Source organism: Drosophila teissieri, chromosome 2L (assembly GCF_016746235.2).
Source record: "Drosophila teissieri strain GT53w chromosome 2L, Prin_Dtei_1.1, whole genome shotgun sequence".
In the NCBI taxonomy this organism is placed as follows: Eukaryota; Metazoa; Arthropoda; class Insecta; order Diptera; family Drosophilidae; genus Drosophila; species Drosophila teissieri.
Genome location: NC_053029.1, coordinates 17300418 through 18382606, shown reverse-complemented (window position 1 = coordinate 18382606; position 1082189 = coordinate 17300418). Strand labels below are relative to the sequence as shown.

The window sequence follows — 1082189 nt, the reverse complement described above, 5'->3', positions numbered from 1 at the left end:
AAAGGCCCCAAAAAATAAAAGTGGCCCCAAAGAAAGCGACTGGCAAGTGCAGACCAACGGACATTAGGTGCAGCAGGATCCAGGATATAATGACCATGTTAATGCCCGGCACAAAAGTGCACTGAAAGGAAATGAGCAAGATAAGTAACGAGCCCGAAAATTCTCCTTAGTACCCGGCTGCAAACTTTTGCGAACAACAAGGAAAACTCCGGGAAAACTAGTGGCTGGATTCCCCTCTTTCCACTCGATTCCTTGGCCGTTCCTCATTAAACGCACTCAAGTCGCTCGCAACAATCTTAATTATGTTGTAAAGTCTTTTGGCCAGGAGGGCCTGAAAAAACAGCCCGCGGTGCGGTGGAAGGGGGAGAGGGGATGGGGGATGGGGGTTGGTAAAGCTTTTCAGCTGGCCAGGAAAAACTTTGGCCGCGCTGATTAGTTTTTCGAGTGCCTGCAGTGCAAGTCGGCCAGTCAAGCGTTTCCACTCAGTCTGTCATCTAGTCAGTCGGGCATCAGTGGCAGTACTCCGTGGAAAGTTTTCCGGGCGGCGTGGCAAAACAACAAAAACTCATTAAAAACTGCACAAATGCAACGTTTGGCCCATAAATACACGGCAGCACCCTTGGAAAACGGGCTGAAGTGGAGTCAAGTCAAGCGGGAAAATGCAAAACTGCCCAACAAATGCACAATAATTAGAAGCAAATTTAAAAGTCGTTTGGCTGCTAATGAAGGCTTCCTTTGTGCCCGGAAAACTCAATGGTTAGAGCCGGCAGCTAACAGCCACAGCAGCGTGGATACCAAAGAGCGGCCTGAGGCTGCAAAGATGTTGACGGCTAATGGCCAAAATTAGTTCAATAAATTCCCTTAAACATCATAATTGCAATTTCCAGTAAATAGGCTAAGAAGTAGCATTCATGTAAAGGAAATGCAACGTTTTTGCCCAGCGTGAAGCAAACTTTGAATATATTGCTATAAAATAAATACACTTCCCGTGGCCCAATGTGACTGAATGGGTATGAAAATATTAAATATATCGTACTGATATACTTGTTATAAAGCCACAACAAATACTTGAACTGAAATCCACAATTATCGTGCTGACAAGGGGAAAGTTGATTGTCTTCTTAGATTGGCCAGAGGGCAGCTTCTGATGCCATTCACAGGTTTTTTAATCAGGACCCGAAGGAGAGTTGATCCAGACAGCTGCAGGCTGTAGCTCAAGTTAAGCTCGTTAAATTTCATAATTAAATTGTTAAACATCAGTTGGGCTTTAATTGACAGTCGTCGAAGGGGCCAAAGAAGGACATCGTCCTTTGGCCAGCTCAGCGAAATTCCTTAAGTGCCAATTTAGTGGCAATTTGCTTTTGTCTTAACACTTTTCTACTTTTCGGGGTGGGGATCAGACCTGGCTAGGTTGAAGCTCTTGTAGTACAACACAATTTAATGTTAATTAAGCAAAACGTTGCCAATGGCAGTTGGTAGTCTGAAATGGTGGAGCTGAAATGGCCCATTGGACCTCTGCCTTTTCCACTATATGCCATTCAGGCAGTCAGTGAATGTGTAAACAAATGTTTGCACAGTTGGCCTAATTGACTTTGCCGAGTTAAAGCAAAAAGTTTTCTACTCACTCTCCGACTCCCATAAACGAGATAAAAAGAACGAAATTAAATCAAATAAAATCGAATTGTTAGCCAATTGAACGGGCGATAAGACCCAAAAAAAATACAGAGCAAAATCGGAAAATGGCAAGGGCATGCATAAAATGCATGCGAAGGGTTGCCAGCAGGAATTTGCATAAAAGCCCCGTGGCACGTAGTCAGCTATGATGATCCGCCCTTTGGCCCTCAGCAACTAACCGAATCACGTCTATATATCTGCATATATATGTGGTGTGTTGGGTCCGATAATGCCGTTTTGAGTGCACTTTATGCGCACTTTGTCTCAGGGTCTCGCTATCATTAAAAACATTCCGGGTGCGCAGCTAATCCCCTGATATATGAACTGTCGTTACGATTTGCATGGATGTGCAGGGATCTATTTAAACATATAACATACATAGGTAGTTGCTTGTGCCGCAAAATCGGAAAAGCCATAGCCGCAGGCCAAAACACCCACTAACCGACCGCCGAGCCTTTTAATTGAGCCAACTAACGCAGACATGTGCCCAAATTAAGCGGCAAGTGCTCTGTGTGAGTGTGAGTGTGTGTCTGTGTGTGAGTGCGAGTGAGTGTTGATGCCACCGAATGCAATAACAGTTCCAACAACTCAAATGGCTTAAAACTGGTCTACACAAAAGGGATTTGGGCTGTCAACAAGGCAGCCAGGGGATTTTGGGCTCGTGGAACATCGTGTACAGTAAGCTTTATTGACTGCGCAGTTTTGAAGACCCCATTAGCAGCCAAAATTAGCAGTTGCGAGTACCTACATCCTAATTCAAGTCACCTAAGACTGAAACTAAAGGATTATTGAACTCATAGCTTGAAGACCTAAGCTTAATAACGAAGGAACTTCAGATCACCAGAGGTGCTTAATGCTTTACATTTAAATTCTTTTGGGAACTGCAGATTCCTTTAGATAATGTAAAAAGGAGACCTCTTAAACGAATGGATTTGATTAGGGCACTGCTAAAACAAATTTCATTTATTTCCTTCAAAAACACAATCCAATCCTCGTCCCAATGATGTGTTGGCTGGTGTAACTCCAGGAATTTCTATCCTTCCATCCAAAGCCCTCTAAATTCCCTCACACCCTTTTGGCTATTGTAATTGCTTTGTTTTGCTTACTAATTGTTTGTGGCCAGAACGCCAAATTAACTTGGTCACGTGGCTGGATGGCGGAGGGCAGATGGCGGAGGGGTGGTGGCCGGGTGGCGGATAGCCGTGGAACGGACTCCTTGAGTCACCAATGAGCGTTATTGATGACATTTTCGCTTTGGTGTTTGGTATTAATTTGATGCACGAGTGGTCCTGCTATCAGCCAATGATTGAGTGCTAATGGAGCAAACGTGGCGTGGAATGAAAGAAATCAGGTGAATCGAGGGACGACTCTGGAACGACCGTGGGACGACTCATCGGGAAGGTCCTGGAGGCTGGGTAATAACATGCAGCCCAAGTGACCTCAATGCTCCTCTGCTGACCAGCCAGAGCAAACGAAATGCGTTTCAATGCGTTTCTGGGGGCGGAGCCCATGTTTGCCGATGGAGGGTGGTTCGGTGGTTGGATGGCTGGCTGCATGGGTGGTTGGGTGGTTGGGTGGTTTGGGTGGTTGGGTGGTAACCCACAGATGCACACACCGAGATATGCACACTAAACACACCGCACACACCTCGTTCACACTAACACAGATTGCGGAGCAAGTGTGTCATGGACATGGCGAGGCTGGATGGTTTGTTTGCGCCCCGAGAAGGGGGGAGATTTGCTTTGGGTGGGGAGACAACACGTGTTCCGGCGACGATGACGATGACGATGACGATGATAATGATGGCAAGGATTCCATAGATGGCTGACTGGGATTGCTTTTACCGTCGAAGCTGTAAAAAAGACGCATACTAAAATGGCGATCCGAAGGACAAACAAACATGGCATGCCGATAGCAGCACACACAACCATAAGCCCAAAAGCCCAACCACAGGACCAACGTAATCACACACACATTTGGCGTACTTCAAAAACTCGGGCGCACGCATTTATGCAAGATTGCAATTATGATATAAAACACCGGTCACAGCTGGAAATGGGCCCAGATTGCTGAATGGATCTGGACGGCATTGTCCGCGCTCCACCATGAATGCCACCCGATGCCCCCAGAGCCTCCAAGCCCGACTAGAAAGCCAAGAGCATAGCTGATGACTTGCCGAAGGTCGCTCGGGATTAGCATTTCATAAAATGTGCAAGGCAGTGAAGAGGAGAAGCTGGTTTGCCCTGCAAGCTAAAAGATTATCTAAAGCACTAGAAGGTCAACTGGACATTGAAAAGACATTAAGGCACCAAAAGCCCGACGGCACTTTAAAGAGATCGCGATGTACGCATTTTTCATAGCTCAAACTTGTGAACCGCTAAGTGTTAATAAGAACTATGTTCTGTAGGCCCAGTCTAACTAATAAATGAGACAAGCCTTGTTTATGCAAAGAAACAAAAAACAGTCACTCTTTGATTAAAATCATTTTGTAAACAATACCTAATATACATATATACAAATATTTGAATTTTTCTGAGTAATGTTTGAATCTAATTTTTCCCGTCTTAGTAGAAGTACAGTGCTTAGTGCTATGCAATGAGCAATCAAGGGCATAAGCGATGGCGAATAGAATATGCAGCGCAAACTCACTTCCGTTGGCCAACAATCGATTAGGGGCCTTCAGCTCATTATCCTCGCTGTCAGCTGCAGGGGAATAGGGGGGGTTTCGCGTACCGGAATCCGGATCAGCCCAGCCAATTGGGGGCTTGAACTTGGGTCGCCCGCTGGACAGCGGAACTGACCCCAATCCGCGGTGCTGTCTCCTGTCGCCTCCAAGTCGCCCATTCAGCTTGTTTTGCTGTCCGTCCGGCTTGAACCCTGCCAAACTGTCAAAGCGTTAATTGAGTTTGACACTAATGAGCGTGCAATCGCTGCATAATTGATTTATAAATGCCAGGCCATCAGCCACGCCCCCGTTCGCTGCAGTTGACGCCCCAGTTTATGAGTTTGTTGCAAATTTGCGCTAATTGGGTCGACAAACACACAATAGAGGGCTTGACTTTCGGTTAACGAAGAATTAGCATTTTAGTGGAATACACTCGGAAATTGAAGGGGACGGACCGAAAAATCTGTTGGAATATGTAGGCCGAGCATCGACCCAGACCGTCTCTGTCGGTTTCCGTCGGCAAGGAAAAGGATGTCGGGATCTGGGGTTCATTTCAGGACTTGCCAAAAGCACTAATTCCACACAATTCGTAATTAATTTGAATTAATTATGTGCCACTTTCCACATGCAGCCATAGCAAACATGCCGACAACGCTTCCCGCAAACATCACGTGTGGGTGGTGGGTGGTGGATGGTGGATGGTGGGCGTGGCTGTCGGTGGGTGTGGGCATATTTTTAGACTCAACTCCGGCCACAAATCTGCCTCAGAAGCGGAAGGATGTGGGCGAGAGTGGGCGGGGCGCTTTGTTTGCCGGCTGCCCTGGTCTTCATTTATCTTCTCTGTTTTCATTGCCTACTTTCGGGCGAAACTCAAAGCCAGTTGGTAGAGCAGCTTTAAGCATTAAGATTAACGGAAGTCTGAAGGATTTAACGCACAAAAACTCCTTGATCTGAGTAGGCCTGATTGCTGAAGGAATATGTTTCAAATGCTTCCAAGTACTCAAAAACTCCATTAACATTATACTAATTACCCATGAAAATCATAGTCATAAGGAGAGATGGAAGGACCGACGAACCGACCGCAGAATCATATTCAATTATTCAACATCATAAAAAGTATGCAACATAATAATATGAAAATTAGGAAAACGTAATTTGTCCAATGCATACTCTTAGGCATTTGTTTTGGTGGATTTCATATTGGATCGAATTATCCGTCAGTCTACCTTTTGTCTTAATTAGTCAAATGTGTTGGCATAATAAATATTCAGCTCACAGGAGCATGTCAGTTTATCTTTGAAAAATTGAATTTATTTTATTTGTGGCCCCATTTTATATATATACTATTTGCAGTGATGCAATGAAATGGTTTCAATTTCCTTTGAATTTCAATGACACGTTGAAAAATTCCATTCGTCTACTACCTAATTCTGGACATTTATGAAGTCTCGACGCATTTCCCCGAGCAGCCGAAGAATAATTGCCGCCATTTATTAGTAGAATCTCTTTAGTGTCACATCAAGCGTCCCAATGGGTTGGGGAATTCATATACGAGTAGAACTCCCAATCGGGGCGATGTCTCACGTAAGCCGTAATCTCGCAAGCATCAAGCCAAGGACTTTAGCACTTAAGACAAATTCAAACAAAAACACACGCATACACAAATCCAGCTAGACATAATCACTGGGGCCCACGTGCTAGGCAAATTAATTTGGATTCCGTCGGTGAATTTGCCCCAAAACGGAAGAGCAGTGAGTGTGGAAAACCTCAAAAATATCTCTGCTGCTCAGCCAATACAATGAGATGGAGAGTTTTCCTCGCTACGAACGTTGACAGAAGAAATTTAACGCTTGAAATGCCAAACACAAAAATATTTTGACATTCAAAGCACAGATCCTAATACACACATGAATATGTACACAGACTTGTTGTGTCCTTGCTCGCATGTACATTCTCTGTTCTCTTGGCGTGGCAAATTTTCCATGAAAATTGCATGAATTGCAGATTTTTGTTGCCCCGTCCTTTTTCCATACGCACGAAATGCGCTCCGGACTGAAACCGGGTATGGGTCTGGGTATTGGACTGGGACTGGGACTGGGACTGGGACTGGGACTTTCGCCCAACATTCGCCCGGAGTCAAGTTGCGTGTGCCGTAGACATTTTTATGGCATGCAGCGAACTGCCAGATGGCAGCTGCCGCTTGGCACTTGCCGCAAAATAGGGAAAATGCTTTACAATATAATAGAATTTGCCAGAAACGTGACTTTAACAAGCTCTTAGACATGTAAATACATAAACTCGCATATACACTGGCTGTCAAACGCCAGCGAGCAGAAATGACTTAATATGCGGCAACGCTGATATGTGGACAATGTGGCGTATGCGTGATATGGAGAGCCAGAGTGTGAGATGGAAAGAACTGCAGCAGTGGAGAAATGGAGAAATGCAGCGACCACAGCTCAATTAGTTTTTCGTTTTTGCAGGGGCAGGCACACAGGACGTATGATTAATGTGGTTTCTATTCAAATGGCTATGCCCGAAAGTATGCTACAACGGAGTGCCGGACACTTGTGGCATTTCATGTGGCAACATCAAGATTACGAGCAATTTTCGTGCTCGGCTGCTGGAATGCTGCCAACTTGCAAAACTCTTTATGCAACAGATTCTCGGCTGTGGTCCTGCCAACAACTTGCGGCATTTCCCGATCACCAGATAGCAACTAAATTGCATTTCGTTCCAATTACTTTGCTGGGCCAGGTAATCCGGCTAATTGCCAGCCCACATCACATACAACTAACTCGGTTCACAGCCACATCTCGATGCAAAACTTGCAACTCAGATTCAATTAGAATGCCAGTTTGGTGCAGTGGCTACAGTAGTTTTAATTAAGTAAACATGGAATAAGGATCAAATCGAGCTGGGCCTGATTCACACCTGCAAGCGACATCAATTTTTCATCTGTCCCGACTGCATAAATCAACCTGCCACGTGCCGCATGGCTTATGCCTCCAAAACAACTGCCATTGTGGCAGCCACGTTAACCTGGCTCATTGTCTCCGCGACATTTGTTGTCCTTTGTTTTTAATGTCCTACAGTCGAAGGCAGTAAAATATAATGCCAACTCCTCGCGACTCCTGCACTTCCACTACCAAAGACAATTGCGTGACGTTGGGCATTATGGCCACGACTTGGATTTGACTTTTGGCCAGGAGAACGTTGTTTGGGATGTCACAGCTACTTGGCTATTTGCTTGGACGAGATTTATGCCCTGCTAACGCTTGATAAATGACTGGGAAAATTTGTAACTCAACTCGAACGCTGGAAATGCTCGAAAAGCTCGAAATGCTCGTCGGCCATAAATTCACAGTTCGCTGGTGCTGTGTCGTTTTCTCTGCGGCTCTGTGGCTCATTAAAATGCCAAATTAGTCCAGCAAATTAGCGAAATTCTATATAATTCTGTAATTGTAATTGTCGTGAATTCACCCCGGCAAACAGACCAAATTATACGTAGTGACCAACAGGAGAGGCTAATTAAATGGGGGATAAGAAACCCGAAACTCAGAAATACTGAAACAGAATTAAATTGTAACTAGTGAGTTTCATAAAAAACTCAAAAAAATCAGAAAAAGAGCAACAATTAAAGTGGCAATCAGGCGCAGACAAACGCAACTTACAGAACTCATTAGCTTTTATTAATCGAATCAACTGCATATCCAGCATTGCGAACATTGATGCTAAGTCCTTTATCCAAGCAATTACCAACTGGCCAATTAAAAAGCCACAAGGACACATGCAAAATGGATAATCGCATCGAAATTCATCCATAAACAGACATAGTAAGCCGTCAACGTCACCGCGTGTGCGTGCATTAAAAATTAATTACATTTTAAATGGCAAAAAGATTTAATTTTCGCCGGGGGACTGTCCGCCTATCCCATCGCTATCCCATTGCTATCCCATGGCTCTTAATTGAAAAGTAAAATAGATGTCATTGCTGTAATTCATTTGGGATGGAATGCGATTTAGGGCACTATAGCCAATGCCCAGCACTTGGCCAGCATCGTTGAGATTTTAATTGAATTGTTGGGATCAATACGCCCACGCACCAAAGTTGCTCGCATGGAAATTGTGTAAATTTGTTGCGGTCAATTTTGCGTGTTAATGCCAGTAAAAACCGAAAATTGTTCGCCACTGCCATCTTGCCGTCTCTTTCTGTGGTGCTCGCCGCCTCTCTTTCTAAATTCGAGCCGCAGTTGGTAAACGAACCGCAGCAACCAAGTGTCGAAAATTTGCATCCAATTAAAATGTTTGCTCTAACACACGAGCTCTTACTTTCATGACCAAAATGCAGTGGGGCGTTCGTTTGGATGCCGCCGACCAAAAACTTCAATTGGGTAGTTACTTCGTGTGAGAACAATAAACGCATTCTGCTTTCTTATCAAAACCAGGTCCGACAGAAATTTTTCGTTGCTTTGAAGTGTAAACATTTCTGGGATATATTGACCACTTCTTTGGGAAATATCGATTCTTGGAAAGGTCGGAATCGGCAATAAAAGTCTTATTATTCGAGTGTTATTAAAGTATAATAACACTCGTACCGTTGACCTTGAGCTAAAAATAGAATTCGGTCTTCCACACAGAACTCAAGCACACATATCCAGATACAGTCATGATAAGAATAGTTATTGCTATGAAAGTTCGACCGCTAGTTACAATTCTATATACCAATACTCGTAGGAGTTTTTAAGAAAGCGTATATAGTGTATATATTTGACCAAGATCATTAGCCGAGTTAAGCTAGCCATATCCGTCCGTATGCCACGTTAAGATCCCTGGTACTATAGCGTCGAGACCAAATCCAACTATCAAATTCAATGTTATCGAGGTACTACATTATTCTTGGTAAGTCACCAAACGGACAACAAATGCATATATTTTTAATTGCATGCAGTCTATCGAATATCTGATATCCGGTTGAGTCTTGTATTCACACACACTTGCACTTACATACTTGCCCTTATAACTCATAAAACAGATAATGATATCCTAAAAATCCAGAAAAGTGAGATAATTAATGCAGAGAGATAAAATAACGTAATTAAACTTGTGGTATACAATATAGACAACTGAAATATCGGTAAAATACAAAAAAAAAATTAAAAAATGGTTCAAACGTGTGGGCGTGACAGTTTTGGGGGATTTGCGGGAGTAAGTTGGGCGTGGTCAAAATGTTTTTACTGATGGAAAAGGCAACCAAATAATATAACGAAAATAAAGTTTTGGTCGGAAACAAACTGGCGTACGACTATGTCTCTGATCACGTATATATGTACATATGCTTTATATGGTAGGAAACGCTTCCTTCTACCTTGTCAATACTTTTAAAAGAAAGAACCCTTTACTCTACGAGAAACGGGCGTAAAAACGAGTGCACAAGTTCGTCGCTAACTATTGGAAGACATGTAATAAAAGATAATAAAAGCAGGTAGCACAATAAACAAGAATTAAACATGCTTAAATAATTACTTTTGCTAACTAAATATTTACAATATAGCTGAAACATTATGGATTATGTCACCGACTCTTCAAAGAAAACACTGCAAAGCACGTTTGCACAGAAAAAACACTGGGTTCAAAAGTGCTACGCGCAGGCGGACCCATAATGGCTTAATTTTCATAATTTCACTTACCTTGGCTTATGTCAAGTATAACGGACAGCTCCCCAAAACACCGCCTAACTTGTTTTTGGTTTTTTTTGTATTTCTCGGCGTTTTCGAGTTATTTCTTTGTTTGTTTTTATTCCGAATACGAACGCCTGAAGCGCCGCTGGGCGAAAAGAGCTGCTCAGTTGGGTTTTGACGTTCGCGGTGAGCGGTTCGCTTGGTTACTTAAGTGGAAGTCAATTATTCAGCAGCGCAGAGTGACTGCAAAATAGATGGAAAATCAAGTTTGAATAAATAAAATTAAGTTTTTGGCCGCGACAGTGATTTTTTAAGGGAAAATAAAGCCGAAAATGCTACAGTTTCTAGATCATCTGAGAACCCAGTTCTGAACAAAAGATAACACCGGCAGAAAGTGTAGCAAAAGTAATAAAACAAGTTGGCAAAACCTACTTTTTTTGTGTTGAGTCAAGGAATCCCAAAGATAAATACCCGAAATGAGTCTGTCGTAAAAGTCGCGTGCTTGAAGTACAAACAACATAATGTGATCTAGGGAAACAAGAAGTATCCATAAATACGGTGACGTATACCTATGCTGAACTTACCCAAAACATTTTCAATGGCTAAAGAAGTGATGTGTAGGTGAAGGTTTCTCCACTCCCCGTGCTTTTCGCTTCGTTGCAAAACCCTTACTTGCGCTGTATCTTTATTGACACCCTAAAGATTCTAATTGCATGTCTGCAAACTATACGACGCCCGTTTGGCAGATAAGTGAGGTGGTGAGAGGAAAAGATACTTTTGCCAGAGAGCATCCGAGCGGCATAACTTCATTACACTTGAAATTCGTATCACCCAGTCACACTTTTTTATGCAACAAATTGCAGCCCGATCGCAGCAGTCAAAGTGTTTAGACAAAGAGCTGTCAGCGCCACAAAAGCGCCTCGGGTGCAATTAAATAATTGACTCTTGCCAATATAAAATAATAAAAACCCATTTAGAACGTGTGGCGCTATTGGGCTTTATCGCCCCACCAAAACACCGAAGCCACGAAGACCTCCCACAAAAAAAAAACGGGGAACGTGCTATCGAGTTTTGTGGCGCGTTCTTCGCGCTTTGTTTTGTTTGGTTTGTTTGGGCCAAGTTGGCGGGTAATTGCAGCCTGCACGTCACTTTTGACTTTTTTGTAATGCCCTGTTGCAAGTTGCTCGTGCACATTTACTTTCCATTGTTGCGACGAGAACAATCGGCGACGCAGCTGCGCATGCGCAACACTCAAAATGGCAAGGCACAATCTAGAGGCATCCAAGAGGTACACAAGTAGGGGACCCAACTCAACTCAGGGGTCGATGAGGCAATACCCTAGCTATTTTGGTTCCTAATTATAATTTCGACTGCCTGGAATTCCCGAGATATTATCTGATTCAGCAGTCTCTCCAAAAGTGCTTAGCTTCTCGCATAATTGTTCCTGTGAGTCATGAATATCCATATCAATCGCACCTAAAAACTGTCTGTAAATGCTTGTTAACTGGTTTCTGCGATAACAAGGCCAATGTCTTTATTGTCAACTGGTTTTTAATCAGGAAGAGGATAGCACAAGTGCCTTGTTAAATATTTCACTTTCAAAAGTGCACATCTAAAAACAGCCTTATTGAGCCGTTCTGACTTCATCTAGCTTTATTTGTATGAAAGTTTGGCAAAACTCAAGACAAACTCAACCTGAGAAATGCCTCCTTATGCGGCAATAAATCAATCTGAAATCCGATATTGCGGGAAAGTGGCTGTCCCGCATCGGAAACAAATGAGCAAGCGAGGTGCCCAAAGGTGATATGGTGTTATGAATGGGGCCCAAATGGCAAAAAGCCAAACGCTTGGAGACCTTTCCCTGAAACTGGAAACTGGTTTTGCCCTGGGGCTTGGCAGCCAAATTGCCAGCGTTTGCCCTGCTGCAGTTACCAGTTCGATGCAGATTTGGCTGCATCAAGGCGTCGACTGCAGCGCCACCTCTCCATTGTTATGTAATGTGTAATCGTCTAAGTCAGTGGGTCAGTGACTTGCCATCTTGTATCCGACTCTGTCTTTGTCTTTTTCCTTTACGTCCTTTACGTTGTCGTTGTCGTTGTCTTTGTCCCACTGAGCCGGTAAGCGATCGTGATTGCTGTCCGTCTATGGCCGTAATTGGTAACCTTAAGTTGGGGCGGCCTAAGTTGAAGGTTAATGAAACCACACTTCTGATTGATTTGCAGCTGCAACATGGAAACCGCAATCAATAACAATAACAACAATGACAACGGGTACATGAACCAGGCGTATGTGGGTTCCCTGAATGCCTCAACCATCTCCATACCAGGGGCATACAAGCCGAATGAGTCCTCCAATGGCAAGAAGCGGGTCTCTGAAGGATCAGGCTCAGCTCCAGCACCAGGACCTGGCGACAGCCCGCCTGAAGTGGAAGCTGGCCAGCAGGGCAAGCAGCGCGAAAGTTGGAACAACGACATCGAGTTCCTCATGTCCTGCATCGCACTGAGCGTGGGTCTGGGCAACGTGTGGAGGTTCCCCTTCACCGCGCTGGAAAACGGAGGAGGGGCCTTCGTGATACCCTACCTGATCGTCCTGATTCTGGTGGGCAAGCCCGTGTACTACTTGGAAATGCTGCTCGGCCAGTTCTCGAGCCGCGGCAGTGTGAAGGTCTACGACTTTTCACCCATCATGAGAGGTGAGTTGGCTTAGTTTGCGGTAACTAAATCACTCTTTAATCTGATACTAATGATCCATAAATGACATCGTAAAACAAGTTTGGGCCTAATTAAAGAGATTTCGTTATTTGGCTTAACTAGTTTTTATACCCGTTACTCGTAGAGTAAAATATACTAATTCGTTGAAAAGTATTAACAGCAGAAGAAGCTTTCGACATATAAATATATATTCTTGATCAGATCAATAGCGAGTCGATCTGCATGTCGTCTGTCGTCCGTCTGTCGTCTGTCCGTCTGTCCGTCGTCGTCTGTCGTCTGTCTTCGTATGAACGTCAGATCTCAGAACTACAAAGTAGACAGTTGAGATTAAGCATACTGACTCCTGAGACATAGACGCAGCGCAAGTTTGTCGATTCATGTTGCCACGCCACTCTAACGCCACAAACGCCCAAACTGCCACGCCCACACTTTTGAAAAATGTTTTGATATTTTTCATTTTTATTAGTCTTATAATTTCTATCGATTTGCCAAAAACTTTTTGCCACGCCCACTCTAGCGCCCACAAACCGCCCAAAGCTGCTACGCCCACACTTTTGAAAATGTTTTGATATTTTTTCATTTTTGTATTAGTCTTCTAACTTTCTATCGCTTTGCCAAAAACTTTTTGCCACGCCCACTCTAGCGCCCACAAATCGCCAAAAACTGTCAGTGCTGAAGACTCCTTCGCACTTTCACTAGCTGAGTAACGGGTATCAGATAGTCGGGGAACTCGACTATAGCGTTCTCTCTTGTTTCAACTAGTTATTTTATTCAAAGTAACCACAGTATAGACAAAGATGAAAATGTAATTAATGTTAGCTTATAGTAATGCGTTGCTTATGTAACATTCGAAAAATGTAGTTATAAGCACCATACTGATTACTAATAAGATTTTACTTTGAAGCGGAACTCTGATGCAAACAAAACAAAACGCATCTGTATTCAGTTATTGCTCTAGTTTTATTAAAGAGTCCGAAATATTTGCGATCAAAAATCAATCAATATCTCCCCCAACCAGGCATTGGATATGGACAGGTCCTGGCCACAGCCATCGTTACCACCTACTACGCCACCTTAATGGCGCTCACCCTGCGCTACTTCGTGGACTCCTTCTTCCCGACCTTGCCGTGGAGCTACTGCCGCGAGGAGTGGGGCGCAGAATGCCTGGACTCGGGACCGCAGGAGGCCAGCAGAGCCACCAGCTTGGCCGGGTCGGGAGTGCGGACCACCTCGGCGGAGTTCTATTTCACGTGAGTGGGCAGCCGGCAGATGGCAGGATGCGGCACTCATTCAATCTCCCACAGGAACGTCATTCTGCGCGAGAAGGCGAGCATCGATGATGGCATCGGATATCCCAGCTGGAGCCTGGCGCTGGCGCTGGCAGTGGCCTGGATCGTCATCGCAGGGATTATGTTCAAAGGCGTGAAGAGCTCGGGCAAGGCCTCCTACTTCCTGGCCCTCTTTCCCTACGCGGTGATGCTGATACTCCTGGTGAGGGCACTCAGCTTGCCGGGCGCCTTCGACGGCGTCCTGTACTTCCTGCGGCCCCAGTGGCACAAGCTCCTGGAACCGCAGGTCTGGTACGCCGCCGTCACCCAGGTCTTCTTCTCACTGGCCATCTGCTTCGGGAACATCATCATGTACGCCTCGTACAACCGCTTCGGCCACAACATTTACAGGTGAGTTGAGATGTGCGGTCCTTCTCCGGAGTTCTTTACCAGAGTTCCTGCTCCGCAGGGACGCCAATATCGTGACCACGCTGGACACCTTCACCTCCCTCCTGTCCGGTGTGATTATCTTTGGGATTCTGGGCAACCTGGCGTACGAGAACAACACCACCGACATCGCTAGTGTGGTCAATGGTGGTCCGGGCCTGGCTTTCATATCCTACCCAGATGCCATTGCCAAGTTTAAGTGGCTGCCGCAACTGTTCTCGGTGCTGTTCTTCCTCATGCTCTTCGTCCTGGGCATCGGCAGCAATGTGGGCATGGCCTCCTGCCTGTCCACCGTGATCAAGGATCAGTTCGGACACCTGAAGAACTGGACTGTGGTGGTTGGTATAGCCATTGTAGGGTACTTTCTGGGCCTTATGTACGTCACACCGGGCGGCCAGTTCTTGCTCAACCTGGTCGACTACTTTGGAGTCACCTTTGTGGCCCTGGTGCTGGCCATCTTCGAGCTGGTGACCATTGCCTGGATCTACGGGGTGAAGCGACTCTGCCGGGACGTGGAGTTCATGATTGGCGTCAAGACCTCGCTGTACTACCGCATCTGCTGGGCGGTCGTCACTCCTCTGCTTATGCTCACCATTCTCATCTACACCTTGGTGCTGTACGAGCCCCTCAAGTACAAGAATTACACCTACCAATCGGGTGTTTACGGTAAGCAGGGAGATTGACCCCGCCACTGGATATCCTGGCTAATAAAATCGTTACTCTTTCAGTCTTCGGGTGGTGCCTCAGTGCCCTCGGAGTGGGTCAGGTGTTCTTCTGGGCCATTCCCGCCGTGCGGAAGCAGCCCGCGCACTTGGGTCTCTGGGCCCGCATCCGCAAAGCCTTTGAGCCACTGCCCAACTGGGGACCCACCGACCCGCAGACCCTCAAGCGGTACCAACTGTTCGTCCAGGAGGGCAACGCCAACGCCCTCTTCCGGCGCAGCAGTATCTGGCACAAAATCTATGACAATATCTTCGGTTAGAATTGAATTAGCAATAAAACTATATACCATTTAATGCCGCCGACTCCGTCGCTTTACGAGGTCACGGGATCTGCGGATGCTGTGGATGCTGCGACTACAGCAGAACCCTTTTATAATAAAAACCAGTCCCTGCCCCGGGCTTAAGTGCCAAATTAAATGGCAGTTGGAGTTGCCCTGGGGCGATCATAAGACCTTCATGCGCCATATCCCCAGATATGACATGGCTCAAACGTGAGGGAACTTAAGCGAAAGGAGTAGACAAAATGTCCCGAAACTTATTGTTAGTGTGTAATTTCTACAAAATATTTTATTATGTCTTATTTGTTGTGGAACAAATCTCAGATATCAGAGATTAATTCCTTAAAAGCTTCAACCTCACTAAATCCATTCGAATTATGGAGAGAAAAGCGTAATTTCCCCACTATCGATTTTATGCCAAATTGTAAACTTTCCACCGAGCTTCCTGTATCTCAAGAGTATCTTTTTGTGTCGTCCTGGCATCTCTAGTGAGTGCTGGCAACTGGCGGAACTATAAAAGACAAGACAATTGCAGCTGGAGGCACTGGCTCCACCCGTTTCAGTCCCCTTTCGCAACCCTCGTGTGTGTGCGAGTATGCCATCGCACTGATTATGCCATAAAGGGTGGAAAGTTCTGATTTTATGATTGAAAGAAAAAGTTCCTCGAAATGTGTGTGCTCGGAGGCACGGAGGCACGGAGGCACGGAGGCACGGAGGCACTTCCGCGTAACATGGGGCGCAAAGTATTAAAGTAATTTGTAGAAGACAAACAAGGGGATACCCTGGCCGCCTGCTGTGCGGATGAGCAGGAATGTTGTCAAATGACAAGCAGAGCGAAGTATTTGAAAGCCGTACGTACTATACAGGAGCAATAAATTAAGCAGTGGATCGTGGTATATATCGTAGATATATATCCGCAGAACACCTACGACTGCATCCTTAATGAAGATGTCTGCTGGCCTGGACAGTGGGCGCTTTGTCCTGTCGGCAGCTGGGTGTGCGTAATTGCACTGATAAAACGCAGTTAAGCGGCATAAAGAGCCTCTCACTTACGCTGTCATGAACACACGGCGTATGCGCAACGCCCGAGCGGAAAGCCAATGCATTTCGAGTTATTTGTCAAGCCATTGTGTCATGTTAATGCGTTTTTAATGGCAAACTGGAACACTCGCACACTCGCACACTGGCACACTCGCACACTCGGCTTTGTGCTTTTCGCTCAAGTGGTTGGTTGGCCGAGGGTCTGTCCATCCAACTTAATTTCATTGTTTTCCAGGACAAGTCAAACATAACGAGACATTATGGCCGCGTCAACGGTTCGTATGCGTAATGGAAATTTATATAACCGGAATGCTGGCGTTCCATCGTCCGAATGCCACAGCAACCATTATTGAGTGTAAGCGGAATTAATTTGTGTATAAGCGAGCCACTGATTTTGCACAAAAAGGACTGTGAATTGCTTTTAAAAATATTGCTGTTGAGACAGCAACCAATAAAAGCATTGATTTATGATGGACGAGCATATAAATAAAATGTACACAAATAAAATTCCTCACGTTCCCAGGAAGGTCTCCTATTGAATACTACTTTGAAATAATTTTAAAATTATTTTACAATCCACTGCAGGATTTTTCGAACGCAATCACTTGGTTTTAATTATATATGAGAGGCTGGCCAATCTCCATTGGCAATTAAAGTCTGAGTTTTCTCCTGGCTAGCAGCGTTTTAAGGAGGATAAATTATGAGTGAGCTAGTTAAAGTTTTTTAAAGCCCACGCAGCTTCAGTAGAACATTTAAGGCTAGGCTGGTGGATAGAACCCCTGCCAAAGCCGGATTGAAAGCAAATATGTGGCTTTATTATAATTTACGTTTGTTATTGCAGGGATGCGATGATTTATGGCCACATTATGGCAACGCAAAATCATAGCCAAGCAGTTCATTGCACGAATATGGGCGAAATCACAACAATGCCGGCGGAAACCCAAAAGGTGGGCGAATAAATCAGCCAGCCGAAGTTGAGCGGCAGACGCAAACAGAAAATGACAGCCCAGGTACACGGCGTTTACCTTTCACGCACATTTCCCCAAAGTAATCAACGCACTGGCCGCAGACAAAGGCTCGGATTGCCGGCCTCCTGGCCCGTTTTGGCCACTGATAGGATCCTCCGGGCCGGAGGACGCCAGTTGCCACTTGTCGGATGCGGAACGCTTCCAGGAGGAAGGGCCGCAATGGCTGCGATTTAATGGGCCAACAGCGGGGAGACTGCTACTTAGGCGCACATTAACTTTTGGCCTTTTGTTGGCCAAGAACGCTTTGTCTGCCGACCCCGCGACCCTCTTTTATCTCGAGGCAATGACTTGACTAGACACAGCTGCTATTATTTCTCTTTGTTTATTTTGCCGGGCCCAAATGCTGAATTGTTTAAATTATTTAAATAAATTAGACTACATTCTTTGGCAGCCCAAACAGATTGCCAGTGATTTGGTTTGAGTGCCATTTAGCTGGATTTGTTTTGCACCTTTGGGTTCCTTCCGCCGAAGTTTTCGCCACGGGGTGCATTCTTGTCTCAATGTTGTAAAAATTTACAGCCGAGCTTTATTCGCCACAAATGTCTTGAAATTGTGCTCAACATAAAAATGCTGGTCCAAATGCTTCTGGAGAGATTCTCTTGGCCCTAATCGCTAAGCAATTGCCGCAAATTTCCATTTAAATTGGTCAAATTCTTTTTATTGTATTAAGCACTTGAACAAAAAAGCTAGCTGGAATATAAGCTACAAAAAATGTTAATAACACATCTGCATCAAACCAATTTTCTAAACAATTTAACTTATGTCTTTCTGAAAAGTGTTACAAATTAATTTCCGCTCAATTAAATTGGTTATGTAGTTTTGTTTCATTAATAACAAGAGAGAACGCTATAGTCGAGTTCCCCGACTATCTGATACCCGTTACTCAGCTAGTGAAAGTGCGAAGGAGTCTTCAGCACTGACAGTTTTTGGCGGTTTGTGGGCGCTAGAGTGGGCGTGGCAAAAAGTTTTTTGGCAAATCGATAGAAATTTAGAAGACTAATACAAAAATCCCAAAATATCAAAACATTTTTTAAAAGTGTGGGCGTAGCAGCTTTGGGCGGTTTGTGGGCGTTAGAGTGGGCGTGGCAAAAAGTTGTTTGGCAAATCGTTAGAAATTTATAAGACTAATACAAAAATGAAAAAATATCAAAACATTTTTCAAAAGTGTGGGCGTGGCAGTTTTGCGCGGTTTGTGGGCGTTAGAGTGGGCGTGGCAACATGAATCGACAAACTTGCGCTGCGTCTATCTCTCTGGAGTCTGTATGCTTTCTCTCAACTTTCTAGCTTCTATAGTTGCTGAGATCTCGACTTTCATACGGACGGACAGACAGACGGACAGACAGACGGACAGACGGACAGACGGACGGACAGACGGACGGACAGACGGACATGGCCAGATCGACTCGGCTACTGATCCTGATCAAGAATATATATACTTTATATGGTCGAAAACGCTTCCTTCTGCCTGTTACATACTTTTCAACGAATCTAGTATACCCTTTTACTCTACGAGTAACGGGTATAAAAACGCAAAAATGTGCGAAAATGGAGGTGAAAATGAAACTTGTTGTTAGCTATACTCTCTCTATAATAATTTGGTTTTTGAAATAGTATTAGTCTAAAGTTTGGTACGAATTGGTAGCAAAGGCTGATTTCTACGTTTAACTAGGATACCCTTCGCCGTAAGAGTAAGGGGTATAAATATTATTAATATGTAAGAAGAACTTTTCTTGCCAAAAAGAGCATTAAATCGATGTCTCTTTACTTTGGCTTCACCAATACCAAGCAGTTTTTAATCAATTACGAAATGACGCAAAAATGAACTGTACCTAATTAAAAATCGTTGAGCAGCAGACGCTCTATATTCAATAAAATCTAATTAATTAATTTTTTGGCGACAACTTGCAGCCACTTTTTGCGCTCAAGTGGAGCGGCAAAGTTACGGACGGATACGAAAAAGTCCGTACAGTCCGTAGACAGGCATTCCATCAAACGTTGCCTAGGCGAAGGACACGGCGGTGGGACTCGGCTACCTGAACGGTTTGTTATGTCGATGGTCGACGATTCGAAGTCTGGATGTCAACTACAACCACCACGGCACACCATCGTATCTGCCTATTTGCAAGTGCATGTGTACGAGTGTGTATTCGAATCTGTAGTTTTTGGCTTGCCATATTGTGTGTATCATATTTATGACAGTCTGTCAATGGCAGGAGCAGGAGCAGGAGCAGGAGCAGGAGCAGAAGCAGGAGCCCGGCGAAGGCAAACAAATCATTGGGCAGACAATGTATATATGTACATATGTCTGTGCACGGATACTTTCATGTCCTGGCTCGAGCATTTTTATTGTTCGCTTGAGTGGCCGCTCTTGAGCCATCGATTGGCCATTTGACGTGGAGTGGCTTCGATTTTAGTTGCTGCTTATAGGGCCAATTAAAGCGTAAGAATTAAATGCTAAAATCGTAATATCGCGTGCTTGAACGTAGCATACCTTGTGGGGCACAAGCACTCTCTGGATGGGATTTGTTTATGGGCTGTCGGTTTTTGCCGCCCGTTGCCGCTTTGCTGCTCTGCTGCTTTGCTGCTTTGCTGCTTTTAAGTTATTTATAATTATTTCAGCAAGCCACAAGCTCAAAAACAGCGCAGAGAATAGAGAGACAGGCGAATGACAAAAACCTTGACAACTTTGCAGTTTTGCCAAAGTTTTATGATAAGTTTTTCATCACAAGACGCCAGGCATGTCGTGCCAAGAAACCAAACAGACATTAGGCCACCAGTCTGGAACGGGAAAGGGAAAGGGAATGGGAACGGGAATGGCGATGGGAATGGGAATGGGATTGTGAATGGGTATGTGTATGAAAGGAGGGGTTCTGCCAGTGCAAAAACCGACATCACAATGGCTGACTGTCATCCCGGCCTGCACCATGGGTCAAAATGTACCACCAACTGGCACGCCACGGGACGCAAACTACGGCTGCTCGGGCATCCCGGTTCAAGTTACATGGACAGCCCATTAAATTGCCAAGTCATTTACGGAGTTTCGGCACTGGAGGTGCTCCGTGGCCATGGCAACCACCTTTGGCGCAATTAAGAAGAAATACCTTTGCTCAGACGAATGTCTTCATCCTCGAGGAAAACAGATACAATAAATTAAGTGCAGCAATCTTGTCCGCGTAAAACGTAGTCTCTGGGTAAAAGCACTCGAAAGATTAAATATAATAGAGCAATAAAGTCTTATATTTGAATCTGTTAAGTAATTCATCATCAGCGTTTTACCCGATTATAAACCAGATCTCCTCAACCCCTCTGATTAAATCCGATTTCCGCCGCAATCATACAAACTGTTTCAGGGAGAACGGCATGTTTTCGCAGAACGTATTTGCTTTTAATGACCTGCACCCACAGTGCCCACGCCCACATTCAGGAATCAGAATCAGATGCGACAGGCAAGGACGAAGGATGAAAAGCCTGGAATGGCGGACTGAAGAGCGGTCTGGAGCAGTGAAAAGAAATGTCGCCGGATGTCGTCATCGCAACGACAACGACAACGACAACGTCAGCGGCTGGTCCGCAGGAAAATGGGAAAGCCACAGATGGCAGCTGGCAGGAAAAAAGGAAAGGCACCAAACTTCGTGACGAACTTCATGGACTTGTTAAACACGTGTAGTTGGCACAGCAGTCGGCAGTCAGGTTCAACCGATTCAACAGCGGGAACTTTAAGCTATGCTCGTTAATTAGGAGTCGGAAATCAAATTACTGCCCGAGATTTCACCGAACTTAAGCTTGGGCTAATTTAATCGCAGGGAAATTCGGAAAATGTCCGCCGGCACTTGAGAAACCCTTTCAAATGGTCCACTATTAAAACTTTGACGCGTGCATCAAATCTTTCCATCTAAATGGGCCAACTTCCCAGTCAAGTGGATTTATCTCTCAGCAAATAAAGTTGCCAGCGAGTCTTGGCACTGCCCGAGGAAGATGTCAGTTACCCGTAACCCGTAACTATGTCTTGGTCTTAAGCGCCTCCCGAGCTCTGGGCCATCATTTCTAGTACATTAAGCCCTGGCTGAAAACTGCCGTCTCGAGTCGAAAAGTTGGGGAGCATCCATACTCTCATCCACATAAACATTAACATTCATGCGTGCAGAGGGCCGGAAATGTTTATTAGATTTAACCGCAGCCCGCTCACCATGTCGTATGCGCAATGTCCTGCTGACCTTGCGTGGTTTACGCTCTCATCAAAATTACAATGGCTCCGCTTGGGGGAGCTGGTCGACAATCGAGATCAGGTGCGAGTCCCCCGCTTTCAGCAGGGCCCTTTTTGCGTCATCACTCAATTTATCATCTGGCGTGGAGGGACTGAAATGAAATGTTTTCGCATTTTATTTTTCGGCTTTTTTGCCAGCTTGCTCCCGGGGAAATGTCAATTTAAGCCGGGGTTTGTCTTAATTATGTGAGATGTTTTTTCGACTCTCGCCCAGGAATTTATTTATTTAAGCAATGACAACAGCAAGGAAATGGCTTTTTGCATCGAATTACAATGATGTTCTGGTGAATTATCTGTGAAATTGATTGATGATGGTGTCGCAGCCAGATGAATAGAGACTCCTTGAATTTATGTGCTGTCACCTGGTGAATCAGGCAAATCATTTACTTAACACAAACCACAACAGACAATGAAACAACACCGAAAAGGAGGCGATAACCACTTCGGTGGTTTCCTATTGAACTCAAAACGGAGTTGAATTCCTAAATCTTTAGCCAAATATGCTTCAGTAACTACTGTGCTTTAAGAACTATCATTTCCATTGACTTTAAATTGGAATATCTGCAGCAAACAAAAAGATCAATCAACACACAAATGTGCAAAATATTTGTAGTTTTTTCTAAGGCTAAACACATTGGATTCTCGTTAAGGGCCCTTTGGCATTCCCATTCATCATTTAAATCCATTCATACAAAAAATAGTCAGAAGCAAATGCCCGACAACATAACGTTACAAATGATTTCCGAAGGGTTTCGCGGCAATGATACGAAAACATTTAAATTAAATGAAAACAATGTTTTCCGTCCGATTGCAAATCCATGGGAAAAGCCCCAAGATAACCAAACAGCAAGAACAAACAGCAAGCTGAGGACTAAACCAAAGCAAACAGGCAAAGTGAAGGCCACACAAAGGGGGAAATGGGTGAAATGGGCGAAGTGGGCAAAGTGGGCGGAGCAACCGCAGAAACAATTTATTATTTGCAAATTCCCACTCCCGAAAAGCGGAGCAGAGTGCCAATATGCAGGTTTTGCTTTACGAACTTCAATAAATAATGAAACCGGTAAGCAGGTGGTCGAAGATGCTAAAAGTTAAGAGCTGTGGCTCCGGCCCAGTCTGTCCAAATGACCACAATATTGACTGGATCCGGGCCAGCAAACAAATCTGAATGGACTGGCTGTCAGGATGCCAAGATATTTGAGCAGCAAAAGCACAGGGCACACAGATGGGTGCTTCATTCGTCATCTCGGAGGTCAAAGGGTAGGCTCGAATTTAAGCTGCGAAAGCTGCCACTTCTTGTGCAATTTCCCAATCACATCCAACCATTCAACTGGCCAGTGGCCAGAATCCGAGCTGCACGCGAAATCCACGGCCAATGTTCCATGGGACCACTGACCTTTTCTGCCCCCTGAACCCGATAAAATATGAAAAACTGAGGGTGGTGGATGGTGGATGGTGGAGTTGGGGGAAGTGGGAAGTGGGAATCACACGGCAACACCAAGAGCTCAAGCCACTTGGCCCTTGGGAGTTTATGGAAGAGCTTAGCAAACAAAATTATATTCAATTTCCTTTAATGGCCACCATAAAATAGCAGTCAGCAAAAGTAAAGCCGGCCGAAAGCCGCCACAAAAACTGTAGGCGTTGCGCCGCGAACTTCCTAAGGCAGAAATCAGGACGCGAGCAGTTATCCTCCATCCTTGGCGCTTTTTGTTAGGTAAGCAACTTGTTTGAAGCACTCCCAGTACTTCACAATGGATTATGTTTAGATGTATGTTTATCACAAGATATGAATATTCCATTTGTCCGGGCCATCACACAGCTGCAGCCGCCGTCGTTTGGGCCGTGTGAAAACGATTAAGCATACGCCCTGGTGTCCGCTCCATTTGCCACGATTCGCCACGACTCGCCTGCTTGCCTGTTGGCCTGTCAGGCCTGTCAACCAAATTGTTCCGGCCACGTAAATGGCACTGCGAGAGTGCTTTTCCATAATAAAAGGACATTTTTATTTATAATCTATTTTTGGGCAAATTTAGACATATACGCATGTTTAAAGTTACTTTGTACATATTTCGGCCATGACTTTAATTCATACGTTGTTTAAATGGGTACATTTTGAGCTCATATTGTGTATTGGCATTTTAGTTAAATATTAAGATGTTCATGCCCACGAACTCCAATTTTCTTATTTTCTTATTGCCATCATCAGCTGAAAACTCACAAGTAAGAACTATTTGTGTCTTAAACTTAGCATACCATTTTAAGCCAATGCTTTACATTTATCACTAATGCGATTACACCCAAATCGGATAAAATAAATTGATGACTTAGTTTTTGCATGGCATACTAAATGCTTTAAGGCGACTTACTATTAAAGATGTGCGTGCCTTTATATGATTTAAAGTTGATTTAAAAGTGTACTCAACACTCGACGGACTTGGAAAAGCATTCTATTTCGCAAAGTACGGACAGAGGTGCAGGTCCTCCGGCAGGATAACAGAGCTCTAACTATGTCGTGGCCCAAACCACAGGCTCTTAAGCTTTGTGTCGGAGACAACATAATCCAATAGATAGAGTCAACAAAGGGGAATGTTTACTATTAGGTTTATCGCCAGCTAAACCAGACGCAGAACGGGCGAATTTAATGCGAGCCGTTCGCATTTTATGGTCCATTTCCAGCTGAAAGCCAAGCCTGAAGTCCGGATCCGTTAATACATCAAACTCAAGCATCGTGACAGCCAACTTGCCGCCTTCTTATCTCCTCTTTGCGGTTGCGAGATAGCGACACTTGTCGCTGGAGGAGGAGAATATGGCCGACATCCTTAGACAATTCGATTGACATGAAATGAATTGTGAAATTAAACAGACTGCATAATGACAGCCGCAGAAAGGAAAGCGGCGCTGAAAAGGATTCTCGAATGGGGCCACAAATTGCTAAGTGATTTCGCAGAAAGGCGGAGAAGGCGCTGAGAAATAGCAGCCGGCCAGTTGCCTGGCAATAAAAATGATGCCTAAAAAGTCAGCAGCTAGGAGCATTAGGCCGTGTGAGAAAGGTTTGAAAGCGTCCTTGACTCTTCGTTATTTTTGCTGAATTTTGGGATCAACGCCTATTTGTTAACACCATAAACAGAACAGGGAATCTGTTCAGCTGCATGCCGTTTATAAAGCTTATATAGCAACAACTTACCCTGCAAATTGAAGAGCCAGAACAAAGCTAACGCCATTGAGCAATTAGCGAACTTGGGCGGCACAAGAGATTTTTCCGATTGCATGGAAAACTATTCACGCGCGAGCTTTAATCAAAAAGCATTTGAATTTGAATCGCACACAAATCGCACACAAGTCGCACTCACACACACTCACTGCACCAGCAAATATCAATCAACAATTGCGCCCGGGAGCATGCAACAATTTCTATTTCTATTTTCCTTTCCTTTGTGCCGGGCCGGGCCACGCGGCGTATGAGCAATCAATTTGTATCGAGTTTGGCACGCACTGCTTCAATTATTCAAAAGACCGTTACGCCAGTTCAGTGTGCGCATCGGAATCTATCGCTATTCACTCCTGCCCCTTTGCCAGCTTCCAGTTTCGGAGCCAAGCGTCTGGTTAGCCAGCCGACGTAGCACTGAGGCTTCACTTGGCCAGCACCTCGCTTTTGAAGGAACACAGGCACACAGTGGTCCCAATGGGTTCCACTCGAATCGGCGCATGCGGCCTGCCCTGCAGTGGATGTCGTTTGGAAAACATTGTAGCCGTTTTTCAATGGCCCCGAAAAGCGGGCAGCTTTGCGTGGAACTGTCGTTGCAATCGGAGATTTCAATTATGCATTACGTCCCTTTCAAGTGATCCAGGCGGGAGGTCTGGCCTGGAGGTCCTTGCTTCTGGTCTGGTCGGTCTGTTATTCCTGGCAAATCGCAGGCGTCTTAAGCCGCTGCACGCCGCCCGTTCTCGCCTGGCACACGGTGTCCACGGCAATCATGGCAACCAGGGCAAAAAACTAAACACGTCGTTGACAAAGGACGGCTAGCAGAGGTACGGAGTGGGACTGACATACGGCACGTGTGCTTATAAACTTCGAAAGCCCAAAAGCGCAGACATTTAATTCATGATTTCCACAAGGTGCTTGCAGCCAGGGGTTTTTATTTTATAAGTGTACTTAGAACAAGCGTTCATAGAAATCATTGGAGTTGGTCTGTAACCTTGTTGTACAACGAGAAGTTTGGCATGCTGCCCATATTATAGCACAAACTATGTGTCTTCGAATGTAATGAAAGATCTTACAATTTGGTTACTATTTTACGATTTATTCAAGCTCGGCTTTCCTGTTCATGCTGATCCAAATTGAAGCATGGCTGGGTATTTATCCTTCTGACTGAAATGGGAAGACCATTCCAAGGCTCTAATCATATTGCCAGTGATGGAAATTTTCATCCCTAGCAGCGAGGTTGGTTTTCCAATTACTTGCAATAGAAAAACGCTTCAAAACGCCGATAGCGCTGCGAACCGCACTCCAACCTCTCAATTATTCCATTTCATTTCGCTGGAAATCTCTGGCGCAGCTCTAACATTAATCTAATACCTATATTTGCAGATGCAAAGCACTGAACACCTTGGATGTCTGAGCTCCAAGCTCCAAGCTCAAATCTCCAAGCTCCATGCTTTCACCTTTGCCTTCGTGTTTCCCTTTGGTCCAATAAAATGCATAAAATGCGTGCACAGTTGGCGGCACAGGTTGCCTAAATGCAATTTCAAGTCGGTCCTTTGATTGGATCCCCTCCCGGAGCAGTTTATATGTATATCATTACTAGTGCCGTTGTAAGTGGGCGACGGAAATAATTGAATTTGGCTGAGACGAGTCAGGAGGCGATTGCCAGCAATTGCAACGCTCGATTAAGTTTGTAACTCTGTGAATTCGCCCACCTGATGGAGGATGTTGTGTATGTGTGCATATTAGAAACGACGCGTTCTGCTTTAGGGTGAGACAACAACTGACTTTTTTATTTTGCTTTGCTGATCAGGAATGATTTTTGGTATACTAGGGTTAGTGTTGTATATCGTAGATATTAAGAGGATAAGTAGAGTAATTTCAACAGAGTGGTGAGATGTATATTTGAATTAACATATATAACACATCTCTCCCCTTAATTTAATGGCATTTTTTTGTTAGTATGGCGCTTCCTGAAGTTCGTGGTCTGATAGCGGTTGACTTCTTGGCGTGTCCGAGAGCTTCTACGAATCGGAATACCTGAACGGCGAGGCTGAGGATTCTTCTGAACGTTGGGCTGTGACTCTTCAGAAACTCGGCTTGGCTGAACATCCTGTGACGGTTCGGATATCGGATCTTCTTGTTGTGTAGCCGCTGACTGAGCTTCCAGCTGAGTTGTGGGCTGATTTGGGAGATCAGGTGCCCACCAATATGTAGTGTTTTCTTCCTTAGAATCCTTGATGGCATCTGGACCAAATCTTGGCTTGATTTGATTGATGTGACGCTTGATGACACCTGTTTTGGTACGAAGGATGAATAGCATATGTCCTACAGGCCGGTCGATGACAGCTTCTATCCACTTTTCCCCTCTTGCGTAGTTTCGAGCAAATACTTTCTGGCTTGGAAAATACTTCGTAGATGCTAGTGGCTTACTATCAGATTTCTTCTCTAATAGTTGGCTTAAAATAGTGCGAACTGGGCGACCGTGTAGAAGTTCTGCTGGAGATTTACCTTCTGCATTTGGTGTAAAACGATACGAACTTAAATATTTCGTAACGGCTGCTCTGACAGATAACCCATCTCTGATATTTTTGCCCACTGCTGTTTTGAATGATTGTACGAATCGCTCAGCAAGACCATTTGATGCTGGATGAAATGGTGCAGTGGTGATGTGGTTTATTCCAAAGTTCTTGCAAAATACCTTGAAACTTTCTGCTGTTAGCTGGGGACCATTATCGCTAACTAAGGTTTTCGGATAACCTTCGATGGCAAATATTGTTGTGAGTGCTGAAATAGTATTTTCTGTTGTGGTGGACGACATTTGCGTTATAAATGGGAACTGAGAGTAAGCGTCAACGCAAATTAACCACATTGAATTAAAAATCGGACCCGCAAAGTCGATATGTATTCTTTCCCAGGCGGATGTAGTGTTTGGCCAGCTAAAAAACTCTTTTGCAGGAGCTGGATTAGCCACTTTGCAGATGTTACAATCTTTTGCTAATTGGTTGATATCCTCGTCGATCCCTGGCCACCACACATGTTGACGTGCTAGTTGTTTCATACGTACAATTCCCCAATGACCATCGTGTAGGAAATTAAGAATCGTTTTACGTAGCTTGCTTGGAATAATAACTCGGTTTACTTCAGAATGAAGGCAAAGAAGGCTGCTGTTGAACGTGAGGGCAAATCTTCGGTTAAAATATGGCATTAATTCTCTTTCTACCTGTTCAGGCCAGCCATTGTAAACGTATTTATAAACTTCCTTTAGAATATAATCGTGTTCAATGTTTCGCTTGACTACATCGACATTTATCGGGCAAGATACTTCGACTATGTTATAGCATGCCTCCTCCTGATCAAATTTATCATCAGAGTTGACTGGAAGACGTGAGAGTGCGTCTGCATTTCCATGTGCGGTTGTCGAACGATATTTTATATCGTACTGATAGGCCATCAGAATTATAGCCCAGCGCTGGAGTCGGTTTGAAGTCATCGTTGGTAGATGCTTGCTTGGTGAAAATATCGTAACTAAAGGCTTATGATCAGTGATTAGGATAAATTTTCTACCGTATAGATACTGATGAAACTTTTGTACTCCAAATATAATAGAAAGTGCTTCCTTTTCTATTTGGCTGTACCTGACTTGGTGCACATCTAGAGTTTTAGATGCAAAAGCGATTGGCTTTTCTCTGTTACCCGGATGCAGGTGTGACAACACGACTCCTATACCGAATGAAGAAGCGTCGGTAGCTAAAACGAGCGGAAGGTCCTCGTTAAAATGTACTAGCTCTGTAGCGTTTAAAATATGTGTTTTAAGTGCTGTGAATGCCCGTTGCTGGTCTGTTCCAAACTTGAATAGTGTGTTTTTTCTGCGCAGCTGATTCAGCGGAGCTGCTACTTGTGAATAATTTGGGATAAAATTGCAATAATAGTTTACTTTACCCATAAACGCATCTAACTGTTGTAGATTAGTGGGCGGCTTCAATTCCTTGACAGCTTCTAGTCCTGAGGTATCCGGAAGGATGCCCTTACTGCTCACTCTTCTCCCCAAATATTCGATTTCTTCTTTGAGGAAGAAACATTTTTCTTTCTTACATTTTATACCATTCTCTTGTAGAATACCTAAAATTCTTTCAAGGCGAGCAAGGTGTTGCTCAGTCGTAGGCGCTGAGATAATTATGTCGTCGAGGTAATTCCCACAACCTTCTATGCCATTTAGAAGTTGCTCGAGATGCCGTTGGAATATAGCTGGAGCGCTGGCTATTCCATACGGTAAACGTTGGTACTGGAAAAGTCCTAACGGCGTGTTGACAACCATAATTTTCTTCGTTGCATCATCTAGTTCCATTTGTAGGTATGCGTCCTTCAGATCGATTTTGGAAAAATGTTTTCCATGGCGAATGGCATGAAATAGAGTTTCTCGCGTTGGCAATGGGTATTGCTCGATGTCCAATTGGGAATTGACACCTTGTTTAAAGTCGCCACAAATACGTAGTGCTCCACCCGGCTTGGGTGCTAGTACTATCGGAGATGCCCAATTGCTGAATTTAATGGGTTTCCAAATACCTGCATTTGTGAGACGCTGCGCTTCCTCTTTAAATTTGTCCATTTGTGCAAACGGAATCTGTCGGCTTTTGTAGAATTTTGGAACCGAATTTGGCTTTAGGTATATGCTTGCCTTAAAGTTTTTTATAGTTCCGATAGCAGGTTCAAATACTTCCTTATATTTGGTGCAAAGGTCAGTCATTTGAGACAGCTGTGCTTCGCTTACATTTGAAATTTGCTGAATTTCGAAATTGAATGTTTTGAACAAATCCAAACCAAAAAGATTGTTTGAATTTTCCACGTTTGCCACGATGATCGTTACGTTTGCTGATTTGTTGCCACACTTTGCCTCAGTGTGCAGTTCACCCAAAACTGGAATTTCGCTTTGGCCAAACGCATGCAAAATACGAATACATTTTGCTAATTTAGGGCTGCCAACTTGGCGGTATGTTTGCAAATTCATCACCGACACAGTTGCACCTGAATCCATTTGAAACGGAACGATTGTATTTAGAATTTGAACATCAATCATGGTTTTATTGATTTCAAACCTAGCTAATTTTTCCACAGTGTATACCGTTTGGATAGTATCGGTGTTTTTGTTTTGGTTCTTTTTGTCACTATTTTCCATCTTCATTTTGCACTGTTTTGACATGCATACAACAGCTATGTGTCCCTTTCTTCCACATGTATGGCAAATGGCATCACGAAATTTACATTTTTCGCGCATGTGTGAGTTTCCACAGCCGGAGCAAGATTTGAGCGCGATCTTGCCTCCTTTTCCATCCCCACTGTTACGGTGTTTGTGATTGTTTTTGTGTACGTAAACTGCGTTCATGTCTACTGATTTCTTGTCACTTTCCTTGATAACAGCTACTGTTTTCATTGTTGCCTCGTATGTTTCGGCAATAGAAATTACATCTTCTAGCGATGGCTGAAGCTTTTGCAAAGCTGCTGTGCGAATTGCGTCGTATGGCGTATGCACTATTATTTGATCGCGGATCATCTCATTTACATAGTTTAATGTACACCCTTCTGATTGGCATACAAATTGGCATTCGCGAGCTATGCCACGTAGATCAGCTACCCACTCCTTGTGTGTTTGTGAGTCCCGCATTTGCCGTTTGAAAAATTCATAACGAGCAGCGACAACATGCCGTTTTTGCTTGAAGTGCTCCGTTAACTTTTCGGTGATTTGTACATATGTGTGTGTGTTCGGATTTTCACTCCCGAATAGATTTTTCACTAGTTCGAAAACATGTGTACCTACCCAAGAAAGAAAATAGGCTTTTTTCTTCTCTTCGGCTAGAACTGAGTACGCTTTAAAATGTTGCGTTAGCTGTTGTAAATACGTCTCCCAATTTTGGCTATCCTTACTAAAACTTGGGAACGGCGGACACACAACGATTTGTTCTCCTGCTACGGGAAAGTTACGTTCCCGTTCAAGAAATGCTTGCATCCATTGTTGTTGCTGCTGAAGTAATTGTTGCTGTTGAGCCAACAACTCTTGTAAATTACTTTGATTCTCCATTGTTTTTTCGTTCGATCTCTTGCAATAGACTACCGACACGAATTTCTGTTTTTTTTACTCGTCGCCAATAATTGTTGTGTATGTGTGCATATTAGAAACGACGCGTTCTGCTTTAGGGTGAGACAACAACTGACTTTTTTATTTTGCTTTGCTGATCAGGAATGATTTTTGGTATACTAGGGTTAGTGTTGTATATCGTAGATATTAAGAGGATAAGTAGAGTAATTTCAACAGAGTGGTGAGATGTATATTTGAATTAACATATATAACAGAGGAGGACGATTTACATGGCGGCGGGGACTCCTTGGCCATTATTTCCGACCATAAATCCCCATCCCCGGTTGGTCGAGTGTCACGCTCCGAAGGTTGGCCGGCTAACTGGCTAACTGGGCACCGATGGACAGATCGCATTTCGCATTTCAAGGGCTGCTAATTATGAACCTCGTTAGGCGGACAGGTGACCCTGCTGGTATCTCGTTGGCCTTTGATTTTTTGCCCCGAAAGCCGTTGGCAGGCCCACGACAAGGTGACTAAATCAACATCGGGCTAACAAGCATAATTAATGAGCTCCGGCATAAATCACCGGCAGGCCAATCAACGTTGTCTCAATGGCCATACGTCAGACATTCGGCAGGAGTATATCACCTCGTTCGCCACCAGGGTCTCATCCTTACAATCAAACAGATTTGTGGCCATCGTCCTCCTGCGCCTGCTCTGTATGTAATTAATAATCCCCTCAAACAAATCAAATGCCCAAATCTGCTGCACCCTTCGAATGCCTTCCGATTCCATAGTTCGACTCCCAGTTCCCTTGACGTTGCACCCTGGATCTCGTGGCACGTCTGTTGCAACTTGCCACTTTTTCCGTTTTCCGGACTCCCTCCTTCGGACTGACGTGCGGCTTTATTGGCGTCTTCTGCGACACGCGCCACTGGCTCAAATTGAGCACCGAGCCAATTGTTCCGGCCAGGATTGCTGCCACTCCCCCCTCGGACCTCCTCGCATGTCCTTTCAGCTGACAATTACAACGCATTCTGCCTGTAACTGTCGCTCGCCGATGCTGCGCTTTTTTAGCCCGTCACTTGGGTATGCTGCGTATTTTGGGGCATACGAGGAAAATGCATTAAAGGCTTTTTACTAATGGTTATTGGACCAATTTGAATAAAAGGTCCCAGACTTCTGCAGCTGCTGAAGAGCAGCTTCGATTTAAGCCAAGCTAACACTCCATTAATCAATTAAAATATCATAATATAAGGCAGAGATACGACTTCAATGGAGTAAACTAAACTTTGTCAGTCTTAACAATTGGTAAGCAAGATGCTGCAGTTACGAGTATTTTATTACTACTTTTTCAGAAGTCCTCTAGAGATGGAAGTACTATTACAGTAGCAGGTACCTGTTGATTTTCTTAGGGATACGTCTTTTACGACTTACTGACTGAATAAGACTGAGTATCCTCTAGTCGAATCCCCTGAACCAGGCTCTTGAGCTGGTTTAGTTGTTGTTCGAGGAGGTTTATTTAGCATGCAGCTGGCAAGACGGCCGTCAACGTCCATTGAGTTCCCCGTGGATCTAATGGCTCCACAGCGATAAATGCGAGGGCGTTCGCGCGGTGTGTGCGCAGTCTGTCACAGTGTGAGTGTGGGTGCGTGTGTGACTGAGTGGATGTGGATGTGTGAGTGGAGTGCGCGAGTAGAAGCAAAAGGGACTTCCCCGGCAGCAACAGTCACAATCAGTGGCTGTCGCTTGAAACTTCTCCTCTCGCGCATTTTAGTGGTACTGCCGATAATACTCCTCGCCTAATTGCCCACACACGCGCACACTTAACGTTCCAGATAAAATTAACGCCGCCGGGCAGCGTTTTGGATGGTGGGGCTGCGTGTAAAATATGCTCATAAGTGGGATTGGTCACGGACTTAAAAAGCGGATAAGCATCTGTTTAGGCAGTCGTGAATTAGTAAAGGGTCAATGAAAAAGGCATCAAGCTGCGGGGCGAAACGTGAGTGTTTGAGCCTACCAAAAATGGGGTCATAATGAATTAAAAACGAAATTAGGCTCTCCAAACATCTTCCTTTTACGCCGCCCACTAAACTTACAAAAATTAAGGCAACCCCACAGGGTAAGGAGGCTTCCTCTGGCCAGGATCCTTGCAGCCAACATGACCGGAACTCCGCTGCACGCCATTTTGCCTTGGTCAACACGAGCTGGGAGCATGTTAAACCATGATTAATACGTGTTGATAAACAGTTATTGTAATTAATCGCGCCGCTCGTATCGCGCGACTTTAAATCAACTCGCTTGGCCAACCTAATTGGCGCGACTTTCCGTGGCCGGCATAAATTTGAATTTGGCGCCTTCACCCACTCGCACTCGCACTTGCACTTGGATTTGGATCGAAAATGGAAATGCATTTATCATTCGCCCCTCCAGTCGGCAGGCGCACTTATCTGAAATTAAAAATCGCTCTTACCTGAATTTATGTCAGCACTTTGCTGCCAATACTTTCTACACATTCCTTTCGTCCTTTCGTCCTTTGGTCCTTGTCCCTTTGAATCGACGTTGCAATGCACCGGGGTCACTTGTTAGCCACAACAAACTTTTCACATAATTAAAAGCTAACACAACTTTCGGCTTCAGTTCGACGAAAAGTTCCCCGACATGCAGTAGTACACAATACGAGCTCCTCTATTAGCAGATTTCTGCACGTTTCAGTCTATTTGTAAGGATCCGTCCAACTCCATGGTCCACATTTCTGCGAAAGTTTCGCTCACCCACTTTGGATCTGTGAAAGGTTCTGTATTGAAAAGGTTCTGGAGGAAGTGGAAGCGGAAAATGATAGTCAAAACCGCTCTTTGTCTTAGAACCTAAGACAAATGTTACCATTTTTGGGTGTAAAGTCAGATGTGAGATTTCCTAGTAAATTATAGCTTTCATTAAAGAAATTGTATATAACTAAAAGATATTGGTTTCTTCAAAATAAGTCCAAAGAGAACTTTATTTTCTGAACCACCAATTTCAAGTTAGGTCAGTAAGTAAATAGTAGACCGAAATATATATATCAAGTACTCTGTTGTTATTATCCAAAACCTTTTTTTATTTTAATAATCAATTTTCTTTTTTAAATCAAACGGAAAAAGGCAGAAAACGCATGGATTCCCTGTTTTCAAACCATTGAAAGTGCTTAGCTCACATGTAGATGGCGCTTTATCCTCTTGTAAACACAGTGTGGCCAGATTGTCGTTTTTCAATACATTACTTTAGCGCTCAATTTAAAATGAATTGTGGAAATGAATGCTGAAGTATAAATTCTATATATTCTATATAAATACTTTTCATCATTACCTTCGAACATTATAATAAGCTGCACTTTGATACAGTGGACCCCCCAATTCAAAGACCACAAATCTCATTCGAGTCCAATATATTAAAAACACATTTGCAATGTATTGTGCAAGAGTTAAAGGTACTTAATCATACATTTCTACATAAACAGAATATACGTATATTAAAAGCATACTCGGCGCAGCTGTATACATAATATCAAATGCCTCAAAGTAACAAAAGTCGACCGAAGAAGAACGGAGAGGATCGAATGGGTTAACTACACATTGTACGGACAGAGATGTGCTGAAATGCTCACATCAAAAGCAGCGGCTGCAAAATAATCCTCCCGCGCGATACTCCAAAAATATGTGTATATATATGTATGTGTATATTCAATTGAGGATTTAGCAATCACATTACTGGCACTCGTTACATTGAAGCAATTCCCTTCTGTTTTTGTATCTAAAGCATTTTCACATCAACACATTTTTAAGGCAGCCCCCCTTACTTCTGGCCCAGATGCAGCTTGCCCAGCAGGGCGTTGGCCTGCTGACCGGCGGACTCCTGGGCCTGTCCGGCCGCATCCTGGACGGTCTTCTCGACGGACTGGCGCTTCTGGTCGACGTACTGGTTGGCCTCCTGCAGCTTCTGGTCCACCGTCTGGCTGGTCTGCTTCAGAGCCCCGTCGATGGCGCCCTCCGCCTGCTTCAGCTTCTGGTCCGCCACGGTCTCGGCGGCCTTCACGCTCTTGTTGATGGCGTCGTTGGCCGCCTTCTTGGTCTGGTCCACCGCATTGGCGGCCGCTCGCTGGGAGGCCTCCGCCACGTTGGCCGCCACCTGCTTGGAGTTCTGGGCCACGGCCGCCGCCTGCGCCACCGTGTTGTCCACCGCCTGCTTGCCCTGGTTGACGGCTCCGGCGGCACGGTTCACGCCCTGATCGATCGCCTGACCCGCCTTCTGGGCCTCGGCGGTGGCCAGAGCAGCAGCTTCCTTGGCTGTATCAAAAGAATGATATTGGTTGGAAAATGCTATGAAATATCTTTGAAAAAGTGGAGCTAAAGATGTGGATATCTATCGAATGGGCAGGTTGTAGTTCAGCTTGAACATGTGATGTTCTCTCTAGTTATAAATCTCCATCGCATTAAATTGTTTTCACAATTATAGAAATATTTCAATATTTATTATGAAATGTTTTCGAAAAGGCGAAACTTTTCCTTGGAAACAAGTATTACGTCAATGCGTTACTAAAGAAACCCATTTATTATGTTCTCTTGAGTTTGAACTGCTAAAAAGTTTTGCGTATCGGATAAATTGGAAATGGAATGCTAATGAGATAACACTTAGCAAGAACTGATAGCTGATTTTGAAATTTATCTCAAACGTGCCTCATTCAATTGTTTTGTAAAAGAATTTGTAGAAGTATTTTACAAAATGGAAGATTTTGTACATCTTTAGAAACACAACTCCAAAGCCAATTGCTGTTGTAAAACATCATGTAAGGGTTCCATCTTTCTCCTCTCCACTTTTTGGAATCTCGTTACTCACCCGTGCTGGCGGCCAGCTGCTCGGCCTCGCCCTTGGTCTGCTGGACGGACTGGCCCACCTTCTTGGCCTGCTCCTCGGCTAGCTTCTGGGCCTCGGCGGCCTTCTCGTTGGCCAGCTTCTCGGCCTCATCCTTCTTCTTGCTGAAGAGGTTGGCGGTCTTGTCGCCGAAGTTCTTCAACGAAGCTGGGGATGAAAAAGGAGTGCATTGTAGATCCTGATTGAGCTCGAGGTGGATGGGTAGGTGGAGGTGTAGGTGGCTGGGTGGCTGGGTGGCTGGGTGGGATTACTTTGGTTTTGGCGACTGGGAAACATGCTGACTGGCCCTCTGGATGCTAACTAAGCTCTGGCCTGGCGCCAATCATAATTTATAGCCTGATTGCAATCAGCGGGATGAGCCGCCGATCGGATCGGAGATTTGAGATTCCAGATTCCAAATTCCAGACAGGTAATTGCCGAAACATAAACAAAACAGCTGGAGCATGAACTATTTACATGACTAAATCGAATCGATTAGACAGGGACACTTTCCTATTAATAGCATCAATAGAAACTGCGCAACTAGGGGCTGCTGAAATCGTGATCGCCAGCCCCATGGCGTCAGCCTTCAAATTTGAGGCACTCTGGCCGCTCAGACTTATATTCGCAATTCGCATTAACAGAATAGAATAATTAACGAGCGCCGGCTTCTGCATTCACTTGGAGTGACGTGTGCGCCCACTCAAATAGAAACAGTGTGCCACTGTAGTTTCCGAACTCGGAACCGGGTGCGAATCGGTTGGGCGGAACGGACGAAACGGAAACGGGCGGAAACAGCCGAGGAATTTCTTTGCAATATACGTGTCGTACTGTATATATATGAGGCAAACAAAGCAGGCAAAGTATTCAAATTATTCGGCGTATGTGATGTCATAATGGGGAACCGCCGAATGAAATCGCCTCAGTTTCTGGCGCGGCTTATTCACGCTTTCTGATTGTGATCGGGAATGTGTTTATTCCGATTCGGTTCTCTCGCCAGAGATACTTTAATACTCTAATGGCCCCTCCACTCGACTCACTTCCAAATAATTTAGTTTCGATCAATTTCGTTTCGCATTTAATGGGCCAAAATGTGCGAACATAATAGTTTCTATTCTACCATTACTGGGCATCGGGATTATGGAATGTGTGGGCTCGGCTGAGGTGTTGAAACTACATTTACTGTTTCAAAAAAACAAGCTGAATCAAAGGAATTCAAACACTTCAAATGCTAATGGCTAAGGAATGTACATACATATGTATGTGGCATTGAACTTGCTCAGCAATCTAGAATTTAGCAATTTAAGCGGAGTAATCGTGCCATCTACACTGTACAATACTAGCTATATGTATGTGTATGAATAGAGGGGAATCATGCATTGCTAAATATATTTGCTGTGTGCTGTTTGCGAAATTAAAATCGTATTAAAAGATACTTAAAACACATTCGTACATTCGTAAAAGATACTTAAAACGCATTCGTACATCTATACGTTGTTAAACCTATGATGAGTTACTAAAAAGGTCGCCACACGAATAAGGCAACTGTAGTGTTTAGTATTCCCGCCAAATCCTTTGGATATAACTTAATGGCTAACACACGCGGAATTCCTAAGGCAGCAGCCCTATTTAAGGCCTTTGCGTAATAAGACGCATTTTGTTCTTCAGCCTTAACTCGAAACTGTGGCAGCTTGTGGTCAATACTGGAAACCGGCTTAGAAGCATGGCCAGAAGGCAACACAATAAGCCCAGACTCTCACAGCCTCTGGCGTCGTTTCTGTTTCTGTTTTTGTTTTGGTTTTGGTTTACTTGGTTTCAGATTGTGATTTTGATTTTGTTTTTGTCGATGTCGCACTCGCAGCTCAGATAATGCGCCGAAGCCTCTGAATAGAGGAAAACCTGTAGCTTGAGCCCAGCTCGGAACTGACACACACACACATGGGCACGGAATGAATATCTATGAGTAACTGCGATTTGAGGTCTACCGACTCACGTTGCAAACCAGTTCTGGATGCCTAAAAGAGCTACAATCCGTGATGAATCGATGGAGCTACTGTGGCCGCTCTTCCCGCTGTTGCCACATTTGTTGTTGCTGATGATGTCATGTGAGATACAACAGCACAATCGAGATATAATATACCAAAGAACTAGAACTGTGTATATATGTAAGAGCCGCGCGTGGCAGAAAGGGGTGGCGTGGCACTCACACGCCCCACGAATTGAAATTGTTTTGGCCCCCGGCGAATCGTCATCCGACCGAAGGTCGTCTGAGTCAGCTGGCAACGGAGGAGGAGGCCAGAGGGGAAGGGACTCGTGTCCTGGCCACGGACAATCCGTTGGCTGATGTCACGACCCTGCCAGGTAAATCAATAATCGGGGAGAACAAGGCCGGGTCAGACATCTAGCCCTTTGGGGCGGGTTATGCTAATGGCTTCGAATGAAGTCACTGGAGTCGATCGAATCTCAGAACATAATGCCAAGCGTTTTGAGGTGGGGAAGATTACCAGCGAGTTCTCAGCTAGCAATTAGCTCACTTGTGCAACCACAAATTGAAAGGAGGACATGTCAGGGTCAAAACTTAATTTAAGGAGAACCAAGTCCACTTTAAGTCCATCTATTCCAATCACTTTTGCTCATGACGCCTGCCTATCCTCCTCCTACTCCTGATGAAGGAAGCCCTAGAAGGTTATACTCCGAAGGTTCTAAGGTGTGTTCCTTATCTCAGAACCATATAAACTTTATATAACTTTATATTTAGAAAGGTCCAACTCATCTATTAAAATTCCTTTGATATATATATATTTAGAATACATTGAATGACTATGCACATTATTACGACGATGTACCGCAATCAAGGAACCTAGAGGGTTAACATTACGGGCAATTACAGCACCCCTGCCACTTTCCCAGCTCGTTTTCTTCAAGTGTATCTAATAGCCAATTAAACTGAATGACCCTAAACCTGACCCACTGGCGGGTGACCAAATGAGCCCACGACATTGGATTGGCGTAGGCATTCCACAGGCATGGACTTGTAATTGAATTGGCCATGCCGCCGAAGATGCCGCTCCACCTCCAACGGGCTCCAGATCGATTGGACGCACTGCTGGCCAGCGGAGGATATAAGTACAGGAGGCGATGGGAGCCGGCTCACTGTGCACCGGCGGAGCGAGCAAAATGAAGCATCTCCTGACTGCACTCGTGGCCCTGCTGAGCATCCTGCCTGAGCTCCTGGGATCAGGACCGCCCTGCCCGCGTCGCTATCTGCGCAGGATCAACGGCAAGTGCTACTACTTTTCGGTGAAGAAGGTGAGCCTTGGCCACAGGTCACAGGTCAACTGTGATCGAACGACTCATATCGGGTAGAGCTATGCATTAATACGATCTATTATTATCCCATTGAGATGAACTGGTTCGGCGCCCTGAACAACTGCCTACGCAAGGGCCTGACCCTGGCGGACTTGAGCAACCAAAGGGACTTCGATGGGGCCATCGGGTTCCTGAGTGGCCTGGGCAACACGGAGGACTTCTGGTTTGGGGGCAACGATCTGTACCACGAGGGTCGCTTCCAGTACATCAGCAGCGGACGGCTGGTGCGCTACTACAGCAACTACAGCAACGTGCTGCCCCTGGAGCACTCCGAGTGCGACGACTGCCTGGAGGTGAGGATCCGCTCCGAGATCAACATGGTGTCGGCGGACAACTGCCACGAGCGGCAGTACTTCATCTGCTCGGAGCGCTACTGCCAGGACTCGGACGGAGGCAAGAAGCCGAAGCACCACAGCCACGAGCACTTGCATCACTTCCACCACGACATTGGCGAAAGTGGCGATGGCGAGGTGGAGGAGGAGGAGGGGGGCGACCACGACCGGCAGGACCCCATCGCCAGTGGCTCAGCGGAGAACCCGGAGCCGGACTCCGAGGATGCAGCCGGGGCGCTCGACGTGCCGGATGAAGATCAAGTGGATCCGAATGGCGTCTCGGTGGCTCCGGGAGCGGAAGAAACAAAGCCCGTTGGCGGTACTGGTGAGCCTGGTGCAACTGCTGCCCCCGGCGCTGCAGCTGAAGCAGCTGAAGGAGCTTCTCCAGCCCCCGCCGGCGCAGCTCCAGCTGCCGAGGGAGCAACCACTCCTGCCGCCGAAGGAGCAGCCACACCCGCACCAGGAGCAGAAACCCCCGCCGCCGCAGCAGCCGAGACTCCGGCGCCGCCAGCAGCCTGATCTGCCGACTTCCCAGCTGAATGCCGCAACTATTATCGATTCAAAATAAAAGACAGCAATAATATTACCAGTGGTTTTCAAATCTTCAAATTCAACTGAAGGTCGGCACTTTGGGTACATCAATGAAATTACAGATACGCCAAATTATGATTATGCCGAATTTAAATAAATGTCAATCGAAAAAAGGTTCTATCTTTCAAATAAACCCAGGGGAAATGTGCGATAATCGTATGTGTTAGGTTCTTTGAAAATGGTATCATTGGTGTGCAGCGATCCATATCAGTTTCTTAAATAGAAAATGTTCGTTTAATGACAACTTATTTTGAAGAATATTTAACTATTCGAATATTTGATGAATGGAGTAGTTTAGGTTAAAGTGAACTTAGACATGGCTTTCATTTCAGGGATGCAGATGTTTGGAATTATACAACAGTCATAAAATCGTTGTAATACTATTATTATTATTATGAGGAAGAACTTCAAGTCGGAGGTCAGCGGTTGACCACTTAATCGGACAGTAATTGAGTCCCAAAGCAACCTGAATACAGTACCATTGAATAAAATTGGTTCATTTACTGAACCCTTTTCAGATGTCAGTGAATCCGTGCACTTCTTCATCCGAGGTGCAAGTCCGACCAGTACCAGCATAGTTTCGATGCTGATGGTGACTGAGAAACCACGGTCAGAAGCAGAAACCCTCGGGCATCACCATGCCCAATCAATATTAGTCAATTTGATGCACTCTACCCGGCGATAAGAAAGCTGTGCGAGCCCTGCTCGCTTCGCTAATGCGAATTGGTCACTCCGCGGTAATGCAGATGCCACGCCCACGAAAGGGTATATATAGAACAGGGGGCGGCACGCATGCTTACAGTTTGGCTGGACAGGTGCCTCAGTTTTGCTGGCAGCCATGAGGATCCTACCAATTGTGATTCTGACCTTGATGGCGGTCCATTACGGCTGCGGCAAGAAGCAGGGCAAGAAGGCCAAGGACAAGGGTCCTTGTGGTAAGCCCTATCTCAAGGAGCTGAACGGAAAGTGCTTCTACGTGGGCGCCAAGAAGGTGGGAGAGCCATCACTATCACTGAGTCCCACAATAACGATATTTCGCTTGAAATGTATTGGCAGATCAACTGGTTCGGGGCCCAGAACAACTGCCTGCGCAAGGGCCTCAACCTGGCCGACGTGTCCACCGTGGAGGACTTCAACGCGGTGGTCCACTACATGAAGTCGCAGGTGGGATTCGACGACTTCTGGTTCGGCGGCAACGACCTGCAGTCGGAGGGCCGCTTCAAGTACATCAGCAACGGGAAGCTGGTGCGCTACATGGGCGTCTCCCCCATAGTGGAGCCGACGGAGCGCTCCAACCTGGACGACTGCCTGGAGATCCGAGTCCGGCCCAACGTCACCGTCGTCCTGGACGTGAACTGCCAGGAGAAGAAGTACTTCATCTGCGAGCAGAACCAGCTCAAGTGCGCGGTGCCCACGGCGGACAGCGGGGATGGCCAGAAGCACAGCCACGAGCACTTGCATCACTTCCACCACGACGCCGGCCAGAAGGAGAAGCAGGAAGGAGAAGCGGGGATCAAAGAGCAAAGTGTGGAGAGCGATTCACGGCCAGCTGACAATTCGAATTCAACGGAAATCGGGGACTCGGAGGAGAAGAAGACGGAGGGCGCGCCGCCTGGAGGTGATGGTGGTGGCACCACGGAGCCGCTGTCCGAGAACGGCCTGGGAAACTCGGGGGCCACCAATGCCGAGGAGGCCCAGACGGTGCCGCCAGGCGGGGGCGCGGGTGCCTCCACGGCGGCAGAGGGCACTGGAGCAGCCACGCCCGCCCCGGATGCGGCCGCTCCGGCGACAGGTGCACCAGCGGAAGGAGCTCCAGCCGCCGAGGCCGCCACTCCTGCACCGGCAGCTCCGGAAGGCGAGGCCACACCAGCACCTGCTCCGCCGGCCTGATCGCACTAACCCACCGACCGGGCGGACCAATGGACATCTAGGGAATCGAGGAATGTTTGAGCTTTCACCAAATAAATTTGAGTTTTAATTTGAGTCCGTTCGAGTTATTACAAATAGTTTCCCAATGGCATTCATGGGAACGATATACAAGATGATAAACTATTGGCTTGTTCTTGTATGAAGTACTATTCCAGTAGTGTCATTATTACAAATTCCACATTTTACAGTTATTTTTTTTAATTTTTAACAAAACATGTTTTCAAACTCTCCGCAGAAACTTCTTCATTTTAGGAAACGGTCTTTTAAACAAAACTTTAAGCGGAAACCAAAAACGTAATGTACATAGTTTCTAAGAGATGGCTTCGGCTAGCTTTTTAGGTGATAGTCCCAAGGCATGCGAAACATAGAATATCAAAGTGCTAATAGGAAAAAGATGCAGCTACTAAATATTAAAATGTTGAAATGTTGAACTACGCAGTCGGTGAGGAATGTCTGAGTAACACTATCAGATTATCAGATGATCAAGGTAATTCTAGTTCGGTGGAAAGTTCACCACTCGGGGTTACTTACATTTCGATGCATCTGTTTGGCATTGATTGGGAACAGATAACAGATAATAGGGAAAAGTATGTTATGAATAGAATTACATATAGACCGCATAATAGAACCAAAGTGCCTTTCTCAAGGGCCAATGCTTGACCACGCGGTTCTCAAGTGGCTTCTAGTGCCGGAGGATTTCGGAGATCGGAAGCGCAGCTGGACGATGGAACTCTGGGGCTTTGCACCCACTTCCAGAGACATAAGTGGGCCAGAGCCCCAAGCAAACACCAGCGGCACAACCCCGAAGATACAAAGTATATGTGCCTCAGATTCGTGTTGGTTCGTGTGTATCTGGGCAGCTATAATTATATACGTATCATCGTTTTGGGTTTGGGTGTGGGATGGCAAGGCATGGGATGGGCCAGCGAGAACGGCTGGGAGAACTCGTAGTCCATTTGGAGCTACATATAACTGCGCCATAATTGGCTTACGTATCATCCACGTCGTCGTCATCACCGCCATCACCACAGTCATCACCACAGCCATCACCATCTCCATCACCATCAGCAGAGCCAAGCCAGCGGAGCCGCGGTAGCGGATAATTAGGCTGTAGCCATTGCGACCCGTATCGGATCGAACACGCCCGGTTGGCCAACCCCACCCGACCGCATATCCAAGTCCCGGGTGGCCAGCTGCTCCAGCTCGCCCACTCCGACTGCGACTCCGACTCCTGGCCGCTCTGGTGATGATGTAACTGGAGCTGGAGTCCCTCCTCCACTGCGGTCGAGTGCTGACCGCGATTGAGCGATTAACCCACTCACTGCACATATATCATCCGCGTAGCTGGATGTATCGGATATACATACGAGTATACGTATGCTAGACCCAAGATTTCTAATTTCGAAACTTTCACAACAACGACGGCTGATTGGCTTTTGGCTTTTGTTTTACCTGAAATCGAGCTGAACATTCTGAAACTGTCGGGTTTTTCTCGGCCGTTGGAGTCGAAGAACTGAACTGATGCTGATGCTGATTTTCGGGTTCTGCGTTCGATCGGATGGAATTCGAATTTGTTCAGATTTATTTGTGTTCAGCGGACTTGGTATTTTTGTTGGAGCGCGTTTATTTTTAAACGTCCGACTGCGTCGAGAGCACAGAAACGTATAAATATAAAGTCGAGGAATACTATTAAAAAGTAACATGGCATTAGCAGTGGTCGAGTAAATTGCTAACAGAATTATAGCGAGCGGGCACTTTCTGTTAGGATAGCGGATAAATACTGGATAACTGTTGATTAACAGCACAATAACAGCGACAGCGCAGTCGACGCAAAAAGAGCGTAAAATTTGAAATGAAAAAAAAGAGAAATTTTAAAGCAGTCTGTTTTTTCTCTTTTTTGCGTGATTTCATTTGAAATTAAATTGGCCACTAGATGGCGCCTTATTTCGAAAACCGATAGTCGGGGTGCACTTGTTCAGTGCTGCCAACCTTGTTCAAGCAAAACAACTGCTTCAGCTTTGCAGTTTTGAAAAAAAATAAATGATCGGAGAACTGAACTAAACATCTAATTTCTAAATTAGCAATTAGTTTCTTCCTGTGGTACATGCCTCAGGCAAAAGCAAAGAAAATAATAACGAAACGTTTATTACTACCAACCTCAATTGATTGCGCCATGGTTTAACGACATTAGTGGGCTATACAGAATAAGCCACTTTCCAAATCCAGCAGTACTACTGCATACCACAAACCGAACACAATGGGTCAAGTACTACGCATTCTTAGCTGTCTTCCCATTTTGCTGCTGCTTCTACGCACTGATGAGGCGAATGCTAGGGGAATATGCCTTTATTTCAGTGAGAAAGCAGTAAGTACACTTCATTAAAGTCTTCAGGTTTAGCAGTTACAAAAATATACAAAATATACAATATAGGCTACTTGGTTTGGAGCCCTGGCCATCTGCAAGAAGCTGAACATGTGTTTGGCCAATCTGGACACCGAAGTTACCCTGGTCCAATTGAATCATAAAATGGAACACGAAGAGCTAGAGTACTGGTTCGGACTGAATGCACATGAAAAGCCCAACTACAGATACGTGTCAAACAACAAGTCCATTGAGTACTCGCCACACAATTCCAAGCTCGTGAACAACGAAGGATGCGCCTATGTTAAACACCAGCAAGAGTTTTTCAAATTCGAATCCGCAAGCTGCCGCGAGCACAAAAGATTCATCTGCAGTAAAACCGATGAATGCGATGGAGTTAGCATGAAACATGGAGATTCGAAATGTGTTATAACCGAAGAGCAACATGAAATTGTGGCCTACTAACTTATAGTTTACTGCAGGCAAATAAATAAACTGTGTTTTGACAGGCGACCAAAATTTACTTAAATGAGTGGCTGTGTTCAGTGCGGTTGTAAGACGAAGGATATTCGGTGAAGTGGGCTTTCCTAGGACTAGTACCACCTGGCATCTAGTCTGTGGAAGCCTTTCGCTTTGCTGCCGATTTCAGTTGAGCTGCATGAGCCCTGCACTTAGTTTTGTAGGCCTGCACCAGACGACCACCAGGTGAAATGGCAATTGACACATGAATCTGGTGGAAAGTCATCAATAAGTACAGTTTCATCAAAATATTTATATTTTGTATCACCTCCAGGTATTGCAACTCCTTTTCGTAATGTAACGACTCCTCCAAGAGCCTTAGGACTGTTTGAAACTTTTCCGGGCCCAACACGTACGTCATTTCGCCAATGTTCTGCTTGTACCACTTCGCATAGTTGTCCAGATTCATCTGAACATTCATGGTTGAGGCAGAAGCAGCTCTTGCAGTCAGCAGCAAATGAAGCAAGGATTCCATGGAGGCCGTGGATGCAGTTTGCAGAAGTCCGTTTTTCAGATACTCTGCAAAGAACGGGAAACGTTGCCTGGGTTTTACACTACAGGAAGCAATATACTTTTAATATATGTGGTGGTTTCAGCATTGGCTGCACTGGCGATGGATTGTACCAGTATCAGATAGAACTTCCACTGGTTGAAGTTGTCCGTGTTTGACTGTTTGAATAGGTATTGAAGGGCTGCCTCGTGATGGCCAACAAACAGCTGCAAGTATTATTCATTTAGATAGACAGATAGACAGATACGTAGCCCGTTTCAGGAAAATATTACCTTGTCGCAAAGCTGCTTTACAAAGGTAAGTTCGTCGACGCCCTCATTTATCCAGGCGCTAAAGCTGGCGAATGCCTCGCCTACATCTTCCGATCGGTGAAGGTCCAACAGGGTACCTAAATGCATGTTCACACAAACATTTAGCGCTTCATCTAAAGGGGGTTCTAGTTTAGTTACATATGCAGCAATGCAGTACAAAAAAACACCTGGCAGGGTTTTGCGCAAGAACTCCACATATTCCAAACTGCATATTTTGGGATTGCCAACAAGGCCGGAATAGAGATTCCCTAAAGCGGTTGTCAGTATTAGGGTGAGCTTCATCGCAGACTCGACATCTGAGGGTAAATCATTTGAAAAGGGAAAACAGGCAGAGTCAAGGAAAACCAACCATAAGCCGCCGAAAAGAAAACATTTGCGAGGAGTTCGAACTCGGACTCCAGGAATATGATCAAGTCCACCTGCAGTTGATCGGAGTGCTCCTTGCTGTAAATTCAGTTACGGATAAATGGTGTGCCCTCATTTAGTAGCTTCTAACCCACCTGAATATGTATTCTGTGGCCGTCAGGATTCGGAGTTCCTGGAGCTGGCGAAGCACTCGAAAGCTGCCGACATTCGCTGGCAGTTGGCAGAAGAACTTGGAGGCCAGAAACTGCACAACACAAGTGTTATTGCTAATAACTTATAACTCTTGTACAATCTACTCACCTTTTCCGTGCCATTCAGAATCTTTAGGAGCTCGGCAAATTCATATTTTTCCAGAGATCCGAGTTGTGGAATTCCGCACTGCTTTTCTATGATCTTCGTATCAGACTTGCGATTAAAATGAACTCATTTAATGTGTAGGTTGAGTTATTACCCTGCAAACAAAGCCAAAGCTATTGCCGATATTAGTAAATCTTCCATTTTCCAGCAGATCTTCCATTTTGCGCTTCTAATTGTAAAAACATTCAAAATGCACCTATTTTATTTTTGTTGGCCCGCGTGCAGTGTTGCCTCTGCTTATGCGGACAAAAATACCACATCGCTTTCAGAGAAATCGATAATTTATAGCACGCCTATCGATATCTAAAGAAGCCCAAAGTAGCCGTTACCATAATTTAAACCCATGCTTAAGTTGTAAAATTTCTTTTTATAAATATCTTATATTTTATAAAATCATATTTAAGCCTGTTGTCACTCATTTATTAAGTCTCCGTTATGTTATTTTGCTTGGAGGTTCCATAAACCTATTCGATTAAACCTAATCGATTAACGGTCTATTTAACACAGTAATCCTTGCGCTGCTGTCGTATGACAGCGTTAAGCTTCAAGCACTGCTGTCTGAGGGCATCGTTGTCGCCTTTCAGGATCTCAATGGTCTCCTCCTGTCGCTGGATGGTCTGGTGAACGCGCTTTTGAAGCTGCTCCATCTCCTGCTTGTGGCGTTCGTTTAGCACTCCCAACTCGCTCTGAATGTCCGCGTTGAGGTTATCCCGCAGTCTGTCCCGCTCCATGATGATGTCGCCGCACATCTTCTTGCTGTGGCTCAGCTCCAGCTGCAGCTGCTTCACCTCCGCCTGGCTGTTCCGCACCTGGGCATCCGCCTCCGCCAGTTTTCCGCGGGTCTCCGCGTACTTCTCCCGCAGCGATTTTTCCACGCTTTCGGCCAGAACCAAATCCTTCTCGTACTTCTCCTTGAGGCGACTGAAAAGGATATGCTTAGCAGCGGACTCAACCATTTGGCTTGCATATACTCACTTCATCTTTAGCTCGTGCTCCTCACTGTGCTGCAGTGCGTCGGCCTCCATCCGCACCACCAGTTCGTCTAGCTGGCGATCTCTCTCCGCCCGGTAGTGTTGCCTTATGGCGTTCTCCTTCTCCGCCTGGGCTAACTTGGTCTTGTTTTCGTGCTCCGTCTTCCACAGCTCAAAGTCCGCCTGGTACTGCTGCTCGATGGTGTTGATGCGGTTCTGGTACTTCTCCTCCTGCTTGGCCATCCGTTCCTGCATTTCGAACTTGGCCTGCTCCAGCTCCTGCTCCTGTTCCCGCAGAGCCTCTTGCCTTCTCACTTGGTGGTCATTCTCCCGCTGCCGTAATTCCGTCTGCAGGCGCTCCCGCTCCGCGGCAAACTCCTCGGTCAACTTCTGGCGCTGCTCTGCCTGCGTCCTCTGCTCCTCCTCCAGCTGGCGCTCGAACCGCTCCCGGATGGCAGTTCGCTCCTTCTCGATAATGGCCTCTCGATCTTGGGCGCAGCTCTCTCGGATGCTAGTCTCGATCTGCTCGTGTTTTGTGCGTGCCTCCTCCAAGGCGTCTAGCAACTGCATCTGGTGCGTGCGCTTTAGCTCGGTCACCTCGCGTTGGTGGTCGCAGTTCATCTTGTTGATCTCCGCCTCCAGGCCTTTAACCGTAAGTTCCTTTGAAACAAAGAAAATTGGGGATTATGGATATAATGCTTTGTAGGCCTCCTAATCTTCGGGACCCTATCTTAAATAATAGTTTTAAAGAAACTTAATACTGATTAGTGATCCAATGGTGGAATATTTCCAAGCCATTCTTTCTCTGCGCTGAATTGAAAGCTAACAACAATCGTGATCTTAGTGCTAGTCCTCTTCTATGGTTTATTTCTATACCGAACCTTAATCTTCTTCGTGTTCTCGCGCACCCATCGCTCTCGCCGGATCTTTTCACCCGCCATAGTAGTCTCCTTGGTCCTGGCCAACTCTGTTTCCAACCGGTGCTCCCAGGCCTGGTTCTGGCTCTCCAGGCGACGTGTGAGGGCCGCCACCTTTTCGCAGAGGGAGCCCTTGTCCTTGAGCAGCTGCTCGATGAATCCCTGGTGCCGTGTAACCACTTCCTCATAGTGCTTCTTCTGATCACGCAGCTTGGCGGCGGCGGTGGACTTTTCGGCCCGCAGGCTCTTCTGCTTTTCGCCACGCAACTGGAAGACGTGCTCCTTGGACATGTGGATGGCATTGGCCAACTCATTGGCCCGCAAGCTCAGGGCAATGACCCTCCTGGCAAGCTGGTGGTTGGGCAGCATCAGCAACTCAGATAGCCTGGATTGAAGGGGGCAGTTAGTAATGAGCTTCTAGGGAACCCAAGAGACTTCACCCACTTGGGCACCTCGTCGGTGACATCAGGCTCCACCACGAACTCCACCTCCGATCGATTGCTATCCGGTATGGAACGACGGGTTTCCATCAGCGTCTTGTCGCAACTACTCTCCACATTGTTCAGGTAGGCCAGTATGTCCCTGTTAAGATGTTATAGTGAGTTGTGAGTATTAGTGGGTGGATAGCAGCATGGTAATTCCTATTCACTTACTTGTACTTATCTCCACTTTCGGGAACTGCTCCTTCACTCACAGTACCTGTGTCGGCAGTGTCACAGCGGGAATCTAGTTTCAGGTTCAGTTCGCTGGGAATTCGCTCGGAAAAGTTGTCTGCCAAAGAAACCAGATATGAAGAACGCTTCATGGAAGGTCCAAGTCGGAAACTTACCCCTTTTCTTGTCCTCTTCAATTTCCTTGATGACAGATACTATTTCATCATATGTCGAATCCCTGGAGTCCTCATTCGACTTTAGGGACAATTGGGAGGCGCTATCATTGTCCTGTGCCTCGTCCAGGTCTTCCAGTCCCTGCTTGTGCTTGTTATCGAATTGCTTCTGATCCTGCATGCTCATCCAGCTGTCCACCTTGTCGAGATTGTACTCCGAGAGTTTCCGCTCCTCCCGCAGGCTGCCCACACTGATGGCCTTCTTCAGCTTACCCAAAGGAGCTGGATTGGTTGTGGACTTGGTCACCTTGGATTTGGTGGTCCTGGCAATGGGATCTGCACTGGCGGGCTTTACGTTCTCCTTTTTCTTACCCACAAAGGGGGGTGTCGAGGCCACCTTTAGGTAGTTATTAATGACAGCGTCGGAGCTGGCGTGCCCAAAAGATCTCCTATCATCCTGCACCGCTGGCAAAAAATTATTCTCAGCCCCGAAGTTTCTTGGGTTGCCCACTGATCTGCAGGAGGTGGCACCGTTGTTGACAGGGGAAGGAGAGGTGGCCATGTTCTTGGTCTCGGACAGATTGTTCTGCTTCTCCTTAGAGGGAGAAGCGTACTTGTCCAGATAGTTGGGAAGTATCTCGATGTTGTTCAGGGTTTCAGTTCCCAAGTGGTTCTTGACCACCTGAACGCCTTCCACAGCCTGTTTGTACTCCCTTATAACATCTAGCTCCGATGAGGGGGCCTTTGGGAGAGTGGGTGTGGAATTGGGTTGTCCCACCAGCTTGGAGGACTCCACAAACCGGCAGCTAGGCGCATCGCAGGCACACTTAACCTCCGATGCCGATGCCTCATTGGTGCTTGTGGTGGAAGAGGATCGCGTGCTGCACGTACAGTTCTCCGAAGGACACTTTGGGTACTCGTAGGTCTCCGCCAGAACTTCTCCCTCGGCGGCAGTGGATCCGAAGTGCACGGACTTCTTCTGCCCAACGGGATCAGCCTGTTCCACCTTACTCAGGAAACTGGGAAGAGTTAGAGGACCCGGGGCTGAGATACTGGGACGCACTTCCTGCTTGTCATTATCGCAGTCACTGGAGTCCAAGTCCGCGTGCATATTCGGCTTGCTGAAGGACACCCTTCCCGGAAGATCTGGCTTGGCGGTGCGCTGAAGAAGAGCCCCGTTACTGAGGCCCTGGGTTCCGGAGTAGGAGGAGTACAATTTACCCTTCTCACCACCTGACATGGTAACCAGGAACTGCTCCCCCTCCTCGCTGCTGTCGGGGGTGCGTTTGTGGAGCGAGTAGTCGGACTCGGAGGAGTTGCAGGTGCTGCGACAGAGCCAGCTGCGCTTGATGGGCTCCTCCAGCAGGGATTTCAGCAGGTCGTTCGACGAGACTTGTCGCTGAAAGCAGCTATTACAACACCGACTACAGCAGGGTGCTTGGTCCACTCACCTTTCCGCCGATGCGCAGCTCCTTCTCACCAAAGTAGGTGCTCAACCGACGACCGAGCTTGGGGTCCGCCGACTGAGGTCGTCCCAGGAAAGGCGAGGAGCGACTGCGCTGCTGCAGGAAGTTGGCCGAGCGAGGCCGGAAATGGGGACACGGACTGTGGAGAGTCGTCAGCGAACGACTTGTGTACTTGGGCTTCGTTTTTTGGCGTGTGGCGAGGTTTATCTGTGGTTGACCCCTCTTAATACATAATCCGCAAGCAGTGGAATATATATATAGATATGGACGTACCTGCGAGCCCCTAAGACATAAATCCATAATAGCTCAGAATTGGGCACTCATCTAGATAGTTTTCGAACTGAATGCCCTGCCATAGCCTACTGGGTTTCAGGTCGGACTAACTCCAGTTTGTTTTGGCCAACGCGGAAAACCGCCACCACTTTCATATCGATTAAACGCATGTGCTAGCCACGAGGGTCAGGAGCAGGCCAGATGTTGGTCAGCACTGCAACCCCCGAAAAGCGGGCGGGTCGGAGTTGACATGGTTACCCTGCTGGTGAACCATACAAGCCATCTCAACCACCTGAACCACCTGAACCACCTGAAACACCTCAACCAGCTGAACCACCTGACCCACCCTCGATCGCCGGAACAGGTGTCGCGTCCTCTCCATGATTCACCACTACGGCCCCACTCCACGCGATTATTATTTTATTATTATTCGTGTCTCCCAATCAATCACCGACTATCGCACACGGCAAACCAGCGGAATCAAAGCAATTAATCACGGAGGGCAACTGATTGCGACTGGAGCATATCGATGCGAAGGTCACCGCACGGGGTTCAATGCTAGACACCGGCAAACACTTTCGGTTTTCATTCACCATGACTAGGAACCACTCCCTGAGCTCGTGGTCTTAACATTTTCGGGGGCGTTCGACACCCGGCGGTATCTGCTCCGACTTATGGAGCATTACCCTGACTAATTGTAAACATATCTTGGGCATTTGCAAGGAACGTGGTAATGCCCCATGCATCAAGTGCTGACTTTACAATAGCGCAACCCAGTGCGCCATTTCAGCATTACCCCAACATCCCCACTGCCAATTGGTGCCTCTGGTGCAAACAAAAATAGTGTTATCTTTGTGGAGCAAGTTAAGGTACTCTACGTGAAAGTAAATACAGTAAGTACACACTTGTGGTGGAGTACCTTTATCGAAGACCATCCCGAGTGCCCGAGAGGAATATTCCAGCCAAAGCCGCGTTTTCAATATTAATTAATAATTTATTTAAATAAAGCAAATGGTGTCTATTGCAATACACGTAGTTTGGTCTAGAAAGTCCCGAAAAGGCGCTTTGGGGACCCGGCCTCCATGGGTGGCTCTATGGGGGATTAGGCACTCCGACTCCAACTCCAACTCCAACTCCATTCTCGATACTGACTGATGCGCGAAGCATAAAATTAAATTTGGCAACATTTCTCGTAATCAACTTAGCAGCTAACACAAAATACAACACAATATAGTTGATGGTTTCTTGTTTAACAAACAAATTGCACTACTCCTCATCCTGATCCTGATGCTGATCCAGATCCTGATCCTGATCATCCGGATCCAGGTCCGCCGATCTCCTAGTCCGCCCTCAGCACGGGCGTCACCTGAACCTCGTTTTGCTCGTCGCTCTGGATGTCGAACTTCAGTTTGGTCAGTTCTTTGAGCTCCCCATTGGATTCGGCGGGCACCTCGCTGACCACCTTCACGGTATCGGGATACTTGTTCTCCCCGCTTCCCAGTTCCTGCGAAAAGCTGACCACGGTCTTGGGTTCGTAGTTCACTCCCAGGGCGCCACTGGGATCCGGAGTGGGTATGCTGGGTCCGTCGCTGCTCTGTCCGTTGGTGTGCGAAATGGTGATGGCCTCCTCCTCCTTCTGGCCGTTGGTGGCAGGAGCAGCCTCCTCTTCCTTGTGGCCATTTGTGGCAGCAACAGCCTCCTCTGCCTTCTGGCCATTTGTGGCAGGAACAGCCTCCTCTTCCTTCTGGCCATTTTGCACGGGGGTAGCAGGCTCTACCACCTCCACCTTGGCTTCCACGGGAGCGGGGGCTTGGGTGGGCTCTTCTACCACGGCCTCTGCCTTTCGTTCGGCTGCCACCGGCTCTGGAGTAGGTTCTGGAGCGGGCTCGGGGGTGGCTTCCACCTCCGGCTCATCCTCTCCTGCCACCGCCTGGTTAACCTCCTCAATGGCCTTGGCCACCTCCTCGGGCGCCACGTCAGAGTTCTTTGGCTCCTCACTGTGTCCATTGCTTACAATGGCCTCTGGTTCGGGTTCAGTGATCAGGGCTGAGGTGGTGACAGCGGCCACCAGAGGCTGGGCCTCCACCTCCACCTTCTCCTCCTCCTCCACTTTCTCGGCCACAGGAGCGGGAATCTCGAGGGCGGGCACTATGGCCGGACTGGCCATGGTCTCCACGAACGAGGTGCGGTTGGGCGAGTCCGGCGAGATCATTACGTGCGTGAAGTAGCCGCTGCGTCGGCTCTCGAAGTCCAGCACGTTCTCCTTGGCCAGACGCTCCTGGATGCGTCGCTGGCGCCTGATGAATTCCGGGACGTTCTCGTCCTCGCCCTCGGCGGGAGGGGGCGAGTCCGCCAGCTTTGGGCGCCGCAGGACGACCTTGGCCACCTCATTCTCCGCCTCCGAGGCGCCATTGCCATTGCCATTGGCATTTCCGTTGAGGGCATTCGAGGGCTTGAAGACTCCGTTGAACTTGGTGCCCACTATGAACTTCTGGTTGTTGGCCACGCTGCTGTTGGCGCTCTTGTAGGCGTTGTAGTTGTTGTTGGCGCTGGGCTGGGCGGACAGTGGGTTTCCGTTTCCGTTCTCGTCGATCTTCGGCGACTTGGCGATGGTGAAGTTGGGCTTGCCGTGGCTGATCAGCAGCTTGGTGGCCGGCGAGGGGGTCTTGTCCGGCAGAGGCGAGGGCAGTCCGCTCCGGATCTGTATGCTCGGCTTGTTGTTGATTGTGTCGGCCATGTCTGTCTGCCTTTGAATCTGGTCGCGATCGGGCTTTTACTTTCCGTTTCCGTTGTTCACTCTAACGGTGAAAGAGAAGAAGACAAAGCCAATTAATAAAACATTTTGGAGCGCAAAAATTAAATCATTCGCATTCAATCATGCAAATTTGCGGCCATAATCATTTGAGGTGAAAGAGAGGTAAAAATAAGAGCTCCGACTAAAACGAAAAGCGAATAAACCTCCGGCTAATTGCAGAAATTTTGTTTGATTAGCTGAAAGTGACTTGAGGTTAGTAGCGGAATACTATCTTATCGCTGTGCCCTTAACGCTTGACTGCAAAAACTTAAACTATATGTGTTAGCTCTGCTAACAATTGACCAGAAATAAGCCCTTTTACGATCGTTTGATTAGTTTCCACCGAAATGAAAGAGATGAGTCAGAAATCTGGACAATAATTGAAAGCCTGTCAATGCATCCGGGCGAACCTGGGAATTCATTTTAGGCTTTCCTCAACAGCTTATCAATCAACTGGAAAAGAACGATTTTACTATTGTATATTTTACTTCTTTCCATTCGAATCGCTTGCCAATCTGGTTGATTAGAGCGCTCCGTTCTGCCAACTCACTTTCGCAAGCAAACAGTTTGCAATCGGCTCACATGGCGTATGCGTAATTACGCAATACCAGCCATTGGCAGTGGCAGTGGCAGTGAGCATTCCAGGGTCAGCCGCTGTCTACGTCTACAGGTCTGTAGTAAGGCCCCCAAACAAATGCCGGTTGATTGCTGATAGAGCTAAACTTGCTTAAATATCAATTAGATCGATGGCACACTCAAATACCCGGGGCTTGTCCAAGCAAATGGACTGGCGCTAGGCTGGAAACCTAATCGACCGCCGGACCAGATCGATCAAGTCCATGTGACACTGGTGTCCATGCCGAAGCCCATCAGTTGACCAACGCACGTACACTTTGCGATCGAAACTGATAGCAATACAGAGCACTTTCATTGCCAGCCCATTTCCATTTGCATTTTCCGTCGCTCTTCGACGGGCTAATTGAATTAAGAGCTGCACTTTATGGACCTGCATGCAACTCGTAAATTCCAGACGCATTCGATTGGCCGCGACAGGTCAGCTCTCCAATTCGCTTTTGATTACTCAGGGGCTGTTGATTCGCGCTGAATATCTAGTTCTATTTGAGAAACGAGTTGGGACTTAACAGTTCAATTAGGAAAGTGTAGTTAGCTTTAAGAATTAACGATAAGTAAGTCTACTCTTCATTTCTCTGGAAATCACTGGAAAGCTCACTAAGCAGGGACGGAATACTGATACTGTTGGTGAAATCTCACTAGCCTGTCGTTTAAATGCCGTGAAATATTTATAGGTTTATATAATAAAGACGCAATCTTTTAAGATTATCTACAGATACTTCAACTGAGTCACAGGGCTCACATAGCTCCGCCCGATCTTAAAAGTGACACAGTAACTTAATTACTCCTCATTCAGCCTGGCGAGCTGCCCCACCAAAGAGTTTATTACAATTTTACCCCAACCTGTTATTGGACCCCATGACAAACAGTAAAACAATGTCTGGCACTGATAAAGGCGGAACGAAAACGAATTTGTATCCCAGTCTCGGATTTTCGAGTGTTTCAACTCTGCCGCCTGGCTTACTGGCAAACGAGTCTGTTTTATTCGTTTCTGCTATTTTTTCCGACTGGGAGGGAGTGCTAATTGCGCACAACTGGGATGAAACTCTGGCCACAGATCGCTGGCACTCAGTTCCGAACAGCCATACTTTGCTTTCGCCCTCCGTTTGCTGTTCGAGTATTATTTTCCCACTTGGCTAACCGGCAATCGACCAATTGGCCTTGAAATAGCTGTTGTGTACGCGGCATGAAGTGCACTGCTGGCTATTTTCGTTACCAATTTGCATAAGGTGAACGAGAGTGAAACACCATTGCAAACGGAAACTAGTGGAGTAGGAGTACCAGGGCTGGGGCGACTGGCTGATCCATATCATGATAATTCGATTTGCCAACAGCTTTGGGTTCTTCAGAAGAAGAGGAGATGCCATGATAATGATATTTAAATTGCATATTTATAATCAGAAATGCTAAGAACCGTCATTACTCAAATGTATATTGATATGTTTTTAGCAAAAATATATTCATCATTCATCTTCAAATTAAAACAAATTATTTATTCTTGGCAAAGAAAGAAAATTCTGCAAAATTATTTCCTACTATTCAAATTAGAAACATTATTTATCGGAAAGTTAAAGTTTTCATATTAAATTTAAGTTGAAATAAAGTATACAATTATAATTATACGAATTATATAAATTATATCATTTCTATCACACAAATTTCAAACATTCTTGAAGCACTTGAATCAAACTCTTGAATAACAATTAATTACTCATGAGTTGTTTCCGCATTTGATAATTTTTGATAATTTTAGCTGTTGATGAACAACGAAGCCATGATTACCATGAAACTCAGCCATATAGAAATGTTTTCTTTTTCGAAAGTGTTTGAATACCGTAAAACATCTTTTGTTCACCCGAGAGCAAAATCATGCGCTGAGCAAGATATTAAGAAATTCCCGACAATGCGAGGGAATGGCCACTTTCCTATGCCATTTCACCCGAATTCTTTGAATCTCCGAATCTCGCATTCAGGGTGTGAATTGAGTCGCTGAGATAAAACCAGGGGCCATAAAAGAGTCTTTGCCTTGGAAATTCGATTTGGACCTGCGTGAGTTGGGTGCGTCTATCACTCGGCGGATCAAATTAGATTCCCAGCCCCCTCCCGAACCTTTTTGGATCCACCTTGGCTTTGGGGCCTTGGGGCTTGGTGCCCTATGGAGCGGGTTTTGGTTGCAGACAAACTCGGTCAGCACTGTGTGAACTGGAAACGAACGAGTACAACAATTGCAATCTGTTTACATCTCTTGGGAACATCTCATCTCTTGGTGCGGCTGACTTGGCCAAGAGCTACGGCTCTGCGGGCCCATAAATATCAGTCGAAAGGGAGCCAGTCGCAGCAGTAATCTTATCAAAGGCATTGCCAAAATAGGGCTGATAAGCGGGTCAGCATAATCCGGAGCGATAAGGCTGCACTGGCGATTTGGCAACTTGGGAGCTGGGCAATTGGGAGCTGGGCACTTGGAGCACTTGGAGTATTACCCAATCATGTGATTAACGGCCCTAGAGAGCGCGAAAAGAAAGTGAAATCGGCTGGCATGAAGAAAACCATAAGTCGGAGCCCGAGTTCAAGGCACCCCAATGGATCTGCGGCGGAGAGTGTTTTGCCGCCTGGCCGCATAATTAGTTGTAAATATTTTCATACACATTTTATTTTATGGGATTTATGTGTATGAGGCGATGGTTATGCCGAGAAAGCAGGGGGCACGTCGGGGAATGAGTTCCCTCGATTAGGGCCCGTATTTATATGGTGTGTATATTGAAGAACGTGTTTTAGATGCGCGACAATTCGTTATAGATGGCCAATTTAGCGGACAGCGGCCAGCGGCCACAAATGTCAAAGTCACGATCGTCGGGCGTAAGCGGCTTTTTCGCAGCGGCCAACGCGGCGTATGAGCGATCGTAAGGCGCTCAGACGATATTTACACGTTCGCAGGTTTTTCTCGAAAATATGACGGCACTGCGCTCTATTATTTTGGCACACACTCACACGCTGGAATGTCGGGAGATATGGACGCACCTATAATTGGAGGCTAACTGTCCGCTGCGTTACCGTAAAACGCCAAAACGTAACTGAATACTGAATACTGAAAACTGAAAACAGAAACCTGAACGCTGAACGCGCAACTTCGAACGCCTGGAGTCGCAACATCGTCGTCGCTCGTCGGCGGTTATCGCTCTGCTCGTGCGCGTGTACGTGTAGCTGGCACACATATACTAGTTGTATGGCTGGCAAAATAAATACGAATTCCGAGTGCCAGATATTCACCTGGAGAGCATAATAGCCGTGGCCCACAGCAAAGTGCCCTGGAGGCGCCCTGCGTGAAAGGTGCGCGCCGTAACATCCCCCCACGGAATAGCACCTTCCGGAAAACGAAGGTGATGTGTGTACATTACTTAATTGCCGGCAGATTATGCACCATCTGGACAGTGGTGCGTTTGGGCGCCCCAAAAGTGGACACTTCCGTCGGGCGAAATGGAAGTAAAGCCACCGAACTGGCATTAATTGCGCCCGTGAATATTTACGCAGTTTACACGTGCTGCGGTCGCATGATCTGCTGATCGTGAGTGCTGTAAGATCGCGATTATCTGTTTATTTGCTCGGCAAACGGGAACAACTCGCCGTTGACTCACCGTATTGTTTATTTGCTCAGCCCAATGGGTCAGCTTGGCGGGCCAATTGCTTTAGCCAGGCACCTATTTACGTTATTTACTCGGTTATTCAATAAGTAGAAGATTACAGTACGACAGCGGCTACTACGGCTTATTTATAGAAAAGTTGTTGTGGCTTTCGAACTGAATATTAACGAAAAGTATTCAAAGTATACAAATAAAGCCAATAAAGCATTTAATCCCATTTATATTTTCACCTTCTGATTAATTCATATCTTACAATAGTGTATCCCATTGGTTATTTAAGTTATCTTTATCTTTCGTTACGCAAAGAAACTTACTATTTTCAAATTGATTTCAAACAAGAGAGAACGCTATAGTCGAGTTCCCCGACTATCTGATACCCGTTACTCAGCTAGTGGAAGTGCGAAGAAGAAATTTCAACAATAACAGTTGTTGGCGGTTTGTGGGCGTTAGAGTGGGAGTGGCAAAAAGTTTTTTAGCAAATCGATAGAAATTTACAAGACTAATACAAAAATGAAAAAATATCAAAACATTTTTTAAAAATGTGGGAGTGGCAGCTTTGGGCGGTTTGTGGGCGTTATAGTGGGCGTGGCAACATGAATCGACAAACTTGCGCAGCTTCTATATCTCTGGAGTCTGTATGCTTAATCTGAACTTTTTAGCTTTTGTAGTTCCTGAGATCTCGTCGTTCATAAGGACGGACAGACGGACGGACAGACGGACATGGTCAGATCGTCTCAGCTATTGATCCTGATCAAGAATATATATATACTTTATATGGTCGGAAACGCTTCCTTCTGCCTGTTACATACTTTTCAACGAATCTATTATACCCTTTTACTCTACGAGTAACGGGTATAAAAAGAATAAAACGTTTTATGAAGTCCACCCAACGTCATCAACAATAACATCGATATTGTACCATATGAATTAAATAATACTTTGCAAATAAATGCAGCCTAGTTATATAGTCTGTCAATACAGATAAGAACCTCTTGTAGAATTCTTAAAAGTTGCTATTTTTACAATTACTGCATAATAAAGATAGTAAATGTTAATGATTTGGAAACATGTCTGTCAAGTTAAAGTAATAACTGACATAATTATAGAAATTTTTAAATATCTAATCTCATGTTGAATGAATATTTTATACTATTACGTGACTTTCAGTGTTTTCCAAAGGCTGTTCTCAAGTACGTCAGTAAAGATAAAAGTCATTAGGTAGGGGATTTTTAATATTGTTTAGCTTCTATGGGTATTTCCTTTTGATACAGAGAGTATTTTTAAATAAAACCGTCTAATAAACAAGTATAGACTTCTATTAAAACCCGATCTTTGATTTTTGACATATTAGGGGCTTCCTGAATTGAAGGACGCATAAACATAATCACTAGAGTTCCCCGAAAAAAATCAACACACGAAGCCGTATCGGTGTGATAACTACATCCAACACCGAAATTGTATGAGCTGGTGTGTTTGATTATTTTGCCGATAGCGGGAGCAAAGTGTGTTTGCCATTTACACGACTACGATTCTGTGGCCCAGACTGTGACTGTGACTGTGGGTATGGGTGTGGGTATGGGTGCGGATGTGGGTGCTATAATGCCAGGGCTCCCGCGCAAAGGCGACCGAGCCATTTCCCCCGGGTGGCCGTGAAAATCTCGGGAGGGAGTGGCGGCGGGATGCGACAGAGTGGATTCGAATCCGAGCCTGAGCCAAACGGAACCGAACCGAACCGCACCGAACGGAACGGAATCGAAGCGAGTGGAGGGGGAAAAGCTGTTTAACCTGTGCCCGCGGGGAGTGGCCTGGCCCCAAAACGGAATGAATGCCCCATTTACAAACATGCTGCCCGGTCATCATAAGCCTGGAAAACTGGTAACTCGGCACAGAGAAAAAATACAGCAGATATAGGTCATCGATTCGGGAGTTATCCACAACAATCTTAGAGGCTGAGGCTAAAATGATGTTGGAGTCTTCAAAATGCACCTCTTTGTGGTTCTAGCAGTTGTCAATCATGTTTATGTATCTTAAATATTAACAAGCTAAATATGTGTCTAACAACGTATGCACTACTTAGGAATAATAAGTGCTAGTTATCAAATTTATAGCCCATGAAACGGCTTTATCACTAAGAGATCATATTATCTTATACATATATGGAATAATTATCGAAGTGTTCAAAGAATGTGGAGTAAAAGTAATGCAATTAGCGTAGAACATTATGATTATTTCGATATTCCCCCAGGGTCGACCTGTTTTTTGGCCTAGAGGAGCAAGCCAGTTTTGGCCAGTCAATCGATATGCTAATTACTGGGAGATCAGAATTGAGAACTGCACACCCCAGACCAGAACTCCATAGTCCATTTCTCCATGTCTCCATACATCCACTGCCAGCTGCCCAGGCGGTGTTTGCACATCGTTACAATTACAATTACCCCGTCGAGTGCTTTACTTTAATGATCTATTTGCGAGCGCGGTTGAATAACACGCTAATTGACGACCAACACAGACGGACGTGCACTTGAGCCGGAGTCGCAGTCCAAGGCGGATTCCGATGGGGATTCGTATTGGGGATTTCCAATTAACGGCGCTTGCCAATTTGCGTACACTGCGCGAAAACAAAGCAAAAAAGCGAAAGAGGAAACAGTGACACGCACGAAAGCGGCGCACGCAGTTCGTTAAAATCTTATTAATTTCTAGCAATTATGCCATAATGGCGATAGTTAACAAATTGGTTAACCAATAGTTAACCAAATTCTGGCCACTGCATGATTGAGGGGCTAATCGCAAATGGCAAAAATGGCAAATGATATGGATGAAAGAAAACACATTGATTGGCTTGATTATGCACAATAAACCGGAGTCGGTGACTTTTGTCAGCTTTCCATTCGCTTATGGTAAATTGCTGCCAATTAAAATAGAAATTGTTGACCAGCCGAAAAGTCTGTCGTTTGCCTTGCATAAAAAATTAAAACTTCAACACACAAACGAAACATACGAATGGTTATTTCTGTTGCTTTTTTTGCTGCGGCTGCTTCTACTGCACGCGGTGTAAAACTTTCGAATCGGCTGGCTTTGTTTCGTATGGGATCGGATCGGATCGGATTGGATCGGATCGGAAACGTTTGGATAGAGCAAAAACGCTCTGCACAGGCGCGTAACGTGTTTTCGACTGAGCTTCGAGATCGCGACTGCGTCAACAGCAGCACCAAAAGCGGCAGCAACGCTCAAAGCAGTTTTAATGAATGAAAGCGCAAGTTTTTACCGCTTTGTTAGGCCAACAATGTGCACTTTTTGTGCGTACGCAACAAAGCCTGTCCTTTGAGTTCACACACAAAAAAAAAAAACAAAGCGAAAACCAAAATTACTTTTTGGCCGAGTGTCGTCTGCCATTTGAATTCGATAACAACATACAGGTGCCTATCGTGAAGTCTATGCCGTAGGTGGAATTTTCCAACACTTACGTATTTAAATTAAATTAGTTATCGAAAGCCGACAACTTATCGTACCTGAAAGCGATAAATAGTTCATAAATGTGTAATTTTTGGGATAAATTGCATGAACATTCTAAGGACATGACACTACAACCCACAAACAAGAAGCATTATGTAGAAAGTGCCCGCGTCTATATGAGAAGTGACTCCTCCATTCTGATTAAATGCTGCCTTTGCAATGCGGACACTTTTGCCGGTGACAAGTGGAAGGAATTCATGAGACACCTGGCTCAAAAGCATGGAGAAAAAGGTAGATTTAATGTAGATGAGGATGAGATCCAGGACGAGGTTGAGGTGGAGATGACCAACCTCCTAGAGGCATCTATTGCCCAGGAATCCAAGTTGGCGAAGATGCAGGAATCGATCATCGATATGGAATTTCGGGAGGATGAGGCTGAGCCAAGCTTTTTACCAGAGGACGAGCAGGGTCATGATGTCTTCGAAAGCAGTAGCCGCCATGTAAGGAGCCTTGGTTATGAAGCTTGACTGGCTTGACTTCCTTTCTTTGCTTTCCACAGGACCACATCTCTAACAAACCCAACAAAGCCTTTTACAGCCTGCAGCGCACCAACCCCGGAGTTATCCAGTATTTCATACAGCTACTACGGAGGCACAAATTTTTCTGGATAACTGAGAACGGGATCAATAGGAAAGATCGCATGGACAACTCCCAAAAAGTGGCCGAGGCACTGTTCCATCGATTTCACTTTCAGTTGAACCCACAGGTGGTCAATGCCAGTGCCCGTTTCCTGCAAGTCTGGTTCGAGCGGCAGTATGTAATGCAGTTAAGCAACTCGGATTTCCACTGCCGCTATCCAAAATACTATCACAGCTTGCTTAAATTCATGCCCACAAACCACATATCAGTGACCATTTGTGAGGAGTGCGACCGACGGTTTCTTAACGAGCGCCAACTACGGCTGCACAAATTCCGCGTCCATGGGGGACCCAATCCTAATGTCTGTCATGTCTGCCACCAGAGCTTTTCACTCGCCTCCAAACTAGAACAACACCAGGCACGGTACCACTTTAAGAGGCCGGAGTGGCAATGCAACAGATGCGATTACAACGCACCTTCCAAGTGGGACTTCCAACAGCACCAGACCATGCACGCCGGACAAAGGAACTTTATCTGCGAGGTGTGCGGGCACAGTTCGAAGACCAGCTCCGCACTGGCCGTTCATCGGCGAACTCACGAACAACCAAAACTAAGTTGTCCGCAATGCAACCGGCAATTTCGAGAAAATAGCACATTGAAAAACCACATCCGAAAATTTCACGACGGTGACAGTGCGCGGAATCTTTCCTGCGACTTCTGCTGGCGTAGATTCCAGACGCTGGAGATGCTGAAGCTTCATAAGCTGGTTCACATCCAGAGGGGAGAAATGGAATCAGAGGAGGAAGATCCAGAGGTACTGGAGACATTCGTTAATTAAGTACGTTTCGAGAAACAAAGATTAATAGTTTTAATTCCCTTTAAAACAAAACAATTCCTAGTAAACATCCAAACCTCACATTGCAATATAATACATAATTATACATACATAATCCACAATTATGTTTAAATCGTAGCTTAACTGGATTATAATATTAATAATTTATTTGCAGAAGTTGCTTAAGTAGTAGCTGTTGTTGTTTAAGTGGAACCCTACAAAAATGTAACTTTTATTAAGCTATACACTATTTTGATAGATTAGATATTACACTAACTAAAACCACATTTTCGCCGCGTATTAAAATCTGTGGGAGCTCTCGCCGAATCTCCACGTTTTTTCGGTTCAGACTTTTGACTTGATTCCTAGGAACAGTGATACCCAACTCCAAGAGGCGGCCTGTGCAATCAATAGGTGTGTCGCATATGTTTTGCTCTCCGTAATTGTACTTTCGTCGCTTCCAGGTTTCGGTAGCATTTCTGAGGAGGAGGTTCCACTGCTTGTCAAATGCCACCAGTTCACCCTCTACACTGCCGCCCACCGATCGGTGCTTGCGAATCACCACCCGAACTCGTCTAATTTCGGTGGATTCTTGGTGGTTGGTAGAAGGTATGCACTTTGTTAGGAGTTCCAGTGGTCCAACAGCCGCCTCCATGTAGGTGAAAATATTTCGATGATGCTTTTTTCTGGTGCTGGTGGTGGGCATCTGGTGCGGTTCAAAACGACGCTGGGGAGGCAGAATATCTGCAGATCTGGAAGAGGAAGCCTTTTTCGATGTCCCCTGATCCCCTCCTTCTCCTGATCCCGGCTTTTGGCGCTTATTTAGCTGCCAGATGCCGAACTTTTTAAGTGCACTGTCGAAGGCAGCCAGATTTTGGTAGAGGACCTTAGGAACTGCATCGGTCACCCTAAAATTGGGTTCGTATAACGCTCGAAGAGGATTAAACCTATCACTGCCCACATCCAATTCGGAGATTTCTAAGGAGTCGACCTCATTTGAAGTTTTCTGGGCCCTCGATTCCGTGTCACTCATTGTTGAAGACAGCTAGAAGAAGTTACTGCAGATGCTAGAACAGAATAACTTGAAATTTTCATGTATTCCTCTTAAAAAACAAACAGGCTTCTCACAAATGTTTTGTAAACAAAGGTAAACATATTCGCCGGCTGCATGCCCGATAACATTTATCGATTAACCTGGAGGGAGCAGGGATGGTAATTTAAAAATAAAACTAGTAAGTCCACCCTTTCAACCGAAAAATAGCGCTAAAAATCTGTTTACAATCATAATCATTTGTTCATTATGCAAGTTTCAGTTATCAACTTAAAGGTGTCAACATGTCCGCAGATAAACATGCATATATTGTCCAGCCTTGGAAAGATCTTCATCAAAGGAGAGCTTTTTTGACCAATAAACCTAATCAGTGGAGCTTTTAACGCAGAGAAAGCAACAAGTGTTACAGCGCAAAGGAGATGGCAAGTGAGTGAAAAGCGAGGATTAGCTGAGAGATCCTTCAGTAACTTGGCTTATCCTGCAGCCGGCGGAAACAACTCGACTTTTGAGCTCAGTCCCAAGACCCTCGTGGCCGTGGGCGTGGGTCTGGTGGCGGTGGGCGGGGCTAGCTACCTACTGTACCGCCACCTGACCCGCGATGTGATGCCCCAAAAGTGGCGACGCGTGGGCACCGTGGAGAGAATCCACTTCTTTCCGGTCAAGTCCTGTGCCCCCATGGACATCTCGAAGACTGAAGTGGAATACGATTGCGATGTGCTTAGCATGTCCTTTGAGGGAATAAGGGATCGCACCTTGATGGTGGTCAATGACAAGAACGAAATGATCACGGCTCGGGTGTATCCGCACATGACCCAGATCAAGTCGAAGAAGGTATCGCCCAGCAAGCTTGTCTTCAGCACCCAAGACATGCCGGACCTGGAGCTGGACTTCGAAAACCTGGACGGTCCTGGCAAGGATGTGAACACATCCGTTTGGGGAGTTTCAGTAGACGTGATGCCCTGCGGAGATCGTATCAACACGTGGTTCTCTCAGGCCATCCTAAAGAAGGAGAGCGGCCTTAAGCTAGTTCACTATCCATATCCGAAACCAGTGAGAAACACCAATCCCCGTCTAAAGTCCATGCCCTTCATTAGACAGGAGGACTCGGTAGGTTCCTGATTGGCGTTTCGAAATTTAAGAATCACTTAGGGTAAAGATTTTCTTGATTTGTATTTTTTCCGCAGGGTACCTTCAACGATGCCACCAGCTTTATGCTTATTAACCTTTCGTCGGTCGCCGATCTTAATACTCGGCTAAAAAATCCCGTGGATGCACTGCAGTTCCGAGGTAACTTAGAGCTGAAAATGGATGTTGATGAACCCTATGCCGAGGACAATTGGCAGTGGCTGCGTATAGGTGACGACGCTGTTTTCCGTACGGTGGCGCCTTGCACTCGCTGTATTTTTACCAACATAAATGCGAAGACGGCAGAGAGGAGTTCCGAAGGGGAACCTCTCAAAACGCTAAAAAGGTGAGACACTGCCCATAAAAATATCTGAAATGTGCGACTAACATATCTCGAAACTCATATCTTGACTTTTCAGCTATCGCTTGTTCAACTACAGTTCGCCGGCTCTGGGCATTCATTTGGGACTTCGGCTGCCGGGAAAGGTCAAGGCCAACGACGTGGTATATGTGGAGGACAAGTGAGCATTCCATTATCTCTTTCAACATTTCAGCCGGTATACATTGAAGTTTATTACATAGAACATAGATAATGAGAGTACTGTAGAGTTTTATATGCAAATATACATGTGTTATGCGCCTATAACAATATAAACAACTTTTAACCGTGTCCTAAACACAGGACTGCCAAGCGAGGCCACCACAGGCCATGCTCACAATCACGTAAACGATGAAGGTTATCACCAGACCCACCACCACATAGATGCGAATGTTCTTCCAAAACATTTGACGCGCCAAATTTCGCGAGGCCTTGCGGAATGCAACGGACTGTAAGAGAGATCAAATGAAAACACATTTTAAAGTCTGTTTGATATCACCTAACATTATTGCTCAAGTTTTCGGTCTTGTTGACCAGGAGTTCCAGCTTCTCGCCGCGATCCCGCAAACTGTCTGCAAATAAAACGGGATGAAAAGGGTCAGGAAACAAAAAGGACTTAGAGATTTCCCTTCCTTCATACCAATATTCTTAACCATTATGTCTTTAAGCTCGTCAATCTGCCCATGTACCCGCGAAATGGTGTCCACCTCCCGAGACTGACTAAAGTAGACCATCTGCTGAGCCAGGACCTTGGAGAACTCCGTGTTCATGGAGTACGCAATGGCGGTGGCCACCTGGAGGCCGTAGGTCTGAATGAACTTCTGCTTGATATCCGCCAAAAAAAGGAAGGCCCGCGACCGCTCGAACTCCTACGAAGAAACGAGACGATATCGATTGAGCAATGAGCGACTAAGGTGGCTAATTGGGGCAGTGGTTCGTTCACCCACGTTGTCGGTGATGCACATGTAGACCAGTTTGTTCTCACAGGTGTAGTGGATCAGGTAGTCGCCGTGAGTGTATGTCATCTTGTGGTTGTGCACCCCGATCCGGCCGATTATGTGCTCCGTCACTTCAGCAAAGTTGCCGACGCACTCCGCAAACTTGGCCAGCACGGTGGTGCCCCGCGATATGACGCTATATAGTATCGGCATGGTGCCACAGATTCTCCTTTGTTAAGGGCGCGGTCGTTCAGATCCTCAGGCCGCTGCTTTGTTTTACTTATCGGGGAATCAACGACGATCCGTCACTGATGACGCGCTCTCGGAATCTGAGGAATAGTGCGTATCGATTGAGAAACTACTACTATTCAAACGCGAGCCTATTAATCGCAACAATAACTCAATCAATGAGTAACATATGAATTTCGCATACATGCAATGTTATATCAAAGTACTTGCTTTGTTTATCCAATTAGGTTCGCCTCAATTTGGTAGGGCAACAGCAGATTTACATTTTGTGGTAAGCGGACTTTGTTAATACTGATTTCCAATTACTTTTACCGAACACTTTAAAAACATTATAATACCACTGAATTAGCTCGATTTTTGCATTTATTCATAAATTGCTAATAACAACAATTGCTGACGCTTCGATGCAGTTATAAAATTAGTGGTGGGGAATCATAGACGGCACTATCGATGCATCGATATTTACTGCACTCGGTACTTCTTGTATTATTGCACGGTCACACTGCATAACCTTTTTGTAAATTACGTTCCACGGTCTTATTATTATTCCTATTAGAATAATACATTTAATGATCTGAGGGCACTTAAATAGGGGGATCCCACCAACAGCATCGCAGTATTGACAAGAGCATCAGATCACTCAGTTGAGACTTATCTCCCCGAACAAAGAAAATTCCGTCGAAGTACTAGGTGTTGGAATTAATTCGTTGGGTTATACGAAAGATGACCCTAGCCAACTAGATGATCCTAGTCACACATTCAAAAGTAAATACTCTCCTGGAAGCTACTGACATAGCGCATCTTTACCAGTATATGATATTTCGTTATTGTGTTCATAGCAATTGTTGTGCTGTATCAAACTTATTGAAGTTTGTGCCTGAAAAATCGTTTGTGGCTAGCGCAAACTTTCGTAAAACGCTAAGAATTAATTCCCACACATATTGGGCCTGGATTCGTACTGGACAGAAACAGAGGCAGGTAACAACTTAAACACTTTAAATACACACGCTAGATACACACAATTTAGTTTTAATTTATCTGAAATTATTGATTTCAAATGTTTTCTGACACCGGATGTGAGGCTTGAAATTCCCTCTAAACTTTGGCCATAAATACTGCATATTTACATATTTGGGGTCTCAAAGGCTTAGTCGTTAATATAATTTGTTATTAAAACAGAATATTTAAGGTTAATGAAACACATTTATACATTTATCTCACAGTGCCATTAGGGTGTAAATCTACCTACATGTATGTATTTATTCCTATTATTTAACTCGTAGAGTAAAAGCGAACAATATAAATTTATTGAGCACCACGATATTAAAAGGATAACCATTTTTTCTTATTTCGAAATTTCCTACTACCGGAAACTTTTAAAGTTCGGTATGATTTTACGTCGTTACACAACTCGGTTCAATTAAAGTCCAATATAAAAACTAATATTCTAATGTTTTTCGTTAAGCGAAGTCCCTCAAACCACAAAGCTCCTATATTTTGAATACAAATGGCATAAATATGAAAAGCCTCTGCCCTCTCTGATGTGAGTAAACAAGGATAGAAGTAATAAAGACATATTTAACAATGCAGTTTATTCATTCCGCTGCTCAAAATTTGTACTCAACCATTTTTCTGTATTTATGTACAACTGCATGTGCGCCCAATGAAAGTTCACTAGTATTTTCAGTTTGTGTATACATATACACTAGGAAAACACGTCGAAAAACGATTTAGAATTTAATCGCATTTTAAATTCCTGGGAAGCTTTCGTGAGCTCTTCAAATCGATGTGGCAACACTTGAAACATATGGGCGGACAAATGGCAATCGCAAGCAACGAGGAAGAAGCGGAAAAGGCAGCCCGCGCGCAGAAGGGCAGGAAATGTTTTTATTTGCGGAAGATGATAGGAGATTATATAGGTGAGTGACGACTGATGCACGCCAAACACTATATGGCCGTGACTCATTACAGACACCTCTGTTCGCGTTCTTGCCACCGTGTTCTTTGCTGACCTACTACTGCGTATATACCGCTGCGTCCTCGAATATTGGTGCTATGGCCGGTACTATCTGCCCGAGGATCGGTTGTGGGTGATTCTACGGCGATCGTGCACGTACAACAGCAGGTCGATCTACCTGCTGGTGGGATTGCTTCTAGTGGCATTTTTTCGGATTTCTGTTACCGGAAATTACAGGGACGTAGTGCCCACGGCGCTGTTTCTGGCCCACATGCCGCTCTACTGGATCTGGAGCTTTAGCGACCTGGCTCAGAGCACGCTGAGCTACTCCCACTGGATACGGGACTCCCATGGACTAGACTATGCGGCCGGAATGGCCTCCAACTACTTTCACGGCTACCTCAAACTGTCTCTGCCCGAGCGCGAGAACGATGGGCTCAAACATCGAATGGCCGTGTACGAGGTGAGTTGCTCTTCTTTTCTGAGTGACGAAGTAACACAAATGTACTCCCAAGGATACGAATAATATTACCTTCGGCATTAACCGACTGGTTATCCTCATTCCCGACGAAATGTTTGTCAACGGCGTACTCGAAAGCAAATTACTTGACAAAGCCGAGGTAAATGCTGACAATTGCACCATAAAGTTCGGATAAAAAGTACAGTGATTTATTTGCTAGTCCCTGGAGACACAGTTCATCAATCGAGCCGGTGTCTATCGTCCTTTCAAGCACGCTGTCTACAGAATGAACAAAAAGGTCAATGGCAAGATCTACTATTTTGCTGTCGAGGGAGCCACACCCATGCTATCCTTCTTCGATTCCATGGAATCCAACTTGTCAGCCACCTGGCAGATGCAGGAACTGAAGCGGGAGATCTGGCTCAAGTTCTATACGCACCTGAAGGAACTCATTACTACATGGCCGGAGACCCGAGACCTGGTGGAGCCCATTATCTATAATTGTGGGTAGTAAACTCTTCAAAGGGTTGTGTAAACTAGATGAAAACGATATGTTTATACCTGTTACTCGTAGAGTAAAAGGGTATACTAGATTCGTTGAAAAGTATGTGACAGGCAGAAGGAAGCGCTTCCGACCATATAGAGTATATATATTCTTGATCAGGATCAAAAGCCGAGTCGATCTGGCCATGTCCGTCTGTCCGTCCGTATGAAAGTCGAGATCTCAGGAACTATAGAAGCTAGAAAGTTGAGAGAAAGCATACAGACTCCAGAGATATAGACGCAGCGCAAGTTTGTCGATTCATGTTGCCACGCCCACTCTAATGCCCACAAACCGCCCAAAACGGTCACGACTACACTTTTGAAAAATGTTTTGATATTTTTTCATTTTTGTATTAATATTGCAATTTTCTATCGATCTGCAGAAAAACTTGTTGCCACGCCCACTCTAACGCCCACAAACCGTCAAAAACTGTCAGTGATGAAGACTCTTCTTCACACTTCCACTAGCTGAGTAACGGGTATCAGATAGTCGGGGAACTCGACTATAGCGTTCTCTCTTGTTATACCCGTTACTCGTAGAGTAAAAGGGTATACTAGGTTCGTTGAAAAGTATGTAACAGGCAGAAGAAAGCGTTTCCGACCATATAAAGTATATACTTTATCAGGATCAATAGCTGAGACGATCTGACCAAAGACATTAGAATAACAAGATGCGTAACGCCATACGATTTTTTTGCACACGATTTTTTCGTGGTGGCTTTTCAAGTGGCTTTTCGCTCTCTCGAAATTTTATTCAAAAGCCAGAGAGCGGAGAGCTCTAGAGCCACCAGCTCTCTTGTACGCATACAGCGACAGCTGACCACTGTATTGGTGCACACGTATGCACATGCATTGTAAAAATGACAAAATATGCCCTTCATCTTAGAAGTTATTAGACTTTAAATCTATATTATTTTTTATAAATTGACACCACTTAAAAACTCTAGTCTTGCATTGCCTTAACATAACAATTATTCAAATTTAACACAGAAATAATAATAGCACAATCTATGTACAAAAAAATGCATAATAATTTTAAAAGATGACTTTATATTAGAATAATTGTCATTAGAGTATTCACCGTGCGACGTGTGAAAAATATAAGAAGACAATGATTCTTCGGTGCTTATGTCCGCACTTCGTGCTTCAAGAAATCAATTTTGCAATAAACAGATTCCATATTTTTATTTATTTTATAAATATTAATTTTTTAATATGAATTATTTGTATGAAATATTTACTTTTGAAATGTAATTTCTTTTTTTGGAAATTCTTTGTTTTAAATTACAGTAGTAATAATAATTTACTTTGTATACGTTTTAATTATTTACTGTAGTTATTTAGTCAAATTACTAGTATGAAAATTAAGCATTTTCAGTATTTAAAATGCAACTAAGATTCATTTAAATTATTTTCTTATATTTCATTTTGTTGTTTTTAAAACAGCCCGCAATTATGGGTAGGCAGAAAAGCGCGCCAATTTTTTTTGTTTTTTTCTTTTAATACGTTTTTTTTTCTCTTAAAACGTTTGCTTAAAGCTGACTATACGTATAGCTCCTCGATTTTTTTAAATTTCGCTATATAATTGTATTTATAATCAATTAAAGTCGTTTTGTTGCATTGGTAAAGTACGGAAATATATTACATATATTACATATTAATAATTATCAATATAAATATAAATATAAATATGTAACCGGTAGCTAATTCGAGCGGCGATTTTATCAAACGAATATTAAAAAAACTTCTTTCAAACCATAATAGTTTTGAATCGAAATTGACCAAAACATTAATCAAATTCGTTTCTTAGATCAAAATTGATTTCGGCCCGAAAATCGTCTTCTAGCAGAAGCACGCACACATACACACTATCTCCTTTAATGTTTTAACTCACACAAGTAAGACAATTCTATTTTTAGATTTTTACGCTCTCAATTTTAGGCGAGCGAAAAGAGAGCAATTTTGGTCGTCACCAAAAAAGTGGCTGCATAGTGCAAAACTAATGTATGGCCGTTACGCATCTTGTTATTATAATGTCTTTGATCTGACCATGTCCGTCTGTCCGTCCGTCTGTCCGTATGAACGTCGAGATCTCAGGAACTACAAAAGGTAGAAAGTTGAGACTAAGCATACAGACACCAGAGACATAGACGCAGCGCAAGTTTGTCGATTCATGTTGCCACGCCCACAAACCGCCCAATACTGCCACGCACACACTTTTAAAAAATGTTTTGATATTTTTTCATTTTTGTATTAGTCTTGTAAATTTCTAACGATTTGCCAAAAAACCTTTTGCCACGCCCACTCTAACGCCCACAAACTGCCCAAAGCTGCCACGCCCACACTTTATAAAAAAATGTTTTGATATTTTTTCATTTTTGTATTAGTCTTGTAAATTTCTATCGATTTGCCAAAAAACTTTTTGCAAGGCCCACTCTAACGCCCACAAACCGCCAAAAACTGTCAGTGTTAAAGACTCTCCTTCGCACTTCCACTAGCTAAATAACGGGTATCAGATAGTCGGGGAACTCGACTATAGCGTTCTCTCTTGTTTTAAACTAGAATATAGCAAGTAAACCTATCTTCTTTTTAGCCCATGATAACAAGGGGAACCGTGTGGATGTTGGCGAATTGCTTTTAGCTCATATGCAAAACAAAACCAAATCTATTGACGAAATTTCCAACTATAAATAAATAGGTGTTACGATTTTTTAACTTTTTTTACGGAAATGTAATGAGGAAAATATATTTTGTACTGATATAAAATGGTAGCTTTAATGGAAAAACAGAAAACAGGATTTCATTTTCTGGACGCTGAATATTCGAATTAGATTCCTTCATATTTCTAGGAAATGTTTATTGCAAAAAACGGGAGGCAGGTAGCGTTATCATTTGAAAAAGCATTAAAGATCACAAAGGTGAGTGGGCCGAACTGTTATACTGATAAACTTGATTTGATGGCGCCCGAGAACCGAATGTAGTTTTAGTGTTTGTGTCCAGCGTGCTTACTCCTACATTCAAACCGTGGGAATAGGGTCCTTGCAATCTGCAAGTCCTAGAGCGATTATACTGTGCTGGGAACCAAAAAAAATCTTCAAATAAATGCAAATTTGTATTTGTAATGCGCTCTCTATATTAATTACAACTAATGAGAATGCTTAGTGAATAAAATAAGTTTTGGGTAAGTATCTATCAAGCTGGAGTTCACTAGGAAATGTTTAATAGATGTAAAATATAAATCCCTAAGCCTCGCGAAGTTGACTTTCCATATGCGGTTGGGATACTTCCAATTCCTTCAGTTTTGCCTGCGCCATGGCCAGCATTCGCGCCTTCCATATCTCGTATTCCTCCGCCTGAGGCTTCTGTGCCTTCTTCGCCTCCTGGCCCTTGATATTCTCATTCTGAATGTCCTTAAGTTTACCATCCACATCTGTGCTTGATGGTACTTTGCTCTCCTTGTAGTGCTTTACTATCATGCGTTCCCACTGCTGCTCAAGCAGCTGAAACTGGGAGGGTCGCAGGTTACTGAAGGGCATAAGCTTTGACTTGGAGACCTTCTTTTTGAGCATGCGGCAGGCCTGGAACACGGCCATACTGGCGTACTGAGGATGGGTGGTGTCGATACCGGTGTCCTCGGTGGCCGCTACGGCCTTGAAGAGAATCATTAGCTCCTCCGCCTTGCGGGCAACTTCGTTGAGACCCAGCTGGACACAGATGTCATTCACGCTAGCCAGTTTGTTTAGGTCCAGGAGCTTCTCAAACATCCGCTTGTTGTTGAGGTAGTGGCTCTTGCGCAATCCGGATAGTTTAAGAGCCTGCTCCTTATCGAACCCAATCCCCATCATGCAGGAAGCGAGATCCGCACACAACACTATCTTCCCGTACTCGTTGATCTGCAGGGGCACATTCGTTGAGCGCAGTTCCAGAAGGCGCACTAATTCGGTGGTTTTTCTAAAAGGATTCCACTTTACTGATTAAACCTTCAAAAGTGTAATATTTTAGACTTACTCTAAAACGTTTGGCTCCTCCCTTAGGCCCATTTTCGTAATTAACTGTTCTATTAAGGTTGTCATTGTACTTATGAATAAAAGGCTGAATTTCACGTCGTGTTAAACAAAATAAAATACAATAAATGGCGCGAAATGCATCAGCTGTTAGCGATATGACTTTATTCATAGTAATCGAGTTTTCTTCGATATCTACATTTTCATTCGAAATGAACCAGTTCCGATAGCCGGACTATTTTTATGCAGACCTGGAAATCGAACGATAACTAAAGGATGGAAATAGATTTATAAAAACCAAAAATTTACCCGATTTTGTTTATTCATTTTGCGCTTTAGGGAAATATAAAATTAACATTATGTATTTAGGCCCAGAATTAGATTCACTGGCACAAACGAACTAGCGCGTCTCATTGTCGCTGTCATCTTCCGTCTTGGCGGCATCGCCGGCATTCCTCGCCTTTTCCGTCAGTTCCGGGGGATTTATGAGATGTAGGCCTTCGGTTACCCTGCCCACCAAACCCATTTCGAAGCGGAAGTCCTTGTCCTTCAACTCGTCATGGACTTTGTAGATGCTAAAATATAGAAAACACATGTTATTTCAGAAAAACCACGATTTTAAGTGCAACCGATGTGCCAAAAATGATTCATATTGTCAGCAAATTAGTTTTTACTGGGAGCATAGTTCCTCCCGATTTTTGGAACACCAGTTAAAGCCTTTTGTTTGGGTCTGTATACATACATTTCACCGGCGCTCTTCACCAAGTCGTCGATCTTCATATCCGTCTTGAGCTTTTCCATCTCAGTCTTGGCCAGCTGTTTGGCCTTACCACTGGCGCAGGCGAAGTAACCGAAGGAGGAGCCGGACGGCTCGATTTTGTAGAGCTGTGGACCCTCAACCTCGTCCCAGGAGGCGAGGATGATGGACAGTCCGAAGGGACGGACGGCACTGTACAGAGTATAGGCGTGGACGTAACCGGCTACTCGATCGCATAGGTGTTTTAGCGGGATAGCGTGCTCGAATTGCTGCCTGTAATTGGCTGCCTCCTGTCGGGCGATGTCCGCCACATAGTTTCCATCGGCCACCAAGCCGGCCACCGCCATTCCGATGTTCTTTTCGATGGTGAAGATGCGTCCGCCGGCGTCCGGTTCGTACAGCTTGCTGCTGATGATCTTTTCCACGGCAAGCACCACGGCGTCCTTGCCTCGAATCCCGATCACGGTGCCGCTCTTCTCCACCGCCTTCGAGGCGTAGTCGATCTGGAAAACTCGGCCATCAGGCGAGAACTGCGAGGCCGACAAGTCGTACTGCAAGCGAGAAGGCGATGTTAAGGATATGCTGATAGGGGAGTTCGCTGACTACTTACTCCAGTGCCGATAGTACTCATAGCGAAGATTCGTTGGAAATTTAAACAATTCAAACGCAAAAATTAGTTTAATACCTTGGGTCAAATGCGAGGATGATTTGACGGCTTTTGCTTGGCTAGTGGTGGACAAAACAAAAGCGCCTATCGGCTGGCGGAGTTTCGATAGTCTCTGAAAGACTATCGTTAATAACATACCAATCGCAACTATATTAGTATATCGCAGATATATTAGTTATTTTAAAAAATCGCCAATTTAAAAAGGAAATTATAAATTTTATAATACTATATTTATTATTGCTGTATTTATATTTGTCTTTCGTTGATAACCGGAGCAAAAAGTGACTCAAAGCACACCAAACATGGGTTAAGTATGAAAACATTAAAGATATTTACGCAATTCCAATTTAAAAGGATTGGTTATTATCCCTGCTAGTTTAAATTTCACCATTTTATGACCCCAAATGTTTTGGAGCCTCTATAACATGCCCTGTAAAGTTTCATTTCGAACTAGTTCCGTTTCTGTTGCGATCCGCGGTGCACGCGGTTTTTGTATTTATAAACAACGGAAACCATGCTGGCGGCTATCAGCGAGAAAAGGTAACTAAAACATCATAATTACCCGATGATTACAAGAATAAATGAATTAAAAAATCCAGCTATGCGGCGGAGGCGCGCTACACAAACTTCTACGCCGGCGGCGACATCGCCTGGAGCACGGATGGACATCAACTTTATTGCCTTAATGGTTGTGCTGTAAACCAGGTGGATGTCCAGACCTCTCAAATCCTAAAGAGTTACGGCTTGACATCCTCGTCCGGGGATAACAAGAAACCGGCGGAGCTGGACAACATCGATGTGGAGGAGGACACGATTACCTGCTTCGGACTGTCCCAGGAACACCTGGTCACTGCCCATCGCAGTGGCCTGCTTAGGCTGTGGCAGCTGGGCACTGGGAAGCTAGTGAAGCTGTGGAAGGCCCAGCACAAGGGACCCGTTATCCGGGTTGAGTTCAGTCCTTGCGGCAGGCTTATCTGCACCAGCGGCGGAGCTGATGCCACACTGAGGCTGTGGGACTACTCGAACAACAGCTGTCTGGGTGCCCTCAAGGATTTCCCTGGTCCAGCTTGGCTCCTCGTCTTCCATCCCAATGTGCTGCGCAAAGAGATCTACGCCGGAGGTTCAGATAATACTGTCTATGCTTGGAACTACGAGACGAAGACACTGGTGCACAAGATGCGAGGTCACCTATCGCAAGTCACAGGTTTAAGCTTCAAGAGCAACGCGTCCGACTGCAATGAGATCGTGACTGTGAGCCGGGACAAGGTTCTGATCGTGTGGCAATTGCAGGAGCAGTTGGAAAGCAAGCAGTTGAAGGTTCTCCCCTTGTACGAAGAGCTTGAGGGAGTCGTATACACAGACGAGGGCGAACAGATAATCGTAGCCAGTGGATCGGGCAAGCTGCAACAGGTCGATAGTAAAACTTGGAAGATCAGGGATATTCTCACGCAATCTGATTTCCAAATAAGTCGACTGCTGCACTGCAGCGAGCTAAAACAGCTGGCCCTGGTTACTACAGAGCAGAATATTTTGGTCTACGACATCAAGACCTTGGCACCCATCAAACACTTGGTGGGTTACAACGACGAAATCCTAGACATGTGCTTCATGGGCGACAACGATCGATACCTGGCCATAGCCACCAACAGCAAGCACTTCAAGCTGTACGACACGGAGCACGATATGAATTGCAAGTTGATCGTGGGTCACTCGGATACGGTAATGTCCCTCGCTGCCTCCCAAAATCTGCTGATTTCGGTGGGCAAGGACTGCAGCGTCCGGCTTTGGAGGCTTCAGCACGACAAGGATTGCTCGCTTGAGGCTCTGACTCAACAGGCCAACTGCCACACGTCCACTATCGGTTGCGTGGCCATGACGCACAACGGAGCCACCGGCTTTGCATCCGTGAGCCAGGATGGCAGCATGAAAGTGTGGCAGCTTGCCAGGGATAAGGAGGATCGCAATTTGTACTCTTTCAACCTGCGCTACGCAGCGCTTTCCCACGACAAGGAGGTAAACTGCGTGGCCTATGCTCCGAACAACAAGCTTATTGCCACCGCCTCGCAGGACAAGACGGCTAAGGTGTGGCTGGCGGAGTCCAACACGCTGCAGGGAGTGCTGCGGGGACACACTCGCGGTGTGTGGAGTGTGCGCTTCTCTCCGGTGGATCAGATCGTGCTCACCTCGTCGTCGGACTGTACTCTGCGGCTTTGGTCCATCAGCAATTTTGCCTGCATAAAACGCTTCGATCAGGAGTGCACCATACTCAGAGCCGAGTTCCTGGATCACGGAAAGTTCATTATCTCTGCTGCTTCGGACGGCCTCCTAAAGCTGTGGAATATCAAGACAAACACATGTTTGCAATCCCTGGACGAGCACAACGATAGGGTTTGGGCTCTGGCCGTATCCGCCAGGAGCAATCGGTTCTTTTACACCGGCGGCGCCGACTCCAAGCTGATTCGCTTCGGTGATGTCACGCAGGTAACGCGAAACGAAGCGCTAGACCAGCGACAAGCCACCTTGGAGCAGGAACAGACTCTACATTCCCTTCTGCACGCCCAGAAGCAGCTTCACAAGGCCTTCGTGTTGGCTTTGAACCTGGACAAGCCGAAAGCTAGCTTTGATATTATAAACCACTTTGTACGCAAGCGGGATGAACCAGGTCTCCGCCAATTGGTTGACCAGTTGAACGTTGACCAGCGAGTAGCGCTGCTGCAGCACGTCAAGGCATGGACCACCAACTCGCGCCACTCGCATGCGGGCAACATGATCCTTAAGTACTTGATCGGAGATGCTCTTCAGGATCCCAAAGCTAGGTTCTACAACAATGGCAACATGGTCGAGGTACTCACTCCCTACGTCCAGAGGCATTTTAAGCGGGTCACCGAGTTGAACAAGGATCTGGCTTTCCTAGAGTTCATTGTCAAGTGCATGTAGCATTTAACTTTGGAACAGTTTTATTCATGATTGTTAACTTAATTCAGTTTAATTATTTTTAGGAAAAAATAAAGTAGAAAATCAAACATATACTTTAGTTTGGAGGTGTTTACTCACCAATTGCACAATAAGAAAAAAAGCGCGTCACTTTTTATTTTGAATAACGTTTATTACACAATAGTTAATATACATTAATAACCACTTACATATTTACTAGAGGGGAATCTCGAAAAAGGTGTTTGCGAATTAAAAATTCCATAATCGTACAAATTTGACTCAAATGACTTGCGGGAAAAGCCCTACGACAAATTTACAAATATACTTGGGCTCGAACTTATACAATTCGATCTATTTTGGCAGGGACAGCTAGAAATTTTACCACTTACTGATGGTCGATTGATCCTGGAAACACTGAAACATGAATGAATATGATTCATATAAAAATAGACACATGCGATTTTATGGTCAATCGAACTGACAGAATCCCTAAGATTATCACTGTTTGACTTAATTTTACATTGGGTGTGTGCGGTGGCAGCTTAGACAAGGGACATTCTGATTCGGAGCACTGTCTATTCGATAATCATAATGAGGTCCTCGCCCTCCAGCTTCGTTCCGTTAGCGATCTCCAGCTTCTTGACAACGCCCGCCAATGGCGACTGCACCACCATCTCCATCTTCATGGCTGAGAGCACGACCAAAGGCTGACCCTTCTCCACTTTGTCGCCAACCTGCACGCGGATATCGATGACAGTTCCGGGCATGGGGGCGCCTACCTCGCTCTTGTTTGACTTGTTGGCCTTGGGATGGACATGGATCTCCTGCGGAAGAAAAGAAAAGGTATGAATTTCATTACCTACAGATGACTGATGACTGAACCTACCTTAACGGCTTCCTTGTCCAGAATGTGAACCGCGCGCAGCTGGCCATTCAACTCAAAGAATACCTCGCGGATACCGTTGGGCTTGAGATCGGCGGACACAGCCAGAGCTTTCACGCTCAGCGTCTTCCCGCGCTCCAGAGGTACGTCGAACTCCTCGCCCACCTTGGGACCAGTGAGGAAGATACGAGTGTCCAGCTTGTCGACGGGTCCATACTTTTCGCGGAAGTTCAGGAAGTCATTTGTCACCTGCGGGTAGAGGGCAGCTGACATGACGTCCCGGTTGGTAATGCACGAGTGAGATTCCTGCAGTTCCTTCTTTAACTTGTCAAAGTCCAAGTCCTTCAGCTCGGCTCCCGGACGTCCCTCGATGCGCGGCATGTCCTTGAGGACTCGTGAACGCAGGGGCTCAGGGAATCCACCATGCGGGATGCCAATAGAGCCCTGCAAGTACTCCACCACCGACTTGGGGAACGACAGCTCCTCTGCCCGCTCCAGCACTTGGTCGGCGGTCAGTTCGTTCTGCACCATAAACTGGGCCAGATCACCTACCACCTTCGACGAGGGCGTCACCTTGATAATGTCGCCCAGCAGCAGGTTGGCCTCACGGTAGGCCTTCTTTACGTCCTCAAAGAAGTCGCCCAGACCCAGCGAGAAGGCCTGGAACTGCAGGTTGGTGTACTGACCGCCGGGTATCTCGTTGAGATAGACATCGGCGTTGCCCGACCGCATTGTGGTGGTGCACTCGAAGGGAGCGTACAGGGTGCGGGTCTGCTCCCAGTAGGCGGAGTACTCCGACACCGTGCGCAGATCCAAGTTCGTGTCCAGCGGAGTGCCTTGCAGGGAGGCCACTACGGCTCCCATGCTCGGCTGGGAGGTCATGCCGCTCATCGAGTCGACGGCAACGTCCACCACATCAGCTCCGGCATTGGCGCATGCCAGCATGGAGGCCACTCCCGCTCCAGAGGTGTCGTGCGTGTGGATATGGATTGGGATGTCGGGGTGCTTGTCGCGAATGGCGGTGATCAGAAGCCTTTCAGGGGATGGAAACGAAATAGTATACAACAGCAATAACAGAAATCCCCTGCAGACATACCTGGCGGCTTCGGGCTTGAGCAGACCAGCCATGTCCTTGATGCAAAGCACGTGGGTGCCCGCCTTGACCAGCTCGTCAGCCAGGTTAGTATAGTACTTCAGGTCGTACTTGGTGCGCTTCGGATCGCTGACGTCTCCGGTATAAGAGATGGCCGCCTCCACCACGCCGCCCGCCTTGCCGGCGGCTTCCATGCCGAGGATCAGGTTGGGCAGGTAGTTAAGCGAGTCGAACACCCTGAAGATGTCCATACCGGTCTGCACAGCCAGCTCACAGAACTTGTAGACCACGTTGTCTGGATAGCTGGTGTAGCCGACGGCGTTCGCTCCGCGCAGCAGCATCTGGAAGGGAATGTTCGGAATGCGCTTGCGCATCTCCTCCAGGCGCTCCCACGGGCACTCGTGCAGGAAGCGCAGCGCCACGTCAAAGGTGGCTCCGCCCCAGTTCTCCAGCGAATACAGATTGTTGAACTTGTGCGCCACGTAGGGGGAGATCTTCAGCAGATCGTGGGAACGGACGCGGGTGGCCAGCAGTGACTGGTGGGCATCGCGGAAAGTGGTGTCCATGAGCAGCAATTCCTTTCGGTTGCGCACCTCTTTGGCAAACGCCTCCGGACCTTCGCACACTAGGACCTCGCGAAGTCCCTTTGGTGGTTCCGTAACTGCATACACCATAAAATCATATCAGTTTGTTGTTTTAGGTAAGACGATATATTCCCGCTTATAAGGTTTATATAGACAAATATTTTTACGGGAATATATCATTAAATATGGGACATCTACGGTTACGGCCAATACAACATTAAAACCAATTTAATACATAAAAGCTGAACATCAAAAGCTGCTAAAACCAAAGCTGCATAATTAATAAATTGAAAAAATACAATTGATTCAATGTTATGAATAGAATTAGCTTAAACCCAAAAATGACGATAAATGCAATTATACTAAAACACCAAATCACATATGTGTATTATATGTATATTAATATGTCTATAGCTCGGTGTTCCCAAAGGGGGTTTTGTATCTGGTTTGAGTTATTGGAGCTTAATTGTGTATAAACTATGCCTCTAATTTATCATAAAGAGTTAGGAGCACCTTTGGATACCCTTTCCACATAAACCGACATGATAGATGCTCGTATGTACAAATGTCCTGGGTAAATCCGGGATAAATAAGTAAACGTACCTTTTGCCTCGCCACGTTCTTCGCGTTCTATAGCTTCCGGGGACAGATCTACGATTCGTTGGATATGAGTTCGATCATGGGAGCGTACCGCATGTGGAAGAGGCGGAGTGGGCGTGGTCGTGGTCGTGGGTTTGGTGTGTTGTGCGATTTTGAATCGTTGTTGATTGGTGTCGGTACAGACATAGGTGTGTGATATTGGTTTGGTGTTTTGCAAATGCCGATTCGATGGCGAACGCGGTTTCGATTCGGAATTGGTTGATTAATAACAGATGCAACAAAAATTGATAGTTGAAAGAGTAAAAACATAAAGGTTCGATTAAAGCATGTCAGAAAAGCAAAGAACACTTCACAGGAGATGCGTGGAACAAACATGCCTTTTCATTGATTACTTTTGAAAACAAGTGCATAGGGGATTTATTAAATTGATAGTATATCTATCTATTGATAGTACATCAATTTAATAGATTGAGTATCCCTAGGGTCCTTACACGAAGCAGTGTACCAAGTTGGACAAAAGATATGGTTTTGAATTTGAATTAAGTCTAAAATCTTCAAATATGTACTCATAAATTACTAAATTGCTAGATTATGCTTACAACTCTTAATAATTAAATCGTTCTAATATAAAATAGATTTTTAACCGGGATGTACAATGCTTCGTGAGAGGACCCCGCTACCGCCTGTTCCGGATACCTGAAACATTCGGAAAGAGGCGATTGCCTTAAGTGGTAGCCACACAAGCAAGCGTGAACCCGAAAAGCACATGCCATTTAAGTGGGGATCCTCTAGAGGGTAAGGCGCGTGAAACTCACCCAGCGGAACCTCGGGAACGTGGGGCGACACGATGGCAGGCTTCAGAGTGGTGGCGAGAGGCGTCTGGGGTCCGTTAACCAGAACCTCACCCATGTAGTTGATCAGCTTCTGGGCGCGATTGAGCGAGGGCTTGAACTTGAACAGCTGCGGGTGCTCATCGATGAAGTAGGTGTCGAGGACGCCGTGCAGGAACTTTTGATTCTCCAGCACGTTCAGGAGGAAGGGGATGTTGGTCTTGACGCCGCGAATGCGGAATTCCCTTAAAGCACGGTTCATCTTGGAGGCAGAGCTCTGAAGATCGCTGGCGTGCGAGATCACCTTCACCAGCAGGGAGTCGTAGTATGGGGAAATTATAGCTCCGGCGTAGGCGGACGCACTGTCCAGCCTAATGCCCATACCCTCGCCGGATCGGAAGACCTCCAAGCGACCTGTGTTGGGCTGGAAGTCGTTGGCCGGGTCCTCGGTGGTCACTCGGCACTGGATGGCATATCCACGAGGCACGATCTTATCCTGCGTGTATCCCAACTCGGGCAGGGTCATGCCTTCGGCCACGCGGATCTGCGACTGCACCAGATCGATGCCCGTTATCTCCTCGGTGACCGTGTGCTCCACCTGCAGGCGGGCGTTCACCTCGATAAAATAGAAGTTTCCGGACTCGTCGCAAAGGAACTCCACGGTTCCGGCGTTTTCGTAGCCCACATGGCGGGCCAAACGCACTGCTGCCTCCGTCATCTTGTCCCGAATTTCAATGGGCAGGCGCGGCGCTGGGGCGATCTCCACCACCTTCTGGTGGCGACGCTGCACGGAGCAGTCGCGTTCGTACAGATGCACCACATTCCCGGCCTTGTCTCCCAGCAGTTGAACCTCAATGTGACGTGGTCGCTCGATGAACTTCTCGATGAACATCGCTCCATTGCCGAAGGCGGCCTTGGCCTCGGAACTGGCTCGCTGAAAGCTCTCCTCTACATCCTCCATTTTGCGAACGACGCGCATTCCGCGACCTCCGCCTCCGTAAGCGGCCTTGAAGATTACGGGCAAGCCGTGCTTCTTGCAGAACTCCAGTGCCTCCTCCTTGGTGGTCACTGGGCCGTCGGTGCCGGGCACAATGGGCACACCCGCCTCAATGGCCGCCACACGAGCCGCCACTTTGTCACCCATCTTCTGGACGACTTCGGGTGAGGGGCCAATGAAACGCAGTCCGGCATCAATCACCGCCTGGGCGAAGTCACTGCGTTCTGAAAGGAACCCGTATCCGGGATGCACGGCATCCACATCGTTCTCCTTGCACACCCTGATCAACTCTGGAATGTTGAGGTAAGCCTCCACGGGGGGCAGACCCTTGCCCACTATGTACGACTCGTCGGCCTTCTGTCGGTGCATGTGCATCTTGTCCTGCTCCGAGTAAACCGCAACCGATTTGATGCCCAGCTCTGTGCAGGCACGGAACACTCGGATGGCGATTTCACCGCGGTTAGCCACCAGCACCGACCGGATGGGCTGGTATTCCACCTGGAAAAAGGGGTGGATTTTTACTACGTTTAAATAGACCCCATCTGAGTAACTCACCTTGCTGGAATAGCCATTTTTGAATAAGGCGTTGAGCCGGACACGCGGCTGCGTCTTGCGCAGCGTCCTGTACGCGGACTGGGCAGCCGGAATGAACATAGTGATCCCGCCGTGGACTCAAATGTATCTACAAGTAAGAGCAGTCATATTTAAATAGCGAGTTTACGATTATTGGAACTTTTATTAGTGCCCCCAATTCTTGGAAATGTATCTTAGCATGTGGTGTTTTAGTTTATGAACGTATTTTAATTCAAGTAACTGTAACACTGAAACCTGGTTTTGGAATAAAACAACTTTTTAACAGTCACAACAATCGGTTTAGCCACCTCAAGTCATCCACGCCAATATTTGGGTTTAATAGGAGGGGATGGAGGGAGAAATAATGAATAATAATAATGAATGCTTTACAATCAAAAGATTGCATTTAACGCGTTAATTATTTGTTCATTTCGAAAGCTCGATTGCCAAATGCCTTAAGGTTATCGACATTACTTTCGTAAAACAAACAAACAAGCGGATCTAGAAGGTCTCGTTTGGAAGTTGTTGCAATTGGAAATCTGAGAACACAGCGAGTTACAACGACTGCTGATTACTTTTAAAAAATGTAGTGTACAGTGTTTCATTCTTGACTTAGTTTGAAAGTAAAGAGTGGTTCCCTGTACGAGATCGGGATCTGTATTTCAAGAATTTCGACCTCATCTGTGGGCCTAAGTACAAATATAATCTTCTGACCAAAGTCCATCGCTTGCTACTTTGGTGTTATTCCACTTAACAGAACAATCGGTCTGCTCATTAATATGAGTTGACTCACGTGATCAAAATTCAAAGCGAGTTTTAAAATGCACGACAAACTTGTACAATTAAATGCCAGCTATTCAGTTTGTGTTTTCTTATGCGTTTTAAGCTCCGAAAAGTTCCACTAATTAAAGTAATGAAACTGCCTATTTTTCAATCATTACGTACATTAGCTGGCTTAGTAATAGATCAACAAATATTAGCTACTGCTGCAGCACGTTTTCGCACTTGAAGTTAGATATTTTCAGTGGCTCTAACTGCTTGGATCAACAGTGGTCAGGGAATAAAAGATACATAGATAAGCACATAGATTATTAACCATATACACAACTTAATTCATTAGTATTATATATACACTTGTAAATATTAGAGAAATGTATACGTTTTCTTAGCTCTCCATATTGTTTAAAGCTTTTGTTTTATCCTTGTGTCTTAGTGTAATTTTATACTGAGTGTCATAAAACCCAGTCTCGAACTAAGCATATACTGTAGAGCACATAATTTAAGGTACATATTGGAGGTGAGAGTATCCACAGTCCGTGGTTGTCAGTGGCTTGTGCCGCACATGCCATAAAATATTTTATTTATTTATATGTCTGTTAGCTTTTAGGTTGTTTTGCTCATTATCAACGATTCAAATGGGGTTTGTAGTCCCAGTCAGCGATGAAACAGACTGATGGACATACGGACATACGGGCTTAGTGGTGCAAGGGTGCGTCAGAGACCGGCTTTGCAATTCAGATTCCGGATCCAAATCGGACTCAAACCGTGAGTACTCTCTAGTCCGTAGACCTCGGTAGGGGCTCGTCTGTACTTGGACAAAAACCTGTTGACAAAGTCCACTTTCTATGCCAGACGAAAACCTACTTAAAGTGAGTAGGAATCTAAGGCAGAATAGTAGAGAACTGGTCGGGTGAACTAAATCCAAAGGAGATCTTTTGGCCACTAATCGATTTGATAACAAATTGGAGTGCTTACCATTCGTAGTTGCAAATAAATGAGTGGGTCGGCGCACCCGCACGTGAAGTGCATGCCCCGATGATAGTGGGGTTCTCGGGGTCCAGGGGTTCCAGGAGTCCATAGATAATCTAGATTCTAGAACCAATGTTGACACATGTATTGGATGTGTGACACAGGTGCAGATAATGAGCAGACGATAAGCCCGCTTTATTAACACTTCGGAGGTCGGTCCGTAGTAAATATTATCATTCCCAGTGGGAGTGCACACTTATATGGAACTCCTGGGGGCCCCCATGTTTGGAATCTATAAATAGTCGCGACGTGATGGAAATCTTCGGTTTGGTCCACTCTAATTAAATTTTCCTCTGTTAACATCAATTTCGTTTGCTAATTCTGTTAATTTGCACCACATTACCTCACGATTGTGTTATAAATTACTAAATCTGACAAACATGCTCAAAACCCATTGGTAATATTATTGGGAAGATAAGCCCAATGTCACCTTATAGAGCGGAAGAAGCACTCGACTGCCAGACCTTAGGAATGCCATTAATGATACAAGATAACCACATCCCAAATTTGTATACTCTGCTCGAGGTTTCGAAACGAAGTCCTGATAACTTCAGAATCGAACATATGGAATAGTTTCGCGATATAAGTAAGTTGCCTTATCTAGCTGGATAGGCTTCATAATATCATCAGTCTAAATGATTCAGGGAAGTGAGAAGTCAATGTGAATCGATTGAAAGCACACATTTGTTAAGAAATAATCTTGAATATGCAATGATTTCTAGGTTAATAAAAGTTTTGAAACTGGTATCTATGGAGCGCGACAAATCTAATCTCAGGCGCAAGCGGAAATTATAATCGGAGAGCAAAGCTCGCTTTCGTTAGAAATTGAAAGGATTTGCAATTAATCATTTAAATATCGATCCGCGATAAAGAATTTATATCTATATACGTTTCAATAATACTTTAAGCTTTTTTAGGACCAGCGCATTGGTTGCCCTAATGTGTTTGAAAATTAAAGCGCATTAGCATCAGAATAAAGACAAGAATGTATGGCTAAAATTGTTTAGCATGATGTGAAAATAACACGTATTTTCGCATGCAAATCAGGGTTTATTTCAGGTATTCCTGGGATTACTTTAGCACCTTTGGCATAAGCTTAATTTCGTGCTGTACTTTGCCAATATTTACAGGATATCAATTATCCTGTGGCTTGTTAACTGGGTGTGTTCCCTCATATTTTCTGGAGGAAAAGTAGGCGCAGTCCAAGCCAATCTCATGCAATTTCACGAAAACGTTGTTGACACGGCATACCAAAACCCAACCAAAACCCAGCCAGAAACCCACCCAAAGCCCGATTGTGTTTGCACATCGGAATGAGCGATTATGTAATAATAACATGATAGCCCACTAACTACCCAGTAATAGTACTGGAATGTCCCAGTCACTTAAACGCTTTGCTTTTGTTCACCAACTTTTGCACAGGGAAATGTGCGTGTTATGATTTTGTGTGTGCTATAAACGTATGATCTTGAACGACAAGCTGCTAAGGTCAAAGTCGCTTTTGAATGTGGGTCGTACATTGATTTGGTCGCCAAAAAGTGAGGATAAAATATTGACTTTGCTACTTCCGATTATTAGTTGTATTCTGCAACTCGATTAAATGGAATTAGTTTTAAGGAGAATTTTGGTTCCAGGTTTAAAGTTATATAATCCGCATTCTGAACTACTACATAGACTATTATTTAAGATTGAAGATTTGATTTACACTAAGTTTAATAGCGACACTGAGAATTTCGGTTCCAGATTTATAGTTATATAATAACGAGCTATATACATAGACGTTAATAGCAATGACTGATAAGGAGGTGGAGTACAGTGGAATCATGAGTACAATTTTCGCAAGTTAAGTCGATGCTATTTAGTTGCCATTAATTTATGAAGCCCAGGCTCTTATGCTTTTGAAAAAACTGTCTCTTTACCAGCAAAAGGTTCAAATCCTACACTCGTTCGAAAACTTTTTATTTGCTTGAGCAGCCAGTCTAGACTCTAGACCTTATCACGCCAAATGAAAAGCTGATAGATACGAAGCTTTGACATTGACTAGTCCGGGTCCAGCTCTCCATATAAGTGTCGACGGAGTGTCGTTCCCGGCGAATCAATAGCAATCAAACAAATCCAACTGTGCCATAAACTGGTTAAATTTCGGGTCACCCGCGATCGCAATCCCTGATCACACTGCGCATAATAGATAATTTCCGAGTAATCGCGCACAATACGTATAGATTATGGATCTGTGAGCTGGTCTGGCCGTGCGACAAACACGTTTCCCCAATGGCGAAACCATAAGAAGGTCATAAATATTGGGCAGAAAGTAGGATGAGTCCGAAAATAAAACAGCCACAATTCCCTCTCTGGGATTGGGAGTGTGTTTGGGCATGGGGGTATGGTACGGTACGGCATGGTATGGTATGGTATGGTATGGAATAGAATAGAATAAAATGTAATTAACACATGTCTGCCAGAGAGTGACGCTGGCAAATTACAATGGATACGACGGAGAGAAAGGGCTGGGGAAAGGAACCCACCGAACCGAGTGGAAGAAGAAATTGAGCACAAATTATGCAATTAAATGGCTATGCACTTGCTCGATAGACGCAGTCTGCTTGGCCTGGGTCCGCCGACCGACCGGCGACTTACTTATTGATAGCGAAAGTTCCGAAGGAACTATCCTCGTGGTCCTGGCGGCTCCGCAAAGTGGGTAATCGCTCCTCCAGCACTACAAAACAATTTCAAACGGGTCGTGAGTCAACGTGGGTTCTTTGGCTTATGTACCGAACTCAGCACATACAAATTCACGGTTCCTATGTATCCTATGTATGCGAGGCTTTGTCAACTTGGCGGCCTCTTTTTTTTTGGGGTTTGGGCTTAAGGTTGCGTTTGGTTTGGTTTGGTTTGATATGGTTTTGGTCAGAGTAGGTAGAACAGCACGAGTTCGCAAACGGTTGCTCTGCTGCACTCTGATTCTCCGATGCCGTCTTTCTGCCCAGGAACTCGCGAACCGTTCACTTCAAAGCTGTCCGTCGGACTGGTCGAGCGCACAAACTCGAAAGTTTTGACTAGTTCCGTTGGAGAGTGGTCGTGGTGGTTTCAGCTGGGAACGTTCTCGGTGGCGCTCCCGCTCCCAATCTCTGCGGCTCCTCTCGCAGTTTCGAGGTCTGCGCGTGCTCCCTGCCGGCAATGATTTGTTCTCGAGTGAAATGTGCGGATGGAATGTTATGTTACCTCTTAGCCATATAGGCCATATTATATATATTATAGTAGTTATATACTAAAAACCGTACATTGCAACTTTGCTTGCCTCACTTCTAATGTAACACATTAAATATAGAATCACTAAGGCTTTCATCTAGTTGTCACTCGTTTAGCTCGGATCGGATATGCCCCACTAGTACCCAGTACAGTGACTGGAACATCATCGCACTTTGGCCTAGCTCTAAGCTGTTTTCGTCGCCGTATGCCGGTCGCACGAGAGAACTTTCTTTTGACATTGGAAGCCGGAGAGGGGAAGGCGGGCGGAGAGAAACAGCTGTGCTCCGAGCCCCAACATGGAACAGCTCCCGAAAGCCCGAAAACTCCACCACATTTTATAGACTTACTTCACTTTTCGAACCATAGAGATAAATTTAAAAGAGCAGTAATTTATAAATAGCGGCCAAAAGATAATTCGAAACGTTTAAAATTTAAAATCTGACTGACGAATAATCGAATGGAAATAGCCTACTGAAAACAAACGAACCTTATGAATAATGTCTATTTTCTTGTCTATGTGCATTTGTACATAAATCCTTGCAAAAGCATCCTTTCTACCTCTCCCTCGATCCCACGATTGCCAGGCATAGGAAATGAATAATAAACACCCCTATATCAGGGTGATACATATCGTATCTATTATGCTCGTGGAAACTTTTAGAACATTATGAGCTTGTGTTGTGTTGTGTTGTGCAGTGAATTCGAATGGTCTGGGCGTTGGAATCGGGATCGGGATCGGACGCGTGAAGCTTGTTATATGAACAGCCGGTGGGTCTACGAGTCAGAGGAATCGTACGACTCCAAATGGCTGTCCAGATCTGGCGATAACAGGGAGCGAGTAATACTACGCTCCCTGTTATCGCCAGTATTGGCTCACTGAGCAGATTCTCGCGCTCCCTCGCTAAAAAATTGATCTTGCCGGTGGGTATATGTATACGATATACATATGTAGGTAGACACATTTATATCAGTGCTTTGAGATTTATATTTTTATATTGCGGCACGCGCGATTGTGGGCATAACAAACCTGGGCAGTCTTATCACCAGACCGAAAGACCCAAAGAGGGCCCAACAAGAATGATGTTGTGTACGAGAGTCGGCAGATACAGATACAAATTAGTGCCAGATTATGCTGTACTGGGGAGTGTAGGGTATCTGCGTGCAAGAAACGGTGTACTTGGGCTTTAAATCGACTATTTTATGCTGATTTAATGATTGTAATTGCGCGTACATACATACATACATATATTTCCACAACTAAGACTCCTAATTTTTATACACTTTGCTTCTAAAGAAGTAAATGAAAATCAATAAAGCTGCAGCTTGGAGATAAGATTGAAGAAATATAGCAACCTATAGGGTTAACTAACACCACCTCTAAAAATGATTCCACACACTTTTAGCGTATTGGTGAGCAGATAAGAGGGCCACGCCTCCGTCTGAATGGAAATCTTTCATAATCTATCAGGCCAATGGTGCAAAACCAGCCAGTCATTCCTAATTACTGGACATACCATATCTTATCAGTTCCAAAGGCGGGGAATTAAACTTTAATACATACCCTGCCTCAATGGGGATTGCAATCTTCTATAGGGCCTACAGTTCGATGCAATTTACTTATTGGTTTACTTAAAGCAGAGTATTCGGTTGTCGCTGCAAAGCCAAAACAGTTCATACACGTGCCGTTTATTTTGGTACTTCAACTTGCTCATGCAGACAATGATACCATTTTTGTTTGATTTAACTGCTCCGATTTATGGTTTAAGCATGCGAATGTATTAATTTGCCAAGGTTTCGGTCCCCAAGATTTCTGCGGTGCAAGACAATAAAAAGTCAGAGCTATGGACTACAAAAAATTTTGTATTTTTTTAAGGACAAAAATACAAGTACTGCGATAAGCAAAAACTAAGTTAATTAAATTTCAAAGAATAAATATATCAAAGTCCAAATTCGATACTGCTTTATATTGGAACGTTTGAAATATGTATGATAAAAGTGAAGTAAGACCCACATTGCAGCGACCTTCAAGTTATCTATTATTAACACCCATATACCACTATAAAAACTATCTTGTCTTGACGAAAACTATTCATCTTCCTTAAATGGAATGTTTTTAGTATTGTTTTATACATTATCAGAACAAATTTAAGGTTACCTTTAAAAATGTATTTATACATATGTTATTTTAATATTTCTAAAAATAATTCTTATACTCAAATTTATTTACAATTTATATATCTAGTAATAAAACCAAAATGTTGTTTAAACTTTTAACAAATGTGTCGTCAACTAAAAAGTTAGCATACTTTTCAGTTGTTTTCATGTCGCTCTTTTAAACCAAACGTGAGCTTTTTGACTAAATTTCGGTTTTAATAGGCAGCCACATAGTTTTTTTTTTAATTAAGTGTTTGTTGTTTTTTATTTTTGTATATGATTGGTAACTTTTCCGCGATGCCAAAGTATGCAAATAAAGAAAAAATACTCCCAAACATATCCATAGTCTTATGAGAAACAAGAAACAGCAAACCCAAAAACTTAAGATTGATAATGGGAAAATTAACCTACATATGTATGAATGTAGTAAACAAAAGTCAGCTGTTTTTGTTGAGAAAGCTGAGAAAGCCAAGAAACTCGGATTTGAAAACAATGTTTATACTACGTTCTAGATCCCTTATAAACCTTAATGTCGTTAGATCTCCAATCACATCTTGTCGGTACGTACAGTATATCCAAGGTCAATCTCCGGAGCCAAAAATACGTGAATACTTTTACTTCATCGATCATGAGGGAATGGTGAGTCTCTCACCTATGAATCTGTGCCTGAATTCGCATAACATTTTTTGCAGCTCTTTCTGGACGATGCAAAGATGAAAAACTTCACCAGCTGCTTTAAAGAGAAAGATTTCCTCAAGTTCTTTTTCAACCGCCTGCGGCTGAACAAAACAAATAGATATGAAAGCGAATTTCCATACATTTCCCTTTGTGGCCGTGAAAGGAATTTTATTAGATGCGATGACACGCCTGTTGTGTTTACTGAACAACTAAGGAAGGACGACAAGGAGGTGCTCAGCTATGCGCACTCGGGGCAGGTCCTAACCCTGCCTTACGAACCCCACAAACTATACATGGATCCGCGTACCGGAAGGGTCTACCATCCAGCGACGCCACAGGTGGGCGGAATAGGCCTAGTCCGCTCCAAACTAGCCATAGAGCTCAGCCAGCACTTTGAGTTCCCGGCTGGCGAGGCTTCCCCCACCCATTTCCGATGGAACGGAGAACGATTGGAGCTGCAGAACGAGTGGGTTTGCAATACTAAGCGGTTTCCCATGAACGAGGAGTGTAAGTAATTGAATAACTTTAATCGATTAAAATTGAGACAACGATAGGTTCTAACTTACAGAGTATATGTATATTGTTTTTACTCAATGCTAAGGGGCTTAAACTCGCCCTCCTTAACCCATGATAGACCAGTTGCATGTCCACCATTTGCCTGTTGCACCGAAGGCTCCGTCTGCTTGCTTCTCCCTGCCTTGATGCGATCCAGAACGGGCCCGTGCACGTCCTGCTGAAACTTCTCGAATACTATATAGTGCGGATCCTCGGTGGGCGGGGTGTCGAATATGTGGTCCTTGCTCTCCTTGATATTTTTCTGTACGCGAGCCACATACTCCTCCTTGTTGGTGATCAGCAGCTCTGCAGCCTCGCTGTTTTTGAGTTTATCTACTTCAATGCCCCGAATACTGTCAAAGGGATCGGAGAAAATGGCTTGCAGGTACTTTAAAAGCTGCCAAAGATGATCCTCTCCACAGCGCCACTCCGGGAAGGCGTGACTCACGTCCAAACTGTGGGTGTACGGGCACACATGGGGATGAATCACATCCTGCTGGAATATTATGGTCTAAGAGGGACTTATAAAGTTATATCCACTTGCTCTATTGCCGATTCTACTCACCGGAAGGCTTTTGTCGTCGGGAAAACGATCTGGGAGCAAAATAGTGAACCGAAAAACACTTTCCGTATACAAGCCCTGTCGCCCAAAGAAGACTCCGAACCACTCTATAAAAAACGTTGAATTAGCTAAAGAGTGCATACAGAATGTATGTAGGTAGACTAACGCAAGGAGTTAGCATAACTGGGTATCACATATATGCCACTCAACTTCTCAGACTCAATCATTTTGCTAAAACATAAAAAATAAAATTTGTTTAGTTTTCACCACCTAGTAAACTACATGTGTACTCTGAGAACTCACTATTCGGCCAGAATTTTATACTCCTGCTGTATGGTGGCGATCAGCAACTTGTCATCTTTCTTAGTCGCATCCAAATCGAGAGTCATTTTGTCCGGACAATGAACAAATTAAACAAAAAATATAAGTAACATAAAGAAAACGATAATTTTGTTGCTTGCTAAACAGCTGATTCGGGGAGGGTTGCCACTCTTTCGTAAAACCCAAATGGCCCGCCGTGCTTAGGAGCCCTGGCTACCTCACTAAAACAAAACAAAGCATGCGGCCTTCAAAATCCTGACGAAAATGACGACTACTTTAGAAGCCCAGCTTTCAGATAAGTTAAAGATGGTGATGGACGAGACCACAGGCAACGTCCAGGAGCCATTGAAGCATGAGGAAGACAGCAGTATAGCCCCAAGTTCCGATGCCAAGACTGCATCCCCTTCTTCCAGCGATAGTGCGACCAAAGTTGCTGCACCGGAGCCCGAATTTTACAATAAAGCTCAGAAGTACTGGTCGGAGATTCCGGCCACTGTCAACGGGATGCTTGGCGGCCTGGGCTACATCAGCGCCATCGATATACAGGGATCGAATGTGTTCTTGCGCGAGATCCGCGTGCCGGGCAACAGGTTGGCCCTCGACTGCGGAGCTGGCATCGGTCGGGTGACTCGGAATCTCCTGATCCCACGCTTCAGCTGCGTGGATCTCGTCGAGCAGGATTCTGCCTTTGCCGAGAAAGCACGGGAGTACTGCATCTCGGAAGACGTGAGCCGTGGAAAGGTGGGACACATATACAACGTCGGATTGCAAAAGTTCACGCCTTCGCAGCAGTATGACCTCGTTTGGAGCCAGTGGGTGCTGGGTCATCTTACAGACCGCGATCTGGTCTCGTTCTTCCGTCGCATCAAGCAGGGACTGGCGCCCGGAGCCTTCTTTTGTATGAAGGAAAACGTGAGCAGCTCGAAGAAGGCGGTGGAGGATAAGGAGGACTCCTCCATTACCAGGCCTCTGGACAGCTATGAACACTTCCTGAAGGAAGCCGGATTTCGCATTGTGCGCAAGGTCAAACAACAAAACTTTCCCAAGGGACTTTTTCCAGTGTATATGATCGCCTGCAAACCTGTCTCTAAGGAGTAGGTTTAGTATTTAGTTCGTTTTACTGACGACCTACAAGCGATTGTACTAAATTTATCAAAAAATTCAATGTCACATTACTAGCTAGTCACTTCAAATTGTAGCGTTTTAAACAACGAATAAACAAGCTTGCAAAAGCTTGAACACGTTCCTTAATTGATGCCTTCAAAGTGCTTTATTCGCCGAATATATATCTTTATATATCTCAAATATCTATTAAAAGCGAAAACACACGTGTTACTAAATGACTTTCAACGGTGGGCCGCTAACACTATAATGTCGGATTTTAGCTGGTAAACCATGATAGTACTTTTATATTTCTTTTCAAAATTAGGCGATAAAATAAATACTTTTAATACTGATTTATAGAATTTGAAAATCTCGTATCAAATTTTTCATCTAAAATCAAAAGATCCAAATATATGAGGCTTGGATTAATTATCTCATAAATGCTAGTCTCCGAAATCTGCCGACATCGGATTGGTTATAAACTCAATCTTTCGCCTGAACTGAAAGCTTAAATCAATTCACAAAGCGACAAATATTTTAAAAAACGCAATAAAATATGCTATGAAACATGATTAATATTCTGAATGATTTTAAGGTATATACATTGTATATATATTGTAAGAAAAGCTGAATTGATGGCTTAATAATAATTTTCAGAAGAATATCAGAAAATCTAACCTAAACATTTGATTAAGTTGAAAGCTTTATAAAATGGCTCTATTTTATTTATAATATTTTTTCATTTAGAAATTAAGAGTCTATACTCAGTCTTTATTCAGAAAGAAACGATTTTTCTTTGTATATTTTTTAGCAGAATATCTTGTTAGGAACAGGAATTAGGAATAACAAATATGTACTCCGTTCTCTCTCAATTTAAAATTAAATCAAGTGGTTGGTGTACAACTATCTAGATTCCCTAAATAATAGTAAAATAACAGACTTGGTCGTCATTATAATTTCGTTATCCTTAGAAAAGGTTAGTTAGATACTGCCAAGGAAAAATTAATTTTTCTTCAAGTACAAACGGTATTTATTCGTTATTGATGATATGAGGTGCTTAGTTATGAGTTTCTCGAAACTCTCTAAGCCGAAGGACTCAACTTGCTATAGTTTTTATTTATATGTAAAATTCCTTCACACATTTGTATATTTAAAAATGTGCCTGAGAAACATTATGCACGAACACAAAGCTTAGATTATCGTACAATATAAAACAGACCATAAACATTTCTATCAAAAATTTAAAGTCGCGCGACGTAACAGTATACTACGTATATAATAGGTAAAAGAACCTATAAAGAATCGGGATTACTAGCCGTCTGTCGTTTGAAAGAACGTCAAGATCTCGTTACCTATGTATAAGGGCTAAAATGTTCATATTCAACGTAGAGATTCCAGTGACATCTGTGCTTATAAAATTTTTGCATTGCACGCCCCCTGTAACATATCTGAAAGTCGAATATATCGATTCTTTATCAACAAGGAGACATTTCAAATAGATTAAAATCGAAAATGAATATGCAACACCTAAACAACTGCGGAAAGATCTCTACACCAATTAATAATATATAGTCATTTTTAATAGATTTTAATGACCTCTAAGACTTCTATAAATGAATCTGAATAATGTTGATAAGAGGGTTCATATAGGTAAGCCAAAATGTTGAATTTTGTACCCTCGCAGAGACCATAATAATAGAATTAATTATTTTATTGGAATTTAAACTTTTTAAAATAAAATCTGCCCCCGTTTTAGTCGTTTAAATCGACAAGGACATCTCTAACTTGCCTAGAAACGTATGCAAATTTTCTATGCCTCATACCTTTAAGAAACATCGGGTCATACTATTATGTAAATAAAGAAATTATGAACATGAAAAATGCTTAAATTTAATTATCTATTAATTTTAATGGTAAGTAAAGTTCGGCTTGACAAAGTAAAATTTCCTATTATCCGGATTTAGGAATGCTTTATTTATGAATTTAACTTATAAGAAATTTATTTGAAATATAGTGCTTTGCATTTCATTAGAGTGTACCTTTTTAAAGGTGAAAGACAAAAAACACTAGACATCAATGTTTTGAAAAAATTCCATTAATACTACAGCGGTAATGTTATATAAAGTCATGGAGTAGTTCGCACAATCACGCAAACTCAATCAAATTAAGAATTGTTGGTGAGAAGTGAAAAGAGCAGCTTCGGAAATAAAACTAAGTAAAATTTTTACATTTGGGAAACTGTACCATGGTCTAGAACTGTGTAAAAATTGCTAAAATTTAGTTTATTCCATGCAGAAGGTACTGTCCACCTTACGTTAATCGAGTTTCAATAAAAATACGAATAAATTTTTTTTAAAAAAAGTTTTTAAAAAAAGTATTCGTTTCCTTCAATTCTTTATCATATCTTCATTAGTTTTTATTATGTAATACAATATAAATTACCGATCATATTGTTCTTTACGCCTCTTAAAGCCCCTCAAAAATATGATAAAAGCCACATCTTTGAAGGAGATATTTGTAGGGCAGGAGAGACTTAGTGACCAGCTGAGTCGATATAGCCATGTGGTATCAGATCTTTGATATATTAAGCTCGTTGGCCCTATTAGCGATTATCCCACCTAATTAATGACGCGGCGAAACTCGGGGAATTTGATTCACGATTGTGAATTGTATAGGGTAGCAATTTTGAATGTACCTCACCGAAACAGCACACTAGCAATATAATGGCACACTGTCAATAGTTGAAAGAAATAATATTACAATGTTATTGTATTTGTTGGAATGAGTAACCCAACGTGTGAATAAACGGGAGTGGTAAAGTACTTTCCAAGCGGACGAACAAATAACGAAACATGTGTATCCTTAGGTACAGTAGAGTTCGAGCACGTTCATGCGTGTTTTCACGGACTAAAGCGATCTTCATGTAAGCCAGGTATGTACTCCCGAGAGACATTAATATTAAATGATAGTTTCTCTTGGATAAGTTACTATAACCAGGGTTTAAATAATGTGCAAAACACAACAAATTGTATGTGGTATTTAAATCAAAATGTTCGATAAAAAAGAAAAGCGGACAAACATTTTTTCAACTTTTCAAGTTCTAATTCAACGAATAAAGGAGTGTACAATATCGTACAGGTTTTTTTCTCCATCTTTTGTATAATTTATGACCTTAATACATACATACATATCTACATACATATGTACGTACATACATATATATAAAAGAATAAACGTTCTTATCTCTGGGTGTCCTTTTATACCTGCGATTCCACAAGGCATGGTAGGCATCACAAAAGGGTACACACTTATGACATTGCTCCTCTATACAACCAAAACATTTTAGCAAATGATAAAGGCTTATCAGTAAACTATTCTTAACAGTTTAAAACGATTAAAGGGACCGGACTGTGAATGATTGGCATAATATGATGCAAAAATTAAACGCCTATTTGTTCACCCTTATCTCAAGTAAATCGTGCTGTATTTTAGCTGTGATTCTTAAACGTACTTCTAAGCAAACGAGCAGGCAACGGAAGTCGCATAAATAGAATGTGATCGCCTTTTTTATTTCAGTCCGCAACGAGACGTCGAGCTGTGCAGTTGTGCGCTGGGCTTTGGAGATTTGTATTCACATACATACATACATACATATATATGTATGTAGATCGAGTCTAACTGTAAAGAAGCGTTGCCGGTCCCGTAGTGAGTTTAACTTGAAAGCGACCGTACACACAGTTTATAATTGCACCAATCAAAGAAAGCCATGACCGCAGAAAGTGATAGCGATGTGGAGATCATAGAGACGGAGCACATGGATCATCATCACAACCATCGCCAACCGGAAGCCTTTGGCCATCCCGCCAGGATGTACCCGCAACCTGCGACCGGCATACCTTCCCCACCTTTTTCACCCACGGATCCCATGGATATGCCGCTGGTCAAGGAGCTTCTGGCTCGCAATGAATATATAAATGTTCCCGAAGGAACCGTGCTCTGTGTTCCGTGTTACCTCTGCAAACAGCCCTTCAATGACATTGAATCCTTCAAGGAGCACCTCACCCAACATGCAGCGGAAATTCACTCCTGGAATACAAGGCGTGCACAGGAGCAGGAACCTCCGCCGTTGATGATACCCTTTGTTGAGCCAATGAATCAGCCGTTCGTGCATCCCATAGATCAGCACTTAATCCATTCCATCAATCAAGGGGCCATAGATTGTCATCACCATGCCCACTATAGCAATCCTATGGAGTTTGGCAGGCAGCCACCCCTGGATCTTTACTCACCGCCTCTCGAACCACAAATGCCGTTTCAGCTGCCAGCGGTTCATCAGAATCTGATTCAGCCACCACCCATGCACTTAACTGTTCAACGCACGAGTTATGAGCCACCATTGCAGTTTTCTGGACACCGGCCTGTCGAACTGCCCCAGAAACTTCCAACGTCACCGCACTCCCCTCTGGAGTTTTCTCTTCAACCAATGCTCAGCGCCATTCCCTGTAAACAACATACTCCGCTTGAAGTGCAAAAGTTTTGTGTGCCGGAAACAATGTCCAGATCGGTGGAGGAACCACCGGTCTTGGTAAATCCCCCATCTCAGGCACAAGATCCGACTCAGGATGCTGGTGCAGGGAAGTCCCAATCGTCAGTGCCGATCAAATCCAAACCCCCCAATGCAAAACCCCCGGCTTTCAAACGCGGTCACTTCGAGTGCGTTTGGTGCGGAAAGCGTTTGAGCACCCGTCAGTCGCTGAGATACCATGAGAGCCACTTCCACGGGGGGGAAGATCTCCTGGCAAATCGGACAGAGAAGAATGTGCCGAAGCAGCACAAGTGCTCCACATGCAAGAAACGCTACAAGCGGCGGACCTTCCTCCTGATGCACATGAAAGTCAAACACGGGATAGTTTTCCCGAGCAGGACTTCTGCCGATCCCGAATCTCAAATATCTGTAGATTCGCCTGCGTCCCCGGAGGCTCCTGTCTCCCCAAGGTCGTCGCCGGACGAGACCCCGAAAAAGGAGATATGGAGCACAAGAATATTCAACGCTGTGGCGGCAGCCAAGTATCAACCGGCCAGCGAGCGGGCGGACAAGTATTTGGTTGCGCCACGTCAGCAAACCGAGCAGTTGGAATCGGGTTTTACGATAACGTCTAAGCGAACGTATCCACTCCGTTCGCCCTTCTTCAATCCGTATGTTCAGATAGTTTTCATCATCATTATACATCCTCATTGAATTCTCGACTGTTTTTTTAGGGATCTATGGCTGGACTGCGATGCATACTTATAGGGAGAACTGGGCTGAATTTTAAGCAACCTGGAGTATCAAATACTCGAGCTTAAAAGTGGCCCCAAGCGGCTGTGTCAGCCTTGCTGAACGACCGACTACATTAGTCTTGTTAGTTGAAATGGAAAATATTACTTCGTTTCATGGAGATTCTGAGTATGTACAATGTACGTATAATATAATGGATACATATCGGTATCGCAAGCGATCTATTCTGTGGTCTCAGCACTTTGGATCTCGACGTCGAAATCCCAAAGGCACAGCCGTAAACTTTTTGTCATAATAAACAAAATAAAAACGCTGAGCATTGCAATGAATTTCAAGCCCTCGGGCGCTCAAATTTTGCCGTTTATGTTGTAGGTTTTGTATACAAAATGGGAATAAAGAAACGCATAAGAAAAACCAAAAAAAGAGTGATTTTTTACCCTAAGGTTCCTTCAGACCATTCCAAATTGAGGCACTTCGTCGGGGGTGTTCTCGAGTTACACAAAATACATAAAGTGGAAAGTACCCCCCGCTGATATTTTACTGATAGTCCCTTTCAGAGCAAAGACATTAAACATATGTACAAATGGTTTTTGTATCAAGTAAAAATATAATTTCTCAGAAGGTCAGAGCTCATAGAACAAAAACTCGATTTTTAATTAGGCTTTAGAAATAAAAACGAATTGGAATGAACTAAACATTACTATTCACTATTCTTTATTTTTTTCATATTTTTTGCGGGATACTGCATTTATTATCTTTTAATTAATAACATCATTAAAATTCAAAACAGATACTTTTAATATTTTTATAATAATTGTACTTGCAGAACAAAAGGCACTTTATTGGCTAAGCATATTTACATATGTTTTGAAAATTAAAAAACATATTATTCAAATTAAATTGTTTAAAAATCTAAAATATTAATATATAATAAAAGTAATAAGAGAACATAATGTTTTAGCAAGCTTTTTATTTGCTGTTTCTACGCTGAGCAATACAATGCATACGTTATCAGAAAACTGAGCTTAGGACCTACAAAAATTTCGTTTGGTACTTGCTTGCTATCTTTTATGTTCGTCTGGTAAGTTTAAATCAGTATCCAAAATTAATCAAAAAATTAGTCAGGCCATACACAAAAAAAACCTCTCCACTCGACCGCTGTGAAATCCTATGTACATACATATACATATGCAGTTTAAAAACGTGTAAATGTATAATTTATATATTTATTGTTTTCTCTATATATGTACATGGACACCTTTATATCTGCGTATATTTGCTAAAAAATTCAGTATTTTATTAAAATAAAAAAATTTAATAGGAATTAACTTTGCAATCGTAGAATAAGCAATTACAAAATTACATATGTATATATATGTATGTTTAAACATGTTTAATAGATTAACACATTTTATGTTCTCTCTTCGTTCTCCTTTTCAGCATTGGAAGGCGGTTTCAAATGACTTTCCTTTGCGACCGATTTCGCATTTTAGTCACGCATTTAAATATGATCACATATTTTTTGGTTGTAAGCCTATGTAAATTTTGTTTCGCTAGAAAATATCCTAATTCGTGCATAAATGTATACAATATTAATGTAAGTTTAGAAAAGAAAAAAAATTACAGATTTAATATCGGAAAAACGTTGTGCTGTTGTATTAAAATGCGCCTTTTTTCGAAAACTTGTCGAGCCAGCGCTGAGCATTATCTGCTGTACTTCTCACGTCTCACAATAGCTAATTTATGTTATAGCTGAAAAAGGCTAAACGCGTAACACTGATCTGCACTCCGCTCTCTGGCGTTTTCGTTACAATTCTCTCATTTTCTCACTCTCTGTCGATTTTCTCTATTGATAATTAAAATAAGTGTGAAAAGAATGAAAAGAACAGTTCATTTCTTGTAGTCGTAGGAAAGGCTTGTTCAAGTGAGCATCGAATAGAGTGGACATTTCGTGAAGACGTGTACATAACGGAATAAGGAAGATTATCAGAATGCGAGTAGTAGTTCACAACTTGACGAATTGAAAATATATCATATTGTTTAATTTTCATTTACGACGATATGTGCATAAGTTAATATAAAATTAAACAAGTCGCACTGTGAAATAAATACATAATGGAAACGGCTTTGCCTGAAGTGCAACTTTCCTGTCTGTTGTGCGAGCAGACTTTTGATGCCATTGAGAAGCTGGACGAACACCTGCCCATCCACTTTCCACAGCCGGAGAACACTGGCCAAATATGCGATCTATGCGGGCGCGCGATGCGATCCTCGCTGGAGTTGCACCAGCACTACAAAAGATTCCATGAAGCCCATGTGGGCAACACAGAGGGACACATACAATGCCAGCTCTGCGACAAGGTGTTCCTTCTCCAGGACCATCTGAAGGTACACGTGAAGATTGAGCACGCGACTGATGGCTACCAACCAGATGAGAAGTCTTTAGATTGGCTGCACCACACTCCCAAAAGTATCGACATAAACGATGATAAGCTGGATCCCATCTTGTGTCCTCCACCGAAAAAGAAGTATCCACCACGCTCCCCCTTCTTTAATCCGTAAGTCCAGATTTTCAAATATTATTTGTCCATTATTAAAGTTGATATGTTGCAGGAATCTCTGGCTAGGTGCTGACAACTCCTTTATGTAGAGGAACTTTGTTAAATGTACAATTAATATTACTTGGAAAGAGCTGTGAATGCTGCTTACCGATTTTTTGAGTTTTATTTGCCATCATCTAGCCATTGTAGATGATCACCAATTAAATTAGAGGTCTTCATCAAAATTATATTGGGTTCGGAGACAAAACAACAGGTGTGCCAGCATATATGAAAATAAAACCAGTCGCCTTATGATTTAATTAAAATTTATTTCGCTTTATATCTTGATGTACTCGTATGTGTATAAAGTATGGTACAGTATTTGTATATGGGTTTTCGATTATTTAGCCCACTCAAAGAACGACAACTGCGCCACCTGAGTTACAGGGCTGGGGTCTCTTTATTGATACAGTATAATATTCCTTCTAAGCTTAAGACATTCACTGCCTAGCAGTCCAATGAATGCAATACACAATACCAAATCTATTTCCGTACATTCGTTTGAAATAAGTTCGCTAACTACAGTGCAACAAAGCGCCTTTCCTTACACTTATAAATAAATATAGGTTTCTCTGGATTCCGGAAAATAAACAAACAAATGGGGTAAGCGATAACAATTTGTGGGACTGAGAGTTTGCAGAATGTTTGAAGCAGTTGGAACGAACAAAAATCGCGCTAAAGCATAATGTACAACAGTTTCGTTTGTTTATTGCATAAAGTTTCTAAAATAAATAACAGAGCCATCCTCATCCTTGGGAGCTCTACTGACTGGTTAGCTGAACTTTTGACTAATGTTTGCCGTAATCAAACTGGCAACGATATCTTATTCTGTTGTGACAAGTTGGTTCTCTCGCATTTACTATGATCTTTAATTGATTTAATTTTATTTTTAGTGCAACAAATCAACAAATAAATAAATACATGCACTTTAAAAATATCTAAGCCGAGAGAGTGGGTTGAGGTGAATCAAGTGTATGTCTGTCCCGTACTGGTCTCCATTGTTTCGCGCCAGATTCACCTGCATTCGCTTCTTGCTTCTAGTCATCAGAGTCTGAGTTTTTAGGTTCTAAGAAACTCGTATTTTTGTTGCATACAATAGTGATAGGATATTCTGCTTATGTACTATTTAACCTGAGCCCGAATGTGTTGCAAAAATTCATAGTATGACAAACTAGATTCACTGCGATCGTCGGTTAATCTCTCGATGAACTGGCCCTTGGCCGTGCTCGTGTCCCTTTAATTTAATTTAAAATGATTAGCGAGGTATTAACACCTTTTTGTTAATAGTCCGACTTACCTAATTATCTGCACCAGCGCCGAGTAGGGCTTATCGTAGTTGAGTCGCAATATAAAGCGCTTCAGCACATCGTTCTCGTTGCTCACAACATTTGGCAATCCGTAAACGTAGTCACCCAGCTCTGCAGTAGAGCTGATTCCTGAAATTAGAAACAGGTAAGTAACACAAATTACTTGGATTTAAAGATCATACCCAGCACAGCTTCCAAAACATCGGGCGGCACATTTAGACCGACGTAGATCATTATCAGCGTGCCGCAATCCATCAGGAATATTGACCGCGAGTCCAAGCTATAGAAGTAAATGCATTTGTTATCGAAAGTCAAAAAGTATATAAACGTTACTCACTGTTCCGCGGACAATTGCAGACGCGGCAGCTCCGGCAACGGTTCGTCCTCGTCCTCGTCGTCTTCCTGGTTCGAACTAATGTTCGAGTTTCGGGCGTGGTAAATCAACGCATCGATCTTGTACAGCTCTGGGTACACGTACTTCATTAGCTGGTCCAGCGGTAGCGTCTTCATGCAATCCATAGCGTAGACCCGATCATCCAGTCGTGTGCTAGTTCCCACACGGAAAGCGGGCTAGTAGACAAACGAGTTTAGCTGGGTTAACTACGGTAATTTTTAAAAAACTTACGTGCTTAAGCAGGGCCAATATGTAGAGCGGGAGCAACGCCAGGCTGCGCGGTGCTATCAGCTGACCTGACTGTCCCGATGGCAGATTTTGTGCTATCTTGAAGGCATTGTACACGTCGATCGTAGCGTTAATGAATGCGTCGCGGGCATCCGACAAGTTGGAAGCAACCGACCGGTCAACGGCCATTTTCGACAACAGTCCGATGATAGCTTCCGTGTCTGCTGAGTGCATTACCTCTGGAAGCGAAGCGGTCACCGGCAAGCACACGGTGTGCACCCGGATTCGACGCTCTCCTTCGCTGTTTGTATAGAGCAGCGCAGCTTGGAAGCAAATCGTTTTCGCGTCTGAGAGGCTCTCGTCGTAGGAGATCTGCATGCCATATCCCGCATCCGGATTCACGTTTGGAAGCGAGAGCAGGTCCGTGGAGCGCACGAAGAAGTTTCCATGGAATGTATGCACCTGCAGGCCGCGAGTGCAGCGGATTCGCATTACAGCCTCAAATCCGATTTTCCTGGTAAGATAGCGCTTGAAGCACGACCGGAACGATTCCACCATATGTGGCTTGGTCTTCTGGTAGAGCGGGAAGTGGTGGACACAGCCGCCGCTGTGTTTGCTAATGCCAGCTATTGGGAAAATTTAAAAATTATAATAAAATAGGTTTACGGTGCTCTATTAAGAGAACTCAAAGAAATTAAGCAAACATGATGTTTTTGATGGATTTTACATTATTAGGAGTAACATACAGATGGTTGCCATGTCGCTGTACTGCTGGTTCATCAGGAAGAGGTCACAGGCTATCTGATAGCCGGAGCATTCCAGGGCGAAGCGCTTGTAAAAGTCGGTTGCCGGATTAAGGTGGGCCACGTCCTTTGCCGAACGGTTGTTGGGATCCTCACGCGGCTCCAAGGCTCCGGGTCCCTTGTTGGGAAGGCACGATTGAAAGACGGTTATCCGTCCGCCTGATGCTTGCTGTAAGCAGAACCATTCACGATGATTAAGACTCCTCTTTAATTTTGAGTAACTCAACTAACCATTAGCTTGAAAGCCACCTGCAGTGCGGCACCCAAGGCGGAACCCGGATCGTGGGTGTGGGCAAATCGCTTCGGCAGCTGCTTTAAAAGATCACGCACCAACTCCTTGCACTCTTTCAGGTTTACCAGCAAACTGTCAGGTCGTGGCAGGAAGGGGTCGTCGATGTCCAGTAGCGTCATTTCATGCGGCTGGTTGAGCCCCTCGGCCATGCTGTAGAAGTGCACGAAGCTGTCGTAGCATATGAATCCCACCTGAGTTCTCGCGTCCCCGGGCATCTCGTCTAGGTGCCGGTTGAGCACGGCGCAAGCGGCCTCCAGATAGCCACTCTGCTGCGCGATTATCGAGACATCAAAAAGAAACAGGTACATGGCCGGCTGTGGCGGTCGCAACATGTACTCCGAAGGAGCAATAAACTCTATGGTGCTAGAGCGTACCTCCGGCCTTCGGGTAACGTCTCCGTATGTCTTAGTGGCCGGATCGAATTGAAAGTCATCGGGCACTGCATGAGAAAAATAACTTTTGATTACTAAATCCATTATATGCCGGGAATTCTTTTGAATTACATTCGTTGACCCGATAGCACAGATTGCACTTCCACATCTTGCTGTCCACGAAGTAAACGAAGGGATTAATGTATGTGCGGCACAGCCGGCAACGCACAATGTTGATGCACTGAATTACAGGGAGGCTCTGTGGGAGGATTGCCAAGTTAATCTTTCAGATCAAATTATGTTCAATAAATTTCTTACATTCACATCGCGGAAGGGATGTATCACAATGCCCAGAGGCAGGCGCGACTTCTGGAGCAGAGAATTGCTCTCGGGGATCTTTGTCAGCGTACAACGCATAATGCTTGGGCTACAGTTTATGGACTCGTGGAACTGGTTGTGCAATACCACTTTTGGCGGAGGCAACGTTGCCGGCGATAAGATATGCCGGTTCTGCATCAGGTCTATTGTATCCTGTCCCCACAGTCTGCTAAATCCCTGCTGGGCCACATTTAGTGGAGCAGTGGTTCCATATGGTCCCCCGGGTGCGGTTTGGGGTGGTTGCTGAGGTTGTTGTCCGTAAGCCTGAGGAGGCGCCTGTGCTTGATACTGCAGCGGAGCTCCAGTGGGTTGGGCTCCAAACATTCCCGGTGGCGGTGCCTGAACTGCAGACTGAGGAGGTTGTGGTTGCTGCTGTGGTGCTGGTGGATAAGCCTGGGAGTATGGATACGACTGTAAAGGCTGCTGGGCTGGAGGCAGCATGGGTTGGGCTCCCGGCGCCGCTGCATTTGCTAAGCTCGGTGGCCATACCGCTCCTACTCTTGGTGGCGGCGGTGCTTGCTGCAGATTGTTGTTTTGCTGGCTCTGCTGCTCGGGGTTAGTCGGAGGGGGTACTCCGTATTGAATTCGTTGGGCCGCTGGTGATGGCGTTGGTCTACCGGGAACCGATGCACTTCCGAATATTTTGGCCGGATTGGGAACCAAATTGGGAGGCCTTTGTCCACTAAACGGCGTCGCCATAGAATTGGGAACTACTGGAGCTGCACCTCCGCTGGCTGCCAACAGACTGTTGGCGTCGTTGAACTGCGGTGGACCCGTCTGGGCCGAGGCCACTCCCCTACCATCCTTCTGTGTTAGAGGTGGGTACTGTTGCTGTGGCACAACGCTGGTACCTCCATTTGCTCGAGTGGTGTTCAAGTTAAGATTTCCCAGATTGCTCGTCAAGTTGGCTAGAGATTGGTTCGTCGGTTGGGGCGAAGGACGCAGTCCCGACGCCAGGGGAGGATTGTTCAGCGCTGCGGCGATTGGTCCTTGAGCGTATTGAGGGGCAGCTCCCACTGGCCTTGGGGAGGCAGTGCGCGAGGAGTTCGCACTGGACGCCCCATTGCTGCCGTTAGTAAGGGGTGGACCGTTGACGGTGGGCGGACGCAGATGAGGCGGTAACGTGCTGGGCGGCAGTTGCTGCAGAGGTGTAGCTGTTCCAGACGTGGGCGGCAAGAACTGGTTCGCAATACCACTGTTGAACTGCTGCGGCGGTGCCAGATTTCCTGGCGCTCCTCCTCCCGGAAAAGCTGCTGCAGGAGGTGGTTGCTGAAACTGTTGTGGCTGCTTCTGTGGTACATAATGCTGACCAGGTGGAGGACCTGGCTGCTGCTGGACGCTTCCTTGCACACCATTCACTGGATTATTTCCGTTCAGAGGCATGGGAGCGTGGGCGGGAGGCACGAAGTTCGGATTGTAGGTCGACATGCTGCTAATTCATAGGTTTGTGGTCTGAAAGATGAAGAATTACATTTTGTTTAGTTGCTATCTTATCACTGGTAAAGATTACGTTTCTGCTGAACATGCCGACATTTAACTAGGAATTATCTTATCGTTCAATGACAAAATACGCGTAACTTGAGCAATGTGCGGCTGATAAAAGTTGTAAAGATCTCAAATGGGATGCTTTTCCAGCTGACAGACAATGTAGGAATTGCAGTGATAGCTGATCAAATGAAATGTGAAATTCTGCTTAAAGGGGCTGTATTATTAACGTTTGAACTAGTCTGGCTGCGTAGGTAAATGTCTTGAGCCAGTGTTTACAGAACTGTGTCTACGTCAACAGCGAGTTGGAAATAGTGTGATAATTGTATCATATTTGGCTGTTTAAACAGCTTCGACAGCAGATCGCTATGGGTTATATGTGATGTACAGCGTATGAGTGTGCGTGTTCCAAGTACTTGACCTCGCCATCCACGATCGCAGACGGTGGGTCGGTGTGGTTGGTGACCCAGATGCACTGGAAGCCAGCAGGAAGAGAAAGGATTTGTATTCGAAACAAAGCGAATTTTTGATGACGTGCCTATTGGCGAACACAACTCGCCACGCCCACCACCCCAACACCCATTTAAACTAATTGGGGCAATCAAGGCATATCGAATGAGGTGTCCATAACATGGTTACCAATCACTTATCACTTTTTCGAGCTTCAGTTTTCAGTGACATGTAGTTTCTCAACCAGCACTTGCACTTTGTAGTTGTCTCTTCTTCTTGCGCCCTTTTATTGGCGATTTTGCTGCGGACTATAAATTGGCTTTTCCCCCTTTTCTTTTCGAGGGAAAAGCCTTTTTAGCTGTAGAGACCACTGGCTGGACACTTTCAAAGGGATCTTGTTGAATCCTGGGATGATTTTTCCTCTGCGAAGGAAAATTAAACGATTTTCGCACTTCCCTACGCTCTCTCCACACACAAAACTTCCTTCCGCACAAGTTTCTTTCTTACACGATTTCTGGCGCTTCTCGCGTGCTCCGGATGGATGCGAACAGGTCCTAGATTGGCAGACGGATTCTTTGGACTTGGCGTCGTATGCTGCTTAGCACAATTACCTTAAATGCAAACTTTTTGCATTTTCCGGAGAACAAAAAATTTTGAGGCCACGTCAATAGTGTGACCGTACGTTTTAAAAAAGAGATGACACTGCTCTAGGTCGCCTATCAACGAGCACAACAAAAGTTTCGATTGCAAATAAAAGGATATCGACTCCAATGGTAACATTATTTTTGTTACAATTCAAAATTTTACGAAATGTTTATTAAGCCAATAATATAACATATGTAGACAAACATTCCAGAATATAATAAAAAAGTCTGTGAAGGATAGTACATTTCAAAATTTTTTAATATTCTAAACCCCGAAATATAAAATCCATCACAACTACTTAAAGAACAAATCGCTTTATTTTCAATACTTGTATCCGTTTTAATCAATCTGTTTGGGATATTTGCTCAATTTCTTGATTAACACGTTGGTTAAAAAGAAAATCGAAAAAAATATATACATGTTATACCTGGGCTTGGATATACATAAGTTCCAATTAAAGCCCTCGGAATTACAATTCGTTTATTCTACAGGGTAACTAGTTCTTTAAATATTACTTTAAATCAATTTCGAAGCGTATTTACTTTATTCGTTTCATTTTGCGTTAACTTTGCGTGAGAGTAGTCGGTAGATTTGCTGTGTGGGTGGTGTTGCTTCCTGGCTCGTAAGTTAAAAATTAAATTTAAAGTGTACTTTTAAATGTTTCTTGAATTTGGGGTTTCAATTGTGTTTTATTACAGTAAGGTATAAAGGTATGTCTGCAGCGGACTGTTAGTAAAGCTTTATTTATTGTGACAAGTGGAATTTGAAACATAATACTAAAGGTAATTGTATTTAATTTATAAACTATGCGATCGGAAAATCATTGTGCACCGTGTTTTTAAAGTCCGTTGGTCTGTTGAGGTCTTGGAAACAAGCGAAGGGGCAGTATCTGTCGGATACTAGCGTGTCGGTATTGTATTTTGTCTATAGCAGAGTCTTTTATTTCAAAAATAGAGTCTCTATCCTTAAATGACTATCATTTCGTAATCTACAACTTTTGATATATCCCTTTATGTATTGGATTTCTTTCTTTGTTGCTAGTTAGTAAATGTTAGTAATGTAAAAGGTATTGAATAGGTGTCATTGTGTTGCAGTTTACTGCGATTGCCTTTGAAACACACTAGTACTTAGTAGTAAATAATAATCGTTAATTGTGTATAGAAACTGTGAGTGTTTGTTTTTCTGTCTCCGCTGAGCTGTCGAGCTTAACTCGCGTTTCAACCTAATGAGCAGAGCTTTTCTTTTTCCTTTTTCTCTGTGTATATTATTTACAATTAATAACCAGACCCTGGAGGCTCCTTCTTCTAGATGTTGCTCTAGCTTTTCCTGCATTCGTTACGTCGTATCATCAGTGTTGAGAGGTTTGCGCACTTGTGGAATTAAACATATAGTTGAGGCTCGTTCTTGATATGATCCATATAAATAGACGTTTTTGGTGTTGTTGCTCTCGATGTCAGTCGGAGGCATTATCTCTTGGCCTCTTTCTCCTGCAAATACATGCGCTGACTCAGCGGTTTGGCGTAGATCCAGTTGTCCCCCACGGGCTTAAAGTGCTGTAGAGGAATGTTATCTGTTAACTGATTAACATTATATCGGAGTGGCGTACCTTGTGCTCCCAGGCCAGATCGTATTCCTTGCGCACCTTGGCTTGATCTCGCTGCTGTTGCTCCACAACGAATTTGGCAGTTGTAGCGCGCTCGATGTCATTGAACCTGCGGAAGAGCAACGAACAAAGAGATTACATTTTCAAGCCTTGCAATTGAGGGTCAGGGATTAATTGGCAGATTGGTATGCTGTTTACTTGAGTCCCGCTGTCACTTCCTTCCAAACGCGCCGCGATTCGTACTCATCCTGCTCAACGATTGGTCGAACTTGTTTCTTAAATATGGGTATGCGATTTACGTCGACGAATACTTCGGTTTTCTAGAAAATTCAAGAGATTCATTCAGATTCACTATGTGGTCAAGCTGATTGGGATTGGGTGTACTACTGAACACACAACAATCATACATATACATAAGTACAGATAGCAACAATTTTATTACAACGTTGGACAATCAGGCATAGGATTATTTTGTGGGTTCGATTTTCTAGACAAACAAAGTAAACACACAGTGGAAATGCTCCCGAGCTATTTAAGAGAAAAGCAGAAGAATCGTGGATAGTAAGTAGAGGTTTAGGTGGGGTGTGAAGGGTGGATGTGGCTGCCAACTCGTGGGGTTGTTTGTTGCAGCATTTGGCGCAGTATGCGGAGGAAAAAGTACAAGTAAAGGATCAACATTTACAGGAACAATATATAATAGTACACTACGAACATAAACCAAACATATTTTGGACGACTTACGTTTTTATCATGCCACTTGGCCTCCATCAAACCGCTCCACTCGCCGGAAATAGAGACGAAAGGCTTCTTTTCGCTGGGCGCATAAACCTACGAATTTTCCGAATTAAAACAAAATCTAGGTGCACACTAAGAGCTAGTCACCTCTGCAGAGATCCTATTCCGTTTGCCGCCATAGAATGGCTTGGTGAGGAACTCCACGTTGGCATAGTATCCAGATTGTGGGCACTTGATCTCCACCGAACCGCCGAGCTCAATCCAAGGCACCGTTAGAATAGACCTAGGTAATGGATATATTCTTCAGTTGTATGAAACCAGAAATACCAGAGACACGCTCTCACCTGCCGTAGCCGTTGGGGAAGGTCACTATGTACTCCTCGCTGCGATCCACCAGGGTCACAACGCCTTCACCAATGTTATGAACTCCAATGGAGAGTCCCAAGAACTTCGACTTGGTCCAGACATGTGCCGCAAATGTTATTTTTTTATTGTAATGCTCCGCATAAAAGGCAGAAACTGAAACAAATAAATGCGTAAGTAATAAACATAAAGTTTATTTTGTTGTATTACTTGGCGGATGGTGAGACACCTGCTCAGCTAGAAATGTGAGTTGATCCCGCCGGCACCAAGGCACTGGACCGTCGCGTACCTCCTGAGCGTCTTGGGATAACTCTAATATTAAGGAAAACAGGTAAGTGCTGGTCCATAGTAGCTTGTTTTGAATTTCCTACCAGGAATGTCCCAATGGCACTGAAATACTTCACCCAAAATGGGGTTGTACGGCTTCTTGGCTACTGCACTTTTGCGCCCAGCATGGTAAGCACTCATATACCAGCGGCAGACCTGGACGATTCTGTCGCGCGGATCATCCAGATCCGATATTCTGTTGGGTATGATGCTTATGAGTTATATCATTAATGTAACGCCTTATAAATATACTTTATAAACAGATCGGGATGAGCAAAGTAATCGGCGTACATCTCCAATAGCGAGCGGCGCTCCAGAATAAACGTGGGCAGTACCACTTTCGTGAGGTCCATGCCGATTTTAACTTGGGACAACAAGTGCGTGATCATCGATCCGTGCGCCTCCATACTGAGGTCCGTCTCTTCCTCCTCCTCGTACAAGGCGTCGTAGTCTATTCCATTATCATAGCTGGCACTTCCGGAACTTACTGCGGTCCTTGCTGTCTTAATGCTGGTGTCCGCATCGGCAACGCTTTCATCGATCTCTGGCAGCGTTTGGGGGGCAACTGAGTCGCCCAGAGCCACTGGCTCGGCAAATCCATCCGGTGCCTTTTCGTGGGTGGGGGATGTGGTTTCCGCAAACCCACGCGTTGCGCTGTTCAAGGAAAAATAAGAGTGAAATCAGGACTTGTTGATTAGGATTCTTGCGATATCTTCGATAAATCTTTAAGCATAATGTGCGTATAAATCCCTAGGCACAACAGCATCTGCAACCCGCATCCGTCACTTTTTCCACCTAAGTTGCTGGCTTCATTTACAATTTATGAGGGAAACACTTACGTCGACCTGGCACACATGTACATTTTATACTGTACATTCTCACCTGAGGCTAACACGTCGGACCCACTTCCTAAACATGGTTCCAAAGGCTGATGCTGGGCGTATTCGTTACTGCACTCCCAGCAGCAGCATAATTTCGGTCCTAAAGCGGAAGCTCCCGAATCGAAGCGTAGACAAAAGGCGCCGAATGGCCTAGGCCATTACTGGAATCAAGAAAAACTACTGAAAAATCCAACTGAAAGCCGAGGGGGGCCACTTGCACCCAAAGGAGCTCTTTGACGCTGCGAGGTGATGACGAACGAAACTAGAACTGACAGACATACACAATGGCGACTTTAACTACGACTAGGCCAAAGGATGTCGATGACGAAGCGAGTAGCCGACGACAAAGCGGTGTCAGCTGTGCCAACAAAGCTTCGATGAGAGCCAGTTGAGACGGAGGAGAAGGTTTTGTATTTATTATTTACACGCGACTTGACAGAAATTACAGGCTGCCGTGAAACTACGACTGCGACGAACTTCGGGCATTGCATTTTGCATGCGCTGCTTAGGCGCATGCGTCTTTTCAAAGGATAAGGAGGAGAAGCAGTGTCGGAGCGGGGTATTCGGACTGCGGGCAATGAATGCGTAATATTAGCACGCAGAACACATCACACATAACATAGCACGTTTTGCCGGCAGCCGCATCGCATCTGATTGATGGCCAGTCGGCGCACTTGGTCAAGGGGCTATCTTAGTTGCTACTTATAAGACCTGCAAGTGGTCCACTTACCAGCCAATCGGAGAGCTGCCAAGGCTGGTGAAGGGATCGTCGTAGGCATCGTAGAAGTCCTCCTCGCCCTCGCTGCTCGAGTATGAGGTCTCTGGCACAACCAAACCCAAAGGCGCGGTGGTGGCTGCCAAGATTAATGCCAGATTATCGGGGGTAATGCAAATTGAGCTTTCGCATTGATTTCGAACAGCTTGACCCTGGCTCGATGACCAGTTGCTTGGCCAAGAGCACTCACCGTTCTCAGTGGCCGAGTCATCCTCGTCGTCGACCAGCTCACCCTTGCCTATCAGTTGACCCTCCAGGGGCACCTTTAGGCCACCTGCCTGTATGTTGTTACAACTGCCCATGGCAACTCCACTGGTCGAGGAACTAGTCGAGGCAGTGGCCGGTGGGCCGTTGTAGATTCCATTTATGGGGTGGGCCATGTTTTTGGCAATCTGCAGGCTGACAATCGAGTGTTTAATGTGATCCAGCATGGCCTGAAATGAGAACTACGGATAAGCGAACGGGAGTGGTGAAAACAGTGGTACGGCTTTGCCAAAGTTTGCAGAGGAAGTGAGCAGCTGCCATGGTTGGCCAGCTGCCGGTCGATTGACATTCTCTCAGGCCTTTGCATCTGGTCGCCTCTTAACCCTGAACTTGCATTGGTAATCGATATGAGTGGGTGGCCCAGTGGGCCTAGTAATACGCTTCGAATGACAAACTTTACTAGGATAACAAACACACAATCCCGTAACCGGACTCTAAATTCCCAGCACTGCCAGCAAATCGAATTACATTTAAGGTTTAAAAGCTACAATAAGTGTTAATCTGCAATGGAGTTCCTGGACCCAAAGCTCCACAGCATCGACAAGTTGTGCGCACAATTCGAAGAGTATAAAAAGAACCGTGATGAAGAGCATTCGGAACTGGAGAACAATCTGAAGACCAAGTTCAATATGGAAGACGAACTTAGGGAGCTCAACGTCAAAATGGAAACTTTGCGCGTGGGAATGCAACACCTGGATGACCAGCAGAAGTTTCAGTCGCATCAAAGAAAGCTAATGTCTCAGACGATGTTCGGCACTATTGAGGCTGCTTCTCCAGATGAAATTCAAGTCCCTTCGGAGGACAAAGTTACTATCCCCAACCAACTTCTAATAAAGTGCGAGGTAAAAAATTGTCTTTTTGAGGGCTGCCAAAGGCGAATAGACAGTCAGTTGCTTTTGCTGCACTACCTCTGTGATCATGATAACAAGGAAGCTTCCTTCCAGCACTGCCTTCCCGTAGTGAAAGATGAACGGGTTGTGCTTTCTTTCAAGCCGAAGAGCTGCAAGCATCATGATAATCAGGTTTTGGGCCTTCTGGCTTACAATGCACAACAGTTAGTGATGACCCGGCAGCACTCACACCTGGAAGGTCACATCCCGTTGGTGGTGCTAATGTGCCGTACATCGCCTTATGTGGGTCTGCGAGATAGGCGTTTACCAGATAGCCAGAGAAACAGCGAGTTCGTGCTCTGGCTGGTCACACCCAGCGACGGAATGGAGCTGAACGTTACGCTCAGTATCTACGGAAGAGATATTGCAGTAAAAACCGGCTGTGTTCTAGGTGTTCGAAAGGTTAATAATAACCAGGACGCGGACTATTACATGGCAGTCGACGAAAGCTACTGGCGTCTGACGTACGCCGAAGTAGAGAAACTCTCAAACAACTTCCGTGACGAGCTGCACCTGGAGGTTTTAGTTACTGAGCCACAGGGACACATGTAACCGCTGCTTACTCACACTTGCGTTGTCCTGGAGTGCCTTGCACTTAGACTGCTCCGCCGGATCGGTCAGCTCCGCGATGCGTTTGTCCAGCAACTGGGCAGAACAGAGAAAGAGCAAGAATGACAATAAATTGCATAATGCCTGCATTACGTGGCACAATACTCACGTTCGTTTGCTCAATCATCAGCTGGAGGTAGGCATCTGCCTCGGAAACACGGCGCGCCACCAACTCCAGGTGGTTGGGTCTTCTGCCGCCTACTCCGCTCCCGCCCCCTTCCTTCGTATAGCCACCGGCGATGTAGAAGGCGCTCTGGCTGTCCCACAGACGCGACCGGTTCGCGTGGCGTCGAATAGTGTCCTCCAGGCGGCGCACCCACTGCTCCCGCTCCTCGTTGTGTCGCGCCTGCAATCGTTTGGAAAGTTGGCAAGTTTAGTGGGTCCTTTTGGTTGTGTGTGGGTATTGGGAAAAGTTTTATCGTTACATCAAGGCAACAAAGTCAAACAAATGAAAGAACGTGAGGGCCAGACAGTGGTTTCTGGGTCGCTGCCCGGATACCCTTTTCCGGTAATAGCGCGAAAATTCTGCTTGCCTAGAGGATAGGCCAACATGCTTGTTTATATCTTTTACTACGAAGCCGCTAATAGTAAAAAGAAACGTGCTGCCCTCTTGATCTAGTTGTTGCTTACGTATAACACTACCCGTCATAAAAAATCAATGCAACTTTGGAATTCAGAATGGCTTGGTTGTTCAGTTCATAAACTTAAACAAAGTTGAATTTTAATGATTACAGTCATTTTTGGACTATTACATAAAGCAGTGAAATAATAATAATACATTATTATGGATAAAGATTTCCATAGATCAACATTGTTGATCCACTTTAACACTACTTTACTAAGGAGGAGCTTACCTGAAAGTGGAAGGTCTTATGGTCCACAGTGATCGTGAATGTGTTGTCCTCCTGATCGTCGATTCCGATTAGCGCATCCTTTAAGCGCACACAGCCGCGCCTCACGCCCTTAATCATCTTCTCCTTAGACTGTAAGAGAAATGCAGTCGTTCAGTTCATTAATTCGCAGCTCTTGCTGTCAAAGGGTTATTACGCGTGCTAAAAATTAATGAATTCTAATCAATGCTGGCAGGGAAATAAAAACAGTGGTCGGCGTGCTGTTCACGCTTAAATGTGCGCCGGCGGTCGAGGCGGTAGAGCTGCAATCCCCCAGTCCCACGCCACTTGAAGGATACAGGCCAGCACAAGCCGATCACAAAGAAGCAAAATGGAGGCGTCGACAAGTAAAGAACTTTTGGATTAGAATAGGAAACTGTATCATGCCTCCAATCGTATTGCAGGTCCAAACTTTCAGCCGGTGGTGGACATTCCTGCGTTGTATAAGGATCCCTGGTACATGATCACAGTGCTGGGCCTCTATCTGTACTTTGTCACTAAAGCGGGTCCGCAGTAAGTCCACATGCTAATGCCTGCGCCGCTTGTTTGCATGCGGGTCTGTGGACTCGGCATTAGCAATTCAGCTGGTCCGCTTGCTTACTTATATAAGAAAAAGACCTTTAATCCCTCGCTTACAGTTTCATGGAGTGGCGCAAGCCTTACGAGCTCAAGCGCCTGATCCTGGTTCATAACTTCATACAGGTGGTGTCCTGCATATATGTTATTAAAGAGGTAAATATTTTCAGTTTACAAGAACAGCATCGGCTAATTGCTCTTCTCTCGCAGGTCCTGTTCATTACGGACAACACCATATACTTCTTTTGGAAATGCCGCGACATCGGGAGCAGCCCGGAGCTCGTAAGACGCTACTACAACTTGGCCTACTTCCTCTTCTGGCTGAAGATATCTGAGCTGATAGAGACAGTGATATTTGTGCTTCGCAAGAAACAAAACCAAGTGTCCAGGCTGCACATCTTTCACCACTTTTCCACGGTAACGTTGGTGTACATACTGATAAACTTAAACGAAAATGGTAAGCTTACTGGCCGTGTGACCGAACGTTTCTTCAAATGCGTACAATTCTACAGGTTCTGCTGCTTACTTCTGCGTGTTCTTGAATTCTATCGTTCACGTTATTATGTACTCGTACTACTTTGTGGCGGCAGTGGCGGATAAAAACTTGGTCCAAGCCCTCACTCCAGTGAAGAAGTGCATCACAGTGACTCAGATGACGCAGTTCGCCCTTATCCTCTCACAGGTTGCTTCCCAGTTGGTATTGTGTGGCATGCCGCCCCTAGTGCTCCTCTACTTCACCGCCGTCATCGGAGGCATGTTCTACGGCTTTTACGACTTCTACAATAGTGCCTATCAAATCTCGAAGAGGCGCAAGAGTCAGACCCCTCAGCCAGACACAACAAAATGATTCCCTGTCCCAAAATCACGCAATAAAATCACACCAACAAGTGTGTATGTGTATCCAAATGTATCTAGAGCAGATAAGATAAGGCTGCGGGCCATGGGGAATTCGTTTTGGGTGCGATATGGGATTCAGTCAGAAGGTCCACTGCAGCCACTCACCGTGTAGTAGGACAGCAGACCAGCATTCTCGTCCAGTACGAAGAAGCGGTACTGCCAGCCCTTCATCACATTAGTCCACTTGCTTAGTGTGCCCTCCAATGTGCCAGATCCACCACTCCCGCTTTGGGGGGGTATCAGGCTGGGGGCACTTCCAGTGGTGCTGGCCATTTCCTCCAGCTCCGGTGACACGGCCACCGCCTCCTCCTCCGCCTTTGATCCCTCTGCGTCCTCGTGGCTAAAGGCTTTCCTTGTCCCCGGGCGCGGACCTGCGTCGTTCCCTGATCTCTTCTCTGGCCAGGAGCTGATGATGACGCAATGTTGCTTCACAACTCGCACCCGCAATCTGTCACAGCCTCAACTCCGCTTGGAATTTGCAAAACAAAGCAAAGCCCTGCCAACTATCGATGTACGCAAACATCGATGATTTTCAAGTCTCCCGAGTCGGAGCTCAAATGTGACCGCGCCGCGACCGCTTAAATATACCAGGACACCTTAGGACACCTTAAAAGTTTGGCATTCATTTAAAAAAATTTAATTTACAAAGTAGGCTCTTTATGACTTTATGTCCCTGTAAAAATAGTCACAGAATATTTGAAAATAGATAAAATATTATCTATGTTATGTTTCAGATCGAGTTGACCTAGTGGAAACAATCTTCCGTGTGCTATCGATAAATACCGACAGTAGTGTGAAAGCCCCATGAGCCTTTCCGAATTTTGCTGAACGGTCACACTGTGATATTCACCCAAGATTATTTCGCGGTATTAAAATGCGTATGCATTGTTAAGTTGATGTTGTTTAGGATCGACAACAAAAAAGGCCACTCATATAAAGTAAGTGATAAGGAAACAGTGAAGCGGTAACCCTTTACACATTCAAAAATGTCTGATTTCAGGACCAACATGTATCCAGTGTCCTTTGCGGCATTTCAAAAGTTAATCGTTAATTTGCCAGATATTGCAAGTGAGTTGAAAATTGCCAATGGAAAGAAAAAAACGGTGGCCGAGTGGAGCCGTTGGTACTACCAAGAGTTCTACCGGAATCCCAGCATACGGACGCGATTCCCTTTCAAGGTGGCGCCGTGTCCCAGGCGGACACGCGACAACTTGCTGAAAGTGCCGGAGCCAGGAGCATGGTCACAAAACGAGGTTTCAGACGTGGAAACTGCAGGACCATCTCAAATAGAGCATCCCGTATCCGACTTCCTAGTTAAAGACAGTCAATCGACGGCGCTCTCTGAAACCGCGAAAGTCAACGATGCAGTTCAAGGCGTCGCAGTTGAATGTGATCCACCAGGATCGGAATCTCTGGAAGTAATTGTTAATGTGGAGAGGTGGGTGGCATTATTTTTAAGCAAAGAAGATTATCCACCTTGGACTCATTTTAGATGTGGCACCTTCCGTTTTCCGGTATCCTTTGAAGCATTTGAAAAGTGCATCAACAAAATGTTACTCTTTAAAAAAATTGTTAGAAGCATAGAACACTGCCTGGTCCTGCTGTCCGATGATGATTGTCGTCTTCGTACACTGCAAAAGTTTTACAACCGCTTTTACATGTATCCAGAAAAGCGATCCTCAACAAACATCTTCAATGAATCGACAGAAATCCCTTTGGAAAAGTTGCTCGAATCTGGCAAACCGCTAGACAAAAAAGCGATCAAGACTATTACAGAGCTCGCTGTAATGAAATCCCTTAAGAACAAGTGAGTATGGGGAATAGTTTCATGCTGATTTTTACTATAAATATTACACAGTTCCATCGTCAGCTTCGAGCTATTTAAGAAAAATATGGCAAACTTATCGGACATTGTGGAGCAAATGCAGCGGCTTGACCATAATTATGAGACAAAGGACGTCCAGGAGTGTGCCCTGGACTATTACCTGGCATTTTACATCACTCCGAGGATACGATATAAATACGTATACAAACTAAAGCCATGTACGTCGGCTGTGAAGGCCTGCATGCTGTCAATTCTCGGCAAAGATATAGCCGAAAAGCTTAGGCAAAGGCTGCCACAGTTGGCTACTCCCTCGCCAGGACTTGATTCGCGCAGGCCAATAACTTGTTGTAGTAGTGAGAGAGGTTCATTAAGTTCTCAGAACACCAATGACTTTTCACAAATCCAAACTAGTCCCAATAAGGGCGAAGGGGTATCCCAGTTAGCTACTCCTATACTAGATTACGAGCTGCGTGTCCCCAAATCTCCCGAGAAGAGTACTGCAGAAGTTATTAGCACGAATGAAGGCCTATTGTGGGCACATAATGCCCAAATTTCCCAAAACCAAGCAAATCTCAGGAACGATGCCAACAAAGTAAGCAGATGTATGCCGGCATTCGCTGCTCCTTCGCCAGAACGCGATCTGCACAGGTCGGAAGCTCCCGAGAATTCTGCTAAAGTCCTAAGTCCCCAAGTCAAAACCCATCAGAGCAAGGCGGTTGTTACTCTACCTTTAGGTTTAGAACTGCCCATGTCCAAGGCACCTGAGAGGCCTGCTTCGATAACCAAAGCTTCTGACGAGACCCAATCCAGACCTGAAGAGACCAAAGAAGTATCAGAGTAAGTAAATATAACCTGCATAAAAACAACAACAATAACCTTATAAACAACAATTTTAGGGTTTCCTTTGTGACGGATGTTGAAGTGGACCTTAAAAAGTAAGAAAAATATAAATCTTAATTTGTTGTAATTTTTAAATAACTGTTTTCATAACATTTTTAGACATGGACGCTTTATTTTTCCCGTTTCACTTGAAACTTTTCGTCATTATATTAATTATGACGAGATTATCCGACCAATTCTAGTGAATAATCATATTAAAGACGAACAGCATCTGTCAAAATTAATTTCTGATCCCTTAAATCCCCAATGCAAAAAATTGTTCCGTCAGTTTTATAATAAATTTTATGCACGCAACGATGTTCGTAAAAGATTCAATTATAAATTTAATTGCCTTAATCCTAAGATGCTGGCCAAGCTTACAGAAAAAGCTAAGCCACTGGATGAGAAGGCCCTTTTTACAATGACTCGAGCAGATAATGGAAAAACCCATAACGAACCCAAATGCCAGGATTTTGCTCATGAAGAAGCACCAGAAAATTGTCCCCCAAATCCCATTTCTTTAGAGATGTTTAAACGTCATGTGAGCAATCTCGATGTTATTGTTAATGAGATGCAGAAAAGCGATCAGTACAAAGAAAAAAGCAAGGAGGAGGTTATTCAGGACTACTATAAGGGCTTCTATTCTGGACCCGAGATGAGGAAGAAGTTCGCTTGCCGATTTAAACCGTGTCCCAGCAAAAAGCTAAAACAATTGCTTAGTTTTCCACCGAAAAACAAGGAGGGATACCCAATGGACCCAAATTACAGTGTGCCTTGTGCCACAGAAAATTCAAGTGAGGAAAGTTGCCTGCAGTCAAACAACCAAGACGAGTTTGCTGTAACGAAGAATGTTAAACAAAAAACTCAAAATATCGCTAAAGAGAAGTAAGTTGAACCTATATTTGTTTTAAGATATAATAGTAATAATTCGTGACTACAGCAGACCAACAGATAACGAAAATATACTGTCCAGAAGGACGCCTAATTTGGCTGACGACAAGCACGAAGAAGAGTGTCCGCCATGTCCTGTATCCTTAGAAATATTCAAACGTCACGTGAGCAATCTAGATGATATTGTTAATCAAATGCAGAAGTGCGTTGAGTATAGAGGAAAATCCAAAGATGCGGTTATTCAGGACTACTACAAAGGCTTTTATTCTGGACCGGAGATGAGGGAAAAGTTTGATTTTCGATTTAAGCCGTGTACTGGCAATATGCTACAACAATTGCTTAGTTATCCAGCGAATAATGAGAACAGTTGTCTAAAGGAAACGGATTGCTTTGCGACGTGTACCACAGAAAAAATCCTCAAGAAAAGTTGCGTTGAGTCCAATAGCAAACCGACGGTAACTGTTCGTAGAAACGCATTGGAAATCTTAATGAAAAGGTATACAAAAATATTTTACTCTTTTTCTAGATGTATAATAAACCGTGTAATTACAGAAGAAAGAGAACTGAAATCGTAAAAGAAACCATCAATAAACCGATGCCCAAACAAAACCAGTCTCAGTTACAACCAGTGCCTATCCATGAAGACGCATTAGATGTCCCGGAAGCTGTCACCGAGCCGAACCTCAAAAATCAAGGGAAAAAGTCAGCGGAAATGGAGCATGGACAAGCCGTTACGGAACCATCAAGAGATTGTAGTCTTCGTAATGCTGAAAGGCTTTCAGAACTATCGAGGTAAAGAAAATTGAGTTTATCAAGTACATTCATACAACATGATTATGTTTAGCAAACAGAAGATCGAGTGGAATTATAAGGCCCATAACTTTCTCGATAAATTGTTTGATGGTATCAACTGCCCAGTAACACAAGCTTTTCTAAAACAACAATATAAAAGGTACTCCGTATCCCAAGGAAGCAAAAGGACAAATATTTGTACCAATGTCGGCCACATTGTTTCCGACACTGCTGAAGACAAAGAGCCACAATCGGATTCAAATTCAGTTGACTTTGAAGGTGTCCGCATAGCTCAAGCAACTGGCCCACAAGCACCCAAAATGCATACCAATCCTTCTAAACGGAAAGCGTTGGAACCAAGTTCAAAGACAACGAAAGAAAGCAGCTCAGTTAATTTAAATGATTCTCTTGAAAATCCGGCTCAGATGAAAATGATCCATGCTGAATCATCTAATAATTTAAGACACTCACCGATCAGTTCAAAGGTCTCATCTATACCTAACACTGGAATTGAAAGCGGATCGACAAAAATTCCTGAAGATGAAGCAATGGTTACAACAGACGTAAATCCTGAAAATGCAACCAGTTTATCACAGAACGAAGAAAATCAATTTCTTCTCGAAAGAGCAAAGGAATTATTTTTTGCGGAAAGTAGCAAGGTAAGAAGTGAAATTTAAGTAGGGAATGCAACATTTTGACCGACCCAAATCCCGTTCTAAATAGGATGACAACCTGAAGTATTTGATCTGCACAAGTGAAGGGTTGATGAGAACCATTTGGCGCATACTCTACCACCTAAACCTTCAAGAATTCTCCTATTACACGAGCATTCACGATGGCGAGGTCTTGTACAAAAGCGAAGACGACTTACAGCTTTGCTTTAAGCACGTCGTGGACCATGGCAACTGGCCTGTAAATCTATGCGTTTTATTGCCACGTTTGAAGGAACTGCTTCACAATAAGGGAGTACACCTGGATAGGCTAAATCTGTCCAATATATCGCCTAAAATAGTGAGCCCTTGGGAATTAAGTTCCTACTCGGATTTCGATCTCATCGTTGAACAGGAGTACATGCAGCGCACTGGCGAGGAAATTGATGATGTGTTGCAGTTGTGCCAAGAGAGAGAGAAACTATATGCGTGCTGTTGGGCTCATAACCAGTGGATACCACGAGCTCCACGGATCGTTGATGAGACACTGAATGCTGAAATCGAGGGAGTGGAGCCAGTTCTAGAAAAGATTTTATTGAGTGAGTGCTTTTTATAAATAGCACCTGACCCAAAATTAAATAAGGTCTTCATTTCATTTTATTTTCAGAGAAAATATGTGGCGTAAAAGATGGAGATGTGAGTACGCCAACTGAAATAGTTTCAATTCCCTCAAGTCCAAGCACTGTTTGTGCTTCATTATCAACCCAACCTGGTGAAGATGGACTTAGTCAGCCGCCATCACAGCTCAACAGTTTGAATTTTGTGGACGTGACGAGTGTTGAATCTGCCTCGCAAGTATTACAAACGGCAGTCGATCCTCTAATATCCTATCAAATTGAGGAAACGTCACAGGTGCCAGAAACTCCAACTGATACGCCAGCGTCATTGCAAATGGCATCTGTCAAGCAGGAACCCATCACGTTTCTTAATAACCAACGGGCAATTTGCGATACTGAAAAATGCCAATGGGAGCTCATTAATCCCGAGGAACAGACGATAGACTTAGACTCCAACGAAAGCGATGGACCAAGTCTGTCCTGCTTTGCCATACAGAATCAGAATTCCGAGGACCAAATGGATTTCATTCTAGCGGATTCTATGCCCGCAGACGAGCATGATAACGTCAAGAAAACGGAAGCGCCAAAAGACACAGATCCTGCAGAATTGGGAACCAATGTAAACACGTTGAGCGGTCGTGATAAGCCAGCCTTTCAGGTTTCTGTGATTTCTAAAAAGCGACAGGCGGCCAGCCCAGTATTAAATTGCAAGCGAATTAAACTGATGAACGATAAGGTTCCGCAACTAAGGCACGAGTTTCAGCCTTTGCCGATGGCTGTGATAGTGGTCCAGAATAAAGCGGCTCGACTTCCTGGCTCTCAAGATATCAGGACGAGTCAGACTGCAACAACCAAAACTACGGAAAGACCTCATCCTCAAATAAACATTACACCATCGCAGGATTTCGCAGTCGGCAATACACTGTTGGAGTGCTCCGAGCTACAAAATCTACTAGATTCTAACGATGTCAGTTCATGCAAGGTAAATAAAGATCATCCGGTTTCTACCATCGCTCCTACAACGAAGCGCCTTGTCGCTTCCTCTCTCCAAAGCAGTGTTATATTCCACGATCTTGAGCAATTCAGATTTTTTAAATCGCTGACTCTAGAGCAAATAATAAAGTACCAAATCGAAGGACATCTGCCGGGGGCAACTTATCAGAAGGCGTTGGTCAGGGTCAACGATAAGTTGTGCAATGTCAGGGGTCCTCTGATCGCAAGTCTTTTTCCCCACCTTTCGTCCACGTTGCGATCTGATCTGGAGCTAGTGCTCCATGATTTGGGAGAATTCTGCTACAAACGCAGCTGGCCGGCGCATACGGATGCCACAGTGGACTTTCGCAACCGGGTTTTATTCATATTCATGATTTTAAGCCCGAAATTCGCTCCACTTTCCATTAAGTTCGATAATGAAACCAGGGAATGGGGTACCTGCAACGAGGTCACCACGGGTGATAAGCCAATAGACCAACGAGATACTACCTTCAATGCAGTGGAGTTGATCAAGCCAAACATTCTAAACAGTATCGAAAAGTTAAAATGTAAATAGGTTACTTAAAATTCACCAAATCATTATATGGTATTATTTATTATACAAATTTGTTACTTGAATAAATATTTATTAACGTTGCCTAAAATCATTTACATTTTCTGTATTTTCCAGACTCTGCCACGTTTGAGGAAGTGAATGTGTATTTATTGTTGATAATTTGCTTGTAGATTTTTCGTTAAATAAGCTTCTTAGTTGTAGCCAGCTAAGTAGTTTATATAAATGTTAATTTATATAAAAAAAAGTTTTAAAAACCCACCTTTTGTTGTTCTTTATTTGTATGTACAAAGTGAAACGCAAACATATTTTAGCAAACAAATTTAAAAATTGTACAGTACTCCTAAATGTTGAAAAACCATGTAGAATACATAATATATATATTTTTTCCGAATTTAGGATTTCTGAAAGCTAGGTAGAGATGGACTCTATATATGCGTCTCGATACCCGCTACTCGTAGGGTAAATGGGTATACTGTATTCGGTCTAAAGTACGTATCCTTTTAAAGTATATGTACATATATGTATGTAGTACATATTTTCTAGATTAACTATAAAAGGTAGAGAGTTACACGCAGTTACTTTGCTGTACTGCGTCGAGTCGTTAGCGTTCTCCTCAGTGAAATATATAATATATGGTAAAACTACCATTGCATATCCTTTATAAGTCGTCGCCATACATAAACCAATTTTTTTATTTGCTGCCTTTTAAAACAAGTAAAATACTCATAATGCAACAGCACCTCCTAAAACTAGAAAACTTAGGTCCTAGAGAAAACATAACTGCTACGGCTTGGGGCAGGGCACATCTTTTGGTTTCCAGCACTTAAATAGGCATCTCATCCGGACGGATTTTAGCCCGCGAAGAAGCACCTATAGAGCATGTAGAGGATGCCGAAGATCCAGATGCCCTTGTAGACCTTGTCCACCACCCACATTCTGAGAAAAAAACGATCATGATCAGTGGCGGATAGGGATTCTGTTTCGCGCCGCCTATACTTACATCTTCATGTGCCTCCTAGCGGCCGGAATTGATTCGTCTGACTCCTTGAGGATCAGGCGTCGGGCGCAGAGAACACAGTTGGTGAAGTAGTCGATAAGGTCCAGCTCGATCTTCTCGATCACGTAGGTGCGCCGCTCCTTGTTGTTCATCAGCTTGCGCAGCTTCACCGCCTCCGAGTTGTCAAAGTTCCAAACGTTGTTGGCATAGTACTCGAATACCTCGAATCCCTTGTAGATGCGGTTTTGGACGCGGCACAATACCGGGGGATAGCGAAGTATCCAGAGCAGAGCGTCCACAAAGAGAGCAGGCATCCACTGGAAGAGCACCATGCAGATGAAGTGCACCCAGTAGTTGGACTTCATCGAGCCACCTGGGTACCAAGCCACGCCGTTAAGTGGAACCTTGTTTTCAATCACCCAGCGACCCAGTTCGATGATCTCCGCCCAAGACACTTTAATGTCATTGGAGGAAGTCATGTGTGCAACCCGATTCGTCTTATCTGTGCCCGCTGTGATGTTCCTCCAGCTGGCCACCAGAATACCATTGACAGCCACGTCCACCGGCAGGAAATCGCCGTAGCCGGAGGAGTTGCAGTACATGGTGCGGATAACACCCTTTCCAGCTCCAATGAGCAGGCCGGTGGGCCCGTTGATGTTGTCCGTCCAGCCGGGAATGGGCTCCTTCCAGATGGGGATGACGATCGAGGGGCGCAGGATCACGGCGGGAAGCTCCTCGAACTTCTCCACCACCAGCGCCTCGGCCAGGGACTTGGTGTAGGCATACGTGTTTGGGATATCCCCGAGCACCTTGCGCTCGATGGTGGCTACCTCGTCGTCCGTCAGCCACTCGCATGCCTGCATCACTTTGTGCGGATCTGCTGGCGGATCGTAGGGCTTCTCGTACAGCGTCTTGACGTGCAGGTGGCAGTAGGCCGTCGAGCAGTAGGCGAAGAAGTCCAGGTGCTTCAAAGTCTGAGCCAGCTCCAGCATGTACTTGGTGCCGCGTGTGTTCATGAACACGGCATTCCGGAGAGGTTCATCAAAGCTAGCGAAGCAAATTGTATAAAAGTGCATGATTAGCGGGATACCACGAAAATGTATGGTTCGATTACCCTATACCCTTTATACCTATAGACTCCTTATAAATATAGGGTTTTCAAATAATGATCCACATAATTGTTGCATAATGGTTATTAAGAGTTAACAAAAGAGCATGGGACAGGGTCGAATTTTCTTTGAGTATGAGTTGTGAACGTAGATGAGTACATGCATAGATACCTACCGCACTGTAGCTGCACAATGGTACACAATGGACACCTCCTGGCGCAGAGTCGCCAGATCCTCCTCGGAGATTCCCAGGCCAGGCGAAAGGACGTCGCCGGCTATGGCCACCACTTGCTGCAGGATGTGCTCCTCGCCTCGCGTCTGCTTCACCTGGTCGAAAAGCTGCACATACCACACGCCACACGCCACAAGTAAGTTGATTAATTTCATAAGCCAGGCAATAATTTCTCATAGTTTCCATAATTCCCACCCCAACTTACCACATTCTGGAATATATCCTTGATGCGCTCCTGAGGATCCTTGCCCTTCTTGGGGCGGATGAGCAGATAAATGCGCTTTAGGCCACCGCACGACCTGCACGAATTAATAAGATTGCATAAGCCATCGCGGAAATGGGGATTAATGGGGTCACGTGCGGACCAGCTGCCCATTCACCTTCCACCCACTCACCGCAGCAGCTTCTCGACCAAAACCTTGCCCAGGAACCCAGTGCCTCCTGTGATGAACAGACTGCGTCCCTTAAAGCACTCCGCAATGCGGTCCACCTCGTTGTCGTCCACCTCGCCAATGGTGCCCAGGTCATCCTTCTCATAAACGAACTTCGGCTTGGCGGTCATCTCAAATAGCTTCTGTCCCACATAGAATCAAAGCGGAATATTGAAGCATCTTGTTATGGTGGAGGGTGCACATTTTACAAGGTGGTACTTTTAGGAACCTTCTCTTGAAGTGGACCAATAGATATTCTATATAGATGCGAAGTTAGATATTCCCCTCCCCCCTTTAAATATCTGGGAAATACCACTTGCTTTAATACCTATTGCTATCAAAATTATGATCTTAAAAATGGAGTTGACATTGTTGTGCCTTTTTGGACACTTATGTGGCTGCGACCACGTAATGGCCGTCGCCGCCAAGTGCACTTTTAATTTCATTTGATCTTGGCTGTAAAGTGGTCGTAGCCCCATGTGAGTACGAGTTTGAGTATGAGGCAACCAACCAGTTAGCCGGCGGAGCGACAATTGCAGATTAGGCCACGTTTGGCTGACTGGCCAGTGGCCACATAACTGGCTGGCTGGGTTTCTGAGTGTCAACGCAGTGACCATCGAGTGGGCAAGCGGAGCGACACCGATTTGGCGTTACGGCACCAATTAAGCTATTGCCACATCTACATCTCCAACCCCATCCCCTTCCAAGCCTATGTACATGTCGCATGCCCCACGATTCGCACCATGAGCTTGCCACGGGCGGTGGAGCATGCCCAGAGCACCTTGTGTCCTTCATCCACTCCGCTGACGTAAACTTGATCGAAAGCCGTTGGTCCGCTGACACATTGACCCGCATTCGACGCACACTTGGTTATTAGACGGCGCGGACTTGGACCCGCTTAACAAGCTGGACTACCTATAATCTTCTGGTTGGTGGAGCAGGCCAGCAATGAGCTGGGGTTGGGGTGACAAGTGAAACTGAATTCATGACGAGAAAGGAATGTATATATGGGCCATATACCCTTTCATAAGAAGTATAATATTAATGTTTAGTTTCCAATGAAAATGGGATGTCATTGTCATAGTTTTTAAGAAGAAAACACGTTTAATTAAACCGTATAAACTGAACTTGATATTAGGACTTTTGCATAGATTAGATCTAGTTTCAAATCAGAATTATATTAGATTCCTATACATAATCTATGACTGATGCTAATCCGAAATGAATATAAATGCTATGGTTCTGTTCAAAGTGCTAGTGAAAATGGAAGTACCCGACGTTAGGCTATAAATGAGCCAACCACAAAGTGCCGCGATTGCTACAGCTTCAGTTTTATGGCGATTCTGAATGTCTCGGTCCCAAATTAAGAGCTTTAAATGACTCTAGCATTGGGCCAAGAATGGCAAGCCTGCGGCCAAGATCGCCGCCATGAAGCGTAGTTCATTGCTGATACCAAAGACTGCGGCAGCGAACGTGGTTTTCGAAAGTGAAAAGGGCAGACATGTGCTAACCCGGCCAAGAGATTGGATTGCCACATACAACCCGCTGACCCGCTGATCTGTGCAACACTTGCTAAGCGGCAATTATTGCAATTTTAGATCTCCTCCTGGGGCAATCGAGTTGGCATCTTAAACGCTCGATAGGCAAAAGCCATTAAACGATTCCCGGATAGGAGCCACTACTTTCCAACAGGCACGGGTACTACAGACGGCAATTTATAGCACTTGATACGGTGATTGCATGTCCGACGACAGCCGCACTTGCTCGAGAAGAATGTCCAGGTGGCTGGCGTTTCCCGGTTTCCCAATTTGGAAATACCCGAAAAGTGCCCGGTGCTCCTTGGCTGCTTGCATGTTAGGCTTCTTTTCTGGGGACAACCAACCAGTTTGGAGCAGTCGGAGATGTCAACAATGCGATAATAAAATCAAGGAGTGGATGTGGACGTGAATGCAGGGGGACGTGAGTACAGTCACGAATTGTCGGGTATACAGTGGTTGAGAAATATATTCAAATATTAAAATATTCATCCAGGCACCTAGGACCCATCACATTTTCGACTTTAGTTTCTTATAACAAAGTAACATCTATAACTCAGAGAGCCTTGGGCTTTGTTAGCGCATTTGATTCGCATGCTAATTGCAATAATGCCACTAAAACCATCTTCGGATTCGACTTCTGTTTAAATGAATAGTATTAATTCGATCGCACCTTCACTTGGCAACAATGGCAGACCCTTTTACGCAGATACTTGGATACTTTGCGGATTCAGTTTCAGATTCAGATACTGTTGACCCGCGCTCACCGAATGCTAAACACAAACTGATCACGAAAAGAGTCTCGCACTCCCAGCCAACCTAATAGAAAATAAAACGAAAACCACTTTGGGCCAAACTATGTATCGCATCGGCTAGTTTGGCGCACACACAGATGCAGATACTCCGACACCAGATACCTGGTAGCTACTAGCTTGCTTCCAAGCTAACACACCGACAGAAAAGCGCCTCCATCTCGGGTCACAAAGATATTTACATCTTTGTGGTGAGCGTGTGCGCTGAAGATTCTTTGGATGAAAAGTTCATTCATTTTCTATGTGGAAAAATATGAAATATTCTATTTTCCTAGTACTTTCCTAGAATTGTAAAAGATTTTTGACATGCTAAAAAGATAACCATATTAGATTAATTTTTTTTCGGTGTACCCAAAGATCTCTGAATCCGAGAGAGACTCGAGCAGAGTTGCACGCGATGCCAGGCGAGGGGTTTCCCACTCGGCCCCTTAACCCCCTTGACCCGGCTTAACCCCTTTTACCCCCTTGCCGGTCAGGGGTCGAACTACTGAGCACCTTTTTCTCACATCGCTGCGCTCTAAGAAAACGAACGTGTTCGCCCGCTTTACCGGCTCACCATTCAATTTAGGAGGCACTGCATCCGACAGCAGTTAGAACGTGATGCAATTGCGTTTGGACTTCCAACCAAATGAAAACAATTCAACAAACAATTTTCGGGCCAGCAGCGCGAGCGTTGCGCATACGCAGTGTGGACCGCCCCTCTTTAGGGAAATCAGCTTGGCCCCAACCATTAATGCCAACGAACCGCATCGGTGGGTGGATCGGCGAAAAGCGGCTACCTGAGTTTGCTTTATGGCCCACATAAATCCCCCTTGCGCTGGCCATTAATTAGACGGATCTGGTTAGTTACAGTTGTTCAAGTTAATCAAAAGAGCGAAACAGAAAAGCCGTAGGAAAATAAACAGAAAAGAGCAGCAGCCGCGAATTGACAATGGCATTGACATCGAAACAGCGCCGCAGCATCTGTTTTATTGGTTTTATTTCGAGCCAGGGCTGCACCTAATCGGGCTAATCAAAGTGGCCAAGATGAGAGTGCGAAGAAGCATCATCAGTTGACCTGACCTCAGCTCACCTCGCGTTTTGGCCAGAAACGTAAAAGCGCCACGTGATATTTTCATGTAGGCTCGAAGTTAGAAGAATGAAGTTTAAATATACTTTAATCAATATGTTTTTATTAAATGTCTAACCTTTTATATCAATTAATAGTGGTACTGGTTATTAACGGCCTACTATAATAAACTAGTCTTGGTTATTAACAAAAGTTGCTTATTGTTCGGACCTTGTACGTGATAAAATATCTGATTATCATATAACAGCAAGCAAGCGGATTCAAAACAAATGCTTGCAATAAGTTGATGTTACACCATAAAAACATATACAACCTGATTGCTACAGTTGTTTCAAGTTCAGGCTTTGCCAATGATTAGATATTGACTAATATTTTTAAGCGAGCATTGGCCGTAACAAGTACTGCTCTTCAAAGAAATTATTTAATTAACAATTAAATATTGGGTTCAAATCGAAGTTACACACGCTTTGAGATATAGACTTATAAGAAAATACAATGGGAGAATCTTAACGTTTTTGTGGCTTTCATAAGTAGAGGTCTTTTACAAATCACACAAGTCAACATTGAAATAAACATCAAATTTATTTAAATTTGAAGATACTTATATCTTTGAGACATAGAAAGGAATTCAAATGCAAATGAATGAACAATAAAGGCTTCTGGAGTGAGTCCATAGATTACAGAGCAGCGTAGTTTTCTTGGGCAGATCATCATCTGTAGCTAAACTATTTTTAACTGGCCGATTGGCACACGACTTGGCCTGGTCATCAAACCCGAAGCAAAATTTGAACTTGAACTAGTCCCGCCTTATCACATTGCCTTCTTCGCCTTAATTCGTTTTCATTTCCGATTTTCGCATCTATTTATGCTAATGAAGCCAACTGCAGACGTGGTTTCTGAGCGAGTTTATATTGATTTTTGGTGATCGCAAAGAGCGCAGTGGACACCCAATAAAGCTGGCCAAAAAAAAAACCCGACACATTTCTGCCCAGTCATGCGTGCTGGCCAAGAGACAAAGCCATTGATGAGACTCGTCTCCAAAACTTTGGCCTTTTGCCGGGCCGTAATTACAGACTTCCGCCTTTTGAGCAGTTTCTCAGCCCCACCCAAGAGGCGAGTCTTGAAAAGCTGGCGGGGATGGGGTGGTTTGGGGTGCTGGATGAGATGCCAGAGGCGCCACAACGTATCCCGTTACAGGTTACAGGGCCATAAAGCGCCATAAACGCCGCGACGGCAATGGCAAATTATAACGCATACGGACACGTAGTCGATCCACTGGCTAGGAGGCTAATTGGACGTGCCCGGCCAGGATGTCCCTGCTCCTCCCACTACCGACTTAAAAGTGGGCGTAACATAACAATTGTGGGCGATTTGCATACAATTTGGTACTCGAGTGGCCAGCAGACTGGCGTCGAAATGTTGCTACGTCATTGTTGCTGCTTTTGCCGCTTTTGCTGCTTTGCTGCTTTGCTGCTTCTGGCTAATAAGTCAGCATGAATGCGGCCTGTGTTTGGGCCTTTTGTCCCGCTGACAGCCGCTGACAAGCAAAACAAACCTATCAGCGGCTGACCAGCGACCATTTGGCGACATTGTCAAGGTTTTTTCAGCACAGAATACAACTGCTAATCCGTGGTGCTGACTAGCGCACTAAAAACAGAAAAACAGAAAAAACTGCAGCGGAAATCAGTTCCATTGAGGGTCCTCTGGCAACATGTTGCCGCAGCACTTGTTGCGCGCGCCCACTCGCAGGCACCTCAACATCAGCCTCCTTCGAAGCCAGCACAAAGGAGCCACAGCATATAAAACAGGATGTTTCGCCATACATCCTCACAGAATCGTTCCACCTTCGACCGGGCAACAAGTGTGTGTGCTGCCCAAAAGGATCCCCAGACCCTAATTCACTCTAGTTCCTACTAAGGGGACAGGTTTCAGAGGTGAGTGCCATGGTTTTGTGCGAAAAGAGTGAAAACCGTGCTGGGCCGTAGGCAATCGAAGTATTCCTCGGAAAAGCCAACCACCTATTTGTGGATTTAACCACAGATTTAAATGACACTACGCAGTGTTAACTAGCTAAAATCACTTGATAACTTTCGCCGAATGGCACAAAGTAGCTAAGGGAGAGTTACTATGATATTTTTCGAATAAATACATACAGTTGGATGCGAGGTTTGACATTTCCCTTTCGTCTAAACTAATAAGTTGGCCTCGTAAATGCGTGAAATAATATACTCTAATACCCAAATCGGGGTAATTTTTAATTGGCCAAAAAGTGTTTGCCAAACTAAAGCCAACTAATTCGGTTTTGTCAACTTTTCGACAGTCCCACCTGAAAATTAGTTGGAGTGAGCAAAACAACCAACAACCAGGAAATAGTTTTCCTCGTATCCAGCAGACACAGGGAACGGTAGCAGCCATTTCGGTTAATGAAGGCAAATTGAAATATTTATGAGTGCACTTTTGGGTCCCAGGGCGGAGCTAGATTTCCATTTGCATTCGCACCTGCGCTAGAAATGCGGAAATGGTGGCGTTAACTGCCGGACCTCAGGAGTCGTACAGCGAAGCGTGTGCAATTTTTGATTTATCGCCGACAGTGGACAAGTGAAATGCTCCGCGAGCCCATCATTTGTCTCCGGAGGTGTCCCACATTTGCAGCTCCAGCCTGACAAATGATATTTAAATGCCCCGCCACGGGTAATGTGCTCCGCGTGCATGAATCCTGCAAATCCAGGATCCGGTGGTGCGGGCAGGTGGTGTTGCCAGGGCAGCTACTTCAAAGATATCAAACGTATCGCATATGCCATGCAAATCAGTTTAGGCCTGTCCCGAATCCCGGGTTTCATCTTCCATCTTCCTTCTACCATCAGCCATCAGCCATCAGCCATCAGCCATCAACCATTTGCCATATTCCATATTCCAGCTTGCCTGCGCGGGCTAAGCAAATTAACGAGTTTGTTATTGATACCTCCCATTCCTTATTTCGCCGACTTTTAGCCTTCTGCCTCTGCCCAGAACAAACAAGGCAGCGCGGCACATTTGTGAATTTTAAATGCATATTTCGGCATCGCAAATCAATCAGACGTTTGGCAATTGTTGTCTACCCACTTCACATTCGCTGACTCCTTGCCTCTGGAGAGGCTGTCTGTCATATGTTGGCCGCGGCAGGGGTATTGCAACATACCCAGTTGGAGCCCTGACTGCTTTCCTCTTTTATGGGACCCTTGAGTTTTCCTCACCTGTTGCAATCGCAGGCTTGCATTTGCAACTGCACTGCAAGTGCAACTGCGACGGCAACTGCAACACTTTTGGCCATTAAAGTCTCAGCTGAGAAGTGCGTATGCAAATCTTCAATCTTCAGACGGTTGGTCTGGGCCATCGTCTTCGCACTCTTGAGCACTCGAATACCTGAATGCGGCTCTGATTGCCCGACATCGAATTAAGCGAGTACCGCCGAAAGTATGTTAATGCTCGCGGTTGCGAAGTCTGCTCATCAGGCGGCGACTTGGAGGTCAAGTTTTTGTGGTGAGTTGTCTGGGCAAGTTTTTAATTTTATCCAAACGGAGCACTCAAACTTCGACGGTGCAGAAGTACTAATTGGCCTCTGGCTGGCGGTTGGGAAAACCCCTGATTGCCACTGATTTTTCCTCTTCCTGCAACTTAGTTGCAGACTTCACAAAACACATTTCAATATTTTCCGAAGCGAAAGAAAGCGAATATAGCCACATAAAGATGGCAGCCAATAACGATGATTATCTATGAGTTGAGAAGCTTTGTTAGCTATATCCGAATATTAACAGGGTTTGCAGAAAGCTGGCCCATTATTATTACGACGGCCAGATTTTTAAGCGCTAAATAAAATTTAACGACTAATGTATTAGTCGTCGTCAGTTGAAAGTTGTCTTCAGTTGAAAGTACCCATACGCAGACATGCATTCAGTGATCTTAGCCAAGATAGATACAGTGCCGGGCAGAAATGGATTGGTGACCCCAATGCTCTTTGTGGTCAGTCGCATCAGAAAGAAGAAGGTGAAGCAGGGCAGCACTTTTGCACCATTCCTAATGGACCTGGCTATTCAATTTTGCAGACTCCTGACTGCCGCTGCAACCTGTTGCAGATGCCACGTCCACAATGCGCTGACACGGCACTCAGTGGATCAGCTTGCCTTGAGCAGGCCTCGCAGGCTGAGCCGTCACCATATCCAAAAGCCATAATCATTTGCATCTCTAATGGAGCTGTGTCGTCCTCGTCCCCGTCCTCGTCCTCGTTCTCGTCCTCGTCCGGACACCATACATCAACTGCTCCCCTGGCACTTCCTCTCATCGCCCACTTCGCCGGGCTTCCCGAACAAGTGTTAATGCCTGTAAACCTGGTTATATGCCGATGTGGGTGGCTGAGTGGGTGGCTGATAGGGTGACCATGTGGGTGGCCATGTGGGTGTGAGGGCCCATTGTCGTGCCGTGCCATTGTGGTGGTTTTAATGCGGCTAGTTAACTTTATACGCGCCGGCCAAACAGATCTGGCCATAAATACCATGATGGTTAATTAGCAGGACACTTTGTCTGCCCGCCTGGCTGCTGGTGGCTACTGTTACCCTAAGTAAAACGAACGGTCTTAATGTGATTAAAAGTTGCAATAGATAACGCGAGCTGTCGCCGCCTCATAATTATCCCGCCGTCACTCCTTTCTTATCCTTGCAGATGGGCATTGCCTTGATGTTTCTGCTGGCCCTGTACCAGATGCAGTCGGCCATCCACAGCGAGATCATCGATGCGCCCAACTATGCGGGCAACTCGTTGCAGGACACTGACTCCGAGGCGAGTTCTCCGCAGGACAACGACCTGGTAGATGCACTGCTCGGCAACGATCAAACCGAGAGGGCGGAGCTGGAGTTCCGGCACCCAATATCCGTGATTGGCATCGACTACTCGAAGAACGCAGTGGTTCTGCACTTCCAGAAACACGGCCGGAAACCGCGCTACAAGTACGATCCCGAACTGGAGGCCAAGCGAAGGTCCGTGCAGGACAACTTCATGCACTTCGGAAAGAGGCAGGCGGAGCAGTTGCCTCCGGAGGGCAGCTATGGCGGATCGGACGAACTGGAGGGCATGTCCAAACGGGCAGGCATGGATCGATATGGCAGAGATCCCAAGCAGGACTTTATGCGGTTCGGTCGGGATCCGAAACAGGACTTCATGAGGTTTGGCAGGGATCCTAAGCAGGACTTCATGAGATTCGGTCGAGATCCCAAGCAGGATTTCATGAGATTCGGTCGAGATCCCAAGCAGGATTTCATGAGGTTTGGCCGCACTCCTTCTGAGGATTTCATGAGGTTTGGACGCTCTCCGGCGGAGGACTTCATGCGGTTCGGACGCTCCGACAATTTCATGCGCTTCGGACGCAGTCCGCACGAGGAGCTTCGCAGTCCCAAACAGGATTTCATGCGATTCGGTCGCCCGGACAACTTCATGCGCTTCGGGCGCTCTGCTCCGCAGGACTTCGTGCGATCCGGGAAGATGGACTCAAACTTCATTCGCTTCGGTAAGAGAGTAAAGCCGGCGTCTCCCGAGTCCAAGCAAACCAAGGCCAACCAAGGCAATCCAGGCGAACGCAGTCCAGTGGACAAGGCCATGACGGAGCTGTTCAAGAAACAGGAGCTGCAGGATCAGCAGGTGAAGAGCGGCGGACAGGCGACCACCACGGAGGATGGGAGTGTGGAACAGGATCAGTTCTTCGGCCAGTGAAGAAGTCCTGCCGGAAGCCTCCTTGTAAATAGATATTGACGAACGTACGCAAGGATCGAAATTGATATACGTATACTCCCCCCCTAACACGAACTACTGACTAATGCCTGAACTATGAATTTTTAATGAATGGGCTGGATTAAAAATTCACCGTGCTTTGAAGTTCTTATCTATAAATATACCTGGTGTAATACTGAAGAAACTGAAATTGGCGTGAATAAAATCGTTTGCCAACATTTTAAATAAAGATTGCTTTATTTTAAACTATGGCGCACTCGGAACATCTGAAAGCATTTCAATTTGAGGGGTATATGTACCTATTATTCCACACATTATTAGTTTCTGTACTGGTCGTGATCTGTTCTTCTACAACTGCGAGGATCTCTTAGTATCACCGAATCCTCTTTTAGTCAGGCATTGCTTACTTGATTTTGTTTCGGGCCTAAGCCATCAATTTGGAAAATTTAAATGAAAAATCGATAGAAATTTACAAGACAAGACTAATAACTACAAAAATAATAAATAAATAAAAATAATAAAAAAATGAAAAAATATCAAGACATTTTTTAAAAGTTTGGGCGTGGCAGTTTTGGTCGGTTTGTGGGCGTGGCAACATGGGTCAACAAACTTGCGACGGACGGACAAATCGACTTGGCTATTAATCCTGATCAAGTATATATGATTTCACTCTATGAGTAATGGGCATAAATATGTATACTTTTTACTATGGCGCTATCATTGCATCAAAACGAATTATTTTGATTTTTAATGGCTTTAAAACTAATTGTATACTGTTTCTTGTGGAATAACGTGAAAATCTCTAAAAACTCGTACCGTAAAAATTTTATATTTATACAATGTTTATGTTATTTATTTATTTATTATTTTTATTATTTATTTTATTTATTTATTTATTTTATTATTTATTATTTTATTTATTTTATATGAATTAGGATTTGATCATTATCAACAAATAGATTTATTGCATTAAGAACTTAAACAAGCAGACAAATTTTTCATCAACAATTTGCAGTCTTGATTCCCTCAACAAATGGTCAGCTGATGATTTCATATGAAATTTATTGAATTCCTTTTTACAAAGGTTAAGTCCCAATGCCAAAATAAATGAAATGGAACCTGTTTTAATGTTCTAATAATAACGCTTCTCAAATGCTTGCCAACTCTGGTCCGGTTTGTGACATCGCTATAATCCCGTGTATACCAGTTTATCAGGATGGGTCGAGGCCTCGGAGAGTGGTCATTTTTAGTACCACTCGTTCTTATCGCCCAGCTGTGAGCATAAGAAGCCGCTGCTTGAGAATATAAACCAAACAGCTTTAATTTTTCAGTTTGATCAGTTTATTTGTATACCAAGTTGGTAATCTCGAGTGCTGAATACACATTAGCGAACAGTAAATACTGCCAACGAACTTTGGACGGAGCTACGTCATCAGGTGGACGGGTCTAAAGTCCAACTTGTTGCACCGATCTTGTTGTTTGTGTTGTGTTTGGGATTAGAATAAACACAGCATCATACATACATACGTAAATAGGAACAGTTTACGGAGCGCTTCTGCAACTCTACAACCCTTCCCACTGGAAAACCGCTATTAGCTGCAAAAGAAGCTGAAAATGTCGGCACTCTTGAAAATGCACAGCGGTAAGTGTTCCCTGAACCCAAATTTCAGGCATTACATAACCGCAAAGATGCCGATAGACCCAAAAACCCATTAAATCGGCTGATTATACAATGATCTAATCCCCACCTAGTCCGGAGACTCTTCAGCCCCTCCCTTGCTCGCAGCATCTCCGATGTGGCCAAATTTCCCAGGATCACCACCCACTATACGCTGAATCCCCGCGAAAAGGATGAGCGCTGGACGGAAGTGGACATGGAGCGCTGCATCGAGGAGGTGGATCTGGTGATCGTGGGTGGCGGACCGGCTGGCATGTCGGCGGCTATTCGGGCGAAGCAACTGGCGGCGGAAAAGGATCAGGTATGTTAGTCTCTATATGAGCACCGGAAGCACTATGAGCCCCCGCTTGTTTGTAGGAAATTCGCGTCTGCGTGGTGGAAAAGGCCGCCGAAGTTGGCGGACACATTCTCTCCGGCGCCGTCATAGATCCAATCTCGTTGAACGAGCTTATCCCGGACTGGCAGGAGCAGGGAGCCCCGCTTAACACACCCGTGACCAAGGACACCTTCTCCTTCCTCACCGGATCCGGCCGCATCTCCATTCCGGTCTTCAAGGGCTGGCCCATGGACAACCATGGCAACTACGTAGTTCGCTTGGGCCACCTGGTCAAGTGGCTTGGGGATCAGGCGGAAGCCCTGGGCGTGGAGATCTATCCCGGCTGTGCTGCTTCCGAGGTGCTATTTCACGAGGATGGCAGTGTCAAGGGCATTGCCACCAACGACGTAGGCATTGCCAAGAGCGGTGCTCCCAAAGACACCTTTGCACGTGGCATGGAACTGCACGCCAAGACTACAATCTTTGCCGAAGGCTGCCGTGGACACCTGACCAAGCAGATTATGCAGAAGTTCGGACTGAACGAGGGCAGCGAACCTCAAGCCTACGGAATCGGTCTAAAAGAGGTCTGGGAGATTTCCCCCGAGAAGCATCAGTGAGTGCCTAAAAAAGATCACCTAAATAACAAGTACTACCTCTATGTTTCTCATTCTCCAGACCTGGTTTGGTGGAGCACACCATTGGCTGGCCTCTGGACCGCTTCACATATGGCGGTTCCTTCTTGTACCATTTGAACGAGCCCACACCCACCATCGCAGTTGGCTTTGTGGTCGGCTTGAACTACAAGAACCCCTGGCTCAGTCCCTTCCAAGAGTTCCAGCGGTTCAAGACGCATCCCAAGGTGCGACACGTCTTCGAGGGAGCCACTCGAATTGCCTATGGGGCACGTGCCATCAATGAGGGTGGCTTCCAAAGCCTGCCCCAGAAGCTATCCTTTCCGGGAGGTTGCCTTGTGGGCTGCAGTGCTGGCTTCTTGAATGTCCCTCGCATCAAGGGCTCCCATTACGCGATGAAGAGCGGCATGCTGGCGGCGGAGAGTGCCTTTGAAGCCATCAATGCGGACGCACAATCGACGGCTGGTGTTGAACCCACGGGCTATGCGGAGAAGTAAGTTTAAAGTCTTGCAGGTAGAATAGACACAATTTGAAGTAACCAAAATGTTCTTTCCCAGAATCAAGAACTCCTTTGTATGGAAGGATCTGTACAGCGTGCGAAATGTCCACCCATCTTTCCACAATCCTTTGGGCCTGTACGGTGGCCTTGTGCTCAGTGGCTTCTCCATTTTCATGGGCGGTCGGGAACCCTGGACCCTAAAACACGGTCCCCAGGATCACGAGTCCCTGCAGCCGGCCAGTTCCTGCCAGCCCATCGTTTACCCCAAGCCCGATGGCAAGATCTCCTTCGATCTGCTGTCTTCGGTGGCACTCACGGGCACAAACCACGAAGGCGACCAGCCCGCCCATCTTACCCTCAAGGACGACCGCATCCCCGTGGAACATAATTTGGCGCTGTACGAGGGACCCGAGCAAAGATTCTGCCCCGCCGGAGTGTACGAGTACGTGCCCAACGAGGAGGGCGGCAACATGAAGCTGCAAATTAACGCTCAGAACTGCATCCACTGCAAGACCTGTGATATCAAGGACCCCAAGCAGAACATCAACTGGGTGGTGCCCGAGGGAGGTGGTGGTCCCGCCTACAACGGCATGTGAAAGGATAATCATCCCAGCCAATCCGTGTACCGCAATTGCATTTCACTAGTTTTAAAAATTGAGAATTTGAACTTATGATTCGGAAATAAGCGTAAAGTTGCAATAAAATTGTAGTAAAACTCAGACAGTCAGTTGCCAAAAAGGTTTTATTTAAAATGTTCTACTATCATTTGTTCGGTTTTGTTCTCTTTTTTTCTGTTTAAAACACCAACTTAATAGGTAAATATTGAATCCACAATCAATTTGTCAATTTCAAAAACCTTTCATATTCAGTGCACGGATAAAACTTGTTTCTCATTATATAGTTTCACATATATATGTATGCATGTATGTATAATGTACTATCTTGTTTTTCACCAAAACGGTTGCATGTAATTAGCCTAGAGTTACGATTTAGTTGTATACGGTTATAAGAACAGACACATCAATGGATACACTGAAGTAGGTGACCCTCTCTCTCGGAAATGCTCCCCAATCCTTGTGCCTATCTGCATATCACTCCCGGACCTATCTAGAGTTTAGCTGAACATATATGCTGATCCGCGGGACTGGATCCCTCAATATTCTCTGTGAGTGAGTTCAAGCACAAGTCTTTGAATAACTATTATATGATGCTTGTGGAGTGCCACATAAAATTCATTACAACAGTGCGTAGGTGTAACACTTTATCTAGCTTCTATCCTAAAGGTACAGCGAATACGAATTTACACTCTGGACGATCTGTCTGCAGATCCCGACCTCTGGATTACTTCTGTGCTGTGAGTGGTCCCTGTGACCGTAGGACGTCCTTTAGACAGTCAACTGTACAGTGCGTCGATCAAATATACTCAAATATTCTCCTAACAATATATACTCTCTCTTTAATTTAACTAGGCTACATATGGGGTTTTGGGTAAGCCGTCCTCATGCAATGCCAATTGAAACGCCCCTTTGTACATTACGTGCTGCTTAGTGGAGGTTATCTCTCTCGGGATTTCACTAGGATTGGATTAGGTTAATATCAGTTACCAGATTTATCTACGCTTACTTAAATAGCACAATTAACACCTGTATTGAAATTTTTCACCATCAAGTTGTTCGTTATCATTATCATTTGCAATCAACATTAGTACAACATTCAGTTATATCTTCATGTATCTGTTTGTTCATCAAAAAGAGGCACTGTTTTTAAGGCAACACTACACAGTGAAGTTATTTAGCAGGATCTATGTACATAAACAGAACGAGGTCCTAATGAAAATGATAGATATGGGAAAATCCGAAAAGTTCTGCAAATCATATGAAAATAAGGGGGGGGTCAACAAAGGGTTCGCTTACAACATTCAGTGGTGCAACATGTACGTCCACAGATATTCACATATAATAGTTATGTACATCATATATATATATACTATACCCAACAACGAGCAGGCCATCTTTAGCTGGTCTTGGCGTTACTGGAAAACATTTGCGATAGAATGGACTGTACTGCTCTGTGGACTAACAATGTGTATTTTACACTGGGTCCAGGGTAACTCTCTCCCTCATCCTAAAAGTGCGCTTCGGTTTGGGGAACCGCGGCAACCTGCTTAGTGTATATAATATTTCGTATATGGCTAGAAAATATCTTTCACGTGCTGGTAGACGTATAATTTCGCACCGATCCGTTCGATCTGCTCAAATCGGTTCAATCTGCCTACACACTAGTATGTAGGCGTTGTAAAGCTTGTTCAATGGGGAAACCTGTAGAGTGCGTGTTTGCTTATTGTTAATGCTTGCCGCCGGCTGCACCAGCATTTTCGCGTTCTGTATTCAAATATGCACAGCTGATGCAGCCCTATATCAAATACAAATATACATAAAATATTTTACTCTTTTTGTTTGCGCCTTTGCGCGCTGCTGTATAAAGTGCAACAGGTCATGTGGCCAGTGCAAATATTGGCGGGCGCGTTTACCCCTTAGCCAAATATTGGCAATTTCGAAATGGGCAATTGACATTGACACAGGCGCAGACACGCCCACTGTTTTATGTACGTATATGGCCTGTTTAAATATGGCCGGGCGAATTGTACAGAGAGCAAATAAAGATATGGAGTAATCAAATAAAACTGGCAACGAGAACGAAAAATTTCTTGAATAATTTTATTTAAATTATATTTTGTTGAGTTGTTGCTGCTGTTGCGATTGTTGTTGTTTTACAAACTGCAATTAAATGTAAAAAATACAAAACTTAGGCACAAGAATTTGAAACACTTCAAATTGAATAGAAATCCACTTTAAATTTAAATTACAAATTATGACTTCGTTTCGCTTAAGAGATGAAGAGAAAAGTGTCTATTAAATAATCGCTTAAATCGGAACTAAATTAAATCATTAAATCATAAAGTGTGTATGCGCACATGCACAAGGCTGTGATTTTGGCTTAAATCAATTAAACCAACCATCTAAAAACGTACTTGGTTCGATGATGAACCAACCCTCAGAAGAGCGTGTGCATAGAACAGAACTAAAAATTGACGGTAAATTGCACAAAATTACAAATTATGATAGAACACTGAGTACATCTGCGTGAGGGTCTGTGTTTTGCTTAGAGTTTCTCAATCCTTTCATCGTATGACTTGCATGGTTTACGTATCTCGTAGTTCCCTACGAACTAAGTTTAAAACTTATGACACTAAAATCAAATATGTACAGCATAAAGAGCTCTTCCATCAATCGCTTCCGTTTTGTTTTTTGCTTTTCTGTTTGTCTGCATCATTTTTTCCTAAGATTAGATTTAACATTAACTTTAACCATACACGTAACTGTATTTGTAATTGTAACTAAACTAAATCAGCTCAACACTCTAACCTGCTCAAATTTCTCGGCAGGATGCGGCGGCAGCCCCGCCAGCTCTGCGTTTATAATTTAAAATTATAACTATTACCGTAGGTGTGTAATCGTAATTCATTTAAGTTACAATAACTATAGATATGACACTGTCACTGTTCGCTTAATCCGAAAACAAAACAAATCTGCCTCCAGTTTCCTCTCTCAACTATTGCACTGGTCCGGAAACGGAGGACGTGGGGGCTACGGGTGCTGCTGCGCTCCGTAGGCCACCGCCAGTTGCTGGCCATAGCAGTCGTAGCCGGACTGCAGGAGGCTGTAGGAGCTGCGACCTAAGTCCTTACGGGGCGGTGGTGGCATCATGACCAGGTCGTCGCACTCTACCGGCTTCTTGTTGTTGCTGCTGCTGTTGCTGCTGCTGCTAGTGCCGCTGCTGCTGATGGTGTTGTTGGTGCTGCAGCTGGAGTTGCTGCCGTTGATGCTGCTGCAGCCGGTGTGGTTATTGTGATGTGGCTTGTAGTGGCTGCTACCAGCAGCTCGTGCCGGCTATGTGCCCCATCCGCCCGATATTCTCGGCCGTTTGTGGTTGGGGGCATCGTAGTCGCCTAGTTGTTGTTGCTGATGTTGCTGCTGTTGTTGCTGCTGCACGGCGACGGCTGCCAGACGCACATCCTGGTCGCTGCTCGGCGCACCTGCGTTAAGGATAATGAAGTCTGTTAAGCTATTAGTTTGATTTGATCCAAGGTCGCATGTGTATGACAAAGGCAGGCGGACGGGCATTCAGGGCAGGCGGGGCGTGGCCAGACACTCGGACATTCAGTGTCTGACCATTGTGAGCTTGTGTCTGTGATTATGAGTCCTGCAGTTTTAGAAGTCCCTTAAGGCTCGTGAATTAAGATGTATATTTTAATTCCCACTTTAAAGAGACTTCTAGAACTTTAGGTTGTGTTTCTGGTTAGCAGGAAATCGCTTGGTTGTGTGGTTAGTGGCGAGAATTAAAACGAAAGGCAGGCAAACAAAATTTCTGTAGGATTTTAGAATTGTAAAGGCTCCCGAAACTTGACGATATCAAACTTAAGTTGTTTAAAGTGCCCCCGTTTCCTAAAACGAGTTTTTTTTTGCATTTACAAGATATGGTCTATAGTTTTGTATGTATGCGTATATATAGGTGTTTGTATATGTGTATGTGTATGTGTGTGTCTGAATGTATTTGATGTATTTCGTTTGTGGCCAATTTACCGGCAAAATTCCATCTAGGATTATGTCCCATTAGCGCGCGGTACGGATATCCTTCATACTTATCATGCCCTAAATATTACCACACATTGTAGTTGTTGTCGTTGTCGTTGTGGGTTAATGCAAAAAAAGACAATCGTATTATATAGTAACAATATTAGAACGGCAGGTTGCAAGTGAGAGAAAACGAAAATCACAGTGCCTCGACGGACAACGCGGCGTATACGTAATCATGAGTTAAGTATACGCCCGTTGGGCACAGGAAATTAAACGTTAACAGAGAGATAAAGAAAGAGCGTTTAGCACTAAGAACATGCCGCTATAAAGATTAACATGTTCTATTTTGTAAATTTGCAACTCTAGAAAAATTAGTAGACAAACGGCAGCAATTTTTGCAAGCGGAAATCCTTCAAACACGAGGGAGAAGTCAAAGAACAAAGGAAAGTAGAGCGTAAAGGTGCAGGAATCAAAACCTTACCTGGAGTGGGTGTGATGTGGCCCGTGGACGAGGGCCGCGAGTTGGGCATGACCAGGTGGTGCTGCTGCGCGTGGCTCAGGACGCTAAGATTGGTGGCCTGCTCGACATTCCCGTTGCTGCCGCCGCCCCCGCCTCCTCCACCCTGCCCCGAAGGACCTCCTGCCAGGACACTGACGTTGTTCAAGTGCGTAATGACATTGGCTGCGCTGACGGCTCCACCGCCACCTGCTCCTCCGCTGGCATTGCTGCTGGTGCTGCTGCTGGATCCGCCGCTGCCCGTGGAACCATTGCTGTTCTGCTGATGGCCGCTGGCGGAAAGATCTCTCGGCGGCGACTGCGGCTCAGCCTTGACCTTTATGGAGACGGGGGAGGTGGCGGGCGGCGGCGTGCTATTCGAGACAGCCAGGTGCGAGAGACTGGGAAACAGAGATGTAACCACATTATTATCACTACTATTACTATCAAAAGTAAAATATTGGGGTAACTGTAAGTGGTGCATCCGCCGCCTTGTACAATAATCCCAGGTTAGGAATGCTCACCTAGAGTGCGGCACCAGGCCCTGATGCCAGGTGTTGAGGCTCATGATATCCGCGCTGTTCATTACGCCCGAGGAGGAGAAGTCCTGCGCCCCGAAGGAATAGCTCGTGAGGGCGGGTATCGGCGTCTGCAGCGTGACCACTGGCGTGTTTAGCGATGTCTGACTCTGTCGTTGCTAAGGGCAGGAGATTAAACACGGATAAGGATAAGCCCAATTGGGGAAACTGCCTGGGGTGGGTACTCACATCTGCATATCCCCCGTCATCCGGCGCCGACATATTGGGCGGTATGGGGGCAATGGTGGGCGGTATGACAACCCTCAGATTGGAAGCTCGTCCGTTCTGACTGCCCGGCGACTGCTGCTTAATGGACAAGTGGTGGGCTGCAAGGAGATCTCGGTTAGTTGGGGCCATTACCACAGATTGCGACGATGATGGTGAGAGTTAGGTGGAGTGGGTTAGATGGGGAAGGATGAGGAGGAGGTGTAATGTTTATGCCCACCTATGCCAGGACTGGGACCCGGACTCGGTGATCCCACAAGCGGCGAGTGTGAATGCGGATAGCCGTTCGACATCTCCAGCATGGAACCCGATGGATAGACTGATGAGCCAAAGAAAAGATAAGAGTATGCAAAGACACGTTTAGACCGGATTGCTATGGCTATATATATATTTATATGGTATACAGAACTTCGCACGCAACTTGGTTAGATGGCGGTGAGTGGGTTAGGAAAACCAGAAATAAATAAAACAAAATTTCAGAAAGAACAAAAACAAAAGAGTTAAAGGGTTAGAGTATTAGAGTATTAGAGTTCCGAGCAAGCATGCAAATCATGTCAGATCAAATCAGATCTGATCAGAGAGTAACGAGGCAACGAATCCAGAACAGAACCAACGATAGATAGATAGATAGAAATGTGTGTGCAGCCGGCGCGAGACACTGTACTAACTTATCAGGGACATCCCACCTGAATCCGTCTCCGAACTCGATGGACGGGGGCTGATGTTGGTGTGGGACATCTGCGGACTGGCCTGCAGCAGGTTGTCGCCGTAGGATCCCGGCACCGGAACAGAAACGGGCAGCGTGTAGCTGCTGTTTGGAAGCTGGCGAGGGGCGCCCGCTCCGCCGATGGCCATCTGGTTGCGCTGCATCATGTTCTGGAACTCCTCGTCGATCTTGTTGTACTTGGCCTCCGTTCGCGGAGTGAGTGTGTAGTCCGTTTCGGCTTCGGGCGAGTCCGGCGACATCACGCCGTTCTTGTTCTCCTTCTGAAAAGCGAAAGCCAAAATGAACGGGGAAACTTGAAATCGAAGCCCAACGAGTGACGTGATAATTGCCCGAGGCTCTACCCTCCTTCCACTTGACACATTGTTGTGCTAAATTATGTAAATGCAATTCTTGTCCTGCTCTCTCCTCCGTTCCTCTGCAGCATTAACATTACAAAACCATTTACGCGCGGACAGCAACAACGGCGGAACGATGAAACCGAGACGACGCCGTCGCATTAGAAATGCAAAATACTCTGGCGACATTTCCCCATCTCGTCCGCCGGATTCGTCCCCACATTTCCCCTACCTCTCCCTCTGCCAAATGTTGCTGTCGAATGTCTCGAGATATTGCCTTTATCCTTGCTAAAGGCGATACGTGTTTGCTTAAAGGTCTGCAGCGCTTCCGCAAGTATGAATTTAACGAGGGATGAGAGGAGTAAGCGTGCACAGATATAGATTCACTTTTTAAGGTGATTTGTGGCATTTTATTTTGTTCATAGTTTTCGGAGCTATACCTATACTTTACTGGTAACCATTTTAAAGTGGTGCTAAGACGCAGAGTAATTGAATTTTTATTGGAAATCTTACATATCCTCTTCATGCTCTACATCTTGGTCTACTAATTATTTACTTATTTTCAACGTTATCACTGCTGTGATGCTAGTTTCAAATTCATTCTAAATGTAATATAGTTTTTTAACAGAACTACAGGGTACCTTTAGGTCTTGTCAAAAGTTCATTTGTGTTCCTCTTGCATTTCACCCCCTGGTTCTGCTGTTCTGCTGTGCTTTTCACGGCTCCCTTGAATTTACATAATGGCGCTCCCTTTCGAGCCGGTTTTCCCCGATTTTCCGCCCAATTTTTCACTCCCTCCAACTTACCTCGATGATGTTCTTGTTGGTGAGCGACTCGTGGGGCTCGTTGTACTCGGTGTACTTGAGCAGGACACGATCCATGTCGGTGCTGGCGTACTGGTACAGCTTGTTGCTCGACGAGAAGATGATCAGGGCGATCTCGCAGTCGCAGAGCACGGACAGCTCGTAGGCCTTCTTCATCACGCCGAACTTGCGCTTGTTGAAGGTCACCTGCGCGGGCGGGAAGAGAACCGGAAACGGAAGTGCGTTCAATTACTGCTCATGCTCAAATATTTATGCGGTTCGAAAATGTAATTAGAGGCATGGCCTTAGCCAAAGTGGCCCGGCCAAGTGGGAAAGTGCCCCAGGCCCTTGTTCGTTTCCTAGCTGCCTAGTTGGTAATGAATCGATTATGGCCGAGTCAAGGCCAAAGGGGCAGCACCATAAACAAGTTGTTACTGTTCCATGTTCTGTTTTTTTTTCGCTGCTCGGCGATGACGCGTTTATGGCTTGGCCAAGACGTAGCCTCAGCCAGAAAGGAACAGAAAGACGGTGGGAAAACCTTGCGATGACACGGCACACGCTCGACAATTTCAAAATGGGTACGGCAAAAGAAAATTAATCCGTGCTAAATAGGCAAAAGTACTTTTAAACGTTTTCCTTTAATTTGTGATGGTTTTGTGGAGCACAATTGTAATGAGCAAAATCTCAGGATGCATAGCACATGCTAGTCAGTTACTCATGGTATATATATTTCTCTTGTATTGGCTATTATTCTTATAAATTTCCACTACCATACTCTTTAATCAGATATCAAATCCCCTTGTCTAATCCAACTAAACCAACAAAATCCACTGAAGACCCATTGTTACAACTTAATGATGAAACGCTATCTCGACCGAGAATTGATTTCAATTTAATAGCCATGAATCGATGATTCACCTGTCTTAATTAAGTAGCATCGCCATGGCCAATTTGAAGCCTCTGTTTCGAGGATGGCAAACAAGAGATGTTCAGTGAATTTGTATTATTATTGCTACGGATTGGCAAACACATTGCGACACTCACCTGCCGATTGCGTTCATCGGTGATGCGTGATATTTGAATTTTTTTGCGGCCCATGGCAACAGATTTCCTATCCTCCTGCGATGGAAACGGGGATGGCGGTGTCCTTGTGCTCGGCTGGCTGATTCCTGCTGGCTTGGTCGCTGGTTGGCTGGATTTGCTACTGGATTTCCGGCAGCTGGCGGGAAAACTCCGTTAGTTGCTGCCCTGCGGATTGCTGTGGCTCTTCCTGACGTGGCAGACGTGGGGCATATTTATATAGGTTGCCTATATATAATCCCTTCTGTTTGCTTTATAAGTGGACGGCTTGTTAAAACGGCAAATTCTACTTGTATATATGTGTGTATATTATTTTATATAATTGTGTTTCCGTATAAATTGTCCTTAGGTAACTGAAAAGAGAGATTAGGAGGAGAGAAACAATAAGTGATTGACTGGCTTAAAGGGTGGAAGTGGGAGTGCGGGAGTAGTTAACCCATGGCTGACCATTTAACCCACTTAGCTGGCGACTTCAAAGGGGTCGTCCAGATGGACGGGGAAGGATTTGCGGTCAACTTGCTCCATTGTCGCTCCACTGGCGCTGAAAGTTCAATGCACCGCTAATGAAGATGAAGAGCAACTTGTGTCGCATATACATCGTACTATATATCGCCCACGTTGACCTATTTCATGAGATGAGCGATGGGCGATGGGCTTCAGTTAATTGATGGCGACTGACCCCACGCATGATTAAATTCGCGCTGTCCCTCCGCCACAGACCCTGGACCCTAGATCTATCCCTTTGATGTCCTGCCAGCGCTCTCCACACACGCACCTAATCAATATGAATGTGCCAACAAGTTAACTCGCAAACTGTTCAAAAGCGGAAACGGAAGCGGCACTCCAGATCCCGTTATTCCTCTTGCCTGGGGCAACGAGAACACTCAAGAGCACCGGCGGAAGCTGGGTCTCTATATCTTTACCCACTTTCCCAGCTTTTACCATTTTTCCTCTGCGGCAGCGGCACGTGGCTGGCAAACGCTAGGCAGCAAAAACACACGCAGAGTCCCGCGCTGCTCCTTTGAGTCGGGCAATTCAATCACTCAGATAAACTGGGATGCACAATTGGAAAGAAATTATTGTATCGCAGGTACACAAGTAAGCACGAGGCTTTAAGATCTAAATGGTTGATTTTCGAGCTGATGAAATTACGCTTATTTTCCTGCGAATACAGGTTTATTAACTGTAATATTTCAGAAGCTTCAGAAGAAACTATCATTGTGGTAACAGAGCATTCTCGTTTTATATATGAAATCTAACATTTATAAATGATGTTTCTAGTGAAGTATAATATTTCGAAAGGGAAACATATTTTATTCTCCGTGCCTGGGAAAAAGAAAATCGAGGCGGATAAATTTCAGTTGCCTCCGTTTTGGTCTTCCCTTCCGTCTACGTCTCCGTCTCCGTCTCCGCCTGTCGTTTGTCCTCTGGCCAGGACCGGGGACAAAAACAACAAGTGCCTTGGCAACGCTTTCCTTTCCTTTGCTCTCCCTTCCGTTTCCCCGCTCACTTTTCGCCGACTCACGCAGCGGCGACCTACGCAATATGCTTCAGCTTTCAGCTGAGCCAGCGGGATGAGGGTGGTGGCATTGTGGGTGGGCGGCCGAAATGGGTTGTGACAGGACGTTGCGGGGAAGGGGGTGGGGTCTTAGCCTTGACGAATATGTGTGACAGCCAGCAAACACACTCACACTCACACTTACACACACCCACACGCTTGCAGAAGCGAGGACACACTCAACAAATTCGATACATTTTCCCAGCTTTTTCCATTTGCCTTTCTTTTATTGGGGCGACCCGCCATGATTATGCGTGAGTTTTGTATTCGGTGACTTGAACATTCATTATTGATATGGAAAAGAAACGAAATGGAAGCAGGCACCGGGCATAAGGAATGAATCGATAATGATATTGATGACGCTACCATTTGATTCGATAGCAACCCAAGTCGAAGACAACGCGGAGTGAATAAAGCCGCTCGATGACTTTCTTTCAGAGATTTAATGGCATGACCAAGGACAAGGGTTGCTCCAAATGGAAGTAAAAGATAGGGTATTAAGTATACGCAGTGTCGTCCCATATATCATTATCCCCATTTCCCCACCAATCAATAATTATCCGTTTAGTAATCAATATTAGATTTTCGAAAATTCTATCCAGCAGGACAAATTGCGGTCCTTGTTAGCTGCTGTTTGTGTTTGGGATAAGCACTTGGGCCTTAATTAAAGGACACCTAATCCGCTTAGGATGTGCCACTCACCATTTTGTGACTGCCGTTCAGGGGATTATCTCGGAATAGGCCTGCGATTGAGCCCCAGGCAGTAACTCATGTTTTAGTCACTTCTTGAGTGGCTTTGTGTGTTCCACTGCATCGGTAGCCACCGCAGACGGATGCTTAGCTTGCCGATAAGTAGCAGAGGTCCTACTCGTGCAGCAAGTGCGTCAATCCAAGAGATGAATAATTAACAAGCGCTGCGAACTTATCACACCGCAAGTGAGTCAATTGGAGCCACATGTCACTGAGTGTTTCTGTGTGTATGTATGTCTGTGACTTCGGGAGTCATTGCAACAATTGCAAAGGGAAAAGGGCGGAAAATAGGGTGGTGGCAAACAGAAGGCCATGTGGCAGTCAGCAGCAGGATATCAAGTGCTCAAATTACGAATTTGTCTTGTTTTGTAGCATACTTATCAGCGTCTGCAATTGAATTAAACTCCCGCTGCTTTGGCTACTGCATATACCAGAGTGTAGATAAGACGAGGAGAATATTTATAGTATTTAAAGCAAATTATATTTATTTTCATTACTTCAATATGAGTAAATAGCAATACACGATTCTAGTGGCATTAGAAGTTTTTCGGTTAGTTCTTATCTTTAATCTAAGTATGTAAGACATTAGGCAGTTTTTCCAGCCAGGAATACAGCTAACAAAGGAATAAGTCGTATATATAAAGTCAGTAATGCAACGTATAGTTTGATTTCTAATGGGTAATAGGCAATTGTAAGCAGAGTTTATGTCCCACCATCATCAATCATGCTAATCATACTGATTGTTTTATCGGAAATCTGCATATTGTGTGGCCAGTAGAAACAACAGCTGAACTAGTATCTAATCTCGCAAGAATTTCAAGTTGCCGAAAACTTAACTTAAACCTAAATCAATTGGTCACGTCATTCGCGGAGAACACATAGTATAGTAATGGGCACTCACTGGTGTTTGTTTAGTCAAGCGGCACTTCAAGTGCTGCAGGTGTGGGCTTCTGCGAAAACAATCAAGAATGGCAGCAGAAATATTTGACTAATTGCAGCTAAAAAGTTGAGAGAAATGGGGGAAAAGGGCTGGACTAATCACCGCAACGGAATGTGGCGAGAAAACAAAGGAAGAAGGATGTGCGGAGTCCGTGGCCCGGGGACAAAAAAACTTAACACGGTTTTCATTGCACCAATCTACCATTTGCGGCTGCTGCATTTCACTGGGTCAACGGCAAAGACGGCACTTGAGCAGGATGCCAGCAGGACGAATGGAAGGAAGGAAGGAAGGAAGGAAGGAAGGAAGGAAGGAAGGATGTGCCGAGTCTGTTCCATTGGAGGATGTGTGTCAAGACATTTGTCTTGTGGCCGGGCAATTAAAACGAAGCAAACTGCCGCCACACGTTTCCAGCTTCTCCATTTAATTGGCCCAAAGACTGCGGCGGCATCATTAGGCAAATGGCCAAGAACAAAGCTCAAGAATGTGGGTGTTCTCTGATTTTCAGTTCCTCTGTTTGCCAGTTGAACTGGACTGGAGGGAAGCCTTCTGCTTAGCAACTTTGCGCTTTCCCTAATTGTTTGGACCAACAAAGGCGGGGACATTATCGATTTGATTTAGTGAATCATGCTCTGCGGCTTTTTCTCCGATGAGCAGGCATTAAAAGGCGAAAACTTGTTGCTCGCCTTGATTGCGCTCAATTAGCATTTGTTGCGGGCAAATTTATGCAAATGTTAAACTTTTCCGTATTTTGGAGGAATGAACCCCAGACCGATTTAAAACCAGTTGCGATCGCATTGAGATGAGCCGATCTGAATGCAATCTCTCACCGTCTGGAGCTTACAGCCTCAATTAGAGCGACAGAGATCGCGAACGAGAGACCTTTCACAAATTTCATTTTATGGCAGCTGAGCGGCCAAATTTCAAGTTTTAAAAACTCCTTATTTATCACCTCCAGTTCAAATAATAACCATTCAGAGGGTTTATGCGGACGTTTGCCTGACCTGTGGGTGTTCTAGATATATTTGTTAATTTTTCCTAATTCACTAGCTCTGGGAATTTTGGCCTGTCTTCCTTGACTTCCCTGTTCGCAGCTCACTTTCACTTTTCATCAGCCGCAGATCCGTCAATGTCCCCGACTTTTCTTATTGTTGTTGATGTGCCGCAGTTAACGCATTCTTGGGACCCTGGTTATAAATCTTGACTTAATTAAAGACACGCGCGCGCTTTAAGACGCGATGAAAACGAGTCATTTCGTACTGCCAATGAGGCGGAACTTTTTGTGGTGTTCGAGGGCGGTCGGAAATTGAGTTTAGAACTGTAAATTACGAACAAAGAAGTTGGGGATAGCCAACACTACCACTTTACGACAAAGAGATATAAGATTGACTTTGAAGAATTAAAACGGACTAAAATTGACATGTTGAGAAGCTAAAATGTCCTTGTCATGCAATCTATATTTCAATTCAAGCTCCCTTATTTCTCATACAAATTTATTTTAAAATGTACATTTGTTGTCTGTAGACCGGTGTACTTTTACATTTTGTCTACGATTATTGCATTATCGAAAAGCAGCCGTATCACCAAAAAATAATACCCACAACTAACACACGTTCTGTGAATATCGAGCTCGTGGTAAATGCTAAAAACAAATGAAAAATACTTTCGAGATAAAATGTTTCTGTTTAAAGTGAGTGAAATATCTGCAAACTTCGATTTCCAATATTTTTGCAAGCAATCGCATTGCCTCCGCGATATCTGACTCCTTCCTGCAGCCGCTTATCAACTATTTCGATTGCAAAAATGAGCGAAAGCAAAGAATCCAAGGTTTTGTTTTTCGCCCCGAAACACGCGTCCCATGTTAAGGTAGTCGAACAAATTTGAGTTCTCGGGCCCCGAGTCACCCAGAAGTACACCTAGAGCACTTCTATCTTATCGCCAGCACCTACACATCCGCAAAGTCGGGCGGAGTGTGGGAGAGGGAGCCAAACCAAAACACAAACACAAGCAGAAACACAAACAGAAACAGAAAGAAATCGTTATAATAATAATAATTATTATTTTGTATTATATGTGGTGGAGCACGGCGGTAATAACCATAATTATCACAGACACTCGAGAGCCGCAAACACGGCAAATGGCAAAGGAACATTTATTTTTTAATAACTACACCAATACAACAGCCGCAATGTGTTTCATGTGGTTTGTCAGTGAGCCTGGGCACCTTCACATGCGCACGTGTGATAAGAAAGACTCTCGCTCTCGATGGCAGATAGTGGCCGCATAAACACGGGCAAATAAAACAAATTTTGATTGCGAATTTTTTATCAAGCACGGAACGACAACAACAAACGTAACTCAACTATTTTTCGTTGAAAATTTGCCAACAAATTATTTTGACCTGATAAGATGTTGGCTGGGTTTTCCTTTATGGATTGAATTCTTTGTTATACTGGCAGTTTTTCAGAATAAAATTTGTTCCTTGAATTTCAAAACTAGTTGAAAGGAAAACAAAAATGCTGTTTAAAAGTTTCTTTTTCCGCTTTAATTGCTTACAGTATTAATTAAATCTAAAAAAATAATAAATATCATTATTATATATTCTGATTTGATTGAGCCTCTCAAAATAGAAACGCGGCCCAAACGTGACTATAACAAACAGTGTTCAAGATCTTTGAGGTTGATGATGGTGATCGTGAACGTGATCGGAGGTGGGGTCCCGTTATCTAGGCTCTGCATAGACGAATAAACGTTATCGTTTATCGGCGATCGCCGTGGCTAAGTCCACGGCAAATCTGCGGTGATTATCGCCTTGGAATGGCTTTGTTTGCTGTTTGAACCCACTGCCCCCTGGATCGAATCGAAAAGGGAGGGGAGGGAGTAGGACCCCCTTGTAACCCCCTCCTTGAGATCCTGCGTAGGTGTCAAAGTGCATTGCACGCATGTCCAGCTGGCTGAAGCGAGATAAGAGAAAATATAATTCTCTGTGCATTTGCTGCTGGCTGAAACAAAGTGCAGACAATTATCAGCAAATTCGCCAATCAGCCAGTCAGCCAGCCAGTAAATCAGTCAGTTAGTCGGTCGGTCGGTTGGTTGGTTGGTCGGTTGGTCGGTTGGTCGGTCGGGCCATAAAAACTACATGCAAAAGAACTTGATAGCAGGGAAATGGATTTGAACTTCGCCGGAGGAGTACGATTCTCGCGGGCCCTCAATATTGATACGAAAATCGCTTATCAGTGGAACGCATATAGTATGTGTGTGTGCCTGCTCGCCCGTCCGTATATATATGGCAGCTACTTTCAGCATTAAATCGCGGGAAAAGAAATTGAAACATCGAACGATATCAATTGAAAGGGAATAACTGGAACCAAGACAGCGAGGCACAATTCGAAAACTCGGCCGATATCTCTCTCTTTCTTCGGAATCCAATCGTTTGGCCCAGCGATGACGTCAGTTTGCATGGGTAACTTGGTTATTTGGGTACCGACATGCCGGCTGCCAGTGTTTTTGTAATTGTAAATTATAGATAATCAAATTGCCCTATCGGCAAATGAAAGGAGGGGTTTACAGCCCATCGATGATCTGTAAATAATTACTAAGCCTATGGGCGGAATGATAAGTCTATGGGCAAACGAAAATCACACCACGTAGTAAGTGAATAAGGTGGAATAACCAAATTTAAATTATAGAAATCACATGTTATATGTTGATATAAAAATATCTCCAAAAGTATGACTAACAAAAAATCCACAATGAAGCAATGAGACATTCAATTGGCTTCTATAACGCCCATACATATCAGTCGAATGGTTATCCCAAAGTGAAACAATTATTCTTAATACAAGAATGGAAAGCTTCTTACTCCTGTTGCAAGGGTAATCAAATTCACGATAGTTCTAAAAACTAGTTTGCAAGTCGAAGGCATTCCTTTTGCAGTAGATAAACTTACATGAATCGCTTTTCAGCTGAGCTTCCGTTTCCTCGAAAAATTTTCTCAAAAATACACTGCCCAATAGAAACCGACGAGTTTTGAACTTTGCGGGGATGTCAGGTCGCTGGAGAGGTGTTTGCACAAATGTTTCCGAGCACACACACGAAAATCTTTGCAATTGAGATGCAAATTGAATTATTGTTTGAATTCTGGCTTTGTTTACGCCGCTTGTTCGATAAACATCGGGGCGAAATGCAGTCAGTGATATGTTTGCTGTTGTGTTTGTCGTGTGCTTTAGCTTTTTGTAAATATAAACAAAGTCCGGGAACGGGGCGGGAGCGGTGATGTCGCGGCGGCGGTTGGCGCAAATAAAAGTTAAAAATAAAAACTTATAATTGTCCGACGGCTGTTGTTATTTTTATTATTGTTGCCATTTATTTTTGGAAATAGACGTTGAATTTGTTTATATGGAGTAAAAATAAATTATTGCGCGTAGTGCGAGAGCAGCGGGCCAGCATAATTTCTCGCGTCGTTCGATTTAGGATCTCTATCTGTTGTGAATCGCTAGCGGAATCGGATCGTTGGATCTTTGGCTCGGAATGAAAATATCGAACTCGCAAACGGATCGCAAACTGATCTGCCGAAATCGAATCGAATCGAAATCTCAAAATCTCGAAATCCCGAAAACCGAAAAACTGAAGAAGCGGCGCTGCGGACGCGTACAAACGTACTGACGGATATGCCGTCGTTGACGTCGTAACGCCAAGTACGCACACACAGATACGCCCGCACACAACTGCACTGGCAGGCTCTCTCGTAGTCGCACACACTCACAGGCACAGCCACCAACGACAACACGTACGTAGGCTGGCGGTGAGGATTTTCGTTTCGTGGTGAACTCACTCACACGCGCACACCTTCTAACGGTGCCTGTTGTTTTTGCCTTTTTGTGTAACAGAATATCGCACACACACATCACACCAGAGAATGAGAGAGCGGGAGAGAAAGGGAGTGCGCAGTCGCTGACTTTGAGTTCTTACTCACAACGAAAGCAAGAGTGAGCGAGAGGTGGCGGGCTGGTGGGGTGAGTGAGTAATTCGGATTGTGAGTGAGTGCGTGCGGGAGTCGAACGAGAAACATATGGTTTTTGTTTGTGCCCCAGCCAGACACACGCACACTCACCCACACCCACACACTTGATCAATCAGCAACAGTTACAGTTAGTTCCCTCGCAGAGCTTGTTGTCCCGCTCTAGCACCCTCCCATAAATGTTAATTATTCCCCACTTCACCACCCCCTTAACTACACCCCTGCTAAACATCGCTTTGGTTTCCGTTTTCCTTTGTATCCGTATCTCTCGCCCTTCCAGGACCTCCCTCTCCCCATTTACTAAGTTTCTGGGTTTTTTTGTGTGTATTTTACTTATTTGTCCTTGCCACTGGATCCTCTTTATAAACACCAACCTACCATTAGTATTTCCCCTCGACGCAGCTTAATAAAAACTTTGTTGACCTGTGTTTGGCAGCGCAAAAAAGGTGAGCGAAAAACGTTGAATTATACTCGATACCCTGTTACAAAAGATGTTGCATACCTAATGGCGTTGGTAGGTTACGCGTTTTAAAATAGGAAGTAGGGAAATATAACTACCATTAGAAATACATTATTTTCTAATAGCTGATGTTAACTGTAAAATTGTAACTGCTGTTTAGTTACTGGCAACAGCGGAGTTAATAACCGCTGTTACCAGTAATGTTGAACTTTATTCGGGAAATATATAGTTTTTAGCTCATAACTCTTTTTTCAGATATTATATGCTAGCGGGCTTACTAAATATCTACAAAACAAACAGAAAAAAGGAAACGCAAGAGCTAAAAAGGTAGGACCCGTAGGATCCTAGGGTGTACGGCAACTAACGATACATTGTTTCTGCTCGATTGATGATTTCCTATTCAGACAGAGGTAAAGTAGTTGTATGGCTGAAGTTGGGGCTTAATTTGTGAATCGGCCTGCCAGCCAAGTGGGATCCAAAGCCCTGTGACCCAGACCCTGGCTATTGTTCCGTTAAGCAAGATATTATTCACGTTAAACACGCTCTATTATGCAGGTTATGCAGGCGAAAAGATAATAAAGTAGGGATACATGTACCCCCCATACTTGATTCCAATAGAGTTTAATGGGAAACTCGACTTTTATAGAGACAGGAAAATTGTGAATGTTGTATGTGATTAGTCCACTTCTGTGAGGCAAGTAAAAGCTTTGACTACTTTTCAGCTAGGATATCTACTATATAAAGTGTAACCTATTTATGTTATATAAGTAAGTTTCCTACACTTTACCATCTGTAGTTCTAAACCATATAAGAAATTATTTTGCGTCTATTTTTACACAATAAAGATAATTCCAATAGCGAGGCTTTTAGTGATTAGCGATTTCAATATGGCATTTGAATCAATAAGAAAATATTTAAATCGACATTTTGCTTACTGTAAACTATAACTTTACAGTTATAACTGAAGTGATAGTTAAAACACACACAAAAGGACTTTAAGGGAGGTGAAATCTTAAAGAATGCCCATTTTGCAGTTGCTGTTAAGTAGGCGCAACTTTAACGTGACTTTCTGAGTAATATGCGAATGCCAGATGCCGCAGATATTTCTCCGACCCCGTCGAGCGAATGGATTCTGTAAAAATCACGCATAACCGATACCAAGTGCAGCGCGACCGAGTTACCCGTTTTATGGCCCTCGCCTCTCGGCGGCGCCACAATGTTGCAGTTTGAGAACCCAGCGGCAAACGATCCATGTGTGTATATCCGAAGATCCCTTTCCCACTCCCACTCCCGTTCCCATTTCCATTACGATTCCCGGTTGCAGTGTCCTTGTGACTTTTAACGCTTCCACTGGGTGCGACAACTGCCAACTGCAAACAGTCGTCGACAGTCTTAATTCAATAAACGCCGCCCGGCGATTTGCGCATGACCATGTACCCCGATGCTGTGTGCTGTACGGTTTATGCTGCATGTTGCATGCACTCAACACATGTGCAACATGCGGCATGTGAGGCAGCAGCAGCGGCGGCAGCGGCGGCAGCAGCGGCAGCAGAAGCCTCAATGTGCGTTGAGTCCGACTTTAACTGCCTGGCAGGGGTTTTTCTTTCTTCAGGGGGATCTTCGAGTACCCCAAGCCAAGCCAAGCCAAACCACGTGAAACTCATCTCCACTCCACTGCCCTCCGCCGATGGTTTTTTGTAAACGCTGCGTAGGTAATTTCATAAATCTCATTCAAATTGCCCTTCGTGCCATGCCCATCTTGCAGATACCCAGCAGTAGAACACCACCAAGTGTATCCGGAGGGTTGTAAGCATACGGAATAACAGGAAAAACATCATTTTAATTGCTCGTCGAGATTTCGAAATTGAAAAATATCTGCGGTGGTATCAATTATGCAAATGCTGGTCCCCGAAAAAGCAATGGAAGTTCAGCTCAAGTGATTTCGACTCGGAAAAGTCTCTGAGGAGATGGTCGACTTCCTGCCGAACGAGAGGGGTAGGTGTCGCCATTAGCATTGCCTAATTACATTTCAATTGCTTGACTTAAACGGGCTTAGGACCCCGACTTGCTCCCTAATTCATAAAAATCTCAATCAATTTCCCCGGGTTCCCCGGGCATTGAGTGCAATTTAAATGTGATTAAATGCGAGCTTAAGTACTCTACTGTTCCTCTTCCCGCTCCTCCTTCGACGATGTCGAATTTTGCCTAATCTAATCAATTTTCCCCGATGCTAAGCGCCCACGCAGAAGAGACTCTTTTAGCTTCAGTTTCAGGCTGTCAGCCCGAATAATTCCGCCTTAACACGTGTGTCATTGCGGGGCGAAGGATCGAGGGATTCGGATTCAACGGTGAAAGCATTTCTCTGTTTGCATGACTGATAAGTTCCCAGGGAAGAAGTACGGATGCCTAACCTTCCATTTTGACTGGCTTAGAATGCGAAAACTGCCTCTAATTGGCTTTGACTGTCATCCCGACTTGCAATTAGCATGGCACAGCGAATAGAAAACTTTTAAACTGCTCTAGCACACATCCTGAACGACCTGCCGTCCGCAAAACTGTCACCGTCGACCATTTTCCCTTGTTACCAAGCATTTTTTACTTCTCACACTTTTCCTTTTCAGCTGGTTTGGGGAAACGGCACATATTTAATGCGAGAACTCTTTTTTGGGGCAAGGACAAGCTGCAAAAAGGTTTATAATTGAAACGGATGACATACATTCAAGGTGAGCTAATTGAGTTCCCCGAAACTGGTCGCATTCATTCATAAGTTGGCCCATTGATCGTTTCATAAAGTGTGTTCCTCTAGTATCTACTAAGTGGCATATCGTTCGGCGAGCGACAGTGAGTTGGGTAATCATTTTGAAACATTTGGAATAGCTGCGAATAAATTTTGAGTGGGTGGCATATCAATCAATGTTATTTATGCATATCCCAGCTGACACTGAAGCAAACTCGGGAAAACACTAAAACATTCATGTACTGCGGAAAACTAAAGTTTGAGTGGGAGTGAGCTGGCCTCGGCTGCTTTAATTCACGGCATTGAAAAGCGGTTTGGGTTACATATCTTGTTATAACGCATTTTGGTAGCAGAGTAGGCTATTAATAACGTGCACCGTGCATCCGTGGTATTACAAAGAGAAGGAAATAACAAAAACACTTATATAAGTCCTAGTTTATCAAAATGAAAACCAAATAATTAAATTTACATTAATTTCGGACTTAAATCCTTGCATAGCTTCTGGTAGCCAAGTAAACAAAATATCCAACCGAAAATTTGTTTCAAATACTACTTTGAAATACTGTTTATTGTGATGCCGAGATTGTAAAGTAGGGAACTTGTTGCCTATGAAAAACTCCAGCGACTGATGTTTAATGTGCAGTCTAATGTAAACACTAGACAACCAAGCTACCTTCTCCATTTTTTCAATCCAGCAAAAACTGAAACCGTGGAAAACAATACCAAGCATCCTGGCTGGAGAAAAGGGAAGGGAAAAACTGGTGGGAAAAGCAGACAGGCAGACACACGGAAATTGACAACTCGCAGAGCAATAAAGAAAAGTGTCCCACACACACACTCACACACAGCGGGAGAGAAAACAAGGAAAAGGGAAACCCGAGGGGGTGGCAGCGGGCTGATAAGTTTATACAATTTCCACCCACAGAACCTGAGTTATGCCCCCACATAACACAATATTTCCCTAATGTCTTTATTATGTTCCATTGAGTGTAAATATTTGCCTTGCACCCACACACACAAACATAAACTTGCGCACGAGTGCGTGTGTGTTTGTTGGCCAGCTTCATAATACGAGGCACGTGCTTCATAAGAAGGTGAAGCAAGCCGAAAAACAAAACAGGTTCTTAGGACTCACCTTCTTCGGGAAGCTCGCCTTCAGCAGTTTGCCGACACAACAGGTACAAAAGATTGAGCTGCAAAGAGGCGGAAAAATACGAAAATGGAAATTAGAAAAGTCGGTGTTACTGGGGAGGCTTACGAAAAACGTCGAACTGCGAAAACGCGCCCGTGACGCCAGCGATTTATGACGCTCAGTTCAATGCACACGCGTACCACGTTGACCTCCTGCATCGCGCTGTTCGCGCCCCCCAGAAACCCCAGCATCTACAGAAGCCCCAGAAATCGGTGGCAAAGTCGGGGTCCGCACATGTGCGGCATACCCCCTGCAAAAATCGACTAAAAGAACTCAGATAACGAGTTGGATAACCGAGAAGCTGCTGCGCTGCTGCTGCTGCTGCTGAGTCCCAGACGACAAGTGAGCAGAGCGGGTTTAAAGTTGAAAGGATACCATAAATCTTGTAAGCTGATGCAAAGCGACATTCGCCGAAGCCGCAAACAAAGCCGATGCCAAAGCAGAGCCACTGAGCTGGTGGGGAATCCAAGGAGAAGGGTGGCGGAACAGTGAGCCATCTGAAGGCTCAACAAGTGACGCGTGACGCAGCGAATTGGGATGATGCTCGGGGAGATTGGGTGGTGATATATTGAACTTCCCAATTTGATTAACAATTGCTTTTAAAATATTACTACTACTTAAGTATTCAGCAACGACCTATTTGTGCTATAAATAATCTTAAATTAGTTTTTAAAATCGATTTTACAAAGAACACGTTTTACTAGTTTAATTTCGTAGCTAAAAACATATTTCGCAACTGGTAAAAAATTCAACAATAATTTTGGAATAACAAAGTCGTACGAATTTATTTGAACACATTTAAACCATGACCCTATATATATTCAAATCAATGCTGGATTTTAAAATGGCCGTAAAGATAATCTCTCTCTTGCGCCATTAACTTGAATCCTTAGTACTACCCAATTGATGAACAGAAATCTTTACACCCCTGCCCTATAGAAAACCAAATTCTGTTTATCAAACCAGCATTTGCACCGTGGGGACAATTTCTCAAACTCAATCTATCAGATGTTTGTTGCATAAAAGACTCAGGAAATCCCAAACCAAATGAGGCACATTTCCCCGGTCTGGATGGACTGGATTACTGATACCAGGCCCGGTCTCAAGTGGGCGCATCCTTTAGCTGCCGATTTGGATGGCGAGGTCGTTTCCTGGTTGCCATTGCAGTTGCCGAAGCAAAAGTCAAATGGCATATCTAGCATAACATTCTCTTCGACTGCGGATTCTCTGGTCGAGAATGTCTGGGCATCGGAATGGAGGCACCCAAGCCACTTGAGGCCCGTATCCGTGTGCAGTTGTTTCTGTATCTGTATCTGTCTAGGAGCCTGCAGCCACATTTTATTGTTGTCTTTCTCACCTAAAGCCAAACGAAGCGGCAGCAGCGACCATAAGGCGCATCGATGTAGAAACATCTTATGGTTTTCCGTACACTCGGGGAAAAATTATAAAATGGAAATGGTTCGCTTGGAACTACTCAAATGTTAAGTAATACATTATAAATGGGATTAAAGATAAAAATGAATCCAATTTATACCCGATTAGTGTTTAATAAGTAAGTAAGTAAGTTTACTAATTATAAGTAACCATTTTTGGTATGAACACTTTTGGTTTTAAAACTCAAAATGTGTATGCCTTCAGTGTAGGTTATGTGCATAATATACAGTACTATACTATACTATATGTCCAACTATACACATATGTACATATGTATGTACATATATATGTTCGTGCCAGTACTCGCAATGTTTTCTTTGAATTTTCAACTTATTGGGCCTCCGAAACTACAACAAAGCCAATGCAGAGGCGGGGCCAAACAGGGCTTAACGTAAAGAACATGCTTTTTGTAAACAGCTAGGTGCAGGAAAATTCCAATTAAAGGAGTCTAGAGCTGGGAAAAATGCAGAACCCCTCCCTACCCACACCCATGTGCCCACACATACATATGCATGGGCAGGTTCACCGACACGCATCTCTGCCGTACGCAAATGTTATTGACGTGGCAGAGAATCAGAATATCAGACCATCAGACCATCAGACCGTCAGACCGTCGCCCAGACTGACAGGCAGCCAAGAGGGATTGGGATGGGGGGTGGGGGCAAACTGCTGCCACTGATGTTACCGTTAAAAGAAATGCAATTAAAATGAGTCTCTAGACCCCTGAAAACTTCGGGCAGCCGTAGTGCTCGTAGCACCCGTAGCACCCGTAGCATCGGCAAACGGAAGCAATTAGTAAACTGAGCGGGGCAGCTATATCCGAGAAGAACTGAAGCCGAGGGGCACAATTCTGCCTGCACACACCACGCGTGCTCTACGTGGCTTTTTTCCAGCGGAGATCGGTAGAAATCCACTCGGCGGCGAGGAATTCCCCTGGGGATCTGGGCACCGAGGAGAACAGACAATCCTTTGGCCACGGCCACACCCCCTCCAGCCCACCTATGCATGCTCATGTGTCCCTCGTTCTTCGTCACGCATTGGGGACATGCCCAAGAAATCATAATTTTTCAATAATTCTGTTTGTCACTTTTGGTTTGGGGTTACACAGCTGAGACCGGGGCAAATGGTATAGAAAAACAATTGGTCTGAAGGCGAGGACATCTAAATATAGATTAGGAGAAGCCTAGGAAATCCATCGAAATATCCAATAGGAATTTATAACTTTGTGTTATGGTTGGCCGTTTGCAATAGGGCAAAAAGAGAAGATCGTTAAACTCTTATCCAAACTAGGGCACAGAACAAGTTTATTTAACATTGTAAATACTTTTCTGCCAACGTGGATCTCAGCAAAGAGATTCAGTTTAGGAATACATTATAAAGAAAACGTCTTTAGACTTCCATTTTAATGGTTTCTATCACAAAACTACAAAGACTATATTATTTCCAAATAATATTATAAAAATTTTCCGAAAAAGGCGCCGCCAGAAGAAATCTACAGACAAGTCGGGCCTCCGTTTTCAGATGGGTGGGCAGATCGTCCGTCTGCATTTTCGGACCACCCAGTCGAGCGGTAATGCAAAACAGCCGAGCATTAGGAAGATGTAGAAACCAATAGGAAAGGCAAGCATAAACTCACAAATCCGTATAAACATGGAAACAACCAAACCAGAGGAACGGACAACCCGGCGTTTATGATGATATGATGCAAACGTAGAGAACTATATCTATAATCGCATCTACAACTGTGGCTATATGTCTATACATCTGCTTTCTGCACGATTTTAGACACGGCACGTGCCCGTGTGCCTTCTGTAAAAATAAAACTCGGGCCAATAACATTTTTAGCTCAAATCGATTGTTTACTTGGCGCTTGCAGAAAATTGATAATATTTCGGGGCCTTAAAGGGGGTGGCGACCTGTTGTTGTCTCTGATCGGCTGGCCAGTTCATTCACAAGTTAAATTTAAACAAAAACCAAAACAAAATCTTAAATTTAGTTATGGCCCAAGAGGAAAAATCTATTAAAATCTATACAGGTTTTCAGCTTCAATTTTTTTCTCTTCTCAGTGTGTTTTCCTGTGTTTTTTTTTTTTGTATCGCGATCGGCGGTATTCAAAATGGCGATCTGTGAGAAAGGAGCGCATGCGCAAAAATCCGGGAACTCACCTCAGTATAACCCACCTCTCTCCTGTCTGTGCGCATAAGTGTGTGCGTGAGCACTGACGCCATTTGCATTTCGGGCTAAATATAGACAAAGTGCTCGCCTCGATCGCCAGTCTTCCCCCTTTTCCACCCATTCAATACACCTCTCTCTACGATCTGCATTGGTGTGTGTGCCCACATTACGGTGCGCTGCTTTGGTCTCTCACTTTGGGTGCCAGTGTGTGAGTCTTCCCCACACCCTTCTTCCGCACACGTACGCTCGGGCCCCTGCCAAAACTTCGTCGGTGTGGGTTCGCTGATTAAATTTCAGTTTCCCTCGGCAATTCTCTTTCGAAATTTTCCGATCTTTCTACACATGATTTTGCAATGGCTGCTTCTGTGGGGAAGAGGCAGAGAGGGAGGGGTGCTGAACACCGAGGGTGGGGAAAGGGGAAGACAGGTGCTGTCAAAATGCGTTACGAAAGCGCCTCGATGTTGTCGATGTGTAACTGCAAAAAGAAGACCCATGCGGCATGTCCCTCTCCCACCCTCCCCATTCCTCCTCTCCCTCTATATATCCTATATTGCCCGCTCTACCAGTTGCTGTCCATGTCAGCTAACAGCGCCTGATGTCTGTCGTCGCCAATTGCGCAGCTGCAGATACACATATGGATGGATACGGATACAAATACAGATACAGATACAGACGCTGACACAGATGCAGATACAGATACAAATACAAAGGAGAAGGCAAGGAGCGAGCGAGAGGATGCCAGTGTTTGCTATACTGACATTCCGTATAAACAAATATCTGTGTATATATCTTCTTTACGTTGGGGCCATATCGCTGTATTGGCCCCTTTGCTCGTATTTCTTGGCAGCAAGCTGGATAATCCCGACGGTGAAAAGCACATGGAAACCGAAATGCCTGAATGTGTGTGCCTCAGATCGATATATGATCCAGAGCTATGCGATATTGGTAAAGAAAACAAATGGAAAGCAAAACATTTTAAATAACTTTACAATTTGCTAGTTTTCTTTACTATAAAGAATAGCAGAAACGATATACAATGAGATGATTACTGACCAAAAATTATGAGTTAAAAACAAACGATTTTTAATATAAGTTTCTTCCGCTTTTTTATGTAATGTATCACAAAAGTATCAACAAATTATATTATCCCCTATTGCTCACCTCTTTTTGAAAACATTTTATATAATATCTTCCAAAACTTCTTTTATTTGAGTGAAAACTAATATTTAACCAAATTTGTTTTTTATATTATCAAAGAAATATAAGGAACTATTTAGCTAAAATTTCGTTGCCCATTTCCATAAATGCAGTTTTCTGCACCGAAACAAGCTCCATTTCCTCGCAATTGAATTGGATCTTTCAAATTGAATTAAACTCATTTCTTTTGGCTCAGTCCTCTTCACATTACATTTTATCTGCGCTGAAACAATTTTAATTTGCATACAGCACTTGCCAAAAACCAAACGCAAAGAAAAAGAACTAAAAAACCAGAGACCAACGGTCGCAGAAAATGTTGCAGAAAACTAGAAAATTTTGCCAGTTTTTTGTTTTTTCTTCTTAACGCTGTTGCGGTTGCTGTACCCCATGGATGGGATAGATCTGATATTTTCACGCTTAATCACTAACTGTCCCTCTCGCCTGCCGCCGGTGAATGTGTGTGAGTGTATGTGTAAGAGTGTGTGGCTGTGGCATAGCGACAACAAGACGTGAAAAACATTTTGGCCCGCAGCCAAAATACTTAAAGCTGCAAATGAAATGACAGAGAACGGGACGTCGACGACGTCAAGCCAAAACTGCACAAATGTCAAAGGGGGTCGGACAATGGGGGGATCGGCGGGCCCGCCAAAGCGAAACTTTAATTTTCCTTTATTGCGGTCGTCGAGTGCAATTATCGAGCGTAAACAAAAAGGAAAAGAAACAAAACTCGCCCAGCGTTTGGAACAAATTTCATCTTCAGGTGAACTTTTCCGGCCCTCTGTACATCATATACGTAGATATGTAACTATAAGTACATATGTACAGATGTACGCACGCCGATGTGTATACATTTGGGCGACGCGTGCTTGAATACTTGATGATCCCCTGAATATATAATGTTATATTAACGAAGGAGAGAGCGGGATAGGGCGCCATTCAATGACGTTCAATATGATGCCAGAGGAAAAATTCTGACACACAGGGGAAGCTCTGCAGATACTTAATTAGCTGCAAATGCTGTTGCTTCTTAGCAATGCTCGGCAATTCAAAACCATCAATATCTGCACGGAACTTTGTAACACAATGCTTTTGTTTCCCCTTCAATTTCCCTGCCCCGCGTTTCCATGGCAAAGGGAAGGAAACAGTCTTGGCAAAAATGTTTCACGTTAATTTAAAGTATTGGATACTTGGCTGTGTGTACGAGTGCCAGTGTGTCTGTGTCTGTGCGCATCTCGCATACGCAGCTGTTGTTGTAGGTCTGGTCCGATCTGGTATTCGTAGTCGCAGACTGCCCAGGAATCCGGTCGAGAGCCAAGAAAGCTGGTCCGAAATGGATAGAACTCTGTATACAGCACCAGCTCTTACAGGTCCACACTGTACGTACGCCAAATGAACCTGTGATTCGTAATACAATCAAATTTCCCTAGAAATACTGTATACATCTACACTTTCTTAATTAAAATAATAAAACCAAAATAAAATAAATGGTAACTGTATACCATTTGCATATAAAGTTTTAGTTTTAATCGTATACTTAAAAATAGTTAATAGTGCACTTAACACAGTAATCGTTGAGAGCATTATAATCTGGTAATGTTATAGGATGAGACTTACTTTATACGGGAGCCAACTGTCCCTGCAGTGATTCCCTCCGAAAGAAGGATCTATGGCCACTGTTCAACGAGCATCCCGTGAATGCTCGAAAATAGTCATAGAAAACTCGCGTGGATCACTTATATTACGCATTTGTACATTGGTTTATTGTATGTAGTTAATGGGAATTGACATTGACGTTGACACTGCTGCTTCCACCTGAGTTTTGTTGTATAACTGTAAGTAAAATGGGGATATATATTAGCCATTGCATAATTCCTTTTCTATCGTTTTCAGAAGAAATGTGCGCAAACGTGAGTCCCCCGCAGTGGCGAGCCTACACAAAATGCAACAGGTCGGGGGCTTGGGGGGTTGAATGGGGTGACATTTGGAATGGCGATTGGGATGGCATTTGGGGTGGCGAATAGTCAGTTGCAGGATTCTCTTGTGTTGAGGGAAATGCGCGCGTGCTGTGCTCAACAATCGCCCACACAGAGACGGAGTATCTCTGGGGCAGTATCTGTATCTGAATCCGTATTTGTATCTGTGGCTCGCTTTGCTGTGGATGTGAGTGTCAGAGTGCGTGGGTGGCTAATGAAATGCTTCAGCGACAACGGCAACAGCCACAGCCACATTCACATCCCCAGCAGCAGACAATCGGAGGCAGCTCCTCCATGTTCACATACCCCATCCACCCAGGTTGCCATAGACTTGATCAGTATTCTGTATATCATTGGTTGCCGAGAGAAGCGTGTGCTTGTGGTGCTCCCTTTGTTGCGTTGCCATGGCATTTCCAGTGAAATGGCTACCTATGAGTGCCCCAGACTGCCACCTCCTGTGGCTACTTCATAAAAATGAAAACTTCAAAAAACACCAACGCACACTGTTAAGTTCTAGGTGCTTTATAGCCGAATTAAGAGAGCATTCGATTGTAAAGTAAACTTTGCGAGGTTTTTAAAAACTAGACAACTTTTAATGAGGTCTGCAATTTAAGATTCAATTCTTTTGGTATAGGGTATAGACAAGTCGTTCTCACGCATACACAAAAAAAGTAAACATCAAACAGATTCAGCTGGCAGTTGTCTCTCATAAATTTTCCCCTTAATATTTTTCCACATTTCCCACCTTGTTTTATTCTTTTTGCTATCCATCTTCCCATTTTTTCTATCGATGGCATATACATATCTTCTATACCTTTAACATTCCCTAACGCCCACAACACCATGATTGCGCTTATATGAATTCTTACTTATGTATATAAGTATACTTTAAAACTCGCTGTTTCTGTGTCAAAAAGTCAAAATGTACTTCATAATTATTTTTGAGTACAAAAAGTATTTATTTCTTTACAAAAACTTATTGTTTTTAAATCGTATTTAGTTTTGAGCTGGTTTCGTTCAGTTGAAATTCCCAATTGTCACGGATTTTTTTTGTATTTATCGTAATTTTTCGTGCCGTTTTCAGTTTTTCAGATTCTGAGCATTTGCAATCGTTGGCTGTCGGCCAAAGTCTACAAAAATTGGCGTAAATAAACAACTTTTAGCAATTTAAAATCAACATAACAGAAAACCAAACAACATAAACGCATAATTATTAAATTAATAAATAATTAATAATTTCTTCAATCAAAATGAGAAAGTATTGAAAATATATTTTTGAAGTACAATTTATTAACACCATTCTTCCTTGCTAAATCCCTTTTCAAACAAATTTTTTGAAGAAGTATATGTTTGGTCTAGATTATTGAGCCTCTTAAAATACTTGGATAAATACTACGTATTAGTCTTACGGAATTTAAAAACGATAGAAACCAAATAATAGCAAAATAATTTTCACAAAGCAAAATGGAGTAGCGGGAAAACTCGAAAACGGGGAACAACAAATATTTTTAGACATAGAAACATATTGCGCAAAAGTGGCAGGACCGGGTAATGCAGAGTATGGAAACTGGAGGAAACCAACCCACTAGATGGCATATTAAATTTCCCGGCGGAAACGGAAATGGCTCAAGAGCTCTCCTCTCGCCTTCTGAAGTGATTGACAGCCTATGCCCGCAATCAACCTCAAATCCGACCTCATCTTAAGTTCTTTTCCTTTGTTTTGCTAGTCACCAGCCTAGCCCGGCGCAGAGGTATTAGTTGATAAGCTTTTCATGCTAAGCTGCTTCCGGGAAAAAGACTCGGGAGGTTTCCATGCTCCACTTTTAACTGTTAGAAATTTTACTTTTTGCTTACATTTTCAGGACACACTGTTGGCGCCATCTGGTGGGGATTTGGTAAAGCTGTAGCCGATCGTGAGACTGTCTCCATCTTTCGGGCTGTGTGTTACAGAACGACCTCTGGCGGCGAACTGGCACATCACTTGCTGGCAACATGTTGCTGGCTTCACTCAACATTTTGAATTCTCCCGATTCTTTATTTATTACTCTTTTTCTTTCTTTGCAAACATATGTTTCCCCTTTATTTTGGGAAATTTCACGACTTATGACAGCAGAATTGCACTTTACTGGATGAAATGAAACTTAATTGGCACCGCTTTACTCACGTCCGATGATCGATTGCGTTTCGATTGTCCACGAAGGAAACGATAATACGATGTCACACGGACACTGGCGAGGCGAGCCGATTGATTCGGATTGAGGATTGGAAATGAAAATATTGTACAAGAATCTATATGTGCGAGGAGGTATAGACGTGTGTATATTTCCTACACTTCACTTTACTGGCGCAGAAAATCGCATATACACCGAGAATGTATAATTATAAATAAATGTTCTATAAAAAACGCTTTTTGTTTCTTCTGCTGCTTTTCCGTTTCGTTTTGCTCGGATCCGTTTTGTTCTGTTCTGTACGGTTCAGTTCGGTTCATATTGTATTTGTTTGTTTGCGTTTGAGCCATTTTAAAATTAGAGGTAACCCGAAATAAGGTAATAATGCCGCCAACAAGGCGCAGACATCATCTTTTGACTGGCCTCAAAGCCCCATCCTCTGGGGAATCCCCGACCTCTTCGAATCCCCAGCAGAATCTCTTTTTGATGAGCTTTCGAGCTAAGCGTCGCCAAAGCGCTCTCCAAGCGTTTTAATGGCGTTTTCATGGAAGTGATTGAGTACTGCGAGTGTGTGCTTTCCTTTGTGGGAGTATGTGTACAAAGGATTTTTCCGCTGGATTGTGGTGGCTCTTCAAGGATGCCAAATTGGGCAGGAGGCTTTGCTGCACGGAGAACTTTGTTTGCCTTTTTCTGTTTTGCCAAGAAGAAGCTAATCAGATTATGGCCAAATCGTATTAGGCGGCCAATTATGTATTCAACAAGCGAGCAAAGCGTTTAAACGGAGACTACAATAGAGTACGAACCATTCCCTGAGTGAGGACTATCACACAGTGAAGGTACGTAGCTCGGTTAATATAACACGTAAAGTACTACCATATATAGTAGATGCGTTGAAAAGTATGTAACAGGTAGAAGAAAGCGATCTCGACCACATCAAATAGTTGTTGATGGTCAAAATCACTAGGCAAGTCGATCTGGTCATGTCCCTCTGTCCGTATGACTCTCCTTGATGCTATTATTTATCTTGACAATTTCCATCAATATGACTTAATCATTTTGCCCACTCAAACGCCCGCAAACCAAAACTAGCTGTCACTCCCAAACTTTTCAAAAATATTTTAGATTTTTTTTTCATGATGTCTATCGATGTATTAAAGACATTTACTGTTTGTATTTGTAAATGCAAAAAGCCAAAGCAAATGCTAACACTTATTTTAAATTATTTTATTGCAATTAGTTAACTTGTTATAGTTATTTTTCGTTTATGGGTTTTAACTAAGTTATCGACAACCCGATATTTACAGAAGGAGGCGAAATGGCGCGCGCGTTTGACTGCTCGAGCGGATTGCTTATAAAGCTCTTAACTCTTCATTCCGACTGATCGGTCGGAAATAAATCGAAAAGCCACACACACGGCGACGCACAGTCGCACACTGAGAAATATATTTTAGAATTGTATTATTTTTGGGCTTGGTTCGCATTCGTTTTTGATTGGCTTTGTTATTGTACACGTATTTTGGTCGCCTCCGACTTCTGTTCAGTGTTCTTTCGTGCTGTGTTGTTGCTTTGACCGGCGATCTCCTTCAACTAAAAGAAAGGAAACTCTGAGCATCTGTTTTCGTGGCTGCTGCATTGGAATTGGAAGTGCGATGATGATGATTTTTAAATAAATGTTCACTTATTTATATAACGACGGCCAGGGGCCAAGGGGCAGCACTACCCACACACTCACGCACACACATACCGTGTACTTCAGGGCCCGCAAAAATATTGACTGGGTATTATATATATAGTATCCTCCGCGGATCCCTAACTGGTTGCGCTTAGTTTCTCTGGGGGTGGCTAGGCTAATTTTCTCACTCGATGGCCGGCCGCAGAGTATCAGTTAAAATTAGCACTGAAAACATCAATATTTTTACATTTCCCGATGTGCATGATTTCCATGGAATTCCACAAAACAGGGAGTTATTTTTAAAACAGCAGAAGGCAGCAAGTGAAATGTGTTGGCTCAGTTGGCAGAATCCGCAAATAACGAATGCCAAACGTCCGATTTTCGTGTTGACTGTCGGGCGGGAAATCCTTTTAGCCAAGTACTATTATTAGTCCGAAAGGCCTCCTCATAATATCTTACAATTGTGAAGTGCACGCAGGATTTCTGCTTCCGGTTGCGAATTCCTATGCTTATGTAACACACTTTTGTCACGTGGCCAATAACCGTGTGAACCAAAGTTATGCAGTCAATGGAAGTGCGCCCCTAAATATGCAATGAGTTTTGGCCCTTTTGAAAGGGCCGAAGTTAAATAATATACTGCAAAAGTTAAAGAATTAAAGGAAAACTCAATGAGTTTCGCGCTGCAGAAACCGCGAGGAAGCGGTGAGAAAAAGCAATTTAATCGCGGGTTACTGTGGCCAATGAAGCGAAACCTTGTCGCACTTACATCCACACCAACACCGAAACAGGGAAAATTCACACAGATACTCACTCACCTGCGTTTACGGCTATGGAAAAACGTATATGAGCGTAAAATTTGATTGAAAGTGATGAATTAATGAGGCGTTAAATGTTTAAATACGGAGAGAATGTTCGCTTTGCGCCCTATTGAACTGGAAGCTTGCGACAGCATTAACAATATCGGGCCCAAAGGGTTAAGCCCAGCCCCTTAACCCTCAACTCCACCCATTTGCCGTAATAAATGCAGTGAAGTAAGCAGAAGTACCAAAGGCACAGCATCCTTTTCCAAGCGAATTGAGGCCGCCGATTCAATGGAAATGGTTAACAATTTCATATCTGAATAACAACAAACATTTTTGATTACAGAAATTTTAAATTAACTGTACACTTTTGTAACCACTGCTGTTTTAAAATTTTGTAAACCAACGTTGAACGAAGGTTTCAACATACCATATAAATTTACCTGAAATGTACCACGCATTACGTTATTAAATTAGAAAAATATTAATTAAATGTACGCGTTTGTAATCAAAAAAAAAAACAGAATTTTAGCATGTAGAGATAATCTTGTCTAAATTACACGTAAATGTAAGCTAACTTCAAACTGTAAATATGTTCAATATGTTTTGGTAATTCACGTATAATTTACATATTTGCATAATATGCCTTCAGATACCTCTTTTCAGTCCAACATCGTTATTGATGGGCCTTTCAGAAACACATACACTTACAATTCCACCTCCGCTTTTCCACATTTTCCGCGCACGAGAGTCGCATTAAAAACCAATAACTCACATTGACTGTCAGAACCGCACAGTAAATGTGGAAATGAAACATATTTACATACAAATACAATGAGGTACATATAGATATATCTGATAGGTAACCCGATTCTATGCTGAAGTAACATCAGGTGCTTGGCACCCTTCGAATTTGCACATTTATGAAGATGGAAGATTGAAAATTGAAGCGCGAAAATCGCACTGCACAGCAGAAGCAACAAAAAAATTTGCAATTTATTTTTATGGCTAAAACAAGTATAACATTTGTGTGTTTTGGTTAGATAAACCAATTTATTTGCCGTTTCCAGGGCATCAAATATTCAAACTGCGTGCGGCGTCAATCAATTGGCGAAAAAAAGGGGAAATAGGGGAAGGGTTGGAGAATTTCCGCTGCGACAGTCAGACAAGAGCGAAAAGAATAACTCTGAATGCAAATGCAGTGTTCAGTTGTTGGTAGTGCTGGAAATATAGTCATAGACCATGGCCAAAACGTCGTGACTCGACGGCAAAACTTCACTTTCGCTGTGGCCAGTTTTTCCCATTCAAATGCAAACAAGTTACAACGGACAGGGGCGCAGAGGGTTGGTACGTTACGCCATTTGACGCATACAAAATGTCCTTGAAACGAGCTGCCCGTAGTGCCCAGGTGAATGTGAATATGAGTGGGTTTGGAGATGGGATTGGGATTGGGATTGGGACTGTGATGGAGGGATATAGCGTGGTAATCCCTGGCCCTGACAGGTGGCAAAATCTGACTTTGAGTTTGCTGTTGTGCTTTGCATTCTCGATTTGCGGCGGCCGTTTCAAATTGATAAATTAAGTTGGAAGGTAGTCAAAAAGGTGCAGGAACTCACCGAAGTGGAAATGTTCTAAAAAGACTTTTCACAAAAATAAACAAAGGCTGCAGTAACATAAAGAAATCACAACTATATGGAGTAGCTTTCCAATGTTAGCTGTGGACTTCAAATTCCTAATTCCCCTCACGAAATGATATCCATTAAAACTACTCGATTGGAGGGCGCTGGGATCGAAGTAAAGACGGTGAGGGAACTTTAAGAAGGCTCTACCCCCTGGTAAATGCCGTCAAATGCAGGCGGAATGCGCTTTGCATTCGTAATGAGCTTTGACTTTTGGCTTCAGTTGCATTTTCGAGCTTCACTTGCAGTTCGCAGGGAAAATGTCGCAGGAAATGGGATTTGCGGTTTTCTTGCGGCTTTCCCTTTGTTGCCATTGCGGTTTGCGGCTATGTTGAATCAAGTGTTATGATAGGTATCCTTGCTATTTGGCTGCCAACAATGCCTGCAGCCATTAAGCTCAAGAATACCCAAAAGTGAGCGCCATCAAATAGGCAACACTTTCACGGCTGCTCTTTTAAAACGCCACCAAAAGTGGAAAATAGAAAAACCGTTTATAGGAGCTGTAGAAAAACTTTCTCTGCTGTTTGTTCTTATTTTAGATGCTAAATTTAGACGGAAAGTTTAAAGTTGAACCGCTTCACCCGCCACCGTCATGAATTCCCACAACTGACGTCAGACGTTCGGCTACAAAAAGTGCAATATTTGAATATTCAATTAATTTATGCATTATCCAGACACACACCCATACACCCAAACGGAGTGGCAGGTTGAGTGGGTGGTTCGAAAATTCCATTGCATAGCAGAGAGGCGTCGAGTGCAAAACACAGAGATTTCAGCTCGAGCGCCTGTATGTATGCACTTTTGAGTGAAAGTGTGGGTGTTCTTGATTTAGTTCAGTGTTGGTGGTCCTGAGTCGACTGTATGCGTGAGTGTATGTAAGTATCTGTGTGAGGTAGCCACGCACCGCGACCAGAAAAAGAGAACACGCCCCCAGTTGGCAACCAGTGAGCGAATCGACCCTCGACCAACCCCTTGGTTCAAGTTCAATGCAATCTGCACCCACTGTCGCCGGCGACCTTGAAGATTTAACCACGCGAAGCGGAGGAAGAGAAAGCGATGGAACATGCTAGCAACAATAATGAACAAGGTAAACCCCGGCAATTAAAGCCAGCACGTCACAAATTGTTTAATTTGCAGATAATATGCAGGGGATAACATTTAAAACAACCTTTGAAACAAACAATTGATTTCTTTCGGGGTTTTCCCCCTCATGGCGGAATAGCCGATTATGCCATGGAAATTGGCGGGAAACCGAGAAAACCAAACTAATTCTGTGATACAACAAACAACGTTTGTCTATGTCTTTTTCTCTCAACCCTCATGGCTCGCTGTTTAATTAGTTTATGAACTTCCACAACAACAAGTTGTGCAATGCCAGGAAAATCTGAGGAAAATTAGATAAGAACAACCACAAGTGGCGGAAAAGCTGATTCACTTGAGGCGCTGTTCGTTTATACTAAACATATCCGAATAGTTTTGCTTACAATCTGTACTTTTTAGAATAATATCTTCTTATTCTGATAGTGCATTTAAATCTACGATATGATCTATAGAAATTCGCTTAAAAACATAGTTAGTAAGGTATAATAAATAATAGAATGATTACTAGATACAAACCGATATTAAAGATTGAATAACGCGTGTTTGCATTACAGCACCTGGCAGATTGTTTTTTTTCATCACACGCGTCGTATGCGTAATATTTAGAGTCAATAACAAAGGGTGTAAGCAATGGATGAACAACCGAACAACAACTCATTTAATAAACATAGCTACACACATTCCCAAATGTCAAAAAGAAATGGAGACTCTCAACTAAAGTCCCGTGTAAATTCTAAATGCTGTAAATTAGCATTTATTGCCAGTGGGACAACTAGAACGAGCTGAAAAAGTGATACGGGGCACAGGAATATTTCGATAGAATCATCTATACGGCTGGAAACTGCTCCAGTGGCGTGCATAGGCAGGCTGCACTGTAAGGCAAGCAGAGCGAGCGACAAAAGTGATAAACAAACATGACAAAAAGTCAACAATTCCCGGTTTCAACCGCACACAATCCAATTAGAATAAGCTCGAAGAGCAATCACCAGAGCGAGGGAGAAACAGCGAGATCCCCAGAGAGAGCGCGAATTTCGCAATAATAATCACAAACACACTGAGAAATATCACAAAGCTATTATATATGTCTCGTAAATAACGAAATGATCTTCATCCAAATAAGTTTCAATTCTCACATTAAAACTGACATAACTAATCTTATGCGAGTGAATTCCAGATTGATGACCACTGCTGACATTATTCTCAGTGCATCGGAGCTGGCTGCATAATGACATCACACCAGCGATAAGAGCGAGGGAAGCGGTGGCGGTACGTATATGACATCAGCGTGTGCACGATTTGTTAACAGTTAAACGCCCGACAGCTGAGGGGGCGGCAAAGAGGGGGCCGTCGTATTACCGCCGATCACTGATCGAGCAAGCAAAACTTTCGGCGGCTTTTTAGTTTCACGTGCCGAGCGAAAAGTTGGACAAACAAAATCTTGAGCCCCCATTTCTGCTGCTCATTTTTCGGACATCGCATTAAGCTTTAATTGACGTTTAACGACTCACGCGTGAAATCTCTTGAGAACCGGTTGTCTTCTATTTGTTGTGCTTAGCTATTATTCCCAGTGTCTCTTTTTTTATATGTGTATGTACATATGTGTACATATGTATTTTTTGTTGTCCAAAAGACCGCAGAAAGAGACAACACCAGTGGCCACAAATCATATGGAATACTTTGTGAACCTGTCGCCTCTAATATTTTCATTATTGATTTATTTGCTTAGCTGCTTTATCATGCCCACCCCTCATATTTTTCGCCTCCCTCCGGCATCGAAAATCTATCCACTCACACATTCGCTCTTTCGAGGGCCTTGTGCGTAACCATTTTTCGGTATTTGATTAAGATTTTTATTATATTTCTTCTTATTTGTATTTTTTCCGCTTGCGGCTGCCGCTGCTGCTTCCGAAGACGTGTTGTTTAAAAACTCATTTCTTATATGATTCCGATGTCAGATTAACTGTGTTTACTATATGTTTTCCGTACCTCTCTCGCTCGGCTTCTTCGATTTTTATTCTTTTATTTCTGCCCAATTGACACCTTAATCACCGGGACACGATGAGCAGAAAATGTCAGAGTCTGAAAGCTGTCAAAGCAAAGAATTCTTCTTATTCCTCTACTCTTTGTGCTACGAGGTATGCGTCATTCGAAATGTTTCAGATAATATGGTACTATAAGTATTGGGGGCATATCAGACATTGTTTACTTTGTACAGTTATTCCAACCATTGGGTTTAATTTGCTTTTAAGTTTTAATATCCTTAGCGTTTCATATTAATACTTCTATTGCACACTTCTTGCACATTTCCTAACGAAGCTTTATCGCTTATCGCTAGGAACTTACTTCATCGTAATGATATTATCAGTTTATTCGAGCTGTTAGATAAATACCGTGGAAATCTCCCAGAATGAACTCAATTTCCGCACTTCAACTATGCAATGTTTGCTTTGTTCAGTGGACTCCACTTGAGAGCTTTTGAGACAAGAGCAGACGATTTTGGAGGGTTGTCAAATAGCTGAAGAACTCCCCAATGACGTCAAGACAACAGGGGACAAAAGAGAGGAGAAGAGAAGAGCTAGAGAGTTAACTACAGATTGGCCCCAATCTCTGAATTCCAAAATAGTCACACTAAAAATAGTTATCTCATGCAAAACCCTGTTATCTCCATTATCTGCCAGACGGATGCCCGTTAGCCAAACAAATATAATAACTGCGAAAAGAGAATTCTTTCTATTCATTAATAATGGTTAGCCCAATTGAAGCAATTAAATCAAGTCGATTCTAGTTCGGGTTGCCAAAGATTTTTCAGCGAAGACAAGACCGTGACGTGGCAAACCGACCTCCAAAACACCCCCTCTTACCAACCCCCTATCTCCATCTGTAGCTGTCTCTACGACCTCATCGAATTGCTAATGATCCCAAGGTGATACTTCAGCTGCTTCATTATTTTTTTATTTATTCTTTTTTCGATTATAAATTCATAACAAAGAAAAAATTTGATGGAGAGGGATGGAGAGAGAACATTTTGGCAAGACCAATATTTATTTATTTAATTTTTGGATAGCCAAACAATCGTGTTCGCAGCGCACTAGAAACTTATTAACTGAAAAGCTTGAGTACGAAGATGAGTTGTAGTTTTTGTGATTTGATCAAGTGCCACCAGTTCCTTTAAAGGTCTCGAGAAATTCCAGACACAAATGTTTTCGCTTTTTACGCATCAGCACAAATTAAGTCACTTTATTGCTCATTTACATTCGCTTAAACTTTGCTTGATTAAAAAGTTTGCCTTTGTTTTTGCAGCAATTGAATTGGCTGTCTGTGGCCAAACTTTGCGTCACATTAACTTTAAGTATGGTTTGATCACTATAAAATGCGGTGAATCTTTTGCTGACCAAATCGTTTTGCTTAAAGAAAGTACTGTGATTAAAACAGATGAATTGCCTACTTGGTAGCTTGCACACTCATATACCGACATAAACACGTGTTAAAACTTGGTCCTGAACCACTTTTTCCAAATGATAATCGAAATACCAATTCAGCCGCAGTTTTTACACAATTTTCGTATTGACTATAAATTCAAATATCAACACAAAAATCTCTATAACCCCTGAAAGTGTGTGTACATTTGTTTAAGACTCAACACGCAACTGTACATTGTCAATAAGCCAGCCGTTTTCGACTTGGCTCCTTTAACGCTTAACTGGAGCTAGATACGTATAAACATATAAACCTATTAAGGACATTATTTTTGTTTTCTATAAAATCGGTTCTGCGTGCACCTCCTACTAATACTAATACGAAGGTTACCAGTTGAAGGACTGTAGTTCATTGCTAGTGTCATCATAGGTGATTTTCCCCAAAAGACCTCCCCCAAAAAAAGAAACCCATCTGGTGGAGTCCCAAGCATTTATGGATGACCTATAATTTGGATAATTCATTAGCTCACACACAGACTACATGGCTTTCTTCTTTTGGCTATGGTCACTTCGAATCGAATTGTGTGTCTGAGCATTGTTTGCTCTCTAATTGTCCCACTATATTTATCCGGTCTAAAATTAGAGTTATAAATGTCTATTTGAAGGTTGACCAGTTGGTGGTCAAGAGTGGCATTTTATCCACACTCAACACTTAAGCGCATTAATTTCCAAGCAATTTTGTGGTTCATCCTGCACCATTAGTTAAAGTAGGCCCTGGCTAATGTCTAAGCTGTGACCATTTCCCGTTGCCCAGATTCTAATGATCGTCCGCTGAGAATGAGACAAAACTGTTCCCTGCACACCATATGGATAGACACACTGAATGTGCGGAGTGTATTTAAGCGGCTTAATGAACCATTTGGAAACTTTCACAGTCATCAAACATTATGATGTTGGCGATTTTTGGCACTCCACGCCACAAGTGGAACAAATCAAGTATTTTTTCGAGTTTGCTTTTTCGCCTTTTGGACCTTTTTTTGGCTTTTTTCAAGTACCATATTTTGAGTCTTTGATTTCTCGAATGCCCTGACTTTAAATATAAAACTTGATCCTCAATTTTGCTATTTTAAAATATATTTTAAATTGAATGGACTTCATTAGAAAGAGTCTTCTAATATTGTCCATTTTAATATTAATATATAGATCTTACTATGACTTAATCTTTTGAAAATCTATAGAATGCCAGTGTCGCCAGAGGAGGACTTATGTTCTGACACCCATTTCCCAGGACTGATGCTCAATTTATAATAGCAACATGTAATACCCTACTCCCACTTGAGCCATAAAAACCCGTTCAACTAGCTGGGCTCAAGTGATCAATGCCATCAAAAGACAATTACCAGCGCTAGCCAAAAACAATTTCCTCCCCCTCAACCCACAATCTGAAACGAAACTGCAATGCCCAGCGATGATGATAATGATCTGGCAAAAAGAACGAGCAGAAGCAAAGAGGCAAAAAGCCAGACAAGCCAAACACGGCCAAAGATCGGCAATCAAGTGGCCACTTCCAACCGTCCATCCATCCATCCAGCAGTGTGTGTGCCAATCCCACCACAATAAACTTCTGCAGTGGAAAACGAAACCAAAATCGAATCGCAAAGCGGCAGGGCGAAAGCTTGAACACGAGCACCTGGCCTAAAAATAGCAACCGCTCATTAGAAATGGCTATAAATAGATGGCGGCATTAAAGCGCGCCAACCTGTGGCACAGTGGAGTGTCGATGGAGCGGAGACCGGAGTAAAAGGCGGCGGTGAAGAGGTTGAAGTGCGACACATGACGTATACGCACTGTGGTGCATTTTCTGCTGCAATCTGGTTATCTCGCGAATCGCAATCCAGCTACTGCACTAGTTACGAGCTAGTATACGTGACGAGTTTGGGGCACAGGAAAACAGGTATTCTTCATTTGGGGGCTTGAGGAATTCCGAGGGGGGATCCCTACTGGCATATCATGTCCGCACGTAATTGAAGTTGAGGTAGTCCAAGATAACTTTTTTTGTGTGTGGAGCCCTTTGAATCATAAAGACAGTAAATATTTACTGCTAGTGAAAAAGAATACTGAGAAAAAAAGAAAACGTACCGTAATACTGATCCATTTTTTAAAAGCTTCAAGCCCAGATACATACTATACATTGCAATTGATCTATCCCTCCAAAGCAACTAAATTATTTAACTCCATCCGTAAGAACTACACTTCGAGCTAATTATCTTCAAATTCCACGGAATATTCCTAGCATTTAAAAGGACCAACTGGCCCAAATAATTTTGATGGGACAAGTTTATATGCGCATTTAATAAGCTCGTGACGAAACAGAAACAAAGATCTGTTTCTGCGGCAGTCCCCTGACAACTTTTGGCGAGCATAATTTTAAACAATTTAGTTAACTTCCACCAGCATTTCATGCTGTTTGCATAAAGCAAATTCGCTTTGGGCAAGGTTGAAGGTGGGTCCTCCAGGAGCTGGGAAAACCCAGGATCAGGGACACGCGCAATGCGAGGACTCGGGCAAGGTAAACGATGTAAATTAAACAGCGGGAGCAACAACAACTGAGAGCCCACGGTGGGCGTTGACCAAGGGTGGGTTGACGGTGCGAGGGGTGAGACACTTAAACAGGCAACATACACATTTAAAACCCCCAATAGAAACCTATTATATCCAACGTTTGGCGCATTATGTATACATGTTATAGCATAACTTTATAAGTATATGTACATACATATAATGTAAATGCATTCGTATATGCAATGGAAAATACATTTTCAATGAATGCTCTTTAAAATAATGTTAAGAGCTAAAAGGACTATTTTTTCGAGTGCATACAAATGGGAAGCAGAGGGCCAACAACAAGCACAATAACGAATAACAAGCCAAAGGCATGCGAAACAGCAAAAAGCAGGAGAAACCCAATAACATAAAAGCAAAAGAATTTTTGCCAAAGGATGATGGCCAACCTGCAAAAGGGGTGGCGAAGGGAAGGGCGGACAAGTAGAAAAACCCGCTTACAGCAGCGAAGAAAAAACAGCGATGCCAAGCCAACCAACGACCTTGATAAGTTTTACACAATGAGAGCAGGAGAAAGAGAGCGAGACCCCAGCAAAAGGAGCCTCCTCTCTCCCGCTGTGGAAAAAAGGGCGACAGGGAGAGAGGCCACCGCAATCGATGCCCCAAAAGTGGTGAGTTTAGCCACGCGCGAGAGCGGTATCTCCCTTGCTCTCTCATCAACAAGTGGCTCAGCTGTGAGTGGGCTGGTCAGAAGTGGTGAGGGGCGATGGGTGGCGGGGGGCGTTAGGTAGCTCCTTACTCAATTCGTTTTTTTGTGTCTGTGTGTCATAGAGCTGGCGCTCTCTTTCTCTCTCTCTCTCTATCTCTTTGATAAACAGCCAGTGGTGAGTTTGTTTTCCTCTTTACAGGCTGATTATCATATTCTGCGTTTTATTATTGAATTTCTCGAAAATTGCTCGATTGTGTGTGTGTGACGCATGTGTAAAGTGCGGCGCACAAATTGATAGAACTGCCGCCCACCACCCCCCTTTTGCAACCTTTTACCACCCTCCCCTGTTATAAAAAACAAATTCCGCCAGTTAGTCTGTGAAGTATTTTTGTTTTCCTCTCTCTCTCTTTCCTCGCAGTCAGCTGCCAAATCAGCTGTCTTATTTGAGGCAAATTCATTTGATATTATTTAACAATCTAAGTCACAAACGGAGAATAGAAAGCTGGAGATTGAAAAACTTGTAAACGGAAAATTTTGACCTGCTCTATGGTAAGTGGCAAACAACTGGAGTCGCCACAAGCAAAAAAAAAAGGAAAATGCAGAACAACATGAGCAAGTTGAACAACAACAACTGGCTTCATTGTAGTAGTTATGTACCTGCAACGTGCCTGAAATTTCAAAAATGCAATATCAAAACCAACGCGGAACCAGAAAAAAGCGCGTTTGGGATGCACGAATTAGGCAATACCCTCTAATTTGTGAATGTCTAATATAATTGCTTGAACTATATTACTACAGATTACTACTTTCATTAAGAAAGGATTATTGTTTTTGCATCGCAATGTTATATTTTAGGTTTCTTTAAGACGGGTTTTTAACTTCTTTTACTTTAACTTTGTAATTTTTTAGACTAAAAAATGGTTGAATTCGGATAATATGATGTGGGATGTTGGTTTAAATAAACTGAATAGTAAAAATATCTAGTAAAAACGCCTGATAGGAAGGTGGTAGATGATGATGATTTCATCCTTTGCAACCGTAAGACCTTTACCTATAGAGTATCCTAAGCGCCGTGCTGCACTTGCAACAGCCAAACGAAACGAAACCGGACTCAACTGGACGCCCGCCCCTCGCACACACACCCATTAAGTGCTCACAAACACTAGTGCCATACATACATACACACACTATATCTATATAGACGACGCCTAGTTGAGCATTTTGAACGACAACTACAGCGGACAAGCCATAATTAATCAGGCCTGGCCGGCAATATTTTACAAAAGCGAAACAAAAATTCCTCAACGATTTGCCAGACTGAGTTTCTGAAGATCCTTAACTCAAAAATTTGCCTACATTGTTGCCAGTTTTCCAATTTACCTTATCAATTGGCCAATAACACGTGCATTTCCCTGGCACTTGCTGCGTTCCATTTGGTTGAGTCAATCGCACACTTCCTAATCACAAACTAATTCTAACAAATCGCTAGAAACTTGTTTCTTTCCATCGCAACATTAATTCGCATATTTTTACAAATTATATTAAAGCTTAAATACAGGGGTACATAAAATACATACACACATGGAGTATTAGAAGTTGACGTCGGCAACAGACATTCTGAAGTTTTCGTGTACTTTGAAAACTTGTTTTATTTATTTGCTTTCGGATTGTTCTGCCGTTGTTTGTAAGCTTATTGAACAATTATATTATGGCATATGAAACGACAATAGCTCAATAATATTTAGCTCGATGTTTGCATGTGCCAACAACGAAGAAATAATGTGACTAACCTGTGAGGGCTTACGTTGCTCTCACGTTTTAGGCTTTAGTATCTCGTCAGATATCTGAGTACTAATCAACATACCGAAATATGTAAACTAATTTGTACAAGTATTTATGCAATAGAACAAATCTTGCTACAATTTTCCATTCATCACTTTTTGTATATCCATATGTATATGGATATATATGTATGTATATATCTATATGTACATATGTACATACATATGCCTTTTTTTCCCAAATTAGCAACTTTTCGTTTGTAAAAGTACAAGGTTTATAACAAAGTCACTTAAGTGAAAAAAATGATCAAATATTACAATTATAATACTAAAATTAGGTTTTCGTCCGTTAATAATTCTTATTAAATTTAAACTTTTCTATCGCGCAATGTAGTTGTTGTACCAAAAGTTTTCCAGACATTGTGGAAACTTTGCATTAAACATTTAGCATGCAAATAAAACAATTACAATAAATTATCGAAAAAAAACCCAGTTACCCGAGCTGAGATTTTGTAACAGCATTTCGTTGGGTTTTTTCTCACCCGCACGACTACAATGCAAATACATATGTGAGGTAATAATTGATGTCTTTTCGCGCAGTGTAAGTGGGGGAGGCAATGTCCGACTCTTGATTTTTTTTCTTAAGCTTCTCTTTAGTCAATTGTCCCTTCATTGCGGGAGAAAAATGGGAGGAAAGAATCAACAACTTAATTCTATGCTGCCTGTGGATAAGACGATCTGATATGCAAACAAAGCTATTAAGTTGGGAATTGGAGTTTGAGCTCTATATCAAATTGATATGAAAGGGTGAAATATATACAGTTGACCATCTATAACTTTAATCAGAGTTTATGAAATATGAAATTGAGAGCACATTCATTAAATAAAATAATACAATCTATATTGCATTGATAAAATCATGTAAACTGTTCCATTCATTAAGCCTAAGCCTACTGACTAAGAGATGCTAAAATTGGTGTTAGGTTGTATGATATATGTACATATAGAGAATCAATATCTGATGCGCTTTCTAGCTGACTTCAGTTGGCCACTCAGCAATCGACTTTTGGACCCAACGTTACAAGAAGTGCAATCGAAGTGGTGGAAGAAGTACCAGAAACAGAAAGGCTAAATTCAACTTACCGTCCGCAAGTTCAAGGCCAAATGGCGCTCTCCTGCATTGGCGCTCTCGCTTCTCTTTCGCTCACGCTCTGCGTGGGGCTCTGCGCTCTCTCTTTCTCCTTTCTGAGAGTCTTGCTGTGTTACATGTAAAAGAACTTTCGTTTTCCGCCTGCGAGGAATGGGATGGGGGGTTGGGTGGGCGAAGTGGCCCACATGCAACTGCCGTTAGCAGGTCCGTTGTTGTTTTTCTTTCGTTTTCGCACTTCTCTCGGCCTCTTCTGTTGCTGTTGTTGTTTTCTGTTGTTTGCCAAACAGGAGCGACTTTTGTAAATTAATTAACAACACTCGCACACTTACTCCCCACAAACACACTCACGCACACAGTTGCGTTCATCATGCGAGCGCGCGCTTCGAGATAAGCAAAGCAATTTATTTGCACTAAAATTTACTTTTGCGCGCTGAGCAAATCGTGGGCGAAGGGGGTGGGGAAGAGAGAAGAGCTCACCACACACACACTCACGCGACCGACGTAAGAGCGCACGTTTTCGCAGGTTTATAGGGTATTTAATTATACTGTCAGCGAGTTTTCGATCTGATCTTATGCATTTGGTTAGTTTCCGATTAGGAGTCTGCGTTTCGAAATCAATGCGATCGATTTAAAGTCTGATCAGATCGGTCCAATCGGAGCCTACGACGAAACAAGTCAACAACGGCGGAGCGCTACAACAAATGTGCTTCGGGAGCTTTGCGCGGATGGGTCACACTCACGGGCAGTACGGTCACACCTGGCGATGACAGTTTAACGATGTATCGATTGTGCTTTCATGGCGATACTTGGCTGGCGCCAGCTTAAAAAATTAAAATGTTAAATTTAATATCCAGGCAAATTCACTTGTTTTTTTCTTATAACTAAGCGGAATTTAGATTAATTTTTCTGTCAATTTATATAACGTATTAATGTTTGCGTAAACTAATGGACAACATAAAACAGGATTTAAATTATAAATGTTTTATTCAAATGTCTCGCACTCACGCCACACACATAAAAATTTTAAGCACCAAGACTTACTTTAATACACATAAATATTCACAGCAATGGGAGATTAGCTTTCAGAGCGTCGAACTCCTTCTTTTCTAAGGGCTTAAGATGTGTTCCCGAGAAGGGCGATTTGAACTCCAAATCGCGATGTTTGTTGACCAGAACTTTCTGATCTGAGTATATCAGATTGATTTGCTGCTCTATTTGCTGTTGATCTGTCGGAAATCATAGATAGAAATAACATCTAGTGTACGAAGCTGTTACCTACCTTTCTTGAGCAGGTCCAATGCCTTTTCTCGCTCCATTTTGACTAGCATACTGCCAATCGTGATCCAAACTTTTTTGTCCTCCGACTTTTCCATCAGCCGCATTGCCTGCCGGGTTTCCTGGCGGCGTTTATCCATTACCGTCAGTTCCTGCTTGTTGACCAGAATTTTATCGGCCAACTCCTCGGTTTTGGTTATTATCTCAATACTTTTGTTCAGATCTATTTGCGACATGTTGCAAGTGATATTTCTTCAAACAGCTCTGAGCAAAACTCGAAAGTAAACAAAAGCATTGAAGTGAGACCCGAAAATGTACTAACGCCTTCTTAACAGCTGTTTGATCAGCGACGTAGAATTGAGGAGGGATTCATTTTACATACCAACAAATATAACCAATGTTCAACTGTTATCCCTTTCTTCTCGTTTCTAAGAAAGAACAGATAACATTTCAATTTAATATGTCACTAACGTATTGATAGTTCATTAAGTAATCAAATTTGTATAGAGGGCTTGTAGCATTGTAATTCCCGACACATACCAAATATGGTCACATTATAGCAATTGATCCCCTAGAAACACATCTTAACTGCGCCGCTGAACACATCACATCTCAATCGCAAGCAAAGATGGCCGCGTTTTAAGTAGATTTGTAGTTCCGAGACGAGGCGAGACGTTTGTTTACGAGCACAATTACACCGGACTGGATCTCTGCCAGCAATCGGGCACCTATATAACTTCAAAGGGACTCCAAAGCAATGCATTCCACCGACAGCGCCAAGTGCCAGGGCAGCAAGTCCTTGGCAATCTGTTGCCTGCTTCTGCACCTCCTACTCTTTATCCGACCAGCAGTGTCGCAGGTAAATACCAAGCCATAAACAAATCATTACGAGGTTGTTGGGTTTACGAGACCCATATCGCAAACATATGTTTGCAATGTGTGCACAGATGTTTAGCATATTGATTTTGCAATGGTGTGCACTTTGCATGTGTGCGTGGGAGCCGTTGCTCCGTGGCAATTATTTTGCTCCACCTGGACGCTAATCTTAATCTCATTGCCCCTCTTTCAGACTCAAAGTTCGCCGCGTTATCTGCAGAATGCGGACAACAACAGTAACAACAACGAACGCCTGCATCAGATTCTCAAGGGATCCGGGGCAGGATCGGGTGCCACGCAGCTTAACTGGCCTCAGCCGTCTAAGCAAACTAATCACGACATCAAGACTGAGCTGGCCAAGCTGAACAGCAGTGAGTTGACATTTTTTCATATTCGTATACCCTGTAGTTCACGGAAATCCGATCCCCAGCTTACGTCTACCAGAACGCCTGGCCGGCAAACAATGTTAAACTGGGTGCAGTGACAGCCGTAAGTTTCGACCTGGCCGGCAACGTGGTCATCTTCCATCGCGTGGACCGCGTTTGGGGACAGAACACTTTCGACTACATGAACCAGTTCCAGGAGAAGTACCGCGGACCCATAAGAGAGAGCACCGTTCTCGCACTGGAGCCCGCAACAGGCAAAGTGCAATATGACTGGGGAAAGAACTTGTAAGAAATCATAACTTCCTTGCACGGTACTTTGGGTAGTTCAGGATAGTGTTTATTCGATTGCAAATATTAGTTTGCAGGGTTGTACCGTAGTACACCCATTCGTTGGAGTCGATCTGGCCATGTCCGATCAATATGCCATAAACATTTTAACCCAGCCCACAATCCCCCCGAAATGCCACTAGCTGAGTAACGGGTAACTGATAGTCGAGGATGTCGCCTATATCGTTCTCTATTGTTCTTGGTACTCATTTTTAGTCGCGTTGTTTTGTGTTTGTACCTCTAGTGCTTTTCGTTGTAATTATCTGGTGCAGTTAAATTAAATTGGCAGTAAAGGCATTTTATATTTGTAAGTTCAAAAGTTCTATTTTGTAAGATTTGGCCTTTTAAAGGCTTGCCTTATAAGTATGCCCTCCCTTATTAAATCCCATCTCACCCACAGTTTTTATATGCCACATGGCCTAACCGTGGACCCCGAAGACAACGTGTGGCTAACAGACGTTGCCATGCACCAGGTTTTCAAGTTCCCGCCCCGTGGAGGCGATGGAAAACCAGTGCTGACTCTGGGCGATGCCTTCCAGCCCGGCTCCGGACGAAAATTCTGCAAGCCCACCTCGGTGGCGGTTTTGGATAATGGCGACTTCTTCGTGGCGGATGGATACTGCAATGCCCGCATTCTTAAGTACTCACGAGAAGGCGAACTCATCCTCTCCTGGGGACGGAACAGCTTTTCTGGCATATCCTACGACGTGGCGCCCAAGAACTTCTTCGCGATTCCCCACGCTCTGACTCTTGTCCCAGAGTTGCAGCTGCTCTGCGCAGCTGATAGGGAGAATGGGCGGGTACAGTGCTTCTCCTGGAACAATGGCACCTTTCACTCGCAGTACCACAACCAGCTGATAGGGGACCGCCTCTTTAGCATGGCTTACACCCCGGCAGCGGGTGAGTGGATAAATCTCCTTTTGGTATCGGTGTTCATGAGGTGTCATAAGAATCTTTCCACGGTTTCTTTAAAATGTTGCCTCTCTAGATTTCATTATTCACACCACTATAACAGATCATCTTTTGTACAAATCTTACCCCTAAATGTATTCATTTTCCGCTGCAGGTGGGCAGCTGGTCATTGTGAACGGACCAGCCGCCGAGTTAGGCATACATCCTGAGCACTATAACGAGGTGCACGGCTTCGTGCTAAGTATGCGCAGCAAGCAACTGGTGTCTAAGTTCGGTCCCAATAACCTGGAGTTCCAGAACCCACACGACGTGGCCGTTACAGCCGACGGCAATGAGATCTACGTGGCCGAGCTGAACCCTATGCGCATCCACAAGTTCGTGCACCGATCGCTCGCCAAACCAATGTCCTTGTCGGCCACCAAGGACTCTAGCAACAGCGCTATTAGCCGAGCTGTGGTAATGAACCAGGCTACTCCAGAGGCTGTGCACCACCCCAGTGGCAAAGCCATTCTAGTTGCTTCGCTTATGCTCCTTTTTGCCGGCTCTACCTTTGCCTTGGCTTTGATCTTCGCGCGGCGAAGGAAACGAGGTAACCAAGCGAACAGCTCCGCTACGTCCAGCGACCTGGTGTACCGAAAGCTGACTGCTTCCAACCAGAGTCTGTGCTGATCGGCAGTGCTTACTCCTCACTCAATGTCCTGTGTTGTGCTGTCACACTTAACTGATGTAGTACCATGTAGTTATAAGTTCGAATTTGATATTTAATTTCACTTTTGAATCTCACTATCCACGCTTTTTTGGTGTCGTATATTAAACAGCATGTAAACTTTTTGTGTTTTTCGCATTCGTTAGCGTGTTACTTTTTGTTCAATATTTTTGTAACTAAAATTTAAACCGCATTTAGTGTTCCAAATTATACAAACAGTTTTATACAAAATACATAAGCATACCTACACAATTTCCGTTTATCCTTAAGTGTATTCTGTTTTCGTTTTCGGTTTGTTTCAGTGCACGCCAGATCGCAGATCTATGCATGAACTAAAAATGGAATGGGATTTCCAGTGTTATTGCTCATATAAATCCTATGGTAATTGTTAGTTAATCAATTATACCAACATATCTCACAGGTTGCCTCCCTTTCGGAGCTCGCAGTCGTCGTCACGCGTGGGAGAAAAGCGATGGCTTCAAGCTGGGCGGACTTCTCGATCGGGATCGCAACGGATTCGAGAAGCTGGACCAGCAGGCCAGCGACGAAGAGCAGGAGACGAAGACACTGGCGAGTGCCCAGTATGCCTAGGCGAAGGACCAAGACTTACGCAGCTAACAAAGCATTCCTAGTTCTAACTACCTGTACCTCATTGAAATACCGACCTAGTTTTACTTGAGCTATATGTGTGTACTTTAGGTGACTTTATTTACCTTCTTTGGGGTGCATATCGCAGAGAATTCCGATTGGGGAGTATTTACTTTATTTATTTAAGGTTGTAAGCCATTTTTAAAACGTATTTTATACATGTTATTTATGGAAACCTTTTTATGCGAGTATTCCAAACACAAGGCGAACGATCTTACTCGTTAGCTTTTAATTTATTTATAAATTATTCAAATTCTTTATTTAAAAGAACTACACTTTAAAATGTATGCTTAAAACTGTTTTAATCAACGATCCATGAGCTCGAAAATATCTGAGATATAGTAGGTGCCACAGAGTCTATTGACTTGACCACATCCTTTAGGTCGAAAAATTTGTTTAAATTCATTTTTTTTCGAATTAAATCGAAGTTCTCCGCGAATGCGCCTAATATCTTGCGATTAATTTGCCAAAAGGAATATAGTCGTATAAATCTGTCATAGTGCGTATTTTGATTATTTAAAGTCTGCGGCTTAACTAGATTTCGTTATAAATAGGTGTACAACTTGTGTCGACTAATAAGGCCCCATAGTGGCGAATATAAACCCCCTACCTCTTTCCAGGTTGTCTCTATCCCAGAAGATCAGGCTTTAGCTTCTGGCTGGCGGTCAGACAACCTGGGCGAGGAAGCCCTCATTCTCCTCCGTTACAATAGCATCGATGTTGTAGAATATAGCATGCATAGCGATTACGAAGCAAGAAGCACCCAGTGTCCAAAACAAAACCGCTCCCGCGCCCACCAGGAAAAGCACAGGTGCCGTCGCCAGATTGAGTGCGATGATCTGCTGGCTGGGCGTCAATTGTTGTCCCACGATGGTGATGTTGCTGTTGCGCACGCGCAACTTATGGCAGCCAAAAGCGGCAGCCAGGATGACCAGCAGTATACAGGGAGCCGTGATGCTGGAGAATGTAATTATTTAATGGGGTGTACGAAAAGGCATTTAGAATCACTCACAGGCAGTAGATCATCAGTACAAAAAAGATGAAAACGTAGTTGGCCTGAAAGTAGGAGAGATTCCGAATAACCCGGCTATTCAGCCGCTGCATGCTGACGGCCGTTTTGAAGTTGTTGATGTTGAAGAAGACTGCCCAGGGTCGTAGGGAGTTCCGGACCATTTGGAAGATCTGAAGAGGTGACGGAAGGTTCGATAGGGAGGGCAGGCTGCGGGTTTTAAGATTAAGATTAATTAGTTCCTATACCCTTGTTATGGGTCATTCACCTTTGAAGGTCCACGGAGAACCTGCCTCCTGAAGGCGGTGGCGGCTGCATATTGCCGGACAAGTTCCCGCTAGTCTGAGCCATTTCGAGTGTGCTTTCTTGGCCTCGTCGTAACCCTTATCTTAGAGACACGTCTTCGCTCCAATCTACGATTCTTCTTTCACAAGTGTGGGCGTTCTACAAGTGTGTAAAACTGTATCTTTGCAGTCGTCCCACTTGGTCCGAGAAGAGTTTTTCGGATGCTGCGGCGTTTGTGAAGCAACGAGGACTCTCCCGGGGTCACTTCTACATGCAGGCGACGACACTTTCGATGTGGATTTTACAATTTACTCTTAATTTGCTATGACATCGTTTTCTTTTGAGAAATAGTACACAAAGTTTGAAAAATCTGATGTGGCAGATAGTTCTAGGATTGTCGTTGCCGTGACGTGCAGTGTGGCCGGAGTTGCGAATGGGCAAATTCTCGAAATCAAGCAACTAAAAACAAATCCGATGCTCTGAATGCTATAAAATATTTCTCACGGTGTTTCAATATTGTAAGTCATATGATTCCAGCATATGTATTTATTTCTAAACATAATATTTATATTTTTCGTTAATGTAAGGGGAAACATAGCATTTTCATTACATAACCCATTATTTCTTTTAATAAAGCCAAGTTAATACCTTAACTTAAGGTAAACCATTTCTATGATTACCTTTCATATGAGTAGTCGTAACGAAATAAGTAGTTAGAATCTGCATTCTTGTAGGAGTGACAGGTTTGAAAAGAGTTAACATTTCCAATAATTTTGAATCACTTTATTTTACGAATAACACCACATAAGATTCCAACAAATTGCCGTATCCCTTATCTATTTTTAAGTCTAAGTCATGGGAAATATTTTCTTAATATTAATCATCATTAGTGGTCAATAGTCAATATTACTTTTGCTTGTCCGTATGTACGTCTATACGTTAACTTCAATGGATGGAGTTTAAAACTCCAAGATTGGACGACTATTGGATTGGACACATTTATAATGGTTAGACCCCATTTCAGCAATCTGTTAGATGTGTTAGATGTAAATCGCAGCCTTGTGAATCTAAGTACCCATATGAGAAATAATATCTTGTACATAGTTAAGGTTGGCTTTTCATAGACTGTATCTGCACAAAGATCTCTACTTACGTCCTCTACTACGTGATGGACATGGAACTATGGCGGCATAACGTATTGGTAGTGTGGCACTATTGATAAGAATTTTTAAGAAGTTCCTGTATGAATCAGATGTTTATTTTTTAATTTCAAGAAATGGAGACTTGACAGTTTAAAAAGAAATTTAATACACTGTACTTTCAGATTGTTTCGAAACTAAAAATAAATCGTCACGCGGTGTTAGCGTGGTGGTGTTTTTAAACGTAAAAATCTGTTAATTTAGGCGAGTGCTTCGACTATTAGATACCTCTTATTCAGGTTATGGAACTGCAACCGATGAAGATGGATGCAGCCAGCTTAAATTAAATGCTTTGGCATTTAGTAGGGAGTTAGTTCTTTTTTATAAACTTGTACTGCACTTTTGATAGGTTTTAACCCTTCTTGGCACCCAGAAGATAATTATTCTCACACATTGACGATTACTTTCAGCATGTGGGCGCTACATTTTAGCGTAGTAGGTGTTTTGGGCGTAATCAGGACGTTACACGGTTTTTTAACAAACTTGCGATGCGTAGGCGTCACTAGCACCTGCTTGCTTTCGACATTCATACGGACGGACAGACAAGCCCAGATCAAGTGGACTCGTGTTCTTCTACCCTTTACATAAATGGTATAAAAACTGAGTCACTGCTATAATTGAGATGTTTTAGAAATATCAGTAAAATTCATCCGAGGTAAAGTTATGTACTTGGTCCAGGTCTTATTCCGTGGGGACTTATAGCTACCATAGAGTGACTCATTTTAGCAATCCAGATAAGCTTACTTTTAAGACCAACTGGTTTTTGAATTCAGTCTTCGGCCAAGCTCCGACATACCAAGATGGTCTTGATTCAATTTTATTTCGCACTTCTACTCCAGGCGATTTCCTTGGTGAAATCTCAAAAAATTGGTAAATAGCGGCAAGGATATTTCAAGTAACAGTGTTTTAAGACTCGTCGAACGGTTCGGTATTATTTGCGGTGTTAATAAAAATAATTAATTTGCATTTACGATACTGTAAATTGCCTTGTAATTACAATGGGTCACACAATTAGACCTTCATAAAGTTTTATTGACTGAATAAAAAAAATTGGTTGACTGGTTGATACACATATGATGTATTCCGTGCCTTGTTACGAAAATATTACATGGAAAAATGCTATATATGTATGACCATTTTGAACCTCATTAACTGGAAAGTTTTTTAACCCCTAGTTGTTTGCCGATCGCATGAAAGCTGCATCCCACTGAGCACATGCCAACCTTTTATGTCCATGATACACGATGGTGTCACGAACATGACATATAGTCAGAGAGCCCAATTAAGGAACAAACAATGCGGCTTGGATAATAATGCTAAAGAGCAAGTGCACAGGGTTTTAGTCTGCTGCCCGATAATTCGGAGTTGGGATCTACCAGATAAAAGTGTCTGCGGACAAGGTCCTTCCACTCCTTATATTGTGGGTGGCAGTGTTGCACAGCAAAACGAGTTCCCCTGGATTTCCCTGCTGCTCTACAAATCTAACTTACCCTCGCTTCGGGACTCCCCTATTTGTGCGGGCTCCTTGATCACGAACCGCTATGTCCTGACGGCAGCCCATTGTTTGGACGTGATTAACTTCACTGTCACAGAAGTGCGCCTCGGCGAGCACAATCTTTCGACAAGTCCTGACTGCATCGTGCTGCCAAGCAATAAAGAACAATGCGCTCCAGCGCACCTGGACATCAAAGTGAGTCTGAGCATCAAGCACGAGCAGTACTACACGATTCATGGAAGGTACTACTACAACGACATTGCTCTGTTGCGACTCGAAAGTTCGGTAGCGTAAGTAGATTTGGTAGTGTGCCGTTTGGAGCTTCCTCTTTTCCTAACCATGTTTTCTCTTTCAGATTTTCCTCTACAGTCAAACCCATATGTATTAGGCCTGACTTTGAATTAGCATACTCCTCCTTTGAAAAGCGGTCTTTGAAAATTGCTGGCTGGGGCAGTTACGGTGGGCCGCACCACAGCACAGTATTGCGGTCCGGCACCATCATTGGAATGAATACTAAAAATTGCTCAAGTCGGTTTCCCAGCCTAGGAACCCCCGATGAGGACATCCATATATGTGCCATGGGACAGGATGGCACCGACACCGGACGCGGCGATTCCGGTGGCCCGCTGATGTTCTCAGAGGGAAGGGACGTTGATCAATTTTATTACCTAGCCGGAATAACCTCCTACGGAGGGGGTCCTCCGTATGGAAGTGGACCAGCGATTTACACAAAGACTTCTTCATTTTTTCGTTGGATAACGGATAAAATGTACGAGACCGAAAATCATTATTTTGATTTTTAGCTAAGTTCAAACCTGTAACAATACTAATTTAAATACGAGATATTAAAGACGTCTGTATGCAATTATGTGTTTGTTTTTCACTCCACTTTTCGCAAAAAAATCCAGATCATAACAACTCTAATTATAAGTACTTTAATTTCATATATTATTTTGCATTTGTGGTAATTGTGAATTGTCAGCGCCGGAAACTTTTTTTTTGTCATTTTGTGTGTGTCTTCTAAAACAAACTTAATTTAGAGTATAAAATGTATTGGGTATACAACGCGTCGCTATACCGCTTGCATACTGTTCAACGAGTCTGTTACTCCCTATTACCCTATAAAAAGGAGTATGAAAACACCACGTAGAGAGCGATCTATAATTAGTTTGTTAAAATAAACCAGTTAGTACCTCAAATTTGTAAAGATTTTAAGAATGCAATGAATAAAATGAATACATTTTTGTTGCTTAGGCAACATTTAATCATTTATTTAATCAATTAGCTATTAAGAGAAACTTATAAATAATAACTAATTTAGGAAGCGGAGTGCTAGCTACAGTGTCCGTCAACTCGGTTTTGACTCATAAACTATAGTCATTTGCTTTAGATGACTTAACACATTTTTGTAATTATTCGAAAAGAAAAATAAAAAAGTTATTTTACAAACAGAACAGAAGAAAGGAAAATTTTGCTTCGTAATGTTGGGGGTAAAATGTAAAATTGATGATAACTCGATAACACCTCGGTCCCACTACGTACATATATTCGATGGCGACTTTGTGTACGCATTATTTCGCCAGTCGCGCCTTGGTCACACTACAGATCTACAGAAATTTGGTTTTGGAAAATTCCCTAAATTGCTGCCGAGGCTGGAACCGAGTCGATCCCAGCACAACCCCATCCAATAGCATAATCCCCGCAAGCATAAGGACTCTAGGAATATGGCCGATGATTGGGGTAAGTTTCAATTGGCGTGGGCGGGAGCGTGGGTGGTGCGTCATTTGCGGCGGACAATAAACGTGGTCGCTGTCGCTGTTGTTGTTGGAGTGCCATGCAACCAGCCTTGATGAGTATTTTTAGCCCCTGTGCCAACTAACCGTTTGAAACCCTTGTTACTCTCTATGTTCCTGGGACTCATCTGGGACCTGTCATCTGGCAGAATCCGCAGCAGACAGTGAGGTGGTCATCCGGCCGACTGCTGCCGCCAGCGTAAACAAGTGGGAAGGCGAGGACGAGGACGAGGACATCAAGGTACGACTAACCAAATCCAAGTAAGACCGAAAGTAGTGCCGTTTTCAAAACAAACTACTCAAGTGCCCGCCTAACAACAAATGCCAGGGCCCAAAACTTGTTTTCGTGCACTCGGTTTCACTTTCGTTTCGCTGTACACGTGTGCACTTTTGTAGCAGAGTGATCAAATCTTTTCTTGGTTAACTGCCCACAGGACAGCTGGGAGGACGAGGAGGAGAAAAAGGACGAGGAGAAGCCCACGAAAACAGAAGCCCCAGCCAAACCGAAGCCAAATAAGGCGCTAAAAGCCAAACTGGAGCAGCAGGCGGTGAGATAAAGCTCAAAGGATGTTTTCAATCCTCGTCTACATATATTATTATCACTTGTTTTTCACAGCGCTTAGAGGAGGAAGCGGAGGTACAACGTGTGGCCAACCTATCGCCTGCAGAAAAGTTGGCTGAGAAGCTGCGATTGCAAAAAATCCAGGAGGCCTCTGATCTTAAGCATGCCCAGGAGGCGTTTGGCGTGACGAGTACGTGCGGAGGCCTAGACGCCTTCAACCCGGAGAGCAAGGAGGAGTTCAAGGAGTTCGGCGCAACGCTCAGCTGGAAGGTGGCCCAGTTCCGCGAGTCGGAGCACTTCCCCCAGTTCGTTGAGGATCTGGTGCGCAGTCTATGCGTGAATCGTGAGTGATTAGCTGGCTAACACCTAAAGGCGCCTTATCTGATTTGATTTTGCACCTTATCTAGTGAGCGCCGCTGACATCAAAAAGGTCAAGATGAACGTGGAAATCTTGCACTCGGAAAAGCTGAAGCTGGAAAAGGCCAATGCCAAGAAGCCCGCTGGAAAAGGCAAGGGCAAGGTCACTCTCCGCACCGAAAACGACGTGAGTGTTTTAATAGCCGTTCGCGATCATGAATGAACTTATAAAATTCACTCTTTCACAGGATATTGACGGTTACCAAAAGTACGGCAATGACTTCACCGAGGACTATGACGACTTCATGTGAAAAGCATCTATAATGTAGCCCGCATATATCTAATTATTGAATACATAGTTGCTTGTTAAAGAGTTCTTCTTGTTAGAGATGCTGCGCAGGAATAAGAGTCCTTTGTTAAATATAAAACGGCAGAACCTATATAAATATGTATATATATATATATTTATATGACCATATAGAACACAAAACGAGTTAAGGAGTCAAGTCAGGCAATCAAGAAACCTCAACGAACAAGAAAAACCAACTCCAAACCGAAAGAATATTTAGGCAACTGACTTATGGCAACAGCATATGTATGTAGGTCGTATTCGGGATGGCTTCTTGTGAAATTCATTTTTGTATAAAGAATAAAACTACAGATCGATATTAAACGAAAAGAAACAATTATTTTTTATTGTGCGATACTGACTTGAAGCGAGGCACTGATAATGATTGACAGTTAAATTGTATTTAATCGTAAATGAATTGCTTGTACCTAACTTTTTAGAGGAACTTTTTGTGGGAATATATATAATATATACAAAGAGTTTTTTTTTTTAAGTTTCGCGCCTTGGTACGAAAGCGTTTTACTGTGAATGGTTCTGTTAATAAAGCCAAGAAGAAGCATGGCAAGAATGGTGTGTGACTTGGCTTAAAACATATTAATATTAAGTTTTTTAAGTTGTCTCAAATCAATAAAGTTGTCAAATTACTGACACCGTCATATAAAAAAGGGTGCTAAACCATTTTTAGTTCATTCGTGCCGTTTCAACTCCTCTAATAACACATCGCGCATTTAGCCAAGGGGTGGCTAGCATTAGTCTAGCTAAACTGTCATCGCTGTCGTCTTTAATGCACGTGCGGCAAATCAACAATAAACAAGAATGAGCGACTTCAACAAGTATTGCGAAGGTTTTATCAGCTTATATGCCCGCCAGGAAAGCCTGATAAATGTTTACATCTTGCAGAAGCTGCGAAAGAGGAGCTGCCCGACTCGGAAGACGAGGAAGACATCGGCGACGAGGACACTTGCAGTGCACAGGATCTTGCCGCCGAATTCCAGCTGAAGTACCAGCCGCAGGACGAAGTCAGCGTGTCCTTGCAGCGTGAATATGTGCTTAGCTTGGCAGCGGACCAGCAGTTCTCGCGGATTGCCGCCGGCCTGTCCAATTCAGCAGTGCACATTTACAATTTGGATTCGGGCGCTCGGAAACTGGAGAACTTTAGCTACCTGCCGCCCACAGAATCTCCGCATCGCGTAAGCATCTGCGGCGTCCGCTTCCTGGACGAGGGACCACACAACATCCTGGTGGGTACCACCGATGGCTACGTGCGCCTCTACGATCTGCGCCTTAGGGGTGAACAGGCGAGGTTCAAATACACGCAGCACCCTGAGGTGCCTCCGGTGCCCAAGTCGATTTCGTGCTTCGACAGGAACGCCAACGGCCGGATCATTTGCTGCGGCACCGAACAGTTTCACAGCAACGCGTTCCTGGTGTTCTTCGATGTTCGGGAGCGGAAACAGATGGGCGTCTACTTTGACAGCCACGAGGACGATATCACCTCGGTGCAGTTCCATGGCCAGAATCCGGACCTGCTGGCCACAGGCAGTGTGGACGGGCTAGTAAATGTGTTCGATGTGAAGGAGCCGGACGAGGACGAAGCACTGCTTAACACCTTCAACACCGAGAGCAGTGTGGCCCGGTTGGCCTGGCACAAGAACGCCTACGACAAGGACATCGTATCCTGCGTCACGACCACCGGCGATTTCAAGAGCTACGAGTGCGAGGAGGGCGACGAGGTGTCATCCTTCGTGCGGCCGGACGTCACGGCGGCTATAAGGAGAAGGAAAGCTGCAAACTTCAACTTGATCAATGCCCACAACCAGGAAGACGGCGGAGTCTTTCTGCTGGCGGGCACGAACTTCAACAAGGGGTTAGTTCTTAACTGGTTTTTGCCTAACACGTAACCAACTGAATAATGTTCTTTCAGCGAGATCCTGCGCTCCGTTAGCGTTACCTCCAAGAACAGCCTCCAGCCATTGGCCAACTTCCAGGGAAACAAGCAGATCGTCAGAGACAGTCTTTTTGATGCGAAGCGCGGTTTACTTTTTACGGGCGGTGAGTCCGGCATTGTTACGGTTTGGGCACAGGACGCAAGTGGGACAGCGGTCGGCAGTGAAAAACTGAAGGTCAGGAAGGAGAAGAAGTCTCGCAAGCAGGCGCCATATTAAATGTGTATTTATGTTCTTAATAAAGGTTTCCTAAATAATTCAAATTTCAAATTTTATGAGTGCCAATGCTGCCAGATCTTTGTAAAGCGGTCATGTTTGCTGGCTGACAGGGACTCGCCGATTTGATCCAAGGTCTAGGAAAGCGGCTTACGTTATTTGAGAAAATGTAGCATACTTTTGATACTTCGATTTGGACTACGTTATTTACATATTTCCTACATGACACTGGCATATGCATATGTAGATAATTGGCCAAGCTGTATCTCACATGCATATAAAATTAGTCACAAGGGACTTAAAAAATAACTGCCACCCCACAAATATTACCAATTATCATAGCTGCTAGCACGAGTGAACATAATCTGGATACATAATCTACGTAGAAATGTTAAGAGCAATTTGGTTTCCTTTAACTTCCTCATATGTTAGGGTATGTTCTTATGTAACTAACTTTAGAGATGACTATTATTTTGAATTGTGAAAGCCCCTAAGCGGTTAGCATGGGAAATCGCTCAAGGAGCACAAGGCATTCAACGAGGATTCAATTCACCCCCAACCTGCGCACTCAGTGCTCACTTTCTGCTCGCAGCCAGGTCTGCTGAGTAAAAAATTAGCACATCCTCAGCGCAGATAAACGCATCCTTAGAACACCCCTGCACCTCCCACCTCTTACATCCATCCCGCATCCGCATCGGCATCGGCATCCCTTCGCACAGAGAGCGGCCCAATTAGTGCTGCAGTAGGCATTTCGAATCCGTGCCCACAAATCGGCTAATCCGCTGCCACTGCCAGATTTCCGAGTCGTAGAGTCTAAATGTTGACAAATACAACACCTACGATACAAATAAAATTGCTACAGAAGTACCACCTAAAAACGGGCACAACCGGAACGACTTAATTTTCTCAAATTTACAGAAACCGACGATGACTTGGGAATGGGAATGGGAATGGAAACACAGGAAGATATCTCGACGCCGCCACTGAAGCTGTGGGTTCGCTCCTGCCGAGCGAATCCAACGCGAGTAGGGTCCCCAGTAGGATTCGGGCTCGGGCTCGGGCTCGGGTTCGGGGCCGGAGTAGCCAGAGTCCTGCAGCTCACTCGAAACCGCCACTCACCGTGGCTAATTGCCCATCAATAAAGGCCCTGGCTGCGAGCAGTTCCTCTGAAAGTCGATTCCTCCTCCGTTCTCCAGCCGGAGATTTCCTCGAGCAACCAAAATATTATGGTGTGCCCCGCTGTTCTCGCACAGTCAGTGCGAATTTGCTGCGGTGAGTCGATGCTGTTCTGCAGGACCTTCTTCCCTCTTCCCTCTTCGCTCTTTCCTTTTTCCTCTTTCCTCTTCCTCTGCATGTCCCTGCCTCTGTCTCTTTGCTCCTTTGGCGGCACTGTGTCCTGTCGTCGTTGTTTTCCCGTGATTTGACATGTCTGTTAGCAGGACGCCTGACCCTGAGCTCGAGTCCTGGACTCAGTGGCCAGTGGCCAGTGTTCCACTTTGATGTGATTCGTCAGTGCGGTGGACTACTGCTACTGCTCTCTCGCAGCACTGCGTCCTGGGTCCTGTTCCGCTGCCCCCTCCTGCGACCTCTGACCCTGCACTCTGCGGCTTTCCAGCGGCGTTTGTTGGCGAATCTGACCCCGAGCTCCTGCTGCTCCATCGCTCTTCGTTCCTTTGCTCCTTTGCGGCCTTCGCCCGAATCGGAATTGGTCAAAGCTCCGAGTGAATTGCCCAGGAGACCGCAATGCGCTGTATTTATAGTAAACGTGTCCGATTGATTTGGCCACCCGTGGCGGCTCAGTCACAGATGCCTCAATTTGCATCTATCAAATGGTTTACATGGCTCTAAGGAAGCCATCTTCCTCGATGGGTCGCCAATGTGGTGCCGTGGAGCTGTGGTGCCTTGGCATTGCAATGCTCTTGCCTGTGAATTATTAAGTCTAACTACTGCGATATAAGGCATGGCCGTAGCTGTTCGGCACCTGGCAAATTGGCATATGGTATGAATATCAAGGAGCCCAAATTGCAAATATGATCAAAGTTATTACACCACTAATGTACCATTGTTGACTTTCATGGCTCCTTGTTATCTCTTTGCAAATATTCAAACTGTGGTGCATTTTTGCAAAGGAAGGAGGGTAATGAAATAAAATTAATTGGAATAATCTACGAAAAGTAAAAAATGGAGAGGCCCTAATCTATGCCATGATGCCATTCTGCTTTGAGATTCCGCCACTGCCCTCATTGATGGTTTCCCGGGCTACTTGGCCCGCAAATCCAGGACGGCCAAAAAGACGATCCTAAAAAAGAAACCGCTAATCATTGGGCAGCACAAAGAGCGGACAATCGCTCGCCTAATTATTTGGCCCGATTGTGAGGAGCGGACTGTCGGCTCGTGGACGCTTTTTGTGGCCTCTTTTTGTTTCGACAAAAAGCGAGCCAATTTTTTCTTTCTGGGCCACTTTGTTGCTCTTTTTATGAGTTTTTTCCATTGTCACTTTTTCGGGGCCTGCCTCGCGGCCCTCGATTCCCGCGATGCCTGCCCTACAAACCTCCTAATTACGGCAGTTAGTCGTTGTCCGGAGAGGAGGACATGCGGACATGCGGACAAGCGGACACGCGGAAGGACCTGCGTGCGTTTATTGCTCGCTCGAATTTCCACTAAAAATTGGGCCGGAAAAAAACTAGGTAGGACTAGGGGAACTGGAAACTAGCGAAGCGGACGCGCCTTTTTATTGGTGCACCTTCGGCGGAACCGCAGGATAAGAGCAGTAAAAGCGACGACGAGGACACAGGATCCTCGAAATCGAGAGCGACCTCGCTGCATTAGAAAACTAGATCAGTTTTTTGTTCTGGCCGCTCGATTTTTGTGCCCGATGCTCTCTTTACGGTTTATGGCCCCGTTTCCATTTCGTCATTTTTCCATTTTTCTATTTTTCCATTTCCCAGCTCCTTTGTGCCGGGCAAAGAAATCGGTATGGAATTATGGTATATGCAGATTTTTATGGGTCGCCGATGTGGTTCGCGGAACGGGAGTGTCCTGCCGCGAGGACCTCAGCAGCGATCCTCGTCGCCCGTATTAAGAAAGTAGATCACGTTTTTTGTTCCCATTGTGCGCTTTTTTCGCTGCGCCAGTTCTTTTCCCCGAACCCAGCGAACTGCTCTAATTTTTTAATTCTTCTCGGGTTTGCATTGCGACGAAAAACAGGAGGAAAAACACGGACAAGGCTAGCGCTCTACTGACACTTACCTGTAATGGTGGCCATAACTCGCCCTGCTCTCGTTTTTAAGATCCGCTTGTGTTTCTGTTTGTTCGCGATGGCATTCACATTTTTATGAGCCCGTTCCTCGGGCCCAACTACATACGTCTAAATATGCCAGTTTGTTTTGTCTCTGGCAATTATTGGAAATTTCATTGGGTCGACTGGGTCGATTGGGCGATGCCTTCCCTGGGGAAAGGGAATAGGGTGTGCCATAAAACTCGCAGCTCATGGAGACCAGTGAAATGGATTTGTGTAACCCCCAGTTTGTGAATGCCCCCAGTTTCATCCGCGGCTTCTTTATATTTGCTCACTGCTAAATGCAGCTAATGCGATTCGCTAAGTCGATTGTCTGAAAAGTGTTCTCCAAGCTGAAGCACTTTTTTATGATGCTTGCGATGTTTGCTGGAAAATTAAATTACTTATGTTGCCATACATCCCCAGACATTTTATGGCCGTTTGAGTGCGGGGTGCACAGCTCTGCCTCAAGTGGAGGATGGAAACCACCACATTTATTCGGGGGATGATGTGCTCTAATACCTAATACCTAATTCCTCCTCATCAAATGGCTGGGGATGGTCTCTTCTTATGGAGAGTGTGGCGAGATCTTAGAAAGCGAGGCGGAGTTACAAAGCCGAGTTATAGCTTTCTGAAATAAGTAACGAAATATATTTGGATATACAATATATTATATATATGTATATATTGACAATAAATACCAAAGACCACTTGTATTTAAGCGAGTGCAGCCGAAATATATGCGTACCTATTTTCATATGTATATTGCTTTATTATTCTCAAAGTGAAACAAATGGTGCACTAATTTAGCAAGTCGGAAGATTATTTCAGCAATAATTCAAAAGAAAATAAAATATACCTATGCTGCTGGGAATGGGCCATGGGGTTTCATAGATAGAAAATAGATGGCCAAGCAAATTATAAGCACATGTGCACAACTAATAGGTTCGCCGATAAAATTCACCTGCTTAGATCTGTGAATTTAAAAAACTGGGCAATCCTGCGTTGGCACTCTTCCCAAAAATGCGTCTGCGAGGACTCCGCGCTGAATCACTTACTCAACCCATTCCGTCCGCGCAATCATCATAAATGTTGGTATTTTTGCTGTAATTGTTTTATGGCAGAAATTACTCAATCATCAAGCATAATTCCCTCGTTTTCGCCGTTTTATTGCCAATTTTTGCACTGCCTCGCCTTTTTCCCGCCCTTCCCTCAACGTTTTGCGAATCTTCGCCATTCGCCATTTCCTCGCCATTTCTACTGCGCGGACAATCCGGCCAGTGTGTTGGCCATTTACTTGCCATGATGACGGGCATAATCAGCGAGATCGGCGCTTTGTGAGTGCAGAATGTGCAATAAAGCGGCAACAATTCGCCCTCCCGTATTCCGAGTATTGCCAACCCGGGCAACTGCGAAAGTGTTTGCGCATCGGGATCGGGATCGGTATCGGAATCGGGATAGGAGATTGAGCTATGGCAGGTATTCGCGCCGACGGACACTTTCGCCTAACCAAGCGAGCCCAACCCAACCCATCCGAATCCAACCCACCCGATCGCCATAAAGGGTATTTACTGTCGCTGCCGCAGAGCCTCGCTTGACGACTTAACCCAAGCGGTCGTTCCGCGTCCATTCTCCGGACGGAGTCAAAGACAAAGGCCGGCGGAGGTGGACAATAGGCAAGGTTGTTGCTTGTGGGTAGGGTTTGAGCTCTGAGCTCTGAGCCCCGAATCTCGCGAACCTCGAATCTCGAACTTAGAATAGTGAAAAGGGAACCTTTCCCGGGCAAGAAGGCTTGCATGTGGGCCTTTTCCAGGCCGGGCCGTAGGTAGATGCCGAGTTAATGCCAATGCAAATTGCGGCGCAATATAACCCAATAATTTTAACTAGCTCGCAGGAGCGAGGCATCCTTCCCTTCCCGGTTACCCGGTACTGCATAACAATGAACCCGAAACTGGGACAGATCGGAGATGGTGACCGAGAAACACATCGCTGTGTGTGCCGTGTTAATCCGTTTGCCATCAGCCAGATTATTAGTCAATTGCAGTTGCAGAGTTTCGCTTTCGTCCTCGTTTCACTTTCGAGTTAGCCTTTATTGCAGCATCTTGAACAATCGGCGCAGTTTGGTAACACGCTGTGCCCTAGCCCTACTTTCCCCGGCCAATTCAGCGGATTTAGACGGAATCGAGGGACCCTGACTGCACTCGTTTCGTTATATGAAACCGAAAACAAAACCGTAACCGGGTTGCAAAGTCAGGGCATTCCGACGATCTGCCATATCCATCGCCATCGCCATCGCCATCTTCTGCGGGCGTTTGTTTGTTTGTTTGCTGGGATTAGCCAAGGGCTTGACTTGGAACCCGATCGCAGTCGCAGTCGCAGTCGCAGTCGCAGTCACAGTCGCAGTCCCTTGCCCTTTTCATTAGAAAGTCATAAAAACACATAATAATGATGTCGAACGGATTAGGGACGCGACGCGCAAGTCCAGGCAGCGCAATTAACGGACTAGCGAACTGGGTTATTTTTTGCGCCGACTTAGCCCTGATCCGCGAGCTTAACCCGTTTGAGCCGGCAGTCGAGCAGGTACACAGTTCTGGCCCACACTTTTTCCGCCCATCCATCCCCGCTTGCGCAAGTGGCAAGTTCGCTGCCCCACCAGAGGGGGAGTAGGAGGAGGAGGAGGCACTCTGGGCGCTGGCCTGGTACAGTCGCCGCTGGGCATGATTATATCATCATAATAAATGTTTTGCCCAACGAAACCGAAAACTTTTCAAATTAAGTCCCGGCAACTGGGTCCCCATTTTCCATTTCCCATTTCCCGCTGGCTTCCCCTTTTGCTTTTGCTTTTCCTTTTCCACGTTCTCCGGGCACGGGCGGCCATTATCTCGCTACAGCATGCTACGGATCCCAAATGGTTATGGCTGGACACCCTCCCGCTCCAACGGGGTTGATGGAGCCCCAAAAACCCAGCCATGGCAGCAATGGCAAGTCGACAGTGTGGGGCTGTTAAACGTGCGGCATAATATTAAGACTTCATAAAAGCGCAAATAATTCGCTGGCAGGCGATCGATAACTACACATGTACATACATATCCATAGCTACTGGGATACACACTGGGCGGCACTGGCGGCAAACAGCACCCGACCCGACCCGACCCGACTGAGCGGCATTATGCCATATCATTCTTGATGAAGCCGATAAAATCCCATTATTAAGGGGGCCGCCCGTCCCGCTCGCTCCTGCGGAGCAGCCGCCTGCGGGCGGGCGAGACAAAAGATTCGCTCATCCGCTATGAATACCAAATCCAAATCTGTGCTCTCTCTCCAGGTCTACACTGCCATGGCCAGCATTGCTAGCATGGCCAGGACCTCCTCACGCTCCTCCCGAGCAGAGAGCGCTGCTCCAGCCCGCAGCTCCTGCTCCTCCGCCTTTGTCCCGCCTCGTTATCGCCGCTCAGCACCCAGCAGCCAAGCAGCACCACAGCGCATCCACTCTGAGCAGCAGAAGCAGCAGCAGCAGCACCGCACGATTAGCACCGCTCCGGTCAGGCTGTCCCGCTCGCACCTGCCTCGGCCGCTGCGATTGGCCGCTCCCTGCGACGGCGGCCATTTGCCTGCGGAGCGCAGCGGTATAAAAGGGCGCGGGGTGGCTGAGAGCAGCACACTCGAGCTGTGACCGCCGCACAGTCAACAACTGCCTTCGTTAGTCCTCCGAGAAAGCCGACTTTGAATCACAAGACGCATTGCAAACATGCACGGATACCGCACCTACAACATGGAGAGCCACCATGCCCACCACGACGCCAGTCCCGTGGACCAGAAGCCCCTGGTCGTGGACCTCTTGGCCACCCAGTACGGCAAGCCCCAGACGCCTCCTCCCTCGCCAAATGGTAAGTTCGATGAGAAAACCGAGCACACGGAACAAGTTACTTACTCCCAATCTTCTCCTCTCTCCCTCCAAACAGAATGCCTATCCAGTCCGGACAACTCCCTGAACGGCAGCCGCGGCTCGGAGATTCCCGCCGACCCGTCGGTCCGCCGCTACCGCACCGCCTTCACCCGTGACCAGCTGGGTCGCTTGGAGAAGGAGTTCTACAAGGAGAACTACGTGTCCCGTCCCCGTCGCTGCGAACTGGCCGCCCAGCTGAACCTCCCGGAGAGCACAATCAAGGTGTGGTTCCAGAACCGCCGCATGAAGGACAAGCGCCAGAGGATCGCCGTCGCCTGGCCCTACGCAGCCGTCTACTCCGACCCCGCCTTCGCCGCCTCCATCCTCCAGGCCCCCGCCAACAGCGTGGGCATGCCCTATCCCCCGTACGCCCCCGCCGCTGCCGCCGCTGCTGCCGCCGCCGCCGCCGTGGCCACCAACCCGATGATGGCCACCGGAATGCCGCCGATGGGCATGCCCCAGATGGCCCAGATGCCCACCATGCAGATGCCCGGACACTCGGGACATGCCGGCCACCCCTCGCCCTACGGACAGTACCGCTACACGCCCTACCACATCCCCGCCCGCCCGGCTCCGCCACATCCCGCTGGCCCTCATATGCACCACCCGCACATGATGGGATCCAGCGCCACGGGATCGTCGTACTCCGCCGGAGCCGCCGGCCTCTTGGGCGCCCTGCCCTCCGCCTCCTGCTACACGGGCCTGGGTGTGGGCGTGCCCAAGACCCAGACGCCGCCGCTGGACCTGCAGTCGTCCTCATCGCCGCACTCCTCCACGCTGTCGCTCTCGCCAGTGGGATCCGATCACGCCAAGGTGTTCGACCGCAGTCCAGTGGCTCACTCAGCCTCTTTAGTTCCTGCTTCCGCTCCCGCTCATGCTCCGCTGACCACCACCAGCCCGCTGCCCGCCCCCGGCCTCCTGATGCCCAGCGCCAAGCGGCCCGCCTCCGACATGTCGCCGCCGCCCACGACAACCGTGATTGCGGAGCCCAAGCCGAAGCTCTTCAAGCCCTACAAGACTGAGGCGTAAGCCCTCCATCCTCATTCTCATCCCGATCCTGCACCCGCTCCTGCTCCTGCTCCCCCAAAGAAATTGTACAAACTAGCCTTAGTCAGCCATTCTATTTATTCCCGAAGATTGTACAGATTGTAGAGTAGCTAATTGTAGTCATAATTAAGGCGCAAAATCAAAAATAAATGCGAAACTATACGAAAAATTGAAAATTATACGACACTCTCTTCATTTGCACTACCTGGCAGGGGGTGAGGCATATATCCATATCTATATACACACATATACCTGAGCCAAGTCGCTTTTATGGACCTGGCTCTCTGGATTAGCTGTGGAGAAACCTGGCGGGACAGCTGCTCCGCGCTGCTGGCTTGTGACCTTCGTCGGGAAACTGTGGCAAATCGAACGGAAGAGTGATAGAGTGATAGAGCGACAGAGCGGCAGAGCGTGCCGAGAGTCCTTCGGAGTGGCCACCCACAACTAGGAGCAGGAGTAAGGGTTCCCGATGCGGATGCATTCGGCACCGGCGGGGGAAATGAAGAGAATAGGGAATGGAAGGGAAGGGAAACGACATCCACGGGGGACTGGCACAAGCCATGGGCCTATTAATGCGATTCGAGCAGATCCAAGCGGGAGGGCCTCTGGAAATGCAGAGCCACCAGCCACCATGCTGGGCGGCGACCTTGGCGAGGAGTTGGGCCCACTCCCTGCCACGCGTCAGGTTGCATTGCCCGTGGAATCAATTTCGGTATTTCGGTGTCCTCGGATTGGATTGGGCTCGGCTAATTAATTGTCACCTCACCCGTTGTGTTCTTTGTTTGTTTGTTTGTTGGCCCTGGCAGTGGTACTGGTGCTGGCCTTATGTTTGCTTTCTCTCCTCCACCGCCAGGCAATTGTCATAATTGAGAAATCATCGGAAGGACGAGAAGGGCGAGAGCCAGTGCGAAGGAGAGCTGCTGGCAGAGTCCCTTTCGAATCAAATCCCTATTTAATTGCCGTGCAAAACATGTGTTTCAATTGCTCAGCCAGGGCGCAAAGGGGTGTCAATTGCTCATAATCCCGCAGCTAAAAAACCAGAGTCAGCCAAAGGCAGGGACTCGAATTTAACCCAACTGAACTGAGCTGAACTGAGCTGAAGTGGAGTGGAGTGGGTAAACGGTGCGAGGCACAAGGATGTAGATAGATGCTGATACACCCAGATACACCCAGTCACCAGACACCCCTGATCCCGGCTGTGTCTAATATCTAATTGAGCGCCTGGCATCAAAACATGTTTTGACACTTGCCAGCCGAGCCAAATGGGCATAAAAAATGGTCCGTGAAGTGCTATCCTTAGATAGCTGGAGTTGGAGTGGCACACACCCCTTTCCTTTCGCCCAGCTTGTCCCGGTGTTCTGCTGGTGTTTTGCGGAGTTTCCTCTCGTGTTGCCACTTGGGGGATGCGAGCACACAAGTGGCAGCATTTTATGATTTGATAATAAAGATACGCGCCACGGTTCCGCCCTGGGGAATTCCCCAGCAGATACGGATTCGGATACAGTAAATTAAAAAATAGCCAAACAGGAAATCTCTGCAGGATTGCCGGCGGGGGAATCCAATTGCTGGGTGGTTGACGTGGCAGACGCAGGTTGATAATTAATCATGTGGGGATTAGGAATTAGGGATTAGGCTTGTTGAAATCCAGAAATCATCAAGTTGTTTATTGCTAAATTATGCGACTAGCTGCCCGAATGGCAGGCGAGAGGATTAGTTTGTCCAAAGGGCAGATGGGAACTGATGAATCCACATACATAGATCGGATCCACAGCTGCTCGTCCGGCGGCATAAAAGAGTTAACTGATTTCGAGGGAGTAAATGCGATATTATTATCAATTAGGCATTCGCCTCTAATTCGGCATTGTCTCCGCCGCTGAGCCGAGATATTCCAGCGTTTATGGGGGCAATCAATGCTGGATCCAGTGGATACATGACCGCGCAGATACCCAGATACCCAGATACTCAGATACTCAGATACTTGGATACACAGCCATGAATGAGTGCCACTTCATGCGAAGTTCTCCCACGAAACAATGCATTATTTAAGAGCCAAGGCTCTATACATTTACCATATGATGTGCAAACAAAATTAAGTTTTATTGGGGCGTGATGAGTGGTGAGCGAGGAACTAGGGATAGTTTCGGACTCGCCTCGCGAGGATGGGTTACTGTTTCTGTTTCAGAGTCTGTTTCTGTTTCTGTTGCTGATTCCGATTTCTTTTAATAGTGAATTAGCACCTCGGAATCGGACGTTTATGGCGCAAACTCTCCTCTGGCCATCTGCGGAGCCGACAAAAGGCAGCTTTTGTGGCCAAGACGACCGCAATTCGGGCTCTCCATCGATTTATGAGCTACGAATTTCACACTAACTGTCAATGAATATAAAGTGATCATCAGAGGGCGAGGCGAAGAGGATCTGCAGCGGGGATCAGGCCTGTGGACACGGCGAGATCTGAGGATGGAGCCGGGAATCTGGGTGTTATCCAATCCCATGCCGAGCTATAGAGAGCCAGAGAGAGCTATAGAGATTCCCAGAGCTGGACTCGCCCTTTCCATTCACGTGGTAATTGCAGTCGAGAGCTGAGAGCGCTAAACGAAGTCGAAAATGCTTTATGACCCTGCCAATAGATGAGGGGTTTTGCAATCAGCCAGCGCATGAATAAACATCTTTGTAAAATGATGATGCCAGCACTGAAATAATTTCACACGTTTCTCGCACACACAGCATCTAGTGTGTGTATGCGTCATGAGGCCAGAGACTCGCATTCAGACTCGGAGACTCGGAGACTCGGAGACTCGGGGAGTCGGAATCGAAATCGAAATCGGATTCAGATACTTTATAGGCATGCTATTTGCCAATTTGCACTCTGTCCATTAACGGACCATGCGCCGTTTATCGGACTCGAATTCGAGCCATTCTGCCATTTTCACGGATATTAACGCACTGATAATCGCGACAATCAAACTCGTGTTTAGCCAACAGTCACAGTCCCAACATCTCCATACTGGGGGTGGTCTCCGCTGGGTGTTGCGAATGCGTCGCCAATTGGTCAGGGTTCACTGTAAATGGCCGGCCAAATGGGAAGCGGCAGTTGAGGGCCCGAATCAATTGCCCTGATGGATGCTGCGGCTGTCCAGAGCTGCAGCTTTTCGGGTCACTCCGCGCTGGGGCGGAGGGCAATAAATCCGCAGGCCAGATAATGAAACTAGAATGATTGAGGCAATCACTGGTGTGGCCAGCAGCCCGCTGTCGGAGGCTCCTCCGCTCTGCGCATGTCCTGGGTACACACCGCTCAGCCACATAGCGATAGATACAGATGTAGATGCAGATACAGATACAGATTCGTATGCGGATACATAGAGAGCACTTTACATTATGTGGCGAAGGACTGGCGATTACCGATTCCGCAGTTCAGGACCTCAAGATTTGCGATCCTGCGCACGACGTGTCAACTTTATTGCGGTTTGACTTTGCCGCGGCCCCTCGCCACTCACAAACGTGTCCTGGAACCCTAGAACCCAGGAACCCAGCAACCCGGGGCTCTGGACTCTGGACTCTGGACTCCGGACTCTCCATTTCCATGATTTACAATTCTCGTTTTTTTCGCGTTATTTTTTTAGGGGCTTTAATGACCGTCGTAAAGCCGCAGGAGGACTAGGACCAGCACTCTGCTCACATTTCGCGCACTGATTCTAAAAAATGAAATCATTTTTTCTTGAATTTCACGGCGCGCCTCGAGCAGGACTCTTTGTTCTCGGCCGGGCAGTTGTCCTTTTTTGCGCTCGGCTCTCAGTTTTTTCGGCCAGCGGGCATTACCTACACGGCATTTTATGGCGGAGATGATATTCGCCAGGATATTCGGGATCGGTTCCGTTTTTTAGGCCATAAAAATTAGGCGGCATAAAAAAACTGCATTGGAATTCTAGTTCTAGTTTCAGGTTTTTAGGTTTCCAGGTTTCCAGGTTTCCGACAGCCCGGATAGATTCGCATTTCGCGGAATTCGGAAGCGGAACAATCCGGGCTGACCTTGCCTTTTGGCCAGCGGCAGTAAAAAAATTGACTCGCTGCGGTGCGCGGAATATTTTTTAAATCTGACTTTCCAACAATCCTGATCTGGGTTCGGTTCGAAGTTCGAATCGTAAAAAAGCAGAACAAAAAGCGGCATTTTCGCCTGCAAATGATCTGTTAATGGCCCACAAACGGGCTAAAAAACTAAGTCACAAAGTCACAAGGTTGCAAGGTTGTCCGGCCAATCGGCCCGATTAAGGATGTGTGTGTTTCGGGACGTACCGAGAAGGACGCAGGACACGCAGCACTTCAAAGCTTCCAGCGCCCGAAGGATTCCCCCGAAAACTCACCCGGCTGGCGGGGATCAAAAACCGTGTGATCAAAAACCGCCGGCTGTTAACGGCCACAAAAAGTGACGGCAAGTGACATGCAAATTAGGCGGATTACTGGTGGCCAGCAAGGTCAGGCCGCCCTTAATGGGCGTGACCGCTGGATCTGCCTCCCCTCCCCTCCTTGCCCTAATCGGCAAAGGAACCGCCAACGGCAGCAGTACCACCACCACAACCACCGATCGAGTGACCTTCGACCTGCCGCATTGTTATCTGCGCGCAGCGATTTTTTCTTCTTTTTTCACAGGCCATTTGCGAGCGCTCCTGCTGTCCTTGGTGTCCTTTTAGCATGCGTGTCCTTTTTAGCATGCTAAAAATCAAGCGATCGAAAATCTGCGCGATCTTAGCCGGAATTGGGATTAGTCGTTTATGGCCCACGCCTTCAATCCTCCATAAAACACTAAGCGCTTTGCCTAATGTATGTATGTATCTCTTGATATCTGGAAATCTCACTATCTGAATATGTGGCTCTGTATCTGTATCTGTATCTGTTACTGTTGCTGTTTCTGTTGCTGTTGCTGTTACTGTGATGAATAAACAACTTCTTAATGCGATGCCGCTCAAAATGGCCCCCACTCATCCCCATTGGCAGCTAGGAGACTCGATCCATCGATGGGCATCCGGAAGCGGGGGAAGCCAAAAATATACCCACATCCCATGGAGGCCATCAATTAGCATACAATTAAAAAATGCTTAAACAGGGAAATCGACTTGGGATGCGAGTGGTTCGGCCACAGATGCAGCCGCAACAGCATTTGTATCTCCAAGTGGCGGGCAGCAGATCAAAGCGACGACGACATAATTGCTGCTTCACTTCACAGTTCTCAGGCACTTAAGATCTGTATGTTGCATATGTATATACTCATAGCTGTTGCGAGTCCGGATCTGCAGCCCCTATTCCTCAGTCGATCTTCCCTTTTTTGTCTGACTGACGGTGGGCCCTTGAGGACCGATGGCGCCTGCTAATTGAGATCGCGGCGATCCTTTGGATGCCCACTTGAGGAGTTGTCCTTTAACGGGAGACGCGCGGAAGTGCAGGACTTCCTGGTGTCCTTGACGGACCGGAGCAGCTCTAGATTTAGATCTGGATCGGGAACGGAATCGGGATCGGGATCGGGACCGGGATCGAGATATGCACAACACGGTAATGATAAGCAGGAGGACGCACTGTACCCGTACCTGAGCCCACTGATCCCCGGCAAGTCCGAGACAAATCCACAAATATTGTCAACTCTTTGGCTCTAATCTGAGGCCTAATCACTTCCCTGAAACGCATAATTGCGCCGCGGCTTTTGATACGCTCCTGGCGGAGAGGAAGAGCGAGAGGGAGAGGGAGAGGGAAAGGGAGAAGGTTGGATGAAGGGAAAGGATGCCAGCGAACCGCAGCCAAGTGGCAGTCGAGATTGGCAAATCCGCCAGCGGACAATGCCCAGAGAATGGGCAACAAGTAGCGGCGAATTAGCAATCCTATCATGCTTTTATGGCCGGGCAACTCTTGCCCGCGCATCTCGCATCTCAGTTCATCCGAAGTTCATCCGAAGCGGGACCTGGTCCAGTACCCCTGTCAACCCCTTTAGGGCGATAATCCTTCTAAATGTTTGCATTAATTTCGAGGCGTGGACGGATTAGGGCGTGCTGGCTGGGCGGAACCCGCAGCAGAAACCGCCGAGGACACTGCACCGACTGACCTGCAGCCTGCTCTGTGAACTCTAATCCTTTCGCATTTGCAACTGACTGCAGACTGACTTCTGCCCCTGACTGGGTCCGCCCCTAATCCTTCCGCCGCGAAGGCGGCAGAGTCGCGAGGTCCTGGCCCGGGTAATGGGATTATCTGCGATTACCCCAGATGATCCGCAGAAAGTCAATCTGGTTCAGGGGCTAATTGTCAGCGAAGTCAACTCAACTAAATCCAATCCTTTCGCGCCCCCTTCTGTTTATTTGTTTGTTTTCGTTTGTTTTGAGAATTTCTGGCAATTAAGTTGCCCGTTTTGATGCGCGGGGGCGGGTGCATCAAATCCTTTCGGCATACCTGTCCTGCAGATATCCTGAATTCCGCATCCCATGGACATCCAAATAGCCAGATATTCAGATAGCCAGATATCCCAAGGCTGCAAAGTCAACAAGTCGGCAGCAAATTTCCCTTTGTCCGGCGATGTGTTTTTTAGCCATAACTCTCAGCATTGTTTGGGCCAAGTTTTTCTTCTGCCAAATTGCGGAGATGATGCGGGGATTATGCGCTGATTGCGTGCAATTATGGACATCCTGCGAGGCCGAGAGGAACTTCCTGCTAAATCCTTTCATGCGCCTGCAGAACCCCTTTGTGTCCCGTTCGCCGGGACGGGTCCTTGACGGGTCCTTCGACTAGCTGCTTACAGCAGCTTGCGCAAAATTTCATAACCCTACGAGCGGCTCTTCCGCGGAATCCCTGGCATTATCCTTTTTACCTCTTGCCAATCCGTTGGCTAAAAAACGGCTTCGACTTCCGCGTAACTGCTGGACAACAAAGACAAAAAACGGCGAAAGGACAGCGATTCCCAGGTAGCATTGCGAATTCCGCCAAACTAAAGGACCGGTTATATAACGGGTTTATATGGCCAGGATCTCTATGATGTCGAGGATCTCCAGGATCTCCAGGATCTCGAGGATCTCCTGGACCTCCACAAGCTGCGGAAAACAGCAGGCTCTGTTTTGATTTCTGCAACTTCAGTTAATTGCCCGGATGGCCAGCAATTGCCGGCAATTATAAAACGGCGCAGATGTGACTCGGCTTCTATATCTATCTCCGCATCTCATGCCGAAAATCGGGGGAGGGGTGGGGTGCGTGGGTGGTTGTCAGGGGGCGGGGGTTCAGCGGGTGATAAATGTGCGTGATTTGGAATGAATGCGCATCGATTAAAACCGCAGGGCAATCAATTTAGCGCCTTTTACGCCAAATTGGCTCGTACACAACCAATTAATGTCAGCGGGTGAACTGACACCCTCGCCCGCACCCGCACCCGCTCCCCCTCCCCCTCCCCCTCCGCCTGTCGACCATCCACCCCCGAAAAACAATTACAACAACGAAGACAAAGGGAGGGATTCCGCTCAATAAACCTCCAATAAAGCGAATCCAGCGTGAGGCGTCGACGTCTAATTGCTGTTAACTCGTCAACTAGGAGAACGCTCCATCCTCGAGGCGCACAGTAGCCTCCTTGGAAGTCTGATTAAACGGATTCCAGAAGCCAGATGTACAGTCGAGCGTCCGTAAGGCGGACTGCTTTGCGGTTGCCAGTCCTTGGTGGGAGTAAAGCACATCGAATCTTTTGAAACCAGCGCAGTTTGCCTCCATAATGCGATGTTTTATATTGGTATATTTATAAGTTATCAGGCTTGGGCTTATGGCACAAAGGTTGAAATTTAATAGAGATGCTTTGGAGAAAATACTCATATGAAATGTATTCCCTGAACATCTTTACTTGGAACTTTTGTTACTTGAATAAATTATGTTAACTTTGCTTATGCGTTCTATCATAGTTAGTACGTGATTACTTGAATACAGGCATTTGAAACAAATCATAGCCGATCTGCCACTCAGAGATGTTCATTTTATGTCCAATACCAAATAGTTTATGACGGAAGAATAATAGTTTGTCGTCTATTGTACTTTTGAAGAAGCAAGCAAGTGAAATAACCAAAAAGCCGTGTGAATAAATCAGAGTTAAAGATGTCGCACTGTACATCAGAGTGTGGGTAAGAGGGGCGGGCGAGGCGAGCGCTGTTTGCATCATACACCGCAATGAATGAGTGCCCCATAATTGTGACTTTGGGTCTGGGGCGGTGCCGCTGCCCTGCCCCCTTCTCTGCTGCATCCTGCGTCGCGGAAGGCGACGGCCATCTTTACCAGCCACCCCAACTCCCCACCCCTGCAGCGCCCTCATTTCGAATAAACTGGTTTCCGCTCGCCACTTTCTTTGCTCTCTGCGCAGGCGCTCTTCGAAAAAGGCAAAGACAAGAGACTGGCAGCCGATTGGTGGAATTCGTTTTGCGCTTTTATGGAGTTTGCTCCCATTCTTTGGGGCAGCGGCCACGCCCAGTGGCGCTACTCTCTGCTCTGCCGACGTCGCTGCCACTCTCTTTAGTGCTAAAAAATAAAACTGAAAGTAAAGCTGAATAAAACGCTGCCATAATTGGCATCGTTAATGCCAAAACCATGAATACTAAAAAGTTTTTACGAGCTTAAGCTGCGATTGGGCAGTTACTACAGGGACAGGTTGATGGCCGACTGTTCTAGGGAATTATGTTCGTAAATGTTTGTCAGAAATAGGTATATATAAAGGTATACATATGTAAAGTCAAGATGTTTTCTCACTTCCAGAACTTCTGGAACCAAATGCAATAGATTGATTAAATTCTACATACCTCATACATTTGTTTTAGATATTGACACAGCCAAAAAGTATGCTGCACTTCGTCAATCAAAACGTAAGCCCCTTACGTTATCCAGAAGGGGTTCATAGCAGAGAGTCTCTGCCAGCGAACATAGCCAAGTTAGGCTCCTGCACACGTTGCCACCCTTTCTTCAGCGCGATTAGGCATCACACAGGGCTGCCACTCCATTTTGATTTAGAAAACATCGACAGCTGCAGCGAGCAATCGATGTTTTCTAAGCCCAATCGATGAATGTCTAGTAACCCACATCACCAATCTGTTTCTGCTGCCTCATCTTTGAATTTGACTAAAAGTGCCGATTTCCAGCTCAACGAATAGTACGACTAGCGCCGAATTGTACCATTAAGCTAAAAAGTTCAACGTCAACTAGTTTACCATGGCAGATTCCAAAGGGTAAGTGAACTGGACGCCCAAATAGACGCCGACTGGGGCGCTCCAAGTCGAAATTAACCAATTTCGCGCAGTCATTGAGCCGAAAAAATATGCAAGGGCCACATCGCAGACATACTATTATTTAATTGTGAAAGGCTTTCGCCGACTTTCGTGAATTGTCGTAGATTTAGCGCGACTTTTTCGATGCTCCGTTGCAAAATGTTGCGAAACTAGGGCAAACCTAAAAACTGAAGAAAAAAACGCCAGCGAGAATCGCCATTTGCAGTACGTTGTTGTTGTCGTTGTTGTTGGTGTTACTGCCCTTGCAGTTGTTGTTGCCGCTTGAAAACTTACGATTTTCCTTTGTTGTCCCAAAAATACAAGTTGTCCTTTGCTGAAGGATACGTTTTCCGGTTGTTGGAGTTCGTATTTAGAGTGTTTTTTTTAACGTTGATTACGAAAAACAATATTGGATATATGGCAGCTGTTTCGATACTAATACGTCTGGAAAACCTTAAACTCTATTTTTTGAAACCACTTTTAAAATTTCTCTGTGATAGTGCTTTAATTCTAGAAAAGTGTGTAATCTCTGTACTCGCCGAACTCGCCAGTAATCATATAAAACGTTTACCTTAAAATAATTCGTTTAAATACATTTAAGTAATTATATTAATAGAAACGATTAGATTTTATTTTACCAAATGGCGCCAAAAAAGTTCGCATCAAGTACGGAAAATACAAACTTCTATGGCTAAAGCCAACACAAATAAAAACAAAAAACACTAGGAATATAAATTAAAAAAATTACCCAGCAGCATTTGTACTATCATTCAGATTAGTATATGTAGATTTTTCTGAACCTCAAGTTGGGTGGAATATAGCGTGACAAATATTTATGTTCGAAAACAATGGATCTATCAATGAAAGACAAAGATCGACACCATCACGTTAGCTACGAAAAATGATTCGGCAAGCCTAATTATCCAGAAGCGTAGTTCCTTTCTGTATTACTGGTGAAAGTAGTTTCCATAAGACAAACAAAAAAGGGAATCCCAGGGGAAATCTAAAAACTAAAAAAACAATGTCCGGTAGCAAGAACGACAAAATGGATCATGATGGAGATACCAGGGACTTTATGCGAGGCTATCACAGCGAGCAGGATGAGAAGATGAAGCCGAAAGCCTCATTCGATAAGCGGTTAGGCCAAATTACAGGACATAGGGTTTTTTTTAGAGATGAGTCTTATGCGATCCTTTTTCCCTTTCTATTTCTACCCTGCAGTGAAGATCTGGCTACGGCGATCCTGAAGCGCAAGGACCGTCCCAACCGACTGATTGTGGAGGAGGCGCAGAATGATGACAACTCTGTGGTGTCGCTGTCGCAGGTAAGACTCACTCTTCGGAAGGCCACGTCATTGGATGGCTAATTCATATGACTTGGCTTTTCTTTTTCTCGCTTCAACCTTCAGGCGAAGATGGATGAGCTGCAGCTCTTCCGTGGCGACACCGTGATTCTGAAGGGCAAGCGCCGAAAGGAGACGGTGTGCATCGTGCTCTCGGACGACACCTGTCCCGACGAGAAGATCCGCATGAACCGCGTGGTGCGCAACAACCTGTGTGTCCATCTTTCAGATGTGGTTTCCGTGCAGTCATGCCCGGACGTCAAGTACGGCAAGCGGGTGCGCATCCTGCCCATCGACGACACCACCGAAGGCGTCACCGGCAACCTTTTCGAGATCTATCTGAAGCCGTACTTCCTAGAGGCCTATCGGCCAATCCACATGGGGGACAACTTCATTGTGCGCGCCGCCATGCGTCCTATTGAGTTCAAGGTGGTGCTGACCGATCCGGAGCCCTACTGCATTGTGGCTCCCGAGACGGTAATCTTCTGCGACGGTGATCCGATCAAGCGTGAGGAGGAGGAGGAGTCCCTAAACGCAGTTGGCTACGACGATATCGGTGGTTGCCGCAAGCAGCTGGCCCAGATCAAGGAGATGGTGGAGTTGCCTTTGCGTCATCCATCGCTCTTCAAGGCCATCGGTGTGAAGCCACCGCGCGGTATCCTTATGTACGGTCCCCCGGGTACCGGTAAGACCCTGATTGCCAGGGCTGTGGCCAACGAGACAGGAGCCTTTTTCTTCCTGATTAACGGGCCGGAGATCATGTCCAAGCTGGCCGGAGAGTCGGAATCGAATCTGCGCAAGGCCTTCGAGGAAGCCGAGAAAAACTCGCCGGCCATCATCTTCATCGATGAGATTGACGCCATCGCCCCGAAGCGTGACAAGACCCACGGCGAGGTGGAGCGTCGCATTGTTTCGCAGCTTTTGACCCTGATGGACGGCATGAAGAAGAGCTCCCATCTGATCGTTATGGCTGCCACTAACAGGCCCAACTCCATCGACCCGGCCCTGCGTCGCTTTGGACGTTTCGATCGTGAGATTGACATCGGCATTCCAGATGCCACTGGTCGACTGGAGGTGCTGCGCATTCACACCAAAAACATGAAGCTGCATGATGATGTTGACTTGGAGCAGATTGCTGCTGAAAGTCATGGACATGTCGGCGCTGATCTGGCCTCACTGTGCTCTGAGGCTGCCCTTCAGCAAATCCGTGAGAAGATGGACCTTATCGATTTGGATGATGATAAGATCGATGCCGAGGTTCTGGCGTCCCTGGCCGTGACAATGGAGAACTTCCGCTACGCTATGACCAAGTCCAGTCCATCGGCACTGCGTGAAACTGTTGTGGAGGTGCCCAACACCACCTGGACAGACATCGGAGGTCTGGAGAGCGTCAAGAAGGAATTGCAGGAGCTGGTGCAGTACCCAGTGGAGCACCCGGACAAGTTCTTGAAGTTTGGCATGCAGCCCAGTCGCGGTGTCCTTTTCTACGGACCCCCTGGTTGCGGTAAGACGCTGTTGGCCAAGGCCATTGCTAACGAATGTCAGGCGAACTTCATCTCAGTCAAGGGTCCCGAGCTGCTGACCATGTGGTTCGGCGAGTCCGAGGCCAATGTGCGCGACATCTTCGATAAGGCCCGCTCGGCGGCTCCTTGTGTGCTCTTCTTCGACGAGCTGGACTCGATCGCCAAAGCCCGTGGCGGTAATGTCGGCGATGCTGGCGGCGCCGCTGATCGTGTGATCAATCAGATCCTTACCGAAATGGATGGCATGGGAGCCAAGAAGAACGTGTTCATTATTGGAGCCACCAATCGCCCCGACATTATCGATCCGGCAATCCTCCGTCCGGGCCGTCTGGATCAGTTGATCTATATTCCGCTGCCCGACGACAAGTCACGTGAGGCAATCCTGAAGGCTAACTTGCGCAAGTCGCCGCTGGCGAAGGAAGTAGACCTTACCTACATCGCCAAGGTGACGCAGGGCTTCTCCGGCGCGGATCTGACCGAGATCTGCCAGCGGGCCTGTAAGCTGGCCATCCGGCAGGCTATCGAGTCTGAAATTCGCCGCGAAAAAGAGCGCGCCGAAAACCCGAACTCGGCGATGGACGTAAGTCATCTTGCTTAGCGCAAAAAAAAAGAATATTTATTTTTGACTATTTACCCATATAATCAGATGGACGAGGACGATCCAGTGCCGGAGATTACCAGCGCCCACTTCGAGGAGGCCATGAAGTTCGCTCGTCGTTCGGTGTCCGATAATGACATCAGGAAATACGAGATGTTTGCCCAGACTTTGCAGCAGTCCCGTGGATTCGGACAGAACTTCAGGTACGAATTCAAAGCCCTTTCTTACTTAAACCGTATTCTAATGAAAATGTATACGTTATTTCAGATTCCCCGGTCAAACCGGCAACACCTCAGGATCTGGTAACAACTTGCCAGTTAACTCGCCAGGCGACAACGGCGACGATGATCTTTACAGTTAGATTCCTAGTTTTACACCACAAAACAAAACCACAAAAAGGAACTTTTTAAATGAATTTTTTTCCGTAAAACCGAGCAAGCAAAACAAATCCCATTCGCATCCTGGAGGCGGTAATTTACTACAGCAACCATTGGCTAAGACATTCAGCCGACGGCGAAATCAGATGACATACCCGATTCAATATTCACTTTTTTTGATACCATCCTTATTCTTGGTCACGGATCCGTGCAGCAGGATAAAGTTCTAACTTGGATTCGGGCTTGCCTAATCCAAACCCATTTTAATTGGCGACCAATTCCACGCCTCACACTAATCATTCGTGCATTGTCGGTAGTGTGGCTCCGATATATGAGTTTCTATAAACATAATTATAAACGATACACATACACACATACATTTAAAGATAAATACATATATTAAACACCGTAAAATTATAAGTGTATTTGGAGCTACGTTTTTAAGTGAATAAAAATTATAAATTCAATAAAATCCTGTTCCTTCAATTACAAAAGGCGCACAACCAGGTAGGCATTATTTTTCCGCCTTGACATTAATTTTGTATACTTGCAAACTGTATTAAATATATAAATAATCCTGATAGCAAATTTTAATAAATATATTATTAGTATGTACCCGTGAATCGTAGAGAAAATATATTCGTTCGAAAACATGTAACAAGAAGCAAGCGTCAGACTCTTAATAGCACAGCATCTCGAATATATAATTCTTTATCCCCGAGTCAGTTTAGACATGTCCGTCCATTGTTTCAGAACGTTGCCTTTTTTAAAGGAAAACAAAGTTACTGATACACCACAGTGCGTATGCGTAATAAATAAACTCTTCTCGCCTCGATTTCTGCCAGAAAAAAAGGTCCATCCAGTGGAGCAATACCCAAATCCTGTTCCAATTAACAATGTCATTTTATTTGTTTTATCGCATTTATTAAACTTGTATTAATTCGTCATGTTTGCTTTTTCTGGTTTTTACTTATTTTTTCACTTTTATTTTTATTAATTCTTTGCGACATAACAAGGACATCTTAATATGAAGTTAGTTGAATTCTTTCATATTTTAATAATCATTATCGCTTCGGTCTTATAAATAAACTTCCTTTGCCATTCTAATAACCGCTGGTTATTTAAATCAATGTTTTGGCATCGGTAAATGAAGATAAGGGAAATAATAATAATAATGTTAATGGCAAAAGCAGGAAACTTTGAATTTGATTGGCTTTTTAATGTGTTATTGCAGCTTCTTCGGCGCTTAATTTAAATAAAATGTGTTTCCTTTTTTCTCAGTGTCTACACCTTCAATTCTGCAAATATGCTTTTGTTTTTTGTTAGTAGTACATACTCTTTAATTGTTTTTTGTTTTTGTTTTCGTTTGTATTTGTTTTTCTCTTTTATTTTTGTTACACATACATAATTAATACGCTTTATGCATAATTACAACACAACAGTTAAAATACGAATAGGCTTTACTATTTTTATTTAATGTACTCTTTCCTCTGTGACTTTAATTTGAAATTTGCGCGTTTAGCGTTTAGAGCTTGTCATCGATGATTTCAACGATTTTTAAATATTCTTTTTCTGAGCTTCGCTTGATGACAGTATTCAGTATTCAATATGGCTTGTGTGCGCTTGTGTGTAGTTTGCGTGGGTGTATTGGGTGGAGTGTGTGTTCGTGTGCGTGTTGTGGTTGTTGATTTGTGGAAGAAAATGGCCAGCACTTTCTGCACCTTAATTAAATTCTATAACTTTACTCGCTTGATATACTCGTAATATTTATTATTTATGTTTTTCTCGAACTCATTTCCTAGCGTTCTTTTTGTTTCGAAAATTTCCAAGAATTTGTTGCTTTAAAGTCTTGAACATAGACTAGACACCAATTAAGATTAAAAACATACTTTTATATACTTTAGTAGTATTATTTCCTGCTGGCAATTTGAACGCCTTGCAGCAGTTTTACACATATGATATTTTCGGTTTCTTTATATGTAGTTTCTTTTAGCTTTGAACACCTGTCGACTGTTGGTATGCCAGTTGAATTGATTTAATTTAATTTAATATTATACCTACGTATGCAAGTTCATTGATTATCCCTCTACGATTTGTTTAGTTACGCTGTTTGTTCAAAACAATACGGTTACACTCATATAAAGTAGTTGGAGTCGTTTAGATTTGGGTTTAGGCGTTACCATAGTTTAAGCTCATTCAGTTGTATAAATAGAGATATATGTAGGTATAAGTATAGGTATAGGTTTAGGTATTGAACAGCAACAAAAACAGGGACATACTAAGTACACATAATCCAGGCCATCGATATTGCTTTGATTCGTTTTCGCCACGGCCCGAAAATAAAGGATTAAATATTTGGATATACTCGTATTGAAAGCGGTCTAAGCAATTATCCCCTGGTTCATCCCATTTTTCCGTTCTCCCCCCGCGTTCTCTGCTAAATTTCGTATTTTTCGCTAGTTTTTCTCAAAGTTTTCTAAGTTGATCCCATGCAACATATTGATTGTGCCTTTAGCATTACTTATTTGTTTTCTTTTCGTTCCGCTCCGAGAACTGAATAACAATAACATCCTCGTGTGCCTACAGTGAGATCGCTTTAGGAAGTGGAAAGCCTTCATCTCGGGGACCTGCAAATTTGATATCTTCCCTACTCTCTGATGGCCGAATCGCCTTCTGTAGCCAGCTTCTTCTTGTATAGACTAGTACATACACACAAACATTAATTGGTTGTTGGTTTGGGGTTCCCCGGGCGAATACTTCTCGATTCATGGGTAAGTATCTCCCGATAGATGTGGGGAAACTCTTAGCTGATGTGTGTGGGTGTTCTATTTGCTCTTATTTGCTCTTATTTGATATATTTTGCTTACTTTTCGCTTATCAGTAACTAGCAGCCAATGAAACAAGTGATTGCGTTATTTTCTAAATTATGAATAAATCAATGGATAACAAAAAGTTATGAATAAACAAAACTTAAATTAGTATTTTTAACATTTCCGTTGAGCCAATCGTTTGTTGTTTCTCTTTGCTGATTGCATTTGAATTCAGTTTTGCCCAATTAAATACATTACAAATTACAATTGCTAAATACATACAATACAATTCTTAACTCGCTTGCTTGCTTCTCTGTTTTGGATTAGAAACATGGCGAAGCTTCTCCCCAACATGATCAACACTATCATCATCATCATCATCATCATAATCATTATTATCGTAGTATTATAGATTAATTTCAATTATCAAATATTCATGATTAGGTTTACATGATTTTGTGTCCTTGTGTTTTGTTTGGTATTTGTGCATTGCTGTGGGTTGTGATCTGCTCTAATATGCTGTCCGTAGAGTTGCTCAATTTTAAAGAAACATGGTTACAAAATAAAATCCTAGGAAGCCTGCCAGTGACCTTTCGGTTTCAGTTGCTGTGTGTTGTAGCTGTTGATGGTGGTTGTTGTGGCTGTTGTGGTTGGTTGCTTGGTTGGTTGGTTGTTCAGACTTTTTATCGTGTATCGGTGATATTGTTTTTGCTGCCGAATATCTTCACCAACTGCGACTCGTAGTCGTCAATGTTGCGCTTCATAATATCCATGCAGGGACCCAGCAAACGCTCAAAGGCCTTGACATCGAGGACTAGATGATGGGAAAGCGGTATAATCATTAGTTCAGATCAACTTTGTAAAACGCTTCCGAAACACTTAGTGCATGCTGGGGAATTGGGATTTCTTGGGAACTGGCTGTTTAGTAGTACTTATTAAAGAACGTATTAGCACACACCACACCAAATTGAATGGGTAACCATTATAACTCAATTCTTGATCACCGCAGGCCCCACTACATCATCTGCATTTCCTTCTGCATCTCTTACCGATCCATCAACCTTTAGTGCCTGTGTCAGCTTCAGACATTCAAATTTCATAGTGCTGTGGGTTTAGTTGAAACTAAGTTGGTGGGGACAGCCCTTTAGCATGTACTCTTGTGCGTGTGTGTCGGAACAAAACTGTACTTTATTTAACTTCTTAAATTTTGAATAGCTTTGTAGATTAGAAATATTTTATGGTACATTTGCGAATTTTGGATATAAATAAACTACAAAAAATAAAACAGTGAAACACTCCAAACTGGTTGCTTCACAAATTCGTATTTCGACGGGCCATGTCGGTGAACATTTGCTCATAGATCACTATATTGCGCTTCAGTACATCGGTCAGGAAGCCCATGATGCGCTCAAAGGCCTCTGTGTCTAGGACTGGACGGAGCTTAGAATTAAAGTCAAGTATATTTTGGAGTTTAAGGACCCATTTTCATGACCTTATTGCTAAGCACTTTAAGGAAAAGTTTCCCTGCTCATCAAAGTACATTTCACAATATTAAAGGCTACACCTTTTAGACCGAATTCAATTTGTATTTAAGCCTAGTGAATTAGGGTCATGAAAATGGGATTGTAGCTACTACTACTACTTCTACAACTATAGAGCTAATTAAGCGGCAAGTTGCCGAAATATTCGCGAAGATCCTGTTCCAGATAGCGATACCCACTAATGCTACGCTGAATACCCCCACTACACTTCCCCATGAGGCGTTCGAAGCAAATAACATCCAGGACTACACACAGTGCACAAAACATACAAGGGATTGGGCGTGGGCATGGGCCGTGGGGCGTGGGGCGTGGACAGGACAAAGAACAAAAACAAATAAACAAAAGCATTAGGGATTAGGTCAAGCGGGGGATCGACTGAAACGCTTTCCGTGTAGCCATTCCGCCGGCCAGGACACTCACATGCTAGCTTGACGACGCCGCCCGTGGCGTAGACGGATGCTGCCCGGGGTCGATGTGTCACCAGCGCCAGCTCGCCGAAGTACTGTCCCTTTCCCAGCTGCGAGATCTCCACCTCGGCGTCGTCCTGGTCCATGCGCACGGACACCGTTCCCTCCTCGATGAAGTACATGCCGTCGGCGGCGTCACCTGGGAATAGGGCGAAAAATCGCTGCTATTAGAAGATATCCAAAAGGAAATCGAAAAAAATCTTTTTTGGTTAAGGTCGACAAACGGCAGTAAAAGAATCTCAGCAGTTCTAAGTGATGATTATATACTTATATTTAAGTAATTGTATTTGAAACAATAAGCTTCAAACAATAAATAAAAAAATTACCATTTATACAGAAGATTAACTTTTAAATTTAAGTGTTTTCCCTTAAGTTCATTGGCTTTTATCACAATTTCTATGGTTTAATTGAAGAAGAGTTATTTTATAGAAAAATAGCAATGCCACACACTAGATCCTTTTATTCCTTGGAAACCCCACAGTGAAATGAAACAAAGATTGCACGTTGATTCACCTCAGGGAGTTCTTCCCCCAACTGCCATTCACTTACCCTGTTTGATGATGCGTTCGCCATTGTCGTAGCTCTTCGAAACCAAGGCATCCGCCAGATTCATGCGTTCGTAGTTCTGGAGCACAAGAGAGGCGTGTGTGGATACATGGTATCGATTAAGGGAGCAATGGGAGTGTAGGGACTCACCTGCAAGGCCTTCAGCATGGGCACGCTGTTCAACAGCTCCTCGTACATTTTCCGCTTCCTGAAGGCCGACTTCAAGAGGATGCGGCGGAAGGTCTGGCGATCCATGGCCCAAAGTAGACCACTGGTTTCCGCCTGCACGGTGGCCGCTCTAGATATTTAAGTTCAAAATTAGAAACACGTCTATATATATATGTATACAGCCATTAGCACATTGTAATTGTGGCTCAGACAGCGCGGAAAATTAGAGTAAATGAATCGATCAAATACGAGGGTCGCACATACCTGGGCATATTGTAGAGCAGCGCTAATTCACCGAAGAGTCCAGTGTGATTGTAGGTGTTAATGTGCTTGTCATTAATATAGACTTTGTAGACGCCACTGCGGAGAGGGGAAAATGCGGGGGTTACGAGATCAGAAAAGCACGAAAAATCCACTTTAATTGAATGCAATTTATAATTGATGCGGTGCGTGTGTGTGCTCATCAATATGCAAGTACTCATTAATTGCCATATCAAATACTAATTCCCATTCAAACACGAATTAATTAAGCCTCACGCAAATGAATGAGCTTCTCTTGCCCGCATGAGTAGTATTGCGGTTATAGTTCTTTGAGTTCATTCTAAAATGGTTAATTCGCTTCCATATATATGGAACATTTTCTCGATTGCGGTTTATGATGTACTGTGCTGTAGTTCATATCTGCGGCAGTAATGACTACTAAATTACACAAACATCTGCCTTATTTAATATGAATACCATATGAATACCATAAAATTCCATATTTCATTAATAACTTTTCACCTACAAATATTTTCATGGAAACGTGGTCTTTCTTTTTACGCTAAGCTCACTACACTACATATTTTTTAATGCTTTTCCTCCTTCTTCAAAGGTTGTAATGATTTTAGAGAAGTACTTCCATATCGATGCCAAGCTTGAGGCAGCCCAAACAAAATCATGAAAAGTTACCACAACTTTAAGTTAACTTTTGGCAAACAGAAAATGTGCATTATTCATGGAGTTTGATTGAAATTTGTTTTGTTTTACTTACGATTCAATAACATAAAAGTTATCGCCGTCGTCACCCTGGCGGATGATGAAGTCACCCGGCTGAACCTTCCGCTCGAACATGGCATCCAGGACTTGGTTCATCTGCGAAAACAAATCAGTTACAAGGGGCATGGTGTGGGTCTATTTGGGGAGCCAAGGGAAGCCTGCCTGATGGGGGATAATCCCCGTAAAAGGAAAACCGCAGGCAGACACTTATTCGGGTTAAACACTGATGCGTGTATGCCTGCTCCTTTCTCCTCCCCTATGCCTTCCCCATCCCCATCCCCATCACTTCTCCCAGCTCCCCCGAGAGACTTATGATTTATGTAGTGGCTGCGAACCTGCTCCTTCTCGAGGGATCGGAAGAGGAGGACGTTCTTCACCGACTCAACCAGCCGTGCGCGCTGCTCATCTGTCTTGGGGAAGACGGCGGTGGCGCCATCATCGTCGTCATCCGCCTCCGGATCGTAGGCCTCGGCGAAAACTGATTTGCGGCGCGAGCTGGCCATCACTGGTGGTTCCGCTGAATCAGAATGAAACGAAGCAAAATCATAAATCAGACATATGGTATAGGTCTATTGAGAGCCTCTTAAAGTGAATCCCATGAACAGCAACGTACTCGTATTCATTTAATGACCGACAAAATAATGCCCAGCTATCTGGGCACTGTCATCAGCCTGGAATCTGCTGGTCTGGCACATCTCCTGCTGCGCCACAATTGCAATTCAAATGAAACTGCAGAGGAGCTCGCATATCAACGACAGGCAGCATAATCCAATGGAATGTGGAGCCATGTACGGCAAAGTCTGGGAGCATCTGCACAAATTTTTCACTCAGCTTCAGGCTTTTACACCGGAAAAGACGCATTTACGCTTAAAGTGTCACAAATAAATAGATCTTTTTTTGTTTAACTATCATTCGAACAAACAAATTCTATTGAATTCGAAATAGCTTTGATGTTTCTTTATAGAATTATAGCACATTTATTAGTTTGTTATTCAAACCAAAAACCATTTAAATCCGATTTTCATTGTGTTTCACTTCAAAACATCATAATTACCATTAAAAATAAAATGGGTTGGTGAGCTCTTTGAACTTTTTTTCGTGTGACCATCCCAGATGGACCACAGTTCGCAGAATGCCTTTCACATACAGCACAAATGTGAGGCATTGTCCAGCTGACAGAATATTTGTCAAACATGCGAGGCAATCAAGGCTGATCGTATCGCTTCCCTGCCTGCTACAGATATTTAAATGTTTGCCCAGGTTCACATGACCGCAAAATCAATTGCTGTAATTATACATTCAAACCGAGCACAACAACACCTTAAGTGCTCATGTTTTGTCTACACACAGTATTTTTGGTCAACGAAATTCGGTTTTTGCTTTGGCCAAGCAAAGCAAAGCAAAGCAAAGTAAAGCAAAGCCACTACTCACCAGCCAATAAATTACCAGACACCTGAGTGGACATTTTCAATTGCACTGCTGCTGCTTTCTGTGCGTGTTTCCGAATTTAGATACAATTTCAAATCGGTTGCAACGAGCGCGAAAATAAAAACCAGTTAGGCATGAACACGTTTAAAAATAAGTAGAAATAAAAATGTGATGGGTGTACGAGTATATGTAACCCAAGGTGACTGATGTATGTAGACGCAAAAAAAGAGGAAAAAAACCATACAAAACCAGCGCAAACACCGAGCGCTTGGCTTTCCCGTCACACGCAGCGTATGCGTAATAAATATTTATGCACTCGAATGTTTGGCAAAGCCTTCAGCAAGTCAGTCGAAATGTTCGTGTATCTGTGTTGTGTGTTCCAGCACAGCAAAATCTGTTGCTGATTCGGTTTCGGTTTCGGATTTGGTTTGGGATTTGGTTTTGGATTGGCAGAAAATATTTGCACTGCAGCCCGCAGTTTTCCGTCGCAGTCGTGTCAAGTTGCCAGTTAAGAGTGTCAACCTAATGATGCAATTACGCAACAGTTTCCCAGGCACGCATTCTGGATTTCCCTCAAGTTTCCCCTCCCGCCCAAGGCCGCAAAAAGTGTGAACCTAGACGGGCCAAGTGCACGTCCATTTCCCCTCCAGATAAGTATTTATCCAAGCCCTGAATGTATACGAGTATATATCCACCTCGTCTGTCTGTCTGTCTGCCGTCTGTTTGCATTGTGTGAGGAGCAGTAGAGACGCCCACGTTCGAAATCTTGGATGGCAATTGCCTCCGTGATCTGGTCTGGGTTTTATTGCAGCCTAATGTGCACGGTCTGTTGAGATTTTTGATTTACAGTCTGGTAATTAGAAGATTTGCAAATGTCTATCAATCACATAATCTTGCGATTCCCTACTTATGCGATATTTGATGTTTCAACTTGAAACTATTTAGTAAAAACTGCGCGCAATATTTTTCAGATTTTTGAATCGCAGTAATTTCGAGACCATCACAAGACGATTTATGTCAATATCCTAAGATCAAATATGATGAACTCAGTATATTTTTTATTCCCTTATATTTATATTCCAACACATACTGGAGCACAGACAACGATATTCTCAGAAGTTCCTTAAAATTTTTAAAAACAAAATTATTTTGCGCTGTACTAGAGTTGATTAACTTATTTGAAATACCACATCTGAAACCCTACATCATGAAATAAAAACTTCTTTTTACGTATTCAAGGTGAAATCAGATTGTATATTAAGCTAAACCTTGCTTTGGTCGAAACGAAAACTAATTGAGGCAAAGAGTTTTGCTTACGGGAAATATTTAGTTTTGAAAGATTTTAGATGTCAACTGAGCCCGCTGGCAAAACTTTGAATATCATTTGGTAATTGATGCACCGAAAGTACTCGTATTTCAATTAAGTACGTTTCTTGCTCCACAAACACAAATGCACTCAGTCAAATAAGCTGGGGAATTCAATTAAGGATGGCAAATAAAAAGTTGTCTGCATTAATTTCATTAGCGGAGTGAAACAACAGCAACGAGGACGACTGCGAGATACATATATACTCGTATTTCTATATAGGACGACAACTTCCGACGCTGACGACGTGAGCAGGAATGAATGAATGAATGAAACTATTGAATGAATGAAAGAATGAATAAATGAATGCTTGGCCAACTGGCAAACGGGCTCAACAACTGAGTGACAAACCGACTGAAGGACGGTTTTGGATGTGCGTGCTATCCTTGTGACGTCCTCCGAGCGACTGAAAGTGCCAATGGTGCCACAAGAGGCACAGCATCGCCACATCGCCACATCGCCGCATCACCAACCACATCGCCATCCACGTCCGCTGGAGTCGCTGATGACAGGCAAACGTCAAACCAAGGCGGAAATAGTGCCTGTAAGTAGGCAGCACAACACGCCACTCAAGCGGTCCACTGTTAGTCGGGCGTCTATTTATACAGCTCCCTGTGTGTGGGTGTGGGCCAGCTGTCTATCGCTTTGTTGGCGAGGCACTGAGAGAAAAGTCCCCAGAGTTGGACAACAGTTGGGTTCGTACAAGAGAATCAACTGTACTGGAAGGAACACTTAATTACAGGGATAAGGCTGCTGAAAAGTAAATGAATATTATTTTATATTAGAGCCAAACAATCGGACATATTAATACCGTTTCATACAAAAATGGCATCTATCTAATTTCTTTCCGTGCTGCGTTATAAATAGCAGCAGCACTTTGCTTTGTCTTGATTAACATGAGCATTCCCTCAGCTCTTTCATATAAGCATTCATATACACATTATTATTAAGCGCAACAGGAGGACGCTCCGGTGCAGAGCAAACAGGATGGATGAGAGGAGAGAGATGGCATTTCCGTTCAGTCTGTGCCCCCGATCCAGGCTACAGTCCTGCCACAAACGCTGCTGGCATGTCAATAATTTTGAAATGTTCCTCACTCCACCCGGCCACGCCCTCCACCCCTCGAGCATTCCCCACCGCCCCCGGGGCGTGTCATGCGCCCTGTGTGCCCGATGAAGCGTGTGCGGCTGCTGAGCTGTTCATCAGTATGCTTCAGTGGACCAGCAAGTCCTGCAGAACATAACCCTCGACCTGCCCATCGCCTGGCCATGCGACCGACCAACCACTCGTTGCTCCCGCTTTTTCCCTTGGTTTGGCGCTGTGGCCAACAGGAGTGTTAATAAAATGTTCCATGCTCAGCGCATACCTTTGACCACCTGCCAAAACACACACACACACTCAGACACCTTATTGAGCCACAAAGGCCTACACGGCGTATGCGCGATATGAATGTCTCAGCAGGTTTAAAGCCCAAAGTTAAACAGAAACTGTGCTGCAAGGTTTCCGGCCACGAATAGACATCAAAGCACAAAAATACAGATTCCGATCGATGGAAAACCCAAGAGGGCGGAAAAGCGTGGTAAGTGGGCGGTGGGCGTGGCCAGTGGCTATTTGCGTGCCATTTTCGCTTCAGTAGAGGCAGAAGCTGGAAGCAATTTCCCCGGCTTCACTGGGCACCCAAAGCGGATGAAGTTGGCCATGGCAGCCAGACGTTAATAGTGAGACAAAGGTCTAGAACTATAATACTTTTGAATCCGGAATGAATTTGCTGGAAGTTTGGCGGTTCTAGCAGGCACTGTCGAACGAATTGACTGGTCTTAGAATATATATTTCCAACAAACCATCTAAACTGTAGATGTGAGCAAAATGTCACTTCACAAGTTTCTTTAATACCTTTGAGGTTTGATATCTGGTGGTGTAACTTTTGAGTTGAGTAAGTAGTAGTTCATGAACAGTATTTTCAACAGAATAGTTACTTCTTGACCAATAAATATTCGCATATTCGTGATAAGCTCTAAAACACAGTCCTTCAACCAAGTTAAAGCGCTTCAGCTGGCACAAACTAGCTGGCGTTTGGAAAGTACGACAGCGAGTGGATCTAATATTGAAGTAGCTAAAGGATTGACAGCTGCACGTTGGCTCAGCTCTTCGGTCTGCTGTGTGCACAATTAATAGATTTTTAATGACAGCAGCAGTGAGCCCCATTTCATCTGGCCCCAGTCCGCATGGCCAGCAATCCACCCCCTCGACATGGCGTCCGCCTCCTCCCTCGAGGGCTGCGTGTTTGATTAACCGGAAGATAAACACGCAAAAGGAAGCTGTGAACAAAAGCCCGCAGACAGAGGAGGCCCATCCAGAGGAGCAGAAGCCGAAGCAGGAGCAGGAGGACGATCAGGGGCAAAGCTTCATCACCATCATTATTTAATTTCTTATTTTGTATGCTCGTGGCGGGAGCCCAACGATTTATGGCCATATGCGTGGCCCAGGCTAATTATCTGAACACGTGCTGCGGGAAAAGCTCCAAAGGATGGGAAATTCATCTGATGCAAGAGAAAACTTTTCAATGTCTGCCAGCCGAATAAATCTTGATTTCCCCGACCTATTCACGGCCAAAAAAATTGGCCTGAAATGTCGGGGGGATTACACCAGCAGATTGTCTATTTGTCGAACCGAACCGACATCGCTGACGTCAGAGATTTGCATCAACTACGCAGCAGTTCACGGAAAGTCGCATGGCGGAAATAGAGCACAGACTGGGAAAAGAGTACTGAAAAAGTAAGTGCAAAGTAAAAAGAAAAGTGCAACTTTCCCCGGCAGGAATTTTGCAACACGCAGCAGCAGAAAATGCAAAACGAACCAGACTTAGGGCTGGCAGTTAAGCCAAGAAAAAGTTGACAGGACACGCAATCGAATTGCTATGGAAATAGATACAAAAAACACACCGGATTCCGGCAGCTTAGAGAAGCTGTTCGTAGAAGCTGTTGTAGTAAAGTAAAACTCCACTTACCATCGGCATCCTGTGAGTTGACGCTCAGCTGGTCATCGGTGCTTTGATCCGTGTGAGAGACGCTTGGGCGTTCCGACTGCAGTTTGGTGAAGTATTCCACGGCGTAATCGATCACGTCCGGAGGCTGTTCCACCAGGAAGGAGATCGAGAACTGCAGCAGCACCTCCTTCAGCTCCTCGGGCACCTGGATCCTTCGACTCGAATCGCTCGACATGTTTGTGCTGCAAGAGAGAGTATGGATTGCGTATAGTTTTAGTTATAGCAAAAATATGAAAATATCAGAATTTGTAAGTACTAGAATAGGCAGATCTTGTTAGTTTTCCAAATATACTGCTTTTGAACTCAATAAATATACTGCTTAACCATTTGTTGTATGTATATATGTATGTACATCTTAGTCTGTCCAGTTTGTCAATTTACCACAATTAAAAACAAAAACATGTTATGATTAACCTGTCGCCTTGCTTTATATACTTATTGCAAACCACGTGCGTGGAAAACTTTTGCTACAACGAGTAAATCCATGTAGTAATCAGCTTGAATCAAACATAGTTTCATGTACAACTGATTTGCGGGGAAATGAATGGAAAAGTACTGAAGGCGATGCTCGCACTCATTTAATTCACTGCAAATGCAATGGGACACCCGAAAAGTGTGAATCCATCAGGGTTTCAAGGGGAGATGCCGAATTGGATGGAATTCCGTGTTGGACCTGCGGCCAACGGTCACCTGCTGGCTGTCGCTCATTTAGATGGCAATTACCGGGTACCGGGCGACCCACCTGATCCGATCCATCATGGCCGTGCTTGTCGTCACCAGCACCCATAACACCCATAATACCCATCCACCCATCAGTCAAGCAAACCCAAGCCGAACTCTGCTCATGATTCAACATTGCACAATTTGAGATTTTGGTTTGGACGGGTCGTTCGGCGAAACGACAGACGTGAGATTCATGTCAAATTTCTGCTCTGCCCAAAACGAGCTGCGACAAATATAATTTACGAGTAATTCACTTTTCACTTGGGTTTCTTTATTTTTATAGAAATTGGTTTCGATGGTGTTGTCTTTGCGATTCGCAGTAAAAAGGCTACATGAGGTCGCAACTGCTGATGCATTTAAAAACGTGCTTATAGAACAAATTCTGTCGCAACAGATAGCGAAGTGCTATATGGCTATATGGCTATATGGCTATCTATTGAATGGTTAGTGTTGTATGTGATTCATTATAGATAACAAATGATTATAACGAATGATTATAACACAATTGTCTTAGCAGTTACAAACACGGCTTTCTGCTGATTAAAGGTTACGAAAGTCTTCCTGCTTGCACATAGCCACTTACATAATTATTCCAGTAACAACTTGTGGAATATTAAAATATCAGTATAGCTTTCCTATACGTGAACTCACTTTCCTGCTTGGGAATAAATTGAAGACCTTATTTTTCCACCCTGCTGGTTCTATCCTAGAAATCGCCCCCTTTTACATTTTGTCGTCTACAAAACCAACAAGCAACGTAAATTTTAAGCATCGGCATAAATATTTATAAGTTTCCGCCAAATGTGCGTAATTATGTAAATTGAGTATTGAGACTTGGCCTAAGGAGTGGAATGATTTGCTGGAGGCTTTCTGCAACTTCTGCCCGCAACATTTATTCGCCCTAATTTGGAAATTAATTTCTGGCTGCGCAAAATACTTTGGGTTATTGTTCTGTTCGCTGTTGTTTCATCCGAACTTTTTCAATTAGGTTCATTAATATTCAACTTGCCCTGCGGCCTGCGTTGAAGCACATAAATATTTAAAACTAATACAGGTTTGCTCCGCCCACCAAACAAGGCTCGATTGCGATGAAAATTTAATTGAAATGTATCTCGACTCAATAGCCAATTGGGCGTTTAAGTGCCCCCACTGATTGGCCTGGCCAAAAGCCGACTACTGACTGTTTTTCTCAGTTTTTTTCACTTGCTTCACTTTTTTTATTTCATTTGCTCTTGGTTCGGCTGAGAGCATTAGACATTAGGCGGTGCAAATGCAATTAGAGTGGGTCAAGGTGGTTCACTCAACGCACTGCAACCACACGAACGGCAATTGCACAGACATCTGAGAAGCTATAAATAGTTGGGCTCGAGTAATAGGAGGCTGAATGAAATGTCCACCGGTCCCTCGCTTTTCTTATTTTCTACACAGCAGTCAAGGATTTGGGTCCGGGGTGATGGGCTGTGGGTGGTGTGTGGTGTGCGGTGGGTTGTGGGCATGGGAAAAAATAGAAAAGTTAACGGAGAGCACACAAGAAAGAAAAGTTAAACCATTTTCATTTCCTCACAATTTCCGCAGCTGCCGGTGAAGGAAGGTAAAAATGCACAACCATTTCGCCGACAGTTATAGACGGAATATATATATACATACATAAATATCTACACATTCGTAAAATGGGTGAAGTCAGCTGAGTCTGACTTTAATACGCGCACTCCACGAATTTAACTGAGTTAAGCTGATTAAATTATATAAAAATAAAGATAATCACTTTATTACGGGCAGAGGTCTTTATGGTTTTTATCGAATGATCACATTTGACCAGATTGCGTTTTTCGCACTGGAAAAAGAAAAAGAAGCCAAAAAGTGCAGTGCAAATAGTAAGGTGTTTTGTAGAATAATTAAATACCAGCATAATGAAATACTTTGAAGCTTGAATGCAAATGCAAAACGATTGCAAACACTCTTCTTCCGGTGTAACCCCTTCTTTTATCGATTACGTTCGATAAAAAGAAACTTTATTATTGGCTATAAGCGATTCAAACGGGAATGGAAGTTCATTTTTTCTCCACTAAAAACAGTTGATGGAATTTTGCGCGGTATCTATATTTCAATCGTACTTTAGCTGCATCTGTTTTATGTTGTCATTTCCATTAAAATGTTCATTTATATTCGCGTTTTGCATTCGCATTCGCATACCCATTCCCCTAATGGAATTTCCCGAGTTTCGGTTCGGTTCGGTTCACGTCTCTATCCGTTGGCCAGCATCATCAGTATCATCATTATCATCATTACGGTCATTATGGCCATCGTCAACGGTGGCAGCGCTTTATGGGATTAAGGCAAACTAATTTTGCCAGCACTCCGCTCCTCCCTCCCTCCCGCTTGGTTATGCGTGGCGAGTTAACCATGTGCATATGACTTCCATTTTAATGTCATTTTTACTGCAGCTGTAGCTGCAGCTGCAGGTGGTGGTGAAAGGTGAAAGCACCTAACCGCGCCCACCCATCGTCACCCATGGCCACCCACAGTGGGTGGTGGGTATCCTCTGGATGCCCGACCTTTAGCCCCTTCTTCTCCGCATGTTTGCGCTTTTACAAAATTGCGAAATTGAGTTTTGTGCTGGCAACGAAATTGAATCCAACTTTAAAATTGCATTTACATTTGGAATCGGGTTTATGCTCTCCATTCATAATGAATGGTCTGAATCAAGGCATACATTTCTGAATACCATGAATATTTGCTAGGTGCTTCGAAACATGGAGCATCTTATTAGGTCGCTAAAACGAGTACGGATTCCTTCAAGTTCCATTTGGTTTATTGACTACCAATATCACAAACATTGTTAGTAACTGGCCAATTTCTATATGAGTTAGCATTAAACAACGTAATATACTTTTAAAGCACTTCAATATCAAATTACAAAACAGCGCTAATAAGCCATAGTAAGATTGCAGCCGAACAACCTTGAGGATTTACTGGTCCCAAAAGGCCAGATGACACAAAATCCATATGGCGTTGTTTTGCTTGCCCAACCGACCTCTTTTCAGGATCCTTCGTCGGAATTCTGTGTCACTTGGCCTATCCAATTACGTCAACATTTCAGAAATGGGACACCTGTGCGTGGGTTTTGGGTTTTGACTTTTTTCGGGTTCACGAGCGGCGGCGGCAATCACAAGGTCTGCTCCAAATGACTTCATTAAGGAACGGCACACTAGCAATGTGAGTGCGTCTAATTAGCCAAACGACATGGACACATCTCGAATTTGATGGTCAGTTCGTGTATTCAACAGTTGGAAGACCTCAAACAAAGAAGCCCTCGAGCAGCCTAATTATTATGCATGTCCCATGACCACATATCGAGGTCTGCCTGTGTCATTGACAGTGTTTCACCCAGATCCAAGCCCAGACACAGCCCCAGACCAAGACCCTGCCAACCCAACCCAACTTGACCTCCCCACTCTATTGAATTCGAATTGGGTTAAGTGTTTTAATGGCAGAACGGCAGAAGAAAATTTGGTCCTCCAAGAAAGGGATTTTCCAACAAGGACACAGCTCAAGTGCAGTGTCATTGCCTATTGTTTCACCCCTTAGATTCATATGCAGGGGGTCTGCCAAGAACGGGCCAGCCATAGTCTCAATTATTATTTCATGATTCTGAACAGTATGCAGTTAGGAAACTAATGAAATTGATAGTCAAAATGGGAAAAACTTGAAATTGCGACGGGATTTGTGGAAAATTCTCAGACAAAGTCCGAAATTGAATTTTAATTGATTTTTGGTAGCAATTTTCATGTACTTCTGGCTGTGCTTTTTCCAGACATGCAAGTTTTATTACTCCTTTTATTGTGTATCCTTACTTGGTATTGTAATTATGTTTCCCCTTAACATAGCTTTTAATGAAATCTAAGCTTAACTATTTCATAATTGGGTTGTATGACAACAGCCAGCTAATATGAAAACAATTTTTAATATTCTCTGAAAATGGCATCCTGATTGAATATTTTAGGGTAAACACGATTTCATTAAACTTGAAATCCATATTTTACAATGTTTAATTTGTGTTTCATTAGGTTTTACGCACGATGTTGCCTGCTGTACTTTGTTGTGCTTTACAAACTTTAATTTCATTCCCGAACAGATTTCCTGTGTAATATTATTCTATTTTAGAGTTGGCCCTGCCAGGATTCCCCACTTCGGAATTTTACGAACATAATTTTAAAAAGTTTGAGCCGAAGTTTGCAACAGCGTTTCATTTTACCCCAGAAGCATCAATTAAATGAGAATCACTTTGCTGCGGAAAGCATTTCCCCAATGCTACCTGTCCTCTGTTGCTTTAATATTTTCCTGTGGCCCTGAAAGCGATGTTTATCTTTCGAACCTCGATTCAAATTTTCTGCCATCTTCAAGCTCGGGAAAAGGTTTCCTCTTCCGGTCAATGCGTCAAAGTGGCAGCTCGAGATGCGGAAAAATAAGGCGGCGAGCACTTAATTCCCGTTGACATTTGGGCCCCAGGCGGGGGTCTCGGCTTCACCCATCCCCCTATGAATATATACGTTATTTATATGTTAGTATTTTGACAACAACGTATCGCATCCACATCAAAGCAATTTCAGGGCATACTCCAGGGCGCCGCCGGCACTTGAGCTCAAAATGCGCCACATGACGAGAGGTTCAGACTTTTGGGTCGTTTGCTCCAAGTGGGAGGACTCCGCGTATACGAACGTATGTATGTAGAGTATATATGTTTATTCAGGACAAGAAGAAGAAGGAGTCCCGCGAGTATTTGACGCAAATTTCACTTCGTCACGCAACTTTAATGGCGAATTTCTTATTTGTTTCTGCAACTGTCGCTGCTCTCCTACCTCTCTCCCTCTCTGCCACACGCCCCAGGGGGTGCAAGGTGCCGTCTCTTTCTCTGACGTTAAAGTAAAAAGGTCATCAGCTTGAAAATGTTTGTCAAAATACGACGTCTGGGTATTGATTTATTAACGCCCAGCAGAACACATGTCGTATGCGTAATGACGGAGGCTCTCTAAACGGATGGAAAATGCGAGGAAAATTGGTTAAAAGCCAGGAAGAAAGGGGGCGGATGCGGTTTGCTGACTCACACCTTTCCAAAGCCCTTTGTTACAGGAATTATGTGTACATGTTAACAGAGAGAAAATACAATTTAAACAAGAGAGAACGCTATAGTCGAGTTTCCCGACTATCAGATACCCGTTTCTCAGCTAGTGGAGTGCAAACGAGAAAAGAAAACTAAATAAAATGGTTTTCAAAAGTAAGGACATGACAGATTTGCTTGCTGTGCGGGCGTTAGTGAGTCAAATAATAAAATGAAAAATAATAAAAATAATTTTTAAAAATGTGGGCGTAACAGTTTTTGGCTTTTTTTTGGGCGTTAGAGTGCGCGTGGCAACATCCGAAAACAAACCTGTCTATCTCTCAGCAATCTGCATGCTTAAACTCATCTTCTAGCTTTTAAAGTTCTTGAGATCTCGACGTTCATACGGACGGACATGACGATATGGACTCGGCTAGAATATTTTTACTTTATAAGGTAGGAAGCGCTTCCTTCTACCTGTTACATACTTTTTAACGAATGTAGCATATCCTTTTACTCTACGAGTAACGGGTATAAAGAGAGAGAACGCTGTAGTCGACTATATCTTCGATTATCAGATATTTGTCACTGCGCTGGTGTGGGTGGAAGACAGAAATTGTTTTGGCTTATCTACAGAAATTGGGAAGAAAGCAATTTAATTTTAAATATAACGGGTTCTTTATGGTATTTGTATCTTGTATATATTTTGATATTTTTCGCAGTGTACGTACATATGGATTTTTACAACGGGACGGAACTCTTAAAGCTGTCAAAAGGAATTTTACAGCCCACGCGAGGCGAAAAAGAAAATTCTCCAGGGCATACACACGATTTTATATCGAGGCATGCCTATATACATGTATGTATATATGTATGCGTGCAAGTCGCTTTTCGCATTCAATTTTCAACCGGAATGAGTGGGGTTATGGTGGCACTGAGACAACGACTTGTCAGTTAACCTTTGCCATCTGTGGGCTTTTTCCTGGCCAGATCCCCGGTCTCAATTGTTCTCTGCTCTTAGCTTCACGCTTCGGTCTGGAGTCAATTCAATTATTTTTTAATCTATTGGATTTGAAGACGCCCTGCAAGATGCACAAATCGCTGAACAATATTCTGCAAAATGTCTGGCAAATTCTAAGGCTTTATGAATACTTGCTTTCCTTTAACATTGAAGATAAGATTACTTATTTTACATGCTATTTTCATCCCGTTTCAATTATTTAATTAAAACAAAATTCTAATAGCTGAGGACCTTTAAAGTGGTCCTGTTTAAGCCAGACTCTAGAATGTATTCCACAATTGATTAACAAGATGCTTACTTCAGACTTCCAAGAATATTATTTGAATTTGTCAAGGACCCGTCAGGTGTCTCACCTTCTTTTAGGACATGCAATCTGTTGGCTATGAATAGTTAAATTCCCAATGCTATCTACGCACAAATTTAAGGCAGCATCCCTCCGATCCTTCCTGCCATCAGGCGATTATGGCCAGAATGATAAACTGCTGGATGGATGCTTAAATTGATGTCCATTAGCGTTAAATTAGTGAGCAATTATGTTGCCTGCTCGCTGGGGCGGCAGCAGATACAGATACTCGTCTGCAGATGGAGATTCAGATACTTTTAAAGGTGGCAGCGGCAAAAGCAACAGCTTTTGCCTGCGGATACATAAAACGCGAATACCTCCTCAGTGAGTACAGTGAGCCCTAGGAAAGCGCTTTAATGAAAGTAATACTGGCCATATGAAAACTACCTCGCTAAATTGTACTCTTTTATTTCCGAAGGTAACTATGCGATGAGAATGTTGTTTCAAAATGAAAGCTAAACCATCATGAAAATGTCGCAGAAGATTAGTAGGCAGTTGTGCCATACAGAGTGTTCACTGTGCCTTCCACCCTTCGGTGTGTGAGTAAACGGATGTGCTTGTATCTGTATCTGAAGCCACCCTAGGAAAAGCGATTATGTGTTGTAACAAAACGTTTATCTACATTTGTTGCTGCCGCCGCTCTTACGCCATTAAAAAACGTTCCTAGATTCTATTCGCCTGTCGTTTTCTCAGTTTAATTTCAAACACGATTCTTCCTTTTCCTCGAACCATCTCCCAAAAATTTGTTGCGCGTGGCAGTTTTTAACGGCGCGTGCTCAAAGCAAACAAGCCCGGCAAAAGGCAAAAAAAACATTGGGTGGAAAAATAGAAATACTGAAAAGCGAATAACAAAACGTGGAGAAAAGCAAAACTTGCGCCCCAAGTTTTTCGGCAATTAACAACATGGCAGTATAGATAAAAACAGAAACACGCGGCAAATAGCAACAAAAGCCGAGTGGCTGAGTGTTTTTTGTTCCAGTTCGCTTGGCGCATTGATTGCCGTTGCCCAATTCAAGACGATAAACTAAAAGGCCCAAAACACGGATTACTACACTACACAGTCGGGCAAACAGCGCAAAACAGGCCAATTTGTGGATATTATCTGCTCGGGTGTTTGCCCCGGAGTGCGAGTTCGCCGATAATTAAAAGTGTTCCAAAACGCAATTAACAACTCTGTAGGAGCAGAAATCGTTGATTATGAGAAGGTTTAATGAGATTGCACGTTTCATGTTCTACATTTTATTTACTTAACATGTTTGGAGTTTGTACGACCTGTCGGTGCATTTCCCATTGAATTAATGACGTCAAGCAAATGAATCCTTTGCCAACTTCCGATTACAGACAACACGACCATTGTTCTACAACTCGAGATACAAAAGCCGCATTTTGGATTTGCGAATTTGCTTGCAATTTGGCAATTACTGCAGCATACATTGTGGCATCCCAGATTGCAAGTATGAGAGGCAAACCGAAATAGCACATAGATACAATGCGCAGATATGTACATAAGAGTATATATAATTTTGGTAGGCCCAGCTACGCAATGCAATTAAGCCAACTCAATTAATTAGTCCTCAAGCAAGGGGACGAGTTAAATAAACTGGAAGCTTTGCAAGCGGGCTGTAATTATTCACCTATTCCTAGGTGAAATATCTAAATATAAGCACTTGAATGTGTGCTTTTTGTAACCAGGTCGCCTTGCTGGGTGTTTTCGCTTCTACCTTCTGGATAATTATGCAAAAAGCTGTTTGAGAAAGGTTTCTGCCTTGAAAATGGCAAAAAAGAACGTGAACAATAGACAAAACAAGGCTTTCCTTGGCCGTCCCCCATTTTTTGCATGTGGGTTAATGTGCGAAATGTGCTAAGCGAACGCAAATTTTGTGTTTCGGTCTGTGCCATTTTGACGATATGCATGCATGAGGCTCCCATGGTCGCAGCTCTAGCCACTCGCCACTTTATTATCCACCGTCCGCCCGACATTTATGCAAATCAGATCCAGATCCATATCCCCTTCCACTCTCTCAGCCCTCCCCACTTGGCCTGCATTGCCGACTGCATTGGAAATCACTTAGCCAACAAGGAGGCGGTGACGTCATGTGTCTGTACTTACAGGTCAACTCGATTAACCTGATTTTCCGCAAATTACGTTTTCAAGTAATAAAGAGGGCCCAAAACTATTTTTGAAAACAATCCATTGAAAGCCAGAACATATTGTGGGTTATTCCACAAATAAACGATAGAGGTTCTATGCCTATTTGATGAATTTAAATTCTGAAATTTCAAACAAGGAGGTGTATTACATCTTGCACATATGTATATAGTTACAAAGAAATAAGTACATTTTTGAAATATTTTTGTTGAATGATTTGGTTCATTCAAATTCCTTTTTAAATAGTTGATCAAAATGAGATAAATTTCCTGCTTTAAAAAAATATAAATTACATTAAAGAAAAATTAGTAGTTGAATACTCTAATAAAACTGTAACAGATTGTGTTTGAAATTCGAAGAACTAAGGCATTTACCCCATTTTTCCACCAAATGGTGTCCAACTTATGGAACTCAACCTGTACTTCCAAGTGGCAGGAAGTGAGGTTGACAAGGCGAACAAGGCTGTTATAGTACTGCAATCGCAACTGGCGGTGACACCGAGTGCCTGTCCTGCTTTGGGCCATACTAAATTGGCACTTAGAATTAGCCCGGTGCGCTGAGAAAGCCATTGCAAGCCAATAAAAGCCAATGCATATGCAGCAAAAAACAACCGGACAATTCAAGCGTTGGAAAAAGTAAAGCCGTGCCGATTCATAAGCCGATGACGAGTAACACCTGTCACGGCAAAAACAACGACCAAATAATGGTTGAAAAAAGTATGCCGGGCATTTGAAACGCTCGAGTGACATTTGTGGAGCGATAAATAAAACTAAGGCCATTTAGTCAACACTCGTCTATCGAGTGACTGAATGCATATTTAAATATTCAAATCACTCAGAAATTCTCGCCATTCCACGCCGAGTACCAGAAATTTACGGATTCGGGTACTCGAGCACTTAACTCGAAATATGTGCGCCCCAAACAAATGACACAGTGATTAGACACAAGCCATTGACAAAGGCCGCAAATTAATTGCATAATTAGCAGCGTATCGGGCCAACAAAAAATGCCGAAACAAATGACGATTCAGCGCGGTGATAGAAGTCCGAAAAAGTGTCAGGAAAATATTTTAATTGATATCTAAATAAATGCTAAACGAAGCGATGATACTTAAATAATTACACCAGCTAAAACATTAAAGTGTTTTTTTTGCCACAAAATTAATGTGTCAGCAAATCAGGGGATTAAAAAAATGTATCGAAAGTTAAATGTTAATTAAATAGGCGCGCTATAAAGCACAATCAATTTGACATTCTTTTCGATTGAATAACTAAAGTATGACATGCATGGTGAACAAAATACGTAGAAAAGCAGTATAAATATCTAACATTTACCAATATTTCCTAAATAAATTTGCTTAAGTAACTTCATATTTAGGTTATTTAAGGTTGGTTTAGTTTATTACAAAAAGGAGCATTACATAGAATGCAGCTTTTAAAACTGTTTAATATCGCCTCAATGAATAATCAATAAAATGCAATGCAGGCAGGAAATAAATAATCGCAGTAATAAGCTGGCAGGCTCATTAAAATGCGATAAAAATTACAAACGGAGCCAAATAGAGCCAACAGAAAATATTTAAATTCAGAAGCTGTCGAGGTCTGTAAAATAAAACACAATTGACGGCCCTCCTTCGATTTCCGACCCACACAAAACTTTATCTTTTCGCACTCCCTTTCGACCGCAGCAACAATGGAAATTATATACATACATATGTAAATATATAGATATACATATTTAAATATATATGCACATATATACAAAATGGGGAAAAGAAAGCACTTACTTGGCGGCCATAAAGAAAAAGAGAGCAGCGAAACGGGAGCACCAGCGACAACTTATGTTTATTTATGGGTTGCATATGTTCTGCGAGTTTGGGTATATTTTTCCGTGGGAGTGGCACCATACAGCTTGCATATGTGCACCACAATCATATATACACATTTATATCGTATAAAGAGTCAGCCCACAAAAGCGCAACATGTATCTGGAATTTTCATGCCCCCAGGACCTATGTATATCCTATCCCATCCTGGCAAATATTTTCACTTTCCAGCCCCGGCCGCTTGGCATGAAAAATTAAATTTACTCAGCTCAGTTGTTTTATTTTCTACCGGCCTTGCCAGTGCTGCTTTATGGCCATTACACGTGGCAGAATTTGGCCAAACTTTTCTGCTACAAAATAATGTTGTTCGAAAGACTTGGGGGAAGGAAAAACATAAGGTAGACAGTGAAAAAGGTTGGCTGGAAAGAAGGAAGTTGCAGAGTCAAATTTTCGATGAACTTGAGCGTGCTTTAAGCATGTTTCAACATTTTAAGCCGCCTGACAATAAATCAAAGGTCCAGGACCTTTTTTAAAAAGGGACAAAGCGCAAATAAAAAACCCAATTCACCGAACAAGAGAGATAGTAGAGAAACATGGACGAGGACAATGGGTCCATAGCATAAGTAAATAATCTTCGAAACGACAAACGAAGAGAAAAACGAACCTATTCCCGAAAATAAAGAAAACAATTCGCTTGCCAAAATATTGCCAGAAAAACAGCAGAGAACTTCATTGTACCAGTTTTCACAGGACAGAAATGCTCAGAGGATTAAATAATAAAACAGATTTCACATCTCACTTGAATAAATATTCCATAATTAAATTGCCTGCAATGTCTTGGGGCCCTGCAGCCGGATTCAAAGAGAAATAAATTAAGCCGACGACTTCTCCCCAATTTGCAAGCTCGAGTCCCCGGGCTTCTGGGGTGTGGGGCTAGACAGATAGCCCTTAAATTATCAATTAGGATGCCCCAAAGTCGGCCATGTGTGGGCAGTTGTTCAAAGGAATACCCCGAGAAGAGGTCACCCGAGTATTTCATAAATACACCGAATGCCAGGCGGGTTTTCTGTTTGCCAAGGTGGGTTGAGCTCTCCTTTGAACATTATCAACATTATCAAGGGGGATACTTTAAAGCTATTTCTCGCAACCTCTAATCAAGCTGGGATCTGGGAAAGTTAATTAGAAGGGACCTCAGAATGCTCATTAGTTTTAAAATTACACCCGTTTCTTTTTATGTAAGAGTAACAGTGGCACTTTAACTCTTTGTGCATGCTGGTGCCAAATAGTTTCTTCGTACAATGTCTTGTACATTTAATACCATTTACTAACTATACGAACGTTTTTCTTCGTTTTAGATATCAGCGTCGCCCACACTTTGTTTAGGTTGTCTTGGTTTGATTTTTAAGTGAGCATATCTCGAACTGGTCAACATGTCATGTAACTCTGCTGAAACTGTTTACCTTGCCTGCCATGCTTGAGCAGAAAATAACTAGCTTTCGCTTGAGCAGTCGCAGTCGAATCTAAAACAATTGTCCAATTTCTCGAACAGCCACATGTAGTCATATGGAATATATGTATCTGGGGAGCAGTAGTCGTCAATCGCTCGAAGATTACACACTGTACGTGGGCAAATAGAAGTAATGCCGGCCCGGTTTGGTGTGTGCGGGATGTGTGGGCCGTTCTTTTGACCACACTCTCCATAAGACGGGGGCAAACAACCGCCCCCACCCACCACTCCGGTGGCCTTCGCTTCGTGGCTCCAATTGACGTCACGCAGCTGCTTGACTTTTGATGTTTGCCTGTGGGCAACACAACAAGCTCGTCAGCTGGCCTTCGGGCAGAGGGGGCCTGGTGGGGGCTGGGTTATTGGGGGCCAACAGGGGTTAAGGGAAAAATTGTTAAATCGATTAAAGTCAAAGTTTCCTGAGATAAAGTGCGTGAGTGGAGCGGTCTGAAAGAGAAAGAGACCAGCAACAGCAGCCAGATAATGCCGCTGCCCATCAGCCAGTCAATCATTTCCGACCACCTGCCCCATCTACCCCCCAAAGTGGTAGAGCTCCTCACCTGGCCACTATGAAAAGCAAAGTTTTGCAATCAACAAAAGTTAAAAGTTACCACTGTACTAGAAAAGTTTTTCTAATTAGTGAGGACTCGCAACCGCAGGTGTCATCAGCCAAAAGGCGTCATCAAATCATACTCATTTTGCCAGCAGACACACAAGTGCTCGATAAAATGATAAGCTCTGACCTTGTAGATAAGCTAAAAAGATATTTTAAATTAAATATTGTATATATAGCTGTACAGCGAGGGTTATTAAACAATCTTTAAAATATTTCACTAAGCACTTTCACAGAAACTCAATGACACAGAAATAGCTGAAGTGAATAAAGTACTTTAACAATTGGATATAAATATAACAAATACAATCAAAATAAATCATAAATTCTTTTCTGAATTTACTTACATTTAAATAAAGTGCACCATTAACATTAATGTGAAAAGCTTTGAAAATATGGCCAGTTAAAGCACTGGGAGTTTAAATAGGTTGACGACAAAAGGCGTCATCGAATCAAACCTACTTAGCATGCACATAAGAGATATCTGCTTGAATATATATGATAAGCCAAGACTTTAGATATAAGTAAGTCCACGCAAATGCGTCAGTGGGCGCTAGATAAGTTATCAGTCGCCGGGGATTTCAGATTGAGACAGACTCGAGACGAAAACTCAGTGGGTCAATGTGGCCCACCAGAAGACTGCTGACTTATGTATGTCTTATATGCATACACTTGAGTATCCTATGCGTGGGTGGTTGGTTTTTCATTCGAGCGTTCAGCATTCGACATTTTTTGCTGAACTGCAGGAAAACGGCGTGCATATTAAAATCCACACAAACAATGAAATTTATGAGTTTCGTACAGAAATTTACGACTAATAAACCGCGTCGGGCACAAATAAAATGAAATGACAACGGGGCCAGCTTTTAGCTTCGCTTTTTCGCCGATGACACATTTCAGGGGAGCTGTCATCGGCTGCCCCAAAAGAAGTGACATCTGTGGCATATTGACAACCTGGGAAAACTAAACTGAAACCGCATCCGAGAAAGCAATCGGTTCGGACTGGATCGAATCGAATCGAGTCGCATGGGATCAATGAGCTCATAGATCGCCAGTTAATTGGCTGACGGCGGCGTATACTTAATCTATTTGGAACTCTATCAACTAATAATAGTTTTGGCCTCACGTGCCGCATCCGCTTATCGCGGCTCGGCAAGTTTATCGTTTATTCAATATAGATATACGTAGTCTGGGGAAAATGCATGTATGTATGGGGGAAAAAATATAAAACTTAATCCAGGGAGCGAGGAGGCCAAATGACTGACATCCAGTCAAGGAAAGCCAGTGGAAACTTTGGCCCTGCCATCAGAGCAAAATGCGGTTGCCCTCTTAATTAGTTCGAAAAGGTCTTAGACGGCAGCAAAAAGAAAACTAAGGAAAACTTTCCAAGTTCGTGTAATCAAATGAGCTAAGAAAGTGAAGCTGTAATGGGGGGAGGCGTCCCGAAAACACGACAAGTAAATCCCATTTGGCACACAAAAGTGCCAGAAGTTGACAAACAAATTCGTTTGGAGTTTTAGCTTACTAACTTGCAATATAAAAGAGCAGAAATAAGAACACAAAGTGTATATCAATTAAATCACATAAAAACCAAGTTAAGAACAGCGCATATATTTAATAATGAACGGCATTTCTAATGAAAGAGATGGCAAATTATACCCGAAATATAACGAATCAGCGTATTCAAAAACTAAGTACCTAACATCTATTTTAGTTCATTAAAAACCATTACTTTTAAATAAAAAACGTAATCACCACTTGATAATGTGTCTAGTTTCTGCGGCTGTCTCGTATCGATTTTCGTACCCTAATTGGTGAAGCGAAATTGCTTCTTGGACATAAAAAAAGGGAATTTTTGAAGAGCTCCCGAATTTGAATAGCAATCTGGATCCCCTTAACAGACTCTATATACGTACATAACGAAAGAGGCAGTGTTGGGCGATTTGATTCAATGTTGGTTCGCCTTTTGTTGGCCGAAGGTCGTGGTTTTTATTGGCCGTTTTCGTTCCGTTCCGTTCGTTTCTTCTTTCCTTTTGGCCAAACAATTAAATTTTCGCTGTGTGAATATTTCTTTTCATTTCGCTTTTTTGCTTGATTGGGGCGTTGTGCAGGAAAGCGGAGGGGGAATTATGATTATTTATTCAGGCAGCCCCAAAAATTTGTTGGCCACTTTTTGAAGAAGACGCAAATTATGCGCAATAATTTTTCGGAGAGAGTGTGACTCACTTTGGGCATGAACATTGCGTATTTACACATAATTTATCAACATCCGTCAAAGTTTCGAGGCATTATCACCGCAAATCAGAACTCACAAACTTGTGCAACTAATTAATAATATCAACTTAAGTTTGACGGCGCACCAAAGCTGATTTCCATGTTTTTCGGCCAGGTGAAAATTGAATATTCAGCAAATATTGCGCATACGCCGCGTTGCTTTTGTTTACGAGATGCGTTCTATTTCTGGATTGCGAAATTAATTGCGAATCAGAATTGAAAAACAATTTTCCCGGCCAATTGTTTGGCATAAAAGAGAATGGAAAGAACGATGTATATAGCCGGGAATAAAAACAAAAGCGAGGACAATAAAGAGCGCTGCTTGCCTTCATTGTCCTTTCGTTTTTGTGATGAGTTTTTCACGTGCCGCTGTGTTCACCCTTGTCAATTCCAGTTACAGGCTACCTAAAAAATATGAAACATAAATGGAAGCCAAAGGACTGCTGTCAATAAAAATGCCTTTAAGCCGACTGGCAACTTATTCATTAGTTCCTTTTCGGGGGTGGGCTTCACTCGTCAGCTTTTTAAGTTATATTTTTAGAGCATTTCCCAGTGTTGAGCAAATATTATTTATGACTTTTTATTCCTGTGCTGGGCTCCATTATGGCAGGCCACGAATGCGGGAAATCAATCAATAAACGAGGAATCCCAGCTGAAACTAAGCCGGGCCATAAGCTCCACGGGTCCAGGAAACGCGAGGACATGACAGGAATCTGCTGCCGTCCTACGACAATGAGCAGAAAGTAAGGGAAAGGAAGTGGGAGTGGGAGTAGGCCGGAGGCCATGAGCGGAATAAGGGCCTTTCAAGGGTGGTGGCCCCGGGCCATTGAATCGAATACGCATTGAAGTCGTCCTGCCTCTGATTTCTCTATGTATCTATGTATGTATGTGTGCACAGATTCGGGCCACAATCTTGCCCTCTTAACTCGGAATTGAATTGGGCTTGGAAATTGTGTGTTTTGCCGCTGATGGATGGTTGTCTCCCGTCTCTTGGTTGGTCTCTTGGCCAACTGTGTTTCCTGGTTCTTATTCTCGTTTCCCTGTTTGGCGAAAATGCCAAGTACACAAAATGGAATTAATTGCAAATACAGCTCATCGGGAAAGAGCCCCAGAATTTGTTATCGGGATTTCGTTGGCAAATGGAGAAATGGAGGATTTTCAGACCGGGAAATGTAGTCGGATTACGGGAATATAACTGGGGAACTTAGTGTTCGAGCAGCGGTTTTTCCGTTTAAAATCGCTATGAGAGTTCCTCGGCTATCAGATACCCGTTACTCAGCTAGTGGAAGTGCGTACGAGAGAGTTTACAGGCAAAGGAAAAACATAAGCCGCAATTTTATAAGAGTGTAAAGAGAGTAAAGGTAGCGAGGCCAAAATGTTTTTGGCATATCGATAGAAATTGGCAACCAAAAATAAAAGAATGAAATACAAATTTTAACACACTTTTTGAAACTGTGGGCATGGCAACATTAGGAAACCTTGCGCAGCGTCTATGTCTGCATGTCTAATCTTAACGTTTTAGATTTAATAGTTCCAGAGATCTCAACGTTCAGAAGGACAGACAGAGGGACTTGGCCAGATCGACTCGGCTATTGAGCATGATCAAAAAAATATATATGTACTTATAGGGTCGGAAACTTAATATGTGGTATTATAATGTTTTTACGATATAGTTTCCAACCCAATTATTACGGTGCCATTTATACGTCTATATTTTATTTTTATAAAGTTGGTCCAACCCTTTTATCAAATTTTATAAATTTATTTATTGCATAATAAAGCGCAAGTAACGCATAAATTTCTTAAATCGTCATTGCAACTAGTCATATTAGTGCACTGGAATGCTTTTCTTAAATTTCCAAATATCTCAGTCTAACAAAATAGAACCTCGTTTTTATAAAAGCTTTTGGAGGGTTTTCACTGATTTATTGCCCGAGTACCCATTGCAGCAACAGACGAGTATAGGTATATTGTGGCGCTCATTATAGAATATCTCGGTGGGTTCCTGAGCACCTCGATTCCCGCCATGGTACGGGTACGAGTACGCCCGGTACGAGTATAACCTCGCCTGGCGGCCCACCTGCTAAAGTAGGCGACTTTTGCTGGCTTTTTAATTTCTGTTTGCTCTTTAGTTGCTTAGTTGTTTGTTTATCAAGCAATGCCAACCCTTGAGCAATTGATAAGCGCGTGAAATATTTAATCGCACGGGGAGCAAACACAAATGGCAGCAGAATGGGAACCGGAATGGAATGGATTCCAATGCGAATGCGAATGCGAATGCGGCGCGAGACTCACCTGACTTTCTGCTGCTTTGCTGTCACCTGCTGGTGGTGATGGTTTCTTTCGGGTGGGTGGGTCTCCTGCGTCCACCTGTTTCACCTGCTCCTCCGGCTCTTCCTTCGTTTGCTCTCTTTTTTATGTTCCTTAGCTCTCTTTCGTTCTTTTGGCTAAAACCAAATTTGATTTGTTACTTTCGTGGAATTTCCTTGCTTTTCTACATTTATTTTTGGATGGTTGAGTTGGTGTTTCTTGTCGCTTTCGCTGTTGTTTGATGTTTTGAAAGTATTTCGGTTATTAGATTTTGATTGCTAGATTCGTATTTACTGAGATTTAAGTGAATTTTTAGTTTTCGTGCTGTACACTTTTATATCGCCAATTAGACGAGCTTCAACCATTAAACTAATTGGACTGGTGCGCAGCGCATGTTTATCAATCTTATTTCTCTTTTTAGGTTGAATAGGGTGAACTTGCGTCCATGTAATTACTTTTTGTTCGGTTTAACTTTATTTTCTTTATGTTTAATAAGGATGCCTTGCTGGAATTTCTTAAAAGCCGAGAAATAACAATAACACGCCAAAGATCACGTAAACCAATATTTAACGGTGCTCGGCTAGAATTTTGTTTAAACTTTAAAGAAAAACATTTGTGTTGTTCGCCAATGTAACTGCTTAATTAATTGGGTGCCCGAATTTATTTTTCGCTTGAATAAACATTTTTGTTTTCGTGTGTGCTAAAATGCAATTGTTGTTTATTTTTGAATTGATACATCGAGCCACCACAATTCATTTGTTGGGTTATAAATAATATAATATATGGGTGAATTGTGGTTGTCACTTTGCAAAACCTAATAGGAAGCACAAATTAGCGAAAAAAGTTTACGTGATTAGTTTGCATAACGTTAAAAATGTACCAAATCCTGCTAAAAGGAGGAAATTTTGTTTTTATGCTTATGTATTTGTTCAATTTATTTGGCCTTAATAAACATTTTGGTTTTTGTGTATAATTGAGGCTTGTATCGTTGTTTATCTTTTCGTTGCTTGCTACTCCTACGCTGACCCCTAAAAATGGACTTTATTTTGCTTGACTTTCTTGGGATTGTAATAATGTAGGGGTAAATTCTGATTGGCATCTTGCAAAGCTGCCGCCCGTGACCCAATTTCCGAATATCGATAGGCGTCGATAACACAGGTAGCAGTTGCACTTGCACTTGTACTTTTTTTTAAGCTTGTCTCCAACTATTGTTAAATCCCAACAGTATATGATATCTGGCAAATCGAATGACTGCTGATTAGGACAATTAATTAGTTAATGATCACTGCACTTGTTTAAGACTTGAAAAAAATGCGCTCAAAACCGGCATTTGAATCATATGCGCAATCCCCTCTCTCGCCCCCTCTCTCTCTTTCTTCGCGCTCCCATTTGAGATCCCCTTTCTCCACCTGCACTCCGCACTCGCTGTCTCTTTTTCACACGCAGCTCTCGTGTTTATTGATTGTCCCCCACCGAAAAAAACCTTCAAGTAACAACAACAGCAGCGCATAGGTAGATTTCTGTATGTATGTATATTGTATTTTCGGGGGAGGGATTGGGAGGCAGGCCGCCTACACCGCCGCCCGCCCACAGCCCACCTCGTTTTTTATTACGCGCACGTAGTGTGGTTTTTTTGTTGCTCTCTGCTCTCACATTTTTACATACACTTGCACAATTGAAGAGAGAGCGAGAGGTGCAGAGCGAACAGGTGAGGGGGCGGGGGCAGAGGGCGGCGCGAAGCTGGAGTTAATTGGCGAGCACGCTTTTTGGGTTTTCGGGCTTTTCTCTTCGGTGCAATTGCCTTTACGACTTTTAAACGCACATTTTCCAGCGATCCACCAACGCACAACGGCACACGTTCTATATTCTTGCCACCGGCGATTCAAACGATGTTACTCGGTAGCTTTTTTAAAAATTTTTAATGGCAAACGTAAACAAGTGCGAACGGTGAAATATATCGCAAGCAGAAGCCTCTGTATTCCGATTCCGTGTCAGGCAAAAATTACAAAAAGTTTTGAATTGCGGGTTGCTTATATAGACTTGGTGCTCCCTCAAAAGCTCGCTCTTAGCGAAAGTTCTCTCTCTCTCTTACGGCTAGGTCTCTCGCGTGTGGGTGTAAAAATACTAAAGAACATACCAAAGCGGGGCAATTGTAACGTCAGTTTTACAACGGTGACTTTACATATTTCGTAAATTTAGAAAAAGAAATAATACATGAAGAAAATTGATAATTTGCAAAATTAAAGAAAGCTTAAACAAAAACTTTTAAAAAAACATTTTATGTGTTTTATTGATACCATTTACTAAAAGGTTTAACTGTCACGATACACAAAAATATTTTCCAATATTAACTAGTTTTTCCAGTTTTTAGAGGAAAATTTGCTGTAAAGCGTTTTATTGATTCTCAAATGTTTGCAATTCACAATTTTGAAGTAGTAATAAGAAAACACAATTGAATAAAAACATTTGCATTATATTAGGCAAAGGCCTAAGAACATATTAAACACAAGCACCAGGAGGAGGTTTTTTAAAATCCACAGGCAAGTTGATTGGGGTGTCCACTGGCGTGTCCCACTGGGGTGTCCCGCAAGGGCGATACTTCTCTTGGCAATACTATCATTGTATCGTCTGACGGCGGACATGTCCCACTGGGGAAGGGGGTGCAATGTTGCATAGTGCATCGCTATAGTTCCATCCATCACTGCCAGTTCGACTGCGCAAGTTACTCGTTTTTTCTTACTCAGGTACTCCCTTATAATGGAGCCGCAGTCTACATCATAGTTGTCGTCTATTTTCCGGCCCATTACTCTGAGTTTTAGATAGGCCACAGCCTCATCAATGGATGGGATCTCGGCTTTGTCAAAACTGCACATGCTTTGCGATTCGGTAGTTTCGAATGGATTCATTGCCATTCGGTAGTTTCGAATGGATTGAATCAGATCGACAACACGGATAAGTTTATAAATATTATATATTTATTATGTATTTAATACAATACAGTTAACTTTTTGAGAGAAATAAAGTTACCAGATATAAATTTTAATTTATTATATACTAGAAATCAAGATCGAATTTATCTTGGCGATTAATACTATTAATCGATAAATACTGGTATTTTGCTCTGAACACACATTGCCCACTAGGGATGTCGTGATATTAAAAAAATATCGTATCGATGATATTTTTTTTATCAAAACAAAATGATGATAATATTTAAAATATCACAAAAAAATATCGACATATTTGATATTTTTGATATATTTTTATTTTAATAAAATTTTTTTCCCACAATAAATAAAATTAAAGTGTCTTATTAACTTTATTTTTATACCCGTTACTCGTAGAGTAAAAGGGTATACTAGATTCGTTGAAAAGTATGTAACAGGGAGAAGAAAGTGCTTCCGACCATATAAAGTATATATATTCTTAATCAGGATCAATAGCCGAGTCGATATGGCCATGTCCGTCTGTCCGTCCGTATGAACGTCGAGATCTCAGGAACTACAAAAGCTAAAAAGTTGAGATTAAGCATACAGGTTCCAGAGACATAGTTACCACCTTAACGCCCACTGTAGCGTTCTCTCTTGTTTTTATTTAAATGCATGGATATTATATTTATAATGCAGATAATAATACGTGGTGTTTATATAAATTTCATATTATAATGCTACCAGTACTTAGAATTAGGTGATTTTAGGAAGACTCGTTGTGTTATATGTGTGTCTGTCATTCGGCTTCTTAAGGTGCAAAGACAACTTTGAAGAGTTTCCAGTTGTATTAATAATTCGGTCGCAGAGTTTGCCATTTGCAGTCCCGTTTTTTTTTATCAGTGTAATTGGATTTTATGTTCATTTTAACACGTCCACTTTTACTCGGTATCGCTTTGGAAATCAGAGTGAACGAAGGGAAAATATCAAAAAAATATCAACAAAAAATATCGCAATATCGATATTTGTTCAAAAAAATATCACGATATGAATATATCATTTTCAGGAAAAATATCGATATTTTGATATATTATCAACAACCCTATTGCCCATCGAGTGTGCACGTGTGTGTTTTGATTGTAGCGATTTCAACCGAATCAGGCAACTGTGTATGAAAACTATGCCCGCCGCCTCCGCACCCAGCAGCAGTGGGAGGCCAACGGAGCCCCACAAGTCCTGGAAAAAGGTGAACGAAGAGCGGAAGGCGCTAAAGCGCCAGCGCAAGCAGGACAAGCTGCTCAAGGAGCTGCAGCTAGCCAAAGAGGCAGAATCACAGGCGGAGCAGGTCGCCAATGAGGTTCAGGCGAAGGAACAAGCAAATCCGTCCACGCTGAGCATAGCTGTGCCCGGTTCCATTCTCGAAAATGCCCAATCCAACGAGCTGCGGGCCTATGTGGCTGGTCAAATAGCCCGGGCCGCCTGCATCTTCAGGGTGAACGAGGTAATCGTCTTCGACGACGTGGGAATAGCCACCGCCCGGGAAACAAAGCGCAGTTACGAGGCAGATGCGAAGGGCAGTAGTACTGGCACTGTGCGCAGCAGCTCTCTCCAACTGGCCCGAATTTTACAGTATCTTGAATGCCCGCAGTATCTGCGAAAGTACTTCTTCCCGCTGCACAAAGACCTTAAGTACTCTGGCCTGCTGAATCCGCTGGACACACCGCACCATCTCCGGCAGCAGAGCAAATTCCGGTATCGTGAGGGCGTCATTTGCGACAAGAAGGCCAAGGAAGGGCACAGCTACGCCAACGTGGGGCTGCTAAACGACGTTATGGTGGACAAGGCTATAGAACCAGGCGTCAGGGTGACTGTGAAAATGGAACATCAAAGTGGTAGATACTCGATTCGCGCATTTGTGCTCCTAGTTCCGAACTAATGGATTATTCTTCCCAACAGATAACTGTAAAAAGCAGCGGGGAACACTAGTTAGTCCGGATGAACCTCGTCGGAAAACAGGTGTTTATTGGGGCTACCAGGTGCGCATCGCACACTCCCTGTCTGAGATTTTTACCAAATCACCCTACGCATCTGGCTACGATGTTACGCTGGGTACCTCGGATCGCGGAACCAACGTGCATGAGGTTCCCAACCGATCATATAGCTTTAAGCATATGCTCATTGTATTTGGCGGACTACAAGGCCTAGAATCTGCCTTGGCCAACGACGAAAAACTGACCGTAGATGAGCCTGAACTGCTGTTCGACCACTACGTAAATGTTTTGCCACGCCAAGGATCTCGAACCATCCGCACCGAGGAAGCCTTGCTGATTGCTTTAGCGGCTCTCCAGGAGAAACTGCAACCCCAAGTGGCTGATGTAGAGGCCGATTTGAGTGATCTGCTACCTAAAAGTGAGGATACAGGCATTTCAGTACGCCGAGATGCTTTAGTTAGCAAAAAGCAGAAGAAAATGAAGCATGTAGAGGACACTCCTGAAGAAACAGTCTTTAATGAACCTGCGTCTCCAAAACCATTGCCGAAAGTGCCTCGACTGAAGGGTAATCCTTTTGCTGATTCCTCCGATGCGTTAGCGAAAAGCACCTCGGCAGAAGACGATTTTGAAGTGGTTTCCTCCACCACCGTTTCTGGAACAAGCCACTCGTGTGCAGATGATGACTTAAGTCGGTTCGATTAATTGGAATAGTTTGAATTTTATTTTTGTAAATATACAGATCTGTATGTGTTGCTTAAAGTTTCGTTTTTGATTTTTTTTGTTATTCCACTAAGCGTTGAAACTATTCTTTTTTTGTTGACGTATAACGAGCTATATTCCTATACAGACATATACTTTTGTTCGAAATGTTCTAATAACTTTATTCTTACACACTAAATTAATACGATTTTAAATTTTAAACGCGAATGTCAAAGCAAAAATTTAGATATCGATCTCCCACCAGTCTGCGCAGTATCACTTACATACATATACATTATAATTCTCCATCGACTCATTGGTAACTTAAACATAATAACCTAGGTGTCCCTATAGGATGGACTGTCAGTACCTCTGTTATTTACACACTGAAAGTATATGTCGTAAGGAGGCTTAACAACTGAATCTCTAAATGTAATATGTAGCTACATTGTCGCTGGTCATTATTAGCTATGGAATCGAGTCTTGGAATCGCGGCTCTGGCAGAAAGTCCTCCTCTAACTCGATGCGCGTATCGCTGTGATATCCTAGCAAAGATTCCGTGTCCTCCTCCATATGACGGATCGGAAACGTTTTGCCATCGCCAAAGCTAAAGAATGTGTGGTGAATTATATGTTAGAGATCATTGATCATAGTACGAAATTGATAAGTAATGAGTGCGTATAATGGATTGATTGAAGATTCGGTGCTGTGCAGCTGACACGAAGCTGTCAAGGTTATTTTATTTGGCATACTAAAAAAAAACCTTTGTTGAAGTGTTAAATATATTTTAAAATCCATTTAATTTCGTCACTTGCAGAAGTTCAATAAAATATGTATTTGGGCATAAAGGTGTACAAAGTAATAAAAAGTATAAAAACTTGCAAACAGTTACTAACTACATAAATTAAAACCATATGGAAATTACTGAATTCCGTGTGTTAATAGTGTGTACTGAAATCTCATTGCTTATCATTACGTTTAAGTCTTGAAGATCGTTTGATATCTACAAGGATAGTTGGTTTCATGAATGCATTAACAAGGTACAAATCTTTGAAGGAGATCACCATATCTCAGCTATCAGGATATTCCATATTCGATTCTTCTAATTTCCATTCAAAAATTCGATAAATGCGTGTGTGAAACCATTGACATATTGCCTAATGTTAACTTAGTCAATTATAACTATATGGTGATTTATATTGTGGTCCCAGCCATTTAAACAGGTAAATAGCCTACACTAAACAGCTGATGATTTGCATAGAGGTAACACATTTGCTTACTACAAACCGCAACGCTGACAAATCTGGCAGTTTACTTGGCTCTATGGTACAAACATATAATACATTCTACAGAAACATGGTTATTATTCAAACTGGCAGATCGCCATTCGGCGGGCATGGGGAACCTTTGGCAGGATCAGCGCCTTTTAACGGATGGTCCCCAATCATGTCGATGTATACGGCTGCCCCATTGACTCCACACTCGCCCGGGCTAGACCTGGCTGCTGCCGTGATGCAGTTTAATGATTGGCCGTTTGCCAGCTGCTCCTGCCGCTCGTTGAGTTCGTCCCGGAATGGAGATGGTGGCTGCACCTGCAACAGCTGGGTTGGCTGTACGCTGGTGCTTCTTACTTGATGAGGCGATTGGTTGTGGTGATGGTTAGTGGTGTCGAGGGGACTAGCGCCAATCAACTTATCTGTTGGGTTGCCATCTAACCTGCTTGCGGCCGTATCTCCCATTGCATCGTACCGCTGGACTGGAGAGGTGGTGGACACTCGACTCTGGTCGCTGGATGTCGGATAGCTGTAACCATCACCGCGACTAGTTCCGTGATTGTGAATAAGCAAAAGGTTGGGGTATTGCGTTAAACAGAGAGTTTTAAACAGAAATATTGATTGTTTGTTAAGATTTCGAGTTATTTTTGATTTTTTTTTACAGTTTAGCTTGTTGTAGTTTTAGCTGTTGTTGCTTGCAGTTAATTTGTTATATAATTTTGCACAGAAGTGTGAAAACGAATATTAAAATTGAATCGACTTTTCGTGTGTAAGAAGTGTTTTGGTTTTTAAGAAGCTTAAGGAGCATTTAAAATTCCAAAAGTTCCGTCAGAAATTCAATCTAACTTGGGCACTTTAAATTAGTCACTTTATGGGGTGGACAATTGGTTACTAAGCTTGTTTTGGTTAGATCTAGGTGTCTATTTCTAAAAATCACTGGCATAATTCGTCTCTTTTTATTTACAAAAATAAACAACGAACGGGATTGAAATAAAGTGGTAATTTTAATTTGGCTTAAAACTAAATTACAAAAGGAGATCGACAACATTGATTCATTGCTTCCCGCTCTCATTTTTAAGCACACACAGTTATTATTGGCTTACATAAATAATACGTGTTAGAAATTGCTTTCAGTTAATCTAAAATTTGTGATTTTCAATGTTCTTTTGGTTTTTTTAATAACTTAGCACACAGAACACACATTAAGACTATTAATGGTTTTAACTACAAATCTTAAACTTTGAAACATGCCTTTAATTTGCCAAAATCAACATAAAAACCAAAATCCAATAACCATTAAATCAAATCTAATTAAACAAAAGTGCGCGAGAACAACATCTAAAGAGTGAGAGCTTCTGGTGCAGCACGAATTAGTCAAAATGGGTATGTGAAAATGTCACAGATCTAGAAATGAACTGATAAATACCTGGAAAACACGGGCAGGAACCAGTATTGCCAGTCGTCGCCAAATACCTCGCAGAAATTGGCATAGCGGCCCAAGTTGTAGCCATTCTTGTCGGGGCCGCCAACGCGGAAGATGGGAGCCCTGAACGACTCTAAATGGAAGATAACGAGGCTATAGTATGCATGTAATTTATAAGTCCGGCTTTAGGTACTTACCCAATGTCGTGCGATTTACCAGCACAAGGTAGATGTGGTAGCCAAACAAACTCACCAAACTAATGGCAAACATAATAGCAATAAAGAACAGGAACAAGATGTGAAAACGCCCCATTCCGCTGGCATTTAGTTGTCCCTGTGCCGAGTAACCATTATTATCGTACTTGGATCAGTAAGTACAAGCAGTTTAGATAACATTACAGCAAAACGAGAGAATACATTCATTAACTAACAGGTCTTCGCATGCAGCGGGCATTTAGGGTGGTAGTAAAAGTAGAAAAGAATTGGAAACTTACTGCACCTACCTTCCAGAACTCGACAAAGTCGTGCAGCGAGGTGAACGCCACATACAGGCAGTAGACGAGCGCGTAGCCCAGGAACAACACGAAGTACTTGTAGTTGTAAAAGTTTACGCAGTTGTTTACCCAGGGGCAGTGGTGATCCATCTTCAGTACGCAGCAACTGCACACACTACAGTGGTGAGCTCGGTCTGGCTTGATGATCTTACACTTCTCGCAGAACCGCACCGAACCATTCATTGTGCTGTTGAGCAAATGTTTAAATATTATCAAAAATGTTTGGAAATACGTTGTTCTATTTGTTTTACTACTGAGAAAAGCATTTGGTAATGTCATTAAGACAATTTCTCATTTCTTAAATTAAATAGTTTTTCTTTAATAAAGTTATATAAATTAAGATGATAATGCAATTGCAAATACAAGTCTACTGATAATTACAAGAAATTTTCGAAAGTGGCTTGATAACATGGTTAATACGTACCGATTCGTTACTGGCAAATCGCGCGCAAAGTTGTTGAGAATGCGTTTCTGGGTGTCCGGGCTGTCGGCACGGAAAAGTCGCGATACTTCCTCATCCGGTATCCGCCACTAAAAGCGAGGGGTAAGCAATAGGATTATGTAGCGTTTTCCGATTTATTTTGATAGCAAGAGCTGATAAGGCGTATGATTCACTTACCTGGTCCGGTATTCGGCCTACGGAGGTCATTATGGTGCGCCAGTACGACCACATGAACAGGGTGAGGAAAAGGTGGTAGAACAGAAGCATGAAGATCATACTAATGCGGTTTTGCGAGTTGCCTATAGAAGAAAGGGAAACAGCCGCTTATATCCTCTCCTACAAGACGGTAAATACAACTCACGGATGCATAGCTCGACCACATAAGCGTAATAGGACCAAGCTATTACCGCGGTGATAAATAGCACTGGTATCCATTTGAAGACTGCCATGCAAAATCCGCAGGGTGTCTTTCGCCGTCGATGATCGTCGTTGCCCATTCTATTTATGTGGGCCACCACTTCAGCAAGGGCGCGTGTGTCTCGGGGCGTTGGTGTCACCTCGACCTGGAGCTGGAGCGAATTGGGGGCGATCGATGGGGCTGCAATTGTGGGTGCTCCTCCAGCGGGCGCTCCACTGGCCAATCCAATGTCTTTATCTTCTAGTGATTCACTGGCTTCGCAGGCTGTTGCCAAACGCTTTTGGGCGATATCCGCTGCTTGCTTTCCCTTTTGGGCGGACAGGTGCTGATTTAGATCTTATCGTTGCGACATTTTAGGTAGTACTTCCCAGTTAATCTGCTTTTTCAGATGAAATCAACTAAATTTTGGCTGTCAAATTGGGGGAACTCGAATTGGTTTAGGGATGGTCGATTTGTGTGTTGTGGGTGACAGAGTCAGCGTGCCGTGACTCGATACTATCGATCAATTTCAATTGGTAACCAATTCTGAACCATCGTATTCTGCATAGTGTTAAATTTTTGACTTGTTGACTTTGAATATGTTTGTTATATAAATTATATAAATGTTCAAAAAATTAGTATCAGATTTTTATTACGGTACGATTTATTTATTTTGAAATCTAACATAATCTAATATTTATGTATAAGTACCGCAAATCCATATGTTTTTTGAGATAAAATAAAAATGAATAAAAATATTTTATCCAAAGTAACTGTTATTAATATTTAAATAAGTAGCAGTCATCACTATTATTATTTCGTGTTTGGTATTTATTTTAGTATTGCTAAATATACCGAAGAGAATATTCATCATTGTCGTCGTTCTTTCAAAGAAGTACATTTAATTTTGGGATATCCCCGTAATTATAAAAGCGTTCTGAATATTTTTGATCACCATGAGTCGCGAAGTGTTATCACCTCCTGTCCAAAAGATGAGCATGAACCGTCGCTATAGAGTCAACGTTGTTCACGACGACTTCGGTGGCGACAAATGGAATAGTCAAAACAAAGGGGCTACACCAGGAAACAAAACCTACGAAGAGCCGGGTAAGTGAGTATTGTTGTATTTTTTGCCCACGTAAAACCTCTTCCTTGCAGATCTTTATGGTGATGATGATGACGAGGACGATTCGGCTGTTAGATGTATTAAGGAGTCGGCAAATGGTGATTTTGCGCTTTCTATTCATGTATCCAAGTGAGTTGAGTGCTAGAAACGTCTGACGACATCTTTGACTAATATCCTTGCAGATCATTTTACGGTGGACTAATTGGCATGAAAGGATCTACGAAGCGCCGCATCGAGGAAGAGACCCGAACAGAGATCTATGTTCCTCGTCAGAACGAGAAGTCAAATGAAGTGACCATCAGGGCCAAGCAACGCAGTCAAGTATGCGCTGCACTGCGGCAAATCCGCCATGTAGTAGCCTCTTTACGAAAAAAAATGAAACCCACGCATTTTTTGGCAGTGCCTTTGAACTATGGAAAAGTCAAGGAGCGTTTTGTGGATTTAAAGGTATGAGCTAAAATATGGTTGTATAAATACTTATTTCTAATTTTCAAATTTCCCAGAAATGCATTTTGGAGGCCGAGTTGCCAGGCATCGATGAGGAGCTTTTTATATCGGAGTGCTGCATCCATCTTACCTTAGGTGTATATGTGCTGCTAGATGACAGTGAACGCCAAGAAGCCCTAGAGATTCTGAAATCCAGTCGTCGCTTCCTGGATGGCCTAAAAACACCCTTCGAAATAAGAGTTAAGGGCCTTGAGATTTTAAACGACGACCCAAGCTCCACTCGCGTTCTATATGCCCGTATCGAGTCCCCGGATTTGCAGAAGTTTGCGGATGACTGTCTGGCCCACTTTCAGACTACAGGTCTGTGCGCTACAGACAATATTGAACGTGACTCCATTAAACTGCACATGACCGTGATGAACAATCGCTACCGCAATGAGGCAAAGAAGTCCGGTAACAGCTTTGACGCCCGCGAGGTTCTTAAGCGCTTTGGAGACTTCGACTTCGGAGTAGCCCAGTCCAAGGCTGTGCACCTGTGCGTATTAAAATCGCGCGGCGAGGATGGGTTCTATAAGATAACCGGTAGTCTCGAGATCTAAAAACAATTGAAACAACGTATTTTTTATTCAGTTTTTAATAAGAACATTTTAAAAAAATGTCTCTTAATAAAAAAAAACCTTGCTTACTAATCTTTCACGGTCCTGAAATGTTCTTTGCTCTGTGGCTTAAAAGTGAATGCAAAGGTTTGTTCATATATACATATATGTAAGGGATTTTCGTGTTAAGAAATGTATGTAACAAAGAGCTACCTTAGGGTTATAAAAATATTTAGTGATTTGACACCTTTTAACGTGAAATCCATTAAATTTTTATAACTTCCATGATTTCGTAAACCATCGGAAAGCCCATAATGCGCATACAAGGTGATCCCGTATGCTCCGCGCAGAGATACAAATGCTAGGAAGACTTAGTTTAGTCTTAGTTTTTTGCTATTGCGAGCATAACATATATAAGTATTTACAAAAAATATTTTAATTAATATTTTAAAAACAAACAAATGAGCTAAGGAAATATTTTGGCGTTTGTCGTGACTCTTGTTAGCATAGCAGGTGTTATGTTGGGAATTTCTTCTTGGATGTTGGTTTTCAAATCTTGTAATCAAAAAACGCCATAAAACAAAATCACAAGGGATCTGTCTGGGCGTGCCGGCCATTCCAAATCGCATCTAATTGAGATAAAAAGCTTGAAAAGTAGTCTTTGACGGCAAAGGCACGCTCCTCACTATTCCAACGCATGATGGCGACTAAACCGTGTCGGGACAAAAATTGGCAGTAGCCCCTCTTGAACGGGACCACTAGCGCTCCGCTATGACATCAACTGAATGGCGCGCATTTTAAAAAAGGCGGTTATGCTGCCGCACCCTGTATAATATAGCTGCCGTAGGAACAGGGGGAAAAAAACTAGCTAGGTAATGGGGAAAAAATCCAACCTTCGTTGGTTTTAATCATAAAGCGTTTTAATTATACCCGTTACTCGTAAAGTTAAAGGGTATACTATAATCGTTGAAAAGTATGTAACATAAAGTTGATATATTCTTGATCAGGATCAATAGCCGAGTCGGTCTGGCCATGTCCGTCTGTCCGTCCGTATGAACGTCGAGATCTCAGAAACTATAAAAGCCAGAAAGTTGAGATTAAGCATGCAGACTCCAGGGACATAGACACAGTGCCAGTTTGTTGACCCATATTGCCACGCCCACAAGCCGCTCCAAACTGCACGCCCACACTTTTGAAAAAGGGGTTGATATTTTAATTTTTTTGTTTGGTCTTGTAAATTTTTCTCGATTTGACAAAAATATTTTGCCACGCCCATAAGCCGCCAAAAACTGTTAGTACTAAAATTTCTCCTTCGCATTTCCAATAGTTGAGCAACGGGATCTTGACTATAGCGTTCTCTCTTGTTTTTTTTTAAATTGAATTTTACTTGACTACTGCCAGGGTATATAAAAAAGCTTACTTTCTTGTTGCCATTAAATTTGTTTAAAAACACATTCAACACGGGTTTAGTTTCTCTTATCAATGCGTTCCAAGTCCAGTTCAAGGCACCTAATGAAGTAGCCAGAAATATCATCTGGTGGTTGGCTCTATAAATAGTTTTCCTCCCCTATCTGCACTTCTAGGTCTAATCGGGTCTTTATTTTTTTTGCCACGACATATAGGACCACCGGACTGACTTTCCCTCTCGGATTCCATTGATATACACATGAAGGTTATATACTTAAAATTTCCCATCAATGAGGCGATGAACGGAGGAGATTACCTCTAGATCTTCAAACGCTTTTGTGTAACCCGAAATAAAAAATGTTATCTCTACATCCATTACATCTAAGTCCATTATTTGAATATTCCATTTAAAAAGGACACCAGTAAATTCAAAGTAAATTACACATATACGATTTATTTGTCGAATATCAATGCTCAAATTGGTATTGTATATCTTAGGCGACTGGACTGCTTAACACCTTAGTGCTTTGTGCCTGTCGAGATCTTCTCCGGCGCTTTTCCAGGAGAAAAATACGACAATCAAAACAAATGTGCGCTAAGATTTCGCTCACGGTAGGACTGATTTTCGAGTCGTTATTACAATAAATATAAAAATATATCGATTAATTGTAAGGATTTCTTGCAAAATCGTTTATTGGATTTAACAAATTAATGGGTAAAACAAAAAGGTTATATAAGGAGAATGCTTATGAGCTACGGAGTAGGAAGCCACAAGTGGAGGACACGAACATTTACAAAAAGAGCCAGCTAAAAAGCCGGTTTGGAAAGGATATATAATTGGGAAGTGAGCTGGAACTCCCTTCCAGACCCCCTTCCGCACTTGTACAAAAATTGGTTTAAATTGAATATCAAAATCAACTCGACGGCTTACTAACTAACTTTATCTACGCACGATTTTCTTTTTGTTTGCTTAGTAAATGTCAATAGCTTCAGTCTAAAGTTAGGATTTGGTTGACTTTTGTTTTAGGCTTTTTTGTTTTGCTTGAAGAGGATATCATTGGTTCTACTTGTCACGTTGTTGTTCCTTCGGGCGGGAATTTAACTACAATAGTAATGATATTGCAAAATTGATTTAGTGGTTCGCACATAGACTATATGGTAAACATTTTAACATATGCAGGCTTGCATACATATATATGGATTAGTTTTCGATAAAATGCGAGACTCAAACAGTGCGTTTTTAGTTTTCTTGTGTTTATAAACTCATCAAAAAGTATTGGCTGTCATTAACTCGTCTGGTACATAACGTGCAATAAGATCTGTCAATTTTCTTATTTTTAAGGTTTTAATTACTCTAGCGGATATGTGTGGGTTTTTCTTAAAAACACACTGTTTGTATCAGGCGGTGGAACATTAACAAACAAACAACTACAAATGTATATAGATTTTTTTCAACAACAATTAGAGTTTTTGTGCACATTTAGTTAATTTAAACAAAGGTATTAGCTGCTGATGAACATGTAAGTGTATTTCAGATATTTCTTAAATAATCAGCTGTTCTAGACACTTACATACGTGCAAACAATTTCTTTACTTCAGGATTGTCAACGAAAACCATTTATTAAATGTGAAACCAAAAATTTCAATTTTTATGTAGTGAGCGTATATCGTGTGCGTATTGGATAAATCTCGCAGTGTATATATTAATCAATCAATCAGATGTGGAGCACCCATTTTGGCCCCTGACTGCCTCCAATCCCTGCCGTGCCACCCTCGTCATCGTTGTTTTGTTCGATCTCCTCGCACTTGCTGGACAATGCTACTATTTTGCATGACCGTTGCTAAGCACTGCCGGCACTGCTTGTTGCACCACCGCGTTGATTACCTCGATCTCCTTCTTTAAAAAGGCGGCGCCGTTCTCCTCGAGGGGAGGATGGAGGTCAGCGGTCGCATGGCCAGGATCTTTGCCATTGTCATGGACAGAGGATATGTTGCGTTTGCGCAGCCCACCGCCATTTGAAGAGTCCAAAGAAATTCCGCCGTTGCTGCCGGGTAGCTTTAGCTTGGGGAACTCGATGTCCCGCATCAGGTCGTTTTTGAACTCCACTATGCCGCTTACGGTTTCGGTAACAGTCTTATCAATAAACTCCTCTATGTTTTTGGTCTCCGCCTCGATCTTCTCCTTAAGCTTGCTGGACAACTGATCCATCTCGCATTGGTCATGAGGAACACTAACGGCGTCCCGGGCGCATGTGGGCAGTGCCTTCTTTTCGTGATGTGGCTGCTGCTGCTGTGGGCGTGGTCGAAGATTTACATTGTTTGGTTGCTCGGTTGGTTGTTCTACGGTTGTTTTGTGTAGGCCAACAGCTGGCTGCTGGTGTGTGGGCTTGTTGACTTTACATTGAGCGTGTTTTTCCTCCTCTCTATCCTCGTTGAGATCATTTCCTGCGGTTAAGGCTGCTGGTGTGGAGTCTACACTAGTGGGCACTGCATCCTTAGCATTGCCGCTGCCCGACAAGCGCACGTTTCCGTTGCCATTCGACGTCCGCAGCCGGCGTTCGCCGCGTATAAACTTGGGTAAAATAAATATGGTCACTAGTGAAATGATGTGAAGGCACAAATAAAATCTCAGGTACAATTTGATGCTGCCCTGTAAAGCGAAAACGTGAAGTCGGTTAATATGTGATCTTTAAATAAATATAATTAAATGTAGAGTGAGTGGATTCATGTTTATGCTAAGAAATAGAAGAAATATCCTGCAAGTAATTAATAAAAAGATGTTTAGCTAATATTTCCTTGATATGACATTTTAAAATAGAATACCTTGAACACAATAACACAAAGTAACCTTTTTAGTTGCTTCGACTGTAACCGAAATTTCTAATTAACCGTATAAAATAAACCTAGTTATAAATTTATGAATGTAGACTTATTTCAAATCTTCCCACATTGTTTTGCCAAATGTCAAATAAAAACCAAAACCCTTTTTACGGTTACTTTAGGGATATTTCCATTAGATTTGGAAAATATATCCTAATACATCCGATTGATATTCATGTTGCATGTTTCCCTTTTTAACTCATCGACATACATATATATTCGAATTTCCAAATCAGACTTACCATAAATTCAAGCAGAACGAATGGGAATGTGGCGTAACCCAGTACGACGCGTGTGATCAGGCAGGTGAGGATGTCGTAAAACATTCGCGTGACCTGCGTGCTCTGGAAGCGGTGGCGGAAGAGTCGCCGGCCGATTCGCGCAGCTGTCACAACGACTGCGCCGGTGGCGAAGGTCAAGTAGTAGCCCGGATAGAAGCCGTGCCAGACGGCGCTGAGGGCGAAGGTAAGGAGCGTGCCGTACTGCTTGGGCACCCGTTCATAGACAAGCGTTCGCAGCCAGCGGTTGGTACCGCAGTTCCAGTTGTTGATGGCATCACGCATGTTCGTTGAAAACTAGCATCCCAATATATAATAGTTGTAATATAATTTTATGTTATGTTATGTTTTTCATTTCCCACCTCGAACGACAGCACATTGATGTTGGATATCAGGTCCCACTTTGAATTTCCATCCTTATCGTAGCCGGTAAAACCTAGACCTGAGTTGTTGCATATGGCATCCGCTAGGAGCCAGGCGTGATAATACTTAAAGCGTATGCACGTGGTAGCCATCATGGCGTACCAGTACTTGTAGACCATGCTGGTATTGTTCATAAAGTCATCCTCCTTCATGTCTTTCACAGGATATATTTTCACGAACTTCATGAAGATGAAAGCGCACACAAGACTACCAATCACTTTACGTATTACCGCTTTAGTAGGCGAAGGTTCCAGTACTACTTCTCTCTTGTTGATGTCGAGATTTCCCTGAAAAGAATACCGCACAGTTAATTGTATTTTAAAATCGTAATTTTTCAATCGATAATTGTCTAGAAACAGAAATTACTAAGTTGTAAATTTACAATTTTTTAAAAGGTTTCATAAAATGTTTATGCAAAGCAATATTATTTCATATCTCCCTTTTATTGTTCTGAATTGAGAATAAAGAGCGTGATGGCTACATGCGGTGGTTATTAGAATGTCAGGTGACATAATGTAAAACTTACATTGCCCGGTGGAGTGCTCAGCAAATTGTAGCCTTCGACAAACTCGATGTAGTCCTTGTAAAAAACAAGAGGACCGGCTAGGATGCTTTGGAAGTGCCACACGTAGGAGAAGTATTCCAAGGCAGAGGGCATTTTGCGAATGGCATGGTACTGTTGCGCCTTGGTGAGTTCCTGCCAGACAAAGAAGAGTTGTAATCATGATTCTTGGCAATGGACCTTCTGCAGACTTACCTCATCGCCCCGCACAAAGCCATCGTGAATACTGAACGCCAGGCTTGTTACCTTCTGAGTGATGATCATTAAGGGCCCGGTTATGTCCAGGGCATAGGATCCGTAGTCGTATAGCTGGCGCATCAGATGCACGCACAGCAGATAACTCATGGCTACCAGCAGGACGGCTCTAAAATGTCAAATATTAATTCACTGGCTTCAAATTTCAAATGTAGTAATTACCTCTGGACAATGCGCGGATCTTGGGTGCGGATGACGATGTAACATATTGCCGGCAATCCGGCAATGTGGATTGCCTGCTGACCAAAGCAAAAGTAGCCGAAAGCCAGGCCAATCGATAGAGCGAACGTGTGGCGCAATTTGCTTGAAACCTTTGAAGGATGCAGCATCGACCGGAAGAGCGAGGCCAGGAAGAGAGCCGATATTTGGCAAATCAAAAAGTTGACCTGCAAATAGATATAATGATTTGAAGCGGGATTAGGAACAGGCTGGATTTTCGTTATAAACTGTACGATTTTCCGCTAGGCAATGGAAATATACCAAACACAAGCTTGCAAAAAATAATTTAAAAAAGTAAAGAGGCATTAAATAAATTATATTTATAAATAAATTAAGTTTTTATATTGCCCATGAGATCTTTGGACCCACCGCCGAAGTTAAGCACATGCAGCCGGCACGTGTTTGGCTAGATTTGCAATTGTAATGCGAGAATGCCATCCCCCACTTATACCCCCCAAAACCCCCAAGAGACAGCCCGAGAGAATTGCGGCCACAAGTGCTTGTCAACCGTCGCACTTGATCATGGCGATTGCCGATCACGATCACGCGTTGTGATCAATGTTCGTTTTCCTCCACTTTTTCTGACCCCCAGCGGCCTTGGTTTCTATTCCGATGCAAATTTACAGGGACCCCGAACGGATCTCTGCAAAACATGACCTTTGCCTGCTTTTGTCATTGAAGAGCGGGCGGTTTTTGGTGGTGTTTTCCGCTAGTTTGCTTTTTCGCACGAGTCCCGTGCCAATGAATATGCAATGAGCCCCCTGTAGGTGCCGTTTAATTGATATCAATTGCCCGACGCTTTCAAATTTATTTCCATTCTGTAAAACGCATTTTCAACTGTCCTCGATAAAGTGCGATAAGAAATGTTCTTGGGAGGGAGTTCAGACCACACCCAGTCGGGGGTTATTCGTGGACAACATAATCATCGAAAGCGGATGCAACAGCTCTGTAATCGTGTCACTCTTATCAATAACGATTTGTTTGCCGCACACACAAAATTGTGCTATTATTAAAATACGAGTAGCCGTAAACATCTACCTTCCCCGCTCGGTGCTCATTAGAATGGCAGACAACAAATCAAATACGTAATCACATTCATTAATTAATTAACAATTTGATTAGCACAAGTGTAAAGTCAATGACTTTCAGTGAAGTTAAACGTTAGCATTGTTTCGTGCGCAGTCTAAAGTTCTTCAGTTAAACGACAACATTATTTTACCAGCAATTTTTTTTTCTATTTGCTATCAAAATAAGCTAATGGAATATCCTGTGATTTAAAATTCAAATTGTTGAATCACATATTTTAAACGGTCAACTTTTCTAGATGTTCCGGTTTAGTTGGAATGGGTGAATAGTTTCAATAAGTTCATTAAATGATTTGGAAAACTCAGTAGTGTAGTTTTTAATGTTTTGCTGAACTGAAATATAATGAAATGTCATCTGTAATGTTTTGAATAAGAATTCCCAGACGAAATGTCATGTCCTGCGATTTATATGCTGTTTATTGATTAGGCGGTTACTGTTGGCTACGGATACAAGTTGCTTTACAAGCTGCGATCCCATTCCAGTTGCGTAGAGTCGGCTTAAGTGTCTCAGTTACGTTGCGCCGGGCAGTTCAATACTTGGCTGCGTGGCAGGCACTCTCCTGCCTCTGAATCGTACCACAAACCTGCGCGGCACTTGCGCAGCAGGCGACGGCCAGCGCGGCATTCATAGTACCTCCTGCAATGATAAGGGTCTTGGACTATACTTCCGTCCGCGCGACCAGCACACATGGCACTGGATCCGATCAAAGGAGTAGCTTTGGTGCTGGAGCTCGATCCAGCGAAGAGATCCCTAATTGGCTTGGGAATCAATTGACCTAGATTACTCTGATCACGCTCAGTTTCGCAGGCAGGTGTCGTTGTCTCTTCGCACGGTGGTGGGGAGGTGGTTTTGCGAGCACAGGGAGGGGGTGTTGACGTGGTTGTTGGTTCGCACGGTGGCTGTTTTGGGGTGGTGGTGTCTGGCTTACAAGGTTGCTGTTTTGGAGTAGTGGTTGTTGTTGTGGTGGTCGTGGTTGTTGTTGTGGTGGTCGTGGTTGTTGTTGTGGTGGTCGTTGTTGTAGTTGTGGTCGTCTCACAAGGTGAAGGTGGTGAAGTAGTTGTCTCGTTGGGCTCACAGGGAGGGGGTGGTGGAGGAGTAGTTGTCTCGTTGGGCTCACAGGGTTCCTCTTGTGGGGTAGTGGTTGTTAATGGGGAACACGTTGTTGTTGTGGTGGTTGTTGTCGTCGTCGTTGTTGTAGTTGTTGTGGTTGTAGTTGTTGTTGTGGTGGTTGTCGTTGTTGTCGTAGTGGTGGTTGTCGTTGTTGTCGTGGTGGTTGTCGTTGTTGTCGTGGTGGTTGTCGTTGTTGTCGTGGTGGTTGTCGTTGTTGTCGTGGTGGTTGTCGTCTCACAAGGTGAAGGTGGTGGAGTTGTGGACACTGGCTCACAGGGAGAAGGTGGGGCTGGAGTGGGAGTTGACGGCTCGTTGGGCTCAGAGGGAGAGGATGGAGTGGGAGTTGACGACTCGTTGGGCTCACAAGGCGCAGGTGCGGGTGGGGTAGGAGGTGACGACTCGTTGGGCTCAGAGGGGGAGGACGGGGTAGGCGTTGACGGTTCGTTGGGCTCAGAGGGAGAGGATGGTGTTGGTGTCGACGGCTCGTTGGGCTTGCAGGGTTCCTCTTGTGGGGTAGTGGTTGTTGGGGAACACGTTGTTGTTGTCGTTGTTGTGGTGGTCGTCGTTGTTGTAGGTGTTGTCGTGGTGGTTGTCGTTGTTGTGGTGGTTGTCGTTGTTGTGGTGGTCGTCGTAGTGGTGGTCGTCTCACATGGTGAAGGTGACGGAGTTGTCGACTCGTTTGGCTCACAAGGAGAAGGTGGGGCTGGAGTGGGAGTTGACGGCTCGTTGGGCTCAGAGGGAGAGGATGGAGTGGGAGTTGACGACTCGTTGGGCTCACAAGGCGTAGGTGCGGGTGGGGTAGGAGTTGACGACACGTTGGGCTCAGAGGGAGAGGACGGGGTAGGCGTTGACGGTTCGTTGGGCTCAGAGGGAGAGGATGGTGTTGGTGTCGACGGCTCGTTGGGCTTGCAGGGTTCCTCTTGTGGGGTAGTGGTTGTTGGGGAACACGTTGTTGTTGTCGTTGTTGTGGTGGTCGTCGTTGTTGTAGTTGTTGTCGTTGTTGTGGTGGTCGTCGTTGTTGTTGTCGTAGTGGTGGTCGTCGTTGTTGTTGTCGTAGTGGTGGTCGTCTCGCAAGGTGAAGGTGGCGGAGTTGTCGACTCGTTGGGCTCACAAGGAGAAGGTGGGGCTGGAGTGGGTGTTGACGGCTCGTTGGGCTCAGAGGGAGAGGATGGAGTGGGAGTTGACGGCTCGTTGGGCTCAGAGGGAGAGGATGGAGTGGGAGTTGACGGCTCGTTGGGCTCACAAGGCGTAGGTGCGGGTGGGGTAGGAGTTGACGACTCGTTGGGCTCAGAGGGAGAGGACGGGGTAGGCGTTGACGGCTCGTTGGGCTCAGAGGGAGAGGATGGAGTGGGAGTTGACGGCTCGTTGGGCTCAGAGGGAGTGGATGGGGTGGGAGTTGACGGCTCGTTGGGTTCACAAGGCGTAGGTGCGGGTGGGGTAGGCGTTGACGGCTCGTTGGGCTCGCAGGGTTCCTCTTGTGGGGTAGTGGTTGTTGTTGGGGAACACGTTGTTGTTGTCGTCGTCGTGGTTGTTGTTGTTGTCGTCGTAGTCGTGGTTGTTGTCGTCGTAGTTGTGGTTGTTGTTGTCGTAGTTGTGGTATTCGTGGTAGTTGGGGAACACGTTGTAGTGGTTTCCTTACCACACGGTGGAAGAGTGGTCGTCCGACACGGCGGCCTTGTTGTGGTGACCTGACACGACTCCTTCGGGGGTTTCTGTTCGGGCCTGTTTATTCTATGGGCAGATCCGGCGCCGATAGCGACTGATGCCACAAGGGCCAGAAGAAAAAGGCTTGCTGCAAAAAAGAGCTTTAGCTGCGGCTCCTTCACGACTATTCACCGGGACACTTACACAGATTCATCGAATATTTCGGGCGGCGCAAAAGGATAACTAACTGCAGTTGGCTACTTTACCGCTTTCGCTTCGGTGCTCTGACAACTGACCCACCTGCAGCTTCTTTTTATAGGCGCACCGTAAAGGGTGGAAATGTTATTGGCTACCGGGTTACAAGTAACACATTTTTCAGATAACTTTTGACCAATTTGCAAAGTGCAGTTTGCAAAGGTAACAATGTAACCGTGGCTAAATAAGCAATCATATTAGAAATTACTATATGGAAACCTGGATTTTTGTTTTCCGAATTGCAATAAACTCTTTTGTTGTATGCGTTATTATTATGTTTTTATTATTTTGGTTAAGAATTAATGTAAGGCCAAACAAACGCACTGATTTTTAATTCTTTTCCGTTCTGCAATAATTTTTACACGTTCGTAGAATATCAGATGTTCCCCTGTCGAATTTCGTAATGGACAGGCACACTTCAATGTTTTACCGATAACACGTACTGTCTAGATACACTCATACATACTTTATCTGCCTTTCTTTGTCAATGGGGAAGTAGCGTCCATAAGGGGGCCACGTCTCCCAAGACACTCTCATGCCACGGGTCAAAAACAAAGGCGACCCTGAACCGATTTTTGATATCGCTTGATAAGCCAAGCAGAACAATAAGGTGCGTCAATTTACAAGGCTCGAGCGACAATAAACAAAATTTAAGACTTTGGATATCGAACCAATTCAAAGCTAATCACTTTGGTAAGAAGAATACTCACCGAACTAGCAGTTTTCCCACTCGGACGCATGTTGTAATCATCATTCGAATACCTCATGCGCAATAAGTTGGTTCGCATTTATATATGCTGGTCAAAACCGGTTCTTTGTTACCTCAATCCAAGCTATATGGCAATACACAAGCGCAAAAGGGGCCTAATAAAAGGAAAATGTATCTAATGGATCAAATAATGGGTCTAAGTAAAAAAGGGCAACAAGTGGGTGGGCCACTTGTTGATTAAAAACGAGTAATTGGATAAAATGCAGTGAAACAAGAATAAGTACGTTCTTGGATCAATTGAAAAGCGAATAAAACCGCTAATCATGGCAGAAAAGATTTTAGTGCAAAACGTCTTGCACAAGTACGCAAAAGAGGTTACGACAACTCCACAGCTTCTGTTTTGGTATGTTTATAACAAAGGGTTTCTGCAGCACAAGTTCATATTGTACTCGTAATTAAATACTCTGAAGATTTCTGTGTAGAATGTATTACACTATTCATGTTTTTGAACTGTGCTCAGGGTGATATAACTGAATCGAACATGAATTCAGGGGTTCAGATTGGCTGTCAATTTCGAGGCACGCAGACTTGAGACTACAATGCGCATCCCAATTACCAAGTAGTTCCCATTACACATCCTGTAATGAATACTATATACTGCAACAAACGAACACGGCAAATATGGTCTATTGGAAGGGCATTGGGGACCCTGCCCGTTCCTCTTCCGTTCGGATGCAATATTTTCGCTACTATGAGAAGATAGTTGCCTGCTTGTTAAGATAAGACGATGCCATAGTTCCGGCCAGCAACAATTCAATATGGTTCGCAGCGCCAGCAATTTCCGTGTACTCGTCTGCCATTGTTCGCTGGGATTCCTAAGCTACAAAGCTGTGCTTAAGTTCCTTGACTTAGCCCTCCTTTTAAACTGTTTAATGTCACAGAAGGCGTTATTTGTAGTTAGGACGACTGTACTTCGCAGTTTAACGCATGTATGTACTAAACATTATTTTGTATGGCATTTAGTTTGATCTTCGCAGCGTTTCTTTTTACTTTTTTCTGTCCATACAACCTTCTTAATAGGTAAATGTAATCAGTGCATTTGAGCTCTAATATACACTTTTATGTACAACTTTTTTTTTAGATGTGAAACAATGGTATCTTAATTCAGTACATTTTGCTAAAAACTATTGAACTGAAACTTTTGTTGTTCTACGTAAAAAAAAACCAATACATATTTATATAAATATAATATATATTTATAAATTAGAATTATGAATGTACTGATAAGTACATATGTACATACATATACACAGGTGATCTCTTCAAATAACTGCGATGTGAACTGGCTCAATCATGAACGCCATCAAACATTTGAATAAACACACGTGTAGAGTGAGTGCAAACAAATCATAAATCATTTAATTAACATGGTGTGTTTCCATTGCCAAATATTGTAAGTCGGATGGCGAAAATAGGAGAGGCAATTGGCCACACTGCGAGGAAAAGGGGGCGCAATGCGCGAAACGAAAAAGTGGCGTGATCGGTATAAATAAAACAATAAAATAACCGCAGAGAGATATACCCAAGCAACAAGCGAACGCACGATAAAAGCAAAAGTCAAAACAAAGACAAATGGCGAAATGAGTTAAGAATGCCAAGATATGGAAATCACCTAAGAAACAGCTAACCAAAACAAACATAACTAAAAGTAATTAATGCAAAACGATTACTTCATCTTTAAACATTTCGGACTTCTTGTGCACCCATAGACCCATCTGCAGAAAAGGTGAAGGGTATGCCAACAACCGTTAGAGGCGCCAAACAGCTGTCAAAAGCAGAAAACATTGCGAAGAGCGCACAAAACAGACGACGAACACAGAAGCAACGAGTTCAAACAACTGCGACACCCCACACTCAAGGTCACAGATATAATAATAATAATAGTATCTTTTATGCATATCACGCCTGTGGGGGATGTGGGGGCCAGCTTTTGTCTCAGCTTTCTCTTAAATACATATACAAACGTATTTATTTATTTACATAAATATATTATACCTTTTTTCAGCTTGGCTTACATAACATGTGTAATATAGAATTCCGATCTCATTGCGCGAACCGGTTAAAAACCTTATGAGAAATAAGTATGTACAATTAATATTAAACATATGTACATACGCCAGTAAAACAAGCACAATAGCAACGAGTTGTTTATTAATAAAAATATCGTACCACATATGTACATATTACAACAGCGGTGAAAATATTATTAACGAGCCTTTAAGTAAAAATACTAAATCCGAAAAAAAGATTTTTGTAAAATAGGGAATGGGAAATATTTTTGTTGTTGTTATAAGCCGATTCTATTATGAGAAGAGCAGGAAGAGCTTCATTAATTTTAAAAATTACTATCAAAAGGGTACTATTAATGCGAAGTCAGGTGTATGAAAAAACGGGAGGTGTGGGAGGAAAACTCAAGATTGCGAGAGGGAAGGCAGAACAAACTGTTGAGAATAAACCGCGACTGACCGGCCGGGAATGCATCTTTGGCCATTAAGGCCTCGCCCGTTGTTATTGAGCACATCTTTTTACTATCCAAGTACTATATGGATATGTAGGTGCCTTAAACATGGGGCGATTCCACGGAACAATTGGCCAATTCACCGGCATTTGCGCAGTTGCGTGCTGCGGCCTTCGCTCCGAATTAGCGCAATATAAAGCAACAAACAAATCAAATATAAGGCGTAGCGATTTCCAAAAAAGTGTCGCCCACCCACCACAAAACCCCATTACGAGGTACAGTAAACTCTGAGACAGGTGAACGATGGTATTTAAATCTTATTTTTAATTCTCATCTTAAGCTATCTTATAATGATAGCTGATATATTAATTTAGTGATTTTGTGTGTTTGTTCCTATACCTTTTTAAAGTACCTTTGTTTTGCTGCGTTCACTGTTTTTTGCTCGAGAGACTGGCTGACTCATGCGGTCTACCTCAGCTGAGTCGAAATGACAAGAAATACGCTAACCAACACACCGACAAGCTGTTGATATTTGTTTGCAAACAAAAGAAGCGCTAAAATTCAATTATCTGGGATGGAGAGGTTCGTAGTTTGAGCTAAGTCAAATTGGATTTAGAGCGGCTATTGATAGCGATAATGGCCCGATGGTGAAGTAACACTGATTTTCTGTCAGTGTGCTTTCCTTTCATCGGAAGTTGGCATTAGGTCATCCGAATTGAAAAATATGACGATTACGTACGTGTATGTCGGTTGATTTGGGCCAGAAAATGCCTTGCTATGAATCACATATCTATATGCCAGCTGCAGTTATGCAAATTACATTGCGCCAAGCGAATGGGGCATAAAAAGGAGGTTTACAAGAGAGGGGAAGTAAGTGTGCCTGTGCGACACTCTGCGAAGAGATTTATCACTGCCTCCCAGTTACCCTCCGCACTATTAAGTGACGCAAAGCATTTTAAATTTAGCGAAATCAACTGTGTGTCGTCAGTCGTAACAATAGTAATTTCAAAATTTCACGCTAGACCGATTGAGGGCTGGAAAATTCCACTGGTAGATAGTTCTTACTAACTGATAAGCTCTTCACATAATTCAAGTTGTCTAAATTTAATTAGAAAAACTACAAAATGGGTAAAATATAAAGCAATTGCCAAATGCGATTAGCTGCCAAGTATATCTAACGTTTTTAAAGCCAAAGTACAGTGTGCAATCATTAACGTAAACAATTAAAGCTAATTCATAATTACACGCGATTTTAGAAATTTCACTGCATAATAAATAATGCATTGTGAATAAATAATTCATTGTTTAAATACTTCCATTCTATATACCCTTATATTGATTCCCTATGTTCCTTATGTTAGGTGGTTCAATACATAGATCGCTTACTGTACACTAAATCTTTGTTTGGGCAACCGGCATGGAATTTATTTACCTCCCGTTTCCAGGTAAGTTTTACATATTTCCCGGAAAATATGCCTTTCCCGCCGAAGGAATTGCAGATCTTTCCTTCAAGAAGTGCATTGTTCTCAGGGAGAGATTTGCACAGCGGCTTTTATCCCGTAAGATTGACACACAAGCACGCGTATACACACGCACACGTGCACACGCCCGTTTTGAAAGATAACGGTAGGGGAGGAGGGGACTGAACAACCAGGGAGTTGAGGCTTGGAGTAAATAGTTTTACTTACCAAGTCCACAGAGAGGCCCACCATGTCTGCGAGCCAAGTGAAGGTCCTGCTGCCGTTGTAGCAATCATTCTCGATGAATTTCGGCGGTTCTAGCATTTTGCTGTCTGTTTTCTTTATCCTCTCTTTTCTGTTGCGTTGTTGTTGTCGTTCGTTCTGATTCAGCGCTTCATTGGGAAAACTTCGCTATTAACAGACACTTTTCCGGCTTATTCGGGCACCACCGAAATAACGAGCTCCCCAAATTGGGCGGAGGGGTGCGCGCGGGGCGATTACTAATAATTTTGTGCAATAATTTTGAACTTTTGCCTGTTCGGATCAAGTCTACCGAGCCCGTGCGTATAAATGAAATATTCGAAACGCAATAGAGATGGGCGCTCGGTGTGTTCTGTGAGGCCAGCGATGGCTCTGGTAACCGATAGTTTTTGACAAGATACTTGTATACCAGAGCGCTAAGTGTCTCTGTTAAGCCCCTGACAAGAGAATTCAAATACCCCTAATCCAGTATATTCGCTTCATATTTTAAATTTACAACAATTTGTGTAAGTCGCTTTCAAACAAGTTAGTGGAAATATATAAGGCGTAGAAAACGGAAAAGTTTACATAGATTATATTCACTTTTTAATCGGTGTTAGAAAAAAGTTTAGGAACTTTACTCATTATTCTCAAAAATTAAGACGCATTTTGTTATTATTTATGTGAAATTGTATAAAATGTTTTAGATAAATTTCAAATTGTATCCATTCAATTTTAAAATAAAGAAAGGTAGTATGTATAAATATATATATTTGATTTTACAGAAAAAATGACAAAATCGTACTATTTGTAGGAAAACAGTTAAGAAATGGCACACCAAACCTAGCAAAGTTTGGAATTTGGTTTTGAGTTTTGTAAATAGGGCTGGACGGCATCCTTAAGTATGAATTTTCTAATTTTATATATAAACATTTAATTGTATTTCGATGAAGCCCGATAGGTAATGTTAACAGAAATCACATTTACTGTTAACGTAAGTTGTCAGCAGAACTGAAAAACAGCTATCGACCATCTGTCATCTCTATTCTGCGCACCCACTGCGAACTTTATTTTCCTGGCATTATTATTAAATAAATCAAATAGCAAAATGTTGGGCCGCAGCAGTGTGATTGCACGCAACTTTTCCCAGTCCATGGTTCGTTTTAGCGGACATGGCGGAGTTCCCGGCGAAGTGAGTACCGAAAAATGGATCCCTTCGGGTTACATAATTTTCACGACCGCATAGTATTGGAAGGAAAATCCATTCTGACACCGGAAAACATTTCATATTCCTGCAGAATCTTCCCTTTGGACTGACCAACAAGTACAGGATCACCGCCCTGTTCACCATCGGCTGTGTCTTGGGTTTCGGATCGCCCTTCCTGATCGTCAGGCACCAGCTGCTCAAGAAGTAAGGTGCTCCCCTGGCGACAGCAACAACAAATGTAAGGTTAGTTTATTGGTTATATTTGGTTTGCATTTTAATAAACTTTTCACTTTTCAGATGTAGCGTTATCTGCTGAGTTGGCCGGGAGGCCATTACAGTGTGTTACAGCTTAAATTTAAGTAAAAAGTGGAAACGAAATAAAGTTACCCGTAAACGTAGAATCGATTGATGGAAGTTTTCTTTAAAAACTGGAACGACAGTGTATGTTGAGCAGCCGTTTGTCATTCCTAAAGGCGCGTGCAATGCATCTACACTTATTTTTAAAGCTATTAGAATGAATATATTGTGACTAAATTAAATATCAGCTTTCCAAATCATGTCACTATATTTATATGGACACTGTGTTCGCAAAAATGATTTTCCGAAATATTAATATCATGACTCTTTCGTTACCAAAAATAAACGTTTTAAAGACAGGTTGTACTTTGTATAACGACGTCAGGAGTATATGTAAACTCAAAAATATTTCAGTGCCCAAGTATAATATTACAGAATAAAAAAAAAAAGTGTTGTCATCTGCAAGTTTGTAGAGGCAAATAGTTTTAAATTGAATACTTTTAAATTGTAGACTTTTTTAAGGGAAATATTAGTTTTAGTAGGCTTACCTCTAGAGATATGACAGGCAATTTTTTTCAAATCCAGTTCATATTCATTCAGACGCTAGAAAACTGGGAGTAACTTCTCACTTGCAAGCAATCAAATAATTTCATATTCCCGTCCCAACAAACGGATTAAAATTTAATCATGTGGCCCACACTTCGTAAACCCATTGGCAAGTTCATCGGGCCGCTGAAGCGTCATGCAAGTGGATATTCAGGCGGCACTCCTGGAGTGGTAGTTAACCCAAGGTCGACACAAAGTTTAGCATTCTAAGGACTTGACATTTCCTTCACAGAATTTACCCTTTGGCTTGGATAGTCCGATGCGCTTCTCACTGTTTTACCTGATTGCGGGAATCGTGGGCTTTGGGGCTCCATTCCTAGTGATTCGCCACCAGATGCTTCGTAATGTAACCGAGGATCCGTAAGTACTCTGTGTAATCCAATAAAATCGTGTCGTTATTAATGTTTGCCTTACAGCAAGGAGGAATAATCCCAAATTACATAAAACACTCGTTAATAAATTAATAAAATACATTGCACATGAAATTTATTGTCGTACATACTTTGTAACAATTGGCATGGTTTTTACATTAGCTAAACATAAATTTCGTTCGAAATATCAGTACAGGGACCACCACGGGCGATCAAGAAAATTCGTTATTTACTAAGCTTTAACTTGGACCAGCTACAGCTCCTCTTTGCCGTCAAAGTCGTATTCCTCCTGGACTGGCGATTCGTCGCAGTACCTGGCTTGTTCCGAGCAGATCTTGATGTCCAAATCGTTGCCGAGCTCTTCGGCCTGGAAGGCTTTAACAAAGATCTCATCGTTGTCCTCCAGGACTTCGTTGCAGAAGTGACCCAGGCTCTTGTTGAGATCACCATCTTGCACAAAGTCAACCAACGAGGAGTCGGGGTTCATCTGACCGTTAATGATCATCTTCAGGAGTGTGAATTTCCCGTTGCTCTTGTAAGTTGCCTTCAAGTAGTCATCCATTTTTTCACCTAATAGAATGGGGAAATATTAGGAATGACAAGCACTATATATACCACAAATAGGTGTATTCAATGATAAAAATGAGCTACGTTCGAAAAAAAGACTTTTGAGCAGCGTCAAATAATTAAGATTAGAGCTTTCTTTATCATTTCATTCCATTCACTATGGTTATAATTACTTACAGATCTTCTCCATCAATTCGGTAAGAAACATCTCAGATTTCACAAGGCGAACTTTCTTGCTGATCGAATTTCCCTGTGCGTCCAGCCGGAATCCACTGACATCGGCCATCTTGTGGGGGTCCTCCTTGGCAATGGCCTCCTCCAGCTCCGTAACTACGGCCTTGCACACTGTAATTCATGGAACTTCAATTATCCGGGCTTCCAGGGCCAACAAGTGCACAGCCGCCTGTTGCTGACTTATGTGTGCGTTCTCCTTACCATGACACTTGACCTCGCGGGAAGTGAAGCTGTAACCTTGGGCCAAGGCCAGCAGGCCGAACAGGACCAGCGCCTTCGTCAGCATATTCTTAATTGATTGTTTAACAGATTAACGCGTGAAAACTAATTGCATTAACCACGTCAGCAGAAGCGCCTTCCGTTTGAAAGTGCGGCGTTGATAAAGACGTGTGCTGTATTTACGACGGCTTAAGAGCGACGTGGTTCTAGATGCTCTCCAGCGATAAGTGAAGAATTCTACTTAATTTATGCCCCAGATGTGCGAACGAGGGACGAAGTCACTGGGCCTGGGTCAGCGTTCACAATAATTGTGGTAAATGTTTTAAAGAAACCTTATTGATAATACCCGGCTATCGATAGAACTTTTTTAGCTAACGCCAGTTTTGGCTATAAAATATTGTTAAGGTTACCATATCTTGAGATTTCCGTTACAGTTACCTATCACAAAAAAATAAATAAATATTTAAGTATGTACTTGGCCCTTAGAAAATTATTACTTACATTTTTAAAATCTCTTTTAATACGTGTAGATCGTACTATATCGATAGCTAAGTGCGCGCGATAATTCAAATATTAATCGCAGCAACATGCACGTTGAATTGTTTATGTTTTGAGGGAGAGCTGCATTACATACAACTCAATTATCGCATTCTCTTAGCTGTAGATCGAAAACGTATATACATTTGCCGTCTTGAGACTATATAGTAAGACGATAACTGAAGAGTCAGTGCAAATGGGGAATCGCTCGCGAGTGGTTGCTCTGTTTTCGGACCGACATATGAGGACGAGGGAGTCGCGTTATTAACCGGCAAAGCGTTTGTAAATTAAAAGAAACCCACAAGTCGGCCGCATTGCTCGATTTCTACATACTCTTATTAACCATTATAATTGGCGTTAATTAAGTGTCGTGTTTCCTTCTCGGCGCGTGTTTCTCTTCCCTTTTCCCTTGTTTGCAGTGTTGATCATTTCTTGGCGACTGTTTGCTCGGTTAATTGATAAGAACGAATTGTAGTCGACTTGCCATTTTTATAGAGCAAAGCCGCAGAAGAACGGAAATGCAATGCAAATTGTTGCTATACCTTTTAGAGAGGGTTCAATTTTTTGACCCTGCCAAACTGAAAGTGGCATTCGGGCTAGGTGATAAGCGATCATTCATTCGGCTATGAATTATGTGAATTTCAATATTTTTTATTTATCTAAATATATATTAAAATACATCTCATAATTAAAATCTCTTTAAATCATAATCAAACGCATCGGCACGAACCTTTTACACAAACACCTTTAAAGCCCTTCTTTAAACAGAAAGGATTGCACCGCTCAATGCAGGACTGTCGCTTTTGGCGAACGTGTTCCTCCGCATCCTGGATAAGATTCCTCTCAAGCTCCTTTTGCAGAAGACCATTCGCGGGGTCCTCCAGAATAGATTAAACCTGCATTACGCAAATCGCAGCTAGAGTTAGAGCCAGAATAATCGTGATATTCATGGTGTGATCTCAAGTAGAGAACTGTTCTAGTTCGTTCAGCTTTCTGTCGTCTTTTATAGTAAATTGAGACGCTGCCGGCTTATGATAATGAGTATTTTTGATGTATAAATTGTTTATTGCTTATTTCAAAGTTATGCGGAATAAATATAAGCGAAAGCTGTTTCCGTTTATTGCACAGTTAGACACTGACAAATTAAGTCGTTATATGTCACTGTAAGTTCTAGATTCAAAGCTCTGAGTTGCAACCTCAATCCAATCCGCACTTCCGAATTTTAATCATTAAATGAAATCATTATTTTGCCTTTGAGTGTGCAAATTCAATCAAGAGAGAACGCAGAACAACTGAATTACAAATAATAATATACAAAAGATTGTCGTATGGAAGAAAAAGTATATTTAAAACTCGTGAACAGTTTTTTTCCAAAGCCCACCGGATCGGGTACAAATATCTTATCCAAATAATTTTAGTTAACTAAAACTACTAAAATATTTTGAAAAATTTTAAATATAATAATCATAAGAACAGAATATTTTATTTGGATTAGTGCACTGCAGCGCGATTTAATAGAGAATTAAATGTTCATCTGTTATCATTAAAAAATATATAATATATATTACATAAAATACTTCTTACTGTCCTTTTTTTTGTACCCATTATGTTCCCAATTCCTTAACAAGAACACATCCATTTTTTAAATATTTATAAATTCGTTCTGTTTCTATTGTGACACTTTTATAAGACAAAAGTCTGTGGTGCATAGAGCGAAACCAATTCAATTGCGGCAAACACAGACGGCCTTGTCGTTGCAGTAACCGCCTTTGAACCCCTTGGCAATACAGTGGCCGGCGCAGGCGGTGTGGTTCCAGTTCCACTTGGAGAGTAGGTCGCAGGTGGCCCTTTTCTGTCGGCTGTGCTGCACCACCTCCTGGTGGGCCTCCTCATGCACCAGAGGATGATCCTCCGGAATCGAATCCACATTGGAAACGGGCTGAGCCTTCACCATGCAAGCCAGCAGAGCAAAAGCGATGGCCACGAAAACGAAGAACTTCATGTTGAATGATAGCTGGAGATACTGTTGTGGCAGATCGTGGTTTCACCTAGCTTATATAGCAATGCGGCGGGCTGTTCGATTCGCTCAGGGACTCCCACTCGGTGAGCAGGAAGACACGTCTCGGGGGTTTTTAAATTTTTAGCTCAGTGACAATGGGAGAAGCCGTTGTCTAGATTATTATATTATGTGCCTTGCCTTGCCCGTTTCTGCAATAAGTCATTTGTATTTCTAAATATTTAAACTGCCCTTAAATCTTAGGCAATGAGTCAAGTTTATTGTAGAAAGCAACATCTACAAAATTAACCACTTCAAATTTGTAAGGGCTTACAGAATCTGTAAGACAGAATCTTTATTTTGTGGATACACGATATAGATGTGCAGGACATAATTAAATATGCTTAGTTGTTAAAAGCCTAAGCAGGTTCCAATTCCCCCAATTCCGATTTTATTATTCCCAAACTGTTAAAATTTGCTGAACTCATCTATAATCATCTTGATTTCTAGCTAACTGGCTGATTGGGTGCCACTTTAAGGGCTTTGCTCACAGATACACAGTTGCCCTAAGATACTGAGATACTCGGATACGGATACGCAGATACATAAACGCATGCGACAATAAATAATTTCTACCGAAAAGTCTCTTCATAAAGCCGGGCAAATAAACAAACAAGAATCACACAATGATTAGTTGGACACACAGCGGCAGGGGCGGGTGTACTTGTATCTGAAACCGTATCTGCGCGTACGTGTATCTATATCTGTATCTGCATCTGGTTCTGAACCCAGTCGCGCTGAGCCGACAATCCCGATCGAATCCCACGACCGAGGCTTTTTCAGTTGCCCTGCTCCTTGGCTGGCCGTTGCCTGTTTACCTTTGTTATCGACCAGGTTGTCTTGTCTTGCATTTTGGCGTCATACTGTCTGCCAGTCCACTCCACTTGAGTTCTTACCCCGCCTCTTACAACCGTCTACAGTCTGGAGTGTGGTTCGCTTGCTTGTGAAGATGGCTTCACACGAGGAGAAAATACCGAAATTCTTTTTGTAAGAATACAAAGTAACGAAATCTGATTCTAGATTTTATTTGGCCTATATAAAGCAATTTAGATGGGTGTACTCAGGGGCTCCAGACTTTAGGCTTATAAATACAAGTATGAACGAGTATAAGTTAAACTTGCCATCAGCGGTACATCCGATCTGCATTAGTCCACATCCCCTAGATCCCCGAGATATTGCAGATTATTTGGATCTGAGTAGTTAGTTACTACTTCTGGACAAAGTTATAAGGTCGTATTATTTGCAGGTTATTTCCCCCAGTGCATGCTCGATCATCGAAGAAGACCGCAAAACGGAGTGTGGCAGAGCCGAAAACAAAGCGGTGGCAGGTTCGGGTGTTCGGGGGGTTGGGGGGTTGTGGTATCAAGTAGGGGGCAAGAGGGGGGGCAGTTATCGCCGCCGTCAGACTGTCTGGCAGGTTTCACACCGAGTCGAAGACGGAGACCGGCAACTCCACTGCGTCTCCGCCCCTCCATCCTCCTACTTAAAATCCTCTCCAGGCGAACTCCTTGGCCAGCGGCTCTATAAATCACAGGAGCGGGGCCCTCGACGGCTCACGTTTTCCCCTGACCGCCTACCCCTACTCCTATGCCCCGACGCCCCTACGCCGCTTGCCTCTCCCCCGCTGGCTGAGCAGCTGGTGCAACTGTTGGCCGCTTTGTTTTAGAGGGTTTTTGTTGCTCTTGTTGGTGAGGCAACCTCTTGAGATGCACAAAGAAAGATAAATTTCACACGCATACACAAGTGCTCTCTCTGTCTGCCGGTGTGTGAATGTGATCGTTTTTATGCTGCTACAGTGGAACATCCCTAAATCATAAATTAATACATAAATCACTCTGTTCTTACGTATAAAATACATTAAAAGATGTTGTATGCATGTTGACGTAGTCGAACTGCAGGGCAGTATTATAAGCGTTAAGTTGACTCCAATGCTGGTTTTACTGTACTGATAAAGTTGTAGTGATAGTCAACATTCATTTCGAATTATCTTGCCAGAAACCAATTTATTCCATTCCTCCGGTATTACTGGTTATTATTACCCGGTATTACGGTATTACACCTGGTTTAACTGAGGGAAGCTCCACTGTGCTGTCTCCCCAGTCTCCACAAGTCCACAAGTCGGAGTGGCAAAGATAAGATATTGGAAGCGACACGCCAGACACTCTGGCGGCGGCGGTGTCCCGCTCTCTCCGCTGATCTCTCAGCTCGATTCCGAATACGAATCCGATTCCGATTCTTCGCCCACTCTCTTGGGTTTTGGGCCACTCCACTCCAAGGCGAATGGCCAGTCGTGTGTGGAACTCGGCTGCGATCGGTTGCCTATTGAAGTGCGCTCTGCAGATCCGTGACCCGAGATCCGTGCTCCTCGCTCCTCGCTTCCTGAACGTTTTCGGGCGGTTTTCCAATCGAAACGAGCCAAAAATCGCACACATTAAGACGCATTATATAAACAGAAGATCCACAACACCTTAATGCATACGCACACACCTCTCCCACTATAAATAGCCCACGGAAATCGGTAAATAAATAATTCGGAGAGAGGCAAAGTAAAAGTTCTAGGAAGAAAATCTAATTGCGACTTTGCGAAAAAGATGGTGAAATAAACGAAAAACTTTGATTATAATGAGAGAATCGTTCTTGATGCAATAAACACGCGTACCGAACCAATCCCTAATCCCAAGCACAGTAACAGTTAATTGACGAATTCGAACTGCTAAGTGAAATGTTGGCGAGGTGTGTTTTGTTCGTCACTTGGCTGGCGGTTTTTATTGCGACTGGAATAAGTGACGATCAGTTGGTAAGTTTACTTTCAAAAACTGTTGAAAAAATATTCACAGAACACGTCAAATTAAATTGGGTTAATCGTTTGGCGTAATATGTTCGCGTAGAGCAGAGCGTAATGTATATCGTTAACCTACTGCCTGTAAAACCTCCTATTTAAAGTTACAATATTACATTACGGATATAAAGCGTAAGATCAATATCCATATCAATAGCCTTTTAATTTCTTTGGGCTTTGGGGCTTTGAGTTCTTACCTCACAGATCCTAGTACGTAACCCTGTGTTATTTCGAAGTCCGCAATTATTTGGAGCAGCGTTTAGTCATTTCCAATTTGTATAAGTGCTTGTAAGAGGGGCCTGCCAAAGTTTCTGCCAAGGCTACAAATGATTACTTCGTAAATCCCGAGAAAACACTCCAATATTCCAGGTATCAAAGGTACCAAACGTACCAAAAGTCAGCCAACAAAGAAGCTGCAACCGTTCTTCTTCTCCCTGTCTTTCTCCAGCTTGTTCGCCGCCGCGCTGTCTGCCAAACTCCGAAAAGAGAGTCTGCCGGCTCCGTTCTTCTTCCCCCTCCCCTCCTCTCACCACACCTCTTCTCTTCTTATCGCTTCTCTTGTCTTCTCTTCTGATCGCCTCCTCTTGGCCTGTCTTCAATCCCACACCTTGATTTTTGTTTTTGTTTCATCTGACCGACGAACGAACGTGTTTCTTGTTCCTGCAGAAAAAAGAAGAGCGAGGGGAGCTGCCAAAAGGAGAACACAAAATGGTCACAAGTCAAAAGCGATTCTTTTCTTTGTTTCTATACCCTTTGGAATGAATGCAACATTTTACAATTGGATGTGTGTAAAAAGTATAAGAATTAGCGTTTGATTCTGCAGGAGGAGGTGCCATTTTCATTCCCTTTACCATCTGCAGAACAGACATAGAACTGAAGAATTCGCGTTTCAGGCATTCGTGTTCACTCTGAAGCGTATTCCACATTCGACCTAAACGGCTAGCAAGCCTTTCTTATTTAAATACCTTTTTTAGTCATTTTGCCAATGTCTCTGAAGCTGGCTGATGATGACAAAGTGTGAAGAAGTATTTAAAGTGTGGAGCTTGTTCTTCTGATTCTTTCCCGCCCATCGCAGCCTCTCCTCTCCTCTTCGCCTCCTCGATCTTCGAGCGTGAGAACTGTCAGTCAATAATTTTGTCGTTATCTTGGTAACAATCCTTGAGCTGTCTCAGTTTATAATTTGTGGCCAAGAAGGTGAGAGAATGTGTGGTTGCAGAGGGGGCGGGATACAACAGGGTGCTCCAGGTGGTAATTTTCAATCCAGGCACGTTTTCGGGATAACGCCCTATTTAAAACTTAGGTAATCACAAGCAAAACTGTCATTTGCATTCCCTATTAGACATTCTCCAGTGCAGGGGCATTGCAAACATGAAATTTAAGGGGGTTTTACTTAGAAACTACGTATTATTTATAAGCATTTAACACATTTTCCTATGTACAAGCAGTGTATGGAACCTAACAAGTATAGGTATATATAGGTATAGGTATCTGCCCCCCAATGTTCGAAATTGATAATTAGCTAATGGGGTATTCATGTTCAACTTTTAACCAGATGCCCCACTACCCACCTCTGAGAACAGCCATGCGATCTGCTTATTGCAGCAATATACATATGTACGCTCTGGCTATATGCATACATATGCACAAATGTATGTACTTCTGTCCGATATCTGTCGATGCCCAGTCGGGAGTCGAAAATCACCTGCGCACTCCGATTTCCAAGCAGCGCGTGCTTCGCTGCCCACAAAAAAGAATTCGAATTGTGTACAGACGTTCTACATTATTTGTATACCCCTATGTTGGGGCAACAAGATAACACTGGGACAGGTAATATTTGTGCTTCTCACAATTGTATAACATTTCTGGTCGAGCTTCTGGTGTTTAGTATCTTCGGGGTGCCTGTTGCTTCTTGTTGGGTGTCTGTGTCTTCATAAGCGCATTAAATTACTAAGCTGAATTTCAAAAGTTTATAGACATAATCCCTAATGCCTAATTTGATGTTTCTTTGGAATTTATGAGCTTCTTCCCCTTTGTCTAATGAAGCACTTCTTATAGATTTTGTGCGATATTAAAAAACTAAACTCCATATGACATTTATGGATATATGGGTATATTGGAAGTAATCGAAGTATTCATACAGAAATGGTACAGAAGTATACAGCTCACATGCTTTAACTACCATTAGCAACTCAAGTGCTATGCTCATATCTTATCCCAAACATGTTTCAGTTATGGGACATTTAGATGGCTTGACGCATTTCACTTTTCAATAACAGCGAAATCTAATTAATGTCCGAGTGACACGACAAATAAATATCCGTGGGCCGGCCGGAGCAAATTGGCGACAAAGGCGCTGCACTGGCAAATCCCAAAGTGCTGGGCCTCCCCATCTTTGTATATGTGTATAAGATATATAGATACCGATATTTGCATATACTCGTATGTGATTTTGTGGGCTAAACAAGAATTTGCTCACTCAGCAGCAAAGTTGCTTGAGAGCAGCAGGCAGCCATAATTTTGGTGCGGATTTCGGGGCATTCGAGTTATGGGCCTGACAACTTTGATTTTCACATTAGCCGGCTCGCAGGTAGCCCACCCCCAAAACCCCCTTCTGCACACTACAGCCAACCCCCCCAAGCGGCCGCCCCTGTCGACCATTGGCCACATTCGTATTCCAGTCAGCGGCAAAGGCCCAGACGCTTGGCGACTCGTAGACTTTTCCATAAGTGCAGTAAATCATTTTACGCGTATTTGCCCAAGGGGGAGCGGTACGAGTACCTACCCCCCTCCTTGGAGCTACCTTACAGACGAGACTTGCACTTTGCACTGATACCACCACCACCTCCACCTTCTCCTCCTGATCTCTACCCGCAGATGAAGCTCCCGGCCTGCGCCGCCAAACAGGGCGAGTGCGATGATAACGAGGGTCCCGTCTGCGGCACCGATGGCCAAACCTATCCCACCAGGTGTCATCTGCTGCGGGCGCAGTGTGGTGGCCACCAGGTGAGCCTCAAGTATAGCGGCTCCTGCAATGGTAAGTGTCAATGTATCATATTCCTTACTTAGACTTTAAAAGTCGGGAGATGTAGCCCTGAAATACTTACGGATTACGGATTTTTAATTGCTCATTTGCTTAAATGACATGTTTCGGGTTAGATCTTTGGTTCGAACTGTTGTGGTGATCATAAAGATCATTACGTTCGAAGTAATCTTAATGTCTTATTGCTACATTTTCTACCAATTATGCACTTCTATGGTGCGTAGTTGTTTGTTTGACTACCGAATATAGAAGTAGAAGAATAGTTTCATGTTACGTTGTGACATTTATGAAGAACTCCAAGAAATGTACTAGTTTCTAAAAATACGTATTATCTATTTAGCCTGCTTGGAAGCGGTGAAATTTGCCCGTCGTCAGCAGGAGCGAGATCCCGAATACTTTGTGCCCAGATGCAGGAAGGATGGCAACTTTGCGGCTATGCAGTGCTACGGGAACAACGGATGCTGGTGCAGCGATAGTCAGGGCAGACCCATCGAGGATGATAACAAGCAATTTCGGCGGAAGGGCAAACTGCGTTGCAGGGCCAATCGACGTGACCGACGCCGCCTGGCATCGCATCAGATTGGCTATAATCCGGATACCTCTGCGTCCAAAGGCAGTTCGGAGACAGGTTCTTCAGCCCACCGGACCTGCAGCAAGTCCGATCGGTCGCTGTTCAACGCCAATCTGATGAGGATGTTCCGGAACGAGGCTCAGAGCTTTTTCCGCCAGCCATCTCTCACAGAGTCTCACATTCTGGAGTGGCAGTTCTCCAAGCTGGACACGAATGGTAACAAGGTGCTCGATCGCCAAGAGATTAAGGAGCTGAAGAAGGTCCTTAGGCGGGTATGTAACTAGAGTTATTACTCCGGAAAACTGTGTTCTACATTAGTGATATTAATTAGAACGTTAAACCTCGCCGATGTGGACGTACCTTTGGCAAATACTGTGATGTCATTAAGGATTCCAACCTCAATTGGTTGGAATGGAGCGTCTGCTTCACCAAGGAGTTTCACAACCGTGAGTAATGCCTGGGTTATATAGAACAGGTTATTGTAGCAGCACGTCATGGACTTAAACTTGCAGTATCAGTCCCTTTACCATTATTAATTCATAAATAATTTCCTAACACACATACGAATTATGTTCTAAGTTGAAGGGAAAATCTTAATTTGTTATTGTTTCCCAAATGACAAATAACAAAAGCTGAATTTCATTGAATATACTTAATTCATTATAGTTCACGTGAGTCTCAAAATCGGTAGAAAACCCATCATGATATCACGATCCATTTTTCCTAAATCCATCTCACATCTGTGTGTCATCTAAATCCAGGTAGTGCTGTCGTAAATCTTCTGGCGAGCAGTGCAGCCACCACCCCACCACACTTCACCCACTATAGTATCCACAAAACCAACGTCAATGGCCACCACCGAGGTCATACCAACACCATTGGCACTGGAAGTAGTCCACACTCGTATTCCGAGGATGCGAGTGGCAGTGAGGAGCACGAGGACAACTACGAGGACACAGCCACAGGCTACGGAGGTGAAGAGGACGATTCGCAAGGAGCAGATCTGCCCAGTTCACGAACGCATGTCCCATCATTATATAGTACGTAGAATTGTGATACTAACCAAATTCAAAGTGCATTGGTATAAACTAAAATCAGGATATCAAACGTAGTTATAATTTATATAAAATTTAATTTTTTCAACAATTATTTAATTGTTGGAATGTTGGCATTCAAAGGGATCCGATTTACCATGATTTCAAATCATTTAATTCCTGTGTTCGTTGTCATTCGGCATCCTTACAAAGAGCATAATAAAATGTTTGATAATGCGTAAATCCTTTCAGTGCTCAACTCGAAGCCAGAGACGGCGAGCCAGGACTTGGAGAATGACTCCAACTGCTGGATGGATCAGTCGGTCACGCTGGAGGAGCAAGGCGTAAGTATCAATTGACTTCCCCAAAAGAAACCTCTGTATAAACGTTGTTACCCCATCCCACAGCACGGCGGAAAAAACGTTCTATTTGTGCCGCAGTGCCTCCCGGATGGTCGCTATCAGCGCATTCAGTGCTACTCCTCCACGTCCACTTCGTACTGCTGGTGCGTTAACGAGGACACGGGAAAGAGTATCCCGGGCACATCGGTGAAGAACAAGCGGCCTCAGTGCGACGAAAGTGTGGCCGTGCGACCCATGAAGGGATGCACCGAGCCGCGCAAGACGCAGTTCCTCAAGGAGCTGAAGGCCTACCTCAACACCTCGCTTTTGCCCAGCAGCACCACCGGGTAGGATTGATCCCCATTCTCAAGCTCAAATTTTTATTTCAGCAAGCTTAGTGTTCATATAGGCCTTCCATAGATCTTCCTAGATATTAATATAATGTACTAGGAATATCAAAAGTTCATGAAAGAAGTTTTTAAATATTTTCTATAAAATATATATTTTATATATTTTGTTTCCAATATATGCTCTACTTTGTAGTACGAACTCTACCATGTGGAAGACAGACGATGAGCGAATCGCCACGCTGAGCTTTGTTTATCTGGACAAGAACAAGAATAAGTCGTGGGATCGCCGAGAGTGGAAGAACTTTCGCGATCTGGTTACCAGTGCCAGGTGAGTCAGCACACCACAGCTCATCCTTATTGCCCTACGACCTCTACCCTATCCAACAGCAACCTGCGCAGATGTGGCAAGAAGATGCCGCGCTACTGCGACGTCAATGGAGACAAAAAGATCTCTCTGGCCGAATGGCTGAACTGTCTGCAAGCAACTCCGCGGGAAACTGCCACCACGGCCAAGCCGGCACAGTCAAGTGGGTTCTCCGTTCTGAAAGTGTCCAGCCTAATGCTAATCCAAGATACATTTCAGATGAGACCGCCAGTCCAAAATTTCAAGGTGTGAATCCGGTGGAGCGATATCTGAAAGACTAATCGGGAAAAACGTTTCTATAGCCGTGCTGCAGCTTCTACAACTAATTATATGTCGTCGTGCCATGACACTCACAAACCCACACGAGAGCACATCCTACACAACACCATCCACAATTGGGTGGGTCGATTTTTTGGAGTAATCCTAGAAATATACACTTGCTTAGATTTTTTTTTTTTAAGAAATATAATTTCTATCTTTGAAGTTTTGATGATCTACTAGGATTCTAAAATATGATCAGTTTACAATATTTGTTAACTATTAAAAATGTTTTGAAATTCTTAATTTATTTATGTTTAAAGTAGTAACAATACTGGTGTTTCTAATACATTTTTAAATGTGGCAGAACGGTACAGAATCAGTGAAGAATTGTCATGTTTGCAAATAATTATTCGTCTTCTTTATAAGCTCAGATTTGGCTGTCCATGAAATCGATCCACCCTGACCCTTACCTACACGCAGACACATTCCTAGCATTAGATTCTATAATTTACATGTGTATGTTACTAATTATTAGTGTTGTAAATATTATCGAACATAAATGTTTAAGCTTAGCTAGGAGTTTTGTCAAATCGGATATACGACTAGTGATGCTTGGCGCTGATCACATCCCAGTGGATTAAACGCAGCGGCAACCTTTTAAAGTCTATTTCCTCCCAAGGAATCACTCGCAGCAGCTGCTTTGCGGTATAGAAGAGCAGGAGGATTACCAGCGTGGTGACCTCCATGATAACGAAGTGTGATATGGACGTACCGATGTCCAACCAGGAGCCCTGGTTGCGTACCAGGAATAGGAAGTTCAGGCCCATTACATCGCAAATTAGGAGCAGACAGATAAAGATCTGCTCCTCGTGCTGGCGCACAAACTCGCTCTGGGCATAGACCACCGACATGATCAGCACCACAGGCACGAGCAGTTTCAGTAGCACCAGACCCATAATCACAAAAGGAGCAAAGTGGCTGAGGTAGCAGCGAGCTATGTTTGGATCAAAGGAGCTGATCGACGCTATGTTTCCGGATCCGAAGAGCGAAAAGAAAGTGTACAATAGCAGGGTGAAGGCCAGTCGGAGCACTGACCTCTCTGCCCGCGCACTTTGAGCCCTCAAAGAGAAATTCAGTTCTATAGTCAGCAACTGGACAAACACAGCCTCATAGGAGGTACACAGTGTTGCGTAGAGAGATCCGAAATTAAAGCCAATCTGGGCAAGACGCAGGTCCAATCTTGGTTCTTTGCTCAGCACTATGGATGCGAAGGCGTAGACTAGGTACAACCAGCTTACCAATTTCAATGGAATTGGAATATTAATGCCGTTTGAGTGCAGATAAGCACACAATATGGTTTGCAGCAGTATCAGGACATTGCTGTACTTTGTGTGATTCCTGTAGCTTAATCTCGACTTTGAATTCCAAAATGAGTTCGTTAGAATTACTACAACTCCAGCTCCAAGCAGGTATCCATTTTGGTAGCCCACTGACAGCGGCAGCAGAGGAAAGCACGACAGGATCAGGACCAATGCCAGCCAGAATAAGAAATCCCTGGATTTCGTTTGAAAGTTGCCCCAGCTATTGTAGCAGGCAAATACGAAGAAGCACAGCGCGATCAGGCGGCGCTCGAAGAAGGTGAAGACCATTAGCTCCGCGCAAGCAATGAGTAATATAAGCTGCCCCATTGAGGTCTGCAGGGCCGGTACACTATACGCCGAAGCTGGCGATGAAGAGAAGTTGATGTTCCAAGGTTGCAAAGCCTTAAGCCAAACGAAATTTGGAAGCAGCAGATAAAAGGATATATCCAGCGGTGTTCGTTGGCTCAGCAAACAAATAACGAGCACGATCACAGAACTTCCGAGGCTCATTCTGACAATTTTGTTACTCCTTTCAAGAACCAATTCTACCTTACTTGCCCTGTTCCTAGATAGAAGGCGGTAGATGTAGAACATCCATCCCAGGAAGGTGGAAGTGGTGCTCAGTAAAAGCACTCTACGGTAATATCCGTGGTAGTAATCGATGCCTTCAAGGGCTTGCGACATGATGACTTGGCTCCTGACTATACAAAGTGAGTACTCCCTGTTCTTCTGCAGCTGTAGGATTGTATCCTTGTATGCTGTGATTGCATCGGTCGTTAGAACATCAAACTCGAGTAAGATATCCGCAAAAAATCCCTTTTTATGCTGCTTCTGCAGGGCCACATACTGCTCCAGGAGCTGCAGAGCGTTTATGTGGGCAGCCATTGCCTCGTATTCCGTGCTGACATTCAAGTAACCCATGGGCAACGTCCCAAAGTTGTTCATGGGAGGTGCGAGACCGACCAAGGCGGACATCAGGGGTGTAAGCTGGGCTTGCTCAAGTTCGAGCAATGGCATTGCAGGACCTTCATTGTTCGGCATAAATGTCCGCCCTCCAGGATTGGGAACCATCCGCGAGACTCCGGCGCCCCAGAGCACGAATGGGGTGTCCGTTTCATGGGGCGAACCAGCACCGTGGGAGCCTATAAAAACACATGTTAGGAAGCAATTTTGCGGGTCTAAAATTTAATCGCGTACCCGAGTCCGTCATTCCATGATCAGCGGTCATTAAATAAGCAGTTCTCTTATCGGGAAACATCCGCTCGAACTCCTGGTATATTTCGTAGACACCTTTTTCCGTCTTGTCCAAGGTCTGACGGAACTTTGGGGCGCCCGGCTTGTGGACATGTCCAGCGGTGTCGAGTCCAAGGAGGTGTAGAAAGAACACGACGTGCTTGGCCCGTTGAAGGGCTTCACTCTTCCGCTGGAGCAACAGCTTCACCCTCTTGAACACCCACTCGTCCTGCTCGTAGGCATCGTAGCCTGGCGAAAAGTCCAGATCGTGGTTGTAGAACCGGAGATGCATCAGGCCGCCGTTGGACACATGGGAAAACACATTGATAACATCATTCGCGCCCCAAGCGTAGGTTTGAGAGCTTCGGTTGAATACCGTGTCAAAATCGATGGGGTTACTTTTCCAGCCGCGCAGCACGGCCGATGGATCCTCGTAGAGTCCGGCGATCAGGGTAATGTGTCCGGGTCTGGTTTCCGTTGGCACACGAGTGCGAGACACGCCTACGACGCCCTCCCGCAAGAAGATTTCCCGAAGGTGGGGCACATAGCGGCAGTTCTCCTCGAAGAAGGAGTCGGCGCGGAATCCATCGGTCACGATCAGCACTAAACGATTCGCCGGTGGCTCCAAGCCGTAGTGTAAAAGTCGCTTTTGCGGAGTAAGGCCCGTGATCACCGGCGAGCGGAAGTAGATCACGAAAATTGAGCCCAGAAGCAGTACGTGGACCACCAGGGCGTAAGCAATCCACATTTCGACGGGAATGTTTGTTTTCAAATGAAAATCAGCTGTGAAGGGAAATGATAAGCGCCTGGTATCGAGTACTAAGGCTGGACTGGAATGTTAGTGATGGCAGTGAAAAGAAAACGATGAATGTAAACGTAAGATTAAATAACCCCCTACAAACAAATGTTTTGCAATTTTTGTAAAACAAAGTAGAGGAGAAACTGTTTCAAGTTTTTTTTACGCAAAAATTTCGAAATGAAATCTTTAGCCATTTTTCCAAGTTGAAATTAAAATAGCTAGTGGGGGAGCACTGTCAATTAATTAAATCGATAACATTCCAGCTGTTCAGTGATCGGCTCATCTCTAATTGTAAAAATGTCAGCGGCACGTTTATACAGAGGATTTCGTTTATTTTCTTCGAGCGCCGTGCAGCGCAATGCCGTCGGTGGCAAGAGTCTGGTGGAGGCCGTGGCAGTGACCAAAAATGGACGCACCATTGTGGCCTGGCATCCAGACACACCAGTTCCCTACGAGAACACCCAGCCGCTGCCAAAGATCAGCGAGATTCAAAGCTCGGCCGTGGTTAAGGAATCGGCACTGAAGACGGCGATGAGGGCTTTTAAGAGCAAACATCCAGAAGTGGCTCGCCAGGAGCTGATGCAGCTGACCCACACAACTAAGCACCGCTGGTTTCCACGCGCCCGCGACAAGAAGGCCAAGCAAACGCCGATGGACCGGCCGTACCTGTAGTTTTCCAACCAGTGCATTGCATAATGTTCAAATAAATTCGTTTTCATTTACTCCAAGCGTTGCCGCTTGATGAATACATTGAGCAAATCCGAAATTGGAATGTCAGCGGGAGGCTGGGCTGGTGGAGGAGGTGCAGCATTGTTCCGGTGTTGTGGGAAAGTAGGCATCATTCGCGGGTCACAAGCTAAAAGTGGAGAACGGCTTAGTCAATTTATAAACCTTCTTTGTAATTATAAAAGTTTTAACTCACCCTGCGGCGGATCCACAAAGTACTTGCTATTCAGACACTCTTCGGCCGTGGCTCTTGTATTTGGGTTGTAGATAAACAAAATGTTCAGGAGGTTCCTGCCCGATTGGCCAATCATGCGAAACTTCGTCTTAAGATTATTGTAGGGCTGCTGACTTAAGGTAAAATTTTGTACAGCGGGCAAATCGGCAAAGCCTGGCCAAATGGACTCCGATGGAGCTCCCAAGAGATCAATGATCATGTCCAGTTGTGCAATCTCCGAATTGCCCGGAAGCAGAGGTTTTCCGAGCAGCAGCTCACCAAGAATGCAGCCAAAAGCCCACATATCCACCGCCGTGGTGTGTGTTCGGCAGCCCAAGAGAAGTTCCGGTGCCCTGTACCACAAAGTAACCATCTGGGGAGTCATTGGTTTCGGGGGATTGCTAAACATGCGGGCCAGTCCAAAGTCAGCTGGGGAATGAAATAATGAAAATTAGACGATGTCGAGATTACAGTTTGCTTCTCATCCTACCAACTTTGATGCAGCCCTTGTCGGTCATCAGAAGATTGGAAACCTTAAGATCCCTATGGATCATAAAGCGCGAATGAAGATACTTCAAGGCTTTTAGCACCTGCAAAGTGATGCACTTAACCTCGGACTCGGTGAAGGGCTGCGACATGTTGTCGAGCACAGAGGCTAGGTCCTGCTCGCAGAAATCCATTACCAGAAAGATGCTGTCTAGGCTTTTGCCCACTACCACCTCACGCAAGCGGACGATATTCTCATGATGGCACTGCTTTAGGATCATGATCTCGCGGAGTCCACTGACTGGCAGGCCATCCTTTTCCTGATCCATGCGGACCTTCTTTAAAGCCACTATCTCATTGCTGCGGGTGTCACGTGCGCGATCTGTACGGGATTTCAGTTTACCCAATATGTTAAATGCATGTGGAGCCAAACTTACAGACGATTCCATAGCTGCCCTCACCCACGCGGTTTAGTTTTTCGAATTCGGAGACAGGACGACACCGGCCGAACTGAAAGATTCGCATAAATCAAATGTTCTGGGGAAGATTAGAAGGCAACTAATTTACCAAATTCTGCTCGGGAATCGGCATTGGTGTTCCGGTGTTAAGCGACATGAGGAAGCCCTTCCGGGTAATGGGCGCCTGGGGATCCGGAGCAGGATTGGTGTCCACATCGTTCGACTTTAAGCTGGACATAATTTAGCCAGCAGGCATTTATTTACGAAATCAACGAAGTCAACAAATGTTTACAACATTTAATTAGAGATGGAAGTTCTTGACTGATTGCTGTTCGATCTGTCGATAGCCCGTTAGAACTTTTTTAACCGGTTCGATTTGGCGGGGTTTTACATAACTTTTGAAAACTGTTCTCGAAATCGCCAATTGTCAATTACTTTATTTAGGCCCATATTTCGTAATAGATACTAATTAAACCAAAAACAAAAGTGACTCGAACCGCGGGCACGACTTATGAAAGTGAAATTGCACTAGTTTAAAGAAATTTCAAATGCATGGCTTGGGCATTAAACTTATCATCGCGAGCCATACGCATGTGTGAAAATCTGCGCGCAAAGCTACAACAACGGCTCTTCAATTATCACTCCGAACTTGGAGTGGATCACCGATAGCTGGTGGTATATAAGCAGTATACCCGGCTTCGAGCTGCATCATTCGGTTCTGCAGTGACCAACCAAAGCCAAAGCCACGGGGATACCAGCTTTTACTCATTACTTTTCACCGCTACATCGCTAAACAACTATGCACAAGAACACCATTTGGTACGGAGCTGTGCTCCTAGTCGTTTACTTCACCTTGGTGTTTTGCGAGGAGACGAAGAACGAGGAGGACCTAGCGCAATTGGATAACCAAGTGGAGGACACATGGGAAAATTTCGGCCGGGATCTAATGGAGTTTGAGGGACGTACTCGCCGCCATCGCCACCACATGTTCTGGTGTAAGTAATATTAGATATTACAAAGTAGAAATCCTAGATCTTACATTCCATTTAAAGCAAATAACTATAATTAATACACCATTTTAGATAGCTATCTTATCTCTATTATTGCAATTCGTAGAACAAACAGAAACCGCGTCATAAAAGTTGCCTAACAATAATCATCCAGACACTTTTGAGTACATATGTAGATACTACCGATATTATCATAAATCCTAATTTATATAACAATTAGCGAGCGAGTATTACAATTATTCTGATCGTTTGGAATCAACATAATCACAACTCATGGGCGTTAACCATCCCACTTTCTTTGGAAAGTTTCCCCACAGTTCAAATCCCAGGCCAGACGCACCTCATCCAAATTGGACGAACACGAATTGCTCTCAATTAACACTTTTCACTTTCAATCTTGGGCATAGATATTGTTTAATAAATTGTCGTGAAACCTTCTTCAAAGGTAGAAGTAGAAGTCGAGCAGTGAAAGTTTTCCAAATCTGATGCAATGGAAAATTATTTAATCGTGTTGATGTTTATTCGTTGTCTTCACAGATCGTCACCTGTGGCCCATTGCCATTGCTTACTGGATCAAGGTGAAAGTGGTTATCGTATCCTTCTTTGTGGGCAGTGCCATTTACTTGGGTCTGCGCTATTTCTGGCCCCACGCCAGGTGCAACCAGGAGATCATCCTGGATCATCCGTAAGTAGATCATAGCACTGCGCCTGCTACCGGTTAGTTATTAATACATTTTTTTATTTAGACCTTCGTCTTTCTCACATCACGATCACATTCCCTACTCTCTGGACCACGATCACTCGGAGCACTATGATGCTCCTTCATCTTTTGACTCCAGCGCCAGCTTCGAGCCCTACTCCGGATACAGCAGCTATGCAGGATCGGACATAGTCTCTGATGTGCATAGCGACTACCATAGCGAATCTCCCTCTCCCTCTGGACCAAGTGGCCCATCTGGTCCCGTGGATACGCGTCGTCGCGGCAAGCGTAGCGCTGCGGATCACGCCCATTTGATCCAGGATGAGCAGGAGGAGGAGCAGGTGGAGATTGTGGATGAGGAAATTTCAGAGAGCGTGGCTCGCCAAATGCCCGCCGAAGAGCAGTAAGTACAGAACGTTTAGTGTTCACTAGATTATGTTACATTTTGCTAATTTTTCTTTAGGATTGCCGATTTTATGTTCGCCTTTTTGGGCTTGGACTCCAAGGCGTGCCGACGCCGTTTCGTCTGTGAAATGGAGTTCAGATCCAAGTTGAATCCCATGACCAGCATGGCCTTCCGCATTGTGGGTCGCGGATTCTTTGAGAAGTACACCAATGCCAGGAACCCTCTGGCCAGAGCCACCAGCTTTGGCGAGTGTGCTGCCGTCAATTCCGAGTGCATTTTCGTAGAGAACGAGAATGCCGAAGAAAATCAGGAGTCGGAGGCACATCAGGAGCCGGACCAACAGGAAGCTGAGCAGCAACCCGAGGAGCAGCCAGCCACCGAGGAATCTGAAACCGAGGATTCCCAGAATGAGATCAACCTACAAGCCGAAAGGCGACATGCCAAACACAAGAATCGCAAACTGAGCTCCATTGCCGAGCATATCCTGATGCACTAGAACAGCCTTGTCTAATTAAACTATTTAATTGTATTTATTTATTTTAGCTATAAGAGTGAATAACGAACACAAATAAACTTGCCTCAATCTATGTATGGAAAGTGAAAACTTACGTTTTTTTTAAATTCAATTCAAATTACAATTTTTAAGTTACAACAGGGTTAAACAAAATCTCACAGAAAACAAAACCATATGAATACCTACCGCGAATACCTCAAAATGTGACTAAGCTGATCATCTAATGCGACTATCAGTCGAAACTAAATCTTCTTGGTCTTTTTCTTCTTGATGGCATTTATCTGGTCGGCCATCTGTTCAATCTCGCGCTGGTTGATTGGCTCGTTCTTGCGCACCTGCGTCTTGCTTTTCTGTCGCTGAGCTAGATTGGCGGCGACATCGTTAAGCTTGCTCCACACGAAGCTGAGGAAACTGGTGGCCAGATCCTGCTTAAAGAATGCAATGGCCACCAAGGCGATAAGCACCAGAGCCGAAATCGAATTCTGGTTAAGATCCGCTTCGGCGGCGCGCACCTCCGGCTTGAATTCCAGCTCAACGAACACGGAACCCCTGTCAGCCACAAACGTAGTCGATGGCAGCTTGTAGGTATATGTTTTATCGGAGAGTGTGGACTGCAGTTCTACCACGTAGCTCTTGCCGTCCAAAGGAATGCGAGGGAAGAAGACGGTGATGCCTGGGTTCAGTCTTGCTTTGGGATTCACTGGAGTGCCCACACGCTGCGAGAATACCGGAGAATCAGAGTTTCCTTTGCGGAACATCACAATGCGCAGTGTCTTGTAGTGTTCGTTGAGTGTGGCCGTCACTCTGGCGGTGATGTCCACAATCTTCAGGGGGCTAATAGCCACCAGGTTTATGTCGCGCACATCCTCGCTGGCCACCTTAACCGTGTGCTGGGCAGGAATAGATCGCTCCACGTTTTCCTTGTCGGGTACGACGCGAACGGAGTAGCTACAGCCGGGTTGCAGGCCCCGAATGCGGTACTGTCCATTCGCCTCGCTAGTGGCCTCCTCCTGCTGCTGGGGACAACCATCCTCGGCTGTGGCCTGAACATTAACGCCGGCGAAGGGATCACCGTTAAGGGAAGTCACAGAGCCAAAGATCGAGTAAGCGAAACGCTTGCCACTTTAATTAAAGGGAATGCTTTATATGTGGAGGAATAAACAGAAATTGTACTTACACAAGGGTAACAGAAACAGTCTCGCCATCCTTTATGTCAATCATTTTTGAGTTGGGCTCGAATTTGTACTCCTTCATCATGGGTCGCAGGTAATACTGCGATGGCGAAAGGGAGTGGAAGTTAATAGCTCCGTTATCGCCGGTGACGAGGTTCTTGCGATAGCTCTCACCACCGCTCAGCGAAAGGAGGACTCCGCCCAATGTTTGACTAGCCTCATCCTTCACAACCACAGAAATTTCGCAAAGTTTGTGAGCACTAAATGAAGCTATCTGGCGGTTATAGTCGCTGAACACATAGGACTCCTTTTCGGCCGTAAGATCAAAAGCGAGAGACTCCTCAATGGGCCCAAACTTAAATTCTCCGGTGACGGAGGTGAGTACTTCCAGGCTCGGCAACTCTGGCTGATCAGGGAATGACAGTGTGATCTTTGCATCCTTAATGGCAGGAACAACCTTTCCGCGTAGAATCAAACCCCTGGTAGCCACAAAGTTGAAGGCAATATCTACACAATCGCTGCTGCCAACAATTTCGTGTTGCTGGGGGGTGAACAGCAGGACATCGCTCACTGGTGTAATACGAAGGACCTCTTCCGGTTTCAAATACGTGTCATAGCGGTAGGCGAACTTGCCATCTACTTTGTGGGACTCAGCAATGGGTGTGATCACCTCCTGACCCAGCGACTCTGACTCGAGCACAAGTTTAATGGAATCGGCAGTGGGTTCTGTGGACAAAACACGAACGCCAGTCTTGTGGGCCACTGCATTAATGATAAGTGTTTGCAACTGATCTGGTTCTGGAGTGATGAACTTGCTGGGTAGCGATGCATCGTAAGTGTGGCAGCCCTCTAGCTTGAAATCGTAGCTACCATACTTGCTCACGCAAAATGTATTCACTCCTGACGCAATCTTCAGTGATTCTGTAGGTGCCTTTGGCTCAGAAGGTCCAGTGACGTGTGTGTATTTCATCTTAAAAGAAAAGTTTATATAATTTAAGATATTAGTTCATTTTTACTGTCACACTTACCAGTGCCCGATGGCTAGAGATAATGGACACCTCGTAGCCCTTGTGTACAAATGGTGGCGCATCTTCTTCGGCAGTCGCAACATTCAGGAACACGCGGGTCGATTCATAGCAGAGATTTCCCTGGGGAATCGTAAGTTCATAGGGACCGGGAAGCATATCCTTAAAAACGTATTTGCCACCTACGGTCCAAAAGCATTAGTTGGATGATAGCAAAAGGTTATCTTAGATGATACATAGTAGGGCGGAAGACCATCTTTATTAAAACAAAGATACATAATCTACGGTTGTAATCTTATTACTTATCAGCTACCAATCGTAACGTAATGCGTGTCAAAAAGTTTTGGGTATGTTACTTTGTTAACTTTATGGTGCTTCTTGATTTAATACAAACATTAACTTTGAAAGTGGGATTGATAAAATTTTTCCATTTCTTTGAAATGATTTTAAACTTATTTCTTCTGGTAAACCGAATGATTAACTTTAATCTTATATTCGCTAAGGCTAAATAATTGAGTATTTCTTACAGTTAAACTAAATAATGATTACTTACGATGTGCCCTGGCCTTCCACTTGTTCTCCGTGGGCTGACCGGTGGCATCTAAAGACTGAAGGGTGACCTCAGCGGAAGTGCAGGTGGCGGTAGCATCAGGCAGACACTGCAGTTCGCCACGAATCTTTGCGCGTAGCTGGGAGAAGATTATGCCGTTGACGGGTGCATCGCGAACCTCCGTCTGCTGCTGAACAGGGAAGAATTGCACTCCAGCAGCCTTATCAGCATCTGTGGTCAAGACTTCAATGGTATATTTGCCAACAGGAAGAAAGGCGCACCAGCTTCCGGACTCCGCGTTTGTGGAGGCTGTCGAGTGGAAGGTGGAGCCGATCTTGGTCAGTCCCACATTGTGCGATTTCGGGGAAACTACTTTTCCGCACACCTCATAAGCAGATGGAACAATGGTGGGCAGGGAAGCGGTGTTGATCTGGGCCTTGACTTGCAGGGGAGAAAACTGCAGCTGGAAGGACTCCACTTCGATGTTGACAGTGCCTGCCTTTAAGTTCTCCAAAGTATACGAGCCCTGGGCATCAGTCTCGGCCACCTTCTTTCCATTTACTTTAACAACAGCTGACACTAAGGGTTCCCCTCCGGCGGAGGTCAGAACCCGACCAGAAACTGTGAAGCCTGTGATCTTGAATTCGTCCTTGACTTGCAGCGTATCCTTGCCTACTTCTAGTTCCAACAGCTCGGGACTCAAGTGCAGCTTCAACTTGGAATCTAGGTTGATAGCTTGCAACAGGTACTTTCCGGATGGCACATTCTTGAAAATATACTCTCCCGATTTGTCCAACTGGGAGAAGCAGGAGGATGCGGATTCGTATGCGCTATTAACACTATTAGCCGGCGCTAAGGAGGATGTCTCACATTTTGGCACTAACGATTGCTGAAAAGAGAAAAAGCCCAACAATTAATAATTGGTTAAGTTAAAAGGCTAGATGGAATTTAAAATTTGAGAAACAGTCATAAAATAAAAATAAAATGAAATTAAAAGTTATTTAAGGTGGTTACAAAATTTTAAAAAATGTGTATCTTTTCAGAATAGGGGTTAGGACTTGACTTACTCCTTTTTTCTTGTAAAGGGCCACACCCAGATTTCCGGGAAGCTGCGAGCTGGATTCAAAGCGACCAACCACATCGAATCCAGAGACTACTAAGGAGTTCGCCGGCAGCTCGGTATTCCCGCTTACCACGACCACCTTGTGCTCCGCCTTGGAGAAGTGCCACCTTGCATGCGAGGCCTTGACCACGTAGTTACCGGGAATAATAGGCGTAAAGGAGAACACTCCGTTCGCATCGGTCTTTGTGCGCCGGACTTCGCCCTGCTCAGATCGCAGTTCCACGTCCACGCTACGGGCTCCGCCGCCGGTGGCGAGGGCCACCTGTCCGGTGATCCCAAAGCCCTTGAACACAAAGTTCACATCGCGACCCTGGCTGCAAACGTCCGTCTTGCCGTCAAAGTTCAACTCCACCTGTTCCGGCTCGAAGCTCCAACCCGGTGGCGGAGAAATGCTGAGCAGGTAGTCGCCCTTATCATAAATGGGCAGGAAGTAATATCCGTTCGAGGGTGAGCAATCCGTCTTGTCCTTCAGGGATCCCTGCTTGGTCAGCCTGCAGAACGAGATGAAATTAGGTTAATCACATACGGACGAGTTAATTTATTATTCAATTAGCGGTCACCATGCGCCATAATTCTTATCAGGTCATCCCCGATTGGAACTGCTACTTACAGTTTGATCTCCACCCGGGAAAAGTCGATCTCGGCGTGGCTCTTGATGAATCCGCCGCACCCGACGACTTCCACATCACCGGCGTTGGCATTTTGGAAAAGTTTAATTAATAAAATTACGAAAACGCCGGAAAAAAACCTCATTTTGACTACGTGCCCAGAGTGACCAGGGCTGCACCTTACGAATACGGGCGACAGTGTGGCCGTTCAAGAACCCTACTCAACTTGCGATAGTTAAAAAAAATACTTTTAAGTATTTAAATTACTGCAACCGGTAAAATAACGGTTTCAACGGCCTTTGTATCGTTTTCATTGCATGTAAATATATAATATATATTTATTAAGAGGAAAAGTGTAAACGTTTGAAAGTGTTTCAAATGTACATTTTTACGGTACCAAATATTCCTGTCTTAAATGTTTTAATTCTTTAATAGTCATTGGAATTTAACTTGGATTTCTGTTAACCTATAAAAATTAGTTCAAAGTGTGCAATTAAATTACAAATGTACATTGTACTCATTATTATTCAATCTAAAATATGTATTTAAATGATTGTATAAAATGTTTGTTACATTTGTGTTTTTCAGTTTACTGTATAATCCTATATATATTGGTCGCTTGACAATAAGCCTTATTTTTACATTTTTGATGATCAAATATAAATCACTTTGAGTTTTAACTACTTCAGATTCATTTAAATTGATATTTCATCTTATTTTATCTGCTTGTTTTATCTTTTACTGAATCTCAACTGCATTATTCGTAAGGTTGGCTCATAAAAGAAGTGCGATTGTGCGATAAAGTGGATAGAATTATTATTAAGCGTTCGCCATTTGGCGTCGACATTGAACACACTTTGCTGAAACAGATAATGGCTTGTCGTATATTAATAATCGGAACCAATTTCCATCACCCCAATCGAAGATAAAGACTCACACCCGAATATACATACGTATGTATCTATGATTGTACATGATTGTACATGATGAGTGTGCGAATCAATCCGAAGTAAACCGATCTGAGGCCTCAGGCCCCGATATATTGTTGCAAAGGAATTCATTTCAAGCGTCGTTGGTGCTATTGCGGCGCATGTCTAATACATATCATCGACGATCGCGCGATAAACGACTCTCACATAAGGAATCCACAGTACTGAATATATGGTCCGAACTCCCCAGTCTCTGATCCGATCCAAACAAAGCCCAATAGCTGTAGCTGTCGAGCCCTCAGTGGGGGAGAACATGTGTAATGGAATGACTGGGTGTCTGTACTGTAGCAAAGTCAATTGCCCGGCATTGACTTTGAAAAATCGCCTCGAGATCGTCTTGCTTCTTGGCCGTGCTTGATTAAGTGAGGCTCTGGTTAAGTTTCTGTGCAAGCACGTGATATATCCAGATCTCACAATATCATGTACATCCTCATACCAGCTCAGTGCTGATGTGCATACATACAATGTACATATGATTGCACTACTTACATTAACAGTGCATAAAACAAAAGGTCTCAGAGCTAAGATTGAAACGGTTTTGCTATACGTTTCATGATAGATAAGCTTTCCAAAATGGAAATGGTTTGAAACAAAATAATAACAAAAAGTTAGAAAGTAAACTAAAATTAATGTGCATGGAATGTAATGACAATCGTTGATTTACTTTAAATTTTAAATTCGAAAAGCAAATTGCGTTGGTCCTGCAGAATGTGAAAAAAGATTGCCACTAATGGGTTAAGAAGTGCACCGGAAGCGGGTGCCATCCGATCCTCGCTGTTTTAGCCAGAGTCTACCTGTGGCTGGCTACCTGTCCGCCGCCGATGATTAGGAACTAATTAGCTGGTCAGCGCCGACATTTGCATCTCCGATTTCCGACACTGTTCGGCGTTAGGCAGTCGGTTAGCAGATTAGGCAGACATCTTGTCGCGACGGTGGCTGATGGGATCGGATCAGCATTAGGTTAATGGCTACCCCGCGCTCCGCAATTGGAACCCGTACTTAGGCACGTCGCTGACAGACCCAGATCGTCGGTCTAAGTAATAATAAATACGATTTTAATGAAATGCTAAAAGTTCATTTGGCTTATCTATGGGTTTGTCAACGATTCGCCGGGTTTCGAAACTCAATTAGCTGCGCCTCGGGATTCGACATCGGAATCGAAGATCGGAAATCTGTTCCATGGCAGAGTCATGAAGGGAGCTCAACAAAGCAGCCACACAAAGAAAAAACGCCGGGGAAGCCGCTTACAGTGGTGCCGATTTCAGACCACAACCAAGCAACCCCTATTAATCGCAGGGGGAGGTTTTAAGTGCACAAAACACATAAAAAGAATGGAAAGCAGTGGAAAACACTGCGCAAAAAGTCAAACACGCTTTGCTACTTATGATCGCCATATGGGCAAGGAGAATCGGAACCAAGTACAGTCTGTCTTGGCTAACGACGAAGAGATGCTCTTCAATATGGCATCAGATCAGCACAGATACTTAATTACACACTTTTCCACTCATGCGATATTAACATAACATATGCATGTAATTAAAGTTTGTATATTTGTTCTCGCTTACCACGAGTAATGTTAAGTGATTCACTTTGATATTGTAATAATAATTATGTGAATTTGAATCGTTTTATCGTAAACAGATTTAGCATTCAGAACTATGTACATAGATGCTTTTTAACGAGATACTAAAGGACCTATTTTATCATTTTACTCCGAGCAGAAGATAAAAAAGTTATTTATATGTATATATGTACATATGTACGTACCTACGTATAGGAAATTATAAGATAATAAAAGTAGTATCTACGGCAGTTCCTCTTAGTGAGGAATATAATACAATATATAATGTAAATATAGTATATAATAATTCTTAGCCAGAGCCCACTGTAGCACCAAAACACCACCACCACCCGGGAGAGCCTTGCCAAAAATTAATTACACAAAGTAAACAGCGCAGTCTGCCCGCTCGCTCGTGAGAAATCAAGTTCGGTTCAGTTCAAATTCATTCTCATTCTCATTCGAATCGCCGACGCGAACGGACGTTGAAAGCGAGAAAGAAACCGGTAAAATCTGAGATCCGAAGCAAGCGCGTGCGTGCATGATAGCGAAGAAAAAAGCCATCCGTTTCAGTTAACTACTTACCAAGATCGAATTTCGCCATCGGGCAAATTACTAAAAATACAGAAGTACAACTCCTACCGTCCACTGTGTGTGTTATTTTTTTGGTTTTGGTACTCGCTGTGCCTTTATCGCAAACAAGAACTGATAAAACGAGAAAATATCTCGAGAAACTTGTTTTTGCGCTTTTCTTCTGCGAATTGACGATCGCGGAAGGGAAAAACAAGCAGTAGACAAAACAAGAGTGAAAATATCTGAAAAGCGCACCGTCAGCAGCCCGAGGGGTTTATCTATATAGATGTCGCAGCTTATCATCTCGTGCTGTCTGTGAGATTGTTCTGTGTGCTCGTGTAGTATCTTAAATGCATATGTACATAGAGTGGGTTCATATAAAGTGCGACTAAGCTCGATTGGAAACAGCTGTCGAGTGCCCTTGAGTGGGTGGGCAAGATCGCCATCATCATCATCGTCGTCGTCATTATCATCAGCATCAGCGTCAGCATCTGGAGGCCCCGGTTGCGCTAAGATCACCAGTGTTCATCAATTATGACTGCCGAGACCCTCAAGCCGTTTATAACGCCAACGAGTGCCAACGATGATGGTTTTCCGGCCAAAGCGACCAGCACGGCGACCGCCCAGCGACGCACCCGCCAGCTGATCCCCCTTGTTTTGGGGTTCATCGGTCTGGGGCTGGTCGTTGCCATTCTCGCACTAACGGTAAGTTTCCCTTAGAAGATACATTTACTTCAGATACATTTACTGCCCAATCATTTATTATTGCCCATATCAATCGGCTTTCGCGTTTCTAAACACACCAAAAAGACTCTAAACTGCATAAAATTATATATATTTTATATATTTTCATTAGGATGCTATTAAATGATATATAGAAGGAAACAATGGTGTTATTTAACTTCTCGCCCTTATCATTCCTCTTAAGATAACAAACCATGCTTGAAGATGTATAATTAAAATGTTCTTCATTTGAGGCACTTGGCATACAAATTTATTAGTAATTATTAACCCTTTTTAAATATGTTATACTAATTGTTAATTAGTAATTATAATTGAATTATTATCTTTAGTAATAAATAGTATAACATATTTTAAAATGTTTGTATTACATACACATGTAATTTAGTCTCTTCAGTCGAAATTTAATAGACTTGCTCCATAGATTTAATTAATGAATACAGTTGGAAAAAGATTAAAGTAATCACCTCCAAATTAAATTGGCAATTCCACACTTGAATGCTTATGTTTTTGTTGCTGTGTCATCAATGATTCGTCGGAATTCCGAAGGTGTGGGGATATCAGTTATTGGTGGGAGTTTTCCCAGAATGTAGATAGGAATGAGTTGTTATGGGCTATGTTGTTCAATGATACTTTGGGCGGCCAAGTGGGGAAATCATAATTACTGCCAATATAATGATTGTTTATTTCACACCGATTCTTAAACTTGACAGTAACCGAAATACTTTTGTAGAATTTTTCTCAGAATGGCTTATTTCGCTAAATTAATTTATAATTTCGATAAGTTATCTCTCCAAAAGCCATCACAAAGATAGTTGTATTCATCTGTAAACCAGATTGTTCCAAAAAAGTACTAAGAGCATGAAAACGGAAAGAGATTCCAATCAGCCATGAACCGCTTTTAGACTCTAAACAGCCTCCTATTTTTCGGAAATGTTTATTTCAGTAGCTTGCCAAAATAAATTGCGAATAAATATAAATGCAAATTGGACTTTAACAACGTATGTATAGAGACACCCCCGAAATCCCAATCTAAAAATGAATACTTAACCTCTGGCACGCTTCTGCCTATAAAGCTGTTTGTCACAAAGTCTCATCAACAAAGATGCCAAAATTAAAGACAAAATTCGGCAGATGCATAAATTGAAATGAAAACAGACTTTATGATCCGTGAACGTCGCAGATAGGTTAACTATAATTTGGCATGAAACTATATTTAGAGCGGGGAACTCGGCGGTTTCTTGGCTGATCAAGCGATGTCATCACCGACACGTCTTTAGGCCAAATCGGTTCCTAATGATCCAGCTAATCCAAATAAAGCGGATGCAGATGCTAGAGAAATGTTTATCGGTACATGTCTGTTTTTCCTTTTGTTTTTTTTAAACCGATTTAAATGCCACAGAGTCCGTTCTGCTATTCACTCGGCGCAGATAAATCTTCTACTGGGTCGGTTGTTGTGTCATGTTTTTCGCTGATAACTTTGGGAATGACTGTGCTCGCTGAAATCCGGATTTGAATTGCAGAAGATTAAGTTTGTGGACTTGAATCTGCCGCTTCCCCCACCCAGGACGCCTCCATGACCCACTCAACTTTGGCTTAAGTGAACGGAAATCCTACAATTGACAATTGACTTGTAAATGATTGGCTTCAGCCACTGGCGTACTGACGTGGGCCCTACGTTCGGTTTTCCTCATAAATCTCTGTTAAGTCTTGAAGCACTTTTCGTTGTTTAACTCAATTTCACTGCCCTGTCCACATGCGCCGACATCTGTACAAAGTGACCCTCGTCATCTGGGCCCTCTGGGAAAGTGACAAACTGCAGGCGCTACGATCGATCTACTGATCACCGATAAGCTCCAATGGAAAGTGGTTTACTGGAAACTTAAACATGCGCCTCAAACACGTTTCTTGGGTCGGCGTAAAGTCCATAATTTATACAAGAATTCAGTACAAGTTGCTGAGTGTACCTACATACCTACATATGTACATACATGTGTATACTTCCCCGTCTGCGTGCACAGTGGCTTAAGTTGAGCCATTCTTTTGATTTCGGGTGCCAGTCGAAACTTGAGAAGTGTCTGTATATACGGCCTCTGCTCGGCCCGAATGTTAATGATCCATTAAGCAGATTATGTGGCTGAGTGGCGATCTGCGTACCTCGTCGCCTTCGTATTTCCCTACGAAATCTCTCTCGTCTCGTCTCGCCTCCATCAGTTTGTTCAGTTAGTTTTTATATTTTTCGGGTGTCAAAAGTTCGCGGCACTGGGTGTTATATGATGTGCTGGGCTTTAGCACCAGCTATAGATGTTTAATTGGGGCTGGGGCTACATTAAATTGATTGCCCAATTGCCAATGACCGGGTGATTAGAAACCAGCCTGAATGAGTCTGTAACAATTGAATTATCTTGCAGATCTGGCAGACAACGCGCGTATCGCATCTGGATAAGGAGCTGAAGAGCCTGAAGCGAGTCGTCGATAATCTCCAGCAGCGATTGGGCATCAACTATCTGGATGAGTTCGACGAGTTCCAAAAGGAGGTGAGCAATCGCGTAAATCACTCTGAAACATCAATATTTTGACTCTTCGATGGGCAGGGACTGTAACAATTGCCTCAGGTAAATACAGTTCTCTCGAGTTGTTTACAAAGTCGGAAATAATTGTTATTCTTGAGGCCGATACTTGAGTTTTTAATGAGGGTATATCGAACTGTTGTTCGATATTTGTTGTGGCATTATATTGCAGTTTATTTTTACCGTTGATAGCAAAAACATATAAGGTATCTGTTAGTCGGTAAGCACTGTGCCTCTCTTTCAAAAATAACGCACCAAAAAGTGCCCAGACATACTATGTGGTTATTGTGTGGGACATACAAATATATTTATAGAATTATGTGCTAAAATATAATTTCGGAGCGGTTTCATCTGTTTTTTGTTTCATTCCTTTTGTTAGCTGCGTGGCCAAAAAGCCATGGGAAATTGTCATAGATTATTTAAAGTATAATGTCTCTTTCCGCAGGGAAACACTCAATTCAAAAATGAGGCGCCAGCCGGTCCACGTAATTTATGAGATACAAATCCCCAAGTGACAAAAGGCAAAAGCCCCAATAATTCAGAAAAAATACTAGGTTCTATCAGTAGACATAGTCGTTCAAGGCGAGCGATCGCTTTTGGCTCAATGTGACGATTGATCGAATCTCATCAGATGGCCTAATGGGCGGAGATCGTTTCAAGATTTTAAGATTTATTTTTATTTTGATGGCTGGGCATCTGCGGAGCCAATTCTCTTGAGAGTTTCCTCCGTTTTAAATATACATACATATGTACATATATGTATATTATGTTTCCGAGCGAGGCGCCATCAATTAGGATGATGACGAAACAGCCTGAGCTGCGGGCGTGTGTCTAAAAATGAACGTCCCAATGGATGTGAGATATGTGCCAGGACTGTGCCAGCTGCAGTCACGTACTTGGCCAAGTGTTCTGACCCAAAATGCTGACCCCATCTCTTCGTTGCAGTACGAGAATGCCCTCATCGACTATCCCAAAAAGGTGGATGGCCTCACGGATGAGGAGGACGACGACGATGGTCTGGATTCCGTTGCAGACGGGGAGGACGACGAAGATATCTACGGCCCCGTGGATGACTACGAGGACTACAGTGATATGATAAACAAACTCAACAATGCACACACCGAAACCACGCCCACATCTGAGACGACTGCAGAGGGCGAGGGCGAGACGGACAGTGCATCCTCCGCCTCGAATGATGACAATGTGTTCGATGACTTTACCAGCTATAATGCCCACAAAAAGAAGCACGAGAGGTGAGCACCGATGGAGTTTTCAGGGACATAACGTATTCAGCCTCTGCTTATCCCCTTCACAGGAAATCTCGCTCGATTGCCGATGTACGTCATGAGGAGCAGAATATTCAAGGAAATCACACAGAGCTGCGCGAAAAGGCATCGAATGAGGCAATTTCCAAAGAGAGGTGAGTACAACGCTCTGGTAAATACAGGCCAGGAAAATCCATTAATGAATTATAACGGTATATCTTATAGACTTAGGTAAGATTGTTAACTGTGTAACTAAAACACATATATATTTTTTTTTTTGCATTTGAAGCCCGGCACCACTTCACCACCGCCGCAGGATGCATTCCCGCAGTCGCCACCTCTTGGTCCGCAAAGGTGTGTAGTGTAGAAAACCGATACAATTGGCAGAAATCGAATACCAAATCTCTGTTTGCACCTCTGTTAATTTGCAGGTGAATCTCTTCTTTCAGCCAGATCCGACGACTCGAGGCCAGCAGCCCACTTCCACCTGAGTAGCAGACGGCGCCACCAAGGGAGTATGGGTAGGGAGATGCTTGCGCCAAATGTGCCTCAGGCAACCTAATGAACTTACTTCTTGATTTTCACAGGCTACCATGGAGATATGTATATAGGAAATGATAACGAGAGAAACTCTTATCAGGGACACTTTCAAACGCGCGATGGCGTCTTGACGGTGACCAATACGGGTCTATATTACGTATACGCCCAGATTTGCTACAATAACTCGCACGACCAGAACGGATTTATCGTCTTTCAAGGGGACACTCCGTTCCTGCAGTGCCTGAACACGGTGCCCACCAACATGCCACATAAGGTGCACACCTGCCACACGAGTGGTCTGATCCACCTGGAACGAAACGAGAGGATCCACCTAAAGGACATTCACAACGATCGCAATGCCGTTCTGCGGGAGGGGAACAACCGAAGCTACTTTGGCATCTTCAAGGTGTAAAATTGAGAGATTATCCCCGGTCAGGAGATGGAATACCAGTTTAAGCTTTAGTCCCCGCGACTGCTCGTGAATGCGGTTCGTCGCCAGCGTGAATCCATTAGTTCGTAGTACCTAGTCTTAGTCACTCATCACCTAATCTCAATCGGAATCACGTATACTGCATGGATAAGCCAGAAAACGGAGGAAAATCATATTTATTTTGTATATACTCGTTCGACTCTAAACAGTGAATAAAAATATATGTAGCTTTACATTAAATGTCTGTTACCCGCTCAATTGAAAATAATCTTAGCATTTGCAATTCGAATCCCACATGAAGAGGCATTCAAAGGAGATTTTCCCCGCTTTATTTGCGCAATTCCTGCTTACTATGGTCTTTATTAAAAATCGTGAATGGAATTTCGTCAAAGGGCAGGGCAATTGCTTTGCCACTGAATAATATCCGGACCGGGAGTTGTGCTGCAGCTCGAGCGTCCGTCCCGGGCAACATCTGCATCATCGTCATGGAAACTACAGGAGAGCTGGGAAGTCCGGACTTCCCAGTCTTGTTTCCCACCTATTTGGAGAATTCGGACAATTGGACACGAAGGGGAGGCTAAGGTACAGTCATCAGTCTTGCAGACTTCATGTACAAGAAAATATTGAGGTGGCATTTTCACGATAAGCTTGATTGCTCAAATAATCAATTAGTTATACCTTGTGTTGCCTAGTGAACATTTCTTGAAAACAATTAGGGAAGATATTTGGAACTAGATGGCGTCATCATTAACCAAGAAGATAAGTTATATGAGTACTTTACACGTCACATGAGTTTCCTATTCAAGAGGAATATGTTTATTATGCCAGTTTAAGAGAAGTTTAACGCAGAATTAAAATGACAAGAAATGGTTCCGCATTGTAGGCCCTACCTCTATGCTGAATACTTATTTTTATTCCCCATTTTCCGCCCTCCTGAAATCAAATTTCGAGTGGTTGAGAGGGCCAACTCCGGAAATGATTGAAGAACGAATGCATGCTGATTGTCGGGCGGGCGGAGTAACAGGTGGCTCGGATTCAGGTCCTGCCGATGGGAGAGCAACAGTTCGTTCCCGGAATTTGTATGTGCTCTTGGCCTGCCCAGAACGTGGGTACATAACCCCCAGCTGCAGCTCCGTCAGATGTTCCGTGTGCCATGCGCACTGGCCAGGAATTGGCAACCAGGCCCGAACTTGCTGGGGAAATGGGGAAATGGCATCCTGACAGCCGGAAAGCTTTCGACTATTTACCTGGACAATACGGCTGTTTACCATCCGATTGCCCGATTGCATCCGAAGTCAAAGCGCATTTATGTGTATTTTGCATGCAGAGCCTGGAAATTGGCATTTGTTTCTGATTTCAGTGCAGTGTGTTTCGCCTTCTCTTTCAAAGTAGTCGAAGTAGTTAAGTTGTAGGATCTGCAGAAAATAAGTGGCCCGAAATGGTGAGTCGGAAATCTATATCGGGAACGAAGTGAAAATGTCAACAGGTGGCATTTAAAATGAATTGGCGAATTTCTACTGCTGAACCGAACCATATAATATACATATTTTAAGTACATCGAATTTTAGCGTTCTTCAATTAAAAATCCATAGACTGGAATCTCTAAAGAATGTGTAGATTGCAAGTACTATTCGGCCTTCTGGCCCAGCTTGGCTTGAATCTCGTTAAGGGTTTTTCCCTTCGTCTCGGGAATCAGGAAAAGTATGAATACAAAGGCGGCAACCGAGAATCCGAAGAAGATCGCGAAGCACGCTGTAGCTCCAATACTGTCGTTAAGAACCGGAAAGAGAAGGGTAACAATAAAAGCAAACAACCAATTTGTAGTCCCGGCTATCGATCCTGCCAGGGCCTTAACGTCCTCGGCGAAGAGCTCGGCCATCATTAACCAGGGGACAGGACCGAATCCCAGGGAGAACCCGATAATAAAAATGCAAACGGCCATCAGGGCCAGCCAACCGACTCCAGATTTCATCAACAAGCCAAAGTAAATTGCCATGATCAGGGTGCTGATACCCATCATGAACGCGGAGACCATCAGGAGTATCTTGCGACCGATTTTCTCAATTACCAGGATCGAGACGATGGTGGCGATCGCCTGCACAATACCCACTATAATCGTGGATATTCGGGGCTCCAGTGTCGAACCTGCCTTCTCAAAGATGAATGTGGTATAGAAAATGATCGCATTGATGCCCGTCATCTGCTGGAACAGCATGAGACCGATGGAGAGAAACAGTCCCTTGAGGGTAACCTTGCGGCAGAGTGTTTTTCCAATGCTGGACTTCTCCTTTTGTCCCTCGGCGCTCATTTCCTTCAGCTCAGCGCCTACATCCGCATCCTTACCTCGCAGAAATTTCAGCGATTTCTCCGCCTTCTCGGGGTTTCCCTTTTGTGCCAAATAAACCGGAGATTCCGGCATCCAAATCAGCAATACGAAGAAGATTATGGGCAAGACGGCGCACGCAATGTTAAAGTAGAAGGTCTTCACAAAGCCTCCAACCACAAAGGCGTACAGAATCCCAAAGACGATGAGCAGCTGAAAGAAGCATCCCATGATGCCGCGGTACTGCACCTGGGCTATCTCAGTGACGTACATAGGACAAGCCACGCAGAAGGCTCCTCCGCAGAATCCCACTATGAAGCGTCCGACCAGCAGCATTGCTATATGCTTCGCCAGGATGATCAGCAGCCATCCGATGAAGAATGGTGGCAGCAGGGCCAGCATTGTGATCTTCCTCCCGATCTTGGTAATGAGCACGCCCACCGGAATGCACGAGAACGCTGCTCCCAGAGTCATCAGAGATCCCACTAGGCCCCATTCCGTTTGTCCAGGGGTAAAGTCGTACGCGCCGGAATTCTTGACTTCTTTTTCCACTGGTCCCGACCAGCCGATCACAGCGCCTAGGCAAAAGGCGCCTAACGCGCCGATGAAACCAACAATAAACTGAGCTACGGCTCCCATTTTGAATTTTAATGGACTAAGAAAACAGTGTTCGATTTATATTGAGGAAATTTCGAAACTGAAGAAATGGACTCAAAGTATGTGTGTCTACAGTGTCTAAGCCTACCTAATAGCAATATTACTACTACTACTAAACTTAAGATATATGTATATACAATCCAGGTTATATTAAATTTTTCGAGAAGTATGTAACAGGTAGAAGGAAGCAGGAAATCTTGTAAATTTCTATAGATTTACCAAACAAATTTTGGACACCCATCTAACACCCAGAAATCGCTCAAAACTTCCACGGCCAACACTTTTGAAAGATTTTAAATTTCATCTATTTTAAAATTTTATCATTTCTCCTCCGCACTTCCAATAGCTGATTAACAGGTACCTGATAGTCGGTACATTCTATATTGTATTTATTTGTTTTGCTTATTATTACCGCTAAGTCAACCAAAATTTTAAATTGCTCGTTTGCACTGCCATGGCCGAGTAACAAGTATCTGATAGTCGAAAAACCCGATTTAAACGTTCGCTCTCTTTTCTTTTGCTTTGGGGTTCTGAATCGTGTTTTTTTTAAATTAATTATTATTAATACCATTATTTGTAAGCATTTTGTGCAGTGTCTTACCGAACGAAGCTCGGCTGCAGCTGAAAGCTTTCTCTCTGCGCCCCCAAGCTCCCCCCGGCCACGCCCCCGCCTTCCACCTGCCACACGCGAGGACGAGGAGCAGGCGCTCGGAGAGCTTCGGGTGCCGTCGGTCCTCGCGGGTCCTGTATAAAGCATGGAAGCTCCAGAGACTGGCGACACTCTTGGTTCCGCCTTGGCTGAGCACAGAGGTGGGTACAGTGGCTACTGGCTGGCAGTGACGAGTGCTTCCTGTGTGGTGCTGGCGTAGGCGTGACGCCATGTTGTGAAAAGTGTCTGGCAGAAAGTGGAAAATTCGCAAGGAAAACTGCACTCGAGAGTCGCGATAAACAGCATAGTTAAAACAATCCAAGTGAGTTGTGGAAAGTGCTAACTTTTTGGCCAGGGTTTTGTGTGTGGCAGGGAAATTACGCAAATGTTGCACAGCATTTTCCGTTTCCATTGATTTCGCTGGTGGGCGTGTATATATATATATATATATATATATATATATATGGATATATTTTATGCGTGGAAGGGCGAAGCGCAGCCAAAATAATTGCGTACAATTCATTTGCAACTCCCGGGATTCACTAATTGGACAATGGAGCTGATGAATTGTTTCTTGGCCTGTTGACAAAGTACCTCGGGCATTTCCCTGAATATCTGATACATACACACGGTCGCAAAATCTTGGCTAACAAGTTGGCAACTGCCCCCAGGACAGGACATTTGCCTCGGTGGCCTTAAATATTTTAAGGCAAAAAGCTTTCCCGGCCCCTAATTAGCCGCTTCCTTTGCCGCCAGAATGCATTCACATTCACTTAGTCGCCGGCCAAAAGCCCGACTCAATTTGTCCCAATTCCCGCAAAAGGATCTGTTTTCTAGCGCAAAATGTCCGGGAGCAGGACTCCTGTTATAAGTGTATATATAGAGCAGTTGTATCCATGGTTGCTGCGACAAATTCAATTAGGACGCTAATTTAAATGCCCTGCTGGGTCGCATTTGTTCGGTCGGGAAATCTGATTGGCGAGAGGCAGAGCCTTTTCAGCAGAAACTCAATAAATTATTAGCACTGACTCCGTTTGATGTTGGAGACGGAAGACGACAGCGGCATCAATCAATATTAATCATACGCCCCGTGCACCACTTGAGCTGTGTGCAGTGATTCCCACTAACCCGTACCTTATAAAGGTTTTAGTTGCTTGAATTGATTATAATCGAATTATAAGAATTAAAACGACGTTTAAGAAGCAATGCATATTAATCATACGCCCTGTTAGCCAAACAAAATGTGGGTTAGCAGAAGTTCTAGAAAGAACGAGTTTTGACTGCTCAGCTTAGCAGAATGGTATCTTTTCTTACATAGGTTGCTCCTATTTCTTTCCTATTTAAATATAATTGTTGTCATAATTATTTAAAAATGGATATAAATGATTAAAAATCCAAAAGAAACATAGACTTCTCATAACATTTTTTTGCAAAACTATAACTGAAATCTTTGTAGGAGAAACTGTATCATAAGCCAGGCCAAATGAAAATACTTCTTCAAAGTTAGTATAGGTATCCTTGGAAACTTTAAAATGTTCGCTTACCCCAATGCGGTTTGTACTTCAGGCTATAATAACATTAGCCTTATATCTGAATTAAAAATAAGGTATACGGAGTAGTCCCATTTTATTTCCCTCCACATCATAAGTGCCTTATAAGATGGCTTGTAGGAACTGCAACATCCCGATCAACAGGCATGTGGCTGGGAAACCCTTTGCAATCGAGGGGAAATGGAATCTGCTTTATGCAGCTGCGTTTAATCTGGATTAGAGCGAAGGCACAGACACAAAAACATCAACAACTGGGGGACTTGCTTTCTTAGACAAAAGCCAGCCAAGCAGCAATAATACAATGAAAGGAGACTGAGACGAGTGAACAGCTGCAGGCGAGACGCAAATAGGGTTCTTCACCAGCGCGGGAGTGGCCATAGAAGCGCAGGAAAAGCCAAGGAAAACGAATGAAAAGCGTCGGCTGCCTTGACATTTAATAGGGGGAAAATGAAAAGCAAACGTGGCCACCACAGGTATGAGCCAAGTGAGAAGAGCATGAGAATAACTATGGAGAAGAGTGGTAGTAAGTAGTGGGTAGTGGGCGTCCTGGAGTGATTACCATATATTCTTCTTCCAAGCCATATATTCCGTCCGAGAAATGCGTAGCATACTTATGTGCGCCACCATGGAACTGAGCACAAGCGGAGGAGCGAATAAATAAGGACGGGATGAGCATTTCAATGGCAGTTGGCATCCGAGCAGCAATTCAAGTTTCCCATAATTGTCAGCTTGGCTTTTGTCAGCGGCCAAGAATGTCGGAAGTCAGGCAGGAGAGTACAATAGCTCCTCGGATAAAGTTTTCCCCTATAATTTGCCAAGCACGCTGGATACTTGCAGGCACATTGGAATTTTATTGATTTATATTCCTTGGTCCTTTCAATATGCATGATGCTGTGGGATTTGCTTCATTAGTCAGTCGGATGAAATGGGCAGATTATTCAAATACTTCGTGCGGCGTAAGCCCTGAATTTTCGGGTACCTGCTGCTCGTTTGCATAATTAAGCGGGGAAATATGGAATTTCACACGCCATCAAGTGGCCGCGAAAAGATGACACCCGATACACACTCACAACACTCACTCAAACACCGACCAAAAACCCCCCCTCTATGACACATACACATACATTCATGCACGGAAAGGACAACGCTTTAAAGTGCAAATGTAATTAAAAGTTTTTTACGCACCTGTCGGAAACGTGTCGGGCGTAAAATCCATTTTAATCGCGTACGTTCAACACCTAACTGGTTTTTCTAAGCCACGTTTTCCGATCGAAGTCTTAAATAATAAGTTTTAAAAGGGTTTACTTGTCTTTAAAAGTCTTTAAATGACTAGACTTTAGAACCTTTCGAAAATGTCGTCTTGTTTTATAACAATGTGTTTAATTGTTCTTATATATACACATAAAAAGATTAAGACAGAAATCTTTTTTAAAAGATAAAATATGAATGATAAAATATGAAGGAAAGTTTAAAGGATAATCTTCGAAATACAATATGGGTTTATCGTCAGAATTATATGTATTTTGTTTGCAATATTTTAAATTCTCTTTTCCAGATTTAGGAGCCCCATTTGGTGTCAGAGTGAAAGAAGGAGAGCAGCTAGCGAGGCAATGGCCAACCGATTTGTAGGCCCCAGTGGTGCCATGGTGGTGCTGCTGGCGGTGGTGCAGTGCATCCTAGCGACACCACAACGCACCGCCGCATTTTCGCTGCAGGCGGCCGTGGATGAACTGCATCGTCGGGAGGCGGCGAAGTATCCACTGAACGCGCCTCCGCAACCCGCTTTGGACGACTGGGAAGAAGGTGAGTGAGGGGGCTGGGCGAATCCGGCCGGGAAATTGGTTTTCCTCAGGGAAAAGCGCAGACCTTCACCTTTGCCGGCGTAAGTTAATCAAGCAATTCCCCATGAAATTTGAACTTTGATTAACGTTAAGGTTATGGTGAAACTAGAGCGAACGCCAGGCAAGACCTTTAGGATGCTCTAACCTACGCGGTAGCTTATCAATTTTTAATGCATACCCTGTACTTGTCGATTAACTAGCTGTGTGTGCTTGAACAACAAAAAGTGTGGAAAAAGTTGTCTGAAAATTGTTCGCAAACAGTATCATTTTTAATGTATTTCTTTAAAGAACCTTTAGATGTCTTAACTTTTTTGCAGAATATAATATCTTAAACCTAGTAAATAGTAATAAAAGTAACAAATAAGTAAATAAAAATATATATTTTGATAGTTTTTAAAATGCTTGCTATTTGATGCGGCTTTAATAAGTAAACTTTGTATTTGAACCCTAGCGCAAGATTTTTTTTAAAACTAAACCGAATTGGTGAAATATTTTTAATATTACTCGAAATTATAATCAAACAATATTTGAATACGTGCATAAAACTCTAAAGATTAGATTTTAAAGTTAAAAAATTAATAATACGTAGTCATTTGGGAGTGAATTCTGTCATCTACTGCTGATATCTGTTCCGTGACGCACATTCCTCCATATGCCAATATATGTACATATGTATACGAGTATAAGCCGAGATATTATTATTAGATTTGCGTGGCTGCTACTGAAGATGGGTCGTCAACTGCATGTGTAGATTATGAAACCACAAGTCGTGGCTGAAGTCTGAAAGTGATATCCATCACAGGCAGATGAAAGCAGAGTGGCAGAGTGGAAAGTAGAAGTTGGGAAGCCGCATGCGGAGTGCACGTGCCTCGGATAGCCGATCCCCAAGCACAGATTTTCCGGATTTCCCCTCACTGTCACATGGACCGCTGTTACTTTTCCTCGTTTCCTTTTCTTTTCTCTTTTGGCCACTCCACCTCTTCACCAACCCCTCTTCACCACCCCCGCTCGCACAGATGGCGATTTATTTGGCAAGAATAGGAATCGGAATCGCCATCGAGTTAATAAGGCACTTGGCAAGTACTTAGAACGCGACGAGGACAACTACGGTCCGGATCACAACCTGGGATTGGGCTTGGGTCTGGGCATGGGGCTGGGACTCGATGACGGAGGCGACTTGGGCCCCAGCAATCCGTCCGATGAGAAGAGAAAGCGTTTCTCCTCGTTTCGGGAACGTGACGAGCAGTTTGGTAAGTCGCAACCACAGCACTGAAAATCACGCACCTCAAAATGGCTACTCACTATGAAGGTCCTTCACGTAGCACTGCACAATGCTAGTTTGCTGTTTTATTTGTAATTGATTGGAAACATGTGAGCATGATAGCCCCCAGCAAAGGTGAATTATAGTTAAACTCTGTTGCCCCAATTTCATTCCTCACCCCATTAAATATATGAGATTGTATAATCATAGATATCACGTTTTCATAAAATAGTTAGGGAGCAATTTCATTTGGTGGCAGTAGTAGTTCATTCAAGTGCTTGTATATTATAATTTACAGCTTAAATTGATGTGTTTCGTCTATAAATTCCAAAGCTCTCAATAGAATGACAGCATATTTTAAGAACCTTTTTCCTTAAACATCCTGATTGAGGAGCGCACTAATGGACAAGTTTTAGCACCTTGCCCCCCAAGTGGCTACTTTTGAATGCGAATCACCGAAAACAATTTATGGGTCTAATCCTTAAGTGCTATTATCCTGACCCAAACTGTGGACATCCATGAGCTTCTGGGAGCATGCGTCCACTTCAGGAGCCAGCGGAGTATGGAGTGGATTGGGCCAACAATGGCCTGGCTGAAACCACTTAGCTCCGATTAACTTGTGAGTGCTGAGTGGGACGATGGATGTCGCTGTACTCCAGAGTCCCGATGATGAATGCAATCAGCTGGAAGCGGCTCAGGACCGACAGATCCTGCCTGTCTCCCTGTCATTTGATTTAATGGCCGGCCGACGCAGCAACTTGAGGCATGTCCTCCACACACACGGCCAGGATTTATCGACTGTCTTTATCCCATATTATGTTTTTGCCAAGGTCAAAGTTAAGTCATTTTTCATTGATCGGAAAACCAAACGAAGAAAATCAAGATATTTATCAAGTTTTTATGCCTTAATTTTATCCCACTGCTTTATTTAAATTATTTTGGATTCTTATGGTTATTTCTCTTTATGTCTTGCACAAATTATAGCTTTTGATTATATTTGGTCAGTGTGGCTAAAAATAAAATAACAATAAAATAACAATGGATGGCATGGTTATTTTAAAAATCATTGCCAACGAATAAATCAAAACGTACAAGTATATGTTAATTCACTCATTCAGTAAACTAGAAGACCAAATTAATTTCCCAAATTGCTTCTCCAATTCTTTTTCAGATGGACCCGCACCTTCGGCCTTCCGAGAGCGTGAAATCCAGCCTCTGAATGCAGAGCCCGCACACAACGAGCTGACGGAGCAGTTTCTGCGCGAGATCGAAGAGGCCAGGGATCGGGATGCAGTGCGTCAATGGTGGCGCCATCTGGACCAGGCGAAAACCCAACAGGACCCGGAACAGGAAGCCGAGCAGTTCGAGCAGAAGAAGCGGATGCGAGTGCCCCCTTACTACTTGCTGATGCAGAAGAAGCGCTCCTATCCGGTTCTCCCTTGGTTGCCGTATAATGGCGACAAGAGGAAGCGCTTCCCGGTGGCCAAGAGGAGCACCAGCAACTCCAATCCGGAATCTCCGTTGGCCAGAACCGATGAGCGAGTGGCCCAGGAGCTGAGCGAGCTGTTCGGCAAGCCCGGAGAACCCCAATCGCATCCCGAGGAGAAACGCAAGCGGTCGGCGGATGAGCAGCCAAAGGTGACGACCAAACTTCCTGAATCCCCGCCAGCCACCGCCACCGCCTTGGGGGATATGCGTCTGGAGATCAACTTTCAACGGGTTAACATCACGCCCAAGGAGACGCCCACATCCGCTCCAGCGGGCGCCGGTGAAATGGTTCAGCATGGCGGCCACGCCGGTCATCACGGTGGCCACGTGCCTGGAATGTCCCCCGAGTATCACCATCGCAAACGAAGTGATCACGCGCATGGCGAGAACGCCGAGGATCCGGAGGCTGACGAGCATGACGAGGAGGGTGAGGAGAGCTCCGACGAGGATGACCACGACGAGTTTGACGAGGAGGATGGGGAAGCTGACCTGGAGGCCGAGGAAGCCGAGGAGCGACGGCGCAAGAAGAAACGAGCTGCAGCCAGTCTATCTGGAAATGGTGGGAGCCCTAAACACCTCCATGCACCCACTGTGGGTCACCTGATGCTCCGGGCAAAGAAGTCCATAGATTGGTCGCAATACTTCGGACTGGATCGCAAGAAGAAGTCTTTGCAGAAAACAGAGTGAGTTTTGGCGGGAGATTACTTTCTAAAACATTTCTTATGGACTACACAAATTGAACCCCAAACAGAACCCTAAAGAAACGCAGTGAAACGGATAGCAGCACCAATAATGATGAAGAAAATGACGATGACAGCTCCGAGGCGGAGAAAAAGAAGCGCGACTTCGATGCCGAGAAACTGGACAGCATGGACAAGAAGCTGCAGTCCATCGAGGACTTCATCATCGACGAGACCATCAAGTATACGGGAGCCCACGAGGGCCTCAACAGCAAGGACGACATCCGCAGAATCAAGGACCATGTCCTCTCCCGCCTGGCAACCGCTTACAGTCTGGAAAAAATGCGCCGGGCTCTGGATAAGCTGAGGAGATCAGTGGACAACGAGAGTCACCTCATGCGCAATACCATCGAACCGGAATCCGAGGAGAACGCGCTGGACTCCAATTACTGGCTGACCAAACAGTCGGTGAAGAAGGAGCAGGCGGATCAACTGGCGGAGTGAGTAGTGTGCTTCTATCTACAATATTTCGGTGTGCATATCTGGCTTTTCCCCCAGAGACTCGAAACCACCCAAGGACATGGAAAAAAAGAAGCGCAGTGGCTATTTGCGCTATCCGGAGCAGCCAAATACCATGGAGGAGGCCCTCAGCCTGGGCAGCGCCCCCTACGAGACCCTAAACGACGCCTACCTGGGCAACAAGAACTACATAGTGGGCTCCAACCAGTGCCCCATCATCGAGTCCATGGCGGAGCGCTGTCGGGGCGTCGATCTCATCTCCGGGGACATTAACCAGGAGCTCCTGCCCCTCTGCGGCGTTCACCAGATATGCTACCTATGTGTAAGTGGTCCGCCTTCAGTTGGTGTGCCTGTTGCTTGCTTAAAGTATTTTGCAAGACAGCCTGCTTTGTTTCTTCAAGTGTAGTTTGCTAAAGCCTAAACCTATGGTATTTGTGTTTCCAGGGTGCCTCGCAGGTGGCCTGCGACTATCAGTACTTGGCGGAGGCGGACGGCGTTTGCGGCGACAGCAATGAGTGCCAGTCGGCGGCCCGCTCCATCCTGATGATCCTGCGGGGATCCCACGGCCGGCAGCTGGGTCCTCGGGAGTGCTTGAAGAACCCCTGCTTGTACAGGGCCATGCGGGAGATCGGGCTTTAAGCGGACTATTCCGGATTGCCGCACAGTGTTTTCCTATTGTCTTTTCGCGTGCGTTTAAAAAAAAGCATAAATCGAAAATGATAATGATAATGAAAAACGCGTAATGCAACCCAGAGAGAGAAGATTACAATATGAGCCCAAAAACCAAACAAAAAAACCAACATAAAAACCTTGCTGAACTGGCAAAAATCAAACGATTGATTCAAAACCAAATAGTCGTCGCATACAAAGACATAATATTTTGATGGATTTTCCTGTCCGCCTCGCGGGGCGGCAGCAGCCAACTAGAGTTTACCAGATACCTAAAGAGATGCATATAGATATATATACAATTTGGATTTAGTTAATCGCAGTAGACGCCCGATGCGGCCCGATTTATTTGGTTTAAGTGTTCAGCGTGAAATGGAATTTTTCGAAACATATTTGCACGTTTTATGGGTGTTTAAGTGTACAAACGTGATCATAGACGAAACATACATATGCGTAACCAATACATACAAGTATCTAATCCACAACCTGCTTCTTAAGTAACTCAACTCGCTTGACATTCTAAGGAAATGGAAAGGCAGAGCTCACATTGGCAGCTAGTCCTCCACAGTCACCGCCAGAATTCTTCGATTCGCTTTTGACTTGGATGTGTGCACATACACCATACACCACACACCAACACCATACACGTTACACCATATATACTACATGGCACATACACATAGCAAATACCATATATAACGATTTTAGCCTACACCGGGAAAAACTATGTATCTTTGCGAACACCACTTGCAGAGCAACTAACTATCTGAGACTTCTCTCTCCGCATTACTTGTCTACTGATGAACATATACATTAATGTGTTTCAACGTGCTTACAATAAATGGACATAACTAAGACAAATATTTGAAGCTCTAACAAATCTATAGATGTGATTATTAATATATACAAGGAGTTTAATAAATGTGTAAATCTTTTAGGGCCAGCATATACCAATCTGAACAACAGCAAGACGTTTGGTTGCGAAATCAAAATATTATTAATGTATTTACATAAACGAACAAATATATATTTAAACTTGATGTATATGCTACAGTTTGAAAAACAAAACAAAACAAGATCCGTATTTGAAAATATTTATTGCTATACAGTTATCATAAATGTCAAATATAAATATATCGGGAATATCCCAAAACCTGAAGGCATTTCTTCCTTTGGGTGTTGTCAAGTTATTGGGCTGCTCGGAGTTGTCTGTCATATTTGTTACTCTTAAGATCATGAGCATCAAGGCTTTCCCTGCCTCTGCCACATAATGGATCCTTCTGGGCAGTTCGTGGTTCCTAAAGAGCGTAAACATCTCCTAAGTCAGACTGAAAAACGCATTTCCTTTCCTATTTACCGACGCCCAGGACTGATAAAGAGATCTATTGCATATGCTTTCACTGCCAAGCCACAAGAAAACTGCTAAAAAGATATGAAAGACTAGGGAAGACCTTGTTCATATTCGCCTTTCATAACGTTTTGATAAAAGTTAAACATGTATAGTATATGTTATTAACGGCTTGGATTTGATTTAAGTGCTGCCTGCCAATGGTTTGAGTCCCTACTAATCGACTTGCTTCAGTTAATGCTACCCATTGTTTCAAACAACGCTTTCTGTGTCGACTGTCGATAGCAATGTCGAATAATCATCGACATTTGTACCAGCTCTAGCAGCCACTCTGAAAACAACCTTACGCGTAATAAATATTTTCGTAAATATATTAAGCGGAAAAAAAAACAAAAATTCAAGAAATTAAGTGCCCGATAAAACCGGTGATAAGGCAGTGGTAAAACGGAAGTCAGCGAACACAAAAGTACAGATTGTGTCAAATTCAAATCAAATTCTGAAAACAAAGTTCCCACCCACTGGTGAGTAAGAAGAAGAGCGAGTTATTTGCATGACTCATCGCGAAACGAGTTTTTATCAGATTGTTTTTATACCGTTTTCCTCTCCTTTATTTAATCCGAATCAGCTTGACGTCATTGCTTGAGCAAACATGAAAACCCCCGTTTCCGCTGCTGCGAATTTAAGTAACCCAAATGCTGGCAGTTCCGGAGCAGCTGCCATTCAGATCGTACCCAAAACCGAGCCCGTTGGAGAAGAAGGCCCAATGTCGCTGGACTTTCAATCGCCGAACCTGAGCACATCAACCCCTAATCCTAACAAGCGTCCCGGATCCCTGGATCTGAACAGCAAGGGTGCCAAGAACAAGCGCATCTTCGCCCCACTGGTCATTAACTCACCGGATCTGCAGGCCAAGACGGTCAATACACCCGATTTGGAGAAGATCCTGCTGTCCAACAATCTCATACAGACACCACAACCGGGCAAGGTTTTCCCCACCAAGGCGGGACCCGTCACCGTGGAGCAGGAGGACTTTGGCAGGGGATTTGAGGAGGCCCTAAAGAATCTGCACACCAACTCCCAGGCATTTCCGGCCGTCAACTCCGCCGCTAATAACACAACTGGGACAGCCATGACGGCGGTGAACAATGGCATCAGCGGAGGAACCTTTACCTACGCCATGTCTGAGGGCTTCTCGGTGATCAAGGACGAGCCCGTCAATCAAGCCGGCTCGCCCACCGTTAGTCCCATCGACATGGAAACGCAGGAGAAGATCAAGCTGGAGCGCAAGAGGCAACGCAACCGCGTGGCCGCCTCTAAGTGCCGCAAGCGTAAGCTGGAGCGCATTTCAAAACTGGAGGATCGCGTGAAAGTACTCAAAAATGAGAACGTTGACCTGGCGAGCATCGTGAAAAACCTGAAGGACCATGTGGCGCAGCTGAAGCAGCAGGTGATCGAGCACATTGGCGCGGGCTGCACAGTGCCGACAAACTCGACAGATCAATAACATTTAGAGTTGTCAGCCGGAGAGGAGGACGTTGCACTGGAGACTGAAACCTCCTCGTCGAATCATGAGGTTCCTGAGCAGTCCATGCATCTGGAATTCTTTTCAAGTGCTAGCACCGGTGCTCTGGAGCTGGAGGGCTCGGCCTCTCAGGATATTTCCCTAACTAACAGCGATCTCCTGGAGGAAGATAGCGAAAATGAACGGCCTCTGGTGCTCTACATTCTCGCGGACGATGCAACCTGATGGTTTGTGCCTTTCTTTGGTTTTAGCTGCAATATTTGAAATGCTTCTTAAGTGTTTTGTTTACTTAGTTATTAGTATAAGCTACTGTTAATAAAGTATTATCTGTGTTGGACGTAAGATAATATGTAATGTAATTTAAAAATATACGTATATTTTCTGCACTTGATATATACATAAAAAAATTAATTCTACGCTTAAAACTAATTTATTCATCATCCTCCTCCTCGTCATCATCGTCGTCGTTGTCATCCATGGCCTCGGCCTCTGCCTCTTCTTCCATTGCGCTATCAGCCTGTTCCTCGTCGTTCACATCATCCTCGACATGCAGCTGGAAGCCCTCGCTTTTGGTCCAAGAGCATTTCATGGTCAGCCGGAATTTGGCCATGGGCTTGCCCACAAGCTTGAGGATTCTCGCCTGTTCGGGTGTTAGTACTTTACCCTCTTCGCAAACCGTGTAGTCACTGTACAGAGTAACGATACCCTTCTCCAGTTTAGTGGGCAGACCCAGGGAACGCAGATGCGGCTCCATTGAGTGGGCGAAGTCCTCCAGGGGACCAGCTGGCAGGGTAACCGTTTCTGTGGCTACAAAGCCACTGCGTGCGTATTCTACAGCCCAGTAGTTTTCGGCCCATTCCAGGACTTCCTCCTTGGATTTGTCAGTGAAGAGAAGACCCACCTGGCCAGTTAATCGCTTGGATAGCTAATAGACATTGGCCATGGTTAGTTTGTGATATATTATATATAAACTTAGTCCCAATTACCTTGGCCAATTCCGGCTCCACTTCCTCGCTTTTCGTGCGACCCAAGCCGATCTGCATAACTCGATTCTTGCCAAAGATAAAACGCGAATTCTTCTTCCACTCCTGTCGCAGATCCTTCAGCAAACTATTCCTCATATTCTGAACTTGGAAAACAAATATATTCGGGTATTTGCCCACGCAGAAGCGAATGTCGTCCACAATGCGCTGCTTCCAAGCCAGGCCCTTGCGGTCGGTTTTGGTCAGGGAAACTATAGAAGAAGATTAGCACACATTATAAGCAAAAATCGTAATTATTACAATCCAAACTCTCACCTTTCTTATCACGTTTGGAGCGCGGCATGTCTGTATCCTTTAAAATGCAACGTTTTCTTAACCGAAACCAAGAATATTTCCCACGGAACGTAAACACGTGCGGTCTTCTAGAGACGGTAAATGTGCCTAACCAACAATCGATAGCTCTAGCGTGTATCGGAATTTCGCACCGCGCGGGTTGGAAAATTCCTGCGGGCCCATCCCTACTTCAGCTTTCCTCGTTTTTCAACACAGCTGCGCGTAGAGAAGAAGAAGAACCTTCACGTCCGAGCCGTAAGAGGTGAATTAACTAATTAATAAGTGCTTGCTCGTTTAAAACTAAGTTTAAAGTCGATAGCTGAAAGCCCAAGGATTACGCATATATTCGAAATTCGCTTGAAATACCAGGCACAGTGAGTAGTTTCACCTAGTGCGTCGTGTGTCGGCTTGCGACCGCCATATTGTCGGCGGATAAAATTTTCCCCGAATAAGTGCGCCCACACACTTTATCGATTCGTTGGCCTCCTAATTGGATGCCACCTGGTCGTGGGGCTCTCTACATTTGATTGCGTGCCGTACTGGCCTTGCGAAAATCCCATTACAATTGGAAATGGACGTAGCAATTTTTCATTACCGCAACCAAATAGGACGCCGATGACGTAATTTTCTCCGTCTTGTTCTTTGTGAGCTGTAGTAAAATGTAGAGATGGGCGCGTGAGCATGTCTTCGCCACGCACGAGTCGAAATGCAATACACTATGCGATTATTTTGAAAATTCGGATATCCTTGTTCTCCTATCAGGGCCTTGCTTTGATGCTTTGCTTAATAATACTTTATGCTACATAAATACTAAAACATCTTAAATTATTAAATATCTTTTAAAATATTTAGAATTATAGTCCACATAGAGCAAGAAAATCCTAGCTGTATCATTAAAAACATCAGTAAAAAGTCAAAATAAAAAATATTCTAAATTTGTAGCAGTTTCTCATATTGACAGTATAATTACAACTTTAGCGAAAAATCCTCGCCGTAACTTCTAGTTCACAATCGTAGGCCCTGGCTCACTTCACGAACAAACATAAGTGCGTGGATATTTCGTTTTTATGTGTGAGTGCACCAATTCAATGAAATCCAAATTAGAATTAAGGCAATTTACCGCCACCCCCTTATCAATGGCATACATCTCCCGATTAGTTTCCTCCTTGCGGAGGCCATAAAGTCAAGATAAAAGCGTAATCTGGCAGCGAGATAAGCGCTAGAAAGTTTCAACAGGTTGGAAACGAACTATAAGTTATTACTCCATAACCCGATGGTAACACGGGGAGACTTGACAATAAAAGCTGGCTCTTTTTAAAGCTCTCTATCTACAAGTTCTGAGACGGCCATTAATTAGTATATTGTATCTGAAAGTTTGGTTTTTAAGTTTTACCTGCACACCTGGCAACATTAATTTATACAGCAGGTTGGCAACCCTGAAGTTCTCTCACTTGTCGCGCTCTCTCGCTCTCACCTGCGCCAGTCCGTATGCTCCCTCTCATTCTGCGGCGGCGCATGTGCCCCTGCGAGAGTGTGCGTGGGGAGAGAGCGCAGAAACACAGATACAGCGGCGCGGCGAATGTGTGCAACCTTTGCCGTCCGTCATTCTCATTCGTTCGTTGGTAGTGTTCGTTGTCGTTTCAGTTTCAGTTAATCGAGAATGTAAGTAACATTTTTGCTGGCCCAGAGTGCCTTGTATCTATGTGTGTGCGGCTGCCAGTATGTGTATGGAATTATAAAACGAAAAATTGCTAAAATATCCGAAGGAAAAACACGTGTAATGCCGCCTATGAGTAATCACTTACATGCATCTATACTACGGCTCGCAGAAAAATCGAAATACCTCCATCGGCATCGATCCGAAGCCAAAAAAAATTCTACGCAAAAGAATAAAGTGTGAATTTGTGCAAAAAAAAAAAAAAAAAAAAAATTGAAAGAAAAGAACATTCCCAATTTGCCCGAGTATTGGTGCATGTATGTGATGCGGTGAGATTCGCTTGTAGCTTCGTATTTCTCATCATCATCAGCAGTTTATCGGTTAAGTTGTAGGCGGCGGACATAGCCGACTTCTATATTTACGCATATATAGCCAGCTATATGTACACACAGTACGCCAAGATAGATATATATATATCAACTTGGATGGGGACACGCGGTTAGGTGGGTTTCCTCGCCAAACTCAACACACTTGGCGGCCGCCTGTGGTAGATACATTTCGGCCTCTCTCTCTGCAGCGTTCTCCGCTCTCTCCCTCCCTCCCACCTCGCTCCCCCTTTCTCCCGATTATTTTTATAATTTTGTAGCGCCGCACTTGGAAACACGATTGGCGGCCCCACCATCATCTCACCCATCCCCACCACCATTACCACCACCACCCAGAACGCACCAACACACGCAAAACCGCACGCACACAGCCCCCATAAAAGTTAGTAACTTTTTCGCCCCATGTAGAGCCGTAGTAGCGGTATCTACAGTGTAGAGGAATTTCTACATCATCGGGGATTGGGTTCTTGTTCGGGCTCGGGTTCTGCGGGCTCTGGGGGCTTGTGGGGTTCTTGAGCTACTGCGCATGCTGTCGGCCGGCGCAGATAGAGTTTAAAGTACCTAAGTATCCATCCGACACGGATTTAGCTGGGTTTTCTAGCCCCGGAATTACCCTGACCATATGGGTGTTTAACCGTCCTCCAAAGTCCATCTAAAACTTCGAGATACCCTCCCACCTGTTTTTCCCTACCCCTTCTTACCATTTATTCATTCAAGCAGATGAGCAATCTGCGTGGTTGAAACAAGTTTTTCTCCTTTGATTTATTTATCCGATAAAAACTACAAACATGTTTGTGACCATTTAGGGGAGTGTTACGTTAATTTACGTTACGCCTGGCTTAATGTTTTGGAATTTGCCGAACACAGCCAGAAAGCATTTCAATTGACCTAAAAACGCGTCGACAGACCGCACCCTCCCCCCTCCATCTTTTCGCCACGCCCCGCCGCCCTTTGTTTTGACAAAGGGTCAATGCTTTTTCAATTTGGCGGTCGATCGCATCACAAATAAAAGCTGTGTTTTTCATATGGTTTAAACCTCAATTGGTTGCTTTTTAGACAACTGCGCAGAACTCAGCATTTATGATTGCTTGTGCAAATGTTACTGGGTCTCTAAAACTAGTTTTTAGCTTCAGCAAAGACCATTTGTATAGGTTTTCAAACCATTTGGTATTTAGTGTAGTATTTAGATTTGGAACTTTTCAATTGCTACATTTTGCGGTCGCTGCTAGCGAAGCTGGACTGTAAATCCAATTGAACGCGGTATTTGTGGGATGGTTGGTGGTGCTTTTATGACGCCGATGTGTTGAGATTTTCCATTTCTATCATCGGCTGGCTGCATTAGCTGGCATTCTTGTGCTTGGTTTTCGAGGTTTCCGTTCGGCGGGCAAACAAAACATTTTCTTTTTGTCCAGAGCCACCAGTTGTCTAAAAATACCAGCAACGCCCATATGCATTTTCACAGACCGATGTTCACCCCTCGTCCCTGGCAGTGCTAGTTCCCAAGCTTTCTCCAGGTTGAGCGGAAATTAATCGATTTTCCTTTCCCAACGTCCCTTTGAAAATACAAGCCGGAAATTGGTCCTACATTGAAAGTTTGGATGATCCTATCGCAAGGAATTATAATTGGATTACGTGTGAGGGGATTAATGGCTGTCTCCTGCATTCCTGTGTTTTCATTTAGTTCTTTCTGTTTGCTTTCCCATAATTACTGCACGTTTAATCGATAGAAGTTCTCCGAGTGGGCAAGTAATTGAGTGCGTCACTGTACGGGGAACACAAACAGACGGTCTTTATGCACGTACATAAATTTCTATCTTTGGCACACACACAAAAATATATAAAAACGCATTAAGGCGGGCCGACTTGTGCTCCATTTCTCCCTCTCTCTTTTTATTCATGGTTTATTTTTATCGCTGTTGTCGAACTTGTATTTTTTCACATCTATCTGCCAGATACTCTCTTTCCACCTTCGGCCTTCCACAACCCATAAACTGGGCTTCCAATAGTTGCATAGTTGACACACGTGCGGCCATGTCCAGTGGTACATTACTTTTGTCGCTGGCCTTTTCCCATTTAAATTAGCCATTACGTCAGCGATTAGTCAATAAAGACCTGATGCGAGTGCATGAGTCATCGCAGCTTTGAATCCAACACTTTCGTCCAGCGGAAGCATGACAACAAACTAAATTCGTACAACTTACCTAGAAATACCCGCGCAAGTGCATTGTGGGTATATTGGACGTGTCTGAATGTTTGAAATAATATATTTCTGACATACAATGCAATGCGATGCAATATTAAATCTATCATAATCATTCTAAGAATTTTTTATTACGATTTCAAACCATTTAAAATATTTTTAATCGTTTAGGGGAATACCTAAACATAAAGTAAAACCAAACATCTTTTACATGCCTTTCAAAGCAAACGAATATGAAATTTGTCGCGGCCATCAATTTAATTTAAAGCAGAAATATTTATCGAACCAAAACATGAAATGTCGTATAACGTCTATTATCCCCTATAAGGGGTTTTCTTATACGGCAGTTCACTCCTCAAAATCTACAGTCCAACGAAAATTCGCAGTGTTGTGCAACTGCTGGTGGATGTGGAATTTTAGCTAAATATAACAGTCAGGTAATCCGAAACAGAACTCTGTTAGTCAGTCAGGTGTTTGTAAAGAGCTCACAGCCGAGAACCGTTAGACCAGATAACGGTTTAAGGTTGCCTCACCTACATTTCTCCTCCACTGAAAACCCCACTAATGCTCCTGTTTACGTTCTAATTTATTGCAGAAAGCCATTGTTAGCAACTTTTGAGGGGCATATCGAACTGTGTGGCGTATTTTATTAGTTTTGTGAAGTAACCCAAAAAAAAAAATCAAACAAAATGTCGACAGTCGATAAGGAAGAGCTGGTCCAGAAGGCTAAACTGGCCGAGCAGTCAGAACGGTAAGTGGTTTCTCCTATAATAAGGTTCCTCAACCTCCCAGAACTTCAAAAGAACGCTATGAACTCATTTGGCAAAAGCTATCATTGTGCCTGCGCAATTGATCATAAATATAAAAAAACAAATGTCATAAGAAAATCTTTATATATATATATATATATAAATATATAGTTGAAATAATATAATATTCCATATTTGGGAGTTATAAGAACTAGAAATGATATTGCTTACTGATTTTAAAATCGATTTAAAAGCATCTCAAAGCAAACAAGATATCTAGTTTACAGTTGTTCTTTAAAATGAATAAAAACATTCTTGTGTTTTTGCTAGACTAAATATTTCAAATTACTAATGGAATCTTCTCTATGCAGCTACGATGACATGGCCCAGGCCATGAAGTCCGTCACAGAGACTGGCGTTGAGCTCTCAAATGAGGAAAGAAATCTGCTCTCCGTTGCCTACAAAAATGTGGTCGGTGCCCGCAGGTGAGTCAATCAATCACTGCTTGATTAATGTCGCATATTATATTGAAGTTCAAGTGCTAAGCTGTATGTTTCTGCCCCTTCTCCGGGTGTGTTTAACATGTCCAAACCAGGTCATCGTGGCGTGTCATCTCCTCCATTGAGCAGAAAACCGAAGCATCCGCTAGAAAACAGCAGCTCGCCCGTGAGTACAGAGAGCGTGTGGAGAAGGAGCTGAGGGAAATCTGCTACGAAGTTTTGGTAAGTAGTGGTCCGCAATTCTGCGCAAGTCTCTTTCTGAAGGATTTATGGGGTTGTAATTGGTCCATCTAATTATTTTCATACCCACAACTCACTTGGGTGTTCATCTGAATTGACGGTGATGAAGATGGCAAACCTGTCAACCGCCTACATTTATATATTATCCCCTCCGCCCTTGGCAATCTCAGCTGTCGAGGGTGTTGGTTGGATGGTTCGGTGGGTTTTCCAGGGGATGGTCCCCGTTTTCTGGTTTTCCTTCTTGTTCTAGTGAAATATAAAAATTTGTTACAATCAATAAATCTATTTTTAAAATGAACATTTTCCATATTTCCCCACACACAGAGGTTTTGCCTTGTGTGTATATGGAATTTATATTGGCGTTCACGGATCAGAAAATAGACCATGGCCAGGGTTGAACTCGGGGTTTCCCCATTCGCTTTCCTTTGATTGGGGCTTTTATATTGGATTAAACTTAACTGGTGCTTGATGGATTTTTAAATGGAAAATATGGCAGAACAGGGTTTACAATAAGCCAGGCGGTTTACTTGGTTAATTGTTGCGTTTGGGATCCGAAATTGATATGAGATTAATTGAAGTGATTGTTTCCTTTGCTTACAGGGACTTCTGGACAAATACCTTATTCCAAAAGCCAGCAATCCCGAGAGCAAGGTGTTCTACCTGAAGATGAAGGGTGATTACTACAGGTATTTAGCCGAGGTTGCCACAGGAGACGCACGCAACAGTAAGTATCTTGTAAAGCACTCCATCAAAGACACCCTACGCTTGAATTGTACAGACGAATTGTACAATATCAAAATCTTTATAAACCCAACTACAAATATTCTTGCAAAACACAGCCGTTGTCGATGACTCGCAAACCGCTTACCAGGATGCATTTGACATTAGCAAGGGTAAAATGCAGCCAACACATCCCATCCGTTTGGGTCTGGCCCTTAACTTCTCAGTCTTCTACTATGAGATTTTGAACTCACCAGACAAAGCTTGCCAATTGGCTAAACAGGTTAATAACACAATGAGACTTGGCTCGATTAATCGAAATGTATGGCAAGCGAGCAAAAGGCACACAAAATCACTATCCATCGATACTTAAGAACTTTTCTGTTTACTTTTAAATGGTTTCCTAACATTTGGTTTTGTTTCTTACTTTTTTACATAACTGATTCATGTGTAAATCGTTAAGCCGTCGTTGAGGACTCGAAAAAAGCCTATCAGGAGGCGTTCGATATTGCAAAAACCAAAATGCAGCCCACACATCCAATCAGATTAGGTCTTGCTCTCAACTTTTCCGTCTTCTATTACGAAATTATCAATTCACCAGCGAGGGCTTGTCACTTAGCTAAACAGGTTCAGTTCAACTTATACATGTATCTTCTGTGTAAACTTAATAATTCGCTTACGAATACTAATCACCCAATGATACAAATTGTTGTTGTTCTGTAACTAAACTGAGTAAGATATCCAGCGACTAATTAACCAACTAAATGAGCTTTAACCCGGCGAAGAGATATACTTTACCACCAAAGCGTTTCAAAAGTTTGAGAAGAAAACATGTACAATTTTATGAAGCAGAAAAAAAATAAACCAATTGGAAATGACTTATATTGACGTTAAAATGTACAACTTTTTACACTTTAAGCTACCTTTGCAACTATTTTTTTACTGAGATTACAAACCTTTTGAAGCGCAATGTATATCACTCCACCCATCTATTTTCCCTCTCGAATTGCATGAGAAATACGAAAAACTTTGCCTGTGAAATAATTTACATGCGGCCTTTGCTGGTGAACACTTTTCGTTTTTATTTTGTAAAGGTCAACAAAACTCTTTTGTTATTTTTATTTTGATTTACACGATTTGCCTTAGAGTTCAGTTTGATGAAGTTGTTTAGTGAAGCCAATTATGAATGAACCTAACGCCACTTTGAAAATGCTTTTGTTCTACCAACTTGCATTCGCCTTGCCAAACATTTCCTTTTATCCGAAACGTCAGAGAATTTATACTAAAATAACCTTTTTTGACCCGCCACCCAGGCGTTCGATGATGCGATAGCCGAGCTGGACACACTGAACGAGGACTCCTACAAGGACTCGACACTCATCATGCAGCTGTTGAGGGACAACCTGACTCTCTGGACGTCCGACACCCAAGGCGACGAAGCTGAGCCACAGGAGGGCGGCGACAACTAACCAAACAACTAAGCAAATGTTTCCTTTTTGACTATGCAAATATTATTCAGTAATACAAACAAACAAAAACCAGAAACAACAAAGAGAAACAAATATTATAAAACGCAACCAGCAAAGCAAAACAATTTGAAATGAAACGATAATCCAGGCGAGAGCAGCAGGCAGGCAAAAAGCGCGAACATTTGAGACATTTACATACGAATTGAGGGCAGAATGCTTTACAGTTCATTTGGGGCCGATGGGCCGGCATGTGAGGCCGTTTTCCCGATTGTCACGGGTAGTTTTTAGCCGGGCTCCGGTTGCAACCGAACCTAGTATACAGATGGTCAAATGCTTGGACAGATGCCGGCCAATCCGACTCAAATGTAGCTTAAGATCTGCAACTGCTTAAGAAATACAGAAAAATACAGCATCGCTGTGAGGGCTAAACGAATGCGGACTATTTGGGAGTTTGGTATGATTTTTCCGGATTTTGAATCAAATTAATCTAGCAGATAATTCGTAATTCGTAATTGTGTGTGTTTTTTTCCGATCGAAACGGCCAAACTCTAGATGCTCCGAATTTGTTCGCCCTGGCGGTGCCTCGTGTGGATTTCCTCCTTACAAAACAAACAAATAAATAATATTCCTAACTGTATACACAAGAAATGAAATGAGATAATCGGTTATTATACGTTTTTGCAAGAGTCCAAATTAATTATTTAATTTTCGTATGGCAACAGAAACAACTGCAAAAGATACAGCAACAACAACAACAACCAAGCGAACCAAATGAGAAAAACAAAAATAAAAACAAACTTATGTATTATTTGTAATTCTTTTTCTAAACAAATAAAACCAAAAAACCTAGTTTCCCATTTTACGTTTACTTCATTTCGAAATTGGTTCACTTTTCGTTTTTCAACCTCCCCCACACACACAAACAGAAGCACTCACAGACACACACAGACAGGGCTGCATTTATAATGCACGTGCGGAAATCGGTTCTAATCCCATGAGTCAGGAACCATATCTGTTAGATGAACGTGGCGAGAACGGAAAAATACAGAAAATATATAATTGTTCATTGCTATTTTTTATACATGTCTTACATAAAACAAAAGGGTTAAATCTACAATTGCAATTTCTTTGTTGTTTTTTCTTGGTATAAACAATTGTGAAAAGCATAACTCATATAATACATACATATAACCAACTGTCTGTCAAATGAATTTTGCGAACGAAATGAAGTCTATGATCCCCTAGCGGAAGTCCACTAACTTTTTTTTTAGTGTGCAACATGGCGAAGGCACGAGTTTTATTGTGCCCAATGTCTGCCCAATTCCCCATATTTTCGTTAGTTGGGTGGTGTAACTTTTTGAAGTACATTTGTACGTTTAAGCCCAGAGAAGCGTTTCCCCAGCAAAGAAACAGCCTCAAATTGTTCCTAAAATCTGGCGATTCTTACTTAGCTGTTTTATTATCGTTCGAAAACGTGGTCGACTTCTTCAATCTATGACAATTGCAGCCTGCAAATCAGCAATGGAAAAATTAAAAACGGAATCTAAATGAAGATCGAATCAAAATACATAAATATTGTGAACTAAACTATTCAAATTTTTAATTTAAATACAAGAAAACTTTGCATGTGTATTGAAAGAAAATATATTATTGTCCAGCATACAGAACATATGTATGTATGATAAAAGTAAATGTATATTTTCGCAATTGAATTTATCGCTATATTATGAATGTGAGGAATATAAAAAAAGCAAACCAAAAAAAATATATATTTAAATAAAAGAAACACTTTTGCCGCAACGCTAATAAATCGAATCCCAGAACATGAAATAATAATATTGTGAAACTGCAATACATTCATGAAACCGAAAAATAATAACAACCAGATGAAAATTAAACCGGGTGTAGGCGTAAATTGTATGCATATAACAGAGGTAAAGATTGATGTATGAGTGGAATATTTAAGTTTATTGAAATTACAGTTTCTTAATTACCAACAAAAAAAAACAAAAAATTAAATAAATAATACAAAAACCAACCACAAGAGTTTTTATTCAAATATTTTTGGATCAAAGTTACGTTAGCTAAAATGTCAAAAATAACTAAAAATTGAGTGCAGAAAATTTTAAAAAATTGGTTAACTATAAAAATGTTCAATATTTCGGAGCAAAATTTGGTTTGGCATGCATTCAATAAAATTTCGAGTATTTACCAAATTAAATCCCTTGTAAGTTACTGTCTAAATTTTATATGTTCACCATACCCACTTATAAGCTGTTCCACTTATTGGAGATTTTTGGAAATTAATGGACGGATACAACAGTGCCGCCGTTTTCATGGACCTACAGTATTTCGCTTAGGAAACTCACCTCCGATTAGGCAAAAGGTAAAATTCCAATTTGAATCTCATGAACTTATTGGACTTTTCGGTTCTCTTAGCTGACTTTTTCAAGCATCGATATCCAATGCACACGAAGTCGTCATTTGTATAGTCCTCAAGATATTTCGTATGTGTTTTTCTAAGTATAACTTTAACTTAATAGGACTTTTAAACACTTCTTCCTTTTACAGGCACAGAGAAAATACTCTTTTAAATGTAAAATTTAATTGGAATCGACATTTTATACAGTCGTACAGTTATTGTAGTGATCAAAAGAATGATAGTCCTAGCGATAAAAACATAAAAGATGACAAACCTTCGCAACGATGTGGAAGACCATTAAGTAATGTACACAACGGATTTCTCAATGCTAATAACTATTCTGAAAAAAGTGTTAGAAAAAAGAAAAAGAGTTTTCCAAAAAAGCAAGGTGGCAAATCGCTAGAAGAGCTGCGAAATTGTTTGAGAACCATGCAGGATGTTTTAGATTTTGTCCATCCGGTCAAGCCTTTTGTAAGTTTTTCTCGCTTTTTACAGTTTTTGAATAATTACTTTGAGTCCGTAATTATTCAAAAACTGTAAAAAGCACTAATATTTAACCAAAAAAGCTCTTACATTTCGGCAGATGGTCTAGTTGTAGATCAGTTAATACATTTATCTATTAAAGGGAGATCCTACATGATGTCATATCATATTAATATACATTATATATAACATACATTTTTCGAGCTGAGGTTATATTTTCCGCTTTTTTAAGAGACAGAATAACGGTTTAAATTAACGATAACGATAACGGCTATCGCACCCACCCACAACCGATGACAGCTCCCGAATTTCCCCATTCCCAGCGGTGAAAGCTCGCGAAAGCTTTTACTCGCCCAGTGATAACCAGCTGATCAACAGCTGAACGATTGTGGGTCGAACGTAAACAAATTGGTTAAACGCTATTTTCCGCTCGTTGCTAGTCGCGAAAAGTCCGTTCATCACAGATAGAATCAACCGATTTACGAACTCAATCGAAGAAAGTTAGGGCAATCGCGTTGGAGCGAACTCTAGGCCGGATTTAACCATCCGAAGTTGGCATTGCATCAGTACGCACTTACAGAAAGCCCGTGGCTGTGTGCGTGTGTCCGTGTGTGTTGTGTATGCGTCTCTGGCCTGAAGGTCACCTTGAAACGTCAAAAGCAAAAGCGAAACTTGTGAATACCGCCTGCGAGCGTATATATTGCTAGTAACTGAAAAGCCACGGCAAGGAGCAGTAGTAGTATTTATAGCCCACTTGGATATAACCCAGCTCCAGCTGCGCGGCTCGCATAGTAGCAAAACAGGGAAACTCCCTCCCGAGTTCAATAGTGGTTCATAGTGTGTGCTTTGTGAGATATCCGTTACGATACCAGTTAGAGATATAGTGAAAAATAAAGAAAAATGAATTCCGAGATTAATCAACGATTCCTGGCCCGCGGCTCGCAGAAGGACAAAGGACTGGCGGTCTTCACCAGCGGCGGGGATTCCCAGGGCATGAATGCCGCCGTGCGAGCCTGTGTGCGTATGGCCATCTATTTGGGCTGCAAGGTGAGTTGGTGACCTCTGTCAAGTACTTTCCGCCCACGCAGCATCGCGTCCGGTGACCCCGACCCCCGAGCACAGACAGCCACCCCATGCGAACCCAGAAATTTACGTAAAACACCTGGTAATTTGCTTATCAGCAGCCGTTGAACCACGGCTGTCGGTCCGCAAAGCCAGTTAGATAATCTCCAATCGGTGCGAAAAGAAATTCAAGAATATATGTGTACATGCACATTGACATTGGGTTTATTTTCGGGCCCCTCACATGCGATTTCGATTTCGGCTAATTTGTTTCGTTTTTTGTTGTCGCTCTTGGTTTCTATTCGGTTTATTTAAATGAGTTCATTAATTTGGTAGGGAACTTCTGGCGTTTGAGCCCTCGAAAATATGCAAAAAATTTGTCAATTGCTATCCAATTTAAATTGATTAAAATCTATTTATTTGATTTCAAATTCTAGGGGGTCAATATAAGTAAATTTATTGGCACGCGTTGCATGACACCGCTTGATATGTTCTATAAATTGAACCAAATTAATAAAATACATATGTATTTCATGTGCATGCAAAACAAATTTCTTTTCAAATAGTTGGTAATCAGTTCTAGTAACCTTATCTACAAATTTAATCTGATAGTGCCTTGGCATCAATTTTTTTTTATTTTTTCATTTTTAAATTTTAAAGCGTTATAAATTTTGAATTTTTGCTTATGCGAGTTGCTTAAAAAGTATCGATTTAATTCCGATTACATACCTGTAACCAAAGATATTAGAATTCTAATGTCTTTGCTGTAACGGTATTTGAATATTTAAATGTTTTGAATGCTTAAAACTTAAACTACTTCCGTGTTTCATTAAAAGTTATAACGTTGTTGGTTTATAGGAAAATATTTTTTGTTTTCAACTTTATTATTTAAATAACATTTGTTAAATTTTTCTATACTTCAAAAAAATTTCACCAATTTGGTAGTGTAAAAATTATTCGATGATTCATGTTAAATGGTGCTAATGATGTCATGCGCCTTGAAGATACCAAACTCTTTTCTGGTTTACACCATATCTACAATTGTTTCGTGTTTATCTCCCGCAAGGTCTACTTCATCCGTGAAGGCTACCAGGGCATGGTAGATGGAGGCGACTGCATCCAGGAAGCCAACTGGGCCTCAGTCTCGTCCATCATCCATCGTGGTGGTACGATCATTGGCTCTGCCCGTTGCCAGGACTTCCGTGAGCGTCAGGGTCGCTTGAAGGCCGCCAACAACCTGATCCAGCGGGGAATCACCAATCTGGTGGTCATTGGAGGCGATGGCTCCCTCACCGGCGCCAATCTGTTCCGTCAGGAGTGGTCCAGCCTGCTGGACGAGCTGGTCGCTAACAAGACCATTACCACCGAGCAGCAGGAGAAGTTCAATGTCCTGCATATCGTTGGATTGGTACGGTAAACAGAGGTCTCCTTCGCTTTAGTTACTTATGGATGGAATTATTTGTAGGTGGGCTCCATCGACAACGATTTCTGTGGCACGGACATGACCATCGGAACGGACACGGCCCTGCATCGCATTATCGAGGCCATCGATGCCATTTCCAGTACCGCCTACTCCCATCAGCGCACCTTCATCATGGAGGTCATGGGTCGTCATTGCGGGTAAGTTGATATCTAAACGGATATTTGCGAGCAAAGTTGGGCTACCTCTGTGTTAGCCTAAGTGTCAGTGATTAATTGGGATTTTAGCTAATGCCTGGAACGACTATCTCTAGCTATCTTTCGGTGGTAGCTGGCATTATCTCCGAGGCAGACTATGTCTTTCTGCCCGAGTCTCCTCCGCAGGCAGATTGGCCCGATCGACTTGTCCTCAAGTTGGAACAGGCAAGCCCAAACGGAAAACTGTTGAATGTCGTCGATTCATTTCGCACATTTCTGTTTCTATGGTCGAAGTGTTATGTCGATCGATCTTAGTGTCCCCATCTTCCCCAAAATCCTACCCCCCTTTTGACTAATATTTTGTAATATATTTTTGCAGCTATTTAGCTCTTGTGGGCGGACTGGCGTGCGAGGCGGATTTCATTTTCATTCCCGAAATGCCGCCCAAGGTCGATTGGCCAGACAGGCTCTGCTCTCAGCTGGCCCAGGCAAGATGCAGCTCCATTTCCATTTCCGTTCTATCAGCACTGAGAAAAGTCGCAACAGCTTCAGAAATATGTTCTCGACAGCTTGTATAGGAATTTGAAAGTGTTTGAATCGCCCATAGGCATGCAAAAGATAGTTTATTGTTCAAATTGTTTAAATATAACTATAATAATGAACTGTCGAGATAATATTCCTGTTCGTAGATAGAGTTTTATATTATATATACTTCAGTGCAGTTGTCGTTGCTTAATGCTTAAGTAGTACACTTGTACTTTTAGGTACACCATTTTTTTAAAGACACTTTTTAAGAGCGACACTTGCCATACAAAGCTTGTTCTTATTTTTTGCTCACTGCACACGAATGTTTCTCTAAACACAAACGGAGATACGGAATGAATTACGCACAGTTTTTGTCTGTACCAGCATACCAAAATCATATTGTAACTAATTTTAAGTTTACCCCAGACACTCCCAATCCCCCGATAATGATCTCCCCGACATTTGTGAACCATCTGTTATTTTTGTATTTAATCTCTTGTTTTTTAGTTACTTAGCCATATCGGCAGCCATAGCCACAGAGGCTGATTTTATGTTCATACCCGAGGAGCCGGTGTCAGTCAATTGGAAGGACGAGATCTGTGTCAAGCTCCACCAGGTCAGGTCCAGAGTCCTTCGCTATCCAATTAATTTCTAGTTACTTTTTGTCGAATTTTAAATTCTAAATTTTATTCTGCATTGTATTGGGCCATTTCGATGTGCCGAAATTTCCATGGCGATAAACAGCTTTAACAGCTATTTGATTTACTTGTTTGGGTCTTTGGGTCTCTGTTTTATGTACTCATGATGTCACTGAGTTCCCTTATTAACTTTCCCAACTCTACTAACGCCCATCCTCTATTAATCGATCTGTAAATCTTCATGTTTTTTCAATGTTTTATTCATCGACTTTGACTTGTGCGTCCATTCTTCATATTTCAAAACATCTATTCAGTTACAGTGCGTTTCAAGACTGAATACAGCCATTTAAATAATTCAAACTAAAATACATAAATAGCACAGAATAACTTAATAACTTAATTTTCTAAAACGCACTGTATTCACACGCTTGCTGATGACACACTCTTTCAACATCGTAAACATCGTAAAGCATCGTACATACGTAAAAAACATTTTTTCGAAATGATGTATCCGTTCATCATGCTTTCTCATAATTCGTTTGTGCTTCAGTAGTTTTTGTATCATCCACGATTAGCATCTTGCATATATACTTAAATGAATTCCTTCACAATTGACCAACAGGAGCGATCTGCTGGCCAGCGCCTGAACATCGTGATCGTCGCCGAAGGCGCCATGGATCGCGAGGGTCATCCCATCACAGCCGAGGATGTGAAGAAGGTGATCGACGAGCGCTTGAAGCACGATGCCCGCATCACTGTCTTGGGTCACGTGCAGCGCGGTGGCAATCCCAGTGCCTTCGACCGTATTTTGGTATGTGTGTTTCCCAAGAATACCTTGAATATTAATTTGTAGCACTTTACCAAGCTAGTATACTTCCTCATCCCCCATAGTTACATTTTGTAGCATACTTTTAAACGTCAATATTAAGTAGCTGGTCATAATCGATAGTAGCTGTAAATCTTTTTTAAAACTGATTTAACAAAATAAGATATACTCTTTAAAATATGATTCACCTTTTTTGACTTGAGAGTGTTAACTAATAGTTTGTATGCTTCTCGCAGGCTTGTCGCATGGGAGCTGAAGCCACTTTGGCCCTGATGGAGGCCACCAAGGACTCGGTGCCAGTGGTCATCTCTCTGGACGGCAACCAGGCGGTTCGCGTGCCGCTGATGGAGTGCGTCGAGCGCACCCAGGCTGTGGCTAAGGCCATGGCGGAGAAACGCTGGGCGGATGCCGTTAAGCTGCGTGGACGCTCCTTCGAGCGGAATCTGGAGACCTACAAGATGCTGACGCGCTTGAAGCCTCCCAAGGAGAACTTCGATGCCGATGGCAAGGGAATCGAAGGATACCGCCTAGCTGTGATGCACATTGGTGCTCCTGCTTGCGGTATGAATGCCGCTGTGCGCAGCTTCGTGCGAAATGCTATCTACCGTGGTGATGTGGTTTATGGAATCAATGACGGTGTCGAGGGTTTGATAGCCGGAAATGTCCGCGAGCTGGGCTGGTCAGTATTTCTGCAAGGTTACTCTCTGAGTCTGTATTTATTACAATGAATTCAATTCCAGGTCCGATGTCTCAGGATGGGTTGGTCAGGGTGGCGCCTACTTGGGCACCAAACGCACCCTGCCTGAGGGTAAGTTCAAGGAGATCGCCGCTCGTCTTAAGGAGTTTAAGATCCAGGGTCTCCTGATCATCGGTGGCTTTGAGAGTTACCATGCCGCCGGACAGATCGCCGATCAGCGGGACAACTACCCACAGTTCTGCATCCCCATTGTGGTTATTCCATCGACGATCTCGAACAATGTGCCCGGCACAGAATTTTCCCTGGGATGCGACACCGGTTTGAATGAAATTACGGAGATTTGCGACCGTATCCGTCAGTCGGCCCAGGGCACCAAGCGCCGAGTGTTCGTAATCGAAACGATGGGGGGCTACTGTGGCTATTTGGCCACCTTGGCTGGCTTGGCCGGCGGAGCTGATGCCGCCTACATCTACGAGGAGAAGTTCTCCATCAAGGACCTGCAGCAGGATGTCTACCACATGGCCTCCAAGATGGCCGAGGGCGTCTCCCGTGGTCTGATCCTGCGAAACGAGAAGGCTAGCGAGAACTACAGCACGGACTTCATTTACCGCCTGTACTCGGAGGAGGGAAAAGGCCTCTTCACCTGCCGGATGAACATCCTGGGTCACATGCAGCAGGGCGGCTCACCCACTCCCTTCGACCGCAACATGGGAACCAAAATGGCCGCCAAGTGTGTCGACTGGCTGGCCACCCAGATCAAGGCGAACATAGACGCCAACGGAGTGGTCAATTGCAAGTCCCCGGACACCGCCACCCTGCTGGGAATCGTGTCGCGACAGTACCGCTTCTCACCACTGGTCGACCTCATTGCCGAGACGAACTTCGAGTAAGTTTAACCCAATAGTGACCACAAAGGAAACTGTGAATTTCGTTTAGGTTCTTGTTTGTGTCTATATCATTGCATTGGGGCGGTTAATTACATATTTCCAAAAATCTAATATAATTTTAAAATAAGTTATCTATCGATTTTTCTGAATAGTTCCCCAAAGTAATACGTTTTTCATGTAACCCACTCTTCTTCCAGTCAACGCATCCCGAAGAAGCAGTGGTGGCTGCGCCTGCGTCCCCTGCTGCGTATCCTGGCCAAGCACGATTCCGCCTACGAGGAGGAGGGTATGTACATCACCGTCGAAGAGGAGTGTGACACCGACGCAGTAGCCTAAGCGGACTCGGATCCGGACTCTGATCCCCACTTCCGCTTACCACCACCATCGCTGCATCGAAGCATCAATGTCCTCCTATCCGCACCCTCGAATCTGTCTCTGTGTTCGCTTTTTCAGTTGTTTTGGCACCGCATCCGATCCGTTTAATGGTTTCGACCATGATCAGACGAAGAGGCCCATGACAGCAGCACATACGAAAGTATTTCATCATCTACAGACGCATACAAAACGCACAAATACATAACTTATTTATATTGCCCGCCAGTCGATTCTTTCTTATGATTTTCCCAAATATCGTGTATTCTTGAATTTCGAATCTCGAATACTGAATAACGTTAATAGTTCATTCTACATTGCAGCCGTTCCAAAGTGTCTGGCGACCTATTAGGGGAAACCGTTTCGTATGTTATCGTAATTGTTGGTTCTTCAACCCAACTAAATTAAATGTTAAAGTATTTGGACACACTACCCAATCAAAGAAACAAATTCTATCTGCAAAATGTTTTTCGAGTATTGTTATCGAACGAAGCAATGATCTATTTGTAACGACGTGCTAAATACATATTCAAAGACCTGTTGGCACAATTTATTCGCGAGTTGGTTTTTCAATGGTATGGTGGAACTGAGCTGGATTTTCAGTTTACATTTTTAGTAAAACAAAATACATATATATCATATCTTATATACATAGTCAATTATGGTTTGTGGGCGTAGTTAAAACATCTACATAACAGCAACGTTTCAGTGGAACCGGCCTATACAGATCGATGTTTTTGCATCAATTTCGATGTTTGCAAACTATCGGCGCAATCGATTGTCGGTGCCATCGGAGGGCTTCCAGCACTAGACACTTCGACGTTTTTTTTTTGCCACGGATTGTGTATGTAGTTTTAATTGTGCTCGAAAAACTGCGTTAAAGTGGTTGTCAGCGTGGATGAATTGCCTCTCAAAGAACTAGACATATTGGACAACGGTGAAGCGCGTCCAAAAACAATGCAAACGCAATAGTTCCATTTACTAAAACGGGTACGAAGGCAGCTCGAATTCGAGTTGCAAAGTGCGTAGCACAAAATTTTAAAGATATTTTCAAAGGGAGGGAGAAAAAGCAGCAAATTAACGCTACATATATATGTATTTTGTCGAATTAATGGGTCTTTTCGTTGTTTTCTGTGTGTGTTCCGCTATTGCAGCAACTTCAAAACGCTGCTGCAAACGAATTCTGTCCATTTAGCACCGAAACGCCACTGGAAGCAGAAGGAAATGGTGTCCACCCGCCAAATGTGCAGTGGAGGCGGTACGTCCGCTTCTGAGGGGGTTTCGCCGTTCGGAGGCGCGGGATCGGGATCAGGATCTGGACCGGGAATGGGTTCTGGATCAGCAGTGGCGTCAGGGACGGGAACTGGAGTACAAGAGCCCCCCGAGTCCACTGCAAACCGAACCTCCGTCCTGCGGCGAACCACCAGCTATCAGGGTCACCAGGGACAGAACCAAGCCCAGGGCTCTTATCGTGTCGTCTCGTCGGGTAGCCTGGCCGAGTCTGCCAGCGCGGTGACTCGCCACCACTCGTACTCCATGCAGATGCAACGGCAGCGGTCACCGACGGCCTCCACCACCAGCAGCGCAACCGGCCTGTACGATCTTCCCAACGAGCTGATTGAGAAGATCCTCAGCTACGTGGACTTCAAGAAAGTTTCAAATCTCAGATTGGTAAGTGCACAGCCCCTCCGTTCCACCCAAAGCGCTGGCTATTAAATCAATAAAAAGCAATTTGCCCAAGTGCAAGCGTGGTACGGCTGGGTTATCCAACCAACAAACTACCTGCACTTGTATGCCTGTTCTTTTATGTATATGGTGAATTCTGCCGCTCTGCTGTTATGAGCAATATTTTTCGCTATGCGTTGCACTTTCCTCGACGGATTTCGGATTTCCCTTGGCAGGAGGCAATTAAAATTTTGTCACGAGGGCACATGCACTTGCGAATGCTTATATATAGCAGAGCACTCGGCATCTTGGCTTCGGTTGGGGATATGACAAAAAGTATTGCCGTTTTAGGATTTAGTGGATTTAAAAACGCTAGGTAATGGACTTTTGGACTTCATTTTTTTTAGGGAACGACTTACTCAACACAGAAGGTATTAATTTGAATGAATAACAAGCTAGATGTATGATTCTATTATACACTTTAAAATACAGAGATAAACTTACATATTAATATTATAAAATATATTACTTACCAAACAAACTATACCAATTTTAAAAATATCTCCCTTAAAAAGCCACGAATAGCGCATGCAGACTATGTAAGAAATAATTCCAAGAATACTTTCACAGAGCAGCTTTAGTTCAAGGTCCAGAGGGTAACTACACTTCGTTGATTGTTTCTCGTTGGCATTTTTGCCTGCACCCGCGTCTCCCATCCACAATTCGTTGTGTATGTATGCACGGTTATTTGTCGTAGGTAGCGGAGACAAATGTAATCTGATATAATTTAATAACAAGCAGAACCACTAGCTCGTGGATGAATGCGGGCGCAGCAGCCGAAAAAGAAATCGGAATCTCAGCTTAGCTTAGCCCAAAGCCCGACACATTTTTAGCTGTTTACCCTCCTGTTAACTCGACTCCCGGATATTCATACTCGCAGGTGTCCCATCGCATGAACGACATTTGCATGGCCATGCTGAACGCTGCATTCTCCAGGCAGATCAAGACCACGTTGAGCCGATTCCAGGCGATCAAGGCTAGCATGCCGCGCCGGGAGTCCCACCGTCGTAATCATCCGCTGGCCTGCGAGTGCGACATCATCGAGACGTGCTACATGCGCCTATCCCTGCTCCAGATGTCCATGGGCAAGCATATCGAGCGGGGCCATTGTTGCTTCTTTCCGGGCGCCGTAAGTGCAGTGAATAACCTACCCGAACCCTACGATCGCTAATGGGAAGTTTTTTCATTTTCAGATACTAGACGAAGTCCAGGCGATTCTCAATTATATCAGTATTACGCCCAGGCTGCAGCGACCTTATCGAGTTACCGACGAGCTCTTCGATCTCTCCACTATGGCCATGGAATACTTTAAGGACCGCATCGAGTCCACGCTCCCTGGGCTGGCGTATTTCAACAAGGACTTTTATACGCTGCCCACTACAACAAAGCGACGTAAGTGCTTTGAATTTCCTAGTCGCCAATCAACTAAGCAGCATTTCCACCTTACAGCCACGCTTGCCATCAGTTCAGATCTCGAAGACAGCGCCAGCAACTCGCCGCCTCAAAACCACATGGTGCTCCGCAAGGGCATCCGCAAGATCAAGCAGGGCATGAAGATGTACAATAACCAGCTATCTGTGCTGCGCACCGAACTTCGCACCTGTAAGCGCAAGGCCGCCGAGCAGAGCAAGCAGCTGGCTGAGCAATCAAATCTCCTAGCGGAGCAGCAGAAGCAGACGCTGGAGTATGCCAATCGTCTGGACGAAAACGACAAGAAGAACGAGGAGATGTCTCGCAAGTTCTCTACCCTATTGCAGGTGAGTTGAGGCTCGACCTTATATTGATTGGCATTGAATTTCTTTCTTGCAGGAGCTCAACAAGTGCAAGACGGAGCTGCAGTTCTGGCGTTCGAAGAGTCCGGCCATCCCTGCCGTATGCAGTTCGTGCAATCAGAAGGTGGCGCCTGTGGTGCCGCCTGAGGATTTTCAAGTGCTGGTCAACCAGGGTGTGGATCCCGAGCACTTTATCGTCATCAACGACGATGCGGATGCCGAGAGCGATGTTAGTGTCGGCGAGCTGAAGGAGTTTGCCTCGCCGGATGAGTCCACCACAGCCAAGCTGCTGGCAGTGAGTACCGCAGCCAAGAATCTGAAACGCAAGATGCCATCAGAGAGCCAGTCCAATGCCATAGCGTCCACCTCGAAGGCAGCAGAGGTTGCCCAGTCCCAATCACAGTCGGTGGCCACCGGCAATGCAGGAGCTGCGAAAACTGCGGGCGGCTACTCCCCAAAACTGTTTTATGGCAATCATCAGCGCAGCGGCGTGATTGTCAGTCCGGTGTCCAAGAATCTGGGGGTGGCTCCAACAGCGGACAAAGTGGCGCCCGGATCGGAGGCTCTTGAGGAGCCGGAGGAGGCGAAGAAAGCACGTAGAGTACAAAAGGCCAACAGATATGTAAATACGCCCGGCAAACGCAGTAAATAAGGATTAGGACTTACGCATATACACTTTACATATTTTTTACCACTTATTTACATATAAAGTGTGCATGCCGTCGTTCACCTGACCCCACGGATGTGGGTTAGGGATCGGGGCATGCGCCGTAGTGTTAACGGAGGAATCAAATTAATATATACACATATATCTATTAATGTCAAATGCAGTAGGCATTTCGAATATTATTCATTATTATTATTATCAAGTACAACAAACGTGTCTGTATGTTCTTCGGTTTTAACGCCCCGCAAAAACCAATTGTAGTTAACCACCACTTTACACGAACATCACACGATTCCCGTAGTTACTGGCAGAGCAAAACAGATAATAATAATTAAAAAGCAAATTAATTTTAACTAAGATATACAACAAAAAAATGCAAAGAAATATTTTAAATAAAACTTTAAAAACATTAAAATCAACTACTACGAATGTGGTTTTTACGCTTGTAATAATTTCCAATACTGAATAAGAATTTATTTTCTATTGACTTAGTCGAAAGAAATTTCTGGAACAAAATGAGAAAGAGCCACCTAGAGATAAGATAATTTTATTTACAAGGTCAAATATGAAAACAAGGTTACAGCTTTTGTGAGCGTTGCTTGCCAGCCAATGGCTTATTGCGTTCATCCCAAAGGGTGACCCCATCGCATGCACAGATTCTTTTAAAGTTTTCCAAGATGCCCGCCGAACGAGCAATTATACCACACGCGATCCTGGTGGGAAAAAGTTATACATGTCAATGATACAAAGAGTGGAGCATATTTATATACCTTTCCCCAGAGTTGCCGTCAATCAGGCTCTGTTCATTGGTCCCGTGTCCCAGGTCATCGGCATTGGCTGTTAGAACGACAGCCCTTCCGATGATGTCCCAGACCTCTAGCACTGGATCCACAAATCTAAAGGTGGCCCTGCCATTTTCATCGGCTCGGATGTTGCCTAGATCTCCAGCGTGCCGCTCCTCTGCCGCAGCTGCAGGGCTTCCATGTGGCGATTGGCGGGGATTGTAGTGATCTCCGACGGACGAGCAACCTGAAGAAGTGTCTCCACTCTCGTGAATGTGTAATCCGTGTAATCCCGGCGTTAGACCGTCCACAACGCCATCCACCACCACTCCAGGCTCCTTGTCTGCGGTGATGGTGGTAAACCGAACCACTCCCTGGATAGCTGTCTTGTCCACTACACTTCCTGTGGTGTTTATGAGGGCCACCGCCGACTGGCCGCCGAATCCAGAGAGGACAGCCCGGACCCCTGTGGCTTCTATCTTGTCCTGAATCTCTGACCAAGGTCGTTGGGTCTGGACTATCACTCGACCCTCCTGGGTGTCAATTTCCACCTGGCCGACCCCATCAAGCGCCGAACGGAGTGCTCCGGCATAGGACTCGTCACCTTTTCGCATCTGCACTGCAAATTCGATCTGCACATGAACATGGAAGCAAGTTTCCTGTCCCGAAAAACATATACTTACCTTGATGGAGCTCATTTTTATGGTCAAAGTGCCGAATAACAATGATAAACAAACTTTCGTATCGATAGACCTCGATAGGTTCAGACAAATCGCGCCTTTTTATATCGAAGATATCGGTTCACACCGAACAATACAACAAAAGTTTGAATCGTCTGTAAAATGCCTACTAAACCTATATATTATAACTATAAACTAATATTTATAATTAAGAATTAGAAAACAATCAAAGTATTTTTGTGGTACAACGTTTTACATTTATGGAAACATAGTTACCAGCTCTGGTTGTGAACTTTTGCAATGTGGCCGGATGCAGAAAGATAAATACCGCTTAAAACGAAAAACAAATAATAGGGGGATTCATCAATCAATGCCTATTATACTGGAAAACTGTTTTTAGCTATGAAACTGTGATAGGATAAGTTACTTTCCTTTCTCCGAACAAACTTAGCTATCTGCGTCAATTAAGTTTATGCTTTTTGATGAAGAAAACGAATACTTACTTTTAATTGTAAAGCATTCCATAGATAAGCATTCCAATATGATAATATGACTTTATGAATAATAATAGTGATCGGAGTGCCATAACAATATTTTAAGTGCATAGATAAAAACTTGATTAAATACGGCTAAATACATAGGATATAATCATCGGTTTTCTGTTTAATTTGACCAAGTATTTTATAAGCCGAAGCTGAAGTTGTCAAACGCTTCTGGGCCCGATTCAAAACGGTAACCTAGAACTAGCTTAGATGCTAACAAATTTTATTTCCGTGCTAATTTCCAGAGCTGTGGCTCCATTCACTTTATATTACGCTTTTAATTTAGGTTTAACTTTTCTTTATGGCCGCCGACAGTTTTAATCAATGGCCATAAAGAGTATTTTTAAGCCAAATGATGCTAATTTGCGTAATTAAGAGCGCTAATTTTTGTCTACAAAAATCCCAAGCGACAGATGCTGGCTTATTTAAGGTTCCAAAAAAACGTGCAACCAATATGAATGAAGTTTTTCCATTCGAGCCACTTTATTGCAGCCAATTGCGCCTTGACTTTCATTGTGCAAAATAAATTAATTTCACTTGGACCCCGTTATTGATGGCAATTTAAAAACAATTGAGAAATATTTAATATTGCCTTCAATTGAAGAACTGTAAAAGGAAGCACTACAACAGAGAATAATAATAAAGCCGTTCAATTTCCAAAAATTTGGCGAGTCGGCACATGGCTTTGTCAATTAAGGTCTTTCTTAGCACGTCGAAGTAGGGATTGAGATGAATGATATCGGTGGATAACAATTAGTCGCTATTAGAGTATCGCTACTAGGTCTAAAAGTGAAAAGAATATAAGAAGTCGATATAAATAATTTATAGCACCACTAGTGCAATCGACTCATCTGATTTAAATGCGATGGACGATACTTACTACGAAATGATGGAGGAATGTAAGACATTTTCTTGGTTACATTTTCTCAATGGTTATGTGACTATTAACATCAATAAAATAAATTAATATCAATATTAGTTCTGCAAGGTTGTAATAATTTTTACAGGTCTGGCGAGGTCCACCCTAACGACAGATCGACGCCATACGCCCACAAAAAAAGCAGGTGCGCTCTTTAGTATGTGCTCTTTGGGGCAACGACTAATGACAACAGCTGTTCTTGTTGATAAATAGCATTTAGAATTTTGTCGCCTTGTTTTGGAGCAACAAATGCAAATTCGCAGAATCGCCCTCGCCTGGAAGGATATACATACATATGTAACGGGAAAGTGAATAGATAAGTTGGCCTGGAGAGTGCGTGCCACGGCAAATTAGCCTAGCCTTTGTTTTACGTGCATTCCACAAAGACGCACGCACACACACACACGTACATAGACTGACCCTTACAGTGGGGCACTGGTATGGGTTGTTGGTTGAAGAGCGCATTTGGAGCTCTTTGGAGCTCTTTTGGAGCAGAGTGAGAGGCAAAGAGAGAAGACATAACGGGCTAGTGTATTTTAATATTAGCTTTGTGGCGTTCGCTCACCAAATCAGTATTTTTCGTACCATCGGCGTTAAAACACATGTTCAGCGATTTATTGCGGGAGTGTAAACTAATCTGAAAGAGCAAAAACAAAAACAACAACAGCATCATAATCATCGGCAAAGCAACAACAACGGCACCAGAAAATTTTAACACGTTGACGCTTTTTCTAGTGTTTATCGCGAGCGGAAAAGCTTACTAAGCGCGTAACAAGAACAAGCGAGACCCCGAAATCTTTTTTCATCTTGGTCTTTGCGTCTTTGAGTGTGCGTGCCAAAATTCAAATACGTCATCGACGCGCGCAGCGTTAAAACGAAACGGAAAGAAATAATTGATAGACACAAATGCCAGCGAAAGATTGAATTCAATTGCAGGAGCAACAAAAAGCTAAACAAATTAAGGAAAAAAGTCCCCCCACCGCACAGCGACAACTTCAATTAATTAACTTGTTATTGTGTAGTATCGTAGCAGTCCGCTTCTTGCCATTCACCGCGAAACGCAGGCACACAAAAGAACGTGCAAAACAGCTGGGACTCGAACTGAGAGTAACGGAACGTCGAGCAACAAGTGCAGCAGCAGCAGTAGCGGCCGCAGCAACAACGACAACAACAACGACAACATCAACAACACAAAGCCCTTTCAATTGTGGGAGAGAGAGGTATATGTGTCTGTGTGCACTCCAATAAATACGAAGACAACGGCCACTTTTGTTGTTGCCACAATCAATTAGAGTGATAGCACGCGGCAGAGGAAAAGCAGCGCCGCAGCAGCATCCGCATCAATTTGCCGTCAGCATCTGAATCTTCGGGTCGGCATTATTCCGAAAAGTGTGATTGTGAATGTGAGCGTAGTTGCTCCCGTTCCGCCTCCGTAATCGCAAGTGCTTGTTGTTATTGCCGCAGTCGTCTGCGATCCGCGAACCGCGATCTTTGGCTGTGTTTGTAACGGCGACGTCGTCTTGATTGGAACGCTCTGTTTCTTGACTTTTTTCGTACTTTTTTAATTCCGAAACTGGTGTATCTGTAGTTTCCCGCTAACGGCGAAAATTCACACAACTCATTGATATTTTAACCTCGTGTCCGCGTTGGCTGCCGCTCGACCAAGGTTCTGCCGCACAAAATGCTTGTCTCTTTGGGCTTTTCGAAGCCTCGCTTCGTCGGATTAAAAGTGCTCCTCTAGCACGCTAGCAAGTCCGGCCACATAAACAAGAAAACCCAAAACTTGAAAATATAACCACACATTGAATTGGCAGAAAAAGTTATCACCACCCACTGAATCGTACCGTTATCGTTATCGCAAAACAGAATCCACAGATAAAAAACGTTCCGTTTCGCTTCGTCGTAAATACAGTGCTAAATCGTGTGAAATAAACTAAAATCGCTGAAAAAACAGCCTAATTTGTCTAATGAAAGCCGAGAGCATTTGTGAATAATTAGCCCCGAAAAAAACCTGTTCGCAGTCACCGCAAAAATTAGGCTCCAATAAAAAGTGACGATCTAAGAAACTGGCATCTCGCCCGCTTGATATATAACACCCCAACACAAGCGTACATTTCGCGATAACACCTATACTAAACAAAAAAAAAAGAGAGAAACCAAATCCAGCGAATCAACTTCACAGTAAAGTCGCAAAGTCAGTGCAAGCCAGAGCTAAATCGTCGAGCAAACCGAGTAGTTGTGCGTACATCCAATCGTTAAATCGCAAAAAGTCTACGGAACCACCCCCACAGTCGCTATCATAATCTAGTGCTATCATAATACGATCCGAATAATGTCAGCTTTCTGACAGTGTATAACAAAACAAAGTTACATAATCGCCGTGTAAATCGAATTTTTTTGGAAACGAAAACCCACAAGTGCCCAATTGGAATGTCGAATATCTGACAGCGACCAAACAAACAGCGAAATCAGTCGAAGCCAAACTCAAAAGAGAACCAACTGCAGAAGGAAAGCAAGCGCAGCCTGTTATCAGTGAAATATACACACATATATATTCGATTTCAGCGTAAACAACTGCTATATAATGTCCGTCGCCATCTGACAGTGGTCCAAACAACCAGCACAAAGAGCTAAAAGTAGCCGCAACCAGTGACAAGTTTCACCAGATCGAGTGAGACCTGTACTGTAGAACCAACCCAAGACACTTAAGCTTGCAGCACAGGCAAACAAATTCAGCGATAAATGGAGAAATCTGAAATACGACTGCAACGCATGTCTAATGAATATCAGTCGCAATCGAGCTATATGTATCTCCGGACCAAAATGCTGTTAAAAATCGAGAATACCCTACTTCGAAGCCATCGTCAGCGCGAGACCACCGGTATCAAGAAACTATACAATTCGTTTTTCGTATTGTTTTAATTTGCCCCCCGGCCAGCCCCAAACCCTCTCAAAGACCCCAAGAACACAAAACGCACAATAGCCACCTTTCCAATTCCACTCAACTGTGAGCCAAGTTAGACAAAGTTACAAGAAGCAAGTTATACATGTTTTAAATATACATTAAATATATATGAATAAACTAGAGATATTATTTGGTTGTTAGTAGAACTCACGTCAAGTGCATATTGTTAGCCCTCGTATATCCAAAGTGCTGTGCGACGAACGAACGATTAAGTAAGTGTGTCATATGAGCATTTTGAACAAGTCAAGCCAAAATGTTAGCCTAAGCAAGTAATCAGTAAGTGTCGGTCGATCAATATACGGTTTCTACTTCGAATATTACTATAACCATCAATAACTTTTGTTGCATTTCGCATTGCACCAAAAACTTGAGCAAAATTGCTGGCGAAAATACTCCGGTCGGAAGTGGTGTTTCGTATTACGGGTGACAGCGATCACGGTCCAATAATTCAGGATTCAGGATATCTAACGACATTAAGCACGGACTAATAGAGACCAAAAAGCGATTCCAACGCCGTTAACTCACGTACCGAATGGCGCTTTCGTTTCTATCCCAAAACTCCGGTCTGTTGGATTTACAAAGCATATTCGACCCACAATATTCTCATCATCAACAACAACAAGAACATTTGAGCCACCACCCTCAACATCTCACTCAACAACATCAAAATCAACAACTACAACAACAAGCGGAGCAGATTCAACAACATCAACAACAACGCACCCTTCCAACAAAGTTCGATTTGAACCTGTTCAACGAACTCGACCAAATGGAATTCAACAACTTAAACCGCAGTCAATATCAGAATAATAATAATAATAACAATATCAGCAATAATCAAAACTCCAACAACAACAGCAACACCACTAACGGTATTAGTGAAAATCTAAATCAGGTAAGCATTCAGGTTAGCATTGCTTAAATTTCCTTGGTAAAATTCTGATGGGTTACAATGCATTACTTGTTTAAACATTTGAAAGGTCTTGATTATATAGGGTAGGCGAGGCGGTAGACTCGGAATCATAAAGGAAAACAGTCATACTCGTAAATTGATTTTTTATAAGTCATAATAATTCCATATGATATCGCCATATACGTATATTGTTTTTTACTCTCAATGTAAAGCATTTCTTTACGTTATAGGTAGACAGACCATCGAGGAAACTGAAATATACCACAGAATCTAAACTAATTATAGCTAACAATATTTAAACAACTGTTTTGAAGCCATAGTTTGTTTCTTGAATCGAAACTGTCGCCTCCCAAGCTCCTTACAATTGGGTGATTACATTTTTCCAAGCAAAATCTGTTTGCCTTGAGGCATATATAAATATATAGTTCAATTGCTAATTATACTATATGGCGGGGTGTATCATATAACGAATTTGTGGTAGACAGATAGAGAGAAAAACAACAGAACAGCGCTTAATAAATAGTTGCAAATGTTACGTCAACAGTCGGACTCACTCTACCAGTCGATATGTGTTTTATCTTCCTTTATTTTTGGATGTATCTTTAAATAACGCCGCTCGTTCTGTGTCCTCTTTGGCCAGCTCTTCAGACTGAGCCGTCTTCCGTTTGTTTACACACATCGAGCACGCTCGAACTTATCTTTGGAAAGCATAATTGTGTGGAATCAAACCGGGTCCGAGCTCTCATAAGCAAATAAACATGAATCGATGGGTTTTTATGCCCATTCCCTCTCTCAGGTCAGGGAGAAAGAGGGTTGGTAGAGCTCAGGCGAGATTGCTGGCGACCTTATCAGCAAGGTTCGGACCTACATATACAGTATTCCAGCTGGACTGTAGAGATAATATTGAGAGGGCATACCCTCGTTGGCGGCTAGACACGCTTTGCTGCTGGTTCTGTGCTTCTGATTCGGTTCTAAATTGATTAAACCGTCGAAATTCCGTTTTCGAACTAAACTCCCATACGTTTCGGTTTTCCAGATCCAAAACCGCCACTTCATTAGCGGCTACCATCACCAGCATATCGGTTCGGACTATGAGCAAGTGATCAACTTTGTTGATTCGCCGCCAAACTCAGAGGAATCGTGGACAGGTAAGGCTGCCGCAATCAGTGCACTCAGATCAGTCAGCTCACCTCATCCCCATCACCATCACCTTCCACATCTATCGATCTCGTAGAGAGCAGCTCGCTAATCGAACAAATTACGATTGTCGTAGACGGACAGTCAAAGGACTCGCCGGGACCGCAAATCATCGACGTGCAGACCATTTTCCTGAACAGCGGCTCACGCAAAAGACGAATGGATTGGGACTCTTTGGACATTGGCCAAACTGAGAACTCACCCACAGCATCGCAGAGCGGCGAGCTGCCCACCAAAGTGGCCCATCAGGAGAAGGACAAGCACAAGCGCGAGAAGCACTCGGGTGAGGATCATTTTCATATATCTTTTACCTTTGACCCAATCATTTTTGTGAAAAATTCTTTGTTAGGGCAGTAGAATAGGATCAAAATTACAAAATCAGCCCTTATGTTCTAAGAATAACCTACATGTAATGCAGATTATAATCCGGTATGGATTGCAATTCCCCAAAGCGAAGAATCATTATGCAATGTAATTATATAACTTTTAAGACCTTTCACCCAATTATTAGGGTAGTGACTTGCCCTTTGACTCCACCTATAGATTGTAAAAATGGCAATACATTTATTCCTGCTTTAAAGTCGTATTTAAACAGTTTCTTTTATTTTTTCTTATAAAGCCCAGAAGCTATGGGAATGCTAATTTCACAGAACAGGTCCGATAATTATGATAAAACTCAAACCCATCGCATCGATTCATCAAATTCAATGTATTTAAAAGTGTAGAACAGAAAGATTATACAAAAATGTGTCCCATATTCTTGTTGTTCATTGAATTAGCTTGGTGATTTGCATAAAATGTAATCAATGAAAGTAAGCAGCAAGAATGAAAAACGCCTGGAACTGACTTGATATTTCTTCCTGGGATTGCATCTGGAATCCGAGAGCGAGTCAGAAACCCGTGTGTGCAAATTAGAATTCGTCGTAATTGAGAAACCCGTTTCCGAGTTGCGCCCCTTGATTATACAGCCCCGTGCAAGTATGAGTATATGGATATTGAGATGCCTAGACAGATGTATTCGATCTAACGACTAATTCGATCGATGGTCCGTAAGACAAACGTGAGACTCTCTGTTGTTGGGTGCTAAGTGGCGTATAAACAATGGAAGATCATCGCTAATTAATCTGTATCTATCAGGCACAGGAGTTATACGACTTGTGCGTGACATCGCAATTAAAGTCTGAGCTCAACAAAGGGCTAAGCTTGTGGTGTTTGGAGATGTTGGGCAAACTTGGTGCAGGAGTAGTTGCACTTCGAAAGATCATGTCTTTAAATAGTTTGATAAACTCATTAACATGCGACGGCTTTCAATATCGGAGTTAGGCAGCCGAGTTACAATTAACAGACTGCGATGGTTAAAACCCGCCGTAAAACAGTAATTAAATTAGCACCTCCGCTTGTGTTAATCAATAGAGCTTTAATAATAGAACGCCACTAAAGAATTAAAATCTTCCCTCAGTAATTTTCCAATGGCCCGAACAAGCCCCCAACCGAAACCCTTTAAACTTTATAGATATGCCCTCGAGATTGCTCCAAAATCACGCAGGGTCCCTGTACTAATTACCCCGAAGCGAGTGACTGGCACACTGGAACACTTCGAAACAAACAGATTTAGGTAGAAGCACTTGTGTGGGGGCACCCGACCATATAATTTGGACGCCAATCTAGAGCTCGGCCCTCTCTTTTAGATGGCTTATCATTCGGCAGGCGGCACTCGGAGTAGATAAGACTAAATGCTAGCGTTTGGCCGTACAACAATCCGCTATTAGGCAAACCTCCACGATTGTGGAAAAACTGAGATCATTCAAACTATTCAGAACTTCACGACTATAGAGGAGAACTGAGATCACTCGACCGGGCTAATGGCTTCAGCTTTTGTCCTGCCTTTTTCCCACATTCGATTTTTACATAAGAGAAGGCTTTAAGCCCATTTCCTCTTGCCATTTGTCAAGGGAACTAGCCGGAGCATCCATTCTATTCTGTTCGGTGTTCCTATATGTCCGCACTTACAGATACGGTGTATCAAACAATTGGCTGTGACACTATCGACAATGTGAAACGAGAGAGCAGCGCAATCGATGTGCGTCATTCGGTCTTGGATAACTCGGAATCAATTGTGATCGAGATATGAATTGTCCGATGAAATTGTCCACACAGCTACAATTCCTATCTGTAGACGGATTAAATCAATTAACGAGGCATTACAAACTTTTATTTGGTAAATTACTTTGTTTTTGGACTCGGCTCTACAGTATAGACAATATATGTAGATGCATATATTCGGTTGGTGGCAGAACACATAAGGTAAAGGGCTATATTTTTTTTTTCTTAGTCGATATCTATGCACATTACCACTCGGAATATTACCTGAAATTTTCCCTAATATTATTTTTGTTTTTATTCAAACATTTTAGTATCGTGTTGTATTTCAAAATTAGACATTAGTGCATTATATTGGGAACCCGTGCTCAAAATAGCATTAGTTTATGCTGTATAAAATTATACTTACGTGTCTATCAATGAATTATAAATTGGCCCTTCAAGTGCCGCATTCTATAAATTCATGACAGCATTTATTTTGGCTAAGGCACAAGTTTGACGTCAACGGTTTAAGGTCGGCGATAGTTTTTCAGGCGTCATTGAAAGCTCTGTGATAACGCCTAAAATCTAAAATCTAAAAGATATCGCAAACGTGACAGATACGGGTTGAAATATAGCTTTTGGTATTTTTCAAATTTACAGGTCGCAGCAGCTGGAGCGATGATATCGGCTTCGATCTGAACGCCGAGTTTAACAGCAACTCGTACTTGAACAAGTAAGCTAAGCCCCCCATCCCCCAACGGAACCAAAAAATTCAATTTGAGCTAATTTACGTTTTCCCACCGCGATCAGTGAGAACTTCCTGTCGTTCTCCCCTACGCTGACCACCCTGAAGCAGGAGCCACAGACGGAGCAGATCAAGCCGAGCCCCAAGGCATCCCTGGACAATGCCGCAGCATCGCCTTCCATCGCCATTGCCAAATTGGATGAGGTCCAGAACTCTCCGCCGCAGGCTATTCCTGGCCAGGATTCGGCTAACGGATCTGGATCGGCCGGCAACGGCAAGCATGACGTAAACTCCGGACTCGCCTGCGGGTGTGGCTCTCCTCAGGGTTCACCATTAGCCAACGCGGAGTATGAGTTGAACGAAAAGGGAAAGCCGCAGCAACTTAGCGTTTTGGATCCAGCTAAAATAGAGATAGGTTCGGCCAACGGAGCTACCCATGCTGATGATCACAAGTAAGTATTAAAAGTATTAATATACTGCGTTGCGTGTAATCTCATTTCTAGAAACCAATAGTTCCAAATGAAATTAGATTATATGAAAATGATGTACAGTTTTGACAATCTCAAAGGAGTTGAACTAACTTTAGATCATTATATATAATAACATCCGTGCCTTTCCAGATTTCAGTACATTTTAGCAGCAGCCACTTCGATTGCCACCAAGAACAATGAGGAGACTTTGACGTACCTCAACCAAGGCCAGAGCTACGAAATAAAGCTGAAGAAGATCGGAGACCTGTCCCTCTACAGGGATAAAATACTGAAGGTGAGTCCAAAGTCTCTGTCCGCAGCCTCCAATTGAGGCGGAGAGTCATGTGATGCGGTGAATTATTTGACTGTCGAGTGAGCGACTTGGTCATCGCGTCTGTGTGACCGCATGTGTGTATATGGGGAGCTCAATTGATTTTAATAAGCCTCAATTAAGCCTGGCGACTTGAGGGATGCGGAGGCATTACCAGTCCATGTACATGTGAAATCTGCGTGTGCGAAAAAACTTTCCAAATGACTTCACTTCTTGCCACTTCTCACAAAACCGTTTCCCTCCCCTTCCCTTTTGCAGAGCGTGATCAAGATCTGCTTCCACGAGCGTCGCCTGCAGTTCATGGAGCGCGAGCAGATGCAGCAATGGCAGCAATCCCGCCCAGGCGAACGCATCATTGAGGTGGACGTACCGCTCTCGTACGGCCTCTGCCACGTGTCGCAGCCACTGAGCTCCGGCTCACTGAACACTGTCGAGATCTTCTGGGACCCACTGAAGGAGGTCGGCGTTTACATCAAGGTCAACTGCATTTCAACCGAATTTACCCCAAAGAAACACGGCGGAGAAAAGGGTGTGCCCTTCCGACTGCAAATTGAAACCTATATAGAAAACACAAACAGTGCCACCGCCAGCGGCTCGAGCGGCAGCAACAACAGCGCCAGCGGCAGCGCCAGCGGAAACAGTGGCTCCACTGCTCCAGCATCACCGGAACGGACTCCCAGTGGCAGCAATGGCAAACAAGCGGTCCACGCAGCTGCCTGCCAGATCAAGGTGAGTTAGGACCACTGCACCCAACGTATTCTTGGTTAGACACGTTTATTGTCCGCTTAACGGAGAGAGTGTCTTATATTGTCCGTTCATATGATGCAGGATTCCATTTAAAAGATAGTACAAGATTGTATTGCTTTTCGCCGTCAGTAAGCTAGATCTTAAATAGTATTCATTTACTTCTTACACAAATACATAGAGATCCAGCGTAATTAGATAGCTGTATGTACATATTTTGTCCGTTGATATCATCTTTAAAGAGAACGACCTATTTTATTTTTAAGTTATGGCCACTTCTGTCCGAAAATACCCAACGGAATTTTACGGGAGAGAACTTAATCAGAAGCTACTCTGCGTTTCCAAACAACAAGTACCATAAAAAGTGTTTAATTTGTTTGTGCCAATAAAATTATCTACACATGTATTCATATCTGGGACTTACTGTTATCCTAAAAGACAAGAAACAAAAATCTCGAAATGTGAATCATTATATAAAGGTTTTCTGTTTAATTGCCTGTAAAAGTAGCACAGTGCAAATATATTCGATAGTTTTCCCTATGGTAATAAATGTGTATAATCAAGATTACAACTTATCATATTCCGAACAATCCGCTTAGAAAACGTATATTAAACGATTGTTATTACAGGTTTTCAAGCTAAAGGGAGCTGACCGCAAACATAAACAGGATCGGGAGAAGATCCAGAAGCGGCCTCAATCGGAGCAGGAGAAGTTCCAGCCCAGCTACGAGTGTACCATCATGAACGACATATCCCTGGATCTGGTGATGTCCGCCACCACTACTGGCTGCTACAGCCCCGAATAGTGAGTATTCCGATTCTTCAGATAAGCAGAGAGATATAGAATCGTAGTGGGCAGGGAAAATTTCCCCAGTTGTCATAGCTTCTGCTCCAGAATTGGGTAACAATTTATTGCGCTGCGCTGTCCCACAATCTTCCAATTGAGCCCGCAAATTTTTCCACAACTCTTGTTTATGTGACAGCTACAGACCGAGCTTTTTGATTTACGAACCAAGCGACTGCCGTACCATCCATTTACATAACGTCCAGTTAAGATCAAGTGCATTTTACGTATTACGTAAATACTTGTTCTTTATCTGACCGTACAGTACGGTTCAGAGCCCTTAGGTAGGGTCTTAGCCGTGTTTAGTTTCGCTGCATTCTTATCGACGCAGTTCTCATGATAAGGTCAGACTACTGATTTAGATTTCGATTGATTTGAGTGCTTTAAGTACGGTTTTGCATTGTATTTAAACTGCTACTTTTTGAATATAAAGATCAAAAGCATTATGTTTATTTGGGAATCCAAAACATAAACAAACAAACCGAGCGATTACACGTTGCTTTTGTGGTTCTATTAAATATGTATTTTATTTAGAACCAAATGTGAAGTGGAAAACGCTAGGTACAGATATTTCGGTGGAAATTTTCCATAACGAGAGCAAATGAAAATCATTCAGTTTGTCATTTGCATGATCACAAAATCATAAAGATCAATCGAATTGGGAGCAGATACGTGTTTCATACAAAGAGAGAACACCTCGATCGGTGAGAGATCCGGAGAAATGGGGAGAAAGAGATTTACAGAGAGAATTCGAAGGATAGTGGGGCTAAGAGATGAGTTAAGAGCACTGTGCTCCGTGGTCTTTGTTGTTATTGCGCCTGCTCCAAGCTATTTTTAGTTTAAAGTTGCTTTTAACCGGTTTTTGGTTTTGGTCTCCGTTCAATGATTTCGTTTGTTTGCATTCCGAGCACTATAGATAATGATGGCGAATGATATGCGGGTTGTATAAGGTCTTGTATTGTTGGGATCGATTTTATCGATCAGTTGCAGAAAAGCCTATGGATAGGTATTATCCACTCAAAAACCGGAAATTATGGGGGGGCGAAAGACGCAAATCTGGATAACTTCCCCGGTGGTTAGGCAGCCATATAAAATAGATTACAAACGGGTTTGCCTGGCCAATCAGCCGCAACTGGGCGTATCGGGTGCCTCCTAAGCAAGGCAACTTGCTCGGCGATGGGAAAATCGAATTGTGATTTCTGCGCTGGCGTTCCCCGCATTAGTGAACATGCGCTTGCATCTGAAGGATCGTCGCTCCTGCCCACCTCAGATACGGAACGAGCTCTACTGGATTTGTAGGATTTGCAGGAACGCTGGAAAGCAGGCTTGTACTAATCTCTTTCTGTGTCCTATTCCTTGCAGTATGAAACTTTGGCCAAACTCGCCCGTGCATATACCCAAGTACGATGGAATACTTCCGTTTGCGCCAAGTGCAGCTTCGCCGGCTACCAGCAGCAGCCCCATAGCCATCAACTCGGTGACATCGACCAACTCGCCCACCCTCAAGCTGATGGACACCACAAACATGGTCTCACCGCAGCATGTGCCCGCTGACATAGACGATTATGTAGGTGTCATTGCCCGCTGCTCTCTAAGCAGACTTACTAACTAAACGACCCTTTATTGTCCATATCAGAGCCAGAACATAATGCCGGAATCGACGCCCTTACAAGTGACGCAGTGGCTGACCAATCATCGCCTCACGGCCTATCTCTCAACGTTCGCACAGTTCTCGGGAGCGGATATCATGCGGTATGTGATCTGGATCGTTTGGAAGTTGTGTAATCGAACCGAATGTTTTACAATTATAGTTTCAAAGATAATATAGATAAGCTTAGAACTAGTATTAAGTGATACTAAGTGACCCAATTTTATACCAAGTAGTTTCCTTTAATCGATGAAATTTTAGGATAGGTATAATTAAAAACGTCGTTCGATTGCAACTCACTCTCTTACTTACTTACATATATAAGGGTTTTAGTTTTCAGACAATTCGTCAGAAAGCTCCTCTTTGTCTGCTTAGATGCGAGTCTTAGTTGCTTTTGATTAACTTTTTATACGATCAAGCTATAAACAATATAATGGTTTTATCAGTTTGCTGAGCAATCTTGTTGACTGACATCTAATAAACTTACATAAAACAACTAAGGGACATTATGATTCCCCATCCAATCGATTACGACCAAGAAAACCGTAAAGTTTTTGCTTGTTAAATGCCTTGATTAGATAGCTTGCGTACTCCGTGAGATGCTTGACTCGTTAAAAGTTATTACTCCCTAAACGAATTTATGGGTTTCTGTATGTAATAGTTCTATCTTTATCTCATGCCACATCGCACATTTCAAATATTTTTGTTCTTGTGACTTATTTATATTTTGGAATTATTTTTAGCATGTCCAAGGAGGATTTGATTCAAATTTGCGGCCTGGCCGATGGTATTCGCATGTTCAACATTTTGCGCGCCAAGTAAGTGTTACAATTTTGGAAAAATCAAATAGCTCTTCTAATTCTGAACCTTCTACCAGGACTATTGCTCCCAGGCTAACCTTGTACGCCAGCTTGGATGGCTGCAGCTACAATGCCATCTACTTGTTGTCGAACACGGCCAAGGAGCTGCAGCAGAAGCTGTTCAAGATGCCAGGCTTCTACGAGTTCATGGCCAAGGCCAGTGCACAGGAGAACGGAGCCGGTGGTGCAGCCAATGCAGCTGCTGCAGCCCTCTTCAACAATTGGGGGATGCATTCCAAGTACTCGGGCAGCGGCTCCAATATCTTCAACGACGCCAACAAGAGCTGCGTATACATATCGGGGCCATCTGGCATTCTTGTGACCGTCACCGATGAGGTGCTGAACAACGAGATCAAGGATGGCAGCCTCTACGCAATGGAGGTGCAGGCCGGCAAGGTGATCCTTAAGCTGATCAACAAGCAGGACAACAACTAAGCTATGTTTTGGCAACGCAGATGCACTGTAGTAGTCACCACCCGAGCAATCAAGTATAGTTTATAGCATTTACACGCAGTAAGATGGCACATTGAAACCGTTTTTTATATAGGTTTTAATTTGTATGAGATTTCGCGCAGCAATTTTGAACAAGTAAAAAGCAAGCAGCCCCTAACCCTGTACCCTAAAATCTTTGTTAAAGAACTAGTGCAAAATATTTAAGTTTCGTTTTCAGTCCTCACTTTAAGTTTTGTTTATTTTATATGTATTTTATACCACCTACGATATTCGACTACATATGCACATTTAATTCTCCGATGCGATTGCATTTCGATTCGTTTTTTTCCTACTTTTAATTTCTTTTATCGCTATGGCGTATGCTTATCACTTAAATAACTATTTTTTGTAGAACCACACCAATATCAAATGTTTGAAGTAGAAAGAAAAAACCCAAAAAAAAAAAAACAAATAAATTTAAAATATTGATTATTACCTTGAAGTACAGTACCACGAATACAAGAATTGATCAATTGTTTCGAAGCAGAGTTCAACTAGCAACCAAACAACAACTTTTGTATGTGATAGAAGCAATAAAGTGTTATCCACAAGTGGACTGTCAAAAAAGTGTGTACTAATTACGTTTACGAATGATGGGGGTTCCCAAATAGGATTTTGAACTAAGAGCCTACTAGGATGAATGGATAAAAACTTATTTTTATTTAGGAATTCCCCGTAAATGTAGTACAGTTTACATTGTAGTACATTATAGTACTTCCCTATTTGGCATTTCTCCAAAATTGTTGCAGTATGGATGGCTTCCGTATTATAATATTAATATACCTATATTTCATATGCTTCCTGGGTGAGTTAAACAATTATTCTGTGATATTGTGAATTGCATTTTGCATTTGAGTGAACACGACAGCTTGGGAAGTGCAGGGCGATTGTCAAATTTCGCAATATATGGTAGAGCAATCCAATCGAATCTTCACCTATCGCGATGCCAGCGGATCTATCCAACTGCAGCGCTTGGAAAATGTTCCATCTGGTGTCGCTCTATTCATGTACTGCAGTCCTACGGATTTCGTTGAAACTTTGTGCCAGGACAATGGACAGTTCTCTGTTCCGCTGCCCATGAGGTGCTTTAGTCCAATGCAGCCGGTGACCAAGCGGATTCGAGATGGAGATGGTTCTGGAAACCTGTACGCCGTGGGATATACCATAGATGGCAAGGATCTCGAGTTGTACCGCACCTGTTTTGATCCCCAGCAAGGAAGGCTCTTGTTCTCGCAGAGCGATGTCTACTACAAACGATTTTGTGAGTAAATCATAAAGTTTGGCCTTTTGCATGCAGCCCTATTATAGTGTACGAATAGTTCCCAAGCGGCCGTTTGTGGAGTTTGTGGCAGATGAGATGTTCAGTCCTCAGGAGGCTGCTGCCTATATGAAGTCCAACATCTATTTCGCGTTTACATGCATCTACGGTAATGGCCAGTCGTACTTGAAAAGTGCCAACTCCTTGGTGATTAATCGAGGACATATGGTGGCTTCCGCGGACTTCCTGTTCACGGACCAGATGGGCAGTACATTCCGCTATCTAAATGTGGTGCCACAATTCAAGTCAATTAACGATGGCAATTGGGAGAAGATTGAGAGATGGGTGCGCAGTCAGATCCCGCAGTCGACCTTTTTCCGGGTCAAGACGGGCGGAATTGGCATCTTGACATTGCCAGATACCAAGGGCTTCCTTCAGTCGGCTTTCCTCGCCGGCTCCAGGATACCAGTTCCCGAGTGGACCTACAAAGTGGTACGGGGTGCCACTGGCGATGGGCTGTACGTCTTCCTCACTTACAATAATACTTTTCGATCGGAAAGGCCCCAGTGCCTGGATATTTGTTACCAAGTTAATTGCCCCTTCGGACTCCCAAATAATCCCGCCGATGGATTCACCTTCTGTTGCGATCCCAAGCAGTTCCCATTTTAAAGAAGGAAGCATTAATGCATATTTTATCTAGGGACTGTGCGAAATTAACCTGCGTAATAATCGTCGGCTAAATAATTCAGTATTTTTATTCAACATACGCTCATAAGCTGAAAATGGCGAAAGTTCCAAGCCAAGGGACATGCACTGCAAAAAAACCAAATAAATTCTAAATTTCTATTTTATATATACTTAAAAAAAGCGAAAATTAGTACGCTTTCGACGGGTTTTTATACACTCTTACTATTTTAAAAACCATTGCATGCAGGAATGTATTTTGGTTATATTATGTTGTGGTTTTAATAATGTAATATTGTAAACCGCACCAGAACGATTAGGCAGCGATTAGGTCGTCTAATGACATTTTAAATGCTATTGAGAGGCCTTATAAACACTTGACTGGATCATTTATCCATAAGTTCAGAGAAAATCTCGACGTGAAATGAGCAAAGGAGTAGAAATCTTTTACAAAGGCCAGAAGGCGTTCTTGAACATCTTCTCCTTGTGGTCTCAGAATGAACCCCGTTGGAGAATCATCCACCAGGTGAACTATGTCCACGTAATTGTGTTTTGGGTGCTGCTCTTTGATCTTCTGTTGGTGCTGCATGTGGTGGCTAACTTGAGCTACATGTCGGAGGTGGTGAAAGCCATCTTTATACTGGCCACCAGTGCAGGACACACCACCAAGCTGCTGTCCATCAAGGCCAAGAATGTGCAGATGGAGGAACTATTCAGCACACTGGATGACGAAGAGTTTCGTCCTAGAGGCGCCAAAGAAGAGTGTATCTTTGCATCAGCCTGTGAACGAAGTAGGAAGCTTCGGAACTTCTATGGGACGCTGTCGTTTGCCGCCTTGGGTATGATGCTCATACCCCAGTTCGCCTTGGACTGGTCCCACCTTCCCCTGAAAACATACAATCCGCTGGGCGAGAATCCTGGCTCACCTGCTTTCTGGTTCCTGTACTGCTATCAGTGCCTGGCCCTGTCCGTCTCGTGTGTCACCAACATAGGCTTCGACTCCCTCTGCTCCTCTCTGTTCATCTTCATCAAGTGCCAGCTGGACATTCTGGCGCTGCGGCTGGATGGGATCGGTCGGCCAAGCAGTTCTGGTGGCACTGTGGAACAGCAACTTAAGGAAAATATCCGCTATCACATGAACATCGTTCAGCTGACAAGGACCGTGGAGCGCTTACTTTGCAAGCCGATTTCGGTCCAGATCTTCTGCTCTGTTTTGGTTCTGACTGCCAATTTCTATGCTATTGCTGTGGTAAGCTGTACATTTTGTAAACGCAAGCTGATCATATTTCACATTTTCGCCAGTTAGAAAGTAACCATATTCCATTATTCAACTTTAATGCATTTTATAACTAATTCGACACCCAGAAACTCGAGTTTATTTTAAATTGAATGGATAAGCTAACATCGGTTATTTGTGTTACCTACATGAACTAGTTGTCTGAAGAGAGGCTGGAGCTGTTTAAATATATGACCTACCAGACGTGCATGCTGATTCAGATTTTTATTTTGTGCTACTATGCCGGGTGGGTAGGCTGTATTCGGCTTGCATACCAGACTAGTAATGAATTTCATCAACAGTGAGGTAACCCAGGGCAGCCTGGACCTTCCGCACGAGCTGTACAAGACCTCTTGGGTGGACTGGGACTACAGAAGCCGAAGGATTGCTCTCCTGTTCATGCAACGCCTTCACTCGACTCTCAGGATTAGGACACTAAATCCCAGTCTGGGATTTGACCTAATGCTCTTCAGCTCGGTGAGTCGTGTTCGAGTTTCAACCATTTTGTGCACTGTAGCCAATTTCCATAATGAGGCTTATTAGCCATTTAAGTTCGTAGCCTATAAAAGGCTTTCCTCGAGGGCTTCCTAATGGAAAAGTGAAAATCGTCAGCATGTCTCAGCATCAGATGGTTACGGAAGACTTCTATAAGTACCAGGTGTGGTATTTCCAGATCCTTGGTGTTTGGCAGCTCCCCACTTGGGCCGCAGACCACCAGCGACGTTTTCAGTCCATGAGGTTTGGCTTCATTCTGGTCATCCTGTTCATCATGCTGCTGCTTTTTTCGTTCGAACTATTGAATAACATTTCGCAAGTAAGGGAGATCCTAAAGGTATTCTTCATGTTTGCCACTGAAATATCGTGCATGGCCAAACTATTGCATTTGAAGTGGAAGAGCCGTGAGCTTGCTGGTCTGGTTGATATGATGTTGTCCCCAGAGTTCGGCGTTAAAAGTGAACAGGAAAGGCAGATGCTAGAATCGGATAGAGTGGCTGTTGTCCGTATGAGGAACTTCTACGGCATTATGTCCTTGGGTGCGGCTGGCCTGATCCTTGTAGTTCCCTGTTTCGATAACTTTGTGGAGCTACCACTGGCCATGTTGGAGGTGTGCAGCATCGAGGGATGGATCTGCTATTGGTTGCAGTACCTATTCCACACAATTTGCCTGCTGCCCACTTGTGTCCTGAATATAACCTACGACTCGGTGGCCTACTCGTTGCTTTGTTTCTTGAAGGTTCAGCTCCAAATGCTAGTCCTGAGATTAGAAAAGCTGGGTCCTGTGATCGAACCCCAAGGTAACGAGAAGATCGCCATGGAACTGCGTCAGAGTGCCGCCTACTACAACAGGATTGTTCGGTTTAAGGACCTGGTGGAGCTGTTCATAAAGGGGCCAGGATCTGTGCAGCTCATGTGTTCCGTTCTGGTGCTGGTGTCCAACCTGTACGACATGTCCACCATGTCCATTGCAAACGGCGATGCCATCTTTATGCTCAAGACCTGTATCTATCAGCTGGTGATGCTCTGGCAGATCTTCATCATTTGCTACGCCTCCAACGAGGTTACTGTCCAGAGTTCTAGGTTGTGTCACAGCATCTACAGCTCCCAATGGACGGGGTGGAACCAGGCAAACCGTCGGATTGTCCTGCTCATGATGCAACGTTTCAATTCACCGATGCTCCTTCGCACCTTTAACCCCACCTTTACTTTCAGCTTGGAGGCCTTTGGTTCTGTAGGGCAGCAGAAAGTCCTTTATTTATCTCAATAACTAGTTATGTTCTTTTTCTTTCAGATTGTTAACTGCTCTTACAGCTACTTCGCTCTGCTGAAGCGCGTCAACAGTTAGATTTCGAAAAATCGAAGCACTTAAAATTTTGCAACTGGCTTCAGTAGATTTTCAAAACCCCTTAAAACTTTATGCACATTGTACATAATTTAAATTATTGTGTAGACTTGAGCAGTTGCTTATTAAATTAAAATGGTTAAATAAAATGTTGAATATGTCACATCTTTCTCCTTTCCTTGGGTTACTTACATATATATTCATTTTCGTTAATTTGTATGTCTTAACATATTCAAACTATTTTCAAATCGTGGTAACGGTTTCTGCGCCGGACGGTCACACTACAGAAAATACCAGACAGCCGACTTGTATGGAAAGGCACAATTCGAATAATGTCCTAGAAATGCCGTAACGCCTACAATTTGCTGACGGACAAAGATTAAGATGTCGGAAAACGCGAAAAACAATAGCTGCCTGCATTGCAGCGTATTCAGTACGAAATACCAGTACCAGGAGATCTTCGATGAGTTTGGAATCGAACTGGGACTGCAGTCCCTGCTGGCCAAGCACTTCCTGTTCGAAGTGTCTCCCGATCCGCGGAAGCAGCAGCTCCTGTGCGAAGTTTGTGTCAACAATCTCATCCGCCTCTTTGACATTGATGAACTGGAAAGAGAAAGAGATGCTGCGAAGGATGTGGCCCAGTGCAAAGATCCCAAGGCGGTGGACCCCATCATCATTACCGAGGTCCATGCAACTCCACCAGCTGCAAAGCCCGTCAAGAAAGCAGCGCCTTCAAGGCCCTTGACTAAGGTCCTGCGACCAGTGCCCATTATTCCCATCCGGGAACCAAGTGCCCGGATAAGAAATAAAGCTGCTGCTGCTTCCCATGTAACACCTGATGCATCTAGATCTCCTGAGCCAGCACCACACTCGTCTTCCCCAGAAGCATCTGTCCTTAAAAACGATAATAATCTGATTGTGAAAGTCGCAGATCAGGAGCAGTTCAGTGTTCTTATACAAAATATTCTGGACGAAGAGGAAGCTATTGTTGAGGATGACAACGCAGTAAAAGAAGAGTCCAGTGAAGCTGCCCCCGAGGAAACAGAAACCCCGGGTCAAATAGTCATCCTAAACAGCGAGGCTGGGGCAGAAACTAATCTAGATGAGAATGTTTACATATACGAGCATGATGGTTTGTTTGCATTTCAGTTTTTCCATTCACTCACTAATACCTAAAATGTTTCAGATGTTATGGATCCAAATTTGGACAATGTTAAGGTAAAACCAATAAGTGGTTCGTCTAGATTGGTAGCTCAAGCTGAAGAAAGTCAAAGCGATGATGACATCGACGAGGGAGAGACTAGCAATATTGTTCTGTTTAACTTTGTGGACATCAAAGAAAGTGGGTATACTGTCAAAATTAAAAGGCAATCACAATTCTTTATATTAATATATTTACAGAGGATGATGTTGATAATATTCCGGAGTACTTGTCCACCGTGGTGAGGACAAGCTTTGAAAAGCTGACATTTGAGTGGTGCACTGTGTGCAAGCACTGCTCCCTGAAGTGTCCCACATTCGAGAGCCTTCTTGGCCATTTGTTAAAGGCCCACAAAACACGAAAAGATGTCCACCAGTGTCCTATTGAAGGATGCAACAAGGAATTGAAAGGTCGCAAATTCCTAGCCATGCATCTTGTTATGTTGCACGCACCAGTGGCTGAGTAACTATATGAACTAAAGGAGATATATATTTGTAATATAATTGATACTTGTATTTCCTAGAATTGCGATCTATGGCTGCTGTCCAGAATGTAAACTGACGTTTTCAAACATTTTGCAGTACAACAAGCATTCTTGTGCTCATGTAATTAAAAAAAAGCGAGGTATTCGCTCATTTTGTGAAATGTGTTCGCTGGAGTTTCCTTCTTGGAAGCGGTATGTTTATTTTCTTTCTAGTTACCAATATTAATAATCATTATATTTCTTTGCAGTTTTAATTTCCACAACCAATTCCATCTAGAGAAGCACAGACCTCGAGCGTGCTTCGTCTGTGACTATGCTAGTACAAACATAGATGAACTTTTCCAGCATTTAAATTATGCGCATGAGCCAGTAGGAACTTTATTCTGCGACCTGTTAGTATTACAAACTCTCCTTGGCTAACCTATTAATATTATTTATTTGTCCTCTAGTTGCGACCGTACTTTCCGGGACCCTTCTGTTTTTATGGAGCACAATAAGTCACATGCCAATGTTAGCAGCACGACCTACTCTTGCGGCGAATGTATGGCGAACTTTGAGTCGCGGGGTCGGCTAAATGGACACATGGTAGGGTATTTCATGTATCTTTGTCTAAAATCTTCCCATTTGAATATACCATGAGGTACAGTAATTGCATTCTTTATTTCAGAGAGCGATGCACGGCAGCGTAATAAGCTGTGAACTCTGTTCCCGCGAATTTGCCACTGAAGCTACTTACAATATTCACATGAAGAAGCATCTGATTATCGAAAAAGATGTGCACGTGTGCAGCACATGCGGTCTTTTAAGTGACAGCCGCGAAACCCTTCTTGCGCATGTGGATTCTGTGAAGACTGCCTGTTTTGGCTCCAAGATATACGTGGAACTCCTACGGGATGCTTATGTGTGCGAGTACTGCTCGTCGTACTTCAAAGAAAAGGACAGTCTCCAAGCCCATCGTGATTCCGGGGTACATAAGGATGGAGTGTTTTGGTGTCAGCCCTGCGGCAAAGAATTCGCGCATATGAAACTATATCGCCATCACCTCCGGAACTATCAACAACTTCGAGCGGACTCAACACATCGTAGGCTAGAAATTTGTGTTTACTACATGTGCGATCAGGAGGTGAGACGTCCTGCGTTTGGTCGCACAAAGTTTGGTCATAAAATTGTTTTCTTTCCTCTCAGAACTGCTCAGAGTCTTACGTAAACTGGAACTCCTTATACACACACAAGCGACGTACACACGAATCCTCGAATAAGCAAGCGGAGAAGAGTTCAAGGTCTGCTCAGGAATGGGTCTGTCAGTTTTGCTTAAAAGAATGCCGGTCCAAAATGTCCTTGTCCGTTCATGTGGCAAGGAGTCATAACAATGGTGAGTAATGTGTGAGTATACGGTACTATATTCTTCTTTATAATGCATAATTTTATATTTCAGATAACGTCACCTGTCCTTTATGCAATGCCTCATACAAGAGCCGTGATGCTCTGGCCAAGCACCATGCCTACTGGCATGAACCAATAGAGTGTCCGGAATGCTTTAAAATAGTCAAAAATCGACGGAACTATGACACTCATGTAAATGTTGTGCATTCAAATAAGAAGCGCTATTCTTGCAGTGTCTGTGAGAAGGGCTTTTATCACAAAAGTGAAATGGAGGCTCATCAAAAGGTGAGTATAATAGACGACCATAATCGGTTAATAATTGGTTATCGTATCTTCTTCAGCTTCATGGACAGTCTTACAACTGCGACCAGTGCAGCTTCACCACCAGGAACAAAAAGTCCCTTTCTGTCCATGTTCTAGGTCAGCACTATAAGCGATTTGCTTTCGAGTGCAACGTGTGTAAGAAGAGGTTTGGACGCAGTCAGGGATTGAAGACGCACATGCAGCGAGCCCATGGGGATAAATACACGTGCCGCGACTACTTCGACGGCGGCTGTGGACGGACCTTTGTAAACAGTTCCCAGTTGAATGTGCATGTCCGAAAGGTCCACGACGGCATTATTTTGCTCCAGGAGGATGTGGTTGAAGAGGACGAATGCATCGCCGATGATGTTCCATCGACATCTAAAAAGCGCTGCCTTCGCTTGAATGAAAACAATATTGAGTTTATAGAGGAAGCAGATGGGGATGATATAGAACTGGAAGAGGATGACGATGAGGACGACGATTTTATCGACGAGATCCAAGATCAGGACCCACAAAATTGAGGCTGGTAAATTTCGGTAATGTAAGATTTGCTGCTAAAACAGATTTATTTATTTAGTTTGATTTTCATTTGTTTGCTACCAGTTAATTGAACACAACTTATGTCCCAAAATGACATTAATATGCATTCCATGGTATATAATATATAATTCTAGTGATAATGTAATAGCAACGTTTAGCTAATTTCAATTGCAATTAACTAGCCAGAGTCTGGCGGAAGCAAATTCGATTTATTAAGCGTTGTAGTTTGGTCATTTAATTGCTGAAGATTGTGTGCGGAGCTTACCTGAAATTGATATTGACTTGTATTAAAAAGATTCTTAATGAAATGAAGAAAATTTCCCAAGACTTACTGGGCTAATTGGTGTTATAACGATGGCGGTGCGCGTGGCACACTGCAGCAGAGCCGTGTCCTCGGTGGACTCATCACAGTCGCCATCGGCATCCGCGTCCACATCCACTTCTACGCCAATATCACTGTCGATCTCCCAGGTGGGAAAATGATCCATTTCGCCCTCGCAGTTGAGATCTTCCTCCTCGAAGTCCTCGTATTCATCGATTAAAATAACTAAATGGATATAAATAGATTGGGGTATATTTTAAATGCTTTTATCAGAGAATTGAAAAAAAAGGTATTTTGTAATCTGTCGATATACATTTATATGACTGACTATGTGAGTCACAAAAAGCAAAGGAAAAATAAATACAAATAAAGAATAGCCAAATTAATGATATTAATATTGCGATTTATTTTGGTTCTCATTTTCCGAAAATAATAAATTAAATATATATAGTTTCTAATTACTTGAACTATCTGGCGGCGTTGGCTTTGCACTGCTGTCCAGAGAATCAGCTCCCTCATCGGGTATAGTGATCCGTTGCTCCTGCTTGCTATACGGCTCCGATGTTGATCTATGAAGGCTGCAGGATTTCGGATATTTATACTGGTTATTTGCAAAAACAGATATTTATTTATTTCATAACAGACCTTAACGTAACACGTTTTTTGGTTCTATTCTCTAATTCAGTCATAAAAACATCATTGTGCTGCTGCTTCTCAGACCCCAATTGATATGAGTTTAGCACGGAAGACTGTACAAAGTGGATACATTTGCATCACATACTTCCAATTTAATTAATTAGATTGGGTATACCTTTGTATTGGTCGCTGTATGCTGCACATGCGGCGGCATGGGGGTTTGTGTGGCGATCGCATCGGTTGTGGTGGTAGGCGTTTGCGTGGCTGTCAGGGAACGCAGCTCGGAGATGTCTGGCGCCGAGGGATTCAGCAAGGGGGTGGTGGTCACCTGCTCCGGATGCACACTGAGTGCCGCTGTCCGTTTCCACACGTCGATCATCGCCAGGTTGTGGGCGTGGTGCAGGGGCTTGTGGCTAGGACTAATGGAATGTATTTTGGGCTTGGCTGGCAGCGGAAGAGCCAGGAATCTATCACGATCCTCCATGTAAGCCTTGATCAGAATGTCTAGCTTCTCTTCGATATCAGCGACCTATTAGTTGTAAGGGGAAACGAATAAAATAATCGTTTATATGCTTTATTTGATTGTAGCTCACCTGGCGCTCGACTTTAACGACGCGGGAGGCTAAGCTTATTTTGGATGCATATACATCCTTGGCCTTGGACCCTTGTTTGCCCAGGATTTGATCCAAGCTGCGTAAAAATGTATTGTTAATTAATATAGGTTAAGCGAAGATCTCATCATGTATATATTTCTTACCGCAAGTGTAGCATTTTAACGCGACCCAGCAAGTCCACGTGACCTTAAATATACAAATTGTCTTTAGATAAGTTGGTAGGAAATATAAATGTACATATATTACAAATATTTTAACTATACCATAAAATTATGGTTTTTTTTACCGTCCCTTATCTAAATTTATATCTGTAAGGTTCTTCCACTAATGTTATTTCCACTTATTGTACCCGTAGTGTATATAGTGTATATATGGCAAAGTCAGTAACAGTCGATCTGGGTATGTCCGTTTGTCCGTCCGTATAAGCGTCGTGTTACAACAACCTAAAAACAACCCGAAACTCCCACTCCACACAATAAAAAGCTGAGTAGCGGGAATGCGTCTTATTATTTTTTGGTCTACGTATCTGGACCCAAGATAACCCAAGAGTGGTACTCAATCCCCACTTACCGGCTGCGTACTGCTCCATGACATCCTTGACGTCGTAGGGTTTCAAGGCCTCCTTGAATTTCCGCCGAGCCACAAAGTACTTGAGCTGTGGAATGTAAGGGTACCATAGTTAAAGATTAAAACGATAGTTCAGTGGAGTTGTAGGGTATCCCCTTAGGCCGGATCCTTACCTTGCGTATGAACCTGATGGCGGTTTTGTGCCGGTTGGTTAGCTGCGTGCAGCGCGGCTCGTCCTCCTCATCTGCGGGCAATTTGTGAATCAGAGAGATTGGCTTGTGCGTTAGGTTTTGGTTGCTAGCTTCGCTTGTTGGTTATTGGTTTTTTGGATATGGTTAATCAAGTCAACGTCAACGCAAATATACAACAACACATACAAAAGTACCGTTACACACACATATGGAACAATTAGTAAGTACACATGGATTATCATCGATATATAAGGATAGAGAGCTTAGTTAGTTAGTAAATGCGAGGCCGAGGAATTCTCCAGCCCAGATACTGAAGCAAGCGTTGTGGTGTGAGGTGTCGCTGTGTGATGGATGGAGGGGAATGGATATTCAAGTGGGCCAGGTGTAACCAAATACCTACATCAACTACAAATCAAACCGGGGTAGGGATACTCTATTGGGGGTGGACAGCATGCAACCCTAGCGCAGGCGAAGGAGATACTCTTGGAGATACTTTCGGAGATGCGATTTTCTGGTTCCACGCACTTGCCACGTCGTTGGTTGGATTTGGGTTGCTGAATCCGGTCTCCAGAAAGTGCGATGCGGCCGCAAAAAAGCGACCCGTACGACCACTTCCCGGGCTACCACTGGGACTGCCTGGCTTGGCGGGCAGCGGCAAGGTGTTGCTCCGCTGGCAAGTATCTTTGTGGACCTCATCCTCCTCCCGGGCAGCTTCCAGATCCCGATCGTTGGCGGGAGCCACACGTGGATTGCGCAGAGAAAGCGTCGAGCCCAAGAAGTTGCCGTGCAGAAAACCGTAGAGCACCACCGGAATGGTCAGGTTTCTCCTGGAGCCACCGGCCTTTGCTCGCTCCTCAGCCTGATCCCCTTCCCCTTCGCCTTGCCCTCGACGATCCTGATCCCGATCAGGAAACTGGGCCAGGGAACCGGCGCTCAAACTGAGCTTGCAGTTGCCCAGCGTCGCGGGCTGGCTGGCTAAGTTAAGTTAAGATTTCTAGATTATAGGACCCATTGGGAAGGGGTAGTCGTGTTAGGCAACCAACCAACAAACAACATCAATTCAAAGTTCAATCAATCTTATCTCTGGGATGCATTGGATTCACAACATTGACACAACCACAACACTCAAATACAATATAGTATGATATAATAATCGATTTTATCTTGTTTTGAATATTCGTATTGTAGGACCTGGGGGAGAGGACCTTGTAGACTTACCGTCTGAATTTTTAATATTTTTTAAGCAAGTGGTTTCAGCAACTGAATCTTCACTGAAACTTGGATTCATGGATTTGCCGTTTTGTACTACCTCTGTAAAATTTCAAATCAAACGTTAAACTCGACAATCGAAACTCCACTCATTGCGAATCGGAGAAGCGTTCTGTAACTGTAACTGGAATCGGTTTGCCAATATATATTTGTATATATATATATACGTATATTCATATCTGCGATTCGAGAGACACGGTACGGTACACTCTGTATATGGGGCGTACAATATTAAAACATTTAATACGGTTGCGAGAAGAAATCAAAAGTTATGCGCCACAATGAGAAATGAAAATATCCAACTTCTAAGAACAACAACGAAAAGGAAATCCTTTTCAGTGGTTAAATGTTTCTATACACAATTTAATTCGTTATTCACATTGTTTGTTGGTAAATTTAACTATGAACTTTAACTAAATGGGAAACGTTTTTTGCTTGGGCTTATCATTGTTTATATTAATGGCTTTTAACGAGTAATGATTGAATTCTTCTTAGATAGGTTTTGTTCGAAGCTCTTGAATTTAATATATATATATATATTAATTTTTATACCCGTTACTCGTAGAGATACTATATTCGATGAAAAGTAAGTAATAGGTTAGCGTAATAGGAAGCGTTTCTCACCTTATAAAGTGTATATATTGTTAATCAGGATCACTAGTCGAGTCGATCTGGCCATGTCTGCCCGTCTTTCCGTTTGTCTGTCTGTCCGTCCACATCTCAGGAACTAAAACTATAGCTAAGATTAAGCAAGCAGATTCGTGATATTGCTACGCCCACAAGTCTAACACAACTCCACAAGTCTTTGTCTTCTAACGTCCACAAACCGCCCTAATCTGTCACGCCCACACTTTTAAAAAATTGTTTAATTTTTTTTTATTTGTCAATTTCTTTCGATGTTCCAGAAAAATATTAAATTTTCTTTATCGCACTTCCACCAACTGAGTAACTGGTATCTGATAGTCGTGAAATGCGACTATATCGTTCTGTCGTCTCTTTATTGTGTTTACGATAGAACTAATAAAAAATATATAAGGCTTCAAGTCTATTTTTTCATCAGTGAATATTATTTTATAGTTTCATTAATAGCATTCATTAAATACAAATTGACACATAATCCATTTTCGTAATCCAAAACTTTACTAATGGGCTTGCAAAGACAATATATACTGCAATATTTCAATTAACATCGAAGCAAAAATGGCTAGTTTGGTTTATTGTTTGATTAATGACATGTTTATTGACATTTGTCGTAAGTGGAATTTATTGCAAAACGCTGCATGCACAACAGTATAAGAAGTTGGAAAGAAAAAGAGTGAAATGTTTTCCAATTTTTCTTATTTTTGCTGTCCCTGTATTAAGTATATGATTTATTTGGTGTTTCAAATATTTTTGTCTGTGTAAATAGCAAAAAAATCTTGGTCTTATCTCTTATTATTTCTTCAAGAATAAAGTTGGAAAAAACATGCTTTGGCCGTACAGTGCGTTTCGTTGTTTTAAGGCAGCGGTTACGTAAAATGTTCAAACATTTTAGGAAATAAGTTATATGTATGAAAAATACATTTTTTTAAATTAAAATTTTTAATGTCGGTTTTTTGGTAGTCATTTTAATAATTTAAAAACATCATTTTTCAATTGGTATAATTATTTGATTAATTTCTGAATTCTGTAAAACACCAAAAGTATAATGAAAACATGATTGCATAAATAGAAAATAACTCCTACACCTTTGTAAAAATAAAAAGTTTACAGACATCTTGAAATAATTAAATTGTGAGATTGTGAAAAATTAACAGGATAAAAACCGTAACCGCATTATTTTAACGTTTGAAAACCATATCGAATTGAAAAGCATTGTCTTATAGTCACAAAACGCACTTTAATATCCTCAAAAGCTGTAAGTGTGTGTGTGTGTGCATTTGGGCTGTGTGCCAACAGAAATTCGCAATGGAATGGAAATGGGAAACATAAACGGAAATCGGAAGGAGTTGCCCAATGGCCCATCTACTTACCCAGGTTCTCCACGGACGCATTTATGTCCCGGATAGTGCGGGTGTACCTCGTAGAGGCCCTCGTCGAGCCCGGCGGCTTGGACACTCCTCCGCCGTCGCCTCCTCCCGGTGTCTGGATCGTCTGGCTCTTGTGCCTCCGGATGGTGGGCAGTCGGGCCACGAAGGACGTGTTGTGCTTGAAGCTGGAGGACGCCCGTCTGCATCGAAGGGGTGGGAACAGAAGGTCTCAGTCAACACTCAAATATTGGCCTTTATCAAATGGATATGTATTCTTATAATAAAGAGATAGGTTATCTGGCAAATAGTTAACAGTACACGACTGTGGTTCACAGTTAAGGTGTGGGTGTGTAGCTGTGTGAGTGTTTGTGTAATTGCGCATACGTACATAAAGTGCGAATAAAAACAATTAAAATTTGCATTTCGATGGTGAGGCAACAACATTGTAAATCAATTCCAACATTTACTGGAGAGAAGTGAGGTGCTTAAAAGTCGACAAGTTTCCGACTACCAGCTACGCGTAACCCAAAATGAAAGCATCGCCTATCATAACTCTGTTCACTGGGTATTTCTGAAATACAACGTATTTATCTGCAAACACTGCTCGGTTTTGTCTGAGTGCTAACATGAAATTTGCAAGAAAACGCCAGTTAGTTTAAGCAAGAAATATTTAAGGCAAATGGAAAATTCTTTAGCTTGAATACATGATAAATAGTACAAATATTTGGTTTGAAAGGGCAATGTACTTGCCGTTTACTTTTATTTAACATTTAATAAATTTGACTCATCACTACTAAAAAAACAGCTCACTATAACATCTTTCGAAAATATTTTTGGATTTGTATACTTAAAAATTGAAATTCTTGAGGCGATGCCTTCATCTTTGAAAATCGGGACTGGGGTCAACGAGGTGCTAGGAGAAAAACCTTACGAACGTAGGGAGGGAGTGAGTGGGTGGTGGTGTCTTCATTTCGCATGGATTAAAGGGGTAAAAGGAGCAAGAGAGAGAATCGAATAAAAAGCTTTTCACTCATTTGGCTTCATTGAACTCACGTGTTAATTATAGATTATACACACAATTATATGCATTTTTATGGAGTTTTTGGGCGCGAGGCAGCAGAACACACAAAATGAGAATCAATTCGTATCATATTGATTAATCGTTTTCGGTCAATGGGGTAAGTTTAAAAAATTTAGCAAAAACGCCTTTGAATGCAGCGAAAGACAGAGATGGAAAGACAAGGCGAAAGAGCGAGTGCGACAGAGAGGGAGATTGAGACTGGTGCTGATGGTAGAAAAGCTGCGAATTAACTAGATTCAATTTAGATTTTAGATGTGGGAGCCATGTCTACTGATGTGGGTGCTTTTGGGGGCTGAGAAACACCGCCCGTACAGGTACAGAATGATTGGCAGATTGCTTGAGTCTTTGCTTGGCTTGATTTTGATTGCTTTTTGTTACGGTTATCAACTTTTACCTATATTCAGTTATGTTTTTTAATAATCGCTCCCAGTTTTCAGAACTGAAAATGTTTACAAAAATTATATTATCTATGGGAGTAAGTAAATTAAGTAGAACATAAGTGGTTAATCGAGTGGACAGAAGAAGGACGGATAGAGAGACAGTCGGGTGGGTAGAGTTGCATATGCTAGGTATCTCTAATTCTACCTATGAGTGTTTCAGTTTGATCAGTGTTATTGTTCTGTACACATTGAGGGAGTTTTAATTGTGCTCTACATGACGAGATACCAAATTTAGCGCCTCTCTACGCGCTTCTCACAATTGTTAGGTCGCCAGCTCATAAACACTTTCTCAAATTTTTCTTTGGTTATGCACACCAATGCGAATAGTGTTTGTGTGTGTTTGTGTCAGTGTGCAAGTGTTTGTGACTGTGTAAGTGGTTTGTCGTTACTGTACAGTAGTCGTTGAACTTCTCTTCTGCAAAATACCCCCAAAAGATACTTCAGTTTCATTCAAATGTCCCGCCCCGAAAAGGATCAGTCGAAACTAAGGCAATACATACGAAGCTGGCGGACTGGGCAGGGCCACCCGGTGGATGTTCCACGTAGCCACCGATACGGAATGCTCGTCGGCCGCATAGCATCTCCACACGGCCTGGATGAGAGTGGCCGCTGGCTGGCGACGCCGAATCATGTGCTTCTGCCGCTGCTGCTGCTGCACCTTCAGAGCGAAACCACTGCCCAGGATGCCCTAAAATGACAATAAAAATAAGGTATGAAGTAGACTTGTATAGATGTATTGGCAAATCAACCTAGGCTGCGCCTCTATCATTGATCGATAAGATTAGTAACACAGCACTTCAATATTTTTAATTGAAAATAAGTGACACTAATAAATTGTAATGTAGAATGGACTTACCGCAGGCAAGGCGAAGAAGGATATTCCCAGGAGGGCACAACAGGAAGCAATTAGCTTGCCCTGCCAGGTGATCGGCACCATATCTCCATAGCCCACCGTGCAGAGTGTGATCTGAAATCGAAAGTATGGGCTAGTACTGGGATTATTGGATGGGGTCTGTAGAACTCACCACACCCCACCAGAGGGCTTGGGCGAAATTGCTAAACTTATCATTGACGTCCTTCTCCCACATATAGACCAGGAATGATGCAAAGATTAGACCTAAGAACCCTATGTACATGGTTGTGATCAGCTCCTGCAAGTCAAAATATATATTTAGGTAAGAAATAGTGGAACACTTTGAGATAAGACATTTAATTAATTGTAAACCAATTGTTCTTTAGGTAATTGAAGTGCACTTGTCATCCCGATAACGATAAAGAAGTGATCTTATTGATATACGTTCAAGGTGCAAACTTGGAAAGTTGGCTTACCTGTCTATGTGCGTATACAACCGAACCGAGCAGCTTCCAGGTGCCGCCCCGCCGATCCATGCGCACCATCCGAAGGATCTGAAAGAACCGGAGGCCACGTAAAGCACTCGTGGCGAACACCTGTCCCGAGGTGCCCATTCCTAATACTACAATTGAGGCTAAAATGGTGACAATATCTGGAACGCAGATTTCGCATTAAGTCACTTATCTATTTTTTTGTGTTATTGTTACTTACCTATAATACAGAATGGTCGCTTCACGAACTTCAGTCGACCCAGGCATCCCTGGTATCGCGATCGGCAGCCCGATGACCAGAGTCGAGCTCCGAACTCCATTGTGAACCAGATAACCACCAGGATCTCCATGCGGAACAGGATGTAGACGGCGTCCTCTTCGTACTCCTTGATGGTGGAAAACACACTGAGCGCCAGGCAGGTGAACACCATCAGGAATCTTTAGAAAATGATAAGTCAGATCATTTCGTGAACAAATTATTTTAGTTATTTTAAAACACTATTACTTTGAAGATATGGGCTTTTAAGGTGAAGCTTAAACTAGATGTTATTGTAAATACTTTAAAAACTTTATTTGCAGTGTACTTACACCATCACATGGTAGAAGATGGCGTGCAGGCCGCGCGGCCGCTCCAGGAAGTTGTACAGGCGACTCTGGAGGCGCCGGTAGCGAACATCGCGGCGGGTGCCGCGGTTGTAGTTCAGCGGCTTTCCTAGGAGTGACATTCGCGGTTGCAGGATTCGTTCCGAGTTCGGCCTGCCCGGTCTACATTTCCTGCAATTCCAGAGGTTTAGAAGCTTAGTATTTGAATTTGTTGCATTGTGGTGATCAATTAAGGTGCTATTATAGTTTCAGGTGTACCCCTTGTACCCCCTTATGTCGTAGAAGGCATATATATCGTTGTCCGGATCCATTCTGATCTCATTCCACCCCGCTGAGTTATCGGAAAATCTCGGCAAATATTTTTGACACTTCGGACACGTCTGGCTCCAACGACGAATGAACCGCAACTCGATCGTCGGGCGAGCGACGGCCGGTTAAAAAACCTTCCTTAACAACTAGACTTTGAAAACCCCATGTGTAAATTTTATTAATTATCTACATAAACAGTTTTTTCGTCCACACACCTTGCATTTTTACGACAGCAAAAGACTGCGTAGACCTCTATTTGATTTGTTTTAATAAATACCCCATATACCCAAGTATATTGCACCTCGTCATCAACAGAGCACCATAAAATTTCGCGCATTTTAGCGACGTTTTCGTCGTTTCGTTTTGGATCCCCTTCGCCGTTGTGGGCGGGTCAGGTTCGCTTTAGTCACGATCTCTCGACTTTGTCTTTGCCCAACGTGCTACCAATCGATCCTACGTCATTAACATTAGGCACTTGCCATACCCCAGCCCAAAAAAACTTAAATATGGGTGAGTTTGGGCCATTCGTTCAGGGAGTGCTGGAAAACTACCAGCCGCTAATGGGAGAGTTCCACTTGATATTGGTAGTGGTATTGGATTCCCATGGGACACAAAATAGAACGGCCACTAACCGGAAGGTTGTAGGATCAGATATGTACATCCCTCTGAACAGTATTATCAATTCAATAGTTTAAAAACATTTTTCAGATGGTAGTAGGTTTGAAATTACATTATATTTGAATGTGTTAAATTATATTAAAACAAAGATCGTTTCACAAGGAAATCTAAATAAAGTGCTTTTGTCATGATTATTGACGTGTAAGAAATGGTATTTTCATAAGGCAAACCACAAGGAAACGCTGAACAGGAAAATAATTAAATCTTCTCATCGTTGACTTACTTGATAAATCAATAAATAAATCGACCATAAATAACTTTAGATGAAAGAAAAGCAACAATCGTGATTTCACTGGCCAGAACGTGGAGCTTCCCTGCTAAATAATAAATATCATGCAGTTGTGATCAATGTAATAGTACTGCTAGCATTGTAAAATGCCTAAAAATTATTCTAGTTTTCCAATATACACAATTGGATTAGAAAAATAAAAATTTGATTTGATCAACAAATATTAAGGGTATATAGTTATAAGTATTTAGAATTTAGGAGGGTTAACTACACAGAAATCTACAAAAATTCCAGAATTTTACTAGTAAAACATTTTATTTAAGTATCACACAAATGTTAGTATTACAGTTACGTCTTACATCTAAGCTATCTATATTTCCGAGAAAATTATTGAAAAACAATTAACATACTAATCCTTTTTTTATTTCTGCAAAATATTACATTAAAAAACGTTTAAAGCTAAAAACGATTGCTATTATCTTGAGCACTAGTGTCCATTACAGAAATGTGTTAAGTGGACGTATAACCATCATAGATAGTTATTGTTCGGCTAATTGTATGTGGGAAGCGGGAGAGCCAGTTCTCAGGTCTCTTGTGCGGCAACTTTTCAAAGCTCCCCGCGAGCGAGATAATTGCAGTGCTGAAGTCAGTTCAGTTATCGACATCGGGATCGCGAAAGCTCCCCACTATCCCCAATCCGTGGACGTGTGCCTGTGTTGGGGTGTTTCGAGTGCGCTCTATGAGTCATATGTTATCTGCCAGCGATCCCCCGCGAAAAGTGCTGCCCATCACCATAAAACGAGGAGAGTGGTTACATTTTAAAATTGTTTAATGCATTCTTGCTTGTTTCTTGTTTTTTTTTGTTTTTATTTTTTGTTGTGGTTTGTATTTCTATTTTGTGTGTGGCTTAGGTTAGGCAGTAATTAAAATATACGATGTGGGTGCGCAGTGATGCTCGCTTGGCCATTTTCAGAACGTATGTACACAGTTGTTCGTCGGGGAGAACAGAACGCCACTAACAGTAGAGTAAAGTACGTTAAGTATATGTAAATGATTCGTGTACAAGATCACAAGTTGTAGCACCAGACGGGGGACGAAGCGCGGTTCGGGTTAATGGTAATCCTCTCCAGATCCGGAAGCATGTAGCCCATCTCCTCGCGCCTCACTTCTTGGCATCGATGATGATCTCGTCGCCCGACTGGATGTTGTAGCTGTACAACTGTTTGTTGGGGAACCGCATCTCCTCCGGCCCGAACTCCTTGTAGTCCTGATCCAGGTAGTAGAGACGCATCTTGTTGGGCGCCAGACCCACCAGCTTCTCCAGCTTCACCTTCAAATCGTTGACGGTCAGATAGATGTCCACGAACCGACTCTCGCTCACGTCGTTGTAGGTGAATAGGACCTTAACCCGTTTGTCCGGTTTCAGGCTCACATTGACCAAGGGATCCAGTTTGCCATGGATCCGCAAGAGCTCTTCGTAGCGCTCTGGTCGCTCCTCCTCCGGTTTGTCCATATAATATCTGACAAAAGCACGCTCCGAGTCCACGCGCTCGTCGTTGCTGATCTTGCCGCCTCCGTTGAGCATCTCCACATTGGGCAGCCGGGCTATCAGGAGCTGCCTCCTCTCGTGCTCCGTGCACTCCAGACTTTCCCAGAGTGGCCAGTGCTTCACACGGAGATTGTGTAGCTCGCCAAACTTGGCCAGTTCATCGATGGCTGCCCAGCTATCCAGTTGGGCGGAACTTAAGTTCAGTAGCCTCAGGCTGGGGAAGTACCTATGGGTCTCGCTACTCTCCTCGGCCTGCAGCGATTTTATGGGACAATCTGCCAGAACGAGCGCCTCGAGGTTGGGAAACAGCCGGCCCAGCCGACAGATTTCCTGCCAGTGCTCGACGGGATTGCCGGTGAAATGCAGGGTCTTTAGAGCAGGATGGGCTTTGGTGATTCGCCGCTCGGTTTCCTCTGGCGTTTCCGTTTCCTGCAGCCGCTGCTCCGCCTCCTCGGCATCGATCAACACCTGCCTGTAGTTGTTCAGGCTGAGATGCAGTTCCTGGAGCACGGGCAGATTCTTCAGCAGGGCATCCACGCAGGCCCAGTCCAAGTAGGTGCCGTTCAGCACCAGGCTCTTCAGATTGATCGTGGGAGCCGTGGGCAACGAGCCGATCGGACTGGCCAGCTGGTTCTTGCTTAGGTTGAGGAACTCGATGCGCGGCATGTGCTCCAGTATGCTGAAGACCTCCGACCAGTCGCTCAGCTTGTTCTGGGCCAGATCCAGTTCCCTCACCCGCTGGCACTTCTCCCGGATGCTGTCGAAGTCCCCGGCCGAATCGATGTCGCAGTCGTTGAGGACCAGCAAGGCGGGCACACTGGTCAGCGGGGATAGGCGGGGTATGAAGATGGAGAACTCCATGCGCCCGCCGCACTTGGTGACCGTAAAGTCATTGGGCAGGTCGCTTCGTTTGTGGAGTTCCGGTTGGTGGGCATTCTCGAACTCGCATTCTGCGAAGTACTTGCGCTCCAGCGCCTCCAAAAGGGAAGGCATAGCGAATGCACTTTCGATGATTACTTACTATATGTGGGATTGGATTTGGATCCCCTATATTTATTTGGGGTTTACTTATTTTGCCCCCTATTGATTTTCCACTTTTCCTCGCTCATAGACTTCTCCCTGGCCCGTTCTGTGTTGGCTATGATGCAATTTTTCAGTTTTGCGCAGTTGCAGTCTTCATTGATTTTAAACAAATTATTGCGCACGTTTCGCGTTCGTTGTTTTTCCGTTTCTTGTTTTTTCCGTTAAATATTGCGCACTAATTTAAGACTTTTTTGACTTTGACGTGCTTCGATGTTAAAAAGATCGTAACAAAGAAACCCAAGTGCGTTGGTCTGGGCTGGTTTTTGTTTTTGTTTTTGTTTTTCCTTTTGATTGTATTTATTTCGGGTCTCTCCGCCAGCTTTGATGCGTTTTCCCTTTGTTGTCGTTTTGTGTTTGTCGCTGCTGCTTAACCTTTGTCGCAGTAGCCAGCTTTTCCGCTTTTCCGCTATTCAGCTTGCCTGCTATTCTGCTTTTCTGCCTTTTCGAATCGCTCTCCGTCCGCTCGCAGTGCCACCAAACGCTCAACTAACCACCGAGAACCGCGCCAACTCCTCGGCGGTCGGTGGTGCAGCAGTCAGTGCCTATGCCTATATGTGTGTTCGCGAGTGTATATGGGTGAGTCGTGTGCTCGTGTTCGCATTCGGACTCGGATTCTGGCCTGTTTAGTGCTTTTCGTGTGTAGGTCGCTCGACATGCGCACAGGAGCGGTTCGGGCCTGAAGAGGGCAATTCCTGGGCATTGAGGACCAGCGACGATAATTTTCAGTACCACAAATGCGATAAGTTCTCGTCTGATGTGCGTCCGAACCCCGATCAGACAAGAACTTATCGTTTAATTTTGATAAAGGCTACCAAATAAAAAAAAAACCCTGGGGCGTTCTACTCACGGCCCCCTATTACAAGGGTTTGTAGACGTAGTCACCATATTTAGATTTTATTAAGACATTAACATTCCAACTCTATAGATCTTGTATAATGTTGGCTAGCGTGTAAACTGGTGCTTTTCTATAAATCGAAAATGGACGATGGGCCCCATTTCGGGCGCTGCGTTCGTTCGCCCCCCATGTAAATGCTTTGACAGCGACCTTGCCGCCAGAAATAAATACGCTGTTTCAATTACGAAATTTTGTTTAAACTAAGACGGCAGAACAAATTATTTGTTTGGCTTGCTCTCGCTTATTTTTTGGGGTTTCTGGCGCAGGCGAGACCAAAGATAGACTGCTGTGGAGGGTGGGGATATATTAAAAATAAATAAATACATTTACAATGACCTTGTTGTGTGCACTTGACAGGGGCCCTAGAAAATAGAGTAAAAAACCCTAAATTCTTTCATCTGTCAATTTGGGCGCCGTAATTTTCCCCGTGGAAAGTGAGTGCGCCTCTGGCGGACCATGATGAAAACCAGTTATAAAGTCAATGGTCATGCCACAGTGGGTACTCATTACGAGTGACAGGTGGCCAATTGCGATCCCGCGCGACAGTTGCAATTGCAAGTATCATGGTACTGCGCAAATAAATAAATTAAATAGATTGATTTAAATTTCGTGTAACCTTGCACCTCATAAAGTGCCGTTACGTTGGGGTGGAACGTTGCATGCCAGGGGGCTCCACTTTAGAGCTAAAAAGGTGCGCAATAGATTCGCAGGAGAATGAAGGGAGGGGGTGGTGCAGATGTAAGTGAACGGGGTTCAGAGAGCGGGAGAGCAGAGCCCCCATTTATCAACAAAGCTCTCTCGCACTCAGCTGGGCTTTGTTGTCCCACGAAAACAAAGCAAAAACAAACCAAACAGCAGGGGGGAGAGGAAGTCAGCACTCACATGTTTGTTTGCATTACGGTGCTTCAGCGAACAACAAAAATTACGCAGCACTTGCTCTGGAGCTTTGGCAGCCACCAGCTGATTGTGTTTGGGCTGGAAAGCTCCGCACGTTTCCCCACCATGCCCCTCCACACAACCACCACCTCCGATTTGGACCCCAAAAAAGCTCTTGCCATGTGCAACACCAATCCACAAACAAAGAGCAAACAGATGGCAGCACTGTGTCCGCTCTTTTGTGCTTTCGTTTGTCATTGGGGGGCGTTATGGTCTGAGTTGTTGTAACGCCGTCACCAAATCGAAGGTTTCGCCACACAGTGTGGCCTCACTAAAAGAAACAATCAGTTAATAAAAATCTTTGACATATTTTAAAAGTTCGTAAAGATGAGGTTGTTTATAAAACAAGCTAAAATATATTATTATGTTTTGGTCAATACTTTTGTAATAAAAGTCCCATAACTATTTTTAGAATGTTTAATGCTGGTATTAAAAATAATATATCCAGGTCTTATAACTAAAAAGGCATATATTTCTCAAAATATATGCCAGTTGCAATCTGAGAAATATTTACTTTAAATAACCACTAGCACACAGTTCACCAAAGTGGAGGCAATGCATTTAGAACTAATTTCACTAGCTGATATTCGTATGTAAATTAGATTCACTGCGCTTCGCTTTACAGAATTTGGAGTCAGATGTTTTTTTTTTCGTTGTGCACACTACCGTTCCGCATGACTGGAGACAATTTGCGAATATTTCACTGTTCAGACTTCCATAAATATGGGTGCTCGATAAAAGTGCTTGTACACACATGCGAGCTAATATTCCGGATTGACAGCCAGTTGCAAATTGGTCAATGTCTGAGGAGGGTTCAATCAGGCTCCAGTAATATTTCACTTTCCATTCTTTGCCTACTGTCCTTGTATGAACCGAGTTTCGGTAATATGAGAAATGGAAAAGTCAAAATTGTTGACAGCTTCAAAAAAATACCTGTGAATTATGAACTATCTTGCATATACATATGTACGTAGCTTTGTCTGCAAGTGTTACAAATTTAAATAAAATGGGTTGCGTGGGGATTATTCATTCAAGTACTCATTAAAGATATTGATATAGATTTATCATTCTCACCTCACCTGTCATTGAAATCAGCTTAAAGTAAATATGGGTCATTTAAAATCTGCTTTAAATATGCAGCTACGTCACTGAAACTATCAATAAGTAGTGACTATATTCGATACGTACCTTTAAACACCAAACCATATAACAATGCAGATTTCATCAAGTATTAACTTTAGTTACGCATATATGTAGGAATCTTTCGGATAACTAAGAGCAATTGATCTCAGCAGTGGAACAAAACCTTACAGATCAACATTACAATAAATAAAAAAAATTATATATACTGAACCAACTTTGCCACCAAAAACCATAAAAAGCTTTAATGCAAAGGGGCATTCACTGACCATTCCTAAACTATTCGCTTTATGAGGCTCTTAACCCCAGAAGTCAATCACTTAAGTAGGCCTGAACCTGTGCTATGTAGCCAAGATGGGGACTTGTGTGTGTTTGCATATATCAAGTCATCAATTATGCCAACGACCCACATCTTGGGATTTCTTATTTTTGTGTACGTCGCCAATTCCTGACCACTTAGCATTGCGTCTATATTTAACAAAATCGTTGCGACTTTTGCGCTTAGACTTGTTGGCGTTTTCGCTATGTGCGATAATGCAATGCATAGTTTGAAAATATTTTCGTTAAGGTTCGCCGGCGAAAGCAGAGCAACAAATAAGTCATTTGTCAATAGAATTTTTATTTCATTTGACTCCTGTTCCCTGTGGCCATAATTCAGTCTAGTCCTCTGGGCCACAGGTCATTTTGCCCATCAACGTCGTGTATATCATATCTATCATATATCACATATCATGCATCATGTATAGCAGCTAAATTTATTATATGCTGATCTATATGCGCATTGATTTGCCTTTATTGGGGTTTGTTCGGGAAGATGGATGCGTTTGGGGTAATTAGGAATTTTCTCTTGCTTCTCAGCGGTATAAATATTGCTTTTATGGCCACAAAAGCGCTGGCTCTTGTTTACATATGGGATCGGCACAAAGGCCTGGTATAATCCAGCCCATTGAATTTTCAAATCGATTGCGTCAATTAATGCAGAAACTAGACGAGTTCTTGTGGGCCGGTCGTAAAGTTTCTAAAATTTGTGCTGGTGTCTGCAGCGTTTAACGACTTTAAAGCGAATGGCACACAACCTCAGCAATGGCAGCGTAAACAATGACATGAAATGGCACAATTTCCCCCGGCAACATCTTTATTTTTCATCTCTTTGTCTCTTTCAGAGTCTAGACGGAATTTGAATTATTGCACGATACCCAGTGTCAACAGCATCCACTCTCTCTGCTTCGCAGTAAATGGGTCTGCACGGCGGCTAACCTTGCGTATGAGTAATTTCATTATGATTAGCCGTCATGTGCTGCATTTCGAATGAGGTCTGCGGGATTCAGGGATTCAGATAGAGGACACACAATAGTACGACAAGCAAGTGGCTAAACGGTTGATTTTGGCTAATATTTTTCTGAGTATAGTTATTAAGAGGCTGCTTTTCAAATCCAGTACATTTACCATTATTTTTCGTGCGAAGGCCTTCTTTACAATATGGTTAACACATAAACATTTAAAGCAAATTATCAATTTCGGATACTATCGTTTTGCTGCTTGCAAGTAACGGGTATATGATATTCGAGGCACTCGACATAGCGTTAATTCTTGTTTAAAGCTAAAAAGCTTATGTTATTTTACCTATTCCTAGTACAAGGCATTAAGTTATTAAGAATGGGCGAAAATAACTTGTGGGCGAGACTTGCCTCGTAAATTCTATCTGAAAATAGCAGTAGGCTAAGAGCATTCCTGATAAGAACACACAATCGTATGATTGATGGGGTACAGTGTATTCAACCACTGCTGACCAGTCAATATATACTGCGATACCTTCGATTAGCATTTTTTAATTCCATTTTATGGTTGAGGTGGCCCTCATGATCTGCTTTTTCACTTTTGGCCAATTTGAGTTGAACCTCGAGAGGTGAGCCACGGGGTGCTTTATGGCTGGGATGGGGGTCTGTCAAGTGGCAGCGTTAATTTAATATGCGACACTTGCACTTTTCGCTCAGACCCCACCCCCAACGAGCTCCTCTGGACTTGGGTTCATCGGTTACGCTATCGCCGGCGGTGTCATGTTCCGGAAACTCGGAGACCAGGGAAAACTCGGGGCTACGGGGGTTTTCCTGGGGAGGTGTCTCTGCGGTCTGACCCTCCAGCTGCAGCAGCAGATTGTGTTGGCAGCGCAAAAGTTCAATTTAAGCAATGCACTTTCTGCTCTTTCGCCGGTTTCGCCGACTGGGGAAATTGTGGGGCTGCTGCGGGAAGGGCCATGGATGGGTCTGTTATATTGCTCATCGTTTGTCATCGTGACAATGATGGTTGCCATAGTTGAGCATCACGCATTTTTATGAAATTCAAGCACTTCGAGAGACTCGCATTTAAGGAGTGCGGAGTAATGAAAATCGCCCACTTTTATGAAAAATGAATTTTGCGACAGTCAGGGACAGCGATAATGAAATTATTATGCAAATGTCTCGTATGTAAAGTAGGTCTGTGTGCGAGGGTACACAGTCTGCCTATCTTTTCGAGAAGAAGCTATCTTTAAAGATATTAAAAACATTCTTTTATAGTAAATCAATATAACAAATCATAATTTGGTCCGAGATGTATTCTTGAGTATTTCTGCTTACAAAAATACCATGTTTTCACAATTGGGATTCTTCTTTTGCTTTGCAGAAGGATTTGGCATGCTCGACTGCCTTCCTTCCGATGAATTCCATTCCCTTTCCCTGCTTTCCCCTGTTATCAGCTTAAAGTAACATTTTTATGGCCATAATATTCGGCTTAGTCACTGGGAGCCAGCAGCACTCCCTCTCGCTCTTAGCCTTGATAAGACTTATGCTGGCTGGTTTCGGCAGAGCTCTCGGGAAAGTTTGCAGATAATGTCGGGGATTGCCTCGTATAAAAGTCAACTTGATTAGGCTGAAAATAGCTGAGCTGAATCATTTCTTGAACGGCTGGATGGAAAGTCAACGCCAGACCAAGAAGTGGTCTTCAAGAAGTTCCCTGCCCACTCCCAGCACAACCCTTTCTCGGACAGCCACAGTCCATAGTTCCTCATTACGGGCAATTAGCAGTCGTCCTTTGGCAGGCTGGGGCGTGCCTGGTCGGACAAGCCAACAGCAAACAGAATTATTCATAGTCCATGGTGGTATGGATGCACTTGGGGAAAATTCACAATTTTCTAGTTCCCTGAAGGGGCAGTCGAAAATCTCGGCCAATTGCTCTTCGCATTTATGGCGTTCTTCTTCACCTTCTCAATTCTAACGAAAGGAGAATCAATTTAATCCCAATTTGGGAAATGTACGCACTGTGAAAATTGAATACAATAATGTTTAGAAATAGCCTAATGAGTAAGTCTCTGTAATTACGCCGAAATGACTTAGGCTTTTCCCCACGTGTATGGGTAGTAAGCAGGTTGTGTTGGGCTGTGTGTTGGGTGTGCAATTAATTTGCTGGCAATAATGAAATCTAGGACAAAATGCTGGCAAAAGGAAAATCGTTGACAGTTGACTGCATGCGGCACTCAGTTTCCCCCCGGGCTTTCTCCTTTCGACTCTCCATTTTTCTTGTGCATATGGAAAAAGTTACTCGTGTTGTATTTTCCTTGGCATTCAATGGAATAATTTCATTCGCCAGGTGTGCGATTCTGATTCTGTGTGTGTTCTGCGAAGACACACATTGCCATGGCCTACTTAGCAACCCTGGCAGATGCAGAGTTGCCAAGGTGTGGCCGCCAAATCCAACTCCACCCACTCGTGTCCTCTTATATCTGCATATCAATCGCCAGCAGGCACAGACTGATACTTACTAGCAGGCATTATAGATTACTCCCCCTTCACAGGCTCATCTTCTCCTCCTGGGCCGTGTTTTTAATCAAACTAAAATGCCTGGCAACGTCGAGTGTATCCCCAACTCCCACTCATCCGGGGAGTTCCGACCTGGTTTGGTATTTTTGATTTGCTTAGGGATGAGCCATTCCAGGCAGGAGTTGTTTACACGGCACTCAGTGTCGGTTCCCCCTTCAGGTGCTCGTTTAAAGTTGTGCATTTAAATGGAAGGAAAGGTGTGGGCTTGCAAATCAAGGATACTATATCCGCCAAGTCACTTTCAGTCTAAACAATTAAGTGCTAGGTTGAGAATGGGTGTAAGTGTAAGAGGAACTCGACTACTATTCCCTCTTGTAATCTATTGTATTATTGACTGGCAATGAATCGATTTACATGAAGAACTAAAAATCTTATTTTAAAGAGAAAAGTTACTGAAAAGGTTAACGAAAAAGATGCGATTTGTTTTTAGTCCAGAGGGACGCCCAATCATATTGCACTTCGAGTCAATGGAGAGTCAGTCAATCAATGCGAGTAGACATCGATTGCATCTGCCAAGGGCGGAAAATCCGGTTTAACCGTGTCAGCCCTATGTTCCCACAAAGCAGGCCCTGATTACCCTGCACTTAATGCCATTAACCCATTATCCATGCACTTTCCCTTTCCGGCTCCCCCTTCCATTTCGCCCGCCTGTTGGTCTTTATTTTGGAATACCGCATCGGTGGCTTTTGGCCCACTTCGATGGCGTGTGACACTGATTAGACCTGCTCTGATGATGATGATGGTGATGGTGATGGTGAAGGTGATGGGTTATGGGCTTGGGGATTATAACCATACCATACCGTACCATACCGGCTTTGTCTGATGGCGTGCCAAAAAGTTATCAATGAATCACTTTAAGTGCGCTAATTTCGCGCTGCTATTCGCTTTTCCACGTTTCCCCCTTTGGGTTGAAATGGTTTTTGGTGTTTGTTGGCTTAAATTGTTAGGATCTTGATGTAGCTGCCGTTGTAGCTGCCACACTTGTTGATGCCTTTTCATCAATCAAATGTCCGCGGCTCTGTAAGAACAATTGCGAATTTATTGTAATTTGTTTGAACAGCTGCCAAAGGCAAACAACAAAAGAAACGGGCAGAGGGCGGACTGGTGTTGCAGTAAAGGGGCGTGGCCCTTTTGTTTGCCCAGAGATTAGGATGGCCCTTCGCCGTGGTCCGAGGACTCCCAAGTCCCCGGATCCTAAGTCCCGAACACCGTGTACGTGCGGACACGCAAAAATTGTTCACCAATGTCTCTACTAATGATAATTACATTCGACGTGGCCTTGCTCCCTTCGAGGGGCGTTTCAGGGGGTTGGGAGGGGCAGTGGGCGGTGAATAAGCCGCTTAAAGCGTTATTCGTGACACATCCCTACACAAGAACACAACAACCCACCCCACCCCCTTTGGATGCCCAACAGCAGGCATAATTTTAATTATCGTCAAATTGCGTTACATTCTCAGCAGGCTTCAGCGAGCAATTATTTTACTTCCCCGTATTTGATTAGCTTCACATACAGTGCGTTTCATGGCAAAGGTCTAAGCAATCGGAAGTTGTCACTAACAGCATAGTTCAGTGTTCAATGGTTTAAGCCCAGTGAACTGTCTTGTGAAAGCTTAGTATTTTAAAGTAATTACGAATTATAAAGTAAGAATCAGAAAACTCTTTAAGTTCCTTTAATTCGCTCAGCAATTTACATGCAATTAAAGAACAAATTCTGTTAGATTTCCCTTATTGTGCTCACTGTGCAAACACACACATTTCAATTCCACTCAAATAGCAAATATTGATACAGAAGAATTTAATAATTCGATTTTCCTGGCTTCAATCAATCGGAAGACTTCTTCGGCCCGATGATTTGTGTAAAATGCCAACCACTTACTCATGGTCCTTAAATTGAAACTTTTTAAAGGTCACCCGCTGCCAAATTGATTAAAAAATATTTCAACTATTTTATGGTTTTCGGTGTTGTGTGCTGCTGTAACTTTTCGCTGCCAAGTTATTGGGCCAAGTGACAATGGCCAAAATGCAATTTATATTGTCAGCAAAATATTCCGCCACACCCGCACCTCCCCTCTCGCGTCACTTTATTACGTTCCACACCAAGTGACAGGAGCCGAGATATATATCGAGGCTGTAGGGAGAATCGAGGATACGTGGCAGAGTTCAGTGTGGAGGAGCCACGGCTTGCCACAGCACGCTTGCCAGCCATTGAAGTGAGTTAATTATTCAAAGTTGCTCATACGCAACGTTGTCGCTGCCAGCCATGCACCATATAGCCCGATATGCAAGCACCGTCGCCATAAAGCGTCACAAAGTGCGACTCGGGTTACGTAAGAGTTCGCCAGGAATTGGCGGCATCTCTTGAGCTGGATTGCTCGATTCTATTCCCATTCCCGTTCGGCCGCATCGTCCATTCCGCTTGATACGCGGATCATGAATGTTAAGCAACCAGAAATTGATTGACAATTGAGATTTCGCCGTCGTTTGATGCGTTTATCGGTGGCCGGTGGGCGGTGGCAGGTGAACGGTGGGCGGTTGGCGGCTGGTCGGACAACAGGTTGCAGTATGCCACCCTCAATTAGCTTGTTCAGATAGCTCCGTTTAATTAATCGATTGGAAAGGTCATGAATGTGGGGGCTACGCTGAGTGGAACTGATCTCTATACGTTTACGACGTCGTATAAATGCCAAATACAAAAAAAACATGCCAAATAGAGGAGATTACTGGGTATTAAGAGGAGAATGTCACCATATGTGTGGCTCATACGCATTTGCCTTCACAATGGGAATACCTCGAATTGATTTCCACCTAGATTTTATGGCTGTTAGATGTAATATACACATTGAATATGAGGAAAATGCATTGGAGAGTAGGGGTCTCTTCCTTGCACTCCAACTTGTTCCATGCAATTGACAAATCCGTCTCGCTTTTCTGCAGGCAATAATTATACAATTGTAACATGATGTGAATAATGTATAGGTATATATATATATATATATATGTTGTGTGCACGTCTTGAGCGCAGGGATCGATAATATTGATTTGATTTTCGCGAGACTTATTGCTATTTTCTCTTCGCTGGTGCATTATGGCGGGCTATTGCAGGGCGACCAAGTGATTTGAGAAAATATTTGCACTGTTTGTCATTACAATTGATTGCCGGCAATCAAAAAAGCTCAAAGCACATGTCAGTTTTTCCGGAACACATCGGATGGAAATTAAAAGGAGGTGCGGCATTTCCGCAAAAGCCAATTTGAACGCATTAAAATTGAGGGGCCATCAAAGAAATTGCGCCTGCTGGAAATCAAAACAAAGGCAAGACATATGAACCGATTTCCCTCTTTGCAGCCTGACAAAAGTTAGTTTGGCGTGAATAATTCCACTAAATACAATAAAAACATTTTTCGCCCGCGGCACTTTGAATTTGCATAGAAATGAGAGTGCCGCTGCCGGAACTGTGGCACAGAAAAATATAAAAATCCGAGGGGCAAATCCGATGCAGAAAAAATAAGGAAACGTTGATGAGTTTGCGGTTGGAGGAAGGGGCGCTTTTCCCGCTTGTTAGGGCCCGCCTTCCCCGCTCCTCGCCCCGCGGATGTAAATAATAAAAAGCACATTAAACAGCATTTTCTTTCATTTCGAAAAGAAAACGAAACACTTCCCCACAGCCACACAATGCGGTGTGCATGTGTATGTGCATGTGTATGCAGCACACAGCCGCACAGACTGACCGCTCGATAAGTATGCTACACTTGCGGCTGGCGACGCGTCGCTTTGACACTCGGGCAGACGAACTACTTAGAGTGGGGCACGGTCTATTTTCCGCATTTCCCATGCACTCTAATGTCCGACGGGGTAGCCCGGAAAACTGGGCGACTTAAGCCCCGCTGGTCCTGAGCGAACCCCCTCGTTAAAACTTCTCCCATAAATATTCTTTGTTTCCCCTCTGAAATCCTCGTCCAGGCGATGGAAATTTAAATGTACCGGGTAATGCGCTTGATGACTCGGTAAAAATGAAAGTCCATCAGCAAATGGAAAAATTCGCTTTGAGAGTTGACATTCATTGATTCGATCGTCATTACTGTGGCCAAGGTAAACTTGTTCTGTTCAAATAAGCTCTATTAAGATGAACTAAGTTTATTGGGCGGAAGGTGATTGATGTATTTCTATTTCGTTGATACAGAAAAAGTGGATAAATCAAAATACATCTGAAATAAAAGCCTGAGAAAGCAGTCCTTACTCATGCCCAAAAGGTTTCTATGCTCTTTCTAATCAGTTTCATACGCGAAAACTCCAAATTTATTAAGAGGAACTGAAAGCATAAGCTATTGCGTTGAAAACAGAAACTTATATTGTTTACTATTTCATGAAACATTTTTATATAAATAAGAAAAACATCTTGAATATGTTTATCTTATTACATGTATGACCTATATCTTCCAGAGCCTTTTACAACTGCCCTGATTTTGGTTGACCTGCCAAGCTGTGGTCATCTAATTTGGGCATCCAATTTTCCTGAGGGCATTGCAAGTTCGTTGGGGAGTCTGGACTGGTTTTGTTCTGCTGCAAAACGTGGCAGCTGCTACTTGTGCCACTTGCTGCTGCATTACTGCCACGTTCCGTGCGCCATTTCAGCTGCTCCCTCCCCCTCACTCCCGAGGAGAAAAGCCTCATCCCTCGGCGCCTTTCATTTTCATGTCCAATTTCCACGAGCTGCGCCTAAAAGAGCTGCCCTGCTGCACTTGAAAATTTAGCAGTCTCTGCGCCACCTGACTGCTGCCAGTTTGCCAGTTGCCAGCTGCGAGTTGCCATTTTGCCGGCTTGGCTTTTCCAAGGGCCACCGTCTGCCACCCCTTTCGTGGTGGCCGGGGGTGGTGGGTGTGCGGGGGACATGTGAAATGAAATGTAATCCAGTGTCATGTGCCATGTTTATTTGCCTGCTGGCTGCTGGCTGCTGCTCCTGCGGATCTCCTTTTCGTTGTGGCGTTGTGGCTGTGCCAATTGGGTTTAATTCGCTGAATGCTTTTTGACAGATTCCAAAATTAACTGATACCACACTCGAGTGCTCCTCCAAAGGCAGCCGAAAGTTTCCCATTCGATGGCCAATAATATCGGATGGATAGCACCGAAATAAATGCAGTTTACAAACCACTCAATATAGGTATTTAAAGAATAACACTTTTTTGTTTGGAATTATAGGTAAACAACCTTTGGTAGCCAGTAGCTTTGTGGCTAAGCTTTAGTACTAAAATGGTAATAAACAACCATCGCTTCTATACAACTCTTTTCTGAGTGTCTGGAAACCTCAGCTGCAAAAGTTTCACATGTGGTATTCAGGAATATCCCAACAATTTTTTAGGGCTGGTTCTAGGTAATCACTTGGTTTACCTTAAGTTTGCCAAACTCTAATCCGATTAGGGGTTTCCTTCGCTTGCACATTCTACGAATCGGGGTGAAAAATAGGCTTAAGCTGATTTAACGGTGGCGAATTGCATTTCCATGTTCAAAGTTTTTGGCCTAACAACTTTTTTCGTAATCTCGGCTCGAGGAAATTTGAAATGCAAGTCAAGTAATCAGGAATTCGGCCAGCGTCTGTGTAAATTTGCATTTCCATTCCGCCTTTCTTTAAGCGGCTTTGCCTCGCTTCGTTATACTCAATTTATAATTAATATGATTTAAACGAACTGGGAATAATTGATTTCGAGGTTAAGAATGAGATGAAAAGCGGATACATCCTAAAGGACGCAGTAGAGGGGAGTAGGAGGAAAAATCGAGGATTCCCTGATAATAATTGTTTTCGTTGTGCATATCAAAGCGATGGGGGAGGTATTCCAAAACCAACCCATCATCGCCTGCAACTCAACCAAGCGTAAGTTCGAAAGTTTTGCCTCAAGAACTTTGACTTGAAATGACTGAAAATCTCTGAGTGGTTCGACGTTTTATTTAAATCTGTCGTAAATTTCTCATGCTTTCCAAACTACTGCCAGAAATAATTGAATTTGAAAACTAGTAGATTATTAAATTAAGTTTTAACAGTCTAGAATAAACTTAGTGCACTTATGTTAATACTTTGGCAAACAATATAAGTATTTGAATCAATCCATTTATTGCCTAGGCTATATATGCCGTAGGCATAGGGTCAGAGAATAACTTAAGCTTAAGGAATCTGAAGTATATATTCTAGACCAAATAAATTTAAAGCGTTTCCTTAAGCCCCAGTATCTTGTTTGTTTATTCTGGCATTCCCTAATTGACTTCTGAATGCCAATGCATTGACTTCTGGCTTGAGCGTATCAGAACTACCAAAACTATTCGAAAATAGATTCCTGAGCCGATGAAGGCTCACTGAATATTGAAACAGATACGTTTGCCTCTGCCGTTCTCGAAGGCAACGAGATATTGGGCATTAGCATAATCTGCTGACCTATGATAGATAGCCCGCTTGGGTCATTTGCATAAGCTGATGCCGCACTGCAGAAGCAATCTGCCTTCGACCACGCTGCTCATACTCGTATAGCATCTGGTGTATGTTTATCTGTTTGCACGAGTATATAGTATTTATGCAGATTCGAATGGCCAAGTAGGTACAACAAACGGAGTCAAGTGCACATTTCCTTTGGCAGCAGCAACCACTTCCGACAGTGAATTCTGATGAGCGCCAAGTGCAGTTAGCTGGCTGACTAAAAATAAAGTGCGGAAAAGCGAGGAAATTGAAAGTGCGCCGCCTGAAACTCGAGTGACTTGCTAAATATGCAAATTAATGAAACCAAGCCAAAATGCTGCCTGCAGGTGGGCTCTTCCCTTTGAACTATTTTCGGCTCTGCGATGGCGCTAACAAATGTGCAGAAACGCTTGAAGGCTCGAACAACTGCGGCTAACAATGTCGCATCGGCGGGCGAAAGAAACTGTGCGCTTTGATGGTTGGATGGTGGTGGGAAAGGGGTAAAGGGGTAAAGGGGGGAATTTGTCGCTAACCCTTGACACGACAAGCCGCAATAACGACTAACTGCAGAAACAAGCCTCAACAAGCAACAAACAACAAACAACAAGCAACAACCATCAGCCATCAACCAAAAACCAGAAGCCAAAGGACGAACAACGAACTGCACTAATAACTAACACCCGGCCATAACAATACAAACTGAAACCACAGGAAAATAGTTCTAATAAACACTCGAAAAACGGGCTGTGCACTCCTGCTTCTCACCCTCATTCTGCTTCTTCTTGGCCCACTCACCCATACAGGGACACGTGCTTTAGCCAACCCAATAATAACTGTGACCGCATTGCGTATACGTCATGTGTTGCAGTCAGCAGAATGCCATTTGATTTGGCAGCAGCAGCTAGTGTAAACTGTGAACTTTCCCATTTCCGGTATAAATTCATTTTAATTGCTACAACTAACACAGACAGCGGGCTGTGGCTTTTTAATTAATGAATAGTTAATACCAGCAATGCCAATGCTGGTTCTCATTAACACTATATACTGGCTAAATATGGTCGAAAATTTTCAATTGCTAATTGAGTAATTTGTTTGCCTGACATTTTATTTCACCATGATTGAATTGCTCTTTTTTTGACCTATTTGTTTTGCTAATTGTGCGACCATATATACGGTCAAGTTGTTGTTACTTAAATATTTTTAAAGTGCACATACTCATGGGCAAATAAGTTTATTTTGGTCAAAGACACTCCACATTGAGGCGTACCAACATAATAGTATTGCTAATGAGACTCCTGAGAAAGGGAGTTTCAATCCTCCAGAGTTTGCGGCAAATTCAATGTTTCCCCTTGCAGGAATAACCAATTAAATAACTTGTATGGCTAGAAAGTCAACGAAACTATTTTTGGATACCCTTTATTTATTGAAATGTAAATAATGTATGAAGTATATCTTAAAGCTTTTGCCTACTAAGTTTTGCATTTAAAAGCTTATTCCAATTCCAATTATATTTTCTCCCAAAATATACATTAATGGCTAAATACTTTATCATACCATATCTGATGATGATTTTATTCTCACTGTTAGTCAGATAATAATAATAAATGGGATCCTAATACTGCTACCTTATAATTTCCAACTTCTTTCAATGTTTTCTTACCACCGCCTCAAGCGAAAAAATGTCTTATATCTTGGCAGAAAAAACTATTGAACTAGCGTTTTATAGGCTCTTAATGTCTTTGGATGGTTATAATTTATTTTCTACGTTCCATCACCTCCGTCATTTGTCATTCCGTAATGGAGGCGATATAAGCGTTATCGAACAGGCCGGCTAGAAATGCCTTGTATGTTTGTTTTGATGCCGTGTTCGATTCTAATCGTCAGTATAAATCACTTAGCACTTTTGCCCGCTATCGAATTCTGCCCACGCCACTTTGCAATCGGTCGAAAATGAAATGCTATGAACTAAATACACACAGCGCTATTTACCTTTGCTAATTAACCACACTGAATGGGTTTTTAATATTTTATTGTACCAGAGCAGGGAATTTTACGCCTAATATTTACCATTGCTTAAACTTCACTAATTAACCGGTTTTTATTACATTTGCAGCTCGAAGCGATTAATACGTGTCCAGGAGCTGGTGCTAATTGCCGCCGAGAACCGCCTACGCGGCGCGTGGGAGTGGCTTTAAATTTATGGTGCCCAGAGCCCGAGTGCAGGTACTGAAATTGTAAATTCATACTAAACTTAGCCGCCTGAGCCATCGATTCCCCCCGCCCACCACCCCTTTCGACAATCCTACACACTTGCACACACACAGAGACACCTGCGGCAGGAATGTGTGGCAGAGCTCGACACTGATTTGGCTTAAACGATAAAGCCAGGAGCAGGTCCTTTGTGCCCAGTCCGGAGCAGAGCGTCGGACCAGGCCGAGCATAACAGTTTAAATGCGAGCAGGGTCTATTAAAAAACCAAATGGAGTACACACCGGCACACATCCACGAGGTGGGCGGCAGGGAAGGGGTGTTCGGGCTGTTCGGGGTCCTTGGGGTCCTCGGGAGCGACATGCCAACACAAAAGCCAACATGCAATTTATGAACAGCTTTTTGCTGGCGGGCCCGAAATGCTCGTTTGAAGCTAACGAAACGCTCTAGTCCTGTTCCTCACCAACATGGTAGTAGAGAATAATGGCAGGGGGAAAGGAAGGGGGGAACATTGGCAAGAAAGCGTAAAAAACATCAAGTACAAGAATGCCATTTGATCGGCGGACGTTCAACGAAGCGGAAATGCCCTTTCCATATGCAATTGGCCATTTCGGACCATTTTTTATCCTGCCCACTGGTGGAATTGGAAGCTAAATTATTCAGTGTGAATTTAGTGCTCGGTGCAGTGTGTGCATATTTTACTAGAAACTCAATAACGAGTTTCAACCGAATTAGTCTTTCAATTTTAACAATCAGAAACGCGTTGGTAGCTCTATGATAGAAATATTTTTTTATTTGGTTAAAATAGAAACCTCTAATTTAATACAATCACAATACTTTGTTGAGAGTATATTCATTCATTAAAATAGATATTCAAAATACGCAATGTTTGCTAATTTCAATCCTAACCGCACACTTTATTGCATTAAATATCCTAAATTGCATTAAATATCCCTTATATCAGTAAATATCATAAGTATCCATCGTTGACGTACAAATGGAAACCACAATGGACTCAATAACTCATTGTGATTTTAGCAATTAAGAGGATAAGTTACAACATAGACCCGAAAAGTTAAATGGCACTGGAAGCAGTTAAATGAATTTATAATTATAAGAGCTTTTTGCGGGGAAGTAAATTGAAACCGATCAAAATGAATTCAGCAAACCAATTGAGTGCTCACTAATTCCATTCTTAATTTGAACGGCTCACACTTCGAATTCTATTTGAATTGACAAGCTCCCCGGTTGAGTGAAACTTTTTCCAAGGGGTAAGGGTATGTGGCAAGGGATGAGGTAAGTGGGGCAGGTTCTTAATCCAGGAGGTCGGAAAATGGAGTGAAGTGGAGTGGAGTGGAGTGCTGCGGTTCTCAAGGGATCCTAGTGAAGTCGTGGCACGTTCTGGGCTGCAGGTTCTTTTTGCTGAGCCCATTGTTTGTTGGGATGAAAGTACAGCAATGGAGAGCCAGAAATCTCTAATTTAAAAGACTCATGAATTTATCAGGCTCGTAGGCCTAATCAATATCAACAGGGACACGGTAATTGGAGCATCCAGGTCTGAAAGTACACCAATGGAGAGCCAGGAGTCTCTGATTTAGAAGACCCGTGAATTTATCAGGCTCGTAGGCCTAATCAATATTAACAGGGACACAGTAATTGGAGCATACAGCTCTTTGTTCGCCCATCTGAAAGCTGACAAGGTATTTTAGCAAATTGGAAGGCAACTAGACATCAGTACATTGTAATCTTCATGTTATCCACGTAAAATCCTTTAAAACTGCATATATTTGCATGGCAGTCTAGTATAAAGTTTCATTGTTGAACACATTTTCAAGCTCCACACCTACAACGATTTATTGAAGAATTTATAAAATCAGCTTATTAAAATATGACGCTTAAAAATGCCTTCGCTGAAATGCTGGCCATGATAAAAGGTCCAACGTGTGCTTGTCTAAAGTTATTTAAGCTTGGGTTACGGACCCAATCCCAAACTTTCACGTGGCATCCGTGATCCGTATCTCACGGAAGCCCGGAAAAGTTGCATGGGCGAAATTATATGTGTGCCAGGTCAGGGAAAGTGGTCTGTGGAAAGTGGCTGGGTCTCGACTCCACTGGAGTGTTGGCATTATTTTTCGATATATCGATGCAAAGGGCCTCAAGTGCACTTTTCAATTCTGCATTTATAACAGCCGCAATGTTGCAAAAGTACTTTCCACCACCCACCGCCCGTTGGAGTGGTTCTCCTGTTTAGTTACCATGTTTCATATTTTATGGATGGCCGCAACAAATGGTGGCTTTGAAATTGCTTTCGTGTCGAAGGCTGCAACTCTCTGGGTTACTATTTCATGTTCGTTTCCTTTTTTGCCTTTTTTGGCAATTTAATTACAGCCCTCATGTGTCCAGAAAACTGCGGCACAGAAAATAGGGGCTTTGTATTTAGATTTGGAAACTTTTGCACTTATTAAAAGAAGGAGAAAGTTTAGGTACACCTCAAGCTGGTTTCTGTTGACTCACAGTTTTGTGTTATACAAAGTTATTCGCTTTTATTCAGACATTAAAGAAATGCTGTTATAGTATTTATCTTGACATTATTTGCTGTTTGGTTATTTATTTAGTTATTTTTTATAGGTAAAATTTGGAAACGTCAAACTGCCATTTCAGAAAGCCTTGTCAATAAAACGACAAATGAACATCAATACAAATCCCCTAAAGTGCTAGGCTTTATTTTAGCCTTTCGCCCTTTGTCCACTTTGCGCCAGAAAGTATGCTACAACATTTTGTGTGCCTTTCTGGAAGGGTTGGTCTGCCAAGTTTCCTGTTCCATTTCCCTTTTTCTCGGCCAGCAAACAATTGTCCGCGACCTAGAGCGAAAAGCAAATAATTTTGGCAGGGAATGTCACATTTTATTGTTAGCTCCATCATACTCGGCCAAGGAAAGTGGAAAAGTGGAGCAGCAGCTTGGGCCAAAGTCAGAGGCATTCCATGCCATCGGCTAATAAAAGTGTGAACCTGTCCGGGCAAAAGGAAAGTTCCGCCACGAACGTTTGGGCAAAACACGACCCCATTCCAGACGTGCCTTATCGCGGGCCTCGCGTCGGGACTTCCCAAACAAAAGACCCACAAACAGCGGCATAATAATACGAAAATGAAAACAAAAATGTGTCACGAATCAAGTCTGGGCCAGGAGCACAGCGCACTAAAGACGCCTACATTAACAAATTATTATGTAGACTTCACCAAGGTGAATTTCCAACCGACTTTCGCTAACCTATTTCCTCAGCTTTCACTTTTGCGCAGGGGAAACCCCAGGAGTTTTCTCCAATTAAGAGCTATATCCGCGACTTCTGGCCACACGCAATGTTAAATCAATTATACAAATTGCACACCCCAATCCCCCTGCCCAAGAGGGGATCAATCTGATTACAATTGAACATAAATTTGGTCCTCTTGCCACTCTCTCCCCAAGTGTTATATGCATATTTTAATAATCAGGCATACACACATGCTTAAACACTCGAAGGAAATAAGATTTCCTAAGTGCTGGGATGTATTATGCACTAACAATAAAAATATTACCACAAATTAAGAGTAGTGCACTTGCCCTGTAGATTGAAGACCGATAAAATTTGTCTTTATTGCAAAAATTCGTATTCAGTATAAGAATTCTTGAGAAGTATTTATTTAGTTAAAGTGGCTTTGAAAATTAAAAGGATAAATTAAAAGTACGTACTTAAAAAGTTCTATGGAGCTTCAAGCCATTAAAGAAATAAATAGAATTCTGTACTTATTCATAAAATTGCCAAGAAGTATACGTAGTCTCTAAGCCAATCTATAAACAATACATTTTCTTCGCGTGTATGTAGCACCCTGTTTATGACAGGGTGTGTCTCAGTTGACGGGCCTGCAAGAAAGGCAAAGCGGCGCACAAATTAAAAGCGAAAATAAAGTTGAGCGTAAATTTTCAATTTCGTGCAAAATTATGGGAAAATTATATTGAAAATTCAGCGCTGCCTGGGAGAGTGGCAAATCATGAGCCCCACCCACTGCCGCCCCAACCCCAAAAGCAAACTACCCTCAACAGTTTGTGAAGGGTTTTCCTGGCCGCAAAAGCCGACAACGTGAAAAGTTTTCATTTATCAAGCGAAATAGCTTTGAAGTTGCCACGAAGAAGTTCTGGCGGCCGAAACTAAGAAAGAAATTAACTTGGAACTTTGATGGTCTGCTCATCTAGCGGCGTGTGACGTCACCGACATGATTACGCATACGCCGCGTTGCCGTTGCCGTTGAATGTCATAAAAGTGCGTTTGAGGTAAGGTTAACATTAGCAAATAAACATATGTGTTCGTGTGTGTGAGTGTTCTGGCCCATATAAACACACATGCGAATATGCAGAGGGAAGGCGAAAAAGTGAGAAACGAATTTGTAAACAAACATAAAGTGTTGGGCCCCTGTAACTGTGTGTGTGTGTGGGCCTCTATTAATTTACAAAATGCTGGCACTGAGACCAAGATGACGGCTACGGCGTGCAAAAGGTGAAGGAAATTCAGGCAGGAGCGCAGGAGCGCAGGAGCGCAGGAGCCCATCCTTGTCAGCGATTCCCGAAGTCTAACATATCCATTCACTCTTATTTACACATCCCGGCGCAGCTGTGTGTGCGTCATTTACATGTGTATGGGTGGGTCCTCCGAAAGCATCAGGTTGAGAATGAGCATAAGCCCAGCCATATGCCAAGCGAATATTTTATATTATTGGACTCGGCTGGCGAAAGGCGAAATGTATTTATGCCATTCGATATCAATATTGAAGTGGGGCGTTTTCATACTCGGAAAAGGGCTTGCCTACATCTACTTCTGCCTTACAAAGCACAGTATTCATGATGATATGCCCCCCTTTTGGGTAAATAAAAACAATATTTAGCTCACTGCAAATATTTAATACTAAAGTCATCATTTAATATCTGCGTGAGTTCTTAGTGCAAGCTAGTATGAGCAACTTTGTCTGTTGAATCATAATCAATTCAAAAGAAATTGTTGTTACTAAAACTAATAAGTGGAGTAGAAAAACAGGAAGTAATTTACCATTTGTTTGCATTCTTCAAGCTTAATTTTCACTCATTCAGTTAGTCTCTAATCTGAGCAAAGCCTCACCGAGTTAATCCCAACTTAATTACCTATACAATGCTCTCAAACCGATTTAAATGATTTCTCATTTCATTTAAACTAGTTTAAGCCTGTGTACACAAGTGCTGAATACATAATGTTTAAAACTCTGGAAAATATTTGCGTTGGGAATCAGCAAATATGCAAACCGCAATCAATTTGATTTGGTAAATATATTCCGGGTTTGTATTTGGCCAAAATGGCGACACCCTCGGGAATATTTGCCCCGGGTAAGCCCGTGGCAAATAGGTAATGTGAGATGTTGAACCACTTGAATGCCAGCGAATGCTTTTAATCTTTGCCAGGCGCTCGCGAAAATAATTTCCAGTCGCTACATCTTAAGATGAATTCCGCTGTCATCTTTTGTGAGACTCATATGAATGCGATATGCGAGACAACAATTAAGTGAGTACGAAACTCTTTGGCCCCGGAAAAGAGAGGAAAATGGGAAAACGGGGCAGAGGAATCGGGAAGGCGACTTGCTGAAGCGTTTTTCCTAGCGAATATTATGTATACATGTGCGAACATATCAGCATAATTCCAAAATGTCTGCACACTTGCGAGCACACACAGGACGACGAAGGAACATGTCTATTTGGCTTCACTTTACTTCTACTTCTACTTCTGGCCTCGTTCCATTTCCTCCATTTGGCCTCCTCAGTCGTGTGGGCGTGTTCATAATTTATTTCTGGGTAATTGACAGCCGGGCTAAATGCTTTGCGAACCAGAGTGCCCCGAATGCTGTAATTTCTGGCCGTATTTCACCTTAAAAGAATCGCCTAGCCCAGGCCTACATCTTCTACTTCGTCGGCCTTCCGGTTAAATGGTGCGTAAAATTTCACACTCAATTTGTGATCCTTCCGGGCATTATGCTGGTGGTTTATTAATGTCGAATTTATGTAAATACTTCAAGGATTGACAGTCGCGGACTATCAAATTAATTAATGCCCCATTGGGCATCAGTGAAAGGACTCGCTGCCATCGTTGTGGTCACCGCGAAAGGGAAATCGGTAGGTTCCTGTCCAAACTTTTTGTTCTCCGACTTTCCCAACTCGTGCCCGAACAAAAGTTTTCGCTTCTTCAACATAAGTTTACCGTTTCGTGCTCGCTTTTCTTTCCGAAGAACTTTCACGAGAATGCAGCGCGAAATGCACAAAAGTGAATTAATTCTGGACGTAGGTAACTGCCCATGATAAATAGTTGCCAAGTCAACGAAAGGCAGGCCATAAGCAGCGGAGTTTTTCCGAATTTTTCTGGTAATTTGTGTTCCACTTGCTCGCCATTCACTTTCAATGTAGCCCCACCACTTCACTTTAACGTACATTTAAAGACGATTAATCATGGGAAACGTGATCCCATTATAATTCAATTTGACTTTAAATTATCAAAAGTCAGCTTTTCTTTTTTACTTCGCATGAAGGGTCTTCATTCATTCGTATAAATAAATTTATATTAGAACAAATTTATTCAATCAAAACTGAAAATGCTTTTTGATTTAAACGCAATATTTGAATTATTCACGTTTTACCCTCCCATAGAAGCTTTTCATTTATAAATTATTCTCTCATAGGAAACCTTAAAGAATGTTAATCAAAATTCAAAGGATTCAATATAAAATGCATTAAAATCAATGAGGAAAGATTTTCTGCTTAAACTTGCTTACAAAGAGTCTAGACTTCTATTATTATAAAAAGTCTTTGATGAAATTTAAATCTCATTATTTGGCTAATGACACAAAAAAGCAAACAACAAAGAAAATATTCATTATAAATGTATTATTGTGAATTACTCTATAAAACCTTGTCATCCGAAGTTCTTCATTATTGAGGCATTTTCTTTTTAAATCTTCCCTTTAATATTTTCAGTAACTAAACTTTAATTAATATGTCTTTAATACATCCCACCCAACGAAAACATAAGTCTCGCAGTTGTAGCAATCAATTTTGGATTTATGCGATTATGCAAAAGTTCTTCACATTTTCTCCACCTCCGCTAATTAAAAATTGCTTAAAGACGCCCTTTCGATGGACTTTGATAACCCGAAATAGGTTTTTGCTGGAGCTGCAGAACTTGGTAAATAGCAATACTTTTGACTTGCTGAAAATGGAAGTGAATTCGGTTTCTGGTTAACGACACATTGATGCCATCTGAAGGCATTCGCATTTATCAAGCAAATGCAGTTTGACAAGTTCATTTTCGATTTGCGCTGAGCAAGAACTTGTTCTCAAAGTGGTGAGTAGCTTTTGGGGTTTCGTTTTTATACACTGCGATTTCTGTGGCTTCGACAAAGAAGATTTTAATCAAGGACCGAAGTGCTTTACCTATCTATTGTGGGTTTGGTAAACGAACGCGGGTATTAATCCCACAGTAAATATTGTTATGTTTTTATATTCACGACGTGAGTGCACCCACTTTTGACCTTCATTTCGAGCGCTTACTCGTACATCTGGAGCAGCTTTGTGTACTTTACTGCACAAAGCCTGGCTGGCAAATTGGAAGTTGGGGTCATATGTTTGCAGCATCCCTGACATTTGTCAACTGCGAAATGGCCAAGGAGGCCGCCCTGGCCAACATGGCTAACCGGGACCGCCGGTTGGGATGGAATTGTCTTTGGGATTAGCCACAACCCAATCGAACAGATTGAGCTGCTCGGGCTGCAGTTGTGGCGCAGAAACGGCTACACGATGTGGATGAACAGATGTCTGATTGATCGGTGCAAACGTGTGAAGTGCAGAGCCTCCGGAGAACGACCTTGGGCCGAAGTGAAATGTTCTGCGCTCGTGGTGGGTGGGTAATTGATTTACCAAATGCAAATGTCATTCCTAGCCCTTCAATCTGCCGAGAAGCCGAAGTTGTGTCCCCAATTTGGATGTCAGGCAGGCGATATAATTTCAGGCACGTACACAACCCTCCTCCGATATATCTGCGACCCACTTCCCCCCGTTCTCATTGCTTTAAATTGGAGTCTCCGTTTCAGTTTCGGTTTCAGTTTCTGTTTCAGTTTCTGTTTCTGTTGCTGCTACTGTTGTAATTGCCATATCGCAGTCCCGTAGTTTGAAAGGGGGCCCAGCAAATTGGTTTGACAACCGCAAAGGACCCGTGGGATGCAGGGCAGTACTCCCTCCAGTAGGCCGGCTTTCAGTTCCACTTCATCCCGGGTGGCAATACCCAGCACGTTCCGCCCATGAAAATACTTTCGGACCAGGAATCCAACACGTTCCAATGCCCTGTGGATGGTCTGCTATAGTTGAGCATCACTTCTGCCCACTAGACTTCACGTTAAGTTACGAGCTAAAGGAAGTCTAATTCAGTTTAGATATAGCAACACAAATTATTGATTATGTGTTAAAAAATAAATATATATGTATACTTTATACAGTCTATTAAATAATCGTGCTAAATAATTCAAAATCCATCCAGTAAAACAAACTATTAGAACCAAGGAAAACGTTTGACTAGAAATCTTAATTGAAGTTAAAACTTTATAATACTTTGCAAGGTGCCAAAACTGTCAATTCACTTTTTCAGCATGGTAAAACATTATCTTCTAAATATTGCGCTTCTTGCTTAAGCTTAAAATCCAGCAAGTTTCCCGAGAACTTTATCTTAAAGTGTCATTTCCCTGTCGAGCAACTAACATTGGAGGGCTATATATTGTTTATGACTCCGATAAGCGGTATGTCTATGACTATTTTGAAGGCCAAATGAGATAAATGACATTCGCGGCGCAAGGAGACATCAAATTTAAAATAACTTCACTTCGTGACAGCACTTTTGGTGGGTATCATACGATTCGTAACGCGAGTGTAAGAGTTTGATTAAAATAGGCACTCTATATATTCGTATTTTATGAGCACATTTCTGTTGTCGTTGGCGCTTACTCGGCGCATTCCTTGGGAATTATACTGCTTTTTTAGTTTTGAATTGCACGATAGAAAGCTCGCCGGTTGCGAATTTGGTTTTTGTTTTCTTTACTTACAAATCAAAATCGAGCATGGGAAAAGCGATGGATTTCTAATGATACTATGGGCTATGTTCTGCGGCTGGCCAAGAATGCTGCACAATTTGTTTTAACGAACCGTTAACAACTGAATATTTGAATATTTAAATAAAATCTTATAAATACGAATTGGTTTTGTGGTGTATACAAAACACCCGTGCCTCGCACGCATATATTTATATAGATCCAATGCAGGGGCAGACATATAGAGCTGTATATCGAATAAAATCGGACGTTGTTTCCGCCGCCAAAAAGGCCGAAAACGTTTTCCAACAAAAATAAATTCTCAATCTCATTCTCGTATCGTAAATACATTTCTATCCGTTCAGCCTGCGAAATTGGGTAATGCATTATTTGCAATGTACTTAGCTGAACTTGGCTTGTTTTATTTATTTAAATAAGTCTTGCACGCACCTTTCCGACTGGATTTTCGCTGTTTCGCTGTTTCGCTGTTGGCTGCTAAACTTGTTTGTTTACTCAATTTGCTCGCCGAGTATTTCTACTCTTATTTTCTATTTGGTTACACTGCTATGTGAGCGTCACAGATACACTGGCACACAAAAATACACTCTATTGCAACGATCTTTGCTATTTGTTTTGGGAGATCTCTTTCCTTAGCTTTATCCCTCGCCGCGCCGCATTGGCTTTCGAACTTGATAACTTTCACGCTCGAACGGAGGCTATTATCGCCGTCCGCCGGCTTCTTATCCACTGGCTGAGATCGCGCAAAACGGTCAGAATTCTGGAGAACGGGCCGAAACGAAGCGGATCGGATCGGAGCGGAGCGGACACGTAGCGGCCAGCAGCAGCGTTGGCGAGCGAGTGAGCGGAATCCGCTCGAATGCCAAAAGTTGCGACGTCGAACGACGGCGGCGAACATCATCGTCGGCGTTCGTGGCTCGAGCGAAAATGTGTTGTTTTCTCGATACGGGGCAAATGGATGCCGCCAAACAATATCAACCACCCGCCCTGTTGGCCGACGCCTACGTCACCGGTGCGGCCAACATGTCGTATACTCGATGTTGCGGTTCGAAACTGTTGCCTGTGCCGTTTGTAGGTTGGTAGGTCAGCGTATTGTTCTCAAAGCCGAGTTGTATCTGTATCTATATCTGTATCTGTGTCCCTGTCTCTGTATCTCTGCCTGTATCTGTGCCCACTCATAAGTTCATTAACGCAACAGTTTCGTTCGCTTGTATCCGTTACCGTTACAAGCCGCCACCACCAGCCAACCGACCACGTTAACCCCTGAAAATTCGGGGTAATTGCTTGAGGCCGAACAGCAAATGCGTATTAATGAATCCCCTCGATTTGCACGTGACGCCGCAGTTTCGCTGCTCTGCTTTCTTTTGTGCGGTTTGTTATCCCCGAAAGGGTTCGCTTCGTTCGTTTATTTACTGTAGTGCGAATAATGGCATTCGCAGAACTACAGTTAGTTTCGAAAGGGTTCGTAGCCCCAATCCATCAGTGAATACAAATAATCCTGATTGAACGAACGGGTTTCACGGGATATCCTTGGCTTTTCTATCCCGCAGTTCTATGGAGCTGTGTATTTAGGGCAAACGCAAATATAGTGATGAAATAAGAATAGGTATTGGACAATCAATGGAGTTTCCTTGTCGAGGAGGCTTATCTTTCCTACTTCTGGACTTAATCAGCTGAGAACCTATCGTATGGAACATGAAAAACAGTTTCATTCAAGGACAGAATTCAATCATCGATAGCTTTTGTATAAAGAGTACTTGTGCTTGCTCTAAAAGAGACACATCGCAAAAAAATTATTCTTAGACAGCACAAGGGTATGTTTATAATAGATGTGTATTCTAAAGTTGCACCAATATGCTGTGGAAAAGGGGTAATAGTTCTGTTTATTTATGAAGCATAAAGTTCCATTTCCCTCGCACCTGCGGGCACTACGACCCACGATATTTCACATTCCCACATTCCCAAAGGCTGAAAAATACCATTTGGCTTTTAATGAGTCGCCAATTTGCTGGCTGTTGTATTGCTGCATGTGTTTCCCCCGTCTGGCTGTGTTTGAAACTTTCATTTTCAGTCCGTAAAATATGCAACAAACTATCGGTTTTTCAGCTGGGCCAGTTGGAAAAACAACTATTTGTAGTTAATTTGTGCATGTGACGAACGCATTTATTGCCCAAGCTGCGGCAGATGCTGCACGTCCTGGCCGACGGCATTTAGCGGCCGTTTTATGGCCATCTAATTATATGGTCGGGGAGTTTTGGCCAAATCCCAAATTAATTGGGAATTAAACGGGCGGTGGAAGGTTCTCATCGCTTAATGGGGGCCATAAAAGCAGTATGCAAATAATAAAACCGAACCCCGACATTGATTCCATCCCATCCCCAGCCCTTGCCAAGGGCAATAAAATCGCATCCTTTCCCAGGACTAAGCTTCAGCTCATTCAGCTCGACGTCCTCGCAGAATCGTAAAAGAAATATGAAAAGTCGGAGCCCATTTCCTCCTCTGAGCCTGCGGCATAAACTATATTTAACAATCTGTTTATATGGACTATGTTTGCCTTGGTTTATGCTCTGAAGTCAGCAAATCTGTACTTTTATGTTTGTATTTCAAATATGACGAAGGAGCAGGGGAACAAAGGTTCCAGTGACCGCCGTCCACTCAAGACAAATGTCCTTTTCGGCCCATGCTGGTGCTTTGCGTTTTGACTGTTTTGACCAACTAGAAAAAGATGGCTGATGGAAGAGGTAGAATGATGTATACCCTGGGGCGTGTTGGCCTAATCCGGGCATAATAAAATTGATTTTTTTATTGCGTTGGGAGAGCCAAAGGGTAAGGATGCGTGACCCCAAGATTGATGGTCTCCAAAGTTATTGCGAACAAACATTTTTGGATTTTTTTGTTTCGTAAATATTGGTAGAATACAGTATATTTCTGGCAGATTACCAGTTTAATAGATAGAATGGGAACAACGTTTGCTATTTGAACTTGAAGTTATGCCATATAGTGAAAGTAAACATCCTAGGTTTTGCGATTTGTTCTCGATGCTAAGACTTGAGATTAATTCCAGAAGTCCGTGTCGATGGCGATGAAGGGAAATTAGCTAGGGGATTTGTAACTTGGCCAACGAACTTCGTGCCGCTGCTAATCCGCAAATCTAGTTCCCATTTGATTAGCCAGCATATTTATCACTAAGTAGCTGAGAAGTAGTTTGTCTGGGCCCATTTCCATTCGCCACCCTCACAAAACTCGAAATGTTCTCTCATTGTTATGCGTGCTATGCACAATTTTCGTGTTATTCTTTGTGTATGACACTGGGAAAAATTACTATACTAGTCATACAATAATATAGCATAATTTCTCTTTTTGTCGGAAGATTTCTGTACTCACTTAAACGTAACGGGTAACGATGACTACATAAATGAAGTTATTTTATGGTGCATTTAAAGTAAGGTGAGTGGGGCGTATCCTCTGTATTTTTGTGAAAGATAACGAGTTTTTTCGAGTGCACTGTGTCTGCAAGTGGATGTCTGCTGGTCGAGCACATGCGTGCGATTTATTTGCTGTCACCACAAACACAAACATCGGCGCAGATAGGCGCACATACATCTCTATGTACACCCCCAGTAACAATGACTTTTGCACCCCGGGACAACACTTGGTGCCACAAATTAACCCAAGCACGTAGCCCGCTTAGGCGGCCTAATCAAATAGAAGCGCCCAAATCAAACAACAACAACTGGCGGAGGAGCAGCCACACGAAGAGCTAAGTAAATATATGGGCTTCACACCCACAAATTGGAGGGAGTGCGACTTTCGTCGCCTAAACACGATGGAGGACCCGGTCTGAACTCGCTAACTGAACGGATTCGCCACGCATTCGTACCCGGGCTGATTAATCCCTTTGCCATACCACGTGTTAAGATAAAAAATGTTGAATTTTGTATATTATTCCATGATACTATGAGCCAATAATGGGGATCTTACGAAAGATAATTTGTTGTTTTATCTTTATTAGTTTATTTATTATAAGCGCATAGTTTCCTACTGATTGTTTTTAAAATATCAACTAATCCGGGCTTGATGATGATTCTACAAATAATAATTTGACTATTTGTTCTTTTTTGTTTATTTGTTATTATGGTTGATAAAATAACAACCAATCCATCTTGCCCTAAGTTTCTTTATATGTAGGTTTTATAGTCCATTTACTTTTTAAAAAGTGTTGCCATGACAGCTTTGGGCGGTTTGTTGACTTAAGAGTGGGCGTGGCAACAATCTAAATCAAACTTGCACAGTGTAGGAGTTATATAAATCTGTTGGCTTAGTCTCAAATTTCTAGGTTTTAAGGTTCCCGAATTTTCCACGTTCATACGGACAAACAGACATATGTATATGGCCAAGTCGAGATCGGCTGGGGATCGTGATCAAGGATACATATTTGATTATGAATTTACCTGTAACGTACTCTTAACCCAATCTAGCATACCCGTTTACTCCATGATTAGCGGGTATAGATCTAAAGCTTACCGATCAATTAAATTTAAATTTTATTTACCACTTAACAGTGGTTAGTTTACAGCGGCTCAAAGTCTGCCCGTTAACATCGTGCATGAGTGCACTGCTTTATCGACCCGCTTTCTTCGCTCGCCGGTGATTAGGTTGCTGTTTCTTTTCTGTTCGCACTCCGCCCACACTTAAGTGTGCCTCACCAGCAGGTGGTTGTGGGTGGTGCTGGGAGGTGGGTGGCTGGAGGTGGGAGGTCGTATTAATTAGACCCCCCGCCAGTCCGATTTCCCCGCTGATCTTGTACACAGCCGGTGAGTGCTCAGTAAATTGAGTGGCTCCGTATGACGAGTGGCATTTGCGTTGGCTGCTTTTGTTGCCTGCTTTTTGTTGCTCTTGCTTTGTTGCTGTTGCTTTGTTGCTGCTTATGCTTTCGCCTCGGCTTTGAGTGGCTGCCACTTGAGTGGCGCTAAAGTCGTGGAAAATGAGCCATCAACAGCTGCCGCCCCGGGCCTGTTTGCTTGGCCGAAAGGAAAACACGCAGCACAGGCAGGAAAATTGGCAACTAAGTCAGTGCTAAAATGGAGATTATTTTACATTTGCACATACTAAAAAAATTAATTTGAATTTCTGAATCCAAATATGTTTTTACTAATTATAACTATATAAATTGTTTTAATGTATGTTTACTTTCACGTAGGTTTCTCAGAAAATGTTAGTGCTAATAATTAATACATGATTACCAATGCATTTAAACGGTTGTCTTAACATTGTCTTGAGAAAAATTGCACAAAATGTAAACGCAACAGGTTTTTTTCTCAGTGAATACAGGCAACAGGCGAGCAGTTGTTGACATTCTTCTTAGCCTGGCTGTTGACTAGACGCCCCAGCACGTGCTGTCGCTCCGCTCCGGTTCGTCGCCTTGCCGGGCTGGTTAGAGCGGGACAGAGGAACGCGAGCGGGACGCAGCTGAGCATGCATATTTTATCGCCCCAGCTCCAGCTTCAGCGTCTCGCTCCACTCCCGCTGCCCACAATCCTCCGGGAAGCCGGAGGATGATGCCACGGAGCCACAACATCATTACAAACAGCCCGGCACCGGGTTTACTTTGCTGTTTCGCATGTCGTTCGCTTCATTTATTTATGCACAAATATCCCACAGAAGGTGCAGCTGGTGAGGCAGCCACAGGGCCACAGGGCCACGGCGACTGAGGCAGCATCAACGGTAGCAGCAGCGGCAGCAGCAGCATCAGTAGCAGCAACAGCAACAGCTGGAAGTCTTCAATTCAATCAGTTTAAATCTCTCTGCTGAGTGCCCAGAAAATGGGAATTTTCCTGATTTGGCTGTCACAACGGTCCTTCTTTCTGCACTATAATATGAAAACATTTTAAACGCGTTGATATACATATTCATATATGTATGTGCGAATGTAAGGGATACTTTAAATGAACTTAATGTTATGTTAATATCAAACTGATGAGCATTGCGGATTTTTTAATTCGTTTGCATACATCGATAAAACGAATATTGTTACAATTTAAATCAAAATTTTATTCCCAGCAAAATTCGTACGTCCTTTAATAAAGTTGGTTGAGAAAGAGAATAATTCTTTAGATAAAATACATTAAATAAGCTTGAATGAATGTTATTCGCTCAAAGAGGTGATTTTATTGTGCAAGCTCTGGCTGACTTTTTGCAATTATTATCCTTTCTTATCTCTAGTCACCAAAAATATTAGAAAACACCATTTACTTTTACAAAGACCCAGAAGTTCGCACTGAATGAATCCTTGTTAAATTTTGTATAGGCATTTGCCTATTTTCGTCTACCAACTCAGATTCCAACTGAAACCCCAAACACATGTTTATCTGCTCAAACGTTGTCGTGACTGAAATACCAATGAAAAGCGGCCAACAGCGGGCAAAAAAAGTTGTCGATGCCGGCTTTAAATTGTGCTTAAGAGTAATTTTGTTGTATTTTATTGCACTGAAATGTTTACTTAGATCTAAGGGCTCTCTCTTTATTTTACGTTCTACTCTTACGCACTAAAAACAGTGACAAATCGGACCCAGGATTGCGTTTTTGTTGCTCAGTTATGTTTTCTTGGCCTCTCCTTGCGCAGCTTTCCCAAGCTACCTCGTATTTTGGTTTATTTTCATCTTAATCTGCGTAAATTGTATTTCATTTGATTTCATTTTCCCCGCTGAGTGGGCGGAGTGGGTGGTTGGGTGGTTCGATGGTTGGATGCTTGGATGGTTGGGTGATTGGGGGTGGTCTGTGGGCGGGCTCAGACAAAGGGATGCCGCGTGCGCCGCTTGGCCTTGATGGGGTACTCGTAGCCCTCGAAATCGTCGTCCTGGTCGTCCTCGTGGTGGTGGTGGTGGTGGTGGCTGCGGCTGCTGTGGTGCTTCTTCGGCTCGTGGTGGTGCTCCTTGACCGGCACCGGAATGGGCAGCGGAACCTTCTTAATGACCGTCTTCGTGTGCACATGTGTGTGGTGCTTCACCGGCACGTGTATTCGGATCCTGTAAATGGTCGAATGGCCCATGAACATGGTTACACAGCTAACAAATGAAGGAGCTCTCAATTAACTGCACGCAGAACAATTGTGCTTGCATAGTATGGTTAATATTTACTGTAAATGCATTTTACACAAATGTTTTGAGTACAACTGAAAACAACTACAAATGAAAATAATACTTTTGTAATCAAAATGTGCGCTGTTTCAAATTATTCTCGAAACTTATATATATTTATATTTCAGTGAGCTCGTCAAAGGGGCGTGGCAGTGGGCAGGGACTTACTTCAGCTTGTCGCTTGATGGATGGCCGCCTGCCAGTACGAACATCATGCAAGTGATGAACAGAAAGCTCAATGCCTGCAAGGGAAACAAGTAAAAAGATTACGATTTGGATGCCAACGTAAAGAGGTTATCGCCCTTCCTTGCCCAAACAGCTCATAAACAGCCGAACAATACAATTAGCATAATAACACGCATCCGAGGACCTCATCGTCCTGGGGTTATTATTATTGGCAGGCCATCCGACGATGATCCGAACGACGAACGACAAACGACGGACGATCGCCTTAATCTGCAGATAGTCTCTGATGTGGGCGTGACAGAAGCTGTCAGACGCACAGGAAGAACAGTTTTGGCCGGGCCAGTTCCAAGTTGGGCAAGACGGAAATAGAAGAGCATTTGGCGACTACTCACTGGGTGGTAAATTATGCCTAGCTGGGGCACTTTTTTCTTAGAAACTCAAATCCCTTAAGTCAAATGTCTTTTCATCCTACTGATTGCTCAATTTGGCACGTTTCCTATAATAACAATTTAATAAAAGCCTTTTACAGAACTAAGTAATGACACTCTTTAAACAGCTAATGAAAACCAAATTTAAAAGCACTTTTTACGCCATTGACGATAGCTTTAGCTGTGCATAAAGTAAAGCTGGGCCCTTTTCATCTGCTTATCACTTTATGGAAACTAATATTTTCGTAATTTCCCGGCTTTTCACAATCACAAAATAAATGCCTTTCACTTTGTTGCTCCCTTTACTACTGTGCAAATGTGACTTTCCCTTTGTTGCACATTTTCGTTCAATTAACCGTTTATGGCCAACTTGAGAGTTCTTTTCATGTTTCGACATTTGAGACTCATAAAAAACAAATTAAGTTTTTGCGGTTATTTGCATTTTATTTTTTTTGCGCTGTTTTATTCATTTCCCGCGCGATTGGAGTCAATGAATTCGTTGCGAAATGAAAGCGTTTTATTTACATATTTTCGTGCATTAACGCGTACTTTCTAAGCTGGATTTACTTTAAATATTTATTTTGGTCCATTTTTTGCAGGCCAACACAAACATGGTGGGGTTTTTGAATGTTTACGCGCGTTTGTTGCCCGCCTGTCCATTGTTTATTCGTTTTTTCGTTTTGAAATTGTAATTAACACTTACTCCTTGGGGCAAATGCATTGTTTTTCTTGTGCGTGTGTTTTTTTTAAATATTTTTAGTCGACGTCGTTTAATTGGATTAGGAGTGCGGATTTCGGTAAACCATCGACGACGGGCGTAGAAATGGAATTGCTCTGGGACCCACCGCCTGCATCCGCTTAAATATGAGGCAAAAAGCGAAGAAAAAAGTTATGAGCTACAGTGAAACGTGCCACAGACGGCAGCGCCACTTGCAGCAACAGTGCGGTGACGGTGACGGTAACGGCGACGGTGACACGAAGTCGCTGAGTTGGAAACGAAGTAAAAACAAAAACAAAAACAAAAAACATAATCAAGTTGGCCCAAGGAGCCGGCGGAGGGGCGGCGGAAGTGGCCAGTCGACTTGCTTCAGCTCGGTCTGGGCTTCGGACTGGGACTCGGACTTGTGGCCATGTTAACTGCCGCTTGGCAGCTCCCGGAACTGGTCGACTGGCCAAATGCGCTGCTTCAAGTCATGGCTTACCAATAAGAATATGTAAAGGTGCTGAAGAGTATGCAGCAAGTAGCTTAACTGCGGTAGTCCGACAGATTCATTTTATTTATTATATTATTTATTTAATATTTATTTTATATTTTAAGTAAAACACTTTAAGTTATATACGCAGATATGCTCAGTTGTTGCATGTGATATCCAATTTAAATCGAATCTGAAGCCAATTACTTGAGTTTATTTAATATTGAAAACTTCTAGGAATAAATATCGCATGTGTAGTTGCGATGCTACCAATTTGCAATACAATATACCCCGAAAATTGGCATGGTGTAGGGTGTCCAGTCATCCTGGCATGATAGTGAAAACACACGCCGCAAATAAACCGAAGCAAGCCAAAGCCAAAAGCTAAGCGAACCCAGAGTAACCAGCAAAGTCAGGCGCCAGCAGCAATCCAGAAACGGAGTCTCAAAGCCACAAGCCCCGACCGTACCGTATGTCCCCCTCTCGCTCGCACCCACTGCGGCGTCGCTGGAAAAGCCGCCGAACATGAAGACACTTTTCCGAGCCGGAGTGCAAGTGAGATGGGCAGCGTGTAATTGAAGCCTGTGCCTGAGTTAAACGCAGCGATTATGTCGGTCTGTCCGCCTCCAGCGGTCGGAAGAGGGGGCGTGGCAGAGGGAGGGGGTGCTGGCGCCGGCAGCAGGTTGCAGTTGCAGTTTCGGTTTCGGTTTTCAGTTGCTGTTTCTGCCGCAGTGGCAGTGGCAAGGATTTGACCAGCTTCCTGGTTGGGCATTTCGACTGGCATTCGTTTGTCGCAAATTGAGTTGTGCGCTGAAATATGTCGTCGTGTTCACTGCACTCCCACTAAGAGAAAAGAATCGCAACGGGTGTGTTTGAATTCAAAATATTATTACGGTGATTAGGGTAATTAATGAGGTTTAAGTAGGCCCAGACATGTAAAGATGGTTGTGGAAAGTATGTGTGGTGTTCATATAGTCATTCAAGTTTCAGATCACCTAATACGATGCATACTTTTTGCTCCCAAATTATTATATTACTTTTCATTCGGCTTGAGGTGTTTAATATCATTTATTTGTTGTTTAATTTATCCTTTAATTTACATTCCAAAAAGTAAATTCAATTGTTAGCGTTATGACAACAAATTGTAAGAGTAATTCAGTAAGCCTAAGTAAGCTGGTGCTACGACTGCATCGATTGTCGATGCTCTTGTTTATTTTGAAAATATTTCGAAAGTAAATTGAAGGCAATTTGTAGCAGTGTTCCTGCGCCCGCGCCGACCTGCATTTGATTGCAATTTGAATGTGCAACGCGGTGGCAATTCATTTGATTGGCCATTCTGGCCGCTGGGTCTGCGTGGAAGGTACTGGAGGTATAGCCATGAATGTAATGCAGGAAGCGCTCCACTTCGGCCATTTCTACCATTTCTACCATTTCAACCATTTCTACGAGCTAATCAACTGGTTTCACTGGCACGCCGCGGCGATTGCATAACAATGACAAATCCAGACCGGCACGACACTTGGTCATTGTCTTCGCCCCGATGGAGACGGTCTCATCCAACTAGTTTGGCTTTTCTGGCCGCTTTTTCTGCGCTGTTCCGCCTGATATGATATAACTTTGATACATCCACGGCCACTTATTGGACTGCAATTGCTGCGGGAAGAAAAGTTTTCTCCTCGCGGGGTTCCATCGCCAGAAGTTGGGCAATTAACAGACACATTTTGATGATATAATCATAAGAGCTGGCGATTTGATCGGGCCATTTGACCGGTTCGGGCCACTTTTCCACCATGATCGCGCAATTGCGAAAAAGTGTCAAAATTAATTGCACACAAAGTGGCTCGATTCGATGCGGTGGCTGACTGGCACCGGGTTATTAGCACCACATTTGCGTGGATAGCGGCAACATCGGCTAAAAATACTTCCCTCTTAATGGAGGTAAAAGATGTCGAACCAATCTGTTATTTATTGTACTACTTTGCACGACAGTTAATAGTTTTAAACTCTTTTAACAATGGCTATTTCAAGTCTAAATGGACTTATAAATATTTGTATACATAAATGGTATTTCCATTTATGTTTCCTATGATTATGATTTTTTCGATAAGAAAAGCCTTTAGAATCCCTTCATTACCTGTGAATATTTGCTTACCTAAGGTAACTTAACTTAAGGTAACACTCATTTGTATATGGACACAGAAATGCCGCGCAAGGTCGGAGAGTGAAACACTGTGCACTTTGGCCAAAGATTAATATTGGAGATGGCCAACGGCGGTGCCGGCAATGCAAACGAAAGTGCCGATGCCAAATTTGCTTAACCTGTTGTGCTGACGGCCTTTCACTGCCGAATGGCCGGCCAAGGATTATCCAACCGAAAGCCAACCGAAAGCCCCGGAAACCGATACATCAGGCCGTTGTCTCCCCGTCCGCCAGCCACTTCCTTTAGCAATAAATTTTCACTTAACTATGTCGATCATCGCCGCATATGCGAATGTAAGCAACATGCAACATTCATGTGCAACATCGCATCCCCTCGATGCGACTTGCCACCACCACCCCATTCCGGTGGGAGGGTTTCGGGTGGCTTGTGTGTGACACAATTTTCCAGTTTGCCAGTTACGCCTCGTAAGTTTAATTGACGGAAGCGCGTTAAAATTGCAGAGCCAAACCAAAGCTGAATAAAAAACATGGTTGGGAAAAATCGAAATGAAAACAACAAAGTGAAAATGTGTGTATGTATTATGCATTTGCATAGCCAGCCGCCGGAGTTTCGCGCTTCATTTACCCATATGTAATTGATGACCACATTAAAGAGCTCGATTGGGATCAAACTTCACATCGAGCAGTAAATAAAAATTGGAATCTTTAAAATCGGGCAGTCAAAACGCTTTCCACACGCGTTTCCTTAATCAGGCAAATACCAGTTTGTATCATGTGGCTTAAGTAGTGTTATTTATTGTTCGTAAGTCCGAGGAATTTTTAATCTCGTAATTGTGTGATGCAATGTTTTTAAGACGATTTGGTGTACAACTGTAACGGTAACTTCACAGTGCAAGTAAAGAGTTTTTTAAATACTTAAAAGCATCAATGCTACACATGAACTGTACTCAGCGGTAATAACATCCTTCATACGGACGGACAAGCAAACGGACAAGAATAGATCGAACCGGCTGTGTATCCTGATAATAATATAGGGATGGAAACGCTTTGTTCTTACTTTGACACTAATAAACAAATTGCTATAATCTTAATTTGTATGAATTCCCAACCATCAGTAAATCAAACCCACTACCAACAAAACATCAGTCACGGTATTAACGACCCTGAATCTGAGATTCTGATGAATCAATTGTTAAGATTTAAGGACAGACTCGGGAGCTACTCGTATGGAAAGCAATTTGCTTACTGGCATCTTTAAAAGTGACCTTGCTACTTTATTTGGAATCGGCTACTTGCGTGTACGAGTATGTGAAAGTGGCCATAAATCTAGTTCTGACCACAAGTGTACGTGTGCGTTGTTTTGAGTGGGGGCTAGTGGGGCAAAAGTTTTACTTTGGGTAAAACATGGATTTGCCTTTAACGGGGAGCGCAGGTGTCGTTGTGGTTGTTGCCACTCTGTGACTGCGTATTGAAAAGCAACACACAAGAATCTACTTGACTTTCGTATGCAGCACGTTTTATGGCCTCCGAGACTGAAACTAGCGATTCGATGGCAGAGGGGTGCTCGAATTTATGGCCATCAGAAGCGAGTTAGACGATTGAGCATTTCCACAGATTGCCGCAGAAGTTTGCTGAACTCAGCAGAAATCGAGCTTACATGTGGACACAGCCACAATGTTTGGCCTTCTGGAGACATTTCGGTCTGCCCAGCGGGTTGGCTATCAAATGAGTCATGATCGCATACACTTGACTGCAATCGACCTAAATAACATGGGAATTTGTGTTCTCACTCATGTGGAGAATTCAGTTTGTTTAACGATTATATTCACTTTGATTTACTCAACTCCGGATTACTTAACATTATGGTTTCTGTGGCCTTTTTGGAATTAACTTAAACTACTTTAAAGGTCTCAAATATTTGCCCAACTAAGGAGAACCTTAATCAGAAATATCGTTATTACTGTTCAAATGGATTCACGTTGCAATCTGTGGATTTGTCTGGACCATATTTATTTATTAAAATTTTTGTTCGTTAGTTCATTTTAAAAACCTGATTTTTCAAAACCTTTGGTGGTTGATTTTCTTTCAAAACACCGTGTAGATACTTACCTTAGCAGTGCGTAAGATTATGCTGACTTAAAAGTACCCACATTGTCCACTTCCGTGCGAATATCTCGCACACTTCCTGCCTTGGTGGCCAATGTCTGCACTTCCCATACGAATGATTGACGTTTTATTAATGCGGATTATAAATGCAAAATTCAGCATCGAACAATGCCGTTGGCCAATTAATACAATTTTTAATTGGAAAATCGGCATAATAAAGGCCATTAAGTGATGTCTCGCCCCTGATCCGCTACCCATCGAATTTCCCAGTAAGTAAAAGCTTTGCAAAATGTTTTCTTTATGATTTTCTTTTGTTTTCTTTTTCGGTTTGCTGTTGTTCTTTTTTTGTTTTGTTTTGTATAATTCAGATTACATTTTATTGTTAAGAATGAATTGAATTATTTCTGCTCTGTTCCGATCTCTGCATCTTCAACTGCGGCTTGAACGGCTTTTCCAGCACTTTATTCTCGGATATTTTGGTTGCTTGATTTCACCATTTGATGCTTGCCTTTTTCTAGTTTCTGTATTGAATCATAATAATCGTAATAATCATAATGAAGTTGACATAATATATATAATCTGTTCCATATATATGCGTGTATATGTATCGAGATTCATATATACATATATATATATATATATATATTCATATATATATATGTCTGTAAATGTCTGTGTATACATAATTCAATTTACCTAAAAACAATTTACAAATATATAAAAACGAATTCACCTAGTAAACTAAAGCTACATGCGTGTGAGAGTGTTGTGTTTGTTTGTGAATGTGTGATAGTTTATAAAAAATGATTTCCTCTCCATTTTATGCACGTGGTAAAATATCGTTTATTCCTGTTCGATAGCTGATGCCTAGTCTGTTTTTGTTTTCGGTTTATGCAACATTCGTGTGCCTCCGCCTTATTTGTTTACAACCGATCCACATACACAAATAATATATCGGTTTATCTGTTAATTTCGGCTTTATTTATGTTCGTGCCCTGGCATAAAAAACTGAATAGTATCGCATAGTATTGTTTGAAATTAAGCATGCTCGGAGTCTAACTTGCTGAAATAAAAATAACAAAGTTTGCGGACTAGTTATTATTACTCATACGCCACGTTTTGTCGGTCAGGAAATTCAAAAGTGAGATGAAAAAAATTTAAAATATACAGACAGTACAGTGGTTATTAGGTAACGAGATGGGCATTATTTTAAATAAATTTAAGTCGTTCCAACAAATGGTTGTTAAATGGTGGAAACCCCAATTAATCAGATTATGCTCAGTCAAACTTTAAATTTACAAATAAAAATAAAATGGAAAAATTAAGATCTATTCTGGCGAGTATCCACTGTACTCATGTCAGTTACTATTTCGTATTGCTTTTTACCCACTGAAAAAATTAATGACTTAATGTTAATGTGTTTATGAAAGCTCCTTTTTTCGCAGCTTTTCCTATTAGCAAGTGTGAGTTTGTCTGAGTGTAGTTGTGGGTGTGAGGTGTGTGTTTATGTGCAACAGTCGGCCTAATGCTACTTAATCATATATATAATATATAATTTGCCTTTCATTCTTTATAAGTTTTTGGTTTTGTATAATTAATTGTTTACCTTTTTCGGTTTCTGTTATTTTTAAGATTCAGAATTCCCTTATCAGTTTATAGCTTCTGTTCATTTTATTTCATTTTAATATGGGACTTCTGTTTTTTTTCGGTTTTCTTTAGTTTTTTGTTTTGTTTTATATAAATGTAAATATCGTAACATAATATTTATGCATTATATATGCTAAATTTTAATTTAAATGTACTCATTTTACACCTTGTCGTATTCGCGATCTTCTGTTATTCTTTAAAAATGTAACCTTTCTAAAAACTTAGCATACAAATTTAACAATACATATATCATTTAAAGATACATTTATGTTCTTCTTGTCGACCGCTCAAACCAACTTAACTTCAATTTATATTATAGATTAACTTTGTTTATTATTTTCTTTATTATGCGTAGTTTTTAACAAAGTTGTTGTTTTTGGGGGATATTTTTGTTTTGAGTTTGAAAGCTGCTCCCTTGCTTTGTATAAATTAAAACTAGTTTTGTATTCTCTATATTGTATATATGGTTTTGTATATATATAAAGTACTTTAGGTTTCTTCTTTTTGTTTTTTGTTTTGTAAGGCCAAAAATGTCGAACTTAAATATGTCCAAATCGATCGATTACATTAACATAGATTTTTTCAATTGAAATATTGATGTCCTCGTCCCAGTTCTATGTAAGCTAGTGTAAATATTTTTCGTTTGGATTCAGGGGAAGGATTTTAAGTGAAGTTGCAAAATCATGTTTTTCTTTTTTGTGGAATTTGCAAAATGTAATTTATTTAATTTTTTTAGTTTTCTTGTATACATTTTATTTATAAGTTTCCTTGCTATAATTAATGTTAATTAATATTTATGCCTGCCTGCTGAAATTTTCTCTTGAATAATTTCAAAAAAGTTTTGATTAAGCTTTAAATTTAGTAAAAATGTGGGGCTTTGGGGCGTTGGGTATTAAGCAAGTGGGCGGGGCGGGAAGGGGGAAAGGTTTATTTAAGACACACCAATTATCACCTACTATCCAATGTGTTTGTTGTCGTTTGTTTACTCTAAGTTTAACTAATTTATGTAATGTAAGCTGTGTGTGCATGCGTGTATGTGTGTGTATGCGTGTGTGTAACGTCTTTGTATAGTCAGTCAGATATTTAATTGTATATTCCTTTAAAATGTATTAACCAAAAAGTCGCCGTTTGTCTTTATATTCTTTTGAAGATTTGTTTTCTCGGTTTGTGTATCAAACTCCTTCGAAATTTCTGCCAGGATCTGCGGAGGGAGGGGCGGGGAGGGCGTGGCATGCTGTCGGGGTCGGTCCGTCAGTCTGTTTTGGTTTCCATTTTGTTTAAGTTTAAGTCTTAGAAACAATAAAAGTTGTTAATTATGCGTAGGATTTCATATCAAAAGTTTTTGTTTTTCGTTTTATTTCTCTTTATTTTTACTAAACCTTGGAACCGGATTGGGATTTGTCTATCATGTATATATATAGATATATATAGCCCTATATATACGTGTGTGTATGTACGTAATTATGTTATATTTAAGAAACTAATAAAAAGTTGTTTTTAAACAAAATATTGCATACTTTTATGTGCTTGCTTGAAATTTTCTGGTATTCTTTCGATTTCTCGCTCACTTTAACTGCTACTCATCGCTCATCTCGTCCGTAAGCCTTTCTTTATTTAGCTTCCTAATCCTTAAACTTCCGTTTCCTTCTCTTCGTCTTATGTATAATGTAAAAACGTAACGGTAAATTGTAAATATATTGTAATTGCATTAATCAATATAATTATAAGAACACATTTTCCGAGATATTCGATTTTGTTGTTTACAAAAAATAATGTTGTTAGGTATATAACCGATACGACATAGTTATACATACATCTGCTGTATATATGATACACATACTTTAGTTACAACATAAGGCAAAGACAACCTAGGCGGGATCGGATTCGGGCTTTCTGGGGTTAACACTAACCGAATTGAATTATTGGGGTCTACGGGTTCTGGGCTGTGCGGTGTAGAGAATTTCGCTTGGTTTTAAGTACTTAGTCGATCTGATCTGCTCGGGCCTGGATATGAAAGTTTAGAAGTTACATATATATGTATATATGGGTGTGTACTATATGTGTAGTATAACCTCGAAAATCAGTTTGATGCCCCTTGCTCGAAATGCAATCGGTTTCGGTTTCTGTTTCGGTTTCTGTTTCGGTTCTCTACGAAGCAAAAGTCTTAACTGAGTTAACAATATTTTTGAAATATTTTCCCTTCCCTTTGCGTCATCCGCTCTGTCATATATAATATATATATGTATATAGATAGAGTTCTTTTTAAGTGAGTCCTTGGCGAGGATCACATCCTTGGTTGTATGCTAGCTTAAATCATGATAAAGTTCTTGTATCTGCTGCATGCGCAGTGCAGTGTTTACTCAAATAATTATTGTTGCCACATCCTGCGGCCCTCAGTCCTCGAGCAGCGCTGGCTGCTGCCCGGCAGGGGGCGCCACCGGCGGCAAGACACATCCGGTGGCAGCCGCATCCTCGGCAACGTCGTCCGCGGTCGTCTCCAGGAACGGCTGCTGCTCTTGTTATGTCAGGTCCTGCTGCGAATCTATCGAGAACAGCTCCTTGTACAGCGCCGGAAAAACGACGTTCGGGTGCTGCAGCTTGAACTTGCTCAGCGATTCCATGTGCAAGATGGAGATGTCGCTGAAAAATTGGAACATTAGGAGTGCCCTGTGAAAATCATAGTCTCCCCAATCAACCTACCGGAAATTGGGTATATTGTTCAGCAGTGTGTCCAGCACGGTGACATCGCCCTTGAGCGGCGCATGATTCGTTTCCAGCTCCTGCCGGATCGCATTCATGCTCAGATTGAAAAGCCTCTGTATTTCCGTATTACCACGCACTCCATTGCGTTCTGAGGGAAAGATTTATCATATTTAAGATATAGCCTATTTAAGATGTAAGTGAATCCCACCTGGCCAGAGCAGCACTAAGCTCTGATACAGCGCCAGTTCGGTTTCAGTCAGTTTGAGTTCGGCTATCGACTTGGCCGTTTGGAAGATGCGCGACACCAGACGCATCTCCTCCGAGTCGGATGTGTAGAACGCCTCCTGGGGCAGCATCACGTCGCCGTAGAGAACCGCGTTCTGTGAGAGATCTAGCAGTCTGGACATGCGAACAATCGCCAGCTCAAAGGAGCCCGTCTTCAGCAGTAATATCTAGGCGAAAACAGGTAAGACAGCGAATCAGACTTTTAGTAGTTGGTTCAAGTTATGTTCGCATAGTAAACTCACCTGATCGTCCTGACTCAGGCGCATGAATCCCGGTATTAGCTTAGCAAATTCGATTATGTTCTGTATCATTTGTGTAAGCTTTTCGGCGCAGTCCAGCCAGAGTTCCTCTTGGCCCAGATTCTTGTAGTAGAGAATGCGCGACACATCCTGCTCAGCATATTCAGAATATTCCATTATCAAAGGTATACTTTCGGGCTTTGCCGATAAACACTCACCGGCTGCTTTCGGAACATGTCGTGCACAGCTTCCAGTTTGGTATTTGTGTTGGCATGCGCCTCCGCCAGCGTCTTGATCAGCACATCGTTGATATCGCCATCCGCTGGAGAGATGCCGAATTCATGCAGGGATTAATGGATTTTCAAATATATAGAGAAGGTTAGAGAAGAGAAGGCTATTACTATCACATTATTCCAGACTGACTAATTATTATATTTAAAGTCTGGTGGTATATTACTACTAGAGAAAAATTAATGTGTAGTTACTATTTACTAATCATTTGCTCTTTGCTTAGAATCCCCTCAAGAAACACCGCCCAACTCACCGTGACTAATAAATTCGGGATCGATTATTGTACTGCGCGGCTCGTAGGTGGTGCTGTCCACGTAGTCCGCCGAGATGTCGTACTGCATGGTCTGCTGGGGCGTCACGGAGGCCGAGTATCCGTAGGGACTGCCGTAGCCCACCTCGTTGTTGGAGTAGCCGCCGCTGTAGCTGAGTGACAAGAAGGGCATTACGGGTCGGGAGCGGTGATGGCAGACGGGGAAGAGAAGAGCAGACGAGAGGAGGGAGATAAAGAGCGAGGTCAAACAGTGGGTCGGGAGTCAGGCGGATCGCAGACGGATCTATATGGGGGGTCATTCTCGGTTCGGTCATACTGCACCTATTGTAGTTGTTGTGATGCAGCTGGTCGCTGCTCGAGGGCGTCTGGGTGTCGTACACGGAGCTGTCCGGTGCCGCGTCGCTTTGGGCCCTCATCTGGGCTCTATGGAAGCGCACCTCGTCCTCGACCTTCTCGCGCTGCTTCTTGGACATCCTGCCGAACTTTACAGCTGCAAGGGGGTGTGGTCAAATGGGCGGGATTAACACATTAATGCAGTGCGCGAATTGACCGCTGGCACCCAAAGAAAAGTGCGAAAACTGAACTGAGGCTACTGCCTCGTAGTCTGGCCTACTTCTTCTCAAAATAATACTCGAATCAATTATTATCAAATTATTGTGAACAGAATGTCGGAAATACCATTTCTAATTTTTGTTACTAAAAAGTGTTATTAAAGAGTATTGAATGTTCTTAGATGTGAATTGAATTCCCTAGCTCTTTACTCTGGGTGCCACATCCATCACTTTCTACAGACCATCACGGCTCATTCCCAGTTTTAGGCACTTTTGCAGTCTACAATATTGACATCGGTTGCGATTAACACGGTCCACCACACATTGCTTGTTGCGCGGACACTGGTAGTTGACCACGGAGCTCTGCGATCTTCGGAAGAATCCCTTGCAGCCCTCGCAGGTGATGACTCCGTAGTGCACGCCGGATGACTTGTCGCCGCAGACTTTGCATGGAATTATCTCAATTTGAGCTGTAAGGATAAGGCGGGAAGAGGAGTTTTAGAATAATATTTAAAATAATATAATAATCTTATATAGTACTACATACTACCAATAGTTCTCGACTACTTATGCTGTACAGTGAGATTGTTATATTGAAAGAACTTGCAAACGTAGTAAAGATGTATTGCCAGAGTGTTCCCTTTAAGTTGGGGCCCGAGCAATTTCCGATAGTGAACGCCCCGCAATTACAATCAATGGATTTCCCGCTGCCAGCCTATCCATTGTCGGAGTTCAGACAAAGCCACTTCGACCCCAGAGAACTATTGCGCAATACGGTTGTGTGCTATCTGAGCGGCACAATGCAGGCGGTAGCGGTACCTTAAGCCACTTGTCTGCGCAGACAATGCAGAATGCGCCGTGTGCGGAAGGGAGGGGGATGCATTCGCAGAGCGAGAGGGAGAGGGAGACAGTGCGACAGCTGTTCGGATTTCCCTTGCAGTCCGCAATCCTTTCAGCGGTGATGCAACTTCCTGATCAACAGCAGTGCACCATCGCGTCGCTGAGAACTGGTTCACGGGGAGAATTAGGATTTGCAGCGGCTTACACTGGCCTGCATTAGAAATAAAATTTTTAGGTCCCAACTTAAGTTGATTTATTGAACAACGATCAATGGGTACCTTTACTTTTTATTTTCTTTTTTGCATGCATTAAGATTAAACTTTATGTTTCATCATCTGCTAAACATCACCATTTAAGTTATTAATCACTAGAGAGGTGAGAGGTAGAACTTCTGCGCTCCACCAGAGACTGATTTAAAGTAACCGCACCTTGCAGTGCAGTGTTGGAGCGAAAAGCCAGTGCGGGAGAGCGAGAGAGTAGATGTGCAAGGGAGAGAGCGCGAGCGGGCAGATTGGTCTCGTCTGGCGGCGGTATTGTGTAATCTAGGCGCTTTGCCTTGCGTACTTGTATTTGTATTTACCCACGAGGATGAAAGATGCGCGCTGAACCGAACGCACACAAACACAAAAGCCGCCGCCGCAGCAGCAGCAGCAGCAGCATCCGCAGAGGCAGCGAATTCGACGCCGACGTCGATGTCGGCAGAGAGCAGGGAGAACAACCAAAACACAACCGAAAGCAATACCAACACAAACACAAGCGCAGCTTGAAAAATGTGCCAAGCGCTGCTGCTTTGCTTGCCTTTTTGTTTTTCTTTTTGTTGTATCGGATCGGAGAAATGTGTGACAGATGATGAGTGAGTGAGTAACCCGACTGGCGTTGTGTGAGTGAGTGACTGAATGTTTTTCAAGTGTCAATGAACCTTTCCCGCACGGCAGTATCTCACACCAACACACACACAGCATTCTTAACGAGCGAAGAAAAAGAAAACAAAAACAAAATCGAAAAGAAAGTTCTCTGCCGCGCACTCTCTTTGCTTTCTCTTAAGCCCAGCCGAAGAGCCGCTCTCTTTCGTTGCATCTGAGCGCGCAGACAGATATTTAAATTTAATTATGCTAGAATGTGTGTCGTCATCGGTGAACAAGATTTTAAAGAGGGTTTTATAGGGGTTTTCAAGCTGACTTAAGCCGCCTTAAACTTTTTATCGTTCTCAAGCATTACGAAATACCCGAAATACTTGCACGGAAAATGCAGTATTTGTAAGGCCTTTCCCCCGAAATCGTACACATAAATTGTTATCTGAAGTACCGGAATGTGCGTGTTTATGGGTCTTCAGACAGATAAGTCGGTGGCAACTGCACTAAAGAGCGAAGCAAAGAGCGGGGCACTTTTACCGTTATGACAAGTAAAAGCTTCAAAACTTACAGGCAATTCCCACTCATTTGTATGCAGTTCAGGAAATCGATAAGTCAAGCGACAGCATATGCATTTGTATTTCTTTAAGGTGGAGCTACATTCAAAAATACTCTGAATTGTATTGAATTATTTTTGAATGCTTATCCTTAATATAAGCTTTAAATAGCAATACAAACCATTTGCAGTATTTGCTTGGTATAGTTTCCTCATTCCTAGTTTTGTCGTTTAATATAAGTGTAATATATGAAGAAATAAATGAGTTAAATAGATTTTTATGGGTTTTACGCACTTAAATTGTTATTTTCCACCTGAACAATTTAAAATCAACCCGTTTTCAGAACCCTTAGTGACAGAAATGTGCTTACACGGTAACAAAAAGGTGACTTTGGGTAATTAAATTTGAACCTACGCATATTTTCCCCCGCATTTGGGTTACCAAATAACAGGCGCAAATATTTACTTAATACGCGGCGCGGAAAAGTGTGTCATGAAATACATTTTATTGTCTTATTTGGCATTTTTGCTTGTGTACTTTGACGGCGAGAAAACAAAATTTATGACATACTTTTCTCGAAAGGAAGGCAAATATTGGGTGAAATTGTTTACTTATCAGAGGTAAAAGTCGGGAATAAAAAGCTGAATTTAGTCTAAGTAAACATCAATAATAAGTGCCCAAGAGTTTCGATACGTTTTTAATTAACTGCGACTGTTTTGGCAGTTGCTCACTAGCGGCACGAACGCCTCTGCTCAATGAAAACGCATCCATTCAATTATTAGGTAATTCCACAACATCACGTACACGCACCGTTGTCCGCTGAAAAACCAGTATTAGCTGATCAACTAAAGAAAACTGCATCTCGCGGTTGATCAACCAACAAGTTTGCTCCGCCTATATTCAACCCAAAGGCAAATTAATTGCCGTCGAAAAGCGGTTTAATAAAATAAATTCTGAATGGGCAGAGACATGCGGAAAACCGCCCAGATATTTTGCATATGCAATTTATTTGCACTGCCCCGCGGACTCGCTTTCTTTTTGCACTGCTTCTGCTGGGTGCAGCAATAACCAGAAGTCAAAATTAATATGTTCTTCTTTATTGCGAATGCATACCCGCAAAAAATGCAGTTCGCCAAGAAGCAGCAGCGAAAAGCGAGTAAAAAGTGTGAAAAGCATTCGCACATGCATGTGTGCACACTGGCACACGAAAATTAATATGCAACGACATGTGCTAACGAAAAAATACCCACACACATACATATATACATATATGTATGAAAAACTGGAAGATCGTGGAGCGGGGGAGCTGGCCGCAGGGGGAAACGGGGGCCGCTGCATATGAATTGCAGTTTTTGGCACTGCGGCGAACGGCAAAGTCAAATAAAATAACAATAACAGCGCCAGAAACTATGGCAATGATATAAAAAATAACTCACACATAATACCTCACGAACAGTGTGACCAAATGCCGCGAAACTCTGGAAATGTACAACGGAAATGTACACACCTGCTTATATTATTCAATCTAAGTAAAGCTTCTTAGAGATAAGAAGCATGGGTATAGGGCCACGCGCCGATTTATATTCTCATTTAGCGGAGTTGGCATATTTATAAAGTAAGAAACAAAAGGCAGTAAGAGTATTTAGTTAGTTGCAACCTTAGTTTCATATTAAAGTAATGGGCATACGAATGGGATAAGTGCTAAGTTGAACGAGGTATGAAACAAACAATCATCTGATTATGGATTTTAAAGATGGAATCGTAGTGTTATATAGGAATGTATTTATTAACTTGCAGTTCTGCAGCTAGTACTTGCTTTCAGTCCACCGAGCATCTATAGTTTATTATTGTATATTTAATGCCCTGCATACTTTCAACCACTGTGCTGAGGCAAAAAGTGAAGCACAGTCAACTTTGAGTTGCCCATGTGGCAGCGCAGTCGCCTTTGCTGCAGCAGCCGTTGTTGTTGCTGCTCTTGCTGCTGCTGCTGCTGCGACTATTGCACAAGTTGCTCGTTCGTCGAAACAGAAACACCGACAACGATGACGATGACGGCAGCGGCAGCGGCAGCGGCAGTGGCGTCGACGGAGGCACGAGCTCGCAGCGTCGGCAGTTCGCAATTCGCAAATCGCATTCGCAGTGGCAAAAAGCAGCTTCGTAAGTGGGTCAGCGAGCTGTGGGGTCAATGCACCAGCCGAGTGCCTTGTGGCCGAAAGAGAGCTTCGAAGAGCGCGGGCGCTCTCTTAGTTGCCTGATTCACTCTGCGGCCGTTGTGCTTCATTCTTTTGCCGCCAAGCAAATGCTAATAGAAAACGGGTTTTCAGCTTTCACAAAAAGTAAAAAAGTTCATAGCAAGAGGGGGCAGTGGGGGGCCTGGAGGGGGGAGCCTTTTAGCCGGCTGTGCGAAATGCCGTTAGAGAAGAAAGAGCATTAGCATCAGCATTAGCATGCTGGCTACGTAATTTGTCGCTTTCTTTTCGGCCAGCTCATTGTTTCCATGTTCCCCTCGCATATTGGCGAAGCGTATTAGAATGCCGTTAGAGTTTCGTAAGGGCCAAAATTCATTCATCCCGAATCATACATAATACGAGGCGGCTATAAGCTTCTTGGCTAACGGTGCCGTATGATTCGGTTCTTTTTTTGGCCACACGCCGATGATGAAGACGTTGGCTTGGCATTTTTGTAATGTTTACATTTCGCACTCGCTCTCTCCCTCTCGCTCCCGCTCGCTTCCCTATTGCCCTCCCGCTCGCACTGCCGACGTACGTGACGCGCTCGTTCTTTTGTTGCCAACAAAAGAATTTCTCATATACAAATTTTTGACTGGGCCCACAAGTTTATTGACCCACGGAGCCAAAAAAGAGGAGGCTGAAACAGCGGCAGCGCAAGAATTTGCCATTTTTGTCGATTTAATGAAGCGCTTAGCATTTTCGCCAAGTGATGTAATTTCTCCTCGTAATCCGATCGCTTTCTATGCGAGATTTACACAATGTATCGACGAGAATGCCCGAAAATATATGCATACACCTCAGTTAGTCAGGTCGTCGCACACATGACGTATGCGCAATTAATTATATTGTTTCCCAAACATCACGTATACGTCGCTTCACGTGATGATAATGCCAGCCGAGAACCTTTTGAAAATATTTCGAGTGAGAGCGGGTGAAATTTACAAGTTTTCTTAGAAATGATTCACAGCTCTGTGGAAAATTTGCTGTAAGTCGTCGATTTAGATTTACAGCCAATTATTTGTTCAGTTCGACAGAACAAACGTACTTGCCTAATATAATACAAATTCTTTTAACTTAAACTTATTTCAAAAGATATACCCTACGTTGAGATATGTGTATTGGATGTATATGTATGTATGCATTTCTTAATGCTCAATTGAAGTATCAGTATCATGCTTAAAATGTATTACTGGTGAAGTGTGACACTCCAAAGTTTATAATCCATATATAGATACTACTTATATGCCGCACAGAATGTAAACAAGACTTTAAATCTTACTGTAAGCGCTAAGATCTCTCGGAAAATTCTTTGAACAATTCCCTTAGCCAGGAGTTTGTATGGGTAAATGCATATTTATTTATGTGTTTGACATCGGCGTCCCCGCACCGAAAAAAACACCCAATCCGCGTCACAGCATAAAAAGTAGGCCCGCGGCAATATTTATGCATGCTTCAAATGCACCAGCTATGGGTTAGCATAAATGGACGGGGAAAATGGAAAAACTCGTGGAAAATACCTTGAAAACCTCAAAAGCCACACTCAAAGCTGGTAAGCTGACTTCTTTGGTCTCCGATTGTTTTTCCCTCAGTTTTGCGCAACAAATGCACTTAAGTAGCCAATTATTTATGGTATTTAAGTGTTTTGACTAAAGCATCAACCAAACAGAACTCGACGTCAACATTTGCCGCTTGCAGCCTGCAATTTGGCCAAAACAAGAATTTTCAAGTTGAGCTAGACCACGACAGACTCAAAAATCCCATACAAATGTGCACAAAAAATGCAATCGGTGTGGGGAAAAAAGCGTTCTTGAAGAAAATCCATTCATAGTGGTCGTTGGGTTGATGGAAACCAGGCAAACTCGTTTTTCCACCATTAATTAAAATTTATTTTTCCGTCCTTTTTTATTTCGGCTGAAATGTCTGCAAAATGCAAAATTAACAACAACTATGAAAACCAACAACGATTGCATTCGCTACTGAAAAAGCAGATGGAAAACCCGCACGAGCGAGCGAGACGGCCGAGTGAGGGAGAGAGAGGGCAAATGTGCTCTATCCGCCCTGTTGGCTGTACTGCCGCTGGCGTCATGCAAATTGTAATCAACAAACAACAAAATTTCTGTAGAGTTGAAAACTATACTGCAGGCACAGTGAGCACTCGCCTTGAGATCGGAAATATATAATTAAAAGTGCTCAGTTGTTGCTACCAGCAGATACTTTATGTTAGAAACGCAGTACCCATTCTACAAAATCACTGGACGTTTATGAAATGGACCTGTAAAATAACGAACGTAAAGTCTATTTATATTTCAAGCACTTTTAGAACTAGGCGTAACACTGTTTTTTGTATATAAAATGTAGCTATTTATATAACTATCTAAAGCTGTAGTTTCAGATTGAGATACAATTTAAAGGACATACAAGACCTTACATGTATGTAAATAACTGTGTGCAGTAGGTTATTAATAGTTGATAGCGTTTCGCGGATATTGTGAGTTCAAAAAGTGTATTAACACATAAAATGTTTCATTAATGTTCACCCACTGTTCACTTCGGTTGGACCAGCCACATTCATTTTGTTTTTCCACTTTTCGCTGCCAACTTCACCGCCCGTCGCCCGCCGCACCCGCACCCCTCCTCTTTGGGCCCCTCTGGCCCCCAGAACCCCCGTCCACCGCCCCACCATGCAACTGTTCGCGCCGCGTCGCACTAATATCCGTCCTTGGCTCGTCTGTTCAACTTTGTCCCAGTTTTTCGCATTTTGTTGGCGCGCTTTGCCTCCACAAACGTTGGCGTTGCATTCTGTCTAAGTGTGCGTGTGCATTCGGCAGTGTGTGTGCCTGTGCCTGTGTATGTGCCTGTGCTTGTGTTTGTGTGTGTGTGCACATGTGCTTGGAGCTGCCCTGCGATTGTGTGCGTTTCGTGAGTATATATTTGTCTATTCATTTGGCGACGCGACTCAAATGCAATGTCTGTGAATCTGTTTGTGTCTGCATTGTGGGGCACATGCAATCTTTTATTTGCTGCCTATATATACACGCACACACACACACACACACGCGCGCGCACAAGTAATCACGAATGTGTACTCCTAGATATATACCTCGCATATATTCGTGACAAACTCACGCACAAAACGTTAAACTATGCGAAGAGTTGCATAGATAAGATACGCAGCTGTGGGGGAATGGTGGAGCATCGGAGAGGGAAGGGGACGGGGAGGGGGGCTCCTGGCGGCTGTTGCATTGGGTTAGATGGGGAAGGGGGACGAGGAGTGGCGGGAGGGACGGGAGGGGCCCACTCATGCATCGCATTTGATGTCTGCTTTATAATTACTAGAATAATATCATTTAATTTATTTTTTCGCCGCTGCCTAGCATAATGGAAGCGTTTGTCATTTCGGTTATTACATTTTTTCGAAAGCGTACTTTATTGAACGGATGTCCATTATACGTACATACATGTATCGCGATGTATAGTGCATATTTACGCACTCGAGAGACAGCAATTAACCCAATAATGCTGGACGCTAAAATAGATGCGGGGCTGTTTCAAAACACACAGACCTGATGCCAAATTTTGAACGAATCCATACTAAGTGCAATGCGTAAATTTGATAATGAAACATATGCCTAATATATAACTAAAGTGCATTTTGTGAAGCACTTAGTGATTTTTCAACTATTAAACGTATACATTGCTATAAGCATTCCTGAAAACCGTAGCAAGTACAGAACTTTCTAGTTTTCATGCGCCGCCGAAGTGTTGTACTCTATTTTGATTTCTTGTCTATAGCTTTGGTATATAGCATTGAAGTTGCGGTGGCCTTATGACACACATTCAGTGGTTAAGCTTATCTCGCGTATATGTAAAAAGTTTATTTTTGCCTTACTTATACGTAAGGCGAGCCACTACAATAGTTTGAGCAGAAAGACAAAGAGTTAGCGGCTGTTCCATCTTTGTCGTTGATCATAGTCCGAAAATAAACACCTAACAATCAGTCGTAAAAGATACAATAACTCGAAGCCGCACTTTAAGCGTGTTGCTGAATCAATATACCATATCTCCTAGAAAATCGATTGATAGTTCCCAGACAGTTCGATGGGTTGGGCTATGGGCTGTATGTTCCTTGTCACAATCTGGACGATTATGCTTGACAGAGGTCGTTGAACCTGTTGCCGAATTGCTCATCTTTTTGCTGGCTTTTGGCCACAGTCTTGTAAGTTTCCATAAATTATCAGAATGAACAAATATGTGGTTTCTGCAGTTTATAGTTTTCTAGGACACAGGCGAATGAACTTTCGGGAACCATAATAACACCAGGGAAAAAGAACACATTACTATATTTGCTTCCAGCAGACAGACCAAAATATTTCAAAATATTTGCATGCTCCACATACGGAATCTATATGGATATATGGGGGTGGGAATTGATGGGGAATTCCATGCCAAATTTAGTTTTTTTCGAGATAGTGCCATGCCTGGAAATGCTTGAAGAATTCTGTGTACTTAAGTACGGCCGTATTCATTACAAACATCTGTCAAATAATGGGAATTTTCACAGGAATTTGTATGCCCAAGAGTTCCTGTTCCCTCCATACCATATGAAAATGTCAAGTAAGTACAAACCCAGTTTGATATTCTACAGCATTCATATCATTGCGTACACCCATTGATATAACCTTTTAGAGGGACAAACTATAGTTCATATTAAACTGCCCACGACGAGTTTTAATGCCCATCTTATATATGTACATGTGTAACATCAATGTTTTTTGTCTATTCCTCATTATTGGGCAAAACAAGTGTTCATTTTTATTTTATTTGTTATTATTAAAAAGGAAGCATTAATGCAATTTTTTCTTTATTTTCAATAAATATTTCCAAACTATTTCAGTTTATATCGTGCTCGAACTCTATTGGATTGGTTTCTTGTATCTATCATTTATATAAATTTTTACACATTTTAAGCACCTATTATGATCGATGTTCATTCGTTACGATCATTATTTATATTATCATAAGCTAATACTGCCCTAGCACTGTAAGTTTCTCATGAACTCCCCTAAATAACCACAAGTTCTTCAAATAACCTCTCATTAAGTGATCATGGTTCTAGTAAATCCTATTTATAGGCTTTATCCCCTATTCCCAATCGAAAAAGGTAACGGTCGTGCAGAAAAGGAAGTCAAAAGTTCGGCGACTTCTCTACGACGAGCAATTAATGCGGCATTTACATGAGCGATAGAAGCCGTAATCGTGGAAATTCACGCAATAATTGTCAAACAAAGAATTTCCCTCCTTCTTTCGCTTTTTCCCTCTTCCTCTCCCACTCATTCGCTTTTATGGCTCCAAAATTTTTGCCTGCACAAATAATAATTTCAGTTGGCTTGAAAAGAGAAATAGAAATGGGGGAGAAGTGGAAAAAGCCGTAGAAAGTATTGCCCATTGAATGTTGGAGTTTCTTTTATTTAGTTTCTTTTCTTTTTATGTTGTAATGTGCGTGGTGGAGGCAGCGCTGCCGGCTTCTCTGTCGTCGTCGACCGCGACGCACGCTCCCGCATACAGTCAACGAACGCTCCGCTCTCACGCACTCTCTCCCGCTCTCCCACTCTCCCACTCTCCTACTCTCCCACTCCCCCACTTGCTCTATCGGAAAGTGCGTGTGTGTGCGTGCGTGCGAGTTGAATGACCGCCGAAAATAATTTTTTCCTCGATTTTAGACTTTTACTATGTTGACGATGGCGATGATGATTGTGGATGTAGCTATGCACGCATGTGTGTGCTTTGGCGCTTCGCGCACAGACACACAGAAGCGAACTACTCATGCCCAGGGGCGTGTGCAGCGGGGCTAGGGGGGTCTGAGATATCTAAACTGGGATTTTTGGGTGCAAGTTGTCTTGTAAGACAGCATTGCACAGACGAGTTTGCACTTTTTAGAACAAAGTACCCATGAAGAAAACAACAGAAAAGTGTGCAAACCTTCACAGTTGCTCTAAGCAGAAATCTAGAAATATAGAAACCCCTTTCTACGCCCCTGGCCGCACGCACACTTTCGCAGCCAGTCAGAAATTTTGTAGCTCCATAGTTTTGGGTCTTTCGTTTGTTTCGAGTGTTAAACGGGCGTTCGCACTATCTCGCAGGGGCGGTGGGGGAAAGGGGCGGGGCGGGCCGGTTCGGGCTTGGGCCTGCATGGGTCGCTTTTTTCCACACATTTCTTTTTGTTTTATTTCGAAGGCATGTGTGTGTGTGAGCGGACTACACAATCAGCTAAAGCAACAGCAGCATTTCACTTTAACAAAACTTTTCGGTCTGGCTTTTTTGAATATTTTTTATTGTTGCCACTGCGCCGTCTCGCTCCCTCTGCAGCCAAGGGCCCATCTTGTCAACTCTTTCGCTTTTTAAATTTCGTTTTTGGCCGCTTTCTGTTTACGCCGCTAAATTTCTTTCTTTCACTTTGCCTACGTTTCTATCTGTTTCACCAGCGGAAAGGCGAAGAAACACCAGCGAAACGCAGTAGCAGTGGCCAAAAAGTGAAAAAGTGAAAATTTCAATAATAAAATAAGAGTTGATTTTGCGGAAGTCGTAAAGGCAAATTGCATGCCAAAAGTAACAGTGACCAGCGCCAGAAAAAGCGACCCCTTTCCACGCCCCTGCAGCTGCCTTAATTACTTACACGCAACTCGGAAATCCCGGGGATAGATTGCTGCCCGCGATTAAGATTTATGTTAGAAATAATATCCTCATGTTCCCGACTCAGCCCCTAATTGCATTCGCAGCTGACCTGCAAAGGGGTCAAAGCACCCCAATTAAATTCGAATTAATTCAGCTCCGCCTGCTGAGCCTTAAGTCCTGCGAAGGATATATATTAGATGAGAAAAGATCTTGGAAAACCCAAACTACATGAGAAAGCAAGACTTACTTCCTTTTAAATTTGTTTGTGAATAGTATATAGTAATTCTAAGTAACAAATCATTCGAAAACTTTAACAGATAAAAATGCATACTGAATAACCTTTATTTGTATGTAACTGAACTCGGAATTATTAAATGTAAGGTGACCTAAGCAGTTGATTAAAGATATTGATTCGTTCTGAAGAAAGCTTTGATCCTAAACATGTTTTAATTCATTCACTATTTAAACACCAAAGTTTCCCCTTCCGCCGAATAAAAATAGCCACAACCGAGTCAATTGCAAAGAGCAAGAAATACAAATCTGTTCAATAAGTGTAAAGTGCAATCAAATAAGCTAATTAACTTATACATACATATATAACGCACACTCGCAAACGTGCAATTCATACCTCTCCGCTCACATAGTATTATATTTATATGGCTTGTCGCAACTTTGTTGGTATTACAATATGTTTTTACGACTGACGCGCGAATTTTAATTCGCAAGTTTCTTTTCCATTTTATTTTATTATGATCCCCTTCTGTACGCTTTTTATGACACATGTGTTACATACACAATTTGTATCTTTGTATCTATGTATCTTTTTATCTGAGGCAGCAGCGAAGAAAGGGCTTGCAGCCGTCTCTTTCCCGTTCTGCGATTGCCTTTCGATTGAATTAGTTGAATTGTCAATGCAAAAAGCAGCGATCCAGTCGCACAAACAAACTCAAACACACGCAAGTGGGTTTCGTAATATTTTGGCTGCTTGGCTGTCTTTCTTCATTTACGAATTTCATGGATTTCCCTTAAATAATTTTTGTTGCTGTTGGCCAAGAAACCCGAGTGACTTTCACTGCCAGGCCAACAAAAACGCAAAATTAACGAAACAAAAAAAACAGCCACTCATTTCGGGACCAACTGACTGACTGACTGACTGACTGACTCCGCTCTGCCACATAAAACCAGCAACTTAACTGGATTTCATTAAGTTTATACTTTATTTTTCTGCTTTGCGCAATTCCCTTGTTGAATTTTGCGGGATGAAAGTTCACACTTGTCGCTTACTTAACTAGATGTCTTGAAACATATGCAAAATGGTCTGCAACTCTCCGAAGGACTCGGATTTATGTGTTTTCGCAGATTTTTTATATTTTTTAGGGATTGAAGGTATTGATAGTGTAGATAGCTATAATCAAAAATTATACGGTTTTGTTTGGAACTTCTTTGACAGTAATTTCTTATGTAGACGTCTTCGTTGGGTAGGCAATTAGAGATTAACTATCGTGTCAGTTCTTAAAACCATGTTCTTTTAATATCAGGTCCTGTATCATTTTCGTAGCTTTTTCAACTAAACTAAGGATTGAAATAATAACGATGCTTTACCTTTAATGGAACCGCTGGAGTTGTTTTGTCCCGCCGGCGATTGGACGTTGCTTTGACCGAGGTTGTTTGCGTGTGCTTCCAGTTTCGAAGTGACGCTGCTCCACATGTCAAACATACGTTGCGTATACATAATTATTAGTGGGAAATGCGAAGCTTTGGTGACGTTTCAAACGTTTGCCGGTGCTGTTGCTGATGTTATTGCTGTTGCTGTTGCCGCTGCAGTTGATTGGTGAAATAGTTGTAGTTGTAGTTGGAGCTGTAGCTGTAGTTATGTACACTTGGTATCAGTTGATGCAACCGCTGATGAACACGGGCACTCACACCGACGGCCATACGCGGCGTATGCGCAATCTGGCTGCTCTTTGCAGTCGAACGAACTCGGTTTTCGCTTAGATCTTAGTTTTGTTTCTTGTTTTGTAAATGTGTAAAACGTTGTATACAGTACTTAATATATAGATATATATATATTATATATATACTTTATGCAGCTGCCCTTCGGTTCCAATTGTATTAGCCAATTGTCTTATTGCACTTGGTCTTTACTTATGTTTTGTGGCTTGTGTTGTAGCTAGTCCGCAGATGCTTTCGTGAATGAATTTTCAGCGCTTTTCGCATTCAGTGTGAATCAAGAACTATCACAGTGTGTGTGGGTGTTTTGTGAGACGGGGGCGGGGGGCGGTGTGAGGGGGCTTGCCAATCGATATATATGTATATATATTTGTTTTGTATATTGCTATATATCTATATGTATGTATATAATGATCTAACGTTGTCAGGCCTGTAGGTACTAAATTGTTGATGTTGTTTGGATCTGATGTTATATGGGGTTGCAGCCGCTTTTTATTGGGTTTCCTTATTAATTCGTTTATCAAACTATTTGTTAATAAGACACTTGTTCGCGTATGTATTAAACTTGTTTAGTTATCTATCGTTATCGTTTATTTAAAGCAATTTTCTATGATTTGATAATATCTATTTAAATCGAACGTCCAACTTTAGCCCTTTTGCAGTAGGTGCAGATTGTTGCTGTTGCTGCTGCTATTGTTATTGCTATTGAAGTTTTTGTTTTTTGTTGCTTTGGGCAGTTGTTGTTGCTGCTGCTGCTTTATCACTTTCACTGCGTTGTTGTTGTTGCTGCTGCTGCTGCTGCTACGGTTGCTGTGATTTTTATTGTGTTGCTTGTTGGTGTTGTTGTTGCCGCTGCTGTTGTTGGTTTCCTTGTTGTTGTTGCTGCTATGCTCATTGTTTTGTCGATTTCTCTGTTTTGCTTGATTCCAAATCAAAATTTCCAAAAATACGAAAATTTCACGACAATTAATTCCGGAAGACATTTAGGCGCAATCTGTTTCTCATCGATTCGAACTGTCGCTGCCGTGGAAACGTTCATCGGTTTGTTTGCAGTGTATGTTTTATTCAAACCCCCAGCCTGAACACTTTGATGTACAAAATGGTTTGGCCAGTTATGTAAATACTTTTGCTACGCACTGTCAGCCATGGCCAAATCATGGCATTCAGCATATTGCTCGGGAATGATGTCTGCAAGATGGGAAATCGATAAACAAATTGCCAAGATCGTCGATATTCCGATAACGAAGATCGTTCGATAATTGCCCAAGTGTGTGTGTGTGTGTGTCGATATAGCTTTTGTTTAAAATACCTTATTTTTTAAATTTAAGTTCGATTATGTTCAGAAAGAAGAAGAGCACAAAATCCATCTTCCATATTTTCCCTTGTCGCAACGTAAAGTGAAATTTCAAAGTTCCGGCATGTCTATACAATAAAGTTGACTGTTTCCAATTCATAGGAGTGGAATCCCAAATTAGTAAAACTGACAGCTTTCAAAGTTGTATTATGTAAGGGACGTAGGGTATTCTCTTGGAACCGAAGTGTTATCTATAAATAGTTAAAATCCCGCAGTAAATCCTTGTTCCCGTACCAAAACAGAAATCATATGAACTGATATAGTGTCTCATGCAACGCGGTGTCCATTGGCAATCGATGTTTTCCCCTGTGCAGGCATCGCAATTCAGGAACTGTGCCGAACCCCGAGCTCTCCCTTTTTTCGGTTGGCAACTCCCTTCGGCGGCTGATGTCTGTATGGACATGAGCATGGAAAATCGATAGAGAAATGGGACTTAAGGGTGCCCAGACAGACGATGGGTGCTGCGGGGGAGGAGGGGTCTCTAATGGGGAAAAACTGTGAAATGCAGCGCATAAATCTCGTCGCCAAGCACAGTGGGTGTGTTGGTGTGTTAGTGTGGGTAAACATAGAAAAAAGTTCTATGACCCAAAGCTCAAACACACGCACAACCACACACACACACAGTGAAACAGAGGAAAAGCGAGCGACAAACGAGCCGGCAAACCCAATGAATATAAAAACATTTTTACTTTTCTCTCGCTCTTTTTTGAAGGGGGTTGCGGAGGGGGGGCCTTTGGGGGAGTGTAATCACTTTGCTGGTGGTTTGGGGGTGGCTTTGGGTGGCCATGCGGAAGCCTCTGGCAGACATATAAAATACGTCACCAAAGCGACAGCAACAACACTGAAATTGTGCCAGCTCAGAAGCAGAGAGAGACGGGGCGAGAATGGAGAGAAGGACAGAGAGAGAGAGAGAGAGAGGGAAATTTACATATAGACAAAACGCAAAGAAAACGCTGAAAAGAAAATGAAAATGAATAGCCGCACAGTGGAAATGAAAAATTCTCTCGCAGCGACAACGAACTTACTAACGGTACTAAAGCTAACGAGCCGGTCAAACCGATGATGAAGCAGCGCGAAAGAGAAAGAAGGAGAGAGCGGAGAGATTTGTCGGTGGGGGGAGGGGGGCAGAAGCCGAAGGCGGTTACAGTTACAACAGCAACAGAGCGACAGCAAAGCAGACGACAAAGTTTACAAGGCAGCGCAGCCGGCGTCGCTGTCGCAGCACTGCTTGTACTGTTGCTGTTGCTGTGTTGTTGTTGCTGCTGCCGTCGCAGTACGTTGACGCCGACGAAAAAGACCAATGACCTATGGGTGGGCCATGCCGCTGCCCCCACTTTTCCGCCTGGGACTTCTGCTTAGGCTGTTTTCCGCCTCTACACGGCAAGAATATCTGTCTTAATCAGCAAATTGGTAATCCCGTTACTTGCCATCACCATATAGAGAATGGATCTTCAAGATACGCGTCTCGTTGAGTTATTGATAATAAAAGAATAATATTGAAAGGCGCATGTAGTCATTTAGTTCTAACAGTTTTACATTTTGAATCTTAACTGCGTTACGACATATTTCCTTTGTACGTTTGATTTGGACCTAATCAACTGATATAAAATCAATAGTATTGAAACAAACAAAACGGGTAATATCCATTTCACGCAAAACAAAAAATTCAAAAAGGCATTCTAACTCAGAACGAAGCTAGCGGAACTACTTTTCTCTGCGTGTAACAGAAGTTGTTGTTGTTGCTGGGGTGGCACACTTATGGGGCGACACATGCAGCAAGCGTGTGTGTGTGTGCTTAGCAATGTTGTTCCACTAACGGTAATGCAAACAGTCGACTAAACAGGCAGGAGGAGCAGCAGAACCGGGGGAACCGGGGGAACAGGAGGCGCAGAGTGGGTGGTGCTGGCGACGACCGACTTTGCTCTGCTGTGAACTCGCCTGAACTGGAAAGTCGGTGCAAGTACTCGTACTGCCGCCTCTAAACTGCTTCTAACGACAACAATAACAATTGTTGATAATCATAAGTTGCCACAATGGACACAGACAGACAACTGCAGCGGCAACAAAGGGCCACAAGCTGTGGACAAGAAAAGGGCATATCATCTCGGCTTTGTGCCCGGAGATTCGGGCTCCAAAGATCTCCGCGGAGGATGCAGCTGAACGGCAAAGACAATGGACCCAAAAGAATTGCCCGGGTAAAAGATACTCGGAGCGGAGCCCTATGAAAAATTGCGAAAGCCTTTCAGCTGACAGTTGGCCAAAGTTGCTCCAGAATGGGGTTGTTAATTGGGGGATACTACCTCGTATATGGGATGGTAAGATAGCTGGGTAATCTATGTTGGGACTAGGAACCATATTTCAAGAATTTTAACGTGTAAGAGCACTAAACATAGATTTTATCAGTTGGAAACTTCTTGTTGTTTTAAAGAAGGTTTAAGTATTAAAAAATAGTTTTACGCAAATCTAAAACTTTAAGTTTTCAACATTTTGTAATGTGGGATAAATATTTATTAATTTTAAAGGAAGGAGGATGTGGTTTTGATAGTATCAAAACCTAAAGAAAAGAACATTGATCTGTAGACGTTGAGCAAGTTAGATTTGGAAACGATGTTGTTAATACTACAAATGAAATGTGAAATCTACCAGTCCAGCTCGTAGCTCCGCAGTTGAAACAAAAATATCGAACCATTCAATTAAATTTCATCGCCTTGCGTTTGCTTATTGCAGTTTTAGACACGTGTACTTAATAAACCCCCAAGTGCTAACAAATACATATCTATAGAAGCGAACGAGCCTAAACGATGCCATAAATTTCTTTTCCCAATCATCAGATCCCCGATCGTGTGATATATCCGAAAACTGGTGGTTAGCCATCCAATTAGAGGCAAATAGATTATTCCAATAAATTATCCAATTTGCGGGCGGCGAAGGCGGCTTTTGCCGTGTTGCGATGAGGGATTTCCTCGATGGATTTTTGAATTTTTCGTTTTGGTTAACAATATTTATATATCCTTGTGGCACACACACACACTTTCTTGTGGCACATTGCTCTTACACATACACGGAGATTGGCTTTGTTTTTGTTGCACAATGTCGGGGGGAGGCTGTGGGGGGATCCTCCCGGGATTTTCGGGAGTATTACGTCACTGGCACTTCCGTTTCCGTTTTTTACTCGCGGAGAGAGGGCGCGCAATTGCAGTTGCAGTTGTAGGCACGATGTGGAATTTGAATGCACACGATATTGATTGATTGACTGGTACTGTATATAGCGATATATGTATGTAGGCGTATTCTATGATTTTGTTGTGATCTGAAACCGAACAAACTTCATCTGCCGCCGCATGTTGCAAGGCCGAAATTTATCATATTTTACTATTATTTTTTCAATACACTGGCACACACTCGCTCTTCGTAGTTTCGCTTTTTGAGTAATTTTATGCTTTTTGGGGGCTTTTTTCCCGGCAGAGTGGGGGTGGTGAGGCGTTTTGGGGGATTTGGGGGGCAAAACGCATAGGCACACGCACACACACACACGCACGGCGCACACACACGAGCGATGGGAAATGAAAACGGTACAGAGTATAAACAACAACAACAAATAATTAATAATAAAGATACAACGCGCCACGCATCGTAACCCGCCGCCGCGAAACGCTCAATACGAGGTGTAGCTGAAGAGTGCCGCAAAATGTTATCGACTGTTCGTTGTCGTCGTGCCGCGGCAGCGACGCCGGCGGCGCAGCAGCAGCGCCGCAATGCGGCAGCAGAGCTCATGCTCCCCAAATGAAAAGAGAGGGAGACAGCGAAAGAGCGCGAGAGAGAGAAGTGGGTATATGTGTCTCTGTGCCGATGACTTCTTCAGTTCGCTGCCCCAAGCCGCCTCCCCGCTGCCGCCATCACACCCACTTTTGCCTCGTCCGCTTTGTGCCGTTCATTCGCTATGGCAACCGCTCGGCGAAGAAAAGAGTCATAATCAGCTGTTATCTCTGCTCTCTCTTTTTACAACTGGGGTGCTTAAGAGAGGGAGCTTTTGGCGCTTCCTTCGATTAGCAGGTCAATTGCTTTTTAGGCCAAAATGTGTGCACTGCAGTTGCGAGCAACTTAATTGCACTTCTTACTTGTAGTTTCCAATCCTTTTTCTGGGCGGAAGTGGCAATGGGCCCTAGTTTATACCGCTTGAGTCCTGCCAACCAGCTTTTAATGATTAAAAGGGCTTTGGGACTCTTAAATTGCTCTGATACAATTATTTTATTAACTATGATTAAGTAGGCTTATACGTATTAAATTCATGATCATTAAAACCTGTGTAGAAATATGTGGTGATATTTCAATAGCTCGGATCATTTCTGGCAATGTTTTCTTTGAATAACTTACGCCATAAGGTAGGCAAAAGCTTTTGCATTAGGGCAGTGGTTCGAGGGTATCTTATAGCCGAGTTCTTTACTCTTATTTTAATATTTCAGGGATAGATTGCTAAAAGGGAAAATTTCCTCATTTTGTTGCCTGTTACGTTGACAGGTAATTTATAATTTAAAATGGTTTAACGGCGTAGCTAAGATATATATAATTATTTATCAAGTACGTGGTGTTGCAGTTCGCAGTAGTGCATACATTTATTTGCATTATAACTGCTTTAAAAATTACCAGTTTTACATATAATAAAAGTTGCATTTAATAAAGCGCTAGATGGTAATATGCTAGCGCGCTTTCAATTAAGTATTGCACGCGGGATCTCAGTTCTTAGACAATGAAGCCACAATAAACTGGGTTAAGTCCCAGAGTGATGAATTTTTTATGGATATATTTTTATTAATTTTATAAATATTCAAACCATTACGTCTGGCACAAACAAATTTAGAAATCAAAAAAATCACCGAACAGTCAAGGTGAACTGCACACGGAGTTTGCTGGCCAATTAAAAATGTTAAAATTAGTTTAAGTCATTTGGCAACTTGCTTTCGAAGTTTGCCAAAATGAAAAGCGAACCAAAATATCAAAATAAAAAAGTAAACTTCCATGTAAATGTTGAAAACGAAAAAGAAACAAACTTCGCTCAAGTTATAAATTAATATTTCGTTTACGATAATTTAAGTATTTTCGTTGACGTCCAATACTAAAACCATTAGCTTTGCATCTCGCAGATACGAAGATACATGTGTGCGCCGCATAATTGGAATTTCGCATAGACGAGAAAGAGATGAGCTGGTTACGAAATCGTCGGGCAATATCGATGAAGTTTGGCAAAATCGAAAATATGATAATGAAACTTCGCCACGCTCGATTGGAGACCAAATCCCATGCGGAGCTGACCTGGCTAATAGCCACGGATCCAGGTCCAGACGACCAGGTCGGCCAATAAGCGGAAGATTCATGCATGAAATGCAAAGCGTTGTCCAACCAAATTATAATGAACCTGGCTCCGATTCATATGGGAAATTACAACAACACACACTGCCAATGTGCCCCATCGCAAAAGTGATAGTGCGAATATATCTATATCTCGTAATCCGCCGATTGCAACATCTCCGTCGACGGCGACAACGCGCCGAACTGCCAAAGTCCATCGACCACGTTCAGGGTCGCCTCATCTGCAGAAAGGTTCGGATGAAGAAAACCTTTATGTTTTAGCTTTGCATTTTTTTTTTGCCAACTACCATTATGTGGGCTAATCATTGTCAAATCCGCTTGTGTTAGGGGGCTCTAAACGGGTTTCAAAAACCATTTGAATCATTTGAAAAACTTCACGTGATGGGTACTTTACCAATCGACACTTTACCAATTTTAAAACTACCTTGAAGTTTACAATAATTTTTATATTTCGTATATCCGTCATATATCATTTATATGTATAACTTATACTTCTTCTTCAGTAGCATTTGTAGTACAAAATGTTAATATTTTAGTTTTCTTTAGACCAACTATTATTTTAGTTATTGTCTCATATTTGACCAGTGTCTACTATTGGTAACAATATATGCCTCATCTATGTTAATTGTATGGTTGTATTATGTAAGATCTGGTATATGAATCATTAAGATTCTAAGAAGTGTTAAAACTACAAGTGAACATATTGAAATCATATATAATTTTAAGCTGAACAAGTTGTATTTCCAAGGCGTTACAAAACCCTGTTTCACCTCTAGCCAAATAAAACTATAAGAGAACGTTCATCAGATTTGGTGATCGATCAGTCGGCTTCTGGAATTGGGAGAGCAGTTAATCTGAGAAACAAATCGATTGATCTGTTCCTTGAACGCCACGCCTGTTCTAGTGGGTACAGCAATTAGGTAACGATTCATCGCCTCGATCATCAATCATGGGACCAGAAAATCCGACGTTTTGGCCACCGCCCCAGCCCGCTAATGAGCCATGCTAGTGGATACGGAGGCCCCCAGCGCCAAGATATCAACAGAAACTATAAAATATAGATCAATCTTGGCCAAAACTGTAGGGCTTCTGCATGAGAAGTCGTGTCAGTGGCTGACACTCATTTGTAGTCATCAAGTGAACCGAGTCGAGGGAGCAGACTCAACTCGCTGGCCCGAGGCGCTGCCAAATCAATTTTTCAGCTTAGCCGCCCCGCGCCCAAAGCCCGTCCGCTGCTTGGTTGCTTACACTGGAAAAAACCTTTCTTTATGAAGTAATCAAATGTCCTTGAAATAAAACATAAAGGTCCTTGTGTTTCAGAAACTGTGAAAATTAAGATATTTACACGAAGTATTCTTCTATCTTCACTTAAAAATATAGTTGAACATTTTTGGAGTTATAATCAGTGATTATTATATTACTGTTTTCTTTTCTTTTCCTTATACCCTTATATAGATAAATCACAAGCTTGAAACTTGGATGCTGTTTCCAGACTGACTCCCACCTCAGCCCTTTTTTGCAGTGTAAAAACGTTCATTCTGTTCTAGCCAGCTTGAGTTTCGCTCTCAGTCCGCTTGAGCCTCCATTCAGGTAACTGTATAGTTTGTAGTTGACGTTTTTACCGCTAAGGTTCGTGCTACGGTAAAAAATGAGGGGCCGAGCAGAAGAACGGTGGTGGTGTTGCTGCTGTGCCGCAACAGCAGTAAAGCGAATATGCCGAGGCAGGGGGAATCGCAAAAACAGCTAACAGAACCTAATGATAAAGAACGCCATCTAGACTTGGCCAAAAGCTAGTCAGCCTAGCAGCGGCTTATTTAGTATGTCAAAACATGTTTTTGTTGCTGCTTGTATCTGCTAGTATCTGCTTGTATCTATGTACGCGTGTGTTGGTGATGGTGTTGGTGCTGGTGTTGGTGTTGGTGTTGGTGTTGCCGCTGTTTGTTGACTATGGAAAGTGGGCCACATGCCCGTAGCTGTTGGTGTTGCTGCGGCTGCTGCTGCTGCTGCTGCTTCTGCTGCTGCTGCAGCCACACAAAGGTGAATAGCCAATAAATCGAGGCTTGTAAATTGAAATTCTTTTTAGCATGGGGTGTGTACACCGTACAGTATACACAGTACACCTGTTGTTGCAGTTGCTGGTATTGCTGGTGTTGCTGGAGTTGCTGTTGTTGCTGGTGTTGCCGGTGCTGCCGCTGCTGCTGCTGTCGCTGATGTGTTGCTGATGTGTCAGCCTGTTAATTGCCGCTGCCTGGGATGCTTGCGCAATGGGCGAGCGTTCATTTGCATAGCTCGGATTCTGGCGGGGGAGGGGGTGGGGGCTTTGGGGATATGGCTACGATTATCCGAACCAGCGCTGATCGTTGGTGGTCGCCCTGGGCGAGTGCTCACTGTGGTTAGCCGGCGGTTGTTCGCCTGCACTCGCAACAAGTGGAATTCTAGCCGAGTTTTCTGGGTTGCGAACTCATCATTCGCGGAATCCTTGACTTAAGGTCTTTCAAATATTTGCCACAATCAAAAACTGGCAAGTAACCGGCAAGAGTTTGGCAAAACATGCCCTCTGCATATGCAGTTAGATATATGTATTATCGGAAAATACATTATAAATCGCTAAATTGACTAAACAATGGTTGAGAGTTGCACTGAAACTTACCTGTCATGGCTCCATTGCTGCTACTGCTGCTGTGTTCTCTGCTGTTGTCTCTGGCCGATGTTGCACTTGCTGATGCTGCTGATGTTGCGGATGTTGCAGATGCCGCAGATGCTGCAGATGCCGCTGATGTTGCCGTTGATGTGGCAGCGGGTTTCTGAGCCGTGAGCGGAAGCATTGGCGGAGGAGTTCGGTCCTTGGTGCGCTTCAGGGTGCCCTCCTGACTGGCGTTGCTGGCCATGTTCTTGCACACAGAACTGATATTGCTGATGCTGCTGAAGCTGCTGAGACTGCTGAAGCTGCTGGAGCGCGCCAATGCCGGTGGATCCGATAGGAATTTCACCTGATGCTGCTGCTGCTGCTGCTGTTGTTGCTGCTGCTGTTGTGGCCGCGTCTGTGCTGGCCTGGTGGTGGCCAATCTCTTGGGCGCCGGAGGCTCCGGTTCAGTCTCATCCTCGGGCTCGCCCTCCGCCTCCAGCTCAGCCTCGAGATCGTTTTCCAAGTCCGGCTGCACGGTGGCTATGATGGTGCCCTCCTCGTTGGCCTGCTCGAAGCAGACGTCCAGCAAGGTGGCTCCGCCACCCGCCTGTAGACCGGCAATATCCTTGAGATCTATCCAGCTGGCTCCCAGCTTATCCGCGTCACTGAGGGGCAAGCTCAGCACCCTCGTGTCGCCCTCGTCCACGATGTGGAAGGATTGCGTGGGCTCGATCTTGACGATGATGGGCTGGTTGGCCAGGATTTGAGCGGGTGGCGCACTGCCCAGCAAACTGGCCATATTCTCCTCCTCCTCGTCGGCGGCCTCCAGCTCACTGAGCTGCTGCTCGATCTGCAGGTAGGTGCTACTGCTGGAGTTGGCTGCCACTCCCGACTGCTGCTTCAACACGTCCAGCTTGAGGACCGTGCACTTGTCGGTCTGCTGATACTGGTGCTGCTGCTGGGGGCGTGGCAGCAGGGTCAGGGCGGGAGCTCCCGATGTGCCAGAACCTTCCGCGATAAAGGCCAGGGGGGGAGAGGTGCCCGTGGACTTGGTGGACACACTCCTGGACGTCTGGATCAGCTGGGGCAGGGCTGCGGGTGCTCCACCACTGCCGCCAGCACCAGAGGCAGCGCCGCCACTTCGTGCCACAATGGTGGTGGAGACGGGCAGCGGGATTATCGAGATGGAGGGCACCTTGCTGCGCAGATTGGCCACCGCCGCTGCCGTGGCGGCATCGGTTCCGATGTACGTTGGACCGCCGCTCGAGGATTTGCTGCCGCCGGCGGGCTTGGCCTGCTGTATCAGCAGGAGATCTCTGGGCCTATCCGTTGTGGCGGCCGTTTACTCACAAAGGCTCTCAAATGTCCGGGTTTCGCGTCCGCTTTAAACACTAGACACTCACACTTTCACTTGGTTCATTGCTTGGGTTTCTTCTGTTATGCTTGTATTTGTTACTTGTTATTTCGTTATTTTGTTATTTTGTTATTTTGTTTTTTGGGTGTAGAAGCACAACATCGAAATAAATTGAAAATCAGCCTTACGAAAGTGCACTTAAAAAATTGTCGACTAAACAAGTTCATTCATACTGCATTGCCTCGATTGCTTGTCAATTGGTGTAGATACCCCAGAAGGGGTGGCTTAATGAGGGGTTGGGGTTGTGAAATGGGGGCTATAAGGGGCGTAGTGGGGTCTGCAGATGCACCTGTGCGTTTCGTTTCGTTCGGTTCGTTTTTGGTTCGTTTTGCAGCTGGAAATACGCGTCGTATACTTAACGTGACTTTGTGCGATGCATAGAGTTTGGCTTTTCGATTAATGCTTTCCACTTGCGTTGGTATTTGAGTACATTTCGGCTAGTCTTTTCGGTTTTCGGTTTTCGGTTTATCGTTTATGGTTATGTTTAACTTTACTTCGCTGGCTAATATGCAGCAATTGTTGCTGTGCATCGGTGACTGAGCCTGCTGCTGTATCTGTGTCCTCCGCGTTTGCCTGTGGTCGTTGTCATCCTCGTTTTCGTATCCTGCTGCTGCTGTTGTTGCTGCTGTTGCTGTTGCTGTTGCTGCTGCTGCTGATGTTGCTGCTGCTGTTGCTGTTGCTGCTGCTGCTGCACATGCAACGCGTCGCCGCTGGATGGCTGCAAGGCTGCGCTGCAGCATTCGGTAGTGCCAGCGCCATTGGAACCCGACCACGTCAAAACAGTTGGAAGTGTGCCTCTGGATCTGGATGTGGATGTGGATGTGGCAATGTTGCTGTTGATTTCCCACATCGCGGCACGCAACCCTATGCAACCACCACCTCGGGCACCACCTCCATCCTCGCAGCAACAACAACCACCAGCTGTGTGGAAAGTGGCTTTAATAATCGATTTTTCAGCGGCACACTTGCGAATCAATATTTGGCAAACAGGAGCAACGCTGCAGCTTTCCCTTTCCCGAATCGGATTTCTATCCCTTAGTTTCTACATAAACGTAGCACTGTTTTCAGTGTATTTCACTTGTGGTTGGGCTGCTGGGTTCACTGATTCAATATTTAGATTTTCACTTTCAGAGATTTGTGGCTAAATGCACCGCGCGCGTTTTTTGTGACTCCTTTTAGTCGATTGAGAAGTTTGAGAAGCAGCTGACCGGAGCTGCGTCCTTTACAGGAATGTGTCCCAAATTCGAGTGCCACAAACACAGTTCGTTCTGCCGCTGCACAAACTTTCCGTTTCGTGGGGGTTGCGCCTCAGTTTCTGGGAAAAGGAAAAACCGAGTGTGTGTGCGTGTGTATCCGCATGCAAGTTGAAAAATGGGACTCGCTGCGAACGCTGCGAAAATAGGGTTAGTAGGCATAATGCCAAGTGCATAGCCAGGAAAAACTGGAAGCCACAACACGAAGGAAAACGAGCACAGTCGACCGTTTGTTGCGCAGCTTTTCCACCCTTAAAATGTCAGCGGGGCACGCGGGCTGAGGGTCGGGAAAATTCCCGTCGTGGTGAGAAAGCGTCACGGGAAATTTCTGCACGCTCGAGGTTGAAATTCCAAGGGCGGGAAAATTTGAACGAGTCTTGTGTGTTTGACACTCGAACACACAACTGAAACTGTCATTTATAAAAGTTGTATAATTTCAAAGAGCAAAACTTAAAAATTAATAGTTTGAAAAGGTAAAACGTATTTTATTTCACTTAGATTACTATGATCTATGATTAGATAACTTTAATATTACTAAAAAATCTATGCGCATATAATTTGTAATCTATTGGTAAAATATTGTTTATAAATCGAATTTGTGGAGCCCAAATAAACTATTTTCACATTCAAGATTTTTTACCAAATACCAAGGAAGTTGTGGTCCATAATGATAAAATCGAATTGAAGAATAACAGCAGTAAAAGCATTTATGCACTATTAAGGAAACCAAACAGGTGGTATATGTATATCTAAATTAGCCATTAAAATGTACATTTGTATTGCACTTAAATTTGCAAGAATGTACAAAACTGTTAGATTCCGTAATTAAAGGCCCCCATGCCAATTTCGGCAAAAACCAATCCCAGAACAGCTATGACCACAATGACCCCCGGGGACTGCCCAAAAAAAGGGCGAACAGAGAACATCTCGGGCATTGGCCAACAGCCGGGCAATTTTGGACTAATCGCCTAACTGGGCAACAGCCTAACCGATCGGATCGAGCCATCATTAGGGGGGAATTGGGGGTACAGGGCCAAACTTCTTATAGAGGAGGGCCGATGATGGCGAACCGAGCGACCACCGTTACCACGGATTCGGATTGGGATTCTGATTCGGAGCCAAAGACTCAGGCATCGGCATTAATATTTCATGTTTTTCCGTTGCTTAAATCATGTTAGATTTATTCTGCGCCGCTTTCAGCTGCCGCTTGCGCAACAACAATCAAGAGCTAACTGCTAACTGCTCACTGCTAACTGGTAACTGGTAACTGGTTAGTGGTTCTGGCAGCCAGCTTACCAGCAACTTGCAGCTAAACTTGGCTAAAACACCGTTGGTTCTAACGTGAACGCGAAAATGTGTGCCTCACCGTTGTAAACTTCTTGCGGCGGCTGTTGCCTCATCTATTGCAAGTCTGTGCCGATTCTAACCTGTTTTCTCTGCAGAAACTCTCCGAAAAAGTCCCGTAAGAAAGTCCCAGTTATTCAAGAGGAAAAACCTGTTACACGCAACTGGCTCAGAGAGCTGATTGCCAAGAAAATGGAGATGGAGATGGAGAAAAGGAAAGAACCAAAAAGAACCCAGCATATAGCCACAATAGCAGCAGAAACAGCAAACACGTTAGTACCGTTGCCTCGGATTCTTTGTTGCGCAACTGTGTTGCAAGATTAGCTGCGACTTCCAACTGGTTTATTGCAGCCCCACTGTCGATGAGGCAACAGTTGGCCTGGCCATTACTGTTGTTCTGCCTTGAAGATGTGGTAAAATCTTTTGGCTAGAATCGGAAATCCAACGGCGAGACTGGCGGAGGTGCTGCATTGCATGTCTTGCAGCTTGACTGCGTATTCCATCCATTTGTTTGCGGCTATTGAAAGCCGTTGCCTTTTATAATCAATTAGGTTTTTTAACTTACGCCAGCCTAATGAGTCCAATAGTCGGCTATAACCAGGCAAGGCTGATTTCTGAGGCGAAATATCACCAGAACTATTTCGAGTAACAGAGAAACTCTGCTTCAAAACTAACAAATTCAAACCTTTAGTAAATCTATCACAAGGCATTCAATCCACATATACTTGAAATTTATTTAAGGAATTATTTGCAGTCGATTTTTAGTTCTGAAGAGAAATAAGTTCCTAGTCAAGTTATATAATGTAAACATACTTCCCTATTTAATTTCTTATTAGGTAAAATTTCATCATTTTAAGAAGTATTCCATTTGTGTCATTTCTATATGTATGGTTCTCCTGCAATCCATTGTACATACATATATTTTGCAATTGATTCTAAAGATTCATTATTCGATTATAAAATCAATTATAAGATATAATCGATTTAAATAAATTGCTAAAGCCTAATAATTAAGGGATATCATAGCTACCCGGGGTCTTATGCTTAGTACTTCCTATTCACACTAACCTCTGATGGTGCTGGGCATGTTATCCGGGTTTTGCGATCTCATCAATGGACGTGGACTTTCATTCAGACACTCAATCGGATCAGATCAGTGTCAAGGCTTTGAACTCATCTCCCGGCCATGCGATCATATTAGCAATCCTAGAATTGGCCAATTAGTTCGAGCCCCAGTGTTGGTATCGGACCAAACAGTTTTCAAACGGTGGACTTAGCCGGCGAAGGTGATGTTGAAGCCGGCGGAGTGGAACGGATCAGAAAGGAGAGCAAGCGTAATCGGGACTGAAAGCGATCCGCTGAGAGAGCCCAGAATCCGAGTGGACTGGACTGGACGTTGGGACAAACGATTGCACACTAAATGGCCAGAGACCGAGTCAAAGACCCGTTGCATCCGATGATCATGATCGTGCTCATCATCGTGGTCATCATCCTCTGTGATTCCTCTGGTGGAATCATCATGCTCAGGCGGGAACCTGTGTGCGGAGGCGAGGGAAAAACCACGCAATCTCCAAAAAGAAACAGAAGCTCAGCCGAGAAAGGAGAAAGGAGCTGCGAGATGTTCCCACCTCACACACGCACGCGCTCAGCTCACCAACACACCTGCAGGGGCGCTCACCACAATTCCTGCTAATTAAATGCGTGATCACTGCCCAAAAATATTCGCGCAGCAACCAAAAAGCTACAGGCCCGCCTTCCTAAGAAGGATTTCGGGTTCATCTTCTTGTCGTATTCTTATTCAAGAAAGCATACATTAAACAGTACTCCAAAGCAAAAACGAACATCTATGTGTAATATTTAATCTTCTTTAAAATTCGTCAATATATTTATGATAAGGGGGGGTTTTAACGGATGTCGTTAGTTCTTCTTCTGTTTTCTTTAGGTTATCCTTTATAAATAAAATGCTCAAATAATTTGGAAACTACATGAAACTTAAAGAAAAACGAAGTAGCTTTTGACTGAATAAAGTTGGTATCCTTTAATCAAAGACATTAGAATAACTCTATAATTCTAATGTCTTTGCTATAACCATGTAACCACGTTTTAAAAAGGCTTCAGCTTAAAAAGAGAAGATATTTAAAACTTTTCTGAAATATCGGTTTGTTTATGGAAGTCGGCCTGTATGGGCTGGTAACAAATACACATGCCATCGGAGTCATGCGTGCATTTCATCAGAGATGGGATGTCCGAAAGTCTGAAAGTCCGAGAGTCCGACTGTTATTCCCAGTGATACACGTTGGGGCCCGTCATCGGATCGCAGCTCGCTCAGTTGCACCTTTAATCGCTGAGCAAACAGGAAGACTTCTACGGCAAACATACACATGCACACTCGCACACTTACTCACACACACGCGCTGTGGGAAGAGCGGGAGAGAACGGGAAAGGCGGAAGAGGGGGAAAACAGGTTGAGAAGTACCGCTAAGCGGAGGCCCCAACTTTCCGAGGTCAACGAACGTTCTTAGCGCTCAAGAATGAAGGAATCAAAACACACCAAAAAACACAGAGCGAAGAAAAGAGAGAAAGAGAGAGAGTGTGAGAGAGGGAAGTGGAAGGGAGAGTAAAGAAAGCACAAAGAGAAAGCCAAGCGATCGACTTAAGAGCGCAACAGGTAAGCGCTGCAATCAAAAGCAAAAGAGGCAATCCCAATACGAAGAGAGAGGCAGTATATTTTATTGTGTTTTTGTCTGCACATGCACTTTTGAAACGAATTTATCTGTTACCCGCAGCTAAATGAAAAAGCTTACAAAATGTGTATTTTTAGCCGCAGATTTAAAAGAACAAAAAGGGAGAGAGCGGAACAAAAGCCGCTTTGTTACTGTCTGTCTCATGACCAAAAGAAACCGAAATTCTTATTCTTATTGCTCAATATTTGGTAATACACACTCACGGATACAGATACAGATACAGATATAGATACAACTACAGATACTTGTGCATTCGACGTGCAAAAGCCATACAATGTAGCGGTATTTTGTCGAAATTTCCTGAGTCTCGAGACGAGTACAAAGCTCATTGACCTCGTGCTCTCCCTCTTTCCCCTTCTTCTCTCTTTTGCCTTCTGCCCCATTCCCTTGTAACAAGTGTGTAATGAGCGGGGAACGGGGGCCTGATTTGCTGCTTCTGATCATTTTTGGCGTTTTAAGGCGGGCTTCCAGCTAATATAAGTTTCGAACATTTTCGGCTTTTATGCTTTCTTCATATTCTTCGTTTCCCTGGGGAATTTCTTTTTAATCTGGCCAGATGGGGTACTTACCACTGAGCTCACAAAACTTAGGAAATGAGGAACGTACATACATATTTGGTTGACAGCCTGTTGATGCCATTTGCGTCTGCTGCAATCCGATTGGTTAGTCCACTTGTTTCCCTACCAAAGGACACCTCTTTCCATTGGCTGTTGTTTTCCCCCTTCCTTTCTCCCTCCGTGGCTTCTTCATCCTGCTTCGTGCTCAATATCCTTTTGTTTCACAACCGCCTGTTGCCGTTTAGTATGCTCTTTCTCTTTGAAGGGAAGTATGCGAAACGAAAAGATAAAATATCTGAAAAAATGTTGATTGCTACACGTCATCCATTGTTAATTTTATAATCAATAAAATAACTTAAACATAAATAGCCAATTATTTGTCATTAAATATTTTACGAATGTTTTAAAAAAGACTTTATATAATATATCTACATATTCCAGTATTTTAAACAAATATATACGTATATGCATACATGTTAATTTAGAAACACATTAATGTCCTTTAGCATAAATGTATATCTTAAAGGAGTATTCAAAGTTCTGCAACCAAACCACCGCTTTTTTCTAAGCTTATTGTTGTCCTCCCCCATTCTAGGAAAGTAGCCATCCTGCTCTCTAATAGCAATTTAATTTGGCTTGTCCTTCGTTTTGACATCGGAAGAGCAACAGTTTCCGGGTATAAATAGGTCCTGTTTGACTCTGATTCCATTCAGTTCGACTTGGATTCGAGTCTTGTGCTTGGTAAATTGAACTCTAACTTTTACAACTTGGTAATGAAATAGTTGTGGTCCCAACATATATAAAAAGTGTTAAAATACTATAATTTTAGTGCACAAGTTTATCGGAAAGTGTTTATCAAAATAAAATAATTTGAAGTATAAAAAGTGATATCCGGTGTAAATGATTAATAACCAGATGAAATGTAACCAGATTGTCTTGTGGTTGTTTGGATTTTCTGTGATAATTTAAAGTGAACGCTAACATACTTTTTAAATTCTTTAGATATCTAAAAATGCATTTACAGCAACAATGTTGCTGTTCTATGACTATCAACATTATTTGTGAAACGGCAACCATTTAATTTGATTTTCATCGATGAATTGAGTTCATGTTTTCTTCGTTCTAAATGCATGACAAAATGCAGTTGGAGGATGGGTGCACGCGCTGCAGATCGCTGCAGATATAGTTAATTTGCGGTATTTAAAATATAATCAAGCTATGCGAGTCAGCAAGCATAAACAATTAGAGGGTGCTTTCCAATTTAAACGGAATTTTGTTGGGAATCAGCTGGCGATCCGAGCGCATCCCCCTTGGTTACACCCCTAATTTCGTGCCATCTATGGGATGGCCAATTAGGGAGCTCCATGTTCCAACAACTTGCCAACACATCCCACAGCCAGATCGGATTTGTGTTTGTTGCCAACAACCTAATTGGTTCCGGCCAGGTCTATAAAAGCACGGCGCTATCCCAAAAGCCCTAGTTATAGGACAAATATTATTACGGCCGCAATTAGGTAACCCATCGGGTTCGAACCCTTCCAGTGCCGGAGGTGCACCCTTGTATTTTCACAGCTGTTAGCGTTTTCATAGCTTTTCCAAGCGCTTTTCTTGTCATTTCCACTTCCAGCGAACGCCAGAAGCCCCACAACATCGGAAGTGCACAAGTTTCAATTCCATTATATTGTTCTCCGTTGTTTTTACTATTTCCCACCAGCGGTCAGACGGTTGACGTTCCCATTCGGCATTTCAATTTGGCACAAGTCCCCGAAAAATGGAGCTAGCCTAGCAAGAGTCCAACAGGATTAGGCCAAACTCATTGCGAAACGAAACGCCTGAGGATACATTTACAAGCCCTGATTGCGTGCGACAATTGCACAGTATTTACGTCAGCATCAGTATCAGTTAAGTGAGGCGATTGCACCATGGACTTCAAGGAATACCGCCAAAGGGGTGAGTACTGTCCAAATCTGGGCCATAAAATGCACAGCGGCAGACGCGTGTAAGTAAATACCGGATGGAAATCCCATCCAAAGGGCCGTATATTTGATTGGCCCAAGGCGGATTTGCCCCGGCCGTTTGTCTTCGTTTCCCGTAATTGAAATCCCACACACGGAGAAAATCCCAGCTATGCAGTATCATATTTTCAAATCAATTTCTATTGACATTTCCGAGCTTACATGGCTGCTTTTGCTCAAAGCGTGTGGCAATTATTTATTCACTATTTTTTGCTGAACATCAAAATAATTTCAATTGTTAGTTTATAACACACTTGTGGTTCACATAATCTAAAAATGGTTAGTATATAATATTTTATTTTCATGTTTGTTTTATTAACACATTAACACTTTTCCAGTTCATCAATTATTTATAATATCTAAAATGGTTTCAAATCTTAAATGCCATAATTGGATTTTCTCTATTAGTCATATATTTTTTTTTAATAGTAATTATAAATAATGCAACATCAATCGAAGCTACAAACTAAAATTGTATTTCCATTTACAGGCAAGGAGATGGTCGACTATATTGCAGACTATCTGGAGAACATCCGGGAACGCCGGGTTTTTCCGGATGTAAGTCCCGGCTATATGCGCCAGTTACTGCCGGAGTCCGCCCCAATCGAGGGAGAACCGTGGCCGAAAATATTCTCGGATGTGGAGCGGATCGTGATGCCGGGCATAACCCACTGGCAGTCGCCCCACATGCACGCCTACTTTCCGGCCCTCAACTCCATGCCCTCCCTACTGGGCGACATGTTGGCGGATGCGATTAACTGCCTGGGATTCACCTGGGCAAGCTCGCCGGCCTGCACCGAACTGGAGATCATAGTGATGAACTGGCTGGGCAAGATGATCGGCCTGCCGGACGCCTTTCTCCACCTGAGCTCCCAAAGTCAGGGCGGCGGAGTGCTGCAGACCACTGCGAGTGAAGCTACCCTTGTTTGTCTGCTGGCGGGACGGACTCGGGCAATCCAGCGATTCCATGAGCGACATCCTGGCTACCAGGATGCGGAGATCAACGCCCGGCTGGTGGCCTACTGCTCCGATCAGGCGCACTCCAGTGTGGAGAAGGCAGCGCTTATTGGTGGGTTTAACCTGACTGCTTAACTTCCTTTATGTTGTTTCGTGGTAATTGATTGTTAGGAGATCATTTGAGCTGATTGCATTCCATTCTGGTAAAAAACATACATACTAACACACCGAAATAAGTATGATCTACATTTTCAAGCTTTCTATCTAGTGGTCGCCTCACTCGACCATAGTTAACTTCATTGTCTAAGCCGCTTACAGTTTAAGCCACCTCCCACTCCTTTGCTCCGCAGGACTCGTGCGGATGCGGTACATCGAGGCGGATGAGGACCTGGCGATGCGCGGCAAACTGTTGCGCGAGGCCATCGAGGATGACATTAAGCAGGGCCTGGTCCCCTTCTGGGTGAGTGGCAGTCTGTCAAAATTAATTGGCCCGCCCTCCGCAGCCAGCTGATTCCTGTTTTCTGATTCCAAACTCGCAACTCCCAACTGGAGACCCCAGATTCACGACTCCCACCGGAGCCAATTAATACATGTCAGCATTTAAGTGTCCTGCGGTGGTTTATTTTTAGGTCTGCGCCACGCTCGGCACCACTGGCAGCTGCAGCTTCGATAACCTGGAGGAGGTGGGTGCTCGGGAAATAATTACAAGAAAATAAGAATTACTTAACTGGCCATTTACCAGTGACATACAAAACTCTAATTTATATATTTTAAAATGACTAGTTTAATACCAAGCAACATTTGCCTTTTTGAGACAAAAAAGGCAAATGTTCAAGCTAGCAATAACAAGTTTACTCTTTTAAAATCCCCATGCTCCATTTGTCATTCAAAGTGCTTAGAAGCAATGCATTTTAGAGATTAAAAAGATATGATTATGTTCCCTTAGATTGGCATCGTGTGCGCGGAGCACCGCCTGTGGCTCCACGTGGACGCCGCCTACGCTGGCAGCGCCTTCATCTGCCCGGAGTTTCGCACCTGGCTGCGAGGCATTGAGCGGGCGGATTCGATAGCCTTCAATCCGTCCAAGTGGCTGATGGTGCACTTCGATGCCACCGCACTGTGGGTTCGGGATAGCACCGCTGTCCACAGGACCTTCAACGTGGAGCCGCTGTATCTGCAGCACGAGAACTCTGGAGTGGCAGTCGATTTCATGCACTGGCAGATACCACTGAGTCGCCGATTCCGCGCTCTGAAGGTGTGGTTCGTGCTGCGATCCTACGGGATCAAAGGACTACAGCGCCACATCCGCGAAGGCGTTCGTTTGGCGCAGAAGTTCGAGGCCCTCGTCCTGGCTGACCACCGTTTCGAGTTGCCCGCCAAAAGGCATCTTGGACTGGTGGTATTCCGGATCCGCGGCGATAACGAGATCACCGAGAAGCTGCTGAAGAGGCTGAATCACCGCGGCAACCTTCACTGCATTCCCTCGTCGCTGAAGGGACAGTATGTCATCCGGTTCGCCATCACCTCGACGCACACGACCTTGGACGATATCGTCAAGGATTGGATGGAGATCCGGCAGGTGGCCTCCACTGTGCTGGAGGAGATGAACATCACAATCTCGAACCGCGTCTATCTCAAGGGTAAACGCAAGGCCTACCGTCTCAAGTAGCCACCGCTTCCACTTCCGTTCCCGTTCCTGTTTCCGTTCCTGTTTCCGTTTCTGTTCATGTTTTCAGCTTGTTTATGCACTCCGATCCACCCGAGATCGCTTATTTGGCTTTTCTAATATACGGTTGAGCTTTGCTTGTATTTTTCAGATTTCTGATTTGCAGTTTTCTTTGTTATTATTTATAAATATATTTGTATCGGAGTTAAGCAGAGAGGAAAACTCTTGTAGGATATTGTGGTCTCGTTTTCAACCAAGGCAGTTCGTTTTTCAAAGTCGTCTTCTAATCGCATCTTGTTACCCCGCAGAAACCAAGGAGAAGAACGAAGCTTTCGGCTCGAGTCTTCTGCTCTCCAATTCTCCGCTCTCGCCCAAGGTGGTTAACGGCTCCTTTGCGGCCATATTCGATGCGGATGAGTTCCTGGCCAAAACCTATGCCGGTGTTCGGATAGCGGTAAGTCGATATGGCTTAGTTAGGCACCCAGTTCTTGGACTTACGGTATTCCAGCACCAGGAATCGCCATCGATGAGACGACGTGTGCGTGGCATCCTCATGTCGGGCAAGCAGTTCTCTCTGGATTCCCACATGGACGTGGTGGTTCAGACGACCCTGGACGCCGGCAATGGAGCCACTCGCACCAGCACCACCAACTCCTATGGCCGCACTACTTCCGCGGCCCAGGCAAACTCAGAGAGGCAGGCCAGCATCCAGGAGGACAACGAGGAGTCGCCGGAAGGTATGAAGCCCAGGTAGTGTAGTCGGCTTTTTAGTTATATCGCCAGAGCTAGTCAGCCATTGAGAAACTCTTGCATTAATCAGACCAGTGGTGTCGATTGACAATTTATAAACAGTGTAATTTCCAATTATAAATAACATAACATTCCAAGTCAACACGCTGATAAAGGACATGGTGTAATACATTTGCACAAGAAACACTTTCAAGCGAATTGATAATGAAGGGGTCGTTTAAAATTAGTCAATGCGGCATTACTGGTCAATGCCTTAGAAACTCCTACTAACCATTCAGTAATTTCATTTCATTTTAGAAACTGAATTGCTGTCACTGTGCAGGTCCAGCAATGCTCCCACTCCCGAGCACGCCCACTCCCTATCCACTCCTAGTCGCAGTTGCAGCTCCAGCTCCCACTCACTGACCCACTCTCTCACCCAATCCTCGCCGCGGTCCTCCCCAGTCAACCGATTCCGACCCATTACTTTGTGCGCAGTGCCCAGTCAAAGCCATCTTTCAATGCCCATTGCCACGCCCCTGCCCAATCGCAATGTCACCGTGTCCGTGGATAGCCTCCTGACCCCGGTCACCACCTGCAACGTTTACCATGGCAAGCGGTTTCTGGAGCCCCTCGAGAATCTCGCCCAGACCAGTGCCTCCTTCAGCAGCAGCATCTTCCGCCTGCCGACGCCCCTGGCCACGCCCACTCAGGAATCGCTGGAGGATCCGGACTGGCCGGCGAAGACCTTCAGCCAGCTGCTGCTGGAGCGCTACTCCTCGCAGTCCCAGTCCCTGGGCAACAACTCCTCGACGGAGAGCAGCAGTCTCAGCGGCGGAGCCACCCCCACGCCCACGCCCCTGAGCAGCCTGGATGAACTGGTGACGCCACTTCTGCTGTCCTTCGCATCCCCCTCGCAGCCGATGCTCTCCGCCCATGGCCTTGGGGAGGGTCAGCGGGAGCGGGAGCGGGAGCGGGGCAGCGACTCGGATGCCACCGTTTGTTCGACCACCTCATCGATGGAGTCGCTTTAGAGACAGTCTTAACATTCCCATATTATGTTTTACTGTACTAAGAATTACTTATTTATATGATCTTTTTTTCTCTAACTAAACATAGTTCAACAAAGAAGTACTTAATGAAACAACTATACATATAATTTGTTTAGCTTTCAGTCTAAAGTTAGATATTTTATTTGGACCCTAAATTTTAGTTTAAAAGCAGTTTGTCCAGCTTTCCGCCTAATATTCAAGTATCAGTTGACACCTCAGTTCAATGTATATATATAATTGTGATTGGGGAGAAGGGTAAATCATCAAACGCTGCTGTGCAATCAATCAATAATGCAATCAATCGTAATTCCAATCAATGTTGTGCCGTACGTTAATCTACAAAATATGCATGCCCATTACAGTGAATTTCCTATTTTAAGCTAACAATCGGTCAAGACTTAAACTCGTAAACTTACCGGCTTACATATGTATCTCCATGTATAATCAATTTCAGTGTGATTAAAGTTTCAAGGTTCTAGTTAAACACAAGCAAAATATCTGTTTTATTGTAGGCAACATATGCTCCCCTAAGCCCACTTTTGGATACTTTGTTGTATAGACACAGTTTATTGACGTCTTCAGGATACCAAATTTGTCCGTAAAGTAATTATCGGCCTTTCATTGACACGGATTACAAGTCATGTCGATAATGCTGCATGAAATTTTGGTGCACTCGATCTCCAAGTGGAGGCAAATAGTCCTTTTGTCACTAGAGGAATACAATGCTCCCCTAGCCTGGTGATAGGCCACCAGGAGAGTTCTCACTGCCCATTGAGTTCGACCCACCCTCGTCATTGTCTTCCACGGCGCCATCGCCATTACCTGGTGTCGTCTGCACCCAGTTGCCTTCCAACGGAGTTCCCGTGGTTGTCGCGCCCTTCGAAGCGAACCGGTAGACAATCTGCGCATAGAATGTGAGCAGGAAGATGATGATGAAGTCGTGGAAGAGGATGAGCGAGGCCAGCAGGTGATCGTTCAGTCGCATCTCGGCAAAGCGTCCACCATTGATCGTCTGGGCATGGTACATCACGAACTAAGGATTATATACAATCACCTTATGGCTCACAAGCAAAACGTTTTTTTTTCGTTTTTACCAAGAGCACTATAATGCTGATGAAGATCTGGAATACCACGAAGGAGTACGGCATGTCAATCAGAATGTGCATCATGACAAAGAATACGGTGACGATCAGGAAAATAAAGGCCATTACAAAAAGTATTACAACGTCCAATGTAAGATCGTGCTGGGAAGATGTAAGGTCAAGCTAAAAAAGCAGATATACTCGTACATCAAGATCCTTACTGGTATTATGGATCCCAGCAGCACAAACACGAAGACCAATAACACACAGATGAAGAACCACATTACCATGTCCTCCCAAAGAGACCTCGCCACCAGAGCAAATATACCCACTATAACAAACTCCACCTAGCCAAGGGATTCCAGGTGGAAGATCAGACAGCGCGTGTTCGAAGGATACTCACTATAAGCACGGTGATCAGCCAGTTGAGGCCAATGATGAAGCGGATCTTCTCGAAGAATATGAACAGCGTGACCATCACCATGGCCAGCGCGAAGAAGATCACGCTAATCCAGTAGAAGTTTATAAAGGCCACGCTTATGTCCGATCTGAAAGAACAGAGCTTGCACATAGCACCCCAACTCACTTCCAACTTTCCAACTTCCCAACTCACATCAGGCTGACCAGCAGCCACTGCAGGAGGGCCAGGACCATCCAGGCTATGGTCACCATGTAGACGACGCAGGCAAACTTCCGGCGGGCCCGCTGATACGCCCGCATTCTCTGGCGGCGGTCCTCCATGGCGGTGTGGGCGTGGCCCGGGTATCGTGTCGGAGAATCGTGGAATACAGTAACAAACGATAACTAATCTCAAACCTAATGGAGAAGTCCAGGCCACTCTGATATGTGAGGCTCGCTAGATAAAATGTGCGCACTCTGAACAAAGATGGATGTATATTGGCAATATGCTCGATTTACAAATTATCAAGCGTGGAAAAGTTCAGTAACATTTTAAAAGCAAGCACAAGCTTTCTTGGGCAATACAAACCCTTTTCTAGAGGATCATATTGGATTGATTTCAAAAACCTTTTCAGGAAATTCAAGTCCGACTTCATAGAACATAGATATCTCAGGTTTTTTAGGAATGCTTTCAGAGAATACAAAAGCATTCCTTGCAAAATGTAAAATGGGAGTTAGTCAGTTACACAACAATCGGGATCCGCCAAATTACCACATGGCCGTACTTTGCTGGTCATTTCACACCACACCACAAAACCCACCGGAAGGTAACGATTACCGTCCAACTCCCACCTACCGCGATGCCGCTGGCGGGCAGAACAGTTGGCATTTATTTTTCTGATAGTTTGATGTTTTCCTCATAAATTTAGATGTGAATCGAAACCAGCCACTCCAGAATCAGTTTCAGACCTAGAGCGTCTGTACATATGTTGCGCGAAGACCCCCCACCGCGCCAAAAGAGTTGGGTGGGACCCACATACAGAGTAACCATAATTATGCTGGTCATCGGACAGATTCAGGTCTCGGTGGCCATGGAGATGTGAGTAGTGGTCCTTGCTCCTGCCCTGCGGCTTTTGACAGTCCTTTAAATGGATCTCCTTGTTCAGCTCACCCCTCAAGGAATTTTTCGGGGAACGCTACTACCTCAGTCTCGTGCAGTTTGTCATCAGCTTCCTCTCCATCCAGCTCTACGGATTCTTCTACCACATCATCGCTAAGAAGCCTATGTGGGTACGGGTATTGGCGGGCCTCTGGACGGTAAGTACGAGTATATGTATGATCTCAACTGATGGTATCCTTTTCGAATGACCCTTTTCTGATCTCCAGTACGAGGTGAACACCTTGTCGATCATGAAGCCCGCCAAAAGAGCCCCCTACGTAAGCCTCATCCTGTCCATTCTCCTAACCTTCCTCATGATGATCATCAGTGTGATATACGGGAATAAGGCGGTGAAACACCATAAAGGCCTTTTCGTAAGTGATGAACCTGTTGGCCCACCGTCACTTACCCCCTTTGCCACAGACTTCCCGGCACAAGGTGATCCTGTGGAGCGAGCGGATATTTGTACTCACCTGCTTTGGCATCATCGTGTGTGCCGAGATGAAGCGTGTTATCATCGAGTTTCCTACCCTGCTGGTATACACTATTCTCTCGAGCGTGGTAAGCCTCAGGGAAACGAATCGAAACGAATACACCTATTTTCCTAGGGTGCTGAGAGCATCTTTTCAATCAGGGTAATAATTTTTAAAATAATCACGCAGTATTCTTCCAATTTTGCCCGCAGTTCGTCATAGTCTTTGCCGCCTCCATGCGAAGGCCGAACTTCTACCGCCAGGAGTCGGAGGCGGATTACATTCTGATCGGCCAGCTGTACTACCTTAACTGCTTTGCCCTGTACATGGGCTACGTGTGGACGACTGCGTCGTTTATAGAACTGATGGAATGGAACGCGGACATTCATGAAATATTCGTGTTCCTGTTCTATCGGAAGGACGTCGAATGAGTGGGACGCATGCGTGGACTATCGAAACAGCTGGGACAGAATGTTTACGCGAGACGAGGCTGTGTCTGTGGCAATTGGTCAGTTGCTCGATGTCGATGGGGCAAGTTGGTCTGAGTGGCGCGACTGCTGTCGTCGTGATTCGATTCGGTTTGCCGGAAAATCGATAGCTGTTTTCTTGGCACGCGCATCTTAAGCAAAAACGCTGAATGTAAATAAATGGCTCTGTCCGCGAAACGTTTCGGTAAAACTCCAATGGACTTCATGGGATCGGTTTAAGTGTAGGTGGCATGATGTATTTTTAATTGGATGACATACACGTATATATAATTGTATATATGCAATACACATTAAGGGGACCTCTGGTCTCGGCTACAACACGTAAAATGTTTGTTTATCATTAAGATTTAATAATTACATTCTGGTTAAATATATGCTAGACGCAATTTTAGTAAGTTATTCTTTTGATTTTCCTCTCCCCTTCTCTTATTGCGCGAAAAGACCAGAAAGCCTTCCGTCCCAGTTGTGTTTGTTTGGTCCTTTTCCAGTTCGTATCCAAGTGTTTACCTCACTCCCTAGAAGGCTCTAGTGCGGTGGCGCTTGGGTGATGGCCTTGTTTCCTCCACCACTGCCGCTGTCACTGCTAGATGGCCACACGGACACTAAAAAGGGAAATAAACAGTGTCAGAACTATGCGTTTATCAGATTCAACGAGTTCAACCTCATATTCTGTCCAGAAACTTTTCGAAATTATGTGAAATCCCTTTTTAGGGCGTCTAAACATTATTCAATGCGTTTAGTTGAAAGATTCTTGGATATATTTATTAATTATCGTCAGCTTATATTTTCCCGAATATTATCTTATCTCTTGTTATCAAAGTTAACGCGCGTTTAATTTGAATAAGTTTGAAATGACTTTAAAATGTTTTTTTTTTTTTCAACGAACAGTGCCCCAACATTGCACTACAAATATAATTATATTTAACTTCTTAATAGCAGTGCTGCTACTACACACAGATGTATGAAGTTTATAGTTAACACACGTACGACATGAAGGTTCTAATCTTCCCATACTACAGACTAAACAAATATAATGATAATTAACACTTAGGACAGGCACAAAAACAACAATTACCTTGGAGCTTTCGAGTTGCTTAGCTTAAGACTTTTATAAAATATAATATACAATTTAAGGTGTATATATTGGGAGCCAGTACACGTTCACAAACGTGTTTAACGATTAATTTGAACCTTAACTTTGCTGATTGGAAAACGGAATTACATGATTTTTGTAGGCTTTACTTTTGTTTTTCTGTAAGTGTGTGTTTAATTGTATCAATTGAAAAGCGACACTGCAAGTAAACAGAAATTCACAAGGGGTTTTCATCAGTACGGGTAGGAGTATCTGTTATTGGATTAGTTAGCTGCGGGCAAAATGGACAACTTGTTAGGACCGAAACCACAGGTTGAGCAAGATTAGGGCGTTTGCAGGGCGTCGACTTGCGTTATAGATATAACAATACCAACCAAACCAGCCACCTAGCTACACTACTGATCTTTAGCCTGATCGAGAAAAACCGCAACCAGAAGCACCAGCAAAAGGCTAAAGCCGAAGCGGTTTAAAGTCGATCAACTTACCCAGAACGATGATGAGCAGCACAACGGCTATCACGCCCAGAATGATCATCATCTTCATGTTGGCCCACCACTGCTTGCGCTTCAGCTTGCCGGCCTGCTGCTCGAACTGGGAAGCTCCCTGCTCCAGCTGATCCGCACGCTCGCCCAGCTCCGATAGCTTCTGGTCCCGCTCCAGTACCTTCTCTACGTTCACACGCATAATCCCGACCACCTCGTCCACCTTGGCCTGGGTCTGCTGCAGCTTCTTTTGGGCCGCATTGTTGTTCCTGATTTGATGGTCCCCAAATTGATTGTAGTTGTCATTCGAGTTCGGCGGTGGCGGAAGTACGGGAAAACTGTACAATATTATGTGTGTTTGTGGGGGATGCTTACACTTATTAAGAGCAGCAGATGGATCATCAAGCTGCACCGCACAAACGCATGAGTCTTGAAGGCTGATATACGCCACACATTATCGCTATAATTATTTTCTACCAATTTACCTTTCAAGTTTTAATAATGGGATTTGGGTCCTATAAATATTTTCTTTCTTCTCAAAATTCGTATAGGTTTGCACGTTTTAGTCGTTAATCAGAATAATAAAACCTTACAATCTTAAGTGTTGTTCTGTTTATAATGTGATGTTTAACAAAAACAATGAAATGAGAAACATTCATTTGTTTTCCACGGAAGTTAAATGAAACATACTTATGTATGTATCGTAAGCAATTATGATTAAGGGATTATTACGCATAGTCCCTTCTGAATAATACTACTGCCAAATGTTTTACAATTTGTATCGAATATAAGTAATACTTCTTTGATATTCGATACAATAGGATTTGCCATTTAACGTTAATATTCCAAACAAGATATCAGCTGACTACGCTATCCCAACTTAACTGAAAGTTTTCAATAGAACTAATTGACTTCCAACTACAACTGCAGCTAGTGCTTTAACGGCATGACGTTTAAGGTATTCCGAGGTCGGAAAGTGAAGCCTGAAGACTACTTCCGGATTAATGTGCCCCATTTGAGTCAGATGACGTCACGCGATGGGATTTTCCTCGCTTTTGTGCGCTGAGCCTGTTGATTCGATGGATTTCCACCACTTACTCGTTGTTGTTGGATCCGGAGGGGGAGGGGGCTTCGTTGTTCTCCATTGCGAAGTTGCTGCGGGAAGAAAGTGAAGCAGAGAAAGGCCTTTATTGGATGTCTGACCGTACACACACCTGGAATTGTTTAGATTACAGGTCCGAAAAGAAAAGAAAACAAAACGCAGCACACACCTTATCTATTTGGCCTATGAATCACTCGATTTAGAGAAATGCCATCACCACCACACGAAAAAAGAACTTGTTGCATGCCGCACTGCCAACAAACGCTGTTTACATGGGTGGACCACCACCCCCAGCCACCCACCACCCCGAGCACTCACCTTGACAATGTGCCTGTAGAATACTGCTGTGTATTTCGGGTTTTCCACGAAAAACTGCGGCTGCTTTTTAAATAGCTCTATTTTTTTATAGAAATATCAGCTTGTGATCAGTGTGACCGTTGAACTATTAGAGCTGGAACCGAACCGATACGTTATCGATACTATCGATGTTCACGGAAAACCCCTTGTAAATAAACATATTTAAATTTATTCAACTTATAAAAAACCTGCATTGGTACATTTAGTGTATAGTGTTTAATTCCAAGTGGGAGGCTAAGGATATAAGCAATTGCACTTGTTCTTTAATGTATTTCGTTGCAGGCGTAGTTTGATGTATACTAAATTTACAACAGTAATTTAAGTAGATATATTTTATTACTTAGATTAGAAATGCGTAAGCTGAGATCGAAGTTTTTTGTTCAAACCTAAATTTAATATTTTTACTAGTGATCAGGGGAAAATATTAATAGCACAATAATGCTAAAGCAAAGACCAGAACCACGAAACTGTTCTACCAAGCCATGTATATGTAACATGTAATATTAATGTAGAATTCGAATGCCATGTAGAATATTAATCACTGGAGCGACTGTATATTCGTCACTAGCTTGTAATGAATAATATATAACGATTTTTATTCTGCCAATAGTTGTGAAAGAAACTTAAAGGTGCTTTATTATTATAATTATACTAAATAAAAAGTATGGGCCAAAAATTGTCGTTATATATCATACTACATATATTTAAAATAGAAAACTAAATTAAAAATATATTACATTATTTTTAAAGGTTGACAATCTGGCAAGGAACTATGGAAAATGCATAACTCCCTGGTGTCCAAGTTGCTGCTGCGGCTCCTGCTGCTCTTCGCCTTGGTGACAGGCGCCTCCATTGTGGTGCTCACAAAATGCGGATTCGATGAACTGACGACGAGGGAATCTCAAGCCAATAATCCGAGCGAATCTAGCGGGTTCAGTTACACCTTAAGCGAGCGGGAGGCGGAAATCGAGCGTCTGAAACAGGAAGTCCTGGCGCTCCGTACACAAATCCTCTTTCTGCAGAATAACCGCAGTACTGCCAAGCCATCCAATGGCAGTCTTCAGTTGCAGGAAACCACCGTGGGGCCACCAACCGCTCCACTGGGTCACCACTACGACTGCAGCAGCTACATTCGCAAGCAGGTGGGCGCCGCAGAAATTCTACATGGACTGCCGCTGAACAACGAGTACGAGCTGATACCCTACAATCACTTCACGTTCACCCGGGTATATCCCATCGACTTGGGCCTGGGAAAGCGCGTGGTGGAGAAGCCCATCGGCTATCGAAGACGTGACCTCATCGAGGCAGTAAACAAAGCGCTGGAGAGCCTGAACAGGAATCACTCAGCGAGGATACGAGCCAAGGGAGCTGGTTCAGCAGCGGCTTACTCCTCGGATGTGATCAAATACACCCTGGACGACTTCATCGAGGGCATATACCGCAATGAACCCACCACGGGCACCCAGTACGAGCTGTACTTCCAGAGTGTCAAGCACCAGGCGAGTCCTGTGCGGAGAGCCCTGGTCATGCGACCATTTGCTCCTCTGCAAACGGTGCAGCTATCGGAGCTGCCTCCCAACGTGGATAGTGGTAGTGTCCCTCCAACTCACAGTCCGCCCGTAATCCACGTGATACTGCCGTTGGCTGGACGCCTGCACAGCTTCCGCAGCTTCCTGCAGATGTTCGCCAAGCTCGAGGATCGGCGGCTGGAGCTCATTGTGGTGTACTTCGGAACCAGCGGATTGGGGCAGGCCAAGAGCCTGGCTGGGCGATCCACGAGGACTCAGTTTCTGGCACTCAATGAGACTTTCAGTAGGGGTACGGCTAATATAATATCTAAATTTTTACTTTGCATCGTTTGGCTCTTTTTATATGAATGTTATTTGGTGTTAGTTGAGCTTGCATGTTTGCATTAATAATATTTGTAGATAGTAATAGTCGTCTTGCTTGCAGCCAAAGCATTAAGACTGGGAGCAGAGCACATTCAGCCTGCTGCGGAGGACGTGCTGCTCTTCATGTGCGACGTGGACATCATGTTCACGACCAAGTTCCTGGAGCGCTGTCGCTGGAACACCGCGCCTGGGAAGAAGGTGAATATATGAGCTATTTCCAAATATATTTGTAATACATTAATACCTCTTTTTAATGCTTAGGTCTACTACCCCGTGGTATTCAGCCTGTACAATCCGCATGTGGTGTACTCCCTGCAGGGCAAGCCCTTGCCCAGCGAAGAGGAGCAGCTGGTGATCTCGAGGGACACCGGATTCTGGCGGGACTTTGGCTACGGGATGACTTGCCAGTATCGCTCGAACTTCCTAAAGGTGCGCGGCTTCGACGAGGAGGAGATCGTAGGCTGGGGCGGCGAGGATGTGATGCTGTACCGAAAGTATGTTCGATCCAAGATCAAGATAATCAGGGCCACCGACCCGGGAATCTTCCACCGCTGGCACACCAAGGTACTGTTGTGCCCATCCAATTTTAACCCACTGGAACTACCAAATTCTCCGCCTTACAGATCTGCTCCAGCTCCCTGACCGCCGATCAGTACCGCGCCTGCATTCGATCGAGGGCTTTGAACGAGGCCTCGCACGCCCAACTAGGATTCCTGGCATTCCGGGATGATATAGCCGCGGCTAATGCGGCAAAGATCTCATCTTGATACTCGACTATCCCCCACGTATCCCCAATCGCTTGGCTTCTCTATCTAAGAGTGTGTGAAAGGAGGAGAGCAGTGATATGGTTTTAATATCTAGGATTTTCTACTCAGTTCAGATTATTTATGTATTCCGTTTTATTATACAATTGTGTGATTTTATTTTTATTGCCAGCTAAGTATTATTAACTTTACGTCTTGTTTTAGATAGAATATACAATATTGTGATATCTATTGTGTGCTTCAGTTAATCAGTTTTTAAATCTATTTCAATTGAACAGAGCACTGCCACTACTGTATCACACATGCAAACACACGTACTTACTGTAGGCCATAAAGTATGTACAACTTGAGACAATAACTCGTATTTAGCAGAATCGTTGAATTAGCTTAATTGTTGATCTTATTGCGCCCTCGAGGGAGCCACACAAACATACAAAACACAAAGATGAGGACAAATCGCACTGTACACATACACATCACAAGTTGTTCTTCCATGAAGCGAACTAGATGCAATCTCCAAAGCCCAAGAAAATATTATATATATTTACGAGTACCATATCGAATATGTATCTCAAACTGAGCCTAGCAACTCCGCCAGATTGTTGCGCGCTTTGTAAAAACTAAATTAAATCGTTTAATTAAACTTGTCGCCTGGTTGTTGTTTTTTCGCCGGTGGGTTGTGCTCTTTATGGACAATGCCAACGACCTTTGCCTGGGGTTCAGTGAGCATGCAGACGAAGAAGGTGATCCGTGGCGCCACTTCCATACCTCGGATGTACTCACCTTCACTGCGTGAATAGTTTTTGGCGGGGTAATTTGTCATGCTCGATAGCTGAGAACCTTCTTCAGCAAATTGATTTGATATAACGGTCCTTTTAATCCAAGATCCCGAAATTACATTAAAATACTTTTACAACTCTTTGGAAAATAAAATAAATGAAAGAAGCATATATATAAAAGAAACTATAATTAATTTTAATAACTTAGTTTTCATAGTAGTTCTATACATTTATAAATAATTTAGGCATGAAAGAATATCTAAGTACAAATTCAATAAATAGATTTTTTCAAGCCCACGTGTTTATTTTCTAGAGTCAGATGTTAAATATACATAGTTTTTTAAAATGTATAATATATCTTTTAGGTAGCTTAAAATACGCAGCCTTGTTCCAATTTTGCAAACAATAATTACAAATTATTTGGTTCAAATGACTTTAAACTAGCATTCTTCTTAAATAATGCATTCCAGAAGTATATTTTTGCATATTCAAATAAATTTTTCTGGTTGACCATTGCGGCTCATCTTAAATTTCTTTAAGGGTATTACAAGTCTCTGGCAGACTGCACAATGTTTCCTAATTTGGGACGTCTTCAGGTGGAAAGTCTTTTCATGATCACGGTCGCGGTTTATGTAAGCGCTGAAAAGTGTTTTGTTCCAGTTGCCGGTGGAAATGCTAATCTCGTGCTGAGACCCAGAGTCATGCTGAGATCTTAGTCACTAAAATGCCGAGAAGCCGGAATAATCCGCGATAATTTCACAGGAGTGTTCTGGGGGCATTACGCAACAGACGCATAATTAGCTCGCTTCTCGATGAGACAATCAAGGCGTTTCTTGGGCACATCCTCCTCGTCATTCTCCGAAAGCCAAACTGACCATGAAACGAGAGCACAGCACGCCCCAAGGTGTTGGAGCAGGCGAAGTGACAAATCGACGTCCCGTCCCAAGCCAAAAAACCTAAAACTGAAAACACTGGCTGCCAACACCCTGGCCACAAATACCAGCGAACCACAGCCGTCAACAGCCCAACCACCGAAAGCCAAGCCACCTCTAATAGCCACGATGATCCGGGGCTGGGATCGCGGTTCAGTGCTCTCGGCTCGGGCAGAAGCACAGCTCGGGTTGGAGTTCAGATAAATACGGATCCATCGGTTCCGACCACATCATTCGCGGTCTGTCGCCAGTTCGAGAAGCTTTGGCTCGTTGTGATACAGTGTGAAAGGATACCTCGGCTCACCCCCAATTGGAAAGGCACAACGCGTGCCTGGTGCTAAATTTGTGATCGATTCGGTGGATTCGCAGCCAAGTGACGAGGGAACGCCATGCGTGCTGTAATGTTGGTGAGTTCGAACCCGATGGAATTCTACAGAGGATTGGATTAGGGCCTAAAACTTAGTGATACATTTTTGGGATATTTTGTGGCTTGCATCAACAGGATGTTTCCATAGCTTATCACCTCAGAGGTATCCTTAATATCTGAACCGTATTTATAACAAACCATCGTAAAAGCGGATTTTCCTTATTGCCAATTTTTCTTTTAAAATTGGAAAATGTTAATTTAGTTAAACTATTTCTAAATTATTATGTCTGCTTTAATGTTCTAAATTTTTTCTGTATGTAGTTAACTTTACAAAGGGTTTTTTTATTCAATTAACTTTCAACGTTAACATATTTGAACTACTCTCAAAATTACTGATCTCTGTTTGTTATTACATGCATAACATCAGAATTTTTTTTCTTTATTCTTAGACAATATATTACTTCGATAAAAAGTGAATTTAATGACTAATTATTGCAAATACAATATAACCACCCTATATGTTGTATCACAATATCCCATGTAAACCTACTTTAAATACATCTCAAGAGCGTACTCCTGTTATTATCAATATACCCTATGATATTTTCAAAAGCCTTTTGTAAATGGAACATAAATCAGACTCGGACAATTATTGTTTTCTTCTTTTGAAAAGAGATTTCTTATAACAAAAGTTTAATATAGGCGGTACGTATTTGATGCATATTCATCCCCCTGCCAACTCAGCTCTGTTTACTCGTGGGACTCAAAACTTATTCTGACCCCGGTGAAGTCTTATGCAACTTTCGTAGAACCCATTATGCAACCCCCGAAATATTACGATTACGTTATGTAAATTTGGGCAGACCAAAAAAACGAATCTACTGGAGCCCCGAAAAAGCCCATTCATACGCTTTCGATGGCAACGACCGGCGTTCAGCGAAACAATTTGCCACATTCATATGCCCACCTTTCGGTACTCGTTCGAAATATAATTATTCTAATGAAGTTGGCCAGAGTCAGTGACAAGTCACGGCGATCCATTCCCCACATGCCAAAGCCAACACCATCGGCCTGGCCGGAAGTTGTTCCTGATGCTTGGCTAACAAAGCGTGGCGGCCAGCGCGGCTAGCAAAATATTTTCCATGATTAACTCTGCCCGGGCTGGCCATTCTCGACTTTTTCGGCTTCAGCGTGTTCCACTGGAGTTATGAATCCGATTCCGATTCCGATTCGGAACCCAAATCTGATTCATGCAGCCATGAGCCGGGCTCTGAAATGATGTCAATGCTATGTGGCCAACCCCGAGTACTTGGTGCCGAGCCACATACTTCTGGCATGGCCCGAAATCCATTGCATAATCGCTGGGGGAGCTGATCATATTTCACGCCGACTGGCCACACGGTGTTGTCGTCCGTTTTAGTGGTGTTCATCTGTGGGCGGAGGGCGCCTGGCTCCGAGCCCTCCTCAATTACGCTCGGAGGCTGCCATGGGGCACTCTGTTTTGGCCCAGTTGGCCGCTGAACCGTGAGATATGCATTGGCTGGCTGATTCCCCAGCTCAGCCGATTGCGATAGGCCGGGCACTCAGCGGCAATTAAAGCCAATCAGCTAATGGCGATCGCGCTCTCTTTTGGTTTTCCATACGCCAAATCACCTATTACCCACAGAACATATCTGCTTAATTGAGTGCTTCGAAAAGATCTTATCTGTGGCTTTAGAACTACTTCAGTAAAATCATTCGAATCGGGGCTGCGCAAATCATCAAAGCACTTATGCTTATATCACATTTGATTATGCTGTTCTTTTCTAAAGCTGTTGACTAACCAACAAGTGCATTAAGTCCTTAAGTTTAATCATTAAATAATAAAAAGTGCAAGTTAAATGCAGTCAAATAAAGAGTTGAGCATAATGATGTTCCTTTAATTGATACCAATCATTTTTATAGAAACTTATATATAATATATATATAAACTATAAATAAAGATCCTGAGGATTATTAGTAAAGAAAAGAATAACAATATAACAAAATATATATTTGAAATAATTATAAAAAAGATGAAACTAAATTTACATTGTGTTACACATATGTCCGTATAGATATCCTGTCTGGCGCTGCTCGTCTGTGTCCAGGCAGCGGTGACAGGACCGGAAGCTCGTTCCGGTGGGGACTCCAAGGACCAGCAGCTGGCTACAGCGAGCGTTGGAATCCTCGACTCCGTGCTCCGAGGCAAGAGCCGCCAGTCGCGATGCGTGAGGTGCTACGAGGATCGGGATCGAGATCGGTACTACAGTGGATACTCCAGTCGAACGGGCGACGACACGCGCAGCAGTGCCTGGTACTACTCCGGCTACGATGATCGCAGCAGGGATCGGGACTACGATCGCTACTACGATCGCTCCCGCTATTACGAAGACCGCTATACTCCGAGGACGTACGATCGCTACGAGGGGCGTGGCTACGATGACTATAGAAGGGGATCTGGCTATGGAGGATCTGCCTATGGAGGATCAGGCTATGGAGGATCCTACGATCGGGAACGCGGATATGGGTACGACAACCGGGATCGCTACTACAGTGGTGATCGCTACAGCGAGGGCTCTTCCAGAGGTATGTTCATGTTCGCTATTCTAAATCGATCGATAGAAAAATCTCCGTAATTATCCTTTTAGATCGCTACTACGACCGCTCGAGGACGGGCGGCTACGATCGCTACGATCCGTACGATCGCTACTACTCCAGGTATGATTTTCGCAACTATCGCCCTTGGGATGAAACCTACAGGTATCGTCGCACTCTTTTGTGTTATACATCCATGTTGTCAGCTATCCGTGTATCTCTACGGCTCCTATCTCTGAGTTCCTTTTGTTTTTACTCTCTACTTTCATACAACAAACGCAACACGCAAACAACAACTACCACACCAACATCATGTACAACTACAACATGAACAATACACCACACAACTACAACTACAACTACAACAACACTGTGGACACTGCGGACGTTCGACGGCTGGCAATTCCAATCGTAAAAACCAATCCGAAATGCACCTCAACAACTGCAAATGCACTCACTAACTTGCGCCCGAAAATCCCGTATCCGCCCCGTTGACTCCCAACCGACTACCGCTTCCGTATCCGCTTGCCCAACAACATCGAACGGATCCAGGGGACAGTCCGGCTTCGACAACTCCGGACGTGGCTACTACTTTGCCACCGACGAGGATGAAAGCGATAGGAGTCGAGGAAATGGCTACTCCTACACTCGACCCTCCTCCTCAATGAGTTCGCCCTGCGGACGCATCTCCGGAAATTGTCCCTACGCCGGTGGCTTCAAGGTCACCTCACCTGCCATTGGAAGCGACAGTTCACGAGTGGGCGGCCACTCCAATGCCCTGGGCTCGGAAGGGGGTCCCGGCAGCTGGACTTACTTGGGGGACCAGGACAAGGCCGGAGGGAGCAGCAGTGGCAGCGGCGGAGGCAGCAGCAGCAGCAGCAACAGCGCCAGTAGCAGCAGTAGCGGCTCAAGCGGCAGCGGCAGCGGCGGCAGTCGGGAGCGGGAGCGGGAACGGGACAGGGAGCGGGATGCACAGAGGTAAGTTGCAGTGGGTGCTGCCCCTGCAACAGCATCATCAATGCACTCAGACAAATAAAGTGGCCTTGCGAATAGGGAATTCAATGTGCAATTATCCTGAGAAATAGCTTTGTCTTATATGAATTCATCTGATTTTTCTAAACTCAACTTCTGTAATAAAGGAGTTTTTTTAAATCTTTCAATTTCAATATACTAAAACTTTTTAAAAGCATTACTCGTATAATTCAAGTAAACCACACACTTAACATATGCATTTAGAAAGCTACCAAAGTAAAACATTCATACATTTAAGAAACTTGCGTCACTTTTCTCAGAATAATTACCTTGAGGTAGAAGTATTCCTGTACACATGAGGTTATTTATTTGATACTGAGTGCACCCACAGTCGTTTCCCGCACGGAGTCGGATTCGGAATCGGTCACAGCATTAAGATAGGCTTGCCCTCTTGTCGCCCCTTGTAGCTCTTCCTATGGTGGCCGACCACGTCCTCTAGGCGTTAGCTATCTGCTCGAACGGGACGCGGATACTCCGTCGGATGGCCCAGGAAACACGGCGAATGCCGCCGGAAATGGTGGAAGTAATGGTGGTGGTGCTGCGAGCCAGAGCATGCCCATCCCAGCTGCCCAGACAGCTGCCGAGGGAAGTTCCGGCGCAGCTGAGCAGTAACTGGACAAGGACGCAGAACCATATCCAAGTCCGAATCCAGGGACGGATGCACTGCAGCGACTGGGAGAGACACCCGGGCCCCCGGTGGGCGTGGCTGGGCATTGAGTAACCTACCGTCCGTATTTATGTGTAATCGTAAGCTAAGTCTCCAAAGAAACTATTTATGTGTGGCACAGCTTTGCTCAAATAAACAATTTTCTAAGATCCTCAAGAAGTGATTTTATTTTTAAGGAAATAAAAATAAGGCGACGTTTTCATATGGAAACAGAGTTTATTTTATTGTTCAAGTGCTTTACTAAGAGGTAATACATTCACTTTTCATTTTATTTAGTAATTTCTATTGAGAAACCCAGAGCTTTATTTAAAAAACAATGAAACGAATAAGATAAAGAAAAGAAAAACAAAATAAAAAGTAATATTGATATATGTATATAAAGAAAAAATTCGAAAAAATAAAATAGATGTCTCAAAATAAATAAAAAATCAATTGAAATATAGATCAATTGATTAAACAAAAGAAAATCGAAAAAAAATAAATATTGATATATATAAAGAAAAAATTTTAAAAAATAAATAAATAGGTGTCTCAAAATAAATTAATAATAAATCAATTGAAATATACATCAATTGAAATATAAACAAAAGAAAAACAAAATAAAAAGTAATATTGATATACATATGTACATATATGTATATAAAAAAAAATTGAAAAAATAAAATAGGTGTCTCAAAATAAATAAATAAAAAATCAATTGCAATCAATTGATATAAAAACAAAGAAAAAAAACAAAATAAGAAGTAATATATATATATATGAATACAAGAAAATTAAAAAAAATTGGTGTCTCAAAATAAATAAATAAAAATCAAAACAAACAAACCATTAAACTTAATTTAAAAGAATCTCTTTAAAAATTATAAATAATAAACTGAAAATTCTATATACAATAAAAAATGGAAAACATTGAAAAAATAATAATATTTATAATTATTGTTGATACAAAAAAAATAATAAAATCAATAATCAATAGAATAGACTGAATATGCGTTTATACAACAAATATAAAAAGGAAAACATGAATTACAATGCACAAAAAAAATATTTTTAATAATATTGATACAAAAAAATAATAATAAAATAAATAATTAAAAGAAAAAAATCAGAACCAAAATATTTGTTACCAAATAGTTATTGCATAAAATAATCTTATCAACTAAATAATATTAAAAAAAATAATGATGATAAAAGATAAAAAAATTAAGCTACACAAAGTTTAATGTCACAAAAATAAACCTTTTTAAACTAAACTGTAAACTATTACTAAATACCGAATATAAGTACTCAATTAATAAAATATACCATATATAAAAATATAAGATAATAAAACGTGAAAATAAATGAAAACAAGATGAATCATTTAAACTGGGACAACACAAGAAATTAAAAACCTTTGTAAAAATATAATACAATATATGGAAATAAATAATAAAGTGAACACAACAAAATAAACAACAGTGATAAATTATAAACCAAAAAAATATACGGAAGATGAAAAAAAAAAAAATTTTTAAAACACAATATTTGATGATTAAAATTTAAAGAATTTAAAAAAAATAAATACAAAATAAAAATTGAACAACATATTAAAAAATGCCAGGCAATCATAATAAACAAACGTATATTTAAAAAATAATCAAATACATATTTAAATATAAATAATTATACTGTAACTTAAATATACAGTCAAAAAAGAGAACTTAAAAGAATGAATAAATCAAATAATAAGCGGTGAAATAAAAATAAACCAATATTAGAGGTCCTAAACCAAAATAATTATTGAAGAAAAAAAATTAAATAATTGAGTGAAAATTGTTTTCAAAAAATAAATGAAAAGAGACGAGAACTAAATTATAAGAATAACATATATAAATAATAAAAGAAAACACTTACCAAATCCAAAATTATGAATCTTAAAAAATTAAAAGCACGTATCTTTGAATAAAATAAATAAAACTGAAATAAAAAGTTTTTAAATCAAATAGAACAAGAAAATCGAAACAAAATCAGAATTTTTAAGCTCAAGGCCCTCGCGTATAAATAATCTCTTTGCAACAAAAACACGCCTTGCTATTGGCAATATACATTGAGTAAGCTTTCCTAAATGTCTTCCCTTTAATTACAAATTGAATGAAATGGAAACCTTAATCAGAGATATTGTTAGACCAACAAATTTATAGCTTTTAAATTTTTTTAACAAAAAACATTAACACAACAAAAAATGAGCAAATTAGGAAACTAAAAAGGCACGAATAAATTTAAAACTAAGCTTCGTTTTTAAACCCGGAAAACATATTTGTATTAAACGCTGGAAGATGCTATTTTGTTGATAGTTGCGTTGATTATCGTGAAAATGTTCAAGAAATGAAAATCTGGTTGTTGGTAGATTTTTTGTAGTATAGAAATATTTGAAGTTTGCTTGGAAGGTCTACCATCGTGACATTTGGTTATGCACTTGGATTTCTTATTGGGATCAAGAGAATTTTCGGATCCTTAGTGGGTATATGTAGTAATTTAGACCGAGTAGCGAAAATTGCAGAAGTCGACGGTTTATCATTTAAATGATTGTTTTTTGTTTATTTTTGGTTGTTTGATTGAATGTTTCCATTTTGTAATAGGTCCATTAGCGCGTGACTTTTCCGTGTTGGTTTTCTCTAGTCTTTTTTTTCTGTGTGCAGTGTCACAAAGTTTCTGTATTTATTTATACGGCGATCATACAGTATTTTGCAGCTGAGTCTCTTGTTCATTGGTTTTCTGTTCGCAGGAATAACTTAAATACCAGTTGCATTTTAGTTCCCGGTGCTACTATCGTAATGTACTTTTCACAGATGGATGTAGAATATTTTAATACATTTTAATCTGTAGATATTTCTGCCGATTGCTTTGTACAATTGCTCAGTGCTTTTAGATGCTTCTTGTACTTAAGTAAGTATTTAGGTAGTATTTCTGCGAAAGGGAAACAAGCTGTTGCACTTCTCCATCGATTACTTCACCAGTCGAGTACTTACAGATTTCCATGGGTTGGACCAGCATTGCGAAGTTTTAATTATCTTTAATTGAACTTTAACTAGCAGCTAAGGCCGCCACAGCAACGGTGGCGGCTCAGCGATCTTCGGACCGAGGTCGTAACTCTTTGGGACTTTCCACTGGACTGTGCCGCAATGCCGATCGGATCGGTCTTTTATACTGTGCCAAATGGAAAATCCACCACCATGGCACCACCATGGAATACTTTCGCATGACGCAGGCGTGCCGGCAGAGGGGGAATCCAACATTTTGGGAGGGGGTACGATTCTGGATACCGGGAAGCAAGAACCGGGTGCGTGCCGCTGGGCCATAACAATAATAAAACGAGGGTTAGGCCCAAGGAATGAATCGAATTGAAAATGCTTATTTCATTTTTATGCTGGTATGTCGGCACTGTGCCCGCGATCGCCTTGTTCTTGGTTTGCTCTGGGATTCCGATTCTCGGTGGAGGGTTGCCGGGTTAAGTCACCCCCGGCTCGAACGACTCCGCCGACTTGTGGGAACCGAACTGATCTACTGCTACCAGTTGAGTGCATAGTAATTAGTCAAGATTTCGCTGGTTCGCTTTCTCACGCTCCTGGGGGTTTCTTTTGGTCTATAGGTCTATGGGTCCTTTGGCGAAAATCTCCCCGAGAAAGGTAAAGGTGTTCACCCAACTGTTTTCTCAAGGAACAGATAACAAAGCACTTGGAATTGGATTCGGATTTGGAATGGGACGGGGGTATTCGCATTGGGGTAGTTTTCGGGCTGCTCCTGTGCCAGTTTGGTGGCTACTGGTAGTTCAGTTATGCTGGTTGCGTTTAATTCCATTGAGGACTCTTGTGGGATCATCAATTGGTGGCATGATATGATTTCACTACTGACAGCATGCGGGCTGGGAATGAGCTGAAGGTGCAGCTGCGCGGAACGAGGGTCCTTTGAAAATCCAGGAGATATTGGAGTACTTAATTGGATTCTATAATTGATATAACAGTTACATCTTTTTCCGACGAAGAAAGCAATCCCTACTCAGTATATTTTCAGTTATTAAATATAACTCCAGAAAGTCAAGACAGAAAAAGATAACCTATCAATCGTATATTCTGTTCATTTTGTCACCATAACCATAATTAATCTATTGACATGAACTAACAGTTGCTCAGTCCCATCTGTTTTATCCACAAATAGGCTCGTTAAAAGAGAAGCTACCGTCGGTTTCTCGGCGAAACTCTCCAACTCTCCAAAACTGTAAAGCACACACTGCATGCACATAGGTGCGTATCAATTGCGATGATAGCGCACCTTATCAATGGGACCGAGCTGATAAAACCGGGAACTCATCGGCAGGCAAGCGCACTGGGGCTCAGTTCAGTTCCACTACGTTTGGAGAATAGTTCGGTGCTTCAGTTTCGCGATTTTCCGGCAATTCGGGAAAATGCGTATACCTGCCTGCTGGCATCGTCCCAGGGTGACGCATTTCGCCTTTCTGATCTTCCTCGTATATGTTTTCCTTCTCTTCAGCTACAAATTCCTACAAGTGAGTGTGACAAATTAGCTGCATTCTATTAGCTACAAATTGACCTTGTCAAAAACACATCCGGTGCTCCTCAAATACTTAATGGTTTGAATAATTAATATTACGCCTTTCGTAGAGCGACTTTGAAGAAATACCTAAAGAAATTCGTTGTTTTCATTCGAATATGTCGTGAAAATAAGTGAACAGTGCGGCAAGTGCTATGGTATGTGGCTAAAGAAAGGTGTGAAACGGTTACCAATAATAATAATGCCGATAATAAATAGCAACAATTCTTGCTTCCATCTAACAACAATACCAGAGGCTTCGCGTTTTAAGGGACTTGAAATTCCAAAGCACCCATGAATTTATTGAATGTTTGGCTATCCAATTGATATTCGAGCTATTTTAATGCAACCAATCTTCGAAGACTCATGAGATTTCACACTAGTTCGATTTGTATTCAAGCCAGTTGGACCCACTGTGCCGGATTTATTTTTAAAGAAGCATCAAGTGGTCAACGCCTGCGTTCACTTTCGATTCCCCTGCCCAAGACGAATGTATGAAAAGCGGCAATTATACATAAACATGTGTCCGAATAAAAGGAAGGCGCTTTGTGTGTGCTGCCACGCTGCCATGCTCCTATGTATAATTGATATATTTTCATTCTCAATAATAAAAGTGGAGGATGTTGGCCGTATTAACTTAAAAATAGCACGGAATAGCGACGCTGACTCACTCGGAGCGGCAGACATGGACATGGACACTCCAATCGTGAGACAAGCGTACAATTTATTAAATCCCCCTCCACCCACCACCCACACCCACCATCCAGCAACACCCACCACCCACTTTTGGGGGTCTGGAGTACTTTTACAAGGCCCTCGAAGCTCTGCCGCCGCGCTGCTGCTGCGCAGCCGCTGCGCTGCCGGCGGGTGCCGCCATTTGATGACAGCGTTTGTGGACTGAGGCGCCAGTTTGATGCGAGGCGTGCGTTGATTAACTTGTTGCATTCGCGTCCTGGAGAAGAGCGGAAGAGCGGAGAAGCGGAATAGGGGAAAGCGCTTTCCCCACCCACATCGTTAGTGCACCGTAGAAAAAAGGCCATAGGAACTTATTTACTCGACAGAAAAAGGTTTAGAACTGTGATACACACATATATGTAGCTATCTAGATTGATATAGACCTGCTATTTGTGATAATATTAGTTCATATCGTATCAAAAAGTTTATAGTATCACCTTTGAACATCCATATTATTGATAATTAAAATCAGCTTTGTAAATCCTTATAGCTTATAACGATAACTAGTTAAATGAAGAACGAAATACTCCTTGTCTCAAGCATCTTTCTTTAATTTAAATAAAGCCTTTGACAGTTTTTCACATCAGTTGTGATACGAGTATGCACCAAGAGATCCGTTGTTCGGTTAGAACAATTTCAAGGTGGACCTGTGGGACTAAGACCATATAATTTATCGCTCTATCAGACCGAGTGCTCTTCTTTCTGCCAGTGTGTGTGAGCCATAATTATTTGCGTATTGCGGGGCGCCAAGTGAACTTGTGGCTGGGTCGGTCAGTGGTGCCAAGGTGGTGTGCTGGTGTGGTGGTGGCCAAAGAACGTCGAGGACGGGCGGCAGTCGATGGTGATGACACTGGAGGGACGGCCACACAGAAAGGCAGCAACAACCACACTCGAGCTATCGCTAATCGATGGCCGGCCATCAAGAGCGCTAAGCAAATAAGCAACAGGAGCCGCTTGGGGTTGCAGACGGAAAGCCGGGCCCCAAGTCCGAGAATCAGAAGACCCGAGACCCAAGACGTCGGCTGCTCAGTCGACGGTAGCGCCATTCCACGCCACGCGCAGCGCAGCTAGGAAATAAATAAACAGTTTTAGTTGCCGTCGGCGATTCCTGAGGAGCGGAGTCCCTGCCGCAGTGTCGTTCCCGCCCGAGCCATGCTGGCCGCCCCGGAGAACCGCTTCCAGCATGTGTACTTCGCGCTATCCGCCCTGGTGGCCAGCGCCATGCTCGTCCTGGTCTACATCTCCATGCGCTCGAGCCTTGTGAGTGCAGCGGACCTCTCAAGGGCCTCCCGTCCCTGCAGCGATCCTGTGACTCATGCCCTTCACGCTCTTTTTCTTGCAGAACGAGCGGCTCCGCGAGGATCTGGCCAAGGCGCAGCGACAGGTGATCTTCGAGAGGCCCAATCCGCACTGGGACTACAGCAACAGTTGGCGCAGGATAGGGAACACCACACTCAGGCATGAGATCTACTCGGCGTACTTCGATGCCAGGACGGATATCGTAGGTGAGATTGCGTCGACGGTTGTCGCGTTTTAATGAGCATACAGTGGGGAACCTAGAATTATTATGGCTCTTTAAAATATTTCCATTTAGAAGTCTTAAATCCTAAAATGTACCCATGTACCCTTTTAGAGGGTTCTATAAGTAAGGTCATACGTATGTTATTCTGTAAATACCCAATACAACTTAAATACACTCATGCGCGTCTGAATATCCGTCCGTTTTTACACATAGTAGTAATACATAAATAGCAACAGAGAAATGATTGCCCTCTATTTTCGATTATATTATATATGTATTTCCTTGGATCATATGTTTGTGAACATTTATTTTATGAAAATCATACTGCCATAGAAACAATCTGACAATTTAAATAAGATGAATATGAAAATCGTTTAGTGTAGATTAGTATTGTTTCAACTATAATTTCAAAAATTTAGAAGCAAATTTGCACTGGTACATGTTTAGTTTTCGTTAAATCTAAAACCAGCCTCAAAAAAAAGAACTTTGTTCATACGTAGTCAGTTCAGACTGAAGAATAACCATAATATTTTATACCAATTTTAAATAAATTTTAATATGTATGGGTTTCCATTTCCACAGGCAATGTCCGCATGGACGACGAGCAGATGACCATTGGTTCGCTGCGCATCTTCGCCATTCTGCCGGAGCGTCTGCGCGACTCCACGATAAACTGCATCGTGCGCTTTTCGGACTTCTCCAGCCAGGAGATCAAGGCCGAGGAGGCGGGGGCCATGCACGATGTGCACAACAACACCTTTGCGGCGTGGAGCATCATGTGTCCGCTGCACGCCTCCCGCAGCTCCCCCATGCGTCTTCCCCAGGCGGTGGCCTTGGCATACGCGTCCAACCGACTCAGTCACCTAAGTCCCACCTTCATTCAGATCAGGTGAGTCTGAGTCCACTACCCATTACACCAAGAGGATCTTTAAAGCGCAGTTAACCTTCAGCACAATGATAACATTTTATAGTAATATTTTATAAATATATTGTCTTATATAAGACTAGGTCAAAGTTTAACCTCGTTTTTAATTTACTGCCACAGCTATCCCCGCAACATGACCAATATGTTTGGGCGATCTCGTCCCACAATCTCCGTGTGCGTGGGTCCCTTGCACGAGAACTACTCCAACGTGCTCCGGCTGATGGAGTTCGTGGAGATGTACCGCCTGCAGGGGGCCACCCACTTCTACTTCTACTACGTGGAGGCCAGCGAGGAGGTGCGTCGCGTTCTGGAGCACTACCAACGGATGGGTCTGGCCGATGTCTTTGAGTGGAATGTGCAGGCTCATATGCAGGATGTCCACTACGCGGGAATCGTGGCGCAGTTCAACGACTGCGTGTACCGGGCCAATGTGGTGGACAACTTCCGGTACGCGGCAGTGGTGGACCTGGACGAGGTGGTGATGCCGCTGAAGCACAACACCCTGGCGGACTACCTGCGCCAGTGCGACGAGGGCCGCACCGCGGGCTTCGTCTTCCGCAACGTGTTCTTCCACCGGCGAGACAGTAACGACACCTTCAACGCCCCCAGCCACGTCCTCAACCGGCTGCTCTACACCCAGTCGAAGGTGCGGCGAACGCTGGAGGTGATGCCCGCCTACATACGGAGCAAGGTGGTGGTGAATGCCAGGGCCATTGTGGAGATGGGCAACCACCAGGTGTACCGCTCCGCACCCGGATACGCCGACCATGTGGTGCACCCCACGGTGGGACTACTGTTCCACTACCGGGACAAGTGCATCAACTGCAAGATGGTGCTGATCGTCGACTATACGGCCCGGAGATTTGGCTCGCTGCTCTTCGATCGAGTGGACAACACGTGCCTGGAGGTTTTTCGCGGCATCTGCGATCTGGTGTAGCCCTGCCTTCGAGAGACGCCCCCTAAAAAGTACCACAGATCTCTCGGGTCAGTTGTGTTCGTGGCCTCAGACCGTCGACATGCTGAAGTTCTGCTCGCTGCGGAGGAGCAAGGAGCCAGCGGTGGTGGCTCCCAAAGTGGCCAAGAGTGTACGACAAATTAGAATAAGTCCTTGCCGTTCCCATATAAGTGTTATACCGTAATAAAATGTGCTTTAAGTGATTTGTGATGTAATCCGAAGTGTTTGGTTTCCATTTCTCCACACCCACATCCACGTCCGCCACTTTACCCATTAGTCATCGCTGCGCCTGAAGGATGTCCCGCTGAACGACGCCCAACTGATCCAAGTGTTCCAAGCCCAGCGGGAGCGAGGACCTCTGATTCTGGCCCTGAGCAGGTGAGCAGCTCGGAAGGTCTCCTCGTTGCGGTGGGAACTCCCCCTTTTTCATTTTCAGTGTGGAAAATGCAGCGCGAACTTGCCGGAAGTGCGGAACCCCCTACGAAAACCGTCAGGTGGTCGAAAACGGAACAACAGGTGAGCTACAGGTGGTGGGTGCTTTCTATTACAACGAGACCAGTAGTTAACCGCATCCTGCTTGCCCTCACTAAAACCGTGTAATATACTTTAGTAATATATTTTAAGTATTAGCCATATTATTAGCGACTTTTTTGGTTTCGATAAAGCATAGCTGGTACTCGTGTATGCCACACAACTTCCTCCCCTAATTGCTGATACCATACAAATCGGGTCAAACATTAAAATTCTGCTTCATGACAAGTACTCTCTGGGGGACTTTTATCGCAGCCGAAAAATCGCTGGCCGAAAAAGAGGTTCTACATTTTTTAGGGCGCCCTGGGGAGTGACGAATCACCCTTTTTAAGATTGAATCACAACGGAGGTTATTTGAGAAACTCATAATCAGTATGATCAGTATGAGCACAAATAGGCATTCTAATGCTTTTTGTATCGAGAAATACGACGTAATTAATAAATCTCATTTTTGGTTTACCAAGTTAAAATGGTGTACTTCTAAAACTAATAATCGAAACATTTAGTACATTGTGAGTTAATGGCTTAACGTCTACAAATAGTTGCTAATTACTTCACCTAAAAGGAAAGCCCATTTCGGATGTTCATAAAACATGCCACTGCATAAACGAAAACAAGACCATAAACAGTTTAGTGGGAGAGCAGAGAAGCAGAGCGGAGAACGGAATAGCTCAGTCCCTCGCAAATGGTATTGGAAAAATAATAACTAACAGTCAACGCCATCCATTTCAGAAAGAACCCCTTTCAAGGAAATCTCCCTACAACGCTCCCCACTCCCCAATCCCCCTCCACGCCCCTCTTCACCCCTCCTTCACCCCTCCTGACAGCGCCTCTGGCCATCTGCTGGAGCTCGACGACGCGAGCGACGCGTCGATGACAATGACGCTGGCATTATGTGTCTACGGCGGAGTATGACAGGCGGAGGAAGGGTGAAAGGGGGGATAGTTCCCGGGAATATGGGAATTTGGGAGAGGGACTACCCCGGCATTACAGGAGGGTGCGCAACGAGTGGTCACTGCCTAAGCCGGCAAACACTTATAAGCCAAATAAAAGTCCTCAAAAACTAGGGGGGCGATACAGCATTTAAAACAAATTAATTTCGATATACTAAACAAAGATATACTTGATAGTTCAATGAATACTCAAATAAGTTTTTGTCAACTAGTATGGGAACATGTTAACTCTCCCATTCTAAATCCTTTGAGTTCTAAAATAATGTTCCTATTAACGAACCCTTTTTCTAATCCCTGCTGGTAAGAAAACGGGATATTCAAAATATACTTTAGTAGGTCTAGTAATCATTATTACCGCCTCCAAGAACTTCCCAGGCCCCCCGTGACCATTTTCACCGCCACCCGCTATGTCGTCATCGTCATTCATCGACTGCCTCCACTCCAGACATATAGACACATAGACATATGTCTGTGCCTGTCGACCAGTGACTACCCTGTGAGTAGTAGTGAGTGGTGTGAGTGGTATAGCCCCATCCACACCAGTCCCAGTTCCGATTCCAGTGGTAGGCCCAGCCTCTGCTGCTGCCCTAAGCCAGATGCGCACATGCTGCGGCACAATGCACTGACAATGATTGGATTCTTTTGTTCTGTTTGCTGGCCAGGCCTTCCAGTCCCCTGTCCCCAGACCCCTTCCCTGTCCCATTCCCTGTCCATGTTCCTGTTCCTGTCCCCACGCAAACTGACCCCCCGACCCTCGCTGTGCATTTGTGTGTGAATTTATGCATACAAATTTGAAAAATATCGGATCTGTGGTTCGTGCCCGCCGAATGCAGAACGCAAATCGGGGGAGCAACGACGACAAAGTCACCGAGAATATTGGAATAGTGGGTGTACAGAACCTTTGATTCCCTAGTGTGTAGTATTTTGAGAGATAACACATATCTGTATGAATTTCAAAGTCAAGAAACCTTAGTGTACAATTATCTGAAATGTATTCCTTTGTTATAAAGGCATGCCAACTGTAGTACATGGTTTATTTCTTTCGTTGACATCCTTTGGGAACCAGATTATAATACATATCTTTTCAGTAATATATCCTTTGTGTTCAGTGTTCTCCTAAGGATTATATAAACAAGATCAATAGAACCTTTTACCAACATTATGAATGAAATTCATTCATTGTTTCGCCTACTTCACTGCTGTCGGATACACCCGCCGGACCTACGATTACTGGGTATCGCCATGGCAAAACATCAACAAGTCACGGCTCTAAGCCGGCTACAACTACAACAACTACCAGTGCAAACGGCGACCAGTCCTCACCCACACCCACCCCCACCACCAGACGCCGACGTCGACGCCGGCAGTGGCAGAGGCAGAGGCACAGGCAGAGCGGCGACTGCGGCAGAGGCAGAGGCAGCAACAAGTCACTAATCAACAGGCGACTTTTGCTCTCTGCTCTGCTGTGCGCGCTGCCGTCGTGCTTTTGCGTTCGGTGTGTTGGTGTTATGCGATACGATACCGTGTTCCCCAAGCGATTTAGTTACTGCAGAAGTTTTGCCAAGTCAAGTTGTCGCGAGCGAAATCTATATATTCTGCTAGCTTTTTCCGGGCGATCAGTCAAGTTCAGTGGCAAAAACAACAGACCGTAAACCTTTCGAACGGGCGCGTAAAGTCATCGAACTACTGTCTACTACGGACTACCGTTGGTGCTAAAAGAACGCCATAAAATCAGGCCAAGCAAAGTGAGTTACCCGTATTCCTAAGCCTCAGCATTCAAACAGCCGTTCAGAGCTTGAGTTTGGCGCCCTTTTTTCGGGCCAGTGGGCCAAGTCGCTATTGACCAAGTTGCGGCTGTGGAAAAGTGTCATACCTCTCGGCTTCATTACGTATTTAAATCAATCGTACAGTATTCGATTATCGGTTGCCCGTTTTAAATTCAGCTGATAGGCAAATGCAGACCGAATTCGGGTTAATCATTGCCTGGGCGTCTGGTGGTGATAATGATAGCCCGGAATCGGCATTGCTGGTATATATTCGAGTATATCGCCGTTTATGGATCTACCTGTGCACATCGTACGAATGTGGTTTAATTTGCTTTAAATTATACAGTGCAACCCTTCTCCACCGTTGGTCATAGTTCAATTAAGTCTCTAATGACCGGATGTTAGTGCTGTGCTTTTTGTGCCCGTGCTTTTCCAGTGCTGTGCTGCATGCAAATGAAGCCGGGAGTGTGTCCCGCAATTCGGGTTTGATTTAATAGTGAAATTATATTTTTCAAAATGAAATTAAAAAGTTCGCCCCACTAGGTCAGCCCGCACTGAATACCTAATTCAATTGGCAACCGGCACTCCCCGAGCTCGTTGCCGATTAATTATAATTCCGCATTCGGCATTCTTCTATCGCTTAACCGAAAGAAAGAAAAGGCAAATAGCGAACTCTGTCTACGTACTATTATTTATTCTGCTTTTGTTTACCGCTCGACGACACACAATATTTTTGATAAGCCTCAGCTGGCGAAAACTCAAAATTTTTGTTATTACCCCATGTGTGCCTTTTTCTTCGTTTTGGCTTGGCAAATAAAGCACACAAACAAAAAGTTATTGTCAATTGCCAGCAGCGATAAAAAGACACTAAAAGAGCAAGAAAGAATGAGTCTAGTTGTGCCTGCAGCGAACTTAAAACAGTTTAAAAAATATTATTCGCCCTGTCGACGAATACCCTTACGCTTCCGCAGGCCATTAAAAAGTTTGAATAGCTTTGCCACCACTTTACACCGAAATTACGGGCACCATAAACTCGGAAATGCCTTCTTGAGCCGTTTCGCAGTGAGTATACTCGTTCAAACTGAAATCAATATGTATTACCCAGAACCTCTTAAAGTGACAAGCTCTTTGTTTACTACAATCGATTATAGGCGAAAGGCGACCTAGTTCGGAGCTTCGCCTAAATTTTTAACCAGCAGCTGTTCTTTGTCCCAAGACAGACACTTGTAATTTGTACACCATTTACCGAAATTATCTTCAAATTCTCATCGCGGTGACTCAATCAAGTGCGGCCATTGGCCCGGGGAACACTCCTCAATCAATTGTCGGCCCTTTGAGCCGGCTCAAGCCACCGAATTTGGGCGGCAGTATTGCGGTTTCTGGTTACTGGTTACCTAGGGGAAGTTGCCAGCTGGGTTCTCACCTCGGCGGCTACTCAATTTACTTGGGGGTATCAATTTTAATGGCATTTGTCACATTAATTAGGCATGAAGCAAAAATGAGTGATTGCGGTCGATTAGAAGGCTCTTTGCTCTTTGGGATCCGGCTTCGAATGGCAAATTGCGCTTTGAGGGTGTCAGAACACCTATGAATTCATTTAATTTATGACTTTCCGGCTTTTCTAAAAACAAAAGATACTTCTATCCGCATACGCACAGTTCTGTTCAGTTCTCCTCATTTCGTTTAAGTTACCTTTTTGTTGCATACTTTTAGGAGAATAAACAAATTCAAATTTTAATTAAATTCAAATTTTTTACGACTATGATTTCAATTTTGAACGTATAATGAGAAGTATTATATATGGAAAGTTACTCAGCAATCAAACAACAATTTTAATAAATCTCTATAACAAAATATATATGTCATAATAAAATAACTTATGCCTTATGACAAATGTTTTGGCTAATGACTATGAAGAAAAAAAGAAAAACAATGATTCTGCGATTGGAATTGAATAAGCTTATGAATATTATTTTTGGATTGACAGAAATTTGTTGCTCATGCTTAGTAAAATATACTCTGCAACAGTTTACGCTTCGGCAGTAAAATGATTTTTTAGGTAGGTTACATATGTAGGTTCATCTGCAAATACGTGCTAAAAACATAAAACAACTTAAAGCCGCCTTGCCACTTCTACTTCCATTTCTGGCTAATTTAGTCTAGTGTTTTCCCAAAAAGCTCGACTTAGAGCGGCGTGCTAATGGAATCAGGCTCACCATTCTGGTAGCGCCCCCGCAGTTCGACCCCCGCCGAACCTTTCCAAAATCGTTGACCACTGCGTCGCTTGGCCATAATTCCATTATGATAATTTCAGCAGCCTGTTTGTGGCTATCTATAAAGTCGTTTTGCCGCCGCTCAGCTGACGCAGCCGACTGGCTTTTTGGCCATAAGTTGTCGTGCAAATGGCAAACAAAACCGAGTGTCAGTATTGAATTGTGATTCAGCATCTGGAAGAGCAGCTCAAACGGAATTTTTAACAATGCAATTAACGTGAATTTGTTATTTCGCTAGGAAATGACTTCAGAATTTTGGTTTGCATGCGTTTCGGTTATATAATTCGATTTGTTGCTCTGCGGTTCAAGTTCTCAAATAAATCATAACGCAAATGCTAAATAAATAAAAAATGATAAAAATGTCGAGAGTGCTGTGTTAAATTCCCTTCTTATCTGACTTTGATTTGTGTCGACTTATGTTTTACGATAAGTTAACATTGTGCCAAAACAATGGCAAATCGTTGATTACACCGATGATTAACTCATAAATTTCGGAGAATTCACCTATTTCGAACAGCGATAAAATACTCTCAAATGGATAAAGTGAAGTGAAATTAAGTGAAGTAATATTTAGATTACGCTACAACATTAAAAAGTATGCAACCATTTTGAAACTTATATCGTATATGTTGATTGCGAAATGTTTTCATTACTCAAATTTAAATTGAGTAATGGATGCTTTAAGAAAATCATATCCCACTCTGGCTGTGGTTCTGTTTACACGACTTTGAAATTCCAAATATTTATTTAAAATAGTTGTGCTAAAAAAAATCCAGCACCGCAAGCCAATAACGATGCGTAAACAAATGTAAAATTAAAAGAACTTGCCGGAAACCCAAAATAAACATAGAACCCCCGGGGTACTAAACGATTAACATTTAACATTTGAGCATTGGTTTTGGATTTGCATTCCCTCTAGAGAGGTTGGCAACCAGAAAACCCAGCCAGCTTAAACCCAACTTTGCCATCTAATCAAGTTTATATTCTGCCTGTGATTTCATGGCAATCGCTCGGAATCGGAATAGCACTCCCAGTGCTCCGCCAGTCAAGAGCCCCGACTCCTCGGCTGTTTATTCCAGAAAGCGAAAGCTGCTTCCAGCTGTCAGCAGATTGGCGCAGTGCCAAAACATTTCTAATGCCCGATACCAAGCTCGCAGCAAATTAGTAGCTGTCGGAAGCCGATTTGCAATCGATTCCAGTGCGAGGGAGAGGGCTGGCTCGAGAGCGAGACGGGCGCCAATCAGCGAAAAGTTGAAGGCTTCGTCAGATACTTATCTGCTACCTAGATGTGTCGTGTTTCCAGGTGTTGCGGGGAGCTTTTGGAGCTTCGGCTTCAGTTGGGCACTAGAACTTCGACTTTGACGTTGTGTCGATCGGGCGAGAGCCATTTAATTGTAGCTATCGGAAATTACACTGCACTACAAACTCGGTTCCGGAACTGTAGTGATTCCTACCACAGTTGTGCTTTTCGACTAGCCCATTGACTTGGCCCTTTAAAAATAGCCCGTGTGTTTGTGTGTGCTTTTGCTTGGTTTCCCTGCTTGGTTTCCCTACTTCGCTGCCTCTGTGTGTGTAACTTCAGCTGGTGAAATTCGGCGGGGAAATGCGGCTGGGAAAGCCTGCGAGAACTGACGCAATAGGTCGAACTTGGTGTAGTGGTGTAGTGGCAGTGCTACCAGTGTTATTGGCGTAAACGTTGGCAATTACGCGCCAACTTTGGCACTTGGATGCGACGCGGCACTGAGATCATTATTCGGTTTTAGAATGTTCTATAATGTGCCGGCGAGATAACAGAACGAGGCCCACAGTGCGGCGGAGACAGTGGGTCGGCGGACTTTTGGCGGCGGTCTCTTTTTATGCACTTGCAGTTCAGTTGGCTCACGTACGCGGCCTTTGATGCAACGCCTTTTCGCCGATGCCGACGATTTGCAATTAATTGGGAAGTAAATTGTAAGGACGTGACGTCAGAGCGGGTTCGATGTTCTTGTGGGGCGATTCATAAACTCATTTACTAAGCACATTGTTTGTGTTAATACGCTACGTGTGCGTGTGTGTGTGCGTGTGTATCTGTGTGCTTGTTGTGTAAAAGGCAAACAAACAATAAGCAGGAGAAGAGCGGGAAACAGACATGTGCTCAGCTCGTTATGGGAGAACAAAACGCTCGGCGCTGCCCAAATAAATAAGCAAAGCGTAAACATGACAGCACCGAGACTCTCAAAAATCTATGCTAATTAGCAGCAATAACAACACAGGCGAAGAGTGTATCTATGTATCCGAGAGAATGTATCTCGAACCCATACCATACCCAAACGCAAATGCCCCCAACAACATACATAAGTGCAAAGCCAACAAATCGGCAGGCAGCCAAACACTTGGAATACACTCAAAAACCGAAAAATCACAAAATGTGAATGTTCAGTGAATGGAGAGTGTGGCTAAAAGCAAACATTCGGAAGATCACAGTGAACGGAAAACTTAGAGAGGGAAATCATTAAAATTCAATATATTTCACTTCATAATTGGATTATACCGATTTAAAATAGATCATTATATTAGTTGATAACTCTAGAAATCACTTGTTTTAAAACTTTAAAGACTCTATCCACCTTACCTTGATGTTATCTTTTAAATTACCAACTCACTCTCTTTTAATTTAACAAAAAATAACATTTATATCATGCTTAATTTATTAGAAAAAGACGTTGAGAACTCTATTAATGCCAAAGAAATTTCTCAGCGAGAAATGAATCATAGATCTTCTGCGAGCAAACTTGGTGAATCAAACCTTCATGAAAGGCTTCTTTTGATGACCATCTATGCTCCATCTTTATGTATCAAAGTTCCGTTTCTAATTATTTCCCAAGAAGGCATCTTCCTCACTGCAATCAGCATTCAGCAATTCCATCAATTCCATTGAAAGCAAAACTTTTCGCAAGGCACAACAAGTTCTTTATCAAAAAATGCAAAATTTATCAGCGATAGCCCAGAAAAGATAACTGAAATGTGTGGTGTTCTACAGCAAATATTGCGAGGCGCAGAAATCAATTTCGAATTTGTTGATATTACGGGGCAAGAAAAACAGAAAATAGAAGCCACTACAGTGGATCCACAGATATAGATAGCGGCTACTTGGATGTTCGTACGTCAGTGATTCAGGCAACTTGTCGGGGCCCAAACGAAATCCAAACGGAAACCGAAACCAATTGAGAATACACATTAAGTGAGTGGGTTTCTGAGGAAGGGAAGTGATCGTTTTAGTGGTCCCTAATTGGTATCCCCGTGTCTGTCACACTGTGCAGAAATTGCATAATGCCCAGGCAGAAACCCCCCATCACGTGTCTGGGTCGTCTGGCACCTGACAGAACCACAAAGATACTTCAGTTTGGATTGAACTGGGCGGAGGGAGTTAATGGAGATGATGGGGCTGTGGGCCAGACAGAACAAGAGAAATTGAAAGCCATTAAGTACCTTTAAAAATAAAAGCGGAATACTACTAACCGCATGGCCCACTGGGATGATGCATGGGAGAGCTATATATACATATATGCGCGTGGATATAGGCTGCTTCAATTATTCAAGAGTACACCGAAAGCAGAGACTTGTGACCACAAAAATCAAAGAAATTACGCACGAAAAATATCTTTAAAATGCCATAAGTTGTATATAGATACACAGCCAGCGCAGACTCATCAGATACACAAACACACACGTCGGCCATAAGATACATATAAGCAAACTCTAACTGTGGCAAACTATTTCCGTATTGAGTTCTCTTCTTAATGCCCTGCACTGGGCCATTTTGGGCATATTGCAAAAAAGTTCTTAGAATCAAGCACTTAAAAAATTAAACAATTTAAATGGTTGGAAAATAGTTTCTCGGATTGTATTTGACCTCTAAATACTTTATTTTCCCTTAATGTCTTACATCCTTCATTCCTGAGCATTTATCAACCGAAATTCAAGACAAAAATGTGGTTGTGACATTTAAAAAAATTTATTTTTGAAAGCATATTTTCGTTGGCTTAAATTCCACAAAAAAATTATGTACGGGTTCCAAAAACATTTTCTAATATTTATGGATGCGCCAAATATATTTTCGAACCGAGCGTTTCTTTTCTGCTCGTCGGACTTTATGAGTTTGTTTGGCTTGTGGAAATTGTGGAAATTGCATTGACCTAGAAGTCATATTGTTGTTTTTTCGGTCTCCTCGGTATTTTGATGTCTTTGGAATACCCTGCATTCTGGTTCTGTTTTGGCTTTGCACATTTCTCACCCGCTCTCCGGCTTTCTGCTTCTCCGTATGTATTGTGAGCATGGGCATCGTTATGAATTCCCCGATTTTCCTTTTTGTGTGTATATTTTCAAATACTTGCCACTGTGCATCCGAATCGGGCAGTCTGTAAAAATGTGTGTGAGTGGGAGACTGGGGATCTGGCTCCCGGCTGAGATCGCGGCAAGCCCACGGCCCATTCCTTGTCCGTCGGTCGCCAGCGCCACGAGGAACGGGAAGCGCGATCTTAAAAAATATTTAAAAAATTCTTCACCCCGTGTCCGCTGCTCAAATCGAACATACCCTCGAAACGGGAGCGAAAGTTCAGTATTCAGTATTCAAAACGCAATTTAATTTGGCCAAAACAATTCGAGGCAACCGGAGACAAAGGCGCGATCTCGGCAGCGAAAAATCAACCTGAAAGCATAACGATTTCGGACGCGTGCCAGGCGGTGGGCGGTGGGCGGGGTGGCGTAGACGCCGGCAGCGGCAGCAGCTGCGACGTCGCTGTTTTATATGATTTTCCGCTGGTAGTGCTCGTTTTTATTTTGTATTTTCTTTTTTTCGATTTTGCCGGCTGTCGTCGTGAGCAGAATGCCGCCGGCTCTCGGTTCTGGTTCTCAGTTCAGTTCTGTTTGAGTTTCTGGCGACGAGTGACACACACAGAGGGAACTAGAAATAAACGACACCGAAAAACGAAACAACACTTAGTTGTACTGTAGATTCTGGCTGATTAAGAAACACGAAACACGAAGCACAAGCACTCACTCACACACACATATCTCACACACAAGGAAAACTGCATTAGTTCAGATCGAGCGAAAGTGCTGTAGACGATGCCCAATAACCGCAATCGTAATCGCAATCGCAATCGCAACAAACGCAATCGAAACCAAAACCAAAACCAAAATCAGAATCAGAATCCGAGCCAAAACCAAAACAATCAGCAGCAGGCAGAAGGGGCGGAGGATCGGGAGGAGCAGCAGGATTTCGAGACTCAGATCGCAGTAGCACAATCTTCCTTCTCCGTAGATGATAATGGAAATTCTGGCAGCGTTTCAAATGGGCCAACGGAAAACAGCGAAGAGGTGACGAACACTCTTGAAAAAACCGAAAAAATAGAGGAAATATCCGAGCAACCAGCAACAGTCATCCAACAAGAAGCAGATTTAGGGGCAGAAATGGGTGCCAAAAACTCAAAACACCGCAAGGAAAAGTCCGATAAGCAGGCGTCTAATGGAAAAGCCGAAGAGCAGGTGCGTCCACCTCCCACCATTATAAGAAGGCCACCCGGCAGCCCCCGACAAGCCAAGGTCATAGTTCATCGAATTGTAAGGGAAGAGGACAAGGCCAATGGTACAGCTCCATCTCCAGAGCCACCCAAAGTGGTGGCACCTGAGGAGCAGCCCTTGGAGGTCGAGGATTTAAAGGAGCAGCTACCCGAGGCACATCAGGAAGTTGAAACTAAGGAAGGACAAGAAAATGAACCAAGTCAAAAGGAACTTCCGGAATCTAGTCATCTTTCGGAGGATGCACAGCAGACCAATGTCGAAGTTGAAAAGAGTCAACAAGTTTACGATGAAGTGGACTTCTTACAAGATGGGACCATTGAAAAGAATCAACAAGAAGCGCAACACGATCCAAAGGAACAGGAGCAATATGTGTTGCAACTCGAAAAGGCTATGGAATTTGTAGAAAATGCACATCAGCAACACGTTGCTGCCGTCCAGAGTTATCAAAACCAAAGAGACACGGAGCCAAACGCACAGCAACAGGAGCAAAATGAAGTACAGCTCCTACAGGAATCAACTGAAGCACCTCGGCAACGTGTTGCAGTTCCACAATTCCTTGAGTATCCCAATAAGAAGGAAGAGCAACAGGAACCCATTTTGAATGATGCCCAACAGCAAAATGCAGAGACTGCACCAAAATCCCAAAAGGAGTTCCAAATAAAAGTTGAGTTTGAAGCCGAGGATGCCCCTTCCCAGCAGCCGCCTCCACAGAAGCCCACCTCCAAGGTGATTATCCATCAGATACACCTGGAAACCGCCGACGAAGAGAAAAATGCTAAGCCCACTTTCGAGGAGGTCAGCAGCACTACCGGTTCTCTGGCCGGAACCCTATCTCCACCACCACGTTACTTAGTGGAGTCGCCGAAGAACGTGTCAAGTGGTCAGTTCGCGCGCTTCTCGCGCGATGTGCAAATCCAGGAGCTGGATCTGAACAGCGACTGCAGCTCCGGGGAATTCAATTCCCTGCAGTCGCCGCTGGTTTGCGAAGTAGACTCTGAGTCGGAGGGATCTGTAGTCGTGGGACCGGAACGATCGCCGTCGGATCAGCAGGTGCCGTCCAGCAGCCGAGTGGAGCAGCAGGAGCAGCTGCGCCAGAAACGTGCCCAAAAACGGAACGCTTTGGAGTCGCACTTCCTGCCGCAGTTGCTCAATCCCCGCTACCTGGACAGCATCCTAGAGGAGAACGAATGGAGAAACTCCACTGCCTCCTCTGGCGGAAGCGATCAGACGGGGATCCGCACACCCAAGCTGAACGAGACCTTTCCCAGGAGTCAGTTGGACTTCAGCCGCAGGCACAAGCGGAGGGAGGAGGCGCCGTCGCCTCTTAAGCTCGAAACCAGACTGCTGGAGGACTCCGCCGATCTGGAGAGCTGCACCCGACTGCAGAGCACCCTGTCTCCCCAGTCCGAAGATGCGGAGCTAGTTTACCTGAGCTCCTCGGCCTCCAGCAGTGTCTCTGACCTCATGGAACTAGAACTAGAACAGGCCGCCGCCTTGGCGGAGAGGGCCCTTGTGGACTTGGACACGGATGCCAGCCGGTTGATTGCTCGGCCGGACGATGAGATGAGCAGCACCAGTACCACCACGGCAGACAGGAGCGAGACGGAAGCGGAAACGGAAACAGAGACGGAGAGAGAGGGCGAGCAGAGTCGGGAGAGCACACCTGTTAACGCCAACCCGACGCTCGCCAGTTCGCAGTCTTCGCTGCTGAGCGCCCCAACGCCGACGCCAACGCCGACGCCGACGCCGACGCCCACTCCCGCCGATCGCGAACAATTAGCAAAAGATACAAATGTATCTGGTGGATCGACTGTTAGTTTCGGGGCAGCATCGCCGCTAGCGGCCACGCGCGAGGAGTTCGTTCGCAACATGGACAAAGTGCGCGAGTTGATCGAGATGACGCGGCGCGAACAGGAGCAAGGTGAACTACCGCGATCGCCGTCGCCGCCGCCCGTGCCCCCGCCTCCCGCCTCCGTGCCACCCTACAGTCCCGAGTCCTCCACGTTCCACCTAGCTTCCTTGCAGCTGAAGCGGCAGGAGTCGAACGACTCCCACTGCTCCGACAGCACCACCCACAGCCAATGCACGGCCATCAACCTGGCCAGTCCCCCACCGCCACCCACCGCTCAGCCACCCACACCGCCACTCAGACAAAAGCCCGCACCACCACCCGTACCGCCACCCGTATCACCACCCGCACCACCCACTCCCCAATCAGAGCCAGAGCTTTCAGTTGCAGATTCGGTTGCGAATGCGGATGCAGATGCAGATGCAGGGGTCGACACGGATACGGAAGCCATAAAGAAGCTGCGCCTGCTGTGCACCGAGCAGTTGGCTTCCATGCCCTATGGCGAACAGGTGCTCGAGGAGCTAGCCAGTGTGGCCCAGAACATAGCCGATCAGTCCCAGAGCAAGATGCCCTATCCCATGCCCCAGTTGCCGCACATCAAGGAGCTGCAGTTAAACGCGAATGAGACCAAGTCCACCTCCGCCTGGCTGGGTCTGCCCACCCAGTCCGATCCCCAGGTATTGGTCTGCCTGTCACCCGGCCAGCGGGATTTGGTAAATAACCAGACCCAGCCGGACGACCTGCTGGATGCCCACCAAAAGTTCGTGGAGCGTCGGGGATACCATGAGTTGTCCAAGGCCCAGGTCATCGAGCAGGACCACCAGCAGCAGCAGAGCGAGATGCTCAAGACGGCGGCCATGATGCGCGAGTTGCGCAAGAGCCTCTCGCCGACGGCGCCCCCTGTCCCTCCGCCGCCGGTACCGCTGAAGAGCGCCGAAACGGCGGCCAAGGCGACCGCTCATGAAAACGCCAAGAGAGATGACGCAAGCGAACAAAAGCAGAAGATCACAGAATGCGAATCGTCATCGCTTGAAAATAAACCAAGGCGAGCAGCTGATCTTGGTGCTCAGCAGTCGGCAGAGCACCGCCAGAGCAGCAGCACCACCACCTCCAGCCACAAAGCGACCACAGAGACCATGTCCAGTGACACCGCCAAGTTTCCCACGCTGGACAGCATGGAGAGTGAGCTGGCCAGGATGTTCCCCCAGCACAAGGGCGACATTTTCGAGGAGCAGCGCAAGCGGTTCTCCAACATCGAGTTCCCCAGCCATCAGCCCGTCAGTCAGACCAAGCGGTACTCCAACATCGAGACGAGTAGCTTCGAGTCCAAGAAGCGCTTGGAGAATGGTCAGGTAGTCTACGACGTGAGCACTTCCAGTCATGAGAAGAAGGAGCAGGGCGATCCACCCAAGGACCAGCCCGCACCGCCTGTTCCCCCGCCGCCAATTATGTCAGCAACGAAATTAAACGGCAACACTTTCATTGATGGAGGCGTGGCGCCCAAAAATAGCCAGTCGTCGCGAGAGAACGGTGGTGGCAGTGGCAGCGGCAACGGCAACGGTACGTATGAGGAATTTCGGCAGCCTGCCAAGGCCGCTGCGGATGCTTTTGGAGAGCAGCGGGAGCAGCAGAACGGGCTGGATCAAGACCGCGTGTTCAAGGACTTCGATAGGCTGTCGCAGCAAATGCACGCCGAGCTGCAGAGCACCCGGGAAAAGCGGGAGAAGTCGGCTTCCATGTACGATCTCAGTGGCTTCACCCGACCTGCGACTGGTCATCCGAGACTAGATGAGTTGCAGCAAAGAAGACATGCCCACATGCAGGAGTTGGAAAGGGAAATAGAGCGGTCGGCAAAGTCGCGGCAGGAGCGAATGTCCTCGGTACCGCGACAAATGGAGGCCACACCACCTCGAACTCATGAGATTCCCATTGAGCTGGAGCCCCGCTCTCGACGCGCAGAGTCCCTGTGCAATCTGAATGAGCCACCACCACGTCCGCACACCACCGTGGGTCACTATAACCATCCGGGGGCTCAAGATGACTGGTCTCGGTATGCCAACGATTTGGGATACTCGGAGAACATAGCACGACCCTTTGCCAGGGAGGTGGAGATTTGCTATCAGCGCCAGAATCAGAGAACACCACATGGCATTAGGGCTCCCCGCCTCTCCGCCAGCACCAACGATCTGAGCAGCTCTAGTCAATATAGCTACGATACCTTCAACGCTTACGGAGGCAGGAGGACCCATGCCCCCATGTTGAACCAGGCGCAACAGCAGCAACGACCTCATTACGGCAGTTGTTACTCCATGATCGAGAGGGATCCCAATCCCAGGTACATTAGCACCACCTCGCGAAGGGGCGTGAGTCCAGCACCGCCACCAGTTGCATCTCCGCAGCTGCAGCAGGTGCCACCACCTGCCTACGATCGCCAGCAGAGGAGATCCTCGCTGCCGAGGGAATTGCATGAGCAGCAGCTGAAGTACATACTATCCAAGGAGGAGGAGCTCAAGTTCGAAGTGGAGCGATTGCAGCAGGAGCGCCGTCGCCTAATGGAGGAAATGCAGAGGGCTCCAGTCCTGCCGGCTCCTCAGAGGAGGGAGAGCTACAGGCCCGCCGCCAAGCTGCCAACTCTGAGCGAGGATGAGGTATTCCGGCAGCAAATGGCCGAGGAGTATATGAACAAGTTTGCTGAGCGGGAAGAGCGGCGCCAGCACAAGATCATACGCATATCGAAGATCGAGGATGAGCACGATCACTCCGCTGTGGACAAGACAACCATAAGCGATGAATTCTTGGATCGGGTGCGGGAGCGCCGTCACAAGTTGGCTATGCCGGCGGACAGCGATTGGGAAAGTGGCGCGGAATCACAGCCCCAGCCAGCCGCCCAATCCCAGCCAGAATCGGATGTGGAAGCGCCACCAGTACGCATACTAGAGGGCCAGGCGGAGGCCAATCTCCGCCAGCTGCCACGGCACCTGCGGGAGTTCGCCAAGTTCTCCACCAGCGAACAGTTGCCGGGTGGCGGCCAAATGGAGCGTCACGAGGAACAGGAGCGCAGGGAGGAGGCCACCGACAATGCGCACAGCAGTGCCACCAAGAAGACGAGCATCGTGAAGACGTACAAGGTTTCCAGGCTACCGCCTTCCGTCCAGGGTGAGTTTCCCGCCCAGTTTTCCGGGGGAAATCGCGGCCGACTCTACCGCGAACGCTCGCAAACGGCGCGGCTCGTGAGTCATAACATCCCCCTGGAACTAACCAGTAACCACAGCTCATCGCCTGACTCCGACTCCCATCCCGGTTGTGGTTCGTCCCCAGCTAAAGGTTCCTCCACCCTCTACCCATCCTCTATCCCATCCCTAGTACAATCTCCTACCCCAGCACCACCGCCACCCACTGAACCATTGAATCCCTCATCCAGCACCGCTGGCGGCATCTTGGGCACGGCCTTGTTGCTGGGCTTATCCCTGCTGACCGCTTGGAACAAGTTCAGTTAGTTCATCTCTCCCACACACTCCTAAGTTGATCCACACATTTCAATCAAACTTGATCTTAAAAGGTATCGACATGAAACCATACCAAAATTCCATCCGTTAAAATCAAGTTGGTAGTAATCCATTATCTGGTTGTTGGCCATCTCGCTCATATACTCATATACCGTAGCTACTTGGTGTTGTCCTATCTCTCTCTTTTGTATATCTCTACCTCTCTCTTCTGATTGTTCATTGTGCGCGAATTGCTCCTCCTTCCTCCACACAGACGAGGCCACAGAAACAGAAACCAGGAACACCACAATCCATCCGATAAATCGCTCCAGCGATCCCCAGCCGGGAAAATTCGGGGCCGGCTTGAACGAGTTTTTCGCAGGCTCCCCCTTCCGGGCGAAAATCCACGAAGAGTTCGACAAGTACTGGCGAAACTTCGAGCACTCCGCCTCGAACACCTTCTAGGGCCATCCTGAACCACAAACCGAATGCTTTGACCCCTAACCCTTGACCCGACCCCTTTCGAGCCCCTTCCCCTGCAGCTGCATGCAGCATCCCCACTCTCAGCCCATGTTATATAATCAAATATAAACAAGTTACGTATTTGTCCAAATTGCGTTTGTGAAACTTTGTTAAATGTTCAAAACATTGAAAATAATCTTAAAGCATTAGCAATAAAGCGAAACCGAAAATTATATTTAGTGTTGTTTAATGTTTAATAAACGAAATTATTTGATTAACCACAAATTGTTTACTTGATTTGAGTATTTTCGTTGCATTCATTCGATATTCGTTGTATATATTCCGCATGCGATTCCTTTTAGTTGTGTGATCTGTCCCGCAAGAGAGAGACGATGTGCTTGAAAAAACAACTAATCCATATTTGTGTGTAGTGTACAGATATTTGCAGACGATGGGGTTGAGAAATATCAGACATGCGTAAACAAAATGCTTGGGAAACAAATGCCAGATCTGTTAACGATCGACTCATCGTTTTGGGAAACATTTCGAATTTGAATAAACCAAACAAGCTGTTAATCAAGAGCTAAAACGATATTTTAATACCCTCACTGCCTTAAGTATTAGAGGTTATCTCAATATGTATGCAGCTTATCCTTTCCATTATCCTTATTCTCTTCATCACTTTATGACTTTTATTTAATTTAAGCTGCCTGATATTTCCACAACTTACCACATATAATTGTCTTATCTTAGGCTTAAGTCTAGATAATAAATCATTTGGCTTTGTAATCCGCAAACATTCGCTTAAGACTCAAAAGCTCAAATGCCCAAGGGCTTAATGCGGCTTAACCCTTTCGCGGCTTTATAAAACCCCCTTCCACCCCCTCGTGTCGACTTATCTGCCCCTCAAGAATTGCAATCAAGCTCAAGAAACGAGAACAAAGTAAGGAAAAGACAAGCGAAATTGCGATTAAGCGGAAATTTTAAATTAATTCCATTCAATTGCATGGACGCAAAGTGCAGTCCGACAGACGATCCGTTTGTTTAAAAGAGAATTACGGAATCGGGGGCAATTGGGCTAGAGCGTCTACACAGAGAAAAATACCTATAGTTGTTATCATCAATTAGAAAATAGTGACCAATTGGTGACAGTCAATTTTGGAAATAATAAAACAATGTGGATAGTTTTCTAATCATTTTATAAAAGAAGATACAAAGACTTAAATTCTAAATCCTGTTATTGGGATAAAAAATCTTAAAATGGGTTCTCTACAAAATATAAGTGCGGTTATTCTTGTCCATGGCTTTCTATGCTTTAATCGAAGATATGGAAATTCGAATAGAATTATTTTATTCATGTGAATTTAAATTTATATTAAAAAGAAAAACAATATTTATAGTTACATTGCATTTAAAAGTGGAATGTTATTTTATCTGGTTTTACACGTAAATAACGAAGTTCAAAGATAGATTGCAACGATTTTTCTCTGTGTGCAAGCGAATGTGCATGCTGAAATTGGAACGGGCAGGGGCGACGATCGGACTCCGCTAGATGGCGAAGATCTAACCGAATGCTATCGTTCAGACAGAGCCAGCGCAACCGAGGAGGCGAACTCAGCGGCAACGGGAATGGGTGTCCGGCTGCGACCACGCCCACCCAAGCAGACGCGCTTCCTCCTTAACGCGCAGCAGCTGCAGCAGCAGAGGCAGCGGCGCAGCTGGTCGGAAAGCGATCTTCTCAAGGAGATCGACAGCGAACTGCAGCTGGCCAAGGGCTTCCTCTACGCGAATGGTGTGTCAGAAAACCCCAGAACGCCTCTCCACCCCCCGCTTTCGATCCACGCTCCCCGCCATCCGCCCCTGTGTCTAATTGTTTAACCCCTTCACGATATCTGTGCAATTATGTTAAGTTTATTGTTAGCGAAACCCACTCTAAACATTGTGAACTTTGCAGTTTGCTAGCCTGCCTGAAAGTAGGCAACTAAGTTCGCCAGTTTTGTTTCAGCACATTGCGTATACGCCGTGAAGGCTTCTCCTTGGTCACTTGCCACACTCGCCTACACATTTACACATGTACACACACCTCTAGATATTTATCTTTTTATCTTTATCTGCACTGTGTCCATAATTTATGACCCACTTGAGTCGAAGATCTCTCGCATTCAATGCCCAGAAGATCGCTCTTCTTGGCTTCCTCTCCTGCCACTGTCTCTGTTTACGAAAGCATAAAAAATAGTTGTTTATACTGGGCGAAACGGAAAGAAATACGAATTTTTCATCTGAGAACGAGAACGTTCAACAAATTTGTTGTCTTGCGCTCGCACACAAATTGAGATTTTTCGGCTGGGTTCTGGCTAACGAAAGTCCAAGCAACCTGCCCGAAAATTCAACCGTTTCGTAGTCGTAGTCGTCGTCGTGTTAAAGTCGTGTGAGCAACGCGAAGGCGCGTCAGAAAACAGAAAATAGAAAATATAGAAAAGTCCGAAGTCGGAAATTTGAATTTGAATTCAAAAAAGAAGTCGCTTCTATATTTCCACAGCACAAATGGGGCAGGGTTAGTTGAGTGTTTTGTGTTCGAATTTGTTTGTGTGCCTCCCAAACGTGTTGCCACTTCCGCAGTGAAAGTATCGTAAAGATACCAAGATGCACGAGCTGCACACGAAGTGAAGTGTATAAAGTGAGAAGTATTCCGATCAAACCCGCCGTTCTGGCCATTTGCAATTCAATTTTTGCAGAGCACACACAAAGCACGGCGGGCACCGCGATGTTTGCACCCAAATTCAAGGCGCGCGCGCCACCAGGTTCAGGTAAATTGTATCTGGCGGATGCGCTTGCATCCTGCAGATGCATTCACGACAAGTGTGACAAATGGCCAACATGACGTTTTCAGTGGGTTGTCTTTGATGATTCGCTGGCGAAGCCGACGAAGACTTGAGTTGGGTAGCTCTTTCGTCGCGATTTCCAAGTTTTCCCGTCAACTTTCCACCTTTCGACTTATTCATTTTCAAATTTATTGCTCGTATTTATAGATCATTTTTTGTGTTCGCTCTTTCATTTTGGTTTTTTTTTCAGTTGGGCTGAACTTGATTTTGCCTTTGGCAGTTGCGATTGTTTATTTTAAATATTTCACATTAGTTCATGTTAATTGTGCACACACCAAAAATTTCCACATGATTTAGGGAAACATTTTGGAAAATCCAAACTGGAACGAGGTGCGCCATTGCTAAATATACGGCATGACGTAAAATCCGAGGGAGAAAATGCTGTATATTTATTACAATATTTGCAATGTTCCCAATTGTTGTTCGCTATTCGTGCTAGACGCCCACGCGGATGCCTTTTTTTTTACAGTCTCCAATAAAAACGCCTGCTAAATAAGATCAACACGGAGAGCAGAGTACTCTGCCATGTCGCCATCAAGATCCATTTGATGTTTTTTTGGCCAGGTCCGTTGGCTCTTCCATTCAGCAGAATCCGCCGTGGGCCATAAAACCCCTTTGAGGATTTAAGGGGGCGTAGGCAAATCCATCAAACTTTCATTCCTTGATTGGCGTCATCTGATGGCATTATCTATGCTTACGAAATTTCGATCTGCTACAAATTTATTTAAAGCATTAATTTGTATGCTGTTATTTTTAACATTTTCCCCATTCTCTTTTTTTTGTCGGTTCAGACTTTTTTTTTTGCCATGCCGAAGATTGAAAAATATAAATTTGAAGACTTTTAGTGAGTGAAAATAATTTATAGTTTGGTATAAATTCAGTTGAACTTGCACAAAACGATTCCTTTGCCTTCGCTGCTGGCCGGGAATTGGCGATTTAATTCTGTTTGATGACGTTGCCATCGTTGGGATTATCAATCTGCTGAAAAGAGATCTTAATAATAGCGATCGGAATGGAATTCATGAGTGAATAGGTGGGCAGATGAATAAATATACAGATCGTGCACAAGGTGCTGGAATCCGGCTATAATTATGTGTACCATTTTATAGCTATATTACTTCATAGAGCTTGGGAAAATAATAAATCAAAGATAAATCTTGTCTTCTATATATTTAGTATTTTCCTAATGCTGATAATAAAACTAGAACCATTTCATAAAATATAATGTGTCTTTAAAAATCAAATAAAGTAGACGATTTCACTTCCCTAATCTCATGGCCCATTATGCGGCTTCCAACTAGGGCTTTTCCAATCATTTCCCAATGAACTGCAGATGTGCACTCCATAAATAATCCCAAGTGGAGGAGTTCCCGCCTTATCCACGAGCCACATACAGACGTACTGCCCAGAATTCCACATAAATCAATTCAGGAAATGCTCTTAATTTGCCAGAGCCAGCCGCACCCAAGTCCATTCCCATACCCATGTCCAATTGACAGGTCGCACTCTGACTCGGAACTCCCGATGCGAACTCCCGTTTCCAATCCGTGACAGGTTGCCCAGATCCCCCGGCCACTCCTCCTGAACTATTTTCTCCATCACCTTTTGTGTGAAATTTACAAGGCCGCAGCGAGCATATGGGTTCCGCTATTGAAAAAGCATTTTACAAACTATCCAGAGTTAAAATTAAATGGTTCCCTCATTCCTGCAATGATTCAAGCACTGAGAAAAGTGGAGGACTGGCTTCGGGATTTAATATCTCTGATTAAGTTAAATTTTTTTCGAAGTTTATAAGGAATGAATGAAATATGGTCACGTCGAAGTGATATGTTGTAATGGAAAACTATTGCACTCGATTCGAGAATTCAAATCTGTCCTTTAGGATATTTTGTGTTCAGTGCAGTCCCATTAGTGTTGTTTTCCAATTGGTTCTTATGCGCAAATCGATAAATTTGAAATGAATTGCCCCGAACAACGAAAGCCAGCGAAATGCGGCTTCTGCTCGACTGCGGGCGCTCCTTAGCGGGTGTGTCGCGCTCTCAAGTGCCACTATTAACATTTTTCCAAGCGAATTTTCGAATTTTCCGACTGATTTGTTCTAAAGCAGCAGCAGTAGTAGCGTCAGTGGCCACCGGAAGTGCCGAGCCAAGTCAAGCCAAACCAATCGAGTTGGCTTTGTGTTTGGCTTTGCTTTTTGTTTTGGGTTTGCTTTTTGTCTGGCTTTGCCGAAGAGTTGTTTTGCTGTTTTGATGATTCGATGTTTTGTTTGTGACTTTTGTAGCTGCTTCACTGTACTCCGGCGCACACACTTCCGTTCCATTTCGCATTGCACGCATAATTGGCGTTTTCCCCTCGAGGTTCCCCTGTCTCCGGTTGATCGAGCACCGAGCAGCCAGAATGGTAATTGATCTGCTATTTGGGGACTGCGGCTATGGGGCGGGGGCTCCTCCCGTAGCCAAAACTGGGTGTGTTGCTTGGCTCTTGCCTTTGTTTCTCCCTGCCCATAGCCATTCCCATTCCCATTCCGAATCTGAATCCGATTCCGAATCCATCCCCATTCCCGGGCTTTTAGCTCTGCTCGACGCTGGCGAGTCACGCAAAATTCAGTTCGCCTCGAGCCGTGCGCGGAGTCAGCAACTCAATCAGCAAATCGCTCTTGAAATCCAAATCGGTGGACCATCCGTATCCATATCCGTATCCGTATCCGTATCCGTATCCGTATCCGTATCGGTGTCCATTTCGGTGTCCGTAGTCGTATCGTGGAGTCTGCTCAGGTAAATCCCTCAGATTTAAGCGACTAATCTGAGTGACTCAGAGGATCTCAGTGTGTGCGAGTTTGATTGACATTTGCAAGCAGAAAGTTCCTTTTGATTCGATTGTATAATTCAATTAAGTGCTGATTGAATAAAGACGTCAGCGCGCCCACATACGAAACACCAGCATCAGCACCACCTCACCACCCCCCCTAACAGTTTCCACCAACACCCACCACCCCTGTGAAACCCAAGAAATCCGCTAACGAATTTAGAGGCAGCACCACTGCTCCTCGGCAAAATGCGTGTCAATGTCTCGAAGGCAATGCGCCTAGGGCATCGCTGTATCTATGTATGTGTATCTGAGTCGGTAAATGTGTCTGTGATCTCGCGGTGTTTGTTTCTGGTTCTTGTTTTTTACAGGTGGCAAATAAATCTGTAGAACGAAAGTTCTTGGCTAGAGCCAATGCAAAGCTGCACAGACATCGCGAGGGTTAGTTGACAATAAACAAGATAATGCTGGCTAAGAAAGCTCACATTTGAATGCAATTTGTTCCAATTATGCAAAAGACTAGACGACATTCTTGTGCGGATTAAATTGGTTAAATACCGGTCAAAATGGATGATATGTGAACACAAATCGCATTTATCATATTTAGGTTTCACAAATCCGAATGGTTTAATGCGGTAATCCAGTTTCTTAAAGCTTTAAATGGATTATCACCATTATGATATAAAATAATAATTGTTTTGAGCGTTTCCTAGTTTTGTTGGTTATAAGAACTAGAGTCGATATTTTCACTAGGGCACAGAAGGAAGGTTTTCAGTGTAATGGGAACCTCAGTATCACACCTCGCCCAGTTCTTTAACGGTCGGGAATATAAATTTATTTTATTTTCCTGCATGTGTGTGTGTTTTGTGAATGCTAAACATGCGCCAAATGCGATGACTCATTCCATCCGTGTGAGAGGAGCGTCAGTGTGCGTATCTGTGTGTGTGTTTGTGTGAGTGTGCCTATGTGTGTTGGCCAAATTTTGAATGGCTGCCAAATGGAGGCTTCCTCGGTCGCCGTCGTATTAATTATGGCTGTTCCCCGTCGCTGTGTTTGTTTGTCAATTTGTCTCCGCTCGGCTTGTTGACTGCCCGAAAAGCTATTTTCGAGTAGATCTGCGGTTTAAGCATAGCCAGCCAGCATAAACTTGTTGACAAGTGTAAATGTCGGGGCTGAAAACTCAATCTCTGAACTCGCCGGCGCCCCTGAAAATGTCACCAGCCACATGAAAGACCAAAGACCACCGCCCACACTAGCTCACCCTTTAAAAAAACTTTCGACAGGCGTGTGGACACCTTACGGTTCCAGCGGCGATCTAAATCAATCGGGCACCACATCCGCCACGCCCCCGCCCCCGCCGCCGCCCTCGCTGCCCGTTTGGACGCCACAACCGTCACCGGTGCTAAGCGGCCGCAAGGAGTTCCGTCCGGTCCGTTTCGAGTCCCCCACTCTGCCGCGTCGCTACACGGCGCAGCAGCACCAACAACAGCAACAGAAGACGACGACTACAATCCCGCCGTGGTCCAGTACGGAGAACGGAGCAGGTGCCCCACCACCCACCGCACCAGCCTCCCTCAACTCCGTGAACTCCAACTCGGACTACGCCGAAACCGACTGCTCCGGACACTTCGGTCCCGTGGCGCCCAGTGCCAGTGTCTCCGACAAGATCAGAAGTACTATATGCATTTCGCTCCCTGTCCTTTCAGTACTTAGTCAGGTCCTTATCCAATACTCAAAGAAACTGAATTACTTAATAATAATTATTTTATACTGGGGAAAGAGTCTTTGAGATACTTTTTCTGATAAAACGTGAAATATCATTCTCAACGTCACTATTTTCTGTTTTCCGAAACGATCACATTTGTTTCACTAAATATTATGGGTTTTCTATTTTGGTACAACTAAATATCGATTACCTTTTGATATTTTGGTGCGCATTGTTTGTATATAGCTGAGATCATTATTGCTATTATATCAAATTTCCTATATATAGGTTTCCCATTCGTATCGCTCAAATGTGATTTGTGTATGAAATTAAGAATTCTTTAATGGTGCAATTCTAAATTGTAGAAACATATATTAGTGGGTCGGAGCACCGTTATCTTTGAGCGTTGGAAAAAGTCGACTTCTACGACTATGTCTTACTGCCACCCTCCCCATTTTCTGCCCCAAAACTCTCTCGATTTCGCTAACGATTTACCGTCGTCTACCGCCCCGAAAAGCATTCGAACGCTCTTCGTCCAACTCGGAGTTGCAGAGGCCGTTTGTGCGGCGCCAGCTGTCCGACGCCAGTCCTCCAGCCTACAGGCCCAATGAAGTCAGTAAGTATAGCCGATGGGGGTAGGGCAAGTGACCAGGTGAAGCGAGCTCATGTCGACGCACAACACTGAATGTAGCTGTGATGTTTGTGTCCCCGTTTAACCCTTAAACCTAAAACAATAAACCGATGATCCGAGCGCCCCTAGACCTCCAAACACTAACCAAACTCCATCTGCGGTTTCCAGTCTACAAAGTGAAGCACGAGTATATGAGCGAACCGGAGACGGGCAGCGATCGTCCCCGGAAAATGGCACAGTTAGGGCGAAGGCAGTACGACGGCATCGGTCCGGTGACCAACGATGGAATGCCCATCATCCTGAGATCGGTAAAGGAAGCCCCATTCACTGGGGCAAGTCGGGGGTTTTGAACTCGAAGTGAGACGAATTGATACGAGTATTGTTCCTTATCCTTATCCACATGCAGGAGGTCAAGGAGCCGCATCAGCATGAGTGGTACAAGCGTCTCTATCAGACGATTCACAAGCAGAAGAATGGCGGTAAATGTCACTCACTATTCCCTTGGTCTGAAGCATTCAAATCCCCTAGTACACCACAGCCCCCATTCCCATTCCCATCCCAGCTCATTCCCACTCCCCAAAAATGTCAATTCCCCAATCCTTTTAATGCTTCAGTCTGATCAGATCTCCGACTCATCGTTTCGGTGTCTTCTCGTTTCTCCTTTCTCATTTCCCCATTCGCTTTCGCCTCAAGATGATTTCGTGATTCGCTACAAGTGTCCCAGAGGTGATTCTTTGTTCTTTGATCTATAAACTATGCTATCCCCCAGTAGCTCCTCCCTTTTAGTAGCCCGCTTTTGCCTGTACATATAGACAGGGTCTAGACACCTTGACACCTCTAACCTTTAACACATAGAGGGCTTCATTCTATTTTGGTTATATTTTGTTTACATGCATGCTGTATTATTTGGTTTACCTACATATGAGTTCTCCCATGTTCCCGTGTCTAGATCATTGACAATTCGGAAGCTTCTACTAAATTTCACGACTAACCTAGTCTAAGGCCTAACTCACCAAACGAAAAACCACCAAACAACGCTAACATCATGTCCGCCAGTACACCACCAAGACGAAGTAATGATTATGTGAAGTAGAGCTTGAGAAACCGCTTTGTGCTTGTACAACTGAATACTTACCCCGACTAATCAGTTCTTCTATCTCCGGTCAGCTCGTCCGTCGTACAAGAGCAACGGATACGTCTCAGAGCCCGAACCCAACTACGATTCGGATTACTCCACGGTGAGGTACCGCACCCAGAATCCGCACCGCGTTCAGTCCGTCTCCTCGGCTGTCAATGTGCGCAACCTTACTCAGGACGAGAAGTGAGTCACTACGAGTATATTTTTAATGGACCTTACTAATCGATTACCTGCCTATTACGTTGCAGGTTGTATGGTACTATGCCACATCCCATAAAATCAGCGCAAAGCTCGTATAAGAATCAGCCAGGTCGCATCGAGAACTATACAACAGGTCATTCATCTGTTTCCGAAAAGGAAAAGAAGGAGGTAAGTCCCAGTTACGAGAACATTCACATTACCTCTTCATCAGTGTGACCGAAATGCCCACCATTTTGGGACAATTCACTTCACCACCATCATTTTTAACCCACGCAAAGCAATCAGTCGTATTTGCTCACTGGAACTACTTTACTGGCCTTGTCCGCTGCACCGATCACTATTAGCTTATTGCCCAGCTCATCTACACTGCCACGATAATACCCATCAAGCCCTTATCGGGGCTATAACCATGAAGCATTCACATTCACCACCCATAATCTGTCATTCAGATCGCCTCAAATATTCTAACTCACAGCAATTATTCTATTCACAATTCTAGTGGTGGGACGAAGTGATGGACATCTTTAACGGGGTATGATCTCTACTATATTATCTAGATTTAGTCTTAGTTAATTTACCTTCCGATTGAGCTACTCGAGACCGTTTTCCGTTGTCTAACGAGAACTAAACCGTTTCCAACTGTTTGCTTACTCTTATATCTTTCCTTGCCTACCATTTACCGCCTACCAAAATGCCTGATCCATATCCTTCGCAAAGTGGCTTAGGGAGCATACTCGCATCCCGCGTATTATTATAGAGTTCGTCGACGAATTCGACGGCATCGGAGTAAGTTTCCCCGGACAGAATATCCATCGATCTGTCAGATAAATGAAAGCGAGGCAGGAATCATTGCAAAAGGCACCAGAACTACTAATAGAAGCCTCTCGACCAGTTTTATCCTTGTGTCTAAAGTAATGCTTATTCATATACTTTCTCTTTTCCTCCAATAGAATCTAGAACAATCGAAACTATCGCCATTGTACACTGAAGGTAACTTGTCCAGGTAAGCAATCTAGCTAGAACTTTATATGATTTCATGATATAACCTCCATTCTTTCCTATCTTTCCAGAGCTTTGGCCAAGGAATCCGGGTATACTAGCGATTCCAATCTGGTCTTCCGCAAGAAGGAGGTACCAGTGAGCAGTCCCCTTAGCCCCGTTGAACAAAAGCAGGCTTACAAGAGTCTCCAGGCAGGCGGAGAACCTCCCCTGCTCGGCTTCCGCAAACCAGCGCCCGAGAAACCCCGTGGTAAGTGGCATACATACTTCGCTGGGCTTTGGGTTAGTTTTTGCCGTAGCTCTAATCTTATACTTAACATAGTCGTAAGTCGCTGGGCTATCTACTCACTAATCCTGCAAACGGTGTTGGTTCCAAGGTCTATCTTTTTACACCAAACTATTTAAGACTTTAACCTCTTTGCCACCTATTGCCCTGGTTGTATCTCCATCACCCACAATCACTGCTCACCTGAAGTTGTATTTGTCTGCCCCTAAAGAGGCGGGCTCCACCTAAAAGAAAAAAACAAGTTAAAATAAAATAGCACCACCGTTTATGGCACTGTCACAGGCACCACCGAAACAACAGAAGCCACCGGCTAATCTCAAATCCGTTTTAATGCCATCCGCAAGAAATTTTGGAGGAGTTCGAATTCATACAGATCACACCCACGCTCACAAAGATTCGTGTCAGTACCAAGGAGCTGGAAGAAGGAGTGGAGCCCCTGAGAAAAGCAGCAGCACCACAGCCTCCGCCACCACCACCACCTCCACCTCCTCAATCCTTGACCACGAGAAGAGACAAGAAGCCCGTGAAGATGTTCTCTCAGCTTTCGAAGAATCTGCCCTCGTTCATTCCGTTGAGCAAGAAGCAGCAAGTGTCCCAACAGGATGACCCACCTCCAAGACCGCCCCACAGAAAGTCGAGCTGCACGAAGAGCACGGTGCGAGTCCTAAGCTCCGCCTCCAAGTCCAGGCATGATCAGTGCTTCCAACCGCCGACTGGAACTGCCCCTGGGGTATCTACCATCACCCTGCGGAAGGTGGCCACTTCGAGTTGTTCCCGTCGTGAGCCCATTTGCCGATCGAAGTCGGCGGGAGCGGTGTCCACTCTTTTGCAAACTCTGACGGCCACCAAGGAGACCCGACTCACCCGTCGGGTCCAGCAGCCGCAGCAGCAATCGCGTTTGAGGTCGTCGAGTCCTAGTAGGCGCCCCGCTCGTCTTCTGGCCCTTCGGCATTCCAGCCGAAGTCCAGTGGCCTTTGGTAGAAGCATATCGAAGGAAAGAAGCTTCGCCGAGGAAAAAAAGCGGCTGGAGAACACGCTGCCAGCTAATCGCACCAACTTTGAGGCCAGTACCAATATACTAAGGGACCCCTCCTTGAAATCCCCCCAAGAGGTGAGGGAGGCAGTGCGTTCGTATGCGACCTCGCGCAGCAAGTCCTTGCCACGACTTCGTCATACTACAGTGAGCACTACCACAAGGCAGACCATGTGCTTCCCGCAGGTGCGACCCCAGACGCTTTTGGATTGCGGAACTCGGTCGCTGAGGAAGTCGAAAACAGGAAAGGGCCAAGAAAAGAACGCATCGAATGACAGCTTGCCGAGGAGTAACTCCACCTTTTCCATTGACTCTATGGTGCGTCAGGAAATTGTGCCCATAGCACCACCCAAGACATATGTTGGGAGGTCCAGAGGATCACTTTCTAAGGCGCTGGTTCCACTCCAGAGCAGTCGAAGCGAAGGTCACGTGCCAAGGAAGCGTCAGTCTGGGAAAGTTACCACTAAGCCACCTCCACCAGTTACTGTCCACTCCTACAGCGAGTCAGTGAGGGAGAAGACCAACTTTTGGAACGACTACAACGCCAAGCAGGCCATGTCCTTGCCGCAGGAGTACAAGTTCTGTCCGGAGGATGTGTGCGATTTCGAGAGTCATACGATCCAGCAACCGTGTATCGAGGACCTTGTGTGGAAATACGAGGGCAAGGAGCAGCGTCCTCCGAAACAAGTGACCGTAACGGACATCGCTCGTCCTCAATCACCACAATTAGGCCAGGAGCGTCGCTTTTCGCCCACTCGAGAGGTAAGGGTGCCCCAAATCAGCCGGGAGGTGCGTTCGCCATCTCGTCGACGCATCGATAGCCTGCGTTCCAAGGACAAAGAGCAGTCCTTGGCCAGGGCTAGCAGCCTTAGCAGCGCAGATGAGCGCAAGAGAGCTACTCCAGCTCCTTCGAATGGACTCTACCAATGCGGAGAGCTTGCCCACAGTGCCACTTCGTTGACTCACCTGGAACGTCACAGTCCCAGCTGTCGGTATCGTAACAATTGTGAGCGTTTCACCGAATTGAATCGCTTCTACAGCACTTTGGAGCGAGTGGGTCAGCTGGAGAGGGCCACGTCCTCCAGCAGCTTCCATCCCTTGAGGAAGGATGCTGAACACCTGGACTTTGATGAGTGGCGCCGGGTGCGACTTCATGAACGCGCTGAAAAGGAGCTGCAATATTTAGTTGGAAAGCTACAAGATGACCAAAAGCAAAGGGATCTTCACTTCCGTTCAAAAGACGTAGACTCCATTAAGTGGCGTCAGGAGGCCGACCAATCACTGGTTGCCAAGAAGAAGTCTGTGGAGGATCTGCGCGAAAACTTTGAGCAGCTGAATCTCCTCAGACAGCAGCAGCAGTTCCAGTCGGAGCCAGTTCATCGCCATTGGAGACGCAACACGGTGGCTGATCTGGCCTGCAGTCTGGAGCACCAGGCCTCGGCTGAACCCGAAATGGAGCGTCACTTGGACAACGACTTAGTGAGCACTTTGTCCAAGGATCAGATTAAGAAGATAACCCAGCAGCTGAACGAGATCTACTCGGGGAATCGCCAGGCTCCTGCCGTCGAAGAGCAGTATGTCGTAACCGTGGAAAAGGGCTCGCGTCCAAATGGTCTGAAGGTACGTTGCAACTCCACCATCTCCAAGGATCAGCTACTGGGACCAGTTCAACGTAAGCGAGATGAACAGCAATCAAACCAGTCATTGCCTCGCTCCACTCGCAGTCAATCTCCGGTGGTGGTGGCACGGGAAACACGTGGCGCCATTGCAGCCAAGAATGCTGAGTTGACCTTGACGAAACCGCCGGATGTGCCACCTAGACCAAAGCCCACGCCAAGTCAGGAGGTTAAGAGCAAGCCACCGCCAAAGGCGGAACTGAAAGTTGAAACTCGCGAGCCGGCCGAAGACATAAGCCACAAGATACAGTACTTCGAGGATCGCCAGTTCGATGAGCCGCCCAAGACCATTTACCACGCTCGCGAAGATTCCTCGCCGGACGAAGCTGAGGTTATGCGACTCATCAATCAAAACATGCAGGAACGTCAGAGAGCCAGGCAACTTCATCACCACCAGGAGCTGAGTAACTCCCTGACCGATTTGAGCGGCGTGTTTGGGGAGCGTCCTGCGGCCCGGGTAAATTTTCACTTGCACAGCCCGCCCGACCGTCCGCCCGACGATACCGAGCTTATCAGCTTTGGGAACGGATCACCGGATCACGGAGACGGCAGTCTTGAGCTCTACTCGGACTCCTACTACCGCTCCCGCAGTCTGTCGCCCCAGTCGCAGGCCTCCGCCTGCTCCAGCTCCTACTTGCAGAGGGTGTACACCGGCGAGGTGCGGAAGATGCGTCAGCACTTCGAGAGCATTCAGCAGTCCGGCGAACCATCCCGGGAGCCATCCAATGAGCGGCGTGATTTTTTTGGGCTTAGCTCGCTGCGGAGGGCGCGCAGCGATCCCGAAATGAGTGCGGGATCCAAAGACGCCCCGGACACCGTTACGGAGGCGGTGTCGAAGGAGGATGTGCCCCGGTTAACCCACAAATTCGAGTTGAGGGCAGCCACGCCATCGCCGGAACGAGGAAGAAGGCGTCTGCGAAGCGCCCAGAATCGTCTAATGCCCCACATCGATATCATCAGCAAGACAGCGGCCTTGAAAAGAGAACTACCCATTCCCGTTCGATCGAGTCCCACGAGGAGCGTTAGCAGCAACAGCCATTGCTTCGAGCGTCTGAGGATGCGCTACGAGTCACCGGAGCCGCAGACCCAGAGCTATTTGTCCACCTCGCATCCGGATATGCGGGATGTCCACGACATATCGCCTCACCTGAGCGCCGACTGGGTGGCTCACAAGCACCCAAAACCGACGAAGCCCAAGGACCTGCCCAAGAAGCCACAAAGAGTGGTGAGGGCGAGCTCCACATCACCACCCCGACCAGCAAGGTCGCATAACCACCAGTTGAGCTCCCGGCTAACCAGCTGCATGAAGGACATCTTCGCCAACCAGAAGTTCGATCCCAACAAGCATCGTCCCAAGGCCAGATATGTGCCCGATGGAGCCGAGAACGGCAATCAGAAATCCAAGGATAGTGGCACCTTAGAGCGCCTCAAGAAGACTGCCGTGGTGACCTTTAAAGGTGATTATTGCGTACGACTTTCAGGGAGCAGTGGTTGGGGACTCCATGGGAATACTCAGGGTATGAGCCAGGGCAACTCTTCCCCTTCCTGATAGACTACTTACGCTTCGTTGGTCGCCTGATCTCGTAGATCTCGTAGAGCTAGCTGCTGCTTGTTGGGTACTCCCCCATTGGTCTTAACTATTCCAAATTATCCCTTTACTCGTCTCTTATCTGTAATCGTTGGCGCAGATCTCGACCCGAACGCGCCCCCCATTCCCCCACAGCCGCCAGTCAAGGGTCTCTCCTCCTACGATTTCCCGTACAACACCGACACCGTCGACGGATCAGGTGAGTGACGATGATGCAGGTGATCCCTGTGTTTTCCAAAGTGGTGCTAGAAGTAACTGAATAGTACATTTTTTGGCCAACCCTACTTGCCAAGCATACATTTTAATCTTGAAAAATATTTTAAAACCATTAAAAGTATAATCTTGGTATCCGCTAAATACATGAAAAGCCATTTACGAAAATTGGCCCAGATTAATTCCCATATAAACTAGTTAGCGGGTCAAATTTGGTCAGCTTATCTTAGCCAGGACATTTATTATATCCATTCTATTCCGCACTAAGCCAGTGTCATTCGTTGACCTTTGCTAAAAGCATTTTTACTACCGCAACGACCGGCAATTTCCGCAATTGCTGCAATTTCGCTTTGAAGGCGCGCCGTGCCTGAGTTGACCAAATTAATCGATATCTCCAATGAGAATGCCGGCCACGCGGACGGGCCTGACCTGCTTAGCTCACCCGGCCGAATCACCAAACCTCCTAACCACCTAACCACCTAACCACCTAACCACCACCCACCTGTCTGCCTGTCCGGGTGGTGGCTCTGCCCTTGTTGTTGCTGCTTCGCTGGGGGTGGCTCACCTTGCCGGTGCGAGCCTGCAGTTCGTTGGCGTTGCCATGGCCAAGTCGATGCCGTCAACAAAACAAACTCGGGACTCGACACATACCTGTCGCGGCTGTTAGTCAGTTTCACTATTCCGTGCCAAAAAAACGTGTCTTTCGGGCTGCGCTCGCAATAATTGCCAGTTAAATGTCTTATGCAACCGCGGCAATATGATCCACCAAACGCTGGCGCCGCCCCGCAGCAAATCCTCCAGTTATTCCAAGAACAAGGCGGTTCACTGGCGACAGAAGTTGCATCGCAGCTGCAACGATTTGGAGCTGGAGGATGAGCCATTCCCGGACCCGCAAGGCCTGTGGCACAGCACGGAGATTAATGAAAATCCCTGGCAAAGGCCACAGAGCAGTGGGGCTGACAGCAACATTCGTAACACCGGCCACATCACCACCGCCACCGGCAACAACAACGTCTGCGACATACCCAACTGTGGCAAAATCCTGTGGATACATCGCCGGGAATACGATTATAAGAGATCCGCACCTCCAAGGCCACCCTCCCCTTCGAACTACCACGGTGTTCCGGGTGCAGGTGGCTTCCACGTGGTGGGACTGCCCCTCACTCCGCAGCCCAACCAACGGCAGGCCTATCTGGCCAACCAACATGCCATCGGGGCTTCCATGCCACTGCTCCTGTGGCAGCAGCAGCAGCAACATCGGCAGCATCTGCAACAGCTGCAGCATCGGAAATATCAGAACCTGCAACATCGGTGGCCAAGCAGTTAGTATCCAGCATAAAATCTTCACAATATTAGAAACTCGGATTAAGATATGCTGCACTGACTAAGATTCTTAATCAAAAGTTTTGTGTCTGCATGAAGATACCACAAGTAGTAATTTTTATTAACTTGCTCTCGTTTTAATTTTTTTTTATTCGTATATTTTAAAAGTTATTATTAAATGCCACTTTTATAATCTCTTTTCTTAAGTGGCTAAAAGTTTTTCAAATTATTTCTCTACGATAGAGCCACAGTGAGATAAAAGAAAGTCAAGCGATCGATTGAACCCCTTTGCAGCTCCCGCCGTTCCATTCGCTTTGCACTTTCTCATTTGACTAAGCGACCTTCCTGTTTTGCACTTTCTCACGGTTTTTCTTTTGCAAAAAGGTAAAAACTCGTTATCACCTGGGCCGCCTAAGATTGGCGCAGAGAGGTGGCCAAAAGAGAGGCCAGCTTTTGGCCGCGCTCCACGCGTTGCAATGCCAAAGTCTTTGATAAAAGCTTTAAAAATAGATGCCAGGAAAAGCTTTTTACTGCTATATGATCAAGATAAAGAAGTAGTAATGGGAAGTACATTGGGCGCCACTTATATTTAAACAGCGACGTAGGTCACTAGCGTATTTGTCGCAGAATCTGTAGACTTGAACACTTTTGGCTTGATTTGTTCCTAAAGTTTTTTTAAAGAAAGTCAGTCATTCCCGTATAATAGTTAACAGAACTTTTTACAATCTTTTTTTCTCGTTGCGTGATAAAGTTACCAATATATAACCGCTCTGAACCACTGTGCCACCAATAAGCAATTCACACACCCCACTGCACCACCACCAACAACAACAATTAAACGTGAGGCGGCGCCGCCAGAAAACGGAACTTGTAGTAATACGAACGCCGCTATCTCTGGGAATTACTCACCCGGCAGAGAGTCCGAATCGAAATCGAAATCTCTTTGACGTCGACGCGAAGCTTCGTCTTCTGGTCTTTCCTCTCTGTCTCGTCTTCTCCAGCCGTCCCTCTCTCCCTCTGTTTCCCTATATTGCTTAGCTGCCTTGGGGTCCCCATTCAATTTCGATTTCGGTTTCAGTTGAGCGCTACGCGTGCTACGGTAAAGTCGAACACCATTCTCCTTCTCCCTCTCTTTTCGCCCCCTCTCTCGCCGTCTCTTTCTGCGGCTCCAGTGAAGCGCAAGCTTGTTTGTTGTTGCGAGCCGATTCTCCTCGGCTTTATAAGAGAATTACCTCAGGCTTCGAAGCCGATTCTAAGTTCTGATTGATACTCTAGTGACTAATGAGACTAATGAGCGCTCAACGAAGAAAACAGTAAAGAAAAGCGTTTAAAAAGTTAATTGAGCGTGAAATGCGAGAAAAGCCTTGAAAGGCCCATGTGTGTTTGTGTGCGTGTTTGCGTCTCCAGAAACGATCGAAATGGGCTACGATTTCCATACAGGGAGTGCAATAACAGCCAAAGCGTTCTTAATTGTGAAATATTATCCAATTTAACGAACTTACAACTTTTGATTGCTGTCTTACTTAGAATATCCCCGTATTTAGAAAATCCTATGATAAGGTATTAATATAACACATGCTGCCAAGAATGTGCTACAAATAGAGTTACCTTGATAGTTAAACCTCTGTATAGCTGAAAAGATAACACTATCACATTGATAGCACTGCGATTTTTCTCTGTGTAAGCACTTTCAAACGCTGGCAAAATATGCCGCAGCGAATCAGTGAAAGTGAAAATCCCAATCCCCCGAGTGTCAATTAAACCTCTCTTTCCATTTCTTCACTTGGCGTAAACAGCACGTACAAAGCTGTTGTTAATTGTTGTTGTGCGAAGACAAAGCTTTGCGGCTCATGGTTTATTTGCCGTGAAAATATTTGTGCAGCTGCCCCACCACTTCCCCTTCCCCCTCCACCCCTCCACCCGTCCCTCATCATTCTCTCGAGGCTTTCCCCTTGAGGTTTTCCGATTCAGGCCAATAGATGCTGCAGCTACATTCTTTCCTAATCAGTTTACCGCCTGCTGCGCAATTCACTTGCAGTATCAATTGAGAAGCAATGGATGTGGGATACTTTAGGCGATGAGCTACTTCGCTGGACTCGCATGCAAATTCGAAGCAGTCTTATCACGATGTCAGGTTTTCTATGAAAGCTCCAAGACACTGAGAGTTCAGTTCCCTCTTCAGACCCCAGACATTAGATTGTTAAGCTGACGAGCATTAACTTCAATTGCAGCTAATTCTCCATTTAAGAGAGCTGCTTCATTCAATTTGAGATTGTGGAATGCCACTTTGACTGGTCGGGGTACCAAGTGGGGGCCTATGTACTGGGGGGCTATGTGCTGGCTGTTTGGCTGTTTATTTGCCTACCAATTGGCAGACTGATTGGCGCACCCGACTCCGAGATAAGCCAGTGTTTCGTAACAGAAGCGGCGGCAGTTACGACGATTTGCGGTTAGATCGTCTTACGACTCAGACAACTATGATGGCGACAAGAGATTGTCGTTTGTAGGGTAAACAGCGAGTACACTCGGCGAAAATGGGTTCGTAGTTCAACCAATTTGCTTGGGAGGGGCGGGGACTAGCTCTCATTGAGAACCTCGTCGGTAATCGAGCTATGAGTGTAAGCAGAAGCATATAGATTATATAGTTGCCTGGGAAACCAACGTAGACGAGGACGCATCGCTTGAGCTTGAGCCTGAAACCCCATCTTGCCACTTTGTGCCTCTCATCTGAACAGAATCTCCCAATCATTACTATGCCACAGACGTGAACATCCACTTCAAGACACCCATCAGGCATGAGCAACGCCAGAACTTGTCCGAAGAGGAAATAGCCATTCGCCAAGCGGAGCACATGCAGAAGCTCTACCACGAGGAGCGCCGTCGCAAGTATCTACAGGAGCTGCAGGACATGAATTCGCGCCGCCACACGGACAACTTCACCCCGTCGCAGAAGTCGCCCATCGCCCTTAATCGCTACGATGACTTCCCCACGGACGTGACCCTGAAGTCGCTGGTGGGCCCCAAGACGGTGGCCCGTGCTCTCTTCAACTTCCAGGGACAGACCTCCAAGTACGTAGCCCTTGAGCGGGACTCCTCCAAGCACCACTATATCCATGACCTTTTCAGGGAGCTATCCTTCCGCAAGGGCGACACCATCTACATCAGGCGGCAGATCGATGCCAACTGGTATGAGGGCGAGCACAATGCCATGATTGGACTGCTCCCAGCCAGCTATGTTGAGGTGAGTGAATCCTATCTTTATCTGAGGGTATTATTTTTAACAAATCCAACCATTCTTTCGATTCTAGATTGTCAGTCGAGATGGCGCCCGCACGCCATCCAAGCGACCATCGGAGGGTCAGGCCCGTGCCAAATACAACTTCCAGGCCCAGTCGGGCATCGAGCTCTCCTTGAACAAGGGCGAACTGGTCACTTTGACACGCCGAGTTGATGGCAACTGGTTCGAGGGCAAGATCGCTAACAGGAAGGGCATCTTCCCGTGCTCCTACGTGGAGGTTGGTTTTAAGCCTAGCAACCTATCTCTGCAGCTATCTAATCTCACTTTACCCTAAAGGTACTTACTGATATTGGTGCTGAGGACATTGCGGCCAGAACAACCACCGTGATCACCAGCCAGAGCACCACGAATCTGCGGCCTAATCTCGACGTGCTGCGCACAAACATCAACAATGAGTTCAATACGCTGACGCAAAATGGAGCACAGCCACCGAACGGAATCCTTAAGGAAACGCGGACGCTGCACAAGACGGACGCCCTCCATGTGGACACCAGTTCCGAACCATTGGCGTGAGTTGTCCTACCGCCTGCCTAATCAATCAAATGGAAGAAACTGTTTAAAAGTGTGCATCACGTTTTGAAACTTGTAAAGAACACTGATGCATACTTCTAGACATCTTGATTAGAGTTTAATTTGGTTAGACGAGTACATTTTTAGGACCCAATCGTTAATTTGAGATCTACTTTAGGTACCGCGCACTGTACAAGTATCGGCCACAGAACTCCGACGAACTGGAACTGCTCGAGGGAGATGTGGTCCATGTGCTGGAGAAGTGCGACGACGGATGGTTCGTGGGCACCTCACAGAGGACCGGCTGTTTCGGCACATTCCCCGGCAACTACGTGGAAAGGGCCTAGAGGAGATCGATCCAATGATCCAGCCCCCGGAGCGGCGTTCGTGCCTAATCTTAATGAATTTGTAGTCTAATACGAGGAGGAATCAGCGTGGCCGGGGCGAAGGCAGTTTGATTAACTATGATTAACTCTGACTTGGTTTTACTGGATTATTTTATGTTGTTGTTGAATAATTCTTATCCCGCTAATTCTGCTGCTTTCGTTTTGCCGTAATTTAAAGCTATTTATTTATTTTTAAACAGAGCATTAATTTTATCAATGTTGGAACTACGTTTATTTATGACATCCAAATATTAACCAAAAGTTGTCTCCTCCACCTCCCCCACTCCCACACTCCGACACCCCGATCACCCAAACACACACCAAATATCGAAGGACCTTAATTAAGACCATACATATATACTTTGTCGTTTACCTACTAATTTTAACTAGTCACAGCTAATTTCCAAAAAGAAAATCAATTGCGAAACTGAAGAGACCGTTGAACTAAAGTGCCTTAAAGTTGAAATTTGAATGACTAATACGAAATAAAATGTTTCCAAGTGCTACGATGCAAGCGCCCTTGCGAAGTCGGCAACGTGGATAATTACTATTCATAATTATTAATATTATTTATGATATTGTCGTGTCCGAACCAACAGAAACCATTTTAAAATCAATACAAAAAGCGTTTATTACACAGACACTGTTGCAAGCGAAATTAGTAAATAAAGAAGAAACCTAAAAACAAATATGATTATCTAATATTTTTATTTAATGAATTGAATATTGGGGGAACAATACAAATAATTTGTAAAACTTTCTTATAGGTCATTCCCTAAATGCACGGTATTGTGCAAATATCACAAGCATATACAGATAAAAGCAAATGTGCTCTATGAATTGCATATATAAAATCCATATATTTTCAGTTGGTATATGGGGTAAGTTTTATGGTTTCAAGAAATAACATTTAAACTTAACAAATACCATTAATTTCTGCCATAATATTAACAGTAGCTCCTTGAATAACTTATCCTGATCATCCGATCAACTTGCCGGCTCTCACGTTTCTGCCAGTTTTCGCTTTCGCTCCTGTTTCAGCTCCCGCTTGACAGCCCGCTGCTCCAGTTCTTCCGTGTACTCTGCGTACATCGCGAAAAGGGCGGGGTAGAGCTTGTGGTAATGCTGCAGATCCTCAATGGTCACTTCCATATTATCAAAGGCTATTGCCACTCGTTGCATATCCTCATCATTCGGTAATCGCGGGCACTTTGCGTAACGCTGTGAAAAGTGGGTGAGAATAGTGTGGCGAGCGTTCATATTCCGGCCCTGCTGAATAGCCTGCGATACGGTGCTGTGCGTCTTCAACCGGGCCTCCTCCTCCAGGTCGTCCTCCATTGTTGCCTCGTGAATAAGAACGGTGGAGTCGCGGCCCAGATCGATTAAGTCCTGACATGGCATAGTGTCGCCGCTGTAGGTGATCTTGACGGGTTCGCTATTGGGCTTTGCTGCCAGAGTGAGGCTGATTCCGAAAGAGTTTGGGCAGTGCCTTACTAGACAGGTGGATATGGACGTAATTCCTAGAGGTTCAACTTGGTCACCGCTCAGGGGACTAGCTAGTAGTTCGCCGTTGGCCACTAGAGTATACGCATCTTCCACGGTTTCTATTTCCCGATTGTAGAACTCCAGCCATGGCTCAATTTGGCGAGGAGCCAGCAGAATCAGTGGGTCTGCCCTAGGTTCTAATTGCCTCCGTTCCCGAAGCAGACCAATCAATCCAATGTGATGGTCGGCATGCAAATGTGATACATAAATCGCCTGCAGCTGGCGAAGAATTAGCTCCCCCTTCTCGCGTCCATAGAGCCGCACAATCTGGCCATAAGTTCCTTCTCCACAATCCAACAGCACGTAGGCATCAATTGCAGTCCTAATCAGAATAGAGCTCACGTTGCGCGTCTTATTGGGAATGCAGGAGCCTGTGCCCAGGAAAATGATTTTCGGGTAGCTATCGGCAGAATTGTCAGGGAAACTATACTCTTCTTTAAATTTGGTCAATAGTTCCATAAATCCAGGTACGTTATGGGTCTCCTTAACATACTCCTCTGGTGTGAGCTTGGACTCAAGGGTGCGATCCAGACCTTCAGAAAAATAAAATACATATAGCATTGAATGGTAACAACAAAATAGTACGCACCCTTTCTCGGTCTCAGGTGAAAGCTTGTCATGGCGACTACACCCTGTTCCTCTGCCTCGTTAGCATTTTCATTAGTTTTGTCCTTCGAATCGGCCTCGTCCAACTTTGTTTTTTTAAGGTTAAGACTGAGAGTCTGACTCTGGCAAGACAGCTGCTCGCCAAGGAGTGGAAACACTTGCGGTGCCAGTTGATGCAGTTGGTGTTGGATGCGATGGGCGGCTGCATAGCCTGAGAATTGGTTTAGTGGAGAACTTAAATATATGTGCTGGGTTTCCGCTGAAAAATTGTCCACTACGAAATCCTTGTACTCCTGGCGAGAAGACATATGATAAGGCGTGAAGTGCACCACAAGGGCCACTTCGGTTAACTTCTCCTCGCCCAACTTTTTGAGCCTTTTGCCGTGTGTAAGAAGTCCTGGTAAATAGTTCTCACTGGGCACATCCAGGAAAACAAAGGACAATGCAGTTTCACTGGCCTCGGTGACGTCTGCTGATCGCACCACTTTCCCATCAGGCAGTGTGATATCCTTGCCATTTTTCAGCTGCCCCAGAAGAGGGCCGGGCGGCACACCCTGCTCCACGCATTTGACCAGGTTCAGAGCGCCAGCTCGCGGTTTCAACTGACAAATGTAGTTTATCACACTTTTCGTCGGATCTTCCAAACTGATCAGGGGCAGAGAGTCCACCTTCAGAATGGAATCCTCGAAACATGCGCCCTCAGAGCAATCGTTTGACCGCACCTGGAGATTCTTTAGCACCACGAAACGTCGCATTGACTGCAGCATAGAACCGAGATGAGGCGGTCCATGGAGTCCAATGTCGCGCACTCCGGCATCTTGGATGGTCAGAGTCAGACCTGGTAACCCACCGCAGGTTGCCCACGTATTTTGTGTGAGGAAAATCTGTTCCAGGCGTGAAAGACGGGTTTTGTGCTCGTGAGCTAGCCTCTGGGTTCCCTCACCACAGTTAAAGAGATAGCGTGCTTGGTCTGTAAACAAATACACAGCGGCAGGGGCCCCATTGGCGCCAGAGCCCAGAACCTGCAGATTTACCGTTCCCGGCACCACGGATGCTAGCTTTTTCCTAAGCACATTGGGTTCCCGCTCATAGCGTGGTCCTGTTAGGGGATCCTTGGCCGAGGCAATCGTGGCCGCCATCAAATTACGAGTTGTGAGCGTTTGCAAGGTTTTTAAGATCGGCGACCCGGCTGATTTCACTAAATACATTCGTATGTCTTCGGAGTCTGCAATCGCGGGTTACTAATATACTGGGAAAGCGGGAATTTCGCTGAAATCATTCGCACAAATTTCGTCAGCGCCGGCAACGTGTGTCAACGAACAGCTGCTGCTATTAGTGATGGCGCGCTGATGGTTGCGATACATCGAAATGGGACGATAGTCAAAAATATTTAAGGGTATTAAATTAGGTATTAGTATGAGAAATTACTATAAATAAACTTTTTTCTATTCTGAATTTCCAGATTTATTTTCAATAGTATAAAAAATTAACTATAATATTAACATTATTAAAAAATAAAATAATTTAAAAGTGCCTGCTTGCATCCCTGAAATCGGTATTAGGCAACACTGCAATTGCGGTATTTATGGCCCGAACAGGCGGTGGTCACACTAATACCCACGTGCGTTTTGTTTGGGCTCAGCCGGCGCTAAATTTAACCGAAATCACCTGCTATTACAAGGATTCCTCGGTAAACAAGAGATCGAATACCGCAACACCATGGTCTTCTTCACGTGCAACATCTGCGGCGAGTCGGTAAAGAAACCGGCGGTGGAGAAGCACTACCAGATGCGCTGTCGCGGCAATGACAAGAACGTGTCCTGTATGGACTGCTTGAAGGACTTTTACGGCGAGGAGTACGTGGCACACACCAAGTGCATCTCCGAGGCCCAGAAGTACGCCAGCCAAAGTCAGGGCTTTGCCGCCAAGGAGCCGCGCAACAAGAACGCTCAGAAGCAGGAGAGTTGGATGGATATTATCCGATCGATCCTCGACAGCAGCGAGTACAATCTAACTCCGGCCGTTCGATCCGCCTTCCAGAAGCTTCAGAGCGTCGACAATGTGCCCCGCAAGAAGGCCAAGTTTGAGAACTTCGTGGGAAACTGCATGCGCATGCCTCGCAACCAGGCCACCCAGGTGTGGGATATTCTCGAGAAGGAACTGAACAAGATGAAGGAGGCAAAGCAAACGGAGCTGGCCAGAGCCAAGGCGGAGAAGGTGGCGGAAATACAGTGGCAGCAGAAGGCAGAGGCCGAGGAGGAGGAGGAGGAGGCGCCACCCAAGAAAAAGGCCAAAGTGGAGGCCACAGAAGATGCTGCTAGCGAGGAGACCGCAAATGGCATTACGGGCGACTTCGATTGGGCAACCCACTTAACTAAAATCGTTACCAAGCAATCAGATGGAATTTTCCTGGAAAAACTTCGTAAAAAGCTGCTTAAGAAGTATTCTAAGCATCTGTCCGTCGAGGAGTTGACCGAAAAACAGGCCAAGAAGTTTCAGAAACGGTTTTTAAAGCAATTAAAGCTCGCCGACTCCTTGCAAGTAGACGGCGATTTAGTCAAGATTGCTAGCTAGCCGAATATCCCACCTTTAGTCATAGTTAAATTATAACAAAGGACAATAAACGTGTAAGCTGCAAATGGTTCCAATGTATTTACCCAACATCTAGGATTTGTACTTTAGATACTGCATACACTGCTTCAAATGATTGCGAGTCTCTTCACACTGGGCTGTTTCACGGAACCGCTTAGTGGGACAGTGCAGGATCATCTCGTTGGCCACGCACTCGAGGACCAGCCCGGGATATGGATGACAGCCATGGTACGCAAGGCGTCTGGCTATCTGCTTCACTCCCTTGTGCGGCAACAGTGAGAGCGCTGCAAAGGGCAGTTCATTTAGAAATGATTTAATAAACAACTTGCGCAACTTGCACACCATGCTTGTCGCACTTGACATAGGTGCCATAGAGGAGCTCTATATCCGCATCGTTGACTAGGTCGCTTTCCAAGTGCTCCTTTACCTCATTGAGGTTCAGTGAACGGCGGTCCTTGCCCAGGAACTGCGTATTGTTGAAACTGCACTCTGCGGTGCACTGATTAAGCAATTAGTTTGGTAGTTGGTTACCCTCCTCAACTGAACTCACAAACATGTACGTCTGCTCCTCTTCATCCGTCTGGTATTGAATCTTTTCGTGCCATTCCATCTGGCAATCGCTAAACTGGGGACTCTCATCGTGCAGGTCGCAGCAGAAATCGTGCTGCAATAAAATGTGGTGCCGATCATCATTTTATATGACGATTTCATTGTGTGGCTCTCAATTTGAAACAGTTCTATTTATTCGCTTAATTTCTTTTGGTTTTTTTGGTTCTCATTTTTTTCTAAATCCATCCATAGATTTGACAACTTACCATTGTATCTACAGAATTCAATTCGCAGTCTTCATCCAACTCCGATGGAGTACTTCTGCCCGTCACCCAAGCGGTCAGGAGGAGGAGCAGAAATGCAAACAGTTGGGAGCACATTTTCCGCAATGCCAGGGGTAAATCCATTTGGAAGTCAGCGGCTTTTATAACTGAGTGCTCGCTTTAGAGGTGTAATTTTGCGTAACATTTGATGGCTTTTAATTTGGGGCTTAATTTACGTTTTTAATTATTCCACACGAAAATGGCCCAACAGTCTGGCCGGGTGCAGCGTCATCGTGATCATCGACGTCGTCATCGTTTCGCTCCAGTTCCTGGAACGTAATGCAGTTCCATTAGCCCGCTGCACTCGAAGATAAATGATGAAAAGGCGCAGGCATCCATCACCGATCAAGCGGCGCAATATCCAAATATAGCAAAAATTACCAGGGCCCTGAGCCACGCACTTTCCTTTGGTCTTCTGGTCGGGCGAAGATGACTGGAATGATGTCTAGCAAATGCATGCGGAAGCATTCCCGATCCCAATTCCATTCCCACACCCATTCCGCTGCATTCAGCTGCAACTAATTAACCGAGAAATACATCATAAATAGTCCAACTGACGGACCCCCATCCCCCGTCACTGGTTCCAGTTGCATCTTGGATTCCAGCTCCTCCTCCCCTTCCACGTCCGCACCCGATCCTCATCAGTCAGGGCGCAGACGTTGCGTCGCTGCCTCAGAAGTTTACCATTTGTTTATTTTCGACTCGCACACACACCCTGCCGAAGAATGGGAGTGCTCTGGGGTAGTGATGTTAAATCAAATGAAAAAGAACTAGCTTGTAAAAATATCAAAATAAGATCAAGTTCTTATTTGAAAGTTAACATTATATTACTGTTTCTGATAATGAATGTTCGTTTAAGATTGGTCATCGGCAAGCAGCATCAAAATTTATTGGAAAGGTTGATTCTAAACTTTTTGAAATTCGCCTCATTTATGCCTCACAGTAAATATGAATTAATTTGAATTGAAATTTGAATTAAAAGCAAGTGTTTGTGCTAAAACTTAACTGACAAATAACGGTGCAAAATTTTAACTCATGCCGTGATATCACAGAGTTCAAAACCAATTTAAACAAAAAAAAACAACTTAGCTGTTTTAGCACCACTGTTTAAAATTCTTGGACTGGGGAATGGGTGTGGATATGCGTGTGGACTCGATGTGCCTGGTATCTGTGGAGAAGGTATCCAGTCGCTTTGCCCTTTCCGCGGCGCTTCACGGTGGCATGCGCTGGGGAATTTTGGGGGGCAAGAGCAATCGAGCGGCACGTGCCCGCCTCAAGTTCAGTTCCGTGGAATTTGAATTCCCGAAACTATGTAGTTGCACCAATGTGTTTCAGAAGCCCGGCCTAGAGGTCTCCCTTCGGAGAACTAATTTCGATATTCAAGGTGACCATATGTTTACAGCGGTCTAATTGTAAATCTTCAGGTTCTCCAGATTCTTCTTTGCTAAATACGCACATATCACAACAACGTGTCATTTATATATATCACTTTAGTATGCTGATTCGAAAACTCTGCAATGTTAAAAAGACGAAGTGTCAGGAGAAGACTAACTTGACAGAATTTAAAGCCATTTAGGGTATGAAGCGTAAATCAAAGAGCGATTTGCTTTTAAGCTTTTTATGAGGTGCCCGTAAAATAATGTCTCCTCCTTTATTGTAGTTGAAAAACATTTCACTTATATATGGGTGTGTAAAAAAATAAATGAATATTCATCGTGAACACTTCACGGATTTGAATTACATACAATAAAGGTATAGCTATAAAATATATGTATGAGTCGCTTTGCATTAATAAAATGCTGATTCTGAGTATCACCAAATTATGCTAATATTCCGTTTTTAACTGATTATTTTATTTGGCTATAATTAAGTACTCCCTCCGAACTGAGTGTCCATGCCAACGACGATTGTTGATGGTAAACATCAATAAAGAATTGTCATAATCGAACAGCATCTGGTTCGGACTGCATGCAGTGCGTGGATCCTATTCGGGGCACAGATGCATGGTATCTGTGGCCTCCAGAGAAACTCTCGCTTTCCGCCACTCACCCACACACACTGAACGCCACTCCGGCCACCAGCTCACACAGATACTCGATGGTAACGGACGGATGAGCACCGAGTCGAAGAGAATCCACCGCGGAGACGACGGCCAATCAGTCGAGAATCTGTTGGCAAGGCGTGCAGTTCGTTCGGGTTTCCTTGCTCGCGTGCGCTCAGGAAGCAGAAAGCAAAAGAAAAGCAGAAAGCAGAAATCAGAAGCAAAAGCAGAGGAGCTTGGCCGCCACTTGGAGTGACAGTTCCAAAATTCTGTCAAACTATACACACGCCATAAACCTCTATATATACTCGTCGAATAGATAGTGCCACCAAATTTTATTTATAAACCGCCTATATTTTTGGATCAAACTTGAGGCGAAAGCAAAAGCGCTTCAGGAATTCGGTTTTGTGTCTAGTGTGAAAATGTCTGTGGCGAAATTGTAAAATCCCCGCGTGTCAAAGTCAAAGAAGTAGAGAGATATACAAGTCAGGAAGGACCCATCCATATCCCGCCACAATGCCGAACTTCGGCAACAAGTTAATCGCCTGCCTGCTGCTCAGCTCGCTGATCCTGGTCAGCGGACAGTTCGAGCATTATCTGGACAGCCTGCGCGCCTCGGAATTGTACGAGTTCGAGGAGGGCTCCTTGGGCAGCATACAGGTCTTGCCCAAGGGCGACAGCGAGACGATCGTGCTGCCATTGGAGCAGCCCATTCACTTCTACGGGGAGCAGTACGAGCAGCTCCATGTGAGTACCCCTGGTATAACCCCCTCAGTAAATGCAGAATCGAGTGAGACTACAAAGTATCTCATAGATTGTGCACTGAATGAATTTTTGCAGCGTGCAGGGTGACGAGGTGATAAGCCCGCGGCGATAAGGGGCAATCTATATGCAAACACAACGCGGTTCAATAGTTTCTAGACTACTATGCATCTATTTTTGGGGGAGCCCGCTTTGTTGTGGTGGCCGCGTATTTATAGGCGACATTAATTTTCGGCAAAACATGACAGGTCGCACATCGATTTCCACACACGCACCCCACTCGAAAGGTGTCCCAATCGCCAAGTGGCGTACATCCGCAGCTACAATCCGCAGCCACTTGAGGGTGGTCCAAGACCAAAGCCGAAAACCGAAAACCGAAAGCCAAACCCATTGATGTCGCTTTGACGCCTTGGCCAATTGCCAGATGCCAGAGCTCCGGGCATCCGAGTGTCTGAGTGGTTTCGGCACTTGGCAGCCAAAGTTATGAGTTCTCCGAACTGAGAGCCTACTGCGAGTGTCGCCTATTTTTGAACGCGCTTTTTTATCTGTTCTGCATTGAGTTAGTTAATTAACTGAATTTATGTGTCTGACGTAGAGAAATAGCACGCGGCACAGAATCGGAATGGCCATAGAAATCCATAAATTTCATTGAAATTCCTTCGCGGAATGTTTGAAGAGTTCGGAGGAGCCAGTAGCCAGCTCTAAAGCGCTTGGGTCGGATTGGTGTCGAAACCATTAAGAAAGGGTATAAATAAACTCCCAAATAGTCCATAATTCTGTCGGCAACAGCGTGAGAATAATGCCAGCCTAGATATCATCAAATGAAATAAAAACAAAATAATGTTGTTATAAAAAAGAATGAAAAGATCATTTGAGGATACGAATTTGCAATTCATAATTACATACTATGCTGAAAGATGTATATTTTGTGTGTTTTTGCTTGTCAAAGTAATAAGTGGGGTAAAAATAATCTATTTTATATTCCGTTGTGTTTCTGTTTAACTAGGACGTTTCTTTTGGCTTCCTAATCTGTAATATCTCACTGGATTTGTCTTCTTCTATGAAAATGCAACACGCACTCTTTATCCAAACAGAAACTGTTTTAATAATACTTTAAATATTTTGAATACTTTGAGGCTAGTCCAAGTCTATTACTCATGTGTGAAAAAGATGCTGAACAGGAACGAAGTATTTGATGTTTGCTTTCCCAACCTCAATTTGGCGTCCATTGTGGCATGTTGCATATCCATGTGGATCCATACCCATACAAATCACCTGCCAAGCTGCCGGAATTTCCAGGCATGCCGTGCTCCCCCGTCGAGATGAACGGAACCCGTGGAGCCAGCACAGTGACATGATTTATGCAATGGCCTGTCGGCAACCACAAGAAAGCATTTCGAACACCTGTGCTCCCATTCCGGGTTGTTTATTCAGATTGCCTGTTGCACCGATGGAGTTGCAGCTAATTTTAGACGGATCGTTAGGCAGATGTCGGCCGAGGACTCAATTAGGAGGCACTGCAGCGGATCAATTAATATGCATCTCGGGTCTCGGGGCACATCCCTTCGTCAGATCATTTGCCGCCTTGTTAATGGTTTGTTGTTGTTTTTGTTTTGTTTCCGCCAGGCGAATGGCCATTAGGAGTTAAGTGGCCCGTTAGCACTTCACGGGGCGCACTGATTGCCGCGCCATATGGAGCCAAGTATTTCCACTTCAAACGATCCCAAGTGGAACTTCCTTATTCCCATACACTTAACAAAATGATCCTGCTAGCATTAAAAGGAATTAAGCAAAACCTTTTGTAAAACTCCTTAGGTTTTGATTAGGATCCATGTTAAAAGAGATTCCTACTTAGCACCGTAAAAACATCAGTAAATTGCATATGTGAGGAAGACAATTGATATTTTAAATGCAACTCCATAATATTCCTTATCTATGATATTTATGGTTCTTTGTGGAATTCCCCAGATCAACACCAATGGCATCCTCACCTTCAACTCCGAGTTCCCCGAGTACCTGAACCAGCCCTTTCCGCTGGAATACGCTTCCATAGCGGCCTTCTACTCGAACGTGGACACCTCGTTCAGCGATGAGGGCAGCTCGATCTCCCTGTTCGAGTCCAAGGAACCCAGTATCCTCGACAGAGCCTCCACTTTGGTGCGTTACGCCTTTAGCAGCCAGCCTGAATTCGCGGCTCGCCAGGTGATCGTGGCCACGTGGCGCAATGTGGGCTACTTCGATTCCAAGACGGACCGTCTGAACACCTTTCAGGTGGCACTGATTGCCGACGATCAGAGCACGTTTGTGCAGTTCATCTATCCGGATGGCGGTCTCAACTGGGTGCAGGGCGAGACAGCAGGATTGGGTCTCCCCGACATTCGTGCCCAGGCAGGATTTGTGGCTGAAGATGGACGCTTCTACACCTTGAACGGTTCCGGGTCAGAAAATGTAAGTGTGATATGCATTTAATATGGTAGAACTGTTTGTTTTCTACATTTTTTGTGGGTGTGTTTCGTATAATTTCCCCATTATCCCTCTATAGGCCCGTTTCCTGAGCGAAAGCACCAACCTGGGGGTGCCCGGAGTCTGGCTGTTCGAAGTGGCTCCCATTGAGAACGAACAGAACGTGAGGACTCCCGACAATGCCGAGTCCCTCACAGAGTCCCCCGCCTTGGCTCAGAGCTGCCAGGCCCACGCCCATCAGTGCCACGAGCAGGCCGAGTGTCATGACAAGGCCGAAGGATACTGCTGCGTCTGCGGATCCGGATACTATGGCAATGGAAAGTCCTGCCTGGTCAACGATCAACCGATCCGAGTGACTGGAACTTTGACCGGAGAGCTGAACAAGCTGCCCGTCAGCGAGGATGCCAAGCTGCAGTCGTATGTGGTGACCAGCGAAGGTCGCACCTATACCACCATCAATCCCCTGACCCCCGAGCTGGGCGCCCAGCTCCGGCTGGTCCTCCCACTGCTGACCACTGTGCCCTGGCTGTTCGCCAAGTCGGTGGGTGGTGTGGCCAATGGATACCAACTGACCGGCGGTGTCTACACCCATGTATCGCGTTTGCAATTCGATTCTGGGGAGAATCTCCACGTGAATCAGACCTTCGAGGGCCTCAACTACTGGGACCAGCTATCCGTGAAGATCGAGCTCTATGGTGAGGTTCCTGCTGTGGCAGCGGAGGCAGTTCTAATCCTACCCGACTACGTGGAGGAGTACACTTTCGAAAGACCTGGAGAACTCAAATCGGTGCAGGTCCTTAATCTGAATATTTCGGAAGAGCAGCGTGTGTTGGGACTTCAGGTAAGGCCAAGTCTTTACTTCTGTATAAAATTCTAATGTGCATATGGTAAAATAACCGTACCATACATTTTAAAATAATAATTTGCTAAAACGATTTTAAAATGTTCTTTTGATGGTTTTTGCAGGTGGAGCAAAGGATTTTGTACCGCAGCTGCCTGCGCGACGACGAGGCGGATCCCAGTGCCACCAAGGTGCTGCAGAAGATCTCCAAGGTAGATCTGGACTATGTGGAGCGCGACCAGGCTCTGCGCATTGGCGCCATTAGCAAGGTGGGCGTGACCCCCGAATCGAACGCCTGCAACGATGGTACCGCCGATTGCGTGGACAACTCGGTCTGCGTTCCCTACGAGGACACCTACCGGTGCGACTGCTACCACGGTTTCGCTGCTCAGCTTGATGAGCGTGGAGTGGAGGTCTGCCTGGACATCGACGAGTGCGCGACAGGCTCACACGTCTGCGACGAGAACGCCATCTGCGACAACACAGAGGGCGGATTCACCTGCTATTGTACAGAAGGATTCGAGGGCAACGGCTACCGCTGCCTGTCCAACAGCACCGCTGACAACATTGAGTACCCGCCAGCAGTCGAGGGTCAAGCTGAACCCACCTCTGAACCCAGCCCCAATCCCAGCCCGTATCCCGGCCAGGGAGAGGACCAGGAGCGGGAACGAGAAGAGGAGCGTGAGCAGGAACGTGATCAGTATCCCTATCCGGATCCCTACCCATATCCCGAGGAACAGATGCCCCAACACCCCGACGAGTGCTACGTGAGTAAACAAAAATATTTCAATATGGCGATGTGGCAAGTGCAAGAATCTAGAGCAGGGAGAAGAAAATGTCTCTCATTCCATAAATTAGTTTTTCTGGGCTAAACATATAATAAACTATAATTTTCATTACTATTATTTATACCAAAAATCCATATTCTGTGCTCTTTAAGAACGAAATGAGCGCTGAAAAGTAGGCAACATTTATGGTAGCACATCTTTTCATTATGTGTATCATCATTTCGTACTCAGCGCTGCTCGAAGGACGCCGACTGTTACAAGGGACGTTGCACCTGCCACGAAGGATTCGACGGCGATGGCTACACCTGCACCAATATTTGCGGACATGGCGAAGTCTGGGAGAACGGACGTTGCGAGCCCCTGTTGCTTGAGAGGCACGATGTGGATCCGCTCTGCGATGCTCTAGGGGAATGCCGATGCCCCTATGGATACGAACTGAGCGAGGACAGCCTGCGCTGCACCTACGTGCAGGAATTCGATGGAGAAAGGAATGCCGATCTGAGTGAGATTCTAACTAGATTGATTGAAGGCGTCGGGATTACTTAACCATCTTGGTACCTTGTAGTTCCCTGCGATGTGGATGACAACTGTCACTCCAACGCCACATGCAATTGGTATAGCCAGGAGCTGCGCCACGTTTGCACCTGCCAGCCGGGATTCAGAGGCGATGGATACAACTGCGACCCAATCAGCGACGACTCGTGTGCAGTTGTAAGTTACTATAGCCCTTAAATATGAATCCCCGTGACAGCATTCTTGAAACCCTTTCAGAGACCCGATATCTGTGACGTCCATGCCACCTGCGTTTATGACGAGCAGCTGGGCAAGTCGGAGTGCCAGTGCCAGGCGGGCTACGCAGGCGATGGCTTCCGCTGCCAGTTGGCCGCCGAGTGCCAGTCCGCAGAGCATTGTGGCGAGAACGCCTTCTGCGACGACGGCGTCTGCCGGTGCCAAGCGGACTTCGAGCGGGACGTCAGTGACCGCTGTGTGCCGGCGGGACGTTGCGGCAGCGTCTTCTGCGGCTCGAATGCGATCTGCAAGTGGGATTCGGTGCAGGGCGTCCAGTACTGCGACTGCCTGGAAGGATACCAGGGCGATGCTCTCATAGGATGCACCAGCAAGCCCCTGTCCTGCCACATCCTCAACAACTGCGGCATCCACGCCACATGCGAGCCTACCGAGTAAGTGTCTCAATCACCGAATATTTTTTAATCAACTGACATTTTCCAATATCCAATACGCAAGCAGATTTTCTTTTAGTTTTTTAAGATCTTCTATCTGAGCTTTTGAGCTATATGATGACCCAGTAAAACGAAGAGATATAAATAATAATTTTCTGCTGCTTTATTTCTAGGGATCCAGCCAATTACGGGTGCCAGTGCATCGCTGGCTTCAAGGGAGATGGATACGTGTGCATTGAGGAGCAGAACTGCCTGAACAACCCGACCTTGTGCGACATGAATGCTCAGTGCCGTTCGACCAACTCCGGCCTAGTCTGCGTCTGTAATCAGGGTGAGTTTGGGATGAGTTCGAGGCAAGCCCCGATCTCACTGCGGGCGGGTGGTGCGCTCCTCAGGACCACCCCTCTTCTGGTCGCACGGGGCGCAGGAGTTAAGGAAGCAGAATCCGAAAATGGACAAAGCCAGAACCACATTGAAGTAGCCGTTGTTGCGGTCCCAGGTCAGCGGATGCATAAAGAATTCGCGCATGGACTGAAAGTGCGTAGGGCGCTTGTTGGGCTCGTCGGATATGCTGGGCTTGAAGTTTTGCTGGTTCAAGGATCGCGATTTCAGTTTAAGCCCGCCGGCGGATGGGCGCCACATCTTGGTCAGCACCTTCTGGGTATGACGCATCCCTTAAAGGAACACAAATCGAAATGGCTGGGTATCTATAAGCCATAGAAGGGAACTTACCGTTTAATTTATCAGAAAGCTGAAAATTTTGAAGTGAGAGAAGAAAAGTGGAAAAGACTGATGCAGCTAGGAGTACTACGATCAATCTTATACTATATAAGCTAATAAAGGTGTTGCTTTTCCATTTCAGGCTTCTACGGTAACGGATCCTTGTGCCAGGAGCGTCAGCATCAGGACTCTGACTTCTTGATTGTCAGCCAGGGTGTGATGATCGCTCGCGTTCCGCTAAATGGACGCAATGTGCGTCCCATCTCGGTGGCCCAGATGGCCATTGGACTGGACAAGGATTGTGTGGAGGGTCGCGTCTACTGGGGCGATATTTCGACCAAGAAGATCGTGAGCGCCAAATACGACGGCACTGATCCGCGACCCTTCATCACCTCTGGTAGGATAACAGTATTTTAGGCACAAGCAAATGTCTAACACTATCATCATTCTCCTCAGATGTTGAATCTCCCGAGGGTATCGCCATTGATGTGATCTCGCGTCGCCTTTACTGGGCGGACTCAGAAAAGGATACCATTGAGGTGGCCAGCCTGGACGATTCCTCCTTGCGGGCAGTTATCATCAATAAGCAGCTCGTCAACCCCCGTGGCATTGCCGTGGATCCCTACAGGGAGTAAGTGTCGTCCTGCTTTAAGCACCCTATCCAAACTTCAATCATTCTAACGGTATGCTTTACCAGGAAACTGTTCTGGTCGGACTGGGACCGCGAATCACCCAAGATCGAGATGTCTAACCTGGACGGCACAGGTCGAGAGCTTCTGCTGGGTAAGGGTGCCGTAACTCTGCCCAACTCCTTGGTGGTGCTCGAGAACTCCGGAGAGGTGTGCTACGCGGATGCCGGAACAAAGAAGGTGGAGTGCATCGATCCGCAAAACCGCCAAATCCGCACCATCTCCAACGAACTGACCTATCCCTTCGGCATCACATTCACGCACGATCAGTTCTACTGGACAGACTGGTCCACGTGAGTTCTTCGGGTATTTTTAGGCAGAATATCATACTTATACGAATATTTTGTTTGTAGGAAAAAAGTGGAGATCGTTGACAGCTTGGGAGCACGCCAGACGGCTATTCAGCCGCCCTTCTTTGGCAGCCACAAGATGTACGGCATGACCGTCGTGGAGCAGCACTGCCCGCAGTACCAGAGTCCCTGCCAGATCGGCAACGGCGGATGCACGGACTCCCGGCTCTGCCTGGTGAACCGACAGGCTCCCTCCGGAAAGAGCTGCAAGTGCACCAGCGCCTCTACAGGATGCACCGTGCCGGCGCCCGGCTACTAAGTCTATGTTAAATGCAAACTGAAATTATTTTTCGATACGTATACAATCACACAAAAAGCAAGTTAACCAAAGCGCGGAAGGGTATCGAAGTAAACTAAACTAAATTTACTTAACTAACTAGGAGTGTCTGGGTGCCATTTCAAAGATTTCAAAACAATTCATAAAAGGAAAAAGCTAGAAATTTAGCCAGAATTTGATTGTTTGGGAGAGGCGTTTTTTAGGACCAATGTTCAACAATTAATTGGATAGTTAATTCAGAAAATCATAATTTAACCGTCTTGAGGCCCCTCAGTTAAAGGCACATTCTTACATAAATTACGAATTGTTTATAAGACCGAATGTAAGTTCAACCCACTTTGGCGACAAATAAATTGAACTGAAAACCAGAAATCATTGTTTGAAGAAGCACACGTAAAACTAATGGTTTAAACTTCATGAAAAGTTGGAAGCTTGTAGTAGAAAAAGGCGATTTAAATATTTCCAACTATAGTTTGAGTTTATTGTGAGTTCTGCTCGGCATGCCTTAAAGAGCATGGCGCCGATAAATATTACAGCAAGTTTATACCCTAGTTCGCACTAATCGTATCTCTAATGCCGCAGCCAATGCCAATTGCGGCTCAGTTAACTACTTTTGTACATTGAGACATCGATTTGATCTATGTGGCCTATGTGGTTGCAGATGTACAGATTCAGTAGTATACAGATCTATATATATCTATATAAATAGGTTTCTGGGGTGCTAGGCATAAGCTAAACTAGGTATTCCCTCCAGACACTGGAATGCATTTCATCGTCATCGTTGACTAAAATTTCCTTATAAAACTGACGTAGTGCTTTAACTAACATTTCTGGTGAGTGTGAGTGTGAGTGTTTGTGTGGTTTGTGGTTTGTGGTATGCGGTATGTGGTTGAGTAGGTACATAGTTTGCTTTAATTAATTTCTAGAGAGCCTATAGCTGGGATCGAATTGAGTTACACTTTGCTACTGGGTTGTGTTAGATGTGAACGCTGGTACACATAGCTCATTGAATTTGGTACAGTTTCCGATACTTGATCCTTTGTTCAAACTAGCCTTAAATAGTTAACTCTAAACTATATACGATATCTAAATTCTGTTGTCTTTCGAATTAAGTTTTGCTCATAAGGTTATAGTAGTTTTCCTTCTTTTTTTTTAATTTGAATGCATGGTTGGTTCTTACTCACATAGTTTATATACAAATTGTTTGATTTATTTTAATATATGTATACATATTTCTGTTGGTTTGTAAAGCATTAGAGTATACCAAAGCCCGTTCCAATTTATGTTATGAAAACCGTTCACTTTCACTTTCACTTTCACTTTCCCTTTCTTGTTTTGTTTTTCTCCTTCTTTCTCTCCTATAATTATGTAGAACACTCCTAGTAGTTTTACAAAATGTGAATCTGAATGTGTGTATAGTACAAGACATTGATAGCACCTTCATATATGTATCTATATGGGGTTAAACGTGGGTCAGAGGAAGATCCTCCCGAAGGAAGGGGAAGCTACACCGAGCTAAAGCCCAACTAAGTGATCATACCTAAGGTATATACATACATGGTTTTTCGTTAAAGCCCGATCTATTTGATAGTTTGCTACATCTGGCTTAGAACTAGGCGTCAGATATATACAGTTATACAGTTTGCTTATTCATCGCCCCACCTATCCGATAGTTTAACTACATTTGTTGTTCCCAAAACACAATTTGCCGCGGCTTCCTTTGTACAAAGCCGACATGTTCATAGCTTACAACTAATTTGCAAAACATGCAATATACAATATACTCGTATGCCTACTCCCTAGCGATAAACTGATAAGCACGCGCCACTCCCTAGTGATCTATTAAGCGTACGCGACTAACCTAATGGGACTCGAAGTGGACTAACCGAGAACACACACCACAGACAGCCTTTGGGGTGGGTGGGTTTATTTGGTTGGGTTCCTAATACTTTCGCTCTGCCTAGAACTTATCTCTACGGGTGTGTCTGTGTGTGCTGGCCGAATTCTATATCCACTTGTTTTTCGACATGGAGGAGCGGAGTCGGCGCCCCCACATCAGGTTGTATCATACGATCGTTCCCTGCAAGTGCTGAGGCGATGACACCTGAGATGACTGCTGTCCCAGCGAGTCCTGTGCCTGCAGTGACCCACTGGCGCCCGAAGAGGTACTTGGTCCGGGTCCCAGGTCAGCGGTGTTAATGGCTAGTGAGGAGCCGCCGCCCAGCATGCCGCCGGTGGAGGAGCCTGCTCCAGATGGGTTAATGCCCCCTCCACCGCCACCGCCCAACACACAAGGCACACCTAGCATGGGTGTGGGCTCCTCGGGCGGTGTCACCTGCAAGGAGATCTGGTTCTGAGGGAGAGAGAGAGAAGTTAGCTCTTTTGTGCACTATACAGATCGCTATGGCACCCACCTCCATGCCGATGCTACCGTTTAGGGATATCTTGATGGGATTGCTATGGTTGGTTGCCTGCATGAGGGTGGTGAAGTGGCTAATGCCGATCTCTTCCAGCGACGACTTTCTCCGGCCGTGGCTGACGCCCACGCTGGGAAGGCCCTGTCGCAGGGACGAGGATCGACGCAGCAGGATATCGTTGTCGATCTGCAATAGGAGCAAGCATGGGGAACATCCACCAAAATTGGCGATCATTAGTGGGGTTAGTAAGCCCAAGACCGAATTACTTTGATACCAACGAAACTCAATTACGTTTACACATACAAATTGGCAATTGTTGCAGTAACAGTTACAGTTACAGTTACTCAAAGAACTAAACGAACACATAAAGAAGAAACACATGAACGTCAACTCGAAATGCGGCTCGATGGTGGGGCTAATTTGTTTTCAGCTTGGACACCGAAATGAAACGTGTCTAATATTTCATGGGTTCCTTGTTTCAGTGATTATTCTCTGGGTGCGGACTACGACTACGGTTTACTGTTGAAGTTGATTGTTGCAGTTGTTTGCGGTTGCTGCTGTTGATTGTTGCAGTTGCAGTTGCAGTAGCTGCCGTGCTTGTTTGGAGGGGTGATCTGCGGCCTATTCTTGTGTTCCCATAATTTTGATGCTCAGTGTGAGAGTGCAAGTGCATGTCCCAGAAATGGGACAAGCAACAGAGTGAACACATTCGTTTGTCATAGCCAATTTGTTAAGAAATCAACAATTAAATCAAGCTTTTAGTAAAGGTTACATAAGGTTAGTGGTATTTTTGGGCACACTTAAGAGATTTTCTGATTTAGTTTATGCTGCGATCGAAAGTTTCAGATTTGAGATAAATTCATACAAGGATTCGTAATGTGGTAGGAGTGGGCATAGAACAATAATAATCGCAGCATAAAGGTAATTTAATTTTGTGGTCCTGGTGTTTCAAAACATAAATGTTAAAATGTAACAGACGAACGTGGAAACGTGAATCGAACCAAACGAACAAACATAGAGAGAGGGAAATCGGTGGTGTGTGTTTGGTGTGTGTGGATAAAGTGTGTGTAATAGGAATAATAGCCAACCCGCAATGAGTTACTCCGTCCTCGCTGATTGCCAACCACCGTCGGACTGTCGGGTAGAGAAAGAGAATTCGATTTAATTTGCTGCATCGGGGGGCTACAGCGCTGCGAGGTTGATCCATACCCGGCCAAGGTCTGAACGCTCTGCATTTGCATGGGGTTCAAGCCGGCAATGCCGGATCCTCGACGCGATCCAGCCCCGACGGCGGTGTTGGCCATGTTCATGTTCATCTGCGGCATCTGAGGGCCACAGGTGGCTCCCAGGTTAATGTTCGAGCAGAACGAGATGTTCGACTTGCGGCGCGAGTTGTGTCGCTCGAAGGTCTTTTGGGCGGAGAACGGCGACGGCCTCACCAAGTATCTATTAATATTAAAATATTAATATTAATATTAAATGCAAAACAATTATTTACTTAGTTATGAGATAGCACGGTACGAAAGAATTCATAAGTGGCGCCCGAACAGGGACCCTTAATTAGGAGTGAAGTGTGTATTACTCACATGAGATCGCCTTCCTCCAGTTTGAGATCACAGCTCGGGTTGATTATCACATAGGACAGGTGGTTGCGCTTCTCGCTCACATCGTCATAGTCGATCGTGGGTAGATTCAGAGACTCCATCCGACTCCGCACAAGATTCGCGATCTCCGCGCGCTCGATCTGCTGAGCGTGGTTGTCCCTCGCCTCGTCGGCCAGATTGATGGAATACTAGAAGATTTAAGTACTTTCTAAGCACACTACTTTGGGGTAAGCAATTCACATGATGTTACAGGCCAGTTTGGGTTCCCAATTGACATAATTGAATTTTATAGAAAGCGTTATACACTTCAGAAACCAAACCATTCGCAATAAGATACTTTGCGAGGAAACCCCAAAGAGGCCCGTTCTAAGAATGTGCTAGCTGATCCTGAGTGTGTGTTGTTGTTGTGCGGAAATGCAGTCGGGTGGAGCTTTGCAGATAGACCGATGAGCTGCATCGTCCCTTGCTGGTTTAGTTGTTTTAGTTGTAGTGAATCATGCTACCATACAAAGAACGTCATGCTGCAGAAGCCGGAATGAAATCAAGACGGACCTACCTGAAACTCAAACCAAACTTAAATGGCACCCTCTAACACCCGCCCTTTAACCGCCGAGACACTCGTACAGTTGGTTGGAGAGATTGGAGAGACATGGAGAATGCAGTTGAGTGGGGCGCTACTTACGGATGATCCCTTGCGCTCCGAGCAACCGCCCAGGCAGTTGACCGAACGCTGGCGTTGCGGCTGAGGCCGGAAGCTGCTGGCGCCACCTGTTGCCGACCCAGGCGGGCGGTAGGTGACCCCGCGCAGCATTTCCGTCGAGTCCTTCGTCGAGTCGGGCGTGCCGGTCTCCTCGTCGTACTGAGGCATGCCCATGATTAGTTTGGTGTATGCAAATTCGAGTTCAATGAGTTCGGTTAAACACAAAATGATTTACATATTTAATTGGTTTTTAATTGAAATGGCAAATTGCTTTCACTGCTCTCAGTGTTCGAGTATGCATGTGTGTGTGAGAGAGTGTCAGTGTATCAGTATGGTATGGTGATTGAGTTGTGGCCTTAGCAAAATGGTTAACATTTAGGTTGTTTAGGCATGCCGTGGGGAGGAAACACGCAAAAGTTTGTTTCCCCCTTCCGCTAACGGTTGAATTCAAAAATTTTAAGAACTCAAAACACGCGATTTATTGATTTAAAAAGCCAGAAAGCAAAATGTTTCTCAACCAAAACCGATAAAAACTCTAGGAAAAAGGTGCTGGGCAAGCTATTGGCGGTTGTTTATCAACTGGGATATAGAGAAAACAAAGTTTCGACCATTGGGACTACATTGCACCTACATACGTTCGGGGTGTTTTCAACTCTAATTAAATAACGTTCTTTTTTCGTGTTTGCCAAATAACCCAAAATTGTTCGCCCATCCCCCATGCGGTTGGCTCTTATTGATTTTCAAATCGAGCGCGCATTTTTAATGAGCAATCAGCGGCGCATCTGGGCAGGGACAAAAACTTTGAGTAATTGGGGAGTTGTTCAATGCCAGAGAATGGAAAGAGATGGGAAGAGTCACAACTGCAAGGCCTGGCACAATGCAAAGCAAAGCAAATGCAATCAGCTAATTAAAAGGCGGCATGCACACAGCAACGGAAACAAATCGGAAAGAAAACAAAACTCAAACTGAAACTGAAACTGAAACTGAAACTAAAACTAAAGCCGAAGTTAAATTAAAGCCGGAAAAGCCAAGCATGCAGCAGCCAACAGGTCACGCAAAAAGGACCAACAGGATGGGATTGGAGGTACCACTACCCACTCCCAGGAACAACTACTACGACTAGACTACACACAGTTACACACAACGAATTGGAGGCCAGGCTAAAGGGGCAGGCATATGAGAATGTATGAAGTGTGGCTGTGTTTTCGGTATTTCATTGGTATTTTCTTTGTTTTCGTTTTCATTTTCATTTTCATTTTCGCTTTCGCTTTTTCTTAGTTGCTTTTCGCTTGGGGAAACTCACTGCGTGCGTGTGCGTCAGGTCCAATACAAACGCAAATCAATTGTTCAATTGGTACAGCGGGGCGTATGTGTAATTTGTAAGAGTAATTTCATTGGCCTGATCTAATATGCTCACAGAATGCTGGCTAATGGTTCGTCTGTCTGATCTGTTATCCTATCGAATGATGAATGCTGTGACGGAAAAACTGAATTCAAAAACGAAACGGGCGATTGGGATATTGGCGCATATCTTGCGGCCTGATCTGCAGCAAGGTCAGAGCTACTGGAAAAGTAAACAAAGAAGGGAGGGCAATCTAAACGGAAACTGCAATGGGAGTGGGAGTCGTAATCGGAATCAGAATCAGCACGCTACACTTTGTATAAATGAGTATATTCTGGAAGGTAGGAGTTTACTTTAAAGGGAGCGAGTCGTTGCTAATAGCGTCAATCAAGCTTATATTATATATATTTAAGGATAAATCTATATCTTTACCATATCGGTATTTTACGGTTACAAAATTGAAAGGAGTATATATATTTCGATATATATATATAGAGAGAGAGAGCGAGAGAGGGAAACAGGTAAATGTATGCACTTAACATTATTCGAGGTAAATATGCAAACTTCGTATGCGCATGATGAACAGACTTGAGACTCAATGCAGTTAGTAGTAAAGCGTAAGCGTGTGATTGAGAACACAAAAGCCAAAAGTAAAACACCAACTGAGGGATAGTGAAACCAAAAACCGAACCGAACCGAACAGAACACAGAACCAAAAGAACTTCGATTAGGCCTCGTCATCATCTGGGGAACTCAATTAGTTAATTTGCAACTGAAGTTAAAAGGATATCGTTTTCTGTTTAATTTGCTTTTCGCTGTGTTTCGGTGTGTGTACCTAATCGCAGCTCGAGATGCGAATAAGTGAGCAAAGACAAGTAAAAGGCTATAGTTAGAGTAGAGCTAGGAAGATAGAGTTAGACATAGAGAAACAGAGAGATAGTCAGGCTAAGTGTGGACTGGTGAGTGAGTGGAGTGAGCGTGTTAGTTGGGTTAGAAAGAATCTATGTATGTATCTCGAGTGTCCTGCAGAGCCGACCCCTTTTCTTTGGCTGGGGTCGGATGCGCGGTCTAGAAGTTGATCTTGGGATCTGATCTGAGATTTGCTATTGTTTGTTTTGCCTTGGACTCACCGATGGACGCAAGCGCACACAATGCCTGCTGAAGGCCGAGAAGGGTCCCCATCTCTCGACCGGCGAGTTACTCACATGAGACGTGTCCGCATTCGAGGTGTCCTGCGTGCGGTAAATGCCAATGGGTATTTCGCAGGTGGTGGAGCACAGCTTCTGGTACAGGCGACCATAGGTGCGTATCCACATGTCGTCCTTAGTGATGCGCATCTGCGGGAGGCAAAGTTAAGACAAATCCCCTATCATCAGCTGACTGGGACTTACCGAAGTGAGGAACCCACTGCCCGGCGCCTGGTCAATGCCCAGCAGTAACCGCACAAAGGTAATCACATAGTCCTTCACGAAGGCCTGGTACAGCAGGGTGTCCAGCATGGAGGCACTGAACACGGCTCCTGCGGCGAAGGGCAGGCGGAACATATAGGAGATGTGCGACCCGCGCTCCTTCTCGCGCTGCAATTAAGTGAGCGGCAAATTAACCAAATGTCAACTGAAAACGGGGCGTGGGGCCAACGCGCTACCGACCTTCTCCATTTTGCTCAGATGGAGGGCGTACTTGTCGTGGGCCCGGAACTGCATGAACCTCATGTTGGAGCTCTGCGACAACTCGGTGATGCTCTTGATGCTGGGGAAGAATCTGCAAAGAGACCGGACCAAGTAGTGACCATGTTGTTCTAGTTAAGCTAAGTACCACCCACTTGAACATATTCTGCACGGCCACAATGGTGTTGCAGTCTGAGAGGGAGTCCTCCTCGGCGGAATTGGAGAGCTCCTTGTTGACCACCACCACGCTTTCTGCCAAAGTGATGCCAGCCCTCAGCAGATCGTCCAGGCAGTCGATCGAGCCCAGCATCCAGTAGACCTGCGAACCAAGAAGAATCAGAATACTCAAGCAATTGTTGAATGTATCAGCCTACCAAAGGAAAGTACGACAACGCATCTAGGAAGGCCACATCTGGCCTTCTCTCCAGGAGCAGGATGATGGGGTTCAACGAGGTCTTCGATCGGAAGTGAGCTCTCAGCGGGATGATGAAGTTGTATATGCCATTGGAGGCGTAGTCCGCTGCCAGGATAATCGTCTTGTTCTGCCACTGATACTCCTTTGCATTTCGATAGCTGCAGTGCTCGCACACCTGCGAAAGAGATTGGTTTTGTCCAAATGAAATGGCCTGGTCCAAGGACTGTCAAAGCTACCCACCTGAGCCAACTGCAGACAGCAGAGGGGCTTCTTCTCTTTGAGCAGGTAGCAGAGCGTGGGACTAACGCCTATGAAGGGTGACACGGGTGGAAACCCCTTGACGATGCTGGAATGGCAGACGATACTGGGTTAGACGTGAGCTCCCCGTGGACAAGGCGATGGGCGGCAGGTTTTTGGGGTGGGTTGGTGGGTGGTGAGATGTGCGGGTGGGAAAACAAGCATATTGTGCTGGGACTCAAACGTTTTAGCTACAAGTTGGGAAATTGTATGGGGTAATAAGGGAAATACAAACTACGAGCAGATCCAAAGCATTCACTACGAATTAACAGAATGGGGAAACTTAAACTTTAACTGTGATTCCCGAGACCCTGCAGTTGTGCTCCTCCTACAACCACTGCGGATGAGGGCGAAACTTTGACGCTGTCAGGAAGCCCTATGGAATGAATACACAATTGCAGCCGAAAAACAAAACAAAGCCAAGGAGCAAGCAGAAGCAAATGCTGATTAGATGCAGATGCAGATGCACCACGGCACCGAGAGCCACGACAAACAGCACAGGATCTCGAGTTGTTCCTCCTTAGTTGTCCCAGGTAAACGGCGGCGTCATTAAAAGATGTCCTGCGGCAGGCAAACAAAAGCAACAACAACGAACGAACAGCAACAACGAGACAAGAACTCTTCAACAAATGGCGTGTGTCCGCAGAATGTCCTCCCCCCATCCCCCGCCTTCAGTCAGACTTACCAGGAGTAGTCGTAGACCCACACCGGACGCACCGGTCGACGTGTCTCTACGGAACTGCTCGACGTGAATGCCGTTGCCCCACTTCCTGCTGCCATTGCTGTTGTCGCTGCCACCGCCGGCGTGGTGGTTGTGGTGGCCGTGGAGCAACTGCAGGAGCAACATCGCTGCAACTGGCGCCTTCTGGCCGCCAGTCTGGCCAGGGCTCCTCCACCCAGGCCCAGGCCCGCACCCATGCCCATGCCCATGCCCATTCCGGGCACCGAGCGGCACTCACTATCGCAGCTGTAGCTCTTCTTCATGACGCGCCTGCGCAACTGCGGCAGACACTCCTCGGATGGCATGGCAGTGTAATCGGCATTAGATCCGGACTCGCCTGGAGAATCTCCTGGATATGCAGGAGCAGCAGAAGCAGCAGGAGCAGCAGCAACGGCAGCAGCGGAAGCGGAAGCATTGGCACTGCAGAAGCTGCAACCGCGCTGATACGAATCCTCCGAGGAGCTCATGATGAGCGAATAGGTGCGCGATTGTGGAAAGTGCCCGCCCAAGCAGCTGAGGCGAAGTTTTCGATTGTCGTTTAGTTCGATGTGTTCAAAGAATGGTGGTTACAATTGAGGAAGAGGGCGGGTGTCTAGTGCTTAAGTACAACATATACAATTTACATTCGGTTGGGTCTCGCAATCCTCAACGATTGTGTTTGCTTTAGGTACAATATCATACTGCGATCGTTTCGGATTGCTGAGATCGGACTAGCATGGTCTATGTACACAGATTTATGTCAGAGGTTAGTTTCCCGAGGATAACAGTTTAGCTAGGAAATATAGTTAGTGATACACATACGTAGTACAATCTGGTTGGGGGTTTAAATCTATGTTGATAGAGTCACTACACTGGGAAAGGTGGATACGGTGCCTCGGAATAGTGACGAAAAGGGAGCGTACAGGCTGGGATTAGAGGGGAGATACTTACGCAATCTTCTCAGATGGAGAACGCCAGGGCATCTCGTCGTCGATCTCATCATCACTCTCGTCCCCCTCTTCGCCATCGTCGTTGCCGGCGATGCTGAACGAGGAGGAGGTGAACATGTCGGGCACGGGCAGGATCGAGGGACGTCTACTACCTGAAAACGGGAGTGATTTCAAAACTCAGCGGGATATAGTTCTTTTAAAGGGTTAAAGAAATATATACATTTCAATACCGTAAGCAAAGTCAATGGTTTGCACTTTCTTAGGCAACTAAAGAAACAACTCTTAAGTCAACAGGTTTTGCTATTATAATAAAGGAACCTTACATTAAGTTGCTGTGGCTGGCCACTCAAGGTATAATTCAAATAGATCATAGACCGAGTTGCTGTAAGACTAAACCTTAAAGGGGAAGAAACATACCCCTCCGCTGGTTGAGCACATCCGGACTGAGCAGGTTGGGATTGTTGGCGAAGGGCACATCCAGGTGGTTGCCCGTAGTGGTCAGTGTGGCTGGGGTGATGCTGAGCGAGGTTCCCATGCTGTGGGCACTACCCAGGCCGAGGCCACCTCCACCACAGCCGCCCGATCCGCCCGCCATGCTGGGGGATCCCATCGTCTGGGGCGGTGGCGGCAGGGTCGTTGTGGTTATCGTTGCCGCCGTCTGGGTCACCGTCGTGTCCTTGAGGTTCTGCCTAGAGTCCGAGATTATCACAGCCGTCGGATTTTCGCTAGCTGAATTGGGGCGAACCGAAAAGTGCAATTAGTTCCGGCCAGCTTGACGATCAATATTCATTCTAATTACAACTACTTTGGCACTTTCTATACAGGATAAAATGTCCACTAATTTCAGCTGAGCGACAAAAATGTGACAGAGAATAGGGCAAAAAGGCAGGTGGAGCGGGGTTTTGGGGGGAAATACTACAAGACAAACCTGGGAAAACAACTCGTTAAAAGTCCTCGACAAGCTTGCACTGGCCGGGAAACTTTCGGCAAAGTGATTAAGGTGCAACTTGGCCAAAATGTTGTCTTTCCCCTTCTGCCAACAGTTTTTGGTTACTTAATTACATGGGCGGCGTGTGGGATGTGGGAAAGGGGTGAGCTACGATGACGGGGCTAATTCGAACGCACAATAAGCTAGAATACTTCTATGCAGCTAATTTCCACGAATTGTTGCGTGAGGTGGAAATATTATTTACAGTCAGCTCTAGACATCCAAAGCTCATGCTCACACACACAAATAACAAGGCAAACAGAACAGTGCAAAGACAAGCGGAAGAAGAAAATGACGGGCGGAAGTTGAAAAAGTGATGTTTGGGCAAAGACAACTACGAAACGTGAAGAAGAAGCCATGTAAAAAATGAAGCAAACAACAGAAATAGTTTTGCATAGTGGCAAAAGGAGAAAACAGGAAAAAGTGCGAGGCCAGCGTGGGTGTGGTCATTAGGGTGGACCCTGGATTAAATTTCTATATTTCGACTTCTGGTTCTCAATAAATAATATTTACAATTACCGCGCGCAAATTGCAGTAATGTTTAAATGTACTATATATGTATATACTATATATAACGTTTAGTATACTTTAAATACGATCTATTTTTTGGTGTAACTTGCAAGTCTCGATGGTCCACCCTAGTGTTCATGTAAGGGTTTTTATTTGACTGGTGTCTGTGGGCGAAAGGAATGCAGAAATGGACTTGGATGGCTGGGCGCCGGATGTGTGCTCTGACATGGGAAGCAGAGAATGTTGTATGGGATGGGTTTTAAAGGCAGCTCAAGCTCCAAAATCGAGACAGCAAGAGAGAAACTGCGAAAGATATATGTATGTAGCTTGGATGTGGGTACGCTAAATCGGTTTTCGGTGAGTGATAGAGTAGGCAAAGAACGTGAACGAAATATCTTGTGATTTGCTTCATTTTTTTGGTAGTATCTTTTCTTTTGGATTCCAAAGATGCGGGTTTTTCTTGACTTGCGGGCTTTTACTTTCGTTTGGGGTTTCGGTAGTTCTGGTGTCACACTCACGCACAAATAGTGATGCAAACTCGCCACTGTCAGGTGTTTGCATTGGCAGATGCGGTTGCGGATACGATTGCGGATACGGATACGGTTGCAAGTGGGTGGTGCCGGTGGTGCCACCACCACTATCGTAACTGGGACTGTGGGGCACACGCACACAAACAGACGGCACTGGTGGTGGTGCGGCTGCGGCGGTTGAGGTTGCATTTATTGTTGCTGTTGTTGTTGATGCTGATAGTAATGTTGATGATGTGAAGGTGGTGCTAATTGTTGTTGTTGCTTGTACTGTTGTTGTAGTTGTTATTGTTGTTGTTTTTGTTGGGTTGGCTGTTGTCATAGTCGATGAAGTAGTTTATTGTTAATGTTGTACTTAGACGACATTCATACATAACATTGAACGATATAACGAGGGTATATGTGGTCTACATAGTGGAAACTTTGCACCAGTTTCCCCAGCCCCCTTTCCGATTTTCCAATTCGATCAAGTTTACATTAATGATAAATATTTAGGTATTTGATCGAAAACGGAAACGGAAATTGGGCCTTAGCTCTTTTCTAACGGTATATCAGTTTGAGTGACGAGTGTTTGTTGAACTACGGTTGTGTTTGAGTGTGTGTGTGTCTGTGTGTGGCACTTAGGACATAGTCTATCCTAAAATAATAAATTCCTATGGATCACTGTATATGAAACTAGATTAATGTAAAGGACATTGCCTCTAGGACCTAAAAGCGTGTTCTGTTTAAGTTCTCAAATGTTGCATTGGTTTTCATACAAATTTCGTAAAGGAAAATTAAGCACTTAAGTAACTCCCTCGTGGGAATAAGTTAATTAACAAAGTGGAACCCATACAAAATGATGAAGGTGGAAAGTTTCAAAAACTTAAAAAAGAGAAAACGAATTCGGGCAAGGCGAATATTATGATTAACGTTAATTTGAGGCAGACTCGCTCACAAACACACACTTAAAGCGTTTTCTTTTCATTCAGACGAACCAAACAAACTGAAAAGTCGAGGAAAACGACAAAGAAAACTTTGAACTCAGCCTCAGAAATAAGGATTATTGGATAAATGTAAGTAGGGGAGAGAAAGAGAGAGGTAGAACAAGAACTGGTTGCTAAATAAGGAAGCTCACAATTCATATATATCATATTTATGTTTATCTGTAAATGGATATACATAGTATTTGGTTCATTCACTCGCTTGAATTTTAAATGGCAGAACCTCAAACACACACACACACTCACACACTTGGGTCCGAGAAAAGGGTCTACCCACCAGTTGCAGCAGTGGCGTGCTGGGAGGCGGATGAGGAGGGGCCGCCCCCAGGTCCGCCCCCCTCCTTGGCAGCTGCCGTGGGGTCCGATGTTTGATTTTGATTGACGACAAATGCGGAATTCTCCTCCTTGGTGATGCTCATGTAATAGCACGTGTCATCCTTTTTCATAATGTGCCTGGGCCCGGGATTCAAGAGAATGGTTTCCTCGTAGAATTCCGGTAGCTCCGCCGGCCGCACGCCCACGAGGGCCACTCCATATCTGCGGAAGTGGGATTGTATGGAACGGTCATGGTCACGGTTTAACAGGAATTCCGGCTGAGAACGGAAATTCGGGGATTCCCGAACCGAGGGCGTCGGAGGAGTACTCACTTGCGATGCGAATGGAAGCTGGCGTAGGTGAAGCTCTTGCCCTCGTACTCGCCAAAGAACCGACTGTCGCCCAGGACAATGTGGTAGATCTCGTTTCCGGAACACTTGCCGTACAGGCGGTGCCATTCCTCCGGACTCTGCTGGCCCTCCCTGCGGATTGACCGAAACACATATGTATGTACTTGTAGGGATGTACGAGTATCTCGGGCAGGCTCATGTGAAATGCATGAGTCATGGCTCAGTTGGTGCCCCAATTAGCATTTGCCGACATCTGATTAACACGGCTTCCCATGCCACGCGACCACAGCTCACGGAAACTAAAACTTAAAGCCGCATTTAATTGGCGGTCCCGCAAAACCCCTCCACCTCAGCTCGCCATCTGCGCTCTGCTAATTTTCACACTTGCCGATGGCGAGTAAGGTTTTTGGTTTTTCTTCGGCATGTCACAAAACGCTTTAATTAAAACTGGAATTTTAAATTGAATTCCTGTCATGTAAGTGCGGAAGATAAAAGCTAGCAAACTCGTCCGCTTGTTTGCGGTGAACTCATTAATTTTAAATGCATTTTCCAGCTATTCAAAGTGGATCTGATAAGCTTAATTAACATGTCTGCTGGCTAACTAATAATAGGGAACTTTCGATACTCTCCATGCTACTATTCACGTTTCATCACTTATTAAAATTTAAAATTTTATTTTAATTACGACTTTAACGGATAATGCATAACTCTCACCTTAGCACTTATAGGTTTATTAATAAAGATCTATTCTAATGCGAAACTTGATCAGTCAACACTTTTTCCTGAGTTTCATTCCCCTTTTTTGTGAAACAGTTTCTTGTTTAGTTTTTCTGTTGAACGCCCGACTACTTCTGGGACTTACAAGGAAAACTTTCAGTTGGCAAAAAGTAAGCTCGGAATCATTGCCTAACCAACCAGCTTATGCACTTAACCCCCGAACCGCGGTTAGACTAAATTAGCTGGCACACAACCAAATATATATACTAAATGTGTACATAAAGGCCCGAGGAAAAACGTCTGAATGAGCAATCAAGCGGCTGTGACCTGGCCACCGACTCCGTCGGTGACGTGACGCATCCAAGCGAGCCGATGACGCACGGCGGATAGAGAATTTTTTGCATGTCCTGCCAGCTGGACTAGCATGCGTATACGTACTGTCCGCGGGATGTGTGGAGCAGCAGGGTGACCAGTGTGCTGGCGCCGGGACAGGTGCAGTTGTTGGCCAGGAGGGCGTACTTGAACTCGTCCTCGCAGACCACGTGCTCCGCGAACTTCACATGCAGCTTGTGCTCAGGTCTGCGTGAAGCGGAAATGCGAAATGGAAATTCCGCAGGATGTGCGATTGGTTGCGTCGCATTTGGCATTTGCAAATGTCAAAAGAAAATTCGAATTAATCGCGAACGGGACGGGCCATCGGCCATCACCTGCATTGCTAACTCACCTGAATATCTGGACATACTGCGGTACATTCGGAGCGAAATCCTTGACGGCCCAGGAGCGTAGGATGGTGTGCTCGTCGGCGGCCGTCTTGTCCGCATAATTTCTGGCCGCCAGGATAAAGCACGCCTCCGCCTCGTTCATTCTGGCGCGCGCCAAGTCGCCATCCTTCAGACAGGATCCCTGCAAAGGCGTGGGTGCTCCCCGGCCAGTTAGTAGTGTAAGCCTAATCCGGATTAGGGAGGACATGTACCTGAATGTAGATGACGCGCTGCGCCCAAATGGGAACCTGCAGGATCATCCGCATCGTCGTGTCCAGCTCCATGGGACTGAGCAGCACCACATAGAAGTCCTGCAGGAGCGGATGGGCATAGAACTCGTTGAGGAAGTCCATTATGGTGTCCGCATGCAGGGTGGTGGAGCACACCACCACGTGCTTTTCGCTTTGGGCGCGATGTGAGCTGTAACTGCCGCCCAGCTTTTGGCGCTCCATCCACGTGAAGGCCAGCTGCTCAAACTGCGAGGATAGGAGTAATTTATTAGCCAACTACATCATTAATCCCATCGGGAAAATATCATCTTTTAAACGTTTGACGTTGACAAAGCTCTTTAAGATTACGATTCTCACTTTAAGGCTTGCACTAAATTAATGGCCCTATAACACGTCTTTATGGCGCTTGAGCACCAACATGTACTAGAAACGCCTTATCACTTACTTCATAGATGGTCTAGGTTAATAGTTGGTACTGAATAACGTTTAATTCCTTCATCTCGTATAAAACTGGTCGGTTTAACAGTCCCATTAAAGGAAAGCAGTAGTTTCAGAGGGAAGCACTAATGAAAATATGTTGATGTGCAGTTTTCCAAAGGTTATTGCGACCTTACAACCCAGAAACCACCAAGAAGACTGCTCTTAAAGGATTTGTTTTGTCGCCTAAAACTCATATCTTGAACTAATTGAATGAATTTCCACTTCATAGATTCGAAATAATATTTACCATCAGAATTGGTAGACAACTGTGCCCAGTTTATCGAAAGCCTCTTTCGGATAATTGGGTTACTGGGATTGAATAAGTTCAATTAAATTTAAGTGCCAGCACCTCCCGGATTTTTGCAACATTTTGACCAAAACCGCTTGGAACTTGCTGTTTTTATTATTGGGCGGGTCCCAGAAAGTCATAAATTCTGCAACATATTGACATGCACTTCGAACTTTTAGTGCTGGCAGAATAAAACCCCATCCCACAAGCAAAACTGTTCCAGAAAAAAGGTAGAAAAACTGTTTTGATGGATGCTCTTGTTGTTTGCCGTTTGGCCAAGTGGCCAATGGTCAGTCGTATTCGTATACACTTTCAATTGACTTATGTCTATGCCATATGGGACTAATAAACTTGGGATCAGCAACTTAGATATTGTAAAATATGTTTTGAAAAATGAAATATTTGTTTATTTCTAAACGTGTTTAAACTTTGATATTATACTTTTTTCTTTAAAATCTTAGATATACAAATACAGATCTACATTCCATTTATATTTTCCCTTTCTAGTAGAATTTAATGAATTACATTTTATTTACTTTGCCATCTATCTTACAAAATCCTAAAGAGTGTTCGGTTACAGTACAGTACACTTTTAGAGACCATCCCATCTCAGATTTCTCGGTGGAATCTGGACTCCTACTGCTCCTTGCCTGTTTGGCGTTTGTTTTTGTTGATAAAACAATTGTTTGCAAATTGTTGAACATGGCAGTCAGTGTGGCCTTCGGAAAGACAGTCACTGATAGAGACGCAGACTGGCGAATGGGCGAGTGGTGAGCAATTTCCATCGACAGCATCCCCCTATTTATTAATATCGATTGATGACCAAAGTCGCCCACCCTCACAAAGATGCAGATGATGAATGGGGATAAGGTTCGTCCAGGCTTATGGAGCATAAATATTTGATGTGGCTTTTTTGCCCGGCAGTAAGATGGCTTTTAAGCGGAACTATTTGGCTTGGGTAATGCCCAAGATTGGACTCACCTGCGTGGGCAACACAATGAGGGCGACACAAATCATGATGACCATATAGAGCTGCGAGGGCCAAATGTCCGGCACAAAGTCACCGTATCCCACTGTGGAGAAGGTCACAACCACATAGTATGTGCTCTGAAAGAGATTCAAATGTCGATGGCCGGCGCGCTGAAAGTGCTGGATACCACAAACGCTGGGGATAAATAAAATATGATTATATCGAAGGATGATTTCAGGGGATGTTGGGATCCCATTACCTCGTGAAGACCAAACACAGCAGTGTGGCCGATAGAATGGTCAGCTGCTGGGAGAGGGCTGACTGGGACTTTTGCATGGCGCGATGGAGGTCATTCTATTGGTTATAGGACATTAGATAAATGTCACATTGGGATGAAGACAGCGGTTCTACTCACAAACATGTTCTCCAGCGATCGCTTGGCCAGCCAGCAGTTGAGGAAAATGGGAATGAACAAATTTCGTAGCGGGGGATGAACAATCTGAAAGGATCAACACCGCTGAACAGCCTGTACTATAAAGTCAAGCTAGTACCTACCGTAAGTGCAAAGGGTATTGTCGTGACTAATTCTAGTATAAAGTGAAATGAGAGTATCTGCTGCCAGATGTTGCCCTGAAATGGTTCGATTCGTTTACAAGACTTTGTTGTACCAGTATTAAGTTTATGGCGGGTGTATACCTTATAGCCTAGATATGTGAGAACCAAGGATTGCGTTAGCGACACCATGGCTAGAAGCAGCTGCAGGACCCAGAGCACTGTTGGCCGATTCACCCAGAGTATGGCGTCCCAGTTGATGATGGGGTTCTCCTGGAACTCCTCCTCCGTCAGCTTGGCCGAGATGATGAACTCCGTCTTATTGCCCACTTCGCAGCCATAGCTGTGGTATACATGTGGTATTCGGATATGTTTTAATCACCGGACAGTTCCCTAACCATGTAAGGTTATAACTTACCATGTTATAAATGTTGGATTTTTATCCAATATCACACGTATTATGTAGAGAACACACGACAGTAACTTAAGGAATAAATCGGCGATTCGTATGCGCAGGCCTTTTTTGCGAAGCGGAATAGGAAATGCGTTAGAATTTGGGTCAGTTGAGTGAATAACACCGTCTGCGAATGTTGGTCGAGTGGGTTGCTCCCTGCGGCCCCGAAAAATAAATCCCCCTCAATCGAGACTTGTTTACCTGTTCAATTATTTTCCCTCCACATCAATATTTACTCAAGATTATCGAATTCGCCTTTCCAATGTCATTCGTTAGTCCGTCCGTCCGTCCGTCTGTCTGCCTGTGTCTGTGTGTGTATGTGTGTTTGGGTTTGTGCGTTTGTCTGTGTGCCGGCGGTTGTATCCTGGCAGGATACGCCGTACATCCTTTTCCAGCCCAGCCCGCCACTAATCAAATTCAATTAAATACTACCTTGTTGATCGTTGTAATTAATTCAAATGTTTTGGTTAATTCATGGGCTATACTTGGCTGCTGATTACTTACTTGAACGCTGATTCTTAATGAAATAGAGTTGCAGTCTTTCTTTGAATGTGTTTTCGTTCACATAGTACTCCACACGAACTCTGCAAGAAAAAGAGCAGAAAGTAGCGCACTGATGATTGAGATTCCAAATTGAATTGTCGAACAAAGCCTTTGCAAAGACCCTTGTTCGCCATCACGCCCTCAGCCCCGCCAATCGAATTCCCCCATCTCTGTGGCGCCACTCGCTGCACTTGACAATTGATGCGCTTACTTGCCACATTAAGCGACGCAGCTGGCTGCGCACTTCACGATACCTTATTACTTTACACTGGGAACAAATTATAGAAATAAAACGGAATAAAGTCCTTCAACATCGTGCGAGTCATGAAAATAAATCCACATATTTTATTTGCTAAATCCGCACAGTGAAGTGTGCCCTCACTTAGACAAGCAAATATGATGCTATTTAATAGTTCTATAAATGGTTATAGGTACTTGCTCTCAAAGATGGTGTATCGATTACCACATACCATATCCATAAGTTAATAAAGTTTATATCACGTATAAACAGCGATATAAGTGTATTAAGTAAAGTAAAAATATGCCACTGTGCAAGCATAGTTAGTGCGTGCAGTTAAGTATCTTAAAAGCATAAAGGGATGGGATGGAACAAGGAAAAGATGGAACTGAGCACATGGCTGCCGTGCACACACGTGACTACCTTCCGGTCGCCCTTTGTCTCCACATCCTCTCATCGCTCAAGGACGAATGGCGTCTGCACGGCGTTTTCGCCCGGGAAAGCGCGCCGCGAGTGGGTTTCCTTCATGGACTAGTTGTGCCTGGGGCAAAGGAAGAGATGTTTTACTGAATTAGATCAAAGGAGCTTTCTTTCTTTGCACACTTATATAAAGCATCCGTCCTTCAGCTACGGAGCACGCCTGGCTCTTGCGACTCCTTTAGTTTGCGTTTGAACTCTTTATAGCTTTATGTTTGATAACCCTTGACTGCAGCTGCCGCACTGCTGGCTTAAGTGAACAACGAGTCTAACCACTCCGGCGCACATGGCGTATGAGCAACAAAACGTGGGACTTAAGCTGCTCCCACAATTTTTGGGTGGCTCAATGTAGTTCTTGTGCGCTGCCCCAGTTTTGCATTTGGCGTCCCATAGTCTGAATACTCAAGCTAGCCGCATCATAAGAGCTAAGCAAACATTTTTGCGGGAGCTTTCTGCACTTGACCGCACGGAGACATTGCCCGTATATTTGAAATCCACTTTGGGTTCAAGTAATTAAAAAAGAGCTGCTTGAGCCGGGGCACAAAGGAAACCTAGGAGAGATTCAATTAACTGGTTGCCACCTTCTTGGCCTTTGTTTTGGCAGCTCTCTGTCGCAGCTCATTTGGGAAGATTTCGGTGAATATTCATGGTTCATGGGGGTTAATGCACCGGAGCCGGGGAGGAAACTGTAAGAATAGTTCAAGTCAAGTGGCCGCTGCCGGGAGCAGAGTTGGCGCCGAAACGGCTCCTTGGGGGCCATTTCAAAGACCTAGGACGATGACTGCGAGTGCGAGTGCGTGGCGAAATTAACGAGCATGGCCCAAACCACCATCCAAGGCCATCCGAGCACATGCAAACATACAAACATACGCACACTAGCAAATGACCAATCAGTTATGACCCGGCCAGAAGCGCCAACGTGCGACGTTCCACTGCATACAATCAACTCTGACCTGCCCCGAAGGATATTTCGCACTTTTGTGCGGTTTGTGGCGGCAGGTTCATTCATCCCTAGCCGCTTTTCCGGCCATTGAACGCGGCACCATCGTACCAAGTTCTGGCCAAGAAGGGGTCACCAATCACTTGTCACTTGTTAGCCATTTTAACACGCTTTAAGTCTTTAGTGGCGCCCATGGAGCTGTGCGTATCAAATGGATTTCGCATTTCTTTTATACACGCTGAAGCGTAATCAAAACTGAAAACTATTTGCATAAAGTTTGATTGCAAATAATTCCAAAAACAAAATAATTGCGAAAATGCAGAATGCTGGTGGAAATTTAACTTTAAACGTAAAACTGCGGCTTGGCCGCAGAAATTGAAAAACGACAAACGTGTCGTGTGGCAAAATCGCGGATTATTAAAATCGAGGTCGTAAACTTAATTACCGGCGTTGTTTAGAGCTTTAGTGAACTCATTGCTTATTTATGCGCCACTCAAATTAAGTGGACGGTTAGAAATACTTTGCCAACTATTCGAAATCCTCTTATAGTGGGCATTTTCATTTTCCTTTCTTTAATGCTTAATTTTTTAACTTTTGCATATACCTAAGGGTTGAAAAGTAATATAAGTTTCAGAACAGATTAATGCCTTTTGTACTTGCTTTGGAAATATTCTGCCAAACTTAGAACTCAAGTTCCATTTTTTTTGGGAATCTCGCTGACTAGGATTTCTACGAATATGCTTTTAACTAACATGTTTGCAAGTTTTAATAATAGCATTTATTTGTTGGCATATCTTTTGGGTGAACTTTTTAGCATAGAATAATTGGATTTATACCCGCAGGATCCCGCATTTTTCCTATGTGAAGTTTGTGCCAGAGCCCGCAAAGTTAACAACTTTTAAAGTATCCCCCAACTGTGGCTTAAAATGATTCCTTTCTTAGCTCATCCAGGTTTTCATGGACCTGAGTGGGGAGCACTACCTGGGCCACGTTGAGCTGGGGACAAATTGCACGTTAATGTGTTTTTGTTGTGCCATCATTTGATTATCCACAGATATTGAGTTTAAAGCTGGCTAAAATGGCGAATGGGCGAATGGGCAGCCCGCGGCTGGATGTGCTTAGATTGTTTTACCTTCATTGATTTTTGATTTGGCGCTTTTTAAAGAAAATTTGATTTAATTTCGTGTGCGTGGTAGGCTCGGGTTTCTGTATTTTGACGAGATTTGATTACAACTCCTTGATGAAATTGCGCCAGTAAGAAGGTAGCGAGGCGATGGCGAAATGGCAAAGCCAAGCAAATCAAAGGCCACAAAGGAGACCTGCGAGAGAGCCTAGGGAAACATCATTTTTGGGCCTGGCCAACACAAAGGATTGGCGGACAAAGGACGCCATTCAAGCCCATGCGTGGTTTCAGGTGGCTACAAATTGCATCCTTTGAAGGATCGACCGCGGCTATCCTGTTTTTGTTTGTTCTCGGCTCCAGCATGTTTATTGCCGCCCTGATGAGGCACTTCTATATCTCCGTTGAAGTCCATTAGGGAAGCGCTGCATTGATTGCTCCTCGTAAAAGCTAAGAGCTCTTAGCCAGAGATACACACTTATTTATGTGTTTGTAGATGACAGCTTACCAGGGGCGGAATTCCGGAAATCTCTCAAGATGAGAATGCATTTTGCTTCCGGCACTAATTTGTTATTTAAAGTGCAATAGTGTCTTTTGTTTGCTTAAATATTTATATAGATATTCCTCTGCGAAAAGCTACACAAATAATTCCTTGTTCCGCTTTACTAATGTCTGCTCACTGGACAAAATGTGAAATGAAATCTTAATAAATAGGATTCCTAACTAGACTGGTAAAACCACACGTAAAGCTGGCTACATTTTTGCTTCAATAAAAGAGAATGAGAAAGAAATGAGATTTGGTTCTTACCTAAGAAATCAATATATAGTGTGAAAATACCCCTGCATATTTCTGACAGTGTTGGCTTTTAGTTGAAAGCTTATTTGATTATAAATCGACGCCTTGTCACTGCTTTGACCTGTTAATGGCCCAAATCGAATTTCGAATTGAGTTACGACGACACACGCGGCGTATACTAGATTTCGAGGACCCCGCGGCGTATACGCGATGTCGGCTTACCTGGGTATTCGATCATAGGAGTCCCACGAGGAGAGACAATTGTAGGACGAATTGCGACTGTTGCCCGCCATGTTGCATAATAGATGATCCATTGGCTCGAATGACCGCGGCTCAAAGCACTTTGGGTAATTTCACGTTTTGATCACTTTGTGAAATTGCATTGCACTCTGGATGGTTATACTGATATGTATGGGTGGTCTATTCTAGTTTGGACCCTTTAGTATGTAATATCACACTTGTTTAATTCCAGCACTTCTGGCCAACTTCAACTTCAACTTTAATCAAAATTGATTGCCCTAGTCGGGCAATTAATTTCACTGTTTGAACACGCAATTGAGGACAGAACGCATGTACACACACGCCGGCATACACTTATTTATAGCTTGTTTAACATGATTTTTTGTTGCCCGCCATCTGGGTGTTGTTGCGTCCTCCCATTGTGTGTTCTTGTGTTCTTGGCCATTTAATAAATTTATAGCCCTAACGGCCGTAGCCTTGAAAAGCAATGGCAGCGGCGGAAATGGATGAGCATGATATGGCAAGCATTGTGCCCTCATTTTGTCATTAAGCCCTGCTTTTACACTTTTTATAATTTGACGCGTTCTTACTACACTCGGCGAACATTATTTTCCACTTCCACTTTCAGTTTACGCATTTAATTAAAATGTATGAATTGACTGGAATTCCCCCGGAGTTCAATTGAAATTTTATACATTATTTAAGGTGCTCTGCGGTATTCAATGCCTTTATTCATTTTGATTGCTTTTTAATTGCGAATTCATGTTCACCGCGGCAGGGGAAATTCGCTTAAGTCTCGTTACGGAAGTAACAGGCAGTTGAACACGTTCAGTGTGAGTGATTTGAGGCCAAGAGTGATCCATTGGCCTGGCCCAAAGGAGTCAATAAAATTGGTCGCCTTTAACCTTCGCTGACAGACACAAAGCCAAATCATCAGACGTGACTTGAAAAGTCTGCTAAGTGACACATTGACAAATGACAGAACCAAGTGCCGTCTGTCTAAAGAACATTGTGCGGTTTTCATTCTGCTTGCTAAATTTCTCTTCCTTAAAGCGTTTTCGCCCTGGACCTTCCCTATTTGTAATTTAAATAGCCCCAGGTCTGGTCTTAAGCCATCTGCCACCTCGCTTTATGGCTTTCGATGTGCCCGGACTCCAATTAAAAAATCTCAGCGAAAACTCTAAAAGCTGTACTCGTTGCTTTCTTAGTCGTTTTGGTGCGAACTTTGAACTTTACTGTCTGCACTTTCGCTCTTGCCACTGATGGCGCAGATTGATTCACTGCTTCTACTCTCGAATGCATTTATTCTTTTATTCATTCTGTCTCCAAATGCAATTTGCATGGCAATGGCTCGTCGTGAATTATTTAGGCGTTCGAAGTGATTAATCGAAGTGCTTTCTTTGGAAATCTTGTGCGTGCCGTCTGTCTGCCGCAGATCAAGCATACGCCCTGTTCGCGTTAAGTATCCGCGGGTAATGCTTCTGATGTGTGATGTGGCACTTTTTCGTGGTCCCCGCAATTACGGTAATTGGCCTGTCCCGCGGCTAACACCTAACGCCTTTATGGGCTTCAGTTCAAGGCCCGAACGGTGTGGGTCCCGGGGGTACAAGTAACCCAGTTCCTGGGCTTAAAGGGCGCAAAACAATGCACAGAAATATCACCTCAACCATATGATTTGGGGCAGCCCGAAAATATTGTTCAGTAACCAAATTTCGGGGTTGTAAGGATAGAGGGTATACGCCCTCTGGCAAGCCCTACCAAATGAAAAGGCTCTTAAATTAAAATTAGGTAAAATTGAATTGAACAGCAGGCAATAATTTATTCATTTATGATCCATTTTCCTGGCTGAGCCTTTTGTTTTCCCCATCAAGGAAGTACTGCGAGTGTTCCACCCGAGTTTATTTCTGGTTCCCGCATGAGGGTTAATTTTAAAACAAGCCCCGTGACGACGCCACTCCGTCTGCCCGTCTACCCGTCTGTCTCACAGCTCATTAGGTTTATCGATTGCCGAGATTGGAGCAGTCTGCCATGCCCCAATATCCTTGACGGCAGACAGAGGGAAACCATAAAGTTCCGTTGGAGCAGTCAAAGGCGTGTGTGTTGCCTAAATGTATGCAAACATTTGCATTAACACTTGGCACTCGAATGGGATGCTAGTCCTTCGAGGACCCGGAGCGAGAGATACAGGATCGTTGAACTGGCAGCTCACAAACAAATCAATTTGGCTGCACAAAATTTAAATAATTTCGCAGAGCAGCGCTTTTGTTTCATTGTCCAGACAGTTTGGCTTTGTTTCGCTGGCGCTGCTGGCATTTGCATACCGAAAATATCTTTATTCATTTTGGTGAGCCAAGCGAATAGAAATTGGTAATCCGGTGACCTTTGCCCGCTGCTCCTACGGAAGTCCAAAGACGTCACAGTTCATGAACTCTTTCGGTGGACTTTTCGGGCATCCCTGCCCATTGCCCCCTGCCCGCTGCCCCCTCTACCCCTTTCCCACTCATTGCTTTTTATGCTCATTCTGCTGGCAGTTTATGTCCCGGCTTTATGTGCAGCATAATAAACTTGATGTCTGAATCGCTTAAATTGAGTGAAGGTCGCCTTTTAATGGTCCTGTATCTTGATTGCGCACAAAACCCCAGAAATATGATGGGATCAAATGAATCCCGCTCGCCTCTAATGCTGCACATTCCATCGGCCTGGAAGTGGAAATGGCTTTGATGTGTTCATAGCAGCTGCTCACTGGAGCAGACCCAACTTGCACTCGCATTTCGCCAAATTAGCCTTTCAAATCATAGGAGCCATCTCAAACATATTGCCATTTCCCACGCGATCGAGCCATTTTCGGTTTGCACATAACCAGGCTCTTGGGAACAAGGGAGATACTCGCTTCTGATTGTTGTCTGTTTCGGAAATTACAAAGAGGGAATAAAGTTTTAAGATAAAACAGAAATTGCAATTTGATGGGCCTAAGCTAACACGAAGTTGATATGATCTATCATATGAACTAACAAAAATAGAGAGTATATTTCCTCTCTGATTTTGAAGTGTAATATGCGTTATTTGTTTAAAAAACTGTCATGGCTTTTGTTTATTTTCCACAACTTGTTGAACACTACTTTAGTTCTACGTTTGCTGTTTTTCCCCATTGCGTGTGCTTCCCCGATTCGAGTGAAAGTTGGCACGCGCCAACAAAACGCGGGGAAAGCGAAAGCGGGGGGAGAGTGAAAGAGAGTGAAGGACACGAAATGGGGCGGGGGAAAGGACTTGCGGCAGTAGACAGCGGCACGCCTTGGCTGTCGGCCGACAAAAATGCGCAACAGTTTTAAAAGTAGGCGTCAACCAGCGGGCACGACATGTCGGAACAGAAGGGACAACAAAGTGGAAGGAATAACAAAGGACGAGGAAGGAAGTGGAGCTACGAAGACGGGCAGACAAACTGTTGCTTCTTCCCCCTTTCGGCTTAGCATATTTAATCGTGCGGAAGCAATCGATTGCCGCAAAATGGGGTAAAATGGTGGGCAATTTGCCCCTAATGACGTCATTACATGCAACAAGCAAACAACAAGACAATCCAAAGGCCGCAGGGTATTCCTTGCCACAAAGAAAGGCTAATGTCTGCACCGGCATCCCGTTCATAAATCAATGCTCTAAACTTGGCCAAAACCGCACGCGACCCTTTCTCGGCCAGCGCTGACCAGCAGTACTACACAGAGAGAAAATATCGTGGAAACTATTATTGCAAAATGTGAACTTTATAAAAAATTTGTTTTGAAGTTAATAATTATTCCTATTCAACATTAACACAAGCATTTAACATCCTGAAGTCAAACTCGTCAGCTAAAATAATAGATGTTTTTATGAGAAAACAAAGAAATAAAGCAGATAAAATAATAAAAACAACAACAAAAACATAACAAAAATCTAACAAGGTTAAGAAATTGAGCCCCAAAGTATAGGATTTGGCTCTCTGTGCATCAGGAGCGGCGCAAAAAACTTGAGTAGGCAGCACGAATTTATCACTTGGCCAGCTTAATGGCTCTTGCGCCGAACAAAAGCGTATTACACAGCGTTTAGCATGTTGTTTTTACACTCCTCGTTTAAACATTTCACTTGGTTCCTCTTTTGTGGTCGGAGCGTGTGGTTGTAAGTGTGAGGGTGTTTATGGCCCAGTCAGCGGAATAAAAGAGAAGCGCATTAAATGAAACATGGGCCGAAGGTGAAGTCCTTCGGCTTAAGTAAGTCCTGATGACTGCGAAATGAAGTCATAGGCAAAGGAAGAAGGAAGTGAAGCAGTACGTGGAACTATATTAGCAATTCATCAAACGCTAAATTATTTCTTCAAAAGAATTTTAATTGGTTAAAGATCTAAACGTTGAAATGAAGCAAAGATAATCTCTGCCAACAGAGACGAATTATGAAATTAATATAATCTTATACTAATATAATTTTAACTAACTATTACTTCTGTTGAATACATGTGGATCTACCCAAAAGAGGACTTTATCTAGTTAATTACATTTTTTATTAAACAGCTTGGAATACGTTTTCAATTAATGTGCCTTTATAATGGAAAACGGCTTTCACCTTTGGCCCAAATTGACTTCTGTTTACCAGTCCCTCCCCTCCCCCCTTCCCTTTGTGTACGCTTTTGCCATTCCTCCCAAACTTTTGAAAATTTCTTGGCCAAATGTATGCAAATAGAAATGTCGCACATATTTCATAATTTTCATATTCTTCGTGCCGAAAAGCAATTTGCATTTGTGTTTTTTGTTCTTGCTGTTCGCGAACAAATTGGTTGCCATTTCTGTTTATCATACATGGAAATTCACAGGGCGAGCGAACGAAATGGGAATTATGGGCCAAATTAGCTTATTTGCCATTTGAATGTGCAAATATTTGGAAAAGTGCGAAACGCAAGTCGCTACGCATTTTTCATGCCCGACTGCAATCGTTTCTGGAATCGATGGAGCTTTAAGATCGTGAGGTTCACGTTGAGTGGGTATTTCGTTTATCTGCAGCTGTCAGTTAATTTCCGTTCAAGTAGCCATTAAAACAATCATGACAATGACGCCGCTTAGGCTCACCAATTCACCCACTCATAGATACACACCACACACACAGACACACAGAGCGATAGAAATGACATTTTATGGACTGCCATTAACAGCCTGTTGTAGCAGCAGCCATTTAATAATAATAAAATGGTAAAATACTACGAGTGGCAGAAATCCAAGCGAATAACTTAATTACACGGCAAACCAGCCAGGCGGCGACTTGTCAACTCTACGGAGGCAGCTAATTAAAGTCATCTTCTCCGGCTTCTCGGCCCATTGACTGATGTGGCAGCCCGCCCCTCGTTTCGATTACTAATATGGAATCCAATTAATCTTCCCCATTTGACTTAGTTTAGCGCACAACATGTGGCGCGTGTCAAGTCATCATAAATGTTTTCGACTTGCGGAAAGTTTGGCCAAAACTTTCTCCTGCCAAGTCAATTTGCTGGCAAGACTTCTGGCTGAATTGCCGCAAATTTTCAGTGACAACCAAATAGCAGTCTGCAGGAGCAGGACTAGTCCATAATCCCCATCAGCCAGGACTGATTAGTTGGAGCATTAAATTGGCTAATTGCAGAAGTGGCCGGCTTAAAACTGCGAAATTTACTTTTAGGGATTTTTAACGAGTATTTTGGTTTGCCTAATGCATTTCATTATTTTCTTCACTTCAAGCTTGTTAATGGCGGGAATGGTGTCTTGATTACTTATTTTGTGGATTACAATAGAATTTTTATTTTTTATTTTATTTTATTTTTTTCTGTTTTAGGGATACGATTTTTATCAGCAACGTTGGATGGCGACTTAAAATTTTTAAAAGAATTGCATCTTTTAATTTAGAATTTGCTCTATATTTATTTATATAATTAAAGATTTCGTATTTTATCACACTACTTCAAAAGTTCGACGAGTATTTTAAATATTTAACAATACAAACATTTTACTTCAATAATTTAAAAATTTCTTCTGTTTCACTGCCTAGTTATCACTTATTGTGCACAATCTTTGGTTTGAACTTCGAAAGGAAAAGCGTTTTTGAGAGCTTAGTTTTGAAAATAATTCGCGGTTGAAGCGTTAGCGCGCCTGTTTTAGATACGCTCGCCTCGGCGCTGTGATAAGGACTGAAGTCCTGCCGAGGACCTTGCTCGGCGAAAGGAAGTGGCGCAGGCTCGGAAAGCGAAACGGAAATACAGGAACTCACCACAGTGGTGGGTTGCGAGGGCGCCAAATGTACGAACCGGAAAAGTATCTGCCGGGTACACACTACTGTTACGCTGAATTTTAATAACAGAAGGCCAGTGGAGTTAACAGTGCGACTAGCAGCGCTGCTAGGTAATTAAACGATGTTAAGTTAACATTCCATAACATAAACGTGCTTTTAAAGGAATCCTACGTTTTTAAAGATTATTTTGTTTTAAAGTATTCTTGTTTTTAATTCTCAATTTTCAAAATTTTAGAGAGATTTTCGTCTATTTTAAAATATGTTTTTTTTAAAGCATTTGTTTCCATTTTCCATTTATTGTATACACCTTGTAATAAACAAACATGTAAACTAAACCTTTTACTTAATTATAATTATGTAACATAAATTAATATTATCTGAAATGTAAAAAAAAAAATCAATACAAATTATTTTATGAAAATATTTAAAATATAAACATATTGCAATTTCAATTGTATTTTTATTTACACCTTGTAAGAAAATCACATAATTACAGCTACGTATGAATGAACAACAAAAGTTCAAAAAGTTGTTTTCGTTTTATTGAACTTGTCGCTGTCTATAATTACCAATTTAAGCCTTTTAGCGGACTTAATAGAGGCCGGTCAGTTCGACAAGTCGGACCAGAAAGCGCGTAGGCAGTAAGCCTTATGATCAAGGCTTAGAATAAGCATTGTGATTCTGAAGTCTGTGCCACAAACACCAACAAACCCGAACGGGAAAAGCGTTTAAGGCGAAAGCTTTCCTTTAACAGTAGCTTTGAACTGCTCCATCGAAATTCCAAGTCGCGCTGTTAGCCAGGAAACTGCATAAATTAGTGCCGACATGTGAAGCAAAAATTCAATTAAAACTTTTTATTGACAAATTAGCATTAGGAATGCTGAGAAAGGACCTTGGGAAGGGGTAACAAATAAAGGAGCCAACCAATCAGCAAAAGTGACGAAGGGCACCCTTCCCCAATTTGAAGGCCATGTGAGATTCCCCTGAGCAGCTTACCTGTTGGGCTGGCTTATAAATACAAGTCCCGAGCCGCACGGTTAAGCAATATAACCTGTGGGTGGTGGGGGCGGTGGGCAGGGCACCCACATCCTGGCAGCGGCATCAATCATTCTGGAAGGCAACCGTTTCATTTGGTAGGCGAGTCAATCTTGTGAGCGCCACCTTAACCAATTACCTAACCGCAGATGAAAAACCGGGGGGAAATCGTGGGGAAAGGGGACTGGGCTGAGTTCCACCTTTGTTTGCTACCCAGATAAGACTTGCCACAAACATTCCGGCCTAAGTTATGCAGAGCGACGCACTCGAGCCTAACCGAACTGGAAATGGATCTGGACCTGGAGTGCTGGTGCCGAGTTCATAAAATATTTATTTATGCGGATGCTGCGGCTCGATCTGGGGGCCCAGAGACTGATTGAAATGGCGAACGAGTTCATTTGTGTGTCAGGAGGTCGTCTGTCTTCTCATTTGTTAAACGTTTTGTGCGGCTGACGACGTAGTACACATATACATATGTATAACCCTGGATTTGCGCAATAATCAATCATAATGAATGGCCAGGTGGAGGTGGACAAAGGGATACCGAGCCTCTCTCCACAAACAAAATGGCAAATTGGTTGCCCTTAAAGTTTGCTCTAACTCCCACCTTTGTGGCCCCAAAAGATTGAGGAAGTGGAAAGTTTTCTCCTTTACTTTAAGTTGGAAACTTTTACCCAACTCAGGTCCTGACGTATGTATTTATTGCCGCTGCCCTTGTTTTTTCAGCCATTAAAAGGAAAGGTGGGAAAAATGTTCACAAAGTCATAAATGCGTTCAACTTGGCTTTAATCCCCAGCGACTTTGAAATGAAAACCGAAAAAAGGGTTTTTTGTCCGCAAATTTTACTAAAAATAGTACAGTTGAAATAGAGATTTCCAAAGGTGTACTTACGAATCAATATACAATATATTGTCAAATGATTAAGTACCTGGAACAGAAAACAGTAGAATTAGGAAACAATACAGTACAGTGGCAGACTTATTTATTCCAAATTCATTTTAAATAGAATGCTCTAGGCATCTTGATTTCTAAGAGTCTATCAAATGGTGTTAATTGATACGCGGAGTCTTCTTAATCAGGGTTCACAACGGCGGCATACGAACATGCCAAAGACCATGCCCATTCCAAAGCAAATTACATAGGCCATGATTGTATTTACTAAAGAAAGGAATTTGAATATCACAACAGAACGAATTGAATTTACAGAGACTTACGCGGGTATTCTTGGCGATGAGGAAACCGACGATTCCACCAACAATGAAAGTTATAAACCGCTGCATATTTTTTAATAGAACTCCAATTCTCGAGATGTAAACGGAAAATTTGGTTTATTTAAGAGCATACGTAACGTACACTTCGTTCTGATTGTCGATAGAAAACTGAATACTTTAATTTGAGGCACAACTTTAGGAAAGAAAACCCCAAGGTTACTTGATTCCATTTTATTTACCTTAATAATTTATGCCACATTATTCTGGAAGAATTTTCTAAGGCGGCAACTATGTATTCTGCGATATCAGATATCCCACAACGCAGCCTATGATAAAGATTAAAATCCACTCCATTTCCGCCGATTAGTTTAATTTTAGATGTTAGAACGCCTAAAAAGTTCACAACGAATAAGTTAAAAGCTGACTTTACGTGAAAAGCCAACTAGTTAGATATAATTATGAATAAATATTCATTCAGACTAGTAAATAAGACCATTGAGAAAATCAATCCCAAACCCATTTCAATAAAGCATTTTTAATGTCTCAGCCCTTAAACTGAGTAAGGGTAACCAATAATCACGGCTTTCCAGCCAATTTAGTACAAATTTAGTGGTTTAGTAATTTATTTATTGTTCATATTAATATATTTAATTTTCCTCATAAATTATATAATTTTTAATTTGCTTTTTAGGGGCTTAGGCTCAGCACTTCCGGCAGCTCATCATTCCAATAATCACGCCCAAGGCAAAGGAGATAACGTGGGTCATTTTGCTTTTCTTACTTTGATTTCCGCAGTAAGGGACGAATTTAAAACGTTTGATACCAAATGCTAGCTTCCTAATCAAAATCCAGTACAGTCGGGATTTTGAATTTCAGAATGGCATTAGATTTCCGGCGATTTTTGTTTGACCCAAAGATTTCTCTCCTTTTCTTAGGTATTTATGGCCACCAAGTATCCCACCAAACAGCCAACTAGAAATGTGATTACCCAATCTACATCCATTTTTTAGAGGAAAGTAGTGGGTTTGAAACTTAAAAAGCCTAAAATAAACCAAAATTGATTGTTTTGAAAAAGCCTACCACAAATGCATGGGAGCTCTTACCTTTTTCTAATTGTGCTTGCCTACCAAATACCCCACTATACAGCCTACGATAAAAGTGAGAAACCACGAGTTATCCATAATTTCCTTCCCAAAGAATGAGTAATTTTGGTTACCAAATTGATAATTTTGAATTTTGTTCATTACAACGACAATGCTGTCAATGAAGTAGAGACCAATGGGTTTGCTTTTAATTTTATAAAAATGCATTTTACAAACCGTTTTGGATTTTAGTTTGGTAAAAAGTTGCATTAATAAAAATATTATGACCGTAGCATAGACATTAAAAAACAGAACAGCTAATGAGATTTTTCATATAACTGAATGGAAAAAGTAAATAATGAATAATAAAGATGATCCCCGTTGTGAGGATCGTGGTCGACGCAATAAGCTGGTCGGTTCTTTTTTCAGTATACTGAAGTAATCTTAAAGGGCAGGCATTAAAGAGCATAAATGTTTTATAAAGTAGTGTACGAAATAAACGTCAAATACTTAACTCACATCCAAAGGCAACACAGACCCCACTGTTCTAAATTTCCCATTCGGCTAACATCATTTTTCTGATTTTTTTTGGCGTCAAATTAATATTTTATTAGAGGGACCCTGTGATTGCGCGGACAGCTAATCCGAAATCCTTTGAAGATGTGCGACAAACCAGCCTGCCCCCCGCCCCCTCGGTGCTGTCCTCCGCCACCGCCTCCCTGTCGTCCGCCTCCCACCTTGTGGCAGAAGTTGAACTGCGTTCCGTGCAACCGATTCGTGTTCTTCATGATCGGGGCGGGCATCGGATTATACTGGGACCAAATGAAGAAGGAGGCCAAGAAGGCGGCCGAGGAGGCCCAGAAGTCGCCCAAGGAGAAGGAGAAGGAGGCCAAGGAGCGCGAGAAGAAGCAGAAGGAAAAGGAGAAGGCTGACAAGGAGAAGGCGGAGAAGGAGAAGAAAGAAAGGGAGAAGAAGGAGAAGGAGAGCAAGGGCAAGGAGAAGGGTAAAGAGAAGGGCAAGGAGGGCAAGTAACGGAAGTTAAGGATGGGCCCCCAAACGGCGATGTCAAGGAGCAGGATGCTTTCCCTCAAATTTCGAATCTAATCACATCGTTTCTACACTTCAAAAATTTCAAGTGCATTATATGGCCTACTTAACGATTACTATTGGTCAGTCCATTGCCGACTTGATGGAAGGCCTCTTTATTTACTATCTAGTGTCCACCCTAGTACTTCCAGATCAAGTAACAAGATCGGATGGAAAGTTTAACTGGAGAAAAGAAATGGCTTTGCGAAATTTGGATAACCATATAGGGCTTAAAAATATACAGCACCCTAAAATTTAAAATTTTTTTGCGAAATGGTGGTGATCTATGTTCTTCCCGATTAAGGTTTTCCGATACGTTAATATATTATTACAAATTGTATGATGAATACACTTAAACCTCCTACAAGGACCCAAAATCAGTAAATTTATTCAGGGCTCTTCAACAAATCATTTGCGTTTGCTGATTTAACTTCGGAATCATCATTACTCAAAGCAATTATAAAATATTTTATATAAATGTTCGATAACTAGAAAGCGATTCTGAGCTTCTTTCTATATCGGGCATAAAAGTGTGCTCCCAAAGATACTAATGATGATCCCAGATTATCTTTTTTTATTACAGGAATAGAATATAGCCGTAAAATATATAAGCAAATAAAATAAATAAGCATAGAAATATTCCTTAATTAGCATTTTCGGTTTTCCAATACGATGTGAGTCCCCTAAATCCCATATAAAAAACCACATTAAAAGTCTTTTACAGGACCAATTTTATAGCTGTTATAACAGAGGAATAGAGAATAGATCAATCGAATAAATCTGTATAGAATGCGGCAGTTAATTGTTCGATTGACAAATTGCTCTTTAGATAAATTTATCGACTGAGAAATTTCCTCTCCATTCCATTCTTCGGCGGACAAACTTATCGAATGGCATTTTGTCTTCCCTGGCTAACGCTGCAAGTGAATGGGCTACTTTATGGGAGACGAATCCAGGTTTAGCTCGATAGTGCCAGGCTTGGATGTTTGCTAATACCGCCGGTCAGATGGCAAATGGCAGATGGAAGATGGCGGATGGCGGATGGCAGATCGATCACTCCTACTCCTACTTCTTCGCCTTGCCTTCGTCCTTCTTTTTGGCGCCCGACTTGTCGTCCTTGTTGCGCACGAAGAGCACGCCCAGTCCCACCCCGATCACGAAGAACAGGACGCGGTTGCACGGCGTACAGTTGAGCCGGGCAAGGAGCGACGGCATCGGCCGGCACACCCTGCGGACCTCGGTACGCTTACAACAGGGCATGGCTGCGAGAGCTCGAAAGGATTTGCCACAATTTAGACCGAAACTGGAGTCGCTAGCTGATGGTTGTTGGATAGAAACCAAACACGGTATAAATTTTGTGTACGTCGAAAGTCTGATATACTGGTTGTAAAGCCAAATAAACACTGAGCTATGTCAGGGCTGCCGCGTTGACAGGACGTTGAACTGGCTTGAAGTTTTCCGACTCGACTACTAGATCAAAGACATTATCTTACGGCTTTTTGTGTAATTTTCGCATTATTGATACGCACCTAAGAAATTCGAGCCTTCTTATTTCTGATTTCTGCAAGACCTGCGAGTGTAGGTCTACTTCTTCTTGCCCTTCTCCTTGGGCTTTTCCTCCTCGGAAAAGGTCTTACCGTACCACAAACCCACTAAGACGCCCGCAAAAACCGCAGACAATCGCTCGCACATCAAATGCATGGTGTAGATAGATGATTACCAAAGGAAGACGGGAATGTCCTCGGAACAACTAATGATTTTTTAAGTTTACACAATTTTGAGTTTTTCCAGGTTCATGGAAGTCTACTGCTGCGGCCAAAACGGATAACTGAAAAGTGCCGGCACGAAGTTTCAAAGCCCATTAACCCAAATCTCACAGCCTGCTTTGGAGCACTTTCTACACAATTTAAATTATTGGGTTTGCGCACACTTAATTAACCGAACGAATCCAAAGGACAATTTAATTAGCTGGGATTACGTGTGTCCCTGGGCTGTGAAAACGCGAAATTAGAGTACCATTATACCACCTCTGTGGGAAACTTTTATTGAAATCGCCGCGTACTTTTGTCGCATGCAGCACAACATCATCAATGTGCGAAATTCAAATCAGTTGGGGGCACAACCCAAAAAGTATATGCGAATATACCCACTTATACCCCCGAAGTTAAAGATAGCTGTTTAAGATGATACAATACGCATATCCGTATATTTATTTAAATGCCTCGGAGCAAATCTTAATAAAACCATATAAACAGGGCTCTTTCGAAAGCATTTTCAGAGAAACTGTCGTACCGTTCAAATGGTCATTTACTTCAAACTTTGCCTTTTCTTGCCAATTGCATCGTCGACGTTGGAGTTTTGCTCGTGTCTACTAGAACGATTAACTAGAAGAGAAATTCGTTTAAGAGGACTTGCACATCGAATCGTATGGTATCGTATCATTTTGTCTAAATGGTGCACTTTTCCACCCGATTAAGCTATTTTCTTATCCCTACTCCTTGCCTTTCTCCTTGCCTTTTTCCTTGCCCTTGTCCTGGCCACCATCCTTCCCCTTTTCCTTCTCCTTTCCCTTGTCTTTGCCCTTGGCCTTGTCCTTGCCCTTATCCTTGTCGCCTCCATCCTTGGGATCTTCGCAGGGGAAGTTTTGGGCGTACCAAACGCCGACCATGGCGCCAGCCGTCAGGGCGGAAAGTCTGTCGCAAAGCATCCGCATTTTGGGGAGTATAAAACTAGCTAATCGGGGTATAAAATTTACAAATTTCGGAGACCTAAAATTTTAAAATTTTGAGTTGTGGTATGTTACCATAGGTTAAAATAGAATGAAAACAATAATAAAGCCTGCCTGATGGCCAAAGGCGTTTTTAGTTTCAACTACGTTGAATTTGGCAACTTAACATCCAAGAAATAACTTGGAGAATAGATAAAACAGTGTGAGGGGTTAAAAGCATTTTCTTCCTTGACAGGACCAAGCTTTCCCAAAGTGAGTTGAAAAATCCCATTTGGCTTATTTACACCCCAGCCGAACCAAACCACACAAGCCATAGAGTCCCCAAGTTTCTGGCGCTGCTTCGCTGTCACTCAGCTGCAGATAAAACCGAATGGCTGAGGTAACAACGGAAATCCTTTATTGCCTCTCTTTGGAAATAAGTATTTTACCTCTACTTGGTGTAGTCAAGTCCAACACTTTACATTCTTTAACTAAATGCTGCTACTGTCTGAAAACAAAATTTAGTGATAAATATGCAATAATTTGTTCTTTACTTTAGAAACATGATTTTAAGAGCATTGAATATCACAACTCGCTGAGTTCACAATGTACTCAGGACACAAAAGGGGGTATTGAGACATTTATAAATATATTTTTCAGTTTCTTAAGATAAGTTTAAAGGTTAGAACTTGAATTTGCACCATATCGACATTTATTTCTCTTAAACTGATTGCTTATAAATTATCTTGAGTAGTGAAAATCCGCTTGAACATAACTAGTTAGAACCCACAGATTGGAGGAACCAACCATCGAAGCAACGCCTGCGACTCCACTCACCTGGGGATCTGGAGGGCGATCTCGTCCAGACTGTCCGAGGGACTCATGGGCGTGCGCTCGAAGAGGCGCGAGGGGGCCAAGGTCAGGTGGCCGGTGGAGTCGCTGACACACTTGAACACCTTGGCCCCCCTGCGCTGGCGCTGCTGCTGGCGCTGCTGCTCCACGCGCTTCTTGCGCTTGTTCTCCTCGGCGCGCTGCAGGTTATGCAATCGAAAGAAGAACATTGACATTCTGCGGGTGGTGGTGGGTTGGTTTGGTTGATTTGGTTGATTTGTTGATTGGTTTTGTTTTGTGGGTGGGTGGCGGATGTTATGGCGAGTTGGTTGCAGAAATAATTTCAATTGCAGTTAGGTTCCAATGGTTGGGTTGATTTTCCGTTGAATTTCGCGCGTCATGGTGCACAATGTTTCGATTATTTTTGTTGAGGGAGTTGAGTTTTAATTGTTTTCATGTTTTTCACAAATGGTTATATTAATTTTGTTAGGCATTTCGCATTGTTTGCAGGCCGATTTCAGTTTTCATTGGCATCAAAAGCATGAGTTATTATGAAGCGTATGGTAAAAGCACAGCAAATTTACAGATCAAATATATGAATCGATTTTACAAGTGTTCTGTGGTGTGTGTTTGTTTTAGGGAGCTTTCTGCACTTCATGCAAAAAAGTATTAACAGAAATGATAAATTATTAACAAGGCGTTATAAATAATAGCTAGAATAAAACAACAATAAAATAGCATTAAATAGCAAGCTCTTGGTGTTTTTTAAGCAGAAAAGAGTGCCAGAGTAAATACGACACACACAGAAAACAAAATCATATTTGGCTAAGGATGGCTCAATAAGAAAAGGAAAGAAATTAATAATAATGATTCACTCAGCACTCAAACAGCTTAAGAAAAAGCAGCACATTTAATCCCAGCAAACCCGAGATTACAAAAGCAAACTAATGGCAAAACTAAATCAAGTAGAGAGCCATACGCTCGAGGGCGCAAACCAACTTCCGCAGTATCAATCAACTTTAAAGTGAAATGGAATTTTTAACAAAAATGTGGAAAACTTCCCAACTGACAGAAGGCAGCAACAAAGTGGCAACTGTCCGCAAACGGAGGACCAATGGCTTGAAAGCAGAAATGCTCCTTCCATTCCGGAAATTGAAATATGAACCGCATTCTGGTCGGAGTGTCCACGTCCCTTCGAAAATGCCGTTGAATGTCCTTGGGAGAGGCAGGAAATGGCGGAAGTTCTGTGGGTAAGTCCCGATTTCCATGGAACATAGGGCTGCAGCTCTCATTACTTTGATATTCCTTATGCACGAATCCAAAGCCAAGTTTTGCTGGCAAATTGATTGATTGATCGGCTGCAATCAGTTGCTTTCGCGAATACATATTTGCCGGCAATGAACCAATTCTCTTGTCATCAGCTCGAGATTTCCGTTCAATTAGCAGGCGAATTCCCTCCCTAACGAGCCTGGAGGAGTGGAGCTCCTGCTTGTGTCAAAAGTAAATTAATCGAAATTTGCATAAATTTGTTTTGGTCTGAATACATTGTCGCGTCGTCTGCCCCAATACTCCAAACACTCTAAGTGATTGCGTACCCGAAACTTAATTATAAAAGCCAGCGGAAAACGACATTGCGCTGGAGGTAGTGATGAGCTGGATAAGGACGAACACTCCGCATCATCATTAGCTGGTCCTCGAGGACCACTCCATTTGGTTAATTGCATCGGCATCAGCAAATATTTTAAAATATCTTCTTATGCAAAATTAACAACGCATTGAATCTATGCAGGGAATAGTTACTACATAACTTTGTTTATTTCACTAATTTCAAATATGTATTCATATAGAGCATTTTTTGATTAAACGTATGACAAAAAAGCTTATGAGATTTTGAGAAATCAATTCAATTATTCGGAAATTATTAGTTCTTAGTAAGGGTCGTTTAACCTTAGTGTCACCATTGTCAACTTCAGCAAGACAAGGCAATGGCATAAACAAACAGGGAAAAGGAAAATTAAGTACAGTTTTGGCTTCTTACTTTTTTGATGATTGTGCAATATCTCTAAAAGTTAGGTGTATACCAACTATAAGATAGCCGGTATCGAATTGTTGCTTTTGAGTGCTCAGATAGATTTCCTAAATGCATGAATACACATCTAACCTATTGGGCTTTTTCTTTAAAAACAGCAAATATTTAAAGGCCAAGCAGCTACACATGTAATCCAAATAATTTATTATACTCCAAAATGACGATGATCCAAGGCAAATTGTAAATAGGAAAGGCACGCAGATGAACAAAGAAGAAGCGAAAGTATGTTCCTCCTCATAAATGACCGTTCATCCATCATTAGAGCGTTTTGTATGAGGATGCCCTTATTATTATTACTAATGGCGTTTTACACTGCCCATTTAGCTATACACAAGGCACTATAATTAATATGAAATCCAGCCATAACTCCTCAACTTTATGTTTCAAATGCTTCAAAGAAAAATGAACTCTGTTTTCGCAGGCCAAATTGTATTTTATATGGAAGCTCATAATATGTAATCATTTGCCACACTTGAAACACCGTGTTATTTAAAAGCAAGACCAATTGCAATTACACAGGCATAATAAAAGCATACACAGTGTTCTTGAGTTAGCTAACGTAGCTATGAGAAATACAGTAGGTGTGTTTTTGTCTCTAGTTTGTTTAACTATTGCGAAAAACCTCATAAAGGGTAAGTTCCACGTTTTTGGTGGCTTTAGGTTATGCATTAAGGTTATGCCCCAATTTCAGGGAAAGACTACTGTACCGTGCCTATTGCAATGATAAGGCCTCGAATGATGTGCCATCCTCTGCAATCACTCTGGGTCATTAGAAAGGGCAAATGTGTAGAGGCATTGCATTGTATTGATGGATACTCAAAAAAAGAGTGCAACGACAAGTGCCTTAGAACGAAAAAAAAGAAGATAAAACGCAAGACGACCCCCCCAACAAAACCCCAAACGAAAGAGATTCCAAAACCCTTAACCACTTGTGCAACCACAGCGGTGGAGTTTAAAACAACTACTGAGCAGTATGAACCACCTACAGGACAATTTTTGACGTCTACCAGAGAAACTAGAAGATCTAGAAGAACTCGAAGAACGAGGACGTCTACTCTTAAAGAGATATGTTAACAAAGATAGGGATATGTTAACAAAGGAAGGGTAAAACAAATTGAAGTCCCCCTGATCCAAATTTGCTTAATGTATATTTAATATCGACTAATAAGCAAAAGCCCTTTTGCGCTAAGCCCATAATTGGTTATTTCCCTTCATTGGAGAAGAGTCTCCTAATTAGGATTATTTATGAAGCGTTTTATTGCGGAGCCCATAAGCTCTCCGAAATTAGCAACTCATTTAAATAACATAAAATCCCTATCAGCTCGAGGACAGCCTTCAGTTCTACTCCCCAAAAACGTATTTTCACGTCCGGGATATCGCCGTAAAAAAAGCGAAGGGCGAAGGCGAACAATATACGATATTTTCGCAAAGGAGAACAATACCGATGCAGGAACCGAAAAAACCAAAAAACCGAAGGGAAAGCAATAATCATTAGGCCAACAAAGGCCTCTCCCCCCCTCACTCCCTCGAGGGATTGAGGTTGGCCAGGCTGTCCTATCGGGTTGAGTGCGTTGTCAAGCGCTGACCAGGCTAAAAAAGAAGGAAAAAGGAAAGGCAGGGGCTTTTGCAGGGGCAAAATGCCAAAATAAACACTTGTCGCTGGTGAAATTTGGAACGGTGGTGGCTTAGGTGGCTTACGTTTTCCCAACCACAAAAGCGAATATTTTCCAGCTCAGCACGCGTTTAGGCGCTGTTGCGTGCCTTTGGTCCTGGGGACCATTAGCCTGGTGAGTGGGAGATACACTTGGATATGAGAAACGGCGAGGGAAGGACCCACAGACTGATGGCAGACAGGATACAATCTTTTCACGGTCCTCGCCACGGACCGACTTGCCCCAACGCAGGGATACGTAATAAAAATGTAGACAATTTTTACGACACTGTCCGAACAACACAAGTGGACATTCCGCTTTTATTTCTTCATTAAAAAGCAGTATTGATTGCCCACCAGGAGGTCGTGGAGGCGGAGCAACCGAGGAGTGCCCCCAAGGACCTTTTTACATCCATACTTTTATTATAGTTTGCCACACAAAAGGTCTTTGTCAGTGGCGTTATTGGGCTTTCACTGGCTCCGCCACTCTGTATTTGATTTATCCATATTGAAAACCATATCTGTCTGTCGTTGCCTTTTCATCTTTTGTATGCCAATGCAAACGGTATTTTCAGTTCAACTGTCGTCTCCCGTTGTCTCCTGACTCAAGTGCACATTTAAAGCAACACAATTTTGATTGAAGTGGACAGCGGTTTCTGCATAAAGCATGTCTTTGATGTCACGTAATTGATTACCCATGTCCTGCCAAATGACCGATAATGTGGTAGCAATTTTTCAACGCCGACAAACAACTCCCCGATGACCCCTTTATCGCTCCCCCAGTGATGAATGGCCAAACTATAAATACTGGCCTAATTGGCCTGAGCCAAAGGCCTATAAAAGAGGCCGTGAAACAAATGCCGCTTGCAGTTTTCAAGATGGGTGTAACAAACGTGCAGTTATGCAGTTTGCTAACAAAGTTTACGGCTCTCAATGGACTAAACACCTACTATTTCGATCCAAAGACGAATGGGTTCAGGAGCTCCTGGAAGCTTCAGATATACTGCGCTATACATCATGCCCTCTGTGTGCTGGCTCTGGCCCACATGTCCTATAGCACCGCTAGTAATATGAGAGTGGCCGTGACTGTTCTCACGATTGGAGGAACCACGGCCTGCTGTGTGAAGTCCTGCTGGGATAGGGCGCAGGGCATTCGGAAGTTGGCCCGAGGACTTGTCAAAATGGAGCAGATGTATTTCAGAGGGAGGGACAGCGGGCCGCTTTTGAAGTACCGATACTACATGAAAATTACTTTTGTTTCGATAACCCTGCTGCGCATACATCTGTTCCATCCGATCTACATGAGGAGACTGCTGCCTTCGCAGTTTTATGTAAATGTGGGAGCGTATTGGCTACTCTACAACATGCTTTTGGCAGCTGTGCTCGGCTTCTACTTTTTGCTGTGGGAAATGTGTCGCATTCAAAAGCTCATAAATGATCAAATGGAGCTCCTTTTGTCCAGGTCCAGGCAGAGAAATCGCCTGGCAAAGACGCTGCACTGCCTTAGACTCTACTCCAAACTTCTGCTGCTGTGTGAGCAGTTCAACGACCAGCTGGGACACGTGTCCGTGTGGGTTTTGGCCTGCAAAAGTTGGTTCCAGATCACCTATGGCTACGAAATATACCAGATGGTGGCTGCTCCAAAGTCAATTGACCTAAGTATGGCCATGCGACTGTTTGTGATTTTCAGCTACATTCTGGATGCCCTTAATCTATTTGTTGGAACAGACATTTCCGAATTGTTCAGCACTTTCAGGACGGACTCTGCGCGCGTTTTAAGGGAGGCCAATCGCTTGGATCGCCTGGTGAGTTGCTAGTCTTCTAACCGAATGACACTAAGAATATGGTAGCATCTACTGAAATCGACCCTAAGTCCTGTATTATTTTTAAGCGATACTGAAATTAAAATCTTTTACTAAGCTCATTCTTGATTAGAGCTCTCTAAACTTCCCCTTTGAACTCCGATTGCAGCTCTCCATCTTCACCTTGAAGTTGGCCCTCCATCCGAAGAGGGTCGTCTTTCTCAACGTGTTTACTTTTGACCGAAAGCTGACTCTGGCGCTTCTGGCCAAGTCGACGTTGTACACAATATGCTGGCTGCAAAACGACTACAACAAACTCAAGGCGTAGACTCCATTCAAGGCATATCCTGTGCTCCCAAGAGTTTATTATCCCACGCACAAGAGTTCGTCTGGACTGCGGGTACAAAGCAAAAACCAAGGCGCATGCACAACTTAAAGCAATACGAGTACAAACATTTACATACACATATGTGCTCAGCAAATATATAATGGAAAAATCAACGACAATGCATCCAAATCCAAATCCAAAGCCACGAGCCTGAGGAACTGTGCACGATGACTATTGGTTTGATGATGATGATAACGATGATGATGAGGTGAATTGGCCAAGTTGCACAATGGCTTAGAAAAGAAGTAAGGATGGAAAAAGCTGTTCGAATTATAAATACCCATCGCTAAGCTGAAATTTAATTGATTTTTCTGAGTTTCCCAGTTATGAATTTTTGGTAAATATTAGAATGCAACTTAATTTAGCATGATCATGTGCCTTTTCAATTTCAAAGGTTTACGTTGCGTAAGAGAGTTTATTAACTTGGTAAGCACACGTACGAATGTAAAATGTGGTTGTGCAAATATTTCCTTTAAATAAAGTATGAATGTTGTATTGGACTGCTTCCTATTATTTCATTTACAAAGTCTCTGTTTCGGGCTTTCGTTGTTGTTGCCTTTTTAGTTGCACCGGAAGTTAGTGACCCATTCCAGGGTATTTTTGCCGACATCCTGCGACAACAAAGGACTCTGTTCCTTACTTTGTGACCGTATACGAGTATTGCTTTCATGTCATTGTGCATGTGTTGCCAAAGAGTGAGCATTTTAATTTGATTTGTCATGAATGAAAACCAAGGGAAGGTGCGGTGTGAAAATTGTCGAGCAAATAAAAGTGAGAATTGAAAACCGAATGGATGCTGAGGAGCGGGAAAATCAAAGGATAAACAAAACTTACATGTGGAAACCAATTAGGTAACTTGCAGTTACGAATGCTAGTTAAACGGCTGCAGTTGTGGTTATTATTGTTATCACTGTTGTCGTTGCTGCTGCCACTGGGCATTTGGTCTAAGTGGCTGTTGCTCATCTTGCAGAAGGATAAGCTCTCTCGCAGGATGGCTATATCGTGCTAGGAACTCTGGACACAGGCAAGGACACAGACAGATCACATAAATGCATTAGGAACACCGATAGACAGATCTACATAAAGCACAGCGAGGAAAGCTCCCAGAAAGGATTGTTGATGTGTTGCGGTTTGGTTACTTCTGGTTGACAGTTACCTGAAAGCGGTTTCTGCAAGTAGCCCGATCTAAATGCTTTTTCTCGACACTAGTGTGTTGTATATGGTTGGTTAATATAAATAGGTTGAATATGTTTATAGCACAGTCTACAGTTTACACGTTCAGTTACACATTACACACGAGAATTGACAGCAAATTCGAGTTGGTTTTGCCTTTTGCCTCTTTCCGCACTTATTTGACTAGTTTAAAGCTTTTACCAAGTTTGTATCCCGTTCTGGTCATATGTACACTTAAAAGTTAGGCTAAATATAAATATTCCTATGTAGAACCGTATAATCGATACTGTTTGGTCTCCGGTTTGTTGACAAGCACAAGTCTCACATTGATTTTCTTACAGCTTAGGGAATATGCGCGTTTTGGTCCGCTCAGTTGGATTAGGTATTTGTTTATTAGCTAGTTATAAGTTTATTTGGTCAGTTGCTGGTCGAAGATGTAAATATTTAAAGCTTCTCTCCTTGGACTCCAGTTGATATTTATTGTGTTATCCATTCGTGCTGAAAGAGAGACATAAACATGGATGCTGCGGGCAGGAAAAACTATTGCTGCTCCGCATCGACTCAAGTGTGCTGGGAACGACGAAACATTTTTGAGCCAAACGAAATTATGGCCATGATATCTTGCAAATAATAAAGGGAAAGGAGTTTGAAGAGGAGAAACGCAAAATGGCAGAATGGCAGAACTGCAGCCAAGAAAGGACACCCGTCGAGAGGAGAGTCGGCCATTTGCTAAGTTCAAATGCGTGCCAGGCAGCAATTTTGCCATCTTTTGTGCCACTTAGCCCGGACCACTTGCCATTTACCATTTGCCGTTTACCATTCAACATTCACCATTTACTATTTTCCATCCTGAATTTTCCATTGGCCACTTGTCCCCGCTTTGGCAGCAGCCACAATAATTTAATTCTGCAACTCTGTGCCGATTTAATTCAACCATTCTATCAGCAATGTTTAATGCTCGAATATGGGGTAAGCGTATATAACCCGTTTAATTAATTCATTTTGACCAGAGACAAGCGCCTAATCTGCTGCAAACGACCGCAGGTTCAGCTGCCCTTTGCCTAAATATAGAAGCATAGCCCAAACCGAAAATCAATATGTGCTACACTGAAAATTGCTCATACGCCAGGTGTGCGCTGGCGACTGGCGACGTTTAAGGTAACGAAATTTCTTCGATTATTAGTTTTGTTGCAGTTGCAAGTGACATAAACGCGACATCAAGTCACCTCGCACACACATGCAACGCGAGACTCTGCTTTGTCCCCATTTTGGAAATTGAATTTATGGCCAACACACACACAACAACAGCTGCTGCCTCGACAGTTTACACATTTGCCATATACGGCATGTAAGGCAAAGTTTTCTACTTCGACCACTATCCCCCGACCAACCCGAAAAACCCCTTGCAAGCCAAGGAACTTTCCCCATCAGCTCAGAGCGAACAAGTTTATCTCGGGGCTTCTGCTCCTGGCTGATGTGGCTACGATTTTTCATGCCGAAAGTTCAAAGCAATTTTTAAAGATCAGAGTGCCAAGTGGAGACGCAGAGGACGCAGAGGACCAAAGGACCTAAGGACCAGTTGAAGCCGACAAGGGACCAAGGACCAATGTCGAAGCAGAAGCCACAGAGAAATCATTTCATTTCAATTTATTTTCCCATTTCCATTGTTTTCACTGGTAGTTACCTCTGTTGTTGTTGTTGCCCCTCAAATCGGAATTTGTTTTGCCGTGTTGGCATTTTCACACCGCAAAGCCACATGGGTGGGTAATTTTCCAACAGAACTCAGAAATTACACAACATTATTCTGGCGAATTACACGTATTTGTCTCTATGGATGTTTGTGCTGCTGCAAGTAATTACAGACTTGGATTTTACTTTGAATATTTTCTTTTTAAGCTCGACAAGATATCAACACAAAGTAATCACCAATTTCATTTAATTCGATTAGGTGAGTTCAAAAGTTTGGAATCAAAGTAATCTACGAGCAAAACAATTTACAATTTGTATGCATAGGAATTAACTGGGATATAAAAGAAGTCATTTAATATTTAAAAAGTTTACTTGATTATGTTAAATCTTCTGGTTTTAGGTATCTGTCTTTGGGAGTTTACTGTTCGCATTTTGTTTACCTAACGACTAGAATGAGTTTTCCGCAAACAAATCCCTGGCTTAACTTAGCTTTTGACCCATAAATTGTGACACTATTTTCAGCGCTGCAAAAAGGTTGAGCTCATTAATCACAAGGGCTTCCGGCTCTTGACACAAAAATATGCCAGTTAAAACACAGTACGAACTTAGTTATGCTCTTTTCGAAGATATGGCTCTATTAATACCATATTAAAATTTATAGTAGTTGACAGCAACCTATAAAAATTGTGAGATTTCTTTATATGACATTTGTTTAAAAAAAGAGATATTAAAAAAGTGCCGGGCAAAACGCCAGTTCACACAAAATAATTAAGCCAGTCCTTTGATCACACAAAATGATGCTAAAGAAGCTGAAGAATAAATAATAAAATCTTGGCCTTTGGGCACGGGGGCAATTATGAAAACCTCACCAACGTGAAAACTATGCTGATGGTGTTTGCCAGCGGAAATTAATGCCTTTTGAGCAGGACGCACCACTTCTCGGCCAAAAGAAATGACCAAGGCAGCGTGAAAGGCGAATGGCGCCACTTACTTTAATTGCTGCCACGTTGCCGAGGTCCTGCTCCCTGTGTCCTGGCGCCCAAATACACAAAGGAGAGACCCAGGACCTGAGCTGGAGCTCCTCGAGTAATTAAAGCACCAGGGCGCACCGCATCCATTGCAACAATGCGAGCGACGCGGTGTTGAGTTGGCCAAAACCAAAATGCCCCTGCATTATGTTGGCTGACTTTTGTGTTGGCACTTAACGCTTTCGGTTGCGAAATTTTCGACACTCAATTGGGCACATTAACTGACACTGAAGGGCGCCCAAATAAGGCTTCATTGATTGCCAGGCATCCTCCACCCCTTTGTCGCCCTTTGACTTGGCTCATAATTGGCCTGGCACTGGCCAAGTGCCGACTGACCGTTTTGCATCTGGGCCATTTAGCTCCAGTTGCGTTAGTCGAGTTACTTTTATACGAGTTGCCACCGCACTGGTGCCCCTCCATGCCATGCTCCCTGTGGGGAAGGGCAAATGGAAAGCTTATGAATGTTTAAGCAACTCTCAATTGCGAGAAAAGTTTTCAATTTTTGTTGTAACTTTTACTCGCTCGCCATGGCAATGCGTTAACAAACTTTAATTAATATGTGCGAGCGAAGAGTGCAGGAATATCGATTCGATTTGCATGTTGCCAGCTTGTCTGAAAGTTTTCACTTAAAATGGTCCCCCAAGCAACAAGTTTTCCCTTTCCCCAAAACAGGGCCAATGTGACTTCGTTGAATACAGACGAAAAGATAATAGGCTTTCAGTGTTGTTCATTAACTGAATAAACCCAATTTACAAACAAAAAATACATTTGGATGTAGTAATTTAAAGAAGTTTAGGGTTCACACTGTTGTCGGCAGTCCAAAAAGCTCGAATAGAGTTTTTACATGTGCAAAACTCTTTAATATCAAACTTATTTCCAAATCTGGTGCTGTACGAATAAATCCTTTGTCAACCACAAGCTTCTAAATATATACAATGCAAAGATATCCAGTTCAGCAAGTCATATTTTTTGTCCGTTTTGTTTTGTATTGTGATTTTTTTTCGATGATTGATGTTTGATTTTCCCATTGATAAGGTCCTGAGGTACAGCATCACAGGACGGTATAGGATTACAGCTGAGTGTCTATCCCTTATACTTTGGCAGCACTTTGCTGCTACAACTCGCTCACTTTGCATACGTTTGTCAAATCCAATCGAAACCCATTTCGCCCGACACTGCGGAGCTGCTGGAATTCGAGACTCCTCGGGAATATCTAACGAAACCAGCTAACACAGGGCAGGAAACCCTGCTGCAGTTGGCCGATTAGCAAACAAGATGGTGTGGAGCAGAGTGCGACTTACTCCTGTAAAAATTGCAACGCGTTGGCTGGCAACGGTAAAAAATGTGTCACCAAGGGATAGGGCAAGGGTCCTTTGCCAGAACGAGGATGCAGTCTAGCTGTGTGGCAGTGCAGGACAGGGAGCACTTACCCCGTTGCTCGTATGCGACCAACGTTCGCTGGGAAAACGCAAAATGACTTTAAATTGAGAAATCGCTTTGTGTACGCTCTGTTCGGTTCGGTTCGGTTCGATTCCGCTGTGTTGTCGCTACGTGCCACTTGAATGCCACTCCAAAGGGCAGGGGCACAAACGAAGTTATGCAGTATTTTCATTGATTTCCCCTGCACAGGCCAATGAAGACGGTCCTCGCTCTTATTGGCGCCCAACGCGGGGCATGCTGCTGGTATACCTACTGGCGCCCAACGTGGGGTATTTCAGAGTGTACTCACTGAAATTAAACGCGCCAAAATGGGAGGCAGCAACACCTTTAACTGCAGCACACTTAAGCGGCAAAAATCAAGCCAAAGCCCTGCCTGTCTACGATGAGCAATGCCTTCTGCACTCCGCTTGAGTGACTTGCTGTTCTCGACATGCAGTGCAAATGAGTTGGCTAATGTGACAGGGGGCGAGGAAGGCCAAAATTCGGACAAAAGCCGGGCAAAAATGTGGCCGTGACAGGTATGAGCTGGTTTTATGGCTGATTTGGCCGCTGGCAAGTGCATTCGCCACACACACATCAGCTGGCAAATGCGTTGTGCACATTACTCGCACGGGCCATAAACAATTTAAAAGCATGCATTAAAGACCGCGCTCTGTGCCACTGCCACCACTGCCACCACTTCCTGTGAGCGCAAAAACATTCAGCTCATTAAATATTGAACACGAATTTATGACCAACTGGAAAATACGCAGAAACAGAGATAGAGAGATACCGAAAAGGCATGTAGAGGGAAAAGGCGGAGAGGATGGCAAATTGCAATTTGAATTTCGTCCTGTGAATCCGCAGAGTTTCCTACTCCCGCCGGGGAAGTAGGGCTCAATATTATTACGCAATTTGAATTTTCTGGAATGCATAAAAAATCATCCAGAGAGCACGGCGCCTGGTTATTAATAAAGTATGCCCCATTCCAATCCCTATGTGAATTTCAAGAAAGTGCTAAATTCAATCAGCGCAAATTAAATTTCCCCTAGGTTAGAGCCCGAAAATCGCCGTCCATTGTAATAAATTCAATTTATTTTAGCCTGCCTTTGTTTTGTCTGGCAGTGCGAACTGAAACACTTACAATTAATATTAATTTTCGCTTCGTCCGCAATATTTAATGCAAAAGTTTTGTGCACGTCAGTTCGCATCAGGTCAGAAGCGCACACATAATTGTCACTTAAAAGCTTTCACATGCTCTTTCTTTTTTACTTATTTATCTTGCTTTTCTGTCTCAATTATCTACCTGTCAGTTAGCATTACCAGGTAAGAGCCGCAATCAATGTGGGAGCAGTAATCGGGAAAATTGCCTAAAAGTTCCCTCGCCTCTCGGCAAAGAAAGGATGTGGATCGAAAACATGTCAGTCAAATGCAACACCTATGGTGTTTAAACTATATGTACGTCCAGCTTAAACTTAAACAATCGAGTGCTAAGTAATATAATCTCGGAGACTTTTTGGAGAAAGGTCAGTAGCGACATAACTCGAGTGCGTGAAAAAAACTAAAAAGTAAATCCAATGTCTAAATGTCCTTGTTGGTTTGCAACCCACATCAAGCTGTATCCTTAATTTTCATTAAACGTGGGGCACTCAGAGCTGTAAGTGAATCATCTAAAACGGATTGAAATGCCGTTTAATCAGGATTTTCAGTCATGCTTCCTACTTAATACTCCCCGAATTTCGAAAGCCTTCGAAATAATAACCGGCTAACTTGATGAACCCTCAGCTGGGCCCTCACCGTACCTGAGGCCAATTAGCAAACCTTTCCAATTACAACTCACAACTTCCTACTCTGCCTACTCTATTACCAACGCAGCGTATGATTTACCGGGCCGGACTCATAGTTCCGAGCTAAAATTAATAATTAACCAGGAGGGACTTGGGGAAAATTTACACTTTGCACGTCACAGGAGCAGCTGTGACCGCATGAGCTGGCCGCAAAATGCCTTTTGCTTGTAAATTATAATTGTTATTAATTTTTGCCAATTTGCATGATGATGATGAACAATGAATTACCGCACCGGCTCTCCGGCTCTCCAGCTTGTGTTGATTAAAAACTTTCCGAGCGACAAAATCGATGATGAAATTAAGTAAACAATCAATTTGCGTCGGCCAGAAATGAATGAATGAATTCCGCCTTAGTCGCTAAGCAAACACTAGCCCTCGCCCCCCTTCCCGTGAATCCCCTCTGTGGGCCACCCCTGGTTTCGGTATTTACGGCTATAATGAAAGTTGTTTCTGTCCCTCCATACAAGCAAAATACATTTGCCTTTGTTCGGGCGACTGGAGAAAGGTAATTCATTTGGTCGCTGGTGCTGTCCTGCTGTTTCTGCTAATAAAACACGTCTTGCACTGCGAGAATTATGATTATCAGCTTGGCCCTGAGGCCACCCGTTTCTGCACTACCCCTTCTTAGTTCGCCGGCTGTTTCTTCGAGTGTACTCTTCCCGTCCCTGTGTTTGAACAGCCTGTTGCTGTTAATACAATAAAATGGCAAACTCATCGCACTCAGCGAGGCCTAAAATATTGCTGGGGTCCTTTATGGGTGGGCCTCGGCCCCCCATCTGCATTTATTGGCAATTGTCAACAGTCATTATGTGGGCCAAAAGTTTGCCATCCCGTCTAAATATAAAATTTCATCGCTGCACGTGTCAAACAAATAAAGTGGCAAGTTTACAGGAAAAATAGTTGCGCAAAGTTGGAATAAATTTGTGAAAACTTTGCTTAAATAAATAATGAGCGAAGGCTTGTTTGCGCGTAAGTCAGGTGCTTACACCCACAATTTATCCCAGTGTTTGTATTATTGCTTTATTTTCAAGGAAATTATTTAGCAGGAACTCCGGATGATTTGAATATTTTCCAAGGAATGTGCCAAGATTATGTAGTTCTCTCAGAGGAGTTTGCAACCACTCAGGTGCTTAAAAGTATGCAACACTATCTATTGAATGCTAAAATCCGTTAAATTTGTTATTAATTAGGAGTACATGCCTGTAAAAAATAAAAGAAAGATCTTATACGGAAAATTTGTAAAGATTATATTTTCTTTTCTCAAGATTCTAAACAGAGTTAGCTCCAGCGTTTTGATGCATAATGTGAGCAATTTGGATTTGAACAATTAAATCCTCCTTTCCGGCTAAAGTCCGTGTGAATCGCAACAGCCTGGGATGGAGGCGATTAATAATTCATGCATAAATTACAAAAATAAATTGTTTACACGAGCCACATGCCCGGGGCTGCAACCCTCGGCCTACATCTTGGCTGTCAACATGTGGCTCGGAGCGTTTAAGCCAAATTTAGGTGGCACAAGCTGCTAAGGCGACTCAAGCTTGTTTTAGAGCTCGTGTAAATAAATTAAGCGGCTTAGGATTGCATGTGTCGGCTGCCGTGGCTTCTTGTTTGCCGTTTGTCGCGCTTTTGTAATTAAAACACTTGAGAAGCCTCTGAAAGGAGTTTCTCCGCGAACGAGTGCGATTCCCTCTAATGGAGCCATTGTTGTGCCACAGGGCACTTTAGGAACAAGTGGACTTAAATTAGTAGGACAAACTATGCTGGTAATTACTTTTACAGAGTGTCGCACTTTCCCTCGCTTACAACGAGCTTAAAGTTGCTGATAAAGCCGTATTAAAAACCATTTTACAGGCCACATCCATCTCGTCCACGTCCTTTACCCAAACTCAGCAATGTACGTACATGCTGTAAGAGCTTTGCTCTGAAAGATGAAGAGTGCCGGCGACTCTTTTGCATAAATTATGCAGCTGCGCATATCGATGGCATTTTCAATGGAACACCACGCAACCAACACAACCGCATCCCCATGAAAGCGGGGCAAAAAATAGACTACTGAGTAGCGTCAGTTCGTAAAACGGCGGAAATTTAATTAAATCAATGTGTTGATTTAATTGAAATGCGGTGTCGGTGACAGTGGCCATCTTAATGCACGGTTCGCCGGGCAATGCAATTAATTTGCATGATAATGCACCTTGCGAACTGTCACAGCTTGATTGGCGATCCATAATGCACTCTATCCTAAGATACCTTGTACCTGAGCACATTTGTGAGTTCGCGGCAGGACTCGCCCGCTCGTCCTGTCAAATAGACACAGGACTTGCAAGTTGGCGGCGCCTCTTTGGCATTTGAAGTAAATGTTTAATGCCTGACACAGCATTATTTTTGAATGGGCAACTCTTGGAAGTAACGTTTAAATAAGCTCAGTTTTGGTATGCTTGCAGTTTTGAAAATCTCTTCCAATAATTAAACATTTTTTATCTACGAACTCAGATCTGCATAACTGACGCAATAAATTCGATTGATATTTGAGCACCACAAAGCACGGGTTTGAAACTATAACTCTTTGACTATGGTCCACTGCCATCAATCAATGAGAGGAAAATGGAAAAAGCAATTTCAGTTTTCCGCTCTGCATTGTCTACCGGTTTTTGCGTAAATTCCAATTGTTGTAAACCATTAATCCGAAAGACAGACTTCTATATGCAATAGTAAAATATGAACCGACTGCGCGTTGACAGGCTGTCCATCAAACTGCCCCTTGTTCTTTGGGCTGCAATGTGTCGAAGGGTTTGTTTGCTGTTGGCTGTTTGTCTGAATGTTTGTTCGGTCCTTTGTTGCAACAACAAGAACCAAAATATCAGCCAGGAAAGCGGGTCGAAGCAGGACATTCCCTGCCCCTCCAGCCGCCAACTATCTGTGATTGTCATGCACTTAGCCAGGCCTGACATAAGCCGACTCGTTTCCGTTCCTTTCCGTTCCCTTCCTTCGGCTGGAAAAGCTGTCAGTTGTGAATTTACGATTTTAAAGCCGTGTGCGGGAAAACGGTCTTCGAGAGCAAAGCGAAATAAAAATCTTGATCCGTAGCTGTAGGAAATTTCAATGCATTTTGCGCTTGGATAATTGATGAATGCCATGCCTCCATGACTCTTAAAGCTTGCCCTTAAATGACTGCTAGTCATTCAGCTTCCTTCTCCGCTTTCCCTCTCCACCGACCATATTTTTTTATTGCATCTGCATTGTCCTGTTGCCGTTGCTCGCTTAATATCCCTGGCCCAGGACGAAGTGGAAAAGGCGGAGCAGGCTGCTCAGCTTGGCCAATATTTGACTTAAACAGAACTTTTTCCTAGCCAGAAGAGCAGTTGGCAGAAACAGCGGCAGCCCTGGGGTTCTTTGCTTTTCACACTCCGCCCAGCAGGACCTTCCCCCATATCCTTGCCAGCCCGTTGTGCTGGCTTTTCCACACTAATAGAAAACAGCAAAAATGGAACAAACGTATTATATATTATATCGTTTTGTTGAATAATTCAATCAATAAAAAGCAGATGTATTGTAATTTACAACACGTATTTATCTGATATAATGATATATAATTGATACATTTATATCTTGAAAAACCTAAAACTGCTTTGCTTTCTATGTAGTTTTAACTGTTTAGACATTATTTGGCGAAGTGCTTGCCAAGCGCATTCCTACATCAAATAAACTTTTGACCGAATGTTTTGCTGACGGCTCTAATGCGGTTAAGTGACCTGACCCAGCCACTTGTGCTGGTTTGCCATATTTTGACAGCGAATTGACCGACAAATACTAATGGCATGCATATGCAATGTAGCGTTGGTTTAATTATTCTCGCATTGCCAGGGAAGTAAGCCATGGATGAAATTGAATGCGATGCCCAGCGGAATTTGCTGGCAAAAAAGTTAATGTAAACATATGAGTTTTTATTCTAATGAATCCATAACCTTTAACTAGGGCCTTTCAGCACTTTCTCGAATGGAGATTGACATGCGAGGCGTCCATTTCGCTGGCTTCCCTTGAGAGAACGCAGTCCAATCAGGAACACACACCTTTAGCGGCACACATTGTCAATCAGCAAATAACAATCTGACAAATGCAAATACCAGAAATTCAAATTGTATGTGATATAAATAATTCACACTGAACGGTGGGACGGTGGTACGGCGCAGCCAAAGGGTACTCGTACACATATGTGAAAAGTTCGGTTTCTGACTTCAGTTTTCCCGGATTTTCCGGTAGATGTTACAATTTAAATTGTAATTAAATGATAAAATGGAAAGGAGCTCAATCGTAACTTTAGCTGCGGGATTGCGTTTTTGATTTAAACCTTAAACCCATTTCAGTTCCAGGGCTTTCGACGGCTCACGTGACGCATACGCCCTGTGGTTCCCGGTGTGTATCCTTTGCGGGATTGTGTCACCTTACACGGTTTTCTTCAGACCAATTTTCGTTCACTGACGTCAATCGATTGATTTTCGAGTGTGTTTTCCGGGGCGCTCCATTTTATCCCTAATTGCAGTTGACCAGCAGTCAGATACGTCCAGCTCATCAATCGTATCATAGGCATTTATTATGCAGTAATTAATTGTCGCACTCCCGGAGTTGGGACAGCCCTCATTCTAGGTCAAGGTTGGCCATGGGGTCGACCCCAGTTCCCATATGTCGACCCTATGCTTTATTCTCACACTCAATCTGAGCAGCGGACATGTCGGCACTGGGTGACAGAGCCTCTTGCTTGGTGGCCCTTGCCATCATAAATGCCCGGCATATCGTCACATATGTCATTTGTGGCCCCTTTATGACTGAGTTTTTATTGTCATTGATGAGGGCCCAGATAGTCAAAGAAGGCGGCATGATGTAAGCTCCCTTGAACTCGCGTTTAAACAATTTATTTATAATATAAATTATAATATCATTTATAGTGTAGAAGCAGGTATATTGTCAAGTTTGCAGCCTACGGTAATACAATTTGACAAACAAGTGTTTAATAATATTCCTATTACGTGTATATATGTGGAATTGCACCTTATGAATTAATACATTATTTGTTTAATTTTTTCTGATTTCTATATTGGGGAAAGCCCATTAGTACTTCCACTAAGAAAACACAAATAGCTATCGAAACCCCTACTAAAAGTGTTGGCCAACTGCCTCTGCAATTTTCAAGATGTAGTACCCTAGTGTCGAATACGGCAGCTTGACAAATCGGCAATACCTGACTGACGATATTATTTTCCGAACTGCTTCGTCGATGCAGTAATTAATAGTACTGGTAATTCCAGACCTGAAGTGCGTGATCCTGCAGAGCCAATGCATAATCGGATTTTTTGGCAAGACTAGGATTATAAGAGAACGATTATCAAACGTTCTGGGGCTCTGCAAAATGCCTTATAAGCTTAATGCCAATGACGTGCCGTAAGAAGGCCCTCGTTATTAAACAAGGCATTAGCTCCTGGCATTCAAAAACCAATTTTTAAGAAGGAACTTCGATAGAATGTGGGAGATACACCTGGAGTTAGATAGTCATAAAGTTGTGGTGATTGAAAACTACGGTTACGTTACTGTCTCGCAGTTCCTGAAAGTAACTTTTGTGCCGATATCGCGGATTCATCTTCAGTTTGCTGGGTTGAGCACACACAATGCCAAAAAGTGCATAAAGTGCGTGGAAGTGTTCATAAGCCAAGAATTCCTGCCCCCAGGACACTACGTTGCATATTAAAGCCTTTCCAAGGAAGCAACCTGCTTTGGCTGAGGAAATGGACAAAAATGCATCTTTAGTTAACCTCTTTCTATTAGCAAAAATTTACGAACTTGTGCACATCTTCCTGATTTGCAATAACTCCGAGAAACTAGTCTTTCTTGTGGGATTTAAGTTGACAGCTAATATGGATAGGGGGAATTTATCTCTCAGATTCCTTTACTCAACTCAATTCCTAGACTTTCATCGAAATGGATTATGGGCCACGATAACGAATATAGTCCTTGCAGAAGATTCTTTCTGTGAACGTGACTTGGAGCATCATAATAGTAGTAATTGATTGTTCCTGCTCAACTGCTTTCAGGAAAATATTAAGAAATTCATTTTGTTTTACGGTCACTGTTACTGCACTAGCCAACAAGAAAATAACTTTTTAAGCAGCCCCATGACTTTTAAATTTTTATAGTGAACTAAAGTCTCTTGAGAATATGCGTTTTCATTTGAAGGTCATATTCCCGCATCGTTGCAATAATGGATTTTAAATCTTACGCCCATCTAAAAAGCTCTGCAGGCCCGTAATCAATTCAAACACTACATATTCTGACCTAAGTCCTAAACATTTCACAATGAAAATAGCTAAGAATGGTATAAACTTTTGGTAAATGACGCTATTATATTTCAGAATTGAATATGGAGAGCTTTTTTGATAACACACACAATTTGAATTTTATTAACACTAAGATAGCGGTGTAAGAGAATAGGGTATTCAAAAATTGATAAGTATTTATAAAATTTAACATTTATGAGATATTTTCCTGTCCAATTTTATTTGCTCAACTTCACTTCATTTATCCCGCCAACAACAATTTCCCCGATGAATACACAAAAAGCTAGAGCACCACCGATCAGGATTACCACCCAACAGACTTTATAATCCTGTAGCTTCAGCGCTTGATAGCCGATCACAATGGGTAGCTTTTCCAGTTGAGTGTACTTCAGTGTGGAGATAAGCTCCCGAATCGCTTCGTCACCCCAGTGATAGACCAGACCGGCACTTAGGACCTGAAGCGTGTAGTCCTGCAGAGGCAGTGCGTAGATCGAATTCTTTTCCAGAACCGCAGTGTAGGCAATTCCGCTGACCACATTTAGATCCTGGGACCTGCATAAAGCCCTACGGGTAGTGTGCATTTGAAGCACCGTGAAGGGGTCCCTATTGTAGGAGAATGTCTGGTAGGCATAGCTCGTGTTCAAGTCAACGATCATCTTCATCTGCTCTCTGCTGCTCACAATCCAGATGTTCGGAATGAACTTGGATAAGAACTTGGGATTCATTTGCTGCTTCATGGTCAAGTAATTAAGGTGGTTACAAATCACGGTGATGTTGCTATCGCGCAGTTCCTGAAAGTTATTGATGTGCCGGTACTGGGGTTTCATGGTGAGAACAGTGCTAGTTTGGGCAGCCACATAGCAGGACAGAATGAGGCCTGTAACACTCATCACCATGGTCAGCTGTCCCTGGACGGACCTGAGTCGATTCCCCTGGGGAGTAGACAGGGACAAAATGCAACTAAACACGCGAAGGTTGAGTACCAGGTTCAGGAACTTCTGACGTCGTGGATGGCGTTTGACTCGATCGCTCAGGGTCCCAAGTATGAGCTCCATGATGCTTAAGAGGACGTAGTATCCAGCTATGGTGATGGGTGTGGCCAGCCCGAAGACCAAAAAGAACCGATCAAACATTGGCAACTCTGGGCCGCATGGCACGGTAATGGATAGGGCTGTGACTCCCAAAATGGGCTGTGTCCTACTTCCGTTTGGGTGTCTGAAGCTAATCAACTGCCCGGTTAGTGCTAAGTCTATCTCTCCCCGAACAGTCCTTGCGATGATTTCTTCTTGAGAAGTATAAGTGTCGACTGGCCATTCCAGTAGCATGGTGATATTGTATCTCTGGGTAAACTCCTTAAAGGAGTTGTAGAGAGATCCAGCTGGCCTTCTGAAGCCCGTTCTTGGATCAAAGCAATCAAAGTTCCTTGGTGGCACCATGTCGGACACAGTAAAAGCTTTTTTTCCCATGAAGTTTCGCCAAAGAGCGGGATATATTTTCTTTTCCTCAAAAGGTTTGTCGATCACTTGCACCGTTGGCTGGGGAAATGGATAAAGTCGTCTAGTTTTTAATGTACTTTCTATCAGCACAAGATTAAGGAACTTGTACTTAGATGCCTTAAACACAATATTTTCCAGAAAAACCTCCGAAGGGCTCATCTGTAACCAGACTAAAATTCTGGTCTCTCTGATATGATTAAGATCGGCAGCCAACGCCGAGAGTAACAATGCATCCTCGTCAGATTCCATATAAACCAGAACCAGAAAGTCCCTGTTAAAATGGTTTACCAGTTCAATTCTTTTAGTTTCGTCCAAGCGAATTAAAGGCCACGATATGGGATATAGTCCGTGCAGAAAATCGTGTTTATGGTCTTTCCTTTGCATAAGAAGAATGGTTGGAATAGATCTCTCTTTGTGCACCGCTTCCAGGAAATTACTTAGGAATTGAAGTTGTTCCATTGCAGAAACCACTCCACCGACCAAGAGCCATAGTAAGAGTTTTATTTGCCTCATTTTTTATGGCCTTTTGAAACTGAACTGATGTCACAGACAAAGGTGCCTTTCGTTTTGAAGCGTATATCTGCATATTACTAATGTAATTTAAATCAAACCTCCATCTAAAGTGCTCTGCAAACCAGCAATCAAGCTAAGCATTACGTATGCGCACTGTAAGCCGCGAACTGCGTTTTCAAATTTAAATTAGCATGAATATTAAACTCAAATTACTTTCACACCGCGCCACCTCCAGGTTTGTACATATTTAATTAAAGGCGGAGCAGTCATTGTGCCCCAAGCCCGGAAACTTTCGAACACACATGTTTATGTCCTGCCATACGGTAGTGCTTTTATTCCGGTTTTGGTTACTTTCCCCATAAAACCCACTCGAGCTGAAGCCCCTCAACGACATAATTTACAAAGCGCTTTGGCAGCTGTCTACCTCTGTCTGCAGTCTCCCGTCTCCCGACTCCCGGTTCCTCCTGGTTCTCGCTCCTGGTTATGGCTCCTGGTTCTTGGCTCCCGGCTCCTCTGCCTCCTTACCGACACTTCCGACTCTCCTGCGCGTCCTCTTATCGTTGTCAGTCGCAGTTTGTGTTTGTGGAAGGAAGGAGGTATCCAGAGGAAGTCGGAGGAAGCAGAGCATTCCAAGCGCATTTAATGCGCATAATGTCAAATGCAACAAAGCAACGGAAACAACAAACCTCAGTACAAAACCGCAAATGGAGGAGAAAGAGCAGAAATGCAGAGAGACAAGGGGCTTTCTTCTGCCGAAGCTGCACACACACCAAATTTTTAAGCGAGCTCAGTGGACTTGAAATGGTTTTTTTATCTTGTAAATTTTAAGCCAACATGTTAACAGGCTAATCGGCTGAGTGTTGTCTTTATTGGAGAATTTAAGGACAAAGGATTCAAACATTAACAATGTGGAAAGTATGAATCTTAATCGTCCTATGTACTTCTGCTAGACTTTTTTCAATTGGCCATTGGCTGTGGCATTCAAAGAGAATGGAAATATCGTTGTACTTGTATATATCAAACTAATTTTTTCCACATTCCATACTGTCTAACGATTTCACTTCCTTCTAACCCTTCCCAAAAACTACTTTATATATTTATACAACCATTTAAACATTCCCCATCATTTTGAGGGCTTGCGAGTGCGGAACCAAGCCCAGATAAATACTGGCGCCCAACTACTTTGAGTGTGCATGGGGGCATGTACCTTCAGATAAACTTTTATTGATATAAAAAATTACCCACGTAAGGCAAACAACCGGGAAGGCAAAGCGAGAATTGGTAAGGACAACAGTTCCGTTATAACGGAAGCGGAACACGGATGCGGATGAGGATTCACTTTCGATTGCACACTTGAGTCGAGAGCGGAAATACTTGAATGCTACGGTGTTCCAACGTACCTTTGGCATTATCTTGGCCCAGCGGAGTGCCAGGTATGTGTGGTGTTCAAGATTTCGTGCGTTGTCTGAGGGTTTTTATTGAAGCTGAGCTGCTTTTCGCTGGCCGACAATGAGGCCCAAAGGATACCGTATTGCGCGAGCGCGGCATTGGCAATAAATTCACGACGAAACTTTTGGCTACTTGGGGTTCTCCTCAGGTGGATGCCCCAATAAATATGGGCTCACGGGTCAACTGGCTGGTCACAGCTTCATTTATTTATGCACGTGGAGTTGTAGACAGCGCACAAATTCGCACGGAACTTTTATTGCCACTTGTATCATGCGGTGTGAAATTAAATATTTAACGTGATCTTGGTGATTTATTATTTTCGTCTTATTGATTTATGTGGGCCATGTGGAAAATAACACAGCCGCCTAGTTTGGCTACGATTTATGGCAGCGTTTTTATTTAAGCGACTTTATTAAAACTAGTTACTATTCTCTACGACTAAACATTTAACTGCCAACTGCGGGCAGATGCAATTTTAATTAGCAATCCGATTTCCGTTACTAAAAAATCTCGCTTTAGGAAAATGTCATCGACACACGACACGACACGAACAATTCAACGAAACTCACGAACGCACTCACGAACACTCGCTCTCTCGCTCACTCTTTCGGCTGGGCAGCGAGGGAAAACTCTAAAGAAAACTCTGGCTTCGGCGGCGAGCGTTCGAGGGAAATCACATGTTTCATGTGCAGAGTATAAAAACAAACTGAATGCCGATTCCACAGTGCCGACAAAGCCGACCGACTAACATATATTTTCCCAATCCCGATGTTACGGAGTAACATCTCTGTTGGAGGATTTTCCGAGCGGGGAAAGCTCAAAGCTCCTCTGTAAACCGGCTAACAGTGCGACCCACAATTGGGCCATGTTATTTTGGCCCGTTGTACTTTTTTGGGCCAAGTTCCCACATAACTCGCACTTGTCGGGGGAAATGGAAATAAAAGTAAAGACAGACAGTCGTGCAACCTCACAGTGCAATTAACGCTTGTTTATGGCTGCCCAGCCTCCATTCACTGCGATTCGTCACCCAACTCAGCTGTAAATTTGATCTTCAGTTTTGCGGCTCGCCACAAATCACTTATGGGGCTGTAATTAAATTCATGCTGAGCAGCAACAGGTGTGCGGAAACCACAGGAAACTTGCGGCTCTTCAAACTTAGCAATAAGCCACAGACTTGCAAGCTACAAATCATAAATGTGTAAAGGAAGCTGGCAAAAAAATTGAAATATTAATCTGATTAAACAAAACGAAAAATAAAAAAATACAAGACTATTAGATACCCGTTAGTAAGCTAGTAACTAGTTACTAAGCCAGTGCTAACGTTTTTTGGCACATCGAGATATGAATAGTAAGTTGACAACTGCATATATCCTAATCAAGAATTTATGTTTATACGTTAAAGGATCTGAACTTGTTCAACTACCATACGTGTACATACTTTTTACCACCTCTAGTAAACCGTTTTACGTAACGGGTATGTTTTTTTGTTTAAAATTTTAAAATCAACCTTTATTAATATGTACGTCTGGTTTAAATAGTATCATGTATTCATTGTAGTAAAATTTATCTTTGCCTACAAAATTATTAAATATTCCAGCGAGAAAAAATTATAAAATATTTTAAATAGTTTTTTAATAACCTTTTCTTGAGAAACTGATTAGCACACTTAAATCAGTTTCTGTGGTTTTATTTCTGTGGTTTCATATTTGATAGAAAATTTAATAACGAAGCAATTTAATGATATTTCATGATACATATATGGCTTAATAATTAGTTAGCACTTAAGATCGTTCACCTCATTCGCCACTAAATCATTTTAAGATAAGTGATATATAGGAATCCGTAAAGAAAAACAAATAGATATTTGGCCTGAGCTCAAGCTGAGCCAATAAATCAATTCCAACCAAAGTCGGCCGGCACCCAAGACGCTTAAGGTTAGCACAGGCATTCCTCCTCTGAATTTCATTACGAATGCCAGACACAGGGACACGCAGCTGGATGGCCACTCAAGCCAAACAGTTTGCCAGGACGAACGGGCGAAAGCATCCGAGGACCAAAGGACGCCGGACAGGCATTCAAGTTGCGAGGATAGGACAACAAAACAAGGCAGCTGCCTCCAGTCAAGTCAAGTGGAAAGCGGGCCTGGTGACAAGGGGCAAAAGTGTGTTAACATACTAATATTCACTTTGCATCTTAATCGCAGTTGTCCCGGCCAAAGGATGTTATTGCTTGGGAATGGGATAGCCGAGTGTCCGCACGGCTATTTCAAGTGCTGTCTGTAGTTGATATAATCAACATTATGCGGACGTATTTATGCGGCTCATGTGGAGGTAATTTGTCGAGCAATTTGACATCAATGAATAATAATAAAGCAAAGGAAGTTGATGCTTAAATTTGTAAGCCTACCTTTGGATAGTATACGACACTTATTACCTAAACGTTTTGATGCATGTTATAAATTAATTAAGGTGCCATTTAGAAAACAACATCCTTTTTAAACGTTTAGTTTTTTATATTTTCAAAATAATATTAATGCGCCATCTGTTGCTCTGTTGAAGAGCTAACGAAAAAGAAGTCTCCAAAAAAAGCTCAGCACAACCAAATACAATAAAAGCTGACAATGTCCTTTGAAGCTCACTTGTCCCCGCTCAATTCACCTCCTCGTCCTGTCGCACTATTCATTTTCCGTCCCTTTCCTTTGAGCTTGAACTGCGAATAACAAGGTGAAGGCATAAGCAGCACGAACACGTGGTTGAGCCACACGTAAGAGAGGAGAAAAGAGAAAGGTAGGTCATGAAAACTGAAAAGAGAACGAGGAAACTGACGGAAAAGGCGAAGAACCCAGATGAAAACATGTGCGACTCATTGCCAACTTCCAAGAGCGGTCATTGCTTAGGCACTATTCACATTCAATGTAACTGACATTTTCTGTGGCCTTTTCCGTGGCATTTTCGCAGCTTTTCCGGAGCATCGTGTCCCTAGTTGACCTCCGTTGGCCTTCAGTGCTGCTGCTGCTGCTGCTGCATTTGCAACTGCCCTCTTGCCTAATTGGCAATTTCAGTGAAAGCAAATTGCCGTGGCCGTTAATGGCGGCCGTTTCTGTTGGCTTCCTGTTGATTTCAGACTAATGAATTTAACACACGCACATTCTAAATGCGGAAAATTAAATTAAAAATCCAGGCGATGCTCAGGTCTGCCATCCCATGAACTTGTTGCATTAATGTTTTAATGAGACCTTATGACGCAACGAGGCGTATACGTAATGTGCGCAATGACGCGCGCCAGAAAGTATGCTGCACAACACATTAACCATCCAAGGAGCAATGCCTTTAAATGGATTTACCCTTGTGGTTATGAATAGCGAATCGCTTAACGGTTGCTGAGTAGGGACTTGCGACGGAGTGTGCTTGGAAAATGTTATTAAGTTGTTGAGCAAGGCAACGCGCACTCGATTTATCGAGTTTGCTTGCGGAGCAGCCGCATTGCGAACTAGCTTTGCAAATTGCCAAGTCCATAAATTCAGGGTGAGGAAATTTGTCGACTTTATAATCATATAAACTGCGAAACTGAATGTATTATTCATATCCGACGCAACATTCATCCGCACTAAAGTGGGCCAGCTTGGTATGTTTGCGCCCCTCCAAGTATTTTCTATTCTATCCACTTTGCTTTTGGAGCAAATAAAACAGCCCAATAGCATTATTCAAATTTGACCAAATGTTGTAGGCATAAGCAGAAATTATGGTTGGTCATTCTCTTTCGCCTGGCAAAATACCTCTTCGTATTTGGAATGTAAAACAATGATATGCCTTTCTAGGAACTCAATAAGTGTGTACAGTACATAGGTAAGAATCTTGAAATCTCACCAAAATATTCATTTATTGTATTATTATTTGCATTGTAGCTGCTCGTAAAAAATGACTACCCAGATATACTCTTTTATATAAGACAATTGAAACGTATCAGTAACAATATTTGTTTCGAATTATCAGACAGTGACGAAAATTCCCCCAAAAGCTGTCGAAACTGAAATGCCAAAGAGACCAAGAACACAGGCTAAAGAGATTAAGCTCGCTGCTAATTGCAACGAACAGTTCCACGTCGGACTCACACATTGTATCTCGTACTTTGACATTGACAGCACATATCCCAGAGTTTCGCCAGTACGGGGTATCAAACTCGCACGTAAAACACAATTAGGAGGCACGCACACGACGCAGAGCATAAACGTAACATAAACAATGCGAAAACATTAACCATAACACAGGACGCATCGCAGGCACTGCGAAATTTGCGGCAGGATGCGGGAAAACCAGAAGTTATACACCTGCAGGACCCAGGAGAAGGGTCGTCCTTCGGCCGTGATGATTTGCGGCATTTTTATGATTGTTTTATGGGCGTGTAAGGGGAAAGATGAAATGCGGCCCATGAAAGCAAAGACCACTAAGGAATGCGAAAAGTCATTTGCGAATTTCACAAATTCCTTCGAGGAATTCGCCGTGGAACAACAAACGCAGACAAAAGGTGTTCTCTTCCAGATAAAACATTATTAATAGCGCACCAGTCAAGAGGCAACTTCGTGGTCTCCTCACAGACAAATAACCAAGTTTACACATGATAAAGTCTATTCTGCGCAAATTTATATTGTTACTTATACTTACCACAGTGAAGGGCGAAAATCTTACGTTAATTTAGACACTTTTACTCACCTGAAAAGAAAGACGAACAATTTATGAAACAATGAAATAAGTACTCGGAGAAAAGTTCAGAAGTTTTATTTCTTAAGATGGACATGCAGAGATAGAAAGATGGTTTATGGATATTTTATTTACAATATATATAATAAATTGTAATGATTATATTCTTAAGACATACCAGATTGGTCTCGATATTATATACAATGATTTTCAATATTTTGGGTAATAATTTGGCTTTGTTGCATGGAGTGAGTATGTACTCAGACAATAAATATTTTATTTTATCTTATCCTTTTTCAACGTCCAACGTGTCCAACGTGAGGTGGGTGTGACTAGAAACTAAAGCTCTTAATGTTCTGCAATAGCTCTTGATATATGAGCTGGTGCTGGGTGGCGGTTTTGTACCGACTTTTATGGGCTATTGTTGAGGGATTTTTTGCCGTGAAGAGGTAGAGCTTTGTGTGCTTATGGCAATAAAATGGCTTAAACGCTACATAAGAGACTTGGCCAAACGCTGCGCATAGTTGAGATCTCAGCCACGAAACGCCGTTAAAGCGACGTTAAACCCAGTCTAGTATTAAACAACCCCACTTTACTTTAGCCCGGTGATAATCATTCATTTCAATTACGCGCTCGCACATTAACAGGGGGTGGAATCCATTGCGAGACCGGGCTTAATTAATGGTGTTCCCACGGACTGGGGATGCACCAAGCCAGGAGCTGACAAGCCAATCGCCAGGGTGGCTGCTACCCATTGGTGTAATCAGCAATCAAAGAGGTGCCGATATCTACACACCGAAATTAAGGGAGAGCCGAGCATAATTGAGTTATTTGCACTAATTGGCATTCACAGGCTGACGACGTAAATTGACTGAGCTGCAGGCGAAAGCCTCGAAAGTTTGCACAGCAAACTCACGAGCCTGCTGACTTGTTGGCCTGAGTGACTCGAACTGCCACCCACCGCATTGGGCCACTCATATTTCATTCAAAAATTTCTGAGCCAAGTTTCCGGATGGCAGCTACGTGCCACATCCTGCCGACCGAACCCAAGCCACTTGCATTACAAACACGCTGGCCACAAAACTCAAACAATTGTTGAATCGGCCTGGATGGTTTATGTCTATAAAGATAGGAAAGTGCTATGAGTAGGCGTATTGTTCACATAATTATCTCTACTCATCTATTTCAAATTAGCACTTGGGCATGGCATTAGCACTTGGGTCCTTCAGTGGTTTCTCTGAACTACACTCCTATATCCAAATCCCATTAAATCCGCTCGGGGGGCGATACCATAATCACAGACCGCACTGGATAACAGGATAATAAAAGTCAAAGTGCTGAAGCAAAATTAAATTGACCTCGAGGCGGTTCTTCCAAGCAAAAGCGATTCTGCGCGGCAGTCAAATTTGATTCAAGCTTTTGCCAAACATTCAAGAGCTAATTTAATAGCTGCAGCACATGGCGCTCAGATTTATACTTGTGCAAATTTGCTGGATTTATGAAAAACAATTACGCATAAATTGCGTGCTTAGTTGAAATGTGCAAGCTTGGGAATAGAACGATTTAATAAGTGTAAATCCGTGGTAATAAAAAACTCATTGGTGCATAAATAGCACGAAGTGGAAGTAGAACCTTATAAATCGACACAAATGAAATTTGCAATTTCACAAGCAGTGGAAAAATTATGATATATTTAAAATGAAATTGATTCCCGTTAAAAAAGCTAGATTTTTCATTAATTAAGAGAAATATGCATATAAAATGTAAACTCCTTTGTTTGCTTTAATACCAACTTTTTCCGGATAAAAGGTATGGTGAGCCATTTAGGAGAATGTCTCGTAAAATCAATGCCAACTTTCAATGGATTTTTCGTCCTTGATAGATTAGCTGTAATCAGATGGGGCTTATAACACATTCTTGTGTGTCACGTAGCCGCAAAAACAAAATCGCTTAGGGAATATTCCCCTTTGTCACGCCTCTCTTCGGATAAAAGCAAATATTTATGTATATTTCAACGCACGCAATCAGCCAAAGCATACAAAAAACACATAAATTCGCCTAAAGGAAGGCCAACCAACTGAATGCCAAACCACATGGCGCAATTTGCCTTGGAACCACCGGCTCTCCCAGAGAAAACATTCGCATATAGAATGAAGTAAAGCCAAGATGCAAAAATAACAATAGTCAGTCAAAATGCCCTAACTGTTTAGGAAAAAACATTATGACGTGGTGTCTAGAAGTTATTCCTGCGGCAGCTGTATGGATTCATACATGTTGACATATAAAATCTCGAGTGAGTTAGCTTTAAATAAGCATCTATACAATTCGATGTCCTGGCCCTAATTAGACTACGTCCTATACTACACAAAAATCCTGGCAAATTGCTATAAATTTAAAGTTTAAGAATAAATCCTTTAACTAAGTCGGAAATGATAATTACGTATTTTAAATGGCGGTAGATATGTATATATATTTTTCGCTTATAATGCTTCTGCTGAGGGGAGAAGGAAATGCATACCTCATTTGAGGGATAGTTTTCCCCAGTGTACGGAATGCGAAAGCCACGGGGCCTTGATCCGCGATCCGCGATCCGCAAACCCCTAAACCAAACCCAATTCGAGCCGTCACTCACCTTTCATCCAGACGCATACTGCTGCGACTGATGTCACTCCAAACGGACATGGAACGCGGTCGCTGGAAAATGGACTTGGAGAAGCGGCGGACCGCCGGGGCGGGGGGCAGCTGCTGCGGAGGGTAGCCGGCCAAGTCGTTGAGGTCCTCGTTGAAGTTGACATTGCGCTGCAGACGGTGATTGAGGCTGGGCGAGGCCACCGAGGGCATCGAGTAGCTGCAGGTTTGATTATCGTCCGACATGGCCAAAGCGGTGTAGCTCACTTGGAGGTTCTGGCTCATGTCCTTCGGCACGGGGGGCGATTCGAGATATGTGTACGATTCTGACCAGGTCACCGGTTCTGACCAGGTCTACATAATTTAGCTCGGTTCTCACACTCGCGGCTCGCTGTCACTGCTTACTTTTCACTTTTCCCGGTCATGCTTTGTATCTCAGAGATGCATCTGCACCGAGTACGGGATGCGGACTGCGAAGGCTTGTTTATTGTCTGGGCTCATGACATGTCCGACACTTCATTAAGCACAATCAGCCCAAACAATTGGCTGTCTCTCTCCGTCGTTTGATCCCGCTCTCGTCTTTAGCCACATCGCTATTTTCTGCAACTAAGTGACATTGATAAATGGATGACCCGTGACCCCTCCACTGTCTCACACTCGTCGCTTGGTTAATTGACTGCAGCCGACTTGCAGCACGCAAAAATGTGCAAAAGTTTAGGGTTCAAATACCACGACGATCAATCAGACAGCCATTCAATCAATCAAAACCCATGAAAATCTCGAAGTAGCTTTGGGAAATCCCTACAACAGGCTTAAACATAATTGAGGTTACCCAAAATTTGAAGTTTTAATGATTGATTTATTGCTATACCTCACAATAAAAACATAATTGAAAATCATCAAGATATATATTGTTATATTAAACAATAAAATACATAAACTATTACTTTTACTCACAAACAACCAAGGACTTTCCTATTATACATAAATTAAACTAAACCTTTTCTACATGTTTACGTTATATAATTAATCTCGTGGTACTGAAAAGATAAAATGGCCCTTGTTTATACAAAACTTTCCATGTTTAATTTTATTAATTAATCAAGTTATGTTCTCCTAAAATAAGTTAGTTAACAGACCCTTTTCAAGCTGAAATGCGCCCGAGGCGTGGCGAACAGCGCTTCTCATCAGCATAATGAAAAATAAATTTCAAAAGGACGCACCCACGCACACCCCAAAACAAAAAGCTGCAGTTTTGCCAAATGGCGTAGACGAGAAATGAACAAAATTACAATTTCTAGCGCCTTTTTTGGGGACACTCCCATTTGTCGGTAGCTTTTCTTTAACTGCTAAATTATCTCTTACCCCCCTTTATGCTGTATTAAGAAACATTTTATTGTACTCTTTTCGGCTAGTTGAGTTTAATGTTTTGCGCCCAACAATTATTTAAAGAAGTTCTTGCCCGAAGTGAGTTAGAAAGCTCCCCAAGGTCATTTGCATGCTAAACCATAACTTGGCCAACTAAGTGCCGCAATTAACAAATGTAAAGAGTGCTAAACTGGAGCCACGCCCACTTTCTCCTAACAGTAACTTTAGTGTTGCACGCGATTTGCCAGCGAAAGTTTCCCAAAACCAAGACATTAAGTGGTTCAGAGTCAAACGATATTAAGTGGACCGGATTTTGGGGCCAATGTATTTTGGGGACTCTTGCAAGGTCACTATTACAAACGTATATTAAATAGCATACTTTATGGGTGCCATCCAAAACAGAAACAAATAAAAATGTGAAAAATAAACCCAATCTCGGAAAATAAATATATCTGTTTACCATGACCTTCTTAAAGGTATTCGATTATATACCAACTTAATGCTCGTACTTTAAAGCAACTTTTCTATCATTTGACTACAGGACAATTGAAAACCCTTATAACTTTAACCTTTCTGATTACTAAACTAAATATTACTGCCAGTAATTTTTATAACTGAGAACCTTTATAGCCCTACATATGTATCATAAATATTCAGACACATAATATAATTCTGAAAATAGGCTGCCCTTTATTAGCTAGCTGTGGCCGCAGAACAATTCCCATGTCTGAAATTCGACGCACATAAGCAAAGTTGCCTCCTTATCAATTAATGAACTTTCTCACCCCGAGTCCGGAAAGCAGGAAAAAGGCTGGATTTTTCCGGGAAAGTGAAACATATGACAATAGTTTCCTCCTCGTTATATCACCACAGAGAACATTTATTGTTGGGGCCGAAAAGGAAATGTCTTTCAAAATGGCTGACAAACAGAAGTTCTGTAAACATGCGGGAATTGTTAGAAGGAGGCTGATTGGCAAGGGGGCACAATAAAAAATGTGTTGGCCTAGCATGTGTTGGCCATAAATTAAATGGGGTAAAAACAAAGCCAGGCCCCTGAATGAGCACATAATATAATATATGGCGACATGTGCGCAACCAGTCTTGACACTCCTTGGAGGGAAGTTCCCCTAAAGCTAAAGGTGAATCCGCTTTCTATGAGTCTTTTATTCTAGGTTGACATCCTAAGTAAGCCCATTAAAACGATTCTGTGTGATCTGCTCGTTGTCTGAGTCCCACCCACACCATTTGCATGTGAAATGAATATCCTCCTTCTAAAGAACTGGTCAAAAGTTGTCAGCATTCTCTTACCCTTATCAGCAGCGCTTTGAACCCAATTTTTGCACAAAGCGTGACCTTTTCCCCCATTCAAAAGGTTCAGGAAGAAAGGCCACAAGATGTACCAAAACAGCTTCCATGGTTAGTTTATAAAGTTCTTATGCAAACATTTATTATTATTATTATTTAAAGACTTTGATTGGAATCGCTTCTTGCTTCGGCTTCATATATTAAAATCAAATACAAACATAATCACTCTTTAAAACTAAAGGAAGATTACTGCTTGCTGTAAAATGTTTGCTATTGCAAAGCTTCTTTAATCTCTTTCATCAGCCAGCTTTTCACCCACTTTCTTTTCATTGCATTTCATTTTGCTCTCTATCTCTAGAATGGTATAACACTTTTCCCTAATTCTTGGCCAACATCCATGAAAGAGTTTTGTTTTTCCCTTTCCCTTTTCCATTTTCGGCGGTTACACTGGCCAAGTTGAAATTGATTTGTGGCTGCTGAGAAAAGTTAAACTTTTTGCGGTCGGGAAATTGAATTTTTATTTTTTACTTTGCCATGCCATCTTTTCTGTTTGCATCTCGATATGAGGAGAAAAGTTATCCAAGAACCACATATTCGCGTCGTTTTCACACCTGCCTAAAAAAGGGTATAAATAAGCAAGTCAAACGAGTTTGTTCGCCGATTCAAGTAGACATTCTATATCTCAAACTTAACGTTTGGTTTAGCATCCATGTGTACATTGTTATTCCACATTCAGGGCAAAACTTTTGACCAGCAGAAGGAAAAGTTCAGGAACAACTTTCACAAGTGGATGCACATTTGTATACTAAAGTTGCTAACCGAACTGACATTTCCGTTCATAGATAATTTAAGTTCTTTAATATTCAAGCTGAATCTAATTTTCCTTAAAGAACTAAAAGGATTATTCCAAATAAGGCTGAATATAGAGTAGAAAATGGCAGCAAAAAATCACTTTGCTGCCAAAAAAATCTGAGAAATGTAGGGTGGAGTCGACGATGAATTTCTCTCGATGAATCTCCGGAACTTAACAGACAAATAATATATAAACAAACGATGCCCCTGCTGAGTGGGCGTGGGTTCAGATTCCGAGGAAAAAATCAGAAAATAACAGAGGACATACAGCATGGGTTAATACAGCGTGATAAGTTGTCTGTGTTATACATTTAGCCAAACAAACAACCAGGAATTGAGTCAGTCTGGGCACTCAAGTAATTTTTTTCTGCCGCAACCGTCATCACTTATCAGATAAAAATAAGCATTAAGATGTTTTTGGGGGACCCACAACAAATGTCAACCACAAATGCTTTAGGGCAGAAGTTGAGGCAAAAGTTGAAATGTTTTACCAGGGAGAGATTGGATTATACGATTTTTATTTGTTTAAGACCAGTTTTGCCCCAGATCCCAAAAGTAAATCGAATAAAATCATCAAAAAGTGTGTACAAAAGAAAACAAAAAGCAAATAATTTCCAATGCAAAAGCTTTTGTTTAATAAAATCATTTGTCATATATGCAAATCAGTATTAGTTTAAAATGTATTTTTAAAATCTGTCAGGCAAATGGAATTAGCCAATGGAATTACCGCAAACAAGCCCAGTTTTCATTTCAAATCCTAAATACCGACAATGCCAAAATGTCACCAAATAGCTTGCAAACATTTACTGAACCCTGAACTTTGGCTCATTAGTCAATTATACGAGAGAAGCCTGGCGATGCTATCCACAGAGGGATTTACAGAGTGCCAAGTGAATATAAAAGTAATCAATCTAAATGGGACATGGCAAAATCACTCTTAGGACAACAAGTGGAAATTGGCCAACTTTAATTAATCTCAAAAGGCGCAAACGCTATAAATTTGCCTAACTGCAGCCAGTTCCTGGTGGGAATACAGATACTTTGTCTGTTTGAGTTTCAAAGTTCTTCATTTGTAATGCATGAGAATGGCTGCATTGAGAAGGTCGTATGATTTGCACATACATATTTCATAGAAGAAGTATGTAAAAGTTCTATGCCAGATATTTCAACCTATCCGACCTTCTGCTTTTTTTGTGTGCGGCCTACCCGTAGATTAACTCGACCTTTTGCCAGCCTCTGGCCAAAATCGCCCTTTCCACTGGTGATGCGACGTTAGCCAGGGATTAGCCTAGCCTGTTACATCCTGTTTCAACCCCGCCCCCTGGGAGCCCATCCAAAGGTCCCAGCCACGTAGCCACAAAAGTTTTTGCCGCATTCCCCTCGTTGCTGGCCGTTTTGGTGGTTTTTCTCAATTTTGTTAAGCTTTCACTTTTAGCTTTTTAAGGTATTTTCCCAGCTTACCCAGTCACTGAACTGGCTGCCCATCTGCTTCCCTTATCTTTCTAATTTTCCGATTACTCTTGCAGCCTCTGGAGTAGGAAAATGAGCAGGGAATTAAATGCAAAATATTACTCATACGCCATGTGTGCCGCTCGCCTTAAAGGACTTTTACGACCCTCCCATTTATGTGCTTCTTGCCTTTGGTTAAGCTAATATAGGTTTGCTTTTTATATTATTTTTATGTTTACTGTTATTTTAGGTTTTGTGGGTTTTCGATATCGTTACTCTTTTGCCATATCCGTTTGCAATTTATTTTATTCACCAAGAGAAAATGCTGGAGTTGACTTTATTGTCGGGAACATAAATAAGTTTGAAAGTACATTAAAATATAATTTGATTTTAAACTTTAGGCAAAATGAATTCAAAGGAAAAATAAATGAAAATCGTTGTTTGATGTTTCAATATATTATTTTAAAGCTTGATTTGATTTACGTAAAAATTAAACTAAACAATATGTAACTTATAAAATACGTCGTATCAAAATAAGTTTAACTTTTATAAATAAATTTCAACATAATTCACACCTTGAATTGTCACATTGCATAAACTCCTTTTTTTTATGCAATCTCTTTACTTAACTTAAATTATTTTTAGGTTTTAATTTTATTTTTCATAACATTCAGTTTGAAAATAGAAGAGCTTAACGAAAATTTCCCTAGTTAAATTTTAGTTATGTTAAAAAAACTTCAAGAATAAGTTAATCGATTTTGTTGAAAAAACTATCTACGATAAATTATAAGTTTTAAATTAGTTCTGTAACTGCCGAGACCTTTGGCAACCTAATTAACTTTGCCTTCGTTGCTCCCATTTACCAAAACAAGCCACAAAAATGGGGGCTGCACATCGCCGAGTGGCTTAATGAAAGTGAAAGTAAATATATAATAAACTTAATTGGTATGCAAATAAGCGCTGCTTGTCCAATTTCATTTAAATGGGCGCAGCGCAAAATACAAATCAGGCTGCTGAGGGTCGACTGCATCGATGGCAGCGGACGGAATGTGTCATAAAACCTAATTGAAAATTTCAGCCACGAACGAGCCACTGACAACAATCTGTGTGCGGGTGGGTGTGGCAAGAAATATTGTCGGGTGAGCGCCAGATAAGCAAAATAAACTGCAGCATCCCATGAGCCGTGGTGGCATGAAGCTCGTTGCAATGGCCAAAACGAAATGTGTCAAGGCGATTCGGAGGCAACAAACTACAGCGAACTACCTGAGGGGCCTTTCACATAAGCAAACACGACAGCATATGTAAAAATAAAAATGTTCACTTGAAAATAATTCGCTGTGCTCGGTAAACAAAGCCAAGGGACAACGGGCGGATCGATTTTGGACGAAAAAAAGGAGTTCCTTCAAACGCTGCGCACGAAAGTGTTCTACAAAGTCCTTGTTTGCAGCCACGCACTTGATGGAATTCTCGATTTCCAGCACACTTTTAAACTCTCATATTTTTTACGGTTTCTCGACGTATTTTTCGTTGTTTTATTTGAGCATGTTCTCATATATTATCATTACTTTCCCACGAGTCCAAGGACACACAATAACTTTCACTCTCTGCAGCCCAGCCTTCGTTGTTTTATATTATATTTTTCCTTTTTGGGCCTGACATTTTCCACTAATTAACACAACAAATCCGGCCGACACGTGGGCGATGGCCTCGTTTGGCACACCACAAGCGCTAGCAGGATAATGCCGTTCAAATACACCCTGATTAATTCGCGAAGGTGACAGTCGCGCACACCATACCGCATATATTCAGCTCGATTTTAAGGATATATCGCTCGATTCGACGTCGAGGCGTTCTGCATCCAACTGGCAGCACAAACGAACTGAGGCTCTGCTACCAATCTTTTCGTAACTGGCTCCAGCAGGCGTCCAAAGTCACGCACCACCAGGAGCAGGACGACCCACCAGGCGTGCCTGTGTGCGTGAATCTGTGTCTTGGTCCTTCAAGCCCGCTCTTCGTCGGTGCTCTTCTGCATGTCGGCTCTCTTAAGCGACACTGAATGCTGCACGCAGGTTGCTAGAGCTAGAGTTGTCAGCTGGACAAGTCTGCATAATGAATTAAGGTATCGCCAAACAAAGAGGCTCAAATCACTCTATAAGTCGTACCGATCTCACATTAAAACCGTTTAGTTTACTTTGGCTGTAATAAAACATCTTCCATGGAAAAACATAATATTTCCCATCCAAAAAAAAAAATAAATGTATTTATAGTTGTGTTAAAAATATGTGATTGCACAGATATTTAAGATCATAACATTTCAAAATCGAATGTACTCTCTTTCATATTGGCCTTATCTGACTATCTGCATATAAAAGTAACTTATTAAAAAAACTTATTTTAAAAAAAAAAGTACAATGAAGTGTGATATAAATTTACGAAATATGTACGCTATTTTACAACACAAAATCTAAAATCAAAATTGAGCAGTTCTCGGTCCCCCTTTACTCATGAGTTTTGACCTCCAGGGTAACAACCATCTTACTTTTCTTTGAATACTCATTGTATACCCTATTTTGGCCAGTGTACGGCCATTACTTTGTGAGCCTCAACTGTTGGCCAAAGCACGTGTTATATAAGAAACAAAGAAGCGTAAGAGCAGGCCGTGCTCTCCGGCTCAGAGAACTACGGGCGGTTGCTCCCGTAACCCAGAAGAAGGACAGCAACAAAACAGAGGGGCCAACAACGAATTTGGCGCGAAAGACACGTGCGGAATAGGAACATGAGGATATCCATTCCATTCCATTCCGTTGCGTTGCGTGTAAACATTGAAGCTTTTCTGTGACGTCAGTTGCGGCCTCATGACGTCAGATGGAAGAGCAAGAGAAAAGTCTACAAAACAAGAGGGGGCATGAAAGAACGACAAAGCTCCATCTGTGGGAAAAGCTGGGAAACCTACGGCGTTGTTCATGTTCTGTTGAAGTAGAAACTGTTAAGGATCCTAAGTTAAAAGGAAAGACGAGACCCCGAGGCGTTTTCCACTATTTTCATATTGCAGACACGTTTCAACCACTTATTGTGGCTAAATAAGCTTAAAAACGACTGCATTTAAAAACTTCCAATCATACTTAAGGAACCAAAAGGTGAAATGAGGTGCAGAAAAAACCAAACCGCCATCAATTCGTTTGGGAATTCAAAAACATCAAAATACAATAGGCTCCCCCACTTACTTTTGCGTATAATGGAAAGCGTATTGATTTCCATAAGTGATTGATGAACCCGAATTCTATGCGACCCGCCACTAATATAAATATGCATATGTACACGTAAACCAAGGTCTATGGTCTATGGACTAAAACAAAAGTGCAACTGACAGCGGTTGAGTGAATGTGGGTGGATGGATGTGGGTGTAGCCAAAGTACCCTTCGGTATCCTTCATTCTATATGCAAATCCCCAAACTTCTACGTCAGCCAGCTTTCTATCGAACTGCATTAGAATCCGCATTAATATTCAGTATAATCCAGCTTTAAAATTGGTGAAACCATACGCTTAGGATGAACAATTGAAAATCTATTAAGGCTTAAACTAGAATCATTGAAAAGTCTTGAAAGATTTATATGCGTTGAATAAAATGTTGTTGTTAGCTGCTCTACAGCTATAAATTGCTAAACTAAATTTCCATTTAAGCAAGAAGTGTAAACTATATTAGGCCCTATTGCTTAAGGTCGTTAAGGTCCTTGCAGCAAATTTCATTAGGGCCAATTCATATTTGAAATAGTTTGCATTACGGGCTTTTAGGGTCAAACGAAAAAATTTCAAAGGGTTTGACAGAGCTCAAAGATGTACCCGACTGGATTACACATTCCGGTCAATATGTGGAGCCCAAATGGATCCATTGATATGCCAAGGAGCAGGCCAGAGAAACCTCAGCAAACACTGCACCCAAGTGTTAGTAAATGGGCCTCTTATGTGCCCATATAAGTGCGTGTGTGGGCTGGAAATTTGTTGTCAATTTCCGGCAATTTGTCGTTGGCGGCCAAATCATTGTGATAAGGGCCAAAACGAAGACGGCACCAGCAATGGCAGGAGACTAACACATCCTGTAATGGATCCGCACGGCCTGGCAACGCAATCAACACAACATAATATAAAAGTAAATTAGAATGCTTAGATAGGGCGAGGAAAGCAGGAACTTTGGCGGGCAACTTGTTTTGCCGCTAAATGAGAGTCAAGTGCGAAAAAGTGGGAGTGAAGCGAAAGTGAAAGTGGTGGGAGAAAGCGAACCAGGCCATCGCGCACTAGCTGATGGCCCAAATTGAGTGCTTTAGCCACCGCCTCCGATGGCAGCTCGCTTGTCAGGTTGTTCCAATTATGCCAGAGTTCAAGAGCCCTCTGATTGCTTAATCTTGCCGGAATGCATTAGTGTGTCAGCCCAGTTAGCACGTACGCACTTACACGGCCCGCTCTTGCCGGCGTAATTAAAATGTCAAAACGAATTTCCATGCCACATTCCTTGGAAATACAGTAAATACAGCTCTAAGCCCAAAAAAAGAAAAAATTAAAATGCCAGGGCCTATCACTTCGTTTGCGGCTTGCCGTCTGTCAGCTCCAAACAATTGGGAAGAAAAGAAAAACTGGCCAACAAAAAAGAGCCGGTCGAACAGCCAGAAAGATAGTGCCCGGCAATGATGCAAAAGTATTTCAACTGCTTTCTGAACAAATAGAAAGCGACCAGAGATGACCAGCAGAGACAAGACATCGCTCACAAACAGGACAAGAGAGCGAAAAGAAGAGCCCACAATACTATTGTCAGAAGATAACAACTAAATGATACCCTTTGCAGAGGTGCAACGCAATTTTGAACTGTTTAGCAAGCATTTTGAAGAAGTATTCAAACTTTATATAAAAGGCATACATATGTAGTTAAAACTGATTAGCCGAGTAACGGGTATCTGATAGTCGAATCACTTAACTTATGCCAGTTTTTTCTTGGCATAGTTTGATAGGACTGTGCATAGAACTGTGCAATTATAGTTTGCAGGCTAAATATTTTTAAAGTTATTTTAGTAACATTTTTAGAGGCTAAGGTTTAAGTATGTTAAAATTTTTTCTGATATCCTCTCCTCCATACGCAAATATTAGGTATCATAGGCAGTTTAGAAGTTTCTCCAACCACCCACATTCAATTTGGGTATCATGAAAACCGCATTATTGAAATGGAAAGGCCAAACAACACAAACAGATCAAATCTAAGACCATGTGCGTACATGAGCTGTGACCCTGTAGATATGGGCATCCGAAATCACTTGGGACATTAATATAAACAAATTGGCACAGCGTGGCAAAAAATATAAAAAATATATAAATGTCAACAAATAAATAACTGTGATATTTATAGCCCCAAAAGAGTCAAATGAAATGAGAAACTTTAGACAGCACAGTTGAAATATTCGTACAGGAATTGCAACAGAAGGACTTTTTACCTCTTGGGATTTTGAATTGAGATTGCATTTCAGGAGAAGACAGGTTATGTTACCCTTCTACTGTCTATTTAAGTTTCGCAAAAATGCAGATGTGTATATATATTTGCACATACATATTTGAATTTATGTCTGACTTCATTTTAAAGGAGACGCAAACACGAATATATGGGCTAATGTAATAAAGGTTCGAAGTAAATAAAAAATTAACAAACCGGTTACCAATACCAAACGCATGACTTATACACAAATGGATTCACAACATAGCTGGGATACTGGTATTAATTATTTCTACAATTCACATCGGCTTCAAGTGGGCATTTGCATAATCTCTTTAAACTTTAATGGATACAAATTTTAAGGATTCATGGTAGGAATTCATTGTACTGACTAATGGAAAGGTAATTTTTTGCATGTAACAAGGTGTGGGATTTGATGTATTTTAAAAAGAGCCATTTGATATTCATCTTTCTCATTTGATATTATTTAAACAAAAATATCTTTAAAAAGCTGAACAACTGAAACTTTACTTAATATGTCCTTTTGACAATCATAGTATCAACTTCAACTTCATACCTCATATCCCTCAAACTTTTCTAAACAATTTAAGCAAAGCAAGATATTTTTTTTCTGGCAATACAGTATTTTATCGAGCAAGACGAACTACCGATGGTGAGAAAGCCTAAATTATTTTCCCAATCGCTTCGAGCTCACAGCATTCGACACGATTTGGCTTTTTTCATTAGTGTCAGGCTGCCAATGAATCGCAGGACGTGAAAATCGTGGAAATGCGGAAAACGCAGCTGCTGCCGACTCGTCTGGCTCATCAAAAGATTGAAAGGCAGGGCGCGGCGAAGGGAATATTCAAATGCCTAAACTAAATTGCATATTTATGCGAGTCCTGCGAGAGGAACTGCCTGCCACCGAAATACTGATACTGAGATACTACAACGAAATAAAGGAATGGAGGTGCGCTCGCACTGCTGGCATAAATTATGTAACATTTCACGTATTTTCCTTTTTTATTATACTCGTACTTTTTCATTTTTGCTTCGTTTTTTGACGGGTCGTGGCAGTTTTCCGCGAATCGCGACAATTGCCAAAAACGTCAACCCAAATTTCTGTTGTTTGCCCCAGTGACTGTCAATATTTGTTTTTGTTCATGTGTGTGCCCCGACTTTTGGGACTTTCGGCGAAAGCGTATTTTTGGTTACAAATTTTGATTGACACATCGAATTTAGTTTGAATTCTGTCCAGGCCCAAAAGTGGCGCATTTCCTGTCTGATCAATTAACTGAATCTTCCCGCAAATCCCAAGCCCCCCACGCCATACCCATTTATCCAAGCTTCGTGCTCTGCGAATCCAAGCCAGTTGCAGAAACCGAAGCCAAAATAAAAAGGAATCGCAAAGTAAAGAAATGGAAAGGAGACCCTGGCCAGCTTGCTCAATTATGCAAGGACGAAACGTGCCTGGAACTTGGTTAAAACATACACCGAGTTACAGCACAAGCCCCCTTTGGTGGACAACATTATAGGTGATGGATTTGAAATCATGCAGCGTTCATTTCATGGGCAGCGGCTCAGTAGAAAACAAAGTATTATTTTGTAGCACACTTTCAGCACTTTCAAACTGTACAGCTTATACTCTAAGTAAATAAAAGCGCATACCGTGTGTTCACTGTACTAACACGGAGACCTGCCTTGTTGAATTTTGAATAAGACTCCAAGCAGGGCCCCTAGAACCTTGGGGTTTTCTGGGGGAAAGTCGCAGGCCCGCTTGAGGGCTAATTGAACGCCATTTGGTTGGACAGTAATTGATGTATGAGTCAGCTATGGATATGCCCGGTCAGGCATTGGGGGATACTTTCCCGGGGACGAGGTGTTTCAAATGTCAAACAGGAGGGCGGAATGCTCCTTGGACTGTTTCCATTTCGAAATGTTTTGCGTTTCGCTCAATTCGACTGACAATGCATTTCGGTGTCTTGTTGTTGAAACCTAAAGCGGTGGTCCATTAGGAAATTGCGCCAAGGATGGGGAACGTAAAGAAATCAGATGACGGGGCAGTCAAGAGGTCACCGAAGGAGCAATGGACCAAAGGATGTCCTACCTGCCTGCAGTGAGCCAGAAGTGGAGGACAAACGTTGGAGGGTTCTCAGGTTGAAATGCCATGTTATTTCTCCCTGTGTACACTAGGCACGCCCACCGTCAACGCCTCCCTCAAGTGGGACCAAAGTGTAAACAAACCCGTTGTTCCACAGTGCACTTTGACACAAGTGGACAACAACAGCGAACACATCAAGGAAAATGAAGGAAAACTTTACTTTATTTACTTTTCTGCTTTTTTCTCCATTCTGCTTTCACCTCCTGTTCGATACTGTAGAACACCTTTGCTGCTGACCAACTGTTTGCTTTCACTTTCCACGGCTATTTTGGTAGCACTTTTATAGCCCCCGATGGAGGAGCACGTATTCATGTGTGTGAATGCAAATAAGCACAGACAAATGAACTTATAGTCTGTACCAGAAATTATATAATTTATAATTCTTAAAAAAAAAAATATAATGCCCCAAAATACTTATCTACAGAAAAGTATAATAGTTTTTTTTTAATAAAAAAACTATGTAACTTATAACTGGAAACTCTTAGTTAGTTTTGTAGTTCTGCTTTGGAATTAGTACCCCCACTCAATACCTAGAAAATAGTGATTGTGTGGCAAACAGAAAACGATACGCAAGTGCGAAAAGAGATGATTTCGATTCAGAAATAGAATTACATAGATAGAAATTTAAGGCAATTTTTTTTAACAAAGTTATATATATTAATAAGATGGGTATAAACACTTTTTTAAAGGAAATTATATTAGTATCTAGCTTGTTCTCTAAGACGAATCTCTGTCTAAGACGAAAGCAGTTTTCTGGCCTTAAGCTGCTACTTAAAAACGGCTTACGACATTTCAAATTGGTCAGCATTTTGTTATCAAATATTTACAAACCAAATGCTGTGATTTCTACTTAATTATGGTTTCCACGGACATGCAGATAAGTCAAACCAGTAAGGTATGTTATTTCACTTATTTATCTACAAAATTTAAAGTCAATTTAGAAAATAATAGCACGGTGGAAATTTAAACACCAATTAATCGCACATCGCAGGAAATTGTCACAATAAACATTGTTATTTAAAGCCAACCAAGTGCATCAGTGTTGCTGAACTAAAAAGGCCACAAGCCTATTTCACTCACTTTAGAAACAAAACATTTAACTCTTTGAGTATTTTATGGTTCGTCAATATCGCAGTCGGCAAATCCACCAAATCGAAAAAATTAATAACGCATCAGGTGCGTTGAATGTATATTTTTCCATTTCGCTGGCGCCCCATTGTTTTCCTGAGCCTGTCAGGCCAATTGCCGCAAAATGACAGAGCTAGCCAGAAATCCCTTTAAAATTTGCATAAATTGAAAGCCGCCCAAAGCGGTTTTAATGCCGTCAGGATTGTTTTGCCTGCTGGCCCGAATCCTGATTCAATCCGACAATCGGTCGTAGCATTCCGTCAGTCAGCCGGTCCGCAGTATCCTTCACTTCCACTTGGCTTGGCCTGATTCGATCCTGTTTCGTTTCCATTCCATCCAGAAAGGATATCCGCTTGTGTGGGCTGCGGCTCCTGGTCTATCTGCTCTGCCCACCTCTGCATACCTGATTCCCTTTTCTTTCAGTCCACGTAATTGCCAAATTTAAAATCGTCTCAGTCGCAGTCATGCATGGCCCAATCGCTAATTAAATTTACGCATTAGCAGAGTCCTGTATTCCTCTCTCACACAAACGCACACAGCAGAAGAATGTATTATTATGGCAGGAAATTGAAAAAGTCTGTATTGTTCCTTGTATATAGAAATTCGAGAAAGCGGGAGTTCGAGTTCGCTCAAGGGAACGCTATTAAATGCATCATTGACCAACAGGCGAGCTAACAAAAAGTGTACTTCGTCAGGTAGAAGAAAGGAAAAACTGGACGAAAACGTGGACAACTTCCAAAAAGTCAAGCGTTGCTCATGTTTTGCGCCACATTTGTTGGTACAAATAAAAAAAAGCTGTCAACACAAAAAACACGCATACCGCCCACACACACAGACACAAAGTCAAGGACCAGACAAAACACCTTTTACCCACACCCACACATCACACAGGAAGCAGCGAGGAAACTTTATTTATAATAGAATTTTCAGGCATGACTATACTCGATGGGGTCGATACCCCTCGATGGGGTCAGGGCCATGTAGATTTTGGCAGTACTTTAAATTTAGGAGCTAAAGTTAAGTTTTAAATTTACTTAGCTATGCTATATTAGAAACATAAAACGAGCTTAGTTACCCACTATTTACTATTAATACATTTTATTTACGGCATCAATATTCTAAAATATATTTTAGATTTGATTATTGACGAGTTCAAAATAAGTATTATAATGATACAAATACATATGAATGAGCACACTAAATATTACACTTTTTCTGCTTCCACAACAAAGCTTATATAAGTGATTTCAATATTTTTTGAAATACTTTTTAGGGTATATAAGTAGTCGTCCCGATCAAACGAACTCTTTAAGCCTGAGCCCCGTTCACTGGCTTCTGATGCTTTGCTTCTCACTGGTAGCAGCAAATTGCCTTTTTCGCACGTTGATTGATTTTGGAACTTTTACTTTGAGCAGAACTCCCTGAACCGCCCCTTAAAGTCCTTACTTTCAGCACAAAAGTGGTAATAAAATGGGTGCAATTCGGATGCCACCGCAATTGTTCGACTCGGTTTCGCCTCGGCTGACCTCCATCGATCCTGGCCCATCGCCATAGTATAGTTGCTGAACACATAATTATTTATTTACGAGTGTTCATTCATTGATGAACACAAACGCTGTTTATATTGCTCTTTTGCCCTTCGGACCGATTTCAAATGTGAGGGTTCAGGCCCATTCACCTCGCCCGAAGTGCGGCCTTCTTTCACTTCTTGTTGCCAGGTGTGTAAAAATAGCCAATGACGTTGCTAAAGTTGGGAACGGAAACATTCAGGATAACCACTCTGCATGCCTCTTCGCGCCAAATTTGTATATATAAAACTAATCCTATGACCGTGAATTGCAGTGGGAATAAAACATTAAATGGGTAAGAAAAGAAGTCGCTTAAAACATAACCGATTTCTATAATGCGACTATATAAGTCTACATTCGTTGGGAATAAGTACATATTATCAATTAAGTTAAGTACACTTTAATACTTTTAATATTCTTCGCTAGCTAGAGGATAATTGGAATAAGTTTCAGACTGTGGCGCTCTGCAGAAATCAACCGGCGTAACTTTATATTTACTCGGAGGATTAAATCACTGAAGCCGTCAGCCGTCGGCACAAACCGCCAGTCTTAATAGCGGAACACTAGGGGTCCTAAATTTAGAACTGTATGCATAATGCACACCATTTTACAAGCATTAATGCGACAGGAGAGCCTCCAAGGACCCTGCGGCGTGTACTTCATGTATTCGCAGACATATCCATTATTGAGAGCGCAATGGCAACAGCCTGTGGGTGCGTTGTACACAATGCTATTATAATTATAGTCGTGTGGATTAAGCCAGCCAGCCAGCTCCACCACCCTCGTCACTCAGCTGAGCTCCTCGAGGATTAACCTGGGACCGTTTGGGGCATGTGAGGAACCAGCACCTGTCCAACCTGTCATAAAGGGGAGCCGACCAAATGTGCGCAAATAACGTTCATAGGAATTGAGTCTACTTATTACCCTCCATTGGAATAAAATTTAGGTAAATCATAGATTAGTTGTGAGCAATTAATATCTCGAGAGCTAGGTGGCGCTTTGCTTCTAGCAACCCTGCTTTAGTTTTCACTTCCGGACTCACACGAGTTCGAATTTCCCTGTGAAAAGGCGCATGGAGAGAGGTATCTGATATTCGCGACAATCGACAAAATAAATAAAATACTTTTTTAAAAATTAATAGATTTTGTATTTACTTAAGTCCGCATAATGGGAGGACTTATTTAGGAAAACACATTAAAAGGATATTTTCATAGCAAAGCATTCAATCCTATGCAAAACGAGTTTCTTTAATAAGCGCTAGTCTGTATGCCCTTTGATAAGTACGGGGTATACAACTAATAACTGGCAGGCAGCACTGCAGTTGAATGCTAGTGGAAACTAGAAAAACGAGCAGCGGAGGAAACGATTTACATAAGTTATTATGGTAAACCACACAAGTGTGTCGGCTCACGTGAGGGATGTGTCCAAAAGATGTACGAATGTAAATGGAAAATGTCAGAAGTTGTATTTCACAAACAGGCCCAAACAAAATTTCCATATTCTCTGCTAAACAGCATAATCAGCACTAATGGATACGCTGAGGTATTTGGCGAAGGCCATAGCTGCACTTTCGATGCGGACTAACCAAGTCAAGAGAGAAAGTGCCACCTATCAGGTGCTCGCGGGAAAATTGTGTTAAACGTGCGAAAGCGTGTAATGTGCCGTTACTCAGCCTGGAAAAGCATTTTCCCAGATTTTCTCGCATTTTCCTGTGCAAACTTGTTGAGGGCATTACCCGCTGTTACTTTCATATTTTTCTTTGGGCACTTATGTATAATGAGGAAGTCTTTGGGCAAAAATCCTTTTTCAGAAAAGGTAAACAAAGGCCCAGCTGGCTTAATTGAACATTTTACTCATGTTACGCAGTGAAAAATTGTGTGCACATTTTCCAAATCATTTCAAGGGCGCACAACCAAGAACGTTGGTCGTTGGTCGGGAATTTGTTTGCTAATGAAGCCAAAGTGGATTGTATACGGTACCTTTAAGTGACGCGACCTCTGACCTTTATGAGCAGGTCGGAAATGTTATATTTGTGCAGGAATGCGGACAATTTCATCTGTTAACGAGGACCAACAAATTGCCAACTGGCTCGGCTCGAACGTGCGGCTATTAAAATCAGAAATTCCACAGCCATTTGGAGGGGCAATTAAATATTCTGGGCTTGGACCCCTCCTTGAAGGACGGATTAGGCCGTAAAAGTGTTGTAGTTAAGGAGCCATAAATCATGATCTTGCAATGCTGTCGTCAACGCTCACAAAACAAAAGCGCAATTTCCGCGTACATATTAAATATTTCACATAAAAGTAAAAGGGTTTTGCCGATAAGGTTTTACACTGTGTCACAAAGCCTTTAAGTCAATCCCGAAAGTCCTTTAGGAATAGTGGACATCTAATGCTCTAACCCCAGGACTCAGATATATTTGGTTTTTTGAAAAACAATATACACATTATTTAACACGCAAGATTAGAATTCCGTCATAATTAATGTTATTGAATTATATGTTAGTATGTTTAGCTTGCTAACCAATTTTCTTAGATTGATGCTTTTGTCTAATTTAGTAAGCATTGAAATATGTCCTGAGTTATATATCCATTTTACAAGTAGTAAATCCCCAACCTCAAGTGACGAAGTCCTGGGTAAGTTATCAAAAGTTAATAAAATGCGAAATTGAATCCGTCGTCGAGTGGTGTGTGGAGCGAGTAAATAAATTTGCACATATGCCAGCCTTTCTGTGGGTTTTGCGGCACAGAACCAAAGGCACTAGGGGCACAGGATCGCGTCGTTTGGGTGGCATAGGTAATAGCCTTGAAGCATTGGGGAGCCATTCAACAAGCGCCGGAGCTTACTAAGCCGTTTATAACCGATTTCTGGTAGGGAATCCCGGCCAGGCAGGACGTGCAGGCATCCGTGACACAGTGAACAACCCCGTCCCCAGTTCTGGGCCCTGGGCCATGGGCCATGTGCTATGGGCCGGGCTGGGCCAGGCCAAGTGGTTGGGACTACGTGGCATTATAAAGGCAACAGCCACGGCCACTTGCGCACGTCGCAGTCAGCTGAGCAGGGAAGAGCCGTGCGAAATTGGCAATGGCTGGGGCGGCCGGGCTTATAAAAAATTAAAATGTTTACGCTACATTAAATGCAAAGAAGGCATTGCCGGCGAATTATGATTTTGCGAGTGCCAAAACGCACACGGGCGTCCCACACGTTATGGCACCTCTGGGAGTGAGTGGGAACCACGTTGCGTATGAGCAACGAGTGCGCACTACGCTGCGTATGAGCAACTTGCGAGGCGTATGGTCCTTGTGTGCGGAACTTATGAAGTAATGACTGCTAACTACACGGCCTACACTCAACTCAACTCAAGCAATTTGCACAGCGCACCACCCGAATTGCAAATGTTTTTATTTGATACGCACAATTTTATACTTCCACAACATTTCCATGACGAACGGCGCTCGACTTTCCGCCATTCTCACACGCATCGACAGCTGAAAGCGTCCAGGTGGATGGATGCTGGGAATTATTGAGACCGTACCCTCATTTTTCAGGTAGTAAACCTTCGGCTTGATGGGGCACTTAAAGTAACTGCCATTGACCACGAGGTGGTTGTAGACCTCGCCAAACATCTTGAACAGCAGCGGATTGTTTAGGAAGTCACAGCCCTTTAGGTTCTCCATCTTATAGAAAATTCTCTGGGTTTTAATCACTTTCACTGTAATATCGATGGTGAAAGCAGGTGCCAGTTTGACCACTCGAAAGGTATAAAGCAGTTTCGTGTTCGGAACCTTGCGGAAATACTCAACGTAATCGTGGTCACAGTTCGTCTCCAGAGATTCCAGGATAAACTCTATGTTGCCCTTTTTAAAGACCATTGGCTAAGATAATTTTGGACACTCTATTTCAGTACACAAGATGCTTTTAAATTGCGCCTACCTCATTTATTGCTAGTACTGATAGTATGCAGGTCAGCCGAAAGAAAAGAATAAAACATCCAATGAAAGCCATCATGTACCTACTGACCAAAGGTTTTTTTTCTGACCACTATTCGACTGATGAGCAGTTAATTGCCCACCAATCCAATTAATGATTAAAGATAAACATGATTGGCGTAATTAATATAAAACTACCAGACACATTTGTTCAGTACTTGCCTAGGTACATGATACATGCTGTGCATAAATTATAAAATTCTCATAACAGCTTATGTGTAATAGTGGAATACAATTATTAGAACTTTTGGACACTTTTACCAGTTTGGATTACCAGTTTCTCGTTCTTAAGATTCAGTATTCAGGCGCTATTAGGCGCTTAAAAAAATGATGTGGACCACCAGATGATTACAATGTTTACCGAAAGATTTGAACAGCACGGATTGTTCAGAAATTAACAACTGTGTAACTTTCTATTATTTTAAAAAGCGTTTTAAAAGCGGTTACCAATTTTAACACCCGACCTTACGAAAATACTCCACAAAATCTTGATCATATTAAATTTTTACCGACTCCGAAATGAAATCCGAGTTGAAATTTAAATTATTTGATTGTTCGGTCTTTTTTGCAGACTGAACGACAAGAGAGAAACGCCACTGAACGCCAGGGAGCTGCACCTGAATAAATGTTTATATTTTTTCCACCACGATTCGAGTAATGGTATATTAATTGGCCACAATCCAATCGTTCAGGTGGAAAATAACTTAATAACTTTTACTTAATACCTTAAAGAGAGCGTTTTATTTATTAATGTTTAATTTTCGCGCATACAAAGTTTAAAGCGAGGAAATGGCAAACTACATTTATATTTCAATACCCTTAAACTGATTTTCAATCAGAACTTCCCTAAAGTAGTGAATGGCAGTTCAGGCAACTACCAGACACTTCCTGCAACTTCCTTCACACATTAGTAACTTTCTCCTTAATGACCACAAACTGCACAAACTTATAAAGTGCTCACACAGCTGAAATGGCAAACGTCTTTACTCAGTGCGTACAATTTTATACTTTCACCGCAGCAAATGGGCCTTTTTGGCTTCTTTATCCGCATCGTTAGTCGGAAGCGTCCAGGTGGACGGACCCGTGCCTTCATTTTTCAGATAGTAAACCTTCGGCTTAATGAGGCACTCGAAGTAACTGCCATTGACCACCAGCTGCTTGTAAATTTGGCCAAATGCTTTGAAAAGTAGAGGGCTGTTCAGGAAGCGCCGAGCGCCAAATGTTTTTCACCATAAAAATATTTGTTATGTTTTTATTACTTTAAATGGAATATCACTGCTGAATCCGAATAGTGTATAGAGCACCAAAGTTGGCCAGGAAGGAAAAATATTTCACATAATAGAGGTTTTATACTTGTCTTAAAGAACTATAGGATGCAAAACATGTTTCCTTTTTTGAAAAATGTAAAGTAAGTGGGTATAGAATGAAAAATGTGAAGAGCGTTATGGCATTCCAATTTTAAAACTTCACTGATAATCTACAATCCCGTTCACAGTTTTTACGAAGAAATTAAACACTCATAATATTTTAGATAGACCAAACTGGAAATTATTTTATTTGATGCGCACAATTGTATAGTTTAGTAGCGTTTCCATTACAAATGGTTTACGACTTTCTGTCATTTTTACACGCATTGATAGTTGAAAGCGGCCAAATGGATGGACGCTTGGTATCATGGACATAATGCCGTCGGTTTTCAGAAAGTAAATCTTCGGCTTGATAGGACACTTGAAGTAACTGCCATTGACCACCAAGGTTTTGTATGATTCGCCAAACATTTTAAATGCAACAGGATTGTTAAGAAACTCGCAACCCTTGAAGTTCTCTATCTTGTACATAATTCGATGTGTCTTAAGCACTTTAATTGTTATATCGATGGTAAAAGCGGAGGCCAACTTTACGACACGAAAAGTATATAGAACCTGAGAGTCGGGCACTCTATGGAAATATTCCACGAAATCGTGATCACATCTTGTCTCCAGCGACTCTAGGCGGTACTCTGTATTACCCTTTTGAACGGCAGTTAACTGCGGAAATTAAAATATTTCACTAGACTTGATAAAAAACTTGAAGGCTGAGATTACCTCATGTTCTTCTACGAAACACAGTAAGCCAATTAGGCAAAGATAAAAAATATGACCACTATTGACAGCCATGGAACGTCAACTGGCTAAACGATTTCAGGTTGATTTCAGGTGCTATTGATGAGCTATTAATCGACTTCAAGTCCAATTATTCGAGATAAAGATAACTCAATAACAAATGCGGAAAAAACCAGTTGCGGTCATGCACAATTAATACTAATCAAAAGAGCTAGATGTACCTCTTCTAAAGAGGGTAAAACTTTAATAATCTTTATATGCACGTATTATCCTAAGGTAGTATTAAATTAAAATATGACTCTTTGTTTCAGTGAAAGCCCGATTTTATTTAATTCGAACTACGCTGTATACCCACAGCATTTCCATCACAAAGGGGTCCCCACTCTCGTGCATCCTGACGCGCATTGTGATTTGGTATCTTCCAGGCGGCTGGAAAGCAGGCAACATGGCCACGGAACCCTCGTTCCTGATGTAATACACCCCCGGCCTGATCGGACAACTAAAGAAACTGCCATTCACGACCAGTCGTTTGTATACAGTTCCGAAAACGCGATTCATCAGGGGATTCATCAGGAACTGGCAGCCGTCAAAGTTATCAATTTTGTACATCACTCTCTTCGTCTTCACCACCCTCACAGCGAAATCGATGGTGAAGGCTTTAGCCAGTTTTACTACGCGAAAGGTGTAAATATCCACCTTGTCGGGAACTTTTTGGAAATACTCCACAAACTTGTGATCGCAACTGGTCACCAATGATTCCATGATAAACTTGGAGCCTCCTCTTTTGAAAACTGGCGGTTGCTGTGGTATGTGAAGAAAATCAGTGTTCATTTGGTTACTTTATATTGATACTACCTCCTGATCCACACCTAAAACGACTGCAGCGATCCATAGAAAGCTACACAAACATCCACCGAAACTGAACTTCATTTTCAAACTAAACGAACAAACCATAATGTCCCATTAGTCTGGTCTTCCGAATATAAATGAGCTAATAATTGTGACATCTACAGGTTTTATTAAGGGGAAACATGAACAGTCAATGTTTATGCCGACCGGGGGATTAGTTTTCCAAAATGCTTGTGAAATAAATTATACAATAAGGCAAGGGAAATTCATATGCGCCTAACACGATATCGCCAGATGAGCTCTACGAGCAGATTGCCATCCTTTTCAGCCTTTAGTCTGACAGTCAATCGAAACACTCCAGGTGGATGAAACATGGGCACCTCGACTTCTCTGACACTATTGCTTAGGTAGTATACACCTGGCTGGACTGGGCATCTAAAGGCCGTGGAATTACCCACAAATCCTTCATAGATCGCCGAGAAAACCTTGGACATCAAGCGATTATTTAAAAAGCTACAAATGGATAAGTTTTTGATATTATAAATAGTTCTGTTTGAGTCTGCGTTCTCAATTCGACTGTCCAAAAACACGTTTTTAAACAGCTTGGTTGAGTTAATCATCATCATCTGGGATTGTCCTGGAACCAAACCAAAGTATTCTACCATTGTTCTATTGTATTTTAGTTCCAAGCCTAAGCACACGGCTCTCATTTTCTGCTCCTAAAAATAATAATATACAATGTACAATGTTTTCAATATCCAATGGTAAACAACACCTTACTTTCGCCTTTGATCCCATTGTAATCAAGCAAAGAGTAACAAATAATGTGGTAGATATGCTGTGGTCAATCATTGGATTATAACTAAATTTACTGAGCATTCACTGAAAGCTGCTCGACCCAAATAAAAAATATTTAAAAACTCATAACGATTATCACAGTCATTTCGTTATGGCGCTGAATGTGTAGAATAGCGATATGGTTTTCAGTTTTTATGGTTGAAGCTCACAATAGCTAAATCAAATTATTCGCGACCCCTTCTCTGCCGTGAATCCACTTCAGGTTTTTGTAATTTCGTGGCACTGAATCGGCACTCAAACAGAATGGCAAGAGCTGCAGATATTGATTGGTTTCGGGGTTCTCCTTTTTAGACAGGTTTTTATGCGAAATGTTCTACTTTTTAAAACAATTGCATCGGGGGAATGGGAACCGGTTACAAAAATGGCTACGCTGCGTGTGTTTGCTTTATATATTGAATCAAACGAATTTTTCTTGCAGGTTTTGCAGTTTTTAGAAGCGGATTAATGTTTTTCATACTGAATACCCTTTTTTGCCACTTCGTATTTAAAAATAATAAATATAAAAATTAAATTACAATTGTTAAGATAAAATAAAATAATAAAATAAAATAAATATACATGAAAGTGCCAACTTATTTTTACCCCTTTCGATTTTGTCTTCGTTTTATCTTGGACTTGGACTTCGAATGACGTAACGAGCTTTAAACATTCGCTTGAATAATTCAGAAGACAGGACATTGGCGTTATCCCCGCCTTAAGTAAAAATCGATAAATCGATCCCCAGTAGCGGGGAGAAAATCATTTTGCCAATTGCAGTTGGCGAGTGTAATTAAGAATCTATTTTCGGAAGCAATAAGCAAATTGTGATACGCTAACTGCTGCATCGCCAATGAGGCGTATGCGCAATGTAAATGTAATAGACATTTTCACTCACCTTTCGCCGTCATCGTTGAATGAGAAATCGCCCAGCAATAGATCTCGAAAACGATATCGCGGTTGTATGAGGCGCGACATGTTGCTATTGTTGCTGTTGCTGTTGCTGTTGATGTTGCTACTGTTGCTGTTGCTGTGGATGGAGCTGCTGTTCGTGGTCGTTATGGTGGGCACTCTCAGCTCGGTGATGGTCTTGGCCACTGCCTCGCCGCCAGTCCCCTCACTTATTTGAATATCACTAAAGTCAGTCACATTAATTAAACACTCATCGGCAGGTGCGTATCCCCGCCGCCCCAGCCGCTGCTGCTGCTGCTGCTGATCCTTATCCTTATCCTTGCCCTGATCCAGGAGATGCCTCCGTCCTGCGACGAACTCATCGTCACGCGGCGCACTTGTGCCCGTCAGCAGATAGCCGCCAGTGGCCCGATTGGGCCGCGGCGAGCGTAGGCGCGTCCACAGATTGGCGAGTGTCCTTCTGGTCGAACAATGCCCCTACCCTCGGCCCGTCCACCTCTTCAGGCTGGTCGAGTGCCCTCCGCGGAGTCCGGCTCTGACGGTTCTTTAATTAAACCAATGGCACCCGAGAATTTATTAGCATTACAACGGCCTCGCGACAGGTGCGTGCAGGTGTATCGATCCCAATTCGGACATGGCTCTGGAAGTATGCACAAAAAACGGAAGGGAAGGAAATCAATAAGGAAAGTGCCCAGCATTTATTTTACTGTGCTTGAATATTGCATGTGTATTGGGCACAGTCGATGAAGGTGCTTAAAAATATGCTATAACTTATTGCTGCTGAATACTTCTTAGCCTGGAAATCGGTCAGAAACACGTCCAAGTTATTATTACTTTAAAAAATCTACAATTTCTATTAGACATTTTTGATTTGACCGCATCTATCTGCTATTTTCGAAATCTTTTCAGCCTGGCCCATTAATCCAGTCTGTCAGCAATCCAATTCACGTCAAAGGCAACAAATTCAATTCAAACAACACGCGCAAACAAGCGCCAAGGACCAACAAACAAACAAACAAACAAACAAATAGATAACCAAACAGACAGTTAGACATATGAGTGAGAAAGGTACGAAGCTGGCCCATAGCCGCAGTATACAGCATAGTATAAAATATATATATAGATGCTGATGCTTCAGAAATCCGGGCAGCCGAATCAAATCGTCGCTCAGACAGTCAAAACACACACAGGACACAGATTGCCGGCACTTGAAGGCACTTGGAGTGCTCCACTTGTTGTTGTCTGTTTCTGAAAAATGTACGCAATTATTGCCGCTAGGAGTAAAATGAAGTGGGGGGAGGCAGTGGGTGAACGGTGTGCGGTGGGCGGTGGGCAGGTGTCCTTTGCCTTCTCCGAATGCGCTAAATAAATTTCCCGCCCGTTTGTCCTGCACATTAATTAGATTTACTCCGGAGAGAATCTACGTCGGTGTGCTCCTCGCAATTTGGCATATTTATGCGACTGGGAAATATTTCACTTAAAGTGTTTTTTAATTAGTTACAGCAAATTAGCGCTGGCGAAATTAACATATTTGTAAGCAGCATCTGGCAAATTAGTTTCCCAATTAGATTTATAGTGCTCTGATGGAATTAAAGTTTCAGTGAAAACTAATTAAAGAATCTTCAAGGATTATTTGCTAAGCCGGTTTTATGTAGGGGGCTTAACAAGATAATTTGGTTCTGCAGTTTATTTACCGAGAAGTAAAGTTGCAACGTTATTGGTTTTAAATTAACATTCTCCTCTTCAATGGATACCAAATACATGCAATTGCTTTCAGTTTTTGAACGTCGAACGCCTTAAATACAACATTTATTGAATTTGTGCTTTATTTTAAGCAAACACGTGTTTTATGTTTCTTTCTGCAGGAATAAATCTGTTGTAATCGGTTAATATTGATTTCAACATATCTGGTTGGTTAGTTTGGCCATTTGTTTGGCTGTAAATGGAGCTGCTTCCTGCGCCGTGCAAAACCCATTAAATTTCTAATCATAATTTATGAAATGCCACCGCATTGAGCGGGCCTTTATGTATTGTTATATGTATGTGGCTGCCAAGATATGCCATAATGTCTTAATTATCTTTTTGCCCGCACACAAAACGATTTGCTAGCCGACGCATAGATATATAGGATATTTTTCGGTTTTTGTGATTTATAGACTGCTCTTAGGCCCGAAAGTGAGAGGATCCTCCGAGCGGACAGATAACAAATTATTGTTTTCCATGCACAGGATGAAGGGACGCTTTCCATTATTTCCCAAAAAGAAGACCTACACTTTGCGTGCTGAAAAGGGCCTGGGGGGGAGGGGGTCAGCCCTACTTCCTATTGGTCTCTGTGGGTGTATTCATCAACAATAATTGCCCAGACCTGTGCTCCTAAGCCTTTCGCTCTCGCGTGTTTCGTTTAGTTGGCCCCAACCTTTTCTTCCTACACTGCGAGAATAATTACTTTAAAAAGGACCCAGAAAGGGCTTCTATAAAAAACCGTAAGATTTCAATTTAAGGATTAGCATTTGACCCAGACAGAAATATTATTTTAAGTAAGTTAGTAACTTGTCCAAAATGAGGTGTACACAAAGATAAAACAAATATTAAAATACTTGGTTATTAAAATACCAAAATAATAATATATTCCCCCGCGGCATTACACTTATTTTGCAGGTGCATTTTCCGCTCTTTCATTATCAACACTGTGAGCGAGGGGATTTTCTTGGCGTCTTTGTTTTTCCAAGTCTTTATTATTCTTTGGCCTATACAATGTCCCGCAAGAAGTCGTCGCCAGTTGTCTTTGTTGTTGTTTTTTTTTTACTTGTTGTTGTAGCTTTTCTTTTGGCTTTATTGTAGTTGTTGTTGTTGTTCTTGCTGTTGCACAAGTATTAACCAAAGGACCCCGAAGCTGCTAAACAAGCCGCATCCGCGGTCCCCCGACCCCCTTTTGCACATCCACTCGTTATTATTATTTTCGTTGGTTTATTTTTTTGTGACACTTGGAATATTTTATAACAAAAACTTGACCCGCTTTTCCAGAAGCGAAGGAAATCCGCATTTCCTGTCCCTTAGAACGCCACACACCTGCTCATCATCAACTGCAGACTTATTGTTTTATTTTCTGGTTGTGTTTTATCATTGTAGCTCCCCTCCCTCAGCTACATACATACGAGTATATACATACTCCAACTTTTCCTGTCGCTTTTCCACATTCCTTTAATCCCGGTTTTATTTTTTAACTTCTTTTCTCAGCTGCGCAGCGTCGCTTAATTAAAATTAACATTTCATGAAGTGCACAAAAAAACAAAGAAAAACCGTTGAGGGGGTGCAAATGCTGCTTTCAGAAAAAAAATCAAAACGAAATGAAAAGTTTGCTTAATCGTTTCATTAATATTTAAGGCTTATGGCGGTCTGATCTGTCTAACGGTTTTGGGTACCGCTGACTTTCAATTAAAATGCGATTTTACTCTTGTTTGTGCCACCTTTTGAACCTTTAAATAATCCCGAATAAGCAGTTAATTGTATTTAAATGTTTATTCAACCCAATTTCTTGTGAAGGTATTTTCCAAAAAAAATATTCCTAATTGGGTCTTTGTATAGGTATAAATATAGGTAATGTTATTTTATTTTTGGCCATTTGTTATAATGGTGTCACCTTCTACTTATAATAACTCCCATATTTTAATATCTTTAAAAACCATTTCAACATATCTATTTTAATGTATTATTGTGTACCATACATTATTGTGGTACATACAGCAAGCTACTTTTTAGTCATATAGTACGGAATAGGTAGACTTATTTAAATGGGCCACTGCAATGTTTAATTGCCTGCCTAACAATAAGCATTACTTGCTAAACAATCCTTTAATTACTTTCCACATACATTTTAAGAGGACCCTTTAAATATGAACAGTATGTCCGAGAGCGAGCATTAGGCAAAATAAACAATAGCGTGTATGAATAATAACATTTGTACCCACACTTCACATGCGCATAAATTGTTGCTTGTTTTTGTATTTTGTATTTTGGCGACATTCGTAATTGAATGCATTATTCAATGGCCGCCGAGGGAGTATGTTTTCGTACCTTTTTTTATAGCACTTTAACACTTTGATGGCCAACGGGTGCCAGCGGGCTTAAAGCAGTTGTGCCGGGCGATGTAAATGTCTTGGCATATTTTATGAGGACAGTTGGCTGGCAACTTTTCGCCGAATTTCGGAAAACAACTTTATCGTTGCATTTACCATTAGAACTGGTCAAGGGAAAACTTTTTCTGGGGCCGATCAGATCACTTGGGGCACGCTCCTTTGGAATGGGAATATAACATAGTGTTGAAGATGATTTGTTTGCAGCCTCACATGTTTGGATTAGTTGGCAAACACACACCAGCGCACCGCATGGGCAAACAAGTGGAAAAGTTTTCGCGGCCAAAAGTTTTCGCCGCCTCCCAAAAGGTGTGCACTTTGTCAGAATGCGAAAATGCGAGAATTCGGGGAGCCGCGGTCCCTAGGCCCAAAGTCGGCGATTCGATAAGACAAATATATGGCAAAAACAGTTTCGAGGACCGTTTACCGTTCACCGTTATGTTTGGACTGCTCGGCAACCGCACGCGCGCATCGCTAAATTTGAACTGAGCCGGAGCGCCAAACCGAAAGCAACGCAAAGCGAAAGCGAAAGCAAAGAAGGAAAACATGCGGCGTGGGCGAAGGCGCTGCTTATCAAAATCAGCTGTTCGATAGCTGACTTCAAGCGGCAGCTTTCAGGCGCAAAAGCTCTTTCTACAGTCAGCGATGCGGAAATAGGGTAGCTTTTGGAAATGCGAATATAGGTCTCAATTAAAGTGTTGGTTGATATACGAGTACATATGTAAGACATATTATCATTGCATCACAGTTGTTTCCAAAATTATTTGGTGGCGCATACTTTCAGGCGAAATCCAATATTTATGTTCGTTGTTTTGTAGGTTGGCTTTTTTCTGATTGCTCTTTCAAAAATTATCAACGATATGTGTAGGCAAATTCAAATTCTGTATTTTAAAATTTCCTTAGTTCAAAATAATAAAACGGAGGGGAGAATAAAAAAAAAAGAGAACGCTATAGTCGAGTTCCGCGTCTATCTGATACCCGTTACTCAGCTAGTGGATGTGCGAAGGAGGCTCTTCAAAACTGACAGTTTTTGGCGGTTTGTGGGCGTTAGAGTGGGCATGGTAAAAAGCTGGGGTTCGTGGTGCAGGGTGCGGGGTGCGGGGTGTCGTTTTGAGCGGTGGCCACGCCCACGGTGGGCTGTTACATACTGTTACATACTGTGGGTGCCTGTTTTCAACGAGTCTAGTATACCGTTATACTGCACGAGTAACGGGTATAACCACTTTAAAATTTGCCATATACACGTATGTATATAACAGTTTAATAAAGCTTTGTACATAGTGTACATAATCACTAAACAAAGCAAATGCACTGTAAATATTGAAATTGTTTTCAAATATAAAATATAAAGCAATTTCTGTAACTATAATCTTTATTGTACACTAAAGTCTGGTACTTTATAATATGGTATAAAACGTAGAAAACGAAGTTGATAACTTATTTAAATTCTAATAATTCTCTGTGGTACGGACGTAGTTTACTCCAGACGGCATGGAAACCTTGTCGAATCCCTTGGGGAAGAGTTTATGGGCCTCCTCATCGGTGACGGTGGGCAGGATCATGACCTTAGTGCCAGGCTAATTACGAATCATAGTTAGCACGAAACAGTTTGCATTAAGTAGGCAGAAATACTCACGGTCCAGTTGGCAGGAGTGGCCACGACCTTGAGGCGGTCAGTTAACTGCAGAGAGTCGATGGTTCTCAGGATCTCGCTATAAGAACACAGGATCGTCAGTTGAGATTATCAATAGTTGTAGCCCGTAACAGTTACTCACTCGACGTTGCGGCCAGTGGACATGGGGTAGAACATGGACAGGCGCACCTTATGGTCCGGACTGATGATGAACAAGGCCCGGATGGTCTTGCCCACCTCAGGATCCTTCTTCTGCTCCTCGTCGAGCATGCCCAGGCTGACGGCCAGGTCGCGAGTGGGGTCGGCGATGATCGGGTAGGGGAAGTCCCCGGGAATATCTAGGCAGTAGCTCTTGATGTCGTTCACCCAGTCCACGTGCGAGTTTAGTGCGTCAACGGAATGCGCCAGGCACTTGGTGTTCCGCTTGGCGAACTCCGGCTGGTGCACCGCAATCCTGCCCAGCTCAGTGGTGCAGACGGGGGTGAAGTCGGCGGGGTGAGAGAAAAGCACCACCCAGCTGGCGATCGGAGAGATGATTAGTGAGATTCGATTAGAGAAAAGGGTTCTGTGGCACTTACGAGTTGCCCTGCCACTCGTGGAATTTGATGGGGCCCTTGGTTGTGTCGGCCCGGAAGTTAGGTACGGTCTGTCCCAAACGCATCTTGCTGTTTGATTATTAGTTTGACTTGGAAAAAACCTGTTTAGTTGTTCGTTGCTCAGCTGGTAGCTGTTATTGGCTCGCACACTTGTTGCTTACTGAATACTGACTGGGAGAGCTGGCCGTCTTTTATACCCCGCTGGATCGACTCGATTCGCGGGTGCGATAGAGATAGGAAACGGGCGCTGCCTTATCGTATCATATATGTACAGTACGTGGTGTTGTGTGTAGACTAACAAACAATTCATAGAAGATTGAGGGACATTGGAAGGGGAATGAAGAGGCCTCGTGCGAGGTCTCTATATTTGTGTGAAACTCGACAGGGGCCTCTAAAAAACCTGATTGGGCCTCACCCAAGTATGGACTCTGTTACGAATAAATTCTAGAAGAATCGCATAATAAAGTACAGTTTTGCTTATTTATTTTTCTTTAAACTTGTCTAAATAACGCAGTAAGTCCAGAACCAACTCCTTCAGGACCTGGAATCAAAACAGCTGATCTGCTCCACCTGACAGTTTAGCCGGTTCCAAACATAAACAGAGAGCATTTAAATGTTAAGTGGTATTGGTGATTAGAGGCGAAGCACCAACACCAGCAAACATACGAGCACACCGATAGCCGCACAGTGAGAGCGAGAGCGCCGGGCAGTGCGATGGTATTAGTGAGTGCCCGTAAAAATCGCACACTTTCATAGATCGCACGGCTCTCCCGTTCACTTACGCAAAACGAGCCTCCAATTCATAGAGAGAGCGAGTAAAATCTTGTGATTGTGTGCGTGGGTCTATCGAAAATAAGCACACCAACGTAGGTTTTCTCTCAGTAAGTCACACGAATAGATCAAGTGGGTTTTGGGAAGCCAGAGACAGTGCAGATGAAAGCAACCCAGCTTGGTATCTGATTAATAGAGGATGGTTAGATCTAGGTAGTGAATACAAGTGTCGTAGAAGCAGTGTGTATACTTCAGGGTGTAGTAGTGTAAAATTAAATAAATTAAATGCTTTTTCATGTGCTAAAAGTACAGTCCGTGAATTCAGTTGTGGTTAGTTTCAGAGTTAAATTCAAGACGCAAAACCATTTGGTTCCACTACATACTTATATTTTGTGGTAATTTTCCATTTCTCGTAATTTACTGTATTCCAGGTTGTTTGTAAACAACCTCAAATTTGTAGTCAAGGGGCTTAAGATTGCGTTAGTGTGAGTGAGAGCAGCGGTCTTTCAGGAGGAAATCACAAAGGGGAAAGAAAATAAAGAGCGAACCGGGTGATCAACCTGAATTGAAATCGATATCGATAACTTAGGCGCCAATGTGATTTTTTTTGCTTTAGATATTCTAGAAAATAATGTGGTTCTAAAATTATTATAGTTATAATTATTATAGTTTCAGAGCGGAATAGCTAAAATATTTTAAAATTATTTGTTCCTCTGATTAGGCATTTTTTTGATAACTATTGCGTTTACATTTGCAATAACAAGAAAATGCACAAACATTAAAACAAATTTAAATGTAGATGTAATGTAAATGTATTTAAAATTATTTTATTTGTACACATTAATACACGATTACCAACTGAAGGCTCATATAAATTTCTTATCAATATCAGCGTGCCAAAAATATGATAACGGCTATCTGTAAATTTCATTCACCAAAATCGGATTTAATGGTAAAACCTTCTACTTGGCCTTCAGCTGTCTTCCGGTCAAGATCTGACACATTCCCAGTACCGTGGAAACAGTCCCAAGAGCTATCATGTAAAGGAATGAATGCTTTATGCTCCACAGGTTACCCCTTGTCACAAAGCAGATGGTGTGAACCAGATCGACCAAGAGGCGAGCAAGGGACAAAACATTCAGGTAACTTAGTTTATAGCCTTTTAGTGAGAAAGTCCTTGATGATCTCACGACATTTAGGTAAACAGAGAGCATGCAAAGTAAGGAGTTAACATAGCGCCAGGATTCCTGTTTTCTGACATTCTTAGACAGCCACAAAAGTTTGTCGACGGGATAGAAAAGCAGATCCACCGCATTGGACATCACCGCCAATAGAGCCGTAATGCGATCCGGTTCATAGTCGTTCAGTTCGCAGTCCAGAGTGTACTGGAGCACGGGTGGCTCACCAGAGTTTTCTAAGCAGACATTGGAACATTGCTTGATGTGGTATCCTGCCACCAATTTGGCACCTTGGCATAACGCCTCCATCAAAACCATTCGACCTCTGCAGGAATCAATGAGTTTACTGATATCATTTATAAACTTAGCCATAAGTGTATGCTACTGGCTTATGTGAAGTGGAAATCTACACTGAACTGAATCAATGCAAACGGAATTTGTAGCCCAACTCTTGTCCGATAACGATAACAAGATTTTGAATTCGATTTATTGGAATCTGGGTGAGCCATCGCTGATTTGACCCGGTTCGCTCTCGCCTTCCCACTCTCATTACTGGCCCCTCCTACTCCCACCCATTCCATAGTCCATCAACCAACCAACTATACCGATCGCGTGGCTGTGCATCTCTCTTCCCGGCATCACCGCATTCGACATTTCCCCTCTTCCAAAGAATCCACTTTGTTATTGACAAACAAACCAGAAACCGATGGAAAATTACCACAAAATGTGTATAAGGCTTTGCTCAGAAATGATATGCAGTACAGTATGCACTTTGAATCATAGTCATTGTTTGTATGATCTTTCCACACATATTTCATAACACAGCACAGTTTAATATCGTATTTTAAATTTATATTACATATTTCTTCCAATTGGGGTTCCTTCCTGTGAACAGTCTTTTTGCGACTAATTTAGCGTTCGGCACATTTGACTTCCCTAACCCACTCGATCCATCTGTGTGACTTACTGAGAGGAAACATACGCTGGTGTGCTAATTTTCGATAGGCCCACGCACACAGTCTCAATACTTTACTCGCTCTTCTCTCCGAATTGGGGGCTCGTTTTGTGTACGTGAACGTGAGATTCGTGCAATCCATGGTAGTATGCGTTTTTTACCAGCACTCACAAATACCAGTACGCGGCGTGTCGCTCTCTTCCTCTCTCACTACTTACTTGCACTCTTTGGAGGGCTGATCAGCTGTTGGATCAGCTGTTTGGCGTAAAGCTCTTTAAAATAGCCACTAATTCTGGCTTATTGGAAAAGGGGATATATAATGGATATAATATAATAAACATATGCCATTTTTGAGGTAACTTCTAGAATTTTATCATAACGTCAAGAGTTTCACGAAGGCAGGTACATGGCAACATTCAAAATAGAGACGTTCAAAACAGGGAGGCCTTGCTCGCTCAGCTGTACACTATATCTGCGTATATACATATGTACATATGTATTCATTGGTAAACTCACTTACTGTGTATATCTATCTCGCTCACTGATCGCCTCAAAGCAAGTGGGTATAAAGGCAGCGATCTCTCTCACTCGGAATTCAGTTGGCAATTATTAGGCAAACTACAAAAAACAGGGAAGCAGATTCCTATACAAGTTTTTATACCTGCTCAAAATGAGTTCCAATTCTCTCTTTGAAACCGACGAAGATGTCGCCCAGGCAAACAAATTATCCCGGAAAGTGAAGGAATCGCCCTTCATGCTGGTGGGTATTGCCGGATTCGTGGCCGCAGGTTTGGTTGGAGCCTACAAATATCGGAACCGAGGCACCATGAGCACCAGCGTCTTTCTGATGCAGCTGCGTGTGGCTGCCCAGGGAACAGTCGTCGGATGTTTGACCGCCGGATTGGCCTACACCATGGCCAAGGAGTACCTGATCCACGAGGAGCCGAAAAGCAATACCAGGCCAGACGAATAAATAAATAATAGTAGTATTATGTGATGTAAACCAAGTAAACTGTAAGTATATCTGTGCCATTTCTGAGTGAACAACAATTAATTGCGTTGTCCCAACAGCATCAAATTGCGAACCTGCCCACCACCATCGACTAATAAATAGTGGAACAAATTATCCCAGAGTTTAAGAAAAACTGCAAGGTATTAGCCACCGTATTTAATCTTATTGTAATTAGTGACCAATAAAGAATGTTTCTACCAAAGAACATAACTTACATTTTATACCGTTATGTATTATAAAAAACTGATTCATACCGAAAGAAAAAAAACTTTATGATCGAAACCAACGATTTTGATCAAATTAAAACAGACATTTTGTACTTTTCGATAAATATTAATTTACCTATATGATATGTAATTTATTTACTGCCCGCAACGGGAAAAAAGAATATACCTTGTGTACATACATATGTATGTATGTATATAAATAAACATTATACGGTTGCAAATGGCTGCTTTACTGGATTGAAACATCTTATTGAATTCTACAAGGATATAGATTTCAGCGGCAAGTTTTTAATATTTTGAATTTATACGGGGCATTACTTCTTCTTTTCTCCTAAGTGTATATTGAAAACGTAGAAATTTTGCCAAAATACAAAAATACAACTAATAAAAACAATACGAAATTTTGAATATTTTGTTAAAATAATTTTTTTATTGCATATGCATATAATATATGTTAGGAGTTATGGCACATAATTGATTTGGGAATTCAAGATCACAAATGGTTATTTTAATAGTTCTCTGTTGTGCGGACGTAGTTTACTCCAGACGGCATGGAAACCTTGTCAAATCCCTTGGGGAAGAGTTTATGGGCCTCCTCATCGGTGACGGTGGGCAGGATCATGACCTTAGTGCCAGGCTATTTACGAATCATAGTTAGTACGAAACAGTTTGCATTAAGTAGGCAGAAATACTCACGGTCCAGTTGGCAGGAGTGGCCACGACCTTGAGGCGGTCAGTTAACTGCAGAGAGTCGATGGTCCTCAGGATCTCGCTATAAGAACACAGGATCGTCAGTTGAGATTATAGATTATGAATAGTTGTAGCCCGTAATAGGTACTCACTCGACGTTGCGGCCAGTGGACATGGGGTAGAACATGGAGAGGCGCACCTTATGGTCCGGACTGATGATGAACAAGGCCCGGATGGTCTTGCCCACCTCAGGATCCTTCTTCTGCTCCTCGTCGAGCATGCCCAGGCTGACGGCCAGGTCGCGAGTGGGGTCGGCGATGATCGGGTAGGGGAAGTCCCCGGGAATATCTAGGCAGTAGCTCTTGATGTCGTTCACCCAGTCCACGTGCGAGTTTAGTGCGTCAACGGAATGCGCCAGGCACTTGGTGTTCCGCTTGGCGAACTCCGGCTGGTGCACCGCAATCCTGCCCAGCTCAGTGGTGCAGACGGGGGTGAAGTCGGCGGGGTGAGAGAAAAGCACCACCCAGCTGGCGATCAGAGAGACGATTAGTGAGAATCGATTACAGAAAAGGGGTTGTATGGCACTTACGAGTTGCCCTGCCACTCGTGGAATTTGATGGGGCCCTTGGTTGTGTCGGCCTGGAAGTTAGGTACGGTCTGTCCCAAACGCATCTTGCTGTTTGATTATTAGTTTGACTTGGAAAAAACCTGTTTAGTTGCTCGTTGCTCAGCTGGTAGCTGTTATTGGCTCGCACACTTGTTGCTTACTGAATACTGACTGGGAGAGCTGGCCGTCTTTTATACCCCGCTGGATCGACTCGATTCGCGGGTGCGATAGAGATAGGAAACGGGCGCTGCCTTATCGTATCATATATGTACAGTACGTGGTGTTGTGTGTAGACTAACAAACAATTCATAGAAGATTGAGGGACATTGGAAGGGGAATGAAGAGGCCTCGTGCGAGGTCTCTATATTTGTATGAAACTCGACAGGGGCCTCTAAAAAACCTGATTGGGCCTCACCCAAGTATGGACTTTGTTACGAATGAATTCTAAAGAATCGCATAATAAAGTACAGTTTTGCTTATTTATTTTCCTTTAAACTTATTTAAATAACCCAGTAAGTCCAGAACCAATTCCTTCAGGAGCTGGAATCGAAACAGCTGATCTGGTCCACCTGACAGTTTAGCCGGTTCCAAACATAAGCAGAGAGCAGAGAACATTTAAATGTTAAGTGGTATTGGTAATTAACACCAGCAAACATACGAGCACACCGATAGCCGCACAGTGAGAGCGAGAGCTCCAGGCAGTGTGATGGTATTAGTGAGTGCCTGTAAAAATCGCACACTTCCATAGATCGCACGGCTCTCCCGTTCACTTACGCAAAACGAGCCTCCAATTCATAGAGAGAGCGAGTAAAATCTTGTGATTGTGTGCGTGGGTCTATCGAAAATAAGCACACCAACGTAGGTTTTCTCTCAGTAAGTCACACGAATAGATCAAGTGGGTTTTGGGAAGCCGGATGGGCAGATCCCTAACTCAGAAAGCCAGAGACAGTGCAGATGAAAGCAACCCAGCTTGGTATCTGATTAATAGAGGATGGTTAGATCTAGGTAGTGAATACAAGTGTCGTAGAAGCAGTGTGTATACTTCAGGGTGTAGTAGTGTAAAATTAAATAAATTAAATGCTTTTTCATGTGCTAAAAGTACAGTCCGTAAATTCAGTTGTGGTTAGTTTCAGAGTTAAATTCAAGACGCAAAACCATTTGGTTCCACTACATACTTATATTTTGTGGTAATTTTCCATTTCTCGTAATTTACTGTATTCCAGGTTGTTTGTAAACAACCTCCAATTTGTAGTCAAGGGGCTTAAGATTGCGTTAGTGTGAGTGAGAGCAGCGGTCTTTCAGGAGGGAATCACAAAGGGGAAACAAAATAAAGAGCGAACCGGGTGATCAACCTGAATTTAAATCGATATCGATAACTTAGGCGCCAATGTGATTTTTATACCCGTTACTCGTAGAGTAAAAGGGTATACTAGATTCGTTGAAAAGTATGTAACAGGCAGAAGGAAGCGTTTCCGACCATATAAAGTATATATATTCTTGATCAGGATCAGTAGCCGAGTCGATCTGGCCATGTCCGTCCGTCTGTCCGTATGAACGTCGAGATCTCAGAACCACAAAGCTAAAAGTTGAGATTAAACATACAGACTCCAGAGACATAGACCAGCGCAAGTTTGTGATTCATGTTGCACGCCACTCTAACGCCACACTTTTCATTTTGTATTAGACTTGTAAATTCTATCGATTGCAAAAAACTTTTTGCCACGCCCACTCTAACGCCCACAAACCGCCAAAAACTGTCAGTGTTGAAGACTCTCCTTCGCACTTACACTAGCTGAGTAACGGGTATCAGATAGTCGGGGACCTCGACTATAGCGTTCTCTCTTGTTTGCTTTAGATATTCTAGAAAATAATGTGGTTCTAAAATTGAAATAAATAATTAAAATAATAAAGAATAAATAAACCCGCACTCTTAGCGTTAAGATAGCTAGAGGTGGTCGATTTTAATGGACTATAGTTTCAGAGCGGAATAGCTAAAATATTTTAAAATTATTTGTTCCTCTGATTAGGCATTTTTTTGATAACTATTGCGTTTACATTTGCAATAACAAGAAAATGCACAAACATTAAAACAAATTTAAATGTAGATGTAATGTAAATGTATTTAAAATTATTTTATTTGTACACATTAATACACGATTACCAACTGAAGGCTCATATAAATTTCTTATCAATATCAGCGTGCCAAAAATATGATAACGGCTATCTGTAAATTTCATTCACCAAAATCGGATTCAATGGTAAAACCTTCTACTTGTCAGCTGTCTTCCGTCAAGATCTGACACATTCCCAGTCCCGTGGAAACAGTCCCAAAAGCTATCATGTAAAGGAATGAATGCTTTATGCTCCACAGGTTACCCCTTGTCACAAAGCAGATGGTGTGAACCAGATCGACCAAGAGGCGAGCAAGGGACAAAACATTCAGGTAACTTAGTTTATAGCCTTTTAGTGAGAAAGTCCTTGATGATCTCACGACATTTAGGTAAACAGAGAGCATGCAAAGTAAGGAGTTAACATAGCGCCAGGATTCCTGTTTTCTGACATGCTTAGCCAGCCACAAAAGTTTGTCGACGGGATAGAAAAGCAGATCCACCGCATTGGACATCACCACCAATACAGCCGTAATGCGATCCGGTTCATAGTCGTTCAGTTCGCAGTCCAGAGTGTACTGGAGCACGGGTGGCTCACCAGAGTTTTCTAAGCAGACATTGGAACATTGCTTGATTTGGTATCCTGCCACCAATTTGGCAGCTTGGCATAACGCCTCCATCAAAACCATTCGACCTCTGCAGGAATCAATGAGTTTACTGATATCATTTATTAACTTAGCCATAAGTGTATGCTACTGGCTTATGTGAAGTGGAAATCTACACTGAACTGAATCAATGAAAACGGAATTTGTAGCCCAACTCTTGTCCGATAACGATAACAAGATTTTGAATTCGATTTATTGGAATCTGGGTGAGCTATCGCTGATTTGACCCGGTTCGCTCTCGCCTTCCCACTATCATTACTGGCCCCTCCTACTCCCACCCATTCCATAGTCCATCAACCAACCAACTATACCGATCGCGTGGCTTGTGCATCTCTCTTCCCGGCATCACCGCATTCGACATTTCCCCTCTTCCAAAGAATCCACTTTGTTATTGACAAACAAACCAGAAACCGATGGAAAATTACCACAAAATGTGTATAAGGCTTTGCTCAGCCTTGACACGCAGTGCATACACTGTACTTTGATTCATTGTCATTGTTTATATGGTCGTTCCACACATATTTCATAACACAGCACAGTTTAATATCTAGTATTTTAAAATAATATTACATATTTCTTCCAATTTGATATTCCTTCCTGTGAACAGTCTTTTTGCGACTAATCTAGCGTTCGGCCCATTTGACTTCCCAAACCCACTCGATCCATCTGTGTGACTTACTGAGAGGAAACATACGCTGGTGTGCTAATTTTCGATAGACTCACGCACACAGTCTCAATACTTTACTCGCTCTTCTCTCCGAATTGGGGGCTCGTTTTGTGTACGTGAACGTGAGATTCGTACAATCCATGGTAGTATGCGATTTTTACAAGCACTCACAAATACCAGTACGCGGCGCGTCGCTCTCTTCTTCTCTCACTACTTACTTGCACTCTTTGGAAAGTGATCAGCTGTTTGGTGTGAAGCTCTTTAAAATAGCCACTAATTCTGGCTTATTGGAAAAGGGTATATATAATGGATATAATATAATAAACATTTGCCATTTTTGAGGTAACTTCTAGAATTTCATCATAACGTCAAGAGTTTCACGAAGGCAGGTACATGGCAACATTCAAAATAGAGACGTTCAAAACAGGGAGGCCTTGCTCGCTCAGCTGTACACTATATCTGCGTATATACATATGTACATATGTATTCATTGGTAAACTCACTTACTGTGTATATCTATCTCGCTCACTGATCGCCTCAAAGCAAGTGGGTATAAAGGCAGCGATCTCTCTCACTCGGAATTCAGTTGGCAATTATTAGGCAAACTACAAAAAACAGGGAAGCAGATTCCTATACAAGTTTTCATACCTGCTCAAAATGAGTTCCAATTCTCTCTTTGAAACCGACGAAGATGTCGCCCAGGCAAACAAATTATCCCGGAAAGTGAAGGAATCGCCCTTCATGCTGGTGGGTATTGCCGGATTCGTGGCCGCAGGTTTGGTTGGAGCCTACAAATATCGGAACCGAGGCACCATGAGCACCAGCGTCTTTCTGATGCAGCTGCGTGTGGCTGCCCAGGGAACAGTCGTCGGATGTTTGACCGCCGGATTGGCCTACACCATGGCCAAGGAGTACCTGATCCACGAGGAGCCGAAAAGCAATACCAGGCCAGACGAATAAATAAATAATAGTAGTATTATGTGATGTAAACCAAGTAAACTGTAAGTATATCTGTGCCATTTCTGAGTGAACCACAATTAATTGCGTTGTCCCAACAGCATCAAATTGCGAACCTGCCCACCACCATCGACTAATAAATAGTGGAACAAATTATCCCAGAGTTTAAGAAAAACTGCAAGGTATTAGCCACCGTATTTAATCTTATTGTAATTAGTTACCAATAAAGAATGTTTCTACCAAAGAACATAACTTACATTTTATACCGTTATGTATTATAAAAAACTAATTTATACCGAAACAAAAAAAACTTTATGATCGAAACCAACGATTTTGATCAAATTAAAACAGACATTTTGTACTTTTCGATAAATATTAATTTACCTATATGATATGTAATTTATTTACTGCCCGCAACGGGAAAAAAGAATATACCTTGTGTACATACATATGTATGTATGTATATAATAAACATTATACGGTTGCAAATGGCTGCTTTACTGGATTGAAACATCTTATTGAATTCTACAAGGATATAGATTTCAGCGGCAAGTTTTTAATATTTTGAATTTATACGGGGCATTACTTCTTCTTTTCTCCTAAGTGTATATTGAAAACGTAGAAATTTTGCCAAAATACAAAAATACAACTAATAAAAACAATAAGAAATTTGGAATATTTTGTTAAAATCATTTTTTTATTGCATATGCATATATGTTAGGAGTTATGGCACATAATTGATTTGGGATTTCAAGATCACAAATGGTTATTTTAATAGTTCTCTGTTGTGCGGACGTAGTTTACTCCAGACGGCATGGAAACCTTGTCAAATCCCTTGGGAAAGAGTTTATGGGCCTCCTCATCGGTGACGGTGGGCAGGATCATGACCTTAGTGCCAGGCTAATTACGAATCATAGTTAGCACGAAACAGTTTGCATTAAGTAGGCAGAAATACTCACGGTCCAGTTGGCAGGAGTGGCCACGACCTTGAGGCGATCAGTCAACTGCAGAGAGTCGATGGTCCTCAGGATCTCGCTATAAGAACACAGGATCGTCAGTTGAGATTATAGATTATGAATAGTTGTAGCCCGTAATAGGTACTCACTCGACGTTGCGGCCAGTGGACATGGGGTAGAACATGGAGAGGCGCACCTTATGGTCCGGACTGATGATGAACAAGGCCCGGATGGTCTTGCCCACCTCAGGATCCTTCTTCTGCTCCTCGTCGAGCATGCCCAGGCTGACGGCCAGGTCGCGAGTGGGGTCGGCGATGATCGGGTAGGGGAAGTCCCCGGGAATATCTAGGCAGTAGCTCTTGATGTCGTTCACCCAGTCCACGTGCGAGTTTAGTGCGTCAACGGAATGCGCCAGGCACTTGGTGTTCCGCTTGGCGAACTCCGGCTGGTGCACCGCAATCCTGCCCAGCTCAGTGGTGCAGACGGGAGTGAAGTCGGCGGGGTGAGAGAAAAGCACCACCCAGCTGGCGATCGGAGAGATGATTAGTGAGATTCGATTAGAGAAAAGGGTTCTATGGCACTTACGAGTTGCCCTGCCACTCGTGGAATTTGATGGGGCCCTTGGTTGTGTCGGCCTGGAAGTTAGGTACGGTCTGTCCCAAACGCATCTTGCTGTTTGATTATTAGTTTGACTTGGAAAAAACCTGTTTAGTTGCTCGTTGCTCAGCTGGTAGCTGTTATTGGCTCGCACACTTGTTGCTTACTGAATACTGACTGGGAGAGCTGGCCGTCTTTTATACCCCGCTGGATCGACTCGATTCGCGGGTGCGATAGAGATAGGAAACGGGCGCTGCCTTATCGTATCATATATGTACAGTACGTGGTGTTGTGTGTAGACTAACAAACAATTCATAGAAGATTGAGGGGCATTGGGAGGGAAATGAAGAGGCCTCGTGCGAGGTCTCTATATTTGTGTGAAACTCGACAGGGGCCTCTAAAAAACCTGATTGGGCCTCACCCAAGTATGGACTCTGTTACGAATGAATTCTAGAAGAATCGCATAATAAAGTACAGTCTTGCTTATTTATTTTCCTTTAAACTTCTTTAAATAACCCAGTAAGTCCAGAACCAATTCCTTCAGGAGCTGGAATCGAAACAGCTGATCTGGTCCACCTGACAGTTTAGCCGGTTCCAAACATAAACAGAGAGCCAGAGAACATTTAAATGTTAAGTGGTATTGGTGATTATAGGCGAAGCACCAACACCAGCAAACATACGAGCACACCGATAGCCGCACAGTGAGAGCGAGAGCTCCGGGCAGTGTGATGGTATTAGTGAGTGCCTGTAAAAATCGCACACTTCCATAGATCGCACGGCTCTCCCGTCCACTTACGCAAAACGAGCCTCCAATTCAGTGAGAGCGAGTAAAATCTTGTGATTGTGTGCGTGGGTCTATTGAAAATTAGCACACCAACGTAGGTTTTCTCTCAGTTAGTCACACAGTTAGATTGAGTGGGTTTTTGACAAATGGAAACAAATTGCAAACTCAGAAGGCAATCGACAATAAACATGACAGCAAAAAATGAATAAAAAAAAAAAAAAAATATTAAAATGCAAAATGATAAAATACTACGCAAAACGAGCTCCAATTCAGTGAGAGCGAGTAAAATCTTGTGATTGTGTGCGTGGGTCTATTGAAAATTAGCACACCAACGTAGGTTTTCTCTCAGTTAGTCACACAGTTAGATAGAGTGGGTTTTTGACAAATGGAAACAAATTGCAAACTCAGAAGGCAATCGACAATAAACATGACAGCAAACAGGAATGAGATCGTTAAAATAAAAGATATACATAGCTATAATGGATTCTTAAAATGCAACAATTGATAAAGTTATTATTGTCCCAGAAGCTCGATAGTATTTCATATATTAAAAGTACAGTTTTTGGTTAAGTGGTGCTAGTTACGAAGTCTTATCTAAAAATCCACAAGCATTTGGCCCTATAATAAACGTTTTGTGGTAATTTTCCACTTGCGTTTATTTATCAGTTTTGTAATGGGATTTTTAGTAAAAAATGAAGCGCAACTGAATTAGTGCGGGGAAGTAAAGATGGTGACGAAACGAACAAGAACGATAGAGGAGTGAGATAGAAAAAAAAGTATTGGAGAGAAACCATAGAGCGAACCGGTAAATTCTGCGTCAGCGATAGCCTGATATTCTGACAATCGAATGGAATCTTTTGAATTTGAGGCGGTTTTTTATTAGGAGGTGTAATTTACCGGAAAGATACAGCCGCGACCTTTACATTACATACCAATTACTTGACATACTATTAAAGATTTAATACAATGTATATTAAAATTGTTTCCGACCCTATACATTGCAACCAAAAACTTCTCTTAATGAGGTGACAAAGACGCCTTCAACATACAAAAGTTCTGAAATTATCTTTTGTGACAAAAATATCATTACAGGACCAAAACCGACAGAAAATGTTGTTTTGAAAAGATTCCAAAATCTTTGTTTTATTTCTTTTTTAAATTTGGATACATGTAGAATTAAATTATTGTACTGGTACCTTCAGGCAGCATGAACAATTATATATTTAAGGTAGAGGAATCAGAAATTCGACATAACGTTAACCATTTTTAATTATATACAAGGATACATATTTTATATAAATTTAATTAAATTATATAAGAATTAGGATATTTATTAGGTATATATGTACATATATTAGGTATATATATTCTTGATCAGGATCAATAGCCGAGTCGATCTGGCCATGTCCGTCTGTCTGTCCGTCCGTATGAACGTCGAGATCTCCCCGCACCAACGCGACTATAGCGTTCTCTCTTGTTTTATTCGAATGACATTGTCATTAAGGTCGTTAATTGGGTCTCTAGTAATAATTCAGAAATAACCGCCAAAAGTGTTGGATAGATTTCAACGCACTAAGTAATATTTAGAGACTGCATACTTCATATTAATAAAAATAATAATTATTTTTCTTTTAATGGCTTCTTGGGAATTGTGGTTTTGCTTATCAGATTTTGTATTTCGGCGCCAAGAGACCCTTAATCGATAAGAATTATCGATAGCTGCCGAGCACACTCTGATGTTGTCCAGTGTCTAAACAAAAATCGATAGCATCGAATAAACATCGGATTTTGTTCCAGCTCTATAGCATAAAGTCAAAACTTCGTTGATTTAACCACTCATAGCAATCGTTCGAAGGTAAATATAAGCAAATATCAACCGTAGAACCGTTCAACAGCATCGAATGAAAGCCAAATTGAATTCATCAGCTAATTAATACCACAACAAAGATCATTTGCCCCTGCAAAAAAAAATGATAATTTTCTTCTCTGTGCGTGTGGGAGCTGCGAGTGTGTGTGTGTGCTGCATGCATATATGAGTGTGTGCAAGAGGGAGAGCGTGCTGTTGTTTGTGTGTGTGTGTGGACCGTGACTCGTTGGTTAGAAGGGAAAACAAAGAAAACTTCAGAAAAGTACGACGTAAAAAGAAATTTACAAATGTAGAATAAGCAAAACTAACTAACTAACTAACTAGCAATGTTTAAAAGTGCAAAAAGCATTGGCTAATTTCGTTTGGCTATTGATTTTTTGCATTTTCGTGCATGCAATTTCGTAGCTGTAGTTGTTGCTGTTGTATTTTTTGTGCTGCAGCTGCGCGTCGCAACTGTAATCTGCTGTTGCTGTTGTTGTTTATATTTTGGGTCAGTTAACGAAAGAGAGTGCACGAGTGAGTGAGAGAGTGCGAATGAGGTGAACGGTGTAACGGACAAAGGACATTGCATTTTAGATGTTGTTTGTGTTTGCTAGTGTCCTCGCCTTCCTACCCCTCCCTTCGCCACTTCTCACGTATACACACACGGCATCTGCATATGCACTTCATCGGCTCTCTCTCTCGCTCGCTCGTTGCTGGCTCACTCTCTAATTCCTCGCTGAACGTCTCTCTCTCAGCCTCCTTTTGCAACCACAACAAGATAAACAACAACGACAACCCAACCATAACATGGAGAACGTCGAAGAGGCCCCGCCACTCTCTTCGGAGAGCAACAGCAATAGCAACAACAGCAGCGCCAGCAGCAGCTCTCACCAGCTCTCTCAATCGGGAGCCATGGGTGCCGAAATAGCCCCCTCTTCGTCTCGGTCACACTCTCATTCGCCCACACCCTCGCCCCCCGCCCCCGCGCCATCTCACGACCAACCCCATCCCGATCACCCGAGTCCCCCATTGAATGCATCTGAAACGGAGGCTCGCGAGAATTCACCACATGATCACTCACCCACTCCTACTTTCCACCAGATTGCACCGCCACCCACGACTTCATCGACGGCACTGCAGCGGGAAGAGCGGGAGCAGCAGCAAGAGACGCCACCATTGGAGCAGGATCAGCAGGAGAGTCCGCTCTTGCAGGACCAAGAGCTGCGCCCATTGCAGCATCAACAAGATCAAGAATATCCGGCAGTGCAGCAGGAACAACAAGCGGAGCTAAACCAGGAGCTGCATCACATAGAAGGGTTTATCCGGCACCGAGAATTGCAAAATCAGGAAGAGCATTCGCTTCAGGCATCGCTGGAAAACCGGGAGCCATCAGGACAAGAAGATACTAACCAGGAACAACCGCATGAACCACAAGTTCGAGATCCCGAACTCGAACCAGAATCCGAGCCACCGCCACCGCTGCTTCTCGAAGATCTGGACGAGCAGGACTCCGAATCGCAGGATCTTAACGAGCAGCAGCCGCCACTGATTATAGACGCCAACGCCATAGCCGAAACCATAGACGCCAACGCCGTGGAGCGCATCGACGACTACGAAGACGACGACGAGGAGGTGGATGAAGAGGAGGAGGTGGTAGAGGACCGGGTCGACAGAGCCGGCGAAGGCGCTTCCGTTTCCGGTGCCCAGCGGTTGCACTCGGTGGCCGTGTTGCCGCGCTACTCCTCAGCCCCACGCGCCCCACGGAGCAGCAACAATAACAACAACAATATTAGTAACCACAATAACAATAATAACAATAACAGCAGCAGCCTCTCGCGACGCACTCGCCACTTCTACAGCAACAACGGCAGTCACTTCAGCAACGACATGTTCCCCAACCACGCCCCCCGCAGCAGCACCCAGACATCATCGCCCCGGGTCGGAGGTCGTCGCCATCACTCCACCCCCGCCGCCAGCTCCAATTCGCCACAGCACCAGGGCGTGGATCCCCTAAGGCTGCTCTATCCCAATGTCAACGAGAGCGAGACTCCGCTGCCCAGGTGCTGGAGTCCCCATGACAAGTGCTTGTCCATCGGATTGTCGCAGAACAACCTGAGGGTCACCTACAAGGGTGAGTAGAATGCAATGTCTGAACTTCTCTGTAGTTATTCAGTTTAGAGCGATTTGCTAGGTCCAAATTCATACCAGCTACAATAGGTAATCGGAAAGGGTCAGGCAACCAATTCAGATGTCTTACTTCAATCTTAACTCGATTTCATAATATATACTCACTTTCTAATTTAGTAACGAATATATGAAAAAGGTATCTGAACGGATTATTAGAAATGCATTGGTATTGGACGAATTCGTTACGCTGTAGCCACGTTCGAGAAATCTTGTTGTTTTAATTAAATAGATTTAACCGTGTCCATATGAACATTTCCTAAATGTTTTTAATTTGGAGCTTTAAAGGCCTTAACCCTTAACTCAGTTCCTTTGATAAAAGGGACAGCTTTAAATAAATGTATTCTTACATATTTACTTACATATTTAATAATTGCATAGACGCTTCAAATAGTTAGTGATATTTGACATGTAACTATTGAAAACTGCAGATTTATTGGGGCCCCATCCCCAAACATTTTATATTTATCTTGAAGGATGTAACTCAAATCACTAGAAAGAAGAAGAGTTGTAGTGCATCTGCAGTTTTCACGCTCTTTCGCACTATCTCGTTCTGGCACACTCACACATGCACAGACAGGTGCTCTCAGCTGTGCGCTGGTGGTTTTTGTTTTTCATTACTCACTTCTCCCACGCTCATTCGCGTGGCTGTTAAGCCGCTAACAGCAACAGCTGGCTTACCAGTGCAACATAACATGCAAAATGCGTGTAAAATGTATGGATTTATTGAGTAGATGGTGCGCTGCAAATATGTAAAATGTAAATTTAGGTTATTAGGATTTCAATAGGTAAAAAGTGTAACTTAATGATTCGAAATCATTCGAAATTATTATTTCGACTTAAAGTATAAAAACCCTTATTTATTGTGTATTGTTAATAATTTAGTTAATGTAGGCAAAATTTACTCTTTTGCTGACTAATATTTGTAAATGTTGTTATATTAAAACTACATAAATAAAATATTCAACGTAGAATATCCATGCCAATTAGATTTAAAAATAATATCTTACTGCAATGCTGTAGCATATAGAAATAATGGTCTGCCAAATACTAAAACCTCATGACTTTTTAATGAAACTTTAGGTGTGGGCAAGCAGCACAGTGATGCCGCCTCAGTGCGCACTGCCTATCCGATCCCGTCCTCCTGCGGACTGTACTACTTCGAGGTGCGGATAATCTCTAAGGGACGCAACGGGTACATGGGCATCGGCCTAACTGCCCAGCAGTTCCGTATGAACCGCCTGCCAGGTTTGTGTTGCGTTGTGCTGCTAGGCGAGATGTCCCCATGATTCCTAATAACCACACTCCCCTCAAGTAGGTTGGGACAAACAGTCGTACGGGTACCACGGCGACGATGGCAACTCGTTTAGCTCCTCGGGAAATGGCCAAACCTACGGCCCCACTTTTACCACCGGTGATGTGATTGGATGCTGCGTCAACTTTGTGAACAACACGTGCTTTTACACAAAGAATGGAGTGGATCTGGGCATCGCATTTAGGGATTTGCCGGTGCTTATTTAATAGAATTTACATAATGTATAATTTTCTAACTTTATTTATGTTCATGTTTTTACAGACCAAGCTTTATCCAACTGTGGGCCTACAGACTCCTGGCGAGGAAGTGGATGCCAACTTTGGTCAGGAACCATTTAAGTTCGACAAGATCGTCGACATGATGAAGGAGATGCGCTCCAATGTGCTGCGCAAAATCGACAGATATCCACATCTACTGGAGACCCCGGAAAACCTGATGAATCGGTGCGTTTTCGTAAAATATGTTTATTGTGCCAACTAAGTGCCAACTAACACAATGTTTTCCAAATTGCTTAGCCTGGTTTCCACCTATCTGGTGCATAATGCGTTCAGCAAGACCGCCGAGGCCTTCAATGGTTACACAAATCAGACTTTCAACGAGGACTTGGCATCGATCAAGACACGTCAAAGTTCGTATATTCGCCATTAGAAAAGAAAACGCAATTACTAACTTTAAATCCGCTCTTTCAGAGATCATTAAGCTTATACTGACAGGCAAAATGAGCCAGGCCATTGAGCACACAATTCGCTCTTTCCCCGGACTTCTGGAAAATAATAAAAACCTCTGGTTTGCATTGAAGTGCCGCCAGTTTATTGAAATGATCAATGGAGCAGACATTGAGGTGGGTTTTTAAACAATACATAAGGAAAATAAATAGAACCGATGGATTGTCTTACAGAACGTGAACAACAAAGTCACCGCCACCACACAGACCATGCCCACAAACCAGACGTCTGTGATACAGTCCACCAAGACGTTCAAGCACAGCAAAAGCGGCAATGGAAATGGCAACGCCAACATCAATCAGACTCAACAACAGAACAACACTGCGATTCCAGCTGTGATAAAGCCACAAGGCGGCGATAGGCCAGATATAAAAAAGTAAGTGAAATTAAGGAGTATGTGATAATTATTAGGATCGTTAACTATCACATATTATTCAAGCATGTTGGTTGACGATAACTCCAACAAGTGTGTGGAGCACGACAGCAACAGCATGGACGTAGAAATGGAGCCCTGCCAGAGTCACTCCAACGGCGGGGACTCGAGCTCCAATGGCAATGCCAGAGCTGTGCGCAACTCTCTAGATGCCATCGACGAGGAAATGGGTAGGTATCTATTGGCAGCGTTTCCGGGAAGATCCGTAATCCCCAGCACTTGCAGATGTAGATGTTTCCCCCTCATCGCGTAACTGTGGTCGTGTGATCGAGAAGATCCTTGAGTTCGGCAAGGAACTGTCCAGCATGGGCCAGCAGCTGGAGAAGGAGAACCTAATGACTGAAGAAGAGCGTCAAATGTTGGAGGTAAACTATAAATATTGATATCTTACAAAATCAGGTATTTTACAGGTTTAGGTGTGCCCCAAATAACACGATTTGTTTTTGGAAAATTACTTTCATAAGAATGTTATTGTTAGGATCTTTGAATGCTCCTTTATCAGACCTATCCCTAATTGAGCGATAACCAATCTATAATTTGTACAGGATGCATTTAGTCTGATTGCCTACTCAAATCCCTGGTCCAGTCCGCTGGGCTGGCTGTTGTGTCCTTTGCGACGGGAGAGTGTTTCCACCACGCTCAACTCGGCCATATTGGGTAAGTCCTTTCTAAACCTGTCTTTCCTTTGCGAAACGAAGTTACTAATTCCCGATTATGCAGAATCCCTGAACTTCGAGCGTCGTCCACCGCTGGAATATCTGGTGGCTCACGCATCGGAGCTGATCAAGGTGATCGGACAGCACTCGCTGGGCGAGGACGCTTTCGTAACTATCGACGATGTGTTCCCGCAAAATTGACCCAGTTCGCCGACGCTGCTAAAGATGTTCGAGACCACGCTGACCCTGCCGCGAACCAGTGTGCTTACGGAACCGTTGGGCAGCGCCGGAACCGGATCTGGGCCCTCTACATCAACGGCTGCCGTGGCAGTTCAGACCAGCAAACGACGCCGAAGGCGACGAAACAAACGTCGCCGCAAATCCTCCCTGTCCAGCAATACCGATGCCCCGTCGGCCCGGACCTACGATCCCGTGATGACGGGCAGTACGCTCCGGTCGGCAGCTGTGGCATCGGTGGGCGGGAGCGCGGGCACGGGACCCGTGCGTCGGGGTCGTCGCAGGAGCGGGGTCAGCTCATCTTCATCGGCGGCAGCGACTGCAGCAGCAGCAGCGGAGGAGGAGGCGGAAGAAGCGGAGGCGGAGGCGGCTCGCCAGGAGGAGGCAGCGGAAATCTTGAGCGGAAACAGCAGCCCATCGATGTTCGTTGATCCGCAGGACTTCTTTGAGACCCTGGACTAAATTTAGATTATTTACAATTTGCAGTAGGTTAAATTTTGTTGTTACTTCCGTTCTCTATCTTTTACATGCATCCCTGGCTTCAGTGCGCCTATTTATATCTAAACGCCGTTTATTTAATTGTTCGATTATGCTAAAGGTGCGATGCGTTTTGCGGCCTTTGATTTAGCGTGATTTTTTTAAAAACTTTTAACATATATTTTATATAGCCTCTGTAAGCATACCGTGTGTAATATTATGATGTATAATTAAATTTGCGAACTGTGCTGCGACACGACCCTTGAAACTGTTTTAACTCTTTGGTTTTCGCTTCCACCGCCCGAAACACAACACTCACACACCAAAATATATTCTAGAATTGATAGTGAAGGGACTAGCCTGAAACAAAAACTGTTCAATCATCTCCTTAGCAAGTTAATAGAAAACCGAACCCATAGTTAACTGGTAGACATCCGCGTTCTTATTCTCCGTGTTTTCAGCGATTCATCCCGTGTATTGTGGCAAGACTAAGCAAAAACAAATGAACATTTTTAGTGTAATGTTTCGCAATAGTGATTAAGCATATTAAAATGTAATCTATATATACAAAATTGGTCATACACGCATTCGAAAAGCATGAATAGAGTTTAACTGGATAATCGTTTAAATATATTGTATGGATGTGTATTTCAGTACTCAAGAACTGTGTTTTAAAGGGAAGAAATGTCTTGGCCTAATTCATTTTAAATACTATAGAATATATGCAATTCTGGCAATGTGTTCAGTAAATGTATTCATTTCAATTTCTTCTTACCAATTATGCCATAATTTTTCGATTGCTCTGAAGTTTTCAACAAAAGTTAATAAAAATTAAACCATATTTAAATTACAAAATCACTTGCAACAGTAATATTTATTATTCCATATAAATGATCGTTTTGAAATACCAGTATGTTCTGCTTAGGTAAAATGCATGTTCAAACAATAGGAAGATTTAAGGTTCCGGTGTACAAAATAACACATTTTTTAATACATTGTTTTTTATGCTTATATGTAATTAAGTTTATAATGTTTACAAGTCAGGCTGTCTGATCCTTTGCACTTTTTCATGGTTTTTGACGTGCTCCTTTAGCAGACGCATTATTTCTGTATCGAATTGAGGGGGCGTGGGCTTGGTGTCGGTGGCCCAGTAGAATATATCCCAATCATTGCTGACTCCATTTATTAACTGATCGTATTCGGCGGTCTGTTCCGCATTGAAGTCCTTCAAATGCTTGGCCACAAAAGTGCTCAGCAAGAGATCGTTTTCCAGCATTCCGCGTTTTCGGCTCTGATACAAAAGGCTGCACAAGATAATGAACGATCATAACTGAGATTGTGGAATATTTTCACTATAAAGTCATACCGCTGCTTGCGAGTCTCCAGCGGCTCATCCGGGCGGACAGGATATTCCGGAACTGGCAAATGCGGAGGATCATCGTAGTCCACAATTTCCCCGGGTGTCGTGTACTCAGTTTTATCCAAATTGCTAGCGAGTCGACTTTGCGAGATCATAAGTAGTGGCTGGCGACGGCCTACAGTAGATATCTATGTACAAATAAACAATCAGTTATATTCAACTAGATTTGGGGCCATAAACTCACTATAAATTGCCGCAACATTTTAGGAAACAAACAAAACAATGATATAACGACAGTGTTGGTCAAGAAGCTGCATAAAACATGTAGAAACGATAGATTCGTGCTATAATAATCGATAACAAGAGCTATAAGGCGTACTGGAAATTATACAATTCGTTAAATTAACAATGTATGGTTTTATGTATAAAAGAAATTGAAACAGGAAACTATATCTTCTGAGATCGCCTGATGTCTAAATTCTTTAAATTTTCTAAATAGATTTAATGTATAGATACATAAGAGTTTTGGTATTAATTGAATTTAAAGTGGAATTTAAATTGAATTTAACCATAAAAAGACAAAAAGGGAAAAAACGATGGCCGAAGAATTTTAACAAATTTAAATATTTTTTAAGCATGTTTTGCAGCAGCTGTTGCGGACAGTGTTGGTCAGCGGCCACCCCCGCCGCGACCAGTGCTGCGCACCGACGCCGCCAACAGCTGTTCGAACGCCTCGCTCTGCAGTTGGAAAGAGCGAACCAAGCGAGGGAGAGCAGATAAATTTTCGCACACCAGAAAAGTGCAATTTACCAATATCACTGCGGCCAAAAATACAAGTGCAAGTGCTCGGCAAGTGCAACGGTAAACTATCACGATCGGTGCAACAACAACAGCGAGTCGCGAAAAAGAAGCGCAAAGCGAATGGAACCAATAAGAATAGCCAAACGCAAAAGAGAGCCTCCTGCACACTCACACACACACATCAGGCTGAAGCAGAGACACACACACAAACGCATACAGTGCGGTGTGTATACGACTGGAAAACTAGGCGGTGGTAAATGTGAAGCTGAAAAAAGCAGAAAAAAGGAAAAGGAAAACTCGGGGGGTGGTGGGTGGCGTCCCAGTGGGCGGGGGGTGTGGCGTGTGCAGCGCGTGAGAGTGCGTAGTGCGTGCGTGTGAGTGAGGGAGTGTGTGCGCGTGTGTGAGTGAAACAGTGACAAAGTAAATGAAAATTTATACATCCGAAATGGTTAACAGTTTGCATAAAAACGGCATTACTTTTTGCATATTTTAATGTGCTAAAGCAAACGCTCGAAAGAAAACTCCACAGCCCACCGCCTTTTTTCAACAACCCGGCGCTTTTTTAGCGCCTACGCCCACGCTTAATACATACACACTGCATAAAAAACATACACATTAAAACCAAAAAAACTAAACTTAAAAGTGTAATAAAAAATATGACGACAAAAAAATAAGCTGGATTTTTTGGCTTTTTGACCTCGGGACTAATTCACTTACATGATAAATTACCATCGTTCTTATCGCGAATCAGCATTATCTGATGGATTTATCTTATCAGCGCGTTTGATGAATTTTGTATCGATATCGAAAACATGCTCCATATGCAAATTAGCTGGCTATCATTGCTTTTATTTTTACTTTGCGTCTGCTGATAAAAAACAAAAGCAACATAATTGATACAGTGTGCGGCCCAGTGCACAGACAGTAGCGGTCATAAAATTAGTGCTTGCCTCCGTACAGTGGAGCCTATGTAGAGCGAACACTGTGTTCCACAAACTTTGCAGTTAGGAAAGATGCGTCATACGCAAATCATCAGAATAAAAATAATCTTTTAAAAATATAACATAGAGCTGTGTTTATAATAATAAATGAGTAAAGTAAACAACAAATTGCAAAAATGTGTTTATACACAGAAAATAAAATAACATTTACAAAATAGAATTCATTTAAGAAAACTCATTACTATTATTTTGAACTCAGCTGTATAAATAAAACAAACTTTATATTCGTTGGTTCGCCTTATCGATCGCGCACTGTTTATTGTGAATCATCCGCTGACCCGTGCATTTGTTATTGTTCATGGGTTCAATATTCCATTTCAGTTGAAACCGTAAAACTGTGCATAAGCAAATAAGACATTTAGAAAAAGTCCAGGAAAATTGGAAAACAAAAGCCCGAAAAGCCCTGTGTATATCCGAATCCGAATCCAAATCAATATCCAAACCCAACCACAATGGGCTGCACCACATCCGCCGAAGAACGCGCCGCCATCCAGCGATCCAAACAGATCGAGAAGAATCTGAAGGAGGATGGAATCCAGGCGGCCAAGGACATCAAGCTCCTGCTGCTCGGTAAGTGCACTTTTCACCGCTTTTTCCCGGTTTTCCACTTGGTTTCCAACCACCGGAAATGGAAATCCTGCTCATCGTTTACCTTTCGACTCGACTCTATTGTTCTATTTCGAGGGAAATTGCTGGTTTATCGGCAGCCAGATTCCGGGGCACTTGGAAAATTTTATTTTCGGGTTTATGTGCCGATAGATAGGGGAATATTTATTGCGCACACTTTTACTTTGCGGCGGAAATGCTGGATGTGTGCGCGCAATTTCGGCTCAGCTGCTCTTAAATTTCTATCAAGGCTTTTATCAGAGCTCACATTTTTTTAAAGCTAAAATTAAAGTGGAACACAATAGAATTAATGCCTCATATGTACATACTTACTGCATGTATATTTATCGGTATTTAAGTTATCCTTCTAATTCAGCTTCAAACTTCAATTGGGAAAACTGATTTCAAAAACTATGTTTTTTCTATGAAGGCAAACCTTTTCACATTATTTCCCTTAGAAAGGTATAGGCAACTGACTAGTTGGGATCTTGAGAGTTTTTTAAATTAAATGTAATGATCTGTTGCCCCACAAATGGAAACAAACTAAAGGTTATTCGACTCTATTTGAGTGCTGATGATTTGATGAATCGATTCCATGACAAAACTATTCTTAGCGTGTCTTTGGCCAAGGCGAAACCCAAGTAATTTGGGTCATCTTTTGGGTGTTGCATGTATATCCCAAAATAAAGTGGACTCATGCACCACTGTGCATGCCACATCTTAGACAATGGCAAGAGCAACAGTTGCATCTGCCCTCGTGGCACTCGAGTGTGAGAACTAAATAGTTTCGCAGAGCCATGTGGCCTATGGATGTCTCGCCTCGATTAAAGTGGGTTCGGTACCATTCAGTTCGATAGTGATGAAATTTACAGTAATTACAATATTGTACAAAAATATAGAAACATTACTAGAGTTAGTCAAGTCTAAGAAAGCAGTTCAACTCATTTGAGTTAGGAAGTATTTATCTTAACATTAAAAATGGTAAAAGTCACACATTTCTGGTTAACACAGCCTCTGTTGTCATCTCTATCCTGCTCAGTCTGAATCTCATCCTCAAGTGCATCTGTGCAGTGCAGCTGCAGCCTTAGCCTTAGCCTTAGCCTTAGATTTTGGCCAAGTGCGTCTGCATCCGCCAAAAGATGAGGGCAATCGACGCCACTTGACATTGAAACAATTGCACGTGTGTGCCAGTGGGCGGGTGCGCCATGCACCATGGTTTCGGGGTGCAGTGTTTGTTAACCTGGTTGCGCCACTGACACCGAAATGTCAGTTAATCCCATTGACTTTGACTCGCCCCGAAAGCGATAGGGGGATGCAGGCAGGCAGAAAAAGGACAAAGCTGCAATGTGCACAGGAATTTCTCTTTCTCTTTACTATTGTACACAAACATGTTGCGAAAAACATGCAAAATCTCCATATCGTGGATACACTTTAAGTGGTATTTAAACATACAGAAACTTGCAGTTATTTAGGAAAATTATAAATCTAAACCTCAAACCAGATTTAATATATTGCACTCCTTATATGACTTACTTACCAGTGATGATTTATGGTATGCATTTTCACCATTCTAATAATTTTTCCCCCGGTTCTCTAACCCGGTTTTGTTCTCTGTGTAGACCCATTACTCCCTCACAGTTGCTCGCTGTTGTTCTGTGCAATCAGGCAAAACTTTTAAACGCCCTAACAAGCAACAAGGAGCAGAGTCGAGTGGCAAGTGGCGAGGAGTGCCGAGGAGTGGATTGCAGCCATGTTGCAACAAGGCCCATTGAAAGTGCGGCGGGATGGGGCGTTCTCTGCAGGGGGTGGTGCCCAAATGCGGGTGGTGGGGGTAGGTCGAGGGGCAGAGGAATGGCAGGCGGAAGCATCGAATGGCGGCCAGGAAACACTAACGAAACAATGGACACAGTGGCACAGGACGGAAGGGAGCGAGAGGAAACGTGTACATGTCCTGGGTGTGGCTGCATACTTTGCCACAGCACTGTGCCTCTCGAGTGGCGCCTCCTGGCGGAAGTTTGAAGAAACCGCCACTTGAGGCATAATTTTCAAGCCGAAAGGAAAAGCTATTGAGGAAACGTTCGATGCTCGTTTGTTTGCCACTTTGCCGGCCCTTGTGCCGAGTGATATGGCTACGTGAAACAATGGAGAAACAATTGCTAGCTCAGCCGGACTAGACTACAAACGAAACTAAACGTAAAATTTTGCTTGTTGTTAAACGCCAACATTCCTAGATAGATAAGACTAAAAAATCATTAGTTCTCAAGTGTACATATATGTAAATATGTAAATGTTATGAGTGAAAGAAAGATAAGGTTCCATTTTTATAAACATGAACTTGTTTCATCTTACCCCATGATACAATAATCAAATTCCAATCAGAAAGAAGGAACGTTAAAAGTCTAGATGTTGATTGAAGATTAGTTCAGGTACTAGTTTATTATAATATGGAACTGCATTAATTGAAACGCCAATATAAATATGTTATTTTTGACTGTTAAAGTCATTACTAAATGAGTCATTTATTCGTCTAAATAAAACTTAAAAAAGTTATTACTGAATGAGTCATTAATTCTTGTAAATAAAACTTGAATATATTTATTGGGACCTGGAGAATATAATTTAAATACCTTCAGGGACCTATTAAGACCTATTCTTGGAAAACATCTATATTCGTTACTTAGGGAAGAATTTGGGTAACTTTGTGATTTTCCAAAGCCGTTAAAGCGCACCAGATTTTTTTCAAAGTAAATCAGAAATTTCTTGTATTTCCTGAACCAAGGGAATGTATTTATAAGTATGGAGCTGTCGACAACCCATCCAATCTGGAACATCAAACAAATGTGGCAAAGCAATTAGGTTTGAACCTCTTCTCCGAACTTTCGGAGCCAAGCAGTCCACAAAGTGACAATAAACAGGCTCGTTAAATGAACTATAAAAGATGCCAAATACAGCACAAATCGAACGTAATTGAGCAAAGTCAAATGTCGCCTGAGTGCCAAAAGGCCTCGCGACCTGCAACCCATGAAACGCCACAGAAAATGGAAAATGGCAGTGGATGGATGGGTGGTTTGGCTGGGGCTGGGACTTGGGCTTGGGGTAGGTGCAGATTGCTTCGGACAAGTGCACAAGTGCTCCACTTTGCCGCTGTCTGTCATTTATTCGAAAGAGCGAAGAGTTCGCGTGATAAAACAAAAACAGAAAAAAGTTGTCAATTTGCTTGCTGTTTGTCGTTGGCTGTGGTTCCGTTGGTTTGTGGTTCCGGCCCCTCACCCAATTTCATTTATCCACATGTATGGTTCACCCTCTGCTTCTGGATCCCAATTCATTCAATAATTTCATTGGCCCATTCATTGTTTTCAATTCTATTTTGCTTGCCTTCCAACGTTTTGGTTCATATTCGCACAGTGATAATTTAATTAAACTGGTCAGGGGCATCGAGGTGACAACAGGGGATCCCTTTTGAGTTTCAAATAGTGTGCAAACCTTTTTGTGATTTGAAAACTTATAATTTTGAAAGAACATTTTTTTGCTAGTCGCTTTGATTTTGGGATCTAGCTCCATTTGCAGAATTTGAACATGTTGAAAATGTTTTTCACTATTTGTCACTGTATTTTCCCGCGCAAGTCCTGCATTTTCAATATGTCCCTCTTCAACATTTCCTTCTTGTCACGCTATTTGCTTCTGGTGAGTTAAATTGCCTGCTTTCCCTTAACTCGTAACTCTTTGACACAACAGGTAATTACCGCCGACTTTACCTATTTTGGGGCGGTAGTGCCAGAATTCTTGGGAAAATTAAGCTTTACCGGAAAACTTTCTTCGTCATTACCTCTTGTTGTAGGTTCAGAATCATGATGTCAACCCTAATTGAAAGGCCGATGAGTTCAAGGCAAAATAAAAGTAGAAAGGCAAAATTGCAAATTCTATCACTTCCTGAAAATTTGAGAAATACTTGTACTTCATTTTCGGAATACTACATAACTAAATACATTTATATTAGATAAAAGAGCTCATTACAAGTGGGATTGAAAAGAAAAAAATTGTATTTTAGTTACAGCAAAACAAGCATTTGTTACATTTTTACATAAGTAGTTGTATTAGTTTTTAAGTTTATTTAGTTTTCCAAATTAATTTAATTATATATTTGAACAAATTTGCCATCACAAAACTTAGATCCAAATAAGCGTACTCTGAAATATAATAGTCATTCATCATTTCCATTCGAATTATAGCAAGAACCATAACTTCATGACAGAGAGGCTCTACTGTACAATTAAGCATAAATAATTGCCGGTATTTCGCCCGCTGATGGCCATGTCAATTCCTTAATTGAGGCAAAATGGCATTTTTTATGATAGCCTTAATTGACTTGCCTTTTATCTCCATTTGCAGTTGCAGGTATTTGAGCCATTGAGCCATTCAATCACAGTTCCCGTCGACAGAATCCCATCAATCGAACGAATGCGATTGTTTTATCTAATGGTGATTTTTCTCGATTTTCCGCTCTACCGTTACGTAGAGATACGTAGGCGTGGGAAGAGCGACAGAGGACACAAAAGATCCTGCTGCTGGCCAACTGTTTTGTGCTAATGCGCTTTGGCTTGGCCCATAAACGTGGCAAAGTTCTAAAGCCATCGACTTAATTGTGTGTGGGGAGGGGGACCAATGGCATTCTCCATTTAAACTGCAAAGCCACTTTAAGTTGCTCAAAAAAAGAAAAGCAGCGGGGAAAAAGGAAAGAAAAACGAATATCGCGTGGGCGCACTCGTTGATTTTGGGGTTGTCCTTGTCTTGCTGCCACTCGCTGATTTCGTCCTGCGCAGACTCGTTATTTTGGGGCAGGTGCTCTCTCATCCTCTCTCTGCGTCTCTCGGAGCTTTCGTGTATACTAAGAAAGCTCTCCTCTTGGGCGGCACCAGAATACGAGAGCGAGAGCACTTCCAGCGCAAAAACAGTTGGATTCAGTTGAATTCTGCCAGCTCTCTAGAAAACTCGCACAAAAGAGAGCTAAAACCGTTAATTTAAAGTTTTAAAATTCCGAAAACGGTGAAAAAAGTGCTAAATATATATGCAAAAATATGTAATAATAAAAAGTATAAACTAAAAGCCACCACAACAATTCAGTTTGGCGCTTAATAAGTGTCTTCGCTGAAGTTATACCCCCGTTTTATCCCCTCCTTTTTTTTTGGACGCATGAATCATTTTGGCCTGCTGGAATACAAAAACAAATAGCAGCCAAGTGTACAAAAGAAAAGTTTTGTTTGTGCTTTTCTTATTTGGCTGAAACACAAAAAAATAAAACGCCTCCTTGCGTCAGCATGTGCCCATTTTCCAGTCCTCTCACTCCCTCTCTTTTGTTTATGGCCACTTGTAAGACAGCGCGTGAATAAAAAAATTAAAACCAAACTTGTCAAAATTGAGCAATTAATTGTATGTTCCTATTACAATAAAAAGCAAATAATAAAAAAAAAACATTACAACAAGCAAAAATAAAATAAAAGAACATGCAGTAATCGTAAATTATTGATTTTTGCCATATTTGTACGCATTTTGAGTTTTGGTTAATGAAAACCACGCTCCTTAATTACACATTTTTCCTTGGCTCAAAAAGCCCTCGCCTAGAGCTTTCTACTCGCTACTTTCACTCTCTCTCTCTCAGTCTCTTAGTTTCTATTTTTTCCTAGCCAAAGACAACAAAATTTCCCGAATTTCGTTGCGAGTAACGGGTTTCCTCGCTCTTGGACAAGCGGATTTTTCAGTTTACAATTAGACTCTACCGTTAGCGGTCAAATCGGGTATCCTTAAGAATAATTTTTGTGCGGATCAAAACAAAATGCGCAGATAAAAATAAAACTGAATTGTTTGGTGACATAATAATATATTGCAGTGTTGAATTGAAAAAAAAAATCAAAGATCAAAAACCTGATAAACCAAAAGAGGTGATTGAAAAATCGAATATCGAGTTGAAGTGCCGTGCTGAAAATTGAAGTCTAGTGACAAGATCAAGTCAATCGGATAGCGGAGTTAGTTTAGCCACCGATTTCGAGCCCCGCACGTTGTACACCTGGTTTTTCTCGCTGGCAACGTAGTCGGCCATTGAGTTGGCCGATACCAAACGACCTTCAAAACGTTTTGCGTCGAGGCAATACGCACCATGGGCTGCGCACAGTCTGCCGAGGAGCGAGCCGCAGCCGCCAGGAGTCGCCTCATCGAGCGCAATCTCAAGGAGGACGGCATACAGGCGGCAAAGGACATCAAACTCTTGCTGCTCGGTGAGTTTTCCCCGGGAACGCAATCGAAACAAATTGAATCGAACGAAACGAAACCCAACTCGCTGAGTGTGCATACACATGAATATTTAATTCGCTGCTCGGCTAAAATTAGTGTAGCATACTTAGCGGCTGTCCTGGCGTCTCATTAAATCCGCGAAAATGTCCTTAGGGCATGTGCTTCGGCACTATGGCAGCCTTGGCCTTTGACCGATGCTATTTGTGGTTCAAAACAGGACTCTCTAAGGTCCTTCGCTTTGACACGTTTCTAGCTAAACGTGTGTCTGTTTTTTTTTGTAGTTAACTTACGTTATTTCCAACTTTACATTCGGCTTCGTTTGTCTACAAAATAATAATGGCAACATAACGTTAATTCCTCGAGCTTTTCAAAATGATCGAACTGCTTGGGAATAAAGCATCTTATAGGCAGTCCATCTTGAAAATGAAAGTCATCCTGATTGGAACTTGTGCCAGCCGATAAATAAATCCCACTAAACTTCGCTATTTAAAAATTTAATTACCATTTATCAATTGTGCCGACAGAGGAACTGCAAGTGGTGATGCCATTTTCTTGGCACAGTTCCCTTGGAGCGAATGTGAAATGCCATCAATTTAATAATCACAATAATATTTTCATGTATCAGACGGAAAGTTCAAGGTCACTCGCTTGCGGGTGAATCGAATGTAGGGTTTGTGTGCAAAAGTCGGGCTATATAGTGTGCGCATATGTGCAATAATATATGGCAGTTGATTGTAATTGCAATTGGATTCCAATTTGTGATAAGCGGGCGTAATAAACATGTCCGCTGGGAGGCATTAACAAATGAAAAATAGACATTGCATCGGCATAAATAAGGCTTGCGAATTGTTTCCGCTGCAAAAAGTATGCAAATTGACCAAATTTGGGCGCGTGAGTAATTTCCATATTTTCATATACTTTGCAGTAGCTCTCATCTCATCTCCGGCTGCATATTTCCAACCAGCCAACAGCCCCATTTCGCTGTTTACATTTCGGGTATTTCATTTAATTTCCTCTTTTGCTCGGACTGAAAGCCGAAAATGTTTGGCAGGGGGAGAAGATTTCAGTTTCTGACAGTTTTGCGTGTGTTTCAGAATAAAAATGTTCATTTTCAGGCAACACCCACTGCGTGTGTGTGCTGCCGAGTGTACTGGAAATGTTTATTTAAAAAATTGTACTTTTTGTACTGCCATGCCGTGCGCATCCAAGAATTCATAATAATAATCAGAGCAACACGTATGAAAATAGCTCTATCCTGCTTCGATGCCGAATCTTTTGTTTTCCTGCAATTCATGAAGGCATTAAAATTAAGCACTTTGCCTTCGATTTCCACACAAACAAAACATTAATCTCAGGTGCCTACTCAGTCCCCCGACTGCCTCTATAAACAACCCAGGAAAACTTTCCTGTTCGCTGCTCTTGAGTTTTCCAAATCTAAACATTTCTGAGAGGAGCTCTTTTTCGTGGACTGCTCTAAGATCTTTTAAAGATTGGTGGACTTGTTCAAGTGGTGGACAATGAACTCTTTATTCTGTTACATGGCTTATATAAAAAAATATCGTGCAGACTTGAAGAATAATTTTGAACTGCAAGCAGTAACTCAATGAAGAAAGGACTCCTTTTCAATGATTGAAATATGAAGTTAAACACATTTTTTCTACTAAAATAAAGTATCTTCTAACTTGGTAACTTAGACGAAATACATGTTTATGTATGAATTATGAAATATGAACATAAACAGAAGAATGGAACTAGTATTATTATTATGCAACCCATTGTGTTTTAATTAAAGCTTCTTAGAGAGGACTAAGCTTAGTGGGCAGCAGAAATAGGCAAATGAAATTACCATTTATCAAATTGTGCCGTTTTCCCAAGGACAGCTAGACTAAGCAATTTTCCAGCCGAGCTGCCTGCTATCTTGATTATCTCGTTTATCACAAAACCCCCTTCAGCAGACACTCAATTAACAAATTGCATTCAATTGCATGGAAATTCTGCTGGAATTGCAGTTCACAAATCCTTCAAAGCCTTCAACGTTAAAAAAAACCCCATGAAATAGAGATAGTTCGAGGAACAGTACGAGGAAAGGAGTCCATACAGTCGCCGGATGACCAGGGCCAAACAATTAATCCTTTGTTTGCCATTTATACTTGGCCCCGCCCCCTGCGTTTTTCTCATTTCTTGTGCCCAACGGCCTCTCAAGATGATACATTGACAACGGCGATGATGATAGTAATCATGATGCTGCTGCTGATGTGGGTGGGTGGCTGGCTGGCTCTGTGTGCTCAAAGGCCATTAGGCCCAACTTGAGGAATACAAAGCACAGACATTTAGTGCTCGAGAACTAAACGCAGCATAAATATTTGCAATCCCCCGAGTTCTTGTGTCGACGCCGATAACCGCATAACCAGACGCATAAAGACCCTATATACACATTACATCTGTAATCTTAAATCCCACAAACGCATTGCTAACTTTTTGTGCATTTCTTCTAGGTGCCGGTGAGTCGGGCAAGAGCACAATAGTCAAACAGATGAAAATCATTCACGAGAGCGGCTTCACTGCGGAGGACTTTAAACAATATCGACCGGTTGTCTACAGCAACACAATACAATCATTAGTTGCAATATTGCGCGCGATGCCAACCCTAAGTATTCAGTACAGCAATAACGAGCGGGAGGTAAGTCCCCAATGAGTGCCCATTCACACTCGCAGTCACAGTCACAGTAGCAGTCGCAGTCACTAACCCGACCATTTCCACGCCACTTTCCCCACCCCAGAGCGATGCCAAGATGGTGTTCGACGTGTGCCAACGCATGCACGACACCGAGCCCTTCTCGGAGGAGCTGCTGGCCGCCATGAAACGCCTCTGGCAGGACGCCGGTGTCCAGGAGTGCTTCTCGCGCAGCAACGAATACCAACTAAACGATTCCGCAAAATAGTGAGTACCAAACCATACCATATCGCACCAATGCTTATCCACCTTGGATGGGGTGCCAACTGATGCGGGCAGATGGTGGGGCGATTTCTTTTAAGTTGTGTATTTTCAATGAGTTGGCAAACACGCAGGCTGATGAGCCGTTGAATATTATATTTAATGGTCTATTTGGGAGTGATTTAAAAGCCTATTTGATAAAGCATGACAAAGCTAACTTAAATTGTAATTGTTTAGTAGACTTAAGGGCAAAAAAGCTCAAACATATTTACATTTTCGAAACTTCCTGTCATGTAGCCGCAAAAGCCCTTCCTCTTTAAATGAAATAAATATTAAAAAGGTAAATTCCCTGACATCAAATGAAGGCTTAGCCCCTTACGTATATGTTATTTCTGGCACTTGAAATTCAATACTCTAAAGCTTTTCAGGCTAAAATAAATGTTGGTATATAATTATTGGCGCTTTCACAATGACTCTTAAATACGTGATATTCGCCCATTCAATTATTCGTAAAACTGAATACGTTTGGGTTTTTCCATACAGTTTGCTAAAAATAAAATGAATTGTGCAGCTTTGTGGCTTTAACACCAATGGAGTTGGTTTTGAAAAAAAACCTTTAAGTCAGCTAAATATATTCAGCCAACAGAACTAATGATACACTTACTCAAAAGTAATTAATCATGAGCCCAGATTGGCGTTTGCTTGACCTTAGCCATCACACTTTGTCCCAAGTTAAGCTCACTAGGCTTTTGATTAATGATAATGTCAGGCAAGAAAAACAAACAGAAACAGACAGTTTATTGCATACTTTTCGACGCTTTATTAGGTACAATTATTCTTCGAGAGAAACTACTACTAAGCATGGGGAAATATAATGGGTCCTATATACACATGTATCAGCATAAATACACAACGATTATTTAGTTTAGTTACACTGCGCTCGAGGCGATGGGATGTACTGAATTTGTCGGAGCTGTGCTCCATGTACATTTGCTTAATTAAAATGTAGCATAGCAACGGCAGCAGCAGAAGCAGCATCAGCAGCAGCAGCTGGGCTTTGACTATAAATATTACACATCCGCCGTGTGTGACTGCAGCTTTGAGCTCCATGGGCCTCCAGTTACCTTTGGTGCAGACTGCTCACTCGTCCCTCAGCGTTAGCTTGAAATTCAGAGGCGACTGTGGAATGTACGTGGAGTTCACACGGTACACAAACTCCCCGGAACTGTACGAGACCTGGTATTTGCGGAAGATCTGTGCCGGGAATCAAAAATGGCGAATTAAAAGGCGTACTTTTGGCAAAGCCAGGTGCAAAACATGATTAAACCCACCTTGGCCAGCAGCGTGTGTAACTCGATTTCGGCGAACCGACGACCCACGCACATGCGACGCCCAAAGCCAAAGGGCAAACTCACGAATGGGTGAATTTTTTGGTTGGCATGGGGGCAGCCAGCTGAAAATAAACGGCACTCTGGTTAGAACACTGCGAAAAAATGGCATTCACCTTGGACTAGAAAATACCATACACCTGTCGTGAATGAATATAAATCATATCTGTACACGAAAGCATTTCAACTTTCGGAACCACAATAAACAATTAGGCATTGTACGTACAACCATAAACAAGTCTTCACATACACATTAAATATGTATCCATGCAGTATCAAACAAAGATACTTAATAATTTTATGTTAGCTGCGTTCCAAAGTGTGATTATATATCTTGAAAGGAACCCGCTTTTTTATGCAAACTGTACTTTTTAAGCAGTTTTTCAGCTCTCGTCTATAAATATTAGTCTGTCACCAAAACAATCGCCGTTTTTTAGGAGCGAAGTGCTCGGCATTTTATGGTGCTAGACGAAAGCACTCTTACGTGCCTGGAAGACACTTTTTTGGTGTCCAACTCACCTGCATCTGTGGAGTGCTTCAGCCAGCGCTCCGGCAGAAAACGCTTGGGTTCTGGGAAATATGCGGGATCGTTTGAAACAACCAAATGGGGGAAGATAACGTGTGTCTGAAAGGAAAAAGCGATGGCAGTGAGCTGGCATTCCCAATGGTCACCATTTCCCTGAAACTTACGCCTTTGGGCACGTGGTAACCATTGATGACAGCATCCGACTGCAGACTGCGTCCATTGGCAATCACCACGGGTCGCATGCTAGAAAGGTTAAGAGGGGTTTTACTTTTTAAAGAAGCCACTTTAACTCAATTAAAGAGAAAACTGTCGTACCGTAGAGTTTCCTTCACACAGGCTCGCAGGTAGGGCATTTGCTCCAGGACATTCTGGTTGATTTCTGCGTCCCGGTGGGGAAACACCTTCTGCAGTTCATCGAAGAGTTTTTTCTGCTTGTCTGGGTTCTTGGCCAGCTGATAGATTGTGGATGAGGCTGCCACAGAGGTCTACGAAACAAATTTATCCAATAAATATTATTATTATTATATATATCAAATAGATACTGGATTATCTTACCGTATCGACTCCAACTAAGAACAGATCTAGTGCCAAAATGGCAGCCAGCTTGCGATTGCCCGTCTTTCGCACAATCCTCTCCACAATGGATATGTCTGCCTCAGATTTTGGCAATCCTCTCGCCTCATCGGCATCGGCCTTGTCCATGGTCTTGCCAATGTTCTTCATGCAAATTCTAGGGTGCAAAATGATTTCATCCAGTGATTATTCGCCCAATTATTCGTATTTTTTATGCTACTCACGCTGTGAACTGATCCAAGGCCTTGACGAAGCTCCTATATGCCTTGGTGGGATATACCCGCCACAGGGGCATTCGCAGCTCCAATTCCGGAACTGCCCAGAAGAATGTGTTGATAGCCTCGATTATCTGTTGGGCCTCTTCGCTGCCTTCAGGGGACAAGCAGCCCAATCTCGTGTCCAGGGAAACCCGACCGACAGCTAGGGTTGGTTTTAATAAATTAATTAATAAAGTTTAGCTAAGCCAGCTCATACAATCGTTTCTCTACTGAGAAGCGAAATGTTTGTGTACTTTACACATTTCCAAGAAAATGTTATACCATGTTTGTAGTTAAAACTGCCAATTAAAAGTTTTCTAATAAGCTAGTATGGAAGGTTGATGAAATTGTCTTGTTTTTCGAGCCAACAAATTGTACTTAAAACTTCTAATAAATAGTTTAACTAGAAGGATGCACAGCGCCAGTTAAATTTGTATTTGCTCTAAATGGGGTTTCTCTACAGTCTAAATAAAATAAACACTTGAAAGAAAAACACTTGAAAAGTTCCTAAAATTAGTTTATAACTGTCAAGAGTGTACTGCAATTGTCCTTGAACGCGAAATCATTTTAGTCTAATTGCGTTTTCAATATTTCAATACGATTTGCCAGCAAAGTGTCATAATCGCATAAGTAAAACGAAATTGGCAACAACTCACATTCCAAGGCCCATTTGTAGAGCTCGTGCAGGAAATTGGCTGGCAGCTCGTCCTTTTCGTCGCGCATCAGCTCAATACTGCAGATGGATACAGAGTTTATATAGGTATATATACATATATAGCTATACCGAAGTATATGTTGATTGCATCACAGCTTGGCTGCCTGCTGGATGCTTAGGCTCCGACTTACCGGCCCATAAACTCGCTGGCAATGTCATTGAGCGGCGGAATGTACTTCTTTGCGGTCTGCGGCTGCAGCAGGATGTGCTGCACCTCCTGTCTGAAGGCCTCCCACTTGGGACCATGCCTGAATGAAGTAGAAAAAGTGCAAAAAATGGTAAATACGGTGGATGTGCCCGCCACAATATCCGTTATATAAGCACATTACTTACACGCCAATTAGGCCGGCCACATCGCCAAAGAAATCGCGTCGCAGGTCGCCCTTGTAGTGGCGCAGTGAGGGCATCGACGGTCTGTGTTCCACAGCAAATAAAAAGTGAGTGTACATAGAGGGCCATGCCGGAAAGTACACAGAACAAAAAATATTTGCATGTTGTCAATCATAGTATTATATGGAACTTAAAGCGTGGGAGTCAAGTTAGGGCAAGCTTTTCTCTTCAATTTATCTTACTAATGATTGGCCATTTAATAATAATAATACCCCAATAAGAGAAAGAGAATGATCAAACAATTATATTGTTAAGTACACAATACGAGCCTTTTTATATCATTTTTCAGCCAAAAGTATAAAAAAGTATAATCCCCAAAAAAAGACAACCTTATATAATTCAAAGTTGCATTACTAAACAGCAGTCGGAGGAGTCGAAGAAGCGCCATGTCATGTCCACTTTGACCAATTTTTCTGCCTGTATAAGTGTGAGCATGGCTGGGTATGGTGTGGCTAAAACCCCACCCCCTGCTGGCCACCCAACCGCCCTCTTTGAGGTCGCTTGCCCTTGCGTGCAGACAGACCGGCGACGACGACATCAAACACAAATTCGTACTAAAGCCCACAGAAAATGAAGCGATTCAACTCTATATACATGCTTTTAGGTCCTCTGATATATACATACATATACTCGTACATATGTTTGTACACACCCACCTCGAACTTGCATTATATTTGCCTACTCGCATGTCACTGGGCAAATAGAAGAAGCGTATTTATTGGCTTTTGTTTTATGCACCACCCTGGCCCGCAATTTAGCCAACAATTTGCCGCCTTTGAGTTGACGGTTGTTTCTCCATTCGCACTGACAATGGGTTGCCCCAGGCAACAAACTGCTCAATTAAATGCGAGATTTAAGTGTAAATATGTGTTTTCGAACGTCGAGAGAACTCAACCCTGAAATGTCTATAGAACAAGTAATATAGCCCGCGAATTATGCAAATTTCGATTTTAGCAGTCAGTTGAGAAGAACGCAATAGTTTAAAAATAGTCAGAACTTGTAGATTCATAGAAACCAATATTGCTGTACGGGTTTTGCTTGATTTTACTATTCAAATTATTAAAATGGAATATAAAATTTGGACTATGGTAGACGGCAAGTATAAAAAGAGGCATAGTTCTCAAATGAAAACTAAAAACATTCACATAAACAATGTTGTTTGAGTGAAGATTTCACGCTAAATGCGTAGTGACTTCATAGGCATGCTAAACAGCAAACCGGGAATCCCCAGAAGACGCAGTTTACAAGCTTGTAACCACAACTTGACCCCACAGATTGTCACGATCGGAACATTGGCCCAAAAGCCGCCGATTACTTTTTCCGACTAAGATATTCCCACACACGAATTGGCGTTTCTTTTCGGATTTTATGGGCATCGTAAAAAAGTCAACAAAGCCGACGCCTCTGGTACACACTTGTGTACATTTCCCTTAGCCGAATATCTTCATCAATCAGCTGGGCATTCGCTCCGTCTGTCAGTCAGTCAATCCGTCAGTTAGCCAGTTGCCCAGTTGTCTAGTTCACCAGTTGGCCAGTTGGCCAGTGAGCAGTAGCTAGCTTCACACATCTGCGCCGGCAAGTGGTTCATTCATCAATCTGTCTGGCGGTCAAAAAAGAGCCAACATTACGTTAATGTTGTCTCATGTCCAAACTATTAGTGATTCTTTTCAGTCGTTTTAATGATGACTTGCTAAACGCGTTCGCCAAATGCAAACAATAGCGGCTTGTCTGCGATTCACTATCGATCCACTGTGTTGTTGTCTGCTAACCACATATGATATGATATTTGATCGAGGTATGCGAAATATAAGCGTAACTTGTTAAATTTGGTTCATGGCCATGCCTGTGCTCGCAAATAAATCCGAGTGATAGGAGGAATGAAAGGCGGAGAAAAGAAAGCTTATAAAAGTTATGGACACGTTAGCGATCTGTGTGACTTTCGTTTTGTTTGTTTTTCGTGTTGTCTACTTCATTCCTTCATTATTTCGGTCAGTTTTATTTATTTCTATGATGCAAAAACGCTTGTCGGACTTTGTGAATAGTTCGGTTTGTTTGGTTTTATTTCGGTCGGATCTCGGTTGCTAGGCCTACGGATCGGACAGCCAAACGAGAAGTGAAAGTGGCAACTAATTTCAATTTGATGGCTTTGTTTTATCAAGGGCTCGCACTTCAATCTAGATGACATCTTTTCGGGTGGATAATTTACATCCCAACTAATTGTATTTAAAACGTTAAATCATCTCTAACTAAACACTATACGTCTGTTGATTATAACTTATTATGTTTATAAGCAAATCCTATGGTTGCCAACAGTAGTTATATGTTGTCAAATAAAATAAAGGCAATACTTCACTGTGGTTCGCATTTTACCTCTGCTTCCAATTTATCGCCATATTTTCACACATCCCGCTTAATCCGCATTCCCAGGCGCAATCGCCATTTTGTGCCTTCGTTAGTTAATAATTTAATGACAGGCTGCATTCATTCGGTATGCGCATAAGTAAACAGGAATTGCATTTGCATTGGGGCGGGAAACGAGGAGGAGGCAAAGGGGGTCGGGACCACCCATGCATGACTGACTGCTGTGGATAAATATGCTATGCCATGTGCGTGGGCTCTGGCACTTATGCGGGGGATTTCTCGATACACAGACCAGGTGCAGCCATGCAGGACATAGGCATAATCTTGGGTAAACAGCATATTTAACGAATTGGTAACGAATCATGTTAGGGTTGTTCAATAACAGTTGAATATGCAATCAATAAGCTCATAGCCTAGTACTTTCATCAGATTTAACTACTCACTTAATGGGGACTCGAATTATATAACCCAAAGTCAGCACAGATCACAACTTATGAACGAGCAGAAGATAATCAATCATACCGAACTGACGTGCCACACAAGTCGTATACGCAATTTGGCCCTGCACCACCAAAGGATGATGGCAAAAGTTGATTAATCACTCACCGATGCGGCATCGCCTCCTCCTTCTTGAATATGTTACGAATCTCATCGCCGTCGAAGACGAACAGCAGATCGGGATGACCAATCAGGCCGCCCACTTTGGCCATCTTTCCATAGTTGACATGCAGCTCATTCATGACCTTGTCCAAGTCGCTGATTTTGTATGTTCCTGTCAGTCAGTGGCAGTTGTTCATTAGTTATCCTGGTCGGAGTTTCAACGAAACCAATGGCCACTCACCTATTAGTGGGGCGAAGCGCCAGGAGTTGCCAATCAGTGGCAAGGGGTATGGACCCGGCACTTCCGAGTAAGGACGCACTGCAGCCGCCAGAGAAGAGGTGGTTTCTGCTGGTAGTGCCCTTGTAGTAGCACTAGTTGTTGCCACTGATGTAACTGCCTGCTGCTGGCTGTCAATTAGTGCAAAGTGAATACAGTGAAGAAAACATTATTAAAAGAGTTATTTTTTTATATATTTGTTACATATTAAAACATTTGGTTAGTTGCGTGCTATTACTTAAATTCGAAATGCACAGTCTTCTGTTTGTAAAGTAAATTTGATCATTGAGGTAGAGCAAATATAAAATATAATATTACAAGATAGAAAGTTAAATTACGCAAAGTAACAATTTTTTTTCTCTGTAAGCCTTGGTGAGTATTTGGTGTGGGAAAATCACGAACCTGACATTTAGTTTCTTCAGATTCGCCGACTCCCCCGTCCGCAGCCGTTGCAATGCAATTGATTTTTCAATTTCCGTGGCCACGCCCACTCCAGTGCTGGGCGGCGACACCGCAGCACCGCCCCCGGACTGCGGCAGTATGGTGGTGCTGGATGTGGAGCGCCTCATCAGCGCAATGGATGTTTTGCGTAAGCCCGACATCTTCGGTTTCGTCCTCGGATCCACTCGGTCCTGTTGGGAATGGTATTATGTAAAAAGTTGAGCAAGTTGAGCAATCTGCTGCCGGCGGCAAACTAAATTGTGTATTTATGCTGATTCTCGTGGCGTTCCTTTCACTCCTCCTGGCGGCAAAACTTTTGATGCATTTCCAAGTGGCTTGCCGGGAAAATCAATCAATAATAAATAAAGGCCACTCGCGTTTATTATTCAAAACGACTTCCCCCCCTTGAATTCTATACTCTAAAACGCTGAGCTGCGTTTGGTTAGAGTGCAAATATTGTGGCACACTGGCAAAATCCATATTCATTTTAACTTTCAGCACTGACAGCACTTAGTTCGAGTTAGTTGCAAAACAAAACCGAGCAAACAATCGACAATTGTCCCTTGTCCCTGGATTTCGGATCTCGGGGGAGCAGTTAAGAGCAATGGAATACATGGTAGGAGGGGGGTTCGGTCGGCTGGCATGGGATTCCCATTTGTCGGGGTACTCGGTGCGTTCCATTTTATGGTCGCTGCCAATAACCAAGTCGGAGTTAGCTAGCGTTAAATTGAGCACAGCTACAAGCCCTCGTGCAATGCGAGTTCGAACAAAGAAAACACAAATTGAAGAGTTATTGAAGTAGCGCCAATGAGGGCCAAATCAACCCTGGCCAAGTCTTGTTTATTGTGCATAAAACGAAGTCTAATACAGGCGAAGGCTTTGAAGGGGAGCAATAGAAGTCCAACTTTATAATGCTTTTAAGCGTCTGAATACGGCAGAAACGAAGTGCACAATTCTTGAAAATAAATCGGCAAATACGAAAAACAAAGGCAGAAAATACATTTTTAAATTATCAAGCTACTTAAAACGGGTGCTGCAATTTGTGGGATTGACAACGAACTTTCAAAGCCTAAGTTTTAACTTAAGTTGCACTTATGTACATAATTCGGTTACTTTTCTGGCTGTGTATAAGCTTTGATTTCTGCCCCAAAATTCCACAAAACTTGCCGGCACACACGCATTTAGTATATGAAGAGCAGTTGCTCTCCCGCAGGCGGAAAAGTGGCAACGAGGCAAGATTGCTCATACGCCGCGTATGCCATCGAACAATGGTGGCAGTGGGACTTTTGTGGGTATGCGGCTGCTTTCAGACTTGTTGTGCGCCTGCTCCCCAAAGGCAATATAATTTAAATGCCGAAAATTTGATGGAACAGAAATCTGCTCACCCGAATTCAAAAAGTTAGCTGAGCTGCCCGCCATTATTCTTTTCACTTTTCCCTCTGTTTGCCTTTATTTCTTGTGTACACTTGTGCGCCACAATGGCAGCGGAGCAGAGCGGCTTATCCTTGCCCTTGTCGCACAAGCGACGACCTCGAGTTTCTCGAGCGGTAACAACAACAACTATCTGAGATATATATATATACATACATATATATAGCGCGGTTTTATCGCCCAGGCGGTTATAATGAACTTGAGTGATAATCCTAGCGCCTGCGAGTAATGTAGAAGAAATGTCAAGCAGCCACTTGTCGTTGACTTTTACGGCTATTGTTCCAAAACAGTAGTGGGTCCCCAAGTGCGCTGGGGAACTTGGGCGGAGGACAGCTGGGCCGCGTTTAATTAACGCTCGAACGAATCCGAAATCGAAAGGAATCTTATTAGCATTCAGCTGCTAAATGAGCAGAGGTGGTCGAAAGATTCCAAGCGATTATGTCACTCTCGCTGGCATTCGACGTCTTGGCAAATCACTTGGATATTGGTTTTCGACTCGCCCTTCGAGGTGTGTCCAAAAAGCATATTCAAGTTGACTTTCACGCCGCCCAAGTAGCTCAAGTAGACCAAGTTTCCAGATACAACTAGCTTAGCCAACAGCTTGCTTAATTTGCTGGAAAAATGCAGCTAGGAAAACTCACTTGCATCACTTTAATTTTTCCCCCATGCGGATAATGGGTTTTTCTTATGAAAACTAAGCATGTGCCTTTGTCGAATTGTCTATCAGCCATTTCTAATTGTATTTTAGTATTTAACTAATTGTTTACCTACCCGTAAATCAATGCAAATGTTAGCAGAAATTGTAGGACTTTTCCTATTTTTTCACGATTTTTTTTGACACCTTATACATTTAAAAGCCTCCTATCAAATACTTGATTTTTTCTTCCCCCATCAGTTTTTCGATATAATTTAATTGGCCTTTCACGCTAAACGTTGATTTCTTCGACAGCCGAGTTGACTGAATGCTTTTCAGAGTGCAACTAGTTTACTTGACACGCCCAAATTGCATTGGGAAAACACCTCTCGAGGAAAACTCACTTGTACGTTTGATTTGTGTTTTTTTTATTAGTTTGCCAAAGCGTTTTTCTCGGCCTGCACTGCCAGTTGGTTCGGTTTTCAATCAACTTGTTGCCGATTCAGTTTTAGTTGCAATTTATTTGGCGGTCTTGGTTTTCCGAACACTTTCAATCCGTTTGTGCACAATTAAAAACAGCTTTGGATGCCTTTTGTTGTGTGGATTTCTATTGTTGCTTTGGCCAATATCCCACTCACTCGCTCACAGGCACTTGAAAAGGCGGGGAGATTCGCCAGGTCTTTTGTCACGCAACGCGAAGTTTATCTGCGGTATCTCAGACTTTTTACAACCGAAACCAAAACCAAAACCGAAAACGAATCCGAGTCCGAGAGCTGCAGATGGAGCTCTATAGTTATGAGCTGTTGCCTCGTAGACCAACCGCGACGCACTAAACGCGATCGCCGGGCTTCTTAGTCTACTTATACGCCATACGCTATAGGCTACACCAACTGCCGATCGGCAAACTTTCAGAGATTTGCTTTTTTTTGTTTTTTTGGCGCGCTTCTGTTGGTTTTGTCACTTAAGGTATTTGTGCTAATGGGTGCCACTGCTGCAGCAAACTTTATTGGTCTTTCTAGCCCAGAAATTAGTGGGTTTGGTTTTTTGTTATAAATAACACCATTTGTCCCTATGAAATTGAAAGTGCCTAATAATCGCAATCAAAAAGCAAAAGTTCGTGATAATATACATATAACGGCTTGTACTCCCTTGATTGACATTAATGAGGGCTCTAACGACTTTCGGAGGGGGTTCGTGGCTTGAGGGTTATATAAAATAAATTATTTATTATAAAACTCTGCTGGGACTAACGACCCATTCGCTGGGCTAAATTGCGCGCAAATCGCTTAATTGAAAAGGCCATAAAAGCTGGCAAAACAATAGTCAGCGGAAACCGGCAAATAAATTTCGCATGACGGCTCTACTTATCTGAAATAAGTCAGCTGTATTGGTTAACAAGGCTGAGGTGCGGAGAACATTAAGGTGCTTTTCAGTTAGCTGAGCTAGAAAGGTTTGGCCAATTTTTAAACAAAGTTTTCTCGGGTATTTAGGGAACTAAAAGTTGCATACACCATATATTTTAAGTAGAATGAACGAATACTTGTTGATTTCTTGAAATTTCTCGACAAGCCCCTCAAGGCTTAGTTTTCCGACCTAACAAAATGAATTGAAAGTATAAATTCTATTTATTAAACAAAATTTAATTAATGTAACGATTGCTCCTTTATGCTTCATACACACTGATTATTAAAACATATTATATTATTCATTAAAATATATTGCAAAAGTATTCAAACTAGACTGTCAGTTCTCAGATTCTGTCATTTGGTTAAAGCAAGCATCATTGTTCAATCTCTAGCTTACTTTCCCTGCGATTTGTTTGTCAGGTCTATGATCTACTTTCGAGAAACCACAACTCAGGCACATGCCACACATTGCAACACATTTTCCGGGCTTACGAATTACAGCTGCATGTGTGTCTGCGGTTTCGGATCAGTAAACAGAAAAGAAAACTTTTATGATGGACATGTTAAATAAGATCTCGGACCACCAAGTGCTAACCAAGCGATTGCCCAATCGGCAAACCCATCGGATCCGTTGGCAGCCGTTCAATTAACGTTTGTCTAAGAAATTGTAACGAACATCGGGCATTAGCTTTGATTATGCAGTTTACTACACCTCCAACTTTTCCGCAAGAAAGGTGGCACTTTGTGGTTATGCCGGGTGAGCATGACTGGACTAATTTCCCTGTGGCCAAACTGCAGGAGGGGAAGACGCATGGCCAATGGACATCTCATGAGGTACTGCTGCTGCTGCTGCTAACTTTGGCCAACTTGTTGGGCAATTGTGCGTGTAATTTTGGGCGAAAACCAGTTGACCAATGCATCCGATTTCAGCACAAGAGCAAGTCAAGCGGAGATTGATGCGATAACAAGCGCAGATTCCTCGACCAGCCTCAAAAACTATTTACGACCGAAAAAAAAGCTGACCAACAAATAAAATTAGCTGCCGCACAGCCCTTTATTTTTAAAGGCCTTGCGTGCCCCAAGTTAATTACGGCCCCAAAGCAAAAATATATATTAACTGGCGACTGGACTCACTGGTGGCCCCTCTTTCATGACCTACATACTTGTTGACGGTCTTGCTCCCGAGCACGCAGACTCTACATATGTATCTGAACACCTCCGTCTGTATCTGACAGATGCCTTTGGTTGGGTGATGGTTACATAACCGGCAAATAAAACTATTGTGGGAAATATACAAATATGGCTTGTATGCACGGAAATTAGAACCAGAACAAGTCACGGAAATAGGAATCATTTTATATGGCTACTTTCTGCAGGGAAAGCTGTTTGCATAGTGAGCTGTGTGTGTTCGTTTAAGTGTGAGTGTGAGTGCGGGGGCTTTTCCCCATTTCCCATTTCCCTTTGGTCTCGACACGCGCTCAGGTTGTTTGTTTTTAATTGTTTGCTCAGCGCTTTGGTCTGCGCCTTAATTGTTTGCTCAAGTCTTGGCAGATACGGGCGGAAAATTGAGAATGGACGGGTGGACGGGTTGGGCAAACATTTGTCTGGTCAAACGATGTGTGATGGGAAATGGAATGCTTCAGCTCCTGGACTGTAACACTCTCCCCTTGCTCCATTTCCTTGCAGTTTCCTGGACGATTTGGATCGGTTAGGCGCCAAGGACTACCAGCCAACTGAACAGGACATCTTGCGTACTCGCGTCAAGACCACTGGCATCGTTGAGGTACACTTCTCCTTCAAAAACCTCAACTTTAAGTGAGTAAAAACCCCTGATTTAAGAGGAAACGTCTTTTTGATAATGCCATTTTTAAACTCATAGATTGTTTGACGTGGGCGGACAGCGCTCGGAGCGTAAGAAATGGATACACTGCTTCGAAGATGTCACGGCGATCATTTTCTGCGTGGCCATGTCCGAGTACGATCAGGTCTTGCATGAGGATGAAACCACGGTAGGATTGAGTCACATACCTTTATGGTACTTCCTGTAACTACTTTGCTGTCTTAACCATTTTAGAACCGCATGCAAGAGTCGCTGAAACTGTTTGACTCGATCTGTAACAACAAATGGTTCACGGACACCTCGATTATTCTGTTCCTGAACAAGAAGGATTTGTTCGAGGAGAAGATTCGCAAGAGTCCCCTGACGATTTGCTTCCCCGAATACACAGGTGAGTGCTGCATCCAAACTCGAATGAATGCCGGTTATTAATCTAATATGTGGACATTTCAGGTGGACAGGAGTACGGCGAGGCGGCTGCTTACATTCAGGCTCAATTTGAAGCGAAAAACAAATCAACCTCAAAAGAAATCTACTGCCACATGACGTGTGCCACAGATACCAATAACATTCAGTTTGTATTCGATGCTGTCACTGATGTCATCATAGCAAACAACCTGCGCGGCTGTGGACTGTACTAAAATGGATTCCAGGCCGGATCCTGACGATGTCGACGTTGAGTCGATGTTGATGATGATGACGATTATGTGGAGCAGAATGGGGGCGTTAGCAGGGAACACCGTAACGGTATTAAAGAGCAGCGCGGGAGCACAACAACCCACCAGCATTGATCAAAAACCAAACAATTTAGGAGCAGATGATAGAACCAACCAACCGCAACCACACAGAAAACATAGGACACTAAACAAGCAAAGCCCAAAGAACTTTTATTTGTTTAACAAAAAACGGCGAACGGACGCAAATCCCGAATGGATGTTATAGGGGAAATGAGCGACAAGTACATTACATAATATCGATAATATTGATGCAGATGCAGATGCAAAAACACATAATGCTAATGATGATCAGGGCGACAATGATAATGAGGCAACAGACAACTGACACTGGGACACGCGATTAAAGTCACATCTGAAAAAAGGCAGTTGATTGAAAGGCATTTCCTATATACAAACATATACAAACACATACATATGCATTATGCAAAGCCACATGTACGACATGACACTAACACACTCACACGACATACACAAGCGCCAGCATTGCATACAGTTGTTGTTTGGTCTGAATAATTTTTATAGAATTTCATAATTTATGTGTAGTTTAGTTTCCTCATGTATTTATTAAAACAAAAACCAAACGAGCGTATATCTACATATACCGCATATATATATACATACACTTCTATACATATATATATATACATATATATAAATATTATATATTAAATGTTTCCTGTTGCAATCTCTCTTTAAAATTATTCATGCCATCAACGCTCTGCATTTGTCATGCTTGTTTAGACTTAAGTTCGAAAGTTTCAACAAAATCCAGCGGCAAAGGAAATATCAATATTCATTTGATTGAGTGTCAGCGTGTGGGCTAAAGTAAATATAAAATAACAAACCAAAAGAAAAGAAAAGAAACGAGGAAAAGAAAACATAAAATATGGAAAGCAAAATCTTTAACGTTAAGTAAAATTTAAAGATAAATGAAACGGATATAAAATCTATCTATTGTATTTACAAGAACAAAAACGAAGCAAAACTAAACTAAAATCCAGATAAGAGTCAAGCAAAGCGTATGTGGCCACTTAACTAACTTATGTAAAGAGCAGCAGTAGCAGCAGCCATCGATAATTGATTGATATATTTCAATGTAAATTGTACTTTGTTGAGTTTACGTGTATAGGAGAAGTTTAGCTGGCAAACACACAAACATCAAGCAAACACGAACACGAACGCATACAGAACACAAACTATATATAATTTCCTTCACTTATTGAGCTGATTTGTTGTAACTTACAGTAATTTATGGCATTTATTCGAGGAGCAATGCAAATCAGCGAAGATCAAACACGCAATTCAACTTTGGCGGCGCACAAAAGCATGCTATATATTTTTGCCATATCTACGCACACCCACACACAAAATATGAATCAAAACGAATGAAACGCAGAACTCAAATCTCCCACAATGAAACTAAGGATTGTATGTAATAATAAAATAATTTATAAATTCTACATTTAATGATAAAGCATCTTCATACATGTACCTATGTATGTGACTGTATCTAGCGAATGGCATTTAACCCCGAGTATGTTGAATTGTTTGATTAGACTTATTATTATAATTATTATGTATATGCTTTGTATGTATGTATTTTGTGCATTTTGAGTTTACATAACTATTTAGCTGCAATGAATTTATATTGTTATTTTAATAGTATTTCTTTTGTATCTGCCCAGTTGTCTACTTCTCTTCTCCTCCTCCTTTACGGAAATATCCCCACTTGTGCTCTTGCTCTAGTTGGATCCATTTATGTTTTATAGTTTTTAAGTCTAATTTATGTAAACGCACACAAACACACACAACTTAAACATCAACTAAGTAAGTTTATTAGCGAAATAAATATTATTTAACATTCAAAAAAAAGAAGGAACAAAAGAGTAAGGACAATTTAAAAAAAAAGCTTAACGACATCGTTTCGACTTTTTATTGGAAACCCCAGCAGATCCAGTGAAACTTTTCAAAACTTGTGTTGGCCACAAAGTCCGTACAATTCCAAGATTTTATATACCCATCAGCGAACATTCACTTTTACGCATTTACTTAGGCCAACCAACACTTTCCCATTTCCATGACCCCACCCGACCTCTCTACTATATCCTGGCCCAATCAAATACTGTAATATTTAATACGTATGTATTTCCATTCAACTTGTAAAATTCTACCAAAAAGAAAAAACAAAAGCGCAAAAACCATTTTCAAATAAAACTATTTATTCAAAAACAAAAACCAAAGCCATTTTGTTATTTTCGTTATCGTTTCATGATTTCCTTACAGCCAGCGAAAGGTTTTGCATGAATTAGATTACATAGTTACTGCTGGCTTCGAATTTGGGGTAAACAACAACAAAAAAAACCGCAGACGATCAGTGTATAGTCACTTGACCAGTATTGCAACCAGAATGATCAAGAACACGAGAGTTTAATAATTGTATGTAACTATAAATAAATACCAAATCGATATATTTATTGACAATTAAATTAAGCCACAAACAAGAAAGTTATTCATTTACCTTCGAGACAAAAGTAAACAAGGTCAGTCTATATATACAGATATATAAATTTAAATAAATATATTTAGTAAAGGGAGAACAACAAATTGCTACAAACATACATATACATAACATATGTACTATATTTTTCTCGTAAATAATTATTAATCAAATACTCATACGGTAGCGACTATAATTTACCTCCTCGACGTCGCTCAACTTTCGAATCAGCCGAGATCGCAAAACTAAATAACATTCAAGTAATAGCAACATTTGATCATATAGTACAGCATAGTGTTAACCGCATTATATCGACTTAACTTTTTGCATATTTTCAATACTAAACGGAATAGAATGGAACGGAAAGGGAATCAACCATAATTCATATTTTTCTAAAGCTCATACACCTATTTGCTCCACACACACACATAACTCATAAAATCGCAAGTCGCAGCACTACTAAAATTACTTTAATAGCAGTTAAAACATTTATAAGTGAAATCCATAAAGAGCTAACAACGGTAATGTTAATTACTTCGAATCAAATGTCCGAGGACATTCAGACACACGATTTTTGTGAGTGGCAAATACAAAACTTTGGGATTTTAAGAGGAGCTGGAGGAAAGACATGGCCAATGGAACCAAGCGTATAGGTTAGACAAAGTTTAGAAATTGTATCTAATCAAATTTGTAGCCTAATTATAAAATGCTTTGGTTGTCCCATGCAGCAGATGAGATTTGTTTAACTATTTATATACTTACCTATATTAACGTATGTGGAAATATAATTTTCCTCAATTCTTGAGCTCCTTTTCTCTCTCTAATGACCACGTGGATTAGGTGTAGCTAATGGCCCATGGAAAAATTTTTAAATGATTTTGAAGCGAGCCACGGAAGCTTACTAAGCTCGAACATGATGAATGAATTTGAATCGTTGAATTAAAAATTTAAAATAATATATAAAACATAAAAATAATGATATAAAACTGAAGTAAACCAAAATGTTTGTATGTAAAAGAAACTCGAAACGTTAGAGATCATCTACAATTTAAATAAATATAAATAAAACCAAAAAAGTTTGTTGATTTTTAATAAAAAGTTTGATTAATCTACTGGGTCCGAATTAACAACACAGTGCATAGTGTCGGAGCGCAAAAAAAAAGTCTAGCATATCATGACTTTGGAATAATTATATGTCCCTGGAGGAAAAGCTGGGGAAGTGTGAAGGAAAATATCTTACAATATGAGTTGATGGACGATTTAATTTGCCTTCATGAAGCGTGCCGAATATATTAATGTCTTAGTGGAATAAAATAATTTTTCGTCACAAAAGTTGATATCAGAACTTTTGTGTGTTGAGGTGCGATCGACAAAAGATTTTACCACGTTAAAAGATGTTTTGGTTTGAAATTAATTGTTCCCAAATTCCAGAAAATTTGGTACAAAAAATAGTTACCTGTCTGAATACAAATTCTATTCACAGACTCCTAAAAAGACGTTCCTGTGCAAATTCAAGGAACATAAACTTAGGATCAGGTAGAACAACCCTCCTAAAGCAGTTCGAATTCGTTGTTTTCGGGGTACAGTTGACCAGTACAGTCACATAACTTATTAGATGATTATTGTCACAGGTAGGAAACCGTGTCTATAGATATAGAAACTACGGTAACTGTACAATTTCATGGCTAACGGTCTTGATGTTTAAATTTTTTTATAAAGACCCTGGAAAACCGCCAGTTAAGTTAACTTTCATTTAAGAAAGAAGTAAGAATCCAAAGCAACACAGTTACCTCTTAACCTTGTGTTGCCTTTTATTTTGGAATATTTTAGGAAGAATCCTGGTAATTTTCTACAAATTTGTATGGGGTATCCCCAAAGTGCCTTAAAATCTTAACCAGTTTCAGGAATTCCTCTAACATACATCTGTTACGTCTAATCTATTGCATTGTCTACTCTAAAAGTTTCTTTTTTGATTTGGGCGTGGATATGGTTCGCAAGGACACCCGTCGTGGCGTCTTGTTATTCGGCGTGGATGGCCCTGCTTCAGTCGGCTTCTGCGGCGTTTCCTCCTGCGTATCCTCGTAGACCAGACGAATGTCCTCAGTTCGCTCGCAGGTGGTCTCGTTGGCTTCTATTAACGTAGGCATCGTTTCCGTATTTGTGCACTCCGGCAAGGGTTTTTGAGAATCCTTTTTTGTCGTTGGCAGGGGTGTGATGCCCTCTTCGAGGGGCCAGGCATCCATGGCCTCCTCCATTGGCACCACCGGCGAATTCACCGGCATTTCGATGAGTACGCGTGGAGTTCTCCTCACTGCAATGGGAGTAGCTTGCTTGGCGGGTTGGCTTTTCGGCGTTAGGTTAAAATGGCTGGAGCTGCCAGGAGTTCGTGGCTGGCGACGCACTTGAATTGGTGTTGCGGGTCGGGACTTTTTCTCAGGCGACTCGAACTTCTCATCAGAACTGATGATCTCCTTGACGATAGCCGGAATGACTCCAAGTGCCGGCTGTGATGTCTCTGCTGGAGGCACTACCTCTGAGCTTATCTTGCGCTTGACAGGTGATGCCTCTGTTTTCCTTACTTGAGGTGATTTTGTTACTTCAGCTTCTTCTTTGGGTTTGGTTGTTCCGATTTCCCCCTTATCCTCCGGCTTACGCGGAGCTCTGCGTATAGCAATCGGCATGGGTGTAGTCGAATTTTTCCTGGGCGAACGCCTGATGGCGATGGGAACAGGATTCACCTCTTCGTTGGCTTTAGTTTTAGGACTGTTCGTGTTGGACGAACTGACACTGTGCGTTGATGAGTCATTTTCAGCATCCAACTCGGGTTCCCCTTCCTCTTTGATACCTGACCCTGAAGTCTTTCTGATTGTATTAGGTTTTGATTTTTCCTTTAATGGTTTCCGCGTGGCCGTCACTTCATCTGACGATACCTTGCGAAGCTTTTGCTTCTTCCTTTTCTGCACCGGCATATTCTCCGAAGATTTTAGAACAGCGCTCAGCACTGCTTCCATATCTTCATAGCGGTCGCCCAGCTCAGTCGGTTCGAAGGTAATCAGTGAGCAGTAGCCATCGGTGCTAGACACGATTAGGACGGTGCCGTCGCTCGACCAGGTCAAATCCGTGAGCCTGCTGTAGTGGATGTTGGAGACAATGGCAATCGGCACCGGCTGCTGGGTATCGTAGAAGAACACAGCGTTCTTTGTGGCCACAGCATAGATCATGCGGTACGGAAGCGAAATGATCGGGGGATTCTTTTCCGCATTGTACGGTCTCAGACGGTACAGAACCGGAGAGCAGCGAACAGCCACTGCGTATTCGTTGGGAAAGGGCAGCACAAAGGCGGGTTTGGACAAATCATAGCGACTGAACCCATAGCTTGTGTTTATAGGTTTCACAACACCATCGTAGTCGGTAATTCCTGACGGCGTTAGAAGCAGCTTGCCATCGGGAGTGAAACATAAGCGGCGGAAGAAGGTCTGCAAGGTTCCATCTTGGTACAATCGTATGCTCTTGCCGTGCATCTCATGGCCCTCTTTTACTGGAAATCCACACTTGCTGACTCGGTGGAGCACTCGCTTGGTATTGGCATCAAATATCCGCATTTGTCTAAAAAAAATTAAACTCCACTTGGTCAAAGATCGAACACATTATTCAGGACTGTATTGCTTACCTGTCGGTGCTCATGGTGGCAATGTACTGATTGCAGGGATCCCATGCCACGCCCTGTACATAGCCCTTGTGGTCATCTAGAATGGCCAGTGATTTGCCACTGTGAACATCCCACAGCATCGCTGTATTATCCACGGATCCGCTGACCAGAAACTGTGAGTTTGGCGCCCAGCTGAGATCGTAAATATCCTCGCGATGGCCGCGCAGGACCTTGAGAGTCATCCAGACCTCCTTGTCCTGTCCACTGCAGTCATCGGCGTCCACAATGTTGACAACTTCGTGGTCGGCCTTCTGTTTCCAGATAAAGACCACACTCTCGTCATCTCCGGAGGCCAGCAGTTCGCCGTTCGGCGACCAGCGGACCGCGTTAACAGCTCGCTGATGCCGGGACAGGTCGGCGGCCAGGTCCACATCCACGCCCTCGGCGTCATCGCTTCGGTTCACATACCAAATGAGGACATGGGCATCCGATCCACCAGAGGCTAGTCGGCAGACCGTCGGAGAACGCAGTCCCAGGCCATTTTGCTGTATATCCACGCTTAGGACAGGATCGCGGTTGTGCCACGAGATCTCGGGTATCTTGCACTTCATCCTATTTACTTAATTGGCCGCCGTTGATTGCTTGAAGTGCGAAGAGAAAAACTACTTTATGCGGCAGAATTCGCGCCTAAAAGTGTGACCGTCGGTCATGCGAATATTAAATGATGGGGTTATCGATTCCTGTTATCGTTGACGGAGCGATTGCATGGGGAAACGAGGGATGCACAAGCTCTTTCAAAATGGTAAACAAAAGTTGAAAATTCGGATTTCTTCAAGTATATATATATTATTTTGTGTAATTAACAGTCTGTAACGCTGCACACCGACGTGGGTGACCTCAAAATAGAGCTCTTCTGCGATGCCTGCCCCAAGGCCTGCGAAAATTTCCTCGCCCTGTGCGCCAGCGATTATTACAGCGGTTGCGTCTTCATTCGGAACATAAAGGGATTCATTGTCCAAACTGGAGATCCTACCAACACCGGAAAGAACGGGCAGTCCATTTGGGGCCAGAAGTTCGACGACGAGTTCAAGGAGACCATCAAGGTGAGCGTGTTGCCAAGGTTATACCAGAAAAACTACTATTCAGTAGAGCCACGCCGGTTGGCTTTTATACCCTGTATTCCGCCTTTAAGAGCATATTGTATCTAATCTTTGAATGTAACAAGACTATGAAATACCATGTTGATAGTTACCTACATTAAGCCATACATTTTATTTGAAGTAATAGTAATTTTGTCAGTTTCAAGACATCAATTCGTCAATTTCCATCCTAAGAAAAATTTTCTAAATTTTCAAGTTTTGTTTGTTTTTCTTTAGTCAAAACATCTGTGATGCAAATGCATAGCTTTTGATTGTAAGAGATTTACAGGACTGTACAAGAATAATTCCTTTAATCTTTTAATTATCAACCCCTTTATTCTTCAGCACACTGATCGAGGAATGGTTTCCATGGCCAACAACGGACCCAACGCCAATGCCAGCCAGTTTTTTATTACCTATGCCGCCCAGCCAAATCTTGACCTAAAATACACGCTCTTCGGCCGTGTGATCGATGGCTTCGATGCCCTGGACGAACTGGAAAAGCTGCCCGTCAATCCCAAGAACTATCGTCCCCATGTAGACAAGAAGATTAATGGAGTAACCATACATGCCAATCCTTTGGCGACGTGATAGAGTACACTCAATGACAAGCATACGCTTAAAATTAAGTATATTTAAAGCACTTAAGGTTACGCGACTTCTTCGATTACAGACTATTTGATTGAGACACATCAATTATTGTGCAAAAGTAGCTAAAGACTAAATCTGAAAACCAGCCACAAATTTTTGTCGTCTCCACTTTATTTGAAACTTAAACTAGACGAATGTATCACATGTGTATAAAACGATCAACTAGCAGGGATAAAAGAAATGCTAACAAGAATTGTTTGGGTTTTGCCGTTTCTTAGTGATTTGGCGGGATTCGGATGGTCCTTCATGTGCTGCTCGAACGTCCCGCGAAGAGCCTGCGGTAGTTCTTCGCGAAGCGATGCCTCCATCACTGATGCAGTTCGGATGCTTATACAGCTCCAACTACGGCGTCTGGCCGTGCGGATTCTTTAAGTTGATAGTCGCCAAGGTACGCTGGGCACCTCGTTGTGAAAAGGTGAATCCACCTTGAGGTACTTGAAGACCACATACCGGCATACCAGATGCCTGTTGATGCCACGACCACACATGGTAGGAATGGTGACGATCGCAGGCTGCCTATTTACGTTCTCCGGGAGAGTTTTTGCCCTTCAGGACTTACCCAATTTGACTACAGAATACTAACAATTAATACCTCTCTCCCAAAGTGTTTGCCATGTTTAAGATGAACATCTTGTTCTAGATCTTATTTTAGCAGCCCTTGTGGAGAACCATAATGTGGTTAAAACAACAGTCTGGTTAAAACCACAATGTGCTGTGTTGAAGAAACGTTAGTACTGCCAAGAACACGTACCATGATCTAAAAAGAATTAAAGAGTTTTATTGTAATAAATACGTTGTAATGCCCGTTACTCGTAGAGTAAGAGAGTATACTAGATACGTTAAAAAGAATATAAAAGGTAACAGCATATGGGTCGTACTAACAATTATTTGATAAGATGCAATGGAAATCCCTTCACTGGGTTTGGATCTCATATAAATTTTCTTTATTCCAAAAGTTTTTATTTCCCAGTCATGCCAAGTCATTCCAAATCCTAATTCCTTTAAACTTGCATACCTATATTATATACTCTAGAGCCTTTACCTTGGTACCTATTACATTTTCTTCAAAATAAAATGTATTCATTTTATCTTACGATTAGCCGCTTCAATGTTCAATATATTTGCTATAAGAGTCTCCCCCATTTTTTTCCGCTAAATCATTAAATTTTTTTAAAGTTTTATTTTTAAATAACATAATGCCGCAAAAACTCAAAATTGTCATTCTGCGGATATATAAAGTAGTCGCCATCGACTCACCGGTGCGTTTCGTCACTACGTGATAAATGGATTCAAATACATTTCAAACATTTTCGTGTCACGATGTAACCTCCACATCGATATTACCATTAACAATTAATCGATATAAGGCGTTGAGGTGCCAATGCTTAATCTAACCTATCGATAGACTTCACGGCCTGCAAAATAAAATGTTGAACAATATATTAAAAACATCCAGGCAGGTGCTTTATCCCGTGGCAAGGACTTTCAGCCGCAGCAGCAATCAAGGCAATGTGGCGACCGAAGCCCCTGCGGCAGTGACCGCACCTCCGGCGTCGAGATCACCCCTGATTCTGCCGCAAGACTACACGAATTGCTTGCCGGTGAGCAGGAGCACGGCGCGCCAGGCGTGGATAGAGAATACGGATGCAGTGGCGGAGCGAAAGGTGGGCCTAATTGAACTGCATCCTGATGTCTTTGCCGCACAGCCGCGGGTGGACATCATACAGGAGAATGTGGAGTGGCAGCGCAAATATCGTTATGTAAGCATGGCGCACACCAAAAACCGAGCGGAGGTGCGCGGTGGCGGCCGAAAGCCGTGGCCCCAAAAGGGAGGAGGTCGGGCCCGCCACGGTTCTCTCCGATCGCCCATGCTCAAGGGCGGCGGCGTGGTGCACGGCCCCAGGTCGCCCACAACCCATTTCTATATGCTGCCCTTCTATAAGAGGGTTTTGGGATTGACCTCCACGCTGAGTGTTAAGCTGGCCCAGGATGATCTGCACATCATAGAGAATGTGGACATACCCACCGGGGATGCAGATTTCCTAAAGGATTTAATCGCCGAACGGAATTGGGGACCTTCTGTTTTGATTGTAGACGAGTGAGTACTGCTTGTAGCTGGGCATTGTATAACCATAGATAAATTTATATTAATTATGATTTTCCCAGAGATCACATGTTCCCCGCCAATATATGTCAGGCCAGTGATGATCTTGGCTATGTCAACCTGATGCCAACTTTTGGCTTGAACGTGTATTCTATGCTGAAGCACGACACATTGGTGCTGACAGTGGCAGCAGTGAAGCACCTGGAGCAGCGTCTACTCTACCAACTTAATCGAAACGACGCCGCCAGCAAGGGCGGAAAGTTTAAGCTGGATCAAGTCTAGAAATTAAGAAAGTTAAATCCTTTAGTTAATTTGTAATCCTTATGGATGCCGGAAATGCATTGTTAAACAAACAAAATTTCTTTTAATATCAAAAGTTTCAAGTTGAACTTAACAATTTGACGTTGCGGTTGTGCTGATATGCTCTGTTTACTGTTTGTAGACGTCAACAAAAGCACTAAGATCTTTGTTTATATCGCTACCCACGGTGACCAGGGGATCCTTATCCACTGCAGATACATATACGAGGCATTGTTCATTAAGAGATTTAGCCAATATTGGGCAAAACTCATGGAGAAATCCCCTTTCCGAATTACTGTGATTGCAGAGAAGAACGGTTGTATTGTTGTGCGTAAACTCCAGAACTTCGTGATGGGACATTTCTCCGGTAATAATAAGATCCGCTTGGATACCCTTGAGCAGAGATGCTCCAGAGCCGGCACAAATGCCGACGGATTGGATGACTGTCTTGGGATTGTGACCCACAGCTAGAGCAACATGCACGCTGTTTTCAATGTGCTTTTGCAAAGATTCCACCACCTGGAAAACTTCCATTTTGGTTTCAATATATCTACCGGATCCGGTACCCGGAGGTGCACCCAACTCCGGTTCCAGAGGGCGGATGCTGAGGACATTCACTGCCTTAGATAGCCAGTCGTTGACCCCACCGCTCTTCTTATCCCAAGCCGTATGGGGCGAGTACAAGGCTATATCGTTGGCCAAGCATGCGGCCACCACGCGCTCCTTCCAATGTGACTGCGTAATCCTTGTCAGGGGCTTAAAAATGGGTGGATGATAGCTGATTATGAGCTGCGCCTCCTTCTCCAGCGCTTCTTTCACTACGGGCTCGGTTAAGTCGTTGGTTAATAGTATTTGCTTGATTTGTTTTTCGCGGTGCGGTTCAATCAGGAGTCCCACGTTGTCCCACTTCTCCGCCCATGAAGTCGGGGCATAGTTCTCCAGCTCCTTGACCACTGCGGCCAGATTTTGGCCACTAATAGTGTGCATCCTCCTTATCATCCCTTGATGTCGTATTCAAAATATTTCTTAAGTCCTGTGTTTAAGATTATGTGAAATTAAATTATTGGCTGTAGTGCTGCCAACTTATTTTTAGCAGCTGTACCGCTGGTGGTTTTATTAAAAATCTTTATGACCCGCAATGTTTGAAATGGGGGACGATTAAATAAATGGTTTATTTTATTAAAAAAGATCTTTAAGCATTTCACAGGGTGAATAAATATATTAATATATAAAATACAATAAAAAAGAGCGTTTAAGCTTATTTTATATATTTTTGTTTACATTATATATTTTAATTGGGATACCACATTTTTGTTGTATCATTTTGTTATTTTAATTAATTAATATTTGAATTATCAATAGGAATAACACCAATACCTTTTTATATAACTATGAAAGTTTAGTTAAATTATTTAATTTAAAATTCCCAAAACATTTAAAAGGTTTTTATATTTTTAAGACTTTATTGAATTGCACTACATATACTTGCTTTATAGCATTTATTGAAAAAAATTAATAACGACAATTCTTATTGTGAAAGCATGATAAATAAAAGATGAAATTCAACCGGAAGACCAAGTATTAAAATTTAACATTTTATATAATAATTCAATTAGCTTATAAAAAGACAGCACAAACCCACAAGATAATATATGCAAAAAACCCTTAAACTGATAGTAGAGTAATTTACCATTTTCCAGAATTTTTAATGGGAATATTTATTAGAAATTTAAGGAACCAAGTACCAATCAATATGTTATAATAAATAATTTAAAAAACGGAATTAAAATATTTGAATTAAAGTAACAAAGACCCTAAAAAAATTTGCAGCTTATAAATATATAACTGATCTTAAACATAATATGATAAGCTTGTGAAGCCCCTAGAGTTCAGAGAATTAATTAATCATATACAACTTTGTAAAAACCAAAACAATAGTTTTTAAAATATTTTATGTCTTAGCGATAACCTGTGACTGAATAAAAAAAAATCCCAGAAGGAGCGCTGAATATCCCCTGATTCAGGCGACGAGATAATCCTGCATCCGATTTTGGTAAGCGGGTGTTTTCCCGTTCTACGCTTTTCAGTGAGTAAGAGGAATAATCAAGCACATCGCTGTTGTGGTTGCTTTTGTTGCATCCTACGATTTTGCTGCTGGTTTTGTTGTTGGGCGATATAAAATTAGTGCTCTCCATACGATCTGGCAGCCCTATGGTCGCTCTCTAACATACAGATATAAAACTGATTAAAGTTTCGATATTATTTCGTTGACTTATGTATTTACGAAAAGTTGTAGGTTGCTCTTCAATCGTCGAGTTTTATTTTATTATTTTTTTATTAGGGAAAATATGACACAGACGAATTTTTTTCCATTAATAGTTTTCTATGTAAAGAGTACTAAAATCGAGCTAGCTTCAAATCGTGATAACTCATAGTGTAAACGGGGCTCTATAGTATAGATTGCTTTATAAGTATATACATATCAGCGCGCTCCCTCAATTCCATTCGCTAACGAGACGTGAAAGAAAGCAGACGTGTGCCCGGGTACTATGCGAATTGCAGATTACAAATATATAAACCATAAATACGCGTTCTAAAACCAGCATCGCAAGACAATTAACCAGCAAGGTAGTGAGAAATCCATATAAAATAGTGCCGAAGTTTATAACACAGAAACTGTGCACAAAAAATGGCAAAAAGGAAGATGAATGTGTGCAAAGGGAGATGAAAAATCGACCTCCGTGTGATTGTGGGTGTGTGTAAAACAAACGTGAAAAGGCAAATAACAAATTGGGCAAATTGAGAAATCGAAAATTCTGAACAAGTATGAAACAGTAATTTTTATGTTTCTGTAGCTACACTTGTACATAAGTTCATAAAATGCCTTTAATCTAAAAAAAATTATTGCGTTTTCACTTGTTCGCTTGAGCCTATATGTTTGTTTCACTCGCACCCGCGAGGTGAGCGCTTACTGTGCGTGTGTATGTGTATGTGTGTTGAGAGACTGAGCTCAAAAGCAAAGTTCAAAACGACAGGAGTATATATATAACATATATACATATATTTTAGCCCCACTGAGAGAGGAAAAGCACGAAAATGCCGAGCCCAACAAAAGCAGCGGAGGCAGCAACAAAGGCAACAGCAACAAGTGACTGCAGCTGCAGCGCTGCCAGTGTTGAGCAACGCGGCCCCGCAAACGCGGCTAACCCCTCGTCACCACTAGCAACTAGCGGTAAAATTGGCGGCAAAACACAAGATCAAACGGCCGCCATTAACAAGCCAAAGGAATTTGCCGTGCCAAACGAAACCAGTGATTCGGGCTTCATCTCCGGCCCGCAATCCTCGCAGATCTTCAGCGAGGAGATAGTTTCCGATATCGAGGAGCAGGATAAGGATCAGCAGCAGTCGGCACCCCAAAAGGAACAGCCCGTTGTCCTCGATTCCGGTATTATCGACGAAGAAGAGGATCAGGAGCAGGACACCACCACTGCCACCGCCGATTCAATGCGACTCAAACACAGCGCGGACACAGGCATCCCACAATGGACCGTCGAAAGTCATTTGGTCAATCGTGGCGAACAGCTCAACAATCTCGGCCAGAGCAGCAGCACCCAAATCACCGGCCGCAGCAAGGTCCAATCCTCCACAGCCAGCACGGCGAATGCGAATCCTTCGGGATCGGGAGCAACATCATCCGCTCCGCCCAGCAGCATCAATATCTTGAACGCCTGGGAGCAGTTCTATCAACAAAACGACGACGGCGACACGTAAGTAAATATTATGGAATTATGGCGAGATTGCTGGATTTTCAAATAATTTATATATATGCTTTACTTCAAATGTGGATTTTTGATTTGCGTAATTTTTCAAGAATGACTTAAGCATATAAGAGGCTTATCTCTGGGTCATTTCAAAAACTTTCCCATGTTGATGCTAAGAATAACAATTATAACAACTTTATAGCAAAATTAAAAAAATTCTATAAAAGTGTAGGGTATATTTTAAACTTGGAAACAATTGATTATATTTACAAAGCTAAAATCAGCACAAAAAAAACACTTTAAATAAACCCACATTAACTAGTAGTCTTATACATATATATAGGTGTATATAACCAGAATAAGATCAAAAATTAATTGGTATGTGACAGCTTTAAATAAAAAGATACGCACGAGATATTTACATTGTAAAACAACATAAAGTCATCATGTTCTCTAAAATCAATCATTCGCAAGTGACGATTATAGATTTATATCACAGTCTTGAATCATTTCCGAATTTCTATGAACTTATACGTGCCGTATTTCCGATGAGAATCCTAAAATTTCCCAAAATAACAAAGACGCCGCGGCATTGCACTGATGACCACCAAGCAAGCTAAGGGGAGAGTTTCGTGAATCACTCAAGTCCATTGTCTCAGGCGAGAAACGCGACTGACACATGTGTTTTAGTCAGGCTTTGGGGTTTTCCTGGTATGTGGACAGGTACGGGAACAGGTTTTTCGGGGCACCTCTTCTTTCTTCACATTACTTTACCGCAACTTAACTTACTTGGGTTTTTACGCCGCCACATGACCGAAGACAAGTGTACAGGAAGGGAAGAAAGTGCGGGTGCCGAGCGGCAGGTAAAGAAACCCACAAATTCATGTTGTTTCGTTTGCTCTGTCTCTTGTTTCAGACCTCTGCACCTGGCCTGTATTTCGGGATCAGTGGAAGTGGTGGCCGCCCTGATTCGCATGGCACCTCATCCGTGCCTGCTCAACATCCAGAACGATGTGGCCCAAACTCCCCTTCACCTGGCCGCTCTGACTGCCCAGCCGAATATCATGAGGATACTTTTACTCGCCGGAGCTGAGGTAATATTCTACGAAAATCAAATAAAAAGCTATATACATTTGAAGATTCTTAATATTAGCATAATCTCTTAATAACGAGTAGTATCATTTTAACCTTTGTGCCTTAAACTATAAAAACTTCTATAAAAAAAATGCAGGCAATTTTCTTAACAAAAAAATCCCATTACCCATTTAAATAGCCCGCGGTGCGCGATCGCCATGGGAACACAGCGCTCCATCTCTCCTGCATCGCCGGAGAAAAGCAGTGCGTCCGTGCCTTGACAGAAGAGTTCGGAGCCACGGAAATCCATGAGGCCCACCGACAATATGGACACCGATCCAACGACAAGGCGGTCAGTTCCCTGAGCTACGCACGCCTTCCCGCCGATCTGGAGATTCGCAACTACAATGGTAAGTCAAGTGCAAATTACTTTCACCCCAGTATTGCCTTTTAAACCAACTTTAATGCTTAACTCATACTCAATTATTAAATAAGTTGGTACAACTGATAAAAAAATATAAAATATATATACAAATAGTATTGCTAAGGAATGGAAATCACGAGTTGTTCGTCTCTCAAACTTGGAATTTTTGCGTTCTAGTAAAGTGATTATTTTTGGCCCAGCATTTTCGGGCATTTATCATTAAGAATATGAATCTGTGCCAGAAATGTACCCATTATATATAGCTCTATATATGCACATATATATGGTGTCCCGCCAACGGCTAGCCGCACTGCGAGACATTGTCGTCTGCCATAGAGTACACATTGTATATACGTTATAGACGTACATATGGCTATAGGCTATATAGACGCCTTTGACCAGATGCCAAAAATACATTTGCCTCCCTGAAACATTTCGCTTGAAATTTTCGCTCGTCAAATGGTTCAAAAAAAAGCAACCCCTCCTCCCTGTTCCTTGTTCATTTGCGTTATTGATTATCCAAAATAAACGAAAAACGCAGAGAAACTGAACATTTGCAAAGTTTCAGACGTCAGCAAAGTATAATAAAAACAATTTTACACAAGGATAGGTAAATATTTATTGTTTGGTGGATGTGGAATCTGAAGTACATTTACATAATACAGATTCAAAATGGAAATTCATGTATTTGCTCTGTTTTACTCTTGCGTTTAAATTTCGAATGCAATGCATGGAGGAAATAATTGAAATCAAATTTATTTTCCACACGTAAGGACAGGCGTGTCTCATAATTAACATTTGTTTCCTTATTTGACTGTGGTCTGTATTCGCGGACCAGAAATCGAATTATCGATCTGAGCGCCGTTGGGATGTGGGGGTGCCACCCACACTCATTGCATAACATGTGTGGGAGTGCACAGGAAGGGTTCTAAATCAGAACGTTTATTTATAATCCATAATTTTGGCACACTGTATCTGCTGGCCAAGATTTTGATTGCACAATCGACTACTTTCTTAGATTATTTTAATTAGAAAATTACAAAGAGTTTACTGAAATTTCTATTAATACCATTATTACTACTTAAGCTCTTGAATATGTTTCATTAAAGTCAATCTCTTTTGTAATTTTGATTGAATGAAGAGTAAAAGTGTTAAAAAAAAGGTTAATAAACTTGTCAGAAACTGTTGCAAAACCAAAGTTATATGTTTTTGACCTTTCGTTTGTTTAATCGATTTCTATTGGCCTTTTTGCCGCTGTGTTTTTTCCTATGTATAACCTTGCCAAAAATAAAATCCGAATTCGTGATTGGCAAACATTTGGTGAACAAACATTTTTTTTTACCCGTTTGCCAACTTTAAGCAGTGCCAACCGGTTTGAAGCTCCACAAAACAGCTGCTCCCCATATTGTGGATATACATATACGTATACGTATGCATATGCTATATATAACCCGCTCATACAAGACACATAATGTATTTCGGCTAGCCAAAAGCAACAGCGCACATTTCCGACAAAAACTATTAAAACCAACAAAGCAACAAGAAACGAGACGGTCAGACGCTTTTGAGCATTTCGCCTATTCGAAACCTCTGGGTTTTCCCACTGCCACAGCAATAAATTCGAAAGCAATTTAAAATATTCGAGGCGGGACACCGGGCCAGTTCTGTGTGTAAATCTCTGATGATGCCGATCACTAAGTAAACTCAAGGCCCTTAGAATATGTGTTCCAATTGCCTTTAATCCCGCAATTGACGTCAGCATCCCTGGGGCAATAACATACTTTCAGATTTAATAATAAATTGCTTTGGGACAAACGGCATTGTTTCTTCCCAAAAACTAGCGAAATGTAGTAGTTTATTCCCAACATTTGAAAGACATTCCAACTCTATTTAAAACATTAAGACATTCCCTTCTAAATTCAATGCTACTAAAATTGTATTAAGGCATGAGCGACGAAAATAGGACACGTTTTTACTATTTGGCCGAGAGCCAAGAAAGAGCTCACTTTAAAAGAATAAACTGAAGTACAAAACAAATAATATCAATAGAATAGAAAATGATAGCATTAGGCAGATTAAAGGCGCAGACAATAACGGAAATTGGGAAAGGTTCGTTATCGAAGGCACAGAGGCCCCCTTCTGCACCTCTATAAACAAATATTTCTGTACTCTTTGGAAATCCCCAAATAGTAATTACGGCCAAATGCTTAGAGGTCGACCAACCGCCCGTAACTTGGCCGTAATCCATTTTTGGGCATCATTAACGCGTCCGACACGCAACTGGGAAATGAACTGCTATTATATAAATAAACGCACGCAAGGCTCCCGAGGACTGGCTCTATAAATAGTATAGGACCTCTTTCGCTGGCTCGGATCACTTGACAGCTTTGTGGGCTTTGGCCTTTGGTAAACCAATAGGCCCAGAAATTCCCACTGTTGATAAAAACCGGGCAAATGGCTGATTTGTGATGGGGTTATCTGTAAAAATAAACTACTGCCGGAGTAAGAGCTGTGACGTTTTGGGCCGTATCAAGCTGGGTTTTATGGATTTCCAGAAAATCCTATTTAATCCAATAAATATTGTAGAAATTCCCCAGGGGTATGCCGAAGATAGTCTCTGCTCTTATCGGTCTTTTTTGTGAGCAATAAACAAATGTCGGTTAAACCAAACGAGGGAATTTCAGAACAACACATTTGTCCTGCATGTGTAAGCCATTTGTTGCAAATACATATCTTTATTTAAGCGAAGAACCCCATGAAATCTGTTGCCTGGCAACTGAAATCACAATTAGAAGCAGTCACTCCCGTACTTCCCCGCCTGATAAGCCGGCATACTATAAAAAGCAAACGAGATATGTCCATCGGTGTTTGATCGTCAGCAGACATTGGTAACTGGAAATCGTGCGTTATCAGTATGAGGAAAACCCCATAGGTGGTCGTTTACCGTGCGATTATACGACACTCTACGTTTACCGAATTGCGCTTTTTGACGTCCTTCGCCCCTTTTCGCATTCAAGAAGATAACTGGCTATTATCAGTGTGCAGGTTTTACCCCTCAAATGTTACGGTCTCGTGTTTGAAAAACTTTAACTCAGAACCACCGTAGAAACCCGCTGTTAAATCGTGAGTTGACGGAAATTTCAAAAGGCCGCATAAAACCAAAAGCAATATGGAAATAAATACGTTCATCGTCACTGGGATTTTCATAAGCAATTGGAACTTTAGACTGCAGCTGGAAGTAGAAGTAGTAATAGTAGAAAGGCTCAGACTTACAGCATCGCAAAACCCGTTCCGGGCATTAGTTTAATCGAGATCTACGACATTCTGGAATCCGTCGACAATCAATGTGTTTTACATCGATGCTTGCCTGTTGCACCCACAAACAACAAGTTAGTCATAAGCGCAAGGTTTAATCTGGACTCTCGTACCAGTCAAGTTCTAGCATATGATATACCATCTAAAAAGATTGCATTTGTCACTCCCCTCAAATCGCAGAATTATTTCCTTATTAAAAATCTGAAATAAACTTAATCCGCTTAGGCGAATGTCGCTCCGTAAGTTTGCAAAATATAAGAGTTTATTCACACCAAGAGATGACGACAAGGCTTCGACATTTGCTTCATTTTGGTTTTTATGAATTACTAACTGATAACTTAAAGAAATCATATTTGGCAGAGTTCAAATTCATATGCATTGGAGTTTATTCACATTATTTATTGTACAGCGGACAAGGTTAGATTCGGATAAAAAACGGAAATGTGTACTTCTCATTATGAGTTTTTGATCGTTCCATGATAATCGACTGTCAGATTTAAGCAAAGTGATCTCAGAAGTAGGATTCTCATTATTAAAATTGCTTACACATAAGAGTTTATTGACTTCGGAGTTGACTAATAGATCTTTATTCATTTAACATGATTGCTCCTATATTTTGCAAGGTAAGCTATCCGCAGAGAGTAGCGCTAGAATAACAATACCAGATACTTTTAATGAGCTCATGCATATAGCAAAAATTGAAAACAAGTGACGGAAGTAAGACAACGCAATAAATAATAACTGACGCTTGCTGGAAATCCTAAGTGCAACTGAGTTGACAAACAAAAAAAACCAAACGCTGATCTTCCTCAAACAATGGTGACCTCTTGGGGCCTTGGGCTTTTCCCCAAATTTCATTTGCGCCTTAATTGCCGTGCTGTTTTCTTTTTCACTTACTTCTCTTATTACATTTTTGTGCAGTCCGTCCCACACGTGGCTGACGATCCCCATCCGATTTTGGCTGGTTGAGTCGGGTGTTATTTGCATTTCGCATTCATGGCTCGAAAGAAAGTCAACAAGGCGAGTCCGCTGACATAACGATCGAGCGATATATAGTAGTAGATCGGGCGGGGGAACCAGCCGAGTTGAGTTTGAGCTGGGCTCGAGTTGCTTTCAAAACACTTTCATTGCCAAGTCAGTCGTCGTCGTCATGGCATGGAAAATCCACGGCTTTAATTGTGCTAAATTGTGCTGTTTGTTTTCGCTTCATTTGACGGCCGGCTGCAGAGCGCTACCTGGGTTTTTCACTCAACTTAAGCTAATTTCCACATTGGGAAAGTTCGAACATCTACACACGGCATTTGTGTGCGATATAAATTGCCCAACGGCGCCCAGCAGTTTTTGGGGTAAACAACTTTTAATTTGATATTGTCTTTTCTCCGCACTCTTGGCTGTTGTTCTTACATTTATCTTTGGGGTATTTGAAAAGCCAGTCGTGTTTGGACAGTTGGCTTTAATTTCATCGGCCATGTCTTGTGGGTCTTTTTTTGTGGGTTTTGGGCCAGGTAATTCCCCGATGGCCTGGTAACATCTTTTGGCACGCGCTGTCTTGGAAAACTCGAAACAGCTTTCAGATATTTCCCACTCCAATAAATATTACAAATACTCGTGCCCGGCCGTACTTGGGCATATATGTATATCCATAATTATGAAACAATGACCCAAGCTGAAGGACAAATAAGCTGGCAAACCGGGGAATACAAGAGATAAATATTTGAAACAAAAAGCCACAAGTTATAAGCGAAAAACCCGTTGTAGAAATTCCAAACTCTGCCTCAACAATAAGCACAATTAATTAAAATTAAGAGAAGACAGCGTTGCGTTTAATATTTGCGCTGTCAATAAATTTATGAACTTTGCGACTTCGGGTGACTTGTGGAGTACTCTTAACTGCGCCGTTGGGTTTTTCTCATAAGGTCGTTGTCGATATCGTTGCTTTTTTATATATTCCAGCCGCCTGTGTAAATAGTAACAACATCGTATCGTACAGGCTAATGGATGTGGAATGGTTCATGATGGGTGAAAGAAGGCGGTGGGTTGGAGGTGCGATCGGATCAAGTGGGCGGTGGTGCCATTTGTGAAACGGTTTGGGTTTTCAAGTGCCAGCAAAATAGAATTTCCCATAGTGCGCAGTTCTAAGCGATTTCATAACGGTCATTAATTGCTACTTCTCAAATACCTTTGCAGTAATTACTTTTGTAATAGGGTTGTATTTCAGGGCTCAGTAGACATACCCTATATAATGATATTCTATTCCAACAGTATTTAAATTCTTCCTTTCATTAGCTCCATATAGAGGCGTCTATTTATGTTTGAGATTGTCTATTTTTGGTCGTGACAACATCAAGTTTTAAATATATTCCTACGCAGATAACAATGCTTTGAAATTTAAGTTTTCACTTGCTTGTTATGTTACCCATTAAGTGCCTTTAAAAATTGCTAAAATAATATATCTATAATAAATAACTTAAATTGCTGGTACTCTAATACGACCGCGTACAAATTGTATACCTTTATTGACCGGATAAAGCAATGTCGATTTCAGATGTATCCAATTATTGGGCAATCAGCGTATTTCTTGCTGTTCTAACCGCTTTCTGGACGTGTTTTCGGATGCGAATCAGACTCGCTGGCTAAGACAAGGGATTATAAGCCGTGTGATCTTGTGACGCAGCCTTTGGGCCGCCGATGGGGGAATTCCCAAAGCAAAGCAAAGTTTGAAACAAACTTTTGTGTTTCATATTTCATGTTTTATACTGTTGCCCGCCCGTTTGTCTATTAATATACCTAATGTCGTTGTATATACATACATGGCTCTTTAATCGTATGCTAACGATTGGCACGTTGCTGTGCTGAAGGGGCAACAACAATAAGGATTGTGTTTTACTAGCTCGGCTAGCATCGGCTACTCTTTTAGTTAGTCGAGCTTAAAAATCTCCATGTGGTCATCGTTATTTTTATATTGTGACACAATTGTTGCTTTTGTAAGCTGTCAAGCTGAGATTAACCAAAAAAAAAACACACACAAAAACTGGACTGTGCAGAGCTGCTGACTTTCTTGGGCCGCTTTCTTTTGCAATAACAGATTTCGGTTTTAAATTCCCGTGCGTAATTGGCTTTTTAATTATTGATAACCTCCGGATTTTGTTTTTGTGGTTTTTCTATCGGCGTTATCTCGTTTGTCTCGAATGAGTAATGGGTGGAATTTTTAGTATATTACCACAGTTAGTTCTCGGATTTTCTAGCAGAAATCTCCGTCTTGGCCTGTAAATGTGTGCGGTTTATGCAAATGTGCCAACTGTTCGTGTGTGAAAGTCAATCAACAGCACGTGTAGCCCAGCAGCGGGAAAAAAAATAAAACGAGGGAGAACGCTATAGTTGAGTTTCTCGACTATCAGATACCTGTTACTCAGCTATTAGGAGAACGAACGAAAAAGTTTAGCATTTGTTGTTGGCATATCAAAACATTTCTTAACAGTGTGGGCGAAAAAACATACGACTCGTCTATGTTTCTGGAATCTGTCTGTCTAATCTTAACTTTCTAACTTTTATAGTTCCTGAGATCTTAACGTTTATACGGACGGACAGACGGACATGTCCAGATCAACTTGGCTATTGATCCTGATCAAGAATATATATCCTTTATAGGGTCGGAAACGCTTCTTACTACCTGTTACATACTTTTTAGCGAATCTAGTATACCCTTTTACTGTACGAGTAACGGGTATGAAAACTTTGAACAACCGGGTAGAAAAATGGCAAAAGTAGTAACAACAACTACTACGTCAACTAATCATAAAACCATAAAAACGAAGGCGTGGAATACAAAAACAAACAGAGACTAAACAATTCACCTTTGTTTTCAGTTTTTTAGCAGTAGTTTTTTATACGCCGATTTTATCTGAAAATACAGGAATGGATTGGTGTAGAAACGTTAGAAGGCAAAGAAGAATCATGATGAGAAAGGCAAAACTAAAACTGGCTTTTAAATATTAGTTTATTTATTACATTATGTTATGTTAGGTTTTACTGAATTCATTTATATCAAAGGGGTGTGTGTTTTCAATTGCGAATATCTTTTTTTAATTCTACTTAAGTTTAAAACTGAAACATGATCAGAATTTGGGCCACTTTTTGCCCAAATGTCAGTTAAATTATTGCACATTTTTTATTATTATTTCAGACACTAGTGTTTGTGTGTCCATATATCAGATTTCTATATGCATAAACCAATTTGAACTTGAGCAAACTTGTTGTCGAAGCAGAAACCAAAAAGCCAACTTTGTATTTGGTTTGTTAACTTAACGCCAACTGTTTGATTTTTATTTTATTTCATTGTATTTTTTCCTGCCTTCGCTCGTCACTCGACTTTGTTGTTGTCGCTTGCTGTTGTGTTATTGCTGCTTTTTATTGTGGGAATTTCTTGGGTTTTTCAACGCACACCTATGCCTTTCGATCGCGCACACAGATACTCGCATGCGAAGTCAACGGGTTGTCATATTGTCTTATAAGGCAAAAGCCTCCACTTGGCACCCAGTTCCCTCCCCTCGAAACCCCCCGTTTGCCGCCCCACTGGTCATTGTCGTAATCAAAGCTTTTCGTTCGCATTATAAAACACTACTTGTTTTACAACGGAATGCAGCTTTTTTCACTGCGGAAAAGCTTTCAGGTTTCATTCATAAATCAAGCTTTTTCGATCCACAATGCAGGGAAGGTATAGGGTATGATTTTATGATTTTAAAACCTATGAGGCACCCAATCTATGATTTTAGTTATCCCCACTTTATGCACTTTCTAACCAACACCTCCTATTTTCTTTCATTACAGGAGAACGCTGTGTGCATTTGGCCGCCGAGGCGGGGCACATTGATATCTTGCGCATTTTGGTATCCCATGGAGCCGATATCAACGCCAGGGTAAGCCAGAAAATTTCATCTAATTTTCCGAGTCTCCGTACTAATGACAATTTTGATTATTAGGAGGGCAAATCGGGCCGTACGCCGCTGCACATTGCGATCGAGGGCTGCAACGAGGATCTGGCCAACTTCCTGCTCGATGAGTGCGAGAAGCTGAACCTGGAAACGGCCACCTACGCCGGATTGACGGCCTACCAGTTTGCGTGCATCATGAACAAATCGCGCATGCAGAACATCCTAGAGAAGCGCGGAGCGGAGACCGTAACGCCTCCGGACAGTGATTACGACAGTAGCGATATCGAAGATCTAGACGACACGAAGGTGAGCGTCACTGCATAAGAATATGTACCAAGAAAAGATCAAATGAGATCACGTAGAGCGTAAGACACAATTTGAAATGGGCCACCACCAGCTTCCAAAATGTTCAAAAACTAAGTAAGAGAGAAGTCTCGAGCTGAACTGGTATTCAGCGAGAAAATATTGTTACACTTGAGAAACTACCTATTGTAACACAATGTATTGTTCACCAAAAAAAGGAAAAGATTAATGAAAAACAAAAGAAAAAGCAAACAGCAGAATAGCAGCAAGTAAAGAATTTATCCACCCATAAATGATTAGGGGATCTATGTTTTAGTAGAACCCGCTCAAAAGCAAATTGAACCAATATAGTATCTCTCGATTGAAATTGTGCAACTGCAGTCTCACAAGCAAGTTGATGCATCGTTTACAATCAGTTTTACAAACAATCCGTAGAAAAAATATAATATTATCCGAAGTACTTTCGTGCTCTGTACCAATTTAAATAATATTAAGGTGTCCAATTTAAAACTTGATGTTTCTTGCTTATTCTTTCAACCACGTATATGTATTTGTGTGTCTGTATCTGTATGTTTGTATTTTTTGTATGTACGTGCGCGTGTGCCTGAAACAAACAACTAATCTATTAAACAAAACTGAATCATAAATCGTAGTACTAAGCTAGGTAAATCTAATTGATGTTTTCATGTTCTGACTGAATAAAATGTTGCAAAATAAATATTTTATTCTACAAAAAATTTGCTAAAAAATAATTTAATGTTGAACTCGATGTTGTATGGATTAAAAAGGTTTGTAACTCTATTTAGATTTCAAAGTATACCCCTTTATTGTACTTGTTCTTGCTATGTTGTTTGCTTATTTTATTGCTTTATGAGGCTTTTGTTCTTGTACCTAACAATTTTGTAATATTTTAATTTTAACCAGCTGTTTTTTGCGAACCTCTTGTTCTTACAGATGTACGATCGCTTTGGTGATCCGCGCTATTTTGTCAGTTACAACGGTGGCAATCCAATGACAGTTGCCTGAATGCCCATCCAATCTGTACATACGATTTAGACTAAACATACACATACCTATGATTAACTCCACTTGAATTCCCGACCTGGTAATATCGATGTTCCCAGAAGCACGCCTTTTCTGCCCAAAATAGTATGCAATATTATTCCTAGACACACGTTCCCAAAAATGTACTTCTCGTCCCGGCACGTAGGATTCCAAACGAATTGAATTCCTTGTGTTAACGCAAAATGTTTAGAGTTAAATAAAGCATACAAGGATGCAGAATGTCAAGCATTTTATTTATACGCACACAACCTTAACTCTAAGAAATAAATGTAACTGACAAAATTTAATTATTCATATATCGTCGGCGGGGCACATAATCAAAGATTTATCCATAACTACAAACATTACGAAACATTAAACGAGAACTTATAAATTGGATATGCATTCAAGAAATAATTGTCTAGTGTGGAAACAAATACAGTGCTGAAGCCTAATCTAAGCAATCAAGGGGGTAAAAAGTTCTAAAGGCGTTAAGTATGTCAACGAATGCTTTGTCGGAACACGCTCTGTTTGGCCTTGCTAGTCGAAACTGCTTTTTTGGATGCCAAAGGATCGGGAGCAAAACAGTTCCACAGACGCAGCGTTTCATCAGCTCCAGCGCTGATCACAGTGCTGCCGTCCGGAGACATGGCCATCTGCAGAACTCGTGATGTGTGTCCAGTCAAGTCGGCTTGCTTGACCATTGTTGGGTATTTCCAAATGGTCAGTTGGTTGTTGGCAAAACCGTGGGCAGAGATCAGCTCCTTGTAGTGTCGGGAAAATAGCAGAGCACAGACCTGCGACTTGGAGTCTACGGATTTAATCAAAGTGCCGTTGTTCACATTCCAGAACTTGATGCAGCGATCGGCGGTGCCGCCGCCAGATGCTAAAGTACTTGGTTGCCAAGGACACCAGGCCAAAGCACGCACTGCCGCTTGATGGTCGTTAAATTTGTGCATGGGATCGGAAGCAGTTCCCACGCCACCGCTGGCCGCAGACCAAACATTCACCAGATTGTCATTGCCTCCGCTAGCCAGATACTTGAAATCTGTGGACCACTTCAGACCGCAAACCTCCTGCGTGTGTCCAGCCAATGTGGAAAGCTTGTGCTCACGTGCACGTACATCGTGGTGGACAATAGTACCATCCCGACTGCCAGAGGAAACCAGGAACGAGTTCCAGGCCAAGGATCCCACTCGGGCACTGTGTCCATCCATCACTCGCAGTCGCTTCACTTTGGAGCAGTCCCACAGCTCCACTGCGCCAGTGCTGTTGCCGATGGCAAGTATCTGACCCTCCTGGATCCAAGATAGCGACCCTGCATAGTCGCCTTCCTCAAACTCTGTAAGCTGCTCGATATTTCCAGTCTGCGCATTCCACAAATAGACGCAACTGCCCAAGGCAACAGCCACGATATTATCGGCACTCCAATCCATAAGATTTAAATCTGGAAGAAATCAATATTTGAACTGTATTTTTTCGGACTACGTAGAAAGTTTTTCGTCAACCTACAGTAATCGTTAATAAAATCAGGGGCATCCAGAATCCTCTCGGATGTGGTGGGTATATAGCGTGAGCCACTCTTCGTGGATATGGGCGTCTTTATGGAGTACACCACCTTTAGGGGATTGTTGTGTGTTTCTGGAGCAGCGGGAGCCTTGTTTTGGTAGCACAATATGCGGCCGCCCTTGGAGTCGCCTACCTGGGCCACTTCAGAGATGAGTTTCTGACGCTCGCCCTTATGGGCCGAAGCCTGAACATTGCTCTCGTTGCTGTTGCTGGAGGTGGCCTTTTCGTTCTCCTCATCGGACTTATCGCCGGAGTCTTTGTTTACCTAATAGAGTTACAAAGTCAGATAGTCAATAAAAAATCATAAATGTAAAGGTCGTATTTCTTAAAGGATCTGGCTCAAGCTTAATAGTAAAAACGTAGAATAATTTTACGTCATTGAGAGAAGACGCTTTACCGACTTAAGGATGCCCCAATGTAAAAGAAACACGTGCATATACGGTGCGTGATGTCAGTAGAATCCTTACCAGAAAATGTGCTAACTCAAAGTTTGTAGCCGCACGATTTGGAATGAAGCGATCTCCGCCTCCTGGCGTCTTAGTGGGCGTGGTAGTGGACTTCTTGGTCTTGCCCTCGCTGCTCTTGCCCGGAGTTTTCGTGGGCGCCTGGACCCCCGAGAAACTGGTGTTGTACGAGACGGACAGCACCGATCTGGTGGTATTCACACTTCCATTTAGGGACGCCTCCAGCTTCTTCTTCCACCTGGGCGCAGGACCGCGCGTCTCACCGTCCATGATCAGGGCATTCTGTAAATCGCTCACGAAATTGAACTGCGACATGGTTTTCCGAAGTTTTCGGGTGTCAGGTAGTTTCCTTATGTATTACACAATTGCTTGGTAATAGCACGAGAGTTGTTTGAAGTTCATAGATCACTCAGATCAGATTTTTCCCGGTTTTCGGGATGCAACACAAATGGCGGTTCGATTTGGAAATGCAATGTGACCGCAACGACTAACTGTAAGTGGTATTTTTTTTATTGATAAAGAAAAATACCAGAAACAAAATTGTTAAGCAAATTAGAATTCTTTAAAAAATAGAATTACTTCTTTAAATTAAATTGTAATGAATTGGTAATTGATAGCTGATTATATTTTAGCCCCTTTTGCAATGTGACCATACATCTGTGCTGCCTGATCGTCAAGATTAGTGCATCCCTGGCGCACAGCTGTCATCATCGCCGCCCTTGTAAAAAAAAAAACAAGTGAGTCCAGCGCAATTGGAAGCCGAATTTTACGAGAATAATTAGCAAGTCACTTTGATTAGCACCTGGAAGACGTGCTCCAGCGATATTACAAGATGGCCTTCAACTTCACCGCCTTCACGTACATAGTGGCCCTGATTGGAGATGCATTTTTGATATTTTTCGCCATATTTCATGTCATTGCATTCGACGAGCTGAAAACGGATTATAAGAATCCAATTGATCAGTGCAATAGCCTGAATCCGGTCAGTAAACTTGGTGTTTACACCTTCAGTGCGCCCTGTAATTAATGTGTATTTCAGCTGGTTTTGCCGGAGTACCTTCTGCACATCTTCCTGAACTTGCTCTTCTTGTTCTGCGGCGAATGGTTCTCACTATGCATCAACATACCCCTTATAGCCTATCATTTTTGGCGGTAAGTGACTCATTTGCCCGTGTGATATGTGAATAATCATGATTTGACATCCGGGGAGATCAAGATTCACCTAGGTCCAACACTAGTATTACTCATGTTTTGTACCCCCACCCCTTGCAGTTACAAAAACCGCCCTGTGATGTCGGGACCCGGACTTTACGATCCCACCACGGTTCTAAAAACCGACACTTTATCCCGGAACATGCGTGAGGGTTGGATCAAACTGGCAGTCTACTTGATCAGCTTCTTCTACTACATATACGGGTAATTCTAATTGATATTCTAGGTGGCCAGGGTCCTCATTTGTCTAACGTTTCTTGCTAATTTTAGCATGGTTTATTCGCTCATCTCGACATAGGCAGCTGTTGCCTGGGGATCTCAGTGTTGGCGCCAGCGCATCCGCGTCGTGTATTAATTGTCTAAACTCGGGTAGAATACTCCCTTTTTGGGGGAGAATCCCCATCAACAGCGAACAATACTTCACTTGTAAATTCTAGTGTAAATCCATAAAGACATCTTGAAGCTTTGTTTTTTTTTATATAATTTGTAAACCTTTTTTGCAGTATGAGATTGTAACGTGTTTTTATTATAATTATTTTTGCATTTCGCATCTTTGGTGTAGTTGGATTTTAAGCATTAAATAAAAGTTAAATCGAAGTAACCAATTTTCATTTTCCTGTTTAGCTTGAGGGACAGCGGAGTCTTTGACTGATCACGATGAACATGGAGCAACCAGCACTTAAGATAATAAAGATTACGAAAGGTACCCTTATCAGCAGGGCAAACATAGATATAGTCAGAATTTTGATACTCGCATTACACATTTTCTAAGGTAATACACTAGTTTAGTACATTAGCAAACAACACCCAAAAATATAAACATTTGTATCATTCTGTTTGAAATTTCAGAAAGTCTTTAATTACAAAGCCTCCATTAGAAAGAAATCATTTGTTATACAAACTTATTTACCAAAGAACCACAAGCTATTCAAAGTGTTTTCAAAATAAATGCATTTTGCTTTAGAACGTATTTATAACTTTATTTTACAATCGTTTCCGGAGGCCACAGCTTGGAATAAACAATATTGTGATTAAATCTTGGTTAAATTAAAATGCTGTATAAATGGATAGGTACATGGGGCTTTTAATGGGCAACTGGCGTTTGATTACGACATAAAAACAACGAAGAACAAGAAGAAAAATATGAGAACGCCGAAGATCTTGATCATCAGCCAGCGGTTTTTGGAGACCGACTGAAAGTATTTCAGGATCTCTCCATGGGCAGCCTCGATATTCAATTCCGCATCCGCCACATTCGTGTCAATACGCTCCACGATCTCTTCCTGCTCCTTAACCATATGCGCCAGCTGCTGGAAAATTCCACCGAGCTCAACGATGGTAGATTCTATATTTTGCATAGTCTCCGCCCGTTGCTGGACGTAATTATCTGAATCGTCGTATATGGCCATCTGTGTCTGGGTTGATAGGAGCGGTGTTGTATCGCTGCTTCCCATGTCTATGCTAACAGCTTGGTTTTCCTCGCTGAGAAGCAAAGATCCTTGCTTGGCTGTCGATGGGGAGACGGTGTGTGCGGCCAACGGACCTGGTCCTTGGCTAAACTGATCCCGTCGCGTCTTCTGCTGTTTTAGGTTCTCCGTGCGCACCTCCAGGATTTGCTTGAAATCCGTGCTCATGCTGGCCAGTTTCGATTGCAGGGCCAGTACCATGTTAGAGGAATGTGACACCAAATGCTTCCCGTTTGTGTGACGGCGCTGATCCTTGGAAATGTCCTGCAGTCGGGCAATTTGTTGATTTAACGCATTTAGGTCCCCTTTGATGATATAAGTCAGCTCCTGTATCTCCTGCGGTCTGTCATCAAATAAACTCTTCTTTTTGGCCACTAAAACGAAGACGAGAATTTTATAGTTTGGTTTTATCACTGGCCGTTATTGATACATATTGGAATCAATATGAAAAAGAATTTAACTTGTAGGGTTTTCGCTAGCCCTGCACTTACACATTGTGAGCTTTTCCAGTTTGGCATAGGTGCTGGCGATGTTCTTTCCGATAAACCTGGCGACCATCATGAACTCCGAGTAGCTCTGAACCTGCTTGGCTTTACGGGGATCACGAATATTGACTGCCCGGGTGATGTTTCGAGCCTGCAAAGACCGAATCGCATTAGCGAACTCGCCCGTTCGATCGCGTGCGGCCATGACGAATATTTCTGGTTCGGGTTCGGGCTCGAGTTGCTGTGGCTCCTCCTTCGATTGGTAAAACTGTGAACTAGTCGGAATGGAAGCGGGGTAGCTATAGTGACTTTGACTATCGCTATTGATGCTCGGTTGATTGCCGGTGACCACGGCTGCAGCGGCACTTAAAGTGCGCAGTGCGTGACCGGAGAAGGCGCGTAGGTTCCACTGGCGGGCCGCCTTGCCGTATTTGTCGTCGGAGTAGTCGGGACTGGAAATGGAATCGCCCGATTGGTTGTTGTCTCCAATGTGGATAGCCGCCTCGTGGCCAGTTGGTGGTGAAACCAAGGGCTGTGCTAATAGTCCTACCGATCCGCCAGCTGTTCCCGTGCCCACAGATCCTGTTCCTGCTCCTACTCCTCCCTGATGATCCTCTTGAATGGTATAGGTACTGCTGCTGCTGTAATCCTGCTGGTCAGTTTGATGAAGGCGTCTTCGGGTTTGCATCTCATTTCAGATTGCAGCTTGTCCCAGGGAGTTGACGTTGCTGATTTTTCATATGCACACTAATGAAATGATCTGTTGGTCTTTCCTTTGCGAAAATTTCCCCTTTGTTTTTCTCTTTCGATACACTGGTTTTCCGTTCGTTTTTAGCTCCGCACTTAGCTGGTAGGTTCGTGTGTCCTAAACAAAATAAAATTTGGTTTCCGTTCAAGCATTTCCCTTTGGTTTTGTCAAAAATTCATAATAATTGCTAAATATTGCAGAAAACTCACTCGAACGCACGCACACACACACACACACACACACACAAACAAACACACCTCCAGATGATAGATTACGATGACGTGTTGATATTTAAGTAACTATCGATAGGCACGAGTGTGGCCTAGCAGCCTTAAACCGTTGCCTACTTCATATCTGCAAGTATTTAATTTTAAATTATTAAATGAATAAATTAAATTAATTTTTTTATTATTTATATTTGTTTTAATTTTACATACAAAACTAGCTTCCTTTTTCTTGTCAGCCTACCAAGCCGCCAGCCCTGTTATGCACATATCGATAACCAACGGCGAGCAACGCTAGTTTTTTTCTTTTCAACTTTTAATTCTTCTCTTAATTAAGTAAAAATAAAATAGTCATAGTTTATCAAAGAAAATGACACTGTATCACTTTGGAAATTGCGTGGCTCTGCTGACACCGTACTACTTCACCTACAAATACTCCGGCCTGTGAGTTTCCGCCTGGTTTCTGGTGGATTTGCCGACTGCCAAGTCCGCAGTTCTACCAAGTGAATAAAACTATTTGTGAATGGTCCCGGATTACTTTTTTTTAACAGATCGGAATATGGAGCCTTCTGGAAGTGCGTGCAGGCGGGAGGCATTTATATATTCACACAGCTCGTCAAGATGCTAGTGCTGGCCACGTTCTTCTACTCTGACGCTCCATCCTCCAGCGGCGAGTTTAACTTCTTTGCGGTGCGTGTGCTTATCTGTATTTACCTTTACCCAATTATTAAGGTCATGTGGTTACTCTGGTTTGCAGGAGATCCTCCGCTGCAGCGCGGACATCGCCGATCTGCTTGGATTCGCACTAATCCTAAGTCGCATTCCCGGCAAGGGCCACTCAAAGCTTATTACGGCTGGACTTGGATGTAGGTTGCATGAACCAACTTAATTAACATCATGGTGGGGGTAGTTTTAAAAGACCGAAGTACTCAGTTCAGATATGTGAACATTACAACTGCGATGGCTGGTCCACCTTTTATACCCTAATCCATACTTGACAACTCCCAAAGATTCACTTAAAACTAAGGATTTTCGTATACTTGTACAGGGGCCACCGCCGAAGTAATTCTTTCCCGAGGTATCATGCTGTGGGTGGGAGCCCGAGGCACCGAGTTTAGCTGGATCTACATACTCAAGTGTCTGGAGTCGAACGTGCTTCTGGTGCAGCACATTACCACGGCCACCCTGATCTGGCTCTTTACCCGTCACGATTTAAACAAGGCGTTAAAGCCGCTGGTTAGTCTGCTTCTGGCGGTTACTGTTTTCAAAGGCGTCTGGCTGGAGGGCATGCTCCATATTTTGACCATTGGACCTTGGCTGACTGTGGCTGTGAAAGCGCTGGTGGCGGCCGTAATTGGATTCTTTACTCTGCACATATATTCGGGTCTAGCCCAGCAGATCGGAATTTAAGCAATTGTGCCAAACTCTCTGTATTCCTTTGTTTTTGTAACTTGTTTATTTTTTGGTGTTGTCAGAGATATTAGGATTTTGTAACAAAGACAACAATTACGGTTAGAGAATTACTCCAAATGTTAATGAATTATAGCTACGATACCGTAATAGTAACAAAGATACCTAACGTGTTTTATTGGGTACAATGAATCTTTAAGTTAACTTTAAGTTAAGATGACAATGGAAAATACATATTGTAAAAGACAGGAAGGGGCTACATACTATAAAATCTTTTCATTTTGAAATGAAACAATTTATTGAGGCTATCCTTACTTAACTTAACAAAAAGGACGTACGGAAATTAAGTAGATTAAAGCTATTGTGTTAGAAATATGCTCAACTTATAACTACTTTAACGCAATAGTAACAGAAAATACGCGACTGTAGGTGAGAGCAATAAACAATACATAAACATAGTGTTGAACATCGTTGACCAACTTATCAACTACAAAATCTAATTGCTAATCCTGAAAACCATTATCTACAATTAATCAGATAATCTCACTCAGCGTAAGATTGTCTATTAACTTAGCGGACTCTTTGCCAAGAGTAATTTGGTCCATTTCAAGCGAGTTAGCTCGCTTTGATATCTCTATAAAATGGTCTCGAACGAGATCTGAAATTCAAGTTCTACATTATTTCGAACACATATTGGAGCCATATGGATATATTTTGAACTCACACAACAAATGGAGAAATGCTAACGAAGCCTGGGTGCGACCCGCAAACGTTTTTATAAAATCAAAGGCATCTATTCCCGTTATATTCGGATTATTACGCCAAATGTTTAAGAGACTCATCATTACGCTGTAGGTGTCTGCAATGAGATTATAACTTACTTACATTAACATGATTACTTAACGACAAAATGATCTAAAAATACGTCAAACTCACGAGCATGATTATTCTCACAGTATATGGAGTGCTCATTCATTTTGTTATTATGAATTAAAGGATTGACATCAGGCTGTTGCAGTTCAGGTTGGCAGTTCGAAAAGGCTTCCACTTCATCCGGTTCAGGCTGATATATATATGCTTCTTTATCCCTGCATTTTTTAACGCGAAAAGGTCGTACAAATATCTCCTTGAAAAGGTTCTCGGTGAATTCGCCGCCAAATATGGTTCTCAGTGTGTTTTCAGCCTCGTATTCCATTTCTTTTATACTGAGCTTATGGCCGGAGTTGTTACGACGAGCTGAACAAGTTACACTACATCGAGAAATGAGTACATTTAATATTACAAAATAGAATAAAGTTTCTTACTTATTATTCAGTTTACGGAAAAGTTCACTGGGGGGTTTCGGAAAAACCCACGGTTTTGGCACATTCACTTCCCTTGAAATGCAATCATGAATGTATTTCTGTCTATGCTTCACCAGCTGCTCCCGAGTATATTCAATGCGTTTGTCTACTATAAGCTTTCTTTTCCGATTCATTGGCTTGCTAAATTTGATTTCCACAAAAGAATTCAAAACTTCAGGCAATAACGGTTCACAAACTATTTGAGTTACTTTAGCTGGTTCAATGTTATGCTGGAAGATTTGGGTCATGATAGCATTGTCAGCTTGGAAAATTTGCCAATCATCCAATCTAGGCATTTTATCTGGTAAAATGTCAGTTGGATCCTCAGTGGTTGAGTGACGCTTTACTATAATAAAAAAATAGTTGGAATACGTTTTTAATCGAAATGAGAATTTCTTACAGGAGTTCCTTGTGGCGTCTTTGGGGTAAAGCTCCTGAAAAATGGTTAGATCCGCCCCTTCGGCTTCCCCAAAACCATTTGATGGCATAATAACGCTATGATCCTCGACAAATTCAATCTCTTCGGTGATTGTAATGGAATGATACGATTTCGACTTCGTGCAGCTTCGGTTTAGTTCAATAGACTGTTTATATATAATAAATCATATAAGAAAAAAGTTCCGCAGTATTTTGGCAACCAACCTCGTCGCATTCCTCCTTCCCGTGTTGTTTACAATCCAAGAGCCACATCTGGCATTCAGATAGCATCTTTTCGAAGTAGTCCTGTGCGAACTCGTCCAACAGCTCCGATTCCTGCAGTCTGGCACGTTTTGACGCTGTTACTTTCGATTTTTTGGTGATTACCCGCTTTCTATTGCGTTGGATTTGAATCTCAGATTTGTTGACCACTAAAGATTTGGTGGTGGTGCGGACGTAATCCAAGTTGGTACGTGTACATTGATCAAGTAATAGTTTCGTATCCCCTATAAAGATGATTATGTATCAACGCATTCGTAGTATTCAGAATAATAATTACACAAGAGTAGATCCACCTTGCATCTAAAAATATCCGTAACGCCGAGAAACAAGCGGGAAATGTCCTTAAAAAGAACATTTGGTTTGTTTTTCTTAGCCAAAACATTTGATCGTGTTCCTAATGTATTTTTCTCAATTAATTCAGTAATTTGCTTGCTAAATTGTAAAAAAATTACTTGCTGAAACAAATAGTTAAATTCCTATTTAATTACCAGCAGGCGACCAAATCCACATCTGCGATCTCATTCCGATCGAGTTGGGCAAACGATTTCCGCGATTTCCGACATCCCGCTTTCCAGCAGGAATTAAGGATGTTGTCCTCATATAAATTTAAGTTCATCATATCTACTGCATTAGGCACAAAATTGATAGTTTTAAGTATTTTATAAGCTAATGCTAAACATTGTAACTTTAAATAAACTGTAACATGGCGTCGAAAGTAACGGTGCTTTTTTGACAGTCCTTCAGTATCTAGAGAGGACAAACATGATTCAGATATCGCATAAAACATGATTTTTGTTAGTATTACAAAAATTAAAGTTTTAAATGTATGTATAATCTAGATTTACAATATAGCTTTTTAAATTCAAGCTTAGCAAAAACAGTGCATTTGGATTACTCTTAATCATGATAACAAAGAATCTTTTAATAATAAGAAAAGTAACTGATACTTGTAGATAAATTATTTTGGATTTTTTTAGTAACGTCGTTTAACAACACTTCACGATATATTTCATTCAGTTCGTGATTTTTTGGCGTTCAGTGAACGGTCTCACTGCAGGAACAAAACAAAACTCAGAAAAAACCATAGTATTTAAACGATTCTTTAAGAACAAGTGATATTACATTCCCACAATTAACTGCCAAAAATTCTGTATAGCAGCACAATTTACAGATCCTAAACTTCAAAGCTGAAAATATGGTAAGATGAGCACAAGAGATTGGAAATCACTTACCAAAATGAAAACATGACTAATAGAGTGTGGGCGTGTTTTTGTTTTTTGTTTTTCAATCGAAGATTGTTGTTTCCAGATAAGTATGGGGACTTCATTCTTTAATCAATTATATCGATTTAAACAGGGTGATAACCAGATATGCGACATAAGCAACGAAGTTCTGGAGGAATTGAAGAAGTTCCGATTCAGCAAGAGCAAAAATAATGCTGCTTTGATATGTAAGACTTTATTGCCATGGTAACATACATACATAGGTAGCTTGTAAGACCACGCCATTGTCCCTTGCAGTGAAAGTCGACCGGGAGAAGCAATCGGTGGTACTGGATGATTTTATCGACGATATCTCAGTAGACGAACTGCAGGACACATTGCCAGGACATCAGCCCCGATACATCATCTATACGTATAAGATGGTGCATGACGATCAGCGTATTTCGTACCCAATGTGCTTTATATTCTATACACCAAGGGATAGTCAGGTGGGAGCCTAGTAATACTAAAATATAGTTCAAATTTCATAATTTTTTTCATCTATTTCAGATTGAATTGCAGATGATGTACGCCTGCACAAAGAGCGCCCTTCAGCGCGAAGTGGATCTCACACGCGTCTACGAAATACGCGAACTGGACGAACTCACCGAGGAGTGGCTTAAAGCCAAGCTCAAGTAGAGATGTTTTAATCTCTGGGATCAATCAATCCGGGCCGTTGTCAAAAGCAATATTTTATAATAGTTCTCTGATTGATTTTTGAGATTTTTATATACATATTCAAACTGGATCAAGCCGATACCAACGATGCATACCAATACCAAACAAACAAATATTGAAATACTACAACTTTTACCTACAGAAAAAACAAATCAAGCTTAGTTTATACAACAATGACATTTTTATATCGACGATCGCAGGCGACAAGTATGCGCAAGGAGTTTTAGTGATTTTAGTTCTTGCATTTAAGTAATAATCTTTATAGAAGCTGTGCTTGCCAAATTTCTACATGTATTTATTGTAAAGATATTAAAGCAAACATGACAAAAAGTATTCCATTTTATATAGACAAACTAAAAACAAGTTTTCAATATCAAAATATAATTAGAGATGAAGTAATAAATTAAAAGAAAATGCATTTTTTCTAGTAATGTAGTCTTTGTGCTGCCGTATGGTGTAGCATAGTGTAACGTCCTTCACTAGGCGTTGGCGGTGGAGGCGGCGGCGGAGCCAACATGTGAGCCATTGCAGCCATTCCCATTTGTGTGGCGGGATTCGGTGGCCCGAGATGATGCAATGCATCGTGATGGTAGTGATGCGACATGGGCGGTGCCGGAGGCAACGGCAAATTCAGTAGATTATTATTCGCCGCATGTGTGCGGAAGTGGAGACTTAGGCTGTCCGCCGTGTCAAAAGCCTTGTCACAATCCGGGCACTTGAAATGGGCGTGATCAAGGGTATCCAGACCCACGGGATCGGTGTCTATAGCCTCATCATCATCATCGTCCACTATATCATGGTTTGTACTGGATTCCAAAGGATGAAGCTTCAATTTATGCGTCCGCATGTCTCTTCGCCTGCTAAAAGCCTTGCCGCAGACATCGCAGTGGTGGTTTTTGATGCCCGTATGGGTTATCATGTGCTTGGCAAGATCACCGGCTGTATAGAAACCTTTTTGACAGAGCGAGCATACCTGATCTCGCACTCCTAAATGAATCTTCTGGTGCGCCTGAAAGTTCCCCAGCGCCGAAAACTGCTTGGAACAGATCTCACACTGAAAAGGCTTGTCGCCCGTGTGCGTTCGTTCGTGGACCTTGAGATTGTACTTCTGGGCGAATCTCTGGATGCAAAAGCTGCATTGGTAGGGTTTCTCGCCCGTATGTGTTCTTATATGCTGTGTTAGTTGGGCAATGCACTTAAAGCTTTTGTGACACTCGTAGCAGGTGTGAGGCATCTTTGGCACAGGTTTGGGCCCCCGTTTTTTGTGTTCTTCTGGAGGCTTCCTTTGATACCGTGACCGCCTCTTGCTCACTTTGGCATCCACCGGCTCATCTTCATCGCTGTCGCGTTGCGGAAGCATCGTCTTCTCTACAAAGTCCGTGTTGGTGGCCGCATCCTGACGCCAGGACTCCAGAATGCCTAGATATTGCCTTAGCCGAAGATCGCTGTTTTCGCATTCCTGCTTGAAGTGGAAGGCTACTCCCAGCCGGTAAATACAGTTGTTGCAGATCACCGAAGGTAGGCCATCGGTTTTAAAAACCTAAGACAATATGTACAAATATGCCAATTAGAAGTCGAATATTTTCTTTTTAATACCCACTCTTATTTTTGCGCATTGCATCAACATTACGGAGGGCATCATAGCAAAATCTGTGCTATAAATCGAAGTTACAGGATGCAGTTCCTCCAGGCAAACTCGACAAATTTTGTGGATATTATAGTCCATCTTTTAATTCAAGCTTATGGAAATCAACAAATAAATGCTAAATGTTTTGCTTTAGACGCCGATCAGCTGGTTGGGACCAGGGCGGCAACGCTACTGTAAAAATTCTAGCTGGTGAAACTGAAACTGCTATATATGGTTAAATGTGTTTAACTTTTTAAGGTGAGTATGAGCAATTTAGATTTTTGCAGGAAAAGTAATATTTGGTTAGTAACTTTTTTCCATGTTGCTAATATATCCTATTCAAGGAGGGTTGTGATAACGATAATTACCTACATTCCTTTATAAAATTACAGTAAAAACTGTAAGTACAACCAGGGCTGTACTAGTAATTCGGCGTTGCCACCTTCAACGAAAAAGTGTGACCTTCTTTCGTTTTTGCGCTGAAGTGACGTGACAGTTGATTTGTTTGATTAAAATAACTAAAAGTAAAAGCGCAGCTAAATCGATTTGCACCGGAATCCATTAACCTGGAATCGGCAGCCTGAAGCAAAGACGCAGCCGGAAAAGGAGAGGCACCCAGAAAGAACGATCGTCGCACCGGTAGAGGAAAATATAGAGAGGAAGAGAGAGCGTGAGAAACTGGGAGCTGCACGGGTGAAATTTCGTGGTTTCGGGACCCCGACCACCTGAACCCTCCACCTCCCGCTGATAATATATCCATTCCCCACTGGCAAGATGCTGTGTATACAATATTAGCGATTATCGAGAGCAGGCAGCGCATGTGCCGGCATCACAAAACCAACTATTGAATATTTAAGCTTTTGTAAACAAATTCTGGAGAGGAGGTGACCAAGGTCAAACAATCCGACGAATACGAATACCTGGCGGCTAGTTCGTTTCGCTCCACCGCAAAGTGCCAGTAATCCCGTGCCGCTTGCAATGGCTACAAGCAGCCAGCTGTTGCCCAACGGCAACTTGTCCAGGAATGGCAAGACCAAAATAGACGGTGAGGAGGTGGAAGCCGTCCTTGGAGCTCGTGCAGCAGGTGCAGATGCCGGAGTAGCACTAACGGGACTAACAGGACACTCATCCACTTCCGGAACGTTTATGAAACTGAAAACCTATCTCCTAGCTCTGCGTCCCTGGTCGCTGTCCGCCAGTCTGGTTCCAACGTTGCTCGGCTCAGCCCTGGCCTACCGCTCCCAGTGGGCGGAGGAGTTTTCGCTGGCCACCTTCTTCCTCACCGCCTTCACCGTGGTCACCGTCCACTGCGCCGGCAACGTCGTGAACACCTACTTCGACTTCATCAAGGGCATTGACAAGCAGAAAGCCGACGACCGCACGCTGGTGGACCATATACTCACAAAGGATGAGGTGAGCACTCGCACGGATGGATCAATTAAGCCAATAGTGTGCAGTTTTGTCCATAGGATGTATTTAACAGCAGGACGACCTACTCATTTTTTTCGGAAAGTAAAACTAACTAAGTTCAAGATCAGAGTAAAATATATACTTCAGTCGATTACTTAATAATTTCAAAACAGTTTTCGATCTGACGTGTACATGAAAATTCCTAATTTCCAAACATTTTATTCCGAAAAATCACATTATATGCACAGAGACTTCTTCTGTAAATTTAATGGCAAAACGTGATTTTTAAATTCATATTTGTTAATAGGTAAGCAAAAAGTTTTTAAATTTTCTTTTTTCATGAACATTAGGTATTGTTCTACAGAAACAATTATAACCATCTAAAAAGTCTAACAATGCAGTCTAAGTATGTGTGTACCATTCAGATGAACAGAAATTAAATTATTTTTATATACGTTCAGAAAAAAAACGTGCCGAATCGTACACCGTTTCGGAGGAGAAAACAATATCAAGATATCTTACCAATTAGCAAGGTTCTAATTTAAATCAAGGGCAAATATATTAGAGAGCAGTCAATCAATCATACTTTTAAAATTGAGAATTTTCTTTAGAACATTCTCCCAATTTTGTTTACTATATAATAGGAATTAATTAAATGACAATGAAATAAGTCACTTACCACAATTACAAATAATAAATGTTTTGCATATTTGCAGGTGGTATCGCTGGGCGCCATTCTGTACATGGCTGGTTGCGGAGGTTTTGTTTTGCTGGCTGTGCTCAGTCCGGCGAAAATGGAGCACCTGGCACTGATCTACTTCGGGGGATTGTCCTCGAGCTTCCTGTACACTGGAGGCATCGGTTTCAAGTACATTGCCCTTGGAGATCTGGTAATACTAATACTCTTTGGACCCATCTCGGTACTTTTCGCCTTCATGTCACAAACGGGTCATGTGGACTGGACAACAATGGGTTATGCGATTCCTCTGGCCCTCAACACAGAGGCAATTCTGCATAGTAACAACACTAGAGATGCGGACAACGATCGCCGGGCTGGAATTGTAACGCTCGCCATTTTAATAGGACGTACAGCATCTCACGTTCTGTATGCCATGCTACTCTTCGCACCCTACTCATTATTCTTCATCTTCGGCTTGAAGTACTCTCTGTGGTTCCTACTGCCGCTGGTAACCCTGCCACAAGCCTTCCAGATTGAGAAGCGTTTCCGTAACGAACAGACAATGCACCTGGTTCCTCGGCAAACAGCTAAGCTGAACTTCTTTTTTGGCATCTTGTATATCGTGTCCTGCTGTTGCGCCCACCAGTTGCCTACCTTCGGGTTGCGAAGAAATTGATGGGCGGGATAAACTTACAGAACTGGCAGAAAATCTGAATCAGAGAGAACCTGGTGCAATGATTTAGGGAATTTCATTAGGCTTTAGTCAATGTGAGTAACAAGAAGGGAAAATGAAGCTTTGTCAGCTTCCCAAAGTTTGATGTTGCGCAAAATTCGAATGCTGCTAGTCGCCCGTTAGATTCTAAACTTTTGAACTGAACATATCCTAGCCCTAAACGGTCGATTACTTTGAGAGAAATTCTATGGTTGATATAAGACATTTTGAAATACAAATTAAAGGCCTAGTATCAGCTTAACAGTTTACTATATTAATTCCAAATGATAATCCATAACCATTGTGCAAACACAAGTAAAACTTAATCCAATTCGTTAAGCTAAAAAGTCCATAAACCAAATACATACTTAAAATAAATATTAAAATCTTTTACAATATTAAATTTTTTGTAATATTGAAATTTTAAGAAATACATTTCATTGGCTTTCAAGTTTATTAAACCAAAGGCATGATATTAGACAATTAATTTCTAAGTCAAAAATTGCTTAAATTGTCCTAGGGTTTGCTTACTACCTATAATATCGACCTTAACCTATCCCACTCGCTTTTATTTATTTCATATCGTCACAATCTTAAGTCCTTACCAATCAATGTTATCAATAATCATACTCTTCCTCCCGCGCGTTGGGAATTACGGACCAAGAAAGTTTTGTGCAGCAGCAACCAGTAATTGTAATTCAGACCGACTTTTATATTATTCTAAAATATATATCACCACATTCACACGGGTGCAGATACTTAAGTTTCGCGAATCAAAATGCAGATTTACTTTACGAATAGAAGTGCTTGGAAATGCAGCTAAGTTGAATGTTTTTGGCAATTGGCTGGCTTGCTTTGAGAGTTTTACAAATATTATATACACGGTCACGAGCATATATTTATACACAAATCTAGATCATGTAAGCCCAGTGTCTAGCGGCTGGCTCAGAGTGAGAATTAAAAAAGAAAAATCAAGAAAACCTAAGTAAAACGAAAACGGAACACAAATTACAATTTTTAAATAACTATATACGTAGATGTCGAGGACGAGGAGCAACAATTGTTTTCCATTAACAATAGCGTATGCATATAAACAAATAGCTTTAAATGACAAAAAGAAAAGGAGAAAGCCAAATCCCATTCGCATTATAATTCATTGTGTAACTGAACATTTGTGTGGCAATATTTATTTGTACGCTAGATTTTTGTATATTCATTCATTCTTTTGTATATTGCATATATTGCATAAAGAAATGCTTTTGTTGGAATCGCTCAGTAACCGAGTGGAATTGAACTAAGTGAAAACTTCGTAGACTACAAATCAACAACCAGATGAACAATAATAATTATAATGATATTGATAATTAAATGTTTAATTAGAGAATGTAAACAAGAATTGTGTAATATATACTGATTTATATTTTATTGAACGCCAAGAAAGTGCAAGGGGCTTTAATTAATCTTTTTTCCATTCCATTCCATAAAGTCTTAAAAATAGGCTTAAAATGTTGTAACAAATACGCAACCTATATTTCAATGCAAACAGAAAATGGAGGATGATTCAGTAATATTGTAAGCCGTAATCCGTGTCGAGGTAAGTTGAACTTAAACGCCATTCTCCTTATTTCTGCTCTCTAGCCACCAACATAATGTCATATGGCTTCACCGCAGCGGTGGCTCCCTCGAGCGGCACCTCCTCCGGCACCTGACCCGGAATGGCCACCATTTTAAAGTTTTGGAGGACTGTGGTCGTGAACATAAACAGATTCTGTCGCCCCAACAAGTCTCCCATGCAGCGATGGCGTCCGAATCCAAAGGGGTTGAAGGCTTTTGGTAGTTGCAGATGGCCATTGATAAGGTATCTGTCAGGATTGAATGCCTCAGGATCCGGAAAGTCGACTGGGTTGATCAGCATTCCCCTAAAACAGGCTATGACCATAGTGTCCTTCGGAATTTCATATCCCGACAATCGAGTATTGCACACGGCTCGATGCGGTATGCCAAAAGTGTGGAGCATGAACATCCTGACCGCCTCCAATGTAATAGCTTCGCAGTAGGGCAAGTTGGAGCGATCGCGGGACCACTCGGGAATGCGCTCCAGACCCACTACCTCCTTGATTTCCTGAAAAGCTCTCTCCTGGATTTTAGGCTGCAGCACCAAGTGCATAAAACAAAAGCCCAGACTCTTGTTCGTGGTCTCGGACCCAGCCAAGAACATATCCAAGCAAATGGCTAAGAGACTCTCATCACTGAACATTCCCTTATCATCGTTTCCCTCGTCCTGGGCACGGAGATACGAATCCATAAGATCTCTTGGTTCGTCGTAGTTCTTATATGTCAAGCGATGCAGCTCGATCTCCTTGCTCATAAAGGAATACAAGGATCTATGACTCTCCACGAAACCATTGTAGCCAGAGAAGTCCGGAGCTATGAATCGAAGCAGCGGAAAGTGGCTGAATAGAGCACCCACCATATCGATGTTTTTGAAGAGCTCAAAAAAGGTCTCCAGCAATTCCGTAATCTCCAGAGAACCAGGTTCATATCTTCTACCACTCAGCATGCACCAGAGAGTGTTCAAAACGTAAACACTCGTTAGGTCGTGCATTTCAATCCTCGCCTGCTTTCCTCCTGCCTTCAGCACCCTATCCTTTAAGTCCTGCAGCAAGCACGTTGCCTCATTATGCACTATATCCATCATGCCACTTCTGGCAAAGCCAAAGTTCTTCAGATGTCTCAGAATGAATCTACGCTGCTCCACCCACATTTCACCGTCGGTTAAAAGTACTCCCAACCGAGAATTGAAGGTTCTTAGACGATAAAATATACCATCGGGACGGCCGTCGATATCTTCGTTGGTCATCATTTCACAGATGGCATCGTTCGTATAGGCTATCACCACCTTATCCTTGCCAATCTTGAGGCCGAAGAACCCATAAGGATTCACATACTGCTTGGCTAACACGTCGATCGCCTTGCAAAACATTCCAAGGCGACACCGTAGTTGGAAAACCTGCAGGGCACTTCCTACAACCGGATACCAACAAGGTCCTGGCGGAAACCGCTTGGGCTTTCGAACTCCTCCAAACCAGACGGCCAACAGAGTGGCACAGAAAATCCAGATGACCGCATAAAACATGTTTTTGCCTTTGCTTTCACTTTTCCCAGTTACGCAATCTTGAGTTTCGAGTTGGTAAGTTGGTATCCACTGTTTCCTGGTGACTTAGTCCAGAGTTCGATCCCGCTCCTGACGTTCACTCAAATCGACTGAATCCGCTCAGTTGGTTGGGCGTCGCTTTTATAGAGGTCTTGTGAAAAGCTTTTCCTCATCTTTGATTTGTCTTTTAAAGTTATCTCAAGCGTGATAGTTGGGCAAAATGGAAGTCACAAAATTGTATATGTGAATGTTCTGGGCTAATTATTTATATATACATATATGCTTAATCATAAGTAATTACATGTCCTTAAAATTCTTCTTAAAGAACGTTGAATAGAAACCCAAAATAGGTCGACTTGGACATTTCTCAAATTAAAACAAGCGAGAATGCCTAACTCTAGCTGATCGAATATCAAATACCCGTTACTCAGCACGTGTGAGTGCCCGGAAGAATACTCAAAATTCTATTGCTATATCGATTACGGCTAGAGATCTTGACCAAGAATATATATACTTATTTCATCAAGTACCACCTAGTATACCCTTTTGAGCGAAGGAAGGAATAGTTTTTAGAACATTAATTTATTCGAAATATTTATATCAGATGGTCCGGAAATTCCACTATAGCGTTCACTCTCGTTATAAATGTAAAAAGGATTTTTTGGAATTCGCTGAGGGACTATAGCATAACATTATTAGCCCTAAAGACACAAATCTTCACCCTTCTGACCCACTGCCTTGTGGATAGTTCAACTGCATTTTCCTCGGGGATAAATTGCCGCTAACCACCGATATTTATGGTCATGGACAACGCTACCAAAACCACCGCCAAAGTCAAGGAAAACTTGTTGCGTTCAGAAAACCGCGAAAACGCAAACAGAAAAAACCCGTTTGCCCGAAATGAAAGGGAAAACAAATGGAGATGTTGGGAAAGAGAAAAGTAAGGAGACGGAGGAGGTGCTGCCTGGACAACTCGACGAGATGAGGCTATTATGTCATCGCCACCGCCATTGCCATTGCGGAAAGCGGCGGGATGGACTTCGTTTTGATGATAAGTCAGCTGGTTCCGGTTTCTGGAGATCGGGGATTGGGGCTTTGGGGGTAAGGATTTTGTTGTTTTGGACGATCAAAGTGGAGCTGCCATCGATTTTTGGCATCCAATTGGTGCTTTAACACGGCTGCACACTCGCGGAGTTCGCCCATTTGAAGACTGGCGTCCGAGCTGCAAAGACGTGACAGGACTGCAATTTACTCTAAATGGGTTTCAGGTGAGCGCAGTGACAAAGTGACCAGGATCTTCACACAGTACATACATATTTAAGTTCGTTATACCTGAAAAGTCGTTGAGTATTTGTATTGTGCGTGTCTAATTTCAGTTTACCAAACAGACTTTTATATAACTAATCCGTTTAAAAATTCGGTGAAATGTGAAATATAAACCGTCCTAATTAATATGTTTTAAAATCACACAGATTTAATATAATGTTTTTAAAACCAAATGATTTTAATACAATTTAACACAGTTCTCGTTGTAAATCAACCCTTAGAGTTGTGCTCTTAGCCGCCACCGGCCTGGGAGCCATGTACATGATGCATCTACTGGCCCAGGATTGGGTGAAGATCCGACCCATTCGAGGAATTACCCAACTAGCCGGAATGGCCGCTCAACCGCTCCAACAGGTTATTGCACCCATCCAACAAGCCAGCGGGGCTCTAAATTTATTCCGGAGCAGAAGAGAGGCCAGCCTGAATCATGAACTTGGTTGGGTGCGAAGGACCCAAGATTCGGGAGGGGGGAATGGTGGCAGGGGTGGCAGTGGTGGCGCCGCAGGAGTCCTGGATCACAGGACACCACCTGCCGTCGATTGGAAGAGGATCCTATCAAGGGATCCCTTCGAGTGCCTGCAATCCTTGATATGTCAACTGATGTCCGGAGCCGAAGCGAAAGTTCCGGAGGCTGAGTTGCTCATGGATTATCTGGAGTCATCTCTGGAGCTGGCTCCGGCCAAGATTGGTCGCGCCTTCAGCCGAGGATTGGCCTTACGGGGCTCAACGGAGCTGTGCTTCAACGAATATCCATTTTGCCTCTACTCCGCCAAAACGATGTTGCGCATCCTGCGTTGGTTCAGTGAATCGGGTGAAGTGCCCGTGGATAATGTGGCCTAGTTGAAATCCATTCTAGTTTCAGTTTATCTTAGAAGACTTAAAGGGGAAAGTGAAAATGTGAAATAATTTCATGATGTTGATAGAATGAAAATAAAAAATTAAATGATACGATGTATCATATTTTTTAATGTGTTTTAGGTCTTTACTTTACACATATAAATATAATATTTAAAGCGCATGGCCAGTAGTAATACCTACTAATTTAAACGATTATCTTTTTTAGTTTTAATCATCTATCTTTAATTTTTTAAGAAATATAGTTTTTTCCCAGTTAAGGTGTTTTATGTTTATTAGAATTTTGAATGAACATCATCCATGAAAGAACGTACAAATAAAAACTTCAATGAAAACACAAAAATTGTGGTATTCAAATTAATGGGACAAAAAACTACGACTGGAGATCCTGCGCACATGGAAGTGACGGGCCCGGCGTCTGCAGATTGGGCAGCGATGGTACCGTCGAATGGCCAGGTGGATGCAGCTGCTCCCAAACAAATGGACACAAAAAGCGCGACCAGGCAATGTATTCCTTTGTCCGTCCAGGGACTGCTATGAAGGCGTTCCTGAAGGGTCGCATTCCCCTGCAACTGGTCTCATCCTAGGAGTTTGTAAGCTTAATCTCAACTTTCTAGCTTTTGTAGTTCCTGAGATCTCGACGTTCATACGGACAGACGGACATGGTCATATCGATTCGGCTATTGATTCTGATCAAGAATATATATACTTGATATGGTTGAAAACGCTTCCATCTGCCTGTTACATACTTTTCAACGAATCTAGTATACCCTTTTACTCTACGAGTAACGGGTATAATAATCGCAAATAGGAAGTGTGGTTACTGAAAAAGTTTATTAATAACAATAAATTTTCCTTGGTTTTGTATCATCAGTATGCAAAAATATTCATATTCAAATACATTATTTAATACAATTGTTTAATCATATTAAAACGGAATGAAGTAACTTAGCTTCTGTTTCTGTTTTAGTTTTGTGGTTTGTTGCTGTAAATAACAAATGAGCGAGCAATAGTTTAGTTAATAATGCGCTTTCAAAGCTCATAGAAATAATTAAAATAAGTTAAAGAAAAAATGTTTGATTTGTTCAACACAATTTGTACATAAGAGAGCGTACTAGAGAGCTTCTGTTGCGACTTAATTTTGTGCACATGTTGGGGAGATTCTCGCTTTGATTCGGGCGTAAAAAGTAATTTTAAAAATGAGAATAAGTAAGAAATAAATTCCGTAATGGTTAAGCACATCAGGCCAGCGGGGGAGTCTTGCCACTAAGAGTGACACTCGTAACATCCCTAACAATCATTTCGGCCACCTGCCAAGCAATCTCCTCTTGCACATTATCCTCCGGCAGGTTCACCAGCTTTCTCATAGCATTTTTAAGCTTGTTTCCGCTGACAGTCAGTGACCACGGTTGCGATTTCAGGGCCACAGCATCCACGGCCTCGAAGTCCCGCTCATAGCGTCCCAATGAGTTAACAAACCCGAATTTCAGTGCGCCCGTAGGACGCTGCCACAACAGTTGGGGATTCGTCAGTTGCCTAGCATCGATGTTGAGATTTCCAGACTGATGATTAATCCCTGTTTTTGAAGGCGCTTGATCCATGGAAGCCAGCAGTGTGTTGTGCTGAGAAATGTGCGTGCAGTCGGACATGGATAGAGTTTTTCGATGTCGCTGTTGGGCGTTGGAGGATTTCGCAGCTCTTCTCAGGCTCAGCTTTTTTTGGAGATTCGGATGAGGGGTGGAAATATCTAAATAATGAAAAGTAAGCTTGGGTTAGTGCAACTTTGACACACAAGTCGATGTATCCGAACAAACCTCTCTTAACCTTCAGTTCATTCACGTAGTTATCAAAGATGTGCGACTTAAGAAAGTCAACGAAATACTTTTGCTCCAAATACTTGGCCGTTACTAAAAGGGCCAAATCGAAGGCTTGCCACTGTTCACCTGGAGCACAGATTGCTTGTTCCACACGTAAGCGAAGCTTCTGGGACATCCATAGGCGGCATTCGGATTGGAGGGAGAAGTATTTGTCGTATATGATCATGGCATCGCTTTGCGCTGCCTTGCGATCCTCCTCCTTCTCTTCGCCAGAAGCAAAGCTCTTGCGAAAGTTAATGCCGGTGATCCAGAACTCCAGGCATTCCCGTTCTTGTCGCTGTTCCAGGTACTCGGTAAAGTAGAACAAAGCCAGTTCGCTGTTCAAGACGTCGTAGATATTTATAGATCCGCCCTCGATCAACTCCAAACAGTATGTAGAGTAGTAGCCGCTTTGCAAAAATCCCTGCACATGATCCCGCTCCAGTTGCTCCAGCACAAACTCTCTAGCTTCGTCAAAGCAGTTGGCCGGGATTGGTTTGCTACACTCGGATTTATCCCTTCCACAAAGGAGCAGCGATATATGCGCGAGGATGACGATGGGCAGCTCCACTTGCAGGCTGGCGTTCACTATCAGATACTTTTGGTATATGGCAATGGCATCGCTGATGCTGGCCCGCGATAGTTCGGAGTTCATCACACATTCCGTCCCAGACTTTTGCCTATTGATTTGTTTGTTCGTCTCCGCATAAATGCGGCTCTTCTCGTCGTCTGTGAGGGGTTTGCGCATGGACAGATCGCACAGCGTCTTCAATTCAGGTACATCTTTGTCATCTTTGTGCGGAGAAGATTGTTCCATCGCCTTCCGTGGAGGGTCCTCGGGCTCCTCCTTTTCTTGCGTAAGCGCCGCCCGCTTAAAGTTCTCAATGTCCAAGTAGAATTTGATCAGCGGCAGCGCCTGTCGGGTTTCCAGATACTGAACAAAGAAGCTCAGGCAGTTCGGATCGTTGACGATGGAAGCGAGATTCATGGAGAGGCGTGAGTTGTAGGTGAAAATGTCTGGGAAAAAGCAAAAGGTATGAGTTTTTCTATTGATTGCTTATAGGGAAACTAAGTCAGCGTCTGTTATAACAAGCGCCTCATAAAGATCATCTAGTTTCATTTCACTCACATAGTTAAACATGTTGAATCATAAATCGCGTTTTTAAATAAGAAACATAGGTTCAAGATAAATGATTCGAATTGTCTTTAAACATTTTATAATCATGAATGACCATTTGTGGAAGTATGTTTAGCAAAAATGTTATCTATATTTTCTCCTGAGAAGTCGGGAATAAACCTGGGATTTGCTAATCGTACCAAGCCCATCAGAAGCGATATAAAGGTGGCAACGTGATGAGCAATTGAACAATGGGAAATGAGGTAATTACCATCGTTGCTGGCGAGACTGATGCCATCGGAGGGGGCTCCTCCTCCTGCTCCTCCTCCGGCAGATCCCACGCCCCCCTCCTCCTCCGCTTCTAGGAACACTTCGTCGCAGAAACTGGTTGTGGAGCGCAGCGAGTGGCGTTTGTGAGCCATGGCTCCATCTGCAGCTCCGTCGGGGGAGTCCACATCATACGCTGGCATTTGGCCACAACTGGCATCCGTGGCATCTTGGCTGCTGCGACGTCGGCCTAAATAAAATCAACGAAAACAAATGTAATTGGTGTCAACAGAAGAAGAAGAGGAGAAAGACGAAGCAGGGAAGGGGAGTTGGGTGAAAACAGCAGCGAAATTTCTTCAAATTGTTTGACTCACTGGTGTGCCTCTTGATGTAATTTAACATTTTTACATTCTCCGGCTTTCGTTCGATTTGAAAAATGCTTCTTGTGATTGAAAATGCCGATCAACTGGGTACTCGATGAAATAAATTAATGCAGTGCGACGGTAAATATTATGAAAATGTTTTCAGACAATGGGGTATTTTTTAGTGTATTGTCGTTGGCTGGTCATACTTTTAAAATTCTTTAAGGTTGTTTTATTTGCTAAAAAGATTGGAAACCAATTTTAACGAAAGGCGAATTCAAACGGCGCGAAGCAAATTTAAAAAACGTGAGCGAATTTTGCGGCGAAAAGTAAATTCATAATACTGGGCAAACTTTCACGGCGAAATGGAACAGATGGCGTGTTGATAAATATTAGCATTCCACAGATAGGTGGCGCTTAAAGAATGGCAAATTCAGTGCTGTAAAGCACAAAAACCCCAAGTATCGCAGTGACATCTATGTAATCGATGAATTTTCCTATCTGCGGTTTTTATCCTTTGCAGCCTACGGTCACTCTGCAGTTTATCGCCGAATCGAACGCACGCAACGGACCGGACGGAAATCGCATCTCCCGATCGGAAAAATCGTACAGTGCAGCCAATTCGCCTGTTTACAGAAATCTGCCAGCGCGCGTGTGTTGGTGCCAGTGCGGTGGAAATTTTAAACAAAAAAAGAACAGCTGCGAATTTGAATATTTAAATCTCATGCTCATTAAGAGCCTAAAATATTAAAGAGTGCAGAATAGTGAATTGAAGAACTTTTGGACGCGCTAAGAGTCGCTGTCCATCCCTATCTGTCGTTGTGTTTCTCTCTCTCTCTGTCTCTCTCTTGTGTGTGTGTAGTGCTGGTGTGTGCGAGTGTGAGTGAGACTGGCAAACAATTTGCCGCTAAATACAAAAAGCAGCTGAGACCAGCTGACACATGTGTGTGTTCGAAATACAATAACGTTAAAAGGCTATAAATAAATTGCAAATGTTTATGTAGCCGTCAAGCAGCAGCAGTAGCAGCGCAACAACAAAAACCACGTGGCACAGACATTTTGGCCACGATAGTAAGCAAATACACAAACACGATTAAACATGTCCGCCGTACCGGTTGCCATCAAAACGGAGGAAGTTATTCTAGAACACGCAGAATACAACAGCGCCGAGGAATTGGATGAGGAATTGCAGTAAGTTTGCGTCTAAATCTAAATCTTGTTTGTTTCAAAGAAAAGCAACGCAAGTTAACAGCTTAGCTTGCATTTTTATCACGCAAATTATTGATTATTTTTACTACTTTGCTAGTGCGCTCCCTTTTTTCCCTCACCGTCGCACTCTCTCTCTCTCTCTCTCTCTCTCTCTCTCTAATTCTCTCGTTTGCTTTTTGCCGCCGTTTTGCCGACAAAACAAATACGGCACAAAAACACCACCACCATTAAGGCACATCTCTTACACACACACAAGCAAGCTAGCGTGTGGCGCATTCCATTCCATTTCCACTTCCATGCCGTTTTCTTGTTGCTGGAATAAATGTGACGCTTCTTTTTTCTCTCGTCGTTCGTGTCTGTGCCCCTTCTCGCCTTCCTCTGTTTTTTTCCTTCGCTCTCGTCCCGCGTTTGTGTTGTTGTTGCTGTTTTCACGCTCTGCCTTTCGTCGTCCATATTGTAAAACGGCTGTTTTGTCAATTTGTCAGCAGTGTCGGCAGACGGGCAACAGTGATGGCAAAAATATGAGGCAAGGGTACAGCTGTTAGAAACGATGATTTTTCATTCGCTTTAACTGCAGAATTAGAGTTCGGTAAAATCGAAAATAAAACTTAAATTTATTTTCTGAAATTGTTGTATATTTATGATACGAAAATACATATGTAACTTTTATGAGCCATAGAAATACTATGTTAAATATAAATTTAAACGCTTTTTAAAGGGATATTGAAATATTGTTGTGTTTTAATTTCCTCCTTTTGCTTTTTCCTAAAATATTTGGTCTAATTTGTTACAGCTGCTTTTGCTATTTTTGGTGTTGTCGATCGCGTTTTATTCTCTTCGCTCCTCTTCTCTTCTCTGGCTCTTTCCTATTCTGCTGCTCTCCCTCTCAGCTGCCAATTTGCGCTAGCTCACATGTTCAAATTAACGGAGGTAGAAAACAGCTGCGCACCCGCACTCCCTCTCGCCTTCTCGCTTATCGTGCGTTGCCTAATCAACATTTCTATTTCTTCTTTCGCGTTCATAGTTGAAATGAAATCAGCTGTACCGGTAAATTCGTATCATCATATGATTTTGCTTTGGCTTTATTTACATGCTTCTCCCTTTCTCTATCTCTCTTTACACAACAAGCAAAATTAATACGATTTCAAGATCAATTTAATGAATTTTACTATCTATTTGAAACATATGTCACAATACAAGTTCATTAAATACGTATAGCCAATATTTCTATTTTATTTATTTCTGTGTAGAAAGAAATGAGTGTACCGAGAAATGTTGAAAATAAGTTGGCTCAGAAATGTAAAATTTTTTATTTCTAATTTTCCTTGCCTTACTTGCGATCGTTTTCCTTTCGCGGATATTTCCCATGTTTTCGAAGCGAAAGTTTATTTTTCCTTTGCCGGCTTATCAAAATCATATGGTAGCGCTTTTCGCTTTTTACACGTCATAAGCGGCGCCTTTCCTTATCGCGCGAGCATATGTTTTTGCACAACGCCGAAATGAATCGGAAATATATATGAATGTATGAGTTTGCACACATATACTAATCCCTTTCAGCTGGCTTTTCAAGGCTTTTGTTTCAGTTTGCGTATATACCTGGTAAATAAATATATTAAACTCGGCAAAATGCCACATGTTTTTGCTGCTGCATTAAAACTCGTACTACTGTCTGCGTTTTATGGACTTATTTTTTATTGCTAAATAATTGGCAGCAAAATGAGTAGTAGTCAGTATTGGCATTTCGTAAACGCATGAATAGGAAATATTTTAATACAAATAATACCAATTGTGACCAAATACAAATATACAATAATATTTTATTAGAATCTAAAAAGAGGTACACAAAACTCCAAGAATACATTTCGTTAAGACCAAGCAATTGCAGCCACAGATAACTGTTAAAAATTCGTAGGTGGCACTGTTATTTATGCCACCAGTGTGGGCGGTATAACAACTGCGTTTTAGCAGCTGCTGTCCGTTTGTTGTTGGTGCTAAAATAAAAGAGCGTGCCTTGGCTAAAAGTCTCCACTCCTTCTGTCTTTCTCTCTCTCAATTCCATCCGTTGCACATTTGCGAATACTACGAAAGCCATGTGTTGCGACTGTAATTGTTGTTGGTTTCTGCTCTGTTTGTGTGGCGTCATTTCCGTTTTTACCCCACTTGACTGGAAAAGAGGAGCAGAGAGTGAGAGAGTGAAACAGAGCGTCTTCAACTCTTTCTTTTTCCGTCTCGCTCTCCCTGCAGTTTTATAAGAGCCGCTCCCCAGTTGATCCAAGTACATAAGCATCGGGAGAAAAAGAGAGCCCCATTTGAGTTGCACTCAAAACTGAAAGCTTGTTGAGCGCAAGAGTGGGAGAGATAAAGAGCGTGCAAAAATACAGATGCCGCCACACACACATTTTTTACTACCACACACGTTTCATTGAAAAAACATGTACACAAAAGCTAAAGCCGTAAACCCACTGCAAATTTGCGAAAAAAAACGAAATGAAATGAAAACTAATACCAACACATGGCTTTAAATCTGCTGCGCAAATTTTTGGGCGATGGCTCTGTGTGTTTCGTTTCGTATGCCAAAACGTTTCGCTTGTTTTCGTTTCGTTTCCACAGCGCCTTTTTTCGCTTTTTCCCATGCGGCATTTATTGGCAACCTGCGAGTGAAAGAGAGGGCGAAATAGGGTGTGTGCGAGGGAGACAGAGCGCTACGGCTTGTTTATGAAAAACACATGATTTTTGTGTACAACAGTTTTTGGGGCATGGCAAAGAGAGGATGGAAAAGGAGTGGAAAAAAACTACTATTTCACCATTACAAATTGCACCGATTCTTATTGTTTAAAAATTGTAGTAAACAGTAACAATAAAGTGATCATATATTTGTAAAGTTCATAAATAGCTTTGAGATTGACTCAGCACTTCAGAATAAGAGGGATTTTAAAAATGTTACAAGTTTCTTTTCATCTCCAGTTCTCCTTGTTTATATCATTTTCCTCAAACCTCTTAAATTACCGACCAAGTGTAAACACAGTTGCCTATGGTATCAGCAATTCTCTGGATTTCACTAGAAAACAAACAGCTGGTGTAGAATTTCTTTTCAGCGTTAAGCTTTCTGATTTTCCGTATTTGGCCACTTTATACTTCTATTTGTATTTTTGCGTTCGTTTGTTTATATTTTTATGGGAAATGCGGCGCCAATTGGCCGACGCATGTGTAAAAAGAGTAACGGGCGGGGGAAGGGGGAAATGCGAATTCTATTTGTTCATTAGTTTAGGCGCATAGCCTGTACATTGTTGCACAAATTACGCAAGCGGCGCGAACCTTATTGCGTTTCATTTCATTTTTGCCTTGCATTCACAGTCAATTTCGTAAGGCTGCCCCGGTTTTCCCCAACGATAAGTTTAAAAGCGGGATTTCCCTTGTTTCTTTTTTTTATTGCGACGGCCTATGCTAAGGATGCAATGTTTTTTAAAAGATATAATTCTGAATTACATTCACCCTGAATCGGTGAAATAAATATTTTGTATTTATTTCAGCCTAAGTCGGTTAAAAACTAAAATTATTCATTTCAGTTTTATTGTAAATGCTAGCTAATACGTTTAATTTTATTCCAATATTTTCAGCTGTTAGTCCAGATCCTTCTCGTTATCTCTACTCGATTTTGGTTAGCGCTTCCGTATCTTTGGCTTAAGTATATGTCTTACAGATACCGTATATTTGTCATTATCAATAAAATATCCCTGGTGATAATAGGAGATTTCCTTTTCTCCTTTTTCCACTTTCCTCGGGCTCTATGCTTTTCCTTCTGCATCCGATTCTCTTTCCTACATCCGATATCTTCACCTGCTGCAACTGCAGCAATACGACGAAATTCCAGTGAAATGATGACGTAAGCAGTGACCCAATAAACGTATGTACAATTTATGTGCAAAGTGCAACAACAGCAGCTGAATAGGAGGTGGGGCAGAGTAGCGGGTAGGGGGTAGGAGTGGGTGGCGATGAGTGGCTAGGTGGCAGCCAGCACTCGTGACTTCGGCTTTTGTCTCTCTGTCTGTTTATCGTTCGTATCTCTGTGCTCTTCTCTCTATGTACTTGCTGGCGAAAAGTGGCCAATGAACTACATTGAACCCTGGCTAAAAGCAGCGCTGCTGCAGAGCCGTCAGCTGTCCACTATCATATGTTGTTATTATTTGTATATTTACCCATTTGTTTGCACCTCGAAAGTGCGTGATTGCAGTCGAAACGGACTCATTATCCACAGTTGCATATTTTATAAAAGCAGAATTTCGGACGCAAACAGCTGTTGCAACGCCTCAAGTGAGGAAAGTTGCAAGAAAGAGTTCAAAATTAGATCCCATTCACGGGCACAAAGGAAACCATAGGTTCTAGATTTATCTAGTCAGATTTTCCTAAAAGGAAAGGAAAGTTGACTTTGATTGTATTACAATCACTGAATTATATATACAACATTTTTACAGAATTTTTCTTCTAGTTTAATCATTTATGCCATATAATTACTTATTTAAAAGCAGAGCTCTACATAAAAAAGAAAAGTTAAAACTGTATAGAAATTTCCTTTAATTATCGCATTTTTCTCCCCCTATATGTGCATTGTTGCAATAATCAGTCCCGCCCTCATAAAGTGCCCAAAATATATGTGTATCATAAAAAACAACAACAGATGTTGCCACCACATGCAGCATGCAACAGCATTCCCCGCGAGGTTTTCATTCAGCGTTTTTTCGGCGTTTGTTGTGCAAAACAATTACAAACGAGATAGCAAACAGCAGCCAAGTGCCCAGATCCGAGATCCGAACCACATTCCTTTGGCCTTTTGCAGTAGCAGCGGTAGCTTCGCAGTCTTTGGAGCCTTTCTGCATCTCTGCTTTTCTGGCTGCCACAATATCCACATCCGCCTGATGCTGCTGCTGCCGTTGACCAACTTTGGAGGCATCCACCGCTCCCCCTTTCGATTGCTCCCCCATGTCGTCTCTTTGGCGCACTTGCCGCAAAAATGCTGCCGGAGAAGAACGACCTTTGGATGATGTTGCTAAAAATAAACCCAGCCAGCGAGGCCATGTCTCTAATACAGTCTGGCTTCTATAACTAACTTCTTGCCATCCGGTTTAGATAGTGTTTCGAATGCCGCTAGAACTAGGGATTCGATTTGCTTAAAACTTAAACAAATCGGTTTCCAATATCATATCTTATACTGATGGCCTTCTATAAGTTTGTAAGCAACTGATAGCATATCTTTTAATGTAGACGTATATTCTCCATTTCAAGTACTTAAACCTAAAAATCCAAAATATAAATGTAACTGCTTCAATAGATTTGAGAAGAACCACAGGGAATGTTCGAGTTAGAGAGGTGAGACTGTATTCTCCAGCATCGTCTTGGAAGAGCGTTGTTCTTCTGTTGTTTCCCCGTGGAATGTGGTGTTGCAACTTTTACACACCACCCCCCGCTCCGTGTACCTGTATTTTTGTTGTTCTTCCTCGGTGAGCATTCCATTGTGAAAATTGTTTTCATTAGCCTGCAGCACGAGCAGCCAAACTCCGTGGCCTGTGGAAAACGTGTTTGCTCTTTTTCTTAGTGTAAAACCGGTTCGGAATTCTTGGGATCTCGCGTCTTTGGGACTATGCTATGCTGCAGCATAGCGCAAAGCCCCGGCAAGAAGAAAAGAGCAAGCAGAAGGCGGAGAAGAGCTGCGAAATAACACGAAACGGAGGTCCAAAGCAAACCGAAGCGAACCAAATCGAGCCGACAAAACAGAAAGCAGAAAACAACAATCACGACGACCGGCGGCGATGGTGGCAACAATAACAAAAAGTGGAATGCCCATACTATTGACAGCTGTGCCACCGCTCTCTTTCTTTAGCTGAGTCCCTCCTGCTCTATTACATGTGTAGTGCAGTAGGCAATACCCTGCCATGAAGTCTATGTGGTGTATCGTTTCAATAAATCTAAATTCGAAATGTGTATTATCAAAAACAGCTTAAAATATTAATTTTTTAGAATAGCATGTTTATTTGGGCTATTAAATTATGTTTTATATACATCAATGCAAATTGATAAAGAACCATAGTATTGTTATTGAACCATAGTATTCCCAACGTTTTCTCTCCTATGATGCTGATGCTAACATGACAACAGACTAGTGTCTGTGAGTGTATTTGTTGGCTCTCTGTTGTTGTGAATGTTGTGCAGCGTCGGCGGCTTAAACTAAAATTGAATTGAATGGAATTGTAAATTTATGAATGAATGAATTTTTCAGCGCTTTGGAGAGCGGCAACGTGACTTTGCGTGAGTGTTGTGTGTGGATTGTATAATGTAAAAATTAATTGGTTTTATGCACGGACAGTTTTAATTTTGAGCCATAAAGAACGCCTTAAAGAACGTATACAAAATGTGATTAAAAATGGTCCCTAGGTCTGACTGTCTTTTAAAAGCAACATTAAAACAACTCTAGATATTTCTGTAATTTTCCCAACTAGCTTACCATACGATCTAGCTAACTGCTGAGAGTAAGAAAAAGAAGTAATTTCGAAGAGCAGAGCATTTTAAAATACCCCAGAGAATAAATAGATTTGACTGTATAATTTCCTTGAGGAGGGGAGGATATGAGTCTTCCACAATATTTATAGCAATCTTTATTCAGTAACCAGCCACATGACTCACTGTTAACCCATTTTATCATTTTCCAGATTGCAACTAGAGGATTCAGGGGGTGAGAACTATCACATCGAGTACGCCAGCGAGTCAGCCCATCAGGGTTCTCAGCGCCGCCAGTCGAGCATGAGCGGTACGAATACCTCCAAGGGCGGAGGCGGTGGCGGGGCCTTGAGCGATGGAGACGGTTCGGGAAAGCCCCTTGTGGACAGCGAGAAGCGGATGCGCCGGGAAATCGCCAACAGCAACGAGCGCAGACGCATGCAGAGCATTAATGCCGGATTCCAGAGTCTGCGATCCCTGCTGCCGAGACACGAAGGCGAGAAGTTGAGCAAGGTAAGTTACGATCCATTCCAGTTTGACAAGCATTGGGCTCCGGTTTCGCTATATACGATTTTTTATTTAATGAGTAAATTCGCATAGATTGAAATTCCTTGAAAAAATAGTAAAGAAGTTTATACAATTCAGTGTATACTCCCAGCTGCCAGAGTAGAGTGTTTATTAACATGTTGTTACTAAACACCAAAAAACCAGAACTTTAATTGAACAGAGAAAAAATAAGAAAGAATAGAAAATAGTTATTGGAAATTGATTATTAGTCATGATTAGCCCCCACCCATATCACTTAACTGATTTCAAGTGTCCGCAGGGTTAAATTGTGAAAATTATTATCCACGGTCAGTTCTCCATTGGCTGACGTGGTTTCTCGATTGCTCGGAAAGCAAACCAATCAGCATCATCTCGACATCAACACCATTTTTGGGCAGAGATGCTTCGGTCTCCTCAACCTCACCTGTACCTTCAAGTTTTTTCTGGTTTCTTCGTTTAAGCCGTGACACGCAACTCCAATTACATTTAACCAGAGCCCCAACAGGAATAGTTTTGCACTGGACCTCAATTACAGGGCCGTCCACAAACACATGTTGACAAATTGCCGACGTCTCCTGGCGAAAAAAGAGGCATACAGAAAACAAGCACACACTCTACTTGCTAAAAGCTTCCAGCTATAGAATAAAACATGAATGGAAATGGTTTTATACGCCCCCCATAAAGTGGGGACTAAAGCTTTGAAGGTCCCTTTTCGACATTTAGTCGTCAGGGCAACCGTGTTGGCGTCGTCGTCTCGATTGTTTGTCGTTGGAGGCGTTTCGCTTTTTCTTTTTACGCCGCCGCATATATATTTTGCTCAGCTTTTCTTTTTCTTATGTTGGCATACACATGTTCTCATATTTATGGGATTTTCACCTTGAGACGACATCGATTTGTTGTGACGCGTGTTTCGTAAAAGGCCGGTAAAACGAAAGGCCTTGTTACATAGGGATGATATTAGCTAGTCTTATAAGCATTTTGGGTAGGACACATTATAAGCACTTGCAGATTTTTTCCAAGGACTTCCATCACAAATTGTGGTGCGATTAAATGGCAGACGGTTGTAAATCAAACAAATGGTCAGAGTTAAAAAGAGCATGACAGTTATTTCTTTTTTAAATTATGTGTCTGTGGCTAGATAACAAAAAAGTCTGGTGAAAGTACAAATCACAGTGGCTTAACTAAAATATATTTGAAATATATTTCAGAAGTGGAACAATAAGAACACTGATTCCTAAAGAACACTAAACAGAATAATTAAAATGAGTTTATAATCTGTTTCCTACTCTAATTCCAAATTACAAGCAAATCACCTATGTAACCCTGATACTTTTGACCACTATCCAGCACTGTTTCTATATACATATGTCGTTTGAGAAGTTCCCTGTTTTGAGGATTTCTGATTTATTGCAAATTGAAAAGTGCCAACTGAAACTGCCAAGCCCCATAAATCAGTATTTGGCCCAAAAAGAAAGGCGATGCAATAAGACGCAGCATAAACAAGCGTGGAACGAAACAGCAAAAAGAGAGAAATGCAAACAGGATGAAAAGCGCGTAAATATTAAAAATACTACCACATGCAAAAACGATAGGGCATAAACAACAACAACAACGACCTAGCCTGATGAATGACATAATGGGCGTAGACACGGAAGAAACGAGAAAGAAAGAGACAGGGAGAACGCGGGAAAGGGGTAGTACTAGTGCAAGTAGTTTATGGATTTTTTCTATGCACTTCGTCAACGTCGACGATTACAAACGTTACCACCACGCCTGTCACACATAGTAAACATTGTAGTAAATACGTGTGAAAGAGAAGATCCTATGCCCAGTAAAAGAGATGGGGCTATGCAATAGCTCTTTTGAGAGAGTAGGGGATAGTACGCAGCGAAAGAGGAACCTCCGACAGCTTGACCAAGTTTACACCCGCTATATAAACGGTTAAGGCGTTATATTGTCGGCTAATTGCCGGCCATTTAACAGGTTCAATTATACTAAAATAAAGACAACCAAAAGTGTTCTTAAAATGCTTTCATTGTTTTTAATTTAAAATTTTAAAAATATTGGAAATACTTTAAAACTGGAGAAATTACTTAGAATTCAAATAGGGTTTTAGAAGTCGATTCTAATGGTAATATTAAAATGTATTATCTATTGCTGGGAAAATTCACGATCGATTGTTTGACAATATCTTTAATTGCTAATATTTTGTATTAACATGGCTGTTTGAGTGATGCTAATAACAGTGGTGATTTTAAGAGATGACACAGATAAAACAAACTTAGAAAGTAGATAAGTTACTCGTTTGACTAAAAAAGAAATACTAGGGTACCTGAAACATAATGAAAGCAGACCTTACGCACACAACATGCACACCTACTTATGTATGTATATACATCATTGCTCCGACACACGGGCATAATTTAACACACATGCAGAGTGCTCATGCGACTGACAAAAGTGCGAAATGAAATTGCAATGCAGGCCGAGGTTGGCTGACAGAAAGCTGCGACGACTGAAACCATTCACAGTTAGGCAAACGCACATAACTGTGCATGGCAGAGACACATACAAACACCAATGCACATACATATACATATATATATATTTATATATACAGCCACGCCCTAAGGTGGGTGGCATAAATCAGGCTGAGGAATGGAAATGTGTGTGCAAGTCTGTGATTTACTTGCGCTCTCCTCTCTTTTGCACTCGCCACTTCGCACTCTTCTCGCCCACTATTTGGCAGGTCAATGAACTTGCTCGCTAGGTGGCGCTGAAGTGCAAATGTGCAATTGCGTACAGTTGCCCCCATTGTTGTTTTTGTGACTATTCGAAATACACTGAGAAATAGTTTCTTGCACAAGTTATAGGAAATTTATCTTAAACTTACTCCTACGAACACTATGCCGAATAATAAGTAATAATTTGATTGTAAGATGTCATTTGCGTTTGCTTAAATATAGTCTTTGGTTTCAATTTTTTACTGAGAAATAAATGGGGAAATTCTGTATTTTGTAAGGATGAACGTCCAAATTTAAAAATGTCCTAAATTTAATTAGAACTACACTTTCAATATTTCGCAGCGTGTGAAGATTTAGGCGCGCCCCAGCTGAACTAACCTACATTACGGTGGGTGGGGGTGTTCACTGTATGCAGTACACACCTTGCCCAGACAGCGAGCAGAGAGAAGACTGTACAATTTTCTATATACAATACAATATCGATTCCTTTTCCAGTGGCCGACGAAGAAAAGCGCGCGCCAAACGCAAAAGTTACCCCCGAAAAAAGTTGGGAAACTCTCAGGTCGCTGATAGTATAGAAGCAGTGGGGATAAAGGATAGGAAGATGGGATAGGACGATGGCGCCAACATTTTGTTCGCCTTCTGCTGATGGGAGCCCACACCACTCGCTCAGCTGTGGAAAGTTTTGCATGTGTGTGTGTGTTAGGGATGGTGGGGGTGGGTAATATTTTCCGGGAGGTTTATGATTCCCATGAGTGTTTCATTGCCATTTCATTTCCAGAGTTGTTGGCGTCTGTCTGGCGCCTGGTAGGCAGCTGTTTCACAGCCGATGACGATTCCGAATGGAACGGTCGGTGGTAGAACAACCCAAAAATTACCCTTACCATATGAAATTGGACTTCAGGTTGGCAGTTGCGCACTGGCACTGTTGGCCCGGCAAAATCCGTTTTCTTTTGGGCCCTGATGGCCCTTGTATTTTCCGGACTCAGGGGCGTGGCACCGGGGCGGTGGGTGGAGTTCGTTGGGTGGTGTTGTAGCAGTGCACTAGGCCATTGGCATCTCGCAACCTTTTGCAGATGGAAGCGAAAAACGGGATTGCAGCTGTAGATTTTGATGCGACAACTTCTGGGCCACGCCAACACCCAGTTTGCTGAAAGCAAAATACATACATAGATGGAGCACATATGTGCTATATAACGAGTTATATAACCCCATTTATATAGTTTACTGTGTGTAGCCTGTACTTTCAATTGCATTTCGTAGTAAAAATGCTTGCACTACTACGCTACGCACAAATGCATGAGGAAAATCAGGTGTAAAGTATTCGCTTGTAGCAGCCACAAAATGCAATTAATTAACCCACGCTGTTTGTAATTTGAATTATTTTTATGCTTCAGTGGGTAAATTTAATTCAAAACCGCGCTTTCCTCGTTTCCGGACCTTGTTTACAAAATTATTTAGTATGTTGTAAATAAAATATAACTAAATAAAGTTATTCAATGGGGGAGCGTATGTCAATATCAAGTGTGCATTGAAAGCACGTTAGAGATGGACCGATAAGAAATATAATTAATCTAATCGATAGTCAGGACGATAACTTATCGATAGCAGACACTCCAGACTTTCTCAGAAGAATGCATCAGCGAAGAGAAAGCAGTGACACAAGCAACAGCCTAGCCAAAAGCTTAAGCAAGAAAGCATACATAAGTGCAATGGATCAATTACTTTGTGGGCAGACAGAGCGAGATGGAGATAGGCGATAGTAGATGGTGTGTGTGAGTTGCAAAAATGTCGGTCGGTCGTTGGTCTGTCTCCTTCTCGCTCTTTCCCTCTTCGTCTGGCGATTTTTTTTCTGTTGATTATATGGAATGCCGTCTCGCCGGATTTAATGACTTCGTTGCATCGTAACGGTGTTTTTTCATCAATGACCGAGCCAAGATCTCTGACTGTCGTCATTACAATGTCGACCGCTTTTCTGTCAGTTTACATATGTATGCATGCCTATGTAAGTTCCGTTTGCATTGAATTGCTCGTAATTTACAGTTATTCCTTATGGATGCTTAAACAATGTTGCGAATGCAAAAGATCGATCAAAAAAAGTTGTGAACTAAGCTAACTTCAATTTCCATACTATCATGAGTCAGCAAACAGGTGTGTCTTGGCAAAATCTTAATAAATTTCTGTAGAAATCGCAAAATAATAAATATTACAAAAATCAGTGTACGAGATATAACAACAAATCCAAACAAAAACAAAAGCCAACCGGCATTTGTGCTGCGCAATTTTACGCACACAAATGCAATACGTGTAAGCGCGACTCAGCTGGTCAAGCAAAAGCAACAAACACAGTGAGAAAACAAGGTTAAAGCCGCGCTGACCGGCAGAAAAGCTCGGATCCCAAGAGCTCAGCTTTCCCAATTGCGTCGCAAGCTCTGGTCACAAAGAAATATAGCTTAGCAAAAAAACTCGATATTTTATATTAAATAATATATTAACGCAACCTAGTAAAAAAGGCATTGATCTATGTATATATTTAATATGATCCGTGTTTCGCGCTGACAAAAACTAAGATAAAACGAAGAATGCAATCCGTCGAAATATTACACTTTTCTTATGTATTTGATCAAGTATTACATGCACTCGAAGCAAAACTTACGCTCTTACGCATTAACAAAGGGACCAATTTGAATTCCACTAAAGGTCAATAAAACGCTTAACCCAAAGAATGCCAATGGGGTAAAGCCACGACATGCCACAAGGTTCATAGTTTTTCTTTTTTTTTTGCTGCTACCGGCTAAACTAAGCTCATGGTCAATGAAAGCATTTAATTAACATAAAAAAGGCTAGACACACAAGCACGCGAAAATGACTGAAAGTGTGTTGAAAGAGTTTTGAATTAAGGCAGCAAAAGAGACGGTTTGAGGCCCGGAGAAAGAGAAAGGGCGAGAAGAATGCGGTTGAATTCCAAGAAATATACATAAATAATACAACAAGATGCACGAAAATGAGAGGCAGCTGACCCTCACACACAAATCAGCTGATCGAATTTCACGTCTATAAAATAAAGTAAACGCGGCAAGCGAACGACGACGCCTGCGGCATTGTATTTATTTTTATCAACGGGCGCTCGTGCTGTGTTGTTTACCCAAGACAGCTGTTTTAATTAACCCAAATAGCAACAACAGCAAGCTGGCGCTGCCAGTGAAAATATATAATTAAATTTACATTGCTGAATGATGACGAAGTCTCTGAAGTTGCATAGCTATCGGTTCAGTGGGTGTGGTACTAAAGCTCAAATAAGAGATTCTTTTGTTGTGAAAAAGTGATGTGAAAATGAAAAGTAGTGTTGCAAATTTTAGTTTTTATAATGTAATACTAATAATCATTAAAAAATAACGTGAAATAGATATGACTTGTTAGTTAGCATGGGATTTGATAGATTAAATAAAATAAGTTCAAAGAAACCTTTATGTCCTTATCAATCTCAATATTTTATAACCGCTATAACGATTTCGGTAGTTTTAGCAAAGTTGTTATTACTGCATCCCTGGGCTCGTTACTGACGTTACTTTTTCAATTGCCACGCTACTTTGGCTTTCTTTAATGGCCGTTTTTTATGGCTTTTGCCTTGGATTAACTTAGGGAACATATAAATACGTTAAATACATATATGTATGACTGGGTACAAAGCACATACATACATAGTTGTGTGAGCTCATCCGACGCACGTGTTTGAATTTAATTGGGTTAACGTAAGGAAATAATGCTTTTATTTTCTGCTCATACATATTCAACCGGAGCAGCCTCCTATAACTTGTTGAAAATTTGCTTAAAATGCTTAATAAATTAGCAAACATCAAAAACCAGAAAAATAACTGTGTGTGTACATATCAATTGATACCCAGCTGTTTTGAGCTTGTGGGTGTGTGAAGGTCTTCCCGAATGACCTCGCCCCAGTCTCTTCGGAAATCATTCTTCTTATTATCCCACAGATCCTTATACGTAGTATATATACATATATATATAAATAAGTGTACTGAATACAACATCAGTTAGTATCGTATTTTAAGAAGCTAGAAAAAATAATTTAAGTTTTAATATTTTCACTTATTAATATTCTTCTTAAATTCAGTCGTACATCTTTGAACTGGTAATTCATAGATCGGTATAAGCTATCATTTTCCCATTTTTGATGACGGATATCCTCTTATTCCCACTCTCAAAGCGGCATATCAGCACAGTTTTCACTGAAATTTGAGGAATGAAGGGGAATGTTCATATGAGTGTTTAAAAATAGCCTCGATTTTGTTGCATTTGATTTTACCGCAAAAAACGAGATGTTGTCACCCCGAAAATTCTCTTCTGGGACCCCACACACACCAACACACATGCGTTCTTTGACGTAGCGTGTACATGTGGGAACACATGTTTGGCGCCCAGCAAAAGCAGCTGAGTGTGAGCAGGAGAGAACGAGAGCGCGAGAGTGGGCGTAAGAGCAGCGAGTGCGAGTGAACCGAAGAAAGGTCCCCAAATCTCTGTGGGTGTGGGTGTGGGTGTGCGTGTGCATGTCAGCTATATAGCTCTCATTCTATAAACCATATCTCTCTAGTGCATGTGTGTGTGTGTAATTTCAAATAAAGCCGGTAGAAGTCGCAGCTGTTCTTGGCTATTTCACGCTCACACATTTTTTGCAACAAAGAAAAACAAAAGTTCTCTAGCGGATTTTATGGCTCGTGCAACTCGGGTCGGGTTCCGTTATGCCCAAAAATGTTTGGATGCTAATTTTAGCAGGCTTCCGGCACTAATAAATACGAAATCGTGTTTAATAGTTCGTCAAGAAAAAGGATTAGTTTACATACTGACTATGGTAAAATTAGTACGATCCTTAACATAAATGTAGTCAATAAACAGATACGAACTAGTGTTCATATGGATAAAGAGTTTTTCATTTCATAACTTAGCATTCTTTAGATTTATTCAAATATTTCATTTTTTCAGGCATTTTATTTTTTGCCGTGCATTCGAACACACGATTTCAGCTATCTTCAATTTTGGCGTGTCTGTAGAAAACACCCAAAAATTTGCAAAAAAAAAAAATGTATGTTAGCTGACTTGCTTTGTTTCGCTTCTCATTTTCGTGGCGCTCCACACACACCTGTCATCATCTGCAGGTAAGGAGTCGAACGATAAGCGAGAACGCTACGTTAATTGTTTCTTTTCGCTGACGTGCGACGCAGTTGAACAGAAAGCAAACAAAAAATCAACCGGCAGATGGCAGATAATGGGAATAAACAATAATATCAGGAGCAAATTGGGGTAGAGTTAGATATTAAAATAAAAGGTACAAATGTTAGTTTTAGACCTGACTCAAAGTTTTAGCATTTTTTCTTATCATCGATATATGTGTACATACATATATATGTATGTATGTTACATCGGTGGGTACATCTAAAAAACAGAAAAAATCCCTTTCGTTTGGTTTACTGTTTGCGGAAGATAAAACTTTGTTTTGTGGAAGAAGTATGAATTTCCGATTCCGTGAAATAAACGGTTATCAATAGCATCTAGTTTTATTGCTTACAAATATTTATACTCAAAAAGATGAAATCCCAACGTTGTTTTACCATTTTGTTTGTTTTTAGACGATCCAAACACAACACCAAAGTAGTAAAATTAAATTATTTTCCCTGCTTGTTATTCGTTTTATCAAGGAAAAGAGCCGCGCATAGAAAACATGCGTGCACGCACGTAGGCCAAAAAAACAAAAATATATAACAAAAAAAAAATGAGGGAGAGGTTTGAAAAGTGGGGTGCTGGTGCATTTTCGGTATCAAAAATCAAATACGCATGGGACAGCGAGGCATTGTTTTCCGGCTGTTTTCCTTTGCCTATTTCGAAATCAAGAATATAGTTTTGACATCCAAATTGTAGAACTGGGTGCATTCATTTGTATGTATTCATATATGATGATTTTAAAAACTTTTTATATACGTTTTTTTGATTTAAAAAAATAACCGTAATGTGAACACCACTTTGGATTCTGGAATTCTAGAATTTGTAAAATATGTATATTGTTATTCATTCTTAGTTTATTTACCGCTACGCCCCACACACAGATATGCACCAATACGAAAGCGTAGGCCGCTTTCGAGTGCCAGCTCAGCTGATGACGAATTCCCTCTCGTGCCGGCGGCGTATTTGCTATTTTTATGCATTTCCTTTTATTCAATCAACGAAATTGTAGTGCAAGTTGTAGGGTGTGCTAACAACAACAACAACAAGTCGTCGAAAGCAAGAAACAGACGCGCCATTTATAGAAGTCAGCTGTCAAAAAGAGAGCTAGCACACCTTCCAACCGGGAATAACTGGAAAGCTTGAGAGAGAGCACGTGGGAGAGGCCACAGAAGCAAAAGCTTGGGCCCACATGTTTTTCGCTACGTCTGGTTTCCGTTTCGCGGAACGAACGAATATGAAACGAATACAGAAACCCAACGAAGACCAGGCCGTCTCGCTCTAACGTTATACAATTACCCCTAACTGAAGAAGAAGGAGAGTGAGAGAGCCAGAGCAAGAGAGCGACTCTCTCTAGCAACATTTGTGACGACGACGACGCCGGCGAATATTGAAAAACTTTTCGTATTGGAACTGTTGCTGGCTTCTTGTTGGAAAAAAGTACAGTCACCGCAAAAGCGGCCGTCTGTTGTATATTGTCGCTTTGTTGGTTGGCTTGTGTTCGCTCTGAATTGGATTCTTGTTGGACCCGCCAGTTTGATCGTATTTTTTTCGTCCGCTGTTTTCTTTGCTTTGTTTATGTGGTTTTGCTTTTGACTTTGCCTTTTGTTTACACACACTGATATAAACGGTGGTGGATTTTTCATGCCGGCATTATTTTCCCCCAGCAAAAACAACTATAATTGAGAAGGCAACGACATTTTCTTATTAGCCAAGGCCTCAACTTGCCGGCTAGTAAAAGCGATTGTGTGCGAGTGGGATGGGGATAGAGAACCATATGACGCGGAACGGGTAAAAAGTCCATATAGACAGCATATGATTGTTCCAATTGGATCCAAGACAAGTGCATATGCAAAATAATTTATTTTTTGTAACAAATGATTGCAAATCAAAAGACAAACAATGAATGAAATATATACATATGAAACATATATTCTGCATTAATACTTTGACACATACGACCGTTTTGTCTTCATTTTAAGGTACAACGGCTTATCAGACAAAGCGGCAAAATTAACTGTCGCTTCTTCTTATCTTTCCAATAGTTCCCATGCCTGCAACGATTTCCAATAGACAAGTCAATGAACGACCTTTGTGTCCAACAACAAAAAAGAGCTAGAAAACTTAAATATGCCTTGTGATTTATTCTCGCTTTTGCCGCTGGCTGCTGTTTATTTCTTATAAGATATGCGCGCGACATTGCAGTGCCGCCGTCTGGCGATAGAAATAGATATCGAAAGATATGGCGGGATGGGGAATGCAAGATTGAAAATCGCTTGGGTACGATTACTACTGGAAACAACAATAATAAACCCGAGAAAACTGTACACAACATGCTCTGTCTGAAGCGGGGTAACAACAACAACAACTGCCATCTGTGCAATTGTGTTGGAGAGGGGAAATTACCTACAGATGCGGAGAGAGAACGACAAGAGAGGGAGAGAGAGAGAGCGAGAGCAGCTGTGCGATGCCGGCAGACCAAAGTTGTTGTTGTTTGGCTTGGCCATCTTTTAGTTGTTATTATTGCTTTTTAGTAGTGACCTCCGACAACAAACCGAAATCGAAACAAGTTTTTAAAAACAACAACAAGAAAAAAAGAACTGCATTAAAGCGGAGATTTATGGTCTTTTAATCAAAGTCTGAAGAATGCAAAGGCATTCCTTTGTCATGAGTGTTGCATTTGTAAAAAACTAAAATGAAGGATGTATGCATACATTTTCTCTCTTCCGAATGAAACTTGTGGTTATTCTAATGGTAATGTCAATCACAATTGTTGTTTTGGGTTAAAATTAATTTTATTAATTAATTTCGCATGGGTTTCTATTTGCGTAGAATGTTAATCAAATAAATATGTTTTGTCAATATTTTAAATTTTTTTTGGTAATTTTGAGCCATTAGTGTTTTAAGAAAACGGGCTTGGTCTAACACAGTTTTCATTGCTGCCAGTTTTCATTCTTAGCCAGATTTGCATCATCGATTCCCATTTTCGTTTTTCTTACAACTATTACTTCCCACGCTTTTTTTTGCTTGTCAGTGTTGCAAAAAGTGTAATTTGAAGAGTGCGCACATTTTGAAGGACACCAGTTCCTTAACCCTTTCGTAAGGCAAGCCTGATGTTCTCAGCTTTACTACACTGTTTACTATAAACTTCGCAGAGGTAAACAAAAAGGGCCAGGGGAAAATGCAAAAGCAAAAAGGCAGTCCATTTATGTATGTGTTGTGTGTGGTTGCAATTAAGTCTCCTCTCAGCAATTATGCTTCGCCTCTGTCCTCCTTCTCTTTTCTTGTTTCTTCATTTTCTCCTCTTTCCCCACACTCAAATGCAGATACTCTATGCGTGTGCCTTTCTCAATGACTTTTATTGTGGAGCAAATAGAATGGAAGGTCAAAATAAGGCTTAATAATTTTCCCAACTTAATGATCATACTTGTACGAGATTTATAAACAATAATGTAGATACATTTGATAGAAAGCAGAAATGCAAATGAAAAAGTTAGTTTAAAAAAGCAAGTTAGTTAAATTATTGTAAAACAAACCGAAATGGCAGCCATTGCTTGTACCAAAATTTTACATATGTACATGTACATACATCCTATCATGAAGATTAATCCTTTCGTACTTATTATTTTCAGGCTGCCATCCTGCAACAGACCTTCCAATACATTGTGGAACTGGAGAATCAGAAAACACAGCTGCTGACTCAGAACAGTGAACTGAAGCGACAGGTGGGCGAGCACGAGGCCGGAGGTGGAGGTTCCGGCGAAGGTGGTGGTACCAACTCCGGCGGAAACTACAATGACTCCAATGCCAGCGGGGGCAACTCCACGGCGGTGGCAATCAAGAAGCGCAAGCTGACTGACAACGTGATCAATATCCAGGCGATTAGCGACAGTTCCGACGAAGGCCTAGGCTCGATGTCCCCAGAACCGATGACTCTGCTGACAGCCGGCGGAGCGGCGGCCACCAAACTGAGCAATGCTACCCTTCTGGCGGCCAAGGAGCTCCATGAGTCGAAGAAGCAGTTGGAGAAGGAACGCAGTCTGCGGAGACTCCTCGAGGATGAGCTGCAGATGATCAAGCGGCAGCTGTACAGTGTGGCAACCGCACCGCCCGGAACTGCTGTGGCCGCCGCTTCTGGCGGTAGTAGTGGCGCCTACATTCCACGCGAGGTCATTGAGCACACCGATAACTTTGTGCGCAGCGAGGATTTGGAAGAACTTGGGGGCACTGTCTCTTATGTGGAAATCGATGAAATGACTGGGCAGCAGCAGGTGGTGGTGTGCTCCAGCATCGAGGAACTCGAGGCCGATGCCGCTGCCGAGATCATAACCGAGGATCAGGTGCACGAGGAGGTCATCCTGTCGTCGAACAGCTCGACGGAGTCCGAGAACGAGGTAAACGTGAACGCAATAGCCAAAGCCTATGCCGAAGGATGCACGTCGAGTGCTGCGATGCTGCAGCCAATTTTGCAGGCGGCGATCAAGGCCACGCCCAAGGTGGAGGTGGAACGCATCCACGAGAAGATTGTCAAGGTGAAGGCGGAGAAGCACGATCTGCCATCGATGCAGACCGCAACACACTATCAGCATCCACATCGCCAGAATCTGGAGACCATTGTCCAGGCCATCAGGCATCTGGAGGGCGACCATCTCTTTGCGGACGGCAGTGGGGGCCAAGAGAAGTTTGGCCAGCAGCAGAATCTCCAACAGCATCACCACCAAATGTCTGGAGTGCACCACCAGCAGCTGCAACACCATCGTCTGGCGCAAGATGCCCCGCTGGCCCTTACCACCACGGGCAAGCAGCATGCTGCGCTGGCGGAGCTGCGACCCTTCCTTCAACTAAAGAGCGGCGGCAACAAGCAGGTCATCATTACGGCCAAGACGGCCAAGGATGCCGGCGGATTGGTCTCCACAAGCAGCAACAGTACCGCGGTCACGCCGACGGCGATCTTCAAGGTGCAAACAACGGGCGGTCATGGAAGCGGCAGCCATTTGCCAGCGGGCTCCTCGACGGGCGCCATAATAACTGGGAGCAATGGCAGCGGTGGCGCCCAGCAGCTGACCATCAGCGGTGGCAGCGGTGGCGCCCAGCAGCTGACCATCACCACATCCTTGAAGCAGTGCCGACCGGGCGTGATAGTGGCTAAGCAGTTGCCGTCGTCCTGATTCAATGGCCCCAAAACGGGAGCGGGATCGGGCAATAATGGAGCTGGAGTAAAAGCAGGAGGAAGATGTGGCGCCCAGCGTGGGGCAGGAGCTGTAACTGGAGCACGAGCTAGTATTAAAATCGCTCGCCAGGACACAACAACCACACCGACAAAAGCAACCGCAACCACTCAACAACAATTTACTAAGCAAAATCATTTTGCTGCCTCCAGGCAACGTAACAGTAACAGTAAGAATAGTAACCTTATTGTAAGCAGTAAAAATAGTAGCATCGTCAGCAGCAGCCACAGAAATATTAAAGAGACTGTTACCAAACAGAGGCAGAGGCAAAAGAATGTAAATTAGTAAGAGTTTAACGAAGCAAACAACAAACCAAGCATGATATACCAAGCAGACCTAAACAAATTTTGTATTTTTGGGATAATTATGATTTAATTTCTAAACTAAACCAGACCTCCTTTTCCAAGCTTCAATCGCCAACAAACCACAATACATACATACAGCCACTGTAATTAAATGCAAAGAGTAAAATACAAATACCATTTGTTCATTTATTGGTTAAGAATCTAGAATTAACTAAGGAAACGTAACATACAACTGAGCAATTGATTTTGAACAACATAATAGAGCAGCAGGCAACAGCATAACGACAAAAAACGAAACCGAAACAAAACAGAGTACAAAAGAAAAAAGAACGCAAATAGACATACAATTTATGAATTTTTGTTTGGTTATTTTTTATGAATTGCATGCATTGGAAAAGTGCGAAAAAAATAGAACGTTGAGAGATGCCGAAATTGTTTAAGCAAGTTTAATTGATGATTCCTTGAACTCTATAAACACCATCGCATTAATTTTTACCTTTTTTTAAATTATTTTTTCTTATCTTTAATTTTAACGTTTATAGGCGTACATTATATACTTTGAATGGAACTTATTGAGTTATTGTTGATATATTTGTGTAAAAATTTTTAAGTCTAATTATATAAGCGATTGATGAGCGTAGGTGGTAAACATAAAAAAAGCAAAAAGAAAACAACAAAAACGAAAACAAAAAAATTATAACATTCTAAAGGAAAAGATAAAAAATGCAAAACGAAAAACAAAAAACAAAATTTAAAGCAAGTGAAAATCGTTTATTATATAAACTATTATATAAATATATATATAAATATAAATTATATACAAATTACGCATACCTACCACAACATATATAAATAATACATGCAGCGTACATACGAACATAAGTAACGGAACATTACATAATATTACTACTAAACTACCATAAACAAATACTTTGCATACATATTTAATATGCTTTAGTAACATAAGTACGACAGGTTCAGAGAGTTTGACCAGGAATCCCTCGATCCCATTTACCCCCACCCCCAACACCCCTTTTCAACAAAAGAATGCGCACGTGTGAGCTAGAGGCCAATGCTGCAGCTGTCCCCCTTCGCCAAGCTGCGTCGGCGCTGTGCAATTTCAGTTTCTTCTTAACTTTATTCAACACGTCTCATAGCTGCCAGCTAGGACACTAAGTGTCCCTGCTCGGGCACCACTGTAGAGACCCGATTCGAATTAAAGAAGCTTTTCTTCGCGCAGCGTTGTCGCGGCTGGGCGTCCCGCATTTCCCCACAAGGAGAGAGACTATGAGAATGATGAAGGATACAGCCAATGCATGTAGGCAGCTACATTTTGTCAACCAGGCCTGCTCGCCCACTCGTCCGCATTCGAAATATTTTATTAAGGAAAACTTATGCAGGCCGTTCATAGTTAAAGGAAAATAAACCGTGAAGAATATATAAGCCAGATCATTCGAAAACAAACACATATTACTACATACATTCATGCTCTATGAAAACAAAAAATTATGTCAAATAAATGGTTTTTCCTTTTTCCCTCAACAAAACAATACATTTTTATTTTGGCGGTTTTTTGTATGGGTTGTATGGGGTTATGTTTCAAAGGCTTCTTGCAAAAGTTTAAGGTGGTCTTTCGAAGGCGTCTTTTCGCTTTAAATAATAATCATATCATCTTACATCACTAGCTTTTGTTAAAACTATACACCATTATAAGCTATAATTGCTCCTCCTCGATTTGCAAATCTGTTGAGAAGACATACATGTCCATACGTCTGGCAAAGAGCACTTCCTGTCGCTTGGGATGAGTGGCTAAAGAGTGGACGACGCCGCTATTATCACCTGTCGGATATGAGAAAAAAATAAAAAGTTCATATAAAGTTAATAACAAAGTTAAACAAGGACTTTACTTATGCGAATGCGCTGCAGTATTTTTCCTTCGAGCAGGTCGTACACAAAGGCGTCTCCATCGCTAGAGCCCGTGACTATATGTGCATCGTTCGACAGTATTCCACACTCGATGTGGTAGTCATCGCCGCGATGGCCCCTGTACTCGAAAAGTAATCCCCCAGTCTCACAGTCCAGCAGTCGCACCACACTGTCCTGACAACCGGCCACCAGACATTGCTCATCGCGCGTCTGCGCCAGATAAGTGATTGGTTCACCAACCTTATCGCAGGTTAGTTCGCCCACTCGAATATCGTAGGTCCTAACACATCCGTCCAAAGAGGCGGCGTAGATCCGATTCTCATTAGTTGCCACAGTGGTGATGCAGTCGCGGGCCTCCTTCATCACCTGAACGGGATCCAGGCGACGCGTTCGAATATCCCAGCACATCACGGCATTATCCCGACCCCCGGAAATAGCAATGGAGGAGTCTTCGTTGAAGCAGACGCACTTTACACCGCCGGCGTGGCTGCGTAGGCGTCTAACTGGAGCTCCTAAATTGGACAGCACACTAGCAATGATTAGTGCTCTTTGAAATTGAGTTAAAAAATGCTTAAAGCTCACCTGTGGACACATCCCAGTAGATTATGCTCTTGTCCAAGCTAGCGGAAACAATATAGCTACTATCACAGCTTCCCTGCAAAATGCCGAGGTAGATTTCTGAGCATTTTAGGTAAATAATTTATAAAACTATACCGCCGCATCCGTGACTTCATCCGCATGACCACCATAAGTCTTAAGAAGTAATCCTGATACCGGATTCCACAGCTTTATCTTCTTGTCAGATCCACAGCTCAAGCAATAGGTGCCGTCAACTGAAAATTAATATAAGTTCAAATAGTATAATCAGGCGCCGGACTCCACTCACCATTATAGCGCACAGCTCGTACTGCTCCTTGCTTGCAGTCAACTGTGGTTTTTACATTAAAGTTCTCGAATTCCGGCATATTTTTATAAACAAGAAAAATATAAACAAACGAGAAGTGTGACCAGATGTAATAAATAGGAAATCATTCTTGTTAAATTTTTTAAATGGAAAAAATGTTATGGTAATAATAATTGTAAAATCGTTTTAATATTCTAACTAGCATACTAATTAATTTGTTGTTGTTTCGTTGTACCACTATGTTAGACTAATCCCCCAATGATGGTCCATTTTAAATATATTGATTTACAAAACTTTTTTATTAAGATGGCCGAGCATTTTAAATTACACAAATGCACAACATTTTATAGCTTTCTGACATTATCATTTAAACAGCCATGCAAATACCTCAAACAATTAAACAAACAATTTAAATTCAAACGAAAGCGCGCTGTTTATATATGGCGCAGTGGTGAGTTCGAAGGTGGTGAGTTTGTAGGGGTAGAATGGGGAATTGATAAAGGCGCCAATAAAGTTGACCGGCAAAAGCGAAACGAACAAGTGGCCAGAAGCAGAAAAACGCCAAGGATTTGGCAATCAAAATCAGTACGCACACTGGAACCCAAAGTCTGGGCATCCCAATAGTAACGTATAGCGCAAATTTATCCGGGTAAGAACAATTCAGAAAATCCAGCTGATTCTGGCGGTTTACAGCTGATGGGAAAACTTTGTTTTTTAACTCGTAGATGGCCAGCAAGCGGCTGATGCTCGATGTGGAGGAAGAAGATGAGGAGAGTGGAGCGTGTGGTCAGGAGAATTTAGATCCCCATGATGCTGATGTGGAATACCAGGCCAAGAGACGCAAGTCAGCCTTGCAGGAGACTCCTCTGCAAAGGATGCTCAAGCGACATGTTCTCGCCAGCGCCATTCTATCGCCCATCACCGAATTATCGCAGAATATGCAGGGAGCCCGCCTGGAAGGCACTCCCAAGTCCACCCAGAGAATTCCAACCACCAGGAGCCTAAATACCTTTAATAGCCTGTCCTCGCGAACCCTCAGCAGCTTCAGTAGCTCTTGCTCGAGTTACGAGTCGGGCAACTCCCTGGATGATGAGTATATGGCCATGTTCGAAATGGAATCAGCCGAGAATAACAATCTTGAGTTGCCCGATGACCTGGAAGTCCTCCTCAGCGGACAGCTGAAGACTGAAAGCAATTTAGAGGAGTCGTCCAACAAAAAAGGTTCTCTGCGTCGCTGCTTAAGCATGTATCCCAATGAACAAACAGAGGACCCAATTCAAACACAGGATCAGGAGAGCAACATGCCCGTCAAGAAGCTGCAACGGAAAACCCTGTCAATGAACGACGCCGAGATCATGAGCGCACTGGGTGATGAACCAGAGTTAATCGGAGATCTCAGCAAGCCATGTACACTGCCCTGTTTGGTGACAGGCATAAGGCATCGTGATCTAAAGACCATCTCCAGCGACACGTTGGCCAGACTGATTCAGGGCGAGTTTAATGATCAATTGGGAAGCCAGGGCGGCTACGAGATCATAGACTGCCGATATCCTTACGAATTCCTTGGCGGGCACATACAAGGGGCTAAGAATTTGTACACACGTGGACAGATACAGGAGTCGTTTCCCACGCTGACCTCCAATCAGGAAGATCGTCGCATCTATGTGTTCCACTGTGAGTTCTCTTCGGAACGGGGTCCCAAGCTATTGCGCTTCCTGCGAAGCAACGACAGAAGTCAACATGCCCATAACTACCCGGCACTGGACTATCCTGAACTTTATATCCTGCACAATGGCTACAAGGAGTTCTTCGGCCTCTACTCGCAGCTGTGCCAGCCCAGCCAATACGTGCCAATGCTGGCCCCGGCGCACAATGATGAGTTCCGGTATTTTCGGGCCAAGACCAAATCCTGGCAATGTGGCGAGGGCGGAGACAGTGGGATCGGCGGTGGAGGCTCTCGGGGCCTCCGTAAGTCACGTTCTCGACTACTCTACGCCGAGTGAAGTTTTCTGGCTATAGATATAATTCTCGAACCGATACGCCTGCCTTAAGCTCACAGAGATCTCAATGAGAACGATGGCTGCTCACTCTTACTCATAGAATATTTTGTATTATTTAAGGACGCAAATTTTTAAGTTCATTTCTTGTTGCGTTGTTCAAATGTTGTGAAAGCACTTTAGATTTATTTAGTTCCTGATTTTGGATTATGTTCCGCGTTGTGTGAACACGAAGACCAAAACAGTTCCACCAAATATGGGAACAAGAACAGAAATTGGATAAATGTTCTCTAGTCAGTGAATGTGAAAGTTTCAAAATTAATTATAGTTTATTTTTGTGTTCGGCATTTAAAAGTTAACTTAAGAAAGCATTTCGTGTTTAATTTTAGTGTTAATAAACCAAATCGATTTAATTATGTAAAAAAAATGTATTAAATCTTTAAGCATAATAATCTAACTAACTTCTTGCTTTAATAACTCCAAAGAATAATGTTTATGTATAAATACAAACTATGGTGAAACTATTTATTGGATTCCACCTATATCGGTCAACTTTTATTATAAGTATCAAAAAACATGCATTTAATTTACAATTTCAAAGTTGGATGATAAACAATTTTTTAATAAAACTGAAGATTATTTTAAATTAGATGACAAGTGGTAGTGAAGAAAAATAGTCCCTAATAATTAAATTTATATTTTATATATATTACAGATGTTCAAATGCTTTAAACTATTTAAGAAATATGAAGAGAATAAATAATTTGTTACCCATCAATAATAAAAAGGACTAATATTTTACGGAACAGTTATAAAAGAGGCTTATTTTATTCATTTTCGATTAACAATTTCTGACATTTTTTGCTTTCAGAGATTCAGACCAGAATAGGTGCTTTAGTACATGAGGAGAGTATGTTTTTTTGTGAAGTAATGTTTCGTCAAAAAGGCATCGAACTTCTGTTTGGTTATGTATAAAGACCTAGAGTCATCAACCACTAATTCTCTGATGCGGTACTAATCATCATTTGAAGTGGCTTCAAAGGGAGCTTTGCAACCGGCCTTTTCGTAAAACTCCAATGGCAGGGGATCCTCGTAGTCGTAATAGTCGGAATCACGGGCGCAACTGGGACCCAGTTCCATTTTTACCATCTTCTCGCGCCAAAAGTCGAGAAGCTCTTTGGTTAGAACCTCATCCCTCAGCTTGAAAATCCAATCGTTGTAGTCATCCGGACCATAGAATCCAGCATCACCCTTGTACTCCTGCAACAACTCGGCTGCCTTGTTCTGATCCTCCGCCGAGGGTGTGCCATCGAAGAGAAGCTTCCAGATGATCTCCCTGGCGGCTGCCGCTATCTTATTCACGCTGGCCTGGTGAATGCTGTCCGGAACGATGACTTTGGCCAGGACAAAGCGCTTCATTAGCGAGCGGTATTCTTCGAGAGGATTTTCCTTTGTCAGGGCGGCCTCAAATTCACCGGACCGGGCGGCGGCATCATCGGCACTCAGTTCACCCGGTGTGGTGGACACCGCTGCCTCATCCTGATTCAGTGAAGCCTGCTCTTCTTGTGCAGCGCGCACTTTTAAGCTGGCTGCGAATGGAGCCGTACATCCGGCGTGGGCGTAGAACTCTAATGGCGGGGTGTCGTCGCTGTCAAAGAGATCACAGTCGCGTGACCAACAAGGACCCAATTGCTTTTTCACCAGGACATCACGCCAAAAGTCAAGGAGCTCCCTCTTCAGAACCTCATCCCTCAGCTTGACAATCCACTCGTTGTAGGGCATCGGGTCGTAGAAGCAGGCGTCACCACGGTATTCCTCCAGCAATTGGCTGGCCTTCTCTGTGTTTAATTGCGAGGTACCGGCATCGTCGAATATCAGTCGCCAAATGACGTCACGCGCCGATGCAGCCGTTCGATCGAAATTCTCCTTGGTGACATCATCATCCACGATTTCGTCTACCTGCACGCGTGTTTCGATGAGTTTTTGGTAATCCTTCACGGGATCCACCAAGCCAATGGTATAATCATTCTGTCGAGGTAATGATTGTTATCATTAGTAAACTATTTTGTTTATTTTTTATATGTTTGTAGTTCCCCTTAAATACCTGTGCTACTTTCTCGGCGGTTGCCATTTTGTCGGATTGTGTGTCCTCGGCCTTTCGCTTGGACATTCCCCTCTGGATAATTCCCTGATTTAAGGTTCTTCGAAGTAATGCGTTTAAAATCGTTGGGATATGATCGTCACTTTTGTTGGCAAGAGATAATATGACTAATTCAGATCGCCGCTTGCTTTTGCGATACTGTATTAATAGTAGGGTAGCTCTTTTCTGTAGAGACCATTTTATTTGGGATATTCTGGGAAGGAGCAGGATTGGAATCAAGACAGGGGAACCTATCATACGAATAATTAAATAAAACATGTGATCAATTAGCATTTTTTTTATAAGTTAGTCGGTGTTTAATTGAAAAATATAAGCTTTTGCAAAATAATTTTCGCTTTTATATATAATATAATATATAATATGTGATATATGTAACTTTCATTAAGACCTCTACCATTTTTGATGAAAATACATCATTTGTTTTTGAAAAACAATTTCAAAATAAATTATTAAAAAATATCGATTGTGACCACAATCGATTGTTAAAGCGAGTAAGGTAAGGGTATTAAAATACTAAATAGCATACAAAACTATCGGCCCTGTCGAATATTTGAGAGTATATAATCACCATCGGTGACTACTAACACAAACGTCTGAATCGTTCGCTACGCCTACTTCGATTGCAAGTACTTTGCACTTGGAAATCAGAAGAAAAATTGTGCAATCCGTGCTGGAAACTACAGATATTATTTTCGGCAGATTAATTCAAGTTAAATTGTTTCATTTTATACCGTTGGTTCCGCCCAGCGCTGACCGTGTGTGTGTGCGTGTGACAGAGACAAAGAAATTTGAGGTTAAGCTGCAGACGAATTTCGCGTTAATGTCGCCGAACAACCAACGTTTGCTAATTTTATTCCATATAAAACACTTAAACTAAATATACAGTCAATTTACAGTTGCAGTAAGAGCAATAGTTGTGTCGTGAAAGAAACACACACAAGGCAATTGCATTCGTGGAAATCGTGTCGGTGAGAGTCTCGCGTTGTGTCAGTGTGTGCGTGTGGACGTGAATTCAATTTTCTCGTGCACGAAAAGCAACGAAAAAGCTTCAAAAGTTATACTCAAATGTGTATGGCAATTGTGGTAAGTGTTGGAGGGGATCGGCTAAAACCGCAAGTATTTAAATAATACATTTTTATTGCATAAATTGTTCCGAATGACAACGAAAACTCACACAAAGGCTTACCCACCAAGTATGTGAGCTTGTGTGCGTTGGCATTTACATTCAATTTTTTCGGTTTAACTTTTTCTAACTGGGTTTTGCGTTTTTTATTTGTATTCTATTGTTTGTAGAATTTGTATAGCTATATATTTTTAAATTTTACAAACAATATACATTTGTATTTGTCTGTGCAAATACTATAAACAATTAAAGAAAGTATCAGTTTGGGAGATTGGAAAAAGACAAAAAAACAATATATAATATATCTCACCATCTTGTAAAAGAAACATAAATTTATAAACGAAATTTAAAAAAAAAAAAATTAAGGAATTTTAATAAGTACTGATTATATGATCTTTTCAAATGCATTATTCGAAATACCAATAATACCTTGTAATTGATATAAAAAATATTCTTTTTTTCGCAATCAAAGTTGTAAATGAAGAAATTCTGCTGCGTTTACATACATAACAAGTTAAGTACAGCAATGTCCTAATTGTTATCATACAGAGCAATCATATACTTCAATAAATAGGTAACTTTACGCATTTTACTTTCATTTGACCCAGTCACCTGGTTAACTGCCCCCGCTAGTTGAAAGTAGATGTCAGCTGACCCAGTTTTATCATCCGAATGGAACTAGGACGGGACAAAAACTATTTTGTACTGCGCCGGTAAAGTTTACTTCTCCTTTTTGGCAGTTTTTATCGTCTTTATACGTCATTTGCAGGGTCCATCCACGTATATTTATCTAATATCTAATCTGTTGAAGACATTTCAGGCAGATTTATATCATATCAAAGCGGGAGAGCAAACAGTAAACAAAAGACTTGGCCGAGAGAAATGGTTTTTGAACGGAATAGCCAAATCAGTTGGCATTTTATACTGAGCATATGTGGACGTAGCAAAATAGAAGTGAAAAAGATTGCCTTCCTTCATAGCTTTTAATTTTACAATCAGTTACTCAACAAGGTTTGGCTGTGATTTGCTGTTATCTCGAGTTTTCGCATTTTTCTACCTGTGTTTATCTTGATCGCACTGTTTGCTAATCGATATCAGCGATTTGCGTCAATTGGAATTGAACGAATAAAACAGAACTGAAACTGGCCCACACGCACACAGGAATTCAACTTATTTTTTCCAACCGGTGGTTGAAAATCCTAACGATATCCATTTTTCAACCAGTTCTCTTGTTAGATTTATTGTGCTCTCCGTTTTATTTCCGTTTGGGGTCTCTTGTCCTTGAACAAGTTCAATGATATTGCTCCGTCCCGACAATACAAACAAAAAAAAGAAGCTCATTCATTTCATTCTCTCTTTTTTATTTATCCGTGATAAACAAGAGCGAGCAGATAAGAGTATTAAACAGGGGAACATTTTAAAAATCCGGTTTGGGTTTATCAAAAGTATACCAAACGAAGTTACATTGCATATACGAAAAGAAGTCATCACTTGACACACTGTTTACAAATCCCCAATTAGTTAGTAGAGTAGGGTTTTTTTAATCATATATACATACCATTTTCGAGACTGAATACCTATCTAACAGTGCATAAAATATAATTTTCTTATCAAGAGTACGAGTACCTCAACTGAGGCTAGAGATTACGTATACGCTTCTTGGTTATTTTGTATTCCAGCTGTTTTTATTTTGTGGTCTGGGTTTATCTGCTTTCCACCAGTTCTCAAATATTCCATATTCCCACGCACACAATCGAACGCCGATTGAATTCCTTGAAATGTGTAGCAATACGTTCGAACATTGAAGTGCCTCCAGCAATTTGTTTGAGGTCATTTTGATTTAGTTCAATTTATTGGGTCTCGGAACATCTTGAATGAAGCGCAGCTTGAATTCTTCTGCTGGCCAATTAAATACACTTGCACTTAAGAACTCGTTAATTAGAAATTGAGAAATAGTATGAGAGTTGGGAACTTTCAGACTTCTTTTCGCGGTTATATATCATTGTGCTGTATTTTTACTGCTGTCACGTTTTGGCAGCTTGTGTGCAGAATTTCACCAATACATGTCATATCCAAAAATAGACCAAAAAGCAAACAACAAAGCATGCAATACGATTTACAAACGTCAGTGGGCGGTGGAGGGTGGTAGATTGGTGGAAAAAGGGGAAATGTCACCGCTCACACACCACCGACCACCCCGGGTTCTAAATATAGTGCGATAAATGCGGCGCTGTTTGTCCCCAATAGTTTTGGCCTGCCCTTGGTTATGGCACAGTATCCAAAACTAACTAGTAAAATGGCAATTTGCTGCTGTATTCCTCGTTTATAAATCAGCCTTGAAGGACCTGCAATTTGTGACAGAAGACATGCAATTGATAATTGCAATAACAAGACAAGATTGTTTATTTCACTTTTGGTTGCATTTTATCAAAGCCAAACAACAACAGCTGTTTTCCGATTAAAAGACGTTGATGACGCATGAGAAGCCGCCGTCTGGTGCGTCACGAAAAACAGCTCGACCACTTGGCAACTAAAAGGCGGTTTGAGATCCTAGTTTCCCCCGTGGCTGCCACTTCCTGCTCATCTCCTCTTGGGCGCTGCACTCAGGAAGCCTCGGGGCGAACTCAAAATTTCCATTATGGCGAAATAAGGAAATCGGGGACTGGGAGAATGGACATTGCCACTCCTCTATTAGTAATCGTAAAATCAATAACTCGAGCTTGTTCTCAGTCTCATTTCGACTCGCTCGCGGTGCACGAAGCAAAGCAATTGGGCTCTGTTTTTTTGCTATTTGTTTGACTTGGGCTCCTAATAGCAGTACTTGCTAGATCTAAAAGCGTGCCGCGAATATCTAAGGTGAACAAATCTTAGCCAAGGCTAATAATGGGTTCGTTCTGGTTATGGAAGTGCTAAAAAAGGTTCCCTTCCATAAGGCAATCTTCATTGATAATAAATTTATTTTAAGATACATGGGATGCATTACATATAATGATCATTAAATCATTTATAATTATTCCTAAGATTCCTTTAAGACTGCAGTGGTCGATGCGCACACTTTGGTTTTTGTTTAGTCTAGTAGTTTTCTGTAGTGTCTAATATTTGGAAAAATAAGAGTATTTGTATATAGGCGGCCAAATCAATTTAATGTGTTTGTAGTGTCTGCGTTGTGTCTGGTTTTTTCGGCACGTCTCCGGTTTTATTGACACCTGCAGACAGCATTAGCTTAGTAAGTTGAAGCTTGAATGGCAGTTACCCTCATCACATTTCCCGACTGTTAGTCATTTTCAATTTGTTTACAACCTTTTATGCTGCTTTTGCAAGAAAGCGTTTACTCGCGAAATTCGGCTAGGCTGGTTTGCCAGGATTGCAGTCGTAGTCTAAATAAAAACCTGAAAGCCACCAGAAAAGAAGGGAACTGAAGGGAATCGAAGTACTTTGAACCCCGAATCCAAACTCAGACACAACGGCATTCAATGTGCTTTCTTTCTTACCTTCAGATTTCATCGGTTCCTTGTTCTTTGTTTCCTCTTGTCTGGCCCTCTGTCTAAGTTGTCTGCTCCTGTTTGGGGAAAGTCCAATCAACTTTCCGCTCAGACAAAACCATCTGCTAACTCGCAGGGGATAAGAGAAAAAAAATATTTGGCAAATATACAATAGTGGGTAAAGAAGGGATATCTTTATGTTGATCTACATTTATGAATAGATGAGAATTAAATGTTTGATTTCCCTAAAGAGGATAAAATGTATTACCACAATGGAAAAATGTATTTAAAAATCTGTGTATGTAGCGCAGAGCATTCAAGTGGAACAGATACGTAGTTACATATGTATATAACAAGTAACAATAAAGCAGCAATTTGGTATTAGTGTCGTCATGCCATTTGCCTACATCTTGATTATATTCAACTGGTTTAAACGTAAGACTAATTTCATATTAAGTTACACGTTTGTGTGCGCTGTAGCCTTCATTAACTGTACATATTATAAACCGCATTTAGCTTTGTTTATTGCCCTTAAATAACGACTGACCTTGGCATCCCGTAAAAGTGATATTCTGCCTGCGAAACTGTTCTTAGCTGTTTTTTTTTTTTACCTTTAAAAGTCAGGTAGCCAGGCTGAAAGAAATTATATTATATTTTTAATCTTATTAAAAATTATTTATTACCCCATTTATAAGGCGATACCGGAGAAATAAGTGTCTATTATTTGAGTATCCTACGGATTTTAAGTCTATATCAAGTGTTTGTTAGGTAATGTTAATATTATTTGGGTTTCTTCAAAAATATGTTCTGAGATACAGATACATATATTCAAACATATAAGTTAACCGTTTATTTTTGAAACCTAAAGAGCTCTTTATTACACAGACGAAGGGCAAGAAATAAAAAGGTAAGATCTATATTTAAATAGGACAGAACACAAAAATAAATTGGTTGCCTTTATTTTATTTTGTAAATCGGAATGTTTTCCAAAAGTAAACCATCCAAATTTTAAAATTATGGAACCTTATGGTTTTTTAATCATAACTACCTCACTACTACGCCAGAACTAAATCATTAATGGGCCGAATAAAATTTCTTAATTTAAACGTTTTTAGTAAGCGAAAGATTAGACTTTTTACGGGCCACTGAGCTTTTTGTATATTATGTACAGTAGAATAAAGAAATTAACAGAGCAGTTTGTTTCTATTTTTCCTGCCTCTATTGTTTTTGCACAACAGACCTTTTAAAGTGCTTTAAATATTCAGCAGACTGTAAGTTATTTGTTTGTTGGAGTAGGGGGTGGAGGGGCAGAAAGCAAACCTCTCTGCGTGAGCAATTGGAGAGATATGCGTCACGACTCTCTCCGCTCTCTCCGGCAATGGAGACTTACTGCCGGACGGAGCGGTCTTTTCCGTGGCGTAAAATGGGCGGCGAAGAGTTGACAATCGTCAGTCGATAGCAAAACATGAGAGAGTGCTCATCGCGCAACAATACACGTCTACTTAGTGTGGTAATCGTAATCGATCAACGTCTCAGAATCGACACTTGTCGATATTTAATCGAGATCCTATCTCGCCGCATAACAGGCGATTAACGATAGGTAATTACAATTTATCAGCTGGCAAGACTGGAAGTGGAAGAGAAAACTCTCCGACCCGCGGACAAAATCGATTATTGTCTTCCGGCAAACACCTGTCGATATCTAATCGGGAATCCATATCACCGCTTTACAAACCCTGTGGTAATCAGCAACTAATCGCTGTATTTGCTTAGATGCATAGGGAATTTCCTATGTACATATAGATATTTACATATAGATTTGCTTGTGTGACTTTTTAATTTCGCCAAGACGCAAAACAAAAAATACATTGCATAAGTCACAAGTAAAAACAGACTGGGAAATATAGCATCAACAAAAAGTGTTGTTGCTCAACGTGTCATGAGGTAAACACACAGACTGAGAAATCTAGAATGTACTGGTCTATACTAGGTGCATGTTGAGAAGAAGTGAAAGTTTTCAGTTCTATTAACCAAATTTTTCCTTTATATATATTTTGTTTTTTGCACCCGCTTTTTAATTAGTTTCACGCGTTTCAATATCACTAGCTATTTCACAATGGATTCCCCAATACATACCATAATCTAAATGCCTTTCCCAGAAGGAGCTGGCCAATATTCAAGAGAAATATTCGCCTACTTTAGGCAAAAGTGCAAAAATAAACACAGGTCGCACTGGGGCCATAGAAAATGGAATATTTGCTTAAAGAGTTATCGCGTTGTGTAGATATACGCGTATATATGCGAAATACATATTATACAATCATTGTTCTGCTTCGGTCTTTATTTGTGAACTCATTTTATACATATGCTTTTCACGATCCTCAGCGGAATATAAATAATGTAAACGGTCGTGGAAATGAGCAGACTTTATCTTGGATCACTTTTTGGGAATATTTTTAATAATTTTTGAGACAGCAGACGACCAATACACTTAAAATCCACTTGATTTTCCTTGCGTTTGTTGTCTTGTTTTCGCAGAATAAATTTCAGTTGATTAAAGCGGGGGGTTATTTTTTTTTTAATATTTTTAAAATGGGTATTTTGGTTGCCAATAAATTATTACCTTTTATGTTTTTACGGGACCACATTATAAGATGTGCGTTACGTACAACGTGAGCTCTAACTCTACAATTATTTCAATTGTATTACAGCAGTTTTGTTATACCCGTTACTCGTAGAGTAATAGGGTATACTAGATTCGTTGAAAAGTATGTAACAGGCTGAAGGAAGCGTTTCCGACCATATAAAGTATATATATTCTTGATCAGGATCAATAGCCGAGTCGATCTGGCCATGTCCGTCTGTCCGTCTGTCTGTCCGTATGAACGTCGAGATCTCAGGAACTACAAAAGGTAGAAAGTTGAGATTAAGCATACAGACTCCAGAGACATAGACGCAGCGCAAGTTTGTCGATTCATGTTGCCACGCCCACTATAACGCCCACAAAACTGTCACGCACACACTTTAAAAAAAAGTGTTGATATTTTTTCATTTTTTTTTTATTAGTTTGTTAAAAATCAATTGATTTGCAACAAAATTTTTTTGCCACGCCCAAAGCTCCCACGGCCACACTTTTGAAAAATGTTTTGATATTTTTTCACATTTTTGTTAGTCTTGTATATATCGTTCGATTTGCCTAAAATCTGTTTGCCACTCCCACTCTTACGCCCACAAACCACCAAAAACTGTATGTGCTGAAGATTTCTCCTTCGCACTTCGAATAGCTGAGTAACAGGTATCAGATAGTCGGGGAACTCGACTATAGCGTTCTCTCTTGTTTTAAATTATCTTTTCACGGTTTGCATTTCCATGCCCTTTTTTGGAAGAGACTTGCAAACAATTTGTTGTAAACAATGAGAAATTATTTCTCACAAAAAGCTTTCAGCTGGAATTGTTTTCAAGCGGTCTGTTGAATAGTTGGTTGCAAATAATCTAATATTATAAAAATCTAATAAATTTATACAAATATATTTCTAGCTTTGTTGTCAATTTTCATTTCATTTAAATGGTATACCGAATGTTGTCTTAACATTTTATTTCTTATTGCAGTTGGTTAGACCTGTTCCCACATCTATGGAGTTTCATCTAGACAGTGCAGAATACTGCCAGGCACAGCACAAATAAAAAGTGAGTATGGATTATTTTCGCAGTATATGGACTTTTTGCTTAATTAATTAGCTCAAGTGGGCACGAGCGGTACAGTGGGTGGCAATGAAAAGGTCACTTGACTTACTGCGAACAAAGCACTGTGACCTTTCTGGACAATTGGCTTGACCCGCCCCGAAGAACATCGCGGACAAGAGTGTCGTGCGCGCCGAAACTGGCGAATGTCTCAATTATTTCATTGCGTGTAATTGAGCTAAATTGTTTTTTAGTTTCCCACGAATTGTTTTCAATTAAATGAACAATGGGAGTCGCAAGAAAGAAGCTAAAACCGACTTGCACCAGATTTGTCTGGAATTCAACTCATTCTAGTCTCACTCTTTGCAGGTAAGCAATCCTACAAAAAGGCGGAGAAAGCCTGTGTGAACACGGAAGTCGACATCAATACGTGGTGTGGATACGATCAGCATTATACCGTATACGGATCAGCTGACATCGCGACAGCAGCGGCCCAATTAGCCAAAGACTGTCAATCTATGAGAGAGAACGAAGAAAACTAAATTTAAAGCATCGCGGTGATCACAACTAATATCACAGCAAGGAAATATTTAAATTTTTATCAACGAAACCTAGAAAAAGTTGTAATATTTTCGAAAACAAAACGGAAACTGAGCCCAAATCATTTTTGTTAGCTTAAAATACGTGTGACACTTACGGGGAACCCTTTTTCAGTCAAAGAAAATTGATTGATTTTCTTTGTGATAGCAGAAAAATCCATAATTGTACTTAATTGAAACAAGAACTAATTTTACTTAAACGATACTTAATCTAGGTTTGTGTTTTGGTGTAAAACATTTAAGATACGATACGAAAAGAGTTAATTATATTTATATTTATTTTTTATACAAAACTTTAACTTGAACAAGATTCAATTGTAAGCCTCTAACACGCTGAATTTTTAATCTAGAAATCAAACTACTTCCGTTAAAAACCAATCAAATCTTTGCAAAACAAAACAAAAACCACACCTCAAGATTTTAAGAAAATAACAGACTTCACTTAAGTGCACACGAGCCAGATTAAGTCCTTCAGAACAGCTTTTGTAATTGTTTATGAGCATCACCATGCGTCAAAAAGATCTACGCCCAGCCCCCGCTCTAATTGAGTACAAGGGCATGAAGTTCCTAATCACCGATCGACCATCAGACATAACCATTAATCATTACATTATGGTAAGTCCCTTAACCATCTTAGCCCAAACCCCATTAATTTCTATATCGTTCTTGTAGGAGCTAAAGAAGAACAATGTCAACACTGTGGTGCGCGTGTGCGAACCCAGCTATAATACCGACGAGCTCGAGACACAAGGCATTACTGTCAAGGACCTGGCCTTTGAGGACGGCACCTTCCCGCCTCAGCAAGTCGTTGACGAGTGGTTTGAGGTCTTAAAGGATAAGTGAGTACAATAACAGCGCTCTTGAATTCGCGTAGATAATTGTTCTTTTATTAATTATGCCATTTGTTACATTGAGCGTATTTTTTTTAGTTTCATTTGAATAAAGAGCAATTATTTTAGTTAGTTTTAACATTTAATATTAAATAATAATAATATTAAAATAATTACACTGTAAATATATTATTATTTATTCTTAAGCGAATTAGATTGATAAATTTAAAGCTAACCAACAGTTCAAAAGTTCTTATTTAAGACATATGTATTTGTAATACTAAATTATATCATTAAAAAATAATTTCTGAGATATCATAAACCACAATCGAACTAAAAGAAATACAAAAAAAAACCTCAAGTGAATTTTATCAATTTATTCAGTATTATTTGTTGCTTTGTGCCACTCAATCTAATATAACCAAATACTACTTAATTCAAACTATAAAAAAGCCAACAAAAATCTAAAAGCTGCGCTAGCCACATATCCAATGAGCTGTTAAAAATTCCTCACAAATTAACGAAGAACATTTTGAAGATGTACAGAACCCCGCTTGTAGTCCTCGCTATCGCCTTAGCTGCTAGCTTAGTATGATTTTCAATGCTCATCAGTTATAAGTTGCTGTATACAATTTGGTTAACTAAAAACATCTGCACATTCCTTCCTTCATACTTCTCTCAACGTTTTCGTTTTGTAAATTTCGAATTCCACACTCCATAATCAACTTGTAATACCTGTAAGCTATCAAACTTGATCAACGAGAACTTACCTTACCTTCCTATATGATTCGTTTCGTGTGCTATTTTATGATACCGCTGCTGCTGTGCCCTAGTTTTAGAAAGTCCACAAGCGCCACACTATCCTACTACAAACATAAGCGATTCTCGCTTAGACACATACCAAAAACAGTTCCACCAACAACAGCAACTGCAACTGCAATAAGAACTTCAGCAACCAGAGCCAGTTTATCCGCAGCATCAGGTCGGGACACAGATACAATTCCCCTAACAGCTACAGATAATCTCAATGATACTGGCGAGGCAGCATCAGCAATTTATAATAATACTGCATTTCTTGATAATGAAACTTGTCGGTAAGCGTAGACCTAGAGTTATAGAGTTATTAGACCAAAAACACTTAAAGCTATTTTCTAATTAAATTAAGCTTTATATTTGTTTTACCATAAACTATAATTTTGATTTGTACATTACAGATATCAACAAAATCCGGAGGCTTGCGTTGCCGTTCATTGTGTGGCGGGTCTAGGACGGGCTCCTGTCCTGGTTGCCTTGGCACTGATTGAATTGGGCTTGAAATATGAGGCAGCGGTGGAAATGATTAGAGAGTAAGTAGTTGATAAAAAGACGAGATGGATAACTATTAAATGAATCTTACATTTATTTTAGTAAACGACGTGGAGCCATTAATGCCAAGCAGCTGTCCTTTTTGGAAAAATACAAGCCAAAGGCGAGACTAAAGCACAAAAATGGTCATAAGAATTCATGTTCTGTGCAATAGATTTCCAACACCATATGTATATTCCCACCAGACAAAAAGTGTTCATTTTTTCAAAAACAAAAAAAATGCAAGCGGGTAGAAAAGCGCGTACACAAATATGAATTGATAGGCAGCAATCCGAAAAATTGAACTAACCAAGTACCAGAGAACCCAAAAATATGGACAGAGAAATTGAGTTACAGCCCCAGTTATTACTAAACCTCAAATCTCAAATTGAAATGTATTGGCAACAGTTGTGTAATTTGTATGTATTAATTAATGTAATTTATTGTTATTTTACGATTCGATTCAGCCAACCCACACCAAGCTAAAATGTTGTACCTACAGCATATATAAACAGACTTATACGCATATATTTCATTATGAACGGCCCGAATACCCCATTAAATGGTTGTAGAGGGCTTGTCAAAGTAGTTGAAAAATAAACAACATGCTTAAATTTAAAATCTAACAACAGCAATCAAAGCATATTATTAAACAAAATCTTCGGGATCTAAGTAAAAGAAAGGTGCACGGAATGGATAAACTTAACATTTATTTTCTAAAACGGAAAAATGTACTTAATCGCATATTAGTTTGGAGCTCCGCACTCAAAACTCTGCATTATTTATATTTCTTTATTATATTTGTTTACCTTCTTTTCACTGCGGCCATTTCTCGCTATCAACAATTGAAGGCGTTTTTCTAAATACATATTTGCGTTTTAACTTTCAAGAGTGAAAATACATTTATTTATATTAGAGCCTTCATTTTATGTGCAAACACCTTGCTTATTAGACACTACAATACCAATCAGCCTCTCACATATATGCATTAGTTCTATGTGTGTATGTGTGATTCAAAGATATATATCTATGCATATAAATAAATATATTGATATATATATGTATTATAGAACTACAAAGTTTTACATTAATGACTACATACATTCGAACTCACGAATTGCAAGCAGTAAACGAGCAAATTAAAGAAATATTTCAAACCAGCAGCAGAAAAAATAAAATAAAAATTGAGAAAATGAACATGCAAAAAAAAATTAAACCCTATTGTAAACAACAAATTAACAATTTATATTGTGTAAAATGGAGACGATGAAAAGCACGAAGAAAAAACACAAGCCGAAAATAAAAACAAATTTAATGCTTATAAATAATTTATCCAAAATACTGAATTGTAATTTTTTAAAATGTTAGTCATTACAAGAAAATAAAAATGATCTATATTAAAATTAAACAACACTTTTGTCTCTTCTTGTGAAATTGGCAATCTATTTTGTACAGTTAAGGTTATTTGTTTTGAGGCAAGGAAATCACTCAAATTTTTCGATTGGTTGAAGTTTTAAGGGGGTAATTGGTTTGCTTGGTAAATATTTTTGGTTAATAGATAATAAGAGTAAAATAAATTATTTCTATCAGAGGCATATCGTTCTGAGCCCACACATTATTTTATAAGGGCCAATACATCTAGGTACAATTTTATGTTAAAATATGCTCGAGTGTATGTTACTTTTAAAAGGCAGCGTTTTCTGCATTTAAAAGTATATATGTATATTCCTGATCAGGAAGATAAACCGACTCTATTTAGATATCGTACCTCGGGAACTATACGATTCAAAAAGTTTAGATTAATATCAAAGTACTCCAACATTTTCACATTTATGTTTATTGTATTTTCTTTCAAATATTTCTCATTCCAAATATGTCATTGAATTACAGAAAAAAGTCGAGAATTGGTAATTTATAAGATTCATTTTCACATTTATGTTTATTATTTTTTCTTTCAAAGATTTCTCATTCCAAATTTCTCATTCAATTACAGAAAAAAGTCGAGAATTGGCAATTTATAAGATTCGATAGTGTTCGTTTCTGGTTCAAAAGATGTTCTTTTCGAATATGTTTCTCTGTAAAATTAAATCGTGTATATAAATTATTTAACATAAAAATGTTGAAAAAATACTTACTTGTGTGGCAATGTTGATAAAGGTGTAATCTGATGCATTCCGCGACTTTTTTTATTAGTTCTACGTTTGGTAAGGAAATGTATTGATCCTCCATTTACATTAATTGCAGATAGTTTAAGTGGGAACTTTTTTATTTTTGGACTTGCGGAATTTTTAGGGATACCTTTCGTATGACCTAGATTTTCTTTTTCCCGATTGTTAAATTTTACTGCGTTGTGGTGCCTATTATAGAATACGGAAAATAATTATAATATTAATATGCTCAATTCGACAATGAGAAAGGACTGGACATACTATTCGCTTATCGTTAAATTCAAAGAATGCTTACATTTTCTCTTCATTTATTGCGCCATATCCTAGTTGTATTTTCCGGTTTCCTTTGTTTCGTATGGTTCTAGGCTTAGCAATAGTTTTGGTTCGCCGATCTAATGGTTTGCCACTTAGAAGTTTAAGAATTTTTTCCATTCTACACCAAACAAAAATTAAACTTTTTTCTTATAGAATGTGCAATATAACAATACCTTTCCTCTTGAGATTTTTTAAAGGCATAGAAATCATGATATAAAGCCATCTTTAATTGCTGAATTGCGTCTACAATTGGCTGGAGACTATTTGATACATCACTCCCCAAATTATTTACTGAGGAAGGGGTAGCAGAACGTGCTGTTACTGAAGTATTTGGGGTGTATGTCGTTAGGGCAGTAGTGGTATTCTGTGTTGGTGACGTGGTTGTTGGACTTTGTGTTGTAGAAAAAATTGTAGTGCGTTTCGTTGAAAAAATTGTGTTCTGTGTTGTAGATTGTGTAGTACTCTGAATACTACCATCCACCAATAAGTTGTACATCCTTTCAAAATTATCTAATAGCTCCAACAATTTTTCCATCGTTAGCTCAGTAATATCTTCATTGGGCTTGACTGTTGTGGAAAGAAGTATTTCCAACTCAGCTGAATCGCCGTTTACTGAATCAATATTGCCCGCGACGATTTGCTTTAATACCTCTTTTACTGTCGATATAAGCTTTGGCGAAAGTTTTCCCTCCGACTTGTCGGCTACATTTTTCAGAATCTTGCGTAATTTTTTTAAAAGTTCGACAATGTTTTTAATTTTGCCTTTATGTATTGTTGGACTATTGGTAGTTGAGTGAGATATGGTCAACCCAGATGTCGTAGAACCTTCTGTTGTTGATAGTGTTGTTGAAGGGTGAAGATGGGAGGCTGTGTCCTCTGTTATTGAAAGGTTAAAAGTAGTAGAATGGATATTAGTGGTCATTGTTGTTGGATTGTTGAATATAATTGGATAAGTCGTAATCCTCTCTGCAGTGAACTTTGTACTCCAGTTTGTATTTTCACCATCGTTAAATTTGGAAGACGAAATTTCTGTTGTTGAACGGTAAGGAGTAGTAGATTCGGAATCAGCGATCATAATTGATGAATTGGTGGTTGCTGTGAAATGAGAAGTGTTTTCTGTAGTTGACATTGTTGTATCTGTTATTTCTGTAGTATTTGAATGGACAGCAGTACTCTCTGTTGTTGAATAAGTTAATGGGGCATTAGTGGTTGTTGTTGTTGAATTGGTGGTTTTATTTGAATCATAAAATGTGCTCCCTGTAGTTAAATGGGGTGTATTTTTTATATCATTCTTGTCATTTAATAAATCGACCAGGTCTGAGAGTCTCCTTATTAAATTTTTCAGAATTTTAGTTCCATTAACATTAATCTGGTTTTGAAAGTCATTTGTGCTTGTAGTTATATCGGTAATGATTCCTGCCGTAGAAAGAGTAGTATTATGCTGGGAACTGGAGCTTTCCGTTGACGAATGGTTTGAAATAGTTGATTGGGAGATAGTCGTCGATGTGGTCGACTTGTTTGGTGTAACTGAATGAGAAGGTCTTTCTGTTGGGGAATAAGTCGTATCGTTTGGCTGGGACCTCATACTGTCTCCTGTCAAATGAGTGGTACTCGAAATATTGGTTTTGCCACTTAATTGATTGATCAGCCCATTAAGTTCTTTGATCAAATTTTCCATAATCCTAAATTTATGTCCAATATTATGATTTTTGACTTGATAGTTGTTTGTTGTTGGTTGGGAAGGCGTACTCTTTCTTGGAAAAGGATTGAATGTAGTTGGTTGGGAATAAGTAGTCATTGTTTTCGGCTTAGTGGTTGTAATTGGATGGGGTGTACTCTCTGTTGAGGAATAAGTGGTAGTAGTTGTCTGGGAGCTTGTGCTCTCTCCAGTTAAATGTTTTGTGATGGTTTTTGTAATGTTTGGTTTCTTATTCAGTTGACTGATCAGCACTTCTAACACTTTAATCAAATTAAATATATCTTTAATTTTACTGTCAGTTTCGTCGATTATTCGATTTGCGACTTTATAGGTGTTGGTAATTGGATGGGAGGTAGTGCCCTCCGTTGTCGAATAAGAGGTTATAGTCGGATGAGTATAAGTGCTTTCTGTTGTGCTATAAGTAGTATTTGAATTTTTGTCTTTATCATTTATTTGAAAAATCATTTGCCTTAGTCCCTCAATCAAATTCTCTATAATGTTAATTCGATTGGTACTATCGTCAACAGGGGGATGTGTTGTTCCAGAAGTGGTTGATGTTAGATAAGTTTTAGTAGTTGGCTGGGAACTACTTATCTCTGTTGCTGTGAAATTTTCTCTATCGCGTAATAGAATCGTCAGTTCCCTAAGGTTTTTAATCAAATTATCCGTGACCTCATTTACACTGGCACTGTTGTCCACATTTTGATTTGTATTTTGAAAAGCTTGGGAAAAGGAATCAATTAGTGATTTTTGGGTCTCTATCCACTGACTCAATACTGTTCTGATACGTGTGCTGGTGCTACCTTCTCTCAGAAGTGTTATTGATTCAAATAACTGCATAAGCATATCCTTTACAAGCATAATGTCGCGAGGAGGGATACTTCTTTCTGTATTCAGACTAGAATCATGGTCTTTCAATACTTCGGTGATCGCCTTCACGAAGGAATCTAAAAAATTGCGCTGATTTTCCGCCCACTGGAGAATCAGTTTTGATGCTTTTTCGGGAATATTTTTTGGTCCTGCCTTATCCTGCTCAGATCCAGATCGATATTTTGGCTGCAGGTCCGTATATAAATCTTTCATGATCTGCACTTCTTCTTTATTAAAATGAGATTTGGGCTTGTCCGGGTTTTGGAACGAGTGCACATTCTGCGGTTGCGGTGCTCGATAATTTTGGAATTTTGTTTTAGAGTCTTGTAAATTCTTTTCTGAAATTATATTTTCATATCCTTGTGGCTCTCCATCATGCCTATACACGGCATTATTATTTGCATATTTTCCTGGATGAAAGATGCTATTATATTTGGGTGAATCGTGACTAGCTTCTAATTGTGATGGATATTTTAAATCGTCAAGACCCTCATTGGATGATGGAACAGGAACAGGAACAGAAAATGTAAGTCCCTGCGAAAGATTTCGCTGAAGATTCCGTGGATACCTATTTGTAGGGTACCTCTTTTTAATGAAGGGTGCTAAATTTCGATCCTTAAAAACTCGCTCATCATATCCAATTGGAAGCTGTTTTCTATGATGTATATACATATTTTTATGTCGATTTGGATAAATATATTTTGTTTTGTTGTCTTGATTCGAAATATAATATCTTTCATTGGAACTTGGATTCGAAAATGAATCCTTCCGGTGTTGTTCATCCGTATATAAATTTCGCGTATCATTCTCACTTAACTGAAAGAGAACGTATTAAATTCTAATTTCCAATTGCACATTTTTCCTTACGCTTGCTTTAACTATTTTTGAAAACACACATATCAACAATGTCTGTAGAAAAAAAGAGTACATTGTTTATATTTCTCTGGCAATTAAGTAAACAAAACGTAATATTTATGGTGCTATATAATGCAAACATTACATGGACCGTTTATAATTAAATTGGTAATCATTTTCCGCCGATTTTCTGCTCCAAATTTTCATCAAATATAACTGTAAAGTCAATTGCCTAAAATAGTTGGGTTGTAAGGATTTCAAGAGGGTTGTTTAAATAATAAATATTGCTTTTTAACTTACAATTAAAAGCCATTGAAATTAAAAAACTTGTTAATATTTGTCGACGATTAGTTCATTTATTTTGCTAAGGAAATTTAAAATGTTTATCGTTTCTTATTTTTAGTGGACATTTCATATACATTGTGTATACGTGTCGAAATTTAATAAAATGTGATTAAAAGAGTCTATAACTCATAGAAAAGAACATTAACTTGATGATGAACTTGCAGCAAATCCACGTATACCATTATTACTAGATTTTGTTATGTCATATTTTTATACATTTTACAACGTTTAAACACTCCAAAAAATAAAGGTAGTATTAGTAATTCAGTTTGTTTAAAAAATTACATTTAATAGTTAACTGTTTTCATTACATTTTTCCATTCAGCCTATCATCTTAGCTCACCTTTAAAAACTCCGTCTTCTTTTGATTTCATTTCCTTGAAAATAATCTTAATTTAAATTGTCTTCATCATAATATTACATTTTTTGTTTTAGGTTTCTAGGCATAAATTCATAAAGTTTATAAATTGTTTCCACATTCGAAATACGATACAAAGGCAATAAGGTTTTGGTATTCATATAAGGTTTGGTTTCCCCTTCCATCTTCTGTGTAAATCTTGCTAAGGATTTTTGACTTAGTGTAAGGCCTGAAGAGTGCTGTAAATTATAGATGGGGTTTTCGAACTCAGTATTAAATAAGTATTGCATACTTTACAGGTGGTCCTATACTGGGTTTTATAAATCTGTGCGTTAACTTGCCGTTTTAAAAACATTATATTCAATAAAGTACACTTTACAAAACAGTACGAAAACATACGAAAAATGTTTGCCGCATTAACTTTAAATATTATCTGTATAAACCGGTTTAGTCTGCGTTCAAAAACGAAAACCATAGTTATTCTATTCGGCGATGAGAAATGGCAAATATTTCTTTACAAAAGGAAGTGTTTTGTGTACTTTTTAGCTTTTTCATCTTTTACGTGTATTATAATATTTATTCGTTTTCATTGTTGTAAAAAATCAACTAAGTTTTATAAAATTACAAAAATAATTGTCATTCGAATTATTTTTGTTCGCATTTACTAACATTTGCTAATTTATTCATTTAATATTTGGCATTGGTTGCACCATATTAATCTATCAAAATAGTCATTGAAACGTGGGTTTTTTTCTATAGGCGTTAGGTATGTATTGTATATAAAAAAACATTGCATTCATTAAGATTCTAAGAAACGGTTGAAGAGCAGCTGGGAACAAGGAAACTCATCGTGTGAAATCGTTGGTCTGTAAGTTGTCCCCTCTGTTTACAGCGGCCTTCATCATTCACTACATTTTTAAAATAAAGTAACACCCAGTTCCATAATTTTGGCGCAGTTTGTAAGTCTAAAAGTTGAAATTGTTCTTGCTTATAGTGGTTTTAGTTCCAAAGATTGTGCCAGTTTTTGTTTGTTTTGCGTTGTTCTTAAACATTCGACAAAGTATTGGACTATATGGCATGGTTTACAATCTATAGAAAACAAAAAATATATTTATATATATGTATAAATAACAAACCGATCGTAGTCGCGTATAGTACATAATAGTTGTATAGTGTATAGTTTTGTGTGCATTATACCTAACGCATAAAGCTGTACGTCAGGTGAAACACTAAAATTATGGTCAGCGGCATTAGCTGAAGCGTCAAACCCAGCCGCGAGGCATTGCCGCAATAGGTGTACAGTTCCTCCTAAACAAAAATAAAAACAATATAATTAAAAATCTTTCTAATTACATGATCTCATTTTAATCATTTAAAGGCGTTAGAGCGAGCGTGGCAATCTTGTGAAACAAACTTGAGCCGCGTCTGAGTTTCCAGAGTCCGCACGTTTAATCTTTACAGTTCTTATAGTTCCCGAGATCTAGATATCTCTTTTATACGGACAAACAGACTGACGGACATACCGACAGATGGACATGGCCTTTACAAACTTATTAAGGAATCTACTATACCATACAAAAATACTTACATCTTCGTGTACCGTATAACACTCCTCGATGCGTCGCCGTTCGTAGAAGCTCATGTTGAGCTTATAGCAGGGGAATTCTTTATCGTATTCCAACCGCTGGGGTTCGGTGGTCAGGCGAACGCTACGCGACGGCATCAGGACATTGACCACCACCAGCACCAGATTGGAGTTCGGGATCTTCTTAACCAAGAAGGGTCGAGTAGAAGGCGCTTCCACAAAGTCATTGATGCCCACAAGAGCAGATGGCTGCAGTGCATACAGAGTGGAGCGCTTGTCACACGCCTTATAGATGGGATCTGGTTCGGGTTCATCGAACATGGCGTTTTCGTCGTCACTATCATCTTTTGGCTTGGAAGCCGAAGCCTTTCCTCCATCACCCACGGCTACGTACTCGTCTTCAATCTCATCTGTATATTCCATAACTGAAAGAAGGATCAATTGAGATTATAGGATATACGGAACTTCGTTCTGCATGTTTTCGAGACAATCTGCTACTTACACGGCGCACCGTCAGCCCACCATTGAATTCTCTGGTATTGGAAAAAGAGTCGACCCACTAGCCACTTCCAGCCGAAACTTAACAATCGAAGGGGCTGGAGTAGGAACAAATATATGACATTTAATGTTTTTTATACGATTAAACTCAAATTTCTATGACTTACATGTAGCAAGCCGTGCCCATCGCTACCCGCCTTTGGCTCCTCTTTGCATTGCTCCTGGTAATCGTATACCTCTATGCTGAGGAAGATGCCCCTTTCCACCATCGCAGTCATAACATCGCCGTGGAACTCGCCAAAGAACTTGCCAGTGGTGTTGATATTCTGTCCAATCACGATGTACGCATTATTGTCAATTACCACGCAATCCACGTCGTCATCAGTGCAGATGGGCAAGCAATGGTTGCACTATAAGTTCAGCAGATATATAAGTAATTTAATGTGAAGATTTTATGTTTATCGACTTACATGATCCTCTCCTGTGATTTTAAAGAAGCGCTCCCACATCCGGGCGTGGGAGAACTGAAAGCCCACTACGCAGGCGGGAGCCTCCTTGCCACCATCCCTCGGAAAGATCGCATGCGAGGCGGTGACCTTGACCTCGCTGTCCTCCATTGGATCATCGTAGTACTTCACCGAGTAGACGAAGCTCTCCGATCGGTCCTCGTGGTGCTGCAGGATGGCACTCTTGTACCAGGTCTCGTCGATGGCCGTGGTGTGGTAGTCCCCGAATTCCCGATCCGTGTCCACCTCAACCTCTCCGAAAATAAACTGCCAGCGGGTCAGGCCACTCATGGTGGCCACAAATCGCAGATCAGCACCGAAACGCTCTATCAACTGGCGTTCCTCTTCACTCTCAAACCGCCAAACCCCGTAGCTGGAATTCGTTACCTTGGCGTCGAAGATGAGCAGGTTCACTAGCTCCTTGTTGCAATAGTAGGCATTATCACCCAGCGTTTTGCGGCCACAGTTCACTGAAATCAAAAGTCATTTGTTTAATCATTAATATGTTTCCCAATAATGGAGAAATGTGTTCATCCTTGGACTGAATAATAATAAGCATTGACTGCAGGTCTCATGTGCGGCATAATTCTACAATTTCACATTTTCACTTACGATCATCTTTGTCGTCCCAGTCGGATTCATCCTCCGCATATTGCTCTGGCCACTTCCAATCGAATTGCATCATCTTGCCCAGAAACTCGCGTAACTCCGCCTCAGGTGTTTTAAACTCATGACCCTCCAGATAGTGATATTTGCAATAAACCCTGTATATTTAATCAAATGTTTAATGCATTAATATTTCTCGGAAATTCAGGTTCACACCCACCAATCCGGATGAACTTTCCAGTTATCGCCGATGAAGAAATCCGGTATATTTATCTTCATGTGCTTATTTTTGTCAACCTCCTCGCCAACTTTGATCCAAGTTTTGCCATATTCGGTGGGCATTACGATGCCCAAGGTGAATGGGGTGTTGGGCAGGGGGGCAAAAAAGTAGTCCTGCTTCTCCTCGGAAACACGGCGCATCTTGTCGTAGTGAAACTTGACGGATATGCTCTTGAACTCATTGGCTTCGTGGCGCACCATGGCGCTGCGAATATGCAGAATGGATTCGCCCGGTTCCCGCGGACTTTGGTCCTCGAACAGGTGCTCCACTTCGGTGAAGTCGATGCTGTTGTAGTTCGGATTCATCTTCCCATTGGTCTGGGTGGTTGATATAAGAATAAATACACATGTACACCGGTTGATGTGATTCAGCTTACCCCAATGGGTCGTAGATCGGGATGCAGCAGAACATATCCATTGTTGGACACCACAAACGAGTAGCCATTAACACCCAGCTGTAAAATACTGCCCAATTAGTATCAAATATTTTGGCTAAACTCATTTTCCCACCTTGTAGGGCAGTGTCAACTTGTCTATATCTTCCACGGGCACGTCTGTCCCTGCGACTCCTAACAGACGTGCCCTCGGATTGGTGAGGTTGGCGTGGCGATAGAAGCGATCGAAGGCGGGCACTCCCACGGATATCATTAGGCGAGGTCGTTTCTCATTGGACGTTTTTGGATCGTACTGTATAATAATATATAATATAATATATTAATAGATAATAATATCATGTTTTTTTTTCATATTGTAAATGGTTGTTTTGAAATGGAATATTCATATTTGTACTCTCATATCAAGTTTGATATCAAGCCTACAAGTATAAATATTGTTTCAAACTAGAACTATTCCAAGGAGTTCGACTTTATATTATTTAATCATATTAAATTATTTTTTGAGTTCAGGCTCTAACCGTTTTGTCGGTGAAGGCGTGCGTCCAGGTGGGCGGATGCTGGTCGTTCTGAAGCACCAAGGGCGTGGCAATGACGTCTACGTACTTCAGCACCTCTTCGTGGACCTCATCCAAAGTTTGGACATGCGAGTAGTATCCCCGATTAAGGCAGGCCATCCACTGGATTTCGCGCACCTTGGTGACCTCCTTGCCCAGCAGATAGGTGAACACACGGGTGTCCATCTGCGAGGTTCCATTTTCGCCGTTGCCCCAGTTGTACTTCTGAAAGACTTCGGTGGTATTTCCAGCCACTCCGTCGGTGACCAACATAATGGCCTGGTTGCAGGTAGAATTGGTGGCACAATGGCGACTATCGTAGTATTTTCGCAGCAGTTGGAAGGCCGTATCGTAGGCCAAGGTGAGATTAGCATAACCTTCTGGATCGTCCAACAGTTCGATCTGCTGGTTGAAGACCTCTATGTTCTCGGGGGTCGCCTGGACGAGGGCTCCATTGAAGCAGGGTATTATGTCATTTACCTCACTCGAGTACCGCAGAATGGTGAAAAAGTCGTTATTGGAGAAAGTGTCTAAGATGCTGCGAATGGTAAACTTTGCCACATGATGCCGGAAACCCGTCATTGAACCCGAATGATCCAGCAGGATGACAATGTCCTTTGAGCAGGTGGCTGTCTCAATGTACCAAGACCTCTTGCGGCAATCATAGGTGTCGGCATCATCCCGATTTGGTCTGGTATCAGTCCACTGGGCAGCCGGATAGTGACGCAGGATTCCCGTATCGGAGCCAAAGTACTGCCAAGATAAGGCCGGATCGGATTGGTAGTTCTGCCGAAACACCTCGTCCAGATGCTCGGACCACATTATGGTCTTTAGAACACGCTCCGATCGATCCCATATATTCGATGGCACGTGCACTGAACTGTGTTCCGTGTCCACTGGCGTATTGTAGAAGTGTGTATCCGGATTCAACTCCATATTCCTATACATCCAGTCGTACTCAGCCTCTTTCGGTTCCAGCTCCTCGGAACTATTTCCATTAAAGGTTGAATACTTGCTAGAGATGTAGGTGAAGTTAGTCAGCGCATAAGTGAGATTAAATTCAAAGTTCTCGTTGACGTATTCCGCCCGCTCCTGGATGCACCGCACCGCATCCATTTTCCTCGCCAGCATCCTGCCCACATTTTTGGTAATAGACTTAATCAGCTCGGTTCCGTTCTTCAGCTCCACACGGGCATTGTACTCCTTGTACTTCTCCTTGATCTCCTGCGACTTGGTGATCTTCTGCGCCAGCGCGAACAGCTCATCGCCGAACTGGGTGGCCCACTTGCCGACGCTGCAATGAACAGATGGTACATAGATTAGGTACATATAAATATAGGACATATTACATTCTAGAATAATTTGTTCCCTCTTATGTGAGTTCTTCTGTGTTATAAGAATTATTTTAACTTTATAAAAAATAATAACAAGTCATTGAAAGTGCAAAGCCCATTTTTGTACTTAATTGGTGGGGTTATCCCCTGACAAAACTTGTTTTGTATATGCCTCCAAACTTGCAATCCAATTAAATTCCTTTGTAAGTTATATCCACACGAAGTGCAAAACAGTAAACAACACTGCCCCGACGTCAGAATTGCGCCAGCTAGGTGCCAACCACCTGTCCGAGTTCCACTAATTCAATTAGCGCACATGTTAGCCTGTGGTGTATAGGAGCTGGGGGTGGTTTGTGGGCGGTGCTCGCACCTTCCTTGCACCGCACACCTGCTCGCAATATGTATGTGACAACGCCGTCTTCCTGGCAGCGCAGTCGGCGTTTCACCACGAGCAGCTGTTTCATGTTGAGAAATCAACAAGTGCCTGCGCGCGCACCTTCGCTCTTTTTCGCTCTCTTTCCCTCTCTTTTCCCTTTCCCTTAAAAGACGGACTTTCTCTTCAGAATGTAATATGTTTTCGGGCCGATTCCATTAGTTAATGCATTCGAATAGCAAATATTAATGAAACTACTGGTTGCGAACGTTGTGGGCGTTAAGTGGTTCTGTGAGAAATGCATTCAGGTTGGTAAGTTGGCAAGTTGAAATAATAAAACAAAAATATCTCCACAATTATTAGTTAGATGGATTATGCTTGCACAAGACAACTCCAACTACCACTAATAAGAAAATATAAACATTTAAGTAACTAATTATTATCGAATTTAAAAGGTTTTCTTAGAATAATGAAACTATTACAAATTTTAATGTAGGGGGGATAATAATCATTACTTTAATTAGATTTTCTTTTTGGCAATCAGTAGTGAGAAATCCGAAATTTACATTTCATCCGAAAAAAGTAAAGGCCATTTAGGAATATGGCATTAATTTGAAATACCTCAATGAAGGCTATTTGGCATTAGATATATTTGCGAAGATAAAAGTACAATTTAACCGTGTTTATATGAAGTTTTTGAGGAGTTTGTATAGTGGAGTTTGCTAGTGTATATTTGAAAACGTGTTAATAATTTATTTAGCCAACGCATTTGCTTGACAACCATTCGCGTGAGAGTTTGGCATTAACTATAAACATTTAAAGGCATTCTGTGCTAGTGCCTGCGCATGACCGCACTATTTTCTTGCCGCTCTTCAGCTCTTTTCGGTGCGGGAAATCTCTTGACGTAGCTTTTGATGTCGCCGACGCAGCCGGCGGCGCTGTTTCGGCCATTTTCATTTTACTTCTGTCGCTAACGTTGCCTTTGACACAGTTATTCCGCCAGCCCCGAAGCACCCCGATATATGCCCCTACGTGCCCCCATGTCCCCTATACTCGTATATTCCCCGCACACTCTCAAGTGTTTTGGCCCGGTCGGCGCTCGGTAAAATTGTTTTTGCCGCTGGTTGGTAGTTGAAAATGAACGATGCCTCTCTGGCTTTTATTGCGTTCTGGAGTTGTTCAATTAATTTGCCCATATTGCTTTGTCGTATCTCGTTTGTCATTGTTTTAGGTGGCCCTTGTTAGCTCCGACCACGGAAAATGGGAAAACCATTAGCACTCGAGAAAAATGTATCACTTACAGAGCTCATGGGATCGCTACCAAAAATGAAATCTCGTCACCACATGAAAATTTCTCTGAAAACTTTTAATACGCGCATATTTTATAGGACTTGGCCATCTCAATTTGAACAATATTTTCTATTTAAGATTGAATTTTTATTACGGCTCCCTCGGGCATAAATTGCTATATTCTATTAACGCTCGCCTGGCTGCAGTGCGCCAAAAATCCCAAATTCCCATTAAATATTCCTTGTAATGCGAACGGATATAAAGCGATTTTCGGTCTCTGCTCGTTTCCATGCCGCAGTTTTGTGGCTATTTGGTAGAGCTAATTTGGTTGGGGAAATTTTATTATGGGGTTTTTGGTCTTTAATATTTGATTATTTATCTATCCATGATGTAGTTCGCTAATTGGACATTTACTTTATTATAATTTATGTGGCCCGCTAAACTTTTTATGAATCATTTAGATTTGCTTGCGTATTTCTGCAATGGAGTATATATAAAGCTGATATATAAACCATTATATATTACTTTTTACTGCAAAATCACTGAAACTATATGTGGTCCATTCATTTGAACCGTATTAATCATGAGGGCCCCAAGCTTTCAGCAAATCGTTAGCAAGCACAACAGATTTTGGTTTCCCTAGGTCCCCTGTTTACTTTAATTAATTGTATGTCTTTTAGCCGTGTGTTTGGTGGCCTCAAACAAAATGTCCGATAAATTATTCATTTAGCGTAAATAAGCATCAGTGATTCTACCTTTTCACGTCATTGCTAAAGTCAGCATGTCAGAAATACAATTTTCATGTGACTTAGTAAAAACTTGGGGAACACAACAAAAATTGCGACCGTCTAGCGAGGGAAATAATATCCGGGGGAGAAACGTCTAGAGACCATAATGAGTAAAAATGCTGACGCACAAAGTAAAATAGAAGTGTTCAAAACAAGAGACAAGACGCTTAAACACGCAACGAAAAATGACGGAATAAATAAAATAAGGCATTTAGACCTTAAGAATACCTTACTTTCAGGTAATACATTAATTTGTACATCTAACCACTTACTTCCAATCATCTTTCGTTTGATGTATAATTGGGAAAAGTGTGCAATAATATTAGTTTCAATTAACCAAAGTCCCAAGTGGAGCTTATCACAAAACTTCGAATCTAGTCCTCTGATTTTGGTAGATAAAATCAATGAATGCAAATGCCTAAGTGATTGTGTTTGTGAAACCCAAACTAAGGACTAATCATTGTTAGTGGTTGTCTTAGCAGCTTAGCGGCACAGCTTAATATTCACAAGTAGCAAAACACTTGCATATCCTTCACTTATAAACGTCTTAAGCTGATACTGAGAAATTTTGTTGAATGAAAACCAGTAATTAAAACAACTTAAGTTGAATTATCAATAACCGTTTTCCTTTCAGCTACGTTTCGTTTAGCTATTAAGACTCATAATAGTTGTCATATAACTTTAGATCTTATGAAAACGAAAACCACTTATATGTAGAACATTAAAATAAATAATTACATTCAAGTCCCAGATGGCCATTTCTTTATTCAACCAAATCAAATGGGAAACTTTTAAGCACTTAATAACGTACTTATGAGGAAATTATGATAAAAACTACAAAATAAATTAATGTTTTATGAATGTAACGGATTAAAAAAACATGAAAATCAGCGATAACTAAGGGCTTTATTATTACTTTGAAGTTTTAAAAAATACAGAACCACTTTGACCCGCAATCGCCTGAATATAAGCCTATTCACAGCCGGCAGTCGAAAAAGCCCATTTTGTGCCCACAGGGAATATTGTGTAGACTAATAAAAAGCCGCGCGACAGCCAACGAAATTAGCATAAATGTACGAAAAATTAACGAGCGACGTTGACAACGAGATGAGGGTGGCGGGCACGCCCCGTAATTGACTGCTTTTCAAAGCCCCATTCCCATTTTCCCTTTGTCGACATTAAAATCCTTGCGTGTCTCTTAAATGTAAATATCCTGCTGACCAATTACCACCTGAGGGGGGTGGCAGATGACAGACTTACGCTTCGTCCGCCGCCGAGGCCTCCGCCCAGTGGGTGGAGGTCGAGGGGAAGGTGCCGCCATGCGGCCCGCAAATCAGCAACAACAACAGCGGCTGGGAGAGAGAAAATGCGGTCAAAATGACAGCGAAATGTGTCATCAACTTTTCGCATAAACCAAACATTTTTCTCGCATTTTCCTTGTTTTTTTTCGATTCGATTCTCGCTGGTATTGTTCCTAGGGACTATATCGTGGCATTTGGCCCCGTTTCTGGTCAAGCAGGCAGGCGGTACACTTTGAAAAACACGAAATACCACTTCAAAATTGATATACAATTTTGGGTGGAGTCGCAACGTCGACTGCGACGCAAGCAGAGCTTTTCTTTTCGCTCTCCACCGCACACAGGCACACAAACACGCCGAACGGCACACGGGGCGTATGCGTAATGCGAATAATAATAACGATAATAACTGCGATTAACGCGAGCCCGTGGAAAGCGCGATTCTATTCATTTCATTTTTTCGGTGCGCCTTTGAAAAGTGGCCACGATTTTCGTAATTTATTTTCGTATTTTAGTTTTTCTCAGAGCTGCGTGCGTTGAAATTTTCTATATATAAACGGCGGGGCTCCGAACGGTTTGATTACACATATGGAACACACTGTCGTTTGTGACTGTACGTGTGTGTGTGGACGGGCGATGTTAAAATTTCCGCGGTTTTCCCGTTTTTCCGTGCCACGAGCCGCCGACGTCGAAGAGCTGCGAACAACTGAATCGGATTTCTGGCAAACGTAAAATGCCAGCTCTTCTCTTCAGGACAATCCTTGCTCTTGAAAGAGAGTCCTATATTTAGTCTCTCTCCTTGTTTACATTTTGAATGTCTAAAACAGCTGTTTTCGTGGATTTTCCTTTATCTATTGATTTTGTCACAAGGGAACTCGTTGATTTTCCCACGCGTATCTTCTTTGTGCTGCTTGTTCACAACAGAGAGGAGAGTTTTCCGAACATTTCAAAGAGCTCTCGAAAAGAGAAATATCGAGATTTTCACACATCAAGAGTTTTTAAAATTATTTTCAATGCCCATTGATAGTATTTGTAGCTTTGTTGATTCAAGGGACTCGTATATTTGTGTAAATATACGTCGAATTGATTTTGATTAAATATATTAGCATTAATTATATTTACCAAAAATGTTGAAATTAGGTTAACAGTTTTTAAGTTTAAATATTTGTACTACGCAAAGGAATTTAAGAGACTATTTAAATCTTTAAAGCTTCAAAAAGGAATTTCTGTTGATTCAGCTTAACAATACTAAGTAATTAGTACCGTATTTAAATCTTTAAATTTTTTAAAAATGGAAATGAGTATGAGATCTATTAAAACTGTCCCTTTAGAGCTATCTACTTGCATATTGCATGAACCTCGAAAACTGACTTTTGGGGCCCTTCATCTTGCCATAATTCCGGTTGAAGTATTCAGTCTGCGTTTAGCAACAAAATCCAATTTTGGTTAGCGTAAAAACAGAAAAAAACAGAGACACACATGCGAGGCGGCAAAGTTCAAGCGCGCCTACCGCACATCAGTAGCATATCCTCACCGAAAACCATCCGCATATATGCACACATATAAGCACACACACACGTAGAACTTCTGGCAAGGACGTGCAGGATGCCAAGCACCAGTTCACATTTATGTGGAGACAGGGTCAGAGGTTTCCATGATGACGATGACAACGCACTTAGTCAAATTTTTAATGAACTCAACAGCGTTTTACTTTTACACGGAGCGCCACTGCTAGCGGAAAGTTAGAGTTTTTCGACTAAAAGATACCCGTTATACTTAAGTTTTTTGTAATACTGGATTTATTGTAAACCTCTTTTCCTAATGAAATGGTGAAAGTGGTGGTTGTGAAACTTCTGATTTGGCCATGAAGCTAATAATACTTTTTTCAATGTATTAAAAATGCATTAATTACACGGCAAGTAAAAAAGCTTGTTTGTCCTTGCGGTGCTGAAGCACAAATTTAAGTTCTGCCATTCACTATTTACATATTCATAAATATGATATACCCGCCCTTTTAATAAAATGAGAGGTGCAAAACCAACAACTAGAGAAGCGTATGATGGAGGGCCCTTTCGGAGTGTAGTTGCCTGCAGTTTGTACTGACAAAAGGTGGAATGCAAAAAGAGGAAAACTTTCAGTAGTGGCATTTCAGGTATTTTTCCCAGGCTCTAGCCACTGCAAGCTGGCTAAATTGCGAGCATGCTTTTGCGGGCACCCATCCTCCAAAACCTCATGTTAATGCTCTCGTAATTGTGGCAGCTGTAGAACACGTATCTGCCGGATGAGAAGCAGTGTTACTTGTGTGTGGTTGGTTCAACACTGAAAAAAGTGGTCCGAAACTATTTTATCAGTCTATTTTTAGATTGTTCCTTACAACTTGTTCACGTTAAATACACCGATCAGGTTAACCAGCACTAAACATTTTTGCTTGCGAAAAATGATATTTATTTAGCTTTCCCAAGTGTATCAACAACGTCACGTCTGCCGGCTCAAGTGGGCGGAAAGTGAGCCCCAGAAAAACCGCAAAATGTTGGCTATGCGCATTTCATTTGCATTTGAAATTATGAGCAGCCCAAAATTGCGGCCTGTTTTCCGCTGTTGACTCTTTCTTCACCGATAGCCGTTGGTGGAGACTGCCAAAAACTTTCGAGAACTTATATGAACGCACTTCAATTAGAGACAGATAGACCAGAAAAGAATTTCCAATCGAGTCGAGCGCCTTGAAGCACATAATCAACTTTTGGCAGTTCGCAACTTTTTTGTCAGCCAAAAAACCCCGAGGGCTATGCCATCGGTAGTATTTCGCAACATCAAAATTCGTTTCCTTTTCCCTTTAAAACAGGGTGCTTAGATAATTTGTATTCCATTATGGGTTTCAAGTTATATTGTTTCAGATAAAAGCTATTCTAAAGGGGCTCAAAACTGATTTATGTCTTTAAAAATACCATTATAGAATAAATGCAATGAGTTCTAAATTCAGTTTATAAAAGCACTTCCGCTTGCGGAACCCTGTGGCCATAAATTTTCTAAGAGAAAAACCTATTTGAGTTCGCCCCTTCACCTCCACCTGCTGTTTACTACGGTCACCAGTGCAACAACAAAGACAAGAATGACAATAAGAAAAAATCCAAAATAAGTACCAAAAAAGTAGGTTGACATCGAGTGTCAGTTGCCATTTCCATTTTACTGTTTGGATTGGTGCCAGTTTTTATCCTTTCTGTCAATTTCCCGTACACAATTTTGGCAATGTCCGCGTGAATCTTTTATATGTTTATGGTAACGAAATAGATACGTGTATAAACTATTAACACTAAACGTAAACCCAAAGTACTCAAAAATAGAACGTATATTCTTGAATTAAGTCTTTATTTTTTATACTATTAGTTTTCTTGTTTTTATTAAATACATCCTTAAAATTAAGGAAACACATGCAAAACATTAATACCTAGCAAAAAATTTCACTCTTATATGTAAAAAGGGCATTGTCTTTTCTGGGCTCAAATCAAAGTGTTCATCTTCTGATAGGTTCATCTTTCCGTTATTGGTTTCTTGTTTTCTCACAGTTGGCTAGCTTCGTTTTATAGTCGCTTGGCACATCAGCTTCATTTCGTTGTGACCACAAGTCCTTTACCCGAATTTTTCATGTATGGCTGCCCAGTGAGCGTAAATAACGTGAGCAACCCAAAGCGTGTAAAAAGTTTTAACAAGCTAACATGTTTCGAATATTCTATAATGTCCTTTCTACCACGTTCTGGTTCACGTTCATAGCCGACAAATCGTTTCCAGGGCTGCAGGGCTTATTGGACTTTCGGATGTGATTTAATTAAATTGGGATCGGTTAGAGTTTCAGCTTCGCACTCGGCTTTAATTGCATATCAATTTTGCAGACACAAACACAAAAATGGGAAAAACAATACGATGAAGTCTGGTCATTAATTATGTCAGATCTGGCTAAAGTCTAAAGGCCAGCAGTTAACTGAGAATCGAGTGTCAGAGCCATTTCGGCAGGGGAAGTGGCATAATTTATGGACTGGCGGCCATTTCATGGGCGTTTGCTTCCCGGTAAATTATGGCACCCGTACGTGTCCTTTTGTGTCCTTGTATAATTTCTCTCCAACTGACAATGACACTGACGCATTTGCTTGTTGTTTTTGCTCTCACATTTGTCCCTTTAATGCCAGCATCCATTATGTTTCGAATGCGAAAATGTTCTCATTAGCCCGTTGTCAGAATTGAATTAATTTATATAGGAGCCAATTCTGCTAATTAGTAATTGCTGGTATTATTTCTTGTCAAACAAAATAGCCCTGTCAATTTCTGGCTTTTGGTATTGTCGATTTGTGTCGGCTTTGTGGTTGCTTTTGGAATATAAAACCGCTAATTTGCTGCATGATTTGGCAATGAGGGACAATTTTATTACACCTGTGTAGCTTGAATATACAGTTACAATTTATAAAGCAAAGAACATCATTTGTAAAATGTTAAAGTTATATGGTACTGCTTATTAAATTTTAAATTTTACTATTAGAGTGGAATTGATAAAAAGAATGTACGAAAATCTTATCAAAAAACACTTGTGCACGCAGCTTTCATCGGATTTTATACGATAAGCACGAAAAGTTGTGACAATGTTTTTGTGACCAGCATAAGCTTACTTCGGCGGGATTCGTTTTGCTGAAAACGCTCCGCAATCTATTGGATACATTTTGCACTTTCGTTTTAATTAGGCGAAAGAGCTTTTGGCCAGATTTCCTTTTGAGCCCATCGGTCGGGCACTTTACCTAATTTATCTTTTCAATGGCACCCCTTGGCCCAGCCATGTTCAATTAGTTTGACCCACTTTTTTGAAACAAATGAAAATGAGAAAGCCCATCCCCTAACCCCTGCCAAAAACGTTGCGATTAATGTTAAATTGTTTTCGGGTTCAAATTTATGGCAACTGCTTCAACGCCTCGGGGCTATGAATAGATTCGATTTTCAAAGCAAATCGATAATTGCTTTGGCTAAGCCGCAGATTCACAAGCTTAATTACGAAATTAGATTCAATGAACCGCACATTAGCCTTGGGAGTAATGAAAACCGGGTGAAAGCTCCTTCATTGTCAGCCGATTTTGGCATATCCCTAATCAATTATCTGCTACAAAAGCGCGATGTCCATGGAACTGGAAGTTGACAACTCCTGAAGAAATGCCGGGCGATTTACCTTGTTGTTGGTAACCTTGATGGACAGGCTCAGAGGAACAAACTCCTTTCACCCACATCCCACAAATATTGGGGGCGTGGCACACCACTTGTCCTGGGTTCCGGGAGGACTCCTGTCCATTGTCCTGCTGACTGATGATGGGGAGGTATGATTTATGGGTCTAGGGCTCTTCGTTCCAACATGCGAAGAACCTATTGGTTTTCTTTTTACTGGGCTCCAATTTTTCGATGACATCGAAAAAACGTCACTGCAGATGGCTTATAATCGATGAACAAAAGTTGTGAACTTTTTTTGGCCGAGTTGGGTCAGCGATGGCTTTAAAACTGGAACCTCTAGCGGAAATTGATGGAATCATTGATCTGGTTTGACGGGTTTCACTGGACTTCCGAAAATTTGGCCTAGACTAGAGTAAAAAGTACGGAAAGATAACGTGACATAAAGTTTAATGTACACTTTAAAATAACGCCAACAAAGTCTTGCATAACTTTTTTAACGCCTCAAATCTTTATGAACTACATTTGCATTGCGGATTATAAGGCCATATTCTTCTTTGCTAATCATGTAACAGCTTACATATTATTTCACGGTATTTCCTTCAATCGTCACCAAGTTAAGCAAGTACATTTGCACAAATAAGTATCTAAGGTTAAGCTCACTAAATAAATTCTCATCGAGCATGGTCCCATGTTTCCTACTGCACACATATGAGAACGATTGATAAGGCTTTGGCCATTAGGTCAGTACACTAATGACGGACAAGGAAAGCCAACAGAACATCGTGTCGATAAGGACGAAGAGAGCACGGGAAAGCAGAGAGTTGACAAGTGTCAAGATTGCCTTGTCATTGTGCAGTTAAAGAGCAAACAACGGCAGGAAGCCGTCGAGGGGGGGAAAGGACATGCATCCTTTAGTTGCAAGTGACATTGCACGGCAGGTTCTCTGCTCATCAGCGTTGAGTCACATTACACTTACAATTGCAATTACAGAAAAGCGTGATTATATGGATTATATCGAACGGCATTACAATACGTTTGGTTTTGAACTATCATTTGAAAACGAACACATTTAATGTTTGAATGAATTGTGGCATTCTCGTGTACACCTTTAAGTAATTTTAATAACTTTAATAATTTGTTCTTAGGCCTAAAAGAATGAGATAATCTGGAAAATCCGTGCTCCACGCGAAATGAGGTGTTCTTTTTGTTTTGTGTACTTGCCCTATGCGTTTTGTCATCCATGTCGATTGAGGCTCTAAGTGCCTATAAAGACATCCGCTTTTGTGGCGAAGATTGGCGCCATTGTCAACACTTGACCAACAGTTTGCCCTGTCGGTATGCGAATTCCGGACTGAATATTCATAGGCCAATGTGCTAGTGGGAATCTCGTCATCCATGCATTATGCAATTGCAGGCATCGTCGTCATCATCATCATCGTCATCTCAATGGTAGCAGTGACAACAATGCCAATGGTGCTGGCTTTGACGGATTCAACCGGCACAGAAATAAATGGGAAAAAGGTAGGATTGCCATTTCGAAATGGCACTGAAATTGTTTCTGGGTTTAAAAAGAGTCGCTGCTTGTGCTGAATCGATTTGAGGCATAAATGAATATCAAATGGGCAATCAAGGAAAACGCTGTAAAAAGTTTTATGTGTGAATTTTATAAACTTCGGTGCAACTTTTACAACAGACATATCTGTTTATGAACTAAAGGTTACTAAAAACTACAATTACTTTGGGAGATATTAAAAGCAATACCTAATTCTTTCCTTCGTAATGTAGTTATACCCGTTACTGGTAGAGTAAAAGGGTATACTAGATTCGTTGAAAAGTATGTAACAGGCAGAAGGAAGCGATTCTGACCATATAAAGAATATATAATTTTGATCAAGATCAATAGCCGAGTCGATCTGGCCAAGTCCGTCCGTCTGTCTGTCCATCCGTATAAACGTCGAGATCTCAGGAACTATAAAAGTTTAGAAAGTTAAGATTCTACATTCAGACTACACAGACATAGATGCAGCGCAAGTTTGTCACGGCCACTATAACGCCCACAAAAGACCCAAAACTGCCACGCCCACACTTTTAAAAAATGTTTTGATATTTATACCCTTTACTCGTAGAGTAAAAGGGCGCAAGTTTATCGATTCATCTTGCCACGCCCACAAACCGCCCATCACTGCCACGCCCACACTTTTAAAAAATGTTTTGATATTTTTTCATTTTTGTGTTAGATTTTTTTTTTACCGATTTGCCAAAAAATTGTTTGCCACGCCCACTCTAACGCCCACAAACCGCCAAAAACTGTCAGTGTTGAAGACTCTCCTTCGCACTTCCACTAGCTGAGTAACGGGTATCAGGTAGTTTTTAAATTTTTTTTATTAGTATTGTATATTTCTATCGATCTGCAAAAACACTTTTTGTCACGCCCACCCTAACGCCCACAAACTGCCACTTTTGAAAAATGTTTTGATATTTTTCACATTTTTGTTATTCTTGTAAATTTTCTGTCAATTTGCCAAAAACTCAGAGTACAAAAATCCGCTGGTATCCATAAAGTAACTTTTTTTTTAGTTTGTATTTAATTGGTCAAACACGCTTCTCGCAGTTTGAATTTGTATATTGTATGTTAAATCCCTTAAAATACGATTTGCTTTAACAAAGTGCGGTTCGTTTAAAAAGATTGTTCACAAAAACATTAAAAGTTCAAAAATTAGTAATAATAACACATTGTAATTTTCTTTAACTGGTTTAGCCTACCAATATTAACATAAATAATTAATTGCCTACATCGCACTTTGAAATTAATTCGCTTTTGGCGCATATGTATGTATTATCGATTCACATCCTTAGAAATCAGGATGGCAACGCCCGGCATCCTTAGAAATTGCGATGGCACCGAGGTGCGATTGCCGCAAAAGATCGTTAATTTAAAAAATAACACAACTTAGGTTTTTTAATAAATGCGGTATTTCTGTGAGTATCCACTAACTAAGATTTAGTTCGATATTTTTAATTAATCTAAGTATTTTTAAAAAAGGGCTGCTATTATTTCTTTCAAAGACTTTTGTAGTTTGTCGAACATTTTTTAAAATAATTTAAATGCTTTATAAAAAGTTATAATATGTAACATTATATTTAAAGTTCGTAATAACCATCAAACAGTGCTTTAAACTAAAAACAAAAGGAAAATCTGAGTAGGGTGACCATTCGATAAATAAATCGATATAAATCGATAGTGGTGGGTGTCTTGCGTAAATATAAGTTTTGTTAAAAGCTTTACCAAAGGAGTCTAGGATAAAAGCTGTTAATCTTGAAAAGTGAACAACTAACAAATATTTCAAACATTTATTTTAACCGCCGGTAGAGGGATCCAATTATAATAAATAGTAATTAAAACGACTTCCATCATTGGTTAAATTTATTATAGGGACACCAATACCAATTATAGAATGACTTCAAGTCTAAGAATCAAACGATTTTGCTAACAATGTTAAATTTGTCTTCCCTTCCAATTAAAGCAAACGACGTTAACTAATTCGATTGATTACAATTAATGAGCACAAAGGCGAAATGGGGGGTTATTATCTTCATTGGAAGCTTAATGAAAACCAATCGAGTATATTTCAATAGGTTTAAGCGAAAACAGCAACACAAAAGCGGTAGCTGCTCCAAAAACAACAATCAATTGCAGGAACAACAATTTACAAAAATGACCTCAATTTGATTGTTTTCAGGAAGTTCAGCGGTGCGTATGTGTAAGTGCACGATTGTATGTGTTGAAGGCCATGTGTTTGCAGGTGAAATGCATGACAAATATTCAATTATTTTCCATTAGGGCAGCATCATTGATATAAATGCAATTCTGGCATGCGTAATTAAATTGCATTTGATAATTTCAGGCCCAGTGCAAAACGATTTTCATTAACCCAACATGATCAATTTATTATCCATCGTAGTGACGAATGCGTTTTGCAGGGATGTAGGCAGGATTTAAAAATAAAACTCACAAAAATTCGTTTTTCTGGATTTAAAAAGGAAGGATTTAACGCGATTCTTTAGCTTGTCTTTATTAAGCCAAATTTTTAAATTTAACTTATTTTTTAACTTTTATTGTAACCACATAATTTAATAATTTGATTTACAGTGTTCCGTATAATTCCGACTTAACATTCATAGCAGTACTCAGAAGAATTTTCATTCATCATGCATTCGTGGGTATGCCTTACAAAATATTTTACAATAATAAATAGCATAGAAGTATGCGCAACACGCAATAAAAGTAAAAATGGGCGCAACAATGAGGACGCCACATCAGAGAAAAGGAGTTCAAAGGACATTGCAGCAGTGGTCAGGCCATTGTCGCGTTGCATCCTCCAACGGAGTTGGATAGTTTGAAATCCGACAGAAAGTCTGTCCCCTGCTGAATGGATGCGATTCATGGGAGCGGACAAATACCAGGATTATCATTTATTCACAACAAACACTCACTCACATGCCGCTGCTCATTCGCCCCATGGCTTCCCCTGTGGTAATGGACCCGCCAAGGAGTCCGGAAAATGGCAGCTGGACAAACTCGAGTTGAGGGCTTGAGCGGGGAACCACTATGGATAATTTCATTAAACAGGAGCTTAATGAGTGTTCGAGGTACAAATTTAAGATCCTGCTGGCTAGCTAACTAAAATTTCTATGAAGATGTGAGCGATGCGAACTAAAAGAAGAAAAGATTTTAATTTTAAGATAAAAGAAATATGAAAAACTAATATTTATTTTATAGTTTCTGTATTATTTATATTTCTGTATTTTTAAAATTTTTATGAAGATGTGAGCGATGCGAACTAAAAGAAGAAAAGATTTTAATTTAAAGGTAAAATAAATATGAAAAACTAATATTTATTTTATAGTTTCTGTATTATTTATATTTCTGTATGATGAGTATTTGATATAATATCTTTGCCAAGCTCCTATTTCTATCGTTTGTTCCATCTGACTTCTGAATAGTATTGATAGGCTTTTAAATGTAGACAAGTTAACTCAGGGCGTAATCCCAAATATGTAAATATTCAATGCTTATGTCAAACATGCCAGACAAGAATTTAAACTCAAATTCCTCAGCGGTCAGTTTTTCAAATATTTTCCTTTTTTTTTGGGGGGCACCCACGTTGGAGCATCACGTAGGCCGGGATGGGATCTCCCCAATTACTCCGCATAGTTTATGGTCATCAACCAGTAGTCTACGAGCGTTGAAAACTTTCTGCTGCGAACCCAAACGTACGAACATACATATTTTATAAAATTTAATGCTGCTGATAATAAAATGTGCACCAAGCGGGACACAAAAACACACACACCACGACGAGTGATGTTTGTGCCAAAGTGCAATGCGCATAATTCATGTACTTAAAAGCGTTAAATAGAATGCCAGAGCAGAGGGACTGGGTTCGGAGGAGGGGGGGCTGAAATCGGACGGCGGCTGAAATGGGCGTACAGTAATAAGCCTAATATGTATGTAAATTGTGGACGCAGAGGGCCAAAAACTGTGGCAAATTGCCTGGTCAAAACCAAAGCCATCCCGAACAGCCTCCATGTCTTCTGGTGTGTCAAAATTTATGAGGATTGCGTGACCTTCGTGCAGTTGTGCGTGATAAATCAATTTCATTGCAATTTGTAATTGTGTAAAATGTATTTTCAATTGGCCCGGCCCAACGCAGACAGAGATGGTTTTCGTGGGTGGGTGATGGGTTGGTTGGTTGGTTGGGCTGGGTTGCATTGGCCTGGTCTGGAATGGTATGGTATGGTCTGCTCTGTTCTGGTCGGAGATGGCGACGGAAATGCATGATTTTGGTCACATTTCCAATTGTCAATGAGATTTCAAATCTCCGAGATTTATGCGTTGCAGTTTCACCAGGCGCACACACAATGACCGTTTTGTGCGCTGTGTCAAGCAATTTCTAAGCCATTATATATGCACCACTGCCACGTCTCCGCTGTCCGTTTGTAAATTTCTGTTTTTGGTTTCATGATTTATGCACGGCCACACCGAAAGCCAAACCCAATCAGCCTACAGCCACCCACTCACCTAGCACAAAGACTAATTGCATTTGGTTAAGTTGAACCCAAGAAATTTAGTGGATAAATTAAATCAGCTGGCAGGCCTAATTTGATCCAAAGTTAAGCATTGTACGATACTGCTCAGGTTAGAAGTGAGCCACACTGGTCCCAGCTTTCATTTATGCTGAATTTAAATAGCAGCTGTGACACAGATTTTCCTTGATAGGAGGTGTCCTTGCTTTTTTTTGTGTGCTGACAGCTAGACACTTGGCACTTGAAATACAGATAAAAAAGTGTCAAAACATTTCGAAATAGGGTTTTTGTGCAGGAGCTATGCTCGAAATAAGAGTCAAAACTTGCTTAATTAGGTCAAAATGACACACGGATTAAAGTCAGTATTCCGGGCACTACCATTGTACTATTTCTTATTATTTATTTGCTTTTCTCATATTGTCTTTGGATTATTAGTTCGTATATAGTATGTAGCTGTTTTTATCTACGTAAAATTTATTCAAATGTGTGCGTTCCACAATAAAGTGGTATTTAATGAATTCTCCATTATTTAAGCCAGAGTTTCGGTCAATTCATTATTAATTCATGCAAATTATGTTTAGTCAATGCAAAGCCCAATGGCAATTAAGCTAATATAAAAGGCTATAAACGAAATTCCAAATAAGCAAACCATATGAAATAAAAACAAACAACTAGTGCTATGCGAGTCATTTAATCTGCATCATTAATCAAGGAGCATAGGCTCTGATTACTCCATTGAATTAGACGCATTACATTTCAAACCGTTCAAACAAAACGAAAAAAAATGGAACAACCACACTAGTGTACTTAAACACCCTTGCATTGTTAATTTGGTCAATGGGCTTTGGTAAAATCGATAAAGAAATAAACAGAAATGAAAATAAATACCTGTAGTGCCAGTAAATAAACAAGCCGAAAATTGCGCCACTTTAATTAACAAATTTTCTGCACGCCATTCGAATTTCAATAATGGCATTAAATGCAGCATTACATTTGCAGCAATTTAATAACCAGCAAAATAGGCCAAAAATGTATAATTGCTTAATAACTATTAACATTGGTGGTCAAATCAACATATTCATTTTTATTTATTTGCATTATTTATTACCAAACCTGAATAAAGATTTTACACATTTTTTATTGGCAATTTGGACAAGAGAATTGTAGAAAGAGAGCAGAACAGAACTGCGAGTCAACTTGACTTTCAAAAAATAACTTTTACGCCCTTCAAGCATAAACCTGATGTTTAAGTAATAAAAAATTTACATTTCTCCGTATTTCAAGCATTGCATATTTATATTCATGTGCTTTGATGCATTTGAAACTCCAGAACATTTTCTTCTTGACTTGCTACAGCTTATGTTAGCATTTTTAATATTCATCTCTCAATAGCTTGGATTGGCAAACAGCAGATCAAAAGTTTGAAAACATTAGAATAAGTGCTAATTTCCTAATAAAAATTCAAAAGTAAATGCAAATTGTGAGTGGCAGTCAGAGAGAACAAAGTCAAGCTGTCAGGGCACGAGTGTCTCGGTCTATTTATGCATGAATGGAATTCAATTTGCATAATTAAAGTTAAATGCATGGCATTTGCTCGGTAAATTCATAAATAATCCAGCGCTGCACAGATTACATCAGAGGAGAAACGAGCAAAATCAAATAAAATTTGAACAAATAATCGCCTGATGTTTGTTAGGACACAAATATGAAAACTAAATATGAAAAGCTCATAATTCTGAAAATCAAAATGACAAAAAAACTTTTAAAACTTGTCGAAAAAACGTAATTTTTTGTTTATTAAAAATAATTCATATACATATATAATATATATGTACGTACGAGTAAATGATCGTTCGGGCAAAAGACTGACTGCCGCATAATGGCATAAAGTCAACCCATTAAGTTTGTCTAGCCAGAGTCATTAGGTTTAATGGCCGTCAGACATGTGCAGCTGGGTAATCCTGGCTCTTATCTACCCACTACTCACTCTTCAGTCCTGCTAAACTTGGCTAAACTTGGCCATATGTCGGCCGTTGGCCAACGAAACTTCACACATTCCGTGTGCAGTCGAACGCTTGTAAAACAGTTATTAGTTTTAATGGTTAGTCGAAAAAACGGAGTTCTTGTGCAAAATTTTGGCCTGACCTTGGTATATTCACGTGGATAACGGTACTCAATTATCTATTTGTATGTGTGACTTGCTTTCCATTGTGCTGAAAACATCAATTGACCCAATTTGAATGGCATTGAAATTGGGTTTTTACCTCACACGGAACCGTATTTAAATTATTTTATTTGACATTTAAAGTACTGATAATGGCTTTTGTAATATTTATCAGAGGTCAATTCGTTTCGAAGGGCTTTAAAGGAATTAAACCGTAATTAAGTTCTACTTTCAAAAGTTTTTAAAGCTTTTACAAGCCGGCTGCTTGTATATTAAAAATAAATTCCATATCAATAATATATTTCCATTTGACAAATACATTTCAAATTAAGAGCTATAGGCATTAAAAGTAATTATAAAATGTAAAATGTGCAGTGCCGGTGTATTTCAATTAAACAAAGTCAGCAACTGGAGCGCGTAAAGCTTGAAGTAAGCTCAATTATTGCATTAAGTACTTTGGTGACCAATTACCAGTGAATCTGAATCTAAGCGGACTTAATCCACTCAATGCTACATAGAGAATTTACAAATATTTATTATGGAATTTATGCAAGTTCAAAAAGCATCTCATTTAATTTTGATAATCAGGAATGTGGGCACTTTTGCAATGTAATTGACGATTTTCTAATTAAGCTCAGCTCAGTTGGAAACCTTTAATTAACCAAAGCAAAATAGTAAATAACTAAATATGTATTCCTACTTTAATTGTGTCCGTCCACCGACAAAGATAAACGGATGGGGGACCGATCAATAAAGGAATTGAAAATTTAGCAAGCTTTTTAAGCGACTTAACATGCCATAAAATGATGGTCAATAAATACGGTAATAAAATGTGTCTCAATACTAAAAACACAACTATAACACAAAAGACTCCCCCGGGAAAGGAAAAGGATATTTATATATGCGTGCAGATATGTGGATATATATGTGCACAATGGACCCGCATCAAGAAAAGGAAGCCATTGAAGCAATCAGGCGGTAGTAGTCCATGACCACAGTTACTGCATTCCGTACCACCACCACCACCAACACCACCACCCCCATCAGGACCCACCCGCCCGAAATTCTCTATTCGATTATGATAAAATGCCTTTAGGTGACCACAGCATGCAAAAGTGGGTAGATTCCGGGAGACACGAAGGATTTTCGAGGAACCCAAAATAATAATCGTGCGCATAAATAAAACATTTTGAAATCAAGTGGTTACCCCCTCCGAAAAATTCCTTCGCATTCGCAACGATACGAAACAAATAAACAAACCAGTGAGAAACGAGAAAGGACACAACCGTAGATGAGGAAAAAACCGAAATTGAAAGTCAAGACATGAAATATTTATGTATTGTGGGTTCCCTCGAAAGTTTTGTGGGTGCGTTGCCATCTTGCCATGTTTGCTATTTGTGGTTTATATGCCAATAAATAAAAACCTTTGCCCTAGCCCTAGGCCAAAACAACACAACATAGCACAACACAACACAACACATTTTAAAGTATGTCCGTTTCGGTGCTCACCAAACTGTAACCAAAAGGACCCACCAATCAGCCCGGTCTTCATGGTCACTTTCCACTTTCCACTGCCCAAATGACCCACACTCGGGCAAACAAATTGTTAGTTGTTCAACTCTGCTCTGGCCAAGTCCTCTCTTGATTGAGCCGTTGGTTTTTGGGGGTACTCATCCAAACACCCCTCTTACCGACTGTCAGCAAACTATTTGCACTTGGTTTGGGCTATTAAATTGCATAATAAATGTATCTCAAATTCCCGCTCTTGGCTGCAGATTATTTTTAAAATTTGTGGTTACCGAGAAGGAGATTTGAATGCGAGAAACTTTTATTTTATATTTTTCAGACAAGTGGACTAGATTGCTTGTTCAGTTTGGAATTAGGAAATGGAAAACTATTTGATATCTGGGAATTTAAGGGCGAGTGAAGTACTGAAGTATACATTTTCCGCAAATTGTAATTTTGATAAGGCAAAAGTTGAAAGATCATATTAAGAAATTGTTTCCGGGTTTGCACTTAAGATTAAGTTTATTATATTGGTTTCAAAGGAGTTAAGTTGCGAGCGCCAAAAAAATATAAAAGAATTTAAAAGAGATTTCCTGCATCACATGTCCATCTCATTAATTTCATGCCAAAGTGCAAACATTCCTTGTGAGCCTCCTAACCAAGGTATTGCAAGGCAACAAAAAAGAGCTGAATAATATTCATAGAAATCTCCTTAGCACGAGGAGCCTCCAAGAACTTAATCAGGAGCTGTTGACATAGCCAGGTCTATTCAACCAGCCCAGACTCTTGGCTCCCATGACACTGGCTTTCTTTAAAAAGGAATCCCTGGCCTCGGGCAAATATGCTAAGACCAGAATTGCTGCTCAGGCTTTCCGAGATCGAGAGGCAAGTTATTTAATTTGGTATAAAACAGTGCAATATATATTATGTTTATACATGGCCCATATACCGTAGGCAGCCAAACTCATCCTCAACCTCTCGTCCCCATCACTCTAAGCTGGCCATTCTGTTGGCCTGGCCCGAAGGAAATGAAAAAGTTTTAGGCCCATCTGCTGCTTTCTTGGCCTCCTCATTCAATTGCCACCGGCGTCTCTGGCTTTTGTGCTCCTCCGCAGCTCCTTCGATGGTGCCCCCGAAACCCTGGGGTCTTTGAGTTTTCACTTAGGCTTTTTGCATAATCAAGATAAACGATAAGTAAATTTATCTTTATTAACAAATCTTTAACGTGGCCGAGTAATTTATTTGCGGTTGGCCTCCGTCGGACGAAATTTTCACCAGCGGCCCTTTTCTTGTTTGACTGACATTTGAAATTGAGTTTCGGTCTGCGGTTTGTATAGGGCCAAGAAGTCGGATTTCTTTGTCAGTAATTATAGATTATTTCGCAAACTATTTTCCCAGTTTAAATAAAATGATTTGTTATAAAATACTTAATTGTAACCTATACACACTTTTATTTTATTTTAAATCGCTTAAAATAAAACTATAATGAGCCTCAAGTGTAGAATATGGCCTTTTTCTACAGATTACTATTTTATAGTACTATAACCTTTCCATTTGAAGTGCATCTTTACTGTTTTGTTAAGGTGTTTGCAACCTAGAGGTGCAAATATTTTTATGAAACTTTGAATGCATTATTTTTTTATTGATGTGCTCATAGAATACAGCCAATGTCGACTTTCTTGAATAAAAGTTGTTTTCCTTATTTCTTCGCATTTGGTGGAAACTGCTCCGGCGCAAACACGTTCCGCGGAAACAATCATGCTTGCAATAGTTTCCTGCCTGATTGTAAAGCGATTATCTGCCCTATAGGTATGGCTTAAATATGTGTATGTGTGTGTGTGTGTGTCCGGCTGAAGTCCTTACTGCAGGCAGACGGACTTCTTCATCGTGGAGCTGGAAGCGAGCTGCAGTTGCCTGCCATGGCATAAAGGATGTGCAGCCGGCACACATGACTTCCGTCTGATGGAAAATAAAGAAAACGAATTGAGTGCAGGACAACGGCAGCGTGGTGGGCAAAAAAGGAGCCGGAATGCGGAGAGGGGCATCCTAGAATGCCACTGATTAAACTGAGTCGGGGAAAGAAGCTCAAAGAAGCACAAAAAAATGAGGAAACACGGTAAGCGACTAAAATAGCTTTGGTATTGGTTTACTTTGCCTGCACCTATAAAGTAAATAAGGAATTCGAGATGCAGTTTGCTCTGAAAGGAGCTAAAGCTCATGCTAAAGTACCCGTCGCCGAGTCCGGAGCACTAGCAGCTAGAAAGGCATTAAAGGATTACGTTGTTTGGAATTTACTATAATGGGGACATTGGAAAACTGCTATCTAAATTCCACCCTGGCTGCCAGGCAGAATTTATAAGGTATTGATCCAAAACGGGAAGTTCAGTTATTAAGAGTTCTTATCAATATATATTAAATTATTCTATGCAACTTAATTGGAGTGCAATTTGATTGTAAGCGTCAATTAAAACATTATTTCGGACTTCCTTGGATTTAATCCAGATTACTAATAAAAAACATCTTCAGAGTTGCTTGTTAATCTTTTCGAACATTTAACAATCAAACAATTTCCACACTGTAATTGTTTATACTCATCCACTTATCTGTGGCACCACCACCACCAACACCATCGCCACTTTCTCGCATGGCAATCAGACAAATAAAACTTCGATTAATTGAATATCAGAAAGTAAAATGCACACGATTCCGGCCAAACAATTTCTCCTGCCTGCGACTTTCGGACGAGTGAGTCGAGAACATAATAGCCCGATGGAATTCGTCATTCAGGACATGACTTTGCCAGCAATCCGCTCCAGACAGCGTGTACAGTGATAAGACCCCCGGGCGCGGGGGGGGCGTGTCTCCGACAAGGCAGGAAACAAGCGAATCAAGCCATATAAAAGTTTTTACCACCACAACAAAGATGGATACCGCACAGCGACACTCAGAACTACATTTATGCCAAAATTTGCTCGATTGCCACACCACGAAATAGCGCTATTTCCGTGAAATTTGTTTCTATACCTAAAAACACATGAAATATCCATTGTAATATTTTTGTAGCTTTGTACTTATATGGACATTTTTTTTGAGGTAGGCTTGGAATGGGGTTAAACGTTATGGCTTTGTCAAATTTTTGCCGAGTGCACAGACAATGTGTGTGTGAGTGGTTGGTTGTGCAGCATGTGGGCCACTTTTATTTGGCCGCAGCTAATTGTTTTTCGTTACGCTACGCATACCAATGCATTTAGCCATCGACCAGGACCATAACTTTCGAGTGTTTTATGGCCTCACGCACGGCAGGAGCAGGACAATATCTTGGCCCCACACATCCTTGCCTTACCCCATCGCACACACTTGCGTCGTAAAACAAACCATACACCGGAAGCCCAGTACTTGGGAATTTATTAATGCCACGGTCGCCAAACGATAACTGCAATTTCAATTCCACGTTCAGCTCCCATTCCCAATCAAAACTCAATCTGTCAAAAGCTTAAAATCTCATTTAAGGCTTCTCGAGGTTCATTGGCGATTTAATTGGCTTCCAGCAGATCCAATAAGAGAGCGAAAGCAAAACACGATTTAATTAATCGAAAAGTGGAGAAGTAAGTGGCAGTGGAAAAGGGCCGCAAATGTAGCCATCTGCTTTTTGGCTCCTCGAAGTAATCTAGAAACAATAGATGACATAATTCACATGTCTTTGTTGAGCCATTGTCCATTACTGGTTGCCGCATGCCTCGTTTACTCCGGCTTCACTGCCATTCTTTTTGGCTTCCTTTGTTCGGATTTTTTTCCGCTTTTCCCCGCTTTTCTCCGCTTTTCCGCCTCTTTCCCATGTGGGCGGGACAAAAATGTTTGTGAAATGAGCCGTAATAAGCTGAAAATGCCTTATGGTTTCGGTTGATGCCTCCTGGTGAGGATGAGAAATTTGCTTTGTGTGGCTTATTTTGAGGTTAACGGAAATTAACTTTATCAACTTGAGTAGTAAATTACGGCACTTGGATATATATATTGTCATTTTTGTAAAGGATTTAAAAGTAGACTACATCATTAAGCAAAAGTCTTTAAAAAAAAAATTTTAAGGTTTACTCATACATGCTAAAGCTTATTATAAATAGTATTATTAAATATTTATTATTCTTATATTATATATTTATTAAAAATAAATTTTTTCTCGCTGAATTTGTACGAAGAAAAATATACATATATATATTTGTAAAATATTTGTAAAACAATTATGGTTCCTATCACTCTGAGGCACTATTGGCTGTTGTTGAAATAAATCTGAATATCTGTAATCGGTGGACATTCCTGAATTACGCGTTCTATTCTGAGGTACGACAGCTTGAAGCACCAGTAGTTCGAGTACTGTAGAAGAAAATAAATAATTACCTAACGAATATAATTGTAAAAGTATACCGAATGGAAGAAACACTTTAAAATCTTGCGAAAGCATTTCAAATTAAGTAAAACAATCTACACACCATAGACTGATAGGCCTGCCTGAGTTCCGAGCACTGATTGAGGATCACGGTAATGGGATAGTTGAGATTTTCACTCTTCCGGATGCGGCAAATTCCTTGAAGGACCTTCCAGCTCAACTGTGGACAGTCAATCAAGTAGATATCGTTGAGACCGGGACAATTTCTCACTATATCAAGCAACTGGTAGTCCTTAATATCATGACAGTTGGTTAAAGCAATGTATTTCTGAACTTTTGGAAATGAGAGCCAACGGATCTCGCGGTCACGAAAATAGCAGTTTGCAAGGACCAATCCTCGCAATCGAGAGCACCGATCCAGACCCACCTCCCTCATCCAGTTGGGGTCCTGAAAGCCCTTGCAATCTATTTGAATTAGTTCCACAGAGTCATTCCGTCGGTTCAGTATAAATTGCAGGCACTCCAATGTCAGCCGATATCTCGTTTGACATTGTGTCAACTCCAGCAGGCGAAGAGCAGTCAGTTTCAAGACAAGGTCCTTTTGGTGGGCGAACAGTCCTGTGGTCAAAGATAAGTCTCTCAGATTAGAACACTTATCAATGAACTTTAGGCTCAAGGTATCGCAATCGAATCGAAGGAATAATCTGGCCAATTTGTGGCACCGTTCTAAGATCCCCGTGAGAGCAGTCTGCGAAATGAAGCCATACAGTACTAGTAACTCCAGATCCTGAAAATGTTCGATGAAGTGCACCTGGATTTCGCAGCTGGCCTTTAGTCGGCGCAAATTTCTCATTAGTTTGGGCAGCGCATGCAGTGGCCACTGGGCCATTCTACTTCCAGCTGAATCTCCTCCAGCGGGGTGACTAAAAGCCTTAACTTTCGTTACGGAATTCTCTTCCCTCAGCAATTCGCAGTGTTGCACGGAGACTAGCGACTTCACTCCTGCTCTTTCTAAAACATTAAGGTTTTCCTAAGAATTATGAAATTTTAGAATGAAATAATTTCTTTCATATAATTATCATGCTTAAGCCTACATTTTTAAGAGTGAACCACTTTTGGAATATTGTGTGTCTCGTTTACTCGAGAAACAATCACACCCACCTGTAGTTTATCTGCGACGAAGTAAGCGTACTTGAAATTATCCATCATGTGGACAAGAAGATGTTTCTGCGACTCCTCGCTGAGATCCTTGTGAAGAGTGCGGAAGTCGAGACGTTTCCTGGTGATCCGCCAAAGGGTGCAGCAAGCGGAGGGGAGGAGGCGAAAGGAGCGGTAGAGGAGGATCTGGTCGGACAAGTCCATTTTTTGAAAAACTTGCTTAAGCTCCCAGAAGTCCTCCTCTTTCTTGTCTTCTTTCTCAAGTTTCGTTAGGGGAATAGATCTATCAGATGAATAGTTTTTCGATGGACTTGCCAAAGTGGCAGTCAAGTCGTCTCCAATTTGGGCTACCTCATGAATTCGACGGGTTTTCTGAGGAGTGTCCATCTCGACCACCAAACCGTCTTCAACTTGGAACTTTGCCAAACGCTGTTTCCTCTCTGGATTCTTAAATAACCTAGGACTAAGACTCCACATAGCTGGCTAAACCTATACGCTATTTGTATAAAAAAGGGATAATAGAAAATAAAAGTCCTTTTTAATTTGCCTACAGCGTGTGTACTGGTTTCTATCAATCGAAATTTAATTGAGTTCTAGGTCATAGTCTCCCATTTTTAAACTTTATACTCGTATATTAAGTATTTCCTTTTGGCCTTTTGTACATTGAAGCTCTGCTTTTGCACTAAACCTATACTTTCCTTTAATTGGTTATTATAATTATTTAAACGAAAACTTACCAATTAAACTTTCTTTTGGCAGCGCTTAATTGTTGGCGTAAAAACTTTATTGCAGTGTTAATTGTGCAAATTATGCTGCAAAAGGGGCACCAAACTCGCACACACACACACCGAAACAGAAACAGAAACAGAAGCAGGAGCAGACGCAGACCCAGACCCACCATGTTTGCCGCAACAAGCCCTAAACAAAGGGAAAAATAATAACAAAATGCAGAACAACCCAACAACAAGGACATCGCAATCCTGGCAACAGTAAAAACCACATGCCAACACTTAGTGCCCAGCACGTGGAACGGAGGCTGCCGTCCAGGATCTGGCTCATATTATGCTTAATTATAAGCGTATATATGCAGCAACAACACTGCGGCTAGCAGCTGACCTCGCTTAGCTCATATTACACGCCAGTCTAGTCCAAGCTGGCCCGTATACAAAAACAAAAAAAACAAGCAAAACATACAAACACGTTGGGGTTTTCGGCCCTGTATTATGTAACTGCATTGACCAAAAGTTTGGCGCACCGAAAACTTTCCGCTTGCCTTGCAGCTTTGTGTCAAAGCGAAAGGCGCCAGCAGCAGGACCAACTCAGGACCAACTCAGGAGCAGGACTTCTGCCATGTCTTTCGACGCAGTTCCACAAAGTTTTGTGGCTCGGTTACGGAACGGCTTCCTTTGGCTTCTTATCTGCGTGAAAACACGGCCACCAAGCAAACACCAAAATGCTATTAATGTTTGCTTGTCGATTACTTGCAGGACATACACTACATTTCACAGATATCTAACCGCGAACTGCGATCCTTACAATGGGATTTTCAATCTTTTGTTTAGATTTTGTGTTTATAATTTATAATTATATAAAATATAAGGATTAGTAACATTTAATAAACAAATTTAGTGTCTTAAATTGTTTCGAGCTCGATCTTACCCAACCTAAGTTTACATGAAAAAACCTATTCAAACGCAAATTCCTGTCATTTGCTTTTCAGAATAATTCATTATTTTATGCATTTAGCTAGGACCATTTCCTCTATGAAAAACTTTAGCTCGACACCATTAAAGTTCATTACCAAAAGGTTTCCCGCATTGTCTGCGTTGCAATTTTGTTGCAGCATGTAAATATATCAAAACTTAAGGCTGTCTATGCTGTAGTTGAATCGTCGCCAGGACGCCAGACTGCGGAGCCGACTCCTCGAGATGGCATGCCGATGCCGAAGATTTATTATTTATCAGTGCAGATTGTGCAACTACTTTGTTGCTCCTTCCCCGCCTCGATTTTTCGCATCCTCGAGCTCAGTCATGTGTACAGCATAAGATTCCACAGACACACACGCAAGTCCTGCAGGCAATGCTTATATCCTTTGGCTGGCAAGCTATATGCATTGTCTTGTAACTGAAAATGCAGATTGTTTACTGATGTTAGATGCTATTTTCAATGGCTTCTTGCAGTGCCTCGAATTTCCAATGAGAATTGCCTCGATGTTTGTCGGTTAGAGGAACAGTTGATGGATGAATCAAGGTAACTAAGTAAATAGATAAAAAGTTTGCAGTTCATCGACTAGCAAATCGAACGAACAGCACTCACACATATTCCACTGTATTATTTTAGTATCCTTCAGAAAGCCTTACTCCATTAAAAACAAAGGATCTTTGTTCGGCCTTTCTAAACAATTCAATTACGGGAATAAACAACAAATAAACAAGCATCATGGTAGTGAGAAAAAGTTTTACGGAAGCGTCGGGGGAAAAACTAAATGAAATGAAAATGAAAACTAGACACGCAGGCGGAAAACTGAGAATTATCTGGGCATTCCGTGCAAACGAAAGCACAAAATTCATTTTTTGCCGCAGTCAGCTGACGCTATCTGCTGCCTCTTTGCCCTACAAGAACCCCGATTCCAGTACCAGTACTTCCTTCGCTGCATTTAACTAATTGCGATAATTAATTAGGACTAACAACCAGAGTTCGGGTAAAAGTCTGTGCAGCCATCCAACTGCTGCAAGGATAACACAACAGCGGAAACCACAAGACCTCTGGGCACGCAAAGAACGCCTATATGGAGGTCCTGAGCCCTGGGCATGGATATGTGCTAAGCGCAGGGGATTACCAAATTGATATATAAAGTTCTTGTCCTGGGTTCTTATGCATTATGCTGTTAATGGCTTTTCATGGCTTCCGACACGAGTTTTGCCTTCATGTCTGCCAGAGGTTGGCAAAATAATAATTATGGCTATGCTAAATAGTAAAGAATACACTTTGCTGGTATATAATTCCAAATAGCATGAAATAATGTCAGGTGAAAGTAGGTTTCCTGTACTGTATTTCTCCTTTTCGAATGCTGATTACAGTTGTTGCGTCTCTAGATTTCATGTTAATATCCAAAAAAAAAAGTATGTCATTGAATTAAATATAATTTACAGAAATAAGTTTCAATAGCATAGGTTTGCGGCAGTCTAAGTGGAGCAAAAGACGAAATCAAACATCGAAATACGAGTATGTCAGCGATATTTAAGCGAACCGAAATGACTGGCTGGCTTGGCTTCATTAATTAATGAACTTTTCATGGGTATCGTATCGTTCCCTTTCCCGCTTGACACCCTTTTCACCAGTAAAAAAGCAGTTTCTTTCACTTTGGCCATGCATGAAAAACCCGCAACTTGTTTACTCAATGCCGGCTTTTTCACTTCAGCACTTGGGTGAGTTGGTGGCCCCCGGGAGGAATAGACTCAACCCTTTTGACTCGAAATTTTTGCATAACAAAGCGGCAAACAGATGGAGGGAAAGTGCCGGCGTGGCAGAGACGTGGCACTGCAATTTATTTAATAAAAAACGCAATGTCGACGACCCAAGCAATTGAAACTTTTTCAACCGCAAAATACTAAACCATACTTCTAGGCAATAACGTAATTCAAATGCCCCGTAGACGACGACACCAACAAACTTTGCACATTTTTGTCCCACCCATTCCTACAAAAAAAGGTGCTGCCATGAGGCAAACTGAACTCGCAAGCAGAGGAAAAGTTTTCCAAAAATGGCGTAAATTGTCGGATCCCCCAAAAACAGAACCCTTTGCCACCCCCACCTCACCACCCATGCTAACTCTTTTTTTTTGTTTTTTGTAAATAGTGAGGAACCACGGGTGACCAAGTGGGAAAGTCAAAGCCTTGCGCGGCATTTACTAAAATATTCATGGCCTGGTGAGTCGACACCCCATCGGTGGGACGGTGGGTGGTAGGAGGTGGGTGGTGAGTGGAGTTCAGTGGGTGGCTTAGTGGGCGGTGGGGAAGGTCGAACTGCCAACTGGCCTTTGTACTTGAATTGGTTCCGTTGCCCTTCTACAGTTTTTGCTCTTTTTGTTTATGACACGAATGAGCGAAGTTTTTGATATTTGTTGATTGCTTTTTTGGCTCTGATTGTGGGCGTTGCAGTGGCATGCTGATGAAGTGGGCGTGGCCAGCTGGGGAGCAACAGATCTATTTGCATTTTGATTCCGTTTCGTTGAGAGTCTCAGTTTGAATAATTGTTTAATTGTCTTGTTGATGAGTTCAAAACAAAGCGTTTAAAATGAAGAAATAAAAACTTTTATTTAGATGTATTTATTCACTATTACATATCGGCAAATTAAACCTTTTAATTGTTTAGTTATTCAATAATGCCTACAGAGTTAATTTATGCCAGTATTCAAGGATAAATTTTAGTACAAATGAAATGACCACCTTAAATTGTCATTTCAAAACCTTTCCTTGTAAAACTTTAATGTATTCCCTCGTTCGCTTATCTAGAAAAATCCTTTACATTTTCCTCACCATTAGCGAAAATTTCCATTCAATCAAAACACTTTTGTTTTGTATTTGTTTCTCTTAAATAAATAAACGGAGACATTTGCAAATGTTTTCATTGCAAGCTGCGATGGTGCCGAACCACTGATTTCTCTTAGTGGGAAACTCTTTTGTGTATCTTGGATATGCATAATAGAAAAGCGTGTGTGCTTGAAATCATGGTGGGTACAAAGTGCCTAATGGTTGAGTTTTACATGTATACAAGTGTGCAGTTGGGACTTCGGTTTTACTTCATCTGATAACTGAAGGATATTAATATTTTAAAAATAATAAAGAAGGTGTCTGAAACAGAGCAATTATAAGAAAAGGTCAGTTTTAACCATCAATGTATTTTTACTTTAAGCAATAGTAGTTCGTAGTAGTGGTGACACACCCATAGCAAAATATAAAACACATATTTCTATTTATTATACGACATGCGTCTGTTGGATCTCAAATCCACTGTCCAGTGATGAGCTTAAGTAATTTTTTATTCCTTCACTTAAACTCGTATAGATGAGTGGTGGCCTCGAAAGCAATTTGTCCAACGCATTGCCGTAAACTTGCTTTCCAGAATTTTGTAATAGCCCCGATAACAATGGCTTGGCACATCAACAGGACTGGTTCCGAGGAGCACTCCTTGAGTGACGGCATGCCAAGGAGACTGAGGGGGAGGGGGGTTGGGCGGAAAGGGGAAGGCGTGACACCGAGATGGCCAAGGATAGCTGGCAGGTTGGATTAACCCCGTTCCCTGGTTGAAGTCACTGGCAGGACACTTGACTGGCGGTTGGTGGAAGTTGAGGTTGCCTGGCTGGCTGCTGTGCAATTGGTTTTGTGGGCCATAAGGACTCCCCCTTCAAGGCCATAACAACAAATGGCCAAGCAAAATGGATGTCGACAGCAGATCCTTCAGTTCCTCCTGCTGGACGTCATTTGCATTTATCCATCCGTTCATCCAACGTAGCGATTGCAAATGATGCTATTTGTGGTGAAAATTTGATCGATGATTATTATTTATATAAAACGATTAGTGGCTTGCGTGTATTTTTATGGATATGTGCATAAGTTTATAAATATCTGCCTATATACCACCAATATAAATTGATTGACACGAACACAGAAAATAAATGCGAGCCTTCCACCCGGAAATGAGAAAAAAAGATGGCAAAAGGAAGTGATGGGTTATTTGTATATGTGTGTGTGTGGCGTAATGGTGCTGGTTTTGGTTCACCTATTGCTATTGTTGTTGTCATTAATGCTTGATTCCTGACTGTTTTTGCCAGACTTTATTGACGTATTTCGGTTCGTTTTGGCCCCTTGATTACAATTCGCATCCGGCAGTCATTAATTTTTATTTAGCACATTTTCAGAGCGCTCGTAAAGAGAGCGGGAAACGAGAAAAATCGCCGCTTCCCAGGTAAGAAAAATGGAACAAGGACAGTGAGATGCTGGAGAATATGAATAAATTATGGCTTCATGTGGGCGTTTGAATCGCTTTTTCCCCACTCTCTGCCGCGCCTCTGGGCGGAAACGGAAAGTGTGTTAATTTCCGACAGCAAAATGTTTACGCTTCTGATGGACGCGAACTGCAATTGATTTCAATGGGATGGTGGAATAACGAAAAAAGTGACTGTTGTTGAATAAGTGGAGGTCGTCCAGAGGTGTAAAAACCGTTATGTGTATATTCCTTCGTTGAAAAGAGCATTTATATGAATACAATATTTTTTGTTTATTAAAGCAAGTACATATTCGAATGAAAAACATGGCATAAATAGTGGATCGTTTACAAATGAATTAAAAATATTACACTCTGAGCGTGGATTTAAATTTAAGTGCGTATAACAAGAAATTGGATAACAGCAATTACTTGGAACTACTCTTAAATTATTAATTACTTAATTACTTTGCAGTTCTTTTAATCGAGTAAAACCCAATAAGAATGCCTCTTCTGTGCCTCTCAAGCTGTCTCATTTATTATTCATTCAATATTAATTCAAGCATTAAAATTCCAGCGCTACCGTCTACCCCCCAACGCCATAAAATATTTTATTAAAATGCTTTCACATTATCCAGACGCCCATATCATGTCGGGCTATCATTGTCCGATTTATTGGCAACAAGGGCATCGTCGACCACTCGCCTTTCATTCACTCACTCAGGACTGTGACCAAGGACATATCCAAAAAGTTCTGACGCAATTTTAAGTCGTTAAAAATAAGTTAAATTAAAATGGAGTTTCGAAAATTATTGTGTTTATTAGTGATAGTGATCTGATTTTAATTGCTTTCAAATTAGTTGCTAAATAATATTTTGTATGTTCATATACAAGAAGTACAAGTAATTGGGGCACCTTTGTTATTAACATTAATTGAAAAATATATCTTTAAAGTGATCTTAGTTTTGAGCTGTGCAACCATGACTACGTCTCGAACACCTTAAATGTCCGCAGGCCTACTGCATTTGCATATGACGGGCCGTGTTCAGCAGTTTTTCCAGCCTACATTTACCCTTTGCCGTATTTCGCAAACACTTTCCATCCATGTCGGACCTGAGTACCGCAGGTCTTTTGTATTCGCACGTCCATTCTGTTTATCATTTTTCCCACCTCCGTTGGCTTCCTCACATGAAACACGTAAAACGCATTCAAACTGAATTTGCAGGCATTGGTCTTAAAAAAGGCCACGTACATAGGTGCAACGGATTTATTTTACTCAGCTTTTACTAGTAAATTAACATTTTATTCCATTGTCTTGTCAGACAATAATGTTGATATACTGTTTTTTTAAAGCACTTTTTTTTGGATAACAACTTCATATAGCTCAATTATAACGAAAACGCGTTTGGCAAACTTCTGATTATTGATTATTTGTTTTATTTGATATCTGAAGTCTCAAAGGAAATTAACTCCATATCCATGGTGTTTTTGCTTAGGATCAACAGGTGACTGTTCTGGTAACGAAGGGCTAAAAAGTCATGAAATTCCGCAGACTAAGTCTGCCAACGGGCAGCGGATGTCGGCTTTTTGGGTAACACTTTACGACCGAAACACACATCCACACGCGCACTTAGGCCGCCGTTTCCGTTTCCGCTCACTTAATGTTTCATTTTGTTGCTGCTACTGGCCAAAAACCAAGAACCGCCGCCTGTCACTCAACTCGAGTGTGTGTGGTTGTGTGAGTGTGGGTGTGCGTGTGGGTATAGGCCAAGTTAATGTCCAACGTGCTTGTCCATGTGTCAGTTAGCGGCTGCCTTTGTGTGCGTTGCGGGCCATGTGTTGGCTTCCGAGACAAAATGGCTTAAGTAGTCACTTTTTGTGCTTAGGCCCGGACTTTGGTTTAATTAATTACGAGATTAATGTGACTGCACAGTGTGTGTGTGTGCGTGGGTGTGTGTGTGAGTGGATGTGCGTCTGGTCGTGGCAATTGCTAACCGTACATATTTCGCTGGAGGTGGGACATTAGGACGTTTGGCCAACTGCGTGTGACGCCGTCGTAGATGAGTTCATACTACACAACATCGAGCCAGTAATTACATTCACACCCCACACATTTGTCATTAACGTTGTGGCTGCGGTGTGAGTTGGATGCTCATGGAAGGCTGGCCAACATAACCACATAAATGTTTATGAAGAAAAGAAAGAAATATTACCAATATTGGAAGGCTGAGGTAACCAAGGAATGATTAATCAATTCACTTATAAGTCCAATGGTCGCGTGTATATACAATTATCGCGTTGCACTTAGTTCGATTCTACAATGTCCATGTTTCACTTTTAAAAATTTATTTGACTTAAAAAGGAGGTAAAAACTAGTTAAAATTCGGACTCGATGAAAACTGGATGAACTTGATAGTCAACCAAAGTAAAACATTTTTAAAATGGATTTAATGAGTTCAAGATTGATTCCCAACTCGGGATATTATTAACTGCTCTCGTGTCCTTTATTTACAGCATCTCAATTGCTTTTTTCGGTGAACGTCAACGTTTTAATTAATCCCCTGGAATGCTCAATTTCATTGCGGTTTTGTCAGTCGGCTTGTTAACAATCATCCAGATAGGGACCTGCCATGGCGCATTCCTCTGTCACTTTTTCGGTTTTCCCTCACTTCCTATTAGTGGGCTCCATTTTAACTGACATATGTCAACACTCATTAGCTCAGCGTTTCAGTGGCGTGGTGTTTTTGTTGTTAGTACTATTGCCACTGTATTTTTTCGATGATTGATAGGTCTGTTATTCAAATGTGTGACACACGAAAAACATGACAAGAGAGCTTTAAACTCGTGTAGATGAAAACATAAATTTTTCGATATTTTGTGACGTGGGGTGGGGATGGGGCTAAGATAGATCGAAAGGCCGCTAGAAGTCTACTTTACATTCAAATGGCGTGCCAGCATAGGAGTTCCTCTTCCGGCAGAGTCACTTTTTTATGTGCGTTAAAGAGCCTTTCAACTTGCGATATGTAATCCTTTGATTGATGCTCGGCAACGTCAAAGCACCGTGCACATACACGCCAAAACAGAAAACCTCTGCGCCCATCGTCCTTGGTATTTGGTCCTTGGTACTTGGCACTGCAGTAGTAGTAGCTACCGAAATCAACGCCTATGCAAATTTGCCGAAGGACCAAGGTGAGAGAAGAGTGATTGCGGGATGGATGGATAAACCCAGGGGCGGGCCGACGAGTGAGACGAGTGTTAGACATATGATGACAAAGACGATTTTCGCATTTTTGCTTTTTGATTAGCCTCCACAACTGCAGTGGCTTGGGAAGCCGAAGCCGAAGCCTTGCAAGGATACGAAAGGTGCTGGAGCAGGCCTGCTTTTTGGCCGAGGTAAAATTGGAGCTAAGTTCAGGTAGCTGTAACTGTATGCCCAACCGTAAACAGTAGCCACAAAGCAAGGCGTTTGATGTGATTTTCTCGATTGAAGGCTCACAGTATACACCTCGAATCCTGCATCCCGCTGCATTGGCTGCTCCTGCAGCTCCCATTGCCATCTATGTATGTAGAAACAAAGGTGCTGATGGACCGGCATACAAAATCGTAAAGTGGAAGCCAGGATACAGACACACAGAGAGTTCGCCTCCATCGAAATAGTTGGCTGTAACTCTAGCATACACATCGTTTTTAAAAATTCGTCAGCGACTATCCAAATTTGTATATATCGCAGCTTGAAGCGAACATAGGAATTATGAAGTAGAAATTCTCTTTTTTTTAAAGGTGTAATATTACAGTTCTTGGATGTGAAAAAATATAAACATAATTAAAAAGAGTTCACTTTAGTTTTGTAAAAATGTATAATTGATCGTAATTAGTAAAGACTCAGACTTTTTGAATATATGCAAGCCGACATGAATATGTAACAAAATAAGCCGCTGGAGCTGAAGTTTGTTTGTATGAAAAAATGGAAATATAATTGAATTAAACTTTTGCAAATACATGTTAGTATGTTGAAACAATTTTTTATAATTGCATTGACGCACCTGCCAACCCACAAAAAGTCATTCTTAATGCTTACCCGCTTCGCTGACCGCATTTTGATATCTGCAAAAAGCCACTCGACGTTGTCCCAGAAAGCCACGAAATGCAAATTGAAATCAATTAGCTAATTATGGTGCATTGCAACCGCAATCCGAAATGGTGGGCGACGGGGAGGCGCTGATTTTAAAGCTTATGTTAAATTTTCCTATCGATTAACCGGGCTTAGCTTAAACTTGGCCGCCGCCGAAAGCAATGCACTTGAAGTTCATAGGTTAAACCGAAATAGCAAGTATTTCCACTATGCAAATTCGCAACTCCTTATCCGCAGTATTGGCCAATGAGCTGCATTGCGAGTTCGCATTTTCCCCACCTGTTGGGTAATTGAAATCCCGCAGAGGCGGGAAATCCGATGGATAGGGGTGGTGTGACCAGGTGGGTCTTGCTTTGCACTCTAGCGAAAATATTATTGAAGGATTAAAGTTTAAACTTTTAAGTGCAAAAACACTTCAATTCAATTGTGTGTGGGCTTGGCTTGCGTCCCTGTTTGTTAGTTAGTTAGTCAGGAGGGCCCGTTGGAGGCGTGTGGCCAGGCGCACTTTGAGCCAGGAGTGGTCTGAAAACTTTTCGTTGCGGTTGTGTTGGCACCTTGGCCACAAAGTTGCATTTGCCCCTGTTGGAGTTTTAATTCACAATGTGTTGCCTTTGTGCTATTACCGTTGAGCGAATGGTTGCCACACAACCCATATGAACGGAGATAACAACATAGAACAATTTTTGCAGATTGGTATTACAAATACAAAGTATTTTTGTATTGTTGAAATAGGTACAAAATATGTTCTAATTTGATATTTTAATAATTGGTTTTTTATAAGCAAAGCAATTTTAAAGTTCTTGCGTAGTTATTATTATATGCTTTTATTAGAATACTGCACCTGGAAGGCTGGCTTTATTGTGAAACCCCACATCTAAATCAAAAATAATTATAATTATTGAATTATTCGACTAACAATAAATTATCATATATTTACTGTCAATTTGAAAAAATAATCTAGTAATCAAATATACATATTATCAGGTAATTATCAAATTAAAATGACTTGGAAATTACTTTTATAGTAGTTATGCTGTTTTTGTTCGTGTCATTCAGCTGTTACTTGATATATTTATCAAAAACATTTATCTCTTATTTACCGTTTTAGATATAAATTAAATAAGCCCTACCTCAAGGAGCATAATCCGGGACAAATAGGGCAGGAAAAGATAATCGCCTGGCGAAGAAAAACGGCTGAAGGGAGACAGTTGGGGAATATAAGCAGCATAGCAGCATAATCGGAGGGTTTCTGGCCGTATTTCGCCATGGGAAGCCGGCTACGTCTCCGGCTCCAGCGCCACTGCTAACCTCTTTTTCCATTCCATCATTGACAAGTGGCCTTTAAATGAAGTGAGGAAGCCAAAGCTGTTGCCGTCTTTTGCAGCTGACGACATCGTCGATGGTGGAAGAAAGGGGGTTTTGGTAACGGCCTGGCTCAGAACGGCGTCCTTGAACACTCGTTGTCGGGCTGTAAGGGCTCCATTTTCTTCTATTCGCCGGTCCTTGTTCCTGTGCCATTGCCCATCGTTGTCTTTCGACACATTGAAGCAATGCCGAGCGTGGCCATTTCTCCTGCAACTTCGCGTTCAACAATTTAGTGTGCATTTTCCTATTCTCCTTTTATTATTTTTTTTTTACCATTTTCCACTTCTTGGAAGTTTTTCGCGCGACTTTCACCCGAGTGCCAGGGGGCGGACCGCGTTTAAGTGATAATCCTGACTTATGCTGCGAATAATGTTGCTAAACTGTTGACTGCACTTTCACTTTAACTTTCCTCTTCACTCCTGCTAACTTCGAGTCCGCAAAAAGTCTCCCCACTTTTATTTCCCTGTACATAAAATACATGGAGATATGAACATTTTCGTTTGGAAAATAATGCCTACGCGGAAATTAATTTTGATAGTGTAAATTTATGTTTGGCTCTGTATAAAACAAACTTTTTATATACAAATTATTATTAAGTTTGTTTCCTTCAAGAATGACTACTTTCTCATAGTTGAGAAATTCTTGGTGGGCATCCCACTGTTTACCCACTATTTATTTCCATCTAACATGGTATAGACACGCATTGGCCTCCGACTGCTGACATTTCGGGGCCACGAATGCCAGTTGCTTAAATTCCAGAAATACTTTGACTCCTCCTTGCTTCCGGCATTTTCCAGCTCCTGCCGCTCCTTTTGCGGTTTTCCCCCTTGGGCTTATGCAACTGAACTGCTCACGTTTTCGTGAATTGATTTGCGAGCGTTTTTGCGGTGAAGTTGTGAGTTCGGTAGTCGGTGGTGGTATTGGGGGTCACAGGTCACCCCTTTGGCCTTTTCGTAGTCTTTTGGCTCCTCATTCATAATGAATAATTTCCGCACGAATTGAATTCAATGGCCAAATGGTTTTGCCGGCTTGTGCCGTTCCTGCCTAATGGCCATTATTATTATTAGGATTATTATGATTACGATTACAACCGAGCATATTATCGCACACTTCTATGGTCCTTTTTTTGCATTCAATAGTTCTTCATCAAGGTTTTTCGTAGTTTGGCTTCCATTTCATTAGATTGACGTTCGATGGCAAAAACTCCATTTATTGTTAGTTAATTCATGATTTATGGCGTCTTTAATTATGGCGTAAAGTACTGAAGAAAGAAAAATATCAGGCTTGGTCTATATAATTTGATTAATGGAAAAGTGGTATTCTAGTTTTATTGAGTTCAAGACAACTACGATTCCGTGGAATACAAGTCCTTCAAATACTCGAAGTTCTATTTTTACAACGTTCATTGAAAAGACACTTAAGAACTGGATTTAAATACGCAAAAATTGTTATAACAATTATTACAATACCCCATCATTGCAAATGCATTTTATTTAAAGCAATTTCGCAAACAATATTTTTATTAATTGGCTAATAAAAGCGATGCCAAAAATCAACAAGAAAGAAAATGCGAAATCATTGACTACCATATTAAATTAAAATGCGTAAAGCGGCGAACAAAGCAAAAAAACTTATTGAAATGCCAAATGGGAATTATCAAAAAGGCAAAGTCCGAACCAAAAGCTTTTATGTACTATATGAAAATCTTGTTGCAAAAACAACCCACAAAAGTAAACAAACGATATAGCACACATACATGGAAGCATTAAGCCAACTGCAATCAAATTTGGCCAACAAAAACTTGGGCAATAATAACTGCATTTCGCCATTGAATGTTATTGCATTAGTTTGTCGGCAAAAAAGGAAGAAAAACCAACAACAGGATACGCCGAGAATGTGGAAAATCACATTCAGGCGAAAACTTTTTTCTAAATGACACTGTGGCATAACAATTGCATTATCCGCTTTGATCTTTGATTGGGTTTTCTTCTATTTTGTGGCTGCCACTATATAGTATGTTTCATTTTGTTCTCGAAATCAAATTTAATTCCTATTAGGGAATAATGCCAAATGCCAAAAGATTTTTTTAGATTTTTAATAATTAATAAATTAGTAGTTTAACCAGTTTAACCATGAGTATAATTATAAAATTAAAACTATAAAAATACCCTAAAATTAAAACATTTTTTATATTTAATAGTGCAGCAGCACATGGAGCCCTGTATTGACATGGAAAAGTTCTTCAAATTTTCAACTAGAATCGAGCAAAATCCTGAGTAAATCTTTGCATAATTTTGGTTCGTCTGATTCGTTTGTTTGGTTTTGGCTTTGAGTTTACTTCTATCCGTTCTAATTCATGTTTCATTTTTTTATGGAGAACTGCAATGCTAACCATGATGACGATGGTAACCGAATTCCGGCCACGAAGTGACAAACGCATTGAGCAAATACATTTGTTGGCCAACAAAAATGTTTGACACGAATTGGATTGCTCCTTCTCTCGAAATATCCTTCTCCCAAGCATGCGCCTTATAGAGTTTTTCGAAAGTAGAACACGAGAGAAGCACTGCAATTCACCATAGAAAATCAACAAGTGGTTGCCGGTTTGCAAGCAAATATTTGGCAACCATGGGGAAATGCTGGGGTAAAATTATAGCACTGTTTGTTCGCTTAAGGGGAAATGCCTTAGTTGGGAGAGTGTTGAGTACTGCCTTACCGACCCGGAATTTCCCCAACAAACTCTGACTAGGATTGGCCATATAGAAATGTGGTTATAGCAAGCAGTTTATTTATGGAATAATATTATATTGGTTTATTGTGGTTGGTCTTTTATCTTTATTTTCTTGGTTGGCTCATAGACGCTCTGAAAAATTTAAAGCAGGTATAAGGAATCCTTTACGATCCTCCTTTCCGGTAAATTTGGCAAATTATCTGGATCGAGCTAGACATATTCGTCGGCTCTTATGTCGGTCCATTCAAATTTCCGTCTGTCCGTCCGTGTAAATGGTGAGATTTAAGGAACAATAACACCTAGGGAGTTTCGACTTTTGTGCTCTACCCAAAGCAGTCGCGTTCCTGTTAGTATATCTAGATGTTTATGGAACTTCCTAAGACTAAGTATTTCCGAATAGGACTGTTATAATGCCTCTTAATCCTAATGAATTTAACTAAAGGCGAAAGGATTGTAATGCCCACTTCATGTTTTAACCCACTTATTTTAACAGAGCTTATGTTCATCTTGAGTTGTCACTTCTAAGATATATTATTCTACAAGTAGTTATCAGACTGATTTAGCAATTTCCTTCCTAGAGTCGAAAAACAATTTGAGCCCCAGACACGTGAAGGTGTCGTAACCGCTTGGTCGCAAGTCACGTGAAACATAAATAATAAAAAGAGCAATGCGAAGCCCTTTGAGAGTGCCGTGTAGTCAGGAGTTAAAGCTGCTGAGTGCTAAAGTTTTGCGAAATGTACCGCATATAATTGCGAAAGATGAGCATGAAAGCGGAAAACTTGTTGCATACTGCAAGGCGTTTGTGGCTAAAGGATTGCGTGTCAAGTTTGTGCGGCTATATGTGGTGGTCGGGGATATTCTGGGACTTTCTCGGTATAAAAACGTTTTACATGGCAACGCGAAATCCGAGGAACCCTTTTAAGGCGAAGCCATTTTGTGATATGTTTAGTTCCTTACATAATAAAATATAAGCTTAAATAGATGGTTTACGGGGTGCGGGCATCGTTATTTAACTCAACGTGTGCATAACTAGACCAATTCGTTCATTTACTTATTTGGGCCATCAAATACAATTTCGTGTTCATTATAAGTAAAACAACTGTACTTAAATTACATACAAATTCTATGCATGTATATCTTAATAAGTGAACGCCAGTGAGTGTAAACATATTGTTTATATTCCATATATTGCAGACATATGGCCAGAGAAAAGCGGAAGAGATATGCAAATCTACTTGTTTATAGAGCAACAATTTCTGAACTAATTTAATATGGCCTGTCCAAAACTAGCACTCCCATCCTCTCCGGCCCAACGTACTTGCAACATAAAATATATGCAAAATAGATGGACAACAAAACAGAACTGGAAACTAACCAAACGGAAACATAAACCCAGGCCAGAAACTCTTGTCATCATATTGTTGTGACCATAAATGAGTGAAATGTTCAAACAGGCATTTTCTCAATTTCTAGTCATACCAAAATCTGACCAAGTATGATCAATAAACCCAAAAGCCAGTGGCCAAAATGGCAAATAATAAGGAAACTCGGTCCCAGAGGAAAGAGTGGGTATCTCATGTAAGTGTGCGTGGTTTTCATTGCCGCACAAATATTGCCAAGATGCAAGGGAAACATGTCAAATTGAGCACATTATCATTGCCTCCGCATTGAGTAAATATTTATGCTCTGGTACCTGAGTTAATTGACGACAATATTACAGGTAAAGTCTGGTAATTCGCACACTAAATAAATATTTATAAATAATTAGGCAACGAGAAAAGTAATTGGACAGTAAGTGAAGTGTGCTTTTTTGGTAGTCATCAATAGTTCTGTAAGTTAATGTACATAAAATTATTAGAATTTGTATTATTAGATTCTGTTATCTAGTGTTTCACTAGTGTTTGACTAAACGTAAGCACAAATGAAACTAAAATAAAGTGGCCATGCTTATACATGTGGGTAAAAATCCGCGTTGCCAAGAATCTTGCCGAAATGGAGCTACCTCCATAATTTTAGCATTTGAAATGGCATTTGCATTAAGTGCTTTTTCATCCAGGAAGTGGATGAACTTTGAACCCAAATTGTATGATATGTGAGACTTCAAGTTAAAACATTTGTAAGTGCATCCTAAGTGGCAACAATTGTACTTACTTGAACATCTGTCAGGTCAGTATTCCGGACTCAGGAAGCTCTTCATAAATTCCAAACAATTGTTGGCGTCTTGGTCGAATGCGAACAAAAGGCAGCCATTATCATTGTTTGTGTCTGAGTGCTTAGATAAAGCAGGGTCAATGGCCATAAGGCCAAGTTGGTCGAACTTCACATGTTCTCTGCAGCCGTACATCATAATTATCCAAATGCTACTGCAGTCATGGAACTCTCGGCTGGTTGAGTGCAAATCAAATCACAAATCAAAGTGCCCAAAAACCCCAACATACAAATTTAGTTTCGGGGAAAATGAGATGATGATGACCCGAGCATGGAAATGGACAACGAGGATGGTGACCAAAACCCAAATCCGAACTGAATGAACCGGCGACATGTTTGTAATTAGTACATCGCCATTGGCGCTTTGATGGAATGTCCTGTGTCCTTCGGACATGACAAATTTGAAGTGAGTTCCACTCCACACGTCTTTTACTGCTGGGAGGCGAAATATATGGGATGCAATGCTGCAGTTGCGTGGCAAAACATCAAAATTAGTTGAAAATTTCGCACATTCCGGTCAACGGCCAGAAAATTGCTTTACTCCAATTAGAATCGCACGAATGTTAATCACAGAGTATGGCTACATTATTGAAGCTGGTAAGAGAATTTACATTTTGGCTTCTGTGAAAGATTGATTAAATGACCCGAAATCTGGATTAAGCAAAATGAATTAGGAAATAAGATAATGGGTTAAGCGTCCTAAATAACTTAAATTTATTACAACATTTGATGAAATATCGATACTGTGGGTCATAGAGTACCAGTTCAAATATACTGAGATTTGGTTAAAAATAATTTTCGAGTTACATTGAAAGCAAATATGATGGCACAAAAAATATTGCTTCAACTTTATTACCTCCATTCAGAGAAATTACATCACTTGGCTATCAAAAATTCAGCTCGGGAAAAATTGAATTTGCCTTTACCTTTGATTTCGTATGAATCAAGCAGTCAAATAAATTTAAGTTGACTGCCAAAAATCTCTTTCCTTGCAGCTTTTAAATCAACTCACGTTCCGCGGAAAATGAATTTGCAAGCGAATGAAAGAAGTAACTTGGAGGATCCACTTTGAAAGTCGTAAAAGGAATTTATTTAAATCCAGTCAACAAGTGCGTAGAATCTCATTTAAAAAATAAAAGAGAATTAATGCAATGCATGGAAATAAAATTAACATAAATCACACTAAATGTGAATTAAGGCCGATTGAGTCTCGCCATCAACTATCGAAGGGCACAAACTTGATTATCTCCACTTTACAAGAAATCAAATTCATCCAAAGATAAGGAATTGATTTATCAGCGAAGGAAGTCAATCAGCAGAAAATGCCGGGAATGCAATAAGCAGTCTATAGATTCAGTGCAGACTCAGTTCTTCTCAGATTTGCTTCCTTAAAATTATAGTAAAGGCTCGTTTATGCCATGCACTGTAAAGCTTTCTTATTTTCCATTTTAATACAGGAATACTCACATAGTCTGAATACTTGTGTATGGACGCAGTCAATAAAGAATTTAGTTCATTGTGCATTCTAAATTATTCTTTTAAATAGCATACAAAACATTTATATTCCCGTTTCTAGATTTTTGGAACATACCATTTATATGCATAGTTCACGTACATCCACATTAAAAGGCAATCATTTTCCAATGAAAATAGCTCATCAAGAAGTGGTATGAGTACCGGGTACCTAATGGCCGTAAAACTAACTTTCCTGCGAGTGTTGGCTTTTTAGTTACAATCCCAGCCACCGCCGGCTTACAACTTTGCATCATTCTTTTTCATTTCGCATGAGTACATAGATGAATGAAATGAATGGATTGTTGTGCCGGCTTCTGTCGTTTGGCTGAGTGCCTGCTTTTGCCTTAGCTTTAGTTCCTGGTTGAGCAGGTCCTGGTTTTTTCCTGCATGGACTGGATGTTGCCAAGTAGTCAAGCAGTCAGTTGGCGGCCTGTTAAAGCGGATTTGTGCTACTCTTGGCTCCGATGTCATGCACTCTGCACCCGGGCTCCCCCCCTCTTATAGCCACGAGCCTCCAGTTTTCAGTTTTCAGGATACTGCAGCCGGAATGGTCGCCCCGGTGGCGTCAACAGCTTACATTATTTATTTTGTTTTATTTTTCATCTGTTTCCAGTCTGGCATGGCTCATGGATTTGCGGGCGGAGACTGGGACCCCGAATGATGATAGATCAAGTATTTATAGAATGTCGTTTTGCATTTCTCTTCCTATTGATTTTTGTTTAAGGCTTCGTTTTTATTCAGTTGCTGAAAATGATTTGCTTGGGCCTTACCCATTTTGTAAATTAGTTGAATATGAATTTTGCCAACGTAAACTGAACATTATACTGAACATTTCGGTTCTGTTTAATCGCAGAGCAAAGGGGTTTCGCGTGGGTCCTTGAGCGGAAATGAAACCTCTGTTCGAACTTCGAATGTTGCGGGCAATGATTAGCTGAAATCCCATGCAGTGGATGTTCCCTCGGTGCCATTGGGACAGTCGCAATTATTGGCGATTCTGCAGCTTCCACTTCCTGTACTCCCGGCAGCAGCTACTTATTAGATATTCAATCCGCTCAAATGTGTTCGAGTTGGATAAAATAGCCACGCAAAGCTTAAAAATATTATCACTTGTTATTATTTTTGTATTACTTTTTTAGCAAGCTAACTAGTGTTGAATAAACAGGGAATAGTCGTACTCCAGACAGGGGTTAGCAGAAAATTAACGGAGGGGCACGAGGGGATCCCATTTAATAAAGGACGCAATGAAATAAGCTTAAGCCGCCTTTGCTAAAGTATCCTGCGTGGCTTGCCACCCGTCGCTGTGTCGACATTTTGAAAGCATTTTCCGAGTTCCCATTCTGATGGAACGTGAACTTCTATTCGATGTTCTTCACTTGCTTGTATAGTAGCTCTTTTGTTATTTTTTTGGCTGTCAGGCAGGATATTACACCTCGGATTTTGGCGCTGTCTTTCACTTTCGCCTGCTGTGACATATTTCTATGGCCATTTCCCCTTGCTTTTCTTCCTTGCCGTGCTGCGAGAGCAGACAGACACATTTTTGGCTCATTCCTTTGTTTTTTCTGTATTTTTTGTTTTAATCTTATAAGCAATGTCAGCGTGTGCTCATGCCACAAATTGTTGCATATATCATCCCAGGGCGCTTTATTGTTTTAATATGTTAAATCGTAAGTTTTGCAGAATTTATATTCCTTAATATGTGTACGTTATGAGCGCTTTTTCTATGAAATGCAAAGTATGTATTAAGAATTTTGTGAAAATGTATTCACACTCAAGAATAAATACCAGTATTTCGAGGACTAGTATGTATATGTAGTTCAGAACTAAAAAATAAATATATATTTTTAGCACGGATGTAAAAATTATCAGTGTGTACATATTCCTGCGTCTGTTATCGAGAAGTTCTTCCTATTGGCATTCCTTTGGTGGCGTTAACTCAATTTTCCTACATTTATCAACACTTTTTGTGGTCCTCTGGCAAATGTAATTTATATTTCTGTGCGAGACTGTCTGCCTTTTTTTGTTTGCTCATCCTTACGAAAATTCGCTTGATTTTTTCACCGCACATCCGGCGGAAAAACAAGTATTTGCACCGCAGCCCTGAACCAAATTAGCCGTTTTCTAATGAAACACAAGGATTCGTTTGGGTTGTGTGTGAGTTTCTGGGTCTATCTGCACGGATAAAAGTACAAAAGATAATGCCAGGGGCAAATTTCTTCTGCCCACACTCCCACAGATATCATACATACATAACTCACCGTTGATTTTGGAGTACACTTTGCCCCCCTTGGGGGCTTTCTTTTTTGCTCTGTTTTTGTTTGGATTTAACCCACGCTTCGTTTGTAGTTATGTTCTACGTGTGGTTAATCGCAAATGAGCAGCGCCATTCCTTGTTACCATAATGAGGCCAATTAGGCTTGAGGCAAAAACTAAATGCTGTGTGCAGTTTGTGTAATGGGCCGCCTAACAATGCGTAGACCCTACGTATGTATGTATAACTCCCACTTTGACTCCCCTTTTGGCTCAATTACGGATGTGCCAAACTGCTTTACATCTCTTTCAAGCGATATCCTTGCGATATTCCGACGTCCTGCAACTTTAAGTCGCTCCTTGTCAGTCATTTGGAGCTTGGATTATGCTGATGTTTTGCAGACTTTCTGGCGGCTGCAACTACAATTGCCCCAGCACCATTTTATGGCTCTTTTCCATTGGCAGTTTGCTCCAAGTAAATGCCATTCGAATGTTCCAAGTTCTTTTAACACTTTATGTTCCACCAAACTTTTTTTGACAGTGGTCCTTGCTATCGTGGTAATTTTCGATTATTTCCCATAACTATATTACAGTAATAAATATTTAATTAGGGGAATTGTTGGTCATCTGAAAAACTAAAACTGAAAAGAAATATCCTTCTGAAATAAAAACAAAATATAAAACGCTTCCTCAATAATCAGACACCGCTATTAGACTCAGCTAATTATATCTCAATATAAATAAAGCTTAAGCTTGCTTTAAACATTGTTCAAACCTATTCGCATGAAATTAAACCGGGGCGGCCGACAAATTTAAAGTCGCATTGGTATGCATCTAGTTCTAGTTTAAGAAATTAATTAATCACTATTGTTCAACTGATACTGATTATAGATGAGCAACACGAGGGTCATTTGCTTATGAATGCAGTCCAGCTGCAGTAGAAAATCCTGCTAAGCTGGACTTAAAGTTAGTTCCTGTTCACAACATGCGACCACTTACGTGATAAAAGATTTCCGCACATATACAGTGACAATGCAATTGCAGGAAAGATATTTGCACGGAAATCGCCAGAGAGCAAGTGAAATATTTATGGAGGGGCATTGTGAATGTCATGATGATTAGTTGCATATTCTCTTAACCCACCAATGCCAAAGGAGCTGGCTGTGTGCCCGATTTGGACCAGGCAAATATTTAATTTAAGAACATTTTCTTGCGTTATCCTCGAACGTGGGACGTGGGCCACAGCGTGGCGTGTCCTTTTACTATCCTGTCCAGTGCTGTCCTGTCCTGTCCAGTCCTTGCAAATCTCAGTTGGATTCCACCCACTCTTGGGCAACACCACCCCTCTTCCTTTGCTGAGCTTTTCCTCCTTCGATTGCAGCTGAGGCTCAGTCATACTCGTATTAGCCCAAGTCAAACAATGGCATTGGCAAACCGAGGAACAGCGCCAAATTGCAACGTGCAGAAGCCAGTGGAAAGCATAGAAAGAAGCGGGAAAATTGGGAAAAACAGGGCCTGGGCAAGTGGCGTTAAGAAAATGCACCAGACAGAAAATCGATGGCAATATTCTAGCTACTTTCAACTGGTGCTGCTGCTTCTGCTGCTGCTGCTGCTGTTGTTCCCGGGCTTATTTGTTTATTTTTTATTGTTCCTTGTGGGGGAGGCACTCTAAATCCTTTGTGTGGCAGATTAACACGTGCGCGCTCTCGGGAGTATCGGAAAAAAAGAGAAGAGTCAGAAGGTCACTTTGAAGTTGCTTTCACATCCAGAGATATATTTAAATCAGTTGGTTTTTTAATATTCTCTATCTTTTCGATATTCACTGCTCAGTCTAAATCTAATTCTAAATTAATTTGAATCTTTAAATATGCAGCCGATTTCCTCTTTTTGGAGTTTTCCGCTTGCATGTCATAACATTTTTACAAAATCTTTAGGCATTTTAGTGCCAGACAGGTTAGAAGCCTTATAGGCAGGAAAAATAAATTCAATTTTTAAAATCAAAACAATTATCAACTGTTGGGTCTTATATAAGTAGGCATGCTAAATCCCAACTTGATTCTCCCTCAGTTCACCGGTTCCCCAGATCCCGAAGTTCATACTGACATCGTCTTGGATAATGGTTATCGGATTTCACATTTACTCTCCGAGAAAGCATAAAGATTAAATTATAAAATAAATTCGAAAATGATCAAATGAAATGATTTTGTTTTACGTAAAGAAATTGTTTCCCCCTAATAAATGAAATTAATGCTTTTAAAACTCAGTTTTTATTTTCTCACATTTTTCTCGATTTTATTGTAAAAATTCAATCATAACAATTAAAATTCAGTTTACTCTTTAAGGGGCTTCGGGCTCTCGTCCAGTTTGAAATTATGCTATTACATTAATGAATTTTATACATATATGTATGTCTGCTACATATATCGTAAACAATTCCTTTTATCGTAAAGTGTTCATACTTTAAATACTTAAAAAATAAAATGCGTCTAAATCGAAATAGGTAATTACACTGTCGCTCAATAATGTAATGTTCATTGTTAATGTTAATGTATAATTATTTTTATTTATTTTACGTTTCTGTGATTATTACCTAATCAATTATATTGGTGTGGTTTTTATTTATTTATTTTTGGTTTTGATCTTTATTTCTAATTAGAAGTTAAACGTTATCAGTTTAGGTTGGTTTCCTCTTTTTTATCCAAAAATATACATTTTCCCCTAATTTGTTCAGTTTAGTTTTGTTGGTTTTTGTTTTTCTGGCTCGTTAGAGGACGAAGGCCTACGATAGATTTCTCAAAAAGGCAAAAACATGAATATATTTATACATATACAATTAGCAGATTTTCTTTATACAAGTTATACAAGATTTGTTGGTTTGGTTCCCGCTTGGTGTGAACAATTCAAATATAACAATTCCCGATGCTAAGACTAATGTGTTTTTCTTCGCTAAACATAACAAATAAAGTAGCCAATAAACTTCAGCCTTCGCTGAATTCACACTTAAAGTTCCATCAAGAAGACATTCTGTATGTATAGTTTACAATGTGGGTGCTATGAGGAGTAGGTCTGATTACCCTGTCCCCTTTGCGGCGATTGTTGCTGCACTGGTTGTGCAGTTGGTGACATGTTCATTTGGCTATTGACATTAGCTCTAACATTTAGGCTACTCGAATTGTTTTGGCTAACTTGGGACTTATTGTTATTGTTTGTGGTCGTGACTGTGGCAACACGTCTCAGACGATTATCCGGAATCGGTGGTGAGTTCAGAGTGCCCGAGTAAGGCTGATGTTGCGGCGACAGCGAGGACGGGCCACTTCCGCTTCCGCCGAAGGCGTTGCGAATGCTGCTGCTACCGCCCAACCCACCCACACCTCCAGATCCAGCCCCTCCCAGGCCACCGGCGGATCCTCCGAAGATGCTCCCATTGCTACTGCCGATCAGGCTCAGCGAGTGCTCGTTCGAGAGGATCTGGTGGGCGGCCAGGTTCATCTCCTCGGGCGTCATGTCCAGCGCCTCCCGCATCTCCCGTGCAGCAGTCCCCACGAACTCGGAGTCGCAGTATTTACCCAATCCCTCAGCGGCGAGTACCTGAAATTTTGAGATTCATTATGCTGCAACTTATGGCACTTCATGTAAGTACTCACCCCTCCAATCAATGATTCGGCTAGGCCGTTCATATCAGATGAAGTTGGTAAACGACGCTGATCGTAGGGACTAGCTGGTGTCGATTGGATCATGCGTTCGTGGCCAGGAAGAGCACCATTGGGTGCGTAGACTGCATGTTTGCATAAAATAAGAGAGTTTGCAGGTCAATTGTGAGTAAATGTAATCCTTTTGGTGTGGATATATGCATGATTTTTATACACGCGTTATTTGAGCTTGATGATCCAGGTATTTATTTACTTTAAGCTCTAGGTCAATCTAATTAATTTAAATATTAAATATTTTAACTATACACTGACCATCGAATTAAGTAATCGAATTGAGTAATTTAATTTATGTACAAGAAAAAACAGAAGCCTTTATTAAATAAAAAAATTTAAATATTTAACATAAATCGAGAACAATATTTATGATTTTTATTTTTAATTGCAATTAAATCGTATCACTAATTGCTTAATAGAATTGTACACGTTCCTTTTTGGCTTACAAGGATCATCAAGCTTTTTTATTTTGTTGATAAATATGATTACTGTACTTGGTTAGTTAAGCATTCGACATGGCAAGCTCTTTATACACGATCTGCATACATTGTTAATATCATAAGCACAACTAAAATTATAAGTTTGTTTCTAAATTAAGCAAGCAGTTATTGGTTAGATTAGGGCAAAGCTCAATGTTCTCAAAAAACACTAGGCAACACTTATACGCAATTTAGCTAGACTTTCTATAAACAATGCAGGCGGAGCAACTAAGCATCTGTTACGAGTATAGTAATTTTTCGGAGGTGTGTGTTTTGTATTCACAGTGTGTTAATGCTTGTATAGAAGATGTCAAATCCCGAAGGACAATGGTTCCCACACAAAAAAGAAATGGAAGCGACAACAATACAATACTCAGAGAGATAATAGTGAATTTTCGAAATACACTTTCTGGCACATTTTTTTCGCATAGCATAGGAAAACATAAACGTACGAGTATATTTCTGTAACAATAACAACGATGACAACGTTCAGACTCGCAGCTTGGGTTAACAAATGGAGTATTCGGTTTTTGGTTAGTATTATATGGATAAGATGTGGTTTATATGGTCGCAAGGCACACACTTTTGTAAGGGATATGGCTCAAAAAAGCCAAGGCCAAGGCTTATGAGTAGATGGGCACAACATCACGGCTTTTTAAAATAAATATATATAAAAAATTTTATATATATGTTGAATATATAGACATCGATATCGGGTTTGCTTTGGGTTTGCGTTTAATTACGTTCGTTCTCTCTCTTGTAGTTGTTGTTGTTGTTGCGTGTTAAACGATTGTTGTTGCTAAAGTTGTTTCTGGTACTTGTTGTAGTTTGTTGTTCTTGTTGTAGGTGTTATGTCATTAAATCCATATTATTGTTATCAGGGAACTTTCATATAGGAACTCACAAAATATCATAATTTTTACCGACAACGGAATGTTTCAATTGCTTCTCTCTTTCGCATGTTTAACTCAACAGAAAATAATGAAACAAAAAGAAAAACGTTTTGGGAAGGATTCCCATTTGGAAAGGGAAACCAGTCTTGATTCGAACTCTTTGCAGACTCTTTGGACACTGAAGAATTTTGTCAGGGTTCGAGACTCAGCACTCGGTGGTTTTTAAACTCGAATCACTTATGCTATAATAAAAATGATTGTGAGAAAGAGTTATAAAAACAAATTACTTTAGCAGACACATTAGACTGGTTTTAAAAAATATCCTGTCTTGGCGAATTTGTTCTTCTTGAAAATTCATGAGTTTTGATGGGTTAGTTCAGTTTATTAGTTTGTAATTAACAAAAGGAGCCACATTCGCTAGGGTTAATAGTGGTTGTTATATTGGGAAGATCTAATTTTTAAAAAGGGGTTTTTATGTTCAGTTAAGTTGTGAGTAACACAATTGCTATCGGGAAGAAGTTTGGAAGGAAAGTTTGGTATCGATAGTATTTAAGATAGATTAGCCAATTTAAGATTCAAATTCATTCATTTTCTGCATCATAAAAAAAATAACTCTTTCGTTAAATCAAAACAATTACTTCAAAATAAAGTTAAAAATCTGTTCAAAAACAAAGCATTCCGATCTAATACGATTTTAAATGTCAAGAATAAATAATCTTTGATCCCCCTTAAAACACATTATATCAGTTTTTACCTGTGTTTTTGCTTTTCTGAAATTCTGAAAATTCTTAAGATAATGGCTTTATGTATGTTTTTGTGTGTTCGGCTCGATTTTAACTATAATGCAGCGGAAGCGTTTCTATAGAACTATAATTATTAGCTGTGTATAAAGCTGCACTCAAAATTTCTAAGCTACGAGTTTGATCTACGATATCTAGTCTATTTATGTTCTATTTAAAATCTAGTCGATGTGTACTACAATGATGCGAAACATAATGGCAATTTCATTTTCGATTCAGTTAATATAATTTGGTCCCAATTAGAAAACAGCCAGGTAAACACAATAAGAACATATAACACTTGGCCGCCTCATCTGATTAGTTTATGATTTTGCAATTGACCTGAAAAGTCGTATTGAACAATTTTACATGCCGCAGGCAATAACAAATCTTAGAACGCAGTGGTCGAGAATCTGTACATCATTTATTTTGCAATATGTTGAATAGGAATGCAGCAGCTACATAATCGGATGTAAAACAAAACAAATCATTTCGTAAACAATTAGATTGGTGTTATAATAAAATTGTGTTGCTTTTTTGTTAGGGTCAAATTTGAGGTGTATAAAAACAACAAACGAACCAATTTGATAGGAATTATTTTTAGAATTTTGCCCGGTTAAAAAGGAATAAAGTATAAAACACATTAAATGATGTTAATTAAAAAGAGTGCATTTGGTTGTTGCTGTTGCAATTACTGCTGTTGTTGTTTTTGTTATGTTTTTATTTTTGTAATGTTTTAATTTTATTATTGCAATTTGCAGCATTTTAGGCTTACCATTGTTATATGGATGCAATAAAATACCACGATTGCGGTTGCTGAAATTAATGTTCGGGGATTGAGTAAAAGTTTGGTTTATGTTTTGCTTTTTTGCTCAATGGGTTGGTCGTTTCTGTATCATTTGTCTTGAATTCCACTAGTTTATGTGGCAATAAAGTATGCATTTAAAGGGTTTTTTGTGATTGCAACTAGGTTTGCTAAGTCAACTAATTGAAAACTCGTATTTATTTTGGTGGTGCCAAGTCAGTTGTTGAGCTTGGCTCGGCTCCTTTTGTCCATTACAAACTTTAGGGCGCTCTTCACTAGGTGACCAAACAAAATGCCACAAAACAGAAAACGCTAATTGTTGGCAATAAGAATATGGATAAACTCACTAAACAGCAAGCCATAGTAACGAGTATTATGGTAATGGAGCTTCGTGTTTTAAAATTTTTTTTTTTTTTTTTGGTATGTATGGCTGGGTGAGAACTCCAAAATGGGCCCACTGACCGCTTCACCTGTGAAATTATCCACCCCCGCATACTCACTCATAGTTAATGGCATTCGCCTCAGGCGGCAGTGTTCCGGCCACAGTGGCCGCTCCACCTCCATTTTTGGCCAGCGGTCGCATGGATATGCTCTCGCCGAATGTCCTTAGCTCTCCGCCACTGCCGGCCCCCTGCAGTTCGTCCTGCAGCTTTCCGGCTGCCGCCAATCGGGCCTGCATTATGTTCCGCGTTATATTGTTCACTCCGTCGGCCACGCTGCGGTTCAAGGTGTCGTACAGATAATCCCCGCCAGCGGGATCGGCGCTCCCCAGCATCAGCGAGCTACCGCCCACACCCAGGGCTGCGGACGCGGATCCACCGATCGCCAGGGCTCCGTTGCTCTGCGAAGCTGTGGCCTTGGCACTTCTTCTGAAGGTTCCATTCCCATGTCGGCGGATCGATGACCACACGCTGCCAAAGAGCGTATGGTGGCGCTGCAAGAAATAGTTTGGTAAAATATTTATTTTAAAATATATAACTTTATTGCTAGCTTACTCGATGCATGGGCTCCGGCTCCTGGTCCAGCTCGTCGAGATTACCGGAGATGGCTCTCTTGAGAGCTGGGGACACTTCGTGTAGGGTCCGCAAGCCGGCTTGCAGAGTGACCGTATTGCTGTCCGGATGACCCTCCTTGCCCTCCTGTTCTTTGCGCTTCTTGAAGCGCCGGAAGTAGTCCTGAATTAGATATGTGGCGTAGAACTTGCCGACGGTCACCTCGTCATCGTTGCCCGGCGGGGGAACAACCTGATCCAGGAGCTTCGGATTGGTCCGCTTCCAGATCTGCTTGATCGTGGCGCGCAGCTCGGAGTTGGCATCATCGATGTTACCGTCCGTTTTGATGCTCAGCGAAGTGCGTACCACCGCAAAAAGTGTGGCATTGAAGAGAACCGTTCCATCTGAGTTGAGGGGCATGTTCATGGAGACCAGCCGTTTGCAGGCCATTCTATGCGGACACAGTTTGCCGAAGCCAAGTGGTGGGGAGATCTTCCTCAGCAATGTGACCACGTCCAAGTGTTTGATGCGCCCCTTGGCATCCGGATCGTACTCGCTCCAAAGTCGAATGAACTCGTCCAGGTGATGAGGACCCAGAATGGACCAATCCCGCGTCAGATAGTCAAAATTGTCCATGATGACGGCCACGAAGAGATTGATGATCTGAAAAGAAGATATTCATTTATTTTCTTCTTTAATATATAAACTAAAGAACGGAGCAGTTATTTGTATCTTTACCAAAAACGAGCAGAGAACATAGAAGGAAATAAAGTAGGGATAGGCTATAGAGGAACCGCAAGGTTCTCCCGGCGTATCTGAACCCATATCGCACTTCACATCCGGTTGCGCCGAGCAGGACATCATGATTTCCTGCCAAGCTTCTCCGGTGGCCGATCGGAATAGTACTAAGACAGCCTGCTGAAAGGTTTGGAAATTGTTATTGGCCGTAATGGCGTTGCCACCATCTAGAGCAATTTTGCCAAAAACCTGAAAAAATTAAGTTTATTAGAAGAATCTTTCCAGAAATGTCAAAACATAGGACTTACTTGCATCCCCACAACTGCATAAATGAAGAATAGAAGCACAATTAGCAGGGCTACATAAGGCAGTGCCTGGAAAGATTTGATAAATGTCCACAGTAATGTTCGAATGCCTTCGCCTTTGCTGAGAAGTTTAACAAGTCGCATCACTCGAAACAGTCGGAAAAAGTTGATGGATATTAAATTTGAACCAGCCTGAAATAGGGCGTTTTTTGACTACATATAATAGGAAAATTTTCAATAAACTCACTGATTTCTTCGTAGATTTGCAGCCCTCTACAATGTCACATTCTGCTATCTGAGAAGTATCTTTGCTCTGCAAATATTTTTAAAATTATTATTACCAATCATTTTCTAGGTTACAAGTTTAAGAACCTTAATCTCAGAGTAGACAATGTCAATGAAACTGCCTAAGACGATGATAAAGTCGAAGACGTTCCAGGCATCTCCAAAGTAGTTCTGTGTTGTAAATAATATATTAGTCTTAATTGGTTTTGTCTCTTTTTTGTAGCACTTACCTTAAATCGAAATGCGGCTAGTTTAAAAACAAATTCCAAAGCAAACACCGCCGTAAATATCATATTCAAGGCATCCAAAAGTTCGGTGTACCACAACGGCTGATTATAAAACTTCATAGCCAGCGTTACCGTGTTTATCATGATCAGTATGAATATTGTGTACTCGAAGGATGACGACGTTACAAACCACCAGACCTTATATTGTATACCATGCTTTGGTATATAGCGTCTTACGGGTTTCGCTTTCAAGGCAAATTCTATGCAATTGCGTTGGTTTTTATCCAGATCACAATTCTTATATTCCTGTTCACCCTCATTTTGGAAAGTGACGATGACGAAACCGACGAATATGTTCACCATGAAGAAGGCAATAATAATAATGTAGATTATATAGTAGGCAGCAACGATCGGACGGAAGTTGTGTATTGGACCGCCGTTTTCCTTATTCGAATCAATTGAAACGTACAGCAAACTGCAATATTTAATGATATATAAAAATGCTACTAAAAAATAGCATCTAGGCAGTAACTCACCCTGGCCAACCCTCGAAGGTGGACACCGTGAACAAAGTCAACATGCCCTTGGCCACATCATCGAAATGGAACCGATTGTTACTCCATTCCCGTTCCCTAAGTCGCGGCTTATGAACATCGCCTTCATCATAGACTAGATAAGTTCCGCTAAAAATAATATTTTTGCATTAAAACGAAACCAATAACTAGCAAAAAAAAGCATACTTACTAGCATTCAGCTTCCGTCATTTTGGAACCATCAGTGCAACTGAAAAATTTGCCCTGTTTTTGGTTTGGGGTTTAGGAAATGAGATGGGACGTCGGGGGACGAGAAGATAGTCAAGTATTAGCGAATGAAATGGTAAAGTTGATATGTCAAGGAACGCAATCTCAATGTAAGGTAATATTCGATCGAGTTTGCTTTCCTAGGGATCACAAACATTAAAACTGCTTTATTGTACGAACTATCATCTAATACCTAGTTCAAAAAAGGTTTACTTTAATAGACTATCTAGTTCTAAATATTTTTGCTTATATGTATGCACACAGGTACAGGGTGTTTCATATGCAAACACATTTACATACACTGCTCGAAATTTTTGGATAAACGACAAAGGTTTTAGTTTTTTTATATTGGACAGAGCATTATTTACAGACGGGACACCAACAAGGGTTATTGGGTTGAAAACAGTGTTACATACGTTTGAAAATATATAAATATATTACATTGGGTTGGCAAGGAGCGAGCTAACTTTGCCTTGGAGGTTAGTTTGGAAAGCTAGGAACTAAACTGAGCTGGATGGTAAAGCTTCGAAATGTTGTTTTGTTTACCAAGCTATTGCGAAGCAAATTTTTTCTGATAAGAAAATGTGAAAAAAAACTTGACTTAGACTTTTCTTTAGAGAAAGGTTTTGCTTTAGTCAAATTCAAAGATATCACACCGACGATAGTTACCTTTCAGTACAAAATTACCCTACACACAAATACCGAAAAGAATCTACAAAGTTCATAGCACACAGAAGCCGCAATTTTTCTTTATTTATAGTTGGTCCTTTAAAAAATAAAAGCGCACACTTAAAGCCGTCTTCAGTTACCCTTTACCAATGACTTTTAATATATAATTCAAAAGAAATTACCTTAAAGAGTTGTACTCCAATAACAGCGAACATAAATTGTAATAAATATGTCACCAACATGATATTACCAATGGTTTTGATTGCGACTACAACGCACTTGACCACATACTGCAGAAGTTTAATAATTTATTAGTGTAGGCCAATTGGTTTATTGTTTGGATTCATGACGCATGAACGACAATAAGAATTTTAATTTCATTTTTAAATCAAGATTTTGTGTGGTTTTTCAGAACCAATTTGGTGGATGATATCAAATGAATTTTCCGTTATATCATTATCAAAACACGACATTTTTTGGGTTCGCAAAATTCAATTCAAAACAACCGAAACACGTTCAAGGAGAGAAAAAGGGAAGAAAATACGTTTAAAATATTGGGAAATCGTTTGAAATTGGATTATATTTTGTACAATTACAGGAAAAATAATAAAACAGAAAATACACTCAAAAATAAAAATTAAAAGTTTTATCTTGACAAGGTAAAGTTAACAAAAAATCAAAAATAAAATCAGTACACTCTAAATTATTATTTTATGAATCCATAGTTATCCAACGTTATCTATTAAATGCAAGAAACATCTTAGAACAAATGTTTATACAGATATATTCAAGACCTATGGTTAATTTTACAGTGGATCCAATAGGTTGATTACAATCTTAATGCAGTTGTGAGTTGTTGTTACTGATGGTCCGCAAACTTAGGGTTCTTTACACCGGGGTAGATTTTCACTATAGGACGGATTGGCCTTGATGCTAGGGTGCAAGGTAGGTTGCTGATTTGTAGCTAATGGCTAAAACCCAGAACTCAGGTGCCGATGTGTGTGCTATTAGGTTTATAGCGTATATATTGTATGTGTAAGTGTGCTTATGATCGCTTTTCGATATCTATTGTGAATTTGTTGCATTGGACGTGTACAAACGCAGAAAATGGGTGTGGAATATATAAGAGTTGATAGTACAATAAATGGCATAATGTGTATTAAGTCGTGTGAGTTGTGTTACGGTCGCGAAAACTGGATGCTAGGAGTCCTTAAAATTATCTTTATTCTTCTTTCTCCTGATACAAGACTAATACGTTATGTTTTTTTTTTGTGAGTAATACTTTTCCAGTTGATGACTATTTCCTGCTGTATATTTGATGCCGAATTGACCTTAATTACATTATGCTGAGCATTAATAAGCAATACTAGCCAGCAAAAGTTGTTGATATGTACAATTTAACTTTCTCGGTTAAAAGTAAACCAATATGCTACACAACAATTAGTCAAGATGTTTAAAACCCATAACAAATTAAAAAGCTTTTAGACAACGTTAGTAGCAAAAAAGTGAAACATAATTGTCTTTTAAACAACAACAAGGTTAGCAAGGTTTTTAGAAAAAACTCGTTCTTACACCCAAAAATTAAAACAAATCTTTAATATTGTAAGGTGAAACTGAATTTGTTTTAAATAAACACTATGTATAGTAACTAAATTAACTTATGCCATTTCGTCAAAGTCTTACATTTTAAGTCAATGAAGGTTCCATGCGATAATTTGATTCTAGAAATAATTTTTACAGATTCTTTTTTGCTAATTATTTGACCCCTTTTTTATGAGGAGTTTTATTCATTGTAAATAATTATGTTGATGAGGGATATTTAATTGACTGCTCTAAATATTAATTAATGAGAAGAGTTTTCCTAGTCTTGCGTTCTTAGTAAAATACTATCCTATTGGGAACTTAAAAATAAAATCATACCTTAAACAACTGGACTCCTATTACGGCAAACATGAACTGCAGTAGGCATGTGACGAGCACAATATTTCCGATAGTCTTAACAGCGACTATGACACATTGAACAACATGCTGTATGTGATACGACGATATATAGTTATAGTAAAAACACTATTTAATATACGAGTATAAATCTAATTATAGTAAGGCATGTTTGGTTTCTGACTTCCATATGTTGCGCGAACATTTTGCTGGTCATGTGTGTTTAGTATCAGGGGTTATAACATAGAGTTAACTATGCCCAAGCCACGCCCATACATTCCTATTCCACGCCCATTTTCGTTAGGGTGTTACGAGTAAAACTCGAAATTGAGAAATAGATTTGTCAGCTGTGTGTAGTTCATGAATATACTTTATGTTGCTTTATTTATATTTTCATAACTTTATTGAGGTGCACCCTACACCCAGCATTTCAAGGTTTTTTGTTTGGCATACTCTAAAGTTAATTGAAGGCCCAAAAAGACTTCTTTGGGATTATAATTATTTAAAATGTTTAACTTGCATATTAGTTTGAGATAAATATTGTCATATTATTGTCGTAATGAAATTAAAAATTGAAATAATAAAACTGAAACTCAAAGAAGAAGTACAACAATTTTCTGTAGAAGCTTTTTATTATGTGTCAGAAAGTAAATAGCGAAATTGAAGTGGTTTTGAATGATTTCTTACCTTGAGTCCCTTGGCACGATTAATGGCTCTGAGTGGCCTTAAAACACGGAGCACACGTAGAATTTTCACGACTGAAATCGCATTCGAACTGCAGTTGAAATCGACGTTATAGTTTATGTTCCAGAAGTAATTAGTATCACAACTACTGGGTTAGAGTAGTTATATGGATTATCGTTTACCTGGACACTAGAGAAATCAATGACACGCAGACCACAAGTAAATCTAATAGATTAAATGCGGATCTGCAAAAGGCTCCGTCGTGTAATACGAAACCGTATGAAATCAATTTCAGAATCAGTTCTATTGTGAAAACTGCCGTGAAAAAATAATCAAATTTATTGAGCACCTGCAAAAACAAATGAACAGTTGTGAAGAACATCGAATGGAAAGCGTTTCTAGTAGAAGTGAAAACTAATATCAGCTCTTTGCGATTTTCAATCGTAACTTACAAGCCTTTAAGTTCATTGACGCTGTTTTTTATTTGTTTGGTCGGAGCTGGAGCTACTTACTTTATTCAGGTCATCATTGGCTCTCAGAGGATTCTCTGCGGCCAACATAGCCGATGAAAACATAATGCAACACAGGATTACGTTGCCGAAATTGCTGTGATTGCAAAGCCAATGGCAGAAGACGCGAAATCTGTTCAAATATAGGAGAATACAGTGTTAAGGGGCGTGCTCCAAAGTTTTTTTAAATCACAGAAGTAAAATCACAAAAAACCAAATATATTTTTAGCATGCAGTTAGAAGTTGTACAATTCAAGTTATAAACAAAATCAAGGAATAAAAAGCAGCTAGGACTGGAAATAAATTTTGTCTACCAAAATGGGCTCTATAATCTAATCAAACTCAAAATAAAACCGAAAAATTATTTCTTATGACAATATACAAAACGTGGTTAAACAATAGGACAAATACATGATTATTGAAATTATGTTTTTAACAACATAATCTACGCACACACACACGCACACAGATATATATAGTATTTTCGGAGACTTTCGATACTTGGGGGGAAAAATAAAACTCAAACATAAAAACCTGTTCGTTTGTGAGAAAAGAAAAAATGATGTGCCCGGCGGTATGGGTTGAATTTTCGTTGCCGTATTAACCTCAGACATACGTCGGGGTCGTGCTGTAATCATGCCTTCTTCATCCACTATATGCAATACAAATTTTATCATATATTACGAATATATATGTAAGTTGCCAATTTGGAAAAAATAATAGACACGTTTATAAGAATTTGTCCAAAAACCATTTGTACATTTAAACTACAAGTACCTTAGAAGTAAACTTAGGTTCTAAATAAACAAAGGTATTTTATTCGAAGTTCGACTTGTACCTATACTTAATATTATACTTCCATTTAACAGAAAGAGTGACACTTAAATAGTGATACTTAAAGTAGGGCAACCTCAACAGCAAAATGCAAAATGCAAAACCAATGAAAATGAAATAAATGAAACATATAATCATCGTCGTATTGGGTTTTGTCGAAACTAAAAATTATACAAATTATATACATTCGCAATACGCTTTAAGTACAGCTCGATTTAGAATTATTATCGATTGTTTTGTTTGTCACATGCGAACAACAAACGGTTGAAAACCAGTGTAAGATAAAGTAACTCCAATCACAAGACACATGGACCATATTAAAGGGTGTGCGAGTGTGTTTTCTGTAGTAGTAGTAGTTTTCAGTCGATCGCTGATGGATCGTTGATTGATTGCTTGATTGAATTACCTGTTCGTGTAACTGAAAATGAAAAAGGCACTGCCACGCGGGATGGGCTTTTTAGTCTTCTTCATGCTGACTTCGGATAATCGCCGGGGTCGTGCAGTGACACGTGCTGATACTTCGGAATTGGAGTCTTTTGATTAATAATTGCAAGTGTTGTGTGTGTTTTTTTTATGGTTTTGGTTGGTGTTTTGTTTTATTTTTGGGTGCGAGTTTTCCGAAAAATAGCAGCAATGATGTAGGCGTCGGCGGCATTGTTTTAGGAAATATTGTTGGTTTGGTTTTGATAAGAGTTAGTTTCTTTAGAAAGTTTAGGCATAAGCTAAAGTACTTAAAATGTAGTTCTTAGGTAATATTTACTTCTTACACTGAGCTTAGTCGGGGGTTGGTTAATAAAATTCAACAGGACATACCTTCCTCTTCCTCCTCGCACATTTCACGGTGTTCCTCGTCAGATAAAGTTTCATGGTCCCTGAAAAAGCATTTTGTTTAAATTTAAATATTCATTTGTTTGTTTGGGTGTCGAAAAGAGGTTCGGCTTCCTACATTTTGTCTTCGTCATCCAGTTCCTGTTGCTCCATATCGATATCTATGCTGAGATGATCATCCATGCCATCAATTGTTGGAGTCGGACTGTGTGACTTCTTCTGCGCAGATTCATCGTGCTAAAATAATAAAAAAAAGTTCTTAGGTAGAGTTATTGTGAAACAAAATGAAAACCTACGGGTTCCTCTTCTTTTTCGACCTCAGAGAGTGAGTCGGCATCGGCCAAATTATCCACAGCAATGGCCAAGAACACGTTTAGCAGGATGTAGTTACCGCAAATGAACAAAATAATAAAGTAAATACAGGCCAAGGCACCATAAGAGGACACACCGCCATAGGCATTGATTCCCACATACATCACAGCATTCCAATCCTCACCAGTCATGATCTGGAATAATTTCATTATATCATTCTGTTTACGAGTCAAGGGTAATCAAGGAGCCTAATTAACTTGCCTGAAAGACTGTGAGTAAAGCCTGCCAAAAGCAGTCGAAATTCATTCGATACTTCTCCTCTTTGCCTTTAAAATTAAATTTGCCGCCAAAAACTTGCATGCCCAGCAGAGCAAATATCACAATAAATAGGAAGAGCAGTAACAAAAGTGAAGCAATCGATTGTATAGAGTTCAATAGGGAAGCAACGAGATTTGAGAGCGACCGCCAGTACCTAAAAGTAAAGCATGGTTAGGAATTTCGTTGAATTATGTCACAATCGATAAATCCTTCGACTTACTTAGTTACTTTAAAGACTCTCAGGAGACGTACACATCGCAGCACGGAGACACCCAATGGAGGCATCATTCCCGTGTTTGTTAACAGGGTTTCCGTAATGCTGCCAATCACCACAAAACAATCGAAGCGATTGAACAGCGAAACGAAGTAGCCCTGAAAGCCCAAGCTGTACATCTTCAACAACATTTCACAGGTGAACAGCCCGATGAAGAACACGTTGGTGTACTCTAAAAATGACAGCAAAAATATATTTTGGAGTACAATATTTTTACGTTTACACATACCCTGGAAGTTATCCAGCCAATCGAGTTGCCCATAATGCTCCGTGGCCAGGACACCAGTATTGAGAAAGACCAAGACAATGATGAGCCAGTAGAATGCCTGAGACTTGACTGCCTTGCGACAGGCCCTTCGCATTCGCCGATTGACTCGATCGAAGTCCTTCTTCATTTTGCGCCAGCGTGACTCAGTCATTTGGACTTCGGGCATTTCTTCGCCCAGGTTCTCGGTGGAATCCATTTCGTTGGGCTGTTTGCCTTTGCCATCGGAGATCAGGCCTCCCACAGCGTCTGGTTCAATGTCCTCGGCTTGGGTAATCCAATCGAGATAGCCCCGCAGATCCTCTTCGATCTGCTGCTTCTCGCGCAGCTTCTGGAAGTCACCCCGGTTCTTGGCCTTGTTACGCTCCTTGGAGAACTCACCGGACAACACACCGAGAATCAGATTCATCACGAAGAAGGCACCGAGGATAACCATGGAAATGAAATACATCCATTGCCAATCGCTGCCCATTGCATCTTGGATCTGAGGAACATAATTTCATTAGGCTATGGCTACAGATACAAATTCTTGAGAATTTTCGAAAATAACTTGAAAGATTTGTTTTCTTGGGATTTCTATTTCACTTACGCTGTACAGGACATCAGTCCAGCCCTCGAGGGTGACGCACTGGAACACCGTCAACATGGCCAGGCCAAAGTTGTCGAAGTTGGTGATGCCGTCGTTTGGTCCATCCCATCCGCCGTAGCACTTAAAGCCCGGCGGACACTGGTAACCCACTCCGCAGGGCCGGATGTTTTCCTCGTGCTCACCTATATTCCGGTTTGTTGGATTTTGTGTGGTTTAGGGTTTATGCATTAGTAATGTGGTGAAATGGAATTGAATGAGGTATATGAGGTGATATCTCTGAGAAATCTATTGTGTTCAGTGGGGTGCCATTTAGGGTTTCTTGTTGTGCAGAGTCGTTTGCGGAATATGCCACATCTTTGGCATTTTTGACTTGTCCCAAGCAATTAATAGATTTACAGGTTTATTGACTAGAAGATTAGCCGGAGATCGAGGCATTTTCTTACTCCTGCGCATTTCGGTGTAGTAAGAGCCAGCGATTTCCACGCTCTAATCTACTAGTGATAGAACCTCTTTGGACGATGATTTTGAAATGCGACATATCTGGTGGCATTCAAGACATTTGAATGATATTCGTACAACGTATAAAAATTGTACGACTCGGTTATGATGGTGGGATCTCCGCTTACCTGTGATCTCATCGCGACACGCCTTGTGCAATTTGCCAGAGAAGAGCTCTAAGCCAATGATCGCATAGATTATGATTACGAATAGGACCAGGAGTGCAATGTGAAACAGTGGCACCATGGCCTTTAAAATCGAATTCAGCACAACCTGTAGACCTGTTGAATAGCGTTATGTATTGCCAATATTCGATTGGGTTATTAGCATGGTGGGCGGGTAAGTATCCAGAGCATACAATCAAAGTTAAGCAGAAAATACGACACAGAAATAGTAGTACAAATGATGTCAATTCAAATTAAATATGTTAACAATATGTTTCTCTTTTCTATCGGACAAACGGCATATTTAGGTCAAGAAGTTTTCAGCTTTAACGTAATGTTTAGATTGTTTCGTCAATTTTATCTGTGCAGTATTTTAACTACGACTCCATCCGTAGTTCCTAGAATTCCGCTCCACCAAGCCAGAGGATTTAGGATTTTTTCTTTTATTCTTTTAGAATATGTTCGATGGTGCAATGAAGCCCTTACTTGGTACACCCGATACAAGTCGCAGTGGACGTAGCACTCGAAAGGCACGTAGGGCCTTCACATCAAAGGCGTCCTTCATCAATTGGGAGAGTGCAGTACTTATTGCCCTGGAAAAATGCATGGCATACAAAGTTCATACGTGTCTCAGTCTAGACATTATTCATTTAAATAATTTGGTTTCTGTTCTTTCGTTTCACGATTTTCTTTTCTGTTCTGATTTGGTCAATTTCGATAGAATTGCATATAAGGTAACATAGAAAATAGTTAAAACGAGGCCGCAGAGGGCCTGGGCGCTAAGCGCTTTTAACTGGTATATTTAATATGCTTACCCTATAACTACAATTGTAAAATCTAATAAATTCCATCCATTTCTTAGATATGCACCATTATGTAACACAAAACCATATGCTACAATTTTCATAACACATTCCGATGTGAATATAACTAGGAATATATATTCAACTTTTTCCTGTTATTCGGTGTTGGTTTTCGTATTGTTTGATTTGTGTTGGAGTGCAAGTGTTATATGTTTGTATTAGGGATTCAGAGTTTCATTTCAAGGATCGTTTCGTTGGTGGATTTATGAGTTTATGGCATGAGTGAATCGGATGCGCATGAGATGAACGTAGGAGATATACATGAAAGAAATTCATAATCATTAGTAAGCCATAATAAAATGCACATAATATCAGAATACCCAGCGCCATGGGTAGGACTTACCAAGGTTTGATTCGTCACGTTTGAATCGCTTCCTGGATAAGGGGTGTAAACAGCCAAGGCAATACAGTTGGCAAAAATGGTTAACAAAATAAGGAATTCAAATGGTCTAGAAAGGTCAGAGCGTTAAGGATAACCAGATTTTTTAAAAATGAAAATATATGTAGTGAAAAACTAGTTCAATGTTTTTTCGTTCAATTCTAGTTATGAAAAGGATACTTCCACTCCACGATGCGAATGCACAAGGCTCGCAGGGGATTCTTGACGCTCAGGCAAAATAATGCTCGTTGTGGTCTGTCTGGTTGCGGCTTTCCCCGGCGCTGTTGTCTCTTCTGGCCGGCGGCTCCTGCAGCAGCACCAGCTTTTTGGCCACCAGCTCCACTTGGTCCAATGGTGGTGCCGTTCATGGTTTCCGGAATGTTTGCAATGCCCATAGAATCGATGCCTTTAAAGGTAATATGGCATTGCATTAGTGGGCTTACTATAAGTTGCTAAAAACACACTGAAAGTGGCAAATTACTTACCCATGATATTGTTGCCGCCGCCCAGATCCCCCTCCCCGGAATCGTATCTCGCCGTCCGGGAAACATCTCCGCTGCCGGGACCGCCGTTGCCGTTCGGCGAAAAGCCTCCACCGCCGGAGGCTCCGCGCTCAAAGTCCATAATGTTGAAGAACTTGCCCGCACCGCCAGCAAAATTATCAATTAGCTCCGCGGAACTGGAGTAGAATGGTGAAAAGGCCTGTGTGTCGTCCTCCTCCTCCTCAAAGTACTCGTCGACGTCCTCGTCGTCGTCGTCGTCTTCCTCTTCTGCGGAATCCCCTTGGTCCTGCTGCTGTTCCTGCTCATCAATGTCAATGGTGGTGCCCTCGGGCTCCTCGTCGTCTAGCTCTTGATCCTCCCGATCGAAATCACCGTAGTCCGCGTTCTCGTCGTCGTCCTCCTCCTCGGTTATCCTGCATGTCCTTCTGATCGAGGGCCGATTCCTCGAGTTCTTTCTCACGACAACGTCGGCGTTGTCGTCCACCTCACCGACGTCTTCGAGAGAGTCGTTGTTGCCGCCGCAGCTGTCCTGGATGATGCGGACGTCCTCATCGGCATCCTGGCGCCGATCGCTGAAGCTCTCGCAGTCGGCGAGCGATTGCTCCTGGGCCTGTTCCTTGGCTGCAGCCGCAACTGCCGCTACGATGGCCGCTGTGCGCAGGGTTTGCGAGCTGAGATCCTGGTTGTTCGGATCGCCGTCGTCGTCCTCGCTATTTTCGTCACAATCGGCGATAAAACTACAAACGTCGCCGACCCCAAAACCATGCAATGTACTGTTATCACCGGTGATATCGCAGTTGCAACTATTGCTGCTGCTGCTGTCGCCACCCACGGCACTATAACTACTATTATCGTCGCGTCCGGCGCCGCTGCTGAAACTACTGTTTGTGCTGCCGGCACTGGTAACACTGTTCTGCGGTTGCAGCTGCCACGCCTCCTCGGGCGTTAGTCTTGGGGGCGGGGCACTGATGCCACCTCCGCCGCAGGATGTGCAACTGGACTTGCGGCGCTTGCCGCTGGAGCTGGAGGGTCCTGCTGCTCCGGGACTTGTCGCCGGTGCTGTGGCTATTCCAGTTAGAGAGCCGGACTCACTGGCTCCGTTGTTGCTTTTGTGACGACGTTGCTTGAAGTCTAGCTTGTAGGCGGCGTTGTTCACAATCTGACTGGTGACGTTGCTGAGGGCGAGCTCGGTGCTGGTGGGTCGCCTCCTGGTCCCGCTCGGCTGATTCGGATCCTCGGATGGATCAAGTGCACTGCAGCTGTCGTGGTACGGGGGAAAATGCATTCAATTAATATGTTATCTTAATCAAATATTCGATTTGCACTTGCCATCAACCATTTATTCTACAGGGTGGGGTGTGGCAAAATAGTGTACATTTCTGGAGTTGTCAGTTAATTTTTTAGCATTATTTAATTTACCCTTTCAAAGCACCTTTGCAGTTAGCTTAAAGTGTTCCATTTTACATTAGCCTTTTCTATAATCTATTTCATATATTTCACAATGTAATTCTGCAGTTAAGACTGGAAAGTTTTTTTGAATTTGTTCCCCCTTAAATTTATTTTAAAATTGAATGAGAAAAGATGAACAAAAGTTCCTTACACACATGTTTTGTGTTAAATAGAGTAGCCATGATAAACTGCAATAGTTTATGGAATTTTCTCAATGAGCAAACAGAATTTTCCTGGGTTTTATGACCCACATGTTTATCTAATTATGACTAAACTTGGGAGAATAAATTAAGGCGTCATAAATGAACACCTTGATGCATTAACACCAAGATTTAGACAAGCAAATGATGTAAATTTTTAAAAAATATAGCAGCAATATCAATAATTGTGAAGTGGGATGAGCAAAAGCCTATTAAACCCGAACTTTGAATTCCCCAAGTCCCTAAAGTGGGTTTCAAATGGCACATTAAGTACTTGGCATGCGATTTCAGACATATGAGACACACAATAAGACGACGAACACAAGGGACAACATTGAGTCACGATAGGAGTACGATAGTTAATTGTGGGGTCTGGTTCCGACTTACTATGCCCCAGAACGCCTAGATTGTTCCATGTAATCAAACTCTTGCATTGCATGGAAAATGTATTTCTTTTCGTTCTCCAGCTGGAGTTGTATGTACCTTTGTTGCAGGACTGTTCCCGAGGCAGTTCCCAGTCCGGCTCCCAATCCCAATCCCGCTCCCGTGGGCGAGGATCCCGCCGATGCCGATGTGGTTAGTGGGTTAGCTGGAACCGGCAGCGTTACCGTCGGCGATCGATGCTGATGATGGTGTTCCGGTTTGACAACGACCACTTCCAAATCACTTTTCGCCGATGACTTGCGGTTGTACTTTCGACTGCCACGCGTCGGCGTTTCGGCCTTCAGATAGCGCCGGCTGGTGGACGGGGAGGAGGGCGAGGGTTTCCTCTCGATGACCAGGGTGTTGTCATCGTAAGCTATACAGTTCACCAGCTCCCCGCCACCCATCACAGTGTTCGTGGTGGTGGTGGAGGCGGAGGTCGAGGTTGAGGTCGAGGTTGAGGCTTCCCGCTCTCGCTCTCGCTCCCTCTCCCGCTCCCGTTCTCGATCCCCATCTCCACGGTCATAAAGTTTGGCCTCCTTTTGTCGCTGGAATTGCAATTGCCGGCGACGTTGCGATGAGGAGGTGGCTCCACTTCGCGAAACAATGCTCGGCTCGATTGGTTGTTTCTGACTTTTCGAGGCACATGATTCATCGACGATGACAACACTGGCTGGCAATAAATCTCTGCCCGTCTCCCAGTTCTTATCGCTAGTGGTATCCTTATCCTTATCGTTATTGTGTTTATGATTTAGTTTATTGTTAGCACTACAACTATCCAAGGCATCGTGTCGGGTAATTGGTTGCTGTTGCTCTGGCTGCTGCGGCGATTGTTGCTGTTGCGGTGTTAACGAGGCTTGCTCCTTACGGTCTCCTTGCGGGATTATCAGTGGGGTAGTAATGGGCGGCACAACGGGGGGCGGAAATAGGTTATTAAAGTTAGTAATCAAACTGTTAGGAATGGGGGAATTTCTGGAATTTCTGAGTGGCAAAATAATACTTCCAGCCGCCACTTCTTAGCTCATTAAGCAACAAAAATTATTGAATTACAAAAATGTTTTCAAACGACATTTTATTTTAAAGAGAAATGTGATTGATATATGTATATATAAGCAACAAAAATATTTTATATGTATGTTCATGTATTCCAAAGCAGTTTAGTTATACAAATTATCAAACAAATAAAAATGCCATTTTTAATGAAATATTATCATTAAGATCATTAAATAAGAATGTCCGTTTAAGAACTCCACCGTATAAATAGCGGTCTAATAACATTTAAATTTTTAACATATAGTATTAAAACGAAAAGGATTATCCCAAATACGTATCAGCTTCATCTAAATCATGATTATACACAGTCCATGTACCTGTATTCATATTTGAAGTTTCATTCGGACGCACAATATTCACTGCCTTTTGCTTAAAATGCCTTTTTGTTGAGCGTTTTCCTTGCCAAAAGCCAAAAAGCGAAACGCGGTCAATGCATCGCAGCAACAGGTGTGTTTGGTCTCAGCCGCCACACAGCCATGCACAGCACACTTTAATCAGACTCACTTAAATACGCGAAAAGCTTTTAGTTTTGTGTTTAGAAAATGGTTTGTTTGAAAATAGCTGTAGAAATTCGACGTTGGTGACTTGGAGTTTTTATTGTTTTGTATTTTTATGGTTTCTAGTTTGGACGAGCATAGAGCGGCGGATTGTAAAAATTTGGCATTTGTTTGTTAGTCTGCAGCGGGTCGTTTCAGTAGTTTAGAGGATTGTAAATCTAAAACAATAATTTGTTTTTGGAAACACTCAGGACAGTTTTCAAATTCAACCTTTGCAATTACACCTAACCATAAAGTATTTTATTACATCGAAAACATTTTCTCGGGGTTGCAATATCTAGAAATTTCTATAACCTTCCCCCAAATTAGTTTTTAGAACATATTTTCGGTAATCCCCGACCACAAAGCACTTTATTGGATTTTGCTTAATTCCATTTGAGTGCACTGACAACGAATTTCCATCTCCAGTGATAACTTATCGGCATTTCCTGGCGTTTCCTATATATAACCCACTTTCCGAGGCATGTGAGAGGGAGAGAGCATCAAAACAAAAACACGCGCAATGTTTACATTTTCCTTTGTTGTCGCAACGACTTTTTTGTGACCCAACTGTCAAATGGGCAATCAACTTTGACTGCGAGAAAGCGACTTTCTCCCGTTTTCTCTCCAACTGGCAAGCTCGTTTTGCAGCCGAGCTTTTGGCGTTTGCAGCAAGGAAAATACATGTTTTATTAAATTACCAAAAAAGTATTATTACTGTTTTTGCGTTTGTATTTTGCTATTAGTATTTCCCTAAAACAAGGCAATCGTAATCACTCATTAATGCGGCTGAATGTCAGCTTGTCTGGGCTTTCGGCTAAATATCACACAACTGTGTAGAGGGAAATGGGGTCAAGAGCGCGCATTTGGCAGTAAAAACTAATTTGCTCGTGGCCTTTTGATGGCCCGCCTGGGAAATGGTGTAGGGATACTTTTTTGCCTGGCTGGCATATTAATTACATTAAGTATTTCAGGTTTTCGTAGGGTTTTCAGCTGCGTTCCGAGAAGTTCAAGCTGACCGATTGACCTACCCCCGCATATGTAATAGCCTTACACGAACACACCCCCGCTCACCACGGCACCAACACATGTGAAAGTGTGAAAAAATTTCTAATGGCTCACTGCGAAGAAAGTGAAAGCAGCTTTCTATTGTGTCCCTCTAATCTGTTATTAGTTTCCCTCTTCAAAAATCAACACTGCACTTTACAATTTCTGTGTTATTGCCTTGGTTCATTTGATTTTCCTGGCTTTTCAGTGTTGTATTTTATTGTATTTTTCACACGCGACCATCAGCAACGCGAACAAGTTTAAGGAATCAGCTACAAAAGCACACTGTGCAGGAAAAACCAGCTTTTCGCAGAGGCAGCCGTGAAAATGCTGATAATAGCCCAAGAAAAGCTTAGGATCTGGCGCTGGCTTATCTGCTGACGAAAGGTTCTAAAATTGGGAAAAGCCTGTTTTGGTGTAATTTGGCATTCCAAATGTTCGAAGGTCGTTAGAGTTTAAAAACGCATTTTCATGGAGAAATTCAATTTAAATTAGAGTTCTAGAAATTATATTCAATTGGTCATATAAAATAAAGAATAATTAAACCGTTCATTCCCATTCACTAATTTAGTCTTTCAACCTATGGAATCGTGGAATATGAATAATGATAGCACTATCACTATTTTAGAAGTTAATTTAGAAAATACAGGAACATACAGATTCATATATGTAAGTATTTAATAAATCGCTTGAAAAGAGGGAAATCCCGGAGTTATTGTTCAACACTAAACTTGTGTTTACAAACAAACCGAAATCGGAACATAAATGCCGAATAATGAATGCGGGATCCAAACATCTAGCTAGCCTATTTTTATTATTCTTTTCTGTTCCTGCTCTCTCTATAGATATTTTAGGCATAAGCAAAATCAACTTTTATGAATAGATCGAGAGTTTTCTGGTACTGAGTATCTTTATCCCGCTTGCACTCACATTTGTTGTCAGTCAGCTGTTGTTGGTGAACGCATGCGCAGATGAAAATGTTTGACAGATGGCGAGAGACCAAAAAATTTCGAGAGAAAATATTGAAATTACCATTTGCACTGAAATGTTTTTCTTTCGCAGGTGAACTTCACTTACACAGCGGGCTGTCTGAGTCACCGAGAAATTCTGACGCTTGCCCATATATCATAACTTATAATATATAATCGGTTTCCATGGGTGTGTTTCTCGACGAGATATACAATTTGGCTAATGATGTATTTCCGGCTGAAACAGCCTACTTGATTTGTTGACTTCTCAGAGCGTTCCAAGAAAATAAATGTTCGCAACTTGTTTTTTTTAATTTAAGAAATGTCATCTAACCAATTTGTTGTGATTATCCATGCCTTCTACGCGTTTTAAAGGTATGTATATATGTATACACCCATAATATCTGATCACCATTAAATGATTTGTTTATCTCTTCCCGCTATTTTTATGAGTTTGTTTCTGATTATTTATTTTTGGTTTTATCAACAATGGAAACAATTAAATGACCTGGAATTTCTAGAATTCTTTCATTTCAGTGATGGTATATATATTTAACATATTGTAAAAATAATTCTGCCCAATTTAATTTTAAACTTTAAACTTAATAATTATTTTTCATAAGTTTCTTTAGTGAAAGTCAGAACCTTTTAATGTGCCTTCCCACAACAGAGGCATCCATTATTCTCGACTATAAAACTGAATTATGCCGCCCCAAAAAGAAATTAGTTCTCATCGTGTCCAATGAGAAATGTGCGGAAAAATATTTTTTAAAACAACAGAAATACGTCAGAGGGAGAAGGGGTTGGGGGATGAGGGTATGGTGTACGATCGGCATTTCGTCGGTCAATTTCTATGGGCCAGAGCAGCAGACTATTTCGCCGGTCTAAAATTAGACCAAGCACACGTAGTTGGATCTGTCGATGCGGCACTGTTGTTAGTGCTGCTGTTGGCTCTATTGTAGCCCCCAAATTTAAAGCAGAAACAACACAAGCGATCCGCAGGCAGCGAAATTAAATTTGGCCTAATTGTATTGCCTTTACTTAAATCAAATTGCATGACTTATTGAAATATGCAATGCTGTAGTCTGAAAACACCACATGGAACACTTTATCGGCTATCTTTAGACTGCTTAATCGATGCTTGTATATCTATATATATGTATATACATATATACTTATGTATATATAGTATATACTTGATCTAGTTAATTGCCGGGGCTGCTTGTTGAACATTTCACTTACATGCTGATCCCTCGGCGATTCCCTCGTGTGGCAACAATAAAAACACGCTGCGATTTTTATTTGTTGAGGGGCAGTCGTGCGTTCGAAAATCCGAGCCAAAAATCCAACGGCAGCATACGTGGCGTTAATATTTTTAAACTTTTTGGGAGATATCTTTTCGTTTGCTTAGTATATATCTTTACTTTGCCTGGGTAACCAGCTATGCCAATCCCTTGAAATAATGAATGGTTACTACTACTTTTACGGCCCGTTGTATTGGTAACATTTTGAAGAACTTGTTCACTTATATCATGTGTATTTTTATATACAGCTGCTAAAAGTGTGCCAGCTCAACATATAATATAGATTTATCTCACACACTATACATATATTTTGAATATATACTCGTATATACTTGCACATTAAGCTCGTTTGCGCTCTTAACCGATTTGAAAACACATTTTCCACTTCATAAAATCAATATTATTGGTGTATTATCAATGAGAAATACCGCTTAACCACTAAAAATTTAAAACTTTTTTCACCCGTACAGAAAAGTATTTTCTGCGTGCAGCTTAAAAATAAATCTGAACACACACGGTCGCTGGCGCGAGGAACCGAACCAAACCAATTCACGCCAACGATCAGCCGAGAACTGTCAGATTGGTGAGAATTCCCAGACTCCCCTGCTCGTTGGTGAAATTTTCAGTATTTAGACAATTTCTCCGGCAATTTTAGGATATTTGTAAATTTCGATACAAAAACTTAAATTTTCGTAAACCAATCGAATATTTAAAAGGCAGTACTAGATTCGGTAAAAACTTAAATTGTATTCTCACTTATTGCTATGAATCGAAATATTTAGTTAATCAACTCTTGTTGAATAAAGAATATCACATAGGCAAAAAGAATTTTTACAAATATTTAACATTGCAATTATTAAAAGTATTCAGAATAAGTAAACAAAAGGAATTTTTAAAAATATTTAACATTGCTATTTTGAAACTATTCAGAATAAGTTCATATGCTTCAAAGTAATCAATTCTTGCATATGTAATTATTCTTAAAGTGTTAAATGCATTGTAATTCTTGCAAACGATATAAACTTGTTAATTACAACTAGCAAAAAAAAAAAAAAAAAAAAAAAAAAAAAAAAAAAAAAAAAAAAAAAAAAAAAAAAATATGCTTCAAAGTAATGCAAATTCTTGGCATTATTGTAATTATTTCTTAAAGTGGTTAAATGCCATTGTGTAACTTCCTTGCAAAACGAGTATAAAACTTGTTTAATTACACACTACGGCGAAAAACAACGCTACAAAACCTAAATTACAGGAATCATAAACAGGCTCACAAGCCTCAACTCAAATGTAAAACATAAATTATATCTATATGCATATATCAGTACGCAAACGATATATTGTTTAATTACACACTACGGCGAAAAACAACGCTACAAAACCTAAATTACAGGAATCATAAACAGGCTCACAAGCCTCAACTCAAATGTAAAACATAAATTATATCTATATGCATATATGATTATGGCCGTAGAACCCCGGAGGCAAGAGCAACTTTTGTTTGGCTGTTCGTTCGGCACACGTAGCATATTTACAGGAGCCCAACTTGGAAGCAGAACTGCGCCAACAGGAACAGGAAGATCCGTTCAGATTGTCCTTGTTGTGTGGATATGGATGGGAGGATGTGAGAACACATTCCTCTTGGATACTGCTTGCATAAGCAAAATTACATATGTATATGTTTAAATGCAAATAATTAGGGGCAAACTGAAAGAAAATCATATTATAGTCCCTATTTTTAAATTTTGTAAATAATAAACAGCATAAGTATATTGCATATTATTATGATCTATAAAATGTTATTTATCTAGGCCTACGTGCGTTTTACAATAATATATTATATTTGCGTGTTACATAGTTCTTAAAAGTATCACATAAATAACATTTTGTGCGTTCAGGGTACTTTAATATATTTTCGTAATATTTTTTCAGTAAATTCTATTACAATTCCAGTTTCTCGTGTAAGTTTTCTTATGAAAATATCGGCAAACAAATTTGCTAATGAATATGTTTTTGAGTATTTCGCTTCCACTGAGTCTACGATGCTCATTGGTTCAACGTTGCGTATGCCCGTTATTAACTTGTATGGCTAATTAAAAGTTTTTTACAGCTTGTTATCAGGTTTTTTTTACCAGCAGAAACATATTCAAAAATTTTTCATTGCCTTCGCCGGAACCACAGACACTCTCTCACTCGCAATTGGTAAGATAATTGCATTAAAATAACTGAGAGAGATTCTCAGAGTGGCTCGTCCTCGAGGACTTCATTATAAGTTGCCATCTGTGGCAGCAAAAACCCAACCAAGCAAGTAAACTGGGCAACTATATTTCCTATCTCTTACTACAGGACGGGCCAGGAAAGCAACAAAATGTTAAAGTTGATAATTTTCTGGACATTTTAACTGTAAAGTGACATTTCATACTTTGCGACCTCTCTGGTTTTTGTGGCTCCTCTTTGGGGGCAGTTGGGGGAACAATATACATAAACGTTACTGCAACAAGGACGCCATCTCGCAGGACATTCGATAAAGTTGCGCAGAAGTCAAATCTCAAAGGAAATTAATTTGTGTTGCAATGTGAAAATTGTGCTGAAAATTAGGTTTTCACTGTGTTTTTTATATTAATGCAAAACACTCACTATATAACATAGCTAACAGACAGAAATCGATTTTTGATGTTAATTTTTTAATAATTTAGTATTCACTATATCTGTAATAATACCTGTTAGTCGTAGATTAACAGGGTATACTTGATTCGTTGAAAATTATGTAACAGGTAGAAGATAGCGTTCTGTCCGTCCGTCTGTCTATCCGTTCATATGAACGTCGAAATCTCAGGAACTATAAAAGCTAGAAAATTTGCTGATGATGCCACGCCCCTTCGTGCGCCCACAAACCGTTCAAAACTGCCATGCCCACATTTATTTAATTTTGTTTCCCAATTGTTATCTATACGCCAGAAAAATGTTGAAATTTCACGTATGCATTTCCACCAGCTGAGTAAAGGGTATCTGATAGTCGGGGAACTCTATAGCGTTCTTTCTTGTGCTTGCGTTGTTTTTTGTATTTTAATTCGACAGTTATTTAAACCATTTTCATTCACTTTTATTTATTGTACTGCTTTCTACCCGGTTTCATATCGCCTCATATTTACACGGAGTATTTACATTCATGTCCCTTAATATCCCTTTGATGGAAACATAAAAAAGAGTGAAAGAAGATATTAAGAAAAGAACAACAACAGAAAACAAATTTTTCACTGTTAAAGCTGTGAATTTCATTTTTCTCGAAATGAATATGAGAAGCAAAGTATGGCGTGGAGAAGGAGAAAGTTCGACCGCGCAGACAGATACATATGTCGATTTACCTAAGACAGGCAAAAGCCCTTAGCCCTTTAAACTCTCAAAATTTTTGAAATACGAAATAGGATGAAGGTTATGGCGATGGTTAAAACTGTTTAAAATATTGGTATATCTAATTCTAGACTATAAACACTCTTTGCAACTTGTTCGATCCACCTTCTCTTTCGCATATTAGAAATCATGTCATAATATGGCAATCAATCTTTCCTTAATTAAGCGATTCCATGCTGTGTTAGTGGGTGTGTCTACCCATATTTTTCACTAACTACAATAATTCGTTATATTTTAGTGCCAAAAAGTATCTCATCCGGATAAAGAACTCATAAAAAATGAAGCTTGGCTTATTACCAGATGGACAGGGATACTCCACATCTGAATTGATAGTACACCCTTGCAAAAGGCATCAATTTAACTCAGAAGTAATGCAAGCCAGAAAAGGAAACTTTTGCGAACATTAGGTGACCAAAAGAGGTATGCTGTTCACCGCAATTAAGTGTTAAAAAAAAATTCTCTACAAAAAATATATAACTTATTTAAGTAGAACATACTTTGTTGTTTAACATCAAATCCATATCATAGTTTATTTAGATTTAACTTAATACCCAATCGTTTTTGGAAAGTGGTAACATTCTCTAAAAACTACAATCTCTGCTTCAATTTTCGCTTTGGTCACTTTAACCCCCAGCTGGGTCGAAATTCATGTGGTAGGCAGGGACTAAATATTGGTAGCCACACCATCATCCGTGGCACTTCTCTGTCTGCAGCGACTTGGACTACTTTTTTCCTGCATCCGCTGGATGCGTCACATCTGTCTTTGCCGCTGCCCGTGTTTCTTTGGCCACTCGTTTCGGCCAGTTCCTTTTGGCCGGGAGTTGTCCCCTCGGACTTTTATTGACACTGATAAGTGTGCCCAGAGCATGGCAAAAAGGTAAGCAAAGCTGGCAATTTAAATTGAAATTGTTTGCCGCATCGCAACAGCAGGCAGTAAAACCAAAAAACGAGCAAAGGATAAAACCAGTGCCAGGCAAAATCGGAGCAAAAAATAAAATGAAAGGAAGCAAAAATAGACGAGCAAAAAATTAAGTGAGACAAAGTGTTTTGCGACAAGGCAGTAGGATTGTCTGTGGGCGGATGGGGGAGGGAGGGCGTGGCACGGCAGCGGATGCAAACCTGAGATTCGTTTGCAGCAGCTGGTGATCTGGTCGAGTGCGTGTTAATTCCATTTGGGCAGTATTTTTATTGACTAACCACACAGAGGAGTCCATTCCCCATTGAGCGGGTGTCTTGATTGTTTTGTTTAACATTTCCAACAGACCGAGTGCGTAGTTATTCTCGTACATGGCCATGGAGCCACTGATATAGAGTTGGTCTCTTCGTGGGATTCATTTATACGGTCCTTGGGCCATCAACTGCACTTTTGGCCAGGCGGGAGGAAAAACTCGAGTAGATTGCTGCCCAGTCTGGAACTATTTTCCACTGACTTTAAGTGTGTGCGTATTAAAGCAACCTTTTGTTCTTTTGTTTGCTCGGAATATTGCAACAAAATATAAATCAGTCTTTAGAACAGACAAACAACTGAAACAAAAGGATCCGAATTCTTTCTTCGCGTACACATAAGCACAGTGTGCGGTTAAAGCGAGATGACGAGCTTCTTTCTTGAAAATTCAATGAAAATCTTAAATTTTTTCAACAAGATTCCGATTGAACTCCTTGGCCAGCCCGGTAAAATCTCTCGAGGGCCTCAAAAACTTTGCCAATAAATACATGCATCCCTGCACTCATCCGGGACTTTAACGTCCGCACTCTCCGCGTTACCTTTCTTGGTGAGCAAAAGTTCGAAGCACAAAATAATATCGTACACAACGCATATTTTTCGGTCCTGCCACAAGGACCTTTAGTTGTCCATGGTGAGTGCTGGGGATACGGAAGTGAAGAAGTTGGAGAGCCGAAAAGAAAATGGCGCGCGCAAAAAGCGGAAGTGCACATTAGTTGTATGCAAAAAGTTTTCTGTAAAAGGGGAAGCACAACTTATGTACAACAGCGCTGGCAAACAAATAGGAATTTGTGGATGGTTTTGCCCTGTCAGCTGAGCAGAAAACTCTCTCTCTGAACAACTAAGGAACTGCCAAAGCAACTGAAAAGGTGCGAACAATTTTTGTGCACACCTGGGCAAAAAATGCTTTCAAAAACTTCCATATTTCTCCCTTGAACGAGTACATGTTATTTTTAAAAAAATAATATTCCGTACTCAAAGTTAGCAGCATTTCAATTTTCACAGTACTTTTTTCTTATTAAATTTCCCTGCTGCCGAGCAAAGTTTAATGTATGCATGTCAAATATATGAATACGGCAGCCCAGTCACGATTTTTAAGTAGAGCATCAGGCAAAGCATCCGGGAGCAGCGAAAGCATCTAAAATGCAGCCATCCTGTCTAGGAATGTTGCCCCGTTCGCTTGTCTGTCCAAAGAATTGCAACGGATTTATTATTTACCAGACAACGAAGGTGGGCCATTTGATGCTATTTTGGGGGTTGCCAATCCCTTCTCATGGAGCTCGAAGTATACTGCAAAGTGAGTGGAATGTATATGAATATAATATAATGAATTCTGAATAGGAGGCTGCCATCATTGGCTTGTATAAGTATCAATTATGAAAGGTTATTTATTTTTTTTTTCAAGGTGTGTGAAAAGCTGCATTAAAATATGGAACCTCTTTATGCCGAAAGAGAATAAAATGCACAAATATCCTATCAATTTAAAACCAAATGCTTAATGGATATAAGACCATATTATGCATTAAATAAATCTTAATAGAATTGCCACTAAATGCAGGAGCACCCACTATTTATATGACATATTAATATATAATAATATTAATAAGCTATTAAAATATCTTTTTTAAATAAGATCTACGCGGATTTGATAGTCTAATGGTTTTTCGTAAATATAAAATACTTGAAATATATTCTGAGTTTCGAGAACTTCCATTAAAGTGCTCCACTCTCCGCTGCTCAGTGGGCACCTTTAAAATGGAAAATTTCAACGGCTGTTCCAGCGTCGCATCGGAAATTCCTTGCGACAAGTTTATTATCGTCACCATCATTGCCATTCAACAGCATGCCACGCCCACGCAACAGTTGGTGCTGACATTGCAGGTTGGATGGAGTTTTCGGAGGAAAATCAAATGGAATTTATGGTCTGCACATTGCCTCGCCTCGGACTTCTTCTTCTGGAGGCAGAGTGGCGGCAGTCGAAAAGGAACCTAACCTGCTGTCATCTATTATAGAAGCCTATAAATCCTGCCAGACGGCGAGAAAGGGGCGGTAATGTCTGTCATTAAATTAACGCTAATTTGTTTAGTGGTGTCTTGGGAGACATTTGGCCAGAAAGAAAGGTCTGCTAAAAAGTGTCCATTGCGAGGTATCAGTGGTATTGCATAGGGTATACACTGTATTGAGCCTCTGGAATTAAACACCGGCAAAGTTTCGCTTCAATATTCATTTAGGCGGCACTAATGAATGAATCATTTGAGTGAATTGCAATTGCCAATTGATACACTCACTGCCGAATATCAATCTGAAATGCACACTGTTACCTCGGAAAGCAATAATTACGTTGGCTCTGTAATCTAATTTCCGTATGTGAGGGGGGCAAACTGCACTTCGGGGGCGGCAATGGGTGCATTGTGGGCGTGGCACCGGTCATAATGTGTATAACATAAATTGTCATTGTTAAAGTGCTAATGAATTTTCGGCATCCAAATCTCTGCCGTTATGTGTGCCATTACAATGCCCATTGTTGCTGTTCGTTCTCTGTCACCGGGTCAGCTGAGTGACATTCTTCACTTCGAAATTTATGGTGCGTTATTCCGCAATATGTTCCATGATGATTGGATATAGATTTTTGAATATCCTAAAATCTATGACAACATCGGTGCATTGCAAATTGCTATATGTTTAATAATTATTTCTATTCATATTTAAGACTGCAAATATACAAATCTTTTACATTTTTTCGAAAGTTTAAACTATTTAACACGAAATCCGTGTTTAAAGACAAGCAAATTATTTATGCTGTTAACAACCGGGCGAACCGCAAAGTACTTGTAAATACTCAAATACCGTTGCCATTCTCTCCCTCTCGAATGCAATTTTAGTGCTATTTACAATAACAAAGAGTTATATTCTTTCCCTGCACCGATGCTCTGATGCACCGCCTATACCTATGCGCATATGGGTGTACGGATCGGCTAAAGCCCCGTTGGTCCTGAATGAAATTGCAATTTATGCAGCGTACAAAACAATTTTCCAGCGCCTCAGATACACCAGGAAAAACAATGCGGCAACCTCTGCTTCCGAAAAGGCAGTGAATGAAAATTTATGTTGGATGCGTGACCGTAAATGCTGTGTTCGTGATAAATCAATTTTCATTGCACACATACACACTGCGACTCTGTAATTCTGTGCAATTTCGAGGGGGTGGAAAGTGGGTGCCGCCACCGTCATGTGCAATATTAAGTATTTATGCAATCGAGCAGCAAAGTTTTGCATTTGGATTTTTGCTCCATCCACCGGCGAAGGAAATATTTGCGGGATTTCGGTAATTGTAATGCATTCAATTGACAATTGGCTTGCCAGATTGACATCTGCCTCCCAAATGCACCCAGCTCCACATATATAATACACAAACTGTGGCAGTAAATGTCTGATTATTTTGTGATTTATGCATTGTAATTTGAACCCTATACGGATATGTGTCTGTACAAATGAGCATGGGCGATTTCAATTTCCACTCAGGTTAATTTCAATTAAAAGTTGCATTTGTGTATTAATTAACACGATACACGAAGACACGCGTATGAAGATTTATATCGCTGGAACTAATTATTTCACAGAAATGCTGCATCGAAACTTCAAGCGGATGTTAAAGCTACTTGTCTCCACTTCTAGTATCTTTATGATTTAAGTTCCATGCTCACGAGGGCTCCTTTTATATAAAACTAGTCCTAACAGCTTGCATATTTCTAATGAACCTGTCAATACTATATCTCTAAGAAGCTTTAAAGGTAGCTAATTAAAATTAACACACCTCAGCCTATACCTTTTTAAAGTGTTAGTTATTCCCGTGATTATTTTATTTGTATTAAAATGATACAAAAAGTAAACTAATTATAATTAATTGCCCTTAAGAACAACAATATTTATACTCTCCTCTCCCTTTTTTATGCTACTTACCCTAAACGAGCCGTAAGTGAGAGTGCCTTGAAACCCAGACCCACATGAGCCCCGACGTGTGACCTCAATTCCCTCCAGAAACTCCTCCCCCATTTGCCACTCTTGACTTTTAATGCCCCAGCTATAAATGTCAAGTCCCGTGGGGGCGATCCGCCCACTCTCAAAAGGAAATGACAAAGGGAGGGCGGAACGGAAAAAAAAACCACAGCAATGCACAAAGCGACAAACACAAAATAACAAACAAAATGAAAAACAACAACAGAGTGACAAACTCACACACACACATACATATGGGCCCACGACAAACAGGCAAGTAAACATTAAGAAATTTGTAGGAAGCGAATGCGTTTTATTTAATTTTTATTACCGTTAACATTGCCCATTGCCTTGGGCCAATTTGCGAGATTGTGTGTGTGAGCTGGGGGGGCGTGGCCAAATGGCGAAACGGGGGATTGTGCTTGAGTAATAAAGCATTTAAGAATTATGAGCCAGGCGCGCAACAAGCTTCGAAACAATTAGCTTGGCGGCCACACAAAAGCATGCCACAAATAAGAAAGAAGGACCTTTGGATGTGAGAAGCCGAATAGCCAATACTCTGCGCCTTATTAATTTTTAAATAATTATACACGCGAAAAGAGTAAGTTAGGAAAATGAGATTGTTAATCGAATTTTGAAAATTCGAAATTAAATCTTTTAACCTTCGCTTTTATTTCATACAAGTATATTTAATAATACAGTATAATTAAACTTAAGCACATAACACGATGTGGGACCGACTTTGGCTTTACATAATACATACATCCACAACTTCATCCTGCAGTGTATGTGCTTATGTGTGTAGGGTTTGCTCTCATATTTGAGCAACCCAAGTGAAAGAAATTGAGATGGCCGACGTGATGCCATTAAAGTTGTACAATCGTGACCAGGACCACATAGCTATGTGTACACTCAAACCAAACATCGTTTCCCCATCTTATGATTAATGCTTTAATGAGCCACAAACAACGAGGACGAGGAAAGAATGGTGGGTGTTAGGGGAATTCGGGGGAAGTGAAAAGTTGTTTAGACAACAACGAGGGCAGGCAAACCGCACAGGATGCAGATGCAGCGCAGATGGTGGGGATTTCTGCCAAAGTTTTCCAGCAATAACAACAAGTGCCAAACGCACGTTTCCCCCACACACATTTAGTAGTGTTGACCGTATGTCTACATTTTGGGAAAACTAGCTAGAGTTAGCCCTTAAAATTTCTATGTCATACAGTATTCATTGTAAATAGTTTAATAAATTGTGTAAAAATAAATATTATTTTGATTAAGTTCGTGAACTATCTACTTCGTCGCAATTACGGAGAATACCTTAAATGTATTAAAAAAAAAAACAGCCGCAGTTGACCACACTGGCACTCCCACGGTCGCATGGCGGCTGACCAGTGTGACCGTTGCAGCACTCGAAATTAAAGGCCAAAACTTTACCCTGTCCTTCAGTCATTTAGGTTGGTCCGCTAGTTATGCAAGTGAAGTTTTCTGCCCACCATAACAGGCTGTAATAACAACAACCATTCGGTGGGAACAATGTCCTTTCCCGGTCATCGGGGGCGTATACGTGTTGTTTTGGTTTTGGGTAATGTTCAAGCGCTTCGTTTGTCTGCTTGCTTATAATTAAGCCTAATGTGCGCTTCGTCGACATTTTAAGCATCTAACATTGTTGTGGCTGGTTTTTGGCTAGTAATTGGCAAGGGCGGATTGGGAATCCCTCTATTTTTCCCAGAATTTAGCTTTGGAGAGGGGCCCATTGCCTCCCAACAATTATCGCGGCGAAGTTTAAAGCTTTTGTTGAACTAACAAACTTTGTGCATAGAATAAACGCAGAACAGTAGCATGATTAAAACGTTTCTGTAACTGCAAAAGCGCAAATGGTTTATTTTCGATAAACTCATATAGCACTGAAAATAAGGTAAAGAAAGCTATTAAATGGAATTTCATTTAACGCCATTTAACTGATTTTTTCCAATATAAATTTATCTTTAATATGAATTTTGCAAATTCCGTTCATTTATATTGTGTTCAAGAGAACCTTTTTAAAAATTGCCAACAAGATTACGTATTTGTTTTCGTTTTATTTGCATTGACCCTATTTAATATTTACTTTTTAACATGGGAGATTCGCGTCACTTTTAAATTGCTTATTGAATATTGCCAGCAAACGTGACGTGCCCTCCATATTAAAAAACATTTATTTTCCCTCTCATTTTGTCGGGCGCCTAAAAATTAAACGCCAGAGCAGCAAAACGGGTGGAAAAAAAGGTAAAATATTGGCTAAAATGGGTTTAAGGTTAGTCATAAACGGAAATCAAGTGAAAGGTCAAAAAATTCGCGGCGCTAACAATTTGCCAGGCGCTCATAAAAATCCGGAGCGCAGAGAGCTTCTATCCTTGTGCCCTTCATCATGTAGTGTAAATTTATTTGTCGGTTGATTACAACGAGCTTCCGGCATCCTGACGACGGCAAAAGCAAATTAATTTGTATGTCTCTTTGTGCGGGGAAAGCAGCAAAAACACATTTTGAGTAATGCGCTCGGAGACCCAAAAACGGAAGTGTATTAATTTCCGACCAGAGACAGGAGGCAGGGTGTATAAACACGTTTGGGATGTATAGGAATGTCAAGGTGGAGCTCTATCTGCTACGAAATGGGGTTTGTCATTGGCCATATTGGAAACAGGTTATGATTTTGTAAATTTTTATGGTTTTTTTTAACAAAATACAAAAATTAACTTAAGTTGAAGAGTTCATGTGATGACAAATTTTTATATAACATACATATGTATGTATACACTTCTAGTTCAAATACATGTGACTGTTTAACGCACAAAAAGCGTTTTTAAATGCTGTCTTCTTTAATGAAATTTCATTAAATTATATTGGCAAGCATTAAAGATTCAGCCAAACAATTACACATAGATGTTAGTGTTGACTAGAAGCATAAGGCTCGGATTTATCACAATAAATTAGCGCAATAACACGTGGATGCACATGCTCAATTTGAATCGCATTGAGTGCATATATTTGAGTGTCATATATTCTCGGTTTTGGCGCCTGTGCGGGGTTTAAAATTTAAACATAGCTGAGTCTTAAGTTATTGCAGCTGACACATTTGCCAGTCCAGTCCACCTAATGCCAAGACAAACAATGGAAAGGCGAAAGCATTTATCGTCGTTCTCTTTTAGCTGCTTAGCCAATTATCAGTTTCGCATTTCATTGTCTAATCACGACGGTGGCCTTCTCGTGTGTCAGAGGTTCAGGGAGTCGGAAAGGAAAGGAAAGGACTGGAGGAAGGAATGGAATGGAAACCAAGTTGGGCGGAATAAGCCCCGGCTGAGTCGCCGGCCTTGCGGCGAAAGTCGGTCAGTTGTCAGATGGCTTTTGTGGTCGGCGGGCGGGGTGTGGAGTGTTGGCTTTTGCCCGGGCAATGCATTTGCAATTAATTGCCATAATTAATTAGGTTTAAGCGAAACACTGGCTGGCCAAACTATGGGCGAAGAAGATGCACACAACCTGGTGTCGTGTCCTTATCGGCTTGCTTGATTCGGTTAAGAAGATTGTGGCCGGACTACAGGCTGGTGCCCGACTGGCCGAAGAATGGCGGGCTCATCAATTCCAGTGATATGTCTGCCGTCCGGCGACATTGTAATTAATCCTTAAAGCCCTCGACTTGACTTTAAATTCAATTAAGCTTTAATCAATTGCCAGGCAGTGGCACTGGCTACGGCTACAGCAACATATCCGGTTGCAGCCGTTCTCGTTTTCCACTCTCCACTCCACCGACATCATAACGACAGCCACAAATAACCTCAGGATAACTTCATTTGCATGAGCCGAGGAATCTATGGGTTGGGCTTTTTGGAGCACTCCACTTGATGGCCAGGACGAAAGCGGACGGATCGAGGGCGTGATCGAGTGGGCGGGCGAGGCTGGCTTTTGTGCATGGCCGCAGAAATGTAAAAATTGCAACGACGAACATTTGGTGAAGCCCACATATAATATACATTTCCCCCATATACAATGTAAGGCATACCCTTGCATGCATATGCGCATTTTTATTATGTCGCCCGCCAGTTTTCGCATTAAAGAATTATTTTTATTTTTATTTTTATCTTTCTTGTATCTACCAGCTGCTGTGCTGGATCTGTTGGTTGCTGGTTGTAATACATGCATGGGATGCTTCTTACATTAACAGATATGTAGTTAACAAAAAGAGTGTAAATATTTTACACATGCAATGAAAGTGCGGAAATACTGTGGGAAAAAATGTATCAATATGCTACAGAAAATAATGATTAACCGGTTTTCAACCCTAAGAATCAAGAAAATGTTTGAAAACAAAAAAGCCAATGTAAAGTACGAGATATTATAAATTGGAAAGGCATTTCTTTTTGTAAGCTTTAATGTATTGGATGTCGTACAGCAACAAATTGAAAATGATTTAAGTTATTATATATGTATGTGTTAATTTTTTAATGCAGCTTAATACTGCATTTAATTTATTACCCCAAATTACCGCACATATCTTTAATCTCGCTCTTCATACTGCACTTATATTCGTAATATACGATCGAACTCAATCGCCCATACCATTCCGCATGTTCCATTTCGCGGTGATTTTCTTCATTTATGTGTTGTCATAGCAATGCAATAAACCGCTTGCCATATGAATAAATAAAGGCAAATTAAATAAAAATTGTAAAGTTTCGCAATAACGCAAGTGCATAATTGTCGTAAAATGGAATGTCTCTTCAATGGAAAGTTTTTAACAGCGTGGCTTTACTTTGCAGCATTCCCGCATAGCTCATAATTTATCCAATAGTCTGCTCGGGACACTTAAAAAGGCCAATATTCGGGGTTATCGAGGGTCAACTCAATTTGCATAGGAAAGTCTTTAACTTGGCTAACTTGCGGGTTGGGGGAGGATGCAGATTTGCGTTTGTTCACCGTTAACATTGGTAAACCCTTGGTGACCACCCAAGAAAATGTCAAATAAAGAAAGCGTTTAAAGCAAGGGGGACGGGGCTTAAAGCCCATTTGCCAGTCAGTCGGACAGGATGACACATCATTATCGGTATAAACAACAAAAAGCACTTTATTGGCATCATCAACGGCAGGCAGTCGGAGATGATTGCAGATTGGTAGTCTCGAACGGAGCTGCACTTGGCAACCCTATCGGCCCCCCATTATCCGGGCCACGAATACCGTGCCATACCGACGACGACGACGAGGACCAGGACGAGGACGAGGACGAGGACGACGTTGAAAACCCTTTTGGCCCGGCCAGCACCACCTGCACAATGGCCTATCTCCTACCTTAACGTCCTGCTGATAGATTGCTGTGGACGGCTGGGACGCCATGCAACATTACACTGATAATATTTGCCACGCCCCCCACATTTACGCCCTGCCGCAGCTCGAAAATGAGGGTTTGATCTGGTTTGGGCTTAAAGGTTGCGGTGGTTCGCTGGCCATTAGATGGTGCGGTGGAGGGCTTAAAGGATGATTAAGTGTGTTGAGGAAATGAAGTCGTTCGTGTTGTTGCAGGAAACCAGTGCGGCTCATTTGCAAGGTTAATTCGTTAAAATTTCTTAGTAATACAATTATTATTTTATGTAAACAAAAATTGTGTAGCTTCACAATTTTCTACTTAAATGAAAACCCAGAAGAGAAAACGCTTGAGTCGAGTTCCTTCACTATCAGATTCCCCTTACGATACTTCACGTAATTTGTGGTTTATGAGATAGGCGTCTCTGACACAAAACTGTCTAGGAACTTAAAAAATATAAATAAAATCAAAAGGCTGACAGTTTGGGACTTTTGTGGGCGTGAGAAAGGGCGTGACCGTCCTCTGAAGGTTCCGCTGCGTCAGGTTTTTTAGAATCTATATGCTTAATCTTGTCTTTATAATGCTCGTGCTTTTAATCTTTATATGGAAAGACTAACATGTAGACGGTGGACTTCCAGCTTTGGCAAGGTCGACTCGGCTAGTAATTCTGTTGTACTTAATTGGATCGGAAAAGATTCCTTCAACCTGTTACATACTTTTTAACGAAATTTGTATTCCCTTTTACCCTACAAGTATTGGGTATATATATTTAACAAAATCTTAATCTGTATTATATACTTTTTAATAGTAAGACAACAAACAATCCTATTATTAATCAGGCACAAGAAAAAAGCTGAAAAGGTAACCTCTGGGCAACACCTTTATCGACTTACCTCGGCAAAGTCATTTACATTTTTAATTTATCAAAAAAACATCAAAGAAGTTTAATACTCTAGCATGCATTTATCAATCCAAAAGACTTAGGGTTTAGGTTTGGAATCCTTGAGCCATGGCTAGTAACTTTTTTTTAACCATGAAGGACAAAATGAAGGACAATAATCAAGGGCGACAAGTAATGGACATCCTTTTAAAGTATGGCAAAAAGTTATCCTCCTTGTCGAAGAACGAGCTTGTCCATCAATACTAGATGGCCTTGTTCAGTTTTTCTGTGTCTCTTTTAACCAATAATTTTTACAGTTTTCTCGGCATGAATTTTTTTTGGTATTCTACGATGACTTGCACCATGACTGCCCGACTTTCACTTGAGCCTGTCTCTTTGTCTGGCTTTTACTTGGTCCTGTCCTTGGCCGATGTGATAATCCTGCCTTGTGCTATGTGAATAATGACGCTCCAGAGTAAAGATTTTTTATTTTTTTCTCCAGCAGAATCCCTGTTTTTTTTTTTTTCAAAGTCCTAGACGCCGGCGACACCGCGTGCTGATGACAGTTGAATAATAATTTTATAAGCGTTGAAAGGCAAACAAAAAATTGTTGATTATTTGTAAAAACAATTCATATAAGAAATACGATAAAGTTGAAAAAAATACATTGGCTTTAGTCATTTCCATGCACACAAATTTTTAAGCTATCGATTTTAAAGACAATGTAGTTAGCAAATTACATTTCGCAATTCAAACATATTTTCAATTAAACAAAAATAAAACATTTTACAATCAATTTATTCCTTTTTGCAATCGCTTACAATTGATGTAATGGTTTTTAAATTCTACACATTTTTAGCTATGAACCCTCCTCATACATGAAAGAACAATACTGAAAACACATGCTATATAATTAAATGCAATAACTTTTTGGGCTGCCTAGCAGGACGCCTTTTGCATTGAAAATGCAAATAAACGCACTTTTCAATAAAATTATCCATTTTATGTGAGCCGGAAGGAAAAAAGCAGTAATTGGGTGACAAATGTTTTCGCTGAAATAACAGAAAGAGCAAGCTTTAAATGCCAGCCTTGCCTTTATGGCCAGCAGGCACTGCAACAACAGCCTGGAATGGAGAATTTATTAAATAATTTAATGCGTGGGGTAAATTAGTTGTTTTAATGCGTTTAATTGCAACCAATATACCACTTGATTACTAACATATTTCTTAGTTCCTAACCCATTTAAAAAAATTTCTTGATAGCTGAACACATTAATTGAAATGGGTATTATATATAGATTTGTTCAGAATTCAAGTTAACCTGCATCACTAAAAGCACATGATACCCCTTCGTAGTGTGTTTTCGATGCTCGAACCGTTTGTCCTGCACAAAAGACAAAGCCGCAAGAGTTTACAATAATTTGCATACAATTAAAGTGTGAAAAATAAAATGAAACGAAACCGCCGACATGCATCGAACTATTCTCAGACAATTATCTCGAAAGGACTCACGCTCATTTAGGTTCATCTCAAACATATTAAGGGCACTGCATCCCAACAATTTTAATAATAGTCGAACGAAAATAATTTAATAATAGTCGAACGATAATAATTAAATAATAGGAGTTACATTTTATTCATGGGTGGAAAAACAACAACCATGACTCAAAGTATGGGCCGTTTTGAACTGTAGCATTTTCATTTATTTATGCAACCCACAATCAACTAACCAAACCCAAACTGTTCGGCCAAATATTAAAACAAACAAGCCATGTTGAAAATATTTACATATGAACTTTCATTTGACTTACAATTTTGGTTGCTGTTGTTTTTTCAGTTGCTCATGAATAATATGTTTGCTAGTTACGAGATGGTTACACAGCTGAAAAGCACTGGTCTCCAGGCGATGGTTTACTCTGGTCAGTATTTAAATGCGAGGAGCTGCCAGAAAGATTGGGTACCATAATTAGTGTCAATCTCAAGGCCCAGCATATCCCCACCCCAACCGGGTGTATCCTTTAACAATGGCATATGTTTGGTATGTCTCTGAAGACTCTGCCCACTTAAGTATGCAACACAAAATTCTCGCACGCTGGATGCGTACCAAAAGGACTAAACCAGGGCTGCTGTTTGCGGTAGTGTTGGCTTCGTGTTGGGCGTCTGTGCTATTTACTTGGCCAAAACGTGCGTAAAGTTTTAATTATAAACTTTTTTTTGCACTCCCCTTCAAAGGCTTTATCCCATAACTTGAATTTAACGACACTTTAAAGAGGCAATTCATTAGATTTATTGAAACAGGTGCGGACATCTGGTCTAGTAGCTCAAATTAAGATTAATTGCATGATTTATGCGCATATTTTTCAACTGCCTCTATGGTCAATAGCCGAAAATTTAAATTCACCGAATGCAAACTCTTGAAATTGGTTTTGTTTACATATTGCATGGCAAAAACCTTTTTGTATAATTGCAAATTTCTGGGCAGTAGAGAAAATCAATTCCATTTGCTGATGGGCAAAAAATATTAATTTGATTTCTATGTGTGTGCTTATAGCGATGGAGGAGAGTGCAAATCAGATCAAAAATTGAATATCAAGGGTCATTTGCTGTGTGGTAACTAAATGGGCAATGAGTAATGGCCCTTTCTGGGGTGTTTTTATTTTAATCAATAGTAGCGAAAGCAGCGGTAAGACAATTTTTAATCTGAACAAACCAATTTGATCCGGATATAGTCCTATAGCTTCCATAGGAATAATTAATATTGATAAAAATTTTAAGTTTAGTCAGAGTTATAAACAACAACTTGGTGTTTGACTGTGGCATAACTTAAATTGCTTCTTTAATAGAAGTCGCCATTTTAAGGTAATTGTTGTATGAGTTGCTTAATTATTTTTGTGCTTTAATCAGCTTGTGTATAAGCTTAATTAAATGATGAACATGAGACTTAATTATAATCTCTTATATATAATCGCGGACTTTATTCTGCCAGAACCTAAGAAATGCACAATGCTAAGTCAGCACCCACAATGGCTTATTTCTCCGCGAACGTATAATTGGCCATAGGTAAACTCCGTTCAGGTGGATAAATGCTGGCTGTGCTTTGTAAGTCCTCAATCGTCTTCACATTGTCGAGGCTTTTGTGAATTGACTGATGGATTCGGTGTGTGATTGAGCAGTTGTTTGGTTGTTCACTTCAGCAAAACATTCAATGCATAACTACAATGGGCATAAGTTATGCTTTCCTGCAGAAATACCGATAGAGGAGCGAAAGGGAAAATGGAAGCAAGGAGTTCACTTGACTCGCTCTAATTCCCACAGAAGGATAATCATGTTGTTCATGCTGATGCACGGACTGCTGCAGATATAGATATGGCATCCTGATTCACTGACTCACTGACAAAGTCAGACAGCATCCATTTCCACTGCGCCTGACGGCAAGTGCTTCGTCAATAAAAGTCCCCATCGCTGGATTATTCAGGCACCTGAGTGACCACAACCGATTTCCTTTGAAGGTATTTTGCCAATTTATTAATACAAGCCACTTCGAGATTTATTTTATAACCTGACAAAGCTCCTTCTTTGTCAATAATAATAATTATATTTTAAAAAGCCTAGATAATGGTTTAAGCTTAGAAGTTGTACTTTCAGTTTAACTCGTATTGTTGCAGGTCGGCCAGAAAACAAACCCGAAATAAAAATTGAATGCTTTTTTATTGTGATTTTAAATGAAATTGAGTTTGGCTTTGTTGACTCTAAGTGAGCACCTGTTGCTTTCCTAATTAAATGCAAATTAAAAGGCAACAATGTGTATTCTAGCTTAAATTTCTTGTGCAATTATGTATTATTAGTTATTATTAAAATTTTTAATGGAGTTTTCTTCCGCTTTTAAGCTGTGAGCTACAAATAAATAAATCAAAAACTTAGGAACGGAACAAAAAACTTATCGCCCCAAAACTTCCGCTGCACGGACGCTCATAAAATGGGGGACATTGAACTTCTGAGCGGGCTGGAACAGGCATTGCTGAAAACTGTAAAAATACCAGCAAAGAAGCCGGAAAAAACAGTGGAAGAAAGGCACATCAACACGAAACATTAAGCTTCACAGTCACAGTCACAACATATTCGGCTCTTCGATGCATTTTCCTTAAAGTCGCCACGGAGCTCACATCGAATGGGAGCGCACGCGCCTGCAAGTATGCAATGCTGTAATACGAGACCAGCACGCGATGGAGATGATGTTTGGCTACGGAAGGGGGCACGGGAATTTGCCCGGGGTTCTCGGGGTTTCGGAATCGGAACAGAAAATCAGCTCAACCAGACGAAAAGGCCACGAAAGGAACGGGCTATTTACGAAGGGCGGAAGCGCTTTAATTTAATGTTGGTGAAAGATAAGAAGTTATTCCGATCAAGACTTCCCTGCCTTTCCTCTATATAATTCGATTAAGTAATAGACTTGATAGTGATGATAGAAACTTAGAGATTAATTAATTAATAATCCCTTGACAATCAGTTTTATAGCTTATTTTGAGTAAAACGTGAGAGGTGTCGAGGTAATCGACTCAATTAGCTATTGTATAAGTACACTTTGCACACTCCCGCGCCAGCCAAACAAACACAAAACTCAATTAGATGCCATAACTAAATAATCACAAACACATTTACGCCAGCAAGAGCTCTTTCCAGTTGAAGCCCGGTTGGCAGCCAAGAAACGTGGCAAAAAAACAGAGAACCAGGTCAACAACAGGAACAACATGAGCAACAATTTTGAAACAATGAAATGACGACAACGACAGAAGCGGCAGGGCATGCCTGGAAAATTGCTTGAAATGCTCAGAAGCCATAGTGGAAACTGGAGAGGGGATGGGGGTGAGACTCGGAAAAGTGGGTGGAAGGGTGGAGGGGGTGGCATTCCAACATGTGACGCACGTGACAAAACTTGTCAAGTGACTTTACTTCACTTTGACTGCGAATCCCGGCTCTGTTGTCCGTAAACAAGAAGACGGAATCCCGGCTAGGAAGAAAAATAGGTTTGTGTGCATTGCCCAACACAAAATGCTTAAGAAAACTCTACTCTCGGTAAAACAACAAAAGGAGGGGCAAAAAGGAAAAATCAGTCGCGGCTTGGCTTCTCCAACTTGTTGCGCCTTTGGCTAAATTATGACATCGAGAGTTTCTGGACATGGGAAGCCCTTGGAGACGCACTGAAGTATTTTTGGAGGAGCCATGGAGTGGAATTTCATGGGACACACAAACAATCAGGAGCGGGTTTATGAATTAAAATTCTTCAAAAGAAACAAATAAGAGGTCCAAGATTGATATTAGATAAAGTTTAGGAAAGTATTCCAAAAGCAGGCCATGCAATACAGCATAGGAGGCCATGAAATCAAAGTTAAAACTGTGGAACATAGTTGACCAAGCGAGTGGGTTGAGCTCATTCTCGTTTCGGTTCTCTAACAGCAAACATCTATTTGGAAGACTACCAAATTTCTGGGACTGAAAATCCTACTTCCGTAATCAGGCTAATGTGAGTGTGAATATAGAAATAGAATATATTTCTTAAAAATCGGCAAAACTTGTTCCAGAGAATAAAATGTGCAATCCAGGAATGTGTTCAATGCCCGGCACTTGCTGTGGACCGACTGGCGGACTGGGACCCTGTTTGCTCTGCGGACCCTATAATGGCCAGTGGTTCCGCTCGATCAACCACTGCTGTGGTCCCTGTGGACCATATGGATGCTGCTCCTGCTACGGGCCCCATGGAGGACATTGTTAGCCTGCTTAGAAGGAATGTAGGGTTTCTTTATCCGCGATCTGGAACAGGAGCTTGAAGGAGTACAACCGCGAGGAGGCATTCTACAGAGATGTCAAGCGAGGTGGATCCGAAAATTTGTGTTTAATGAAATATGGTTGGGATATTATTCCATCAGCAATAGATGTTAATAAATTATTCGTATATCTCAAAAGTTGTTGCTCCATTATTTTACTATTACATATTAAATTAGGCATATGATAAGAAAATATCTTTGGCGTTGTGCTATTAAAACTGTTGAATCACGTAATTTGCTGTTTTGGGTTTCTCACAGTCCGCCGGGTGCATTTAAGGCTAAACCCCATTTGATTGTAAATATTTGGCTCGTTTACAGCTAACGACACATCGGGGACCAGCCGAAAAGACTTGTAATGCCAATGGGCCTGTTGAGTGCAAATTTGTTTACGAGTAAACACAAAAAAGAGGGGCAGATTGCTTTTAATTTTATTAAAGCGGGGCACCGCATCAGATCGACCAGAAAAATTGATATCGGTAAACTTAGTAAACAGAAACGGCAAGTTTAAAGTGTATATCATCGTGAAAAGGCTACTTGGTGCGTCTGAATGTGTTGGCGCCACTTAGACTGGGGAAATACTCGGCACTGTTGAGATCAGGAGCTTGAGGTTTTCCCGACATCTTGGGTGGAACCTTCAGCAGGCGGCTCTCCATCTCGGCGTGCTGATTGAAGTCACCTTGGCTGTGACGGAGAGCAGGTGGTATGTAGATTTGGCTCTTTACCTCGGACGGTTCATCCTTTTCCCGCTGCTCCACGGCCGTCTGCTCCTTCTGCTCCTTTTGCTCCCTTAGCTCCTGCTGCTTAGGTGGGTGCCCCATTTTCCTCCAGGGACAAGAGGTACCACCTATTCCATCATTAGATGCCTGACCCACGTCTATGCCATCGCCACCATTATCGCGTTGCTCCGAGTCTTGAACTTTAGCCTCGCCGCCGACCAGAGCTGTGGAGCCAAGACTCATCTTAATGCTGCGGCGCAAGCTCATGTACTCCATGCGATTCTCCTCTGTAAAATCACACCATTCATCCTCCTCTTCAACAGACTCATTCGAGTAAAGAACAGAAAATTCCAAAGGTTTCAGAACTGATCCTGTAGATTCAGTTGGCCCTTCTGCACGATTTTCGTTTCCAAGACACTTTTCGAAATCGGCATCTGTGGCCAACTTTGCAGATTCCTCTAGCGTTTTATACAACTCATCGGTGGCCAAGTAATTGGGTTTTTTTTTTTAGATTTTTTGTTGTCCTTCTTGGCAAAGAAATCATCAAGACTGGACATTTTTTAATAGTTCTGCTCAGCTTATTTTCGAAACAAATCCGAATTTGTTGTTGACGGTACCAAAATTTGTTTAAAGTGACTCGAAGCTTAACGTTTTTTGATTAACCTGTGTTGTTTTAATCGAAGCCTACTTTTGATTGAAAGAAATCTTATTCACATTGCATTATCACTGAAATTCTAAAAATAATAAAAATACCCAAAATTATACACACTAAAAAGCTATCGTGCCACATCCCTTTATCTAGGGATTCAAACTTGACATTATTATACTTTGAATTTATAAAACAATTTGGCCAGCAATGTGTGCTGTATGTGCTTTCTGTAAAAAATAAACAAACAGAACATGAGAATGCTATTGTAATTAAGGAATATTTTTACCACAGCTGTGGAACTAAAATAAAATAATATGTGCAAAAAGATGTGGAAAAAATGTAGATTTTTATAAATTATTTAATTAATTTAATACTCTAGTAACAGCCGACTACATATTTAAAAATATCTTTATACGTTTTTCGAGCTTTGCAGTCTTTTTTTCCGAGCGCTCAAAAGGCGTAATAACATAATTTGAGACATGGACTATGCACTGGTTACTGTGGGCAATGGTATCTGCTATCTGGTGGCATATGCCACTAATTAGAATTATATGCGCGTAATGCCCCGGCCACGCCCCTTTTGTGCAGCCAGTGCACACGCCCACTTGTCCCTGTGCTCGTGGGTGTGCGTGGGTGTGCGTGTGTGTGTCGAGAGAGCCTTTTTACGCCTGTGTACTGCAGTGTGCCGTGTTACGAGTAGTCACATATGTTCATTATGTTTGCCAGCCGACAAGTGGGAAGTGGATGGCGCCCGGGCAGGGAGGTCCTCCTCGAATCCTCGACGTCTGCTTGAGTAATTACCAGAAACAGGAACGCAACGTGAATTCAGTGGCGGGATGCAAGTGCAGGTCGTCCTTGTCGTCATGGCAGTAGCTTTTTATGAAATGACGATGACATACAACAAAGGCGCTGGTCAAAAGACAGCAAGCATTCGTACATACACACGTATATCTTATAGAACACCGCCACAACATGCCATGAACATGTCTCTACTTAAATTTATTATTTAATTAGTGCAACCAGATGAGTGTGTGTCTGTGTGTGAGCAATGCGTATCATATAAACCCTTGGAGAATATGGTTCTTGCTGTGAAGAATGTTTTTAACTAGGTTATATACATTCGCGTTTGACTAATGGACTTTTTCAAATATTTATAGCGTCAAATGATCAAAAATTACGAGGTATATTAATTACTTTGTTTTAAAGTCCACATTTTTTCTGTGTGCTTGGAATAGAACTTCCTTCCTAATTTATTCTTAGCCCCAGGATGTTTTAATTTGTTTCATCAGCTACAAGAGTGAGAAATCGCCACTGCAGTTGTCAGTCCGTAATTAATTATTATTCAATTAACATCAGACGGCAATTAAAAGTTCAAAGTGAATTTGGCCAGCAACTGCAGGTCTTACAAATTGGAGTAACAACATATACCTTTATTATACATTTCCTCGGGTTTTAATTAAAAATTTCGATAGACCTCGAGGAAAGAAAAAATCTGATTGGGTAAACTGCCGGGTTCAAAGGGTTATTCCTGCTTCATTTAGAGAATATAAATTTGTGCACATCAGACTTAAATATTCCCCGGCACATGAGTCACAAAAAACACACGCTGCACAAAAGTCGGGGGCAACTGTGAAAACTATCGGAGGAAAGCCCCAAACCAGAGCCATCAAAAAGCCATGACAAGTCAGACGGAACAGGACAAACTCTGGCGAGAGATGTGAGAGGGCGGGCGGGGTGGTTTTTCCAGGCGGATGCGGGGAGGTAATCAACCCCGATCCGGAACCGAGACGGCTAAAAATATTGGCGCCACTTTGCCGGGACGTCTGGTCGGAGAGTTGGCGACGTCTGCTTCAGATCTCAACTCAACTCAACTCGACTCCACTGTTATTGTTATTGATTTCGGTGGAGTTTTGTGCTCTCGACTGGGTATATTCAACCACCAGGATGCATAATTCGGGAACATCCTTGCGTGGTGTCGTTGATGACATCATCATCATCGGTGGTGCCATCAGTAGCAGCGTTCAGTTCCCAACTTCTTCATTCAGTTTTATTTTATTTCACCCCTGGTCCGTCCTTCGGCGTACTTTGTAAGCTTATATGGGCATTATATTTTTATGCTTATTATGCGACTCGATTACTTTAAAGCCGTTTATAGCCCACAGCCGCCGTAGAGTTAAAAATGTTTCTCTTACTTTTACTGACAATGAGTCAGTTACTGGCGTCCACAGACCGACAATTTGTAGTCGCTGCACAACTTACATCCATTAAAGCAAAGTGTTACAACACATATTTAAATTACACACTTTTCCGCAACACGCACGTCGGGAGGTTCGCGCTTTTCTCACCGTTCGCCTGCCTGCGTGCCATGAAAATTGTTTGGGAAATAACAAAGTTCTTGCGGAAAACTTGGCATCACGTTTTCCAAGTCCAGCCGAAAATATGTCGGAAGAGAGCATCGCAACGAGTTGTACGAGAAAACTCAAATACATAAATTGCTTTATCAGAAATATATTATATTATGCTTGATAGTTTGGCAATTAACTAAATTAAATGAATTTAAGTTTAATTTCAATTTATTATATTTCTCACAGTTTTGTTATCATACGTTTGGATTATGCAGGATTAAAGATCTAAATAAATAAATTCAACCTGTAAGATTAAATTTTGCGGTATGCTAAAGTATGTTCGCAGTGACGAACCAAAATTGTTGTATTGCCTTTATCCAATTTTCTTATTTGACTTCGTCTTATTTGATTTAATCAATGTGCATCGCCATTTTCCGGCACACATTTTCCGTGCCACCCCGAATTTTCTTTGGCGCTTCTCATTCTCTTTAGCGTTTTATTTGTTTGCATTTGACTTTCGTTGCGTGGGCGTAAAATGACGCGAAGGAAGTTCGAAAGGCAAATACAATTACACTGAGTGCTCCTGCTCGAGGTTTTTACCACCTCGCCAACAGCAGGGAGAAACAGATAAAAGCAAATACCTAGGCAAACAAATCATTTGGAAAACATTTTTGCGCACAAATCACATCAAGGTGCAAAAATTATTTACGAATATTATTTTGGCAAACCCAGCGCGGCAAACGAAGCGTTGAAGATGGCAAAGTGCGCAGAGAAGTTCAATAGATGGATGGTTGGATGGATACATGGATATAGATGGATAAAGATGGAACGAGATAGCAATGTGCCAAAAATGAGCAAATAAAAAGCCAGTCGAAACGTGAAGAGCGTGAAAAGTGTAAATATTGCCACTGCCATAATATTTGTACGGAGATGTATTCGTTTTTTCTTCTTCCTTCACTCGCCAGCTCAATTTTGTTGATGAGTGTAAGCTCCAATGATTCACACAGCAAGGACGACCGAATGATTCAATAGAAGTCAGGAAAACTAGCAGGCCGATCCAGGAAAATGTAAAAGAAAAACCACATCCCTTTTTATAGCCCTGTCTCAAATAAAATAAAAATTTCCGCATTTTCCCATTTCGTTTCTTATTGAATATGTTGAGCAGACTAACATTTGCTTGGAAAAAGCATATAGAAAATTTTCGCTACTATAAGCAAATTTCCCAAAAAAAAACACGAGCCACAAAATAAAAAGACTGTTCTATAAAGTTTCCTTTCTAATTTCTAGCAAAAAATTGCTAAAATGTACGGACCAACCAAATCGGCCAAAATACATACGCCAATATAAATGTTGGAGCAACAAAAATATTTTATCCAAACCAAAAGTGAGTTGGAAAGTTGGTAGTCACTTGCACATCCCCTTACAAGTGTTGCCTCTGGGAGTGGAGGCCCAGATTATTATAATAAAACAAATAAACAAAAGGCAGAGAGCAGCAATGGTAGGCAAAGCACTGGTTCACCCTACATGGGGAGTATTTGTATTTATGGCAAAAAGTTGTGTGCGGTGGAAAAAACGCTGGAAAAACCATGCTCACTACAAGTCGGCAAGAATTTTGTGCAATGCAAGGAGCGTCTATGTGCTTTTTCAAGCATTTGTACTGGTGCGATTGTGACCCAAATACGCTAATAATGTTTTCGCAGCACTCTGCACAATAATTTCCTCTGTGGGTCTCTTGGTGTTTTCATTGCGCCTCTTCGAATGATAATTATGTGAGTATTACGCGAGTGGATCTGGCAGAAGTAAACCCTTTGAAGACACCATGTTTGTTATGTCTGAAACACAATAACTAAGAAGGGTTAACCTCTATGTAAGCAATAGAAGCAATGACCATATAAAGGGACCATACCTAAATAAATGCATCGCTGAATGAAAGCGAAATCGATTAAATATGAATAATAAATAAGAAAATGTATGCCACTTCAATGTTTTTCACATCATCAGATGACAAGTTCTCTTTAACCAAGAGCCCAGGAAATCAGCACTGGCATCCTTGCAGTTCAGTCAATTAAAGGACAATTAGGCGGTCCGGTTGACTCACCAAAATTGAACCTCGTAACCCAAGACCCGACCTACGAAAATGTTCAGAGGGCTCTGCTGCTCTGTAGCCAAATTACCGACTAATTCGGTGACCTTTGTGAGCTGGGTTTTCTGCTGGAATCGGCGATGGCGATGGCGATGGTCTGAGTCCTCGACTTGCTGCACTTGCAGCTGCAACATTCCCCTTCTCTCCAATCGAGGCATTAATTGTGAGTGGAAGGCCTTTTGCAATTTCCACTGATTCGGCCTGCAAAAAGTTCATTTGGATAATCAGCTATCTTCGCTCAGGGTCCTCGTTTGCTTTGTACGTGCGTATGTGTGCACTCACGTTACGAGTATGTGGGTGAGTCAGCAGCTCTCTAAAACTTTTCTGACTGTGGAAAATTTATGATGTTTTCATAGTTTTTTCTTTATCCGCCCCCGACATGGCTGCGGAAAATTGTCGATCCTGCATATTTGAGTTTTTATCCTGCGGTTTATATCATTCGCAAAGCGACAAGGCGAACTCGGAGCCAAACAGAAAGGGGCAGAGGGAATTTGGGGCTCTGAGACAGCGTTTGCGGTTTATTAATATTTTTGACTGCCACTGTCTGTGGCTTTGACTTTCACAAAAGTTTTCAGACGCCCTTGTGGGGTGGTCACGGGATTGACTTTTTGATTGGGGCTTAGCTTTGTCTGAACGTGAAATATAAATAGTCTAAATATTTTTGGCGTTTATTTAATATGAACACATAGGAAGCATTGTTCAGTGGCTGTTGAACATACACATAAACAACAACCTAAAACCTTAAAGGCACTTTTGAGCTTAACAACATATAGAGGTGAAGCTTTAGATTATTTAAATAAATTATAAATAGTTCTTAAATCGTCTAAACCTATGTCAGCTTATTAACACAATTTATATTAAAGTTCCCAGCTTTTAGTACAAATTCCTAAATTACATACGGATATTTTTGTGGAAAACACTTTCTTTTAAGCACTTGTTTCTCATAATAGAAGGTAAGTCAAGCTTCAAAATGCAGACGTAATTAGTTTCGTTGAGATTTTTTTTCAACATGGGCGTAATAGCATTAAATGCTAGCTCTGTACAATATCTTCATTTATTTTTTGTTTTTCTTTTTCGTTTTTCCCTTTTCGTTACGAAAATATGAATGCAACCGATTTACAATTAAATGTTTCCAAAGGAAGGGAACCCGAGCTAATGTTTTGGATAACAGTGAACAATTTGTTGCCTCTTCATCATAAAGAAAATAAGTTAGTTGCAAGCAAAAAGACAAATTTAGAAGAGATCTTTTGATTGGTCATATTTCGAATTTCATAAACGTATTGCTTTATTCTTGAACATGTTGGTGCTAGCCACCAAAAATGTTATTTAATTTAAAAATTAGTTGTGTATATATATTATATTTTTCATTTACATTTGTTACTTATAAGTTGAAGGAAAATAAGATAATAATTGCATTTGAGATTGGAGTCTAGTTGATTGTTAAGTTTACATATCCTTAAGGATTTAATTTAAATTATATATATTATACAAAATTTGAGAAAATAGCTTAAAAATGCAGGTCCGACGTTTTAGTTATTATATTATTAGAGCAGTCATTTGTCCATTTAGATTACCATCTGGCAACTTAAATGTGCACTTTTACCGGCCGTATATGTACTTCACACCAGACACATTGAGCATTTAAGCACTTGCCACACCCCAACGCCCCCGCCTGCCATTGTCTGCGGCCTCGCCCACTTGATAGCCGCCCCACCCCCGCCTATATGGCGGCTAATAAACAGTAAATATTGAAACATTTAAGCGCACGCAACGCAGACAGGACTCAAGTGAGACAGCACTCGTCGGTGCCAACTCAAGTGTAATTTCCATTGTTTGCGCTCGCAGATACAAATTCACATGGGCACGCAACTCAGATATAGTAATTATACTGCAGCGATGACAGGAGTGAAGTATCTGCGGAGAGATTTGAGGGGGTCATTATCCACTGAGATTGCTTTTAAGCCGGGCTCTTCTCAAGGACAAAGATACATGCCATTGTATAATTGCGTATGTCTTGAATAGTATCATCAATGGGGGCATTTTAAAGAATAATAAATGAAACAAACTAAAACGACGGCACATATTTCATTTTAAGCATATCTACTGCCATTTCCGTCATAAATGGAATCCATATATTTAATTTGCAACCTATTCGCTTGACTAATGACATGAAAAGTGTTTTACTTCCACCTCAACGCCATGTCCTGAAGTTTTCAGGATCCTCTGACTTTAAGGACCCTAAGTTCGCTATCATGAGGCACTTAATTATAAAGTGTTTATTAAAAGTGAAATGCCAAACTGCTATTGTGCCTCTCTGCGTATGTCTACGCTGTTTACGCTGCTTTTGCACTCCGGCTGTTTGTTTGTTGCTCTTCGGCAAGTTGTTATTTTGTTTGGAGCTGCTTGTTGTATGTTGTTTGCCGCCCGCAGCTATTGCGCTGGGCTTTTGCGTTGGTCGCTCAGCTGGCGCGTAATTGTTGCCACTCTCGAAGTTGGTTGTTGTTCTCTGGAGGCCAGTTGTTTTTGCAGTTTGTGGCTTAAAGGTTTACGCGTCTGTGGCTGTTCAGTGGATATTATCAGTCAACAAGGCACATGCATAACAGCTTAAATGATTAAACGCCAATGAGCCGCTATCAGCCGTTCAAAATTACTGGAGCATTCTTATGATCAAATTGAATACGAGATACCAAATCCATTTTCAGTTAATATTATGGCATTGTCAAGTGCTTTTCAACATTAATTTTAAAAATGGTTTCCGGGGCATTCCTCGTTCACTGCTTGATTGTTGGGATGTAAGATTCTTCTTTTTGTTTTCAATACGTTTAAGGACTTTAATAACCGAGAAATTTATTTTCCTGCTGGGTAATTTTTAGAGCTTAATAGAAAACAAATGCGGTTTAGTCGTTGACATCGTTAGTGGTTAACCTGCATCCTCTATTTCGGGTATTTGCTTACAGACAAAATGCCATACCCACACGGTTTTCCTGCTGTTTGGATTTCTTATAGTTTGTTTTGGAATAGCGAGATATCTAAGACCTTTCGGCAATGTTAAGGGGTAATAGATGTATCATGGTTAAGACTGACAAGGTTGCTTTCCAAACCCACTCCATTCGTTGGCTGCTGTCCCAGCTGCTTTTGGCTCACTTTCAAATCAATTTGTTGTCTTTTCCCGGGCAATGCAAATGACTGTGTTTTTGTTATTCCTTTGTTTACATGTTGTGTTTTTAATTTTTTTCTACATTTCCCGGACAATTTTCTACTAGAAGTGAAAGCCACTGACCATGAAATTGAATGACAAGCTAAATCAGTCAAGCAACAAAATAAAATGCCACACTCACAGGACAGGAAGGGCTGATGAGAGTGTGTGGCGTGTGTGTGGGCCATTTGCAACTATTTTGCGTACTGCCTCAACATCATTTGCTCCGAACATCCTTCGCTTTCCCCATATAGCCATGTATCTCTGTATACGTATGTATGTGGTGGAGCAATCAAAGCAAACATCAAATCAAAATAATGCCATCATTTATTTTCAATGAACTTTCACGCCACTTTCGCTGCGAATTGCAGGCAGACATGCAGATTTGGCGAAGGGAAACGGAGCCTCCGACCCGGATTTCCACTCAATCCACTCCGCAGCCTCAATCCCTGGCTGTCATTGATTACATAACAATGGATAAACATTCTATGCCCATGCATGGGCCATGGAGGAGGCACGAGCACAATGAGCGAGGAACAACAGCGGAAGGCCTCAGCTGGATGCTAAAGCATTTCACATCAAAATAGTAATGAAAGTCATTCATATGTTCGCTTTTTCTATTTTCTGTTTTCCATTTCCTTTCCCGGCTCTTGTTTTCCTATTTTTTTGGTTGATGGGTTTTCCTGCAGGTCGCGTGGTAGGCATGGAATTTATTGCATACTTTTAGGCGTTGCACACTAAATTCTACGGATATTGGGATATGGAGTGGTAGGCCCTGTTGTTCTTCGTTTAGCAATTAGAGTGAATGGGATTTTGTTGTTTGGCCGAAGGAAGTCGATTTAAGTTTTAATAGCTCGGCAGCCAGGATATTTATGTGTTCTTTGTCCAACTGATGTATGGCAGATAGCTGATGGAAAGAGGATCGCAACATTACTATGCATTGTTGGGAATTTTTGATTATGTTTTACCATCGAATCGGTATTTTGCCTTCAGAGCTTTTCTTGTTCTTAAAGTTATTTTGAGCTGATAATGTAATGAAAATATTTAATTTACCATCATTACTTCTTTTTAAAATCGCTTTCCAGAGTTGTCTATGAAATTCCGACGTGCTGCGGAACACTTAAAGCGAATAAACTTGAATTGAAGCATTCCAATATTCTGGCCATACTCTATCCGTGGCTGGGCAGCAAGTTTATGGCCTCAGTTCAAGCCCCCACCGAGCAATACTTGACTTATGGCTGTCCAGTTTGGTTGAAATTTGACAAGCGCACATTACTCAAAACGCGCTCTACGGGGTGCAGCCGCAAAGTGGGAAAATTCGAGGGTACTTTCGGGACGAAGCTCCCGCCACCTGCAAGGGCACGCACAGACACATACTGACAGTTTAACTGTCATTAATAAAGAGCACCAGGCAGCGGCACACTCGCACACTCGCACTCACCCACATGTGCGGAGACTCCGCATAATTGATGTGTTTTTGTGAGTTATGTCTGAGCTCCTCGACCCGGCTCACTGCTGACTTGCCAACTTTCTGGGCGTCCTAGTCCTGGCCTCCTCACACATGGCCTGCCAGCATAAGTGCATACTCGGAAAAATCCGAGAGCTGAAGTGATACGACTTTCGTGGAATTTGGTATTCCTTACAAATTGCATCTTCATAAGAAACAAATCATTACCGTATTTCCTTTAAGAATATATATATGATATAGCATTACATTTATTAAATTTTAAATACTGAAATAGAATTTTAACATATCATATACAAATAAGAAACTGAAAACTAACTGTGTGAGCCAACAAGTTTCAATTGATTTGTTTATATAAATCGTCATTTGATACCATTCCAAGCTCGCCAGATTCACTCCTCGATTCTCGCAGTGTAAAAGTGTGCGGAGCTGGTGTTATCAGTGCGACGGGGTGCTTAGAACGCTTCCGGTTCCGCCTCGACCACCAACTGCCGGCTGTTGTTTGTCCGTACTGAGTGATGACTTCAAATTGGCCATCTCTGATGATGACGGCATATACGTGTAGTCCTTTGTATGCGATGGCCCGTTTACATGTCGAAACACATGTGCGAGAGTCTGAAGTCCGCTGAACGCGAATACATTTTGACTTCTTCTCTTGGTGTGATTAGTGAAGACGGTGGAAAGGCTTTCTTTTGATTTTGGCTTGGTGAATAAGGAAGACAAGCCGATATTATCGTGGGGCAGTACACGGGTATGGATTATATAAAATTCAGTTACGCCTTGTCACAGCTTTATGCCTCTCCCCGCTCTTCAATTTATATAAATTTAAGAGTATTATCTGCAGTATTATTGATGTTAAAAAAAACTTGCTATGAAAATGGAGTTAATTTTTTTGGTTTTAGATATGCTTTAAGTTTTTATTAGATGAAAGTGATTTTATTGACCAATTAAAATCTTCCCCACAGAACTTTATTTATGGGAGAACTTTGGCTAATGGCAGGGCATGTCAGTGGTCGTTTTTCTTTCGCTAATTCAACCTATCTGCCTGTTATTCATGAATTCCACACCATTACCAATTTCTCAGGTGTGTTCGGTCCCTGACCATTTGACACCCCGACACACACAATCGCACCTACCTGGAATTCATACACCCACTCCATGCCGTGGCTTTCACGTGCCTTGATAAATGATGCGCCATTTGTAGGCGCAGCTTTGTTAATAGAAACAAATTGCCGGCCTTTAGTGCAGCCAGTTTGTTAAAAGGGGGCGTAGGGCGTGGGTGCGACGATTAGTGTTGCTTATTTATAAAAATTATACTCACACACTGGCTGGGAAATTAATTAAAATTGATTGAAGGCATAAACGTCTATGCACCATGCGTTTTGCACTGCTGATCTGAGTGAATAAAAATAGCTTTCCACATACCAATGCATTGGTAGATACAAAACTTCATAAACAAGCTTATTTCAACAATATAATACCTAAACATATATGTATTATCACAAATACGAGAACATCTTAGTTGTGAGTGAAATATAGTTGCCCAGTTTAGTAAGGTTAGAGGCAATCATATTTTTGTGCGGTGTATTTTAATTTAAATATATTTCCTCTGGACTCGGCGACTGCTTTCTGCCTTTCATTCAGTTGCTGCATTTAATATCATTTAATTTTCAGCCACGCCCCACATAACATCACTTCTTGCTAGTCATTTGGCAATCCACCACTGATCCCAAGGCCCTGCCCCGCCCCTTCCGGCCCAGGGCCGCCTCCAATTTTCCAGCGCCATCATCTTCTGGTGGCTGTTGCACTGCACGCTTTTCACTTTTCATGAATAATAAAGTGAAAGTCTAGTTAGTTTGGCGTTTTTCAGCGCACTCCTCGACGGCGGCTTCCTGGCGGAAAACTCTGGTTCGAGATTTGGCCTCGTCACACCGACCGCCCACCACCCACCGCCTCCTGACACCACTACCACGGCCACCCCCGCTGCTCGCCTCACCAACAATGCACCGTACATTTGTAATTTCGTTGCATACTTTGGCGAGCATAAAAACTCTGAAAAGGCGGCACCTCGCAATTGTTTGCCAGAGTGGAGAGGAATAAAGATGGTTGGGGGCTTTTGCAGTAAGTTTTTCATTTCCTTGTTCCTCTGCTTGCACTTTCCCCATTGTTGTTCCTGCTCGCCTTATTGTGTTCCGTATTTAATGAATAATTTTTAATAGTTTCGCTATTGCTTTTGGCATCACTTACTGCTTGTTGGAGCAAAGGGCTATAACGGAAGCTATTGGCCCTAGAAGTGGATTAATTTGCCTGCCAAACTTTCCGGGAAATGATGAAACGAAATTAAGTTAGGATTAAATCAATGCAAAAGTTTCCGATGATTTGCTTGACTGTTTGTGATTGTTTTGCGAGTTCTATTAAATTTTGTTTCTAAAGTGATGCAAAAATATTTGTTTGGTTATCCGCTTCGCATTGATGGGGTAGTGAAAAATATATAGATTTGAATTATTTTATCCGAGATGAACGTGCAGAAGAAGAAATAAACATTTATGCGCACCTATATTTTATCTGTTTATTTAAAGTGTCTCGCTGTTTACCCAATGCACAGACTATCACTTTCAGACCCCTCATTTTCACTCCTGCTCGATTTGTATGTTAACCTGCATTTCCACTCATAAAATTCAATTACGTGCGGTTGCCGCATAAATTCCTTGAGGTTCACATTTATTCCTATTAGACGTCATGCAACCCGAACGCAACTATCCACCCGCTGCTCCATTTTTTATTTGCGAGTGCAATTGTTGCATAAATCAAGGCGAGTTTCACGCATATAAACAGTGCAAAGTGTGCGTAACGAGCGTTTCAATTTAAGAGCTAGACTTTCATTTTTCTTTCTTTTTCGCTTTCTTCCAAAATTGGTTGTGTTTTTATTTTCGGCTTTTCGAATGGATGAGAGGGTGAGCGAGCACGGGAAACAAATTCAATTTTTCATTTTGAGAGCAGTCAGATTGCTGGCACTCGTGCCCTCGGCTGCAGCTCCATTCCGACAGTTTGAAAACACTAAAGTTGAATTACAATTGCAATTTTTTCTCCCTCGCACTCTGGTGGTTTTTGTTTGCTTCATTTTTGCCGTCGACTTGGTGTTAAGAGATTTTTATGTGCCTACGTATTTGAAATGCTAAAATGATGCATGGCACCCGGTCCAGACTAGGACTCTTTACGCTCCCCTTTTTTTTGTGCCTCCTTTTCTCTGCTTTTTTCCTGTGTGTGTACAGGGAGAGTGCTATAAAATGTCCATTAAGCTTTTCGAGGAAACCTGCTGAAATGCACTTTTAGCATTCTAAACTGCCAACAGGTTCACTTGACGAAGGCAGGAAGGAGTTACTTGGAGTTGGCTTTGAAGGGTGGTTCGCGGCCACTTAAATATTTTCTAGGTGCGAGAAAATGGGCCTAAAGGTGAAAAATACATAGAAAGTTGGCTCAAAACAGACATTTATATTAATAATTAATATTTTAATGAATTAGCAGCCTCTTTAACGGTTATGTTATGTTGTTCTCTTAAAAAACAAAATGTAGGCTATCAAATTTAATTTATGAAAGCTTAATTAAATTGTATTATTCCATATGTATACATGTGTATATGGTTTTGTTTGATTTCCCTGCAATCGCGAACTAGTGTTTTCTTTTACTTCCATCCACTTACTTTGTGGGCTATTTCTCAACTCGTGAGCTAATAAAAATTTATTTATTTCGCCCTTGTAAATCACAATTATGCTGTCATCTATTAGTTATTAATATAAATGTGTTTGGGCTATTTATTATAAGCGTATAAGCACACAGCTCGCTCTCGAAGATTAATGATAGCAAAATATTCCACATAATCAAGTGATTTGGGCTTTCCTTTTGTTGAGCTTTCCCATCGACATGGGTCCTCGTTTTATTTGGCTTGAGGACTTGTTTTGTGAGTGGGCGGGAGTCCTTGTTGTTGTCGACTTCATTGCCGAGGGGAGTGACCTCAAGCAGACACGAAAACATCTTGATTTGTCAATATTTTATTTATTGCCCATTGTGTGTAATTAGAGCAGGCGTTTTATCGTTGATCCTGCTTGTCGGAAGGGGATTATTATGTGGCCTCCGGTGATTTTCCGTTGCTTTCTCCTTGTTTGTCGATTGAGATAACCGCAACTCGTAAGAAATTTTGTTGATCTATATATGAAGTCACAAAATACTGCGCCCAAGTATGTACATATGGAAGTCGAGTTTGAGTAAGCGGTGGAAGGAAGCCTTTCCTACATAATAAGATTATGATGAATATATAATCTTGGTCAGGTTTATGAGCCGGGTCGATCTGGTCATGTCCGTATGAACATCGAGATATCCGCAACAATGAGTGCTAGAAAATATTGTGAAAGCATGCATATGATAAACAAGATATTCAAACTTTATGTATGTTATATCTTAGCTTGTATTACCTTTCTTGTTCGCTGTGCGGATGGCTTATCTACGTCTTGCTGACAATCCGCAAAAAGGCAAATTAGCTCGACAGACCGAACAAAAAAGAGTATCTGTTACCTGTTATCAAAGAGTTTTCGCATTCCCGCCATCAATTACGCCGCTCTGTGAACAACGGCCATAACAAAAGACAATCATAATCGGCTGGCGGGAAGAAAATGAATAAAACAAGAGCCAAATCACAAAACGCAATCTAGCGAATTGCCGCGGGAGGGGCGACCTTTGACCAGACAACCGAGCAATAACCAGTCGCGTTCAGCTTGATGACCCCAATAGAAATAAAATGCATACTTTTTGCAACATTTGCCTGTTCCGCTCCGCTCCCCGCGACTAAAAACACCACCCCTTCGGACTATTGAAACAAACCGTGTCGCTTGAAAAGGACATTCGCTGCAAGTGTCGCGCATCGCAATGCTGGTCGCTTTATCCTGGCTCGGACATTGTACTCCAACTACAGATCCTGGCCACCAGCCTTCCCCTTTTCCTCTTCTGTCTGCCGGCCAGCACATAGTTGTGGCTTTTTATTGTTTTATTTTGGTTATCCTTTGACTACGCTGTTTTCATTCGCCTTTATTGCCGGCTTTGTTTTTCGACTGATTGTGCGCCGTTGTTTCGGTCCCGTCTTAATTTCTGTGTTTCCACTTGCGGGGCAACTATGCATGAATATCTGTAAATTTAACACCAACATTATGTTTGTTCGGCTCCTCCTATCTGCAGGAATTTTACACCCATCTGCCAGGGGTTACAATTCAATTTTCGGACGATAACGTGCCAGTGGAACAGCGACACAGTTGCATTTCCCCCCATTCCCAAGAGTGTGGGCCACTGTCTTGGTCTCTTCTGGCCAGCACACTGACTAGCCCATAAATTATACGACAGACAGTGGAGTGCACTGAGAGGGTCGTCTTAGGGGTTTATGTACATTTATTTGGGAACTTACACAGCTCCAAGGGATTTGTGTTTCACAAGCTAATTACTCAGTCTCATAACTTAATGTTTCTGACTGAATTGAAAAGGAGAGAGAACACTTAACTGGCTCTAATCAAGTGCATTGTATTGCAATTTTTCTGAATTCGAAACGTTAGACGATTAAATGAAACTAATCTAATTCCAGAAGCAATAAATATTCTGTCAGGTTTCAAATACATTTGACTTCACTATTGATATGGTTTCCATATTGTAACTGCATTGCCAATGGTTGTTGCCCAGGTATGTGTGAAACATTTGCACTCCCCAACACACGCATGCAGACTAATTTGCGAAATCTGAATTGTCATATCAACAGATGGAACCGAGCACCGAATGGGAACGGAGCTGAGATAGCTCCCCCCTCTGTCCCGGCTCATGGCGCCTTACGTTAATTGCATTGAATTGGGACAGGTTGGACGCCTTCGTTTCGGATGGAGGCAGCACCCCACACCGCCACTCCACTCCATGCACCTCCATCTGCATCACCTCATCCTCCATCCCATTGGTGGTCTAGGACCCTTGACTGAAGCTGTCTAATATGCTAATTACACTGCAGGCAACAATGCTGAGTGGGCTTCACTCCACTCCCCGTCGCTCCCCCCCTTGGCATCAGTGTCTGTGACTGCAATGCGTTTGGGTCGTTCATTTGGTTCGGGATTTGAGCAGATTGAGGGACATATAGGGCATATAGATGGGGGTTCCCTCTGTCTCCACGTCCTCTTTCGTTCGGGCTTCACTGTCTCGGGCTAAGCTGCTTTAGTGAAGTGCCCTTTGTAGCAGCACATGTACCGAGAGAAACAACTTTGCAGTTGGACACAAATATACGTACGAGAACTCTATATACCACTTGATCTGACATCGAAAAGTAAATTCTTCAAATCAAGTTCATTATATAAGAGGTGCACTATAGCACTTGTTATATTTCCATATATTAGTAAAGCTAGATATTGGCCTAGATGTAGGCAAGGGAACTTTTATTCACCTGCTATGGTGAGTCTTCCAAGAATTAGTCTGTTCATTAGGCACCTATACTGCTCACATGTCCGATCAATTTAAGTTGAATATTTCTTTCAGTACGAGTGTGCTCGACTCTATTTTCGGCTGCCCCGCACTGCGTCTGTCTAATTAATTATACTTTTCAATTGTATCGCAAACAATGACAATGAAATTTGCCGGCAAGCCATTTTCCACCACCTACTGTCGCACTTTACCCATTTCAGTTAGCTGGTTTTGGTGCGGTTCGCTTATCTATGTGGCATACTTTTTGGAGCTTTTCTCCTTTCAACGCTGCAGTCAAAAGTTTTCGGTGTGTGGGTGTAAAGTTGAGACTCGCTTATCGCGATTTCCCACTCCGACGCTGTCGCCAAAGACAGAGACGGAAGAACGCCAAGTCTTATTGCGAGATTAGTGAAGTTTTTCACCAAATGGATTATAGAATTTATAAATTAGTTTGTCTGCTATAGCGCTTCATCCCCAACATAATTATATCAAAGTCGTGCATTTGATATGGAGCAATGTGAAAGAGGAATCCTCGTGGGTTCTCAATTTACTTGAAAACTGTCTAAGAATTAGTTATATGCTTTCGCATACTTCTAAATAGAAGCTGTGTTTGCCATATATTTTCAATACTCTCAGTTTATTTGTACGAACTAAAAGGTTTTCTATAGGCTTAGGCTATAAATATATATAGTCTGTGCCAATTTCAACCATTATTATCTCTAATAAGCCTCCCTTTGTTTACACAATGATTAACCCGAAAACCAATAACCTCTTACAATCATTGGGTTCCATATTCATTATCCATTTAAGTGCAATAAACAAATGCTGAATGCACTGAATATTTACCACACATATTTACCGCACATCTAAATTAGAGATCCCAAACTGAATCAACCATTGATAGCCACATTACTTCCGTTCACGCTCGCCCTGTCCATCCCACGTAATCCAATACGGCCGATTATTTGTTGTTTGGCCAATATGCATATGTATACATTTATATGTGTTTATATCCAGCCACTGAGCGATAAATGCAATTTTGATGTGGAGCGCCGCATCTGTCAATGACTGAATAATATTTTCAATAATTTTAAAATGCTCCCCTGGCAGATAAATTAATCGAAAATGCCGAAAATGGGCTCAGGCCTCGGCAAACCGTATAAATGCAAATGAAATTATAGCATCAATTATTTCCACTACCACTTACTAAGTAAAAAAGTAAAAGTTGTTTTTTGGTAGATGCATTAATATTTATTGAGCTTGAACCGCATTTTAGCCAATTTAGATTTCAATTTTTTTGTGAAGGGGAATGACACGTACATTCTAGTGAGGCAGATATGGTGCCTACAAAGCGCCAATATTAACAGTCTTATCTGGCTTAAAATATTGAGGGAGTCTAGAGCCTTGAGGTACCCATACCAATCTACACGTATCTAATTTCATTAACTTATAGTTCATTAAACAATTCGTAGTTCGAATTGGACCATTTAAATGTATTTTAAGTTAACTTGGATTTCATTAAAACGTTAAGACACGTGTGCAGACTCTGAAGCAGTCCATTGCTGCTTGTAAGCCCCCATCTCAGCAGCAGTGTTTTTAGCCAGGAACGGGCAGACTATTATGACTATTTGTTGTAAGAACAGATTTAAGTTCTCAAAAATGCCCAACAGCAGGAGCGAATTCCTACCTAAGCTGAGATTGAATTTATTTTATGAAAGCTAAGCTCCCCTTTGAATTGTAATGAAGCCCGGAATGCCAAAGCCGCCGAAACAATATGAACCATAAGACGAGCACATAAATGAAATCGTGCGTAAACTCTGAACAAAAGAAACCCGTTTGCCGGTCCATATTGGAGCGAATATAATTCCATACAAAAAAGGAAAAAGTCAATATGTACGAACGTATGAATATGAAAATTGATGTATGAGAAAATTGCAAGGGCACGCAAAGCATTTTGTATTGCCGAGCTGAGTGATTGAGTACGGGTAGCAAATTGAGAACTTCGAATTGGGATTCAGCTTCAGTTGGAGGGCAGTCGTTTTTTCGGAGGGGTAGGTGAAATTCCTTTGAGTATCAGGGACTGGGAAACCTAACAAAATGAGCTTTGATTTCGGGCATACGGCAGAGAAAAAGAGCAACAGTAACAACATTTCGACTGCCTTGACAACTTTATGGGCTTACTGCCTGGCAGGTACTTTGAGCATTTGCAAATTTCATTTTTTTCCTACTTTGCATAACTAATTGTTGCTGGCGCAGGCAAAGAGACAGAGGCTGATGCCGAATTGGCTGCATAATCTGTGCCATTTTGTTATCAAATTACACATGTTCAATTTCAACATATTATTGAGTGATTTGCATAGCGACTTGAGGGCAAACAATATGCCGCAGATGCTTGAATAATCTGGAAAATTTTATTGAGTTTCGAATGTAGCCAAGTTGGAAAATATTTATCTTGAATATTTATTCATAGCTTGAAGCTTAAATACCTTTGAGTTTTTCGCTTGAATAACTTTTCACTTTTTGTAAGAGTTTCTTTCGAAATGCCAAAACCAATTTCTTGGTTACCGCCATTAGAATCAAATCAGACTTGAGCTTAGTATTTACCTTCGTAGGTAAGTATACTAGATTCGTTGAAAGTATGTAACAGCAGAAGCGTCCGCCATATAAGTATATATATTCTGATCAGATCAATAGCCGAGTCATCTGGCATGTCCGTCTGTCCGTCCGTCTGTCCGTCCGTCTGTCCGTCCGTCCGTCTGTCTGTCCGTATGAACGTCGAGATCTCAGGAACTACAAAAGGTAGAATGTTGAGATTAAGCATACTGACTCCAGAGACATAGACGCAGCGCAAGTTTGTCGATTCATGTTGCCACGCCCACTCTAACGCCCACAAACCGCCCAAAACTGCTACGCCCACACTTTTGAAAAATGTTTTGATATTTTTTCATTTTTGTATTAGTCTTGTGAATTTCTATCGATTTGCCAAATAACTTTTTGCCACGCCCACTCTAGCGCCCACAAACCGCCAAAAACTGTCAGTGCTCAAGACTCCTTCGCACTTTCACTAGATGAGTAACGGGTATCAGATAGTCGGGAAACTCGACTATAGCGTTCTCTCTTGTTTTATCAAGTAAAACAGTGTGCTCGTCTTGTCTAGCTTACCCCGCTTCAGCTAATGAAAATTTTAATTAAAATGAGCGACCCAAATTTTTAAATGACACCATCGTTTTCTTTCTGTATTTTTCTATGGCAAATTGTCACAACATTTTTCAAGTGTTATTTAAAATGCATTTTCTAGTAAATGATGTGCGGCATTTTAATTAGCTCTCCTTCCCCAGCTAAACTAATTCAATTTGCACTTGGCAAGCAAGCAGAAGCACAAAGATAGGAGGAACCTCTAGCACAAAATTTGGCTGCGTTCTTATTATTTTATTTTTTCTGCTTCTTTTGGGACTTCAAAGACAAGTCGGTTCGTTCTTCGCCTGGTTGAAACGACTTAACGACTTTTGGTGGCTGGCATACAAATTAGTTTTTTTTCGCCGACGAAACGTAGGAAATATAGAGTAGAGCGGAACATTTCGCATGAGCGTTTTTTTTATTTTATTTAACTTTTTCGGTTACCCGAAAAAATTAAAACATCATCATTTGGTGCACTCAGCCAAAAAGTCAAGTTTACTCGAGTCAAGTCAAGTCAAGTCAACTCATCTCAACTCAACTCAACTTAACTCAGACTCTGGTCGGTGTGTCTGTTGAATTTCAATTTCGCTGCCCTGTCACCCCAAAAAGGCCGGAGTTCATATGAAAAACATTACGCATACGCACGGTTGCACAATTTTAAATGGCACGCGCACAACAAATTTTCGCCACCGAGCAAAATCAAACCGAGTTAAGATTTTTCTTTATCTCCCCTGTTTGACTAACCAGCCGTGTTTTCTGAGCAGCGGATTAGTTAACTACTTGACAACACCATCCCAAATCCAACTCCCCCATGAGTCTTCACTTTGAATCAAAGTTTTCCCACTGGAGACTGGGTAGACTTTGTCTCATGTGACGCGGTGCGTCGGCAAACATGGAAAACATTTGTTGCCTCCGTGTGACTCGGCTTCTTCAGGTGATTCGCAAATAATCAAGAAAGTTTTCGTATTAATTTGAGAGAAGCTTTACTCCTGTTGTTGTCTCTCATTGACCTCAATTTATTCAGACCACGTTGGCTTCTGCGTTGGTTAAGGAAACTTAAAATTTGTCAGGGATTTACCGGCAAATTGCGCAGCGGTGCTAGATAAAAATAAAAAACGAACGCGAGTTTCATTAGAGCTTCTTTAATCGGAATTGTTGATTAAATTAGTTAATGCTTACATATAAACGAAGTAAAAATAATATCCCTGGGTTGCTTTGAGTCTCGGAGTATAATGGCTCTTATAGGGATCACTTGGATATCAATACTATTCGAATCCTTTTCTCTTTACGGTGCGTCCATTCTGACTCGATATCTCAATCAAAATCAATTAACGCCCCAAACGCTAAGCTAACGATTGTTGCCATTTCATTTCCTCTCAGACATACAGATAACACAGCCCCTTAACACCCGACTGCCCGCTGTCCAAGCCCAACCCCGATAGCCTGTCGTATGTTACCCGGGCAACGACAATGGCAGCCAACAAAAGCGCCGGGCATCAACTCCTCCAAATGAAGCCAGAAAGCAACGCAACACAAAATTTAAAAAAAATAAACAAAACAAAACAAACAGGAAGGGTTTAACATTGAAACGGAAATACCCTTATTAAGCTCGAATTCTTCATAACCAATAGGAATCTGGATATCTGTCATTCTTTTTACTTAACATATACAATTTCACAGTACTGATATTGTCCTTTAATTTTTTTTCTCTAATGATTTTATAGTAATTTTTAATTTTTCACCTTCACTTTCTGTTTGCGATTCCCGAGATGTCAATTTACTTCACGATTGACGATACAAGCTCGGCAATAAATCCACAATACCCTCTAACTGTACGGCTACTGGAAACAAAAAAAGAAAACTACAAAAACATGGATACTCTTTGGGGAGTGGAATATCGCTGGGAAGTCGCCAAATTGGGTACAAAAAAATGGACAGCGGGCTGGGGAGAACCCTTTTGTCAACATAAATGAAATGCGCCCACAATTTCAAGTTTGGCGACGCCGTCTTTCTCTCTCCGCCACAACTCTAAAAGTATACGAGTAAAATGAATGAAAAGCGAAAAGCGAAAAGCACAATAACAACACTGGCAGCGAAGAGTGGTTAAAGGTTGGTTAGGGTCCTGCGATGGGCGGGTTGGGGTTTTCGGTGCTTCAGTCGTACAAAAGAAATGACATTCGAGTGCAGTGCAGTGCAAAAAATGACATAAGAATGCATTAAAAGCGCGCGTCAACGTCGACTGACTACGGAGTGTGGTGAAGGGGTGCTGTGGTGAGGGGGAGAAGGACGGCGCGTGGGAGTTGCGAAAGAGACGGCAACAGGGCAGGGACAAGGACAGCGACAGAACGAGACAAGAACAACACGGCCAGATACTGCGAGAAAATGCTTTTCCAACAATGCACCAGACGAGACGGCGTCAAGTTGACTTCCACATCACAACCTCAACTCCCTCACAGGAGACATCCATTCCACCGATTTCGCAGGAGGCCAGAACGGCGGAGAACTCGAAAAAGTGCTCGCACAAAATGACAAACAGTCATACTGATTGAATAATGGTCGTAAATCGCATTGGTGACATTGCTCCAGGTGCTTTGGAGGGGCGATATTGGGATTTTGGGCAATGGAACGAGCTCGAAAAGATGGGCTTCACTCTGAAAAACGAAGAAAAATATATCTTCTTGTAAAACAAGGAATCAAATTTAAAGTTTGAGGTACTTCCATTGATTTGTATGTGTTGCTTCCAGTCTGCCAGGCCACTTCCATTATTTACTTAGATATTTTGTGGAATATCTTAATCAGAATGGTGAGCAATATTTGAAGTTACACTGCTTAAAGCTGCACTCATTCCACTTTTTTGCTCAATTGCTATTGAAACTGCAATTCAGTGTTTAAGTGTCTAAGAGGTTTACCCGAACCTCCCTTTTAAATAGCTTATGGATTTTCGAGGGCCATGCACCCAGATCTAAAAATAAGAATACCATTTAGCGTTTTGAAATTGATGTGTTCACAAAAACTTCAATGCATTTTTTCCTTCGGATCGCAGATTTCCGTATATTTCCCAGCTCTGCCGATTTATATAGAACTTGTTTGGCAGCTAGCAATTGGATTAGAGCCGTGAGATGGTTGACAGGTTTTTCCGGATTGCGAGGGGAATGGGGTGGGCTTTGGGCAGTGGCAACATGTTGATGTTAAATTGATTGGTGGCAATAGGATTACCTAGACACGCCGTCTCCATCACGGAGCGAAGTAGTTCGATGTGAACTTAATCGACAAAGTTGGTTGTATTTTGTGGTATGAAAGGGTGGAGAGTTATTGCCATTTATAAGAGCGCTTTAGGGTGAAATATATCTCATTTGATTGGATTGGATTGTTCTGGTTTTGAATGTATACTCGTACTCGTATCTCATTAAAATTGTCCATCTATCCACAGCAATTTATCTAAATGAAATTCATTCCAGCGCTGTTTACCATAACTTTAAATTTGTTTTCGCGCAATTTAATTTTAGAATTCCTAGTGGTCATCAAACCATTAGCACCCGCACCCCGAACTAAAGATGCACCCTCCTGAAAGCCACCCCCACATTAAAATGCATTTTATGCAGTCGCACACAACATGTTATCGCCTCGGTTCACCCCACATGTCATTTTGTCTATGAATGTCTTTATGTGAATAGGCGTAATTTGCTAGTCCCCTTAATCAATGGATTCCAACCCCAATGTCAACGAAAGGAAGTCAAATCAATAGCCACAAATTTCGACATTTGTCCAACGACTTTGCGAAACTTTTTCTTTCGAGCGGATTATGGCGGAGCAGAGTGGAAATTTGCAATTTTATGAGACGGCGAAATGCGTATCCTTCCTTGGGGGAACGGAATTAATACATTACAGATTTAAGCTCCCCTGAACTTGACATGACCCGATGAACCCCGAAGAGATCGAATGTTGCACATAATTCGAGGCAAAGTATTTTTAGCGCGTGCCGGAAAACTAGGGTGGAAACTCCATTTCCCCCTCTTAAATTCACCCCCATGGTGAATGAGCGGCGGTCTTAAGAAGTTAAGTTAAATCGCAACGGCGTCTACAATCAATTGATTTATGCAAGTCTGTAGGCGGGCGGCGTTCGAGTCTTTGATATTTATTTGCCAAATATTTGGTGTGGCCGGCGACCCTTGCAAAAGGACATTGTTTCATGACCCGGATATTGGCTTAGTCCGATTCAACTTCCTCGTCTAATTGCCAAGGGGCAGTTAAATTTCAACCATTTGCTTTATTGGGAGTTTTCTTTTAAAGCTCTCATCGTTTATTTCAATTTGTTGTTTACATCGGATATTTTTTTTTTACGGATTTTCCCTCTGGCTTTTATGATTGGTCTTTTATTATATAATCGAATTTTTGTTTCGCTTAAGCCGCTTTCGCCTCAGTAAAAATTTGAGCCCAGTTTATGGCTTGGAAGTCGTTTGCAAGGCGCCCCGAAGATTCCTAAAGGATTAGTCCTTGTTTACCAAATATTTGCGCGATGTGTTTCATCTTCTTGGAGAAGGAACTTTGTACAGTAACTTGCAGTATAAAGAAACTTCTTCTAACTGTACGTGGAAATTATGAAATACTTTATAAATAATATACGTACTACAAATATTTTTAAAGAATGTGTTATTATTTAAACTTTAAATATAAATATACAGTAAATTGCAATATACAAAATACTTCAACTTAATCAAGGATGACTATATATTCAACTATACGTTAAAATTATGCTATACATTAAGAAATTCCTAGTTAAGTTTACATACTAATAATATTGAAAAGATGTTATTATTTATGATCCAAAGTTTAAGTATAAAAACCGAGAAAACGACTTTCTCCTGGTTTAGTTAAACAACATCTTTTAAGGGAATTTTTATATTCTTGACCCACTGTATATTTTATAAGCTTGAAATCACTCCCCGCCGCTACCTTTGCGGCATTTTTGTCGGTTATTTAAAAAACGTCTTATCACTTTCTTATCATTTATCTTTATTATGACCTAAGACCCTCAGCAAACACGGCTTCATTTACTTTTCAACAAGAACACAAAAAATGTAAAAGTAAATAAAGAGGAGAAAAGCCGAAAACCTCAATGAAAGGCAACTTCCGTGTGCGTAGCCTTTTCCTTCCGGCCCTCGTTGCCATTGTCATTGAAACTTTGTGTTTTTTTTGGGCTTGGAGGTTTGAAAAAGAATAAACGAAGGAGGCCCCAGAGAAGAATCAAGCGAAACAAGTTTGTTATTTAGCTTTGGCACCTAGTGCCCGTTTACGTCCTGTATATTTACGGCGGGAAAGCAAAAGGAGGAAAAAGGATGTGGCATAAACGCCTTTTGAGGGTAAACACTTCAAAATGGAATGAACCTGCTCATAGACAGATGGAGAGCTTAATCCCAGCTAATTGATTGCCATTACGTGGTTGATTTTTTCCCCCGCCCGATGGATTGAAAATACAGTCCGTTCTTATTGAACAGAAATAGTGGGTCCTTCAATGAAAAGGAGGTTAAATAGGCAAACAAACCACGAGAGGCCGCCGATTCAATGGCATATAAAAAAGCGATTTCAGGGCAGTTGTCTTTGGGGCTTTCGTTGACAAAAGACGTCCTTTGGCCACCTTTGTCCAGGATCTTGGTCCTTTGGCCTATGCAAACATATTGAACTTCCGCTTGTGTGGACGCTTCGGACATTGGGTTTTACTTAACGTTTGCGCTTCAGATTGAAATGGACTAGTGGTCCATTGTTGGCACTATTTACTGAGGACAGACGAGATATTTATTATGCCATCAAACAGAAGGGATGCGAACCACTCAAAAAGATCCGCACAAAGGATTCCCACCGCATCCTTTTGGCATAAATTTCGCATTTCTATGACTTCTTCAAGGTGTTAGTGCACTGTATATGTGGTTTTTCCTCTCCAATTCGCTAAAACTTTATTGTGAAATCAGTATTGCCTTGAAATGGCATATATGCCAATCGAAAATATGTTATCTGAGTTATCTTTACAAAATTAAAATTAAATTTTTTCGTTTAGAGTATTCAATAATCACAAGACATTCTGAAACCTCAGGCAAGCACTTTCGACAAGTGATTCCATTTCGAGTGGACTTTTTCCAAGTGGTCTAGCCAGTCAGGTTCCTTTTTATAGCTTGAAAAATGTAAGTTCAGTCAGATATTTAATATGACAAATATAATATTTAAAGTATTTCATTACTTTCATTGAAAATTTTAATATTTTCTATGACTTAGCTTGGACACAGAAGCGTTCTATATGTGAACTTGCCCATTAGGCGTAATTCAATATTCCATTCAAGCCGGCCAAAAAACAAAGTCACAGAGTGGTAGAATGGGAGAATATTTAGAGAACAATGGCAGTGTCCAGTTCGGAAAGCGTATGGACAAAGGGGAACACGCGCTGGACAATAGAGGGTCAGACAATTACGGCTGCCCAAATATTTCCCAAAAGGTTGCGAATTTTCATCCCTCCACTGTTTTTCTTCCGCTTTCGTTTTTTTAGGCGTAACTTGAACTCATTTTTGTCTTTTCTTTGCTATAATGGCCACGTTATGGGATATTAACTTCAAGCTAGCATATTGTCGGGGCATTTTTCCATTATTTTCCTTTGCTCTGTTAAACTAGGCTCCTAATAGGCCGTTTTTTTTTTGGGTGATCAATCAATAACTGATTTTAATGGAGCTCTAACGATATGATGGGATTTCTGTGGTTTCAGTTACATAGAAGTATGGAAAATCATTATTATTTCATCCTTGAAATAATTTAGAATAATAATTAAAAGCGGCAAAATAATTTAAATTGTGAGACTTAGTAAGATGGGAAGTGTTTAACTTTACTTTTTATAAGATACCACGATATTTCAGCGCTCGCTACCATACAATGAAAATCGGCGTGAATTTAAAATCCAATTACTTTCGACTAAAATAAGTAATAAGTCTGCTTTTTTCTGCCAGTTTTTTCAGATGCGAAATTTAAATGCAGTGCTTGCCCAAATTGAGAACCAAAGACAAAAACTATCGAAGCGCGCATAATACAAATGAATTCGATTTGTAAAACAATAAAGCTCAATGGCAGCGCTGCCACCACCGCTGATGGCCAATAATGATGATGATGTCGCCGATGTCAAACGAAATAACATCACGTATACGCGGGGCTGTGCAGCCAGTGCAAACTATTTATTTGCCTACTGCGAACGTGACAAATAATGCACAAAATTGTCCCATTCCCCACCATGTCATTTAAATCCTGAAACCGGAAAGAGTTGATTTCAAGGAGTAATGCCTCACGTATCCATTTGCCATATGAAAGCCTACTTCCGACTTTTGCCCTGGCAAAGTTTCGCCCATAATCCCCATTAAGACGATAACAGTCTCAAAAGTTACTTCAATGACATGTAAGTGGCGAAATAGACCCGAGTATATTTATTTTATTGTGCAACAAAAGCTGGCAAACTGGTGATGAGAGTTTGCCAAATTATTGTCATTAGTTTTCCGAATGAGACCTGCCCCGCCCACGTCCTTCTCCGAAAACATATCTGCCGGATTGAGTCGTTGTTGGGTCAGAATGGCCCGAAGGGAAAGGGAGAGTCTATTTCCTGCTTGGCCTGGAATTTGCTAGTTAATTAGACCATTTGGCTGGGCTCTCCCTCTGTTGTTCGCCGATGTATGTTTTACTTGCAGGGCGGCAAAAGTTTTTGGGCTAATGTCGAATATAAGCCACTGCCAAAGGAGGTGATTTCTGGATCGACTTTTATGGGGCTTTAATGAATGAGGATAGTGCATTTTAAGAATAACACATACAATATACAGAGGAAATATGAAGCACAAACAAAATATTGTAAAGCTCATAATTCATATAAATTTAAAAAAATATCTTTTGTGTAGGAAGTTATAGTCAGACAAATTAATTTCAATAAGAAACGTTTTATGTGTATAATTAATATCTGATTTATGCAATTTGGTGGCCGTCAAAATGGAAAATGTGGAAATTAGGAACACGAACAAGAGCCGCCGTCATGTTGCTTTTGATATCAGCGCAATTTCCTGATTATCCACTGGATCGACAACCAAAAGGATGCAGAGGGTCCTGTAATTTCATAGCTTTGTGAGCTTTGTGTAAAACTGACTACCTATCTGCCTCTCTATGTCACTCCCTTACGCACAGTTTCATTTCAATTTGCTCTTATAAAAAGACCAGAAAGGCGTTAAAATTTGATTTGCACGCTTCTGTGGCATCAAGCCCTAGGGCTCAGAACGTTAATCACTCCGTTAATTAATTGGTAAATTGTGTTCGTAGCTTAAATTATGTCACCGTAGTTATAGGGCGTTAAATGAGCAGAGCGCTCTATACTTATATATAAATGTGTTAATACGAAATAAAAGATTAAACGGGATTTGATGTGAGCGGAGTTACAAGCGGCTTGTCAGCAGCGTAAGTGAGGATTAAAATGATTTTTATATATTAAAGCAAAAGTGGGCTAACATACAGGTTGACAAAAATACCCACAGTGCTAAGCATGCTCACAAAAATTGCAGCAGCCTCATGCGGTTCATAAGAAAATTATTGGTTGAGCTGATAAACATAATATAATGAAATTTAACGTTTAATATACTGACCTGTTCACATTATTGGTCAAGGGCAATATTTGCAAATGTCTCTAAATGTTGTGAGTCCTTTCCGTTTAGCCTGCTGGCCGCATAAAATTTCCAATTACTGCAGAAGGCCAAAGCCCCATAACCAAGAATGCTTGGCAGCCAATTCATTCCAAAGATTTTTCCGGGCTTCTCGGACATATGAGTCGGGCAAGAAAGATTCCCCTGGCATATTGGTCAAACAGCAATTTGCTTCAATTAACTGCAATTACTAGGCATTGGAATAGACTCATTTGGCTGCACTTAATTAGTCCGTTGGCCAACGATTGTGCAGTATTCAATAAATGGTCCTCCTGTCCCAATGACAGATGGCTGATTGGAGCCTTTTCTGGGAGCGAAAATAATGCGGACTTCCAATTAAAAGAGTCGTATTTCGCGCAATTAAGTTTCAATTAAAGTTGCCTACAGTTCGGACAAAAGTTTTGCACCCACTCGAGTGGGCTGAGTGGCTCGAAGGGAAACGGAAACGTCACAATTACATAAGTAAACAAACGGTTCCTCAAGAGCTGGGCCCTCTGAACAATGTGCTACAATTTAGCAGCGCCTTTGAGCTACGTCCTCTGTACTCGGTACTTGGTTCTTGGTACTCACTACTCAGAACTCAGTACTCAGTACTCATCGTGTGCCACGCCCGTGGGCGTAATAAACACTTGACCCATAAAGTTGGCAAGTATGTGCTCCACTCCTCGTTCCCCGAGTGCAATGAAGTCCAAGTGAAGTGCGCACGTGTGAGCGGAACGAAGGGGGCTAGTCCTATGCTAATTTGGCCATTTCTTTTGGCCCGCTTTCTATTTTTTGGGGTTTTACCGGCGACGATGGCGATGACGATGTTGGCCGGGCCAAAAGCTACTGCGTTTTGTGCGTTATCGCCTTCTCTTAGGGGACGCAGCTATGGAGATTACGCAAACGCTTAACTTTCAGTTTTGCAATTAAAATACTCGAATAGGTAATGGCGCTGTGTAAAATGTTTTCTCATTTATTTTCAATTTCATTAAACTTTTTGCTGCTCGGCCATTTGCTCGATGTCACCGTGCACTAAGCAAGGAGCAATGTGCAATTGCGAGCGGCAAAACAAACTTATAATTGGTTTCAGTGCTTATTTATGCCGCATTTCTTTCAAAACGAATACTCTCATCCGAGGGGCAATGCTAAGTTTCAACTAATTTATATTTCACGCAGAAATTAAGCAAGGTGAGCAAGGTAAGTTCTAACAACATTATTATATTATGACATTAAACTGTTTCTCTAAATTGCGACTAACATTTAAGGTTGCCTTGGTGCTGCTCCCTAACATTTTACTGTAACTATTTTAATATTCTGCCTTTAATTTTAAGTTCATAGTTGAAGTATATATCTGTATTTATTTGTTCTAACTTTTATGTAAACAATTTGATTTCCATTAATTATAAGTACTGACTCTATTTGCAAATTCTAACAGTGCACTAATATCTCACTCAGCAAGGGCATTTGGTATTCTTCGTTAATTTAACTCAAAGTTGTTTCTTTTTTCCCGCCGACCCACTGAATGCAATTACAGCATAAATCTCTGTCATTAGACCATGTTTGTTGGGCCGCAGCCATTGGAGCTTACCTGGCACCCAAGTCGAGGCGGAGAGTTGGGGTCATCCTGCGTTCCGAGATGAACCTAAACTACCCATTTGCCACCCGGATTGCGGTTGCTGCGGCAAGCTCGGCGAATGAGTTATGCTTGCTTACGGCTAGGATGAAAGTAGCACACAATGTGGAATATTTAATAAAAAATACGGACAACAATTTGAGACCAAAGCCTAGCACAATGCAAAGCCTAATGAAAGGACATGAACCACAAAGGAAATGAACACTTATTTCAAAAATTCCCGTTCGTACCCACGTTCGCAGCCTACAACATGTCATGCGATGTTTTATTAACTCCACTCTAAGCCCCCACTCGAAGCTGAATGAGAAAATCTCAGCTGTCAATACTTTCCAGATATTAATCAGAGCAACCCCAGACCTCGGCAAATATGCAAAGCATTTTGCTTAAGCACATGGGAGGCATATTAAAAACGAGACGGAAGTCTTCCTCTGCTGACAGGACGAACACACATCAATCCCATCGCAACGCATCGCATCGCATCGCAGGAGGAGAGCAAAACCCTATTGACAGGTGTCGATTAAGAATTTAGCATTATTTCTGCTCGTCCGCAATGCATATACAAAATTTATTACACGCACGAAAACACACAAACGTGTCGCATTTGCAGACAGCCCCCTCCAAGTTGGCCTCTATGCAGCAGGGACCTCCGATTGGCACTTGGAAGTGCGCTTATGTCGTGACATGTAAAATAAATCAAGCATGGGACATCATTCCCCTTCCACCGACATGCTCAGGACAAAAAAGTCACAGAGAACGAGCGAAAGTTGTTAAAGGTTTTCATGGGAAAACAGATGAGACCACAGAGGAATGATTTCAGAAAATTTAAACACATAAACGAACTAAAAGTGGCTACAAGTACAGCAAACTGTATTGTGTCTTCACTTCGCTAAATGAATTGTTTATTTCGTCCATTTTTAATTTCCCTATATCTTTAAACTTAATTTGTCAGATGCCTGGCTATTTCTCGCCTTTTGTGTTTCAATACCACTATAATTATAATTTATAATAGTTTGAACATCTTAGGTCAATGCGTAGAAAAAAGAAACAAGAATGAACGCTATGGCCAAACGACTATCAGATACCCGTTACTCAGCTAGTGGAAGTGCGGACGGGAAATTTAAAAATCGATAGAAACTGGGAATAAAATAATAAAATGATATAACGGGTGTTTTTTTTAGAGGTATAGAACTTTAAGTTGGCATTACTGTTCAAGATGGCGACCGATTTAACAGCTGTCAAGTGATTTATTCTCAGTTTGGTTTGGCAATTCGTCATGAATAGACTCACGCCTGAACAACGCTTGCAAATAGTGCAATTTTATTTCGAAAATAATGGTTCTGTGCGGAATACGTATCGCGCACTACGTCCATTTTATCGTCGACAAAATCGTCCATCAGAGCAGTTAATTCGATTAACCATGGACCGTTTTCGCACCGCGTTTACTCTTATTGATAACTCGCATCCCCAGAGACGCCGTACGGTGCGTACAGAAGAAGCTATTGCTGCTGTAGAGCGTAGCATTGAGGAAGACCCGAATGAGTCCATCCGCCATCGAGCACAGGAATTGGATCTGTGTCCATCCACTTTATGGAAGATTTTGCGGAAGGATCTTGGTTTGCGTGCTTACAAAATCCAACTCGTGCAAGAATTGAAACCAAACGATCATCAAGCAAGGCGTAGATTCGTCGAATGGGCCCAAAACGAGATTGCTGTTGTTCCCGATTTTCATAAGCGAATTTTGTTTAGCGATGAAGCGCACTTCTGGTTGAATGGCTACGTGAACAAACAAAACTGCCGCATTTGGAGTGAAGCTAATCCTCAAGTGTATGTCGAAACACCGTTACATCCAGAAAAACTGACTGTTTGGTGCGCTGTATGGGCTGGTGGAATCATTGGTCCGTACTTCTTCAAAAACGATGATGGCCAGAACGTTACAGTCAATGGTGATCGGTATAGAGCCATGATTACTAACTTTTTCATTCCTGAATTGAACGACCATAATGTCCAGGAGCTGTGGTTCCAACAAGACGGCGCAACGTGTCACACAGCTCGTGCCACAATCGATTTATTGAAAGACACGTTTGGTGACCGCCTAATTTCACGTTTTGGACCTGTGAATTGGCCTCCAAGATCTTGTGATTTAACACCGCTAGACTACTTTTTGTGGGGCTATGTAAAGTCATTGGTCTATGCGGATAAGCCACAAACGCTAAACCATTTGGAAGACAACATTCGCCGTGTTATTGCCGATATACGGCCAAATATGTTGGAAAAAGTCATTGCAAATTGGACGTCCAGATTGGACTACATCCGAGCCAGACGTGGCGGTCATATGCCAGAAATCATATTTAAAATGTAATGCCACAAGATTATCTTTCATGTCAATAAAATTCATGTCAATCGAATAATCCATCGTTGTTTTATTGCAATTTAAAGTTCTATACCTCTAAAAAAAACACCCGTTACAAGTTCGCAAACGGACAGACATGGCTCGACTCGGCTCCTGATCAAGAATATGAGTATATGTACTTCATATGGTCGGAAACTCTTTCTTCGGCCAGTTACACACTTTTCTAAGAATCTAGTATACCCTTTTACCCAACGAGTAACGGTTATAATTATGTAAGAGCAAATCAACATACTGACAAAAGGATGACTATTGATTTTCATACTGGTTACAGTTACAGTGTATTTAAGACTATGTCTGCTCTAAAATAAATATAAATCACACGAAAATATCTTATTTTTTGCTCTTAGTAAATTTAAGGTAACTTTAAGGTGATATCAATAATGTTTTGTTTACTGACGAGCAATAAGTATGAAATGTTTTTCATGAACCGGGCATTTTATGGCTGCAGCACTGACGGTTTTCCTACTGCATTATACTCTTATACTCTCTAAAGTTAATCCACTTCTAGATTAACCTAACCATCGAAATAGCTGAAGAAATTGATAAAATAAAAAGCTTTTACCTCAATATAGTTGTTAAATGACCAACTTAATGGTCGAATGCTGTTCGTATATATATATTATTTTTAGCAATTGTTAACTATTTCAGACCAAACAGTTCTCCTCTAAAATTCTCAAAAGAGTCTTTGAAGGTGCGACCATGTTTCCCATACGGTTTGCTGTTGTTTTCCGGCATGGCCAAAAAATATGTGCATACATAGGAGCACATACTATAGTATTTTGCATACTTACCTTAGTTTAATCCAAAATGTAACCACATTTCTGTACTTTGTGTAACTTCATAAAAATGAAAATTTACAGCGTATATCCTTTATGCTCATATGCTTGCCAGTAACTTCAGACCACAGTATCTGGAGCAACAAGAATATGCGATAAACGTGGCTCAGCTCGTTTTCCCCGCCCGTCTTTTCAGTGCATCAACTTTTGTGGCTTTTTCGAAGGAGCTGTTGTTGGAAAAAGTGTGGAAAGGGAAAGGGTGTAGCACGGTTGCCCATGGAAACTTTGTTGCATCACAATGCCAGAAGCAGCGGCGAAAGGGTTGAAGCCGAATGCTGATTAGGTGTTGAGCGATTACGTGAAATGTTTACGCATTTGCTGAAATGGCTGAAATGGCTGAAATGGGTTAAGTGAGCTTCTGTGGCAACTGGCAAAGAAGTTCCGAGCATGCTGTGCCACATTAAACCGAAAGTTCACGCCACCATCTGCGAGTGAAGTATGATGTACTGCAGAAGGGCGCAATCGGAAAGCGGATTGAGTCTTGCCATAAAACAGGGGCACTTAGTTTATTTGATATTGGGGAATACCTACTGATTGTTTGACTCAGAGCTGCTTTTCGGTTGATAAACAAAGGTCCAATAATTCTCATTAAAAATCCTGTTAAATATGTTCCCATTTAAGTACGAAGAATTTACCCTGTAGTTCGATAAAACTGATAGTTTGTTTTCAATGTAGTTATTTTCAGTATAGATTACATTTTTTGTTAAGATACAGCAATCCTAATATGGACATGTTATTGATAGCATAGAGTGAACCGCAAGTTACAGGAACTTCTCAATAAAATATTTAATGCAATAGACGAAACGGAGCTCATCAAGGTTTCATTCATTACACCGGGGATTGGCGTTTGCCATCCCCCGCTCAGTCGGCGAATTCAAAATAAATTTAATTAAAGTATTTTCGAGTAGTTCGGCAAAGGAAAATGGAGCGCACAAGTGGAGAGAATCAAAAAGATTTATTTACCGAGCGTAAATTTATTTTCACTTCCCCCACTTAATGACTTTATGCCGGCAGACTGCGGGAAACACGTCGGGCGGAGGAGACATAACATATGTCGCTTCAGATGCCAGCCACCTTCCCGAAAACTCGTGCTATTTAATCGCCGGCATGCAGCGAGAGAAGCTCCTTGAGGCGGTGTCTTAAATAAAGGTGCCAGGACTTCACTTTCGCCCTTAAAAAACAAAATGTGTAGAGAAAAAAGCGTGCAGCAGCAAGGACACCGGAACAGGGGGAGCTTCTTGACTTGCTCAGTTTCAGGAAGCTGCGGCAACAACAAGTTGTATAATTTCCTTTTCTTTGCATTACAATTTTGCTCGAGTTTTTGTTAAATGCATTTTCTCGCTACCATTTTACTTGCAGCATCCTGTGCGAGGAGCACACAACAAGTTTGTATAAATATCCTTAGCCGGCGCGCGTGGCACGTATGAGTCTTACGATACTTAAGAAGCATGTAATGTGAGTTCCCTCCCCCGCGTCTTCCCCCAGCTCCTCTTCGGAAAATGCAATTTTCACCTTGCATTGTCTATTGCGTGCTATGTAATTATTTTCCTCTATTCCCGCCCTTCGAGCAATTCCAGTTGGTCGTCCTTTCGATTTGTGTGCCAGTGCGTGAGAACGGGGTTTATGTATTGCTTATCGCTTTGGGTTTATTTTTAATTAATTTGCCTGCAGCCGGAAATTAAATAAGTAAAAAGGACGTTTGAGAACGGTGTGCTCTCAAGACTCCATTTCTAACAGGGTCCCTAATAAATTTGTTTATCCTTTAAGGGTAAAATAAAGATGAAAAATAATATCTTCGGTAGTTTTTTTAACCTCGATTTATTTCTTTCTAAATTATTTGAAAGTAAAAGCTCTTGGATGGCTTAGCCACGTCAAGGTCTTTAAGTGGCCACACTAGAGTCCTTAAATCAATGGATTGGGAGTGGCTAGTGGCGCAGCATGCATCGGCATTCGTAGTTCGCTCTTGGCTTTATTCTGCCACATGCTTCAGGTGGCAATGAATTTTTGGTGCGTAGCTTGATTGTAAATTGGAGCATAAAAATGTTTCACAAACCCACTCGCAAACTACCTCGGACCAGTTCTTATGCATGCGCAGCGAGGCAAATGGATGTATGTACATACATCAAACATTTATATTTTGCGTTAAAAATGAACTTATTGTTTTACGTATGTATACAGCCATGTATGCTACATGCACACGCGCTTTCCCGTGTAATTTTCATCTGGTCTCTGTACGTCTGTGTATTTGTGGTAAATGAAAAATGCAAGCGGTGTGAAAATGCAGCTACGAATATCCGCCGCCGCAATGCCGTCGCGACGTCACTCTGCCATTTGTTGCATAATGACATTGACATGCCGCGTGCTGTTGGCATACTTTTGGCTGCCACTATTTAAAATCCCTTAAATTGCATGTCATTAGAGGAAAACTCAGGCAAGTCCTCAAGGACGTCAGCTCTTCTTGCGGCGCTTCATTTTCGTTTAAAGGCCTTTAGGAGATTCGCCTCAACAAGTTGCCTCAAGTCGACATGACTCTTTTGAGGTCTCGTGGGGCGTTGGTTTTTAATGAGCAGCGGCAGAAGACAGTCAACGCATTTCAATAATTGATTACTACGTGGTAAACGTCGAATAATACAAGCGATAAGATAAAGGAATCCCTTATTCAGTTTAAGGCTACAAAGATAACATCAATATTTTAAAATTATTAACCTTATTTAACTTCAAAGTCTTATATAACTTAATTTTTTTTATGGAACAAGTGAAAATTTGTTTTTTCATAAGTTATATATGTTTCCTTTCCTAAAGCTATGTCACAAGCCATAGCAGTGTGACAAATTCAGCTTGGCTTTATACAATATATTTCTGCCCACGGTTTAACCAAGCATGAAGAACTCAATTTTCAGAAGTCGCTTTAGTCGTGAAATTTCCTTGAAGAATGCCGAAGGTACCTAGTTCCGGTGAAATAAAACTTTATACAACTATTTCAGTGACTTCAAGTTACTCGGTCATTGTGGAACTGAACAAAAGTTCAATTTACTTATCAATAAACAATTCCAAGCACTTAGGGTCAAAGTCACTAAGCGAATCTTTACGCTTATTTGCATTCAATTCGACGACTTTCAATGGCATGCAAAACAGTGCGTGAATTTGCGTCAAATTTGATTCGCTGGTCGCACATAATTCATGCTTGAGGCAATTTGAATGCCCAATAATAAGCACAAAATGCCACAAGTTCGGTTCTGACTTTTATTGACTTACTTTGGGTCTGGCCAAAGCTTGAGGCTTGGTTTTGGTTGTGATTTGAACATGCTGATAATAAATTTACCAAGAGCTATAACCTTTAGCATGTTGTCTGTTGAGTTCGTCCTTCGAATGCCCAAATTGGCTTAGTTTCGATTGGTGGGGTCAATTAATAAATTACCGAATTCGTCCCGACCCACTGAAGCAGGTATCAATTTAATATTGATTCTGTGTTTGTGTGTTTGCCTTGGTATGCGACGGACAACGCGGCGTATGCGTAATGGCAATATAATCAATGCATTGAACTCTGTCGCATCCTTGGAGTCTGCCACAATCCTTCGGTCATGGCGCATAAATATGCGAACGATATGCTTGCCGTTCAAGTATTTTCCTTTCGGTTAGATTTGTTCTTCTGCTTTTTCGCCATTTTTACATGTCTGGGACGTGTCTTTAGTATGGCGCTGATTTAAATTCCTAAAAGGTCAGACGAAAGTGCACTGTGGGAGTCGCCAAACTTTTACAGTGGAAATAAAACCAATCTTATATCCATATAAACTGTCCCAAGTTACTAAAGTATCATGAGAGACTTTAATCACCTGCTTTTAATGGTAAGCAGGGTGGTTTAAAAAGGGTACTTCTACTATTATGCACAAACTTATGTATCCAATTTATCCACAGTGCTTAAATATTTTGGTCGGCATTTGGAACTGAGCACGTCTTGAGGTGAATGTTGCGGGCACTCGGAGCCAAGATGTCTAGCCCGGCTTATAACAGTTCAATGCTTCCAGTTTGATATGGGTTTAATTTGCTTGTTGCATTTCCAGAACCGGCGTATTGCTTACTCTTCGGGTTCTCCGGGAGCCACAACTTCTGCTTGCTCCTGACAGCCTGTGGGACGGCGATGTCCTTTTGGCCGCCTGGAAGTTGGAAGTGGGAAGTAGGAAGTGGGACACACCTCGGCACACGCTTATTAGTTGCCTAGCCAAGCTTTGCGTATTAGTGTCAGGTCCAATGCCATGGCATTTATGTTGCGGCCAGTCAGTCGAGCAGTCCGGACCAGAAGCCAACGGTGGATCCTGGCTAGCACTTCACCCCTGCCAATTTCCCCGACGGAGAGTCTCCATTGAAAATGCTAAATGATGCATATTTCGTGGAATTTAATGGCTGCTCTGGTGGTATCTCTAAAGTTGTAATGTGTAAAAATGTACTAATTTGTGGTTGACTTTAAAAGGTATCACAAATCTGACAAATCGCATTTATCTGTAAATTAAATTGGGAAATTATGCTATTAATTGTAATTATTATCTGCATATCTGTATTTTCATATTATCTATTTTAATACTAAATAATATTTCTACTTAATTTATAGGCAATTATAGGCACTTAATTTATAGGCAATCATTTTTGTTATTTTGTTTGGCCATGCTTACAAACTTCTCTTGAGTTGACATCGAATTTATTTTGTTGCATTTTGATGAGTGAGTTACTGTGGAAGTTCGGAAGTTTGCCTGCAAATGGTTTAATAGTGGTCTTTTTGCTGGACTTCGGCACATTGAATGAAACGAAATCCTTCAATCTGGATTTGCCGCATATGGCAATGCTTTCAGGGTGCGTTTATAAATATTGAAATAGATGTCAATAACATTTTCACACGCTGTGCGGTCCCAAGCCCCAACCCCAACCCTCACCTTTATGGACCACCTAGCCCTCGGGGATAAATGGAGAGCTCAGAGAATTTTTGGGCTCGTGCGTGTCGCACCCGAAAATCTGTTAATAATGATGCTTGACATATGTAGGCAGTTGGCCGTAAGTCGAGGGCCAACAAAATGGAAGCCAACCGAAAGCTGGCGCATTTGTGCGTGTGAAATATGTTTTGTCAACTTATTAAATATGCTCACTTCCCTGCTCCTTTTTTCGGGGAATTTGTTTTGTCTGCCTTTTTCGAAAGCCATTGTGGCATTCAATACGTGCCGGGGCATTTGAATGGCCGGAGTGGCACAAACAACTGCGGTCTGGTTGGTCGGATCGCCTGGCCTCGGGTCTTATGTGGCTAAATTGATGTTGATAAAATTATAAGGTACGGGTATGGTATGTGGCGCTGAGGGCGTGATTGAGCTCTATTCGCGTGGAATTGAAATGAATTATATCAGCAAAATATTTGCTAAAACATTGATGGAGTATAGCTAACGGTTGTGTCATCACAATATTTTTGCCGAAAGGAATTTTTGTTTGCGATGCTAAAGTGCACAGCTCTGTCAATTTTCGTATCCACCAGTGCATGTCGATATTCACTAGGTATTCACAGGTAACGTCGATAACTGTTATGGGATACTGCGTAAAAATATATAATATTTTTAATTAAATTCATTTAAACTTTCGCAAATTCCGAAGTGGTAACCTATTAATAAACAAAGGCATCTGTGCGCATTTCGCTTAATTGAACACTTTCAGTTAATGATATTAATGGCAAGTAATTAAAATTAATTTAATCTTATGATGCATTCGCAATATTCAGGAAATTTAACAAAATAAAACGAAACTGAAAACACTTTTAAATTTACCACTACCATATGAATTGTATTTCAGTTTGCCAGAGGATAATAATGAAGGCGGTGGCGGGAATCATCAACTGAGTCACACATATGGCCACAGGACATTCGTCCGAGGGAATGACCAACATTTAGAGTCCTGTCCGCCTTGCCTTTCCATTCAACTCCCATGTTTATTGTCAATTGCAGCCAGCAGGCAAAGCTCTCGGTTCCAGAGCACTTATTTTTATTTAGCCAAAGAAAACCAGGATGGAATAAAAGGGAGCCCAGGCTAATTTCTGTTCACCGACTTCGACATACCCCGTACAGGTGAGAGGCTTGTTAATTGTCATGTATGTATATTATTCTTAAGACTTACATTTTTCTTAAACCATTGTAGAAAAAAATGCATGAGGCTAATAAATAGTAAAACGTATTTCTACTATGAGCCTTCATGGCATGCCTTTCTAGAGGGTATACCAATCTAGCGAGTGAGATTCGAAGAGAAAAGATACTTTAGCCGTTTGAAGGAGGGTTGCGTGGCAATTGTCGGGCAGATGGACTGCTGTGTGCCTCTTCGGTCGGTTGGTCGTATTTACAGGTAAAAACACCATTGAAATGTGGCTCCGTGTTTTGTTTGGCAACAATCTGCTTTTTGTTTTCGCAGTCTCGTCGGCGCCGAGCTGAAAAAAACAGAGAGCACAAAAGGTACAACTTCATTTTAATGGAGTAGACAACGTCAGCCATGGCGACACAAAACGGGCGCCACACTACATCCTGGTTGGTCCTGCGCACATGCCACGCCCCTATTTGCCACACTGGGGCGTCCTTTCATCGCGATTGTGTGGGTGTCAGGCCCCTCTTTATTTTCCGTTGCTTCACTTAATTGGGGCATTAAGTCTTAGTATTAGCACTCATAACTCCTGCCACCTCTGTTTTATGAGTAATCATTTGTGGGTGCCAATAAAAACTAGGTGACAATTGAGCAATTTTATGGATTTTCGGACGCAAGTATTGAATGTGTTAAAATATTTATTTATGGTGTTTTGTTTATTAAAATTGGTAAATGCTTCTTTAGTGTTGGTACTATTTTAAAGCGCTGAATTAAACTGTTTTCACATTTTCTCAATTCAGGATAGTTGTATATAGATGAGAACCTTAAAAAGATTAAAGGATAGTACAAATTACTGTAATCTAATGACTGAAATTAACCATATAATACCTTGTACTAATGCAGACTTGTTATTCACATTTAGGAACCTTAATAATGCAGCTGTCAAAATCAATTGAATTTGCAGCTAATGAACCAAAACTGTGGTCCAACCACATTGCTGCCCAGTGGAGGAGGTCTGCTGTGCATTTTGTAACCCAGATTTCCTGCGGCTCGGCTCCACGAGTGCGATGCAAATGAAAAAGCCATCCCCCAAAGCTTTCCGATCTCGCTCTTTATGGCCGACTCAGGCGATTTGGAGAGGTGTCATTAACAAAGGCCACCTCGGCGAACCACCGCACCACCCAAGCCACCGCACCACCCAAACCACCCAAATCAGCCAAACACCCAAGCCACCCGAAGCACCCAGCCATTTTCCAGCCGCGTCAACATAATTGATGAGTTTCGCTCTAAGCAAGAGGCGAATGTCGACATCGGTTTTCCGTGAGCAGTGTTTGTATGTTTGCGGTCACCTCTCACACAGATACTCACAGCGATATCCACACACCTCGAAACTATGCGGGTGTGTCGGTGAATTGGCTTACTTTGTCGACAGCCTAAGTCCCTTGGGTGTTTATTGAAATTTAGTTGAAAATAGCTAAACACTTAAGTTGGCATTTTGGGTCCATCGCAAGATAAATGATGGCTCTGTATACAGCCGTCTATTTAGTGTCGATCTCGGAGCTCTTAAACTTTATTGAGCTTGCTCTTTGAGACAGGTGACAGTTTTAAACGGTACCAAATTCTATTTTCGTCAATAGCATTCAAAAATTGCGTTCGTTTCAGATGCTTATAAAAAAATGGTTTGTTTTTTACAACTAATTCTAAATGTATGCACGAAGAATTAATCACAACTAGTACTTTCTATCCAAATAAATATTTAATGCCTGCAAAATAAATAACAACACCCAAAGAACTTAAAGCACATTGCATTTCTGACCATGACAAAGTTAAGCTGGCCCCACTATATGCGCTGATCGGCATGGCATTATCAACACGGGGCAGCCTTTTGCTGACCTCGCACTTGTGGACCATGGCCCTGCCCATGCTGTCTCCTGCGAAGGACCTCAGCTGCCTGGCGACCTCGAGGCCGCACAACAAGGCCGCCCTTGTATAGTAACAATTCAGGACATCGTTGAAGATGTGGCACACCTTGCTGGCATTCGTGCGCTCGTACCAATCAGCCGGAGCCTCGCACTCGATCATGTCCGTCCGGAGTTCCTTGAGGCAGTTGTGCGACTCCTGGAGTCCGGTGCATCGCTTCCTGTTGCTGCCGTCGCCCCCCTCGCAGACCTCCGATTGAAAGTAGCTCAGCCCATCCGCCAGTCTCCCGTAGATGTTGTCCGGGGCCAGGACACAGTTGCGCATGGACTTCCGTATGTTGCCCAGCACATCGGTGATCTCGGCGCAGGACTCGGTTAGGGAGGGCTGCGCCAGGAGCAGTACAATCCTCTCAGGACTTACCACGTAGAGACGCGCCAGTTGCATCAGCACGGGATTATCGTCGCAAAGGCGTTCTGCGTTTCCAACTCTCGGTCCCGATACGCGTTCACATCCAGCCATTCCCCCCGTCAATCCTGCCGCTGATGACTTCATTTCGTAGCCAGGTGGGCAGGTTGACCCGGGGTCTGTCTTGTTTTTGTAGCCTCCGCCATGTCGGGAGGAATGCGGGGCCAGTCCGTAGCGCTGGAAGTACCAGGGAAACCAAATTGCTTGACCCGATTTTAAATGAGCCAGCAGCTGAAGCAATAGCAGCAGAGCCTTCCACTTTTCTCTCATAGTTCTTGATTATTTGTAAGTAGTTCCCAGCTGAGTATGAAGGATTTTCTTAAGTGAACTGGGTTAACAGGGCACTAGCAATTTGCAAATTTAAAGATAACTTCGGTAAATGCTGTTAGCTTCAAATACAAACCAATATTAATAATCTTTTCCAGCAGCATTTTCCTTAGAAATCGGCACAAAAAGCGGAAATTCAGTGCAAATCATAGTCGCAGTAGCACACCTAATAATGCGCAATAAGCTTGTGCATCGAAGATTTTATCAAGAATACTATTCGGCAACCATTTCATTCTTTGCAAAATTATCACAGAAATTGCACAATGCGAGCAACACTCCAGCACCGCAGAGCTGACGCAATAAATTGAGAAATTTAAAATGAAATCCTTGCCTTTTATTCTGTCCATTGGGACATCTCCTCCACTTAGTCCCCAACCATAAAGGACTTGCTTGGAGGGGAATTCTTTATCAAAGCGCACACCTTGAAGGACTCGCTTTGCTGATTTTTTCGGTGAGCTCGTGCAGTATATATCTGTAGCTGTAGCTGAATCTGTATCTGTATCTGTATGTGCCGAGTGAATTTTATTAGCACTCATAAGTTGTAAAGTGTATGGGCAAAAGGCAAGCAGAGACAGAACAAGATGATTTCCGAGCATCTTTCGCAGACTTTTGTGCGTTTGCCGCACTTCATGTTAAACAGATTTTTATTGCAGTTTTTTATTTGCGCCGGCTCCCTCTTCCTCACTCACTATGAAATGTACTTTGTCGCTCATTTCGCCTGCCCTTTCTTCCTTTTTGTATTTTTTTATTATTAAACAGTTCCCTGCTGGAGGAAATGAAATATTTTTGCATGTAAAAACCATTCGACTTCATGCTGTGACAATGTTTTCGCGCTGTTTATGTGGGCGCCGCGCTCGCCGGCGTTTCTCTTTTTATTTTATTGTATTTTATATTTCTGTTCATTTCCGCCACGTAATAAAATAACAAGGTAAATATGCAAAGAGCAACAATTTGAGCGCGTCATAAATAAAAGCGGAGGAGCTTCGGACTCCCAAGGACTCAACACTTCATCACCGTTTCATTGTCTTCATAGAGCCCAGGGAATTGAATTCCCTCAATTCCCTCAAATTCCTCGTCCCCTCCGGAATAACTTCATTAGGCATTTCTGATCATTAATCTCTGGCTTCGGGCTTATAGCAGATTGTAATGTTTGTAATGTGTCCTCGACAGGACCTTACAACAATTAACAGGACAGGGGCGAGGGCCAGGGCATTAGAGTGTGCCAGTGTGTCCTGGGCATTATCTAATCCAGTCAATGGCGAAATTATGTCATTAGCTTCAGCCCTGTCCAAATTTGCCCAATGAACTGTGTTAAATTTTCTGACTAATAGCTTCTGTATGCGTATGCGTATGCATGTATGTCCTGTCCAGTATCCTATTGGCAAATTGTTGTCCGCCACACAGCAACAAAAAAAACGGAGTAAAACAACCACACAACGTATAAAAATTAATTGGTTTTTGATGTGCTGCCCAGGGAAATGAGATGAAGGGCCAGAAAGATGAAGCTTAATTAAAGCGATTGGTTGGGAGCAAAAAGCCGCAAGTGAATATAGTATATTGTATCCAAAGGTTGTGGCTTCAGCCGCCAGTCCGATTGCATAATCAACCGATATTTATTGGTTTTAAGCAGACATTCATGCTGGCTAGTAAAAATAGATTTGAAGGTGTGTAATTTTAAAGTGCCGCTGGATGAATACTTTCATCCGATTAAGTGCATTATTGAATTTACAAAATGTAAAAAATGTAAAAACTATGTCGCTTTTGATGCATTTGCGCAGTGATCTGTGCGTATTTTGTCTATGGGCGGAAACTTATTGCATTTTAAGTGCATAATTTTGCACATAATTTAATGCAATTAATTGAACATTAAAAATTGAACACCAAGCGGCAAAAATTAAAACAAATGGCCGGAAATTTTAAAGCATAAAATAGGCTTCATGAAAGTCACTCACACGCTGGCACATGGGTATACTCGTACATATAGAAACGATTGTTTGTTTGTTTGTTTGTTGCTGCGTCGACGAGCATAATTAAAATGTCAAACACGGCATAAATCATTTTTCAGTTAATGTTAATGCACTTACGCCTGAAACACTGTTAAATTTTTAATTGCATTTCCATTAAAATCAATAAAAATCCAGCGACTTGGGGCATATAAAAACTCTCTCAAAACTCTGCTTAACTACCGAGTGCACTTTACCATACCCACTCACTCCTCGCCCCTCACCACTATCCAAACGTAAACTACTAAAACAAAATCGAATAAAAATGACACTTAATTTCGCCTAGAATGAACTTTTTAGCCAGCTTCCAGGTGCGGCTGCTCCCCAATGGAAACCTAATGAATAAGCCAACAAAGTAGGGGTATTTCGGGCGGCGCCGACAAATGGGTAAATGGAAATTAGATTGCCCGGCGCCCTGGTCACCCGCCGCCAGACAACAACAACTGGATACAACTTTTGCAGCCCAATCTGCCCAGGTCCCCACTGGCCACTCCCACCTAGAAGAAGCCCCTGGACTCCAGCCGCCGGCATAACTGGTTCAAGTCGCTTCCAGTAATTATAAATTTACCTAGGGAATTACCCAGCGCCCGTCGAGTGGCCATCCGAAAGGAGAGGAGGTGAGTTTGGCTGAAGTTAAAACTTCTGGGTGCGGATAGTGCAACCAGCTGAAGAGAACCTAACTAGCTAACTAACTAACGAACAAACTCACTTCAAGTAATAATATTATTGATAGATTACGGCGCAAGTGGGTTTGTTTTCGATGATGGAGCCTCGGAATGGGGTTAAGTATTTTAATGCTGAAGTTAACAAAGTTGATCCCACAGTCTGTTTGCACTGCATTTCGCCGAGTGGCTGTCATGCCAAAGGTATAACAAGTTTAGACATTTGTTCGAGTGTTTCTGAAGAGCGGCTGGAAATGGTTACTCCCAGCTAATTAATTTTCCAGCTCTGAAAATGAGCTCGGCAAATATTCCATATGACCAAGCTGCACATGAGAATGAGCTAAGAGTTAACTTGAAAATGCTTTGTCGACATTCCAAACACCTCAGTAAACAATCATTTAATCCTATTTATTTACCTTAACTGTGTTCGAAGAATTCCTTTGTAGAGACATATGTCTAAGTTATTTAAAAAAATGCACGTTTATGCAATTCAAAATGTTATAACAAATATCTGCTTCTATCAGTTTAACAGTAACGAAAGAAACCCATTGAAGGCTAAAACTTAAAGTGCACGAGCAAATTGGGAAAGGCCAACAAAGTATGACTTCAAATTGGAAAGGGATGCGGTTTTGTTCGTGAACTGTTACTCCTGGGCCGAAATAGGCCAAAAAGCGGCAAAGGAAATGCCGATGTGAAAGGTGTTAAGACCCCGGAAAATCCAGACCTTGAGCCACGTCTTAGCTGGGTCATGCTGTTTCGGTTTTGCTTTCCCAATCCTCGAATTTCATTTCGGTTATTCGCTTCAATTGTCTTTTTGTGGAAAAAAGTGGCTAGAAGATGGCCAAGAAAAGCTGCTGGGAGAAGAGTTATCAAAGGAAGTTCGAGAACAAAGAAAAGCACAAAAGTCTTGAAGAGCAAAGTACTTTAAGTTTCGGTTTTGGGAAGTACATTTTGGGGAAAGAATAATGGGTTTTGCATTGTTTTCTTTATTAACAGTTTTTCAGAGATGTTATTTTTAAAAGCAAAGATTTATTTTTTTCCCCCCAAATTGAAGTTAAATTTGTTACATGTAATACTGTAATTCGTGGTCGTATTGCAGCACCCTTAGATGTACCCAAGTATAAGTTAACTATCTCATTCAGCTATTTGCTCTACTTTATTTTTTGTAGAGATGGGAAGGAATGCAGAAAGGAGATCTACCGAATCGTTTATAGCCATAGTTCATTTATTAACTTAGTGGTCTTGTAAGAACTTTAAATGTGCTTATGACTTTATGAAATTCAATGGAGAATTTCTGATTATCATTCCATTAGTTGACCTGCTAACCGCATATAAAAATGCCGCCAAATTGCCCTAGTCCAGAATTTATAAGCCAAGACGATCCCTAAGAGCGCTCTCGCTGCAAGTTTTACCTAAATTACAATCACTTAGAACACTTTTAGCAGACATTATGCACTCATTTTAGACTTCCGTCTAATTTACATGCTATTTAAATTATGCTGCTGCAAGAGCTGGAGTGGAGCCACCCAGCGAAAGCCCGCACCCAATATATAAAGCAGCTTCATCAAAATGCCTGTCTGTCCACCGCTCCTTGTTCTCCACTCCTTTGCCATCATGGATGCTGTTCAAACTTGCAGCAGCTGCCGCAGCTACTTTGTAAAAACTTTTGTATGGCATGCAACGCCAGCGGGAGCCTCGTGGATCCTGCAGAGCCAAGGACGAAGGACGAAGAACGAAAGGGGACGGGCGTGCAGCCGCATCCTTTGGATCGCCTTGCTTAGCATCTCCAACTGCATAAAATTCTGCCCAATATAATTTAAAGAGCACACCCAAGTGGCCTTTACTACTCCCTCGTCCTGGCTGCTCCTGCTCCACACCTATATCCTTTCCCTCTATCTGTCTGTGAGCTTGTGCAATAAAAATGAATTAAATGCAATGAAGCAGCAGCCGGCACTGAGAGAAATGGTCCACCTCACATTACATTTTGGCAAAGCTCAAAAACCAAAATATTTCTTAATTGATGTAAAACTGATATTCTGTACAAAACTTTTGCAAATGAAATATGCATAAACTTATGCCAAGACTTAAAATAATATTAAAAGAAGAACCCTTTAAATTGGGTTAGCAAATATATTTTAAGCATTGCGATGGCGCAGCGAAACCGCTATGATTTTTTGCCAGTGCAACGTCGCCCATCGACCCACGTCCTCAACCGGCGCCTCGGGCGCCAAATTGTTGCAACAAAGTGGATGGTGGAAAGAGTGGAGCAACTGGTGTCAGTTATTGTTGGGACAGCCAGGTGATGCAGAAGTGGGTGGGCTAGGATCCGTCTGGAGGATTCGTTAACGGCCACGCCCAGCAGCAACCAAACGCCCCTTGTTGCTGCATTTAATGGCAATTTGTAGTCGAAGGCGGCGGCTTCATGCAAATTTGTGGCTTATAGTTTATCAAGCCGAGCTCCTTCGCCTCCCTCCCCCGCCCCCTGACGGTTAACTTCCCCCGGCATCCGCGATCCATCAGGCATTGCGAAATGCGTAAGCTTGCATAAAATGCGTAAATGGTTGGTTTTCTGATGCCGGGGGAAATTGATGCAAGCAGGATTCCTTCTACCCGGAGAGAGTTTCTATTCTAGTGGCTTTTACGGGCTTCGGGCTGGCACAAATGCGTTTAACGCCAAAGGGAAGGGGGGAAGGCTAAAGGGTCGGGTCGTGGCAATGGGCCAATTAAAAAGTTGTATTGCTGTTGTGAACTTCGATTAGGATGATAAATGCGAGGCAGAACAAACGTGGCAGATGACTAACAGCAGATGCATGGAAATGGCGTTATACCATAGAAACTGACACCTAAAATCCATTCCGAATTGAGCTTGTCATAGCCTTGCGGGTAAATAATAATCCTAATAAATTTCCTTGATCACAGAGGTAATAAGGTAAAGTGACTTTGCTTTTGCATTTAATAAGTTTCTAATTAAGAGTTGTATAACATTAAACTTACTATTTATGGTAATGTATATATTTAATTTAAAATATTTGAATGCGTTCAAGCACACAACCAATGTGTTTGGTAAATTAGGGTAATTGCAACTTAAGTTCAACTGCTGATTTGTGATCAACCTTCCGAATCAAAGCAAAAGTTAATTAAAAAAATGTGTTCTCAAATGGTTAGTTATTGTAATTACGTTTTAATTCGTGTATAATCTATCTACTTTCTAATCTTACCATTAATTTATTTTAATTTCATGAAATAAGGCAAAAATAGAGATTAGTAGAAAGACATTTCATGTATGTATATGATATGTTTGTAGCTACCAATATGACAGAAGTTGTCCTTACAAGGGCAAAAAGCAAAAAAAGTGAATGTTTTACTTACTGAAATAAAAGTTAACTAGCTGCCGGAGGATAACAATAAAGGTCAGCTAAGGGATTCAAAAATTCTATCAGTTTAAAAACAACTTCCCTGGCCATTTCTGTTTTTTCCTTGTTTATTCCTTGGGTTGGGCTGCAGAAAAGTGCGTCCCACATGGCGTATGAAAGTTGGCAACTTGTTCGCGAGCTTTTTTCATCTTCGGCTACCGCTAAAGTAAAATGTGAAATAAAAAGTACTGCAAAAAAACGGGATCTGGGGAATTGGAGTGGTTGTTGTTCGAGGAGAAGATAAAAGAGAAAACCAGCGAATTGCAGTAAGCTATGCAAATTTTCTTGTTATTGTAGTGGCTGCTGGTGTTGCGGCACTTCTTCTTTGGCAAATCAAAGCCAAAAGCGGCTAAGGAAACCGGCAGCAGTCAGAGCCACTCCTGTGATGTCCTGTTGCGTCGTCCGGGAAAAGGAAAACGTGCGCCAGCTGCTCCAGCACTTACCACGCTCCCAGCGTCCTACATCCCACCCACCCATCCGCCGTCCAACGAAGTTTTCCTTTTGGCCCAGCTCTTGCCATTATTTCTGCATGCTTCACATGGCGCCTCGTCCTTGGGGATCCTAGCCCCACCTTCTTTTTGTTTGCTCATCCTTGTTTGTATTGTGTTTGCTCCTCCACACCGCACGCCACCTCCTGCTCCTATTTGTTTGATTGTGGAAACATTTGCATGCCAGTATAGTTTTTATTGGCACAGCGTTGACACTGATAAGTTCCCCTCAGGCAATCCACGGGAGTTTTCCAGCCCCTCCCTCCAACCCCCCGTGTTGTCTGTGGGAAATAAAATATCAGCTTGTGGGGAGGGGGGAAGGAGTGAAAATGGGAATTTCGTTGAGTGTGGGTGCCGAGCAGACCACTTGAATATTAATTAATGCTTTTGGTTATTTTCAACAACCCCTCCCTGATTTTCCCCAGTGCGTTGCACCTTCTGCTTCCGCTTTCCGTTTTTCCCTGCTTTCAAATTGCCCCTTTGGCTCCTGTCATTCGATTTGCATAGCAAACATTCTGCGCCAGATCAAAAAAGGGGAACTGGCTTTTAATTAAAATTTATTGAATATCAAATCGTTTAAGCGGCACCAGAAAGTGGTCAACGCTTTTGAAGAAAATAACCCTAATGGGCATTTTAGTGATCCTAATTATTATTCTCGTTATTACACATATCATTGTATTTATGTGCAGTTCTTATTCATGACTTTCCCTAAAGCTTCAAATAGTCTTGAAGCTAAAATCAAAAATACTCGAGTTCAAGTCAAAGCACACTTATATGATCAAACTTGGTTTAAAGAGTTTTTGTCCCTCCCTAAACGTTTGTAGATTAATGAAGGCTGGACTCTGGGAATACAAGACACTTTTGAGAACACCGAGTTCGAGAAACATTCATTGAAATTGAAACGAAGGTTAAAAAAAACAGTCAAAAATAGGAGGAATAAAAAAATTCAATCTCTGCCTTGCACACTCCCTAATAATAGACAAAATGGCGAAGCGACAAGCTGAGAAGTGCGGAAAAAAGGAGCGAAATGGGAAAAGTGTTGCTTTTCCTCCGCCTATTTCAGATGCATGTGAAATGGAATTGAAAACAAACTGGAAGCTCAAAAAACAGTTGAAAAGCGGAGGATGAACGTGATCAACTGTGGGATATCCTGTAGAGGGTAGAAAGTCACAAATTAATTTGCAACTTAGTTTCAATGCTTGACACGATATTTATAGTGAACAATCTTAAAGATAACTATTAAGCTTATGTTTGATCTTATAAATAACCAAAATTTACTCCCATGGATATGTTTTTTTAGACATAAAATATGAAAAATGGAAGCTATTAAATAAAACCAAGTTTCCAGCTGAAATAGTCAGTCCAATATTCGAAACTCCCAAGGCACTTTGAAAGTTTCCCATATTGCAGGCCGCAAAAAGAGGGTTTTCCCCATTTTCCGTTTGCGTGAGCTCCGTGCCCATTCATTAGAGGACTTCGCATTTCGCATTGCGCGCGACGCAGTCAATGTCCTTGCATATTTTCGACGGCAAACAGAAGGCGGCTGTTAGATTTGAAATCATTGCCGGATTCGGTTTCATTTTGTTTCCAACAGGCGCGTTTTGGGGCGCTTTTGGGCGGAAATATGTACGTGCCGGTGGCAACTGAAACTCATTTCGACGTAACGGTGTGCCTAATAAAATATTTATTCACCGTCCAAACAGGTGCGAAATTTTAAATGCATGCATTTGCTTTTACACTTTCCTGTTTTCGTAATGGAATGTAATTTTATTTACTTACGCATTCAGTGGAAGATGCCAAAATTGTCCCTGCCATTTTTTTCGATATTACTACCGGGCTGCGTGGGCGGGCCCCAAATGAATTTGTTTCCCTTTCGTTTCATTGCGTTCAATTTGCGCTCGTAGGTTGAAAATGATTTCGAGTGTGCACTTCATTAACAATCAGCTGCGAAATGAGTGGGAAAAACAAGGATATGTGCGTGCTTATCGACTAATACGAGTGCGGATTTCGCCGCTTTTATTTGTGTCTGTTTTGCACTGCATATTTGTGTTTTGTTCATTATTAAATTTAAAATTGACGACTGGTCTCGCCAGAGGCGCGCACCAAGTAGAACGGACATTTAATTAAATGGATTTGTGAATTTTATTAGTTTTCACGTTTTTTGTTCCAGCTGCAATTAGTTTTTAAACTAATTGGAAAATGCTCTCATGGCTGTGGCAGTTGAAATTTGTTGCAAAAACTTTACAAAAGCGGATGATCTGTCGATGAAAATTACACATCACAATCAGGCATTAATCCTTCTATATTTTTTCCTGCGTCGAAAGATAAGATGTTCAATACAATTTGTGTTTTCATGCAACTGCGGCTTAAAGCTTTGACAAATGTGGATGTCTTTGGTTGGGCCATATTTATATTTATTTTAAAGCTAACAAATTAAAGTGAATTTAAAAATATTTTATACATAGTTTTTATATTTTAGTTCTCAAAGGCTTAAAGACTCTTAAATTGAATCTCTGAAGTGCAGGGCACATTTCACTTATCTTACACTTTGCACGCAACATCAAAAAGTCTTCTTGACTCGCTGTATCCGTACGAGAAAAAGAGGGAAAACTGGAAAAATTTGTTTATCTCAACGTATCTAAGTGTGTTAGGCTACATGGCTGCATTTCCTGAACCCCTTTGCCCAAACCCCCTCTCCATTCTCCATTCTAAGCCCGAAAATGGGGAAATATGTACATATGCGAATCCTTGGCTCGCCTCAGGCGTGTTGTTTTTCTGTCCCGGCTTTGATTTTGATTTATGTTGCAGTAAACACAGGCAGCCGAAGAAGGAGAAATGGCAACCTCATTTGCTACTTACTTTGTCGCATCATTTCACCACAGCCGACACACCCCGGCGGCAGCACCGCTTCCAGCCGTAACCCCTGACCCACTGCCACCACTGGCAGCCCTGGAACCACTGAAGCCAATGGGACGGGAACAGCCCCACTGAATCTCAGTTAGACAACGCATGCCAACGCACGGAAGCTGTGACTTTTTTGTCCTGGCTTGGCTGTTGTTCCGCAGGATTCTCCCGGGCGACAGGGCAAATGTTTGCCATCCCACGAAGCCATCTCACATAATTGTGGTGTCGGTCGGTCGGTGGTGGTTGTTGGTTGGCGTGGTGTTAGTGTTGGTGGTGTTGGTGGTGCAACAGCAAAAAGTCAGTTCTTCTCGAATTAGCTGACTCATTATTTACAAATATTTTCTGCACACTAGTTACATATCATTGAGTGCGTTTTCAACGCTAGCCCTAAAGTTGTACTTAATTACGTATCTCTTAAAAAAATATTAGCTAAAAATATTATTAAAATCATAGCTGATTAAAATATTATTTAGTTTCTCCTCAATTGTATTTATCTCTGTACTAATTGAGAGATTTCAAGAACATCCTCCATTGAGTGATCTTGGCACTCGCACCGAGAGTGTTTACGCTTTATAAAGTGCAACATTTTCGGCGACGGCGGCATTAGAATCCAGCCTGGCAGTTGGCAAGGCGACAAACTTGCTCTTAGCCCAACTCACAGCTTGTGGCAATAAGACGCGAAACGCTTTGTTTGACTTGAATTTATGGTGATGTTTCTTTTTACGGCGCTGCTTTTTGGCAAGCCCCCAGCTGACTCATGGCAAAGTGCCTGGGGCGGCAGACAGTGTCTGTGCTGGTTTGTCTGGCACTTGTTTCTGAAATGTTTTAATTCCTTTGGCCCGACACAATAATTTACGCACTCATGCTGGCTGTGCTCGGCCATTAAATCCTTGTTTGACTTGCATTCTGGCCAATAATTATGTTTGCACATTTTATGTAGTCAGCGGCATGCACTATTAAAATGTATACGACACTTCGTTAGTTTGTTGCTCTGTCCTCATAATTCATAGCGTTTCTGTTTTCCTAGACTTATTTTATAGCCGGAATGTCGGATGTCGATGTATGGAATTCTATTGTAGTTTAGTTTCCTTTTGCAGGATATTCTTGTTATGCCCTCTAGGCGTTAACACACTGCCATCAAAGTTGATTACTTATTTTCGCTGCTGTGCCTGTTTATGCGGCTAGTTTGTGGCAAAACGCACACTAAATCTTTGAGTCCAACTGAGCCTGTATATTTTATGTGTTATCAATATTTTTCGTTTCAACTTTATGTTTTCGCATTTTTATTTTATTGAGGTAAACCATTGAAATTATATGCTGGTTGGGCTTTGTTTTATAGGTCTACTGAGCTTATATATTAAAATAAAATTTAACAAAATTTTCGCAACTGATAGAGAGAAATGAAGCTTATACAGTTCAGTTATGTTCATTTGATGGCGACTTTCTTCCGCCGTCAGTTCATTTCAATGGGAATAGATTTTAACTAGCCAAAAGTCAGCTTACCTCTCCAAACTTATAATTGCGTTATGATAAAGTAACAAGAACTCTTTCAGGGCAGGGCAGCTTAAGTAGTTTATTTCTACACATTTTTTAAACAAAACTCATACAACTCAAACACTAAAAAGTCAAAACCACCAAAGAACAACCATAACCAGAGTTTGGAAACGAAAATGTGGGGTAATCCAAAGAGAATTTTCCATTAACGCACGTGTGCCAGAGTCGAAGACCAGAACCTGTTCATCTTGCCACATTGCAACAAAAAGAATTTGAAGCTCGGTTTGGGAATCTCAGTCTGAGTTGGCATGAGGGTTGCGTTTTGGGGCGAAAATCCACCATCGCAAACTGACTGACAAAACCACAACGTGCCACTAAAAGCATAATCATGCACTTAACTAAAGCCCAGCCAAAGGATGTTGTAACCATCGGTGGGCAGGGACAGGGACGGGATCAGGGGCAGGATCGGGGGCAGGATGTTACGGGTGCTGAGGTAACGCACGTAGAACTTAAGTCATCATCATATAAATAAAAATTTATGACTTTAAATGTGTTTGTGCGTGAGTCTGTTTGTGTGACGTGTGGTGGTTACAGGAGTGCGGTGGGAGCCCCAAGTCATGGTTTATCACCAGAGAAAGGAGTTCTCGTTCCCGTACCCGTTCCCGAGTTCCTGAGAAGGATATGATGACATGCGTGACTTTATTTGCACTTGCACCTGCTGAAAGGGTGACTTAAAAGTGGTGTGATAACTGGCTTAAGTGTTTCGAGAAGGCACACAGCCCTTTAAATATTTTAGACTGGCAGCTTGAAATGCTGCTTTCGCAAATTACAAAATACAAATTGTAATTAATTTGTTAAAACTCGATGTTGTTTTTGCCAGCCATCAAATGTCAATTTAAAGTGGCATACAACGCACTCGATACCATTAAAACCACCGAATCTTGCTCAATAGAAGTAGGTAGTACAGTTCACAGAGTGCAAAGGTAAAACTACATTACAGATTTCAGATCTAAACTTTGTCTTACGTGCTTACCAATAGTAATGACTTGGCTAATTTCCGCCGCAAAGAAGAAACACGCAAGTGAATGATATGCAACATAAGTGAAGAGCTTATCTCAAATGCAGCAGACTCTGCAGCCTCTGCGCACTGTGCAGCTGATGACCTCTCAAGTGTTTCTAATCACACATAATATTCATGGCAAACATCTTGAGTTCCTGCACAATTACGACAACAGGCAGCTTTACTTTCTCCTACTTAAACGTATCCCCGAATGTAAATTTCAGTTCAGGGGCGTCGGAAAGCGGGGAACTAACAAAGGAAAGCGGCTTGCCAGGCTACTTTTCAAGTTAAAGTTATTATCCTGGGGCGGAGCCACTTGCAGGACTCGGGCCCCGCCTTCGTGACAGACTTGACAAAACTCGGCAGACTTTTGAATAAATTTTCAATCTCCAGGACAACGGCGAGGTGCGGGGGGAAATCAGCATTATGAATATGTAGCTACATCTACTTAAATGTATCTGCCTGTTGTTCGTGTTGTTGGTTAAGTGAAAAGCCAAAGCCGAGTTGTGCCTGCAACATTTTTAAAAGCCGCTTTACTTTCCCTCTAAGACGTCAACTTTATTAAATTCCTTTTTTTATTTTCCTTTCTTGTTTGGGGCAGGCGAACAAAACTTTCTTCAGATGCAGCCAACAAAGGAGAAAAAAGAACTATCCAAAATATAATGGAAAGTTCTCTTGCTTCGTCTTCGTGCACTTCTTGTCGGGCTTGACTTTGGCTGTTAAATGCTTTTAGCCGATTTTTGTTGGCAACTTTTGGCCAAAAGTTCCGCTCGAAATGGTAAACGATTTTCGTACTTCGCCTGAATATGATTTAACTCCGGCCGATTTCGTGATAGGGATTTTGACATAATTAAGCCACTAAACAGCTGATAACAATATTCCAATTAAGACGGGCCACTAAAATTTAATGCCTCTAAGACAGAGGACAGAGAATTGTCTTCGGCCCGATAAACCAAGAATGAAGTGCGACCATTTCTCTTTGTGGTCAACCGCCATTAACGTTTATTACACCCACCGACCGACTGCGGGCAAAAACCAAAGAGCACATGCACAGAAATGAAACCACCAAATGGAAGCGCCGGGCAAAAACAGCAATGGGCGAAAAAATATAATTAAAAATAAACATTACGCGGCTGGAGACAATGGGAGGGAAACCAAGGAAAGTTCACAATGCAAAAGGAGGGCCAGCAGGAATAAAAGGGAGAGCGAAGAAGTGTGTAATAAAAGGAGCCAGGTGAAAATTGCATTAGTCCAAAGGAGACAGGAGACAGAGCTTTGGACAAAGGATCAGGGGTCCTTCTGCAGGAGCATTTTAGGCGCTTAATTGAGCGTTTTAGTTATGCTAATTGTTTGGCAGCAACAAGGACAACAGCAGAGGCTAATGGCCGTTGCGAGATGTCCTCTCGAGTCCCCAATTCCAGCTCGCATTTATTGCCGGCCATTTATTATAAGGGAATGGCCCGAGATCATCAAACCCAGGGGCTAGTAGCCTGTATCTTGGACTTTTTTTGTTTCTTCAGAAACTGACAAATGTGGAGCAATTTATTATGTTATTGTGCGGAAAAATGGATAATATGAAGGTTTACGGGAAAATCTAATTACTATGGCAATTAAGTTGAAGAAAATAATTTGTTTTTTTTTTTAATTAGTAATTAATTGAATGAGATGAGTAAGTTAATCATCTGAAAGAAGGAAACCTATTGGCCATAAGCCTTGATTAATTTTCATCAAATAAAATACCGTTTATTTCTCGCTTTCGTTTTTTATTTTGATTATCTACCGTAAATTCTTATATCATACATGTCTCGCCCTCTGTGTTTCGCTTCTTTATATAATATATACAATTACAATACATATATACTTTTACATATATAGGCAATATTTAGACTTAAGACCTAGTTGCTTACTCTTGCCTTTTGTTTTCTTTTGGGGCAAATACATTTAGGCGCATATGTTATAATTTTGTTTTTATATAGAACATATACATATATATAAATATCATTTATACGTTTTATAAATAATCTTGAATTTTTATATATAAATATAAATGTATAGAGAACTTAAATTTAAAAGCTTAGCACAACATTTTTCATTTGCCTTGTGAAATGATCTCTGGAGAGGTTTCGAATTAAAAATTAACATTATGAGAAATACGAGAAATCTTATTTTGGAAAGCTGTCAAAAGCGTAAACCTCTTGACCATCTCTATCTCCATCTGGGGAAAGTCAAACAAATAGATATCGTTGCATTTCTGATGAACTGGCGCTTGGCTTGTATATCGCGTATCTGGGTTACATTGTCTCTGTATGCTTGTATGTTTTGTATTCTTCCCTTAAATGCATTTGAAGTTACTTTGAGCTAGCTGAAACGAGTGTCTGGTGTCTTGTTAGTGTAAGTACTTTAGATACATCCTGCAGTTGCTTCTGGGTCTTGGCCTTGGGCTGAACTCTCCTCCGACATCCTCTAACTATAGCTTTCGCTGGACTCCACTTTAATTTCGACCCCTGGCTTGTGGCACTGGAGTTGTGTGACAATTGAATCATGTTAATTGCCTGATACATCTGCTGTTGATCCTGCCGAATCCACATCCACATCCGCACACATATCCACGTCCTTTCCAGCTGCTTTTCGACACCCGCAGGCAGCACTTGCGATGCCCCTGCTGCATTTGCCTTTGCTCTTGCTCTTGCTTTTGCTTTTGCTTTTGCTTTGTTGCACTGACCCGCATTCCACGGGGTCTTGTCCGCCGGCTTGTGCACCTTCCGCTCATGTTGCACGTTGCACCGCCGGTCTTTGTCATCATCGACTGCAGCGGCGACACTAATTGCCTGGCCAGCGTCCAACTGAGCACCGCCATTAGCGATCCACCGACCATCCAACAGGATTGACTTGAGCTCGGACTCAGGCGGGAACTGGACGAACCGGCTCCTCGCCAGGCGGCTCCTCCATCCCCTAATCCGCCCTCGCTTCCGTCGTCTTCTTCGCCTGAGGGTACAAAATGATAGAAAAAGAATTCTAGCGAGAAATAGAGAGAAATGCAGACAGAAATGCAGGACATGTATTCGATGTATTCTGGATGTATTCTCCACCAAACTAGAGACGAACTTATGTACCTTACTGCATCAATTAAATATTTTGGAAACAGTTTAAAAAGTCTTTATTAAATTGCTTAATTAATTTAAGGATATTAAAGTATTACTTAATTTGTATTTAATCAATCCAACTGCTTGGGAAGAAGTATCTGGAATTTTGTATTTATCTTTGCAAAGAAATAATTTGATAGTTTAAAGTTCGTCTGTAGTTACTAAATCTTTATAATGTCTTGTGAAAGTGTTCGTGTGCTGTAGGTGTGTTGTTTAGATAAAAGTATTAGGCTGCCCAACTCACCCTGTAGCTGCGTCAGATAGCTGTTCTTTTTGTTGTGCAAGTGATCCTCGTGAAGGGCATATTGATCATAGAAATCGTCGGGATTCACATGATTTCCATTGGGCCCAGTTCCGTGCTTTGGAAAAAGGTCTGCTTCGAGAACAATCTTTTCGGTGGTTTTCCAATACACATCGTGCAATTGGGCACTGCAGCGGAGCTGTGGTATGCCATATATATTTGTAAGTTAGTATTCCAAATATCATAAACAAAAAACAAACCTTAAGCTTTCCGTTATCAAAGTGCTGATCGGTGACTACAAAGTGGATACCTACAACTGCAGTTTCCATGTCATTACGAGCATCACGAAGTATTTTGTGGTGTCGCACTAGGGCAGGATTTACCTGGAGAATATGCGATAAATATTAGAAATATATGTTCTATCTCAAAACTATATTTTAAATTGGAAAAGGAGTTTTTGTATATTTCTTGGGGCACTGGGCTCTGCTTTAGAAGGTCATTCACAAATGACTGTTAAATTCAAATCGCAATCACTTTAACTTGTCCAGGTTTTGGAAGCCATGGTTTCTAAACCATTATCTTCTGCCGGGTTCTGCCTTTGAAAACTGTGACTTTAATTGACTTTCTGTCTGGAAATTAGATTGCCCGTTTTCACTTTGAAATCCCTAAGAGCAATAAGAGATTTTTCTTTTTGTGCGTCAAACTTCGGCCAGTTGCACTGTTTCGCGTTTATTTAGATGGTTTGTTGCCTGGTTTTGGCGGTATGTCTTTGTTGGCTTATTGTTTAAGCGCATTTTGTGGCCAGCGAGCGGGGGCGGGGTGTAGTGGCGTGGAATCTAGTGAAAGCCCGGCCTTCGCAGATCCAATCAACCGAGCGTGGCCAACTCAACTCAATTCACCTACCAGTTTGGTGGCATTCGCTTTTCCATTCAACCATCGCCCCATTGTGGTCTGTGTAGGTGTGGGGCTTAACGTGCATGCGCCTGAGTGTGTGAGTGTGTGTGTGTGTGTGTGCGTTGCATGCACGTTTGTGTTGTGCGTCGGTGTACGTGTTAGCCTTGTTTTCTCAACCGCCTGTTACCCATTTCCCCGTTTCCGCTGTGGCTTGTATTATGCAGCATCAATAAGCATTGTTTGCCGTTGAGTGATGCTGAAAACTGTCGCTGTCCCGCTCTGCAGCCTCTGCTTTCTCTTTCGCGCTTGATCAGCATATGTAAGCTAATTACTTAGCTTTTATTATTCCATTTTCTGTACGTTTCGATCTCGTTTTGCTTTGCAGGATAACTGCATTCAATTATGTGCCATCAGCTACTTTATAGATTGCAGAAACGATGTAGCTATTTTTATGAATATACAAATTTTAATGTTGCACTGTTTTCCTTACAATTATTGAACTTTTTCTTCCTTTCGAATAATGTTTGCTTATAAGCTGAATAAAACCGTTTTCTGCATACAAATGAAATATATTGAGCAATTTAAAGAGATCATATAAATGTACAATTGCATTTGAATTGTATTACACTTCTATTGAGAATATAAAACTTCCAACCGTATCAAAAACTTTTGCTGCATTTCCCCATAGAATTTATTGTATTCTGTGTGTTCTGTCTTGGTGGTAATTTCGAATTCCAACAGGGGCAAAACTAATTGAGAACTGTAATATGCAAAACGCTGAAAGTTGTTCCCGATTCAAGAGGGCTTTCCTGTGCCTCTTAATTCTGCCGATTCTCCCAGTCCATTTCCATATTCCCTGTTTTCGGGATATGGATATGGTTATGTTGGGCAAAAAACTGCACCTAAAATTTGACGCTACCGAAATGTGGGCGGGTCAGGGGCGTGGAACCATTGAGTTGATATCCGCGAATGCGTGTGTTTTTCTGGTAATTACAGGGGGCCTTAAGCCCCCCTCCCGCCCATCGAAAGCAGGCGCATAAATTCCCGGCAGATGCCAGCGCTTGAAAACAAGAAAATTGTGTTTGCATAATTTCGGGCGCATCCAGGGGTGAGGGCACGCGGAGATTTCGGGGGGGATGGCTACATTAATGGGGGGTTGGGCACGGCACTCACCTCTTCATTATTCACTGTCCATGTGAGATTGGCCGCCGGCCGCGAGTGTCGCGATGTGCAATTACCTCGCAATATGTCGCCGACCCGGTACCGAGGACGTATGCCCGTTATGAATGGCGCATTGTGGGGCGTTTCTGCAAGGACGAAAAAAGTGAACGGAGAGGTGGAAAATAGGCAAAAATGAGATGGCATCAGTTCAAAGGTAAACCGGATCGATTGTCACTATATTTTTGATTCTCTGCGGCAATCGGAAACCAGAATCCGGCCCAAACTTGTGACCCAGCCTGTCGTCCTGTCAATTTGGATTGCCGAGCGGGTATGTGTAATGTAATGTGGATGCTCGTGTGGGTGCATGTGTGCCCCAATCAATATCCCACAGATGCGTGAATGTGTGACTGTGACTGTGACTGTGTGTTTGTATGTGTGTCGAGGACCATTTCATAATTGAAATAATTACGAACCCTCCAGGTCGGCAGGGTTGGAATTTTAATTTCGTGTTGCAATGAGACCCAAAGCAAAGACCAAAATCTGCAAACGGATACGAGCCGTCACATGAAAAAAATGTCACCAAAAAATAAAATAATATTCATATTATGGCGAATCATATGTTAAGCCGAATTTCTTTTTTAGGTTCTTTGTATATATTTCCTATTAATAATGAAAATAACCTGATAAAATTTAACTTAAAATGAAACAAGAGAGAACGCTATAGTCGAGTTCCCCGACTATCTGATACCCGTTACTCAGCTAGTGGAAGTGCGAAGGAGAGTTTTTGGCGGTTTGTGGGCGTTAGAGTGGGCGTGGCAAAAAGTTTTTTGGGAAATCGATAAAAATTTACAAGACTAATACAAAAATGAAAAAATATCAAAACATTTTTCAAAAGTGTGGGCGTGGCAGTTTTTGGCGGTTTGTGGGCGTTATAGTGGGCGTGGCAAAAAGTTTTTTGGCAAATCGATAGAAATTTACAAGACTAATACAAAAATGAAAAAATATCAACACATTTTTCAAAAGTGTGGGCGTGGCAGTTTTAGGCGGTTTGTGGGCGTTAGAGTGGGCGTGGCAACATGAATCGACAAACTTGCGCTGCGTCTATGTCCCTGGAGTCTGTATGCTTAATCTCAACTTTCTAGCTCTTGTAGTTCCTGAGATCTCGACGTTCATACGGACGGACAGACAGACGGACAGACGGACAGACGGACAGACGGACATGGCCAGATCGACTCGGCTATTGATCCTGATCAAGAATATATATACTTTATATGGTCGGAAACGATTCCTTCTGCCTGTTACATACTTTTCAACGAATCTAGTATACCCTTTTACTCTACGAGTAACGGGTATAAATAGCGCTACCTTTAAAAGTGAATCATTTCTAAAGCAAATCTTTTTCATGGCCTTTTCACTAATTGGGACATGTGATAAGTTAGCAAACTTTCTTCCCAGTGCAGCAGTCTCGGATATATCATAAAAAAAATAAGTCCTCGACCTGTCCATTATCCTTGAAAACCGAAATGGAAGCCTGCAGACTCACAGCCGCATCCATGTGACACATAAACACGAAATAGACACTTTCAAAAGTTTGTCAAGCCAATTTAAGCTCACCTACGTCAACGTTTCCTAGCCCAAACAACCCACACAGTCGATTCGGCAGTTTATTGACCGTCTCCATTGGCATTAGCAAAATGTTTGCTCTCAAGGCTTTCACTTTGTTTGCCGGCTTAAATGTCTTCATCTTTATCTCGTTTACCCTCAAATTTGTTTGTATTTTGTCTGCTTAACTGCCAAAACATTCGAACTTGGAGTTTATTTTTAAGTTTTATGTCCACAATCCCCACACAAGTATTTTGAGTCCTTCCGAAAGGTCTTGGTCTGGTCTGGCCAATTGAATACGACAGTTGGTCAAGTTGGCAAGTTTGTCTCTGTATTTGACTCTGCCTGGGGAGAGCTTGACTTCTCTGACTTTTTCTTCGACTTGGGAAACACTCGAAATGAAAATTAATTTAGCTGAGCATTCACATTGCTGACAACCGAAATTAGTTTAATATGTGCCCCCAAGCCAAGTTAAAGCTTAAAGTTTCTTGGCTTATCGATTCCGTGCAACCTCTTTAACGAGTTTCACCAGATTCAGATAGCCCCTTCGACAATATGAGCGGAAATGTTTCGCAACTTATTTTCACGTGAATGCATTTTTCACTTACCAATAACTTCCAATTCGGCTGCCGCTATTAATGTATGAAATGAGGGCGCATCCGCCGATACTTCGCAACTGTATTTACCGGATGTAGCCATTGTTACCGCATCGAGCACCACTTGGCTCTCGTTCGAGGACACGCGCTGCAAAAAAGTTAACAAAAATTCAGGTGCCATGAGTGGAGGGTGATTTAAAACGTATATAAACTTTTTTAACTGTCCAGAGCGACCCTCTATTTATTTATACATATCGTTCTTGTTGGCCGTATGAAAAATTTCAACAAACGTATCTCGTTGGATTACTTCCGGCTTCCATTTATATTCTTTTTACTCATATTTAATAGGGGCTTGTAATAATAGTTTAAAATATGTGCCTGTTTTTTTAATGCTCGTACCAACATATTTATTTTCCTACCTTCTAGGAATCTTCAATAATTTCATTTATATCATTTATTACCTACAAATAAATGGATTATGCCATTCAATAATAACTTAATCATTCACTGGAATCCAGAAGTCTGGCTTGAAACACTCAGAATTATTGCCTTAAAAGCATTTGCACTTTTAAAACATTTTCGCTGGCATTCTAACCCGGTTTCAATGTTTTTATAAATTCTCGACTGTAAATTGCGCATTTTACTTTTTTGTATACTTTTTTCCTATTGGCAACCGAGTCTATTCTGCCACTATTTTCACTAGTTTCAATAAAGGAGAACTCTCCAAATAAAGAAATGAACTTTGGTCGTATTTTTGTCACATGAGTGAGATACAGAAATTGGAATGAAAAATACGGCAAACACACAAAAGCGGTAAGCAAATAAATAAAATGCCAACGTGTTTCTTTATACGCCTGAATAATTTTGAAACCAATTTAAAAATGCCAATATTTATTGAAAAATATTCCCGGCAATGCCCGAAGTGTTTCAAAAACTAAAAAGCATAGATCGAGACCCGAAAGGGAATAGGGAATGCAAAAGTTCAGCACACGGGGCCTCTGTTTTTCCGGCTCCCAACTGCCGTGAAGCGGAAGTTAAAAACCGTGTTTTGATTTGATTGCGCATTGAAATTTCACATGTGTCTGCCTCTGCTCGTTAACTGTAGCGTTTCGTTCGATTCGAATGCCCTGGAAATGCAAATGTTTTACATTGTTTAAGCCGCAACCCGTTTAGTTTAGTTTAATTTATTTGGCTTCGACTTTTGCTCCTGTTCCATCCGCTCTTTTATTGGCTTTGCAAATGGCATGGGAAAACTAAAATAAAAATCTACGGCCATAAAACAGTTTCCCATGCCAGATTTATTTGAATACCTAACAAAAGAGGTGTGATTTGGCGATATGATTTGAGTCGTTAAAGTGTTAAAACACGAGTAAATTGAATATTACGTATTACAATATATTTGTAATAATTCTTTTTCTAATTATCAATTTAAATAATAAAAGTGACAATTGCATTATGTTAATATGACAAAAAACGGGTTTGAACTTACTCTCACTTTGACTCCTGGGAAGTGAAAGACCTTCATGGGCGGCGTTTCCTTCGGAGTGTACCGGTAGAACTCTCGTCTGCCCTTGTACCACTTCACCGAGTACAGACTGTCATCCTCGATGTCATAGAAGCATTTCAGTATCGCCTTCTCACTACGCCGCACCGCGTGGGGAACTCGGACCCGGACATCCCGTAAAGCCGCGGTCATCTCTGAAATGGAACAATAACACGCCAAATGAAAAAGAACCCACACACAAATTATATTTAATTATTTAAAGCTGCCATGCTTTCCGCGAAAAGGGACTAAACAAACAAGCCCCGTGGGCCGTGTCTAATAGAAATCATCCGGAAGCGATAAAAAATCATCGCGATTCGCATATTTAATTCTCTGTTTGCTTTTATTTTATTATCATTTAATTCTTTTTAACAACGTTTCTTCGTTTCGGCCTAGGCCGTTGTGCATAATTTATTACGCACATTTTGTGTTTTATTATTTGGAGTTTTTATTAAATAAATCCCCAGCGGATTTTATTGACTCGACAATTCCCCAACATTTTTGGCCGAGCTTTTACCCTTTCGGTTCAGCTGGTACTTGAAATTCTTAGCGGCACTTTTATTAAATATATGGTCTCGAAAATGTAGAAATTCAACGGGGAATTCGACTATACAACTAAAATAACTGATGCGAATGCTACATATTTCTATTCCTGTTGTCTGCTGAAATTATAAAATATATTTACGTTTTTTAAATTTATTTTTAGTTGGAAGAGTGACTCGATATCGACCATCCGCTATTGGATTTAGAAATTTTAATATCCAGTCTGATCACGTATTGACATCGCTTTCGGCATGGTTTTGTGTTTTGTGCCACAAATCTCTAACTGACTGAACACTCACATGCCCATATGCTCGCCCATACGTATTGATAAAAATATATTTTCAGGATATGTCTGACATTTCTACGTATGTCTGGTTTCCTGTTTTACTGTCCCAATTTTTTTTCAATTTTATTTTTTTTGTCCCAGCTTGGCATTATACATCAGCTTATAACAGGCACAGGCAAAAACAGCCATTGTGTATTCAACCCACTCGCTCCCACCTCCTGGAATTTATTGTTTTTCACCAATAAAATATGAATAAATTGTTGGCTGATTATGTGAGATGAAATTAAAATTGATTTTATGTCCATGTCGTAAAAAATGCAACGCTGCTGAGAGGCCATCAAACATTTGTCACACATTCATAAACTCGGAGACAAGGTATTTGATTTTTTATATCTGGGATAAGCGCTTCACGGCAATTATATGTTTAATGCAAATATCTAATGTGCTTTTAAGTTTATAGGTGCATTGTAAAATGAATCCACATTGATTAGGTATTTGATACTTAAGGACTTGAGGTTGTTTTGTTAGTGAAATCTGTAACCAATTTGCTCGCGAGCCCTTTAACACCTGTCATGAGCCTAGGGCCACTTCAGATATGGAAACTCTCATTTGGATCCAATTACACAGCTCTCGGGACCCATTCTACCTGTGTTCGAGTCGAGTTACCATTATAAAGCGTTTTCCCCCGACTGCAACTCAATTCCCTTTCATTAGGTTAGACTCTCTTTTGTAGTTTCTCTGTCGTTTGGCGCCTTCTGCCTGCTGCCGTCTGTGGCTTCCATTTCATGCCACACTAAATAGACAAGGTTGCAACAATCCGGCAACAAATGAATGTCCAAACAGCCAGCACGAGCGTGGGAGGTGCTTTCTGAATCCCATCAAATAACTGTAATTGCAAAGTTTTTACAGCTAGACACGAGGAGTACGCCTATGCGCCCCCGAGCCCCCGAGCCTCTGGCCTCCAACCGCTCGCAAGGACAATGCACATGCAACCCCTCCATTTGGCGGATGGCCGAGCTAACGGGGCAGGGGGAAGCTGGAGGTCCCGCAGGACTCCTACGGAGGAGGTGGAACTACGTCCCCACAACGTGTGCAATAAATATGAATAACGAGCACAACGTGAGAGGCACACAAAGTAAAAACGAGACCGCACTCGGCATCGCAGTGTGGCAGTGAAAAGGCAGATTCAGCAGGGCCAGGGACTCATCCCGGCCATCCGAGCATCCGACCATCCGGCCCACTCTCTACTCCAAATCCTTGGAGAGCATCCAACCTCATTGTTGGCGACACGCGGCGGCAAATATTTGCTTCTGCCGCTGCCTTTTGTTTAAATCTTGTTTATGCAACATGCATGGCATATATTAAGAAGTGCCGACCAGACTCCAGTCTCGAGTGTCAAGCAAATGTCCAGCAGCGCTCTGATTTACACCCGGCCAGCATTACACCAGCATGTGGATCTGGGAATGGGAGTGCTCCAAGTGTCGCTTCGGTTAACAGATTGCTCTGCGGGTTGGTTACATTTGTGCAGGCCAAGGATTTCAGTTGGATTAGGCGACTGTCATATAATCGAATTGGATGGTGTACAGTGTACACTGTACATGGCCGTTGTGCACCTCCTTTTCCAACTCTTTTCCAAGGACACGTGCCCTATTCGAGTATTAATCGACTAAGTTTTTTCTAAATGCTTAAATATGGCCCCATTAAAATATAATAAATACCAATTATGATTTGATTTATTCTTTTTGGAAATTTAACTTAAATTTTGTGGAGAATGAATTAAATTTCGACCCTAGAATATCCTCTCTCAACTCTGCTGTTGAAATTATGACACTTTCTGTCAAAGCATATTTCGGAAACTTACGGCCAGCTAATTGAAAAGAGCAAAACTATGCAGAAGTAAGCTGAAAGTTTGGCCAGGACTATGACCCCATCTTGGCCATAATTTCCCTTCCACATGAACTCCCAGTCCGAGAGCAGAATTTGCCTGACTGACCACATAGTTTACACGAAGGAACCGGCAACTAACTAAGTATGAGTATCTTGGCCAAGTGAAGCAAAGTTTTCAAAGTACAAGTTTATGGAGCTTGGCTTTTGAGTAACACTTACTCCCATGCAACAGATGGACCCAAACTGCAAACTGGCATTTTAATTTTCCATTAGCAGGAAACTTGGGGTTGTTCAGCACTTAGCCCCTTAACCTCTGAAATATCATGGGGATGACTGGCGCCCAATACATCATAATTTGCGCTGACATTATGTAAAATCCTATTCCGCTGAAACCCAATACGATTCCCAGCTTTCACTCGCCCCTTTCTGGACCCATCCAGCACTATTAGTATCTCAACATTGTGCAGTCATTATTCAGTCAGATTTGACTGCCATCTGGGGTTATCAGCCTCCCGTTTCGAAAACAGAGGGAGGTTTATTCAGGCGGACTTGACGCCAACGCGTTGGGGATGCTGATGCGGATGCTCCTTCGTCCTTTGGGGGTGGCTTGAAAAATTGTTGACAATTTCAGCTTAATGCATTTTTATGTCACTTCTTCTGGTTTAGCGAAAATGAATGCTCCTGCTGTTGTTGTTTGTCCTGCACAAACACAAACACAAACACAGTCCCACTCCGTCAGTCACAGGCACATGAGCTGTAGTCCTTGCAATCGCAGAACCACCAATTCTGACCAAGTCGCCTCCCCCTTCTCCCGGATAGCTGGAGCCATTCAACGCCGACATCCAGGACTCAGTCAGTATCTGTGTCTGTGTCTGTGCCTGTCCTTTGTGTTCATTATGAAATTTAAGCACAAAAACCCGTGACAGTCTGGCCCGCCCTCCTCTTCTGTTTACGCTTAAAGAGTTGACTCCGTGGTGTTTGCTTTTTAATGGCACATTTTCCACTTTTCGGTTGGCTTAGGGGGATGCTTTATTACAATTTAACGTCTTCCGTTCAGTAATTGCGAACACATTCGCTGAAAGGTATAACCAATGCGGAACCACAAAGGTTTTCATTTTTATATGTTTATTTGTTAAACTTCCTGCAGTTTTAAGTAGATAGTGCCATACTCTTATTTCTACTGCATACTTTACGATGCCTTTAAGAACAAAAATAAACCCCTATTGATTTCCAATATTTAAATAATATCTTGATATTTCAGTCCATCTAAAGCCCCCTAAATCTTTAAAATCAGATAAAGGGTGACGCCATAAGAAATCCAACAAGTTTCAGCCAGTTCCTCTTAACGGCGCCAAGACCAAAGCCAACTTAACATCCTTGGCCATTTATTTAAAAACTAAATAAGACAAGCATCGCTAAATCGCCAACTAAGCTCATAAAATCCCACGAACAAGTGCCCAAGTGTAAAGCAACGTGGGAAATGTTCAAGTACGAAAAAAAAGTATAAAAGGAAAATAGATAGTAGGGTGGAACTAGGAGGAGGTTGCAGGGTAGAAGCTATGAAAAAGTGCAAGGATCAAACAGCTGAAAGTGAGGCACACTCGCGTAGCTGGGCTAAATAATAAAAGAAAATAGGAAAAGTAAAAATGCTGGCCTCTGGAATGAGTCGAAAAATGGGGGACCAGGGTATCACGTGGTGTCTGGTCTCCTTTTAAAGGGGGTTCCTTTCACAAGCCCTCGCCTACCGTTTCTAATCTAACACCAGAAAATTGTGCAGGAATTTGTTGCAATGAGCTTTTTATTATCCTTTTTCGATCTCACTTGTGTGTGTGTGGGCGAAATACCAGGTTTTCTCTCTTTTTTTTGACGATTTTTGCTCGCTTTTGCATTCATTTTCCAATGCGAAAGGCGAAAATTGCAGTGGTAGCATGTTTTTCCTCGCACGGAGCACAGGTGGAAATTTATACTGTTACCTTGTTGCCACGCCCCCAAACACACACACACACTAGCAGGGGGGTGGTGCGCCCAGACGTTCAAATTATTTGAGGATTTGTTACATTTTCCGGCTTTCTCTGCAATTTTTGTCCAGAAACCTATTTTATTTTTTACACAATTTGTCGCGGCAAGGCGGACAAAATGGGCCACACAAGTGTCTGCTAAATGGTCGTTTAGGCCGAGGGGAACTCTTTTTGTGGACTGGGTGGGTTCAAGGCTTCGTTTTTGTATTTTTGTCGTTTCCATTGCAAAAAGAGCTGCTGACTTGTTGACCTGTAAATAACTTGAGTTTAACGAACAGATTAACGTTCCAGATTTCCTTGCGAAATTTTATACATTTTTTGTGAGCTCCCATTGCACGGGGAATGAAAAACGATTGGGTGTTGGAATGGGAAAAATGTGCAACACAGATTTGCGAGTTGCTGAATAGAGTAAGTTAAGCTTTAGATTCATTTACGATGTTTAGATCGGCGATATAGGTTTTGCTTCTCATTGAACATTTATCCAAAAAACACTTTCTTTATGTTGTTCTTTATGTTAAGTATACCCAACTTAAAGAAAGTGTTTTTTGGATAAATGTTCTTTTCTGTTTTTAGTCCAAAACATTTATTAAAGAATTCGTTCTTTTCTTATCAGTTATGTAGAATTTTATTCCTGTCCAAGCCATAAAACAGGCAGTTATGCAAATTCAAACTATTTATCAAATTATTCATCAATCCATGTCCTTTGAAAGTATTCCACAATATCAGCTATAAGCAAAATAGAAACATTACCAAGCATCACCCATGACGGTTTATATATCTTTATTTTCTAATCTCACCCACTGAATAGAATTCACCCCCTAACGCCAACACCCCCAAACATATCCCATCTCGGGAGTAACCCTCCTTTCCCTTACAGAGTTGTAAGACGGAGACAGGAGGCACGCGTAATTTTTAATTTACCATGACATAAATCGTATAAAACTGTCAAAGTCACTGAGAGCACGAAGCAACAGCCTGTCCCTGCTGACTGCAGTGTCCTTTGTCCTTTGTCCTGCGACCTCCTTCGGGGCACAAATTACGTCCCAAATACACAGAAGGGTGTCGAGAGTCAACAGAGGAGCTGTCGAAAAAAAGGTAGAGGGGCCAATGAAGCGACTTCAAAACAAAGCAAAGCCCCCTCCTCCCACTAAACAGGATGTCGGCCCAGGACTCAGACTCGGGCAGTAATAAGTAAATCTCCAGCATGTGACGGCTATCAGAGGCACTTCCGCTTTCCAGGACCCCCTCGATGTGTGTATGTACGTAAGTAGTGTGTGGGTGTGTGTGTGTCCACCCACTCGCAAGTAAACCGAAACCATTTATATTTTATCTTGGCCTTGTCGTCGGTTCATGTGGAGCGAACTTCTCTAAAGTTGCCAGCTACTGTGAAATGAAGTTGCCAGTGCTCAGAATCTGGGGAATTCCCTCAAACATGTACGTGTGTGTGTCTTGGGCGGAAGTTGCAATTCCTGCCCTCGATGCCTATAAATTCAACTTAGTCTTTTGCGGAACTGCTCCGCCAGCCGCTTCAGTGGCTTTTGTTGCTTTGTCATGTTTTGTTATCCTATTTGTCCGGGCCAAAAGCAAGTCCGGCTCAGAGTCCAGAGTCCAGAGCCAGACCATCAGATTCAACGTACATTCTGGCTTGACTTAACACCCTGGCTGTTGATTTTCGGTCGAGGATTGCATTAGTTTAATTAGCTGAACAAAGGTGACAGCCAAGATAGATGCGGTCAATTTATTTGGCCTGGCTGAAAAGCCGGAGCTATAAACTTTGTCACTTTGCTTGCATTTTTAACGCAACTTGAGAGCTAAATAAATTAGAAATTGGGGATTGGAAAAACGTTGTTTAACAACAAACACTGGACAGGTGTCAAAGTATAACTAAAATATCTTTAAAAACAAGAAGTATAAACATACCCATTCATATTGAAAATCTGCTTTGGTGGAGTATTAAGCAAACCTAATTCGACTATATAGAGTCCTTTGGGTAAGTTTCTACCCTTTTCTGAAACTAAAATACTGGCAAGATGAATGGAGGAAAAAGGCATTGGGAGAGTAGCTCGGCAGAAGAGACTTGGATGGCATGTCTGGCGAAAACGCTGTGAGTGACATTATGATAACCCAATGACAGCTATTTGCCAAATCAGACATGTTAGCGGGTGGGAGGCTTTGTGTAAATCAATTGATTGGCAATGCGTTTTGATTGCCAGCCAAAATTTGGCCCGGACACGCGACGGGAGAGGGGGAGACTTGTGGCCGAGGGTGTATTGATTGGGTTTGGGTTATTGTGCGAGAGGAAGGAAGGGTCCTTCCCCCTTTTAATATATTATTGCTCGACATGCACTCGGAATCGGGCTTTATTGTCTAGGAATCAGCAGGCAATTCGTCCTTTGTCGAGGGGGACTGCGATAAATCCAAATGAATTGAAATTGCAAATTAAAGCGGCCTGCGTTAATTTCCACTTGCCTGCTGCAGTTCAATGACACAAATAACCCGAATGGAAAAATCGGAACCGGAGTTTTCTCTGCTTTCAAAAGGGGAAGTGGTGGCAGGCAATTTATTGAAAGACGAATTTCTGGCTCAGAGCTGACAGCCTTAATTCGCTTTGATTTGTTCAGCCTGGCGGGGAAACAAAATGTTCAATAAAAGTTTGCCTTTCAAATTCGAGCCAAGATTTCCCATGAATGGCAACGAGTTAGGCCAAGTTGGCTCAGACATTTGCGTTCTCTTTGAAAATGAGTAATTAATTGCTTGATATTTATGTAGAAACTTTGAGCTCGTATTTTCTAACTATCAAGCAACACCGCTAGTAATCAGAGCAATTTATTAGTTTATTTATTAAATGTATTCCAGCGAAATTTTCTGCGATTACAAGTGATTTATTAATTGTGAATTTAGCTGGATATCAAATCAAACTCTATAAAGTCATTTTATGAAATGTTTATGTTAATGTTTATTGGATCTTTTCATGGCCTTCAATTATATACATATTCATATAGTAAACCAAACAAGCCAATCTGAAAATCGGATCTTACTGCCGCTCTTAGACTCGCCGCCTTAAAGCCACTCAACCGAGTCATGTTTTTTGTGAGGCGAATGCAATATTCTCTTAGAAATATGCTTATCCTTCTGGATTATACAAATCCTTTTTCCCCTGCGAATATCCTTCGTACGCTGTTTTATGGCATGTTTTTCCTCTTGATTTATTTTAATATTTTATTATTTTCCTCGTTTGAAGCAGAATGCATTTGATTTGGTTCCTTCTCTTTGCCATACGGCTTTTAATATGCTTCTGTAAGTAGATTTCCCCATCCACATAGAAATTAGAATTTTTCTTCTACTTATTTGCTGCTCTTACATAGCTCGTGTTAAAATTAAAATAGTGAATCATAGGGAATTTTCCATGTCGTTCCTTTCCACTGCTCTAACTTATCACATTAAAAGTTAAGACAGATTAGTGGTTATCCCATATTTATACATTCCTTACTTTAAAAAAGTAGGAAATTAAGATATATCATAACATCGATGGCTGAAGGATAATATAAATATTTCGTTACTTTTATTATTCAGAATAATAAGTTCCTTATTTGCCTTGACCCGAATGGGTAATGTCAAATGCACTTTTTCCCAGTGCCGCAATGAAAAGGGGGTCAAAGTTAGCAGCAAATTAAACGCAAATTACCTGCCAGGAACACAATATCCAACTACCATATAGATATATGTATATATGTATACTTAGCTGTCTAGATATATGCATGCATCAAACATCAGGCAGTTTGACATTGCTTGGCCTACCAAATAAACGAGGCTCACCTGGTGTTTGGCCGGTTTGTTTGGGGGATGTGGGCTGTTTTTGGGGGCCGGACAATTACCGTTGAAGCCAGGAGGCAGACACCGCAGAACAATAGTTTCCTGTTTCCTGAGTGCTAAAGTTTTCATATGTCTGACCCATGGAACCGCACCCCTCCCAAGCCACCTTTTCCAATTTAACACCCACCGCCCCCAGGGTCATCCATGCTTTACGTGTTCCATGGGGGGAAATCATGCCGTATTTCATTTGCTCGCATGTTCGGAACTTTACACAGTAAAAAACATTAGGAAACTAAACCTAATTTAGTTATATAGTTTTTTCTTATTTATACTAGCAGAACATATAGCAAAAACATATTTTAAGCGCTTATTTGATTTAGAAACCTACGGATTTCATTTAAAGTTTAGATACAAATATTTAAATTTATTGTTATTAAAGGACATACTCCTTGCAGTGATGATTTACCTAGAGAGTATAAGAAGCTTAGGCCACCTACTAGAGCATTTTTAATGCAATTTTCACCTGGCCAGGGGATCTCCCTCCTAATCGCTCCTCACTCGCTGCCTTGACGTAATTACTAAATACTCTTGGCGTTCCCTCTGTCCTGGTCAGGTCCTTTTTCCTGCACTCTCCCTCCTCCTTCAGCTCCCTCGTCCTGCACTGCGTTCTTTGTTACTTATTTTCTTATCGCCTCGGATTTGTGCCCGCAAAATGCTTCGTGAGCTTTTGTTTGGAATTTGGCTAGCCCGGCTTTCATTTTTCTTATTTGTCTGGATATGGGTTTTGCCTCCACGTCTCCTCTCGTTTTCCTCGTTTTTCCTGTTTTTTTCTCAGCCGCCTGCGGTCTATTTTTGTTGGCATTCCCTAAGTACAAGCGTGTGCCATGTTTATTTTTAATTAATTTTCCCTAAGCAGTCTAAGACTTTGCCACGCCAAAATCTCCAGCAGGCCAGGGCGAACTCATTGCTGCTCTCGATTTAGTGCCTTCCTTCTCTTTTTCTTTTTGTTTTTGTTAATTTTTGCAATTTTCTACTTAATTACCTAACGGGTTTTTTGAGTGGGAGCCAGACTCTTCTGCCATTTGAGGCCACCCGCATAAATGTTAATTGCGGTAATTGCGAAAGACGAACAGAAGTTGCTAATTTTCTTGCAACTCGAATGTAGCGCCAGAATGCTAAAAATAATAGTAAACAATTTTTCCGTCTTCCATACTGTGTTATTTTTTATTGCATTAAAGGCTAGCACAGCCTTATAAAACGTATGGCGTTTCGTAGCAATTAATTAAAACTTGAGCGATAAAAGCTTATGATTCATTGCACAGTGTCTGTGCCAAGCCAGAATTCCTGTCGCATTCCGCTTAGCCCAGGATTCAATTCCAGGACGCTGGACTGTCGGAACGTTTCGCTAATCGTGCAAATTTCAAGCACAATTGAAGCCAGCTCAATTAAACCCACTGCCACGAAAGGAGATGCAAAGGGAAGGGGATTGGGGAAATCCTGTGGACTGGATTCCCCGGCCGAAAAAGCGCTCAAGGATTTCGTTTGGCCGGGCCAAATTAAGTTGAAATTAGCCAGTTTTAAAGTATAATGAGCGTATAAATGATTAATTGTTTTTTTCAGGAAACTGATAAGAGCAGGAGGGCGGGCTGGGCAGCCGCTTAATTAACTTTACCTTATTGACTGCGCGAATTAGTCTAATTGGTCACTTGTTAATCGACACCTGAGAGGCAAGGGCCCGTCAAGGTAGCTTTTTCTATAACATTTTTATTTGGAAAAATCAATGTCTGTCCCTAGACGCACTTCGCTGCCAGACCATTGAATGAAATTATCTTTGATCAATTCCCGAAAGCATTGTCAACAACAATTGAGACCGGTCTTTGGGGCATCTCAACGATTTGTCACAAAGCGATTTCTGCTTACTTTCACAATAATTCCATTTGTCCTTCTGATAGCGAACAACAAAAAAAACTTTTCCATTCTTTCCATTCTTTTTTGAGCAACCGCAAAGTTTCAATTACTTGAACTAATTTATTAATGTTGTTGAAATGTTATTCGGGGACTTGTATTCCGGCTGTGGGCTTCGGCATACTTTGTTGAATATTTTATGCGGAGGACGAAGAAGGAGTTGGTAAAGTTAGGGCTCTAAGAAATTTTCGAAAATTAAAATAACATTATATAGTTGCGATTCTTGCAAAGGCGATAGATGGAACTGCAAATTCCCATTTGGGGAACTGTTTATACTTAACCATCTTAAAGCAATATGTGGAAACACCCGAAATTATAATTTCTTTACTGAACTCCTTTTTTTTGCCACATAAGTGGCTGTCATGACTGCTAATTGATCGCTAATTTAGTTGGATTTTAAGGCTTGCCCCTGTCAGGCTTTGCGAAATCAATTTGGCTTTAATTAGCATGCCAGACATGCATGTGCTGGAAGCACTCATTTCACGGAGTGCCGAGAATAATAAAATGGCCAACTGTAGCTGCATAATTTTCGGCGTTAATTCAATTTAAACTTTTCGCAAGCAAACCGGAAGTTCACCCCGTCCACGTCCACGTCCACGCGGTGACCTTTTAATATTAAATATATTACAACGCTTCCGAAACTATATAGAAAATGCAGAGCTCCAGCGAAAATGTGTGCAACAGCTATGAAATATTTGACAAGCAAAGGAAAAACTTTGGCAGCGCACTACATAAAAAGCGGAAATGCCGCACCAATGGCATGGAGTGGCACGGAGTCAGAGTACTCAGACATCAGTGGAAACGCGTCTTGTCAGTGCGTCTATTGGCTGCCTGCCTTTTGCCGCGTTTTGAAGAGCCCCTCCCGCTGCGAGCATAAATAATAAATATGGCGTGTAGTAAATGTAAATGCGCCGTGGAAATTCCATAAATTCAAAGGCCCAGCTGCGCATTCCCTTCATGACATTTAACACTTTGGCAAACAGCAGCCCGGCGATCGGCGATTCGGTGGGGCGGCAAGTTAGCAAGCCATTCAAATGCACTTGAGATTCCTGGCGCAACAGCTGTGTCCTTTCGAGGACGAAACGCAAAGGATTCTCGTCAGCGATGGCAGCGTGACGTGATTGGCATGGCCAACTGCCAATAAAAGTTAGTTGGTTAGTTATCTTTGTTGCGAATGCAAAGTGATTAATGATGCTGATCCAATGTCATGAAACGTGTTCAGATTTTTGAGCTGGTTAGACTAGAGCAAAGCAAGGAAACTTGTCATTAATGGCATCTGTCGAAATCAAATATATTATATCTCCGGAAGCAGTTAAAGTCCGTCTCTGACACTATTTTTAAATGGAAAACTGAGACAAAAACTTTTATGGTGGAAGAAGGATAAGCCATTTTATTTCCTTCTTAGAAAAATTCTAGATATTTAAATCTAGATAGTAGATTTTGACCCACTTTTAAGTATCGCCTCACGATGCCATCTCCGCCGAGTCTAATGGAACTTCGCTGACTGGTTGGCGTGCGAAGGCGCCAAATCCAAATTAAATAAGATTTGTTTGGCTGCCGTTCAAAGATGCCGAAACGGCATTTCAGTTCGGCTCAGTTCCATTCCGTTCAGTTCAGGTCAGGTCAGGTCCTTCTGGCCACCCGCAGAATGTCTTTGCCACATCCTTGGGCCTCCGCCTCCGGCTTTAACTTTCGTTGATGGCACCGACCCGATGCCGCGCATTTTAATGAGTATAAAACACAGCCCGTTCGAGTTTGGGGCGTGAGATGTCGTTTTGTTTGCCAACAAACATGCGTCAAGTTCAAGTTGGCGTGTGAAAGGCAAGAAACCGCCTCTGTCAGAGCAAAAAAAAAAGAAAGGAAACGAAAAATCAAATAAAATCTGGAGGAAGCATACACGAGAAAGGGACAAAAGTTTTTATCATGACGTCTTGGCCTTAATTTCGAGTTTCAGTCTCGGCTTTCGAGGTTTCTGGTGTCGACCACATTGTGTCGCTTCGAATTGTTTGTGAGGCGGGGCTCGAGAAAAATGTGTTTAGAATGCGGAAAACTTGTTGAAAATTGAGTTTTGTGTGAAGTTATATTCATTGATTTGCGGCTTCATGTGGGTGGCTGGCTGCGGTTTCTCGGCGGAGAATTTGTGGAAGGAAGTTTGCGTTGCCAAGGACGTGTGGTTGCAAATTTGAGCATATGACAAAAGTTATACAGTTTACTGCTTGTCTAAATGGCTTACAACTCAATTAAATGTTTTAATATATATATTGTGCCTTATTAAATTACTGAAAATATTTTTTTATATTTTCTTAATGAAGCACACAAAACAACACACTCACTTGGCCTCTGATACTCAGCTCGAATGAAAACGCCCTTTGCCAATAACAGTAAAGTATGGTATCAATTAAATTGACAGTAATTCTTGGAGCTTACTTGCCACACTTTCCGATAAATCGAGCCAAGCCCCGACTCCCCTGGAATGTCAATTGCAATTGGCGAATGCCACAACTCCGGAAAGTTCCCCTGTGACCCGCTAGTGCCATTCGATACGTACGTGTTTATTGGAAACTCCGTTGCACGTTCATTATTTGAGGTCACAACAATAGTGAAAGCTCCGCCACGACGAAATGTGCAATAATTTTTAGCTGTGAAACTTTTGTTAGGAACGAAGCCCAAACATGTCGACATTACGACATTACGACATGGAGATGGAGATGGCATTGCAAGTGGGAATTTTTTAATCAATAACTTTGATTACTTTCCTAGTTGTCGCAGCAATTACGAGGTGTTTTGCAGGCGAGAGACGGACAGGGAGAGCTGTCAAGTTTATTAATTTGCCACTTGAGCGTTGTTGTTTTGCTGCAGTGTCTCGTAAATTGTTTAATGGCAAGTATTCATGGAAAAAGCTTTCATTAAGTTTTTAATGTCTGCAGGTGAAATGTGTGAGGGCGACGGTGAAAGGTTTGGAGCGTTGGTCACGTTTTGTGCCGTTTGTTGATTGCCCCAACTCGGGAGCGCCAGTAGTTGCACATGTGAAGGCGAGGTGGCCATTAAATATGCAGCACCACCTTTTCGCGCCCGAATCGAGACCCTTTCGCTCTCTGGGTTATGAATTGCAATGCATTTCGTAGTGGCAGTCAAAAAGGGCCAGCTTCCGAAGGAATTTACCTCCGGTGCCAGGGCTCCAGGCTCAGGGCAATGGAGTGAGTGAAAGAGACTTTGCTGGCAAGAAAACTCGCCGGAATATTATGTAAAACAATTTAGTATTTATTGAAAGTCAAGTTGAGTCTCCTTGAGAGCTGAAACACTTCTGGGCCACATCACAAGGAAGCCTTGACCCACTTAACAAAAATGCGAGATAAATCAGTCAGTTAGTGAATTCCTCAAAACCTACGCAATGCAACCATTATTTATGAAATTCCACAAATGCTACTCCATGCGAATTTACTCCGGAAACGAATGAATGCTGCAAACCCCACTCGTTACAATGTTGTTTATTGTTTCGAATAGAGGAGGAAGGTCATAATTTAATTAAAATTTCACCTGTAGGCGTATTTTTACTCTATAATCCCTCTTAGTAAAACCCGATTGGGCGGTAAAAGCGGGCTGTGGGCGGCTCAGTGGTTTGCTGCATAATGGAGGTGAAAATTGTTGTCTCTACGCCCCAGTTTGTGTTCGTATGCAGCGCTTTGGTGTTATGCGCCAGCCATTTTGCCCACGTAGATATTAATAACGATTATTAACTATTTGCAAGCGTGGCAAGGAACAGGATCAACAGCAACAACACCAACAATAACAGCACAGGATAATGGCTGGTGTACATACATGCGTATATTAAAATTCTCGAGCATGCAAATCTGTCGCGAGCCCGAGGGCAATCCAGATAATTAGTGTGTTTTAAAAACAATAACGTGCCGCAGGGGTCTTAAACATGATTTATATAATGTCCTTTATGAACTCGCCCCTTTGAAATGCGCTCTAGGCTACATGGGTGAAGTTCAAGGGCTTAAAATCGTCTTATCTCTACTGGAATTTGGTAATTACATGATTTTAAATCTAAAATTCGATTTATTTTATAGGATTATGGACTGGCTTATATACAATCAGATTTATTATTAGCATATAAACGTAGTATAGAAAATTAGCACCTCTACATACATGAAGTACAGGAGGAAACAATTCTGTTTGTAGCCCTACAAATTAAACCGTAGCTAAAAATAAATAAATACGATTGTGTACTTGGGTCAAATTGTTGCACATTCATAAAAATGTTTCGCATATCTAGTTTTTTCAGCCAACTACGATAATTTAAGGAAGCGTTTTAGCAGCCAACAGCTGCATTGGCATTGGCATTCCAGCTGCATAGCTGCATTTTGTCAAACTAACACGTCGTTTTCCGGTGAATAGTTTAGGAGCTCAAACCCCAAACACTAACCGATGCCAATGACCGGGGTCAGATGGGAACCCTAATGGTCGCACGGGGCACGCACTCGCACACAGGCGAGATTGTTTCCTGTTATTATGCAAATTTCTCCATGGCTCACCCGCAGGCACATGCCATGGAAATAGTTTTCCTTTCCGAGGGTTTGCATCCCCGGATTGACCTTACCAGAGCAATTAAGCCGCTTAACCCATGGCTGCAGCCATATTTCGCAGCCCCTCTTGCGATGGGACGTCGCCATAAAAATTGTTAAGCTTCGTCCCATCCGCTTGACAACGAAAACGAAGCGAAAATGAAAAATAAAATGGCCAAAAACATTTGACCGTTACAGCTGCAGTTTGTCAGTCGTGGCTAAAGCTTCAATTTGTTTCCTCATCCCCCCGCCCCTCTTCTCCACGTTTTTGGACCGCTTTTTTGCTCTTAGCCGAATCGAGATTTTCATGCATTTTATGTAACGATCCGAGCCACCTTCCTACCAACGCCCCCACACAGGTTCCTGCATCAATAATAGTTGTTCGGGGCTTCCATAGGTGCACTGGGGGAAAAAACACAATCGAAATTTGCATGCAACATTTTGCAGAAATAGTAGGTTCTTTTCACACAACTTGTTTTGGAAAATGAACTCAACCGTTAGAGCTAATATTGGGTGTCCGATTTAATGCAAATTATATTCTAATTTTTATGCTAACGAAATTCATAGGTATAGAATATGATTTTCATATGTCCTACGATCTATTATTATCTATCCAAGTTTAAATCTTAAATTTAGGGATTTCAGTTTGGTTTCCGTGTGTCCGTGTTTGTTGGCCTGGTATATTCTCGCTTTTCGTTTGGTTTTGGCTACGCTTTTTTAGTAAACGAGGACTCAAATCGAAATTCCCAACACTCAGGCAGAGCTGAGCTTATTCATATTTTGCAGTTCCCCTCGTCCATTGATTTGCCTGTTAGTTTTAAGTATGCCATGCGAAAGGAGAAGCCGAGTCAAGCATCCTTTGAGGGGGGAACAGCGTGCGGTGGCTCGTCTCGAGTGGAAAAGTGGTTGGCGAGATGACATCGGATCCGGAATTCTACGCCACGGAATGCACTGTAATTGGTTCGATAATATATACAGGAATTGATTTCCAACCAAAGAGGTTGCCTCGATGGAGCTTTAATTAAAGACAGGATGAAGCTGCCACTTGAAGCGTTTGTGTTCTGTGTGGTGCTGTTGTAGGGAAGCGATTAATTGATTTCTTGCACTGAAATCAAGATACTTTAAAGGTATCAGTAGGATTGAATTCGCAAGACCCGAGACTTTAATTAAATCCAAATCCTACATGATGTGGGGTACCCAATTAATATTAATCGTAAATACAAATGTTCCCAAGCTGATCAATCATAATTTATTGTTTTCCCTGGACTAATGGCCAAAGCACCATGATTCTAGTAACCCCAATAGAGGAAAATCAATAAACTCTGTGAAAGCCACACCTTTCCATTTAGCTGACCTTCCGGACCCTTGCAATTTAAATCACATTTGCGGCTAATACAAATTACCACCTATTGTGCCCAGTAGTCACTAATTTCGGAGAAAGCCCCCAAATAAATGACAATTTCCCCAAACATCAAGACATTAACGCGACTTTTGAAACAAGCTGAAGTGGAAATAATATTGTCACAAATTTGCAAGCACTCTCGGCAGGTGGCATATAGTTATTAAAAGCAAATCAAGTGCAAGACCGATTTACGTAGCCCCAGACTAATTAGCCCATTGTGTACTAAGCTACGAAGGGGAACTGAATCCCGCTCCAGAAACCTCTAAAGTGGTACTACAAAAACATTTTGCTGTTTCCCCGATTGCTGTGCGTGTTGGAGATTTCTATCAGGGCCCGTGAATTGTGGGTGTTCTGGGAGTTCTGTTCTGTGGGTGGTTCTGAAGGTCCCCGATGTGGGGTACAATGTCGTCGTCTACAGCGAGTGCACTTGGGCCCGGCTCGATAATGGCAGGTTAATAAACGATTTTGTGCGACACTGAACGTATGGCCAGACGCAGACGACCAGGTGTGGGCAGTGTTGTGCCCTTAGTCCTTTTTGCATGGCTAATGTCCGACCTACGTCCCGCCCATTGAAGGCTCTACCGAAACACGTGGGCGGTCTCTCCTTTCGATGCACGGCTTGTGTGCACTGAATCACGGTTCAATGGGGCTTATTTCGAAAATACGAAGAAGGTATTGGCGACTCCAAGCAAAGGACAATAAATGGCCATCAACCTTTGTGACTTATGAATAAAGTTGAGAGCTTTACTTACTTATTTGCTAAACACAACTTAAACTCAAATATTTAGTATTCCATTCGTACTTATATAATACATAGGTATAAAGTCACTGCAGTTATATTAATAAACTAAATATTTCTAGATAAGTGAGTGGTGCACATTAAAATGCAAAGAAACTGAAAATGAATACTTGGCAAAAATGGTAAAATTTGGTTAGAATAATGTAGACGATATCCAAGTAAATAAAATGTTCATTGTGTGACAACTAACATAATAACATGTGCATTTAAGTTTCCTTGCTGACTATTTGCACCTTTATCGTTCTTAGTCTAACTTTTGTAATCCCATTTTTAGTCGGCTTTAAGCCGGCGTTATTTTGTCTACAGCCTGCAGGGAAAATAGGGAAAATAGGGAAAGCTAAGCCAGACAGTCACTTGTCACAGCATCTACAGTATCTCCATCCTACACAGCATCTACAGCCTACACAGCATACACACAAGTAGTGGGACACACTACTAAATAATGCCCAAAAAGGTATGCTACACGAAACAAATGCCAGGCACGTTGGAGGCATTTATCAAGAGTCCTCGCATCCACCTACCTACAGATGTCGTGTTGGGGAGCGGGGAGGGAAGGAGCTGGGGAAAAGGATAACAGGCCCAAATCCAGATCGCTGCGAGTGACAAAGAGTCGAAAATTTCAGTCACGCGAAGGGCTTAAATGTCGTTTGATGTATTCGCCGTCATTTAGGTTTCTGTTGATGGAGTGGGCGATGGATATAGTTATATACTCGTATACTCGTGTATTGGAGAAAAATCAACTGTCAGCTCCCGGTTCTGCCGATAGAGAAATGCCTACGACTTGGGCCGAAGGCAAATGCGTTTGTGTGATACATTCGCCGCTTCATTGACATGTGTCCTGTGCCCCGTGTCCTGTGTCCTGGCAGTCTGCTCCTGGAGCTGAAGATCTGCATCTGCAGACAGGACTTGAATCTTGAATCTGCGGCGCACGTCCAAGGGTTAAGGCCAGGTGAATGGCGGTGGTGGCAGCAACTTGTGTGATTTATTGAATAAATCAGTTTGGAAGCCTTCTTCTCCCAGCAGATGCTGAAATATTTATGTGTTCGTTCGTTCGACTGTGCGTGCGGTTCCTGAAATTTATGTGCGATGGTAAATAAAATGAGACCTCCAGCGGCGGCGAAAGCCGCAAAGACGAGGCAATAAAAATTTGAAGTGTGTGTAAAGCGCGGCCAGATATAATCTCATATAGTAGGTAGGTGTTTTCGAACCTCGGAAAGCAGGAGAGCAGAAGACGATGACAGCATGAGTTATTGGCTTAAAGTATTGAGATTTGAGTGTGGCCGCACTCTAAATCAAATTTAAGAGTTATGTGGTGATGTATAAGCTCATATATATTATGTTTGCGAAAATGATTAGCATAATTTATGCTTCAGTTTTTTGCACAGTTAAATATTGCAAAATATTCCGGGTATTTTGTATGCACGTGTACTTTAAATGCGAACAGCTCTGAAGCGGGTTTTCAAAATTAAATCGCAGTAAATTAAGTTTCCGTGTGTTAGTTGAATTAAGTGTAGTATAAATAAAGTTTTAAAACCTCCGCCAAAGAGGCTTACTTTTTATACTCGCTAATCTCATATTCTATCTAGACTTAACTACAATTAGGGCTATTAAACTATTTTCCATGAATTATTTATATCGACTTCATGAAATAAATTTACAGCGTTTTATATTCGCCGAGTGTCATAAGTTCAAATCAGCCTCATTTCTATGGCATCACATTTAATCACAACTAATTAACATTTGGGCTGTGAACCAAGATTGACAGGGTGAAACTGAAAACATAATCAATGCGCACAATTGTTTTATTTTTTTCCCTTTCAGTCATAATTGCATTTCAATGTTTCCCATCAGTTCAATTCAATAATTTCGCATTTTTTAGTCGCAGGTTTTTCCATAGGAGTTGCATTCTTCTGTATTATTTAAAAATAATTTTTACTTTTTAATTTTACTAAAACGATTTAAAAGGTATAATACTATGAATATACCGCTGCTTTTCAATCCCAGCTTGACATAAACGAGCCATAAATTGCCGCTAACAGATTTTGATTTTGTGTAAACATTTGTAGGTAAATTTGCCCATTTGTCTATTTGAAATAATGTGCAATCTACTTACCCAATGTGAGCGCCAGAAGTATTGTGGTCAATGCCGTTTGATAGGCATTTTGTGGAAACCGCATGTTGCTAGTTGATCGTATGGTTCTGAAATGAGGACATTGTGTGTTTAATTTCGTAAGAATGTTTAATGATTTATTGATTTATTATAGGCTTAAAAAACCGAAAAGTATATTTTCCTTTTCAGGACAGAAGCGTACTTATTCTTTAAAAATGTAAAACTAATAGGTAGTGAAAACGTAAGCCATTTGATGCCTTAAGACCCAACCGCAAAATGCCGAAATGTGGCCAGACAACAACTTCGGTTCTTAATGCGTTAAACTTTGCCTGCAACACGTAACTCTCGTTGGCCAATGCAACCAACTGGGCCGACTGCTTTCTTGGGGCAGGTGTTGCAAAGTGAGTTTCTTATAGTCACTACTTTGGCCGAAAGTATTGAAAGCAATTTCGTAATCACAAGGAACGGAACAAGGGGAAACTGTATAAAGTAATAACTATAAAGAAAACTGCAGCGATTTTCCTCGTCCCACACATACACTCGTACATAGCCGAAAAGCCGGAGTAAAAAGTTTTCCATTAACGGGGAGGGGGGAGTGTCCAAAAAACACATTGTTGTCTAACTGCACATCAAATGTTGCTTCCTTCGAGGCCGTGAGCATACCATTTTTCAATAGATTCTTTGCTCCTATTTCGGAGCCCCTTTCGAGTTGAAAATCGGATTATAATAATCCCCTGGCCGGGGGATTCGATGGAGAAACTTTAACAAGTTGTAATCTTTTATGGCAGCAAATTGTATTACAGAATCGAGCCAAAAATGGCAGTCCAAGGAGATCTCGCATGCGAATTTCCTGTGCTGCTCACATGGCCCAAAGACGCCACCAAATGGCTATACAGTGTACACTCCATTAACTTTGCAGGACCCTGTCTTAATTGCTTTGGCTTCATTAGGGTCAGCACAAAACTAACCCAGAAAGGCGGAGAATTGGGTAAAAACTTTCAAGTTTTTAATTTATGCATTGACAAACTCGACCGACGGAGTGCGACAAACAAAGCGGCCAAGTCTGCCACCAATGCGATAAGCCGCAAACTGCACTTCCAGACGTTCTGCTGCTTTTCGTTTTCCTTTTCCTTTTATCTCTTTCAGCAGACAAGAAAACCGAAAAGAAGGACATTATAAAAATCAGCTGCCCTTAAAGCCCTGTACCGTTTGTTAATTGCATCTGGCGGAAAGTTAACTAACGAAGTGAAGGAAACAGATTCTTAGTCTCCCCTTTTCTATTGTACTGGAAACGGGTGTAATCGGGAGTCTGAATGAGCTTAACGATTTTCCGGACTTGGAAAAATGCACAATGTCAACGAGTGGGAAATAAAATATTTATTTAAGAGTGTGTTCATATTTCTTTTCTAGTATTCCTTAGCAAGTATGTACATATTAAGCAACAATTTGGTTACAATTAGCAAAGAGTGTAATGCTAAACAGTCAACTACTCTCATTCATTTCGTTGCAATTTCGAGCGGAAGATTTTGATTTTTCAATTCAAAGTGAGTATATAAATGCTGAAAGAGTCATGCAATCGCAATAATCCTGCTTCCTTCATTTAGGGCAATTTGCAAAACAATCATTGCAATAAATACGTCCAGTCATACACAAAATTTGCCATGACATCTGCTGCTGTGGAGTCTGTTGCCTTTCACAGATTGCTCGATTACAAAACAACTACGAACTACGATTACAATGGCAAGTAAATACATTTTTAAAACCACCAAGATAGATTGCTGGGCGATGCGAGCTAAATCAAAATGGGTTTGCTGAGAGGAAGGGACCGATTAAACCGCTTTAAGCCTTCAAAGGCATAAGGCAAAACACACATACAGATACACATACTCGTGCAGAGAACACGATGGAGTTGCACAGAACTTGTGAAAATTGGTAAACAATTTATGTGGTCAAATAAAATTGCACCGCAGTGAAGCACTGCAGGAGCAGAAAAGCCAGACACCACAACAGGAGCAGAAACAAATTTATGACCGCTCAGTCCAATACCAGAAAACTCGCAAAACTTCCGCCACAGAAAGAGGAATATTTTGCAATATGAGCAGAGGCGCAGTTGCTGAATAATGCGCGTCCCCCATATTTTGTGGATTAATTATGGCGTACTTGGAAATTGAAGTCCTTGGATATGATGAAATGTGTTTTTTATAAGCATTTTCAATAAAAGAATGCTCTTTGTTTATGCTCTATAAGTTATATTCCCCTTCATAATTTGCGTGCCCACGCTTCTGGGCATCGGCAATAACTGCATGATGCAGATACCAAAAACCCAGGAGAAGCCCGAGAACTGAAGTGAGTTTGTGGGGGGCAAGAGAAGAACCATTCAAGGATATAAATTACATGCTTAGCTACTCGTAGTTTCCCTATCCCGATTCGCCCGCTCATATGCAAAAGTTTTCCCCAATTCTTACTTTTTTGTGCAGTTTTGGATTTTTGTTGCACAGATTATGAAATAAATTTCCACATGCCACAACATTTTCGCAGCCGCAAAGGAACAACAAATATGCTAGGTACAGATACTTCTCCCACCCCTGGCAAATGTTGCACTTGAGATGCGCCTTTAGCGCCAAAAAGCAGGAAAGGGGCCTTGGATTACACTCACACTCCCACTCCCACACCGCAGTCAAGGGAGCCACTCGAGATCCTTGAAATTGGAGAACTAGTGGCTATGCCAATAACAACAATGCATTTGCATATGAGATATTTTTCAATAGCCCAAAGGTCCCTTGTACCCCCATGTTTTCGTACTTGTACTTGTTGGGGCGAAGTTTGAGTCGGTGCAAGATTTGCGATGTGGCGGAAAGAAATTTGTTCATCCCGACAGAAAAAAAATTGTAAAGTTCCTTCTATCCATATATCACATGAGATAAAAATTAAAACTGGGAATCGTGCAAAAGTTTTTCGCGAGCAGACAGCCTGCTCTTAGAAGTTGACTGAAATCAAAGAAATTTGAACTTAAATAAATAGTTGTATCTTTCTTGTCTCTATAATATTATATAATATTTATATTCCACATAAATAAAGGAATATCTGTATTATAATTGCCAATTTAGAGAAAACATTTCCTAATTTGTTATAATTAGCAAACTTGTTGTCTTCAAATCAAAATCATGTGTACAAATGATAAGGAAATTGAATTAAGTTTTCCATTTTAAATTCAAATTTATTTCTCAACAGAAAGGTAATAAATAAGTTCGGCGCATAATAGGATAAGCATTTAATTATCCAATAAATATTAAATGCCAGCCAGAAACCAAGCCTAACCCAGTTATGCCAATACTAATTGAATAAATCCTTGGTCATTTCACCAGCTTTTGTAGATCAAAGCTCAAGCGGGATAACGAAGCCATGTATTTGCCAGGAAATTCCTTTCGGACTAGCAGAAACCATTGCTTGAGTATACACGCACATAAGCTGCCTAACAAATAAGTAAAAATTAATAAGAAAACAGAATTGCGGGGCATTTGCTAAAAACTAATTAACACCCACGCCTAAGTTCCTCTTTCGCATTTTCTCCTGAATTTCGCAGTGCCTCCGCTCAGCGTTCTTTTTCATAAGCCACAGCACTTGCAGCGGGCCCAAATGGTTAAAAAACAACGATAATAAAAGAGCCGGGCTATAAGTGAAATGCCTGGTCGAGAGAAGAATGCGACACCGTTGCAGGTGGCAGTAAAAAATGGCTGAAATTTCTCCAGCTCAACGCGAACTGGCGAAAGGAGCCGCCGGTCATCCGAGGCTCAGATCAGGACACAGCTCATTAAACGCTGGTCACAGGCCACCTCTCTCGGCGGATATTACACAGCCAAAATTTTAAATATAAGGAAGAGCTGTCCACAGGATTCCACGCCATTTATTTATGCCAATATTATCCTGTCAGTTTTATTTGAATTAAAACTATGACCATTTTAAAATCCGACGGTGGCTTTTTTACTGGACTTTAAAATCTGATGGTTTGCCATGTAAAATAATAAGAATCCAAAAGGGAACTCTTTTACTGTAACCGTAATAATGGAGTGCAAAAGAATTACATATTTCCTTATAGCAATGACTTATGACAAAAGTTTCGTGGATTTGTGGAAAAGTATGACGTAAATTGTTTGAGAGTTGTATATTCCTTCCATATAAAGAATCACTTTTGTTTTAGGACAGTTGGTTTAATAGCTTCTTTTGAAATATGCATATGCTCTCAAACAAAACACCGCCCACCTTTTTTGCACAGTGTGCTCCTGTTTGCTTGGTCCAATTGTTATTTTTAAGCCGGTCGTAGGATAATCCGAAAGGCTGGCGACGACTTAATGTGCCCCTTGGCTGTGCTAAATAGCTTTCATTATTTACTTTATTCTCCCATAAAGCGTGCGAAAAAGTTTGGTCTTTTGGCCATTTTACGGAGCTGTGGAAATCCAACGGCAAAAACAGAGCAGGATATGGAAAACTGCAGAGATAGACTGCGAAATAAATGTTACTGCTCGTCGGGTTAACGGAGTTCTCGTTTTGTTTTGGAACTTTTTCGACTCAGCTGCTTGTGGCCACTTGCCAGCACTTTTCTTCGTCCTTCGGCCTTCGCCTTTTCCTGCCCCTCCCCCTCCTCCGGCAGCAATAAATCATTTCACATATCAATCAGTCAATCAAATAAATGTTTGACTCCGCCCAACTGACTGCCGCTCCCTCAGCTCCCTCAGATATTGATTGTCCCACTAAATACAATTTTTGCCTAGTCAGTGGGTTGCCCGAAAGTGAGGATGAAAACTCTGCCAGGCAGTTGACATTTTCCATCAACAAAAAATGGGCAAATCGAAGCAGCGGGCTGAGCTCAAGAAATCCAACATTGTTGCCTAGTTCCCCGGCAACCATGGGAAATGTTTACCAAAAGGAGGAGCCCGAGGTCCCGGAGACACGCTCCCTGGCAATTGACAAGTTTTGTTTGCCTGCTGGATGAGACGGGGCACGCCCTTCTGCACATCTGCACATCTTCCGGCTTATCTTCCGCTGGCTGGGATGTGAAAGGATACCCCTGGAACCCTCAAATTGCCTTGCCAGGAGCAGGGACATGGTGCATCAAAATTAAACGTCGCAGATTGCGATATATGAAATTACAGAAGCACAGAGGATGGCTCAAAGTTCGCGGAAGCTTCATGGCTTCGCTGAGCTGGCTTCTGAGCTGGTTATGCTCAAACTTGTTTGGCAGTTCCTCTAAAATTATATTCTCATTGATACACTTATCAACTATTTACAACTAAATAACTGTGTACTGCATTAATATTAGTTTTATCTTTTAGCTGTCCAAAATCAATCAAATTTAAAATTTGTGTGTAATTAAATACAGTTTTGAATTCAGCCAATCGATGGTCCACGATCTTCCTATGTATTTCTAATGCAAGAATCTAAATATTCCTAATCCTATTCCAATACCCTTCCTGACATCACATCCCAAAGCATCAACTTATGTCGAAGGGATTATAGCACAATGTATTCCTACCTTCAGGTTATTTGCGTAAGTTTGCTCTCTTATTATTTTGTTGTACTTTCAATGTAACTGGCTAGTCATATTTTACACGTGAGTGTGGGGTTTTGTTTTTTGCTTTTTGGTTCTCTTGCTGCGCACAATTTGGCAAACAATTTTATTTTATGCAATTTTCGGTTGATTTATCAGAGAATCCTTTAAGGCGCACCGAGCAAGTATCCTGTGTGTCCTGGCGAACGGGGATTTGGTTGTTGGCTCTGGCTGCGTGGCTCCTTGTTGCTCCTTTTTGTGCCCGCCTAAGCCGTTCGCTCCGCCCGATTTTGCTCCTTCCTCGTTCCTTATCTCATTTCGCGTATCACGGAACTCGTTAAAATCACCTTAGAACACGTGACTGCACAAACACACTCGCACTCACACACACATGCACCGGGGCGAAGAAGCAACAGCCGTACACACACACACAGTTTGGGGCTATGGCAGATCCTTCGTCGGATCCTTTTCCCTATTTTCCGCTTTCTGTTTTGGTAAATGCTATGTCAGAAGCACACAAACTGCATCTCGCACACTCGCACGTCACAGCAGACGTTGGGTTCAATCCTGCGGTTTCAGTGCAGTTCGACTATTTTTTAAAGAATTTTTTTCTTTTTTCCGATGCTCGTAATACTGCGAAAGTGGAAATGGTGATCTACGCACGTCCTCACGCAAGGACAACGCAATGTAAACTGCAGCAGGAGTCGCGGGATTCGCGACACTGCGAGTCCTGTGCACAGATTTCCCAATTGGCGAATGGCCAACGAAGAAGCGTCGGAAAACCCGACGACCTTTGTCGGAAAATCACGAACGGAAAAGCGAGGAGAGAGAGAGCGCACACATGTGGTGGGATTCTTATCCATAAATGCTAGTGAAGCAACCACTGCTTGGTTCCCCTTAAACTGCTTGATTTCCCCTTCCTACTGCTTAGGCTCTGGTTGAACTGCTTTGTTTTAACTGCTTGGCCGAACTCACCACTACTCCCCTGCAAGAAAGACAACACACTGTGGGCAAAATATAAAAACAAACTTTAAAATTTACTAGGGCTTAAATCTTACCAAATATATTACTATTTGAACACAAGACTTTTATACTAAGTTATCGAATAATTGTTTTTTCTGTTTTTCCTGGTGATAATAAAAGCGGTTTATTAATTTTCAGCTATTTAGAAACCCTTCTTTTTAGCTTACTTTATTCTTACGCCTTCAATTATACTCAAGCCCACTTAAGTATGTCCTCCCATAACACAGCACATTCCATCCTCCACTTTAAATGGGACTAACGTTGACGAATGGCGGCCAGGACTGGCGACTTTCCGGCTGGTCAGTGACTCCACTTGGGATCCAAATTCGAATCCAGCATAATTGTAAATCAAACCGCTTGCCAAAAAGTGACGCAAAAGCCTACTCGAAGTCCTTAAGTGGAGCACTGCCCCATGTAGATGACCAGCAGACTGGGGCTGAGATGGCAGCAGAAATTAGTTGCCATTGGCAAAGGCACTTTGCGCCCAGGGCCCAAAGTGTCATAATCATAAAAATTTGCAATTATGCTGATGCAACACGGTAGCAACCGACAACCACCGGCAACTGGAGCAAAACATTTCCAGTTCATTAGCTCAGCCGCAGCCACAGCCCCTTTTGCCGCCCATTTAGTTCGTGTAAGGACACACATTCGATTTTGTTGCTTGGAAGTCTTCTTGGCACGAATCGAGGCAATACAAATTATGCAGACAACTGGAGACTATGAAGTCATTAGCCTCTATTCCAACCAGGCTAAGGGAGTTCAAAGGGCTAACGACTTAATGTAAATTACATATGTTCCTGACTCATTGTTAGCTCATTAAGCAAATCGAATTAATATAAAAGTATAATTAAGTAATTTTAATGCGAGTCCTATTGAAAGCTTAGCTACTCAAATCAGTGTACTACAAAGTTTCGACTTTTAGTTGAGTTTTCATAGACATCAATTTATTCATATCAAATGTGTGGGCGTGACTGTTTTGCTTATCACTTAATACATGCTGTGCTTTCGTTTTTAGGTTTTTTTTTCGTTTTCAGTTTGTTTACATAAATTCATTTCTTAGAACAAGTGATTTCGTTTAGTTAGATTTCATAAATAATTCACAATGCTTTTGCTTAAGACAGTTTGCTATATAAATAATTTCAAAATAAATTAATCGCTTAAAATAAAGGCAACTACCACCCATTGGCAAGCTGGGAAAACTGTGCACTTTCCCGAGCGCAGCTATGCTACTTGGAATTTGAGTACAAATGCGAGTATAAGTCAAGGTCAAGGCTGTGTTGTGCGGGAAAGCTATTCGCCCAGGGAGTTGCCATTTTCTTCCTGACTGCTGACTGCTGACTGCTGACTGCTGCCTGCTGCCTGCCTATACCTTTTCCGTTCCCATCCGTTCTCCTGATCTTACGACAACCAAGTAAATGGGAATGCAAAAAGGGAAAATAAGGGAGAAAAATAAATCGGAACAGTGGGGCGAACGACAGGGGCGGATCACCACTGGTTGGAGGGACGGCGCTCTGCGCCGGGGGCCGCACTTCCGGAGAATCGCGGCGACGAGGAGTTCTGCGAGGAGCTGCTGCTGGGCATTGTGCTGCAGGCCGCCTCGTTGGCCAGCAGCGTGTGAATGGCCGTCAGCAGCTTCTTGCGAGCTCCAAACGCCGCGATACCCAGCTCCATCAGGTTGTCCTCGGTCAGCGTGGTGAACACCTCCAGGTCGATTTCGTTCAGCACGAATATTTCTGAAAGGAGAGAGTTGCGATGTAGTTTTCCCAGCAGGTGCACTTTAAATATAAAAGAATTGAAGTTTATGCTTTTTGAAAGATACCTAGTACCTAGAAAATAGGTCTGAAGAAAAGTTGATGTTGTACATGGCAACTTGCGTGTTAAATAAAACACTCTGCACTTCAAGCCAGACACATAAGATAGCTTTATACAAAACTTCTAGTACACAGTTGGTAAAAACGGACATAATCGGCGGGAACTACTCACTGATGTAGTGCTCCAGACCCAAACTGGTGAGCAGAGTCTGGATGTCCTTGTGCTTGGCGAGCTGCATCCGTCGGTTGACTGGAGTGGCGTCCAGGAGTCCGGTGGTGGCACTCAGTCCGTAAGGGGAGCCCAATCCTGGTGGCAGCCGCCACCCACCAGATGATCCTCCACCACCAGCCCCATTCTCCCCGTTCTCCAGCGGGGCAGGGGCGGGCGAGGTGCTGCTCAAGCCCATTCCCATCCAAGCGGCCGTGGGTGTGCGCAACTCCCCCGCCACCGGAGTGCGCTCCATGGCCTTGTAGCCCAGGGCCCGTTTCATGTCGAAGTCAAAGGCGCGGTGGCTGGAGTGCTTGTTTCCTCCAAGGTCATAGTGCAAACTCCGATAGCTCTCGGCGCTGCCGGGCAGGAGGTGTGCTCCGCCCCCGGAGTTAGCTCCTCCACCGCCGGAATTGCCCAGCCCCAGAAGTACTCCATCGCTAAGGCGGCGTCCCAGACGCGCCCCACCACCTCCTCCGCCGCCAACGCCACCACCCTCACTGCCGTACGTGGAATCTGGCGAATAATGCGCCCGACTCTGGCTTCCCGTGGTGGAGGAAGAAGTGGACGACACGGTGCCCGGCAGTTGGGCATACGGCGGATACGACTGCTCCAGGGAGGTGGTGCTGCTGCTGAAGCTCTGATAGCCACTGGTATTCTGACTGCAGCTGTTCCGTGGCGAAACAGTCGGCGGCTTGAGAGGCGCCACCGCTCCGGGAACCTGCAGATAGTTGCCATTGCTGCTCTGCCCACCAGCCACCATGGAACGACCCTGAGTCTGCTGGAAGCTGTTGTGCAACTGCATGTATTTCTGGGTGGGCGCACACACCCCAGTGGGCGTGGCCAAGCCATTGGCGTTCAGCAACAGGTGATTGTTGTTGGCATAGGGCGTCAGTTGGCCAGTCAAGGCGGGCGGCAGCAGCGATGGAGTCTTTGGGCTGTCCACATAGCCAGCCAGCAGAGCGGTTAGCTGGGTGCGGTAGGCCAGGTTGAGGTCCTTGTCCTTCGGCATGAAGTAGTAGTCGGGGATCTCAGGCTTCACGAACGGCGTGGCCAGGCGCAGGATCTCCTGGCGGGCCTCGTAGATTTTGTCTATGGAAGGACAATACCGGGTTAATACACAGATTTAAGACAGGATGTATGCATTACTGCTAGAACTATTGAATACTGATAACTCAGCACTAAAATAAGCTGACGAAAATATGTAATATACATACGAAATGTAAGGATTGAGTTACCTAAGTATAAAAAAAGAAAAATATGTTAACTAAAATATTTTATAACTTTTAGGTTTGAAGTTGTGTATATTAAATTGTTAGTTTAAATTGAAATCAACGTGTATATGTTTTCCCTACGGTGCAGCTAATGTAAAATCAACGAAAATCTTAGATTTTACACAGAGTACAGCACTTTTTGAAGGAAAGCGTACCTATAAACTTCTCCACTCCCTTGACCACGATGGCCAGGGTGCTCTGCCGCTGTTTTTGGCGCAACGTGATGTACACGCCGTACTTGGTGTTGAGGCTCATTATCTCGGAGGCATCGTTGTGGTTGTCCGGAAAGTCAAAAATCAATGCTACGGGCAAATTGCCAAGCAATTGTTGTCGCGCCAAGTAGACGTCGTCGATGCGTCCGCTGATCGTGACCTGGGACTTCTTCAGAGGCTTCACGTTCATGTCGCTCAGATCGGGGAATATGATCTTGGTCTGGGTGCGCTCCATGATGCTCAGCAGGTTCACGTTGTTCTTGCCCTTGACGATCTCGTGGTGCTGCGGCGATATCTCCATCTGGACATTCACCAGGATTTGGCTCTGAAAGGGAAGAGGAATCGCTGATGAGCATGGTTTTCATATATCATTTTCGAACCTACCGCAATGCTCTCGCAAGCAAAGTTGATCAGCAGCTGAGTGGCATCTCGGACCTGGCTCGATTCCTTCTCGGATCCTTTGACCAAGACCAGCGAGGTGTGCAGTTTGGGACGCGTGGAGAATATGACCTGGAGTTAGAAAAAATCTTTAATAGTCAGTAATATTTAGCACGATGAAAAAAATATTGGTATAAGTATAAGGAGGCCAAGATCTACATATATCGACGATATAACTTTATATATAGCCTTTTTTACTTTAAAGGCGCTTTACATCATTTAATTCATTATGAAAAAATTTACAAATAAACCTATTATTATGGAACAACATAAAATCATAAATACCATTAAACTTAAAGTTTTCTATACCCCACGTTAAATGTATCATATTTTATACTATGAGTTCTCAATTAAATTAGTTAAATTAATGCAGCCATTAGAGTAAATTGCTTGTAATATTCGGTACTTTCCACGAGTATCTTTTTTATTAATATTTCATCTTACACTCAGTTGACTGCAGTATCTAGAACTCACCTGTACATTGAACTTGGTCTCTATCATCTTGATGTAGGGCGTCTCGTGGTCGGGCTGCGGCTTGTTGGGCCCCATGACGGGCATCTCGAACGAGATGAGCAGCGGAGTGGAGAGCCGGACGAGAGCACGGGCCCGCTCCACGCCCTCCAGGCTGCCGCACAGCGACACCTGGTTGGACTTCTCCGTGGGATTGGAGCGGTTCGAGTCGGGGAAGTGGATGTGGGTGTGGGTGTCGTCCATTATGCGCTTGATGTTGTTGCCACCTCGTCCGATGATGTACGAGTGATCCGTGTAGCTGACGTCCATTTTCATGATCACTCGAGTGCCCTGCTCAGATAAAAGCGGATATAAATCAATACGGATCACATAATGGTCATGATTATGCTTATGCTTACTCACCCTTGAGTCAAGGCTGCTAAGGATGCGATCCTTTGCCCGCTGAACTTGGTCCACCTTGCCCACAATTCGCACATGGGGATCTTGAAATGCAGGTAATTGTTTGAAAAATATTCTAAAGCACTACAACGACTAAGTATCATACCCTTCTTGCTCTTGGCACCAATTTTGAGTCTGCAAGGCCAGCTCACATAAGTATCCGTCGTGTTCATGATCTAGTAAAACAATATGTATTGGATATATGGCGAGTTCTTTTATATCAAGTCAGAAGAGGCGGTCCTAACAGTATCTTAAAACAATTTGCGTTATACACTGAAATTTAAGGATGTAGGGTCAGAATGCCAAAGAAAGACATGGATCAATTAACTTAAAAATTTTGCTCAATCAGTAAATAACTTAATATACTATTGAATAGGAGACATATTATTCTATGTACAATATTTATAAGGCATGGCATTCTGTGTCTCAAAATGAGACAACCGAAAACTGTGAAGCACTACTCAAAATGTTTGTTTATTGCATATATCTAATATTTACTCACGTCATGGAAAAAATACTCAGCTCCATTCATTCCCTCAATAGAGCTCTCGGCTACAAAAAAAGGGAATGTACATTTATGATCGTTTTATGTGTACAAAGAAGACTTTACCCTTTATCAACTGCTCCAGTTTCTGTCGATCAACCTTGAAGCGTTCCGTGTGGAGATCGTCTGGGTTTTGAACGCCCAACTTCATGGCGATGGCGCGTATGTCACTCCAGTCGCTATCCACGGAGGAGATCTCGCTCTGCGTCTCGCTGGGGGCTCCACTGCCCACCGATGTGGTCGACGGAAGGGCCTGGAGGCTGGACAGGGATCCCATGGATCCAGCTTCCACCTCCAAGCCCACCATTGGCGGCTTGGCCACATCTGCGGCCGACGGATACATCAGTTTATTGAAAGAGGCACAGGACAACATTGTGGGGTTTGGATGATGTTGATGATGATGATCAGTGGGTCAGTGGATGGGTCAGTGGATAAGTCAGTGAGTCGTTTAGTTGAAGAGTCGTTTAGTTTTAAAAACCAAGCAAAACGTCCGACTCAGTTAGGGATTCTGGAAGTCGGTGCGTTGTTTGGTCAGCTTTGTTAGATGATTGCTGCTACTTAATGAAGCAAGTGTATCTGGGTGATTGATGGGATGAGCTGGTGATAAAATATGAAAGGTCCAATACGATGTATTATCAAATTTTAAAGGGGTAATTAAAATAGGGCTGTAAAACTAAAGCTCAATTCTTCGTCATTATTCATTCAAAATGAAACACTGGCTACAAAATGATTCACATTTTTTAAAGTGGGTAAAATATATTTCATCTAAGCAACACAATTTGTTTTTTTTCAACATCTTTCACATTTAAGCAAATTTAACCAGTTAATTTTTTTGTGGAACTTTTAATGTTACTCAAGTTTTGTTTATTTAGTGTTGATTAATTTGTTAAATGTTGAACTCACATTAAGTACGCAATAGTAGCTCAAATTTAGGAAATATCTCTTTAAAATATGTGAACAAATTGATGCCAAGAAACTTTGCTTTATTAATTATTAAATTATTGTTTTATGGATTCCAATTTGTCCAAAAAGAAATGACAAACTTTCTTATGTGTTCTTTCACATAACCTCTCAAAACGGATTGCTGCCATGAGGTTCGTACTTTCCCCTTTCTCTCGAGATCCCGACAACCGTAATTTCACCCGCGCCTTCACTTTCACTTCCTGGTGCCCAATGGTAACAACGGTACCAATAGCGTGACTTACCGCTGGGGAGCTGGAAGATCGCTCGGGGATCTCTACTTGAGGTTGAATAGGCCCTGGAGGTCCAGGCAGATGGCGTGCGAGAGGTCCTGGACGAATTGGATGGCCTCGACGAGGCAGACGTTCATAACAAAATTACGTATTTGTTGAAATCGCTCGACGAAAGGCATTTAGGGTGTGATCTGCGCAATATATGTAGATCTATATATCAGTATATAGCTGGGTGATTGCGAGGGTCTGAGGGGCTTTGTCAGAGTGTTGTGCAAGTAATGTGCAAGTGCAAGTGCAAGTTGGGGAAAATCTCTCTGATTCCTGGGGGACCAGCACTTCTTCTAAGTACGACTCGAAGGCAACTGAACGCGGCTCTCGATTTCGCCGACCGATTTTGCCCGCTGTTCGACGGCAGTTAGTTCTAACTGTTGAGCGGATGAATTCCGCAAATCGCTGGCAGGAGAAGATTGGGCGAATATTGTTGTTGGTGGGTCAATGAACCGCTCCCGGAATAAGAGATCCCTGTCCATATGTCGAGAGCGCAAAACAAAACAAAGTCGGAGAGGTGTTCTGGAACTCTAACAGAGCAGGGGACCGCTTAACAGCGGTTAGAATGTTGCAATGTTAAGCTGAGAATGTTGCCAACCGTTTTCATTCATTTTGGCGCCAGAAAAATCGGTAGAGAAGTACGGCACAAAGAGAACCCGACTTTGTTCCCGCCAAAAACACGCCACTTACCGCAATATCAGAGTTTCGGATCGTAGCACAAACACATAGATATCTCAGGTTAATTTACTTAAACACAATCAATTGTAAAATCTTTTCGACAAATAACACGCTCTTTTCACGTAAAAAAATTGTAGGTCCGCTTGCTAATTAATTTTGGGCGCAATTAATTTCCGTCAATTGGTCAAATTAAGGTTCGAATGGGAATTCGGCTGGCAGTCGGTGTACTTTTTCAATGTAACCAAAAAAATATCCACTACCGAAGTGCGAGTAACAGAAAAACACCACGTGTGTGGAAAACACAAAGGAAAATGCAATGGAGTCTCTTGAAAAGCGAAACTGAATTGTTGTCAGGAAATCGTGCACTGCGCGTTCGTTAGATTATTTTAATTTTAATATTTTCTAGCTCTTTAGAATTAATATATTATTAATGAAGTGCGCGCCGTGCAGTTGTCGTCATTGAAGCGCGCTGACTATCAAACTAAGCTCAGCATGTGGGTCCAAGTCCCAACTGACCTTCGGATGCCAAAGCTCTGTGTTGTGTGGGGTGGAGCCAGTGCACAAACAACCTTAGAAAGCTGCCAGCCAACTGGATAACGGATACTCAGCCACAGCTTTATAACGGGACATCGAGCTTTGCAAGCTTCCGAAACTCAGCAACTGGCGCTTTGCGAAAATATAATTATACAGTGGGTTTGAAAAGTATGCTCACCAGTGTGCAACAGGAACACAAGCTTTAAAATAAGTTGAAAAATAATGGTTCTTGGTCTGAAACTGTCACTACAGCTCATTAAATAGTTGTCTTTTAATATCATATTCTTAAATCCCTTTTTCCTCATGGGCTCTAACCCATTCTAATTCAAATAAATGATGCCATAAAGAGTAAAACACGTCGTCAGTAGTTATTGAATAGGGGTTACTTTATTTCCTTGCTGCTTTTTACATCACTATTCTGTTGTCTGCAATCTTAATATTACATTTATTCTGGCTTTACACATTTCGGGTTATTTATTGGGGATATGAATATACTATGTGCTATGCATTTGCCCGCGTTTTTGATTCTCTTTATAAATCCAAGACTTATCGATGTCCCTAGCGGCTGGAAACATTCACTGTTCTTAATGCTATTTTCATATTTCTCGGTTAATACGTGTAATATTTATTCAGTAACATCAAAATTGTTGTCACATTTCTATGTACATACAACTAGCTTTTTACATTCTTATACATATGGTTATAGTTTATTATTTTATGGCTATAATTGAAACCATACAAAAATTAAAATTAAAATCCCCTGTCAATGTTTTGATGGAATGGGCATAAATTAGGGAAGACAACTTTCACAACACGATTTGATTACAAAAATCTGGGGCATGCAGTTTATATTGATGTGTTTATCTATTTGTATTACTTGTTTTTAGCATGTACACCAATTATTTTATACTTTATGGATTTAATTATTACATTTTATTATTTTATTTACATTTTAAATATATATACTGCTTTTATAAATTATTCAACATGTATTATACTTATTTATATCCAAACGCTATTTCGATTAGTTTTCATTCCTTGTTGGCTACGATTACCCATTGCATTACATTGAATTGTGTTTAAGGTAAAGGAACTATTTACCGCTGGATTTTTGTTGGCCAAAAATGTTTAAATAATCGTTTGCTTTCTTCGAGATTTAATATTGCCGAGACAAGACATGAAATTAAAGGTTCATTTTGTTTTAACTTGCTCTATGTATTCGTTGTTTTCTACAAATAAACACGTGCTATAATAATTAATTTTGCTTTTCATTTCCACAACCGTAAAAAGTTCCTTTCTGTACAGTGGATGTTACATAATATTAATTTTCTGTTTTTTTTTAAGCTTTTATTTACACATTGACATTATGTCTTCTTTATCTTGAAGGAGTATACAATCAAGAGAGAACGCTATAGTCGATTTCGCCGACTATAAGATACCCCTTACTCAGAGGAATGTGTATACTCTATTGAGTCGGGAATACGATTTCTTCTGCATGTTACATACTTTTCAACAAGTCGAGTATACTCTTTTACTCCTCGAGTAATGGGTATTAGTATTGACTTAAATTACCTTCGGCTGTTTACAATTTGTAAGCTGTCAAAAACCCACTTTAAAATGCACTACGGTACCCGAAAGCTAAGCTCAAGTGCAGTCTAAAGTTCAGCTTGCTGTACACTGTGCACATTTCCTATAACTCTTGCTTTTTGTGAATATATTTAACGCTTGATATATAACTTAAGGGGTTGAAGTGTTTGAGAACTATATAAAGTACCTTTTGATTTTCAGTGACTAAGCACACGCATTTTCTCGCCCTGTACGTGAGTCCCCAAGCAAATGTGCGTTTCTGGTTTTACTTTTCGAATTTCTTGATGTTCCCTTCATTGAAGGCTCGAAAACATAACGTGAAAAACTTTGCAGTAGCATTTACATATTTTTATTGAGTAGATATTATTGTCTGTAAAGTGATGTCAAGGTGAAACGAAAAAATTGTGATTATTTTTACAAAATAATTAATGTGTCAAATAATAATTTATTTTTGAAAGTGAATTGAACACATACATATTAACTTTACCAAATGTTTCTATATAATTGCGTAACGAAAATGTGAGAAGGTCGAAAATAAACTTGAGTGATTGCGGCGTACAGGGCATCCTTTATTTATTCATTTCACCGTATGTTATACTTTACCTAATATTAGTTAATTTCCTGTTATTATTCATCGGTTTCATATCTACTTGCTGACTATGCTCTTCCATTAATTAAATATATACCACCCCTCTGCACTTTCCTTGACCTTATGCGTTCAACACTTAAGAGCTACGACCAGATCGATTTGTGCAGCTGGCTGATGCAATCAGTATGAGTACGAATGTATATCAATTATGCCCTTCAACAATTCGAGTGAAAAAGGAAAAGAGCCACATCCATATACTGCTATTTTGCACGGTGGCGGGCACCTTAAGCTACTTTCGAAAATGGATTTCATCATCAATTCGGCATCAGCACGCGCTCCAACGCGACTGCATCATCGCATCCATCGCCAGCGATTTCTTTTGCCGCCTTTCCCGCCTTGCCCGCCGCCGAGTCATCAATAATCGTTGATCCGGCCCACTGGCCACGCCCCTTACAGCATCGCCCCCCACAAGTGTCGCTGACAGCCGCTTAATGCTGCAACTCGCAACTCCTCCTGCAGCAGCAACATCTGCTTCTGCTTCTGCATCTGCATCTGCAGCATCAGCATCCACATCAGCATCGGCAGTTGCCGTTGCTGTTGCATTTGCACTCGTGCTGCCAATATACGCATCACCGCCATCATCATCATCATCACCACGACTCCGAGTTGGCATCGCCATAGCCATTTGACAATTATAAAAGCATTTGACGCTAGATGCGGATGTTGCCGCCTTTGAAGCTGTCACCCCGATGTTGCTGCTGCCTCCGCTGCCTCCGCTGCTGCGTTGTCGGTGTTGCAGCTGTTGCTGTTGGTGTTGCTGCTGTTGCACCTTGCCAGTCGCCGGCTTTGTGTATTGACAGTTGATAATTTGATGGCCCAGCGGCCCCTGCTGCAGCAGGAAAAAAAGCAGAAGAGCAGCCGCTCCGCCGCCCCCACAGAGCCAGTGCCACGCCCCCTCCAACTGCCTGTTGATGGGCAGCTTTGTTAGTTGCGATGGCCAGAACTGCCAGAAGATTTCGTGTGCAGCTGTCGAGGCTCCCGATGCCGTGTTATCCGCTGCAATAGAGAGATGCACAGGTGAGCTTGGGTGGATGCAAAAAAAAGGACATTGCCATTACAGGGGCATCGAGTTATCCCCCTGTGATGCCTTTTGTGAAAACTAAATAACGTAGCGTCCTTTCGTCCTTTTCGATTTTTCAAAACTCAAGGTCTGCCAGGCAGCATTTATAACTTATAAGCCACTAATCGTGTATCTATGCATTTACCTATTGACACAACGTGTGCCTTCTACCTATAATGTTTAATAAGGATGGCAAGAACTTAGCTCAGATTTAATCGTGTGCATTCCAAAATAATGTTTTGCTCGTATCAAATTATGGCTGGGGAAATGTGGAAAAAATGCAGTTTCCTGCACAAAAAAAGCAAGTTATTCAACCAGACAGTTCTCCTGTGTGAGTGGGTGTGTCAACAGTGCATTTGCATAAAGTTCAGAGCGGAATGCAAGCAAGGAATCGGAACATGCAATCTCCCCATTCCTCCTGCTTAATAACGAGGGTGGTTTGCAAACTTCCGTTTTGAGGGCTTCCCTTGGGCGCTGTGACCGAAATATTGTCGAATACGTTGATATTTCGCTGGAACTCCGCCGTTTCCATTCCCATTTCCCAGCAGCTTTCCTCGGTAAGCCAGTGAACTCAATTTTAAATACAATTTTCAGCTCAATGCGTTTACACACTTGTTATTTCTGGTGTTGTCGTTACTTGGTGTTAAGTAAATGTTGTCGCTAGTAAGTGGCAAAAGAACCGCAAAAGGAGCGTGAAGCGAAAGCGGAGAAAAACGAAAGGATACTGAAAGGACCCCCCATTTTCGCCGGAGGCCCCAATCACGCTTCCGTCCTACACAGTCTGCCGCAATTCCGCGACAATCTTTCATGTCTAAACTAAGTTTATAGCAATTTGATTCCCCGCCATCTGATTCGATAAGCCTGCTCCCTGCTCCTTGCTCCTTGCTGGAGCTCCTGGTTGTTAGCAGTCTGGAGGAATGTTTATGCTGCACAATTTTATTTACATAATTTACATTGTGTGCCCGACATCGACAGGATGCAGTGGGCTGAACTAAGTGGGATTGAGTCCATCTCCTTTGTTTGCCCAAGGCTTTACTGCTCCTGCGATGGGATCGCTTAAACGTATCCAGTGTGCAGCCGGATATTTTTGATTTTCTAAGTTATTGCATACCTGTCTAAATACATTGCCGATTAGGAACAACACAAATCTCAATAAACAACTTGATTGGCGCTTAGTAATCGTAATTGCTATCCAATCTATACACGTGCACTATACTGAAATCTAGCGCTATGCAATTGAAACGAATTTTGAAACAAGTAGTCAAGGGTCCTGAAGTAGTAACCCTCTTACTAAGATGTAAGATATAAGATCATATATTATAAAATGCTGGTTAAGTTATGCTGTGCGGAATACTGGCACCGAACACTGGTACTAATACAAGTTCTTTCCATCTATCTCCTATGATGTAATGGCAATATGTCAGAAAACCACGTTTTCCAAACCGTAATTACTCACCCGAATAGTACGTCAAATAGGACTCGTTGTGATCCTCAAAGCCGCCCCGTTCGCCATTCGTGTGCTCCTCGAGGGGATAGTTGTTGATGTCATACGATCTGCCCGAGGCCATTATCCTGGGCCGGTCCTCCTCGATGACACTCTCCATTTCCTCCTTGAAGATGTCAAAGATATTGGCCGTGCACTTGAGCTAACAACGGAAAGTGGTGAGGGGAAGGGGGCTTTATTATTAGAGTCTCTGCTGGTGCGGATTGTTTCCTTACCCTCATCTGGCCCTTGAGGAAATGCTGATTGGTGACCATGAAATGTATGGCACTTGTTACCGATTCCAGGGTGCTGTTCTCCCGCTTCTCCGTCTGGTAGGTCTTTATGTGATGCGGTGGCACCTACAATGAGCGAGAAACAAGAGGAAGGACGAATAGTGTCAAGTGCCATCTCGATTTTGCAGCGAAATCAATTTGTAAATATTCAGCAATCCTTTTTCGATGAAGTGGGCTGCGGGCTGCGATATGAAAGCGAAACTGGTCCCCAAGCCCAAGTGTCAGCTCTCACCCGAAAAATAAAGGCGACCACGAACCAGGAGCGGCCGAGGCAAATTTATAACTTATGAATGATGAATAGATTTACGCTTGAGTGATTAACTAGAGCAGATGATGGTGATGGTGATGGTGGTGCTGATGCTGATGACTATGATGATGGCAAGTATGGGGGAGGCAGGAACAGGAGCCAAAGGACATGGGTGAGCTGTGTCGAGAAGACGAGGCCACTTTGTTTGCGGTGAGTTTAGTTTGAAGTGCCTGGCAGATACGAAGCCATGGCCCGCACCACCCACACCACACACACCAACCGAAAACCACTCCACCACCCAACCACCCACAGCTGACAGCACACATGATGGCTGTGGGTGGTGGGCCGTCGTCGGTGGGTGAGTGGTGCTCCTGTTGAAATGCGCTCGTTAGCTAAAAGATCAAGTGGCCGCATGGCCACCCACCGTGCATGGCCACCCACTATAGGCAACACTCAAGTGCAGTTTGTGTTAGTTTTCCCTGCTCTATTTTTGTATATTTATAAATATGTTTTTTGCTGAATTGCTTGTCTTGTCGGCGTGATGCCGACTAAGTCCACACTTTGCATTTTTAAAAACAATTTTATTTATTCGTTGCCCGGATTAAAACCGAAACCGTTCGGCGATACATTTATTGATAGGTTTTTTTAGAAGCAGAATTCATGTACGTAAATTTCATTTAATAATATTTTTAATTGGGAAGTATGCTGCAAACTTTTCAAACGCATATAAACTTGTATCCATCGCATGCATGAATAGTGACACATCGATTTTGTTTACGTTCTATATGTTATAAATTCTAAATTTAAAGAGAAAATGTGAAATTTTCTCAATTTAATTGGTATCCTTATGGTGCAAGCATATTTCCCAACATTCCATTTGAAGGGCTCAACTATTAAAACTTATATGGCAAACGACGCCAGAAAACACCTTAGCATTTGCTTAAGCACTTGAATCTTTTATTACTGGTTACATGGGCCTCTTTGAGCTCTAATTTCTAGCTCCAGACTCATAAAACCGACTTCATTTACTTTAGAGTTAAGAACTGACTAAGTCCAACAAACTTACAACCTGATTTCACACCCAGAGAAGCACACACAAAGGCGGCAAGTTTGAAATATGACTAGAAGGTGCCTCCGTGACATTGACAACGCATTTACTATACTCCAGCTGCCACCAGGAGGTAACCGGTAACCGGCAACCGTCTGTCTGGATTGGGGAAACAATAACAATAACACCAGCCAAAAGTCTGGGAGAGAGGCCGTAATGTTCGGGGCCGCCATAAAAACGCCAGAGAAAAACTAGCTGACAACCTAAACGTTTCTTGAAAAACCGAACGCAAAATGCCAGGACATGTCAGGGATCCTTGCTGCTCCGCATCACACCTGCGCAATCATGCGGAGAGTAGGGCCATGACAGCAGCTGGGCGCAAACTGGCAGGAGGCAGTGCGGCATTGTGGCAGTGTGGCAATGTGGCAGGGTGACCTTCTGTTGGAGTCGACAGTCGGCTGCTGTGGTTGCGGCCATAAAACATCCAGACCAGCCCAATCCCGCTCAGAACAGCTCAGCCTGGCACAAGCGAAATGGCATAAAAACTGACGGCATATCAAAAAATGTATGTATAAAACCAAAGAACCAAAAGAAAAAGCGGGAAAAGAGCGTGGTTCTAGGCAAATATAAATGCCAAAAGATGGGCCTGCAAAACGAAAGCAAATGAAAGCGACGCACACACAGGTGCCAAAAAGTATGCAACAGACGGAGAATGAAAAATTGCACACTAAACTCAAAAAATTGCAAACCCACTGGCCACGGCTCACCTGATTTTTCGTTTTTAAAACACCGAGTAGGCAATTACAAAGTCTACTCTTTAATGTACTTCGATTTGAAACAGTTCATATAAGAGCAACTGTTTTTAAGTTATTAGTTCAATCAGGATGAAAAATGATGTGCATTACGTATACGTAATTTTTAAATGAGTCACCATTAGTAATAGTAAAGTAATTTAGTAATATTATATGGAACTAAGATAAATAACTTATTTTTTGAAAATAATGCAGCTGGGTGAAAGGGTTACGGCTATTTATTAATAAAGGTAATCTTTTAAAACACACTTTTTGAAGAATTTATCAAGGGGTGTAGATAAACTTAAAATAAAATTTTAATATAAGCAAAAGGAGAGCAATTTGCTTGGGGCAAGCTGCTGACATCCAATAAACATGCATTACCCATCCGCACTTTCCCACTCAAAGTGCATTTGAAGTTCGAACCCGAATCGAAGTTTCACCCCTTCACATGAACTGATGACTAATTGAAAAATTGCCAGCCCATCAATAGAAAGTGATCAAAGACCTCCGTTCACCGTTTTCCGATTGACGGCTAATTGAAATGCAGTAGGGGCGGAATAGGCGGTATAGGCGGATAGTGGGCGTGTCCGGATGCGGATAACAGTGGTAAACGAAACCAAAACTTACCACAATACCATTAATAGTCCATGTCAAATTAGCAGCCGGTTTCGAGTATTTAATTGAGCAATTGCCGTCGACCAAATCGCCGATGCGATAGCGTGCCTGTATCCCGGTGACCACAGTGTGCTCTTCCGGCAGCTCTGCAAAAAGTTGGCCAAAAGGAGGGGAAACAGTCGTTAGTAGTTGGCCGGCCAAGGAATGGAAATGTAAAATTAGCCGAAAAAGGACCCGTCCGCCAGCCACCGGGGCAGGCTCAAATAGATTTGTTCTAATTAATTTGCTTGCCTCGACCGCCGGTTTGCCGGTTTCCCGGTTTGCCGGTCTGCCTTTCCATTAGCATTAGCCCATTGCGATTCTTAACGCTACATCTGGATATATATGCATGAATGTACATTTTTGGATTTTTTTTCACTTACCAACCACCTCCATTTCGCCGGACACCATGGCCGTTTGAAAAGTGGGCGCCTCCACCGATATTTCGCATGTAAATTTGCCCGAAATATTCAGCGGCACCGACTGCAGGACGACGTGGCTCTGATTCGAGAGGTTGCGCTGGAGAAAGGATAAAGCGAATGGAGAAAATCAGAATATCAGCGGCGGGGAAATGAAGAACGTAATAAAAATTAGTTGCTCCGAAATTGGCTGGACGCGGTGCATAGAAATTGAATATAACCCGCGACAGAGCGCGCAGAAAGTGAAAAATGCTATGGGAAAAATATGAAAATTTTGTCTTGGTCCTGAATGATGAAAAGCGCAGCAGCTTGCTCGAAAGTGACTGCAAATTGAGGGCATGAAGGTGAAAGGTGAATGGTAAAGGGTGAAGGGTTGATTTTAAAGCTGAAGGGGTCATCTCGATTTGATTAAGTTTTTCTTTGAGTCAAAGCAACTTGCCGTGGGGCTACGAGTGGCAGATTTCTTTTGATTCATAAGTGTAATCCCTTCCCCACACTTTTCTGTGTCTCTCATGCATTTAATAAAACGAAAGTAAGGGAAAAACTTCACCTATCCTAAGGTCTCTGTTCCAGGAAACTTAAAGCACTTGTTGTCCACTTTATATTCGTAATAAGGCAAATATATTTAGTTCTATAAAGTTTTGTTATTAGATACCCAATCAGGAAGTTATAGAAAACCTACTTTTGGCTATCGGTATACACAAATTAAAATATATTAAGGAATCCGTAAATTAAAACCCATTTTCTCTGCATTAAATGTCTTGAAATTGTTTTTACACATTGTTTTTATAATCATTAATCGCCTTTAAGAGTAAGCTGTTGTCATAAATTTGCAGTGTTTGTTTAACCCAACATTTGGCCATTGGCCATTTCAAGCTCTCCAATCATAAATGAGATTATATTTTTGTAGTGCTGACGAAATTGAATCTCTTGAAGGGAAAACGAGGAAACCTCACATAACACAATTCACTTAATAAAAATCAAATTTAATAAATTGCATTTAATACTGCGCGTTATTTTCAGAATAAATGTCACATAAATGCAATGGAGAAGCCAAATGAAGTGCGGCCAGTGGGGGCAAAGGTCGTTGCTACTTCCAGAGGATCAATGGCTGAGGCTCGTGCGGGTGTTTAACCCAATTTGTTGCTGCTGATACCTAATTGGCTCTTGTGTATTTCGCCGTAATAATTAAGGGTTCTCATTATACCCTGCCAACGGGTCTGTTGGGATAACTAGTTAAGATGGAAGAATGAAACGGAGTTTGTTAAGTTCAATTTCAAGTATGTAATGTATATAAAGTGAAAAGCTATTTCATCAATAAGGACGGAAACTGTGAAAGGTCACCATTTTGAATAAATACAAATATTTTGAGTATTTGCTGATTGTATTTTCGTGTTCGCTGACCTTATTTTTTCACGGGTTATGCCATCGCTATAGGTATATGTATGTATATATTGTTTTTTAATGAGCCGCAAGTCAATCGCAAGCGCGACTAATTGGCCACGCCCAACAACTCTTAACGGATGCGTCTCCGGATGGACTGGCATAATTACAACGGGCAGTGGCAAATATAAGCCGGCGAATGTCGTTATGAGAACGAATACGAATCCAGCCGGGGACGGGATCCTGGCAATCAGCCATTATGGATATAATTTACACGCAACTGCAGTAACATGTGCGCGTTATGGGGACACGGAGTTGAGGGAAATTATCCATATCCACATCCACATCCACAGCCTCATCTACATTATCAAGGAGAGGCAGTGTATGGGCACTGCTGTCTGTACTTACCTCGACATTGAGACCACTTGTCATGGCAAAGACCTTCATCGCCGGATTCTCCTTGGGCGTGTAGCGATAAAACTCACGCTTGCCCTTATACCATTTAACCGAATATAGAGTATCGTTTTCCATATCGTAATTACAAGTGAATAGCGCATTGCTGCCACGTTTCACCGCCTGTGGTATCATTACCGACACATCCTTGAGTGCTTCAATAAAATCTGCAAATGAAATGAGTTTCGTAAGTGAAATATGCATGAATCTGGGACTGTTTTAAAAATATTCGATTAAAGGTTTAATTCGCTTGGCTAAACAGTTTCCAAAAGCTCCTCTTAGTTCTCTTAGTGATAAACACTCTATTTTAGTTTGTTTATAGCTGTGGGTTTCTCGGTCTTGGCCGGAATTAAGTTGACCCCATCTAATTGGGGGTCTCCAAACCAAAAAGCTGAGTGAAGAACTGAACACCCCGCTCGTCTTGGGACTCCAATTCGATGCTAACTACTATGCTAACCCCTTCTTTGAAAAGCGAGTGACCAGCTGATCCGACCGCTGCCTTCCGTTCGATGTTTCAAATGACAACACAAAATGTTGAAAACAAAGTAGAGTCCCATCCGACCGATGATTTTCTCGATTTTCTTTCTTTTCTCGTTTTATAGTCCCTATCATTTGGCTTCACTGGCTAAGGGGTGTGCTAGAAACGAATACAGAAAGGTTTTTTTATATATACTTAAAAGAACAACTTAGATATTTTCCTCGCTGTTTTAGATTTATTTTTATTAAGTCTAAATAAATTTGTAATATAAGCGTGCAAAACATCCATTGAATATCTATTTTATTGTGGCTTTTTTCTATTTTTAAATTCTGTTTTTTTCTTTTGGACACTTTCAAACTTTAACTACACATTTTTCCTAAAATCTCCAACTTCAATTAAAAACTTTTTCGCAGTGCATGTTGTTTGTTGTTCCGTTGCCTTCATTTTGTTTTTCTGTTTCCACCGGCGAACAACGCTTTTGTTTCCCATATTGACCCATACAACGAGCGAGCATTTTGTTGTGCCCCCCGCCCTCCGACCCCCGATCTCTGACCTCGGTACTGAGACCCGCACTTGATGTACCTGCATTTATCGCAGGGCGCTCAAAATTGTCCTTCAGCTGCACATTGTTGTGTGGCAGTGACCAGCAGATACCCAATCCTCGAGGACCAAAACCGCCCCTAAAACCACAGCAAGAACAACAACTGTTCCAGCCATTTTATATTGTTATAAAAACTTTCACAATCTACGTTTTTTAAGTATTCTAACTGCCTTTCCTGGTCAGATGTGTGTGTGATTCTGGTTCGTCCCCGTACCCTTCCCTTGATAAATGTGTGTGGCTGTGCAATATAAACCAATGAAAATTGCATGGGCAACTCTTCGTATCATTCACTTTCCTTCCATTCACCCTTGGGCCGGAGAAAGTTTTGTGTCTGCTCTCGGTGTTTATCTGTCAGTTTATGTTTACAAATGTGCACTTTTAATGGTTCACCATTTAACTGGAGGGACGACAACCTGCTCAGGACTCCAGAGAAGTTGGATATCCTGGGATAGAAAGGGGGGAGCTGTTCCTTGACAGGCTCTATTATACATATTGTAATGTTCTATTGTGTGCTATTTTATGCTCCGACGCCAGCTTCGTCTTATTTTGTAAAATTTTGTGTGGCTGTATCGTTGTTATGACTTTTAAGTCTGTAACGTCCACTTTTCTAGCATCCGGCAGCCATTGGATTCAAATTATTGTTCAACCCTCTTTGATTTCTTTCTTCTGTTGTTTGTTTTTCCTCGTATTTAAATTTTTCTCATTTTATTTATTAATATTCACATGATAAATCCACCTGGTCTATTTAGAACTTAACAAACATCGCCGATTAATGGGCAAAAATAAATTGATAAGCCCAGGAGGATCTCTAAATAAGTTGTTTTGGTTATGTGGCTTAAAGCAGCTTATAGCAAACATGGTTATAAATTTATGTCCTGGTTTACCCTGCGTTTTTATTGATTTTGCAATCGGGCGAGGCGTTGACCGCAACTTCAATGTGCGAGTATAATTTGCAATAAAACTTTACAGACGGAAAACATTTAATTTGGCCACATTAAGTAATATTAAAAGCTGATCAAAAGTTAAGCAGCAAAACAAAGTGCCAGACAACACAGACAAAACAAACAGCCGGGAAAGGGTCTCCTCTCAGTTGCCTTGTAAGTGCTTCTCACTCTTAAATGAAGCCCCGAAAATGTATTATTCTACATATATACATATCTATGGTATATAGTCGACTCAGAGCAGACTCCAGACCGAAGCGCGACCACAAAACTCGACCAGGGAAAAGGAGAAGCTCCACGGGAAAACGGCAACCGATGACGGCGATGGGTATGGTAGCTGACATGGCTGTCAACACTGTAGCCACTGCCAGGACCTCGACCATCACCCGGAGTCCTCGTCCTGCCCCGTCCGTCCTCTCACTTTGCAGTCATTTCAACTTTGGAATTTCAATAAGAGGCTCGGAAAGTGAAAATGCCGCAGGTGGCTGGCACAGAGGGTCCCAAGTTGCCGGCTGGCATAAAGAAAGGCAAATAAACCAGGAAAGTAAATACATAAATTAAAAGTGTAAAGGCGAAAAATGTTTAATTCGCGAATGGATGCGTTGGGACGTACTCAAATGGAATGGATTGACTAAGGGACTTTGGCGACACCATTTTCACCAATTTTTTTGCCAATGCGAATTAAGTATAGGAATTGGTCATAAGGGAGAAATTGTCTGAAATAAGAAGATTTTCGCATTACTCGGAGGGATTTCCTTTAAAGTTGTAAAGGTATTCGAAAACTGGCCTTTAGGACATTACTATTTCCAATTTATATTATGTTAAACTGCAAATTGGTTGAAGCCAAATGTGCAAATTGGAAAACCGTGTCCCTGTATCACTGGGTACCAACCACTTGACCAAGTCAAGTCGCAAAAGCAACGCGTTTCAGTTTTTCTTTTAAGCCATATCTAACTGGCCTTTTTCACCCAGTTTGAAATCCATTTCCAGTACCTATTCATCCCCACCCCTTCGCCCACTCCATGTTTTTCCAGGCTTTTGGTTTGTTTTTCAAACAATTTTTTATCATCAGCTGTCAATAGTTCAGGCAGCTGCCCACAGAAAGAAGCAGCCAAAACGGAAAATAAGCCAGAAGAAGCTCTGAAGGGACGGGACGGGGTGGGAAATAATAAAAACCATTACATAAAAAATGTTTTATGTTTTGCTGTTGCAACTTTGACCAGGGTGGTGCATGGAGTATGGTGTATGGTGTATGGTGTATGGTGTGTGGTGTATAGTGTATGAGCAGAGCAACAACTGCAGCGAAAATAGTGAAATTATTTGTTTTTGCTGCGTTACATAGTCGCTGGCTTTGGAAGTAGTCCAAACTTGAACGAATAAATACATTTTTGATGGCTCTCCCTGCTTGCAACTTCATTGCTTGCCATAAAAACTAAAAAATCGCCAAATAGAAATAAATGCATTATATATGTATGTATCTGTATTTATGAACCCCATAAATATGTCAAATAAATTACAAAACAGTCAAAATATTGCCAATGTGACTGTGGTTATGTGTGAAGTCCACTTTTTTAAGGTACACATCTGACTCTGTTCAAACCTTTATTTTCCGCTTTAACTTGGCGGGACTATCATTAGGTTTTATTACAAGTTAAAACTCATACAAATTCGTCCAATGTTAGTTTACTGTTTATCATGGAACAGCAGAAATAATAATTTTACATTTTATGTTACGATTTCACTTAATTTCCGTTCATTTGCAACTTCACGATCCTGGTTCACCATTCGTTTGAAAACATCCCAAACAAAAACCTCTATCTCCAAAATTGCCCGCTAATTTGGGTTTCTCTTTTGTTGGTTTTCTGTTTTGGTTGGTGTTTTGTTTTGATTTTGGTGTCATAAAATTTTGTGGCCAACGTTTTTGCCCCAAATGACAAAAACAAACTCAAAAGAGTGCGAACAAAGCTCAGCCCGCAGACAATTTCATTAGCGTGGAAGCTAAAAAAAATTACTCACATTATGAGATACTCAATGGCAGCCAAAAGGGGGTAAAAGCCTAGAAATGAGGGTGACCGAAGGCATTAAAAAGAAAGAAGCTCATGCAGAGTTTCGCAGTTTGTGGCATTTACCGAAATGTTTGTCCCTGCAATGCCTGCCACTCACATATGTATGTACTATACTCGTATGTGTATAAGCAAAGGACACTTTGTCCTGCATTTTTCCTGTATTTTCATAGGGGGAAATCGGCGGGCGGGCGGTAGGTCATTTGGGCGCTCTATGCGCCCGGCTATTAAATAAACATGCAAATTATTGCGCAATTTTTGATTACGATTTTTCAACACGAGCCAACGACATTGCCGCTCTCCTGCATATTTGTATATGTAAATCGAGCCACTGCGCGATACACCACCCTGCACCACCCAGCACCACAATGCGCCCAGTGGTTTCGTCCTGCAATCTTTTTGCATGCATTCAACACTCAACGCCTATTTTGCATACAAATTTTATTATTATTGTATTGAATTGGAGCCGCGACAATGGCGACAGACTCCCACTTTTGTGTGTGTTTTGTTTGGTTTTTCGCCACTCTGGTTTGGCGAACTTTTTTTTGTGTTTCGGGAATTATGTTAAATGAAAATCTGTGCAATTTTAGCATGACACTTGTTCTTTGTCATGTTTTTTCGGTATGCATTGTGCAGCTCTTCAAATTGAATATATCGAACACGGGATTCAGTATTTAAGCCAAGATTTTGTTATAAGATACAAAAAAGAGACTTTTAAAAAGAGGATAAGCTGGATGAAAAGCGTTTTAAAATTTATAAATATATATGTGTTCTTGTATTTTTCCCATGGTTTGTTTTCAATTCGCTTATATTAAGCAGCAGTATTTTAATATTTCATTAAAATAGGCGACAGTAAAATACATTTTAGCTGTGCACTAAAAGTTATTATAATTTCTAAAATATAACAATAAACAAAGGGTGATGTAATAAATTTGGCTAAAACTATTTAGCTTTATGATTTATTATTCCATTTATTCAAAACACATATGCATTAAAAATACACACGTTTTAAATAATTATTCAGACAATAGAAATCAAGGACTTTTCGGTCGTGAGATCCAAAGGGTGTGTCCTTCACAAAGGCTGATCCGGACTCAAAAGGCACGCAGGATTCGGCATTCATGCGGATTTTCCCTGAGTGTCGACTGTGTGTGTATTTGTGTATTCGCAGGCGACCGCCAAAGCGTCGCCAAAAAGCTTCATCGCACTTGGAAACAAACAAAGCCCTGAACTCAGAGCCCGTCCCTTGCCCATGAAGCGATGCTATTTTGGTGAACGGCAGACCAGAGAGAATGCTGTAGTCGAGTCAAGTGAAAAGCAGGCTGAGATATACTCACTATACTATACTATAAAAAAAAATATTAGAAGCAAGGCGACCGCTTCAGAGATTGCTTACCAGCTCCACCTAGCGGCGGCAATATTATTAGATCACAAGCTTTCAATGACTGATCCGAGTCTTCAAATGTCGGTCATGCACATGGATATTGATTGGTGGAACAAAAAAGTGAACGGAGGACATGGCTAAATGGACTCGGCTATTGATCCTCATAACTTCATAGGGTCAGGCTCACCTCAGGTAGAACCTGTTACATATTTTTCATTACGAGAAATGGATATCTATTGTCATCAAACTCATCAATTTGTTGAAAGGGTTTTATTATTAAATTCCAACTTCAGGTGCAGAAATTGTCCAGTTGGGGGTAGTGATTTCCACTTATAAAGTAATCTATCAGGCCACAAGCTGTCAAAAGCTTCCTTAACATCATGAAAATAGCAGAACAATAGTGCTTGTTTTCAAAGGCATTTAAGATATGTTAGACAACTGCTTAATCGAGCCTACATGGTCGCGGTGAAAGGGAAAAGGACAAACATCAAATGTTCGTGCTGGCGTTTGTGAGGGAAGTGTCCTGGGTTCCGTGTTATGTACTCTGTTCACTGCAAATCTGCCATGGATTAATTGCAACCTACGCTGACGATTCCTGTCGGATCGAAGCGTCAATACTCACCCAGGAGTTTCAGGACTCGTACAGCATGTGGTCAATCAGATGAAACATTTTTATTATTGGAAGCAAGTCGCAACACTGTAACTTCTTATCGAAAGGACAAATCCTTCCTAAGGTTGATCTTAATGTCGTCACCATTCCACAATCTTACCAGGCGCAGTACCTGGGTTTGATCCTGAACAGCACTCAGCAAAATAGCAAAATAGAAGCTCAACTGGCTGCTCAAGCCAAGGAGCAAGCTGAGCCTTGGCAGCAAAGTGTTGCTATTGAAATCGATAGTGTTTCCCTCAATGACCTACTGCATCCAAATGTGGGGCACTGCTTCAGACTTGATAATCATGAAAGTGCAAAGGTTTTAAAACCGGCCGCTGCGCATGATTGAAATTGCGGATTGGTACATTAAAAACGACGCCCTAGCAAATGACCTCTGTTTTCCCACTGTCAGAGAACAGATCAACCGTCACTTGATACAACCGATACAACGACCAGCTCACTTAACCTCCTGGCAGCCTCCTTGGCTAACGCGATGACCTGAAGAAAGCTTAAACGAAGACACCCTGGCGATCTCTGGACAAGAACACCAAGTGTCTACCGACTCCTAAAACACTCATTGATTTTATTGTTATACAAATTGTTTTTCTCTGTTCTGTTTTCACTTTATCTTTTACTCAACGTATTTTCAAATGTGAATGTTACATCAAAAAGAAAAAGAAAAAAATGTTTTTATATTTGTCCTAATCATAGTTTTGCATTAAACTAAATAATTTGTTTCCTACAAGTGGATATTATTTATTGTTTCCTCATTATAGTTTTTTTTAATAATTATTTTATTTATATTTAAGAAAAATTAGCCACATAAAGAATTGTACAATATAAATTACTAAAAACGACAAATGTTGTGGAAAATGAAGGATTTTTAAGTTTGATCTATAAAATTATCCCACCAAATACAATTGGTGTCATCTGAAAATGGGCTTGTTGATTTTACTTCTCTATTTGCCTGCGTATGGGAATTTTGGAACAGCGGATGACAATGTGCAATGTGTCACATATAAACATAAATGGTTTGCTGGGCTCCCGAGAATATACGGGACAACTGGCGAGGTTGAGTGGAGTGTGTCAACTAGCTGGTGGACAACAGTTGAAAGCCCGCATGCAAAATGCATAGATACAAATATACCTTTTATTTTCCGTCGGCTATCTTGCATGGCCAACTGCAACTGCAGTTGATGGATCGATTTGTTTGGCCCCCTAAACCCCCGGCGACCCTCCATTTAGGTGATTCGTCTCGTCGATTGTTGCATAAATTAAAATTCGTATTTCTTGTAAATATTTGCTGCGAAAAACGATTTCCTCCATATGTGCAGAGGGAGTTTGCATTTCGAGTGGTTTCCCATGAATGCTTCAGCGATTCAAAATGTTTGCAAATGTTGTACATGAGCACTTTTTTGGGAGATTAGGCGAGGTAGGAAAGTGAGAAACTAATATTTATTATAGCATAATAGCTACATTTTCTACCTTAAGTTATGCCACTTTAAACCTATCAAAGTAAAATTACAAAATGAGTAACTACAATCGGTCCAGTAAATTGTTACTACTGAAAACTATTTCGAAAATGGAAACCATTTCTTCATAAATCTTTAACAGATAACATGTAAATTTCTTTGCTTGTGTATTTGCTATGTATTTATTAAAAATGTGTCATATTTTTTGTTAATACTTTCAGTGACATCCACATGATTGGGATCCCTAGCACTGTATAGTTATGAAGAGTCACGAAAAAAGCAACTCAATATAAGGGTCCTGGTCCTGATTGACTGTCTATCGGTGGCTGGGCGCTCATCATTTTGTTTTTACGTTTTCCTGATCGTAAATGTTTCCCCCTATCGATGTAATTTCTTCTGATATCCGAGAGTTCTCGACAATGACGGTAACTATATGCGATATGAAATATACGTTTCGCTGAGTGTGTGTGTGTTCGTGTACGTGTGGGTGTAGGTGTATGTGTATAGGTGCGGGGCTATGTTATTCCGCCAGACATCGGCCCGTCAAACAAACCAATTTTCACTGCTTTTCCAATAACGGGTCCCATCCCCACACCAGCCCCGATCTGCTGTTAAATGTAAACTGCAAATTGTTGGTTTCCATTTTTTCCCTGACAGGACGGGACAGGACGAAGTGGGGTTGGCTGGGAAGGTGGTTGGGTTGAGTTGAGTTGAGTTTTTCAGGCGAATGGAATCGTTGGGTTTTTGGTAACAGCTGCGCTGTTAAAAATCGAAATGAAGTCTGACTCTTTGGCCAGACTCCGAGCGTTCTTAATTAAGGCATTCTGATAGAGAACTCCATGGTCGACAATGGACAATAAAGGATTTCGACTTTTTTCTGCATCCCGTCTACCTTATTGTTTCCCTGTTCTTGTTGTTCTTGATATTCTTGTTGTTCTTTATTTTACTTTTATTTCTTTTTGTGTTAATGGACAGTTTTACCATTTGCGTATTGCCTAACCAAAAAAGAGCAAAAATAAGGCACCTAGGAAAATGTCGGGGCACCAGAACAGAACCAGAGTGAGCCCCAAAATATCAATTTATCTTTAGTCCAGAGCTCTGGAGAATTGTGCATGCTTTGCATGAGAAGTGGACGTGGCTCCTGGGGCACGTAATGTTGCAATTTCTCAGTGAGTGGGGAAATTCTCAGGGAAAACCAGACCGGTAAACCTGCTGCCGTCGAGTGCCTTGTTTATGCAATGACGACGCATAAGTAGCAAGTTGATTTCGGTACGGGGCGCCCTGCATATCGTCATGGAAAAACTGTCTGAAACAAAATAAATTACAAAACAATGTGGCCGGGCTGCCACGCCCCTTCAATGCCAAGTTCCAAGTTACCAGTTACCAGTTCCCAGATCCGTGTGCAGTTTCACTTGCTGTCTGCCATTTTCCAGCACCTAAGCATCATCGTTGCTACTTGACATGCTGGCTTCCTCGGATCTGTGGGCACTATAATCTTAGGAAATTTATGTGAAAGTCAGCCCCATTCACTGGAAAGGGAAAGTGAAGGGGAATTGAAAATCCAGAGGTCTCAGGTCCCGTACATTTTGTTTATGCCACTCAAATGGAGCTTTTGGGATTATTGATTGGTCTGGAGGACGGTCTGATTGTTTGACATCGGCAGTGGAAAATGATGAAGATGGTCTGCAGATGCGAAACGATTGGAGTGATGACTCCGCAGACGCGGGTTTATTAAAAAACTAGTCCCAAAACAGCATTACATTTAATTTATAAATCTAAGCAAATGCCATTTCCTTGAACAATAAATGAGAAATAGCACAACTCCCCTAAGTTTTAAATTATTATTGAACTCTGATCTCTTATCTCTGTTATGTCGAAAACCAATTGAAAATAATAAGCTTTACAGCTTATAACAAATGAACTTGCATATTATTTTGAAGCAACCACATTTCTAGGTATTGTTTAAGCTTGCGTCCTTCAACGGATGTTCAAACACGAAATAACAGCAACTTGAATGTCCTTGTTTTTAGTATTTTAATTGATTGTAGCAATTTGATTTATAACTAGCTTGCTGCTTCTGTGATATATGTAAATATTTGTTGATTTATTGAGCAGCCAGGGTTATTTCCGAATTGTGTAAATGTTTTTGGTTTTGTTTGACTTGGGTCATCGATTGGCCATATATCATTTGACCCCACTGCTAAGTTGACAATTTTCGCATTAATAAAAGGCCTAAGTCCGAAATTTCAAAGAAACAACCCGCAAATGAGCTGTCAAATGCAAAATATTCCTGAATTCCACCTTTCCAAGATGAGGAATTGGCCTGGCCCACATTACGCATACGACCCGCTGCACCAAAAAACCAAATGCTTTTTGAAATTTGCCACAGAAGTTCTTTGGTGTGGGATTTCACTTTCGTTTGCAAAGGCCCTTTGACACAAGGCTCAGTTATTGTTCGATGTTTGTATCTGGCATTTCGGACTGGTGTCTGCACTTGGCTTTGGTTTGGTTTCGGTCTGCTGTTGTATTAATTGCTGTGACATATTTAAGTTCAGATTTTATTGTTCTCAGTCCCTGGGCATGAGCTTTCCCTCTTTCTTTGTTTGCGTGGCTGAGTGTGTTGGTCTGTGTGGTGGCTCGGCCAAATTGATTGAAATTACTACTTAAGTCAAGCTACAAGTCCCCCCAAAGGAAAGCCAACTGGCAAAGGCAGCTCTGCCATGAAGACAGTGCAAAGATGGCACAGTGGGCTAAGAGGGCAATTAGCTTTATTACCAGAAGGCGGTATGAATCAGCTGTTTTGTATGTTCAAGCCAATAATAGTTTGTCTATAGCAAAGCGTAAAGTATTCTGAGGAACTCTCGGTCATTCTTACATTAAAGTAGTCAATGCACTATACATACATATATTATTTCGAGCATGGCTGGTGATTAACCTGCTGTGACCCACTGTGCGATTCTATATGGGGCTTTGGCTCATAGCTTTAGAGGACAGGCAGAACATTTCATTTGAAATCCACAAGGCAAAGCCCAGCTAGGATTTGTAATGAAGATATACAGACACGTTCTTAGATACAAACACGCACGGGGGCAGGGATACAATCGCACACATGTCCGGCTCAAATCACTTAGTTTCACATTACAAAGCCATCCTGGCCGTCCTGGAAGGAGGCGAACTCCTTTCTGCTTGTGCGATTCCACGCTTGATACTCATCGAACATATAAATTAATGAATTCGATGCTTATCAATAGTAGAGCAACAACAGCGCTAAGTCGGTCCCTTCTCCGATTAGTTGGTTAGCCGGTTTGTTTTATTTGCTGGCCCCCCGATTACTTTCGAGTGACTGAGATTTCCACTGTCTTGTGTAACTTAAAGTCAACGCAAGGAACAAGAACAAGGACAAGACCACGGCATTTTGGTTTCCCCACATTTGTCTTCCTCGCATTTATTATGGCACATTCAGTTGATAAAAGACTTTGGCCCTTTCACTCATCCTATTGTTGTTCGAGATTATCCTTTGCGTTTTTGCTCTCCGCCTCCCAGTCGGAGATTCGCAATTTGGTTTTGATAAGGGGCAGAATCCTGGGCTTTAACTGATTCGCCTGGCAGCTATCTACTATCTAAAAGTGGCGGGACTCTCGATTCTCTCGAGTCTTTATTTTCGCTTTACGAACCTTGTTGGCTACCTCTCAAATCGGTTGATTAATAACAGGAGTGGCGTCGTCACAGTGAAAAAATTACATTTCGATGCGTGCGATTGAAAAGCTCGTTAAATATCAACTTCATTACAAAGAGCTTGACTAAAAGCATATAAATAATACTGTGCGTATTAATTAATAGCTTTCAGAGAAATTCAATATTTCCTGGCCGTAAATATTTAAGTTATTTGACATTGCAATTTAGCTTCTCGTACGCAGTAATTGGAAAACTCAAGTTAAAAGCAGTTACAAAGTAGCCTAATTAGAAATAAATGCCACTGGCAAATGTATCTCTACCTGCATCTGAGAACCAGAAAAGGGAAATTTCGATGGCTGAGCTAACTCTACCAAGCCCAATGGCCCATTCATATTCATTTCAGATGCAGTTATGCAAGCCTCTGAGCAGTCCCATGCCAAATCGAAACAGTGTCGACTGGAAACAGTTTGTGGAATGGGAAGGGAAACTGGTCAAGCCATATCCTGGGTCTTGGCAGCTGAATAGGAGCCATGAAGACGTTCGCCTTTGAGCTGGGTGGAAATCCAAATCGGATTCCGATCAAAATGCAATAAGTGGCCTATGGATTGGCCATATTCCGTCCCTAATGGCCGTCACAAAAAAATGCAAGCAGATGGCAGATATCGTTGTAGAATCGTCTGCTATGAAAAGCTTGAAAAAAAACTTATTTGACATAAATTCAGAGAAGTACATCCTAACATTCATAACTCTCTCATAGCTAGCAAAAATGTTGTTTTAGTATGAATAACAAGGATTAAGCTTCAATGTAAAAATCGAATTGATGGACAAAAATTGTATAATTGATTATCTTTCAGCACAATTAATTGAAATAGCATTGGAAAAGTAATTATAGGAAATAATACTTTCCACAATTTCTTTCAGTGCACTCACATTATTAGAACTTTGCTGCTGATAGATTTTCGACCCAGCCCAACACACAAACCCAAACATGGCCAGGCAAACTTTCCTCGAACTGCCATAATTTCTTAATCTACATCAACTGTTGACAGTTATATTAAAAAAATTTCCGCATCTGACATGCCAAATGTGAACAAATGAACAGGAAACGGAAGCTATACGACAAAAGCAACTTAAAGTTTCAGAGAGGCAGCCGCGGAGCACAAGAAAAAACCCAAAGAAACCCGAAAACAACTCAAAAGATGTGTAAATTTGTTCGCCCGAGACAGGACGAAGGGCAAGTGCCAAATGTCACATGGATTTGTGGTGGCTAGCAGTGAAAAGTATCGAAAAGTATCCACGAGCCCCGAGGAAAAAACGGCTCGAAGAGAATCCAAGAATCCAAGAGCCGCGGCTGCTGTATCGAAAGTAGAAATGAGAAAAGTTTTCGGCTCCACAGACCGATGGCATTTATTTTATATTTGTAGCAACTTTTCCAGGGGATGAAATTTAGTTTAGTAATCAAAGCAAGAATTTGTCGATGGGGTGGCCTTCGAAATCGCCCCAAAATTTGTTTGTTTTCGTGCAAAGGCATAAAGAACATCGTGAGGGAAGGACGCTGGGAAAGAACAACAACCGAAACTAATGTAATGGAAATTTCGAAATTATTGAAAATAAATGAAAGCAAATAAATATTCCGTGGGCATTTTATGGCTCACAGGGCACCGGCATCTCAGCAAGGCGATGGAGCAAGGCGTTGCTGTTTGTATCATATTTGTTATCTCGAGAATATAAAGCTTTTACCGGCCTAAGGTTACTCAGCCGGATTAAAACTTTGTTTGTTTTGTTTTCAGCAAAAATATTATATCTTCAAAAATGTGAGGTATTACTTGTCTTGTGCTGGGCAATATCGTGCGACGGGTTTTTAAAACACTATTTTATTTATAACCTTTTATATTAAAAAACGATATTCCCACTCTGGAAAGTGTATTTTAATTATCGCCTTGGTTGCTGATCTCGACTAATTTCCCGTTTCATGTACTGTTTAATGGCGTGTAGGAGTACAAATTGCCTAGATTAGTGCCCAAATTAAAAGTGAAATTGAAATAAATTAAAAATTTGCCTACACACACAAATTTCTCAGCCGAGAAGCCCTAGACAAGAGCTCTTTATGGTCTACTTAGACTTCATTTTCTCATAGGCGCTAACGAATATTTTGAAGGAATTTATGAGGTTTTCAGTTTTGTTGTTTCCTATTTTGCTTTGTTTGTATTTGGCTCTGGTTGAAATGAAGAGACACAATTAAGTAGCTGCAGAATGGGAAAAGTGTTTATTATTTGCTGACAAAATCAATTAGCTCAATATTTAAGGCATTTAGCAACACTCGAATTCTTAGCATAGGACAAATAATTGATTTAATTGCACTTTAAAGTACTTTACCGAGTACATAGTATACTTTAATCTGTAGAAATTTACGTCTACTGCCTTGGGAAAAGACATTTACAAAATCTTAAAAATATCTACAACTTAATCATAAAACTATTTAATGCTCGTTGCACTTTCTTTTGCAATAAAATCGCAAAAACTTATCAGCAAGTTAAGTGCTAAATTCAACTTCCGGTTCCTGTCTCGATGATAAATGTTTATGTTATGACATGTTTTAAATTTTCAGGTGCATTAGTGTAAAGTGCTTTTTCCTTGCCGAAAAGGATGCTAAAGAATGGTGGTGAAAAATGTCTGGGAATTGTGTGCCAGGCGAGACGAAGAGCTAAAATGCTCTTAACACTTTCAATCTTTTTTCCCACCTTTTCTTTCTTCCTTTTTTTCTCTATGTGGTGGCTGAGTCTGTGCGGAGTTAACCACCTGACACCCGATATTAAAATGGAAAGCTCATAGCGTTGGCAAGTTATGTTCATAATGAATTTAAGGCAACGAGGCGTGGGATTTTACTCTTCGTTTCAAAATATTTTAATACCAGAAATGTTCGATTTGCACAGCTCACAACTCACAAAATCCCTCACATCGAAAATAAAAGTTACGTAACTTTACTTATATTTTTTCAATATACAAGTATTTTCTGGAGTTCCGGGAACTTTTCTGCACAACAATAACTCGGTAACTCTGATCCAGTTACCGTCCTGAATCCGAAAGCGACACTTTTGTCGCCCATTCCGTGTATCCTGCAGCTGTGCAATTTATTTTCGAGTATGAGTGCGTGTGTTAAAATTTAGCACAACATTCCTCCAGATGCACCTGCTTTAGTTTCAGCCCATCCACCCAGACCAGACCATCCACTCAACTCCTGCCGCCATTTACGCATTAAGGCTCTTTTGCGATGGCGCAAAATGCAATTTATACATTTCCGTTAAGCAAGCGAAATTCCGACCATATTTTTTCGACTCCTCTCCGTCGAGTGCCGACACGTTTTTGCTTTTAGCGGAATGCCATACGGAAGCGACAACAATGCGGTAAACTAGCTAGCATACATCCCCAACCCCCCCTAACATACAACAGACCCCGTCTATGCGCCGAAAGCGGCGATCTTTTGTAGTTTCTGCCGGGGAATTTAAACTAATTAAAATGTTTTCTAAGGGCAGCCGGAAATTTCATAAAATAAGCATAGCAACAACAGCAGCAACAGCAGCATCAGCAGCGGCAATCGGATTGCGTTATTTATGGCGAAATATGTGACTTCTGCATTCGCATTCTGTGCCGCAGTGGGAAATCAAGGAAAAATATTTAATTTTCCAAATCAATAAACACGCTGATTGCATTGCCTGACAATTGGCATCAGAGTGAGTGGGTGGGAGGCAATAAATCTGGGCATGTGTAAGCGATGCTTCGGTATTTATTTGCCGGCTATTCCGATTGCCATTGCGATTCCGCCCAACTCCCCAGTTATTGGTTATTGGTCAAAAGGAAGGAGCCAAACAAGAAGACAAACTGTCAACTTGCATGTTACCCAGTGGGTGGGCTGGGTGGACTTGCCCCTGCCCTTGAGCTCCGAAAGATAATTGAATTCCCCAAATGCCAAAGTGGAATTTTAATTTGCGTTCGGCACTTCCTAGTTGGCCTCAGGCTCTCTGGAAAGTTGGAAGAATTGCTGCCACTGATTGCTGATCAGTATGCAAAATGTGTGCGTGCCAAAATCAGCGCAAAAAACGCTGCGTGGCTGGGTGACTGGGTGACAAGGAAAAGGGGGTCAGACATTGTCACACGTACTTTCGACGCTCCCCTCGAATTGATGTCTTAGAAAATTAGCAAACGCCTTTCAGCCAAGTGCCACATCTCGTGACTTGGCGTTCTCGACACCTTTTTTCAGCATTTTCTTTTTCTTTTCCTTTCCCATTTTCATTTCATTCCGCTCTTTCCAATCACTCTTTTTGGCAAAGCCTTTATTTCCAAGGCCTTCTTGTATGGAATGCATTTTTATTACCAATCCGGCTGAGCGGGTTGGTATTTGTTAAACTTTTCAGGTGAAGCAATTCTGGCAGTCAACCTGAAATACCACCCTAAATTCCAGTTTGAAATCGAAAAAACTTGTAATTGACTAAATTCCAATCATATGACAATTATTATTAGTGAGCTTAGAGCTCTATTATGGTATGCAAAAATATTTAAATAAATATAAGTTACTTTCTCAATTAGATACTATTTTTTGGCAGTGCCTGGTGTCCAAAGTGACCACCATTTTGGGTAAAAAACAGTGCTATCCCGTTGCACATACTATACGTATAGCTGTCTCTTTCGCCGACAGTATCGTGGCATTTATAAACGCATACATATGCATGAGATCATAAAGATTGCGACAGTGCCCATGTGTGTGTGAGCTTTGTGAGTGCAATGCATTTGTCATAAATGCACACAAAAAACCCAAAAGAAACTCTATAATGGCATACATGGAAAACACATACACACTCGCTCCACACCCGTCCCACTCCCGCACTCTACCTCTCTCACTTCCGCCCATTGGGGGGTTGGGGGTTTCTCGTCAACGGCATAATGAATGCATCCGCCATGCATTGAAAACTTGACTCATATTTCATACCCCTGCAAGAGACGAGAATGAAAATTCTACGGGTACATTGACCATCTTGTTGGGGGCTGCATTGTAGTGGTTCGCCTGGTTGTTGTCCACAAATTTGTTGCATTCACGAGTATATGTGTTATTTGTGTACTATAGCCGCATATGTACATACATATATGAGATGTTAAGCCAGTTTTTCACATCGCTCTGATGATATTTCATAATCTTTTATCACATCGTTTGCACATAGTACAAATAGTACGTTTAAAATGGCATTTTCGAGCACTTTTTTCACTTGCATTGTGCAAATAAAATGCAATTTTTCGAATAAAGCATTTTAAGTGCAGCTCAGCCGGCTATGACGTGCGTAGGCCACTTTGATGTTGATACACATTATGGGATTACAGAACAGAGCTGGCATATTAATTTTCAATTGCGATAAACAATTTGGCTGGAACTCAGTTTGATGAGAGAGTTAAATTAATTTATACAAATTAAATGCGCAATGCGTTCCAGGAAATGCTTTGGCAAGGCTTCGTTTAAGTATAGCTTAATATAAAGCAATCACTAGCTGTTATATTTTCAATACCCTATGCATTTCGGAGATCCATTTGTTCTTCCAAATTACAGTATAAGAAATTCCTTGTCCATACATCTTTCTAAGCCAGCGTACTGCTGCTGAACATTAGCCATCAGATTACGGAAATATTTTTACCTTCTGCTGCTCGACGGGCTGACAAACTGGCCGACATGAACCGCACATTTCACGCAATTGTCGTATGCTGACAAAAGGCACGTCAGTCGCCTGCCTGCATTGCAGCCAAGTTGGAATGTCAGAACAGTAAACGGCAAATGTCTGCCAGACAAAGACGACTCAGCACCGGAGCCCCTTAGCCTTTGGTGCTCCATGGCGTGCCCTGCCACCCATCGCAGATCCCTAACTCCTGCATCCACCTGCTGTCTTGCCGAAAAACCCAAAACAAAAACCCAAAGTGCAAGTTCATGGGATATGCAAAGTGGAGTGCATGATGGAGTTTCGGAGCGGGCTTATATGCATTTGTGGTGCACTGAAAACACTTAACCATATACTAGTTAAATACAAATAAACCGAATCACTTGTTTTCTGTATGTCAATAATAAACTAACTGCAATATAAGATATTAGCATAAATATATAATACTGTTATAAATAAAATGTATCTCCCAACTCTAAGTGATTACCCCACCCCATGAACATATATATTGAACTTAGAATTAAATTATCTTAAAAGTCAAGTATATAGGCACCTGTTTGTCGAGGTGTAAATGTAAGGGGGCTGAGATGCTAAACAGAATCCCTGCCAGCGAAAGGCTGATAAAACGCAGGCACACGGGGCGTATGTGTGATATGTGTGGTATACGATCATGAAGATGACGGCGATAATGATGATGGGGGTGAAGAATGCTAACTGACTTTTGTGCATTCTGGAAAATTGAAACGGTATCTCTGGCCCAGTCGCTTCTGGCTTCCATTGTGATTGAAGCTGCCCGCAGAGAAGAAACTTTTTCCAAGCAGACCTGTATTGAGGGATATAGCCAATTTTGGCCTTTGTTCTGAAGGAGAATGCTAGGAAGGGCCCTCAACATGTTGCATGTTTTTCACATGCGCCAGGCCAAAGTTGAATGGAATAGTTTCCCTTTTTTGGGGCTCGGGGCCGATGAGTTTTCCACTTAATCCCCACATGCGATGCAGTGCATTGTTTATTGTTTGCCCCTCAATGGGATGGTCACGGTAAGCACTTTCCCTTCGACGAGCCCCTTTTGTATGTGCGTTTAGCATAAATTAGAAAGTATCGATCGGGCTGTGGCGAAATTGAAAAGGCAACTTTGCCGCAACCGATAAAAGTTTCAAATCAATAACCAGGGCGAGGAAATGTTTTTCGGCTAAGCTGCTAACCAGCAGAAATTGTAATTTCGAAGAGTTCTGTGGGGATTTGGGAGGCAATGGAAGGCATTGGAAGGCAATGGAAGGCATTGGAAGGCAATGGAAGGCGAGGGGAAATAAATAAAACTTGTGCCCTAACCACGCATTCGGTAATTGCAAGAAAATCTCATTTAATCCCAACAAATGCGACTTCATCACGCAAAAAATTATGAAATACTCTCCGTCCCTAGGCATCAATTGCTTTCCTTCGCCATACATACATACATATAAACATACAATATACATCTATCTTTATTTATATATCCTTTCGCGTTGTTGTTGGCCTTAAGTTGCCTTTTTGTTTTGCTTGTTTGCACATTGTCCTGCTCGCGCCTTCTGGCCAGAAAAAATGAGTATAGACAGCAAAAACGGCATTCAGAAGCATTGGTTGTATATTTAGTATCGTAGTTTCTTTTGCTACATCATCATTTTGGCCTTGTTGCGGTTGGCTGGTGGCATTTGAGAGGAGAAGACAAGCTCAATGAGTTGAATCCGTTGAGTACTGAAGCGGGGGCGGATCGAGTAATTCATCACTCAGTCCCCTTTCTCTTATCGAGAATGTTGAGCAGAGGTAAATTGTTTCGTTTTAATTTAAGATATAAAACCATAAAATTGCATAATACACTGCATATGAGTGAAAGCTTAAAATGTATTCAAATAAACTATTAAGAAAGAAAAGAATGCATTTATAAAACTGCTCTATTAATTTTTGAGGTAAGCACGCTTTATATTCTAGAACAGTACGGTCCACCCTCGAATTATTAAACTGTTTCCTGGGCGCTCTTCTTTTTCTGACCATCGTTTCATGCAGATGAATGCGCGTATTTATGAAAAATGTTGTTGTCATCGCAGCACTGTTGTTTTTATTGCCGTTTGCTGAATGTGCTTTCGCCTCCACGTCGGCTGATGAGAAATAATGTTTGCGGAAAAATAAGATTTGTTTATTTTACGAACGATTGATTTCGTCTTCCGTTCTGCGCTTGCCGCTCCATTTAGCCAGCTTTTCCACCCGCCCACAGCACTTTCCCCGCCCACTTCAGGCCACTTGTCCTCGCTTCATTTTGCGCGGCTTAAAAATTAATTATCGCCAAAGTCGGGGACTCATCTAGGACTTCGTCTGTCAGCCGGACGGCTGTCATTTATATTTGGAGGCTTTATATTTGGAGGCTTTGGCGAACTTTTTGAAATATCTCATCAAAGTTTTTGTCGTCCTTCGACGACTTTGTGTCACTTGACTTAGCTGTGATTTGGACTCGCTCAGTTTATAATTCACTTACCAGGCACCAGAACGAGGAGGAGTACTAGGGATATCCAGCAGATGCAGCTACGCCCACTTTGGGCACCATGGTATCCATGGGATCCAACGTCCTTCTCCGTCCTCCGCCGATTGGCCATTTGCATGTGACGGGTGCTTGCCCCCGGAATAGTCGTCTTCGCCATGGAAATGGATGATTTTACTATTTTTGCGTAGGGGCTGTGTCCTCCGTTTCGTTATTTTTCTTTTCTCGGTCTTTCTTCGCTTCCTTTTGGTCCTTATAAATATATATTGGCCAATAAATGTCAATTGAATTTGGCCTATTTCTGAGCTTTGCAATAGTTTTCCCAGCACCAGAAACTCAACTGTAATTGTAAGAAAATTAAAACTTAGATTAGATTGGATATATAGAAAGAATGATTTTTTACATGTCTACTAAATTATTGCAAGGATTTCATTTATTTTTAACATCATAAATTATTTTACATGTTCAAATTGGCAGTATTTTAAGAGTTGTCGCTCTCGAAAAAAAGTATTAAGTGCATTGAAGCCATTTAGGATCATAATTAAACATTAATATTAAATAACAGCCATTTGAATTCCAAATTCCAATTCCCAAACAAAAGCACAGCTAAACTTTATTGCTTTTTGATTGCACATTAAATAATTCAGACAGATTCAGTTGAATAATTCATTAAGTGTTTCGGTCCAGTTCCATTTGATGGTATTCAGCACCATGTGCACGCCCCAACACTCTCGGCAAATACAGTGATTAATGCAATTAACTGCAGTACTTTAATTAAAAATCGCCTCAAACACAGCTGCAGAGCAAACACACACTCTCAAATCGATTTCATTTGAACACTAATCCGTGGGTGTGTTGCACAGGGTAAATGAAAAAATAATATCATTAAGACCCGGGACAAAAACTTAATCCGCAGAAAAAATATAAGGAAAATCAAATAGGAAAAACAGGACAAGCTGGCGAACTAAAAATCTTCGATAAATAGCTTAAACAGTCGTGTTAACTATACAAGATATAATTGGGAAAAACTTCTATAATTAGTCTGTTTTTCTCGAATTACACCATGCATGCTGCTGACTTCCAAATGTAGATAAGTAGTACTTATATTTACTTACTTAGTAGTACTTATATTTTCCGGTTTGTTATCCGCTTTGGGAGTAGTATTGTGTTTATATCAGGAACTCTATTAAGTATTTTCAATTTAACTAGCAGCTCAATCCAAAAACTTTCTTTTCTGTGGAATTTGTTTTTTATCCTACCCATTTTACCAAATCATCCTCCCTTTTCTCCGTGTAAACGAGCATTTCCTAATTGTATTTCCTCTTTGCCAAAAAAAGGATCTGAGGGAAACTTCAATCCGCAGTTTAATTATTTTTCATTTAAATAAAATTCACACACTCACATGCCCATTGGTATTTACATACACTCACAGACGCCCCCCATTCCATTTCTTTGTTTATGTCGCAAAAACTTTTTCTCTTTTATGTTTTTCAGGAGCGGCTTCGCTTTTGGCCATTTTCTTTTGGCTCTGGCCAGCTTCACACTGTTTTAAATAAACTAAAGTGACACAAATACACTCCTACCCAATTTGGCCCTTTGAATGAATTTAGTAGCCTTTCGTATACCCTTTAAAGTCTCTAAAAAGATGCAATGACAGTATTTTATATTATAGCGTTCCACAATGATTTTATCGGTTTGATCGATTTGTAAGAAATCATCTAATAAGTTTTACTTTACCTATACAAAATATGCGGAACTCTGCTATCGAAGAGAGTTTCATGCATTTCCCTTACTTTTTGTTGGTTTCCGAATAAGTTTGCCAAATTGGTCGATCCAAATAGTAGCAATGCAGAAACACTCGCAAAAGCAACTTAAGGGTAGGGTCCCCCTGGATGAAGATTTCCCTCACAATGCATTTAAGGTAATGAGCACATACAAAATGCAATTAAAAGCTTGTTGCCAAAAATGCAATTTTACGTGTCTTTTTCTTTGCTCTCTGCTGAATACACACGTACATAATTGGGTACGTAATACGTATATTTTTAAGCTTGGACTTTGCAGTTTGGGCACAGCATGCAAAGCATTAATGCACTTTATGGGCCCCAACCGACAGCGAATGCTTTTAACGATGCTACGGTAACAGTAATGGAGAACTAAAAAAAACACTATAAAGGGTAAAATGCTTAAAGTTCAAAAAAAGTTTAAAAGAGTTTTTGGTTAAAAATTACAAACTTATATCAAATAATATTCGTCTTAATTATGCTATTACTTTACTAATTCCAGAGGAGCATACAGTTACGATGGACGAGTTTCCATACCTTCGTAACTCTGCTTTTTTATTGTTACATATATAAAATAATATTCCAAACTTGTCTGTTTTATTTTTACTTGTTCTTTAACCGTTTTCCAACAAAAGTAACCTGCGCTCCCATAGCTTAACATACTTGGAAATCGAATACGCTTCAAATAACACTTCGTTTTCCTTGAAAGTCAACTGCTGCAGTTCATTGGCCCTGCTGATGCTGATTTCCATTATATTTTCATTTTAACTTTTTTTATCCCTGCCCCTCCTTGGATACGGCTCACTTATTTCATTTGCCTGATACCTTGTGGCTGTCGAATTGTTTGCACAATTTATTTCAACTTCTGTTCGGGTTCGGAAGTGGAGTTGCAAACGAGACCCAGTATGACAAACATTTTTGTGCCCGTTTGCTTGCCTAGATTTGTGGGTCAAGTGGAGCATGCATGTGCATAGAGATGTGTATGCAAATGCGAACCTATCTGTGCTCGAATGGATGCGTTTGGAACCACCAACTGCAATTACAAGCAGATCAAAGTTGATGGAACCATCAGATTACCGTTGCCAATATGTGCGAATCGGAAAACGTCGACCGCTGATCAGCAACGGTGATTTATTATATAAGTCTTATGCTAAACGCTTAATAAATTTCAGAGTTTTACAATTTCTTATGAAAATTTTATTGAAGTCATATTAATATCTATAGTTTAGTATAAAATTATTTAAAATTGTATTTTATTAGAAGATAACAAGTTATACTTTAAGAAAGATAAGAGATAACTGTTAAGTTTACACATCTAATAAAGGTTTTTAATATTCACTTTAATTATCCACTAACATCAAATCAGCGAATGATAAAAAGGACGAGAAAATCCCTACTAATTATATGCGATTCCCGAATACCAAGAAGGTCAATCAAGCACACCTTTCATTGTTCGGCAACCAGAGACCCTTTCCCGCGGAATTACACCTGGCATAGAGCTCACCTGGCTGGGTGTGCCCACGTCATCGCTGCCGTGCAGCTGCCAACCTTTCTTAGACCGCAGAAACTCATTACAGCCCCTTCTTGGCCACTCAGCCACCCGCTTTGTGTGCTCCTTTGCACTTGCTGTCTCTGTCGCGCGCTGCGTTTTTGCAATTTCGCAATTAAAACTTTCATTAAAGTAATTAAAATTGCAACAAAATAAACAAAAATACAATCGAAATCTGCAAGGTCTGGCGCGAGGGGCTTTGTGTTTTTGGGGGATGGAGGAGGCGGCAGGATTTGACAGACACACAAAAATGCAGTTAAAACCCGTCCATGGGGCACTGAAAGTGGGTGGTGGGCTGGAACAAAAGACAAAAGTGTGACAAATATAAACAGGGGTATAAATAAAATGGTTAAGTGCTGGATGGCTGCCTGCCTGACTGGCTGGCTGACTGGATGGCTGACTGGTTGGCAGGGGGATATAATAAAATGTGGTAATTGTAAATAAGTGGAAAATGAGTGCCGAGCAGAGGCGGGGGTGAGCGATGGGGAAATTGGGCTGCTGCGCTGTGCTGTGCTGTACTGTGCTGTGCGGAGCTGTGTCTATTGCATTTGGCGGGATAACATTTTAAATTCAAATTAAACGACCGGCAAAGCCACAAAAGGATTGACATGAAGTTAGTGCCACCAACCAGTGTAGCAACAAAAGGGAGCAAAAAGGCGACAACTTGACTAAGGGCGACCACAGCTCTAGTTGGCAGCTGTCGTTGTTGCACCAGCATTTACCCATCCATTGTTTTGTTTGAGCTTGACATTTGCATGGTAAATACAGAAAAATAAGGGGGAGTGGCAAAGTTCGAGCTGAAAATGAAATATGTTCCGGGCTTCTCAGCATTCAATTAATTTCCAAATAATTTGCAAATGAGCAGAGGAGCGAAAAAAAGAACAATAAATTTCAATAATAAAAGAGCCATCATTGTTTGGATGCTGATTCCCTGAGGGTGCATTTTGCCAAATTAGTTTTCTCTCTTGATACTTCATGCATATAAATTGGAAAGTCAGGCGATTAAATCTGAATCGCAGGGCAATTAAAAACGTATAATGCCGAATTGGGGTCACCTTTTGGACATTTAAACTGTTTATGGGCGGAGATATAGTAAATGTTTGTGAATGCAATGACGAAGATAACGGAGACAGTTTTGTGAGCAAGCTTTATTCAAGGCAGTAGTAACTTGCCAACTTGCACAATTCAACTGAGAGTGCTCATATAATTTCTAGCCATTCATATTTTCAAATTTATATTCATGTTTATATGGGAAATTTGATACCTCCGCTGCCACAGTTGCCGAGTTCTGACAAGGAAATGAAAGATTTTACAAGGCAGTGCGCAGACAATTCAGCAGGCAAACAAGCAAGCCAGAAAAACGTTTAAAGGCAACTTGACACGCCGGCAAATAAAATCTAAACTTTTAAAGAAAACCCTCATCTTTTCCTCTCCCGTCCCCCCGTCCACCCGGCCAATCCACTGACTGCTGCAGAGGGGTCGAAGAAGCTAAAAACGAATACGAATACGAATACGAAAAGCAGTAAAAAAAAATGATAAACGCTTCAACTGATGACACATTCAGTTTCACACACGAACGACTTTCAATTTACATTTGATGTTTTATGTTTCGCAGCATTTACCAAACGAAAAGCGAAGAAAAACCCAATGAAACGGCCGGGGGATGGAGCGCCAAGAAAAAGAATCACTCATACGCACCCACGCACACGAGGATTGGCGCCCGACGTTTGACGCCGCATGGCAAAAGCGCTTAGAAAAGAAATAGCATATAGTGAAAAAAAAAACACCAGAGTACAAAAATACTCGGTGCCCAGACCAACCAGGACTTACCAAAAGGCAGCCGCTCGTAGGAGTGGCGGCAGGAGCATCCTGCAGACGACAACGGTGCCAAGGAGACGACGGGCGGGAACCAGGCGGCGTTGGGTAAATAAACGAAAATATTTTGTACTTCAAATAGAAGCGAACAGTAAGAAAAGCCAGATTCAGCGACTACTTATGCCTCGAATGCTCTACAAAAGGCTCACTAAGACTGCGACACTGAATTGAACCAGGATTAGGCTTAATGAGTTCAATTGGTTCCATTTCTTATCTAGTATAATTTTTAAAGCCTTTCATGGGTGCTATTGTAATATATACGTTTTGATATACTGTATATAGTTACTGTGCCAAATTATTAAATGGGTTGCTCATTTATACGACGGCTGTAAAAATATGACATTTTGTCTCTTCATAATTTATATTTTATTTCTATATTTTTTATCACAGTCCTGAGCAAATTGCACAAAACCAAGACATCTCTGTGCTCTTGAAAATCTAATAATATTACTATTTTGTCCACAAAGCAGCAGGAATTCTCCAAAAGAACGAACTTTGGCCAACTTGTAATAAGCTGCACTCAAGAATATTTCCTACATATTGACAACTTCGTAGTGTAAACTTTTCAATGGTCACTTATGAGCTTTTCCCCGAAAACCGATGCTTGACAAGTTGCCTCTTTTGAGATCGGCCACAAAGGCACTTCAAATGGAGGCTCACACAAAATAGAAGAGCCACACTCAGCATGCGGTCAGCAAAAAACAAGAAAGTAAAACAAAAGCACCCAGAAAGCAGTTTGAGCAGAAATTGCCCATAACGAGCACTTGACCAGGGACAAAATGTGAGATGCCAGAGTTCAGAGGAATTTCACATCTTTTGTATACCTTTTTATTTCGAGGGCATGAGTGTGTGTAGCCCGATAGCCGTGTTCTTGTGGCGAATAAATTTAAAGTGCTCGAAGAAAAAAGTGAAAATAGCGTTGCACTTAAAGACCGCACATTTGTCTCAATGAAGGCCATGTCACATAAGTAACGTTAAGTTCTCCTTTTTACCTAATTTATACAGTTTACGCTGGGCGGCTGTCCAATGTCCAATGTCCCGATGTCCAATGCCCCGATGTCCTGCGGCCCCTGCGGTCTCCCATTTGTGTCCGGATTCAGGGAGTGGAAGCCATATAATTGCGCTTATCTCTTGGCGCACACTCAAGTGGCCCGGCTCAATATGTTTTTGGAGTGAAATGAAGTGCCCATCGTATCCACTTGAAAAAGAAAAAAAACGAGGAAAAAACGAGAAAAAAGGCAGGGCGGCAAAGAGGCAGTGGCATTGGAATCCCGGCAGAAATTTTTGTATTTGATTTAAAAGGAAATACCTTTTTTAGTTGAAGCCTCACTTGTTTACCGTGCTGTTTTGCTTTTCCCTGGTGTTTCTCCCTTTTTGTGGTGACATTTTTATACACTGTGTGTGTGCAGGGGGATAAGTTTTTGGCATCCTACCAATGAGATTATCTTAAGTGGGGTGTTGTTTCTCGGTTCGAAGGAATGTGGAGAGCCCTCGATTGCAGTCTTGGAGCAGGGTTCCCTTTTTTGGTTTGTTTGGAAATGAGTTTCGCAATAGTTCTCAACTGTCTGGGGGTCTGTGGTTTTTCCTTTTCTCTAACACCGGTCTGTTGTAGGTAAATCGAAGTAAATTGCTTTTTAAACAAGTTAAATGAATAAATTATGTGCGCAAATATCTAGAATGCCAAATAGCGAAGGATTCATTGTCAATGAAATTGTTTTTATAAAATGCAACGTTTAAGGCTAGATTGCAGAGCTCAGCTGTGAACGAACAATACTGTGACATAATTTTCAGTTATTATTCTCCTTTCTAATCATCTTAATCGATTGCAAACCTTTGCTTAAAATATAAATCAAATATGTGCCTCTTGAAACGTGGTTATTTCCCATATTGCTGTACATGCCGATCACAACTAAAAAAATCAACTAAAACAATTGAATAAAATGGGAAAATTAAAGCTGACCGATTTAATACCATTTGAAGAACTCCGAATTGGTTTAAATAAGTAACAACTTCTGATACATACTCCCCTTATATATGGATATGTATGTATGTGCTGCGAGTGCATCTTCTGAAAGCCTCAAGTGTGAACACACATTATAATAAACGCCTCAATTGTTGTTCAGTCATCTGCGTAATTTATGTTTAGCTAATGTTCAGGGATCGATGAGCTTGTCAGCTTTTGTGAATCACAACGCCCGCAGACGCACACGAGGTCCTGTATATCCTATATCCTGTCCCGCACACACATGCCCCAACATTAACCCCCCGAAAACCGAAGGAAGCTGGAAAATGGCGTTAAGGTTGCTTCGTTGAGTCTAATAGACTTTCATGTCTGCCTCGACGCTGCCGTTGCCGTTGCTCCAGTTTAGAGCGACGGCACTGTAAAGAATCCTTTCGGCATCTTCCAACCCATCTCATACTGGTGTTATGCTGCCCAGAGTCGTCGTTTTTTTTAGACATGTTTCAATGATTTCTTATTTTTGCCGGAGGAGCGAATCTGTTGCGCTGCTGTTTTGTCGTTAGAGAAATTCAATTTTTTTGTATTTGTCGCTTCGATGTTAAATTATTGATGTGTGAAATTTGTGAGCTCAGCCAGGAGGAGAGCAGCATCAACAACTTGACTTTGATCGATTTTTAAGGCAGTTCTCTAGCGCACTTTGATTTTCCTTCTGCCTTTCTAACTGCTTTTAAATTTTTCCACATCAAGCTGGCTTCGGAAAGAATTTCCCTGGGCCTGGGCTCAGAATTCATAGCTTGGCTCATTCCAGTCTCTTCGTTTGTTTTGTAAACAGCTCGTACGCTTTCACCAGTACATAAACCAAAAGTACAAAAAAATCTCGTGTTTAATCAATTTTGGAAATCTTTTCTTAAGCATTTATCTTGCCTAAAACAAACTGTGAGTTGCCCTGTTTTTCCTTGAGTCGATTTATATGAAACATCTCCTCTAGCTAACCTCCCGAAGATGTGTTGCCAAGGAGCCTGTGGATCGGTATCATATGCTCTGGCCTATGGTCCCGTCGGACCCGCTCTGCCGGCCATGAACTACAATAACTGCTGCTGCGGACCCAATCCCCCCTGTGGTCCCTGGACATGTCCTCCCAACAGGTGCTGCTGCGCCGGCGAATGGGGTTGCTTTGGGCCTTTCTACTGAGAATCTCCAGGTCCGGAAGGACCTGAACAAGACGTGCGATTTTTCTGTGCTTTTGGTTTGAACCACGTTTTCTCTTGCACAATGGTTCGAGCTTTTCACTAAATTAATGTACCTAAAAAAACAACTCGTTTTGATTACTACGATAAGAGAACTTTCATGTCGATAGAAATTGGCAAGAATCGTTAATGTCGAACTTCTGCGAACGAGAATATGGAATTCGGTATAAATCAAAAGAAATTGGAGTCAGGGTAGGCATGGCGAGCTAGTTATGGGCGTTAAAGTGGGCGGAGCGGAAAGCTTGGCAAATCGATTGAATTTTGGCCGTGCCAAAAAGTTGTTCTGCAGATCGATAGAAATTTACAGTACTAATAAGAATATTAAGGAGACTAATACAAAAATGAAAAAATATCGAAACATTTTTCAAAAGTGTGGGCGTGGCAGTTATAGGCGGTTTGTGGGCGTAAGAGTGGGCGTGGCAACATGAATCGACAAACTTGCGCTGCGTTTATGTCCCTGGAGTCTGTATACTTAGTCTCAACTTTCTAGCTTTTGTAGTTACTGAGATCTCGACGTTCATACGGACAGACAGACAGACGGACATGGCCAGATCGACTCGGCTATTGATCCTGATCAAGAATATATACTTTATATGGTCGGAAACGCTTCCTTCTGCCTGTTACATACTTTTCAACGAATCTAGTATACCCTCTTACTCTACGAGTAACGGGTATAACAAAACTGCTGTAAATAATTGAAATAATTGTAGAGTTAGGGCTCACGTTGTACGTAACGCACATCTTATAATGTGGTCCCGTAAAAACATAAAAGGCAATAATTAATTGGCAACCAAAATACCCATTTTAAAAATATTAAAAAAAAAATACCCCCCCGCTTTAATGAACTGAAATTTATTCTGCGAAAACAAGACAACAAACGCAAGGAAAATCAAGTGGATTTTAAGTCGTCTGCTGTCTCAAAAATTATTAAAAATATTCCCAAAAAGTGATCCAAGATAAAGTCTGCTCATTTCCACGACCGTTTACATTATTTATATTCCGCTGAGGATCGTGAAAAACATATGTATAAAATGAGTTCACAAATAAAGACCGAAGCAGAACAATGATTGTATAATATGTATTTCGCATATATACGCGTATATCTACACAACGCGATAACTCTTTAAGCAAATATTCCATTTTCTATGGCCCCAGTGCGACCTGTGTTTATTTTTGCACTTTTGCCTAAAGTAGGCGAATATTTCTCTTGAAAATTGGCCAGCTCCTTCTGGGAAAGGCATTTAGATTATGGTATGTATTGGGGAATCCATTGTGAAATAACTAGTGATATTGAAACGCGTGAAACTAATTAAAAAGCGGGTGCAAAAAACAAAATATATATAAAGGAAAAATTTGGTTAATAGAACTGAAAACTTTCACTTCTTCTCAACATGCACCTAGTATAGACCAGTACATTCTAGATTTCTCAGTCTGTGTGTTTACCTCATGACACGTTGAGCAACAACACTTTTTGTTGATGCTATATTTCCCAGTCTGTTTTTACTTGTGACTTATGCAATGTATTTTTTGTTTTGCGTCTTGGCGAAATTAAAAAGTCACACAAGCAAGTCTATATGTAAATATCTATATGTACATAGGAAATTCCCTATGCATCTAAGCAAATACAGCGATTAGTTGCTGATTACCACAGGGTTTGTAACGCGGTGATATGGATTCCCGATTAGATATCGACAGGTGTTTGCCGGAAGACAATAATCGATTTTGTCCGCGGGTCGGAGAGTTTCCACTTCCAGTCTTGCCAGCTGATAAATTGGAATTACCTATCGTTAATCGCCTGTTATGCGGCGAGATAGGATCTCGATTAAATATCGACAAGTGTCGATTCTGAGACGTTGATCGATTACGATTACCACACTAAGTAGACGCGTATTGTTGCGCGATGAGCACTCTCTCATGTTTTGCTATCGACTGACGATTGTCAACTCTTCGCCGCCCATTTTACGCCACGGAAAAGACCGCTCCGTCCGGCAGTAAGTCTCCATTGCCGGAGAGAGCGGAGAGAGTCGTGACGCATATCTCTCCAATTGCTCACGCAGAGAGGTTTGCTTTCTGCCCCTCCACCCCCTACTCCAACAAACAACTAACTTACAGTCTGCTGAATATTTAAAGCACTTTAAAAGGTCTGTTGTGCAAAAATAATAGAGGCAGGAAAAATAGAAACAAACTGCTCTGTTAATTTCTTTATTCTACTGTACATAATATACAAAAAGCTCAGTGGCCCGTAAAAAGTCGAATCTTTCGCTTACTAAAAACGTTTAAATTAAGGAATTTTATTCGGCCCATTAATGATTTAGTTCTGGCGTAGTAGTGAGGTAGTTATGATTAAAAAACCATAAGGTTCCTTAATTTTAAAATTTGGATGGTTTACTTTTGGAAAACATTCCGATTTACAAAATAAAATAAAGGCAACCAATTTATTTTTGTGTTCTGTCCTATTTAAATATAGATCTTACCTTTTTATCTCTTGCCCTTCGTCTGTGTAATAAAGAGCTCTTTAGGTTTCAAAAATAAACTTTTACTCTACGAGTAACGGGTATAAAAATAAAAACAGCTGGAATACATTTATGCTGGTAGCCTCAAACGGGTATAAAAATATTAAAATAGTAGGTGTGACAGCGTTTCTAGGCATTAAAAATGCAAATAAAAACTTATCTAAAGTCCCTCGAATTTTATTGGCTTCCTATGGGAATAGGTGGTACAGAAGATCCACACTTATAATTTCATTAGTATAACCCCGCATGTCCTCCTGACGTTTACTTGTCTTCCTTTTTTTGCTGACTACTGTCCAGCGTGCAGAGCTGTGCCTCCAGTGGGGACAGGATGTGCGGAACATAGCAGTTGTTGGTGTTCTTCTTGCGGCTAGTATCTAGAACATAACACTTATCGCAAGGACCGCAGGGCGTGGGTATAAAGTCCCGACCGGTGAAACGCAGTGTGGACAAGGGAGGATTATTGCAGGCCAGGTCGTAGGAGGCACAAGCCCAGCCACCGCACATGGTTAGGAAATGGAGTTAGGGACTATATAGAAATGGGAATGATTTAAATAAAATTTTGTAAAAACACAAAATGAAACTTGCCCCGGGGAAAGCGTAAGTTGTTGTTCCGACAATGACTGGACGTGGACTGAATGGTGTTTGTTTCATGCCTGACAGTCAGCAGTTCCCAAAGCCTACTTCAAGAAAGTGAAATCCAGAACCCTCCACCCGGTTCTATGGCCACTCCAGGTCAGAGTTCACCTAGCACCCACAGCAGCCGCCGCAGCAACCGCCGTAAATGGAGCAGTCATCACATGGACCGCAGGGCGTGGGTGCGAAACAGCGGCCAGAGAATCGCAGTGTCGACAGGCGGGGATTGCAGCAGGCGATGTTGTAGGAGGCACAGGCCCAGCCACCACACATCTTGACTCGGTTTAGGTTTCCGGAACTTGTGCTCTTTTAACCCTTTTTTTTGGGAGTATAGTTATTGGCCCTGGAGCAGACACAAAATCGAGTGTTTGGTGCCGAAGTGGAAAAGGAACTGAAGTGAATGGGTTTTCCAGGGACCAAAGGCGATTTCTCGCTCTGACAGCTATTGACAATCTCATCGACGCCGCCCTCGGGGTAGTCTACTCTTCGGATATCTGGCCTAAAATGAAAGCTGGCTAAATCGGAACCAGAGAGTGGATGGCTCACTGTTGCTCTAGTGAAAAAGAATGGAACTGAGGCTAGGAAACCCTAAACAGGGATCTCCAATCAATTAACAATCGGATACCATGTCATGGCATATTTTAGGAGTGTATATGTTACTTTATCGGTATTCTCTATGACCCAACCAATCATGTAAGCTTTACAAATTGAGGTACGATTCACTTAAAGATTTTATAGTATGGTTTCTGTTCAGAACTTCATAATTCCATTATTTCTACTACGACTTTCTACCCGCACCATTGCCCATGCAAATTTCTATCCGCCGAATAAGGAACTGTGATAAAACATTTTGCAGCTCCGGTCCACGATACTTCAATCCACCTCCTATTCATCCAGGTGAAGACAATCAATTACAATACCTCCCAACGGACCAGATCTAGTAGACAAACCCACACATGGTCAACTGTGCAAATGTAACTGAGAGGACATGGGTTCGACGAAGCGTGGTGGTTCTGGTTGGGTATTCCTAGCCGACATGTGTTCATAGTTACATATGTCTTGGTACCGCAGGCCAGACTGTATAATTGTAATGTAATTGTAATAGTAATTGTAGTGATTTGGTTGAAAAAAATAGTCTGACAGAAGAAATATAAAGAAGTTAACTTTCCAAAAAGGGCAGAAGTATAATAAAGTTAGTATAAAAATTGCACATTATCTGTAGAATCTAATTGAAAATGATTTCAACAGCATGTATCCTTGCCTTATGTGTCACTTTTTCAGGATATACTTGAGGAAACTGCAAGTGTTTTTATTCAACAGTAGCTATAAAATTATCCCAGTGGACTTGCGACTATTGGCGGACTAAAAAGGTGCTAAATAGGCGCCAGGAGTTGTGTGCTGACTATCCATCACTGCCCCGGAGTATTTAGCATTTTTTTAGCGGCAACTACTTAGCAACAGGTTGCAAAGGACTAAGCAATTTCTGGGATGAGTTGCGCTGCACCGCGATGCCGACCGCAGTTTGGATCCTGTGGGTCTGGTTGTAAGCCCTCTGGCGGAGGAGGCTGCTGCGGATCCTGCTGCGGAGGTGGTTCCTGCTGCAGGGGTGGCTGCTGCGGCGCAGGAGGGTGCTGCGCCTCAGGAGGGTGCTGCGGCGGATCCTGTGGTGGATCATGTGGTGGATCCTGCGGCGGATCCTGTGGCCCACCGCCCTGCGCCGTGGTCTCGTACCGCCTGACCTGCGGTCCCGTGGGTCCCCTGCTGCCCTGCATGAAGTGCACCTGCAACTGCGGATGTTGCAGCGGCGGCTGTGCGCCGCCCTTCTATTTTGTGCCGAACAAATGCAAGAATTGCTGGGAGTGGGGCTGCTTTGGGCCGCTGTACTAGTACCCTGTAGTACCCTGTTGTTGCACTTGTTTGGAACTTTTCATATTTTTGAATGCAATAAATTCACGTGTCGGACAGACCTATTTGCGCCCTTTTTTGTTGCCTTTTTGACAGGCTAACAAATGACCGGGTCCAGTTTCAGGGTTGCCAAAGTTTGTGCCATGAAAATCATTTAACATTCGAACTTTTGTTAGCTTGCCCGCAAAAAAGAGTGAAATGGGCAGGCAAAAGTTTCCATTCGAGAGGCTAGCAAAACAATGGGAAAATGGTCAAAATCTGCAAGCTGCTTGTTTTGGTTTTGCATACGAAGTGAATGCGGGGGAAAAACAAAATATTCGTTCGAAAACCTTCCAATCTATTTGGTTACACGACGTACTTATGTAGGTCATGGATCTGACAGTTTTTGTTCAGCTATTCGGTTGTATTTTTTAGCCACGCTTGAATAGCGAAGACAGGTCAATTGAACGAACTTTTTGACAACGGTGCGGGCCACCAAAATATTTTCGTTTAAAAACTGCCGCAGTTAAAACAAATTGACGCGTTTCTGACCATAAATTTCTGTTTTAATTAAATATCAATTTTATTTGTTTCACTAACTATTCATTAGTTTTGGTCAGGAAACACAGACACACAAATTTACTACCTAATTAAATTTGGCAATTCTCATTATTACCGCTGTTAAGATTTGTTAGTAAAATTATTATCCAAAAGCCTCTCTTTAAGGGGAATACGATTTAAAATAATTTTAAATACTTTTTTCTAGTATATTTACACGCAACATTTTAAAAACTTCATATCCAAGCCGTGTCTTTTGTGCGCCTGCAAAATGTTTTTCATAATTCTAGCTGATGGCCTTTTCTCAATGGCGTAGGTCTGTACCAAATCTATACAAAAATGAACTAAGAACTAAGTGAACACATGACATTCTCTTTTCACTTACAATTGGCCATTCCGTCACTTTCTTCAGACGAATCTCCGCCTAAGCAGGTTAAATGAACTGCATAATTTTTATTGTCGGTAGCCAGAAAAACACTTTGTCGAGTCGCCAGAGGCATGTCCGGTGAATAATGTTCCAGAAAACATTTGAAGGGTTTTGTATTCTGATATTTCAACCACCTGGTTATTATCCATAAGTTACCATCAAATACGGGCTAGAATTTGTTCACATTTATATGTATTGTTCAAATGTAAATATCAACGTACTGGGTCAACAGAATTTTTAATAGCAGCACATCCATTGTTCCTCACAATGGGAAATTGCCTTTGCCGAGTCGGTAAAGGGCGACACAGAACTATAATTTCCACTACTAAAATTCTAAACGAGTTTCGAATGAATTTTACAACACATAATTGTAAAGTGACTTACTGCACAAGTCGCTTCATTATTTTGACCTATTCCTCTGCTAGGATAAATTAGTTATTACGAAGTGTCAAGCAAATCGAATTATGGCTGATGCAGATTATTACAGCATGAGTAATTAGGTTAAAGCGTCTTTTACGGACAAAATCAGATTACTTCTTACATTTTTGGTTACAGTAATCTGTGCAAAATATAATTTTACACCACTAGAACTAGGAATTCTTTCTTTCTTAAAAGTTTTTTTTTTCTCAAATTTAGTTTTCAGAAAATGTTGAACAATATTTAATAAGTATTTTATTTTGGTGTAACCGGACGACCGAAACATATTCCTGCAGCCAAAAATGTGCTGGTTTTGCAAAATCCACAGCCTACACGACCGTAAATTTTGTTTTAAGAGTCCCAATAAAAGCCGGAGCCGAATCACAGATACAGATATCATCATCACCCAGTCGGAACGCTCAACGGAAAGTAACTCACCTTTGGGTAGCTGGTGAACAAGGCAAATGTTATGACTGCCGGCAGTTGTTGTCTTTGTGTGTTGTGATTGTTGTTGTGCCGGCAATAAATTAACTTATTTTAGCACGTTACACGACCTCCCACACCCAGACGCACACACACTCAACTCGGCTGCTTTTCTTTCCGCACATACACATGACACTAGATGGGCGGTGGGTGCTGGTGGGTGTTTGTTGGTGGTTTACTGAAAGGACAACGTCGGGGGATTTTGGGGCCGTGCAGAATGTATATCCCGCACTGGAGGTTAGGAGGATAGGGCTTGACCTATGCTCTTTGCCCTTACTGTAGTATTTTGCGGATTTTGCACATTTCTCACATATTTTTCATAATTTTCGCGAGCAAATCGCGTAGGACGAAAAAAGTGTGTACGAAATAAAAGTTTTGCGAAACAAAAAAGTTTGTCCACTGTTTGCAGTGTTCGGGTTTTTGTTTGTTTTGGAAACACTCAAATCTCTGGTGAAATATTAATTTTCACAAATTCTGACACTTTTTTAGCCGGCATTTGCTTGTCCCAGCGAACTGCAGATTCCTTTGCAATTTTTGTTATACGAATACGAATTTTTTGTGTTGTCCGGTTGAGCTGTTGTTTACTCTTTGTTGTGATGGGGATTTTATTAAAATTTATTGGCTCGCTGGCCCTCGTCGTCGGCAGTGTTGTTGTCGTTGTACTCGTGGGCGGTGGCGGTGGCGACAGCAGAGCGAACCAAACGATTTGACATTATCAACGTAACTGAAGCATCAGCGGCAGGAAGCTGTCGGCCCTCGCCGGAATACCAACAACAGCAGCTGCTGCCGGAGGACCCGATGCCGATGCTGTTAAGTAGAGGCTGGAACCATAGGAATTCGGCTGTGCTCGTGTCCTGCCAGCGAGAGCACAGGATAAAGAGCTGGGGTCCTCGGCACTCGGCACTTGACGAAACACGAGTCAGAGCCAGGGAAATTTTCAGAGAGCGCGGGAGAAAGCAACTAAGAGAGAGGCTATCGTTTGTGTTACGTGGCGATGGAAAGCTTTCAAGTTCGAAATGTGGGCTGCTTGCTAACAGGGGATTTATTTAACAGTGAAGTTAACAGACTGTAAAATTCATAGGGAGAATGCTAGTCTCAGTAAACAGGAACGCCTGTTAAATAATTATAATAATCTCCATTCACCTATTTAATCATAATTTATAACTTATATTAATATTATTTTGTGACCTTTTCATTAAACTAAGGTCATACAAAAACATAACGCAAACTTCATACATATAAACATACAAACTATAAGGAGCTAAAATATAAGATGATATTATTTACTCATCTGATTTAAGTGCAGCCCAGTTAGGCATTTTTTAAACACACTCTAAATTGGACTTCCCTTCAATAAAATTTAAATAAATCGTGATTAAAAGTTACTGGCTGTGGCAACCAGCAAGAAAGAGAAACTTACGCCTGAACCTGAGCAGACAGCGAGTAAAGTGGTCAACAACAAACGGAACTAATGCACAACATGCAAAATGGAAACCATATTGACAAGATGCAGTATCCATGGAGAAAACTGTAGGACGGGTGGAAAATAGAGCAGCAGCGGTTGAAACATAAAGCAATAAACAAGAAAATACCAAATGCATACGAGGCAGCAAACATGACAAGCAGCACTGGCAGCAAACAAAACAGAAAGGATACTCGAACATGAGAACATGAATCCATATATATACACATATATTTTATATATACATATATCCTTGGCGCTGGATACCCTGTGTGGAAAGCTTTGGCTAGACAATAACTGTAAAATGTAAATATTAATATTGTCATAATAGACAAGACAACTTGAAAGGCAGAAGCCGGGGGAGTGGGGTGTCCAGGGAGGTTGACGACGACGCCCAAGCGGATGCGATGACTATTGCCCCTATGGATGCCGATCCTGACGAGTAGCCGCAAAAGTGCCGTTAAGCTGCGCACTGTCGAATGCGAGCGTTTCAAAGCGAAACGGACGAGACCAAATGGGAAACAGAATACAAAATGTCAGCTCATTTCCGGTTGCTTAATTTGAAATCGTTGTGCCAAAAATTACAAATGAGCTGACAATGGCACACCGAAGGAACCAAACAAGCGAAAAATAACAGGACACGGCAGGACATGGCTGCCAGACGGAGAGGGGCATGGCGACAATAAGCACAAAATAGCAGCGTCTAATACGCAAAATAAACGAGAACTGGCCACAGCATGACAGCCAGGATAACACTGGCCAGCTGGGCGCAGTCCTTTGCCCCCTAACCCCATCGCCCCATTGCCCACCGCCCCTGTCCCCTTTCCAGTAAAAACTCGCACCACACAGCCCCTCGTGTTTTACAATTTAACGCACATCCTAGCAAGGCAACGCCCCATAGTTTAATTTTTGTCTCCTCGATGTGTGCATGAAATTCGTACACTTACCAAAAAGGATGGGAACAAGTTTATGAGAACGGAATCAATTATACACATAGACATAGGAAGCTATAAATCAGCTTTACCTCTTAACAGAAAACATTTAAGTTCGAGTGGCAAAATAACTTGAACTTCTAATACATACGGTATTTCTCTCAGTGTTTTCTCCCTCTCTGTCACTCATTCATCTCTATCTCTCTTCCGCCGGGCTTGCTGCACTCTAATCTAATGACGACAAGCGTGAGGGCCGGGGGAAGCTCCTCTGATAACCACGGCTTTGAGTGTCGCTCTTTTATTGCGTATACGCCATGTGCAACTCACATACTCACACAGAGATGGACGCCACAATGTGTCGAAAATTTGGAGCGTCCATCGTCATTCACCTTTTTGTTGAGTGCAGGCGATAAAATGTTCGGCGAGCACCCCATCTACTATCATCAAGATCTTTCCACGACCCCTTCCTCACTTTTCTTGCCCATCAAGAACTCTTCCATCTGCTGACAGCATTTTGGCCAAGGAGTCGCTGCCAAATGGTCAAGTGGCTGACTATGAGTAAAGTGAAAAAGGTGAATTCGATTGTTGCTGAAATAACGTGAACTTTTAAGTGAATATTATCATTTCACATCACTTGAAAATGAGAAGCCTAAGAAGTAATTTCTGAAGTAACAATAGACCATATAATAAGTATATAAAAATTAAGATAAGATTGATAAACCGTTCTTTCAAGTAAGTTGAGCTCTGGGAATTGTGTCCTTTTTCCAATGAACCAGCAAGCAACTAGGAAACCCGTTTACACCTCACCTAGCAGTTTACCTTCGACTTAATTAACGTTCATCAACTAATTGACTAAATTATGCAAGTCAAATAAATGTCATGTCAACATATAATTAATTGTGGCGCCCGAAGTGCCGCTAAGTAAACGAGGATGTTACCGGGAATGCGGAAAAGTTCCTAATTTATGCATGATTTACATCTACCACGGAGAAGCGGGTCTCTTTTAGCAGCTAATTAAATTTTTGTAATGAAAAAACATAACAAACAAAGAAAGTGCATGGTAAGGGAAAACTAAGCCTCTTCTTGGGGACCAAGAGTCGGCTGCTTTTCCCAACTTGTCTTGCACTTTTGAGGTCATCCTGGGAGTCTCTTAGGATGTCCTTAGCCCTGTCAGCGGCTCCTTCTGTTGGCCAGCATAATTTTGTTATTGTTTCTGCATTGCATTACAAGCAACTACGGAGCAACTATTGCTGCTGCTCCTTAATCTATTGGATTACTGAAAATTCAATTAGGCCGGGCCAAGGAGCCTCTATTTGCTGCGCAGGATCCAATGAAATTAAACTGCGAGCTCTTCAACTTTAAGTTTGACACTTCGATGTCCCAATATTCCCTGTTCCCTGTGCTTTCGGCAGCAATTACTTTTGTGCGATTCAGGCCCGCTGCTCGTCAAATATTTGTTTAACGGTCTAAACAAAATATCGCCCACTAAATCCATGTCAAAATCCAGCTATAAAAATAATAAATAAACCTACAAAAAATACCTAAATCATTCGATCTACGAGAAGCGGAAAAAAGGCCGTAAAGCTCTATAAAAAATGACTGTGAATTTCAAACCAAGTGCAAACATTGTTGTATCGCAAATATTTACAACACTTTAAACTATATGGCAGCTTTTGAAGCAGCAAAAACCAACCACATCAAGGGGCAAAAACAAATGTGTATCAGTAAATGATTGCAAAAATTTGTGTTCAAACAGCCCACACATGAAGACACCGAATAAAAAATCGAATTCAGAACATTTTGGAAACTAAGTAACATTAAATCATGGGAAATATGTAATACAAATCATAATCTTTTTTATATTATATTAAATTATTTTATTTGCTAATATATATATCCAGATAAATTACATTTAGGAAAGCGTATCAGAAAGTATTGTAAAAACATTCAACATGTGAACAAAATAGTTTAGTCTGCCAACAAGTTTAGGAATTCTTAATTGACACAGATTTTTAGTGCACTTTTAAAAATAATCCAGCTTTGAATAATCTTGCCTGCTTTGGAAATATAATATGATAGATTTGACGCTCAAACAACAACACATAATTCCTACAATAAATACTTTGTACAAACATTGGGAGTTATCGGAATTCTAAGATAATTGCAGTTGAACTATTAAACTTTTAAGCTAAGAGCAATTACTATTTGCTTTAACCCATGCCTTACCTAAAATCTGCCAACATGTATTTACTTTTGCCCTGGCCTCTTCGTGGCTTCTGTGCTTTTTTCGTGTGCGGGTCCTTTGTCCTGTGGACAAAATAATTCATAAATATATTTCGTTGATTTCGTATTTTTGCACAAGGTTGCGAAAATAACTTGCATAATGTTCCGTTCGTGGGAGGACAAACGAACAGAACGCAAAACGGACTTAACCAGGGCACAAAGGGAATCCTTGCGGAAGGGGAATCCCCGCAAAGGGGCAAACGAATAATTCACAAAGAATGAAAGAGCAAAGAAAGGCTTACTATTCGCTGGGATATTTAAGTAGATTTGCCTGTTGTCTTTCAACTGTTTCCCATTTCCCATTTTCCATTTCCATGGCCAGACTTACTTTCATATTTTATCATTCTTCTTGCTCTTCCTTGCTCTTCCCCGGACTACAGTAGATAGTATACCTTTTTTGGGTGGCATGTTTTCGCGCTTCCTTCTTTTTCTTTCCACGCTTTTGTACTTATAATTTCTCACGTTTTCCTGCGAATGCAGCACAAAAATTTCTCGTAGTAACTTTTAATTTCATGCCATTTAATTCGTTGAAAGCGGAACGCGTAAAAGGAGCAAAAAATCGGCATCTGAAGAAAGAGAATACTGCAATTATGGCCGGGTTTCTGGTGTATGTGTATGTGGAACTCGAAGGAATTTGCCACAGGACACGCTTTATAGCAAAAATTGCTTCCTTTTTTCTTCGTTTAGCGACTTTCTTGCGCTCTTTTTCTGCACGCCCAAGCAAAGAAAAGTGGACAAGTACGGGAATCTCTTGATCTTGAAGAATTTTCGTTTATCTAAAGCAACTTGGAAAAGTTATGTACCGTATTGGAAAGTTAATAACTACAATTTACAGCATAGAAGGATTGCGTTTAACAAAAACCGAAATATATTTAATTATATTCAAAAAGTCGCAAAGAGAGGGATAAGTTTCCTTCTTTATTTTACTAAATTAAACGGACCAAAAGTATCAACTTTGTCTGCATTCATTCCGAACTTTTTTCTTAGGCGAATAAAAGAAAATATTTTTTGCGCTTAAACATTTTTTTAATCGCACAACGTGAAAGAAATCTGAAAATAAAGTACTAAAGTACTAATTACAACATGTTGGAGGCAACAAAGTTATTTAAGGCCCTTAGAATATTCGTCGACTGTGCGACAAGCTTTAAATATTTAAACTATGACCAAGTAGAAAATTGATTAACTTCCACTCGGCAAACAGGGCTAAACTTTTTTCTGGATGCATAAAACGTATAATGGAAAGCCAGAAAGGTAAGGCCAACTAATAAAGTTTGCGGTAAAAGTAGCTTAGGCCACGCCCACTCATTGAAGCACTTTACCGGAGGCTGCATAATTTGCACATTTGTTGTGTGTGAGTTGCGGCTGGGCAGGGGCGGCATGGGTGTGTGTGAGGGTGTGAGTGTGGGTGGGGGTGGGTCCTACTTTCACCTTGTTCATAGCTGAAGTTTTAAGACATTACTTAACTGTTATGTGCACCGCAAGGTAGCACACACACACACTAATACGCCCACTTCCTAGGAAATCACTTGGGCACGAAAGTGAAACTCGAAACTTGCAACTTTTCCTGTATCCCTACGGAGGACCTCCTTCGCTCCTATATAAACTCGATTCACTCACCTCGCCGCACGTCGACCTTTCATCATCATCGCCAGGTCCTTTGCAACAAACTGCAAGCAAGTTGCAACCTTTTATGCGTGGTGTGCCGAGGTGATGGAATCAGGATTTTGTGATGAACAACTGTATAAACTTAAGCATCTGGCGGCTGGAAGGAAGCTACTGTTCATTAGGCAACAAATTGTCGGGAACGGATCATGTAGGGTGTAAGTGATATGGCACCTTAAGTAAAAAACACACTTTGATCGCATGAAGTTCAGCGTAGATAACAATGCAGCTGAATTTCATATTCTTATTCAGTAGTTTGTTCAGGCACTTCCGTATGAACGTCGAGATCTCAGGAACTACAAAAGCTAGAAAGTTGAGATTAAACATACGGACTCCAGAGACATAGACGCAGCGCATTCATGTTGCCACGCCCACTCTAACGCCCACAAACCGCATAAAACTGCCACGCCCACACTTTTGAAAAATGTTTTGATATTTTTTCATTTTTGTATTAGTATTGTAAATTTCTATCGATTTTCCAAAAAGCTTTTTGCCACGCCCACTCTAACGCCCACAAACCGCCCAAAACTGCCACGCCCACACTTTTGAAAAATGTTGTGATATTTTTTCTCATTTTTGTATTAGACTTGTAAATTTCTATCGATTTGCCAAAAAACTTTTTGCCACGCCCACTCTAACGCCCTCAAACCGAAAAAAACTGTCAGTGTTGAAGACTCGCCTTCGCACTTCCACTAGCTGAGTAACGGGTATCAGATAGTCGGGGAACTCGACTATAGCGTTCTCTCTTGTTTTAAACTATATTACTGATCTGAAATGGTCTTCGAAATGGATATCAAGTCGTTACGTAGATAGAGCTTCAATTTTCTCGTTCGGTGCCAATAAACATATTTTCTGCGCGCACTGACAATATTTGAGGTCGCACCACATATATCAATTTTCTATTGTGTTCCTTAAGGATCTGACAAATGGCAACACGAACTGGGAGCAACAAAAAAGCATCGTACAAAAGGACAAACAACAATAAATTGATGGTGTTGAAATTGTTATTGAAAAATTGCGCCGCATCATCATCACCGACATCGACGTCATCAAGATCAAAGAGGCTGACTAGTTTGTCTTGTACACCCAGGCATATCCTGACATATCCTGGCATATCCTCCTCCTTCAACGCTCTTCAATGACAATACAATTTAATATTGACAGCGCAAAATGTAGGGAAAGACAATTGCCCTCAATACATTTTTTCTATTTCTCCCGCTTATTTGCGACTATAGATATTTCATTTATCTTGTGAGTTGTTCATTTTGGACAATATGACTATGAGAAAATGAATTTCCTTACGTTGTCAAGGTATTTGTGCTTTCGCCAATTTGTCAAATTTCAATCAACTTGACTATTGAATTTAAGAGCCAACAAATGCGTAAAAGTTGCAATCAAGTACATTTTTATTATGGGATAAATACATTTGTAACGCTAAGAAATAATTTTACATAGTGCTTGAATAAATAAATTGCGAGCGTAAAAATGCAAAGCAAAGCATTTGTGACCACAAGCATGTTACACCATCGATTAAAATTTAAATAAAACCTAATTACATGAAAAATTTACAATCAGGGTATAAAAGGACACGTGACATTGTAACAAAGATTTTTTAATCAATCAATTGCAAACATATACTCATGCATTCAGCTGTCTACGAGAGGAAAAAGCTATCTGGCATGAATATTAGTTGTGCAAATTATTTATCGATTGGCTAGTAGTCACTGTCATCTCATTCCTTCGCATTTATAATATGGGCAAATATTATTTTTCCACTCATTTCATTATTGTCTTTGCCATTTCGGATTTGCGAAACGTTTTTTCCGAATACTTTGGCCGCATTTGAATAATTTGTCAAAGGAATTTTATTGTCATTTGTTACGCTCTATTAATTATGTGGCACACTCCTACAGGAAAAAACGCAGTCCACAAATCGGATATTCCCTCCTTACCCCCCCACAAACATTAGCCGCCCCTCCTGTTCCCTTGCATTATTTATGCTCATTTTATCGCGTAATCTGTTTGCGAATGTTAATTGCTAAAATGTTAAAGCGGCGCTTTTTGCAGTCGTTCGTTTGGTATTTCATATATTCATTTTTTCCCATTGTGTCTGTTGCTGTTTATAATAATTTTATGTGTTTGCTGTCAATTGTTTAATATTTGAATTGTTTTTTTTTTCGCCGCTACTTTGACAAGTCGGGTGTAAACCGAGGGCATATGCTTTTATGACTAAACCTACATATATAGCTGCCAACACAAAGTGTGCGGGCATTGAAAAAATTTATTATGCCAGTGGGGCGATTACACAAAATATTTATAATTTTATTCAGTTTGATAAATATGTTTGTAGAGCGAATTGTGTGGGTAATTTGTATATCTATGAGAGGAAATCAGCGCGAGGGTTTTGGCTTTTTAATTGTGGGCAGAGTGGACACTCTATGAAGACTTAATAAACCGAAGATGCGAGCCAGATAAAACAGTTCATTGATCAATAATTTCTGATAAAAGTAAAGCGTGGGTTATTTGTTGTATAACCTTTAAAAGGTATACCCGTGACCCCTTACCGTTATTCTCTTTAATTAATAAGTTCCGGAATAAGGCACTCCGATGCAAGTAAATATTCTGCTACCATGCACAAAAATAAAGCCGTACGAAAATAGCAGACGAGTCCCCGCATTTCATGGAGGGCATCATGCAGATTCACTGCTGCAAAGCAAGGAAGTAACCGACCAGACCGAGCCCTTAAAATTGTTTATTGCTGGCAAAGTAAACTGCTGCGAGGAATTATATGGCAAACATCAATAAACTTTTCAATAAAACGGCGCTACAGAGACCAAAAGCTAACGCAAGGGAAAAGAATAAAATGTTGTATAATATTACTTTCTTGCATATTATAATATTAGTTTCCTCGATCATAATATTCAATTTAAATAACTTCCTAAAAAAATATAAATAGCTTTTAAAGTTATATTATAGTTTTCTTTGCGGTCCCATACACTGGGGTTTTCTGATTATACTCCCATAAAAATATAATTCGATTTAAAAAAATCGTATTTGTTACGTGAGTTATACATGTGAACATTTTCTCTCAGTGCACCACAAAGATGAGTGGTACAATGCAATGCCCTTGGATTCAAACATCGAGCCCCACGCACGCCCACACGTAGGTACGCGAATTTGTATCAAAAAGTTGTTAAACCTTCATAAAATGCGGCAGATGAAAAGGTTTTTCGGGGCGGCGATGAAAGAAAGGAAGGAATTGGTAACTTTGTGTTGTGGCCGCCAAGGACCTGAGGTTGATATGAGTGCGTGTGCGCTTGTGCGCCTATGTGGGGAGCACAAGGACCAGGGAGCACACATAATTATGCAAACTAATTAAAATACTCATACGACGCGTTCAACTTGCGCCTCTGTTACTGCCAGCCCCGCCCTCATCCTTTTTGCCGCCCATTTTTAATTAACAGTAAGCGACAGGACGAAAGGGGCGGCAGCGAGTTTCTAGGACTGGATTCTGAGGGCTGAGATCCCCGACTGAGGGGCAAACAAAAATGAAAGACACTCATTTACGCTTGACATGACGCGGAATGCTCTGCACATGCATTTGACTCTGCTCAATGGCTGGCTGTCAATGTGTGCGTTGGTGTGTGTTGGTGTGCGCAGTGCTCAAATACAAAGCGAAACCGCAAAAACACAAATATAGTGCACACTTCTGAGCGCCTACGAACAAAATGTCAACAGCGAAAGCTACAAAAACCTGATGACAACTCTCTGTTGTAGGTATGATACTCTTCCCCAACATCTGCGTGCTGTCATAAAAATGTTTAATTTAAATTATAGTAAATTATATATTTGCCGAGAAGTTGTGCTGCAGTTCAAACATTTTTAAATATCTTAAAAGGGAGAGTAACATATTGATGTCGAATAAAATTTAAGCTAGATTTGACTTTTCGTTCACAGGATAGTTTCAAGTGGTATTTGTATAGAAGTAAGGTTGTAATTCAAACAATTTTAAATTATCTGATGAGAAAGGGGTCACTGAGTTATACATCGTATTATCGTAATTATAGTTATTTTTTGTTTGGCGATAGAGGAAATTACATCCAGAACATTGGTGTAAGGTCCAAGCCAAGTGTCAAATCGATGCCCAGATTCGGTGTTCACACTCATAGTTTCTTGCCGTGCGTCATTGGCATGATTTCCCTCAAGCCTGGCAGGCCTCAAAAAGTCAGCAACACGTTGCCTCTAATGATATGACTAACGCTGACAGCCCCATTCGCACATTCGACTGTGTGCGTTCTGTTTGGGGAATAAATTGTTAATTATTATTTGAAAAGAGTTACAGCGGCGCAAGCCGCAATCCTGCCGCCGAGGATGATGTGGATGAGGATCCTGGCGGTGGTTAAGCAGGGGCGGCGTCGAGGCTTTTGTCGGGAGCTGCATTTTGCATCCTGCATGGCAGGCTTTTGTGGTTGGCTTGGCTTGCAGTTTAGTTTCGGGCCCCGATCCTCCCGGAGGGCGTGGCTCGACATGGTCGCCTGCTTTTGGGACTCGCGGCTTCTGCATGCCCATTTGAATCTGCATTTGGCTGCTGTTTTTGGATGAGGCTTCTAAATTAACATTCGCGCTCCTCGGCCTGAAGTGAATGTGTGGGTGTGTCAGCGTCGTCCGCAGGAGGGATATACCACCAATCCTTTTATTAATTGGGCTATATATGATTTAATATACCTTAGGAATCTTACAAACATTTATTTAGGAATACAGACTCATTTTAAATGGAAATTTTTACTTAGGTTTTATCAAACATTTTGAGATTATCAACATTTCTTATAAACGATTTCAATTTTAAGTAATAAAGGGGGGCTTCGGTGGTGGAGACTACGCCAATGCCGCGTATTAATGTGTGGCCTCAATTCTTATGCGTGTGCTCATTCCGAATGCGCATTACAACGGCAACAAGAACATCTGCAACAGTATTTTTTAGCCTCCCGTGCCGTTGGGCATGTCAATTGAAATGCAGCCAAGAGTCGAGCTTTTCAAGCCCGCCACCCAGTTTTCCATCCTCTAATACAACACAAACACAAACACGCACACACACACACACAACCAACCGCAAATTAAAAAGTGAAAAATTGCATACATGGCGTATGTGTAATATTTTTATTTCACTTGGCTCCTAATTAGGCAAGTCAGCTGTCTCGCTTTGACATTTGCAGTTCGCTTTTAACTAATTCGTTGCCGCCAAAAGGAGATTCCTTCTGTGATTAATGTGCTCCGTGCATTTGGGCCAAGCAATGACAATGATTCACCCACAAGCGGCTTTCCACGAATGTGGGACGAGAAAATTGCAAATATTAGATCTAATGTCCAAGAAATGGGGTTATTCAATGTGGAACATATCAACAGCAAAGTGGAGCACAGCGCGACTTTATTTCTAAGTGCTTTCTGAATTTAAAGTAAAGTGCGTTCTCCTGGAGGTATTTAATATTTGTAGGCCCTCTACTTTTCGGATAACCGTCTTAATTCAGAAATACAATATATGGTGGGTAAGCTAACCCTTGTAAAAACCAACAACAGCCAACAGCCTCCACTTACTGATAAAATTTAAGTAAACTTACAACAAAAAATCGATCTCGATTCAATTTGTTTGATTGTCGAGGTGGCTTTGATCAAACGAGCCGAATTCGAGCCACGTATCCTTCCCAGCCCCACGCACACAATCAAATAAAATGGTCGAGCAATAATTGCGCGTGTCGTTTGCTAACCAAAAACGAAATCTCATCGTGTGTGCTCATCGCACCTGTTCCTCATGCGAAATTAGTTTCAAACGGTTGCCACTAATGTGGCAAGCAGCCCCCATAGACCATGCTGCACCTTTAGACTAACACATTAATGCCTTTTGATCTTCTATTAAAGGTGAAACTCTCAAATATGCTTTAACTTTCAAACGTGCCTTATGCGGAAGTCTGCATTTTCAAGTTTATGTCTTTTATTTTCTCCTTAAATATCTAAACATTTAAGAATAATTTACTTAATCTGTAAACCTGAATAAATTGAACTGTAAATTATGCGACTCCAATTGGCTGTACTTACTTAATGTGTGGAAATAGAAAGCCGAATTCTTATACTCTTGCAGAAATATAAAATATATTATAAGTGTTTAATTTTAAATCTGTCTTATGGAATTCTATTTAGCCTTAATACAAGTTGATTGTAAACAAGTAACTACAATTTGAAGATCCTTTGCAAGATTATAACAATGTTTTATTGCTGCACACCAATCAAAAAAAGAGTTCTCGATTTTACTTCCCCACTCACTAAAGCATATTTTCATCTAGCGCAGGGTTTTTGTCTTTAGTTAGCAAAGAAAGAGTACTGGCACTTCCACCTTCGCTGCGACAGCAGAGATATTCACTTTATCTGCGTTTTTATTGCCATAGCCGGCTTTATTATTGCCGTTTAGCGATTTTTTATGGGCGGGACTTTGGCTCCGTAGGCAGTGGCATGCGCTTTTTATTGCGCTGCATGTCCTGGCCGCAGTACGGGAAGTGGGCGGAGGTCATTTGTTGGGGTCCGCTGGCTTTTTGAAAGCCATAAAAATCGAATGGCGTCGGCATCGGTGGGCAGGGAGCAACCAATCGATTTGCTAAATTGCAGTGCAAAGTACAAAAGCATTCACACAGAGGAGAGCGAACGAGTTAGGGAACGGAAAGGAGCCACCACATGTCCTGCCATTTATCCGAGTGTCCTGTTGCACCGCTGTGGTTCAATGGTTGCAACCGGTTGCAGCGGTTGAGCCCGGCGGTTGCACAAACCGACAATCCGCCAAATGGCTCGATGGGAAATTTCCAAAAAATGTTTATAAATATTTAAACTTGCCTTTGCGTTAATTAACCAAATAGATAGAGAGGCGGCGAGGGGCAAACTTAAGCCTGGCAGCCGTAGTTGGGGAACATTCTGGGACTTGCCTAAAACTTTTAATTGCACTTTGTTTGGGTATTGCATAGGAAACTTATCATTAAAATAGTTGTTAAGCTTGTTTAGTTGCCCAAGAAAGTGCAGCATACTCTTTGGCGCTTGCCAGAAAATTTTCCGGATAAATTGTTTCCCTGGTGGACTGGCAAGACAGGGAGACTTTCTTTGACAGGCTGCAATTTCCGATCTTAATGAAGGTAAAGATAGCGAAGAAGCTCACAAATGTTCGAATTCTCAGTCTCATAATGCTGCCGAAACTTCAGGTGTCGAATAAACTTATTAAATGTGACAAGTTTGGTAGTCAAATGTTATCGGTATTTTAAAACGGCTTGGTGCTTATCAAAAATATCCCCATGAACGAGTGTAAGAATTTATTGTATTCAAAATAAATGCCAAATGAGTAGTTAGTAGATTCTATGTGCAACAAAAACTAATAGATAAACCAAATTACCTCAAAATTCTGCGCACAATACCGAGAGCATATTTTGGTGCATTTCAGGCTAAAGTAATATTTAAGCCTCGGCAGGCAGCATAACCACCTTAAAATAGTTTTCCGGAGCATTCAATTGAAACCCTGAACTACATTTCAAACTATGGGTGCCTTTCAAAAATTTCCCTTTTCATTACTTCGCTCGGACCCGGCCCTTTGACATTCCACTTTTCCAGGCCAACAGCTGTCAGATTCATGCCAGTTCTCCGCTCCTCCTATCAGCATATTTCTTAGTTCATCCGACCACAAAAACCATCTCATTTAGCCATGAAAATCTTGGCTGCCAGCAGCAGTAGCAGCAGCAGGAGCAGGAGCAGCAGAAGCGGGAAGAAAAAAGGAGGCACGACGACCTGAGCCGTATCCTTTTCATTTTCACCCGACCACAAAGCACATTTCGCTTTCATTCCATTTTAGAAATTGTGAAGGGCGAACCGAAATGAAAATGATGAAAATGCAACTAATTCCTGACGGCTTACGGTTATTATGATACCACCTTCTCCTTCTTGGGCTCCAGCTCCAGCTTCAGGTCCACAAATAATTCCCATTTTTATTTTTGCGCCCGAACAGGCATTCAATGGCAACCGGCAGGAGCGAAGATTAACCTTTAACGGCGTCCCGCCTTCAACGTATTTAATTTTTGTACACTAAGCCCAGAATCTGTTGGGACCAAGGGGTTAAGGGCTGAATGGATATGGCAGGGATTTGTTTTCGGTGCTGGCTTTACTAGAAATTAAATTAGTTGCAGGGGTGGCTCAACAGGTTAGCAGGCATAAACCCGACTTGGCCATGCTAAAACCCTAGTTCAAGCTGCATAAATCACCATTCAAATTAGAAATTAGTCCAAACACTCGCACACTCGCACACACGCACTCGAACCTCTCTTCCAGACAGACCACGGCACTTGGAACGCAATCCCAGCTGATCTCTCATCGCCCCACTCATAGAGCCATCTACTCATCTAGTCATCCAGTCATCCAGTCAGCCACTCGTCGGCACACTCATTATTGGGCTCAAGTGCAAATTAGTGTGTTTGCTAGTGGGTTATTAAGGCCTCCCCTGGAAACTCAGCCTCCAACTTGGCCTCTTGTTATGCTAACTAAATGAGTTTTCCGACGCTTCCCATATACTTTCTGTGTCTGCTCTGCGCCTGCAGTAAAACTTTAGTGTACAAATTTCATTTCATTGTTTTTCGAGTGCGCAACAACAATCAGAATAAGTGTTAAGGGCCTTTCAGATAGTTCCCATTTCCCTCCCTTTTTTTCGGTGGGGGGGAGAGGTTCGGGAAAGTTTTGCAATTAACATGAACCGAAAAAAATAATCACCGGAACAGCCTAAGAGGCTCAGAGCAGCCAGAAGAGGAGAAAAATATATGTACGCCAACTGCGCTCCACCGCAATTACCACGTGCCAATGCCTCGGGTCTAAGAACCCCAACAGCCCAACAACATCGGTTATAAAAAATTAATTAAAAACAATTAAAAGCGGCAGAAGAGTAGAAAACACTGATAATAATGAGTGGCATACGGAGGAGTCTGCATAAAATCACCTTAATTATGTTTTTTGCATTCTCCCCGCAAAACAAAAAGGGAATGCTAAACAATATGCAAAGCGGGAAACCAAAGCGCGTCATCATAAAAATTCAATCAGCCTACGAGGCAAATGGCAGGAAGCCCTGAACCCAAAAATAAAAGGGAAAAAAACAGAAAAACCAAAGGAAAAACACCCGAAAAATATCGCGCCCAAAATGACATTAATTTACACATCAGCGAAGCGCGAAGAGAAGGGGACTTTTGGGGATCCGAACGGAAACAGGAAGTTGCACAACAGCCCGGCGACAAGGAAGTAGGCGGAGGACATTTCGCGACCAGATGACAAAGCGGGCAATAAAAAACAATCAGAACGGGGCACTGGGAAAGTCCGAAAGAAAAACAATTTGTTAAGTATCTGAAGGCTTCGTCGCCTATGGCCTCCGCCATGGTGCTGCTGCGAAATCAAATCGCAAAGAAAACCTTTTCTTTCATTGCTGCTCAGAGCTTATTTACAAGACTCCATCAACTTTAACAAAAAAATGTGCAAACTTATACTCATTATAGTCAGATCGTCAACACATTATTGTATTCAAAACGATATTCCAAAGGTTGAGTAAAACTAAGAAATGAAGCTACTATATTTTATAATTTATTATAGCCGACCAGGAAGTAGAATAAGTTTTTCAGTGCCAAATGCTTCTGGCACTTGGCCTAAGCTATGAAAACTATTTAGTTGAATGTGTAAGCAAATCAAGTGCAGTCTAATAGCAGGACTAACAACTGCCGGCTGAAAATCAAATTGCTTGTCCACTAATCGCAAAGTAAAGCCGCAAGGCAAAGAAAAGGCAAACAAGATGTCTAATAAATGCTGAGCCCGATATTACCGAATTTCTATTGCAGTATGGACAAGTGGTTAAAGATGTCTGTCATCGTACGACTATCACGTGAGCCCCGAAATATGCATAATTGAATTTTATAAGCCGAAAGATTGTTATTGCTGAAGCTTTGTGTGCCGAGCAGCGGCGTTGGTTCGCATTCTGCAAAATTTATAGTTCGCAAATTGTTAGTCGAAGCAAGTCGCTTTGGTCCTGGGATTCTCCTTAATTTGTGTTTTTGCTACGATGCCCGGAGAGGCAAATCCAAATGTTTTCCGAGCTTTTGTCCGGAATATCAAATTGTCGCAGACCAAGAAGAATTTCATACTCTTATCAGTTCGGTGACAGTCTGTTGTCAGTGAAAACAAATTGTCCTTTCTGATTGTTCGTCAGACATGACAATTAATCACAGCATTAATAGTATTTCCAGCAAGAAGTGAAGATGAAGAGCACAACAGTTGACTGCAAAGCTGGCAAATCTCTTTTGAAATTAATGCAGAATTGTGTGAAATTAAATGCCGTTTATGAATACTAGGCGTATGCGCAATACCGGAAATTAAACATACGCCATGCGGCAGCAGAAGGATTGTGAGACCCCGGCTTAAAGCGGAAGCTAATTGTTATTCAGAAAACATAATATGAAGAAGGGTGGTGGCCGGGCAAGGACCTTGGGCGTAGACAAAGGGGCAGCAAATGCTTGCCCAAGATGATGCAGAGCATAACAACAACTTTAATATTTAAATATGTAAAACTATTTATGTAAGACGCATAAACAAACACGCAGGCACACGAAGGAGCGGGAACTACTGACGCAAATCCAGCCACAAATTAAAAATCTGAAACAGGAAACACTGCCTTCGTGGAGCTAATAAATGCCCTGGGTCATATTGTCCTTTCTGTATTAAAATAGTTTTAATACATATTTTTTTTTTATTTTTTATAACATTATTTTATTTTAATATTACTATGTTTATGAGTTTTTGAAACCTACAAAGTAGTTTAAATGTCATTATCAAGCCATTACATTTAGAATTCCCGGTTTTCTGTAATAATCATATTTCGCTTACAAAGAAATACTTAAGTAAAAACACTTTACTTTAGTCAGTGTTGTACTTTAACAGTCTAAAAACACGAGTTTAAAGACATAATAATATTTGATTAAATAACTACTCCCTTGCGTTATTTTCCACAGTGTGAAGTATATTCTCTTCACTTTGAACAAATGCAAAATTCGCCATCACCTGGCTGCGATACCCCATCCTTGCAGCAGGACCTCGTCTTTTTGGTGGCCACTGCGCGATGCGAAAATTTTAATTTATACATTTCCAGCTACGTCTGTATGGGTGAGGGGCAGTGTGCGTGCGACTTCCTGTTGCAAAATGGAGTTTTGTGTGTGCCAGCAGAAGTTTGCACAACTTGTTTATGATTTCTCATGTCAAATACGCTGGTAAGAGTACCTCGCAGAGGGCGTGTCTGCAGACGCCGTTAAAATAAGTACGAGTAGATATAAGTGCAGCTTGAACGAGAGGGCTTGCTCGCTTCTATTTCGCACTGCAGAACTTTTTGATTTACTATCTGAGTGTACGTTTGCATATGCAAGCCTCTTGGTTTGTTCGTGCCATGTTTCATGTTGTAGTGCATGCTTTAAGGCGCCGGAAGTGCAGCTTACGCTTCTTTTTGCAACAGGAAGTCGCCATGACAACAGTGTTAATAGAAATACATTTGGACTGAAAAGTTTCTTTATTTCAACTTAATTCAGTTTGTGTTACTTATATATTTATTGTTTGGGATGTATGCTATGTAAACGGGGTATACATACGAGGGTCGTTTGATAAGTCCGTGACTTTTTGAATAAAATATATTTTTTTCGTCAAAGAAGCGTTTTATTTCTCAACATAATCTCCTTTTAGCTCTATACATTTAGTCCAGCGTTTTTCCAATTTTTTTATTCCTTCAAAATAATAGGTTTTCTCAAGCCCCTCAAAATAGTCGTTTGTTTCTGTGATGCCCTCTTCATTTGACCCGAATCTCTTACCGCCGAGCCATTTCTTCATGTTTGGAAACAAAAAATAGTCACAGGGGGCTAAATCTGGAGAATATGCTGGATGGGGTAGCAGTTCCTAGCCCAATTTATGAAATTTTGCCATGCTGACTACACACGTGTGCACCCGTGCATTGTCCTGATGGAACAGCACTTTTTTTTTCGCCAAATGCGGTCGTTTCTGCTTCAAATCAATATCGAATCTGTCCAAAAGCTCTGAATAATATTCGCCGGTGATCGTTTTACCCTTTTCAAGGTAATCGATGTGAATGATACCTTGTGCATCCCAAAAAACTGTGGCCATGACCTTGTTGGCCGACAGACCCACCTTGGCCTTCTTTGGTGCACGTTCACCCGGAGAAACCCACTGTCTTGATTGTTCTTTGGTCTCTGGTGTGGTGTGGTGGATCCATGTTTCGTCTACGGTAACGAAACGGCGCAAAAATTCGTTTGGATTGCGGTTGAACATCGCCAAACACTCCTTTGAAATGGTCACACGGTTGCGCTTATGGTCGTGTGTGAGCAATCGCGGCACCCATCGCGCGGAAAGCTTTTTCATGTCCAAATATTCATGTAAAATGTGATGTACCCGTTCAGTTGAGATGCCTACAGCCTCAGCTACCTCACGCACTTTCATTCTCCGATCATCCAATATCATTCCATGGATTTTGTCGACGATTTCTGGCATGACGACCTCTTTTCAGGCGACCTGAACGTTCGGCATCACTTGTACTGGTACGACCACAACGGAACTCAGTAAACCATTTCTTAACCATTGAAATTGATGGTGCAGAGTCCCCATAATATTTATCAAGTCTTTCCTTGGTTTCGGTGATGGATTTTTTACGCAAAAAATAATGCTTAATTAGCACACGAAATTCACTTTTTTCCATTTTCGTTAAAATTCACGAGATCGTCTGCTTCAATGCTATAAACGCAAACCAAAAAACGCAGCTTTCTCAAAATTTTACAGTCAGCTGTTAATCGATAACTGCTGACAGGAGCAGTGTTGTATTTAGAGCAGGTGCGCGGCAAATACAAAAAGTCACGGACTTATCAAACGACCCTCGTATATTGAAGAGATATCTTATTAATGTACTTAATATTAAGGGATTTTAGGGGGGGCTGCACTTTTGTCTCCTATATACTTTCTTCGTTAAGCAAGTTAACTATATGATTAAAATTGGGAATAATTGGGAACAATTTAAACTCAGGCGGCCGGTCTGCGCATATAAAACTCCGATTGCGAAACATGCCTTGTTTCACATTAAATTGCTGCACGACTCAGCGCATTTAAAGTCTAGACAGTCACTCATCCAATGCAATATCATTACTATGTTTGCCTTTTGCTGCTGCGGAGAGACAGACAGGCAGACACCCGCACAAACTGCTACTTCAAACCAGAAACTTTTTATGATTGCTTTTTTTGTTTGCATTAAATGCATTTTATGCAGGGAAATCTTTTTATGCGCCTGAAAGCACGCTTCAGTATAATTTGCGGTCATGTTCATTGATCTCCTGGGAAGCATTAAAATTTAATGATTTATACAATGTTTCAATGGGAGAGTGCGGCGGGGTTGAATGGCGAGGATGGTTGAGACCCTGGGGCGGATGCAAATGAATTTATGTTATGTCCCTGCTGCTATTCTGGTTTAAGGGTTAAAACCTTGTGAAATTAACAACAATTTGACTTATGCGCGAGCGAGGACCACACGCACTCACACCCATGCACGGCCATGCGGGACAACAATGTCTGAAGCCTAAAAGTATGCTAAACAGCCAGCAAAAGTCATAACTCAGCCTCAGTGGCAGCCTGAGTAGGATGCGGATGTGGACGAGATTTCGGGCCAAGAGAACTTGGCGAAAGGTGGAACGGCTGGCGGATGTGGGCTGCAACTATTAATCAGGCTTTAATTGTTTTTGTGTGCGTCGCTCGGTTACATTTGTGGTGCCAGATAGACCTACACACACATGGATTCTTGCCACGAGGACCTCCACCTCCATCTCCAGCTCCTGCTCCACCTCCACAGCCCTCTCTCATTGCCCGAGGCACCATGCATCATGTGGGCCGAAATCTTTTTGTAATCTCTGGCATTTGTCTGGATTTTTCGTAAAGACTTTGAATAGATTTATGCTTCTTTGACAGGCACAAGATGTGAATGCGAATCTCTAGGAAAGTCTTGCAAGAGAGCAAGGGCGAGCTTAAAGTGTCTTAAAGAAGTGGTACTGACCCAGGCACTCTCTAAATAATATGCGGTCTTAAGCAAGTAAAAGATGAAGAGACTGTCAAAGAAACGTAAAAACACTTTCCAGATGCATTGAATGTTAATTTAACTAGTACAACTACATTTAAGTTCTTAAAGCTTCAGTTGTGTAATTGAACATTTTTGGATAAAAATAATCTGCTTTTTTTTTACTTCGCACCTGCTCGACGCCTTTTCTCCCCTGCTTTCTCTTATCATTGTTGGGGCATAAATCACGCGTTTAGTTTGCCAAGTGGCTTTTTCGACCGTTTTGCGTTTAACTGTCGTTTTAGCCACTCTTACGTTTGGCCGCCGCAACTGGCCAACAAGGGCGAACCAACATATTTAGAATATATGGCAACACTTTGGCAACACCGACACAACCCTTGACCACAGCAAGTGCAAAAATGTGAAAAATAAAACCCCCGGCCCGCAGAGCACAAACACAGACGATTGCGCAACCACAGCGCAAAAACCACTCCAAGTTTCGCCCACCCACACCCACACCCAATCCCACTCCCGCTCCCAAGCCCGTCCTGACCAACATACATATCCTGGCGGGATTGTTCTGGGAAGAGAACGTTGTAGTTCGGTTCGGTGTTGTCATTGCCAGAGTTGCCAACGACCAGAAAACAGCATGGGCCAGAGCTGGCCACACAAACTTGTAACGTAAATTTAGTATAAGCCCTCGCAAACACACACCCCGAACTGTTTCGGCATTTGGCATTAAGATGGGTGTCACAGTATTTTTCAATCGCAAGAGGGGCGGCTATTTTTGAGGTAACTTTTCCACTTCTCCACTTTCCCTAAGCCAGACTATCTACTCACCCACCTACTAGCCAGACATTTTAGCCGGTAAAGGCTAATACAGCCAAATACAGCGAAAAGAACTCCCTGCCTTACATTATCTACTAATGAAATATAGAATAATGCCTAAAAATGGTAGGAACTTAAAGATTAAACATAATCATATATTAATTTTCACATGTAAAGGATTTTAAAAACAGAAAAAATGAAAACAAACATGTATATAATAAAATGTGCAAGCATAATGACAATAAAGTCAATGAAATGCTTTTCTTCACTAATTTCAAATTGAAAATGAAATTTTACTTTGCACTTTAAAGGAGGCTTATACTTTGATTTCTGTCGCCTAATCAACCAAGCGGCAAGCATTGCTGCCAGAAAATATTTTTGTGTTCAACCGATTGTACAATTGTCTCGTTTTCTGTTTGTCTGCCAAAATGTCGAACTATGGACGGCCTTCATGTTTACATTAATATTATTGTTTATCAAATACAAACAGCAGCAGCAGCCAGAACAGCCATAATAGAGAAGTTGTTAAATCGAAAAGACATAAAAGTATCATTAAACTTTCGTGTCTGGCAATTGGTTTGGTTTGCATTAGTTTGCTTCGGGTTCGGCAGGGATTTGGCTGCCGTTTTTATGATTTTATTCAACATTTTTATCTGGTGTCTCGGTTTGGCAGACAGAAATTCGCATTCTCGTATATTTTGTTTAGTTGTCTGTTTGCCAAAAATCTATGACTGGCCGCCATCCCCATCCCCATCCATTGACTATTGTTTATTATTTATGCACGGAAAACAAATAGCATGTGCCGACAGAAAGCACATCCAGTCGAAATTATAGGTCCCTTCAGGCTTCAATTGACTTGGCTATTTCTTGATTTTCCTGTCGGCTTATGGTTTAATAGAAAAAATTAATTGGTGTTTGTTGATGAATTACTTGCTGTTGATATGTATAATCCAGTGACTTACATTTAATTCCTGCACAGGCATTTACTTTTAGAGAACGACAAACGCATTACCTTACATATCTAAAATATGCAAGCAATGCAGTACAAGAAAACAGGAGTTTAAGTTTCTTCTGATTAGATAATGAAAAATAAAACGATTCGGCTGAAATAACTTTTAATTTTAATAATTAACTATAATTTAATTTAGTAATTGAAAATATTTAAATGTATGGAGTGCATTCATAATATACTAAATGCGACCTAAGTAATACTCTACTTAAGTTAAGAGTATCTACAGTTTCACACAGAACAACTTTTTTGAATGGAGGTGTGTTAGAAGTGGGAGGCAACAGGAGACAGGCAAAACAATGGAGCTCATCAGCAGCATGGGAACGCATTGAAAATTGAAAGAACACTTCTGTGCTGTGCCAAAGCGCAAAAATAAGACAATTCAATGGAACATGTTTTCTGCCTAAATGCCTATCACATACGTTCAGCTGCCGAAGTAATTCTGGATGCTAGCCATGTATTGTTGTCTGTGATTTAGTCGAACACTAAGGTCAAAGGCTCGGTTCGACGCTCCTTTATTTCAAACACAACACAACCGTAAGAGCTTGTTTTCCCCTAACGAATGACAGGCTCCCCATCGAGTTTCTTCATGTTGGGCAGACGACGGACTGCCTCGGCAGTGAAGGCTGTGGGGTCCATGTTCTCGTTCAAAGGATTTCCCACAAACGTGATCTCGCCGAGGTTGGTGGTACACCCATGCGCATGAACTCCGCCCAGTCCTTGATCATATTGCAGGATATGTAAAACACCCGCAGGGCCTTCATCGACTCCAGGGGCTTTATCTTCTCAATGTTGTTGTAGCTGACCCACAACTCCTCCAGAGTATCGGCCAGTGGTTCTATGCCGTTGAGCGTCTTAAGATTATTACGTGCCAGGCTCAGGACCCTCAGGTTCTTCATTCCCGAAATTCCAGAAATCTTCTCAATCATATTTGAGGACAAGCTGAGCTTTTGGCACTCGGTTAGAGTGTTGAGAATGGGATCCATTTTCTCGATCGGCGGATACTGGAACTGAAGTCCAATCTCCGTGGCAGTGATGGCTGGTTGTTTGTTGCGATCCTCCCACTTGGCCAATGCGTCCTTTAGGCTTGTCGGCTTCGACATGGCAAATATGAATTTTTTTTAAAGGAATTAATTTAGTTTGGAGTATCAGCAACTCCAATGTAATCTACTTTATATCTCTACGCCTTCTTATACCTGTTTGGATTTTGTCTATGTATCAGCCTATGTATCTGATATCAAATATATATCCTCACCGACATTAAACAGAATCTTTAAAAGTTCAAAAGTCTTGTATATGGAAAATGCAATATCATGGAATCCTGAATTACCTTTAAGGTCGGGTGGCTGATTTGAGCCCAAGGGTAATTTATTTATTGGCTCATGTGCCCGCCGCTCCCCAATCGCTGTACTCGTATGTTGACTTGTCTGGCGCCCAATGATTACTTCATTGGCCGGGTTCTTTGTCCTGGGCGAAATTGGTGACTGACTTGCGGGATGAGGGGCTGCCTTTGTCAATGCTACCCTTCGTGTTCTTTGCCGCCTTTGCGACATGTTGGCAATTGTGGCGGGAGAATCGAGTGAGGGGTTTGTGTGAGGTGCCTCCTCGGCACTTTATTACACACATTTGAGGTGATAATACAGTTCACATTTCGCCCCAAGGGGCCATCCTTTTGTTTTGGTTTTTTATCGAGTAGTCCTCCTGTTTTATTTGTAGTCCACTTTAAATTGTACACAGCATTTTGATTAAATATTTGCTACAGCTGTTATCTCGGGCACAGCAAGCTATTTTTCGGCAATAAATTATTGAATTTATTTGTCCGAATAGCGGCAAAGAGAAAATGTTTAAATTGGGCCACGCGTTTTTTTGTGCTATTTTTCTTGATAATCGTCCAGAAATTGGTAAAAACATATTTGATTCCTTTCCGCTATTTTCGGTTTTATTTTTTGTAATTCAAATAAAATTTGTGCTCCCATAAATTGCATGTTCAATGCGGCAAAACGGAAACCAACAAAAACATATAGATGGCCACTGGAAGTGGAGGGCTGGGATGGAAAATCACTCGAAATTGCATGCAAAGTCTAATTTATGAATTGGCCTAAGGCATACCAGCGATGAAAGGTACTCGAATGAGTAGGATATACATATATATTTAACTATATTTGGCAAGTGGAACATGTCAGTGGCGAGGGCGTGGCCGGCTGTCAGAGGAAAGCCAAAAGAATGGCTACAAAAGTTGGCCAGCGAGGCGGCTGTTTTCATGGAAGTATTTGCGATAAAGTTGCCGAAAAACGTGAACCCAATATGACGTGCCTTAAAAAACTGCCAAGCTGTCTTTTCTCTCAGATTTTCAAAATCGTGACTGCAATGACCACGAGCAAAGCAAATATATTACAATTTTTAAAGTGTACCATTAAAGTACTCTTCCGAAATCCTGTAATGAAGGTAATCACAGGTAATCCGATTACATTTATAAAAAGTGTTTTAACATAGATATCTATTACAATGAAAGGGTGTATAAGATATGTAAAAGGAAACTGCATTTCGGTTTATTTTCTATTTACTTAGCTACCTCGCTATGGCTAAGCCAAGCTTAAAGTAGTGGAAGCGTTTCTAAAATGCATTCGACCAATTAAGCAAGGTCCCCGTTTCGGGCAAAAAGTGGCAGTAGTTTGGTGAACCCCGACGGCCATATGGACACACAAATATGAGCGGTTGTGGGTGGGCTGGGAGTCCGGGCAGCCCCAGCAGCCACAACATGTCCTGTCACCCAGAGCCGAGCTGGACGTGGACATGCGGTAAATGTTGCAGTTGTTGACAGTCGTGTTGTACTGTTTAGTTTCAGTTAGCTCTGCAGAGAGAGGGGGGGGTGTGCCGGGGAGCAGCCAAATGGCCAGCCAACTGTCACGCATTTTACTTAATTTTTTTCCAGTCAGCCATTTGCGGAATGAATTGTCTTTGAGATAGTAAAAGAATGGTGGCAAAGGATGCGAACTAATTTGCTGTCTACCCCAGCCATAATATATATGCTTTGCAGTTTAAGCCTCCGACAGAAAGTCTAGTTAATATTTAGTTTAAGAAACAAAGAAAGCATTACTCATTACAGAACAAAGCCTTCATCGGTTTTCAATCAGTTAACCCTGATATCCTTTTTCTTAGTCAGTGCACAATATCTTAAAAATATATTTAAAGGTTTTTGCCATGTAATAATGCCATAAGTGACAAGACTCAGTCAAGGACTCAGTCAAGTTTGCGCTTGTAGCTCAGTGTTGTTCTTGCCATAAAACTTGTGCATAAGAAAATATTTTTCCGCATAAAACACCTGGCCATACTGAGAAAGGAGGAGAGTGCCATAGAAGCGTTTGCATATTGAAAACTTTGCCATTGGACAAACAACACGGTGGAAAATTGTCTGATAACAGAGATAGCTTCTTGGAAGTCGAGTATCCTTTTCTTTCCGGTTACAGTTCTTTCAGGTTAACTGGCAACTTCTTTAACCAGTTGAATGTTATTGAATAATTAAATATTACTTGACATTTCATTTCAGTTAATAATATTAGTTCTAGCTTGTAGACATATAAATATTTCTACTTAAGTGGAGAACTACTAACTTTCCTGAAGAATCAGAGTAATTACTTCTCCGCTTCAAAATGAATTGATGGGTAATAAATAAAGCACTTCGATTCGCATTCAAAAGCCTACTACAGAGACGGAGACAATGGACCAATATTGCCCAACGTAATTATCAATTTCAAGTGCACTCATCGAGGCCTTTGTTTGCTGCAATCATAAACGTCGGAGGCTCCCCAGCAGACACCAAACACGATTGTCTTCGCCAAAACGCTAGTCGCCCGTCCTATGAAACCTGATGACTCAACTGGAAGGAGTGTTTGTCTATTTGCGCTTACGCAACTCAAAACTCGATTGCTTGTGTGCGGCAGTGGGCGGGCCTGTCTAGTTGGGTAATATATATGAGATTCCGGATCCTACCGATTTGGGAATTTGCGAGGCTCTGCATCGATTCCACCGAATAAGAAGACGAGTCCTGCAGCACCTCCCTTCAATTAGAGGGCTTGTTTGCTCCTGCCGTACGAAATGCTCCATCAATGCCCGGGCCGTCTTGGATATCCCAATAACGTCAGGGATGAGTGCAGACAGACACGATCTCTTGTTTTAGTGCGGATTAATGTTCATAATCAATATGGCTGAAATGCTAAATTGAATATTATCTGACAGGGCTTAGCAAATTAGTTGTTATACATAATTTGTGTATTTACCTCAACGATATTAAGTGTGCAAGCGGTTTCATGTAGGTGTATCCTTAGAAGTTGCAAAACTAAAAATCGAATCCAAATGTTGTATAACCTGGTAATCTATGATTGTTGGGAAATTTGTTTAGGATACACGCTTAAGAGATGGCATCTGCAAGAAGTGACCCCAATTAAACTTGGCTTTCCTAATTTGATTACGAGAAGGAAACCGGAAATTAATGCAGCAGTACCCGTCGTCTTATGGCGAACCGAGCGGCCTGCCGGACATGACTTGTGCGATGTGTGGAAAATGCAGCAGGGCAAACATTTTATAATTTGCTGCAGCACAACGCATCGCATAAGTCAGCAAAAGTCCTGGGACACGGATCAGGGGCACTCTCTAGCCGAATCCTGAGTCCACATCCACATCCACATGACAGGGAGCAAAAACAGGGACAGCCGCATCGCAGTCATTCTGCATGCGAACATTGCCCCGACTCCTTACCGCAAATGATTTTGCAGCTGACAGTTGTCCGTTGCCATTTGGGGAATTTAGTGTTAATTATGGTCGTAATAAGTTATATAACATAGGGCACTAGCCACACACACTCAGCACGGAGAAGCCATAACTTGACAGTCAGTCAGTCAGCCAGTCAGACAGTCTCCCTCTCCGCAATGAAATAGATTCCGCACACCACAATAAATTGTATTAAATGTTCTGTGTTTAGGTAATTTAACCGACCGTAAAGCGTTTATCCATCAGCACAACTGAGCGCAAAATGGCCACACCTAACAGGCTGTGTTCAGAGCCTAGTTTGCATTGAGTACAAAGTCCCAATTTTCCACTTCAAACCACTATCTTAAGCCACTAAATTGGCTTTTTTAAATGTAGCTTGATAAAGACTTGAATGTCTATAATCCTACTCTTTATTATTAGTATCTATTATTGAAACCATAATAAGGTCACTATTAGTATGCTGGATATAGTACGTTTATTCACTTGAACAAATTTATTAAAAAAGAAGCCACGCATTTGAGTGGCATTTATAAAAGCAAATATAGAGCGAAATTAACGTACAATCAATAATCCTGGGCCCGTTGACACTTACGTTGGGTACAAAAACATTCTTTAACTACAACTTAATTTCCCCTTTTCATAGTTGCTGAATATAAAAGTTGTTCCTCTCTGGCCCTGGCACTATGCCACCGCAATTACATGCAACTGTCTTCCACTTAGCTGTTTAAATTTACATGTTTAATGCACGCCCATCTCCCCCATCGTCATCATCATCGGCAACGTCATCAGAGACCTCTTCAGAAGTTGAGAACACTTAAGACCTTTACGCAAATCGCTTGATAATTACTTAAAATAATCTGCAGACAAGTAACCACAGGCGAATGCAATCCGGCCCAGGACCACGCCCACCCAGAAACGATGGTCTAAGAAGTCGTGCAAACAGAACAGATCCCGGGAAGTACAAACTGGGGGGTATCTAATGGCAGTAGGGCCCTATAAATGAGAAGTGTAAATGATTCCCCTCAAAAAGGCAAAAGGCAAATCCCTTTTCAATTTCCCTGGCACGTCTCAGCATCCAACAAAAAAGGACAAAAGAAAGGAGACTGCCCCGCCATCCCTCTTTTTATGTGTGGAAACTCGAAAAACAATTAAGCGACAAGTGTCTCAATTTCAACGTCACTTACAAACATTTTATGCACCGCTCTTTGTCTGTGGGTGTTCTGATGTTCCTGTGTTCCTGCGTGTGTTGGTGTGTTGGTGAGCAGGACATAAAATGCAAAAAGTTTTTACCCATTGAAAGTTACGTGTCGGGGGCAGGATCACAGAGACAACCAGGACCAACTAACAGAGTGTACCAAAAAAGTTAGAGAAAAACTTAATTATTTGTGCCTCTGAAGTCCTTGATGGAGATCTGTGGCTGTGTGTGTAAGTGAGTGATTGTGGGAATATGCGCATAAAAGTATGCAACGCATTTTAATCGAAAATGTCTGCAGAAAATGTGCTCACCATTCCAAGGCTTCAAATAGAGATTTTATTTAATGGTGGTCTGGCCGAAAAAGAAGGAGAACAAAATCCTGCACTAGTTTAAAACCGAGAATCGATTTCCAAAAAAATTAAATCATTTTCAAAACTTGATGAACTGAACTCATTATTAGGTTGACAAATAATAATATTTAAATACAACATATTATTTTTAAAAAAGCTAATCTAAGAACGCCCCATGGTCAATAAAGTATATTTCTTTTATTAATATTAACCAATTTAATCGCTGTAAACGTTGCCTTAAGGGTTTGTCTCGTCAACTTAATAACACTTACAGAATCATTTCGATAACGGTCGCTATTCCATCAATACTCGATATTTTGGGGATTAGGTTCCGCGCTACCCCAAATATAAATATAATTCAGTTACAAAATAGATTCCGTTCATGGAAATATTCGTAAGCCCTCCTGCTACACCTAACCGAAATTCTATGCGAGCGTTTCGCTAAGACAAATCCCCAGGGATTATGTGAATTCGGCCCTTAAACTCCGGCAACAGCAATAAAGTGACCTGGAAATGTGGCAGGCAGGGTGGTCCGCCTTCCGCCTGGCCTGAGATTTCGGGTAACCCGAGAAGGCCGCTGATGGACACACCGGACACACTGGAACACTCCGGCACTGGGGCCATGGGGCCCTGGGAAAACCAGGTGTGTGGTTCAGCAGGGCGACTCAGGTGGGCCAAACAGGTGCGCAGCCATCACACTCACAGAAACACAGAAGCACATACACGCATGCACACATACACACATGGGCATTCCTGCCAATCGCTTTCCATTTCGTGTTAAATTACACATTGAATCGGATTGCGGCGGCCATAACTTTGTGGCCAAAAAAGGGAGGGACGAAAGGAGCTGCGGTCGATCGGGGCCCTCAAATAGGTTTTTGCGGTTTTTTAATCAAGTTATTTGCCCGGCGCTGGAGAATCGGAGATTTACTACGCTACGTAAGAGTAGGCCGAAGTCACTGGTCCGGCCAAGTCGCATAAAATAAATATATTCCGATGGCAATTTATTAAATGTTTGCGCAAATAAATCACAAATGCTTTTCCCAATCAAACTTTTTCGGTGCCCACACAAATGTCTGGCCAACAAATCTTTTTGTGTGCCCTTTGTTCGTCGGTCATCAAATTTATTGCGTTAATTCGCATGTAAACCATTTCTGCGCACATTTTCAAGGCATTTATCAAGCGTTTTATTATTGACAGTGCTTGGCTACATTTTCATAAATACGAGTATCTTGTATTTGGGCCGCCTCTGCATTGGTTAAAGTTTTCGCCTTAAATGAATACATTTGTGAATTATATTTATAGTCATTCTGGGTCAGCAATAAATTTGGACTTCAGCTGAGTTTGGGTTAATAAGTAAGAAATGTTTGGCGTTAGGCAAATTGAGTTTTGATTTCCATTTTCCTATGGAGCGCAAAGGTCGAAAGTTTGAAAGTCAATTAATTGACTTGTTTCGACATAAGTTCAATGTAATTCGATATGGTGCAGATAAAATATTTATGTGTTCTCAACTTTGTTAGTGTCGATGTACTAAACGTTTATGTTCATTATGTTATGTTATTTATGTCAAACTTCTATTATAAAATTCTAATTACAAGAGAAGCGAGAGTCAATACTATAAGTTGTCTCAAACGAACCACGCCCACTTGTGCTATATCCATATACAACATACACATATGTATCCACTTCTCTTTCCCGCACAAACTCAATAAATTCTTTTTGGTTGCGAGAACGGTACGAAAGGGCGATGTTACAAAAATTTCTGAACAAATTGAAAATTCCAAAATTTGCTGAAGCATGCGAGCAGAAAATGATAGAATCTACGATGAAATGCACAAAAAGGAGGGCTCTAGGAAGAAGTAGGAGGATGCATACGCATCCTGCACCCTGAATGAATGCATATATGTATCCTTAACTCCTTCTGACATCAACAGCACAAAGGTCACGGGGACGCGGGAGTGTGTGGATTCGGTGGGCTGGGTGGTTGGGCGGTTAGGTGGTTGGGTGGTGACACATTTGGCGTGGCAATGGCGTCAAAGTCAAATGGTACACTTGCTCCCAGCGGATGGAGGGCTGAACAAAAGACAGCTGGGAAAATATTTTGTCATGTCATCAGCGGCATCAGCAACTGGAAACTGAAAACTGAAAACTGGCAACTGTTGCAATGGCCACCATGGCACCACCACTGCCGCCACCAGCAGTTGCACCACCAACAACTGCACCACGGCCACACCACCACTACCACCATCACCACCACCACCATCGTGCAGACTTCGAGTCTTCCTCGACTCGCTCCACTGCTTTTCTCTGTCGCCGCCAAATGTGGTTACAATAATTTATGCACTTGTAATGACAGACAACAAAGCGTTCAAGAAGCCAGGAGTCGTCATCCGAGAAGGACCCAAAAAAATAGCGTGAAAATAAATACCTTCTGTCTCTAGCCGACGTCTTAAATACACATCTTATTCAATTGGCAACTCTGCCACCTTTTATTTTAAAGTTAACCTAAACAAGTTATTTCTTATTTTACACACAGTGGTTACGCAACGCGTCTTAAGCACTCTCATTTAAAATGATATAATAATGCTTTCACTGCTTTAATATATAAATTAAACCACTTATGCTGATGAAATAGTTCTTGAGTTCCTTTTGCTTCTTGGGTAATTAACTCGAACTTCCTATTGTGACATGTATCGATCAAACCCGAGCTCTATTCAATAGGAACCCACGAAAGGGTAAAAGAGGATTCTGTCGCGAAAACGAAGGACCCGACTCAAAGCTCCGTCCTCAGTCAGTTGCGGCGACTGACGCGCAATAAAATGCGTGTCATGGGAGTGTCGTCACTCTGAACCGCCTCTCCGCCCCTCCGTCGAGTGCCACGCCCCCTAGAAATGGCCACGTTGATGGGCTGCCTTTTGGCGAGTGTGCGCCGACTGTTCCGGGAGTCAGTCCTATAGCTCAACGGCTTCGGCTGCACTTCAAAATTAATTTAAAATTTATAGTTGGCGCTATTGCGTTAAACGATGTTGCGGATGAAGGGGGAAAGGACGAAAAGGAGGTGTTTGCAGGATGCATCTATCATGGCGTTGAGTGATTTGCGAGTGTCAAAGGAGTCGGGGCGAAGTGGGACCACGTCCTTCACCGCACATTCGATTTATGTTAATGTCGACCGGCTTTAAGTGATGAGCCCAAAAGCCCTAACCATGTAAGGAAAACTTGAAAATCTAGAATTGGGTATTTTTTCGTACTTTATATGAATATTAGAGAAATCGAAAAAGGTTATAAAGTAATGTTTTCAGTCATTGAACTATTAAAAACTAAATAGGCATCCATTCCTTTTAGTTGTCTAAGTATATTTTAAAGCCCAGTTAGACGCAGTAAGATGCATTTTAAAGTAATTTATTTTAAGAATTATGTAACTATAGTCCTAGTGCTCCCCCTAGCGCCTTCCCCTTGGCAATCCTCCTCTGATCGACTGATCCTTTTAACAGCCTTGCTTAATCCCCAGACCACCCAGAGCCTTTTCCACTTCATCTGCTTCTCGTGTGAGCTCGTCTGCAGCTCGTTTGTCAACACTGTAAGTGGGGTAATTTTCAATGTAAACGCATCGCCTGGAGCTGCTGCTTCTCCTTCCTTGAAAGCTGCGATGTTTTCGGGGGCGTGAAGAGTTTAGTTTGGGCGTAGGCCTTGGGGGCGTGGCCCTTCATTTGCATTGCACGGGTGTTGCGCCTTAGTGTTCCGTCGTCGCGTATGCCAATTGCATTTTAAATGCACCCTGCCACGCCCCTTGGCGCCCCCTTTCTCGTAAGCAGGCTCTGCTCGAAGTTGCTGTTCTTGTAAAACTGAGCAACGTTTTTACAGTGCCAGCAAACATATTTCTGCCCCAAAACGCAACCAACCAACCCGCTCAATGCTAATATGCAAAACTCACTTCATGTTTTTTCTGTCCCCTTCTACGTTCTCTTTTTTTCTGTTTCGGCTTGTGTGTGTGTTATCAATTTAAATAGTCATTTTATAACAACAATATTCGTGAACAAAATATAACTCTCGCGTCGATAGTGATTAAAAAAAAGCATTAAGATCTAAATTAACTTTTAAAAATTAGAAAAATAGGAAATGAAGGAAAATTGAATTAAAAACTCTTACAGATACACCTAGGAAATAACATCTTATTAAATGAATTTAAATATTTATTACCAATGGTGTGAGGGTAAATTAAAGCTGAAAGAGGCAGATATTGTCCTTATGGCAGTTTTTGTGCCTTCAAACTTCAAACTAAGCATAAAGTGTTTCCTAATGGGTTTTGAGTGTTTTCGACGACTACAACTATGCAAATAGCAACAAGGAGAACATCCGATGGGCGAGGGGAGGGAAGAGGACGAGGACGAGGATGAGGAGTGGTAGCAGGATCAACACTGCATTGCATGGCATGCATTTTTTGCTAGCTGCTTGCCAAAAGTTGGTCATTAGCGTTGTTTTCCAGCACTGTTGTTGCTGCTGTTGCTGCTGTTGCCGCGGGGCAGAAAGCGGAAAAGTAAATAACAATTAAAACAATTTTTGTGTGCAATGCAAAAATCTCCTAATGACTTCGAGCTCCCTGAGGTCAAGGATAAGCGCTGAGCTGGCTTTTGTTGCCAGAAGTTGTTGCATATTTTCGAATATTTATCGAAAAGTGATTTTCCTCTTCCCCAGGAGATTAATGAAGGAAGTTTATGGCAGGTTCCTGGGCGTAAATATTTCCAGAGTCGAATAAAATCCAATTAGCAAGCAGTTTGTATTTTCGCAAAAGATTATTTCTAATAGACGAGTTTCGAGTCAGGAATATCTCGGATTTGACTGCTCTGATTAATAAATAAATTATATTCTATTCTGCATAAAATCACCTCCAATCGCATAACCATCGTCGCTTAGCTGACCCAAAAATAAACATTAAATTCTTCCTTTGGCCAGCGATACGCATATAAATCTATTATAATCACTTTGACGCCGCAACAAATTATCATTGAGTGTGTCCTCCAACCCGTAAGAAAGTCGGAATAAATCTCCAGGGAGATGCCAAGCCATTGCCCCAAAAAAGAGGAAATGTCAGGCCAAGCAAAATATCTAAGGGATATGGTAAATCAAGCAACATAAATCATTTAAATGATTACAGCTTAACTTTTGACGCTTTTGAGCGAAATTAAATGAAGGATCAGTCGGGATGGCACAGAATGAATTGGGGTTTGGGTCCCAGCCAAGCCATCATAAAAATTATTTATTTGCTTTGAAGAACCAGAAATAGGAGCGCCAGCAGAAATGTAACCCAAATCTATGTAAGTGAATCAAGAGAAATCACTTAAGTATATTTTTATGCTGGACATGCCGTCCGGAATTACAAATACAAGGCGGCACGCACGCACGCACAGGAGCAGAGGACCATAACCAGATCCTAGCACAGAAACTGAGGCGCAAACTGGAGCAGGACACAGCCAGGACTCTACGGTAAGGCGGTTTGTCCGTCGGACGGTCGGATGGTCGGATGGTCGGCGGTTTTGTGGGGCTGTCATTTGCCCCCGGGGGCTTTTGCCTATATGCGCTGGGGAATGGGAGAGAGACCGGGAGTTTGAGGAAATGAGGGACCCGAAGAAGAGCCATCAAAAGGACATCAACACGTAGCAAATAAAAGAAATGCCACAAGGATATGCCGGCGCTTCTTCGGATGCTCTTTGGCCAATGCTACATTGCAAAATTATTATGATTTATATGGCCTTTGGGAATGCGCACTAAAACACACTAGCACACTCTCGTTCGGACAGCGAGTGCAGAAGGAAACAGAAATCGGGGACAGACAGCCGACACTGCGAATGTCGCACAAAGGACTTGGCCAGGATACGTAGTATACTTTCAGGCGAGTCGTCGCATTGGCCGCAAAACTTTTGCCCGCTGCGACAAAATAGAAAACTTTCTTGGCATAATTCTTTCTATTTTCCTTTCGCCTGTCGTCGTGTTGCCGCTCAACTTCCCGCCAGCGTCGCTTTTGCCATTCTGCGAAATTAGGTTAACACTGACGAATTAAGGACATTAGCGTCATAAAGAAATAAGTAATGAAAAGAGCAGCCAGTTGGGCATTTTGGCCGAGTGCGTAAAGCGTCAGATACAACAAGAAAACAAAACCAAAAAGTTGCACAGCATTTATTATACCCGTTACCAGTAACTTATAGTTGCAAATTCACTACAGGGCATCTTCCGCAGTCGATTGCTTTCCTAACAAAATGCCATCTGCATACGCATATTCTGCAGCTAATAAAATATTTATTTATTAAATTATGCCGCAGCGAAGACGATTCGCTTGTCAATATTTTACAAATTTGTGTTGCCATCAAGCCCGCCGCCTGCTGCCCAAAAAACCCCCTTCGTTGCGCCCCTGTCACCACACACACGACTTATAGTGGCCCTCGGCAAACTGCTACGCCTCCCAACGCCCATCATCCCACAAGATATTCTGTTGGCCTTCGTAAAGTGCTTTTTAAAATCCCGCCCGGAGCATTTTGTTTGTTTGCATCATTGGCAGCTGTTGGTGGCCAGCTCTTGATTCTGTGGGCGGTTTGGAAATCGAGGAGGCCCGGGGTGCGGCAACCGCACAACTTTAAATTTGTTGGCCACCCCTTCCTCCTACGGCCTTTGTTTGTCCCGCTCAATAAAGCATCTTTGACGTATGGTTTACGCCGCTCCATAATCACCCTTTCCTTTGCGAACGGGTATCGCCAGCCGAAAACCCCTTCCAAGCCCGATAAAAATATGAACGGAAGCTTTAGAGCTCAGCCGCAACCTCAAGTCCAGAGTTGTCCCTTCCAGCACACTGAAAACAGTTTAGCTTAACTTTCAACGTGACACGTAGATCTCGGAGAAGTCGGGGAATATATTCTTTTGTTTTCGTGGATATGGTTTGAAAAAGAATAGCAATATTTTAGAAATTGGTTATAAATATGGTAGATCTGGTTTAATTGTTTTTTTGCGTAGTGCATTTCGTTCTCGCCTCTCTGTCACACCAAATGCCATCCTCTCTTTCTGGCACTCCAACCCAGTAACTGTCTTTTACACTGTTTATTGATGCTTTTGTTGTAGTTCTCTGCTGCTGCTGTCGCAGACATTTGCTGACGTCTATTATGCCTTTTTATAGAAATTTTCTTGGGCTCTCGAATAGCAACAACTTTTCGGGAAAACTCAGCAGAGGGAAAAAGGGGTTTTGGGGGGGGAGAACTGGTCTTAGTTTACAACATTGTCTTGCGGTTGCTGCAAGCAAAATGGTTTTATGCAAAAATTTTCCATTGCCAGTTTTTTGGGTCTATTTTTGGGAAAACTGCTTAAAAGTTTCGAGTGGAAAATTTCCGCCATGGCGACAAGCCCCCTGTAATGGATTATGATCAATCAGGAACTTGAAATAATGCCAGCTACTCAATTTGGTAAACTTATATTATGCCACGAACTCATGGCATGTATTGTTGTTATGTTCGTGTATGTTTAAGAAATAATATTTAGGTGGCTTCATAGAAGGTGTTCAGTACGTACTATAACAACACATATCTAGGTATTTTCATAATTAATTAATATAAATATGATGGAATATATGTAAGATTGGGTGTCGGCGAGCTGTGTATAATATTACTATTTTACTACTATAACAATACATGAACTTAATATGAGTGCGTTTTATCTCTGGCTCATATCCGCACCCATGACACTGGCAAACTCTAATCTCTTTTTGCCGTGTAATGAAGGACGCAATTAGACAAGCTAAGGCCCCAAGCAACCCCAGGCTAAAACCGAAATACAACCGAATTTTTCCGCTCCCTACATACCTGACTTCCGCTCCACAGGATGCAGGACCCGGCTGCCATTTCCCCTGGCCACAAACTGCAGTCGAGGGAGAGACAAACTGCTATTATGGCACACGATAAAAAGTAAATGGCAGAGAAAGAAGAGAAAAGGCACCGAAACGGCGGGGGGTTAAATAAAAAATCGGAAGCCGAAAGCGGGCGCATAAAAATTGCATTAAAATTGCCACGCGGACATCCGCAATGGACCCGAACTCCATTTCGAGATCGGAATAGCCCAGGTCGTCGTCATCCGCACCACCGAAATGCAGCGGAAATGCAAAAGTAGACGGAAGTGCAAGTTGTGCAAGAAACTCTGCATCGAGTTCTGGGTGGGAGCAAAATTAAATGTTTCCGGAAAGGGTGCCGAAATACAAGCCACCGCCCGACATCCCGGAATGGAGCTTCAAACAATTTTATTGTCATTTGCCGGGCGCCATTTTGACGGTTTATTGCGTCCACTTTTGGCTTGCTTTCTGGCGCAACTCCACCTTTGACCCCAGTATCATCGCTGACCCCAGTCAGCCAGCCTTATTTGCCAGTCCGTGTCTAACTTGGCACATCATTTAGCGGCAGCAAATCCCCGTACAGCCTGACTTCGTCACTTGTCGCCTCGACACTGCCGCCTCACATCCATTAATCAATCAAGTGGCTTTCTTTTGGCGGCATATTTTCCTGGATTCGGTCAAAGGACTCTCGAATTCACACACGCATACTGTGACAATTAGCGCCCAGTTCCGGGACTTTTGCGCTTCTTTCAAGTGTTTTCCGATAATGAGCGACAACTTTTGGCTTCGGAGCAACTTTCTGCTTTTTTTTATCATGTCTCAGGCAGAGGTGGTGGTTCGAAGGCAAGTTTTAAAATACCTTATTAGGTTCCAAACCATTTAGTAGCTTGAAATTACAACTAAGCTTATGGTAACAACATTGAAAACAGCATTAATATTTTTAAAAATTTCAAGTTTGAATTTAAGGAAAATCTGTTCAATAAGAGTATGAAAGGAGCCGAAGCACTCGCTAAAACCTCAGATTTTGGTGCAAGTTTCCTTGCCCAACTTATGGCTCAAAAAGTAGTTGCTAAGCCCACCCCTTCGCACTGAACGTCGCACGCCCCTGACCCGAGCTGGCTCATCAGCTGCCGCTTCATTAGCTGCACACTCCAAAGGCCAATGCCAAGAGGTGAAAAAAGGAAGGGAGTCCTGCTACATACATACGTATATATTCGGGAAGAAGCTGCTACTACTTGCAGACAATAAACCAGCGGGAAAAGAAAAGCTCTGGGAGCCGAGCAGGTCAAAGTTACACAAAAGGAAGAACTTGAACGGAGGCAGTAATAGCAACAAAAACCACAACAAGGAGCGACAGGAACTGCTGCTCCTGCTGGTTTTTCCCACCCACAAAGCCCACCTCATCGCAGGCGTCGTGGTTGTTGTTGTTGGCCGTCCTGTTTTCCAGCCTGTGGCTGATTGATCTCGTGGGAAATTTTGCACAGTTGATGCAACCAACGGCGGCAGGGACAAAAGAAAAAAGTAGAGAAGAGGAGCAGAAAAAAACACAGAATACGGAAAATAAAACGTAAGTTTTCCCCCTATTTACCACTTCTTTTGTTTCGGCTCTTCCGTTTTGTTTTTCATCTCGTTTATTCTTTCGCTGGCGCACACGAAAATTAACTTAATGTCACTTACACTTTAGTGCTTTGGGTTAATTTGGTTAGATTATTGTTAATATCCTTTGGGGTGCTCTCACTGCCTTCTGCCCCGCTCTTACTGCCTTCGAGAGTATGTGGAAGTCCTGGCCAAGGACTTTTCGCCCCACTGAGCTGCGGAGCCCATTAAGAGCTTAGGCCGTTCTAAAATTTTCCTCATAAAAATGATGCATTGGCCTCGGGCGAAAGTTTCTATTGCTTTCGGCAAGAGATTTGACAAACACATAAATATATACGAAGTTCGCCGGTGCATGGATTGATGAAAAATAAATATATACATATATAATAAATAAAATAATAATATAATAAAAAAATAATAATTTCCCACATGAAAATTATGCATTGGAATCGAAAGAAAAATTTCTATTGCTTTCGGCAAGAGATTTGACAAACATAAAATATACGAAGTTCGCCGGTGCATGGATTGATGAAAAATAAATATATGTTAAAGCCTAGACTCATTATAAACTTTATTTTTCATTTACAGTTGACTTAGAATATTTTATCCAATAAGACCACAAAAAATAAGCAATATGGCATATAAATTTAAACAGTATTCATCGGCTTTTAGGCACGTGTTGGCGCTAAAACTTTCTAAGGGAACAGATTGCCCTCCATATTCATAAGTCAATTGAAATTTATGACACATGGCGTCCCGCTGCGCAAATACTTTGTTTATCTCTGGAAAAATATTTATGTATGTGGGGTCGTGGGACCCACCCCATTTTTTAGACTTGGCATAATAATTTACAAAGCATTTTACGCTTCGCTTCGCCTGCCATTTGCATTAGCCGCAAAGTCAGTTTACGAATTTCGGAGCGAAGAAATAAATATGTTTGCGATGTAAATGTAAATTTAAGTAGGACGCCTGATCTCCGATTTGTTTTAATGTGGCTCAGGTGATGATTCGTCAGGTAAAGTATGAGAAGTAAACACAAAAATAAGAAAATGGACACTTAGCAAATGGATTTCGGGAATTGTCAAAAAAATTAAACAAAAATTTATGCAAAACAGCTTAGTGCGCTGACCGAAAAGTTAGTAGTAAAAGGTAATTGTAAATAGATATTCTATTTTTAGGTGCGAATTGCTAGGCGCATATTTTCAACTGTTTTCCTGGGAAAGTTGTGGGGCATCATAAATTAAAGCACAATATTTAAATTTGTAATTGACCGACCTTAAAATGCAATCTTTTTTTCTCGCGCAACAATAAAAATCGGTGTATTGTATACGTAAATTGCGTGTTTTTATGACAACCGCGGGTACGAAAGTCCCCCGGCATTTTTTACAACCTGACACCCTCCATCCTTTGGCGAATTACGCTTTCATTTGTATGCAGGGATGCGGTGCCCTTCTATGCGATTCTCATAATTACATTAAGCATATTAAAGCTCGCCGCCGTCTGAGTCGCTGCTCCTTCTCCATACACATGTATGAACATATACATTCACATATACATATATCGCACAACTCGCGGCTTTCCCTTTGCTCAGGACCAACTAATAACGTGTCATAAAAGATTTTCCTTACTTTAAGTAGGCGGGAGTCAGTCGGTTATGTGGCATAGAGCGAAGCATATTGAAGCATCTTAAAACCTTGCGAAAGGTGGGGTAATACCGTAATTCTCGGGTAAGGGAGGTCCCTCATAGGGGCTTACCCTAATTCCTTGACTTGGCACTGAGCAGTAAATGCATTATCCCTAATTAATGTCAATTAATTAAACCTCACCCAGCGATTTAGTTTGCAAATGAAAATCGATTCGCAGTTAAAAGGTGTTATGAAAAATATGATTTGTTTTATTGAGACTTTCATCGTTTGTATATTGCTTTAATTCAAAATTGAAATTCCTCGACTATAATCAACTATTGAGGGTGCATGGGAGAACGTTTTTACGTATTTAATGTATCGGTATTTATTATAATGATTTTGGCATGTCGATAGAAGTTGACAAACTTGCGCAGCCTGGGAGTCTCTAGAATCTGCATGCTTAACTTTCCAGCTTTTATAGTTCCTCAGATCTAGAAATTTATATGGACACGTGAACAGTCTGACGGACGGACAGATGAACGGATAGACAGACTCTTTGAGTAAAAGGTATACAAATTAATAAGCTGACCACTGTGGCGTGGACATCGTACCACACACAATCAATAAGATAGATTTTTAGAAATAAATTTAAATTTTTAAATTATACAACTAAACATGTTTGTGTAGCTTGGGTATAAAGGTTTCACTTATGTTATTACCTGCAGAAGTAAGTATGTTAAATAATTTCCCCATATTTTAACAGTGTTGGGACAAGCCACCGTTTATTTCCTCGAATTCGTCATGCGAACATATATTCCTAACATTACAAATTTTATTCGATATGTGTAGAACATATATATAAAATATTTTTAAATGAATTAAAATAAAAATAAATATTTATGTTCCTTTAAATGAAAAACAAGTAAACCAATTTCAAAACCTTTCCGACCGTTAAATATTACTGGGCTCTCTCTCTCCGAAGTCCTTCGTTAAGTTGAGAGAACAGGTCCTGCCAAAGAGCGATAGAGAGGGAGAACGCAAAAAGCCGAGTCGCCACGAAGGCATTTCCTTTCTGGGGCGATGCTGGCGACGATGACGAGAAAAATCAGCAGTTTCATTGATAACGCGCACCGAATTGGATCTCAGGCAAACGCCGGCCAGCTGCACTGCCAAAAAATTCGTTAACGGGGCTGCAAATTCGTAGGCAAAGAAATTAAAAGTTGCATCTGTTTTAATTCGCTATATCGTAATTTGGTAATAAGTAATGCTGACACTCTGCCAAGGTCTAGTTTCTCGAACCGATGCTCGGTTCATTGATTCTCGTTCGCTTTCTCGCAGCGCGTGTGTTTAATTATATAGCTCCATGCGGATTACTGTGCCAATGGCAAAAGCAACAACGAAACCAGCAAATTAATTTAATCGTGTGCAATCTGCATGTGGGTACCAATTTGAGTTTACCCTCAAATTAGTGCGATAATGATATAGACAGAAAGACAACTGAAATCGAATAAAGTTGACAAAATGCCGGCAATTCAAAATGATAGATAAGTGAGTAAAGCATCCCAATTCTGAGGTTTTGATAACTGTAGTATTTTTGTACATTGAAATCTTTAAAGAGATCTCCTGCTTTACTGCGTTTCAATTAAGTTCACATTTAAAATTAATCAAATGGAGAGCACCCACAAAATGGCCACTAATTAGTTTGGCCTGCTTTGGCCATTGGCCCCTTAGGATTGCCCATGACCCTCGCATGGCAAAACATTTAAAATTTTAAAATCCAGCCATTTATTTTGGTCAAACATAAATACAAGCAGGCAAAGTAAGGCAATCGACCCAATTAAATTTCAGGCAAGGAGGGCGAGCCGCGTCATATTTTTGTTTTCTGCGTATTTTATTCTAAGCGCCGACATTTTTATTCCAATCTTTTCAGCATTTTTTCGACCCCTGTAGATTCATCTAAATACGCAGGGTGTGCTGCTAACACCTCCCACCCATGTTTTGTTGTTTTCCAGCTCGGAGCGACGTTCTTGGTCGATTCTGGGGCCTTGTACAGTGGTCGACTGTCGTCCAGTTGGCGTCACATAAATTTATATGTACCAGTATTCCAGCCAGCTTCCCGCCTCGAGGGGCTGACAGTGACTTAATGAGCTGCGGAAGTTAATGTGCAACTTGGCTCAGACTCGTTTCCATTTTTGTTGGCAGATTTATTTGCATATTTGGGTTAATTCGGCTCCTATTTTTTTCGCCGCCCATTTTTAGCTTGTTTTCAGTTCACACTGTTTTTCTGACCCACTTTTGGCCTAATTAACTATTACCATTCTTTATAAAGATTTCTATTTAATATTTGTATTTATTATTTGTCCCCAGAATAAATACATTTGCTTTAAGTTTAAAAGGTACATTTATTTTTATATTATTTAGTATAGCATATATATATCCATATATGTATATGCCCCTCCTGCTTTTCATTCATTGGTATTGGTAATCATGAGTTACGTGTCCAGAGAGCTCCAAGTGTTGATCTGATTTCAGTAAGGGAAAGGAATAATTTTAATTAGCAGTTTGCATACGCAGATCATTAAAATAATCTCACCAGTATTATAGATAATAGTGTTTAAGTCTTATTTCCGCTTATGTAAGTTCGTCCAGGAAGTATAAATTAATGTAAGTGTAAATCACTGCAAAAAAATGCTTCTGTAAGGCACGAAATGTTTAATATTGAACAATATAACAAATACTTACTGTAGAGTATCCTCAGGAGAAAAGAAAAGAGTCGAGTCGTCTGTACGTGTTTCAAGGCATTCATGTGCTCTGTGTGTTTCTGAGTTGGTGTTTACGATATATTACGACTTTTCAGGTGGAAAGAATATCACTTTGTGCTTAAGAATAATTTTAAAAAAAGAAACTTTGTTCTTAAAACTAGTCGAAAATTTTAAATTTCGTAAGGCAACCGAAAATCACTTAGAATTTGGAGTTCATTCCCGAAGGTGTTGCTAGTTTGAACCTCGGGAATCAACTGAATTGTATAGTCCCCGTTCCTAGTTAGGTAGGGAAATTCGATTGACAGAAAAAGTCTCAGCACATGTGATTACATTTTTTTCAACAAGATTTGACTGAGCTGTGCATAGACTTTCATTGCCTACTGAGAATACTGAAAGTGAAATGTATCAAAACTTCTGACTTTTGTGCCATCACAATGGACAACCCACGCGGTACGCAACACGAAAATACGAGTAATGTGTAAATACATATAATTAATAGAAAGGGCGTTTCTCGTATAAACACGCTTACCGCTCTTCAGCCAATTTTCTTTTATTACTAATGTATTTCTTTTAATGGGGCGAGAGGGGGAAATCTTTAATGAAGGCTCAATAGATCGCCTGAAAATCTTTTGGGAAAAATATACTGCACGACACTGGCATTGCTCAAAGTCTGGGGGCCCTCCACGCTAGTTCCCTATTTGTATGCTTAAGTTCATTAGAGTCGGTTGGCAAATATTTACCAGAGTTCGCAATTTTTGCTTGGCTTTTTGCTACGCTTTTTCTTCTGGCTGCAAGCAGCAAACATCATTAAATTTAATTTGCTGCCAATATTGAACTTATGCTTGTGTGTGCGGAATAAACAAAAAGGAAAAGGGCCGCAGAGGAAAGTCAGGTCTACAAAGATTTAGTCTAAATTAAAATGCTATAGTCGACTATCAGATACCCGTTACTTCGCTATTGGGATGCAAACGGAAAAAATCAACATTCTTTTGGCATATCGATAGAAATTAGCCAAAAATAATAAAATGAAAACATTTCATTTGTGGTAGAAAGAGTGGGAGTAGTTCCTGAGATCATAAAGACGGACTGACATGGCCAGATCGACTCGGCTTTTGATTCTGATCAAGGGTATATATACTTTATAGGGTTGGGAACGCTTCCTTCTACTTGTTACATACTTTTTAACGAAACCCTTTTACTTAACGAGTAAAAGGTATATATTAATTATAAGTATAAGACAGAGTAAAGTTACAATGCAAAAAGTATAGCTATAGTCAAGTTGCATTGGAAAAATGTTCAGCAGCATATCATTTTTGGCTTGTAAATTAACATTGATAAGTAAAACAACATATATATATCATAAAGGTTCATTTATTACGGAATAATCGAAAGGTTTACAAAGATAAAGTACACAAAGATTACAAACTCCTTAAGAATCATTAAGAGAATTTATAAGGTAAGATATGTCATTGTTCGTTGGACAAACACATGGCTCCAGTTCACCGAAAATTGATTCCAGTGTTTTCTGAGCACTTTCCAGGACGACGGACATCTCAGTAGCTTTGAACAATCTGATGGGAAGAATTCGATCCCCATCTGAATAATGCCAGTTTTTCATGTCAAGATAAACCCGTTTCATAAAACCCTTTTTCTTGTTGTCCCTCTTTATCAACATATTTAAACCTGTATATTAAAAAAATGAAAGTCATTTAAGCCTCGTTCAAATTGCAACACAAACTCACGATTTTCTTCTGCAAGGTTGGCCATTTTTTGTTCAAACTTAGCCGTGATTGTCATGCCTATTTTCCTACGACCGGACAGAAATGTGTGAATGAATTCAAAATGATCTGGATCTCTCGTATTCAAGGACATGGTGGAATACTGTCGGGCACCACAAAATCCGCGATCATTAAAGCCGGGATATGGTATATCCGTGAAATGTAAAGTGGCCTTAAACGCTTTTCTGCCCTGTGCCACTACTGACAATGTTTTGCTCATTTTGTAGCAAGCTTGGGCATTATAATATCGAAAGCCAAATGTTGACATCAGCTCCTCCAACGTTTTCAGGCAAGTGCTAGAAAAATGTATAGGATCAGAAAATTAATTGATATTCATATAATTACAAAATTAAGTAGTTAAGCAGTTAATTCACAACTAGGGAATAATGAGAATTTATTAAATTAAAGTACTTTCTATTAAAATAACTATTCGGTCACTGTGATCGGCCGTCAGCGTAGAGTCTGTGAGCACCGAGCACAATACTGCTTAGGAATTATTTAGATTAAATCAAAATGATCTATTTACATATGTAGGAAAAACAAATAGTCGGATAGATAAGTGCATCCGTGTGCAGTGCATCTTCTAACCTATAAAACCGAATGACGAAGCACTTACCCCGAGTCTCGTATGGTGTAAACGCCAGGCAGCATATCGGAATCCTTGGTCGAGTGCAAGTACTTGACCAAAGTGTGAATGAGGTCCTTTGCCAACGTATTCTGCACGCTCTTGAGCATGGTAAGGTCATAGATGTGTTTTCGCGACCACCAGCCCCGATAGAGGGTCTGAATCAGGATGGCAGACGTCTCGTAATGGGCCAAACAAGCCGACTGCAAGACGGATTCGGCAACATAGAGTAAATTTCTCTGAGCCTCGAAACGGCGCCACCATTTTTGAATAATTATCGCAGACTTCTTCAGTTTTCTCAAGTGATCGCGAACTAGCCATCCGTGAAAATAGCGCTGAATTGTTCGAGCCGCCTTGAACTGCTTGTAGTCCAAAAGAACACTTTGTACTCTATTAAAACTTATTTTATAGCGAATTTAATTCTACATCAATTACGTACCTCGTTAAGTTGGAGGATAAGCTAAAGCATTTCTTATACAGGAACTCTTCATCTAGATTTTCGCATTGGTCATCTTCAAAAGTAACTGATGAGTTACTCAATTGTCTTCAAAGAAAAAAAAAATAACAATAAAGTTCGTTTGGTCAAAATATTCTTACATCGAGATGGAGTCATGTGTTGAAGGCCTTGGCATTTTAATATAAAATATAAAAAGCTCTTTCAGAGATAGTGGTACTAGAATGTGTTAGACTCGTCTGTTTGAATGTTACTATGAATCAAAGTCTTTAGACTAGACATAAAGAATTGTTGACAATTAAGTCAAGGCTTATTGTTTGAAAATTAGTTAAGCATTATTATTAAGCAACATTTAACAAAAAGCAGAGGGACATTTGTTCTTAACCCACTTACTTACTGTCTCTGTAGTGGGATGTGGTACCCACTCTGTAAAAATTGGATAAAAATGCGGAATTTTCTGTTTAATCTAAGATTCTGTGTTCGAAATTTGGCTATCAGTTTATTGTGAAGAAAAGTATATTAGACTTGTTTGTAACGAGAGCCCCTCGCCCTTGCTACGAGAATAGTTGTAGCGTTGTATATTTATAGGTGTTGATAAGGCAAAAGTCGTTAAAGACGTAAAATGTTTGGTATTTAGACCCGTTACTGCTACAGTAAGAGGATATACTACATATATTCTTTGAAAGTATGTAGTGGTTTCAAATAGACAATGCTCGTATAGTAAGTGTAGTATAGTTCAAGTATCAGATAGAGCCGGTTCCGTTCTAGGATTACTAGACAAGTCGATTTGGTCATGTCCGTCTAGCAACACCTGGTTCACCTAACACTTAAAAACCTTTCCTAGATCTAGCCGAAACTTTGGATTTAGTATGTGAACTAAGGAAACCCAGAACTCGGAGTTAGGTTCCAGGTAGAAATTTGGCAGAACAAATCAGGCCGCATGATGAATACCCCTTAGAAGTACTGTAAAAGGTATACTAGGTACGTTGAAAGGTATGTATCAGGTGGAACGTCGCCGTTTTTGTGTGAGGTGAACAGAATCGTTGTACCTTATTCTGTTTCCTTTGCCGTTGCCGTCAACACAACAGAATACTGTCAGTTTAATTCATTTTTAATGCTGAGCCGACTTACTCGATATTCTCTTGAAAGCGCAACTTTGCCACTCAATGCAATCATTTGCCAATGCACTCGAGGGCCGCGCCGAAAAAGGCGGAAATCAAAAGTTAAAATAAACTTCGTTGTCCTTGCCGTTATTGTTGCTGTCCTTTTCTGGGGAGCTCCTTATAAAGTTCCAGGATATCCCGTTGTTGTCTTCGGTGCTCATTTTTCGTTCTTATGCGGCGCGCGTTCCCCTTCCAGCCCTACTTATTCTCCTTTCGTGCCGCTCCTTCTCTCTTGTTTAATGTTTCATTTATTTGTTCTCTCTTACCGAGGCACGAAAAAGGACTCGAGGAGTGGATGTTGATGGAGCCAGGAGCCAGGAGCCAGGACTACTGGGTATTGCATTGTACTGGGGTCCGCTGTTTTCACTATTTGACGCTTGTTTACTCATTTCCGGTTGCCGCTTGCATTGTGTTTCGTCCGGAGGACATTGCCTTGCCTTGTGGGTCCTCTGTCGTCTGCGAGGACTGCTGTACTTTGTAGCCTGCATTACGAAAATGGTTTAACATTGGCTCGGCAACTAGAGCCAGGAAATCCTTTCATATTTAACAAGGCGCACAGCGACACCCGCTAAATGAAATTTATGCCGGAAAATTTGCAAGCAAAAAATGTATTTATATATATTGTTTTGATCTTGTAGGATCGATTGCATATTTGCAACTTGACTAAAGTTTACTGTGCAGCTTAAAAAAGGCGATACATTTTCTTTTGGTTTTCCATAACTAGTCGTTGGATTCTTAAGCAGTAAAAACATTCGTTAGCGGATTGGATAGGATTTCTAATATTGTATCAATATTTTAATTTCTGGTTTGACCTCATAGAACGAAGTAGAATTCACAGCTCCTTCAAATTGAAATTAAAAATAATTCAAAATCAAATCCACCTTGTGTAAAACTCAAGGCTAAACTTGGCAAACAAAACTTTGTCGGTTTGCGCTTCTAATTTGTCCCAAGGCAAAGGCAATCAATCAATATTCATCAAAATGCTATTTAATTTGAATGCAACCGCCTTGCGACTCGACGCCGTCACGTCCTTGTCCTTTATCCTGTAGTTCTGGGGTCTTTTCTTCCTTCGCAGAAGTGCTACCCCGTCAGACAAGGAGGCACGTAACTTTCATTACTCTCCGAACTTGGCGACAACGCAAACTTTGAAGTGGCTGGATCGGAGCTAAAGAGCTGCACCAAACTGACGAACAGCTCTACGATTCAGCTCAAATTTCAATTTATCAGACTGCTCCAGTTCCAGTTCCATCTTTATCATCTGGGCCGGGGCATTCCTAAAATTCGTTGAATGCCGTACTAGAACTAGCTAGACTCGCAATGCTAATTGTACCTGCCGAAAACTGCAAACGGCTTCTCATCGGAGAAAATTCCGCACGCACCTAAATTGGCCAGAAGAAGACTCTTCGTTAACCTGATTTCGCAGAACAAACAGGGGTGGCAAATGTAGAGGTATACATTTTCCTAACTGCATTTGTATGGCTCACACATGTAACGAGGAAATAAAACATCAATTGCTGGCCCTTTTTCGGTAGCATACTTTATTGGTTCATTGATGAGCTAAAAGAAAAAGGGTCAGACGGGTTCTGACTTTCCAATTGCCAGCTGTAAATTTGAAGTTGGCCCAGACAACCCAAATAGGTAGGATTACGTGTTTTGAACACGGGGCGAGCATAAAGTTGCAAGTGGAGGTGGAACAAATTTAATCAATATTCAGGTGAGATAAGTCGAAAGAAATAAAAAGCATGTGTGGCACTTAACATCTTTAATCAGAAAGTGTGGTACAAATTTGAGCTTCTATTATGATTTTGTTCGCTTAACAGCCAAAAATTAAATTCGAGGTAAGGAAATCACAATATAATTATATATTTTCAGGGCTTGGATAAGCAAAACGTTCGAATTTAGTTTTCGCAAGTTCTAAGTTAGGGCTCATTGTTTTAGTAGCATGTGTTTGAAATTATATGGTCTCTCACAGCAATGTAGTATTTTTTTGACTGCACAGACGCACTTGCAAAGTGGGGGAACCAATATTCTTTAAGCCCAAACAGAATGTCCTAGCTTTGGAAGTTAAGACCACTTACTGCACGCCAAAAGCAGTTTACATGCGTATGTATTACAGTGCCAGCTAGCTGTGTGGATGTAAATATATACATACATATGTGGTGTGGCGCAGTACAGTGGTTCATAAATACGCTCGCACATAGAGCCACTTATATGTACATGTACACAACAAGGACAACGACACATGTTTTGGGTTTTTGGCCTCGGAGCCTGCTTGAAGGCATCATTCAGAATCCGTGCTCTTGTATGCGGTGTTAATAATGCCATTGATGTGTGTTGAGGACAGCTTCAGACTACGACAAGCCAAGTACATGGGCAACCGAAAGCAACCGAAAGCAACCAGTAGTCGTGTTCATTTTTGTTCTCCTCGATCTGACTACTACAGATGCTGCTGAAGTCTGCAAAAATGTTGGCAAATGTAAACGGAATTTCTGAGCAAACAGAGTGCCGGAAGCCGTTGGCCAAAACTTGAGCTAAGTGCACTAGATGGTGATTATAGAAATTAATTTGTACCTTCCCCTAGATTAATATGTTTTTCTTACCATTTTATTCCATTACGGGAAATGCTCACTCTTTTTAAGTGTTAGTGCAGCCTACCCATATAGATTAAATACTTTTTTAATATATCAGATAATTGCATCACAACTTTATGCATTAAAAAATCAATCGGTATAATAAATTGACGTCTGACCTTAAAATTTAAGGTTAGACTTGCAAAATTCGTACAAAGCTGGTTTAGTCATTAAATGAAATAGGATCCCTCAACTATTCGCATATAAACAAATACGCCGCGTTGACCAATTTTTTTATGGGAAGCAGGCGGTCAGTCCCAGTTGGTCAGGTGGGCAGTTGGCTTTAATGGTCTGTGGCTACTTTGCAAGGCTTTGCCTCGGAAACTGGGCCACGAAGGAAAGTAAGTCTATTAACGGCAATGACAAAGCACGCGAAAAGCTAATAGAGATACGGCCCAGAAGAAGGAAAATAAGCCGAAAGTGGGGTTGTTAAGTAGTTTGGCAAGTCTATAAAAATGTATTAACTGCCGTCGAGAAGGGCAGGCGAAAATAAAGTCATAAAGCCAAGTGGTAAGTGCGGAATGGATGGAAGGAAAGCGAGGTGTGGTCCCAGACACAATGGCCGTAATATGATAATCATTGCGTAGGTCCACACGCTCCTTGCTTTGCTTTTGGGGGCGTGTGAAAAGTGGGTAAATGATGCAAAGCAAACGGGAACGATACCGCGCCTAGGCCAACGGCAAATCCATTAAACCCTTATGATGCATGAGTACAAATAAACTGAGTGAAAGCCGACAGACAATGTAGGGGTCGTAAGCAAAAACAAAGAAAGGCGCAGAAAATCGTTGGGGAGCCAAAACATCTGGGCGCAAAAAGAGGGCGTGTCAAAACATATGCGAAAAAAGAGCAGTAACCACAAACCGAAGCGGTAACGGCACGGCACGGCGAAAGTGGGAGAAAGCCGGAGAAAGCAGGAGAAAGGTTCTCGGTGAGACAGCCCGCAAAGTGAGCAAACACTCGAGTGAAGTGGTTAGCTGGTTAAAAAGCTTCTCATCTGAGTGGGTGACAGTGCGAATGCGAGCGCCGCCGGGCCAAAGCTCAGTCAAGTGCAATGGCAAATAGGCCCAGATGCTCTTCGTCCTTGGCTGAAATTATAAACAGATGCTGGAAAGCAGATTAGTTTGATCACGTCGAAACAAGTGTGTAAGTGGGCCAATTGGCTTGCATAAGGCTGAACCATGCGAGCTATATGCAAACGCACTGCCTTACATTAAATACATCTAATTCGGAAAAAAGTATACATCTCCCTATTACGTCACAAACCTCAAAATGTTTCTTCTATTAAAAAAAATACATAAAATGTTACCATTCTTCTTTTTTATCTATTTCGATATTAAATTAAAATCTGTCCCAGAAGACAAATAATAAATAAAGTTTGCAAGGCACACAAAAACATATCTAAACATAAACCTAAAATGCTGCATCCGTAAAATAAAAAAAATTAAATACTTGTTTTTCTATTTTATTTAAATTGATTTGAGGCACGAATAATTAATTAATTTACCTAACCGTTTCTATGAAAAATAATATGTTATTTCCAGTTGATCGGTCTTAAACGTCATATGCTTAACAACAATTAGATTTTAGTTTGGTTTAAGGTGTACATACATCATACATCATTAGGGCAGGTTTAACGTTACCTCCTTTTTTGGTATTACACGCTCAATGTTTTGAAAGAATCTTCCTTCGAATTAATTCACATACCTTTATAGTTTTGCCTTACTACGGGCACCTGTCTGCTGTCTTTCCTTATATCTGGCGAGCACATATAAAGTTTCAATATAAAACCAAAAAAAGGGACAAATGCCCGAATATAGTGGGCTGTTACTGCGGTTCAGATTTCAATAGCCGAGTGCATTTTCAGCATTTTCTACAATGAAAGGGATACCGGAGAAATAACAACAATACAATGTACGATACTTCCGCTTTTTTGCTGCTTCTGTGCAACCAACTGGTTTCTGCACAAATATAACGTATACGCGAGGTGGGTCGGAAAAACAGGAAAACCGGCAGAGGGCCGAGAAGAGATACTTGCATTAGAGTCCTGAGCGGCACCACCGGGTATCTAACTAACAAAGGCAAGGATTTTTTTATTTCTGAAAAATACCAACATACATACATACCCAAAAGCTCGAGGCAAGCGAAGAAAGTTTAAATCAACTTGTGGAAACTTAGACAATTTTATAAACATGCATACGACTCCGAGGACTGTGGCAAGATAAGTCCCCATACATATAGACGTACAGCCGCAGTCGTAGAAGTGGTAGCGAAGGAAACACGGACTTATGTGCACTGAAAATATATACGTATGTAGTTAGCAGGATCTATACAAAATACAAGTAAAGATTTCTGTGGAAATTGTAAACAGTTGTCCCTTGATCAAATGAAAGCTCTTTTGGTTTCCACAGCTGCATCTTAACCTATATTATTTGCCGATGAAAAGAATTTTTTTCTGTGCTACCACATGCACAGGGTATATTGCACATACGAGAAGTACAAATTTAAAAGTAAGCCAAGCCGCATCTCGCGCTATCTGCGGATGCTTTTCCCGCCTTTCACGTTTTTCCTTGGCCAACCCACAGTCACATCTTGTTATTGTTGTACGCTGGTGCTTATGCAAATTCTCGCCCTGTGTGTTGGGGCAGCGCCAAAAGGAAGATACGTGCTTTATATATATTCATGAATGTATGAATATCTTGCCTGTATAAACAGAGTAACTGAATAATAATAACAACAGCCGCCGCCATCGGGCGGCGAGACCCGAAAACTTGAAGGAAATGTCGCCAGCAGAAAAAGTTTTTCACATCAGGTAGCAGGAAATATATGACGAAATAAGTACAACGCTGCTACACCTTTAAACGCTTTAAATTAGGATGAACTGTGGGAATAAATCAGTGTGCATGGGCTTATGCTACACTCGTACGAGCGATGAGTGGAATATCAGACGTGGGTATCAAAAATTCGGAATATTTCATATGGTTTAGGTCAGCAAAACCAGAGAGCAAAAGCTTACGGAGTTTTTAAAAGCTAAGCTGCCTATTGATTAATGTAATGTAATTAAATGTAAAACTATCTTCCAAGGTAAACATGTATTTTTCCGACTAACACGTGTTTGTTTTCCATGCATTTCTTATAAATTGTATGGACATAGAATTTTAATGCTACGCCCTATTTTTAAATTCTTAAAACTGCTGTTTTTTCCAAATGCTTGCCAATATGTCAATGAAAGCGTGTTAGAAGGGATCTAAAAATAGCAGCAAACCAGCCCGAACATATTGTGCTTTTAATTTTCTAACTCACTTGCCACTGGGGAACAGGTCAGGCATCCGTGGGCCATATCCTCGCGCCCCTCCACACTTGCCATTCGGTTGCACGTTGAAGCGTGAAACTTGTGCGCTTGTCACAAAAATGCTGCCCGTCAGCTTTCGTTTTGTTCCTTGCGGTTGACTTTGCAACAATAACAACACGAGCAACAACAAACGGGAATCCTGGTGGGTTTCCTGGGTGGCGAAAATGTCGCCACATAAATTACCAAATAGAGCAAAACCGAGTTGAACGCATTGAGTTGCCGTGGCAACAAACCGATTGCATTTTACTCGATCTCGCCCCACCGCCGACCTTATGTTCGACCTTCTGGCGTCCCGTCGCATCCTCTGCATCCTCTGCTTCCTCTGCATCCTTGGCATTAGCATTTTGACGATGACCACCCACTTCAACCCCATTGTCTGAGTTTTTTCCTCGTTCTCGCTGCGCGTGCTGTTGCCACTTGTCTCATTTCAAGCGCTGTCAAGCTGCAGAAAAGTAAGTGCACAGCGCCATCTTGTGGCGAGCAGTCGCCCCACCCCACTTCCACTTTCGACCGATTCCGCCCACTTCCGCTTCCTCCGGTGGCGACTGCACTACTGAGTGGATTCTACAAGTCCGCACTTGGATATTGCTCTATTTTTTCCATTCCGAAAGTGATTGCTTGTTGCTCTCTCCGCTTTCTCCGGTGAGCTGCTTTTGTTTTCTAATTAATTATGCAGCACTGTGGACTTGCTCTACAAGAGAGAAAACAAGAAGGAAAGGATAATACGAAAGTTGGGATTCCAAAGTATGGGCAAAATTAAATGGTAAATAATTAGTAAACGAATATAACGTATACATTTCACTTAATCTTCATTGGAAAAACTATTAAATAAACTATTCAAATGACGTATGCTATATCTTGCAAAACGTAGTCTTTGTAAGAAGTGGTTTTCGATAATCTTACAAAAATATAGCAATATGTGTCAAAAATAAATACAAAATAAAAAGAACAAACCTATTGTTGGGTCTTCTGTTCTACTGTGTACTTTAAGTTGCCTTCTCGTGGACACGACTTTTTGTTACTTCCGCTTTCTTTTTTTTGTTGTCTGCCATTTTCATAGTTCATTAGTGCGATGGCCCCTCTTCAAGGCTCTTTTTGCTTCTTTTTGCTTCTTGTGACCAGCACTTTTCTCCCTTTGCTGCTTTTCTGTGTCGGGATTTTCCGTAGCATTTAACAGCTGCTGTCAGACATTAGAAAAATATTTTCACTTTGTTTTCATTTTATAATTTCTTCTGCGACGTCTGCCTCTTCTGGCTCTTAACTTGACAGCAGTTGCAGTTTTGCTCTGGCGGCCCGTTTTTTCTAGTGACTTTTTTCGGACGCGGGGCTGGCATTGATTTTCCTGGAAGGCATATAGTTAAAGCCAGGGTGGCTAATGACTTTAAAGTGTACCAAGATAAGCAGCAGGATGGTGGAGCCACTTTCTTCCAAGGCATATGCAGTGAGTTTTCGACAAGGCGAAAGGAGCTCAACGAGCCAAAGAGCGGCGATGACGACGACAACTGAAATTTGTTTCGCCCCCCTACAAAGCAGCTAGAGGTCCCGACTCGAGGTCCTTGCAGCCGCCTCCTTCTGGCGGCTGCTTGCGTAAAATAAACGACAGCTAATAATGCGCACAACGAGCAGCCAGGAGTCGGGACCACGGAGCAGCATGAAAGGCAGGAAGAGCAGGAGTCAAGCAGGCCAATTGGGCCCCCATACACTGAACTTTGATGTGGAAGCAAAGGCATCTTATTCACTTGCATAGTTCCTTGTTTGCGGGCAAAGCTAATGTTCTAGTTTATAGTTCTTAGAAGTTAAATATGAATTACCATTAAGGGAATGAAATGGGGCGACAATTGTGCCTTGGTACAAATGAACAGCTTGTTTGTTTTGGAATGTATTAAAAAATGCCGTAAAATTATGATTACCATTTTGATAGTTCCCTCGTTTTGGGCAGTGTGCAACGGAACTCACTCATTGTTTTTCTTCTTTTTGCCTAACCCCCTTTTTCGGTGAGTGGGCGTGGCAGCAACTTTAATTGGCACATATGACACAAAACCCGGGCGTGACACACTGTTTGCAGGAGCTGGGGCAGTTGGGGTTAAGGGGCCATAGGAACAGGATGGTAAGGACAAAGTTTCTCTCATATGCATAGACACATCTCGAGTGTCGGAAAATCTTTGGCGAGGGGGGCGTTGCTGTAGGGGGCGGCTGAAAATGGCTCCCCGGTTGATCTTTTGGCTGGTAGGCGGCAAACGCGTCCCTATGCAAATGAGCGAGAGTGCGGCTAAGACAATGGGCCAAGCTCAAGAGCTAAGGGTCGCGCAGCTTAAGTTTAATTAGACGCAGGACTTGTGATTTATTTGATTGTCGCCTAGGCAATAGTTTCCGAATGGTTCTTGGTTTAGCCACTTACAGAGCCCACACCATTTAGCCAAAGCTCCGATCCAAAATAGTTTCTAAAGTTTCAATCAATAAATATAAAGTCAAAATTGAGCTAGAGGTGTCGCGCATATTATATTAGAGAAGTGGGCTTTAATAAATTTGGAGAACCCA

The 1082189-nt window shown here is 42.3% G+C and overlaps 152 protein-coding genes and 9 long non-coding RNA genes across 313 annotated transcripts; 76 read left to right on the top strand and 85 right to left on the bottom strand.

Annotated features, from left to right (window-relative positions):
• The first annotated feature begins 10177 nt into the window (after positions 1 to 10177).
• Positions 10178 to 15442, top strand: LOC122625942 (sodium-dependent nutrient amino acid transporter 1). 3 transcript variants are annotated; one of them, XM_043806003.1, is made up of 6 exons: positions 10178 to 10425; positions 12243 to 12712; positions 13750 to 13981; positions 14036 to 14410; positions 14469 to 15112; positions 15175 to 15442. In XM_043806003.1, the coding sequence occupies exons 2-6, from the start codon at positions 12250 to 12252 to the stop codon at positions 15426 to 15428; spliced, it is 1968 nt and encodes a 655-aa protein (XP_043661938.1). In that variant the 5' UTR covers positions 10178 to 10425; positions 12243 to 12249; the 3' UTR covers positions 15429 to 15442. The 3 variants fall into 3 exon arrangements, with proteins under 3 accessions (XP_043661938.1, XP_043661939.1, XP_043661940.1); XM_043806004.1 differs by having other exon boundaries at positions 10178 to 10637; XM_043806005.1 differs by having other exon boundaries at positions 10189 to 10286.
• Positions 15443 to 34458: 19016 nt separating this feature from the next.
• On the bottom strand, positions 34459 to 43816 carry LOC122615066 (late embryogenesis abundant protein ECP63). Of its 3 annotated transcripts, XM_043789923.1 has the most exons (4): positions 43612 to 43816; positions 42691 to 42702; positions 35924 to 36106; positions 34459 to 35373 (listed from the first exon to the last, which is right to left on the bottom strand). In XM_043789923.1, the coding sequence occupies exons 1-4, from the start codon at positions 43628 to 43630 to the stop codon at positions 34883 to 34885; spliced, it is 705 nt and encodes a 234-aa protein (XP_043645858.1). In that variant the 5' UTR covers positions 43631 to 43816; the 3' UTR covers positions 34459 to 34882. The 3 variants fall into 3 exon arrangements, with proteins under 3 accessions (XP_043645858.1, XP_043645876.1, XP_043645868.1); XM_043789941.1 differs by lacking the exon at positions 42691 to 42702; XM_043789933.1 differs by lacking the exons at positions 42691 to 42702; positions 43612 to 43816 and adding an exon at positions 36211 to 36367.
• Positions 39084 to 40222, top strand: LOC122615062 (immediate early response gene 5-like protein). The gene is made up of 2 exons (XM_043789910.1): positions 39084 to 39247; positions 39343 to 40222. Exons 1-2 carry the CDS (start codon positions 39116 to 39118, stop codon positions 40156 to 40158), a joined length of 948 nt encoding a protein of 315 aa, XP_043645845.1. The 5' UTR covers positions 39084 to 39115; the 3' UTR covers positions 40159 to 40222.
• LOC122615056 lies at positions 41024 to 42213 on the top strand. Its single transcript, XM_043789896.1, has 2 exons — positions 41024 to 41221; positions 41287 to 42213. The coding sequence occupies exons 1-2, from the start codon at positions 41069 to 41071 to the stop codon at positions 42118 to 42120; spliced, it is 987 nt and encodes a 328-aa protein (XP_043645831.1). The 5' UTR covers positions 41024 to 41068; the 3' UTR covers positions 42121 to 42213.
• Positions 42711 to 43603, bottom strand: LOC122615082. Its single transcript, XM_043789955.1, has 2 exons — positions 43215 to 43603; positions 42711 to 43184 (listed from the first exon to the last, which is right to left on the bottom strand). The coding sequence occupies exons 1-2, from the start codon at positions 43486 to 43488 to the stop codon at positions 42802 to 42804; spliced, it is 657 nt and encodes a 218-aa protein (XP_043645890.1). The 5' UTR covers positions 43489 to 43603; the 3' UTR covers positions 42711 to 42801.
• Positions 43817 to 44364: 548 nt separating the features above from the next.
• On the top strand, positions 44365 to 45032 carry LOC122625268. The gene is made up of 2 exons (XM_043805303.1): positions 44365 to 44524; positions 44591 to 45032. The coding sequence occupies exons 1-2, from the start codon at positions 44417 to 44419 to the stop codon at positions 44984 to 44986; spliced, it is 504 nt and encodes a 167-aa protein (XP_043661238.1). The 5' UTR covers positions 44365 to 44416; the 3' UTR covers positions 44987 to 45032.
• LOC122625262 lies at positions 44973 to 46821 on the bottom strand. The gene is made up of 9 exons (XM_043805289.1): positions 46680 to 46821; positions 46529 to 46621; positions 46363 to 46472; positions 46212 to 46306; positions 46030 to 46158; positions 45824 to 45975; positions 45613 to 45757; positions 45309 to 45559; positions 44973 to 45251 (listed from the first exon to the last, which is right to left on the bottom strand). The coding sequence occupies exons 1-9, from the start codon at positions 46743 to 46745 to the stop codon at positions 45132 to 45134; spliced, it is 1161 nt and encodes a 386-aa protein (XP_043661224.1). The 5' UTR covers positions 46746 to 46821; the 3' UTR covers positions 44973 to 45131.
• A 173-nt stretch (positions 46822 to 46994) lies between these two features.
• LOC122619766 (centrosomal protein of 131 kDa) lies at positions 46995 to 51197 on the bottom strand. 2 transcript variants are annotated; one of them, XM_043796890.1, is made up of 8 exons: positions 51039 to 51197; positions 50751 to 50972; positions 49303 to 50698; positions 49127 to 49244; positions 48918 to 49055; positions 48438 to 48858; positions 47561 to 48216; positions 46995 to 47506 (listed from the first exon to the last, which is right to left on the bottom strand). In XM_043796890.1, exons 1-8 carry the CDS (start codon positions 51063 to 51065, stop codon positions 47080 to 47082), a joined length of 3405 nt encoding a protein of 1134 aa, XP_043652825.1. In that variant the 5' UTR covers positions 51066 to 51197; the 3' UTR covers positions 46995 to 47079. The 2 variants fall into 2 exon arrangements, with proteins under 2 accessions (XP_043652825.1, XP_043652816.1); XM_043796881.1 differs by having other exon boundaries at positions 50751 to 51080.
• Positions 51198 to 52011: 814 nt separating this feature from the next.
• LOC122611641 (cytadherence high molecular weight protein 1) lies at positions 52012 to 61286 on the bottom strand. Of its 3 annotated transcripts, none has more exons than XM_043784874.1 (2): positions 61102 to 61286; positions 52012 to 53836 (listed from the first exon to the last, which is right to left on the bottom strand). In XM_043784874.1, exon 2 carries the CDS (start codon positions 53773 to 53775, stop codon positions 52378 to 52380), a length of 1398 nt encoding a protein of 465 aa, XP_043640809.1. In that variant the 5' UTR covers positions 53776 to 53836; positions 61102 to 61286; the 3' UTR covers positions 52012 to 52377. The 3 variants fall into 3 exon arrangements, with proteins under 3 accessions (XP_043640809.1, XP_043640808.1, XP_043640807.1); XM_043784873.1 differs by lacking the exon at positions 61102 to 61286 and adding an exon at positions 57484 to 57583; XM_043784872.1 differs by lacking the exon at positions 61102 to 61286 and adding an exon at positions 57454 to 57556.
• Positions 61287 to 61602: 316 nt separating this feature from the next.
• Positions 61603 to 63607, top strand: LOC122611642 (zinc finger protein 620). The gene is made up of 3 exons (XM_043784876.1): positions 61603 to 62056; positions 62116 to 63033; positions 63495 to 63607. Exons 1-2 carry the CDS (start codon positions 61637 to 61639, stop codon positions 63031 to 63033), a joined length of 1338 nt encoding a protein of 445 aa, XP_043640811.1. The 5' UTR covers positions 61603 to 61636; the 3' UTR covers positions 63495 to 63607.
• LOC122611645 (U7 snRNA-associated Sm-like protein LSm11) lies at positions 63068 to 64205 on the bottom strand. Of its 2 annotated transcripts, none has more exons than XM_043784880.1 (2): positions 64159 to 64205; positions 63068 to 64097 (listed from the first exon to the last, which is right to left on the bottom strand). In XM_043784880.1, the coding sequence occupies exon 2, from the start codon at positions 64061 to 64063 to the stop codon at positions 63278 to 63280; it is 786 nt and encodes a 261-aa protein (XP_043640815.1). In that variant the 5' UTR covers positions 64064 to 64097; positions 64159 to 64205; the 3' UTR covers positions 63068 to 63277. The 2 variants fall into 2 exon arrangements, with proteins under 2 accessions (XP_043640815.1, XP_043640816.1); XM_043784881.1 differs by having other exon boundaries at positions 64148 to 64187.
• Positions 64206 to 64364: 159 nt separating this feature from the next.
• Positions 64365 to 65861, top strand: LOC122611644 (mitochondrial amidoxime-reducing component 1). Its single transcript, XM_043784879.1, has 4 exons — positions 64365 to 64507; positions 64566 to 65188; positions 65266 to 65552; positions 65626 to 65861. The coding sequence occupies exons 1-4, from the start codon at positions 64501 to 64503 to the stop codon at positions 65729 to 65731; spliced, it is 1023 nt and encodes a 340-aa protein (XP_043640814.1). The 5' UTR covers positions 64365 to 64500; the 3' UTR covers positions 65732 to 65861.
• Positions 65747 to 67293, bottom strand: LOC122611646 (vesicle-associated membrane protein 7). Its single transcript, XM_043784882.1, has 5 exons — positions 66983 to 67293; positions 66533 to 66852; positions 66226 to 66454; positions 66090 to 66157; positions 65747 to 66034 (listed from the first exon to the last, which is right to left on the bottom strand). Exons 2-5 carry the CDS (start codon positions 66734 to 66736, stop codon positions 65879 to 65881), a joined length of 657 nt encoding a protein of 218 aa, XP_043640817.1. The 5' UTR covers positions 66737 to 66852; positions 66983 to 67293; the 3' UTR covers positions 65747 to 65878.
• Positions 67294 to 68177: 884 nt separating this feature from the next.
• LOC122611643 lies at positions 68178 to 72498 on the top strand. 2 transcript variants are annotated; one of them, XM_043784878.1, is made up of 6 exons: positions 68178 to 68315; positions 68460 to 68691; positions 68744 to 69192; positions 69245 to 69349; positions 69410 to 69692; positions 72326 to 72498. In XM_043784878.1, exons 2-6 carry the CDS (start codon positions 68559 to 68561, stop codon positions 72424 to 72426), a joined length of 1071 nt encoding a protein of 356 aa, XP_043640813.1. In that variant the 5' UTR covers positions 68178 to 68315; positions 68460 to 68558; the 3' UTR covers positions 72427 to 72498. The 2 variants fall into 2 exon arrangements, with proteins under 2 accessions (XP_043640813.1, XP_043640812.1); XM_043784877.1 differs by having other exon boundaries at positions 68188 to 68315; positions 68451 to 68691.
• Positions 72499 to 72841: 343 nt separating this feature from the next.
• On the bottom strand, positions 72842 to 73906 carry LOC122626040 (origin recognition complex subunit 6). Its single transcript, XM_043806147.1, has 2 exons — positions 73741 to 73906; positions 72842 to 73683 (listed from the first exon to the last, which is right to left on the bottom strand). Exons 1-2 carry the CDS (start codon positions 73803 to 73805, stop codon positions 72975 to 72977), a joined length of 774 nt encoding a protein of 257 aa, XP_043662082.1. The 5' UTR covers positions 73806 to 73906; the 3' UTR covers positions 72842 to 72974.
• LOC122626041 (proteasome subunit alpha type-3) lies at positions 73741 to 75263 on the bottom strand. Of its 2 annotated transcripts, XR_006326685.1 has the most exons (4): positions 75104 to 75263; positions 74479 to 75044; positions 74046 to 74311; positions 73741 to 73987 (listed from the first exon to the last, which is right to left on the bottom strand). XR_006326685.1 is itself a non-coding variant. In XM_043806148.1 (3 exons), the coding sequence occupies exons 1-3, from the start codon at positions 75122 to 75124 to the stop codon at positions 74137 to 74139; spliced, it is 762 nt and encodes a 253-aa protein (XP_043662083.1). In that variant the 5' UTR covers positions 75125 to 75263; the 3' UTR covers positions 74041 to 74136. The 2 variants fall into 2 exon arrangements, 1 of the variants encoding a protein (XP_043662083.1); XM_043806148.1 differs by lacking the exon at positions 73741 to 73987 and having other exon boundaries at positions 74041 to 74311.
• Positions 75264 to 75548: 285 nt separating this feature from the next.
• LOC122611934 (transducin beta-like protein 3) lies at positions 75549 to 78183 on the top strand. The gene is made up of 2 exons (XM_043785356.1): positions 75549 to 75700; positions 75760 to 78183. The coding sequence occupies exons 1-2, from the start codon at positions 75675 to 75677 to the stop codon at positions 78095 to 78097; spliced, it is 2364 nt and encodes a 787-aa protein (XP_043641291.1). The 5' UTR covers positions 75549 to 75674; the 3' UTR covers positions 78098 to 78183.
• Positions 78184 to 78245: 62 nt separating this feature from the next.
• LOC122611531 (pyruvate carboxylase, mitochondrial) lies at positions 78246 to 89080 on the bottom strand. Of its 3 annotated transcripts, XM_043784679.1 has the most exons (8): positions 88252 to 88500; positions 88101 to 88179; positions 83637 to 83763; positions 82070 to 83579; positions 81258 to 81305; positions 80074 to 80731; positions 78981 to 80010; positions 78246 to 78918 (listed from the first exon to the last, which is right to left on the bottom strand). In XM_043784679.1, exons 3-8 carry the CDS (start codon positions 83733 to 83735, stop codon positions 78670 to 78672), a joined length of 3594 nt encoding a protein of 1197 aa, XP_043640614.1. In that variant the 5' UTR covers positions 83736 to 83763; positions 88101 to 88179; positions 88252 to 88500; the 3' UTR covers positions 78246 to 78669. The 3 variants fall into 3 exon arrangements, with proteins under 3 accessions (XP_043640614.1, XP_043640615.1, XP_043640616.1); XM_043784680.1 differs by lacking the exons at positions 88101 to 88179; positions 88252 to 88500 and adding an exon at positions 89060 to 89080; XM_043784681.1 differs by lacking the exon at positions 81258 to 81305 and having other exon boundaries at positions 88252 to 88499.
• LOC122611533 (UPF0598 protein CG30010) lies at positions 83812 to 92224 on the top strand. Of its 4 annotated transcripts, none has more exons than XM_043784685.1 (3): positions 83812 to 85199; positions 91379 to 91505; positions 91559 to 92116. In XM_043784685.1, exons 1-3 carry the CDS (start codon positions 85108 to 85110, stop codon positions 92057 to 92059), a joined length of 720 nt encoding a protein of 239 aa, XP_043640620.1. In that variant the 5' UTR covers positions 83812 to 85107; the 3' UTR covers positions 92060 to 92116. The 4 variants fall into 4 exon arrangements, with proteins under 4 accessions (XP_043640620.1, XP_043640621.1, XP_043640619.1 ...); XM_043784686.1 differs by lacking the exon at positions 83812 to 85199 and adding an exon at positions 91108 to 91281; XM_043784684.1 differs by lacking the exon at positions 83812 to 85199 and having other exon boundaries at positions 91149 to 91505; positions 91559 to 92051; positions 92113 to 92224.
• Positions 92053 to 93174, bottom strand: LOC122611535 (protein crossbronx). The gene is made up of 4 exons (XM_043784687.1): positions 92965 to 93174; positions 92828 to 92892; positions 92665 to 92768; positions 92053 to 92610 (listed from the first exon to the last, which is right to left on the bottom strand). Exons 1-4 carry the CDS (start codon positions 93048 to 93050, stop codon positions 92131 to 92133), a joined length of 735 nt encoding a protein of 244 aa, XP_043640622.1. The 5' UTR covers positions 93051 to 93174; the 3' UTR covers positions 92053 to 92130.
• LOC122611532 (alpha N-terminal protein methyltransferase 1) lies at positions 93174 to 94233 on the top strand. Its single transcript, XM_043784682.1, has one exon. It carries the CDS (start codon positions 93247 to 93249, stop codon positions 94078 to 94080), a length of 834 nt encoding a protein of 277 aa, XP_043640617.1. The 5' UTR covers positions 93174 to 93246; the 3' UTR covers positions 94081 to 94233.
• Positions 94234 to 97661: 3428 nt separating this feature from the next.
• LOC122620830 lies at positions 97662 to 99787 on the top strand. The gene is made up of 3 exons (XM_043798479.1): positions 97662 to 97791; positions 97847 to 99282; positions 99346 to 99787. The coding sequence occupies exons 2-3, from the start codon at positions 97853 to 97855 to the stop codon at positions 99377 to 99379; spliced, it is 1464 nt and encodes a 487-aa protein (XP_043654414.1). The 5' UTR covers positions 97662 to 97791; positions 97847 to 97852; the 3' UTR covers positions 99380 to 99787.
• A 1480-nt stretch (positions 99788 to 101267) lies between these two features.
• On the top strand, positions 101268 to 102244 carry LOC122621734 (uncharacterized zinc finger protein CG12744). Its single transcript, XM_043799696.1, has 2 exons — positions 101268 to 101922; positions 101978 to 102244. The coding sequence occupies exons 1-2, from the start codon at positions 101480 to 101482 to the stop codon at positions 102012 to 102014; spliced, it is 480 nt and encodes a 159-aa protein (XP_043655631.1). The 5' UTR covers positions 101268 to 101479; the 3' UTR covers positions 102015 to 102244.
• On the bottom strand, positions 102214 to 108420 carry LOC122621718 (protein transport protein Sec24A). Of its 2 annotated transcripts, none has more exons than XM_043799687.1 (10): positions 108284 to 108420; positions 105678 to 107189; positions 105492 to 105618; positions 104928 to 105427; positions 104640 to 104865; positions 103897 to 104519; positions 103609 to 103841; positions 103454 to 103551; positions 103262 to 103400; positions 102214 to 103198 (listed from the first exon to the last, which is right to left on the bottom strand). In XM_043799687.1, the coding sequence occupies exons 2-10, from the start codon at positions 107163 to 107165 to the stop codon at positions 103087 to 103089; spliced, it is 3546 nt and encodes a 1181-aa protein (XP_043655622.1). In that variant the 5' UTR covers positions 107166 to 107189; positions 108284 to 108420; the 3' UTR covers positions 102214 to 103086. The 2 variants fall into 2 exon arrangements, with proteins under 2 accessions (XP_043655622.1, XP_043655614.1); XM_043799679.1 differs by having other exon boundaries at positions 108180 to 108373.
• A 548-nt stretch (positions 108421 to 108968) lies between these two features.
• Positions 108969 to 117673, bottom strand: LOC122619480 (oxysterol-binding protein-related protein 9). 2 transcript variants are annotated; one of them, XM_043796454.1, is made up of 15 exons: positions 117233 to 117673; positions 115619 to 115747; positions 114874 to 115110; positions 114723 to 114800; positions 113192 to 113435; positions 112957 to 113080; positions 111598 to 111999; positions 111390 to 111541; positions 111229 to 111330; positions 111000 to 111174; positions 110803 to 110938; positions 110662 to 110748; positions 110119 to 110240; positions 109924 to 110029; positions 108969 to 109870 (listed from the first exon to the last, which is right to left on the bottom strand). In XM_043796454.1, exons 1-15 carry the CDS (start codon positions 117398 to 117400, stop codon positions 109784 to 109786), a joined length of 2349 nt encoding a protein of 782 aa, XP_043652389.1. In that variant the 5' UTR covers positions 117401 to 117673; the 3' UTR covers positions 108969 to 109783. The 2 variants fall into 2 exon arrangements, with proteins under 2 accessions (XP_043652389.1, XP_043652398.1); XM_043796463.1 differs by lacking the exons at positions 112957 to 113080; positions 113192 to 113435; positions 114723 to 114800; ... (1 more) ...; positions 115619 to 115747; positions 117233 to 117673 and adding an exon at positions 112228 to 112417.
• Positions 113642 to 114870, top strand: LOC122619495. The gene has a single exon (XM_043796475.1). It carries the CDS (start codon positions 113772 to 113774, stop codon positions 114705 to 114707), a length of 936 nt encoding a protein of 311 aa, XP_043652410.1. The 5' UTR covers positions 113642 to 113771; the 3' UTR covers positions 114708 to 114870.
• LOC122619503 (elongation of very long chain fatty acids protein 7) lies at positions 115852 to 117136 on the top strand. Its single transcript, XM_043796487.1, has 5 exons — positions 115852 to 116001; positions 116059 to 116167; positions 116293 to 116386; positions 116441 to 116687; positions 116743 to 117136. Exons 1-5 carry the CDS (start codon positions 115986 to 115988, stop codon positions 117075 to 117077), a joined length of 801 nt encoding a protein of 266 aa, XP_043652422.1. The 5' UTR covers positions 115852 to 115985; the 3' UTR covers positions 117078 to 117136.
• A 265-nt stretch (positions 117674 to 117938) lies between the features above and the next one.
• Positions 117939 to 124569, top strand: LOC122613246 (protein telomere ends associated). Of its 7 annotated transcripts, none has more exons than XM_043787363.1 (12): positions 117940 to 118065; positions 118128 to 118565; positions 118620 to 118934; positions 118986 to 119789; positions 119849 to 119887; positions 119952 to 120716; positions 120772 to 121218; positions 121275 to 121514; positions 121567 to 122173; positions 122238 to 122763; positions 122832 to 123763; positions 124445 to 124569. In XM_043787363.1, exons 2-12 carry the CDS (start codon positions 118135 to 118137, stop codon positions 124466 to 124468), a joined length of 5130 nt encoding a protein of 1709 aa, XP_043643298.1. In that variant the 5' UTR covers positions 117940 to 118065; positions 118128 to 118134; the 3' UTR covers positions 124469 to 124569. The 7 variants fall into 7 exon arrangements, with proteins under 7 accessions (XP_043643321.1, XP_043643298.1, XP_043643314.1 ...); XM_043787379.1 differs by lacking the exon at positions 124445 to 124569 and adding an exon at positions 123838 to 124008; XM_043787372.1 differs by lacking the exon at positions 124445 to 124569 and adding an exon at positions 123835 to 124008.
• Positions 124570 to 124872: 303 nt separating this feature from the next.
• Positions 124873 to 129406, bottom strand: LOC122613290 (putative fatty acyl-CoA reductase CG5065). Of its 2 annotated transcripts, none has more exons than XM_043787408.1 (6): positions 129308 to 129406; positions 127064 to 127239; positions 126874 to 126967; positions 126612 to 126775; positions 125331 to 126374; positions 124873 to 125266 (listed from the first exon to the last, which is right to left on the bottom strand). In XM_043787408.1, the coding sequence occupies exons 2-6, from the start codon at positions 127228 to 127230 to the stop codon at positions 125182 to 125184; spliced, it is 1554 nt and encodes a 517-aa protein (XP_043643343.1). In that variant the 5' UTR covers positions 127231 to 127239; positions 129308 to 129406; the 3' UTR covers positions 124873 to 125181. The 2 variants fall into 2 exon arrangements, with proteins under 2 accessions (XP_043643343.1, XP_043643333.1); XM_043787398.1 differs by having other exon boundaries at positions 124891 to 125266; positions 127064 to 127242.
• Positions 129407 to 132352: 2946 nt separating this feature from the next.
• On the top strand, positions 132353 to 136535 carry LOC122625475 (FMRFamide-related peptides). The gene is made up of 2 exons (XM_043805575.1): positions 132353 to 132449; positions 135211 to 136535. Exon 2 carries the CDS (start codon positions 135211 to 135213, stop codon positions 136252 to 136254), a length of 1044 nt encoding a protein of 347 aa, XP_043661510.1. The 5' UTR covers positions 132353 to 132449; the 3' UTR covers positions 136255 to 136535.
• A 989-nt stretch (positions 136536 to 137524) lies between these two features.
• LOC122626233 (electron transfer flavoprotein-ubiquinone oxidoreductase, mitochondrial) lies at positions 137525 to 140118 on the top strand. The gene is made up of 5 exons (XM_043806410.1): positions 137525 to 137914; positions 138025 to 138251; positions 138308 to 138879; positions 138942 to 139391; positions 139456 to 140118. Exons 1-5 carry the CDS (start codon positions 137887 to 137889, stop codon positions 139991 to 139993), a joined length of 1815 nt encoding a protein of 604 aa, XP_043662345.1. The 5' UTR covers positions 137525 to 137886; the 3' UTR covers positions 139994 to 140118.
• A 1982-nt stretch (positions 140119 to 142100) lies between these two features.
• On the bottom strand, positions 142101 to 185467 carry LOC122626235 (myocyte-specific enhancer factor 2). 10 transcript variants are annotated; one of them, XM_043806415.1, is made up of 12 exons: positions 184743 to 185466; positions 167353 to 167568; positions 160876 to 160933; positions 148243 to 148631; positions 147202 to 147405; positions 146002 to 146320; positions 145554 to 145652; positions 145298 to 145434; positions 145055 to 145227; positions 144516 to 144931; positions 144041 to 144109; positions 142101 to 143493 (listed from the first exon to the last, which is right to left on the bottom strand). In XM_043806415.1, the coding sequence occupies exons 4-12, from the start codon at positions 148294 to 148296 to the stop codon at positions 143348 to 143350; spliced, it is 1617 nt and encodes a 538-aa protein (XP_043662350.1). In that variant the 5' UTR covers positions 148297 to 148631; positions 160876 to 160933; positions 167353 to 167568; positions 184743 to 185466; the 3' UTR covers positions 142101 to 143347. The 10 variants fall into 10 exon arrangements, with proteins under 10 accessions (XP_043662350.1, XP_043662351.1, XP_043662356.1 ...); XM_043806416.1 differs by having other exon boundaries at positions 146020 to 146320; XM_043806421.1 differs by lacking the exon at positions 145554 to 145652 and having other exon boundaries at positions 184743 to 185467.
• A 247-nt stretch (positions 185468 to 185714) lies between these two features.
• Positions 185715 to 186322, bottom strand: LOC122626239. The gene is made up of 2 exons (XM_043806428.1): positions 186029 to 186322; positions 185715 to 185975 (listed from the first exon to the last, which is right to left on the bottom strand). Exons 1-2 carry the CDS (start codon positions 186258 to 186260, stop codon positions 185809 to 185811), a joined length of 399 nt encoding a protein of 132 aa, XP_043662363.1. The 5' UTR covers positions 186261 to 186322; the 3' UTR covers positions 185715 to 185808.
• Positions 186323 to 186607: 285 nt separating this feature from the next.
• Positions 186608 to 190376, top strand: LOC122626234 (peptidyl-alpha-hydroxyglycine alpha-amidating lyase 1). 3 transcript variants are annotated; one of them, XM_043806412.1, is made up of 6 exons: positions 186608 to 186883; positions 187094 to 187271; positions 187331 to 187571; positions 188014 to 188513; positions 188680 to 189114; positions 189653 to 190376. In XM_043806412.1, the coding sequence occupies exons 1-6, from the start codon at positions 186782 to 186784 to the stop codon at positions 189820 to 189822; spliced, it is 1626 nt and encodes a 541-aa protein (XP_043662347.1). In that variant the 5' UTR covers positions 186608 to 186781; the 3' UTR covers positions 189823 to 190376. The 3 variants fall into 3 exon arrangements, with proteins under 3 accessions (XP_043662347.1, XP_043662349.1, XP_043662348.1); XM_043806414.1 differs by having other exon boundaries at positions 188680 to 189183; XM_043806413.1 differs by lacking the exon at positions 189653 to 190376 and adding an exon at positions 189534 to 189577 and having other exon boundaries at positions 186609 to 186883.
• LOC122626238 (prenylated Rab acceptor protein 1) lies at positions 190370 to 191584 on the bottom strand. Its single transcript, XM_043806427.1, has 3 exons — positions 191157 to 191584; positions 190892 to 191098; positions 190370 to 190836 (listed from the first exon to the last, which is right to left on the bottom strand). The coding sequence occupies exons 1-3, from the start codon at positions 191237 to 191239 to the stop codon at positions 190545 to 190547; spliced, it is 582 nt and encodes a 193-aa protein (XP_043662362.1). The 5' UTR covers positions 191240 to 191584; the 3' UTR covers positions 190370 to 190544.
• Positions 191585 to 191905: 321 nt separating this feature from the next.
• Positions 191906 to 192451, bottom strand: LOC122626240. The gene is made up of 3 exons (XR_006326693.1): positions 192327 to 192451; positions 192084 to 192240; positions 191906 to 192021 (listed from the first exon to the last, which is right to left on the bottom strand). It is a non-coding gene; the product is annotated as an uncharacterized LOC122626240 (long non-coding RNA).
• Positions 192452 to 193630: 1179 nt separating this feature from the next.
• Positions 193631 to 194670, top strand: LOC122626640 (spaetzle-processing enzyme). Its single transcript, XM_043806973.1, has 2 exons — positions 193631 to 194157; positions 194223 to 194670. The coding sequence occupies exons 1-2, from the start codon at positions 193631 to 193633 to the stop codon at positions 194668 to 194670; spliced, it is 975 nt and encodes a 324-aa protein (XP_043662908.1).
• A 765-nt stretch (positions 194671 to 195435) lies between these two features.
• Positions 195436 to 197021, top strand: LOC122626237 (eukaryotic translation initiation factor 3 subunit J). Its single transcript, XM_043806426.1, has 6 exons — positions 195436 to 195607; positions 195810 to 195901; positions 196095 to 196208; positions 196277 to 196565; positions 196630 to 196766; positions 196828 to 197021. The coding sequence occupies exons 1-6, from the start codon at positions 195592 to 195594 to the stop codon at positions 196888 to 196890; spliced, it is 711 nt and encodes a 236-aa protein (XP_043662361.1). The 5' UTR covers positions 195436 to 195591; the 3' UTR covers positions 196891 to 197021.
• A 556-nt stretch (positions 197022 to 197577) lies between these two features.
• Positions 197578 to 199137, top strand: LOC122625908 (WD repeat-containing protein 89). The gene is made up of 3 exons (XM_043805967.1): positions 197578 to 197772; positions 197829 to 198795; positions 198853 to 199137. Exons 1-3 carry the CDS (start codon positions 197745 to 197747, stop codon positions 199091 to 199093), a joined length of 1236 nt encoding a protein of 411 aa, XP_043661902.1. The 5' UTR covers positions 197578 to 197744; the 3' UTR covers positions 199094 to 199137.
• A 6978-nt stretch (positions 199138 to 206115) lies between these two features.
• Positions 206116 to 207342, top strand: LOC122626193 (segmentation protein even-skipped). The gene is made up of 2 exons (XM_043806357.1): positions 206116 to 206254; positions 206330 to 207342. Exons 1-2 carry the CDS (start codon positions 206116 to 206118, stop codon positions 207340 to 207342), a joined length of 1152 nt encoding a protein of 383 aa, XP_043662292.1.
• Positions 207343 to 216418: 9076 nt separating this feature from the next.
• LOC122622139 (transitional endoplasmic reticulum ATPase TER94) lies at positions 216419 to 220929 on the top strand. 3 transcript variants are annotated; one of them, XM_043802381.1, is made up of 5 exons: positions 216419 to 216578; positions 217839 to 217941; positions 218026 to 220062; positions 220129 to 220283; positions 220348 to 220929. In XM_043802381.1, exons 1-5 carry the CDS (start codon positions 216562 to 216564, stop codon positions 220439 to 220441), a joined length of 2406 nt encoding a protein of 801 aa, XP_043658316.1. In that variant the 5' UTR covers positions 216419 to 216561; the 3' UTR covers positions 220442 to 220929. The 3 variants fall into 3 exon arrangements, with proteins under 3 accessions (XP_043658316.1, XP_043657459.1, XP_043656689.1); XM_043801524.1 differs by lacking the exon at positions 216419 to 216578 and adding an exon at positions 217550 to 217754 and having other exon boundaries at positions 220132 to 220283; XM_043800754.1 differs by lacking the exon at positions 216419 to 216578 and adding an exon at positions 217550 to 217754.
• A 2435-nt stretch (positions 220930 to 223364) lies between these two features.
• On the bottom strand, positions 223365 to 252716 carry LOC122626671 (cAMP-dependent protein kinase type II regulatory subunit). 3 transcript variants are annotated; one of them, XM_043807024.1, is made up of 10 exons: positions 252550 to 252716; positions 250713 to 250958; positions 232829 to 233049; positions 227363 to 227544; positions 227023 to 227123; positions 226254 to 226349; positions 225972 to 226119; positions 225825 to 225900; positions 225229 to 225414; positions 223365 to 224081 (listed from the first exon to the last, which is right to left on the bottom strand). In XM_043807024.1, exons 3-10 carry the CDS (start codon positions 233040 to 233042, stop codon positions 223951 to 223953), a joined length of 1134 nt encoding a protein of 377 aa, XP_043662959.1. In that variant the 5' UTR covers positions 233043 to 233049; positions 250713 to 250958; positions 252550 to 252716; the 3' UTR covers positions 223365 to 223950. The 3 variants fall into 3 exon arrangements, with proteins under 3 accessions (XP_043662959.1, XP_043662961.1, XP_043662962.1); XM_043807026.1 differs by having other exon boundaries at positions 250713 to 250864; XM_043807027.1 differs by lacking the exons at positions 223365 to 224081; positions 252550 to 252716 and adding an exon at positions 224432 to 224697 and having other exon boundaries at positions 250713 to 251020.
• A 2035-nt stretch (positions 252717 to 254751) lies between these two features.
• On the top strand, positions 254752 to 256404 carry LOC122626668 (putative methyltransferase C9orf114). The gene is made up of 2 exons (XM_043807013.1): positions 254752 to 255546; positions 255611 to 256404. Exons 1-2 carry the CDS (start codon positions 254826 to 254828, stop codon positions 256345 to 256347), a joined length of 1458 nt encoding a protein of 485 aa, XP_043662948.1. The 5' UTR covers positions 254752 to 254825; the 3' UTR covers positions 256348 to 256404.
• Positions 256344 to 260919, bottom strand: LOC122626669 (palmitoyltransferase ZDHHC20-B). 9 transcript variants are annotated; one of them, XM_043807019.1, is made up of 8 exons: positions 260398 to 260918; positions 260214 to 260335; positions 260019 to 260125; positions 259535 to 259781; positions 259239 to 259401; positions 259045 to 259174; positions 258061 to 258165; positions 256344 to 256951 (listed from the first exon to the last, which is right to left on the bottom strand). In XM_043807019.1, exons 1-8 carry the CDS (start codon positions 260531 to 260533, stop codon positions 256813 to 256815), a joined length of 1149 nt encoding a protein of 382 aa, XP_043662954.1. In that variant the 5' UTR covers positions 260534 to 260918; the 3' UTR covers positions 256344 to 256812. The 9 variants fall into 9 exon arrangements, with proteins under 9 accessions (XP_043662954.1, XP_043662956.1, XP_043662957.1 ...); XM_043807018.1 differs by lacking the exon at positions 256344 to 256951 and adding an exon at positions 257621 to 257974 and having other exon boundaries at positions 260398 to 260916; XM_043807021.1 differs by lacking the exon at positions 258061 to 258165 and having other exon boundaries at positions 260398 to 260919.
• A 355-nt stretch (positions 260920 to 261274) lies between these two features.
• Positions 261275 to 262695, top strand: LOC122626672 (activating signal cointegrator 1 complex subunit 1). Its single transcript, XM_043807028.1, has 4 exons — positions 261275 to 261540; positions 261592 to 261688; positions 261742 to 262006; positions 262063 to 262695. Exons 1-4 carry the CDS (start codon positions 261390 to 261392, stop codon positions 262603 to 262605), a joined length of 1056 nt encoding a protein of 351 aa, XP_043662963.1. The 5' UTR covers positions 261275 to 261389; the 3' UTR covers positions 262606 to 262695.
• A 1741-nt stretch (positions 262696 to 264436) lies between these two features.
• LOC122626665 (lysophospholipid acyltransferase 1) lies at positions 264437 to 278007 on the bottom strand. 2 transcript variants are annotated; one of them, XM_043807008.1, is made up of 8 exons: positions 277637 to 278007; positions 268570 to 268793; positions 268348 to 268516; positions 268117 to 268287; positions 267530 to 267877; positions 267132 to 267464; positions 266410 to 266659; positions 266098 to 266299 (listed from the first exon to the last, which is right to left on the bottom strand). In XM_043807008.1, the coding sequence occupies exons 1-8, from the start codon at positions 277730 to 277732 to the stop codon at positions 266241 to 266243; spliced, it is 1650 nt and encodes a 549-aa protein (XP_043662943.1). In that variant the 5' UTR covers positions 277733 to 278007; the 3' UTR covers positions 266098 to 266240. The 2 variants fall into 2 exon arrangements, with proteins under 2 accessions (XP_043662942.1, XP_043662943.1); XM_043807007.1 differs by having other exon boundaries at positions 264437 to 266659; positions 277637 to 278005.
• On the bottom strand, positions 270111 to 272810 carry LOC122626664 (mucin-2). Of its 2 annotated transcripts, XM_043807005.1 has the most exons (3): positions 272671 to 272810; positions 271730 to 272614; positions 270111 to 271273 (listed from the first exon to the last, which is right to left on the bottom strand). In XM_043807005.1, the coding sequence occupies exons 1-3, from the start codon at positions 272678 to 272680 to the stop codon at positions 270219 to 270221; spliced, it is 1950 nt and encodes a 649-aa protein (XP_043662940.1). In that variant the 5' UTR covers positions 272681 to 272810; the 3' UTR covers positions 270111 to 270218. The 2 variants fall into 2 exon arrangements, with proteins under 2 accessions (XP_043662940.1, XP_043662939.1); XM_043807004.1 differs by having other exon boundaries at positions 270111 to 272614.
• Positions 278008 to 278661: 654 nt separating the features above from the next.
• Positions 278662 to 279256, top strand: LOC122626677 (cytochrome c oxidase subunit 7C, mitochondrial). Of its 2 annotated transcripts, none has more exons than XM_043807033.1 (3): positions 278662 to 278840; positions 278947 to 279093; positions 279153 to 279256. In XM_043807033.1, exons 1-2 carry the CDS (start codon positions 278757 to 278759, stop codon positions 279061 to 279063), a joined length of 201 nt encoding a protein of 66 aa, XP_043662968.1. In that variant the 5' UTR covers positions 278662 to 278756; the 3' UTR covers positions 279064 to 279093; positions 279153 to 279256. The 2 variants fall into 2 exon arrangements, with proteins under 2 accessions (XP_043662968.1, XP_043662967.1); XM_043807032.1 differs by having other exon boundaries at positions 278664 to 278840; positions 278947 to 279098.
• A 454-nt stretch (positions 279257 to 279710) lies between these two features.
• On the top strand, positions 279711 to 280243 carry LOC122626676 (cytochrome c oxidase subunit 7C, mitochondrial). The gene is made up of 3 exons (XM_043807031.1): positions 279711 to 279929; positions 279991 to 280118; positions 280175 to 280243. The coding sequence occupies exons 1-3, from the start codon at positions 279840 to 279842 to the stop codon at positions 280185 to 280187; spliced, it is 231 nt and encodes a 76-aa protein (XP_043662966.1). The 5' UTR covers positions 279711 to 279839; the 3' UTR covers positions 280188 to 280243.
• Positions 280215 to 281490, bottom strand: LOC122626673 (protein seele). The gene is made up of 3 exons (XM_043807029.1): positions 281132 to 281490; positions 280874 to 281041; positions 280215 to 280699 (listed from the first exon to the last, which is right to left on the bottom strand). Exons 1-3 carry the CDS (start codon positions 281214 to 281216, stop codon positions 280383 to 280385), a joined length of 570 nt encoding a protein of 189 aa, XP_043662964.1. The 5' UTR covers positions 281217 to 281490; the 3' UTR covers positions 280215 to 280382.
• On the top strand, positions 281329 to 293114 carry LOC122626667 (SPARC-related modular calcium-binding protein 2). 3 transcript variants are annotated; one of them, XM_043807010.1, is made up of 11 exons: positions 281878 to 281968; positions 286248 to 286539; positions 289456 to 289615; positions 289962 to 290464; positions 290524 to 290638; positions 290954 to 291232; positions 291479 to 291570; positions 291634 to 291914; positions 292111 to 292245; positions 292305 to 292444; positions 292501 to 293114. In XM_043807010.1, the coding sequence occupies exons 2-11, from the start codon at positions 286465 to 286467 to the stop codon at positions 292560 to 292562; spliced, it is 1842 nt and encodes a 613-aa protein (XP_043662945.1). In that variant the 5' UTR covers positions 281878 to 281968; positions 286248 to 286464; the 3' UTR covers positions 292563 to 293114. The 3 variants fall into 3 exon arrangements, with proteins under 3 accessions (XP_043662946.1, XP_043662945.1, XP_043662947.1); XM_043807011.1 differs by lacking the exons at positions 281878 to 281968; positions 286248 to 286539 and adding an exon at positions 281329 to 281462; XM_043807012.1 differs by lacking the exons at positions 281878 to 281968; positions 290954 to 291232 and having other exon boundaries at positions 285162 to 286539.
• LOC122626675 (defensin) lies at positions 282356 to 283803 on the bottom strand. The gene has a single exon (XM_043807030.1). The coding sequence runs from the start codon at positions 283686 to 283688 to the stop codon at positions 283410 to 283412; it is 279 nt and encodes a 92-aa protein (XP_043662965.1). The 5' UTR covers positions 283689 to 283803; the 3' UTR covers positions 282356 to 283409.
• A 26-nt stretch (positions 293115 to 293140) lies between the features above and the next one.
• LOC122626666 (GPI ethanolamine phosphate transferase 1) lies at positions 293141 to 295915 on the bottom strand. The gene is made up of 2 exons (XM_043807009.1): positions 295101 to 295915; positions 293141 to 295045 (listed from the first exon to the last, which is right to left on the bottom strand). Exons 1-2 carry the CDS (start codon positions 295882 to 295884, stop codon positions 293145 to 293147), a joined length of 2685 nt encoding a protein of 894 aa, XP_043662944.1. The 5' UTR covers positions 295885 to 295915; the 3' UTR covers positions 293141 to 293144.
• A 288-nt stretch (positions 295916 to 296203) lies between these two features.
• LOC122622564 (39S ribosomal protein L42, mitochondrial) lies at positions 296204 to 296694 on the top strand. Its single transcript, XM_043801120.1, has one exon. It carries the CDS (start codon positions 296233 to 296235, stop codon positions 296605 to 296607), a length of 375 nt encoding a protein of 124 aa, XP_043657055.1. The 5' UTR covers positions 296204 to 296232; the 3' UTR covers positions 296608 to 296694.
• Positions 296634 to 298132, bottom strand: LOC122622557 (cyclin-dependent kinase 10). Its single transcript, XM_043801106.1, has 5 exons — positions 297929 to 298132; positions 297799 to 297871; positions 297366 to 297743; positions 296858 to 297304; positions 296634 to 296791 (listed from the first exon to the last, which is right to left on the bottom strand). Exons 1-5 carry the CDS (start codon positions 298055 to 298057, stop codon positions 296655 to 296657), a joined length of 1164 nt encoding a protein of 387 aa, XP_043657041.1. The 5' UTR covers positions 298058 to 298132; the 3' UTR covers positions 296634 to 296654.
• Positions 298133 to 298618: 486 nt separating this feature from the next.
• On the top strand, positions 298619 to 300456 carry LOC122626280. Its single transcript, XM_043806480.1, has 4 exons — positions 298619 to 298814; positions 299367 to 299514; positions 299576 to 299932; positions 299993 to 300456. Exons 1-4 carry the CDS (start codon positions 298619 to 298621, stop codon positions 300429 to 300431), a joined length of 1140 nt encoding a protein of 379 aa, XP_043662415.1. The 3' UTR covers positions 300432 to 300456.
• Positions 300447 to 305111, bottom strand: LOC122626270 (nodal modulator 3). Its single transcript, XM_043806469.1, has 6 exons — positions 304930 to 305111; positions 304264 to 304810; positions 303200 to 304085; positions 302650 to 302828; positions 301627 to 302591; positions 300447 to 301571 (listed from the first exon to the last, which is right to left on the bottom strand). The coding sequence occupies exons 1-6, from the start codon at positions 305070 to 305072 to the stop codon at positions 300692 to 300694; spliced, it is 3600 nt and encodes a 1199-aa protein (XP_043662404.1). The 5' UTR covers positions 305073 to 305111; the 3' UTR covers positions 300447 to 300691.
• Positions 305112 to 307923: 2812 nt separating this feature from the next.
• On the top strand, positions 307924 to 313833 carry LOC122618799 (protein eiger). Of its 2 annotated transcripts, none has more exons than XM_043795388.1 (7): positions 307924 to 308752; positions 311200 to 311325; positions 312304 to 312611; positions 312674 to 312778; positions 312913 to 312977; positions 313073 to 313144; positions 313211 to 313833. In XM_043795388.1, the coding sequence occupies exons 1-7, from the start codon at positions 308582 to 308584 to the stop codon at positions 313573 to 313575; spliced, it is 1212 nt and encodes a 403-aa protein (XP_043651323.1). In that variant the 5' UTR covers positions 307924 to 308581; the 3' UTR covers positions 313576 to 313833. The 2 variants fall into 2 exon arrangements, with proteins under 2 accessions (XP_043651323.1, XP_043651314.1); XM_043795379.1 differs by having other exon boundaries at positions 313055 to 313144.
• Positions 313834 to 314982: 1149 nt separating this feature from the next.
• LOC122626150 (histone acetyltransferase KAT6A) lies at positions 314983 to 326389 on the top strand. 4 transcript variants are annotated; one of them, XM_043806302.1, is made up of 7 exons: positions 314983 to 315034; positions 320328 to 320575; positions 321630 to 321863; positions 323046 to 324045; positions 324114 to 324542; positions 324601 to 324883; positions 325006 to 326389. In XM_043806302.1, the coding sequence occupies exons 2-7, from the start codon at positions 320383 to 320385 to the stop codon at positions 325198 to 325200; spliced, it is 2334 nt and encodes a 777-aa protein (XP_043662237.1). In that variant the 5' UTR covers positions 314983 to 315034; positions 320328 to 320382; the 3' UTR covers positions 325201 to 326389. The 4 variants fall into 4 exon arrangements, with proteins under 4 accessions (XP_043662237.1, XP_043662236.1, XP_043662235.1 ...); XM_043806301.1 differs by lacking the exon at positions 314983 to 315034 and adding an exon at positions 317363 to 317383; XM_043806300.1 differs by lacking the exon at positions 314983 to 315034 and adding an exon at positions 317369 to 317544.
• LOC122626152 (facilitated trehalose transporter Tret1) lies at positions 315109 to 316660 on the bottom strand. 2 transcript variants are annotated; one of them, XM_043806305.1, is made up of 2 exons: positions 316188 to 316550; positions 315109 to 316129 (listed from the first exon to the last, which is right to left on the bottom strand). In XM_043806305.1, exons 1-2 carry the CDS (start codon positions 316410 to 316412, stop codon positions 315221 to 315223), a joined length of 1134 nt encoding a protein of 377 aa, XP_043662240.1. In that variant the 5' UTR covers positions 316413 to 316550; the 3' UTR covers positions 315109 to 315220. The 2 variants fall into 2 exon arrangements, with proteins under 2 accessions (XP_043662240.1, XP_043662239.1); XM_043806304.1 differs by having other exon boundaries at positions 315109 to 316660.
• A 500-nt stretch (positions 326390 to 326889) lies between the features above and the next one.
• On the top strand, positions 326890 to 328511 carry LOC122611684 (transcription factor AP-1). The gene is given in 2 exon segments (XM_043784944.1): positions 326890 to 327099; positions 327204 to 328511. A coding segment is annotated over 1 exon segment (1098 nt). The 5' UTR covers positions 326890 to 327099; positions 327204 to 327227; the 3' UTR covers positions 328326 to 328511.
• LOC122611685 (mRNA turnover protein 4 homolog) lies at positions 328457 to 329556 on the bottom strand. The gene is made up of 3 exons (XM_043784945.1): positions 329399 to 329556; positions 329087 to 329334; positions 328457 to 329025 (listed from the first exon to the last, which is right to left on the bottom strand). Exons 1-3 carry the CDS (start codon positions 329424 to 329426, stop codon positions 328531 to 328533), a joined length of 771 nt encoding a protein of 256 aa, XP_043640880.1. The 5' UTR covers positions 329427 to 329556; the 3' UTR covers positions 328457 to 328530.
• Positions 329549 to 337985, top strand: LOC122611686 (14-3-3 protein zeta). 2 transcript variants are annotated; one of them, XM_043784948.1, is made up of 7 exons: positions 329549 to 329678; positions 334255 to 334410; positions 334780 to 334893; positions 335004 to 335130; positions 335749 to 335872; positions 336332 to 336495; positions 337182 to 337985. In XM_043784948.1, exons 2-7 carry the CDS (start codon positions 334349 to 334351, stop codon positions 337335 to 337337), a joined length of 747 nt encoding a protein of 248 aa, XP_043640883.1. In that variant the 5' UTR covers positions 329549 to 329678; positions 334255 to 334348; the 3' UTR covers positions 337338 to 337985. The 2 variants fall into 2 exon arrangements, with proteins under 2 accessions (XP_043640883.1, XP_043640882.1); XM_043784947.1 differs by lacking the exon at positions 336332 to 336495 and adding an exon at positions 335988 to 336151 and having other exon boundaries at positions 329558 to 329678.
• Positions 337986 to 339427: 1442 nt separating this feature from the next.
• On the top strand, positions 339428 to 347419 carry LOC122618149 (ATP-dependent 6-phosphofructokinase). Of its 6 annotated transcripts, none has more exons than XM_043794309.1 (12): positions 339428 to 339564; positions 339630 to 339723; positions 339777 to 339844; positions 339909 to 340230; positions 341188 to 341289; positions 342371 to 342712; positions 342770 to 342924; positions 343301 to 343409; positions 344707 to 344895; positions 345147 to 345589; positions 345651 to 346493; positions 346692 to 347419. In XM_043794309.1, exons 1-12 carry the CDS (start codon positions 339521 to 339523, stop codon positions 346828 to 346830), a joined length of 2850 nt encoding a protein of 949 aa, XP_043650244.1. In that variant the 5' UTR covers positions 339428 to 339520; the 3' UTR covers positions 346831 to 347419. The 6 variants fall into 6 exon arrangements, with proteins under 6 accessions (XP_043650244.1, XP_043650237.1, XP_043650263.1 ...); XM_043794302.1 differs by having other exon boundaries at positions 339506 to 339564; positions 339627 to 339723; XM_043794328.1 differs by lacking the exons at positions 339428 to 339564; positions 339630 to 339723; positions 339777 to 339844 and having other exon boundaries at positions 340029 to 340060; positions 340116 to 340230.
• Positions 347420 to 347674: 255 nt separating this feature from the next.
• LOC122618569 (F-box only protein 28) lies at positions 347675 to 351449 on the top strand. The gene is made up of 6 exons (XM_043795110.1): positions 347675 to 347856; positions 348021 to 348537; positions 349472 to 349720; positions 349785 to 349983; positions 350041 to 350348; positions 350401 to 351449. Exons 2-6 carry the CDS (start codon positions 348091 to 348093, stop codon positions 351013 to 351015), a joined length of 1818 nt encoding a protein of 605 aa, XP_043651045.1. The 5' UTR covers positions 347675 to 347856; positions 348021 to 348090; the 3' UTR covers positions 351016 to 351449.
• A 112-nt stretch (positions 351450 to 351561) lies between these two features.
• On the bottom strand, positions 351562 to 352651 carry LOC122611972 (copper chaperone for superoxide dismutase). Its single transcript, XM_043785421.1, has 3 exons — positions 352496 to 352651; positions 351801 to 352444; positions 351562 to 351743 (listed from the first exon to the last, which is right to left on the bottom strand). Exons 1-3 carry the CDS (start codon positions 352508 to 352510, stop codon positions 351608 to 351610), a joined length of 795 nt encoding a protein of 264 aa, XP_043641356.1. The 5' UTR covers positions 352511 to 352651; the 3' UTR covers positions 351562 to 351607.
• A 1876-nt stretch (positions 352652 to 354527) lies between these two features.
• On the top strand, positions 354528 to 356884 carry LOC122611973. Its single transcript, XM_043785422.1, has one exon. The coding sequence runs from the start codon at positions 356696 to 356698 to the stop codon at positions 356873 to 356875; it is 180 nt and encodes a 59-aa protein (XP_043641357.1). The 5' UTR covers positions 354528 to 356695; the 3' UTR covers positions 356876 to 356884.
• Positions 356885 to 357448: 564 nt separating this feature from the next.
• On the top strand, positions 357449 to 367797 carry LOC122611968 (upstream-binding protein 1). 2 transcript variants are annotated; one of them, XM_043785410.1, is made up of 12 exons: positions 357449 to 357813; positions 358868 to 358979; positions 359105 to 359311; positions 361771 to 361843; positions 361921 to 362307; positions 362476 to 362620; positions 362915 to 363385; positions 364030 to 364205; positions 365607 to 365811; positions 365881 to 365996; positions 366636 to 366710; positions 366770 to 367797. In XM_043785410.1, the coding sequence occupies exons 1-12, from the start codon at positions 357451 to 357453 to the stop codon at positions 367185 to 367187; spliced, it is 2748 nt and encodes a 915-aa protein (XP_043641345.1). In that variant the 5' UTR covers positions 357449 to 357450; the 3' UTR covers positions 367188 to 367797. The 2 variants fall into 2 exon arrangements, with proteins under 2 accessions (XP_043641345.1, XP_043641344.1); XM_043785409.1 differs by having other exon boundaries at positions 359066 to 359311.
• Positions 367798 to 367913: 116 nt separating this feature from the next.
• On the top strand, positions 367914 to 369171 carry LOC122611971. Its single transcript, XM_043785420.1, has 3 exons — positions 367914 to 368049; positions 368113 to 368505; positions 368564 to 369171. Exons 1-3 carry the CDS (start codon positions 367995 to 367997, stop codon positions 369169 to 369171), a joined length of 1056 nt encoding a protein of 351 aa, XP_043641355.1. The 5' UTR covers positions 367914 to 367994.
• A 439-nt stretch (positions 369172 to 369610) lies between these two features.
• LOC122626589 lies at positions 369611 to 372261 on the top strand. Its single transcript, XM_043806910.1, has 4 exons — positions 369611 to 370435; positions 370621 to 370709; positions 370765 to 370975; positions 371022 to 372261. Exons 1-4 carry the CDS (start codon positions 369611 to 369613, stop codon positions 372225 to 372227), a joined length of 2331 nt encoding a protein of 776 aa, XP_043662845.1. The 3' UTR covers positions 372228 to 372261.
• Positions 372262 to 372666: 405 nt separating this feature from the next.
• On the top strand, positions 372667 to 376417 carry LOC122611967 (zinc finger protein 27). 3 transcript variants are annotated; one of them, XM_043785406.1, is made up of 11 exons: positions 372667 to 373434; positions 373489 to 373644; positions 373704 to 373965; positions 374027 to 374179; positions 374236 to 374379; positions 374437 to 374572; positions 374655 to 375110; positions 375173 to 375359; positions 375423 to 375655; positions 375712 to 376217; positions 376280 to 376417. In XM_043785406.1, the coding sequence occupies exons 1-10, from the start codon at positions 372687 to 372689 to the stop codon at positions 376195 to 376197; spliced, it is 2961 nt and encodes a 986-aa protein (XP_043641341.1). In that variant the 5' UTR covers positions 372667 to 372686; the 3' UTR covers positions 376198 to 376217; positions 376280 to 376417. The 3 variants fall into 3 exon arrangements, with proteins under 3 accessions (XP_043641341.1, XP_043641343.1, XP_043641342.1); XM_043785408.1 differs by having other exon boundaries at positions 375712 to 376202; positions 376280 to 376344; XM_043785407.1 differs by having other exon boundaries at positions 375712 to 376212; positions 376280 to 376309.
• Positions 376233 to 414585, bottom strand: LOC122611969 (potassium voltage-gated channel subfamily KQT member 1). Of its 8 annotated transcripts, none has more exons than XM_043785416.1 (19): positions 414186 to 414585; positions 385278 to 385463; positions 384910 to 385127; positions 384675 to 384850; positions 384371 to 384496; positions 384202 to 384312; positions 383846 to 384033; positions 383300 to 383344; positions 381828 to 382024; positions 379765 to 379857; positions 378529 to 378599; positions 378359 to 378443; positions 377932 to 377974; positions 377768 to 377864; positions 377350 to 377703; positions 377184 to 377287; positions 377001 to 377116; positions 376549 to 376763; positions 376348 to 376481 (listed from the first exon to the last, which is right to left on the bottom strand). In XM_043785416.1, the coding sequence occupies exons 2-19, from the start codon at positions 385412 to 385414 to the stop codon at positions 376395 to 376397; spliced, it is 2463 nt and encodes an 820-aa protein (XP_043641351.1). In that variant the 5' UTR covers positions 385415 to 385463; positions 414186 to 414585; the 3' UTR covers positions 376348 to 376394. The 8 variants fall into 8 exon arrangements, with proteins under 8 accessions (XP_043641352.1, XP_043641351.1, XP_043641353.1 ...); XM_043785418.1 differs by lacking the exons at positions 383300 to 383344; positions 414186 to 414585 and adding exons at positions 379072 to 379521; positions 385551 to 385719; XM_043785411.1 differs by lacking the exon at positions 414186 to 414585 and adding an exon at positions 385551 to 385716.
• Positions 384219 to 384707, top strand: LOC122611975. The gene is made up of 3 exons (XR_006325569.1): positions 384219 to 384355; positions 384438 to 384520; positions 384585 to 384707. It is a non-coding gene; the product is annotated as an uncharacterized LOC122611975 (long non-coding RNA).
• Positions 385085 to 385811, top strand: LOC122611974. Its single transcript, XR_006325568.1, has 3 exons — positions 385085 to 385216; positions 385269 to 385477; positions 385539 to 385811. It is a non-coding gene; the product is annotated as an uncharacterized LOC122611974 (long non-coding RNA).
• LOC122611970 (tubulin-specific chaperone cofactor E-like protein) lies at positions 387320 to 389984 on the bottom strand. Its single transcript, XM_043785419.1, has one exon. The coding sequence runs from the start codon at positions 389048 to 389050 to the stop codon at positions 387671 to 387673; it is 1380 nt and encodes a 459-aa protein (XP_043641354.1). The 5' UTR covers positions 389051 to 389984; the 3' UTR covers positions 387320 to 387670.
• A 5839-nt stretch (positions 414586 to 420424) lies between the features above and the next one.
• Positions 420425 to 422314, bottom strand: LOC122626617 (uncharacterized histidine-rich protein DDB_G0274557). The gene is made up of 3 exons (XM_043806935.1): positions 422207 to 422314; positions 421058 to 421131; positions 420425 to 420778 (listed from the first exon to the last, which is right to left on the bottom strand). The coding sequence occupies exons 1-3, from the start codon at positions 422222 to 422224 to the stop codon at positions 420541 to 420543; spliced, it is 330 nt and encodes a 109-aa protein (XP_043662870.1). The 5' UTR covers positions 422225 to 422314; the 3' UTR covers positions 420425 to 420540.
• A 4982-nt stretch (positions 422315 to 427296) lies between these two features.
• Positions 427297 to 456710, bottom strand: LOC122615370 (probable nuclear hormone receptor HR3). 3 transcript variants are annotated; one of them, XM_043790385.1, is made up of 9 exons: positions 455422 to 456710; positions 433192 to 433419; positions 432720 to 432888; positions 432381 to 432544; positions 432055 to 432158; positions 431840 to 431986; positions 431521 to 431764; positions 431310 to 431460; positions 427297 to 431249 (listed from the first exon to the last, which is right to left on the bottom strand). In XM_043790385.1, exons 1-9 carry the CDS (start codon positions 456194 to 456196, stop codon positions 431129 to 431131), a joined length of 2103 nt encoding a protein of 700 aa, XP_043646320.1. In that variant the 5' UTR covers positions 456197 to 456710; the 3' UTR covers positions 427297 to 431128. The 3 variants fall into 3 exon arrangements, with proteins under 3 accessions (XP_043646320.1, XP_043646319.1, XP_043646321.1); XM_043790384.1 differs by having other exon boundaries at positions 432381 to 432550; positions 455422 to 456709; XM_043790386.1 differs by lacking the exon at positions 455422 to 456710 and adding an exon at positions 445703 to 446675 and having other exon boundaries at positions 432381 to 432550.
• On the bottom strand, positions 446698 to 451063 carry LOC122615423 (putative uncharacterized protein DDB_G0283779). Of its 2 annotated transcripts, none has more exons than XM_043790389.1 (2): positions 450460 to 451063; positions 446698 to 447238 (listed from the first exon to the last, which is right to left on the bottom strand). In XM_043790389.1, the coding sequence occupies exon 2, from the start codon at positions 447031 to 447033 to the stop codon at positions 446698 to 446700; it is 336 nt and encodes a 111-aa protein (XP_043646324.1). In that variant the 5' UTR covers positions 447034 to 447238; positions 450460 to 451063. The 2 variants fall into 2 exon arrangements, with proteins under 2 accessions (XP_043646324.1, XP_043646323.1); XM_043790388.1 differs by having other exon boundaries at positions 450466 to 451063.
• A 603-nt stretch (positions 456711 to 457313) lies between the features above and the next one.
• On the bottom strand, positions 457314 to 457661 carry LOC122615406 (THAP domain-containing protein 11). Its single transcript, XM_043790387.1, has one exon. It carries the CDS (start codon positions 457659 to 457661, stop codon positions 457314 to 457316), a length of 348 nt encoding a protein of 115 aa, XP_043646322.1.
• Positions 457662 to 464202: 6541 nt separating this feature from the next.
• LOC122611850 (histidine decarboxylase) lies at positions 464203 to 469110 on the top strand. Of its 2 annotated transcripts, XM_043785201.1 has the most exons (8): positions 464274 to 464659; positions 465215 to 465793; positions 466032 to 466141; positions 466311 to 466364; positions 466628 to 467321; positions 467656 to 467801; positions 467856 to 468084; positions 468395 to 469110. In XM_043785201.1, the coding sequence occupies exons 1-8, from the start codon at positions 464632 to 464634 to the stop codon at positions 469108 to 469110; spliced, it is 2556 nt and encodes an 851-aa protein (XP_043641136.1). In that variant the 5' UTR covers positions 464274 to 464631. The 2 variants fall into 2 exon arrangements, with proteins under 2 accessions (XP_043641135.1, XP_043641136.1); XM_043785200.1 differs by lacking the exons at positions 467656 to 467801; positions 467856 to 468084; positions 468395 to 469110 and adding an exon at positions 464203 to 464223 and having other exon boundaries at positions 464424 to 464659; positions 466628 to 467439.
• Positions 469111 to 469601: 491 nt separating this feature from the next.
• LOC122611851 lies at positions 469602 to 471040 on the bottom strand. The gene is made up of 5 exons (XM_043785202.1): positions 470824 to 471040; positions 470614 to 470758; positions 470432 to 470557; positions 470223 to 470372; positions 469602 to 470161 (listed from the first exon to the last, which is right to left on the bottom strand). Exons 1-5 carry the CDS (start codon positions 470949 to 470951, stop codon positions 469859 to 469861), a joined length of 852 nt encoding a protein of 283 aa, XP_043641137.1. The 5' UTR covers positions 470952 to 471040; the 3' UTR covers positions 469602 to 469858.
• A 237-nt stretch (positions 471041 to 471277) lies between these two features.
• On the top strand, positions 471278 to 472880 carry LOC122611852. 2 transcript variants are annotated; one of them, XM_043785203.1, is made up of 6 exons: positions 471278 to 471436; positions 471514 to 471708; positions 471776 to 471926; positions 471996 to 472142; positions 472192 to 472329; positions 472454 to 472879. In XM_043785203.1, the coding sequence occupies exons 2-6, from the start codon at positions 471596 to 471598 to the stop codon at positions 472670 to 472672; spliced, it is 768 nt and encodes a 255-aa protein (XP_043641138.1). In that variant the 5' UTR covers positions 471278 to 471436; positions 471514 to 471595; the 3' UTR covers positions 472673 to 472879. The 2 variants fall into 2 exon arrangements, with proteins under 2 accessions (XP_043641138.1, XP_043641140.1); XM_043785205.1 differs by having other exon boundaries at positions 471281 to 471436; positions 471539 to 471708; positions 472454 to 472880.
• LOC122611848 (chondroitin sulfate N-acetylgalactosaminyltransferase 1) lies at positions 472815 to 479019 on the top strand. Its single transcript, XM_043785199.1, has 5 exons — positions 472815 to 472950; positions 476514 to 477581; positions 477717 to 477853; positions 477917 to 478219; positions 478279 to 479019. Exons 2-5 carry the CDS (start codon positions 476543 to 476545, stop codon positions 478420 to 478422), a joined length of 1623 nt encoding a protein of 540 aa, XP_043641134.1. The 5' UTR covers positions 472815 to 472950; positions 476514 to 476542; the 3' UTR covers positions 478423 to 479019.
• LOC122611853 (synaptobrevin) lies at positions 472944 to 475863 on the bottom strand. 4 transcript variants are annotated; one of them, XR_006325564.1, is made up of 5 exons: positions 475725 to 475863; positions 475403 to 475459; positions 474308 to 474642; positions 473805 to 474021; positions 472944 to 473331 (listed from the first exon to the last, which is right to left on the bottom strand). XR_006325564.1 is itself a non-coding variant. In XM_043785206.1 (4 exons), the coding sequence occupies exons 2-4, from the start codon at positions 475447 to 475449 to the stop codon at positions 473255 to 473257; spliced, it is 459 nt and encodes a 152-aa protein (XP_043641141.1). In that variant the 5' UTR covers positions 475450 to 475459; positions 475725 to 475863; the 3' UTR covers positions 472944 to 473254. The 4 variants fall into 4 exon arrangements, 3 of the variants coding, with proteins under 3 accessions (XP_043641141.1, XP_043641143.1, XP_043641142.1); XM_043785206.1 differs by lacking the exon at positions 473805 to 474021; XM_043785208.1 differs by lacking the exon at positions 473805 to 474021 and having other exon boundaries at positions 474308 to 474573.
• A 1500-nt stretch (positions 479020 to 480519) lies between the features above and the next one.
• LOC122626510 (TATA-binding protein-associated factor 2N) lies at positions 480520 to 484844 on the top strand. Of its 6 annotated transcripts, none has more exons than XM_043806795.1 (5): positions 480520 to 480537; positions 482594 to 483104; positions 483167 to 483236; positions 483666 to 484091; positions 484553 to 484844. In XM_043806795.1, the coding sequence occupies exons 1-5, from the start codon at positions 480520 to 480522 to the stop codon at positions 484755 to 484757; spliced, it is 1230 nt and encodes a 409-aa protein (XP_043662730.1). In that variant the 3' UTR covers positions 484758 to 484844. The 6 variants fall into 6 exon arrangements, with proteins under 6 accessions (XP_043662730.1, XP_043662728.1, XP_043662732.1 ...); XM_043806793.1 differs by having other exon boundaries at positions 483167 to 483278; XM_043806797.1 differs by having other exon boundaries at positions 484527 to 484584.
• Positions 484845 to 489132: 4288 nt separating this feature from the next.
• LOC122626449 lies at positions 489133 to 493727 on the top strand. Of its 2 annotated transcripts, none has more exons than XM_043806731.1 (4): positions 489133 to 489358; positions 491480 to 491642; positions 492242 to 492548; positions 492705 to 493727. In XM_043806731.1, exons 1-4 carry the CDS (start codon positions 489257 to 489259, stop codon positions 493519 to 493521), a joined length of 1389 nt encoding a protein of 462 aa, XP_043662666.1. In that variant the 5' UTR covers positions 489133 to 489256; the 3' UTR covers positions 493522 to 493727. The 2 variants fall into 2 exon arrangements, with proteins under 2 accessions (XP_043662666.1, XP_043662659.1); XM_043806724.1 differs by lacking the exon at positions 489133 to 489358 and adding an exon at positions 490504 to 491397.
• A 2877-nt stretch (positions 493728 to 496604) lies between these two features.
• LOC122626311 (sorbin and SH3 domain-containing protein 1) lies at positions 496605 to 531783 on the top strand. 25 transcript variants are annotated; one of them, XM_043806514.1, is made up of 19 exons: positions 500413 to 500576; positions 504127 to 509629; positions 512006 to 512212; positions 517391 to 517780; positions 518330 to 518428; positions 518612 to 518751; positions 518850 to 518922; positions 519137 to 519169; positions 519611 to 519764; positions 519830 to 519950; positions 520282 to 520314; positions 520733 to 520785; positions 520853 to 521031; positions 525465 to 525563; positions 529636 to 529969; positions 530027 to 530141; positions 530209 to 530415; positions 530475 to 530707; positions 530887 to 531783. In XM_043806514.1, exons 2-19 carry the CDS (start codon positions 504169 to 504171, stop codon positions 531053 to 531055), a joined length of 8100 nt encoding a protein of 2699 aa, XP_043662449.1. In that variant the 5' UTR covers positions 500413 to 500576; positions 504127 to 504168; the 3' UTR covers positions 531056 to 531783. The 25 variants fall into 25 exon arrangements, with proteins under 25 accessions (XP_043662622.1, XP_043662630.1, XP_043662449.1 ...); XM_043806583.1 differs by lacking the exon at positions 500413 to 500576 and having other exon boundaries at positions 501790 to 506545; positions 506858 to 509629; XM_043806523.1 differs by lacking the exon at positions 500413 to 500576 and having other exon boundaries at positions 501790 to 509629; positions 529663 to 529969.
• Positions 531784 to 534567, bottom strand: LOC122626301 (ribonuclease Z, mitochondrial). The gene is made up of 2 exons (XM_043806503.1): positions 533229 to 534567; positions 531784 to 533172 (listed from the first exon to the last, which is right to left on the bottom strand). The coding sequence occupies exons 1-2, from the start codon at positions 534451 to 534453 to the stop codon at positions 532097 to 532099; spliced, it is 2301 nt and encodes a 766-aa protein (XP_043662438.1). The 5' UTR covers positions 534454 to 534567; the 3' UTR covers positions 531784 to 532096.
• Positions 534568 to 534840: 273 nt separating this feature from the next.
• LOC122622197 (cell growth-regulating nucleolar protein) lies at positions 534841 to 535906 on the top strand. The gene has a single exon (XM_043800453.1). It carries the CDS (start codon positions 534965 to 534967, stop codon positions 535817 to 535819), a length of 855 nt encoding a protein of 284 aa, XP_043656388.1. The 5' UTR covers positions 534841 to 534964; the 3' UTR covers positions 535820 to 535906.
• Positions 535907 to 535909: 3 nt separating this feature from the next.
• Positions 535910 to 537495, bottom strand: LOC122622203 (general odorant-binding protein 68). Its single transcript, XM_043800465.1, has 4 exons — positions 536653 to 537495; positions 536388 to 536501; positions 536180 to 536336; positions 535910 to 536121 (listed from the first exon to the last, which is right to left on the bottom strand). The coding sequence occupies exons 1-4, from the start codon at positions 536791 to 536793 to the stop codon at positions 535910 to 535912; spliced, it is 624 nt and encodes a 207-aa protein (XP_043656400.1). The 5' UTR covers positions 536794 to 537495.
• Positions 537496 to 538887: 1392 nt separating this feature from the next.
• On the top strand, positions 538888 to 547170 carry LOC122613678 (nidogen). Its single transcript, XM_043787978.1, has 12 exons — positions 538888 to 539497; positions 541481 to 541960; positions 542055 to 542816; positions 542942 to 543583; positions 543836 to 544106; positions 544170 to 544315; positions 544376 to 544785; positions 544959 to 545116; positions 545648 to 545902; positions 545962 to 546136; positions 546203 to 546487; positions 546548 to 547170. Exons 1-12 carry the CDS (start codon positions 539267 to 539269, stop codon positions 546801 to 546803), a joined length of 4071 nt encoding a protein of 1356 aa, XP_043643913.1. The 5' UTR covers positions 538888 to 539266; the 3' UTR covers positions 546804 to 547170.
• Positions 544927 to 545643, bottom strand: LOC122613685. Its single transcript, XM_043787991.1, has 2 exons — positions 545518 to 545643; positions 544927 to 545459 (listed from the first exon to the last, which is right to left on the bottom strand). The coding sequence occupies exon 2, from the start codon at positions 545455 to 545457 to the stop codon at positions 545152 to 545154; it is 306 nt and encodes a 101-aa protein (XP_043643926.1). The 5' UTR covers positions 545458 to 545459; positions 545518 to 545643; the 3' UTR covers positions 544927 to 545151.
• Positions 547171 to 547372: 202 nt separating the features above from the next.
• On the bottom strand, positions 547373 to 642390 carry LOC122626629 (potassium channel subfamily T member 2). Of its 9 annotated transcripts, none has more exons than XM_043806953.1 (29): positions 642151 to 642390; positions 641879 to 642097; positions 637791 to 638444; positions 565544 to 565623; positions 565004 to 565103; positions 564730 to 564928; positions 564589 to 564663; positions 564449 to 564532; positions 564293 to 564387; positions 564045 to 564228; positions 562277 to 562540; positions 562028 to 562206; positions 561742 to 561882; positions 560569 to 560718; positions 560199 to 560458; positions 558930 to 559250; positions 557331 to 557642; positions 556915 to 557065; positions 555207 to 555312; positions 554926 to 555141; positions 554707 to 554870; positions 554534 to 554645; positions 554276 to 554461; positions 554015 to 554221; positions 551525 to 551701; positions 550825 to 551030; positions 550327 to 550684; positions 549236 to 549424; positions 547373 to 549174 (listed from the first exon to the last, which is right to left on the bottom strand). In XM_043806953.1, exons 3-29 carry the CDS (start codon positions 637868 to 637870, stop codon positions 548887 to 548889), a joined length of 4884 nt encoding a protein of 1627 aa, XP_043662888.1. In that variant the 5' UTR covers positions 637871 to 638444; positions 641879 to 642097; positions 642151 to 642390; the 3' UTR covers positions 547373 to 548886. The 9 variants fall into 9 exon arrangements, with proteins under 9 accessions (XP_043662888.1, XP_043662886.1, XP_043662887.1 ...); XM_043806951.1 differs by lacking the exons at positions 637791 to 638444; positions 641879 to 642097; positions 642151 to 642390 and adding exons at positions 583628 to 583821; positions 590386 to 590912 and having other exon boundaries at positions 550327 to 550372; positions 550448 to 550684; XM_043806952.1 differs by having other exon boundaries at positions 641879 to 642390.
• Positions 577535 to 578328, bottom strand: LOC122626642. 2 transcript variants are annotated; one of them, XR_006326719.1, is made up of 4 exons: positions 578155 to 578328; positions 577919 to 578090; positions 577633 to 577862; positions 577535 to 577549 (listed from the first exon to the last, which is right to left on the bottom strand). It is a non-coding gene; the product is annotated as an uncharacterized LOC122626642 (long non-coding RNA). The 2 variants fall into 2 exon arrangements; XR_006326720.1 differs by having other exon boundaries at positions 577919 to 578083.
• On the bottom strand, positions 578526 to 579172 carry LOC122626643. Its single transcript, XR_006326721.1, has 2 exons — positions 579019 to 579172; positions 578526 to 578956 (listed from the first exon to the last, which is right to left on the bottom strand). It is a non-coding gene; the product is annotated as an uncharacterized LOC122626643 (long non-coding RNA).
• On the top strand, positions 579505 to 580344 carry LOC122626637 (beta-mannosyltransferase 4). Its single transcript, XM_043806967.1, has 2 exons — positions 579505 to 580166; positions 580236 to 580344. Exon 1 carries the CDS (start codon positions 579658 to 579660, stop codon positions 580027 to 580029), a length of 372 nt encoding a protein of 123 aa, XP_043662902.1. The 5' UTR covers positions 579505 to 579657; the 3' UTR covers positions 580030 to 580166; positions 580236 to 580344.
• LOC122626639 lies at positions 580798 to 581546 on the bottom strand. The gene has a single exon (XM_043806970.1). The coding sequence runs from the start codon at positions 581341 to 581343 to the stop codon at positions 581149 to 581151; it is 195 nt and encodes a 64-aa protein (XP_043662905.1). The 5' UTR covers positions 581344 to 581546; the 3' UTR covers positions 580798 to 581148.
• LOC122626641 lies at positions 581410 to 581919 on the bottom strand. Of its 2 annotated transcripts, none has more exons than XM_043806972.1 (2): positions 581613 to 581918; positions 581410 to 581550 (listed from the first exon to the last, which is right to left on the bottom strand). In XM_043806972.1, exon 1 carries the CDS (start codon positions 581782 to 581784, stop codon positions 581668 to 581670), a length of 117 nt encoding a protein of 38 aa, XP_043662907.1. In that variant the 5' UTR covers positions 581785 to 581918; the 3' UTR covers positions 581410 to 581550; positions 581613 to 581667. The 2 variants fall into 2 exon arrangements, with proteins under 2 accessions (XP_043662907.1, XP_043662906.1); XM_043806971.1 differs by having other exon boundaries at positions 581413 to 581553; positions 581613 to 581919.
• Positions 582264 to 582918, bottom strand: LOC122626638 (high mobility group nucleosome-binding domain-containing protein 5). 2 transcript variants are annotated; one of them, XM_043806968.1, is made up of 2 exons: positions 582586 to 582918; positions 582264 to 582467 (listed from the first exon to the last, which is right to left on the bottom strand). In XM_043806968.1, the coding sequence occupies exons 1-2, from the start codon at positions 582794 to 582796 to the stop codon at positions 582391 to 582393; spliced, it is 288 nt and encodes a 95-aa protein (XP_043662903.1). In that variant the 5' UTR covers positions 582797 to 582918; the 3' UTR covers positions 582264 to 582390. The 2 variants fall into 2 exon arrangements, with proteins under 2 accessions (XP_043662903.1, XP_043662904.1); XM_043806969.1 differs by having other exon boundaries at positions 582598 to 582918.
• Positions 586223 to 586866, top strand: LOC122626635. The gene is made up of 2 exons (XM_043806965.1): positions 586223 to 586342; positions 586402 to 586866. The coding sequence occupies exons 1-2, from the start codon at positions 586276 to 586278 to the stop codon at positions 586782 to 586784; spliced, it is 450 nt and encodes a 149-aa protein (XP_043662900.1). The 5' UTR covers positions 586223 to 586275; the 3' UTR covers positions 586785 to 586866.
• Positions 587209 to 589805, top strand: LOC122626631. The gene is made up of 2 exons (XM_043806960.1): positions 587209 to 589166; positions 589333 to 589805. Exons 1-2 carry the CDS (start codon positions 588147 to 588149, stop codon positions 589489 to 589491), a joined length of 1179 nt encoding a protein of 392 aa, XP_043662895.1. The 5' UTR covers positions 587209 to 588146; the 3' UTR covers positions 589492 to 589805.
• On the bottom strand, positions 603249 to 605039 carry LOC122611752. Its single transcript, XM_043785044.1, has one exon. The coding sequence runs from the start codon at positions 605037 to 605039 to the stop codon at positions 603249 to 603251; it is 1791 nt and encodes a 596-aa protein (XP_043640979.1).
• Positions 632520 to 632990, bottom strand: LOC122626634. The gene has a single exon (XM_043806964.1). It carries the CDS (start codon positions 632988 to 632990, stop codon positions 632520 to 632522), a length of 471 nt encoding a protein of 156 aa, XP_043662899.1.
• LOC122626632 lies at positions 634661 to 635263 on the bottom strand. The gene is given in 1 exon segment (XM_043806961.1): positions 634661 to 635263. A coding segment is annotated over 1 exon segment (603 nt).
• Positions 635534 to 636119, bottom strand: LOC122626633. Its single transcript, XM_043806962.1, is given in 2 exon segments — positions 635534 to 635990; positions 636079 to 636119. Coding segments are annotated over 2 exon segments (498 nt in total).
• Positions 636325 to 636768, bottom strand: LOC122626636. The gene has a single exon (XM_043806966.1). It carries the CDS (start codon positions 636766 to 636768, stop codon positions 636325 to 636327), a length of 444 nt encoding a protein of 147 aa, XP_043662901.1.
• Positions 642391 to 643291: 901 nt separating the features above from the next.
• Positions 643292 to 644342, bottom strand: LOC122611495 (peroxiredoxin-6-like). Its single transcript, XM_043784625.1, has 4 exons — positions 644149 to 644342; positions 643713 to 644087; positions 643574 to 643649; positions 643292 to 643514 (listed from the first exon to the last, which is right to left on the bottom strand). Exons 1-4 carry the CDS (start codon positions 644229 to 644231, stop codon positions 643386 to 643388), a joined length of 663 nt encoding a protein of 220 aa, XP_043640560.1. The 5' UTR covers positions 644232 to 644342; the 3' UTR covers positions 643292 to 643385.
• Positions 644343 to 645626: 1284 nt separating this feature from the next.
• On the bottom strand, positions 645627 to 646961 carry LOC122611496. The gene has a single exon (XM_043784626.1). The coding sequence runs from the start codon at positions 646485 to 646487 to the stop codon at positions 645900 to 645902; it is 588 nt and encodes a 195-aa protein (XP_043640561.1). The 5' UTR covers positions 646488 to 646961; the 3' UTR covers positions 645627 to 645899.
• Positions 646962 to 647663: 702 nt separating this feature from the next.
• LOC122611498 (HIG1 domain family member 1A, mitochondrial-like) lies at positions 647664 to 648392 on the top strand. Its single transcript, XM_043784629.1, has 2 exons — positions 647664 to 648084; positions 648142 to 648392. The coding sequence occupies exon 1, from the start codon at positions 647741 to 647743 to the stop codon at positions 648041 to 648043; it is 303 nt and encodes a 100-aa protein (XP_043640564.1). The 5' UTR covers positions 647664 to 647740; the 3' UTR covers positions 648044 to 648084; positions 648142 to 648392.
• Positions 648393 to 648717: 325 nt separating this feature from the next.
• On the bottom strand, positions 648718 to 649820 carry LOC122611494 (peroxiredoxin-6-like). Its single transcript, XM_043784623.1, has 4 exons — positions 649589 to 649820; positions 649152 to 649526; positions 649006 to 649081; positions 648718 to 648946 (listed from the first exon to the last, which is right to left on the bottom strand). Exons 1-4 carry the CDS (start codon positions 649669 to 649671, stop codon positions 648818 to 648820), a joined length of 663 nt encoding a protein of 220 aa, XP_043640558.1. The 5' UTR covers positions 649672 to 649820; the 3' UTR covers positions 648718 to 648817.
• A 1511-nt stretch (positions 649821 to 651331) lies between these two features.
• On the bottom strand, positions 651332 to 653496 carry LOC122611497. 2 transcript variants are annotated; one of them, XM_043784628.1, is made up of 2 exons: positions 652950 to 653496; positions 651332 to 652410 (listed from the first exon to the last, which is right to left on the bottom strand). In XM_043784628.1, exon 2 carries the CDS (start codon positions 652401 to 652403, stop codon positions 651882 to 651884), a length of 522 nt encoding a protein of 173 aa, XP_043640563.1. In that variant the 5' UTR covers positions 652404 to 652410; positions 652950 to 653496; the 3' UTR covers positions 651332 to 651881. The 2 variants fall into 2 exon arrangements, with proteins under 2 accessions (XP_043640563.1, XP_043640562.1); XM_043784627.1 differs by having other exon boundaries at positions 651332 to 653496.
• Positions 653497 to 653617: 121 nt separating this feature from the next.
• LOC122611499 (HIG1 domain family member 1A, mitochondrial-like) lies at positions 653618 to 654261 on the top strand. Its single transcript, XM_043784630.1, has 2 exons — positions 653618 to 654047; positions 654105 to 654261. Exon 1 carries the CDS (start codon positions 653704 to 653706, stop codon positions 654004 to 654006), a length of 303 nt encoding a protein of 100 aa, XP_043640565.1. The 5' UTR covers positions 653618 to 653703; the 3' UTR covers positions 654007 to 654047; positions 654105 to 654261.
• A 418-nt stretch (positions 654262 to 654679) lies between these two features.
• LOC122611493 (peroxiredoxin-6-like) lies at positions 654680 to 655775 on the bottom strand. The gene is made up of 4 exons (XM_043784622.1): positions 655545 to 655775; positions 655109 to 655483; positions 654963 to 655038; positions 654680 to 654903 (listed from the first exon to the last, which is right to left on the bottom strand). Exons 1-4 carry the CDS (start codon positions 655625 to 655627, stop codon positions 654775 to 654777), a joined length of 663 nt encoding a protein of 220 aa, XP_043640557.1. The 5' UTR covers positions 655628 to 655775; the 3' UTR covers positions 654680 to 654774.
• Positions 655776 to 658116: 2341 nt separating this feature from the next.
• Positions 658117 to 663703, top strand: LOC122611888 (ran-binding proteins 9/10 homolog). 4 transcript variants are annotated; one of them, XM_043785271.1, is made up of 12 exons: positions 658117 to 658195; positions 658945 to 660320; positions 661457 to 661621; positions 661689 to 661882; positions 661950 to 662131; positions 662204 to 662316; positions 662378 to 662529; positions 662587 to 662789; positions 662853 to 663016; positions 663078 to 663211; positions 663392 to 663503; positions 663567 to 663703. In XM_043785271.1, the coding sequence occupies exons 2-12, from the start codon at positions 658997 to 658999 to the stop codon at positions 663701 to 663703; spliced, it is 2880 nt and encodes a 959-aa protein (XP_043641206.1). In that variant the 5' UTR covers positions 658117 to 658195; positions 658945 to 658996. The 4 variants fall into 4 exon arrangements, with proteins under 4 accessions (XP_043641206.1, XP_043641204.1, XP_043641207.1 ...); XM_043785269.1 differs by having other exon boundaries at positions 663072 to 663211; XM_043785272.1 differs by having other exon boundaries at positions 658119 to 658195; positions 661692 to 661882.
• A 24-nt stretch (positions 663704 to 663727) lies between these two features.
• Positions 663728 to 664475, top strand: LOC122625980. Its single transcript, XM_043806062.1, has one exon. The coding sequence runs from the start codon at positions 663728 to 663730 to the stop codon at positions 664199 to 664201; it is 474 nt and encodes a 157-aa protein (XP_043661997.1). The 3' UTR covers positions 664202 to 664475.
• A 582-nt stretch (positions 664476 to 665057) lies between these two features.
• On the bottom strand, positions 665058 to 665886 carry LOC122626282 (succinate dehydrogenase assembly factor 2-B, mitochondrial). The gene is made up of 3 exons (XM_043806478.1): positions 665821 to 665886; positions 665583 to 665764; positions 665058 to 665520 (listed from the first exon to the last, which is right to left on the bottom strand). The coding sequence occupies exons 1-3, from the start codon at positions 665836 to 665838 to the stop codon at positions 665250 to 665252; spliced, it is 471 nt and encodes a 156-aa protein (XP_043662413.1). The 5' UTR covers positions 665839 to 665886; the 3' UTR covers positions 665058 to 665249.
• Positions 665887 to 666291: 405 nt separating this feature from the next.
• LOC122611665 (G protein alpha o subunit) lies at positions 666292 to 692437 on the top strand. 3 transcript variants are annotated; one of them, XM_043784911.1, is made up of 8 exons: positions 666292 to 666437; positions 667700 to 667948; positions 676765 to 676949; positions 677050 to 677210; positions 689890 to 690018; positions 690083 to 690212; positions 690278 to 690431; positions 690494 to 692437. In XM_043784911.1, exons 2-8 carry the CDS (start codon positions 667831 to 667833, stop codon positions 690679 to 690681), a joined length of 1065 nt encoding a protein of 354 aa, XP_043640846.1. In that variant the 5' UTR covers positions 666292 to 666437; positions 667700 to 667830; the 3' UTR covers positions 690682 to 692437. The 3 variants fall into 3 exon arrangements, with proteins under 3 accessions (XP_043640846.1, XP_043640849.1, XP_043640847.1); XM_043784914.1 differs by having other exon boundaries at positions 666320 to 666630; XM_043784912.1 differs by lacking the exons at positions 666292 to 666437; positions 667700 to 667948 and adding an exon at positions 673861 to 674253.
• LOC122611663 (probable cytochrome P450 49a1) lies at positions 678001 to 694233 on the bottom strand. 3 transcript variants are annotated; one of them, XM_043784909.1, is made up of 14 exons: positions 694037 to 694233; positions 684694 to 684923; positions 684256 to 684422; positions 684021 to 684186; positions 680997 to 681077; positions 680795 to 680911; positions 680605 to 680681; positions 679916 to 680111; positions 679674 to 679848; positions 679434 to 679603; positions 679283 to 679361; positions 679112 to 679217; positions 678536 to 678657; positions 678001 to 678458 (listed from the first exon to the last, which is right to left on the bottom strand). In XM_043784909.1, exons 2-14 carry the CDS (start codon positions 684891 to 684893, stop codon positions 678345 to 678347), a joined length of 1770 nt encoding a protein of 589 aa, XP_043640844.1. In that variant the 5' UTR covers positions 684894 to 684923; positions 694037 to 694233; the 3' UTR covers positions 678001 to 678344. The 3 variants fall into 3 exon arrangements, with proteins under 3 accessions (XP_043640844.1, XP_043640843.1, XP_043640845.1); XM_043784908.1 differs by lacking the exon at positions 694037 to 694233 and adding an exon at positions 687202 to 687615; XM_043784910.1 differs by lacking the exon at positions 694037 to 694233 and adding an exon at positions 686935 to 687117.
• Positions 688611 to 689501, top strand: LOC122611666. The gene is made up of 2 exons (XR_006325546.1): positions 688611 to 688870; positions 688938 to 689501. It is a non-coding gene; the product is annotated as an uncharacterized LOC122611666 (long non-coding RNA).
• Positions 694234 to 695026: 793 nt separating the features above from the next.
• Positions 695027 to 697629, bottom strand: LOC122613812 (chromatin assembly factor 1 subunit B). The gene is made up of 2 exons (XM_043788202.1): positions 696945 to 697629; positions 695027 to 696880 (listed from the first exon to the last, which is right to left on the bottom strand). Exons 1-2 carry the CDS (start codon positions 697532 to 697534, stop codon positions 695224 to 695226), a joined length of 2247 nt encoding a protein of 748 aa, XP_043644137.1. The 5' UTR covers positions 697535 to 697629; the 3' UTR covers positions 695027 to 695223.
• On the top strand, positions 697578 to 698906 carry LOC122613820 (peptidyl-prolyl cis-trans isomerase-like 3). Its single transcript, XM_043788215.1, has 3 exons — positions 697578 to 697725; positions 697790 to 698026; positions 698408 to 698906. The coding sequence occupies exons 1-3, from the start codon at positions 697645 to 697647 to the stop codon at positions 698651 to 698653; spliced, it is 564 nt and encodes a 187-aa protein (XP_043644150.1). The 5' UTR covers positions 697578 to 697644; the 3' UTR covers positions 698654 to 698906.
• A 1188-nt stretch (positions 698907 to 700094) lies between these two features.
• Positions 700095 to 701170, top strand: LOC122618871 (39S ribosomal protein L4, mitochondrial). The gene is made up of 2 exons (XM_043795470.1): positions 700095 to 700811; positions 700880 to 701170. Exons 1-2 carry the CDS (start codon positions 700141 to 700143, stop codon positions 701097 to 701099), a joined length of 891 nt encoding a protein of 296 aa, XP_043651405.1. The 5' UTR covers positions 700095 to 700140; the 3' UTR covers positions 701100 to 701170.
• LOC122618881 (NIF3-like protein 1) lies at positions 701103 to 702218 on the bottom strand. Its single transcript, XM_043795482.1, has one exon. The coding sequence runs from the start codon at positions 702114 to 702116 to the stop codon at positions 701247 to 701249; it is 870 nt and encodes a 289-aa protein (XP_043651417.1). The 5' UTR covers positions 702117 to 702218; the 3' UTR covers positions 701103 to 701246.
• A 1371-nt stretch (positions 702219 to 703589) lies between these two features.
• Positions 703590 to 716209, top strand: LOC122611521 (NF-kappa-B inhibitor cactus). The gene is made up of 7 exons (XM_043784662.1): positions 703590 to 703745; positions 704187 to 704884; positions 705795 to 705972; positions 706152 to 706362; positions 714519 to 714607; positions 714671 to 714928; positions 715880 to 716209. Exons 2-7 carry the CDS (start codon positions 704214 to 704216, stop codon positions 715949 to 715951), a joined length of 1479 nt encoding a protein of 492 aa, XP_043640597.1. The 5' UTR covers positions 703590 to 703745; positions 704187 to 704213; the 3' UTR covers positions 715952 to 716209.
• On the bottom strand, positions 716203 to 718478 carry LOC122611520 (cell division cycle protein 20 homolog). The gene is made up of 3 exons (XM_043784661.1): positions 718006 to 718478; positions 717482 to 717803; positions 716203 to 717416 (listed from the first exon to the last, which is right to left on the bottom strand). Exons 1-3 carry the CDS (start codon positions 718315 to 718317, stop codon positions 716470 to 716472), a joined length of 1581 nt encoding a protein of 526 aa, XP_043640596.1. The 5' UTR covers positions 718318 to 718478; the 3' UTR covers positions 716203 to 716469.
• Positions 718479 to 718657: 179 nt separating this feature from the next.
• LOC122611524 (protein cornichon) lies at positions 718658 to 719811 on the top strand. 2 transcript variants are annotated; one of them, XM_043784668.1, is made up of 5 exons: positions 718658 to 718739; positions 718802 to 718984; positions 719042 to 719154; positions 719275 to 719418; positions 719485 to 719811. In XM_043784668.1, exons 2-5 carry the CDS (start codon positions 718835 to 718837, stop codon positions 719510 to 719512), a joined length of 435 nt encoding a protein of 144 aa, XP_043640603.1. In that variant the 5' UTR covers positions 718658 to 718739; positions 718802 to 718834; the 3' UTR covers positions 719513 to 719811. The 2 variants fall into 2 exon arrangements, with proteins under 2 accessions (XP_043640603.1, XP_043640602.1); XM_043784667.1 differs by having other exon boundaries at positions 718723 to 718984.
• Positions 719812 to 720167: 356 nt separating this feature from the next.
• LOC122611522 (syntaxin-5) lies at positions 720168 to 722243 on the bottom strand. 2 transcript variants are annotated; one of them, XM_043784663.1, is made up of 3 exons: positions 722123 to 722243; positions 721172 to 722030; positions 720168 to 721054 (listed from the first exon to the last, which is right to left on the bottom strand). In XM_043784663.1, the coding sequence occupies exons 2-3, from the start codon at positions 721851 to 721853 to the stop codon at positions 720321 to 720323; spliced, it is 1416 nt and encodes a 471-aa protein (XP_043640598.1). In that variant the 5' UTR covers positions 721854 to 722030; positions 722123 to 722243; the 3' UTR covers positions 720168 to 720320. The 2 variants fall into 2 exon arrangements, with proteins under 2 accessions (XP_043640598.1, XP_043640599.1); XM_043784664.1 differs by lacking the exon at positions 722123 to 722243 and having other exon boundaries at positions 721172 to 722110.
• Positions 722244 to 722395: 152 nt separating this feature from the next.
• LOC122611523 (transmembrane protein 147) lies at positions 722396 to 723711 on the top strand. The gene is made up of 4 exons (XM_043784666.1): positions 722396 to 722581; positions 722689 to 722827; positions 722895 to 723003; positions 723186 to 723711. The coding sequence occupies exons 1-4, from the start codon at positions 722508 to 722510 to the stop codon at positions 723545 to 723547; spliced, it is 684 nt and encodes a 227-aa protein (XP_043640601.1). The 5' UTR covers positions 722396 to 722507; the 3' UTR covers positions 723548 to 723711.
• A 109-nt stretch (positions 723712 to 723820) lies between these two features.
• Positions 723821 to 726290, bottom strand: LOC122611519. Of its 5 annotated transcripts, none has more exons than XM_043784656.1 (8): positions 726078 to 726290; positions 725867 to 726021; positions 725533 to 725813; positions 725291 to 725474; positions 724852 to 725236; positions 724484 to 724797; positions 724272 to 724427; positions 723826 to 724205 (listed from the first exon to the last, which is right to left on the bottom strand). In XM_043784656.1, the coding sequence occupies exons 1-8, from the start codon at positions 726206 to 726208 to the stop codon at positions 724081 to 724083; spliced, it is 1731 nt and encodes a 576-aa protein (XP_043640591.1). In that variant the 5' UTR covers positions 726209 to 726290; the 3' UTR covers positions 723826 to 724080. The 5 variants fall into 5 exon arrangements, with proteins under 5 accessions (XP_043640593.1, XP_043640594.1, XP_043640591.1 ...); XM_043784657.1 differs by having other exon boundaries at positions 723830 to 724205; positions 724272 to 724406; XM_043784658.1 differs by lacking the exon at positions 725867 to 726021 and having other exon boundaries at positions 723821 to 724205.
• A 331-nt stretch (positions 726291 to 726621) lies between these two features.
• On the top strand, positions 726622 to 727862 carry LOC122625544 (glia maturation factor beta). The gene is made up of 4 exons (XM_043805641.1): positions 726622 to 726787; positions 726946 to 727039; positions 727110 to 727300; positions 727362 to 727862. Exons 1-4 carry the CDS (start codon positions 726785 to 726787, stop codon positions 727488 to 727490), a joined length of 417 nt encoding a protein of 138 aa, XP_043661576.1. The 5' UTR covers positions 726622 to 726784; the 3' UTR covers positions 727491 to 727862.
• Positions 727799 to 729650, bottom strand: LOC122625531 (zinc finger protein OZF). The gene is made up of 3 exons (XM_043805623.1): positions 729525 to 729650; positions 729130 to 729348; positions 727799 to 729069 (listed from the first exon to the last, which is right to left on the bottom strand). Exons 2-3 carry the CDS (start codon positions 729253 to 729255, stop codon positions 727954 to 727956), a joined length of 1242 nt encoding a protein of 413 aa, XP_043661558.1. The 5' UTR covers positions 729256 to 729348; positions 729525 to 729650; the 3' UTR covers positions 727799 to 727953.
• Positions 729612 to 733397, top strand: LOC122625536 (ubiA prenyltransferase domain-containing protein 1 homolog). Of its 2 annotated transcripts, none has more exons than XM_043805631.1 (2): positions 729612 to 730664; positions 731283 to 731514. In XM_043805631.1, the coding sequence occupies exons 1-2, from the start codon at positions 730135 to 730137 to the stop codon at positions 731377 to 731379; spliced, it is 627 nt and encodes a 208-aa protein (XP_043661566.1). In that variant the 5' UTR covers positions 729612 to 730134; the 3' UTR covers positions 731380 to 731514. The 2 variants fall into 2 exon arrangements, with proteins under 2 accessions (XP_043661566.1, XP_043661564.1); XM_043805629.1 differs by having other exon boundaries at positions 729624 to 730569; positions 731283 to 733397.
• Positions 733398 to 733508: 111 nt separating this feature from the next.
• LOC122625910 (probable cytochrome P450 303a1) lies at positions 733509 to 735374 on the bottom strand. Its single transcript, XM_043805969.1, has one exon. The coding sequence runs from the start codon at positions 735091 to 735093 to the stop codon at positions 733579 to 733581; it is 1515 nt and encodes a 504-aa protein (XP_043661904.1). The 5' UTR covers positions 735094 to 735374; the 3' UTR covers positions 733509 to 733578.
• An 899-nt stretch (positions 735375 to 736273) lies between these two features.
• LOC122626616 lies at positions 736274 to 737333 on the top strand. Of its 2 annotated transcripts, none has more exons than XM_043806934.1 (2): positions 736274 to 736379; positions 736659 to 737333. In XM_043806934.1, exons 1-2 carry the CDS (start codon positions 736369 to 736371, stop codon positions 737275 to 737277), a joined length of 630 nt encoding a protein of 209 aa, XP_043662869.1. In that variant the 5' UTR covers positions 736274 to 736368; the 3' UTR covers positions 737278 to 737333. The 2 variants fall into 2 exon arrangements, with proteins under 2 accessions (XP_043662869.1, XP_043662868.1); XM_043806933.1 differs by having other exon boundaries at positions 736369 to 736379; positions 736635 to 737333.
• Positions 737334 to 738083: 750 nt separating this feature from the next.
• Positions 738084 to 741051, bottom strand: LOC122612649 (A-kinase anchor protein 10, mitochondrial). Its single transcript, XM_043786402.1, has 4 exons — positions 740907 to 741051; positions 740537 to 740782; positions 739107 to 740165; positions 738084 to 739039 (listed from the first exon to the last, which is right to left on the bottom strand). The coding sequence occupies exons 1-4, from the start codon at positions 740932 to 740934 to the stop codon at positions 738534 to 738536; spliced, it is 1839 nt and encodes a 612-aa protein (XP_043642337.1). The 5' UTR covers positions 740935 to 741051; the 3' UTR covers positions 738084 to 738533.
• A 386-nt stretch (positions 741052 to 741437) lies between these two features.
• LOC122612642 lies at positions 741438 to 762429 on the top strand. The gene is made up of 3 exons (XM_043786392.1): positions 741438 to 742085; positions 748805 to 749105; positions 760747 to 762429. The coding sequence occupies exons 1-3, from the start codon at positions 741994 to 741996 to the stop codon at positions 762280 to 762282; spliced, it is 1929 nt and encodes a 642-aa protein (XP_043642327.1). The 5' UTR covers positions 741438 to 741993; the 3' UTR covers positions 762283 to 762429.
• Positions 762430 to 762622: 193 nt separating this feature from the next.
• Positions 762623 to 765574, bottom strand: LOC122612660 (WD repeat domain-containing protein 83). Its single transcript, XM_043786412.1, has 5 exons — positions 765460 to 765574; positions 765288 to 765406; positions 765156 to 765228; positions 764555 to 765085; positions 762623 to 764486 (listed from the first exon to the last, which is right to left on the bottom strand). Exons 1-5 carry the CDS (start codon positions 765536 to 765538, stop codon positions 764362 to 764364), a joined length of 927 nt encoding a protein of 308 aa, XP_043642347.1. The 5' UTR covers positions 765539 to 765574; the 3' UTR covers positions 762623 to 764361.
• A 252-nt stretch (positions 765575 to 765826) lies between these two features.
• Positions 765827 to 767998, top strand: LOC122611540 (cdc25-like protein phosphatase twine). The gene is made up of 2 exons (XM_043784700.1): positions 765827 to 766126; positions 766203 to 767998. Exon 2 carries the CDS (start codon positions 766203 to 766205, stop codon positions 767478 to 767480), a length of 1278 nt encoding a protein of 425 aa, XP_043640635.1. The 5' UTR covers positions 765827 to 766126; the 3' UTR covers positions 767481 to 767998.
• A 270-nt stretch (positions 767999 to 768268) lies between these two features.
• Positions 768269 to 769802, bottom strand: LOC122611538. Of its 2 annotated transcripts, XR_006325534.1 has the most exons (3): positions 769579 to 769801; positions 768425 to 769502; positions 768269 to 768394 (listed from the first exon to the last, which is right to left on the bottom strand). XR_006325534.1 is itself a non-coding variant. In XM_043784699.1 (2 exons), the coding sequence occupies exons 1-2, from the start codon at positions 769642 to 769644 to the stop codon at positions 768489 to 768491; spliced, it is 1080 nt and encodes a 359-aa protein (XP_043640634.1). In that variant the 5' UTR covers positions 769645 to 769802; the 3' UTR covers positions 768424 to 768488. The 2 variants fall into 2 exon arrangements, 1 of the variants encoding a protein (XP_043640634.1); XM_043784699.1 differs by lacking the exon at positions 768269 to 768394 and having other exon boundaries at positions 768424 to 769502; positions 769579 to 769802.
• Positions 769803 to 775268: 5466 nt separating this feature from the next.
• On the top strand, positions 775269 to 779000 carry LOC122611542. Of its 2 annotated transcripts, none has more exons than XM_043784703.1 (3): positions 775269 to 775840; positions 777850 to 777927; positions 778871 to 779000. In XM_043784703.1, exon 1 carries the CDS (start codon positions 775706 to 775708, stop codon positions 775832 to 775834), a length of 129 nt encoding a protein of 42 aa, XP_043640638.1. In that variant the 5' UTR covers positions 775269 to 775705; the 3' UTR covers positions 775835 to 775840; positions 777850 to 777927; positions 778871 to 779000. The 2 variants fall into 2 exon arrangements, with proteins under 2 accessions (XP_043640638.1, XP_043640637.1); XM_043784702.1 differs by lacking the exon at positions 778871 to 779000 and adding an exon at positions 778291 to 778621 and having other exon boundaries at positions 775289 to 775840.
• Positions 778994 to 782102, top strand: LOC122611541 (protein tyrosine phosphatase type IVA 1). Its single transcript, XM_043784701.1, has 4 exons — positions 778994 to 779135; positions 779193 to 779359; positions 780565 to 780696; positions 780758 to 782102. Exons 1-4 carry the CDS (start codon positions 779016 to 779018, stop codon positions 780867 to 780869), a joined length of 531 nt encoding a protein of 176 aa, XP_043640636.1. The 5' UTR covers positions 778994 to 779015; the 3' UTR covers positions 780870 to 782102.
• Positions 782103 to 782672: 570 nt separating this feature from the next.
• Positions 782673 to 786690, bottom strand: LOC122622731 (mucin-3A). Its single transcript, XM_043801371.1, has 5 exons — positions 786614 to 786690; positions 783351 to 786562; positions 783158 to 783295; positions 782830 to 783051; positions 782673 to 782769 (listed from the first exon to the last, which is right to left on the bottom strand). The coding sequence occupies exons 1-5, from the start codon at positions 786674 to 786676 to the stop codon at positions 782682 to 782684; spliced, it is 3723 nt and encodes a 1240-aa protein (XP_043657306.1). The 5' UTR covers positions 786677 to 786690; the 3' UTR covers positions 782673 to 782681.
• Positions 786691 to 786937: 247 nt separating this feature from the next.
• LOC122612231 (voltage-dependent calcium channel subunit alpha-2/delta-3) lies at positions 786938 to 797570 on the bottom strand. Its single transcript, XM_043785698.1, has 12 exons — positions 796773 to 797570; positions 791692 to 793021; positions 791289 to 791465; positions 791156 to 791233; positions 790720 to 791096; positions 790506 to 790657; positions 789858 to 790363; positions 789555 to 789797; positions 789392 to 789485; positions 788893 to 789314; positions 788502 to 788612; positions 786938 to 788393 (listed from the first exon to the last, which is right to left on the bottom strand). Exons 1-11 carry the CDS (start codon positions 796931 to 796933, stop codon positions 788502 to 788504), a joined length of 3651 nt encoding a protein of 1216 aa, XP_043641633.1. The 5' UTR covers positions 796934 to 797570; the 3' UTR covers positions 786938 to 788393.
• An 18374-nt stretch (positions 797571 to 815944) lies between these two features.
• LOC122626009 (dynein regulatory complex subunit 6) lies at positions 815945 to 817884 on the bottom strand. 3 transcript variants are annotated; one of them, XM_043806106.1, is made up of 4 exons: positions 817309 to 817884; positions 816419 to 817177; positions 816251 to 816367; positions 815945 to 816134 (listed from the first exon to the last, which is right to left on the bottom strand). In XM_043806106.1, the coding sequence occupies exons 1-4, from the start codon at positions 817780 to 817782 to the stop codon at positions 816027 to 816029; spliced, it is 1458 nt and encodes a 485-aa protein (XP_043662041.1). In that variant the 5' UTR covers positions 817783 to 817884; the 3' UTR covers positions 815945 to 816026. The 3 variants fall into 3 exon arrangements, with proteins under 3 accessions (XP_043662041.1, XP_043662042.1, XP_043662040.1); XM_043806107.1 differs by having other exon boundaries at positions 816251 to 816895; positions 816959 to 817177; XM_043806105.1 differs by having other exon boundaries at positions 816251 to 817177.
• A 21863-nt stretch (positions 817885 to 839747) lies between these two features.
• Positions 839748 to 860802, bottom strand: LOC122611390 (voltage-dependent calcium channel type D subunit alpha-1). Of its 6 annotated transcripts, XM_043784417.1 has the most exons (33): positions 860565 to 860589; positions 859255 to 860068; positions 857105 to 858381; positions 856800 to 857025; positions 856584 to 856689; positions 856193 to 856332; positions 855864 to 855970; positions 855342 to 855494; positions 854716 to 854897; positions 854091 to 854610; positions 853808 to 854033; positions 853531 to 853741; positions 853254 to 853463; positions 853076 to 853194; positions 852943 to 853001; positions 851830 to 851947; positions 851299 to 851428; positions 850969 to 851135; positions 850790 to 850877; positions 850085 to 850192; positions 848347 to 848454; positions 847440 to 847492; positions 847232 to 847378; positions 846699 to 847170; positions 846556 to 846639; positions 846431 to 846496; positions 846187 to 846375; positions 845879 to 846127; positions 845144 to 845803; positions 844649 to 845082; positions 844119 to 844159; positions 841133 to 841263; positions 839748 to 841076 (listed from the first exon to the last, which is right to left on the bottom strand). In XM_043784417.1, exons 1-33 carry the CDS (start codon positions 860572 to 860574, stop codon positions 840540 to 840542), a joined length of 8142 nt encoding a protein of 2713 aa, XP_043640352.1. In that variant the 5' UTR covers positions 860575 to 860589; the 3' UTR covers positions 839748 to 840539. The 6 variants fall into 6 exon arrangements, 5 of the variants coding, with proteins under 5 accessions (XP_043640352.1, XP_043640348.1, XP_043640349.1 ...); XM_043784413.1 differs by lacking the exon at positions 848347 to 848454; XM_043784414.1 differs by lacking the exon at positions 850085 to 850192.
• A 23053-nt stretch (positions 860803 to 883855) lies between these two features.
• On the top strand, positions 883856 to 884896 carry LOC122626501. Of its 2 annotated transcripts, XR_006326708.1 has the most exons (3): positions 883946 to 883960; positions 884025 to 884457; positions 884516 to 884896. It is a non-coding gene; the product is annotated as an uncharacterized LOC122626501 (long non-coding RNA). The 2 variants fall into 2 exon arrangements; XR_006326707.1 differs by having other exon boundaries at positions 883856 to 884457.
• Positions 884897 to 885174: 278 nt separating this feature from the next.
• On the bottom strand, positions 885175 to 886046 carry LOC122626372 (protein CDV3 homolog). Its single transcript, XM_043806614.1, is given in 2 exon segments — positions 885175 to 885983; positions 885986 to 886046. Coding segments are annotated over 2 exon segments (741 nt in total). The 5' UTR covers positions 886032 to 886046; the 3' UTR covers positions 885175 to 885288.
• A 40285-nt stretch (positions 886047 to 926331) lies between these two features.
• Positions 926332 to 927290, bottom strand: LOC122626439. Its single transcript, XM_043806701.1, has one exon. The coding sequence runs from the start codon at positions 927244 to 927246 to the stop codon at positions 926332 to 926334; it is 915 nt and encodes a 304-aa protein (XP_043662636.1). The 5' UTR covers positions 927247 to 927290.
• Positions 927291 to 941430: 14140 nt separating this feature from the next.
• On the bottom strand, positions 941431 to 973631 carry LOC122626229. Of its 2 annotated transcripts, none has more exons than XM_043806405.1 (8): positions 973429 to 973631; positions 967902 to 967987; positions 948454 to 948662; positions 946977 to 947112; positions 944779 to 944912; positions 942972 to 943094; positions 942715 to 942910; positions 941431 to 942342 (listed from the first exon to the last, which is right to left on the bottom strand). In XM_043806405.1, the coding sequence occupies exons 2-8, from the start codon at positions 967963 to 967965 to the stop codon at positions 941867 to 941869; spliced, it is 1338 nt and encodes a 445-aa protein (XP_043662340.1). In that variant the 5' UTR covers positions 967966 to 967987; positions 973429 to 973631; the 3' UTR covers positions 941431 to 941866. The 2 variants fall into 2 exon arrangements, with proteins under 2 accessions (XP_043662340.1, XP_043662341.1); XM_043806406.1 differs by having other exon boundaries at positions 941431 to 942312.
• Positions 973632 to 975393: 1762 nt separating this feature from the next.
• LOC122626161 (protein bicaudal C) lies at positions 975394 to 980242 on the bottom strand. The gene is made up of 9 exons (XM_043806313.1): positions 979929 to 980242; positions 979821 to 979870; positions 979425 to 979494; positions 979283 to 979362; positions 978884 to 979210; positions 978356 to 978481; positions 977915 to 978296; positions 976450 to 977577; positions 975394 to 976199 (listed from the first exon to the last, which is right to left on the bottom strand). Exons 1-9 carry the CDS (start codon positions 980233 to 980235, stop codon positions 975952 to 975954), a joined length of 2718 nt encoding a protein of 905 aa, XP_043662248.1. The 5' UTR covers positions 980236 to 980242; the 3' UTR covers positions 975394 to 975951.
• A 79-nt stretch (positions 980243 to 980321) lies between these two features.
• Positions 980322 to 982262, bottom strand: LOC122626162. 2 transcript variants are annotated; one of them, XM_043806315.1, is made up of 3 exons: positions 981794 to 982262; positions 981068 to 981246; positions 980322 to 980459 (listed from the first exon to the last, which is right to left on the bottom strand). In XM_043806315.1, the coding sequence occupies exon 2, from the start codon at positions 981232 to 981234 to the stop codon at positions 981100 to 981102; it is 135 nt and encodes a 44-aa protein (XP_043662250.1). In that variant the 5' UTR covers positions 981235 to 981246; positions 981794 to 982262; the 3' UTR covers positions 980322 to 980459; positions 981068 to 981099. The 2 variants fall into 2 exon arrangements, with proteins under 2 accessions (XP_043662250.1, XP_043662249.1); XM_043806314.1 differs by lacking the exon at positions 981794 to 982262 and having other exon boundaries at positions 981068 to 981427.
• Positions 982263 to 982683: 421 nt separating this feature from the next.
• LOC122611674 lies at positions 982684 to 1012024 on the bottom strand. The gene is made up of 7 exons (XM_043784932.1): positions 1011854 to 1012024; positions 992341 to 992552; positions 990514 to 990649; positions 990104 to 990237; positions 987331 to 987453; positions 987068 to 987257; positions 982684 to 985547 (listed from the first exon to the last, which is right to left on the bottom strand). The coding sequence occupies exons 1-7, from the start codon at positions 1012014 to 1012016 to the stop codon at positions 984817 to 984819; spliced, it is 1689 nt and encodes a 562-aa protein (XP_043640867.1). The 5' UTR covers positions 1012017 to 1012024; the 3' UTR covers positions 982684 to 984816.
• Positions 1012025 to 1012073: 49 nt separating this feature from the next.
• On the bottom strand, positions 1012074 to 1022695 carry LOC122611680. 2 transcript variants are annotated; one of them, XM_043784937.1, is made up of 2 exons: positions 1022050 to 1022695; positions 1012074 to 1012196 (listed from the first exon to the last, which is right to left on the bottom strand). In XM_043784937.1, the coding sequence occupies exon 1, from the start codon at positions 1022182 to 1022184 to the stop codon at positions 1022056 to 1022058; it is 129 nt and encodes a 42-aa protein (XP_043640872.1). In that variant the 5' UTR covers positions 1022185 to 1022695; the 3' UTR covers positions 1012074 to 1012196; positions 1022050 to 1022055. The 2 variants fall into 2 exon arrangements, with proteins under 2 accessions (XP_043640872.1, XP_043640874.1); XM_043784939.1 differs by lacking the exon at positions 1012074 to 1012196 and adding an exon at positions 1018095 to 1018664.
• LOC122611681 lies at positions 1016494 to 1018013 on the top strand. Its single transcript, XR_006325547.1, has 3 exons — positions 1016494 to 1016708; positions 1016802 to 1017109; positions 1017529 to 1018013. It is a non-coding gene; the product is annotated as an uncharacterized LOC122611681 (long non-coding RNA).
• On the top strand, positions 1019797 to 1020358 carry LOC122611678 (male-specific sperm protein Mst84Dc). Its single transcript, XM_043784935.1, has 2 exons — positions 1019797 to 1019957; positions 1020010 to 1020358. Exon 2 carries the CDS (start codon positions 1020024 to 1020026, stop codon positions 1020210 to 1020212), a length of 189 nt encoding a protein of 62 aa, XP_043640870.1. The 5' UTR covers positions 1019797 to 1019957; positions 1020010 to 1020023; the 3' UTR covers positions 1020213 to 1020358.
• A 242-nt stretch (positions 1022696 to 1022937) lies between the features above and the next one.
• LOC122611676 lies at positions 1022938 to 1023500 on the bottom strand. Its single transcript, XM_043784934.1, has 2 exons — positions 1023367 to 1023500; positions 1022938 to 1023307 (listed from the first exon to the last, which is right to left on the bottom strand). The coding sequence occupies exon 2, from the start codon at positions 1023283 to 1023285 to the stop codon at positions 1023043 to 1023045; it is 243 nt and encodes an 80-aa protein (XP_043640869.1). The 5' UTR covers positions 1023286 to 1023307; positions 1023367 to 1023500; the 3' UTR covers positions 1022938 to 1023042.
• A 16-nt stretch (positions 1023501 to 1023516) lies between these two features.
• On the bottom strand, positions 1023517 to 1023835 carry LOC122611679 (male-specific sperm protein Mst84Db). The gene has a single exon (XM_043784936.1). It carries the CDS (start codon positions 1023685 to 1023687, stop codon positions 1023526 to 1023528), a length of 162 nt encoding a protein of 53 aa, XP_043640871.1. The 5' UTR covers positions 1023688 to 1023835; the 3' UTR covers positions 1023517 to 1023525.
• A 138-nt stretch (positions 1023836 to 1023973) lies between these two features.
• LOC122611675 (keratin-associated protein 5-2) lies at positions 1023974 to 1026044 on the top strand. The gene has a single exon (XM_043784933.1). It carries the CDS (start codon positions 1024903 to 1024905, stop codon positions 1025299 to 1025301), a length of 399 nt encoding a protein of 132 aa, XP_043640868.1. The 5' UTR covers positions 1023974 to 1024902; the 3' UTR covers positions 1025302 to 1026044.
• Positions 1026045 to 1049956: 23912 nt separating this feature from the next.
• Positions 1049957 to 1050704, bottom strand: LOC122626333 (dynein axonemal light chain 1). Its single transcript, XM_043806551.1, is given in 2 exon segments — positions 1049957 to 1050179; positions 1050182 to 1050704. Coding segments are annotated over 2 exon segments (546 nt in total). The 5' UTR covers positions 1050600 to 1050704; the 3' UTR covers positions 1049957 to 1050051.
• Positions 1050705 to 1069272: 18568 nt separating this feature from the next.
• On the bottom strand, positions 1069273 to 1069918 carry LOC122626653. The gene is made up of 3 exons (XR_006326722.1): positions 1069633 to 1069918; positions 1069484 to 1069568; positions 1069273 to 1069412 (listed from the first exon to the last, which is right to left on the bottom strand). It is a non-coding gene; the product is annotated as an uncharacterized LOC122626653 (long non-coding RNA).
• A 1087-nt stretch (positions 1069919 to 1071005) lies between these two features.
• LOC122626167 lies at positions 1071006 to 1072804 on the bottom strand. Of its 2 annotated transcripts, none has more exons than XM_043806321.1 (5): positions 1072653 to 1072804; positions 1072495 to 1072599; positions 1072047 to 1072445; positions 1071395 to 1071726; positions 1071006 to 1071335 (listed from the first exon to the last, which is right to left on the bottom strand). In XM_043806321.1, the coding sequence occupies exons 1-5, from the start codon at positions 1072685 to 1072687 to the stop codon at positions 1071082 to 1071084; spliced, it is 1125 nt and encodes a 374-aa protein (XP_043662256.1). In that variant the 5' UTR covers positions 1072688 to 1072804; the 3' UTR covers positions 1071006 to 1071081. The 2 variants fall into 2 exon arrangements, with proteins under 2 accessions (XP_043662256.1, XP_043662257.1); XM_043806322.1 differs by having other exon boundaries at positions 1072047 to 1072436.
• Between the last annotated feature and the right edge of the window lie 9385 nt (positions 1072805 to 1082189).

Excerpts from the sequence above, each read along its gene's own strand:
- LOC122625942 (XM_043806003.1), top strand. The coding sequence starts at position 12,250 with ATGGAAACCGCAATCAATAACAATAACAACAATGACAACGGGTACATG. Across the intron at positions 12,713-13,749 it reads CTTTTCACCCATCATGAGAG|GCATTGGATATGGACAGGTC; the intron begins GTGAGTTGGCTT and ends TCCCCCAACCAG. Across the intron at positions 15,113-15,174 it reads CTACCAATCGGGTGTTTACG|TCTTCGGGTGGTGCCTCAGT; the intron begins GTAAGCAGGGAG and ends TTACTCTTTCAG.
- LOC122615062 (XM_043789910.1), top strand. The coding sequence starts at position 39,116 with ATGAAGCATCTCCTGACTGCACTCGTGGCCCTGCTGAGCATCCTGCCT. Across the intron at positions 39,248-39,342 it reads ACTACTTTTCGGTGAAGAAG|ATGAACTGGTTCGGCGCCCT; the intron begins GTGAGCCTTGGC and ends TATCCCATTGAG.
- LOC122615056 (XM_043789896.1), top strand. The coding sequence starts at position 41,069 with ATGAGGATCCTACCAATTGTGATTCTGACCTTGATGGCGGTCCATTAC. Across the intron at positions 41,222-41,286 it reads TCTACGTGGGCGCCAAGAAG|ATCAACTGGTTCGGGGCCCA; the intron begins GTGGGAGAGCCA and ends ATGTATTGGCAG.
- LOC122615082 (XM_043789955.1), bottom strand. The coding sequence starts at position 43,488 with ATGTGCAGTGAGTGGGTTAATCGCTCAATCGCGGTCAGCACTCGACCG. Across the intron at positions 43,185-43,214 it reads GGCTCTGCTGATGGTGATGG|TGATGGCGGTGATGACGACG; the intron begins AGATGGTGATGG and ends TGATGACTGTGG.
- LOC122615066 (XM_043789923.1), bottom strand. Across the intron at positions 35,374-35,923 it reads GCAGCTGGCCGCCAGCACGG|CCAAGGAAGCTGCTGCTCTG; the intron begins GTGAGTAACGAG and ends CTTTTGATACAG.
- LOC122625268 (XM_043805303.1), top strand. The coding sequence starts at position 44,417 with ATGGGTCAAGTACTACGCATTCTTAGCTGTCTTCCCATTTTGCTGCTG. Across the intron at positions 44,525-44,590 it reads TTTATTTCAGTGAGAAAGCA|GCTACTTGGTTTGGAGCCCT; the intron begins GTAAGTACACTT and ends TATACAATATAG.
- LOC122625262 (XM_043805289.1), bottom strand. The coding sequence starts at position 46,745 with ATGGAAGATCTGCTGGAAAATGGAAGATTTACTAATATCGGCAATAGC. Across the intron at positions 46,622-46,679 it reads GCTTTGGCTTTGTTTGCAGG|ATCATAGAAAAGCAGTGCGG; the intron begins GTAATAACTCAA and ends TCTGATACGAAG. Across the intron at positions 46,473-46,528 it reads TTCTGAATGGCACGGAAAAG|TTTCTGGCCTCCAAGTTCTT; the intron begins GTGAGTAGATTG and ends TGTGTTGTGCAG.
- LOC122619766 (XM_043796881.1), bottom strand. The coding sequence starts at position 51,065 with ATGGATTTATGTCTTAGGGGCTCGCAGGTACGTCCATATCTATATATA. Across the intron at positions 50,699-50,750 it reads AGCTGCGCATCGGCGGAAAG|CGACAAGTCTCGTCGAACGA; the intron begins GTGAGTGGACCA and ends AGCTGCTTTCAG. Across the intron at positions 48,217-48,437 it reads AGAACACGAAGAAGATTAAG|GAACTTACGGTTAAAGGCCT; the intron begins GTTCGGTATAGA and ends TTTGTTTCAAAG.
- LOC122611641 (XM_043784874.1), bottom strand. The coding sequence starts at position 53,775 with ATGGCCGACACAATCAACAACAAGCCGAGCATACAGATCCGGAGCGGA.
- LOC122611642 (XM_043784876.1), top strand. The coding sequence starts at position 61,637 with ATGTGTAATTTTTGGGATAAATTGCATGAACATTCTAAGGACATGACA. Across the intron at positions 62,057-62,115 it reads TCGAAAGCAGTAGCCGCCAT|GACCACATCTCTAACAAACC; the intron begins GTAAGGAGCCTT and ends TGCTTTCCACAG.
- LOC122611645 (XM_043784880.1), bottom strand. The coding sequence starts at position 64,063 with ATGAGTGACACGGAATCGAGGGCCCAGAAAACTTCAAATGAGGTCGAC.
- LOC122611644 (XM_043784879.1), top strand. Across the intron at positions 65,189-65,265 it reads TCATTAGACAGGAGGACTCG|GGTACCTTCAACGATGCCAC; the intron begins GTAGGTTCCTGA and ends TTTTTTCCGCAG. Across the intron at positions 65,553-65,625 it reads CCTCTCAAAACGCTAAAAAG|CTATCGCTTGTTCAACTACA; the intron begins GTGAGACACTGC and ends TTGACTTTTCAG.
- LOC122611646 (XM_043784882.1), bottom strand. The coding sequence starts at position 66,736 with ATGCCGATACTATATAGCGTCATATCGCGGGGCACCACCGTGCTGGCC. Across the intron at positions 66,455-66,532 it reads ACATGTGCATCACCGACAAC|GAGTTCGAGCGGTCGCGGGC; the intron begins GTGGGTGAACGA and ends GTTTCTTCGTAG. Across the intron at positions 66,035-66,089 it reads CCGAAAACTTGAGCAATAAT|TCCGTTGCATTCCGCAAGGC; the intron begins GTTAGGTGATAT and ends TCTCTCTTACAG.
- LOC122611643 (XM_043784878.1), top strand. The coding sequence starts at position 68,559 with ATGTGGCAACACTTGAAACATATGGGCGGACAAATGGCAATCGCAAGC. Across the intron at positions 68,692-68,743 it reads GATGATAGGAGATTATATAG|ACACCTCTGTTCGCGTTCTT; the intron begins GTGAGTGACGAC and ends GACTCATTACAG. Across the intron at positions 69,693-72,325 it reads GGAGCCCATTATCTATAATT|CCCATGATAACAAGGGGAAC; the intron begins GTGGGTAGTAAA and ends TCTTCTTTTTAG.
- LOC122626040 (XM_043806147.1), bottom strand. The coding sequence starts at position 73,805 with ATGACAACCTTAATAGAACAGTTAATTACGAAAATGGGCCTAAGGGAG. Across the intron at positions 73,684-73,740 it reads GAGGAGCCAAACGTTTTAGA|AAAAACCACCGAATTAGTGC; the intron begins GTAAGTCTAAAA and ends GAATCCTTTTAG.
- LOC122626041 (XM_043806148.1), bottom strand. The coding sequence starts at position 75,124 with ATGAGTACTATCGGCACTGGA. Across the intron at positions 75,045-75,103 it reads TGAGTACTATCGGCACTGGA|TACGACTTGTCGGCCTCGCA; the intron begins GTAAGTAGTCAG and ends TCTCGCTTGCAG. Across the intron at positions 74,312-74,478 it reads GTGAAGAGCGCCGGTGAAAT|CATCTACAAAGTCCATGACG; the intron begins GTATGTATACAG and ends TCTATATTTTAG.
- LOC122611934 (XM_043785356.1), top strand. The coding sequence starts at position 75,675 with ATGCTGGCGGCTATCAGCGAGAAAAG. Across the intron at positions 75,701-75,759 it reads GCGGCTATCAGCGAGAAAAG|CTATGCGGCGGAGGCGCGCT; the intron begins GTAACTAAAACA and ends TAAAAAATCCAG.
- LOC122611531 (XM_043784680.1), bottom strand. The coding sequence starts at position 83,735 with ATGTTCATTCCGGCTGCCCAGTCCGCGTACAGGACGCTGCGCAAGACG. Across the intron at positions 83,580-83,636 it reads AAAATGGCTATTCCAGCAAG|GTGGAATACCAGCCCATCCG; the intron begins GTGAGTTACTCA and ends CCCTTTTTCCAG. Across the intron at positions 80,011-80,073 it reads CTCAAGCCCGAAGCCGCCAG|GCTTCTGATCACCGCCATTC; the intron begins GTATGTCTGCAG and ends ATCCCCTGAAAG.
- LOC122611533 (XM_043784683.1), top strand. The coding sequence starts at position 91,260 with ATGGGAAAATTAACCTACATATGTATGAATGTAGTAAACAAAAGTCAG. Across the intron at positions 91,506-91,558 it reads TCATCGATCATGAGGGAATG|CTCTTTCTGGACGATGCAAA; the intron begins GTGAGTCTCTCA and ends CATTTTTTGCAG.
- LOC122611535 (XM_043784687.1), bottom strand. The coding sequence starts at position 93,050 with ATGACTCTCGATTTGGATGCGACTAAGAAAGATGACAAGTTGCTGATC. Across the intron at positions 92,893-92,964 it reads TATAAAATTCTGGCCGAATA|CAAAATGATTGAGTCTGAGA; the intron begins GTGAGTTCTCAG and ends TTTATGTTTTAG. Across the intron at positions 92,611-92,664 it reads CCGACGACAAAAGCCTTCCG|ACCATAATATTCCAGCAGGA; the intron begins GTGAGTAGAATC and ends AGTCCCTCTTAG.
- LOC122611532 (XM_043784682.1), top strand. The coding sequence starts at position 93,247 with ATGACGACTACTTTAGAAGCCCAGCTTTCAGATAAGTTAAAGATGGTG.
- LOC122620830 (XM_043798479.1), top strand. The coding sequence starts at position 97,853 with ATGACCGCAGAAAGTGATAGCGATGTGGAGATCATAGAGACGGAGCAC. Across the intron at positions 99,283-99,345 it reads CGTTCGCCCTTCTTCAATCC|GGATCTATGGCTGGACTGCG; the intron begins GTATGTTCAGAT and ends CTGTTTTTTTAG.
- LOC122621734 (XM_043799696.1), top strand. The coding sequence starts at position 101,480 with ATGGAAACGGCTTTGCCTGAAGTGCAACTTTCCTGTCTGTTGTGCGAG. Across the intron at positions 101,923-101,977 it reads CGCTCCCCCTTCTTTAATCC|GAATCTCTGGCTAGGTGCTG; the intron begins GTAAGTCCAGAT and ends GATATGTTGCAG.
- LOC122621718 (XM_043799687.1), bottom strand. The coding sequence starts at position 107,165 with ATGTCGACCTACAATCCGAACTTCGTGCCTCCCGCCCACGCTCCCATG. Across the intron at positions 104,866-104,927 it reads AGGTGGCTTTCAAGCTAATG|CAAGCATCAGGCGGACGGAT; the intron begins GTTAGTTGAGTT and ends TTCTGCTTACAG. Across the intron at positions 104,520-104,639 it reads CAGCGACATGGCAACCATCT|CTGGCATTAGCAAACACAGC; the intron begins GTATGTTACTCC and ends TTTTCCCAATAG.
- LOC122619495 (XM_043796475.1), top strand. The coding sequence starts at position 113,772 with ATGGAGTTCCTGGACCCAAAGCTCCACAGCATCGACAAGTTGTGCGCA.
- LOC122619503 (XM_043796487.1), top strand. Across the intron at positions 116,168-116,292 it reads GTCACTAAAGCGGGTCCGCA|TTTCATGGAGTGGCGCAAGC; the intron begins GTAAGTCCACAT and ends CCTCGCTTACAG. Across the intron at positions 116,387-116,440 it reads GCATATATGTTATTAAAGAG|GTCCTGTTCATTACGGACAA; the intron begins GTAAATATTTTC and ends CTTCTCTCGCAG.
- LOC122619480 (XM_043796454.1), bottom strand. The coding sequence starts at position 117,400 with ATGGCCAGCACCACTGGAAGTGCCCCCAGCCTGATACCCCCCCAAAGC. Across the intron at positions 114,801-114,873 it reads TGATGATTGAGCAAACGAAC|TTGCTGGACAAACGCATCGC; the intron begins GTGAGTATTGTG and ends TGTTCTGCCCAG. Across the intron at positions 110,749-110,802 it reads GGAATAGGATCTCTGCAGAG|GTTTATGCGCCCAGCGAAAA; the intron begins GTGACTAGCTCT and ends GAAAATTCGTAG.
- LOC122613246 (XM_043787341.1), top strand. The coding sequence starts at position 118,135 with ATGTATCCAGTGTCCTTTGCGGCATTTCAAAAGTTAATCGTTAATTTG. Across the intron at positions 118,566-118,619 it reads GTAATTGTTAATGTGGAGAG|ATGTGGCACCTTCCGTTTTC; the intron begins GTGGGTGGCATT and ends GACTCATTTTAG. Across the intron at positions 121,515-121,566 it reads AGGCTTTCAGAACTATCGAG|CAAACAGAAGATCGAGTGGA; the intron begins GTAAAGAAAATT and ends GATTATGTTTAG.
- LOC122613290 (XM_043787408.1), bottom strand. The coding sequence starts at position 127,230 with ATGACCGCCAAGCCGAAGTTCGTTTATGAGAAGGATGACCTGGGCACC. Across the intron at positions 126,776-126,873 it reads AGGATATATTCCAGAATGTG|CTTTTCGACCAGGTGAAGCA; the intron begins GTAAGTTGGGGT and ends TGGTATGTGCAG. Across the intron at positions 125,267-125,330 it reads GCTAGGAGGCACATGAAGAT|AATGTGGGTGGTGGACAAGG; the intron begins GTAAGTATAGGC and ends TTTTTTTCTCAG.
- LOC122625475 (XM_043805575.1), top strand. The coding sequence starts at position 135,211 with ATGGGCATTGCCTTGATGTTTCTGCTGGCCCTGTACCAGATGCAGTCG.
- LOC122626233 (XM_043806410.1), top strand. The coding sequence starts at position 137,887 with ATGTCGGCACTCTTGAAAATGCACAGCG. Across the intron at positions 138,252-138,307 it reads TGGCGGCGGAAAAGGATCAG|GAAATTCGCGTCTGCGTGGT; the intron begins GTATGTTAGTCT and ends GCTTGTTTGTAG. Across the intron at positions 138,880-138,941 it reads ATTTCCCCCGAGAAGCATCA|ACCTGGTTTGGTGGAGCACA; the intron begins GTGAGTGCCTAA and ends CTCATTCTCCAG.
- LOC122626235 (XM_043806415.1), bottom strand. The coding sequence starts at position 148,296 with ATGGGCCGCAAAAAAATTCAAATATCACGCATCACCGATGAACGCAAT. Across the intron at positions 145,653-146,001 it reads AGGTGGGATGTCCCTGATAA|TCTATCCATCGGGTTCCATG; the intron begins GTTAGTACAGTG and ends TTGGCTCATCAG. Across the intron at positions 145,435-145,553 it reads GGGTCCCAGTCCTGGCATAG|CCCACCACTTGTCCATTAAG; the intron begins GTGGGCATAAAC and ends ATCTCCTTGCAG.
- LOC122626239 (XM_043806428.1), bottom strand. The coding sequence starts at position 186,260 with ATGTCGCAAATAGATCTGAACAAAAGTATTGAGATAATAACCAAAACC. Across the intron at positions 185,976-186,028 it reads ATTGGACCTGCTCAAGAAAG|ATCAACAGCAAATAGAGCAG; the intron begins GTAGGTAACAGC and ends GATTTCCGACAG.
- LOC122626234 (XM_043806414.1), top strand. The coding sequence starts at position 186,782 with ATGCATTCCACCGACAGCGCCAAGTGCCAGGGCAGCAAGTCCTTGGCA. Across the intron at positions 187,272-187,330 it reads GCTGGCCAAGCTGAACAGCA|CTTACGTCTACCAGAACGCC; the intron begins GTGAGTTGACAT and ends TCCGATCCCCAG. Across the intron at positions 188,514-188,679 it reads GGCTTACACCCCGGCAGCGG|GTGGGCAGCTGGTCATTGTG; the intron begins GTGAGTGGATAA and ends TTTCCGCTGCAG.
- LOC122626238 (XM_043806427.1), bottom strand. The coding sequence starts at position 191,239 with ATGGCTCAGACTAGCGGGAACTTGTCCGGCAATATGCAGCCGCCACCG. Across the intron at positions 191,099-191,156 it reads TTCTCCGTGGACCTTCAAAG|CCTGCCCTCCCTATCGAACC; the intron begins GTGAATGACCCA and ends TAAAACCCGCAG. Across the intron at positions 190,837-190,891 it reads GTACTGATGATCTACTGCCT|CATCACGGCTCCCTGTATAC; the intron begins GTGAGTGATTCT and ends TACATTCTCCAG.
- LOC122626640 (XM_043806973.1), top strand. The coding sequence starts at position 193,631 with ATGACATATAGTCAGAGAGCCCAATTAAGGAACAAACAATGCGGCTTG. Across the intron at positions 194,158-194,222 it reads CGACTCGAAAGTTCGGTAGC|ATTTTCCTCTACAGTCAAAC; the intron begins GTAAGTAGATTT and ends TTTCTCTTTCAG.
- LOC122626237 (XM_043806426.1), top strand. Across the intron at positions 196,209-196,276 it reads CCAAACTGGAGCAGCAGGCG|CGCTTAGAGGAGGAAGCGGA; the intron begins GTGAGATAAAGC and ends TGTTTTTCACAG. Across the intron at positions 196,566-196,629 it reads GCGCAGTCTATGCGTGAATC|TGAGCGCCGCTGACATCAAA; the intron begins GTGAGTGATTAG and ends CACCTTATCTAG.
- LOC122625908 (XM_043805967.1), top strand. The coding sequence starts at position 197,745 with ATGAGCGACTTCAACAAGTATTGCGAAG. Across the intron at positions 197,773-197,828 it reads CTTCAACAAGTATTGCGAAG|AAGCTGCGAAAGAGGAGCTG; the intron begins GTTTTATCAGCT and ends TACATCTTGCAG. Across the intron at positions 198,796-198,852 it reads GGCACGAACTTCAACAAGGG|CGAGATCCTGCGCTCCGTTA; the intron begins GTTAGTTCTTAA and ends ATGTTCTTTCAG.
- LOC122626193 (XM_043806357.1), top strand. The coding sequence starts at position 206,116 with ATGCACGGATACCGCACCTACAACATGGAGAGCCACCATGCCCACCAC. Across the intron at positions 206,255-206,329 it reads GCCTCCTCCCTCGCCAAATG|AATGCCTATCCAGTCCGGAC; the intron begins GTAAGTTCGATG and ends CCCTCCAAACAG.
- LOC122622139 (XM_043800754.1), top strand. The coding sequence starts at position 217,639 with ATGTCCGGTAGCAAGAACGACAAAATGGATCATGATGGAGATACCAGG. Across the intron at positions 217,755-217,838 it reads AAAGCCTCATTCGATAAGCG|TGAAGATCTGGCTACGGCGA; the intron begins GTTAGGCCAAAT and ends TCTACCCTGCAG. Across the intron at positions 220,063-220,128 it reads ACCCGAACTCGGCGATGGAC|ATGGACGAGGACGATCCAGT; the intron begins GTAAGTCATCTT and ends CCATATAATCAG.
- LOC122626671 (XM_043807024.1), bottom strand. The coding sequence starts at position 233,042 with ATGTCGAGCGATTCGAGTCGAAGGATCCAGGTGCCCGAGGAGCTGAAG. Across the intron at positions 227,124-227,362 it reads GATCCCTCGAGAAGGAGCAG|ATGAACCAAGTCCTGGATGC; the intron begins GTTCGCAGCCAC and ends TTGTTTTCGCAG. Across the intron at positions 225,415-225,824 it reads CGAACGCATCATCAAACAGG|GTGACGCCGCCGACGGCATG; the intron begins GTAAGTGAATGG and ends CCCTATTCCCAG.
- LOC122626668 (XM_043807013.1), top strand. The coding sequence starts at position 254,826 with ATGAAAACTATGCCCGCCGCCTCCGCACCCAGCAGCAGTGGGAGGCCA. Across the intron at positions 255,547-255,610 it reads GAAAATGGAACATCAAAGTG|ATAACTGTAAAAAGCAGCGG; the intron begins GTAGATACTCGA and ends TCTTCCCAACAG.
- LOC122626669 (XM_043807014.1), bottom strand. The coding sequence starts at position 260,533 with ATGGGCAACGACGATCATCGACGGCGAAAGACACCCTGCGGATTTTGC. Across the intron at positions 260,336-260,397 it reads TGTGGTCGAGCTATGCATCC|GCAACTCGCAAAACCGCATT; the intron begins GTGAGTTGTATT and ends TTTCTTCTATAG. Across the intron at positions 259,175-259,238 it reads GGTAAATCGCACGACATTGG|AGTCGTTCAGGGCTCCCATC; the intron begins GTAAGTACCTAA and ends TCTTCCATTTAG.
- LOC122626672 (XM_043807028.1), top strand. The coding sequence starts at position 261,390 with ATGAGTCGCGAAGTGTTATCACCTCCTGTCCAAAAGATGAGCATGAAC. Across the intron at positions 261,541-261,591 it reads CAAAACCTACGAAGAGCCGG|ATCTTTATGGTGATGATGAT; the intron begins GTAAGTGAGTAT and ends TCTTCCTTGCAG. Across the intron at positions 261,689-261,741 it reads CTTTCTATTCATGTATCCAA|ATCATTTTACGGTGGACTAA; the intron begins GTGAGTTGAGTG and ends ATATCCTTGCAG.
- LOC122626665 (XM_043807007.1), bottom strand. The coding sequence starts at position 277,732 with ATGCTAGAACCGCCGAAATTCATCGAGAATGATTGCTACAACGGCAGC. Across the intron at positions 268,794-277,636 it reads TGGGCCTCTCTGTGGACTTG|GTCAACTTTTTGATTTGCCA; the intron begins GTAAGTAAAACT and ends ATCTATTTGCAG. Across the intron at positions 268,517-268,569 it reads GATCCGCGCATTGTCCAGAG|AGCCGTCCTGCTGGTAGCCA; the intron begins GTAATTACTACA and ends TTGACATTTTAG.
- LOC122626677 (XM_043807033.1), top strand. The coding sequence starts at position 278,757 with ATGTTGGGCCGCAGCAGTGTGATTGCACGCAACTTTTCCCAGTCCATG. Across the intron at positions 278,841-278,946 it reads ATGGCGGAGTTCCCGGCGAA|AATCTTCCCTTTGGACTGAC; the intron begins GTGAGTACCGAA and ends ATATTCCTGCAG.
- LOC122626676 (XM_043807031.1), top strand. The coding sequence starts at position 279,840 with ATGTGGCCCACACTTCGTAAACCCATTGGCAAGTTCATCGGGCCGCTG. Across the intron at positions 279,930-279,990 it reads CAGGCGGCACTCCTGGAGTG|AATTTACCCTTTGGCTTGGA; the intron begins GTAGTTAACCCA and ends TTTCCTTCACAG.
- LOC122626673 (XM_043807029.1), bottom strand. The coding sequence starts at position 281,216 with ATGCTGACGAAGGCGCTGGTCCTGTTCGGCCTGCTGGCCTTGGCCCAA. Across the intron at positions 281,042-281,131 it reads CCGCGAGGTCAAGTGTCATG|TGTGCAAGGCCGTAGTTACG; the intron begins GTAAGGAGAACG and ends CATGAATTACAG. Across the intron at positions 280,700-280,873 it reads CGAATTGATGGAGAAGATCT|GTGAAAAAATGGATGACTAC; the intron begins GTAAGTAATTAT and ends CCATTCTATTAG.
- LOC122626675 (XM_043807030.1), bottom strand. The coding sequence starts at position 283,688 with ATGAAGTTCTTCGTTTTCGTGGCCATCGCTTTTGCTCTGCTGGCTTGC.
- LOC122626667 (XM_043807010.1), top strand. The coding sequence starts at position 286,465 with ATGTTGGCGAGGTGTGTTTTGTTCGTCACTTGGCTGGCGGTTTTTATT. Across the intron at positions 290,465-290,523 it reads TGAAGAAGGTCCTTAGGCGG|AACGTTAAACCTCGCCGATG; the intron begins GTATGTAACTAG and ends GATATTAATTAG. Across the intron at positions 292,246-292,304 it reads GATCTGGTTACCAGTGCCAG|CAACCTGCGCAGATGTGGCA; the intron begins GTGAGTCAGCAC and ends CCTATCCAACAG.
- LOC122626666 (XM_043807009.1), bottom strand. The coding sequence starts at position 295,884 with ATGTGGATTGCTTACGCCCTGGTGGTCCACGTACTGCTTCTGGGCTCA. Across the intron at positions 295,046-295,100 it reads TCATGGAATGACGGACTCGG|GCTCCCACGGTGCTGGTTCG; the intron begins GTACGCGATTAA and ends GTGTTTTTATAG.
- LOC122622564 (XM_043801120.1), top strand. The coding sequence starts at position 296,233 with ATGTCAGCGGCACGTTTATACAGAGGATTTCGTTTATTTTCTTCGAGC.
- LOC122622557 (XM_043801106.1), bottom strand. The coding sequence starts at position 298,057 with ATGTCCAGCTTAAAGTCGAACGATGTGGACACCAATCCTGCTCCGGAT. Across the intron at positions 297,305-297,365 it reads CAAGGGCTGCATCAAAGTTG|CTGACTTTGGACTGGCCCGC; the intron begins GTAGGATGAGAA and ends TTCATTCCCCAG. Across the intron at positions 296,792-296,857 it reads CTTTGTGGATCCGCCGCAGG|CTTGTGACCCGCGAATGATG; the intron begins GTGAGTTAAAAC and ends CTCCACTTTTAG.
- LOC122626280 (XM_043806480.1), top strand. The coding sequence starts at position 298,619 with ATGCACAAGAACACCATTTGGTACGGAGCTGTGCTCCTAGTCGTTTAC. Across the intron at positions 298,815-299,366 it reads TCGCCACCACATGTTCTGGT|ATCGTCACCTGTGGCCCATT; the intron begins GTAAGTAATATT and ends TTGTCTTCACAG. Across the intron at positions 299,515-299,575 it reads GAGATCATCCTGGATCATCC|ACCTTCGTCTTTCTCACATC; the intron begins GTAAGTAGATCA and ends TTTTTTATTTAG.
- LOC122626270 (XM_043806469.1), bottom strand. The coding sequence starts at position 305,072 with ATGAGGTTTTTTTCCGGCGTTTTCGTAATTTTATTAATTAAACTTTTC. Across the intron at positions 304,086-304,263 it reads CCCTTTACAAGAAAAAAGGA|CAATCGTTAGTGCCAAAATG; the intron begins GTAAGTCAAGTC and ends TTCTCTTTTCAG. Across the intron at positions 301,572-301,626 it reads ACTGTTTCTGTTACCCTTGT|TGGCAAGCGTTTCGCTTACT; the intron begins GTAAGTACAATT and ends CTTTAATTAAAG.
- LOC122618799 (XM_043795379.1), top strand. The coding sequence starts at position 308,582 with ATGACTGCCGAGACCCTCAAGCCGTTTATAACGCCAACGAGTGCCAAC. Across the intron at positions 308,753-311,199 it reads TTGCCATTCTCGCACTAACG|ATCTGGCAGACAACGCGCGT; the intron begins GTAAGTTTCCCT and ends ATTATCTTGCAG. Across the intron at positions 312,978-313,054 it reads CCACCTCTTGGTCCGCAAAG|GTGAATCTCTTCTTTCAGCC; the intron begins GTGTGTAGTGTA and ends GTTAATTTGCAG.
- LOC122626152 (XM_043806304.1), bottom strand. The coding sequence starts at position 316,555 with ATGGGAGCCGTAGCTCAGTTTATTGTTGGTTTCATCGGCGCGTTAGGC.
- LOC122626150 (XM_043806302.1), top strand. The coding sequence starts at position 320,383 with ATGGCCAACCGATTTGTAGGCCCCAGTGGTGCCATGGTGGTGCTGCTG. Across the intron at positions 321,864-323,045 it reads GGAACGTGACGAGCAGTTTG|ATGGACCCGCACCTTCGGCC; the intron begins GTAAGTCGCAAC and ends ATTCTTTTTCAG. Across the intron at positions 324,046-324,113 it reads AAGTCTTTGCAGAAAACAGA|AACCCTAAAGAAACGCAGTG; the intron begins GTGAGTTTTGGC and ends AACCCCAAACAG.
- LOC122611685 (XM_043784945.1), bottom strand. The coding sequence starts at position 329,426 with ATGCCGCGCTCCAAACGTGATAAGAAAG. Across the intron at positions 329,335-329,398 it reads CTCCAAACGTGATAAGAAAG|TTTCCCTGACCAAAACCGAC; the intron begins GTGAGAGTTTGG and ends CTTCTTCTATAG. Across the intron at positions 329,026-329,086 it reads TGGAGCCGGAATTGGCCAAG|CTATCCAAGCGATTAACTGG; the intron begins GTAATTGGGACT and ends AATGTCTATTAG.
- LOC122611686 (XM_043784948.1), top strand. The coding sequence starts at position 334,349 with ATGTCGACAGTCGATAAGGAAGAGCTGGTCCAGAAGGCTAAACTGGCC. Across the intron at positions 335,131-335,748 it reads AAATCTGCTACGAAGTTTTG|GGACTTCTGGACAAATACCT; the intron begins GTAAGTAGTGGT and ends CTTTGCTTACAG. Across the intron at positions 335,873-336,331 it reads CACAGGAGACGCACGCAACA|CCGTCGTTGAGGACTCGAAA; the intron begins GTAAGTATCTTG and ends TAAATCGTTAAG.
- LOC122618149 (XM_043794302.1), top strand. The coding sequence starts at position 339,521 with ATGCATTCAATAAAATTTCGAGTATTTACCAAATTAAATCCCTT. Across the intron at positions 344,896-345,146 it reads GTGCCTTCGACCGTATTTTG|GCTTGTCGCATGGGAGCTGA; the intron begins GTATGTGTGTTT and ends TGCTTCTCGCAG. Across the intron at positions 345,590-345,650 it reads AATGTCCGCGAGCTGGGCTG|GTCCGATGTCTCAGGATGGG; the intron begins GTCAGTATTTCT and ends ATTCAATTCCAG.
- LOC122618569 (XM_043795110.1), top strand. The coding sequence starts at position 348,091 with ATGGTGTCCACCCGCCAAATGTGCAGTGGAGGCGGTACGTCCGCTTCT. Across the intron at positions 349,721-349,784 it reads GTTGCTTCTTTCCGGGCGCC|ATACTAGACGAAGTCCAGGC; the intron begins GTAAGTGCAGTG and ends TTTCATTTTCAG. Across the intron at positions 349,984-350,040 it reads GCCCACTACAACAAAGCGAC|CCACGCTTGCCATCAGTTCA; the intron begins GTAAGTGCTTTG and ends TCCACCTTACAG.
- LOC122611972 (XM_043785421.1), bottom strand. Across the intron at positions 351,744-351,800 it reads GACGGCAACTCTGGGGAAAG|GATCGCGTGTGGTATAATTG; the intron begins GTATATAAATAT and ends TTTTCCCACCAG.
- LOC122611973 (XM_043785422.1), top strand. The coding sequence starts at position 356,696 with ATGGAGAAATCTGAAATACGACTGCAACGCATGTCTAATGAATATCAG.
- LOC122611968 (XM_043785409.1), top strand. The coding sequence starts at position 357,451 with ATGGCGCTTTCGTTTCTATCCCAAAACTCCGGTCTGTTGGATTTACAA. Across the intron at positions 362,308-362,475 it reads ACCCATGCTGATGATCACAA|ATTTCAGTACATTTTAGCAG; the intron begins GTAAGTATTAAA and ends GTGCCTTTCCAG. Across the intron at positions 365,812-365,880 it reads CCGCTGACATAGACGATTAT|AGCCAGAACATAATGCCGGA; the intron begins GTAGGTGTCATT and ends TGTCCATATCAG.
- LOC122611971 (XM_043785420.1), top strand. The coding sequence starts at position 367,995 with ATGGATGGCTTCCGTATTATAATATTAATATACCTATATTTCATATGC. Across the intron at positions 368,050-368,112 it reads ATATTTCATATGCTTCCTGG|CTTGGGAAGTGCAGGGCGAT; the intron begins GTGAGTTAAACA and ends TGAACACGACAG. Across the intron at positions 368,506-368,563 it reads TGTCTACTACAAACGATTTT|TTCCCAAGCGGCCGTTTGTG; the intron begins GTGAGTAAATCA and ends GTGTACGAATAG.
- LOC122626589 (XM_043806910.1), top strand. The coding sequence starts at position 369,611 with ATGAGCAAAGGAGTAGAAATCTTTTACAAAGGCCAGAAGGCGTTCTTG. Across the intron at positions 370,436-370,620 it reads ATTTCTATGCTATTGCTGTG|TTGTCTGAAGAGAGGCTGGA; the intron begins GTAAGCTGTACA and ends TACATGAACTAG. Across the intron at positions 370,976-371,021 it reads TTTCAACCATTTTGTGCACT|CCTATAAAAGGCTTTCCTCG; the intron begins GTAGCCAATTTC and ends TTAAGTTCGTAG.
- LOC122611967 (XM_043785406.1), top strand. The coding sequence starts at position 372,687 with ATGTCGGAAAACGCGAAAAACAATAGCTGCCTGCATTGCAGCGTATTC. Across the intron at positions 373,645-373,703 it reads CTTTGTGGACATCAAAGAAA|AGGATGATGTTGATAATATT; the intron begins GTGGGTATACTG and ends ATATATTTACAG. Across the intron at positions 374,573-374,654 it reads GTCGGCTAAATGGACACATG|AGAGCGATGCACGGCAGCGT; the intron begins GTAGGGTATTTC and ends TCTTTATTTCAG.
- LOC122611969 (XM_043785418.1), bottom strand. The coding sequence starts at position 385,603 with ATGGATCCGGACAACGATATATATGCCTTCTACGACATAAGGGGGTAC. Across the intron at positions 384,497-384,674 it reads TTGTATACGCACATAGACAG|GAGCTGATCACAACCATGTA; the intron begins GTAAGCCAACTT and ends TTTGACTTGCAG. Across the intron at positions 379,858-381,827 it reads TGCGTCCGTGGAGAACCTGG|AGGTAGTACAAAACGGCAAA; the intron begins GTAAGTAGATGG and ends GAAATTTTACAG.
- LOC122611970 (XM_043785419.1), bottom strand. The coding sequence starts at position 389,050 with ATGCCTTCCCTTTTGGAGGCGCTGGAGCGCAAGTACTTCGCAGAATGC.
- LOC122626617 (XM_043806935.1), bottom strand. Across the intron at positions 420,779-421,057 it reads CCATCAAGCGACAAGCTGAA|GATCCGAATACACGTGCCGG; the intron begins GTAAGTCCCTGC and ends GACCATTTACAG.
- LOC122615423 (XM_043790389.1), bottom strand. The coding sequence starts at position 447,033 with ATGTCTTCCGGAATTAATTGTCGTGAAATTTTCGTATTTTTGGAAATT.
- LOC122615370 (XM_043790384.1), bottom strand. The coding sequence starts at position 456,196 with ATGGCCAGTTTGCTGGGCAGTGCGCCACCCGCTCAAATCCTGGCCAAC. Across the intron at positions 433,420-455,421 it reads CAGCAATGGAGCCATGACAG|CTCAAATTGAGATAATTCCA; the intron begins GTAAGTTTCAGT and ends TTATCCTTACAG. Across the intron at positions 431,987-432,054 it reads ACATGTTCCGAAAGCAGCCG|GATGTGTCGCGCATTCTCTA; the intron begins GTGAGTGTTTAT and ends TATGCTGAGCAG.
- LOC122615406 (XM_043790387.1), bottom strand. The coding sequence starts at position 457,661 with ATGTGGGAAATCAACAGCAACATTGCCACATCCACATCCACATCCAGA.
- LOC122611850 (XM_043785201.1), top strand. The coding sequence starts at position 464,632 with ATGGACTTCAAGGAATACCGCCAAAGGG. Across the intron at positions 466,365-466,627 it reads GCTTCGATAACCTGGAGGAG|ATTGGCATCGTGTGCGCGGA; the intron begins GTGGGTGCTCGG and ends ATGTTCCCTTAG. Across the intron at positions 467,322-467,655 it reads GAACCGCGTCTATCTCAAGG|AAACCAAGGAGAAGAACGAA; the intron begins GTAAACGCAAGG and ends GTTACCCCGCAG.
- LOC122611851 (XM_043785202.1), bottom strand. The coding sequence starts at position 470,951 with ATGGAGGACCGCCGCCAGAGAATGCGGGCGTATCAGCGGGCCCGCCGG. Across the intron at positions 470,759-470,823 it reads TGGCTGCTGGTCAGCCTGAT|ATCGGACATAAGCGTGGCCT; the intron begins GTGAGTTGGGAA and ends CTGTTCTTTCAG. Across the intron at positions 470,558-470,613 it reads GGCTGATCACCGTGCTTATA|GTGGAGTTTGTTATAGTGGG; the intron begins GTGAGTATCCTT and ends TCCCTTGGCTAG.
- LOC122611852 (XM_043785205.1), top strand. The coding sequence starts at position 471,596 with ATGTTGCGCGAAGACCCCCCACCGCGCCAAAAGAGTTGGGTGGGACCC. Across the intron at positions 471,709-471,775 it reads GTCTCGGTGGCCATGGAGAT|CTCACCCCTCAAGGAATTTT; the intron begins GTGAGTAGTGGT and ends CTCCTTGTTCAG. Across the intron at positions 472,143-472,191 it reads AACACCATAAAGGCCTTTTC|ACTTCCCGGCACAAGGTGAT; the intron begins GTAAGTGATGAA and ends CCTTTGCCACAG.
- LOC122611853 (XM_043785206.1), bottom strand. The coding sequence starts at position 475,449 with ATGGAGAACAACGAAGCCCCCTCCCCCTCCGGATCCAACAACAACGA. Across the intron at positions 474,643-475,402 it reads TCCGGATCCAACAACAACGA|TTTTCCCGTACTTCCGCCAC; the intron begins GTAAGTGGTGGA and ends AATATTGTACAG. Across the intron at positions 473,332-474,307 it reads GCTGCTCATCATCGTTCTGG|TGTCCGTGTGGCCATCTAGC; the intron begins GTAAGTTGATCG and ends TTCCCTTTTTAG.
- LOC122611848 (XM_043785199.1), top strand. The coding sequence starts at position 476,543 with ATGCATAACTCCCTGGTGTCCAAGTTGCTGCTGCGGCTCCTGCTGCTC. Across the intron at positions 477,582-477,716 it reads CAATGAGACTTTCAGTAGGG|CCAAAGCATTAAGACTGGGA; the intron begins GTACGGCTAATA and ends TCTTGCTTGCAG. Across the intron at positions 478,220-478,278 it reads TCCACCGCTGGCACACCAAG|ATCTGCTCCAGCTCCCTGAC; the intron begins GTACTGTTGTGC and ends TCCGCCTTACAG.
- LOC122626510 (XM_043806793.1), top strand. Across the intron at positions 483,105-483,166 it reads CAGCGAGGGCTCTTCCAGAG|ATCGCTACTACGACCGCTCG; the intron begins GTATGTTCATGT and ends TTATCCTTTTAG. Across the intron at positions 483,279-483,665 it reads CCTTGGGATGAAACCTACAG|GGGACAGTCCGGCTTCGACA; the intron begins GTATCGTCGCAC and ends GAACGGATCCAG.
- LOC122626449 (XM_043806724.1), top strand. The coding sequence starts at position 491,290 with ATGCTGGCCGCCCCGGAGAACCGCTTCCAGCATGTGTACTTCGCGCTA. Across the intron at positions 491,398-491,479 it reads TCTCCATGCGCTCGAGCCTT|AACGAGCGGCTCCGCGAGGA; the intron begins GTGAGTGCAGCG and ends TTTTTCTTGCAG. Across the intron at positions 492,549-492,704 it reads CCCACCTTCATTCAGATCAG|CTATCCCCGCAACATGACCA; the intron begins GTGAGTCTGAGT and ends TTACTGCCACAG.
- LOC122626311 (XM_043806702.1), top strand. The coding sequence starts at position 504,169 with ATGCCCAATAACCGCAATCGTAATCGCAATCGCAATCGCAACAAACGC. Across the intron at positions 509,630-512,005 it reads GCTACCGCCTTCCGTCCAGG|ACAGAGCCAGCGCAACCGAG; the intron begins GTGAGTTTCCCG and ends GCTATCGTTCAG. Across the intron at positions 525,234-529,635 it reads TGCCGTGGTGACCTTTAAAG|AATCTCCCAATCATTACTAT; the intron begins GTGATTATTGCG and ends TCATCTGAACAG.
- LOC122626301 (XM_043806503.1), bottom strand. The coding sequence starts at position 534,453 with ATGTATTTAGTGAAATCAGCCGGGTCGCCGATCTTAAAAACCTTGCAA. Across the intron at positions 533,173-533,228 it reads TCACCTGAGACCGAGAAAGG|GTCTGGATCGCACCCTTGAG; the intron begins GTGCGTACTATT and ends ATTTTTCTGAAG.
- LOC122622197 (XM_043800453.1), top strand. The coding sequence starts at position 534,965 with ATGGTCTTCTTCACGTGCAACATCTGCGGCGAGTCGGTAAAGAAACCG.
- LOC122622203 (XM_043800465.1), bottom strand. The coding sequence starts at position 536,793 with ATGGATTTACCCCTGGCATTGCGGAAAATGTGCTCCCAACTGTTTGCA. Across the intron at positions 536,337-536,387 it reads AGGAGCAGACGTACATGTTT|TGCACCGCAGAGTGCAGTTT; the intron begins GTGAGTTCAGTT and ends TTGCTTAATCAG. Across the intron at positions 536,122-536,179 it reads TGTCAAGTGCGACAAGCATG|CGCTCTCACTGTTGCCGCAC; the intron begins GTGTGCAAGTTG and ends TGCCCTTTGCAG.
- LOC122613678 (XM_043787978.1), top strand. The coding sequence starts at position 539,267 with ATGCCGAACTTCGGCAACAAGTTAATCGCCTGCCTGCTGCTCAGCTCG. Across the intron at positions 544,316-544,375 it reads GCGACGACTCGTGTGCAGTT|AGACCCGATATCTGTGACGT; the intron begins GTAAGTTACTAT and ends AAACCCTTTCAG. Across the intron at positions 545,903-545,961 it reads GCGACCCTTCATCACCTCTG|ATGTTGAATCTCCCGAGGGT; the intron begins GTAGGATAACAG and ends CATTCTCCTCAG.
- LOC122613685 (XM_043787991.1), bottom strand. The coding sequence starts at position 545,457 with ATGCGTCATACCCAGAAGGTGCTGACCAAGATGTGGCGCCCATCCGCC.
- LOC122626637 (XM_043806967.1), top strand. The coding sequence starts at position 579,658 with ATGTGCGACAAACCAGCCTGCCCCCCGCCCCCTCGGTGCTGTCCTCCG.
- LOC122626639 (XM_043806970.1), bottom strand. The coding sequence starts at position 581,343 with ATGCCCTGTTGTAAGCGTACCGAGGTCCGCAGGGTGTGCCGGCCGATG.
- LOC122626641 (XM_043806971.1), bottom strand. The coding sequence starts at position 581,784 with ATGCATTTGATGTGCGAGCGATTGTCTGCGGTTTTTGCGGGCGTCTTA.
- LOC122626638 (XM_043806968.1), bottom strand. The coding sequence starts at position 582,796 with ATGCGGATGCTTTGCGACAGACTTTCCGCCCTGACGGCTGGCGCCATG. Across the intron at positions 582,468-582,585 it reads GGAAAAAGGCAAGGAGAAAG|TTAATCGTTCTAGTAGACAC; the intron begins GCAAGGAGTAGG and ends TTTCTCTTCTAG.
- LOC122626635 (XM_043806965.1), top strand. The coding sequence starts at position 586,276 with ATGAGAAATACAGTAGGTGTGTTTTTGTCTCTAGTTTGTTTAACTATT. Across the intron at positions 586,343-586,401 it reads TGCGAAAAACCTCATAAAGG|GGAAAGACTACTGTACCGTG; the intron begins GTAAGTTCCACG and ends CCCCAATTTCAG.
- LOC122626631 (XM_043806960.1), top strand. The coding sequence starts at position 588,147 with ATGAATGGCCAAACTATAAATACTGGCCTAATTGGCCTGAGCCAAAGG. Across the intron at positions 589,167-589,332 it reads CCAATCGCTTGGATCGCCTG|CTCTCCATCTTCACCTTGAA; the intron begins GTGAGTTGCTAG and ends CTCCGATTGCAG.
- LOC122626629 (XM_043806951.1), bottom strand. The coding sequence starts at position 590,514 with ATGAGCAACAGCCACTTAGACCAAATGCCCAGTGGCAGCAGCAACGAC. Across the intron at positions 564,229-564,292 it reads CTGTGTTTGGTCTTCACGAG|CGTTTGTGGTATCCAGCACT; the intron begins GTAATGGGATCC and ends ATTTATCCCCAG. Across the intron at positions 562,541-564,044 it reads TCATTGTGTTGCCCACGCAG|TTTGAGCAGCTGGCCTTCAC; the intron begins GTGAGTCCAATC and ends CTATCCTCGCAG.
- LOC122611752 (XM_043785044.1), bottom strand. The coding sequence starts at position 605,039 with ATGAGGCAAATAAAACTCTTACTATGGCTCTTGGTCGGTGGAGTGGTT.
- LOC122626634 (XM_043806964.1), bottom strand. The coding sequence starts at position 632,990 with ATGGTCTTTAAAAAGGGCAACATAGAGTTTATCCTGGAATCTCTGGAG.
- LOC122626636 (XM_043806966.1), bottom strand. The coding sequence starts at position 636,768 with ATGAGAGCCGTGTGCTTAGGCTTGGAACTAAAATACAATAGAACAATG.
- LOC122611495 (XM_043784625.1), bottom strand. The coding sequence starts at position 644,231 with ATGCGTTTGGGACAGACCGTACCTAACTTCCGGGCCGACACAACCAAG. Across the intron at positions 644,088-644,148 it reads CACGAGTGGCAGGGCAACTC|CTGGGTGGTGCTTTTCTCTC; the intron begins GTAAGTGCCACA and ends TCCGATCGCCAG. Across the intron at positions 643,650-643,712 it reads TCCACTGGCCGCAACGTCGA|CGAGATCCTGAGAACCATCG; the intron begins GTGAGTAACTGT and ends GTGTTCTTATAG.
- LOC122611496 (XM_043784626.1), bottom strand. The coding sequence starts at position 646,487 with ATGGCTAAGTTTATAAATGATATCAGTAAACTCATTGATTCCTGCAGA.
- LOC122611498 (XM_043784629.1), top strand. The coding sequence starts at position 647,741 with ATGAGTTCCAATTCTCTCTTTGAAACCGACGAAGATGTCGCCCAGGCA.
- LOC122611494 (XM_043784623.1), bottom strand. The coding sequence starts at position 649,671 with ATGCGTTTGGGACAGACCGTACCTAACTTCCAGGCCGACACAACCAAG. Across the intron at positions 649,082-649,151 it reads TCCACTGGCCGCAACGTCGA|CGAGATCCTGAGGACCATCG; the intron begins GTGAGTACCTAT and ends GTGTTCTTATAG. Across the intron at positions 648,947-649,005 it reads CCACTCCTGCCAACTGGACC|CCTGGCACTAAGGTCATGAT; the intron begins GTGAGTATTTCT and ends ATTCGTAAATAG.
- LOC122611497 (XM_043784627.1), bottom strand. The coding sequence starts at position 652,457 with ATGGCTAAGTTAATAAATGATATCAGTAAACTCATTGATTCCTGCAGA.
- LOC122611499 (XM_043784630.1), top strand. The coding sequence starts at position 653,704 with ATGAGTTCCAATTCTCTCTTTGAAACCGACGAAGATGTCGCCCAGGCA.
- LOC122611493 (XM_043784622.1), bottom strand. The coding sequence starts at position 655,627 with ATGCGTTTGGGACAGACCGTACCTAACTTCCAGGCCGACACAACCAAG. Across the intron at positions 655,039-655,108 it reads TCCACTGGCCGCAACGTCGA|CGAGATCCTGAGGACCATCG; the intron begins GTGAGTACCTAT and ends GTGTTCTTATAG. Across the intron at positions 654,904-654,962 it reads CCACTCCTGCCAACTGGACC|CCTGGCACTAAGGTCATGAT; the intron begins GTGAGTATTTCT and ends ATTCGTAATTAG.
- LOC122611888 (XM_043785269.1), top strand. The coding sequence starts at position 658,997 with ATGGAGAACGTCGAAGAGGCCCCGCCACTCTCTTCGGAGAGCAACAGC. Across the intron at positions 660,321-661,456 it reads CCTGAGGGTCACCTACAAGG|GTGTGGGCAAGCAGCACAGT; the intron begins GTGAGTAGAATG and ends ATGAAACTTTAG. Across the intron at positions 663,017-663,071 it reads TGCCATCGACGAGGAAATGG|ATGTAGATGTTTCCCCCTCA; the intron begins GTAGGTATCTAT and ends CAGCACTTGCAG.
- LOC122625980 (XM_043806062.1), top strand. The coding sequence starts at position 663,728 with ATGTTCGAGACCACGCTGACCCTGCCGCGAACCAGTGTGCTTACGGAA.
- LOC122626282 (XM_043806478.1), bottom strand. Across the intron at positions 665,521-665,582 it reads CTGGAGACTCGCAAGCAGCG|CCTTTTGTATCAGAGCCGAA; the intron begins GTATGACTTTAT and ends TATCTTGTGCAG.
- LOC122611665 (XM_043784911.1), top strand. The coding sequence starts at position 667,831 with ATGGGCTGCACCACATCCGCCGAAGAACGCGCCGCCATCCAGCGATCC. Across the intron at positions 690,213-690,277 it reads TGCATGAGGATGAAACCACG|AACCGCATGCAAGAGTCGCT; the intron begins GTAGGATTGAGT and ends TAACCATTTTAG. Across the intron at positions 690,432-690,493 it reads TTGCTTCCCCGAATACACAG|GTGGACAGGAGTACGGCGAG; the intron begins GTGAGTGCTGCA and ends TGGACATTTCAG.
- LOC122611663 (XM_043784909.1), bottom strand. The coding sequence starts at position 684,893 with ATGTCGGGCTTACGCAAAACATCCATTGCGCTGATGAGGCGCTCCACA. Across the intron at positions 680,682-680,794 it reads GCCAGCGAGTTTATGGGCCG|TATTGAGCTGATGCGCGACG; the intron begins GTAAGTCGGAGC and ends ATCCATCTGCAG. Across the intron at positions 679,218-679,282 it reads GTTACCACGTGCCCAAAGGC|ACACACGTTATCTTCCCCCA; the intron begins GTAAGTTTCAGG and ends TTTTCCTTTCAG.
- LOC122613812 (XM_043788202.1), bottom strand. The coding sequence starts at position 697,534 with ATGAAGTGCAAGATACCCGAGATCTCGTGGCACAACCGCGATCCTGTC. Across the intron at positions 696,881-696,944 it reads GCCACCATGAGCACCGACAG|ACAAATGCGGATATTTGATG; the intron begins GTAAGCAATACA and ends AATTTTTTTTAG.
- LOC122613820 (XM_043788215.1), top strand. The coding sequence starts at position 697,645 with ATGATGGGGTTATCGATTCCTGTTATCGTTGACGGAGCGATTGCATGG. Across the intron at positions 697,726-697,789 it reads GCACAAGCTCTTTCAAAATG|TCTGTAACGCTGCACACCGA; the intron begins GTAAACAAAAGT and ends TGTAATTAACAG. Across the intron at positions 698,027-698,407 it reads AGTTCAAGGAGACCATCAAG|CACACTGATCGAGGAATGGT; the intron begins GTGAGCGTGTTG and ends TTTATTCTTCAG.
- LOC122618871 (XM_043795470.1), top strand. The coding sequence starts at position 700,141 with ATGTTGAACAATATATTAAAAACATCCAGGCAGGTGCTTTATCCCGTG. Across the intron at positions 700,812-700,879 it reads TCTGTTTTGATTGTAGACGA|AGATCACATGTTCCCCGCCA; the intron begins GTGAGTACTGCT and ends TGATTTTCCCAG.
- LOC122618881 (XM_043795482.1), bottom strand. The coding sequence starts at position 702,116 with ATGATAAGGAGGATGCACACTATTAGTGGCCAAAATCTGGCCGCAGTG.
- LOC122611521 (XM_043784662.1), top strand. The coding sequence starts at position 704,214 with ATGCCGAGCCCAACAAAAGCAGCGGAGGCAGCAACAAAGGCAACAGCA. Across the intron at positions 705,973-706,151 it reads TTTTACTCGCCGGAGCTGAG|CCCGCGGTGCGCGATCGCCA; the intron begins GTAATATTCTAC and ends CCATTTAAATAG. Across the intron at positions 714,929-715,879 it reads AAGATCTAGACGACACGAAG|ATGTACGATCGCTTTGGTGA; the intron begins GTGAGCGTCACT and ends TTGTTCTTACAG.
- LOC122611520 (XM_043784661.1), bottom strand. The coding sequence starts at position 718,317 with ATGTCGCAGTTCAATTTCGTGAGCGATTTACAGAATGCCCTGATCATG. Across the intron at positions 717,804-718,005 it reads TTGAGTTAGCACATTTTCTG|GTAAACAAAGACTCCGGCGA; the intron begins GTAAGGATTCTA and ends TAACTCTATTAG. Across the intron at positions 717,417-717,481 it reads TGATTTTATTAACGATTACT|ATTTAAATCTTATGGATTGG; the intron begins GTAGGTTGACGA and ends GATTTCTTCCAG.
- LOC122611524 (XM_043784668.1), top strand. The coding sequence starts at position 718,835 with ATGGCCTTCAACTTCACCGCCTTCACGTACATAGTGGCCCTGATTGGA. Across the intron at positions 718,985-719,041 it reads AGTGCAATAGCCTGAATCCG|CTGGTTTTGCCGGAGTACCT; the intron begins GTCAGTAAACTT and ends TGTGTATTTCAG. Across the intron at positions 719,419-719,484 it reads TTCTTCTACTACATATACGG|CATGGTTTATTCGCTCATCT; the intron begins GTAATTCTAATT and ends TGCTAATTTTAG.
- LOC122611522 (XM_043784663.1), bottom strand. The coding sequence starts at position 721,853 with ATGCAAACCCGAAGACGCCTTCATCAAACTGACCAGCAGGATTACAGC. Across the intron at positions 721,055-721,171 it reads ACTGGAAAAGCTCACAATGT|TGGCCAAAAAGAAGAGTTTA; the intron begins GTAAGTGCAGGG and ends TCTTCGTTTTAG.
- LOC122611523 (XM_043784666.1), top strand. The coding sequence starts at position 722,508 with ATGACACTGTATCACTTTGGAAATTGCGTGGCTCTGCTGACACCGTAC. Across the intron at positions 722,828-722,894 it reads GCGAGTTTAACTTCTTTGCG|GAGATCCTCCGCTGCAGCGC; the intron begins GTGCGTGTGCTT and ends TCTGGTTTGCAG. Across the intron at positions 723,004-723,185 it reads TATTACGGCTGGACTTGGAT|GGGCCACCGCCGAAGTAATT; the intron begins GTAGGTTGCATG and ends ATACTTGTACAG.
- LOC122611519 (XM_043784656.1), bottom strand. The coding sequence starts at position 726,208 with ATGATGAACTTAAATTTATATGAGGACAACATCCTTAATTCCTGCTGG. Across the intron at positions 724,798-724,851 it reads TTCCGTAAACTGAATAATAA|TGTAACTTGTTCAGCTCGTC; the intron begins GTAAGAAACTTT and ends TTCTCGATGTAG. Across the intron at positions 724,206-724,271 it reads AGCATTTCTCCATTTGTTGT|ATCTCGTTCGAGACCATTTT; the intron begins GTGAGTTCAAAA and ends CTTGAATTTCAG.
- LOC122625544 (XM_043805641.1), top strand. Across the intron at positions 727,040-727,109 it reads AAATAATGCTGCTTTGATAT|TGAAAGTCGACCGGGAGAAG; the intron begins GTAAGACTTTAT and ends TGTCCCTTGCAG. Across the intron at positions 727,301-727,361 it reads ATACACCAAGGGATAGTCAG|ATTGAATTGCAGATGATGTA; the intron begins GTGGGAGCCTAG and ends CATCTATTTCAG.
- LOC122625531 (XM_043805623.1), bottom strand. The coding sequence starts at position 729,255 with ATGGACTATAATATCCACAAAATTTGTCGAGTTTGCCTGGAGGAACTG. Across the intron at positions 729,070-729,129 it reads TGCAATGCGCAAAAATAAGA|GTTTTTAAAACCGATGGCCT; the intron begins GTGGGTATTAAA and ends ATATTGTCTTAG.
- LOC122625536 (XM_043805629.1), top strand. The coding sequence starts at position 730,135 with ATGGCTACAAGCAGCCAGCTGTTGCCCAACGGCAACTTGTCCAGGAAT. Across the intron at positions 730,570-731,282 it reads ATATACTCACAAAGGATGAG|GTGGTATCGCTGGGCGCCAT; the intron begins GTGAGCACTCGC and ends GCATATTTGCAG.
- LOC122625910 (XM_043805969.1), bottom strand. The coding sequence starts at position 735,093 with ATGTTTTATGCGGTCATCTGGATTTTCTGTGCCACTCTGTTGGCCGTC.
- LOC122612649 (XM_043786402.1), bottom strand. The coding sequence starts at position 740,934 with ATGTTAAATTACATCAAGAGGCACACCA. Across the intron at positions 740,783-740,906 it reads TTACATCAAGAGGCACACCA|GCCGACGTCGCAGCAGCCAA; the intron begins GTGAGTCAAACA and ends GATTTTATTTAG. Across the intron at positions 739,040-739,106 it reads TGAACTGAAGGTTAAGAGAG|ATATTTCCACCCCTCATCCG; the intron begins GTTTGTTCGGAT and ends TTCATTATTTAG.
- LOC122612642 (XM_043786392.1), top strand. The coding sequence starts at position 741,994 with ATGTCCGCCGTACCGGTTGCCATCAAAACGGAGGAAGTTATTCTAGAA. Across the intron at positions 742,086-748,804 it reads GAATTGGATGAGGAATTGCA|ATTGCAACTAGAGGATTCAG; the intron begins GTAAGTTTGCGT and ends ATCATTTTCCAG. Across the intron at positions 749,106-760,746 it reads AAGGCGAGAAGTTGAGCAAG|GCTGCCATCCTGCAACAGAC; the intron begins GTAAGTTACGAT and ends TATTATTTTCAG.
- LOC122612660 (XM_043786412.1), bottom strand. The coding sequence starts at position 765,538 with ATGCCGGAATTCGAGAACTTTAATGTAAAAACCACAGTTGACTGCAAG. Across the intron at positions 765,407-765,459 it reads ACGAGCTGTGCGCTATAATG|TTGACGGCACCTATTGCTTG; the intron begins GTGAGTGGAGTC and ends ATTAATTTTCAG. Across the intron at positions 764,487-764,554 it reads ACTGCAGCGCATTCGCATAA|GTGATAATAGCGGCGTCGTC; the intron begins GTAAAGTCCTTG and ends CATATCCGACAG.
- LOC122611540 (XM_043784700.1), top strand. The coding sequence starts at position 766,203 with ATGGCCAGCAAGCGGCTGATGCTCGATGTGGAGGAAGAAGATGAGGAG.
- LOC122611538 (XM_043784699.1), bottom strand. The coding sequence starts at position 769,644 with ATGTCCAAGCGAAAGGCCGAGGACACACAATCCGACAAAATGGCAACC. Across the intron at positions 769,503-769,578 it reads CCGCCGAGAAAGTAGCACAG|AATGATTATACCATTGGCTT; the intron begins GTATTTAAGGGG and ends TTACCTCGACAG.
- LOC122611542 (XM_043784703.1), top strand. The coding sequence starts at position 775,706 with ATGAGAGAGTGCTCATCGCGCAACAATACACGTCTACTTAGTGTGGTA.
- LOC122611541 (XM_043784701.1), top strand. The coding sequence starts at position 779,016 with ATGAGCATCACCATGCGTCAAAAAGATCTACGCCCAGCCCCCGCTCTA. Across the intron at positions 779,360-780,564 it reads TTTGAGGTCTTAAAGGATAA|ATATCAACAAAATCCGGAGG; the intron begins GTGAGTACAATA and ends TGTACATTACAG. Across the intron at positions 780,697-780,757 it reads GCGGTGGAAATGATTAGAGA|TAAACGACGTGGAGCCATTA; the intron begins GTAAGTAGTTGA and ends CATTTATTTTAG.
- LOC122622731 (XM_043801371.1), bottom strand. The coding sequence starts at position 786,676 with ATGTACTCTTTTTTTCTACAGACATTGTTGATATGTGTGTTTTCAAAA. Across the intron at positions 783,296-783,350 it reads AAAAAATCTCAAGAGGAAAG|AATGGAAAAAATTCTTAAAC; the intron begins GTATTGTTATAT and ends TGTTTGGTGTAG. Across the intron at positions 782,770-782,829 it reads TTATCAACATTGCCACACAA|AGAAACATATTCGAAAAGAA; the intron begins GTAAGTATTTTT and ends TTAATTTTACAG.
- LOC122612231 (XM_043785698.1), bottom strand. The coding sequence starts at position 796,933 with ATGTTTGGTTTATGCGAAAAGTTGATGACACATTTCGCTGTCATTTTG. Across the intron at positions 791,097-791,155 it reads CCGATCTACGACCCATTGGG|ACCAATGGGAAGATGAATCC; the intron begins GTAAGCTGAATC and ends TCAACCACCCAG. Across the intron at positions 789,315-789,391 it reads GTGGGCTGACGGTGCGCCGT|TTATGGAATATACAGATGAG; the intron begins GTAAGTAGCAGA and ends TCCTTCTTTCAG.
- LOC122626009 (XM_043806105.1), bottom strand. The coding sequence starts at position 817,782 with ATGTGGAGTCTTAGTCCTAGGTTATTTAAGAATCCAGAGAGGAAACAG. Across the intron at positions 817,178-817,308 it reads TCGTCGCAGATAAACTACAG|GAAAACCTTAATGTTTTAGA; the intron begins GTGGGTGTGATT and ends CATAATTCTTAG. Across the intron at positions 816,135-816,250 it reads GGCAGGCCTATCAGTCTATG|TACTCGAACTACTGGTGCTT; the intron begins GTGTGTAGATTG and ends TTTCTTCTACAG.
- LOC122611390 (XM_043784417.1), bottom strand. Across the intron at positions 854,034-854,090 it reads TTGGCTGGATAACTTCCAGG|AGTACACCAACGTGTTCTTC; the intron begins GTATGTGTAAAC and ends TGTCATTTTTAG. Across the intron at positions 846,640-846,698 it reads TAGCCGCATTTCGATTTAAG|AACTACTTTGGAGATGCCTG; the intron begins GTAAGTGCTACA and ends TTTACAACACAG.
- LOC122626439 (XM_043806701.1), bottom strand. The coding sequence starts at position 927,246 with ATGAGAGAAAAGTGGAAGGCTCTGCTGCTATTGCTTCAGCTGCTGGCT.
- LOC122626229 (XM_043806405.1), bottom strand. The coding sequence starts at position 967,965 with ATGCGGTTTCCACAAAATGCCTATCAAACGGCATTGACCACAATACTT. Across the intron at positions 947,113-948,453 it reads TCCCAGGAGTCAAAGTGAGA|CGCGTGTCCTCGAACGAGAG; the intron begins GTAAGTTCAAAC and ends ACTTTTTTGCAG. Across the intron at positions 944,913-946,976 it reads AGCCGAATTGGAAGTTATTG|AAACGCCCCACAATGCGCCA; the intron begins GTAAGTGAAAAA and ends TCGTCCTTGCAG.
- LOC122626161 (XM_043806313.1), bottom strand. The coding sequence starts at position 980,235 with ATGTTGTCCTGTGCCTCTTTCAATAAACTGATGTATCCGTCGGCCGCA. Across the intron at positions 979,211-979,282 it reads TTAGCAGCCTTGACTCAAGG|GGCACTCGAGTGATCATGAA; the intron begins GTGAGTAAGCAT and ends TTATCTGAGCAG. Across the intron at positions 978,297-978,355 it reads TTGCTTGCGAGAGCATTGCG|AGCCAAATCCTGGTGAATGT; the intron begins GTAGGTTCGAAA and ends CTTCCCTTTCAG.
- LOC122626162 (XM_043806315.1), bottom strand. The coding sequence starts at position 981,234 with ATGCCTTTCGTCGAGCGATTTCAACAAATACGTAATTTTGTTATGAAC.
- LOC122611674 (XM_043784932.1), bottom strand. The coding sequence starts at position 1,012,016 with ATGGCGAAGACGACTATTCCGGGGGCAAGCACCCGTCACATGCAAATG. Across the intron at positions 990,238-990,513 it reads CGGCGAAATGGAGGTGGTTG|AGCTGCCGGAAGAGCACACT; the intron begins GTAAGTGAAAAA and ends AACTTTTTGCAG. Across the intron at positions 987,454-990,103 it reads GGACTATTAATGGTATTGTG|GTGCCACCGCATCACATAAA; the intron begins GTAAGTTTTGGT and ends CGCTCATTGTAG.
- LOC122611678 (XM_043784935.1), top strand. The coding sequence starts at position 1,020,024 with ATGTGTTGCCAAGGAGCCTGTGGATCGGTATCATATGCTCTGGCCTAT.
- LOC122611680 (XM_043784937.1), bottom strand. The coding sequence starts at position 1,022,184 with ATGAGAGAGTGCTCATCGCGCAACAATACGCGTCTACTTAGTGTGGTA.
- LOC122611676 (XM_043784934.1), bottom strand. The coding sequence starts at position 1,023,285 with ATGTGCGGTGGCTGGGCTTGTGCCTCCTACGACCTGGCCTGCAATAAT.
- LOC122611679 (XM_043784936.1), bottom strand. The coding sequence starts at position 1,023,687 with ATGTGTGGTGGCTGGGCCTGTGCCTCCTACAACATCGCCTGCTGCAAT.
- LOC122611675 (XM_043784933.1), top strand. The coding sequence starts at position 1,024,903 with ATGAGTTGCGCTGCACCGCGATGCCGACCGCAGTTTGGATCCTGTGGG.
- LOC122626167 (XM_043806321.1), bottom strand. The coding sequence starts at position 1,072,687 with ATGCCAAGGCCTTCAACACATGACTCCATCTCGAT. Across the intron at positions 1,072,600-1,072,652 it reads ACACATGACTCCATCTCGAT|ACAATTGAGTAACTCATCAG; the intron begins GTAAGAATATTT and ends TTTTCTTTGAAG. Across the intron at positions 1,071,727-1,072,046 it reads TACACCATACGAGACTCGGG|CACTTGCCTGAAAACGTTGG; the intron begins GTAAGTGCTTCG and ends ACATTTTTCTAG.